Source organism: Calliopsis andreniformis, chromosome 10, assembly GCF_051401765.1.
Source record: "Calliopsis andreniformis isolate RMS-2024a chromosome 10, iyCalAndr_principal, whole genome shotgun sequence".
Lineage (NCBI taxonomy): Eukaryota > Metazoa > Arthropoda > Insecta > Hymenoptera > Andrenidae > Calliopsis > Calliopsis andreniformis.
Genome location: NC_135071.1, coordinates 7,660,823 through 8,814,255, shown reverse-complemented (window position 1 = coordinate 8,814,255; position 1,153,433 = coordinate 7,660,823). Strand labels below are relative to the sequence as shown.

Genomic DNA, 1,153,433 nt, shown 5'->3' with positions numbered 1-1,153,433 from the left:
GTGAAAAGTCCGTCGACGTGGGGTTTCCAAATCACACGAAGTCCCGTTTCCCCGTCATTCGAATCCCCAAACTCGACAAGCAAGCGTTTGCGTCCAAGACAACTGAAGAAACTCATTGTCAGAACAAAACCCCAGCCCACTTGCTTTTACACGATCCTTAGAGCGTTACTATGTCTTAGGTAGGAGGGCTGCTTTTAAATCGACTCAAAAAATCGATTTTGTATGGATCGAGTCGGATCGATTCTTTTTCAGAAAACAATTTTTTTCTTTTTACGTCAAAAAACTTTTTGACAATTCTTGTTTTTACACTGCATCACGTGTAAGAAAGTCTGATTTTAAGTATAAATGAAATTAAAATTAAATAATTTTTTAGACAATATTATCTTGTATATTATTTAATTTTGTTTAATATTCACTAATAGTTTTATGCATTTCTCGAAGAACATGTTTTTTTATAAGTTGTGACATTTTCTTCGCAGGTTTTTACCTACACATTTCTTCATCGAAATTGAAAATCGATTTTTTATAAATCATTTTTTGTGGTCGATTTTCACCGAATCCATTTTCTAATTTCCAATCCGTATCGACATTTTCAACAATAATCGGCATCTCTAGTTGTACCTACTAGCTGGCATAACAATCGAAAGTAAATTCCAACCGCCATTTGAACGTTCCTCACGATCAACGTCGGTTAGCCAGTCCGAGAACCGCGGAAGCGATTTACCCGCGAAACCTGTCTCGAAATTCAAATAATCGATAGACCGCGCTTCTTCCTCCCACTTGACGCGCCGAACGAAGAACAAAGAGCGCACGAATTGGCTGCGCATCGCGAGGGAGAAGAGGAAAGGGGATGGCGGCGGAAGGGCGAAGAGGGTAGAAGATGCAGAGAAAGGGAGGAGGGGTTGCAGCTTCCAACGTGGCCCCGTTGCGACGCGACGGGTTACGCGATTGCAGGAATTCGCGTAAGATCCACTCGAAGGATCGACGTATCCGATGACGTCACCGCTGGCAAATCTGGGTGGAGGCAGACGCCGGTTGACCTTGTGCGCGCACGCGGTCATCTGCCACTCGGTTATTCACACGAGATGGCGGAAAGAAGAGGTGCGAAGGAAGGAGAGTAGAACGACACCGGTGAAGCACAAGCGGCCAGGGAGGTGACCGTGGGTGGGGTGGTGGTGGGGGAGAGAGGGGACGCGATGCGCGGAGTCGCGCATGCGGCCACGAGCCTCCCACTTGACGCTCCCGCGTCCTCCTCCACCTCCACCTTTCACTATCTTTCGTCTACCGTGGCCGAGGATACTTATTGCTGTCAGTCAGTGCACTCGCAGCGAGCGCGGTTTAATGAATGAAAAAGGGATCGGAATCGTTGTACGAGAGTTGTTTGGCTTCGCCGCGCCGGGATTGATCCAATTGACCGATAGACAACACGAGAGCATGCGGTGACGTTGGAAACTGACGCCGCGGTCCGATGTGGGGCCAACTTTTTGGCTCATTCCGACTCGAGCTCATTGACCAAGGACCTGGCCATGATTGCGTCGTAGAATCGGAGACGCTAATCGACGCTTGCCTTTTAAAACTTAATAAACTGAGTCTAGGCTTGCAAAGTTACGCGACAGCTATTATTCGTGTCCCAGGAAAAGTCTTCTGAAATCCATTAGGAGCGATGCTTTCTGAGGGACTTCTTGTGGGACGCGAATAGAAGTTTCTGTTGGGCGACTGTTTAGCTGTCTGTGAATAGAGCAGGTTCGTTCTTTTGGCGAATCACAATGGCAGTACTGCCCTTAGCAACGGGCAAGAGGGGCACTTGCTGCGGGTCCCGTGCTCAAAGGTCCCCGCTCTTATTCCTAGTTACTTCCACATTTTGTAAGAGACAATGAATATAATTGTAATAATCAAGGCATCCAAGTTTTTAACATACTTTTAGAACCATATTGTCTTTGTAGTAATTTTAAATTCAGGGTTGAATAAACAAAACTGGGATATGCCGTAAAATGTAGCTTCACATTAAAAATCATACATTGATTTTTAAAAGGTACATTGTGTTTTCTTTTTGTTTAAACTGGACAAACTGGTTGCCCTGTGCCGCACAAATTTTAGAGGCGATAGTACGCAATGATGACATTTTAGGTGCAAGCCAGAAGAAATCATGTCATAATTATGAGACGCGAATTCGAACTTTTATAATTATTAGTAATTAAGAGATTGAGTCGCTCCCTCATGAATGTTACTTCTTGAGGTATGTCAATCCCCCTGTAAATAAACGATATGTTTGTATCTCGAGTAACTGAAAAGTTGCCTAAGTACAGACTTAGGGTTTTATATTAAAGACAACGATAGGAAAGACAACTAATTGTACATGAGGAATTTCCTAGTTGTGTTTAGTAGATTGCAGCAATTAACAAACTGGAGTTAGGATAGCCTGAACGAGTTCTGGATTATCACACATAATTCGCGATTTCAGTCAATCTAGCAGCTAGTTGATCATATGAAAAGTCCCATGGGATTGGATGGTATGTATCGATTGCAACCATGCTGCCATTGAAAAGACTGCGCGGTCGCTCAGTCTCGGTCGCGGTCATCACCTCTAACAGAATGTACCTGTCAATTAACGTAGTAGCGGCAATTCGTTTCACAAATTGGAATTAATGAAACGACCACACTTTCCCCGTGTTGGCCTACGTGCAACAACGAAGGGGGCAAGAAAGTCCTTCGATCTCGACCCGTGGAATGTCGTTACGGTACTGTCAAAGACGCGTTCGGAATAATCCATCAACCGATTCTATCTTGCCTACTTGTTCGCCCGGCCGATCATCGCCTCTCTCTTGCCCTGCTACTCTGCGCCATTACACACAAAAAGATGCACCGACAGATAGTCACCTCAGAAGAGGGAGGACGGTCCCGAGAGATTTGTCGGCGTGGTCCACCTCTTTCCATATCCTTTCGAGAAGTGATTGGCTGAGAGATCAATTTTCTACTAGCTGTCAGCTAGCGGACGGGAGGCTCAGATCGTTAATCGATCAATATTCACCTAACACACCGATCTCCGACAATGATCTTGCCATTCTTTATGATAGGTAGTTCTAGCGAAGAATCTTGAGGACTATGGAAATAATTAGACAATAAGATTTACATGTTTATATTAATATGGTACAGGGATAATATTTCCACATATCGTTTATATACTCTTTGACAGATTGAGTGCCATGTCATCTTCATGTGACATTCCACTTAGGCTACGTAGGTCATAGATGGGTCGTGTTATTGCACTTTTCTCGTATGAAATTATTAAAATCATCTAAGGGGAAAGTTTAATCTGAACAATAGATGGTCCACGTGGTATTCAACCGGTTAACTGTTGCAATACAGACATAAGATTCCCATATAGTGAAATTATTGGAACTATTGTACTTGTCAGTTAACAGCACTTGCAAACTGAGGTAGTTACCTACCTTAGGTTACCTTTACTTGAATATCGCTGTTAACCTATCACCAAAATTTACAACGCTTTTGATTACAGTATTTCCTCGTTACAGTCTTGTTGTCAGATTCTCTATAATTTAAAATAATTCAGAGAGGAGGACTTCTCTTGTTCTACTGTTGCCCACAGCATTTTATGAAATCAAAGTGGAATAACTTGAGCAGAAATTAAAGCACTGTTCCACGCTATAAATTCGCCAAGTGAACGGGGAGTGTGTATGAAAAAAACACTGTATATCGATTCTATGTTTAGGATTAGTTAGATTGTCTTCTCATTTACAGTAGATTTAATGATTTTACTTTGGAAAAGACAATACTTATTCTACTGTGAATAGCACGCATTTTTAAAGTTCGATTCTCAGCTTTTACACAAAAGGAGGGGAATCCGAGGAGGAAAGAAAACATTTTTTCCTTGCTGTTTATTCTACGGATGAATGAGAGTTTAAGCTTCACCATTGACACGCCTACCAGAATTCCCTAAACATTCGAAGGTATCGTGAAGCATACTGTGGATTGACGTTAAGTTGCTGTGTTAAAGTTTCTGTTGTTACGCTAGAATTGGTGGGAGTACAGTGCCTACTCATTCGTTATAAACTCGCAACTTGTACAATGTAAAACAATAGTACTTAATTTTTTTACAATACCTATGTAAAAAACAGTACTCATTTTTTTTAAACCAAGAAATTCTACTGAAAATATTGATTGGATTGAACTTGTAGTGAAATTATATACATATATTATAGTATAACCGATCTTCTTGATCGGCGTCTCTACCAATGTATATTTTTTGCTATTATTACACGGCTTTCCCTTTATCTTGGCAACAATATCGACACAATGGCAAACGATTGTTCCCACGCATTTCCGCTGAATTAAGATCGAAGTTGATCGGTACGTACAGAACGTTTGAACACAACTAAAATTTAATCGGTTCATCAAGTCGAGGCGACAGTCAGATTTCTGCGAGATTAGCTTTTCGTAGGTTTTTCGAGGTAGATGGTTTCGCAACCTCTGAAACTGGATCAATTTTCAAAGTTATCGAGTTTCAAACTGACTTTAGACGTACAATGCCGCGGTGTTTACGTACGAACGAACCAGCCAAGTGTGAACTGTCAAGGATGATCTGGCTCTTTACCTCTTTCTTACTGACGGCCCCAGTCTAAACAGGCGCTCTGTTTTAAATCTATTTTGACTTGGATACGAAATACCCGTAGATCTTGTCGTCCGGGCGTTTGTCAATATTTACAAATTCCCTTCGTCGTTATCGCGTTGTCCTGTTTGCAAGTACATCACGTGTCAACACGCTGCTTACTCCCATCGATAAATTTTTAATATTTTCGTATACAGAGGGACGTTTAAGCCACGAAACGTGAAAGATAGGTCCCAGTGTGCGGTGAAAAATTGGTAACGGATCGAGCCCCGGGAGATTAGAAAAACGCTTCAAACTTCAAACGGATCGACAAAGAAATCTCGAAGTTTCTTATCTGACCTCCAACTGCTTATTGACCTCTGCTTTGGACCCCCGTTTTTGTTGAAAGCCTCGTAATGGGATACCGCGGCTACTTTTTTTATGTAGGTCTAATATCTATGCATAAATAACCAAGTTCTCTCATGAAATACGAGTAAGTTATTCTCAGGGCCATTCACGAAAAAACAATCTAGCTTTCGTGATTCTGTTTAGTAACCACATATTCTGTAGGCGTTGAAACTTAGGATACATATGCTGTAATTATAAGTAAAAAATTTTAAAAAGTTTATAAATTATTTGCTATTGCATCGACTTGAATTATAAAATAAGTAATAAATTAAATTTTTTTTTAATTCTTCACTAATACCACTTTTAAAGCTACTGGTATACCTATGTGATACGTACAATCTATTTTCAATTATTCGCTGATTCCATTTAATGAGTACTTCTTCTAAAATATTATTTCATTTTTTCTTATTTTGTAACGATTATGTTTATACACACAAAATCATCTTTCTCGTGACTTGATATTAAATAAATATTTTAACCTTTTTAGAAAGACATTTTTAAACTTCAAATAGAATAATTGTATTTTATTTCTAAAATGTATTCATTTAAAATTTATTCAAACAAATTAAAGAAGTCAATGAGAAATTTCTTAGGGAATATTTATTTCCGACAGATTTTATCAAGTATTTCGTAATTATGCATGCATTTAAGGAAAACGAAACGTCCATGTATGCGTGGGTATCCTTTCAAGAGATTAATTTTTTTTAAGCAAAGGTATAACTATCCAAGTAAAAGTATCCTTAGATGCAGTTTAATGTGTGTCTCAAGTTATGATTTAAGCAATTTCTTAAAAAAGAAAAAGAAACAATTTGGAACAAAAATCACTTAAGAGGCATGACTTTTTCAACGACGGTAACTCGCACGCTACTCGAACCCATCGCTGAGGCGTCGATGTCGCGCCAGCCGCAGCACATATATTCCGCCGCGAGAACTAGTCCTCGACCAGGCTGTTCCATGCTGAAAATCTCTTGAAGTACGTTACGACAGACGCTGAAATTTGCTAAGACGCTTCAATCAACATTGCAGACAAACGTGATTGAAGTTTTTGCAAGCGAAACAGCGTAATTTTTGCAGAATATACAACATTATGGAAAGAGAATCGGGCGGGCGCGGCCCCCATACGGATTCCTCCAGGACCGTATCTCGCCAACTCTGCACCCAGCACCTAAATTTTCACCAATCACTAGAATTTCAACTAAAATAATCCATGCTGCTAAAAAATATCCCAAAACCTTCCAATATCCAATGGAACAGCGTAAATGATACAAAATATAAACTACTATTCCCCGTAAATATTTTCTCCCTTAAATAATTAGTTTTACGCAATCGAAGATTATTTAGTATGTCCCACAATCATCAGTTCGAAGTATCAGTGTCGATTACGATAGTACGCGTGCTTCAGAACTGAAGTTAGAACTTTAATCGCGCTATCAGCCTCAAGAGAAGCATGTTTTTCAGCAGGCTCGAGAGAATTTAAATAAAGATAACAGTGACATGGTGATTTTACGAGATCCGTAATCTTAGTTCATCAAAACCTCTCATAAATCTAGCCCTTGATGCCACTAGTGACGTAACAGAGACACTATCAGCAGCGCTTTCCGTGCTGCTTCGAATTGCACAACATTGTGTGTCAAGGGCTATGTTACGACCATCCTTCCTGGATACTGCGCTTCTAACAGCGAGCACCTCCGCTATGCTCACGTGAAGACAAACGGCAGCATTCTCCCCTTGTCGCGACCTGTCGATCGCAAGAAAACAGGGAACTTCTGAGGAAATCAATAACGTCTTCGGTTAGCCCCCTTTACAGTGTCAAAATCTCCGTATCCTGAGGACGTCCTCGACTCTGCCAGTCGTCAACTCGTTGACGATCGCATCAGGGCGATCGAGAATATAGGGATTGATAGTTGAGCTAAACGAAATCTATATTGGCGCGTTTTCCCTCGTGTTTCCAGCGCGCTCCGTGCGTGCTGTTACGTAACCCCCGTTTGAAACGGCGTCGTACGCGGAATAACATGAATATGATTGTTTCAGTCGCCTTGAAGCTAAATGCGCGCCGGAGGAAGTTACTATCGGATTACGTATTAAGGCCCAGAAATGTAATTTATAAATTTATTTATCGTTCGAGCCCTTTGGCACAGGGAACACTATAGACGAAACAAAAGTAAAATTTCGAGTGGAACTTCGCGGACAGGGTTACAGTAAATGGTTCTTTTTGTTCCTATCAGGTTTATTTGTACACAGAAGTGTTTCAGGGAATAATAACTATGGGAGCGCCTGTCGCGCGGAGTATCTTTAATATTAAGCGTCTGGTTGTAGTATTAAATCCTTACAGGTTCTGACAGGTTGCCAACCACAACCCTGTTCCACATGTGGCCTCCACATTTCTCCCATGACAGGCTCATATGAGACGGCATACATCAAACCATAACATATTCTCTCCATTACACGCAAGCAGCTGTCTACGTACACAAAAGAGACGCTACCTGTGCGATGTGGGGGAGAGCGTGCGGTAATCGGTACACAGTTGTCGAAAACAATGATAGAAAGTCGCAGCAGTAGCAAGCTGTTCGGCGGTTCAACCCCGTTCTCAATGAGCTCATTATCACTCGACCCCTGTTATTCAAATAGAAGCAAGCGATCGTATACGAGGATTGTAACGTCACGAGCGATGGATTACTTCTATGCGTCTAAGACGATGTACGTTCTACCGAATCTAAAATTGTAGCTTGGTAGGAAAATTCAGGAGCTGCGTGGTGCATTTGATTGACAATAATGTGCATGAACATACTGCTTTCTAGCAGGTAACTGTTAACACACCAGAAGGGGGAATGCCAATTTTAACGAAGTTTAAGTTTAACATTTTTTTGTACACTTCTGTGTGTAGTCTTTTTCAGCTGCTGTGTCACATTGCAAATTAAAATTTCTTATTTTCATACGTATGAAATGCTAAAACTTAACATTTCTTCTTTTTTCTGTGGAACCTTCATTTATTATTAGTTGTATGCCTTAGTCCTTAGGTCATTCCATAAGTAATGCTTTCGAAAATGTTTTCATTTGTGAAGTAATTAAGATCTACCACCATTTCCGATTTATCAGATAACTTTTGAAGCTCTTCTTCTAAGGATTTTTAATTTTCTGAATTAAAATGTAAAATAGGAAACAGCATTATTTATGAGATGACTTAATATTTGTTTGTTTTATCAAGTTCAAAATTTCAATTATGTGTTTTGTTTGTGTGTGTCTTGATAAAAATGTTTTCATCTTTCGGTACGCATTACAGTGGAATAAAAATTGAGTTAAAATATGAGAGTATTCGGCGAAGGTAATTAGTAAATAGTGGAATACGTCATATCTGTTCAATTGTATATGAAATTGAAACGAGTGGGTGAAATTTTGAAATGTAAATTATAGGTACACTTGACATTTTTACCACTTTTAGTTTGAGATTTTCAAACTTTTTAATTATTCAAAAATTCCAGTACATAAATATTGAAACGTTTAAATAACCAAACTTTCGAATCTTAAAATTGTATTTCACTACATTTCAAATATATAAATTATTAAATTATCAGAGACTATAAATTTTCAGTCTTTTGAGTTTTATTTTGTAATTTACCATTGCAAGAATTCCAGTAAAGTACCTACTTTAATATTCTGCTAACGTTACGATTAAATAATAATATGTAATAAGTTAATATATAATAATACGCATAATAATATTAGAATATTGTTATTAGAATATAATTGTTTATTATTCGATAATGTAATAAAACCATGCCATGTTAAAAAAAATAACATTATATTCGATGTTTGGAATTGTTTATCTCTTATTATCTATTATAAAATTTTTTGAAACTCACAAAATTGTTATATTTATAATATTATAAACATGATATACGTAATTCTCTCAATAACTACAACAAAGATATAGAATTAAAAAAAAGAGTTCCTTCCGAACAAAATGCGTTATGTACATGTAACTATCCCGCCAAAAAGCTCCCTCCTCGAATCAGCTGAATGATGACAATCGAAGTAAGTATTTGAAGCGTTGAAAATGTCAAAGAAAATTATTCTTACTAATATTCACTAATACCAACACTTAAAAATTGAAAATTGTTAAAATTGGAAATTAGAAGACTGAAAACCTTAAAGTTGACAGAAAAATACATAATTCCCAAAAGTTGAAACACAGCTCGTTCAATAACAACGCTAAAAAGAGTTATTGCCAGAAAAGCGCATTTTTTCCCAAGCGAAACGCGCTCTAATCCCCCTATCCAGAACCTCTCTTCCCCGATCCTCGAAATTATCGCATCGTGTGACACACTAATCACACGCGTCGCGTAAGGCGCGCGATAACGTAATTATTCGCATAGTGTCCGTGGCCCTCGGCGGCAAAAGACAGAATGGGAGCGGTGAGAAGTGTCGTTAAAGTAGCGACGTACGCGATTATCGAGCGATAGACTCGGCGCGGGGAAAAATATTCGAGCGGGCGCGGCGCTGTGGCGCGTGCAGCCAGGGCGGGGCGCCGCGGTGCTCGGCACGACCCTGGCGCCGGATCCCGTGGCGGTGGGCATGCCTACGGAAGATGGAAGGCACACGAGCAGAACAGTTCAGTCGCCTTTAACCGGCCTTAAAGTAAAGATCGGGTCGTCGTCGATCACTGTGCGCGTGCGCGACACAGAGTCAGAGCCCACCGGCTTATCGTACGGATCGCGCCGAGAATGAAATTCTTCCCTCGTCTGGCGGGACACGACAGCAGCAGCAGCAGCACTCTATCGCGTGGCGACAGCAACAATCTCGACGATAAAAGAAAACGGCTGGATCGTTTATGGCCTCGCGGCAGTAGCACCGGCGGCAGCATCGCCTGAGCGGATTACAATTTTACCCGGGGCATTTTCCGCCGTCTGGTTTCGTGCGACGCCACGGGGAGGATCGTTGCCACGACGAGCGTCCGAGTGCCGCGAATTCGCTCGCTCTCTCTCGCGGAGCGTCACACGAGACACGGAAGCAGGAGAAGAGTTTTCGTACGAAGCAGGCGGGACGCGCCTCTTCCTCGTACCGCATAGTTTTCCAGCGCGAGATTCGAACTCGCACCCAAAGTGTGTTCCACAGTGGATACTATTTCTCTCTTGAGTTACAACGCGAAGTGGCCGACAGGTTTGTACTCCAGTGCACTTATTTCGCCATTTACGTAAGCCCAAGGGATCTCCCTGTGCCGAGTTCCAAGTGATCGATCGCCGCCACCGACGATAGGCGTCGGAGAGAGGCCTCCTCTCCTGTCCGGTTCATTCGGGAAGTGAATTATGAATCGTGACTCGATCGAAGCGGAATGCCAGTGGAAAACGGTACCGCGGGCAGGCGAGTGTCCCGATCGCCTGGGAGCCAGATCGAAAAGCTGTTAGACTTGCAAATGCCCGCGGTTAGGATTCCGCCTTTTTTCGAGGCCGACGCGTAACACGCGACCGTGGATTCTGCCAAATCATTCGCCGGCCGCGCTCGCCTTTTTCCATCGCTTCCGCGCGTATAAATATCGATGAGACGCTTCGCTTCACGGAAAACGCAGCCTCCATCGACACTTTGTTGCGAATTGTGAATTTCTCTTCTGGCAAACGATCTCAGCGGGGCTGATTGTGCTCTATGTTTTATAAATAGACGGACACTCCGTGTCTCTGCGAGTACGGTCGCTAATGTGCACTGCTGCAGCTTTGCCGCCAAAACTCGCGGTACGCGGCCTTTTCGCGACGATACTTTGTTTTCGTGAATAATAAAGACAGTCTGAATACAAAATCAAATGTTTCACTTTTGGCGCGTAAAAGTATTTTCAGAGAGGGAATTTTCTATTTTTTGTCAATTATGAAATTCGCTTTTGGGTTGAAGTGACGTGTTAAGGATGCCGCGAAGTAAGTGGAGGAATTTCAGAATTCGCGTTCGAGTAGCGGAATCGGTGCACGTGAAACGTGTCGTGTCACGATAGACTTGTTGACCGATATACATTGCACTTTCTATCGCAATGTCGTGCAATACCACAGCTAGTCGCGGAGCGGTTCTAATTTTTAGGAATTCAGGACTACCTCTGGCCGAAGGCTGTGCAGGTTATTTTTCGTTTCTGTTATCCGTGTGTCGTGGTCTCTTATCCGGGGAAGAAATCCCTCTCTTAATTAAAGCGTGGTAGAAAAGTTGTCAACTCGTTACACGCTTCAAGAATAATGTTCGCGGCGGAAGTTAGCGAGAACCATACTAACACCTATCAAAAGCTGGACCGGTTTTCTGTTTCGACGACGAGTGTAGGATGAAAAGTTCGATCCATCGATCGCCAGCTTCTTGGGCTGGACGTGTCGTTTAGTTTATGTATATAGGGTGGGCCGAAAACGTGTGAGACACGGAAGCTTCTTGGAAGCTACTAAACGGTATTCAGTCATGGAAAGAGACTTTAGATACATTTTAATCTTTGGTTTTTTAAAGGCTGTAGTGATAAATATAATTTCTGGGTCGTTCGTTGCTAAATCATTTTTCGATAGTTTTCGCGTCTATTCAGTTATAGAGATATAAGTTATTAAAAATAGAAGGATTCTAAATTTCAAGTAACACATTTGCCATTTGAAGTGAACCTCTAAGTTTATTACTGTTATCTGAATGTTGATAAGTGTTTAGGTTTATTTCCTGTATCTTAAAAAAACATTGCAAGTTCACAATATCAATCACCAGTTTTATGGCAGTGAATACGGTCATCGACAGTTAATAAATATCGAAATTTATGTAATTGAAGTTTAGCTGTTTTATTAAATTTGACAGACATACTGTTACACTATCAATAGACCTAAGGGTACTAAGCTATAATTGACGAGAGTTTTATTTGTAATTCCTTGACAGTGATTTAATTCATCTCTATTGCATGTAACTGTGAATCTGAATACGTACAAAATTTTAAAAATATGCACTGATTTAGTGGAAAGAAATTAAACTGAATCATTTTCTAATTTCGTCTTTTCAGTGATATCATAATACGATGTGTCATATTTTCAATAAATTTGAAAGTACTTGTGCACATATGTCTCAATTAAAGTCTACAATATAGAATTCGTCTTTTTAACAAAAGAAAATTAAAAGAACTCCTTTCAAAAAACGAGGATATGAAACAGATGTTATTAATACAGAATCAAGGTTTAAAACATCGAATGTCAGTTTCTCAACACTAAAAATGTGTAACTTTGTATCATTTTATCTTTGTGACAGTATCTCTGCATAGCCTGAAAAACGTAAAGATGACACAAAATATGTGATCTAATAATTTAGCAGTCGTATTATTTACAAAGTCAACAAGCTCTTATTTTTTTTATTCGTTTCAAACCGCCCGCTTGAATTTACTTTAGCACGTAAAGTCTCGTTCCTCGACTCCACTCTGTATACAAATTTTCGAAAGTCTAAACGAAAGCGGCGTTATCGAGCTGGGTCAAATAATTATTTTCCCTTCTTTCTCTCTTATCTCTTTCTCCCGTGGCAGGCAAATAAACTACAGGGAATCGAGTGTGTCTCGCGCATCGAACCAGGTGAAATTCGCTTTTTGCCGCTTCGGTGAAAAGTGTCGCGATTCGATCGCTATCCCTGACGGAAGACGCGATCGAAAAAATCATTTCCCGATCTTCTACCTGACAGAATCGGAACGAGGAATTGTGCCGAAGAATCGCGACGGAATTCTTGGCAGGCAATTATTCTTCGATGTTCCTCTCCCAAAACATTCCTTGCTTTGTTTACTATCGGGGACGAGGAACAGTTTTTTCGCGCGGAACCGCTCGGAGACGACCATTCGAGAACCGTTTAAACGAAAGTTTATTTTTTTTTTCTTTCTCTCGCTCTCTCGCCCTCTCCCTTTCGCCGCGTGTCCCAAGATGCTTTCTTTCGCTCCCAAGGCTGTTCTAGGAAGGTGATTTCCCCTACCTACCGTCTTTTGTACGATTCAGCGGCGAAATAGGGGCAAAAGGAGGAACGAATATAATGTATCATTGTTTTTCAATGGTGCGCGTTTTTCACGGCCGACCGAGCCAGCCACAAAGGCCACGGCCCTTCCCCCTCTACCCTTTCACTTTTTCTTGTTGCGTGTCGTCGTTGTTACCAGGTTTTCTGGCTTCGCCCCGCGGCCGTTTTTGATAAGGATCTCACGGAAATATTGACGAAGATGCCGCCGCTTGGCTTTTCGTCGAGATCGAACTGCCTTTTTGTTCTGGTTCTGACTCTTGGAGAGTTTACGTATCCAGTGTTAGGTTTACATTTTTTGTATTCTTTAGTTGTGGTGTTTTTTTGGAGGTAAGCAATACACTGTCGGGAAAAGAATTTGGGAAACGAGGTCTTGAATAATGAGATATGTTCTAATTATCCGTTACGGTGTTAGTTTTTTTTTTACTATATGGATTAGTGAGACGTAGGATCAGTTTATAAGGCATTGAACAAATATTGGGAATTGATAATGTATAAAAACTTTTTCGGGAAGTGTCATACAAGTATTACAAGATTTAAAATCATTTAATTCGACAGATCAATGCATAATTATTTGGTTTTCAAGGAATTCATTATGTTTAGTAACGTGAATATTTAATGTTTAATTGTTTTACTATAGAAAATTAGAATTCACAATTTTACATTCAAATTAAAAATTGAATATTCAATTAAATAACATTTTTAATTTTTTGTGAAAAATCAGTTTGTCGATTATTTTGCGGTAATATTCGTATCGTAGTGTATTTAACATGAAGATTTATAATTTATACAAATTTAAAAGTGTGAATGAATAAAACATTGTGAAAGTAAAGTGATAAATGATCTCATGAAGTAACTATTATTTAAATAATTCATTGTGACATTTATTGTGTAATTTTACAATATGCCTTTGTAAAATAGTAGAAAAAACCAGCTGCGTATGAAAGTTATTTTACACAAAATGTGATGACGTGTAACAGAATAACGGTAGAATAGAGTCTCGAGTGAATATTCAAGTTGCCTAGTTCGTGATAGGCAATGACATTTCATGGAACACGTATATATTTATTAATTATTCTAAAGTAATATTTTTATTTCACGACTACCATTTGATATGAGAGACATTCGTAATTTTTATAAAACGCCGAGGGCACCTACTTATAAACATATCTCTATTTACCTGAAAATAGTTTTAAAAACGTGTTCAAATTTAAAAAAAATATTTCAAAGTACATTTGATTAAAAATTAACACGTTGACACTAGGTTCACTAAAAATGCTATCATTATTGCCAATAATTCCACCTTAGAGAACAACTATTTTGTATTAATGTTTATACTTATTTTACAAGTGCTTCCCTTCTTCTAGCAGCTATTGCTATAATTTTTATTAATGTTCATAATTGTGTTTGTTATTGTCACTTGTATCTAATTATATAAAAATTGCTCCCCGTAACTGTTGGTAATTATGAAAGTGATCTACGTCAAAAATGAGAAGAAAATCAAATTTAATAATTTGATATTGCATCGACTTACATTACAAAATAAGTAATAAATTCAATATTTAAAAATTGTTAACTTATATTATCTTCCTATTCACTGATAGCTACACATATGTAATAACCGATATAAGATCAACGTGTTAATTCAGAATGACATTAACGGTACTACACAGCAATATCATTAACATTTAAAAAAGGATAACTTCTAACATCAGTACGCAAAACATTAGCCACTAATTCGCACTTGAATTTTTCCCATTTCCAAGAGTCGAACCGCAGAACGTAAAAATTTCCTCAACAATTGGGTCGGCGTGGCGTTGAAACAATTAATTAAAAGTGCAGGGCGGTCTGTTGCGTGTGAGAAGCGAGCGATAACAGCGTTCGGTTGTCATCGAGGTGGGCTTAATCGAGCGGATGTAATGTTTGCGCTATAATATGCCGGGCAATAAAAAGCATCGTGTCCCGGCGCGGCGTTGCGTGTAGATGCACGAAACCGATATACCACCGCGAATTTCTTTGTAATCGTGAGTCACTTGAACGAGAGAGCCAGATCGTGTCATTCCATGCGACTTTTCGCAGCGTGACCGACTCCTCGCTCTCGTCACCGTTCTCTGCCGTCAATGGACGACTCTAAAGCGGGGCGAGATCAGCGGAGGTTAAGATCGTGCCAACATCAATCGGCGACTCCTACGTAAAACGATGCGTCATCTCTGTAAGAGAGAATTGATTTTTCCAAGCATCAATGTCTTTCAGTTCTTCCTAGTATGTACAATTACACTCTAACACGAACGCAGCGTACAACTAATCGTGAAACTTGGAAGAAACGTGTAGAACCAGTCATAGGATGCGTTACTAAGATGACTAAGCAATGCAATTCTGTAGGAGCGCGACATTTTTTGGCCGTTACGCCATTGTAAATTCCTTTGTGTTCCGAGATACTTCGACTTTCTGCGAGTCTGACCGTAAGGGATCTGGGTAGGGCTTAGGGTCAGCAGCTGGGTGTTAAAAACGCTCCGTGGCGCGATTGACTCGTTGAAAAAGACGTAACGGTTTCGCTAGGGATTTGGCGCTCCCGCTGGTGATTTATCGAGGGTCGAGAGTCTCCTAGGTGTCGCTAGTCGTACGAGTTTGATTTGTCGTTGCGCGCATCCCACCGGTTCCTTGCTTTCTGGTTCCGTTTCACCACGATTCACTCGTGGCTATCAAACTCGTTTACATTTCAAATGAAGACTACTTGCGTGACGTTCGGCGAGAACCGCGAAAAATTGATAGAGGTATATATTAATAATCCTTTTTTCCGTAATCAATACTCCATACTAGCACACGTTTCGTTCCATTAAGGTGATCTGCCACCTGTGAAAAAACTACGAAGCGAGCAGCAACGAAGGACGTCTATTTTTAATGCGAACACGCGAGGCAACTTACGACCTTAGTTCATATTTTCATAGCATTAACTGTATTCATTTCACTGATTCTCGTGATAATGCACCGACTTGTTACGACACTAGGCGCAATACTGCAGCGTTATTACCGCTACGGTGAAGCAACATGTTGTAATATCGACCAGGAAGAGGCAAATCTCGCGCAACTGATGGATGATCTCGACGATGATCGATATAATGTGTCGACGATCGACCCGTTTTTGAGCTGAAATGCAACAATGAGAACGTTTAGTTTCTGCTTCGGAAAGGATAGGTCTTAACCTGGGCAAATCTTTTCTAGGTAGATTCGGATTAACACGTTAGTTGATGAATATTAGCTGTTAGGGTTTCACGTTCCTAGAGATCTGTGGAATTTTGTTTACAATTCATCACTTTCACGTGGTGCAGTTATGATGGGTGAACCAATAGCTAGATACATCTGGGGGTAATGGTCTAATCCTGTTAAAGATATTTTACGTGAGTTTATTTTTTTGTTCAATTAGGAAGTACTTGAGCAGTATCGTTGTTAGTATTAAATAATTTTTTTTAATATGGTTTTAAAAAAAATGGAAAATAACGAGGAAGTTACTTAATTTTATATTTTGTAACTTCTAGTTTTTGTTACCTTTCTATAGAATGTGAAAGACAGTAGTCAATTTCCGACTTTTGAATCTCTGATTCTTTATTTGGAATTTATAAAATTAGTTTATCTGTTGTAAGTGTGCATAATAGAAAAGTGAAAGTTCTATTTCTCATATACTTATACCATAAAGAGAAACGAAGTACCAATAACACAAATTCTCTAAAACATCAGTGAAAGTGTTGAAATACAGTTATCTAACCACGTGTTTGAATAACTACTAAAAAATCCAGATATGCCTCAGATCTAGAAATTCCCAACAATACAAAGAATTACATTATCCCTCAAGATACTTTGTTGCGGAATTAGGTTTTTCCAAACTAGAACCCTTCGCACACGATTATTATTATGCCACTTGAAAATCCCCATAAATCGACTAAGCTTCGCAGCTAATAATCCAGCAATTCCCTAATACTAATCTGTTACCTCGCGTTAAGGGCGGCTCCATTGAAAACAGTTCGCCCAGGTCGCGACCCCTCGCAGGTAGTACCATTCTCTGCCGTCCCTTTGTCGTCGGCGCTCTTCACTCAGAACTCGGCACGATCCAATTGAAGCTATCCGCTAGAAATAATCCAAAGTCTGACCAAAACGAAATGTCCGAATTACTCTAGGCGAGATGCCGGTGCCAGTTTGGGATTGTTCTGACCTGGGCCTGCTAGACGAGCCTCTGGACACTGCGACGATGGTATCCGACGACATATGGAAGAAGTTCGACCTGGACTTCCCGTTGGACCGAGTGGTAGACACCCACCTGGACACTTATCACGAGAGGACCGTCGACGACGGCGTCTTGCACGACCTCTTCTACGACAAGAGGACCTGTTTGGAGTCGCGGGAGATACGTCATCACGACTGCATGTGGGCAGGGTTGTGTATCAGCAAGGAACACAATAGGACGTTGCCCGCGAAGAAGGACTCACAGATACAGAAGAAGGTACCGGCGGGGCGTAGTCTGTTGATTTCTCGAGCTAACTGCGCGCAGACGGCGACGACCACGTCACTGGGGGCCAGCCAGCAGCTACAGGCCCAGCAACACTACCGTGCTAGAAATCTGGAGAGCGACGGCGACTCCACGAGGCCGGAAACACCGCAGAGCTCGGCCTCCGATACAGAGACGGAGGACGAGGGACCCTACTTCAGGCACGATCAGATCAACATACACGAGAAACTGTCCGAGTGCATGTCAGAGGCGGCTACCAAGGCTGTGCCAGTGAGCGAAGTTACCGGTCAGCTGGTCAGATTTCACGACAGGAGGAAAGAGGACGACAAAGGTCAGTGTCAAGTGCACAAGGAGACCAATATCAGGAACACCCTCAGCGATCACTGTTATCATCTGAATCAGCCTATTGGCAAGAACCTGGAACACCTTGGCGTGCAGACACCCTCCGACTCCGGTGAGTCATGATTTTCTTACGTTTTACTATTACTTGCTCCCCCTTGTTCTGTTACTTGTGCTTTTTCTTTATGCTAAGATGTTCAACGTGATCGTTATCTTGGATATTGTTGAGATCAAAGAAAGAATCTGGTGAAATTTTAAGAAACCTTTTTTGCTAGTCAATTTTGTAGATTTTTGAAACGATATTTAGTGTTAAGATTTAGGAGTTCGGTTTGTAATTAAAGATTCGTTTTGATCTATCAACTGTCATGAGTCTCTATTTTGGGGTCACCTATACTTACCTTGCTATTTTATAATGTGTGGATCATAAGGCCTAAGTGCGAACTTTTTTTGGTAAACAAACAAAAATTTTGTTTTAATTAAATCCACTTGGCGAATAACTTAAATTTATACAGTCACGTGAAAGATTTGGGGAAAAAGTCAGCAGGTAATAAATTAATATGTTGCCTTATTATAGGTATTTTCAGTTTGAAGAAGATTGTTTTGTTCTAGTCACATATTTTCTGTACTAGATTTTATTAGAATTTTTTGTTAATTTTACACGTTAAGTATAATTGTCTATATGTATAAGAACACCCTGTTTAGATAAATTATATTAGTCGAAGTATTGATCTCTTAACCAGAGAAGACAAAACTCATTTTCTGGGTTTTAAAATATTTTCAAAAATTCATTCACTTATTATATTTTAAATATGCTTTTATCATTTTTACAACATGTGTTAAAATGATACGTCAATTTACTTTCTTCATAACATTTACATATTTTTTTTAAATCACTGGATAGTTCTATTTCCAGCAAGTCTTGTTTCTTTTAATAGTTCATGACACCTACTTCCGCTTTGTAGGTATAGTTTCACAGTCATTTTAGCTTTACGCCTATAAGACGTCCGACCATTCCACTTGTAAATTATTCATTAGGAATGTTAGACATTTTGGAATAGTTATACGGCGCCACTTTTTTTTGTAAATACAGCGTTCGCTGTGTGTCAAATGAAGTTAATTAGCTTTCAATCATTTTTAAATACACTGAAGATGTTTCTTGTCAGGAGTAATTGGTTACTTAATAGCTCAATTTTGAACTGGATTTGCATACTACAAGTGACACTTGCAAAGTGTCTATTATCCCATCATTTCATTTAAAGAATGCTGTATTATTTGAACAGTATTTTTGCAAAACATATTCTCTTAACGATTCTTTTTTAATTGTAATTAAATTATAATTTTAATCCTCACTTAGTTGAAAAAGTAGAAAAAGTTTAATCCTCACTTAAAATTGAAATATTAGTAAAAATAATTAAAATTATTCGAGCTATTAAATTTGAAATTTTTTAAATTAAATAAACATAGTAATGAATTATACTATAAGATTTGAATATTCGTTACGAAATGGAACGCGATTAGAACGATGGTTTTTGCTATATTTGTCTTAGAATCGACTTTTCTCTGTTTCATTACAAGTGAAAAAATGTAGATTCACATTTCCTTATCCAATACTCGATCACAAAAAAAAAAAATAATTAAAAAAATCTGCTGATGCATATGCATTGCATAAAAATGTGATTTGTGAATATACGTACACTGCAAATATTATCAGTTATCACATTTGCATAATGTGTGAAATGCTTGAATGACGAGATTAAAAGAATGTGATCCGGAGGATACTAGTTACATTAAGTGCAAGATTATTGGAAATGTCCCTGTTGTTACAAGCTAAGCTGTTTCGCTGAATTACTAACGCTTGGACTTTGGTTCGCGATCTCCAACTGGCGATCTCAACATTACCAGTAATTATTCAGTTGATAAAACAAATAACTACTAAGTGGTTATCTCATCTTTTTTGACCTCGTCACTAAACCATATTTTTTCTAACATAGAGTGAGAACGTACATGATAATTCGATATATAGCCTCAAATTGTATTTTCATTAAGTATACACGTTTCTAAGACTCTTTATAGTAAAACATTAGGCAAAAATGCAGCATAGTATATACATATGTACTGAATAATCATGAAGGTTTACGTACACCTCACAAATTGCAACAGAATAGAAAATGTACATGCTTTAGAATTTATGGATTAGGTTACAATACCAGCTAAAGTTCGAACACCAAAAGAACGAATGTAGAATACAGTTAATATCGAAACAACCCTGTAACAGCACGTGATTAGCAGCTTCCTCGTGCACCCAACTTGCAACTCCCTTCCAACCGTCTAACACAATCTATTCTCCAGCATTCACAAGCCTCGCACACCATCACCCGTTCGACAGTTACAAGCTCCATTCTTCGCGAAACGAACAAAAAAATCCGGTTCTGTATCGATTAAAAACACTTTTCGTCGGCTGAGCCGCTAAATTCGTCGACGTGAATTTATTCGGCCGGTTCTTTTGTGGTCTCTGACGAAGGCAAGGGCAAGGTCGAACTATAGATCTCCGTAATCGAGCGCAATTGATACCCAACGAGGAGCGCACTTCGCCGAGTTCGTCTGCCCGCCTGGATATGCAAATTGCGCGGGCTCGGTTATTCGTCATCGCTGGCCGACGGCTGAGCGACGCAAAAACGGGGGAACTCGTTCCAGGCGAGTTCGGAGGTCGATACACGGGATGTTCTTTCGAACCCACGATATTTTTCCGAGGACGAGCAGCCGTGAGAATTTTGCGACGCGCAGCACCGCGGTTGGAATTCGTTGCTCGCGGCTCGCGTGTGTCGAGTGCAATGACACGCGTGCTGTGTATTTACCTAGCCAATTTGATAAGCCGTGCAGGTAGCTCGCGAGAACAAAAATCTTCGCGCCTTTCTTAGGCATGCGCTGAGTCCGCGCCGCGTCTGGGGATTCTGCGCCGTTTCGCAGCGCATAATATGTTTGTCAGAGGTGATTATTCATTTGTTCGAACAGAATATCGCATTGGATTTCGGTTGGGAAAGTTTTACTGAAGTCTATTTAGTCTGGATAACAAGAGGACTCGATGAGCTACGCATCCATTTTGTCGCAGTTTTGTACGGTGAATGTATAATGAAAATGAGAGGGGATATTTTGAAGTTTCATATCAGAAGTTAAGGATATTTTATAATGTTATGTGAAGGATTAGTGAGTAACTACAAGTGCCATTTGCTTACAAAAATAATTGAACAAATAGAATTATAAGTAGGTTTTTGTCAAATTGATGGCTTTGTCAATTTTAGGAAATGTAGAGTCTTGAAATTTTTATAGACAGTACCAGTTGATTCGCGAAGTCTTTGTGATGATAAGTCCGACATAAATTGGAAGTCTAGTCTCTGATCATTAACCCATGGTAACAAATATAAATCCATTATTCTTGATTTGGTTTGGCTCATTTTGTGTTTGGTTTTATTTTTTATAAAAAACACTTACCAATTCACTGAAACTACTTTTCAAAAACCAGATTGGGGATTATAGAAATTATTCCACTTAGCGGGTCACAATTACAATTCGGTAATATAATATTCACTTTCTTGGAGAAGTCAATCTTTTCCAGAGCCAATATAACTGGAACAAAAATTTAACAGAATAGGATTTTGACGGACCCATTACTTCAATAAAATACGAATATAAAGGAATACAAATTTGATTAAAAATCTGTCGTTGATTCAGGTTGAATAAAATTAAATGGAGTATAGATACACTTCGAATATGTCGCCGCATATGAAATCCAGTTCAACCCATTTGCAACAACAGTTGCCAGGGGCCCCCCTCAGAAATAATCTCGTTACCCGTATTACTGTGAATATTTTATACCCGTATTTACCGAAACGTAAACATATTCGAGACAGGCTCTTCTGCTTCAGGCTTCTCTGTTGTCGAGAATAGTGCATCGCATGCAGTCTGGTGCAGGACGTACATGCAATTTAATTGCCACGGAGGTTACGTTCGTTTGCTTTCAATGACGAGGATGATTGCCAGTGGGGAAGGGGACGTCTTGATAGATTATTACTGCATCGATGGGAACCGTTAAGATGTCTCGCTCGAATACGTGTCAGGGTTGGACGTTCAAGCGTCGAAAAAGTGGGTCAGTGGACGAATAATAGGTCGTTATGTCTTCAAGGATGGTAATATAATTATGGGACGATTGTTTTGATGAATTTGTTTCTTGTTGAAGTTGAGTGCTGGTTTGGAGGTTCTAGGAACGAGAATGAGTAAAGATATTGTTACTACTTATTAACTTGATCACTAGACACATATATTAGATGCTTGTCATTCATAATTTCGTCTTGATTGTTAACATAAAATTCTGAAAACAAGGGGATGGTTCAGAGGATGAAGATGTCATTTACGTCTGTCTCATAGAACTGAAAAATAATTTTTTGAATAGAAATTTTTTCATTCTAATTTGACAGTTTAAAATTTCAGCAACTTATTTAATACGCTAAATACATGTATGTAAATAAGATAATAACAGTAATTAATTAGAACTTATTAACTCGAATTAATAATCTGAGGTCGCACTCATTCCGATTTATGATGTACTCAGGCTCAAAGATACTTCATATATCATCTTTCTCGGATTTACCCTATAGAGCAGCGCTGTCCAAGCAAGCGCTCGTGAGGTAAACCTTTTGGAGCTTCCCCAGAGGGAAAGTATACGATACTATGAAAGTTGCCATGATAGGTTGACAATGTCTACCGTCTCTCTTGTCAAGAAAACTCAAGCAACATATGAACATATACATACATTAGTGGATCACAGAAACAGTTAGAAAGGGAAGCAGACGACGGCAAAAGCATCTCATGCTACAAAGGCTTCGATGAAAGATAATATCCTTCCCGAGGAAATGACTGAAAGGTAACGAAATACCACTTAAATTAATCCCGTAGATTCTCCCTGTTTCCATAAAGCAACATAGTGCAACACTGCCGTTTAATTACCTCGCCACTCCACAGAAAGAGAGAGAAAGAGCTACGTTACACAAGGTAGAGCACAAAAAGCAATTAAGCATCCCATAAAAATTCGCGCGTAGCAGGAATTCCTCGAATCGTTGGTTAGCCTGGTCTGGCGATTAGATTTCCAGCGGTTACGATCGTTTTCAAGGCGCCACATCAGTTACCTCTCTCGTAATCAGCAATCTTCGTCACGTGCTTCTTTTCCCTGGATCTAACTATAATGATTCCGGGAAAAGCGTTCTGACACGCTAGACATCACGTTGGGGCTCCCACTGTCTCCTAGACCTCGTTGGCGAAAATTGCGCCAGCGTTCTCCACCTGATTGCGCGACATGGCGACATCATCCTTTGCACAGACGGTACCCCGACTCGTACACATGCGCGAGGGGCTCGTTTAAACGACGATCGCCGGCTCGTGTGCGTCGTTCGTATGGATAGGAGAGCATGACGAGGAAGGGAGTCGTCGCGGTGCCGCGCGACGATGCACACACGTGCGTCACTTGCACTCGCGTGCACGTGTGCGAAGACGTTACGCGCGCACACGTGACTAACACTCGTGTCGACCTCTCTGACGATTATATATCAAGTTGAACGATAATGCCGCGTATCGATTAATATTTTTGCACGATCTGGCGCTTGCATTGTGACATGTCGCGCGTGCTGAAAAAGTGAGTGATTCCCACACCGTCTTATCTATCAAGTGTAGTGGAGCTAACATTGTTGCCGGTGTCCTTGTTAGGCGAAGCTTTGTGACGTTTTTCTTGTGACTGAAAGATAATAATAGGATTCCTATTAGGTTTTCTAGAAAGCTTGTGCCGATTTTGAAGTAAAATAAGAAGTCATATTTTAATGTATTTGAGTTTTTATTCGGTCTGGTATACACCATTTTTTTCTATAATCTTTTGCCATTTTAAAATTTCATTTTCTCAAAAGGCATGAGATGTTTTGCAATGCTCACATTAAAATATAAAGTTTCTTATTTTACTGAAAGCACGAAGTTTCCGAATAACGCAGTATTAGTATTGATGAGTTGACAAATTTTTATGTGCTTGTTTGAAATTAGGAATTGGAATATTTCTCACAAGTGATAACTACTTTAGCTCAAAAAAGAATTTTATGTGTTCTGTGGCTTGACCCTCTTAAATGTCCCACTATTGACGAAAGTGTTCTAAGTAAAAAATCTGACAAAGTTGGATTTATCACATTATTGTATAATGTTAATCGATGCAACACCAAATAAGTAATAAATTCAACTTCAGAATTTTTAGTTGAACTACTTTCATAATTATAATACAGATGTTTATGGCTCACGTAGTTGACTAAATTTCAGCCGAAATGGTTAAGGGAGATTTTATATCTTGAAAAGATTAGTTGTTTTTTCTTTTTCACATTTTTTGTATTTGGTGATATGTGAAATATTCCTCTGAATTTTTATGAATTCGGACAGGCTACGTTGGCTGTGTACTCTCATTAATGTTTCGTGCACAATCCACGGTTAGTAGGATTGTTTAGAGAGGAAGGATGGTTAGTCTAAGCAGCCTGCGGAAGCGAACAATGAACTTGATACTTTCAAACAAGACCCTCCACTTAACGATGCGATGCAAAATGCCGTTTGGCTCATGTACGAAGATTTGCCTGTAGAAGATACACTATGCCATGTTCTAGAGGCACACGCGAAACAGCGAAAGTGTATATGTGTTTGCTCCGAAGCACTTGTATTATAGCAGAAAAAGAAGTAGACAGTTACAAGCGACATTGAAAAGGTTGATGCATGCGCAACAACACTTTGTTGATTCACCGTTTTGAACGTTGTCCAACTTTTATTCTTTGCTAGTCGCTCATTAAACTGTACGTTTGTGAAAACAGACGATAACTCATGACCTGACAGTGTCTTGACTTGAGAGGCTATAAGTCTGTTAAGTTTTAAAATATTCTCTTCTAATATGCTCAGCATACTCCCATCGCGCGGGCAATGAATCCTCCAAGCAGAAAATCCCGAAACGATTCAATTTTCCAGTTCAACGAGTTTACGAATCTTAAATTTCGGAAGGGTCGATAATTGGTCCTAACTTTCGATTGACGTTACCCAATCACACAAACGATTGAACCGAGAAAGCCGCAAGCCAGTGTGAGAATTCGTAAACGACGTCGATGGGGTCTTATAAAGTGTGCCGTTTCCTGATCGCCGGACTTAATGGATTAAGAAGACGGCACCGTGCGACCGGACACATCGCAAATTCGACCTTCATGTCATCGTTCGTAATTGGTAATTGTCAGGGTCCACTACTTACAAGTGGCTACTTTTGACCGTGGTCAGATGGGTCACCGAGACACTGTAGATTCAGTGAACCGGAGACCGTGACCTTGTTAAAGTCATTAACAGATTCAACTTCTCTTTTCGTAATGAACGGACAGGTTCACTTTGGAAGAATTATATTACACAATAAAATAGTATCGGACGCTGGGGAATAATCTCTCGCTTTTGCGTAACCTCTGATTAAAGGGATTGGCCCCGTTTTGGATGGCAGTCAAAAGCAAACGTTTTGAATATCAGCCCAGACCTTTGCACCAATGCCCTGTTTATCTCAAAGTTCAGGCGATTGTACCAAGAAGATATTGAGATATGAATGAGATACGCCAATGTTCATTCAAGAAAACTGTTTATATTTGTTTCAATAAGCTAGATTGCATGTCCCTATGTTAGGGACACGTTTCTTACGTCCACTTATACGCGAATGCTTCTTTCATGATAGACAATAAATGGCAGTACATCTGCAAGAAAATGTAGTTATGAAAAAGTTTTATGAAAGTTTAGTGAAAGAGCGCTAGCCCAATACCACATATTTTATGCTAATAGTTACTGACATATATCCCTATTTCAAGGAAGGCAATACGTACCATAAATCCTATTTATCAGATTCAACCACTTAAAGTGGAATACCATGTTCCACACGTGACAACTAATTCACATGTGACTCAAAAGTAAATTGTACCTATTTGTGGTCTGACCTCTTGTTTTTGACAGGGGTTCAGATTTTCCCGAGTTAATTATTAAAAAATTCAACAGACTTTTATAGCCCAGTACTGCTTCAAGAAAATAGTGCACCTCTATTACTTCACCTTTCAATCCACTCTGCAATAAACGGCCCCGTTCATGGGAACGAATTCTCCACGAGTATAGGTCCTCTAAACATAGAGTAAAGGGGATCTATAAACCCGCTCTCCTAACTTTCGTCTGGGCATGCGCGCTAGAAGCAGCAGGCTGCCGCAGTCAAGCTGGACACTCGTATTCCGTCGTTTCTAATTTAACCATCAAAAACAACGAGCTCATTCGTCATGCGACAAACGTGATCGCTCCGAAACGATCCGAACTTTAAATCGCACAGTCCTCGAGACAAGGTAGAAGTCGTCAGGGTTGCCACGCCGACGATGTACGACGAGGGGAATGCACGGACATCTTTTTCATGCAATGCGTCGTGAACTAGGGGGCTTTTGCGCCACGCTGCGTGACGTCTACGGTATCTGACCGGTCATTTACTGCCAGCCAAGTTGCGCCTCTGTCTTTGGCATGGGGCCTTCTACGCTTTGCTCCTTTTCGTTTTTCGCGGCCGCTGGGAAGGGCGTGGGTGAAAGAAGAAATCGACATCGATAATCGACAGACGCAGTTTTCGGCGGGTCGCGTTCTACCTGACGCGTCGAGTAGTTCTGTGCAGGTTCCCGGCGGCGGAACAGGATCGTCGGAGCATGCGCAGTTAATCGCGCGGGAACTCGAAGGTCACGCGGTACCAAGTGACGTCAATCGATAGCCGGTCGGTCGGTCGCTGCTTGCGGTCAAGCGTGGGACCCCGCCGCGGCGGTTTAAATGGTCGCCGGAATGCGGTTAAGCCTTTTTGCCATTCGCGCCGCAGCCGCGCTCACCGCGCTCAGGAGGGGTATCCAGTAGCGTATCGCGTGGGCACTGGACCCCCTCGGCATCTCGTTAAATTAAAAAGCGTTTTCGCTTATAATCAGTTGTCGATCCATTAATCGAGGAGGTCTTCTGATCATTTTCGATGCAGGATATTGGAAGTTGGAGCTTGTTTGAGGGGCAAGTGGGAAGGCACGAGCACAGTGTTACGAGTTTGTAGTTCCCGAAGTTTTAAAAATTTATTTCTTAAGAGTTTGTATTTTTGAAGAGGAAATAAATTTATTTATTTTAGTGTATATCCAGTATGTGTCAATTATAATATTAATCCATTGCATTACCTTTCTTTACAAATTTTTTTTCAATAACTCAATTTAGAAATGTCCAGTCGTACTCGTCATAAAAGTGTAAAAAATTTAAAATTAAGTCAATAGAAATATTGTGACTCTAAGGGTTTAATTAAAAAAACAAAAAAATTTCCTATTTTTTTTTTTATTATGAATTGGGTACATAGAAAACACTTATATTACCTTGGTAAACCTAAAGTAGGTCGTCACTAGACTCAACTACTTTCCTATTAATCATCGAGTCTTTACAATGTTGCCAAGAAATCGTCATTTCAGGCTTGAGTGCAAATACATTTCCGCAGTCCTTCGCGTTAACGCGTCCTACAGACCATAAAATGTCGCGATGAAGTATCAATATTTGCATAATGCATGCAGAAAATAGCTGTCTTGCATTCTTGTCAGAATTTCCTTGTCGAAGGCGTGTATATGACGATTTCCGTGCGTGTGAGAGCAATAATGAACGATGTCTATATCGCTCGGTGTCCCCCTTACCGCGCGTTACACTCTTCGATGGAATGATGTTATCTGCACTCGTGTGCGTTAAGTGTGGCGCCAACTGCACTTGCTTAGCACCTTTAATTACGTAAACGCCGATAACTGTACTGTTAACAGATCATAGGGGACTCCTGACACGGAAAGTCCGATTGCAGAATTTCTTGAATCCTAGTGAGGACGACGGTCCAACCGACACATATTCTGAGAAATAAATCTTTCGGTGAATCCCGCGGCTCAAGGAATATTATCTTGCAGAACTCCGTGAGTTTTCCTTGTCTCGATAACCAATTCCCAGAAACGATCTTCGCTAGGAATAACAATTTCCACTGCGGCAATATCGCGTTAGGAATCGCTAGAAGATCCAGTCGACAGCTATTCAAGAATCTCCAGCTGGACTCTGTAGCACTGTGAAGGTCGAGCGAAGTCCCACTCCGCGTGGAACTAATAGAAAGCAAATTATGCAGTTGCAATTATACCTCTTTTTTGTTCAGCTGTGAATGGTTGATTTTGTAATTGACCATGGCCGCTCGTGGAATGTCTACAGTTGTTAAATTTGCATATTATTCGAAACGACGGGATCTAACATCCGATCCAACCTCGATAGGAAGCCTCCGCCTGTCTTTGACATTTAGCTTTCTTTTCCTCATTTCCATTTTCTCCAAATAGTCGTCTTGGCCAATCATTCAAGACGAGGGCCTTCTTCGTGTATCCTGAATTTTAAGGAATTTTCAAGGTTTATATAAAACTCACCAAACTGAATAATATGCAGAATATTTTATTTTGGAGGTACGTAATACGTATCAGTAATTAAAATCGCTTCCTGTGTTTTAGGTTTTTTCTTTGGAAATTGAACAATTTGAATAATTAGTACTTTGGAAATTTGAGAATTGGAAAATTCAAAAATTTGAATATTTGAAGCCTTCAAACCTTTAAAGTTTTTAAAAACATAAAACTACTGGTCATATGCCTCCAAAATAGGCTACTGTTGTATTCCTTTTAAATTCTATAGCCTGACAGAGACTCACTAAAAAATGAACGTCATACTTGTGCAGCTGTTTTGAAGACAACCTTCGTTATAAGCTCATAATATTCACTGTATCTTGTTTCTTTGATGAAACAAAATCGTGTGACAAACAAGTGTTAACGAACATCTCGCTGTGATCTTCTGACCAGTGAACCGTTCGTCTATAACGAAGAAACAGCACACGCTGTTACCCATCGAATTTCAGCGATGAGACGCCCTGTGACGCCCAGGGTATTAATACGGTCCTGATCCCGAACACATTCTTAACGAAGACACCGGCTCGTCTTACGTCTGGACCTTTTTTTTTCGCGGTATTCATACGCAACCCCGCCCAGGTTCCTTTTTCATCGAGAATGAGTGGACTTCGCACCGTTCGTCATGCAAATTCCCTGGTTAAAGCTTCCAGGAAAATCGTGCACGCTGGAATGCGAGCGCCTCAAATACTCATAAAAATGTACGTCTCGTCGTCGTTCCGCCTCCTCCCTCGGGTGGGCTTGCACGATTCTGGAATTCAGTAGGTGCAGCGGATGCGGTCAGCCGACCGAATGTGAGTTTCGATTTCGTCGAATCGGCGAAAGCGTCGCGCGGAAAAGCGGGGGAGGGAAATTCGCGGTAGCATTTTCACTTTGAGAGTGCCTTTTGGCTCGGTTCTAGCTGGTAGCTGCGGTGAATTCAGTGATCGAAAAGGAACTTGTTACGCAAAGTAAAGTGAACTGTGATTGGTAGGCTACTGCTGTTTTATCAGGTGTTGGTTACCAGTCTGGATCTCTTTGGTAGGATAGTCACCGTGAAAGGTTCATATATAAGAGTTATTCGTAAAATACATTGAAAATAATGAGGGTATCGTTGACCCGCGATACTAGTCTTATCAGTGGTCTTGACCGGCAGACTCCTTTGGGGGTATGTCAAAGTTCAACTTGATCGTTACAGTGAACGCAAGATTTTTATATGAAGAAACATAATATTGAAATAAAATTTGTGCGAGTAGAATTTGTTGTCATGAAGGCCTTAAGCATGTATCAAATTAGCTTTGAGTCCAAACTTTTTGTATTATTTAATTATTTATTTAGATTTTTTAATTTATTTGAATTAATTATTTTAATTATGTAAAATTCTTAATGTTTTTTATAAAAATATAGGGACTTAATTGATTTATTTAAAATAGTTTGACAAATTATAGGTAACCCTAATAATATTTAAGTTGACATTTATATGAGCTGAAACTTGCGTGTTAAATATCCATGAAAATATTCAAAAATATCCATAGACACTTCATGAATTTTCTATATCCCTCTGTTACCCATTTTCCATAATGAAATCCTAATGACACCACCATTTTGCATAACAGTAACTTGCACCATATGTAAGGGTTAAAAGTAGAAATTATCTATGTAGAACACGTTTCACAGATAATAAGAATAACTGTTCACCCGAACTGCCTTATCAGTAAACTAAAAAAAATGTTATTTTAAGTTCACGATAGCATAGACCCGACAATTATCGTGCGAATAAATCATGCAATATAGGTTAAATAAAACAGCCAAAGTTAATTGATCTACAGTACTGGTTCAGATTTTTTCACCTCTATCTCAGAACACCGCGCCAGGAAAGAGAAAGGTGGTCGATTGTTTCCTATTATTAAAATATAGTACGAGTGAGTGACGTGGGTTGCATTCTGATGTTGCTGAAACGCTGTTTCACCGCGAACACGTAACGGTCCTTCTGGTTATTGCAAAACAATTCAGCGTATATCGACTTTGTACACGCAGGTGGGTTCGGCATCTCTGGAAAGGTATTAGTTAACATTCTGCATAAGTATAAGCTGTAACCGACCGTTTTCCCGCTCTCTTTCTCCTTTTCTCGTCACACGATTCTGGTGGTGGTCGGCTCTCACGCTGAGAGACGTCTATAATTACGTTCCTCCCTCGGGAGAGCAAGTGGGCGCCTATTTTTGCGCAGGGACTACGCCGAGCGCATAAGCGCATCTCCTGACGTAACTCATTCATTCATTAACTTAGCCCGCGCGGAAGAGACCGCTGATAAGCGTCATCAGCGAACGCAACGCGGATTGGTCCCGCTCGTTACTCCCACTTTCCCTGCCTTCTTTTTACCTTTTACACAATGCTTTCCTACGAATGGCACTCGCGCATTTCGCCGTGCCAGTTTCAAGCTACATACTTCTAAAAGCAACTCCTTTGTCTCGACGTTTTGACATGCCACGCGAGAAATACCCATGGTCGATGAACCATAGTGCCTTGACTCTCGTGCAGAGAATTAGGAGGTCGTACATCGAAATGTCAAACTGGCAAAACCTGATTTGGGAATGTTGATCAGCATCAGTGCCGATTAAAGTCGGCCTTTGTCTCTTTGCCACGCGCTCGCTTTCTGCCCTTGTCGTTTTCCTGGTTTAACAGCCTCTATCGCTAGAACACCAGTTACCATCAACATTTCTCTACGAGTAGGGGTTCCGAGGACAACGTCCAGGTTGCTCAGGCGGTAATTGAGTTGTGGGTTTGTTAAATTCAGAGACGCATGACGGCAGGTGTCCCCTTTCGAAATCAGGGACGCAAGGTGCATCCTTAAAAAAGGAAGATCGAGGTGGCTCCGAGATCGAAATGCTCACTAATTAGAAATTGGAAATTGATCGAGAGAGAGTCGTGCGCAGGCGACTCGCAAGTTCCTCCCGCGCACCGTAGCCTCGGACCAGAGGCACACCTTTCCTTTCCTCTCCTCGATCGGAGCGGCAGCTCGTCATCCTCTCCTTCTTATTGCATTTCTCGTTCTCCTGGGGCGGCATGCCAGCCGTTGCTCTCGCCTACTCTCCCGGAATGGATCGAACGAGAAAAAAGGAGAAGGAGCTAGTTGATGACAGAGAGAGACAGGGATCGGTGGCTAGAGTGGCGGCGAGAGGAAGAGGAGAAAGGAGAAGGGAAAGGAACGGAAGGTGGTAAGAGAGAAAGAGAGAGGGAGAGATGTAGGTAAGAACGGCGAGCAACTGGTATATTCCATGAGTCAATCGACCGGGGAAGGAAAAGACGGAGAGATGGCTTTTTCACGTCTTTTCCAACGCGCAGCGCCATCCACAGTGCATAGTCCAACTCGAGATGCGACGATTCTACGTTGATGACGTGGTGCATCCCGCCGTGGGCGGATCTCGACGAGTGGGCAGGGCTTAATGGTGTCTGGTCACCAGGTCGTTTCCTGGCTACTATCCCCCAGATACGTCTGCCGTATTTTGTATCTCGCGTAGGCTGTTATCCAAGGTAGTATCTCGCGGCGTGCTTTCTAAGTGCATCCGTATGCTCACGCGAATACAGGGCGGATACACAGCTCGGCCTCGTAATTGGACTTCGCCGTCGGATAGTAACGCGTTATAGTTGCTGATTTTTTCACCAACTTCCTTCGATAGTATAGACCGCTCCAGTCGCCGATAGCGAAGTAAACCAGCCGTGGGATGGCTCCTCGTTGTTAACGTTAGCCTTTAAATCAGAGCATGTCCCCTTGGTATTCAGAGTATCTCGTTTGCAGGTTTCTTCGTTTCTTCCCCGAGGAAGAATTGAAACTAGTAGCGTGATTAAACAAATCGTTTGATAGTCTAGCGAAGCGTTGGACAATTGAACTACGTGGAACCGTGTTGATTATTCGAAAACTCACATGGTTCAGATTCTCACACGCAATGTGCTCGATTTTCGCGCAACCTCCCCTCCCCTAGTAGTCTATGTTCAGCGTTCACTTTCGTAACTGGATTGGATGAGCCGGTAGTACCGAAGCGTCAGGAGCTTTGAGCACGACGAGACTTATGGCTTCGCCTTATATACGCACGTCGAGTGACCAGGAAGAGAAACGTGCCGTCACGTTCGCATATGTGCTTGGCTAAAGGGATTGTCTTATAGTTTGAACCGTGAGACTCCTTCGGTTAGAATTCCACGAAAGTAATTTCATGTCGCCCCGTCACCCAACACTTTTTGCCTCTGATACCGTCGGAATTCGGTCCGCCTGAGATAATGTCGGCAAAAGGAGAGGAGACAGACGTAGATGCCGATTAACTGTTACTTTGAACCGTTACTATCAACCCTAGAATTTTATATATTTAGAAGCCCGAACGGGTACATATACCGACGTAACATTATCTTCACACTCGGTATCTGGGAAAGCCTGGAGCTCTGGTCACAGACGTCTTCGGACAAGTCGATGATCCATGAATGACGAGCTGGCGTAACGGAGAAGGGGTCACGTGGGTCACGTCGATGCAGACCACGCGCGGATTTTCTAGCCAGGCCTGTACAGTCGTATCCGACTGTTATCTCGCAAGTAACGGATCATCGGACGTCTAGGGCCCTATATATCGTTTCTGGGTCCATGAAACTCGGTTATCTCGAGCGCACTTCGTAGGGGGGTATGGTCAATATTTTCCTCTCCAATCTTTTCCTACCAGCTTCAGCGCAGCCTTCGATGCCAGTTGATAGTCTCAGCTAGCCTCACAAATGCGACAACTTTCCCCTTTAACTATAGAACGCAATGGAATTTTCACGCCCTTCCCAGCGAATGGATCTCGCCGTCTCTAAAGAATGCGATCTGTATTGTCCCGATTCTTTATCGCATTGCTAGCGATTATTGTTCGCCGTAAGACAGTCGACAACGTTCAAGCCGCCTCGCTCTAAATTCCATAACTTATACTCGAATTCAGGTTCCCTTTATCTCCGAGCAGGATCCAGGCGATTTCTACGGTACGTGCTGATAATTACGCGGCACTAACATTATCTTATTATCTACCAGTTCTCAAGAACTCGGTTCTCAAGAGCACTCGCCACTCAAGGGAACAGAAGCCACACCCTGTCCGAAACAGAAATCAAAACACGTAATCAGCCAGAAGGGATTTGTCGGGGAGGGATGTGGCGGATGGCGGCTGGCGGATGGCGGGAGTCCCAGACGAGCAGTGCCCCCTCCGCTCGTTTTTCGAAGCGTGTCTGCGGGCGAGGCTCCCCGTTCGATATCACGAAAACTCTCTTTCTACCCCTCACCGTCCCCTTCTGTCGCTTGTCTCGGTCGCCTATCCCAATGAGAGAGGCGAAGTCGATCGATTCGCGTTGACGTGTATACTACTATGGCCTGCTTATACGGAGAGCACTGACCTCCAAGGTCGTTCTTACGTGGTTGCACGTGCTGCCGCGAATTGACGGGAACAACCCTCCCTCTCCTGCCCCTCCGCAGCGCTCCATCCTTCAGTTCTAGTGAAGCGATTGACTCGGCCTGTGTACCACTACGCCGACTCTTTTCCTACGGCAACCGCTTCGAACTTTCCTCTCGCTGCTATCCTCGGGATCATGTTCCGAGCCGCGGACCTCGTCCATAGGCTTCGCAACAAGACACGCGACACACGTACTCGCGGGAACGCTTTCTTTGCTGGGTTTATGTGCTTCTTTTTCTCCTGGTGGGTCGACTTGCGAGAACTGCGGGTACTGTTGAGATGTCACGCCTTCTTTAGAGTGGAATAGGTTGGAAAGATGGAGATGGTCTTGATTTGGCCTGGGTTAGGTATGTAGATGTATTTCGGGGATTTTGGAGAAGTGGGAGATGGTTTTTGTAAATTTTTTGTGGAGATAAGGAGGGTGGGAGGAGATAATGGGTACTTGGGGAGGTTGGAGGTTGTAATTTGGGATTTGAGGATTTGAGGATGACACATGAGTTTTTTTATTGAAATTTTTGTTGTGAGACTTTTTAAATGTTTATATTGTTTTTTCTTATATTGTGTTTTAGTTCGATATTACAATTATTATTAAGTTAGTTATAATGTTTAAATTAATGTTTCTGAAGTCTCTCAAATTCTTTAATAATTGTATTCTGTAAGAGGTATAATTAATAACACTATAGCAGAGATTTTTTCCAGTTAGGAGTATTTTGTATTTCGCGATGAGATTTCAAGACTTTTTCAAAATTTTATGAATTTTATGAATATTCAAAGTTTTATAATTTAATTTATTTCAATTTAAATTTTATGAAAACATACTGCATTGTTTTTCAGTTTTATAAATCTTGAGTTTTTAATTGAATTGTGTCCATAGTTTGTCTAATATAAATTCTTTGCATGAAAATACGCATTATATAGTGTCTCTGACAGGTTTCTGTAGAAAGTTTATTAACGGATTGTCTGCATACAAATAAACCAAAATGTCATTTAAAAAGTAGTATCTAACAGAAATGAGAACAGTGAAAGTTGTTCAATAAAAATGTAATCTGTTGCATCTATACATGGAAGAAGTATTTTATGAATGAAATGAAATCATAGAAGCTTCTGAACTTAATGACATGAAAAAGGATCCAGACAGAATATTTCCAACTGTATAAATGATTATATTGCCTTAAAGACTTTTAATTAATAAATACAATACATTAAACATACTCATTCTGAAATTGATCTATTCATTTTGCAAATTGATATTAATTTTATTTTTATATCTATATTATTATTAATTTTAATTATATGATCTATTTCATATGATTTTATGTTTGAATAATAATTGAAAGAATGAATGAATAACCTGATTAATATATCTTCCATCAATTAAAAGACTTAGTCGATTTGAAAATATTTATTATTAATAAAATTAACAGTAAATTAATGTTTAATATTATCTATAATCTATATGTTTCTGTTTCTATTTAACTGTCAGAGAATAATTAAAATTCCGTAACAGAAAACTATGGTGGAACATTCCACAAAGTCTAATATTTTTTATTTTAATTTCTAATTACCTGTTTATCGGCTTCAATTTCGTTATTCGTCACCTCCACTAAATACCCTCACTGAGAAATAATTTCCCATACTCTTTGACACTCGCAGAGAACCTTGAAATATTCTCAGCCACGTCCTACCATTAAACAGTTCAATAAAAAACTTAAAAACAAAACCCCCTTAAACTTTTCCCCGACCAGTAACAAGCGTATTTTCTCTCAAGCAAAATCCCATCGGCACTTGATTGTACTTTCTTCCCAACGCGTTCTAAATACACTCTACCACCGACCAGAGGAAAAAGCGCATTCCAATACAGCGCAAGAAGCGGCGTCTAGAAAACGTATAAAACGCGCATCCGTTCCAATTTCCGCTATCACTTGGCCCGCTGAAGCCCATGCTCCTTCCACCCGAACAATGTTCACATCTCCAGCCGTCAAAGCACCGACAGATCAGCCGAGGTCCTAGATTCTCGTTCCCTCCGTCCCATCCCGCGAACCAATTAGCCGTCTCCCTCGCAAGACATGTAAACGTAACCGTGCGTGACTCATCGGCCTGTTGAAAGTGCCGCGCGTTATCAGCCGCGGCGCGGCGTATTATTGCGCGCATTAGCATAGGGAGCCAGAACGGTCAATCCGCGGAGCCGCGATATCGGTTTCCGCGTTCTCGTTACGATCCGCGGGCTTCATTCTCGAAATCCATCGGTGAACCGTGTCCAATTAAGCACTCGATGGTATCGACTTACGGCTGAGTCGACGGAGGACAGAGAGGCATGGAATACGAGGTACTTCCTTCCTCAGTGAGTGGCCCCGCGAGGCGACTCGTCGAGCGGCGAGGGGAGAGAAAAAAGGGGAAATTTGAATCGGGGCGATGCGAAAATAGGCGGACTGAATGTGTCGCTGCGCTATTCCAGGGGAAAGAAAAGGAACCGCTGGGAAGATCGCTCCCGAGGTCCCCTCGGCTCCTCCTAGAGTCGATTAGGTGCCTCTCGGCTATTTTTAGCGGTTTCGCGCCATTTCGCGCTCGCCCACCGACGGCCTGGCGGCTGGCCAGTTTCAGAAAGATTCGCGCGTCTGGACGCCTCGGCGCGTCGCGATGAAACACGTGGAGGAGCGGGTGTTACGACCGGGGAGATTGCACTCGTTGCCTCACATGTACGCGCAACTGCCGCGCGGCGTGTCTCCTTCGGCCTCTTCCTCGTTCCTCCACTCTTTTCGCTTGGCCCCGTTTGCAACTTTAAATGGAAGCAGCGCGCCCGCTCGATTCATATTCCACGATCGACTGAGCGATTTGTCTGGTTCGCTAGGAGGCTGCGGAGAATACGTGTGGCTCATTGATTTTCAAATGTTTTTAATAGTTTTTTGTTTCTTGTGGAGGTTTGAAATGTGTTCCGAAGGCAGCGTTTTTGAATTTTCGCGGGGGAAGGTGGGGAATTTTGGGGCACTGAATTAAAGCGCTTTTTATGGAATTACTGGCAAGGGAATTTCAGGTCAAGTACCTATACTGGAAATGAAGAATTTTATTGTCCACTTTATTTTTATTGTCCAATTTGTATTGTTTAGGGACCTATTTTTCTGTATTGAACTAGGATAGATGGCATCGAAATTTAATAATTTGATTCCTCTGGTTGTCTTCTGATACATATTTGTAAATTCTTCTGAAAATCCGTGTATTCGTTTCCAAAGGGTTAGTAAAAATTTTTCGCTCGAATTATTGTTTCGTCTGAAAAAGTTTTGTTGTGGGCGTCAGTGAGTTTGCTACATGGCTGATCTTAAAACTGAGAAAGATTTATTGTAGCTGCTTTGTGTAGTTTTTGGACTCCTTGATTTATTGTAAAAATATATCAGTGGTGAGAAATTTGAAAGAGTAATATTTTTTTATCTTTGGGACTTTATTTTCATCTTGTATTGATTCAACATCTGAATGCTAATTGAGGTCCTGTGTTACTTGTTAAAATTGTGGATGTTTGTGGATATAGTTTTCAATCGGAATAATAATTAAACAGAAAAATTTGTACGAGTATTTTCGAATTTTGATGCCATCTCAATCAAATTAAAACTAAGAATTAGATTTAATGAGGGATATATGGGCTATAAAACACACGCATAATTTTTGAATTTCCGGTGTGAGAGTTCTAAATATTCCCTTGCGAGGTGAACAATACTTGTCCATAAATTATCAAATTTTATTACCCTTTTGTTTTTTTGGTATTACAGATTAATCTAAAGAATTTGTAAGCAAATATTAGTCAATGTATTCCTGCATAATCTGTGCAAATTTTGTGAATCTTATTTTAGGGACTTTCTTATTCTTGACTAATTGCAAGAAAAGATTTTCTGAGCTTAACCTCAAGCCTCATTCTTTTTATTCAACCATAATTTCTTTCTGTTTCGAAAATTAAGGTAACTAGCATTGATTGACTGTCCCTGGCATTAAAAAAAATATTACAAATGAAAGAAACTGTTGCATTGTGTTTTTTGAAGATCATTGTCTGTAAGAATATTTTTCATAGAACCTATCTTCTGTTGTATTGCATTTACCTACTATAAGTTTAATTTGAGAAAAAAGGACCCAGGATAATTAAGGTAAAAAAGCGTCGATCTTATGCTAAATAAACGAATATTATTGATAAGAGAACTGGAGATATTTTTCTCAGTTCTCCGGGTATTAATTAAAAGTTAACGCTGTGGTTGCAGCGGCGAAGTAAAGTGAAACCGGAAGGCGAACCAAGCTTTTTTTTCACACCGAGCGTAACGTGTTTCAAGGTGCCTAACTAGGAATTTTTGTAATTTAAATGGAAACTTTCCAGCTATTTTATATAACGAGACAATAATTGAAGTGAACGATAAGAATCGATAAAATTAATAAGCTTAGACCGACGATCACGTACATATGCCTCTCTAACGCAATAAAAATAGAAAGATTGAATCGAATTAAATGTAACTAGTTCCCATTTTTGTGATTGTGTCAGGTATATACAGTCGTTTTTTCGTAACATTTAATTAGAGTCGATTTTATTTTTATTTCTATCGAGAAAAAGGTAAATCGATTCGTAATTGTACATAGATTGAAAGAATAAGGTCTGTAATGCAAGTAAAAGTAAAACGAAGATCGATTTGAATTAGTTGTAGACCTCAATTGAGAGAAATTTTCAAATTAGTCGTTAAAGATTTCCTTTTCGAACATGCTATCTCAGATTTACTCATGCTTTGGTATGGGGATTATAATTGAAAACTGATAAAGTAAGTACTAGGTAAAGTTAGGTCAGTTAATAAAATTTTCCTTTTTCTCATGCTTGCGAATACACTTTTAATCCTTCGATAAAATTTTTTCAATAAAAATAGCCAAGACTCTCGTGATTTAGATACACATTCGTGGTGCGATAGCTAAAGCCGCGAGAGGGGGGCGGGCACGTTTCGTTCCAGACCTGCTAGTTAGATTCGCTAGTAAGGCTTATCTAGATTTATCAGCTTCATCAACTCTCGAGAATAAGTAAATGGAATCCCTCTGGCGCTGATTTGTGGAAGAATTAAGTAGTCATACATTAATTGTTTTTCCAGCAATATTGCTATCAAAGCTGTGTAACAAATTTTATATGAATTCCATTTTCTCCCACTGCTTCCTCCTCAATCTGTAAAATGAGCCTATATTGTCTTATAGATAAAAAAGGTCCAGAATCCAAAATATAAGCGCCTACCAAGCTTAAATAAAAGTTTATCACTGTTTCCAACCTAATATAGTATTTCCTGGTTGTTATATTCTCTATAGTATGAAATTATTTAGCGTTCTGAAATTAAAAATAGTTTTATTTGGGTGCAGAGTCTCTCACGATATTCAACAGCACCAAAATGAGACACCACAAGCCATAAGTTGACTTCAAAACCGACTCCCAGCCTATAAACTTACCAGGGAGCAGGGAGCCTATATCGAACTTTTGGCATACTTATTTCAGTGGCAACGATAATTGGTTACATGTACTAACCCTAGACATTTCCACTAAACTTTATTCACAATTACTCGAGCAGACTCGGTCTCGTCGATAAACATCCAGTATGGATATTTTTCGTGCTCCCTCCCAAAGAGGTCTCATTGCGTCGATTGCATGCAAAGTTTAATTAACTGAATTTACGAGCTCTAGCTAGGTTAATGGTTTGTTTTATGAATGACGAATCGTTGCTGGAACGAAGTTCACCCATAAATGGGGCGAGGGGGAGGGTTGAACGTAATCCTGCATATTTCTTTGTCCCAGGGCATGTTACATCGACATTGAGTGATTGTATTTCGACGCTGTCCTTGAGGAAAGAGTTATGACCCGTATCCGTATGAGAGAGGAATCTGGACCAACCGGATTTCCACTGATTGTGCCAGACGCCGTGGATGACACAGTTTGCAGAAACGCCCACGGTGTCGTATGTCCTTTCGAACGCCTCTACGGCCACATGCTCCCTAAAGGATTCCGCTATTATATTGTAGTGAACGACCTCTCTCCCTAGCTCTGCCACCTCCCGTCAGACCCCCTGTAATCGCGCCAGAAGCAACAACCTCTTGCCTGCGGGCGAAAGAACGTTCAGATAAACGATATCAAACATCCGGCATAACTCAGTCCAGTCTCAAACTGCTTATTCACGTCTCTGACTGTTCCCGAATCCGCCCGACCTCCTCTCCTACAACCGTGATACGATCCTTCCGCTGCCCGCTGTTGGCCTTCACCCTGAATATGGGATTGTCGAGGTTAGGACAAGAGCGGACTTATTTCGTCCATGGCAATTGCCGTTCTATGGTTGCCTATAGCTAATAGGGTCATTGAACCTTGGATTAATTTTGGATCGATGCTTAGGTAATACTATGTGAAGAAATTACTTGAATTGATTTCTTGCATGTGTCTTTCTTTAAAGACTTTCAATGGGGTATAATAGGGTAAATAGTGTCCTACCCTTTTGGTGCTTATTTATAATATCCATAATGGAATATTTTCCATTCCACTTTGAAGTATTAGCCTGAAGCAAAATTGTTTGCAATGCATTGCACCAATTTAATTCTTTTTTAACACATTTGAGATTGAGGATCCACACGTTAGGTGAGGGGATAACTATCTTTACTAGTCAAGGGCACAACATTTGAGTCTACTTAGAAGAAATTCTGTGGCCTTTGATCATCGTCTTCTATATAACTTAACCGCGCCAAGAAGGGAAAGAAAAAAAAACTACCTAATTTAAAATTTTTAAAGACAAAAAAAGAAGGAAAGGTACACACATGGTCGCAGTCACAGTTTTAATATTTTAAATCAGACATTGAAGTAGTCAAACAGTGTACATTGTAACGTGCAGCAGGAAAATATGAGCCAGCTTGATTTCAAAATGAACGACTCTCCTAAATATCGAACTTAGTCTACACTCTAATCATCCAATGACGCACAAAAAATGACCAATTGGCTCCAGTGGGTCACTATCAGTCGTTGTCTCTGCTCCGACAAACGTAAATCTAACGCCTTCTCTATTTCTGTCTGTTACAGAGGAGGAAGAGATCGACGTGGTGACCTTCGAAAAACCCTGCAGACCAGCGGTCCTGCCTACCTACCCGAGTCCCGCGGACCAGCAGCACTTTCAGTTGACAGTGAACACCGCGTTCAAAGACAAGACACCGGCGCCCAGACCCCGCGGCAGGCCACCCTCGAACCCAGCTCGCAAGAGGGCCGCGCAAGCGGAGCAAAAACCAGCGAAGCGGGCGCGCCACCACAGGACATACCAAAGGCGAAACAAGGTAGGGCGATGTATGACTGTGACGTCGCCAGCGATGAAAATGACTGTGCCGACCGCCTCGAGGAGCTCCTCCGACGACGAGCTGGACACCGAGAAGAGGAGTCTGCACAACAACATGGAGCGACAGAGGCGGATAGAGCTGCGGAACGCGTTCGAGGAGTTGCGCGTGCTGGTGCCAGCGGTCGAGTCGAAGGAAAAGGCGCCGAAAGTGGCGATTCTGAGGCAGGCGGCCGTCTACTGTGATATGCTGACCGAGATCGGTCAGATCACCGTGTCCAAAGTGACGGAGCTGAGGAGGCGGCAGGAGAAACTCCGGGCAAGGCTCAGCCAGCTACGGAGGAGTCTCGCCATGACGCGTTGAGGAGGGACTCGGTGAATCGTATCAGATTCAGCTGACCAACTTTCCTGCTCGGCATGTTTGAGTTTATTCGTAAAAGAGGATCGGCCAGCAATCCCGCTTCGGCGACGAAGATCGTCAGCAACGCGCGAAAGAGGAGAACCGTCTTCCCAAGGGAAGACTTCGACGCAACGAGAGGGACAACCCTAGCGTTCGAGCTCCGAGTTCGGTGGAAGAAAAATACAGTGCCGTGGCTCTGGGTTCCTCGGCACGGCGATTGACGGGTGAACACTGATTCTTTTTTTAATAATCCGTTAAATAGGAAAACGTGGTAGAGACCGAGTTTACGTTTGCTTGGGAGGAGGAGAGCTGACGCACACCAAACAGGGAGAATACGCGTGGAGGGAAACGGTGCCAAATGTTAGAAGAAATCGAGGAGACCGATGAAGAGCTTCGAGAAAAGATTGTAGATTTGTAAGAGATTCGTTGAACTGCGACTAGCGAATGAGGGAATCGGTTTGACCGAGATTTTACGGGGTGTTAGTGGGAATACGTGGGCAAAGTTCAGTCAGCGCCGACACTGATGATGGATTTTGAATTTCTTTCCTGTTTCTTTTCGTGTATCTATGGTGAAACGAGCCGCAAGAATGGGAGAAGCTACGAGCCTGAATATCAAGCTGGATAAACGTCGATTCTGTTTTTATTATTCGGATTCTCGATCAGTGTCGCCTTATCGTGTAGATCATCGAACGGGACCGGCTACATGGAACTTGAGACTGCTGCGTCATGTATATTTTAAGGGAAATATATTACAAGGCAATAGAACGATATTCAAAGTACTCGAGTTCAAGACCAGCTCGTTGAGAACGCGATTTAGTCTGTTTTTTTCATACTCGATTGTTCCTTTTTTTTTTTTAAATAGAAAACTTGCATTTAAGTAACTGGATTAAAATCCGAAAGTTGAAGGGAATGATAAACAATCGTTCGATCTCAATCCGTTTAGATTTTGTTGGCAAAGTGAAATCCATATGCAAATGTGAAACGAGACTTATCACATTATCCGGCGTTAACATCAGCAGCTGTGGACGCGTCTTAGGGCGTGCTTCGCAGGTGAACCAGTCTCTTGCTTTTTCGAAAACAGAAGAAACAGAAAAAAGGAAAACACATGCGGGGTTCGATCATTAACATTTTTTTTCCAAAACTCGAACACATTATCAAGAAAAGGATTATCCCTAGAATTCATAGATAACGCAAGTTTGATAGATTGTTAATCGATCAATTACCCCACAGAAATTTTATTTGCAAGGATGAACCTGTAGAATCGATACCACTGACAACCTGACTGATTTCGAAAACTGAGCTCTCATAATACACAAAATTTCACGTGGCCTGATATCAGCCTCAACCTAAAGGTCCAGGAGACCCTCGATATCGGTTCTTCCGAATCGAGTCTTTGTTTCGCGAGTTTCGCCATTTAGCACGAAGAATTCTAACTGATCTCTCTGATATCGAATTCCATTTCTTCTCCCACCTGTTTCGCATTTTCTGTCGGAGCCACTAGTGCATTAGTTGTTCGCCAATCGATCATGATCGCTGTGCGATCTGTTGCGCCTTGAGTAGCACGATGTATAACGAATCTAGCGGTGGCTGTAGTCTAGTAAATAGGTGAGCGCGTGCGAGTCACGAGTGTGTGGGTGAAAGAAACAATTTTACCCCTAGGAGTGGGGTACACACAAATTTATTCAATCACTTTTAGTCCTACTATCGCGTAGTCCTTTTTTCGGTTGTTCCTCATTAACCCACGGAAAAAAGGGGTGTAGGGGGGAACCTAGTTAAATTTCAAGTCGAAGTCCTTTATTTTGTCTTTCTCGTTCTTCGAAACTAACGGTGCCGCGTAACAGAGCTAAGTTCGTCCTTTTCTCATCCCCGCGTCCTTCCTTCGCCTCGTGGCTCCTCGTTCCTTGGAGGAGCGATATTGATCGAGGAAGCCCGCACGTTCGACTTTTATAATGCTTTTCTAATGGGTGCAATAAGCTAAATGGAATGAGAAGGCGGAGAGATAGCTCTAGTAGTGGATCGTTATTTTTTTTATTAATTATCAAGTCGCCAAGGAAGGGGCTGGGCTGGGTCGAAGGTAGGGACTAGATCGATGATTTTTTTGTGAGATCGATCTCCGTCCTGTGTGCTCTTTCTTGAAGCTTCCTCTGTTGGGGGAGGCAGGCGTGGATTTCTCCCTCATCGAAATAAAAATGATTGAAAGCAAAATTCACCCCGAACACGTACATGTATACATATGTATATCTGTGTGTGGTTTTTACTACGTTCACTACAGTGCTCACGAAGCAAATGTCAACGCAGTCTTTTTTTACGGTAGATGGTTTCTTCGTGGGGTTTTCAGAGGCCTGACTACGCTTTTAAAAATGTATATAAATAATGTATATGTACATATTATATAGGTTTATATACACACGCGCATACGTAATATACAAGCATATATATGCGTTATTTATGCATATATTATTGAAAATTATATACACGGCAGACGTATGTGAGCGGGATACGAAAGAAAGAATGAAAAAGAGAGGAAACGCGTAGAGAGAAGTAACGCTACTAATTATTGACTTTAAAACACTATTATTCTTAACTATTATTAATATTTCTTATTATCATCATTATTAATAACTAATAACTATTATTATTGTTACGAGTTTTAGTTACGAGTTTTTTTTTTTCTAGTAATTCGTTGCCAAAAGGTAACGAAAAGAATTCGTAGAGACAAAAGATTTTATCACGACGAACCCGATCGTTTTGAACATGGAACGATCGTAGGCGCGGTTCTATGTTCAACCTAAGGATTTAAATAGATTTGAAAGGGATAGAAAAAACGGAGATCACCGGGAGATGAAGAAATTCTATTACGTCTAGGAATTATATTCTATTATATATATAATTACAAATATATATATATATATACACACGTATACAGTGTAACGAAACAACCGCGTGTGTGAAACGTCGTCGCGGCCCATCGCGAAAGAAGGAAATTCGTTTTTTAGTGTCGACGAAGATGCGCGCGAGCGCGCCGCCCTTGCTGGTGGGGAGACGAAAAGGGAAAAATAAAAGGCAAAACAATGTGTTCATTACATTTGTAGGTAACAGTATTCGTTTATACATAAAACTTTGTAAGCAGCAAGCAAATACAAGTGGATAGGAGGGTGTACCTTTCGGGAGACAAGTTTTTTCACACACAAACTACACACACACGCTGATATATACGCGCTGCAGACTACACACACTCTCACATGCAACCTGGATTTGCAAAAGCACACGTTGCGTATCGACAATGCCGTACGAGAATCAAAAGAGGGATCGAAATGTTGCGTTAGGGGCGGCGAGGGGTGGGTTAGGGGAGAGAAGGGATTTTGACCAGTCGAAACACTCAGGCCATATTGAAAGGTCGAGAAAGCACGTGTGCACATGCATCCGGAAACATGTCTCAATGTATTCGTCATTCCTCATTGACTTGTCACAACACACGTATACACGCGCGCGGGGCATGTGCACGCACAGGAGAGAAACATGCATACACATGGTAACACACGGTTACAGGTTAATTAAAGACTAATCGACGAAGTGACGAAACCTGAATCGTAACCCAAGTGCTTGAAATTTATAATAGGTACATATAATCGCGCAGCACGTAACAATGCAGTTCGGGTCACGGGTGGACACGTTCAGTAGAGTTCGAGGGGGCTGGGTTCAACGTAGTCGCGATGAAAAGTTTCTTTCGGGGGGTGGTTCTCCAAGGGCCTTAAGACATTTGTTCTTTCCACTCTTGTTCAGCCTGGTCAAGTCAGTTCTAACGCGTTTGATCGTTGGTTGGGTTTCCTATGTCCTTTTTGAGACTCCGAGTTGGCTCTGGGGTTTCACGAAATTACTGCTCGAGATTGCTCCAGGCGAAATTCTCTCTTGGTTATTTTTATATAAGTGGTTATAGCAGTTCACCCATAGAGACATCGAGTACTGAACGATGCACAAAGGCCTTACAATTAACCACAGTAGAGTTTCGACGTTCCTACGTCCGCGATCCTAGGAAGTAGCTTCCGTTATATTTTTGACACGTTTTTTATACGTTAACCCTACGATTGCTGAAGGATATTGCAGTAAAAAATATAGCAAGAAAAAGGGACAAAAAATGTTGCTTTACGCGGTTTTAGGAACTACAGTGCTGTCTCAATAGAAGTCTAGGTTCCTGATTCGATACAAGCATGTTTCTGTTTTTACTATATTTTAGTTTAGCTTAGGTTGCTTAAGTATCTTTATAGCAGATCTCGGAATGGGATATTTTTTCTCATTGTAAAACACTTCTGTGTCTTGGCTCAGTTTTAAATGAGCGAGTATCTCTGGATTTACACATATAGCAATTTTAGGTTACTATATAAATATTAATTACTACAAATAGAAATTTGATAATTATTCTAATGTTTAGGAATAGTTATGCCATTTGGATTCGTTACAAAACTATGAAGTTATTAAAGAAATAATATAGGAAAAATTCATAGGATTCTTCAAGGAATGTTTTAATGAAATATACATTATTTATTTTTTTTTTATTATTAGTATTCATTGAAACTTGATATATATTTCTCTATAAATTAAAAAGTATACTTTCAGGTTTCTCTCAATTATTAGTTTGCATTCATAGTAATTACTAATTGTATAGGAACGCAATAATTATTACAATTGTTCTACATAATCAGAGGATGAGTGAAAATAGATGCATTCAGACTGTATTTTATCCATTTAAAACACGGATAAGATACTCAACTAGCATTAAAAAAATACATCTATTCTGTCTTCTTCTGCAAAACTAACGTCGAAAGATATATCTTAGTCTCAGTCTGCCGTTTCGATACAAGCACAATTTGCTCCCCGAATCGTGGACTTCTATCGAGACAAACCTGTAGTCTCAGAGGCAAACGTGCGTATATGTTTACTAAATAACACAGCGATGAAACGAAAAGACTAAAACGATAAAGAGATAGAAAGAGCGTTTTATAGACGAAGAATCGAATGTCCGACGCGTCAGACTAATTGTAACAGAATATTGTTCACATACTCAGGATAATAAGGGACGCCTTACTTTTTAATCGTAAAACAATTCGGTTTCTGAGAATTGCGGATAACTTCGTAGCATCCGTGTATATCTTTGTACATAGAAGACGAAATGAAAAGAATAGGATATAGTAATTAATAACGTTTCTCTTCCTCTCCGCGTTGAAAGGTTCCTTCGTGGGTTCGCGGGTTCAGCGCATGAACCCTCGGTACAGGAACCGAGCCAAGGGCAAAAGTTGTATCGGCCACGTTTTGAAGTTCTTCCGCGTTTAACGAAGACAGGAATTTGTTAATAGATGCGCGACGAAAAGTAAAACTCGACGATATATTATGTATAGTATTATATATAATATACATACCTCGCAATAGATTTCGCCTTTTTAGGATGGTAGCCTTCTCCTTACGTTAATTAAAACGAAAATAGTAATCCTCGTTTAGCTGCTTTTGTTTACTTTTTTTTTTTCTTTCTTAATTGCTCGTGTGTCCGACCTGTGAGTTCTCTATATCGTGCCAAATCAAGAGGGAGGGGAGGGTGAACTGAGAGAGGAACCATAGTTACGGATATAGCCGAGCGTTTAGTCGAATTTAGTCGTCAGACGATAACGTAGAATTGAAATAGAAAGTGTGACTTGTTTTTATTTATCTGAAAGTAATTAGCTCAAAGGGGGCACGCCTTCTTCGTCGAGGCTAGGACCTCGTCGAAGCACATGCATTTTTCCCCTCTTCCCTTTTCCCTTGTTCTTTTTAGTTTCTTTTCCATTTTCTTATATATATATATGTATATTTTCTTTTCACTTTTTTGTTTCCCTTTTGAATCGACTGGAATTTCCAGGCCTTCTCTCAACAAAGACATTTTTTTCGAAAATTGCTCAGAGAGTAACCCTCGCTGACGGATCGCGGGAACATCCTTCCTTCCAATCGTTCTCCTTATGGCTTTTCCCCATTCCTGACTCGTCTGCGACGCTTTTTATTCAACGAATGCCCGTTCGGAACGATCCCGTAGAGTACGCGTTACTTGAGGCTCCTGGAACAGAACGTTCCTCTTATATACGTAGAATACGAGAGCATGCGTCTCTGCACATTGAGAGAGAAAATATTATATACGATTTCGTAATTTTATACGAAGACACTTGCGCGCACAGTTCGACCAGTATCGTTCCGAATGTTGCTGAGAATTTTTATTCTGTCACTAGCGCGCGAAGACGGTCAGGCAGCTTTAATTGTCAGTCTCGAGAATGTCTCTGTCTCGATATAAGTTCATTATGTAAGATCGGTTAGGGAATTTATTTCTAGAATCACATTTTGCAATGACTCAAGTGTCCTCCAAAGTAAAGAGCATTTAAAGTAGAAAAAATAGTGTATGACAGAGAACTTGTATCGAGGCAACACTGTTCTCGTCAGATCCTCCAATCCACGTATCGAGGCGCGAACGAAGCTCGCGCAAGTTTCGACGAAAGTGTGTAGACGAATGTTTTTCTTCTTAAAGTGGCGAGGTATTCGAACTGTTAGCAAAGAGACTGTCGAAGGAAGCGTTATCCCGATCCGCCAGCGACTTTGAAGAGTGCAAACGTACCTGCTAGCCACATAGACATTAAAACTAATAATCATATAGTTACTGTAATGGACAGAGAGGACGGTGTAACGAAGAATTACGCGCCGTGAACGTAGCTTTAGTTTAGGAAAGGACAAGGCAATTATAATACTGTTATCAATATACATGAAGAAAAAAAGCTCGAAGTGGCGCGCAAGATTCGCCTCCCCTTAAAGTCGTCTCTTCGTGTGACACAGAAAATACGTTATTTTTGTTTTCCGTTTCTAGCCATTTCTTTAGTTATCGAGGGGACGCGCAGAGCTCCAAGAAACCGAATTCTGTCTCGTCGGGGATCTTGCGTGTTCACGGTTTCCTCTTTTTTTGTACATTTTATATGCGTGCACGCGTGCACAGTGGTCTAGCGTAGAGTACGTCCGTATCGTTGATATCGCGGTTGCGAACGTGTATTTTCTTGTTTCTTTTTCGAGATACGTATCTTTCTTTTTTGCTTTTTATTTTCCGCGCCGTTTGCCGATTCCGCAATGCACGCGTGAACAATGCCACGTGGACGACGCTGCTGTAGTTGTACGCGAGAATGGACAGAGTTTTGACAGTGAAAAAGAGACAAAAAAAGCGTGTGTGTATGGGAGAGAAAGGGTGATGCGAGACTGAATGATTAAGAGTACGCTAGAGGTTTATATATGTATATAAATAAATATAGTTTGCTATAAGAACCTGTGTACATTTGTAACAAAAAATAATACACACACTTTGGCGTTAAGAGTATAACATAAAGACGCGTAAGCAGAGAATTAAGGGGATAACGTAGTAGTGTGGATCCATTTTTCAGAGGGCGAGAGATATGGTGAGAAGGGGAGGATTCTCAACAAGAATACTTAAACGTAACATTAGGTTTTTTATTCAGAGCAAAATAATATTTTTTATTTATCCCTTTATTTTTATATGACGTTGCTATTGGAGACCGTTTGTACGATGACGAGCGAGTGACAGAGCGAAAGGGAGAGAGAGGGTGAGCGAGCGTGACAGAGAAATTTAATTAAGTCGATGACTGGGTGGTAACCGGAGCTACAACGAAACGACTCTTAGAGAGGGTGGCGGTGGGGTGTGAGACAAGATCACGTACAATCGCAATGAATTGGAGATGAAGGTAGACGCGAGGAAAAAATAAAACATGAAATTGGGAACCCCGATAAAACACAGATTTTTGAACTGCGATATTCATGTTATATTATATTATATATATTATATATATTATATACAGATAGACCGATAGAATCTCTTATTTTTGCAAGAAAACCAGATTCCCAAAAAACCAAAAAAAGAGAGAAGGAAGTTCGAGAAAAAACAAAGAGAATATTCAAACGCGTTCGCAGGGGTCGGTGACGACGGCAACGTTCGAGTTGTAGCTTTTCCTCTTTTCTTTCGACGTAATAAATATATCATCTGTACTAAAGTTCACAAATTGTGACCCCTTGAAGCCCTATAGAAGTCGTTTTCATCATCTCTCTTAACCTATCTTTTCTTACTCTTCAAGAAACGCGGCGCTTAAAGCTAGCGTCTGCGCATGCGCACTTAAAACGCGGTAATATATTACCCATCAACCTCCATTTACGAGGCGACCTGGGGTGACCAAAATTCGTGAACTTCGGTATGAATTCTAAAGTGTTTACTTTCTCGCTTTCACTTAAATTGGCCGCCTGTGAAGAAGAGGAAAAGTGCATGCGCGTGCGCATGTTTGTCGCGCCGATCGTCGCGGACGCGCACCACTGAGAGACTTAGGCCGCTTTAATCCGGGGGTGGTGTCACTGGAATTTCGTCTCGATTCTCGCGACATTTCACCGCGTAAACTTTTATACGTAAGCATGAGGGACCCTACGTTCCGACTGAAATGGAATCACGCTTCTCGAGAAAACGATTAGGTTAAAGAGAATGGAAGATAACGAGCACACCGCGATGGCGGAGTTAGTGATCGTTGAAGTGTTCTCTGCTATAGTTAGTATTCCTACTATCAACTATCGAGCAATACTATTAACAATTATTTAACGTTAAATAACACGATTGTACTACTCGCATAATTGTATGATAATTGTAATAATATTTAATATATAATATTATATGATATATTATATTATCTTAAATACGTATATAGCGACAGCGTACCGTGTAATCGACTATCTAATAATATAATATATTATCGATAATATTAATATTAATTATTAATAGTAACGATATTCGTAATAAGGTATCAGTGTAAGGACGCTTCTCGAATGTTTCGTTTCCCTGGGGAACGCACGTTCCTTCGAATCTGCAAATCGTGTTCGGCCGATCTCGCGGATAATTGACGAAGTCTACGGACCCACCTCCTTTAAAAAAAAAAAGAGTTCACTTGTACCTATACCTCGACGAATTGTTGGATAAGCAAAGCGAAGGGAAACGTTACGATTGAACGATTCCGCGATCGCTGTCCGCAGACGCGTTTTCTCTCCCCGAGAGTCTGTGGTTGGAAGTCGTCGGGGGGGAGGAATCGTAAGCTAAGAGTCAGCCCCGTACGATTACGCAACCCATTGACCTTGTACACGCATTCAGGCACATTTAACGGGCGAAAGAAGAAACTATATAGCGCATCGGTGAATCAAGACGCATTTCAAAGCTTTCTAAGGACGTATATAACTATGCGCGCGCGTGCACATGCGCACGTGACGAGGGCAGCGTTTTTACGTGCAGGCGAGCGCATACGGTACATATATATAAATATATGATACATTTATATAGATAGAAAATAATAAATGAAGAAGTAATATTTATACCAGAAGTTAATGGTACTATTAGAAATAATATTTATATCTCTATGTTTACTACTTGCATATTATATAACGACGTAACCCTTGACCACTTCACGTAGAAGTGGCTGGGGGTGGATTTTGTACAGAGATGGTAAAAAAGAAAAAAAAAACAGGAAAAAAAGAGGACAGAAGGGAAGACAAAAACGTGCTTGTTGGTGAGATGTAAAAGCGTAGAGGCGAAGAATAATGAGTGAGAGAGTGAACGAGCGAAAGAGGAAGGTTGAAGGGAAAAAATAGGTTTTGTACTTAAATTTAAAACAAAAAAAATCGAAGTCGTCCGCGCACCTACATGCCTCGCCTGAGAAGTTCTTTGCTGTTTTTGTTTTTTGATTTTGGGCGATATGTTGCAAACGAAATAAGAAATTGTTATTTTCTCGGTCCAGTTGTTCGAGCGTGTTAGTGATCGGCGATCTTTTTTCTTCTTTTTTTCTTTTTGTTAAAACGAAAAATCGTGCTCGATAGTTATGCGTTATTAATCAAGTTTTAAATGGCGATGTATGTTCTGAGTGATGCGCATACTACCATTTTTTTTCGTTATTGGTTAGCCGTGAAAGATTAGCAAAACGAAAATCTATGATGTTTCTTTTTTTCAGGAAAAAGGGTCAGACAGTTCCTTGACGTTTATATTTCGAATTATCTTATTATACGAATAAAGCTATTATCATTTACCTGAAACGCCGATTTATTTTTGCACTCCTACCACTCCTGAAGAATCCTAAGTTTTACTAGAAAAAATCTTTTTAATAATCCTCGTCTTCGAGATAGTGTTGCACGAGATTCCAAGAGTAATCTTGGTATTGTCTTATCTTGTCTCCAATTCCAAGATAATAAGAAGACAAGACTACTTTATACAATATACAAGACAATAAAAGACAAAATTCTCAATAATTTTAACCTAGACAATATTTTTTACAATAATTTAGACTTTTCTTTATTTTAAAAAATATATAAAATTACGTACAATAATACTTTTGTACCTAAATTAATTATAAATAGTAAAATTTTTTATTATTTATTTAAAAACAATTATTACGTATTTATGTACAAGTTAATTTTCAATTATTAGATCTATGTTATTTTCTTATATAAATTCATTAATTATTTTTACTCTTAACTACGGAAAATTATTGTGACATTAATTATTGTACATTACAAAAATTAGACATAAAATATATTATACTTACAAAAAGAGATTTCAAAAATCTACATGAAACATAAAACCTGTATTTTTTAAATGTTTAGTAAAATTTCGTTCAGCAGTTTGTCAGACTTCGTATCAATAGTTCAGGGTTACTACTAATTAAATGCAATAAAGAAAATAAATCTTGGCCCAATTGACTTTATGTAAATTAACACAGGTCATAAATATACATTAGATATAAAATATCTCTAATAATAACACCTTATTCTTATTCATGTCCAATTTAAGACTTGATATATTACTATTTTTCATTTTAATTTCTTTTGTGACGTTCTATTCTTTACATAGTGCAAGCATTTAAAACTTTTCTAATTTCTACTTGCTTTTATGATTAATTATGCGAGGAAAAATACAACTTTCTTTTAGTTGGTATACTTTGGAACCATTTATCGACGCGTGGAAAAAATTACATTCACTAATAACATTTGTAGTGAGTATACAATTTTTTCTTGTTGCATGAAGAATAGGTAAATATTGACTCGGCAATTTTCACAATAGAGAGACTGACACTGAACATATCAAATCGATCTTATTGTAATAAACATGTTAATTTCGTGTCCGAGTCAGCTCACTCAATGCTTCACTTTCCCTACACTCAATACAAAGATAAGTATACAATCGGCATATATTTACTTGGAACACTACCAAGAAAACGCGCAGATCTCGTCGAGCTTTCATCGAAAGAAACTTGCACACAAAACGACAACTATTACATCGCCGTTTGAAGAAAAACAAGAACCAAGAAACACTTTTGAGGATCATTATTCAAAACCTCTGCAACATAGTCGTAGCAGTGTTCAAACCTCGTCAGGTCGGCGCATCTGAAGGGCCCGAAGCTCCGCAGGGAGAAAAAGATCGATATAATCAAATTTTAGTTATCCCGCATGATTTCGCTCGTACTATACATCATGCCGCGGCGATTAACGGTACGATCGACGACCGGCACCGGTTTTACGAGCCTTTATTTTCCTCGTTGAATTAATTCGGCGCCATAAAGAGCAAGATAATGGCCGGCTGGATGCATCCGAAACTGCGGGCCGAGGAAGAAGGCAAGTCAAGGCAGAAATTTAACGAGAGAGCCACCGTGCTCGCTGTACGCCAGCGAGTCGACGAAAACTACCGATCAGATACCTTCTTCTTCCTTCTACCCTGTTTTGCCCTAGACGCTTATCCTTCTCTCGCCGCTCCTCTTCCTCATCTTTGCTCCATTTTTTCTCCTTCCTCGTCCATTCCTTTCCTCTCTTCGCCTCGCCCCCCCCTGCCCCTTCCGCTTCCCCTTTACGCGCCATGTCCTCGGCTATCTCTCCGTCGGCCGGTCTCGTTTCCATTCAGCTTTTCTACCTCGGAACGCTCGCGTTTCCTGTGGAAAGTTTCCGTGCAGTTGCGTCAATAGAGTATTTCGACCGGGCCAGACCGCGATTAGGCGGCTAAATGTGAGAATTATGGAAAGCAGAGGCAACATGCACGCATCCGCGGCGACCAATAAACCGTGTGATATATAACGGGGCACCGAAATACCACGCGTAACCGATGATTCTACGAAGACAAACGCGAAATCGTCGGGAAACTTTTATCGGGTGTAAAATTGGTGATCAATCACGCGGCCGCGTTACAGGGGCTCGCAGCGTATAGTGTTTCCAAACGACCGTCTGATGGCGGAAAAATCAAATTGGATTAGTTTCGATTGTTTCAGTTTTTGGGGTTATTAACTTCCTTAATTATTGGGGATCCTTTTTTGGAATTTTTGTCTATCAAAATTGATAAAATAGGGTAATTTTTATATGGACTCTACTTTGCATTGGTGTGTTAACCCAAAAATAACTAGTTTTGAGAAATCGAGTGTTTTATTTTTTTTTTAAATAACTTATGTAATAGCAATTTTCTTAGCAGACTTAGTAATACTATTCATTAAAATAGTCGTTTAAATATAAGGATAGTAGTTTAGAAATCAAATATAACATAACTTCAATGGAAATACTAGAAAATGTAAAAAATTATTACTGCAAAATGGCATATTATTCAATTGCATAATTTTGCATTGATGTGTCAATCTATAAATAATTAGTTTTGAAAAATCGAGCATCTTATATTTTTTATTAAAAGAATTTATTCTAGCAGTGTTTTAAGCATAATTACTAATATTATTCATTGAAATAATTTTTTACATGTAAGAATAGTAGCTCAAGAATAAAATGTAACCTAATTCGTTTAAAACACAAGAGTTAATTAATTACCTAGTTATCATTAGATAGAATCTGCAAAGAGTAGAGTACATGCGTACCTATATTATTCATATTTCTTCATTTGAATTTGCTAGTAATACGAAGAACAATATTAAAGAATTAAAAATCCTAATTACACTCAGAACTACACAGCACATAAATGAAAATAACAATTGTTCGATAAGATAATTTGTAAAAATAAGTTTGGGCATCAAAAATTACGAAAATTTTATACAAGTCAATATCAGTAACAATATCAGTAACAAATATCAGTAACAATATCATTACTTAAATTATTTTTAGTAATACTACATTCATAACTTGAAATTCGATTTTTTATCGATTAGCACACCAATGCAGAACAGAGTCCATAGAGAGGTTATTACCTCCATCGTCTTTAAAAGTGTCATTCAAAATGTCATTGGATTTTGTTCAGAAAAGTTTATATTTTCCAGAAAAAAATTGAAAAATATACAAGAATAGTTTTGTACTTGACAGTCAACGCGACCCAAGTCTTTTTTTGTCATTTTTCAGGACAGCCAAAGAAAAAATGCGATTACCCATTTCTTAACATTAATATAGTATCTGAAGAACTTTATACTATTAAATTTCCTTCAGTTATAATGTAAGTTAACGAAATTCCTATTATTATAATGAAATGAAGGGAAAAGAGTAAGATCTTGTAAAGAACTTAACTTTGAAAAAAATTAGTTTAGCTTTCAGATATAGAGTTAATAATCAGTTTTGGGTCATTTTGCAAAATAAATTAAAAAACATCATTAAAACGATACGAGTCGTTACTGAATATGTGGTAACTGGGACATGTATTCTACTGGTTAGGGAATAGTCGAGCTACTGTTTCAAGATTGATAGAATCTATGTTCTCACCGAAAAGGAAAAATATATAGTTTCGCGTTCTTCTTCGCCCTCGAGAACACTGATAAGATAACGCAGTCGTATGGAAGAAAAAGGCTCGCTTCACCTGGCCCTGAGAGACCATACATACGTCATTTCTGTCTATAGGATTTCACATGATGTATATGGTCGTTTTGGACGCGCGGGATTTTGAAAAAATGAGATTTCCTAAAATGAGCAGGAATCAGTGACTGATAACAGTCTTTGATACACATATTTTGTGGCGAAACGAATTATATTATCAGTTTCACCGCTAATTACTGGAGTTCTTTTAATAGCTACATCCTGCTTGATAATATCAAAAGCAGTGACCCAGACCTTTGGAAAGATATCCTGCAGATGGAAATTCAGTACTTGGCTGCAGAATAAATTATTTACTATTCTCAGAAAATCCTCGAGAGAGTATTTTTCAGTTTTCTTTGGACAGCTTTGGAGTCTAGTATAATTAAAAATATGAAACTAGTGAAGTTAAAGTTTCTGTTGTAAGTACAATGACTCTAATTCCATTGAAAGCATTCTAGAAAATTTGACAGAAACTGTAAAAAAGTAATTAATTGTTATATTAATCAACGCATGCAAACCAGTTTAAATTTTGAAATATTTGTACGAAAATTAATAACAGACAGGAAATGCAGAATATTGTGTATTGAACTAGCTACAACAGAAATTAAATAATAAGGATGAAAACTAATATGTACATATAGTTATTCTCCAATCTAAATCAACATTTTGTAGAGTAATTTGGAATCAGTTTTCCAAATCTCTTTCCTTGTTATACACTGACTAATTTTACTTCCTTATGTCAATTAATACCCTCTAACAAAAATGCTTTAAAAATCTCTATTTCAAGGCAAATCCTCGACGATATTTATGCTGACCAGCTGAGTTTCGATGTTTATTAGGACGTAGGTATAAATTGTGAGGAAACCACTATTTGAAGCATTTTTAAGTTATGATCTAGTTCTAAATTACTCTGCGCCTTTCAAGGAACTTAAACAAACCGATCTATTCATGGTGACCATAAAATGAAGATTCCCGATGTTAGGTTCCAACACACGTTGTACTTCACTTTAAAGTCACCCTCCATGTTTAACCGTGAGTTCAGAACTTTTTTTATTCACGATTCCATTTTAGTATATCCTGCATACTATCTTCTTTTATAATCTTTTCGTTATGCGTATCAAATGTGCATTTGCAATGAAGGTGTTTAACGATCGACAATCATTCTATTGAGGATTTGCTGTGCATTTCCTGGATTAATGAATTTGTGCAAAACAAAATAAATAGGGAAAGGATTAATAAATTAAAAGAAATTGTTTACATTAAAACACATTATTTTTCATGTTAGATCTTATTGTACATCTTGTGCAATAATTTTCTCTCTATTTTATGACATTTTTTCTGCTTTATATAACGAAGTTTTCTGGGAGCGAATACGATAAACTTTAGTAGGTACTTTTTATTACTTACTAATTGTAAGTGTAACTTTCACACACATACAAAATATGTAAGTAGCATATATGCATCTTAAAATATGTGCTTGTAATTAGTGAGAGTCTGTCATTACTGTATCGTTAACTTTCCTTTCATTATCCTGTAATAACAGATCGATTAATTGTAGATTTATGTATTCTACAATCAAATATCTGTTTATCATTGAATCATTAAACTTATATCAATCTTACAATTAGTAGTTTCATAGTAGGAACAGTGTTTTACTTCAGTTTTTGTTCTAATATATTTTTGCGATACATCAATTGATCCGTCATCTTATCAATTTTCTCTTGTGCTTGTATCTTAATTATTAACTAGAAATCATAGCTCTAGTCAGTCGTTACGGCGAATAAACTATCGATTGTGCAGAGTGAAATCTCATTACACACTTTTTTATATCGACAATCTGTTCTATCATCAAACAAGTGTTTGAACACTGTCTCTTTTAATTAAAGTATGTAAATTGGGTAGATATTAGTACGCGTTTAATTTCATCATTTGAATGTTAGATTAGAAACAATTGTACTGTAAAACGTCACCGGATGGGTATGTAAAAAAGCTGCTACTTTTACTAATTACATGAAACGTATGTCAGTAACTTTCTATTAGATTCATCACCACATTGGTAGTACTTCAACAATATCCGACTCATCGTGGCGGCATTAAATTTGTAATTATTTATTACTCGTAGAAAAAAATGTGATGAGACGCAAATAGACGTAACCTTTCAAGAAGCGTTCTAAATCTTTCATTTTATGTAATAATTAATATTAATAGAGCTACTATTGACCTGCATACAATCTTTGCTGTTACATAATAATTTTAAGGTGACACTAAATTTAATAAATGCTTCAAATTATATTGCCTTCCGTGCTTCATGCAATAAATAACCAATCATTTCGGTACACATTCGTGGTAATGCATTTTCTTTTGCCAATCAGTAATTAACTTATTCGTCGTGTCGTTAAAGCAGGTACGGTTACTGCGTAGCGAAGTGTCAGAGTATGAAGTCATTTTGACATTCAGCATGTTTTACGCGTTTGTGAGCTGTCAGCCGATACACATAACAGCCTGTTACATATTTCTTCGTAGTAATAGGCTTTGAAATCTACGTCTCACATTGAACTGTATGTTATGCGGAATCAGCTAAATTTGTAGTGTTGCAAAATACGATTTCTTGCGCGATCACTGCTGACTGTGCTCACGAAATTGCGTCTGAAATTCCAAAGAATAGTTCGAGATTGTAACATTATATTATTCCACATTATGCAATTGAAACAGATCTTTATGTTGCAGTTGGCGCCTGGCTGTACACTATATTCTACTTACTTCAACAAATACGATCAAATGGGTTACGTGACTTCGTATTTTCACTTTTTGTGTTATTGCTGAGTATAATAAAATAACGATGCAAAATTTAATACTCATCTTATTTCTCTGTAATACAATAAATAGTGCGAACAGCAATAACAAAAATTTAATAAACACATTTTCTGAAATATATAAATTCACATAAATGTATACATATTCAATTCCTATAAAAATTGTACACACTACTCATAAATGTGCTTCAAAAGATGGGGATCAAAATAAAAACAAAGTAATATTTAAGCAAATCTCTCTGTACGTTAATTGTATTTAAAGAATAATTATCAGAATAAGGCTATAAGTTCACAGAATCCTTCAGCGTTTAGAAAGGCAGAAAAAATTCTATGAATCATAAATAAATTCCTATGTTTATATCACAGTTTAGGTAGTTTCAAAGAGAATATCCATTTAAAATTGACCGCCACTATGTCACATGGTTGCATCAACTGAACAGGCACATGCTAGGCTCAGCTGCGCCTGCGCAGTTCCGTGTACCGACGAGTGTGGAGAGGTCGATATGTCGCGCGTGCCAATTTTAACAATTTTGGGTTCCACAGGAAGCGGAAAATCACGTCTAGGCATCGAACTAGCACGGAAATTTTCTGGGGAAATTATTTCGGCCGACAGCATGCAGGTGAGTGGAGAAATTCCTTTCACTGGTACCATGACCGCGCCGTCGCCCTTCTAGGTTAGGTGCGCGTTCAAAAGTTGTTTATTACCGGTGGCTCTTCAAACCTGTGCATTCGTGGTCACTCGATTCGAAAATTTCGAACGAGCTAATTGGTTTATCTTCGAAACGAGTCTATTAGTGTTGTGAAAAATGTTTTCACGAGCGGTGCGTTTTATAGGTTAAAACGTTTGCATTCGTTCAGTGTCGTTCAGGTTTTCGTGCTTGAAGTTTCTTGTGTTTTTAGTGTCACCTGTGATAATTTAAATATATTTACTCGTATTATGGGAAACATTGATATTCGCTAAGTGTTTTTCTTGTGGAAAAAACATGATCAGCATTTTACACGTTGCCATGCGGCACTGCACCTCGTGATTCCTTCGATGCAACTTGTGCATTTGGCAAGTACTATATGCAACACGGTCAGTGGATTTTTTTCTTTAACATTCGAATTTTGTACTGTGCTTGTGACAAGTGAATTTCGCTATTAAATTATAAGATGATCAGATTTTTCAATTTGAAATTCGAGGCGTAATGGGTATTCAGTGTGGATATTTTTTAGTATAGATATGATAATTAAAAATAGTATAGTTAACTTTTTACAAACAAGTGTGTTATGTGAACATAATAATGATAAATGGGAATAAGCATTCTTTATACATGCAGTTAAAATCACATTAGAAATTGGAACTTTATTTGCTTGTCAATTTTAAAACTCGCTTATGTCAGGATTGTTTTTTTCATAATTGAGGATAAATTGGTACAGAATAATTGAGTTCTGCACAGGTAGTGTTTAAATTATTTGTCCTAAAGTTCATCGTAATGAACGAAAATTTCGGAATGTTTTGAATGTTTCGATGACGTGCAGCCACCTTGCTAAATAATCGTGGACAGAGTTTTGGAGCTAATGATTCATAATCAACAAAATTACATGGTATAAAATAAGACTCGCGTCGCTGATTTTAATGACTTTGAAATAGGTATGTTATGGAGGTCAATATCCTGAGCATTCTGAGGTGTTCTGTACGTGTCCCATGAGAAGTTCCAGGGGATTTCTTATGGAACACGAATCGTATGCATAATCGTTGATCAGGTTTGGGTTCAAACTACATAATAAAAATGATCAAAAATATCTTTGAAACTTAACCCAGACCTAACCCAATATACTTTCTTATTTACGTATATTTGAAACTTAACTTAACATTTTTTTGAATATTTTATTGAAACCTAACCGAGACGAAATACTTCCGTCTAGATCTTTGAGGTCTAACTTAGACCTAAACTAAACTTCATGTATAACATACTTTCTTTAAAGCTATAATTGAGCGCTTATTATGTTTTACATACATAAAATTACTCAGGACACTGATTTGCATATATTTCAGGGTCATTAAAGTTGTTGAAGTTAGCAGTTGCATTTCTTTCAATGAAATTATAATCTCGACTTTATTGAGTGATGCGAATTATAATATTTCCGCTCTATAAGCTCGTTGCTATTATTATTTCTTGAAACTACTCTCTGAATACCTCTCACTTTTACATTCCACGAAACAGAAACGATCATTACTAGTATTTAATTAAACCAGGGAAAAGGAAACTCGATACAATAAATTTCACGTCGAAATTTCATTCATCAGCGATGTGAATTGTATTCCGATCGTGCACCGCGTTGTAATTAATTGCATTCCTCGTTACCTGAATAAATACAGATGAATTAATTAATATATAATGTATGTACATATTAGTGAATGAACTTCGATTATATGAGCGTACAAGTAATTAAATAGTCTGTACACCCTAAAACGAGCAGATAAATGTATTCCCACTATTTTCTTGTATCCCATCAAGCAAAGATTACGAAACTGCTGTGTATACATACAAACGCAGCGCCGTTTTTCTGCACGTGTCATGCGAGTAAATGCGCGATGGTGCATCGCGTGATTGCATTACCCATTATACGATGTATACATTATGTGTTAAGTGGACAAGGAAACTTGCGTAAAAAAGATGCGTTAACCTATAACTTTAACATTGGCACGATCGTAAATATCTTTGCATCAGCGACGTTTTCTCGGGATTCGCAATATTGACTAGGCTTGCGACACGAGCGTGACTTTGTCGTTAGATTTTCAGATTAAATTACTTAACTCTTAGGTTTCTCTGTTTGCTTCTAAACGGGAGACATTTATTACCCTGGTTAGGGTATCAAGACCTTGGTTATTTCTTTTCTCTGAATACTAACAAGTATTACAATCTATAGATTTATCATATGAGTTCTGTGAATTTTCATAATCATTCGAGTGATAATTTAAACGTTTTCAAAGACAAATGTGTTCCATAATACTTCGTGTTGTAAAAACTAAACAAAATTGATAAAATATTTATTTGAAATTGTTAGTGTCTTGTATTTTAAAGATGTTATTATCTAATCGAAATTATATTCGTTGTTACTGTAAATGTATAACTTACAATATTAGATAAATATTGAAATTAGAATTTTTCAAATTTGCATCATGTCAAAACACATGATTGTATGCACATGGTTACGTTCTGTTTTTCCGTTTTTTTTTTTTTTTCGCTAAAATTATTATCGACGGGAATTTTATTACTTGCTTTAGACGTGAAGAATTTTTTACAGAAAATAACGGACGTAATGAAAAACGTGTTCAGTAAAATCAGATTTGTTAGATTCATTTATATATTTCTCAAGCAAAAGGTTACAGTTCCCGCGTTTTCTTCGCGCCAGGGATCGGTTGAATCATTGCTAAAGGAATAATACTCTCATGAAGATTCAATAAAACTTAATACATTTCTCAAAAATGTGTTAAAATATCGGAAAAATCATCGTTTATATTATAAATAACTTTACAACGAATAATATTAAAAAACTATACTAATTAGATGAAGAGTTTTAAAGAACTGTATAGCAGATTAAAAAACATGGCTCCTAAAGAAACACGATCATAAATTATTTAAATTTTTTCCACATATAAGAAACATAAGAAATACAAATATATTAGTTTACTCTTTAAAACCAACGAAGTAGTACACTCTTTTAATGATTCTATACATGCAACCAAAAACTTCCAAATATTTCGGTTCCTTTGGAAATATCTAACACTAGCCGAAATTTTCTGGTAACTGCACTAATTTCTTCGCAGTTATAGATTTCAGCGAGGCTACAGTTGGAAAGGCCTAAGTTAATCGCTCCAATTGTCCTGCTCTCTCACATACACTGTACATATTAACTAGGAGGAGGGCGCTCAATTAGTTGTCCGTGATATAAAGGCGGCCGAAATTTCGTCGGAAATGACGTGTTCGTAATTATCTTCCTACCACTTTGTCGCTCATCTTGATACGTGTCGACTTTCTGTCACGCATTGTGGCGACAGAAATGTCTCGCTAGGAGAGTTTCTAATTTCTAACGTTATTTTAACACCTTTCAGACTAGATAATTTGTGTTCACTCTATTTCTGCAAATATCTTCTTTTTCTCGTTTTTGGAGGTTTATCGTCGCACCAGCTATTGGTTATTAACGAGTTTGAAATATTATTTAGAGTGAAAGTCTTCTATCTGCGAGCACTGGTGCTCACAATTTTTAATAATAAAGTGTAAAGTCATCAGTGAACTCATCAGTGAGCAATGAGTCTATAATATACCGAGGAAACCTCGTAATTTTTTTGTCTTTTGAGAAATGGATTAAGTTGTCTATGTGTATTTTTATGGAAAGTAAATATCGAGACATTTTTTATTTAGTATTTTACTTGGGTTACGTCAAATTTGTAATATTTAAAATTTTTTAATGAAATTTTTGTTAAGTTGAATTAATACTTTTTATTTAATATCTGTGTTTCTAACTTAATATCATATCAATTTTAACTTAACGTAAAATAATTTACAATATGCATTGCTAGATATCATTCGTTCTAGTATCTCATTACATGTAAAATTGACTTCAGAACACATTTGCATGTAATTGTTTCTGAGGCACCCGGTATATTTCATTCATTAAAGTCGATTAACAGGATTGGAATACTTGAGTCGATCGACAATTGGAAACGTCCTTCGAGTTATTACAGAGCATGTGTTTGTATAACATTAATTTATATTCTCAAATGTAATTTAATCAGTGGCACATATTGATGCATAAGTATCACGCATAATGAGTGATTTATGAATGAATCTTATCACTCATGCACAGCGTCTACATGCATACTAACTTGCAGCATGAACTCTATTCATCGATTTTTGCTTGAATGGAAAGAATCTTATCGCTTTGAGGAAACCTCTTTAGCAAATCATGTAAGTAACATAACAGAGGGCTAAGACTAAAGCTATCTGAAAACAAAACTGAATACAAAATTACAGCCTTTTCACATCCTCTCGTCACGCTTATATCATAACTTAATAAGTTTATATAAGTTATATAAGTTGTGTAACGAACAAAACCTTTACTAATCTAAATAACGTTTTATAAGATGTAGTAAATATAGTACTAAGCTTTTAACGAGACATACTGTAAACTGCCAGAAGTGAACACAGGCAAATCTGAAGTGAACCTGTTTTTAGGAGTTCCATCTGATAGTAAATTCTTAGCAGTTCTTTTGTCGCCTTTCTAATGTAAAGATTACAGAAACTGCTTCCAAATGGATAAAGAACATGGCAGTAGGTAGTTTAGAAGGCAACTATCATGAAAAAGCTCGACACTTAAAGTACTTGCCCATATCTCTGTGCCTGTATCTAGTTCTATTTGTTCGGATTAAAATCATTTATAAAAGAAGAACTTTTATGCATAAACTGACGAATTATTTTCTTATTCAGTTTACTCATTAACAGATAACATTAAAAAAAGTATTACACTTTTAATAAAAAAGATTTTTTTTTAAATGATTTTAACCCAAGCTACAGACTTAGGTATGGGCACAGAAATATAGACAAATACCTGTCCTACCTTTAGAATGTTTCAGGAGCATTAGAATGAATTTCTCAAAGTAGGCATATGCAGCTCAGAAAATGATTTAAGCGTTTCTCAGTATCCCCTTTGTGAAAGGAATTTATCTGAGAGATAAATTAAATTACGTAAAGCGTTTCGTCAATTGATGCGGTTACTTTACATGCATCTTCCGCATTAATGGACAGCGCGCTTATCGCGCGCTACATTAATATAGCCGAAACTGTATAAATACAAAGTAGTAAAGCTAACACAATGCTCGCTGGAACACAAGTGGGCTGAATTAAATTCCGTCCCCTTGGAGTATGCTTTGCATGGAGGATCGTGAGATTTCCGGTTCCTTTTTCGGCCTTTGAATTAATAATGCCAACGACATTGTTTCCTTCTTTCTTTTTTCTTCAAGACGATCGAATTTTTTGGAATACTTACTCTGTTTCAGAATTTTCCTTTATCATTTTTCCCTTTTCCTGGCTGGGTTCTCGTTTCGAATCGAGGGACGTTCTGTTTTCTTAATGATGCATATATTCATACCTACTGATTTCTGTCATTAATGTTAATATCTATTGTTTAGTCTTTCGTTTTGTATAAAGAGGCATAAAATTGTGTTAAAAAGTTCAGGCAGACATAAAATTTGGAATTGTAATTATATTTTTAACTTACATTTACTAAGTATACAATTTTTATGATAAATTTTACTTATTCGGCAACAAACTTTGGAAATAATACCTTATTGAATACTAGCAAAGGCAAGAAACTTCAATAAAAATTAGATAACTTTATTGTATTTTACGAAATTATTTCAACAATATAATTAGCGTTGATAGTTTAAAAAAATTAGGTGTTTGAAGAAACACTCCTTAAAATTCTTCCACGTGTAAAATATTTTTTTATAATACTTACTACATTGTTAAACTATTAAGTAACAAATGTCCGCTACTTCAAATGCATAAATGTCTCGTAATGTTTCGCGTTAGCTTAATGCATATCCTGAGATATCCTCGCATCAACTCCCTTTTTCGCTCGTAAGATACTGATTCTGTTTTTAAACTCGCTCTTGCACGTGATTTCGCTCTCACATATAAATCACGTGTTCCTTCCGCGTTGCTAGTAACGTTTTCCCTTTCAGATAATTTTGAAATGCGTCCTCAGACGATGTCTAACGTTTCCTTCATTATATATAACGTCGATTAATTATCTCGACTTCAGCGGTGGTCTCTTTTTCTTAGCACCCACGCACGATTCTACACGGATTTATAAATCACCAGCTCATTTTTTATTTTACATTATGATGCCTTGTAACTTTTCCAATATTATATTTCTATCCGTTTCTCTGCGAAGTTCTCCTGAGATCGTTTTCTTTTTATCGAGACACACGGAGTGAAAATACAGTTTCCGTTTTCAGCTTATCGAATGAGAATAATTTTTAACTTCTTTTCATCTGTTTAATGGGATACTACAGGTTTAGTATATTTTATCAATGTTTTAATAATCGCTTCTTAGAGGACTTTTGGTATTTTCGTTTTAGAAGTAGGAGGACACAGTGATTTTAATTTTGATTATTAATTTTTTCATTTATTTAGTTTTTCCTATAATACAATTCTTTTTCTAATGATAAGATAGGTTACTTGTTCATATCTACATATGAGGTAACATTAGCAGTAAAAGTGTTATAGTGCTAAAACTTTTTGTTAGTTTATTTGAATTTTTTCTACGATATTTATATTACATTTTATTACTTCATAATTAAACTCTTTCTTCATTTTGCACTTTGATCCAAAAAACTGAAAATTTTGTTAAAAAGGCAAAAATATCTGAAAATCGAAAAATATTTGAAAAATGTATGGTTGTCATAGAAAATGATAGTTGTATATCTGTGATTAGATATAAATAATTTTAAACATCAATTTTCATAGAAGTAAAATACTTTTTAGTGATATTATTTATGGCAAGATCTAATATAAAATATATGTGATTTTATATTATGACATTGAGCAAATCATGTGCTTATGTAAAATACGTTTTTCATCTTCCTCATATTTCTCCCTGTATAGGAGAACAAATTAAAATGAAATGTTTTATAAAAGAATACCTCATACCCTTTTCTGAAGTACACGTAACCGAGTTAGCCCAATAACTCAATTTTCCCAGACCTGTTCCCACTAATTTCATTCTCTAACCTCTACTGCTTTCAATTCTTCCTCCAGAACCAAATACTTCAAGCAAATAAATCCAGTATCTTGGAAAACATCTGCTTATTTAATTATACACCCAATTTTCTGCGCTAAAGCTCATAAAGCTAACAAAGTAATTTCTTCACTCCAACCGTTGGTAGTTCTGTTATTTTTACCTGAATCGTGGAACGATAAATATCCCAACCTAGAAAATCTTCCAACCCGCCTAGCCGTGTATCCCTATTAGCTGAAATAATGAAGTGCCCCCTTTATCAAGATTTTCTCTCGGCTTCCCCGAGACCTAAGTCCACGCGCGTGTTCGGTGCGTGCAGAAACTCGCCTCTGCCGTTGCCCGCGTGTCGGGAGAACTCGGCCAAAGTCAGACACGTGTCTGCCCACACACTCGCCGAAAAAAGATATCTGCGAATTTTCTCGAGCTCACGGGTGCCGCCCCCAATTCCTCCTACGTGGGATCGAACGGAAGGAGACGAGATCTTTCATCAGGGCATGGATCACGTGGGTCGCGACAGAGTTCGAGGATTGTTCTTTTCATCTGTGACGGAATCCTCCGGGGAGACGTGGACCGCTGTAAAACAGCAGCTGAGTAATTCTCAGCCGCCGAGGCGGCGGATAGAGACCTTCTGGCTGCTGTCGGTCCCAGGGACAGACTCGATGGAACGTTATTGGACAGGTCCGACCGAAAGTCGATGAACTGGATATACGAGTTGCCGAGCCGCGGTACGTCGCGAGCAATTGGCCCATTGAATCTTAATATCGTCGTTAGACCTCGGAGGAATTTGAACGATCCCTCGTGGCATGAGACTCGCGGAATCGTCATGGGAGATGGGTCGTTTGAGAATATCTATTCGATTTGAGTAGGGGACATTGGTAAAGTAAGGCCCTGTGTGTGGTTAGTAAGTTGGCTGTTGGGACGGTACTTAAACCCACCTTTGTCGCCGTTACAGGCACTAATTAATAAATGTGACCGTTTCGAACAAATAACTAAAGTTTATATGTTCCGACTCTATGTTTGTGGTCGAGTAGGCTGATTTATTTTGCTACATTAAATTAGATAAGCATTTCTTTCATTTGCCAACTTACTGGGCATTTACAGTAAATGCCTTAGTAGCTGATCATGTCCCGATACCTGAACACTGACGCTAATTTTTATTATTTTTGAGCTTAAATTCTAATGTATCTAGAAAAAAAAAAAAACAGAAAATAGTAGCATGAAGTAGTATATTTAGATAGTGGGGTTCTATTTAAGTCTTGGGAGATGTTTAAAAGTACCTAAAAAGATTGTCCACATACAGGAACATTTACCTAATATCTTAAATGCCCGTATTTACCTTAAGTGGTCTAATACTTGAACATTTAATACTAGAACTACTAGAAGTGTCAACACAATATAATTTATACAATACAACCTATATAATTATTTCTTATGAGTATTTTATTCTGTAGAAATATTATACTTCATATAATGTACTTCATATAATATTTCTAATAAAGGTAGAGATGTCTTAATCTTGGTAGTTTAAGTGTTAAGGTATGAGGGAAACATTAGAGAATTTTTAAGCTGTATTAGAAAATAGATGTGACTATATATATGTACACAGTGGCGAACAAAAGAAAGTTTCAAATTTAAACGAAACAGTAAAACATTATAATTTTACGAAAAGAAATATAGAAATATATTCCAGTATCTTATTACATGAGCATTTAATGAAGCATGAGTAATTTCGATATTTTTTAGGAAAATTTTCTTATTTTAAAAATCGTCTTTGCTTCTTCTGGTATACTATTTCTTGTATGTAAGTAATTTATGAAGCAAATCAGCAAACAAAATTAAGTAAAAAGAATCTATTATTGAATTAATAATTTTATGATTATTTTTTCATTTGTTTCACCTTCTATAGTTGTAACAGACATATTCAACTGTTTCTTTTTATACAAAATTAACCATTCTACTAATAATAACTTGCTATTCATAAGTATATTGTCTCATAGGGAACGAGCAAGTATACAATGTAACGAAAATATCACACCAATCATCGAGGATAATTATTATTAGGTATACTTCGCCTCGGGGAAACTAGAGGCAGGCAGTTAAAACAATTAAATAACGCGTGCCAGAACTTCAGTTCGCCATTGAACAAAAGATAATTTGGGTAAGCCCATGGGATAGATTGAATCAGTCTATTATTGGTCACGAGCAATGCGGGTTATGATCAATCTGCTCGATGTGCGATTCAAGAAATTGAATCGTTCTATGGAATCTCTCTTGAACACATGGCTTAGGGCTTCTGCTTTCGTTTAGACAGTCGGACATGAAAGAAACGATTGTTTTTGTTTCTCGGTATTAATCAACAGTGATCATCACTGGTCATTAAGCGAGGACAGTTTTAGGTAATCTACGACCCACCAGCGCGACATGAGGGAATTCTTAAATGGTTAGCTAGCCAACAAAGAGGGGTCTAGGCTACATGGTTTGAATCAGTAGTATAGGAAAGTCTGCTTAGAATTTTATTTTTCTTTGTATTGGTGTGACAACTTTAAATTGCAGTTGTGTTTCATTGAGATTTGCCACGTTACTTGAATTCAAGCAAATTTGGACTACTTTAATCGTGTGAACCTTTTATGACTTTTCTTTAAAACTCTTGTTAAGTTCCTGCACTACTCTTTATTAGCCAAGTTACTTGGCTTTAAGTCGCTTAACTTTTAGTAACTTGGAATCATTGTACCAATATGAACCTGCCGTTTTATTTTTCAGTTTTAAAAGAAAGTTTAGATTCCTTCAAGTGTTCTTGATTTGAACTTTAGATATAACAAGAACAACAGTTATATTGACCCGGCTTAGAATAGGTACACTTTCTAACATCCAGTGGCTGGTAAAAAAAACTTCACGAAGATAAGCAAATTCGGAAGGCCCAACAATTTTACAAGGAGTCACGAAATATCTATATTTTAATGATTAAGTACATATCCCAGAATGAATTAATGCTATAAATATGGGATCAAATATATTGTGTTGAAGTTACTAAGCTCATGTACACAAACTCCAATTTTAAACACCCTTTTGTTAAACACCGTTACTGTATTGTTTATTTTAGTAGATATGTAAATTACTAATAGATATATACAGTAACTTATGCATATAGAGCATTACTTAATCATAAAAATTGCTGTACTATATTTCTTTCTTCTGTTCCTTCCATTTCGAGGTTTCACGCTTAACTTTTATCGAATGTCCTCAATTTCAGTATTAAATGGTACATAGGGTGTTCCAGAATTTGAACCTGTGGGTTTAGTGACACCGTGTGAACAAATTCGCGAGTCACTGCACATAATAACAGTTCTTGTTCAAGAATATTCATTTATTGTTGAAACAGAGAAGGAACGTGATTAATTGTTGGTTGAGATAGAATCTTTGCTCCAAAAATGTCAGCTGTCTCGGGCACACGTCGATGATCAAGGAATTTTTGGTAGATTCCGTGGAGGCACGCGATGATACGGCTTTTGTTGATAATTTATCACGACGGTGACTCGCGGAAGGCAATGTGCCGCGGTCCTTGAATTCAAAATAGTTTTCGTCGTTTCGGCCAGAGAAACGAGTGGCGTGCCGCGCATGAAAAACTTCGTTCCTGGCCCATGAGAATGGCGCCTCGTAATACGAAAAGTGGAATTCTTCGTAAGTTTAAATGCGAATCGAATTTTCTAACTTTAGTCCAAGGAAATCGCCGCGAGTTTTCTGTTCGAGTTGAAGCTTTCCAAACAGCTGACTTTGTTGCATACCGTTGGGTATTTGAACGTGCTGAGAGATCGAAACAAACGCTTCTGCGCGTTTTATTAATATACAGAGAGGATTCAGCAAGAGCGGAATCAAAACTGTTGATTTGAAGTCGATTTCCTATTTCTTGTAGTCTCATTTTGTAATATAATTTTAGATACTGCGTGAAGTAGGACAAAATTGTGTACATAGTGACTTACGAATTTATGCAGGAAAAATGGTTATGGGACTCTTTTTGTTGAATGTCGTAACGAAGGCAAAGAAATGCCGCTCGTTATTAGAAGTAGTCTTTTTCTATTCTACTAATTATCCCGTGCGACAGCGTTTCTACATTCCACAATAATTAATAGTAGTATACAAAAAATCTATAACTTTTCTGTTTATTCGTACCTATAAATTGTTTGTAATAACTTGTAATACGAAATATGAGAAAGTATGTACAAATGCTGTAATTTTTTACACATTAGCTTAGGCGTTAAACTCGATTCTGCACACCCAGGTATTAATTTCTAAATTTATTATTATTTGGCATTAACCCATGAGTCTGCAGAATTTGTGCAACATAATATGAAATTTTATTGTACATGGAGTGTTACTACGTAGCCTCTGAGAAAGACAGTTGATTAAAATTGTTGAAAATTATTAAACCCTTTTGAATTGAAAGTGATCAACGGGTGATTCACACGCGATGATTCGTGGCTAGTACACTATTATCGCGGTTGTTTTGTTAAGAACGATATGAAAATTGCGGTAAAAATCGTGAGTTGCAGCTGGTCACGTACGTTCAAGCCACTTAACCAACCGGTTTTAAATCCACGAGGCGATGACGCAAAGCTTATGAGGTTCCTTTTGTCGACGTGGCCCTTGAGGAGGAAACTCGTGGCTGATGCTTTATTGGATTGTCACGATGTATTTCCTCTTGTATTTCAGAAAAGTATCCCTTTCTATTTTTTTATTATCGATTCGTCAATATTCGTCCTCTTATTTTTTGCAATCATTCTTTTATTTTTTCCCACTTTCGCTCGCGATAAAATAAAAATAAGTAATTAATACTTAAGACCTTAGAAAACTGTCTTGTCTTTATGGCATAGAAGTGTCACAAGAGTACGTTTGTATCCAATTAACGAGCTTGTAGTAAGTAAATACTGTAGTAAGATTTATTTTCTTCGAATCTTTATTATGAGTATGCTTTGCTCTTCTAAGATTACTATTTTTAATCTTGAGTACCTGAGAAACATATACTCATTTATTTACCTACTTTCAAATATTCTCTCTAGACTTGCTATTACGTATTGCAGTCTCTCAATTGATAATTTCATTTCCTGATTTAAGAGGCAGAACGAACTTTTTTCAACAACTGTGTGCTAGAGTATTCTTTTGAATTAACGATATCGAGTTGAACTTCTATTAAATCTGTACTAAAATAAACTACAACAAGTAAAAATTTTCAACACTTTGAGTGCTATCTCATCCATGTACCGCTGACAGTTTTGCATCTCTCAAAAACTAACAACAAATAACCAGTAGATACCCTTCTTTTGTCTGAACTAGATGTAATTAGATTTGACTTGATTTTAATGGAAGTTAAGCGACCTTACATAAAAGATGTCGGAAGCTCAAATTATCTATACACTAAAATATTACGAAATATATAGTTTAATTTAATTTGAATCGCACAATTCAAGAATTAAGAGTCCCAGAGCGATTTCATGTCATGAAATGCAGCCTATAAGTACTAAAAAGGCGAGACATTTTTTATCCCACTATACCTCAGAGTTAAAAGGTGAGCATTGCACATGGAGAACTGTTCTCATTGGAATACTGGTTAGTAAAACTTGCAATCGTTATTTTCTACCTACCAGCATAGCAACGACACTAAGATTCTATATAACCGAATAGTTTAAGTGGAAAGCAATACAGATGTGCCTTGGGGGTTTGTCACGCTTCTCTGTAGTAATGCCTATGTGTATGTTCTTGTTCAGACGTACACGTATGCATCTCCACCGCGAAAACAACGCCTGAAATAGAAACGGTAGAGGCCACGTTCCAGCCTAATGTTAAATTTAAGCTTAGAATAGACCAGCCAACTCGAAATGACCTGCAGCTTCGCAATTGAAGGGCCGAGAATTAGAATAGGGGGTAGCGTATCGAGTGACTTTGCGGTTCGTCGTTGGGAAGGGTCCCGTTCCCAGCCTCGCGTTTGTCTTCACGAGTCGTCAGCAGTTTTCCTCCCCTTCTCGACCGTTCCACCTTCATTTCGTCACTCGCTTTTGATGTTGATCTAGACTCTAGACGATTTCGATCAATTGTTCTCGACTTCTATTTAATACTGTACACATAGCGGTAGATCTGTGGGAAAATTCTAACGGACTCTTTTTGTTAGTTTTCCATTCCCACAGTGGTCAATTTGATTTAGGTAGAAAAATTTAGTGAGAAATACGGTAGTGAATATTTTTTCGTTATCTCATTTCTTCTATATTTTCGTAAAATTTATGAGCAGTGTAAGTACATAATAATCGATAAAAATGATAAAAAGAATGATAGAAAAAGGAATGAGTTAATTATGATACGAGCCTCTAACGCCTGAAATATTTAAGCTTTTAGTGTTTTGTAATTATAGAAAAATTTGTATCTTATTGTGAGATTGAAGTCAGAATATCATATAAATTTTTCTTGATTGTGAGAGAATATTGGATCTAATTAAATTGATGTACAGCGTAATTTTTGACTTGTCTCTTAATCTGATTAACTCATATAATATTTGTCTCTCTAGATTATAATACAGTAGTAATGATTTCCATGCTTCAACGTCTCTTACTCGAACGCTGCTATTTATGCTTGTTAGTGTCACATGGTTACCATAACGAGCGGTTGCCTTTTTTACCAATGTGCCTCCTGCAAAGCGTTTCACCAAAATATATAATCCCTGTCACGTTTGTTATCGGAGAAAGTACTTATAATCTCATAGAACGCTGACATAAACATTTCTATTTGTGTTGATTTGAGTCTCTCGACAAAACGATTTGTCAATTCCTTTTATTACATTTGGTCATAATTATATAGTTAGCCAAACTTGCTACTTTCACAAAATTGTAATATTAAACATAGACATAGTATTCCTAAATGAGTAACAAAAATTTTAATAATAGGATGTAATTTTAATAGTAGGATGTAATTTTCAGTCTTTATAATACAAACGAGTTTTTTTATTTATAATGTGGCGAGTGAAAATTTGCTGCTGTTTGTAATAGCTTAAAAATTTAACGCATTATAGAAGCAAGAAATATTAGAAAAAAAAAAAAACAGTTAAGACAAGACTTTAAATACACTGATTTTTTCTCTAGAAATAAACAAAGCGAATATATTTATCTAAACTTTAATTTTGGTAAATTAATTACCAATATTATTTATTAATTACCAATATTATTTACCAGATTACTTTCGTTCTTAATATTCCTCAATTCCAATAAAATTGAATACTAGTGATTTTTGTCATTATTAGAATAAATAACAATATCTGATATCTTGAGTGATGGTACAGTACACTGAACAGAAAATCCAAATAGGCTAAGAGTACCAATTGCTATGTGCTGACAGATTACTATGCCCCTCGTTTATTTAAATAATAAATTAAACTGAAAATATCTAGACTTTCTTGTTAAGAAAACATAAATATATTCAATTGAATTATGTTTTCTTACCAAGAAACCCCAGATATTTTCAGTTTACCAGTGCCTCATCTTGTCACGTATGAAAATAAAAAGGTGGTCACAGTAATTGGCACTATTATCCTACACTATCTCGCACGTGAAGCACGAAACTGCTCCCCTTGGGAGCTCTCCGCCATCATAGCTTCCGCATCCATCAGCATTAGCGTTACCATCGAGCAACGGTGTCCGAGAAAAAGTCAATTAACAAACTGTTTCGCGCGAGCCATGGAAAACGAGACGCGGCGGCTCGCAGACGATCGAGATCATCGTCGTGAACAGAGTATGTACGAGGGGAGCAACCTGTTTCCAGACAGCAGTGTGAACACAAAGTAAAATGAGAAACGCGGGGCGAACGTCTGGTGCACCGTGTACCTTCCTCGGCTCGCAACGACCAGGGAACGACCGGCCATTAGCATCGTGGATTTCTACTAATTATCGTAAATGTTCGGTGGATCTTAGACGCTAGTACAGGGGCGACTGCTCGAGTGGAATCTACGATACACATTGAAATACGTTAATGGGACCAGTTTCGCGATTTCTTTCACGATACGTCTGTCTCGCGAGAGCCTCCGCTCATCTCGTAATTCTGCTGGGATTAACACTAACCCTGTGAAATTTTGCGAAGGCAGCGCATGCGTCTCGGGACTTATTAGACCTGTACACTTGGAACGTCTAACAAGGGGTACATCTCGGTGCAAAAGTATTGGGAGATTTACTTGAGCACGACAAATGTCGCTCACTTGCTGCAACTGAGATACCTGTAATTCAGAAATTATAATTTTCTGTGAAATGAGAGAATATTTTCATTTATTTTCAGAGATGGTTATTTCTTGAGTTATGTTATTATTGCAGCAAGCGAGGGGTACGTTTTTGGGACAAGTTGTAGGGGTAATGAATTTGACTAAACGTTAAGTGTGCTGGTAATTATGAAAGTGGTGTTAGATAAAAAATAGGAAATATTAAGTTTCTTATTTAATTTGTGTTACATATTATGGAAGAAATTTTGCAAAATACTTGTGAAGTGGCGTGATAGTGGTGTTATATTTAAGTACAAGAGTAATAACAAGAGATATATTCAATACTTTAATACTGTATATTCCATCAATTTATGGAAAATATTTCAGAGGCTTTAAAAATATCAAGACGTGAGAATTTTACTTTTAATATTCGTCGAAGGTGGCAGATGTGCTAATACTTTTGGACAGGAGTGTACTCTTTTAGATTTCTGCTTCTTCCCGAGCATCTTTTTCGGTTGAACATTTTTATTTCGGCATACTTCACAGTGTCACAGTCGCAGACAATTTGAGTAAAATTTAGAGACTAATTTACTTAATTTAGTTTGTTGCAATTAATTCTATAGAAAATCTTTGCGAATGAGCAATATGAATTTACATAGTAACAATCGGTTTAGTTGAATTTAATTTAAGCTAAAATAAAATATTACAGGTATACGTATAATCAATAAGTAAAATTGTCCACGAAACAGCCTTACCATTCTGGATATAAATAGTTTCTTGAACGACATTATTTCAAGAGTATGAATTAATTAAAAAGAAGCAAAGGATTCTACTAGGAGTAATTTAAAAAACAAGAATGTCAGACCCAGCGATGGAGGACGCAATGAAACTTAATTGCTTTCTCGATTAATTAAACCAGTCCTTGTATCCTGATTTGCACCACTGAGGAAATACAAAGTCATTACGAAGCTTTTTGATGTATTTTACAACTTATAATTTGTATTTAGTACTCAATTTAAACTATCTTATTTAGTAATTACTTCATGCATATCTATAGAAGAATCTACATACCGTGTCTCATTTATATTCATTATCGGAAAATCTCTCCATACCTTTAAGTAGTATAAGAGGCGTGAAAATATTTCGTTTGTTTAATCATGTACCTATTTATTTCTGTATTTAGAATCTTCTATAAAAATCTGTAGTATAAATCAATGTAACACCAAACAAGCGATAACTGACTTAGATCACTTTCACAACTACCGGTACATTAGTGTCGTTCTTAGTCAATTAACATAATATTATTCACAGTCATACAAAGTTTTGCCACCCACGTATGGTTAATATGACAGTCGAAGTGTTAAGTACTCTTATTAGCTAAAGCATCACTACTGACCATCAAATTTGTCACTATTCGAACGCCTTGCTGCCAAAGATTAATTGCTTCCTTAGAACTTTTTTATTTATCGGACAAACCAGCGAAACAGCTCACTCGGTGAGGTCCTGGATGAACAACGATGGATGCGTCACGCGTCTCTTGATTACAGTTCTCGGGAGGAGTTTATTATACCTTTATGATTAATGCAGTCGGCTGTGCACTCACTTTAAGGATTGTATAAGTCGAGACTCACTGCGGCCAAGCAAGATTATTACATAATCCGCAGGGAATTATGCCCTTACATAATTTTACAATTATTCACACGCACCGAGAAAAGCGATAGTTTTCAGTATTTTTTATAACGAGGGTAATAACTGTTGAGTTACGACGCGTTCCCCAGCGCCGGCTTGTCAGATGTACCCGCGCATCGATCGTCTCGTTATGTTGCTGCAACTTTGGTAATCGAATGTCCGCCATATATGGCGGCGCTTAATAGGTAAATATTTAGCTTTTCTACTATTATAACTTCTCTGGAATCGGTGATTATTTTATGGCAATGCTGTGGAATAATATATCTTCACGAATTTTTGTTTCATGGAGAGAGTTCTGTGCTTTATGCTGAGTTTCATGATCACTTGGAATTCCATATTGTATCGGTTTAGATTATTTATTAGATGTAAAGAGTACTAGTAGTAGTTGAAGATTTGTATTCATTTGTTAATCTTTAGAGGGTAGGGGTGGTTTAAATTATAAGTCAGTTGGCCTAATTGTGACCCACTCTGGCTCTCTAAAGGTGTTTAGAGAGCTTACGTGTTTCTTTGAAGGAAATTGATACATTAGGAATTTTTTTTTGTAGTATACATAGTTATTGTAATACAGTATGAGGAATCATTTTTCCTTGGCAAATAATAACAAATGAGAAATACTTGCAAATGCAACAGTATGGCTAATTATTGATACTGGAGTTGCTAATTGTTTTTGTTCTGTTAAGATTTACTTCGCTTTATTATTTCACAATCATAAGTGAATTATAGTTTTATTACAAAGAAGGAAGAGAAGTCAATCATTAGACATGGTATTCGACATGAGGTGTTAGAAAGTTTAAGAGGTGATTCTACAAGTGAAAATAGGACAAGAATCAAGAATGATGAAATTGTGTTTGGGATTTCGTTTCGGAGTTATTAATTATTGTAAAAACAGTAGTAATATTAGTAATTGTGAAAACGAGTAGAATAAGTACCAAGTCAGACACAGAAAAATGATTAGAATATGTCTCAAGTCAGACACATTTCACGTGTATATTTTAGGCATCTACTCAACAATTAATAACTCGAAAACAAAGCTTAAAATACAATTTCGTCATTCTTCATTTTCTTCTTATTTTAGCTCGTAGAATCAACCCTTAAAATATTTGACACCTATTGTCGAATATCTTGTATAAGTAGTATTAAATACTTGGTATTTAATTGGTGCTTTGTGAATATCTCGAAGATTAAAGCTGAGCCACAGTTATATGTGTATATAACTGAAAATTACTCCTTCAGGGTATTAATCTTGACAATATACATCAAGATCATCGAAATCGTTCAGATACAACCTCTTATAATACAATTACAAAAAAAGTCTATTACAGAATATTTTTGTAATATCTCAGAGAACAAAATTTAAAAATATTCGAATAATGCCTAATGTTACTATTTCACTGTTAGTGACAAAGTTCAGTAAATAAACTGAAAAATCTTGCCTGGCCATGCAACTTAAATTCGGGCTAGTATAAATCCGTGCAGGAAATTTAAAGAAAGTCTTCCGTTCAGAAAAATTGTTTTGATTTCGTAGTCTCGTGGGGTCAATGAAACTTTTTCTAGACTGCCTACGTGGGCAAATGCGGCTTGACAGCGCAATAACAGAAATAAGCACCGGTTTCGCGAGTCGTCGACCTCAAAATACTGCAGGTTTTTCGCTTTAACATTCTTAGATTCGTGACTAACGTGCCACGATTGAAACTCGATAGCACTCGTAATAATACTGGCGGTTTAGTGCGCGTTACCTTGACCTTTCGAGTTCTGGATTTTTATTACATCGCGGGAATGCGGTTGCAAGAAAATTGCAAAACCTTTGATCTCTTTGACGCGTGCGTCGTCAAGTTCAAATCGAAAACGTGACTCCGTCATTCACTGTATGTTGATTGCCCTTTTGTTCGGTGATCTTTCTCATCAGTTTAAATTCAAATCCGCTGCAAAGTGAAACACTATGTTGTATGCTTCGATGGTTATTGTATGATTCAATGCTACACTTTTATTCGGAGTCGAAATTTACAAGCTCAAAGGTCGAAAGAGAAATAATTCAAAGATTGAGTGATTTAAAGAAGAATAATTTATTCGTTCATATGTACCATGTATATGTGTATGTATATTCCAATTTCAAACTCGAACATTTGAAAGCTATATTATGTTTGCAACGTTTCTACCATCGCGTATTGCTAGTGAATTATTGTTCTTGATTATTAAAATTTTTTGCTGAATATATTTTATTATACTAATTACGCCTTAATAATCATATTTTAAAAGGTAATATAAAATGAGAAGGTTAATTAATATGTAGCACTGAGCTTTCATCTCGATTCTATGTAAATTGTAATATACCAAAGTAATGAATGACATTTTTATGAAACTAGAACATTACTTTAAATTTGCCTGAAATGGCCAATTATGTATATTTTTATTCATATTAAAATCCATTAACTCAAAAATTCTTAATTATTTAAGCTATTTAAACGTTGAGTCGCATTTTAATATCGATCTAGTGTGTGCTAAGGGAAATTTTAAATAACTGTTTTCAATTCATTGATAGATATATTTTATTTACTGATGAATCATTCGATGTAACTTTCGCATTTATGGTTAATGAAAAATTAACTATACTCGTTGAGTGGGAGAGGAATTCCTTTAATCCGAGCGTCCGACGAATGAGGAAGTGCATATAAATTCAAAGGAGGATGTTAGAAATTCTGATGTTTATTCTCTCGTAAAGATTGAAAATTTAATATACCTAAAACTTTTGATCAAATCTGATTTTAAAACTGCAGATCTTTATGCATTTATCAGAAATGTTTACGTCCAAAAGGTATTAAAGTATTTCTTTAACAAATTTTCTGGTATCCCAAAGATACTAAAATTTTATTAACTTTAATGTCAGCAATATAATTTTTCAAAACCTCTGTTCAAACGAAATATTTTCAAATATTAATATTAATATCTAATATTAGAACCTACAATTTTCAGCAAACACATTACAAGAGTTTTTCCCAATTGTTACTTTCTAAAAATCCTTTGAACACGGTCCACTTAACCCAACCATTAGCGCATAAATTAAACAAGATAGCAACTTCTTTGGCAACATTAAAAACCGATCACAGACTATCTTTCATTAGATGATTATACCATACATATTTTGCAATACTTTAAAAGGTACCATTTCAAAGATACCTCTAACCTCTTAAGTAAACCGGTGGCTCATGTTTATTCAGATCGTAATCCCGGATGAATCATAAATTTCTAAAATTACTTCTTCCACTTTGCATGCTCGGAGCTACATTTAGCGAAGAAATGCTTCAGGGAGTAGAAATAGCAGCATCGATCAATTCTACAACTCTAAAGAACAGAGCACCTTTTCTAATGTACCACGCCTAAGCTCCTATTTCAACATTGTTTCAGCTATGCCATTTTATCTACAATTGCTGATATCACGACGCGAACAGAATTAGAAGTTCCGTAACAAGATTAGAAGACTTTAATTAAACCGATTATTGGGTTGATTTTAAAAATCTCACAAGACGCAGTTCCATCCAGCTCCTCTTCCCTCTGGGGAATATCGACTCATGGACAAAATTAGCCAACACTCTATCGATCAGTCTCGAGAGATGTCAACATTGTATCACTCTGTAGACAGTTAAGGTCATTTGGATCAGATTACTCGAATTTTTTCCAATAAATACCGAGATGTGGTGTTCCCGATAGTGTCCATTATTGCAGGAAGGTTGCGTTATCAGGCCGTATTATCACTTAACTCGCGTATCCTTATAGAAACCGCAAGATAGAGTTGCGTTCGTGGATCCTGGATTTAAAGAGCGTGTTATCGTTAATTGTATTAGACTTTCCTTGGCGGAAAAAAAATAGTTGCTCAGATAAATACAGAGACACGTTGGCGGAATGGGATATCGGTTCACGGTTATTTCTCCAGCACTTAATTGAATACAGTATCCAGCTGTTGAACCAGAAACCAGAACCATCTCTGACCAAGTCTGGACGTCGCCTCGAGAATTCTGCTGTTAAGTTGTAATCTAGGATCGAGGCTCTACAGTAGATCCAGCGCGTGAATGGGGCTTAGAATGCCCCTCGTGATCGACGATAGTACCCGATGACCTCCTCGGGGATTGGTTGCGCAATTGGCACATCAAGGTCGTACTGCTAGTTGCCCAAGGTTATTAGAACCTTTCAAATCACATACTTGATGATACTCCGTCTGACCGCGTTGAAATTTCCCGCGATGCAACCTGTATTCTTGTTCTTGTTCTTGCGTACGGAGGTCACCTCGAGTTGTGTTTCTTCGAGATACACTTTAGATAAGATAGCACACCCTGTGAAATCAAGGTTGTTGGAACTTCATGATTTTTAGAAGTTCGTTATCTAGGTTTATCTATTATTATGAAAAAGTAAAGGCTGATGCTGTATTTAACCCTTTGGGGCACAGGATTCTGAGGTAAAAAAGACTATGAAATCAGGGTAAAAGGTTGAGACACCAAAGTTTTGGTTTATATAGAGTATTAACCTTTTTAATAATTGTTGGAAATTTCCTCCCTCAAATTGCCTACCCATAATAACCGTTGCTGTTTAGTGTTCTATCATTTAATGGGCATTTTGTCTGTGGATAATTGTTATATCTTTCACACTTGTATGTCATTCAGAATTGTTTTTACTAACGCTTTAATATTTTACATAATTTATTCTACTTGTTCGATTTTGTCATAATTTAAGAAAAGAAAAAAAATCCAAAGCTTCTGTAAAGTTCACTACATGTACATATGTTTATGCAACACATTTCAGATGAAATTCCCTAAAGTTATTCGTTTGACTTTTTTATTTATAACTATTCTGAGACTCTTAGTCAGAACATAAAATAGATTTTGTCGCCTACTTCAGGAATTTTACATGTTTTAAAAAAACTGTCGTTTTGCCTGCTCTGATATGAAGAGATGTTACATAAGTTTAATAATTATAACATTAGTACGACTGACACTATTAGCGTTTAATTTGAATAGAATACTAAATTAATCTTCTAATATTTTGAAAGTGAGACAAGGTTCTGAAGTAAAGTATATCCCACTTTACAATCCACGTTGCTGCTTGGAATTGTGTTACTGCATACATTGTTCGACCGAACTGTTTGATCGATAATTTATTTCCATATCGGCGCGTCTCTTTCGTCACAAATAACGACTATTTTATTCCCTTCGCGCGATGTGCGTCGTAATCTTTTTTATTTCATCAGAGAATAGCCTCTCTTGTGAAAAATGCATGACAATGATTAATATTACAGCACGTTCCAGGGAAATTGCGGTATTCCCATAGTATCTTGTCCAGTGAGTCAATGGGTCAATTACTGTAAAACACTGCGATCCGCACGGGCTAATGTTACAAGGGGTCATTAACGCTCTGAATTCTTCTCGTTTTCGACGTCTCAATTCATTCCCGCATGTTTCTCTTGCTTTCTCAGGGAAAAATTCAATTTACATTTGAAAGATTCTTTTAAACGAGATATTTAATGATGTGAAACAAAAATTGAATATAAATCGTGCTCAATTTGATGAAAATTTGAATTGTTGAGAAATGTAAACATAAACAAGTACTATATCTAATTCTTGATATACATTTCAGATATTTTGAAAGTATGATGGTTTTATATTGTAATTAATGATGTGTGGATTATCATTATTTTCTCACTGAAACAAATAATTCGTTGTCAAACTTGAAGCACCCTTTTAATGACTAATTTTATTATTCTTAGTAGATTCATATTAAATCATAGTTCAAGTTTCAGTCGATTTTGTGCTATGTTCTTATTATTATTACATATAGTAGAGCTAATTCTTGATAAAGAAGACTACGAATAATTAAAGCCTCCAAATTTGCAGAAGAGAAGTGATAATATCGACAATTTATATTTTAAAATGGACGCTTATTAAAGATAGTAAATGTTCTAATACTTTCGAACTAGAGTTTATGATAAAAAAATATTTGATTTATTGGTTTTAATAGTGATCTTATTTTAGCTTTAATTATCTCTTATCTAATATGACAAAGTGAAATATCGTTCTTAATCCATTATTGATATATTTTTAAAATAATAAAAAAGTAGTAATTAGTGGATCGAAAACAATTTGTGTACTCAGGTTTACACTGAATGTCCTCAAAGCAGTCAACAGACTACAGTAAAAATAAGGACATTGAGAACGTTGGGGTGTGTGTCTCACGTTTCGATCCTTGTGTTTGCAGAAACAGAAACGTATTTTAGTCCTTGGAATCGTCGCACTGCACGCTCCACGACTTGCTGTTATCAGACTTTCATTGGAATTTCTCCCTCTCTCTGTTTTGAGTTGTTGCGCAGGTACCTTTAACCTTTGCAAATTGGTTAGCCTTTGGTTAGTCGCTCGTTGACATCGAATCACTTAATAGCATTAAGTTCGTTCTTCGGTCCTCTCGCGTCCGGGCAAGTGCAGTGCTCGATATTATTACGAAGATGCGCATCGAGTGGGAATATACGTGTTTCGAGCTATTAATGGATTCGAAGTAAAGGCATACCGATTTTTATCTAGCGGAAAAGGTTTTATTAATACAAAATGTTACTCAAGGCAGAATCACTTATTAAAGTTCAGGATTAACTGGAATTGTCGAAGACTTTGGCGTGCCCCTTTCTATAACAGATTTGACTTAAAATTAAGGTTATAGTTTGAAGATTATTATTTTCAAATTTATGAAAATCTATCATAGTGATGATATCATTATACAGGGATACGACTTTTTGGTAAGCAAATAATTTGTTAGGTTTTGTTCAAGGTGTCGATTACTAGATGCTTTACAGCTAAAATTCGTAGAATTATAAGCGAGAACTGTATGCGTGAATTAAGTTAAATTAGTTCTAGTAACTGTTTGAATCAAGATATTTTTCCGCTTTATGGTACCTAGTTTTCAAGAAATACCATCTGTGTTTCTGTATCTATGTATGTAATGTCAGTTAAATGATAAATTTTACACTAAAAATATCTACACGCAAACTAAATTTTATTGAAAAGAGTACCACACTAATTTAGGTGCATACTTACGTAGGAATTTAGTATTTTCTGCATAAGATTATGTTTATGCAGCCCATTTACGACTGTCGAGTAATCATAGATTAAGGATGACGTTTTACTTTACCGTATTAAGTAACGAACAATTAAAGCTAAAATATGATTACCAATAAAGCTTATCATTGCACTTGAATATTCATAAAACTCAGATTCTTGAAAATTGAAATTTCATTACAAGAGGACGATAAACTTTTAATCAAACATAAAAACTCAATCAATACTGTCATATCCTCCTTCTTGTGGTAGCACTTTTCGAGTTAGCCTTTTATCATGGAACTTCTCACTAAGAATATTTCAGAAATAGAATAAATTACACGGAATGAGGATAAGTCGGAGAATAATATCAAAGAAACCTCAATTTACAATTATTATGCTACTATATTAAGCTCTAAAGGTTAAGGCTTGATCCATTCGCAAATGAATATTTTCATACATTTGCCTGTGATTAAGATTCCGTTGAGAAGGAAAGGCTTGGTTTCGTCCTCGTTATACTCGAGTCTCTTATCTTCTTGACAACAAGAAGCTGTTGCCTGTTTTGCCTAATAGTGGATCGTAAGACGCGAGAATCGGAGAACCACCAGGCTTAAGAAACTTGGAAGCTCTAACACTTCAGGACTCCAATAATTTAGGGCCTTGAAACTTGGTGTCTTAGAATGTAGGGGCTTCGACGCTTTAGAAATTTAGAAGTTTGAACAGGCTCCTATGCCTGGCCAAACTCCTCCCTTTTACTATCATATTAGCTCTGTTGTGTACAAAATATCCTTTCTCATGGTAAACATGAAAAATGTTGCCAGGAAAAAAGAGGATTTAGGACTTCGAGGGCATATAGTGTCCCACGTAACTGCTGCCACGAAATTTTAAGACTTTCCTTAAATTTCACGTAAACATGAATGACATTTTATTTTTGTTTTTAATTTGTTTAAAATTCTGTAATATTTATGTAGAGGTGTTTTGTCGGATAAGTAAGGCATCGTATCCACATACTACTGTACAGAATATCCCACTTATGAACTGAAAAAATAGGTACCTTTTACTATTTTTAATAGCTTCTATTCCTACTCAAAGCTCGAAAGAAAAAGAAATAATTAAGAGTAGTTGACGAAACTAAAGAGTTACTGAAAAGTATTTATTTAAACGAGTTACATCCATTTAGAGTCCCGCTGAAAATTTACGAAAGATCGAGGATTTCTTTTAAAAAGAGCTATCAGTGGAAGTAGTGCCATATCACAGCCCTTCTAAATTTTATCTATTTTTAATATCCATTCGATTTCTTGCTTTTTTTGTGCTTTTAGTTCGCAACCCACTTTTAAAAAACATATTTCCTACTAACGACAATATCTCCTTTAGTTAATATTTCTTCATGAAAATTTAAGATAATACAACTAAAAGATGTATCTGTTAGTAGAAAAACATTTGACATCATTTCCAATGATAGTTTTATCTTTTTTTTTTTAAATCTTAAACTTGTAACTTTTCTGCGGCTCTTTAAATGGATGTAATCCCTCAGCAGTTTTCCTATAAAAGTGGGAGCATAACATCCAGCTTCACCCCACCTGCAAGTGACAAACTATTCCATATTAAAGCAACTCGTCCCCCATCACGATTACGTAACCAACCTGTCAGCCTAGGAAAAGAGTCAAATCCTCGTTTCGTTATCTTTAGCCTTCTCGTTATACCAAAATTTATCGGGACTTTCTACTACAAATCCGTCAGTAGTCGTCCCCAATTATGTAGTTAATCCTCCGGAAGAAACGAAGAAAAAATTTCTGTGGCTGATGATCTTAAAGCAACACGATTTGGGGTAGACTGAAACGAATCGTATCACAGGGTAAATCGGATCAAAATAAGAATTTGTGCCATATCACGATAGAAATGAGTATTTTGATCGTTCATATTACTTCATCCCTCTTCTAAATCGTTATTTAGTACCAGCACACTTTGCAAGTGAGATAAACGCGTGGGAAGGTTATAATTTTGGTGTGAAAATACGTAATCTGGGTTTCATATTTAAAACAAGAAGTAAGCTTAAAAATTCGAATTCTGCTTACAATTATTAGTTTAAATGATGTCCAAATTTTGTATGTGATATATTTTAGACTACTAAATTATAATATATTTAGATAATGTGCTCAATTTGAAATTCTTATTTATAGCAGAGGGGCTAATAGAATCATGTCATATGAGGTCGTTTGAATCACTTTTTCTCTTTATTTGAATATTTTCGTTATTGTAAGTATGATAATTATTTGTATACAACTGGCTCGTATGTACATAAAAAAGATTAATTAAAAATCATGGCGTCCCAAAAAATTAATAAAGATTGGATAAAGTGCAATGTCTGTGATCAGTGCTGCCACGAGAATCGTGCTGATAAAGATGACGAAAAAGGACAATATACTTCCGACTTATGTGAAAACTAGTGTTAGTTGATCACACTGTAATTGAATTATATTTTTTAAAATTGTTTTCTAAGATTTTCTTATGAAAATTGCAGTTTTATTCATGGATTTTTCGGTGATTCGATTCGCCTCACATTTTGGGGCGAATTGGATATTTCCCATTTTTTAGCTTTTGTTTGCAGAAGAAAGATTTTTAAGTTTATTTTTATTTTTTCTTATCAGTGTTCAAGCCAAATGAGTACAGATTACAAATTTATAAAAAAATGGACTCTTTATGCTGAACAATTAGTTCTTTTCTACTACCGAACAAAAAGTGATTCGATTCGCCTAAGTCTACCCTACATCACGTTTTTAAAAACTTCAAGTTAAAGCCTTAACTGAGATCTAGAATATAGAAGTTATATTTACGGAAAAAAGAAAGTGCATTAAAAGATCATTTCATTTAAAAATAAGAGTTCAAGAAGATACAAGGTCATAAGACAGTGTTGAAGTTGAAAACTTTAAACATCTATATTTCAAAAACAAAAACGTGCTTTAGGTCCTTAGATGAAACAGTGATATACAGAGAGCATTTCTTTGTTACGATCTATTTGTTTGAGAATAATTTACGCAATATCAATCTTACCAATTTATTAAAACTTTATTTTTACAGTACTGGTATGTGTATGCATAAACATACTGATTCGATTCAGTCTCGTCAATTGATTAAAATTAAACTTGTATATCGATAATAAACCATTCGTATCTTCACCTTTTCAAACATAAATAACTTGATGCAACAGGGCTGAAACTGTCAAGAAACCGCCACATTAATCTTGCACAAATTTTCCTCAATAAACATTACAAATGCTCTCTTTACATATATCTTTCTTCCCTTTAAGCTTAGATCACTGCCTTACAACCATAGATTTATGCCCGCTGTCAGCTGGTGAACGTCGGGTAGCTTATCGACGAAGGGAACTCGTGTGACCTACGCGTTTGAATATTTGCGGATGACTCGCGAACGGTGCGTGGATAGGGAAGGGACCGGTTTTTTCAAACTTGATAAGAGGATGACGTGAGAAGCTCTAATGCCCGATACGTGGTGGATATATTCTGTTCGAGTGGGTGAACGGAGACAGGTGGTCGGGTGAAAGGAGGACGGAGGATAATGGTGGGCTAGGAACAAGAGAGGAAGGTGATTGTACGAACCGTCTCGAGGAGAGAATGGAGACGAGATTGTATGCGCCATTCCTCCTCCCTGGACCAGTTTTCGTGCAGGTACCCTAAAGCCATGCGACCCTGGCGGAATACTTCAAGGGTCTCGATCTGCTTCCTTACAAGATCAAGCTTGTTCTTTGTTGTCATATCGTCGATTAATCTGCTGCGTCGGTTTCGACCCCTGTGATATAGGCATTAGAAGAGACTCAATGCTCGTAGATTATGCTGTGTAGCATAAGGAAGTATTTGGTTTGAGAAGCTGAACAAAATTGTTTTCAAGTTTAATGAAACTTTCAATTTCTGTAGCAATGGAGAACAAAGACTGGCTTATTTTTGTATGTTTAATTTTTCTAAAACTCATATATAATTACAAAACATACAATGAAAAATCTTAGATATTCCCTAGGAAATTCCTTTTGGCCCGTTGTCTTTGATTTGTTGAAGTATATCTTAATTAAATGAACACGTTTATAAAATAAAAAATTCAGGCGTTGAGGATAGTAAATGCGAATTCAATAATTTTAAAAATACTTTTTATTTTATTCGCTTTTATACAATATAAACATAAAGCTTTTTTCTTGAAATTCGGATTTGTTGAGTTTGTCTTTGCTACCCTCAATGCTTCAATTATTCTACTTGGTCTTAAAAGAAATTTCTCCCTCAAGAAATTAAGTCTGCGTTTGGAGGGTAAAATCTGCCCTTAAAGAAGGGTATATCGAATCAAACTGTAAAAGTTTCTTCATATTTAATAAATACTACGAAGTGTAATTAGGACTTGAAGTACTGCCAAATTTTCAAATTCGTCGGCAATATTTTAGGATTATATTCCCAGATGTAAAACTGTAGGGAAAAGTGGAGAAATCTTTAATGAAATTCCTTAAAATACAAATCTCTTTTTCATTTTACTCACAAAAACTCATCCTTGTGAATAGTATTCCATTCTAAGGGTACTATAGTATATTTTTATCATTTTGAGTAGCTCATGAAGTACTTCTCTAGCTAGAAGATTCAATTTGAACTCTGTAGGTCTAAGTAAGTCTCACGTAATACTTTGCACGTCTAATCTCATGTGCTTTCAAGTGTATTCTCCTTTAAGGGATGTCAGATGCACTCGTGATTGTTACGAACGTGGGTGTTAAGGGATTAAGGTCTTGGTTCCTGGTGCAAAAACAATTGTGAGATAATTCGACGGAATAAGTAATTAATTCGCGGAGGATTTGGTGAAAGTTAGAAGTGGCTTAGCGTTCGAGATTTTGCTGGGTGACAGAATGTTGGCTCGTGGTTTACTTTGGGCTTAATGTGATACTAATCTCATTCTTGACGTATCAGATCGGGTTTGTGTGAGTATGGTTGATAGAGCGTACTTTCTGTGAAAAGTCATTGATAAAAATGTGAGTGAATGTTCTGAAATCTTCGATTTCTAATGGCACTGTAGAAATTGACTTACACTGTGAAGATAATGGAGATTTGAGTCTTTAGATAATGAAAATTAATTTAGAAATTAATTTATGAAATTTAACCATAATATCTAATTTTCAAAGAGTAAGATTGTTGCATTTCACATTTTTCTAGTGCTTTTTTATCTTCAGAATTTTGAAGCTTTCATGATCTGACATCATACAATTCTCATAGCTTAGGCTTTCGGCTGTAAGTCAGGTTCTTTTGTAACAAAGAAAACTTCAACAGTGAAAATCTTTTTATCTTATTATTGATGACTTTAATGTCTTTTTACTGCATTGTCTACTAGTTTATTCCATGAGAGAAAAAACGGTCAGACATTTCCCATACCATTCGTTATTGACGGTGTTTGCTTGCTTCTAGCTGACGACTGGCTCCCAAATCAGTTTGTTGACAGCAACCGCCTTAAAAAATAAGCCGACAAAGAGATACCGCAACTTCGAAAGTTTTTACGGCACTTGGGAGGTACTTTGAGAGCCCCTGAAGTGCACTTGGATTGTTTGACCGTTCTGAACGTCGCTTAAAACTTTCTGTATGCAATCCAAAGAACGTTTGCCTTCAGTTTCGAGCAAAATGTTCGTAAAACGTTTCGTGCTTTCCATTTGTGGCCTCGTAAAAAATATGTATACTGAATTCGGGCAGTACTGCAAAGTGCATGTTAGTTTAATATTGCAAAATTGATAAATTCAACGCCATTTAATGTGAATTGAAAAATTGGTACGTTTCCTTAGATTCTTCGTAAATGAATTCTTTTTTATTTTATCTCGATACAGTTTCGTAAAATATAAGGTTTCCTTTATTTACTGTAAGTTTTGTGTCTGTAATCTGTATAGCATGGAATGTTTTCAAGGTTGTATATTTTTAGAAAGCTAAATATACTAGTTTCACATTCTATGTTTAAATTTAAGCTTAAAAAATAGTTTACTGATTAAAGAATTTTTGCAATATTGAAGTCTTTCCATATTGGAATATTCCAATATTAAATTCTTTGGATATTTAAATATTTCAAATGTTCAAAGATACAAAATTAAACATTTTTAAATATTTTAATATACAACTAACAAATTTTTAAAATATGCTAATAGGCTAATAGGCTAGTAGGCTCTCAGGACAATAGGTCGATAATCCGCTGGACTGATTTTTCGATAATCCAATAAACTGATAAACTGATACTCTAGTAGTCCAATAGTCTGATAGCACAGTAGTCTTGCGGGTCGATAGTCCAATAGTCTAATCGTCAAGTGAGTCAATAGTCCAATCGTCCAATGAGTCGCTATTATGATACTTTTGATATACATGTATATTCTAATATTTTGTTAGACTTGATAGTCTTATTGATATATTCTTCTGATATTTTCATATTTTGCTATTCGAATATTCAAAATTTCAAAGTGATTTTAATTTCAAATTCTGAAATTGAATTCTATTTACCTCTTTATGAATAGTTTCGAAGAACTATAAGTAACTGAATACTTCTATATTATTTAAAAGGAAAGAAGAGCAACAAATTTACTCATCATGTATAGTACATACAATTATCTACAAGTTAGAAAGTACTCATTGAATTTATCAGTTTTTCAATAATCGTTTTTTTACCTTGTTATCCGACGCCAACACATAAAAAAAAAAAAAAATTCTGCTTTCATCTTCGATTCACAACCTTCATCATATCGTTTCACTTAGTTTGAAATATGAAATCGAACATATAATCTTAGTTTCTCGCACCAAGAAGGACATCAAACAACTAAGAGAGATCAGGAACAAATGTAACAGGACGAATATAACACACGTTATAAAACAAATACTAGTCGACCAATATAATCTTGTGCTTCCATCTTTGCGTGTTATTTCCACCTCTCCCCCACATTACTTTTTGGCAACACGTGATAATAAGCGGTTCTTCGTATTTTAACGTTCTATTGAAGTAGTATATTAGAAGTAAACTTCTATTATCTGTTTCAATTACGTATCCTTTTGTTCTGGCTTCATACAATCCTTTGACTTTTTTTTGTATTGTATTTAATAGAGATGGACCTTACAGGTAGGTATAAAAATTGTTATAATTAGAACTTAGATTAGTATGTAGAACAGTTTATTATTCTTGTGTTTCACATGGCCTTGTCAAGCTATTTTCCTGTATACCAATTATCAAAGTAATTATACATTTCTTGGGACTTGGCATAATTTTCAGCTTTTTAACTTTGACATACAATAAAAACACTCTCTTTTGATCATTATACGACATAAAAAACAGAAAATCGACAAAAATGTACTTACTAAGAACTTAAACGTGATCTTCAAATATGAGAATAATGTTTATAGAATGTCCAACATTCGTAAAAAGAAAACAGATCGTGGGCTGGCTTCTTAAAAGTCTATGTTAAGCTTATGTTGATATTTATACTTATTTTTACTTTCAAAGTAAGTAGAAATACCTTTCAATAGTATTTTTTCTATTACTTAATTTAATTTTTAAACTTAAATAGAATGTTATCGTTGTCCCTACTTCATTTTATTGAATGTTACTTTCTTAGGAGTAGGGACAAACGTAATAAATGACATACTTTAAAGAAAGGTTTATTCAAGAAAATTGGTATAATATATTGCTAGTTTTTTATTTGATTACGTTGTTTAATAATGTAGGTTATCCTGTACGAACGTTTTTAAAATTCTATAAAACTTAAAAGTCACAGTCAAAAACCCAAATTGTTACGTTCGTCCCTGGTTTCCCCTACGTTATATCTTAGAAACATTAATTCTCTGATCCGTGTTCCCTAAGTACCACTTGCATTCATGCTGATGCATGCCACACATATGGAAGGTTTGCTCTAGGAATTAGTGAGTACTCTCTACTCGCCCAATTTCGTCTCCTATCTTCTGGAAGGGAGATCGACCCGTTAATAAGGTAATCCGTGACAGGTAACAAGTAGAGAGAGGCCTCTCATAAAAATTCTTTCCAATTGGAAACGAACTGTCGGAATTCGTTAGTGGTACCCAGAAAGGGCATCTAAGCAATCGGAACGCGTCTTTGAAGTTGGGCCAGTTGTGTTTGATGAATATTAAAATTTCAAGGGGTAACGGTGTCGCGTTTGACCCAGTCCTTCTAGGAAGTCGCAAATGATATCGTAACCTCCTACCTACGAGTAAGTACATCCCTCGGACGTCCTGAATAATTCGTGAGCGACATGATCAAACGGTCGCGATCTCCGGCCTGCTTAAATAATTCTAATGTCGCCGCAATTGAAGTCTATCGACGTCCCGTTACGTGGTCCTCTACGTTTTCTACTGTTTATGTATTCTGCGTGGCGGACCCTTTCCTTTGCTGATTTATTGACCCTTCGATGGCGAACTTCGGCATGTGTCACGTAACCCTTATAAAGGATTCCCTTTCCCTAACCCTTTCTTTCATAACAATCCGCCATGGACTTGTTCTCTTTGGTAGGGATGTGGTTAAATATTTAAAGGGTTGCACAGTGACTGATTTAGACGATTTAAGATAAGTCCAACTTTTCAGGCCTAGGACCAGTTAAAACTGGTAACAATATTATATACGGGGTGATCAGTTTAACTAGAAAGAAACCCTCTAATGAGTGTTGGCAGCACTTAAAATGCTGACAGCATTTAATAAATGCTGCCACTCGGAGGGATCCTGTTAAACTGATCTTCCTATAGAAGAATAATATAAAATTCAATTTAATTTTTAAAGTAAAGTAATGGATCTAATTACTAAATTTTAGTCCAGTTTATCCCCCAAAGCTGATTGAAATCGTGATTGCGATTGTCTCTGCATAATTCTTACTTTATTAGTACTTATTTCTTCGTTAGTAAAATTTTAAACGTACGTTTGAATACAGTTTTAGTAAGATTTCAAGTGTCTAAATAGTTGTGGACGGTAGTGTACAAAGTATTCTTCCGCCTTTGAAACTTAGGGTTTTGAGTTAGCGATTTTCCCAATCAGTTCAACAATTTATATTAAAATGATTCCGCTGATGCGGACGTCTTTGAAAGATAATGCAAATGACTGAATATAATGTCCACGATCCGGATGTGTCGTGCTCATGAATAATAATCTACCCTGTGCTACAGCCTTTTGAGAACGTGCGTTTTGCTCGTTTCCCTGAACAAAAATGCAACGGCTCTGCATACGTTTTTTTCCTGCATAAAAAACAGTTTTACTTACTAAAGCTGCTTTTACTCACTGAATATGTTAATCGAAATTGAATGGATTGTCACATAAAACTCGAGACACAGAGATTCTATCAATTTTCTCGATAACCTTCGAGTGATATCCTGAAAGCCTGCGAATATTTTAGTAATAAAGTGACTACTTTCATTTAAATATTGTACTTCATTTGAATTTTCAGCGTTCTTGCTTTACTTTGTAATGGAAGCTATCGAAGTCGAGGGTTAAATCTAGACAGTAGTTAGCACAGCTTTCAAACATGTTTGTCTTGACACGTTCGCTGCCAGTCTGAAATAATGCACCATTTAAAAGCTACCAGCATTCAGCTCGCCGTTAACTGAACATAGATATCTCACGCGATTACGCGTGAGCAGCAATTCGCAGACGTTACTTCATCACGCGCTAGTGCGTGATCGGCAGCAAACGTGTCTAATATAGTTTTTACTCTTCTAATGTATTTTAGTTCAATCTCCCTTAATGAAGCATATTTAAATATACATTACTATACTTCTTTTCTTTATAAAAGTTCTGGAATATATAACATTTCACAGTTTTCTCATAGAAAAAACTTCACACGACACAATTTCATTTCATATTTCTGAGAATCTTCAACATTTTTTGTATATACTTTCGTACTTTGTTTAAATCGAGCATGGTTTAGGTATGTGAATCATGAAGTGAAAGTATGAATCGTCCCGAATGTCGAACTCTGAACGTAGTGTCTTTACAGCGGATCCAACATTTATTCCATAGATCAGTGTCAATGGAAACCAAACTGCTCGCGGTTATAAAATTTGTCCTGTAGGTTAGTCCTGAATGCGATTACGAGTGAAAGTACGATTTGCGTGGGCTTTCTTTCATAATTTCGCCACGACTGCAATGGTAAAAGCAATGACAGACATTTTCGTGTCCTCTAGCAAAAAGGAACTTGGTATTTGAGGTATATGTAATAGAATCTTCTTTAAAGAAGGTATTATAACTACTTGAACATGTAGTAAAAACATACAGAAACACTGAAAATAATTTACTTATATGTAGATTAATTGATAACAATTTTTAAAAATTCACCATTTTACTAAGAAATAATACTCGTTCTTCTACTAACTTTCTCATTTCTAAGTTTGTCTAGCGACCTTGAGTCTGCAAACCTATCAGAACTTCTATTTCTCGTTCCCTGCTCTGCACAGTGTATTTGCAGCTCCTCAAATTGGGCCTGTCTAGTGACTAACCACTGGTCTAAAGAGTGGATGCGGTCGTCGCGGCTTCTTCCCAGATTCCCCGCGGAATTCCTTCTCTGACGAATTGCTCGTGAAATGATGAATGAGTGAAAGATGAATGACGTCTATCGGTGGTCGGCTCGAGACGCGGATTTCAACACCGAGCCGTCGTTTGGAGTTAATTAATCATGCATCTTTGCCGTTTTTTCATTGGTGCGTTATGTAAGGGTCGTCGTTGGGATATTTAGGTTATTCGACGTCTGTAGGTGGAAGGCGCGTGTCGAAGCTGTGTAGAATTGTCAGTTTCTTTCTGTATATTCGATGTGAATCTTCTGAATATTTGTTATGGTCACGAATATTAATAGATGATTGAGTTTTTTGATAAGCTGAATGGAGCAATATTTATTGCATGAATAGCAGGTAATGTTTTAAAGTAAGAATATTCACATTTTTACAATTTTTGTAAAATAAAATTCTGCGAGGACAATTATATTTATATACAGCTGTAGAATCAAACAGTGTACCTATGTAATTTTAATGTGAATCCCTTAGATTTAGTCATTCTGTTATGGAGTGACTAATGACTAATTCTGTTATACATAAAATAGGGGAGCATTTATTTTAGCGTTTGCTTAGTATTATTTCCTAAAATTAAAGATTTCCTAATAGAAATATTCTATAGCGTACACATTCTTATAAAAATTTTAGTAAAGGTATATTTCCTGCTTAAGGGAACGGACAGTTTTCCTCTGTGAAAGAATTCCTGCGTTTCTACCTTCTGAAAATTCGTATCTTTCTATTTTATGAAGTAATAATTTCTCTCTTAATCTAACTGAATGTAATGGGTATAACTCTTACTTAATCATTCGCCTGGGTCCTAATGACTTTCTACTCGATCCTTGAAATTTACTCTCAAATTTACTAAATAAATTTAACATCACATGCCTATCTTATGTATCATATATCATTGAACATTATTAAAATTTGTGAAGACAAAGTTAATTAGCTATAACGAAAATTCTTTTTCTTGGTTTTTAAATCGTTCGTTGATGATGGCGTGAGTCTTTCGTATGGTACATCCGTTCGCGTTCTCGCTTGGATCCTAAAGCGAATCGCCCAATAAGACGTTGATAAAAAGGGTTAATGAAGGTTGAAGACGTGGTCATTCAAGTTACCCCAGCGCGAACCGTAACGTCGAAAACCTGTTTGTACGGTCAGTAATAGCGTAACTTAACGGAACATCGAGAACACAAAGTATACAATTTTTGCAATGCAAAAAGGTCGAGATTGTCCATCAAAGAACAGTCTCTGCAATGCAGAAATTTCAACTTCTTATTCTAGCTTAATTTTTCATTTTAGTAACTTGGTATTGCAGTCGTGGATTAATGAAAGTTCAAAATTGGTATTTGTATTATGAGAATATTAACCTTCATGCTGCTAATTCTAAAAGTGGTTTATATGAAAAATCTAAACAGCTTGAAGTTATCACTTATTTCGTAATTTTAAAACGAAGTAACATCAAATAAGTGATAAATTTAATTTTTTTAGACTTTTGATTTGAACTATTTTCATAATATTTATTTATTTTAGATATTTCTTTAATATATACAATATAGATGCTTCCTAATTTCCCTTTGTTAATGAGATTTTAAGTTTGAAAGTTTTGAAAAGTGAAGCATACTAAAGCATATGCAAAAAAAGTTAATATATTCAATTCTATTGTATTCGATTTTATTCAGTGGATAGAAACAGCTAGTTATAAATAACTAATTTTCTTTAATTAAAACCTATTTACAGTAGCGTTCTAACTGCTTAATTAACATGTTCACCGCCAACCCTTTTTTTATATTTTCATACATATATTTATTTACAAGAAACTATAACACTATAGGTAATACTAAATAAAAAATTAAACATCTATAATAAAATAAGAAATCTAATAAAATTGAGCATGACACTAAAAAACACAATAATACTACTAACAAGTAAGTTTAATAATTTCCATAAATGATCAAAAACATTTGAAGTTGAAACCTCCTTTTCTAATTAAAATACTAGAATTAAATAAACTTATTCACTTAGCATTTTCTAAGTACATAAATATATAGCTGAATAAAATCCGCACATAATAAACTTCTTCAAACAAAATCCAGTACCATCAAATTTAAATATCCTTCAGCCGCCATTTATAGTAACTGGAATAAAGTAGCATATATAAAAGATGATCAGATAACGTCCTATTAATTATTAAATCCCCCTCTTCCATCTACTTTTTCATCCTATTTCATAATATATAATTTAATTTACGGTTTCACCGATGTCGCCATCTTGCGTAAATAACGACTAATGCAAAGCACAGAAATTTCCATCCCGAGGGCAGGTAGCTCCTCTCCGGCGGAGGAATGCAAGAAAACTTCGAAACCTATCAACGAAGTCAAGGTGATCCGGTTCGTCGAGATTCTACACGATTATTCGATCATTTTCGCGGCGTCATTATTTCACTGCGGTGAACCTTATCCCTGCTAGACGTAGACGCGTCGAGTGTCTTGAATGGAACGGTTCCGACGCGAATGCTTTTCGTGCCTTTTGAGCGAAAGAACCGGCTTCTCGTTCTCGCCATTTCCGCGCCTCGAGTGTGAAGGAAACACAAGAAGCGTAGCAGCTTGTATCGTGTTTCGAACGAGTCAGTCGATCATCATTGAAACATGATAAAGAGATTAGGTTTGTTTCGCCTCGTTCGAGGGGACGTGATTTTTGTACGCGGCTCTTGAGGAGCGGAACGTGTTCAGTGCTCAGTGTTCGTAGATACTGGAGGCTTGATAGGGTTGAGGAAATACGAATAGTTGAATGTAATTGTGAGGGGATGTAGTATAAAACTACCTGATAATACTTATGCCTCGTTCAGATCAGTCGAGTGATGTTTGAATTGAAGGATCTTGAGTTCTAATAGCTTGGATTTCATTTAACTTTAAGCAGTGGGTAGATGAGATGGCGTTGAAAGAGGTTAATAATTGTTTTTTACGTCACACGACTTCTCTTTGAAGCATGAAAGAATGTTTCGAGAAAAGTATGTAACAGGTTTATGAAATGGTCTGAAGCCCTTTGGGGATTTAATCGTTATTAATTTGAACATGGCATTTGGATTCTTTATTTTCCAATATAACCGATTCTAAAAATTTCTTGAACATTAACTTTTGTAAATTCAAATATACAGATATTCAAATGGTTAAATAGTAAAATACTGAAATGAAGCAATGGTATAATAGTCAAGAAATCAGATACTTAAATGTCTAAATTTGAAAACATAAATGTTTAAAAATTTAGACATTTATTGATACTCAAACTATCAAACTTCCAAACCTTTAGGGTTGTACATATTCCAATATTTATATTTTCAAATAGTTAAGTCTTCAAATATCTAATACTTTTCTAAATAAAAAGAATATTTCATCCCTTTTAAAGAATTTTTAAACATTCAAATCTTAACGGTCAAATATTCAAATAGACTAAGTCATTGTGAAATAGTAAAATACTCGAATAATGATATATTTAAACATGTTCAAAAAAGCAAATGGTCGAATAGCGAAACAGTTAAATAGTCAAACAGTCCAGTAGTTAAATAGTCAAGTATTCAAACAATCTAATTTTCGTGTTTTCAAGTATTATTCAATTTTCCAATTTATAAGTTTCTTGATTTTTAGTCTCTTTATTGGTTTCAATTTCTGGATTCTGTTTCTTGAAATAGAATTGCATATCTTCGTACGAATAGTTTCTCTTGTAGAAAAGTACCTATACTTGATTAATAAGAAAAATTATACCAATTTTTTTGAGTAAAAAATTCACCGTTCGAAGAATTAATTTGTACATTTATATAATGTTTAACTACGTACGAACAAAGTTCTATTTACGAACAAGCTTTTAAAGTCAACTGATGTGTTAATTAATCCAGTTGTAGTATTTCTAATGCAAAAATCTGAATGACAGTATAAAAAGGAAAAACGTGTTTACTATAAATAAGTTCAAGATATAGACAATATAGTAATCAATGTATAAGTAGGTATTACTGTGCATTGTCACGTTCTCTAATGCGTATCCCGCATGATTTTTCTTTCATAGTAAAAAAATAATTGATAATATTCGATAAAAAAATCTAACAGTAATCCAGAGTTGTAATCTGGAAATCAAAAATATTGAGAAGATGAGTACACTTTAACTTACGTGTTACAGTATATCGTCAACTGAAAGATTAAATGAAGTGCTTTTATCTTCAACAAAGTTGATATATGAAGAGATATTGAGTAAACATTTTTTATATCTTGTTATCGATATCTCTAAGGTCTTCAAACGTTTATTTAAATCCCTACATGTTAGTAATCCATAAAAAATGTACTTAAGGGATTACTGTGAAATCGAAAAATGTAAAGGAGTTAAAGTCAATTAGATTATTTACATTTATTAAAACCAGACCCTATTTTTATTTTTATGTCATATGCTGTCATATCTTATTCCTACTAAATATTCATTTTGGAATGTTAGAATGTTTAGAATATCTATTTGATATGAACATGAAATGTAAACAGGTAATTTTAATATAGATATTAGGACTTTGGGACATTCAAGAAGAAGAAAATGTCATTTTTTAAAGATAATAGGGATATTTTATTAGAAATTTTCGTCGTTCTACTTGTGCAGAAAAGGCACCCAGGGTTTGAAGAATGTCAGAGGTCTTTTGGCTTGGAGATAAGAAAAATCACTACGTTGACCACTTCCCTTGATTTCCTCTCGTTCACTTCCTCATCCAGCGATCTACTGGTACTTCACGAAGGACAGAACGAAATGGCTTGTCAGAAAGCTAGTTTAGAGACGTAATGCTGTGTGACAGACGTGATATGAAATGACAGATTTATCATGGTATGGACATTTGCGTCATGCTGATAGAATTACGAAACTAACGGGAAATCTAGGATTGATTAGCTCAACACTGAATTTAAAAAAATTGGATAAAAATTAATAAAGAATTATAACATGAATTAACTTATGAAATAATCGTTTGCTGTTATATAATTATAAAAATTTTAGGACTTTGAAAACTAAGAATATAAGAATCATCACTTTTTTATCATTTTTTTTCGATACACTAAAAAACGAGTTAGTGTTGTAATATTTAGTAAAAATAAAAGTATATCATATGATTTTTTGTGTATCAACTAACTATTCATTCAAAATTAATATCTTCATGCGTATTCAAAGTATAGTCATTTGAAACTTCATTTTACATAAAAATATGCAATAGATCCTCGATTAACTAGTTTCAAACGAGACACCAAGCTAAAGTACCCTCTTAATAAATAATTTTTTTATTTTTTTTCCAGACTATTATTGAAATATAGTTTAAGTCTCAACTAAAATTCTACTTTAATTTTATCGTTGTTACATCCAATAGTTGTTATCTTGAATAAGTTGCGAATATTTGAGCTCTGATAATTCGAGGTTCTACTCTAGTCTCGTTCAGTAAAGTATTTTAATAGCACAGCTCATGTTAGTGGACTCATTAGATAATCATAGGTTTTCATTCTCTTTTCATAAACTTGCAGGTGTACAAAGGCCTCGACATCATCACTGCGAAAGTAACGAAAGAAGAGCAAGCAATGGCGCCACATCACATGCTGGACATCGTAGATCCTTTGTACCTTGACTTCACCGTGATGCAGTTCAGGGACATGACCTTACCCATAGTAATTGTTCCTTTTCTATCCATGTACATTTGTATGCTAACCATCAGCCGTCCGAAATTGTGTCTAACAACTCCCTACCCAAAGAATTATAATTTTCAACTGCCCTTTTTGAATTAATCTTTAACAGTTGACTCTGCTGTATTCCTCTTGAAAACCTCTCGTGAAGCAATATTTATTATCAACTTGTCATTACGAGTACTGATAATGAGCTGTTAATACAACATCAAGGAATCAGAAATTTAAATATTAATATATAATAACTGTTTTGCATGTTTGAAAAACCTAATGACATAACAATTATAAACCATATTGGCAGTCCGTGATTTTGACCTGAAAGCTGAGTACAATTTCTAGAAGTCCATAACTAGTTACTGTGAACGTAGTTCTATGTTATCTTCAAATCTATAGCTGAATATTGGAAAACCGAGTACAGATTCTAAAATTCTCAGAAGACTCAGAAAAAGACTTGAGGAACATAGTAGAGTCAATGTATTTTCCATATACGATTAAACCGACCATTTGTGTTGAAACTTCTATTAAAACAGTAGCTAATCATCCACTAACACAATATAATACAGTATACCACCCCTGGCAGATGTCGCTGATTTGCACGTAAAATCTTTGATGTGACGTACAAATCAGACGCACAGTCTTGTACCTTCACGGTCGTCGGGGTCAGTCGCCCCTCGACGTGCGCACGTTTGACACGCTTCGGATGTGATGCAATTAGTGCGAGGCTGCGCGGATTCAACTCCCCCTTCGCTCGAAGGGCTTCGTAAAAATCATTTTTCGAACGAAGTAGCAGGATTTCGCGCGACTCGACGAAGACCATGAAACTGATGATTAGTCATGGTCTTTAATATCGTTGTTCGATCCTCGCCACCATCAGTCTCCCTCGAACGCTTCTTGTTCTTTGGCCGCTTTAGATAAACGACCTGCTGGCCAGGGGGAAGATCCCAGTCGTCGTTGGTGGCACCAATTATTATATTGAATCTCTTCTGTGGAATATCCTGATTTCTGATCCCCAAACGAGCGTTGCACGACCCGATAGCCCGAGCCCCGAAACGTCAGATGTCGAGAGGGAGGACGTGTCGCCTGCGAAGAAGATGAAGGTCGAGTTGGACCGAAGGACCACGCAGAGCAACGAGGAACTGTTCCAGAAATTGACGAACGTTGATCCTGATATGGCGAAGAGGCTTCATCCGAATAACAGGAGGAAGGTGATTCGGTGAGTGATTTCAATGCCTGTTGGAAATTATCATGGTGCTTAACACGTTCGAGAGTTCTACCTCACGTATGGGAATCTTTTTTCCCTTTGTTCTTCTTTGTTCTATGTTTTAAGATGACATACATACCATTCACCCCGCATGAGGTCTTATGTGGGAAAATTGTTAAGCTGAAATTATTAAAGTCTCTTGGAGAATTTACGAAAGGACTCTAACAGGCTTGAGTTTAATAGAATGAGTGAGAATCGACTTTGTAGATTTTGTTATTTTATTATTAACAAAATGTTCAGTATTCTTAACAGAAAATAATTTTATTAAGTGAAAGTCAATTTAATATAAATTAAGAAAATAGAATTGGTATTTTTCATTGTCTTATATATTCTTTGAATACACATATCAACAACACCTCTCTTGCTATCGCGCTCATACAGCATCGCGAATTTTCCTCTCTCTGTCTTATCACACGTGCCAGATTTGAATAATGAAATTACATTGTTCTATTCCTTTCTTAACAGATTTAACAAAATTATTCTTACTGTAGTTAAGCTACCTTTGCTAATTTTACAAAGGTCTATGACAGATTCTACAAAAGTCTATTCTGTTTAAATCTACTTAAAAGACATTTGCATTAATGTGTATGACCATTTTCTTTTTCGTGTATGATATCACTTGCATTGAATGTGGTAAGATAACCTGAGCAGAGGTAATGGAAGAACTCGTAATATCACTTGTCAAATTTTACAATTTTTCTAACAAGAACACATTCTAATGGTCAGTATATATATTTTGTTAAAAAGAATATTTAACCTGAATAAGAATTAAAGATACTACAGTGTTTCGTGTTTTTCTTTTTTACAAAAAAAACTGTTATTTTTATTTAACAATTAATTGTTATGAGTTCTTCAATTTTTGAAAAGTTTAGAATTTTTTGAGCTAGTCTAGTATTTCTGTTTTGAATATGAAGAAGAAAGAATGACAGTGGTATTCTTTAGCGAGATTTGGTAAATCATTCTGAAACAATTGTTTACTTTGGTTTCTTGTGCATGAAAAATTATTTTATGAATATGCCTATGATAAAAGTGCAATATTGCGAATAAATGATGCGAAATATAGTTAAAATTATGGAATAATATGTTAGAATATTTTAATTGTAGTGAAGCAAATTTATTAATCTCTTGCTAGTTACTGATTGAATATTACAAATTTAAGAAAACTTGAGATTTCTAGACAATTGGATTACTTAAATTAGAACTTATTTTAGGAGACACTTGTTCAAATAAAACCTAAGATAATAAATCATTTACATATACCAGCAATCGAACTAACTGGAATGAAATAATTAGATTAATTCGAACAGTAGAATTGTTTATTCTTATCTTCAAATTAGCTTTTCAAGAGCTAAAGAGATTACCTCCTGGGAATAAAATATATAATAATTTCACAGCACTGTAAATATCATTGTTTTAAAATTAGTGAATTAGTTTAACCTCTGAATAGTTGAAATAATATCGATAATTATTAAGTAACAGCTAGGAACTTGTAAAATGTATAAAATTGAGTTTAGTGTCTCTTTTTGAGTTTTTGAAATTCGCATAAAAATTGTCAGAAATATGGAACATATGTATGATTTGAAAAATACATTGTAGGAATTCCACATTTTATCTCAAGTGAGAGTAGCCTATTTCGAATGTAGTTATACATATATTCCTAAATACATTCACAGTAAAGTGTTAGAAACATTTGAATAGAGGTCGATGGGATTCTAAGCTAGTTTCGAGTTTAAACCCACTCGGTTTTCATTGCGCCAGACTGAACTGGATATGTATTAACCTTGATAAAACAAGCTAACTCTATGTGTTTAGCGTCCCCTCAATTGAATAAACAATTCAGTCTGCTGACATTGTAATAATTCCAGTAATGTGTAACAATTTCATAAGTAGCTTCCACGACTTTTCTTTTTGTTTCAGAAATAATATTTTTTAAGTTCGAATCACTACTAATATAATAGAATTTTTACTGAATTTAGCATGACAGTGAACGCATTAAAACTAATATTATTGAATCTGACCAGCCACACGTAATATCTTGTACAGTAAAACTTGGCTTTCAGTTAATTCAGAACTTCTCTAATTTATTCACGAATCCTCAACTCTGTTTCTCGATTAGAATCCTGAATCTTCATATTTCTGCACAAATTTTTTCTCGACAGTTATGAAATCGCAGGAATGAAATGACAAACCGTCAGTGTCACTGTCAGATAACTCGGTCGTGCACGTGGAACGTGCACGATAAGCTATCGTGAATTGTCTTGGAACCGTGATCAAATCACTGAGAGCTAGATTTTGTAAGCTTATCTTTTCCACGTGTAAATACTTGTGTAAATGATCGATAAATTGTCAGTTTCAATAAAGCTGAATCGAAATTAAAAATCTTTGCGTGACCGTTGTTACTTGATCCTAGGTCACAACACGCGTTTGCGATCGAAGTTGCGAAGAAATCATAAAAACCGAAGAAATTAAAGAAAATCGCGGAGTTTCGTTCTTATTTATTCGTTCATGTTTACTTTGTATTTAACTGATGTCATATTTCGCTCGTCCACTATGAGGAAGACTTTGTTACAAATCTGGTGACATATTACGGTTAATTACGTTTCCTTAGTCCCAGAGAGATGCAAATTGTTGCCGTGGCTCACGCGTCGTTGGGTAATTGCGCGAAACTTTTAGTCGTGAATTGCCTCTCAAGGCTTTGTGTTTTAAGTGTCTTCATTGAAAAACGACGCTTCAAATTGCCTTTTTTTTCAACGTCTACCGTGTTTACTTTGAACGAACTGTGGTTTAGTATCGACAAATAGCGACGTGTAAAGGGGAAAGTGACGACAGAGTAACAAAAAGCACATTAACTGTGTGTCAATTCGCATTCCTTTGTCAGAATTTTTCCTGTTCGCGACATAAATATTTACGCTAGTAGCAAATCTGTCGAACAATTATTACTTTGAAATACGATAAAACTGTAATTTTGTGATATTAAAAATTTGTGACGAAATTTTTATTAACAGCTTCTAGTTAGGAAGGATGGGTGTATAATATTTCAGGATATTATTTATTGAATTTTGTTATTTATTTTTTCGGTTACATATTTGGAAGAATTCAAATTCAAAAGTTTATATTATTTTTGTCCATGCTGTTGGGTAATTATAGACGATTGTAGATAATTATTGATACTAATGTTTTCTTCTTCCAACTACCATGAAAATCATTTCATAAGGTAGGTGATCCCAATTTCGCCATGCTAATGTTTAAAACGTTATACCTATAGTATTTTCTGAATATATGTGTAGTGAAATTATTGAATATTTTATAAAACTTAGGTTTTTATCTGTTACCTATAAGAAATTATTATCCATAAAAGGGATTTTTAATTATAGTTTGAAACAGAATAGTAAAATGTTACAACTGGCGATATCACCAAACCTGTGATACGAAATTTCGCCATGTCGTAGCGAAAGTGGTTGTCAACTTGGTTTAACAGTCTAAGATTTTGGTCTAAAGTTTAGCAATAATATTTCGGTAATATTTCAGCAACATTTCGATAACATTTCGGTAACATTTCGATAATATTAAAACTATTTGGCTTCTTATATAGAAGCCAAAATAATTAATGCAGTTAGAAAATGCAGTAACAAATTTTCATCGATTTTATTAACTATTCGGCTTCTATATAAGTTTCTACTGATTTATATTAACGAAATATTATTGCTAAACTTTGGACGTCGAAATCTTCACTATTAAAGACTATTCGATAAAACGCTCGGACACGTGTCGATTTATTTTTCACGTAGATACATTATGTTCAGTTTCATCAAAATCGGTTATTAGTTCATGGTGTATTCTCCTTGTTAGTATTCAGATACTACTGTAAATAATACTAATTATTAGATTTAGTATTCGTTTTATTCTTAAAAAACTGTTTTATCTAATTATTCAAATATTTAATAAAACATGTTCAGTGAGATCGGTACACTAGAACACGTTGATTAATTTGTTCAAATATCGAGACATTGTAAAAATGATAAATTTCCACATTTTACAAAATTGTGAAATTCAATATTTAATAAACGTTTCTTTTAAATATCGAAATTAACACAATGTATCATATAATTCCAGTATCACATTATATAATTTAATATAGGTACATCTATAATTGTAAAACTCTCTAATAATTTCCCCATACATTAAGTATCGAATTTTCTCAACTTAAAATACATTTTCGTGTATATTTTCTACCAAATTGGAAATAATACTAGCGTTTCATGTGAGTCCAGTGGCTTATCTTTACATTTATCGTTTGTACGTTACCTTTTTAGTTTAAATATTAAGTGTGTCGTTTAACTCTTCATATTAGGGGTTAATTAATTATCCTGTGCGTTTGGACAGCCACCTTGCTTCTTCGTCGACGAATTTTCCGGCGACTGGTTTCTGAATGCACCTTACGAAGCTTGTTTCCCCCGGAATTAACTTTCAAATTTGACCAACTCGCACTGCGGTTTTTGATACCGTTCGCACGTGAAACAACAATCGGGACGTGTCCAGGGCCAGGGGTGAGAGAGGGAGACACGTTGCACGCAGAGAGCCACCGCAACTTCACCTGCTCTCCTCTTCGACTGTCTTTCCTCGTGATATTGAGAAGCACACTTGCAGTGGCCAACTGTCGGACACCATAACTCCTCGTCCGAATTATAAATCGTGGACTCATGGTCGAAGACCATGTATGTATTTAAAATGTAGGATAAAGTTGGGTTGGGTCGAAATAGTTCAAGGAAGTTTTTTGTTTTTTATTAAGGTTTTTATTAAGACTTTTTATTAAAATTTTTTTATTATGAAAGCAGCACAACTCAAAAAATATATAGTTTTGAGGGGAAGCGAAAAACTATTTATGTGTTTAGAACATTATTTATTACATACATAAGGTTGACATAAAGAGTAGTTTTACTAATGAAAGTTATCTTATTTGAATAATTAGTATGAAAAATAGTTACGTTACTTGTACGTTACCTTACATTAAATGTTTTTCTTGTTATTATTTAAGTAATTTTGTAATTTATTTTTGAAGAGGTCTTTAAATAAATTCTCTAATTTTGATCTTTAATTAGTAAACTTTTTTATAATGAGTAGAGGTGCATTTACCAAATATATAACACTTTATAGCTTGTAATTAAAAAATTATGTTTTTTGAGTTGTGTCCCTTTTGAAATACATGTAGAATTTAAAAAAAGGGTCGATTTTTGTTTTTATATATTTTCGTGTGTCTTAGTTACTCACGTGGATTACTGAATCTTAATTACACCTCTCAGTAATCTTTTACACGATTTTTGAAATGTTCTTAAATTATTAGATATAGTATTTAACAATAAGATTTTTATTACTTCATCAAATTTATTTTATGTACTATTAATGATTGCTTAAATTTTTACTATCATGTAAATTTTAAAAAATAGAGTTAGTAAGCTGAATGTATGAAAATAGAGTATTAAAAGTATGAGAATAATTAATATTTCTAGAATATTGAATATTGAAGTTTAAAAATAAAGTTTGAAGCCGCATCCCTTAAAATTGTAGTTTACAAGCAGATTTGTGTTAGAGGTAAATACAGAAATATTTTACGCCTTGAATTTAATGCAACAAAACTCTGGCATGTTTAATTAATTAAACTGATTAATTTTAATGACGTGTTATAACAGACCGCCTGCACTGATGTTGTTATAAAGAAATTTGCATGTGATGACCTATATATAAGGTTAAGACTACTTCAATTAAGCATTGGTTAATTAATAGTATCACCTATCAGATGTTTATCCTCCTGACAACTGTCACGCAAATATTGCTGTTTTATGCTAATTTTAACGTATTATTCGTAATAGATGTTCGCTAACTTTATTTTGTATATTCTTAATCCACTCTGTCTTGCTTTAAATTATTTTTAATTGGTTATAAAATATAAAATGTCTTAAGGTGTTTTCAGTTGGAAAGAGATAGGAAAATTAAAACTCTGTATAATGATTATCGATCATTTACAAAAATTTTAAAGAGTATCCCTAAATATTTGAAATATTTAAAATATTTAGGGATAGAAAAAGAATAGAAAACGAAATCAAAAATATAAACACAAGGTTTTTTATATTACTCTCCAATATTTTTCAGTAGCCGTATTCTATATTATTCTTCAATAACTTTCTAATATTTGGTCTTGTACAAAAACTCCTATTGTCCTTAAATCGATAACATTAAAGGATATCTTTACAGACTTATTTCTCTCTCAAACTGTTTCATTCTTAATTTTTGCAACGACGCAGTAAAAAATGTAATATAAGTATAAATAAGTATGTAAGATAAGTATAATACAGAAATGAGCAAAACTGCTCCAAGTATTTTCCCCTTCTCTTTTAAGTTTCACAACCCCCGATTTCTTATCCCCATAGCAAAATGTATTCTTTTCAATCTCATATCGATGGCTATGGCACTAACGTTAAATGAAACATGTCAAACTTCTACTTGTCATTTCCACAATTCATAATGCAGGCGTCAAGAGATTCAAAAATAACATAAAATAGTCGAAAGTCAGAGAAAATACTTTCATCAACCGTAGGTATAATAAACTACAAATACAGAAATTTTCTATTTAGAAAGAGGACCACAAATCAGTAAATAAATTTCACAGCAATATTTTCTGAGGACAAGTTACACGTCCAAATGAGAAGAATAAATGGCATTCCCAACGCAATCACTCAGCAGCCGCTACCGATGTGTATCGCAACGCGAGAGCACTTCGCTCGCATGAAATACATAATCGACAGCGGCCAATTAGGGCAGACAGGGCCAGGTACGTTTTTGGACAACTGCTACGCTTTCACAACATGGCCCCTGCGTTGCAGCTGGCAGCGCTCTAAACCTTCTTTGCGAGATCTTTCGCAAATGTTATCCATGGTGAAAAGACGCGGATCTGAATAGAGTGTAGAGCATCCGGATCAAGTTGAGTTAGGTCAAGCGAGGACCAGGTGCTGCACTTTCCTTTCTTGCGTCGACGGTTCCATTCGACCGAGAAATATATTGCGCCCTCGTAGATCATCTTCAAGGCTGGCACTGTTATTCTAATTGTTGCTTTGGGAGATTCTCGGTGAATGCAGATTTTCGGGTCAGGCACGAAAGACCTTATACATATACTGGGTGTCCGTGAAGTACGAGCATTTGGGTTGGGATTCGAGAGCCTGTGAAACAGGTCAGGTTGTAGTTAGACTGCGAAAGTTTATGCAAATTCAGATTTGCATAAACTTGAGTAATAGAATGGGACTTAAATAGGAGTTTGTTTCTTGCTTAATAGTAATCAATTTATTTCGTATATTTTACGTATCCTTAATTGCATATCTTTTTAGCTTTGAAATCTAATGCATTAATGATATATTAAAATAGAATTGAAAAATTTACGGAACTTAGAGTTAGTCAGTTCGGTGTTTGAAAGGCTACAATAATAATTCTAAGAACACACTGTTTTAATTTATGAATCGTTAGTTCTGTGAATGAGATGCAACAGAACACGCAATAGGTTCTAATGGAAAGTGAATCACTCGTGTGAATATTCTTCTATTATCTATTCCTGTTCCTGTCTGAAGTTTAGTAATATGAGTCATTCTACAGAGAATTGCTATGATTTAGTAATAAAACAGTTAATCATTTTTAGAAATATAGACAATTTCCATATTACATACTTTGATTTGCTCTAACATGATTAAAGAATCGAAGAAACTTGAAGAAATTGAATAGTACGTACAATTAGCAACGGTAAAAATGAAAGGTAGTTTCATTGTACTTGATTCTACAGTGGTATTAAGGAAATAAAAAATTGTAATGCAGTTAAGAAGCATTAAATTCTCTGAAGAAGTTAAAATGTAAACATCACAGAAGGAAATGTTGCTGTTCTCTTGCGGATATAGTACTTCAAATGAATTCCACTTTAGTTGGAAGTTTATGGCTTTAAGACTTATTGCTTCAAATTAGTATTATTATTACACGAAACAGTATATCTCTCCATATCTTCCGCGTCGGATCATTATCGTGCTGCAAATGCTCGAGTAGATTATACATGGCTTGTATCGTTAGCTTCTTATTTAATCGTAGGCATCTTTTGCCACGTTACTTGTTACGAACCCCATGAAATGGTCCAAAGCATATAGTGGACCTTCTCTTTGACTGCTTTGGTGAAACCTGGTATGTTTCTGAATTTGCCAAATCCTCGAAGCAGTTGACCTTCGTATTGAGAAATGTTTTTTTGGCTATTAACATGAATGCTTCATAAGAAGAAGAGATAAATATAGAATAATTGTCTAGATTGACTATTTTTGTTCGAAGGCTAAACAAAATATGTCCACAGTGACGTGGATTTTAAGTTTCTAAATTTTAAGTCAAATTCACTTTCAAGGTGTTTTCCTAGTTTGATAGTCGAGAAAACTTGATTATATTGCATTTTTACAGCTGTTTGGAAAACATAATTCTAAAGTATCTTAAGCATATGATAGATAAATTACTTATTATTAATCCTCAAGTATCTTTGTTTATATCGTATCGCTCATTTGCTGCAAGAATAATATAACTGAGAAATAGTTGTTTTACAGTTATTAGTATTACAAAAAAAAGGAAGAAAAACGGTTCTTGTGCAAAATGAAGATATCCCCTTTACTAGAAAATTTTAATTTTCGATATGAGGTCATCATTTTAGTGTCTAGTTATTTACACTATATTTTTCTTTAAATGTACTTTACTTTAAATCTCGATTTAAAATGGGAAATAAACTTCATTATTTAACACTTTGATTGTTATGTTAAATTCAGTAAAAGTAATATTTGCAGCGATTCCAACTTTTTAAAATTATTTTTACTTCATAGAGATCTGTGATAGTTTCCAACTTATTAAAAGTTACCACCTGTCAGTATGTCTTCAAAGGAACAGGAAGCGCAAGAGGCACGTTTCACAACTGTTTGAGAGCTTTGTACTAGAGACAGAACTTAAACCGGGAACCCACCGGGATACTAAGCTAAGCTATGCTAAACTATGCTATGCTAAGTCTAAAAATATTTACTTCAATACAGTATATCTGTGGCTGTAAGACAAAACGACGTATGTCACATTTTCAAGGAATTCAAGTTAAGGTCTTAATTGAGATCTAGAATATAGAATTTATATTTTTAGAAAGAAGAAAGGACATTAAAAGAATTGTTTCACTTAAAAATAAGGATTCAAAAAGACACAAATCCATCAGACAGTGTTGAAATTAAATACTTTAAATACCAATATCTCAGAAATAAAAGTATGTGACTTACATGGAAAAGTTTTCAGATGTTCGCCTTGGATTGTTTTGGTTCCCAGATATGTTGTAGAAGACTGAAAAATTAGTACCTACTTGTCTTTCTATATTAGTTCGTTTTCGTATATTATTAGAGGGTAAACTACCCCTCAAAATTGATAAGATGAAAACGAATGATAGCTTAAAGTTAGCCCAAAGATTATTATGAAACCTGGCATAAATGTAATTTGTATATATCTTGGTGGGTCAATGATGTTCTTAACGTCAGCTACAGGGCAATATAAAAAAGTATGTAGCTCTTATTTTTCGGACCTCGATAACATCTGAGAACCAAAGTAATCGGAGGCGGACACCTAACACCTCTTCCTGTCAATTGGGTCATTTTGCCTTACAACCACAGATGCATGGAATATATTCCCTTTCTACCAAAGGCTAAGCTAATTGTGAGCTGTTCTGTTTTTCCAAGCTAAAACTGTGTCTTCCTAAAAAAAAATAAATAAAAAAAAAACGCAATCTTGTGCTATGGCTAGCTAATGAAATAGTTCTCGAAAAAGAATATAACATAGCCTTGTTTAGCTTTTAGTGGGAATGGTTACGTATGTATTCTATTGTAGCAAATATTTTGAAACTTAGCATAGCATAGCATAGCTTAGTTTAGCTTAGTTTCCGGTGGATTGCTGCTTTGCTCGATACGAAGAGAGCGGTGCGGCGCAATACATAGCTATTCGGCCTAACCTCAGGTGTCACGACTTTCAATCATGTTGACCGGAACAGTCGACAAAATATTTTTATGAACGGTGTGTGTACGCGACTAAATTGACAAACAAGGTATGGGAAAAGCGGTATTGATCGTTACTGCTAGCAATCGAAGGTATTGATGTTTTGATCAAACCTGGCTTTCTATTTTTTTGTAACGCTATCCTTGTACATAATCGGACGACAATTTTTAAAATATTTATAAATCAACTACTGTATCACCCGCACATGGCTCACAATTTTTACACTTGTTAATGTTACATTAAATTAAAAGAAGAGATAGAAATAAACCAAGGTTTTTAGCTATAGATGATATTAACATCTTTAACAATTATTAGAAATTAGGTATTAGGAATATTATAATATTATGCCATAACAGCGGTTGTTATGTTGTTTGTAGATGTTTTTTGTTGTAACAAGAAGTTTCTGCACGTACATATGGTTTTCGAAGTGTGATATGACTAAAAGTAAAATGACCGATTATAGTAATGTGAGACATTAATATGTTTTTAAAATCAGTAAGTTGTTTCATTTGACATTTGTGTTATTAAAACTTCTTCATTAACGCTTTAACACCACTATATAACTTATTTGTCTCAAAAAGAATGCTGTCTCATATTACCTACTACTCGAATTTTTATTTATACGATTTTGCTTTAATTTAGAAAAAATGAAAAATTCAAATGTTCTGTAAGATTCATGATACTTATACTTATATGGCACGTGTCACATGACATTCCCTAAAGTTATTCACCAACATTTTTTTGTTTGCAGCTATTCTGAAACTCTCTAGATCCTTAAATAAAAAAGATATCCATTAACAAAAACTTATAGCCATAACTATGAGAAATAAGAAATCTCTTTAGAATAAATATAAAAATGACATAGAAATAATATTCATCTAAGTTGCATTCAATTTAGCGTGCATATCGACATGTTAAAAGAATACTGCAAAAGTTGATTTCAAACTAAAACTACTTAGTTTCCTCGGAAACTTTTTGTTGACGCGTTAAAGAAGATGAATTCGAAATGAATATGATAACAATGAAAAATCATTTAAATAATTAAAACGACGTGGAGTGCGCAGTTCTCGAACGCATAATCGTAAGACACCCGCAGCACAAACTATTAGAAAATCGAATATTTTCTATAGTTTTCAAAAATTAGCATCGCCTTATCTCATACTTAGCTTATGTAATTAATACCTGCGCGGGCGGAAGGCACTATATAATTCGAGGCACTATCAATGCTAAAATTCCGGTTCTTCGTCCGATATTGTACAAAAGGAATCCTCAGACCTTCGAGGAAACAATTATTACGATGCAAAAGAACCGGTAGGTTCTGTTGATTATTTAAAAAACCGATCGTGTGCAACAGCGTGCTGTTGACGCGCACGTGTACATATGAATGATCGTACGCGATCCACGTGGAGCGGCAGGGCCGTGTCATGACTTCCTGGCGCCTGACAGGCTGCGCACTTCCGGAAGCACGAGGCGGTTTCATTAATTTCATGGGAAACGCGTATGCTCGCGAGAGAGCCGCTTTGGCTTCTTCAAGGTTGATCGTTCTTTTTAATAGCCATCCGCCTGTTTGCCGATCTTTGCTCATTTGCTGGACTGCCATATACCTATTTATTTGAACTACCCTACACTGTTTTACGATGACTTGGGGTTGATTATTTGAAAGAGGTATGAAATTTACGAGGACTCCAACCATTACCATACCGTGAAGAAAGCTTCTTCACGCGCTTTATTTTGAAGCTTTCGAGGTTTCTGAACGCGTTTGAGCGTTCGCAAGGCAGGCTGCTTGAATTATGAGTCGATCTTGTTTGCCTTGAAATGTGGCACTGAATATTGAGCCTCGTGGATTAATAAGGGATTGGCAAGACACCTTTAACTTGTGAACACTTTGTATATTGTAAATGGAACTTGGATTTTTAAGGGACTCCATCATCTTGTAGATTTGAAAAGTTAATGAAGCTTAAATTTTTATTCATTTTAATTGCTTGTGTTTTTGTTTCTGCAACGTTAGGATTAAAATTACTTATTATTATTTACATATGTTAATTTTAGGTCACCCCATCAGGAACGCTGATTCCTGTTTGACATTTTAATTAAAAGAATTAAGCATCCTTCGAATAAGAGTTTCAAAAATTGTCTGATAGCAGGTATTTTGTCTTTCACAAAACGCATAGTTTTTATTTGCACGCTATAAGCAACAAAAGGCGACAAAATGTTTTGGAGTCTAGAACACAAAAACAATAATGAATTCAAATACATAATATGTTCTCCTAAAACGCATAGTTTTTTTATTTACACGTAAGCATTAAGAGGAGACAAAATGTTGCTCATTAGTTGCTTCAGTCAAAGCATAACTTTAAATTACAAGGCATTGTCATATATGTATATGAGGTGGGAATACGAATAGTAATCTTGCCAGTGCATATCTAGTAGTCACGTGTAAATGTTTCATTATTTTCACACTGCTGCTCCTAAAATTTTGCAGTTGCTCCTGTCTTTTTCCTGTGCCAGAAAAGAGTTCCTTAGCTAGCATTTTACGATCTTGAGTTACCAGAAAGATCGGCTGAAAGGGAATGCAGTGAATTTCCTCAAAGGAAAGGCCATAAATCAAACTTTCGTTAGCAGGTGGTCAGTACGGTACCGTGTCGGCCGATGCTTCCAAAACCTGCCTCGAGACTTTCATAATTTCTGTGACACAATACAAGATTCTTATACAAGAGCCCATTGCCACGGTATCCTCTTCAGCATCGTTTTGAAATGCCCGAACAGCGGGCCCTTCGTTATTTATCAGAGTGATCTAGTTATCGATGTACGATATAAAGAAATTGTACTATTAATATGGTTACTCAATGATGTACAATAATATCATAAGTTACATATCTCCTAATTGGTTCCAGAGTAATCGACGTTAGTCGAGATAGAATTTAATCCTAATGTCATTAACCACTTAATGAAACTGTCGCCATTGGGGAAAACGGTACCTGGGTATCTGGTTATTAACATAAGGGTTAAAGTCACCCATGAATTTGTTCACGAAGAATGTTTAAATCCAGATATTTAAATGTTAAAAATATTTTATTTTTTGTATTGAAGTTGAGGGAACTAGGTTAGAATGAAACATAAAACTTGGAAATGAGACGATGAAGGCGAAGGAAAATATATAAGTACTACATATAAGAATTTAAAGGTCTAGAGTAACTATACATGTATAGTCATGAAACGCAGTATATTCCATCTTAAAGTTGGTAGAAAGTTACTTATCTTGTTTTCCAAATTTTGTCACTCGAATCGCAAATGAAGTAATTTCTATTTTACATCTTCTCTTTGTTTCAAGAGAAATTAGCTTTTCACTGACTGTCATGTTATAGCAGTCTATTTCTCTGCCAGCTAAATCATCTTCAAGTCGAAAAGACACTTTCCTCTTCGATTGCCTTGAGGAAGCAATCGCTACTTATAGCTATTCCCTATATTGGATAATTATCTTTCATTCGGCCTTGAGTTTCTCAACGGTTTAACTTAGACATTTGACAACTACTTCTAAAGCATACAAGTATAAAATATTCATCACTGTATTTACTTTCCATTTCAAATTTGTGTAAGTTCTAATTTACTGAACACCTCGTCCATACATCATGGGACACTATGTCTCAACACTTATTTAGAAAATATTACAGAAAATTGAGTTTCAAATTCAGGAAAGATTGTAACTTGATGATTCTTGGGCTCTTGAATCTTAAGAAGGTTCATCATTAAGTAGGATCATAGTTTCATGTGCTGTATAGTTTAGTTCTCCACGAAGTGAAGCATCGGTCAGAGCAGTTGAATTTGGACTCCATTTGTATAGAGTAGATTGCAACGTCTGAAAAGCACCACGTATTGACTGATGTATTTCGTACCAACCACACAATTAAATCTCTAATAACAATGTGTTGCGTAGCAACACCTGTCAGATTCGAGAAGGATTCCCTTCTCCTCGTGGTACCCTTCAGGTCTAAACTCATCTGTATTCCCAATTACACACCTACAACTTTAAGTTACATTAATTTAGCTGAACAATTTCCATTTTTAATATTGATTTATTATCAAAATATGAACCTTTCGAAATGCATTCCGTCATCACCATAAAATAAAGGAGATTTATAACTTTAAGCGCATTGTTTTCTAAAATATAGCCTAAAAGCGAAAGAACAACAGATGGAGTTCATTAAGTTAGCTTTTAGGAGTCTCATACAGGGGTGATGAATGAAACGTAAGATAGACAATATTTTACACCTCTAAAGTATTATAATATTTCTAGAATTTATTTATCGTTTTAGAATGAATAACTAATTAAGCAATGGTATTTCTGCTACTACTTACTTTTAAAATTTTTTTCTGAATAGTGTAAAACATAATCAATATCCATCTAGGAATGCATTTGCTGCAACATGACATAACTAAAAAATGATGATTTTTAGAAAAATAAGACAATATCACTATTTAATACAAAAGCCATGCTTCCAGTACTAATAACTCAGAAACAGAAAATTTGTGTGGTAGCAAATAAGCGATATCCAGGGGCAAGTTTCTAATTCCAGGAAAATTCTATGTCCGAAAGATCTTAGGACCTTTTATCAGGCTCTCACTCTGCTTTAGTGAGGAACAACGAGTTACCGAGACGAAGTAACGCTAATTTCACTGAATCAGCACTCAAGATAAGCTAACTCGCGTAATGATTTATAATGATGTTTAAACAAATTATGTGGATGGTGCTATTTGATTAGCAAACTGATAGCACGGACCAACTGGGTACACGATTCATGAGACCAGTACTAGGTACGCAGCGCGCGTTGATAAAGTCGCCTTTTCAACTCGTTATACCTCGACATTCGTTAAAACTTAATTTCAGCCCCGCACGCCTGAAATTTTAAATATCTCTCTTAGTCGTTCTTCTCCCGCGTTTTGACCCATCGTTCGACATTGTCTTGTCTCGTTATCGTGAATTATGAAGCAAACGACGGGCTAAAATTGGAGCTTGGAACCAGACTATTGGATTTCAAAATGCTTCTTTCTCTTCGTTCTTCTTCGATGGTTGTGGTTCTTTGGATATTAATTTTGTCCTTTGTTCTTGGTAAAAGTATTGCTAACATATATGTATAGAAGATAGTTGTGTACTTAAAGAGACAGGAAAATTACTTCTAGTGTTGTTGAGTATTTTAGGAAACTGAAAAGGGTATATAAATAGAGATACAGTATGGTCTAGAAGTAATAAAATATAGTAATCTTTTTAACCTTTTTAATTTTTTTAATCTGTTTTTTTCCTAATATATGAACAATATCGTACCTATTTCTTTTATTAGTTTACTCATACCTCTACATAAGTATAATAATCCATTTTTGAAACCTTTAAAAATAAAATTTAGAATGCATAAAATAATATATACTTTACACTTGTGACACTTGACGGTATTTAGCATCATCCATACCAGACAGCAGCATTCAGTTTGACGTCAAATGTCGTCATCCGCCGACAAACTGTCAATCTACATTAATAGTATTAATGTTCTTTATATAAGAGATAGAATTGAATTTATAATATAGAAATAGAGCATAAAAAAATAAAATAAGTCTGTCGTTTGTTGGATAAGACTTTTAACCCTGGAATGACACTAGCAAAATACTGATTTCTGAACCAGAATATAATTAGGAACAAAAATGTTCCTTAATTTTTTGTAACATTTGAATATTATAATTTTAAACTATACACTGGAAAATATTCCAATGAACTTTTACAGAATTGTTTATATATTCAAAAGATGTGAAATTCACAATAAACCTGAAAGACCCAATGTGCTGTATGGAAGTTCGAAAAACAATGTGCTATTCGATGGTTAGTGTTAAAAGTTCAATTTTTTCTGGACCATTTATCCAGAAACACCTATGAAACATCAGGCTACAACATCAAATAATAATTCCGATACAAATTATAGGATAGGAATAGGAACAGTTTCTTAAATAGTTAGGTACTAACTACGATGATACTTGGAAAGTATCATCAAAGAAAACACAAAGAATTATTACGAAACTAAGAATAGGACACATCAATACCTTATGACAAAAACTGAACATCCGCTCTGTAACAACTAACTATAACACTAAACTGTCTACTGAATATGTATTTCAAAGACTGTCTTGCTTCCAAAGCCTTAAAACAAAAAGAAAAAGTATCTTAAATAATAAAATTAAAATTTTCAACTCTCCCTAATATCAATAGATCCCCAATCAAAAAGTTCCTAACATGGCTTCTATTCCTCCTGTTACGTACTTATTATACCTATAGCAATTGTATCTCAGTACATTTTTCCAACTTGACTTCACGACGGCTGACGAGTATCGATTTTCCTGCAACGGTTCCAGGAAACTTTTACTCGGGTGTCCAAGTCTCGGCATGCATTGCCAGGTTATCTCGTTTTGAAAGTTGACGTCGAACTAATTCGCGGAATTACATTAAGCAAGGAATGGGCGCATCGGGGAAATGTCATGGGCCAGCCAGCACGTGAAAGTTTCGTTGGAGTTCGCGTGATACGGCTTTAAGTTTGAGTAGTAAAGGGAATGTACTGCCTTTATCGTAACTGGTGGAACACCATTGACCCTGCTGCCTTAATAAACCAGCGGGTTTTCGATTCGAACTGTCTGGACACGCCCAGTGATCCTTTCACGCTTCTTTCCCAGCTTACACAGCGCCGCTCTTTCCCTCTCTCTGATACTACTTTTTAACCACTTCATATATTCGTCTGGCTACGAAGAAATAAACTTCAGACCAGTTAGGGAAAAGGTAATTTATGATGGGAACTCAAAATTTGTTGGTCTTGTTGAAAATTTAATAACACTGCGTTTAGCAGTAGTACTTTTTCATAATATGCTAAAAACTTGGTACAATAAAATTTGTTGTAACCTGAATCTCTTCTGAAATATGGTTGGGATATCATGGGGTACCATGAGGGATGTGGGGTCCCTCTCAAGTGATTACTAAAATTGAAATTTTAATAGCATCAATGTCCCATATACAGAAGCCACCATATCAAATTTCATAAAATTCTGATAATCTAATCCAGAGGCTTAAAGTAAAATAGACGTCAATATACATACATACGTGTGCGTGTGCGTGTGTGTGTTTGACCGAAAATTTGACTGATAGCAATATATTTTCCTTTCTATTATATTATATTGAAATATAACGTATTGTAATATAAGTCGGAAAATAAAAAGAGCTTTCTTAAATTTACTGACTATCTCGTAATAATTCCATTTCAATCGAACTGTCGATGACAATTACATCCATTGAAGAAAATCTTCTCTTACAGAGAGTTTCAAAAGTGAAAACTCTTATAGTAAATATAAGAGACTCAAGTTTTATTTTTGTATCTAATTTCGTGTCCCAGTTCATTTGTAGTGCTAAATGTTGCAGGCTGATGGCGATCGTGTAAACTTCTGCTAAATATGCGTCTAAGTCAAATTGTTGAATTTGTCACTTACAAATATTATTTCATTTAATTTTATTACATATCGTAAAAAGAAGAGAAGTTAGAAAGTCCGTATCAGTTTTGAACATATGAAGTTAGCATTCACTAATTCATTTATTAATGAGCAAACCAGCTTAATGATACATTAATGGGGACTAACACCTTGCTTTAAAATTGTGTAAGACTATTGCTGCTCCATAACTAAATGACTGAATCAGTATATTTTCATCACGCCATCTTGCATCACATGCTTATTATAATTATGATAAGCGGTAATAATGCTATGACAGAGCAATGTATAATTGTACACGAAAGCTAAAGATAACACAGATAGACTACAAATAGAGTCTCTTCAGTGCTAGCAAATTAAACGTAATTCAGATGGTTGACGATGTGTTGGAAGACCAAACACGTTAAGATTAATAATTGATCGTTTGCTTTGAATTTTAGAGAAATTTTTGATAGTGGAATATTTTCGACTATTGTACTTATAGACAATTTTTTTTCATAGGTCCCATTAGCCACTCACGTTGGTATGACATACTACGCGTAATTTGTTCTTTCTGCGTCATGGTTGATAAAAACTGTGTTGCATGCGTTAATTTTATCTATGCTAGTTTGAAACAATTTCCCACACTTATGAGGCCTATCAGTGTCATTTTTGTCAGTAAAATACATAACGCATTTTTATAACAGATCGATACCAATTGAGTGACGATATACAAGTAGTTAAAGAAATCTTTAGGCATGTAAAACTGTTTTTAAAATGGTTCATTTTGTTTACTGGACATCCTGACTCTCGGTTATAACTAATTAATTCGTTATAGCTTAAAATTATTTAAAACAGAAAGCATTACTCACTCATAGTTTTGATAAGGCTAAAGTGAATTGTCATGAACATGAGCTAATTCCAGGAAAGTGACTATTATTTTAAAGTTGCCAGAAAGTCATAAGCCTATATCCAAAAACACTGTATGGATCCACTTTCTCTGGATAATTGTTAAATTGGTATATTATTACCATAAAATATTAATTCATTAAAACCCAAAATTGCATAAACGTGATGTTATTGAAAAATGCAAATGTAATACCTCGTAAATTATTTCTGTGGTTGTAAGGCAAAACGATTTAAGTCACAAGTTTTGATTTTCGAGATATTGGCATTTAAAGTTTTTAGCTTCAATACTGTCTTATGGATTTGTGTCTTCTTGAACCCTTATTTTTAGGTGAAAAATTCTTTTAATGCCTTTTCTTCTGTCTGAAAATATAGATTCTATACTCTAGATATCCATTGAGTTCTTAACTTGAATTTTTTGAAAATGTGACGTAAGTTGCTTTGCCTTACAACCACAGATTTTACCCAGATCTAGAGAACGTGTTATAGTAATAGACACTAAATGAAAAAGATTCACAAAACAAACATGCTGTACTCTAGTACTATAACTGCTTTAATGCTTTCAAATTTTAGAACGTTGTAAAATCTAGATAAGAAAGCAGAAATGGTAAAGAAAAAATATTAACACCTCAACGGCGAGCTCTGTACATTGTACAAGCTCCCATTTTTTCTTAAATTACTATCTGGTACAGGTAGTATGTATCTTATTAGGGTTGTATTTTAGCGAATTTTTGTAAATAATTTTTCTATAACTGCAAAAACAAGATAAAGCTTCCTAATGATAGATATAATTTTTATGTCCTTTACACAGTATCTCTGTATAGATCAAGATGTGCCATGGTTGAAGGGTTAACCTAATCTCAGAAATTCTGTTTCATAATAGTATTATGAAAAACAGAATTGAGTACTGTAAATTCACCTTTATGCAACTAATCACCAAATGTTACCTTTATGCAACTTTGGGCCTCAATGGAGTCTTTTACCATTTTTAATCGCCAGATGCTAAACAACTTCACCCGTTTCTGAATTCAGCCCCATCATGTACAATAGTCTAATATAAATTTTCTTCGTCCTCTAGATGGAAAATGTAAAGCGATTAAACAACCCGAGACGTAAACGTTCGCGGCTCGGTACGCAGCCAGTCGCTATCGCTTCACACGTCACGCGGTTGTATTTATTTCGAAGTTTCCCATCTGCCCGTGGTAGGCCTCTGACAAATGCAGATATCTTTAGTACGCATTATTTCGCACTTTATAGGACTGATAACAGCTACTTAGCGCTATAAATTCTATTCTCCTTGCAATTGCGACCCCAAGGGGGGAAGTCGGGGTGACGCCGTGGGAAACCTTGGCTCGGGGGATACACGCGCGTCGCTTAGGTGAATTTATCAGCCAAGTCTCCCATTCTCCAGTTTTCCTGATACAGAATGCAATTTGACAACAATACTTTACGCTTCTTAGATACTTCACGTATCTTCTGGGAAGCAGAGGGGTGCGCAGGGGGTCCGCTGTGACGAGTGAAATATGTTCTGAAAGGTGAGGGAGTTACTTTCAGAGTCTTTCGATCATGGGAAGACTCGTTTTGATTATTCTGGTGGGGTTATTCAGTGTTTGAGGAAGAGAGATTTCAGAGAGAGATTTAGTTCAAAGAAATCTTTAGTAAGCTTGAGAATTTTATCATACATCTGTATCTCTCTTGGCTTTGTAATCAGTGAGGTCTGTTTATCTTCTTCAATATTAGCCATATTGAATATTGAATAGCCATTGCCATATTACCCATATATGGGTGATAGTTTGTATGTACACAAATTTACAAATTTACAAATTTTCTAATAATATTTTTGAATAAAAATGATTTGTTTTTTGAAGCTAGAGTCACTTCCAAAGCAATAGAATTTTTAGTGAATTGAGAGTGGTAATTAATTTTTCAAGTCATTTGGGCCTGAATTGTTTTCTGCCAGCTGATAATAAATAAATATTTGACTGTTTTCTGATTCAGATATACCTGACAAATTGAAATGGCAATCAAGTAGGGTATTCTAGTTTCGTAATATTTGGGTGCAATATTTATAGATACCCATAGGAACAAATTTTCGAATTTTGAAAGTCTAATTTGATTGATACTAAAAGAAGATTCACATAATATTAATACCATATCAGATGACTTTTTAAAAAATCTTGAATTTTCTGATTTACATTTCCCTTTGGATTAAAGAGCGTTAGAAGTATGTGTTTTCTTGGGATTGCATTAGATATTTGATGTTTTGGAATTTTTAATTTATACTTGACGGCAGTTATTGATTTACTGTCTGAAAAAATTGATATTTGATTAAAGACTTTCTAAGCTTTAGTTTCTCTTGTCCAATAGTAATCTTCTCACAATGATTCACGGACGGACATACAATGAGGATGTTACTGATTCCATACCAAATAAACAAGTTACTTTTCCTTCGGTCAGGACTAAAATCAAGTCTTTTTGGCCATAAAGCAAAGACTCTATATACATATACTATACTACCTCCTTTTGACAGTATTAGGCTTATAGGATTATACTTAGTTTTACCTTTAAAGTAAGTAGAAATACATTTCAGAAGTGTTTTTTCAATTATTTAATCTACTTTTTAAACTTAAATATAAACTCAACTTTTAAACTTAAATACCAATTGTCCCCACCTCAAATTATCGCATATTACTTTCGTCCTTAGGGATAGGGTTAGAAGTAACAAACCACATACTTGTTACAGAGTCAAAAACCCAAATTGTTTCGTTTGTCCACAGTCTTCCCTACTTGAATATTCAAAATATCAAATATCTCAATATTCAAATTTTTCAATATTTGAATATTCAAAGTTTCGAATACCCCAGCATATTATAAATATTCAAAATTTCCAATATTTCAATATTTAAAATTCCAAAAGTGCCAATATCCAAATACTCAAATATTTTTATATTAAAATGTTTCAATATTTTGATATTCACAGCCTCGAATTTTCAAGATCCTTTACCTTATAATTTCTTCTTCCAAATTATTCTTGTTTAACAATACCAAAAATTTGTCAGAAGTCGATATTCCTCCATTTAAAAAAATTTCTCTCCATAAGCCATAATGATACCACCCTTCAAATATCCCCATGTACTTCTATTCGACTTTGCTATATACTTAGGGCACGGCAATACTACATGCATCGGGTTTCTTTAAACTCGTCTCGCTGCACAAAGAAGGCGTCTTTTTATGTATCGATCCTAATATACGGTGGATATCGCTGTGTTCGCGCTTTTTCGCGATATAAATCATCACCGAATATTTCACCGTCTTTCTGTCAATACGTTCGAGTCCTTCTCCAGCTTTGGGGATGGATCGTAAAAGAGGAGCACCGACTGGACACACACAGGGGTGGAGGCGCAGGGTTGCGTGAAAGAAAGAGGGGGCGACCGACGACGGGGGTGGGGGGCAGGGAGCAGGGGAGAAAGGGAAGTTGGCAAGATGAACAAAGGTCCAGACACAGAGAAAAGTAAGGAGAAATATTCCGGACGCGCACCGCTGAGACAGGCCCTTGCAATCACTGTTTGAATCTTTGCCAAGCCTCTCCCAATCTTCCACGTCAACCCCTACTTTCTATTCGACCCTCCCACCGGCCCTGTCTTACCCCCATTTGAGCCTTGTCCTGCAGGCAGTTTTCCTAAACGCATGCCGATTGGGGGGGAATAGGCGATTCCACTTGACGAATATACTCGCGGGCCATCCGGTCTAGACGGCATTAAACCCCTATGGAGCATAAGCAATCATAAGTCCGTGAAGTGGGTTTAGCGAAGTAGTAACTTTCTTATATTTCTCGTACGATCGATAAGGGTAAATAGAGAGTTCCTTGGGAAATATTCTCGGTGGCTTCGATAGCTCACAGGAAACTGTGATCCCTTTATTAGCGTCCTACTCACGGAGATTCTCGATAGATGCTCGTAGGATTCTAGGGGTGCCAAATCTTGCTGAAGAAACAATTTTTTCAAATCGATGTGGAAGTTTAAAAATCAACTACAAATGAACTGATTTGCAAAAAGGTCATGTTTAAATAAATGTAAGTAAATCACGCAGCTGCGAAGAAAGTGACAAACCTTAAGAAAGTACGTTTTTTAGGAAAAACGGAAACTAACTGTGAATATTAAACGAAATTAATTACTGGATAACATAATATTCTTTGAAAAATTATATTTTAGGGAGTAAATCGTGGTTAAATAAATTGCTATAGCTAGTTTCATTTATAAGTATAATCAAATTTTCAAACATGTGATTCGATGTAAACTCAAAACTGTTAAAGAAGTTTCTTGAAGTGAAAAGAGGAAATTGTGTTTTTTGAAAAAATCGATTCAATTCTGTGCTGAAAAATTGATTCATGATAAAGTCTGCTAAAAACTCGATTCACTGCTGGATCGAAAAGAAATAATCGAGTTTTTGAAAAATGGTATATGATCAGTATCCCTGGGTGCGTCGAATCCGAAATGGAGTGATAAGCTAGGTCTGTATCATTTCCATTTTATCACGCTGTTCCTTAGAACGTTGCGAAACTTCGTTGGATATTTATTTTACGAATTTTTCAAACGTTTCATGTGGTTTAGTGACTTATTGTGTACAACCTTTGAGACAAGAGACAATTAGCGTTCTAAGGAAGCTAGAGGTCCCTTCCCAGGGAATGCGTTAGGGATGCTACACTAAACTGTCCTTTAGCAGCCTCCACCACAAATCGTTCGGACAAAGACAAATTAGCCCTTATTCAAGAAGGAATCATTGGGGTGAGTTCAGAGAATTTCGTTTGAGTTGGAATTTAAGGGAATAGACGATACATAGTCCACCTTTCGGGATCCAGATCAATGTTGACCAAAACAGTGACTTTTAACTACAATGGAACAAAATTAGTGGAACATTACGTAATAATCAGTCATTTTGCAGATATTTAAGGAAAACAGACAAACATATTACAAAAGTGACGCAACTCAAAAAAATATGTTATGAGGGGGAGCAAAGAACTATGAGTTTAGGAGAAAATTATTTATTAAACACATAATATTGGCATAAAGAGTAGTTTTACTTAACGAAAGTTGTATTACTTCAATAACTTGATATTATTTAAATAATTCGTAATTTTCATTTGAAGAATTCTTTGAATAAATTCTATAATTTTGATCACTAACTAGTAAGCTTCTTGTAGTGAATAGAAGTGCATTTATCAAATTGATTTATAGTTGTAATTAAAATACATATCACGTTTTTTAAATTGTATCACTTTAGAAGTACATATGCGATGTAATGATCATTAAAATAAAATAAATTCTTTATAGGTCGTATTAATATAAGGTAGTATTAATATTATAACATAATTAAGCATCATTACTAAAACCATATAACAAAAAATGATTGACACTAACATACAAAAAATTTACTCCTCTTCAATTTATTAATTCCTGTAAATTATTTCCATATATTTTTCATACCAAACATTGAAAGCTGGGTCAGTGTGTACTTTAAGTTATACCTCTCCAATTAACTCTTTGAGGCACACGATTTTAAAGAAAATAAAAACTTAAGTTGCACCTTAATCACAACAGTGTCAACAACTTACTAATGCGTTTTGACTTGTATAAATTTTTATTTTCACTTATTTACGTATGTACCGTTGGATCATAGCATTGTCAACTGAATGAAAAACTTTAAATAAAATATTAAATATAAAACTGTATGATTATGAGTAACTTCAACTTTTCGAGATGGGTTAAAATATATCCTTCCATGCATAAAAAGCTAAGCAAAAGATGGGACAGTTTTTAACCCACCTAACCCTAAAGAGTTAAGGGTTAAAATCTTGTGTTGTACAATATACACAAATTTTAATTAATTCTTTACAGTAAATATATATCGCTTTCCAATATCGATTAGTTAGAAAACAGTTAACATCTATATATAATATATTTTAATTACTGAAGTTTTTATGGAGCCAGTATTTTTTTTCGTTCATTCTTACAGCGGATTATGCAAAACTATTCTGCTAATTTGCAATTTAGAACGTTTTTAGTATTGTACGTTTTCTTATTGCCACTAAAGTGTCTCTATTATTAGCAACATTGTAGACACTTCGCAACATTTTGATATCCATTTAATCGATCGGCGCTATAATTGTCTCGCAATTTTAACATGATTGTACTGGTATTGTGAAATCGCAGTAATACTCTGTTTGCTCTATTATCTTACTATCAGATAATACGCGACTGGCTAGGCCATCGTTCTTTTGAAATTCCTTTGAGTCTATATCGAGATTCGTTTTTAATTAGAATGCCAGCATTCTTATTACAAAGTGTTTGTAATTCATAAATTCTATAAGGAGGAAAAGATAATTTGAATATTACATAATGTTTAGCAAATTTTTTATTTAGATGTACAGAATTCTTTTAAGTAACTAATTGAAAGATAATATTACTGTTTATTACGATAAATATACATGTTATGCAATTCATTCAAACAGAAAACGAAAAATGGAACCAATTTTTTAAAAACTAATTTTAATACGCTAAGGGTGTTTCAAAGAATGGTTAAGATAGAAACTCTTAATTTTCCAAGAAACACAATGCTTTATGAGCGCATAAATGACTAAAAACATTAATATACATTATTCCACACAGATTAACCCTTAGGTATATTAATATTCAGATACCCCTTTGAATATTTTCTTCGAAGTTTATAATTATTAAAATTTCTTGGTAGAAGATTTTTAAATCCCATCAGACCGTCATTATTTAGCACATTTTTTATCAAATCTACATTCAAAATTCCAAATTTTGTGGTCAAAAATATTAATAATAATAATAATAATATTCTTATCACAATTTTGGGTGTTGATATAAGGCTCGTTAAACTACCTCAGGAAACAATTTTCCAGCTAAGATAAAATTTTTGAAATCAGCTTTTGTCCAACTTTTCAGTGCAAATGACAAATGCTAAACTGTTGGATTGTGTATGTACAGTAATTGCAGAATATTTTTTCATTATGCTTTATTCTCTTAATACTCACTGCATGTTAGTTCTCCAGCCGTCTCATGCAACATATGAAAGTCACAAGAGCGTAAAATTGAACAAGGATGATGTTCCATACGCGCAAAGGGTATGGTAATTTAAAGAAATGGTAATTAAAAAATTCGGTGCATTAATTGACGCCGAGCGTTCCGTACTCGTTCTAATTGGAAGTGATGGTTTTTCAACAAGGTTACCGGTTCGTTTGGATATAGTGTTACGTTGTCAGGGTCAGCGTGGAAAGTTTGGGACAAGAGAACCTTGAAGAACCTCGTGCTAACGACCACTGGCGATAATTAATTCACAATGTTAAACCGACCTGACACGTTATGCGTTGGTTTCTTGAAAATAAGAAGAAAAAAAATGAGAGTATGCATTAAACCTAACAAAAACTTACAGTCTTTGATTTGCCTCAAATCATTGGAGTCCTTTTTTAAAAATTCCTCGAATGCTTCGACATGAGGAAGTACAGTTTTGTTATGATTTTTGTTTACTGGTTTAGCTTCCATCGAATTGATATGTACGATATCTCTGGTACTGCTATCGTTTTTATCACAAGAGATAGTAATACAGTATTAATGTATCGTAAAATTGAGTGAATAGAAACAGTGGAGTAAATAGACATATAACTCCAAGTGACAGTAAATGCTACTTAAATAGTACCAATACTATAAACGCTGTTTCTCCTTATCCTATTTTACGGTACTTAATCCTGAGTGTGTAGTAATGTATGTAAATTCTACACACGTGCTGGCAATTATAAAAGTGGTCTAATAAGTATTTTAAAAAAAAAGTAAAAAAGAAACTTTTTGGGGGAGTTTTTATTTATTAAAAAAAGTAAAAGAAACTTTTTTTAGAGTTTTTATTTACAATTAAATAGAAATTATTAATTGGTTAAAAAGAGCAAAGTTAAAAGATATTCTGTTCAAATAATAGGTAAGAGGAGGATCGAATAGTAAGATATTCAAATATGCATTTGAATATTTCCGTAATAGGAGTCCAAATGTGGGCAGTTCTACAGTACTGTATTCATATCGTTATGGAAATAATATCCGGAATGTCCGAAATAATATCCGATATTACTCATACTGGAATTTTCATATCGTGCAGTCAGACCTGGCAAGCAAGGGGCCACAACGTTGAGATACATCCAAAAAATAGAACACAAAAAGTAATAGATTTCAGAAAGTCACAAAATCTTCTCGAATTAATAGAACGATAGATTTAAATCTTCAAATCCCAATACCGACTATAGTCAGCATCCAGGAGAGAATCTATGTATAGGGGTGTTGACTATAGGTCGATAAAAATAAACATATTTTAATTTTAAATTCATGTTCTAAATGATATTGAAATTGAAATTTAAACTTGAATTCAATTTTTTAATTGAATTTCTTACATCTTAATACCGACTAAAGTCGATATCCACGAGAAGATTTGTGTGTAGGAGTTTGCATGAGCACTCCTGGCAGAGCCCGCCATAAGTGGAAGCCAATTCGCGGACGCGTAGGTCGTATGGAAAGGGTTAATCCACCTATTACTAACAGCATCAGATACTATTATTATGCAATGTAGAAAACACTGGTAAAAGACAAAACAAATAATGAACATGGAAGTCGTTGAGTTTTTTTTACATAAGCTTCACTTATAACAGCAGCGGTTCGTAATTAGAAAAAACAAAATCTTTTCATAGTTCTGATAAGCAATAATTATTCGCAATACCTTATTGCAAATAAGAGTAATTGTTTAATAAACTTACACGTAAATACATAGTCCTGCATATGATCATTTTCTTAGTATTTTTTACCTCAGAAAATAATTTTTTTTTTTTTAATTTAAATACCTATAATCAAAGAAAATAGAACAAATTTGATAAAAGTGTTGTTATTGCTCATATTTAAGTAAACATAACATAACTCACATTTAAAGTGCATCAACTGGTAAATATAAGAAAATCCTTCATCTCGAATTTTGTTCATTTAGATTGGTAATTTGTTACATCGTGTGTTTTGCGAAATGAAAACTGCAGCGTTCTCAGTGGCAGTGAAGTTCTCGGTTCAAGGACTGGATCAACGTTCCAACTGCATTTGCGTCTCCTTTAATTCAATGTTCAGAAATAGCTGCGTTCCCTGTCGGTTTACCAACAATGCTGCTCATTTGGCATTCTAACACGTGGGACGCACACATATGTGGTTCGATTCGATCAACCGGATCGACTCATGAACGTTGGATGTCATACTACCTGTCTACGATCTCTTTGCTTTTTCGTTAATTCATTTCGTTAATACATTTCATACATAAATGTGTGTGTGTTAGTAATATTGCATCTATTAAAAAACGATGTACTGAAAGTACGATTACTGTTAATACGTTTGCTACCGATCTGAAGTGATGCACCATCTCAAAACTCTCAGCCAAATATCTCAAATGGCACTTGCGGAAGGAGCCTCTTCACGCGTCAGCGCGTAATCGACAACAGAACTGCAATACAATTCTGAACACTTTAAGGCTCTATACTGAAAAAGTTGAGATCTTCTGAGGTACCTGTGGAAACTTGTGACTAACATTATATAAGCTACAACACACTAAAAATTAAATCAATTTTACTGAAGTCGTTTTTTCAAAAGTGTCCTTTTACGGCGTCCTTTATAATTCACCTATTTTTTCAGACCTACAAAGTGTAGTATCCCCTCAAGATCACTGTCAGCAGTTGGTTGAGTAAAATATTGCCTACTGAACCTTTAAATTACAATAGTTGAACCATTTTTATGGAACTAAATTGTCAAGTAGCAATACCCAATGTATCAATGAGTCTCGTTCAATGATCCTTCTTCAATCGCTTTCGATGCAATTCTTTCGGTCCAGGAATTGATACTTACAAGTTACTTGGCGGGTAAATGCTAGTCCCTCTGTCGAGTCAAGTTGCATCTCTCGGAGCCGGTTTTACAGTTAAGGTACCGGCCTTGACTCCACGAACATTCAGGAAAAGGAACGTTAACAAATGGTTTATGGCTTCTTTTCTGATTTAGTCTTTTAACAACTGGCTCGATAACCACTATTAACATGAAACGTTTCAATTTCTTTTGGATCTTCTACTATCCTATGATAGAAGTCTAGATCAAATTTTCAATCGATCAGTATTCCTGTCACACATCATGTTTCTAGATTGTATTTTATGGGTTGCAGATTTGTTAGAATTTCTAAGTGATTTATATGACAGTAGCTAGTGTTTTTATCTATCTTAGGATCGTAAGATTAGTTTATTGGTGATAAATTGGATGGTGGATGCTGTCCAGGAGGACAGTAAATTGAGATACATTCTGCTATCTCAAGCGTGGTTTATGTGGTCGTCATTTTCTAAGAACAGATTTCGCTCCAAGGGACTATTATTTTAAAAAAATATGTGTAATATCTCGAAAAGTATTAAATTTTCAATAAAAATTCGTACAAAAATATCGTTGAGTTCCATTAAAAAAAAAGTGCAATTGCACCTGGGTATTGTACTAGTGTATCTGTGAAAAAAGTTTTTTCTTCTGGGATTTACTTCGCCTGAAATATAGTTACAATCTGTCTGAATCACCAGATACACTCTATACATATAGACCTTTTTATATTTTCTTCGTATATAAAGCTAAACTTCCAAAAAATTCATTGTTCCGCTCTAATTGAACAGATCCCACTTATACATTTATTAGTAAATCACTAAGAACACAGCAGTATCAGAGGGTCATTTGCCCCTTGATGAACCTAGCCGTAATTGTTGCAAAACATAACTGAAGGGCTCAGTGCAGAAACAAATTAATTTCAATTTTTAGCAAAGACGACCTATTATATAGATTTTGATACATCACAGTATTTAGTAATGTCTTGTTAACACTACAAAATTTGCCTAATTAGCTAAAGCCAATTTCATCATGAATGGTTCTTGCCATATAATTTGGCAATGTTATAAGTACGAAGACAGATGTCAGAAATTAGAGAAATTGCTGATTAATTATGGGGGCATCATCCTCCTTATAATACTAATTCATTTCTTGCTAAACTATACATAAAAATTCTAAAAATTGTATATAACTTCCTGAAAGAATGTAGCATTAAATAGTCTAATTATCTATCAATATAATAAATATCATTGTAATTTACTGTAAGTGGCTGTAGAAATCGTGTATTGATTTAAGGCCAATAAATAAAATAAAATACTCCAACAACTACAAAATTAAAAAAAAAAATGCAGGTGGCCAGCTTTCGCACCTAGCCCTTCAATTACTATACGTTGCTTTCAGTGTTGAATACTAGCACAACAGGTACACCACAACGTGACCAGTTGCAGGTATTTAAAAATGATTAGAGCAGAAGGGGTCAAAAGTGTGGGTCTGAAACGTTTCACAGGGGCGAGAAAGGGAAATCTATTTGGAGTGGGTGGCGTAGTAGCCGTCACACGCGTGTGCACGTGTGTTGCACGCGAAGCACGGAACCTCGCAGTGTTACGGCGTTTTACGTAACGCACCAGCGGCCAGGGCGTGTTCCTCTCGATAAATACCATAACGATACGAGCATGCGATAATTACGAATCGATATCGGGCGGAGATCAATCGCCCTACCGGGGAATGAGTTTTGATTGAACCAGGCCGACGGATGGTGAAACAAGTGAGATCGAGAGATACCGCGCTTTTCTCGCTGCAGCGCCTCAGGGAGGAAAGTCAGGCAGGCCGATGACGGGGCAAGTGAAAGAGATTACGTGAAAATGTAACGTTTTGTTAAAAAACAGTGATGGATAAATTGCTAGCTGAGTGGCGCTAGAGGATAGGGAACTTTAAGTGTTACAGTATCTTTTTATTTTGGTGGTGCATGTCGCTGACCACATGGCAAAATTGTAGCTCTTGTTCGATATTCAAATTATATAATTGAGGAATATATTTGGTCGCTGAAGCAGTTTGTGGTTAATAAAGACAGTTAAGTGGACTTTTAGTGAAAGTAAAAGCATCTTTTTATGACTGGATCGACTTTAGATTATTTGAGATATGGACTGTTCATAATGAAAGTGGTGCAAGTCCATTTTCCTTTATCTGAAGTATCTACTGATCCAAAAATACTGGTAGAGCTTATTAAGTTTGTCCACATTTTGATACATTTACGTGCATGGAAATTTAATAATGTAAATTATTTTTACGAGAGTCAATTAAACCAATGTTCCTTTTTTGAGCCATAAATGAATTTGCATCATTTTTATAATTGAGTTGTGAAAAGCATTCAGTTTTAATAATTGTATTCTTTCTTTGATTTTTAGTAACGCTTACTGATTATTAAATATTTATTTAAACTCGGTTCAGATGATTATGGCAGATAGAAATATAGAAACTTCATTTATCTAAATGATGCTTCACTCAATGCGTAACTGAATTTACTGTTGTACCCTTGTCCAAATTATGGCCAAGTGGTACTTGAATTTTATGAACACTCAAAGACAAACATATTCACAGTAATACAGAGTGTATGAATGAATCATAATTTTAGTATTAAACAAGAAGAATAACCGGTCTAAAATATTAGTTTTGACATATTCAAATTTCATTTCCAGATATTTTATTAATCAACGAAATACGAAATTGGCAATAAAACGAAATAAATTATTCTTATTGTCCTTATTTTTATTCTTTATAAATATTATGTAAATAATTCCATTGAAACAGAATTTATTTGTTTTGAATAAATTTTAATATCCTAAATACATAGTATCTATCTGAAAAAAGTATTTATACATGTATATTTTACAGTATTTGAAATAACAATATTTCTTTATATTACTACTATTTTAATAATCAAAATCAGAATTTAGTAGATATACTCCACTTGTGAGTAACATACATACATACTATTACAAATTAAATAAATGTTACAACATGTACATAGTAGATTCTCAAGTAACAATAAGTATTATACAAAAATGGCCAGAAAAGAATTCTTAATAAACAGAAAATGTTTTAAATAATAAATTTGTTTGAGACGCCCTTTATATATTTATAAATAAACAAAAATCATTGTTCACAAGTACTTTGTAACGATGCAAGGTACCTGTCAGAACCTAAAATCGAAAGGAAGTATACAACGTTAGTGCAAGAGCTCGGCTCACGAACAAAGGAACGCATTCCCATTCTCCGTGACAAATTAAAATTGAATGACCGTTAATTTCTGTTTCGCACGATGTAAAAGGAAGTAATGGAAAGAAAGTGTATCGAGGGGAAATTAAAACTTGACGCATGTAGGTGCATTAGTCAGACACACGAAGCCTCAGGTTTCTCAATCGAACGTGTCTTCTGCTAATTTCGGTTCTTTTTCGACCATAAGACTATAAACCAGTTTTAAATTGAGTACGTGGGAGAGAATTTCGCCGTTGGTGGTGTTTCACGATTCCTCCATGGAAAAATCAATTAATCTTTAAATGGAAAACGATTTCTTTTATGCAGTACTGTTTTTGGCTCTTTAGGTGAAAAGTTTATCATCAGGTATCGAATTTACGATTTATCGGTCGATTCATTTTATTCTTTCTATACGACGAAAGATAATTTTATATGTTGTTTTTTATTACATATTTTATCACTAGACAATTTATTATGACCCCTAAATTGTATTAGAGCTCAATTAATAATAATAATAACGATGAATAGCTGTGATAACAATCATAATAAATATATGATAATTATTATATGTATATATACAAATAATAGTGATAGTTAATAATACAGAAAAATAAATATGCTTATGAATATTACGTTATAGTAATAATAATCAATATTTGTAACGTAAATGTTATTGACAAAGAATTCACTTTAATGAGTGAGTATTTATCACAAAGTTCTACAACAGGAAAAAGGGAAACAGGAAAAATCTTGAAATATAATTATCAGTGAAATAAAATGAAATACTATACATATAATTTTTTTATCAACTGTTTAGAAAAAGTTGACAGATACAAATAATAAATAATATAAAGTATATAATACTAATAATAAAATAAATTAACATAGAGTTAAAAGAATGACTGAAAAGAAATCATAAAAAGATCAATGAAAATAATAATCTCTGAGTACGTAGCTCTAAAAATTCATTGACCATCTACAAATTTTCACAATTCATTACCATTATGAAAAGAAACTTCATCTAGTATCAAAAGCCATACTATTGCATATTCTTCAATTTTATTATTTCGCTTTTCTATTACTATTCTATTTTCACCATCGTAGCTTCCTACCTTAATTGCATGCTAAGGTGAACATAATAAAGACATCATTATTATCATAATTTTTCGCCTAGATCAACTTCAACGGCCATTCGATTCGATCGTATATCGGCACGTGACAGATTGCTTTTCATTTTATCTTTATTCCCCGGCTCTCCAACATAATATCCATCGTTCATCGGCGATTACGGTACACCGTATTCCGGTCGTCACGCGTAATTTATATGAAGCGTTCGCTTTACGGTAATTTTCTGGACGACTGACATGGAAATTGGCGCTCTCCTTATCTGACCCAGGTGCCGATCGTTTTTCGCGTGTCCTATCGCCGAGGCGCTCTATTTCATAAACCCGTTTATTGTCTCTACCTCACCGACTCGTTCCCTCTATGCTAAACACTTGTGCTCACAACGGTGGCCAACATAGTATCTATTCTAACTGTCTGCAGTCAGCTGACAGTTCACGGTACGATCGAGGGAGAGCTTACTTCGTGAGATACCGAACTGGGTATTTATTAGAAGCAAAGAGTATGTATGAACAGGTGTTGTCCTGTATGCTCGCTCTTGTTTATGTAAGGTAAGTGTCTCAATACCTGGACGCTTAGCATGACAGATATTCATTGCACAACCACGTGGACAACTTAAAGGTGGGATTTCCTGTACGTGTCTGTCATTGCGGTTTGCATCTACGACCAACAGACACATACATATACACACATCGTAAAGAAAATGAAGGAACAAATGAAGTAGATCGTATGTTTGGACGCAGACGCAGGTCGCAGTGTCAGACGCTAATAGGAAATCCCACTTTAAGAATTGATGTCCCGACATTTTAGTTGCGTCCCAGTAGCTGAATATATTATTTTTTGATACTGCCTTTTGTCTTTTTTTTATCAAGAGCATTAGAATTTAAGTTTAAAATTAAATAAAATCAGTGTCAGTGTTCAGGTATTGGAACATGGTTGACTAGTTGGACATTTATGTTATTTGTTGTGTTTGTGAAACTGTTAGATACCTACATCGTGTAGGGCATGCTACCCTAAGCGAATGAACATTTCACTGTGTTAGCAGGACCAAGAACGCATCGACCTTCTGTAGAAGTACTTAGTGTTATACTTTTTACTACTACGATCGCTTGCTAAGTGGTAGTGTGCAATGATATTCCGACTTTCATTCTCTTGACTTGTATTAATTCACATTTATATTCTGTTTATTTGCGACTTTATTGCAATTTTTGGAAATGCAGTAGTTTACACTTAAATTTCAACAGAGCTATTTCACTTATATTCCAATGACCCAGATAAACTATTTATTATTCCGAGGGTCTTGCTTGCTAATTGTTGACTGGGGGAGTTGTCGGTACTATCCCAAGCTACTGTCAGAGCTCTAGTTCTTCGACTTCCTGTCAAAGATATGGAGATAATAATCCGTCCTTAAAATCTGTCTCAGTTTCGAGCTGCGCCTCTGTTTTACTGGTCAGGGTTTATACAGAGGAAACTTTATTTCTGAAGGTATTTCGCTAATGAAGCCATGTTATACCTCTCTGTTTGAAGCTAAGTGGAGTTCAAAATGTTGGGCCACCTCTGGAGTTGGATCATTAGATGTCAAGTTTTTTCTTCTGATAAAAATCTTTCTCTAATATCCCCTAACCTTAACAAGTCTAAACCTAGGTCCAGCTAGTTTGGTTTCTTCCCGCCTTATCTATATTCTAATCCCTCCATACCTTACGTTGTTGAGGCAATTGAATTTCATCGAAGAGACTTCATTGATTAGCTGACCTAAGTTTTCACTCGAGTTATTGGCAATATCTATTTCGTCTATGTTTTTGACATGATTCTTATTTCATTTGTGTTCCTTCCAGTACCATGAGTTATAAAAGCTCCCGCTCCCTCTGACGATAGCAATCGCTACTAGCCATTGATATCTCCAAAACGCTGTTTCCCATATCAAAGGTAGTCTACGTCTGGAGATTGAGAGAGAGAGTAGATTTTGTTGCTGTTGTATGTAGTTGGTATTATTGTTGGGGTGTTGTCGCGGGGGAGCCTCAACCATACACCTTCCTTTTCATATGTATTGCAAGAGATAAGTATTCTCAAGATTTGTTGTCTGTCGATCGTGTTGTGATGGATTGGATTAATGAGTACCTACCTGTTTTTGATCATCCATTGGTATCTCAAGGTGATAGTGGTTAGACCAAATTTGAGATGGAAGTTTTTGTTTATGTTCAGGATTACTAAGTCACCTGTATCGGTTTTCGAATTTATCTATGATCGCTTCAATATCTGGAGAAATATTGATGATACAACAAAATAGTTAAGACAAAACTTGTAGGGTTCGAAGTGGCACATATGGTGCCTATATCAAATTGACCCTGTGATGACCTTGAAAAACTGTATGAAAGTCACGAAATGTACGAAGTCCGACCGAGCAACCTCCCCGCGGTGTACATCGGGTAACGCTAATGCTGGCGACGCATAAGATTTCTCATTTGTAGATAGTGTTTTGAAAATGTTTTAACGTCAGCTATATGAATATAAAACAAAAAATATAGCGTTCCATTAAAAAATGTACCCGTGACCTTCATACAGCTTTCCAACGTGATCACAGGGTCAATTTGATATAGGCACCATATGTGCTCTTTCGAAGCCTACAAGTTCTGTCTTAACTAGTTTTTTGTATCATCAATATTTCTCCAGATATTGAAGCGTTCACAGATAAACACACACTGTCTAAGAATCGTAAAGTGATAGAGATTAATCTAGAGGATATTTGGAAGATACTGTATAACAGATACCGTTTCTCAATTCGTTTTAGAACCTCAATGTGGTATAAGTTAATGCAGCGCAAAGATGGGAATTCGATAGCAAATACCTGTTTTCGATTCTTTTCTAGTAGAATCTCAAGATGATATAAGAAATAACTTTTATACATAAGTTGAGGAATTATTGTTTTTATTTAAGTTTACTTATTAACATGTAAGGTTAAAGAAAGTACTACACATTTAGTAAAAGTTCTTTTTCTTATAAGTAATATTGATCTCAAAGCATAAAACTAGAAAATCCCTACTCACACTTGCACTCATAGGTCCACGTACTCTCTAAATATTCCTCTCATGTTTCATCGTCAGTTCCAAATTCAGCCCAGCATTCATCAGATTAACTACTCACGACGAAAGGGTACCAAACTTAACTCAGAGCCCTCCAAGCCACCTCCTTCCTGTCGCGAAATACACCCTCGGGACTTGTCGTATGTACCATATCTCTTCCGCGATTCGTTGCACAGAACTCAAAAGGAAGTCGAGGCTGTGTTTGGTCCACAGGACAAGGCTTTTGCCATAAATAGGCTAGAGTGGAGGTGTAACAGTTCCGAGGGCATATCGCGACTTTCCTTGCTGGGGTTGAACGTCTCGTTATCTGGCCGGGAACAACGCTCTTGAGAAGTCGTTGCAGCACGTCCGAGTGGTCACGCATGTCCTCGTAAATCATTGCCGATGAAAATACTTAGGCCGAAAGACAAGAGCGCCAACGGCGGAAGCGTCGTTAAACGGCGGCGCTATTATTGGAGCGCAGGTGGAATTACGTTACCCTTGTCTTTTATTAGCCAGCCGCGACTCCCTTTTCTTCCTGCTCGAGCCTCCCGCGGGATGACTAACGTCTGCCCGTCTTCCTGGCAGCGGGCCAAAATTTCTTCGGCCGACGGATAGATTTTATTCGATGCTCCCCATCTTGTCTTGGCACAACCTTGGCCAAGCGAGGTACTCCTGTCATTGCCACGTGGAGACAGGGTCTCCGGGGCCAGCGGCTCTCTCGGCTTTCTTCTTTTCTACCAGTCTGGACTTTGATAAAAGATAACAAAGAACGGAAGGATAACGAAGGGCAAGTTCTTGCTGGATATAAATACTGCTGGAAGCTCAGAAGATGTCTGTCGGGTCTGATCGCCTTCGCGAGGAAACAGAATTCACAAGTATTGTGAAAATTAATGTGAATACAAAAGTATTTTACTGAAATACTTTGTTTTTCAGTGAAATAATTCTAGGTAGGAATACAGTCGTTATGTCGACCGTTTAATATACATATGTCTTTTTTGCCATTAACAAGTTTTTGCTCTTGTTTCGATATGGAATGAATTAATATTTATCACATCTAAAAACCCTAGAGAATCGTTATGTTCATATTAATTTTCACAATTTTTGTAAAGATGGCTCACACGCATTTTCTTAAGCCTCTAAAATTCATTATTCAATAATTCATCATCAGTCCAATATCGTCAATTAATTAAACATTACAAATAGTGAAAAAAATAAGGCAGAAGAAAATGTTTAACGCTTCAATGAAGCAAATGTCAAATGGAGAGTTTTTAGTAATTTCTACGTAGCTACTATGCAATTGATTGACAATGCTGTATGAAGAGGTTATCGTACCGTGATGTCTTCAGAAACAGTAGGAACTTTGGGAATGAATTTTGGAAAAATGACAAATGTAGGTAATTTTGTTTATTTTTGGATGTGTATTCATCTACGCGTTAGTAAGTATGAGTTTAGTATTTTATAAACAAATATGAATATTTATTGAAATTATGTGACTCACGTCCAATGTTGCTAATGACCTGCGGAATGACGGATTTGTCTCTGGCGCTTCGGTAACCCACGGCACGTTGGCGCATGGTAGCCTAAAAACACGGAAAAGTTGGCAAGATTCGGAAAACGCATTTCTTGGTCGAGAACCAATGAGTGACAACATATTTGTAGATTTGTAGTCTTTATGCGTATAATTTGAGACGAAGTACCTGTTTTGAGCCAATTTTCAACGATTTATGTTGAGTATCTTATTCAGGGTTACTTTTCGTATATCTTTTCTTTTTACTTCAACTCCTAACTAGTTCGGTGTTACTACTACAGCTTACAATTAGTGTGATTCTTTATATAAAATTATTAGTAACAGTACCTACACAAAGAAGCCCCAATTTTCTGGTTTATTAACACGTGGATATCTATAAGCAATTCATTGTCATTATAAATGACAAGTATTAAAGGTGACATAGTATAAGTACGATCCCAATTAAGAATTAACCCGAGAACGAAGGATTAACTCAGCTTGGACTTCACATACCTAATTTTGGTCTTAAAAATTTAGTCTTTAATCCTGCTATATTCCTCTTAAGCACCTTGCACATATTATGAATACTTTCATTATGAATACCACTAACGAAAATTTAGTATAATACCAAGGAATCAGAAATCTCGACATTAACAATAATTATTTCACATTTTATTCGAAACTAAGAAAGTTGTTAAAAGAAACAAGAACCACAATTGTCAAAGAAGAACCAAGGAACGTATTAGGCCTTTAAAGCTTCGAAGACTGAAGCTCTATGCATCTCTACTTCATACGACCCTCGTCAGGTTTCCCAGTTCGCCAAACAAGGCGAACAAGTCTTGCGAATTTTTGACCGGGGGAGTTGTCACAACATGAGCATAGATCAGGGTAGATCTAGCGTTTCAACACGCATATCTCATCGTACGTAAATGTTCCCGTGCCGTGGTACAAGCGATGAGCCCTCAGACTGAAGAAGTAAAAGAAGACGGAAACGAAGATAATGTCAATGTAAATTCATCGACAGACAGGCTCCGGATTCGTTGACTTTGCCTGGTGATTTATTACATCGGACTTTCCCCTATGCCAGATCTCTCGCGTTGCGGCACGAGAGAAGCATAATGCAGTTAGCGCGAAATATGCAAGGAGAACGTGTGCCACAGATAATGCGAGATTAGAATTTTATGACCCGACAGGCTCTGCACGGCAAAAGGCCACTTTCCACTCGCATTTTCGTTGCGGACCGAACACCCGTGCCGCTATAAATCCTTTTCGCCACACGCTCGCGATATCCAAGAGTAGACCGCCGCTGGGTTATTAATAATCCAATGGGAATAAGCCGTATAAATTATCGACGCAATTAGTAATCGAATCTGGTTACACGACAGAATCGGAGCCGCGGTTAATCCATTTAGGGGGTCGGCCATTACAAATATTTATTGTCCGTCACGAAGTGAAACTTCACCGAGGCTAGCGTTCGGGACCGTTCCTCTGAACCGGTTGTCGGGCCAGGGTTCTTATCTCGCGCCCGACGACGACCGATGCAGATTCCCCCGTGCAAAAATGCCAAATCGAAGGCGAATCCTCGGGCTGTTCGCGATTTCAATGCCCCGTTAATTTTCGTTTAATCGACCGATTGCGGCCGGTATCTCTCGCGTTGTTTAATCAGCGGGATTCTTTATGTGGATACGAACCGATTGGGCATCGAATGAAATTATTGAAAGCTTGTTGGGAGTTGGATGCAACTTAGAGATATTGGATAATGTAGAGTTAAACGCAAAAAGATATATGAGTCGCTCGGATCGCAAATTGATCGAGTCCTCTTTTTGTAAAAATTCTGTTTCTATCAACAAAGCACATGACTAATAGTCTACTTTTTGAAAATTAAACGATTTATCTGCATAGTTAAAATATATATTAAATATTATGTACTGACTGTACATAGTATTATAATTTTATGACAGTAGATAAAAGCCATTTTGATAAATTTGAATTTCTTGGTCAAAATTTCAATATGTCAAGTATGAAACCAATTATCTCTTAAACAATTCGCTATAGTACATTCCTTTGTACATTCCTTTTTATTTTACTTAAAATACATTCTTTACAGTACCTTCACGTTTTTCTACCTTTTGTTTTATGGACTTGATTAATATGATATCCAAGAGGCTCATATATAGACTGCGGCTGTTTATGCATTTATGAAAAATATAAGTTTGTGAAATAGTATAGAATTCACATAATTTACGAAAATATGTAAAATGTCTAAGGTACAGGTTAGGTATAACATTATTTTTTGAGCGTAAGCAAGTTCTATTATTAAGATCCATGTCTTTAGTTGTATTTATGTCAGCGTAGATTTTCATAAAAATCTGCATAGCTTAGGAATTTTTGTATTAAATTATTGAATACTTTGACAGTGAATCAGGGATGTGATAAGATCGAATGCCGTAAAGATACACATGTAGTGGATTAATAAAAGCTTATTAACAGTTCTTATAAGAGAGATTGGAGCTAGTTTTTAAATATTTCTGTCCTTTTGTTCTTTTTTTATTCTTTCTTGCTTGGAATATAATAAATAGCAAATTTCAGTAATTTATCTACTTTAGTAATTCATAAAATATTAGAAACGTTGCTTGTTATATCAGAAACAGTTATTTGCCATCCAAGATCACAAGATGTCAGTGCTTTATTTTTATCGAATACTTTATTTGTGGAATAGTTTATGCCAGAGATAACCAAGATTGTCACGAATTAAAAGATAATATTATTCAGGCGTTTGAAAAAGCGAAAGATATGCATACGGTATTCCTAGTTCATGCTTCTATAATTCTGAATATGCAAATTATTTTTTACTATTCAATTTTGTACACACTGGAGTCATTTCTAGTTAAAAACTGACCTGGTTAATCGGGTATTAGCATTTGAAATGGACAAGGTTTCAACATATCTGACTTCTTAAATTCATAAAAAGTTCTACACGTAACTAAAATAGTATAGTAAGTATCTGTAAAATAAAAATATCTGAAAGATTTCAGTTCCATCAAGGACTATTTTCTCCATTAGAGATATCTATACACTGATACTTACGACGAAACGGTTACGAAACTGGCCACCTCTCTTCAAACATCTAGAAATATTCCAAAGTCGGATGCGGAAATTAGTGAAAAATATGTCAAATATGTTTATTTAAGCAACGTTCAGGGATTTGCCTTCATCCCACATTTTCGGTTGAAGATTTATCCATAGTTCTACTGCGAAAACGTAAAATGCATGGCCGAAAGGTGGTATCTTGATCACCGAGTGTTGGTCGACGCTGGAGACATTTGTGTAAATCGCGGAGACCGAAAATAAAGCCGTCCGAACGCCTGGGACCATCGGCATTACACGATTTCCATAAACGTTACGCGCGAGTTACATTTGCTCCGTCCAGAACGGTCACTCACGTGCCCATTAAATTTACATTAAATTCACGTTTCATTTACATGAGGCACGTGGGAAACGTCAATTGATAACTGATACGGTGTATTAGATCAGCCAGGACGTTTCGATTCCTTTTAACACGTTCCATGTCACTTATACAGCGTGTAACTAATATAGCCTTCGATATTTTTGGCATTATTATTGCAAGATGAAGGCAGTTGTAGGGCTGACCAGAACACTGGGTTGTAGGACATTTAGTGCTTCAATCTGGATTTCCCATTACACCTCGAAATATCGAAGACTATATTTGTTACACCTTGTATGTGTATGAAAGTTTATGTCTGTTAATTTTGTCATATTTTTAAGGCAAGAATTTGGTATATATTATATTTTAAGGTAAATAGTTATATCTATATTTTTTTAAATGGAAGATTTGAAGTTAAAACTTTTTAACCCCTTTCAGTGTCAATCTCCTAACCACGGGTATAGTGAAAATTGTCAAGTCAGTAGTTACCTAGTTCTCCCTGCATGAAGAAAAAATTCGAACGAAATTTTTCTACACGCTGATAAATTCTTCCAGAGTATACCAAACAAAAGGAAGTTGTATTTTTCCCACAGATTTAACAGTACAAAAGAGTTAGAAGTTAGAAGAGTTTTAAAGTAGGTACCAATGGATCGGTCCGTGGCAATTTTAGCACATCGACTTACTATCGATAGATAGATACCTTGGCACTTAAAGGGTTAAGGAAACTGAATTATTTAAACTTTAGACATCTATCTCTGTATTCTATAAAACGATTGCATTCTCTTTAGCAAAATGCCTCCGCAGTTTGGAGTCTCCTGAGAAGAATTCATCGAACTTTATAGGGTCGAAAAAAGAAACTAAAGAATGTCTTAAATCACTAGTAATAATAGTGTCTAAGTACAATACATTGCGACATCTTGATTCAGACTGCAACATCTTCAATGCAAAGATTATCTCTTAGTCATTATTAAAAATAATAAATAGTAAAGAAAACACTGTCTCCATCCTTTTTTCAGGTTAAACAAACATACTTATCAAACATCTAAGTACTAAAACTACTGAACAAATATCTTTTCCTAACTCAGTATCGACAGGCCACTTACCAGCAGCTTCTACCCAAAGAAGCCGATAGCATTCAGAATTGCATGAATTGCCCAACAAACTCGCGATTCGTGGAAGTGATATAATCCTCGTTGGTCCCGCGGATTAACTTGTCAAGAGAAAGTCCGCTTTTCCCCTCGGTTTCCATCTCTCGTCTCTTCCGATTCCCGCCGATCAGGCCGTTCTACGGTTGTGTAATTTTCGTTGCCACGGCTTTTTGTTGCTCAGAGAAAAACGGCCGAAGACCTGGAGCAATCTGAGAACGTTAGACGAGGACGTTGAGACATTTGGTGCTCGCGAGGGACAGAGAAGGGGCCGATAAAAGATAAATGGATCGTGATGCGGGGGTCAGAACGAACGATAAGGACGCAGTGTCGCGAGATATCGCCAGTATCTGCTCCCAGTTTCACAACAGCCGGGTTTAACGAGTCAGATGAACGATTTTAAGGAGGAACGTTTGTATTTGATCGCTCAGTCAGCGCCGGGACGTCCTTAGTTGAACTCTCTGTTCAGTTGATTGGGTTACAGATCAGCTTGCTTTAATTTGAACGATGAATCAGTGGGATGGGACCGGCGCGCTTTGCTCGAGCACATCCGGAACATGCGTTCTCTGTGAGAAGGATTCGATGAGAAAGGAGCTACTCGCGACAATGCGCTGCTGACCCCCAGGATGACTTCTGTTTATGACGGGCACTTCAGGCACTTAAGACACTCTGAAGACTTTCGTTTTATCTGTTTCTAATTTAGCCAATTTGTGGTGGACATGAGGTGGATGGAGGAATATACTGATATGTTAGAAAAAATATTAGTAACTTCTAATTTTCGATGGTCATAGGTACATATACAGGGTATTCCGCCTATTTTGAGTGGATTAAGCATCTCATTTGTATTTAAATGGCTTCGAGGGGGACGTAATTTGATGTTGCTAATTTTTTTTTCTGCGAATGTTCTGTTAATCATTAGATAAAGTAAATGTCCCCTATGTATGGACACTTAGGATGTTAAACGTCCCAGTAAACGAATAACTTAAAAATGCATAAAATATTATTTCATGATGTTATTATTTTTATTAAGTACATTAAAATTTAAGATTAAAATTAAATACAATTAGTGTTAGTGCTTAGGTACTGGGATGTTACCTTATCCTTTTGGTAAGGACTTTATAATAGTTTCATTCACAATGATCGAACAGGGAAAAGTAGAAATGGTTCAAATTTTTTAATCGTTTTAAACTGTCTGATAAGTAATTTTGCTTGATAGTAAACATTTCTTGTTGAAACAGTTGTCGATTTGCGTCATTGGAAAATTATTGGGAACTTTTCAGGCAAAAAATTGGTGAAAGTTTGAGGCGGAAAGCGATTCGGACTAATGGATTGCCTTCAGTCTTAGAAATTCTTTCTGGTTGAAGAACTTTTGCAATGATCGAAAAAAGTTTGCTTTAAATGATCTGATGACTTTCAATAATACAAAATTAATAGTTTTTCCAATTAATGTTTTTGTTATTTGAAAATTGTTTGTTTTTGGAAATTAAATATGTTTGTTATAATTACGAACTCTTAGATCGTGCAGATCTTGAAGAAAATTTATTATGTTAAAGATATGGAAAAACAGTCCATGTAATATTTGATCCTAATTTATTTCTTTATAATAAATATTTATTGATAATAAATTTAAATAAAGTATTAATCGCAAATACCTATTTAATTTTTCAGAAAATTTGTTCTCGATAAGAGTCTGTAATAATCTAAATAAAACATATACTAGATTTAATTAAACAATGTGCAAAAATATGTATCCCTATTTCTTGAAACTGATCCAATTTAGCTGTAATTGTTTTTCTTCTAATATCGAAACGTCTTTCGCACAGTGATTTATCTCCATAAATTTATCCAACTTAGCCAAAAAAGGATTTGTCGATATTAATATAGATAAAGCCAAAAGTCTTACGGTCTAGATTTATGTTGGCTCGTGCGATAAGCTATCGTAGCCAGCGCCTGGCTTTGACCCAGTAATCGGTGCCGTTTGAAGATGCCATTTGATTAATTATTGGGTTATTGTACCGGATGTTTAGACATTAAAATTTTCGATTACGGACCTGCAGAGTCGCTGTGTTAATTCCCAAAATAATCGCCCGTGGTCGGTCTTCGTACTCGTTGCTTGGTAACATTGAATCCTCGTTTACAAAACCGGTAAATCAGTTCGAAAGCTAACGCTGAACTTCCTTAAATTATGATAAATTTGAGTTGGAATTAGGGCCAAGCTAAAAATAAGTATTAGTATTATTAAATTTTTACCTAAGTTATACTATAATGAGTTACTAGATACATGAATTATTTGTATTTATCAAATAACTACTTTTTATTATTATTCTTTTACATGAAAATGAATTTTTCATATGAAGATGAATCTCTTGAAATCATTTTTTAATGATATTGTTATGAGATTAAATTTATATAAAGTTATCAATATAAGGATAGTTAATAATAGTCCAACCAAATATATAGGTAAACAATATTGCAGTGTTCCGCCATGTGGAACTTCAAATATGCAATAAAAACTGTCTCAAAACAAAGCTAAAATATTGCTTAACATTTGCAGAGTTATCATTTTGTTATCCAACTCTTTTCTAATAAGTATCTTTAATGCAAAATTTTAAAAAAAATGGTGTATTTCAGAAAATTACAATGTATATCTCAGTTAATTATTTAGAAATGGAAAAGTAAATAAGCATTTTTAGGTAAATATTAGCATAGAAAAATCAGGCTACAAAAAGATTTTTTTTCCTGATGGTCCTGGGAGTATTAAAATGGTCTAAAAAATCCTAGTACATAACTCAATAATTACAAGCGAAAAAAGCTCCAGACTTCCCTATTTTTCAGAGTATCCTAGATGATGAGCCCCCTAAATTAATCTTCGATCACCTTAAGAATCAAATAGCAATAGTTGAAAGAACCGATCCCCTAATTTGTTCATTCAATAAAAGTCAGGATTGCTCTGTGGCCAAGTCACGTGGAAGGAACGTGCAAACGCGAAACAGAGATACGTCAAGTCAGAGCGTGGCCCACGCGTTCCCATGTCACGATATTATTTTCGACATCCTCGAGGGAACGTCTTGTTTCCATCCAGCGTTACAAATCACAACGCAGCGAAGACCCACGAGCACGGGGGAGAACGTTTTCATAAAAATTTCGACCCGATCTTCGTTCCTCATCCACGGGTTACTGATTCCTGCAACCGATCGGATTTCATCGGCCGTTCATCACGAAGGTGCGACAGAAACGTTGGATAACAGGCTGCGCATAGTCGTGACACTAGCCCGCCACAGGTTACGCTGGAAATGTACGACTTTTGAAATTGAGCTTGTCAAATTTTTATCGAAGTGATTAGTCCTGGTGACACGGACGTTTATTGAAGCCCTCAGCCTGGTTCCGTGTCTGGGATGAGACTCATGGCATTGCGACGAACGTAATGGAGCATAGACGAAGTATTTGCTGGATAAATGTGGAGTGCTACATTATTTATTTGTCATTTTCGGCTGAGAGGTTGATAGAGACAATTGGAAAAGTAAAAGGGGAGAAAATTGGTACCAGGAATGAATACTTAATTGTACAAACGTCAGTGAAGAAGTAAAATTAGTGATTTATAATAGAACCATAGGAAACTTGGATAGAATTTCTATATTTAAACGTGTGCAGCATGTAAATTGTACAAGATATTATACAATTGTATGAGATATAAGTGATTCCTTCTGCAGAATTTCTTAAGTAAAATAAACCTTCGTTTTGAAAAGAACTTCTGAAGATCTGTTTGGTACATGTACACTTAACTGGGATTCTGTTTTATCAAATTTCACTTCATGAGAATTTTTGTTACAGTATTATTAGAAGAACATATAAATATAAAAAGAATTATGTTTTATAGAAATTTTATTTTTATAAAATTTAACAGAGTAGATTTACTTTAATTGTTAAGGAATTGTTATGGTGCTTCAAGTAATTTTAATTTTTCAATGTAGTATACAAAATATCCCACTATGCATATTTAGATAGGTATTAGAAAGGTGGGATAGTTTTAACAGATCGATTGTTTCGTATACTTTCTTACACACCTAACAAATGATGATAGTTTTTGGGGGATTAATACCAGAATTACCAAATAGCTACACATTAATAGTTCTAGTGTTCATATAACAGTACAAAACAAAGTTTATGCCTGTCAACATAAAAAGTTTCAGTGATAGAGGAGTCTAGATAGAGTTGAATGGTTTCCAGGTTTTTTTGTAAGCTAGGCCTAGATATTTTAGTCTTTGTAGCGTCTGCACGATAGCATTTAAGCTAAAACATCTGTCCTTGCCAAAACTTCTCGTGAGTCACTTTATATTTATAATTGTAAGTTGTTAGCACGTGTAGAATCTGTTACCGAAGAATTGAGGAAAACCGACTCTTTCTGAGAAACATCACCATTGTCACGTGGGAATTATAATATAGAGACGCATAAAATGACAAATCGAGGTAGACATTATTCAAGTGAATTTTTATTAAAATGCTCACGATTGCTATCTCAATTTATCATAATTAGCTTTGTAAGATTCTTTTTATGATTAAACATGCAAGAAATTATGAATTCTGTTTATCAAAACATCATTTTCAGTCCTTTGATCGTACTACTTGCTACCAGGATCCACATTTCTCAATTTGTCAAGGAACAATCTGTTTATTAATATCGATGCTTATCATCTTATTATTTTTAAACTATATGTATTATTCAATTGCAATATACGGCTTGTTAAACACGAGATATCGCAATATGTTAAATCACTGTCAGTTAACTCGAGAGTTACAGCATTAAGGTGAATTTTTGTGCCAGTAGCAAGTACTGAATCTTGCCCACTGTTACACGCAGTGTGATAAATTATTAATACATTGAACTGTCAAAATAAATAAAAATTTACTGCATTTACTTGTTTTAATTGGAAGCTTTGAATTGATCTCCGGAACTACGGAGCCTGGAGTTCCTTACTTCCACCGCTGCCGATACCATGCAGTGTTATGCCTCCTATTAGGGCTAGTACTGTGTTTCATGTTACGTTACGCTGGGATAGGTATGCGTCTCCCTTTAAGTACGACTTCTTGTTGCATTATACTGTGATACGATTCTCGTGTATCGTTAATGTAAAATTAATGGCGTTACCACTAAATAAACAATTACAGTATATCGAGGTATGGGATAGAGGACGTGGCTCATATAAATTCGCCTCTGTGAAGGGTATATTGTTTTCTTATGTCAATACCTACCATATGCACATTCGGTATGCAAATACTTTTCTGACTCACAAATTATTGCTTGTTTTGTATTATTTCCTTGTTACACAGCATCGAGTATCTTAGATTGAAACTGTCATACAAAATATCCTTTTACTATGTAATTCTTTCTTAGCTAGCAATTTTGATACAAAAAGTGGGTGTCGCGTATAGTTCCTAAAAATTTATAGTTGTATAAACTTCAAACTTACGAATAATTATAGAATTATGCCAGCGACAAATAGCTACAAATTTTACAATGACGCCAAATTATGTCGACAAGAAGTAGCTATACGTTTTAAACTGATGTAAAATTACGTCTGCGGTAGCTAATGTATTAAATGAAACAATTCTTACTAATACATACATATATTTACTATTTTCTTACGTAACGTTATTATAAGAAACCTAAGAATGCCGACACTCTTTTGACTAACTATAACATAGGGTAGTTATCTATACTTATTTCAGAAGCATGGGACAACTGTTAAATTCTTTGCTCATTTACTGGTTTCACAAAGTTGTCACATGTGTGAATAATTAAAATGCCCCAGTAAGTGTTGCTACGAAATTTCTAGATTTTTCTGTAGATTTTACAAAGAATTGTATGAAGCAAAAATTGGACTACATTTAACTCAGCTTAACTTTCATAAATCAATTCTTTCTTAACGGTATCTTCTTCGAGGTAAAAATATTAGTTCCAACTTTTTTAAACGAGGCTATTATATTTTTCTAGTATTTTCTATTCAAACAAATCGTGACAGATCCAACAAAATAAATATAAAGTACAAGTAACAAATATGTTACCAAAAAATAAACATAAAATGTTAAGACACCAAAAAAGTTCATTTCCAAAAATCACGCTGACATAAATGTAAGTAATTCAACACAATTTTTTGTGAAGTCTAAAAATGTTTTAATAAATTATTGTACAAGCTTCATCACACCTTGTTAGTTCATCTTCAACACCAGATTAAAATCGTGTCCCCTCGGTCAGAACAAGAACACAAATGAAAGTTCTATAGCCTTTGCTTTCTGCTTGGTTGCAGGTCCCTGGAAGTGTTCGAACAGTATGGCGTGACGCACTCAGAACTCCTGAAAACTCAGCGGACAGCCGGTGCTTCCGGATTGGGCGGTCCACTGAGACATCCGAACTCCATTATTCTGTGGCTCCGCTGCGAAAGGGTAAGTGGACCAGATACGTGTGTCTTTATCCCGCGACCGATTGTCCGCCGATCCTCTTCCCTCGCTACCTTCCTAGACTCGAAAACAGAAAGCGGGGATCATGTCCGTTTTCAAAGTTTTGCAGACCCGTGAACCAAAACGATCACGCCACGTTTCATAACTGCTACTTGATAAATGATAAAGTTTATCGTTGCGCTACTAAGCCTGCTCCCGATATCAACACGTCACACAGTCCTGAAATACTTGAGAGAAATGAAAATTTTGACCATTTTTGGTTACTTCAACTTTGGTGTTATTGAATTCGTTTATCGTGCAGGATCCTTTTTTTTTTTTTTATTTATTTAATTTTTAATGTTGCATCTACCCTCAAGGGTCATTAGCAACCACGGTTGATATACATGGCTTTGGCTTAAATTTGGTTTAGTAAGTTAACATGTTTCAAAAAATTTATAACATCGGAGCATGATTTTTCATTTTTGATCGCTTCTTTGAGATTTCCGCAGATTTGGTATAGATTCCGTTCACGTTGGTATTTTTGGCAGGAAGTGATGATATGTTCCATCGAGATTTTGGTGTTGCAAATGGTGCACAGTGGTTGGTCTTCTTTTTTGAGCAAGAAGGAATGCGTGAAGTTTGTAGTGCAGGATCCTTGTTTAGAATGTAATTTGTCTATAAAAATTCTTTGAGCATTTAAGAGTTGACGTCAGATGGCAAAACCTGATAGGTCATGATTTTCTAATTTCTCAGTACAGGGATTAAGGTAGACAAACCAAAAGGTAAACCCACATGTCATGAATTGTCAGCTTACTATTTTCTTAAACTACGTGATGTACAGGTATTATCTTTTGTAAACCGATAGTTACATCTAAATACACATAGAAGAGTATATATGTATCTCGAGTTTGAAGAAAATAGTGACAAAAGGCATTTGGAAGTTTTATGGAGAGGATCTGCAGAGGGGAACTAGATGCATTGAAGAACTTCAGGGTTGCTTTGTGTTTATTACTATTTTAGGCGTTTTTGTATCTTTAGACGTGAGTATGTTTTCGTGTACTGGCTTTTTTTATGGGGTAAGTCATTGTACGTGCAAATGCGAAATGCTTTACGAGTTACACGAAAAATCTGAGGGGCAATTGGCTCTTTCACAGTGGATAGAATCTCCATTTACTGTTTTACGATTATATAGAAGATTGATAAATAATGGTAAAGAAAACATGTAGTTCGATCCAGCTATAAATTTAATTTTTCTGAACAGTGGATTCGAAATTGGTCAAATTGTTAATCTGTTTAAAATTGTTAAGATACCATATGCGAATTATACATTATTAGAACATTCATAGTAACACCTTAGTATTTGATTCAATATTAAGAAATTTAATATTACAAATTGGGTTGATACTGCAAGCAGTCAAAGGAATATTAACGCTGCAAGACTTATCGAGTTTGACATTCTATTATCATAAAAATACAACAGAGTACATTATCAAACTGATACTAGTTATATTCAGTGTAAAAGAAAAAAATATTTGGTCTAGCGTTTCACTGCAAGTTACTGTAATAGTTTTTGTGCCATCACGGTAATAAAAAGGAGACATGATATCTATTGCACTTATCTTTGCAGTTACTACGTTTGCACAGTGAAGTCTTCTTACAGTCGAAACGGAAGAAGTTTATATCTACTATGATGTTGAAGGTTGAAAGTGAATTAAAAATAACTATACTGTATTCCTGTAACATGGCTGATGTTCTCTGGCATATGATAACATTTATCGGCACTCAGTGCTTCGGTGTTTAGTTGATCATTCTTCGGTCGGACACACCAAAGTAATCGTCCGCGTTATCGTCAATACTTCATTCCGTATCCACAACAGAGATACGAAAATCTGAGAATTCAAACCCCTGTGTACAGTTAAATACTCCTCTGATCTCGAATAATCAGTTATCTTCAGAAATTTTATAAAGATTTGGATAGAGAAAGCAAAAACTGATTCGAAAACTTTTTGAATTATTCTAAATAGAGTTAAAGGGGACAAGTAAAGAAGTACATACTGCGTAAATAAAAGGGTAATAGGAATTAGGCTATTACTAGGAAAAAGTTCTTCAGTTTTTTGTATACAGATTAGAGTAGTTTTTCAATATGAACTTGTTCTTTTACTTAACTTGAAATACTTTTTCGAGTTTCAGGTGAGGTTGAGATTTTTTTAATTTTCATAAACTTAAAATAATAAGTGTGACTTTCATGCAAGCTGAAGCAAATGTGTGTTTCAAATATTTAACAGTACGTTCAAGATTTCTCCCATTATTAGAGACGTTTCGGCAAACATCATCTTCTTCGACGCCACTTTGGTATTCATTGCATTAGGTTAATTTCATTAAATTTAAGTCAATTATATTCAAGAAGCTTGAATTCAGGTAATTTTTGACTAATCTGAACGAGGCTTTCAAGTCACGTTCCTTGAACTCAACCCAATTTGAATTCTCTTATTATTAGAGATATTTCAGTAAATGCTATCTCTTTTGACGCCATTTTGGTATCCACTACTTCAAGTTAATTTCATTTAGTGCAAGCTACTTCAATTGAATCGATGATTTGAAGAACAGTACAAATCTGAAGGTACATTTTGAGATATTTGGTCCCAACGTGTAGTTCTGTGCATTTTATGTATGCAAATATCTGAATCCTAGAACCAAAGTAAATAAAGTCCACCTGTTTTCTGTTCGACTTAGGTTGCGAACACATTATTGTCACGTCACGTGAGATCATGTTACATAGTACAGCAAATTATATTCATGTTATACAGGGTGGCCACTGAAAGACTGAATGATATAAAACAAAAATAACTTTTACAGACACATGTTTTTAAAATTTTTTATTATTTTATTTGGAAATATAATTAATGGATTTTTTTCAATATCATGTATGAAAAACAACGTCTCTCAAATGACCACCATTTTCCTGCTCAGAAATATAGGCTCTTTCCATAGCATTTTCATGGCAGTACGCAAGGTTTCAGGTCCTAAACGTTGGATTTCGGCTCGAATGTTCAATTTAAGTTCTTGAATTATTTGAGGTTTATTTACGTAAACTCGTTTTTTCAAGTAGCCCCACAAAAAGAAGTTTGGTGTCGTCAAATCAGATGATCTTTTAACAGTTGACGACAATTGATCTTTCACTAGAATAGGAAAACTCAATGAGTTTTACTTGTTGCTAGACATCATACGTAGCTATCTTAATCTCTAAGGGATGCTCTATAACATAAAAAACAAAAAAAAAAAAAAAAATGAACAACTTATGACTTTTTCAAACCTTTCAGCCTTTCAATGGCCACCCTATAACAAAATAAAACTAAAAACAAGGGAAAACTCTCGGTTCACGTTATGGATTTGCTATAATATGTGGCGTGATTTCACGTGACATGACAGTAGTGTGTTTGCACCCTTATTGTTAGTACACTTGGACTCAAGGCTCCAGATATAGTTTTGAGATTATTTGAAAATGGCTAATTTTGAATTTATACTGCTCTGCAACTCACCGATTCAATTTAAGGACCTTCAGTTCAGGTAACACTTAATTAATCTGATCGAATCGTAACCCTACACCAAGCCTGTCCAAATATTTACCTGTAGGCGCAATAGAGTGTCTATTCTTGCTCTTCCAATCACAGCAACACGCGACGCCAATGAGGGGACCTGTGAACATAGACTATAATATTTTCTATCTATATTATTTAAAAATCTATTATAATAGGCTATAATTAGACTACAAATTTTTATGCAATTTTATATTTTCATAAACCCAGTTAAAGAAATGGAACCAAAAGAAAAATTTATTTCGTCGTTCAACGACTAGAATTTACATTTTAGTTTTCATATTTTATATATTTTGTATTATCATATGAATCCTATAATTTTTTACAGGTTTAGAAATTCCATAAATGCATAAAAATCCACAGTTTAGCTACAATAATCTTGCGTACTGCCTATTCATACTGCACCAAGATCACCATTTTGTCACATCTCCCACAATCGTGGTTACTCCAGCCATTACCCACAGCCACTAAAGACTGCCCTTCACAGCAAGAGTAACCTTTGAACATTTCTGCCTTGCACATTGACCAGTCTCCATATCAAACGCCCGTTACGTAAATTAATCATTCCATCCATTATTTGTCTTTCACTTAATCCTTCCTTGGCGTACGAAGTCTAAGAAGAATTGCGAGATGGATTAATCTCGTTTCCTCATTCCTTCCTGGCGTAGGTCGACGTCGTTCCACGACCTCATCTCCCCTCACTGTTTCCATCTAGCAATTACAGTAGACTCACGTATAACGTGGTTAATACGTTACACATTCTACGAATTCGCATAATAGGAAATCGTGTTATACACGGGTAAAAATGTTAAGCTGAAGTTATTGAGGCCTGTTGTAGAATTTATAAAAGTGCTCCAACAGGCCTGAGTTTCATAGAATCAGTAAAAGTCGACTTTGTAGATTTAACAAAGCTGCTCTAACTGTAGTCCTTATAGTCAAGGTACTTTTATTAGTTGTGCAAACTGTCTGCCCATAGTAGATCCTACAAATGCTTACCCTGCTTAAATTTACTTACAAGGGATCATCGCAAGGAAATCTCCGATTTTGATGAAACTTTGCAGGATTATAAAGTAATCAAAAGTATTCGACACGAATATTTTTATCTGCTGTAATTCATGTTAAGGGGGTGAAAACCACCCCCAAAGATGGGGATGGAAAGCATATTTCGCTTAATATCTCGAAAACTATTGCTTGTAGCAAAATGGTATACATGAGGCGATTATGTATTTTTGAACGACGAATCCACCTATGTAAACAGTTTTTGAAAACATCAATTTATTTAAAAAATATATTAAAAAATAGTATATTTTCGTTGTTTTCACTGACTACATGTTGTTCGATTGTTTCGCAAATTCGTATGCAAATATTATGAACCAAAACACAAAATACGGATAAAATAGAATTTTGAATTTTTACGTTATAAACAAAATAATAACACTTCTAGTTACACTACACTTCGACAATTTTTAATAATTGAACAATTATGTTGTAAGTTGAACCATGTGTGGTCTACATTTAAGGAAATATGGTAGCTCTGAAAAGAGCTGTTTTTGATGTGACATGTGTCATCGGTGATGTCTTCGTTGTAAAAGCTGGAAGCAGTTTTAAAGATATTCATTGTACCATGTTGTGTTCTTATTATAGCGAACTACTTTTTATTACATGCTCTGGTGTCGCGAACATTTATATTTTAATCATTTTTTCCAGAGATTTCATTCTTGTAGTAATTCTGTAGAATGATATTAATGTATTTGAGTCATCCCAGTTCTTACAACGAAGATACCACCGATGACACATCTCACATCAAAAACAGCTCTTTTCAGAACTATCATATTTCCTTAAACGTAGACCACATTCGTGTCTCAAGAATAACAATAGCACATCGTACGAGGAATCTTTTTTCACACATATAAAAGAAATAGTCGCAGTATCTTTGGCGCGTTACAAGTACTTGCGTTACACCTATGCGAGTATACTGTACAAGTGCTAGCCTACGTTGCAAGAATTTACGACGCATCGTGTATCGCGCGCACTGCCTCCTTCGCTCTGGTCTAATAAAGCTGATCGATTTAATGTCCCATTTTTACCGAATTTTATCGCCACGGTAAATCACGTTGGACCACATTGGAGGTCGCGATCAAATGTCTCGGAGGGGGAAACCGCTTCCGTGTTGCGCAACGATTATCCAGCGAGCGCGCGAGCGTCGCCGTGGGAGGGTGGAAATTTGCAGAATTCATTGACACGGATAGCGAGCGATGGAAACTGTCTTAGTCCAGATACCAGCGAGCCACTCGTGCCGCGGTTTCGAAATCGGAAGCCGTTCGATACGTCGGCCTTGCGTATTGCGGTTGTAACGACCGTTCCAGAATTTCTTTCACCTGGACTAGCGCTAATCCGAACTTTCCCTGAAGGGGTCGTTGAGTAACACCTGCTCACGCGCGAATAACGAAAATTGAGAAATAATCGGTGCATTCTCGCTCTGCTCGACCGCGCTTGCGCGGGGATTTTTATTTGAGGTACTTGTTGTCGAAATCGAGTTTCTTAGGAATGTCTTATAATTTTCATCGCATCTTAATATAAATTTCATCTACGTTTAGATAAAATTTTTTAAAATTTCACCATCCCGAATTCGAGTTATTTGCTTTCAGAGTTTCTATTTCTAACACGTAATCCCTGTCCCGATACTTCGCTGAGGTGTGACATTTTTGCTGTATCTCCGGCAATATTCTGAGGAACTTGGTAAAAGATTAATGTACAAGGTGTTCCAAAACTGGCGGTACAAGCGGGAAGGAGGTGATTATACATGAAAAAATAAGACGAAAATGTAGAATAAAAATGTTTGAATAAATGTAGAATAAAAAAGAATAAAAATTGATCACGCTTCGTTTTAAAAGAATTGATTTGAAATTTTGACCGAGTACAGCTATACCGATCTACAGGTTTGGACGCTTGAGAGATAAACGGAGAAAGGGAAATGCTTCTAGCGTATCGTAAAGATAGTCAGCGGCTAGACCGAGAGTGTTCCCCTTACCCTCTGTACTCTTCAAGCGTCCATAACTGTTCTTTCATACACTTGCACCTGACCATAATTCAAAATCAATTTTCTTGAAAACGAAGCGTAATATCAAGCATTTTTATTCTACATTTTCGTTTTATCCCTCCATGTAGAATTATCCTCTTTTTGCTTGTATCGCCAGTTCTGGAACGCCCTGTATAATACATAAGAATTTAATAAAAACAGAAACAGCACAGTTTACCATTTGATTAGTAAATTATAGCAATTTAAAGTTTATAATTCAGCGAAATTCCGAAGAATTTCCGAAGCATAGTACCATAGCAACAGTATAGGGTAATTATCGAAAATTTTTGTGATACCCTAATAAACGAAATACTCGTAAATAATGGTTATGTGTAATTAACTTTCTAATATGATTGAACTGAAACAACTACCTTAATCCCTTTTTTCAGCAACTGACGTTGTTGTCACCATTATGGGTATTGTGCAAGGTGATGATTTAGGGAAAGTGGACTGGTCAATTCATAACTGTTTGTTTTTTGAGGTGTACTTGTTCATGATAGGATAGTTTTTTTTTTAAGATGAATTGTTGCGTCGCATCAACTGCACTTTATGATTATTAGCGACGACTTGTATGGTTGGGAATAATGTGACTATTAGGATTTAATAATTTAAAAATAAAATCACTTTAGATATTTGTTTACTATTGCTGGAGTTGTTGTCTAGAGTTTGATTCATTTGAAATTTAGTATGCTTGTCTTTTTTGTGAAATTGAAATATATACAGTGGAATTTAAATTGTTCGAAATACTAAAGAAATATAAAACAGCTTATATTTCTTTATTATATCTCTTTTATACCTCTACTTACGGTAATTCAGCATACTTTCTATTTATGATGTTAATGAAATTTCAGCAAGTAGATACATTCCTTTTCATAATAGGATTTTTTTAGTTTTTTATTCTTTATTGTGTTTCATTCTAAGACCCAATTCACATGAGCGATATTTTGACTCACGATCTCGTTGCAATTATATGTCAGTCTTCGTTGTCTGTAATTAGGAAAACAAAAAAAAATGTATGATCGCAACGAAATCGTGCGTCAAAATGTCGCTCGTTTGCCATTGGCTCCAAAAGTGCAATGTAACTTGCATTTTAGTTGTGAGTAGATACATATTTAAATGTAAAATTAATCATTTTGTAAGTTTTAGTAAGTACACTCATATGCCATTTTCACATGCTAGTCAAACGAAAAGGAATATGAAATAACATTAACAGATATTTATGCGTATGTACGTCTTCCACTCAAAAGTACCTACTAGAACATCTGTTTGATCACAAAAAATATCTGGAAAAGTTATGAAATCGTTAATAAATTCCGCTTCGAAACAGTGAAAAGCTACATGACAGTCAACGTATTGAATTTCTAACAATAAGTAAAGTCATTTATATAATATTTTTCCCTTATTCCTAGTAATAGAATATACTGCTAGACTTAAACCAAAAAAGTGTTTTAATTTTTCAGTTAAATATTTTCTGATATGACTATTTGCCAGTTATTTATCTGTCATGATAGTGATTCAATATTTTCATTTTTCTTAATACGTTTGCATTGTTTCTTCGCATAATTTTATTATAAATACATATTCTATTTTTCAAAATCTATTATGACGATGTATTTTTCCTCCATTTCTGTCAATTCAAGACCTCAGACATGGCAAAAAGGGCAAACAAACCTTAATCATATAAGAGTAATTATTTGACAATTTATTGTTATCAGTACAGCATTGTCAATTAATTAAATATTCTAAATAGTGAAGAAAGTGACACAGAAAAAAATATTTGTCACTTTAGTGAAATAAATGTTAAATGCTGCGTTTTCTGTAATTTCTATATAATTAGATATTATGTAATTGATTGACAATGCTGTATCATGATAATGTTCATTCTGTCACTCCTGGGGATTCGAATTAGCAGGATTTAGGAAAAAATACGTTAATTCAAACCTAGGTCCCCAGTTGGCCACAGCAATGCCGATTGTTAGAAATGTAAAGAATCGATACTCTGCTGTTCTACTAGAATTGCTATATCCTTTCGTTGACTATATATTTCGTATTTGTATCGCAAACGAGTACCCAAATGAAATTAATAATTTCTCCATCCTATGCAACACTTTCTCTGTACGAATGCAATTGCTGTGTTGTGTTGTAGATTCAATTTTTATCTTCGTAATTTTAGATGGAAGATCCCAATATCATTATTTATCCTTCTCAATTGATGTTTATCATTTTTCGAATGTAGTCATGTATGCAACTTATCTTTTCTTTGGTACATTTCAAAAATACCGCAACATGCAATATTCTCACCTTATCTTCTGAGAAAATAATTATCATTTATGTTCAGTAAAATTCCAGAAGATATCCTCCGTCTATCTACATTTAGGGGCAATTACATATGTAATAATCAGTCATAATTTTGAAAAGTATAATTTTTCGATAATTCGAGAATTAATTATTCATTTCTTAACTTGTTTTTTAACTTATTGATAATTTGTTCCTAAATTAAGCACTTATTCCTATACACATATGCAATTATACAGGATATCAAATTATGGTAGGACTTACAGTATATGGTGCTTTTCTGGGGAAAAAAGATAAATAAACAATTTAGTGCAAAATTTTTTACTTTGCTCCAGATTTGCAACACATTTCATAAACAACCAATGAAAACAAAAATTGACAGTCCAATGGAGAACTTGAAATTCTATCCTAATATGAACCACGTTAACCCGCGATTGGCAAGACGCGATCTAAGGGACCCTGCATGAAAGTTTAAAATAAATGACATTTTAATCTTAACACACCTAGAAACTTGTGATCAGTATTTACTCATTGGACCTACCTTCTAATATTTCTCAAAGAATGCGAATATAGTCTAACGTAATTCTACAACCTGAAAAACAACTAGTTTCCAAACGTGTAAAATTCAACATACTATACTGCGTTCACTGAGAGAACGCAGTCGTTTCACGCAGATGGCTTCCATTGCCCCGACTGACTTTTCCACTGAGATTGGTGAAGGATTCAAGAGCCTAAAAGGACACGCCTTGCTTCTTTCTACTCTGTATACCTAGTGTCCAAATGAAACAAATGTTTCTATCTATTAAGAAACAATATTTATTGAGATATCAATGTATAAGAATCCACAGCTTATTTGATTATAAAGAAACAGCAACGGTAGAACTGTTTCCTGGATTTCCTACAAAATGTTCGATGCGACCAGGTAGTTTATGACACGGGAAATCTAGGGTCGTTTATGGTATTGCAACGCAGTAAGAATTCTGACTAGTACCAGTACGTTTTCGGTCGACAGAGACGATATTCAAGAAGATTTTTATTTGCTAACAGAGCCGCATTAATACTTTCGGAGAAAACTAAAATCTAAAAGAATATCGTTTGCTTGCTCAAAATTTCTTTCACACCGTTTATGCGCTAACACTTGAAGAAGTGACTTTCTTTAGAAATGGTAGGACCTCCAAGGGCCCAACAAGGGGTTCATGGGTAGGGATGTGCTCGGGAGTGACAGAGCCAATAACTAATGAGCGTAGGCGTGAACTGCGCAAAGGGTACGAAAACTCGTCAACCGACAACTGCGTTCTCCCAGTGAACGAAGTATAGTTACGGATTAATCCACGTCTTATACTCCAAGTCACTCAATGCAATTGAGACACCGCTCGAAGCAGCTCAGCGAACAATAAGAATCCAACAATAAATGGAGCAATCACGCAAGAAGGAACATTCCATTTGGACGAAGGTGGCTCGGAGGAGCCGAGTCCTACTTGGAGGCAGAATCCAGGCTAGAAATCCAAAGCGCTGAGGCGACGTGATCGTGCGGCTTTCTGGCAGTTGTCGAACCGATTCCTTCCGCCCCTTTCCACCGTTCCTCGCGGAGAGGAGGCGACTGAGAGAAGACTCTCTCGTTCGTTTCGAGGCGAAACGCCGACTTGAACTTTCCCTGAAGGAGACGGTCGTTAAGTAACGGCGCTCGGCTAACGCCGTTCGTCCACGGATCGGTGGCTGCGTTTCGCGAGCAGCCACGCGCTGGAATGCCGGATTTTTCTGTTCCAATGGAAAGACCCTCCCCTTCCAGCGGGCACCCGCGACCATTCACGCACACCTTTAGCGTCGGAGAGTGAGAGGTGATACCGATTTGATTTTCCCGTTATTGGCCTCAGACGCTGTGGCTTCCTTCGGCAGAGAATCCGAACCGCGGCAGGGATCCAAGTCGTGGATCTCGATGGGCCTGCTAGCCGTCGAAAATTGGATTCTAGGGAACTTGGTCGAAAGACACCTTGTCGAAAGGTATTTGGTCAAAGATATCTCGTCAGAAATACAGTTAAAGACGATCTAGACCTAAACTTAGACTTAACCCAGACCTAGACTTGGACCTAACTTTCTCGCTGACTCGATTAAGTAGATTCCTTCATATGCAGCTCATCCTATGGCAAATTGATTACACTTTTCGTAGTGTTTTATCAGTGTAAGGGATTTTGTTTATGATTCAATAGCGCGTTTTGTATTTGATGCAAATGAAGTTGAGTTGCCCGTCACTTTTTCTGTGTAATAGGAACCCTTCTAAATTGTCAATAGGATTTGACACTCTTGCCAACCACCATAAAAATGACGTTAGGAGACTTTGCTAAGGAGAGAAAACGATAAGTCCAAAAAGAAATGGAATAATTGTGAAGTCACAACTATGTGACCTGTTGAGTAGACAGTCAGTCCCTTGGGAAAAGTACTATTCATGATCCAAAGGATCGACATCTCATCAAGTTAGCGACCCTATCCATTAGAGATCTTCCTTCAAAGTTCGGACAGTAATTAATTCTTTCTCTAAATACCTCAATATAATTAGTCGTAATTATTTTCTATCTGAAAGAAGCTGACGAGAGATCCCTAGACTTCAACAATGATGGTAAAAGTGTTTTGATGAGAAATTCCCAGACTTAAATATGAAAGCGTTGATTTTTATTCGCCTGACTGCAATTTTTATATGGTACAATTTCCTTCTAATAGTTTATGAATTATATTGAATGAACTATTCACCATGGCGACTTTGAATGAAACAAGCTGTGGAGATAAAGTCATTCGAGGACGTTAATATTATAAGGATAGCATTTATAGCGGGGAGCATGGAGTACTTATAAAAAATATATCTTTGTTTGATCATAACGGTGGATTATTCACTCTATAGTACTGGTAATCAATTCTTTTGGTTCTAGAATTTTATTAGATCGTAGGGGATCGTGAAGCATTTCTACGCGCATTTTTTGCCTACGAGAGGGTCACACAGAAACATGAGGGGAATTTTATATATGAGGGACAAATTTATGACATTCTCGTTTTGTGTCGAAATTAAAGACCTGTCTATTCTGCCATTGTTGAGAGTTTTCAACATTTATGAAGTAGTGTCTCCCAGGTTCATCATTATTTAGCAATGGAAAGCCACGGGACCGTGCAAATTTAGAGAATTTTCATTTATTCTTTTAAAAACTATCACGTTTAGTAATACTGGACCCTATTTTTAGGATTGCAGTCAAAAAGGTAGCAAAAACGTACTTGTTTGAACCTTTGGGAAGCCAAAGTGATGAATTCCATTTTTATCAAATTTTCAATTTCATCGCTGAAATATGTGACAAATATGTATGATCCATTTGTTTCAAATCCATCACTTTACCTGCAGAATTATACCTATTGTTTATAAAATAATAAATTATGTATGATTACTCTATAGCTTTTAATATAATTTTTAAACCTATTTTTACGCATTCTGAGATCTTACAATTAGTCAAGAACTCAATATTTCAGAAGCTAGAGTGGTCATCTCTTAAACCATTAACCCCTTGCCATACTTTGACAAGTCTGACTCGTGCACGTTTTACAGTATCTTCGCTGCCGATTTCACGATAACGCGTGATACGGATGTTTCACTAGTAACCGATCACGCACCATCGCGTGAGGTGTCTATGTTTGCTCAATGAGAACTCTATGGTTGGCAGTTTGGAACAGGTACCTCTTCCAGAACGGCAGCGGTGATAAAATTACGAAAGAAAATTGTACGTGAAGGAGTTAACTATAAAAATGAATTAACTTAAATCATTATTAAAATTCAAATACATTCGTTTTGTATTATTTTTCTCTGCATTTTCGTCTTCTTTCCCATAATTTGTATTTATATTTCATCTCCATTTCACATAGACTACATACAGTAGCAGTCACAAGTTTACCACCATTTGGCGAAAACGTTGTCAATCTTTGGACTATGAGATGGGCGCGACAAAGTCTAAAATGGCTGAAAGCAGCCGAAAACGTCTAATTTGACGTTGATACATTCTCCTTAATTTGAATGAAACTGTGAAAAAGATTGTGCACCAAGTTTTAGAAGCGTATTGTAAGGGTAAAACTTTAATCTTCAGACTGATGGTAATTTTAGTTGCCTGAAAACTTCTTGAAACATTTGGAAGCCGATTGAATTTGAACGACTTTTTAAAGTAAAACTATCTTTACCTTTTTACTCGTTTTCTAGTGTAAAAGAATTTTCGAAAAAATTCAATTTAAGGATGTGAGAATAGAGGAGTCAACCCTTAAAATAATCCTAGAATAATAATTATTATACGACTTCTTTTCGCGAAGTTACAATAGTCCAAAGATTGACGTTTTCACCAAATGGCCGCAAACTTATGGCTAATTCTGTCAAAATCAAAATGAAACAGAAACTAGCCACTTTAGTGTGCAATGGCTCGCACGTATTCATGTTTCGAAAATGTGCGACGTTTTGAATGAAAGGAGAAAAACAAAGACTGATTGATAATCAAAGTAATGAAAGTATGTATCTAGACTATTAGTACAAGGGAAATCGGCAGTGTGCAAAAATAGACTTGTTAGACATAATGACCTCGATACTGTTCACTGTTATCTTCAACGCTTGGCATTTTTCACCACAGTAAAGAAAAGGTGTTTGAACTTTTGCATACATTTTTCATGCGTAGTATACAAACACTATAAGCGTGAAAACAGTAATAACAAATTTCTTTTATTAATTGACATCTCTTTTTTCCGACAACTTTTACAGTAAATATTGCAGACATTTCATTTCTGTTTGTTATGTTTTTTCATCTTTTTTAAAACATTCAGTTATGTTATTTCTTGAATTTCAATTTGTAACAGTATATTTATCGACTGAGAACTAATCTTAGACACCACTTAGACTGGAAAATTTGTTACCTTATCAAAAATGATTTTTATATGGATTGTGTGTGGTGTTCAGAAATTTAGAGGTTCATCGCAGAAGCAGTTTGCTAATACAGATGAGACCGTGTCGTGAAACAAAAGAAAAATGGGTCGGATTAAAATAAAAGCCTGTATGATTCCACTCACGTTGATGATCTAGCTTTCATATGAGATGTTCGAGAATATAGATTCCCCAATTAGATTTTCCTCTAGAAACTGTTAGTAAAAAAAAGCTATTTATTGGCGAGGACGTTATACAGATTTTCACAATTCAAAATTTATGTAGACCAATTACAAATATAGCAATGTCAGTCAAACTACTTTCTAGAAACATGCTTTTCTATAGAATATTTTTTAAACTTTATTTTAAAGGCTAATTTATTTTTGAATTCATTTTATGATGTATTCAAAGACACAAAATTTACTAATTAATATATGGGTATTTTTATGATTATAAAATTAGTTATTAGATAATAATTATCTAAGTTCTTGAAGTTCTGTTTAATTTTTTATATACACTAGTTTATTTAATATGCATATTATCATATACTTAAATAAAATTTCGTCGTTAACACATTGGATATAGAAGCAACTATTAAATTCTCAATAAAAAAAAGTACACTATTCTTCTCCTAGTGGAGACCAATTATAACTATAAAATAACAAAAGCGAATCATGTGCAGCTTCAGTGCAACTGATTGAAAGTTCTTGAAAGTTTTTCAATGAAGAAATTATTAGATACTATTTATCAGCTTTGAATTTAACTTATCAAATAATTATTTATTCTCCCATTTCAGATATATTTCTCAAGTTATTTCCCTATACACCCATTATGAAAATGGTTGTATCTTGGAACTGATCAAGATATTTATCTTGTCAACTCTGCCATATAAAAGCACATCCCACCATCTACCAGATCACATAACAAAAACACAGAAAGTCGCTAAAAATGGACTTATCAAGCTCCTCCCCTGCGGTCTTGATTTCACTTTCATCACACGATATATCGTGTAGCTCGAAACCTCGAACACCTCTCTCCTCTTCCGCGAGAAAACTCGAGTTTCCGTTCGTGGAGCGGAAAAGCGTCGAAGATCCAGGTCTCACGGGTCCCGCGAGAATTTCGTTGCTGCTCATTAAACAGTTTTGCGCGATGGTATAACCTGAGAAAGGAACCAACCCCGATGGCTAATTCGTGGAACGGATACTAATTATTGCGGGAAGCGCAAGTACGTTCAAGTGTGTGTAAATACGCGCATCCGCATTTCAATGCGCCCTCGAGTGGCCGCGTATTATTTCCCCGCGATTGTTCGAGAAACCTTTCGAGGAGGAAATTCGATGATGCAGCTCCAATGCATCGACATGCTAGGTGTTGAAAGAAAGGCGGCCCATCAAATTCTGGATTAACGGAACTCATTCATTGTATCCGTGACTGAAATATTGTTGACCGTGAGAAAAATGTGTATTCGGTAAAGATAGCTAGTCAGAAATATGAGACCACTTTTTATTACCTTTTGGGAGTCCTTATCCAGTTTTGCCAGAGTTGATAATTGGGAAAATTTTATATTTTTTTTTTAAATTTGTGTTTTATTAACGACTTCTATGTTTACTAGGTTCTTTTATGTTCTTTAGGTACTGAAATACTTTTTTAAAATCGTTTTCGTTGTTTAATAATTTTGGCATTGATGAGTAAACATCATGAATCTGTCTTCCTTTCGTCAAGTGGAGGCAGGAATTAAGAATGCTTCAGGTTAAAGTCTCATCACGTATATTACATATTGGTTGATCTTATTTTGGAATCAAGTAGAAATGGGGAAATTTAGTCTGACCTAAATCAAATTTTAATTCTATCAAATCTGTTGCTAAATAAGTGATATCAATGCCCCAAATGATTAAGATTGCTGACCAGTGTACTTTAATTTTACAACGATTTAGTCTTTGTCTACATGTATTTAATGTGGCAGTTTCTTTATTATTACTTTATTATTATAATTTGTTCATCTTCGATGAACTTAAGACAATTGATTCTATTCCAGTGATGTAATAACAAACTGATAACATTATGAAATATTTCTTGTCATTGTGTGATTATAATTAAATGTTTTTTTATCACTATTTAAATTTGCAGTATTATTTACAAACTAATACATAAATAAAATAATAATAATGTAACTAATGGCCATTATGAATACAACGACATATTTACATATTCTAACATGAAATATTTATAAATATTTTATACTTGTAATATCTATAAATAATTTATTGAAACACCTTATTCAGATAAATGAAATTGGAAAAAATAATACATATAAATGCATATGGATCTTTTATATTAACTTGTTTATATTATAACTGTTATTTTCTGGAATTAGTAGTGCTTCCTTTAAAACGATATAACTCTTAAGATATACACATGAAAGCTTCTTAGAAGCTGCTCGCAGCTAAATATTTCTCATGAAAATTATAGACAAGATAAAATATCGTATTTTAAAAGAGCTTCTATAAACAAAGGAAGCATATTTTCCGATGACTTCCATATAAGGGCACAACTTATCTTATCCGTTTTCTGGAATTACATTGAATCACTGCCGGTTTATTTACCATCTCGGTACTAGTAACTTCTTCACACTTTGATGTATCGACGATTTCTTATTTACAAGATTACTTGCGACTGATAAACTCTTTTTCCATTCGAATTTCCGGAATATTGTGTGACGATATGTTTACTTCGATCTCGAATGTTTCAATTAGATTACACATTCGTATCGCAATATAAAGAGTACACATCCAGTGTTTTAGAAATACTTATCGTTTATTAATTCAGTGGCAATTTATCTTACCTTTCTCTGGTACCAAAACTAGCTATTATATTTATTAATAAGTAGGTATATATGTAGGTATATAATTGGAAAGATACATTTTCGAGTGAAGGCAAATATTAATTAAAGTATTTACTGCATATTATAAATAAAACCTTAAAATACAAAAAGTGCGCAGATAGACATAACATTTAAAATTGCACTACTCCTTTTATTGCATTAGATAAGCACCACTGAATAAGCAAACTTTCTGAAGAATTAAATTGTATGCTGAAAATAATCTCTATCATTTACATATGTTAACATATTTACAGAGTGTTAAACAAATAACATTGAAAAGAAATTTTACTAACAGAAAGTATTTCGAACCATACTGTTGTATAATCTCCCAGTTTATAAAATAAAAATTGTTATCAACAATTAGTAAAGGCCAGGTTTCGGGGTAGTATGAAATTTCACTGCACAGATATACAGTATACACACAAATAAAGAAAATACTATAAATTTCAATTTTAATCTTTCTGTAAAAAAATAATAATTTAATATACCATTTTTTCAAAAATATATTAATTATACCAGCATACTAAATGAAATTGTAAATGCCTAATTTTGGATTTGCACTGCCCTTCAACTCGCCAATATAAGTATTTTAATTATACTATATTATCAATAATGTCCATTTTAAAAAAAACTTGAAACTTATCAAATTAAATAAAAATAGCAATAAAATAGTGCACAAGACGGATATCTAAAAGAAATGAATTTTTCTTATGAAATTGTCAAAAGAAAATATACACAAACATCCTTCATTAAATATTGAAATAACTGAATGAAATAGCTTCGTCAATAAAGCGTAATAACCAGTATTATTTGCACTAGTGTCGAATACCGAGACGTGTCCAAGCACTGACAATGAGTCCTTTACCTCGCGCGCAGCGTTCAATATTTTTCTTTCAGCCGATACGGCCATTGTCGAGGCACCGTCAACAATGGCCACGATTGACAGCGGTAATGCCCAGCAGGCTTGCTAGCCGAGTCTGATACGTGCCGTTCCGACTCCACTTTCTCGTCTTCCTTTCCCGACGGGTTACGCTCACCTAGCTGCACAATAACCACGCGAGTGTATCCGCATTTTTACGTGTGTGTACGTTCCACGTCAGCGTACGTGCACCGTACTACGTGCGCCGCGGTCACTGAATGCGGCCCCTCGTAGTATATAGTAGTACATATCTGGCTGTGTGCGCCGACCGCGTTACATATTTTTATGAATGACTGACTCGCCGGCAACGTAATCCAGTGTGCAAGCGTGACGATGCACAGCACTCCGAAACGAGAAACTAACCGATGACAAATTACGACTGGGGAGATTATTGGTAATTTCATTGAGAGTCCCAGTGGAAATAGAGACGTGATACAGATTTATAAATTTCGACTGGGAATTGAAGGAAATTAGTTTCACGGGGAATGTTGAGGGAGATCGTTATCGAATCGATGAGTTGGAGGTCAAGGCAAGTCTGAAAACCATATTTTGACATATTTTATTCTAATTTGTAATTTTATGTTTTTTATATAATTATGTAGTTTTGAAATTATTTTCAAATGGCTAGTTTTGGACTTGTATTGTTCTTTGAGTTATCGATTCAATTATGTTAAGTGTCATATTTAGTTTATTGTGATACTTTATTGTAGTTCTTTTTGGATGAATTACATCCCTGAACTGTAACTTGAAAATTGTGGAGTAAATTGGAATTCTATATTGTTAGATAAATAAGTAAAAAATAATAGTAATTATTAATGTAACGCATTTATATTTAATGTAATTTTTTGTTAATATGTTCAGGCTCCTGTTTTTCTTCACTTTAATCATGTGTCAGTGTATGATAAAATCAAACATGTATAAAATTATAGTAATTTGCAATTAAATTGACACTTTTATTTAATGCGTTTATTTTAATGATATGATTTATTCATTTTTTGAGCGATTAACTTAGTGATAAGTACAGAATAACTAATTATAACTTTAATTGTTATCTTTACAGACTGGTTATTTATATCTGTACAATTTCATTGTAAATTCACAATTATAAGCTCCACATACTCAATAAAGACACGGTGTACAAAGAAATCCAAATTTTCAAATATTTATAGCTTCAAATTTAGAGACCTTTAAATTTCCAAATATTTAAATATTAAAATCTTCAGATTCCTGAATATTCAAATCTTTAAATCTTCAAATCTCCAGACCTCCAAAATGTTCAGACCTTTAAAGCTACAAAAACATCGACATTCGAATCTTCAAATATTAAGATTCATAAATTTGCCAACATTTAAACCTTCAAAACTCACATACATACAACCTCATTAAAAATGCATGAACTCGTAACAGCCAATTTACCCCGAGCTGTCAACATTCCCCGAACCGAGTCCATCATTGATACCCAGCCAGTTGAAACTTCGCGCCACGATAAAATTACTCATTCCACTGGCACGCTGACGACCATCCCGTATTTCGAAATGCCGAACCATGGCAGTGGAATACGCCTCGGACCGCTCGATTAAGCGCAACCGTCGATTGGCATTCGACGCTCGCATTCACTAGCGTAAAGGCCTGTCGTGGCATTATCGCGAAGCCAGGCGGGCGAATCTTCTCCGCGGCAGAAGAGGGGAGGTCGCTTCCTGTTATCCGTTCCCCAGAAGATGGTCGCTGGGAAAAGGGTCATTGGATGGCCCTGAGCTCGGGGTCACCCGTCTCGGAGGATGTCTGGACGTTAATTAAAATGTGCCGCGCATCTGGCGATGCCACACCGACTCTTCGACCGCCACCTCTTTCTTCGTCTCCTTCTCCCCCCTCGTCCTCCACGGCTCCCCTTCCCACTGGTCGTTTCCTTTCATTTTACTCCCATCTCCTCCCTTTCTTTCCTGCTTCCTCCCCAGACAGGCCGCGTCTCGTTCCTTTCCTCCATCGTCGTCGTGGTTCTTGCTTGAGTGCGTGCGATCGCACGCAACGAGAATCGCAACTTTGAAGCGAACAGTGGCATTGCCACTTGGACGACAGCTGCCGCTTTGTACACACGTCCACTCGTTCCTGGGACACATGCCGAGGATATGTCGTCACTTCCTGCGAACACCACCGAGAACTCTCTATTCCTGCGGTCCCTGGGGACCAGGGGACTTTCTCTCATCTCGATGGACCTGACAACGGTCCTCGTGGACGGTTAACTCCTCGCGAGGTTATTAGTCGTGTGTTAGTTTGATCCAGCTCGATTGATAGCGATCTCATTCGCGGCTTAACCCAAGCCTGATGTCTTCATCGTACCCTCCTTCGCCGAGGGAGACTTAACAGGTTGGGGTTCACTGGTGTCAAATTCGCCGAGGGAACAGGTTGTTGGTTGGGGTCTGGGTAGAGCTGGGCGTGGAGCCAGTGACGTAAACACTTCTTCGGATTTTATTTTCCAGATTGAGGAAAAAGAAGAATCGAGTATTAAATGATGGTTGTTGGTTTTTATGAAAATAGGAGCCCTTATTTTTGGATTTGTTTTCATCACTTTTTGGGAATAAATTTTGACAGGATCTTCAAAATTATGTTATCTAGTAAGATTTATTACTGCAGTTTCAAAAATTGGACCCTATTCTGCACTGGTATATTAACCCATAAATAACTAGTTTGTACCAATCGAGCGTTTTACATTTTTTCTCCAATAACATATACAGTAGCAATTTTTTTACCATACGTTATAATATTATTCATTAAAATAGTCGTTTAAATATAAGGATTCTAGTTAACAAATAAAATATAACGTAATTTCGAAGAATAAGTCAAAGAATGTAAAATATTATTATTATAAATTGACGTTTTGCATTGGTGTACTAACTCACAAAGCTTTAATTTAATTGAAATAATCTATTCTGGCAATTTTTCTAGCATACTTACTAATATTATTCATTAGCGTTAGATGTGATCTAAAAGGAGTAGCATACATATGTATATTATTAATATTTGTTTATTTAAACTTGCTAGTAATACAAAAAATAATATTAAAGAATTAAAGATTATAATTACACTTAAAATTGCACATAGAATATAGATGCAGGATAATAATTGTTCGATAAGAAGGAGATAATTTTAGGCTTCAGAAATTTCAAAAATTCATATTCACGTATTTACTTTTTATGTGTTACTTTTAATAATACTGTTGTACATTCATAACTCCAAATTATATTTTTTAAGGGTTAACACACCAATGTAGAATAGGGTTTGGTAACTATAATATGCATGTTATACAGGGTGCCCCAGACCTGGTGGTACATGGGGGGTGGGAGGATTCTACGTGAAAAAATAAGACGAAAATGAAAACTAAACTTTCTTGATATCGTGCTTAGTTTCCGATAAAATCGAGGTTGAATTATGGTCGCGTACAAGCATACCAAAGTACAGTTTTGGGTGATTGAAGAGTACAGAGGTACGGTGAACATTCTTGGTCTGAGCAATGACTGTCTCTACAGTACGCTAAAAGCATTCCCCTTTCCCAGTTTTTCCCTCAAACACTTTAAACTGTAGTTCGGTACACTTGTATTTGGTTAAAATTTAAAGTCAATTTTCTCGAAAACGAAGCGTGATATCAATAATTTTTACTCTACATTTCCATCTTATTTATTCATATAGAATCACTCTCTTCTAACTTGTGCCATCAGTTCTAGGACCCCCTATACATATTAATATAATGTTCGAATTTTTTAATTTCATGCATTCGTTTTCGAATTCTGACCATTTAAAGTCAACGACTTCCAATTCTTTGCACTCTGCATTTTCCACTTTTTCTACCTTATACCTTTGTCTTAAATAATTCTACATATTTTATCTGCTGGAAGAGCCCAAAATTCTACTGTTATTTGCCATTCTTCTTTCATTGCATTACGTAGGACACCCTACTTATTTTTCGAACCGCTACAAAAGCACAAAATAACAAAACTTAAAGTCACAAGAGGCTATGTATATCGCTAGTTAGCGAGTCTTGAATAATTCATCGTGTAATGCATTAATCGCGGTTTAAGGTTCGCATGCAAGTATCGATACTCTAGCGTACAATGAAATCCTCGAGTAGTAGCATGTGAACACCACCTGTCGCTGAATGGATGCGTGTTCACTCGTTCCTGTAATACGCAACGTGGATATGTTGTCATTTCCTGTTACCGACGTCACGTCTTCGCAAACTACCGGTTTTATTTTAACGACACTCTATATTTGTCACACTGCGCTGGCACGCGCGAACACTTTATTACATAGTGCTGCTAATGTCTCTCTAAATTGGCGTCATTTAATTACTGAATGCATAATACCGAGCTATATAAAACTGATGTATTAAAGGGGATAAGAGAAATGAAACATTTTATAAGCTTAAGGCAATTTAAATCTACTGAAAATTGAAAGCTCAGTCACTGAAATTAAAAGTTAATTAAAGTTTATTTTTTACTGGAATCATATTTTCTCAAACAATTACACTGCTGTTTACTGATTACTAATTTCACCATAAGGGAGAAGGTGGGAATATAGACCAGGGTTGTAATACGGACCAGGTTCTTACTTCCTTAATAATTGAAATAAACACATCAATTAATGTCCTTTAGTACCAACAGGCAGAACTGGCGTAATTCTCATGTTTACTTTTGTTAAAAAGTGAAAGTGTTGGTTTTTGTGCGTCTAAAAAGTTTTTCATGGTAAGATTAATTCATATGTTTTTTATGTTAACTAACAAATATGAACAATGTTAGATATAGAGATATAAGTAGTCAGAAGATTAAGCTTCCCATGTCGACATTTTTAAAGCTCGAAGTGATGCTCTTACCTTATTACGTTTTGTTCTTTCTTTTATTTCAAGAATGGGTCCATTTCTTATGCACTAGATCTGAGAGAGATCCTTTGTAATGTTTATCAAAATTTTACAAACTTTCATTGAATGCCAAACTTATACAGAATCGTATTAATTAAGAACAAAAAACTTGCTTTAATATTAAAACATAAAGTTTGCGAAAAAATCAATTATATTACGCGTTTTTTACCTTTCTAGTTGTGGTCCATATTACTACCTCACTTTCTAAAATTATTTTAGAATCTAAAACGATGTTTTTGTCACAATTTTGTAGAAATTATATAAGTTCAAAATAGTTGAATTTTTACATTAAAAAACTACTGATACATTGTCTCAGATCTATGAGCTACCACTTGCATCTTTCATTATTGCAATTTTTATATTTTTAATATGCGTTTTCCTCACAACAAGAACAGTGGTCCATATTCCCACCTTCTCTATATTTAATACATATAAGTATGCACCTGTTGGAACTTAATGACTAATTAAGCTCTTGTTCTTGACAGAAATATTCTTAATCATAACTTCAGTTCATTGGTCCTTCTAACTTAAATAGTAGATATTATTCCACTCCAATATAAACAATATTTTTTAATACTTATGAAGTGTCTTATTTCCTGTTTCATACAAAATAATTGTATACTTAAACTCACAAGTCAGTACACGTGTTTCGAAAAAGAAATAATACTACAACGTTTTAACATTTAATTGCATATCATAAGTCACCGCTTGATTGTTAACACAATGTCAGCATTGTCAGATAAAACTGTACAAAAGAACGATTAAAAATAACCGAATATTTTCTGACAGTTACACGAGCTCCCTGATCTTCATTTCGTGGAAAGCAACAAGAACAGAAGGAAAAAACGTTCAAATACTTCCGCCGTGTCTGCGCGGGAAAATTTATTTCCCGCATTCGCGTGTCATTATGCACGCTTCGATCGTAATTTTTCGCTGGGTTTGTCGCGAGAACACTTTCCACGGGCAACAGAAAGCCGTTCGCTCGTCTTCGAGATCGTTTTGTCGTCCTACCGTCATTGGCGGAGTATTTCGTTCGACGCTGGGCCGTTTTTGGTGCCACTATCAGGCGAGCTATCTTTCCCCAACGACGTAAATATCCCCCGTAAATATAATACGTCTCCGCCCTCGAAAAAAATGTATACTAGTCCCCCTAATGTGAGGACTAGTATAGTGGGGTCTCTCAGTCGCGATTGCACAGAGGCTTGAGAAAGGATATTTCTTCGCCAAAATTAAACCTATCTTTATGTTGATCATTTTCCACACTTTATTTTCTGTTCCTTATGAAATTGTCTGTGTTCTTCTTGAAAATTTTATTGTGAACAATTTTTATTATCAATCTATTACTACGAAGCTAATGAAGTTTTAATGGGATGTCGAGGAATTAGAAATTTAGATAGTGACAATAGCTGGTTTATATTTGATCCGAGTTAACCCTTTTACTGGTAACTCTGTAATTACAGGTACCTGTATTAAAAATTTCCAAGCGAATGTTTACCTAATTTTCCTCGCATTAAAAGAAAATTCTGTATTCACTACAAATATTTTTATCGCTGAACGAAGTTTTTCTCACGTACTGATAAATTCTTGCAGAATACACTAATCAAAAGAAAATTGTACCTTTTTCACATATCTGACACTAAAAAAAAGTTAGATGTCTATAGTGTTTTGCTATAGACTTTAGCAGTTTGTCCTATTACCGATAGATTGGTACCTTGACACTAAGAGGGTTAAGGAAGCTGATAAAAGAGCTAACAATCAGGATCGGGTCAGAAAGGACTCAAGAAATGCAATAAGGGTAACGAGGGAATTCTGTTTTATTTGGGATAAACTACAATACTAGTAAATGCATTAACTTACAGCTGTAAATTACTAAAATTGAATTATTAAAATATATACAGTGATGTACAAAAGAACTAATAAGTTGGTATTCTACTCCATATTGACAAGATTAGTTAGCAAGGTTAATGGGATATCTTCTCAGGCCTCAGCCAAATATCTAAAACATGGATACCTATTTCATAGTTGTTGTTTTTTTTAATAATAATAATATTACTCTGTCTCTTTGTTTCACAAAACTTCTTCTTCATTTACCACAATGATTCACGAAAGTTTTAATTGTCCATAAACTTTTCTTCCCTTAACCATGTATACATTTTCATCCTTTCGTGACCAAATTATTTTTGTTGAGAATCTTTCAATCTTTTCTTTTTGTTAACTAGGCTTCCAACGTCATACTAGGTACGAAATAAAAAATAAAGTGAAACATATGTATGCATGTCACGAAAGAGTTAAACATATTTTTTTTTCTACTATATGAAATAAAATGTTAAGCTGAAATTACTAAAGTCTCTTCTTATAGAATTCACAAAAGTACTCTAACAAGCCTGAATTTAACAGATTCAATAAAAACCAACTTTATAGATTTAACAAAGCTGCTCTTACTATAGTCAAGCTACCTTTGTTAATTTTACAAATGTCTCTAACAGATCCTACAAAGGTCTCCTTACTTAAATCTACTTAGAAGACCTGCAAGATCTGTATCACCATTTTTTCCCGTTCAGACAGTCGTTCAGAACACTGTACGGTCCAAAGTTCCCCATAGCATTTAATCTTCTAGCATTCGATCATCCGGAACGGAGGCAAAGAACTGTTGACCAAGTCGACCATGGCCTGGTCCTTATCGCGGTTTCGTGAAAATCATCCCGGAAGCTAGAGCGATTCGGGGCTGTACCTCAAAATCCGGGAAGCGAACGATAGGGAGGCTCACGTGTCGTTGGAACGGAATGTCTCTCCCGCACGATCGGCTCTCGTGTAAACGTAACTGAAATTCAGCACGGAGGGCGTCTTTTAAAATTAGCCTAGCCTCCCACGGTGCCGCGGTCACGGCGCGAACGAGCTCTTAACGCGGACCACGCTGGCTATTAATAAAGCAATTACAAGGGCTATGACCGGAGCTGTTTCTTACTCGCTCATGAACCTGTTACTTTCGATCTGACGTCTCCATTAAAGCTTTTAGTTCCTAATGGAGATATCGGGTTCAGCGATTCTGCACGACGTTGAACACTTAGATTAGCGTCGCATTCCGGGCACCAATGGCTTCCCTGGCTGACTGAATATTAATTAAACGGATGAATTGTCTTGGTTGATAGCGATAACTTAGCGCGGAAGATGGTAGCTCTACTGAAAGTGCTTGAATAATGTGATATATAGCTAAGCCTTGATTATTTGAGCAAGAATATGAACTAATTCTATCATTATAAAGTAAAGTGACATAAAGCACATATTTCTTGCCTACTTACTTTCTAAAGAAGGCAAAGTACCAAACCTGCAAAGTACCTATATTGTAATTCCATTACGTGAAGAACAGGTTTCTTTGATTCAATTTGTTTCTATGAAAATCGTTTTATCTTGTAAACTTTCATTCAAATTATATAAAAATTGTTTATATCTTCTGTTCTTACAGTTTTTCAAATAAACATTTTTCATTTATGACCAAAAGTTTTGGTTATGTAAAATATTTTATGGTAGTGTTCTCATTTACTCAAGAAAATGGTAACAAGACAAAGCAAAGAGTATTTTTAATTGAACACAAAATTGTATTCAATGTATTTTAAAAGATGTAATAATACCGCTCAACAAAATAGTTTTTATAATAACGATCACACAAAGTTTAACTGCGTTGTTTCATATAATGAAATTCCTCCTTTGCATACTTGATATTCCTTTCCTTAATAACTTTCCCTATCGTGCCGACTCAGGTTTTAATGAATTCTATTAAAATGCATATTCTCATATTCATTTCTTCCCGAAAATAGATGTCATTCTTTCGTCCTCAGTTAACTCAGACCTGGGAAAAGTATATTCAAAATGAAGAAAAAATATTATCTAAAATCCCAAATCTAGAAATAATTCAGAGATAAATGAATTAAAAAATAATTTCTACTTAAATCAAATAAAATAAACTAACGTATAATTATTTCAAAGTCGCTTCCAACAAAAAAAGTGAAATATTTTCTAAATTCTAAATAATCATTTTTCAAACGTTTTATTAAAATATTGTCACACTTTGAGTGAATTTTCATAAACTAGAATCATTAAATTCTTCTTGGACAAAGTCCTACAAAATCCTCAAAATACTACTGCTCCATTTGGTTACGAAACAGGCGGTGTGTTACTTATGATGTGACATCGAGCGATTATCATATCGGTGGCGGGTGGTGGATTACACGTGACAGCAGAATATCTTTTTCGCGATTGAACAGCCACGATGGAATTGCTAACGCTGTTTAGACTCGAATTTCGAGATGCCTGACTCAGCAGTGCACCGTTTTCGAACTGTCAGGAACCTCGAAATACGATAAGTCAGTCAATTAATAGCGTAGCGCAGATTGAAAACACATTCTTTGATTACACCACCATTGATTATTTAACTGCAGTATGTCAGGATTGCCTAAAACGTAAACTCGATACTGCATTATTATTACACAGGGAAGATTATTATTCTAGATCAAAGGAAAGTATTCTGTTCAATGTAGAATGAAAGTTAAAATATAAATTAGAGCTTCTAAAATTTGACATTAATTGAAATGAACAGTTAAATATCATTCAAGCTGTCTAAATAAATTATAATTTAATAACTAATTATTTTGACACAACTAAATTAACTCGAATACTATTTAAAACAACGAATCTTATGACACAATATTTTTTTATGAAATTTGCAGTGTATTTCAAGTGTAAAAATTCAGTAAAACGTATGCTTTACATAAAACATTAAACAGTCATATTTCGATAAGATAATGTGACTATAGTCGTAGCTCACATACGATTATACACGATAATATTTAGTACACTCGGAGTGTACGTTTTCATAATCCTTCATTAAAAAATTCTTAATGCTCTTTATTCGTCTACTGCAGTCGTTTTATCTTTATCCTCCTTTCGGGAGAAATCTTGCTTCCTCATATTTCACAAACTTTAAAGGTATGGACCCATTACTTGTCATCGTATAAGTACTGTAGCTTCTATTCGTACTTAACATCATAACGAGAACCTTGCTCAAGATAGTATTAATAATCCTGCTTTCAGCGTTGTTAACTTTATTCGTATCGAAACATTCTAACATAAAGGCATGGTTTACAGAATTATTTATAAAGGACTGTCCTATTTTACAGATTATATTTGAGAATTTTGTTGTGGTATATGATTGCACGTCTGTTGCCTTTTTCAGAACGAGAACCATCAGTATGTATCTTGATGTAGTCGACAAATTCTTTCATTGTTTTGAGAATATCGCTTTGTAGTGCAGAGTCTTTGTAGTCGATTAATACAGTTTAACAATTCAGTTATTTTAGAGAGTTCTAGCAACCATGATGGTTCTTTTAGGAATTGGTGGATTTTTACAGTTGGGCGTTTGAGAGTTAAATCTTTAATACATCTATTCGCTCGAACATAGAGGGGTTTTAGAGTGCGTGGCTTTGTTTCGTAGATTTCCATATATGTATCTGGTTGATCAGATGTTATTGTAAACAGAGTTACTAGGCAGAACACTGATTTTTATTGCGTATTAAACACATAGTCTCATTCGTCAAAAGTTTAATAGTAATTTATTGACTTCACTTAGGATGCTTTAAACTGGGTTTCATTTAAATGCTCCAAGTGCAAGTCGTAAACCCGTGTTGTGGATTGAATTTAACATATTTAGATTTCTGGGTGTAGCTGAGGCATAAATGGTACATCCGTAATCTAATTTGGATCTTATACATGCATTATATGTATTTAATATTTATTTAATATTTATTTAATATAATGAGTTTATTTGCTCTCTCATTACATGAAGCGATGGATTTGATATTCATGCGTGTTATACAGGTACTTTTTAAGTATTTCAGATGGTGTGACCAGATTATTTTTTCATCGAAATATAGACCTAATATCCTTACAATATTCAACTTTTTCAATTCGTCATTGCCAGTGCACAATTTGATCGAATTGTTGCAGTTGCTTCTTAAAAAGAGTATAAATTCAGATTTGGCTTTAGAGATTTTGTATCCTGTTTTTTCTCTCGAATTAGTAATTTTGTTTGAGGAATCTTGGATGATAGCTTGTGTAGATGACAGATTCTTGCCCTTACAAATTATTCTTTCACGCCAAACCATATCCTACGCTTTTTCAAGATCTAGACACACTGCTATTACGTGTTCGTTATTGGCAAAAGCATCACATATAGTTATTTCAAAATTAGTAAGATGGTCTAAAGTTGATCTGAATTTTCTGAAGCCACTTTGGCTTAGTGAGATGATCTTATTGGTTTCAATATGCCACATTAGTCTTTTTGAAAGTGTATGTAATTAAAAAATAAAATCAATCAAGCGTCTGTGTTCAAAAGATTTAAGGCTTAAGCGTTTTAGTATCGACAAATAGCTGAGATCGTCGAAAGTCATGGGCTTACTTGAGAAACGAGCAATTAAACGTAAAAATTTACGTTGTACACGTTCTATGTTTACTAGCAGATATTGACGATACGATAACTAGGCATTAGAATAGTACTCAAGAAGTGGTCTAACCAAAGAGCAATTTGAAGGTGTTAATATTTCTAAAAGAGTTAGACGTTCTAAAAACAAAACTAAGTGTCTTGGATGTCTTGTTAATAATCTTGGGGATGGTAGTAATAAAGGTAAAGTCCAAAGAGAATATTACAATAAAATCTCTGATATTGGATTATGATTTCAAGCTGACCTGAAATGTAATAATTAAAAATGGAGGGGAAGTTCAAACGAGTGAAGCAACTAACCGAACATTTGTTAACATTCTATCTAAACGGTTGTCTAATATGCAGTGGAAGTTTTATTTATTAGCCATTTTAATTTTTGATATAACTCTCACCAAGAAATACGGAACATTTTAAGCTCCAAACAGAATTCAGATTTAGATAGATAGAATTTAGGATTTAGAATTCCTATAGTAATTACATATACTCTTAAACTTTCAGGTGTGATTTGATTACTTACTTTTAATAACTGTCTCGACTTTATTAAGTTTTAAAATTTCAGTAGAATATTCTACGAACTTGTAGATAAGAGTTCAGATTGTAAGAAGTTCTAGACCAGAATAGTGTCTCTAGATCTCACTATTCTGAGGCTCACGAAAAGCCCAAGAAATTCCCCATGACGCCAACGCTTTATTTCGCAGATCCTTCGCAATGAGTTCAGAGAAACTTGATGTGGCTTCCTTCTTCATCCATATGGGATGTATTTATCGACAAAATTGATGATCGAACCGTCAAGCCACAGTTTCACCACTCTCTCGTCCCTTTTCTTTATCCTTTTCTTTGGATGAGTTAATAACGTTAATAACGTTATACTTCAGTTACCATTTTGTGAGGTCTATTGGAACCTTGGAATTTTTAAAAATTAGGTAGATGTACGGTATTTTATCAGTGTTTTCGAATTCGTCACGTACAAGAAATTTATAAGGTAAGAATTAGAATCGTTAACAGTTTCATAAAGATTTAACCAAAAATCACAACGTACTAGGCTGAAGTCAAGATTTTTCTTAAAATTAATATGATCGATCTAATCTAATTTAAGTTTATAATACGTTTTATAATATAAACAACTGAGCTGTTTTTGTATTTATTTGATAAATTATTTTTAAAAAAGTTTACTTCATTTGATTCAATTCATAAACCACCAAATTTAATATGTACATCAATGAATTACTGACTTAAGTTTTTCTTGTATTTAATATTCTATACACTGTTCGTACTAATTTTATCAATTCTAATCTTCTACTATTTTCCTTCTAGGCTAAATAAAAGTCACTTGTTAAAAAGTAATTTACTCCAAACAAATTAAACAAATATCTGTATATGAGACATTTGAAATATTAATTTAATAGATATTCAGTAGATTTATCTAAAAATTGTACCTATGGGAATTTTTAACTAAAAAATTGAGGTTTTTTTTCATTTTTATTTATTTAAAGTATCGAATAAAGAAGTGCAACATTGAACGATTATTGACGTATTCTGAAAAACCAGAAGGAGAAAATTGGCTATTCAAAGATTGCGTAAGCCAAGATAGGTTCGGTGTATCGTATTGGACCATAATCTTGCTCCATAATAACGCGAGGCCACATGTGGCAGCATAGAATGGCAAAAAATTGCAACAAATGGCTGCGATATTCTTCCTCGTCCCCTTTACTTGTCTGACAGATTATCATCTATTTAGGCAGGCTGAATAACTTTCTCGATGGAAAGCATCGAGTTAATGAAGAAAGTGTGCAAAATGGATTCGAGAGCTCTACTGAACACAAAAATAGAGAATCCTTTTATGTGTAATTAAGCGCTAATTGCTCGCGGTTAATTTCTGAAGACGAGCCTTTTAGCTTGTTAATTTTATATCGAGTATGAAATGCATGAATTAAACAAATTAAACAGTAATTAGCAACGATACACGTTATAATAAGTAAAGGTGAATTAATCGTTAGAATTTTATTTTTCGTTACTAACTCTTCATGAAATTTAATGACGCATAGCGTCGATTACGTAAACTTCTGAAGAATTTCGTATTTTACTATTCTAAGCTTAACAACATTTTTTTAATATCCTATAAAGGTACCATTAGATTTCCTTCAACTGTTCATATACGTGATGGTCCTAAAATTAAGATACTTTTACAAAATTAATGAATTGTTATTTGAGTATCAGTGATTCCCAGCCTGTTTCTCTGCGAATGTATTCACTCTCTATCACATAATTCTTCATCATGTAACAGCGGCAACCTTCAAACAAACTTCGGCTCAAACACTGTCAAAATTGCCACGTTGAAGGACGGTATCATCTTCCCAATTTTGCAACAAAGAAACCCTTTCAAAATAGCCGTCGCAAGTGTACGATGGGAAGTTGCCCCAAGGGGTGAATCAATTTCGAAACGTCTCCTCTCTGCGCTTGATTTAAGATAAAAACGGAGCACTGTGAAGTATAATACCAAGGCTGGCGCAGTCTAGGTACGCCACAGCTAGGGTTTCACAAATACGCGTCCACGACTTTATAGCAGGGTCTGTTGACGCCCCTTTTCGATCAGAGAATCGTGGTTAGCGAACTGCCGCCGAAAATAGAGAACCGGGTTAGCATCGATGAGAAGCGCGGCTTAGCATTAGGGTGGAACGAAACATAAGGGCAGAATTCTTTCATTATTTATGACTATTAATGGCGGACAAAAGTTGCCTTTCATAATAGTGTTTAGGCTGTCGATAAATCTGAAGTAGATTGAATCTGAAGGAATTTTCGGGAAGGCAGCAAGTCACTTAGTAATTATCACTTCTATTGGCAATTTTTGTAGTGTTACTTTAGTAATCGAAACTCAAGCTTGACACTAGTCTTGGAGTTTCAAGCCATTCAGAAGTTATTGTTACTATTAGTAAGTTGACGAGTCAATTTTTTCTTAAAGAATTGCGAAATTCGACTGACTTTGTTCTGAGTTCGTTCTTAATAATTGTGATGGTGATGTATTGTGCAATAGTCTATTTACACAGTATGAGTAGGTGTGAACAGTTTTAAAATATATAGGTACTTAAATACTTCTTCTATTTATAGTCGGCTTGGATCCCAAAGGGTGAATTGTGTATGGTCTACTCCCTTGAAGTTCAACCGAGAATAAACTTCTTTGCAGCCAGGAAATTGAATGAAATCTTCGAGATCCTTCCCAGTGATTCCTTTTTAAACAAGAATTACTTTATTCTTTTTTTTTGCTTGGTAGTGATGGTTGCTGGGGGTAATGTACACAGCCGCAGTATTCTTAACACGTTGACTATTATGCTAAAATTCTAGTACATTGGTAATGATTCCAACGAGAAATTATAATATTTTTAAGTCATCTACTAGTTATATTCTCTAGTGCTCCCCTTCTTCTAGTAACTGCCATTATGATTTTTTATTAATGTCAATCATAATTGTGTAACTTGATGATATCCACAATTATATAACAATTGTCATCTATGTACGAGTGCTATGGTAGCCACAGTAGATAGTCTTAATAGATGACGTCTTGGAAAGGAGAGGGCCCTTCTGCCTGCCAGCCACACTCGCTATAATTTCCCTATACTAATTTTATTTCAGAACGAAACGAAGATCATCCTTGACCTAAGAATATAAAAAAATATTAAATACAGAACTTTTTAACTATATCTAACAAACATCAAATTAAAACTTCTAGAAAAAGGAGGAAGATACTTAAAGAGACAGAACACAGTTGCACAATTTCAATTTTTTCGTTCCACCCTACTTACAATTAGCAATTCGTAAGCCTCAGTTCAATTTCTTCTCACTGTCCTTAAAAAGTTTTCATTTCGCCTATGTTTCGACGAAAAATCTTCCGAGCTACTGCGGTAATACACTCATTATCACTTATCCAATTGCGTGGGAAACTGTTCAATCAAACGCCAAGTGAATCAGCGAAGCAGTCATTGAAATACATTGCAACACGGTTTAAAGTGTTTCGACGATTCAACCGAAGTTCCAAAGTAAATAACGCGACATGTGATCCAGGGAGGCTTTTAAACTCACGCGATTGACGGCCCAGCGTCGATTCCAGGACTGGTCGTTAGGAGTATCGGCTGGCATTATTGCGAAGATATTCTGGTAATACGTAAAGACTCTAAAGACGATCGAATTTGCTGCACGAAACGAGCCGAAAACGTACCATTAGCGTACAGATTTAGCTAGTGCGCGTTTCGAGCGTTTATCAGGAACTGCAGGCTCTCCCTCCGTTCACCGCTGATGAGTAGCGATCCCTTTGAATACATTTCTATCACTTTCGTTCGTCCCCCACAGCGATTCGTCCCTGCCGACCGGACGAAAGGATCGAATTGTGAGGATTCTCACGAAAACGACGTTAACGCCCGTGGGCGTGCCCTGATTTTCCACGAAAATCATTTCTGTAAATTACACAGCTCACGCCGCAACACGTTAATCCTTGGCAAACTTTGGGTCGCGAAACAATTCGTGCGAGAGGCTCGTTTCGAATTTTTGCGTTCGCCGACCATTTTGTTTTAGACGAGCTTGCCAGTCACGATAACTTGTGATGTATAGGGTGTCTATAAAATAGTTCCGTTCCAGTTTAGAAAGAAACTGAATAGAAATAACAACGAAGTCAAGTTGTGACCTGAAATCCTTCCTCAAGTATGGGGAGAGAGGCTATAGCTATGGGCCTCACTCTTTAAGAGGCCTCAACTTTACGTATGCTAAAATAATTTTGTTCCTTTTAATAATAGTTTTGAAAGAGCTTTGGAATTTACTTTAGTCCAAGAGTTGAAAATAATTATTCTTTATAAGACACTTTAAAAAGGTTAGGAATATTTTAGTATAGTATACATACATATACAGGGTGTTTCCAAACATGTAAGATATTTTTGAAGGATATATTCTAGACACGAAGACAATGAAAAAAGTTCATGTGCACATGTGTCCAAAAACGCTTAGTTTTTTAGTTATACGCTATTTTATATTGCGTACAGTATGATACTTTCTTTACGACCTATCACTGTGTACCACTCATTGAAGGAGCCAGTATATTCCTAGACCTAGTATGATCTTAAAGAGGTTAGTACACCATGCAGGCAAGAAATGGGTCAGCATTTTATGCAATGCAAAATAGCATGTAACTAAAGAATATATGAACATATTAACATTTTTGAAGATATGTGCACTTGAACTTTATTCATTGACTTTGTATCTAGAACATATCCTCCAAAAGTGTCTCAAGTTTTTCTTATTTTTCACGCGATTTGAGATAGCGTTTTATGCAACACAAAATAGCGTATGACTAAAAAAAACTAAGCATTTGCGGACATATGTTCATAAGATCTTTCTTCATTGTTTATGTATATAGAACCTATCCTCCAAAAATGTCCCACATGTTTGGAAACACCCTGTATACATCCATTGCCCTGCTACCCAGGTAAGTACCTACAGAAAATTGATATTTTAAAGAGTGTGAAGTTACAAAGAGTCCCTAAGAAGATTTGGAATGAAGATTATAGATTATAGTAAGAGTATGCGGATACCCTAGATTTCAAGTTCAGTCGGTTCGGAATTTTCTTTCAGGGTCAAGTCTGGAATAGCAAAAGTATGAAATGTTCGGGTACTCGTGATTTCGTGCTTCTGAAGTCTAGACTGAAGTCAGTTAGGAATTAGAAGTCTGGTAGCCGAAGTTACGAGTACCGAACATGGCAAACTTCCGTGATTTCGGCTGACACGAATGCAACTTCCGATATTCGCAGTCACGGATATCTAAAAACTGAATTCTTTTTTATTGATCAATGATTATTCATATTTATTTATATTTAACTCTCGAATGACCAACTGTTTGAACTATTACACCGCCAAGCCGACACTGAGTTAAAATGATGTAAGGCTAGGCGAGAGCTAAAACTCAGAAATCTGAGTGTACTTTGATTTTTTCGGTATTTGTAATTTACATTGTACTTGTACTCATATTGTTTAATAATATCTGTTTTTTTTCTTTTTTTGAATTTTAGAGGATCTGAAAAGATGCTTGCTGTATGTAGTTTGAAAAATTATTAATATTTTTATTGAAATTCTAAATGTAGTGTGTAGTATAAGAAAATATGAATAAATCAAATCTAAAAATAGTTTGCTCAACTAAAATAATCTCCCTTTAATATTTGTAATTTCTGAAAAGAATCTCGTCAGCCAACAAGATACAAAACCACCTTAAATTAAAAATATTCTCACAATCAGGCTAGACAGTATCAGTACGTTGCACCCGGCTCACCTTGTACATCAGTTGCGATCATCATTCATATTGATTCAGACATACAGATCAGCGTAATTTTTTACTGCTTTATTTAAATCATTTTTTTGTCCGTCTCACAGCTGTTCAGTCGCAGTCCATTCAACAATTAAACCCGTCTGTGCACCCGTGTAAAAATTATAATGTCAAGGTTGTGGACACGTGATTTCTGCGAAACGGAGCCGCTGTCTCGACTACAAAAGAATAATCGAACATTCACACCCACACATGAACAGTTCCGCGCGCGTTACGCGTGTGCATGTTTACCAAATCAGGATTAACCGAGCCATTGACTCTTTCACCTTCAGACGGGACTACTGATTCGTGGAATAGGGCGGTGCAGACGGTTCGAACATAAAAAAATGCGATCGTGTATGAGCGCCGACGTAATATATCTATATTTATCTAGAATGCATCTCGCGTCTGAGAAAAATACCACAGTGAATGACTCGTGAAGATTTTGCCAAAAGTGATTGAATTGAATTTTTTAGTATGCAGATTTTCCATTTCTTGTTGGTAGAGATAAAGTCTTTAGAAAATTTGAGTTAAATTTTTATTAGTTAAACCTTTTTATAAATCTTTATAAGTTAAATGTTGTACAGAGGTACCTAGTTGTAGTCACATTCATTGAATTTCATCCGTCGAACAATCCGGAATTATATGACTATTCTACAGAGGTTAAACAAATATAAAACCAAATAAAATGGCTTTCAAACTTAAGTATTTGATTATTTGACTACAAATACCTAATACATATTTTCATTAATTGTTTGTTTTACATGCATTATTAACATTTTGGTATTTGTAAACCTGATGGCCAAAAAGTTACAGCGAATTTACTAAAGATTTGTTAAATTACCATATTCCAATGAAAAGGTTTGGCCACTGGCACGAGAAACCTGATCTACATAGCATTCAGCTGCCACTGAAATTATCGTCTTGTTACCATGTAACTACAATGTAATTTCCTCTTATCTGACAACTGTTTATCATAAATGTTGCTTCTCGTTATTATTCACGCTATAATTGATATTCATTTGACGAACGAATTCATCATCGCTGAGAAATGCACTAGTGGGACAGATCGCTGATTTTGTCGGAAGCCTAAAGATGTCGCTACAGGCTAGAGTGAAGATGAACCTATCATTGGAGAATGTGCGATCTGAAAAATCCAGTATGAGAGAAAACTGAAGGCGTAGTAGTCATAGAAAGTTGACGAATCATTTAGACTGATTATCTAATGCAGTGAAACTCTAACGTTTAGACTGGTACAGACCTGGACGGAATCATTGGAAATTTTATATCTGTGGCTGTATGATAAGACGATTTATGTTACATTTACAAAAAATTCTAGTTAAATCCTTAATTGACATCTAGAATATAGAATTTATATTTTTAGAAAGAAGAAAGAATATTAAATAAATTTTTTCGTTGAAAAATGAGGGTTTATTATCCATTAGATAGAAACAGAAGAAATTTCAGCAGATCCCACAGGTCGTAATCCTAAATTGTCAACCTAGAGCTATGTCTCTCCTGAGGCAACAACGAAGAACATTTTGTCGCTTTTTGTTGCTGCATGTTCCAAGGAACATTAATTTATAAAAACTTTTTGCTCCATTGAAGCAACATAATCCAAGGAATGGAAGTTACCATTTCAAATGGAAGCAGGCAACAAACGGCGACATTTGTTGCTGGCGACAGAAACACGAAGAAACCTAGAGAAATAGCAAAAGACGTTCCTCGTTGTTGTTTCAGTGGAGGCATAGCTTAGGAATTCAACTAAAGCTCACGTGTTTCCGTCCATGCGACAGAAGTTCACACGAATCTCTACGCCACAGTTAGCAAGTGGTTTCGCGTTGCAGGCTAGCGATCACGTTCTGGCCCCGTCCTAGCGCAAACATTAGAATAGCCCGTTTCTCGAGCAAGCTCGTGAAAATTCGTACACGCTCACCTTCCCCTCGTCCTCCGCTTCCTTTGGAAGGACCTTGGCCCGATTAGTGAGCAGCCGGGGCTTTCTAGTTTCAGCTCTCGGCTTCTTCGCTGTCTGCTATCCACGGTGAAACCGGAGGAACCGTTTCTATTACGTAAACCGCGTTCCTTACTTGCCTCGAACTCTTGGCGACGAGGAATTCGTCGGCTCCTCGTTCCCTTGGGCGCTACCCCGAAACGGATCATTTTTCTACCTCGTTTGTCACGTGCCACTTTGTAGGGTAACAGCCTTCCGCTCGTGCCATTCCGTTCAGCAGCTATTCTCGGACGAGGTATCACTATTTTCTTGAACGAGCAGCCTATAATTGACTGACATACGACCACCATTGCGGCCCGCCATGTTAATGGTTTTTATTTGAACAACTACTGAAATATATATTATCGATCCAGCACGTTAATTACGCGGGGAACAGAGCAACGCCGTCGGGGGTTGCTGTGCGTGGATGTACGTCTTCGATTATTTTAAGGCTGAGTTCGAGGCGTGACGAAAGTGGTGGCCACGTCGAAGCGATAAACTAGTTTGGAGGATTCTGGTTTTTTTTAACCGTTTGAAATTATGTTCACCGCAGAGATGGCGGACGGAATAAGAAGCGAAATTTACTGGGACATGAGTCATTTCACGAAGAAAGGCTATGGGGAAAATTTATGTAGACCAATTTGACTACGCTTTTATCTATTTTTTTATAATATTGTGTGTTTAGAGTGATTAGGTTCACATGAGAAATGAATTCATATACATTTTAGGCTCTGTTTACTTGGTTGCGATAAATGAAATTGATACGATTTTGTGATGATGGATTAGTGAAAAAGTAAGCAGTGTTATAATTAATTATGTGCTTACTGTGGTAACTATAACATGAGTCATTTGGTTGCCATTAAAACCTCTACGGCAAAATCATTGCGTCAAATTCTCACGCGCATGTGCACACTATGTACATACATTCAAATATACATATTTATTATACTTTTTTTCAAAGTCCTTACAGTAGTGTAAATTCCAAAATCGTGTTTTGAATATTTAAGGTTCAAAATTTTTTAATCAACGTCATTATATCAAAATCAATTTAATACTACAACTACCAAAGCAGTCAAAGTTCCAGTCGTAATTATATCTTGTACATTTTGTTCATTATAAAAAATTGATAAGTAAAAGGAAATTGGTCAAACGAACCCAGGTTACATCATTACCCAGTAATTCACGTAATTTATATCCTTCCGAAATATCCAGTCGATTATTCTGTATCTGTATCGAAGCGAATCGCAACTGTACCACCTGTAAATTTCACTCCACTCATCGCAGTATCCAAAATTTCGAGCAAACCGATCCGTAATTAAGATAATCGTTGCTCAGTCCTTACAAGCATGAACAAAAAGCTGTCTTTCAATATTTTAATCTTCTCTCGAAGATTCCTCAGCGAAAATTTCACAGTCAGCTCCCGCGTCTCCGTTTGAGCGAAATTGAGCCATCGCCCGTGAACGGGGTAATTTACTCCGCGGCTGAAGGGTTAATCAGAAGCAGGATCAAACCCGTCACTACTTGCTGTCAAATCAACCGCCCCAGACTGGAATCAACCGCATCACTGTCAAATACCCGGGACCTACAAATTTCCTCCAAAACATAACAGTATCATCAACTCTGCCTTCTCTCCTTTTCAAGTGGTTTGCGTGTAAAATACTCGAAGCGATTATCCCTCTATTTTAATTGTTATTAAGCATATTCTCATTATTATTGAATCCCATAAAACCCACTGAAAGCGCACGCGTATTTCACTCGTAAAATTTCGGGACTAGCTTTTCATTTGTCTTTGTTCTCCTTTCTCCCTCCACCTTCTGGCTCAGTCCTCTCCATTTCTCCAACTCTCCTCCTCACTCCTGTTCCTGTCCTCTCCTCCCTTTCTCCGTTCATACGGGTCTTCCGCAGCATCTTCTTTCGCGATTACACAGGCATAGGGTCGTATATAAGATGTTTCCAAACATGTGAGACATTTTTATAGGGTAGATTCTAGACACGTATACAGTAAAAAAACATTGCGTGTGGTGTGACACTTTCTTCAAGATTCGTGATCGTGGATTACTCATTTCACAGATCGAAATATCTCTGGGCCTAGTCGAATTTTAGAGGATAGAGTACACCATGCACTCAAGAAATGGACCAGCATGTAGGCTAGGGCTAATATTGTCAGATGCCGTGACGAACTGGCTTCCAGTGACATCATAGAGTAGAAAAGTGGGGTACCGCAGACAATGCAATTAAACACCATGCGATACTCCAACGATTTTACTCTACGATGTAACAGGAAGACATTTTGTCCCGGCATCGGATAATACTGGCTAAGGCTGCTCGTCTTCTTTAGTCAGCTCGTCGTTCCACTATTAGTTATTTACGTGTTGCACAAACTTTGCTCTATTAGGTCACTCAACATTCGTATGAAAAGATTGTTAGAATTTTAAATGGTTAAAGAAATAATACATTTAAATCGAACATACCAGCGCGAGATACTGCGCTCTGCTTGCGAGCCGTCAGTTTACCACAGAGATACAACCAGAATAGCTAGATTGCAAAACAGAATTGACAAAAAATTCTTCATTAACGTAGAGAACTAGCCTACGTCATCTATTTGTAACGTAGTAGGGAATAGAGAGAGACTAATAATAAGTTAAAGTCGTTGTTGAGGAACTAGGACTGGGAATAAGCAAGCGACATGTACCTTAAAGTCCCAGTTTCCCATTATTGAGTTTAACTTGTTCCCTCTCTATTTCCCACTATGTCACAGATCGCTGATGCAACTAGTTTTCTATGCCGATGAAGAATTTCCTGACAACTCTGTTGCTGAATAAAATGTCTTTCAGTGATGCCATACAGTGAAAGAATGGGCATACCATAGGTATTCTAGCCACATTACGTGCAATACACCCACTTTTCTACTATGTGATGTCACTGGGAAACATTTTATCTTGGATTCTGCCTACGCTGGAGCTCAAGGAGGTCTAAGGGGGGTATTTCTCCTCTGACACTGCAGACCACGCAAGGAGCGAAAAGAGACGTGTGGCGCGCGAGCAACCAGCGCCAGCTAATCAGACCTATTTTAGGCGATATTAAATACTGGGTAATTAAAAAACTGTTTTTCCAGGCGTAAACATTTGAACTTTTCTCATTGTCCTTTGTGTCCACAACCTATTCTCCAAAAGTGTCCTATGTTTTCGTTATTTTTTACAGATTCTAGGCCAGCATTTTATCTAAGACAAAACAGCGTGTAAGCAAAGAACTAAGCGTTTGCACATGGACTTTCTTCATTGTCTTCGTGTCTAGAAGCTATCTTCCAAAAATGTCCCACATGTTTGAAAACGCCCAGTATACACGCAGGATAAGTAAAGCGTGGTTGAGGCATGTATCGTGTGGTCGCTAAATACCGACTACCATCGAATGATTGCGTCACCGAGGCCGCCCATGAATGAACCGTGTCGGCGCGGAGGCGCACGTGTGCGCGCGGTCCCGCGCGGGAGCCCTCGGCCTCTTCGCGGCATTTAAATGCGATTTAAAGCGAACGCGGGCAAAACGGGTTGCGGAGGTCGCGTTTTAACCGTGAACGAGCGTGAGAACGCTGCGGCGAGGTCTGAGAAGCCCGTTTCGCGCGCTGGGTCCCCGCCAGCCTTTCTTTTTTTCTCTCCCCATCTCCTCCCCGCCTAATCCTCGCGCAGACGAGTTAATTGGGAATTTAGCTGAAGCTTTAGATTGCTTGCGGACCTATCCTCTTCTACTTTGCTCTGCCGCTATTTACGAGCCGGGATTTTTGCTAACTGATATGCCAGGATTTGAATCTCGGTTTGGCGTTTCTATTCTCGATTTTTTTTGGGATTCCACTTTGCTCTTGGGTTGTTTAATAAATTTGTGTCTTTCTTTTAGGTTTAGGGCTGATTGAATGTAGTGTGGAGGAGGACATTTTTCCATGTATCACTGCAGAATGCATGTATCAGGCGTAGTGTCATGGACATATTTAGGAGAGTTTTTCTAAATAATTTTTCAGTTACTGTAAAATGCTTGTGTACCATGTAACTTAGAAAATACAAGGTTTCTGAAAATACAATTTTTATTTCCGTTTGTAGAATAGTTTTGCAGCCTAAAATACTGCTTAAGGGTTACTTGATATTTTCGTCTTGTTTTGATTTGAAAATATGATTTTTTGTTACCTATGGATCAAGTTTAAATTACGCTCATAGGAAATCGTTTTTGAGGTAATCGAAACAATATATAGGGGCAATTAAAACACTTCAGGTAGGCAAATTAAACACCTCGATTTCTTTGGGAGTCTACAAAATTGGTTGCATTCTTAAAATAGGCATTGTGAAGTACACGGAAGAAAGTGATCATATAAATCTTGCAAGTCTCCTAAGTAGATTTAAATAGAATAGACTTTTGTACTTTGACTCCAGTAACAGCAGCTTTGTTAAACCTACAAAATCGACTCTTATTGGTTCTATTAAACTTAAACTTGTTAGAGTACTTCTGTAAATCCTATAAGAGACTTTAATAATTTTAACTTAACATTTTTTTCCGTGTAATTTCGTTAACATTGCCTTGTGAAAAATAAAATCTACATGGGATGAAAACCACAGCTAGAACAATATTCGAATTTACAAATATTTCTGTGTGACTGGAATTTTTAATCTAAAAACAGGCTGGTGATATTGTTGATCCTATTACTGATCAATTTAGTCAATGTACACATATGGACTCTAAATAATATATTCTTCGGAGCTTTTTTATCTAGTCATGATTTTCTTCATTTAAAGAATAGCAGATATAAAAGAGTTACTGATAATATCTATATTTCTGATTCGTCGTTGTTAGTAGCTTTCTAACTGCATTCATAATCACATGCTCGAAATAAACATTGTTACACGCGAATTTTTTAAGAGTAATAATAGATTCACTGTGATCATTAGAATCTTACGTATAATGACAAGTTGTAAATAGCGTCTAAAGGAACTGAAATTAATCAACAACCGTCCATTGGTACGAATATTAATAGTTAGCTATATTTGACATTCACGTTTATCTGATCATTGAAAGTCTGGATATTTCAACGTTATACACTGGGACACTAATGACCAAGATACAACGTCGGTGGTCCTTCATTAAAAAAACAAAAGGGGAAGAAAGTAGACTACAGAGAAGCTGACCAGAAAATATCCAAATCCGTGTTTGCTATCGACACGACGATGCTAACGTTTGAGTACACACTTTCCACGTTTTGTGTAATCATCTCGTGGAGACCTTCGTTTTCGTTGCCTTCGGACGTTCGCACGTGCTCAATTTGCTCGTTTTATCGGGATTTCTAATCGGCTCTAATTTCTGAACAGGGTCTTTCAAAAGCATATTTAATAAAGGGAAATCGGCAATTATTTGGCTGATCAGGTATTTTATGTTTTTATGACGGACCGATACTAATGTGCAAACCTGGAAAAAGATAGTGGAGATAACTAATAGAACACGGATCGTCGATCGGGGATTAATTTACGACTTGCAAATAATCGTTAATTTATGCGAATAATTCACTTAATTACACAGCTGCTACGATAGCCAATTGGTGAATTCATTCTTTTGTGCCTGCTTATGCCGCTTTCTGTTTTATTTGAATATGATGGAAATAAAAATTGCGAAACATCAGTCTTGCGAGGGTTGATGTTGATGTTAAGAATTCGTGGAATTGATTTCGCAAAAATTGAATTGAGAAATGAACTTTCTCACGATACCAAATACATAACATTAATTACTATGCAAACGTATAGCACTAATAATTATAAATTGAAAATAGTTTCTATAGTTCCTGAATTTTCTAGTATGGTAATCATCTACCAAAAGACATAAGTAGTTCAAAGAGAAATATGTGGAAACAGTGCTTACACCTGTGTAAACTGTAACAACTAGCATAGAGACGTTAATGAAATAATAATATAACACAATTGTTTAAATAACAGAAGCAATATACCCTGTATGTGACAAAATATGGAATTTCTAAATTTTACAAGAAGCATTAGTTATTGAATTTAGAGAAAATTTATCTTCCTGTTTATTGAAAAATAAAATTCAGTGTTCATTTCAATATTAGCATTAGGTACACTTATATTAATTGATAATAATTATTAATAAGTATAGGAATTCGTTTCATGTAGGTATGTATTTCTATATTACTCACGCATATTTTTATAATTTTTCTCATTTAATGCTACAATTACCATTAACATTACCAAAAATAGTTAGTAATTTCAAATTTTATATAAAAACTACCTGCTAACATGTTACACGATTTTTATTGCAATGCAAGGAGTATTCACTTCATTACTTAATTGTGAAATTAACCAGTCTGTTTGCGAAAAATGTTTCGTTACCAATAGATAACATACAAATATTCTACTTTCGTCCTAAGTACAAAATATAATTTAAAACTGAATTTTATCTCATCTTATTTTATTTTATTTTATTTCGTACTAGAGCTATACATATAATCAGTTACTATAAATACTGTCTTTTTCATTATTAAAAGCGTATTAATAAAAATTCAAAACCCTATCGATCTTACATAAATTAAGATTCCATATCCCATTTCATAAAAAAAAGGAAACGATTGAAGAACACCAATACATTTATTCAAATTTTCCTATCTTTCCAACACAAAAATATCATTACTGAGCGATCAAGTGTTTGACAAAACCAGCTGTACGATATCTCACAAGATTACTAGAATCCAAAGCGTCAGGGAAAATAGATCCACCGTAAGAAACCTATGTATGATCCCGTATGAAGCGATTTGATTAATTCTGCAGGTGTCTCTGATATACGATGCTGTTAGCACCTGTGATCCTGAGAATGTCCCGATGAGTAACACGCTTTTTTTTTGTTTTGAACGTATGCTTGAGAACCAAGTCACGTCGAGATGGTTTATCGATATCGATACCGCATGCCTGACCAGTTAGATTTTGCACGTCGACGATTTCGAGGACACGGAACTCTCCTAACGCGTTTTGCCTATTAGCGAGTGTCCCAAACGGAGGGCGATGAAGAGAGACAAAGAGAGAGGAAGATTAATTTCAGAACCTGTTGGAGACGACGATGGTGTCGTTCTCTTCTCTTCTTTCCTTATTTTTCTTATTTCCTCTCTTTTTTCCATGGCACGGTCCAGCCTTCAAACTCTTGCGCAAATCCCACAGTTCATTGATACCCAGAGCCTTTGTAACGTAGCTGTGATTTCGTAGAGCTACTGTGTCCTTAGGCTATGAACGTGTAGAAGGGTGTAAGACGCAATCGCGATTCATTCAGATATTGTTAATTAGTAGACTGTAGATTTTTATGCATTTATGGCAATTTGAAATGTATAAAAAGCTAAGGAATGCATACAATATTCAGAGATATAGAAAATATGAGAAATAGAGTACAAGTTATAGTATTTGAAATATGAAGCAAGTTTTTATTTACGTTCGATGGTTTTTAACTGAAATTTAGGTTACATGACGGTTGTTAATAGTGAAAAAGCTCGCCTTTAGTCTTTCTGATTAAGCTAGCTAAAGCTTTCCTTAAACATAGTTAAAAAATACAGACGTAACTTTTATTCCGTTTTAAGGCGAAAGATTTTTTTAATTTTCTCACAATTTAGAATGAATAGGGCAACAATTTAAAACCATTTGAATAAATTCTTAAGGAGAAAATTGACTCAAAATCCGTAACAATAATTATTATTTTTGAGTGATTTGCAGTGGTAAAAGTAGTATCAAGTTCAGATTTTTCAACTAAAATACTGCTATGATAAATATGTTTTATTCAGTATAAGAAATCATAAATGATGATAAAAAATTTTGCTTCAATATCTTATTCTACCTTATTATAAATGCACGATTTTTCCAATGTGCAAGACAAAAAAAGAAATTAGAACAAATTCTTCAGTAGTTTCAAAACGATAAAGTGTGTACACCCTTAGGCTGCTGTTGCAGTGAATGCGTGTTCTGATGAATATGTCCAAATTGTTTATCATATGAGCCAGACAAGTTTAGATATAGTCATCAGAACATTGTTTGTCAGCAAACGCATCCAGTCTAACTGCAGTCTTAATCTGTTTCTTTCTAACGCAGGTTTCAATGATAGTCATAAAATGATAAAATAAATAGCAGAAAAATATATTAATGTATAATATAATACATTCTTTAAAGAACTGTGAGAACATATGTAGAACTCTTTTTCTGTTTGTGAGGAGACTTCTTGGGGTAAATATATTTACATATGGCGTCTCTATTCTTGCTCAGCGATCCTAATATCAATTTATAGAATAATTTTCCCGTACTCTGTTGGTACCAACAAGTCACATTAGAAATTCTTATTAATCGAATTCACAGTCAAGTAAACACCGCTACTAGCCATATATAGATGACATCGCCATCAACATATTAAATGAACGCTACATCCACCAGGCAAGGGTCAATCAAATTTCACAGGAAATTTATTCGGAGGTCAAAGGTTTGCTAATGATTACTCATCTTCTGAGCGGCAACCCAAGAAGAAAGTGAATCACTATGATAAATACAAACTCATCAACAGCTAACTCTGCATTAATGGCGTACAGAATTCACGTAACTGTTAAAGGTTAAAGAACCATAAATTTCCTTCAAACGACTACGCCGCGAAACGAAATCTGTCTAGAAACTTTTCAGGGCCACCAACCAGGAAAGACCATCTTAAAATTGAACGTCGTCGGAACCACTGTCGCTTTTATTTTATTTTACCCGTGCTTTCCTAAAATTAGGCGCGAGCGATATTGATGATACATGTCTTCGTCAGAAGTAGCTCATTTGTCAGGGCACTGTATTATACGCATAAAAGGTGGCGAAGCTTTCTCGTAAGAGAAAGGGAGCGAAACTAAACGGAGAGTACCTACATATTCTTCGAGATCGAACACCCGCGACGTGATTTTCACGCAATCATCGATAGAATTATAGAAAACGATCATTGACTATCCAAGTTAAAAGTTGGAAGTTAAAAGCCGAGGAGATTGACTCTCAGGAAAATTGAATTTAAAAAAGCAATAAAGTAAGAGAGTACCTGTCTTCACTTCCTATCTCTTAACAACTCTTCTTATTTTTATTCGACAATTTCCTCTTATAACGCAATGAAAATGAGACGATCACGTTGGATGATTCAGCGGGAGATTGATAGGTACATAAAGCAATAAACCAGATCTCATAACGAGTTATTTGGTCTGAATTAACCAGCCATTGCCAACGTGGGCTTTTCGTTAAAGCACAGGAAATGGGACGTTGAAGAGAATATTTTATTATATCGCACTATTATGAGGAACCGAGATGAGTTGAAAATATAAAAGTCTTAAGAAGAGTAAAAAGGAAATTTCTATCTGCATAATTATTTAATTTAACGTTAACAAAAATTTACTCAAGAAACTGTTGCTTAATAATAATGATAATTTATTATGACATTAATCACTCTTAGAATAAGCAATTATTAGTAATCCTTACATTTAATATCATTTTTCATAACTACCCATTTATTTCCAGAAAAATGATTATATTGCATTTCTTGTTTCTATAGGTGTGTAAACTCACGCTGCAAAAAAATTTATCTATCATTCTCTATCCGTTTGCATAACATTCGGCGTAATCCCCTATCAACTTGCATGATGTAAACTCGATCACAATGGATATTAAGTAAAAGATAGTCAAGCATTATCCAATAACTGTCAATGGAAAAGCAGAGTAATGCTTGTCGAGTAAGACAAGCGACAACCTTTCGGTTAATTAATTTAAGCCCCTTTTCTCTGAACTTCTTGCAGAAAGTCCTGGACCAACGACTGGATAGCAGGGTCGATGGGATGCTGGATGCCGGTCTGATGGAGGAATTGCTCGACTTTCATCAGCGATACAACCAGCAGCGAATTGAATCTAGCGAGTAAGTGCACGAGTTATGACAGTAAGTGCTTTACGTCACGCGAGCCAGGTTGCCCGTTCCAAGGATTTATCCTTTTATTCTTCTTCCGCTTTTGTTACGAGTAACCTATCGATGCTCGTCAAAACATCTTAAGTCATTTACTGGGAAACATTCTTTAACACCTTGGCTTGAATAGTTAATTTGAAGCAAATGTCCCAATTTTCTAGTGTTCTGTATTAAGGTTCCTACTCATTTCATATTTTTTTAACCAAACATTTTTAAGTGTTTAAGAATTTTTATGGCTCAGTATCATATAGTTGTCACTATTGAGGCTTTTGGTGTAAACTGCATCCTGAAAGAAATTTCCTACAAATTCTTAAGCATTGCAGTTGCTAACCTCATTAGTGGTTCCAGTGACTGATACTAAATACATTTGTATAAAAACTAAAATTTAAGAGCCATATCTCCCAAAAAAATGCAGATACAAAATTCTAATTTATAGAATATACATAGAGGTAAATACATATAGCCCAATTTTGATACAATTTTTGGTAAAGTTTGTAAAATGTCCTGAAATGTCGTGGCGACACCTTGTAAGGACAATTTGTCAAATGAATATATCTTAAAGAAAAGATTGATCAAGGTTTATGGTAATATAAATTGTAATGTGTAACAACAATAACTGCTTAGAGACATGTGCACGACTCTATCGCAATCTTTTGGGTAGCTCAGTTAAATTGTTACTTAATTTTCAAGAAAACAAGATAGCATCACATTAAGTACAAGTACCATTTTTCTTTATACTAATAACTCAAAATAGTATTTTTTTGAGTTGTGCTATTACTGCAGTAAATAAGTAATACACAATATCAATGAACAGTGGATTCTATTTGTCTGGGCTTCATTCATGTTGCTCGTTTGCGTTTGTTCGTTAAATATAAGTAGGCAATCGCGAGGAAATAAGAAATCGCGAGCGCGTCGACCGGATGCTCTCGAGAAAATAAAGTAGCCAGCCGCGAGGAAAAGTACTGGCCTTCGTAGTCGTGCACGATCCTTTATCGAAGAGTACCGTATGAAGGGAAAAAAACTCGACCGAATGATAATCGCGTTATCATGGTATCTAGTACCTAGGAAGCTTGAAGCTGATACCTGAATAGCGGTTCTCAAGCCTTAAGATAGGGGTAAATGTCTTGCTACTTGACTTTCATGGTTTCCATTTCGTTTCTTTCTTTCTATGTAGTTTACATAATCTATTATATCGAACATTCGCTTACTCGAAATCTAGAAATCTTCCATATACTTTCAAGGCAGACACACAGTCCAGCAGGTCATGTACACGTGCCATTATTTAATTTTGCTTAATGAAACCTTTTTTATCTTCTACAATTTGAAACTGTTTGTTGTGCCCAGTTGCATGAAACATCCTGTATACATTTTAACATTGTTTCTAATAAAATATGTGTGAGATTTTTCTTTATATACAGTAGAAATTAGTTTATTAATTCACTTTTGATCTGAATTATTTTTTATAATCTTTGTTAGATTTTTGTTGTTTGCAGACTACAAATAATTAATTGAATAACAGGAGGGAGTAGTCACGTTCGACTGTCTTCATCAATCAATAGCAGACAGTAATTATATCTGAGAAATAATTCATAAATTCATGGTAGATAATCTGCAAGTAACATCATTATTACATATATTAATTATTATATTGAACCTGTCATTTCTAAGTTTGAAATTTGATTAGTTATTGTCAATTAGAAGCGATAATTGAGCCTGACCACTCCCTAACAATTAGTTGACTACTGCTTCTAATTACCATGATCATTTTCAATAATCAGATAAACGGAAGCAATCAGTACTCAATTAATTACTGCCCAATTCAGCTAACTGCATTACAATATGCTAAATACTTGGAAAATATTGCGTCAAATATCGAGCATGCAGTGATCCCCTAGCGTACCGTTACTTCGTCGCGAATCCAGAATTCCATGTTGTTTGTAAACGACAATTCCACGGTTTCTTAGCATGCACGTTTGCAGCAGGGGTTCGACTTACACGTTCTCATCGAGTCATCGAATTCCACGAGAATCGAGTAACAGGCGTTAAATGTTTCGCTGCGTTTCTCGCACATGCAAGAACCGACCAGCCGAGTTCGCGTTGCGTTCGAATTCTTGTTTTTTCTTCTGTTTTCCCGCCTTGTGCATAAGCTCTCGCGTGCGATGATCCACATGAAATAGCGAGATACGCCTACGACGCGTCATGTCTCGAAATTAGTTGATCAAGTAATCAGTGTAAGTATCTATTATGATATTTAACTAAATTGCTTATGCACTGTGTTAGATGCAAAGTCGTAAAAGCAACATAACGCAGGAAAAAATGTTTTTAAGGAAAAGCCAAAAAGTATTTAAAATTTTAAAGAAAAGTTACTTAATGAATAAGTGTAGTATTAACAACAACATAAAATATCGAATGGTTATGCTTGAATAATTCGCGTAAATCTGAAGAGTTAAATAAAGTTATCCATTCTTTGCAATAAGTAGTTTCTCGACATTTATTCAAATAATTTGTAGCTTATGCTTTAAAAATTCTATAATCAAGCGGTATATTTATTGTTTAATATTTTGAAATGAATGTGACTGTGATAAGAAAATGTAGAAAATTCAATGTTTTATACGATGGAAATAGGAAATAATCTATTTACTGTAGTTTGGTAGAGAGCATTGCAATTTATTTATGCAAGACATTTTATAGCAACAACGAGTAGTTTACCTATACAACATATGCTTCAGTATAAAAATACAAGGTATTCCCAAACCCAAGAGTGCCTTATTTGAGAATTTTGTTTCCAACAAAAATCAAAATATTCCACTGTAACACCTCATATTCAATTTATACCTCGTATAAAGCTATATCTCTGAATATAAAAATGATAATACACCTCCTCTCTTTAGGTCACGCATATTTCAATTGATTTTACACGCACGATAACAATTTTCGCTTGGAAAAAATCCCGGGACACTTACTTTACATAATACATGTTATATTCTCTTAATTTTCGAAAACAACTACCGAAGCTCGAGATGAAAGTGCAGAGTCCGATAAATCTTCAATATTTCGAATTTGTCGGTGAACTTTTCACTCGATCAAGAGTATTTCACGCAAGAACTACGGCTGAGCACTGTTAAAGGAAACGCGTACACTGATAAGACCAAGCATTGATTCGATTAAACACAGTACGTTATGGCCACAGCACTTGTACTCAGGAAAAAGTGCGATGCTGATAAACCTCTCAAGAATTGGGTCTATTGCTTTTATTCGCCTCGATTTCCTGTTTCACGCCCCTCGCTGTTACACCTGTACCACAGCGGCGTGAATAGTAAAGGTTTATAAGGTTCGCTGTTTAATACTTTACAGTTGTAGTTCTTAGAAAATGAGATTTTATTATTTTTTCTTAATAGAAGTCGATTGGCGAGTTGACGGATAGTACAAGTTAAAAATTAGCTAGTTTCAAATCTGTACTGGATAATCCATCTTTGTTGTTTTTCATGAAAGCAGAAAAGCAAATGCAATTATCCATTTCTATTAAATCTCCTTTAATTATAATGCAATTTAACTAAAGAAAGCAGTAAAATACTGTACAAAATTTAATTTTTAAAAAAGAATGGACTTGGGTAGTCTGTCTCTCAGATACAGAAATAATCTCAAAACTATATTTTGACCTCAGAGACAAAGTGCATTAGTATTGAGTCACTCAGAGAATAAGTAGACTTAATTTAATCGTTTTAAAGTTTTAAAAACGTTTAAACTTTATGTTATCACATGTTCTTGTTCTTAAGGTTTTAAAAAAAAATATATTTAATTTAGTAACTGAACTTAAGAGCAGTCTGGCTCTGGACTCCATATATACAGGGTGTTTCTCAACAGCACCTGACGCAAGCGAGGGGACAGATCATAACTGTTGGACAGTATGTGATCTACACTGTGCGGACAACCACTGCTTGAGGTCTCGTCGCGGGCTCATTTCTGGTGATTTCCACCAGATTTTTAGACGCTTATAACTAACAAATGAAGTCTCAAACATGAAATTGTTATTCTTAATTTTCGTCTTATTTTAGTGTCTAGAATCACACCTTAAAGCTATCCCCCCTTAAAGCTATGAAAGCTATGTTCAGAAACACCCTGTACAGAATGCCCAAGACTGTTGTGATAAAATATCTCAAATTGTGGTGTTTAAACTTCTACTGTTTTCCAACTCACTGATTCAATTATGTATATAGAAAAAGAGGGCATCAGGAGAATATTAGAAACTCTAGTGAGCTTTATTTAACTAGCAAGGGTTGAAAATATTATATCTGATAGGGCAAGAAAATAAAAAGGTTCGATTCCTCCAATCAAACTAGTAAAGTTCTCTTAATCGAAACACATGTTCATTTCTACATTAGTTAGTTAAGGTCAGACGTCCACTTTCTCCTCGGCAAGGAAAAACACGCGTTTCTGCGAGAAAAGGCGACGTAATATATGTAAACTGCCCTTTTTGCGACACCCATATGCAATTAATTCCTTCTTGCGATAATTCTCCTGTTCCTCCACCCAGTCCACTTCCACTTTCCTCGCCCTATCGACCGATAATATTCCCGAATTTCCGGTAGCTCAATTGGCGTTTAATACCAGCGCTGACAATTATCGCTAATTATTGCCACTCGCATGTATGTGCACCCTACGCGTCGAACTGTATCACACCGCTGCACTAGTGGCTATACAAATTATACAGTCAGGCCAATTTACAGTCGGCTGTCCGCTACGACACGTGCAATGCGTTGTACACGCCATGAAATCAGGGAGGTTCATGTGAACGGGCGAAGAGGAGTAAAGGTTATTGTTTCTGAGTGGGTTCGTACGAGATGCGCGCGAAATTACTCTGGAAATCGTCGAAAGCCTTTCCCCAACAAAAATATTGAATCAGTGAGTTAAAGAACAGTACAACTGCAAAATTACCCATTTTTAAATCTGTGGTAGTAGGGTAAATGTCCCAGTAGTCGGCCATGTCCTGATACCTGGGTACTAACGCTAATTTTCTTTAACTCTAAACTTAAATTCTACTTAACTCCTTGTAGTACAAATTAACTCAAGAAAGTGTGCACCCAAATTCGTGGGAAAAGACGTTCCCAGTAACAATACCAAGAGTCTGATTCATGATATTCATGTGGGGCTCGAGAATGTGACTACGTGTAAGACTCGTCATTGTATGTGAAGGAGTTAATATGAAATCACTACTACTAATAAAAAACAAAGAGTATTAGCATAAAATAGTATGTTCTATTACTGAGACGCAATTCAAGTGTTGAGTTATATGCATTTTTCGGTTGTCCACTTAGTGGTACATTTGATATCTTAAACATCCAGGTACTGGCACATTTACCTTAAGCGCCCCGCGTCATTTAGAGAGTTAAAACAAGTTGATCTATTTTTTTTTTTTTTTTGGTATTTCGAATGTACAATTATTCAGAATTACTAGTCCAAAATTGATCGACATTTCAAATCTTAGGTGAGTTATAGAGCTTTATCCATTTCATCGCGTCTAGTATACAGTGAGGTTGGGGTGAGCGAAAACATTAAACGCGCTTTTCTCGAAACGACGTTTCTTGAATTTGCTGACAGTGTAGAGAAAAAACGATTTAATAGATTGATTTGCACTTTTAGCACATCAATAAATACATATTTCTGTATTTAGTAAACCTCAAAAATTACGAATGTTTATGGAAATAGTACACTTTTTTTGCGAAAAGCTTCAAAAAAGAAAAGGACGCACCTACATTTTTTTCAATAGGTAACATCTGCTTATTAGTTTTAACTTCTTTTTATGTTTTTCTTCAGATTCAATATATGACCATACTGATACCAACTAAAATTCCGTTTTGTTTTTTAATTTATATCAAGTAGCTTTTATAGTAGACTGTGAGCAATTTAAACAAATCATCAAAAGCATATTTCACACCAATTCAAATATTTCTGTAAGTATGTATTATTTCGAATTTAAAACATTTGTGTGCTGTCTACATTTTATATATAAAATATATGTAAAATTTTAACTGATTAGGTTTAGTAAATTTTTTTAGCAAAAATGTAAAACAAACCCTTCTCACGCGCTCGAAATGATCTAGAACTTTTGAAACAAAATGACCTAAATCATATAATTTTGTTTTTGAAATATTGGCGTCTGAGGCATAATATGTAACACATAGAATAAAAAAAATCACAATAACAAGAGAAAATTTTCATTCATCGATATGACAACGCCACAAATTTCATTCATCAAACATTGAGAGGGGCAGAAGGAATTCTGAACAACATTGAATCCTGAACAAACACGTCATAGATTGGTCTCGACGGTCATGCAGAAACTTTGCACCTGTAAAAGGAGCCCAAACACTTGAACGACCGAGTGCTCTCGCGATGATTATATCTCTCATAATTATTAACCCTTCTTTTTTTCACGTCATGCACGGTCGTCCGTTTCACTTCTACTTACGCGCCATCGTGTGCTCGCGCATTTCTGCAAGTAGCATGTCTTGTATTATGCAAATGCCCCGCTCTGCCTCCTCGACTCTTGCCGGATGTGACGTCACGCCGTGCAACATCAAAGTTGCAGAAGGCAGGTGTGATTAATATAACATGCCGATATGAGAGTGCCGCGCTGAGCAAATTATATGCAAGCTTTACGAGGTTATTAAACGGCGAATGAATATTTTCGGCAACGCAACGCTGTTATTGTTTCGATCGATAATATCGAGGAATCATTGGACGATCCACTGCTGTACGTTATCCTCTGTACGTTCCTCTGCACAGTATATGTACGTACTTCTTCTTTTCTTTTTTAACCCCTTAAACACTCTACTTCAGTTTTCAAGGTAATTACAAGAAGTATGTAATTAGCTGTGCATAGCAAGCTTCTTAAGAAGTTATTCTCCTGGTGTATACGTGGTGAACATTTAAGGATATTATTATAAGAAGTAAGTGTTTATTATAGTGTCGGAGTAGATACAGTAATACCTTAAACTTACGGTTTACAATTGATTCTAAAATCATTGACTTAAGTCGGTAAGGATGTAGGCCAAGATTGAAGTTATACAAGGTGTTTCTAAGTATGTAGGACATTTTTGGACAGTAGGTTCTAAACACGAAAACAGTGGCAAAATTCACATGCACAAATACTGAACGCTTAGTCCTTTAGGTGCATGATACATTAGAATTTTAATCCTAAGTACCACTCATTAGTAGTTTATTATATTAGTAGGTAGACTTTCATTTATTAAAGGTAACTGTCTAGGCAAAGGCTATCAAATGTAATTGCTTCTCTCCAATTTTGATAAATTCGTTCTTACATTAACCAGAAAATATTTTAATAGTAGGTATATGATAATTCTTTATTTTATTATGCATTAGCTGAATAATTAATTCAACAAATTTCTAGTCCTCAAGGTTACTCAATTTCCTTTGATTTATTAACAATATTGTTCAGTCTCGTTAGCGATCGAAACACATTAAATATTTAAATGAATCATCATTTATCATCCGTGTCGTGATTAACTCTCCGCAATTTATATCGCGATAGTTATATAAACTATTTTCCGAGAACGTTGAGCCGCCTCGTTAACAATATTATTCACCCGCATCCATAATTTTCCTCGAAGCTGCGAAAAGAAAGAAACTCATCGCTTAAAAATCCTGCAGGTACCGCCGAGCTTCTCGCGAATCGAATCATTCGGTTATCCCCGAATGCCACGTGACTTGCATTTATATGCAAATTAAATACCTTTCGCTCATTATAGATGCCTCTGTTAATTATGCTATTCCTGCTAATCGGCATGGTGGGTATTGATAACAGCTGCCACGTAAGGAAGAAAACGTCTGGGCATGCATTCGAAATTATGGCGATCAATCGTCTGCTGACTGACACTTTTTCCATCTCGGGAAAACCGGAAAATAAACCGGCTTGGCAATCGTGTTTCGATCCTCCTTTGCATACAGTCTGAGATATACATATACTGCTGCCACGGTGGACAAATCGGTTAATAAATTTTACGATTTCGTTCTCACATTTTTTTTCTCCACACAACGTCGCGTCGTTTACCATACGATCTTTTTGATGATATGCGAAATGAATGCAAATGGAGGGTCTGGTAAAATTTAGACGATTAAAGACAAAGTTTTTGTGAATCTCTGTGCATTTGTTGTGAAATCTTACCTTGTAGGTCTGAAAAAGTCGATAGATTTATAACTTTTTGTATTAAGGAACTATTAAATAAAATATCGGGACTTTTTATTGGCTAAAATTGCTACGTATCGGAGTTATAAAAACCTCATTAACTGTCATCCAGCGCTAAAAAAATTTGAACATACAAAATGAGAAAATTTTGTAGTAATTTTATTATACAGTATAGTAATGCTATACTGCGTATTAGCTATATTAACGCAATTCGCATTTTTTTTCCTGTAAAATGCATCACCTAAAAATGTTCTGCTCAACTATTCTATTTAACTCTTATCATATCAATTTAGAGTCACTCAGACCACAAATACAGATTCACAAAAGACTGAGGTAAATACAGTTGGTCAAAAAAGTATCCGGCCACCCTAATAGAATAGTAAATTTTCATTTATTAAATTACTCATTCACGTGACAATACATTTTAAAAAATAACTTTTCATAATATTATTCAAATATTCGTTAAAGATTTATTAAAAATACATTACAAATTATTTTTGTCAGTATTGATAATTATTTTATATAACACTTACTAAACTGTTAATGTGGCCGGATATTTTTATAACTACCTGTGTATAAAAGAACTTTGAAGAACTTAAATATTTAAAAATTTGAATGGTTCAAAATTTGAATATTTGAAACTTCTAAATCTTGAACTTAATCATGCTGAGAAAATTATATTTAGTTCTTTTGGTGATCTTAACTAACCACCTGTGCCAAAGACTAAGGGTATTTTTGTATGTAATTATATACAGTATCGAAATCCCAATGTGTAGAATTCTGAAAGTACTTAGACAGCAGAAAATGTTCGCAGTATTCATAAATGAACACACAATTTCAGAGTGACTTTCGAAAACAACTGTTACAAGAAATTCTCAAATGGATATATACTCTAATATTTCCCCTCAAATGTAATCCACAAAAAAACTTCAACAACCAGAGCCCGTGAAATTCAATAAATTCTTATTAAAGTCATTGAATGCAATTTTCTTTTACAAAATATTATCACGGATATTATAATCAATCCCTGAGACACACAAAATAAAAGAAAAGAAATAAACACCTGTTCGTATGCTACATTTACTCTCAAAGTTGCGCTCATTGTCAACCACTCTGCGGTACCTTGTAACGTTGCTAGGGGTAAAAAAATGTTAAATCGACCGAGAACCGCAAATGGTTACATTTACGTCAGAAGAGAGGTCGATTAGAGGGTTAGGTAAAAAAGCAACGTAGTGGCAGGATGACATGTAGCGACAGAATCGTGCGAAACGATGCGTGTAAAATTTCATTACACTGGCTACGTGAAAAGTTGATCGAGCAAATCTGTGGCTATCGATCGCTCAGTGGTCTATACTCGACCAGAAAAGATTCAAAGGAAAATTTCCTCTCGTATGCAGGATGCGTGTTAATGGCTACGATTTTATTCTATTTCGCTTACACTTAACATGAAGAACACGTTTATTAATATATATAATTATTTCATGGTATAATGCAGACGTAAAAAGTTCAATGGGAAGGGACTCAGCGCAGTGCTGGCTTAAAATTAAATAAAGTACACGATAGGCGTTTCGTAGACTCTACATTATCCTGTTTGAATTGTTCTGCTTGTTACTAACAAATATTAAAATTAGTGATGAATTCCTGAGGTACAGCACGAATGTCAAAATAAAAGAAAACCTTGACATAGCTGATTCAAGATAAGATGGGCCATGGGGAGGAAATTATACATTCCGTTTCATAAGTATACAATTGTTGTAGAATTTTTGGTTCTTGCATCTTACGATGGAAATTAAATTTGATATTTTTAACATGTTTTGTATAGAGATATATGATTTATACTACATACTAAGGTAAGACGAGATTATTCTAGTGACTTATTCTAATGACTTCACGGTGTCTAACCATTGAACATAAGTTATAAGTCAGACACATGTCACGTGAATTTTAGACGTTTCTGAAATAATTAATATTTCTAAAGCAAAACCCAAACCCAATTTCGCCATTCTTCATATTCATCCTATTTTGGCATATTAAATTATCCCTTAAAACTTCTGACACCTATCGTCGAATATCTTGTATATCCGTATTTAATGTTCATTCAAATCCAGTCAATCGAACATACGATTTAAGTGCTTCAAGGCTTGAAGCTCACGCCAATTTTATAGCTATAATATATTTTATATACTATGAGATAGCGTATTAGGATCAATTGGACCCGAAATTCTTTGGACGTTCTTTAGCTGGACTTCTCATTTCTGGCCAGCACTTCAAAAAAACCATTTCCCACGAAACAATTGAACGATTCTAAAAGCGACTCATAACAATGCAGAAAGCCACCGTCCCCGTTTGTCACTGACATAATACGTATATCATATTTCTGTTTTACGGGTAGCCATAAGTGCCAAACATAACCGATTATCATATGCGCACGATAACTGCCCGCATTTGACGATAAAGGAATCGTCATAATATTCGATATGCGCACCAAGGAGCTGCCTGGCAACAGGTTGTAAAAATATTTTAGAGCAGTAACGTATTTGCGATAATGATTACTGTCGCTGTTGTTATCTTAATTACCGGCAGCGCTACTACCACCTCTGCCGCCGTCGTCATCTCTACAGTAATTGTCGCTATACTCACCACTCGATGAATAGTGGTTTGAAGTAACTAAAATACAATTTTCACTATTTCCAGTTGAATCGGTAAGTTGAAGAACGATACAAGTCCAAAAGCTACATTTTGAGATATTTGATCCCAACGTGTAGTTCTGTGTATTTTACTTAACTGCACCCCAGACTCAGAGTGTATTAGGTCCATTTGTTTTCTGTGTGACTTAATACATTCTGGATTGGCTCTGAAGTCCAGATATAGCTTTGACATTATTTGAAAATGGCTAATTTTGGAATTGTACTGTTCGTCAACTGACTCATTCAATTGCAGCAGAACTTCTAATATCCCAATTAATAAGAAGACAAAAATGTCCGGATAAGGGAATTTGCTAATAATAAAACAATCAGATTTCTGATATCGATTAATTCTGACCATATTGCGGGAAGATTGACATCTCGATTATCGCCCGTTAATAACGGTTCCCTCGATAATTACCAGAGATGATTAGATGATAATTTGTTGGCTAGAAGGAGTTACTATCGCAACACGTGCAGTCTGAAAATTAGGGTAATTTCTGGAGTATAGATAAATCATGGTCGAGACGATGTATGATAATATTCGAGGGCTATTGTGCAAATTCCATTACGCGAACAAAGGAGGACAAAAGGAAACTAACCACTACACACGATAATTAATTCACGACATTAAGTTAACGTGATGAGTTATGTGGCTGACTTCTTCGAAAAAGGAGAAAAAATTGGAAACACTGTCTTCTGTTGTTGTAGATTCATGATCAAAATTCATATGAATTTATCATTTTCGTGTATACGCAATATTGTACTTTAACTCATCAAAATTGAACAATAAATATATTTGTTTCTAGTGGAATTGCATATATGCAGTATTGATCCTCGAATAATACTAGACCCAAAGATCTAGAGCCACTAAATTCTATATGAAGTTTATTTAGGCTTCTATCATCAACAAATAGTAAACAAAATTTGTTTACAGCCTGCAAAATATTCGATCTTGAAAGCGTCATATGTAGTACAGGACATGGTTCCATGATCAAATCATACACAGTATTTTCTTGATATAGACTCACTACTTATTGGCGAGTTCATACTGTGGGACCTCTTAGGCTCATGTTCACAGCATTCCATTTTGATCTTATCGAAAACTGCGACTGAGACACAAACGAAACTCTTCCACTCTGAATAATATCAACTTCTAACCAATGTAAGGAGATTGTAACGAGGAAATACCGTACTCAACTCACATACTTGGCATTGACACGTGTGCGAGCGAATCATGTCCGCGTCGAACGGCGCAGACTTCTCCCGCCACGTTAGCTGCCGCCGCCGAGCCGCCTCGACCTCGCCTCGGTTGCTATCACTATCCAGCCGTGATAAGATGGTGAGCCTGCAAAATGCAGTTCTCTTTTCGTGTAGGAGATACGATCGCCACTCGAGAACCAGAACCGAGGATGGAAACGTGCTCGCGTAACGTTTCGCCGCCGTTTAAAGACGAGGGAACGTCTGCCAGCTCGCACCCCTTGGCGGCACGCTGCTCGCGTAAGGAAGTCCCCGAGCTGCGACGCTGACTTTTTAATAAGCTTTCGCACAGCGATGGGGCTTGAGTCTTGAGAGTTGAGACGCTGAGGGTGACGATGATGGTGTCTTTGGCGTGGATGGTTAATAGTTTAGAAGATTCCGAGCGTTTCGTGTTGCGTTTAGCTCTTCTGCTTACAAGGTGTATCAGAAGGTGTACAACATTTTTGGAGGCTGGATTCTCTGTACGTAAACACTGAAAAATATTTTGTGCTTTTAGCTTTTATTGATCTTTAACGAAAAATCGAATTTACATAAAATTGGCGCGTGGTCATGGAGCTTCAAGAGAATATCACAAGACACAGGAAATAGCGTAGAACTAAAAGAGTAAGCGTTTCTGGACATACGTGCACATGAACTGTTTTCATTGTGTTTGATAGAATCTACCTTCCGAATGTGTTCCACATTTTCTGATACACCCTGTATTTGTATACAAAAGATGATTTGTCTAATTTGACAAAACGAAATATAATGCCATAATACGAATTTTTTTATTTTGAAACAAAATAATAGTTTTTCCTCTAAGATGCTTCAGAAAATAAGCAAAAAGTAATTGAAAAAGTTATTTTTCATTTTTTATATTTCTGTATTAAAAATATATCATAGTCCATACGTGTATCATTACGCACAAGTGTTACATTCTTTGCAAACGTACTAACTTTTATGAAATACATATATGAAACAGCTTGTAGTTTTGTCATTTAAGCTTACAGTAGAAAAATATTAAGAAAAGGTTTGGATGATGTACATCTGCGCATTATAGGGTTAATTGTGCCTGCCTTAGTTTTCGATTATAATAATGAAGGTTTACACTCGCTGAACTTTTGAACAAGTTGTTTCAACACTTGATGTAGTACAAAAAAGATGTTTGCGAGCTTTGCTTACAAAAAAGTCTTAAAAAACGTCTCTTTTTTCCCTCTTGAAAATACCCTCTGAACTATCACATCATATGAATGCAAGACGTGCAAGAATTTGCGTAAGGAATGCACAACAATTCCAAACATATAGAAACCGAAAGGAACAGCTGCAATTCATCGATTGCATAATTGAGGGGTGAATCAATCGAGGGGAGTACAGATACAGTCAGAGTATGCAATGGAATATGTACGAGGCGCTAATGGAACGTTACCGAGAATTTGAATACTGTAGTCTTTAAGAGACTATAATCTAACCGGGCCAGCTGTTTGAAAAAATTGTATACTTAGATAGTATCTCATTTAGAGAATTGGACCTGATAACGCAAATCATGAATATTGAAAAATTTGAAATCCTGAAAAAATACTGTAATAGGACATATCTGTACAGGGTATTCCAATTGTAATTCAAAATTAGACATCTGGTAACAGATTATTGCTGTCATAAAACATGGAAGAGTCTAACTAAAAACTGATTACAAACTGAACAATACTTCTTTTTCAATCTCATCGATACAAGATATTCAATATATGTGTAAAATTCTGTTAAGTCTGTAATCGGTCTCTAAACCGATAAAATTGTGTGAGCCTAGACTTAAATTTAAACAAAACTAATAAATTCGTTTATTTTTGCCAATTTTTTAAATAAGTGTGCTATCATTTCGGTTCTACCCATTCATATCTTTTTGTTTCTTTTTCTCAGCCTATTAATTATTGTGTCAAACTGAATTATTTTTTCATATTGGTATAAGATATAAGTTGTATGCCAGTTACAAATTTTATGCTATCATAATTATATAATATGAGAAATTAAATATAGTATACATATGCTATCTTTTTGCCCAGGACTGTACATATATATTATCATATTTACTGACCAGCTCGAATGCCGTAGAATCCCACCGCAGCTGCATGAGATTCCTGCATCCTTACATCAACAATTATGACAACTACTGTTTTCTTTAAATGTTTCTAATTAACAAACAAGAACACAAAAACGATTGTATTATCTCATTCTTGATTTTCTAAAATCACTCCTTAAATTTCCCTCTATTTAGGCATAATCAAACATCCCATGTAATTTCCTAAAATAAGTTGATCGAATCGAAGGCATAGGATGTAAAGAGCTAATGAAAAGGCAGCAAACGTTGTTCAACGACTGTTCATGTTGCAGGGCGCCCGATTATACGAGAGGTATCTTCCAGAGTATCGGCTTCAAGGAGTTCCACGATTACCTGGTGCTGCCCGAGGAGGAGAAGCGAGAGAAGAAGGTGAGCAGACGTGGCGAATTGCAACGTCATCAAGTTTGATGCAGCTACGCTTGGTGTAGCACTGGGACTGAGCTCGTCCACGAGGGAAATGTTCTCGACGCGCACGCGGAGGGAAGTCGAATCGGGGAGCTTTATGGGGTTGAAATCCCGCCATTGTTCTTGTTGCGCGATTCGAATAGTTCCGATCCAGGAATGTCTTATTCCCCCATAGCTCCCAACCCGTTTCTTTCTCTTCTGAATTTCGAGCACCGTTTCGGTTCGAATCCTTGTTTCATCCACGCATTTAGCTGGTAAAATAGTAGTCTAGCTAGTAGTTTGGCGTTGCTTGGCATAGTTTGAGAAAGCTGCCATCGGTCTGACAGGTGTGACAAAAGCTACAATTTTTATTTGTAGTGAATGTCCCTTTTATGGAATATACAAAGACGCAGTCGTTTGGGAACAGGGATTTCTTATTGAGTTACAGAACATCGCAAGATTCTGCTCTTTTGAAATTTCTACATAGTGTTAATTAATATAAATATGTTATTATTCACAGGGTGAGCAGTTACTGGAGAGGGGAATCGATGAGCTGAAACTTGCCACAAAAAGGTATGCAAAGAGACAAGAGAAATGGATCATGAATCGCTTGATTCGACGTACCGATAGACAAGTAAGGAACGAAGTTGTGATAGGGTACTAAAAATCTTGATTCAATTTTCCTTGTTATTTTTAAAAACTACGTTTTCTTAATGATTTTAGGTACCACCAGTTTATGCATTAGATTGCACTAATTTGAAAGAGTGGAATAGTTCTGTGTATGAACCAGCCGTGGCAATAGTAGAAGCTGTACTAAGAGGAGAAAAACCTGAACAGAAGCCTTTGAACGAATCTGTGGATAACGTTAAAGTTACTGACAGTAGTAATGAAGAAAGTCACTACTGTGACGTAAGTTCCTGTTTTAAGTCTTTTCAGTCGCATTTTTGTGTTCAAATTTAGATTGATTTATCTTTAACAGATCTGTGAACGAATTTTCGTCGGGGACCATCAGTGGAATATACATTTGCAGAGTTCGAAACACAAAAGAGTTTTGAGGCGGAAGAAGATGTTAGAGGAAAGGGAAGCAATAGAAAAAGACGCAATAATAAAGAAAATAGAATAAAGTTACTAAAAAAGACTGATTTAATGATAATATGTGAAGAGAAAGATATTCAGAAATTATTTTATGAATATGTTGTATGCTTTGAACCAAAAGAATTATAAATAGTCTTATTTTTTAAATATATTATCACAGACGAGTTTACAGTATAGACAGGACAGCTTATGAACTTTCGGTCTCACATTTTGAAATACCGATTTTTTAAACATCATTGGTTTTCAAGCAGTATTCTATCACTGATATTGATAAAGCTAGTAAACGAAAAAATACTTCTGTACACTATTTGTCTTAAAACCATGAAAGAGAAAAAGTTTGTATGTCCAGCCTATCCTGTATCAGGTCTGGTGTTTTTTCCTGTTCTTTCTGAAACCCCGACTACCAATAAATAACCAAACACGTTTTAAATTAGAAGGTAATATAGGAAACTATTTTATATCCGTTGGTAAGTTAGATTTTTTATTCATGTCCCAAACTAACATACAAGTGTCTGAAGGATGGATGTAGAACACACATTATGTTGTCATCACTGGCGCTGATAATGCCAATAAATGAGAAAGTATTCCTACCATATCACCCAATATACATCTAAGGTGTCCTACTAACCTGTCCTTTATTCATACCATAATTTCAAGTAATAAGTGAAAATACTATTTATAAAATAGTATGAGTTTGTTGGAAAAAATTTATATCAGAGGGGCAATATTCAGTGGAGTAACAAAGCTCAAACGAATCTGGTCGCACCGGCACTCTCTATCTCATTCTTACACGGGAACCATTGAATACGTAAGAGAGGAATACAGAGTATTGGAGCAACCATAATTCTTTGAGTTGGCCGTGCATGCACTTATTCTGAAATTCATCACTTCTGAAATATTTATTTGTATCTATGCTATATTAATCAAGATATGATTCGGATTAGTTAATACATCTGAGAAATACATAACAAATACCAACAAATACGTAAATAATAAATTCCAGCGATGAACACGAATCTCTTAGTAAAGATCGTCAAGACAAGTGATTAAAGAACTTTAAGGGTAAATAGTACATATCCCAAAGAGACGATAGATGGATCCTCACCGAGATAGATGGAATCAAAGTCCCATTGGTCTTCCTTCACAAAAATTATAAAGACTAAAACTTAAATTAGTAAACCAAAGACTTTTGACCGACGATCAAGTTGTTCACTGGCCAGAGTGGTCCAGGATAGTTTAGGGCCTAGGGTAGTCCAGGGAATCTCTCCAGAGGATCGCCAGGACGATCCGCTCCCTCAGGCGACTCCAAAGCGAATTATCAAAAGAGCGGGAACCAATCACTGAATTGCGAGATTAATCAAATGAAGAATAATTTGTGAAAAGTTAATAATTTCCACATTCGTTAACTAACAATTGTAAATGTTAATAATTTACACAAGTCACTGTGTACGATTGTTCTTAACAATATGTGTACAAGAAATTCCTGTTGCCACGATCGTTTTATGGAGAATATCGATTTTTTAGATTAATCTCGAAATTTCTATCACTCAAAAGAACTTCTGTCATTGGTTTCCAATCTTCCCCAGGAGAGTATACACACCTCTGTAGGAGCACAAGTATTCAACAGTCGCTGATCCTCCTCAAAATCCACTGAGGAGACTCTTGAGCCCCCTAACTACCTTGAACCTAAGACCATCCGGGACCTCTGGATGCCTGGAGTCCTCAGGTCAACGGGCAGCTTAACCACTGGTCACTCTAAACCACCGATAAGTATAGCTTAAATTTTAAATTTATTTATTCTGTTTCCCTTATTTTGTATGTACCCCGCCCCATTTCGATCGTCAGTGCTGCGCTTTCTCTCTTTATAACCGTTTAGGTTTACAGAAAATTAAAACGTCGCATACATTGATAAACTTCCATTCTTGGAAGTTGGAAGGAAATTGGAAGAGAGGAAGTTAGAAAATGGAACACTTCATTGGTCTTCCATTCATGGCTTTGGTTTACTAGTTTAAATGTTAGACTTTAAGATTGTATCTTTAAAACCCCCTCGTTTTTACACTGTTTCTCTTTCTATCCTTTATGCGAAGATTGTCCATCGAACGAAAACATCGCATCCGTCGAGGGTTTTTATTAACATTCCTAATTTTTACAATCGCAGCGTTTAGGTAGCCATTAAATAAAGATATTAAAAGAAAATGAATTCAATTCACATTTTTAATTTGTCAATTTATAGAGTTTAGGTAAACATTGAATGAAAGTATTAAAAGAAAAATTCAATCAAATGCCAACGTCGTTCAATTCTGTTCTGTTTATATATGTCATTTATTGATTCCTTCTATTTCTATTTACTAAAGAATTTTTCACTCTCTTGGAAGACTGAATCATTCAATCAATCATTTATCGTTCTGTAGACGATTCCGCAGCATTCATTGCAAATCCTAATATTTATCCCTTTCCCACTTCTTCAATTTTAATATTTTCTAAGATTTAGGTGAACATCATACCTATATCCAACGAGAATATCACATTCGCCGAGAGATTTCGTTGCATCTAGTTTATATCTTTGGAGTAATGTTTTATATTTTTTATCTTTTCTGTCTTTAAAGAGTAGATTCAAGATCCTAGTACTGAGTTCCTATTATAAAGTCAGCGTAAAATTACTAAAAGTAGTTATTCCTTAGCTCTCTTCACTCTCTTGGTAAAACAGGTGGCCAACTGTAGAATCGACGGTCGATAGAGCAGTATCTCCCATTGGAGGTCTGTACGAAGAGAGACGACCTCTGACATCGGAGGGATTGTGGAGACACACTCGAAGGTGGAAACCTCCCAATTCAGTCTGCTGTCTTTTCTTCGGTTAGTCAGGTAGATCTATCCATAAGTAGTTCTAGACTGCGATAACTCCTGTGAGGATTTCTCCAAGGAGAAACAGGGTACTGAGTTGGGCTGAATGAGGTGCTGTGCATCTCTTCAACCTACCGATCTTCAAGGCGCCAGGGCTCACATCATTGATTGTCAATTTCATGGTTGCTGTGCGCGTTAAGCTTTACGTATTCCCAAATTTTTGTTAATGATAACTTGGCAGTTTTAAGGTTTGAACTAAAGATATGTATGGTAGCCAAGTTCCACTCATGTCTTTGGCTTACTAGTTTAAGGTTTAGTCTTTAAGATTTTTGTAAAAGGAAAGCAATGGAATTTTGGTTCCATCTATTTCCTTTCCCTTGTGGACCGCCGCAGCAACATTAGTGAAGTGAGACCTGATGAAACGGTTCTGTCAAAGCTAATAGTTGCGAATTGTAAGTAGGTGTACGATTATAATCATAAAATAAGTTTAAGAATATATTTCCAACATTTTATTAGAATGTTTCTAGTTCTAACTTCTGCTTCATTATTTAGTTACGTGATTATTTAATATCTTATACCATTTTTTCAAATTTGCTTTTTGTCTTTTTTTCCAATAAATTATAATGAAGTTAAATATTTCATTTTCCTAAGCATTTTCATGTAAATTTTCAAATGCATTACATAAGTAAAGTTCCTCAAATATAGAAGTTTATGCTGGACTTCGTCTAAAATATCTACTGTTAATGGTTCATAAATTTCATTTATGCGATTTATAAAAAAATACGCTCCGAATAATATAATATTTATTTAATGACCAAATTTATGATATGTAGAGTCATCGTTGAATTGTATTAGTATAGTTTCTTCGAAAAAACTTTCATGCCTTTTCAAAATATCTAGGATCAAGGGTAATACCCCGAAAAGCTCTATTTCTGTCGCAACACTTGTCGTTTCCACCTTTTTTCTGACAAAGATCACAGCCACATATTGGCTCACGTGGCTCACAATGCCGGCGTTTAGGTGGGCAAGGTGGTAATTTTGGTTTAATATCTTCGCAACAGCATGGTGCGCAAGGATCCTATAAATAATTTAATATTTTAAAAAATTATTAATGTATTATAGTGAAATTGAAGATAGGCAAATTTAGTACATTTTTAATAGGGTGCAAAAGAAATAAATATAAACTTTTTATAATTTAAGAGCGGAAATTACGTGTAATATTAAAAGATTATAAATTTAATATTATACTATTATATATTACAATGTCTAATTGGTGGTTAACTGTCAATTACTGAAATTAATATGTATGTACTTGCAAATACATATAATTGCATATATTATCAATAAATATATTTTTTCTCTTTATATTGTTCTTAAAGGAAGAAATAGTTTTTTGTTTATTTTACCTGCATTTTAATTACGCAACAACGTTTAGTACTTGGGCAAATTTGACTAGGAGTTATATATGACTTTTTTCGTTTATAATCAGGATCTACTCCACCTATACTTTCATCGCACGATTTTTTATTTTCATCAGTTACAGTCTTCTTTTTTTTCGGTGGACAGGCTGATTTGATATGAGAAATTCTCCAAGAGATCCCAGAATTTACTAACCAAACAATAAATTATCTAAGAAATGATTAAAAGTAATTTCATCTTCAATCTGCTATAAGATTAAAAAATTGTTTACCACAGTCGAATACTTTATTGAGGACACTTTTGCATGAGTCTTTATCACACGACATTTATAGTATTAACAATTTTAGGATTAATTTGGACGATTTAATTTTGAATGGAAGTAACCAAAATTATAAATGAATTTAGAACCGACTGCTGAATATGTATACGTGTGATTCTCACGATGTTCAATCTTTTCAGTGTCATTGTATTACTGTTTTTGAATTGCACAAAAATAAACAACTATTTTCTAACATAAAGGTACTATGTTTCGTTACAAAAACAAGGATTGTAAATGATTTGCAAGATTAATTACAAGATTAAGAAATATACATTACTACAATTATAACACGTACATATTTGCAACCGATTTTCTCGGTCGCTATCATGCAAACTTTACTTTAGGTTACTTTAGGAATAGCTTTCAACAAATAATAATTATTTGCACAATTATTTAAATCCTTAATTTCTGAAACTATTTTATTGTTTTATATCCTGAAATATTATATCTGCCTAATTTATAATAATTAATTTATGTTATTTCTGTCATTATAATTTATGTTATTTCTGTATTTTATAATAATAGACCTGCCTAGATTAATTTTTTCCACGAGCTAGAGATATGTAATTACAAGGACTAATGATGATTCAGAACGATGGATGAATCTCAACGATAATATACACACTATGATAAATGAATAATGTATTATGTGAGTAAGCTATAATTTCATATATTTTTATATTTCCACACATTTACGTTAGCTTGCTCGAAATACTCACTATACACATTCACACCGTTCTAAATGCACTATTTAGTGAAAATATATTTTTATATTTTCACACATTTATGTTAGCTTGCTCGAAATACTCACTGTACAAATTCACACCGTTCTAAATGCACTATTTAGTGAAAATATATTTTGATATTTTCACACATTTATGTTAGCTTGCTCGAAATACTCACTATACAAATTCACACCGTTCTAAATGCACTATTTTAAGTCAAGGGAAATTGAAAAATCACTAAACTAGAAACCTGAAAAGATACTTGAAATCAAGAAAAATAACAGGTTCACATTGATAAACTGGTTTTGATTTAGGAGAACGGGCATAGAAACTTCAAGGAAAATTTTAAGAAAAATAAATAATAGGTTTATATTGATAAAATAGTCCCAGATTACTTAAATTTAACTAACTTAACGAATCTGAACGAGGCACAAAACACACAGAGGAGAAGAAAGCATAAGAATGCAGGAAGAGCAAGCAGAAAGAAAACGTCCATCAACTCATATTTTATGCAAGAATGCATTCATGACATGTTTTATTGTTAGATCGAACTACAGCCTAGATTGTGCCATTTCTTTCGCACTTAGGTAATATCTATTAACGAATGTGATGCAATGACTGAGTTCTTGCAGTCCGTTGTTATAAATTCCCCTTAAGCATGCGAATTTTACGACATAATATGACGTCATTGCGCAAACCAGTGAAATGATGTCATTTATGAGGGCGTGGAATTAACGTAAACGTTCTTCTTAATAAAATTCGTGAAAAACGGCTCACAAAATATCACTGAGATTAATATCGACTCAGTTAAGATAAGAACTTAAATTGCACAATGTTTCAACGTTCTGCCAGACGAATGGTATTATTAAATTTATTATTATTTATAGAAACTGAGAATGTATTGAATTTATTAAAATTGAGGAAAGAATATTACATTTCCCTATAAATTTTAGTTTTTGAATTTCGTTCTCACACTAAAAATATTTTCTAGTAAATATTAATTCTTTACTTTGGTGAGTAAATATTAATACTTTGAATTAATTATAATGATGGTGATACACGATTATTTAATTCTTCTATTATTTATAGTCTTTGGTATTATTTATAGTATATAATAATATAGTAGTATATAATAATATATATCTATTATTTATAGTATAGTATTGGTAGAATTTCTGAATTTCTTATTAAGGAATTTTATGATGAATATTTATACGTTATATGTATTTTTTTGTTAATGACATTTGAATTAAAAAGAAATTAGGTGTAGCGTCTATACTTCAGTTTCTTGAAGAAATTACCACTGCAGATTACAGAAGCTGTCAAAATGACAAATAACATTTTCACTCTTTTACTACACAATCATTCCCTCATCTATTGTACTTTATATATTCGTATTTTTAGAATCTACATAGCCGTAAGTCAGATTAAAGAGGTTCTATAATTGAAGACGATTATATATCCCCATATTTTTGCTTTTTAATAAAATAAAGTAAAACATCGAAGTATTAACTCTGAATAAACAAACTTTGCTATATAATATAACTTTGATAAGAAATAATAATAATCATAAATTGAATGTAATTACGTAAAACTCCATGTGAGAATACATTGATTTTGAGAATGAAAAGAAATAGTTAAATGTACAGTTAATGTTTAAGTACTGTATTCCATACTTCAATCCCGTCTTTACATTTAATCAGAAGGAATGTTTTTTATGATAAAATAAAACAAGAGTGACACCTGTTGCAGCAGTTTTTCATTTTTACCGCGGTTTTTTAAAAATTGCCACTTACAACATTCATCACTTTCACTGTGAAAGAATATCAACTACTTTTTCTAACTTTGCAATATCTTTCCGGATAGTGAATTAACAGAAACAGTGGAAACTTTCTTTAGAACTTTGACCTATTATCATATTCATTTAATGTACACATAAAATGACAAATCAATACATTATCGCCGGGTATGACAAAAAGAACAACATGCATGAGTCATACTAACGTGCATATAGATTGGTGAGTAATGAATCAAGGCTTCATAATGGAATTTAAATGGCACGCTGCTCTTGAAAAAACAAACTACGCTGTTCAATAAACCGATGAACACGGTAAATTTTCTTTTCAAATATAAATTTGTGATCACACGAAAGTGTTATGATTGCGTATTAAGAAACATCTAATGCCGTTAATTAAAATTCCATATTCCCCCCTATGTAAACTTAGTCTCGTCAATATCTTGAATGAACTTAAAGCGTCTTAATGGTTCTCAACTTAATTCTTTCAAAATTTACTTATTTAATGAGTATATGCATTCAGAACTTTTTCTATAAAATACATATAAATAAAGTATGAATAAATATAACGTGCTACCCTTGAGCGTTTCTGGGGTGATGTCACCCCACGGAACGTACCCACCACCCCCACGTGCTGTCAACAACGACTTCCCTCCCATGTCTGTGGTAGGAATTTGGGCATAATCTACCCCAAAGGAGGCTCCTATTTGTGAATATTTTCTCCGCCCTCTGAAAGCATTTCTGCATAAAGGAAGATTTATCAAAATAAAATTCAGATATAACTTAGACTTCATAGGTATCTCTGGTCCTTCGAACTAAACCTTAGTCGGCACACCACGTGCAAAACTCAACAAAGCCAGAACGATTTATTGACCAATCGCTGATCTAAACAGTTATTATGTTTGAAAATAGTTTAAGCCGTTTGGAATGTGAAACTAATACTTTTTATAATTTAATACCAATCAATTTTATAGTTACATAAAAGATTTACGTTTCAATAATAAACATTTTGGAAAGCCTCTTGCCTTGTAACGAGAAGTTACTTTTTTATGAAAAATAAACGATTTATTTTTAAACCACTGTGCATAATTATAGGTTGAATATTTTTTTATATTTTCTCGAAATGATTTTCTACAATTTCCTTCATTTTTCTTTCCCATTGTAAGTCTCTTTTTCCACAATACTCTTTGGAATTCGAATACTTAGGATTTCGTTTTGTAATGACGCGTAGGTAAGGCAGGCTTTGAGAGTCACTGTGCATGAGGATGTCAGAACTATAGTAAAATGGAGGCTACACACAATGCGTGTGTAGTGATCGCATAAACGTAGCCGTGTTTCATTCGGAGACGAAAATCGGAGCTTGGCGTCGCTCTTTCACGATCAATCTGCATTAGTCGCTGCTCAACCATCGTCTGGTGAACATTACGTTCGGAGCAACGAAACCATCGATCTGTCACGTAAGTTCGTTCTTGATAAACAAGCGACTCAGTTTTGATATTTTAACGTGTGCTTGAAAATTGAAATTCAATAATTTGAATTGAGATTAAATAATTTGAATTGAGATTGAATTCGCAATTGAATAAATTCAATTAATATTGAAAAGCGTGTCCATTGTAATAATTTAAAACAGTTGAACAGGAGATTCAACAACTTTAAGTCACGAAGTATTAATTTACTAAATTATAAATAAAAAGGTATTAGATGAAAAAATATGTAAATTATAAAACATTCGTGTTTTAAATTGACAGACTGACACAGACGTATATTATTTGTTGCACTCTTCTCATTCAATCGGTTTATGCAAAATTATATGGTTTATAGTTTTTTAACACGTTTACATATGTATATGTATTTATGAATTCTTTTTCTTCATACCTGAACACTGATGATGTCAAGAAATGATGTCAACACCATAAATGGAACACGTAATTGTGTAAACTTTTAATGCAATGAGGAAGATTACTTCGAATATCGTAGAAATAATCTTAATCTCCACGATATCTAACAAACACAACAATACATAGATAGAAATACATAGATATTAATCATAGAAACAATATGTAGTAGAAATACATAGATACTAATAAATTCATATATATAAGAATATGTAATTAATTAATACCATTGGGTACAATTTTACAGTAAATAAATGTGAGTAAATTAAAACGTACATTTTCAGTACATTTTCAACAATATTACGTCATTCTTGTAAATATAACGACACGTAAACATTCACGTTCGCCAGGGCTACAGCAGGCAGGAATCCCTCCCATTATATCATGGTGTTGACCTACTTTTCCTTCGATCCTCGCATTGTATTTGTTAAGCACGTTTTATTTAGGATTTTAAAGTTGAAGTTTAATGTAGACTAAAAAGATATTCTCATAATATCAGTTTAAAGATTAAATTTTATTATATGTAGCATGAGTCGAATTTATTTTAAGCAGGGCAATGACAGTTCCATTATCGTATGATAACAATCGAGTTTCTTGTACACGGAAAACAAACAATAGATGAGCAAGATTCTAATTAAGACCATTTCTATTCATACGTTAATTCTTTTTGCAATTATAGTTATAGCTATTTCGACTCCTGTAAGAAACGAATAGGCATTGAAATTAAACTATCTGATTCATTTTGCATTGCAAACAGATTCAATTTTAAAGCAATATCATAATTGTAACTTATATAAAATTGTATTACAAAATATAATTTATTGTTTGCTTTTGTATTTTATACTTGTTTCAAATTATAAGAACTTTGAATTTTGAAACATTCGAATGAACATAATGATAAGAATATTACAATAGTAAAAATAAATATTATTAATGAATTCGGTTTTTATTGACATTGAAAACGAAACTGTACTTATATATCTCCTATATTAAATATAAATAAACATAAATTAGAGTGGCAGTTTCTCAGAAAAATCATTCGATATTCAACTAACAGCTCAAAAAAATGTTTCCAGGAGAAATAAAAAGCTACTTATATGCTTAAAAAAAAATTATGTATTAAACATATAATATTAAGCAAATACTTATTCAAATAATTTAAAATCTGTACTTTGAGAGTTCTTTCAATGGACTCCATAATTTTAAAGTTCAATTAATTTTAGAATGAATAGAAGTGTCTTTACTATACTGCTTCATAACTGAAAAATCGCGTGTTTAGAGTTGTCACTTATGAAATACATGTGCGACATATTCAGTGAAATTGCAACAACCGAATAAAGGCTCTTCGTCACGTTCAATAACTGCACTAGTGAAAGCGTGACTTTCTTTTAAGCCCCAAATTTTGCAGGTCACGCAGCTGTTTTTTTTTCTTTATTTATCGTATACATTTTTTTTAATATAACCCACATAAACAAGGTTTATAGTCTACAGAGCACATTTTGAATAGACTGACTCTGCAATGTTGCATCTTCTATTCTCGTAAGTTACGATGAAGTTATTGAGAACAACGTCACCGTGCATTATAAACTGAGCCTTCCACGAAGTTTCGTGACGATGATCGTAAACAATCGGAATACATTCCTTATGAACATTTTTAATGTTTCAACGCAGATACACTTTGCTTTTACTATGTGTAAACATACTATTTAAATGATCTAAAAATATGATCGAAGGATTTGGAGCCATATGGTATTTCCAGAAATAGACAAAGAACCTCCAAGTGACGTAGATCAATTCTAATGGAGTGATTTGAGGATTATTTTGATTGTAGCAAGTATAATGGTGACCAGACAGACAGATAATATGTTTACAAGATACATACAAAAATAGTAAAGAAAATTATTCAATAATAATGAAATTATATACATATTTTGAAAAAAATTGAAATTTCGATTACTTTGAATGGAATAAAATTGAGCTTCACATAATTGATTTTGCAAAATTTGTTTGTTTCAGAAATATTGTAACTATATATAAATGAAATTTATTCAATTTCAATTTGTTTATCAATTTTACGATTACTTTACTTAGGCAAACTATTTAACACACAAACAGGATAATAAATTATAGGTGTTGCTATATTTATAGGAAATTTAAATAGGAAAAAAGTTCAGAATACGTACTAATATAAAAAATATCTAAAATACAAAGTATATCGTATTTATAATTAAAGAATGAAATAAATCTCTTTTATAGTCGTATTTATAAAAAATATGAATTTATATAAATATCCATAGTCTAGTAAGCACGTCCATAAAAAGGATGCTAAACACTAGAGTGAATGTTAACATCGTTTTCCTAATACTAACATTTTTTATTCAAAAACGCTTGAATGATATCATAGAAAATTTTGCAAAAAGTCCTTTCTTTTTTTGCGCAATCTCATTTGTCCAGTGATGGAATAAATATTCGTGTCAGGTTCTGGTGTGTCTCCACCGATCATTCTGTCCATCTTTGGAATCACATGGTCGTCGTAAATGATGGCCTGCGTTCCACTGACCTAACTGCAGCAATTACTCAAAATAGAGTATCTTAACAGAAGTGAATACTGCACATTGTCAACTCTGATTCACTTTTTACTTTCTTTGGAAATGATCTCAATGTATATTTTTTGCTATTTTAAACAAAACTTTTTATTTCACGAATTAAAATAAGAATCGTTTGATAAAATGTTAGCAATAGTGCCTACTGATTATTTAAAAGTAAAAATGAGCTAACAAAAATTTTAGTGACAATGACATTTGAAGTATCTATAGCTATGAAATTTCTATTACTAAATTTATAGATTTAGGATATTTTTAGGAATAATATTATTATGTAACTCATAAAAAGACAGTTTATCCTAAAAGTAGTGATCAAAGGATAATAAATCCTTGATTTCTCTTAAATACTCCTCTTAAAGTATTTAAAAGTACTCTGAAATCTTATTAGCACAAATCTGTTTAAAATTAAATTCGTTGACTAATGATTTATTTTCAAAGAATCAAAATTAATAGAAACGATAAAACAAAGAATATTAATTTCTTGTTACATATGTGCAATACATATGCAAAATATATGATAGGTAAATGTATTTTTAACAATTCCAAAATTAAATAGGATTTGTTCAAGCAATACAATAAAATAAGACAAGTAACACACCATGTCTTCGCGTTTTTTGTATGTTTTATGTTGTTGAATGTTTAGTTTTGTATATGACGTGATTTGCTCAGTAAAATGGAGGGAACGATATCCTTGAGAATTTTAAACGAGGATTTGTAAGTAATGGTCATTGCAGATACCATAATTTCTTGTGTCATCCTGCAAATTTCTAAATATAACACCAGAGTGTGGTTGGTTATTGTTGTAGTTGCCATGATTCGCATATGTCACGATTGGGTTTCGCCGTATTTCAGATAGAACGAATAAATATTTGCATGACAAAATCAATAAACAATAAATAGAATTATTCCGCCTGTTAGACAGAAAGAAATTATAAGAAATTATAAATAGAAATTTGATAAATAGCAAATGTTAAATGTTTTATATTGTATATCTTAATTCTATTTTTTCTTTTTTGTTTAGAAAAAAGTTTTTCCTAAATACATAAATATTTCATTTTATAATGCAACTAATTTTTATTAATGTAAATATGAATACTTAGTAATATTTGTTCAAAAATTTTTATTTTATTTAAATGTGAACCAACTGTTGAAGTTACTATTATTTAAATACAGCAATTATTTTATTGAAACCTAAAATGTTGAAAGTAATTAACCCAATTACTTTAAGTAATTAAGTAATTACTTAGATTAATTAATCTAAGTGCTTGTCATACAATTTTCAGTTCACTCCTTATATTATAATTATTTCAACTACACGCTTAAGGTGAATACCCATTTTTAAGTTCCAATTCATGAAAAGCAATAATGTTATCGAAATTAGAAATATTTCTCTATTATGTATAACTTCCATATCAATCATTCCAAGAAGATCACACCGATGATTGTACACGTCTATTAACAGAAATGTATGCAGATTACGTCAAGCCTGTAGGTAGGCGTTGCATTAAACATTATTTACAAATCAGTTTGCATTAATGGTAGAATGAGTCAAAGGAATATCATGACTAATTTGTCGTATATTACTCCTAAAATCTTATTAAATGTTGGCGACTCATGCATTGTACAGCTAGTTGCAAATGTTTGTAGATATACAAACTGTTATTACAGAATAACAGAAAAGACTAAAGTTTCAATAACTTCTGATGAAACCTGACTGAAGCTATCGCAGTTGTTTAGACTGAAGTTGTATCAAATCATTAGAAAGTTTTTAGCTTGCTGATAAATCGAGTTGACAGATAAAACCTTAAAGAATTACGTATTGATCTGTTTATATTGCACTCGTTATTAACAGTGATTTCGTAAGTAATTTATTGCTTTGATATATTGTATTCTATAAAGTATAAAGTGTAGTATGATTCAAATTCAATTTGAAATATACTTCTTGTCTCTATATTCCTTTTTTGATCATAGTTTTGAGTTACTGTTATTCAAGAATTAATTTTGTGATATATCAATGCATATGATAGCATTTATATGTAAAATTAGTTAAAATATGAATTTGCAGTTATTTTGACGAATTTTATTCCTTCAAAATAAAGCTTCGAATTTTAAAGATTAAATTGAATTAATTTCCTTTAGAGACGATAATCATGTGCAAATTTTCTGTTAAAAACTATAAGTATTATCAAAATCAAATTGTACTATCAAGAAAACTTTTTTATATCGCAATACAAACATCAATAAAAAATAAAAATTTTCGACAATTTTATAATATAGGAAAGTTCACTTTGCAAAATACAAAATGTTTGAATGATTATTAGCAATTACCATAACAGTTATTTATTAATTATTAGCTAGAATTAGAACCTACTGATAAACCTAGTTGATAATTTCAATTTTAATGTGTAATAATCAATAATATCGTCCTTAGCAGTGGGCAAACGGGGCACTTGCTCCGGGCCCAACACTTATTCTTAGTTATTTTCACATTTTATAAGAAAACATGCATATACAAATTGTCATAGTCGAGGCATCCAATTTTCAACATACTTTTAGAACTATGTTATCTCGATAGTAAATTTAAATTAAAGATCGAATAAATAGAATGGAGATATGTCGTAAAATGTAGTTTCTTGACAAATATACATGGAATTTTAAATTATATAATATTTATATCGATACTATATCATCTTTTTGTCCAAACTAGTTGCCCCAAACTCCGCAAACTTTAGAGGCGGCAGTGATCATTAGTAGTATAAAGCATAAAGCATAGAATTTGTATAACAGTTCACTTTCACGTAACTAGTTCTAAGCAACATGTTTTAAAAAATCAGTTTTAATATTTTATTTTACAGATAAATCAAAATGGCCGCGATCACAAGGCTCTCCATCATCAAGTTCCTAGAACTGGTAAGTAATCTGGTACACAGATTATTACCATAGTTATTGACTTACTTACTAGCTTCATTTAACTATTTAAGTCAAACATTGCTTGTGAGCATAAAGTTAAAAAGATATATTTTCTACTTCCCGAATATGATTCTTGTTACAAATAATTATTAAGCAAATAGGGAATACTAAACTTGCTATTGCAAGGACATTGAAAACAGAAATTTGATTTAACTAATACCAGTATAGTTAAAATATAAAAATTGCAGCAGCTAAAAAATGCTCCCAAAAAAAAAGATATAACCAACACAAAAATTGAAATCTCATTAAACTGAGAAGACCTCCGTAAAAGGCGCAGTAATATTGAAAATGAAAATCTATTAAATCAAAGAGAAACGTTAAAAGCAGTAAAAAGAGGAGTTGAAAAATGACGTCTTTAGCGCACTCAAACTTGAAAAAACTTAATCAGCTCCTCTAGATATCATAAAAACGTAGGTACTATTTTTAGCGTGTTATTCCGGTTCACTCCTCGACACGTGCGTAAGCCTGGTAACTTCTTTTTTGACGATTTTCCTCAGTTGATCGAAGAACAATTTTACATAATTTGTTTGCCTCGATACAACACTTTCTCAGAGCAATACGAATCATTGTCAATCATACAGCTATCATGTAAAAATGTCAGGAATTGCTTTTAACAGCAAGCGTACAAGAATGGAGAATGACATAATAGCTTCTGATTGCAAGGCACGAGATTCTCTTCTCGTTACGGTCACACCTCCCACCGGAAAACAGTTACTATCTAAAGTTCCGCTGTGATTCTTAAAACACATTTGCAATGCAGAGCTTTCCATTTCCTTTTTAATCTTCTCCATTCCCGAATAATTGCGTCAACACTGGAGTTAGCGACAATTAATGTTAAAATTACTGTAAATCTGGCCACTTTGTAATGTTTTCCTCTAAACCCGAGCTATAGACAAAACTGTTACTTTTATATTCAACGTAAAAATTTTTCGAAAAAAGCACCATTATTTGAGACCAATTATTCGAATGCATATTGAATGAATAAATTACGGAAGGAACAGTATACCAAAAAAGTAGATGAAATTGGAATTTTGGGCAAATCGAAATTTTAAGAAGAACCGAGCAATGATAACGTGAAAGGGAATGTTCGAGGAATGACGTAATGTCAGTAAGCAACTCATTAACAATGCTAGGGGTAACGAGGTGAACGTGTTACGAATATAATATCGGGAACAACTGAGGGATCGTCTCGACGACGAATTGGCATACGTCGACGCGTCGTTGACAAGGAATTCGTAGTCAAAACTAGCACTGACTCCCTTGAAACAGTGGTAACTGGAGCGCAATAGAATTCCAATGCGTTATTTATGAATACCTCGACAAAGTCGTGACCCAGTTTTGTTTGTACAATTATTATACCATATATTCGAGGAACTTAATATCTAACTAAACTACCGACGATGCTAAGCAGGTTAAGCAGGTTAAGACGATGTTAAGCAGGTAGCGGGTCATTTCGTGCATAGAATCGAGATATCATTGTTCTGTTTCAAATATTATTCCTTTCCTTGAAAAATTGTCGGGTACTTTTAAGCGTGTTAAAATTGAAGTATGCATTAATCAAATTGTAATGAATATTACAATTATTGTGAATGAAAAATGGACAAATTTTAATGTATTAAAATCTTTAAATATTATTACAGTTACGTAATAATGTATTGTTTAATGCATTATGAGAAAGCATTTTTGAAGTCTGTTCAAATATTATTCAGTTTATAAAAACTTTTCTGACTTTCTGTTAGTCTTGTCTTTGATAAGACAAATATGAATTAACTTCAGAACTTTGCTAACGAATCGCGAGACTATACTTACGACTATAAATTGCGTTGCTCCTATTCTTTTTTATTGATCTTAGTCTATACTGAAACATCTACACAAGAGTAGAAGAAAGTTCGAACCCTAAAACATCTACAAGAGTAAAAGAAAACTGAAACTCTCTATTATTCAAATATGCTTCTAATAAAATTGTTTACTCTTGATTTCAGTTAATAGTATGCATCCTCATAGGATTGCATTACCACTCCTTCAATGCTGGAGATCAACACACCGCTATGATTACCATGGGTACCTTTGGCGGGTATCTAATCATTCTCGTGGGATTATTTGCTGGTAGCTTAATGGGAACACCAGTCAACCGTCGCGTGGTACGTAAATATTATATTAAACGTGAAATTTGATATCCCTATATAAAAAAAATAATATTAAAAACTGGTCTAATTATTAAAAATTTTCACCTAAGTCGATGCTAATATTCTTACTATTTAAAAACTTTAGACTGTTTAGATATAATTGGAAAAATAGGACTTAATTGCATCTCACTAATTTATTTCCTATCTTTATTTATTTTGGACTTATTCTTAAGTATACCTTGTTGTCATGGTATTTTTTTTAAGGTATTAAAAATATGACTATAAAGTATGTGTATACACCAAAATTGAAATAAAAATATGCTAAAATCAGTAAATTAAATTGTTACTTCAAGATTAAAAATCTGCTTGATTAATGCTGCAATCTTTTGATAAAAATGGTACAAACAAAGGAAGATCATCTGTCAGAAAAGAAAAATAAAATATTTGTCAAACGTCTCGTAATGATATAAACAATTTTCGATATTGACAACTAAATTAAGTTGTTGCGCTTCATGAAGATAAACATTTTTTCATATCGTATCAATATAATTTTTATCTGTGATTATAGTTATTTTGGAAATACAAAAATTTTTTAAATATTATTAAAATCAAAAATTTATTGACAGAAAAATAGAAATAGTTGCTTTTCAATATTTGAATACGGAACTTAAAAAATTCTTACTCTTGTTTAAAAATAATTTTTACTTATATTACTCCTTAATTTTGAATTGTCTGAGAATTTAGTATTGCGCTTAGTAATCCCAATAAGTTTGACTTGTGCTATTTTTATAACAGAGAAGCCTTTAATACTTTTCAATTGAATTGTAAAGACAATAACTTACATAAGTTGATCTTCGCAGGACCTCTTCTTCGCCATCGTCGGCTGTGTTCTGTTCATCGTTGCCGGTGCTCTGAACATCGACTTCTTTAACAAACTATACTTCAAGAACTCCTTCCGCGACACGGGACTTGCCAAAGGTTCCATCAGTATAATTGAGGGAGCTCTCTTCCTTTTGGACGCGTTCCTCACATTCCGAGGAGAGGCCTAAAGCAGGAAACACTATTTAGTGACGCCAGGGACCGCACAATCATCCATCGATACAAACAGTACAATCACATTCCGTGATGAACAGGCGGAATTTTCATCGTGAATATACTGCCAAAGATCAAACCAATCTGTTTTTCATTGTATTGCAAAGGGAAAACCGTCCAAATAAATCGATTCGTGAGAAAAACCACGCATATTTTCGAAATTGCGGAACGAATAACAGAGTACAAATAAAAGTAATTATTTAATATTTTTCGAATTTATTGGCTGGTTTTGTTTGCCATTACGAATACAAATTTTAACTGCTTTTTGTACAAAAACAAACGAAGTACAATAGTATGCATAAAAATTTGTTTTTAGAAATATTCTTTTTAAATAAATTACAATTAGAAAGTAATTACCTAGTATTCGGATGAACTTTAACTACGGGTTAACAAAAATTCTATTGTATATTCTTCACATGTATTTTTAGACGAACAAATGTACAGAAATCCTGATATATTTTGAAAAAAATATTAAAGTAAATATATAAGTCATAATGAATACATAAACAGCTAAAGTATACGATTGCTTCGTGTAAATTATATTATTAAAAATATATTTTCGATATTGATTACAAAGAGCACAACTGTAGATACTTGTTATTTCAAATTTTAAATTGAGGTTATAAATATTTTTCTAGAATGAGTGGCAGTCCCTCTAATAACATAAGGCCAGTGAAAGTTATAGTTATTAATGTTGCATATAAATTTAAAGTGAATCGATACCTGTCTTATCATATTAAATCGATAACTCGCTTGTCACCCTCATGATACACAAATTTTATTATTTTACAACAGTTTTTATTGATATTCTTATATCTACTCTTTTTGTTAATTTATATATTTGTATGTTAGGATTAAAAAATGATACCTTTAATATCTATGATTATCTATTCTGTCTACCTTCAAAGTTAATTTAAATACTCGGTAATACCAAATTGTTAATGTCATTGTGTTATACATATATGTACCTACATACAATTACGTAAAATAAATAGTTTAATTTTTTAATCTTATGTTCTTATTTCAAGAACAATAATTACTTCATATAGAAAATATTACACGTTTATACTAAAAAAAGGCAATACTACTCGTCTAACTTATAAATAATAAAATTTTTGCGCAAAAATGATTAACAGTAGAACTACCAGAACTATCAAAATAACTGGTACAATTAGTATACATATTTTATTTTTTACAAACCTTATTTTTTTCTCAAAGAATGCTTAAAAAACTACAAATACATATAAATAAACGTTTATTCTGTGAATCACATCCCAAATAGCACAGACATCTTAAAAACGTCTTAAAAACATCCAGTAAAGTCCTAAAAATGTCCAAAAGACGCCTCTGAGACGTCCGATGTTACACATCAGTATGTCTTTAGGACGTCTTAAGAAACATTTATAAGACGTTTTAAGGACGTCCAAATTACGTATATGAGACATTCAGTCAAAAATTAGACGTTTTTATGACGTCCAAAAACGTAAGTCTTTAGGACGTCCATGTAGTGTATCTTTAAGACGTTTTATAAACGTAAACTTTGCAAGTCTTTCAGATGTACGCTCTTAGATGTTTTTAAGATGTCTAAATTATGTCGTAAGACGTTCAGGCATAAAATGAACATAAAATAGACGTCTTCAAGACGTCGTGTGCTATCTGGGATTATACTTCCGGTATTAGTCGTTACAAATAGGTACGTGTTAATTTCATTTGGTATTAATCTATTTGGTATTAAAACAATTTTTCAAATAAACAATGTCTTTTATAAATTGTTTTTTCTGACTTTAAAAGCGAACATACGTTTTATGTCTACACATCATACAGTATAATTTGGACGTCTTTAAAACATCCAACAGCGTACATCTTAAAGACTTCTGAAATTTACGTCCATAAGACGTCTTAAAGACATGAATGTCGTAAAGATTTACGTTCTGGACGTCTTAGAGACTTACATTTTGTACGTCTTAAAGATGTTTATTTTGTTAATCTGAACGTCTTATAGACGTTATTTGGACATCTTTAAAACGTCCTAATCACATACCGATTTGTAACTTCGGACATTTGAAAAAAAAATCTGTCGGACATTTTTAGGACTTTACTGGATGTTTTTAAAACGTTTTCAAAGCGTCCCTTTGCTATATCAATTATTTTCTGTATTAATCAACCAGTGAAAATGACACAACCTATTTAATTAAATCTACACTCATTTCACTTTTATCAAATCCATGCTTACCTCCAATAATAACACTACGAGCAACATTATAGACACCAATAAAATAAAACCGAAAAATTCGAACCAAATAGGAAATCCCTCCGTCAGCGCCCTCAGCTTCGATATATCTCAAAGGTGTTCGAAGAATCGAAAGGGGGAATGTCTTTAAGACGTTTTTAAGGCGTCCCTTTGCTATATCAATTATTCTCTGTATTAATCAACCAGTGAAAATGACACAACCTATTTAATTAAATCTACACTCATTTCACTTTTATCAAATCCATGTTTACCTCCAATAATAACACTGCGAGCAACATTTCAGACACCAATAAAATAAAACCGAAAAATTCGAACCAAATAGGAAATCCCTCCGTCAGCGCCCTCAGCTTCGATATATCTCGAAAGTGTTCGAAGAATCGAAAGGGGGGCTCGGGATCGATACGGTCGGTAAGGTCGATCAACTGCAACAGTCGATTGTGCATGGTTGCGTGTGTGCGGGTTGCACCGCCGCTTCGAGGCAGCAGTTTTATTTACTAATTAGAGTGCCGATGTGCGGTAGGAAGCATTAAATGTGCGTGGAAAATGTCGAATCCGGGCGGTAGCAGGAGGAATGGGGCCATGAAGATTCGTTTGACGAGTGAGTTTATCAGGGAATCGCGACGATTCTGTCGAAAGAGGAGCGTGAAAGTCGACCGATAGCCAACACGCGTTTGTGATCCTTCTCGCGCCTTGTATTTGTTGTGTATTCGTTAATATGGCCCCGTCGTAGACCTTATGGAGGCCCGTTTCCGAGATACGTCAACCAGCCCCTAAGAATACGGCTGTTTGTTCGTTCTCCGTAACGCAACCATGAGATACGCAAAAAGGTTTGACTAGGGTTTTCGTCCTTTGGTTATGGTAACTCCCTATCGGAGGTCAAGACCCCACCGTGAGCACTCCGGGAGGCCGTACGCTGAAAACGTTAATTTTGGTCAACTTGTCACGTCCCCGTCGAATCTCTCTTAATGCATAGAATACGGCACAGAACCACGATCATTCCAGGCGTTTTTTCGGTTTATTGTCAGCCCGTGTTGATTGATTCAATGAGGGATATGGCTGGGATCAAATCGAATGTGAATGGGCCTAATTAACAAATGTCAGACGCCTAGCATTGATGCGCGGAGTTTAGTGTTTCTTTCAAACACTTAACTTTGATGTTTTGGTATCTTTGAGACGAGAAAATCAATGCATTTGGGCGTAGCTACAATTTCGTTCTGTTTATTTGTCATTGTAATTAGGAATGACTGTTTTTCTTTTTGACTCTGGATTGCTGACATGATTGTTGTTTAGTGTCATCCTCCATGTAAAAATGAGTAGTAAAACTGCAATATGTGCAGTGAGTCACAATGAAATTTAATGTATGTTCTCTTATTGTCTGTTAATTATATGTTTGTATGATTTTTCTGTACTAATGCAATTTCTATGAGAACCAGTTTAAACCATTATTTATATTATATCAGTTGAAAAACAATTCACACAAATGTTCATTCAGTGTGAAACCAAACTGTAGGAGTCTGTTTACTTTTTTAAAAATAAAATGTTTCAGAATTTATTACAATCTCATGAGATATTCTTTCTATTGGTTTCTTAATCTGTAAAAATGACTTGTCACATTTTTAAATAAAAGTTATAGTATTTATAACATATTTAGTATAAACTTTTGCAGTACAATTTTACATTTTATCATTTAGGAATGCATTAGATACTATTAATTCTTCATAATAATATAATGAAAACAGCTTAAATCCCTAATTTTATTTACTTTCATACAATGTAGATTTTGTATCTATAACATTCTGAGATTAACAATTTAAAGAATTTTTTTGTTTATTATATTACTACATTGTATAAACTGTATTAAAATAAAACCATTAATAATACTTTTACTAGTTTTTTTTATCTGTATTAACTATGTAGATTATAAAAGAAATATGTTTATGGAATTATTTCTATTTATGTCATTTGTTTGTTCATTATGTTATTCTGTTTATAATTATTATACACATGTATTATAGGAATATGATTATACAAAATAAATTTTAAAATTTGATTATGTAAATTTTACAGTTTTATGTGCCCGTAATCTTGCCAGAAAAGATCTGTTTCGTAAGTATATCTTACATGACAAGGAGGCGAAATCTATTCAAAAGTTACATAAAAAATATTTATTTTAGGCCTACCAGATCCATTTGCTAAAATAACAGTTGATGGTTCAGGACAGTGTCACAGTACAGACACGTGTAAAGCAACCTTAGATCCCAAATGGAATCAGCATTATGATTTGTAATTACATTTTATTCATAGGACAAACATAATTCTATATTTCAAAAAATGTGTAACTTTCTATGAATACTTTTGTAGATATATTGGAAAAAATGATGGCATTACTATATCTGTTTGGAATCATAAAAAGATCCACAAGAAAAAAGGTGGAGGATTCCTGGGATGCGTACGAATATTATCCAACACAATACAAAGACTTAAAGATACAGGATGTAATTTTCATTATTGTACAATTGTGTAACAAGTACCATTAATATAACAGTGCTTAATTACATGTATCTTTTGTAGATCAACGATTAGATCTTTGTAAAGCACACTCAGATGATACTGATGTTGTCAAAGGACAAATTGTTGTATCTCTGTTATCACGAGATGGTCATAATGGTGCTGTGAGCAATACAGTAGGTCATAATGCTGTAGTGGATGTTCTTGGAGATTTAAGTTGCCCAACTGATTTACCAGATGGGTGGGAGGAAAGAAGAACTCAAAGTGGACGACTTTACTATGTCAATCATTATACCAGAACTACACAATGGATTCGTCCAAATGCTAGGTACATTCTTTAGTTAAATATTTATTAGCTTCTAATAATATAATAAATTGTCTTACGTGTTTTAATTTTTATAATAGGCCTAATAATGGTGTTATACCAACCACACCAGAGCCACCACCCCTCCCTTCTTCTGAACCTACTTCTCCCAGTGGTAGTGGAAGTCCTCCTAATTTAAGGACCGAAAGTCCTACAAGATGTACACCAGAATGGAATGGTGAAGGTACACCTAGTAGAACACCTAGCAGAGATAGTTCTGCTTCAAATACACCGAGAAACACATCAAACCAACAACAGAATAGAAATCAACAGAATCAACATAACACAAGAAATATGACCCCAGCGTCGTCGAGAGAACGACGACCAATAAGGGTAACTGATGAACAGAATGGGAACCAAAATGGAAATATTAGATCAGATCGTGGAGCTAATAATGGTCAACCTCGAAGGCCTAATCGAAGTAATAGGAATAGAAATAATGTAATGGTTAACAATGAGAGGAGATACGATCCTCCACAACCACCAGATTTACCCCGGGGATATGGTAAGTGTTACATTATTAAAGAATTTACCATAAAGTATGAAAAAAAATGCTTGAACGGAGTAAAACGAATAAATATTTTTACAGAAATGAGAAAAACTCAACAAGGTCAAGTGTATTTTTATCATGTACCAACTGGTTCATCTACTTGGCATGATCCTAGAATACCTCGCGATTTGCCAGCAAACGAATTAGCGAGTGAGCTTGGACCATTACCTAGTGGATGGGAAATGCGACAAACTCAAAGTGGTCGTGTTTACTTTGTTGATCATAATAACAGAACAACACAATTTACGGATCCTAGATTGTCCAGTCAAATTATAAGCAATTTATTAAAGTAAGTTAAGATTGAATACGAAAGTTCAAGTAATTGAATTTATATTGTAAAATTATGCTTTTATGACAGTAGGCGACAAAATAATAGCATAACAACTAATCAAGTAACAAGTAATTCGAGTAACTCAACTCCAGCTGCAAATGAAACTGCAGAAGCAGACACACCTGCATCACCAAGTGTTCAGACCAATGCGGTTCAACAAAGGCCGAGAACAGAAAACGGAAGTAATAATAATTCGCCAACATGTGAGTGTAATAAATAACGTTTCAGTTACTATTTAATATTTTCTATCATTCTGCAGTATTTCTACTTTTAAAGTGAAATTTTAAATCTAAACATGGAATACACAATTTAATACTATATAAAAGCATAACAGAAGCTTATACTATACTATTTTATCTATTTTTTCCTTACTATCATTTATTTAGCCTAAGAAAATACTTTTAATTAACTACTCTTTTAGTGGAAAATACATTAAGTCAGAATGCCCAAACGGTATCAGAATTACCAAAGGAACTAATGGATAATGAACTTCTGCCAAAGTATAAACGAGATTTAGTGGCAAAACTGAAATGTTTAAGGGCAGAATTGAATGCTCTTCAACCTCAAAGTGGACACTGTCGTCTGGAAGTCTCGAGAAATGAAATATTTGAAGTGGGTATTTAATTATACGTATGATTAAAATGGAATGAAGAAATATATTATATAGAGTAATTAATAAGTCATTTTTCAAATCATAAAATTAATTATACTTTCTAACATGTCACTTTTAGGAGTCATATAGATTAATCATGAAAATGCGACCAAAAGATATGCGCAAAAGACTTATGGTAAAATTCCGCGGTGAAGAAGGCCTTGATTATGGCGGAGTAGCACGAGAGTGGTTATATTTATTATCACATGAAATGTTAAATCCTCAATATGGACTATTTCAATATTCGAGAGATGACAACTACACACTTCAGATTAATCCAGATTCAGGAATTAATCCAGAGCACTTATCGTATTTCCATTTTGCTGGACGAATAATAGGAATTGCCGTGTTTCATGGCCATCACATAGACGGTGGTTTTACAACTCCATTTTACAAAATGTTGCTTAATAAAGCCATTACATTGACCGATATAGAAGGAGTTGATCCCGAATTACACAGAAGTCTTACATGGATACTGTAAGTATAGATATATAAGAGATATGTATAATTTGTGTGAAACATATTGCAAAAATAATTTTCTTTTATTGACAGAGAAAATAGTATAGATGGAGTATTAGATGCTACGTTTTCGGTAGAACATAGTAGCTTTGGAGTACTAAAAAATCACGAATTAAAACCAGGTGGCAAAGACATTCCTGTAACTGAAGAAAATAAGAAGGAATACGTTCGTTTATACGTGAACTATCGTTTTATGAGAGGAATTGAACAACAGTTTCTGGCGTTGCAAAAAGGATTCCATGAATTAATTCCACCTCAGTTGTTAAGACCATTTGATGAAAGAGAATTAGAGCTGGTCATAGGTGGCTTAGGAACTATTGATATTAATGATTGGAAAATGCATACACGATTGAAACACTGTACACCCGATACACCGGTGGTAAAATGGTTTTGGCAAATAGTAGAATCTTATGGAGAAGAAATGAGAGCTCGGTTACTTCAGTTTGTTACTGGAAGTTCTAGAGTTCCCCTGCAAGGTTTTAAAGCTTTACAAGGTAAAATTTCTGAAGTTCATGCAATCAATACGAAGTATTTGCTTAAATGTTTTTAGAATTCACTATTATTTGTATATATTTAAAGGATCGACAGGAGCTGCAGGTCCAAGATTGTTTACAATTCATGCAGTAGATGCACCAAGTGAAAATTTACCAAAAGCGCATACCTGTTTCAATAGGATAGATATTCCGGAAAGTTATCCGAGTTATCAAAAAATGCTCGATAAACTCACGCAAGCTGTTGAAGAAACTTGTGGCTTTGCTGTTGAATAATAGGTAAAAATACGTAATTTTACTAGTTTACGTTTATTCTGCTGAGAGTACGTATTCTGTTAATTAGAATAATGGAAACTGTAAATTTTTAATAACAGGGAATATTTGCCGACAGATTATACTGTCGTTAAACTAAAAATTAATTTCTGAAGTAACAAAAAATGTTATCTGAGAAGAATGAGGCAAGAGTTAGTATTATAGAATGAAAATATTAATACATAAAATGTCGGAAACTTTTCTGACAATGTTTTTGTACAAATATTCAAATGGCCTTGATGGTTGTAATGACCCCAAAAGCAATTGTCGATTGGTACCTCATATATGTGAACACTCTTGTGATTTCCTCACGTCGTCCATACACATTTATATGAATGGTTCCTCAAAAGTTCTGATTATATTGGTTTCTAACATTTTATCATTCAATGACTGGTAGAGATATGCAACAAAATACAATTGTATTGAGGTAAATATCCTAAATTGATCTAAATTCTGATTTTATTTATATTAATCAAGTATTCTGTCATAACTCTAGGATCAGTAATTTTTAAGGTGATCATCAAAGAATTAACTTCATTGTTCACAGTATGATTAAAAAATCATGCATGCACGAGGATGTATGGAAAATGAATTCTTTCATATAATGAAAAACATTGTTCAACTCAGAATACGCTCCTGTTAGTGTTTTATATTAAATAAAAGTATTTTAAAAAACAAATCGATAGTTTAATAATTTTGAAATTAATGTACGTTAATTGAAAATCATTTATGTTTATAATGGGACAATGTATTTCATTCTCGAAAGGTTTCAATTTCTCTCCAATCAAATGTAGTAACAATATGCACAGTCAATTAATAATTCCATATTAATTACCTTCGAATTAATAGAAGTAGCAACAGATTAAGCACATATACTCAAAATCACATTACTTATAATCAGATATCGGTTGGAAACAGTGTTGGCAATTTAGTATTTTACAAACGTATTACCAGAACGGCTCATGGTAGCTAAGGGGAAAATGCAAAATTTGTATATACTACATCATGCCCTTTAACGCAAGTGTGAAGCTTATTTTTACATAAATATTCTTTATATTCTTAACTATAATTATATACGAATATATTGATTTTTATTTAACAATAAGGAATTTTATTCTAAAAATTTGAGAATAAATTTGAAAACTTGACAAGATTTTGTTATATTTGAAATTATTAGGTATTATAATGAATTTTATTTAATAGATGTGTAACACTTGCGTTAAGGAAATTTATAACGCAATCAGCAAATTTTATTATTGCTGCGCAACTCGTACCATACGAAGATTATTGTTGCTTGTTTACGAGTCAATACTATCGAATGCGTTAACAAAGTGTAAATAGTAAAGTTTAATATAAAATTAATAACACGAGCGTATAATGTGCGAGCCGAATATTCGGTTTTTGTACGATATAAATGTATCGGTTTTAGTATAGGCTAAATCGTCAATCGTGTACATTAGCTTTAATTTAAAAAGAAACACGTATTTAAGGAAAGAGTTTATTCGACGAGTTTATGTAAAGTTAAAAGATTTTGATCGAATCGACTCTTTTGTTGTAGGAGTTCATAAAATATTTTATACTTTACTAACTTCTAGTAAAGCATAGAGGAAATTATTTATCGCACGAACCCATCATTTAGTCTCTAGCATTTACTTTTGCTGTAAAAATCTAGTGGCTAACTAGCACGAATCGTCATTTCATATTATTATTGCATTATTGTATTTTATTCTGCACATAACTGTGATCAAACATATCATAGAAAGAGAAGAAACAGTGGGAGACGCCTTTTAATGGTTTATTTTAATATTCTGCACGCTTGTGTTTATTCCTTTTTAATAACAAATTTTTATAGTGATATTTGTTTTAGTAATGTCTTTATTAATGAAATATTGTTATGTATAACACACTAAAGTGTCACCCGTTTTCGGTTTTGAAATACGGTCTGATTACTTTACCTTAATAGTTGCTGTTTTATTGTCAATGATTAATAGCGTTAATAATAAAACAATTATATGTTGCGGTTCTTTTTATTCAGCTTAATTTACTAACACAGCAATTATTCGACTTTCATGTAGTGGCAATTGTGATGGTTAATGTGTTAATAATAATTATACATTTGAAAAGTTTTCAGAACAATATAAAGGTTTGTCGAATGATATTGCTGATTTAAAAAATTATACCAAACATTCATGTTTTTCACTTTTAGGATATTAATTTTGTAAAAGTTCGTTTAAATTTATTTTTAACATATACTTTAATTTGTTTAAGTAAATTAGTGAAAACCGCAATAAGGGTCTCCCACGATTTTGTTGTATTTTAAACTTTTTTGAATTTCTATCGCATTTGAGGGTAATAAAGGCCTTATTAGTGCCTTGAGATTGATGCAGTGAGGGAAAAAACGAAAATTTTATGTCGATCATATTTTGGAATAAAAATATTGCATAACATTTAAAAAATCTCATTAATTCTAAATACATCTAAAACTACATTTTACAATTACATATATATATAGATTATCGTAGAATAAATGACTCTACACTTTGAAAACGATTAGAAATCAATAATGTCACCATTTGGGCATATATTGCCAAAGAGGTTTTAATTAATTCAAATCTTTAACTATCTATAACAAATTTTCATGAATTTTTTAATTCATTATCTCTTGCTGCTAAGTAAAAGAGCTAAATGCATATATGTATTGAAAAAGGTCATTCTTATAAGTATTTTATAAATTGTTCTGCAGACTAGTGATACAGTAAATAATAAATACCTTAAAAAGAAGCTTCAACATATTTAAACACATTACATGCGTGAGCAATCAAAGAAGAAGGTAATTAATGTATATTAGTTTGCAAATAATTATTACAAACAATATGATTATTAATTTCTATTACATACTACACACAATTCAGTGTAACTGCTCATGCATGAAGCGCATTTAAAACACACGAAAACCGTTTTGAAGAAAAACTGCCTATCTATGCAAATTCAGCAAGAGACAATATTAAACATTGAGTTAAGCGAACGGGTACAAAATTAAGAATCAGTAGAACACATATCATGTTAAATAATTTTCATTACAACTTAATATTCTAGATTGAGCTGAGTTAATTTATAGTACGGGTATAGATGCTCTCTTAAATTGCGTGAACGTTCACCAATTAAATAATAATCAGAGCTTTTAATAAAAATATGAGGTGACTGGATTTTAAATTCCACATTAAATACGTACATTGTATACTGTGCTCGGCAATAATAGAATTTTATCTTATCAAATGGCAGGATATTTTACAAGTATTTATTAGTATCAACGAAAAAAAGCAGACTTGAAAAATTGAAAGCGAATATTTTCTTCATCAATAAGAAATAACCAGAAAAAAAGATTAATAAAAGGGAGAGATTTTGTTTATTCAAAATTTGCGCAGGAATCTCTAGAAATTCTTTCTCGAGTTGTAAAAATGATGAAAAAATTGCGATTATATTGCTACATTGCAATTTTTTTACTATTATAATTATTGCTAATGTAACCGTTGTTATTATAATTATTGCGCAGAATCTTCAAAACACAATTGTATATACATCTTTTCCTTTTGTATTTTGGATGAAATGTATATTTTAATAAAATATCCAAAGTATGAACTTTTTTAATCTTGTCTTTACATTATATAAATAAACTTATCTTTAGATATTTAAATAAAAATTTTTAAATATCTTATCCTTCGTAAATTGAACATTCATATTACAATTATAAAGATAAACAGAAATTTAATGTTTCTAGTTGCAAAATTAATTTTTCAAAGATATAAGTTCAAAGAAATTTAAGATCTGATGTAAGCTGACATTTCAAATTCATAATAATTTCAGATTTTATTATTTTATTAAACAATATTTTCTAGACTATAACTTATTTATTATAAACTTAATAAAACTTAACAAACAGAATGAAACTTGTTTTCAATCACTTACCTATCTACCAGCTTTTATCTTTCCCGCCTTGTAAATTCTTTCAAGCTTGTTCAGTATTTTATAGCCGATGTAGTGGCAAGAATGAAACACTAGTAAGTCGCATACTGAACAAACTTCATTTGATATGAAAGATTAAACAAGGTTAAAGCTTCCAAGTTTTGTTGATACATATGTAGTTGCATCGTGAGTGATATGTAGTGAAACAAAACTACGTTTATCCATAAAAATTTAAATAAATCCATTATTCGTTATGGCTACGTTCGAGGTTCTACGGAAAGAATATAGTGTAAGAGTGACATACATAAATTACTCCGATCGACGATTATTTTTAGGTTATGCGGCTTATATCTTCAAAGTTACTCTTTTTCAGGATTATTTGCAACAGTGTTTCAAAGTGCCAGATGTACAAACGTTTCAAAAGAAATGTGTTGAACGATGTATAAATGATGGTGACAGAAAAGCAGCAATCGATCAAGCTCTAAGGGATACATTGCTTGTTATTTTATCTGAGAATGTACAGAGCAATGTACAGCTACTTGAAACTTACATTACATTCTGTATTGAATTATGTAGAAAAGACTTAGCAACAGCAAGTATGCCAGTGATGTTACTTGGCGACATATTTGATTCTATGACACTTGATAGATGCGAACAACTGTTTACCTTTGTCGAAAATAATGTCGTAGTGTGGAAAGAGGATTTGTTCTTTAGTGCTTGTAAAAATAATTTACTAAGGATGTGCAATGACTTACTTAGAAGATTATCTAGATCACAACAGACTGTATTTTGTGGAAGAATTCTATTATTCTTAGCCAAATTTTTCCCATTCTCTGAGAGATCTGGTCTAAATATTGTCAGTGAGTTTAATTTGGAAAATCATACAGAGTTTGGTTCTGAGAAATTAGAGGGAGATGACTTAGAACAAATAACCAAAGATGACGATAAGTCAGAGGCTAAAGTTCCAATTGACTATAATTTATATAGAAAATTTTGGGCGCTACAAGATTTTTTTAGAAATCCAAATCAGTTATACCAGAAAATGCACTGGAAAGTATTTTCAACTGTAAGTTGAACTTATTGAACAAAATTTAAAATACTTCATTACAAATATAAAGCATTTATTTATATTTCCAGCATGCTTCAAGCGTTCTCTCAGCATTTTCATCATTTAAATTAGAAGAACAACGCAGTTATCCCTCAAGTTCTATCAAAATTGATTCTTCAATGGAAGGGTCACATAAGGAAACTCCTTATTTTGCAAAATATCTAACAAACCAGAAACTATTGGAACTACAGTTATCTGACTCAAATTTTAGACGATATGTATTGTTGCAGTTTCTCATTCTTTTCCAGTATCTTAATAGCACTGTAAAATTTAAAGCGTAAGTATCAGCAGTGAATATACACTTTTTATATATTTGTATTTTATTACAACTATATTCACAATTCCTCTTCATAGAATTGCACATTTTTAATGAAACTCTAGTAAAATAATTTTTGAAAGCTATAAAACTATGTTTGTTTTCCAAAGCTTCCTTGCCAGTGGCTATGAGACAAGGTCTGCTTTTCTTAAATAGTTTTTGAGTTATATATGCCACAGAGACTCAATAACTTTTGTAATTTTTAAGTGAAACACATGAGCTGAAGCCTGACCAAATAGATTGGGTAAAAGCCACTACGGAACAAGTTTATATGTTACTAATGGAAACGCCTCCTGATGGTCCAACATTTGCCGAAACTGTAAAAAATATACTGAAACGGGAAGAACATTGGAATGCATGGAAGAATGAAGGCTGTCCACCATTTAAAAAGCCAGCTCTTGATTCTGCAACCGATATAGAGGATTTAAAGAAACCAAAAAGGCCAAGGCGTAGAATCGGAGATGTTATTAGGGATGCTCAAGCAGTAGGAAAATATCACATGGGAAAGTAAATAACATTTTATTTTGTACATATTATAATATATTGACGTAAGTATTAATTAAAAAGTTAATTGAATTGATTTATTTTATAGTCCAGAGCTCACAAAATTATGGAATTTATGTCCCAATAATCTGGAAGCATGTAAATCCAAAGACAGGGATTTCCTTCCATCTTTAGAAACGTACTTTGAAGAAGCCATAATGCAATTAGATCCTAATGCAATGGTCGAAGACGAGTACAAGTAACTATATTGTTTGTTCTTCTATGAGTTACGAAACTTTAAATGATTGATTTTTTGATATGTATTGCAGGAAAGTAAATGACGGAAACTTTGGTTGGAGAGCACTAAGATTATTAGCTAGACGTAGTCCCCACTTTTTTGTTCATGGAAATTATCCTATTAATAAACTTCCTGAATATCTTGAGACGATGATTAAAAAAATTGCTAAAGATCGTCCAGTAATTATAACATTTTTACTTTATTAAATTATGTCATTCTCTTGTTATATAATTTTTTAAATGAATTATCTAATAATTATTCCAGCAAACGCAGTCCGATATGAAGTTAGAAACTGAAGAAACACCGCCACCAGAAGCGAACGATCAAGAATTTAACGAAGATGTATTAAAACAAGAAAGTGAACAGGTTGAATCCGAAAACACAGATACAAAAGCACGAAAATTAACAAAAGTCACACCTGAAATGGTTGCAAAATTGTCAGAAATTTTGAAAAGTGATTGGAAGAAATTAGCAACTAAACTTGGTTATACGAGTGACGAAGTAAATAATGCGACAATGTCAACACCATTAGGTAATAGATAAATGCTAACAATAATTCTACAATTATGCTTTTCAGATCGCATTTTTCCAAGGAAAACCAACACCATACGAACAATGCAAGAATATGCTAGAAATTTGGGCGGAAGAAGATATGGATGCATCTATGGAGAATTTAGCTTATATTTTAGAAGGTTTAAAATTCACAGAAGCACTGGCTGTTTTAAAGTCTTAATTAACTATTGGAAAATTATTTATATGAAAATGAATTGTAAAAGATGTACAGTACCACGTGATTCAATATTAAACTTTTTCAACTTTCCTAATAACGTCTTTTGCAAAATTTAACCTTATTTATATGTTCATTTGTAATACACCTCATAGAGATTATAGTGAATCATGTTCTTTAAACTGAAAATAAGTATATAGATAAAGAAATTTTAATTTCATTACATATTTTGATTACATCAGTTTAGTTTATATACGTTATATTTTTAAACTTTTAGCTACGGCTGGATATTTCACAACACTATATCTCTATACTGCAAGCTTTGACGCAGAGAGTTTTTGTTACATAATAGAAAATAGATTTATTTGATATTATATTACATTCGATACATGATGGAAAGTAATATGCGTTATCTTAATTTAAATGCATACAACTTATTTCCTGTCTTAAGATGTATTTTGTTAACATGTACATACCTGTCTTCTGCATGTTCAGCTAGAAATTGATTTAACTTAATGGTCAGTAAAGACGTACAATCATTAAATTTTATACTTTCATTGCCAAGACACCATAAGAAACTGATATGATAAGAAGAGTCCTGCAACAGAACAAATAGAAATAATTGTACAATTTTAACATAACTAAAAAACTTACAAATTAACAATTTACCTCATAAAAGGGTGGCAACTCATATTCAGAAAGAATATTATTAAGATCCTTCACAAAGTGAGTAAGAGTTCTGTTAGAGTCAATACATTCAATTCCAAGAAATGTACGTGATTTTTCTTCATTACAGTATACTTTTATATTTAAAAGTTCTAAAGGAAATTGGTCTGTCTGATCACACAATTTTTTAATTTCATTTACGAATGGTTCAATCCAATGAAATTTCAATATTAGAGTTCTTGTTATACTAATATGAAACTGTTCAGAAAATATGTTACATTTGACTGGCATCTCTTCCATTATTGAAATCATCCATGACAGCATAGATTCACTAGGTGTGTCTGCAATTTAACATAATTACAAGTTTTAGGCAAGTAAACGAAACAATATTATTTTTTTCTAAAATACTAACAGTCAATGTAAACCAAAGTTGCCCAGTTACCGCGCTCATGCTTAAAGCTTCTTACCCGTCCTTCATGTTGGCACGGATCATCTTTAATTTCTTCATGGTGTGGAACACCTTTCCATGTTGCAATACTTCCAGGTAAAGGTAAACTATTATACAAAAAATTCAATATTTTGGATATCTGTATTGGCATTAGGCACGTTTGATATAATTCTTACGTTTTTCTTCTGAATATAAATCTTTTGAAAATACTTATACATACAGTATTTATTAAAAAATATATATATTAAAATATATATATTAAATATATATATTAAAACGGTTTAGAAAGCAGCTCAATAATTCTAAAATATAAGTTCTAATAATTTTAAATTGATATTATTTTTGTATACACATTTCATTAGAATTACACATAGAAAATTATATATACATTATAGAAAAAATTTTTTTCAAACGTATTTGAAGGTTGATAAAAATGTACTATAAGTATTAAATACTTAAAGAAATTTGTAAAATATAATTAAAAGTTAATATGACAGATACCGGTTAGGAACTTCATTGGGTTTGTCATGATTATCTCTATCGATTTCTTCATCTTCAGTATCAGAAGTGTAGGTACTTATTAATCCTAAACCTGACATTGTTACACAAGTATTCACATATTTGACATGACTATTGTAAATTACATTTTATCGCATCATGAGGTTATGTTTTAAAATCATTTGCTCTCACTAAGTGCAATTGATATTTTTTTCATTTTTTATCTATGCTTAACAACATTTAAACAATCTAAAACATTTCAAATATTTATACATCTAAACAATGTATTTGCAAAACTAAGTAAGCAAATTCTTTTAATAACCTTTAAATAGTTTCTTAAGAGTCAACTTTTCCTAGCAAAGATATGTATAGCGTATGTGACATTTTTTATTCTATCTAGTATTTATTACTTACTTTCAAAAACTTATTAATTTTTTATCGAAAATATATATTTGCTCTAAAATTTTTGTACATTGAAAAGTTATTACAATTTATATGCACGTATAAATTATATTTGTTAAAATCTATATACACAATAATATTTTACAGAATTAACGGAAAATGTTCGTTATTATTTTACAATTTTCCAGTAACAGTATCATTTTGTTCATATTATTTCATTGTATTTATGAGCCTTTCTGGAAAATCTATTATTCTCTGGAAAATCTATTATTCACTGAAATCTTCTTCATCACTAAAATATTCATTTTTCTTGTATCGCTTCACTGGTTTCTGTATTTGTCGTTTCTCTTCATCATATCCTTTAGTTCCTGATCTCTGACTATTTTCTAGTTCCTTTTGCTTTTGCTATAGCATAAAAATTGATGAAGTATTTGAACATACTTTTCATTATATCTAATAAAATATACATTACCTCCAATGCAATAGCAGCACTCAATGTTTCTACTTCTTCTTCCCAGTTATCATCTACTAATTCATCATCACTATTCCTATTAAAGTCACATGTACCATTGCTACTGCTAGCTTTAAGTTTCTTTCTGGTTCGAATCTTTTTTAATGGTGGATTTCTAGGGCCTAATGTATTATTTCTGCAATTATAAGATAAATGTCCCTCTTCTCCACATTCATAACACTGAGATTTATCTGGATAGTCTTTTCTGCGTATAAATTCAGTACTTCGACCATTATCTACTGCTATGGAACTTTTTATTGTACGACCACCTATCTATTAAAATATAATATATACAAAATGAATAATACAAAATATTATCTCATAAAAGAACAGAGAAATTTACCTCTGTGTTATTCAAATTTTGAGCACAGGCAAGAGCTTCTTCTGGAGTAAGGAATAATACAAATGCAACACCACGACTGCGTCGTGTAATTTTATCCTTCATTACAGTGACTCTGTAAATGCAGAAAATTGGGAAAATAACAATTTATCAAAAACTAAATGAGTTGCAGTTGAAATTAAAAAATGACAGTTGTCATTTAAACTTTTAATCATAGAAATATGTTAAACACTATATAATCATTAAAATGTTAAATAAAATAGAACGTAAGAAGTACTAAAATTAATTAAACCAAGTTTCTACTCCTCATATTCAATAGTTATTGTATAATATTAAAACTGGGTAGGATTTAAGGTTATATGGAATATACAAAGATAAAACTCAACAATATAGATTTTATCACGTACATTTAATTAAAATTCTCATAACTTACTTTACAATTTTTCCATAAGTCTGCAATAGTTGATGTATATCATTGTTCGTTAAAGAGAACGGTAAATTTGAAATGTAAACTGTTGATTTACTGGGGACTACTCCACCACTCATTTTTTCAACTAATTCTAAAATTGATTTACTTTGAACTAAGACGTAAATAAACACAAAATATTTCCATTTCTTATGCTTATGCGTTTTATCAACAACACAAGATATAATAAAATATAAAAAATTCTGAAGAATAACACCTTCCGTGTAACTTATACGTAATAAAGTTCTCCTTTGTGAATTCAGTGTTTATATACACTTAATGCTTTAACAAATTTTTTGTTAAAACTTATTAAACATTTGCAGTCATAATCACTCATATATCAAATCTCATTCTTCCGTGTACTATAAGAAAAAAAAACAAACACTATAAACCGCGAAAACACATTTCGTTATGTTATGGATACGAATGAGCTAGTTATTAATGATACCAATATACAACTCTAAAATTATAAACACTGCAAGTAGTATAGTGAATTTTTGTCATTGAGAAATTATAGGTTTAGGAATACATCATATTTGATCATGTTCATTGAAACAGCAATATTAACTAGCATATACTATATTATTGTATATACAATGATCAAATAATACATACAATATAAAAGATATCTTATTTTTATTGCATTCCATGAAATGTATGTATGTATGATTAATTCATAATTTAAATAATCAGTTGTACATAAAGTTAACGTTATTAACATATGTTAAAAGGATTACGTAGTAGTAAGTTACAATTATATAAAAGTAAGTTCATATCTGTCCAGAAGAATGTTATATTATCGCTTAGGTGAAATTCATTTATCCTTTTTTAACATTCAAAGTATATTTTCTGCTCTAAATAAAGAAAAGGTAATGAATAAAAACTATTGCCAAAACTATTTTGAATACAGAAATAACATGTTTTTAACATAATTAAACTTTTAATTACTTAAATACTAAATTTATATAGATGTTACAATTATGGAAATTACACTACTGTTCTTATTCTATTTATTTTAATTTTAATTACACATTCTATTAAGGCCTATATGGGTATGATTCTTCCTGAAGTATGGGTTTTAAATTATTAAAAAATAATATTACAATTCACATTGCCTTTGATTAAGATAAACATTTTTTTTTAATTTAACAATAAATAGCAATTATTGTTATTGAATCACACAGTATTACAATCTTTATTGTGTTACAGTAAAACACCCTTTTTTTGTTTGTTCTAACAATATTTTTTAACAATATCAATAATAATTTATAATAATCAAACTGGTAAATATATTTTGGTCCACTTTATTTTTTGATTATTTGAAATTATGTACAAAACGTATAATACAAAACAAGAAAAAAGGAATGATATAAACATTTGTAAAATAAAAACAAACAGGTAAATGCAAGTCAGTCAGTTATTGAAAATAAAAAAAATTAATTGTGCGCGGCTCTCTTACCATTCATATAACCTATCCACCGTTCTGCCGTAGTAGTAAAGATTGGATCATTATCAATTGAATTTAGAAGAAGAAGCTGATTAACATGAGTAGAATGATAGTCCCACCTAGCTAAATTTGGAGCCGTTTTCAATGTAAAGTGGCGTAAATCGTATGTAGTACCAGAGCCCGTATCATACAAAGTTAACATATTTTTTAGCGATGTCATACCCTGATTAAATAGGCGGGATGCTTCTTCTGCATCCTTATCTGTTGCTATGCTTTTTAAATCATATAAACCAATTAATGAATAAATAAATCCATTGAGTATGAAGGAGGAGGGTGTTGTAGGATATTCTTCATACCATACGTATTTACCTAAAAATACAGCAGCTACTCCTCCTTTGCTAGAGGACAATCTAAAAGGTTGCAAACCTCTAACCGCAGCTTGCAGATACTTTTCTTCATTGGAATGATAATACGCTCGTGCTAATACGGAAATAGCGTGTCCTTGGCCCATACTAGAATACCTATAAAGTCATTTAATATATTCACATATTTTTGTACTTAATTACTGTGAAATGTACAATTTATTGAAAGAGAAATAAAATACCATCCAGGTTCAAGAGTAGCCATTCCAGGAGCTACTTTTCTTCTAACAGGATTTGCCCAACCACCAGAACTAATATTCTGATTGGCTACAAACCATTTTGCTGCATCATAAAAGTGCTCCATGTGTTCACTTGTAGATAAAGTGACATTATCAATCATTCCAGATCCATACAAAGTTATCTTTACTACCTGTAATAAACAGAATATTATTAGAAAAGAACAAAGCGGTGTTATAAGTTTGTACTTCAAACTTTTATAATAACTATTTAATTCAAATACTGATTTAGTTTTTCATGTTATTTGAAATATTAATGTTTTTTTAAATTTTAATGTTTATACATTACCTTTAACTTAGAACGAGATAATTTCTTCTTATTTTTGTCATTTAAGTATAAACCTTTTTGTAAGTCAATAACTAAGTCTCTAGTAAATCTTCTCCACTGATGGCTGATTTGACCAATTCCATAGTAGATGTGGTTGTTGTATGTATGTAAAACTATACTACTAGGAATATAGTGAAGATAATATATTTCTTTCTTTTCTCTAGATTGTAGTGTAACCATGATGCTACCATTATCTTTAATGTTGAAGTCCCATTTTAATACAAAATCCAATACATGGTCTAACTTTAAAGTAATTCCAGACGTACTGGTTTCTGGTGTAGCAAATTTCATTACATGACTGTTAGCATGTTTATCAAATACTCTAGATATTATGGATCCCTGAGGTATAATCCATTCCCGTTTAATTTTGTCAGAATCCTCAATAATTTTTCTACGAGGTTCTGGTTCTGTTAAATTTTTACTATAATGGGATAGTCCAAATTGAGCAATTTGAGTAGGATAATAGTATCCTTGACTCTCCCACTGAGTAGATATTGGTACTCCATCATTTCCACTGACACATTTCACACGATCTCGAACTTCAACATTGTAATTCTCAAAAGTCATAAATACACCACGAGGATCATATTTTCCCTTTGGATTTACAATTCTTGAGTAACTATGCAGCCATTCAAACCTTTCCAAACCATCATAGGTTGCTAACTTTCCATAAATCTGTAATATTGTAAAATCATGAATTTATTACATACTCAAATAAAGTATTTACATCAATACTTACCTCAAAGTATTTATGAATGAATGAAAATGGTATGTAAACTTCATCTCCTTCTTTACGACATCCAATAGAATAATCACCATTTATGTGACAATCTATTTCTTGATAGCCAGTCTCTAAGTTTTGTCGATCCTTTATAAAATTTAAAAAATAATATGTAAATACTATCATTATAAAGGTGTTTTATTCTATGTATTAATATTACTAATAGCATAAAATATGAATGATATATGAATGATATATGATTGTATATAGTTAATATTTAATAAATATAATGTATACATACTTTGTGTTGAAATTTTGTTTTCCATTCAGTACTTTTAAAAAAAGGTGGACTGCCACAATAATTCCACGATGTCAATATTGAACTCAATGCTGCAACTACTATTACAAGTAAGATGGTCTTGAAATTCAACCGCATCATCATATGGAACCTGCTCGATAAAAATTTATTAACGTAAGAAGAGCATTCTTCCATGTTATGTACAAATTTTGAAATCAGTAAAATACTTACACATGAAGAAATATAACATTTGTACCACTTTTTATCAAAGGCAATTTCGATTACAGTTAAACATCGCATTCTCCATTTTTAAAAGTTGCAAGGATTTGAAGAAATGTAACCACACGTTAAAAAGTAATAATAGAAAAATGCTCGCATTTGTCGACAGTTTTTAAATTGCATACATGTGGCTACCCCTTTTACAGAAGTACTGTTGATGCACTCCATAGGAAGTATTTCGTATTTAATCATCGATGAATATCAGTAACACTGTGATTCATACATGTTATTTGTATATTAGCGATACATATAGCCGAATTCTGACATTCATTTTCTTCGCATCGATATTAATTTGTATGTTTGTTTTCTCAATTCGTTGCGAATTCGTTGCCTTTGCGAATGTTTCGCGTCGATCTGTGAGAGCTTTTAACCCTTTGCATTCTTTGCCAATTCGTAAAAACGAGTGCACACATTCTTATTATCCTGACATAGTTTCGAAGAGTTTCGAACAGTTTCGTACATGAAATATTCTGCAAGTGAAAATTCCCTAGGATGTATACTAAGCAAATTTTGAATAGCTTTATGAAAACCTTATACAAAAAATATTGCTTTAATGTTCATTTTTCAACTTTTATGAAGAATTGATTTAAGAATTTAATTATTTTTAGATGAATAAAATTAACTGATAAAATCGAAAAAATACAGTTAAGTATTTATGTTTGTATATTTACATATACAAGGTGTTCCAAAATCGATGATAAGCGAAACGGTGAAGATATTACATAAAAAATAAATCAAAAACAAAATAAAATTAAAGTAACATCACTTTCGTTTTTGAGAATATTGAATTTGGATTTTAATGGTCTATGAATCCATGGAAATACAGTACTAAGTATTTGAAATACACGAACAAATAAAACAAAACGCTTTTCGTTTGATCACAGACGAAGATATTTCTCTAAAAACGAATATTTCCTTTACAAAGTGCCCAAACTTATACTTTGGTGCACTTGCACTCGGTTAATCTAAATTTTCTATAAAACGAAGCGCGATATTAAAGAATTTTATTTTTGTACTTTCTGGAACCATCACATTTTCGTAAATATATCGCCAGTTCGGAGACACCTTGTACAATTTAAATGCGTACGTTTAAAGGCGTTTTTGCATGAACAGTATTGCTTCATTGTCGATACGTATAACTCCATCTGTGAGTTGTGATACACAATGGAATGTTCAATATTACTTGTGTACTAAAGAAATTTATAAGAGATGGAGCTGAGAGAACCATTGAAATATTGTTAAATAGGTATGTGCAATACATCCACAGGGTATTTTGAATTTGTACATATTTGAAATAACTATTAATACGGTCAGCGTTGATCGTGAAAGGGAAATATGCATCTTTATTAGATTTCCGTTCCTCAGCGTTTCATCAAGTATGCACTGATAGCTTTGTCAGAAGTCCTTTAACTCATTTTCGTTTGTAAAGCACTGTTCTCTGTGCAATGTTTAGGTCTAAACAAATTTCAAAACAATTTTAGCAATGTGTATGTAGCGTACGCTTTTATGAGAATTTAATGGTGTTGTACTCCATTAATTCTTACCAGTAAGTTTCAGAACCATATTCTTATGTCAATGGACCTTGCTTAATACATTGTCATTATTCTCTTAGATATAACACTTCTGATTTATAGAAAGTAGTCAGCTTAAATAATTAGTGATTGATATATTGAAATATAATTTCATTTTTGACATGGATTTCCTCCTCAAGTCACAAGTGCGAAGGCATTTTTTAGGAACGACAATTAATGTACTTTAATCTGTAGAATTATATTTAGTATGTAAATAATCTTTTTTCTGCATAATATAATATTACTTTGTAATTAATCATTGAATTTTATTTACTGAAAGTAATTTAATTCGAAAGAGAAATATTGAATCGTTAGTTTCATATGTAATTAGAAAGACTAAATTTGTCATACATGTATATTTTTCTTTTTTATTACAGAATTTGACCCACTTGGACTATGAATATAATTAAGTATAATTAATAGTTGAAATTGCTTTCATCTGGTAAGAAAATATGTTGCAACGTCAACAATAATACTATTAACAAACTTATGTACTTTTATTGGTTTTGCAAATGATACTTGCACAGTGATATTTTCTTTCGTTCACTAGTTACAAATAGTATAGTATATATGTTTTATTGTAACATTAAATTCATTGGTTTAATATTTTTGGGCTTTTTTATTTAATGACTATCATTTTATATGTGAAAAGAAACTATGTTACTTTCTAGCGATATAATAGTATTAAATAGTATAGATACAGCTCTTTTTTACATTTTTAATAATGCTTGTATTTTAATTAATAATTAAAAATAGATCTAGATATAATTAACTTATTAAATGTACAAAATTTTTAAAATATTAAAAAGTTTTCCTAAAAAAGAAAGAATAGCTAACAAGAAATGGATTATAACATTTGCATTCATACACTTCATTTTTCCTCTTTCATTAAAGTGCACATAAACAAATAATATAAATTAAATAATCATAGAAAGACTGAAAGATATGTTTTAGATTTATTTGTAATATGTACAGGTGAGCAATGGAAATAGCAAACCAAGAAAAACAAGTCCCATCTCGGGGATTAAAACAAGTGAAGGTAGATAACTGGGGAACTTTTTTCCTTCAGCGGCTTCAACAACTTTATTTTGAAGAAGAATTACTTGATCTTACTATTAAATTTCCCACTAGTGATATTACAGTTCAGGTAATAATCATATTTATTTATGACAGCAGCTGTACAGGGTGTTTAATTAAAGTTGGGGAAAATTTAAAGAATAATTCTAAGCATCAAAATAAAATAAAGATTTATGTTTGAACCTTATTTTGTTAATTATAAGTGTTTGACAAAAGCAGTGGTTGTTATAGCCACTGCTATATAATGCATCCCTAACTGTAGCTGAACATTTTATGTACAGATATATATTAATTATATATTTATCTTTTCTTCATTATGTAATATTGCAGTAAAAGAAGTATTTCATAAACGTTTCAGGCTCACCGTTTAGTCATAACAACATGCACCGATTATTTTATGCAATTAGAACGTGAGCAACGAGAGAAAGACGAAAATTTTGATGGAGTCATTATTATGCCTCCAGACATGCCATATGAATGCGTGAAATCTATTATAAGGTATTTTGAAATAAAGCTTTTGAATCGAAAATACACTTCTAATTTTTAAGTAAATAATACATACACATAATAATATTTTTAGTTTTATGTATACTGGGCAGTTGGAATACTGGACCTCTGAGCAACATGCTCTGTATCGTACTGCACAGAAAATGAATATGACTGTTTTAACTAAGTTGCTTGATGCACAGTTTAATACAGCATCTTTACAGAATGAGCAGCCAACAAAGTGCAATACAAAACCAGTAATAGCAGTTTCAAAGCCTTCTACATCTAGTACGAAACCAACAACTACTTCTACTTCATCACCAGCACTTTCAAATCAGCCCTTACCTGGTAGAAAGTAAGTGTACTGTTCGTATATTGATTCTATGAACATAAATTCCATCATATGTTTCCTTTACATCTTAGCTACTATGATTTCTATATAATAAATTAATATTGTTCTACGAGAAGTGCGCACTTTTCTCTTGTTTTAGACTTCCTATCTGGAAAAGGAAGTTAGATGCATCGCAATCTACATCGCCACTTAACTACGAAATGCGAACATTCCATGGAATGTCCTCGACAAATAGACCTACAGAGGTGACTCCAGGACCTTCTCGGTTCGATCTCCCTGAAGCCGAGGAATTTGCGCTTGGTGTGTTTTCATCATTTGACGATATTACTTATAATACAAAACCTATTGTGCAAGCTCCAGACACGTATAAAAGAGAAAGTTCGCCTACTGGTAAATGCTCACCGGATGGAGATAGTAAAAATGATACAACTGAAGATGAAGATGATGACGGTCATATGAATGAGAAAAGTCTCAAAGAAATGAATTCGGATGATGATTGGTCTGTAGCCAGATGTTTCCAGCGAGGTCAAGAATCGCAACCTTCGCCATCGAAAAGAGTACGATTTGATCTTGAAGAAAAAGAGAATATGGACAAAGGAAAATCATCTTACAAAGCAAATTCCGAAGATTCAATAACCAATCATGCGAAAATTATTCGAGAAGTATTGAAAAAATATCCTCACTTAGTGAAAAATAATAAGAACATACGGCTGAAGATAATGCAAAAGGAAGCTAAATCCTCAGATAGCAATTCAGCCGGCAAAACGAAGGTTTCCTATGTAGTTCTAAAGTCTGATCATTTGATGTCAAGCAATAATGGTGAAGAGAACGAATCAAAAAGCAATGGATGTGTCGATGGCGGTGAAACTGGTCCTTGGAAATGCAACAAATGCGATATAGAAGAGGAATATACAAATTATTATATGTATAGAAGACATATGCAAGATGTGCACGAAGAAAAATTTGATCCGAGAGTTTGTGAGCATTGTGGTTATAAAGCGACAAAACGAAATATTTTGATGTATCACCTTTACACGAAACATAATGTGCCTCCCCCAAAAAGCATGTGTTTCCCGAAATGCCAGGCCTGTTCGTATGTAGCACTTTCAGAGACCCTTCTAGTAAGACATCAAATAAATCACAATCATCGTCCAACTTCACGCCAACATTCGTCAGTAGCAGAAGAAATTCAATGTATGCAATGTTCACAAACGTTTAAAGACGTTACTGAATTGACAACGCACGAAATTAACACTGGCCATGGAAATCTATCAGATGGAAAGGAGAAAGGTCATCGATGCACTCATTGTGGTAAAGTCTTCGTGCGTGCTACAAATTTGCAAGTTCATCTTGATTGCGTACATAAAGATATACGAGATTCTGAAGCGGTATCTATAACGCCGATTTCGCTGGAGCCATCATCGGAAGCTGAAGCTCTTAGTCACGTTGCAAGTGGAATAGCAGCTTCTCTGGGCGTTGGAGACAGTGTTCCAACAGAATCTCAGGAAATGGCTACGAGTGAGACGGAATATATTGTGCCGGATATGCAGTTAAATAACATTTCTCACGAGATGACGTACAACGCGCATGAACTTGATGGCCAGCCTATGATTATGCTCATTGATAATGACAATTATCAGCAGCAGGAAAATGAACAACAACAGCAACCGCAACAGTTAAATATTTCTGATAATGAACAAATCGTTATGCAAGGTACAGAGGATGGTATGATTGTTTACATTCATGGAAACGAAGAAACAGATCGACAAACATATGAAACCTATCAATCGCAAGAACTTACTGAGGAAACTGAAGAAATAGTGGAAGAGGTTGTTGAAGAAGTTGAGGAAAAAGTAATGGATGAAGAAATGCAGGTTGAACAATCAGAGATATTAGAGGAGTGTAATGTTGATCAGGTAGAAGAGGTGATACAATATGTGGAAGAACAGACGGAAATAGTGGAATATGATGAACAATGCAGTGAACAAAGTAACAGCATTGATGAGTCTCAAGAGTCAGTTATGATCATTGAAGAAGAACATGTTGAAGGGGAACAAGATACAGAAAAAGATGACAAGGAAGACACAACGAGAAGCTTCACTGAATGGAATGAGGATAGTAAAGAATTAGTTGAATCATAAATAATGATATTATTGAGTATTACACTGGCTTTATTATTTTTTATTTTTCATCAGTGTCTATGAGTAACAAAATGGCATGTTTCCATTACAGTTTTGAGCTTCTTTGTTTGATTTCGGTATACTAATCGAAGGAAATCAGGTTATACATACACGAAAAGGATAATTGTAAATTAATTATCTTATAGAAAATTTATTTCAATTACAATTTGTACGAGATAATATTTTCATTTTTTTTCAAATTAACATTGATTCAATTTATAGTAGAACACAAATGTTTGTATATATAACTTGAATATATACATATAAAGTGAGTCACAGAAGACTGAAATCTCAAATATCTGTTGTTTCTGTTAATATAAAAAACAAATCAATAGGTGAAAATGTTTAATTTATGGAGATGCTTATATATTTAATTCTTTTATACTATCAATGACAATAGAGATACTTGTAATTTCGGTTTTCAAATACTCACTTAGTATATTGTAATCAATTGGTAGCGTTTTGATTTAATCAAGTACATCTACAGGAAATTGTTTATAAATTTTTACTTCATTTCTTAAACGTACAATTGCACAAGTGTTTGGCAAAATGAAGACACATAAAATATAAGGATTTATGAATTAGAAGCATCAGTTTTATGATTAACTGCTAACTGCACATGTTCAATGCAAATATTTAAAATAAAGTGATTGAAAAAGATGTGCTTTCATCGGGAATTTTTTCTTAAATAAAGTAGGTATTTATACATGATGAATGAAATAAAATTACACATAATTGTGTGCTACAATATAGATTGTCGTGTATACAAAATGCTCTACGCAATTTATATATATAAACTATTTATTTATTATTTTAAAAATTGGAGTAAAGTTCGCAATCAACTGAAAATTAATAATGATGACATTCTCTAAAATTTTCTTGTTCAATTCAAGATTATTAGCATTTTTTTGTGAGAATTCCCGTAATATTTAGCATAATATCACATTTACAGTAAAGGTATATTAAAAAAATATATTCATTTATATATTTTTTTTATTTGACAATTTAATTGCAATATTATAGATATTCGCTCTTTTACTTTTTTTAATTCTTTATATAGAAGATATACAGCCTTTTAGAAAAACAATTGATACTTTAAAACATTCTTCATAAAATATATTTCTAAATAAAAGTATTACAAAAAGATTATAACAATTATTTCAAATGTTATTTTATATTTCTTTGAAATACTTATAAAACTGTGGATCATTAAAAATTTATCATTTTTTCATAAGACAACATATATCAAAATAGCTGTATTCTATTTTGCATTGTAGTTAGTATGTTTGAATTTTAAAATGAACAAAGGTGATTACTATTTATTGAAAGTATTTTAATTTACAAGGGCTCTTATGATATAACATTGTACTGATAAATTAATTTCCATAATTTTTAATTTCAAAGATGTTAAAATGACAATAATTATTAAACCACCTTACATTTAGAATATTTTTTAATATACTTGAATAGGTGTCTATTTTTCTTTAAGCATGATACGTACAGGGTAGGGTGAATTGCGATTGTAGGTAGAGAAATGTGACGTTAAACGGAACATACTTTTAAAATTTGTGAAATAACTAATTTTATAATGAGGCATATATATTTTAAAATGTAAATAGTAGGTAATTATTTTACTTATTTTTAATCAATTAAAAGTAATTGAAAATAAACAAAATAAAATAATTTTTACGTACTTAATTCAATAGAAAATTGTAATTACGTTATTTGTTGACGTCGTTTTACACTTTCGTGTAAAAAAATAAATGTCGCTAGCAATTGCATTATTCATCCTGTCTCTGAATGGTGCCTGAATATTTTGTTACAAATTGTACCTATATTTTTATCATTCACATCTTATGAAGATATGAAGTCAAGTAACAAAGGTCTACAAAAATTAATAAATAAAAAATTTTATAACAGGTAGATTTATATCTCGTTTTTAATTTTATGATTTTCTATTATGTATCATAATTAAGAGAAAAATGTCTGATGGTCATGAAATGGCGATTATGATTAATTAGAGCTATTCATCATAACAATTAGCTAGTCCTTTATTTGGTGTTTTATGGGATAATAGTTCATTATAAAAAATAGTTGTTACATTTTTATATTGAATAAATAGCATAAAATATAATAACTATGTACATATTTTTGACATTACACCTTTTTTATATACAATATTTTAGTATTCTATCTATTGTCATACCATATTTCATACTATGAAAAGAAAAATATACAAATTTTTTAAATAAAAATACAAATTCACAATTTATAGTGGTATGTTTTGTCAATCATCAATTAAGGTGATAAGGAAGTAAACAATTATTTATCAATACTAAACAAAGTAAGACAATACAAGTATTTTAAATATTTAGATCAGTTCAGAATAGCAATTAAAAATGAAAATTTGAATTTGTAAGGTCGTTAAATTCGGAGCATTGCAAGTCAAATATTGAAGTGGAATAAGACATTCATATATGATCAAGAGGATGTAGTAGAAAAGCTCAGCGACTTTATCGGCACTTTCTCTCAAGGACGTTTTCCAATGAAAATCACATTCGCAGAAATTTAGTGTTTTATAAAACATGAATTTTAATCATAATTTTGATTAAATTATTATTAAATTTAGAATATGTTAAAAATGAGCAAATTTTTAAGGGAATAGTAATCATGAATTTCTGTAACAATTCTTTTTTCGATGAAGATAGTGTAAATTTTCGTGAGACATGAAATTTTCTAAAGAAGGGACTCCTTATGTTGTTAATATGGTAAGAATTTTTTCGAATATTTGTACAGAAATGTAATTTTGAATGGATATCGTTTGATGTTTCGTATTTGTAGTCTTTTATTATATTGTGTCTTCCTTAGCGTTATTAGTTCAACAATAATGATTTCAATACTCTAGGAACAGCTAATATGGGGTGTTGGAATTTTCAATCCCAGTTAACGTACAGCGTCTTGAAGACGTCTATTTTATGACCATTTTATGTCTGAACATCTTACGACATATTTGGACGTCTTAAAAATATCGACAGTGTACGTTTTAAAGACTTCCGAAATTCACGTTTATAAGACGTCTTAAAGACGAAATCTTATCTGAACGTCTTATGGGCATAATCTGGAAGTCTTTAAGATGTCTTATGGATGTCACTTAAAACGTCTTCAAGACATACTGATTTGTAACTTCGGATGTTTCAAAGACGTCCTTTTAGCCCTCTTTAGAACTTTACTGAAATGTCTTTAAGACATTCTTAAGACGTCTCTGTGCGATATGGGATGGATGTGAAGGAGTAAAGGCTTGTAAGAAACTAATTAATTTCATGGTTAAAACAAATTTATATTTTTATGAGCTTTCGAGAGTCTTCTTAAAAGAATAAGAACGGGCAAAGAAAGACCTCATACAAAAGCAACCGCAGCGCAGTGTGATCATAAAACCTCCTCAAAGCATAACAATCTTTTACTATCGCTTAGTCTAACACATTTTATATTTCAGTTCTTAAAAAAATCTTCGAAAATATTCCAAACTTCTCTTTGACGATATTCGAGGATAATACAATCAGAAACCTATCCAAATTTCACTGTTCCCCTCAACATCTGCCTCCTTTCTCAGCGTTCACCAAAAGCCTCAGTCGAAGGGAGCCTCGGGACTGTGGTACCCCCGAAGGCTAGCTTCGGATCCTCTCGAGAACGCCTCTCGAAAACGCTTCTCGAGGCGGGCCTTTGCGCAAATGATTCGGGCAAAACCGCATGTACAGGAAACGCAACCAGTAGCCCAGCGGTGGTGGCGAGGATGGCGATGATGGCGGTGGTAGAGGGACACGACTGCTCGATCGTGACCGTGGTAGCAGCACGGGGTGAAGGAGCGAGCGAGCGAGCTAGCGAAAAAGTGGAGAAAGGGAAATAAATGAGTGAGATAAATCGACATGGGAGTGGGAAGGACCGACTGTTGAAGAGAAACAGCGGGACGAGGAGGAGGCGATCGCGGTTTGCAAACGAAGGGAAAAGACGACAGACACCGGGAGAGGTGGAGGGCGCAAAGGGAGGCGAAGGCGGCGGTGGTGGAGGCACAGAAGAAAAAGGGGGGCTGCGAAGGTGAGAAGGTAGGAGAACCAGCCTCTGCCAGTATCCACGTGTTCAGTGTAGTAGCGCGTTATGACCCGGATGTTAGATCGTAGCTGCAGTTTTACGAGAACCTGCCGACCCGGATGTCTCGCTCGTCGTCTACAAGTGATCCGCTACTAATGTCCTCCTGGTTACCGAAATATGTTCAATCGGTAAGTAATGCTCGATCATGTCATTCATCATACGTTTCAAAGCCATTCGTCTTTGAAAGCATCGATTGTCGATCGGTAATTTCTACCCCTTTCGTGACCGCCTTCGACGGTGGCGTTTGGCGGTACGGGAACTTGATGGATTCAGAGGATATCAAGCTTGATACTGAGCTTCTTGGTACTTTGGTGACTGATGGATCATTTTTGTATTGTTGTAGTGTATGTTAGCGTCACGTTAAAGCTCGTTAATAGCTTAATTTGAAAAAGAGAATTTGAACTGGTGATGGTCGTAATAATGGAGATGAGGCAAGGTATGGAAGTATTCGATTAAATTTTGTTGCCATTTGGTTTCTTCGGGAATTTTATTCTGGATTAATTTTAGAGATTGTCGAGTGTTTGTGAAAGTTACGGTTACTGAAAAGAATTGTTCAACATTTTGTTATTTAAAATATTGTTTGAGAATCAAGTTCTTTTTACTTTATGGAGAATTTGCTGCATTTCAAAGTATTTGCGTATTAGGGAAGACTCAGAGGAGCGTCTTCCACGCTGGATTGGATGCTGCACGTTCCTTTTTGTATTTGATAACGAAAAAACATAAATTACAGAATGCGACGCGCTTCTGTGCTAAAAAACCTAGTTTGCATATCAACTACGTTTTTTCTGTTCAAATGCAAACTGTGTTTTTCCATCATCGTCTGGTGTTTGCTATGATAAATGCTCTAAAAATAACAAATATTCGCTATTAATTTTGCAGTGTACGTATTGCAGTATTCAAAGATTATAATTATAAAGCCAACCAATTGAAATATAGGTATTCATCAGAGTTGAAAATGAATAACCTGTAACCTGCAGGCAGTCGTCAAAGCTAAAAGTACAAAATATTTTATGACTTGTTGATGAAGTTTTTGTGATAATTGCAAGTTATGAATGATCGAGCCATTCAAATCAGGACAATTATTTGAAATCTTCATATTTAAGAATGACCTCTACACTGATCGTTGCAAAGACTTGGTAGAGATGGGGGTGTTTTTTCAGTTCTCTTATTTTCTCGAGTGCTTGGTAACAAATATGATAAAGAGTTCTTTCTCATTAATGTTTCCAAGGAGGATAAAAGATCATTCAAAGGTATCAAAAGCTCATGAATGGTCTAGGGCAAGTTAATTTCGAAAAATAGATTCAAATGTCTATCGATTAGGTATAACGTATCGGTAACATCCGCGTGTGCTTGAAGGATAGATGCGAGCAAATCAACGAAAGGCGCCAGCAAACTTCGAAGGGACCTGATAAATGCCGAAATCGCCAACTTACGTGATTTACTGCCATTACCGCCTTCCACCCGCCAGAGACTTTCCCAGCTACAGCTTATGGCCTTGGTTTGCGTATTTCTCCGAAAAGCCAATTACTTTCAACAAGGTAAGCACGAAATGCATCTAATTAAAAGAAAGACCCTACCGAATTTGGAAACTAACGTTCTTTTCGATCATGGCAATTTCGCCGTCAAGCTTACCCATAACATCTTGATAGCGAGCTAAAGTGATATCAACGACTCGATGTTAATGTTTGACCACTTTTTATTTCACTTTTCCGTACAGTTCTTTCGAGGGATGTCCGATAAAAATTGTTTTATTGCAATTTTAAATCACCTTTGTACGAACTCTTATGATAATTACGTTTCGTTATTCTTTGTGCTTTGCAATTAGTAATCGTATAGGCTTTCTTAAACATTCGTACTGTTTTTAAGTTTTATGTATAATATTACTTTTCACAGAAGCGTTTTTTGTACGATATTATAAATATTTCACTGAAGTTGACGTTGCTATTAGAAAAGTTAAGAAATGACCTACTGATTTTGAAAATTGTTAGTTACGAAATATTACGTAAAATATAAATGCAATATTCAATGTTTTTTTGTAAGTATATTACTGAGGAACTTGATTTTTTGCAAGATGCGCATGTTGGGTAATATTTTTTTTATTTAATATATTCTACACGATGTAAGTGTCCATCGTGTTAATTAACAACTTAAGAAATGTTGTAAAATAACTTTTTTCTTTGAATTAAAAATTTTTAAACTATTTATTAAAAGAAAAGTACAAATTATTCATTTACACATTTATCGAAATTAATGCAGATTATTTATTTTATAAAAAGAAAAGTACCCATTTTCATGGAAAGATACTTTTTTACAAAGAAGTTACATGTACAGGTATTAAAGAAAATATACTGCAATAAAATTGAAGACTATGAAGATTTTCGTTAATATTTAATGTTCCATAAGAAGAAATAATGTGATAAAAAATCATGTTTACAGCTTTGTATATTTTCCTCCTTACGTCGTTCAATAGCTTCTAAATTTCCAAAAGTAAATTTCAGATAAAACATACGTATCTAAAATAGGTTTTAGAATTTATTAGAAGAACCTTTTAGAACTTTTTAAAATCTTTTCGAAACTGTTCATTTCAAAATGAATATAAAATGTATTATATTTAATATTAAAATGTAATCGGTCATGAGAAATATTAAACAACATTAAGAACCAAGGTAAAAATTATATAGATGGTACATTGCGTGTACTTGAAGTATGGTGAACGTTGCGCCTTTGTTTCATAGCGAGACGCTCGTAGTTTTAATTTTTGCAGTTACCGTCTGCTATAAACCTAAACGCCATTGTAAAGACTATATCAAAATATTAATATAATAATAATAATAATTCTTCAAAGTTCAAAACAAAGGAATTAATATATGTATTTGACAATACTTGTTAATAATGTATTGAACATTAAACTAACAAATTAAATTTAGAATTATCGAAACAACTGTTTTATCATCAGGTGTCCCTAATTTTTGAATTGCATTATTTTTTATTGCGTTTACAGCAATTCCTTTATGAAAATCAATTTAGACATGCAAACATAGAGGACATATTAATTTCATGTAGCCAAAAGCATGTAAATATTAAAAAACAGTCAAGAAATTTTCACTTCCTCATATAAGACTTCATTTTCTGACATCGAATCGTACAATCTTTGTTGTTACCGCAAAAACGTATTTTCTTCCTTCGACGCTCTTTACTTTTCACATATTTATATCCCAATCTTTTAAGGAATTGTACTCTAATCGTAATGATCCCATTTTTCGGTCGACTTTTACTTCGCCATTTTTGTTTTCGAATTTTATCAAGTGGACTGAGCGCATCTGAAATGAAGTAATCATACAGAGCTCAAAATTATTATTTTAAATACGCTATCGAATTCGAAAGAGGCTGCCGAGTCAACGAGACAGCAACACGTTTGCAAATTTTTCGCGGGTAAACGATCTCCCGCAGAAATCTTCAATTCCCAGAATATCGATCAGGCAGCACGTTAACAAGCGTCCCCGTGATAGGAATTATTAAACGGTCGTTCCAGGATCAAAAACTTCGGGCATCTCCGTTGTGCAAGCGTAGAGAGTAATATATAGGTAAAAGGTAGGGAGGTAGGTAAGGCAAGAAGGTAAGATCGGTGTACATTCAAACTCAGCGGAGTCTAAGCGCGAGTTCCGGGTGATCCGCTGACCTGTCGGCCTTTGCAACAACACTCTCACGCTCCTGTAACCCATACTCCCTCTGTATCGTCTCTCCGCTCTCGCTCGTTCTTTCTTTCTCCCCTACATACTCATTGTTTCACAGTATTCGATACTATAGTCCCGTGTAGCGCCGTTTGTAAACGTTGCCCATGCTGCATTAGCATACGCTTCTTTCCCTCTTCTCCACCTCCTTCCCTTTCTACTGCCCCTTTTTTCTATCCCCGGGCCTTTCCTCGAGACAGGAGAGGAAAACGCGCACCCGAAATGAATTTTCTGCGGCTGCTTTTCTGATCTGGCCCTGGTCGATTATGATTACTCACGGGACGGTACCATGAACTGTTTGAGGCTGCAGCAACAAGTTTGCGCGGCGGTTGGTACTCTGAGTGAGATTGCTGGGCGACGGAACTGAATCGAACATTGCTGATTCGCCTGGTAAATGTTTGCAGGAATGCTGGCAAACGTTGAATGAAAACGTAATGCAGATAAATATTTAATTGGAGAGTATGTGTTTCATTAGGGTTCATAGCAGTCTATAATAAAGTATTCTGCTGGACTTTTCTGATCTTAGCAATATATCTACAATAATATTTGAAGAAATCGTTTTGAGATTATGTAACTTTGCTTACTTTTAACTATGTATTTATTTTCTATTTTTCTTCCTTAGTCTTCTCTGCGCTGTTTAAGAGAAATAAAGAGGATTTTATCGAGAGAACTTTTCAGTTTCAGTTTTTATGAATAATAAAAATTGCAATAATGATAAATTTTTTTATATAATACTATCAGTATTATTTTAGTAGACTATTTTCAGGCTTTGTTACATGTTTATTTATCGAGTCTGAAGTTCTAATCTTTTGAGCCCAATGATGCCTTATTTTAGTTACAATTTAAAAACAGTTCATCAAAATACCTAGCATTTTAAGATTATTTCCCGAAATACAAATTGAACTTCATTTAAAGTAACGAAATAATCATATTTTTTTGTTTTAGCCTTGAAAAACTGCCCATCCGATTCTTCGAATATCCCGACCCCTAACATAGGATTTTCAAAAGTAATATTGTTTATCATCATATTGCATTGTATTTCTGACCGTTAATTACTACGGTACAAATGTTGGCCATACAATGCATGCAATTTTTCAGGCCATGTCCGGATTTATAATGATGATGACCCAGCAAGGAAAGCTGTTGTATATATCAGAAAATGCAGCAGAATACCTTGGACACTCTATGGTAAAGTAATTGCAAAGAAAGAACACTTATGGTAATCAGCTATATTGAGAGTTCATTATACAACATTAAAGTATCCATTGAAATTCCTTCTCTATAAGTATTGCTTCAATAGAGTTAATCATTTCGAAAGTTTAGTATTTCAGTAATCGTAGTTTTAATTAAACTCAGTTCATGAGTTTTAATTACTTCACATGTAAAATGGAATTCTCTTTATCTTCATTACTCTTCGTCACGGAAATTTGTTTTAATTCAATATTATTCTAGGAAGATTTACTCATTCATGGAGATAGTGTCTATGATGTGATAGACAAACAAGATCATATGGTAGTACAAAACCAGTTGTCCAGGAATAGTCCAATTCCAAGTGACAGAAGATTATTCCTGTGTCGGATTAATGTTTCTAGAAACTCACGACGACAATTACGTTTTGGAGATCAAAAGGTAGTTTTTGAATTCAGTTTGTTTTCTTTTTCTTTTGTATTATTTTATAGGCTGCACGTCCACTAATTTAGTAGAAACATTAGTATCTCGGATATAAAGTTCGATTAGTTATTTTAAAGGATGTATTAATATTTTATAATATTTTTTATATTTACTTTCTTTGCATGCTTTGTTTTGTTATTTTTTTTATAGGTGGTTCTTGTTGAAGGTCATTTTTTACCTTTTGTTCCTGTTTGCAACCGAAATGAATTCGTTTTTCTCGCCTCTTGTACACCTGTTGTTTTACCAGAAACTAGAGAAAGTATTGTGCAGGGTGCAACAAATATTTTCACTACAATTCATTCTATGGATATGAAATATCTTCATATTGACAAAACGTAATAAGTTAATGTTTAACGCTAAACAAAATTTTAAAAAATAGTAATTATATTAAAGAATCTATGAGTCAAAATATTTTTCTTGAAATTGTTACAGGGCAGAGAGCCATTTAGAATATACTCGTAATGAACTAGTGAATGTATCATGGTATAATTTGTTACATTGGGACTCTATAAGAACAGCATATTGCAAACACCAAACTGGTACGTTTATTTTAAGTTTTACCTAAAAATCGAAATCAAAATTGACACTATATGTGAATATTTCAGTTATTCAGTCCGACCAAGAACGGTCTGCAACAGCATTGTTAAGATTGCAAAGCCGTTCCGGGCGGTGGTTTTGGGTACACTGTGTTTTACAAGTAAAAGATACTTCTGAAGAATGTCAGCATCCTATCATTGTGTGTACAAATCAAGTTCTAAGGTATCAATGAACATTGTCATTTTTATTATCTACAGCAATCATAACAAGAAGTTTAGCATTTTTAAAAAGTAACGAAAAATATTACAGTGACAGGGAAGCTGAAGTAATGCGTTCTAGTTCCTGGTTATATCAGTATTCATCCCAAACTAAATTCACCTACACCATTTGCTCCGGAAACCAGAATCGCAGCGTGCAATATACTGCTGGAGGCCAAAACAATCAACAAGACTACACCCGATCATTATCCCATACCCATAGCAATGATGCACAGCATTCTCCAAATATTCGAAATTCAGAACAAGATTTACATGGTTCTTCGAAGGCGCAACTAAAAGATTACACAAGAAACCCGCGCGAGGATGCAGAACCAGTGGACATGTCAATAAGCAGTAGCGAACATGAAAACAGAAACGTTCACGTGAATATACAACATGGTCATTATGCACTTGGTCAATTCACGGACAGGTACAAATCGCACCACAAAAATTCATTGAACTTAAGCGGTTATCGTGCAAAATTCATTCAATGCCATGGCCAATACAATGTTGATGTCTTATCACCCAAGTATTACATAACGGATTTAGATAAGGAGTATTGTTGTAATGAGAGGAGCACATCGCATAAACGATATCAAACTAAACCGCTGCCAGTAGCTACAATGGCAGGATCAACAGCTGATTCTTCCGATTTACCTATGGACCACTGGAATTCGAGTCCAGTTTGGTCGGATACTCTGCAAAGGGTACCTGATGTTGTTCATCAAGAACTTAGCCCATATGTTGCGACACCAACTACTCCAGTTGATACTCCAGATTCTGAACTACATACGGAGACACCAATTTTTAATTTCGATTGGGCAGCCGAGCAACATGTGCCCAATTTAAAAATCACTTTTCGTAGTTCGAATCAGGGGCCCAGAAAAGTTCAAGATGTTCAGCCGATTACATTGCAGTTACCACGGAAAAAGGGCCAGTCTATGAGCGACTCTAAAGACTTTCCTAAATGAGACTGTGCACTTATTAAATCGGTGCTTTACAAGTAGATAGCAAATATTTTGTTTAAGTAGATATTACTAGCTTGAAGGTTTGAGTCTCTGCACAGGATGAAATATGCTGGAGACTATATCTAGTTAAATACTGGATTAAAAGATATTTAAATTTTAAATTTCAAAGACTTGAATTGGTTGTTATTTCAGACTGATTGATTAAACTAGTGTCTAATGTGAAATTATAGAAAAATATAAAATTTAATTGATACTGTATAATATAGTAGTAATTTTTAACGAGAATAATTTAAATTGATATTGAAGATAAAAGTTGATATAAAATAATTGTTCCTATTTTAAGGATCAATTTTTTAAAATTATTTTTGTTGGAATGAAAAACTATCAGTATTAAACAAAATTTGTTTTCTGGTAACAGAAATGTGTTGACGAAACGCCATAAGGTATTAGTGTAATAAATAGTAATAGGTCGAAGTGAAAGATATGCAATATTCGTAGTAAATATTACTTAAAAGAGAACAGGAGTACCTAATTTTTAGTATTAAAGAAGAAGAATTTTAAAAAATTGCATTGTAAGAAAAGTTTTATAAAAGGAAAAATCGAGTCATAGCTTTGTAGAAATTATTTTCAGTGTAATGTAATGTTTATTAATGATGGTCGCGTTGGTGTAGCAGCAGCTAGTTATTCGGCAGTGTTTAATGATTAGTAATCATGTTTATTAAATTAGAAAAAGTGCAGTGACATTTGTTGAAAAAAGAATGCCTACTAATAAAGAATATTTTTGATGTTATTTGAAATCATTGAGTACCTTTCCCTCCCTTAAATAGTTATTTAGAAGATTTTTATCTAAATTGACTTTAGTTACATAAAGTATTTAGAAGTAGGTAGTCTAACTTTGGTAGTATATCTATACTTCCTAATTATAAGAATGAAAAGAAGCCCTACTTAGATAAATACAGAAACTTCTTCTCAAGATATAAACACTGTTTGTTTATGATGAATGCTTATTAAATATCACTTTTTTTAAACGTTCTTCTTCTTGCTACAAATACCTATATAATTGCAGTAGAAATGAAAGAAATTGGCGCGCTACCAACGCCATAATACTTAGCGAACACTTGAAACGAATGTTCTCAACGAAATGGTAGAATTTAAATTTGAACAACGATTTGTGTAGTTAAATAAGCATACTAGATGAAAACGAGTAGGTACAGAATTTGTATTTTCTTAAGGAGTCATGAAAATTAATTAAATACTGTGACATATTTTACAATACAAGTAAAACTTTGTTAAATACGAATATGTCTATAATCTCAATTACGAAAATCTTAGATGCAGAAAAAATTAGATTTTTAAATTTTACTGTTACTACTTAATATGTTTTCTTACCTTTTATTGTATAACAGGTACGTATAGAAGACTTTAAGCCAGCGAGATTCGATCCTATCGAAATTCGATCCTATTGAATTCGTTCGATTCTCGAAGATGCGCGCGCAGACTGCTTCGAACGAAGGTTCCCAAAGTATCGTGCTTATCATAAAGGTAAGATTTGTACTACTTTCTGCGATATTATTGTGGAATTGGTAAATTTTTTTATATATTTCGAGAATACACAAGTTACTTTTATCTATTATGTATCAAAATTATATGTATCTTTCAATATAGCTACAATTTTATGAAACATTCCGATCTAACTTCTAATCGATAAAAATGCATCTACTAGAATACTAAAAATGTTAGAAAATGAATCAGAAATGAAGTGGTTCGTGATTGCATTACTTTTATTGCCTCTATTTATATTTGACGTTTTTGAAAGCTCGCGAATTGCGAATATTGTGACCTATGAAAATTTCAAAACAATACACTTCACTTCACATGCTATCTAATACAAATGAAGGGCTGACATTTATTTCTTATTTCATTGTCTTTGGGAAGATACAATGTCTTAACAGTTTTACGAATATGTATTATATAGTATAAGCATATTTTCTTAACATTTCTTTCTGACTTTTTATTACAAATATAATTAATATTTTTAGAGAATTTTAATTGATTTTCGTAATTGCATTCGGTTCTATACTTGATATTGATTGATGTACATATTTCTAGGTTCTTTTTATTATTTTATTATATTTTATTATATTTTATTACATTTTATTATTCACACAACATATTTGTATTTATATAAATATACTTATTTTAAATTTATGTTACTTTTTTCGCTACAGACTTTGTCTAGAATTAAAATATACCAATTCTATGTAAAGTGAATATGTGTGTTGGCGAGTTTGGGAGCCGGAACGTGAAGAATAATGTAAGTATTACTATGTTTCGTTGAAATTTTAAATAAAGTTCAAAGATTACGGTCTGAAGTTTAGCTGTCAGAATTCGAAAGTTTAGCAATTTTGGAACTCATTTCTAACGTATTTTCTTACACTAGATCTTCTATTTTAGGCTCAGCAGACACCCCCTGTGTAATACATCGAGAGGCCTTCATCTCATGGATATTACGGTAACGCATGTTCTTGCTTCTACCACTCATTCAACCATATCATAGGATGCAAAGATCCAAAGCGGTACGAGTGATTGGTTATATTGTTTTTGTTGATTTTTTACGAGCATGATGACCGCGGGTATAGATTATACTCGCGAGTAGTAATATTTTTTCATTGTATTACTTAATCCAGGCTAAGATCTTCTTATACGCCACGTTTTGTGATAAAATAAATGTCCTCTTGTAATATTAAAAGTATGCACATTAACACGAATATAAGTATTTGTAATTGAAAGGCACTGAAAGAGTAACATGACGTAAAGTATGATGAATATCTATATCCTTTGATTTTATTACTATGAAAGCAGAATGTGATGTTGTAATATAAAAATACGGTATACTATTGTGTGATAATAATGAATACACGTATTTATTCATAAATACATTTATTCTGAATGAATGTACATGTATCATGCAAATATACAGTCTATAATTTAAGCTTTTCAAAGGAATATTATATTATAATTTTTTTTACTAAAGTTCGATCCTTTGAGAAGAAGATATGTTCTATTTTATATACAAGAAGGCGGTGGACCGCCCGAAGAATCTCTGCAAGAATAGGAAACTACTAATGGCTTGCCATCCTCGGATGGAGAGTCATTCTCGATACTATTTTGTTACTGTGCTTGATTGTAGTTTTGTAGTAGTAAGTAGTAATAATAATTTTATTTGAGTTTGATCGCTCCTGTGGCTTAATGACCAACCTAGTAATGTTAAGCTAATCGTGATTTGAATTAGCGTTGCAAAAACATGATCATGGTTTGAATTAGTGTTCAACTATGTTATGATCGCGATTAGTGAGATAGTTATATTTTCAGATAGTCCTTCCGTGTATACGTATTTATTGAACTAAAATGGTCCAATTAAAAGCCTTTTTGTTCAATGAATTACAAAAACCTATTGCAAGAAATAAAACACCCTCGGGATTATGTTTTTGAAGTATTTAGTAAACTAAAATGGCAAATAATATAGCGCCCCTTATGTTGCTGTTCTTAGAAACTGATTTTGCATTCAGTAAATTAGTGTTGCCTTTTTGGGAAATATTTTTCAGCCCCCTAGGTAATTGCTATAAAACATTTTTTTGTGATTATTGAATAATTGTAAAAATTAATATATCCCTTTTTTGGATAAATGTAAAAGTTTTTTTTATTCAATGAATTATGGAAAGATTATGATATGTAACATATTGCGAGTTTTCAGGATGATATTGAAAGAATTGTTGCAAGATTTCACAAGATTTAGACTTTTAAAAATTTATTTTTTAATTTCCACAGGATATTCAATGTTTACTGGTGTATTTCTTTTAAGTGTTTACTAATAAACTAAATAAATTTCTGTTGTAGAATGTTTAAACAACATTTAGTAAAATTACAGATCATTTAAAAACAATCGGAAATGAATATTATGAAATGATCAAAATTATTAAAATGAAATATAGTATGCTTTCAAAAAAAACAAGTTTGATTTTTTACACGATACAGATATACTTATAAAGACAATAATTATTATAATAATAATACAGCCAAGGTATTCAAACCTATATGAATATGATTCTCCACTAATGTTTCATATGAAATTAAACTGTTTTAAACCAGTAATGTTCTTCAAATTAAGTTCTTTAGTTTAAGTATATTAGTCTGTATACCACTAAGGTTTTAAGTTTTTTCTGATAAAGTAATTTGAATATAATTTCTATTAATCCCTAAATGAAGTACATATATGAAAGAAATATGTTATACCAAAAAAGGTAGATAAGACGTAGTCGAGTGGGTCATCATTTGCAATGACCATCTTGTGAATTATCTCGAACAGTTATTTAACACATAATTCATAGAAAATATTTTATGTGACTCGACACTTAAAGATTATAAACGAACATGCTACACATACTATGTATATTTTGTATATTTATAATACTATTATAAACAAAACAAATATCATCACATTTATATGCATATTTAAATACTATTTTAAAAAACATAATTGTTGACATTAACACATTATTGTATTGTAATATTATATCATATCATAGTATAAATAATAGTTCATTTTATTTTCATTTTCAAATAAAAAAAGCTAATGAAATTGTATTCTAAAATGGAATTAATATTTGGAAAAAATAAGAATATTTTATCCTAAAATACATTTTTACTCTGTAACATTATGTATCGTACAAAGAAAACTGTTTACTATGACAATTTTATTCATTCACATTAATTCACTATCTACAAGTCAATATCTATCTCAATTAAAAACATGAAGTTTCAAATCACGCACAAAAAATAAGTTTTCCATATTTCTAACACATTTTTATATAGTCAGTTAGTGTGCATGCATAAATTGTGTATAATAAAACGGTACGATAGTACGATTTCTTAACTGATCGATAGATGTCGTTATAATTTTGTCACGTTCGTAAACGCATTCAAATGATACACTCTCGAAATAATAGATTTTGTTTAAATATAATCCAAAAATAAATTGTATTTTATTCGAATATAATTAATTTTGCCGTAATTTTTATTTAGAATGTAATATAATGTACATTTTACATAAGAAAAATGTATCAATTTCCTACTGCATATTAATACTCTCATACATTTAAGGATTCTATTTAATTCACAATATTATGCATTCATAGAAGTATAAGGAACGAGTTGTATTATATTATGAAGTCAAATTTGACGCATAAAATTTATAAATAACGTAAGATTTGAAAAACTCGAAAGATACGGCGGTTAATATACCATTTGTTACTACAGAGGGTGTATACGTGAGCATCACAGAATCCCCCCTCTTAAGGTATGTTATGGACGAAAACGCCTATACGTAGAAACGTATGGCTTCTAAGTGTAGTTAGTATATTGTGTGTGAAGGTTAGGGGCAGTTGAGTGATCAAACGTGGGTTAGGTGAAAATAACAGCTCCTGTCACGATGTAGTGTCTCATAATGTTGTTGTGATACAACAAATAGTAGAACGTAGATCGGCATACATGTAGATTCAACATCCGTGTGATCCACTACGGGATACATGGATGTTGCGAACGGACAAAAGCCCCTCAGTGAGTGCAACTTTCAATTTAATGTAATCTTTTAGGTCTTTCTTTAAGTTAAACTTAATAAATGTTTGCAATTAAAAATTTTAACCATAATTTTATTTATGATTTCTAAAAGTTTCAATATCTCGCGTCTATTATTTCGGTCTGTGCTCATTCAAGTGTATGTATGTACATAAAAAATTCATTTGGAGTAATATAATTACAGTTATGAAAGACTTTATTTTGTTCAATAATTGCATATAGTATTGCAATGTATGTTATATATATTTTCATACATAGGTGGGCAATCTTCTGCCACTGGTGGTTCAGGAATGGATAAAGGGAAAGAATGGCAAATGGAACTGCTCATGGAAAAATTACGCTCCAAGGCTTCCACGTTCAAATCCTTGGTGGAGACTGCAAAAAATCTGCGCATGGCAATGCTGGTAATTTATTTGTAGCACATAGTTTAAACTATATTGAAACAGTGACTATTGTACAATTATTTTTAACTGGTTATATTTGTCATAATAACAGGATAAGAGGTTTGCCATTGATAGCGCAGAAAAAAGTCAATTACAGAAATGCTTGGATACCTTGCAACATTCCATAAAAGTAACCTCTTTACAATCCATGGTGGAACGTTTAGAGAGTTTAACCAGACAGCTGGGGTAAGTATTCATAGATTAGGAATTCTCTGAAAAAGAAAACCAGATTACTTAGTCAATGTTTGTGTTACAATTGGGTTACAGCTTAAAGTTTATGATGTCTGGTCCACCAGGTACAGAATTATTTATATCCTCAGATATGTTCTTTTTGGAAGTTCTTTTGGAGCCAACAGGTGTAGTAAAGGATGTTAAAATTCATCATGAAGGCAAAAATGAACAACAGGTACAAATTTTGAGAACATCTATACGTTTTTGACTCATATAAAAAGTGTTGAATAATAACTTTAATTATAATACTTACAGAGCTGTGATGTGTTGGTATCTTGTTTATCACGAGGAGACTTTGTTGATTTTACAGTACAGTTAGAAGGTTTAGCTTCAATATATCAATTAAATGCAGACAAAAAGGTGAAATGTAAAGCATTTAGTGCTTTACAATCACTGGAGGCTGATTTGGGTATTTTAGCTCAATTACAGACATTTATAAAAGAACCTTTTAATCTTGTTCATAAAAGCCCAGTTGGTTAGTTCTATAATTACAATTAATTATATCAATGTAAAACTGGTACAGATTTGTAATACTTAGGTAATGATTTTAGGAATCCTTGAGCGAAGGAGAGGTGGTCATCCAATGAAATTGACATATTTTGTTTCTCCATATGATTTAATAGATCAGGAGAATCGTACCTGTGACGCATTGAATTCAGATGTGGTTATCAAACGGAAGATCGGTCATTCCGTTACAGTATGTATGGAAGGTTCGACTGCTCACAAGTTGCCTACATCTAGTATCATAACTGTAAATAGAAGTCCTACAGGAAAAAGGTTTGTCCCCTTTTAAGAAAAAACTTACACTTAAATTCAGCCATGTTCTAATTGGTATTAAATTATTTGCAGTACTCCATCCTATGCTCCATTAACTAGTACAAACTCGTCAGTTCTACCTGCCTGTTTCGTATTGAAATTAGTTAAAAAGATGCCAATGTGCATGGAACTAGTACGTAGGATACAGAAGGTGACAGAATTAGAATGTGGAGACATATCTGCTCCCTATCCGTTACTTAGTTTGATTATTCAGCATGCCAGCGAGGGTCAACTAGATTGCCGAAACAACCGAGGGCTTTATGTTGTACGTAAAGCGGTCTACGTATTAATTACCCATTACAATCGTTTCATTTCCTATATTAATTTCACCTCCTGTTGTAGACTTTACCAGATCAGCAACACTGCTACTTCATGACAGAAAACAAAAATATGGAAGGTGTAATGGTGTGCAGTATTCCTTTTACGCACCCGGCACACGTTCCACAGATCTTGGTATGTTTACGACAACAAGCGTTGTTTAATACTTTAATCGCTAGTTGCGTTAGATCCATGGCGCGACAAGATCCAGAACACGCGACTATATTTGAAGTGAGCGCTTTATCGTGGCAACACATATCGGTAAGTTTGGAGCATCCTTTTGAAGAAACGATGGCAACAGCAGAATTGGACTTGACAGATATCTCTGCACTGAAGTGTAAATTATATGGCATCAGTATAACAAATACGGAGCAAACGTCAGATTTGACTGGTAGAGTCTTGCAGAAGTGTCTAAATATACCTCTAACAATGAGAATTCTCATGAAATCTTGGGAAAGTCGAGACTCTTTAAGCACGTTGACCAATATGAATAACGGAAATGGAAATTATAATGTTAATCTTGGTTCTGGCAAGGACCAAAACAGTCAGAATGGTTCTGGAATGCCTGATTTTACTAATGGAGAACCGAAAATTAAACAAGAACCTGGTTTGAATAACGGAAATGGGACTATGGGAAGACAACAGTCAACTCAACAACAACAACAGCAGCAGCAGCAGCAGCAGCAACAGCAACAGCAGCAGCAGCAACAGCAACAACAACAACAGCAGCAGCAGCCTTTTTTAGATGCCGGAACGGAGAATAGTATCGGTTTTCCGTCATATTCCGGCCAATCCGATACTACAACTACTGCGATGTTAAACCCTTTGCAATTAGGTGCGTTGCTTGGACAGGCAAAAAACTCCATGGCCAATCCTATGAATGAGCGTACAAAAAAGACGCGCAAGAGGAAAACGGCAGATGGTATTTGGCGGAGTCCTAAGAGAAAAGGGGATGAGACTGCAGAAATTTTATTGGAGAGCTCCAGTTCAGATTCAACTCCACTCGGTACACCGACTGGTGGCAGAGAAAATTTGAACGAGACGAGAACATCCACGCCCACCTCAGCTACTAGTTTAACTAGTGGTTTGGATTTTCCTAATTTAGATCCAATAGATATTTTGGGAACGGACAAGAGCTCTGATTATGATTTTGATGAGAGTGAGGTAACGGAAGTGCACGATTTGCAAGACGTCGAAGATTTAATCAAAAGAGATCGCAAGTCGAGGAAGAGAGAAGAGAAAAAAAGTCCGATTATATTCGAAGAGAACAAAAGCTTGGTACCGCCATCAGTAAGTATAACGCCAATTTCAAGCAGTAGTTTGGGTCAAACTACCAACTATAACTCTGTACTTACGGGGATGGGTTTGGAAAGGAGACCAGGTATTGAAATAATACCAATAGCATCTTCGCCGCAAACTACATTACCAAGTTCTATTACTATAACACCGATAGCTGGACCTACGCAGTCGAAAAATTTGACGGACGAACGCAGAGAACGAAAAAGTTCTAAGGGGAAGTCGACAGAGGATAAGGGTAAATTGGAAAAAAGACGGAAGCGAAAGAGAGAAGACAGTCCTATGGGACCACCGCCGGATAAGATACCATCTAAGCAGGACCCTTTGTCGAAACCGGTTTCAGTGAGCATAAAACCGACCGAGTCACCGCCAAATTTGAGCTCACGACCTTCGTCACCTGCGACAACATTAAGAAAATTTAGTCCGTCTCCGACACATACCAGCCCACTTGCTCTTGTAGGTAAGTCCAGTCCTACATTGAAACAGTCAACAAACAAGCCAGTGCAAAGTCCAAAGCACTCTCCGGTCTATAGCAGTAGTCCCAAGCATACGCCAGTGCCTGCGAGTGTGAGTCCAAAACATGGTACGTCGTCACCGAAGCATGGTAGTTCAGCAAGTACCGGTAAACCGAGTATGTCCGCGCTGAAATCCGCGGCGAATTCGCCTTCCAGTAAAACCACTGACTCCGGACAATCCAAAATAAAGTCTTCCTCATCATCATCGAGCAAAGATTCCAACCGGGACAAGGAAAGGAAGACGTCGTCGCTAGCTTTCGGCGGATCGAGCGGCCACCAGAGTCCTAAAACAAAGTCGTCTAGCGGTAAGTTAAAACAACTGGAATTAATTCCTAGCGGGGAAACGCAGGCTGCTCTACCCAGTAGCGGCGGTAGCACGCCTCCTTCCGGCAGCTCTGAACTCGGCAAGTCGGCTATTGCTCATCAGCAGGCTAGAAATAGAAAAGGATCCTTGAGTGCCGTTATTGACAAGCTAAAAAATAGTGCACAGCACTGTACGGATGACAGTGGCAACGGTGGAACGAAAACTGCCACTGGTGGAAGTGGCAACTCAAGTGGCCAGAAAGAGAAGAGTGTCGGAAATTCATCGAACAAGACTACTGATGGGAAGTGTATTAGCAAGAATTCATCCATAGAGTCGAAAAATCCTGCAGAATACATGGTGAAGCATAGTTCTGACGGAATGAAGATAACGATCAATAAAACCCGCACAAAAGATTCGAAATCCGGAACAAACCTTAAGTTATCTTCGTCATCGACGTCAGTTGCTACTGGAACGTCTTCGAGTTCATCCACTTCGTCGACGTGTATGTCCGGTAATGGTTCGCCGAAAACGCACACTGGTTTAAAACCAGGAGTCAGCTCTGGTCCTGCGTCGAAGAAACCTCCCTCTCAGACGTCACCAAAGTTGTCTGGTTCATCGTCTTCCGGTCCTGGCAGCAGTAGTGGAAGTAAAACGACATTATTGGGTCAAAAGATGCTGTCAGCTTTAAAGTCTATCTCAGGACCGAATTCTGGCAGCGGTAACGGTGCTGGAGGAATTAGCGTGGGTGGTAGTAGCAGTGGCGGATTACTTTCCAAGAGTGTTATGTCTTCGAAGTCTTCTTCAAGCTCACCGAAAACAACCAGTTCGGGGGTAACAGATCTCAGCCGAAATCGCGATAAATCTCGATTATCGAAATCTAGCGAAAAAAGTATATTTCCTGGGAAAGGAATCGGGGATACTAGAAAATCAAGCCCTTCTGGTTTACGAGAGGAAAGCGAAAGCGAACGAGCATTCAAGCTCCTGGCTGCCCATGCTTCCATGTCGAACTTATCGAGTTTACCTAATCTTCCGCCGCAATTGGTCGTTGAAGGTCTCATGAAGCAGTTGGACACTAAATTTCAAATACCTAAACTATCAGCTAGAGCTAATGCAGACTCCAGCGACAAGAAATCGGAGAAGCTCTCCATGCTTCCCGATACAGGGAAGACTCTGGACAATCTCGCGACAAAGCAATCGACGGAACAGGGGAAACTCCAAGCGATATCGAATACTTCGTCGGCGGTTCCCAAAGTAACGTCGGAAGATCAGTCGGGTCAAGGTAGAAGAGATCACATACAAACGAAACCAGACAATCTTTCCATGACAAGTGCAGCCTCGGTAATGTCTATGAACCTCGCTACTGACAGTAGCAGCAATCTTTTGCTTCCCGCCTTATCCAGCAGCAGTTCGCACGACATGGATATTCCCACGAATCTCTCGATGCAGTCGACTGAAAGCGAGTCCCGCGACACGTGCAAGGAGCCATCTATAAGCAGGAGTAACACGCAGTTTCTGGGTAGCACATTGAACTCTATTGCCAGTGGCAAGGAGGATGTCGCTGGCAGTGGTTCTGTAATGGCCGTTCTACCAAAAGCTACCGACACACAGTCTACCAGCAAACCCGTGTACCCTGCCATGATGACGACTGGCACTATAACAAGCGGGAACGGAACAAGTGCTCCGAGTTCTGGCAACGGAAACTCGGAGAGCTTGAACTTGAGTATCAAACCAGTCGATGCGACCATGACAAAGTACAAATCAGAGGAGAAGAAGCAACAGCAGCAGCAACAGCAACAACAGCCGCAGCAGCCTCAACAGCAGCAGCAGCAGCAGCAACAACAACCGCAGCCGCAGCCACTGCAGCAGTCGCAGCAGCAGCAACAACAACAGCCGCAGCAGCAGCAGCAGCAACAGCAACCGCAGGTGCCGCCTTCCGGAGCATCCTCGAGTTCTTCCTCATTAGGAAACGTAGTGTCCTCTGAGGGACCATCAAGCGCGTTGAAAACGGCTGTGACGGAGATACCGACGACGACATCGCAAGAGGCCGCGGAGATGTTACTGGATTTTTCCACCCCGAAAGACGTGGCTAAGAGTCTGAACTTCACGAGCATTCCCGAGAGGGCGATGACCCAGGCAGCCTCGGTACGCAGGAACACGCCACCACCCCCTCCTCCTGCCTTTCCAGCCAGTCCTTCTGTGAGCGTGCACATTGTAAAAAGCCCTGCACCCTCACCGAGGGTTATTCCACCGTCTCCACATTCCGCCTCACCATGTATCACCGACGACGAACTCATGGACGAGGCGCTGGTGGGAATGGGAAAATGAAGGTTACTGAAACTCTAGATTTAATTCGATCCGCGTGATAGTCCGCGTTGCGCACACATTATAGGGTGTCCTGAGAGGCTGCCTCGTAAGTCTGCTACAGCTTCTTTGCGTGGAATAGTGTTTCTTAAACATCTAATGTACACAAATATAACCGAGTGTTTATATGTAGCTGTGATGTTACCGAGATTCCCCCGCTAAAGGACTGTGAAAAGGATTTTAAGGCAATTCTCGGAAAGTGGTGTACGTTTTGTTGGGATTTCTTGCTGCTTCTACCGTCTTTGTTAACGAGTTAAACGTGTGAAATTGAAAGTTTTTTGTACATTATGAGCTCTTTAGAAACAGTCTATCTGACTACCTTTGAATACCGCAAAACATTGTGGGTTGAATAGAAGCGTGGTTAAATTTCTATTAAGTACAGGCGAAGAAAAGAAGGATAAAGGTCGTTTTAATTCGAAAAGTCAGAAGATAGAATTCTCGTTAGTTCGTATTTCCAAGTAAACTGTAATGAAAGACAAATTTATAGAAATGACAAAAGATTTAGTAATTTTTAAGAAAAATGAAATGTGAAATAAAAGATTTCTTAAATAGAATTATTTTAGAAAATTTTAGCATTATTAATACATCAATCAATAACGAGATTAGATTGATGTGTATATTACACTATATAAGAATTACAAATTATTTATATTATACAGAATTATATGTAACATTATTTTTAATTAAGGAAAAAGACTGCGTCTGAGAAGATTAGTAACATATACATATATATACTTTTATTACTTCATTCTCCGAGAATTGACTATTGGATTTGTCAAGGAGGGACACCCTATGAATTGTTAAGACAATTATTGTTCTTTTAAAGTCTCCTGCCGAATAGTAAACGTGATTTGCGTCCCCGTATGCGAATCTTGAGTAAGTTCAATTTTCTCATACATAGGAAAGAAAGGATAACTTCTTCGCGGAGACGAAGTTATTAAAATACCATTGTGTATCAAAGTGATTTATTATTATAGATCAATGCGTACGCCGCGATACAAGGACAAGAGGTTAGCAATAAAACGATTGTTTATAGATTTGTAAAGGGAAAGGACAAAAAGGAAGATAGTAAAGTGATCGCGACGTATAAAATATAAATATAGACGAGTACATACGAAGTTATTTTCGATAGAATCCACGTTGGACAATATTTATAAGGACACTGCGAGATAGGCGTATTAATATAGAGTATTTCTTAATTAGTTCATTTCATGTACTTAGTAATTGTTGTTTTGAAAAATTTGTTCGTTAAGACCAGTATTTTTACGTTAAAATTCATTGAAGTTTACGATTATGAAAGCACAATAATGCTACAACGAGATTAAAAAATGAATTTAAGGAGTTACATTTTATATTTTCTATTGCACAAAATTAAACATTGATATTGACACACTAAGGTGAAGACTACTATTAAAATTTTTTTTAAATACAATTTTTCAGTTATTCTAAAAATATTGTATCCTTACTTGACAATTTTCTAATTTACATGAAATCTACTACTTCAGAAGCACCGTAAATGTAAATCTCCAACAAAGAGTTGTAAAAAGAAATGAAAATTAAGTAGCCAATTATCAAGTCCTTTATCCTTACCTTCCTGTTTTTGTATTAGTTTCAATCGTCCTTCCTCTTACATTCTTCGATCATGTATGTACAACGACGAAAATTAGTGCTTCGACGTATAACCGATTTACGTTTATAAATAACGAATGAAGTTGGAATCGTTGTAACTGTAATCCATATTCCTACATATGCATAACAATGGAAATTTTGAGATATGTTCGACTTCACCATGTAATATGGAATCACATTTTCTAAGGGAAACAAGAATAACAAAAATTCAAAATAGAAAGAAAATGCAAAGAATTGGGAAGTTTAAAAATTAAAATATTGGAGTATTTGGAAATGCAGTATATTTGTAACTCTTAATTTTAACTTTTCTGTGAGAGCATATTGTAGAGCAATTTTAGTTAAATATTTAGTTTAAAATGAATTTAAACGAGTAAGCTTTTAAAGAATGATACTTGAAACTTCTCAAATATATTATTTATCGTACAAGTAGGGATGCAACTTAAATCAGTGAAAATGCATTATGTAAAGAAAAGTATAAGTCTCTAATCGATCGTTCGTAGAAATAAGTTACCCGAATAGTTAGTTAAGCTTCCATGACAAATTTCGTTTAACCAACCATTTCGTTGTGAATAGGTACTATCGGTTTTGTAGTACTGTATGATAGACAAAGAATAGTGGAACGATTAAAGCATGGGAGGAGAAACGCGTCGCAACAGAAAAACATTGAGCTTATTAAGATTTGTCGGGAAGAGAGATCAACTTTATTCAATGTGAACGATTCTTCTCTCGGTGAACAATCGGGCGACGAAAAGAGACATAGAGAAGGATAGAGGAAGGAAGGAATAGAGGGTACAAAGTGCCAAGTAGAGGTAACATGATTTTTCAGAGACAGAACTTTAATCCTTTGCGATTTAACGATATTTCTCACATTCTCTCTACACATTACAATACCACGAAATTAAACACAATAATTGGCGAACTTTTTCTTCTAGCACAACCTAAAATTGCGTTCCTTGTTGCTCCTCTCGAGTAGCTTCGCTTTACTTCCCTTCTAGATGATACAATTTGAATTAAAGATTTATCGATTTCCAAAGGATTGAAATTCTGATCTCGCGAAAATGGACGCGTCGTCTTTGTACAAATTAGGGGAAACGTGCTTCGGTCTAAGAATTGAACGAGTCTTAACGATGAGAGTCTGTTGATCGGCGATACCTTGTTCGATGCTTAAACTGAGCTAAGGGAAGATTTAGGGCGAACAGACACCTGCGAATATGTGAAGAAAATAGACGAGTTATATTGTCTGTTGTCTGTTAATACTATTAAAGACAAATTAATGATTACGTCGACATATACGACGTACGATTACTTTCCACGTGTAAAATTGTATTTTCGAACGGAGATACCGTATTCGTGGACAATACGTTGCTTCAGTGTGGTCGGCAGCGGTCATTCTGAAGAAGAATTGTCCGAAGCTATCGCGATAAAGGAAAAATATAACGGTTTATTTTTTCAATACTCACGGTATATCGTGTACATAGGAGCTAAGGCGCGTTTACGCTGGTGAACGGCATTGTGACTAAAACGTCTACGAGGATTACTAAAAACGATTCAATCCGACCGAGTAATGCGACGAGAGGTCGAAATAGAAAGACGAGAGAATTCTTGTTCCTCGATGATTCATTTCGTGTACAAAGACTTTGTCTTTCGAAGATTTTTTTAAACGTTCTCGCGTTCTTTTTGATTCGATTGTGTGCGTGTATTCGTAAGAAATGCTGTAAGTTTTTTCAAATCAATTTTATCTGTGAGATTTGCCAGACTGCGCGTCGTTTGTAAAAAGAAAATAATTAAAAATAATAATGTTGTCTTAGTCTTAAAAGTTTCAATCCTGTATCTTCGACTTCCTCTGTTTTCGATTGTGATGCGTGAGAAGGGGCGTACGGTATACATTTTGAAAATTATCTCATTATAGATTATTTTGAGCTACTTCAACAATGTTTGAGCTCTTTTTTTACTGCAGTCTCATTCTGAAGATATATGCGAGCGATAAACGAATAGTTGGAAAAGTTAATATTCTAAAATTTTAAATACAGAACGATATCGCTCGAAATTTGGTGAAATTTTATGCAGTGTATGAGATACTGTTACTTAAAATACAAAGAAATTACCTGTGTATAAATGTATAACCGTATTAGCGCGTGTGTGTACATTTAAGCATCGACCTGTATAGAGAAAAGATTATATATATATATACACATACGATTATAAAATATATAACTATCTTTATCAATGACGAGTGTCTTCGAAACACGCCGAATCCTCGAGACACGTATTGTAAGCCTTGATAATAAAGATTATGGTTCTTTTGGAAAAGTTGCTGCATTGCTTTGATCGATTATACAGAGTCGGATACATAATGTGTTATATAAATACATACATAATATAATGTATAATAACATAAATATAAGTAACGATTTTTTATATAAAACTATTTAAATAAGAATAGCTTCTTCTATGTGCTGTCTAAACTTGCGAGATTTATATCATAAAAAATAAGAAGCAGCAATTATGAAAGATTTTACTGGTTTTTAAAATAACAAAAGAAAATTTGCCACTCTCTATGATAACCTAGAAAAAGAAATAATTTTGAACACATTCTGTGGGTCATATTGCAAAAGCTAGGAACGCAAGTGTAAAAAGATAGATTATAATTAATTAATAATCATATTTATTTTCTTATTCCAAGTATTTGTACATTCATGAAATAATATCACATTGGTGTTTTGCACAAAATTAACTATTACATTTACATTTACATTTACATCTTCAATATCTATAAAGGCTTTGTAACACGTTTTTCCAATTTCTTAATACTGGTCACAGTGGACGCATTCCATTTCACAAAACACCGCTAATTTAATCACTCCTATCTTCATTTCAGTTCTATATTTTAGTGACCCTGGGACCTACATGCGTCACTTTCGCAACTTTAGCTTCCAGGAAAGAGAACTCTGTTTCAGAGCAAAATCTCGAGCCTGGAATCAGCATCACTTAATTCAAACCGTTTTCACGTACGGTTTTGTAATTTTCCTGTTGACTTTTAAGTTACTATTGACGAGGACATGCCCAGATCCTCGGTAGCAGCTGATCCAAGAACCCGTCGTGGACTGGGGGGCAATTGATCCTCGCGTAGTGTTCCATGTTGTACAATGCACATAGCACTCCGTTTCCCAGGCAAAGACTAAACCATACGAAGACGTTTCCCGATGCCTTTATCGTGAATAACGCCACACCGATCCCACCGAATAGAAGCAGCATCACGGGGAAGAAGAAACGGAAAGCGACGCAGAGGAGGTACTCATGGAAGATGGCGGAAAGACCAAACACCGTGCTGACCGCCACGGTCTTGTTTCGTGGAACCACAATCTCATACATGTCTTTGTAGATGTATGTGTGCAGCCAGTCGTGCACGACGATGTTCCAGGTGCGATAATAGGCGCTGAAGGTGTTCGAGTTCCACCAATCCTGTAATTGGACGAATGATATAATTCCATTGAAATCTCATTAATGGGAACACTGTGTCCCCGATACGAGACCAGTGCGGATATTGAGAAATTTCTACGGGGCATCGGAAAAAATGATGGTGAAATTTCGTGGAAGCCTATCTCATCTAACGTTCCCGATGACTCAGTCCATTGAAGGAACTTCTGTTACGTTATTCTTTTTGTAAATGTTACTTGTTTCGAAATCGAATTTTTGGAATACGCAAGATCTTTGCTGTTGCGCGGGATGGATATCGTTAGCGTCATGATGAGAATGATTTTGTGTTTCAGGAATGTTTCAAACAGGATAAACTCATGAGTCATTAATACGTGAATTGGCCTTTGAAGAATGTCTCTCATTCTCTGTGGGCTTGTTACTTGTGTCGATTCATGAGTTTATGAATGAGTCAATAAATAGATACTGTAATTGTTTTTTATGGAAATAGAAATGGCGAGCAAGTAGAAAAGTCCAGTCCGCGGTTGGACTGGTTGATGATTTCAGTTTAAGCCATGAATTCGACTAAATGTTATGATTTTTATGTAAGAATTTGTAGGTCATTTAAAATTTGAAAAATTCTTTCAGTGAGATTTTAACAGAAAAAAACTTACTCTGTAAAACATCCTATCGGCAAATCGCAGCAGTTCGGCAAAAGCATTCATCCAACAGTGCAAAAGAAGATAGAAACCACATACAAAGAGTAAGATTCCAGGTATTATCGATTCAAGCATACCGAGTAATACTATTGACAATTCTATTGGCTGTTTGCCGAAGTCTCGGAAGGTTGGTTCTAATATTCGTTCATAAAGTATTGCTACGAAGAAAATGATCGTAACTATCTCAGCCATATTACCTAGTACGACGTTCCATCGAATCTTGCTCGACCTATGGAAACATATGCTTAATTAGTATTAAATTAATGATAAATTGGAAAAATCATAGTTTTTCCCTAATGGACAATTATTCTTCCATGGTTGTTTATTAAGGTAGTTTTTACGTTATAAAATATTAATTTTATTTAGACTGATAATGTCACGTTCTCTTTTGGGAACACCTGCAAAGTGATGAAAGATAAATTCAGAAGCTACATCATGTGTTTTATCGTTGCGTGTTTAGTACTTTGCACTTTTGATTTTGCAAACGATAGATAACAAAAATGGTAAAAATACTACAGTTTTCATGATAGACCAATTATCGGTTAAAAATATATGTTCAAAATCTAGAGATCCTTCTGATAATGTGAATGTAGACAGATGTTGATAACATGATTAGTGATCAAAAATGAAACTATGAAAGCAAAGTATCGTTGACTTGAATATGATATTGGTCCTTAATATTTTTGCACAAAGAATTTTAATTAGCCATGTATAACTAATAACATAACTTTTAAATAGTAATAATTAGAGAATCGTTTGTAGGGCTATCTTTTAAAAACATAATATGAGGAAATCCACTTTAGAGTCAGATTAATAAAGAACTACTAATTTAAAGAATGTTACAAATTACATTGATACTAATTATTAGAAAACGTAAAAATTACAATAATGTCACAGTTAGGTATCGTTTTTAAAAAATTCAAAAATTTTGAAAAGATATTGTAATAATTTGTTTCTCAAGTATATAATTTCTTAATCATTTAACCACTTCGTTAGAGAAGTTGAATATTGAAGCTTACACACTCATGTATGGCACACATACATGTACCATAAAATGATTATAAGTACTAGATCCGTTTATGTTACGTTAAGTGGAACACTGTATGACAAATGATACGTGTATGATAATAAATAGACAAGATTTACCTGGGATAATCATCTCGATAGATTAAAGTAGGTGCAAAGAGGAAGTAAAGATATTTAGAGAAATCTGGCAGTCGAGGTAATGGTGTATCCGAATGAGACTTATAAGATATAAATCTGGGCGCCACAGTTCTCACGAATGCGTATGTTTTCATTACGAACCGTAGCTAAACATGTAAAAATGTACATTTTTGTATCAAAATTTGCACAGTATTGACATTACGTAAATATATGTATATTTCATGCAAATACGTATTGCAACAACATATTTCACCAATTTAGAAGATCGCTTCAATCTTTATACCCAAATATTTATTAACATACAAGTGTGACACATTGATTTCTAAAGCATAATATAACAATAATTGTTAGCAAAAGTTAGTAAATTTTATGAAAATTGAAATCGTATTTAAAAAGACGTCAAAGGGTAAAATTAAGTCTCGTATCTCATATCAAATTGATAAAAAGAGCGTATGTGGTAAAATTATGTTCGTTAACGATAGCTCGATGTATAGTCAATTTTCGTTAGCAGATCAATAATAGGATTTTCATCTAAAATCTAAGAATGTTCTAAAACTAATTTGTTGATTGAGATTAACTATGACCTTGTTTCAAGGTTTCGCCAAAGGATTATCAAAGCATCACTTTATACAGTAATATTTATAAAATCCACGATATTATAATACTGAATCTATGATAAATATCATGTAGATTATTTCCAGGATTTTATGCAAAGCTAGATAGAATCAAACAGAATATTAATATCATTTTAGATTTGCTGATATATTCATTTCTCCAAACTGCAACAAATTCATTCATTATCTTGCAATGAATCTTATATTATGCTTTAGAATCAAAAGTACTTTATCTGTGGAATGAAGTATGTTTTTACTGTTTTCATAAATAATAAAGTATTTTTATAGAAAACTTACTTGCTCCATAAGTATAATAAGGCTAGAAGCTACTGGCAAGTCTTCATGGATCACAGCTCTAGTCGAGAGTACAACAAACGTTACCTGATACAGAATCATGGTACACAGCCAAACATAATCCCACAATTGTTCAATAAATGCTGAAAAACAATTTCGTCAGAGGTATACACCAATTATCTTAAATCTAGATTTTTGGAATTGGAATTTACATTTCGGTGTGAAGTTTAAGCGATGACTGGCCCAGGTGCAAAAGGCAATATAGACTCCAAATGTTGAAAATTGCATGAGTGACCAAACAAAAAGCACTATTGGAAATTTACCGAAACCACTCATTACTGTGCCCATAGCAAAATTTGGACTGGAACAATGAAGTATTTTCATGTTAATGGATAATTAGGAAATTATTAAATGAAAGTATTATTAAACATAAGTTTATAGAAAAATATTTGAAGAAAAGATTATTAATCACAAGCTGAACGAAAAAATTACGAAATTGAGAATATCATTAATTTTGTGAAGAAACAAAATGTTAACATAAGCAGATGGTGTTCGCATGTTTTAATACTAGCACTACCAGAATAATCAAAATAATTGATAACGATTATTTCTTATACACAATTAATTTTTTATAAAGATGGAGTTATTTTTTCTTAGTTAATGTGAAAGAAATCGAAAAAAGTATTGTATAAGTAAACACTATTTCTGTGAATGATATACTGTTTTAAAAGCCGTTGATAGACATAAATTAATCTCGGTAGTTCTAATATTAAAATCGGAAATATTAAAACGTATTCTACTTTGTACATTTCTAAGTAATTGCATCTATGAATAATTTCTAAATTTATGCAGAGGTAGTTGAGATAGATTGTACAGTAGGGGGACAAGTAAAAACAAGTACAAGTTGAGTGCTCGTGTACTTACGATCCCGTGTGTCGAATATCATATACAACAGTGCGTATCAACAGTAGAATCAGAGCTGCTATTGTGAAATTATAAATGGTTCGTATGTGTTTAATCTCGTAGAGCTCGGTCAACAAAGAATTCCTCCCTGAGAATTGTTTAGGAGGTAAAAGGCCTAGCTTCGTGACTTTTCTATGTAAAAATCATGTACAACAGTATAAATAACCAGATATTTTAAACTTATATAATTTAAGTTTCAATTGACTACTGAAGCAATTGATTACTGCCAGTTTCGCGATCACTCAAGCGTATTCACGTAATTTCATAATCTATGAACTGGTTTTGAGAAACGAATTAAAATCATGTAATATAATGCTATATTAACTGTATTTCAATTTTATTTCGAAAAAGTACTAAGTTCAACTTACAAAATTCATTGAGAATATTAAATTAGTTGTTACAAATAACAGTTGTCAATCTAAAAGCATTTCATTTTAGCAGTTTAAAGATTAGGAAATATCGTGACTGAAGAAAAACATTCATATGTACGAATTTTTTCAATAATTCAATCTGCAAATTCTATTTTGTTTACGTGAGTGATTTGCTTTGCTTGAAGAACATATTATTGAATATGTATTGATCATGGCGAGCATACTTAGCTTGAATAAATAATACACTATCCTGTTTGCATACATTACATAACATTATCTGTAGGTTTCTATTTCTTTTTTTATACATATTGAAGATTAATCGTAATAATAATTTTAAACGATTTCTAATTAAATTTTTAGGTATTGCAATGTTTTTCTTGATCTAAGACGAACGATCAAGCTTAGTATCGTCTATTAAAGATATATAGACTCTTCATTTTTTAATTCATGGACTTTATGTACTTTTTTATTCTATATGTATAGATTGTAGGTAATCTGTGAACGATTTGTAGGTATTAATTGATATTTTTCATAAGCAAGTGCTAAACAGTTATGTAAAAATTAAAAACACTGTGCTACTAATGTGTATCCACGTTGTATACAAACATGATAGGGCTCCCTAGGTATTATAGAATCGGGTCAAAGCAGTTAAGTTGATGCGTATCCAAGCCATCTTAAAAGTCGTGTCGTTTGACAACCGTTCACATATCGTACCGTAATGATGTTTTACTTTGGTTTGTATCGTTCTATGAAAGATTATGCTTATTTGTATCAAACATGCGTCAAAATATGATGTAATTTTTCAAATTTTATTTATCCTGTCATTGCTCTTCCAAGGAGATATTTCTTTTCATAGAAAATGAATTCCATAAGAGCGCGTTACCCCAGATTACAAACTAGTACATACTTTTTGGATAACGAATTTTGAAAGTAATTAAACGGAGCTAGGTCATAAGTTCATAAAGGCAAATTAAATATAGTTACATTTTATCGTAATGTTTTTCCGTTTCACCAAAGTCCTTGGATTGTTTCGACGCCAGTTCGTCTAATTTTTGTGTTAATTCCGATACAATATCGTTCATTCCTCTGTTCATGTAATCAATTTTGCAAAGCAAATGCTTTGCTTCCTGCAAATAAAACTTACTGTCATTAATAATTTTCGATTAATTTGTTGAAAACATAAACCAGTACATAATGTTGAAAAGTTAAATATATGTAATGTGGCTTATTGTCCGAGGATATTATCGTTAGAGTAAGAATATCGTGTAAACAACTGTTTTACAAGTTATCGAATTTATCGCTTTTGTTCAATTAATTAAACAAATCCTCCACTAAAGCGAAGTAATTTTGTTGATATACTACGAAACCAGTGTGGTTTTCATAGATTAACATTAATATCATTTCGATAAATAAACGTTAATAGAATTTTAATAAACAAAATCAAATATGGTTTTAACGGATTAAATTTAATTAAGTCAAATTTATTGTTAGTGATTATTTAATATAGAATAGTGTGCATAGATAAACGTTACAAGAAACTTATTGTGCTACTATTTTTTATATGGAATCATGATTTTTATATGGAATCTCTGGTTTTGTTGTCAGCTAATTCTAAGGTGACAGAAAAATATGTAATGTGAAAAAACTGTCTCCTTTTATCTAACCATGGTTTCTATTTCTTTCAATAAATTTCATAATGTTGAGAAAAATAAAAACAACGACAAGCTAAAGTTGCATTCCATCTTTCAACCTAAATGCTACATTTTTATTTTTATGCCATGGTAATTTAAATGTCATGTTCTTAATTGATCACCGTGATAATAAGAAATAATTAAGTACATTCTAATGCAGAAGAAGATAATTTTAAGCGAATTGACTGGCAATAAGTAATTCAGTACGCATGCACCTAACCAAGTTTCCGTTAAAGTTCTTCAAATGAATGTAGTAATGATAATAAGCGTGTGATTATCTGGTAGTATTTACAAACACAAACATGGATAGAAACATTCAACTGAGATAGCTCTGCCTATCCGGAATTTGAGTGCATGCGAACTTTCCACATATAAAGAAATCAATTATGCATTATTGGTTTATTTTTGCATATCGAATCGCATTTGGTCATTACTGAAAAAAATTATTCAAATATCGCCACGCTTAACGCTTAACTTCTACCTTCAGCTACATCAGGAAAATCAACCAGAGGGATTGGATATTGGTGCTGGTGTAGGTAAAAAGAAAGGTGTGTTTCAGAGGGTTTGTTTTTCTCCAATACAGCAAAAATGCGGAACCAAGCTGATTTGATAAAATGGTGAGATGTACATATAACAATGATGTGCAAAGTGGAAAGACAATCTTCTTGTTACGAGATCGGAAGAGCTTTTTTATCGAATGCAAATATCAGATGAATCAAAAATAGTATAACTGACCGAGTCTGAAAACAACAAATATAATATAAATAATTCTACGAGTTGTCCTCATCGCTCAGTCGTAAGATCATGGTTTCAGACGATAACGAGACTGTCGTTATCGTAGAGTATTTATTGGCAATTTTTAAAAAATATAAATACAGATACGTCTACAAGATAATTCTGAATAACATTATGTTTTACGATTATGAATGGTGCGAATAAAGAATTATGACAGCTGGTATAAAATCGAGAGACTATATAATTACTTTATTACACAATAGAAAATTAGAATCACTTTCTATGTCCATGTGATAGAATTTTTAGTGAATTCAGGGTGACTTTGAAAGTGATTCTAGACGCCAAAGTATGATAAAACTCAGGAATAATGAAATTAAGTTTAAATCGTTATTCGTTATTCATAAACTGTAAGTATAGACATATACAATAGCGAATAAAAGAAAATTGAAAAAGTAAGAAAAATGAAAACACTAATTTTACGAAAGGAAGTTATCGAGTATTTACGTTACACGGAGTTATGAGATATCCCAGGACAGATTTTACCAGTTTGAAGAAAATATCCAATACAGAAGTTATGATTTTTTTAAAAATCAATAGGTAAGCAGTGCGGCAATATTTAAAATATACCATAACAAGCAATACTTTTCTATTCGGTAGTTTATTGTATCAATACTAAATGATACAATATACTATGTATTAATATATACTAATATTATACTAATGATAAAATGATACAATGTATAATATCAAATGATATTGTTAATATAATATTACGTTTAAAGTAGAAGACACTGTAGTTAGGCATAAAATTATGATTTCCATTTAGAAACTTTCATGAATTACATACTACAAATTATGTATGATTTCCTACCTGCAATTGTTCTTTCATTTCACGGTTATATTCTTTTTGCACTTTATTTTCCATGGTTAGCATATCTGTAGAAAACACAACATTGACTTCTCGGTACATTTGCTATTAAAGATTGAAGAAATTATGGATGAATCTTAAATTTATTTATACTAATTTTATCTTGCTTCAAAATTCTCTAATTAATGTTTGGGTAAAATGGAGAAACACAGATACTACATACAAAAATCTCTTTGTTAAATATGACAGTTCTCAATATTTACATTGTTAAGATACCGACTGGATACCTACCAGATTTCTTGAAACCATTAGAATACGTATCAAACTTTTTTTCCTGGACGCACTTGTCAGTGGCCATACCTTCCGTTTCCTTTTCTCCTTCACCCGTCGAATGATCTATCATCTTTTCTACCTTAAACTGTTCGTGAACAATAAAATACGATCCGAAAAGTTTTGCTAAATTTTTAAAAATATTTCCACAAATCGAGTGAATTTCAAATCACAGGCGAATAAAAATGAAGAGAAGAGTGGACTAGCAATTTTGAACAGACTCGAGCACAGCTAAATGAACGTTTGGTAATGTTTTAATTGAATCTATAATCGAATCCAACAAGCCGGTACAACAACCACATCGGACACAGCAGCAGAGAACCGTACACGCTCGTTGGAGCGCGAGCAGCTACTGATCCATTGGATAGATCAGGGAAGAGTAGAAACGGGCAGCGGTACAATGCTTATCGATTATTTTTTCGAGCGATCGCGCCGAGAAAAAGTTTGCCTCGGGTTTCTTTCGGTGCAACCTTGTCTTGTCTTCTGCCTGCTGCGAGTGCACGCGTACCGAAAGCTGTTTTCATGCCACCACCCGCTCTCTGTCTACGTCCCTCTGCCTCTTCGTCTCCTGATTAAGTAATTGCAATAGCGATTTGCCACTGGTTGAACTTTTGTTACAAACTTCTTGCCACCGCAGGCGTGATAACATGCACTCGAAGCGGTCGAGATAAGAGAAATGGACTCGAATTTGAAAATCGTTCGATGTTTGAGGAAATCGGAGGATATGGTGATTCATGTGTGTTCGTCAATATTCAGGAGTGTTCGCGATCTCGATGCTTTCCTGTCATGATGGTTTGCGAAAGGTTGAAATTGGTGCCTCTATTGTTGCGGGCAAGGTCGATGAGGATTTTGAGCTGATGATGTTTAAGCCACGTTCCCGCGTATGGCGAACTAAACGAAGGCTAATGTATTTGTTGCTATTAGGTAAAGTGGTTACACTTTCAAAAATTTGTGACAATATCGTGATTGAAGTTTGCAGATAGAAATTGTATTTTCGATAAAAGAAGATTGGATTAACGGGACTTTTCTTCTTCTTAAACGTTACTTTCTCGAAAATAAAAATGTGACTTATGTTGTTTTTTCAGTAAAAATTTCGCATATGTGTTACAAAAGTGACACAACTTAAAAAAGTATGTTTTTGAGAGGAAACAAAAAACTATGAGTTTAGGAAAAGATTATTTATTAAATACATAATATTGACATAAAGAGTAGTTTTATTTAATGAAAGTTATTTTACTTGAATAATTAGTCTAAAAAATAGTTACGTGTTACTTATATTAAATGATTTTCTTGTTGCTATTTAAATAATTTGTAATTTACACTTGAAAAGTCCTTTGAGTAGATTCTACAATTTTGATCTTCACTAATAAACTTTTTACAATGAATACAGGTGCATTTACCGAACTGATTTATAGCTGTAATTAAATTATTTGTTGTTTGAGTTGTGTCACTTTTGAAGTACATGTGCGATATGTTTTCTTTTTAATATTAATGATTTATGTTTTATTATATTTTTTTATTTTCTTTATATTTTATATTTTTTACATATAATAAATTTATTGTTGGCAAAACATAACATGACAAATCGGGACACTGAATTCATGACTAACAATAAGTAGGCTTAAAATTAGTCAAATTTTTAACACTGAAACGATCAACTAGTTGTAGACAGTTGAAATAGAAAATTATCGTTATGATTCTAAAGACAATGTTGAATTCGAGTGAAATAATGTTTATTTGTATTTTTTGTATTTCAGTAAGAATTTAAAATAAAGTTAGTATTTTTAAATGACAAACAAATGTGCCATTCATTTTGGCTACCTAGTTAATTTTAATGATAAATAGCAAGTGTCATCCATGATTAGACCTTCTCCATAGATTTAATTCACGTTTTCCTTTTCATGCGTATTACGTGTTAGCTAGTATATGAAAGATAACAAGTCAAGAATGGTTAATGGTCGTTATATTTGGCTTCCGACCAGCAATGGAACTGTAGAGGTCCGAGTGATCAGAGTTACTGGATCTTTGAAGAAACACGAGACAGTTGTGTACAACAATGTTTTGACACTATCATTTTTAATGTGATTCATTGCAAGAGGAATCGACCGATTCGAGGGTATCAATACTGTAACGTTTCGTGACAGAAGTTATCGCTTTGTTATTCGTTTTCCGCTCTTCTATCTTGCCTTTGAGTTCACTTGCACTCCCGCATTTATGACGTTTTGATAGTGATCTGTTCGTTAGTGTAGGAATCCGATCTTTCTGCTGAGAAATTAAAAAGAAATTGGTTTTCCATTATTGTTCTAACTTTCTAACTTTTTTTATTTGGTGGAATTTAATAGGGTTCAGACATACAGGGTGTTATGAAAGGTCGGAGCCAATCTTATATTATGCATTAACAAGGAAGAGTAAGTAAAAAAAGCTCATATAAATTTATGTCCGAAAATATTGTGTTGGAAAGTTATATGCGTTTAAAGATTTACAGGCAAAATCGTTTTTATAAATGCCAGTTATTATGAAAATGGCGTACGTTTAAAACTTTTTCTAAAATTTATGTCTTGGTTTTTTGTGATTTAATTCATTTCTATGCAATTTAATTAATAGCATCAAATTTAAAAATTTTCATCATAACGGCAAGAATCGGAGGTAAACATAAACGATTCAAAATGCATTTACTACTATGCGTAACACAGAAAGTATATTGGAAAGAATTCAACAATTATTAATTGGATGAATGACAGTCTGCATTCTTGCAAAAGGAAGATGTATCGAACATTTGATATAACTGTCATAATTATTGATAAAAATCTTTGGACGCATATAGCTTTTTAATAAAGGGTTTTCGGACATAAGTTTATATAAACTTTTTTTTACCTACTCGGCCTCATTAACACGTTTCATAAGTTTGGCTCTGATCGTTCCGGGGCTCTGTATACATATGTGTAAATTGTAATAGATCCTTGAAAGGATCTCGTTTTTGTGATTGAGTGGAATCAGTCAGAATTATTCGCGTTATAAAATACTAAAGAAAAAATATATACATATACAAATGTGCACATATTCAAGTATCATATTTTGAGTACCAAAGTTGAATATTCTTTGGTACCACTTTAACAAAACATTAATAGCATAATGTATAAATTTGTATGTGGTGAAAGAATTGATGTACTTTTGTCCAAGTAATAATTTTAAGGATGTTTCGGTTATAGCAATAAGAGAACATTTAATATGGAAAACACCTAATGAATGGAATTAATCATAAGCGTAGGCAGCTTATCGAAATATGAATTGACTCATCGGTTACTAAAGAATGGAAGGAAATGAAATTGATGACTAGCACGATAAGCAACTAATCATGTTTTTATTATGGTGATATTGATTATCTTATGCTACTTGTGCCATCTGTTGGTGAATTCTTGTATAACATACTCGTCGTTGCGCAGAGGATACAGCGATAACATCATGTTGGATAACTATCTTTCTAGTTTACGGAGAAATTCTATCTCAATAATTTAAATAAATAGCTCTTCTCGTGAAATTAATGAAATTATTAATTCTTTTTTTGGTTTGATTAAGATGAACTTAAATTAATCTCAAATATTAAATGTATATTTATGTTATCTGAATTTAAAAGTATGTTCCAAAATGTAGAGGTTATTTAGTTGTATATATTTTATGGCATAATTGTCTTCTTCTAAGTAAACTAAAATTGTTAGATAAATTTAATAAGATATAAGCTTTTATTTTATATTGATATATGTGAAGAAATGTCTCAAGAATGGCGGAGACATCAATGCCTCTTAGGCCATGTCCAGTACAAGGAAATATAATTATAAAGAATTAAATACAGACTGCAATGGAAGAATAAAACACAGAAATGGTCAGTAAAATAGATATAAATTTGGTGTTAACAATTATGCCATACCAATCCTTAGAGCGTTACATAAGTTTTCTAAATATCAATTTAACGAATGCTTCGAATGTCTCACATGGTTTAAGATCTTATTTGACTCTTAAAAAAATTACCTAACACTGATTTTTAACTTTAATTAGTTTGTAGCAAAAGTGGCGAACGGTTAGCAAAATTGTATATAAAGTTCGCTGCAGACATAAATTAGTTAGTTGAAACACTATGTATCAAAGTTCCTTATCTATAGACTCTACAGTAATACTATTTAGCGATGCTAATTGTTAATGTGTACTTTATAAATTTCCTAAAGACACGAATTTGGAAACACTGGCGTATTTGTGTGTTCGTCTACTTTACTACGATATTTTTAGTTAACAAAACTTGAAATTTGTAAGTCTAAAAGAATAAAAGATAATGACACTAATAATAAAAATTGGACATTTTTCATGTATGTTAATATTTCCCATTCTTGTATAGATAATAATTCTGTATAGAACCAAAATAGTTTGTACGAGACTATCTATTATCTATAGTAAGCAATTACAATTTGTAAAATTCTTATAGATACTTCTCTATTCGGAGATTAGATAATGAGAATTCAGACGCACGATTATATTCGTTTCTGACCCAAATGGATAATAATAGATAGTGAATTTGAATAGATTTGAGATAAAGACAATTATAACTTCGCAATTTAAATTTTATTGCACCCTTATATTGCATATTGCATATACGATAATTAAGAAATTAGTTCCACTGATACGAAGCTTTTACGATTAGTAGCACAAAAATCACACGTATTGTTTAGACGCAAGAACGATCATCGATAAACGTCTTCACTTAAGGTATTGTTCAGCCAAAATAGGAAAGATGTTCACAAATCTCTGTACAAGCACATCCCTCTGTACAAACGTAACGCTTGGAAACAGCGAAGGTGTTTAGTTCAGGTCGACTGCGATTCGAACACACACCTTTGTTATACGCACAATTAATTGCACCGTAACTGTTAGCGCAATATGGTAATTCGGTGTAGAAATATTCGGCACTATCGAAATACTTGAACAAAATTACCTAATTATTCACATAATATTACGAACCGTCAGAAGCATATCCACTGGAAATTATTTTTCCTTTAATTTATTGTTGAACCTTCCTAGTGGCAAGTGGGAAGATGACAGGGAACCCCACTCAATTCTAGCTAGTGTATCGTGTACTTGAACGATAGATTAAATATTGCGATAACGATCGAGTTAAGATAGTACCCAGCACAAACACAAAGTCGTTGAGGGAATGACCAGGTCAGCTACTCTGGTAAAATTGTTCATTTCGATTTCTACTATCGCCTTTCCTTAACGTCATATTCACGATTTCGAAACGGTCGGACAACTCATCGTCACAGAATCTTTTAGCAATTCCAGCCTCTCTAGACAGTGACAGACAGCAAATTCGAAAATCGCCTCACGTCGACTGGAGCCAACTCTAAGCCGCCAAAGGAACCAAGATTTCCTCCCTCGGGCCGAGAGCAGAGCTAGGAGACCAACAATTCTCCACGCTGCACGGTTTTGCAACGAGGCTGAATTGCGTGCGATAGATCGGCCATTGTTACAGATATCTCGAGCCGGACACCGCTTTGACATCAAAAATCGCTCGAAGAGACAACGTGTCCGAGGTGAAGCGAAAGGGCTCAAGAAAAACCGCGGGAGGAGGGAAAGAGAGAAAGAGAGACTCGCTCTCTAGCTATGTCGTGAAAGTTATACAGAAGTGGAAGGCGAGGGGGGATCCTGGATCGCTTCTGGTACCTCTGGCAGATCGTGGCTAAGCCAGTCGCTCGTTCGCCGCTCACCTAAACGGCTTTCACCTGGCCGATTACGAAAATCGTTGCTTGTTGACCGCTTCGAATCGCTCAGCCTCCTCGTTCTCGGCTCTTTTCGCGACCGTATGCAGACGCGAATCCCTTGTTCGCGTGGTCCATGATCGCTGGCCGATCCAAACTCGACATGCTCGGACGGTGACTTGTGTCCCCTCGGAAGGAAACAGTGCTTCCATGCGAGCAGAAGAGACAGGAAGATCCACGAACGGAACCAGTCCCCCGAAAACCTTGACGCCGCCGACTCAGGAAGTGTGCCTCTGATTGCCTCCAAGTTCGATCGGCTAGCTGGAGGAGGTTTCGCTTTCGCCCAGCAGGTACGTGATTTTGCAGTGTTCGTTTTTCCTCGGATGATTCGCGGAGAAAGTGTGGGATCAGCTTGTTTTTGACAGGAGGGAGATTCGTGACTCTGTAGCCTTTGACAGCTTCCTAGAGCCGTGTTTTGATCCAGTGATCGGTTGGACCTTAAGTTAAATTAGAATTGAAGGATTGCCTTAGGAGCGAATATTCTTTCGATGACTGTTGACTTTCTATCGCCGTGCCATGAGGTTTCGTAATTTCAGGAATGATCTGATCAGGTCCGATGGAATCTCTGTGACAGCTGTTTCACTTGGAGGAACGGAACTAGTGATTTGTTTCATATTATCCCCTGAAGTGTTGTATCTAGAAATAGGTGAATCTCGACGTGACACGAGGCTCATCGTTTCATTGTACTAGCGGTGTCTAATTAGACGAACTGCTAATTAAGAGAAAATAGGAACAGGAAAGTAAGGGAGCCTGGTGGTAAAGGAAACTTACGACACGGAGGAAAATTGAGTTGGAAAATGGAAAAGTTTGCTGATTATTTCTAATGCTAGTGAGAAAATACGTAACAGCTCCCCCCTCTGTAGTATTCTCGCCTTTCGCCGCCTAATAATGGGAATGCGTGATTTCTATGTCAAGACGCAGAGGTTCACGTCACGGCGGGATTTCATTGATCATTTTGCAAGACAACACGCAAAGATATAACGGTATTGCAAAACGGACGAAGGCGTGAGGTGGAAATTAGATGTTTATAGGACAGCGTGACGGTGTTTCTCGCGGTGTTCCTTTCTTCTAACTTTCGTTATCGTTCGTCCTTTTTCTTTTTGTCCCTGTCGATGGCGTTGATTGACGCGGAGGTTGATGTAATTTAGAAAGTACCAAGCTTTTTGTCAGCGTCGTTGCATTCGATGGTTAGAAAATGGTTCAGTGACCAATGTGTCATTGACTGTACATGATACATATCTTGATATATTTTTATTTCATTACTCTAGCTAAACTTTGGAGTTTATCTGTTGAGTGGGAGTTGTGTAATCTAGTTATTTAATTCCTCGAACACGCGTTTGATATGTCAAAAATCAAAATGACCTGATAATTTTACTATCTTTAATATTTTCTTGATAATATTCAGTCTGATTAGAATGTGTCTGGTCTAGTTGTAATTGTGATATTGGCGTGTACACCCGTATACACTGGTCTGGATGTAACTAGTGTAATTGGATTCGAGAGTAGCTGGATTCTTACTTCCTCTTTGGGTTCTTTTGTTGTGAAACTATTAATCTGTTTTGATATTGGTTTAGGTGATTAGATTATCATATACAGGGTGTAACAAGTATACGTATCAATATTTTAAAGGGTGGTAGGATACATCAATAGGATCACAAAATGTCCTACAACATACTGTTTGATCCGCTTTCGTTTTGCAGTAATAATGCCTTAAAGTTAGCACTATGTTCTGAAACGAAGAGTAGCACGTGCAAATAGGTGAGACAAACATATTAAGAGTCCGTTGGCTTAGAGAATTCGGTTCCTTGAGAAGATTGCGTCTGTTTCGGAAGGCCCTGAACGTGTTAAGACCCTTATTGACGCAAGTCTTTAAGTGGGATTTTTATTGTAAACGGTCCCTGTTCAATCGATTACTGGGTCAAGCTTAAACAGCTGACTGTCGGCAGTCTTTTCGTTTACGTTACATTTGTGTGTGTTATCTACATTCTTTTCTGCAAACATTTTCCATCTTTAAAGCTTTGTAAAAATTAAACCGTAAGAGATACAACAAAATGTATTAAGATTTTTTTCTTCTATTGCTCCACATTAATATATCTGTATAATTACAAAATCCTCCGACTCGTAGTTTACCATATAGACATATTAATATTGAAGCATTATTACTGCAAAATAGAATCGAATTAGACGCTATGTTATGGTACACTTTGTGACTTATTTGAGCTCCCCTATCATCACTTAAAATATTGAAACGTATACATGTTACACCCTGTATGTTGCTTACGTACATGTATTCATCGCAAGCACTTGCATGTAATGCATTAGCGATTTTTTGTTTGGTAACGCTTCGATAGTTTAAGGCCTACTTTCTTAATAATTTGTGACAGTGAAAAATGGTCTTCAATGGCGAATAGCTTTCTTTATTTAAGAAAGTTGTCAAAATTCTAAATCACGAATAACTGTCTGACTTATACATGTATTAATCTACTTTATAATACATAGACTACAGCTTAAAGGAACGCTATTGTAAATATTGTAATGAAAATATAATATTATAACGAGAATACAACGTATTATAAATTAAATATATATGGTATCTTCTCGTTGTTTCTGCTATTTCCCAGAATCATTTTTTCTGATAATATTGTCCTTAAAAAGACAGCGATGAGTTGTCAACATATGAGTTGACTTTAGACACGTGTGTTTTATACTGTATAAGTTCCCTGATGATGGGGACTATTAAAGGGAGTGAAGGTCGTAATTTAACAAATTGGAACATTTTTAAGAAAATTTCACAAAACAATGGAATACGTAAAAAGACGTTGTATACCCTATGACGTAGATACAGTAAAAAAACGAAAAAATAATAAATAGTTGTGAAGCATAGTAGATACTAACTTCTGTATTAATATGGTTGAATCATTGCGATTTTAATTTAAAAATGACTAATGAGCATATTGTAAATTCAAAACTTTATTTATTCGTAAATTTATTAATTTCTACAAGTTATCCAAAAGTACATTTCATGCCAAATATCAAAACTGAGTCAGTATAATAAATGCATCGTAAAAATATTAAATGAGATAAAATTTGAAAAGATGTTCTGAGTTATCACAATCATAAATGACTCAACAAAGAAATATTAGTTAAAAATTTTAAACAGAAAATAAAATCAACTACGTCGTTGTTTGACTATTCTCAATTTAGGGGAAATGTTTATCTTCTGATGAAAAGGCTTTTCTTGGTAATATCATTCTTACATCATTTGTCATCAGATATCTGACTCGCAACAGAATTCTAATACTTTGTACTACACCTAAATTAGGAATTAATATTAGGGGGAATTTCGTTATCACAGGTTGTATAAAAATTAACGAAATATTACAGATATATGTCTTATACGTATTTCGATTAAATTATCTGCAAAATCGTATGTCCTTTTTACGTTTTTAAGGTCAAGAATGCAGACATTGATCTGTATTGGAATGAATAGTGTTATCGATCTTTATTATTTTTATCTCATGCACTGAGTTTCTACGATAGTGAACTAAAATCAAACAAATAGGTGGATTAAAGATTAACTATTATTGAAAGCTTGATAATCGATGACGAGGTCACGTATAAGACTGATTAGATGTTTTAACTTTCGTCATGGAAATGTATTTACAAAAAATGTCATAGTTGCACCTCAAGATATAGATAAAGTAGCTTTGTTTGATTTCAATTTCAACATCTGGTGCGTCACATAATATTCACTGTAATCACATCACTGTTAGAGTATGTACAATAAAATGGAGCGAAATATAGGGACAGATTTAAAAAAATTTTTCTGGTTTTATAAAATTGTATAGATTTTCAAAATCAATCTAAACTGCAATATTTTACAGCGCATAAAAAAATGAAACAATTTAGTTAAATAATATACATAAGTAGACACTCGACAAATTTGAATTTCACGTCTTTCAACATAAACTTCATTTCGAAAAGATATATCTGGTACCATTTTTTGTATTTTTTGTTTCACTATTATAAAATAGTTACAATTGTTTTAAGTTTTTTTGTGTAAGAGTTTAACGTAGCATCGATATGTTCCACTCTAATGTATTGTGACAGGAATTTAAATAATATTATTCTGGATTAATTTTTCTATTTTTCGCATATACTTGTTCTGTTTCATTAAAAAGTTTCAAGTTTCAGACTCACAGTCTTGTAAATTAAAAATGTTTTATAGTGATGCAAATAAAATTATTATCAGTTTAAGAGTAATATGATAGTCAACGCGTTAGAAGTTGAAGGTTTTCATTTTGATACAGTGTAATAACTTTTTGTTGTTTAAGGCTGTTCAACGTAGATAGCCATGAGATGTAACTGTTTTACATGTTGGAATTCTATCCAATTACGTTGAATTACTTGAACGAAATATGATATATTCTTACGCACCACTTCCGACAGGGTTTAATATACCTATATAACATTGGCAAATGTAATATAATTCTCAATGTTGCTTCAATCTAGGATTGACTAGATACAGCTTCATATCGAATATCAGCAAAAGTTATTCTTTGTTTGTTATTTACTTTAAAAACGGTGACGTTTTAAAGAATAATTTATAGGAGTACTTTAAGGATAACTGATAGAAAAATTTTATATGGCATTACTAATTATACAATATTTATCACGTAACACTACCTGAACATAGTTGGATTGTTTTTTTTTATGAATAACCTACACTTTACAATAGAAAAAAAATATTTGTTTTTCGTGACGTTGCACTAAATCTATCTTTGTTTATATTGCATAAATTAAAACTGTTCGAAGTCTTGCTTTGTTCAAATTGTAATTCAAATTTGTATAACTGAAGAGTGTAATAAGATTAACGTACACAGGTTACTTCTAAGATTTGAAGGAAGTTTTATCATATAGAAAAAAGTGATGCAGTGATTTCTCATACTATGTTTTACATACTCAAGTTTCAAACTTCGTTTTGGATAAAAACGACTTAAAAATTTTATTGAGTATAAGTTTAAGTACTTATCTAGATTTAACTTGTTTGACTATTAATGAAGAGATTTTTGCGCATGCTGTATGGATTTCATAAGTAATTCAGACCAAACGAAGATTCAGATAGAAACGTTTTACAATTTCTGCAGGAAAAATTTCGCTATTTTTGCTGTGCAAACACAATCCGAAACATATGATGTTTTTAAAAACAAGAACTCTTCAATGATTTCAAAGTTATCTCTCGAATGGCGCACTCCTATTTTGCATTTCAATAGGTCAACTTTGAGCATGTAAAAAAGCCATATAAAAAACGTTTTTGGGTAACGGAGTGAAAACATCAGAGACGAGGTATGTAAAACAGTAGGCAAGTGCAAGTGGACAAAAGCGGTCTAGAGGAAGCTGAGATATGATGTGTCAAAAAATTGCAAATTTTAAGATACGTCTCCGTGGGATTCTTATAAGGTGTAACAAATATAGCCCTCCATGTTTTAAGGGGTGATAGAGCATCCAAATTTGAGACCTAGATGTCTTATGACATAGTATCCGATCTGCTTTCATTTTACAATAATAATGGCTTAAAGTTAACGTATATGCTACATTAATAACTAGAGGATTCTGTAATTTTACAGATGCATCGTAGGGTAAAAATAGAGGCAAAAATTTTAATACATTTTGTTGTATTTCTTATGGTTTAACTTTTATAAAACTTTAAGTATCTGAGATTATCATAGGAAACAAATCGTAGGTTTTTAAAGCTATATAAGAATTAAATTCTAAGAGATACAACAAAATGTATTAAGACTCTTTTGCTCTATTTCTACCCTTCAATATATCTGTAAAATGATAGAATCTTCTGATTGTTAATTTAGGATACATTTATTTAACACATTGTTATAGTATGTTAACTTTAAGGCATTATTATTGCGAAACGAAAGGCAGATCGGATGCTATGTCATAGGACATTTTATGCTCCAATTTAGGTCCTCAATCACTCCTTAAAATATTGATAGCTATATTTGTTACACCTTGTATGTATCCTACTTTTTACTTATTTTTATAAGTTCATATAGGCAATATTGACATTATTACTATTATACAAAAATACCACTTTTGATTATATGGCTCATGCAGCATCACGTTTTTATGTAAATTTAACTTGGTGAGTAACAGGTAGCTTCTCTAATTATGTGCACTTTAGGGATGGGAGAAGCCAACTATAACTCTATTATTTCACGGTTGTGTCATAAACATTGCATGAACCAAAGTGAATTCAGATCCCTCCGAGCTAGTTAACTTACTTACACGAAACATCAATAATTTGATAGCATTAAGAAGGTTGTGGCCTAAAAATCTTTGAGAAAGTTCCTAGCCGTTCGCTCCGACACAAAGAAAAATTCAAATTTTTCATTCGTGACTCAGATCACGTCCCCAATTACCGGTTTCTGTCGTTATATCGAGTGGAACGCGTTGTTAATTAAAAACGGCGATTGCATTCGCCCGTTACCTGACGTCACACTCGAACGTCCCATACGTCACTCCCGCGGCCCTTGTTTCTCACTATTTCGCGTCGGCGTTGCGTTATTCTTTTCTGGCCGCCTTTCCAATACCTTCAACGCTCCCCACACGTGGCATCAAGAAAGCGATCGAGGATGACAAAGTCAGGTGAATTACGTCGCGTGGGAATCACGCGGTACGCCTAGAGACACAGTGACCCATTAGCGTCTAGGATGAACGAGGAAGCGCAAGCTGGCGGATGCGAGGAAATTGTTGATTCATAAAGAAGTAACGATGCTCGGCAACTCGAAACCGGTTAATCGTCGCCATACGTCTTCGTACGAGAGCTCTCCGCAGTCCCGACGAATCGATTCGAAATATCCTCCCATACAAGGTCATTCCTTTCTCCCTGGTCTTGTGGGTTCTTCTGCGAAATTGTCTCCCTTTTCTTCGTCCCGTGATTCATCTACGCATGCCGCTGAAATTCTTCGACAAGATTCTACGCCCCGACCATTCCTGTTTATTTTCATTGCCGATCGAAGCCGTGACCACGGTCCCAGGGGTGCCACTGAGTTCCATGTTCGACTCGCGACTTGGCTGACAATTGCTGAACTCTCCTCGCGCTCGATGTGGGGGGACTTATCCTTGTACGGAGTGACGCGTGGAACGAAAGTTGCAGATTTCTGAATGATCGAGGTCGTTTCAGTTCTTTCCCGAAGCGGAAATTTATGAATAAGGGCGTCAAGAACTTGAGGGTTAAATGCGATGGGCCATTTGAGGCAAGATCGCTGCATTTGCGGTTGGGGAGGAACTATTGCTGGTAGGGATATTGTTTAAGTGATGATATGGTTGGTGGTTTTTCTTATCCTGTTGCCTGTTTGCCAAGGCTATTTTATATAAAGAGACCGAAAATAACAGTTATTTTAACAATGTTTATGGAAAAGGTCATTGAGGTAAAATTAATATTTATTTATATAGAAGGCAGTGATCATTTAATCTTAAAGAGATTTTTCAGGAAATGAAATGATTGAAAAATATAAATTTTTAAGTATTCTACTTACGAATAACTATTGTTGTTGGCAGGAATTTTGTAACACGAAATTTTTTAAAAAGTTGCAATTATAATGGTTATTCATAACCGAAATCATTTAAACAAAGATATTAATTCCTAAATCAAAACCATTACAATTTCTTCTTAAACGATTTCTATCAGACTAAATGTTGTCCCTTCTTCTAAACAATACCGATGATTTCATTGGTTTTAGTGAGGAAAGAATTTCTGGAGAAAATAATATTTGCATATTGGTTATCTCCAACACCAAGTCGAGCTTATTTTTTTCTTCAAATGTTGAAGAAAACATGTGTGTTTTGCTTTTAATAGATCACATTTTTTGAATTTCTTCCATACTTTGGGAATACTATAGACAGTCGTTAGTTCTTTTGTTTGTCTTTAACAAACATTTACATATTTTTCGTGACTCATGGACGCTCCTGAAATGTAGTCAAGTATTGGTCCATAGAGGAAATGGTTATAAATTCTATTTCAAAATTTGATATAATTACAATACACAATAATTGTCTATAGAATTGAGAGCAAACAAATATTTCAAGGCAATGCTGCGTGCAGCTGATATTGAACACGGATGCAGATTTCTCATAAAATTTCCTTTCACTCGATACCCATACAATGTAATTAAAATTCGCCATCGTTATATCTGATCGATATTATTATTACTTTAAAGTTGATTGAAAGGAGAATAAGAATGACCGTTGAATTCGTTTCATGAACATCATAAAATTAGCATAGGAATAATTAGTTCGCTGTTATATGATGTATAGAAAATAGCTTCGCCTACGTCTTCTATTATGTATGATTCTAAGAACGAGACCAAAATATAATAATGTCATTATCATCATCTAAGATCATCTCTTATTTTAGAATAATTATTATCATTTATTGCTTTTATCAACATTTATAACTCATAGACGTATTGGAGTCCTATTAAAAGTTGTAAAGTTTCATTATTTAAATTAATTTTGTAATAGCCAAATCTGCTTTTATTTATTGGCCTTTACAGTTCGAACTTAATTTCGTTTGACTAGCACTTATTCAGGTTGTGATTTTTTCTTCTGAGCTAATTACATTGTTAAAGTGTTTCTATGTGCTATAAGTAGTTTTTTTTATGGAACTTTTTATTTTGTTTATTATAAGAAGGAGCATAAAAACTTGGAAGAATATTTCAAGAAAAATAAGTAACGGGAATATATTGTTAAAGTAGTCTCATGTAGGTCTCATAGTTATTTTTATTCACGTAACTCGATTAACCTGAATAGTAAATTATGTCATTAACCAACATTATTTTCATATATATTGTTGTTCGTGATTTATTTAGATTTGTTTATTCATGTGACTAGTTATTCGTTTGACTGTAACGTTCATAGTCAGGCCACGTTTCCAGAATCGACCTGTACATCGGCAACCTTATAAAATGCTATTGCACGCGCACTGCCTGATAGGTGGGTGTAGCGCGACATTTAAATCACTGTCATCGATGTCACTGCTACAAGGAAACGGTACCGTTATATTCTTCTGCCGAATAATCGAGGGTCTTTCACAACCTCGTGTAGCGTTACATTGAATCTCCAATGCATCAGCGATGAAACGGACTTGGAATAGTTCTTAAGCCAATCGAATTCCCGAGGAATTTCTAAGGAATTTTTGAGGCGAAGAATAAGCAAAAGTAAGAATTTACGGTACGTTAAAAAATTGAATGTTTCTAGGAAAAAAGAAACGGTCGACGTTAGAAGCGGTAAATTGGGACAGTAGAATAAATATGTATGTATGCCGAAAAGTATGTGGTTGAAGGTACTCAAAGACGATACATTTAAGTCGCTACCGTTTCTCAAGCCGTCGTTGGAAAGGTCACCTGTTGCTACGAGTTTCTTTCTTTTTTTTTGTTAAAGTTGTAGAATGCAGTAGTAGTCTAGAGAATTTTCATGATTATTATTTAAAGTTCTGAGTTAGTTTTAAATCTGAAATATTAAAATACTTCTACCTCAAGGTAATGACAGAATTGATAAGTAAGAGTAAATTAGACAGCAAATGTTTGTAACATTATAACGATGCTAATTTATTCACTGATATTTATTCTGAGTTATAATTGAATTTTAACAAATTATAGCTAAAAAACAATCGTGATTGTGAATTATTTTCACAACTTTTTTTATAAAATTTTAGTTAAAAGTAAATCTTGGAAGTTTTATCAAACCATATATATAGAGGTTTGCCGTGAAATTAACAGTTAATGTGCAATTTCTACAATTATTGCAACATTGTTTATCAAAAGAGACTTTCAGAATGAATAAGACTTTTTTTGTTATTCTTCGCATAGAAAACATGATAAAAAAAGTAAAATAATCTTGAGAACTAATTAAACCAGAAAATGATAAGAATCAACGAGTTTTTTACACATACCAGTTATTTCTACACCAAAATGTATAATGTAAAATTATTAAATCTCTGTTCCCTGAACACACCCATTCTTAGAATGCAAAGAACAGAGTATCGAAATAAAAAATTAATGATATATGAATTAATTGAATATGTCACACTATTTTGGAATTATAATATTAGTTGAAAGTCAGAATATGCTTAGGGTGAGGTATTCTTAGTTGATATATTTTATTCATTAACTTTGAAGTGTTAAATACCATTTTCTCTTAGCAGTTGAATTAATCTGTGGGACATTTGTTGAACCGTCAGAAGTAATCTCAAGTCCGAGCAGTCGCAGAGAAGGTTTCAAATTAATTATGGCCTTAATGTCTGTATTTACGAATGTTAAACTTTTGAACCATTGGGAATTTGTTAAACTACGTAAGAGGGTCGATGCTTTCTAAAAGTTGGCACGCTTGTAATTTGACAAATTTGAATAAAACAAACTAATTATGTTTGCGCAAGGGTTTCTACATACATAATTAGTACTTCTGTTTGCATCGATATGACGTAAATTAAGGCACATATTCAATAGTATCTATGCAACTAAGAGGAAATACAAAACAAGGAATATTTATCTGTTCATATTTTCGCAAATGTTATGAAAGTAGCTAGGAATTTTTTTGTTCATTGTATAACAGTACTGATGTTCGGTTTTGTTCACGTGACCAAGTATTGTCGTGACAGAAATTTAAATATGCTTGAAATATATATATGAATTGCTATCATTCAGATATTAAATAAAAAAATTCAATCAGTATGTAGAAGTATGATCTTGTTTATCTTTCTTATGGTGCCTATATTATTTGAAGCATTATATTTTATTAAAATCATAACTTAAAAATTGCATTTATATTTTTGTCTATAGTGTCTCCTTTTCCCTTTACTAGAAGAAAATTCATAATTTCCACTTTTCTAGTTAATCAATTTCGAATTTTTAAGTACTGCTAAATCACAGCTTTAATTCCATGCAAAAATTTTTTCTATTTCGGTTCCCATGGTTTATTCGTTTTTTTTTTTTAAGTAAAATAGCTTAGACTAACAGTATGACAGTAATTCGGTAACCGTGCATCTTTCCATATATCTAGAATATATACTAACAATGCGTAGTACTATAGATACACAGAAGGAATAACCACTATAACAGCAGCTGCTAAGAACCATTCAATTACTTTTAAAATCTGTTTTCCGAGGGAGCTCCTCGTGAAATATATATAGACAAAACTAGTAGCGAAACTGGCAAGTCGGGTCTGGACCGCGAGAGGGTTGAGGCATAGAGAGGAGAGCAAACAATTCCGCGGTGGACAATGACTCGTAGGACAACGGCCTTAAGACGACGAAAAGTGGTAGCCTAGGGAGTAGAGAAACGCTAACGCTCGACAGTGCCAGCCCACGATATTCCACAGTCGTGCTGCTGACATTTATGCATACGAGCGTAACTTATGATCGAAATAAAACACGAGAAGAATAGACCATACCGAGCCTGATAAGCCGGGTGTAAACGTTCCCTTAGATTTTTACAAACCTCATCGGAGATCCTCGGCAACACCTCGCCATTCGAAGCACGTTCCCTCGATACCTCGATATTAAATCAACTGAACCTTTCGCTAACACGTGGACACTCTGTAATTTCGAATTAGATGCCTCGAAGCTACACCTTCACTACCTCATGCCTACAAGGTTACGTGTATCTTCTTTTTAACGAGGGTTGCAGAACTTTTATGACCAGCACATTCATCCTTCAGTGCATTGAACTTGACTGTTTTTAGGCACGACAATATTTGGTTTAATGTTAGAGGTGTTAAGTTAGCAAGCATGTTATTTCGACTCTTATTAATGGCTTCTTAGTTTTTGAGATTTTTAGGTAGTAGGAAGGAAATAGGACGAAAGGGACATTCTTGTCTAAAAGAGAATAATAAAAAGGAAGTATTTTAATTCTAATCCGCAACTATAGAGAAGTCAGTTATGTAAAGAAAACAATACATGATAACATACTTCTTTTTATAGGTACCTATCTCATTTGATGCTTTTCAAAAAAAGTAATTACTCCTTTTCATAAATAATTTTGCAGTTGATCTTACTGAAATTCTTTTCTGTAATTAATGGTCTAAATATATGATAGATATCTTAATAATTGGCGGACCAGTGTTAATGTCACGAACTAACATGAAAAAAAAAATAAACAGCTGTTGCATAAAATCCTACCAGTCATCTCCTCTAATCTATCATTCAGTCAGTTAGACAATTACATTTATTACAGGCAATGCAGTCTTCCATTCCTCCAATTGTTCTGTTTCGCTTTCTTCCTCGCCAATTCTCAGCCTCGGCTAACGATTAATTTCCCTAGCGATCGCATCGCGATTAATAATGAATTCGCGTGGTCGAATAATCGCGTTGTTATACAACGACTAAAATCGAGCGACGTATGCTCGGATTCACGTTCACCTCGCCTGTTTTCTCGGCTTAGAAAACAGAAACTGCTTCCGTGCAAAGTCGCGACGCACAGTGATTCGAAACGACTGCCTGCGTATGAAAAAATAAAAATTTTCACTATTTTCGCTTATTTAATTTTTGGTGTCATAAATTTCGTCAAATAGTTCAGAACCATAATAAATTTACTAAAATTGAAGGAATTATAATTAGATTGCGGATGCCAATTATTGAAAATTTCGATATGCAAAAACGAACAAAGTTCATATAATGTAAAAAATTCTACAAAATATCATAAATTAGGAAGAATTTATGTTACTTGGAGGGTGAAACAAGTTTCTAATTAAATTGCATTTCTCTAATTTTATTTATGAATATAGAAATTTGCATAAGCATCAGCAGTTTAGTTATGCTTACTTCAAATGTCCGCTGTTTTAGTCAAATAATTTACTTTGTGTTTCAAATATTTTAAATTCATAAAGAAAATTATTAAGAAAATATTTAATTGTTAATAGACTAACTTGTTTTTAATGATTTGTACTAAGGTGGAATATGTTTTGAAACCAAACAGTCGTTTTAAAACGTTGTGCGTCGCGTGTCGACTTGGAGAACGTTTATCCTTCACTTGGCGAGTTCATTGTCAATGGACTTATAGAGTAGGAACAGAGGATTTATATATAGAGGTAAAACCTCTGGCGGTACCTTTGATTTTCGTGTCCCCGAATTTTGAAATACTTCAAACAGACAGTCTTATCGATTCATCGAAATCGTATCTACATCATTTGTTATCGGTCAATTGGTACAGAAAAAAGGGGACATACTGGAAAAACAATTGAAGATACTATTTAAAGCATTGTGGAAAGAACTCCTTTCTATTTAGCACCTTTATGCCAAATGGTATTAATTGAAATTGTGTTTAACATGGTATTGATTTGCATTGCATGATATTCATTAAAATATTGTGAAACTAGGTATCTACTGACTGCAGAAATGCATTTATATGTCGACTAAAACAAGTTCTACACCAATATCTTTATCAATCATGTTACTCTAAAAGTTAGCTAAATCGCGTGAATTCTATAGGTGACGCAATAATTATTCTCTCGATGATCGAGTTTCTTAAGAATACTTAACGCTCACTTCTAATGAGTCACTTTTGGCGGTATGTAATTAATACTTCACGAGATACTTAGGTTTAAATTTGTTCTGTGCATCTTATATTTCTGAAAGATTCGAAAATTTTTAAATTAATTTTTCAATTTTTAAATTTTTAAGAAAAAATTAAAAAATTTAAATATTTGGATTGTGAAATTTCTGAATTTTCAATTTTTTAATATTTTGAAAAGAGAAGTCACCCGAAGCAACTTTAAAGTGGCATTTACATTAGGCAACTTTTGGCCAAATAAGTGAGCCGATCGACTTCAATCCTTCAAAGTTGCCCGTCTAAACAGCATTTTACTCAAGCAGAAACGAGGTCTGGACGTTCAACTAAAATTTACCTGTTTGTCTACTTCTGGTCGAATTTAGTGACTTGAACTGTAAACAAAAATTGGAGTGTTTTACGTTATTTGCACTTTTACGCGGGCTGATAGTTGCACCCAGCTTTGAAATTAATGATTTAACTTTTTCAAGCTCAATATTAAATTTTTGCTCTGAAATTCTGAAAATATTTTTATGTATCGCTCTATCTCCCAAAATCAGTGATAGTTTATGGTTAGTAATACTCGAAGATAAGGACATCTCAGTAACGTTACTTTTCATTCATCTTTCAAAAAATTGTTTATTTCAGCTGGGCTAGCAGAACAATGATAATTACTGATGTTATAGATATATACAAGGTGTTCTAGAACTGGTGGTACGATATGATATGAAATAAATAAATCAGAAGAAGATTTTTTTTATATCCTGCTGTGTTTTTAAGAAAATTGAGTTTGAATGAGAATCAGGTACAATCGTACTGAAGAACAATTGCGGATGCTTGAAGGGTACACGGACTAAAGAAAACACTCTTAATCTGACCATTGACTATCTCTTTGGTAAGCTAGACGCATTACCCTTTCCTCGTTTAGCCAACAAGTGTTTAAAACTGTGCTTCGGTAGCTCCTGGTTAAAATTCAAAGTCAATTTTTTTAGAAACGGGACATAATATCAAAACATTTTATTTTACATTTTCGTCTTATGTAGAATCACCTTCTTCCCTTTAGTATTACCAGTTCTGGAACTCCCTGTATATTATATGTATTAAAAAAACAGTAGATACGACTCAAAGATCATGATTTTTGTTCTACTTATAGTAAAAACTTTATTAATTGAATTTCGAATTTGTAGAGTTTCTTCAAAAGACTGTCAAAATATGAACAAATTATTTGAATAATATCAACAAAATCGTTTACCGCAAATAACGAGTAACTTTAAACGAAAGATTCGAACAAGATAAGTTTCTTTCAGTCATTATTAGTTTAACCGTCTTCACACAGTAATCGGTAAATACACGTCTTTACTTCTGTCCTGCTCACCTTCAGCGCGCCTAACCCATAGAAAACCCGTTCAACGAGGGTTAAATCCACGACGAAAGGTAACAGAACTAAGGCCAAAAGAAGCAGAAAGTAGGAGCGGTCAATCGTCGACATTGACCCGTTACCTCCGAATTCCTGGAATGAATAAAACAAAGGGAAGCCTCCCTCGCTGGGACTGGGCAGCTTGTTTCACTTCATTATCGTGGTTAACTCTGTAACCCTGAAGTCAGGCACTCAGAGCGCCGTGGACAAAGAAGGGTGACGTGGAAAGGTTGGTGGAAAGAGCGACGGGAGGTTAGCTGGCTCGTTGCTAGCGGCGTCGAGGGGGTGAAACCGAGGAACGAACGAATCCGTGACGTGCCTCGAGGGCAGCAACCGACACGGCGAGTTGCAGTGGACGTCCTTGCTATGTTATCTTTCACGGTTCGTTCCCTTTCACTTTCAGTGTCCAGGAACCAGAAAGCCCAGACCTCCACGAACAAAGATACGCCTCCGCCTTCGTCCAGGCGAGATCGTAACGCTGCGGTGGTACACCTTCTCGCCTCCGCCTCCTTCTTTTCTTTATTCTGCCCTATTTCGTCGCTTAATAGCGCCTGCCGCCTCTCTGCCGTGCCCAACGATCAGATCTCGCGGAAACGAGGGAACTAGGTGCGCTTGTTAGTTAATGAGCACTAGGTAATTTGGTCCTTGAACGTCGTCTAGCATATGGGCAACGATTTGTACAGCGATCCCTCGACCTACGTTCTTCTGATTTGCGTTAATTCGCACTTTAGGTCGTCTACTTTGTCAGGTTACTGGAATATTTGAAAGTAAAGGCGAGTTGTATCAATGATACCACTTAAGATATTTTAAGATAAGGAAATATCCCAGTAGTTGACCATGTTCTAATACTTGGTTACTAACGCTAATTTTATTTAATTTTATGCTTAAATTCTAATAAAAAACGGTATTACTAATAAAGGATGAAAATTTTATCGTAACAGTAATAAAAATTGTATCACAAATAGTATACTGAGTAACTGGGACGCAATTCAAGTGTTGTCCACTTATTGGGACATTTGACATCTTAAGCATTTTGATAATGAGGCATGTTTCTTTGATAATGGTGATGTTTCCTAGTTGTCACTAGTTTATCCAGGTGTTCATATTAGATATTGTAGTTTGGTCTTCAAGCTACTTTTTATTACATGGTCTACTTTTTGTAGAGGGCAAATTAGTTTGTCATAACATTTTTTATGATATCATACAGGAAGTACGATTTGGGCAATTAGTCTTTTAAATCGTATCTTCGCTAAAACTGCTCAATTTTTACATGATGAAAATGATAGTAACAATGTATCTAATTTAAATATTTCATTCTTTATACTTGTTTCGTCGAGTAATCATAGCGCAGAGGGTAGGGTATTCGAGGTAGTCTACAGCCGATGTTATTAACATTACTTTTTGATTCTCCTATCAACTCTTGTAAATTAATTTACAGCTATTTTATCGAATTCGGAATCTTCTCTAGAATTTCACGATTCATTTCACCACACGATTTATTCAATCAGATTCAAATCTGCTAATTTTAGTAGCTACTTCAAAATTTTAAATTCATTGCTAGTCGTACACTTACTAATAAGACTTTAAACGTGTATCTTATATTGACTCTAGATATCAACTTATCGATGACAGTTCACTTAAAAAGACTTTAAACGTTTTCAGTAACTTCCATTTTCTAATTCATCATATTTGGAGCAGAAAAACCCATCCTTTTTGAAGCAATTTAATAATATATTGATCACTTTCTTTATAAATAGCTTTATTACCTTTGAGTTTCTAGACATTATTATAATTCCTATGGTAGATAAATTCCTCAAGGAGAAAACTGCAAAAGGTCTATTTTCAATCTGTAAAGTAGTCCTGAGGCATGCAACTTGTGCAAGATCCTACGTCTATTCCGGTTTCAATGAATTAGTAATTAGTTTATCGGTTAGTTTCTTTCGCAATGATCACTCAAGCAAAAATGTCCAGCAAGGTACACATTTCGCGGGAAACACGATGTTGGCCACCCTATGGAAAGTAGTGGCAAGTATAGAAAGCCGACTGCCAACTGATCCGTAACGTAGCGTTCACTCCATCCTCGATATTTATTTTTGGAAATCCAGTTTTTTTATTTGCTCGACAATTATATTGTAGCATCGATCGTAAAGAAATGCATTTGCATAGCGATTCGTCCACATTGGCGTAAGTTGCATCTGGTTTCCATTATTACGCTGCCATATGCTAGCAAATTGGGCTTTCCTTCCTTGACTTTCTCCTTAACGTCGTTGATCCAGCGAGACGTATTCGACTTCGATGGATAGGGTCGTATAGTATTCATCTCAACTTTCAATTACAGTTTTTAGGCTCTTCATAAACTCTTTAAAAGAGAATTTCAATGGAACTTACTTTACATTTGTTTCGGCCGAAATTTGTTTTTATAGAAGTTTTAAATGATAAAAATGTTGTCAATATAAAGACATATGGTGTTAAATAAATGGGAAATATAAAAACTGAATTTTTGTGAAAACTGGTGTCGAATAGTAAAAAAGAAAATTGAATAAATCTTTTAGAAAAAATTTAGAGAACAAGTCATTAATTGTACAGTAATTAATTAATCTCCTACATTTATGCAAGAAAACTTTCTTTCTAATATTTCTGTGTGTACTTCTATTGAAAGAAATATTTTGTTTAACTAAATTACATAGAAAACTATTTTTCAGGCACAAAGAAAGTAACTGTTTTGTATTCTTTAAAATTAGGACACGTAATGAGGGCATTTGAATATATCAGTCTGAAAGTGGTTCTATGATAATAGCCCCGTGATGCATCATGCAACAGTGAAATTTCCATGGAGGATTAATGTTATGTTAATTACTTGACACATTCTACAACACATGCTTTCCTATCATTTCCCTTTCTTTATTTTTGTTACTTTTTAAAATCGTTCTACCTTAACGATTTCTACAAATGATAGAGAATTCTTATCATCTACTTTGGACAATTTTTTCAAATTTTGGTGAGGTATACATCTATTAAATGTTTATTTTGAACAAATTTGTCTTTCAAACTGTATTATTTTACAACAAATCTTGTTTTTTCTCATAGCTTAGATACCGCTTTTTTAACACAGTTTTTTCTGTTCGTAGAATGTCGAAAAATCAACAACAAAATGGAATGATCCCAGGCGTTGCAACAGTTGCTGGGGCGGATGACTTTTCGGACGGCGAGAGTACCCCATTGACACAAGACTATGGCGACAGGTATGTGGCAGACACATCTTTGCAGAGTAACCATGGTATTCGCAAACGTTTGCCGTTGTTTTGCTCCAGGAAACAAAAGGCACGAGGCTCGGTTCCTCTTTGTGTCGGCTCAACTACCTTGCATTCAAAAATAAATCGCAAATACTTATACTCATTCCTTTTCTTCCGTGACCTTCCCATGAAAGCTATAATTAAGTAACAAAACAGGATCTTTATCACGTTTTATTAACATTTTTTTATAAATATTCCTCTCAAGTTTGGAGAATTTAACGAGTGGTCGTGCATAATCACTAATTTCTTCATTCTATTTTAACATTCATGGGTTCTTTATGCGAAATGCTAGATAGTAACATTTTTGTAAGAAATATGGGCACATTCTGCCTTCGTTTGACCAAAATTAGAAAGAAATTTTGAAAATTCTGGAGTAGCCTATATAATATCTGTTTCAACACTCACTTGCTAATGTTACTATTTATTTATCATACTTGATAAAGAGAACACCAATTTTTGTTATATGAAAAAAATGGTACCTGCATACAATGACTAACAGGCAAACAAACCATTTCGTCTTATTTTCACATAATTCCGTACTTTATTCCAATAATAATTCTCTACTGACGTTAATAAATAAGGAAAACTTAAAAAATACAGTGGTACAGTAGTAAACATATCTAATAATAAAAAAGAGGCCCAGAAGTTTGCTTAATACAGAAAAATCGAAATAAATAAGCGAGAGGAATTATTCTTTCGTTTTTAAAATAAATGTTTTCCTTATGCACTTTTTGTTTCAGTCAAAGGACCGTCGTGGAAACGAAAGGATGGGACGTGTTCCGGAATCCGCCGCCAAAAATCGACTCTGGTTCGATGGCCAATCAGAAATGCCTCGAGGTGACGGTACAAATAACGAAGGTCATCGTGTATCTTGTAGTTTTTGTGATAGTGCTAGGGAGCGGTGTTGTTGCCAAAGGAACCATTCTATTCATGACATCGCAACTTAGAGCCGATCGAAAGATTGCTTACTGTAATAGACAGATAGGTAAGTGATCGATACGCCAGCAGCTGCACTAATACTCGCGGAACGGTTTACGTTAGCGGTTTCGTACCCGAAATTAGTTTCTCGTTTCGCCTCACTTGGATTCGGCTGAACCAGCGCCTGCAAACCGTTTGTCTGTGTTTCACATAAATTGGGGAAATTCGTTTAAATTCTCAGGTTGGAGTTAGACGAGAGATAATGCGTGACTAGTGGCTCGTTTGCAATTTGTACTGGCTTACGAAACCTCAGGTACAATAGTTACGTTGAACTGGAGTGATATAGAAGCTTTGTGGTAACTTTTGCAGTTTAAATATTCAATCGAATGTTGGGAAAAAAGGGCTGAAACGAGGAGAAATTTTTGTTTGAAAATGATATACGTGTGGGATGACATGTTAGACAAGTTTTACATTTTAAAGAAGATTGAACAGTATAGTGTACTCGACAACAGGTAACCAAAATTTTAAGGAGCGACAAAATTGCGTTTGAGACTCAACTCTCGAGTTTCCAATTGTTCCGAAAACGTTTAAAATATGCTTGAAATGTGCCTGACTTAGGGGATTTATTCTACTGATATCACTAAGCGCGGCTTGGCTAGTGCACCCTGGCAGTAGAATAAATTCTCACGTCAGACACATTGTATGCGTAGGTATTCTAAGTCTAACTTGAACAATTAATACCTCGAAAACGGATCCTTAAGTACAATTTCGCCACTCTTAATTTTCGTCTTATTTTGGCATGTAGAATCACTTCTTAGCATTTTTGATAGTTGTCGTTGATCACTCTGTATAACTGGATTATACTTAAGAAAACTCAAGTATGTCAGAAGAATCGGAAAATAAACTGAACAAAATAGTGCTTGAAGAAGATGCAATTAAGTAATTTCCTCTTCTTTTAAATTACCGTAGATAATTGTTGTGACTGTTAACGATTAATTAGATTTAAAGAAGTTGTAAAATCAATTAATCAATTGTACGGTGTTATTCTTTACTCGAATGTGACTAATTTTTTAGAGCATAGATTCGAACTGATTTTTCACCTACATTTTAGTCGTTCCACTGAGAATAACTTAATGTTAGATAAATTATTTGCAATGTTACGACAGATAAAACTATGTAACACATTGCTAAAATTTATTACAATATAGACACAAGAAAGCGAGAATTATTATCCGAATTAGAACGTAATAGTAGAATTTTTCAGTCGCGTATTTTTCATACAACCTGTGCAGTAGTTTGTTAAAACGATCTTAGAAACCGGCACAAAATAATGTAAAAAGTGGATCATACTCGTAACACAATTACAGCGGAACGTTTTTGCTGCCGACACGGACATCTTACAGGCAAAGGAGAGAAAGTACGTGAAAACAGGTTGAAACACCGCTGTGCATGCTCGCAGTGTGAAGTGTACAAAGTCACTCGATCTTAGATAACGAAAGCAATTATTACATTCTATAAATGGAGCCTTCTGGTGCATTTTGTCGCGGAACTTTTTGCTGCGGGTTTCCCTTTCGATGTGATTACTACTGTTCGACCTCTCTTCTCAGTACCTGTCTATTAATTCTGTTGTACAGAAGAGCTTTCACTATACTGAAAGAATAGGAAACAATAGGAGAGTCATATAGAAGTCACACAGAAAACAAGTATATTAAAGAAAACAAATGTGTTTTGTGGACTTAATACACATTGGTTCTGGGGTCCAGATATGTACACATAGAACTTTATTTTCATTGTTCAAAGTAGACTACTAACATATTTTTCAATTTTCTATAATATTGAAGTAATGTTAAGCGATATGATTTAAAGCCGATTTTTAAAGGAATTTGATCACTGAAGACTAAAGTCTGATCAATGTTTCTAATACGCTTTGAATATTACTGTTTAGTCACTTATGAGGAACACTAGGTAAGTGTTTTTTTTTACCCTTTTTTCGATTTTACATACTTTGTAGTATTAAAAAAACTAAGCGTCACGTGTTGCTTTATATCTGCAGATATTCAGTTTGAAAAGGTGAAACTCACAATAAATCTCAAAGATTTAACATGTAACAAGAATAATTGAAATTTTTGATAAAAATATTGAATTCTTTTGAATTTCAATGTCTGTAGAATATCTTTTGTCGTAGAAAATCTATTATGGAATTCCAATTTTTCGAAGGGGTTTGTTTTTTAAGGATAAACTACCTCCATGTTGATTTTTCCTTCCCCACATAAGGAACATAATCTCCTCTTATACTTTACCTTCTGATGTTTGCCTCAATAGTTTGCCCCAAAAGAAAAAAATCTATTTTCTGATTATATATAAAGTAAATGTTTAAACCGACATCCCTTTACAGAATAAATATTAACACTAATTCATTTCAAATAAATTTTGTATGACGAGAAGAAAAAAATGCCTTAAAAAATAAATCTCTTCGAAGAATTGAGATTTTATAGTAGGTTTGCTATAACAAAAAATGTTCTACACACAGATTAAAATGCAAAAGAATACAATATTTTTATCAAAAGTTCCAATTATCTTTTTTAAATCAAATATCTGCAGTTATAAAAAAATATGTTTCACTTAGTTTTTTGAGTACTACAACATATGTGAAGTCAAAGAAAATCGAAGAATAATACATAATGTTACTTGCTAATAGAATAATAGAAAACAGAAGGCTATCAAGACATGAGAAGATTTAGATAGACTTCATTAAATTCGTTAATTAAATTTCTTCAAAAATCGTTTCATGTTTACACCACTTATCATGGTCTTATTACTTACTCGATTACCTTGATATTTGCATACAATTTTCAGCCTGTCTTTTTGCATCGACTGAGGTCCTACTCTCCTTGATTCAAAGAAACAAATTTCACTTATTATTCACATTTAATAATAAGATAATGTCTTCATGGAATTTTCCTTTTTGCAGGCCGGGACAAGCAACTTGTAGCAACATTAACAGAGGAAGAGAGGATAGCATGGATTTGGTGCATCATAATTGCGTTCGCGGTGCCAGAATTCGGCACACTGATTCGCAGCATTCGGATATGCATTTTCAAATCATGGAAGAAGCCACCTGCTTCGCATTTCCTTCTCGTTTTTCTTATGGAGACCTTCCACGTAGTTGGCTTGGCTTTAATGTTCATGGCGGTGCTTCCTGACATGGATGTCGTCAAAGGCGCGATGCTGACCAACTGCGTCTGCTTTGTACCTGGGTTGTTAGGTAAGGGAAGACATTTCATGGAATTCCTCTTATCGCTTTAACTTCAACAGTTTTACAAAATTGTTTTCAACTTTCGATCAGTACGTTAAAGTCGGAGCCGTTAAAATTACAGCCGAAGGACAAAGAAGTAATAGTTACTTCAAAAATTTATACGAAAAGAATGTTTGAGAAACAATTAGTTTGCATTTAAAAAGGCAGTCATTTTTCTTTCAAAAAATATCAATTACCTGTTACTCATAGAAAAATCATAGGGATTTAAAATTAATGGATTGAAAATGAAAAATACACTAATTTCCAGCCAATCAAGTTTAGTTTGATTTCAGCCAAAGTTTTTGATAAAAAATCGGCGATTTTCCGTTCAACCTATAATCATTTATAGAATCTTCCCTTCCAAAATATATTTTTCCTCAAGTTTGATTGATGGATGATTCCCTATACTTCAATCAAGAGGGGAACACTTCCCATTAACGAAGACATTGCTTCCGTGCCATTATCAGCAGAAGTAATTCGAATCGAATAGTAAGATAAAGACGAACTGTTTCTTTTAAGGGCTTCTCTCCCGCAATAAAAACAAAGACGAATCGAAGAGATTTGTCTTGGTGCTGATCGATATGGCTGCGTTAGCCGCTCAAGGCACAAGTTTCTTCCTTTGGCCTTTACTGGATAACTCTCGACCATCCGTGTGGCTCATACCGCCAACCCTATTTTTGATTTCTTGCGGCTGGTGGGAAAATTACGTCTCCATGCAAAGTCCTGTTGGTAAGTACTGTGTCTTCTCGTGATAAGCTCCTCGCTATGCTCACTATATCTTAAAATCATCGAGGACATAAGAGCTTTCCTTACGCACACTGTCACTCATATCTTTCTCATAACTCAGAGTGACATATCATGAGCATGAGCTGACTTAGAATTATATCCCCTGTTATAAACTTGTTTTGTGTAAAATTTCTTAAAATTTTATACATATAAAAACTTATTCGAATAGTACTTAATTTTGTTTTTCAACCCATTGGCTAATCTTACATACAGAGAGTTTAATGTTAATTTGAAGTTTCGATTTAACAGTGAAAAGATACTATGTTCCTTTACTTTCTCTTCGACTTTTTTCTTAATTTTTTCTTCGATGATACAAGATTCAAATACCAGGGCATGTGTTAATCTTTGACAAATCGCCAATCGACTTCAGTGCTTATCTTCGTAACAAATTTCGATAGGCAACAAGTGGTTGCTTAGTCGTAGGCAGCTGTACCATTATCATAGATAAATATTAAAAAACTGAGTTGCGATCGAATAAACTTTTAATTTTTAATGTTATAGGTATAAAATTACGCGGTAAATTCGTTTTTACGAATCTCCTCCGGTTCTTAAATTACCCGTCACTTTCTAACCGTGTGTCCATGACTTTCCTATCCTAATGCTTCTATCTAAAGATCAGTACAGATAAAAAAGCGCATGAAAGAAAATGTCCTTTGTTACAAGAACTCGAGACAAAAAGGCGCGACTCAGAATCGATTATTCGTGTCTTCTATCCACAGGATTCGTTCGGTCCTTGGGAAGAGTGAAGAAAGAGATGAGATTGACGCGATATTTCACTTATATGTTCATATCTGTCTGGAAGATACTGGCATTCTTCATCAGTACCCTATTGATACTTCACATCAAGGGAGAAACTGTGGGACATTTATTCTCGATGTTAAGCAGCGCTTTTGGGAAACATCAGATTATAGTATCGAATATACGACCAGAGACGTCCAGTACGATCACAGATATCGCTGACGTGATAGATTTCGGTGATAGAATACCTGCCGATGTCAACACACCAATTTACGTATTGTTGCTGCAAGTCTTTGGTGCCTACTTCGCGTACATTTTCGGTGAGTATGTCTTTTTTAATAAAATATCGAAATATAGATAACCCTCAAATTTCACAGTAATTGTATAACATGGGGATTCGGGAATAATTAAAATCAAATACCTCTGTAGCTCGTGAATGTAAGATTGAAAGCTGGTGATACTAAAAAAATGTAGCAAAGGTATATTTGCTGCAGGTAATTTTAATCAAAGCAATATTTCATCCTTCTAGTCCGAGAAATTTCGTCACAGTTTTTACAAAGGTAATTTTACAGTCGGTCCATATAGGTAACATATTGTAATTTCTCATTAAAAAATCCCTTTGGCACTCTAAGTGCCATGAAAGACTCACTAGATCTTCTTCATAAGATGTGAGTTCATTCCAAGTTTTCTTAATATTTCATTCACGCTATAGTCTTCTTCTTCTTTTGATAACTTTTAATAGGAAAACATTTCACAGTTGTACAAATTAATAAGCAACAACCAATGATTGCAATACTCTTTAACGATACAGTTCGTTGGATGTGTAAATTGTAAAACATTAACTTGTTGACTGTATAATGCATATTAAAGCTATGCACTCGACAATGAGTGCCGTTAAACCATTAGGTAGGAAAGGTATACTAAACTTTTAGTGCCCAATAACACAAATGGTTATTGCTTCATGTGAGACTTGAAGGAAAAGTATTGATATTTTTAAGGCAGTACAATTTCCGTCGCTATTGCTATCCTAATCAATAATCATAGCCATTAACAATTTTAAACTACAGAAGTTGATTATACATTGCCAGCCAAAAGTTTGGAACCACTTGCTAATTCTCATTCAAGTTATACTATACATGTGTATAGCAAAGTAGATAGCTCGAAGTTGTAGTTTGAAATAATTACAATGTTCATTATATAAAAAAATGCAATAAATTAATAAAATTAATTATTGTTACAGCTATCCGTTTACTTTTCTCAATTTAAAAAACAATTCCAAACATTCGACCGCTAATGCACATATTTAGTTGCACAATGTGATAATTCACACAAAAAAATCATATTTTGCTCTTTTCAGGTAAATTTGCGTGCAAAATCCTAATTCAAGGATTCAGTTACGCCTTCCCCGTGAATTTGACAATACCAGTATCAATATCCCTGCTGATCGCCGCCTGCGGTTTGCGAAGCGGTGATCCTTGCATTTTCCACGGCACCATTCCGGACTATCTCTTCTATGAGTCTCCGCAGCAGAATTTCCTCAATGATTTCATATCGAAGCAGTACGCCTGGGTGTGGTTGCTTTGGCTGCTGTCACAAACATGGATTACACTCCATGTGTGGACCCCGAAATGCGAACGTCTCGCTGCCACCGAAAAGCTTTTTGTGATGCCTATGTACGATTCCCTGCTAATCGACCAGTCGATGGGTCTGAATAGAAAACGAGACGATCAGCCAGAAGTGAAGGTTGAGGTAGGTTAGCACAATTCTTTATGCTGAAAGTACTTTTAAATCTGTTTAGCACTTCTAGAAGAGAGAATCTAGTGGAAAGGATTAACTGCTCTGGTGAAACGTAAGAACTATAACCTTCTAGTGGAGTCCTATGATATTCCAATAACAAAATAAGAACTACCATTTACGAAGAATATTTTTTTAAACTTTATTATAACGTATTGATAACACAGTGACAAAGTGACATATGAAACAATTTAATTTAACTAAAGACTACTGGGACTCTAAGAGCTATCTGTCAGTACACAAGAAAACTATCAAGTAATATAATATAATACCTAGGGTTTTGCAGGATCCCACAAGAGCAGTTAAGGGTTAATATTATTAATGATTATTACCCATATTCGTTCAAATCAAAAGTAATAAAAATCAAGTTAGTTAAATATACTAACAATTTTATTCCACCACAAATGAGTAACTCAATATACCAGTAATAACGTATTTAGCGTATTACTTTAAAAAAATATCTATTTTTAGCAGATTCCTTTAAGAATGCAATTGTAAAAAAATATCCAAGTTTTTCGCTGAAAGAAATTTCCTCGTTTCACGACGGAAGGATCTGAGATCGTGCTAATGTAAAACTACATTTGTCGAATACATATAGCGGCTTGGCAATATACGAGTTTACGAGTCTTTGGGTTGGGTTAGCGTCGCGTTTGAGGATTCGAGCAACAGAGTGGGAGAGTATACGATCGTTTATATGAAAACGTAAATGGTGTTTTTGTCGGGCAGGATCTGGCGGAGATAGAGAAGGAAAAAGGAGATGGAGATTACGAGACTATATACGAGCAAACGGACGGCTCAACTACACCTCCGTCAGCTGTAAAAAGTAGCGATCATGTAACAAGGATCTATGCCTGTGCGACGATGTGGCATGAGAACAAGGAAGAAATGATGGAATTCTTGAAAAGTATCCTGCGACTTGATGAGGATCAATGTGCCCGACGTGTCGCACAAAAATATCTGAAGGTTGTTGATCCGGATTACTACGAGTTTGAAAGTAAGTTCAATCTCAATTTTGTTAAGTATTTCTGTTATTTCTGCTTTGCTAATATGTACAGAAAAAATTATATCCGAACTCTTTGTGTCCTGAATCACTTATACTAGAGTAGTATATCCATGCACAGTGTCTCTATGAAACTTTTCTCTTGAATAGCTAAGTACATATGCTGTCTGTAAATATTAATGCCAATATCTCATGGTACCTCTAAAAAGTAAGATATAGGAATTTAGTTTATTTCAGTGTAAATAATACTTTAAGGCATCCTCGGGATATACGAAATTGAGGTGTCTTTTTATTAAAATGCTAATCGTTTTTTTATTCAAACTTTTATCTACTGCTTTTTGGTTGCCTGGAGGGAACTCTGTACGTGATATGAATTTGTTTCTTCAGCTCATATCTTCTTCGATGACGCTTTCGAGTTATCGGATCACGATGAGAACGAGTCGCAGGTGAACAGGTTCGTTAAGTTGTTGGTGGGCACTTTGGATGAAGCTGCATCGGATGTTCATCAGACTAGGATGCACGTGAGAGCGCCGAAGAAATATCCAACGCCTTATGGTGGTCGATTGGTATGGACTCTTCCTGGCAAGACGAAGATGATCGCTCATTTGAAGGACAAGAGCAAGATCCGTCATAGGAAACGTTGGAGTCAGGTATAATATAGTTCAGAAATGACACAAAACTTCTTTGCTATCATTACTGGTACAGAGTGTCCCATTTTAATCGGTTATTGTAGATTAGTCGTAAATTGGTTAAGTTAGGGTTGTTGAATGGTATCATCCTTCAACTACGGATACAGAATTTTAAGTGGCACAAAGACATAATTAATAAATTAAAAGAACAAGGTATGACATATATTTCCTATTTTCAGTATAAAGCTTTTCATATTTAAACGAAATCAATAGTAAAAGTATTATCATGTAGAGTCTACCAGACTTCATGTTAATAGTTAGGGGTTAAGAGTATTACAAGCTAGTATTAATAGTTTGCAAATCAAGAATTACGAAATTGCGTGTCTGACTTGACTTATTCTATTAGGTTATTCTACTGACACTGTTTCGCGTGATTTGCTATTGCGTGTCGCAAGTAAATTAAGTCCCAGAGTCAGACACATTTTATATGAATTTTAGGTGTATCTTTAGCAATTAATTATGTTAAATAATATCTTATTTTGCTATATAGAATCACCTCTTTAAATTTCTGACACATGTCGTCGAATACTCTATACATGAACAGTTCAAAAAATCTGCTTTGTTCTCTGACTAACAAAGATTATCACCTTCACATTATCTTCAGGTGATGTACATGTACTATTTGCTGGGGCACCGATTAATGGAGTTACCAATTAGCGTGGATCGTAAAGAGGTAATCGCGGAGAACACTTACCTACTGACTCTTGATGGCGATATTGACTTCCAACCGGCTGCAGTAAAACTGCTCGTAGACTTGATGAAAAAGAACAAGAACCTTGGAGCAGCTTGTGGTCGTATTCATCCAGTTGGCTCAGGTCAGGATAGTAATAAAATAAACATCAAATGGTTAAGTACAAAATACAGTCTCCTAAAGTCATTTTCCATTTTGATCTCATCAGGTCCAATGGTCTGGTATCAAAAGTTCGAGTACGCGATTGGTCACTGGCTCCAGAAGGCGACCGAGCACATGATCGGCTGCGTGCTTTGTAGTCCTGGCTGCTTCTCGCTCTTCAGAGGGAAGGCTCTGATGGATGATAATGTGATGAAGAAGTACACTACCAGGTCTGACGAGGCGAGACATTACGTTCAGTATGACCAGGGAGAGGATCGATGGCTTTGTACGCTGCTATTACAACGAGGTTACAGGGTAGGTATTTAGAAACTTTAATGAGGGCTGAATAAGTGACCTTATCATAACTGAGTCTGCTTACAAGATAAATGAATATATTGCAAAATAGCTTTTAATACCTTTACTGCGTTTCAATCCATTTCATTTGTCATCAGGTATCCTTTTAGATAGTCTTTGTTGTCATTAATAATTTTCTATAGAATAAATATACTCTAGCAAATATATATAGGGTAAACTCGTTATGTAGTTTAGTAAGAGTATATGTATAAAAGGTAATTTTGAAAATATTAGTATAGTAGCATAGATGCTAAAGTACTTTGTAATGTTAAAGTCTCATTATGTGGAGGATACAATAAAATGTAAATTAATAACTTTAAATTGTTTATATCTGTTACAGGTCGAGTATTCTGCAGCTAGCGATGCATATACTCACGCACCCGAAGGTTTCAACGAATTCTACAATCAACGTCGTCGATGGGTGCCCTCGACTATAGCCAATATCATGGACCTTCTGATGGACGCAAAACGAACTATCAAAATTAACGATAACATTTCTCTTCCATACATCTTCTATCAAATTTTACTCATGGGTTAGTTATAGATTTATTAAAATTACAAACACTTTATTCTCTAAAAAGCCAGCAATCGATAATGACATACATTCTTTCCTAGGTGGTACCATTTTAGGACCGGGTACGATTTTCCTCATGTTGGTGGGTGCCTTCGTGGCTGCCTTCAAGATCGACAACTGGACTAGTTTTTACTACAACATTATTCCTATTTTACTATTTATGATCGTATGTTTTACGTGTAAGGCAAATATTCAGGTAAGTCTGTTCACTCCAGTGATTCGTTCATGGTCGTCTGCTTTACTTGTCAGTGTTCTGAACGTCCTCGTATTTCAGCTTCTGTGCGCGCAGATATTATCAACAGGATACGCGCTGATAATGATGGCCGTGATCGTAGGTACGGCTCTCCAGCTCGGGGAGGACGGTATCGGTTCACCATCCGCCATTTTCTTGATATCCCTGTCCAGTTCCTTTTTCATAGCTGCCTGTTTGCATCCCCAAGAGTTTTGGTGTATCGTGCACGGCATTATTTATCTCCTATCGATTCCGTCTATGTACCTTCTTCTGATCCTCTACTCGATTATAAATTTGAACGTGGTCTCCTGGGGAACACGTGAGGTCCAAGTGAAAAAGACAAAGAAGGTTCGTGTCGACTGCCCCCTTTCGTTTTACCTCCGATTTGCTTTGCTTTATCAATTATTAAATCCACGCAATACAACTACCCTGTATAATAATACACACCATGCAGCGATGTAATATTCAGAATATTATGGGGGTGGCACATTAAAACAAGTGTTTAACTTTAAGGTGGCAGGTGCCTCTGTTTTCAAATTTCTACGCAACGCAGTTATCAGCTTCTACGTTTGCCAATGTACGTCCTCGTTCGATAACAAAATAATTTAATCTGATGCATCGAGATCTTGTCGTTACCAACGTCTTCTCAATCCATTTCATGTACTGACTTATTTACTGCTTGTAGTATAGACGTTAACTCAACATGTAATTAAATTGAATGTTCTGGTCCTTTAACGAAGATTCGATAATTCTCGATGCATTCTAGATATTACCATCTGTAAGTACTTGGACAGTTGATGAAACCTGATTAAAACGTTTATATTTTTAGTTTAAGTGGAAACTTCTCTAAGATTGCGGTTACAGTGGATGCGTATTCTGGTGAATTGATGTTCTGACGAATATGCCCGAATTATTTATCGTATGATCAAGACAAGTTCAAACATAGTCGTCAGAACATCGTTAAAGAACGAACGTTTCGTTTGTTGAAGAAACAGACCCATGAATTCTAAAGTCCTCCGTAAAGTGGCTTTAAAGTGCTTTGATTAAAAACAGCATAAATTAGCTGTTATTAAATAAACGCGTAGCCTTAAACTAGTCATCTAGTTGAACAAATTTTTAGAATATAACTCGTATTATTATAGTTTCTCTAGATTTATCATAGATCTTTATTAATAACATTCATTGATAACAATCCATTTAGAAAAATTTTCTTGTACAATAAAGATACTAATGTTTTAACCAGGTTCCAAGTTTCCAAATACTTATAAATGGTAGTATATGCGCACCTAGATTGAACAAAAAATGCTAACTCAATTATTAACATATTAACCATGGTACGATAGGTTACTACAGCGGCAATAATCAGTGCCTTGTACGGCATGGTAATGGTCGCTGTCATCGTTGGGATCGCAATAAGCATTGTCCATGATGGAGTACTGTCACCGTCCGCAATGTTTATAATATTGCTGATAAGTCAACTGGGGATTACGGCATTCTTACATCCAAGGGAACTGTATTGCCTATTATTCAGTCTCATATACTTCATAACCGTACCATCGATGTACGTGTTGCTTATCATTTACGCCATCAGTAACTTGAATGACATTACATGGGGTACGAGGGAAATAAGGACTAAAAAGACCGCTGCGGTAATTGATTGCATTATTAACATATTTTCCATCTCTTTCTACCCTTATCATATTAACAAATTGTGGACGGATCATATAGAGGGTTCGACAATAGGTAGGAGAAAATTTGAGAAGTGATTCTATTGTACATGACAAATTAAGGTGAAAATCAAGGACAAAGGAATTAGAACTGAGTGGTAGTCTTTTAATAATTTTGAAATTTAGTTCACATTTGCCATTACGATGAAGAAACTACGATAACTTATCAAGGTTTAATACAAAATATATTAAATCATATTGACTAAAGTATATAGATTTCTTGCTTTGTTTACAAAATAAGTTTTATAATTTGAACATCTTTGTAGTAACAATTAATAATTTAGGTAAAATGCTTTTCAGATTCGACAACATAACGAGTAAAATGTTTGACAAGTTGCCAAGTGTCGAGTTCCTTTTACTAAAATTTTTAGAGATAAACAGTTTCGTCAAAAAGTTTTTGTCTTATTTTGTGATACAGAATTCAATTTTTTTGTTTTCAATTTTTCTCCTATCTTTTAGTAAACATTCCACATAGGACTTAAAAGTATTGTACCTTTTATGTAGGGCCACTGACTAAGGCTTATAACGAAGCTACTGATCTGCAATGTGTTAATAATTGTGCAGCCTTGAAATTATCACGGCCAATATGGTGTTAGAAAATATGAAAATTTGGGGAAATTTAAGACAAGAAGTAAAAATTTATTTTGGTACCCTAGAACTCATTGGATGTTAAAATGTGATGATAATATGGTGACATTTTCACTATATTGTACTATAATTAACGTATGTACATTTTTTTATACTATAATTTTAATGATTTTCAGATAAACAATTTTTCCAATTGGATGATGTTTCTAAGTTAGGTGATAATAATTTAATACCATTGGCTGTTTTTATTTCAAGATGCAGGTCTTATAATATTGTGATGCACTTGGTATTATCTTTCCTTAAATCAATAATTGTCAAAACTAACAAATAACATAGTAATTCTATAATACAATATAATACACATGGTTGATTAAATCACTACTTGAGCTTCGTCGAAGGGTTATTCCACTAGAAATCGGCCTTTTCTTGGAGTACCACCTCGGATTTTCCAAAATTTTAAATTCGTACGTAGTACTAAAAAGTCGCACATGTTTAAAAAAATTACAAAAAAAGTGTTTTAAAAAAACTTGTTCTAAATTGAAACAATTTTTTTAGTACTCTTATGTGTTCACTATAACTACCCAGAAGCTTATTCTCGTGCGTTTAGTGGTTCAAGAATTATAATTATTTGAAAAAAAGTTAGCACTATACTTTGAGCAGCTCTAAAATCGACAATTTTCAAAATTTGGAAAATTCTTTTGACATACGTTTAAATATCACTAAAGACTACAATATACTCAAATTTGAACAAAATCCTAGGTGGTAATCCAAAAAGTGTCCAATTTCCCGTGGAATGACCCCGAAGCAATTTAACAAAAGCTGCATTGTTCAACAAAAGAGAACTTTTTTTGTGGTGATCGATATTAGGTTCTCTTGATATAAGAGCGATTTTATCGTTTTAAATGGAAATGGAATTTTTTTTGAGCCATGTAGTACATCATATTAAGAGGAATACAACAACCTATGAATTTTAATATTCATTTGCTACATGCAAGGTTATACATACTGATGACGTGAAGTAACAGAAAAAAGATGAAGACTTGTCTTGTGGTACATGTAAATTTGAAAAAAATTTTAGGTACATTTACAAAGAATTTACTACATGTATATCATTTCATACGTATTTAAGAATTCTCGTAATACCGAGGAAAAATTATTTTTTAAGAATAACGTAGAAAAGAGAAATTTGGAATTAGAAAAAGTACTTTTACGTGAAAAATACATTTAAAAGACACTTTTGATTTATTGAAGGTACTCTTCTTTGACAATGCAGCTCATACTAAACATATTGTTACTAGCTCTTAAATGCTTGTAGGACTAATTAACTTGTTTGTAGAATTATTATTTATTATTAGTGAATACAATCAGCTATATGCAATTTTTAGCTTTCGATCAGCTTTGTATTTCATCTTAACAATTCCTTATATCAGATATAGTTTATGTAACAGAGGACATTAATTTATTCAATATTCTTCTCATCAAATTATCAGGAACTTGAACAAGAGAAAAAGGAGGCCGAGGAAGCAAAACGGAAAGCGAAACAAAAATCCTTGCTAGGTTTCTTACAAAATGGCGTTGGATCGAGCGACGACGAAGAAGGATCGATAGAAATTTCTCTAGCAGGACTGTTCAAATGCATGTTCTGCACTCATGGCCAGACTTCCAACGAAAAGCAACAGTTGGTTGCTATTGCTGAATCTTTAGAACAGCTCGGAAAACGATTAGACACGATAGAAAGGTACCTTTAAAAACAGTATCTTTTTTTATTACAAACTAATACTAATTATCGATTGTTGAGGCGTGTTTGTCATTACCTTTTCTTCTATTTCAAAGTATGGACAAGCCTTTAAAAAATGTGAGTTATAAAAATCAAACAAAATTTAAAACATAACATCAGGGCTTAATTTCATACTTTAAACTTAAACGACCGACATTTAATATGCATCAATCTCATATTTTTTCATCAAGGAGCAAAACAAATTACCCTACCTTTTTTAATTTTAATACGTTTTAGTTAATTATTGGTACTTACTTAGAAATTGAATAGTGAATGGAGAACTGGAAAAATCTGGTAGTTAGGAAAACGCTTTGCTTACTTTTTCTAGAGCCGTTGATCCACATGGGCTCTCCGGTCGACGACGAGCGTCCTCAGTAGGCTCACGGACTGCTGATCATCTTGGCGCTATTGGTGAGGATCCTGCCGAGGACCAGGACTGTCAGAGCGAACCGGAAACCGTGACCAGTCAGAACACTGAAGGCAATCGCGAAGGCAGCAACTTCCTCAGTCGACCGTACTGGCTGAGTGACGACGGACTGAAGAAAGGAGAAATCGACGTCTTGTCTATGCAGGAGGAACAGTTCTGGAAGGATCTTCTGGAGAAGTATCTGTATCCCATAGACGAGGATAAGGCAGAGAAGGTAAAGGTTTCTTATTGCAACGCTTTTCCGTATGATCATAGTAACTATAAAATATCAAAGAAAATATGTCGTTCCTTATCTGTGTACATTAATTGGATCTCATTTTTAAAAGTAATAAGAATTTCTGATGAATTTAAAAAAGTAAAAATTTATTTTTGCTTGTTTTTTTTTGTAGAGAGTGATTCTTTTTAATATATTCAATACATTCAATACATATAATTCATTGTTCTCGACAAATCGTATAATCATTTGAATTCATGTTATCATGCTTTAGTTATATCAATCAATTATGTATTTTTGTATTTTTATACTCAGTAGGGAATTTCAAGGAGATTAAACAAAGCTGTCTTCTTTTGCAAAACAAATCAGATTTTTCTAAATTTCATTTATAAATGAATAGTCTCACACTAGAATTCTTTAAATAATTATGTACTATCGGGTATTCTATTCTATGCAAATTGAAAAATTGGTTTTAGCACTTTCTTCAAATTATTTCCAAAATTTCAAGTTATTTACGGTACCTTTGTTCATTTATGAAATACATCCAGTTGTTGTACTCATTTAGAATAATACTTTCTCAGAAATCGCGATTTAGGATATTAAAATACTGTGAAAAAAAGGTTAGAAAGAATCCTAGAAAACTGAAAGTACAAGATTGATGACAAATGAAAAAGTGGAAATTCATTTCCAAGGTAGTAAACCAAAAGAATAATCGATTCACGCTGCTTACATCAGGCACGAATCGCCAAAGATCTAAAGGACCTACGTGACCAGAGCGTGTTCGCGTTTTTTATGATGAATGCCCTCTTCGTCCTGATCGTCTTTCTGCTGCAATTAAACAAAGACTTGTTGCACGTGAAGTGGCCATTCGGTATCAAGACGAACATCACCTATGACGAAAGCTCACAGGAGGTAAAGACCGCTCCGTCCACGTCGAGTTATCCTGCTCCTTGAATTTCATCCCTTCATCCCACTCGAACGAAATCTTAGGTTCTCGCATTTAAAGTATAGGAAAGGCATACTTGAAACGTTAGCAAATTTTCAGACAAAATGAACATAAATCGGCATTTCACAAGGATCTGAAAATTTGCAGGAAATTACAATTTCCATGCGATATCTGAAGTAATCATAATATCGTGATTCTTCGTAGAGTGGGATCTCGCTATCAAACCTCGCCTGCTGTATTAATACTAGAAATATCAATGCAGTTAAAATGACTGACATGGTCGTTCATTAAATATTGTATTTTGTTTTCAAGTATTATATATCTTAAAGAGATACGAAATGCAATACATTAATACTATTTGAGTCAAGTATTTTTTACAAATTGTTATTTTAACTGCTCCATTGGAAAGAGGTAGACGTTAATTAATGGTAGTTCTAGTATTAATAGAACCTTGATATTTGTACACAGTGCTGTCCAAACAGTGGTATTTTTCTGCTCTGTGGCTCACAGAAATAGAACACAAGCTGCAGAAGGGGATAAATTGATATAGGTAATCGCATTTATGGACAGTACTGCTTGCATGTTTTCTGAACCCCATCTTGCGCAGCTATCGAGGTTCCACTATACTCAGAAGCTTCGTACGTCAAAAAAAAGGATTTCGGAAAAGGTTCCCCAAGGAGTTATAGGATCAGCGACTGGACGGAGCGTATTTTTCTACATATTATCTAATCTATGCTTTTTTTCTTCCCTGATCCACGACAGGCTCGCATTGCCGGCGACTTGGTCGAGCTACGGAACAAGAGCGTGTTCGCGTTTTTTATGTTCAATGCGTTGTTCGTTCTGATCGTATTCTTGCTGCAGCTGAACAAAGATCAGCTGCACGTTGTCTGGCCGCTCGGCGCCAAGACGAATATCACCTTCATCGAAGAGACCTCGGAGGTACCTGGATATTTCCAAAAAAGAAACGGAAACTGTGGAACAGAGACGCGCGCTGTCTCGCTGATAATTCGGGAGACTAACACCTCCGATGTGCTCCGTTGCTCGCGCTGTCTGTCTATCCTCTTCGTTCTCGATTTTTCACGTCCGATAGCGGTTTAGTGCGGCAGCGAATCGAAATCGAAACACGTTACACGAAGCAGAGGGTATTAGTCTGCAAATCGAAAAAAGAATTCGTTGATTGGCCGCTACTAGATGGGAAATCGAACGTTGGCCTCGTCTAGTTGAAAGATCTCTGTTAATTGAGCTATCGACAGTGGCAACGAAGCCTTGTGCCCTGAGCTTGACGCATTTCTACATAATTGCAATAATTGGTTGTTAGATAGGGAACGGCTGAAGATTTTGATGGGGTTTAAATTTTGTGTGTTAGTTAATACAAGGGAGTCAATTTTTTGAAAAAGAATTTGGGATTAGTTTATTAGAATAGTTGGAGGGTAGAAAGGTTTTTATATTTAATGATAAATTATTATTGTTACATATTTTGGTATTAAATATAAGTAAAATAATTAGTAACATTTGTTGACCCCCGGAAATACTGATTTCCTCGTTTTTTAAATTTTGAACTCCTTTTTATGTAAATGTAAATGAACTAATATGAAGATAGAGGATCAAATCCAGAAGAATATACCTGAGAATGATAATAGAGTTAACGAAAAAAGCATTCAGCGCTATTGAGAGCGACTTCAGATATTTTTGCTTAAAGTTTATAAATTTTTATAACACGTCACGTATTCTTACAAAGAGACTTCCTGGAGTGTAATGCTTACTTTCTGTCGAGTTTTTGCCAGTTTGCAGTACTCATCTGGCCGAATGTTTCATTAACCCATTTTGGGTGGATGTCACTAATAATTTATGAAAAATTAATAATTAAAGTTATTTTGTCTATCTTACGGATTAGAAAATTAAAAATCAGAAAATTTAAATATTTGAATACTTAAATACTCGAATACTTGAATACTTGTATATTTGTGTACTCGAATACTCGAATATTTAAATATTTGAATACTTGAATATCATCATCGATAATCTCCAAAATGTAGTAATTTCAGAATTTGAAAATTAACAAATTTCAACAATTTGTAAATTTAAAAACTTAATATAACAGAAATTTGAAAGTTTGAACATTTCCTAATATAAACTTTTTAATTAGGAAATTAGAGAACTTGAAAATTTGAATATTTGATTGGACGTGTTCCACAAATTGTGAAACATTTATTAAAAAGTAAATGTTACATTTTAGGATCTCTCATTATATTAATTAAAAATCTATTCCATTATCTATTCGTTAGTAATCAAATGAAACAGTGAAACAAAGAAACTTTAGCATCTTTTAAATTATTGTTTAGCAGCATAGTTAATAATCCTGAAGATTAATTTAATTATTTCCTCAATCGATTTATTGTGTTACGTAAACAATAGATTATGCGACGAGCAACTGAGCACATTGGGAATCGGTACCCGGTGATAATGTTGCACTTGCTGGGACATGTCTATGTTTTGTCAATAACATGGATCATCAGCACGTGGCGAATGACTATTAACATGTTTGCACAGGTACAGCCAGATCGAATGGAAGTCGGGGCGGAACCAAGCATCTGACTAGAAGCTAGTTAGCTAAGTCACCAAATAACGTCGTCACCTTTTTAATCGAGATTATCCATCCTTTCTTCTACCCTGTATCTTTGTTGTCTAGAAGCAGACAATAGTCTTTAATACAATCACTCACATTCTAGGATCTTCACAATGACTAACATTAACTGGCAGAAGTCTGAAGAGCCAGTTTGACGGTTATTAAATTGAACCTGCATGAGTATACAGTACTTTCTCCTTATAAATTCGCAGCTCGATCTCAGTGATGAGTTTACAGCACATAGGGAGTCGTATATTGTTTTTAATAATGATAAAGGCAGCTTAAATGAAAAATACATCTTTTATCCACTTTATGTTATTTTGGTTGTATTTTCAGCATTATACCTATTACAGTACTATGAATTAATATTTAGCTACAGTACAGTTTAGCTACAATATTTTAATAAATTTTTCAGAATATTAAAAACGAAAAAGCTTATTAATAGGTGGTTAACAAAAAGGAAGAAAAAGTGGAATACTCATGACAAGTAGAGAAATATAAATAATCGCTATAAAATGTGAATACACATGGTTCTTGCTAATATTTATTTTAGTGAATTTCCAATTTCTTAAATACTTAAAACATTTAAGCTTTCAGAAGTCTTAAACTATTAATGAAATTGCTCTCACTTTACATTAAACAAATTTTTATTACGCAAGTAAAAATTATGCTCCAAAAACCAAAACTGCAAGACAGCAATGAGATTATAACGAGAAAATACTGCGGCAATAGATAAAAAATTGTCAAGTTGCTTCACAAAATTCTAAACTATTTGTCCAGTTGCTTTCATTCGAGTTCATTGAATAACAAAGAATGTAATCTTGTCCAAAGTGTTCTTTTGACTTCTGTACCCCTTGACTTTCTCGCGATCCAAAAATGTTGATAGTTCCTGTTCATTAGAGTTGTTAATTCCTAGTTAGTTGGAGGTGTAGCTTTTATCTCTCAATTCGTAGTGGCACTTGCACGGTTTGCGGAACGCGGGAGAGTCGAGGTCAGAAAACATACCGAAACCTTGTTCAGTTTTCCACTCACCTGCCTGAATACGAACGAGGGAGGATTGTCACGCAGGTTTTCGTTTCACGTTTCTTATTGTATGCGCGCGTGTGTCTAATTCTGACAATGCACTGCTAGGTATGACAGCAGAGGAGCACCACTAACGAGTTACTGTCAATGTAACTAAACGGTGGCTTACATGTCTTGTGTATATTTAAGTGTAATTTAATACAAATTTTTTGCGGCATTCTGTTCATAATATCGATAGTTACTGATATCCACAATAAAACTTTTTTGCAGATAATGTGAAACTTAAGTTACTAATTTCAATGACAATATATTGGATTCTGAAAACTATCGTTGCTTATGATCAGGAAGTATATTGTTATTTCATTAGAATATAACAATTTGCTCTTTTGTTTATATAAATGGTGGTCACTGGATACATTCAATAGTTCAGTAGTTTAATTCTTAATTGTTTATTTTGAATTGTTTCTGATAACATTAGTGTTGCGTGAATGTTAAGTAATGTTAAAGTTTATTAGAAGTATAATGTTTGAATGATTGGATACCTACTTGTACATTTGAGTTTTCGAAGTTTTGTATTTTTGAATCATCAAATCTTGAAATTCTTAAAGTCTTTATTTGTTGCAATTTTTAAATTCTAGTTTCAGAGATAAATTTTCGTAACTAATTAAGTGAAAAGCATAACTACTATAGTATTCCGTTTGAATGAAATGGTAGGAAGACAAGAAAACAGGTCCATGTAATAAAAATTCACTTAATTTTCTCCCCTCATTATGGTTCTTCGCTCACATAATAAGAGTGGATTGTGTCAAGCATTTATTCATAAATACGTAGTAACGTTTCAAATAATAATAATTTAGAAATAAATTTACGAGTATAATAACTACAGTTATGTAGTACAGCCAAATTAATTAAATGCTTGATTTATTTTGTAATAAAGATACTGTATCAGGTGGATAAATTGACACAATATATTAACGTTAAATTAATTGAACATTATCCCCTATAGGGGACAAATAACTTATATTATAATTGTCAACCAATTTTAATATAAAATATATATTTTGAAATAAATAATAACGAGAAATGAAAATACTAAATATCAAGAAAAATCATTTATCTAAATTTATCAGTTTCAAAGCAAAATGCATAAGGTGAGCCCCTGTCATTGAAATTGTTTTATTAAATGTTTATATAAGTGAAATAATGCTGTGATGCCTAAAATTCAGTAAATCAAGCACTAATTAGATTTCATTCATATAAATGTAGTTCATACAAACCGAGTTCTATTATACAACCAAGCACCTTTGTAGCCATATCAAACGTGAGCAACAAATTTGATAATAACTAAATAGGATCGTTATAAGCCCGCAACGCTATATGAGTCAAGAATCAACAGTGACCCCACAACGTTTAATATCTTAATCTTCATAAGCGTGTCCCTTGCAATTTTGTTCCTCTAATGAAGTAACAACGAGCAGCCGCAATGTTGACTATATTACGTGTTCCTTTCCCACCTCTTTATTTATATCTTAAGCACAGCTATCTCATTCGTCAATGTCTCCTAACAACGATTATGTCTCGTAGGTACACATCACAAAGGTGTACCTACAACTCGAACCAATCGGTTTGGTCTTCGTGTTCTTCTTCGCCCTGATATTGATCATTCAATTCACCGCGATGCTGTTCCATCGATTTGGCACGTTCGCCCACATTTTGGCCAGCACCAGCCTGGACTGGTACTGCTGCAAGAAGGTCAGTATTAAAACCATGGGTTCGTTGAGTGAGTCCCATTGGCACAGTTCTCTTCAATCGTTTTCTCGTTTGCTCTTGCCAGACGAAAGATCTATCAGAGGAGGCGTTGCTGTCAAAACACGCGGTGGAAATAGTCAGGGATTTACAAAGATTAGACGGAATGGAAGGTGATTACGAGGAAGGCAGTGGCAGCGGGCCTGGTAGAAGAAAGACTATAAGAAATCTCGAAAAGAGCCGAAGAAAAACGCAGGCGATCAATACACTCGACGTCGCCTTCAGGCAACGATTCTTCAGTATGTCCGACGGAAACGGTGAGAGAAAAAAATCGGAAGGCGTGTTTGCTTTACAAAAAAAACCGACAGCTGGGGGAATGGAACGTTTTAAAAAGAGATTTGAATTGGAGGAAGTGGTCTCTACACTGTTTCCCATCACACGGGGGTTGAAAAAGAATGTTTCTTGGCCAAAATTGAAAATATTGTCACGTTCTTTATTCTGAACAGACATTCATTTTCAATCCTAGATTGCTTTGGTAGAATATTGCTCCAAGCTTTATTATGAACACACTTCACAAATAACAATTGATAACAGTAATTGTAAAGAGACAGGAAATAATGTGGCTTAATTGAATGATTACTGGGACTCCAAAAGAACTATCTGTGAATAAATAAGAAAGCTACCAAAAAATATATAATGTTTAGAGTTTTGTATAATAACAATTAGTCGTATATACTAAATTAAGATAGAAAAACGCAACTATTTTACTAGAAACTATATATTCATTACTGCGCGCAGTGATCAGAAAGTCTACAAATCGTGTGAAAATTCTTTTTTCTATTTAAAAATTTGAACGTGTGCACAACTTTTCCTAATATTTCTATGTCCATATTTATTAAAAAAAATTCCTCTGGTCTGTAAAGTTTCATAAATCGAGCAGAACTAACTGAGGTCGAATATTCAAGTTTTAAGCTCTGCACGTGACTAGTTCCAATACCCTTTAAAAAGTCAAAGTGCAGACACATAAATCTTCTTTCGTTTAAATGCACTGTCTCATAAGAGAAAATAAGTGGAAAGTATAAAAGAAAACTTTTGATCATGTATACGGTTCACGTTTGAAAAGAAAACGGAAATTGACTAGAAAATCTTGTTAGAGACTATCCTAATATTTAAAATACAGTTTGATACTTCAGTTTTATTTATTCACAGCTTGAAATTAAGAATTTCAGTTGTAAAATAATAAAGAACTTATTAGATTGTATCGTTTCTTATAATACTACAAGTATTTATACAAAGAATGTTTATTATTATTTTACTCTTTTAGTTTATTATTTCTACATTGTCTTCTTGCTTAATTTTATGAACCTTTATGATTGTTTTTAAATAGGTCTGCCAAGAAACATGTCTACAAGACGTTCAGCGAAGGCGTTCAAAGCCTTCGAGGGCCGAAGGAACAGCATCATGGCGCAAAGACGAAAATCACAAATGCAAACGTTAGGAGCGAATAATATTTACGGAGTGGCTGGAAATCCTCTGGGAATTCAAGGTCGTCCCTCGAGAAGCAGTCAAATTTCGGTGAAAGATGTCTTCGAGGGACACGCTGGCCACGCGAATTCCGCGTACGAACCGGACGAGAATTCTGGAAGTAGTCTGAGACTTCACAATTTAGGTCAAAGCGCATGGAGGGAGGCCAACACCAATATTTGATCCAAACATCCCCAGCGTAAGTATTTTGTGATTAAAACGATCTAATTTTCAATTTAAAAATTCCAACATTGGAATATTTTCTTTGGATTTACGCATGTCTACGACCAATCACTTTTTTCTATTTTCCTATCTTTAAGAAGCGTTTTGTTGATTAAAATAATTTTGATGTGTTTTAAATTGTGTACAAACGACTGTAGTGATTAAGGGAGGAAAATTGTTTTTAATTGTTATTTGTTTTTGAATACTTAAAAAGTTTAATTTTTTAGGTAAATATGATTGAAGAATTCTTTAATATTTTTTGAAACCTACTAAACTTAAATTACATAAAAAAGGGAATGAAAGAAAATTTGAAAAGTAATCGATACAGAAAGGCGTAATTGAGCTGTTAACGGTAGTAAAGGCGAAGTCAACGAATACAAATTTCGAAAAAAACGCTTTTTATTTATATTCTATAAGAGTGAATAAAATAAAAAGTATTTTTGAAATTGTTGAGTTCGACCTTATTATCCATAACGCCTTAATTTTACAGACGAAATTACATGGGTAAAACTAGGAGTGAGAAGATATTTTATAATAAATTAGTCCTGCTAATGAGATAAACTATGTAATATGCAAGTTATATAAACCAATTTCAATTTCAAACTCCTTTGCTTGCCTGAGTATTTGCAAACACACGTTTAAATATTTTATTTAAACAAAAATATTAAGCAATCTTCTGAAAAACTTCAAACAGAGAATATTATACTACTATTTGAGAAATAAAATGATCAATTCTAAGTAATGGACAAGCAACAATTTAAGAACACGTGGAACTTGACATGATTGCATAAAATCATTCCTAGGCAGAGTTTTATAAAATTATATTAAACGATTGTAAAAACTTAATAAGAAACTGTTAAACTCATTGAATTAGTAAAGACTTGGAGAAATCAAGAGAAAGTTTGTACTTTTCAGAGAAGTAAGGACAATGGCCATTTCCCTGGTGCGATGGGAACAAGAAGTCGAGCAATTAATGGCTACAGTTCCTCTTGTTACTCAGAGAAGAATGGAATTGGAGGATTTCATCGAAATTTCGTCGTGTATTTCGGCACTTACTGTAGCGAATTGTTTTACTTTACCTAGCGATGTACGATGTAAAAGCGGATAGACGAGTACGAAAAAGACTGCCTTCGAGTAGAATAATTTATGACGGAATGAATGGAGCAGGGCTGTCTTTACCTTCTTTAATGTTAAAGCAAACTTACTCCTAAGCAATATAAACGAAATTTCTACGAAAGGAAGAAAATAAGCCGACAGAAATAATAAAAAAAATAATTTATGACTAATTATACTTAAATACGATTAAGTATGTCTCACTAATTTAAGATGCTTCCCAGACTAATATATGTCAGAGTTGACATGAATGACAAAGCAAAAGGTAAATCGCCTAATTATTAATGAAGCAATGATAGAAATGCATCTAGTTGCGTCAGCTTAGCGAAGTAATGACGTCTACTGAAGTGTATGGAACACACTTTGTGTTATGAGTCATTACCAGCCAGAGGGTTAAATATTCCTGAAATTTTAAAGACAGTCCTGGCTAGGTAGCTGTTTATATATTTACTTCTTTTTGTATTTTTGACTAGGTATTTAAGATAAATGAACTGACCGGTGAATAGCAATATTATGTTGTAAGAGAATTGCCGTGCGACAGAGTCGATGGTTTAATAGGATAATTTTCTAGGCGATAATGCAACGTAATACTGTCTGTAACTTGCGTCGTATGAGCGAACACACGCTATCACTCGTGTGTGATAGTCGTAACAACGACGATGCTTACGTATTTCTTTTTTCCTACTTTCTTTTCCTCTTTTTTGCTCTCCATGGACGTGATACTGCCGTTATCTATTTAATCGATAGACGTGTTTCTTTTGTATATATCGCGTGCGTATGTGTAAAGTGATCCGATCGAAAAGTTGTGTTCATTCCGAGCAAAGTAATAAAGCACGAAAAATTTACATTCAATCATGAATTCACTTCACCTACTTGAAGACTCTTATACGTTCCCTTACCCTTATCCTTTCCTTTGTTTACTTTTCAGGTTGTTACGAACTTATCTTTTTCTTGTTTATTTAAGAGTGTATTCCCTTAGTCTAGAGGGATCATATTAGTTTTAAAAGACTTTCAGAACTTAAGATTGATGGGTTAGACCCGCCATAGACGAGCGTTTTCTTGTCGTCGCGGCGATTCTCTGCTGCGCGTTGTAGCAATAAGGACAATTCTCCATTTTCAGTTGTGGAAAATAAGGAAAGACATACAAATGCGGTAACGTGGCGGCACGTTTGCGCATTTTCAAAGGACGCAGATCCTGTTTCGCCACTTTGAATGAATTTGCCACAAACGTACCGCCAAAATGCCGCGTTCGTATGTCTTGTTTTCCAAAATTGAAAATTGGGAATTGTCCTGGTTACTACAGCACGCTACGGTGGCACAAATATGCTCGTCTGATGTAGGCCTTAAAGAACTTGAAATTTTTCATACAGGTTTGTTCACATTTCGAGAAAGCAATCAGTAATAACAATATTGATAACTATACTTCGTTCACTGGGAGAACGCAGTCGTCGGTTGACGAGTTTTCGTACCCTTTGCGCAGTTCACGCCTACGCTCATTAGTTATTGGCTCTGTCACTCCCGAGCACATCCCTACCCATGAACCCCTTGTTGGGCCCTTGGAGGTCCTACCATTTCTAAAGAAAGTCACTTCTTCAAGTGTTAGCGCATAAACGGTGTGAAAGAAATTTTGAGCAAGCAAACGATATTCTTTTAGATTTTAGTTTTCTCCGAAAGTATTAATGCGGCTCTGTTAGCAAATAAAAATCTTCTTGAATATCGTCTCTGTCGACCGAAAACGTACTGCTACTAGTCAGAATTCTTACTGCGTTGCAATACCATAAACGACCCTAGATTTCCCGTGTCATAAACTACCTGGTCGCATCGAACATTTTGTAGGAAATCCAGGAAACAGTTCTACCGTTGCTGTTTCTTTATAATCAAATAAGCTGTGGATTCTTATACATTGATATCTCAATAAATATTGTTTCTTAATAGATAGAAACATTTGTTTCATTTGGACACTAGGTATACAGAGTAGAAAGAAGCAAGGCGTGTCCTTTTAGGCTCTTGAATCCTTCACCAATCTCAGTGGAAAAGTCAGTCGGGGCAATGGAAGCCATCTGCGTGAAACGACTGCGTTCTCTCAGTGAACGCAGTATAGACTGTGAATGTGTGTGTATTTATGAAAGTTTTAAACGTGTAAAAAATTACATAATTTGTACAATATTGAAAAATATACGAATATGAAAAGTGAAGTGCAAATTATAGTATTTGAAAGATAAAGCAAATTTTTATTTTGATTCCAGTTGGTTTAACTGTTTTTACGAAACTGTAAAATTTCATAAAAATCCGCAGTTTAATGATAACACATAAATGATGATTACAGAAAAATTTAGGATTAGTTTTTCGTATTATTCTACATAATAAAAATAAAAATCATTTTACACGTTTCTTTCGCAATATAAGTATTATACTTCCTTAAATTACATTTGATTTATATTCATACTTAAAAATTTTATATTTATTCCACTTTTTAAAAAGAGATTATCCCTAAAATAGTGTTTCAAAGAATTCAATGTAACGTTATGACAGCGTTAGAAATTCCTATGATAGTGGAGTTTGACGGAGTGCTTCAATCATACAGGCGATATAAGCCGCCATCATATAATCGTTAATAGTATACCTTATTGTCCACCCCTGATAAAATCCTTCTGGAGTGAACGCCCAATTTGTGAATAGGTAAGGATAATTTGCCAGGAGTGCGTAGTTATTGCCTACTAAATATCTGAGTGACACATAAATTATAAGATTAATAATTTTATCATCAGAGTTAAAAGTAGCATTAAACTTACACAAAATATCCATTAAAAAATACCCAAATGAAAATGGTATATCTGGGCTTATTTCCTTTCAGTCGAGGAGGAACATCTCGAAATCGAAATCTTTCTATTTCTTGGAGCTATAATAAATTACTTTTGAGTTTTTCCACGAATTACATAATAAATGTTGGTACTGAAAAATTACTAGAAATTTCATTTTTCAGAAATGCGATAAGAAACATTCATGCTACCTCTTTAACAATGAATATTTATTTTCACAAAAGAATATAAAATTATTTAAGATTGTAAAATTAGAGTTAAGTATATGTCAAGATCGTCATTGTTAACATAAATGAGAAATGTGCTTTTTCATTTATTTGCAGCTGAAAAATTTTATCTTATACTATACCAGAACAGTCTTTTTTAAGAAAAATTGTGATCTTAAAATATTCTTACTATATTGGCTTGAATATAAAAGAACAGAAGACACGTATACAAAAGCTCTTGGTATAAATATTTTTGTTATCGCGAAAGTGAAAATGAAAACATCCTTCAAGTAATTATTTGTTATAAGAGTTTTTTTGATCAATTCAGTTGAAAGGATATTTCATGCAATTATTGAAAGTTACTTTGATTTTTTATATATGAATAGTTTGATCCTTTTATATGTAGCTTAAAATTAACTTCATGTTATTTTCATTAATCTCTAAACGTATGAGACATTTTTAGAGGCTAAATTCTAGACACGAAGGAAATGTAAGAAAAGTCACCTATGCGCGGACTCATTTCTGGTGATTTCCACCAGATTTTTAGATGCTTTTAACCAAAAAACGAAGCTTCAAACGCGAAATTGTTATTCTAGATTTTCGTCTTATTTTGGTGTCTAGAATCATCCCTTAAAGTTATATCGTGCTCTTTAGAAACACCCTGTATGTTTGGAGGCGCTTAGTTTTTTATTTATGCGTTATTTTGTATTGCGTGCAGTGTAATATTTTGTTTAAAAGGCCACTCATTCCATTCATAAAGGCCAAAAATTGCGTAAACGCAATATTATTAAAAAATGTAAATGTGTATATCTTATATATTATGCACCTTATTCTCTAGAGAACACTATATCCAAAGGACGTCCGTTTCATGTTCAGTTTACATTGAATGTACTACGTCCATTTTGACCATCCTTAGAATGTTCTTAGGATTTAAATTATGAAGATTTTAGAAACATCCATTTCTTAAGTGATACAAATGTTCTGAGGACTTAAATTTCATATTTTCCAGGAACATCCGTTTCTCAAGTCTCACGAATGTTCTTAGAACTTAAATTCTGTATGTTGTAAGAATATCCATTTGAAAAGTCTTACAAATTTTCCCAAGGCTTGAATATCGTATGTTTTAGAAATATTAGTTTGGAAAGTCCTATAGGTGGTTTTAAGACTTACATTTTGCATGTTCTAAGAACGTTCTCCTTGAAAATCTTTTAAATCTTCTGGAGGATAAAATTTCAGATGTTACAGAAACATCCGTCTTATACATTTCGTGGACGTTTCGAAGAACAAAATTTTAGAACCTATTCTCCAAAAATATCCCAAGGTTTTTTTATCTTTTACAGGATTTAAACTAGCGTGTTACGCAATATAAAATAGCGTATAAATAAAAAACTAAGCGTTTTCAGATATCAGTTCACATGAACTTTTTTCATTCTCTACGTATGTAGAACCTATCCCTCAAAAATGTCTCACATGTTTAGAAACACTCTGTATATACTAATCTGTATAAAAAATCTGCTTTCGAAAATCAGCAAGATTTTGATTCATTCACTGTTACTAGTATTCAACCAAGGTCTTAGAGAGGATCTCGAAATTACATTCAGCCAATAGAATAGTTTTCTAATTACTAAATAGTCTTCGTTACGATAATACACAATAACACGTACTTCGAAATACATAATCGCCAACTTGCGTAATTCGAGCATGTCAAGAACAGACAAACCAGCTACAATACAGGCACCAAGAAAATAATATCCGTGATGACAGTATACAGAATAGATTAGACTAGCCATGCCCAAGGTTCTCAAGAGCTCATCCACAGTATTATACTTTCCCTTGGCTCTTTCTTCCTCCAGTTCTATCATCACGGGATCAAACGCTGAAAAATAAAGCACCACTCATTGCCTCAGTTAAAAGGCATGCCAAGAATCCTCGACTTACGATACTGCTTAAAGAACAGTTTGTAGAGGAGAACGAACAATGATCGAGTACTGATCATCGCGATACCGCCGCAGGCATACGTAAAATGAAGGAGAAGCTTGTGATATTGAGCATACGAATGTTTCACTAGTGTGTAAACACAGGATCCACACGTTAACAGTAAACATGAACATGAGAAAAGGGATTCTAATATCATAGCATCGTCAAAATATATTCTATATATAATATTTCAGAAGCTAAAGCAGTGATTATAATGAGGGCAGATCTGTAACAAGTAGAAACCACATGGAAGATAAGTAATACAAACAATAGTGACTACTGATATATAAAATTGTTTCAAGAACAGTAATCTTTAAATAATTTTCTGCCATAATTGGTTAACTGTGATATTGTTCACTACCATATCGAATTATCGATAGTTAATTATACTAATTTATCTGCGAATCGGGGGCTATCGATACCAATATCGAGTACGAACTAGAAGAGACAGCTTTCATGCGATAGCCTCTTTGAAACGATGATTCGAGATAAGATTGATAAGAATGAGTTAGAAAAGTGGGAAAATAATTACGAACGTCTGTGATATGACGCTATGCAAAATATATTCCTTATAGTGTTTTGTAAGTTGTTTGTGATGTACATGGTAATGGCAGAGAAAAGTGTTAATATAACCGTCCAAATTACCGAAACCATTGAGAACGATTGTAATTACTGTAATAGTGAAAGTAGTTCTACAGTGAAAGATAGTGCTGTAAGTAAGTTAACAACAAATATTGTCATTTATAATATATAAGGATTTAAAAAAAGATGATAATGCTCGTAAGAGAGCCAAAGTAGTGAGACCAATTAGTAGTGAAAGTACCAACTGAAAATTGATGGTGAAATTAATTGTCACGATCGTGGTTTAATCGTTAGTGTCACTAAGTAATGTTGTGTATTATAGAATGTTAATTTTTATACTACGGCAACAGCAACAAAATTGAGGGCAGATAGATATTCGATACGAGAAACGTTTCCATCAAGCTCGCACCAAGATTTCACGAATCTGTCTGCGATCCTTGAACAGTGGCGAGAGAAGGTGTCTGTAGAAAATAGTATCGAATCGAGAGTGGACAATTCGTGTTTTACATCGAAGAGGAACTTAGAGACAATTTATGTTCAAGAGGCACGACTTAAATCGAAGAATGGTATCTCTACGAAGGATCACAAAGTCAGTTATCCTTATCCTTTTACAGATTATATTCATCCTCGTTTTTGCTTCGATTTTCTCTCCATAAATGTTAACCATAAACACCACCGAAGACTTGTCAGGGATTTAAAAGCTATTACGACTAATTACGGTCATAGGAAGGTAAAGAGGACGAAAAGATCATCGACTCTGATTTTTCGTAAACAAAGGAGGAAATTAAATCGAACTGTTCTGACTAATGAAACGTTGGAAGACCAAAATCCTTGGAATAAAACGATTCTGTTACCGAGATTGTTGGAAGTGTTACATTTACATCGACATGCAAATACCTTGTTACAGTCCGAGGATCGAAATTCAAGTCTTCGCCGACCCTTCAGAAATATTGCTAAACGGAGAACTGGGTTTGTTAAGAAAAGGAGAAAAAGGAATGTTGGAGAAGGAATGGGTAGTGAAGAGATCACCACCTTAATAGGACCTGATACCAAAGAATTAACAGCCTATATGCATGCACTTGAGTTTCTCGTTACGACACAAGCGCCTGATTCACAGCTGACCTACAATACTGAACATTTACATGAAATCGATATGCTGCAGACAACACTAAGTTGGTCAGACCAACAAGGTGGGACAACAATGCTACCGAGTGTCTTAGAAACAACAGAGGAAGAACCTACTGAAGAAATTGTTACATTTCATGACAAGGACTATGAAGAAGAAGACACGGAGGACGACTACGAATACGAAGAAGAGACGACATTAGGTTCACACACGTGGTTTGATTATGGTGAAGGAACGACACATGAAACTGAAAGGGTTGAGTTTACGACTACGCAAATACGAGAATCTACAACGGTACCGGCGATTGTAACTGAAACAGCAATATTGACATCAATGACTATGTCTAAAAGTGCAGAAACAAGTACTGTGGGAGTTCTGGCAAATATGACACTACTACCATTTACCGCTACGACTACTATGCCAACAACACAGACCGCAAAAAAGGTTACTACTGAAATAACGGTGCTAACTTCTACAGAATCTACAGTATCAACCGCAGAATTCATAACTTCGCAAAACGCAATAACCTCAGAAGTAACTACAGTAGAGATGACCACTGAGGTAACAAAAACGAAAATTGAAATAACACCAACGAGCACTAAACTAACAACCTCAACCTTTGTACCAACAACGATAAGTGAGCCAACAAGAACAAGTGAATCAACAACAACTACATTTGAACAAACAACAACGACAAGTGAACCCAGAACACCAGAAACTGTGCCAGAAACAATAAGTAAAACGGTGCCAACTGCTGAGCTAAAAACTACAGAAACAGCCGCAACATTTACTACGGAATCAACTACTTTGACCGAAGCAACAACTACACCAACAACAACGGTATCTCCAACCACAACGGCATTAACGACAGCAACTACTACAGAAACAACAGCAATATTTATTACAGAATCAACTACTACTACAGAAACAACAATTACATCAACGACAACAAAGGTACATCCAATCACAACAACATTAACAACTGAAGCAACTACCACAGAAACAACAGCAGTATCCACTACGGAATCAACTGCACCTGCCGAAACAACAATTACATCAACGACAACAACGGTACCTCCAACCACGAAAACAGTATCAACTGAGGGAACTACTACAGAAGCAACATTAGTATCCACTACGAAATCAACTACTCCGACGGAAACAACAATTACGACAACGACAACAACAGTACCTCCAACCACCACAACAGTATCAACTGAAGCAACTACTACAGAAGCAACATTAGTAACAACTGCAGTATCAAGTACTCCTATCGAAACAACAGTTCCGACAACGACAATAACAACAGTAACAACAGAACGAACTACTACAGAAGCAACATTAGTAACAACTACCGAATCAACTACTCCTATCGAAACAACAATTACATCAACGAAAACAATGGTACCTCCAACCACGACAACAGTATCAACTGAAGGAACCATTACAGAAGCAACATTAGTATCCACTTCGGAATCAACTACTCCTACCGAAACAACAATTACGACAACGACAACAACAGTACCTCCAACCACGACAACAGCATCAACTGAAGCAACTACTACAGAAGCAACAGTAGTATCCACTATGGAATCAACTACTCCTACGGAAACAACATTTACGACAACGACAACAATAGTACCTCCAACTACGACAACAGTATCAACTGAAGCAACTACTACAGAAGCAACATTAGTATCCACTTCGGAATCAACTACTCCTACCGAAACAACAATTACGACAACGACAACAACAGTACCTCCAACCACCACAACAGTATCAACTGAAGCAACTACTACAGAAGCAACATTAGTAACAACTGCAGTATCAAGTACTCCTATCGAAACAACAGTTCCGACAACGACAATAACAACAGTAACAACAGAACGAACTACTACAGAAGCAACATTAGTAACAACTACCGAATCAACTACTCCTATCGAAACAACAATTACATCAACGAAAACAATGGTACCTCCAACCACGACAACAGTATCAACTGAAGGAACCATTACAGAAGCAACATTAGTATCCACTTCGGAATCAACTACTCCTACCGAAACAACAATTACGACAACGACAACAACAGTACCTCCAACCACGACAACAGCATCAACTGAAGCAACTACTACAGAAGCAACAGTAGTATCCACTATGGAATCAACTACTCCTACGGAAACAACATTTACGACAACGACAACAATAGTACCTCCAACTACGACAACAGTATCAACTGAAGCAACTACTACAGAAGCAACATTAGTATCCACTTCGGAATCAACTACTCCTACCGAAACAACAATTACGACAACGACAACAATAGTACCTCCAACCACGACAACAGTATCAACTGAAGCAACTACTGCAGAAGCAACATTAGTATCCACTTCGGAATCAACTACTCCTACCGAAACAACAATTACGACAACGACAACAACAGTACCTCCAACCACGACAACAGTATCAACTGAAGCAACTACTACAGAAGCAACATTAGTAACAACTGCAGTATCAACTACTCCTATCGAAACAACAGTTCCGACAACAACAATAACTGTATCTCCAACCACGACAATAGTATCAACTGAAGGAGCTACTACAGAGGCAATCGCAGTATCTTCTACGGAAGAAACTACTCCTATCGAAACAACAATTACGTCAACGACATCAACGGTATCTCCAACAATAACAACAGTAACAACAGAACGAACTACTACAGAAGTAACACTAGTAACAACTACCGAATCAACTACTCCTATCGAAACAACAATTACATCAACGACAACATTGGTACCTCCAACCACGACAACAGAATCAACTGAAGGAGCTACTACAGAAGCAACAGTAGTATCCACTACGGAATCAACTACTGCTATCGAAACAACAATTATAGTAACGACACCAACAGTACCTCCAACCACAACAACAGTATCATCTAAAGCAACTACTGCAGCAGCAACATTAGTATCCACTACGAAATCAACTACTCCTACGGAAACAACAATTACGACAACGACAACAACAGTACCTCCAACCACCACAACAGTATCAACTGAAGGAACTTCTACAGAAGCAACATTAGTATCCACTACAGAATCAACTACTCCTACGGAAACAACATTTACGACAACGACAACAATAGTACCTCCAACCACGACAACAGTATCAACTGAAGCAATTACTACAGAAGCAACATTAGTAACAACTGCAGTATCAAGTACTCCTATCGAAACAACAGTTCCGACAACGACAATAACAACAGTAACAACAGAACGAACTACTACAGAAGCAACATTAGTAACAAGTACCGAATCAACTACTCCTATCGAAACAACAATTACATCAACGAAAACAATGGTACCTCCAACCACGACAACAGTATCAACTGAAGGAACCATTACAGAAGCAACATTAGTATCCACTTCGGAATCAACTACTCCTACCGAAACAACAATTATGACAACGACAACAACAGTACCTCCAACCACGACAACAGTATCAACTGAAGCAACTACTACAGAAGCAACATTAGTAACAACTGCAGTATCAACTACTCCTATCGAAACAACAGTTCCGACAACAACAATAACTGTATCTCCAACCACGACAATAGTATCAACTGAAGGAGCTACTACAGAGGCAACCGCAGTATCTTCTACGGAAGAAACTACTCCTATCGAAACAACAATTACGTCAACGACAATAACGGCATCTACAACAATAACAACAGTAACAACAGAACGAACTACTACAGAAGCAACATTAGTAACAACTACCGAATCAACTACTCCTACCGAAACAATAATTACGACAACGACAACAACAGTACCTCCAACCACGACAACAGTATCAACTGAAGCAACTACTACAGAAGTAACAGTAGTATCCACTATGAAATCAACTGCTCCTACCGAAACAACGATTACATCAACGACAACAAAGGTACCTCCAGTCACGAAAAAGGCAATAACTGAAGCAACTACCACAAAAGCAACCTTAGTAACTACTACAGAATTGACTACTCCTATCGAAACAACAATTACGACAACGACAACAACAGTACCTCCAACCACGACAACAGTATCAACTGAAGCAACTACTACAGAAGCAACAGTAGTATCCACTACGGAATCAGCTACTCCTATCGAAACAACAGTTCCGACAACGACAATAGCTGTATCTCCAACAATAACAACAGTAACAACAGAAGGAGCTACTACAGAGGCAACAGTAGTATCTTCTACGGAAGCAACTACTCGTATCGAAACAGCAATTACGTCAACGACATCAACGGTATCTCCAACAACAACCACAGTAAGAACAGAAGGAACTACTACAGAAACAACATTAGTATCTACTACAGAACCAACTACTGCTGTCGAATCAACAATTACGTCAACGACAACAACGGTACCTCCAATCACAAGTACATTAACAACAGAAGCAACAACCAGGGAAGCAACATTAGTATCTCCTACAGAATCAACTACTACTACCGTAACAACAATTACGTCCACAACAACAACAGTATCTCCAACCATACCAGTAGTAACAACGGAAGTAACTACTACAGAGGCAACAGAAGTATCTTCTACGGAAGAAACAACTGCTATCGAAACAACAATTACGTCAACGACATCAACGGTATCTCCAACAACAACCACAGTAACAACAGAAGGAACTACTACAGAAACAACATTAGTATCTCCTACAGAATCAACTAGTACTACCGTAACAACAATTACGTCCACAACAACAACAGTATCTCCAGCCATACCAGTAGTAACAACGGAAGTAACTACTACAGAGGCAACAGAAGTATCTTCTACGGAAGAAACAACTGCTATCGAAACAACAATTACGTCAACGACATCTACGGTATCTCCGACAATAACAACAGTAACAACAGAAGGAACTACTACAGAAACAACATTAGTATCTACTACAGAACCAACTACTGCTGTCGAAACAACAATTACGTCAACGACAACAACGGTACCTCCATTCACAAGTACATTAACAACAGAAGCAACTACCAGGGAAGCAACATTAGTATCTCCTACAGAATCAACTACTACTACCGTAACAACAATTACGTCCACAACAACAACAGTATCTCCAGCCATACCTGTAGTAACAACGGAAGTAACTACTACAGAGGCAACAGAAGTATCTTCTACGGAAGAAACAACTGCTATCGAAACAACAATTACGTCAACGACATCTACGGTATCTCCGACAATAACAACAGTAACAACAGAAGGAACTACTACAGAAACAACATTAGTATCTACTACAGAACCAACTACTGCTGTCGAATCAACAATTACGTCAACGACAACAACGGTACCTCCAATCACAAGTACATTAACAACAAAAGCAACAACCAGGGAAGCAACATTAGTATCTCCTACAGAATCAACTACTACTACCGTAACAACAATTACGTCCACAACAACAACAGTATCTCCAACCATACCAGTAGTAACAACGGAAGTAACTACTACAGAGGCAACAGAAGTATCTTCTACGGAAAAAACTACTGCTATCGAAACAACAATTACGTCAACGACATCAACGGTATCTCCAACAACAACCACAGTAACAACAGAAGGAACTACTACAGAAACAACATTAGTATCTCCTACAGAATCAACTACTACTACCGTAACAACAATTACGTCCACAACAACAACAGTATCTCCAGCCATACCAGTAGTAACAACGGAAGTAACTATTACAGAGGCAACAGAAGTATCTTCTACGGAAGAAACAACTGCTATCGAAACAACAATTACGTCAACGACATCTACGGTATCTCCGACAATAACAACAGTAACAACAGAAGGAACTACTACAGAAACAACATTAGTGTCTACTACAGAACCAACTACTGCTGTCGAATCAACAATTACGTCAACGACAACAACGGTACCTCCAATCACAAGTACATTAACAACAGAAGCAACTACCAGGGAAGCAACATTAGTATCTCCTATAGAATCCACTACTACTACCGTAACAACAATTACGTCCACAACAACAACAGTATCTCCAACCATACCAGTAGTAACAACGGAAGTAACTACTACAGAAGCAACAGAAGTATCATCTACGGAAGAAACTACCGCTATGGAAACAACAATTACGTCAACGACATCTACGGTATCTCCCACAATAGCAACAGTAACAACAGAAGGAGCTACTACAGAGGCAACAGTGGTATCTTCCACGGAATCAACTACTCTTATCGAAACAGCAATTACGTCAACGACAGCAACATTATCTCCAACGAGAACAACAGCAACAACAGAAGGAACTACTACAGAAACAACATTAGTATCTACTACAGATTCAACTACTCCTGTCGAAACAACAATTATGTCAACGACAACAACGGTACCTCCAATCACAACAACATTAACAGCAGAAGCAACTACCAAAGAAGCAGCAATAGTAACTACTACGGAATTAACTACTCCTACCGAAACGACAATTACGTCAACGACAACAACGGTACCTCCAATCGCAGCAACATTTTCAACAGAAGCAGCTTCTACAGAAGCAACAATTGTAACTACTACGCAATCCACTGCTCCTACTGAAACACGTTTTACATCAACGATAGAAGCAGTATCTACACCCATAACAACAGTAACATTAGAAGCAACTACTACAGAAGCAAAAGTAACATCTACTACGGAATCAACTACTCCTATCGAAGCAACAATTATGTCAACGACATCTACGGTATCTCCAACAATAACAACAGTAACAGCAGTAGGAACTGCTACAGAAACAACAGTAGTATCTACTACAGGATCGACTACTCCTATGGAGACAACTACGGCAACGACAACGACAGTATCTCCAACCACGTCAACAGAATCAACTGAACTAAGTACTACAGAAGTAATAGTAGTATTTTCCACCGCATCTACTACACCTATTGAAACAACAATAACGTCAACGATATCAGCGGTATCTCCAACTATAACAACAGTAACAACAGCAGTAACAACTACAGAAGCAACAGTAGTATCCACTACGGAATCAACTACTCCTACGGAAACCACTACAGTATCCACTTTGAAGCTTACAACTGAGTTTATTAGTTCTGCATTGGAAATGACAACAACTAAGCCAACAATAGCTTCAGTAGTTCCAACATCAACGACTATATTAACGTTCTCTATAACTCCTATAGTAACATCAGCCATAGAACTGGTTTCCCCAGAAACAACAGTACTGATAACTGCGGAATCAACTACCCAAACTGAGCCAATGGCAACTAAAGCTGCAACTACATTCATAACTTCTGTTACCACGTCTATTGTAGAATCATTGACGACAATAGTTAAATCTTTTCCGACGACAAGAAGAGTATCAACTACAACAGTGGGAGTAACAGAATATCCAGAAATATATGAGACATTTCATGATCAGGAGTACGATAAAGAATACAAAGATGAATACGAAGAAGAGGAAGAATCGACTGAAGAACCATTGACGTGGTTCGATTATGAAGTAGAAGTGACTTCATCGACAGCTAAGCCAACCGAAGAAGCAACAATCTCAACAGTTTCAGTCGTATACGAAGGTCCTTTGGAAACTCCTACCAAAGCAATTATATCACTGATACCAACTACAACCGCTCCAGTATTAACAACACCGAGCGCATCTCCAATTACTGAAACATCAGAAGCTACAACTGAATTCACGACTGTAACCACAGAAACAACTGTTACTACTACAGAGACAAAAGAAATTGCGCCTTACTTTGTCACTAAGCTGAAAACGGAATCTACTTCAATTGAGTCATCTACAACCACAACACTAACTACGGAAACATTACTTGTCAAGGAAACCAATAAAACAGCGGAAGTTACAACTGCATTTATAACTACGGAGATCGCAAGCTCGACCCGTACTCCCGAAATTACAACCGTTAGTATCAAAGAACCATTGACTACTGAAACGTTGGAATCTACAACAGAGTCCATAACAATATCTACTACGGCAGTTAACGAAACAACAAAGACCACAGAGACATTAACTATGTCCATGTCACTAGAGACCTCTTCTTCAGTACTAACAACCGTTACTACAACTGAAACTACAAGTATTACAGGAACAACACAATCTACCTCAGAAACTACAACGTTAACCACCGAAACGTTGCCGGCTAATGAAACTACAGAAGCCGAAACAGAGACTACAACAATCGTAACAGAAACCACATTACCGAGCTATACCACTGAAGTTCTCATTATGATAACGACAGAAGGAGCAGTTATTACTTCGCCATTGCCAGAAGAAGTTCCAGAGGTCACAGAGAGGACAACTACGACCATGATGACTGAGACTACTTCTTCGGTTGAAATAATGGAAACCTCGACTGTAAGTGTACAGATACCAGTGAACGTCACTGAAACAACGGAATCTACAACAGAGTCTATAACTGTTACTGTAAAACCAGTACCGGTTAATCAATCTACAGAAATTGTGACTACGTCTATCGAGACGGAGAAAACAACACCGACCTATACTACTGAAACTGTGACAACGAAAGAATCATTGACTACTACTACTAGTACGACAGAATCTACAACAGAATCTACTACAATAACTACAAAATTGTTGGCAATTAATGAAACTACAGAGACCACGAAAACAATAACTACATACAGCACACCAGAGATTACTTCTTCGGTCCCAACTACAAAAATTGCTATAATTACTGAAGTTCCAGAAAATATTACTGAAACATCAGAGTCTACAACAGAATTTACAACAGTGACCACAGAAACACTGTCAGAGACTTCTTCCCCAGTTCCTGCTACGGAAATTACGACTTCTATCGTAGAGGTCCCAGTAAACGTTACTGAAACGTCTACAACAGTAACCACAATAGAGCACACAGCAGTGACTACAGAATCGTTGCCAGCTAACGAAACTACGGAGACCACGAAAACAACAACTACGTTCACGAAACCAGAAACTAGTTCTACGATTGTGATTACAGAAATTACAACTACAACTGTGGAGGTTCCAGTTAATGTTACTAAATCAACGGAATCGACAGCAGAATCTACAACTATAGCTATAGTAGAATCTACGGAAGTTACTTCTAAGTCCTGGAAGTCAGTAACTACGTCTTTGAGTCCAACTACAGAAATTACGATTGTAACTCCAAAAATTCCATCAAATATTACTGAAACATCAGAGCCGACAACAGAATCTACTACAATAACTACGGAAACATTATTAGCGAATGAAACTACAGAAGTTACAACTACATACACGAAATTAGAAACCACTGCTTCGATTTTAACTACAAAAGCTATTCCTATAACTTTAGAAACTCCGTCAAATATTACTGAAATACCAGAATCTACAACTGAATTCATGACAGAAACTACAGAACCATTGCTACTTAACCGAACTACAGAGATGACAGAGGCAACTACATTATTTTCTCCTGTTACTACATCGGAGTTACCTGCCACGACGGAATTTCTTGAAACTACTACACTGTCCACGACATCAATAACAGAGGCTGAATATACCGAAGAAGTTGAAGGTACAGAGGAGGAATATGAGGAAGAATATGAAGAAGAGACTGAAGGAGCTCCAGAGTTTGCTGATTACGAAGAAGAAAATGTTACCACTGCAATTACACCTAAGATAACTACTAAAACTACATTCACTACTTTATCTGTTGAAGAGGAGCATGTGATTACTACTGAAAGCATTACTGTCTTTAAAGAGATCCCATTAACTGTAACTAGCCCTACTACCACAATATCCTTTCTTGAGAATATTACTACTTCTGCAGAAACACCATTCACTACACTAACCCCTAAAGAAACAACTGAATGGAATGTAACAATATCAGTTCCTGAAGTGACTACTAGAACGCCAGAGACCATTACTTCACATAGTACAATGCCCATAATCGTAGTAGAAGTTACAATCCCTAACATAACGATTTCTTCTTTAGAAGCTACCACAGAGACAACGTCTATCGAAAGTATGAGTACTACTACACGAGTTACAGAGGCTACTGAAGAGGAGGCCTATGCTGAAACAGAGGAAATCTATGACGAGGAGTACGCTGAGGAGTACAAAAAGGCATATGAAGAGTACGAGGAAGAAGAGAGCACAGAGGTATTTGTTCCAACTTGGCAGGACTATGTCGAAGAAGAATTCACTACAAGCGCAGTCGCAACGACTACAGAGGCAGTTATCGAGATACAAGTAACTGTTACGATTCCCAATGAAACGGAAATAGTGCACACGACGGAATCAGCTTTCACAACAGCTAGTTTATCTCCCCCGTCTGAGGAAACCACTTGGTCGCTTGTCCCAAAGATGGAAAATGTTACGAGTGCAACAGAAACTTCGGAGACGACGAGTCTTGAAGTTTCATCGAATGTTACTCTAGAAACTGAGATGGAATTCACGAAAACTGAAACAACGGAGCACAAGATACTTAACTATACCACCGAGTTTTACACTTTAGCACACACTGAGGAACACACCACAGAACAATTACCAATGGACTATCTAGAAACCACTGAGTACCACGAGTTAAAGAAGATTGCCAACCTAAGCGAAGGAACCGAGCCCGAATATGAGTTAATACCTGAACACGAAATATCGAACCTCACTGAAGAAACGACGCCAAGATTGCTTTCGTCGCCTGAGGCAACAACGCATGGAACGACACGGGTAACAGACAAGGTGCAGCAGAGACTTCGTCACGAAGAAATGAAGAAAGAGTTATTGGAGAAACTTGACGAGCTGGAAAAGAAAGAGGAGGATATCCTCCAGAAACAGAAGGACCTGGAGAAAGAACTAGACCAGTGGGAGCATGAAAAGGAACATAGACTACAGACGGTGAAGCAGCTGGAGAAGGAGCTAGAAATGATGCACGCGAGTACTTTGCCAGGAGTTGAACTTGTATCACAGCCAACTCCGCTATTAAAGAACGAGTCAGTTCCACTTACAACAGCAGCTCCATTGGCAGCTGTGACTGGAGCCGACACGATCATGACAACGGAAGACAAACTGGAAAAGGAGATCAGAAATATGGAGAAGAAACTGATGGAAAAGGAGAATCGACTGAAGGAAAAGGAAGACAGACTGCTGGAAAGAGAAAGGAAGCTCCAGATGGAGAAAGAAGATATAGATAGAAAGATACAGCAGCTGGAAGAACAATTATTGAAAAAGAAGGGACTTGAGTCCAATCACACGAAAAAGCCAGAAGCAGTGGCCACAATACCATCTGTCACTCAATTGCCTCCCACGGAAAGGACCACGTTTGACATTCGGGAGCCTACTGGACAAAAGATTCAAGCAGACACCACTACTAGAAGAGTAACGTTGCATAAAGAAGAGGAGAAGGAAAGAGACTACGAAGATACTGAGTCTGAGCAGTTAGCTACAACGAGGCTCTGCTTGAACGTTCTGAGAAACAAGTCCTTGGGAAAAAAAGGCGAGAACTACGTGACAGAGAGAATCTGTTTACCGTTCATTCCGGGAAGAAAGGAATCGTTGACAGCGAAAGACTTGGAGAGGAAGAAGATCGAAAGCTTACAGCTTGAGGGCCATGAGTGGACAGAGGGAACATTTATAAAAAAAACTGGCATTACTTCAGAGGAACTTCCCGATGACGAAACTGATAGAAGAAGGTCAGTGCCCAGGCGTAAGAGGGATCAACTTGTGGAGAACAATCAGTGGTATACTTCTCTCGATGCTGCGAAAGAAACGGAAGCGAATACTGGCTTGAGGAAAAGTATAGAGAGAGTTAATCCAATGGAGAAAGCGATGGAAGTACCAGTTGGCAAAGTACTCGAACAGGGGTATTGTCGTTCTCGGACGTATCGAGGCACTGTTGCCTTAGGAAACGAGAAGAACCATTGGCTACGCGATGCTATTGAAAGTGATAATAAAAGGTACAAGAAACGATCGATTTTAGAGATTAATGAAGACGATGAAAGGGTTGCTGGGGAAAGGAATATCGAGCACAGTACATGGGAAGAGGGAAACGGTCTGCCTTGGCCAACGGAGAGTACTGTTACGATCGAACGAGACTCGACTATCAGTCAGATTGAACGGAATAGGTTACAGAGCAGACGGTTTTATTCAGCAGAGGTGTTGAGTCCTGAATACGACGAAGAGAAACTTCATGGAGAAACGGAGATGAAGTCAAGCAGGGATAATTCATTAATGGACGGCAGAGATGACGGTAATGTAATCGAATCAGTTCCAAAGTTCAACGAGGGCGAAATGTACGAAGTTCCTAAGACCTTTGATTACGAGGTGAAGAGTGATCGGAGTTATCAACCGCGAAGCGTGGATGAAGAAGATGAAAACGAAGATGAGGATAAGAATTATGGAAAGAAAGGTAAATGTTCAAAATGAAGTTATTCAGACAGTATTTTTATTGGAAGTTTTTATTGGTATTTAAAGTTTTAAGTTCATTCATTCTCTTTAGAGAAGTTTGAAAACTTACTTTTCTTGACTTGTTTAAAAGCAATGTTTAAAACATCATCATTTGTTTTAAAGTAATAATAGTCCTCTGTTTCAGTACTAATCCTTATCATACTAAAGTATAGTCACTCAAAATTTGAATACTGGTTTTCAGGAACTAAAATTCAGAAAATTGAAAAAAGTATACAATAAGACTGATAATTTGTAAATTAAATATTTAAAAATTTTAATGGTTTTAATATTTAAAAATTTTTTTAAACTAGGAGGATTTAAAATGAAAGTGATTCCATCTGCTATAGTGAAAGTTGACTGAGTTATTATCTGTATTAATTAACTTAAGTATTTCAAGTATAACTAACACACATAAATTAGTGCAAATAATTTTAAATTGTTGTGTTATAATTTTTAAAAAAATATTCAAGTTCAAGAATATATTTTAAGCATCGGATAAGTAAAATATTTGATGCTGTTATGAATCAGGAGCCTGTGACTTCTAATTAATAGTGTCCTGGGTTCAAACTCCGTGTTCTTGGATGAACTTTCTAATACTGTGTTAATGCTATATAGATACCTGTGACAAGAACTTAAGGACAATATTAAACAATGTGGGCTACTGTAAAACATTATGTATCATGTGCTAGAGCTTTCGATACTAAATCTACTGGATACCTACATTATTACGTATTCATACACGACAAATGTGAAACGTAATAAAACAATAAAATATTAAGTAAAGTAGACTTGGAGTCCATACACATTTCATAATCAAAATTCTACAAAGTTGAACATATTAAATTATAAAATATTCTTTTTTAATCCTCATTCCTTTAATAACGAAACAGTAAAAGCAAATGCTATTTGATGAACAATAAAACACCATAACTATTATTGTTATAGTTGCAATATTCTATTTTACTCTAAAAGTACAAAACTTCTCAAAACTGCACATATGATCTCCGTGCATTGTTATTCCTATACGTTTCTACTCCATTGAATCAAATGAATTTCTCTTGGAAATAAAATGAAATGGAATAACAAATTCGTTGCAGGGAAACACAAAACGAGACAGACTCCTGGACCAGAATGGCCAACGGAGCCGGTAACCCAATACCATGTGGGTGGCACTAGAACCTGGGTTTTGGAGTTCCCTAACGGCGAATTTGCAGAGAGATTAGAGAGCATAGACGAGGAAAACTCTGGGGAGGACAGTGGAAGTCAGGAGGAGGTGATCAGGCGAACCACTTGCTACTACGTTGTTTTCGACGACGATAGCGAAACTGATGTTTCCAAAGAAGACTATGGATAGGAAAAGGTGAAGTGGTTTCACTCATATCGGAGCAGATTTAATGATTGCAAGAAAAATATTAAAAAAACAAACGTAAACATGCCCGATGTGGAAGGGTTTCTCGTAAATATTGTATATCGGCGGGAAAAAGTTGTAATGCTACGGCGATTATCATTCCTTTTTTAAATATTCCTTTGTAACGAAAACGCGAGGCTTTATCGTCGCGGGAAAAGAGAAATATGATACGAATTAATGACACAGTAGTGAGATAGGACACGTAATGTAGAGAAAATTGTACATATGTATATATGCTAATAAACTCGACTTAGAACATTAATTTTAATTCACATCTACTGAATGTACGTTGAATGGCAAATGCCTAGTATTTTATCGTTGCTTTTCAATTTACTTCCATCACGGTAGTCGCTGTGACCACGGGTTTCTTTAACAGGAAATCCAGAGTGGTCTCTAAATACTGATAACTGAGTTTATCTTGCCTGAATGAGGTTTATTTTTAATTAAATCATAATTCGTTCATGCTCCCATAAGGAAGTGCCAGATGGAGAAACGAAGTGTATTCTGGGTTAAATGAAGGAGAAAATTTATTGATAATAGTAACACATGGAAACATAATATGTTAGAATCATAAAAATAATACAATAATATATAGTGGATTAATAAAATTCTATGTTGTTTTATATGTGCGAAAAGCAATATTAACGTTATATTTAATTTCTTACATTAGTAGCACTTTGTTATTTTAGATAATACGAGTAATGAAGGATATAATCAGCTGTTAACGTATTGTATTTCGTAATTTAATATTTAATTTCAGAAAATATTGTATAGTATAATACTATAACACAATAACATTTTATGAAGATCACCAGAGAGAAACGTTACGAGACCATTTTGGTAGTTTTTTGATTGGTATTTAATAAATAAACGAAAACACCTCAATCTGACACAGTTGAAAAGCGGTAAATATATTAGGGTTAAAGATGTTAGGTTTTCAATCCATGAAGAATTCAGAAATATTAAATATTGAATATGCAGCCAACATTTTTAATTCAACAACAATCTTTTAATAAGAATAAAAATTAAATACACAGTAGAATTACTAATTGAAAAAGCTATTAATTGGTAATTTATCATGTTAAGCGATAATTAAAAAGATTACTTTGAAACTATTTATTTGAAAAAATAACTAACAACATAGAAATAGTTGGTAAATCCATAAAGTTTTATAACAAGCAAGTAACGAATGTGATAACACTCAATTTTTAGAAAGAAAGGGACATTTAATCTGAGAATTGACTAAAAGCACACTTCTGTCATTTGAGACTAATTGAAGCTATTTTGAAATTAAAAATGGTCCACCAATAAAAAAATTTCCCACATTTTTCCTTTAGCGTCTTCAAGTAATAACAATGCAATAATATAAATTTTAAATTCTTCAAAAAGTCATCATTATACTAATCACAAAATACTGTTAAATTATCATGCGTAAAGTGGAACGAAATATGTATGTATAAGGACCGAATTCATTTATGACTTTTAAGAATACAATTATGTTTATTTTTTCGATTTTATCAATTTTCATGAATTCTCTCTTATGGTTACTCCACATTATGTTTTAAAAAATAAATGGCCATAAAATACTATTTTATGATACAATGGGGTGTTTTTTCAAAATACGAAAATAAACGAAAAATTATTAACATGTTTAGGAAGATATACCAGAAAAAGAATCCAAACTTTAGGAGTACTGCAGCGCGTCAAAAACTATTTTCATAGGAAGTAGAAAAGAGATATGCCAGTTCGATTTTTTCTTTTCTTTTTCTATTTTCACGTTTCATTATAACACTGCAGGCTTTCCCCAGATCAATGTTAGTCAAAGGCAAAAAATATTTTGTATGCAATTTATATAGTATCAAAAGAATACTATACTTCGAAAATTGTTTCTTTTTGCCAAAATAATATTTCCAGAGATTTGAAGGTCATCCATGTTCATTTGCACATAGGTGTATATTTTTCTTTCTTACATCATATAGCTGATATTAAAATACGTTCCAATATGCATGATGAGATGACCTTGAAATGATCTCATAGTTAATTTTAGTTTTGTGAGTGAGTGTATTGCCCTCGTTTTTGTTAAATACTAGACAATGTCCAATAATTTTAATCAAATTTGATGACAGTGATGGCTTTTTATTATCCTAGCAACGATAGAGAGTGAGAGAAAAAGGAAAGGCGAATGCAGGCATGGAGCAGTGAGCACAGACTTTTATACAGGATGTTTCCGAATAATATGTATTGTGATTCCTTATGAAAAAATAAGAAATATATAAAGAGTAGAACTTTTTCGTTTCCCGCTTAATTTTCGAGATAATCAAGTTTCAAAATTCGCTTCGTATTATACGCGCTTACGGCTAAGATACGATTAACCAAGCGACATATAATGTCAACCGTGTTTGTAAACAATGTTTTACAACTTTTGATATGCTACTCGAATCATCGATTCACCATGAATACTCAGATTTCGTTAATTTGTCGCGACGATGAATTACACGAATTGAGAATACATTAACATAACTCGAGCTTTGAGAATCTGTAATGAAAATTTGTCTGCAACCATTCGTTATTTCAGAGAGCAAAATAGTTAACAAAATTCATTTCTTTTAGTTTGTCCGAAATACAGTAACCTGCAGATATTGTGTAAACATGATTGAAAAACATTGTGGCCATTATACGTCCCTGAGTGAATCGTATATTAGCTGTAAGTACGTATAATACGGAGCGAATGTCCAATCTTGATTATCTTAGAAACTAAGCTGAAAATGAACAAATTTTAGTCCCTATATTTTTCTTATTTTTTTTATAAGGAATCACCTTCTGCACGCTTGTATATGTTATTTGGAAATACTCTGTATAATACATTAGACTATGAACTTCCCATGTAGAACTGCAAACAAATATACCCAAAAAGTATTGCACTAAACTGGCGCATGCACGATGAAAAGGTGCAAGTATACAAATATCTGTACGTACATAAGGCAAATATGTTCTTTTGCACCTTTTCGCCGCGAATGCGCTTTAATCTATACATATACCAAGTTCGTACATAAAAGTTGGGACGCCTCAGAGACAGAAGCTAACAGTCTAGTGCATTGATATAGAAATCTGTAGCAGCGAGTGACTTCTGAGCACAATCGTATGTACCTATATATCTTTTTTCTTTTCAGCTAGGAAAAAACTCATTCATCAAAAAGTCGTTCGTTTGTACCGGGGCTTATATTTATCCAAATGAATTTATAAAGGTTTAGTTAAGAAAATACAACTCATAAAAGAAAATCAAAAGGGTCCAGCATTCTTAAAACAAAAACATCACAGAGAAATTAATTTAGGATTTCTTTTTCTTATGAAATACATATATTATATCGGTGTTATGCATATATTGCACCGAAATACGATTATACTGGTATACATGTAGTTTAAGCTCTACACTGGCATGCTTTCCGTGAGGAGAGCATATCATCTTTCCCGATAATACTTTCCTTCAGTGAACTCAAAGAAATTATAATCGAATGATTATAAAGGGAAATGAACTGTTGCGATTTCTAAATGCCAAAAATTATACATTTCTTCTTCCCAATTTAATGAAATGAAATTACAGGACGAATAACCATCATAATACATGAAATGATAAAGATCCTTGTGTTCTGCACTAACTAGCGTTCTTTTCATACAGAATCCATTTTCTTGACGGACAGAATGCCAGTGTATGATTAGCTAATATGTCATATCGATATTCGTAACATTTTTTTTTAAATAACAGAGTATATTATTAGCGGTATTTTAGCGGTATTTAGAATGCCAATTCAATCTCTGGTTTCTTATTCCATCCTATGAGCATCATAAAAATTCTGTGATTCTGAACGGTGCTACTGAAAACGGATTACAATAGCGAGCATCAAGATAAGGGAGCGGATGTTGATAATGACACGCAAGAGAACGCTGGACTTGAAAGACGAAGGATCAGTCGTCGAAAAGTCGTCCATACTACCAGTTTTGTTCGTGTTCACTATCATTTCTGCCCATATTTAGTACAAAGAGAAAGCATTTCCTTAAACACTAAGCAAAGTTTAGTCAAAAAGTTTTCGAACATTTTTAATAATAGAGTAAAATTGAACGACGTTGTCTAATTACTATGAGAGAACAAAGCAGCGTGATTACTGTTTGCAAAATTATAATTTTTCTACTGGTAAGTGGTACAAAATTATTAAGTGGCAAACTTGGGAATTTATTACGATCTTCACAGTTATTATTTTTAGTTTAATAAATAGTGAAAATTTTAGTTGTTATTAATATAATTTCAACATTGTATTTTACGCTGAAGGTACGAACATTTTCGAAAGTGTCAAATGAAGAAGCTTGAAGTTTGTAGAACGAATATTGTAGAAAAACACTTTGTTATTTTATAATTTGAGATTTCGTTTTCGAGATATCAGCGTTTACAAAGTGCGATTTCAATTTTCAGCGGGCGATAATTAAATGTTAGAAGATCAAGTAGATCAATATGTTTTTCTAGTTCCATATTTTTTACCAATCTGCTAAACGATTGAAAAATTTCTCTTTATTGTCAAACATAGTAAAAAAAAGATATTTCTTTTATATCTAATTTATTATTTTGTTTAAGAAGCAATAATGTTAAATTTATTAGGGCCTTCATAGTTTTCTGTGACTAATTTCCTTAAATAGTATTTTTATGAAACTTCGTACGTATTTTGTACGGAATATCTTCCATCATGATCGATGCAATTTCGAATAAGCTTTTGGTAAATAAATCTCTAAGCTGCTACAATTCGCGTTCCCATCACGATGAAGAGTTTGCTTAAAATTCGTGGTATCTTGCGTTTCTTATTATGTCTTCCATAGACATAATTCGATGCTCTTGATCGTAAAACTCCAGCTAGGAACTGTCTTTGCAATCGACTGATCTCGGGTCACCGGCTTACCGGAAGTCTCAAAGCGAGAGGCAGCCTTTGATTACAGAGGAGTTTGACCTCCTCGTGTCGGGCACTGAGGAGATTAGATACTGTTTCAATTCAACGTGCTTATGTCATATTTTTCACCCCTTTTAGTTTTTCACCCTCGTTACTGTTTACGTTTACCACAGAAGGGATCAAAATTTAAAAGTAAAGTACTTAATTCTTTTCACTCAGAGACTTACGATTTAGTCTTCGTAATATTCTCTTGAAGACGTCAGTCAAGTACAAAGGGTTAACAACGACGAGTTGCATAATTTTGAATAAAAATGTGTGAATTCTTACTGCGAGCAGAATTCGAAAATTTACTTCGAGGTTTTATTCAAAATAAATCTTCTTTCATCATACATTATCGATACACCATTTAAGCTTCTTTATTGCAAAGAGTTTGCTCAACCCTCTACAACAAATCAGTCTTCAAAGATGCCTCCGAGCGCCTGAAAACAAGCACTCTGTTGCATATCAGCGGTTTGCATGTTTCGTTTTTCATTAATCTAGGGATTTTATTCCTGCAGCATAGAAAATTAATATTATAAAATCAATTAATACTTTAACGAAAAGGATTTACTTTGCAGGTCCTGAGTACGGTGCACAGTAACTCACGAGAATGGTACGATCAACTTCACCGAAGCTATTTCAATTATGGTAGCTTGGACGATCCATCTTCAATGCTCCGTGATAATCAGACGCAAACTGCTCTAAGACTAGCTTGGGGGTGGCCCTTCAAGCAGCAAAACGTGATAAAGGTTATGAAAAAGCCGCCCAACAGTTCGAAAGAAAATGGTTCGTCACTCTCTTCATGACACTTGTATAATACTAAATGCTTAATAACTTTCATTCATTTTTATAACATTCATAACATTTTTAGCACATGACTCATACTAGTTGCTCTTAATAATATTGATGACAATTCATTAAAAGAGACTTTTATTAAAATAAAAATATAGATATTTTAGTCAAATTCCATCGTTATCAAAATACTTATAGACGGTAGTGTACATCTCGAAACAGAAAGAGAAAATATTACATACTTAATGTTTCTTTTCAGAGAATGATATGGTGCCAAACGACAAATTTATTTTCCCTGATATGGACGTTATTAAAGATTATGGACACAAATCACAGAAACCTAAATTTGGAAAGGCGCCTTCTTGCGAGGGTAAAACGTTTTGCGAAGAAGTTTCGGATTATCCCACGAGTTTCTTGGACAATGTGATCAAAACCAGGAACCTTGGAACCTATGAGAGTGTCGATAGTGTCAGTTGTTTTTATTTATTAGTTTATCTTGTATACAGGCAAATCTAATTCGAAATTTTAGTGCTGGAAACATCAACCATTTATAATGCCTAAAATTGTTAAACACTTGCTTACCCTTAATTGCCAAAGTAATTTCAGGCTCTTGATCGGTAGTTACTATAAGTATTATCACTAATTCTTTTTATATTTCAAATCATTCAGTTTCTTTTAGTTTAAGCCTAGATGCACATGACCAACAATTTCGTTGGTCTAACTAAAGGCCAATTACAATCTTAACAAAATTTTATATATCGATTGACTTCTTATTCTTTAGATAGAAAAAGAAAGACTGTTCAGTCTGTAATTAGCCTTTAGTTAAACCTATAAGATTGTCGGTCGTGTGTTCCTATATTCATAGTTCTAGTGTTAATTAGTATGTAGGAACTTTCTTTTATAGTAGAAACGTTTTATTTTATTTCAGTTGGACATGAGTTACAGGATTGACGCTGCTGCTACAGAATCACTTTGTTTGTCTACTGTAAGTTTCATCTTCTTTATGTCACTAGTTTTTGGAGCCTTTCCTCTCCTTCAAGGCACTTGTTGCTGGCCAAAAGGAGATACACGAAGGCTGTGAGGACCCTTACTCTTTAGAGGTTCTTTAGTGTCAGAGCAAGTTTAAACTAAAACTCTTAGGCAGTCATCCAACTTGTTGTATGCACAGAAAATATTCTGGGTTGCATTCAAAATTTATCTTCCTAATCTAATTTCCGAAATTTCTTAAATTAAAAATTTTACTTAATATACTCATCTATTAATTTAATAAAAATTGAATTTTCGAGATTATAGTTTTGCAGAAAGTTTGGAATTAATTTTTGAATTACAAAAAGAACTTTCGCGTTAAATACAAAAATTTAAATGACTTTATACAACTGTATGTTTTAACTGAGGACTTTGTCATCACTGCTCATGAACAATAACTTTGAATCAAATAGAAAACATTATATTACAATTAAATAAGATTTAAATGCAAATTGGTAGAAATTTAAAATTTTGACCGCAAACTCTAACAGTAATAAAATAATTTCAGGAGCAAATTGTTTACCCTAAAACAGCCGAAACCGTGAACAAACAGTGGATGTACATAGTCAACCATCCTAACTACACACAAGGTGTGCGTGTAGAAACTTGCATGTGAGTAACGAATTGAGTAACAATCATAATTTAAAGAGACACACCGTTTTGTAGACCTAAAAAAAAAATAACTGAAAAATAAGTGAAACACTACAAATATTTCTCAGCTGTTTAAAAGTAAAGAAGCGGTGTTGCCTCTAATTTTCTACAAACATAAGTTAATTCGTGCTCGGGTTGACTACAGGAACGAAGGTGATAAATGCAGCATAATCTCCGGCTTTGCTGAAGGTTACGTCACCACTTGCGAACAGAAGTATATACATCGTCAGCTTGCAGCGATCGACGCAAGAGGCTCGATCAGTCACGAACTCTTCCGGTTTCCAGCTAGCTGCTGTTGTCAAGTTCGGTTCCTTGGTACCTCGTTGCGATTTAGAGCCATAAGATCCATTAATCCTCAAGAGACACAAAACAAAAAGGATACAAACTAACTTCAGTCGAAGGAGAAACTTCATTCTAACTTTTTTATATACGTTTATCATTTTTCCTTTCCTAAAAACTAGTTCCAGATGACAAGACCAACATTATCGAAAAAATTGGAATGTGGTAAATATCCATACGAGATTTTTAATATTTTATGTACGAATTGTAGTCCAAAATTGGATTGCAATGAAGGAACTTTAATAGTAAAAGTTGAAAGAGTATGATCATCTGGGTACTAAATAAACATTAAGCAACTTTGCACAAACAAAACTTCACGTTTTCAAAAAATGTTGGTTTATGTTAGTTGAAGTTTGCAAAGTAGAATTTGTATTTTTAATAACGAAAATTGGATTAAAGGAACTTTTCCTTAGAAAAAGAGAATATGTATAGTGAACGTAAATCCATAATACAAAATTATTGTGGTTCATAATTTCGAATGTAACGTCAAAACCAAAATATATAATGCGAGTATTTGATGATTATCTAGCATCAGCTTAAGTGACAATATTATTAATTAATTTTTTATTCCTTACCACATTATCGATGGTATAGTGTATAAAATTGAATAAAAACCAAAATGGAATATTTTTGAACAAAAATAAAGAAGTAGAATCAAATCTAGAAAGACTCATATATGCCTTAAAATTACTTATAAAAACAAAATAAAATGCAGAGGTTTTTAAATTAAGATAGGAATACAGGTAATTTCTTTGGAAAAAGACTAGAATCATTGAAAAGCTGAATGCGTGTTAGGTATCTGATGAATAGTTTTTTAAGTTGTCTTCCTCAACCTTTCCTCTTCATTGACTATTTGTCTTAGAGATTTTGTGTATGCTCAAGAAGTTTTCCGCCAACTGGCAACAAGATAGCTCTGAGAACTCTCTTAAAGAATATTTCTTTCGAATAGTTCATTACTTGTAGCATCGATGCAAAAGTCAAACTTTGAGTGATGTAATCTTGAAATAAACTCCGTTTTAATTAAAAGTTATTAATATTGAAGCAGAAGTTTGAAAATCTAAAAGTAAAGAAATGAAATTAATTGTTAATATCATTGTACCATAATAATTGATATGCTACTGAAAGTGTCATTTTGTAATCACATGTGATGATCAGTTTAATTCTGTTGTTTTATTGAAATCTGTTTGATTTAAAATATTTGGAATTTTATGTATATACAGTTAGGAAAAGTGTTGAGAACAGTATTTGAAAGCGAAAATTTAATAGTATACCTAACACTACATAGTGTTGGAATATTTGGAAAAACTACTTAATTAATTCCATATTTGCAAGTAAATATATACAAATTTATTGTTTGATATTCCGTCCCAATTTGTAAATAATATTAACCAAGTGAGTGCAATGAATATAAGAACGAATCTATAGTCTGCATACAAAATGGAAGCCTTAATTGCAAAACAGTGAGAAATTTTTTGTACTCATTTGATATTAGACGTTTACACGTATCGACCTCTGCTACCACTATTCTTTATCAACAAATAACCCTCAAAGAAATCGATTTAATGGCTTCAACATCCGCAACTTTCGTTAGCTTATATGTAATCGTAATCTTGAAATATCTGCTACTCATAAACCGGAATATTGTGTCGTTGCACGATAAAACAACTTTATAGCAGCGTCGAGATTTAGATTAGAGAAGGAGATGACCGAATATAAACACCAAGAAAGAGGTCGGAAAAAGAAATGTAGGTTCTCAGAGGGAGAGAAGAAAACGGGTTGTTTCAATGCAGGGAGAACAGTCTGACAATGGGCGAGAGATAAGAGACAAAATAAAGGAAATTTTATGTATCGGCGAAACAAGGTAGAAATGGTTGAAGACTCGACAAAAAAGGCAAGCAACAGTAATGGAGATACACTACTGGCCGAAAATATCACCTGAATTCTTATTGCCTACGTTTTATGTTGTCAACGTCTGTAGGCCAATCGTCCAATTCTGTCTTTACCTACATTTATTGTGGCGAATTTTTTTATCATTAGACTGAGGTGATACGTGACCGAATAACACAATAGAATGATAGAATTGAATAACGCAAAACTTTCCTGTTCGATTTTTTTTCTACATATATTCACTTAAAACAGACTAACAGCCTGGCCCAATTTCTAAAATCAACCTGTTGATGGTGCACTCATTCTACACTCCAAAGCTTAGTAGCTGAAATCAAGTATTTCACAAGTTCAATGAAGAGCACTCGAACCTCATGAAATAAAACTCGGATACCGAAATTCACTACAGTTCGCGAATGTGCATATATATGAGATCTGATTGCATCCCCACCATGGAACATTTGATATCTTCATAACTCTACGTATCAAGGGTTTGCAGGTGGTTTTGATAAGTAATGAATAGTTTCATTTATTGTATGAAGATTAGCATAATTTACTTTAGGTAATTGATATATCTCCGCAGATGATCGTTCAATTACCAGTATTCTTACTTATAGCAATTTAATTTATAAACATGCTTTGATTCTATATTGATAGTTGAGGTAAATCTTATCGAAAAAATATAAATGGAACTAGGTACTAAAATGTCAGTTGAGATGAAATTATAAAAGTGTCATTGTTCAGTAAATGACTGGTATAACATGGCAGGAAATTTTTAACAATTACAGGAATATTTCCCAATTTAAAAAAAAAATAAAATACCCCTTTTATGATTGTAAAGACTCTTAATTTTGTGAAACTTGAGTTATAACATTTCAATTACGAAATATCAGTTTCTTGCTACTCATAGAATCTTGCAGAATGAAAGAAATAGTATCGTCAAAATTATTTATAATAAAATATTGAACACCACAAATAACATTTGTATGTAATAAAATATTATAAACTTGCAAATATATGTAGGTTTTCATAACTCTTTATTTACATTCCAGATAAATGTTTCACAGAATATTATACTAAATATGAAAACATAACAGTTTATTGTTATCTCTAGTGGTTATCGAATAAGCTCCTCGTAATTTTTTTTATTGTTTACCTTGTACATAAGCTTATCAAACAACAGCTGTACCTCATGAAGGTCATGATTATAAACTTGAATGACAATAACGTGTACCTTATGTTACGACAAAGAAAGTGCGTGCGTAATAATCGCAGTTTAATTTGCCTAACAAAACAGATGAAAAGAAATGTTCAACCAGACATACTCATTTCTTATACTCCATTTATCATTTTTCGGCTAACGATGTATTTTCATCATGCACGCTGCGCGCACCTGCTGATAATTTAAATAAACATGTCATTTGATATTTTTGACAGCCAGAAATAAAAATAAAATTTGTTAAATATTAAATTCACATACATACATATATAAACATATTAAAATGCATGATGTTCATTTTAATTTTAGTAGCATAATTAGCAAAATTTATTCGTAACATATTTCGATAATATGCTATTTAGTACACTATAAGCAATTTAATACTTATGCAAGTGTTAAATATGTATAATTTATATTTAACTGAAATTTATTTTCATATAAATAAATCAAGTAATAATAGACTTTTTCTATATCTGTTAATAGATTAGATAATTAGTTATTACGTAACTACTATACATATGTGTACAGTGGCGTATTATAATACAGATAAGCAAAATGTGAAAGGAACTGAAGTAAAAATGAACTGTAGAAAGTATTATAAGTTAATGAGGTGTGGTATTTTTTATCTCAAGCTGTATTCTAAATAAATTTTGCAGCGTTATATCTATTGACAAAAATGATATTAAAATACATGATAAATATTTAAAATAAAAACACAGTTAATATTTTCTAATATTAATTTAAATTTAATTGTAGCACTCTTCTTGTCTTATTTCATTTCATGTTGAATATTTTCTATTTCTATTTACATAAACTTAATTCATTTCATTAATAAATCTCTAAATCTACGTGTGTCGTGAATTCAAAATTAAGTATTTATATTTTTAATTGACATATGTACTTAGTTTACTAGTTCATTTATCAAGTAATGAGAAACAGTATTTCATTTTTATACTGTCTTATATTGGGAAATCGGAGAACAAAGAGAAAAAAAGAAACAGTAAAAGTATAGGGTAATAAAGGAAACTAGAAAGACCTAAATAGAACCGCGATAGTGAAACGCATCCAACTTTATCACTGACGTAATAAAAAAAAATAATGAAAAATACCTAGGACTTTATGGGAAACGTTACCAACACGAATTTAAAAAGCAATTCTCTCATGAGTAAGATTTTTTTGAGAAAGAGAAATCTGAGAAAACAATTGCTGACGAAGACGACAACAATTATTGAACTAAAACATGATAATAGACTGCTTCTCAACAGAAAGGAGGATGTTAAACTACTTTTTCACTGTTTCACGACGATCGTACAGAAAAACAGAATTTGCAGCAGGAATGACTTGAAAGTCTTTCGAACAATAACAGCAGCCCCTAACTGGAACATTCCGGCTGAAGAAAGCGTAAGCTGCGATAAAACAATGACGCATACAGTGACGTATAACTTTGCAAATATTCAACTGTAAAACTTGTCAGGGATATAAAAATGGTGGTTTCGTGGCACCGAGGCATCAGTTCGAAAGGGACAAACATGAAGATCACCATAGTGATTCTGTCAGCTATATTCTGTTGGCAGCTAATAGCTACAAACGCAGCACACATACACAACGTTGCAAGTGCTAGAAACTCTAACCAAGGGAATGAGCAAGTACATAGAGGGCTTGGTCAACATAATGACAATGACCTCGATAGCATAGAAAGGTTCATCTATCGATATTATAGACAGTTTGGAAACAATCGAGGCAACGAAAACAATAGAGGCAACGGAAACAACGGAAACAACGGAAATAATGGAAACAATGGAAATAACGGAAGTAATTGGGATAACGGAAATAATGGATACAACGGGAACAACGGGGACAATGGCAATAGCAGAGGCAGCAATAGAAGAAATGACAGATACAACTGGAACAACAACAATAATTGGAATATGTGGAACAACGGATTCGGCATAAACAACAGAAACAGAAATAATGGTAACAATGGCAACAATGGAAATAATGGAAATAATGGAAATAATGGAAATAATGGAAATAATGGAAGTAATGGGAATAATGGAAATAATGGAAATAATGGGAATAATGGGAATAATGGAAATAATGGAGAGAATGGAAATAATGGAGGCAACGGGAATAATGGAAATAATGGAAATAATGGAAATAATGGAAGCAATGGTAATAACGGAACTCGTGATACCACTGAAGGTAACTGGAACAATGGCAACAACGGCAACAACGGAGGAAATGGTAACAATGGAAACAATGGAGATAATTGGAACAATGGCAATAACGGCAACAACGGCAACAACGGCAACAACGGAAACAGTGGGAACAATGAAGATGATGGCAGCAGCACCTGCTCCGATACTATCATAAGCGAAGAAACCACTAGAATATATGAACCCTCTACAAGCTATTTAGAAAGTAACGAAAATAAATCAGATTCTGATGAAAATGAATTAAACTTTGATAGATCGGGTTCCAATGAAAACGAATCAGCACTTGATAAATCGGTTTCCAAAGAAAACAAGATTGTACCTGAAAGTAAAGATGCAAAAGGAAGTGATGAAAGTAACGACGCTTCTAACGAGGAACACAAAGGAAAAATAGAAGAAAACCGTCACTGGTCATCGGAAGCAGAAAGCAACGAAAACTCCCGCAGTAATGAATTAAGACAGAGTGAGGAAAAGAGAACGGAGAAAGAACATGACAGCGATGAAAGTAATAGTGAAGAAGGTAAAAGAGAAAATCCGAATGACGTAGCGAATTCTAGTAATGACTATAACTCTAGTCACGATATTATATCTAGGGAGGAAGACAAAGCACGAAGTAGCAATGAAGTAGCAGACTCTAACACTGACGATAACTCGAACAGTGATGAATTAAAATCCAAGAGTAAAGAAGAACGAGAAGACCAACATCATCACGATGTCATATCTAGCGAAGAAGAAAACCGAAGCCATTACGAAGATGTATCAAACTCTAGAAGTGACGAGTTAATTATAACAGAAGGAGAAGGGAAAAAAAAGAGACACACTATTGACGATACATCTAGAGAAGCACACAATGAAGCTAACAGCCACAGTGCAGACTCTAGCAACGACAGTGACATCAACAGTAATGAATCGTGGTTGAAGGAGAAAGAGGAAGAAAGAGATCACAGGAGTGTTGATTCTGCCAGCGAAGAACGTGACAGGGGAAATCATCGCAGTGTAGAAGATTCTAGCAACGATAGTGACATCAACAGTAATGAATCGAGATTGAAGGAAGAAGAGGAAGAAAGAGATCACAGGAGTGTTGATTCTGTTAGCGAAGAACGCGACAGGGCGATTCATCAGAGTGTAGAAGACTCTAGCAACGACAGTGACATCAACAGTAATGAATCGAGGTTGAAGGAAGAAGAGGAAGAAAGAGATCACAGGAGTGTTGATTCTGTTAGCGAAGAACGTGACAGGGAGATTCATCGGAGTGTAGAAGACTCTAGCAACGACAGTGACATCAACAGTAATGAATCGAGGTTGAAGGAAGAAGAGGAAGAAAGAGATCACAGGAGTGTTGATTCTGTTAGCGAAGAACGTGACAGGGAGATTCATCGGAGTGTAGAAGACTCTAGCAACGACAGTGACATCAACAGTAATGAATCGAGGTTGAAGGAAGAAGAGGAAGAAAGAGATCACAGGAGTGTTGATTCTGTTAGCGAAGAACGTGACAGGGAGATTCATCGGAGTGTAGAAGACTCTAGCAACGACAGTGACATCAACAGTAATGAATCGAGGTTGAAGGAAGAAGAGGAAGAAAGAGATCACAGGAGTGTTGATTCTGTTAGCGAAGAACGTGACAGGGAGATTCATCGGAGTGTAGAAGACTCTAGCAACGACAGTGACATCAACAGTAATGAATCGAGGTTGAAGGAAGAAGAGGAAGAAAGAGATCACAGGAGTGTTGATTCTGTTAGCGAAGAACGTGACAGGGAGATTCATCGGAGTGTAGAAGACTCTAGCAACGACAGTGACATCAATAGTAATGAATCGAGGTTGAAGGAAGAAGAGGAAGAAATTAAAATACCTATTAAGGATGATTCTATTAGCGAGGAAGAAGAAATAAAAAACTATCGTAGTGTAGCAGACTCTAGCAACGACAGTGAGGCCAGCAGTAATGAATCCAGGTTAAAAGAAGGAGAGGAAGAAATTAGAAGAGATATTCATGACGATTCTGTTAGCGAAGAACATAAAAGGAGAAATCATCGCAGTGTAGAAGACGCTAGCAATGATAGCGGCGCTAGCAGTGATGAATCGAAGTTGCAGGAAAGTGACAGCGACGCCAGTACTAGTGAACTGACATGGAAGGAAAGACATGAAAGTAAAATGGGACACAGCAAGCATGGTTCTTCTAATGGAAAAGATAAAATAAGGAAACGCCGCCGTGTAGAACACATCATCAATGGTAAACATCCTTGGAATGACAGCAGCAGTGAATCTAGCAGCGACAGCGATTGTAACGACAGTGATTCTAGCAGTGACAGCATCTCCCTCAGTGATGAATTAAAAAAGTTAAGGGGACACAGAAACAAGAAATATTTGGGCAACAAGGCAGGTAAAAGAAAGAATCACCGTGGGTTAGCAGAATCTGACAGCGATGAGAGCTCTAGCAGTAACGGGTTGAGTTTGGAAAGAAGAAATGATAGAAGGACAGCACACTACCGTAATAATTTCCCTCACAATAAATGGAACTCGGGGAATCGTCGTAGCATACCAAGTTTTGACAGTGACGATATCTCTAGCAGTGAAGAATCAAGATGGAGGAGGGGAAAGGAAAAGAAGAGATGGATCCGCAGTCATGATTCTTCCGAGGAGAAAAAATTAAGACGCAGAAAGAATTACTATCTTCCTGTCGAACAGCCAAGTATCTTGCAGCAAGGAATTCACGATGTGTTAAGTCTAAAAAGGAGGCTTGTAGGTCTTAAGTAAAAATGAAGCATCAATATTAAAAAGAGAAAATTATAGTAACCCCCATAATTGAAGTTGTTTACTTTAAAAACGTATAAAATCGAAAATAATGGATGAAAAAGAAACTAAATTTCTAAGGGAATAGGGCTGGTTCCTTATGTACTTATATGTACATATAGATAATATATAGACATAACAATATATATATATTAAGTTTTAATTGTAATATATATAATTATACTCATATTTGTGAATTGCATGAATAAATACACAACAGAACATTAAAGAACAATTTGCATTGAATATGTATTCACACTCGCCACAATTTTCGCTCAGTGTTATTATTATTCATGTGAAATAATCTCAGAATTACCAATATGTTTCTGCATTAAATATTCATAAGTGCTTGAAGGAGTTTTAGTTACTTAACAAGGTAAAATTTCGATGTCAGTAAATGACACAAAACCAAGAATGTAAAATACCTTAATTTGTTCAACTGTGACACTTGTTTTGTCACTATATTGTATAAGTTCCTCCAAAATAAGTAATTATTTTTAAAAATTATTATTTTCGAAATAACTGTAGTATTATCTTTCCAATGTAATGCAACAAATAAATACAACTGTTCACAAGATACGCCTTAACTTTCTTAATATAAAGAATATGATTAGAAACTCTTAACAGGTAGTGTTGGTCAAACGGGTTTATCAAACAGTAAAACATTTCAAATATTAAATGACAAGAATGCGACTTACCAACTTGAAGTTGATAAATGAGAGGCTATTTGCTTGAGCCTGTTGTTAATTATAATTAAATTAGTGTAGCTTTTAATGATGAGTCATTTTTTTGTATTTGGTTCTGTTTTAGACAAACTTAATCTATTTTCTATCTCTCCTAGACTTTCAGACATGCCTCTACAGGTGGTATTCTTCCTTCAACATGACAAGTACTGATCGCTAAGTACCTGAACTAATTCACTAGCGCTACTCTGATTTGAATGTTGTTATATTCTCATAAGACATAGTTTTACCCAGGCTTAATGAGAAGGGAAAGATTAATTTTATCACTCTTAGATAAACATACTTGCACTTCATGTTTGTTTCATAAATTTCATGATTTATTTCTGGAATCTGCTAGAACTCTTCTGGGAGAAACAAAAATGCAATTCTGTAACTTTTAATACAAAAGCTACAATGTTCTTCGATTATGAATATGTTCATTTAATAAATTTATAAATCATTCTACATTATAATATTTATAATAGTCTTTTTTATAACCAAGTTCGTTTTGAACGACTGAATCAATATTGTTAGTTACATTTTATGACTTGTAAGTACTAGTCAATTTTCTTGTATAATAACAAGCAGACTTTTAACGATAAAAGTAAATTTAATCAATAGTAAATGTATTTATTTATCAATTAATTAATTAATAATAAAATATATTAGAAGTCTTGTTAAACTGCATTTATTAAATATTGAGGCTACGCAGTGACATTAATCATGTAAACATGCGCAAAATTTATTTCGCGAAAAATACTATTCCATATAATTTTAGTTACTACTTTAGCGAATATAACATTTAATTTGAGTTAAAAAACTGAAGAATCTTAGTTGAAGAAGAGATTGCAATACAAGTGGTTTTAATTACATTCGATACAAAACAATTCGATGGATCCAGGAAGCAATACTGAGGCTTTTCCTCGGTCTCAAAAAATCCTATATTCAGTTAAAACTCAATCAACCCTTCCAACAGTGAAAATAACGGTAAACGAAGTGACCGAATTCAATTTGCAAGCGATTTCACAGGTATTTCATAGACGATGAAAGATGCGGAGACCGTGGATGCAGCGAGCAATCGATGGAAATCCTGGGGAAAAATGTGGGTTCAATGAATGCGGAAAATATGAATGCGAATACGCGCGCGACACGTATAAACAAGTGATTCTCTTAAAATAGATTGAAAGCAGAGTACATAGTAGGTATGTATGAACACGTACAAAAGTGTATATTTTGCAGTGTAACACTAATAGTATTTTGCATTAAAGTGGAACAAAATATGAGTTAAAACCTATCTTCATTATCTAGTCGTAGTAGCAAACTACAGTTGCCTTTTATAATGATTGTTATAGCTATCATAAATGTGTCTGACTTAGGACTTATTCTACTGCTAATATGCATTAAATCTTGTTCAGATTAGTCAAGTTAACTTGAATTCAAATGGTTTGAATGCAAGTGACTTGGGGCAATTTGACCAATGTGAACGCGTTGTTTTAGGTAACTCGAAACATTCCTTTAAATATCTATTTTATCTAGGTACGTTCAGATTAGTTAAGCTACTTGAACTCAAGTGGCTTGAATGCAAGTAATTCAAGTCAACGTGACCAGTGTGAAGATGTCATATTATTTGACTTAAAATATCTTTTCGAACTTCAAGTGAAGTTGACGTCTTTTCAACTTTTCCTTGCCTTTAAATACACAATGATTGATGTATGCCATGGTGTATACTGTATCATACAGGGAAAATTTCAAGCAAAAAGGATTATTTGAAAAATACATAACCAAATATCTAGGACGCACTACTTTTTTCGACGCCATGTTTATTATTTTTATCTGACAGCTTGAATTCAAGTCACTTTTGAATTCGAACCACTTGAATCCAAGTAACTTGACTTGTGTGAACACAAACTTGATTAATCTGAATAAGGCTTTAGATCAGGTGCAGCGTAGAACCAGTAGAATAACTCGTCAAGTCAGACATACTTCAAGAGTATTTTAGACATTTTCTCTATAATTAATAACTCGAAAAGAAAATTTCCTTAATTCTTCTTTTATTTTAGCCTGAACCATTCCTTAGAATTTCTGACACCTATCATCGAACAACGTGTCTAACTACTGTAGGTGAATACCAACAAGTTCTCTGCGTAATTTGTTAAAGTGGATTAGGGATACCTGAAAATTGTATCTCTTTTGCATAAGCTAGACATGTAGACAGTGACCTAGCAATTTCGCTTCCACAAATTATAGAGGGTATACTAGTATAGGGTATACAATTATAGGGTGTACTCTATCTTTTTCCTCTTTTCGAGTCATAGTAAGATTCCTACTTTCTAGTAATTTATATTACCTTGAATAGTGCTGGTAACGACCTCGTTGCACTTTAATGGATCTTGTAATTGTCAGCTATCATCATCTGTTGCTTAAATATGCCACACACTACGTTTCCATATTTCTCCGAATGTTGACAATTTTCCTGAGAAAGATTCTCTCACGTAAAATATTCCTGGAAGATAATAATTATTAATACGTTATTGCGCTGGTGCTGGTACAATCGCTGACAGTAAACAAAACAAATTTTAACGTATTTTAATGTCGTTGTGCTTACTAAATCACATGCATGAGACAGTAATTTACGAACGTTTGTAGAATATAATTGAAAATAAATAAAGCGTTGTTTCATGGAAGCGAGGAGAAGATAGCCATCCCAACTAGGATAAACGATTTCTCCCTTGAAATTCACAGTTAGTTCGAGAATACTCTTATACATAGCCCCCACCTTATTACCAAATAAAATTAATAGGATTTGCTACACAAAATAATTAAAATATTTAAAATCGGAAGACGATAGTATAATATTAGATTGCTGCATAAGTCTTAATTGTGTTTTCTGTAATAATAAGAATTTTTTATTCTTTTAATTTCTCATAATACTAATAATCCAATAAACTCTGTTTAGTAATGTTTGATAATTTGTATTTTTAATATTAGTCAAAATATTTCAGACATGATATTATTTAATCCGAATTTGTTCAGTAAGGTTTATTGCCAGATTTCGAATTGCAATAATTATTCATATTTAGAATTAATGAAATCATGCTGTTTCTGAAACACTTTGCAAATTAAGACCAGAGGGACTTGATGCGTTATTTCTTTTCGTCTTGGAAAATTCGCTTGTCATCCTTGCTAATGACTTTCCATGGAAAAGTTTCATCATAAATCTCGCAAATAAATCTAATTGCTTTTGTAATAATTTTCTGAATAAACGAGAAAAAAGCTTTAAAACACTATCGTATTCGTTTTATTAGATTTATTTTCACTAAAATCTGATGTTTTTTGAAAGAACTAAAAGCAAAATCAAATTTTCCTGCATATACTGTTTTCATTAAAGTCATTCCTGATTTTGTTGGATTCAAAAATTCGAAAAATTATTTCTCACGTATTTTTAGTTTCGTATGCATGAAAATAAAATTAAAATATTACTCAACAACAATATTACACCTCAGAAAAATGTTCTACATTAGTCTCTACAGTTATCTAGGTAATCAAATTTTTGATTTATCTATTTTCTTAAATTTACAAAATGGTCTACCCTCTTAACAAAAATAGAAAATGAGATCTTTGAAATATAGCTTAATATTTGTTTAAATTTTTCAAGGGGATTCTAAATTTCATACTTTGCTTTGGTTTTAGTGAATCCTTTATATTCCTCAAATTTAATAGCTTCAATAATTCTCGTTTTCAAAAATTCCTTTTGCCACGTTACAATCCCTGTGAATTATTCAATTTCCTGCGCGTACGAGCTAGGCGGCCATTATGTTAATGTAATATCTGAGAAAATATATCCCAATTACGAGTCCTCCACGACTGCAGTCTTTTCAAGAAGCTACTGGTTATTCGACCAACGGTTTTATTACAATCAGTTCATAAAATAAATGCAGGCATTGAAACCTATGTAAGATACAGAGGAGCTTAAAAGTTAAATTACTTTTAAAACAAATAAGTAATTAACTTTCTATCAACAAATTCAGGAATATTTCTTTATGGACGTAATATGACTCCATGAAAAATGTGTCCTGGAATATTTATTGTTTCATTATATAATCTTCCACTTCGTGTTACTGGCAACTGATACACAAAACAATTAATTTGTCTATCATATGGAATATGCTGAATGCCTATGCTTTAAATTAAAATTATACATACTAATAACGCTGAACGATAATAATGCTGAAAACAATTTTACTTGTTCGAAAATTTACAAATTTTCGAAAATTTTGTAATGTTTACAGTTACATATTTAATCTATCAGTATATATTTAATCCAAGGATGTACCCAAAACACAAAGAGAGAGATGTAAGAATTGAAAACCAGAAATTGAAATAAATACATACATCAGAAGACTGCGAAGATGTTAAAATATGAAATTTAAAGGTTTGAAAATTTGAAGAATTTGAAAACATTTTGTACATGTATATTTATAAAAAATCAATTTCTATGAATTTATTACTATATAAATATCAATTTTCTACCTGAAACAGATTACCTATGTGTTTCATTTGAGGATTCACCGGATTTTAAGATTTCTCACAATGTGTCTAATATTAGATGTTACAATGGAAAGCATGAAAAATAACTTATTGTCAGATTTTTTAGTAAAAATCGCTGCAAGCATACATACTAAATTGAATAGCAAATCGGATTTCCTTCAGGATGATCGAAAAAAGAAACGGATCGAATGTTAGAAACAATTTTGCATTAATACTATGGGGATAAGTTTCTGACATACACGTAGGAGGATACCTTGGGGTGTTAAGCGACCGACAGAGGCCGACGCAGAATTTGAATTGGTAAACGTCGGAAATCTCTGGATTCTCTGAAGGATAATGCATTCTGGTAGGAAAAAAAGGACATCTTTCATCCTTCTCGACTGACAATTTCTCGAAGGATCGAGCCATCTCTTGCGTATCAACCATCGACTTTCTACAAACGACCTATTACGCTTTGTGTTCCTTTGTGTTATAACTCAGCACTTTTTTGCAAAATAAAATTACTTAAGATTTTTTAGAGAAATGTACGTGGGAGGAAATACGAAGAACTATGCATTTAACTATCTTAACACTAATGAACTCCATTTAACGCGAAGATTTATTAAATTAATTTTCGCATTTATTTTAGGATGCTCCTTCCCTGAGAAAATTAATATCACGTATTAAATAAATATTCAATTTATAATTTTCACTACTTACAAATATGATAATTATTAAAGCATGGTTTCAACTCAATTTTACTCAATTATCGTGTAAATATGTCATATCGTATCCTCTTGAAAAAATTGTCACAGGACAAAAATGTTCAACTTTGATTTAATTACGTACAGTATCTTCTAATAGATAGATGCATTATCAGTCTTAATTTGAAGTTTTAATCAAGAATATATTTTTTAGTAAATTTTAATTAAAATATATCTCGAAACCCTGTAATTCAGAAAAAAGGAAACATCTAAGAAACATAAAAACTTTGGTTTAAGTTATCCTATGAGCCAGATTAGTGATGAATTTGTGGTAATAAAGGCTAACTTTTTTGAACAGACTATACTTCTATAAGATGTTCCATTTTACTGTCTGCGACCAAAGATGAACAGGGGTCAAACACTTGGGAACGAGCTTAAGCAAGACAGTTTGTGAGAACTTTTTCTGATAACCCTTTTTATTAGTTCAACTCAACGAGTTTCGTAACGAAAAAAAAGCAATATTCTCCAAACTAATATACCCTCTGATAAATTGTGTTTTTTTTTTATGACTACTTTGATTCTACCCCTTTGAATAAAAGTGGTTCACGAAGCGAAAAATCTCATTTTCGTTTATTGTGTTACTGATGACTAGCATTCACTCTATTTGTTGTATTCAATATTGCAACGAAGTTTAAATTTGACCTCATATCTCTGACGAGAAATGGCTTCCTGACAGATCGATTACGGGAATACTGAGTGATGCGTGAATGGTAGATTGTATTCGAGACAAATTGTGTTTATTATTTAAGTGTCAAATTTTCATATAAACGCTTCGTACAAAATCAAAAAGTACAGAATAAGGCATTAAGAGTTAAAATTAATAATATCTAGATAGTGATCAAAACGTAAAAAAATTGAAAATTTGAAAATTAAATCACCATTATATTAAGAAAAACATGTAGGATAAAGATTTGTTTAATAAAAAAATGTATAAAAATTTGTGCTCATTTCAAACACATTAGATATACGTTGAAAATTAACGTCGTTCAAAATCCTAATAGACTTTTCTTATCTTAAAAGTTCAGTCGATGTGGGCGTTACGTCTTGAGAGTAAAAGTAATCGACGGATGAAAGAATTTCTAGATAAATTACAGATATTACCTAAAATTGTAGAAAATATTAAATGGCACCTGAACATGGAAAGCAATTCTTTTACCTTTCCGCTTAAAATTAAAAGCAGTTCTTAAATTCAATCTTTAAACTTTAATATGATCTTTCTCTTGTATAATTACACATTTTCTTTTGAACTAGAAAACTTTATAAAAGTCTGCGCACTGTGGATTTTCCTTTCAAATATAAAAAATTCGGCAAAAATTATTTAATAAATGTGACAGCACAAAGAAACCGTATTATGTTTCACAAAGTAGATATAGAACAAGAAAACTGTTCAATTAAAATGATCAATATTTTATTAACATATATGTATATTACAAGTTTTTAATATAAACGAATAAAGTATTCATACACTCAATTTTCATACAAGACCTGTATCAAAAAATGTGTTAAAAGAGGATCTGAAACAATCCTTTTGTAAATGCTCCAGCTTTACCTATTAATAGCAGACCATCATCGGAAAGATCGTTTCCCTTAAAACCATTAGAAATCTTTTGTACTCAGTTCAAGTGAAGTACAAAAGCTGTTAATTTAATATCTGGCGATATGCATGCGATATGGGAGTGTGTGACGTATAATGATATTACGAATATTGCATTTATCGATAAAACGACGAATGAGGAACAAACGTTCTCCTTCAAAACTGACTTCATAAAGTTGGATAAAATTGGACCAAGTATCAAAGGATCTTTTTAGATTCTAGTATAACATACAATTTTTTTATGCAAAATTAATATACGAAAACTGAATGAATAAATACTTTTTAAGTCACTGTATTCGATAAGAATATCTGAAAACATAATTATTACTCATATCAATATCGGTATACGTATCACCAAGTTTTTTATGACATCACAGCAAGAAGCCACCCACTGACACATTCTGACATTCAATCCCCTCGAAACAAAGTTCCCAAGCCATCACCTGACCTTGAATACTGAAGGCTTACGACCTTTGCTACAAGTGGTGTCATTCATATGCGAATAACTCAATTGGACTCAAATTTAAAGATTGCTGGGCCTATGCTATCAGGGTGATCTTTTTTCTTCTATCAGTAGACTTGAATGGCCGAGACAGGGCTTAGTCATACTTTAAGCTGTTGTTATCCCCAGAGCAAATTTAATCCACGCTATTTTTACGTCAGATTCACAGTTTACTTTATTGTATATCTTTTCATAATTAGCTGCCGTGTTTCAAAGCATTTAATTACTGTAAGTAAATCTTTCTATTAAAAGAAAGAGTAAATTAAGGTAATGATATAAAAAGTAGTAGAATAAAAAGTATAATTAGGAGATTGTCGTGTGATACATAAATAAAATTATTATTGGAAAAATAATAATTTACAACAATTAACAGAATTTCAATCCCTATTAACGTTTCTTAGTAGCTCATAAAATATTTAAAAACATTTTTTAATAACTCATACAAGCCAGAACAATTGAAAACAATTAACAGGTTTGTTTTAATTAAATTGTCTCAAATAAAATTCTTCTGAGCTTCCAGAATAAAATATCTTCTTAATCAAAGGATAATATCCATTTATAACGTACAAAGTAAACTGCAGTAGTATTACGAAAGTATGCTCGACAATTAACGTGCTGATACGATTAAAGAAATTGGTAAAGGGAAACGAGGAAAAAACTATTTCATCGGAGTATTCAATGAGAATTCTTTTATTACTTTCATCGTTACTCATAATTAGTGATAGACAGTTATAACTCAGTCATGCACTTCATTAACTGACATCTACAATTTTTATTAGTATTATTCGACAGCAAAGTTTCAATAACATTATCATAATGATATTACAAGGAAAATAATAAAATGGACATAGCAACCTCAAGCCACTATAGAATATACTTTCGGTTTCAGCAATAATTGAATTTCAAAGCGCATCACTTCACTGTCACTAATAGTAAATATTCACTAATTAATTCAATTAATTAATTTGCTGGTTACCGTGTTAGCTATATACGACTGATAAATTTATACGTCCATAAATATTTAGAACGTTGCTAAATCCACAGGAGGAAATTAACTAGGCTAAATTTGTTTAAAATTAGTTAACAATTTATTGTATTGAAACGGTGTACATAAAGTTGTCAATTGCAAACAGTAACACGTTTAATATTTTTTTAACACAAGACTGCAAAAGGAATGAAGATAACGTATTGTAGAAAATAGTTTGTTATAAAAGTCATTAAAGTGAAATACGGTATACAAAGAGAAATAAATTTGAACTTAGGATAAAAAGGCACAAGTTTACCTAAAATGTCTAGACTAATAATCACCGTTAATAAAGAAGCAGATTTATGATGGATGAAAAAAAAAGAATAATGTTGGCATTCAAGAAAAAAGAAGTTTACACTCGAGAGCTGACCTGTTTTCTCCTATACAGTATTTTTTATAGAGGAACATCACTGTATGTTCCTTCACACATGATACGTTAGATTACAATAAATCTGCTGGTTGGCTTAAAAAAGACCAGTTGTAGATGTAATATTAAATAATAAAAAAAAAGTATTTTTTATGAATTTGAAAAAATGTGAAATATTTAGAGAAGTATTGACAATACTGCAGACAAGAGTATGTTTTCATTAAAAGAAAAAAAAAAAAGTGTAATCGTTGCACCAAGCAATCTGTGAAGAAAACTGTCAATATAGTAGAATGACAATTTTTTTTCGAATAACGATTGTGGTCTATTTTCAATTGTAATAGAGTTCTACACCGTCCCAATGATTAAAACCACTTTCATGGTACCCTGTAATGCCCTTCACTGTCATTGGTTTAAAAAGGATGGATATTTTTACATGAACAAAATAAATCCTCGAAACGGTTTTATTTCTTGCGCACCTCATTTTACTTTTCCCAGCACTCATTATCTTCTCCTAGATACAACGTCCCACACAACATATTAGGTCTATTGTTTACTTCGTCCCTATCACAATCGTGACGACAGACTACTTACACACCCACATACCGTTCTTTTATTTAGTTTGCTCACTCTTCAGCGCAACAGCCTTGATATTGTCCCAACCGACGACAATAATATCGCACAAACAGCACCGGCTGTAACATGTTTCCATCGTGCTTGCGCTCCAGATCTCAAGGCCAATTTGGTTCCTTAGGTAACTTCGGGAGGTCTCGGTAAATCGTTTTTAACCAGAAGAACTTCGACCACCCAGACGTCCAATTCGTGGAATCAAGGGCAAGATAATCTCGATTTTCCTTCTTTCTACGTGTTTCAATCTCGACGTTTCATCTTCCCGATATAGCCAAGTTTGACCTCAAAACGTGGAGGAAATTCGGGGCTTTCACTTTAATCAGTTTCTTTAAGGTCGCATTGAGACTTTTTTTCGATTATTAGCCACCACTGTGATTTTCTACATCAGACTTAGAGGAAAGAGAGATTGTCCATAAACCGCCATGTTGATCTAGCTAAAATTTTCCTCGGAGGAAAGTGTAACTGCTCCCTTTATATCTTTTTTCCTCTAAGATATCAGGTAGCTCATTCGTCCGATTTCTTAAAGCGCGGCTCACTTCACCCGTCAACTGCTGACATCAAATGATTAGTTTTTATCATCGCTTGGATAGTGACGTCAATTCGACGTATGTACAATGACCACCATTACCTTATACAGGGTGTTTCATAGCAATTGGGACCCACTTCGACAGTTTATTTTATGCTTAAAAACAATGGAAGAAAGTCATATAAACACATGTCCTATCTGTCTTCGTTTATAAGGTATAATGAATTTTCTGTTTTAATTACCTTTACAGAAGATGCTCAAAATAATCACCTTGCATTTGAAGACAAGCCTGCACTCCTTTTCTCATTGATCTGATTACTCTCTCTATTATTCCTGGTGTTTTTCGAATTTGTTAAAAACGTTGCTTTATTTTACTTCACAATATTTCAGCATTTTTCAATCAATGTTGCGTATACAATAGATTTTAAATATCCCCACAAGTAAAAATCTAATGAACTCAAATCCAGAGAACGAGCAGGCCATGCAATAGGACTTCCACCACCAATTCATTTACTTGCAAAACGTTGATTTAAAAATTACGTAGCTACTCGGTTAAAATGCGGCAGATCTCTGTTATACATAAACTATGTACGAAGTCTAATATCGACTGAAACTCCTCTAATATTTCGTGTAAACACGTGCTCAAAAAATCAACATGCTTTGTGCCTGTTAGTTTCCCATCGAGAAAAAAATGTCCAATTAAAAATCTTGCTTACGAACTATTGCAGTTTATGGAAAAAAAGGCTCAACAGAGAGTTTGCTGCTTTTATAAAATTCATTATATCTCATAAACGAAGTCAAATAGGACATATATTTATATGATTTTTTTTCCATTCCTTTTAGGCATACATTCAACCCCTGAAGGGAGTCACACATGCTGTGAAACACCCTATATTTTGAGTTTAATAACTTTGAGTTACACAGTGTCTGAATATTTGTAGAACATTGAAATTTGTTCTTCTTTGGTTTTTGTTCTAAAATGTTACAATTCTGTGGAATAAATCTACAATTCTTTTATCCTTGGTACGTAGAAACGGTATTCGGTTATAAATGGGGAAATGAAGAGAATAATTCTAGATGTCAAAATAATAAGAAAATCAAGAATAAAATTGTGTTTAATTTGTTTTTCTGGATTTTCGACTTATGTTTGTTCTCAGAAAGCGTTATATCGGATAATTTATATCATATTTTTATAATACTTGTTTTTCCATGCAGATTTATCGCATTTTGTAATAAATGTAATCTTTGAAGGTGCTAAATAGTTAAATATGTATCACGTTAGCATAGTTTATTAACAAATAACAAGCTAAATATACAATGAATAAAAAATAACTCACAGTCAGTGTAAATGCTGATGGGGTGGTAACCTACAAAGAAAGCAAAAAGAAATATTACTTTCAAACAAAAATTAATAAAGGTTAATCAAATGTACTAGCAACCTCTGAGTCTTAAACCATGAAGTAGTTAAGATTTTCTTTGCACTAGATAGTTAAATTGAAGACCACTAAAACCATTAAGCAGCTTGCAGTCCCACGGGACACCAAAACGCTTAGTCGAGTATTACAAGTTGCAGCTAAGCACTTCCAGAACTTGTTACTAGGTTCCTTAAAGTGAATTGAACATCTAATCACTATAAAATTAATTACCTTCATTGAATAAATGACCTTCGTTGCTATCTACACAATATGAAACGTGAGTTGATCGAGACTCTCAAGTTACGTATCTATTTCAAACGGAGGGAGTGTATGAGAGATGAACAAGAACCCTCAAACTTATTTTCTTGTTATCGTGACTCTAGTAAACTGAAAATTGAATACGACTTTCTACACAAAATCATAGTATTGGAAACTGAAAAAAAAATTTTTGTCTGATGTTAAACTGCCAATAAAGAACGAATGCTTTATTTTTCTTGGACGTAATTTTTGCGATCTAACTCAATTTTCTCACGTTTAGTACAGTTTTACGGGTTTTCTGCTACACTGTGTTTACCCGAAGTTTCACCCAGCAGTACATAGCGAAACTAATTTTAAATGCAGCTATTTCCACCAATTATGTCATTCATGTTATCTGAGTTCCCATGCTGGTTCGTTCAGTATTATTCAGTTGAACAATTTCCGTATTCGTGTACCGATAACATGAGCAATGTTGTTATCAACTCTAACATGCGCTCAGATTGCACATGGACCGTTTTATGGTACACACTCAAGAAGCTTCACCAGTGACATTAACTCAGATTAAAATTAGTATTCAGAGATTGTTCTGGTCTCTACATTACATACATATGTACTCATTCTTAAGGGCGTTTGCACACTTGTACGTAGCGTTCATATACAATTTCTGTTCTATTTAATCTATTTAGCTCCTAAATATACGATATCCTAGGACATAAACCCCTAACAACCCTCACTAGACAGTACAGAAAAGCGACTCGCAATAAACAATCCCACAAAACGGTTAGCCCATTCCCAACGCTGCGAAGCGAAAAGACACTGAAGTTTCAATAACAACCACCGTGATCCCAGGTCTCTCGAAGATAGTAGATTTACTCCAGCGATCCGACTGCTCATTTCAAAGCTTTCTTCGTCCGGGGCCAAGTTAAAGAGATTGCATGCAACGAGTAGATAGATCAAGTCGTGTCCGCCGAAGTAAAGCTCCGTTGAAACCGCCTGTCCCTGACCCGACCCACGGCCAGGAAATAACAGGTCCCGCGCAGTTCCGCGCCGCGAAGACAAGCGTGAACCGCGGGCGTTGCTGCTTTGCATGAACCGATTCCGTTCAATTAACATTTCAATGATTTAACGCGGAACAGGGGGATCCGCGTATACTCCGCGACAGGACGAATATAAATGGAATGTCGTGTTTACGATAGAGCTGCGCGACGAGGGTGCGCGTTTCTGCCGGTCGTTTGGTCCTGTGGGCTAAGTTCGCAGTCTGCCGGCGACCGCGTTTCACGAACCTTTCCTACGTGCTACCTTCAGTCGCGAGGGCACGAGTGGGCGAGCTTTTTCGAGAGAATTTGCCTGGTGTCGGACTTCGTTCGGTCGTTTGATGGGAGGAAAGACTCTGCACTGGATTTTACACTCGGATTTTGGGGGGCGCGGAGGTTGTGATCGAGGATCGATTTTTCTGTGACTAGGAGGCGAAACGATGTGAGGCAGCTTTTCAACAAATTTGAAATTAGTTCTTAATGATTCTTCTGAAACACCCTAATATTACTAGAAATAATGTTAGTAATATAAATAAGTTTAGTAGTCAATTTAATAGTAAATAATATTATGTAATATATATTAAGTATTATAATATTAATATTATTATAATACTAATATTATGATACTAATAATATTAATCATTTGTTTTTAATAAGACTAGAATAATAATGTTATTAGAATTTTCATCTTAAAAAAAAGAAGATTATGTTAAGAGAATAAAATATAAATCTATAATATCAAATACTAGATGAACAGAACTAGGACCTACAAGAAAAATTGCGGTTTCTAATGTTTTGCCTTTTAGTCACAGAGTGAAAACCGCGATCGAGTATTTGGTAAATGGGTTAAAGTTTAGTGATAGTGGACGTGTAGACATTTTTTCCTGGAAAATAAGAATTATTGAGAGGAATGTCTAAAATTAGAGATTTGAAATCCCTGTTGAGTGTTTGGTGGTTTGACAAGAGTTTAGTGATAGTGGACACGTAGAGGTTTTCACCTAATAGGTAGACAACAACTGTTTACTTGAATGTTTGGAGATGACAGTTTTTGCGTCACGAGCTGTCGTGACACGTTTTAATGTGTCCACGATATAAATTCGGTTCTGTTTAACGAGTCTGAGTGGTGATCTGATAAAAGATTAAATAATAGAAGGGCATATGAGACTCATTAAAATGGGCAAATGATTTCCAGTAGATATATACAGAGTTGAGCATTATTGAAATAAATTATTTTGAAAATAAAATAGGTACAATAAAAATAACAAAATAGTTTCTATGATTTCTTATTCAAAATTATTATTTTTTATTTTCATTTTACGTTAAACATACATATAGTGGTGGTCCAAATATAGTTCAGCATAAATTTTAACACAAAATTTTGATACTAAAAGATGCAATCACGTGGCAGCTTTTTATCACATTCACATTGTGTGGTTACCACTGCAGATTTCGGAAAAAATCTCCAAAGTAATGACGAATATTTATTTTAAGTTTAATGTATTTTTGAAAAAAAAGTTTGTAAGATGAATCTATCGTCCACTTTGATAAATATATATATATATAGTTTATACATCATCCAGTTCTTGATAAAAATGATTTAAAATTAAAAGTGAAAAATAATACTTAATATAATGGATTATATATTTGAATTATATACAATGTTTCACGTAAAATAATAGCAGATTCCGACCTTGAAGAACTTGAACTGAATATTTTTAAAACAGTAGCATAATATTTTGAACAAAAAATACAATATTGAATTCTTAAAATAGCAGTTTTATTTTCAATGTAAAAGGCGTCTGTTCTTGAGACCATTCTGATTTTAAGCGGTTCACGTTACACATAAGTACAATTAATGTCTAATAAAAAATTAAAATTCTGCAAGTGTTTTCTAATAGAGAAGAATACTTGCATTTAGTGCTGCAGATTGAACATGCAAATTATAGTTATAGCTTTGGTACACTGCTAGAAATCATGAATAACAAAAAAAAATCTGTCCCTATATTTCTCACTATACATAGAACATAAAATACATTTTTTGAAACAGAATTCAAAAATTATGTTTTTCATTAAACATCATATATAGATTTAGCGCTAAAATTATTTTCTGTCTACATTAATAACTCAAAAACAGCTGTTTATTAACTTACGTCGCTATTATAATAAACCCGCGATGCATTCCTTCGGAAAAACTCGCCAACCAAGAACAAAACATTTATTGTTTATTTTATAATAAACAACGCTACACGCTCTCAAATTGTTCACCCTTTTCTCAGATCACCTCGGGTCTCTATCCGGATTAAAGCGCAAGTCGAGCATTAAATAGCTATAAAAGTGGAAGCGTGATAGACCGTTAAAGTTCGTTAACTGCATCAAGAAATAGAAATGGAAGGGCTGGTATCGACATTTAACTTTCCGTAAAAAATTGATGAAAAGTATTTCCTCCTTGTTGTTCACATTTCCGAGCGACAAGTGACATTGATACGCCATGGAACATATTGGAAACATTCTTAAAACGCTTTGCCAAGTGACGCGGTGAAATTTCAATCCAGAAGCTGAGCAGGCGAGAAAGTGAGGGAAACGTCCGTGGTGGAGGATCCAGCGGGTTTATCGTCGCGACAAGGTGCAGAAACTTATGAACTTTTTCTTGTCTCGGCGTCTTTTGCTTCTTGGAAACTTCTGTTTGCATGCTTGAAACTTTGCGCCATGTCACATTGCACAGCAGGACGTGCGATATTTTATGCGAATAATAAATGACAAACTGAAACGACAAGTAGCAATCTTTTTATTTAATCATTGAAATAAGTATCCAGCAATTTTCGAATAATATAGAATAATCGCAGTCTTTTTTAGCAGATTTTGTTTACTTTGGAAACATTGAGAGTTATATTATCTTTTTTACTTCTTTTATGTTAAGTATCTAATTTTGTTTAAAATGAGGTAATTTTTGTTTTGTAAACAGGTATGCAGTATTAGCGAAGGATTGTAAAAAACAAGAAATTGAAATTTTTTAAAACACTTTACAAATTGTTTTGATAGAAACTAGCTCCTACCGACTTAATCTGGAAGACTAATCGTCCCACTTTAATACAGAATTAACCAAAAACGTAAACATAAATATGATACAACCAACAAATTTTTGATATTTCACAGAAATTTTAAAGATCTATTTTCGACAAAGATAATGGAGAGAAAGAAGACTAAAGTTTTCAAAATCTACATAGAAAGTTGTTAAAGTAAATAGTGAAGTTGGTAGTGTTTGTCTTGCCGAAGATAAGAGGGAGATAAAGTAAAGCAATTTCATAAAACGATATATAACGAGTTTAAAGTAAGAAAATACTCTACTTTCTGTACTTGTCAAACATTTTCAATTATCTTATATCTAGAATTGTGTAACAATGCTCATTAACATGTAGCATAGTGCCTTGTAGTGTGTATGCCCAATATTTGCAAACACATTTATGACTCGACCTATCAACGTAATTTCTCCACTGATTACGTCATTTTCCTTTAATCCACTCGTTATTTTTGACATTCTACAGCACACCTTGTCAAGTTACGCCGCATTAGTATGATCAGATTCTACTTGCAAACTCCAAAGCAGGTATCTTATAGATTGGAATAGCAGATACGTAACTATACATTAGTACCTGAAGGGTGGATATTCCTGACCACAAAGGAGAATTGAACATTCCGCGTCGGAATCTCCATTATCCAAGTAGACAAGGAGACGTAAATCTTCATATAAAAGAGTAATGGAGCATTACGGTTTCTATTAAAACGATTAGACTGTGTGGAACCCGAACGTCGTGTTCTTTTGTTAAAAAAAACTGGATGTTATTGGACTTTATTTCTTAATTTCCAATGAACTATATGTAATTATAGCGACTGTCAAGACAGATTATTTGATTTTATTTTAGCTATTAGAGGTAACTGATAGTTTTTGACAAATTCTACTAGAATCGCAAAAAAAGTCGATGAATATGTTATTAATATTTATTATAAAGAAATCGGAACTCTTACGTACAAATAGTAACTATCCATTTTTCTGTGAGTTTCCTGTGACTAAATGTATATTATGGAGCCATGTGTTACTATAAAAAGCTTCGACTTAATTTGTTATGTAGATAAAGTGTGATACATTATTCCTGTCATGGTGCCCCTCATTATTTGTCTTCCGATTGTTATAGGATCAATTAGTCAAATACTAATAGACTAATGACTTAATAATATTTAAATCCTTATCATTTAACGTGAAACTGTAATTCATAAACTATGACTTACAAATTTTTCATTAACATTTTAGAACATAGAACACATTTGGTATCCAACAATTGTTAAATTTCCTGAGTTTAGTGTAAGGAAGAATTTAGAAAAACTTTCATTAAAATAAGTAACATATATGCTCTAATCAAGTTCCGTTAAGTGTCCAAATGCATACTTATAGTATTTGGATGGTACCTTAAAATGAGGTGAACAGAAACAATGTGGTAAATAGAAACACAACTCTAGGTGATAGTAAATATTATTTCAATAATATTAATACTATTAATAGACAGTATACTTAAAACGGTGAATACTATTTAAATGCTATTTGAATACCTAGTATTTAAAACTAATTAAATATTAAATAGTATTTAATACTATTTTTAGTTTGAATACTATTGAGTACTATTTAATCTAAATACTATTCAATTAGTATTTAGATACTGTCACCTAGAATTATGTTTCTATTTACCCCATTTTACGGTAGTATATCTGGTACTGAATCGACTGTCTAATAAATATTTTGCTACATCAGCTAAAATTGATTAATTATGAAAAAAACTCATCCTGGGATATTCTTCAAATCCGCAATAAAGTACTTCAGTAGGAATTACTCAAACTGATCGGATAACGAAAGAGTTGAAGGGACTAGGTCACTATTTTTCACTGCAGCTCTCGGCCGTGTCAATGCGGCATAGAAGAAAAAATTTTACTTAAGAGGTTGATTCAATTGAAGTATAAAAGAGATTGCTTTAAAGAGGGCCGTAAGAATGACGGGTGGTGGATAATAGAATTTTTTCAGAAGAATCTGATCGATTGTCCCTTTAACGCACACAATCACCGCAAGCGCACTGCTACAAACGCAATGGCTGTTATAATAAAAAGTCGGAGCCTTCGTCTTGGGTACCTACAGACACGCATTTAGAGAACAATTCGCCAGGCTGTCGGTACCGTTCGAAAGGTCAATTAAAAATGGATCGGCCTTCGGTTATAACCCAAACAGCACAGAGACATCTTAAAAACGTCTTAAAAACATCCAGTAAATTTTTAAAAATGGCTAAAAGACGTCTCTGAGACGTCCGATGTTACAAATCAGTATGTCTTTAGGACGTCTTAAGAAACATTTATAAGACGTTTTAAGGACGTCCAAATTACGTACATAAGACGTTCAGACAAAAATTAGACGTTTTTAAGACGTCCAAAAGGGTACGTCTTTAGGACGTCCATGTACTGTATCTTTAAGACATTTTATAGACGTAAACTTTGCAAGTCTTTAAGATGTACACTCTTCGATGTTTTTAAGACATCTGAATTATGTCGTAAGACGTACAGGCATAAAATGAACATAAAATAGACGTCTTCAAGGCGTCGTGTGCTATCTGGGAAGTGGGTCTTCTTGGTTCTTTGAGTTCAAATTCTCTTTTTTACGGAATATCATAAAAACGGAATGAATCATCCACCTACGAGTTTTATCTTGAGTTCCTACAATGGGGGATTCAGAGGAGGGGCGATCCCCCCATGAGTAAAAACGTCATATTTCGAATTTAGGAACTTAAATTTCAGACGTTGTTAAAATATCCATCTCATACATCTTTTAGATGTCTTAAGAATGTAAATTTAAGACGTCTCTAAAACGTTAATGTAGCATGTTTTTAAGATATCTTATGAACGTAAATTTGGGACGTTTTTAAGACATCCATGTGCTGTGTCTTTAAGATGTCTTATGAACGTAAATTTCAGACGTCTGTAAGACGTACGCTATCGGATGTTTTTCAGACATCTAAATTATATCGTAGGACGTTCAGATATAAAATAGACATAAAATGGACGTCTTCAAGACATCCTGTGCTATTTGGACAGTACCTAAGTAAATAATATGAATTAAATTATTTAGGCTATAGTATCATTTAAAAATATTAAAATATAAAATTACAACTACGTTTCAAATCATGTAAAAGAAAGTTCAAAACTGTAGGTACTTTAAACATTTCGCCACCTTTATGAAAGATTTCTGGATCCACCCCTGATTACAACAAGGTTTACATTTCGAAGTATGAAAATAGGTTTTCAAACGTATTTAAATTAAAGAGGCCTGAGTGGTGGTGAGGGAACCAAGATGGCAGAGGCCAGAGAAGAGGGGATTCGTTATGGTAAAAGGGGTTTATACTTTTTTAAGTAAGCTCGTCGAGAATATTCTATGTCCCTTATTGAGTGGGCAGAGATTGACTCTAAGTACATAAAAGTAGAATAAAGCTTCATTCATTTATAGAATAAAGCTTCATAAGTAGAATAAAGCTTTTTTTAGAAACTTCTTTCTTTCAGACAAATTGTGTTTGGAGCCTTACGCATATATCATTAATCTTTAACTTTGCGGACTTTTCAATAAATGTGCATTTCTACTCGTGTTTGTACTCATACATTGAAACGATATTCTTTGCTTTCCATTATCATTGCTGGTAGTTTTTACCTTCGTCGACCTTTAATCTCCTATCTTTACCGAAAAGATCAACGGAATTGAAGTACACGAATCCCTGAAGGGACTTCAAACTTTAACCATTCCACGTTTCATTTTTGTTGACTTCCACTACAGTTAGTTTTTCCATGAAACCTGTTAATAATATTAATAATAGTATCTACTTTAAATAAGCATAAAACTGAATCGTACAAAACACCGTACACAGAGGAATTTAAAGGAATATTTAATAGCAGGTGTTTGAAAGGTTGAGGAGTGATTCTACACCCCAAAATAAAGCAAAAATTAACAATGACAAAATTGCATTCGAGATTCGACTTCCGAGTTATTAATTGTTAATGATACAATTAAAACGCGCGTGAAATGTGTCTAACTTCAGGCCTATTTTACTGCCCATGTGAATGTACCACGTCGGGCACAGCAATATCAGTAGAATAATTTCTAAGTCAGGCACAATTTACAGGAATTCCGAACATTTTTACATCAATAATTCAAAAACGAAACCTGAGACACAATTTCGTCATCTTTGATTTTCAACTTATTTTAGTATGTAGAGTCATCATTAGAATTTTTGTCACCTGTTGTCTAACATCTTTTATGTAGTACTTACAGTACAGACAAAGTATACTTTACTCAAAGTTAATACTTTCAGCATTATTAAAATACTCTATATTTCAATATAACTCAATAAATTAATACAATTCTTCCGTATTAATAAAATTGTGTGATAACAAAATAAGATTTATTTTCCTTAGCTTAGAAAATGATTCATAGCTTTGGCCAATAGGATACCTGAAACTTATTATTTTGTCTGGTTAAAGGAGTCTCTCCAATTCTACAAAACATTCATATAAATAATTTGCTATTAGTTTTGCGACTTTAATGTATACTTTAAGCGCTAAGGAATTGCAATCGTGCTTTACATTCACAAAAAATGCATGTTGGTAATTAACTCAACATTTAAGCTACCAATTAAGATCAATTTTTTAAACTTTCGTTAATTTATAACGCGGCTGCACCCGTTGGAATTAGTCACCCACAAAATCATTGAAAACTGAAGTCATTATACATTATATGTATAGAGCTATTATTTACAAGCGATGGAATTGTACTAACCTACGTACATATTTAAAATATGCCAAAGTGATTTTGATTTCATTGATTTTTTTTGAGCTCATCGAATATATTTAATTTTCATTCTTCATTTTGTAATTGTATTTTGTAATCATTTTGAACACTTACTAAAGTACAAATAAAACGCAATTACGTTAAATTATTAATACATTTATTTCAATCACCTTTTCGGCATTTCCCTGCAAGTTTGACCTAGAATGATCTTCTGTAAATAGTTTTCAAATTCGTCTTAAAATAAGAAAGATACAATACTAGCAAAAAATAAAAGTATGGTTCCATTTGAGAAAATGATCGTGGTTTTCACCTTGTCTTTGCGCGTCCAGCGGGAATAATAAAAGTCCCACCACATGATATTCTCCTTGGTGCTGAACAACTTTCATCTGAAACATTTTTAGAGATATTCCTCTGTAACGTTTTATAATTTCCACTCTGTATATTTGAAAAGAAAAAAATTTATTCTAATTCAGCGAGTTCTGAATCAAATAACACAAAATGTAGCAATATTGTTTACAAAAGGTCAATATACACTTAATATTTCTATATCATATTGTATTGTCATCTAGAATACCCATCCGTACTACAATTGAGTCTGAAATGCTAAAGAAATACAGTTCAAGATTTGGTATTCACAGGTTAACTTAAATATGTATAAAAATATGCAAAGTGAGCAAATTTATTAATGAAATTGTATTAGGGGAGAGGAAAGACGAATTAAGTATATGTTCGGTCTGTATAAAATAAAACAGTAAAGAGATAGATACATGATGTTGGTCATAATATATTCCATACCGCGTTTGAAGTGCGTCTGCCTCACTGAGCGGTGCATAATGAAAATGAAAGACTCAGTGTAAAAACAGAACGCTAAGTACTAAACTACATCAAAATCCACACGGATAGTCGTTTTTGCTAAAAATTGATTCTGACTGATTTTCGCAACGAGCCCTTTTAATATACAGAATTCTAAGTATACGTTTTCAAAATATCTTCCAAGGAATACCATTTCAACCCCTCCAAATGAGAATAGCCTTTTAATCTCCCCATAACAACGTCCATTGCGGCTGCACTCCGTTTTACATAAAAGATTAGTAAAGGTAAAAACGAACAGTAAACTTTGCTGTTTCGGTACAGAAAGCGGAAATCCGTTAACCAAACACGCGAATCCCTTTTACGACTTTCCGCCGGGAGGAGACCTTGGGGATTGAATAAAATTCCTCGTTCAAAATAAATACGCTGGCATTTTTCAGCGTGGAAAAATAATTAGCCGCACGCGGCAGCGTTTAATCCACTAAACAGAAACGGTATCCAAAATGGCATTTATTTCGCGTGGCGTTGGTGGTAAGGTGGGTCATTTTGCCACAGCTACGAGAGGCTCCATGTTGAAATAATTTTTAGTCGGACGTCGTGCTCGGTGCCGTAAACGACACCCTCTCGGTGGCTTTAAGCCTCCAGTAAGATGAAATTGCACGCGCGCGTACACCGTATTTAGCCATATCCGCGGAATGAAGGACAAGCGTCTCCGTTCCGAGCGATCGTTTTGCAAAATTGCCCGGTTAATGCAACAACATTGTCGATCCTCGGGAGCAGTAAATCAATTTCCGTGCTCCTCGTTCGAACGTCCATGCAACTTCCTGTTGCTGCAAAAAACGGAACACGCTTGTTGATTGCTGGCACGTAGTTGTGTAGGATAAAAATCGAGAGATAGGAAGATCATTAACTGCATGATTGTTAGACTGTGAATCTATATGCATTTATAAGAAATTTCAATATGCAAAACAGTATAGAATCCGTACATGTGGTAGGGTAATTCCGGGTGAGGTTGTTTACTTTTTTTTAGTGTGTCATTACAATAGATACATACAATAGATACAATTATTGTTGAAAATATGAGTACATTTCTAAAGGACGATACAAAAAAAAAAGAAATTACAGCATATGCAAAAGATCATCTCACCAGGACTCTTCGGGTGACTTTTCGATATTTTATTAATTAAAAGAGTTTATTGCATAATGATCAACAATATCTCATCGTAACAATTGAAATAAAATCTCTAAGCATTGTATTTGTACACTTCATTCGAGTAAAATCATTGTGTTCTTACTAAAACGTTAGTAAATTAAAAATGATAAAACTTGCAGAAAATGTTCAAAACTAGTCAGTTACTGTATTACAAATAACTTACTTAATTTCTCAATTTTAAACAAACAAAAGAAACGATTGTTATGACTTGGAATAAATATTAACTAAGATCGCAATAGACGATGTGAAATTCGAATACGTCGATAAAATCTAAAATTGAGTCGTCTGACCCGCAGGACCACTTTTCCCAGGATTAGCCTATGCAAAAATGTTTAAAATATTAGAAGTTACGTACACTTTACATTATTTACGGAGTGAAAGAAACTTTTAATTGGATTCCACTCCTTGAACTGTATGCATGAAAATAGGAGTTTGCATAAAAATTCGTGATCTAGTTACTATATGTACGTTTCATGAATAATTAAACCTTCAATGATGGCGCATTTTTAGCCGTGGAAGCTCTGTACAGACGGAAAGAAAAATTATATCGGGAGAAAGCTCGTGTATTTCAAGCTGAATGGTAAAATTATTGGAAAATTATACAAACATTCTCGTATAAACAGAACTGCAACACGATACACAGAGTGTTTCCAAACATGTGGGACATTTTTGGAGAATCGATTGTAGATACAAAAACAATGGCAAAAGTTCATGTGCCCATGTGTCCGAAAATGTTTAGTTTTTTAGTTATACGCTATGTTATATTACGTACGATATGATACATTATTTAAAACCTCTTACTGTGTGTCACTAATTTAAACGGTCGGTGTACCTCTGGGCCTAGTAAGACTTTAAAGAGAATAGCACACCGAGCAGACAAGAAATGGGTCAGGGGCCAGCGAATTACGCCATATAAAATAATTAAAGTAATTAAAGTAAATGTAATAATTAAAATATATAAAGTAATTAAAGAACTATTTTGTTTTCGGGTTTTCTTAAATAACATGTTTTCGGATATATGTGCACTTGATCTTTTTTCAATGTTCTTGCGTCTAGAACCATTAATCCAAAAAAGTATCCGACATCTTTCTTATCTTTTACAGACATATATCCTCGTGAACTTTTTTTATTGTTTACGTGCGTAGAACCTACCCTCTAAAAATGTCCCAAATGTTTGAAAGCACCCTGTATGTATATGTGTATCATGGTAATATCTAAGAAAATGAGAATTCATTGCTGAGGTCATAGCTGAGGAATTGACGTTTCCTTAATATTTGTGGCTGTACGGCAAAGCGACCTACATATATCACATTTTTAAACGATTCAAGTTAAGGCCTTAATTGAGATATAGAATTTAGAATACAGAATTTACATTTTCAGAAAGAGAAGAAGGCAGTAAAAGAACTTCCTCCCTCAAAAATAAGAGTTTAAGGAAACATAAGTTCATAAGACAGTATTGAAGTCGAAAACTTTAAACGCCAATATCTGCAAAACAAAAACATGTGACTTACTATTAGATTTGCCTTGCAACCACATAAAATGCAATTCAATAATAAAAATACTATTTTGTGGGTCAATTTAATGTACGTGACATGCAAATTTGCGAAACAATCAATCAACATTTTGTTGGAAAAAACAGAAATATATTTCTTTTTAATATATTTTATAAACAAATACGTATTTTTAAAAACTGTTTATATTGATGGATACATTCAAAAATATGTAGTCGATCAATTTACACCAATTTTCTAATGAAATAGTTTTTAAAATATTGAAACAAACATATTTCAATCTCGATTTTCGGGGCGGTTTTCAACCTTTTAATATGAATGTCAGCCGATAAAAAATATATTGCAAATGTTTACTCTGTAAACCAGTAAATTTTAATCAAAGTCAGAAATTGACATTTCGAAATGGTTTCTTGTAAAATCTTTCAATTTGTTAGAAAAGAAACAAAATGTTATTTAGCAGTCACGTATAAGTTCATAATTTTTCCGTTATTATTATGGGAAATAAAATAATTTCCATTATTAATATTATACATATATAACATGATATGTCCACTTTTAAATTCATAGTTATTTATAGTTCACCACTAGTCATGTCTTTGAATGATGAAATCATATATTTTGCAGGAGGTTCTGAATGACTTATTTTGAAATCTATAACTAATTGTTTATTCTTTCTGAAAGCAAAATTATGTGTGTAATAGGTAAACGATGGTAAAAGATAACATTGCTGTAAGAGATATAATTGGTATTTGGAACGTGGAAATTTGCATACTGGAATACTTTAATGCTAGTCTGTTTATTTAATCAGGGTGTGCAGCTTCTTATATACATACTTGTTAGCAACCACTTCAGTCAATAGTCAATCGCAAACATTGAGCAATAACATTACTTAGCAAACTTCGGCCCCTCTAGCAGAAAATAAGGGCATGCTTATTGCAATATTTAGAGTATGAATATTAATTTATTCGGGTGGAACAAATTACACATAAAGATAAAACTTGCATTTATTGCCTATCGTATAAAAGTATAAAAAATATTACGAAACACAAGATTTTGTTAATATATTTAAGAACATAAAACGTTGAAATATTTTAAAACATTTCCAAAATTATTTCGATAATATTATCATTACATCTAGCAAAACAAAGAAGTAATAAGAAATGAACTATTTTAACAACTACAAAGACGAATATTTCTCTTATTAACCTGTTTGTGCAATAAATTCGGATGTGCAACCGAATTATTAACCTGTTTGTGCAAATAAATTTAATGAAATTTGTCTACAACGAGAGAAATGAAATAAATCCTAAAAATAGCGCAGTACTCGGAAACTATGCATAATTCGGCTCCTTCGAGTCACATAATTTCAGCCCAAATTGGATAGCAAAAAGAGGGACAGAAAACCCAGACAAAGTATCGTGTGTAAATATATTAAACAAATTCGAAGATTAAACGCAAATTTTTTGACTATTCGTGGAGAACGGAATCCTAAATCTCGTATTTAAAGCAAATATAACTATTATTCTTATTTCAATAAGCGCGAAACACGAGAAACCAGTTAAACAATACTTCGAGCATAGTACGAAAACTGTTTAACGTTCTAAATACCACGAAATGGTAAATTTTTCGAGTGACTTCATAAAGATGCAAATACACCATGCACAAAGTTCAAAATTCAAGCGAAGATGCAACTTCTACGAACCCGAACGTGATCAAAATACAAAGTCTTGCTTTAGGTTATTCCTGATGATGCTTTCATATGAATTTCTAAAGTATTAGAAATGAACCGAGTTTCCCTTTCAACTCTTGTAGTCCAATGTGTGTAAGAAAGTAATATGTACCAATTTTTCAGCTAAAGTTTTATTTATCGTAGACAGACCTAGAAACATTTGATACTAAATAAAACTGAAAGGGACTGTTTAAAATATTATTCCAAAACTTGAAAACTGACTACCACACGAATGGGATTATTTTGATGATTAATGTTGTAATATATTATGCAATATTGGATTATTTGATTATTTCACAGAGCAAATTGATTATTCTGAAAATTATTACTTCAAATTGAAATATAAAGAAACAATACATATATGTACATAGTATTTCAAAAACGAAATAGTTGCACGGTAATATAATATGTTACTAAACTAATATTTCAAATGCGCACAGGTTTGATGATCGAAGAGTTGTATTGGAAAATTAGAGTCTTATGTAGCGTCCAATTATACAAGTGCACAGATTGAAGGATCTAAAACAGGCTACTTAAATATTTTTGACGATAGAAAAGAATGCATAAAACAAATCTTACATAGCCTAGAGAAGGACATAATTTCATGTCAATAGTCTTTTTGTAGCTGGAACTACAAGGATAAAGTATACACATTTGTACCTTCTCGTAAATGATTCAGAAATTTCACAGCAAGTAGAAAGAAACAAAGAAAATCGCTGTGTTACGCGATACGTTCTTTTGAATCGTTCAACATACTGTAAAATATAAATGTGCAATACGAATGCAAAATCTATCACAATCCAATGCATTTCATTTTATTCACAACATTTTATCAGAACATTTCTCCATTATCGGTTTTCCTTAGAGTTTCCTGTTTTTGCCTACAAACTTGTAACACTTGCATTCTGCGTTTCGCAAAACTGTAGAATTATATTAAATATTACTTTACCCAGTACTTCTGCCGAGATTATTTAAGGAACTGCACAATGAAGACGCGTTAACCCATTAAAGCCTAAAGTTGTATAAATACAACATTTCACTCGTCATTTTTTGTAGGAAATTTATATTATTGACTTCTGCTCTTTTACGTTACTGTTATGTTGCGTTTATGCAACTTCGAACATTAATGGGTTAAAGTAATTTAAGTGTCTATAAATAGGATTAATCTGTTTTTGGGTAATTTATTCCTATGCATTTCATTATGAATATTAATTTATTGTGTGATCGAAATTCGTAAGTGCATTTATATTGCATAGAGTTAAGTATTCAGAATCAAGAATGACGTGCCATTTTGCACGCCAAGCAATTAGCCAAACGTTAGGTAATATATCACGACGCCAGTCATAATAAATTAGTACTGCGATTCCTCATTCCAGAAACGAAAGAAGCGTAATCGACTTAGGAAGACATTATCTTCGGTTGTTCTTTATCGTTGCAGATGAATAGTTTCTCATCCAGACAAATTGCATATGTAGGCATTTCAAAGGTGATAGAAATTAAAAATGCAATTTTTTAATTGGGACAATAAAATGTTTGATAAACACACCTTTATACACTGTAAAATTTTAACTAATTAAGTAGCGAAGTTCCACATTTATTCAAAGAAGTTTTCAAAAATAAATATTACATATTATTTTAACAATACTGACAAAGTAATTTTTTTAAGTAAATAAGTGATTATTCTAGACGAATTATTTAACTGAAATAAGATTCTTTGATAATAATTTTCTTCTAAGCTTGAAAGCAGTTTTTTACAGTATTCCATCCCTTTGAAGTTGATAAAAAGGTACTCTGCATTGGTTTATTAGCTTTTGTAATAATCCTGTATTTAATTCGATGTACATATAAGGAATTATATTTTATAATGTAATTGCATGCTGTCTATAATTTTTATGAAAAAGAGAGTTATACTGTTATTAAACTGGATTATTAGACTATTATTAGATAAAATATTATTATTAGGCCAAGGATTTTTGTGCAAAATTAAACTTTTATAGATACATTATAAAAAACAAAATCCGAGTAAAAACTTGTTTCTTTAAATAACGTGATGCCTATTTTGCTTTTGATATTTTATGTTTTTTTATATAGAGTGCATTTTGTACATTTTTATACAGTTAAACTTTTTGTACATGTATAGAAATCCGCAGTCTAATTATTATGAAACCGAAGACACTTTTACATCATTTGATATTTTTTTTAAGGGAGTTACATTTTTATAGAAATTCGTAAAACTTGTTAACCAAAATCGCCTTGTTAGCAAGTAGACGAGCGCCATAACACTTTCCGCTAATACTGTAATACCCAGAGTAGCGCTTACGGCAAAACTGAACCTATAACAGCAAAATTTATAAACCCTTCAAAAATCTATGTGGGTTAAAAATCCACTCGTATAATACACTACATCTTACAACTATAAAATCATTCTAACCCTTCATATCTATAGTGTTAAAACGTGTATAATACATGTATATGTAGACACACTAAACTTTATTCAATTCAGTACTGATACTCTACTTGATCGTAAAAGTTTTCTTCTAAGCCTAAATTATATTCATTGATAATAAACTACTTAATTAAAATAAAGAAATGGACTTTTTAATAAGGTTCCATTAAGTGTGTATGTGGACAATACTTTAGGTACACAAGATGTTTACATAGATGTCAGAAATTTCAGTGATTCTATATTTCAAAATAGGATAAACATCAAAAATCCCGAAATTGCATTTAATTGTAAAAACATTTAAAATTCGGGGAAAATGTGTCTGACTTAGGACATATTCTACTGGCTGAATCTGATTCGGCTAATGCACGTCTTTAGTAGAAGAGGTACTAAACCAAACATATTTCACGCATATTTTAAACATTTTCTCAACAATTAGTAACTCTGAAATGACACATTTTAAAATAATCCTTTTAAAATGGTCCTTAACTAAACGCAAAAGTTAGACTTCGTTTAAATTTTGAGCAAAATTACTTTGAATTACAAGAAATCCTTCTACGAAATATGGAATCAGTATGAAATATGGAATCACTTTAACTTTAATGAAAGTTAACCTGCTTTAACACTATAATTATATATATGCACATATACATGTGTAATATGTGCGATACGATCTTGTTTCCGAGTTACAGCCGTTTTTGTATTCTGCCTGTTTAATTATTTTCATAGAAATTTTTCGAAGTGGACAGCTTCGACTTGAATGCAGGCTTCCAAACGTCTTATCATAGATCTCCTCACACGTTCAAAAGTGCCAAATGTTGTTTAAATTCGAATTTAAATTCAGACAAGAGAGACGCACTTATATCATATAAGAAGCGTTACTTGTAAACAGTTGAAGGAAGCAGTCAGTAGAATCATGAGAACTACTTTAAGGTGAGAACAGCTATAACTCGAGTACAAATCATATGGGGCAAACGTACATATAAACTTTTATTCTTATTTTAACGTATCGAATCCAACCCTGAAGTTATGCTCATATATTTTGAAACACTCTCTACTTGTAATGCATTAGTAAACGATAATTTGTAGTTGGCATTGTTGTTATCGGCTTAATAAGCCTCTTAACGTGTATCCGTTCGAACTGGATGCAATGAAGACGTCGCAGATCCATCAAAGCTTCAGCACACCCTACGTCATCTTCGTGTTGTTTGCACGTTTCAAAGACACACGCCGAAGTTAGATTGCGGCAAGCCTGTTACCCTTTCAAGGCATTAGCAAAATATCGATCGTTTATCGTGCGCCCGTCCGCAGCGTAATTTACTAACACGCGATATCACGAGTGTTATGGTTACGCATTAATGCCCCTCACGTGGCCGAGGTTTACGCAGTGGCTGCTGGGATAATGCACCGTGTAAAATTCACCCACAACCTGTCTGTAACATACGCCCATTCGATCAGGCTTTCGTATGCGTCCGTATGCTAATAAGATGGACTCGACTGATTTACACGTGAATAAGAGACAGGAATTAGCAGGTGAAATGTAGGGGTGATTGGGGTAAAAGTAGGTCTTTAAGAATAAAATTGAATGGCACTGTCATTAATGAAATCAAACAGAAATTGTATGGTTTATTAGAAGGATCTTCTCACTAATTGTAAACAATTATTTATAGCGAGCTTTTTCGAAAAAAAGTAGATATTTTATATTAAAATCAAGAATTATAGCACACCCCTGCAAAGTGTGCAAAATACATGAACTAATGGGACAAAATTTCTAAAAGTAAAAAAGTTATAATTTAACTCTGTCACCTATGTTTTTTTTTTTTTTAATCTCATGTGGCACAATTTTTATTACTAACTCGATATTATTGTACCAGATTGATTTCATTATCTATCTATGTAAAAACATATAGTAGTTAAAATTTATTCCTTAAAATTGTAAATCAAGGATAAATCAATGTGTTAGGAAATACTACATGCAATTAAATGAAAATTGAAAATTTTAATACATGATACATATATGAAAATATCAAACGAACTCATTTAACTTTATTCTTTACCTATATCTGTTAGTTTTGTTAAAGAGGTTTTGAGAATTATGAATTTGAAATTTCATGTTGCTTTGAATCATTTATTATTGTTTGATCAATAACGATGCTTTTCGTCGTGCATCAAGCTTTAATTTTATTTCAGAATTTTACACGTATTGACACATTAATCCGCGTTTGGATAAATTAATTCAAATGATATCGAAATTGTTAATGAATACGATAGAAGTGGAGATACGAATATGAAAGAAAAATATTCTAAACTAAAAGGTTTAATTACAAATATAATGACTTGTAGTAATAATTAATGTTTAAAGATTAATTGGTTAATTTTATAGAACAATCAATATTTATCCATTTGGACACTATTTAACTTTCTAAAATGATCCTAAATGAATAATTCAAGCAAATATTCACGAATAAGAATATATTTTTAAGGTCTAAATTTCAGTTAAATTTGAATTTCAAATCTAAAACCTACATCACTTTGCTACATGTAGATGTATAAGATCAACGATGTGAACAGTAAACCAACTTCTGCAGAACCACTTCTATGGCAAAATAATACCAAGAACACTTTACCAAATAGTACCAGCAAAACATTTTCTGTTTTACTAACATAAAAAACACCAATTTATAGGTAATTTTATACTATAGATTTTCTACTTTGACTAATAAATGTTTCAAAATACTGTATTTTCTAATTTCAAATCATATTTTATTATATTTCACTATGTATTTTCTAACACATAGATTTATCATCATAAAAAATTTTAAATTATAGATTTCCGAGTAAATGTTTAACTATCGTATGTTCCATAATACTGTAAACATCAATTCATTTTTTAAATAGAAATCTGTCTTTCGCTCTTCTTAAGAACTTTATATTTTCTACTTGTGATAGTCTTCTCGCAAAGTTGCCATATGCTGAAAACAAAAAGTATCACTCTGCCACAAGAATGTTTCGAATACACCAAGTACGGAAACGTGTCGTGAGAGCACTTCAGATAGACTCAATCTTATGAGTTCAGAAACGAGTGGATTAAACCAAGAATCGTGGGAACGTTTCAATAGTTAGAGGATAAAAGTTTCGGGCTACACAGTCGAAGATATACAAATTCTTTTCACAAAGTTTTCTTCCTGGTAAAGAACTCAGACGGTCGTCGAAGAAAGTGTGTCAAAAAGAAGGCACAATGGCTATGTTGATGCTACACGTAACTCATTACTCATTCGAGGATAAAGAAGCTTATGCAGGATCCTTTTGGTTAATCTACTGGAAAAGATTCATTTTAATGTTTGTTCGTCAAATTTATTAAGGTATTCCTGTAAAATGCACAAACATTCACATAATCTTCAAATTTTTAATTTATATCTTCAGTACTTTTTGCAACTCGTTTCTCATGTTTTGTTTAACTATATAATTCAAAGATTACTCTAATACCTCCATGATCCATGTTTAATAATTTTACCAGAAATGTTAATATCTAACAAATCAGGACGGACATCATTTCGCATAATAATGTGTGCTATTCAGCAAATCGCATTACCACAGTATTTCGAACTTATATGCCCCCATATTACGCTCTATTATTTATACGTATTATAATAATGTATATATATATTACATATTACTGTGCGCTGTTGGCTCGCATAATACAGGCGCAAGTAGACTCACCCAGCATGTGGTCAGACGCGGGTAAAAACACATAAGCGCATGAAGCACTGCATTTCCAGTTACACTAATTATAAATTTACAACTATTGAATGACCCATTATAATCCTGACTTTGATAGCGGTTATTTAACATTTCCAACATTTGACATTTCCCAAATTACAAAGCTAGAATATTACTTGAAAAACTAGAATAACCCGCAACCCGAAAATTGTCAACTAATTTTTATTTACTTACTTTTATTGCTTGTGTGACAACTAATTTCCGATAATAGTTCTTATTTACTTGCAACCATCTCGTTGTACTTATTGCAACCATCCTAACACATAGACGATACAAAAGGTACACAGTGCATAAATTACACAGTGCTGCATCGTGTCAGTTGCAACGAGCTGACACGTGTATTTTTACCCTTAATTCCTTCAAAAACGTTAAGATACTTTTTCTAGTAGAGCAGCCTGTACAAAGGCACACGTGCCACGCGAAAGCGCGGGAACAGAGAGGAAATTTTTAAATTACGCGGCACAACACAGCATAGGGCGTAAAATGTTGTGCAAGGTACTACGACGGAGACACAGAGCGAAAAGGCTAGATTGCCACGTGTCTCGTTAAATATGCAAACGTTTCGCTCTTCAGAGGTGGCATCCAGCGGAAGGGATAAAACGACGCAAAAATTGCGGGAACTCGTCGGTGGGAAATTAGAAATGTCGAGGACCGTTTCAAAGACACGTTAGAAACGAATTTCCTGTGCAGCTGTAGCGCCAGCTTCTGAAGTAAGTGTCCCGCTGTCTCTCACAGCTCCTCGTACCGAAAGACACTTCATTTCGTGGTGAAACTCTCCAAGAACAATATTTCTGTTCACGCTGTAACTGCGTGTTATCTGCCACTCATACTTTCAGAACGCTTTCATTCGATTTCACACCTTATCTGACCTATTTTAATGTATATGTGCTTACGCTGTGGAAATTGTTTCAGATTTGGGAGAACACTCCTGGGTATATTCTAAGGGAAAAGTATTGGAATTATTGAAATAATAATGGAAGATTTATTTTACATGATATTGACAATTATAGCTATGTGAAATATTTATTTCAAATATGATAATTGATATCATTAAATGAAGCAACAATTTTTTAATGCTGTCAGAAATAATAAATTGACATAATATACTTCGTATATCTCAAGTTACATCGGTTGTTTCAAGTATTATTTTTGTGGTTATTATTTAAGGAAGAAAATAAATAGAAAAGTATAGAAAAATATTCTTTAAATTACATGATGTAAGTTAAATTACGCCGCGTTTAATTTTATTTTTTTTTTTTTTGGTTTTATAAACATATTTTATAATGTTGAGTTTCGCATTTGAGTAGCATTTTATTTGCGATACTCAACTCAAACTTGTACGAAGTATTAATTTGTCTTATTAGTTGATTATTGCTATTTGGATCGCCTTTAGAAGATAAAACCAAAGAGATAAATGTTTGTGCGAATACTATCTGTAAGTGTTGTACTTCATTATTAAAAATTGTTAATTGATTTACTGTTAATCTTGAACGGGTCATTAATGGTAGTAAATAATTACAATTTAATGATTTAATTAATAAGCTGTTCAAGTTTGAATTCAGTTCAAGTTTTATTCCCAAAATGACTCTAAAATGCAACTGCATAAAAAATGTTTACAAAGTCAATCAAAATAATAATTTGTACTTGCCTCACTTCCAACAATTTATTAATCGAGTTCATAGTTTCTCAGTTTACATAAGTACCTATTACAAAGTTTTAGCCCCCAATGAACATAACTTACAGTGTTCACATTCACTATACCAATAAAAAGGCAGGAAAAAGGAAACTATAGAGAAAAAGGTTTGTGAAACAGTGAACCAGGTTCTTTAACCTCGCATACTTTCCAGTGGACTACATTCAGCTTAAATCCCCACTATAAATCTCCCGAAAGCGAGATAACGTCTAGCTATTCGTCTTCCACTCTGCTTAAAAGCACATCACTGGTGACAGAAGCTTGTATCGTTGCTAAAATTTTACTCTTCCTGCAAGCTTTGTTTACATTCCCAATAGTAGCTGTCACAGTCAAGTCAGCTATGGGTCATTTGAATAAGTCAGAAGTATGTTAAAAACTGTTTGTCTTTTACCTTTTGTAGCCAACAGCTGAGTACGTTCAGCACCTATATTAATAAGGCGTCATTCCACAAGTTCCAAGGAATTGTAAATATTTTCTAAGCTATGTAAGCTAGTTTCCTTGAACATTACAAAAAAAGCAAATAAAGTGAAAGATCGTAACATCGAAATGAATACATGAAATGCAAAGACTCAAACGCTGTTTTGTAGATACAAGTCGATGTTTATATTTTCCATAAGAAAGTATTGGAAATATTAATGAATAACTATGAAAAGCGATGAATAAATTATATAGACTTTCCAAGCTGAAGAAGACCACCTAAATACCTCTTCTGTTTTTAATAACATTAAGATCGACCATAGTATAAATTAAATAGCTTTGAAGGAAGAATATCATGGAAAAATAATCTTTTGTATAGGATAATTTTTTTAGTTTTTAAGATTTTTGTGTTAAAAAACCATAATATTGTTACAATATGTGAACAAAAAAATATGAGTTATTAGTGATAATCTACTTTTACTTTGATCATTTAAAGTCAATTGTTTCTAATTTTTTGTTCTGGACAGTTTCCACTTCATCTGCTTTTTTTACAACTCTCCCATTCTATTAACAATAATTAATTATACAGTTATAATTCTTTATGCCCATGAAATAGTGCCTTATTAATATTTTAGATGTCGAAGCTGCTTAGATTGTGTCCATTTTCTACTAACTTTTTTAATTGAGATTTTATTCTTCGATCGTTTCGGGATATGTGGATAAGAATACCCCCAAAATGAGAATGCTAATCCATCGGCGGCTGTCAACGGCGAGTAAATTTCATTTAGCCGTTTAGTACATACGTTGCAAATATCCCTTTTCCAACGAGTTAAATGATGTGTGCTCGTTACGGATAGAAATCAAATTTCTCTCCAAAGTTTAACTGCGTCTGGCTATCTCTGGAATCGCTTTAAACGACAATTTCCAGCGTAATTTGAACCGACACAGGTCGATGTGCAGAAATAAAAGGGAAAGTATGATACGAAGAGACGCGAGAATTGAGTTACTTTTCCACTTTGCGTAAAACGCTTCGTAACTCTTCCACTTCGATTTATAAACTCCTTTTAAATTCGTAATTCCTGTTTGCATGATACCAATAACAGCTTTGCAAAGGGCTTTTACGTTGTAAATTGGATCGTGCGAATTACGTTTTAATGTGAAAATCTCATGAAAGTAAAGAATTAGTTGCTGTTATGTAAAATGGTAATAGTAACTTTTATGAAACAAAAACACAGGGTAAATTCGAATTGATATAATACAACCATGAACTTTAGGTGATTTTAGGAGATAAAGAAAGTCGAACGTGTAGAAAGTTTATCTATTTTCTTCTTGTACAAAGTTTTCTGATCTGACAAATCGATATGAGGAACTCAGCATGCATATACTTACACTTAGTTCCTTTTGGGCCTAACATGAAAGATAGAAGAGGAAGCCTCACTATATTTGAAAATAAATATAAAATATAAACTTACTGAAAGATTTCAACATTTAAAAATTTTTATATTCGAATATTTGAGTATTTAAATGCGTAGCAATTTTGAAGATTTAAATTCTCTAAGCTTTAAAAATGATTAATCCTACCGTTAATGAGGTTAGAGGAACACTGACAGTAATTGGGACATCTACCCTAGTTGGCAACAGTCGCTGAAAGTGTGATCCTAATCCTTCGGCAAGGGCTTTCGAATTTGTGGTATATCCGCGGGAGCCTATAATAAATTCTCCTTAGACGTTCTCCCAGTTACCTTGGGAGAAGATTAATGAACTTCACGTGTAAATTTTGGCCGTTGCCAAGTATCGACAGAAATTTGCATTTTTCAGCTAAAAAAATCAGATTTTCAATAGTAGCATGATGTACTAGTTTCTTATGAAACTTTGAATTTGAGAAAATTGCGAAAATAAGATGGAAAATAGTTTTAACCGACAATCATACCAAATATTCCTTGTACTTAACGTTAATTATGTAACCTTTAAAATCCTATTGAAATAATTAATTGAGCGAAACTTTTTATTATGAAATTTAAACGAAACATCGGTTCTAAAGAACAGTTAAATACGTAAATTGGATTTAGTAATAGTAACATTTTAAATTAAATATTTTAATAATACTTTTTATCAAACTATCATTTTTGGTCCCATTTTATTTAAAAAATACATGTGTATATATTGTGTATATGTATATATATAAGTGAAAGAAAATATAATATATGTAGGCATACAAATATAGCTAAAATTATTCAATTAGCCAAAAACATGCTTGAGTAGTTCTACTTTCTGCTTTGCAATGTATTCGTATTTTGTCATTATATTTTGACAGTTCAATTAAATTTAATAATTACTTCATTAAATTGTAGTTATCGATTAGATTTTTCATTTTCAAAAAATTAGGTTACTTTGTAAGCAGGTATCCTATTATAAAATTTAATCTCTTCAAACCTAATTTTTCAAAGTCAAAAAAAAAAAGGAAAGACGTGATTGCAGTCACAGTTTTAATACGTTAAGTCAGATATTGAAGTAGTGAAGCAGTGTACATTGTAATGTGGATCAGATCTGAAAGGGTTCAAATAAAACCTAATTGAATTTGAATAAATTTTAAATATATATAACCGTGATAGTATTAAATGTAATAGATAATAATAAATCAGAAATCGTTCTTTGCTATTAGAAACACTTGTTAAAGGACGTCAACTTTCATAAACTTGTCAGTAAACTAACAAAGCGAAACATAAAGGGATCGAGTTCTCAAAGGCTGCAGAACTCATTACCAGAACATAAATCAGAAAAGTGTAAAAAATTTCATTAAAAGCGTCGGTAGTTACTTCCAAGAATAGAATTCCATTAATTAAAAATTACTTTACAATATACAAATAAAATGAACATACATCATATCTTCAAAGAGTATTTTAATAAACAGATATTGTGACATACACAGAGCTTTTCCATTTATCTTTCTGAACTCAATTGAACATCCTCTCTATAAAATACGTCAGAACACCTCACTCGAATTAGTTTCAAATTTTGTTCAAATAAAAGAAACATTTAACAGAGTTTGCTCGTAGTATCCATATTCACCAGTTTTCGTGTAGCCAGTAACAGTTTCACGTGTTAACGTTTCTAAATTGAACCGGATACCTATTCTGTTTATTTAAAACGAGACCCCTCTACAGTTGGCACTCGCGCAAATGGTACTGGCGTGGCATTAGCCTGGTATCGATGGTACTTTTTCACGTTCCTCCGTTTCCCTTCGCCAGGCTGTGCTTTCTAGATTCAGAAAATATCAACCTGTATACATATACGGTCGATCATTCATGCGCCAAGAGCACTTTGGAAATCAACGTACACTGTACGTTTCCCTTGACATGCAATATTTTTGCCAAGCACGCGCTAAAAGGCTAGGTAAAAAATGAGATGCAAGTGTAATATTCTCAACTTCTTTCGTCCTTGAGAGGCACATGGGATACGAATGTATTTATCAATCAACTCCTACGCTGGCTATAAAGTGACGAGCTGTAGAATTAATTTTTCTAAGAAGGTTATACCATGTAGACGACCAAAAACATACTGTATCTTTGAAATTTTATAAAAGGAAAACTATTCGAGTAATTGATCTGAAGTTTCACATATTAGTTTACACATGTCGTATCATATTGTATAATTTTTTTTTTGTACAAAAATATTAAATAATAACGAAGTTATAACTCGTCGTCTAGGTGATAAACAAAAAAAAAGCCTTTACATTTAGCAAAATTGCGTTGTCTAGGTGATAAACAAAAAAATGCCTCTACATTTAGCAAAATTGCAGGGTGTAAAGGTATCCACACAGCTAAAGCTAGAATGTGAACTAGGATTTTTGAAAAATACTAAAAGCTACCAAAATGGAAGCATTCTGAATAGAGAGTACATATCGATTTTCTCCTGAAAATTTTCAGCTGTAACACATGAAAAAAGTACTGTTAATGACCTAGTTTTTGATCGCTTAAGAGTCAGAAGCATGATTTTTCTAACGTGTTCACGAAAAAATTAACCAAATCCAAACAGTTTTTGTTATTCATATAAATCTGTGTCATCCTCAATTGATTAATGAACAAAAGTGCGAAAATAATAATAATTAAATCATCATATAATTCTTAAAATAAAACATAAATCGAACGATGTATGTCTCACTACTAGCTATTAAATTTCACGCGTAAATTTCAAAATAGTTAACAATTATTTACTAATTTTTAGAACAAATTTTTATCAAAGTAAATTTCATGCATATATGTAAATACTAAACTAATCAGGAATTGAGTTCTGACGAGGAACTGAGTCCTTGATGATATACATAAAAAATCCTAGTTCATACTCTACTGATCGTGTAGATTAATTATACATATATGTATACGGGTTTTTTGTTTCAGATCACTGGATACACCACAATCTTGCTAAACACTGTTTTTTTAATACACGTGTGGCAAGCTATAACCCCATTATTAGTCAATATTTTTGTATGAAAAAAATTGTGCAATATAACACATGTATAAACTAATGCGCGAAACTTCAGATTAATCACTCGAATAGTTTTCTTTCTACAATATTTAAAAAATACGCTTTGTTTTCAATTGTCTATATAGTATAACTCCCTTAAGCTTCATTTGAAACAATTAACTAATCCACCAGTATGTTTTTCAGTTAGTGCTTTTTATTATTCACTATGAAAGCGGGGAACTAAATTTTCAGAACAAATAGCATTCCATATTATATTGACTGTTATTGAACCTTATAAATCGAAAAAATATAATATCAAATATTTTTCAGAAATTGAGTTGCTCCACGTCCGTAATAGCAAAAAACAGTAGCAAAATTTGATTTTCCTTGAATTCGAATATTTTCTCCAAAAACGGGGTGCATACATAATTTGTCGCTTCTCTGATATCACATACTTCGCTTGGGCTAAAAGAGTGTCGCGAATACGACTGCATATAACTTGAACTGTACATTTCCATGCATTGTATAAAATTTTACGCGTCTCCAATTTCTGTTGCATTAGAATTTTCCTCTCGTCCCAAGCTTCGTCTATCACAGATATATCATACACGAAATTCTCCAACCAGACTAATTTTAATGGAATTCTGCGTAATAAATGTCGTCTCCTTATTACGTTTTCAACCCCTGTATTAAAGCCCTTATTACTATACCATTAGTATGTGCGATGTTGCGCTCGTTTTTCATTGAGTGATACATATAGATGCCTTAATCCCGCGTAATTTCCATTTATTCATCAAGAAGGCACCCTAAGAGTAGTTCAATACTTTCAGAGATAAATTTCGAGACAATGAAATAGATGAGATATGCAACGATAAGAGCAATGATGAGCTCATTTTAAAAGAAAATTATTAAAAATGTTTTTTTTACGATATTACTGTAAATAATATACCTTCCATAGTTCACATTTTAATGAGGAATAATTAAAGAAAACCTCTTCAGAAGTTACGATCTTCAGCTCAGATTATGATTACAAATGACGTCTCTAAAATTTCATTTTTCTACCTCATAACGAACGATTTCATAATTCGAAATTTTCAGACTTTTAAATCCTTAAATTTTCAAATTTTCAGACTTTCAAAATTGAAGATTTTGAAGTTCTTAAAATTTCCAATTTTTTAAATTTACAGTTTTCAATTTTTCAAATTCTCAAACTTTCAGATAATTTAACTTCAAGAACTCGTTTACTTCTGTTGAAACGAATAGCTTCTCTTTGTCAGATTTTTTTGAACGTAATAAAAATTCGTTCGTTTAAAGCAAGTACTTCTGAGTATCTAAGATTATAAATCATTTTAAGTTAAATAAAATGATTTTATATTTTCAAGCCAGTGTTGAGAACAGTAAGAACACTGCAGAAATATAGAGGAAACATTTCGTGGTCGAACGTCTTGGGAACTGTTTCCAGGTGTATAAGGTAGATAAGTAGAAACTTTCGATATGTGGTCAAACACGCACAGCGATAGTTCGTGTTCTAATTACGTTCCTCCGTACACTTCGAATCACTTGATAACGCCTAAGATATCACCGATAATTATTTCAATTGATACCTAGTTACTACCATAGAAAGACGCTGAAAGTAAAGCGAGTAACTATCTGAAAATTCGTGTTCGTAGTAGGAACAAATCAGAAACTCTTGTTTTTAAGAATTCTAACAAAATCAGATATTTCAAACTATGCCTCCCAGTATTTAGAAATATGTAAAAATTTTAACCTGAGTGAACTTATACGAGAATAATTTTTAAACGAATAATATAATATGTGTATTCTAGAAATACAGTACAAATAAAATATTCTGTTGCCTCATGTACATTCATGAAGTAACAAGTAATTATTTCAATAGAAGAAATTTGAGCAAATATAGTTTTTAATAACCAAATAAATGTGAATATTCTATGTTACGTTAAAATACAAGTCGAACGAAATATCGATACATTCATTCTAGTAGTCTGGCTCAAGAAAAACGATTCCAAAAATGAAGTTTTCATTAAGTTATATAAGATTGTAAGGTTTCCAATGGAGACGTCAATGGTAAAAGACATCTCATTAAATCTATTGATACCTCGGTGATTTCAAAGGGCGTTTTCAACATGACGGTACGTCCCAAGTGAAATAGCCATATTGATTTCGTAATAGATATCTAAAAGTATATCTTTCTCTTCAGATTTTTATCTGAAATTGTGGGAAGCTTCTGTTTCGGCAATGTCAAGTACAAATAGGGTCTGCGATTTAAAATAGAAATTGAAATAAAATGTGTAGGGAGTAAATGATGTGTAAATATATGCCAATATCTCAAGAAAATGTGGTAAGCATAAAATTAGATAAAATTTTAAATATTCAATTAAAAAATATAGGTTGGTACTTTTCAATATTCCTCTCTAAGTTACTTTAAAATAGTACCGAAAATGGTAAGAGTAGTACTAATATTATCACTCATGTACCAATAGTATTGTATCTACTAATATTATTAACATTTTTGTATACTGTTTACTAACTGTATTATAAAGGATTAAAATGTGTCTGTGAAATAATTATCCAAAGCTGTAATTCTGTTTTAAAAAAAAATTTTAAACCTTTTCTATAACAATATACCCTACTAATCAAAGGTTCATGCTCACGATTTTCAGAATTACAGAAATCAATTTCTAACTTAAGGAAAATAAAGATTAACTTACTATATTATACAATTATATTAATTTTTTCCATTGTGCTAAAATATAAGATATTGTGATAAGTATTATTAAAAGTATTAACTTCAAGTAAAAAGTACTTCGCCACACAGCATAATTATAATAAGAATTAGTGTTTTCAGTTTTTAGCTTTTAGATCTTTTTAAAATTTCCATTAATAAGAATAATTTTCAGTCGAAACAATTTTTGCGATAAAATATGTATGAAAGAGGGAAAAAAAGGTATACATACACTGCCACATTATCGTTTGGGGGTGTGTCTGACTACATGTAATCTGTTTCCTCTGCTCCTTTGGGTATCCCACATTTTTATCACAAAAATCCACTACACTCTTCTTATTTTACTAGATCGCTTATAATACACACTAGATCTCAAAATTTCTGAAATTTGAAAATTTTTAAAAATAGAAACACACAGCTAATCTGGCTGACTATATTGAGTATAAAAGCGGGTGACAATAGCAAAGAAATATATTAAAACAGAAAAAAGAGATGACTTTAGAGAATTTTGCCAATGTATTAATTTTAACACTAACATTTCATACGTATTGAACAAATGTAGGTTATTAAAAAACAAATGCGCAGGAGTAATATAGGAGTAAAATTGAAAAAGCTATTAACGAAATTAGTCCCTACTGAGTTCCTTTGAATCGTTTAACATCTTTCATGACACAAATCAGAGTAATTATTTCTTAGATTCTCAGTTTGATCTTCGAGAACTTAATCTTGCTCTTGATAGTTGTAAACCCGAGTCCTCTCTCAGTCCAGATAAGATAGAATACCAGTTTATTGTAAAACTACCTCTCAAGCTAAAACTTATCCTTCTTGATCTGTTAAACGAGATCTATATCCACAGCAAGTTTCCTCCTAGATGGAAGGATAGTCTAACTTTCTTTATAGACAAGAAGGATGGGCAAAGTGTTCGTTCGATTTCACTTACATCCTGCCTATGTAAGATCCTTGAAAAAATGGTTAAGGCAAGACTTCAATGATGGTTGGAGACCTCGGGGTTTCCTTTCACCTTCTTAGTCAGCATTTCGCTTCGGTAGGTCCTGCTCGGATAATCTAGTTGCATTGATAGCCATACAGAAGGCTTTCTCCAGGAAGGAAGATGTTCTGTTCTGTTTGTTGGACATCTAAAGGACGTTCGACAATGTGAACAGCAACATTTTAAGAGAAAGGCTTCAAGATATTAGTTGCTCTAATAATATAGTAAACTTTGTAGAGGTCTTAACTCAGGAACGCAATGTATCCTTCATTCTCAACTCAGATAACACTGAAACTAGAGATATATAAGGGGTTGCCGCAAGGAGGGGCCTTTAGCCCCTTGCTGTACCTAATTTATGTGAAAAATATTCCTGACGGTTGACAGTAATGTCCAGTTAGTTCAGTTTGCGAATGATATTGCTATCTTTTGTCCTGTATCGAGCCCAAGTCTCAGTAAAAGAGCAATAGAAAAAGCTGTCACAGTGATTGGTAACAACCTTAATTTGCTAGGGTTATCACTGTCTCCCGAGAAGACGGTTCGAGTGCACTTTAATCGAAAAGTATTCTCCCGGGTGTTTGTTCTATCAAGGTGGAAAATTGTATTATTAAATCTAGTGCCGCGGCTAGATTCTTAGGTATTCAGTTCGACTAGCAACTCAAATTCACTGAACATACAGAATTCATTCGCCGTACTTGCTTAAATAGATTAAATATATTGAAATTCATAAGTGACATAACATGGGGAGCTGATTCTCTTACATTGATAACGCTTTATAAAAGCTTAATAAGGTCAACTATTGATTATATCTGTTTAGTTTATTTTCCCTAGTTGGAACAACCTATGTTAGGAATCGAAGGAATTCAGTTTGTACCTATTCCTTCGACACAGAGCTGAATTTTTGTGTGATAAATTTCTTATTAAAAGTAGAAGATCGATCAATATTAGAACCAACTCTTTTCTTTTAGACATTAAGGAATCTATTAACGCCTTCTTTACTGGCAGGAAGAAACTATTCTTCTATTGGATTCTCTCATATATTAATATTCTACCCTACGAAGAGTGGACGCCTTAGCAAAAGAGGCTACTCAAACTGTCCCCCCTTCTAATATACATATTGGTCCCATATTCTGACTTCGGTCAAAGCTTTAGGGTGCAAGCTAAGATGGAGACAAAGAGACATGTTCAAAGAAGCTAAACTCAAAAGAGCCAAGTTCTTCGAGCACTTCTATGACGCAGGTTCCAAACCATGGTTTGCTCATAAGGATCTCCCTAAGAAATTCATATGTTGGGTTAACCGATTTAAAACGAACCATTATCATCTGGCGGCTTCACTTTTTAAGGTCAACCTTATTCATAATCCCAAATGTCAGTGTGGCTATCTCGAACAGGACTTAAATCACATGCTGTGACAATGTCTGGTGTTTGAAAGAAAGAAAAATGAACTTATTCGAACACTCTGTAAAGAAGGATTTTTCCCCCTCACATCACAGATACCCTTTTGGTTAAACCACACATTACATCTCTAACTACCATACATAAATATCTAAAAAGGCGTAGTTTGTATCTTTAAGAGACCAGTTATAATTGTACGCGTAATTATACTTCTAGTTAGTATTAAGAAAATTTCTTATCTACTTACATCGTTAATATGCACAGTAATGTGCATATTGTTAATAACTCTGCAAAAGGTTTCTACCGTAAATAATAAGAAAAAATTTCCAATACTTGAGAATTTAAGTATTTGAACACTTAAATTTTTGTGAGTTTAACGATCTTAATACTTAAATACAACAAAATTTAAATATTTGAAAATTTGTTTGAAACGTGAAAGAAGAAGTGAGCTTTTTACGCGAAACTATGTACCAGCGTGAAAACTGTAATTAGTAACAGACACCACTCAATATTGTAAGCATCACGTTTATATCCTGCAAACAATGTTAACATCTGGGTCAGGAACTCTCGAGCATTTTTTTCAGTGAAATTGATAACGAACACCCATTTTCTGATCAGTTCATTGAAACATTTGTCGAAAAGTTTTCGCTCATGCAAATGAAAGGACTGTTCTATCGAGCTGAAAATCGTATTAGCTATTGTGCAGACTGGAGTGAAAATGGAAAAAAATGGTTGGACCTTCTCGCATGCTCGATGAGATTTTGATAAAGGAATTGCTTGTTTACATCACAGGGTTAGGACGAGAAAAATCCAATGTGATCTAGAATTTTGACAAGAAAGAAGTTAGAGAGCGATGGTCGTTTTCATCATCTCTTGTCCTTATTTGTCAACTGTTAAGTTATGGCACATGATGGATATAGTGGAGGTCACATCACAATTTATCTAGAAATCCGTTTCGACGTAGTACGACACTTTTTCTTGCAAGTGACAAAAGTGATCCTGTTTTTGAGATAGGTGACATTAGCTTTCCAATAAATGGGCCATTCATTGCAAACGATTGTTCCTAATGTGAGTATTCTCTTTTATTCATATAATTGCAGGTTGAATTTCAATGAACGTCACAAACTTCCATATTAGTTATTTGGAATTTTAATAGTTTAATGTCTCTCATAATAATTTTTTTAATTTATTACATTTTATAGATTGATGTAGTGATAACGATCAAATAAAATTCTTCAGAATTCGTTGGAATTTATATATTTGAAAAATAATAGAGTTTTAAACATACCGTCTGAGAATATGAAACATGTAATTAACTTTTGAGGTAATATTTAACCCCTTCTTCAAGTTATAAGTTCCTTTGATTAAGGATGGAGGAACAGAATATTATATGTAATCTCATAAAGTGTAATATTCAGACGTTATAATATACGTAACTGTAAATTTGAGAACCAACTTGAAGAATAACAACTGATACACTAATAACATCAAAATCTTAATATATTGCCATCTGTAATTCATTCATATTTACGTGAAAGTAATACTGAAACTGGAAACTCGATGTAATTGGAATTTCAGTAACATAGAACTTTAGACAAACTCAAATTTAACCTTCCCAAAATGAACATGTACAAACATAATTTGTGGAAGTTGAAATGTTTAATTTAATGCAATCGTTGAGCAAAGAACGTCCTCGTTCGTTAATAAGAATACGAATGTCCAGTAAGTAGTGTATTTTAGCGTATAAAAATAACTTTCTCAACTTCTTCCTCATTTCTTAAGATTCTTTTAATATCCATTACCGTTAAAAATAAACACAATTTTAACATACTGGTATCAATTACTAGTAAAACTCATGAAATCAATAAAAAAAATGATTGGCAAAAATAAACACAACTTTAAAATAATAGCACCTATTTATGTCCAATACAAAAAGCAATTATTTAAATTATTAAGCTATTCCTGTTGATTTTTTCTCCGAATTTTCACTCAAGTAGTTCTCTACTTCTCAATTTCAATGACAAAAGAACCAATTAACGGTTAAAGAAGGTAATTAAATCTAAGAGACTCACGTCTTCTGCAAAACGTGTCGAAACGAACGTAAAGAGCGATTAACTTTCGTGTCACTCCTAACAGCTATCTACACGTTGCACGGTCTGATGCATCCTCTTTGCAAGCAAATTTTTTCACCAGTGTCACGAGCAACCTCGATATCAGTGAATCGGAAGGATATATCCTGCTAATGAATCTTATGACTGCATAAAAAGTTTTAGAAGAGACGAAAAGTGAATTACCAATTCAATCTTGATTAAATGAAATCTCGTCCGTTTAAAACTCTGATTTCATTTAAGTGCGAACGAATGCTGTTATATAGGGTGCTCCACTTCTGTCAGTTTTTGTTACGTACTATTTTATGCATTTGCGAAAGGTTCTTTAAAATTCGAAATTGCTTTGAACGTTGACACATGCGTGTCAAAGTTCAGTCGTGTTGACTGTCGCATTGTTCAAAATTCGATCAATCATTTTTAATGAAACAATTTTAGAGGCCCATTTTTTTAAATGGAATTAACTGCATATTTTTTAATAAGCTTATGTACAATCTACTTTTAAACAAATTCAGTGACATTAGTAACTATTCAAAATTAACCAGAATTGTAGGCAGTACTTGAAACTCATTTATAATCTACAAATCAATAAAAACTAACAATTTCGTTTCTAATTGGCTGTGATATTGCAAGATTCAAGAGTCATCATTATTTCTACTATGTTCACATTCAAGATGAGTTTAGAGTTTTCATTTTAGCATTCCAAAATTGTGCAGACATGTGCACTGAAGAACAATCATCAAAGCCAAAAATAAAAACTTAGGTCATTGATTAGCCATTTAAATTGCTTAACAATTTATTGAACCTTAATTCATAGAGGTGCCGCGACCCAGCAAAGTACCTACAGAAAAAATTACGTGTCTTTGTACGTGCGACGAATTCTAATATGACACGAGAAATTTTGATAAAATTTTCAGACAAGTTCGGTAAATTTGATGAATAGCAGGAAGTCAATTTTCGGTAACAATGTGCATTCGAGCTGCATAATCCGATACACGATTTACAGCATCGACCAAAACATATTATTCATCCAGACACAGATAATAAATGGTTTAAACGTAACTTGTGTATCTCGAAACGAAATATCGAGATTAAAAATAATTGCTCAGCCATTTATCCGTGACGCCAATATCGTAATATTTATAACGCCTGTAATCAATTCGGTAATAATTACGTACTACATACATACTTCAGGACATACAACAATCAGTAAGTGCGAAATGTTCAACCAATATTACTGTGAGAAAAGCTTATTAAATTTGAAATAACTATTTTACTTTTCTTGTGCAACATTAAAGATAATTAAAAATTTAAAGAGCACTTAGGGTGGGTATTTCCAACATAAAATATTTTATTATATGTATATAATAAATAAGTGCAAATTATAAATAAACAGATAGGAATTAAGTACATAAAGAAATTGCTTAATTAAAAAATTTATTAATAGGTATTTGTTTTTCATGACGTATATATTTATTCTTCAGCTGAAAAAGGCTTTTGCATATTCGAGTTAATGACAAAACAGAATTAAGAAAGTAAAATTTATAATAAAAATAGGATTGCAAATTAATAACTTCATATTTAACCTGATAATATTAATCCATAACTAGATTAAATACTATATCTTAATGATGACTTACTAAAGGTAGAAATGAAATTAATAATAAACCTTTTATTTTTCAAAAGGAAAATAATTTTTCATTTTTCATTTTTATATTATAATATAAAAGAGAAAATTATATACGCATGATTCATGCATTTTTGACAAAATGATTATACAAAAGTCGCAAAGGACACCGTATGTAATGTTACTTTCACGAAGAAGAACCTAATGAGACGAAGGAAGGTATGAAAAAATGAAGGACTTTAATTCCTCATAAAGGCAGATCTATTTAATCTTTTCTGACGACAGTTAAACTTTGATTATTCTCTTTCCCCATCAAAAAGTTCCGTTGAAGGAAGAATAGGAATAAAATGTTCATCACTGAATATGAATTCAAAGTTGCCTTATAAAGTCCTACCTAGAAAAAATGTTTGACTAATCGCAATTTCTATTTCGAAAAACTTTTTTACTGTAAGTGACTTTAACCTTGAAGGTTTTCATTTTCAAAAGTCAGTTTTGTTACTACTTCTTTAAATATTTATTTCAATTAGCTTAAAGATTCTACCAACCATTTTCCTATTCAAATTGTAGTTTCATAAATAAAGACGAAATGCCATAATAAAAAAGAGGACAGTTTAAAAACTGGTATTAATGTCACTCTAGATATTCAAAAATTAAGCTAATTCATTTACTAAATGGTATTAATAACATTATTTTTAAAACTTACTTACAATATCCTTGTTTATACATTTCTTTCATATCATATCTATAATAATTCTGCATCAACACATATTTACATTTTATAAAATACATATCTCCCATTTTTATTTTATTCGAAATTAAATATACGAGGAACTTCGATTGCTCTGTCATCACGAATGCGATTTATTTATCATCTTTATTTACACCATTTCCTCTTTGAATCTATTCGAAATTTTTCCTGCGTATGATTTATGAACAAATGGCTTTTCATTTTTTTCATGTCGAAGGGAACGTGTTCTGAAGCACACGGGAACAAAGAAACTTGACAAATTACTACTCCATACAGAGATGAAAAAAAGGAGATTTCAAGAGCGAGAAATTTAACTGCAAAATCAATTGCATTTTTCACACAAAGGTTGTTCAGCGAAAAACAAGTACGACACGGCGGTTTTTATTTTAAGCTATGTCTGTGTCAGGCGTTAAATTACTTTAGAGAGATATGGACGCAGCACCATAGTACCGAAGAGCTTTTAAAACAAATGGAATGTTTAATTAGACAACTCGTTGTTTCTACGACTCTTAAATTCCAGGTGTTTAAGTACCACGAGCTAGTATACCGGAGTTGAACCCTTAAAATGATTCAGAATGAGGATTAGTGGAATTCCCATTTGGAGATATTTATTTTTAGACGATTTTTAAAACTAAAAATTGATTAACTAAAGAACTTAAAATTTTCAATACTTTAATATTTTCAATATTTTCGTTCTGAATGACTGCCACGATTTACGTTCTTATACACTATACTAGTGTGACTATCTACGGGACAAATCTATGCAAATTTCCATCTACTAGAGCTTACAGAGTAGAGAGGTGATACAATTTTGCATATCTCTGATCGTTCCCACCTTGATAACTTTCAATTTATAACTTTGATAACTAGAAATTTCCTTTCATATATTGGCAATACATTTATTACATGTATGTAGGATATGATTTCAGGCCTTGTGACATACAGGATATTGGATAACATATGTCAGAAATTTTAAGAAGTAATTCTACATGACAAAATAGGACGAAAATCAAGAATGACAGAATTGCATTTGAAACTTTGTTTCAGAATTATTAATTACTGAGAACACGCCTAATATTCACATGAAATGTGTCTGACTTGGGACTTATTTTACAGACCTTACTGTGCGTGAGTTGCAACTTATTTTACTGATTTCTCTGTGACTGACTTGGGACTTATTCAATTAATTTCTCTGTGCTCGACCGGGTTAGGTCTCATCTTATTAATATTTTAATAATCATATGTATATGTATACAGCAATATAATATATTACTTTAATATTTTTGAACGCTTATAACAGACAGACTTTTTTGAACAAATCATAATTGATATTTTGAGATTCTGTTAGAATCTCTGTTTCAATTTCTGTTAGAAATTATAAATCAGTCGTAAACGGTTGCTGGTAGTTAGTGGTCGTAACGTAACCACAGCCACTACATGTCAAACAATATAAACACATATCTCTTATATATTTTCAGTAAATATTTTTATTTATGTCAATAGAAAGAAAATATACAACGAATGCAAGACACAATATAAAGTAGTGTTGTTTGACAATTATTTATGTTTTATTTATTAGATATGTCATGTCTGTCATATGTACGTTTGAAATTTGGTTGATGGCTGACGATCGGTGGTGATGGTTGAGCCTGAGCGCTCTCTTACTCAAAGTCGACAGTAGAATAAGTCCTAACTCAGACAGATTTCACGCGTATTTTAGGCATTTTGTCAACAATTACCAATTCGGAAATGAAGCCTCCTACGCAGTTTCGTCTATCTTAGTTTCGGACTTATTTTCATGTGTAGAATCACCTCTTAAAATTTCTGACACCTGTTATCGAAGACTCGTATACTATCCTGCAAAAGTTTGACAACAGCTAAACAAATATTTCTTAATTAATGAACTGAAAGTAATTGTCTGTAAAGAAATTACTCTGTATTTTCACAGAAAATTTTTCGTAAAAAAAATTTTTCTTTGTATCCATATTTCTCAAAAATTCTGTATTTTATTATTAAAACTATTTAGACCAGCGGTTGATCAATAGATCTTTCTGGTTTTGTTGAATTTTGCACGTGGTGTGCCGACTAAGGTTTAGCTCGAAGGACCAGAGATACCGATGAATTCTAAGTTGTATCTAATTTTATTTTGATGAATCTTACTTTATACAGAACTGAGTTAGAGGGAGGAGAAAATATTTACAAATAGGAATCCTCGTAACTCCTTAGAGGGAGGCCTCTCTGGGATAGGTTATGCCCCAAACTCCTACCACAGACATGGGAGGGAAGCCTTTGTCGACAGCGCGTGGGGTAGTGGTTAGACTCCGTAGGGTGACATCACCCTGGAAAGGCCCAAAGGGTGACGGACCCCGAGGGTAGCGCGCTAACGGAAGACGCTCGGGTTTTATGTTTACGATACGTCAATTGCTATTGAGCAGAGACTCGGGACCCTAAAGTACACGTGTTTTTCAGACTCGTAAAACGATGAAGCGATTTCTAGGGTCTTTACTGCTCGATTCAAATTAACAAATGATTACCAATAAACTGACAGTGTATTTCCTCAAAAATAGCAAGCCCAATTCTTCCGTATCGTAAACCTAGTCTACCAGATGTCACACAATTATGATCGTCTTAACAAAAGCTATGTGTTTAGATTTGAACAATTTTTTAAGCGATTCAAGTTGTTGCTAATTCTAAATGTTCATAATTGCTGAACACGATATACGTATGTCTCGTTTTATTTCTCGGTTAAATATCACTGCATGCTTGCACACAATTATGAAACTCTCAATCTTTATCATTTTCTGACTAAATCGCGTGCCAGTTTGCCGCAAAAGCACTGATGTTCGAACGCGATGTTTCTTGCCCGAAATACAACTTTGAGCTGCAATTATGCCTAAAACAGACTGTTTTACGTAGTTGATACTTCATGTGCAGAATTACGTGTTTGGTTAACGAGGCAGGAAAATAGATTACAACTTTTTCTTTCAACGAAGGGAAAGGGGTAGATACAAAAAGCTGCGCGGTCGAAGCTGGAGTAATATTATTAACGTTGAAATTTAATCCCCATTGTATTATGAAGACGGTTGCACAAGGTATTAAATTCACACTCTAATTAGACATTATGTGTTCGCCGAATATACATGTCAGACTTTCTTTATACTTAAAATACGATGAGTTGTCATGAAAATAAACAAAATGTTATTCATTATCTCTTATTTAGTCTAGCAGCATACAAAGTGACGTAAAAACTCTTCAATCCAAAATATTTGTATTTTGCATTTTGAAAATTGATTAATATTTTGTAAGAAAATAGGTTATTAACTTTTAAATCAGATGACTTTCTAGGCAAACCTTACATTATATCGTTACTAACTATACACAACTATGTTAAAAGACATCGCTTGTTCTTGTAAGTCTAGCTCCTTAAAATTTATGGTTAGACATCTGACTTATTTATATATTATGTTATTATGTAACATTGTATTTGTAATGTTAATACACACAGCGATGTGCCCATTGCTAATAACCCCGCCTGAGGTTCAATAATAAATAAAAAAAACTTTTAATATACATGCTACTTAAATAAAATTGTTTTAAAATTTATATAGAAATTAAATTCGTTGCCTTAAAGATCCATCTAAAATGCGTGTGAAATGTGTCTGACTTGGAACTTATTCTACCGACGATGTGCATTATTCAGGTCAGACGCAGGGCCGACGTCAGTAGAATCAGTCAGTAGAATAGCTCCCCAAGTCAGACATATTTCACTCGTACGTCAGACATTTTCTCAACCATTAATAATTCAGAATGTTGCCTTATTTTAGCATATGCAATTATTCTTTAAAATTTCTAACACCTATTGTCAAACATCCTGTACATATTGGCACTATCTTGGCACCTACCTAACTAAATAACTGAGCGCTCTCTAACATCTATAAACAAACTTTTTTATTATTTTCGTATGTACAATGTATTCTCCGAAACTGTCGCACATTTTCTGTATCACCTCTTATAATCAATTGTATAAGCAATAATAAAAAGGTCTCCTTCCAGGTTAAAATGATCTACGAAGACACATGGACAATGAATATAAGTGAAACAACACAGCCGTGGAACTGGACGAATCTGGAGGATAGCGTCAATTGTGACCATTTCACACAGTCGTACGGTGCCTTCTCGACAACCTGGTTCCAAGCCATCATTTACTTTTTTTACATCACCATCTTCGTCGTCGCCTTGACTGGTAATGGCCTCGTTTGCTACGTTGTACTAAGTAGCCCTCGAATGAAGACAGTCACGAACTTCTTCATCATGAACCTCGCCCTCGGAGACATCTTGGTGACCCTGTTCTGTGTGCCACCAACCTTTATTAGCATTCTGATACTGCAATACTGGCCATTTGGGCAGGAACTTTGTCCCACTGTCTTATACCTACAGGTATGTTCAATGATCATTACTTTGATTACCTTTTTGTCATCATCTCATAACATAGCTGATGAACTTATAACATTGTAGAAACGTGAAACTAATTTTGTGTAAAGAAAATACGTGAGAACTACATTCTTGGAGAAATAATACAAAATAATGCTTGGATATTTCCCGCATGCAAATCGGTATTAATATTAATACAGTAGAGCTTCCAATTATCTGAGCATCGATTATTATCAAAAAAGTGATTACTTGAATGTCTGATTATACATTCACGGAACTATCGAATTATACAGAGTAAATCACGATATGTGATCAGCTGAGACTATTCTGTTGCTAGCGGTTCAATCGATAATTTTTGTGGCTAATATAACTTAGTTCAAGGAGAGCTTTAAAGTGATTAGACCAAATTTTGTTTACTAACCTTTTTTTCTAGACCTTTCAAAGTCTCCTTCCGTTTTTTTATAGGTAAAACTATAATTTTTTTACATCTATCTGTTAACGAATATTGAGACGAATTCGACAAGCATTCTAATCAATATTTTTCCTTTATCTAAGCCAAAGAAATTTTAAACATATCATTTATCTTAATTGAAACAATGTTTAGAATGGTGCTCACTAGCTGCGAATATCTACTAGTGTTGTTGAACGATTAATACTAATCCATTAACAGATCTGGGAAGTGTACAATATCATGACTTGCGACTTCTCTTTAGTAGAATCTTGCAAAATTCTTTCACTTAAGAATTTTCTTTAGTCTGTTTAGGTTAAAAAAAAATATTTTTTATGATGCTTGCTGAATTCGTCTCAGTATCCACTAAATGATGGATGTACAAAAATGATAAGTTTTCCTACACAAAACTGAAGGTGACCTTGAAAACTCTGAGGAAAATAGGGTTAACAAAAATTTGTTACAATTATCTTAAGGCTTTCATTAAACCATGTTATATTAGACAAAAAATTTCCGATTGACCACTAGCAGTAGAATAATGTAAGCTGATCACGTTTCATGGTCCACCCTGTATTTTGGAAAGCTTCTTCAGAGTGAGCACGTACAATTTTAAATTTGCATGATATATAATAAGAAAGTTAAAGAAAGGAAAGATGAAGAGAGCTAAAACAAACTTATTTGTTGAAAGAATTTCACGTTCTTCCCACGACGAGAAATAAATCTGTCTAATGAATTATGAAAATCTATCAAAAAACAGTTTTCACATGGGAGTTAAATTACCAAAGGACACTGGTTTGTCTGAATCGTGAGAAAGAATGGAGAACTTTGTTCAAAAGTTTCGTGTAGAAGAATGGGGCAAAAAACTGTTGAGTTATCGTTACAGTTGTCCGCCATATTTCTTCGCCGACGACGGGAAACTTTAATATTTCTGCGCCATATGCTTTATCTTTCAATGCGTTTCATCTTTAGCGAATTTATAAACGCTTCAATTTCGACATAGACTGCATGCGTAATTTCCAATCTCCGAATTAGGTTCATCGCTAACTCTATTATCGAAGTTAAGGCTTCGCAGAACAATTCTGTCGTTGTTCTAGAATTGCTATTCCACGCACTGTGAGTGAAATCAATTGTACTGCAAAGCTTCATTAAGGGAACTAAACAGAGATTGTATGTCATACCTGTACAAGATCGATGAAAACAGTGCATCAAAGACGGATCAATCCCTAACAACTACATGATGAGAGAATAATTTATGTCATTGATTTAGGTGAACCTAGTGGCGAAAAATGATGTAGCTGAAGATGATAATAACCTCATTATTGCTTTTAAAAATATATGAGCAGTTATTTAAGAGTCATTTTGTCATCGTTTTTTAAGAATTGTTGTTCAGAAAAGTTTTTCTAGGAAAATTTCATAATTAATTTCTAATTTCATTTATTAAATGTCAACAAATATAGCAATGTTCATACTGTGTTCAAATTCTGTTAAAGTTATCTGAAAACACCTGAAAAAATTTACTATGGATCAGCAATTTTAACATTAATTTAAATATGTTACTGAACTTACTGTTATCTTATCAGTTATGTATATGTTTGTAAGATTAATTATTTGCTGCCTAAAGCAAACTAGATGCTGTTAAATTGTACGCAGTTCCACCACTAATAAGATTTCATCGTTCACAATACTACAGAAACATGAAACTCTATTGGATAAAATTATTGTATAATATATACCGAAATATCTTGTTTAAGCATAGATCTTTTCTATAACTGACTTCTTACCATTGGTTTCATTCATTATTTCATTAATGAAAATTACTTCATTATAATCGATTTCTATTCCAGCTTAATTTCAATTTCCTTTTCTAGGAATTAATTTAATTTCAGGGATAGTACAGAAAACTCTAAACTACACAAAGTATTTGACAAATTCACTACATGGAAATTTAAGACAACTCCACAATGCTCGAAATTACGTACACCCATTTACATGAAATATGGATGAAATCTACATGAAAGATTTCAAGTCTACGCAGTAGCCTTTTTTCCAAAAAAGAAATTCTTGAAAATTTCCCTTACATTTGAGCATCTAAACGAAAGCACCCACTTGAGAGGAATTTCTTCATCACCGCGTGAACAATACATACACCTGTGGCCCCACATTATTCGACACCCTCATATCTTATTCGACCTTGAGAAAGGACACTTTCCATGCAGAAAACCGTAACCGAGAATTAAATTGTCTGTAGGAATTTGATCGAATCAGGTAAAAGCAATTACTAGTTCATGAACATGAAGCAGCTGAACGGAAATCCAGTTTCAGTTACGATAACATCGTTAACGTGCATAATTACTCGAAAAGGTTACTTGCATCGAAATGAAGACAATTCATTAACCTTCCGAAAAGATCGGTACCTTAAACGACCATCGGAAACAAGTTGTGCGAGCGGATTGGTATTGTATTCTTACACGAAGATTTAATATCGTAATTCTCATTTATCAAGCGCGAGATTACCGACGGAAAATCGTTCAGTCCTTGAAAGTTTTAATAAATTACCGAATTCAATGGCGGAAATGCGTTCCAGACGGCATGCGCTAGACCAAGTAAAAAATAATTTGTTTCAATGCACCAAAGACACTAACAAAGCGAATTTATGTTAAAAAGTCCTTTTCAAACCTCGTGAACCCGCATGCATGAAAACAAAAACGATTTACATAGTCACGTCCCTTTATTTACTCGATAAAAAAACAACTTTATGATTAAGGGAGACACAATACTAAAAAGAGTTATAATAAACTTTGGATATTAGTACTAAATACTTTGGTTGATGAGTCTGATTACTGTGACTTGCAAAAGTATCATGCCACAAAAAATGAAACTTGACAACAACGAATTTTAGTCCACATTTTCGACTTACTTTTTCGTGACGTATCAGCTTTTTACTGATACCGCCAGTTCTGGGATACCCTGTATAATAACTTCGTAATGAAGTGAAGTTAAACAAAATTGTAGATATAAGAATCGTTCAGTTTTTTGTGCTTTATAATGCTTGAAAGAGAATTGTGAGAATTGAGAATAAGATACATAATTTATAAATGAATTCACTGATTCGTTATTTTTTATACTGTACTAGTCAATAGTGCAATCACTTGAGTTTATTACTTTAAATAATAATTACAGTATTCCTTATTTCACTATAGTGAAAGAATTGCCTAATAAAGTTGTTTATTGCTAATCAACTTGTGTGTTCAAAAAAACAAGCTTGATTTTTTTAAATTCGGAAAATGATTCCAAACATTGGCCAAATATACATAAAATGTTCGACAACAGGTGTGAGAAATTTCAAGGGATGATTCTATAGTCTAAAATAAGACAAAAATTAAGAATGACGAAATTGCGTCTGTGGCTTCAGCCGATCTCACACACATCACGAATATTCCCAAATACGATTATACCTGAGTGTAATCGATGACGAATCGAATCTCCCACACTACTCGTTGATACTTGGACTCAGATAGCTTCAAATTCGTGCACCTTAACACTTTGACTGCCACGCCGAAATCACATGTTTCGCTCAGGACGCCATGGGAGTATCTATATTGGTGGTCACAGGTGACCATTGTGACGCCTTGGTTACGATTGATAACGACAAATTAAAACAAGTCTTTGTTACGATTAAGTGCTTCGGTCACCAATGACCACCGTGGTGTCACAGGAGAAACTGTGGTTGGTCATATATGACCAACGTGGCAGTCAAAGTGTTAACGCGTGTTTTAGGTTCCATCAAACTATTTCTCTTTCTAGTAAATCAAAAAATTCCGAAACTCACTCGTTAGATAGTTCCATGCCTAATTTTACTTCTTTAATTTACGTATGCATGTTAAAGTTAACAGCGTCACCATTTTGTTTCGCGTAGATAATTAACTGCTCGTGAATACATGCAAATAATAGCAAGGATTTCCAATAAATCCTAAAAAATTTCTGACACCTCTCTACGAACACCTCCCGCAATTCTTTATCCATAGTGAAAAATAATCAATTTACATAAAACATTCACAATTTTCAACGGTGTACTGAAATTTTAAATTCATAAGCTACCAGAGATAACAATAAAGAAACATTCTCTGAAGAATTCGAAGTAGAAGAATTCAAATTTATAGTAACGGGAATCTTTTCTTGAGGTTCGTCGTTGCCTCTTGACTTCACACTGAGCTGTGACACCAACGCTGCAATAACACCGTCAAAGGACGTCGTCCGTCGCAAAGGAACAGCCTGTTATCACCGATAGTGTCGAACATTCGGATTACATGCAGCTTCCAGGCGGTTGGGTTTAGATCAGAATACTCTGGAAAGTGACGTTCGAAAACTATTGAAACTATTGATCTCGTCTTCGAGTGGCAATTTCTATTAAATGAAACTTAGATCAAAAGCTAAGACATATGAGCCTTTGACGATTATTAGAAATAATATGAATCATAGAGGAACTTTCACCTTATATCAAATACATACACAAGAAGGAGTAAAAGTTACTCCTGTGCTGACTAACAGTCTTTCATATAAAAAAAGTGTCACATTTCCATTATGAATCTACTCAAAAATCGCTCATCTTTTGCCTGAGACATTTTTGAAAATTTCATTTTAAGAAACATATTTCGTATCAATATCAAATAATAATAAAATGTAAATGAACATAAATTTCCAGGCGGTGTCAGTCCTGGTGAGCGCGTACACTCTCGTAGCGATCAGCATAGATCGTTACATAGCTATCATGTGGCCTTTGAGGCCAAGATTTAGCAAACGACAAGCACAACTTCTAATACTCGCTGTTTGGATCCTTGCTATGGTAATATCGTTTCCGATTGCTGTGGTCTCAAACCTGGTTCAACCTTCGTTGAAGCACAAAAAGTGCAACAAATACATTTGCGATGAAGTATGGCCATCGGAGAACAGGTGATCCTTATTCTTCTATTTCAAAGAATACTCTATTTAGGAAGATCCGATTTTAATGGGAATTTTAGTACACAGATTTATTCATATTTGAAGTATATGCTACAATTCACTATTATACAATGCTATTCCGCTCAATTGTTATGTATTCTAAGGTGTTACAATGGTGCATAGGCATAAATAGTTTTTATGATTACTCATTCAAAATTAATTATGACTCTATTTCAAAAATTAAAATTAGAAAATTCAAGCACTAAAAATTTGAATATTTCAATATTTAAAAAATTTTTTAAATTTAATTATTAACTATCAGTTAATACATAATATTATGAACTAAAAAAGGTTGTATTTAGGAATACAGTTCAACTTTCAATATGAAAGATTTCAAAATGCTGTCTTACAGTTTTTCAAACAAAGAATTTCAGCTCGAGATCAGACTTTCTAATAACGATTGAACTTCAATTTATTATTCTTCTCATATATCACTGAAATGCACTCAAAGAGCATATTTTGACAGTACGAAACCAATCTATCTTCTGACCAAGTGTAATAATAATCGATCTTATCATGTGTTCAAATCTGTGTGAAAAATACAGGGTGAGTTACTTAGCTCGACCACATTGAAAAATATTCCCAGTATATGTATTGCATAAAAAGGTTTCAACAAAAAGAAGTATGATTCCTAAAAGAAACGCATGTTATTTTAATAATCTTTTTCTATGATAAGGCACTTTTCGAGGGATTTCAAATTAAGCGTCTGTTTTTGTGCCAAAAGTTTGAAGAATGGTAATTCTCTATAGAATACGTACCTTCCTCTAGTCTAATAAATCATTGACTTCACTTGCCTTAATGGAAATTTTTGGATAACATGAAACAGTCGTTCTACTTTTACTCGAAAGCTCTTAGATCTTTTTCAATACATTAGTTGCTTCTATAATATTTATTTTTTAATATTGTATTTGTTATTCACTATTTTCTGTGTCTTCTCTCAGTTAGTCTATTATTTCTCTTTTAAGTAATGAAAATAATTCATAATTCAGTAATATTTATTAATATTTTATTAAATATTAGATATTTCAATAACATACATGATCAAGGAATTAAAAACCCAAATTACGTAAATTAAATTGTACACTCCAACCAACTTCCATGTAAAATATTTTTTTATCACATATACCTAATTTCAAAGTCATTTGAGATTCTCTAAGTAACTCACTCACAAAGGACGCTAGATAAGTGTCCCTCTCCAATTTTTGTCGGTTTCACATATGTTGTAATACTTGAAAAACTAAACGACACATTTTATATCGGTGGTAATTCGGTTTAAAGGGGTCAAATAGTCCCAAAAATTTAGTATGTAACAAGAATAATTGAAATTTCTCGTGAAAATATTGCATTCTCTTGAATTGTAATGTGTGTCTAGAACATTTTTTGGTGTATACTGAATTAAAGAAAGTAAGTTTCGCCTAAGTATGGTATTTAGATGTTTCAAATTTAGAGGTTCTCCACTCTCCGTCGTTGTCTTCCACAGCGAAAGGTTCAAAATCTATACATATGTATCTTGCTGCATTTCAACGCTATTGTAATCATGCATACTACATAAGATACTTTCAAAACTCTGCTTTAATTTGATTTCTTCCTCGTTCACTTCACTTTCCGAAATATTTGAAGCTACAAAAGTAACGAGCAGAAATCTTATAACATTAATCGGATTGATTTTCACTGTTTATATACTTCACAGTTACATACAAGATAGTCTATCAAATGCTAACAACAATTATCAGACGCAAGGAGGAAATATTGCTTGCCACTCCTCACTAGTTTTCGAGACCTGCTTGTATAAATTGTTATTGGAGTGTGTGATAGAACTTTGCCAAACAATAATATTTATGCAAGGGGAGGAATACCCCTCCTTTCCAGTTTTCCAGACACATTTCTATAATAATTTCATTGCAAAATTCCATGTGATCATTCTAAACACACATTACAATTCAAGAAAATTCAGTATTTTCATGAGAAATTGCATTTATTCTTATTACATATGCTAAACTGTTGGCACTATGTTTCATCCATTCAAACCAAATTAACACCAATATAGAAAAGCATGTGTCGTTTAGTTTTTCGAGTACTATAACATGTGTGAAATCGAAAAAAATCGGAGGAAGACATACATCAGAAAAGTATTTACAATTAGTTGCATATGAATAAGCCACGTGCTGTGTTCCTAAATCAATTTTGTGCGTGTTACAGATATTCCTACTCCATCGCATTATTGGTGCTCCAGTACGTGATACCAATAATGGTTCTCGTGTTCACCTACACCAGTATCGCTATTATGGTGTGGGGTAAGAGGCCACCAGGAGAAGCCGAAAATGTAAGAGACCAGAGAATAGCTCGCTCAAAGAGGAAGGTAAGATGTTACTTGCCGTTGCATCACGAACTGTCCCACCGTGATAAAAAGCCACATTGAAGGCTGACTTTTAATCGTTTCGATATCAGTCTTTCTCAACTTTTCGAGAAGATTTTTTCTTCTACAAGTAATTTTAATATGCGGAAATTAACGTTTCCATTTTCCTAAAAAGGATATCATAGATCTAGATTAAGGGGATATTTTTTTTAAAGGGGCTATTCTTAGATGATTTTAAGAACTAAAAATTAATGGAACCAAAGAGCTTTTCAAATTTTTCTTAAATATTTATTTACGTTTAAAAGCACGATTCTCTTGTAAAGATATGTCTTCTAAGTTAAATGAATTGGATTGTAGAATTCTTAAAAAATAATAATTAAAATCTGTTATTAAAAAAAGGTGGTTACTCTATTTTAATCATTCAAATTCGTGAATTATTCAAATATTAATAGTTTCCTTAAATATTTTAACCGTCAGTACCAGAAAATCTCAACATTAATAGTAGTCACTAAATCCTACATATTACAGCGTCTTATTATTTTCCTTTTTTACAACTTCGACTTACATATCATTCAAACTGCCCAGAATTTGTACCCAAATGCCTTCTCTTGATTCTGAAATCCTGAAAACGGAACTTTCCAGACAACATTTGCGTTCAACGATGAGAGCACAACTGTCGCTTTACCCAGAGAATAAAACTCTGTCGAAGTTATAACTGTAATAAAATTGTAATTCTGGAAAGAAGCGAGTAACAGGCAGCGGAGAAAATCAGGCGTAACTATTAATTGCATCAGCGGCGTAATAAAACGCTGGATCTGAAACGTCAAGATTATTCCAACGACGGACGAATTGAGTTGTTTCGCATTAGCATAAGGAATATCACAGCAGTGACTTCTGAAAATGCGATTTACCACGATTTAACAACTTCTCTGGAAGCCTTCTATCGATCGATAAATAGTCGAGCAAATGGTTGCAAAATAACAAACCTTGATGCGAAAATACATTTATTAGATTTGTTTTAAGCCCTGACGAGGTGTACAAGTACTCTAATTTGCAATCAATGATAAAGGCATTTGTTTAAATACTGCTTTAAACTGTTCAGTGCGTTTTTGTGATGTGATTGATTGCGATTAACGTTAATTATACGGTAATTAAGGGGACATTGGTATTAAACTGTCGTGTTAAGTGGATTATGAATGCAGTTTGATCGACAAACGGATTTCCTTGCGATTTGTTTCGAGGGAGAGAACTTTAGAATAAATACCTGATTTTAGTCGACAGCCTTGGAAATTATTAAAAACTATGAAGGGATAAAAAATGTTCAGTTAATGTAAATTTTTATTTCATCCTTAATAGACAGGGTTGAATTGCCAATATGTGATAATTTACGAAATTTGATCAAATTTGCTGTTTAGTGAAGGAATTATTTTCTGTAAATCCATTGACATCATATATGCTAATTTTAATGAAATGAATATCTGTGTTATGTTATATTTACAAGATGTACTGCAATATTTTAATTTACTGTGCTTTAATAAATTCGTAACTCAAAAATCGTGTAATATAATAAATGAAACTTATTATGCGGTCTTTCGACTGTAAAAATTTGATTTTGATTAACCGAATAATTTTACTAGCATTAATTCGATAAAATGGAATAATAAAACGATTTAAAAAAAAAAGAAAGTGAATGTCTCTATTATTGCATTTTATCGTGCGATGAACAAAGAAAAATTTTGAACTTGTTTCACATTTAAAAACAAACAGTTCGCGTTTAGCTTCGTTATCTGAGTTTTCCACTTGGACAGTCGCTTTAACCATCGACTATTTTTTAAAAATCTGCCTCGTTATTCCATTTCGGAAGATATAAAACTACTAGTAAATGGTAATATCAACTGAACGAAATATTTTTTTAAAGTTTTCAACCTGGCGATTGGTAATCTTCTCGGAATTTAAATATCTGTAACAAGAGATAGATATTCACTACAAATTAAAAACATTCAATTTCTCCGAATTTTTGCTTGTTTCATGTTGAGAGAAAAAATATGAGAGTAAATGGAAACAATGTCCGAAAAAGAGTGCACTATCTGAAAGTTCTGTTTCCGAATTTTTCAATTCATAAATGCTACAGTTTGTTTTCAACTTTTCGCAAGCAAAATTTTTACCTATTGTTTAAATATCTTCAATATTTCGCACAAATGATACCCTTTTGCAATTTCTTTCACAATGTTAATGACATTCCTCTAATATCTCCACTGATAGACAATTGACTGAAATAACAGTCAAAGTAAGGCTCACTATTTTCATAACACTGCGATTTCACCCTTCTGTCAAAGGAATGAAAATACAAGCATCAAATACTACAGCAAAACTCTCTAGAGATGCTTCTGCAGAATAAATTTGATTAAAATCGAAGCTGCTTTGAAGAAACCCGTTCTAGCTAAACGACAACGATAATATGTACTTTATAATATTGAACAGAAAGATAGTATACAGCAAACACTAAACTCTACTTGATATCTCCATTTCATTGAAACGAGAATTTTATGAGACTTCAGAAAACACTTACCTCGAAGCTTCTTCCGGTTAGCTTTTTGGTTTCATACCTACTGTTACCAATAACTTAAACATTTTAGTATTTGAAATAACAAAATTACAAGAGGAGGGTGAAACTTATACTTTTTAATATTATTCACAATTCAATTTAATTTGATTGTCCCATTATGTAAATTTATTTCGATTTCAATTGTAAAAAAGGTAAATTTTAAATTAATATGCAATTAGCATTTTTTTCTTTTCGTAATAGGTACTGGATAAAGTCAAAAACTTTTTATCTTATTTAGTGTTAATTCAAAATTTAAACTACATACGCATATTATTTTTAAAAAGTAATCTTTACTTGTGGTATTTACTTATAACTAAATGCATGGAACAATGCCAGTCTACTTTACTTTAGTTTATAAAGAGACATTGAAGACGAAATGAAGACAACATCAAAAGGTCATCAAAATACCATCAAAAGGAGCAACAATTTCTGTGCAGTAGTAACTGAAATTATTAGCAGGAATCTGAATTATATTGCAAAGTTATTAGGGAAGCTTGACAAATAGAGGAATTTCAGAAATAGAAATTGCTGCAACTTTCCACTCAAAGGAGCACGTACTGTTTTCCAACGTTTCCTCTGCGACTGTATCGCGGAAAGTTTCGGATGTTACAAACAGTTTAATGATAGAGGGTCGACGTCGTGGTTCACGACGATTAATCGAAGTTCAGATAGTGCAACGTGATAGACAAAACTATTTATACTGGAATGCTAAACTATACCATGGCAACTCATGAGACAGTCAGCGAACATCAAAATGTTAGAATCCTGATCAGATTTCAAGAGTATTATTAACTGAAACCGTGAAATCAGATTTTATAAAATTGTCCAGGAAATTAAATCTGCTTATATCATCTTGAGAGGAGATATTATACATAATAAAGAACATGTATTGTATCTTCAGGCCTGTTATAAGAATTTTTTATAAAAGTACTATAGAATCATTTCCATTGAAATTTGGCGAACCTATTTAGTTATATCTCTATAATATTTGCAAATTTTATGAAGAAGGAAATAACCAAAATTGGTTACAGTGCCACTCAGAAGACGCAATTTTTAAAAATGAAAACCTCTCAGAGGTTCTGTGATTTCGAAAATTCTGTGTATTTGAAACCACAAAAAGACAAAAGCTTCTTTATTGTAAAAAGAAAAGATCAGTAATTCAAAAGATAGTGGCACTTCAAAGCTTGACTATATACATTTTCCGCGCTTGTAGGGGACTAAAAAAGTAAGAAATAAAAGAAATTTTACAAAATAATATTCCTGGATATCTAAATATAAGTAAAATTTACTTTTTAATAAACAGTTCACAGTTTATTCAATAAAATATTAGTTTGTTGTGTATCTAGAAATATCCAAGGTTTATTAAAGACGAAAGACGAAACAGCTTGCAGATGCGTTTAATGAACGTAGACGATCGATATTATACTATCTTAACTCGTAAACTATCTTCAAAGTTATCTTCTAATTTCAAGTAAGAGAATTTCCATTATAATATGTAGATACCCGCAGGATGGGTACTGAAGAAGTCAACATGAATTTGGAGAATGAAATCAATTAGTACAGTCATTCACGAAATTTCAAACAAAATTTTCAGAAAATATGGTAAAGGTATGCTGCTTTCCAATTTGCTTCCACTAAAAAAATTCGCAAAAAGATCGCTATAAACATCATCAAAGTAATGTCAGCAAGTTCTTATTTCGCAGTGTGTACAAACGTAATTTCGTTTCAGTGTTAAAAGACGAACATGTAATGAGCACCTATATACCTGCAAATAGAGAAGTAAATTTTGATCAAAACATGAAACACAAAAATAATATTCAAAAAATATAAAGTAAAGCTAAAAAATCATAAAATCTAATCTATAGTTGGATTCGTTGATTTATCTATTTATATCCGAGAAATTTTAACGACAAATTATTTGAAATCAATATCCGATATTGATACCTCTTATAACCAGAGTGATAGTAAACAATGCCAGTACTTTAATAACGAGGTACATATCGGTACCTGAGAAAACATGTCTGAAATAAGAATTGAACAAATCATAGGCATCGAGTATCCTGATTTCATAGTCTTTTCATATATTCGTAAATTTTCATATGAAGTTTTTAGCTATAGTGAAATTTGGCAATACGTACTAGGTGGCAAATATACTTCCTAGCATCTTCTAGTAAAATAAATTTTAATACAGAAGAAAATAGCATTTTTAACTAATCTTCATATAGCTTTGCTACTTATAAATGTTAGAGTAAATATCAGAAATTTTAAGGAGGGATTCTACATTCCAACATAAAACGAAATTTGAGAACGTGGAAGTTGCGTTTGAAGCTGGATTTCTGGGTTATTAATTGTTAAAGATACGCCTATAGGGTGCGAGAAATATGTCTGACTTGAGATTCATTCTACTGTCGACGTACATTAGCCAGTTCAGACGCAGTTAGTAGAATAAGTGTTCCAGTCAGACACGCTTCATGCATATTTCAGGCATTTCTTCAACACGTAATAACTTGGAAACGAAGCATCAAAGTCAATTTCATTATTCTTGATTTTTATCTTATTTTAACATGTAGAACCACCCTTTAAAGGTGAAAAATCCCTTGATGTTTCAACAATATTTAAATACTAACTTCTCAAACAATATCTTTTTTTCCTAATGTACATCATATCTATAGATGAACATAACATTATTTTTAATTTGTCAATCCATATTCATTCCATACGAAGTCAGACACTTGTTGGAGTAACATCTCAGTTCTTGTTCAAATTTGAACATGTAGTTTTTAGTAATGTTTAATCGCATTTAAAAGGTTTTATCAAAACTTTTTAGATTATGGATTTTACAGCTGCTTGAAGTGAAGTGCTAACTTTTCTTCAAAAGTTCATATCTCTTGAACTAATAAATGCATAAAAATCAGCTTATGCGTGTTTATAGCGAAGAAATTAAAAGTACCAAATAAAAATTATTTCATTAGGAAAAGTTGCTTTTAACCGTTTTTCTTTGCTAAGACTACAACATACCCAAATTTGAACAAAATCCAAGCTGTTCCTGCAAAAAATGTTCGATTTTGCATGGAATAACCCATACTGTTTAATATAGCGTTTTTATAGTTTTTATAGTAAATGCCACTGTATGGTCTATTACTATATAATAATTTAAATTTAGGTCTAAACATAGTCTTGAAGAAACAAAAAAATTGATTTAAGAACATATCCAGTCTATCTATTATGGCAACGACTTTACATTTACTTCCCAATTTTTGCGATATAAGGATCAAATCACCCAAGGTGTCACAAAACTTATGGCATGGAATGATACGAAGCTCCCAGCTGCGCAGAACGATACGGCCCTTATACTATTTTAACTTGCAAAATTTATAACGCAGTATCCCCTTCGAGGAACGATATGATAAACAAGCGAAAGGTTTCAGCATAAAGTTTTCAAGAGGCTCGTAAACTGGCCGTAAAAGAAAATCCTGGTTGAAATGCGATTACAGATCAGCTTTTAAGAGTGTCCGCTGTCTGTGCGGTCAATTTGTCAGCGAGAGGATGCATTTATCGTGCGCTTTTTCGTGTTACGGCTCGGGTATCTGGCCTCCACTAGAACCAGAAGTACTGCGCTGAAACTTTTCGCTATATCTTCCCTAAAACTTCCTCTTAAAGTTATATCCATTGTAAAACTTGCATGGAAGTTCAAAGAAACGTAGATTGAAACGATAGAACCACGAATCAACGGGTAGAATCGTTGATTGACCCTCTCTGACGTGATCGATTTTAACAGCAACTTGACAAGAGTTTCAAGCGTCGACCGATAGTCAGTTTTCATAACTGTAGGGGTTTATATTTAGGATTTTACTTAGAGCATTATATTTATATCTGTAGGGTTTATTCCATCCTTCATATTTATTTCACAAAGTTTCATTTTTATTCTAAGATATAACGATTTTACAACTAGAAATGACTATGAGAAAGTGAAATCAAGAATAATGAAGCACAGTATCACTTAACGGTTCTGGTCATCACCTTCTGAGCGACTTATTTTTTTCATTTTACTACGTTTCAAGGCTTTGGAGGATAAAGGCGTCATGTTGCAAATATTAAGTTCGCAGTAAACTAAATTTAAAGTCACTTTTTCTTTACTTTATTTCTGTTTTATATACTCCTCATGTTCCTTGTATTTTTTAATACTGTGATAAGATAAAATGAAATAAAGTACTATGTGAAAGAACACATATAGCACTTTCACTTACCGAGAGAACTAAATTTTTGCAAAAATGTTGCATAACCCTTCATCCTGTGAAGCTCTCGTTTCTTCGAAGAATTTTCTTAGATGTTATATTTTCTTACGAACAAGGTACCTGAGTCTGACAATTTTTATTTTGATAAAACTTTGCATTTGGAAAAGCACAAAAGGTAGCAATGTGTTCAAATATTTGTATCATAGTTACATTATCTTCACTAATTCTAATAAAATACATTAGGAACATATTCTTTAAATTTTAACCTACCACAAAATAGGAATACAGGAATCTCAGAAATGACGAAGATACTCAAAACCGACGAGTGACTAAACAATGTATAGCTTGAATCCTCCTGACTACTGAACCATGCAAGACATGATAAATAATTAATCTGAAATTACTCTCCTCCCCTTCACTCTGCGAGTCTCCCCTTTTCTCTCGCTCACCATCATGTCTGTTTTCCCTCTGTTTCTACGCTCACAAGTCAGCTTATTATTGCTTCATCTATCCTCTCTCCCAACAGTCTTCCCAGACAAGGCGAACTTTTTCAACTCCTCCGCGATCCTACCTCAGACACCCCACTGTTTTCTCTGCCTCCCCATGTGAAATAAATCCCAACACGTGTAAACAAATTCTGCCCAGCCTAATTTTTCGATAAACAGTTGCCTCAGCTGCACGTCCTGGCACAAAATTGCGAACCACATTCTGCACGTGTGGTGATATGAGGCTAGTATCAGGGTCATTACACGTAATAGTCGGGGACCAAGGAACGTAATGGAATGTGGACGTCGTTTCGGTGATGTAACGTAGTCATTGCATTGTCACCCAGCGTGGCTTATTAATGTTCCTTGACGTAAAGGTACATCCAGTACACATAATAAAATGAATACATAGCTGCGAAATGAAAAACATGCCCAGGATGAACAATTCTGTATCCAATAGCCTAACTGAACCATGTCCTTTTTTATTACTTTTTAGGAGAACAGAAAAGTAAGTGGATGCGAAGCTTTATGAATGTATGAAGAACATAAGTGCGCGAAAAAATAGGAAATGCATAGGGTGTTCGACTACAGATGTCAGAAATTTTAAGAGGTGATTCTACGTCTCAAAATAAGAGGAAAATTAAGAATAGCAAGACTGCGAATGAAACTTTGTTCCAGAGTTATTATTTAGTATGAAAATACCTAAAATTCGTGTGCAATGTGTCCGACTTGGGACTAATTCTGTTGATTTTACTGTGTCCGACTTGGGACTTATTCTACTGATTTCTCTGTGTCTGACTTGGGACTTATTTTATTGATTTTTTTGTCTCACTTGGGACTTAGTTTACTGATTCCTCTGTGTCTGACTCGATACTTATTCTACTAATTTTTCTGTGGCTACCTCAGGACTTATTCTACTGATTTCTTTGTGTCTGACCCTGCTAGTGCAAATCGGTAGTAGAGTAACTCCTAAGTCAGACATATTTCACGCGTATTTTAGGGATATTCTTAACAATGGATAACTCTGAAATGAAGCCACAAATTCATTTTCATTATTCTTCATTTTTGTCTTATTTTAGCGTGTAAAATGGCCCCAAAAATTTCTGACAACTGTTCTCGAACATCCTGTATAATATGAAAATGTGCAATTTTTAATTCTTTTCTATTATTCTACTACGCTATTTATTTATGAAAATTTAAATTTGCAAAACATCTAGTGTTTCAGATTATTTAGAGCAGTTTATACTGTTACATTTGATTATTTATAACGTAGTGTAGCAGTTAACGAAACTAACATTGCTTTCTTACTAACCCAATAATTAAACACTTAACTTAGAGTAAAAAATTATTAACGCGATACAAGATATAAAAATTTTTCAAATTATTTGCATTTCTTAAATGATAGACTATTTTACATTCAATTTGGTTTTGTCAAATAACGAATTATGCATATGTACTTACATACTCAAATACTTTATACTGTAATTTGGTATATTAAAAGTCAAGAATCAAATCGATGAAAATTCTCATTCCGTAAATAATGAAGAAAATCCACAATCAAGTGACAGTCTTTTTCAACGTCACATATGAACATACGATTCATATTGATTTCTACATGTATGGCTTTGAAAAGTCCTTTGAACTTTAATATAAAAGAATGTAATAAACTCGCTTGACTCAATAGTTAGACTGTGCATTAAAAGCATTGAAGTGGTCCTTTCGGTGACTTATGAACTCAGTTCAAAGCAATGTTGGTACTCTATAATTCAATAACACAAAAAAAAACACAGAGAACAAACAAAAAACATAAAAAGACTGAATTCAAACATTACCATTAAAGTATTTTTTATTACACAATTTATACAACTTAAACAAAATTCAATTTCTTACGATGTTTCTTTCAAAAAACCGAGATTAAACATGATGTTCAGGATTTTCTTTTAAACTGTCTTATCAGTAGAGGGGTAAGACTTAGCCTCCGTCCTTCTGTAATTCCAGAAGCGAGAGAAATTTTATTACGAAACGTCTTGGATCCCCGCATCATACGATACAGGTGCAATTAACAGGGCGAAATTGGGCAATAATTTTTGGCTCGACGGAACGTCATCCCTTAGTTCGCCCTTCCCATCGTAGACGGTAATTGTTCCAGGGAGCTTATCAATTACAGGATTTAATGCGAGACAATGATGATGGGCGGCACTACATGTAAAAGATTAGGTGTACTTTCGTGCACTATCGTCGTTAATCATCAGGCACGTACATAGAGGGCCACGCTACACGTTTTGTTGGTTCAACGAAAAACGGATCTCAGATCCGTCGGGACTCCTTGCGAGATCAACCTTCATTTGCTTCTTTTGTGGCAGAGGCAAGATAAATATTTGAGTACCATCACTTTCACGAGGGTCCAGCTCTTCCTGTTTGTTTACGGCTGCGAATAGCGATGCCTTTGCCAAGTTCTTACTAAAGTTTCGGGGTAATAAGCTTCTAAAGCCTTAGAGTTCGAGAGCATTAAAATTCTATGGTGTTAGGGCCCAAAGTATTAAGATATAGAACAGTTGGAATTTTAAAGTATTAGAGTCCTAAATCACCAAAGTTCTCACTGTGATTTCAAAGTGTTAAGATTTTACAATGTTGAAACTTCAGGATATTGGGATTTGAAATAATTAGAGTTCCAAGACATAAGAAGCCCAATATAATAAAGTTACAAATTACACAAATTCCAAATAGTTACAAGTCCAAAGCGTGAACATTTCAAATAAGTAGAATACCGGAGCATTAAAATTTTATAGTGCTGCACGAGATTCCAAGAGCAATCTTGGGATTATCTTGTCTTGTCTCGAATTTCAAGACAAGAACAAGACAAGACTACTTTATGCAATATACAAGACAATATAAGACCAAGTTGTTAATAATCTTGACTTAGACAATATTTTGTAATATTGTTAATAATCTTGGCTTAGATAATATTTTTTACAATCATTTAGACTGTCCTTCACCTTAAAAAATATATAAAATTACGTATAAATATATACATAAAATAACGTACAATAACATTTTTGTATCTAAATTAGTTATAAATACTAATTATTATTTATTTATATATAAGTTAATTTCCAATTATTAGATCTATGTTGTTTATGTATATAAACTGATTAATTATTTTAACTCTTAACTACGGAAAATTATTGTGACGTTAGTATTTTACATTATAAAAATTAGATATAAAATATATTACATTTACAAAAAGAGAATTCAAAAATCTACAAGAAAAATTAAAACCTGTATTTTTAAAATTTTTAGTAGAATTTTGTTCAGGAGTTTGTCAGACTTCGTGTCAATAGTTAAAGGTTAATACTAATTAAATCCAATACAGAAAATAAATCTTAGCCCGATTGATCTTATGTAAATTAACACAGGACATAAATGTACGTTAGATATCAAATATCTCTAATAATAACGCCTTATCCTTATTCATGTCAAATTTAAGACCTGATATATTACTGTTTTTCATTTTAATTTCTATTGTGACGTTCTATTCTTTACATAGTGTAAATACACTCCTACGGAGTTCGATTTTGCACTGGATGGACAAAGACACAATGCTGCATGCTCTTTCTATCAAGTGCAAAACTGGACTCTCACAGTGTAGCAAAAAATAAAAGTATGGTTCCATTTGAAAAAATGATTGTGACCTTTACCTCATCTCTGCGCGTCCACTGGAAAAAATAAAAGTCCCACCACATGATATTCCCTTCGGTGCTGAACAACTTTCATCTGAAGCATTTTTGCGTATAATCAATATTTTTGAAGATACTCTTTTGTAACGCTTTCTAATTTCCAACCTATATAAATTTTCAAGATTTTTCAAGAACAAGACACTATTCTTACAAATGTTGTCTTGTCTTGACGCTGGTGCAGCACAAATTTTATATAATTAGAATTTCGAGGCCTTAAAATTTGAAACAGTTAAAATTCCAAACCGCTAGAATTTTATATAATTAAAATTTCAAATAGACAGAATATCAAAACATTACAATTTTATATAATTCGAATTCCAAAATGTTAAAATTTCACACAATCAGAATTCTAATGCGTTAAAATCTCATCTAATTAAAATTCCAAAGCATTAAAATCTTGTACAATTAAAATTCTAAAATGTTCGAAGCATTGAAACTTCAAACAGAATTCCAAAGCGTTGAGTCTGCATTTTACATAGCTAGATTTCACGGCATTAAAAACCGAATAGCATTAAAGCCAGAAGAAAATCTATAAAATTGATGAAAATTATTGGAAAACGTTAAATAATGGAAAGCATCAGGAAGCGTTACTGTGAAACATGATTGGGTACGTCTGCAGTCTTAGCAAGCCCTAGCATGCGATGAGATGCATGAATAGTTCATCGTGAACGAGTTCGACCGCCATACTCTTCTTTGCCTGAATGTACTCAAACCTAACGAAGAGAGCAATAGCAAAACGAAAGGGAAAGTGCTAGCAAGAAACGAGATGAGAATAAATTGGCAAGAGTAGAATGAAAGGGGAATTGAAGTGGAAGAAGGGAGAAATAGCCGGAAAAAGGAGAGGCATAAAATGGAGGAACATCTGGTTAGAATAAAAGAAAACGAAGGTACGAAGGGGAATCTAAAGGGAGCGCTTGTAGAAAAAAAGAGGTGAAGTGAAATAAAAATATGTAGAAATATGAGCGTATTAAAATCCACTCTCGCCAGATTCTAGTATATTAGCGGTAAAAAGACGATGACTAAAATTGAACAAGGACACGAAGTAAAATAGCTGAATTTATATTGCACTGTTTGAAAAAGAAACGAGAACAGATGTTTGTCGAATTTTTTCGCGGTATATAAAATTGCATTAAGGAACGTAAGTTAAGGTTTCGATTATTCTATAGCTTGACGCTAATCGCCGAAAGCAAACTTTTTTGTAATTAAGTAAGAGCCTCGCGTTACATTAAGTCAACATTTACATACTTTTATATATACGATTTTGTAATCAATCAAATTCAAAGTTCAAACATTTCTATGACACTGTGCTTTCACTTGGCTTCCAGTTCTGGTATCACATCTTGCTCGTTTTGTCGAAAACGAACTCGTATGGAATCATTTGTACAGTTTCCTGCAATGATGATAGAACCCTTATAAGATGTTTCATGTACGAGGAGGAGCAATCTCTCAAGTGACAATTTTAGAGTAAGTATTTCTTGTAACTTGAAATTGCAAAAGAATTCAGTTAAAAATATCGTTTGTCATAAAATTTCTTGATTCAAGTACTACCATAAAAAATAATCATTTCAATAAGCAATCATGAGAAATCCAGATAATTTTTTTAAAACTGACTTATACTTAAAGTAGCAAAAGGAAGAGAATTCTGAAAATTAAATGAATTTGAGTAATTCAACCTCAGTCGAGGAACAAATCCAATTTAAAGTAAAAAGTCACTTGCGATATTCTTTTCTATTCGTTGTTATATTCAGTCTTATCGATCAATAGGAAAGAGTGTGTGTGAGAGAGAGAGAGAGAGAGAGAGAGAGAGAGAGAGAGAGAGAGAGAGAGAGAGCCTCCTGCCTTATTGTGCAAAATGATTGAGTTCTTTGAAAAACGTTGGCGAATTAAACCGTAATCCATCACGGTTAGAAATTTCCTGATGGAAACGATACTGTTATGTGTGCTGAAACATGCATTACTAGACGTAGCCGCTGACCATACCGTAAAATAAGTTCACACTAAACTGACCGCAGGATATTCACGTTAACATTATATGCGTGTTCATCCTAACAAAAAATAGGGCTTCGTCGTGACTTACGTCCAGACCATATTTCGGTCAGTTACACGTTTTTCTCATATTTCATCGTGCATTTTCAGCGTCCGTTTACCGATGCTACTGCTAAAAAATATTAACACTTTTAGCTGAACGTTTTTATTTAAAACAAGGAAAAGAATGTAATTTTGCAATTGAGAAGAAAAAATTTAATTAAATAAAAGCTAAATTTAAATATTTATATTATAATGTATACGTAATACGAACTTGATATTTTAATTGTTTCTTATTATTATTTTGATTAATCTTCTAAGCACTAAAACGTTGATTTTTATCAATTCCTTATCACCATTGCTGTAATTAATATTAACAAAAAGTGACTTAAGCAATATTAGTTATTGCAAACAATTTAAATCACGGAACATTGAGAATAAAATATTGAGATTAATATTTGTACGTTACCTCACATGTTTCAGATGGTGAAAATGATGATGACTGTTGTAATAGTGTTCACTATCTGTTGGCTCCCACTCAATATACTGAATGTAAGTGATTCAATTTCCGTATATTTTAAATAGAATCATTTGGTGTGAATATATTGCATTCATCGTATAAATAACTAGAAAACATTGATTACATGGAATACAGCTCTGTTATCGGCTATTCACTAAAATGAACAACACATTTTGAATTCAATTTATAGATAGGCAATTTGTGTGGGCTGTTTCGTTATCTTTGACACAAAAGGTTCGTGGAAACTGCCGACAGTGTAATTGACATTTCAAATTAATAACAAGAACAATTATATTACGTAGAACATAAAATTTTATTTGAAAGTAAGCAATTATTTTCGAATAAATGAATCCAATTTTTTTTAACTAACGAACGAATATAAGGGACTCCTGTGGAGTCGCGTCTGGCCAAATACTGCTCGTATCCACTTGTTTCATTGTGGCTTTCTTTTTTCATTGCATTTTAACTATCTCGATATTCACTGTATATTTTTATAATTTCTATATAGACCATTTTTTATAAGACAAAGTATTCTGCAATACAAACGATTTTTTTGTCGATCTTTTATAAGGGTATTCTCATTAACAAACGAAAAAAACAATATTCCTTTTTTTTAAGAATACTTTATAAAAAAGATTTAAAAATTAAACATGATTTCAAATTTAAATATAGGTTTAAAGTTTATATAATATGTTCACTACATTCTATTCTCCATTTCACCAGAAATTAAAATTTTAGGTATACATGTTTTGCTAATGGTCGTCCATTTGCAATTTTGTGTATATTCTTTTTAGACAACTACGCAACCAAAATTCAAGGAAAACGTAAACGATTCTCTTTAATTAAAAATTAACATATTTTCAGTTAATTTTAGTATCAGATTTGGAGAAATATGTATTCTCTAAATTATTAAAATCTTAAACCGAACTCTCAACAAGTTTTGAAGGTATCATATTCTATTGTATATGTATTTCCTTTTCCTCATAAAATTCATAAAAATCAAAAGTCGGAGAAGAATACCTTCTAAAACAATTTCACTCTACGTTAGAAAACTTATTAATAATAAAATAGAGTCTCTGATCAAGAAGATAGGAATATTCTATTTTATATAGAAAAATAGAAAATAGAATTTTCCTATCTCTTTCATCAAATTTATTCTATTTTGTACTAATAATAAGCAATAATTAAGTAAATCATTTCTGTTACAGCTAATAATACACAACAACGATGCACTGAGAATGTGGTCAGCCCTTCCCTTCGTTTGGGCAGCTCTCCATTGGTTAGCTATGTCGCATTCTTGCTACAACCCCGTAATCTATTGCTGGATGAACGCAAAATACCGAAGCAGCTTCCTAACTGCAATCAGCCGCTTACCTGGGATGCATCGAATTCTTCGTAACGATAGACGACATAATAATAATCACAACGCTAGTATGATTGGAGTTCCCTTGGCTGGTAACTAAGTCCCTAATTTAAAGCTTCCCATTTCTTTATTATAAAAGAGGAAGCTCCTTTGAGGGCGCATGGACATTTTTTATTGTTAGATTAACACGTTAATTGCTACGCTAAATTTATTAAAAATATTCTATCGCTTTGACAGTGATTCTAGATTGAAAAAAAATTACTTTTCATTCATTTGCGCATTTATTCTATAGTATTCTCCATTTTTTGTTAGCTGTCGCTATAATTTTTTGTTAATGCCAGTTATAATCGTATACGTTAATATTACTCATAATAATGTAAAACTTGTCACTGCTTGTATAGCAGTCAATGTGTTCAAGCTTCTTTCAAACGTTAATAAAACACATGAGAAATTTTTCATTGTATTTCAGGGCTCGATGGTTCAAATTATTCCGTTTTACATCGCATGAACACTTGTACAACGTACATTAGCGTCCATCGCAAGACGAACGGAAGCCACAATGCGCCGGCGAGGAGCGCCAGCTTCCGGAATGATTCGTTCCAACCGACGGCCCAGCCATTACAACGACAATTTACGTGTCTGCAATCCCACTCGGAGGAACAATTATAAAATTTTTCGTAATTGAAACAAACATGACTAAACGTATGTTATAGACGTGAGGGTAGAGAACAGGAAGATGTAAAAGAACTTAAAGACTACAAGAATATCTAAAAATACGAGGAAGTTACGAAATCACAGATTGAAGATTCAAGAACAGTATTTGTGAAGTATGCCTATTAAGAGGAATAGAGTTCGAAATCTCAGGACAAGAAGAATGTTAAATTAAGGATTCTATAAAAAATATAAAGAATAATTTATAAAGAAAGCTGAATCGGAGTATAGATCTGTATGAAGATTTTCAAATTGTATTTAGTATTTATCTTTTATTATATTTTCCAAGCACAGGGATGAAGCTGAGGAAAAGTTCAAAATTTAATGAACTATATTGAAACGAGAAAATCAAAAGTTTTACTTGCAATCCCCTCTCTCTGGGGATTATAATTTGTCGCGCTTTATGATAAAGTTGTTTAAGATGTCGTTTGTAAGCACTACGATTATTGTATATAAATATGCTAATCTTTTTATGTAAATGTATTCAAAATTTAATTTAGAATTTAGATATATTCTTTCATTCCTCAATATGATGACAACTTATATTAGTCTTTGCTAAAAGACGAAATTTTGGAGACTTAAATATTTGAAACTGGAAAAACATCGATTATATACAGGGTGTCCTAGCGAACACTGTACAGTACGTTAATTCCTAAAGTATTAGAGATAAAAAAAAAATTGTTTATATAGGATTGCATGGTTCGAAGGGGCCAATTTATTGGTGAAGGCGAATTTTTTATAACATTATTACATGAAATATGATAGTCAAGTTTGGTTTTTTAAATGGAACTATATATTTTTTTACAGATCAGTTGATAGTGTGTTTCAAGACGAATTCAACGACGTCTAATTTATGTACTTTTTTAAATTAATTTTCGAGATATTGCGCTTACAAATTTAGTAATTTTCGTCAGAAGAAAACCTTTCTGACCAGCAGGTACTGCAGGCGATCTATTGTTCCCTCCCGATGGCGCGTGTTAGACATTACTCTTTGAAACCGATACTGAGGTTCTCTTCCGACGAAAACGACTAAAGTAAGCGTAATATCTCGAAAATTAATTGAAAAAAGTATATAGATTAAACGTCGCTGGATTCATCTTGAAACACACTATCAATTGATCTGTAAAAAAATATATAGTTCCATTTAAAAAACCAAACTTGACCATCATATCTCATGTAATAATGTTACTAAAAATTCGTCTTCGCTAATAAATTGGCCCCGTCGAACCATGCAATCCTGTATAAACAATTTTTTTTTATCTCTAATACTTTAAGAAATAACGTACTGTACAGTGTTTGCTGGGACACCCTGTATAATAAGACACAAAAAACAATCAAATTCAAAACGAATAAGAAATATCTGGTTTTCAGGCGCTTATGTCAGCAACGACGATAAAATAGGATCAATTTTATAAAAAATTCACAACAGTTTATACTGAGAAATGTCTCAAATTTGTTATACAATCTGTTCTACTTATATTTAATATATTTCTTTATATTGACTTGATTTCTTGCAAAAATTTACATATCGCAAACGAAGTATTTTATCATTAATTTTACTTAGTATAAAACAAAAATCAATGTAACGCAATACACTGTAAAATAAGAAATTGGTCCGCAATATGTTGAACAATTCACAAAAAGAAATCATTTAAAAAGTTATAATTAAAGCGAGTAATAATTTGTTGAATTCTTAAAAGTTCATATATATCATAAATTTCATAATTCTTACATTTACATTAAACTAATTTGCATTACAATCTAACTTGAATTCGTCGAAACGATTTAAAAAATACGATATGACATTTGATATGACATCAAATTTGATGTCGTTTAAAATTCGCGCAATTTTTAAATTTATGAAATAACGGAAATATAGCGACATCTGGAGATCGAAACAAAAAGTACAAAAGAATAGTAAAAGCCAATCAAATATCCAGTTTCGAAGAACGTGTACCAAAAAACTTACGGGAACGATTTGTTTTAACTTTTTTTAATGTCAAAGAGCAAGTTTAACATAAATAAAAATTTTAATGGTGCATTTCAAATACAACAGTTAATGCGCAGAGTTCGTCGAAAAAACATATTCAGAAAATCGTAACAAATTTCTAAATCCAACTTGGAATTTGACGCGTAATCAAAGGTTCTATGATTTTAAATAATATCGCGAGCGACATGATGAAACTGATCTTCGCAACATTTGAATCAAAGCGGACATATGATGTATCTTTAACTTGAACGAATGTTCGTTAAAAATATTTTGATAACCGTGTGCGCGAGTGCATTTATATTTGTTAATTGTTCGTGTCTTGAGCATATTGTATGTTTATTCATAAATGTTAATTGTGACTTTGTAATAAATATCTAAATGTAATGAGAATTAATGACGGCGTGAAGCATGAATGAACCAAACATCAGGGTCAACGAGGGAAATAAAGGGCTGTAAGTGAAAATTAAAACATTTTCAAATTATTCTTCATTCTGTCCGAAATTCTTTATCGATACTTCGAAGTGATTATTTCGTATATTCTTTTATTGACTGTGTACATTTACAAATACGGTAACTTCCACGTTTTACGAATTCGTACATCGTATTCGCGCGATGAACAAAATAATTTATATAACTATTTTATCTTAAGTACGAGTCATAATTTACCATATAATATTCGGAATTTAATGTAGATTGCTAAAAGCTGAAATCATGTTTAAACGTGAAACTCAAGAAAGTTGAGTTTTTAAAATTCTTTACATGGAATTACATTTATTGTATTGCATAATAGTAGCAGAATTAAAAATAGAAGAACAGAAGTAGTGAATTCTACTATTCTTGGTCAAAGTTAACTTAGTATTATAGTTTATTGCACTTATTCTGATTATAGTATCAGCTTATTTTATGAATTTGTAAGACCTGTCTTACAAATGTCAGTATTGGATTACATACATACATTTGCATCAAATAGATATAAACTATATAATATATAAAATACGGAAAATCAATTGAATCACAAAAAGACAAACTTGACACAATTTCATATCACAGAGGAATGACTCTTTTTTAATATATCGTGTAGTTCTTTCATGTATACCATTGCAATGTGCAAAGCTACTTTTTTAAAAAAATAACATGTGATAGAATTAAAGTTTTATAGATTTAATAAAATGCATATTATGCACAATAAATATATTTGGTACCTAATAGTATTTAGTTAAAAAGAAGCAATCTATGCTAACAAATATAACTGCATTTTTACAAATGCAACAACAATCAATCTCTTCTAATATTATAAACATTTCAATGATAATATTGTATTATGCACATTTGCATAAGATAGATAATATTATTCAAAATGCATTATTCACATAAGATAGATTTTAAAGTTTCCAAAGTTTCAAAGTTTCTATATGCAATCAAACCATTACTATTTGAAAAATTACCAGTTATGGATATGTATTTTATATCCAAATAATTTGAATCAGAAGTACTTATAAAGCTTTGAAATTCAATAACACCCCCATCTAAAGAACGTAAAAGAGCTTGGGGGCCACAAGTATCCCACTTATACGTAGATCCTTTAGATAAAATATAAGCATCAGCTTGTCCAAGAGCAACACTTAAAATTTTATAACCAGCACCAGTTGCTTCTACTAATGTAAAACCAGCATCTAGTAACTTAGATTTTATGTTAATATCTTCCACTCTACTGAGAACAACTACTTTTTTATTGTCAGGCTCTTTAGATACGGAAGATTTTCTGATACCATTATTTATAAATCCCCAATAACAGTTTCCTTTCCACCTGTTAAATTAAAAAGTATGTTTAAATATTCGTAACTTAGTGAATGTAATCTGTACTTGCCTACATTTTACTTACTGTGAATCTACATTTGTATAAAATGGTTGATTAATTACTCCCAAAACTGGTATACCTGTGTTCTTTAAATACGCTCCAATTAAGACTGTAACACATCGTAAGCCACTCAAGTGTATACCAGTCCTATCATCCACCTTTTCACCACCATTTATGTAATCTGCAGTTGAATCTACAAAAGTTCTACTAATTTCTTCTCACACATGCTTTATTAAACTTTATTAAAAAATAAACATGAGATTTAACAAATATCCTGGCATATAATACTTATGAATGAAGATAAAGAAAAATTCTTTATACATGAAAAGAATATTTTTTGTAAAGAAGCTATTGTCAACGAAATATACTAATAATAAAAGAAAACAAGATAAAATTACTTTATATAATATGAAAAATAATAATCAAAAAGTATATAAGTATATTTACCATATAAATTCCTAAGTATTAATATAAACATTTACATTAACGCTATTCTTCAATTATATATATCTACTTTAGAACATTGTTACGTTAAATCATATATTTCTTACCAATTGGATCTATCCATATTCCAAGATCGTCAACATTAATATTGAAATCCAAAGGTAATTCTGCAGCTATTGGTACATCTAAGAATTGAACATCTTTATGAACCTCAGTAGCTAATAGTTCTGCAGTTGTAACATCACTGCCCATTACTTTGGCCAATAACTGAGTTGTTTCCTCAATAGTAGGACAAACTTCAACTACTATAGATTCACCTATAGCATTGCTAAATATATTATTTTCTTCTCCTTGTACTACCTTGGCCAATTCTGGAAACTAATCCTCTATAAATGTCATTCTATAAACTACAATCTTAATAATAATTATAGATCATCTTTTAGATGAAATTAAAGCTCTAGAATAATATTTGCAACTATTATCAAAATAATTGTTTACCTGTTAATTAAACTACAGTGTAGGAAATAAAGTAAAGGATATAACAATAAATTTTACTAACTTACCTCTACTTCTATGTCATGTCTAATTGTTTCTTGTATGAGAACATCAGCCAAAGTTTTGAAATCTTGAAAAAATCGTGGATTCTTTTCTTCTTCAGACTTCTCTTGCACGAGTAATTTAAAAAGGGCATCATTTTGTCTGCAGGCTCTCGCAATATTTGCCGCTTTTTCCGAAACTTTCAAAAGAATTGATAACAATCGACTGCCGTTTTCCATTTTAATAGATACACTATTTCAAGTCTTCAAATTTATAATATTCGTAATCGGTTAAAAACTTAAATTGTTGAATACAATCATAATAAAATATTTCAAAGGCAATGTTAAAGTATGGTTCGTCACGATAAATTAACTAAAACCGTTTTGGCGGGAATCCTTACAACATTTATTATATAACTATGAAACATTAATTTAGCATAGTCTTGTAACGTTCGCTGCAAATGTGTTTACTGTCAGAATATTAAAATACCAAAACTGTTCATGCATAATAATTAATGATTGACGCAAGTAGATGGGATATCCGTTTATAGCTCATTACGCTCATTGACAATGACAGTAGTTAATTATAATGCAGTATTCCAGATCGAAGTGATTATTACATGAGTTTATTATTTCATTGTTATTTTTCTAATAAAATGTAGGGTTTAAATTTTATATAAATAGTTCATCCGAAAATTTTGGTTAGATTATTCATAATATTATAGATTAAAATTTGTAACTTTCTATAGAAACTTTATTCAGCAAATATTAAGTACAAACAAAATTTGAATTCGTGGTTTCTATAGGATAAAAATCACCAATCCTTTATATACATTTATATCACATAATCATTTGCTCGACACTTATTCGATTTCAAAGTGGAGACATAACCCTTTTGTACCGCGAACACGGCTAATGCCATAGAGTATAGCATAGAGTGGAAGATAGGGGAGCCAAATTTGCAGCGCCAGCTAGTAAGCTAGGTGAAAAACTAAATTTGTCTGTTTGGTTTGCTCCATGCCGCGACATGGTCCGCGACCGTAAACAGCATGATGCCGAGCCAAAGCTTCAACTATTCCAGCATACTCACGTTGACCCACGCTGAGATGCAAAAACTTACTATAATCTACAATTAGTAACAACGCTTGTGTTATTTTTGTCAACAGAATATTTGAAAATGCCTGTATATTGTGCATTAAAAATATGCAAGAATAATACTAGGGCAAATAAAAACATTTTATTTTTTTGCATTTTGCATTTGATTGCCCACGAATCCGACAACGTAAGTATTATCATAATTTTTAAATGGAAATTATTTTTAACTTTACGGTGCCATTGGTATGCCCGTTATGTAAGATGTGACATTAAAACTGTAAACCCTGCGGATGAATCTAACAAAAGAATTAAAAGATATTTTAGATAATTGTCATTATTATTTGTAACCTATTATAAATGTCTTTGCATTTTACTTTATTTTATTAAATGATAACTTGTTTAATGTAAACCATAACTGAATATTTATTTTCGCCCGTTAAGTGTATGATATGTGTTACTTTCATTTTATCTTTTTTCAAAATAACATATATAACTTTATTTATTTAAAATTACAGTTGTTTACAGTGTTCAATTTGGTCAAAATAACCAAATGAATGCATGTATGCATGTTAATTTGAGAAAATATAAAGTAATATTAATTGAAAAATGCCCGCATAAGGAGGATGGTGATAGTCGCGATCGAAGGAGGAGAGTGCAGTAAGGGAGGAATTAATAATGTATCAACCAGCTCACCAGAGGTCGCGATAAATGGCCTTATTCTTTAATATGGACTTCTTACGAGACCTTCCACTCTGTTTTGTACTCTTTGGTTAACGCTTGGTAGTAAAAAATATACATAACACGAAAACTATACATTTAGTTATTTATTATTTATTATATTTAAGGAAAGTATTAAAAAAGTCTCAGATCACTGAATGTAACAAAAATGTATCTGATTAATTAATGAATAATTCTTACTAATAACAAATATAGAAGCAATCATATTTTACTTCAGATAATTGTAGTTAGTAGTTTGAAATACAGTTTAAAATGACAGCAATTTTGGGTGCTGGTATGTCAGGCTTATCAGCTGCATACTATGCACTTGAAAACTCAAAACTTGCTTCCATATCTATATTAGAAGCTTCGAATCGTGTAGGTGGCTGGGTACGTTCAAAAAAACTACGTGATGGAACAGTTTTTGAACAAGGTCCACGAACTATCAGAGTCCAAGGTTTAAATGGGAGGAACACATTAGAGTTAGTAGAACAATTAGGATTATCAGACAAAATTATTCCTATAACAAATTCTAATCTTGTTGTTAAAAGTCGGCTAATTTATGCAGACAATCAACTACATGTAGTACCTACTAACCTGATAGGTATTATTAGAAAGAATACATTACTGAAACGATCTGTATTGAGTATTATATGGAATGAGATAAATACACCAACGATTTCTAAAGACGATGAAAGCATACATAGCTTTGTTACAAGGAGATTGGGCCAAGATGTAGCTGACAAAGTAATTAGTCCAATAGTTTGTGGAATCTTTGCGGGTGATGCACATAAAATTAGTGTAAAATCTCTAGCCAAATCAATATTTGAAATTGAACAAAAACATGGCTCTATAATAAAGGGGCTTGCCTTAGGACAATTGTTCAAAAATGAACAAAATCAGGCTGAAAAAAATAACATATTAAATGTGAACAATAATCAGAAGAGTTTAGTAAATAAAGCTCAAAGAGAATCTTGGTCTATATGGGGTATGAAAGGAGGTCTAGAACAATTACCTGAAGCTTTAGCTAATAGTGTAACTAAACGTGGAGTAAAATTAAAAATGGGACATAAATGTGAACAACTTAAATTCCACGAAGACCATGTAGAATTAACCATAAATGGAAAAATTGAAAAATATTATAATGTTATTTCAAGTTTGCCTGCAAAAGATTTAGCCAACCTAGTACAAGAACAACATCCACAATTATCTAAAGAATTAAGAGAGATACCTACTGTAACAGTGGGCGTAGTTAATCTCCAGTTTCGTCAAAATGTTTTACCACTAAATGCATTTGGGATACTCATAGCTCCAAAAGAGGAAATCCCCATTCTTGGAATAATACTTGATTCATGTGTGTTACCTCAGAATTCTCAAAAAACAGTATGTATAAATGGAAAGTTTTATTAGTTGCTTTTTGTCTCTCACAATTGCCATATTTTTTACTTCAATTTATTTTTGCTTTTCATATCAAATTTAAAAATTTTTATTCTTTTAATAATATGACATACATAATTCTTTATACTTAAATAATTTACAAATAACTGATACGACTAGAGAAACTTCTTAATGTTGAAAATATACACTTATTAAAATCCAGGTACTAACAGTTATGATGGGAGGGGCATGGTTTGAAAAATACTTCGGTAAATGTTCGTCAGAAGAGCATCTGTTGACTGTGGCAGTCGATCAAGTGAGAGAAATCTTAGAAATAAACGAAGATCCTCAGGTATTTAATGTTTCCATTCTGAAGGATTGTATTCCGCAGCACATAGTAGGTCACATGCAACGCTTAACCCGCATCCGCGATTATATCTCCACGCACAAAATTCCTCTAGGGCTGTGTGGCTCTTCATACCAAGGTGTAGGACTCAATGATGTTATTCTGTCAGCAAAACAAGCTGTTTCTGATATCAGTTTGAATATATAACAATTTAGTGAAACTCAAATGCAGCTTGAGCAGGCAAACGTTGCAATGCTTTCCTCTATGACTCAAAGAGAAAATATCACACACACAGGCATATGTAAAATACTAATGTAATTATAGCTACCAAACCAAAATAATTTTTAAATATAAGCTGTGTTTAAAACATGCATTGTAGAATTTTAGTACTATATCATAAAAGCAATAATTCCTATAATAATATAAGGAAATAAGTAACAATTAGAAAAGGAAATGTATATAAATGGAAAATGTTTAATATCAGAACTAAGAGATAAATACTGATGCTTTAAATACATAACCATTTTATATAAATATTTGTAAAATATAATTATTTTCAATATATTTATAGCGTACTTATTTTGTCATATATTTTTCAAGTAACTAATAATAACATTGTTAGGATTAAGGAAGTATTGTAAAAGTGTTAACTTTATTAAAAATGTGTACAACATAATCCACGTAACATTACCACGTAAAATATTTTTTATCTACTTACAAGAATTTGTTTATATTTCTACTGAATAACTATATTAAATGGGACAGTTCATGCATAACAAAATATAATTAATATTTATTATATACAAAAACAGTTATTTCTAGAAATATAAACTTTATAGAACGTTATCAATTTAAATTATTTTATGATTCATATTAACTATAAGTAATTAAAAAAACAGTTGTAATGGAAAAATTAAAAACTGTTTTCCAACATTGAGGTGTTTCAAAAAGAGGTTGTATGTGGTAATGTTAGGTGCATTACTCTGTTTATAATATTTTATGTTATAAAAGCAAAACAAATTATTCTAAACATAAATAGTAAATAATTGAACATAAGTTTATACATAACTGATCAAATATTGGACTGAAAACATAAATTATTCTTCTGATTTTGTATACATAAATATGATATAAATATTTTAAAACAAATATAATAATAAGAATATTTATCATTTAGATAATATTAATTATTATTTGATGTTATATTAACATCTCTGACTCTGATACTTCCTTGAAAGGTATTCTTTAATTTAACTTAAATATTTATCACTCCTCTATACATTTCTAATTACTGTAAATAAGCAAGCAGAAACTATTATAAGGATGCAGCATAAGAGCATGTAGCATTCCATACTTATAAATAAATCATAAATTAATTGTGCATCTACTATAACACAATATTTATTTTCAATAGTAGTATTGCACAATTTGAACAAAACAATTCAAAATCTCAAATAGTTCACTTGTGTTTGAATAAATTTTACTTGAACTCTCTCTACAGTAATATAAATGATTCTGCTTCTCAAAAAAATAAGCTAAATAATGAATAATAAACACAATTAATATAAAGTCTAATCAAATAATGAGTTCAAGTAAAATAAAAATTGTTTATCATACATTTAGATTTTGATGAAATGTGAAAACAAGTTTACTGATTAACAGTACCTGCGTATTTAACTTCATCAAATGCTTTTCTTGCTTTCTTTAATTCTTCATTCATTGTTAAAAGATCCTTTACTCTTGCATATTTTCTTGGGTCTTTCCTTACTGTAACAGAATATTTTTATATAATTCATTTTTGAAGGTTTTAATTTTAGAAAATATTTTATTTTTTATGAATATTTATCTTAATTTAGAAATGATAAAAAATGAATTATTTTATATGTGAACTAGTCAAAATTTATATAAAAATACGATATAAATTTATCTAAGAAAACAATACCTAAAAATACAATATCCTCAACTTGAACACGTCCTGTGCGTCCTATCTCCATAGCTCTGTGTGTCATCTCAGTAATAAATTCAATAACGAGATCTTCTAATAAATCGACGCTTTCTGTATACGGATTTTGATCATCTCCAAAACCGTACATCATACAGCGCAATTCCTTTGAGAATAGTCGTTTTCTACCTCCTGGTAAAGTTCCACCAATTGGAATTTCAGTTTCTTCATCCTCAAACTGATAATTATATTTTTATTCGTAGTTTCAAGCAGTAAAATATATTAATCTCTCATATGAATAAATTTTAAATATTATAAAGAAACGATAATTAAGGTTAGAGTTAACTTCAAAACTATAGAAATGACAGTAAATACTATACAATTCTTAATTATTTAATAAATTTAAAGTCGATTTAAATACCTGTTCAAAACCTTCTTCTGTGGTCATAATTCTATAAGTTTAACCAAATACTGTTAGGTATTGTATGCTAAAGGAAAACAAGATACAAACAAACTATCATATGAAATCAGATAAAGTTAGTCTGCAGCTGGTTTCAGTTTCAGCTTTCAGCTGTTTGTTATGAGTTCGCTGAAGTTTGTGTTATTCTTCCGAAAAATAATCGTTCATAAATTATATACTCAGAAAATGATAAATATTTTCAAATTCAGTGGAGCATTTTTCAGAAGTTAATAAACTATGTCGCCAGTAATTCCTCAAACAAAAAGTTGGAAAGAGACCAATCGTTTACACAAGGAACAACGAAAAAAGTGGCGGGAAGAGAGGTTAGTAAAGAAACTTAAAAAAGAGGAAGCGAAAAAAGAATTAGAAAAGGAAGCAGCGAAGTCTGCTGAACAGCAGCATTTTGAGAAAAAAGATATCTCAACCGTGAGTATCGCAGTTCCAGGATCGATTTTGGATAATGCACAATCCCCAGAATTACGAACGTATCTCGCGGGACAAATCGCACGTGCAGTGTGTGTGTATAAAATAGATGAAGTTATCGTTTTTGATGACAAAGGAGAAGTAACTGAAACTGAGAAAAAGAAAGTGAGAAAGGATGAAGTATTTGGTGAAAGAAGAATTGGGTGTTTGCAATTGGCTAGAATATTGCAGTATCTTGAGTGTCCGCAATATTTAAGAAAACATTTCTTCCCAATTCATAAAGATTTACAATATGCTGGAGTGTTGAATCCTTTAGATGCTCCACATCACTTGCGTCAACAAGATATATCTCTGTATAGAGAAGGAGTAATTACGAATAAACCAGTTAAAGCTGGTAAAGGTTCTCATGTTAACGTGGGATTATTAAGCGATGTCCATGTGGATAAAGTATTAACTCCTGGATTGAGGGTTACAGTGAAAATATTTGAAGATCAATCGAATCCTAAGAAATTGAAGGGTATTATTGTGCCTCCTGATGTTCCTAGATCGGAAACTGGTATATATTGGGGATACACAGTGAGATTAGCTAATAATCTCACAGAAGTGTTAACGCAATGTCCTTATAAGAGTGGATATGACTTGACAATTGGGACTTCAGACAAAGGAGTGTCTATTGATAATGTAGAACCCAAAAGCATTACATATCATCATGCTTTAATAGTATTTGGTGGATTATGTGGATTAGAGGCTGCAGTGGATAATGATCCTAATTTGAATGTGGATGATCCATCTTTGATATTTGATAAATATTTGAATACTTGTCCTCAACAAGGATCAAGGACTATTAGAACAGAAGAAGCTATTTTGATTACCTTAGCAGAAATAAGATTGAAATTAAATCCTAAAGTTGCTCCATTAGAGAATCCTCAATTTTCTAGTTTTGTAAATGATTGAACTATCAGTGAATACAACATTAGCAACTGTAAGTAATGAAACAGATAATATAAAAAATATTGTTCATTTATTCTTAATTTTTTTTATAAACATTGTAATTGTATACAAAGATACAAAAAATTTTAAACATTTATAATATATATACATCATATTAATTTGATAGTTTATAAAAGTTATTAATCCTTTTTACTCTCAGCTATTCTGCAATACACAATTGACTGTATTTCTTAATGTTTTTATAACTTGTGCTTGATCAGAGGAACCTATAACTGCTGTTCCAGAGACAATCATATTTGCACCAGCCTAAAACAGAATTACATTTATCATAATCTATTATCGTCTCATTTTTAATATTTTTGTTATAACAATTAATTAATATACATACTTTTGCACATGTATCAATAGTAGCTGGCCCAACACCACCATCTACTTCTATATCCAATGTAGGATAATTTTTTCTAAGCCATGATACTTTTTCCATCATTGATTCCATGAACTTTTGTCCACCAAAACCTGGTTCTACAGTCATAATTAGTACCATATCTGTTAGATCTATATAATTTGCAACCACATCCACAGGTGTTGCAGGCTTAAGTGCAACTCCCACCTTTTATTTAAAAGAATTTAAATTAAGTATCTCTATTTGTAAAATTTTACGACATTAATGTCAATTACATACTTTCATTCCTGCTTCTCTTACTTTTCTACAAATTAGCGGAACATCTTTCACAGGCTCAACATGGAATGTATATTGATTGACTCCAGCATCAGCCATAGGTTCAATCCACTAAAATGAAGAAGAAAATATAAAATCTTAAATTAGATAAAAGTTGAGATCTAATAAAAATAGTGCAAAGTAATAATTAGGTTTTATAAATATAAACTTAAAAATTAGTATTAAGTGTACCTGATCTGGATTAGAAACCATCATATGAGTTTCAAAAAAAGCGTCTTTTATCTTACTTCGAAGACATTTTACTAGCGGATGACCAAAAGTTAGGTTAGGTACAAAGTGTCCATCCATAACATCTAAATGCAAATAATCTGCACCATTGTCAATTAATCGTTGCGATTCTTCTGAAAGTTGTGCCAAATCGGCATTTAGAATCGAGGGTCCAATTTTTGCCGTTAATTTCTTTGCCATTTTTAATATGTTATTACTATGAGCACGTGTCACGTGTTCCAGTAGGAATGATAAAGCGTTATCGAGTGGCCTGGCGATCTTTTTCACAAGACTAGTTTTGCATCAGGCTACTGTGTGTTGATAAAACTGACAGTAAATAAAACTAAAATAAAACCGAAAATTATAGCCCTTCAAATCTAATTTCATGCAGACATTGGGAGAAAAAGTACAGAGTAAAGGAATATAAAAGTATCAAATTTATAAAGATTGTACGAAAAGAAATACATTTATTTATACACAAAAATATAGCATTTTATAATAGACACTAGATTATGATAGCCTCAGACAGGTGACAGACGCTAAAATACTCGTCAGAGAAATATATAACTGGTAGAAATTAATACTAATGAATAATAAGCGAAATAATAATCGAAGCCATAAGAACACGTTTGTTTTCACTAGATCATTTATGCAAATATCCTTAATATTAAAATGAAATATTATCCGTCATGCTTATTTGCATGGTCGACTTCCGCAGTATACGTATAATAAATAAATAATTCGTTAAAACTATACGGATACCCCGTTCGAGAGGCATTACGTAATACATAATTAAATATCGAAATAGCTTTTAACATCGCTATTTTGGCTAAGATCGATATATTCAAATATAAAATTCTTTGGCACGTTAAAATCGTTTGTAGAGTTTTAAGTAAAACGATGTCTGTGTTTCATTAATAATAACTAAGTAAAGCGTTGCTAATTCTCGAGCGCATTGTCGAGCTATCATTACTAACATGTATTCCTATCATGTGGAATTATAAAAGAACATAATTCAATATGATAGAATTACATACAATATCTATGCTAGAAACAATACCATTTGTCAGAAACGAACACTAAAACGTAGGCGCAAAAAGATTATGGTTCGTCCATTTTGTCTAATACGTCGCACAATGGAAAGCTTCGATCGAGGCAATGTTAACAATTCGTTTTTTAATGGTTCTTCAATTAACCGTTCGGTCCACTTCCGTTTCAGGCTGAAAGCAAAATTTATTTAATAATTCTGAAATATTACTTCAAATTATAAAATTAAATCCAAGTGTTATCTCTCTAAAGAGAACAACTATCGATAACTCATTTTTGTCTCGTCAACGATTTAAGTAAAACTACGAGAAAGCATAAATCGTTTTAATAACGAACTGATAGTTAGAGAATACTATGAGGCATCTTCCATTCAGTTTATAGGACATTATAAAATAGAGACATACACGTAGCGGATAGAGGAACGTGCTGACGACTTGTTGACGTTGTCCTGATTTCGCTTGGCAAGTATAGCCACCCATGTCTTCCCATAGTAATTCCTCTATCAATAGGTCACCGTTGTCCAATACTCTATGCCGCAAATTCGTCGATAGCGATAGGGGTACGTTGAAGTTGTCCATCCAAGAAATTTCTGGGGTTGGTTTGCCACTTGCCCTGCATGGGAGGACAACAGTCGCTCCAATGTGGGCGACTCGAGTAGGAGAATACAGGGTAATCGTTGGATCACTCTCAGAGCTACAATTGTTGTTACTATTTTCACCTATAAACAATTTTTAAAAATAGTTAATAGAAGAGGTTTGGTTAAAGAATTCGTGGAATTTTTTATTGAATTCAATTTTCGAAGTTAAAAACTAATTACGAAGAAGTATAAGAAAAAATTGATGGTGTTATCAATAGTGTCCCTTCAGCTACAAATATATGGACAAACAAATACTGTATTTGAAAAAAGAAAAATATAAGTATTTAAAAAAATGTAGAATTGAGTAATTAATCAATTTAACAATTGAAGACACATTTGTTGCAATTTTCAGACTTTCAGTCATAGAAGAGATTAAAAAATTTGTTAAATTTCTTCCTTTTTTATAGTACTTTTATACATTCTATTTCTTATGGTATAAAACCTAAATCTGAACAATTACCTATAAAACGTTTGTTTATTTGTATATTTCAATTAAAAGACCCTGTTCCTAATATCATCAAGTTAATCACTTGTGCTCCTGGGAGGCTTATGTACTTATATCAATGCAAATAAGAACGATCCGTAATCTCTAGAAGTTACTCGCTAATTGTATTCTACTTACTGTTAACGAGGAGCACTGTAGGAGTGGAAACCTTCACTTCCCGCGCCGAAACCGACGCACAGTAGATCAATCCAGCATCATCCGGAGTCACGCATTCTATCACGAGCTTCGAATTAATTCTGGCCACTCCTTTCCACTCCTCGGATGGGTCGTACAGGGAATGCGTGTTGGCTTTGACGTATTCAATCAACTACGAAAGAAAGGGACATTAAAAATTAATATCTTATTCGTTCCAGCGTAATAATTATCGAATGACGTATGATCGTGATATCCACCTCTTCGTTGCTGCCGCTTCCTGTGAACCAAAGAATTTCCGGCGGTGGGCTTCCACTGGCTTTGCATTCTAATTCTACCCTGCTCCTGTAACGAAGTATGATGGTTTCGTTTGTAATTTCATTATAATTTATGCATCTTTCTTGATCTAATATCGAATACTTACCCCACACTCGCCTCGATACCATTCACAGGATTTTGAGTGATTTTGGTCCATGGCTCCACGGGCTAAAATTGAAACAAACTGTTTTATTATCGTCATATTATGTATCGTATTATCTATATTATTATCATCGATCCAGATTTTGGGATTTCTTGGTAGGAGATGTAAGACCGTATGTTCATTCTGATTACTTTAAAAGCACTTTACGAAGATGTGTAGGCGTTTGAAAAACGAAGATTGCTTTGAAAAATCAAATTGAAATAATAGTTGACGTTGAAACTTTCGTTTCCTCAGTAAATAGTTTTTAGTTTTGTACATCTATTTAGAAACGTTAAGTAATCATGACAAACCGTTTCAAATTGCCATGTAATCGATGAATAATCCAATGCAAAATACTGTAGGTAAAATAACTGATCAGCAAATTAAAATTCAAGATTACTTAGATTTCAGTGACACTAAAAAAATTGGTTCACAACGAGAGCATCAAAATTATTCTTAATACCATGAGTTTCCATTCCAATTTTTTAATTTCGAACCCAAAAACTAGAATATTTGACAAACGATAATTTAAGTCTGTGGTTGTAAGGCAAAGCAGTATAACATTAGACGTTTTGAATATCAATCTTGTATCATAGACTTGCACTTTATTATATTCTCGTTTTTAAGGGAAGAATTCCCGTAATTTCCTTCTGTTAAAAGTACAATCCCTATCTTGTAGACTTCGATTACAGCATAAACAGACATTTTTCAACGATTCGCCAAGTTGTTTTGCCTTACAGCCACAGAGATAATCCCCCACATTATCATCAGCTCCTCTGCTCTACGTTTCATTTCCGCCTCTATGAATCACAGTCACGAGACATCGCATTATCCTGTATTGTAGGTCAGTTTCCCGCCTTACCTTTCCTCTGCCTTTGTATTCCGTTAACGGTGTTAGGAAATTGGAGCTATGCTCTACCACTGGTCTGCCTATACTCCTACGTTCCGCGGCTCGTTCGATAGCATATCGTGGCAGGAACGAAAAGGGGTGTCCCGAAACCGTGCACGATATGATGACAATGCAAACAAGATTTAGCAGCGTCGAGTACGATTGCATCTGAAAGAAGGCAAGAAAAAAAATGGGGATAAGAGATTGCAAATAAAAGAAAGAAATGAAGTGAGACGGAGGACGAAAGGGGGGGAAAGGGTTCATATTATCAAACGTACCGCTATTATGTAACGGTATTATTAAATAAAAGAATAGGAGGGAGCCACTTTAATGAACGCAAAGGGACGTTGTGCAATGATTGAATCGGGTCGATGTTGAAGAACACCAGCGTGTCACGTTCTTTTCGCAGAAATTGGACCGATTGGATATAACAATGCGGATTTAATTGTCGGGTTAGGTGCGCGCGATTTATAATATCGATTTATTCGACCTTCCTCGAGGATACGAATAAACACACAATTGGCAACAATGAAATTAAACTCTTGAGAATGGGACGATAATTAAATATCTACAGAGTAATAACGAGTAACGTGTGCATTCCAATCTTTCTCTTTTTGAAGCGGCGCTCTCCTTATCTCGGTAAAGTATTACGAGTTGATTTCGTCTAACAATTCGCCGATAACCCGGTGTATAATAATATTACGATTATCCTTGCCGCATTCGTTGTTTTTGCCGCGGTTTTCTCCGTGATTTAGCACACTTTCTCGCCGTGATGCGCGTCCTCAAGAATTCGTTCAATGTCACGTTTCAAGACCTGAAGGTTTTCCAGGAAGAATTTCTCCCGACAATAAAAATTACGTTGTCGATCGATTTCGAAAGCGAGGAATGCCGCGATGTTGTGTCAACAGGACAGCTTAGGCTTTTGATTTTGAACAGGGACAAGTTCTCGAGGCTGTGCCGAGCTGCGTTGGGATCGATCGCATGGCCTGCTCGTTCGAGTGAGCATCGAAATCACCAAATTAGAGATTTCCTTATCTATCGTACGCTTATCGCCGTTGGTAAAACGCCTCTCGATACCTTCGCCACATCCTTGCGACGATGATTCATACGTTGATATCTGCCGCGTGAGGAATCTCCGGTTTACGAGTGGATCCGTATCGATTTTAATCTCTCCCGATCTAACCGTGGACTTAGACACGTACCGTGTAATGTTTGCTTTCTGTAAACTCGGGTATCGATACATGTAGCAACATTATGAGGTAGGAAACATAGTTCAGAGGTCAGGTTGCGAACTGTTGATTTTGTTATGGTTTATCGGAGACAAAAGAGAGGGAAAATGGGAAAACAATATTGATGATATTTTACTGATTTGAGAGCTGAATGAAATCAGCCTCTAGGAAGTCAAGTGGATTGATTTCATTCCCTGGTTTTTCTGTTTCATAATCGAACTGCACGATTAACATCTAATTTCGGAAACTAAATGACTTTCATACATGATTATTCTTAGTGCTATGAAACGAAGTTATACATGGCTTTTGAATGGTGGACGCAAACTTCGATTCATGAAATTATTCTGTTATTTATCAGTAAGCTTGCTGTTTGTACCAAGTTATAACTTTATAACAAATATCTACTATAAAGACAATACTTGGAAATAATTAATTATTTGAAATACTAGCTTTAAAATTGTAAACCACCATATATTAAAAGACATTATTCAAGTTTTACCCAATTTTGATTTAAACTTGCAGAATTAATGAATTTAGTAATTGAAAATATGGAAATTGCAAAAGAAGTATAAGGCAAAGTAGTATAAGTTACATATTTTGATTTTTGAGATGTTAACATTTCCATATTGAATTATAAACTTATATTTAATTATATTTTCATTTTATGAGAAAAGTCTCTTCACTTCAATCCCTTTACACCAAAAACATAAAATTAATCTAAAATGTGATTCATATCGTACTTTGTAGCCTCAGACATTTCCATCTCAATGATTTCACACCGACTGTATATCAACATCTACGACAAAGTCGACTTTACTGCCAGTCTATTGTAGAACACATTCGGAGCGCAAAAGGTTAATCTCACGATTCTCCTTTCCCGACACGTTTCGGCTTCTCGCGAGCCCTACGACCTTACCCCTTTCTCGTCCGACGAATCCCGCGTGCGAATTTAACGGTCCAACGGCGTTTTGTCGTTCGGTGGTCGTTCCGTTTCGCTTCTTCTTCTCCCCTTTTCTCCACGCTTCGCGAGAGGAAGGAAGGTCACGCGTGCGGGCTTGAACGGAGATTAAGTAACTCGGCCGTTAACGAGGCAAGATGTTTGGAAACGAATTTGCTCGAGCGTTAATGAGACACATGTGTTGCGAAAAAATAGGGGAGAATCGGACGACGATACTGAGGACGGTATGCGTGTATCATTTTTTTGCTGAAAATACGCATGCAGCGACAGGAGGCGAGAGTTAAAAGTGGCTTAAATTTCCGAGATATTGGAGGGCTTATCTTCTCCTGATGGAACGAACCGAGTTTCTCGATACTCCGACGGGCCCACCGTCAAACGATCGTATTTAACCAATTACGGAAAAGATAGTTTTGTCAACGTATCTGTAATACGTTGTGTAAGCAGGCGTGATCACAGTTATATGAATAAAAAAAAAAAAACGCGCCGTCAATGTTATCCGAATGTTGTAGGAAAAACAATGTTTAATCTCTAATAAGTGTGTCGCATTATGGCATTTAAATTTTATTTTTTCCCTTAGTTGTAGAAAGAAGAGAAATATTTATTTTTGTACAATGAGTTATTTTTTCTTTGATCGTATAAATTCTGGAATATTCTAAAATTTTCATTTTGGAATTGAAGCCATTGTAGTATATAACAGAAATAAGTTTTTTGGAAAGCAAATTAATCAGTTTGATCAATCGATCTACATACGTTATTTTTTAGTTTTCAAAGAAATATTTAATAACGAAAGAAAATCGATTAATATGGCTTTTAATGTTAAGTAAAAAAAGAAAGATGTTAAATTAATAAATTATGAAGTTCTATTAAAAATAACCTGAAGCGACATGTGTAATTTCTGATGTAATTTCTATACCAATTAAATACTGCAGTCTTATATATGGTTTAGAAGAAATAGCGAAATGTTCTTAAATCAAACTAACATTTTTAACATTATTCTATGAAGAAATAACGCTCATAATCAAAGAATTATGGAAAATAAATTGCAACTGTTTCGTTGAAATACATCTGTGCTAAAAATAGACCGCAGATCTTCATACACCTACATTCGAGGCTATCGAATATGATTAAAAATTTGAATAGTTTAGTATTTCAAGTTTCAATCTGACTAATTCGGCCTATATTTTTCTAATTTTTCCTATTCTTTCGCACACAATTTCATACATGCCGTCGTTATCTCTCTCTCCCATCCTTCATCAAAATAAAATGAATTCACACGTGGCAAAGCCGCGTAGCTGTCGCGCAGACGAAGTATCTATGCTCTTTTTAACTAACAACTTGATAATCTTACCTTTATACTTGGTAAATCACGACGGGTAATTGTCACAGGTAGATAAAGCTCGCAGAAATATTAAACCTGGTATCGCTATAAGATATAACTTTCGATAAAGATACTCGCGTCGGAGATGCTTTCTAGGAGCGCACATCACGGGAGGAGGTTTCGGACCGAATGATGCAACTTCTTATACAATCTTCGCATCTTCCCTATGATCTCGCGCCCTCTTTCCTCAGAGCCCTTTAACGTATCTTAATCTAGAGATGATATCAGGCAAACCATAAATCGCGATAAGAAAAATATGCAGTGTCATATGAAAATGATAAAAGGAATAGGAATGTTAACTATTTTCTGGCCCTCTTTTACTCTTTTTCCGTGGCTCTCTTCTGACAGAAAAATCGTGCCGATCGATCCGAACTATGAAAGAAGAAATTTCTCTCTTCCTGGGGGAGACGATATCAAAGGAGCGCGTGGAAAGGAGTCTATTATTAGCAAAGAAAACTGTAATTATCGGTTCCGATATTAGAGCTTATCCAAAGCCAGACCGATCAACTTCTTCCAATTTTTCTTAATTTTAGAAGGCAACATTTTTCGCGATATTGGATATCATTTATGGAGCTAATCGGTTCGGCTAGTGACAGTCCCGTTCACGGTCGCTCTGAAAAATCGGCTCGATTTTCGTTATTTTGCCGATCAGTTACAGAGAAAAGCGTGGGTCAGGATCTGAGCGTGAAGGTGTTACAGACTTACCATTTTCTCTCTCGACTTTCTCTCGTACGTGGAAACGAAAGCCGCGTGTATTCACTATTTAATCGTCAGTTTGGCAGCGACGAATAAAAATACTGACTGAGCGTCGAGGAACAGTTATTGACACATTTATATATTTCGAATGTAGCGACGGGCGCCCTCGCTTATCCCCGATTGGACGACATGGCGAGGAGTAGGGCAATAAAAACCACACCAAACAATTGAATTCATTATACGCGCGGCTCGATTGTGCACACGTAATAGTCGTACCCAATTTACTTCCACCCTCATCTATGCCCATCGATTTTTACTTCAAAAGGTTTGCCACGATAATTACTTTTATTGAAACTGATGGTACCGGGAAGGAGATGGGCGCAATTACCCCCAACGAGCATCTTCCCAGTCGGAAACGATGGTATTCGACTGTCCAAACTTCCGTTAAGGGCTCCCCCTGTTCGTTCAAGGTGTTTTCATGACACGCGTGTACGGGGAACTGGCGAGAAAGAATTGCGTGATAAACAATTAATTTAGGGGACACCCTAACAAATTAATTTCGATCAATTGCCACCACCGTGGCTGGTCCCGGACAGACCGGTGCGAAGTCCTTAACAAATTCTTTGCGAAGTTAAATTCCTTTTGCCTTGCGACATTGGACTTTTTTGGTCCCCTCTGATCTCTCTTTAAATGCCTGATCTGAATTTTGTTAAATATTTAGTATTAGAATAATTAATAGCGATAAATTGCTTTGTCTTATGTATGAATACGATATCTACTATTTTGCTTTAAAAATTTTGTTAACACGCTTCTTCGTCAATTAACTGCATATCGTGCATACGTTGATAAAAACTACAGAAGAACAGTATTTGCAATGTTAGTACGATAAGTGACTATAAAGCTTGGAAGTAGAAATGGTTTCTATTTGATCTATAATTGATTTGATAGTATAGAAAAATTTGAGAATGAATTGATAAAAAAAGGTATTTGTAACACGAAAATCGTTGAGAATATAAAAATAGGAATTGTTCTTATATTTGCATTATCACACCTGTTTTAGTTTTACGAAATATATTTACATAATCATCGGGCCCTTATAGTTTCTGATAAATGAGACAAGCTATCTTCGTCAAGTAGGTGCTTCAATCGTGTATATGTAATATAACGTAATACCATTGCGGAAATGATTTTTAGGTTTTACATTTTAACCTTGGATACTTGAAATTTAATATAATTGGTGATATACTGTTTTATGATAGTAGGATGAGGATATTTTCAAGATGAAAATGATTATTCCATAATTTTGTGTAACTGTATGTCGATTTTTAATTATTTATATAGGTAAAACAAATTTGCATAGTTTAAGAAAACTCAATTCATAACAAAAGATGCTATTTGAGAAGTAATGTTTATATTTGTTTTAAAAAAACTTTTTAAATGTTTTTCCATCGATCGATACTTTCGGAAAGTATTCTTTTTTAAATGCAAAAATGCATCGCATTTTATCATGTTAAATTGAATATCTGGTTTCCAATCTTCATTCATTAGTTTATACTTGGTTGATTTGATTTCCCGCTGTGATAAGTGTAAGTAAAATCACGAATTACAATCAGAAGGTACTTCATCATCAAGGATGATTGAAAAAACAAGGACCGGCCTCTGTCTGTTATCTTGCGTCATTCAAAATATCTATTCGTTGATATTGAAAATTTAAGTAAATTATACTTGAAAATTACAAATACAACTCAAAATTTACTTAAATAAAATATAAGCAATAACAAATCAAAACTAGGTTTTTATAAAAATTTTATTTGCACATAAAAAAATATTAAAGTTACTCTTATTTTAAAATTAACATTACACGTAAAATTTAAAAAAGGAACTATTTATCCCGAACTGCCTTTTCAATTGCAGAAAACAATATAGTTGCTCTTGAAATATCTTTTTTTAAGTTTTTATAATTCTTATCAGTGTTTTGTAAGCTTTTTGCGACTTTGTCCAAGTTCTGTAAATCAAAAATTTAAAACATGTTTTGTGAATTTACTTTTCTTTCATTTAAATGTTTCACTAAATGTATACATAAGATAGAACTTTTATACGTAAACATAACCTCTAACCGTACAAATCTGTTGATAAAGTATCGCAGTATTTTTTCCTTTGTATTCAACAGGGGGTGCATAAAAAGATGGCACGGCAGATGAAGGCGATTGATTCGATTGACTTTCCATGTCTAGTCAACTATTTTATTTTTAGTGGTATAATATGAATTTTGATTACCCGCGTTCTGTTTCGAATACAATGCTTAACTTTCATTTCATTCATAGAGACTTGCATTGAATCTGTCACAACTAGATAACACCGGTATAGGGAATTTCGGAGAAGCTTGTACACAAAGTTCCGTTGATTCTGTCAGAACTAGATCTAGGGGAAATGTATGATGTAGGAAATTTCGAATAAGCATGCCGACTTGCTACAAACATAATTCTGGAAACCTCACTCAGGCGCCGCCAGTGTCTAAATCTGTGGCTGGTAGAGTCGCTTATTTAGCGTATAAACTGACATACTCAAATTCTATTTTAGCTTAGGTTCTACTTTAATTCTGTAGCTCCTGCAGTAGTAAAATTAACAGATTTTTAATGTTTTTAAGTAATTTTTTATGAATAAATGTAATTTTCCTTGCATATTTTATACAAGTGTATATAAATATTTTCTCTTTAGTAAATTTAAGTTATAGAATATGTAACGCAGACATGCAATGGGAAGTAGTTTACGGATACAGAGTAAAAAATACATTTTAAGAGTGATATAATTTCGCTCCTACGGTTTATTGTTTCAGATAGAAACATAGAAAGTGTAAACATTAATTTTTTAATTTTACAATAATAAAAAAGTAATTGAATTATTTGAAATTTTTATTACTATAAAATTAAAAAACTAATGTTTACACTTTCTATATTTCTATCTGAAACAATAAACCATAGGAACGGAATTATATCACTCTTAAAGTGCAGTTTTTACTCTGTTTCAATAAACTATTTCCCATTGTATGTCTGCGTTACATATTCTGTAAGTTAAATTTATTAAAGAGAAAATATTTAAATGCACTTGTATGAAATAAGTAAGGAAAATTATGTTTATTCATAAAAAATTACGTAAAAATATTAAAAATCTGTTGATTTTACCACTGCTGAGCTACAGAATTAAAGTAGAACCTAAGCTGAAATAGAATTTGGGTATGTCAGTTTATATGTCGAATAAGCGACCCTTCTGCCAGTCACAGATTTAGATACTGGCGGCGACTGGGTGAGGTTTCCAGAAATATGTTTCTAGCAAGTCAGCATATGCTTATTCGAAATTTTCTACAACATGCATTTCCCCTAGATCTAGTTTTAACAGAATCAATGGAACTTTGTGTACCTCCTCTCTCGTTCCAACATCAGGACGGACAGCGATCCCTAAGAGCCCTGTGCATAACATTGGGCATTCGAGTAGGTGTCGCTAGTGTTGAAGGTACAGTAGAAGGCCACGAGTAGACAGCGGTGTTTATTTATACCGTGACATTTTATTGACATACTGACACTTTATTTCATATAACACGTTATATGCTGCATAATCTGCATAAGTTGCATAAGTTGCATAATCATGACCCTCTCATGTCCCTTCTACACTGGCGGCGCCCGTTCAAAGTTCCACTTTAAATACTTCAAATTCCCATTGATCTCTATATCTGGATAGGTATATATGGGGTTTTTGGAGCATAGACCGTTGATGAGAGTAATTGTATTATGATATTACACATGCGCGACACTTGTAGGGGACCAGAGATACTAAGATTTCGAATTCGCATGTATACTTGTAGCGCTATTTGCTACTACTCAACGCCACACGACGTCATTCGACGGTGATTCAGTTTCGATGTAGTCACTTTTATACAAAAATTTTCTACAATTCACAAGATAGTAGATTTTCGGGATTGTGTAAAGTGTAGAGAAAAAATGAGTATACATGTGAATTGGAAATCTGAGTATCTTGAGTTCCCCACAAGCGTCGCACTTATTGTATTCTAACAATATGGCTGCACCTCTATTGCTCTCGTCGAGCTAAATCCTACTCCGTATCCAGATATAGAGATCAGTGGTTCCACCTATACTACGTTTGTAGCAGACTGAATACAAATTTATTCGAAATTCCCTAAAGTACAGAATAGTCGATATTCTGTTATACTTTCTGTTCTCTGTTTAATTTTTTCTGTGCTTTAATATAACCTTAAATTTCTTAATGTTATATACGTACAATTATGTGCGTTGTAATTTGTAATGCATCTTGATAATTTTATCTATTGTTTTCGGTATATAAAAGTATATTAATCGGGTTAAACGTCGTGTTAACAATAGTAACAGTAAAAGGGTAATATGTACAAATATACGCTGTTTATTATTACATTGAAATGTATGATTTCATTTTATAAATAAAAAGTATTGTCGTTTTTGCGAAAAATGACCTTTTATAAAACCTAAGTATATGTCATTTTTTAAATAATATCTAACGGTACCTACATACCAATAGCTGATATACAAAAATCAACTACTGTTATCATTTACATTATAAGATGTAATTATTTGGTCGACTAATCGTATCCTTTAGTAGATTCATTTTTTCTCTTAAATGCAGAAAGGATTTTATTGTTAAAATAAATTTTTTAAAATGGAGGTTGATGATGTTAATTTACTTGTGCAAGATATAAAAGAAACAAATAAAATTCCTAAAGAGGAATTACAGGTATTGTTTTCTATACTAGTTATTTCGTATTACACGTAAATTATAAAATTCTATATTTATTACAGTTCCTACGAAATTTAAAAGTACAATTAAAAAATCCTGTTCTACCACAGCATGAAATTGAAACGCGTGCTGGGTCTCGTCCTCCAACACACCAAGAAATAAAAAAATTCGAAAAATTCTCAGCTATTAAAAAAGGATGTTTCCACCCATCTGAAGATCAAATAATTAGCAATAACTGGAAGTCATTCTGCAAGGTATAACAATTAAAAAATATCTCATATTTTTAGAAGAAAAATATAATCAGACTGTATTATTAATTTAAGATTTTACTAAAATTTCTTTATTTTTATATAGTTACATAATTGGGATTCCAGAAAAGTTCAACCATTTTTGCTTTTACGAGAAGAAAATGTAGCTTATATTCGCAGCAAGATACAAAGAAGAAGATTTGTACAGTTTCTAGCTGATGGTCTACCAAATAGAACATTGTACAGTGTATATCACAGATTTAGAAATTTATATCAGGAACGTTTACAAAGAAGGTAACATATTGTTAAAAGTAGAGAAATAATGAAATGATGAAGAATGGAATATTGAATTTATATTTGACATTATACTTGCGTTTATATTTGTTTGAATTTAGGTTTCTTCCCGAAGAAGACAAGATGATTTTAAATCACCTAGAGCGCAATATAAACCTTGATGAAAAACGAAAATATGCGGATTTAGCAAAAGTTTTAAAGCGATCTCGAGCATCTATTTGGCGTCGTTACATGTTACTAAAGAAAAAACGTCAATGATCCAATGAGAACATATTCAATTTTGTAAATATATTTAAATTTATGGTTTAATTTACAGTATTCACTTGCTATAAGCTCTTATGAATTATGAAATGAAAATAATTCAAATACATACACATGCCTGTATAAACATTTCATTTATTAGATTATTATTATTATTAAACAATTTCTTATTATAACATCTTTTATGCTCTTGTTATTATTCTTTCCATAAAAATATATTGTATTTGTAAGTGAAAATTGCATATTTACTAAAATTATAATTGTTATTTTAGTGTTAAATAAGTTTTGACATTAATTAAGATGTAATTTAATTGCTGGAATTTATTTTTAAAATAAATGTATATTTAAAATGAATGTCTAGTATTTTATAATTTCGTGCAAAGTACATTCCGTGTTAAATGTAAATACAGAAGATGTAATTAAGTTTTGGAGTTAATGTTTTCGTTACTTAGATATCACAAAAATTATTATAAATATCTATATATGTTTTAAAAATTAAAGTGTGAAATGATTTAATAAGTTTAAAATGCACATATTTAAAAAACTAATAATGAAATTGTACTTACAATCAATGAATGTAATAGTAGTTTTAATACTTGGTAAAATATTTTAGATATATACATAAAACAAATATCTACAGTGATATAAAAAGTTATTTCTAATGATGAATGTTTGATATTTTCTTTTAATTACTTTTAATAAATGGTTTATACAATGTTTTCATTACTAATATCTTTATATGGATACGAATCAGTCTCTTTTTTGCAAAATATCAATAGTAATTAAAAGTAGTAATTATAAATGATTCGTTATTCATACACAAATTGAATGATAAACTTAAATAATATATAAAAATGTAATTGTTATTTATCAATGTACATCATTTTTAAAGGTTTCTATGATATTAAATGGACTTTGTTAATGAAGTATAATATTCTAAATAGTTCTTAATATATAATTGCTTTAATATTGCTACACTGAATCGAATATTACGAATGCACTAATAGTGTATAAGATGAGAGATGATGGATTGGAAATTAACTACATATGAAACACACATATATCAATTAATATAAATATATAGATTTAGCATTTTGTACAAAATATAAGTTATAATACTGGTAATATATTTTACCATTGCAATATAATCAAAATTTCAATAGAAAGACAGAGAAAAAATTTGAACTAATTAATAATTTCCTACTTTTAAGTAATGGTGTATCAAAATATACATAGTCATGTATTCAAATTATACAATTATCATCGATATCAATGGAAAATAATTTTAAAAAATATTTGTATAATAACTATTCAGTTACTGGATAAAGAAATAAATTTTGTTGCAAAAAGCACTAGCTCGGATAGGGTGATTAATTATGTATGAGTACTTAAATAATTATTTCTGTGTAAAAAAGGAGCTGCTCATATATTTACATAAGTGCACGATTTCTACAATAATGTAAGTTGTATCTTATGAATCGTAGCACACTTTATGGTCATTTAACAGTCTATGTATAATTCATTATGTTGCACAAATGAAATCATTAATTTGATACAATGAGTCATACTTTTTTAAAATATTTGTCCTATCACAGCAAGTGACCGCACTGCAGACTGTACATTATTCACATGAATATGATGAGCGACCTGATGATGGTGTTCGTCTACGACCATTTCACCATATTGAGCTCGACAACGTTTTTGATGTGCAAATAAACTACCACTGTGACTATACGCAGCTCCACATGTTTTACACACGTACGGTTTTTCACCAGAATGAGTATAAGTATGCTCTTTTAAAGTACTAAGTCGCTTGAATGCTTTACCGCATGTTTTACAAAGATAGTTTGCCTCGCCTGTATGTCGAGTTAAATGTCGTCTAAAAGCTGAGCTCACAGCAAACGCTGCGCTACATACGTGACAAACAAATGGTTTATCACCTGTGTGAATCCTAGTATGATTTGCCAAACTGGTTGTTGTAGTAAATCCACTATTACATGTTTTACACACATGTGGTTTAACACCAGTATGAGTTCTCATGTGATATGTGAGGGAAGAATTACTTGGATACACTTTGCTACAAATATGACACAAATACTCTCGTGGAACTTTTTCTTTTGGTTTATGTGTCCTTTGATGGAGAACAAGACGAGCTTGACTAGCGCAGACCTTTCTGCAAATTTCACAAGTAACTGGTTCAGCTTTAGGTTTATGCATTGAAACATGACGTCTGAGACCTTTTTTCGTAGCCATAATTTTATCACAATGCTGGCATTTATATTCACCAGAACCATCTTCGTCGCTTTCTTCCTTTTTAACGTTTTCATTTTCCTGTGAACTATTAGTTGTTGTGTTTGGGAACGGGTCATCATCAGAGTCAAAAAATTTGTTATCATCTATTAAATTATCTAATAAACCATGGCCATGTTTTTCCGCGTGCTTTTTCAATGTATCAGGTCTAAAGAACCATTTCTTACATACAGTACATGAATACTTTTTATCCCCGTGTACAAGAGCATGTCTTTTTAGATTTTTTAAAGAAGAACAGTATTGACTACAAATATCACATTTGTACAATTCAGGTGCATTTTCAAATTCATCAACTTCATTCATGGTACCATTTTCATCATCTGTATCTTCATCAGGTTTTGTTTCCTTTTTTGGCTCTTTGTTATCTTTCTGTTCGTCTGTGTTAATTTCTTTAATCATATTGTTTAGCTTCTCTGTATGGGACTTTAAATGACGTGCAAAACTTTGAGGTTTAGAAAAACATGCATGACATATCTTACATGCAAGAGGTTTTGACACATGTATTTTTTTATGATTCTCCATATTTTCTTCTTTATAAAACATTTTCAAACAGACATCACATTTATATTTTTTTTCATGAACAAGAGAATGTTTTTTTAGTCCTTTTTGCGTACTATAGTGTTTTGAACATACTTTGCATTTAAATTTTGATTCCCCAGAGTCTTGACTATCACTGCTTGGATCATAGTAATTGTCATCAATTTCATCTTCACTGTAATTTTTATTAGGCACAGATTTTATTTTCCTGGCAGATGTACGTTTTTGTGGAACTTGTTCTTCTTCAACAACAGTATCATTTAACATATTCTCATTGAGGAACTCTTCTTCTTGTTTCTTTCCATTGTTCTCCATATTTTGATTGAGGTCTTGATTTTCTTCTGGTTTATTTTGATCATCCATAGACTCAGAAATATCATTGCTACTTCCTTGAGTAAGTCGAGTTTGATGTATATTACTTTCCATGATGCAAGGATCTTTTTCAATTTCTTTAGATCCTTCAAACCCAATAGAACATATGAAAAGCTTTTCATCTTGTATATCAATTTGATCAGCACTCAAGTTAGATTCATTTCTAGAATATGAATTACTTTGCACAAACTCTTGAGAGTTTGCTACCATTTGCATTTCTTCTTTTACAAAATAATTGTCCTGACTGGCTTGTTTTTTTGCTAATGTTGTTCTATATTCAGAATCTGTTTGTGTGTAAGTGTCCTAAAATATTTGAGAATATGAATATTTGTTACACTATATGTAATGAAGAAATATGATATGTTATATTTACCACAATAGTAGTCTTTGTTGGCTTATTATAATACATTCGTAATTTAGTATCAGAAAGTTGACACTGTTGTCTAAATTCATGAGCAACACTTGCTTTGTAAATGCAAATATCACAAATTAAGGAAGGCAGTCCATCTTGTTCATGAATTTCTATTGATCCGCATACTTGTATCTTTTGTGGAAGGGCAGAGAAATCATTGACTTCTTGATTAGTAGAAAAAATAGGAGATAAATTAGCACCTTCTGTGAGACAAATCCTGCATATTCTATCCATATTAAGTGGCAAATCAAAGTATCCTGTCATTGTTTATTAAGTAAAAAACAACCTATCCTTTGTATGCTTCCTGTAAATAACACAGAACATGTTACATAGCAATTCTATCAAAAAACACATTTTGTTTTCATTTCAAGTGATCTTTTCAAGAGAAAATAATATCCGTTTTATGAAATAAACATTAAATTTTTTTATAATGTTTAAACTTAAACATGTGTGGCATGTGTTTAAAAAGTTGATTTAACCCATATTGTTAATGATAATGGATCTAATATGTTGACTGTTAATAGAAAATAAAAATCTATTACAAAGGAATTCATAAGTTCCAAAACTATGGCAAAAGTACGTGTTCAGATGCGTCAATGCGAACAGTAGCTACATATAAGTAGCCAAAAATTCAGATGCACCATATGAATCACGAATATTTTATTCTAAAAGCGCATATTTTTAAAATGGACAAATAAAAAAAAAGATTAATGTACAAAAATGGGAGGTTCTCAACCTTCGGATCTTTTGTGCACCGCGAAAACATGCCACGATGTTGAGACACAATGTCTTAGCAGTGATGCCCAGACGAATTAGCGAGAAGCTTCGGAGAATCTGCGTTTCCCCAATTTTTATAACGCACAGTTCTTGCGAGGTCTTTATCGTACGCTAAAAAATAATATCACAGGTTCCATTGTCGATTACGATCCATTTGCTTTTGTGACACTGTTCTATGGGAACAAATTGATCACTTCTCTACCCCTTTTGTTCAATGGCTTCTCTACATATCCATTAAGATCTACTACAAAAGTTGAGAGCAATCTGAACGAATTCACAGAGTGAGACGTGGTGAGACGTGCATGGGGAACTTGCGAAACTTGTGGACGGGTCAATACAAGGAAAGTCAATGTATATATGGACGTATGTATGTACACTTTGATGCACGCGTCCGCATGCAATATTGCATGGACCCAATAGGTGTACTGTTTCAAAGTGTGTTAGTATTTCTTTACCACATGGCGACTGACTTGCTATTCAAATCTGATAGCGAACGCGATAATTGATTTACATACCTTGTAATAATTTTATTTCGTGCAACATAATACAATGTAAAATATTTAACACGATATATTAATAAGAAACATACAGTTTATTTTTATTTTTAAGCAAAATCTTAAAGATTCGAATCTACAAGTGCATACATGTGTATAGTAGTGTAACAAGTACTGCTTCCAAAATTTGTTATACTACATTGTAGATTGAAGATACTAATGGCAAGAGAATTAGAAATAAATGGGTATTTAGTGCACGTTATCTACGAAGCATCTGCAAAAAAGTTAAAAAGTTACCGCATCCTAGTTGAATTCTCATTAAAGTGTAGTTTCTTATTCCAAATTTGAATTATTGTAAACTTGACAAAAGATGTATATTCTGTTTCGGTTTAATGCATTCGCTGCCGAATCCGCGATATCGCGTGAATCCAATATATTGTTCCAAAATGTTTGTATTTCTTCAGTATATGACGGTCTAAGTACTCTTCAAATCTAGCAACGAGTTTAATGTACTGCTTGGAATGTCTTCTATTAGGTAGCCAATCAAAATAGATAAATTTGTAACTAGCTGATCAAGAATCTACGAAAGGTGGGAATTTACATTTGCAGAATTTCGAGAGCAACGGTATGAGATACCGAGTGGTTCATCTATTTGTGACAATTCTTAGGTTTGATCGTCGAAAGACTTTCTTGTCCGCCGATCTGTCAAAAAATGTAAATGTAAGACTGTGATTGAAGTTTAAGGTTTCTAGCATACGGTAATGCAATCAAAGCGAGTTATCCGATTAAGTCGGAATATTGGGCGGATGTAGAAAAGAAACCTTTTAAGCGATCTAGAAAATATACCATTTTATTTTTTAAATGCCATTATGGCTCTCCGTAAGGTAAAGGGAAATTTTGAACGCATGTTCGATAAAAATTTGACGGATTTAGTGCGTGGAATTAGGAACAACAAAGAGAATGAGGTAAATTTATGAATATCTATCTCAGATTATTTTCAAATATTAATCACGATGACATAACCTCATTCATTTATCTTAACAATTTAAATTATTTTTTCGTTAGTAAGTGTTTTTCAATTATTGTAGGCGAAGTATATTGCACAGTGCATAGAAGAAATTAAGCAAGAGTTGAGACAAGACAATGTTGCAGTCAAAGCAAATGCTGTAGCAAAGCTAACATATGTAAGTTTCAGATATGTATAATTTGAGTAAGCTACTATACTTTTGATCTTATTAATATCATTTGTTCAAATGTATTCAGCTCCAAATGCTGGGATACGACATTAGCTGGGCTGGTTTCAATATAATCGAAGTGATGTCTTCTGCAAAATTTACATATAAAAGAATTGGTTATCTGGCTGCAAGTCAAAGTTTTCATGCAGATACTGAAGTATGATATTATTTGAAATTGGGATAAAACTATAGTCCAAAGAAATCTGATAAACATTATATATATTTTACTGTGACAGTTCAGAAACATTAATGTGATATTTCATTCATTCATGAGTTTCTTTATCAGTAAAATTTGTTTATTAAATAGTGCATGTGAAAACTTTTTGTTGTTGTACTTTCATAAAGTTGATATAACATTCATTTATCATCAATGTTTATATTGTAATAAATATTTTGTGATCTTAATTTGTGAAACTAATATTGCACAAGCATTTTTATCGTATTCTAGCACATAATTTAGCAAATAATCTAGCAAATTTGTTATATGTAAAGAAAATTTGTCAGGTTTCTAAAGACTGAGTTCTTTTAAAGTAATTGTATTATTTTTAACAAATACAGCATTATTCATTGGCACCTTTTCTTACAGCTTTTGATGTTAACTACCAATATGATTCGCAAAGATTTAAACAGCCAAAACCAGTATGATGCTGGTTTAGCTCTAAGCGGTCTATCTTGCTTTATAAGCTCAGATCTTGCACGTGATTTAGTTAATGATATAATGACATTACTAACATCTACAAAGCCATATCTACGCAAAAAAGCTGTGCTAATGATGTACAAAGTCTTCTTGCGATTTCCAGAGGCTTTACGGCCTGCTTTTCCTAGATTGAAAGAGAAATTAGAAGATCCAGATAGCGGTGTACAAAGTGCTGCTGTTAATGTAGTTTGTGAACTAGCAAGGAAAAATCCGAAAAATTATTTAAGTTTAGCGCCTGTATTTTTCAAACTCATGACAACTTCTACCAATAATTGGATGTTGATAAAAATTATTAAGTTGGTAAGTGAGTATTAATATTTCATTACATAGAAATAAAGTGAAACAGATTAATGGAAACGTAGGCTCACTGTTATAATTAATAAATATTTCATATACGTTATATATATATATATATACTTTCCTAACATGAGCCAAGTAATATTGGTCTTGTTTCACGTGCTCAGTTCTCCACTATAACACTGATTGAGCCGAAAATGGGTCGGCGACTTACTCAACCACTAATTGACCTGATTTCAAGGTTTTCATATTAGTTGATTATTTTTTCTTGTTACAATATAGCAAAACAATAGATATTAGTTGTAGTATGTGTTAGCAGCCTGTATTTACTTTTTATAAGTATTTATGAGCAATTGTTTTGTATGTTGTGCAAATTCTGTTTAGAAATATTAAATCTCATCATATTTCTTAGACTGCAATTATATTTCCAGTTTGGCGCATTGACACCTCTAGAACCTAGGCTTGGCAAAAAATTAATAGAACCCCTTACAAATTTGATACACAGGTATTTAATGTATTTTTATTAAATATACAAAAATATTGCACTCGTAGGTTTGACTGCTGCTTGTAAAATAGCATCCTCTAAAATATTAAATATATTGTTTACATTCTGTATATGAGTGCATAGAGTTAAATTATGTAACTGTTTTATTATATTTTGCCTTCATTTTATTATCTAAAATGAGTAATTATTATAGTTTATTCATTATATGATTAGGTGTTAATTATGTAATCTTACTGGGTTTTAGTACATCCGCAATGTCCCTACTGTATGAATGTATAAATACAGTAATAGCTGTATTAATTTCAATTTCATCTGGCATGCCAAATCACTCTGATTCAATACAGTTATGTGTTCAGAAGTTGAGGATATTAATAGAAGATTCTGATCAAAATCTGAAGTATTTGGGGTTATTAGCAATGTCGAAAATTTTAAAAACTCATCCTAAGAGTGTGCAAGCTCATAAAGATCTTATAATGCAATGCTTGGATGATAAAGATGAAAGTATAAGACTGCGTGCCTTGGATTTACTATATGGAATGGTGTCAAAGAAAAATTTAATGGAAATAGTTAAAAAATTAATGGTGCATATGGATAAAGCTGAAGGCACTGCTTATCGAGATGAATTACTCTCAAAAATTATTCAGATCTGTTCACAAAATAATTATCAATTTGTTACTTGCTTTGAATGGTAAAATAACTAAAAATTTAAAATACATATTTTACTTGTATTAACTTGTATCATTTTTATATTGTTTATCCATATTTTTAGGTACATATCTGTATTGGTTGAACTTACACGAATGGAAGGTACCAAACATGGACCACTAGTAGCAACTCAATTACTTGATGTAGCAATTCGTGTACAAGCTATACGAAAATACGCAGTTCAACAATGTGCCTTACTGCTAAAGAAATCATACCTTTTACTAACAGGTAAACCACGATCAACAATGTCTGAAGTTTTATATGCTGCTGCATGGATTTGTGGAGAATTTACCAGGTATTACATTATATATTTATGCTACTTTACATTAAGTTTTTAAATCCAATATAATTGGCAATGTATTAAATGAATAGTGAACTAGAAGATCCTCTAGCAACATTACAATCAATGTTACGACCACAAGCTTCTAGTTTACCTGGACATATTCAAGCTGTTTATGTTCATAATATCCTAAAACTCGCTACAGCAACATTATGTAAGGCTGAAAGTGATGGAGATATTGAAACCATGAAACAGGTATATCATGAAGTTTTTAACCTTGCTTTTTTATTTTTATATTGATATTGATTGTAACGTATACATTTTGTAGATTTATGAACTGAAATATAGTATAGCAGCTCTCGCACGCAGTGGAGACTTGGAAGTCCAAGAAAGATCTAGTTCTGCATTAGTTTTACTTGAATGTTTGAAAGAAAATCCTGGCTTGGCACAAGAATTGATGGAAACATTTGAAGGTGAACTTAATCCTGTGGCTCCTAAAGCTCAAAGAAAGGTAATAATTAGTTGTAGTAAGTTTTTACATTCTAGTATATGTAATTACATAAGTTACCTTCTTTGTTTTTCAGGTACCAATTCCTGAAGATCTGGACCTGGATTCATGGATTAATGATCCACCTTCAGAAAGTTCTGATTCAGAAGATCTAGACATGAACGACATTTTTGTTAAGACAGAAAAAGCAAGTGATTCATATTCGAAACGACATTTAAGCGAACCGTCCCCTGAAGAACTAGAAAAACGTCGCGAAGCCAGAAAACAAGAACAAGAAAATAATCCACATTATTTAAAAGGCACATTCAAGAATTCTACGTCATATCATAACTCATCTAATATTTATGAAGAATTTGAAAACATTCCTGTTGCGGAGTTAGATATTCCAGTTTCTTTAAAAATTACAAACAACCATAAGAGGTATAAAGGACATGGCAAGAAGAAAAAGAAATCTAAAAAAAGTAAGTTTAAATATTATATTACACGTTATGTTATATTGTATTAGACAATTAATTAATTAATTAAATTCATCTAACTTTTATTAGACAAAAAATCAGCTTCAGAAGACGAACTAGATGATGATTATCCTATGCAAATGGTAAATACAGGGATAGGTGAACTTCCACCAGGTGCAGAATTAAGTGATAGTGATAACTATGATCATGTAGATGAGAATGATCCACACAGAGCTTTAAATATTGATTTAGATATGCCTTTAAGGGATGATGAACGCTTACCTGTTTTAGAACATAGAGTCGCTGAAAATAATTTGCTTCAAGAAAATATTGAAAGTAAAGGAAAGAAAAAGGAAAAGGTAACTTTTTTTTTATTGATATTTAAATTATATTATATATTTATTTTCAACAATTGTATTTATTAGGGACATAAAAAATCTAAGAAAAAAGTTAAAGAACATAGAGAGAAACAATATGACAATCCATTGGAACTTACTGATATGTGGTTGGAAAATGATATTTCAGCAGAAAAAGTTCAGTCTCCTATTAATGCTGAATATACTGAGGTGTTCGGTGAAAAAGATTCACAAAGAAGAGATGCTAAACGTAAAAAGTCTAAAAATCAAGAAAAGCATAAGAAAACCACTACTACAGACGGTATGTTACAAGAAAGAAAAGAAAGAAAAAAGACTAAAAGTAAAAAAGAGAAAAAGATCTCAGACTATGAAGAAACGGCTGGAATCTCAACGCCGTCGAAAGAGATATTACCAGATTTGAGATACAATTTTACAAATTCTGTAGATAATGCAAACTTGATACAACCATTGCCTATGTATGAGAAGGTTGCTAAAAATGAAGTACTGTCTATAATGTATAAATTAAAAGAAGTTTCTCACGAATCGGAATCGGAAAAACTAGTCGTGTCAATATTTGTTACAAATAACTCCCAAAAATTAGTAAAAAAATTATTCTTTGATGTAACCGATTCGTATACGTTTACAGTAATGACACGACACGTAAGTTAACAGTATTCTATGTTTAAGTTAGATCTTTTTATGTTATCTGAAATAATTAAATTTCGTTTTCCCTTTTAGCTTGGAGATGAATTGCCACCTCATGCTAGTGCAGAAACAGAAATTAGTCTCTTATTCACATATGTACAATTTGGTCAGAGTCTAAAAGGCACGCTTACATATGTGTTAGAAAATGAAGAAAGTACATTGCAGGAAAAGTTTGATTTTAGTATGCCTTTAACATGTCGTATGTTGATGTCTAGCAACCTTTCACGTAAGGATGTATTGACGGATTTACTTACAAGTGGTCGAATTGTATACAAAGCTAGAAAAGAAATTTTTCTGTCTCAAGATTTTGATGTAATTTTATATACAATATGCAGTAAGTGTAATCTTACTCTTGTGGAACGAATTGACGACACTGCATCTTTATATGGAATCTCTTTGAAAGGAGATCATATGTGCTTTTTATTAAAATATAATGTAAGTGATTTTTATGTAAATATTTGTAAATTTGATATGTAACAGGATAAGTGATATGAAATTTTAATTTTGCAGAAATCATCAAACAATTTGGTAATTGAAGGCAAAGGTAACAGTAGTCTATTGTCAGCGGTAGTATGCGAAATTTTAGAAATCATGAAATGCTGTTGATATGAAGTGAAGTGTCTTTATTTTGTGATTCCTATCATTCATTACGGTCATGTCCATTACATTACTTGGCAGTAAGATGAACAGTTAACAACATTTATTGCATATAAAAAATAATGGCTATAGAAACTTTATCTGCAAACCTATTAAATATTTTCAGAAAAAACTGTCTTATCTAAACTTTACCATCTAATTTAGATAATACAATTTGTTACATATAAACATATGCATCTATATGTATAAATGGACACGTATATGCATTCATATATGTGTATGAGATAACGTTTAAAAAAAAAAAGGAAGAGAGATTTACTATTTAGAATTGAAGACATCAGAAAGAAAGTAGTTCATTTTATTTATACGCAACTTCAGTTCGTAAATTAAAGTGCAATAATAAGATAGTAGACAAGAAAATGAAATATTTATTTTAATTAACTTTGTGGTCATTTAATTAATAAGAACTTTTTACGTAACTGTAAATATTAATCCTCAATTTTTGTAACAGTTTTAAGAGTGTAATATTCTTAAATATTGATTGAATCGAGTTTCATATGGATATGAACAAAAACTATTTGTATAGTTCATAATATTAAAATATTAAACTATTTTGTCAAAGTGGAGAAAAAGATTACAAGAATATAAAATATTATTTGTAAGACTATTCAATTGTAAAATATCGTCATAAAAAGACTACAAATATCATATATTAGAAATTAACTACTTTATAAACTGATATCTTCAATTTTATGTTATTAGAAGATTAATATCATAACTATATTGTTGAACTTCTTATTAAATTGTAAAATACATCAAGGATACTCGCGACTCGTGTGAATGTACATCAATGTTTTTCAGCGGAGTGTATACTTCCTGCATGTAATGACTTTGTAATATCAATAATTTAATACTTATAAAAATCTATAATAAGCATATATAGATACGCAAAACAGTAATACATGGAACACCAAATGTAAATAGCTAATACTTGTATCCTATACTGATAAACAATATTTTCATTTTAAATATCTTCCAAAAATGGATTTCATTTATATAAAAAAAGTATCTTGTACCATGTAATTAATTTACTCGCGCATAATATTTTTCTATGTTTATTTAATAACTTTTTGAAATTCGAATAGTTATTCCAGTTTACTAATATTAGACATATATTGATAAGTACTTGTTACAGTACTCAGTCATACAAATAATACAAAAAATAAAATCATGCTTCAACTTTTTTTTTTATATATTTCTTCTTTATATCTAGCAAAAGAATTTTCTTTTCTTTTAGTGCTCTATCTGGGAACATATATTTTGTAACAGAAATTTTTGTATACTAATACAATGACAGTTGTGCCAAAAAAGAATTAGTATCAATTTCGTCCTTAAATATAATAAAAATATAAAAGTAATCTATTTAAAAGAAATAATATTTTCTTTCATGTTTGCATTTATATATAATATTAAATGACGTTATCAGTTTGTCAAAACTTAAAATATATTTTACATTATTTATAGTTCATATATGATAAACTTATTGGTAATAATCTGTTATGTTTATTTATAGCAAAATTTTCTTACTCTTTATATTTGGTATATGAGGAATAACATGGAATTTATTGGTTAAAAATATATTTTATGCAAGAAATCCTTTTTTTATTTTGTTAAGGAATATATATATATATATGTATATCTTGTATTTCGTAATATTATAGTTTATATTTGAAATGTAAACTTTCGTTTTTCATTCCTTAAGAAAACATACATACATATATCAAAATAAAAATTATTTGAGATATTTCATCCTGATTTATATTAAGTAATAATTAAACCATTCGCCAATAATAAAGTGAACAGTTTATGTGAACAAATTTTCAGTTTTCAAAAAAGCTATAAGCAACTATTAGTTAGTTGCTACAAGTCAAAGTTATAAATTGATATACAGAATTAATCATGTAAATCCTGTAAAAGATTATTTAAATAACTTAATCAAAAGCATAAAAAGAATTATTAAAGGCTTGTAATGTTTGTTTCTATGGATGTAATGAATTATTTAATTTATTATGAATGGTATAAATTTGTATACAGATAAAATCCCTAAACATTCAATATATCACAATATTAAATACAAGAAAGCAGAAGTGAAAAAAGTTATTGAAAATAAGGATAAGTTATAAGTTAAATAATCATTAAAAATTGCAAAGTATGCAATACAACATTGTGTGAAAATTTAGGAATTTTAGGTATTAAATGTTGGTATAGCATGTTTTGACATTAGTCTAAGATGGCGGTATTTTTCAGTGTAGGTACGTGGTAGGGGCATCGTGTTCTTCATTTTCTTCGGGTTGTTAATAGGAAATTCGTAATTAATTAATTATGGAGGCTGGTGCGAGTACCGGTACTCGTACAACGCGATTTATGATGGAAGGTGTTGGAGCCCGTGTCATCCGAGGACCTGAATGGAAATGGGGTAAACAGGTTAGTAAACAGGTTACCTGATGTAAACATACCTTATTATCAAAATACAGTATTTTGTCTAGTGATAAAACATATCTAATAAGTATAGTTAGCTATTTTTATGAATACTTTGCGATACGCTATTCAATTTCATAGTTATATAATATTTAAAAAAGAATTACACATTTCTTAGAGGTTATTGTACAGTGCATATTTACATAATTTAATACCTATTAAAATTCTTTATTTATGTTTGAAATGTTTTACGAATACTATCTTCTTATTCAAATTTAATATACAACTAAAATCTAATATAAAATTGACGTTTTACATTATATATTAGTTCTGCTGTTTTGATATTTTGTTTCATATACGAACATATTTTTTTTCTGAGCATTGATTTTCATGCCAAGAAAATACTTTTGTTTATCTACTTTCTTATTTAATAAAACATAATTAGTATTTATAATTATTTATGTCACAGGATGGAGGAGAAGGTCATGTAGGAACTGTTAGGAATTTTGAATCCCCAGAAGAAGTTGTTGTTGTTTGGGATAATGGTACAGCAGCGAATTATCGTTGCTCTGGTGCTTTTGATCTTCGAATTTTGGATTCAGCTCCAACTGGTGTAAAACATGATGGGACAATGTGTGATACATGTAGGCAGCAACCAATTTTTGGGATTCGTTGGAAATGTGCAGAATGTGGCAATTACGATCTCTGTTCAATTTGTTACCATGGAGATAAGCATCACCTGAGACACAGATTTTATCGTACAGCTACTCCTGGAAGTGAGAGAGTGCTATTGGAACCAAGACGTAAAAGTAAAAAGGTATCAATTAATTTCTTTAATAATTATCAAGTTATTATTTTACTACAATATGTATATAATATACATTTCACACACAATTTCAGATTGCAATTCGAGGTATATTTCCTGGTGCAAGAGTTGTAAGAGGTGTTGATTGGCAATGGGAAGATCAAGATGGTGGAAATGGAAGACGGGGTAAAGTCAATGAAATCCAAGATTGGTCAGCTGCTAGTCCTCGATCAGCAGCTTATGTTATATGGGATAATGGCGCAAAGAATTTGTATCGTGTTGGCTTTGAAGGAATGGTTAGTTTAGAAATATTAATGTACTGCATTATACGTAATGTATTGCAAGTAACTAATGAACCCCTATGCTTCAGGCGGATTTAAAAGTCGTTAACGATGCTAAAGGTCAGACAGTATATAGAGACCATTTGCCATTATTAGGTGAACAGGGTCCAGGCAGAACTGGTCCACATGGATTACAAATTGGAGATCAGGTAATGCAAAATTAGAATCAATATAGGAGTTTTAGTTTAACTTCTACATCGATATATGAAATTTCTATAATAACAATCATTGTTTCCTAATTCACAGGTTAACGTTGATTTGGAATTAGAAATAGTGCAGTCATTGCAACATGGACATGGTGGTTGGACAGACGGAATGTTTGAATGCCTCAGTACTACAGGAACTGTTGTTGGTATTGACGAAGATCATGATATTGTTGTTTCATATCCAAGTGGTAATCGATGGACTTTTAATCCTGCTGTACTAACCAAAGTTCAAATACCAGTCCCAGTTACTAGTTCAAGTTCTGATAGTCAAACATTTGCGGTTGGAGATTTGGTACAGATATGTAATGATTTAGAAAAAATTAAACTGCTTCAACGTGGCCATGGAGAATGGGCTGAAGCAATGGCACCAGTATGTATTATTTTTATCTGGTTACAAAGAAATTTATATTATTTTTATTAATATTTGTATATTTTAATAGACTATGGGAAAAATCGGTAGAGTTATACAAATATATCATGACGGGGATTTGAAAGTAGAAGTCTGTAGCACATCCTGGACGTATAATCCTCAGGCGGTCACCAAAGTAGCAAGCAGTGATGGTAGTGTTCCAGGAAATAGCAGTGGAGGTATGTTGGTATTTATAAACAGATATATTCGTATATTTTCTACAGTTTTTAATGTAATATGAATATTACTATAATTTTAGAACGTTTATCTGCCTTATTGAAAAAAATATTTGAAACTCATGTCTCGGGTGATGTTAACGAAGAATTAGTAAATACAGCTGCAAATGGTGACGCTGCTAAATGTGAAGAATGTTTAAAAAGGCCTGAGGCTGACGTAAATTGTGTATTTGCTGGGCATACTGCTCTGCAGGCAGCAAGTCAAAACGGTCATTCAGAAGTTATAAAAATTCTCCTCCGTTATAAGGCAGATGTAGAAATAGAAGTGAGTACCTCTTTATGTGGTATAATGCAATAGTCAAATGAAAATTTGCATTCATAAACGTGGCATATTTAGGATAAAGATGGGGATAGAGCGGTACATCATGCTGCCTTTGGGGATGAACCGGGCGTAATGGCGTTATTGGCTGGAGCTGGAGCGGATTTGAATGCTAGAAATAAAAGACGTCAAACAGCTCTCCATATTGCGGTTAATAAAGGACATGCTGGTGTAGTGCGTACATTGCTGGAATTAGGATGCCATCCCAGCTTACAGGTAAGTTTTCATTTCAAATATATTTTCTTCTTATCTTATGAAAATTCGATATAATATTTGAAATTTAATTATTGACATAAAAATGTTTTTGAATATTTTTAATTTATATTGAATTAAAATATACTTACTGCTCAATGTTAAATTAAGTCACTTTAGTACTGTAATTGATTTTGAGTAATCTTAATTTTGAGAGTTCGATCTTTAATAGTGATTTATTGAATGTTACTATTAATTGAACTTACATATTATAGATGTTACACATTTATTAATATAAGTCTTTATTAGCTTTCAAGAAAATATTACTTGCATTATAATATGGTAATAAATTTATTGTTTTCTGTACAATAATTTCGAAAAAATAAAGAAAATTAAAAGTACAACGTATTGACATTTTAATTCAATATGTGCTTGTTGATTTATTATTACTATGTTGTATGTAAGTGGTTTATAGTGATAAGTTTTTAATAATTAACTTCATAGCAATTTCACATCACATATAATTATGAATTATTTTTTGCTTATTTCTAATGTATTATAATTTTGAGAACTTGCACATATATTTTGTATTTTCATGATAGTATTATACATGATACTAATTTTCATTAACGCTTTACTCGCGTCTATAAAAAATTAAGATTACTAATTTCACAGATTACAATAATTTTGATTGAGAATGATTTTCAAATCGTTTGATTATTTTTCTATGTCTTTTCATGATTATAATTACATCGCTAATTATTTTTAGAAATTCATAATACCTAATTTAAAAAATGTTCAGAATTTATTTCAAAAGAGAATTAATAGATATCATTCATACAAGACATAATCATGAAGTTCCCTTTTCTTGAATAAGAATGGTGGAGTCCTCAATCTTTGTATGTTATAAAGTTTTTTTAGTTTTGTTATTCATGAATTCCTCTGTTAATTCACTATGAATTTTCTCCTCTGGGTTAATTAACCAGTTTGGAACTTTGTTTTAAAACAGTTGCCTGATCCCAAAAAGTCACGATTTTGACCATATCTGATTAGTAAATTTTTACATCCTTATGGATCCTTATTTGGAATGTTATTTATTTATAAAAATTGTTTAAATAGGGTAATTTTTACATAAAAGTATGCAATGGAATGTAAGCCATCCTTGAAAGAGCTATTATTAATTTATTATAAAGTACAGTACAGTTTTTATTACGTGTAAACTGGTGTTGAGTATTTTGTCCTTGTAATAGAATATCCAAGTGATTAAGCATTACCCTTCATTGGCCAGTTAATACTTTAAACGCTTCAAAAGTACTTAGTAATACATATATATTCAATGTAACAACATAATAACTTTACATAAGTTATATGATGTAAAATTGGGATAGATACATACTTCTAACACCTTTTCAAAATCACCACTAATTTTTTTTAGTTATACAATTCACTTTCGGCTTGAAATATTTCAAATTAAAAACAATAATTAAGGAAAGCTTTAATCGTTAATAAACAAGCTTCTTCTTAACGATTTATATATTCTCAAGGTGAAATATAATTTTTCGCGGCTCAGACAGCTGTTTCGGAACACGATGCGCCACACCGTCGCGTACAGAGGACAGTCGTATTCACGAATGTGAATTAGTGTTAATTCACCTTTGTTACATGGGTGTCTCCTCATTTGCAGGAGACTTAATTAATTCAGTTATCTGGCTGGAGGAAGCCTCGAATTCCACCTGCGTTACGAGTGTCGCGGGATTGTGTTTGAGAATACGTGTTGCGCATAATCAAACCGCGCTCCCTCTAGATCCGGTGTCCGGGCAATGGGATATAACACCGGGGGATCCCTATTTTCCTTCGAAACAATTCGAACCTGAGGACAACCGGGAGCATTTCCCGCGATAAACAACACTTACGTGCCACGCATACCTCGAATGACCTCGGCTCTTACGTTCTTCACATTTTTTTCGGGATAGTACTGTGCTTCCTTCCCCCTCGATCTTAAGCCATTACCATAGCAAAATATTTCGCGGATTCAGAAGAAAAGGCGAAAATTTATAGTTACATGTGCCTCAGAGATTAAAAAGGTAATACAAATCAGGGAACGTTTTTGTTAAAGGTATAAGCGAAAATTATACCAAATATTGCGATTCAATCTTTTCAGACTCTCTAAACTTCCGAGACTCAAGTCGTTCAGGTTTGAAGCCCAGCGTAGGAATTAATTAAATAGGGGTATTAGAAATTCTTTAAAGCGCAAGCGACGATTACAATAAATTATCGCAAAGCCTTCTTTTCGCGTAACGCTCTTTCACAGGTAGGGAAAGTAATTAAGAAAGTTAGGCAATGCCTCCTCTCATTTTCATAATCACCTCACGGAATGGTATAAATTAACAGTAAACGTAAATCAACGATGCTTTTAAGTGGTATTTGCTGGTCAGGTAGCCGACGCATCGTCGTAATATAACAACATTATATTCTCGCGTTTTTATGAACTTGTTTTAAACATTGTCTATTTTCTTGTACACGTTATCAACAAACAGTTTGAATACAAGATCAATTTTTAGGACTTCTATCCAAGTAATCATTACTGTACTTTCTATCAGTTTCCTGAAAAGTGAGCAGTCTCAAGTACAAGAGAGAAATTATAAAAATTCGTTCCACTAGTTTTCTGGTTTACTACTAATTACTCATAAAAATGCGATCACTAGTGGTGTAAAAGGTAATTATGCAGAATAGGATGCACGTGATTTCGATAATCTTGAAATATATTGTCAAGGTCAATGTTTTGAACAATTTGTTCTGATACATATAAGCACCGCTTGGCCATTAGCTTTCTAGATATTTGGAAAACACTTAAGTTAATTTTAGTTAAAGAGTACATTATATATATTCATTTATGGTACAAAAAAGTATTTATTTAAATAAATGTGACATTTAAAATATTTAGCGATTCTTGATCAACTAAGCACTGAATTAATCAATTAAGTGGGCTAGGGTTCAGGCTATAACGCTAATCCGGTCACTGCAGGGCAGCTTAAAAGCATTTAGGTAGTTCTTAGGTTTGAGTTCACTGTGTCATTCCACATCTTAATTCAAAATTAATTAATGAATTATTTGAAAACTTAATCCAAATGTAATTTTAACCTGTCTGAAATATTATCTACAAATACGATACATACGTAGCATCAAAGATGCTTTTGCAGACTTACATCTCTGGAACTGAGACTGAGCAGCGGTTATATAGGATGTTAGACTACTTAGCACAAAAAACTTTGGAAGCTGATTGTATGTGTTACAGTAAGATGAAAATCAAGAATAATGTAATTGCGTTTAGACCTTTGTTTCAAAATTGCAGAGACGTCTAAAATTTGTGTGAGGTGTGTCTGACTTGGAAATTATTTTACTGCTAGTATGCATTACTCAGGTCAGAGTTAAGCATAGTAAATTCAGTAGAATTAGTTGCCAATCAGATACACTCCAAATTTATTTTTGGCGTTTTCTTAACAATGAATAACTCGGAAACGCAACTAGAAACATAATTTCGTCTTATGTTAGCATGTAGAATCACCTCTTAAAACTTTTGACACCTCTCGTCGAATACCTAGTACGTATAGAAAAATATTGTCCAAGATATTTACTTTGACAATATATTTAAAAACTACTGAAATCTAGTCTGTATATTTAGCATATAAAATTGAAATAGACCCACAATTCGTCTTTGTGCTCAGTCAACCACGTCAGGCTTAGGATAGGTGCTGGTAAGAAAAAAATAGGAATATCCGTTTGCCTTCTCTTGCGAATAATGCATTCAGTCGAGCCAGGAGACTTTGCGTCGCTACGACGTCTTCTATCCGAGAAAATGGTTCGCAATTTCGACACGGGGCGAGGTAAAGCTGACGGCGGATTGGAAGAGTGCGCCTATAGCCCGTATGGCCCCTATTACAAATCCAATACCCACCTAGCTCGATGGTATACGGCATCTTTTTTCTCTCGTCCCTCTCTCTTCGACTCTTCACTCAATCTATCTCGCAGCCGCCTGCTAGAGCCGCGTCCTGGCGCGATGCTGCTATAAAACATATTCGCTGACAGCGACAATATTCCCCTCGGTGCAAAGTCGACAGAAGTTACGCTCTCGGCTTGCACACATTGGCGAAGAAAATGTCCAAGAAGAATAGCGCTCCTGTGTCTGATTGCTTGAAAGGGTTATGCTGAAGATAGATAATTCAACTGGTGTGCCAGGGGATTCGAGTTACGAGTCAAGCGTTACGCCTTTCTTCTGTGTGGGGGTGAATGGCTCCCTCGTAAATCTGGGTTATTGGCACTTTCACTGATGAGTGATTTATATTAGCCCTTGGCTCGGGGAGGTGCCTTACGGTGCTGTCTGAGAGTTTTCTGTAACCATGTGGATTTTGTTTAAAAGGACTTATTTGTCTAGTTTTAAGTTATAGACTATATATCGAGTGTGTCCAGCAGAGTACCATTTGGATCCAAGTATGTTAGAGATTCCTTTTAGCGAGTGGAGGTGTAAGTGGATACCAATTTATTCCTGGGTTGCTTTTTCGGTGTGCATCTGTGTTGTTCCTTCTGGGATAGAAGATAGGTTCCTTGATATAGGAGGCACCTCTGCTTTCTAGTCAATTCCTCATGGGCTTGCACAGAACGTTTTATATAAATACTTGAATAGATTCTTCATATAAACGGATTTAACACTTTACTTTTGCAGAAACGTCCGCACTGCAACCCAAAGGCGTATTCTTCTTCATTCTTTATGCAGTTTCGTGAGCGGAATCCTTTAGTAACATTTAGACCCTTTATAAAGTACCTTCTTTGAGGATTACCATTAAGCAAAACTCTGAATAACGCAGAGGGTGGTTACGTGTTCTTTTTCTTTCTTTCTTTTTTTCGGAGGAAAATGATTTAAATATTAACTCTTTGACAGTTTGTCCTGAGTAAGACTCAAGCACAGCGTTAGTATCGACCTGTTTATTGCTTGCGAGATTCAGGCATGTCAAGACGACGATAAAAATACAATAAAAAATAAAACATGTCTTTTTTTATATGTGTAGAAGTAGGTATTTTAAACTATAACAAAGCACATACTTCTTTTTTACCAAAATTTGCAATTTTATTTAACCCCTAAAGGGTTAAAAATAAATTCTTGTAACTAGTATAGTCATATCTTACATTTATGTATCTATTTATATTCTCTCACGTCCTTTCCTATTTTCTTCGGCCCTATATTTATTCGCGGATAATTTCCGCGCTAGGTGCATCCGAGGAAGAGAGGCTCATAAAACAAAATTCAAACGCGATGCGGGGGTAATCTCGTTATCGGGGAGAATTTAAAATTGGCTCCGGGCCGGAAACGTTTATTCTACATAAACGACTTTAATACACATACACGATGTTAGTTATTCTATGTTAGCTAGAATTTTTGTTAGCTTGGAATTTAAGTCAGACCAGCATGTGTAGTGGTTGGTCGATATAAAAAGACCGTGGACATGGGGCAGGGGTAGCAGAGCATTCGGTATGTGTGTGCATCCGGTGCGCGTTGGCGGGCTCGAAATGTCGGGCAAAAGAGGATCGTAAAACGACGAAAGGTATTACGCTGTTAGTAGCGAAGTAGACGAGGTACACCGTTGATTATTTTTACAGTTACGGTCTGTGCTCTACGGTCTAGACCACTGGTTAGTACGGGTAGTCATCTTTTGTTGCATGCAGCAGGAACACGTGAAAGCGTTTTCCAAGTGTTCGCCATTTGAATATAATAGAACATAACCATTATCGTGCTTTTATTCCAGTTCGTCGGATGTGGACTCGATAATTTTAACGCCGTGAGCTATGCGCCTCTGTTTTTTCATGCCGATTGAGAAACCTTTCAAACGTCTCAATAATATTGAGTCAATATCTCTCTACATATACGTATTATACATTGTATATACATATGTACTCTGCATACATGCATATACAATGAAACTTTCAAGTCACTTCGAGGAAAGTATTGGACCTTTACATACTGATATATTTCGTACATTTTAAAAAAGAATTGTACATTTTATACTACCCTATATATTATATATTATTTAAAAAATGAGTACAAAATTTTGAGTTTGTAGAATATACGACAAAAAAGTTATAGAAAAAAATGTAAACATGCGTTGACTTTGGTTGGCCAAAATTATTAGACAGTAACCAAACAGTAGTATTTTTTTTATAAAAATATTTCATCAAATTTCACAATAATATTAGGTGAGGTCTCCTCTTAACTGTATAATACATAACAAAAATTATAATTTTTTTCTTTTAAGTATACGAAACATATAAATATACAATAAAATGTCTTATATGTTTTATAATATTTGGTACTGTATAATCGAAAATAGTGATTTTTAAAGCTTTGAAAGTTGTGGAAGTTTCAAGAATCTTAAAAAGCTTAATTAGGATATCCAAGATCTCTAAGCAATAAAATTCTGAAATTTATTTAGAATTTGTGACGTCCTGGCACAGAATATTTGTCTTATCTGTTCTTGTGATGTCGTGATAAAAAAACTAATCTTTTACCATCCTTCTACCTGGATGGTTCTTTGTCATAAAAAATTGTTTAATCGAAAACCGCTTGTTCTTTCGTGATCCCTCTGATCGTGAGTGGGATTGAATTTTTCGAAATGGTGTTTTAGAGTCACGCGCTTGTCACTTGGTTCTGGCAGTAAAACGAGGTCGAAAGTGCTTATCAAAAGCTGTAATAACGACATGAGGCGTTTCGTGCAAGTCGACAGGCAGCGTTAAACTTACATCGGCCATTAGGAGCCCTTCAGTAGTAGTGAAAGCACGGGAACAAGAAACAGCAACAAACTCTTCGTCGATGGTGCCTGCTGTACTCAAGTACTTAGAGGAGAGGGTTCCTTTGTGGAATGGTCGTGGTGCAAGTGACGGAGCTGGTGCCCCCCCCCCCCAACTCGACTGTGTTTATGCTTGCCCGACTTCTCACCCCGCGGAACCTCTCGAAACGACGATTTCGCAGCTGCCTTTTCAGAATGAATTTCTTTCGTGTGTTAAGGACAACTTCGTATTTACGACTCAATGAATGAGACAATTCCGAGCAGTGGACCTGAGGTTTTGTCGCGAATAAGCTTTTACTAAACGGTAGAGTTGAAGTCAACGTACAGGGTGTTTCAGAACTGGTGGTGTACGTGGAAAAAGGGTGATACTACGCGAAAGAAATAAGTAGAAAATTTCGAATAAAGTTTTTTGATATCGTGCTTTGCTTTTGAGAAAATTGTGTTTGAGTTATAATCAGTTACAAGTGTACGGAGGTACAGTTTTGGGTGTTCGAAGGCATGGAGTAAGGGGGATACTCATGGTTTGACCATTGGCTTTCTCTGCTTTGAACTAGATATATTTTCCACTCTTCGTATGTCCTTCAAATGGCTAAAACTGTATTTAGGTACTTTCGTTCACGGCTAACATTCAAAATCGATTTTATTTAAACAAAGCATTATATGAGCCTTTCACAGACCAAAGTGATCAACTTTTCTTTTTGAGTTTTTTAAAATGTTAATGCCGATGCATTTTAGGAGTTGATTGATTTGGTAAATGAGAGGCTCATATCACAAAATTTTATTCTGTATCTTCGACTCATCTTTTCATATAGAACACTATCTTTACGTTTGTACAAAATCTAGATTGCTTAGCAGTGACGGGTTAGTTTTGAATAGATATTTCGGATTTTGTCTGGGCATGTTCGTATTGTCTTCCGTTCGGATTTTGTGTGTGACATGTCGACAGAATGTCAAGAAATAACTCAAGTTGTATCGTTATCAATACTGTTCAAAATGTTGGAGGATTAGGCAAGTTTGTTAGAATAGTGTGCAGTTTCATGTACAGGTTTCTAGCTACGAAGAAATAACAATGCTTTTGTTCTTTATTGTCGTTATTTCACAAAGGGCAGGGTTTTTATCATCTGAATTTAACTCGTACCAACGGTTGATTCTATTATTCTAATAAACTTGTGGAAGTATGAGTGGACACACTTGCTCGGACCGTAAAGCATGAAACATCGATACACGGCTATCAAACCTGCTGTTCTCTACGTATTACGAATAAATTCTGGTAACATACTCATAGTAAAGCATTCGCCGACGTTTGTTTTCACTATACATGCAAGAATGTCTGAAGTATCGTCAAGTAACGTGCGACTACTCCAAGGAGTTATGCATATCAAGGAAAATAAAGTTACTGCCGAATGGTACTCGTTCAAAGTTCTTTTCTCGTTTTATGGCACGTATGCACTTTTACGTGTAGGCAAATTAAATCTACCAAAGGAAATACTCTTGAAATGCAAACTTGCAGTTCTTATACGACTTTTTATTAGCATCAATGATACCTGTACTGTATTTTGCCGAGTAAAATAGTATAAATTTATCATTCTTTTCAGTTTATCGAGCTTAACGATTTTCTAGATTTTTTAAGTCATTTGCTGGGACTTTGATGGTCTTTGGAACTACTTTACACACGGAAGTTCGAATAAAACTAAGTTCACTCACAAAGTACCCCTGCATCAAAGTCTAATAAAGTTTTATTCTCTGACAAAATTATCAAACTATTCCACAACTCTCGAATGTTCCCCTTGAATAACGGCGATATTACGATGCCAGTAAATAGAATGCTTTACTTTTAAGACAATAATGTAAAAGAGCTGCGTCCTAACAGACCTTTTCGTAATATTACCCCATCGATGTTTACGATTAGAATCGTTCAAGATACTCAGAAAATTTTATATTAGTTATCAAGTAGATTGCGGATTTTTATGTAATTTCATATTTTCATAAACACAATTAACGAAATGGAACCTAAGCAAAAATTTTCTTTACCTTTCAAGTACTATAATGTGCACCCTATTTTTCATATTTTCTATATTTTTTAATATTATATTATATCCTGTAACTTTTTACACATTTCAAATTTCTATAAAGATCCAGAGTCTTATACCATTGCTTTTATTGTGTCTGATAGACAATTCTAAGGTTTATCTAATTGCAACTATCGTTTAAACTATAATTAAGTGGAAATTTCAAAACTTTTTTGAGGATGTGAGAAAATTTTATTTTACCTTGTAATGTATATCCTTTTTTCTCAATGAGTTTAGACAATAATTACACTTGAATTTAATATACATGTGTATTTTTTCTCAGATTTAGGTAATGCTAGTGTTTTATAATACAATGTAAATAATCACATTGGTAGTTGTCTTCTCAAGGATTACATTCAAATCTGTCATAAAAAAGTTGCAAGATAAACAGATACGCGAGACATGGGTGTTTTGAAAGGCAAATGTTTGTTTTATGGTGTGCGTATAAGAACGTGGAAGGAACGTCAGGAAGAAAAAGTTTTAAACGTTCACTTTCGTGATAAGCAACTTCTGAAGTAATAAAACGGCTTTGTTCTGTGTAGAATCGTTCCGATGTATTACGAAATTTTCCACGTAACGGTTTACTAAGCTCGTTCTATTTATAGGATCTCTTACAGGCCATGTAACTAAGATGTAATCTTCAATATAACCCGCAGTATTTTCATATTCTTTTTGTTTGACAGCAGATCCCCCGTTATAGGATCTTGCAGGATTTGATCGTTGCTCTTTTCTTGGCGTTTTTAGCGTGCAACACTTTATTTGAATAATGCTATTCAATTTTTTAAATTGATTACAGTAGTGAATTCTCAAATTTGTAAATATCCAAATATTCAACTCCTACGCTTTATTATACCATACTGAAGCGGATAAATTATAAATTTGTTTAAAACGATTTTTCTAAACTTGTTTATAGATCAATATCAAATATTTTAAAATTTGTTTGTACTCATCAGTTACTATATTTCACCTATGATTTGTCTAGAAGACGCTTGTTCAAGTTATGACTTCTTCATAATACTTTCTCAAATAATTTATCAAAGTTTCTTTCACATATTGTTAGTTTTCACTCTGTAACTGTCGCTTTGACTGTTTTTCTCGTGCTTTTTTTATAGTAGCGTCCCATCAGTCGCGTGGCGTTAGTGTTAACGATTCGATCAAAGTTTCGTGTAATGGAAAAATCCGGTAAACTTGCTCTGCGTGAAAGGCGAGAAGTTGACTCGTTGTTAGAGCGTCGTACAAAGCACGTTGAGGTTCTTCGTCTTTTAGAAAATTTAAAATTCCTAACGATCTACCGGGAAATTTTTCGTCGTCCCCGAGGGAGCACAGAGCCACTTTCATCGAGGTTCGTCCTATCAGCATAACGAGACCTGGGAAACGTATTAAAATGCACTGGCTTTCATGTGAAGGGATACATTTATTATTGTACATTATATATTATCCTGCTATTGCATTGAGCTCTGTAATTTCGAAATTGAGCTTACCCTTAATTATTTAACCTCTTTTGATGTATCTTTTACTATTAGATAAGTGGAGCACTATATCTCTTTTTTGTCAGCTAATGATTGTCGGTAAAATTGAGTCATATATAGTAGGAGAGAAAAACGATTCAATAAAAAAGTTGTTTTATCGTTGAATTCCAGTCAAATTCCACAAAAATGAGAAAACAATGGTATACATATAATATGATATAGAGAAATAATAGAGAAGAGAAGAGAAGGAACGTGGAAAAAGAGATTTCCTTGACAGTAAAAAAAAACAGGTGTTTTCTGTGTTCTGATCTCAGTACGATAAACATAGTAAAATAATGAAAAGTACCGACAATGTAATACAAGCAGTGTTACCGGTAAAATAACACGACGTGCACACCTGAATATACCTGTGTACGCGGTACGCTTTCCATTCTTTCTTTGTCTCCTTTTCCCTTTTGATACGTTCACAGTCGTTCGTGCGCGTGTTGCAGTACAAACAGGAGGAAATTACATCCAGCAAATACTTAAATTACATTTTAGTAACTCTGTTGTCTTCTCCACGAGCTGCACGAGTTTCGTCTCTGCTTTTTCGCCGCATTCAATGCGTTTCTTTTTGCTCCTCGTCCCAACTTCACGGATGTCTAGCTTCACTTTTTTCGCTGGCTGGTCTTCTAATAGAAGACCACTAGGAGAAAGAACTTTTGATATAGACGTCCTATGGATAAATAGAAGCACAGTTTTCGTCTTGGCCAGAAAACGCCATTGAATTGCAATGTTAATTGCAACGGTTTGAAACAGACATAGCTATTTGGTAAAACGAATCTCGTTCACAATAGGATTAGAAGATTACTGACGATGCAGTATAAAAGAAGCTTAAAATAAGCTTAGCTTTAAATTTGGTATTGTAGATTCAATTCAGAGCAAGAATTTCTAATGTAAGAACTTCTAAATATAAAGCAAGAAAGAACAATGCGTGCTGATTAAATATTTAATAACTTCATTTGAAATAGGAGCCCTCTATATATTAAAGCGATTCAATTCATCTTCGTCTTTTTTTTCGTCGTGTAGAAAGGTTCAACAACACTCGGCAAACAAACGTCGGGGTATAAATCAAATCTCAATTACACTAATTCTCCGAGATTAATAATCCTCTGTAATCGGTGTAATAAAGGTTGGACTATCGAAACGAGCCACTCCGTCGGTAGTTTTTATTTTTTCTGGCGGAGAGGGAACCGTAGCTGTGGGGCTGCGATATTCGGTTTGCGCGTGGAAAAAGCTCAGAAAATATCCTGGTTGGTGGGAAGGCGAGCCCTTCCCTTTCGTGTTCAAACCGGGACATTTCACCTCCTACGATCACTTTTCGCTCCACCATGCTTTTATCTCTCATTCCCCATGGAAAGCGTCAGGGGTGGCGTCACCATACGATACGAGGGAACTTTTAAAAGTACCCTGCCTTTCCAGTCGGGAGATAATATGCTCTATTAAGGATAGACGACGTCAGATCATCGATGAGAGCAAACGGGTGCCGCAAATTTCGAGGATGAAGAGTGCCAGGAGCAGGGGTTAATTTAATTCTTGAATTTTCCCATGACAAACAGAAATGGGCGAATAAAAAATTTCTTGTTAACTCGGTGCAGTACGTCTCATCCATACGCAGGGTGTTTTTGAAATCGTGACACAGTAAAAAAGAGATGATTTCTTACGTTAAAATAAGTTGTAAATGTGGACTGAAATTTGTTCACATAGGGCTTCGTTTTGGAGAAAGTGGAGTTAAAAAATTTGTTAAGTATGCATGCATTTAGACGCAACCTGCTTCGTTCAAAGGTTTTGTATAATTTTAAGATATAATAAGCACTAAGTTTCAATAATGTATTTGTTTTAGCTTACAAACTAAATTGTGAACCTTAATGTCACCCATGATAATGCAGCCAAAGTTTAACTTGGCGAATTACAGAACCATGAACTGACATTTTGTCACTTCTTGAAACACTTCAATGATATTATTGTTTAATTCATATGGAGTTCTGTTATTTTTAGAACAAAATATTTGTTTCATGTGACTCTACCAATACAGATCTAAAAAAATGAGATGTCGTGATCTCGGGAGCCAAATAACTGTTCCTAATAGTGAATCGATACTAAGCTTGCCAATTTCAGCATCTTGTAAGCTACTAAAGTAAATAAAGTACACAGGTATTAAAATTTACTGCTAATTTTTTTTAATTATCCAAATTCGAATTGATCTACTTTATAAACGCAAACTGGAATAGTGAAGTAGATAAGTAAATTGTGTCTAAGTATAGATACTTATCTAATTTTTAAACTCGATTTTCTCAAATACGGAGTTCCGTGTTATTTATTCATGGGGAATTAGCTTCTTTCGATGGAACCACTGTTTTGAAAATATCTTGTCTAGAAAGAAACGTCATGCGTCAGAAGGGTGGCAAATCAATGTCTGTAGTTTTGTTAGGAATGAAGGTGACGAGTAAAGTGATGATTATAGAGATACCTTTGATTTAAGATTTAATGTAACTGTATTTAGAATATTCGTACTTTCTAATAGAATTATGCTCTAGAGAATTTGGGAAGACCTTCTTAGCTATGCTCGGAATAATCCAACCAAAGATATTTGCTTGCAATGAATATAAAAATGTAAAATAAGGATAATACTAAAAGAGAATTATTATAATTATTTTTCATAAGTTTACATATACTTCATACGATTCTGAGATATTTATTTGCCATAAATATTCAAGGTATTAGTCTATAGTTATCAGGTACGATTAGATCGTTAAATTTACGACCATATGTGTGCAGGATGTAACAGATCATTGATTTCTGGACGTCCAACACATTTTCGTATACAATGGCAGATGGCAGAGAACGTGATACAATGGGCCATTTAACTAGGGTTTGTCTGGAGCCAGGGAGGACCCATTAATATTTCATTCGCTAATGCGAGACGCTGGTCGAGTACTCTGTTTACACCCTCTGTTCTAAGACTAATCGCGATCCAAACTGTCGAGTACAGAGTGTTTAAGGCAACGTTTGTGACATCAATACATAGAGCATAGGCGGTTTTCTATTTGTACAAACAGGTGCATTCAATTTTGAAAAGGATTAATAAGTATGATTTCCTTCTTATGAAAACCCCAGATATAAAATAGGTAATGTAGTAATTTTTCGAAGATTAATAAAATCGGCTTTAGAATTTTAGAAATTTTACAAAATCTAAAGCTTCACTTAATTTACTTTTCTCAGATATGAAACCCCATGACTATTTCAGTTATCAGACATAAGAGTTGCACATGAGCTACCAGAACTGCTACTTTCCCATAATTAAATAGTACAACTTTTGCATATCATAGATCGAAGGTTACCTAATGAATTTGCCCTTCATGTATAAGTGCTTGCCTAATGTATTCTCTACGCAGATTCGCCACGGTAACACGTTAGATGCTTCGCTGAGCTTATCGGGTTAATACCTTCAAACATTAACAGGGATTTGAGCGTGGGCCAGCCAAATGTTCACCTAAATTTTCTTTAGCCGACCATTAATCTTATATTCCATGTCAGGCAACACTTACTTGGCCCAGGCTGAACGTAGATTAATGTCTCCCTTATGGAGGTGAACCTGTGTCCCTCAAGTCCCGCATGGCCTTTTAGACGACTCTTTCGCGAAAAGTCGTGCACGCGACGACGTATCTTTCCGGAAGTTTGCTTCAGTTAAGATTTACCGGTTCCTCCGGGAGCTGTGTTCTTTCCCACCATTTTCGTCCATTTACTATTGTTGGGAAATCGTTGCTACTTCCCTCCACTTCCATTATTCCGGAAATTTAGTCACTTATAGTATCTTTGTATGAGCGATCTGTTTTTAATCTACATACTTTCTTCTTTTAATTTTTCACCACAATTTGTGCGTATAACGTCTTCGTTCTTTGCTTAATTGTTTAGAATTTTCACTTGCTGTAAGTTTACAACATATTGTTACAGACAACTGTCTAGTAGTCACATCTCATTTCATGTCTCTATTACATAGAGACAGCTGAGACAATAAGTTTCCACAAGTATCGTCATATGTCACCGTAAAAGTTGCTCTGGGATTTTTCGTCTGTTTCGTCCAGACGAAACTGATGCGAGTTTCATTCGCAGGTCCACAGACTACATTCGAGATTCTTCTAGCACTCTTGGCTCGAATATCTCCTTTCGGGGTACATTTGAGACTGAAGCGTTGAGTGGAAGGCGAGAAAAGTGGTAGAGAAGTGGTCGTTGAGTTGCCGGAAAATAGAACGTTTCGCGTTCAGCGAGCTACACAGTACTGTCTAGATTCTAGAATCTTGGTAGCCATTTTGATCTTCCATAGTGATTTTTCACCTGGTTGCAGAATCACTTTAGAACATTCTCTTTGAACTGTTACAGCTTTTTTACACTTATGGAAAAAAGTATTCTAAAGTGGTGTTAGTACCTATCGGTAGGGTTTGCAAGATTTAAGTTTATTAAAAATTCCATCTCACTTTCCGCTTTTATTTTAAAACCATGACTTAAATTAAATTTATTAATGATCTCCTTTAAGTTGAGCCAAATATCCACGAATCTGTAGTGTCCTCATCAAAGTTGATTAAAGACTTAGATCTTTTTTGAAATATTAGACTTAGTCGATATTGTATCTTCCCGATTCCCATGGTATTATCTTACCTTCCAAGAGGTAGTCTTAGAGTGTTTGCGAATATATACACGGAAGGAACAGTCTCTTTATCCCTGTCCATACAGTGACGCATACTATCGACAGACCAATCTCCATTTTCTCCGATCCTCTTCAGTTGACTGTAGAACTCTAACGTGCTGCATACTACGATTAGAATTTGGGTTAGTTCCTTCGTGGAAGTTTACCAGACCGAATTGACAGAAGGGGATTGAGTTGGTGGTTCTCTCCTCCCCTTCTGCTCTTTTCGGATCCTGGCGTTCAGCAGAGGTCCCCGAGTAGGAACATCTCAGAATGAGTTGCATTCCTGGATCAAGAATCAAATGAGTAGGAAAATCAGGCGATTTCGCAAAATCTTTCCCCCTTTACTGAATTGTCCCACCTATCTAGGTCACTTTATCAGGTTTGCGAAACTGAATCACGAGGGATTCTCGTATTGCTAATGAAACTTGACGTATAGAAAATATCAGTCTATCGGGAGAAGCGAAAACTTTCAGAATTCTCTTCATTACTTGGGTAATTGAAGACTTTTTGATTAGATTATTATAATAGTGATTAGTATTGTTTGTTTGGAAAGAATGGCTATCAGGAATTAAAAATGTTTGAAAATAAGTCTTATTGATTGATGAGTTTAAAAAGTAGGAGCATGTAACAGGAACCATTTCGATAATTGAGGAAATAATGATATCAGCGAAAAATCTAATAATTATCTGCCTATAGTATAAAAAAAGAAGTAATAGTACATTATTCAGTTCGCTTTTATTCACAGCTATTGGGTTTATAAATGAAAATTAAACTTTTCTGTGATTTTTTTATGTGACAGTTAAGTAAGTTTGAATATTAACAGTTAATGTCATTCTGTATTTCAAATTCTTGAAAGATTTGAGTATTTAAACATTGGAAATTTCAAGACTTGGAAAATTGGAATATTTCGCACTTTGTGTAAGAGATGCTAATGCAAGGTAGGTGCATATAAAATTATTATGCTTAAGCGATTGTCTTGGACGTTGCTATAGTAAAAGAATTTATATTCTGTTACTGAAAAGAGTTTCAGGCTATTCAGTTTTTATTACGCTATTGTGTATTACATTTTCAACTCTTTATAACAGTTTGTAAATTGCAGAATAATACTATGGTCACAATAATGCATTTATAAAATTGAGGTTTATAGTTGTTTAACACTATCCTATAAAATAATAATATTCTATATTCATTAAGATTGTTCGAGTCATCTTTGTTAATAAAATGTACAAATTATTTTTAGACAATTGCTACTATTCATTTAATTGAGAATATATAGTTGAACTTCGTATCTTTTTATATTAACAATTGATACAATCATTAAGCAGTTCAAATTTAAAATACATACAGTATTAGGTTTCTCAAACGAGTTGCTTAAATAAATAAAAAATATATAAATAGTATGTGAATCTATCCTACGTAAAAATGTATACAAAGTATATTTATATATTGTATTGTACTATACGCAATTAGTTTAGATATAAAAATAAAAAGGAAGTTATAAGCCTTCCTTTATCTCTGAAGCAAGAGTAAGACGAACTTTTGGCTGTCGATAATCGATAAAGTAACGTATCATCGATCCGCATTTTCGATCCGCAAGAGGTCAGGATTTAGCGCGCATCTGGTTTGCACACGTCATCAGTTGCATACAGTAGAGAAATAGATGAGGGAGTTCATGATTTCTGCTGCAATTTTTTCAAGTAATCGAAGTGAGAAATGAAAAAGTGGTGTCAGAAAGGAGTTTTGAGCTTTGCATGCGAAGATTGATATATCCTAGCTTATCTGACCATGTGTCTCTTAAAAATCGTGGATAAAAGGTACATTATAAGTTTATTGGTGGTCGTTGGGAGTCGGCCATATTGTATAGAAAAATTGCACGCTTTGATCGTTTAGATTTTTTTATTTATACACGTTTTACTATTGATTTTAGACTTTTTTTTAATAGTCTATCAGTATTTTAACTTTTAGCCGAATAGTTTTGCTTAAAGTTCTAACACTATTTTTCAATGTTTCGGTTTTAACGAGATTAGCTATACCTATTTTTTAGAGTATTTAGGGTAAACGTACGAATTATTGTGCCCATTAAGGCTAACTTTCCCAGTTTTGATTAAATTAAACATATTTTTTTGTACTTCTCAACGTATTAAAATTGTATTTCAATATTTTTTCTAACAGTAGGATTTTTTTCGTAACTAAAATATCAGAAAAATGAAATATTAATTAAAATACAAACAGAAGTCTGTAAACCAGTTAATGCTTGTTGTATAAGTCCATGGAACGAATTACTGTGTGCCAATTATTATACAACTATTGTATTTTCAGTATTTTAAAAATGTAAATATGTTACATATTTAATTCGAACACATAACTTAAAGGTTTGAGTTTTTGCATAAAAATATTTGCAGTTTAATAGTGTTACATTTTATTACGTGTGAAATTAGAAGGGAGTTCTATTTTCAAGACTAATCAAGACTATTTTTTATGTATATTCCACTTAAGACTTAGATACTTTTATCGATCTCATAATTCTTCAATGGTCTAATAACAGAATAACAAAATTTGTAATACTGTAAATCAGTGTGGGTCTCGTTCAACCAAGTGTAGTGTTGTCCAGTAATATACCTCATATTTCACATCAATTTTCGTCCTAATAATCCCGCGAAAGTCCCTTTTTGTTACGAAATCTCATTAGTCAATTCCGCAAACAGCGATTCATAATTAATTTAAATTCTTTTTAGTATTAAAATAAAATTCTACCGTAAAACGTTTCCCGTTTCCTCTGCTTCCGTTTTTGCCCGCGTAATGCGATGAAACGTTGCAATTTTTTCGCGTGCCAGCGAATTATTCTCGGAGCAAGAAGGTTTCCTTCTTTCCGTCCTATATCCTCGCAATACACGAGGAACTTACTCAAACGGAAATAAACCGACTTTGGCAGACAGAAGGGGGGGCTGGATCCTAGACGGAAGTTCGCTCGCGATCTCTTACTCGCGTCCAAAGGGTGAAATACGCGCGAGGGCTTGCGAGCAAAATAATTTTCCTGTGCAGATTATTTCCTGGCGCTGGTTGACTGTGCGCCGTGGATTTTAATACGAACCGTTTCCCTTTGGGAATAACCTATCGCACCGTAAACAGAATGTTTTTGTTGCGGGAATCGTGCGTCGCGTTTCGAACCTTTCGTGGCTGAATTTAAATGCTTGTGGGGCTTTGAGGAGTCCTGTGATTCAAGTAGAGTAGTTTACTGATAATGTCTATGGATAGGTGAAGTGTTAAACATGAACCTTTTTTTAATTCTTCTTAATTTTAGCGTTTTTAAATTGTTGACCGTTTCAAAATTTTATTTAATTAAAGCGCTGCAGCCTCTATGTTTCGTAAAATTTGTAATTTTAATACCTATCTACATAAATATCTAATTTTTGAGAGGTGAAAATATTTACATGCAAAGTTGTATCCATTTTTGTCAATATTGAAATTGGATGTGACTGTTTAATAACGTTTAATATATGCACGTATTTCCGAAGCCATTCTGATGAATCAGTAGAACTTAAAAATGATGCAATATCTTAGGAACAAAGTGGATCATTTCTTTCATAATTCACTGCATTATATCACCATGTTCGTTTACTTCAAGCTGAATTTTCAAATACATTATTTATTGTATCGTTACTTTCCCTTACTTTTTATTTTACGAAATTTATTTTTTTAGCATCTGGACATTTCATACACATACAATCATATGTACAGGATAGGACATGTTAAGAGTGATGCGCGAATATTTTGAATAATATTGGTCGTGGGAATCTATTTTCTAATGTAAAATTATGAATTGTCGATTGTTTGAACAATTCAGTAATCTATAGAGTGTACTACCAGTTTTGGCACAAATTTTACATCACGAGCAGATCTAACACTAAGAAGTAAATTTGGAAAGACCTTCAATTGTTCCTAGACCTAATGTATACATACATCACATTTTCTTTAAATCGCATTGAAACCGTAATTTCCCCAGACAGTATAAAATTGGTAGACATTGTTCTACTTCTCGGAGATTCTTGTAACGTGACGAATGCGTCTTTGTACTATTTTCATGTAAAATGAAGTTCTCGGGAGACGTAAGATAACACAGTCAAGTAGCAGCGCGGGGGAAACCATAGTTTGTGAGAGCGAAGTCGCGAGGGCTTAAAGACTTTCCGACGTCTCTCGTTTCTCTCTCGAGGACGAAATAGTGTTCTCGTGTTCCAGAGAGTTTGTTTCGCCAACCCCTCTACCCTTTTTTGAATTTTCACGATATAAGTCTGCCCGTGGACGGGACGAAAAAGCTACTTTTTTCCCTTCTACTTCCGTCTTCGTGCGTTCCTCTATCACCCTCCTCATCTTCCTCGACAAGCAAAGAAAAAGTGGATGCGTTTATCTTGGATGAATTTATGCTCCTTTTTTGCGATGACGCAACCGAGACTCTTCCATCTTCCCACTTTTTTCTCTTCCTTCTTTTTTTTTTAATCCTCTTCCTCTTCCAGTAATCGAAAAGACTGCCTCGTATCTTTATGTCGGACTATTCTTGTTTATTTGCGCTTCGTGAGGTGGATCGAGATTCTGAGATAAAGGGATCTATGGAAAGCTGGACCACACGATATCCTGTTTATCCAGGGTGTCTAAAAACAGGGAAATTTATTGTCAGCGATGGGACCAGTTTCACTTAATACTTTGTGGAAATTCGATCTTTAACCTGCGGAATTAATCATGAAGGGATTTGATTCACTTCGCGAATAAAAACGCGAAATCGTGTTAGGTTAGGCTTTACTTTTATGGTGAAAGCTTCATAAATAGAAGCAGAATCCTAGTACAATTGATGAGGAGAACTCCTCAAGTCTCATTCTTTAATGGTCCGTGATCAGTTTGTAGTTGTAATGTTAACAACTTTACTCGTTAATATTTCATAAATTATTAAGCTTTGGCGCCTAAAAAGGGTATTGGTGTTTTCAGCTTGACGAACTCTACAAACTAGTTAAGGACCATTAAAAAGTGAGACTTACGCTTTGGGAGTTCTCCTCATGAGTCAAATAGTTGAAACTGAGAATCTGGAAAAGAGTAAAATTAGTTCTTGTTGTGTTTTCTGTATGCAGATTATTGAAACTAGAATATTAACACCTACTATAACATTAACAATTAAAATTAACCTTTACCTCGTATTAAAATTGAGGAACTTTTAAATTTTTACAGTGTCAAATATTTAAATATTCAAATTTCCAAATTCAGAGATTTTGGTTGTTTATATAAGAAAATATTGTTTTAACTGAATGGGTTAATAACTCTACAGTAATATTTCATACTATAATAAACCATTAGTCGTAAACATTTTCCATTTGACGTTATTAAAAACCATTATAATGTGCTATCTCTCTGCAATCTGTATTCATTTCCTTTAATATGTCAATCTTCCTGTGTTTCCCAGTGAATTGTTTCTTTTCCAATGAGGCTTTTTTTTGAAAAAAATAAGAATCTTATAAAATATTTTACGATTTGGATTTCTGATGGAGGAAAATTTGGCGATGTATGTTAGGTGTCTAGATCCAGTGCATCGTCAGCATCGTTCTCTTGTCCGTTCGATGCATCGAGGACGTTGATGACCAAAATCTAGTTGGCATTCCGTTCGGCAGGTCACGTTCCCCGTCCAGCACAAGCCATTTTCGTTGATTCGAGATCATAGAAAGAGTTTGATTGCACCCTAAGTATCGTCGTTATGTCCCTCTGTAGTCACAGAACATTTCTGTTTCCTAACATGTTCCTACGAATAATGGTAATGACTTGGAACATTTGAGGGGAATACTAATTTTCTCTCGTTTTTGTTCTTCGTGTCTTCTAGGTCGTAATGAAGTTCCACTGGAACAAGCGAAATCAATTTCTTGTCGACTAAATGAAAACTAGAAGGCCTTTGCGAGTGTATTAAGCTACTGTCGTGTAGCATCAATATGATTTGGTTGATATTATATTGTTAAATAATTCTAACGAGGAAATGGAAATTTAGGGTACTTTGGATAGAATTTTATTATGATTTATTGGGAATATTAAATAGTATTTTTTCGAATAGAACAATTTTTAACTAACATTTTTATTTATGTTATGGTGCAGCTCTACTAAACTTCACAAGAAGTTCTTGTTACTTATTATTTGAAATGGAAAAAATTATTATCATCCATGATCATTATTAATTAGTATTAGTAAAACGAGACTTTCTTAGCCTTGTAGATAACAGCGAGGTGGCAATCAAATTGCTAATCACGTTTAAATGAAATACTGCATGCAATACAATTAATTAATTCAGTTTTTCATTGTTTAAAATATAGGGATGTGTTTGAAAATTGATGTTCTATTTCTTCAAGAGGTAAGTAATTAATAGACTGTAGATATTTATTAAAATTCATATTTTTATAAATGCGACTATTGAAATCGAGCATTAAACTGAAATTTTGTTTAGCTTCAAAAAATAAGATAACACATACCTACTTTAAATATTTTATATATTTATACAAGCTATTATGTATTCTGTATTTTTTGTAAATTGAAGTATCCCATAAATGCATAAACATCTGCACTCTAGTAATTAATATTTATCCATAGTAGATTAGATGTCTTAAAAACAATTTCCGAGTAAATAGATCGCTCTCCCCGAAATTGTTATAAAATTCTGAAATATTAATGATTATTCTTATCTTTTATTCTTCTAAATGGCTAGCAGGTTTCAGAAGAGATCAATCTCCATCTCTCGAGGCTTTCTAACTACTTAGCCAGTCTCTTACGGTTTATTTCCTGATGCTAATGCAACTTCCATGAGCATCAATTGTGATGTTTCTTTCTATTGCATCTTTCCGCATGTAAAAGCATATAGCGTTGTTTACCAAGTAGAATCTAACCACTGGCATACCTCGATGGCCATAAACAAAAGGAAAATGGATGTTTCCGTCCATTCTTTGATTTACAATGCCATATTTACGAGTTTCGTACAGATTCACTGCGAATGCAAAGTTTGGTACAAATAAAAAGACGAAGGGAAATCAATCTTATAAATATCGATGCAAATATATAATTTTACTATTTTTAGAAGTACGGAGATAGGTATGTAACATAACAATTTTTAATTTTCTTCTATTAATGTCTATGGGAAAATTTATTTACATTGACATTGAAATGATTGATTACAATTATGAATTTGTGGAAGTGGGTTAAATATGTATTACGTGTATTTTCTGTTCTATTCGTTCTCTGAACGTGTTAATAACCTGAATGTAATTATCGGATATTACAGAACATTTGGATAACATTTTGTAAAGGTAAACACATGCGTTAATAGAGATTTAATGATCTGACAATTGACTAATCAACGAAATTATAGTACCTCCATTCAGGGTGCAGATTTTTCTTTGGCAATTTAGATGTGGTATTACAATAGTTTCAGGTTTTGGAAGAAATTTAATAATATTGAAATAGTACAATTTTTCTTAATTCTTCATTAATTGAAGAATTATCTATCTAATTGAAAATACTATTGATATTTATCTACGATTAAGGGGTTGCTTTGGCATTTTTAACACATTGTTGACCGACAATTTTACTGAAAATTTATCTCATGTCACTGACTATTATTTCGTAATTGGATGTGGAAGTACATAAATAAAGTATACGATTAAGGGGTTGCTTTGGCATTTTTAACACATTGTTGACCGGCAATTTTACTGAAAATTTATCTCATGTCACCGGCTATTATTTCGTAATTGGATGTGGAAGTACATAAATAAAGTAGATAAATATCAATAGTATTTTCAATTAGAAAGTATGCTTTCCCATTCGATGAAGCATCTCTCGACATGCGTTGCGAGTCGCCAGAGGCTCACTTAGGCCCAGAGATGGCCTGGGCCTTTAAAAGCTCGAAGCCTCGTCGAAGCCCGAACACTGACCTTAAAGGGGATGGGCCACTGTTACATCGGTATTTTATGATATATAAAACCGCGTATAACTAACAAACTAAGCGTTTCCGAAAATATTGCATACGAAGTTTTCGGTTTATTTTCTTGTCTTCTATCTACATCTCTGAGTTTTCCCACGAATTTAGAAACACCCTGTAGAACATATAATTCTGGTCTTTTTGTAGATGCACCATTTAAAATTGTTGTAATTTTTTATAGTGAATTGCAACTATTGTTTTTTGCTGTATAATACGATTCAATTTTTCTTTATTTTTAACATTTTCAACAATTTCATCAGTCATTTTCATCGATATTAGTTTTAAAGGTACTTTTTTCATTAGCTTTTTTTTAATACATCTGCTGAATTAACATGATTATTATTTCGGTATGACTACAATACAAAATGAGCATTTTTCAATGTTTTCTCTCGTTTTTTATTTTTTACAACTTGGTTAATGAATTTAAAAATCTGACAAAATTCCATAATTTGTGTCGCGATAGCTGACGTATCCCTGATTTTTTTCATATGTTTCCATTCAATAGTTTAAGAGAAATTGGGCAATAACGTAGAGTTTTTGAGTTTCTTGTACAAGGCTCAAGCATGGCGAGAGCAAACGCTACGCGTAGCTTATGTACCGTCATTGGTCGGCCGAGCGTTCGCTATTCGCGCTCTCTGATTGGTCGATGCTTTTTGTTAATAACTCGATAACAAAGCTTCAGAGGACATTTTTGCAAAGAAAAAAGTTGTTTAAAATTACCCTAGGACTTCCCCCTTAACGGTTCTTGCACTTTGTTTGGGACACTATATTGTTATAGTAAGAGGATCTTCATCTCTTCTCTAGCAGCTTCCATTGTCCTTAAACAAATTTATTTCACACAAAATGACAAATCTCTGCCCCTATTCAATTTAAACAAAAAAATTCTGCATTTTGAGAAATAATAAAAACTTACTATATTTCATTTGGGTCACCCTGTGCACATTTCGTACATTTATCGACGTGCACAGGCTTTCTCCCGATTGAATATTATACAACGAAAAATATCTTTGCCACAAAGCATCTTTTGCGTCGAATAGATTTTGCCGCGATACGGCATCCAATTAGAACACAGGGTTACATTTTGTTTCAGAATACAGAGTAATACAGACCCATTCCTCCAATCTAAAAGCATTGAATCAACATTGCATCGTGCCAAATGCGTGGGCGTCGCATTCTCCAATACCATTTCGTTTGTCCGTTCGACGTTGATTTAATGGTGTGCGTGGCGACTTTCAAGTGTTGCCGGGGTGGTTCCCTTTATCTTAATGCGACTCGCGGACGTCGTTGTGGGTCGGCCCTTTAGGATCCGCGGCGTAGGACCGTCCATTGTTGCGATCGAACAAATAGCTTCCTGATGGCACGCGATCCATTCAGCACTGTAGCCCAGTTCGCTCGAATGGACCTAAGGTTCTCTCCCCTCTGCGCCGTGATACGAATGGAAATTGCTTACCGCACTCGGTAGGAGTGTAGCGAGGTGAAATGTAGCCACGGTTAAAATCGAATAGTAATTGCCAGGGAAGCGGTCCCGTGAAATTGGGACCGACGTATTTGTTCATCCCCCTTGGTCGCCAGCGTCGCTTGCAATTTCCCTCGTCTCTGTCGCCACGTCTCCCTCTCCGTTCGATTCTCACTTTTGAATCGAGCCGGACGCGACTGATGATCCAAGAAATTAGAGGCAACCGATGGTAACTCTTTGACACGGGCTCAGGACCTCCGGAACTTTGCCAGCGCGTGATATTTCTGAAATTGCTGCCACGCTGGAACCGCTCTGATGGCTTAACGATTCGACCCCAGTGTCCTGCTCCCCTCTGCACTCTCTTTGCCTCGATATTTTTGATCAAAGAGTGCCGTTTGAGGGCCACAATTTTTCGACGATTTCTTTTTTGTGTGTGAGAAGTTTTATAAATTTTGGGGATTGAGTTCCTTTTGTGAGGCATGGCGTCGGTGTTTTTTAAAATAAAATTACGCTTGCAACTCTCTGTAGACAAATATATTCTTTCAGGTATAAGTAGACAAACTGGGTTGTTTATGTTTGAGATTAATTTGTCTGCTATTTTAGCCTTTCAAATGTTTTGAAGAAATTCTGGGGTACTTATAAGAATTTTTATTGAATTATACAATTTTTCTATACGTCAAATGTTTAAAAGTTGTTTCAATAAAAATAAAAATTTGAAGGAAGGAAAGTCTGATAGATGCGCAACTTTTTAATGTACGGAGGGTTAATGAGATAAATGAGGAGATTTTTCTTTATAATAAAGTATGTTGATTGGATTTGTAGTTATAATGTCCAATTTAGTAGAAGTTATAAGAGTTTTCTGGAAAAATAAACATCTAAAAGTAATGATGGTCCAAGTAACCGTTTTCATCTTGTTTAACTACCCCATTTTTAAAGATTTGGTGAACCAGTTTAACTGCCTCATACAGCTGTGATGGGATCCTAAGAGACTGATAATCACTACCACTAGCTTCACGCTGGAGTAATGGAGTGATTTGATTTATGAAGTTTTACGCGGATTTAATTTATTTTTATTCTTGATTTCTGCTTTATTTTTATGTTTAAAATTTTCCCTTAAATTCTCCAGCTATAACTGAACACCTATATATTCAACATTCTCCACAACAATTTCAACAACTTTACAAATAGATGTAATGTTGAATATAGGAAGAAAAACGTGTATAATATTTCCTGTCAATGATGACCAGAGATAAAGCGAAGAATTTTATTAAATGTTCTAAGGATAGCACGTTGTTGAAAAGTTATGTAATCGTTTTAAGTCAGATGTGTGCTTCGAGAAGTCAATGTTTCAGAATGAATGATACGGGGGAAAGAATATCCTGGGAAACGTAGGGTAGAAAGGATCAAATGAGACTAGTCTCCAAGGCCCCAGTCACGTGAAGGTTTAATCCCGTGCAATAAACTGGCACGTCGCCTTGCAGACCACCGTATACTTGCGTCACTTGCTGTTACATCCCTCGTTCCATCAACCAAAGCCATTGCTATCCTCTTTTATCTAGTTATTGGTCTCCTTTTTTACAGTTTGAATTGCCCTGACGAGAGGAATCGATTAAAAGGATGCTTTAACATTAAAAAGAATGGGCAGGTCAAAATGATCCATTTACAGTTTTCTAAAAATTAAGTTTTTAGACTTTTAGAATGTATGTAGATAAAAAAGATTATGAGCATACATTAATAATGACCATAGGAAAAGGAGGAATAGGTAACAGAAATGTACGGCTGGGTTAAAGTAGTATGGGTTTTCGGTAGAAAGAATAAGCAACCCTTCTAGTGTTAAATGACAGTTTCATTAGGTTGGATGGAGGATATTCTTGGATTTTTGTAAAGCCTTCGAAAATTAATGATATTTTATACTTGAACAGTAAAAGCTAGAATCCTTGAAAATAATTACAAATTATACAATTTCTAATAACAGTAGATTGATTTTTTTATTAAAATATCAAATGAGCTTTTGCAATCAACTTGGTTTAATTTTTACTGAATTGAATTTCTGAAATTGGTTTTCGAACTTTTTAAATTTTAATGAGCTTAATTGAAGACAAAAAGAAGAGTATCCTGCCAAAGAGGATTACTACGTAATATTGAAAAATATTAATTTGGAATATCTAGCAGTATATTTTTAGACTGACCTTCAGTCATTTATAACTGGTTTAATCACTTCACTTTTAATTCTTGCTTCAATAAGAAAATTAAAACTTTGTAATATGACGAATCGTCTTGAATCCCATTCGTTCAGTTCAAACTCAAGGGGCATTGCAATCCCAAAAGTAATAACGCTATGTGTATCGTTTATTGAAACCATAACACGTTAATAAACCACAGCTTTCTTTTCTAGCGTGTTCTGCTTTTTATTTTTACTATCGTTAAGATAACTTATTTGAAGGCGACCTGAGGAGAGGTTGAAGGGGACGCGGTTAATTTTCGTGGAATGCCCCCGTCGTTTGTCACGTCACCTGACGTTTCCTAAGACGCCAGAAATATATCCGGCGAAAATAATGAAACCTTTATTTCATTTCTTTTCGCTTCATTTCATTTCGCTGGCTCTCGGTGTAGGTGTCCCATCTCATTTTGCCACTAAGAATCGTGGTACCAGCACGATGTAACGGGTGATCTTTTAGTTTTCGCAATCAAGCGATCAAATGTCTTTGAAATACTGTTGGACTTTGATTAATCGATTGTAAACCAAATTCGAAGATAAGGTACCCATTTAATACTGAATTTTCTAAATTTTATTAGACTGTCATTAATTATGGTTCGAGTTCTATTCTTGGTCCGGTTATACTTTTATTATTAATACACAAAATAATTGAAATTTTAAATAAAAGACTGTAAATAATCAAAGCTCGGTTAATCGAAATTTTATCGATTAATTGATAGCAATCGACTTTGAAAAGCTTTGAATTTGTACGGAAATAGATTCTCCCTATTTTTCTCTGACACTGCATTTGCAGTTATTTTTATTGTGTTGTTTCTTTTATTTTATATCTTTTGAGAATATACTGCAGCTTTTTATAGATGCATAAGAATTTTATCGTCACTTATAATACATTTATAAATATGAAAGTAGTTTTTTTTACAATTTCTTTAGAATGTTCTTCTTTTTCTGTTTTAGGTGAGTCTGTTGCAATAGTTATAATAACGATCCATAAAATTCAGGAGGATAAAAGGTGGGTAAGTACTTATTTGTGTTACGATTACGTAAACTGTCATCCAGGTTCTTTAATTTTTTTTTTGGAAAAATGGTGGTGATCAGTTTGTAGCTATTTTTAGGGTGACCTTTGTTAGAAACTGGAACATTGGAGCTTATTCTGAAGTTTACTAGGGGAAAGTAAGAATAACGCACAAGTGGCATATGCAGTATTCGGTAACAGATGTCAGAAATTTTGAAGAGAAATTCTACACGCTAAAATAAAACGAATATGATAGTTAAATTAATTTTGTGAGACTTCGTTTCTGAGATACTAATTGTTGAAGGAATGCCTAAAGAGCGCGTGAAATGTATCTGAGGATGAGTAGATCTATTTTACTATCTTATTCTACTAGCATCGTTGCGCTTGACCTGGCTAATGCCAGATCTAGCTAATGCCAGGTCTAGAAGTAGAAGAAGACCTCACGTCAGACATACTTCGAGTGTACTTTAGACATGCCTTTAATTTGAAGATGGAGCCTTAAACCCAGTTTCGTTATTCTTGATCTTCGTCCTTTTTGACTTGTAGAATGACTTGAAAATATCGGATACCTATTACTGGACATTCAGTATTCTGTATCAACTGAAATTACTAAAATATTCCTAACAATATTCCCATTTATAATATTCCTTGAAAATATTACTGAAGAAAGTAGAACTTGGAGGTACTATTTGAATCGAAACAACTTGTGGACGGTGTCTTTTGTTTCGAAATTAACTTAGAAAAATGGCCACAGTGTATAGTTTCACTGCTAATTTTGCAAGTAAAATGCATATGTATATATTGTAATGGCATAGCGAAAAAATTTTCAAGGTTAAACTTAAAAAATAATAGTACAATCTGTCATGGACCAACATTTTTGATAGTCTAGTGAAGTTTAGACCAAGTTAATAACAAACTCTTCCTTGAAAGTCATTAGAATTGTCTTCTATCTGAATATCAAGTCCCAGAAAAGTCTTCAGTTCGTAATTTTCTAGTGCGATCAATGCCATTGATCAATGCCATTGAAAATCACGAATCCTGAAAAAAGGAATATAAACTTCCATGAAACGAAGGTGGGAGCAAAGGGATATCGATGAATCGTTCTCCTCAATTCACGTTCGAAAATACCGTGGCCACGTACGACACTTTGTACAGGACGGCCATAAACTTCCTTGGCATCGAATACGTCGGAGTAAATCTGCTGTCTCGGTTTATTTTCTCCAAGGTTTACAGATATCCCGAAAGCGATCGAGCTCGAAATTCGCATTTGATCGAGCTCCGCATTTTTCCGGTTCCTCTCGGGTCCACCGATAGAATGGTCGATTTACGCAGTACACAGTATTTCGAGAAAAAAAGAAACAAAATTTAACCATTTCCGATTATTTAATTCTTAGTGTCATGAAGCTTTTAAAATCCTCCAGAATTCTTATTCGATAATATCTGTCTATAGGAATATGTAAAGAAGTTAAATTTGACATAAAAGTCTAATTTATACATTTTTAAAAAATGCCATTTAGTGGTTCACGTTTCTTCTTCTTATTTTACTTTGTGGGATAATTAATATCTTAAATACCTTAAATGTTTTGAATAATAGAGTTTCAAATTAAATACCGTAAACAATTTCTAGAGCTGTGTTATAACCTTAGAGGAAAGAAAGATATAGAGGGAACATTTCCTTGTTCCGACCTAGTTTTTTAAAAGTTAATTTGGCAAGATCATTGAAATTAAGCTTGTACATACAGCACTGGTATGTTTGCATAAACATACTGATTCGATCAGTGCTGCCAATTTAATCTGTTAGTTTTTTGACAGATTCACTAGTAATTTATTGAAGCAAGATTGAAATTGTCAACAAACTGCCATATTAATCTTTCAGAAGTTGTTCTTAGAAAAAATTGCAAACGTTTCCTCTACATCTTTCTTTTCTCTAAGATTATAATTCTATACTTATAATCTTACTATAAACGAAGATTCTAAAAACGAAGTATAGAGTTCGTCTCAATAAAATTAAATAATTTTATTCCTGCTTAAAATATTTCGAATTAAAGAAAGAAAGGAATTAAGGAAAGTTTGGACTGTTAATAAACTAATTTGTTTTCAACGATTTATACACTTATACTAATTTTTCACGGCCAGGCAGCCGTCTCGAATACTGTGCGCCGCAAGTTGACCAAACGCTAGTTGACCAAAGGTCACCTCCGTGCAATAAACACAATGAAACTGTCGCGTCATTAAGGCGTTACGTTTGAATAACGATCGAACAGGCCGAAACGGCGGCCTCTAATTTGGTAACTCAATCTTTGTCAAGTAAATCAATTTAGCAGACGATGGGAGCTGCATCAGTTTGCCGATCCATTGCATCGCCAACTCCCTTTTACCCCTTTTGCTCATCCACCCTGCTCTTTGCCCTCCCAGTGACCACCGTTCGGTCAGCTTCGTTGAGTTTCACCGAGCATTAACGTCGGCAATCCTCGTCTAATCAGAGCTCGACTATCATGGTCACTCTTGAATCGCGTAACTTCCTCTTTATACTCTTGTAATCCCGACCCCACGGTATCATTATGTATATCTTTGATCCCCGCTGATTCCCCGCGGAATTTAATCATTTTCGCCGACACTAGACTAGAACGTAATTTGGGTGCACGTGAAATTGATTTGCCTTTCGATCCTTTACAAAATTCGTGTTCATCGAGGAGGAGCATGTGAAACTTAGTAGATAGGTATATGAATTTCCAGGAGCAAGATATTGTTACAGTATATTTATGGGTATAGTAGGTACCTACCATGTACCTATACGGTTATTCAGGGATTTGGGAATTTAGGAACTTGCTAATTTTCAAATACTCTAAATTTCGATTATTTAGTGGTTGAAATGCTCAAATTTTCAAGTATTTAAATTATATGAGTCACACAAAGTAAGTTAATTCGTATCTGTATATGAATTTCTGGGGGCAACACATTGTTGTAATCCACATGGATACACTTATCTAAAAATTTATAGATATAGATATAAAACTGTACTAGAGCACTGCTTTATTTCTTAAACTACAAAATAAAGACATTGCAACGAGGAAAAGTCGTTGGGCGAAAAGAACCTGGGGTTGATCAATGAACAAGATCACCATGAACCATGTGATGTTAAACGAAAGGGGGAAGGGAGTAACCTCTGAGCAATTACACCAGTTAACTCGGGCAAAAGCGTTGGACCAATAAACCCGTTGATTGTCTCGAGTTATCCAGGACTGCTCCCGCAGGACGTTGGGGACCGGCTTATCAATTTTTACGACCTGCCTGGTGTGCAGTGGTAATACCTGGCGACCTGATACGGTTGTGTAACAGGTCCGCCAATGGCGAGGACTCCCCTCTGAATGGTATTCAGAGCTGAATAGGAGGAACCGGAATAGTCCTGGCAAAATGTTTCCTTGGTCACAATGGAACTGACCAGCGTTTGCACTATTATGCTTTTTCGTAAATTCTCGCTGAGCTTGCTTGTACGGTTCTCATTTATTGTTAGTCACTAGGATAAGAAGTAGACTGTTGCTTTAACCCCTCCTGACATTAACTATGGGGTGGAAGTAGTTCAAAAGATGTATGATGAAGTGGAATTACATTCGCATGAGGCTTACACCCGAAATATCTTCTCGATAACTAATTTTTACTATTTTAGCTGTAGACTATTATTAAATCCTAGTTCAAATTTAAATCAATTTGCTATATATAACAATTTTTATGTAACTTAGATTAGAGCTGTTCAGTACTTTATAATTTTATCTGAAAGTTTCTTAATCGCTTGCAGTATAAACTAGTTCAGTAAAATGTGGGCTGAAAATGGTGGGAAAAGACGTTTCCAGTACTGATATCGCGAGTCAATTCGTTATTCTACGCGAAGGGTTGTGGCTTGGGGTTGAATTTCTATTTACAGCTAGGGAGGATTCGACTCATAAGACATTAAGCATCATAAACCCATCCTGGCCATGCCTACGATTAGGTCATGCTCTAAGTGACCACTTTTGGGCCTATAGAGCTTTTCATTAATCCTTTACTTCCGCATTGAAGCTTAAGCGGAGCAACAGGAAGGTATTTTTTTACTCCAAAGGCAAAATGTATTTCTATTCGTTACTTTTCTTTAAAACCTACTGGTTTGAAATCATACACCTACCCAAATGCAAATACGTTCTGAAAACCCAGAAAAGAAATGAGCAAATAGAATTCAAATTATTCACTCTAGCGCTCCATTTTAACTTATTTTCATAGCTCTAATTCAAACAGATCGCACATTAAAAGTCTACATATGACGAAATTGTGCATGAGCACAAAAGAATGGACTCCATGTGGTTTATTTTTCTTTTTCCGAAGGCATTTGGGGAAACAGTGATCGCACAGAAAGACTTATACATAAATATCAGAAAACTCGGTAGTCTGTTCTTTTAAAAACTCGAACATGTATCACCGCAAAGAACGCCAACGAATGGCACAATGTTTCGCTCATATCGCGAGAATATTTCAGTCCGCGGTGCAGGAAAGACGAATACGTCGTAGGTATACACACAGTCGTGCTCAACGAGCGTACGAAATAATAAAACGCAAATGTAAGATAGTCGTGTCCTAGTCGGGACGGGAAGCTGGGCTAGTATATACAGGGTGATATCGAAATATGTAGGTCCCACTTTGGTAGCATATTCTACTCTTTCTAAAAATGAAAGCGGATTATAAATACATATGTAGCTTAAGGAGTCCTTCCTATTTAATATATAAACACTTTTTATTTATGAAGTAACATTTTAAAAATGCTTAAAATTTCAAGAAATTGCTGAAAGTGTTTTCCTTCTGCAAAAAGACACACTTTACATCATCGTTTCTTGGAATCACAGAAACGATAAAAATTCATGTTGTATTGAGAATTTTGTTAGAATAATCCTAAACTTTTTATACATTTTATACAAGCCATATAATTGATTTTCCTTTGCTAATTCATTGGCTGATGCAACTGTTATGAAGATAACCTAAAACAATTAGACTAAAATGGGTTGGAGAATAAAATTATTTTCTGTTACGTTTTTATTTGGAAAAAGAAGAGCTTCTTGACCTAAGTTTATGTGACCCTTCAGCAGAATACGCTACCAAAGTGGGACTACCTATTTCGGTGTCACCCTGTGTAGAGGATGGTTGCATGCATTGGTGATCTGGATGTTGTCTCGCGCGCCATAAATTACGGCGTCGGAGCACGTAGAGAGGCGTTTCAGAAATTATTCAACTGTCTCTGCGGGATTGCCGGCAAAAATACAAAGGCATGATTTATATTCGATCGTGCTTCTTATGCATTGAATGTTTACCATGCCGGGCACGTGCCGTGGAAGAAATGAAAAGACCGTCCAGGACATGTCCGCTTCTTCGTTTCCATTTCTCGCGCCTTGCGAATAGTGATTTCCAATATTTGATCCGCTTGGAGAAGAATAGCCAACAGTGGCTAATAGAGTAGACAAGGTTCTTGGATTATCTTTCGTTTTTGCCTTTGATTTGCAGAAATATTCAAAGTTATACTACTCCAGTTCATGTGTACTGTAACTATACAAAATCAGAGGAATCTTATATCCATTCTTCAGCGACACTAAAATATTGTCAGAGGAATGTGCACGGAAGGCTGTAGGTTGTCAAGGAATGTGTATTAAAGGGGTATAAAAGTGAAACAGAATATCCATCGAGTCCTGGAGGATTTGTTAGAGAGTAACGTTATGGAAGTAGAAGTGGCTGCGTGATTTACGTTCTCATTTGTTGCGCTTGTACGATAGTCCACTGTTATCGTAATGTCTTGTCAGTAAATTAATATTGATGAAATTTAATTAAATTGATGTGTATAGAAATCGAGTTGAAACATCAATTTTAATAATAGTAATATGTTTGGCGATAAGTACGTATGTAGTGTATAGTTTGAAAGCTGTGATAAATTTGGCATTGCACGACAGTTTTCGGTTCTTCTTCGTTGGCTGTTTTGTCGTTACTGGTGAATGATGGATATAAGGAAAACTGGGTGTGGTGAATATAGAGTCGAAAAACGAAGAAGTGGGAATATGGAACGAAGAGTGAAATAGGTGAAAATGAAATGTTTTGAGAAAAATCTATGGAGGTCGAGGGTAGTCTGTTAAGTTTTCGGCTGCGATTGGAAGAATGATCTTAATCCTCGGTGGTTACTGACAAGTCACGTCTTTTAAAGATGCTAGTCTATCTGCTTAGCGTTCTTCATAAAACTGCACCGATACTTGGTCCGTCAATTGGTGTGACCGTACAACGCTTTATGCATCGTAATGCTCGACGTCCCATGAAATTGTTCACCACCAGGAATGACAACAGTTGGACGTGTTCTACTGCCTCGTTTCTATGCGGAGAGGTTCATTATTTGCTTAAGGCGTACGAGTTTCCTCCTGCTTTTTTCTGCTCCATCGAAATTCGCGTAACTTGCTGATCGTTCTATGCCACACACACACTGTGACATATCTTAAGTATCCAGAAACAAAGGCTAATGCCTCTAATATCTACGAAGGTAAATACTTCTAATACCTCTTTTCAAATACTCTATACAGGGTGTTTCTGAACAGCACGGCATAACTTTAAGAGATGATCTAGACATCAAAATAAGATGAATATCAAGAGCAACGATTTCGCGATTGAGGCTTCGTTTCTGAGTTATAAGCGTCTGGTGGAAATCACTAGAATTGAGCCCGCACGGAGTCCTGCGCCAGTGGCTCTCCACACGGCAGTGTAGCCCTGACACTCACCGTCGAACAGTTAATTTCTCCCCTCCCTTGCGTCAGGGCCCAACGCTATACTGTTGTGCGAACAACCGCTGCCCAAGGTTTCATCGTAGATTCATTCTGGTGAATTCCACCAGATTTTTAGACGCTTATACCTATAAAACGAAACCTCAAGCGCAAAATCGTTATCCTTGATTTTCATCCTATTTCGGTGTCTAGAATCACTCCTTAATGTTATCCCGTGCTGTTTAGAAACGCCCTGTATATTAGGATCATTTGGCGAATACGTATCTGGTTTTCAAATCTTTTTCATTCTCACCTTCGTCATAAGTTATCAGAATGTGAATTGACATCAAAAGTATGTGTACTTCTGTTATCATAGTCCTTTGAGCCTCTAGCGAGAAAGAGCAGTATATCTTCTGTATACTCCCAGGGATAATTCTGTTTGTAATTATGTTCATAACTTTTTAGCAATATTTCTTGCCTTATTTACGTCAATCTGTCATAATACTATATTCTGTGGAAACAAAATTTCACTAATTTCGTTTGTGTTTCGAGTGTCCAGGAGGCTTGAAGTTTTTTCCAGCAATATATTTTTTTTATAGACTTCACCACTTCGTTTGGTTAATAAGTGAAATTGACGCTCAGAAGTTGAGATTTCTTTATAATGAACGAAGACGTGCCTGGCAGACGGAGGTCGTTATTTCGCGTTCATTTATTCGTTCGTGGGTCGGTGTAAGAAAAAAATCTAGTTACGTAACCCATTTGAAGATCTCTTGGTCAATGCAGTCCTCCTATCAATTTTTATTTTATTTCACTTTCCAAATCGCGAAGCTGCAAATTTTTCACCGATCAAACAACGTTCTGTGTACTTATCCAATCTTATAACAACAGTCTGTGTTGGCCTTATCAGAAGCACCAAACTTCGATTGCAAACCATTCGAACTTCGATTGAGTTTTCATTCCAGATTATCCAATTTGGAAAATCTAGCCGATATTTGAGAAGAAATAACATTCGTCGTGGCTCTCAGGTGTTATCGTGTGCGAGATGTACGGTGATTTCGAGAATGGGTCAAAAACGAAAATGAATCATTCGAAATGTGCCGTTTATACCACGTAAACCGCGATACCCTGATTTATTCTGTGACGCTTCAGGCAACACAGTTCATCGAGTCAACCTCCACAATTTTCGATCGTGAAAACATTATAGGCGGTGCTTATCGAAGCGTTCATCGGCGGGAAAGAGGTTGACCTGTTCTCCTTTGAGGTCGACGCGCAGGAGCTCGAGAGTCACGTTGAAAGTGATGAACGATCTTTCTAACGTTTCACTATTTGGGCAAAGGGGAAAATGAAGTGGCAAAGGAATTTGTGAAGGATATACACCATAAAAAAAGTGTTCAGGATACATAATATTCGAATACCCAAATTTAAGGATCACTAAGGAGTGATTTTACGTAACAAAATAGGACGAAAATAAAGAATGGAGACATTATGTCGTCATTTGCGTTATGAATTGTTGGTGAAGTGCTTATAATATGTGTGAAATGTATCTGATTCAGGACATATTTTACTGATTTCGCTACGTCTGATTTAATTAATGTTATAATCATTAATAATTAAACACATTTTACGCGAATTTTGAATATATTTGCAACAATTATTAACTTTGAAATAAAGCTCCAAACACAATTTCATCATTACATATTTTCATCCTATTTTGATATTCAAACATAGAATCAGTCTTTGCTGACACCTATTGTCGAATACCTTGGATACTCTTTGTCAGAATACATTAGGTCTGTCAGAAGGTTCTATCCATATTTTAATTCGCAAATTCACTTCATAGCTTTACAAAGTACCAAGAAAATACTATCCATTCAATCAACCCTTGATTGTTTAGGCTGAATCGCTCCGGTTCAAAGATTTGCGATAGCTGACAGACAATCAACAGATGAAATCACAGTACTTTGTCCATCCTCGATCGTTGCTGTTCTCTCGCAGTTTCTGTTGGGGCAACGAGGTTAGCATGGTTCACATTCTTGGTCAGCGCGGTCGATTGGTGGCTGCAGCCAACTTTCTATGTACTATTTTCTCCGCGAGAGATTAATATAGGTCGAGCGTGCCTGCACTATGAAATGATAATTGTAGGTGGGAATCTAGGGGTAGTATCGATGCTCGTTGGTAACAGTGGCGCGTCTTGCTCGTTATAACCGCAGACATGCTGTAGGTGGCTTGTCATAGATAGGAGGAAGGTTGTTGAAAACTGGGGTTCGCAAGTGGTCTAAAACATCGTTTTAGAGATTTATTTTAATTTCTATAACCGTATTTCTATTATATTTTATATTGTGTTCTTAATTCAGAATTTGATTAAGGTTTTGCGAGCACCGGGAATGAACAACGTTCCATGATAGTATTAATATAAAAAGTGAGGAGGAGAGAGGTGTATGGTGGTAGGTACTGTACTAGAATATTTTCTACTTTATAAAAGATAACCGTTTTTAATTCTTGGTCCAAAGCAAAGTGAATTTTATAAAAAATATTTTCAATCAAATGTGACTCTTATATGTGACTCATAATTTTGTTTTTAAGTATTGGTCGAAATTTATTTTCATATATGAAAAAAACAATAAGGCTACTTAAAGGGTGAGGATCAGGGCTGCAGTCCCTTTCTCTCCCAAATCGTGGATCGCTTAATTAGTACTAAATCACTTGGAGTAGATGTTTCAGTAGCTGCGGCCCGTTTTGATAAGAGTGGAGGTGAGACCATTACGAAGAGACACATAGAGTGTGAGGGGCGAAGGGTAGCACGTGTAACAGACAGTGCAAAGTCTTTAAGTTTACGATATGACTGAACTATAAAGTTCATCGGTTTATAATTACAAATATACTAAAAGTGTATTTTCTATCAAAATGGCGAATTTTGCATCATCCATCTGGCCTTCCAGATGTTTTTACAATTAATTTAAAAAGAGACGGTTTTCAACATCTAAACAGTGTTGATTTACCTATATTTAAAGGAAAACAATCAATTTTCGGAGGTTGTACGACGACGCGACGCGACGTGTCCACGTACCACCAGTGGAGTACACGAAGTGCTGGCAGGGAGTGACTTTCTCTGTCGAGAAGCCGATCATGCTGGACTATCGAGCAATAGGCTCTAGCATCAGCAATAGACGAGATTAAATTCATAACGTGCCCGTAATGAGGACGTTAATGGCGCACGGCATCATAATGCTGACATCAGACGCACGCTTGTTAATTTTCAAGCTTTCAGGGCTTGTTGTTCATGAACGTCGAATGTGAATTATGTTGCAATTAGCCGTGATACGATGCTGCAATATATTGCAGTAGAAAGAAGGATCCAGAGTAATAGATTACATGAGAGTTATGTTTACCAAGCAGCGTTGTCGGTCGTCCCTGTATGTCCCAAAAAGTATCTGACAAATAGGTATCAAACTATGGAAACATTTTGTTCATACTAAAGCAGCACAACTAAATGAACACTTGGGTTTGGTTCGGTTTTAAGGCTACATCTATTTCTAGCAACAAATTGTTCACACGCAAGTGGGCAATCAATTTATTCCAAGTTGTGAATGATGACTGAGGAAAACTTGTTCCTTGTAACTGCAGCATGTATCGTTATCAGTGATAAAAAAAATAAAACAAGCAAAAGGTGTGAGTTTGCTGAAGTTTTAAAAATTGTCAAAAGTTCAGAAGCGAGCAACTTATGACAACCTGTCGATCAGCTATATTAAACCTTTGCTAATTTTATGCGTCTCCACGTAGTTTCTTTACCATGAAAAAAATATATTTCCTAGTAACACGTTCACGCGACGATACGATTAACTAAATTTCGATAAATTACAACTTCTGTTATTTAAATTTTTGTACATTGGGTATACTTATCATGAGAATACAACAGAACGTTGGTTGAGAAGTAAACAGAGAATAAAACTAGCTATCAAAAGAGCTTCAGAGTTGAATCTTGTGATACAATTCCAGTCCCATTGAAAGTTCCAGTAGCTACTTTAATTTGGTTTAAAGTACATTGTACAATACTTCGTATTCTCTCTGTTTTCTTAAAATATCAAGTACCCAATATTTATTTCATCCTTCCTAGGCTTTCTGGGCTTCACTCATGCGAATTTGCACATTTCGCTTAAAACTCTCCCTTCTTCCACTTACAGGAACCAAGATCCAGCTTATCGGCGTATGATCCAGATGAACGCGTGTATCGGTAAAAATCTTCCAGTGCTATAAGCCTGCTGATACACGTATGAAGCTCGTTACAGACTAACACCTCGGTAGCAGGAGCATGTGGTGCGGGGTAACGTGAATGGCGGGTGGATTTAAGCGTTCACACTAGATTACGCAAATGGCACGATAATGTGGCGAATCATTTTACCAGGGAACCCCTGAGTAACTCGATCCACCTTCCAGGATAGATTTTCGCGTCGCAGTTCGGTTCCCTCCTCTTTCCCTTCGTTCTATGACGAGCCTCTCGGCCAAGGGATTTCCTCGACGGCGGTCTACGTTACTTACCGACTTGCATAGGAATGCCAGGTCGCTTCGGAATTCCATGCAAATGGTAACGGCGCTCAGAGACCGTCGGAGGCCATTTGGCCAGCGTAAGACACGGTTGGAACCATCCACGGTGTCTGCCTTTGGAAAATCCTGCTGTCCTTGGAACAGTGTAGTGCTTTTGGCATCGGGGAGTGTCGATAAAAAATTCGCAATCTCGCGATAAATTATGCTGGGCCTTCCTCTCACCCTGTGACCGTAGCCACTCACTTGTTTATGGGAAGCTCTTTGATTTGGGTTGAAAATTTTTCTTTCGGTTCTGAAAAATAACCTTGTTGGTAGGAAATGTCAGTTGTTTATAGAAACTGTACTTATATAAGTACTATTTATATAAGATGTCACACCTATTATAAGCATATTAAATATTTTATTTGTTTTTTATCAGTTATTTGAAATAGTTTCCTCTTTCATTAAATACAAATGATATATTTAAGATGCTTAAGTTAAGTAGTGTAACCTTTACAGTGTCCTATTTATTGTGAATATGTAGCTAAATTATTTGTTTTGATATTGAAGGTACGAACCTGTGTTGATAGAAAGAGTATTTCTTTAAGGTTACTTCGAAGGTCATCGATGTTTGTTTATTTTTCGGCTGTACGAAACTAATTGCAAGTGTAATGCTCACTTCTTCAATAAGTCTTTATCAATTTGTAGAATTGGTCAAGACAAATAGCCTGGTACCCCTTCATCTACTAAAATTAGTTCAGGTCTTCAAATATTCAAATCTTCGATTCTTCAAATATTGAATTCTTCAAAATTAAAAAATTCACTTTCTAATAAAAGAGCAGCATGATGGGTGTTCAAACAGTTACACAGTGTCCTATTTGCTTAAGAGGATAAATGTGTAGGAATTGAAGGTTCGATAGAATTGAATGGAAGTCGATAACAAAGACGAAATTTTAAACTAGAATAGAAGGGATATTCCCCGAATGAGGTCTGTATGATATAGAAGAGAATTCCAAAGTTCTGGCGCACGTACAGCCATTGTCCTCCATGCCGAAAGCAGTTACGATAGCGTCGGAGAGTTGAACCGAAATTACGTATGCAACTTGGCGTTCGTTGAAACGACTTACCTGCAATTTAACGTGCAGGGCTTATCTTTTCGAGAACCGAAGCTCGTACCGATTCCCGTTATGGACTTCTTAATGACCCTGGACTAGATAGATAACAGCAATTATTAATACCGTCGAATGTTCAATGTTTCGAGACATGACAAAGATCGCTGAATCCATCATACATCGATCTGCTTTATAAATTTCTGTTTTATTTTCTCTTATTATTAAGCTGTCTGTACTAATCGAGGTTTTACAGATGTACAGTAAATATATCAATCCTGTATCAGAACTAAAATATAAAGAAGAGTTGAAGTTTCCTGCTACGATATAAGCTATTAAATTTTATCAAATATATCTTTTGTATTCTTTTATATACGTATATAATTGAACCTGTGAAAATGTGTTACTGTTTTCTAATTATCATACCAAATCTAAACATGAGATGGATTTCTCAGTAGCCGACCATGTCTTGGTACCCCAGCAAATGTTAATTTTATTTCATTCGAAGCTTAACTTCTAATGTAATTAAAAACAGAAAATTGTATCATGAAATAATATAATCAGCTATTGGGACGTCATAATTCAAATATCGGGACATGCATTGCAGGTTGTTAGGATCAAATAACTTGCAGGGTAGTAATAAGGATACAAGTGTATCTGTCATGTGATTTAATAATATTTTATACTTAAATTCATTTCATTCTTCGGAGAATATTCGATTTCTAATCGCTCGAATATATTTATTACCGATCGATACGCTTGCGTGGGAAGCGTTGCCATCTTGGCGAGAAGAGAGCCAACAAGGCATTTTCCATGGGGGTGTCCTATTCCATGCAGATGGAAGACTGCGAAGGATGATTTATTCGTTGCACGTAGGGAACACCGAGGGGATAGTACATCTCAAGGACGTTGTTCGGCATATTTCGTTACGATGGATTCGCTAAGGGACCCGCTTGCCTGTTCTATTTTTGATGATCTCGCGCCGTGCGGTTCCTTGTTAAAGAAAAATAGAGACGAGACTTCGTTTCCATTTTCCTGTCGTTCGACGGGCGATAGTCTTTTAAGCATCATTTATTTTGAAACGTTTCACGGAATGGAACGAGATTTCCTCGACGGAATCAAACGCAAGTACGTGATACGATTCAATGCTTTGCGTATGCTTCAATTGTTTTTCTTTTCATATTTCATAGAATGGATTCTCACATATTTCGAGAGCGTTCCAGGGATTTTACTGCGTAAATGGGTATTCTGTAAGCTTTTGGAAAATAGGACGTGATTCTGAGTGTCTGGCAGTTATCCATTAATAAATTTTGTATTTTTAATTTGAGAAATTTGAGAAATAGAGTGTAAGTATACTTACAAGGATTTCTTCAACAAATAGTTTTAAACTTTAATAAGTATTTTAAAAATGCGAATGAAAAAATTATAATCATTTTATTCAGAGTTTTGTATTTTTATATATTTTACAAAGAATATGATATTCTCTTTAGAAAATAGAATTAATGGATAACTGTTCTACAAAGATTCCCTGGATCCATTTCCATATAAAAAGCTACGATCTGAAACTATACTTTGCTCAAACCTGAATTTAATTTAAAAGCAGTAAGAATCCAAATTCACAGGATTTAAAAATAATTTTGCAAAATCGGATTAAGTTCAGAGAAAAATCTAATTTGCAGTCATTTCAGAGGTTATCTAAAAGTAGTTCACGTTCAAAATTCAGTGACGATTACACATAAGATACTCTTCCATAGAAGCTAATCTAAAAATCATACAATGCCGTCACGTAAAGTGGCTTCATCCTACGCAAAGAATTTGAATGGCTCTCTTCTGGTCGTAATTCTTGCTCCTTCCACGTATTTCCTACGTAATAGAGTCCTCGGCTGCCAGTCATGCTGAAGACTATACTGGTAAGCAAGTAATATTCTCACGACGCACATAAGTCAGAAGTTGCAAGGATGATAAATCCCACACGTGCTGTTAGTTTGGCCCTACTATCGTTCCTGAGTTCCAGGACGAAATGAGTCTGGGGAGAAGGCTGATCTCGCACCTCTTGTAATACCACTTATTCATGATCATCCTCTAATCTAATCTTGTTTCTCTATTTTGCTTCCTCTTTAAATATTATTCGAGTAGACTGATCATCAGTTGAGATTTTTTCATAATATCTAATTAAATGTGAGATTTACAAGTCAGTTTCAAATAATCTAAAAAATATATGTAAAATGCATAGAACTGCATGTCGAGAGAACTAAATGTGGGTTTTGGACTTGTACTATTCTCCAATTCAGTAATTTAATTTTTCTAAATATTTTGTGGTTATTTTTATACCTTGTTTGCATTCCCTTTAGATTTTGGGCATTACTAAAACAATGTATCCTTTTATTGGATTAGATGTTATTTGAAAATAATTACATATGCGTTAGTTCATTCGAATGAGCATGAACTGATTTTTTTTTAAATTATTTCACTATTTACTTATTGTTATCGAAGAAAGCAATCTTTTATTTGATTTGATATTTTCTGTTTGAGTAAACGCTTCCTAAAATAATTTCTGTTTCCTTTTAATACAGTTAATCTAACTGTAACCTTTTATACTGAGATTGCATGTTATTTTATTCGATTGAGTTAACTGAAATAAAAGAATCATTTATTTGATTTTAATACAAAATTAATTTACTTTTCTTACTTTATTTCTAAATTGAAAATAATGAAATGATTGAAACACTTCGTTATTTCAAAATCTTTTTTCATTTTTATTCCAAATCAAATTTATCAAAACTTTCCCTTGCGTTCTCTCCTTTTTATTCTCATTTTGTCTTTGAAAGTGGCATCCTGCATCCTGCATGGCACCTCTCGTTTGACTTCGCCCGTTCTCGTGTTGCCATACCGGGGTCTCAAGTATCTCGCAACATATACAACTCACGTTCCAAGTTAATATAGCCACGCTGGTGACTCTACTGCACTGTTTCGTCTCGCGAGATAGTGTATGTGTGCCACGTGTTTGACAAGTGGCAAGACGGTTTACTCTCGAGGCGTGGTCAAAGGACCGTCAGGAGATTCACATTACTCGCATGACCTTACGTTTGCACTTGAACAACAAATATCTTATGGATGCGTCGATACGAAGTTAAAGGATATGGCAATCTTAAAGAGATAGACTGTTTACAATGAACACTAGATAATATGATGGGATCTCAATTATTGGGACTACGAGATTAGACGCTGAATCACTCTCTTAATGGTTACTTTTATTATTTTTGCAGATTACTTTTAAATAGGTATTTAAGTTTGAATATGTGTTGTATTTTTGTTGTTGACATATAGAATAATCGAAACTCAAGTTACTCTGACTAATAGAAACTTTGAAGAATTGAGGGTCGATTAATCGAGCTTCTACTTTAAGGAAAATTTTGTTACTGTAGAACCTCGATTAATCGAATTTCGAATATTCAAACTTTCTGTTATTTAGGATTGTACATATTGAGTGTAATAATAATAATAATAAGAGTACAGTAAGACATCAATTAAGACTTAAACAGTAAAGTAATAGTAGTTTGCTGAAGAATATAAAGCTAGCTATGAAAAGAATTCCTCAGGTTTGAACTTATGGTACTTCGGATAATCGAGGCCCTACTGTGTTTCTAAAGGAACAAAGTTCCTTTCTTGTTTTCTAGTGTGAACAATTCCTGATCTTAAAATTTTCAGGTATTAAAATATTCAAATATTATTCAAAGTCTCAACTACCTAACAATTAATCAATTTTTAAGTATCCAAATTCTCAAACATTAAAATCTTCAAATGTGAAAATTGTGATTGTAATCAAGCAGCTGTAAGTCACAAAGCAACTTGTATAAACGGTACATAGTGTCTATTGATTATTGCACCATACATGTCTTTGTACAACGTTTATTGGCGTTCCACTTGTCAAAATCATTGCACCGTTCAGCTAGGATCACTTGTTCCGTCGTTACACGTGAAACTGTGTAGGAACATTGAGCGCTTTGCTATGCAATCCATTCGATAATCTGCCCTGATGGAAATTTCGCAGATCGAAGTCAGACGTTCATTTTACGAAGCATGAGTCGTTATAAATCAGCCAAGGTGGACGCGTTCCTCGGTTTATGATTCGCGGGTTAGAGCATCAGATTGACAGCCATAAACATGTCAGCGCGAAACATCTCTGGTTTAGGCTTTGATATATTGCGTATTATTTTGTTATTGACATCCGTAGAGGGATACTTAGTCTGGGAACGATTCTCCAAATGGACTGGACGAGAACCGATACTTTTGTGTCCTGTATCGATTCGACGCTGTCTCAGTTCTTGAAGTTTCTTTTTTGAATCGTCCTGGGCTTCGAAAAACACTCCTCAACAAGTTTCTTTCTGAAAGGTAATACGTAATCGATAATTTCTTTGAACATTGTGAATGGCATATTAAATTTGCTAACAGTTATATCACATGAACATTAATTATAATTTTAAAAAGTTGTTTCTACTTTACTTTTATATTCATTCTCTATTTTCCTTCTTTTAACAGCTATTATTATAATTTTTTATTAGTGTTGTTATTACTTATTACTATCATATTCATGATCGTAGTTTATTTCATGCGAGATACCCTGCACGGTACTTTTCATAGAAGGCAGATTTGTTATTTCTCGAGAACCAGATTTTACAAATCATAAAAGCCATATCTCATTGTCAGCTTTATGAAATCCCTCAGTTATGGATTATAAATTTTTATCTGATAATGCAAACGGGCGACAATATTATTAAAAAATATCGGACGAATAACGTTCGAGATAAATTGGAAGTAGGACCCACGCGGAGTGTGCTTAATATTGTACAGACTTCTGAACTGAAGATTTTATCGTGTACTAAACCGAGCGGCAATTACACGGCGAGATATTGCCTTTGTTAATTTGCGCCGCCGTTCTTTGTTTGCACGGATGCAGCAGATTACTTTTGAGATACGACCCGATGCGTATCTGCATCCTGCGGCGATTATAACGCCCGAGGAATTAAGCGATATGAAATATTCATGGTTACCCTTTATGAGCAAAATGTGCGGGCGTACATTATTTTATTAGTGGACATACGCCGTATATGCATGGTAACGGAAGAGAGAGAAGCTGATTATTAGGGTTCACTATTATCTCACGCTATAATTTGTCATCGTTGGATTTTTTATATTTCCTTTGACATGGGGTATCATGTAGGAGAACAAGTGACTGCTTGAAGAAGAGAGCTAGGTAGGGCAGAAGAGATCTAGGTAGAAGTCACTTGGAAGGAATGCGGTTCCGATTGGTTCTGATGTAATCTTTTCCATATGGTTCATTTTGTCTTAAATTAGAAGTCTGCGCATTTTCTTTATAGCTAAGCACGCATACGAGATTAGGAATTTGCCGCTAATTAATACAGTTTTATGTAGGTGCAATTATATGTTTACAATTCACAACAGTTGTACACATATACACAATTTTATGAGATTAAGGATCAGTTCTTTTTTTGGAGTGTTTATTTTCTTCTTTTTATCATTAGCACACAGAGGACACAACCAAGCTTCAGGGTGTTCATCAACAAGGGTCAAAAATTTTAAGAGACGATTGTATATGTCAAAATAGGACGAAAATCAAGAATGGCGACATTGGTTTTGGGCCTTTATTTCAGGCCTAATATGATTTTGGAACAGAGGTTACAAGACATATTTGGCAACCTAATTTACATTAAAATATCTTTCACACTGCCAAATTTTCTTTAAGCGTCTAGCTTTGGACCCTTAGGCTAGATGGGATTTTACTACTGATTTCCTTTGCTGAAAACTGCAAGATCGCGAACTTTGAGGACATCTTTTGTAGCGTTTCCATTCAATTTTAAACTTAAAAATAGTATAAATTGATTTCTCTTGACGAGACCTTTTCAATGATGTATAGATCTTACTGCACGGTGTTTGGGTCTGTTCACACTTTAGAGACTTAACATTATCCTTTCTGACACCTGGTGTCGAACACTGTACGAAGGCTCTGCCTAGACTGTCTAAAATGAAAGGTAAAGCTACAAGATTTTTTCAAGTTTATGCTGCAACCATATGTTTCGCCTGCCTGCTAAATAGCCTAGTCTGCATGGTAATATCACTAGATTGGGATTTTACTGATTGCTGGATAGGTCGAGGTGGCCCAGTTCCCTTGCCAGCGAGATCACCTGATCTGACATCGTCAGATTACTTTTAATGAGGTTACCTCAAAGAAAAGGTTATCATGATTCATCTAGCACTTCAGAAAATATAAAACAGTGAATCATAAATGTGTGTCATAGTATCAGGAGAGAAATTTTATTATTTGTGCATCAATCTTTTATTAAACGCATTAATAAGTGTTTAGAAGTTGAAAGTCACACTTTGGCGCATTTATTGTGATGCTCTTGTAACAAAGAATTATTATTGCATTATTATTAATGAAATAAAATATCCCTCAGAAGAAAATAACTTTATTATTTTAAGAGAAAAATAAAATTAACCTTCAAATAAACATGAGAAGATCAATTCAATAATACTGTTAACGTTTCTCTGAATATCTTAAAACACAGAGGACCTACAAAAAAATTTTTCGCTATTTGAATTCCCTCTAAAAATCATGGAAGAAGTGTTTTATCTTTTTTTCTCAAAAAATTATTTGTCTACGAGATATTTCGTTGTGTCACCGTAAATGGAACACTCTGTATAATCATACAAACGTAGATTGTTTTCATGAGACTTCACGATGCGATAAATACCTACTCAATACTGTATTATTCACGGGGAATAATTAAGTCGCGGGGCAGATTCTTTTACTCGCTTTGGGAGATATTAATTGGCCGCGTATCAATCGAATCGGCGGGAAATTGAAATGGTTGCCCGTGACTAACGCAGTGCTGGGGCATCGTAATTGAAACAGTTTTTGGGTCATTTGCGAGGGATGTGACGTGGTTTCGATGCATGTAATTAGCTCTTTCGGAGCCGCATGCCGAAATAATTGGCTGCTATTCCCCTGTATTGCTTTTATTTTGACCATGCGACGAGTCTTCATTGTCCCGCGGGCTTTTTATTGGTCCTTAATTAATTAGCTCCTGTAATTTTGTTAACATCGGACGGTACCCTGTGGGAATCGTCGATATGGTTGTTTCCGAATCAATCGATTCACGCTGTAGGAATATTGACCACCGTAGTAGCAACCACTTTGCATATGTATGTTTTACACGCTGGAAGGTTTGACGTCACCTAGTATTCTTTAATAACAATTTTTTTCATTTCTATCCATTTTCGCATAAATGTCTTATCTTTTGAATAATTTCGAAAATATACTTTTCTGTGAATATAAATCTGAATAGTTTCTTTTTTGGTTAAATAATTGTTTCCCGTGTTTCATGAGTACGCCACTTTTTCACTGAAAGAAATGTGTACAAAAAACAACAGAACAATTTTACATTTTTAACACGTTTCAAATAGTCGAATAAAATACATAAAAACGTAAAAATTTGAATGAAAATAAAGCAATTGTAAAGAGCAGAAGAGGCATAGCTATATTGTAATAATTGAAATGTTTTATTTACGTGTTATTGGTATTTTATTTTTTAGTCGAAATGAAATTCTTTCTGGTTAGAGAGATAGATTTATATAAAATGCAGCATAAATTTGATTCGGAATTTCGGCACAATTTTTTATTGAATGTAGACTGTTATAGATAAAAAGAATGCAGGTGATTGGGACTTTTATTATGAAGAGAAATATAATAAAATATATTATGGCAGTTATATCAAACTTCAATTAAACTTTCAGGAATTCAGGCAAATCGCATTAAAATAGATTGTAGAATTTAAGAAGCATTTATCTGTTAATATACTCTACTTGCTGGGGATAATTTAGTTTGATACAGATCGAAGGATTATGTAAATCTACGTAAATAGAAAATAGAACAATCCTCAAATTAAAAAATTAATCTCTTTATTTAGCGTATACAAGAGTCGTCTTAGTTTTCTGTCGGTCCATATAAAATTTCGACTTTACTATCCTAGATGCATACACTACCTTCAAAGGTGTCCACGTGTATGTAGAAACAACTCTGTATTTTCTTTTGAATACATCACGACTATTTCATATGTAGAAGTTTCTACAGGTCGAAGCTTTTCTTGAAACCGTTTTAGGAGTGTGTGACCCATCGTGCTTCCCAGTTATCTGGCGACTATCTACTGCATAAATCAGGACTCAAGGATTACGAAGCTAAGACTATGGAAGTAACGGGATTAACGTGCACCGTCGAATAAGAGGGCAGAATCGTGAGCTTCATTGCATCTCCTGAAGTCTATAATTGGAAAAGGAATAAAGAATCTCTTTTCTTTTTTTTGCGTAACCTCTCGATTTCATGATTCGCAATTATACAGCAATTGTAATTTGCATTCCAAGTTTTGCTTTCTATTAATAAATTCGATACTTTATGGGCCAGAGAATCTCACTCCTTTCAATTTTATTTATAAATTGGTTTTCATGGTTTTTCCCACCACTTACTAATATTTTCAGGTGGTATAAACATTTTTGGTCCAAGGTATTTGTAGAACTAAAATGAAGTATGGTAGTTAACAGTCTTACCACATCGTTCTAGCAGTTGCAAATACTTTAATCTCGTTCTCATCCTACCACTTGCTGGTTCGCTCACTTGCCTGAGATCATTTTCATCCCTTGCTCTCGCTTCTGCCGCAAAGTAAGAATATTTTGGTTCTGACAGTAAACCTGACAGACTTGTCTCACAATCTGTATCTTGGTTTGTCTGATAGTTTTGTTCACTATTTCCTCGTGTGAGCATTGACAGAGGGAGAGAGATGGAGAGAGGGGGGAGGGAGAGAGAGGGGGAGGGAGAGAGGGGTGGGAGAGAGGGGAGGGAGAGAGGGGTTAGAGGGAGAGATGGAGCGGGAGGGGGTGGAGATAGAGAGAGAGGGAGTGGGGGCGGGAGAGGGAGAGAAAGAGTGGGCGAAGGGGGTGGAGGGGAGAGAAGGAGAGCGTGGGGTGAGAGGGAGAGGGGGAGGGTGATGGGGGGGAGGGCCCTGAGCTGTTCCATTTTTATAACCACGTAAAATTTAGAATAATTGAATATGAACTAAAGATAAATACATACATATATCTTGGTATTCTCAATAAGGAAATGAATCTATGATCTAATGAAGGATATTTGATGAAGGATCTTGTTTATTTTTGGAGAATTTTCTGCTTAGCGTGCTGAGATGTTTTTGAAATTTGGTACGTCATAGGAGTAAGCCCTTTATGTAGGCATTCCCTTCTTTGGTTTTTCTAATACAGAATTTATATTTTCATGAGTGGTCTCACATTGTGTACTTAATAGGTATTATAGTTGTATAACAATCATTTCAAATCAAAAGAACCAAGAAACAGTAAGACCGTACAGTCATCAAAACTCAAAACAGTCAGTAAGATATTAGATGCAATGTTAGTAACGTAAATGTTCTAGTATTTGAACGCCTAAGATGTCAAATGTCTCAATAACTGAGCAACCTAAATATGTGTACTCTGGTTTTTTAATTATGATGTCCTACTGCCTGAGTATTTTATGATACTATTCTTTGTTTTTAATTACATCAGAACCTAAGTTTAAAATTAAATAAAGTTAGCGCTAGTGTTTGGGTACTGGAACATGGTTGATTGTTGAGACATTTACTCTACTCCATCACACGTTTTAACTAGCTTCTACATACCTGTATTGAAACCATGTGAATTCAGATACTTAGTATGTTAAGCTTTCATAGAAACTGGGGGCAATGAATAATTAATTCTTCTTAGTATTCTCAATAAAAGATCCAATCAAAGACAATTTTTCCTCTTTAAAGTCTTCTTCATTTAGTACGCAAAATAGCGTAACAGTGCTTCTAAATCAAAAGGTTCAAGAAGGCTTATGTCCATTAGAAGTAAGGCAACCACTTCACAGATGCAGAGCAGATTAAACGAACTGTGACAAAGCCTGAGCTGCAATTCATCTGCGACTGCAGTTGCAGGAAAACGCATTGAAGCAGGGTTCCCAATCATTATCAAAAGTCTAGCAGAAGCCGTTTTTGCTGGTGGCAGCGAGTCCAAATTAATTCGAGTAGGATGAATTCGTCTTATCGTAGCCGCGGTAAACAACCGGAAGCAATGAAGCTCCCCTGTATCCGACGTTCATTCTTCTCCCTTCTCCGTTTTCGTGTCCCCTTGCGAATCTTGCAGGGCTCCTCGCTCCTCCAGGTCGAGCTCCATTTTCCAAGACCCCTCCACTCGTGACGCTCGAGAGAATAATTTAGAGAGCACTTTGGCGGCGGTGGTGGCAGCGGTACTCCTCCCAGCGAGAACTACCCACCCATCTAAACCACCCATCCAGTCGGGCCAACGCTGGCCTAAGATATCTTTCCACTCGCTTTTCCACTTTCTTCCTCTTTATGAATTGTCTGGGCCGGAGTTATGGTCGGTCCAGGAACCCGTAAACTGCCGGGAGCATCGTCGCGAATCAGCCTCGGTTCGACTGTCGGTGACGTCCACGGTTCGTCTCGGAAGTACCTGCAGACTTCCGGTTGCTCTGTGCCGACACCTCTCTTCGCTTTTTACCTCTACTCATAATGGCCCAATATTAATATTTAGCAGTTCAAACTCAATAACATTAACTGCTATAGAAGTTTGAAATGAGTGCTATTACGAATATGTAAAATATTTGTTGAAGCTGGTAGTTATAATTCAATTTGAAGTTAGATATATAGGAGGAATATAGATTCAAAAATCTTCATGCAAATTTTGGTTTTCTAATTGTTGTTAAAGTATTGAAATACTTTCATATTAGAATATTTCTAAATGTTAGTATTTGTTAAAATATTTATTGGAATATTTGAATATTAAAAAATTTTAGTATTTAAATTTTTAGATATTGATATGTTTGAAAAATGGAGCCTTAGAACATCTGAAAATTAAAGTGTTAGAATATTTCAATATTAAAAGTCTGAATATTAGAATGTTTTAATAACTGTCAACCAGTTACTGGTTGTATTTTTTATTATATGGAATTACTTTTATATCATGTGTGATAAGTTTTTAAATGGAATTTTATTTCTTTCATTTCGTAATTTATACGCTAGAAAGAGACCTATTGTATACATTGTTAAAGGGGGAAAGAATGTAGGATCACAGATTGGGGTATTTATTTTTGACATTTGTTGTAGTATTTAGAATCGAATGTTTTTGTTGGTGTGCATTCTAGATGGCTGGAAAGTACTAGTATAAATTTAAAGTACTAGTCTCGTGGATAGTCTGGGAATCATTTTACACGACGAACAAGGAAACTGTGTTTTGGCAAAGTGCCTCTGTGGGTTGGGTGAAGAAGCATCCTTTTAGAAGACGAGCACCTTACCATGTTAGGTGCTTCCTTTGGGTGGGGATTTTAGTTACAAATTAGGAGGTATAACTTAGCAAAACTTTGTTGTTAAATATTCCTTAAACTGTTAATTGTTTGTATTTCAAGCTGTAAATCTATAATTCCAGTGTTCAATGGAACCTAAATCGACAAATTTTAACGTAGAGTCAAGGTTACATATGAGAAGGTCATTTTCAGCTTGTTAATTGCTTGCTAACTATTCTTATGAATTAGCTAAATGAATTACAAACAAAGTAGTTAGAGCACAAATTAATTACGTCTTCTAGAATTTGTGAGAGAAACACAGTACTGGAAAATATGCAGTGTTGATTTGTACATTCAAACAAAAAGACAATCCGAGATTCAATTCTTCAAATTTTATCCCTTTGCCCTCGACTGGCGTTTCTAAGTAGACATTATGAAGGAAAAATCGTAAATCTCCTACTGTAAACAGTTAAAATATTTAAATATTCAAATCTTGAATATGATCGGAAATGGCAACAACTCTTCTTTCATAACAACTTTGTACATCAATCGAAGTCCAAGAATCTTTCATAAGGTCAACTAGCCACAGTTATACACGAAATAATGCAGCATCGATCCTTTGTGAATCAATTGACATTATACATTCAATGGATCTCCGTCACGGTCCGTTTCTGTTCTACCGTTTATCCGCAGACCGTCGAAATTTCCAATTCGAAGCCATCTTTCTTTAAACCGTATTCATAAGCGATACGTGATTAATGTCTCGAATTAGTAGGCATGTTCGACGACATATGCAGTTGAATAGAAGGCCGAGGCCCAGTTGTTATCGATCGGCGTATGCATCACGTAGACCGAAGAGAAATGGCGTTTACATGCGACAAAGTTTCCCTGATGGATGATAGTGCTCGTTGCTTTGGGCGTTCCGCCCGCTGCTCGATGATATTTTGATGGTTTGATCGACGTTGACACGATGACGAGTTTGCCTCCTACTCTCACGATCCACCGTTAGACACTAGAAAGGACTGACAAGAGCATGCTAAACCACTGCCTTGATGGATGATATCGATGTTCACTGTTGGCGTTGCAAACACTTGGAAGAAGACACTGTTCGTCGAGACGCGAGGGAATTACACTGACACACGATTGCGCTGATGTCAAAGCACTTTCGTTAACCTCTATACATAGTTTAATCAGCTACTATAATGGGACATCAATAATTAACTGGCTTAAGACTTGATTAAAACACGAAATTAAAGTGTTTTCTCGCTACCTAATTTGCTCAAATCTGATATGCTGTTATTTAACCTTTTCTTTTCCCACGTATTCATATGGTGTGTACATATCAATCAAAATGTTAGTTAGGTTTTTTATTTGCTACTACTAAGAAATAGCGAATGGAATGAAAATTTGAATGGTTAGCAAATGTTAGAATATTTTCGTGAAGCACATGTTTGACATTTAAAATCTTTAAGATATAAATATTCTTTTGTCGTTAAATAATTTTGGAAAGAAAGTGTTAATTATGGTGCTTGAGTTTTTCTTTCGGTTTCTCTGTATACTTGCGGGTGATATACAGCATGATCGAAACCCTGAATAACGGAATATGTGAATACCCGAGAGCCAATTAATTGAGATCCTACTGTATTTTGGTCGCTGTGGTTTGACCATAGAAACCTGTCCCACGATAGATATAAATTCGTCAATGAGTCTATATCGAGGAAATACAGTATCCCCGACAGACTTGATTACCGCAATTTTGCGCTGGGAATTCTTTCATCTCTTCGTTAAATCGCTCCATAATCCTGTAAGATAGAAACCACTTACAAAGTGGGAGAGGATAAGACGGAAAACGTTGGAATAGGACAAGAGGAAGAAAATGCAGCTAAGCAGGGCTTATCATGAGGTCGAAATAAAGTTGGGTTCTTTTGTCGCGGCAAAGACCGATGTCGTGGAATGGGGTTGCGTAGGGTGAGTTAATACCGAAAGCAATAAGCAACGAGTGGTTGTGGAGGCAGGAGTTTCCAAAGTTATTGTTGCGACTGCCACTATTCTCCTGTCCTCTTTTGACTAGCCTGGCTAGATTAAATTTTGCGCCGAGTGCTGCAGGGCGAAGTCCATATCGCCGAAATTATACAGTTTTCTCCAAACCCCCTGTTGGCACCTCTTGGCTCATTTTGTGACGTTCCCTTTCCAGAATCGACAGTGGCCTCACGTATCCTCAAACTTGGGAGAACAGTCAGAGAAGCTCTGACGCGAATTTTAAAAACGATGCTTGAAGTTTGAATCTTGGTAAAAGGGAATATCAAGATTTCTCGCGAGAAATGCTCCTTTCGTGCAAATTAATGTCATCATCTTTCTTGTCATTTTTCTTTCAGCTGATATCTTAAGAAATCCCTCTGAAAGATATTTCACTTTGTTACAAAGGGATCGACCTCTTTCCTCCTGCACAGTCTTCAAGGTTCGTGGTAGCAAAGACACTCTTATTTTGAATTAAAGTTCAAAAAATTGATGAAGAGGAAACTTCTTTTTTATGCTTATGTAAGAATAATCAAAGAAATTTTAGGCTTGTCTTTTTCCTTGATACAAATTGTACAAGTAGCGGTTGGAAAATAGTTTGAAAAAAGAAGTAAGAAGTTTTGACGATCCTCGAAAGCATTTCTTGAAATAAATCACTTAATTGCATTTAATAATTAATTTACTCAATGAAAAATTTAAAATTTCGTATATAGCTACGTTTATTGCTTTGATTTGTAGATATTATGTTCTATTTTAACACTTCTACTTAATCTAAGTCTTCATTAACATATTTAAATTTCTGTTAAGTTTCATTATACTTCAATAAATGTGAATACTTCAAGCTAATCAGATTCTACCGTATTTATCATTCAATATTTAATTCAATCATTACTAAAAATATTCACAATTTAATGTATAATTTCCTAAAAAACTATTTTTCCTTAGAACTTGGCTCTCTGTGAATGTATCCTTTTATCTTATGAAATTACTCCCATCAATTCTACTTATATTAAAACCATACAAATAACTAGGTGAGTATTCATAAATGAACGATTAAATGCTTTTCGTGAAAACTGTTTTATTGAACCAAGAATCGTGCAGTTTTTGAAAGATTGCCAACCGATAACTTTCCAACTGGTGTAGAAGCGACTGTTTTCGCTGTTCCTGTAGACGTAACAGTTTCCTTTGAAATTAGGACGACTTTAGCAGTAACGGGAGCAAGCTAAGACGCTGAAACGATATCAGCCAATTTTCTCCGTGAAAAGGGGGACAACTTGGATGATAGAACGGACGTATTTACAGAGACATTCGAAAAAAAGACGTCTCCTCGGATCCTTGTAATATTATCGGTGAAACGGTAAAGAGTTTCAAGCTCGTTCGTGTTCGAAAAGACGTTTTTTCGTTGAAAGCGTTTCTTCATTTCGCTTTATTCCTCCTACACTTCTTTCATTTTACTCCGGCTACGGTTTAACAGTCCGCTATATTGGATTCTCTTGTGTCCAATTTTCCTTTGCTTCGTCTCTCTCTCTCTCTCTCTCTCTCTCTCTCTCTCTCTCTCTCTCTCTCCCCTCTCTCCCTCCCCCTTTTTTTCTTACACCGGCTTCAGTACATCGTACCTGGACGGAAGCCGACTGTCATAAAGTGCGGACTACGGTACGACGTGCTCAGGAAAAACGATCTCTTCAAGATGTTTCGATTCAGCGAATTGCATTTGGCGGCGCTTCCTCGGAACGTCCCACAAAAAAAACAAAAATTGACCGCGATGGAAACAAAATTTTGACTATTTGCGATCGTTTATATTTTCTTATTGAGTCCCTAAATTGTTAAGAATTTTTGTTCCTTGTGTTATTTGTCTATAAGAGTAATTTGAATAGGATAGTTTTTATACAGAAATCTATGAGTAACGTAACCATTTTTAAAAAAGTTACAGAAATATTTTATGCTTCATGAATTGTACATATAAAGATACGTACTTTATTCTTTTCATAAAGAAAGTTGAAAAAGTTGGCGATAGTTATAAGTAGGCGTGCTCACGGAAAAATAAAAGATAATTTTCTAATGCCGTTAGCTTCAGTTTTGGAATAGACTTTGTTTAGAATTCGAACGTCTTGTCAAAATTTCACCATACCAATTGTAGTTTGAAATCAGTTCTCTAGTTTCTTTAGTAAGTCTGAAGTTAGTGGACAACCCACAGATTTATATTCTGTAATGTTTTACTATTAGAAATTATTTTGAGATTGTACAGAATGCCAGTATGTTTTCTTCAAAAGAGTTATAGACAATTTTAGTATTGATACGATTTTTATTGTAAATAGGTTGGTGTTAAGTATTCTGTCCTTGTAACGGAATATTCGGGTGATTAAGTATTACCTTCCATCGAAAATTTAATATCTTAAACGTCATCAAAATTATCAATAAGACATTCTAAGTTTATACAACGTAGTAAATTACTAGACATAATAGAAACATATGATACATTTTTAGAACCTTCGTTTTTTCGATTTTTCTAATTCCATTTTTACCGAAATTATTTCTAATTTATAAGAACAGTAATTGAGCAAAGTCTCAGTTTTGAATAAATTAATGTATTCTCAACGATTTCTACACTTTTAAGATAAACTGTAATTTTTCGTGGCTAGGCAGCCGTTTCAGAGCACTGTGCATCCCGACGACCCTCGCCAAGAACTGGGTTATCGATTCCCACCGTAATTTTAAACTGCTGCATGTGGTCAGTTCCTGTGGTCCGCCTCACGCTTTGCATTCCTTCTTCTTTGCTCTTCCTGATTGGTTTCCCCCTGTTTCCATAGGGATGCGCGCCGTTCCGCAAAATCGTTCCATAAAACTTTATGTTGCTGAATTAATGAGAGAATATCGATACTGGAGGTTCGTAAAAACAGAGATACTGGGTGGAACATTAATTGGCTGACATTCAGCGATGAAACGATGCGCTGGTTCGAGGTAAATAATCACAGTATTGTCAATGAATTTTCGCTGGATGTTTTTCAGAGAGATGACGTGAGTGCGTGGGTTTCATTCGATGATATTTTGAAATTGTCGGGTTTAATCAAATCGAATTGAGTATTTTTATAGAGTTGCAAAGTGATTGATGCAATTTTTTAGCTGAATTCTTCCGTAGCTCGCCTACGTGTTTTCCTATGTGGATATTAAAGTTGTTTTTAAAGTAGAATGCCACATTTTAATGGGTATAATACCATAAAAAATGTGAGTGACTTTTACAAGATGGATTCTAGATCTTTGCTTACCGAGAGTACGATAATATCTCGTTTTAGGATCATTGTTATATTCTCACTACCTCGAAGTCATTAAAACAAATTGATTCGTCATTATGCACTGTCTCCAGCAGTCTGATTTAGACTGCGGTTACAGTGTCGACACGCATTATGACAAACTGAAGTTCTGACGAATATGTCTGAACTAGTTATCATATGTACGAACGAGACAAGTTCTAAACGTATTCGACAGAACATCAGTTCGTCAGAAAACGCACCCACTGTAGCCGTAACCTAACTGTGCAGAAAACACGTAAAGACATGGCAGATACATTTCCCTCATTGGCCGAATTGGTCGCAACTATTACTACTTTTAGAAGCAAGTCGAGCATTTTTCTTGCTTCTGTGCCGTTCTATTGACATCTTTTAAGTACTCAGTAGTACTTGAGTTGATCTGAGATCCAAGTTCCTCACTATAGACTCATCAGTGTTCTGCAAGTCTATAACAAAGGAGTACCAGAACTGTGTCTGGCAAAGTAGCAGTCTGGACACTTGTCCAAACTTAGGTACTCTTCGCTCAACAAATTCCAGGAGTCGTTCCATTTTATTGGTCTTTCAGAAGCACGATATTTGCTTGTCCATCAGTGTGCAAGTTGGCAGGCTTAATCGGCTTTCGACCGATTCGCAAAGTACACAATGAATTGCGCGGTCCCGTAATCCTCGCGGTGGCAATTTATATTAATTAGCCCGCTCAGCCGAACCATTTCTGTTCAACATAAATTACCGGGTCTAATGATGAATGCCAGGTATAAACGTAACATTATGCAACCGCGCGCGACTGTGTACGTCGCGTTGCCTAAACCAGACAGTTCGCCAGGTAGGCCGTGGTTGCTCGCCGATACACACGAGCTAACCATACATAACGCTCATCCATGCTCTGCTTACATGCGTTTCGCCGTGAAATCTACGTGACGCTTGCCTAGTGTGATTACAACCAGACGACACCTGCAATGTTAGGCTACCGCTCGGTGTTATCTACTCTACTGGTTTAACCCTTCGAGGACGGAGCGTTTCGATCTGTAGAAGGGAATAAACATTGTATTGAAAAGGGAAATAAACATTGTATTGTCATAAAATCCGTATTTTTTTAAACACTTGTCACAGTAAAATAGGTGCACTCAATCAGAGTTAAAATAAAGATTTCCAAAAATTGAAATTTATAGAATTGAAATAAATATAGTAAACAATGTAATAACATTAAGTTTCACTGCCTTATCTAGTTTGTACGGCGATAAAAAACGGAAATTTGCATCATATCGCTAGGAAATTCGGTTTTTTTTAAAATGCTTATTATACTAAAATCGGCGCATTCAAAATTCAAACACAGATTTCCAAAAATGGATATTCAGAAAATTGAAACGAATATAGTAAGGTACGCTATAATAAACGAATACTACAACAAATAGTCTTTATTGTTACAATCACAATGCTACAATGAACTAATATGCTACAACGAACGCGGGGAATATAATCGGTCATTCTGTCGATTCTCACGCTCCGACTTCGTTATCGTACGTATGGTAAAAAGTCAAATGGAAGATGCAAATCCATTAGTAGCAGTTGCGAATAGTATTATTCATGCATCGTCTTTTATTGTTGTTCGTGAAATTAGTTCTTAGTTTTGTTCAGTTATTTGATTATTTATCTTTAAGTACGTACATAAGTACATATATTTCAATATGAGGCATTGAGTGCACAAATGAACTATTGTAAGCTACATTTTTTTCGAAATTGAGGCAGTAGTATTAATTTATTATAAACAAATTCTATATTTTAGATTGCCTATTTTTCTGATTTTTCCGAGTAATAAGGTTAGTTCGTTGTTGCTCTCAGTGCCTCATACAGGGTGGTCTACTAAACTTGTGCACCTTTATAACTTCCACAGTATGCATTGCACAAAAAGATTTTGTAAGCAAAATAGTTGTAAAAAATAATAAATGTAAAAAATAGTTACATGGTATTTGTTGAAAATTTTCTTCACGTAATATCAAGTTGAAGACTCAACCTTATCACAGATTTCTACAAGACAGCGATGTTTACGTATCAATGTGTATTAACATGAGTGAGTTAGTAGCTTGTTTAATATCTATGATGAGGTTGAGTCTCCAACTTGATATTACGTGAAGAAAATTTTTAAGAAATACAGTGAAATTACTCCTTAGGTATTAGGTTTAGGACTAATAAATGTTCGTACTTTTTTACTCAGAATTCGATATTCTTCTATATTTTTGCATAAAAAATATAGTATACCATTTAAAAAAAGCCTAAATGGCCTTCAAATCTCCGAAACGCCTCCATCTATAAAAAAAAGAATGCATTACATAGTCTACCTCTTCAAACCATGTAACTTTTGTATACATAATTTTGTTGTGCAATTCATGCTTTGGAAGTTATAAAGGTGCATAAATTTCGTGGACTACCCTGTATATGTATAGATGGGATTACTATAACGAATGAAGTTCTGGAAGTAATTAGTTCGTTATAGTATATTTCACGTGTATAAAGACATTTTGAAGCTTCGTAAACTAAAGATTGGAATATTCTAAAATTTGAGAACTTGCATCCAACCTTGTTGGAGAAATAGTATAGTAGTGGGGTCCCTTAGTGACTTCACTGTAGTATGCTACGGGATAAGGTAGATGATGATCCATTCATAATTTATTCTAATTAAGGGAAAATTATTTAGACGAATTCTACTAAATATATTATATAAAACTGTCCTGCAGAGTGTTGTATTTGATATTGGTATGGGAGAAATGAAGATCTGTCACTGAGGGGTTAATTTCGTGTATCTACCAGAGCGTTTGTACCTCTCAAGTTATACAGGGTGTCCCACATAAGGTGGCGGAGCCGAAAAGGGGAGATTCCTGGGGTGATTCTAAACACCCTTTTCCTTTGCAAAAATGTTCTCTGAAGCTTTGTTAACGAGTTATTAACGAAAAACATCGACCAATCAGAGAGCACGAATAGCGAGCGCTCGGCCGACCAGCGACAGGTCACAAGCTACGCGGAGCGTCTGCTACTCACCGTGCTCGAGGCTTGTACAAGAAACTGAAGACTTTTACACGTTATTGCCAAATTCCTCCTAAAGTATTGGATGGAAAATTATGAAAAAAATTAGGGACACGCTAACTATCGCGACACATATTGTGGAATTTTTTCAGATTTTTAAATTATTAGCCAAGTTGTAGAAAAATAAAAGACAATGTTAGTGTAGATTTCTCATAAACTATTGGACAAAAAATTATGAAAAAAATTAGGAACACCTTAGCTATCGCAACAAATGTTGTGGAATTTTCTCAGATTTTTAAATTAATTAACAAAATTGTAAAACATAAAAAACGAGAGACAAGAAGGATACTGACCAATTTTGTTAAAACTATTTGTGGAAAAATTATAACAAAAAATGCTGCAACATGTTAGCTATCGCGACAAATATTTTAGAATTTTTCCAGATTTTTAAAATAATTAACAAAGTTGTAAAACATAAAAAACGAGGAAAAAGAGTTTCAAAATGCCGATTTAATAAAGTAATGCTATAGTAAAAAAATAAAAAGCAATGTTTTTGTAGTTCCTACGGATTGTACGTTATTTTACTGTGTATCAAAACATTGAAAACTGTACAATAATACTTATTTCATAATGAATGAACGAAAATTGGAAGTATTAGTTGCTGTAATCGGTAAAAAGTACGGAAACATTGATTTTTATTTTTTTAGTTATGACGGACCAAGGAAAAACATGTTTAAATAAATTGAGATTAATAATATGACTCTAGTAATACGAGTAATTACTATCGGTAAAACTCACCCATTCGGAGAGGAATTCACCTGCTGCTTGAACACTTGCTCCATTAGGTCGTTGTGCCGATCCCGATCATTGGGGGATGATGGCCAGGTAGCGCTGATCGCAGGTATCCAAGACCACAAAAAGACACCTTGCATTTACAACATTATGCGGTCACTAACAATAATCACTTCACTAACCGAGCACTTGACCTTTTAATGACCTTTTAAACGACAATCGACTATTTTGAAACCTTCTGCGGGATTCCATAAATAAAAACAAGATGTTACACACTTCAGCGACGAAATTACGATCGATACTAACGATTTTTTCCGAAGTCTCTTTCCTCGTGCCCTCGTATCCCTCCAGCGCGACTTCTCGGGGTGTAGCTTCGTCGAAATAGTCGAATTTGATTTGTTAGTTGACACCAACGAGGTTGGATCTTCTTCGGTTACTTTTTTTAGTGGAGGTGGTAGTCTCTTCTTCGGGTCGAAAAAGTCACAAGGAAATTCATGGGGAAAAACGAAGGCCGTAACGAGTGTCTCGCAGATGTGGCCGTTTATGATCACAGGTATTGCCCAGCAAGTTCGTAGGAGCCATCGATACCCGAGACTGGAGACTGCAAGGGTCGCGTCGCGTTTACCATGGAAGTCCTTTTAATGCATTCGGACGGATGAAATATGGAATTGCCCGTTGTTAAAACGCCAGTTGGGGAAAGCTTCTGAACGTTAAACATTTGGTCAACGGATGTCTCGGATAGACAGACAAACTCGTCGATGAGGAGAAAATACGGCAATTGTATTCTCATTCTTGCATGCATTTTATTACGGCACACACACAGTGATCATCCGATGTTTGTTTCTCTCTTCCCCAATTTTCGTAAACCTTTTCGACCTATAGGGGAGGCTTACCCATGTATTAAAGATTTGACGGATCTTTTACATACACGTAAATGCATTTAGGTACATGTAAACTCAGGACCTTCTTTATAAACCACTTGGAAATTAAATTCAATACAATGGCAATACTTTTTTTCCTTCGGAATATTTCAACGAATATCTGTTTATTTTTTCGATTTTGTTTCATAAAAATATTTTGAAAGATAGCAGGGCAAACAATAAGAATAAATGTACGGTCACTACATGTGCAGCGTAATAAAAAGCAAGGCTCGGTCGCAAGACGCAGACATCGAAATAGTTAAAGGGATTCGAATACAATTGATGTATTTAACCCCCGATGTAGTGACGAATTAGTCTCTGCCAGACATTCGTTGACCAAATGTTTAAGGGCAAAAGAGTTTCCCCAACTCGCTTTTTAACAACGGGCAATTCCATATTTCATCCGTCCGAATGCATCGAAAGGTCTTCCATGGTAAGCGCGACGCAACCCTCGCGGCCTTCGGTCTCGGGTACGGATGGCTCCTTCGAACTAGGCAAGGCAATACCTGTGATCATAAACGGCCACATCTGCGAGACACTCGTTACGGTCTCCTATGCTAATCCGATATGCCTTTGCTTTTCCCCATGAATTTGCTTGTGACTTTTTCGACTCGAAGGAGAGACTACCACCTCCACTAAAAAAAGTAACCGAGGAAGATCCAACCTTGTTGGTGTCAGCTAGCAAATCAAATTCGAGTATTTTGACGAAGCTACACCCTGAGAAGTCGTGCTGGAGGGATGCGAGGGCACAAGGAAAGAAACTTCGGAAAAAATCGTTAGTATCGATCGTAATTTCGCCGCTGAAGTGTGTAACATCTTGTTTTTATTTACGGAATGCCGCAGAATGTTTCAAAGTAATCGGTTGTCGGTCATTAAAAGGTTAAGTGCTCGTTTAGTGAAGTGATCAGTGTTAGTGACCGCGAAGTATTGTAAATGCAAAGTGGTTTCTCGTGCTGTTGTACCTGCGATCAACGCTACCTGGGCATCATCCCTCAGTGATCGGGATTGGCACAGTGACCCAATGGAGCAAGTGTTCAGGCAGCAGGTGAATTCTTCTCCGAATGGGTGAGTTTTACCGATAGTAATTGCTCATATTACTATAGTCATATTATTAATCTCAATTCATTTAAACGTTTTTTGCTTTGGTCCGTCGTAATTAAAAAAATAAAAATCAATGTTTCCATACTTTTTACCGATTACAGCAACTAATACGTCCAATTTTTGTTCATTCATTGTGAAATAAATATTCTTGTAGAGTTTTCAATGTTTTAATACACAGTAAAATAACGTACAATCCGTAGGATCTACGAAAACATTGCTTTTTATTTTTTTTACTATGGTATTACTTTACTAAATCAGCATTTTAAAATTCTTTCTTCTCGTTTTTTATTTTTTACAACTTAGATAATTAATTTAAAAATTTGAAAAAATTCTATAATATATGTCTCAATAGTTAACGTGGTCTTAATTTTTTTCATAATTTTTCATCCAATACTTTAGGAGAAATTGAGCATTGACGTAAACATTTTGAGTTTCTTGTACAAGCCTCGAGCACGGTGAATAGCAGACGCTCCGCGTAGCTTGTGCCCTGTCGCTGGTCGGCCGAGCGCTCGCTATCCGCGCTTTCTGATTGGTCGATGTTTTTCGTTAATAACTCGTTAACAAAACTTCAGAGAACATTTTTGTAAAGGAAAAGGTTGTTTAGAATCACCTCAGGAATCTCCCCTTTTCGGCTCCGCCACCTTATGTGGGACACCCTGTATATACAGTAGCTCCAGGTTAGTTGGCCATAGTTCGGGACTAGATCTGGCCAACTCTCTGGAGGATCTACTTTTGGGAATTCTCGAGTGTGTTCTTTCTCCGACTCGTTCCTCTGAAAATGGGTAAATAGATAGAGTAATAAAGAATGAGTGCGAGTGAGATATCGATATACGATACAAACTAATGGATAAATGGTCTTGCTCAGGCAGGTCATGATTATTTACATTATATTCGTTACGTTGAGGGAGGACACTTGGCGAAGTCACTTTCAAGAAGTGATGGTGATAGCAACAGCTAACTATTGTGGAGAAATTCCGACCAATTAAGTCACTGCATCTACATGCCACTTGAATAATGGAAATTGATTACCTACCCGTTTGTAAGATATAGGCCTACTTTTTATTTATGTAATAGTTTTTAAAGTGACTCAAACAGGGCGTTTTAAGTACTTGGACGAAGCGTTATCTTCAAAATGGTTAGAGATAAAAGAACTTTTATTAGCTAAATTTAACCCTTTCGCAGTATACAGTACGAGTGAGACTCGAGCAGTCCCTCAAAGAATCCAATAGTATTGCCTGAGTTTCGTTGGAACAAGACATTGTGTACAGAGTTGTACAAAACGGGCGTATAATATATTACGAAAACAAATAATTTAGATGAAAAGAAAGCACATTTTTAGTGCATATTGGGTTAATTTATTATAGTGGAAAAGGGTTAAACGATGTAATATGTATTACGTTTCTCTGTAAGATTTGTGTATTTTAACGTGGACATATTTGCAAAGTGGGTTGACCCTTTGGTTATATTACTAAGGTTAGAATAATTGGAAAGCAAATAATTCACGAGTTATTTGAAATACTTTAATAAAACATACATGTAAGAAGTTTTTTATCTGTACGGTTCTGTTTACGCTCTATAACAATTTTCAAATTATAAGCTGTGTTCAAAATGTTTTTTATTATATTATAAAAATTACATGTATTCTTCTATAATTCTGACAACTTGTTAATTTTGGAAAATTGAAATATTGGAAGAACTTTTTTTTACTTTTCGATTATTTAACCTTCATATTTTCATGCACAGAATAATCCAAGGAATTCATTTATACAACAAATTGACATAATTCTCCTTCACTACATTAGTACCCTACTTAGTTCTTACGAACACTGTAGTCTCTCTAACGAAGAAGAGAACTCTTGTTTCTATCCACCCTGACTCGAGTTCTTCGTGTTATTCTATCCATCTTATCACTAATTCAATATAAACTATTAGAACGTTTAAAGGTATTCGAATTTCCAGCCTGAACACTGTAATATCGAATAACCTAACTACGCAGCAGCTACACATATCTCGTATAACGAGTAAGACGGGACTTGTTCTGAGCGTTCTCCATGGAAGGGATGGATTTTGCACCCTTTGCAGTTCTCCAAGGAACTCGGTGTCTCTATGGGTGTTGGTTTTGGTACACAGCCCGCATACCCAACGTCTTTGTGAGCCACCTATAGCTCATCTCGTTCCACGTTGGCACACCGGGCCAAAGGGATCGCCTGTTCAAAAGTACGAACTGGAAACGGGCGGGAAGGCTCGGTTGCAATCAAGCGCGGACTTTGGGGGGTGCTCCGTTTTCTCACGGTTCGCATTATCTTCTCAACGTTGCGTCTCGAACTCTTCTCAGTCTGGCGAAACGAGCGGATAGAGGTAACGAAGGAGGCGGAAGACGGTCGTCCCCGACCTTCCCTCCTTCTTTACCTTTCCTTTCCTATTTTCCTTCCACCCCCGCCCTCTGTCTTCGCCCGAATTGCTATTGATCGCCTCTGTAAAATAGCGGTCGAGCTTAGGCCATGTACGCTGTCAGGATTATTCTAGGATTTCGCTCGGAGAGCGTGTGCTCTTGGGATTGATAACAGTAATGAGGGAGGGGAGCGGCGAGTGTCTGTTCTGGAGGGTGGGTAGCCTGAAATACATTTGGACGCTTGAGATTTTGAACAAATCACTTTGTTGTCATTAGGTACTAAATCTGGGGAGAGTAGATATATTGTAAGGAAGATATATAGTACAAGTGTGTGGGATCACAAGTAGGCTTAGTTTTCGAACGTTTCCCTAATTTTTGTCAACAGATTATACGATTCTGTAAGTGTTTAGAGTGATAATATCAGTCTTGCAAGCTGCATGCACATTATAATTCAAGATTTTCATATTCAGTTGCAAATGAAGTATCTGAATATTTTCCAATGAATGGATATATGGTTACAAAATCTCAAATAGCGAAAACGTTCCTAGTAGTGTTCTTGTCTTTTAAAAATTGTTCCCATCTATAATAATAAAAATGATTGTACCCAACGCTCCTAACATTACGAAAATTATATCAGAGTTACAATTATTAACAATTCAAAACATTTTTCAATCGTATTCGACAATCGTATTGACTGTAGAAGCTACATCTAAATAGATACTATAATTCCTATCAACATACATTATTTTCAAAAGTTGGTCGTCCTGATATTATATTACTTAATTCTTCAACATCAATTGGATGGCACATCGAGACCGTTGCGACATTTAGATGGTCGATGGCGAAAACGAGAGTTTGCCCATCGTCTTGGTGAGATCTTAAAGCCCTCATTAGTGTAGTTGCTCACCTTCGATAGGTAAACGGGGGAGAGGGAGAATTAGCTGTGTCAATATTTGCGGTGCAATCAACTCGCTTCGACTTGTCCCTGTCGTTGCGCTGCTCGGTGGTCCTCGATACTGGCTCTGATTGTAATCCACACTTCCCTGCTCAGATTATCGTGTTGTTGCTGTTGTCTTTTCTCATTTTATCCATACGTACGCGAGGTCCTTCCCGGTTCGCCACGCTTGTCCTAGAGGCTAATCAGAAATTTCTGCGACTACAGTTTCTTCCCGAACACGTTCAAAAAGGCTAGTTAAGCGAAATGTTTGCACGGCTGTAGCTCCCTGCGCTTTTGTGTGCCTAGACGTTGGAGTAAGCATGGATTTGCAGAAAATAGCGAGGCAGAAATTTCACGAGTTTCTGGGTAAATGACATCGTGCAATGAGGAGTATCTGTACCTACCCATTTTTTGTGTTTCAAGTTGCAAATGTAGGTACATTTCGAGGCTAACAGATTTCGCAAAATTGAGGTCGTAGAATGTTATCTGTATGGTGAATACTTTATATGTTGATAGAGTTGACAAGAATAACGGATACAACACAATAAAGTATTATTTTGTTATAAGCTCGTTGCTGTTTTTTTGTATTTTGAAGGTATTACAATAATTTAGGGTTTGTTGTATTACACTGTTTCTTGTACTTTAGTTGTTGTTTGTAACTTTTTATAAAAAGTTATTTTATAGTTTATAATGAGAAAGTTACTGCAAGGTACATGGTCTCCTGACTGTCTTACAAGCTTCAGCCTGGGCCAGTGCTATCCGTTTCTACGTTATTTTCTGCCATTTTGTCCGTTCGCTTTCAATTCCCCCACTCTGTCTCCCTTTCCCTCGTGTCCCCTTTTCAAAATCCTTCTCTCTCTACGTTGTTCCCCTTTCTTTCAACGGTCCACCGTTCACATCCATCTCTCTCCTCTCTCTTCCACCCTCACCTAGCCGCGTGACACATGGCCAGCATTTATAGCGCGAGATAGCGCCGCCGGTTCTCGACAGCGTCGGTAGATTTATCCTCCACGGTTATTGGAGTTATACAAAGGATTCTATCAACTGATCCCATAAAGTATCTGTGCCTGATGCCGTATTATTTACGCAACCGACTGATGCCACGAGGAGCCAGGACTGAATTTTTCTTGTACACTTGATGGCTCGTTAAATGTCCACGATCAGCTTTTGTTAGGTTACCGGGTAGTAAGAATTGTTCGATGGAATTTTGGGGGAAGCTCTAATCTGTTAAGAATTAAGTATGTTATGAGAAAATGATGAGAGTTTGGAATGTAGATAATATCTAGGTTGATGAGTCTAATTTAACTATTCTAAGTTTAATTCAATTATTTCCATACTATGTATTCGATTATAAGTAAGAGAAATTTTAAGGAGTGCTTTTAGACGTTAAAATAAGACGAAAATGAAGAATAATAACATTACATTTATTAATTATAAACGTGTAAAGAAAGTGACGAGTATTATAATTATACTGCGTTCACTGAGAGAACGCAGTCGTTTCACGCAGATGGCTTCCATTGCCCCGACTGACTTTTCCACTGAGATTGGTGAAGGATTCAAGAGCCCAAAAGGACACGCCTTGCTTCTTTCTACTCTGTATACCTAGTGTCCAAATGAAACAAATGTTTCTATCTATTAAGAAACAATATTTATTGAGATATCAATGTATAAGAATCCACAGCTTATTTGATTATAAAGAAACAGCAACGGTAGAACTGTTTCCTGGATTTCCTACAAAATGTTCGATGCGACCAGGTAGTTTATGACACGGGAAATCTAGGGTCGTTTATGGTATTGCAACGCAGTAAGAATTCTGACTAGTATCAGTACGTTTTCGGTCGACAGAGACAATATTCAAGAAGATTTTTATTTGCTAACAGAGCCGCATTAATACTGTGATGTAATATAGTGATGCAAGGGGGCACATGTCTCACAATGCTGCAGTGAGATTCAACAATCCTCGATCCAGACAGTCCCTATGAAATCACTCTTGTCCATGGCCTGAGTTTTGGGCCGACAATGATACCATTTGATTTGCCGAATGTCAGGCAGAAATCTGAACACCAATTTCTAATACCTATAAGTATAATAAAGAGAAACTCAAGTGCAGCTTTGTAGTCCCTCATTTTCGTCTAATTTTGATATCTACAATTACCCCTTAAATTTGTTCTGACCTGTAATCGAATACCCTGTATAACAGTTACTATTATAATAATTTTATAAGTATTTAATACTTATTTATTAAAGTTCAAAAATTCTGTGTCAGTAATTAAGTGTTAACAAGGTAATGCTGTTGATTCCAGGACTCGGAGGGTGACACTCCCCTCCACGACGCGATCTCCAAGAAGCGGGACGACATATTGGCTCTGTTGTTGGACCATGCCGCAGACATCACCCTGACGAACAACAATGGCTTCAACGCTCTGCACCATGCCGCTCTCCGTGGCAACCCAAGGTGAGTACCTTGCGTTTTCAATGTGACGCTTTTGTGCTCGGTAGCGTCGCCCTCTGAATGCTTCTGTCGGTAGAATTTAACCGTCCGAGATGAACGCCGCCGAGATAAGAACGATAAAGGGCCTCACCCTAAACCGGCTGACAATTAAGAATGGCTCGTGTCTGTCGTATAGACGCTGGATCAAGACTCTCATTCTTTTGACAACGTCTTGACAATTAACAGAACGTTATTGTTGAAAAATCTCGGAGAATGAGATTATCTTTCAAAGTTATTAAAGTATTTTGGTAAGGTGAAGTTGAGGCTGTTCATTGACGAGTTTATATTAGATGTGTAAATTAATTCAGTGTCTTTAGATGTACTATTTTTTATGTTTTAATTGAAATATTTGAACGTCTTATGAGAATTTTCAACAAATGCCACTTGTATTTCTAGAATTTTACATGACTTACAGTTAGTTCAATGTGCTAATATGAAGGTTGTCTGACTTCGTAAATAAAAGTTGAATATTCTTTAAGAATGCACTGAATTTATATACTTAGTATCATAGGACATGTTCTTTGAGATTAATTCAGAATCATGACTGTTCATTTTGGTATTAGTCAAGTTTTGAGTCAAATGTAGTAGGGGAAGATGGGGTCAAACTGTACACTTAACTTTCTAGAACTGTAACTTCTTAATTTATAAATTAAAGGTATTCCTAGTTAACATAAAACAACAATAATATAATTGAAAAATTTTAGTTCTTGAGTATTATTTACGTGCTAGATTCAGAACTATCATAATTTCAATTAAACATTAGTTTATGAATTGTTGTTCAGGCTAAATACTATTTGTCAAGCTACACTGATTGTAGTAATGATCTTACAATGAGGGAGTAGTACTATACATATGTATCTATCTCAGTAGTCACTTAATTTTGCTCATTGTTCCAGTGCCTTTTATCGTTTGAGAAATTAAATTTTGAAGTATAATGGAGGATAAGAATGTACTAATTTTGTGATATGTACAACCTATTTAGGTGATAGATATTGGACATTAAATAATAATTTATATTGGAAAAAGTATGGTTGATCGTAAAGGAGGAAACAGTTTCAGAAGCAAGTTCTGCGATTCAGTTGTAGGAAATTTGAAGTGGTTTCACGGAATAAAATTTCTTCGGTAGTAATACTTTATAATAGACTAGTTTAATAAGCTTAACTTACAACAAATTAAAAAGTTGGATATCTTGAAATTTCTTAATTTATACCTTCTTTCATCAATGAAATTATTCAGCCACTATATAGTACGTGATATGGTAAAGTAAAAAAGAGTTTCTAAAATGACGTACCCAATCGACCATCGTGTTCCAGCAATGGCTTTGTTCCCTCGTTCGAATCATGAAAGAACGTCGAACCACAGGTGTTCCCGAAGTCGTCGTCCTTCGACAAAGTCTAATCGAATCGGTCATTCTCGAGAGGTACTGAGTTAATTTCACCTCGATTCTCACTCCACCATTCTCCTGTTCAATTTCGTCTCCTACAATCTCGAGAATCTTCGAGATTTGCTCGCTTCTGGTTATTACTTTGAGATACAGACGGAATACTTGGAACGACGGACAGCACTGAGAACAGAATGGTGTTTTATATAAATTACATTGTTTGGATACTAGTAGTGATCAGTGATTTTTGCTTTTATTTATCTTCACTTTAGCATTCTCTTTTCTGACACAAGTACTAATTCTTTTTAAGTTGTCGCCTATATAGTAGAATTTCGATGAATTGACTTAAGCTCAAATTCGAAATTAAATGTGTCTTTCATGCCTAATTTTCGAAATTTCGTTAAACTGCTTTTCAATCGTTTAACTCTTTGAGGCACACGATTTTAAAGAAAATAAAAATCCCAGTTGTCAACAACTTACTAATGCGTTTTGACTTGTAGATATTTTTGTTTTTACTTATTTATATATTTACAAATGGTTCATAGTATTACCAACTAAATGAAACTCTTTAAATAAAATATTAAATATTAAACTGTATGACTACGAGTAACTTCAACTTTTCGAGATAGGTTAAAATATATCCTGCCACGCATAAAAAGCTAAGCAAAAGGTGGGACAGTTTTTAACACACTTAACTCCAAACAGTTAAGCACCGTCCGAAGCTGGAGTCATTTCTGACTCACACTGGCGAGTTACCAGTGACTCCGGCATTGTATTGGAATGGTTAAATATTACTCTCTATTCTAGTGTACTCTTACACTCGGAACCTTTCTAATAATTGAAACATTGAATAACAGCAAATGTACAATAAATCATCAGTATCTAATAGCTAGAATTCTTTTGCACGTTTTGTTTTCTGAAAATATTCAAATTTTTAAATTTCCCATTCAACTGCCTGTCCTTTGCACTAGGTCAGAGTTCGTGCTCGATCTTTTGGTAGCAGGTAGAAAGTAGCGCGACCTAAACATGTGAACCCACTGAATCGGTGGTTCGAGGCTTGAAGGGGGTAACTGTAACCGTGGAAGGTTGAGGAAAGGGTAGGGGGGGTTGGTTTTCGCATCCCTGTCTATGGCCTCAGGATATTACCTACCTTCGTTGCTTTTAAACCGAAGGGTGCTGATTACTGCGAGAAGATGTATGTGCCGCATCACCGGAGAATGTATTTCAAAAGGAACCTATTACCCTGCTTTTTACTCCCCCCTCCTTCTCTTGTTAGTGGCTTCCATAGAGCAGCAGCGAAAATCGAGCGTGATGTTACGCAGGCTTATGTCACCTGATGCGAAACGAGACTCAAATTAGGTTAAAGGCGATGCAGGATGTCCCTGATAGATCATCATAATCACCTTCCAAGCAGAGTGCGAGTTCATGCGAGCCAGATCAAGATTTCGCCGAGAATGGTGGGCCGACTGTACGTGGGAGTGAATTTTGCGTAGCAAGTGGGTGGAGTGTGTCTTGAAACTAATTCACAGCAGGGTAGTTTCAGGGGACGTGGGTGGGGGTAAGTGCTCAAAGCTAATGAAGTTTTCTTTGACTCCGTCTGTGAGTTGAGATGCATGTAAACATTCCGTTTGCGTCCCTACTTGTCAGCAGCGAACTTGACTATCGTTCGTCTCGAGACTCTGTTTGGAATTCTATCTAGCAAATTCAAGTTGATGCGAATATGTCAATAATTTTTGAGTTTGAATCTTTGAATTTTTACTTTTTCGACTGTTGTATTATAATAATAGAGGGAAAGTATTGTAATGGGTCAAATTCCCCCTCAGTTTTTTGTATTTCTCCACATTTTGAGGTCCCCTGAGTCCAAAAAAGTAAAACAACCGGTGACTAAATTCCGCGCGTGTGTGAGTGTTCCTGTGTGTATTTAGCTGTATATCTCTGATCTGGATTATAGGAATTCCATGAAATTTGATATGGTAGTTTCTGTACATGCGGCATTGGTGCCATTAGAGCTGCAGAAATGCAAACTAACCACTGATTGTCGGGGAAAGTAACGCATCTGGGTTACCAATTTTTTGGTGATTATGTTAATATGTTAAGTTTGCTCTTCATTTGCTTTAGTAGCTCTACAAAGATTTACGGCCTCAGTATCAAGACTATCAAGGAGAACTAATTTAGTTTCACTCAGCTTCTACCAGATTTTTAGTGTCAGCTAGTTGATTCAAATATAAGACCTTGCTTCTGGTCTTGGTCCCATCAGTTAAAATGAGTTTTCTCTATAGCCATCTATAGAGAAACATAAATCTTTGAATGTTAAATTAAGTTGAGTTGATGGTTATATTTTTTTCCTCTTTGGTAGTTCTTACCAAGAGCTTTCTGCCCCAGTATTAGTATCTATTCCATATTTCAGTTTTAGCTACTCAACTGAAATATAGGACCCTTTATCATGTCTCTATCAGCTTTACTAGCAGTTTTCACTATCATGGACTAACCTCTTTTAATGAGAATTTGTAACGTCAAATTCAAATGCGTATCGAACAATAAATGATTGGGAATTTATTATGTAAAGGAAGTAGGTCAATTGTAATGTTTTTCATGTTGTAGGCTTGGAACCTTCCACCCATATCTGAATAATCTTTTATCCATTGTTAATCAATCCTTCTCTAGATACGTATAAAATGTGAATTGCAGTTACATCATAAATAATTGATAATGCTAGAAACAATATTATTGCTTTGCTAAACATGTCGTTTATCTCTAAACAGCAATAATTTCTAGTTACTAGCATCGTTATATGTTTACAAAATACAAGGGACAAGATTGTAACTATAGAAATTCTATTGGATAAGAATTTTCGATTCTATCAATGTACCTCCAACCTCTTATCTTTGTCAATACTAGTTTTCTTTAAAAATAATTCAATTTCGAAACGAAGGACCTTCCATTGATCATAGTTGGTGTTGGCGCGAAGTGAAGGCAGATTTGAATGACATTTTGAATCTTGATTTCTGGTACACCGACGCTATTCTTCTAGAACCGTCCCGTCCCCTTCTCGGTCAGGGACTAGCCGAGGCTCTTCTGTGCGATTTCTCTTTCTCTATATTCGTACTTCCTACCCTTCCGTGGCGCTTTTCCTCCATCTGTGAAGGAGCTGGCAGCTTCTCTCAAGTCCTGTGTTGCGCGAGCTCTGAAGCCGAACGAACGGATGTCCGGAGACGTAATTTCCTGCCCTCCAGGTGCAGCTCTCTTCCGCTTGCTTCTCTTTCTCCACCCCCTTCCCGTCCCTCACTCTGCCGCTTTGTAGGCTACATTCTCCCGGGGTTGCTGACGAAACTTCCCTCGTTTTCCATGCTTCTGCCTTCAGTCGATCCTCTGTGTGCTCTCGAATTAGGGTCGGCCGATGGACGCTATATGTCGAAATGCAACCTGCGCCTCGTTTTCGCAGGATTAAGATTTACTTGGGGTTGTGGACACTTCTACAGACTTTGTTTATTTAGTCATTAGTCTTAGTTATTAGCTTGTCTATAACGAGTGTTATTTAGGGTTCCTTGGTGTAGATGGGAAAACAAACATACGTGTACTTTTCGTTCAAAGTTTGGCGTTACTTGGTAGTTCGACAGTTTTCCCTAAAATGAGGGTTTGTGTGTGATGAAGTTTGTTTTGATTGGTTGTTAACACGTTCATAGATTTATGGCCCATATTGGGTTAGAACAGTTTGAATGATGAATTTTTACAATATTTGCATTCAATTCTTGCTGAATTCACGAGAATTCAGCAATGAATTGAATTGGATTAAATAAGTCTGTGAAACTTATACTTTTTTGGTAGGTTGTGAAGGGGTTAATGTTTTTATGAATGATTTCAGTACTCTTGTATTTCAATGTGAATGGGCGTAATTGACGTTTTTGTTTAATTCATTAAGGAATATCAATTTTGATAGAAAGTGTTTATTTATACGTACTTCAAGAACACTTATTTGTCATCAGATTATTATGTTAATATGGTGACATAAGTTCTACAGAACTGAAATGAAAAACGAAATGTATGGTATAATAATACTTTTCAAATAATTATGAATTTCGAAATTCAATGAAAAGAGGTGGAAAGATGGAAAAGATGGGAAATTTGAAAATCTTACAAATCTTAAGCTGGATTTATACTACATATTCTATGACAGAGTTGCACCTTTGTAATATAACATTTTAGAAAACAGCAAAGAGAGATGTTATACATATGTCTCTTACATACATATGTCGGAAAAGTTACATAACTTTGTTATATAACATAGTATAGAGTTTTTTAGAGTTCTTAATAATCTTGAGAACCTTGAAGTCTTTGAAAATTTTTAAAAGTGTATAAAAGTTTTATACACTTTAAAAGTGTATAAAATCTAAGAAAACGTAGTAATCTTGAGAATTTTTAAGATCTTGTAATTTTTGAATGTGTTGAAAATTTTGTAATTTTGAAATGCTTAAAAATCTAGAAAATCTTCGAAATCTTATTAACGTCAGAAGTCTTAAAAATTATAGATGGGATATCTTAGTTGTCTTATAAATATCGAGAATATTGAAACCCTTATATTTTTTGAAAATCTTCCAATTTCTAAAAATATGAACATTGCAAATCTCCCACCTTATGGAACTAAGAACAAGTAAGATAAGTATTCCACTACTCACGTGCTTAAGAAGTTAAATGTCCTAGCAAATGAACAACCAAAAAATGTATGTCCTGACACTTGAATTGCGTCCCAGTATCTCTATATGCTGTTTTAAGATACTATTTTTGTTTTTTATTAGGTACATTAGAATTTGAGCTAAAAATTAAATAAAATTAACCTTTAGTATTTACGTACCAGGATATGGTCGGCTACTGGGATATTTACCTCATAAGGATATCTCTTTCACCTGTACTTCGATCTAAAAGTCACAACCATAACCAGCATTCCCGCGATCCTGTATTAATGTATAAAACTCTTTCAAGCTTGGTTTAACACAATAAACATTTGCTTGACTTAAGCCAGAAATTGTTTGAGCAAATGTTGCAGTACTTCGGCCCTCAAGAGATCCTTCGGTTGCTTCTTTTAATCTGTTTACATCCGTAGCTTTGTCCGCGGGAAGTGTGACGCTTTCGAGCGAAAAGTTGGTCGAAGGAAGACGGCACGAACGTTTTAATCTTGCGAAATGAACTTTTACTCTAAGAACAATGGATGCGTCGGGGCTGGTATACTTATGCGAGGCTGTATAGCTTAATTTGTATATGACGCTGCGACGGAAATGGCGCGCGTTACGTGTGATAAGGTTATTATCATAAATAACGCTGCACCGTGTCCTGGGAACTTAGTTAAGACGATAACAAGCCGAGAGTGTATTCAATTGTTCCTAGTAACTGAGTTGGACCATAATAACTGGTGTTACGTTTAAAAAGACAGTTAATTTAACCTTTAATTAGGACAATATTATCGTACTATTGCGTGGTACAATAACTCAAATTCTATTATACCTAAAAAGTAATTAATGTAATATACAGGAAGTTCATATAATTTTTCAATTTGTCAATTTATTCCTGTGGTTGTAAAGGAAATTGACCTAGGTCACAATATTTTTGTTTTTGAGATATTGGCGTTTAAAGTTTTCAGTCTCAATACTGTCTTATGGACTTGTGTTTCCTTGCATCCTTATTTTTAAGTGTAAAACTTCTTTTAGTGTCCTTTCTTTTTCCTCAAAATACAAATTTTATATTCTGTCTATATTCTATACTTCAATCAAACTCTAACTTCGAATTTTTTGAAAATGTGATGTGGGTCGTTTTGCCTCACAGCCGCAGACTTTTCATGTAGAATATTAAAAATTTAATTAGTATCTTCAGTTAGTATTCTACCATATTATTAATAATATTTACAGAAACAATAATATCGTACGCTTCAAATAATTACTCACCTTGAAAGCAAAAGCGTTTACATTTCAAGGGAAAGGCAAAGAAGTTTTACAGGGGAAAGCAGCAGAATATAAAAATATAAAAATGTAAAATTTCAATTTGCAATCCTTGTTGCATAATGAGAATACTAAACGGCTTAGTGCAGACTAATTCACATATAGTCCATTATTAGATAACGCTCAATGTGTCGATTGTAATGTTTTAGTGTTATCAGAAACATGTATCGGGTAGTTCGTGGTTAATAACATTTTATGAACGCAGAAATACGAAATAATCAGATGGCAGATCCCAGTGCATGAGTATTACGCGGAAAGGCTACTAAAATTATCCAGTTATGCTCTTCTCTTTGTTCCTCCGCGATCCCGATTGCTCGTTATTCAAGCATGATGGTGCAATTATTACGTCTACTCACGGAGATATAAACACGAATTGCATTGTAAATTCCAGCTCCTCTGTTGAGCTACCACTGAGTATTATATCAGCAGCTGCGTACCGATAGTTAAGGGACGTAGCTGAGGAAATTGATCGCCCTTTGTAGGATCGATAAAGATAGCGTAACAGCAATTTTGGTCTTGGTCTGCCTCTTAATAGGAATAATAAATATCGTAAAATTGACTAGGATTGAAACATACTAAAGCAATAATATTGAAACTAATAACTTATAAAACTATAGTTTGTCTTCTAATGGCAAGAATTTGCATGATGGATATAGTATTGGTATTTGAAAGAAATCTTTAAGCATTAACCCTCTAGTCGTGGGTGATTTTTTCAATTTTCTGTACAAAAACGCGGGGTATCTTCATTTGTTATAAGATTTATATTAATGTAAATACATGTAAACAGAAAAACAAAAATTTCGAGATTTTAAATATTTTAAAGACTAAATACCATCCAATAATCACGGAATCGTGAAAACACAACAGAAAAAGATGGATACGACTTCTGCTGGACTATCAACTGGAGGGTTAATTTTAGGAGGGAAGAAATTTCTTATAAATATGATTTATTTAAGAAGATTCATGAAAATTTACAATTATAATTATCAGTTCGTTACTGTACATGCTCGGTAATTTATTTGTTTTATACCATTGCGTTATAGAATTTATTTTCCATTCTTTAACGCTATTATCATACACATGTATAACGTCTGTAGTAAAAATTGTAAATATCGTGATTATTCTGTAGCATTAAAATCACTTTTGTTACATTTAATTTTAGAAGATGATTATTGCAGCTTTGAAAATTCAATTTCATGCCACGGCTGCTACGTGTAGCGCCTCCATGGTAGATTATTATTTTCGTGCATTAATTTTGTATTTCTCTAATACAACGATAACAACGTTGTAATAACAGCAGTGTTAGACAAACTAGAAACCAATTTATTCCAAGACTGGTATCATGGTATAATGTAATAACAACATTGCGATAATAACGTCATAATAGAATTCCACTTTCGAATAATAGTCGATGGAAGGAATGAATTTTCGAAACGTTTGTTCAGTATGTGATAAGATAAAATGGTAAATAATTAATTTGCTTGAAAAAAGGAATGATTTTTTTTAGGGGTATTAGAAAGGATAGAATTGCTTTTTATTTTGTGCACGTTTTCCATGCTTCTTCTCATAATAATAGTAATTCAGAAAGTTTATGAGAATATCTATAATGAAAATTTGTAAAAGCATATTGGCTTTCATGCATTGCGCCTTCTTAGCGTTTCAGTAGTATAGATCAACCATGTCTTCGCGGTTCTAGTGATCATCTTACTTAATATCTCAGAGCTTTTTCTTTAGTTACAGGTTTTGAAAATTGAGACAAAATAAATTATTATGGGTATTCGCAGCTAGGAAAAAATTTGGATATACAAGAAATATTTATGTTAAATAAATTCTTTAGGCAAATATTATTTTGTTTCAATTGATCGTGTTTCATTCATTATGTAAACAGACTTTTTTTAACAAGGTAACAATATCGTTGTATATTTTTATCGATTTTTTGTGTATTTTGAGATTTTGCATAACCATAATAAGTTTTTCTGCTAGAAATAAATTTCCGGTTAATATCTTACAATTACAGTCTCGCATTCAAATTTTCCTCCCCTCGTGTGGCAAAAAAGTCTCGTTTTATCGCTTAATTACAACGTTGTTACAAGACCCTGGCCACATTTCATAACGGGGAAAACTATACTTTACGAGATTAAAGCAAATAGCGAAATGGAACGAACACACAGGAAATGTGGAATACAGAAACAAGGAACAGATAGAAAAGTATAATAGGATTTGTTTCTTTATGACCCCGAGGGGGCAATTAATTTTTCATCGATTGCGACTCGTATCAAAAGAGCAGCCGTTTCACATCGTTTCTTCTTATGAAGGGCTTCCTGTGCTTCATGCTTCAGCCCTGTGGTTACCATTCCACAAAGATCCGGCGTCCGAATGAAATTGCTCTATCGCGAAGAGACATCGATTTATGTGCAGCTGAATTCGATTAAACCGCCAGTTTCGAGGACTGGGAAGCGCTTTAAGGGCCACGGAGCCCTGGCAGGGCGCAAGACGTCTGTGGACGTGTGCGGTTTCGCACAGAATATACAAGTCGAGAGAAGTCCCGTTACGAAAACTAATTCGAAGTTACGCTGAACGTGAAATCACGCGCTCGACCGTGTACGTTGCCTAACTATCTTGTTACCTCTAACGCGGCCAAGTACGCTGCGCTCTCGATTATTCGAAATTGCGTATTATCGGGAGCGCCGCGGCAAGGAACGAGGATTTCCTCGCGAGACGAAGTTTACCCTTTGATGGGCTTCCATTGTGCGAGCTCGACTGAACGAACAGCCAATCGCCGCGTCTCTGACGTTCCATGTGCGTCAGATACGTATGAGATATGGTACATATAAGTAACTAACGTTGGTACGGCGTTCCCTTGTTACAGGATCAGTAGTTTTGGTTATTGTGTCTGGAGAGTATTTAGAGTAAACTAGTCCTGCTGTTTCTTGAGGACATTGTAGATGGCTCGATTTTTTGAAACTCAAGCCTTTGGGAAGTAAAACATTAATAATTAGAATAGAATTAGTTATTTGAATTGTTAGTATCAGTTATTCGCAGATAATGATCTATTTAGCTACGAAGATAGATGAAATTGCGTTTCTATTCAACGCCTAAAATACGTGTGAAATGTGTTTGATTCGACACTTAATCCACTGACATTGCTGTGCCTGATTTGACACTTGATTAATGCACGCTGGCAGTAGAATAAATTCTATGTCAGACACATTACACTCGAATTTAAAATATTTTTGCAATAATTAGAAACTCAGATAGGAAGTCTCAAACGTAATTTTGTTATTTTTAATTTTCGTTCTATTTTGATGTGTAAAATATCCACCTAAAATTTGTGACACCTGTAGTCGAATAGTCTGAATGTTTTAATAATATTTATTAATTTATTTAACGAATTTTTTAAAGTATTTTATGTTTCATCACTAGTAGTCTTTAGAAAATGATAAAATTATCTATTAGAAGAATACTTCGAGTTTAAGTCGCGTTTCAATTAATCGAGACTCTATTAATGGGTAAAGAATTCTTGTAATGAGTTTTTTCAGAGTTATTTTAAACTTGTGGCCTTTACTAGTTCAAAGTTATTTTAAATGGACTTCTGCCTTTTCTTACAGCAAAAATCGGAAATAAAAGAGTGCTTATAGTGATAGTTAAGTTACGTTCTTAAGATTTGCGTACCGAAAGGAATCGAAGGAATTTGCGAATTTGAAAGTTTACAAATTTAGGAATTTAAAAATCTTGAATGTTTCGAAATTTCTATAAACAGTAAAAATTCCGAAAATCCTGAAACTTTACTATAAGAGGTTTTATATTGTAACGACTCTGGGAACTAGTCGGGGACTCCCTGCGCACTGCGACATAACAAATACTATACGCAATATTCAGAGTCTTTACTTACACTTGTAGTCTCTATTTACAGTTATATTACGGTTGTCTTATTCAACAGGTTACAATGCAAGGTGCGATCTATTGCGATGGTAGCTGTTAAACAACTCTCAGTTGATCAATTTTGAAGACGTCTGCTTCTACCGTCTTCTTATTCTTCGTTGCGAATATAGCAGGCAATGGCCACGTACCTGGTGTTCGCAACAATGCATGTATAATATAGCTTAGATACAGTGTGGCTGTGAAAGTTTCACCTAACATAAACAAATAGTAGCAATAAGTCGTGGCCATGCAGAAAGCTGTAGCCCTCATTTTTCAATATTCCTGTTGCTTCACTTGTTTAATACCCTAAACATGTTAGTTTTATTGTTTGATTAATTTTACGATCATACTACTGTTTTTTAAACTTTAATTCTAATTTTCTGATTAAAACTCATCTGTTTCGAATAATACACAAATTCCTATCGTTAAACACTGTCTACTTGAAGTAGTAAACAGGTGGTGGCAGAAATCTAAAAAGCACAGTTATTTAAACCTTCATTCTACATAGTCTTTGAAAATTGCGCTACCAAAGAAAACAAATAGAGATCAAACGACCAGAGAAAGTCAGCAGCAGACCATTGTAATTTCAAATCCTTTCTTCTCTGTCTAATCAATAGATTTACCGTTAGAATTATAATTAATGCTCCAGGTTTCGCGTTTGCTGGTAGAGCCATCGGGCAAATAGTAGGTACGCGTTATCGTTTCAGCCGTGACACCGGTCCCCCTTTCACCAACTCCGATTCGCCGTGGATAATTTCGTTTTTCGTTGAAGCGTGGCACGAGACAAGGGCAAATTCGAAGCCACTTTGGCGTCTCGTGTGGCTTAATTATGTTAGCCGCAACGCGGAACGCGCGCGCGTCGCCCGAGCAGACATGGCATTACGAATCACTTTGATCTCCGCGCCGCGCTCTGATTGTGACACGCCGAGCATAACCGGACAGAAGATTCGCCCTTACCAGCAGACCTCCGTTTGTTTTGTTTTGTTAGGACCACGGTCGCGTGTGTGCACGGAAACCAGGCAATCCTGAGAGTTTCCAGCGACACGTGATTAAAATTTCGTAAGGATGTGGTTGCGTGTCGACTGATTTGTCTCGCATGCCTCCCTGCGACAACCCTCGACTTTCACTCTTGGCTACTGTGCTTTCCTGGAAAAGCTTAACAGGATAGTATGATAGCGTTAGACTTCGGGAAGTGCTGTTCTTCTTTAAATTTGTCTCTAGTGTCTCGGGTAAAATTTGTTGTTGAATAAGGTTTTTAGTTAGTTGACAGTTTTCTAGTGTTTGAAGTATAATAATTAATTTTAATATTCTGATAATATGTCATTTATTTTGAACTACAGTATAATGTTGTCCATGACGAGAAGAAATTGATATTGTAGTATATGGTATTGTATATTACTGAGTTAACAGAGGTACAAAGATTATTGGTGTAATTTATAATGGGTACTTATATTATTTGTTTAAAATAAAATAATGTCTAATGATAATGTTACATTAATATTCAAACACTTTACAAAATTAATAATTTTTGTATTAATTTTCAAACGCAATGACTTATTTAGCTCTTTTAGTACTAAACTTGTAATCACAGGTATAATGAAAATTGCCAAGGCAATATTTACCCACTTTTCATGCATCAAAAATAAATTCTGTACTCATCACAATTGTGGTTATTGGTAACTGAAATGTTTTCCCCACGACAAATCCTTCCAAAGTACGCCAACCAAAAGAAAATTGTTGTTTTCTCCACATTTAACAGTTAAAAGGTTAGAAGACTTTTCAAGTAGATACCGATGGATCAAATCGTGGCAATTTTAGCAATGCTTCCTATTACCGATAGATCCTTGGTATTACAGACCTTGGCTTTGGTTAATATCTTGTAGAATGCCCTTTTTGTTAAATAACTTCTTTCAAATACAGACACTTTAAGAATTTCTTCTTCTTCTTCTTTTTCTTTTTTTTTTTAAATTCCGTGCTTATTTCGTTCCATCCTTCTTTCAGTAATTGTTTCCAAATTTCATTTAGTCTCATTGCAGTTTTCCTTATTCATTCCAAGAATTCTCAATGGAATTTATATCCGAGGCTTAGAGAAATCGTACAATATCTTAGGTCAATGATAAAAAAAATATTCTTGTACAATTCATGCTTCGTGTTATGGATTATCCTGACAACACTTTTAATGTCGTCTTATCGAGAATTCGACACAGTGGTATGAGATGAGCTCTAAATGTGTTCAACTCGTCAGTCGACGTTCCTCAAGTCTTACCCCCTAATTCAACTCATTCCAGCGAAATTCCTTGCACGACGCAGACTTGCGAGTTTTACCAATTGGTATTCCTGAGCCATGCTTTTCTCCTCTCTCATCGCGAGGAAGAACGGTCTGAGGAAAAAGAAGGATCTAAATCGGCCGCGAGGGGTGGCACGAGGATAAGAGGAAGGAGACTCTGGTGCAGGAATTCGCAGATAAGCGCGAACATTTCGTTCAGGACGCGTTCCGATCGACGGTCGTAAACTTCGGAATAGTTGTCGGTATAATTAGCCCGACTCTTTCGCTAGTTCTTGCTAGGGTGGAGAGCTGTCAGAGCAGAGGTGCCGGAACACAAGGCGACGATGAGGTTACGGGGCTTGAAGGATGGGATCAGCATTGAAATAGCTTTTCGAGCCATTTAATTTCACCTCGAAGATCTAATTACTTCCAATAGTTTGTTAATTTCGTTTGACTACTTTCCTGCCATTAAATAATTATTGCGAAGTAATGGCAAAGTGATGAGAGTCTTAGGGTTGCAGGGAAGTTTGGGGAGGGAGAACATAGCCACGATATGGGAAGTGAATGGCACGGACACATAGGTGGCGCGTTTAGCCAGTCATTTTTGAATAATTAAGGTAGTTTTTAGCTGAACGTCAAAATTCAAGACATTGTTCAAATTTTGATTAAAACTAATTTGGGACTATAAGAAAACTCTGTAGAAAATATGGAATCGATTTACTGTATAATCATCGAGAAGTTATTAATAAAAGTTGAAGCATTTTAACACCGTGACATATGGCGAAATCGAAAGAAGGCTGTTTCCTTACTACTTTTTATGTCTGAAACAGGAAAAATATATTTAAGAACCTTATTGTCCCAGAATTGGGACAAGGTTATATTGAAATGTTATGAAACGAATGTATTTATTTCAATAAAACTCTTGGTATGTTTCTTTTTCAAACTTGCTAATATAAAAGGATTTGTGTAAAAATTTTTCTATTAGTTATGATGAAGCTAGTCAGCTGTAGCTAAACAGTAGTCGCCTGAATATCCTATTTTCATGATGCAATTAATTATATCAACATTTAACTTTTTCAGTAGATCTAATTAGTGTTAAAAATTATTACTATAATTTACATGATATCATACCACTTTTATATTCATAATTTAGTAACGAACTTCCATTTAACTAGCATAGTGGGTTAAGAACAACCTGAAAGGGATGAGGAAAAAGGAACCAGTAATTTCTATATTTTTGCAATTAAAGGTAAACAATTTTATAACTGGATGTTACGCTGGATGATTTGTCTGAAAGTCGTACTATGGTAGCAAGATTCAATGAGATTTTTCTTTTTTTCATTTAGCTCATCTTAACTTTAATTGGAAGTACTACTTATACTGAATTATTAAGGTACCAGGTCCCAGCAAAGAAAATTTCACGAATTCTTTATTTTAAGTTTCGCAAAAATTCCTCATTTTGAGACAGACAGTAGTTTGGACGCTTCATGCGCTCGCACAGCCATTGCAAAAGACAGAGACACTGAATAAAGCCGCGCCATTATATCTATATCAAGTTATAATAGCCCTCGTGTTAAATCGCATGAGAGGCAAATCGCTTGGAACTAACGTCGAGTATCCCTGCTCCTCTCCCTCCACCCTCTCGTTATCCTGCCCCATCCCCCTTCCCCTTCGCCGCTAGCTCCACCGAAAACTACATCGCTACCCTTAGGACATAACGGCGCACTTTCGTTAGGAATTATGCATTCAACCGCCGTCACCAACTTTTTTCGACCTGTTCTTCTTCGTTTTGTCCTCTTTGTGCTATTAATTGGGAACGCTTGGGAGTCGACTGTCTGATCTTCCTGATTCGATGTAGGAGACCCACCCGAGGCGGTACTCTTTTTTCCCTCTCCTTTTGTTTTGGAAAATGGGACATTATTTTTATCGAGTCTTCATTTTAACAGAAACTACCCTTTTTTTTTTAGGATGATTTAGTCTGTTTACCATATCTTGTACCCTGTTCTCCTAAATTGAGAGTTTGAACAGAAATTCTGTGCAAGTGCTTTAGATTTTTTAGTAAGGAATATAACGTTGCTAACTATTTGAAAGGAATAATAATTGTAATACATACGAAAAACATACGAACGCGGCAACTTGGCAGCACGTTTGCGGCAATTTGTAGAGACAAATTCGCCAAGTTGCCGCGTTAGTATAACTTTACGTGTTTTCCACAATTGAAAATTAGGAATTGTCCTTGTTGCTACAAATACGACAAAGAAACGCTCATCTGCAGCAGGATTTACAAGGTGAAAATATTACCAACTGTTATGCTGAACATAAAATTTTAGCTGATATTGCTTAAAATGCAGTTTGCACCGAATCCGTGCCGATTAGAAGCTTTCAACGAGGTATACTTATCGCTAAAGAGATATACAGAGGTTTGACTTTTATGTGGGTTTGTTAATACCATTGAAATAACAGTAATGGGATTATTATAATTCGTGAAAGATATCAACGGTATTATATTTTATGACTTCACGTGATTTCCATAATTTAAAATTCAAATTTGACTCTCAAGTATAACAGTAAAGTGACCTTATCTCTGTTTTATTTGGAAAAGGGAAAATGTTTTAGTCGATTTATGGCATAGTAATAATCGATCGAAAATTATACTCGATTTTCTCGCAAATTTACTTTCTTCCGCGATCTAAGGAAGTTTTCTTTCGCTGAGATAAACACAGTTTTAGATTCAGGTTATGAAGATAAGAATAAGTTCAGTTTATGAAGGAAGCACGGTATCAAGCGGCACTATCGTAGATTGTAACGCTCGTATGAACTTCCGTCTTTATACTCCACCCCCCTAGTTAGTGCAATTTGCAACGTTACGCTGGTAAATTGATGATTCTCTTTTATTTCATGCCTTATCGTTTCCTCACATAAAGCGTTTTCCTATTAGACCTGAAACAAATGATTACGGACTGATGAAGGGATAAAACAATATCGTTTGCGAGGGACTTTCATCAAATGTATTTCCTTTTCTCAGCAGGAAATTTTGTTTGTAAAACTGAGTAAATAGGGAGAGAGACTTCTGCACAATCTTCAGTTGTAATACAGATTAAACATTCTTCTTTGGATTTCTCAGATTCCACTTCAAATTGCACTTGAGAACTTCGTATCAATTGGTAGAAATCGTTGCACGTTTTCAGAGAACCTGTTGTCACCAAAGTCTTCTCGTTTTAGAAAACAAGAATACTTATTTTTATCAGGACCATTAATCAATACAAATTCTCAGATTTTAATGAAATTTGACAGAAGAGATTGGTGTATGATAGCGCATACTAAACGAAAACAAGTGTATCCATAATGGATATTGTTTCTGTAATTGTTACATGTTTTAGTAACAAAAATATACATAGATAAATAAACAATTTTCCTCTTGCCTATGGTATAAAATGAAAAACTAATTTGTGAAGAAATTCGCCATTTAAACCGAGCATTAGGTAGGATGGTAGACATACTGGGATAAGAGTATTATATTAATGTACTGAATATAATTTGGACATGTGAGCAAGCTAGCTGTTTTCCTTTTATATCATGTATTGCGTATTGCAGCTAACGAGGACTTCTATGACCAAAACCAAACTCGTCTGCTTGATTTCGTAACGTAACTTTGTGCAATTTTAGGGGTTAACAGTACAATACGTACATTATAAAGCAAATGAATCGTTATACATATGCTACAGTGACAAATTCACCATCTCATCTCCAGCATAATTCATATTATAATATTAAAATAATATTGAGATATCAAAAGTATTTTAAAGTACAATATGATATTCAATTCTCCACTTTCACAAACGCTAAAATTTACTGCCCATGCGAAACTTACCTTTATTTAAGTTCTCATTCAGAAATTTATGATATGAAATTCTTATAAGCCACACGCGTAAAATCGTAATTTCGTTTCAATTTTCTACAGCACCATCTAATATCTGCTATACTATATCTACTATATTATCGGTTCAAGCAAAAACTGTCATTCTGCCATTTTACCCTATCTACTATCTCACCCCCATCTTCTCTAGATACAACATCGAAAAATGTTAGACACATATTTTTTTATAGTCGCCTATGTCCATGATGAGGTGCTGGTAACAGTTTACAATAAATTCAAGTTCAAAATAGTTCAAAAACAGTTTCATTAAAATTTTGGAATTCAAATTAGGTATTGTTAATTAGTTTCTACTTCTAAATCATAGGAATGTATATCTTCATTATTTACACATTTTCAGCAGTTCAGTTTTTGCCTAGGAAAAACGAGTTGGATCGCAGCAATAAAGAAAACATATATTAACACCTTATCTACGGGGTCAGAACGTTGGTTTCCTACCGCTAAGACGGGAAGAACATATATATGCTTATTTCTTATAAATGTCTGTATTTAATAAAAAAAATAAATATTTCTTACATGAAGCTATCAAAAATAAAAAATTTCATGAAAAATAAAACATAGATATATGTACATATATTTCACAATATAACCGCAGAAACAAAAATTTATTCCATATAAAGTTACAACTTAACGGCGTCATCTGTAACAGATGACAGTATTCAATTTGACGCCAAACGGCGTCATCCGTAGATAAGGTGTTAAAATTTGAGAAAAATTACGATTACCGTGTATTATGTTATTACATCTTCAAACACTCAGAACATGTCTACCTACAGTTTGATTTCGATTTACATGCTCGAAGAATGCGAGTCCCGAGTCACGGGGTCAAAGCAACTGCTAAGTATTCCGCTCGAATCGGTTCAGCATTCCGCCGGGAGATAATACGCGCAAGATTCCCTGGGGGTGGCGCAGGCACGCGGGGTAATCCTTGAAAGGATTCACGGGGTTAGAAAACACTTGGCGAAACGTACCAGCCACGGCGTGCTGCGGCATGGCTTTCGTGTAAGGATTTGACTTTCAGGATTAAACGACCTCCTCTCCGCGGCGCTCCCTCGTAAATTGCGCCAAAGAATTCGATATGAACGGAGTTAGAAGCGGGAGTGGGCTGTCGGCGCGGGGGTGATTGTTCCTCGAAGGCATAGCCTGGGAGAGGGGGATTGGTATTAATGCTGTGTTCACCTCAGACCGAGCTGACAAAGCTTGCTCTGCAGTCTGGCGAGCTCAAGGTATTTCAGCAGGGAGGATCGGCATGGTTTTGGTACAGGAGTACGCTACCTATAGCAAAACCACGCTAACTCGCGTCTGTGCTCGCCAGCAACAAGCATTTGAGCTGCTGGCTGTGCCCTGACGCCGTTGGGATTAAGACGAAGTCGCGAGGGAATTCGCGAACACGTCAGACATTCGGTTATCCGTCATTCTGACGTCAGGAGTAGCTCTATTGGCTTCGTTCCGAGCGCCGATGCTGCCCCTTGCGAGCTGTGCCGATCTTGGATAGTTTCGAGTTCGATCTTCTGCGTTAGAAATGTTGGCGACTATTCATGTGGAGATTTTTAGACATTATTATCGCTCTTTTAGGTTTTTGGGAATTTTGAGATTTTCATGATTTTCAAGGTCTACAGAATTCAATTTATTTAGTAATTGATGATAGAATTTGATTAGTAAGTTAAATAAAAATTGAAGAAAGGAACTAAACAGATGTTACTGAAGTTGGATTTATACCTGGGATACAGAAGTGGGAGGCTGCTGTGTATGTTGGTACATGATAATAATTCTGATTAAGTAGCCATTTCTACACAGGTATTTGAATATCTAAAGATTAATAATTCAACTTTGAATTTCATTTCTTCAAAAATGGGTTGTCATCTGCGGTTAAAATACCTAAACATAAAAAGTACCTATTTAACAGGAAGGGTCTCTTGCCTTAGACGAGGAATAGTCTTCTTCTTGGCAGTAAAAGTTTGATTGAAATCCCTTCAGTAATTTGGAAGAATATGGGTCATGAAATTCGGCAATTTTCTATATGAATAGAGCTCGATTATTTATTGTCTTAAGATTTTCAAGATCTTTAAAATTTACAAGAAGTTTAAATATTGTAAAATTTTCTAAATTTTGTAATGTTTCTAGAATTTTCAAAAGTTTAAAAGTTAAGCTTAACTAACGTCATTCCATTGTTCTAATTTAAGATCATTTAGCAAGGATTTCAGGAAAAAAGGTTTTCAAGATGTACAACATATTTGAAAATTTGAATACTTTTTTTATAGATTTTTAGGATTCTCTGTATTTTAAAGATTTTTAATTTCTTAAGTGAGTAGAAAATTTCCGTGAATTTGAGAAGGTTGTTTCCAATTCTTAAAAATGTTTAGTGCAATTTCTATTTGGAACTAAATATAGGTAAGTAGAATACTTGTCCACTATCTATAAAGTACAAGAGGAATTGAAGATTATTATATTCAACAAACAACGCATCATACAACTAACTTGTAGTTGTGCAAAATCCATACTCGCCACTTGAGGGATTAAACTTAGACGCACACAACCCACAATTGTTTTGGTCTAACTAAAGGTCGATCACAGACTGAACAATCCTGCTTTTTCTATCTAATGGCTAAGAGAACAATCGATACATAAAATTCTGTTCAGTCTGTAACTGGCCTTTAATTAAACCGACAAAATTATCGGTCGTATGTGCCTAGGCTAAAATTGAACATAACCATAGATCTGTACTGACCTAATTCAGCAAAAATAAGATTCGTTACCCCTTCTGTACCTATCTCTTCCATGTATAGCACAATCATTAATCGATTGTTTCATCATGGAAGACGTAGATAATCACCAAATCGATGAAAAGATCCCTGGATTTGGATTATTGAAATTTTCATTATCGTTCGATCATCTTTCCGCGCTGGCCCTTGCCTCGATATTTCATATTGAGGATAGGTTGCTCCGACAGCACCCTGGCTGGAAGTAGTTCGCGAATATTCGACGTGGAACCGACATTCGCGTCGCGTCACGCCGCCTACAATTTCGTGGGATGATCGTAAGAAGTGACGTCAGCGTTTATCAAATCTTTCAAAGGTTTCGGCCCCGACTCGGAGTTTTCGGGTCGCTGGATCGCTAAGTTGAATTTCACCTCGTGCCTCATCCTTGTCCGCCATCGCCTTACCTCGCTCTTCAGCCAAGCCCCTATCTCCTTTATCCTCTTTGGTCTCTCCTCTCTGGTTTGCGTCTTCTTTTTCTCTCCTCCCCTTCGACTCCCTGTTTCCTCAGAAATTGGATAGTTGCTTCCAATTCTGCGCGAGACCGCGAAGAGGAAGCAGACCGCCAACATTCCTTTGTTTCTTCCATTTTGTCTTCAGCTATGTCGAAACTTTCGGAGTTTTCTCAACTTCCTTTCCTTCTTACGCTTCGACGAAACCACCATTCGATGACTGCTCGCACGTGGACCCCTTCTACTGGGTTCGTTATTCTCGTTGAGATACTTGGTTAACTGTGATAAGTAGACTGGTGTATCTCAATGTAAACACATTTCTCATTTTTATTTTATTTTTCATTTACATTTTTACATAGCTGGATACAAATTTGCTTTACCTTTGATGCAGTGTAATTTGTACTTTGTTTATTATCCTTTGTAAATATTGGCATATTGTACACATTCTGTAACTGTTTACATGTTCCCATAAATGATTAAAGATCCGTAGTTTACTAGGAGGCAGGGATGGTATGAAATCTACACTCTGGTTACGTCATGAGGTAGAAAGAGAACTTTTCAAATGGGGTGGATATCGCCTCTCTAACCAGTGATTACTAAGAATCCCCACCTCATTTGACAAGTTCCCTTTCTACCTCGTAACGTCACCAAACAGCAAGTTTCATACTATCCCTGCTGGAAGGTGATACGTGGCGAGGAACCCTAGATTTTTGATCCTCGAGATTTTGTCGTTATACTTGTTTTATAATGACTAGACTGCTGATGTTCATACAAACTCAAAGGTTTTAGAAATAACAATTATGGTGCGTTTAAGATATTTTTGACCACGCGGCCAAATGTTCGTTTTTCTCCCACCTTCAGCTAAATGTAATTATTGTGAATGGATAAAATCGAGAATTGTATAAAAGAATGCTCGTGTCATTTGCATTTTACTGGGTGCATGTGCGTGTGCGTGTGCGCGCGCGTCTGTGAAACTTTAAACATACATTAGAATAATGGAAGTCAGTGAAAACGGAATTACTCGAAGCTATAATTTTCCATTGTATTGAAACTTAACAGATTTGTAGAGTGGTTGAAAATATTCGACACGTATTCTTTTGATCTGCTTTTCTATGTTAGTGGGATGAATTATTTGATTTAGTCTTGTGAGAATTACTGGATCTAGAAAAAGAATTTAAATTGTACAATTACGTATATTCAACCATGCATATTCATCTGACTATAAAAACAGTCTTTTTAAAACAGGTATCTTTTTCAGTATAGTACACAATTCAGATTCAAAATTTCGAACTTGAAACTTTGAATATTTCAAAAATACAAATAATTTATGTTGTTTTATCATGCAGCTATGGATACCAGAATATATAGAACAATATTCATATAAATATCCTTTCCAAACATCACCAGATCAAATAGAATTATTTATTATATTTTTTACAACATTTTATGAATGTGCAATATAATTTCAGTCCACATTAAAATCCCTTTGATTTCATTAATTTCATTAATCCGATAATATTCTGCTATGAGCATACATCAAAAGGGCGATCAATTTTTCTGCCAATAAAACTTCAAGTTGTTTTGTTCCTCCAGCTGTTGTAAGTTACAACGCAAAGGAACAATTCATCTCCACTTGGCGATCCGTGCACAAGTTCACGTGTGGCTCGCGGATGCCTTGCAGTATTTCACATGTTCTCGGCTGTAAGTGATTTCGTTTAAGATTCTGCAGTCGCGGACGTAATTAGTTCAGCCTGCTTTCGAAAATTTATTAAAGAGGAAGGCGAAGTGAAACGTATCCTCTACTCTCGGGGCCAACTACGTGCCCAGAGATTTATTTTGAGGTTCTATTGGCGACATTAAATCAGGCCACAATTGGCGTAAGATTCTTAATGCTCCAAAGTTCCAACTCCCACGCGAATTACTGCCCTTGTATGAGTGGAAGTTCTTTCTTGGGAGCTTCTGCCTTTGTTCTTTTGACACTGTTTCAAATCTGGGTCGATGGAAATAAAAATAATGCCTTACGAAAATGTCTGCAAAATTTATTAAATTTGTCTGAGTTTTATAAGATTATAGGTTCGTTGATATTTTTAAGTTACACAAATTAATACGGTGCCTTTTTCACAAGAGTTAGCATTTATTTACAGAGAGTCAAGGATAATTTTAATAATCTCCATGGATTCCTAGGTTTTTATTCCATTAACCATCGTAAGAGTTGACATTTGAAAACTGCAAGTTCCGTGAAAGAATTTAAACATAAAATTATAATGTAGGCAGTTTAGTTTAGGAGCACCGAATTAATTTTTATGTTTAATATTTTAGTACGTAGTTTTTTTTCTTTTAATCTTGCAGTACTATTAATCAAATGAATCGAATTGAGATTTTTATTTATTTTAATTTATTCATGAGATGTTTGCTTTTATGGAATGGGGTGTGTCTCCCCATACGGCGGGCGAAACGTTAATAAGCATGCATGCAGTGTTTATTTCGTGTTTTACGACTTTAAAGGAGAGCTGCGATAATAAGCGAGTTACTTCACACCCAGAATGAGCTTTTTATTTAAATGCTAATAAAATGAATAATAAAGAATAACATTATTGGTGACGTTAAACGAGTATACGTTGAATATGAATTTATTTGAACGATTTGAAATTTACTACATATAATTCGCGAGCATATTTCACATTTTAAAATTAAAAGAATGGAGGTTACTTGAAATATCAAGTAACGTCGAAAAATCTAATGAACAATTTGGCTCTGTTACAGAAGATCCTTGTTCACGGTGTATATTTGGATATTATACATTTTCCGTGATCGTTTTTTCGCTCTCCCTCCTGTATGTACAATTGTACAATAACTGATACATCTATAATTAACATACGCATATTTTCTGTGACCATGCTTCCAGTTCTGCCATAATGCGTGGGTTTATCCTAGATTCAAATTAGGTCCTAGAGAACAGCGAAATCGTGAATTTCTATTTTAATATCGATATGAAGGCAGAATACCTCCCACGAGGACAGTGATCATTTACCATGGTAATATTTCCAGCAATATTGCCGCGGGAATATTAGTTCACCGACGATTTATTACCGGGCACATGGAAAAAGCAATATCGAGGAAGGAGTTCTTTGTAAAGTTGAGCCTGCCCTCTTTGAAATAACCAGAAAGAATCGTCTTCAATCGTTTCCGATCCACGCCACATTTGAATTATTAAACGACCTCTCTCGCGTTCCCTGGAATGTTTCAGCTCCGACCAATTTCAGTTTTTACGTGCCACGTAATATTAATGATGCGGTTGTTAATATATTTCGCCTTTTCTCGGTTGCTTTTGTTCAGAAACGGAAGGAATGTGAAAAATGTACGAGGCACTGTAAGATTGATCATGAATTTATAATAGCTGTAGAAAGAATTAGTGAATCTTTCGCTAGTAACATGGAAATTACTGCTACTGTGAATAAAACGGAAGATCTGTTTGGAGACTTACTTTTATGCAGTGTTTAGCGTTTAAATAAAAGATTGTGAACTTTTATTGAATAAATACAACTACACTTTTTTTGAACTACTATTAATCTAAATTACTAAAATTACTCTGATCTATTACCCATGTTAAACAATTCCAAAAATCTCAAATTATTCAATTACAAGATTAGAATTAAAAATTGAATCTTTAAAAAATCCAAGATTCATTCAAATTAATCTCTTGTAGGCGAGAGATACAAAACCTTCGACTGCTCATCATAAGTCAAAGTGTGCAGACGATTTGTGTCATAAGATTCTTCAAATTCTATACCTAAAAATCGCTTAAAGTAAATATGTACATGCAGAGCTCGCGTTATGCGACCCAACAAATACTCTAGTTTTTGAAATGTAAATTGCTATCGTATCGAACCCATTTAATATTCCCATACGTTTCATATTTACACGATAGCATTTTGCATTTCAAAAACTATATTTTTAAATACCTTCGTTTCGTTGCGTTTGGTTGCAACCTTTTTATCAAAGGTAGTAGTTAAATCCTCGTGATCTTGAATTTAAGTACCGTGCTGGGAGTTGTTAGGCCACCCTTTATAGGATCCCATGGTTTCACGGAGACACCATCTACCGTTAGAACGAAGAGTCCGACACGGGACAGCTAGAAGGTTAGAGTAGGGGTCACGAAAGAAAGAAACAAAGAGCGTAATCGCATGAAAATATCGCTTCTTCGCTGTGGTCTCCCAATCAGCCGCTTAATGCTCAAAGAATGGTTCGTCGTGTGATCCTTTATCCGCTCCAACGGCCATCTTGTTCTCGAACGATCGTTCATGGTCAACTCTACGCGGTGTTATGGACTCTCTCTGTTCGGAAAATTCGAAATCGATGGATGAAGACGACTGAGCAGATCGAGGTCAGATTTATTCGCCGAGGGAGATTCTTACCAGTAATCTTTCGAGCGGTGCGTGCTTTGTCGATAGAAAATTCTGCGCTTTGAGAAATGGAGAATTGATAGCCGATTGAAACCGACCGATTGCTTGGGGGAATGCATGCATCCTACGGAAATGAAACGTTCGAAAGTTCGACGGATTAGTTTCTGGTTTGTAAGATCGCGCGGTGTTTATACTTTCACGATGCTTACAAAATTATCGCTAATCTGTAAATGTGCTTAATCGTGTATCGTGAGTATCGTGCCCTGCTGCTGGCAGACAATAGATTTCTGTGATTTCGAAATATATTCGAGTTCTTTGTCGAAGAACATACAAATCTTAGATACTAATCGTTTTATATTTTTACATTTTTTGGATTTCTTATGTACTTAGTTTTCATATTAGCGGAGGAGAGAGGATAGATACAAAAATTTCCATTATATGTACTTCAAATGAACCAAAACTCATTGTCGTGATGCAATACTTAGTTTCAGAAAATAGTATTACAAAATTTTGCGATATTAAGATGTAGAACTTCTTTTGTACCTTGCTAAGGTATTTTGCCTTTTCTGGGCGTAATATTTTGATATTTATGAAATGAAACCGTTATTTACGCGTATCGTGAAAAGCTTCTCGCGTGAGAAAGCTCTGTACCGCTGATTACTGTAGATCACTTCATTCTTAAAACTCATAATGTTCGATGCTCTCGAAAGATTGCGTTAAAGTAGTTAGATTAAATGGATGACTTTCATTGAGGTAATTCAACTATCGCGTGCTATATTTCCACAACAGTTCTTTCTCGGGATCGAGCTGGTTAGGATATTTAGTTTTAGTGTATCCCGTAATAATGTTATTCTTTGTACAGAATGAACTACGTAATTCGAGTAAAGTGCATTATTTAAAGACAGAAAAGAATTTGGAGCAGTTAAGAGTAATAATATTTGAAGGTTCTTATCAATCTCGAGTTAACAAATAGGAGAATAAATATTTTGATTTGTTCATTAGAATTTGTAATTTAATATACATTAATATAATGTATATTTCCTTTATTATCTTATTGGAGAAGGAAATTATTTTAGGAAGAGATATGATAGTTCTAGAGGAACCTTGTTCAAATTCTTCCTATTTTTGGAAAATATTTGCATCATTTTTCTACATGAGTAGGTAACCCTTTAACCTCCAATTATTGCTATACAGGGTGTGTTTGATAACAGGTGGCAGAAATTCCAAAGAATGCTTCTACATCCAAAATAAGACAAAAATTAACAATGACAAAATTATGTTTATGCCTTCGTTTCTGAGTTATTAATTGTGAAAAATACTGAACCTAAAACGTACGAGAATTGTGTCTGACTTGTTAGGGCTTACTCTACTGCTGGCGTGCATTAGCCAAGTCAGTCGCAGCAATATTAGCAGAACAGGTCCTTAAATACATTTCAGGTGTCTTTTGAACGTTTGTTCAACAATTAGTAACTTGAAAACCGAGCTTGAAACGTAATTTGGACATTTTTGACCTTACTCTTATTTTAGCACATAGAATCACTCCTTAAAATTACTGATGCCTGTTGTCGACCACAGTTTGAAAGATTATTTCTCAGATATGGCAAAATGTCGATAAAGAAATAAAAGATTTTTTTTACATTTGTTACAATGTACAGAAACATTTTAAAGATTAAAAAAAAACATGTTTTTTTATTCATATTTGCAACTTCATTACACCGTTAAAGGGTCACATATTTAAAAGTTTGCACGTTCAATTAAGTCTCCAATAATATTGTCGAATCTCCTTACTACAGAAACCCCCGCCTAATACACGAACGAAGTATCCTTTCCCTGTCTGCGTAGCAGGGTAGCTACCCCTAAACGTGGTACACGTTTACTCTAGCCCGTGGTACGTCAGTTACCCCTCATTATCACAGTGAGTCGCTCCTGAAAATCGTCGGGGGCGCGAAATGCATTTTATCAAAAGTGAAATTCGTCCGGAGACTGAAATTTGTCTAACGTAGCGGAAGCCCCGGATTACGACGAACTTCCTTCCTCCCCCCCTCGCCATTTCCGCAGCCGCCTCCCCTTAGTTTCCTTACCTCCGTCTCGTCCCTGAAAAAGGGTAACAAAGTGTTAAAGTTTTAATCCGGAAAAGAGCTAGCCGCGTGCACGAGGAGCGAGAAACTGCGCCTGCCGAGAGTCTTGTCGGCCTGGTAGGGGGGGGGATGGAGGAACAAAAGGAGGTGGCCGAAGGAAAGGAGGACGAAAGGAGCGAAGGCGGCCGGAAGAGGGAAGAAGGATGCTCGCAGGACTCTAAAGCGGCGGAGGGGGTGGGTGCGCAGAAAAGTCTTTGTAATCGCAGTTTTCTACTTTTTCCGACGGCTTGGGGCTGACCGGGGGGAGGGGTAGGGGTGAGTCTAGATTCCAAGTGGATGGGGTAGATGGAGCGACGAGGACCGACGAGGGTGGTGCAGGTCGAGGCTAGGCCAGGGAAGGGAAACCCCGGTAATGGTAAGGGTAGATGGGTTGGTGCAAGGGTGTGCTTGAACAGGGATTTACGGAATTTATCACTTGAATTCCCTGTAAAGGATTAGCAGACATTCCCTTGCTACCCCCGAAGAGGGTGCACTGGGTTACCCAGGAACTACTTGGGACGATGGCGCCGCCTGCTACCTTCACATATGTGTGCACACCCCTTTGATAACCCTGTATAAATGCTCGCTTGGAATTGTTTTTTCAAGGCGTGATTTAGCCCCGGGCTGCGTTTGAACGCTTCACGCGCACTACTTCCTTTTTCCCTTCTTTCCGCTGCTTCGTGGAAATATTTGATCGGCCTTTATGAGAATGCCGCGCGAAACGGATGAAGAAATATTACGTGTTTCTCTCGTGTATATATTCTCACGCCATTTTTGGTAACTCTGAAAATACATCTCTATGGGATATTCCTTTTTGTTTAACAGGGAAAATAACTGGAGAATGAGACCCTAGAACTGGTTAAGAAGGCTTCTGTAATAAACAGTCGTGATACACACAATGTATTAATGAATAAGTACTATTACAGTTCGCCCCTACTTTCATACACATAGTTTTTCTTTTAGAACAGCTGCAAACCTTTAAGGTACAATATAATTTTTATACACGGTAGTATGCAAAGTTTTGGCATACTTTTATTTTTCCAAAATGTTGAACGAAATTTTAGCTATTCTTGAAACTATACTAGAAAAACAAATAATTCTCACAAATTTTTCATTTTTATAGACCAGTATTATGTCAAGATCAATTTCTTTATTTACTAAGATTATTAAGAATATATTTCGAAAGTTTCGAATTTGAAGTCTAGAGTAACGCAAAAGAAACAAAAAGTGGTATTTAGTTTTAGTGCTTATTCTCAGGCCTTTAAAATCCCAAGATTTTTGTAAATTTCTCACACACAAAACATTAAATCACAGCGCAAAATATTGTGAAAAATTCTTTCAGCGTATAATTTTCGAACCTTAGGACGGAACACGAAATTCCTGCGATTTCTTGAAATCTACAATCGCACAAAGTCGCGCACGTGTGCAGAGTGTCGCAACGTATGGAAATATTTCGTGATGTCGTCGAACGGTTAGATCCTTCAGCAGGGTCCTCGAAAGCGAGCATTTGCCACCGATTGAATTTTCCCGGACAACCCTCCTCGTCGTTTCGTTGGAACTTTACGAGCCCCGAATTGTCCGATAGAATTCTAGTTACAGTGTCGGGACGACCGCCTTTGAACGAAGGTAACCTAGATTTTCACTTGAGATTTAGAATTTCAAAATGGATCGCTATTTCATACATTCTGAATTTGTAGGTTTCCCTTCTATTTTTTTTTTGTCAAGTTGGAAGCTTTAAATATTTTTCTTAATGTTCGATTTAGGAACCTTACTCAGTGCTACGATATAGAAATTCGAAGTAAGGAAATTAGGCCTAAAAATTAGAAGTTAATTTTGGTAGGTTCCTTCGAAGATAAATTTTGTTTTTTCCCTACGTTGAATCAAATTGATATTTTTTCAAATTTCATAATAATTTCACTCAGATATTAATTATCAATAGAAATATATTTAAACCATTGGAATTGTTCAGAATTTGTTTAACCTTTATTTGGACCACCAAGTAGCCAAAGGTTAAACATTAGTTATTATTAAGTTTTTTAAGGCACGCAGAGTTAGTAATTCATAACTCTAAGAAACATTGTAACATCTTATACTTTTTAATAGCATGCAGTTTATTTTCAGAAAATTAGTTTCAAGCATGAGATCCAGGTCTAAAGGATTTATGACTTTATGAGTTACGTATAACTTAAGCTTCCGTGTTAGGGCCAGCTTATGAAATCTGTCTTTTCTGCAGGCGAACACGTCACGGGGCAGTCACTTATTCAACCGACTATTAAATTTATTGATCTAATAATTTTAACAAATCAAGATACATTAATTTGTGCTTAATGTACAAAAATATCTTCTAGAATCTAGAATACGTAACATAAAGTAAGATATAACAAGAATTTACGGATTTTTTTATATTAGAGGAAAATAAAATACCGTCTTCGTTTTTTTTAAAAGTTGAATTATCAGTTTCTTCATTGCGTTAGTGATGAGAGACCCCTCATATCGTCCACGTGTCACACATGTTGTTTCTATTCGAAAATTGAATTTCATCTTCTTTCTATCAACAGCCTGTAATACCTCCATCTCGTAAATCGAGTATCAAACATTTGACTTTAATTTATCCCTGGCTCGCGTCCGCGCCTTTCTGCTCCTCCTTTTGCCCCAACAGAAGCTAGAGCTCACAGGCCACTTATTTATACGGACATTCTGATCGGTGTTCACTTTTCCAACAATTTGCTTTCATAACATCTCAAAGCAAGAATACCTGCGGGGGTAAATATCAGGGTGGTCTTTCCCTTCGGCGTTCCTTTATTTTTCTCTCTGACTCCATCCCATATCAATCGACGACACTCACACCAAAGCGGGGGCAAAGCAAACCGTGAGTCCGATCTTCGTGTATTCTGTCCATCCCGTTTGACGTAAGCGTAAACACGGATATATTTGGCTATCGAGGCAAGGCGAGGGTGGCGTGCAACGTGCCTGGGGTAATATATCAATGGCTAGTAAAATATGAAGAACCACCCGCCTTTTTCTCGCACCCTGCGAATCACCTTTCTTCTGTTTGCCACGTAGGAAAATCGAGGCTGGGAAATATGACGGGCGACAGATGCGAGGTTTCTCGATATTCCGCGATCGAAATACTCGTGAGAATAAGGAAACTCGGATACCTTCACACTCGAAGCCAATCTACGTTGCTTCTGTTGCTCACTGTTTTATTCTAACAGCACAATCTTGAAAGTAACGAATGAGAGTGCTTTGAGACCAAATTGAAAACTTTGTCGTGGGAAATCGATAGGTCAAGATTACTGTAAGTGTTTCGATATTATGTACGCGTTTAATCTACGCTGATTTCAAAGTTCAGCTTTAAAGGACGTTGCAAATTCCGGCACATTTTTTACGCTATATCTACACGTGTGGGAAAAAGCAACTAGAATAGGCCATCTTATGAAAATGATGTGTATACTATTGAAACTTAAATTATAATAAATCAATACAATATTCTAAGGGTATGTATATTACTTCCTTAGAAATTATTTTCTCTAGAAATGGTACATAAACATGGTATTTCGAACTAGAAAAGTAATTATGCACCCTTTGCTTTAAATAAATATGCTTCTTCGTTTCCTTTGTAAAGAAAAATTGAGAAAACTATGGAAAATAAGTATTTATTTAGTTCAACTGTTTTAGAATAATTGATAAAAACTGCAAAGGTACGTACAAAAGTAGTTTTATTAGACTGATACGATGTTACCATGTTGCATATTCTAGCTTTTACAAGAGACGACTGTGGCTTTTCACAATTCAAACACAATGTTTGAGAAATTCTGTTCAGAAATCTTAAACAACTAAGTCAAACTTTGGTTGGAATCTTCACTTGCTAAAAGCTTTAATGCAGCTGTTAGTCTTTCTCATACTGGCATTGTAAATTCCTCAAAATGATTTATCTCTTCAGAGTATTTTGTTTCTGATTTTGGTTATCAAGTACTCAAAATCGGAACTTTTGATTCTTAGTAAATTTCTAACATTTTTATCACATTAATATTTTTTTTTGGATCTCCTTTTAAGATCCACTATTTTTGAGCTAATAATGATGGTATGCCATCTTCAAACTTTTGCGGTTTACTTTGTTTTTTTTTCAACAAAATCAAAGAAGCTGTTGCTGCTAAAATGACATATTTCATAGTTGACACTATTATTAAAATGGAGATGCAATAATTTACGTGTAGTTATATTATATTAATAATATAAAAATAAAATTGAATAATGTTATTTAAAATACTTCTTCCTCTCTTTTTTTAACAAAAACGCAGCTTGAAGCTCCTGCTAGGTTTTACCCTGGAGTGCAAAACTCACTCTGTTAATATTTAACAATGTCAAATACAAGTGAATATTTAACAAAGTAATTTCACAAGTTGTCTTGTCCTACTTTATCTTTTATAAAAAATTAGCCATGCCATTTCTCTTTTAAATATTTGATAGGAGATACTATTTCGTAGGAAATTGTAGACATAGAGAAAACGTAACGGAGTAGAATGGACGGAAGTTAGCTCTTTTAGATGCAAAATAAAATTCATCGCTTCATATTGATCTTATTTTCGTGTATAACAACTACGAAACTGTCACATGTAAAAGCGTTCCATTTTCAAGGGGGTTAGAAACGAAACCATCTTCTCAGTATGTTCCAATTTTATTTCCCTTTTCGCAGAAGCGTTTGAGTCTTCAATGTCGATAGTACGCGGACAGAATTGCAACACGTTTTTAAAAATTTCACTCCCTTCTAGAGCTAGAGTGCTCAATCGACATTCCCATATTTTACAGGCGAATTCATGGAAACTGTACCTTCGTTGAAATATCGAAATGGTTGGGAATGATTGTTTCGAGATCAGTGACTGTGAGGCTGATTTCAGGAGTTTTGGTAACAGTAGCTTTAATAATGGCATATGTAACGGAGAGGATACTATTGTAATTTGGAACGAAATGAAAGCAGAGAGTAGAGATCAAATACAAAAAGAGGTAGAAGGTTCTTTTCTGACTTGTTAAAAGTTTTTTGTTGCAAAGACTTATGCAGAAAAATTGTAGTCGGTATGTGTATAGTAGAGATTTTCATATTTTTATTATTATAAAGGCGTTCAATTATTTATAGATACATGTGTTTCTCGAAAGCATTTGTAAAATGATTTGTAAAACTTTGTCAATTTATAAATCATTAAAATTCTTGTAATATTTGAACAACTTCTCAATTCTTGCAAATTTGACAATTATTTTACAATATTGTAATACTTGGAAATTTATTATTTTTAAATTTTACAATGCTTAAAAATCTTATAATAGATAATTAAAATTTTTGAATACTTTACAATCTTGAGATTTGTTCAAACTTTGAAAATATTGAAATTGTTGATGATTTCTGAAGATTTTTCAAAGTCCTAAAGACTTAAAAGGTCTGCAGAACCTACAATATCCTAAAAATTAAATTGTGCTAATTCTGAAGATACAAAAACAGTACTTGTTGGTAATAAGGGTATAACCAAACACCATTCTATTACACCTATGAGCAAGGTGTTACAAAGCTTATTTAACTCTTACGCTGCTTATTTAAATTTTCGGACAATTCTTGAAGTGCCAATTTTAGAAGGAAAAGAAAGGCTTTAATTTTTAACTTGTCTTTGCATTTTTCACGTTAATTTGCATCTTAGTATACCTATCGTTGTACAAATAAGGACAAGCAGTGAATGGAAATATCGTGTTGTTCGACTATAACTACATGCGACAGTGTAAGGGTTAACGCTATATTATTTAGACTTCAACCTAACAAGTATTGCACCTGCAATTTAAGGTTTGTGAATTAACCCTTACCCCATATCCCAGATAGCACACGACGTCTCGAAAACGTTTATTTTATGTTCATTTTATGCCTGAACGTCTTAAGACATAATTTAGACATCTTAAAAACATCCAAGAGCGTACTTTTAAAGACTTTCAAAGTTTACGTCTATAAAACGTCTTAAAGACACACTACATGGACGTCCTAAAGACCTTACCTTTTGGACGTCTTAAAAACGTCTAATTTTTGTCTGAACGTCTTATATACCTAATTTGGACGTCCTTAAAACGTCTTATGAATGTTTCTTAAGACGTCCTAAAGACATACTGATTTGTAACATCGAACATTTCAGAGACATCTTTTTGACATTTTTAAGACTTTACTGGATGTTTTTAAGACGTTTTTAAGATGTCTCTGTTCTATTTGGGAAACGTCTTAAAGACATTCAGTAAAATTCCAAGAATGTCCAACTTTGAGACGTCCAACTTATGTCTATAAGACGTTCAGACAAACAATTGACGTTTTTAAGACGTCTTATGGACATAAATTTCGGTAGTCTGTAAGTGGTTTTATGGACGTAAATTTCGAAAGTCTTTAACACGTACGTTATCTGATGTTTTTAAAGCGTCAAAATTGTGTTATGAAACGTTCAGGCATAAAATGGACATAAAATAGACGTCTTTAAGACGTCGTGTATTATCTGGAACCTTACTCGACTAAAAGGAAAGGAACTGTTCCTTCCTTTTTATAAACAAGAAAAGTACCATCGAAAATAATAATTAACCAGTTAGCTGTGGTGTCCCCTTTTCAGAGTGCGCACCTATATGTGTCACGAGAATCAAGCGATGACGAGTATATGCGTCAAACACAGAGTAAGTGTCGCTGTTAAAATATTGGATCAAAAAGACGGTTTTATTTTATAAAATTAACAATTTTATTACTAATATTTACTTATTCACTTAACATTAACATATACTACATACATAATAAACGAAAAACGCAGGAAAAATCAAGTGCTTATAAAAGTTAAAAATTCAAACTGCTGCTGTAGAGTGGTATTTAGTACAGTGAGGAACCACACATAATGGCACTTTGCACGTCAAACGCTAATATCGTGATTCTTTTCTAATTTTCTTTTTATTAAAAAACGTTATCATCGCACATAAATAAATTCGTTATGCGAACTGATAAGCTGTTTCAGCCAGTGCATACGGGAACGCATGAGTTTATCTCAAAATATTCATATTTTTTATTTATTTGTTTTATTCTGACCTGGCCTCAAAATAATCCAAACATCTTGAGATTTGAGAGTATGTTTTTATTTTCACTAAAATTACAATTTAAATAACCAATGGTCACTATTTTTTACGCATGACGAATATACTCGTCACGAAATATTTCAACTTCCTCATGACGAGTATACTCGTCATGCGTAAAAAATAGTGACCATTGGTTATTTAAATTGTAATTTAACGAGTATACTCGTCACGAAATATTTCAACTTCCTCATGACGAGTATACTCGTCATGCGTAAAAAATAGTGACCATTGGTTATTTAAATTGTAATTTAACGAGTATACTCGTCACGAAATATTTCAACTTCCTCATGACGAGTATACTCGTCATGCGTAAAAAATAGTGACCATTGGTTATTTAAATTGTAATTTAACGAGTATACTCGTCACGAAATATTGCAACTTCTTCATGACGAGTATATTCGTCAAACACAGTTAACTGGTTAACCGAAACTCAAGCAAACCTAAAAACCGTAACGTTGCAAGTGCGTGCATCATGTTAGCGTCAAGCTTGTTGCAAAATCCTGGAATGATTCGCTCGGGGCGAGCGTGTGCGAATTCGCCGAGTAATCAGGAGGTGAGCTGCGAAACGCGTCGACTACAAATTCCGGCTTTCTTCCGGCAGGCTCTTTACACACGCGCGAAACTACCACCACAATGCACGAATATTTCTGTATTGCGCGTGCGTTTGTACGCTGAAGGCTTCGCTGGGTGCAGTTCCCCTGTACAACCCCCTGTACACGGGGTGGTAAAGAGGGGCCGCGGGGGAGGTCGGACGTGGAAGTAGCGGCGCATCGTGCGCGGCACAGCAATTCAGACTCGAAAGCTTCCAAACATCTTCAATATAAGTTAGGCAACTGTACTTAGGTTACCTTCGTAACCAGGGCCGCATACGAAACAGTCTACGAATAGTTGGAAGGCATTCCCTTATTGCGAATATCAGGTAACTCCCGGCCTCGCCGCCTTCCTCTATCGTCACGCCTTAAATTAACTCTCAAATTAGGTAGATGATAACGAGGCTGCACGATACCAGACGCGCGCGAGCTTCAGAAACCAGGTCGAAGACGTCTGGCGAATCCCTCACCAGGTTTTCTACCGTGGAAAATTTCATTTCCACTTTACGTGAATTCTCTCGAGTTGCCTTTCAACATTTCTTTTTGGACGACTTAAAGTCGTTTTTAAAGGTGCCTCGAAATTTCGATACTACAGATCCTCGAATTAATAGAAAAAATGGTTCAAGTACCTGCTCCTCGGAGAATTCCCTAAATTGCCCTAAGTGGGTGAAATATGCTCCCTCGATTGATATTTATGGTTTCAAAGTATTTGTAAAATACTAAAGCAAGAGAGGAGACTGTACTCTTTGATCATTGAGAAACAATGCTGCATCAAATTCTTTAAAAATTTCAAATCCTCTCTTTCAACTTGAACGCGTTTAATACTGTAATTACTAAGGTTAATATATGTCTATTTAGCTTAATATTTTTCTCTATATTCTACAATGTCTTTCAAATTTTTTAAATTAAATCATTCATAACACTAGAGAACTTCAGTTTTTTGTTGGTCAGATCTTTCTTTGATCTCTCTTTGAGACGTTTAATGTACAAGATGTATGTGTATATTTACGTTTCTCGATATCGTTACGTTTGCGCAACACTGTGTCTTAAAGGATTAACTAAGAGCTTCAGATGAGTAAATAAATTTAAACATCCGCACAGTGCGTGCTCCAGCGTGTGAAATCTGCTTTCGACAGGGCTCTGTTCGATCAGTGTTAATAAGTAACGAGCATATGTACGTGGGATCAGAGTTTCGACGATGATCCATGGGCACGAGTTCATTAAGTTTGATGCCGAAACTATCTCATTCCTAACGAATCGATTTAATCAGCAGCATCACACACTGTGCGCCAGTCGTATCGCTCTGAAGTTCAATCTCATATGCATCGCGAATTGTTCCGCTGTGTGGAGATCACTCCGACTCTCATGAAGAACCTGCCGAAACACGATGTCGTCACAGTGATGGTGATGCATTGAATTAATTCGACAAGTTTGGTCGGTCGAATGCTCGTTTCAATTAACGTAACGAAGCCTGTCCTCTTGTTAATTGTGTAATGCGAGCGTCGGCATTCGGGCAGGTAGGACGTAGGTAATTAAGTAAAATGTTAGCATTGTGAGATCAATTTTCTTTTAAGGTTTCTGTTCAGTTTCCTTTCAATGATTTCGTGGCTAATCTATATTTATATGAGGCGGAAATTGTTGGTTCTTCCACGATAATCAAAATTACAACTAATTACGCATGGATACACTGCAGATGTTACATATAAATATATGTAAAAAGCAATTTATGCAATTTATATGCAATTTAAATCTTTAGTTTAATGTTCAAAAACTTTAAATATTTCAGATAAGAATCGTTCATAATTTTTCCAAGATGCCTTTTTGCTTTAGATGTTTCTAATAAATTAAATTTTTTTGATTATACTGCATAAGTTTTTACTATTTAGAGTTATTATGCTGAAACGAATACTTTTGATTGAAATACCTACAATCGTGATAGAAATGTAATTGTGAAGTAGTGTTCCAAAGTAAATCGTTACAATTAATATTTTGTTATTTAAATTGTTTTATATATTCAGCGCAAAATATTAGTAAATAAATATATTAGGAACTACTACATTATGATAAATTACGGGCTTATGCGCGTTATGGTTCGGTACTATGCATACATTCTACGAAATTCTCGGTTATTAATTATCATTTGGATTCAATCCAGCAAATACATATTTCATGGGCGGGGCATGCTTCTAATATCTGTTACACAGTACTGCAAACCTGCAGCGTGTAACATAATGACTTTTGGTCAAGGGCGGAAATTGGGTTAGCAAGCCGTTACCATGAGATCGCAGGTAAATAGCCAAATCAACTTTATAGGTTCGGGGGTGAATAGGGTTTCATCGGACTGCTGATATAACTCTAAAAAATACGTTTTAACGTAAAATAACGTTTTAGTTTGTGTCACCAGTTCAACAGCGCAATATATACATAATAACGTGACAGCTATAAAATTGTATTTTTGAAAGATATTAAAATGCTTTCAAAGTGATATTATAAAACGAGATTGTTTATCAGTAATCTGCCGCTTTTTTGTGTTACTCGAATTTTTAACTAGTCTGAACACAATTTCTTTTATATTCATAATTTCATTTTTACTAATTAGTTTCAAGGAAATAATCTGTTTTTTTTTTTTTTTGTATGCAAACACAGAAATTATAATAAAAAATAAAATTGATTAGTTGCGCTAATCACTGAAGAATAACTTTAAAGAATAAACAATGGTTAAATGTAAGGTGAGATTAAAAGAAAATAAACAAGAAGAAAGAGAAAAAGCGTGCACAGTAATGTCTCGATTGCGGATGTTTACGCAAATTTCTATTCTTATCGATACAGATTAGGGACATAGATATAAATAAAAGGGTGTAATCTAATTAAAGATTTGTGTCGCTCTCTAAATACTATATTACATAAAGCGTATTTAACTTTCGGTATTTTGTATATGTTTGCATACTGAAATGTCTCATAAATGTATAAGTATCCGCCGTCTAGGGATGGTCTTGAAATAGATACTTTACTAAAAAGTTGAATTTAATTACCCCAAAAGCGATTCCAAATGTAATTGGGCCACCCATTATCCATGATTAAGCGACAGAACGAAATTCTCATCAGTGGTAGAGTATTTTTCAATAATTGGTGCCGACCGAACAATGCATCAGCAGCCGGCATCTGGAACTCATGTTCCCGCACACGACGCGCAGGGGCAAACTTTGCTGGTCCCATAATGTTGCAAGCTGTTCGCAATGACAGTGGTTTCGTGGATAATTATAATAGTTTACACTTTGCCAAGCCACCCCGGTGCAGCGTTACAGTGGCTGCACTCCCACCCTTTTCTGTCCTTCGCCTTCGTGGCTCGCACCCCATATACACACACCAGACGTCTGCAGCACGCTATACGCTCACGTTTACAGAGGCCTGTAAACACACATTAAAATGACAGCAACCAGGTACGATATTGTCCCTTTGTGGTCGAGGTTCCTAAACGATTCCAAAAGGCGATTTTATCGCCTCGACGAGTCAGAAAGCACTAACACAGTTCCCGAAGCTGGCTTTTAAAACGTCCAATACTAATTGTAAGCAATTTTTTTTAGATTTTTTACCTACCTTCAGTAATGCTAATACGAAATTGCCAGAAACAAGCATACTTTGGAATTCAGCAATACACTTGTCATTTTGTGTAATATTTTAATTACAGTGGTTGGTTTGAGGGATTGAACGTTGTTTTCAGTTTGAGAGAGCAACACGCTTTTAATTTACACTAACTTTCATAACCAAGCGCAAAAAGTTCTCAAAGCACAAAGTATAACAAAAAGTTCTTAAAGTACAATACAGTACTGGCAGTTCTGAATATTCACTCATCTCGTAGAGGCAAAAATATTCAGGAATGGGCCTGGAATGGGTCCAATAGGAAAATGGCGCGGTTTCTGGATTACACAACGCCTACAGGCCTAATTGATTTGATTCCGCAATTAGGACCTGGAGGATGCTCCACAAGATCCCCCGTTCAGGAAATCGATACATAAATTCAAAGTCCTCAATGCATGTGCGTCAATTGTCGTTGAGGACGATCTGGTTGAGAAACAGACTGAGTGAAAGCAGAGTCCTTCTTCAATTAAACCGTCTTTTAAAGAAAATGTACAGTCCCTGACAAATAGACTTCCTCAAAAACAGCACTGTTCTATGACGATGCAGCATAAACCCAACACGCTATCTAGACAATTCTAGTCTGTGGTGTATGCTTAAATTCTAGTGAAATAGTTGTTTCAATTAAGTTCCAATAACCAGCGCCATTAGTCATTATCTGTAGGGTCAGTGTAATCTAAACACATTGAAAGCTCTTCGTGCTTTTTCTTGGAACCAAATATTGACCCGTTATGCGAGAATTACAATGGAAGACCTATAACTTTATTGTAATTTAAGCGTGTACTACTGTATATTAAAGTGGTATATTGATAAATGTTAAAGTTCCTTATGTATGTTATACTATATGTAGGGTGTCTCAGAAGTGGTGGTATAAGCAAGAAGCCACATCGTGCTTGGTTTTAGAAATAATTAACTTTGAATTTTAACCGAGTATAAGAGTACAGAACTACAGTATTAGACGTTTGAAGGGTAAACGAGGATAGAGGAATGCTTCTAGTGTACCGTAAAAACAGTCAGTGGTCAGATCGACCATAATTCAAAGTCAGTTTTCTCGAAAACGAAGCACGATATCAAAAAAGTTTATTCGATCTTTTCGACTCTTACTTTTTCATACACAATCAGTAACTTTTCACTTGTACCATCAGTTCTGGTACACCCTGTATAAGTGTCGGCCAGTGACTATTATCGTGACGGTAAACCTGTTAACGAAGCTGAAAAGGTGTTTAGTACTGTCCACCGACAATACAGGGGCAAACATGTTGCTCGTTTGACGCAATAATTTTCCATCCACGTTCCGCCTGAAGCTATGATAGCTAACTGTAAAATATTAACACGCCGGAGAACTGGGTTCCCTCGTATCAATCTCGCCGCTGAAAGCTTCCTGGGGACCGTTTCTGCCCATTTCCGGGTGATTAATTGGCGCTTATCTAGTGTCTTCTTTTTGGGATTGGGATTACAATCAACTTCAGGAATATTTGTTCCACTAGTGGAGGTTCCAGGTGGGACTTCAAGAGATAATGTGGTGGGGTTTGGAGCTGGTGAGATGATACACTTGATCACGAAATATTTATTTGCGTGTTTAAAACTGTAATGCATTAGTCTGCTAGAAGAATGGATTATACGCGAAACAGGAACGTGGAAGATTAAGTGCGTTTCAGTAATAAGTACATTTGATGTGTGACCTTCACTTCTTAATGACTCTTGGTCAGTCGACCAAGAAAGAATTGGTTAATAGAATTGGTTAAGTTAGATACATCATTACCTCTTTTAGTAGGTAACAATTAATGCCAGTAACGATTTAAACATGTACTATGTTGGAACGTTTAGTTGCGGAATCCATGTTCGCGTTTTTCAGCGTGGGTTCGATCCTTGGCGTGTTAACTTTTTTTTCGGTTAAATTTATCTAATTTTTGTATGAATTGTACTAATTTTCTTACATTATTTTTGTTTATTTTTCATGTTAGTTTTAATATAAATAATTCTATTTCAATTTTTTTTTCAATTTTTTTCTATGTCAAATTTTTTACATTATACTAAAGCCCACTAAAATGTGAGCGTTATACTTTGAAAATATAGTTTTTAAGCGTAGTCTCCTTATTTTAACTTCAAACTTAAGTTTCATTTCTTGTAAAATGAATATTTTATTCTGAGTTATGTTAGTCTCAATAATTAAAGAGTCATTAATATCTAAACTGAACTATCCATCTTTGCACAGAGGTATCTAAACATTGTTTTCAATAAAATTAGAGTAGGTTTAGAAAAATTCGGGCTATTATAGAAATGTATCAGCTGTTTCCGAAAGAGAGGTCTTTTTCGTGGCTTTTAAAAGTATCATCATAAAAATCTCTCGAAGCGTACCGAAAGCGTAGCAAACAAGATTTTATCGCGGAGACGTTCGCGAAAAGTCGGCGGCGAATTTTTTACCGAGCTACGAAGAATTAAGATGTCTTCGATAACATAGTTACAAAAGTTCTATCGTCGGCCCCGACGACATAATACCGTTCCTCATTCCATTCTGCCGAGAGTAATCGGATTAGCATAAATAAGCCGTTAGCGATTCGTGGTTTACAGTTATTGCGAGCGTGTAGCAACATTACGCCGCCCCCCAATAAAATCGGCTGTTGTCGATTTCGGTTATCCGCGAGCCTCGACGGAGGAAAACTATAATATTCTGAGCTTATCTCACAGATACACGGAGCTGCACACGCTGGCCCGAGTCAAGAATATTAAATGGAGCGTGCAGCAGCGCCGAGAGTCTCAAATAATAAATTTTGCGGCAACTTTATCGTCTGTGAAAATATACCTTCGATTTCACACGATTCCTGGACTTCTGGGAGAACTTTTGCCATTTCTTTTGTGTATTTATTTCGTAAATTTATTTCTTGGAAGCTCGAGGAGATTTCATGATATTAATTAAAGTGTCTTATGAGAAGACACAAATTATAGCGATACTTTGAAACTGAAATTGAAAAGATGGAAAGAGAATTTTTATAGATTTTGATTTGACTTGATCTTTTGATTTTAGCCCTTTATATATCCAAAATTTGGCTATTAAAAGTAGTGGGGACACAGGTGTTACCGAACGTCTTCGTTAGGATTCTCTGAGAAACTATCATATACAGCAGATGCACGTGAGGGGTCTTTATCTATGTGTCTAGTGTATTTTAGTATTCAAAAAGGGTTAAAAGGTCACGCAGGCGACGCATACGTAACAGGCACATGAGAAATGCACAAAACGCCATGTTTTGTACATTTGAGAAAAAAATAGAATAATTTACCTAATTGGGTAAAAATCTGGCAGTTTTTAAAAAATTTGATTTATATATTGTTTTTGTATAAATACGATTATTTTATTTTTCATTATTTATTATTACAATTTAGTTTAATAAATATTCTGATTTTTTAAAAATAAACTTATGTTACTATCGACCTGAGTCAGTTATAATATTTATATTGATAACTTTAATGGTACTTGTTATAAGGCAAAGTCTCTTTGATTCAATAATGTCAGATAGCTATTTGAGATTATCACGTAAACATTTTTATTGTAAGTGTAATAGATTTTGCATAATCGTAGTCCAAAGTCAAATTGTTACGTCTGATTCCGGTTTCCCCTACTGTATCCAAATCTATTAGAATTCAAATGCTCAGTGAATGTTACTGACTCTCATAAATACGAAAAATGTGGAAGCCAAATACTATGTAAACGTATGAAACCTTGCCTGAGATCCTATCAATTATCCTATGAAAAGAACTGATAAAAACATACCAATGTTTGGAATCCTATAAATTTAGTTACTTTCGATGTGACATTTTCATAATTGGATCGAGGAAGTATGACTTGCAATAGTTGCGAAAAGCACCTGTATACAAGTCGTATAATACTCCATACGAGTAGTGTAGCATTACTGTACACAAAAATCGTTCAAAGTTCCGAATCGTTCCTTCTACAAAAACGTGCTCAGATAAATCAAGTTAGTCTGAACTAACGCAGCCAGTTTGTTCGCCGAAGCTAGAATCGAAGAAGGAGAATTACAGAAAGTAAAATGGGAGGTACCGGAAGCGGGTGTCCAAGAATTTGTCGATTCTTCGGAAGCGTGTCTTCCATTTATCTCCATCAAGTTTTTTGGTTGGCCCCGGATCCTAGGCGGATCCACACGCATGGCGAATGCGCCAGCGGAGCGTTTCCTGCGCTTCCTTTCGCAAAAGTTGTGTCGGTTTGCGTCAGCTTTCGGTCGACGCCCGCGTGGTAGCCTTGCGGGAGCGTCTTCCGAGTGGGTGGCGCGTGCGAGTTTTCTGTTTTGCTGGAACTACTTCTACGGAAGAGCTTCTTGTCTCATTTTCCCTCGTGCCCCCCTGACCTCGGCGTCCTCGGTGTCCCTTCTCATCGGAACCAGCGGCGACTTCAGAAAAGTTGTTCAATTCCGAGTATGACACGAGTGTATCCACCGAACGTCCCACGGAAAAGCACGGGAATGCTTTTTGCCTTCCTCTGTCGCTCGTCTTCCTCCCACGCCCTTTTCTTCTTTTTCTGGCTGCGGCTGCTTCGACCGTTTCTTCTCGGTATTTTAAATGCGAGTCGCGTTGTCGTTGACGCGAGAAACTCGACGAAACCATGCGGCGCTTCCAGCCGGAAGCATGTGACGTTTCGTGCAAAGTTGCGTCTCGCGGTTCCTTGTATTTTACACGCGCGGCGTGCACTTGTAATTCTCCTGCTCGCCCGGAGTTTCTGCAGCGTGCTTTGGAAATTGTTCGACTTCGCTTGATGGGTTTATTGCTCGGCCCAAAGGGAAACTTTGACTTCTTGGTTCTGGGATATTGAAAGTTCGATTGAAAGCTTGCATATTTTGGATGAAAGATCGGGCAAATCGGCTTTTTATCATTTTAGAGATAAATGTAAGTAAATTTTTAATGATCTGACAAGATTACAAATATTTAAAGAAATATATAATTCACAGAAATGTTTTATTCATTTTTTTTTTCAATTATTATTAGGGAGAAATAACGCGTGTAATAATCGTATTAGTAAATGTTCTATAACAGAGTTTTATAAATCTAACTTTTTCTTAATCCTACAATGACCTTCCGGGTTCACCGGCACAGCGACCCCACAAAATCTTAAATTTGAAGATCTATTTAGCATGCATTTCGAAGTAACTTAAAATTTTTTTCCTGTCAACAGAAATTAAATAGAAGAATTTTTTCGAAATAATAAATATTATTTTAAATATTAAGATTTTTTCGGGATCACTCGCAATCCTACAGTGCTACTTATGCCAAAAAATATAAGAATGTTGTTCTAGGATTAATGTCTAGGATCATGTTTCTTTTTACTCTAATTATACTTTAATTTATTGTAAAATGGAATATACAAAGAGAATTATAAATTATATGAGAGGTTGTAGGTCTCGAAATTTAAGTTTTTGTTTTTATTTATTCATTGAGTAAGGTTGTTAGCCATCAATGACCATTGTAAGTTATATTACGTGTGCGCTTATATTTCGTTATTTCGTACAGCACTTACTAACTTTATAAGTAAATTGAACAAACATAAGTAAATCTTTAATTCTGTGTACTTTACTACTTATACGTAGTTACATATAACGTACTATAAGAGAGAGGTTATCTTCGAGAATTTTTACAGAAAAACAAATTTTTAAGCTCATTATCGTCAATAAACTTTAACTGGAACTCTAGTTTTAACACCTCTGCTGCAGTTGCCTCGATATCTGATTAAACTGAGGAGAAGTTCCTTATTTCTTGGTCTTAGAACCTCGTCACTGTGAAATAATGCATAGGAATTTTAAAATACGATAAGCTAGACTAAAATGTATAATAAATGTGCTTTCGTCTCGACAGGATCCTTCAAGCCTGATAAAAATTTATTTTATTTAATTATTTATTAATAATAAATAAGTATATATACCTTTTGATATTAATAAATTGGTACAATCTGCAATATTGTGAGCATGTGTTATTAAAGTCGAGAGCCGCAGACTACGGCACATATTAAGTTAGTAATTTGTTTTATTTTTTTCTCTTCACAAGAGGGTACACATCACACATATAGTAGCTAAAACGAAGTTTAAAATTTGTGTTCGTATATAGCTTCTATACTAGACATTGCAAACATGTACAAAATGTCTACACCAAGGTATACGCTGTAAATATAATAATACTCACAGCCTAAAACGAATTCCTGTTCCTAAAAATTTGAACGCGCACAAACATCTTCACTCTAGGCACGAAGATATCGTACAACTGCATTTGCCACGTGTCCAGAATGCATAGTACCATAAGACGCACTGACATCAAAATCCATCATCAGCCTCTAATCGATAAGGGTTGTTTGCTCCGGACGTAGTAACCGGGCCGCAAATTCTTGCGAAATTGCCGATGTTTGTCCACGTGCTCGAAACGTCACAACCTCTCACGAGCTGTCGTAGATACCGTCGCTGGCTTACCAAACTTCCATCTCGCGAAAGTTCCTGGGACTTCCGGCGCAGTAGGAGCAGAAGGGTCCAAGGGGTAAAAGACAACAGGGAACTTAGGAGACAGTGCAGCCGGCAGTTCCTCTGCCTCCTGGAAACTTACTTTTCCTATTCCCTCCCCCCTGCCCCTCCCTTCGGCCGGTTTACGTATGCTCCCATTCGCAAAGAGTGAACAATACGCGCGGCCTGTTGACTTCGCAGCGGCAAATCCTCGTTTTTTCCCGTGGCACTCACAAAAAATTCTAAAGTGGTCGCTGAAATGCGTCGTCTCTCTTCGTTAGACGCATCCCTGAAGAAATCCTTCCTTTGACTAAGGCGCCTTTGATGTGCACGCACGCTTGGTATTCGTGGGCTTCGACATTACGAATAATGAATAATTAAGTACGCGAACAACAGACGGCTTTTTAGTCGAATGCTTCTCGAGTCATACATATTCGGTGGCGGTGTTATTTGTTTAGAATTCATTCAAAATTCTGGCTTTTCTTGACTGAGGTTATTAAATTTCCTCAACGACGAGAATGGATCTTGATTGGTGGGGATCAAAATTCGTTCAATCGAATTGAATAAGAAATAAAGAAATGTTTATCATTTTTATGATTACTGTTAGTTGAAACTGAGCTACACTCTGATGGCAAATTATACGAATATCTAATATTTGTTAATTTGCACTTATCTGAGTTTGCAAAGAAAGAGAGAAAAATCTCAAAATTTGAGAAAGGTAGATGTTACCCTTTAATAATCTGAACTCTTAAGTTTTGCCATTTAATTCTCGTCACGATACAAATGTCATGTAGTGTGAATCACTGGAAAATCCAATCATCTCCATACTTTTGAACCTCGCGAAATTAGCATCGGATTATTATCAAAATCTGTAATTAGACATGGGGAAATTACGCAGTGACATTGCACCTGGGCGGCCAATAAATTCTTTGAAAAAAGTTTCATCGGTCGGTGAGTTGACGTCGCGCGTGTGCAGCCACATTTTAACGAATATGTTCCATACATTGGCATGTGTACACAGTTAACGAGTCTGGATTTGTGCAATTACGAGTTCTGTACGTCCGGCAATTTGATCGCGCGGCGATCGTCCAAATTACCTCGAAATGGCGCACGGAACTAACCAGCTAATTTACATGTAAATCGCTGAACATCCAGAATGCTCGACATCTTTTACAATTTGCGGACGGGTTTATTTAAATGTATGCCGTTTCTGTCTTCGTTTGATCCTTTTCGAGGCATATTTATTACTTTCGCTGACAGTTTGGAAAGATTGAGCCTGTGGCGAAGTGTTAATGACCGAGATATTGAATGGTAAAAAATGATACTTGTTGTATTGTTACACTTTTTTAAATTTGTATTCCTACGGGCATATAGATATTCGTGATTTTAAAGAGGCGTTGCAGTGTGTTCTGAAAAGTTTTTGTGTTATTTTATGATACAAAATATATCAAGATATAGTATTTCTAATGTAGTTCAGTTTGTAAATTCAATGAAAGTCATTGAAATTAGTATTTAAAGTTATAGGATCAAAATATCAAAACATATTAGGTGTCTTACAAAAAGTGAAACATGTATGTGAAGAATTTATTTCTTTTCTCATTTCTTATCTGCTTAATTAACCAATATGGTAATGACGTCGTTATTCGAATAAAGACAAAATACACAAAATTGTGGAAGGTGCAGGGCGGCGGGGGTCCTAAACAAATTGAAATAATACCAGCTGGTGTCCTCTAAAAATCAAGTAAAAATAATTTTACAAACTTTTTGTATCATCAACAGTAGGAAAGTTAGTGATGTAGTCTACTTTAAGTGTCTCATTTTCATTTTTGTAATGAATTTCTATACGTCTAAATTTGCTGTCATTAAAGTAAGAAAGAGTATAATTTGTTATGCTGATAACTAATTAACAGAGCATAATATTTTTTTCAGAACTCATAAATGCCGTGTTTTCACAGTTACTTCTTGCGAAACAATAAATATCTTTGTAATTTACTAGATAATATTTACACATTTATGATTTAAAATTCTTACTTGTAGAAAAATGTTGCAAACATGAACTGTTAAAGAGAAAAAGAATAATTACTACGAACTACTGTGCTATATTCACTAAAAAAAAATGCACTAAAATCTATCACACATATAGTGATCTTAATTCTAAATAATACTGATTTCACTGTATTTTTATACCAAATAATTTCATGGTGCTCCCCTTTCATACTATAAATCTGTCATCATAAATGTTTATAAGCATCCTTTGTAGTTAACTATATTAATGTTATTCATAATTATGTAAAGACTATCATTCATGTGTGGGTGGTGCAACTATCCAGGTGTTAACTCGATCGCTCTGTCGTGCATACTTACCATTGCATTTTCACCATCGTTTTTCTAACTCGATCTTCGCTTTGGTCATCCAGAGCTATCTATAGAACCGTATATGTCCCAGCAAGTTTTACTCCACAGGCAGTTCTCAAGTCGCAATTCTTGGTGCATTTGAATGTATCACTAAAATTCGCGCGGTATATCATCGTGAGGAGGGAGGGACGGGAGGAGGCCGACGACGCCGCGAAAATTTAACAGCGCCGAGGGATCTAGGACACCGTCTGAGAAAGTGGCTCTAGAAATAAGTGTTTAACCTCGATCCTTGGCCGTATCCGACTATTCTAAATCCAGTATGCAAGTGGAGTAGATAGTCGATAGGAGATAGCAGATAGCGAAGCGCAGCCTTGCATGCTGCATTCACCTGCGAGGGGAATTCGAGGCGAGGAACGGCAGACGCTCGATGTAGCTTGAATGGACGCGAAATAGGTCGAGTCGATGTGTTGCCTGCGCGAATCGTTCCGAGAAGACGGATCTTCCCTTTCCTCTCACGAGCAACTCGATACTCTTATCGTCTGTCTATCTAACATGCCATATGGAAAAAAAATTCTTGTGTTTGGTCGGTCCATTTTTGAAGACTGCGTAAAACGATAAACTTGAAGAATAAATTGCTATTTCACTCACTCACAATTACTATCGATGTGTTGTCTTGTATATTCTCGGTAGTTTCATCTCATATTGATTCTTGGAATGAAATTACAGAACCTTTACTATATTTGAAGTTGCACAGTAGTTGTATTGAAGCACTACATGTGTACACAAATGTTTGTTTATCTTTGTTTGATAAACTAATAGAATATATCGTTGACAATGTATTCAGTATACAATCTTCTACATGTCAATAAAAAGTGGATACATTTTTTTGTTGTAGAGATAGCAATGTTTTTGTATAAGGAGGGAGAGGGGCAAAATTGAACAATTAACTTTGGTTTGTGACAATAAGTATAATATGTAATATTTATGATAATACGAGTTGATTACACACTCATTAAAAACCACGTAAAAGTACAAAATCTTTATTTCTATGAATTAAAAACATTCAAATAAAGTCAAATACATATAAGCTCAAGCTTCAGAAAATCTATTAAATGATTGAAGAGATCTAAATATAAATATAGAACTACAAAAAGAAGTATAAATTAATACATTTAATTTGTTTTTTATGAATTAAAGTTACAGCCAAATGTATTATCTTCTTCAATTCAATTTTGTAGAAGATTGGGATGCCAATCCAAATTTTATACTACATATAACATAATAATTTCAAAACAGAATAATTGTCTACTAACAATAAAAGATATTTCCCCTATATAAACATTATCTGTAGAAATGTTCCATTTCACTGCATGCTAAAGTGATGAATTTTTTAAACGACATACAACACAATATTAATACTTTAACATTGAAAATCTTTCCTCATTCTGTGAAATAAAAAATAACGAAGATCCGGGTTTGTGATAGATCACGAATAGTTCTGAGGTATGATCCTATATCACATGATAATAACTCATTCGCAGCTGTTATCCTAGAAAAACATCGACGTTCCGTTTCGCTCCATTCTCTCCTATTGTCCTATTTTCTTGGAGACCAAATTGCTCTTCTTCGTTTTCTTCTTTTCTTGGAACGAACTTAGTGATCACATTACATTTGAAATTGCACATTGGTTCTATTGGGACATCATCTACGCGTACAAATTTATAGTAGAATATCTAGATAAAAGCACCACCAGCGTTCAATTTTTTCTCATACGAATAAAAAGTGGATGTTTCCCCTCTGGTGCTCATGATCACTGTATACATATTACAATATTTTTATGAAACGCTAAAAATCGAAGTATACACTTTAACTTTGTATAATTTCCCAAGAACTAGATAAAGTAGAATCAAGGAGAAGCGAATTAACCTGAGTGAAGGAGCGAAGTCGCAGGGTCGTGATTCGAAAAACATCAATTCGATTCTCGTGTCGCTTAAGCTCGGAAGTTTGGCAATCGCCCCGAGCTCAAATTGAACTTTACATTATTTTGAAGCGGAATGAGGTCGCATCGAGGACTGCGAGCTTGTTTCGGCCGGATTGGCCGGGTTTAGGACGATGGAAATACCAAGAGGATCCTGATGTCGATTGCTGTTTCCGCGATAGGACGGACGAAAGCGTTCAGGCTGCATCTGAAATACGATTGTAGATTGGATTAAAGACAAGACTTTCCCGAATCGCTGGTGCATGGAGGGATTCCGTCCAGAAATAGACTAAAGGATTTAGCCTTATCGATGCGAGGAAAGCATGCCATGATTCTAATGTAAATTTTCTTTTCTTTTCTGTTGCAGGTACGTGAACCTTCTGTTCTTTTGTGTTTCCCAAGCGAAGGTATGCTCTTCAATTTGTATTACGTGCATCGCAGTCTAGTAAAGGTTTTCATGATTACAGAGCAAAGTTATTAAGAATTCCTCTTATTTATCGAAGGCAGGAACTTAATTTTGCAATTGCTTGTTTAAATATATGTATGTAATTCTTTTTAATTATTGAATAGTAGATTTAAGTTGAAAATTTAAAAACATCTTCTAAATCTTGCAACATTATTTTTTAATTACTTGGTCATGTACATCCAAGTAATTTTTAAAAATTATTTGGTAATAGATTTTATTTGAATATCATGGAATGCCTGAACTTTTAAAGTCTGAAAATTGTGTAAACCTTGAATTGCTCGGTGCTATATAATATATAAGTAATTCCTTCAAATAATTAAATACTATATTTCATATATAGGGAGTTACTATTATTGATACATATTATGTATATCTTTATACTCGCCCTTGTTTCTTAACCTACATTCAACTTTATTTCATATAGGGTAAACAAGTATAGCTTATTAATTTTTCAAATTTTTGCAAACACAGAATCAAGTAGAATCTAACTTACACTCTTTAAAATAAAAATTCTCAAATATATTAATATTCTGTAATAATAATAATTCGTTTAGTGTGCCGCAAAATATTTTTTTATATGAGCCCTTGTTTTCCTGTTATCGTTACATACCTAATCACTTGTCTGTGTAATTTAACAATGAGACATTCACGGTAAATAGACTACAAGGGTCAGCCACTAAACTTAACCTTGGAAGCACTGAGTCCTGACCAGTCACACGGAAGAAGGATCTTTCAAACTCATTCTTTACATATTTATCTTGAAAAAATGTCCCAATGAAGACTTTTGAATATCAAACTTAAACTGTATAGGACAATAGATAACTGTTGTGCAGAAAGGAAATAGGTTAAATGTAACGTGTTTTGAATTGTGGATTCGAGGACCCCCCTAGGATTCCTAGGTTTAAAATTTCGAGGACGATAAATGGTTAGCGGGGTTTCTTTGGTTAATATGGCGTCATAGATAGTGGACGATTGTTGGTGCTACAGGCGGAACGACAGAGCCGGGGAGCGGTGGCTGCGGTCGCCAGCATTAGGGGTTTTAGAGAGGCTTTATGGGACGATGGGGGAAAGGGTGCAGGGCCAGCATGGGATTTTGGTCGGGGGTTGGACCGAGCTTGCACTGTTCACGGCGATTAATTCATTGCCGCTTACCACATCCCACCGCAAACCGCCTTTTACCTCACCCAACTCCCCCGTCTCCTCTTCTTCGGTCTTCGTCTGTCCTCCTTCCACTTCCTCCGTTATCGGAGACCATCTCGCACTTTCTCAGGTTCGTATCACGAGTGGGATCCGATGCTCCACGATTCTATGGATTTGGATATCGGCCGACGTTTGTTTAGTTCTTCGTAAAATATTTAGCTGAAATTGAAATAGGTCTTTAGGGACATTTGTCTGAAATATCTTCTGCAATTGGTTTTGAGGGTTGTATAGTGGCGTTGTTTGTGAAAAGACAGAATGAATAATGATTTAGGAATTTACTATGTGATACTAACGGGTGAGGAGGAACTTGGAAACTATTAACTAAAGTATTGTGCATAACTTCTCGTGAAACCTATCTGAGAGCCCAATTGACGTCGAACCTAATTGATTAGGAGCTTAATTGCACTTGAGGCCTAATTGACTTAGCAGTTAATTGTATTCGAAACATGACTGACTTGGCTTAACTGTGCTTGAAAGCTAATTGATTGATAAAGGAAACATTTAATTTATAGTTACTTTGATTTTTATCAGTGAGAATTTTACTTGCTAGAAGTATTTAAATATCCAAATATTCGAATTTCTAAATATTCAAATTTTCAAATAAAATAGACAGCCATCAAATTTAAATGTCTATTTAAGCAACTGACGAGTCGAAAACGTGCCGAGTCAGCACAGTGTTATAAATTTTAGTGAAAAAATCATAAATACACAATTACAAATGATAAAACACTATCAATACGTGTTTCGTCGATGTAATCAATTGGTTTCGCTCGTACTCGGCTTGTTGGTAGTATAAATTGGGCTTAAATCGTTTAACAATTTTTCTAAATACCTATTTAGTGAAATTATCAAACGTTTCATCAAGTTTAGGGTCTTATCTATTACTTAGAATACTAATGTTATTTTGTGATTTTAATTATTAGTTCATAAATTTCTCGATGAGTGATAAATTTGAAAGCATTGCCGAAGTTGTGGTCACCTACCTTATTCAAAGTTTTCAATATTCAAACTTCTAAGTATTCATACTTTCACATAATCACACTCTAATATACAAGTATTCTAACATTCAAGTATTGTTTAAATTGTCTTGTATTGGAATATTCAGGTGTCCAAATTTTCAAACATTTAAAATAGGCAAAGTACATGAAACAACCATAATGGTTAATATCTCGTGAATTATTGGTTATATGCTTTCAGAAAAGACTATTAGCATATTCAACTCGACGATTGCAAGAAACTGGCAAATGCTTACTAAAAACTGCATTAAAGTCTATTACCTCGTAATCTTTGACACTCATTCCACTAACACCACATGTATTGGCATTACAAATTGAAGTCCTTGCTCATCATTAAATGCAATCCCACCCAAGCAAAACATACTATACGTATTATAAACCAAACTTAAGCCAAATCTGTCGCAAAAATACTTAAAACAACAAAAGAGACTGTAAAAAGACAAAATTCATAAAGATTCTAGTATTGAAAACCACGATCCGCAATGCAGCAAGTAAAAAAGGCTTTAGGACCCCAAAGATCGTCGAAATAAAAATTTTGTTCTCGAAACCAAAATTTCTACCATGCCTTCGAGCATCGTATTTCCGAGTTCGGCTCTCAATCTTCCGAGGAACGGCAAGGCGAACGTGGAACGTATACCTTCGGCTCGTATCGAATGGAAACTGTCCGAGATCGATGCTTGCTATCGTCTCGGGGCTGCACGCTTACAATTGCGTAAGCGTAGTCCGGCGGGAATTTGAAATGCAAAGCGGAAACGCGAGGCAGACGCGGGCGTGCGGCACCGCGCGGGATTTCCTGCGGTCGTGGGAACGATATGGCCGCTCATGGACCCTCTATGGATCGTTAGGTATTTTTCAGCCGCCGCTTTGGGAATTGTTCGCTGTTCTCGTGGAATCCTATCGCTCGAGGACTTTGACAAAGGTTCGTCCTTTCGACTACGATTTTTCGACGCTGTTCTTTCAGTTTTGCGATCAAGATGTTCGTATTCGGTCGTAAGATCCCTAGAATGCTTCCTTGGTTCAGATAAAGTTTTACGAATATTGTTTCGTGCTTCGAAAGGAAGTTAGAATTCGTGCAATCGATATATTCGACTCAGGGTATCTGTTTTCGACGTACAGTGGATGATCAAATTATTATGATCAGATGAAAATGCAATAGGAGTTCGATTAATCGAGTTACAATTCAGTTTGTCACATATTTTTGTTTGCGAAATAATGGCGTGTAATGTTTCCAATTTCAATATTGTCTTATGGAGGTGTGTATTTTTGAATTAGTATTTTTAAGTGAAACAATTTTTGAATATTCTTTCTTTTTTCTAAAAATATAAATTTTATATGCAAGATCTTAATAAATGCCTTAATTTGTATTTTTTAAGAATATGATATAAGCTTTGCCTGAAAACCACAGAAATAAAATCTTCAAAATAAAAAAAATCTGGATAATATAGATTAGGTTTATTGGGCATTTAGGTGGAATTATGTCACTACATCAGTATAGTCAGTAAAATATATTCTTTTTTTCATTCTTTAGATATAAATCGACAATTTTATATTGTTATATTATTAAAAATATAAATATTTCAAGTGTATGTTCAATTCTATTTTCGTTTGAACTTCGCATAAGTGATAACACAAAGTGATAATAATAATTTGATCAGCCACTATAGCTTGAGTTTGAGCATGGTCAATATTCTACTATTTTAAGAGGTGCTAAAAATGTCTTGGTGATATAGAAATAGTGCTTTTAGACAGGTCTCACTCTGCCATTGTCTTTGTCCAAACCGCTTATTTAAAGAAGCTTTCTAAGAGATTTTTAATTTTAATGAGATTCTTAAATACACTTTTTATCTAGAAAAGTTAGAGTCTTTTATCTTGGAGAACTCTTAGAGATTACTTTGGGCTGTGGACTCTGTAACGGAAGCAAATTTGAAGAGAGATTAAAGGGGAACGAAGTTCCAGTCCTACTATTAAATTGTGTTTTATCTGACAAAAGTAAAGGAAGTAAAAAAAGAAAGTGTGTCTCTCTGATGCATATATTTTACTCATTTTGAAAATTTTTGATAACTGATAGTATTTTTTGGATTATTTCAGTTTGCTTTAGAAATAACGGTTTTAACAAAAAAATAGATTTTACGTGACTCCGTTTTTTTAAATGTCATTTGCCTCTATTTACTTTGCAATTTTTGGCATTTTTCGAACGACTCGCAGTTTCCCAGAGATTTTATTTCCTCCGAAGTATTAGGTAAACAAAGAGTTTGTGTTGCTGTTTCGGCAGAGAAGGACTCAAACAAAAACGAAACGAATTTATGCGACACAGATTTAAGCACGTTCGATTTGGGAACACAATATGGCATAGCTTTTCGCTAACAATAGTTGCACTGATTTCTATCATTTGACAGGTCTCTTGTCACATCTGAAAAAGGATAGAAATCAGAAGAGAGAAGGAAAACAAATCAGAAAGAGGATAGAAAATTCAACACTAAATTTATATGTACTAAAAAATCCCAAAATTCTGTGTTAAATTATTGTAGATATATTAGACTTTAAATATTAATGAAAGTTTGTTAATTATATTTTTAAATATTTGGGTGTCATGTATCCAAAGTTACTTAGCAAGGACAATGAAAGTGTTTCAAGCATCACGCCCATCAGTCCTAACGCGTTATCCTTAAAACTTGGCAGAGTAATGACGGCTTTATTCAGCGTTCCGCGGTCAAATCAAAGGAGAGAGATTTCCGGTAATTCTGACGCCCTAAAACGCTTCCGCCAATGGCAGGTCTCATGGAAAAGCGACGACGGGCCGACGGGCGAGTTTCCTAAGCCGCTGATTTCTATGAATCGTGATTTATCGCATTTCAAGAACCCCTTCCGACAGACTAACGATGCCGTGATTCGAGCGCAGGAAACTGGTTTCAGCTCGAAATATCGATCTCGATCCGAGACACCTCAAAATGTAACAGGCTTTTTCATGGCTGAGGTCTCTTAATCCCCTTCCCGGTTTGCTCTTTAATTTTTTGCGACTTCGTTTCGTGTGATATATGAAAACTGTTCATGGCGATTCTGGCTTCCTTTTATCGATGACGGGAATTCCACGCTTTTTGTGTTTCTTTGCTAAATGGATCGTAGCATCTTGGAAATGAGGTATGAAGTTCGTGGTGCAATATGTATTCTGTACCTAGTTCAGTCACAAATAAATAACAGCTTGCCTCAAATACAGAAAAGTAAATAATTTGATACTATTTTTACCATTTCATGATTAAGGAATGTTGGTTCGGTAATACTTTCAGTAAAACAGCTACACTACAGTAGTCAACATATTGATACTGTGCACCTATTTCAGGATTTTGATGAGTTTCATAACAGAATAGCTATTCTTGAAATGTGAGCTGATTTCCTTTTTAATAAAAAGACAACTGACATTTTCGTTTAATAAGGCCCGCTGCAGACGAGCGTTATTTTGTCGCCGCGGCGATTTACCGCAGCGCGTTGTAGCAACAAGGACAATTCCCAATTTTCAATTGTGGAAAATAAGGAAAGACATACGAACGCGACAGCTTGGCGGCACGTTTGCGACAAGTTGTAACGGCAAATTCACCCAAAGCGGCGAAACAGGATCTGTGTTCTTTTGAAAACACGCAAACGTGCCGCCAAGTTGACGCGTTTGTATGTCTCTCCTTCTTTTTTACAATTGAAAATTGGGAATTGTCCTTGTTGCTACAACGCGCTGCGGCAAATCGCTGCGGTGACAAATACTGGCATAAATCTCCAAACCCATACACGGGATTTATATAGAATATTACTACTACTATGCTACTATTTATATAGAATACTACTATCTTCTATGAACTTCCATTTTACAATATAAGTCGTCAATAATCAGAAATTTTGAGGGGTGATTCTACACGCTATAATAGGAGATTTCACTGTGTCTGATTTGGGACTTATTCTTCTAATTTCTCTGTGTCTGGTCAGACTAGTTTAGTTTAGTACAGTACAATAACTTCGAAGTCAGACATATTTAAGTGTAATTTGTTACCGACTTTAGAATTTTTTCCAAATACATATAATGTGATCAAGCAAGTGTTCTAATACTTTTGCATGGGGGTGTACATACAGTCTAAATTTTATCCCATACTCATGTTTTAATATTCAAATCTTACAAAAAATAATGAAGAAACTTTTCCCGTATTCTTCTCCTTACTCGTTACCGATAATATTAATCGACTCGTACTCTATAAAGAAATATTTGAAATTTTATAAAGTTTCACGAAGTTTCATTCTACTATATGTTGAAATGACAGTTGTTGAAAAAACTGCGTTTCTTACAATTACTTTGCGGAAAAGCAATTCCTTTAGCTTTCTCGTTGACAATGTGCTTGATTACCAGAAATTTAGCTTCAGCATTCAAATTGGGATTTACTCGACGCAATATCGAGTCACATGTCGCTGTGTGTTAATAATGTGATGAGGCTTTAGTGAATTGCCTTACTGAATGGTCATCAGGGCCACTAAATAGCACCTCTAGCGTCAGCACCATTTGCAACCATCCTCGATCGTTAATCATCTCTCCTCTGCGTAAACTCGAATTCGGAGAAGTTTGTATACCTTCAATTTCTAAAGACATTATGGTCGTACAGGGGCTGATCTATGGAGATTAGAGTGATTTGAAGTCTCTACAGTAGATATTTTGTTGGAAATAGAAAAATGACGAAGAAATTGTTAAATCAGCAGAAATGAATTAGGCTTTAATAAATTCGTGTAAAATGTTTTTTATTTTAGAAGTCATTTCTTAAAGTAAATGAGTGAATGATTGTTTCTATAAAAGAAAACCTACAAAGAAACTTTAGATATACTTAGGCATGTTCAATATTTTATACATTATTTTAATAAAATGTCGCGATCTGAAATCTGTTGAGAGCTTAGTGGATATAGGACACTCGTTATAAAAACTAGTTTTCACACTAATGACTTGGTCAAAGTCGAGAATTACTTAAAGTAAAAAAATAATTCCAAGCAAAGATAAATATAAAACACATAAATTATTAAAACACTTATTAATCTAGTATAATTTATTATCAAAAATACTCCAAAAAATGTCCAATCTCAGATTTCGACGAAGTCATGTTATCGTATTTCTCCACGATTTAGCCAATTTGTTTTTCATTCAAAGAAACTGCTGCCAATTCACGTGAAATATCAACGAATAGGTGACTCATGCGAACAGTTCTATTCCCTAAAAAACTCTCCGCAAAATCGGAAGTCGACGATTGAAACGCATCGAAGCGATAATCGGGTCGTGCAGTAATTGGCAAATTGTCGATGTTTACGGTGCGGTGAATCGTTGGTCAGTTTCATAAAGGCGATCCCAGTAATCGGCTGTAAAAAGCCACGGCAACAAACATCAATTTCTCATTCTCGTGTTGGTGCTTTTTACTGTCCGTGTCCCAACCCTTCCGCCCTCTCGAGAGAGTCGAAATCCCTCCATTGTTTCCTCGACTGGTTTCATTCTTTCCATTCCATTCGTTCTGTTCTCGTGTCTTTCTTTTTAGGCTTCCTGTGCTCCTTTGCTCACATTAAAATTCTAACGTTGATGGAAAATATTTTTCTCGAATTTGTCTTCTTTTCAACCTTTTTGCGTCGATGTTCACCATACTCGAAACAATCTCGGAGCAGCTAAAGGACGAGGCATAATTTCCCACTTAAATTCCTGTCAGAACAGCTGTAATTTTTCATATTTTTTTGATCATTGCCAATAAAAACTGTAGGTGAAACGCAAACGTGACAAGTTGACGAGGGCTTTTGTGAGCATGACTCTTTAAGAGGGCGCATTGTTGACTCGATCTTTTGGCTTGACATAGTGGCTCGACCCTGCGCGTAATCAGTCCGCTGATAATGAATCAATTAATCACTGGCAGCGTAACCGAGAGATCGGACGCTGATACGGAAAGTCGGCCAGGTCGATTTCGAGGTCTCTGATAGCATGATCAGCTTGGGCTCTTGTGAGTTTATCTTTAACGTTAGGCTCTCTGGATAATCAGTTCGATTTTTCTAATCCATTTTCATCGAATTTTATCACAGAACGTTTCTACGTGCAACTGGAATTCGTGACCATGATTAATGATGAAATTCAGTCAAAGAGGGATAGTTTCAAGTAGTACTTATTAGATAAAAAAATTGCACGAGAATAAATACTCTGTTTATTGAAATTCATTTATAAGATTGTAACTTCATGAAAGTCTGAAATATCTTTGTATTTTCTGGGATTCTGTAATTCTAGGGATATTTTTAGTCACTATTGTACCAAACCTGGCACAACGTAACAAACACTTATTTCAAAACTTTGGGACATTTATAATAAACTAAAATATAGATTCCTATTTCCATTTCCATGACAAATCTCAATACATATTTCAATCATCTACAGCATTATCGTTTTAGCTACCAATTCACCTTTCCTAGACTTGCCACCCGAACCAATGCAATATATTTAAATAGAACACTAACAAATGGTAGGCAATATTTCAACAGTATGATCTGGTGTAACTAGTCCAGTTCAGTGCATACTTACCCAGAAATCAGTCGTGAAATATGGAAGCCTAGTAATGTCATTCACATATGGTCTACCCGAAAGTGTAAATTTATCATAAGACAAGAGTTGAGCATTAGAGCGATTAGTTCAGTGTTTGTACAGTAGTAGTAGTTCCAAGGACAGTTTTCATGTTGAAGTAGTCAGGTGTATGTCTTGTCCTTTCAGCAACAATATCTTAATGTTTGGCAAGTATTGCTGTTAGCTTTATCACAAGTCAGATGATACATTGATGCTGATGTGTCTTTCGTGTTGCCTCTATTAAAATTTACCTGCTTATGTTCCAGATCGTAGCTCACTAATCAGAGGTATTTCTAATTGAATCGGTGCCCATGACTAAAAATTAACCATTGTCAACTAATCTTAAAATTATATTTGGGCCCAGAGCCAGAGCGTATTAAATCGCATAGAAAACAAGTGGAGTTAATACACATTGGCTTTAAGATTTAAATAGGTAAAATGCACATGACTATATGTTGGGATCGTGGTATCTGAACTTGTACTGCTTTTCAACTCACCAATTGAATTGGTTAGCTAAACAATCAAGAAACTAGAACGAAGGAGCTTCAGATTGGGTTAAGATGGTATAGCTTGTATTCCCGTTATTAGTATCAAAGTGTTCGAACATTCAAAGACAAAATCACTGGCGCGATGATTCAAGAGCGATTACAGCTTTCGAAGCGAGTGTCTCGATGGCAGCTCCTCTGCAGGGGACAGCGGTTCCCTGCTCCAGGACTCTGAGGTCCTGAGGTAGCCGATGCGGTGGATGCACATTGAACAGCGTTCAGTTAGCTACGTCGCTCCTCGAAACGCGAGGGATGGATTTCTCGAGATAGATCCTGTGGGGAGGTCGAGCAGCGCTGCCACAACACCGCAAGGCTCAACTTGGATAGTCGCATAGGGATTTGGGGTTTAACGTTGGTTAGGTTGCACCAACAAGCCTCGAAATCTTATCTCCAAATCGCTGCGACTCTGTACCTCGGACATCTTGTAGATCGGCCAAACAGTTGCCCAGGTTCATCGCGATTAACGACGGATTAGAAAACTTATCGACATTCCCGAAACTCGAACAACCCGTTTCTACTTTTTCCTAGAATTTGAATTACTCGCTGCTTCGAAGTTGTCAGACCATTTTGAACGTTTCTTGAGAAGCATAGTTTGTGTGTGATGACGATAACAAAACGGTGGGAAACTATCCAGTTTCTTAGAATGTATTCAAGTCATTAGTCTTATTGGGTTTGATAACTGAAGAAACTCCAATGATGAAGTTAAGACATCTGTGGCTCTTTTTGGAACTATTATATGATCTCTTCCAAATATTTCACTTTCTCATTATTAGGACCTTAATAGATGTTAGAATACCTAACTTTTTTTTGCCACTTGAGTTAATGTTAGATATTTGGAGTCGCTGTTGATAGTGATCTGGAAATTTAGCATCGTGGATTGAGGAATAGGCTTATAAAACAATTTTTGAACTATAATCCACAATACATGTTTTTAATGTTGGATTCTCAATTCCACTGTGATAATGAATAACGATTGCCATATTATAAATCACGATGCACGATCACCTCTACTTATTTTGCTCATCTTGCATGCCAATCCCAAATTTATACCCCACCGTGGAATTCTTCGGCGCATACTAAGTGGGTTGGTGGGTCTTCCATATCTTATTACCCACCAATGAAAATATTTGAACCTTCTAACTTGTGGTATCACTATACAATTTTCCTGTAATAGAATATATTTGTGTAAAATACATTACACACGATGTCATACAATATAAATAGACATCAACTAGAATTCTTATTCTTAGTACTGTTGGGAGCTTAAAAGTGGTCCGTGAGGGGGCACAGAGATTAAGAGAGTGTTGGGTTTGTTGCAACTAGTAGTAAATAGGTGTGATCAATTCAGTCAATAAGGGAATCACGTGTGTGCCAACTTTATCTGTTTTTCTGTGGAGCCAATCAGATTCACTGACAACTTCTGAGCTCCCAACATGACATAGGCATATTTTTGTTCCTTCGAATCAACACAGTCGGGACTAATTCTTTACAAAGCCAGAAAAATCATATGATCAACCGCTTGAATCAACACTCATTGAGTAACAGTACTTTTCAATGCTATTAATAATTTGCAGCGAATTTTCTTGAAGTGTCCATCGATTCCAAATTTGTTATTATCCTCGATATAAGTAATTAACTCTCCATTGCTTTTATGCCTATATATTTTGAAAATGTCTTAAATTATTCTTCATATGTACAGGTACCCATATTTGTTATATTATTTACTCTTTAATAATATAATCCACTAAATACCTTTCCTTCATTCTAAATTCTTGAAATAATTAAATTTCTCACTTTGACAACTCCGTTAAAAAAGTTTCCAGCAAAGTATTAAGCAAAACACGTTTCAAAATGCCACGAAGTCAGAATCATGCTCGTCTAGAGTAGTTTCAAATGGATCAGCGGTCTCCACTGAAATGCCATTAATCTTCGCGAGCAGATTCGCGGTTAACGCTGCCTGGGTAAATATTGTCCTTTGGCCCAGCACTTTTCTAGTCGTTGACGAGCTGCTGGTACACCGAAGCGAACGGCTGATTAAACACCGCGGCGTGTTCCTTTTGGAGTAATTAAAGAGCTTGGGGAAGGCTCGAGGCCCTGGCGAGCAAACTTCGTATATCCTGGTGGCGAGAACCGAACGAGTACAGGTATCTGCTCGAAAGACGCCTCCTGCTGCTTTTATCTCTCTTTCGGCCCGTTTTTCCTCTCCCTCAGCTCCACACTCGTGTCTCCGCTCCGTGCTGCTTTCTTCCCAGCGTTGGGGAAGTTGGATTAGATAAGTTTGCCGTTTAGCCAGCTTTCGATGGGTTTGGCTTAGTTGATTCCAGCCGAGTCCCTCTCGGTTTTGTTTGCTTTGCCCCGCCGTCGAAATGGAGTCTTTGGTCGTCTGTAAAGCGGCGCTCAAGTGGTTTCTGACTACCATTGGCCTGGCAGTTCGCACTGCTTGTACCATTCCCCTGGATCAACCCTCTCGCTCTTTTGGAGCTACTCGCCTCCCTTTCTCGCTGAAAACTTTCGACTTGACGGATCCCCGGTTCCCACGATACGCCAGATTCAATTTCCATCGATACCCGCCGCGGCGCATTGTGCGGCTTACCGGGCGTCCAGAGTTTCTTGATGCGAGCCGAGAATTGACCCCGCTGAAGGGCGTGAAACGACCTTCCGGGTAACGGTCACCCTACTCGACTCTGCTCGATTTAACTTTGCATTCGGAATTTTGGGAAAAATGCTGGAACCTTTCGTTATGGTGACTGTGGCTGAAGTTCGAGCTGGTCTCATTGGCATTGATTCTAAGATTCGTCAGTGAATAGTTGTGGTCATTTATGTGCACTGTGTTTGCAGGGGAGGATTTTTTGGAAGAGATCTAGGTTTGAGGATAGGTTTGGGACTTTGTTTTAAAAACCTTATAAAAAGGATAGGTTTAGGCTTTGGCAAGCTGTGGAGCCCGAAGAGTAGAATACTTTAATACACTTTTGTAGGATGCTTGTGATTAGTATTTCGTGAAATATACTTAGAAGGGTTAAATACTTGAAAATTTAAATACTCGTAGAGATGAAGGTTTAAAAATTCGAAAATCTGAAGATTTGGAAATTTTAGTAACTGAGAAACCCGGCATTAGAAAGGATCGTTGACAGGCGGCCGACGCGCAACACCTGCGGAGAGATAACTTTGCAGCTGATGCTGAGCGACCGTTGCTCATCGGCATCTCGAAGCCCAAGCATCAAAACGAGGATGCTGATCTCGCGTGGCTTGAGTGTATGAATATGTATGTGTGGATGAACGAATATATAAAATTGCGGACGAAGAACGAATGAGAGTCAGTTAACGTCAGTTCGAGCCGAAACACCGTCACAACAATTTTAATAAACTTTCATACTGAGTTATCGTCTACTTATTCCCTACAATTGGAAAATTTTATCGTAATTTTCAATAATTATTTCTATTTACCATTATAAATTTTTTTGCGATCCAAGTTTGTTACACAATGGTATATTGGCAAATTCAAGCTTCTTCTGGACGAATCTCTCAGCATAATAATAATAGCACAAAAAGAGTTACAATTTTCAACAGAAAACCCCAGACATATTTTTCGATTAGTCCACTGTAAAATAACTGATATTTTTCTATGCTAAATTAGTTTCCCTAAGAAATTATCTATTTCCATTTTTAACATTTTCAAAAGTAACTGCTATAAACATCCACAAAATATTCGAAGTCCATCATCTTTAACGCGATAGCGAATGAAGGCGATATTTCACAGGAACAAAGGCGGAACAAGTAGTATAAGAAAGGAAAAAAAGTGCTCGAACGTGAGAAACCACTTTTGGATATTGCTGATATCGAGATCGATGCATTCGAGAGATCCTCCCCCGACCAAAGTCTGGCTCAATCTGTGTCTAGTAACGGGAAGAAGAACAATGCAAATAGCGATCGGAAGCTCGCTCTTCCCACCGCCCTGTTGGAAACGATCTCGGATGCCATTAGCTCCGAACTTCGCTACTCATGGCTGTAGTAAATATCTTCACCGGGAATGCAGCTTCTCGAAGATAATCTACATATATTAAGCGTCCTGCTTGTTTTCTTGGCCCGTTTTTGGCCTTGGTATATTTATCGTTCGCCTTTCTCGAGCAATTACGCTAACGTCGACGTGGGAGGAGTCACGTGGATACTTTTATCCTGTGAATCTTTTAAGCGAATGTAGGAGGAATATCACAAACCTGAAAATTCAGAACAGCGCCAAGCTCTTTGGAATATGAGAAGATCTTCAGGATTCTGAATACTGGATACTAGAGACGGTTCACAATAGAAGTCTAAATATTATAAAATTGAAATCAGCTTTAAAAGCTGTCTATATTTTAGCATCATGGTAGAATGTTAAATTAGTTGATTGTCTCAAACTACTGTTAGAAATTTTTCACATAGAAATTCATGGTAAAACATGTACATACTACCAATCTAAGAAATGATTCACGTTCATTGAAAATATTCAAATCTACTGATCATAAATTCAGTCGATGAGTTGAACAACAGTACATGTTTAGAACTGGCCATTTTCAAATAATTTTAAATCTATATCTGGACTCTAGAGCTAAAGTGTATTAAATCACATGGAAAAACAGTGAACGTAGTTTTGGACTTGTACTGTTCTCTTCAGATTAATCGTTTGAATATTTTTTACAACGATTTTCCAAGCACCTAGTCAATACTTAGATTCATCCGTGCGGTATTTATAGAATTAATCCAAAATTAATTTGGCGAGGTATTGTCTTTCTTGAACTGTGTGTTTACCACAAAGATCGAACCTGAGCCTAACAAGCCGAGGTGATTTTAGGAACGAAACCGTGTGTATGACTTAAAAATGTTTTTCGTTGTGTCTCCAAAATTTGTTCAGATACGAGATTTGAGACTTTCACGGCCCGGCATCATACAGTTATCACTGTTAAGTTTTCGGGTGTACGATACTGATCAGTATCAGTGTGTGTCTCTTGACCCCCCCTGATGAAGCTAGTTGCAATACTAGTGAAACGTTGGGAAAATAATTCCAAATGGGCACGGCGTACACCCGAAAACTTAACAGTGATAACTGTTTGTTCAGATGCGATTTAAATGAACACAGACATCAACTTTAAACACTTCTCACTTCCAACTCTGTGATAACAGAGGTACCTTCACATGGTACTATATTATCATTTTCATGGAAAATGGCTTCCTTAAGCCACGCCAAACCCCATTTCGGGCTGTTAAAGGTCGTTTGAAGAAGAATGAACCTTCAATGACCAAACGGAGCCTGGGTCCTTGAGTCACTGGTGCATGTCCCATATCTCGAGGGAGAATAACCACTTAAGCTTTCCTACGAATAAGGAAGCAAGCAATGACGGAGGTGGCGGATGCATGGAGGCGTAAGGGGAAGAAGGATAGGGACGAGAAGGGGTCATGGCAAGGTGGGTTGCTCGTCCTCCGTAAAATTACTCCTAGCCATCGTTTGTCCCCCACCTAGAGGATAGAGGTCCAAGTGTGCGTATATAAGGGTCAGAGAAGGGAATCCTTGGTGGCAGAGAGATGGGTAGAATCATCATGGGGGCCTAGATAGTTCTATGTACATCTACTTAATGCCTGCCGCTATCCGGAACAAATTACTTGAGGGACCGGGAAATTAAGTCGACATCTTCACGGGCCACGCAGGGATTAGTTAGCATAGAGAGACATTCTTCCGTCCGATGAACAACCGTTTCCCTTTTGTTCCTTTGCAAATTGCACGGTGTCCGGATGTCGTTATTGCGCAGCTGCCGCGGACCCTTGTTACGAACTCGTGACACGGTCCACTCGGTCTTCTTGCTTTCATTATGTAACGGGGTGCACGCAAATACACGCTGGTTTCTTAGTCATTTGACTTTAGCAAGCGAAGACAAGCTGATTTTGAACATGCTTAAATTTAGAATAGTAGGGTGTCGTCTACAATTAAATTAAAATTTAAAAGAGGATGAGTTTATGAGCTAACCGAGGTGTGCAAAACAAAATTTATATTTTCAGCTGAAGGGAATTGAGTCAAAGGAATATTTATCTTAAAAAATAGAATATTAGAAGACGTAAGTTTTTAATATGGAATTAAGCGTTATTTCTTTCAAAGACGATATTTCGAAATTAAAGATACTTATATGAGTTATTAGTTACTAATCTATCTCTAACTCTACATAGTATCTATGAAGCATTGATATCAACATTACCGCAAAAGATAATCAAAAAGAAATTATTACGTAATTTGTAAAGCATCGTAGATATCATATAAGACAAAAGTAAACAAGTAAACAAGTAAACAAGTAAACAAGTAAACAAGTAAACAAGTAAACAAGTAAACAAGTGAACAAGTAAACAAATGGTTTATAAGTAATTTCCCAAAATGCATGTCTGTATTTCAACATTTTTGAGTGTTCCATAAATTTGAGTCGTTCTACTCCAAAAATATTTAGTCAGTTGTGTTTTCGCATTTGGCAACATAAAAGAATAAACATTTATGGCGATAGTATCATGCAGACGCAATTCGTTATACAGTAACAGCGACATATTAATTTAACTAAAAAACTATTATTTCTTTCCGGTTTCGATGCATGTTGTATATCTCTGTACTTGTTTTTGATATTCCCGGGAAGCTGGCTAAACGACCGATTCAATCCAGCTGATTCCCGCGGCTTTGATATATCAATTACAGTTTTATTCGTTTATTTATCCGACCTCTCACTTCTCTATTGATTTATTCTTGGTGCTGATACGATGAGCGTAAACAGGAAGATACATGGCAGGCTAAATTTGAGGAGGCGTTGATTCACTATATTTGCAGTACATTAGATATGGGTTTTAAGTTAACGAAACAGATTAATCTATTCGAGACACCAGGTGTGTAATGCATCACGTAGCCAAAAAACCAAATTACACACCGTGTGTATAATGTATGAACCAAAAATAAACATTTCGGTTTCTAAGGATTGTCTTATAAGAAATTTTTCATCTCGAATGGGTAAAGTAGATACAATTTAGCTACAATTTTATTTCTTAATTCCACGTTGCGTCTATTCAGTATTCATACTATAGAGTGATAGACTGTTACCAAAGAGAAGACTTTCAATTTTTGTGGAAATTAAATCATCAAAGAAATTTATTCGTTCCTCCCTTAATTCCTTGGTGCATTAACTGAGCAGTCATAATTTGAACTAATAAATCAGTTGCCGAGAAAGAAATGTTTCCACATTTTATGAACATTCACCCGTTTAGAAATGACTTGAGAAGCTGTGAATGTAGCCGATACACCATTGTCTGGCACCAAAGGGGTTAAATCAGGGACATTTATTCGTTTCTCTACTCAAAGTATTTTCTGAAAATCTTGTAATACAAAAATATCACTACTGACACCACATAATATCCAGTATCAACAGAAAGTTCAGGGAAGCCACATTAGCTACCAGAAACCAGTAAATTTTCTTTATACTTAACACGATTATTCGTAGACAGGTCAGTGTTTTTGTACACGCATGCATTTCCGCAGGTAGCGATGAGAAAACGATGTCTCATGAAAGATAGATGAGAATAAAGGGTGGCGAAGATGGTAGCGAGACAGAGACCCTTATCAGGCCTGTAGTCGTTAATTAGAGGGTTTACAGCGGAAGGCGATCCTACGGAAGAAGTAGTTGAGACGAGAGGAATGTGGAGGCATTCCACTGGAACACAATCATTGGCAGACTCGTAGTTAGGCCTCCTTCCTTGGCCCCATTGCAAATAGTAAAGTTAATAATAAAGACGTCTGGCTGGGGAGGGGATCAGTAATAACTGGTCGTTGCGTCCGTAAAACTAATTCCTCCATCGACATAATAGCGGGACTGCACGCCAAACAGTTCAAGGGGGTGGAAAACCCTCTAGTATACTTCCCCCAATGGGCTCGAGTTCTGCTGGCACAAAAAGCTAGAATCACAGGCTGTTAGAGAATTCTTTTTATCGCCTCTACACCCTTTGTAGTAGTATGTACGTGATTTCTCGTTCCTCGGTATTTACACTCTGTAATAAGAGAACTAATTAGTAACCCTTAATTGTTCCCTACTTACTCTGTATTCTATATGCACATATTCAAATTACGAAAGAACAATTAATAATTCCAGTACAGTTTTTAAAAAATGTTATAACAGTTTATGTGTAGGTACTTGGGTATACAGAGTTAATTAAATGAAAATCGAAATTAGGAAAACAAGTTATTCATAAAAAAAATATTTACGAAGATTTTGAATATTAGGTCGTGCAGGTAGAACGAAAGTCGGAGTCGAAAATCTCACACACGTAGTGATAATTTACGAATTAAAGCGTAAAGGGGTGCGCTAGTTTTCTCGAGTATATGCATATGGCTTAAGCAGTAGTAATCCCGATGAATGTTACGACGCGTGCTCGAGAGCCCAGCGCTGAAAAGCAGCGCAGCACCGAAACGATGGAACGTATAACTATATACTGTGGGGCGTTCTCGAAACTGCACAGCCATAAATCTCGAACGAAACTAAGCCCCCGACCTGCGCGATGCAACTTTAAAGCCCGTTAAGTGATTATTAACGTTCCTTCCACGCCAGGCCGCTGTTAATATGCAAGAACCCAGACCATTTTGAAATACGCATCCGTAATTACTTCATCGCCTTACACCGATGCTCTTGTCGGCGCCTGCTACACTAATCAAACTAGTAATTCCTCCTACTGAGTATTAGGCTACTTCTTATCAAGCTCTCGTACCCAGGGGAAAAGAAAATTCCGTTTGAAACGAGTTTGAGACGAAGAAAGCGATCAGTGTGCTCGTATGGGTCGTTTTGTAACTTGTCGGGTGATTATGTGGTTATAAAATGATTGCAGAGTTTAAAATAAATTGGAAAAATTTAGATTTGTTATTTGTTTGTTGAGGAGGAGTGCTTCGAGTGTTCCACAAATTCATCTGTTGAAAATAACTGAATGGAAATTAGTTCATTATATCTATAGTTGGTAAATATAAAATATAGGAACATTTCTGTCATAAATTCATGATTTATTAAAATACAAAGCAATGTACAGTTTCGTAATGATTTTGTAAAAGTTTTAAATGCACCTTAGATATCTAGCTTAAAAATAAATTATTAGAAATTAATTCATTGAGTTAATGGATATTTAAAGTACGAGAGCATTTCCATCCGAAATAGGATCCGCTCATTAGAACAGATTACAAAAGTAGTAATCTTGTAAAATCTTTATTACACAGTCTCTATTTACATTAGTTTGACTAGTGAGATCAACTGTTACGACAAAGAAATTAGAAAGTTTTCTAATAATATCCAGCTTCTGATAATTAGATAATTAGCATCCTTTGAATTCAAAATCCACGTGCACTAAGAGAGAAAGGATGCAATTGAGGTTTTAATTGACAGTTAGATGTTCATTTAACATCTAGACGTAAACGTTGCGAAAGGGCACTGTCATTGCAAGAAAGTAGCGATTTTCTGGGCACAGCAGTTTGCACAGATGCGAGATAAATGACGTATCGTGTTCTGAGTTAGGTAAACGTTGCATTTGCATCTAAAAGAGTCTGTCAGTAGTTTATATGAAAATGTGAAATGAAACAGTATTTCACCTTGGATCCCTACCGCAATGTAACTCTGCTTTCCTTTTCTGCTATCGCGGTTTCCTTTCTTCCGTTCTCCCCTTTCGCCCTTCGCGCCCTTCACCGCCTACACGAACTGTAACACAAACGCATCAACTAGAATCAATTTTCCTCCGACGGAGAAACTGGAAGGTTACTACAAATATTTGCCCAGACGCATTAAACGCACGCAACGTACCGTGGAAAAACCGTGGGGCTATTTATGATCGATTATCTCTGATCAATATTTTGTAACGAAATTGAACGCTATAGTGTTTCTTCGATGTAAGCTCACTGCTTACTCATGATTTTATAGCGTGACATACGTTTTCGAGATTGTAGCAACTAGCTGAACTCACAAAACAATTTCTGGTGTGGAAACGGCTAATATAATTTATGACTTGCGTGTCTGTGAAGCTATTTATGACACTTTCTTAAATTTCCTTTAGCTGTAGCAAGCTGTAGAGTTTTCCGCCAAGAGTCCTCAATAGAAATTGGCATCTGTCATAAATTATGGGTTTCTAAAGGACACTCAACGTGGGCTCATCGTGCAAACGCGTGGATCCTCATGGAGTGAAATCGAGAGGAAATTCCGAGTCGTAATTAAAATGCGTAAAGGTTCTCACCGACCGCCTCGCCGCGCGAAAGACAGACTCGCTAAGGGCGTAAGGAGTAGGCGGGGAATTAAGGAAAATAGGGACTCTATAGAAAAAGGCCCTATCGCGTGGGGTGAGCGTCGTAGGACGACCAAAGTATCGAGAAGCTTAGAGCTGGAGACATTAAGTGTTCGACAAGACAAGCAGGTCTGTGTATTGAATAGTACATAGAAATAAGGAGTCTAAACGTAGTTATACTTATGAGTGAATTCACGTCATATTACTTTATCCTTCAAGATCAACTGATGTTTATGGTGTCACACTTTGGTCTTATCAAACATTCTGAGTGGTAAATAAAACTCTGTCACGCGTAAACTAATGGAATAATACCTTTCTAAGTTTCCTTGATGCTTCTGGCTTATGTTATTTGGTTAATCCTTCAACAACGAAGCAGTGTCCGAATTTGCACTGCAAAAGCACTGTGCATATCGAAATGAAACTTATGTCATTAGAAAGATTATATTCTGTAAGTCTAAGTTAAATGGTTTGCACATATTTTATAATCGTTGAAAAATTATTTAGAAAAATTCTTTTTCTAGACTGTACGAGACATGAAGCTTGTCCCTGAGGGGTTAAGAGAGCAGTTCTTTAGATTTGAATATAGAATATTCTTCAAGTGAAACTGTCTGAAATATTTCCTTCAGTCAATATTTAATGATATCAGTCAATACACGAGAATAAACATGTATCAATTTAGAATCTCTTCTTTAATAATAGTAGAGTATAGCGAGAATGTAGACTATACGTATACATAAGTTGTAATTCTAAAATGCGTGAACGCACAAAATCAAAATATGGAAAGAAATTGGTTGTCGAAGTGGGAGGGCCTAAGTTAATATAGGTGTGGAGATTTAGTAGGAGAGATTACAGGGGACAAGATAAAAGATATACTAAAAAGAATAGAAATAAGTTTAATACAAGAAGATAAAGGAAGAATAGAACTGTCCCTATATAGTACAAGTTATAAAAATGTAAAGAAGCTGGATATAATAGAAACAAAGGCATATTTAAAGATGAATATAGTAATTAATATTAAAAGAACCATAGCACAGCTAAGACTTGCAAGAAGACTCAGATAAAGATATAGGAACAAAGAAGGAGTAATACAAATAGTAAAAGAAGATGAAGATTGTAAAATATGTAATAGAAAATAGCTTGAAACTATGGAACATTTAATAAAGAACTATTCAGTGTATAAAGAATGTAGACCAGTAGAGCATAAGGACAAGAGTAGTGCACAGATTTGATATATGCATAAGTTTTAGTTATGATTTTTAGTTTTAATTTTTTTTGTCTATTTTTCAGCCTTAAATTTAAGGTTTTTCGAAGATTCGTGATAAATATGCGATATATTGTAGACTTTTGAATTAAAATTTTAGTATATTTAGTAAGGGATGAAATAAGAATATTTCAAGCTTAGTTCAGAGATTTACATTTTTATAAACGATGAGTACATGCAATTCATTGTCAAATCATTCTTTGTGTTTATAAAGAAGAAATATTTGTTATGATTCACATTATCTGAAACAGACATTTCGTTATGAATGAATAACGAAATTTGTATAGAAAATTACTAAACAGATTGTGAATAAATAAATAGCAATTGCAAGGAAATAGTTATAGTACTACAAACTGAGATTCATGCTGTTTTGTGATTGTGAATACTTAATCTGTATGTTTCTATTGAGACGTATTATTAGTATCACTTGTATAGAAACAGCGTATTCACTTTATCCATGAATTATCAATGTCTAAAGAAAATCTGACCACGAACTACAAATCCCACTTGAACAATGTTGTTTTCAATTCTCGACAGTCTTCTTCAAAGCTTACAACATCGATGAGAAATCCACAATTGCACGAAACATTTTCTGAAAAATGTTCACAATTTTTCAGAAATCACATTCAGTATATCAGAAATAAATCTTAAATTATCCTCCAACAAAGTGGACACTTGGGCCAAAAAACTAAGCCACTCAGCAAATTAGTAGGACCATTTTAATTCATTATCGTTTCATTTGCTCTGTGCCTGCAAGCACGGATCCATTTTCTTCGCATTAGCTGAGATCGCCGCCATATTTGATCACTCGTGGTGGTCAGCAGATTAAAATCCTGCGGGAGAGCAGGCGAGAAGCAAAGAAATTCGAAGTCCGAAGATTTAATCAGCTTAATGCTGTAACTTGACTGAGTAAGATTCCTGAAGGAACACTCGGGGATGAAGGAGAAGTAAAAATAGCCCTTGCGCTTATCTTTGCTCGCTCACTCTCGAAGTTGGACGTAAAATCGCAAACGGTTAACTCTCAACTGGCATATCACTATTATAATATAATATAGTAAGATTAAATGACGTAACTGCCTAATTAACGGTAATGTATGAAACATTTAAAAATTTAAAGGCTCCCAGAAGTTAATGCGAATTTTTCGCAACGTCAGCGAATTTGCGGCAAATTGAAGAATGAGACATACGAATTGATGTTGGTGCGAAGAGGTTGCCACGAAAAATTCGCGTTAGTCTATGGAGGCTGTAATAATGATACACAGGATATTTCTGAACAGCACAACATAATTTTAAGGGGCTATTCTAGGCATCAAAATAAGACGAAAATCAGGAATAACGATTTCGCGTTTGAAGCTTTGTTTGTTAGTTATAAGCGTCTAAAGATCTGATGGAAGTTATCAGAAATGAGTCCGCGCAAAGGCCTTGAGCAGTAGTTATTCGCCCAGTAGTGTAGCCCCGACGCAAGGGAAGGGAGAGATCAGCTGTTCGGTAGTGAGTAATCTTTGCTACTTGCCGCGCGGATAACCATTGCTCAAGGCCTCAACAGAGGCTCATTTTTGGTGATTTCCACCAGATATTTACACACTTATAACTAACAAACGAAGCCATAAACAAGAAATTGTTATTTTTGATTTTTGTCTTATTGTAGTGTCTAAAATCATCCCTTAAAATGATGCCGTGCTGTTCAGAGACATCTTGTATGAAACATAACTCTCTGATCAATTGTCTATAAGTTATTCCTGAGATATTCTTCATATGAAATATTAAAAGCTAAGTTCGTGAGAATGCTGTGACCTCAGTAGTAAGGGTTAATTAAAAGAGGGGGAAAATTGCCGGAAGGGTGGGACAAATCTCGTAGAGCATATTATTCCCTATCGTCGTAGGTAAGGCGAGGACGAAAGTAGATAGGTAGTAATCCGTGATTAATGATTCCGTAGTCGCTTTCATCGCGCCACATACTTCATTACGATCGTTTCTTACCTCAGGCAGGAGTGGCCGCCCATTAATATACCTTCCACCTATATCAATGATGGATTAACCTACTTGCACGTTATTACCGGTTAGATCGCGTTCTCCTCGTTTATTTGCGGACTAACCGGCCAACTCTCCTAGCTGCGCCATTTCTCTTGAACCCCTCGCTCGCTCTTCGCCACTCAACGAGCTTTTATTAATGAACCACCGTCCCAACCGGCTGCGACCTCAGCTGTGCCGTGTCTTCGAGAATCGCTTAACGATCTTTACCCCAGGTCTTGACGACTTATTTCCTCGTCACGTACTCGTTAGACCCGTGCATCAAAGAGTTGATGGTGGCCGCCTCAGATGACGAATCTTCCGGGTATCTGTAATTTAAAGGATTGAGAAACCTTATTAGATAATCTATTAACTCTATCAATACTAAGGGATGTGTTCCTTGAACCACAACTGGGAAAATCTTAACTTTTTTAGCGTCAGTTTCCTAACCATAGGTATGGCTAGAATTGCGAAATCAATACTTACCTAGTTTTCATTCATTAAGAGAAAATTCTGTACTCATCATAAATGTTGCTATTGGTGAACGAACTTTTTTCTACGCGTCAGAAAATTCTTCTAAAGTATGTCAATAAAAAAACATTGTATTTTTGTTTACACATTTAACAGTAAAAGAATTTTAAAGTAGATACTGTTAGTACGGTACCTATGGATCTGTCCTTGGCAGTTTTAACATTGCATTCAAATTTTAATAGACCCGTACCTTGGCAGTATGAGATTTAAATTTGAGTCATTTACTTTGTGTGAAAACTTCTTAAAATATTATTTATTATTGTATACATCTTTAAGTTTAGTGTTCAAAAGTCCTCTTCGAAAGATTTTTTTTTTATTATTTCTAATGTTAAAATTTCATTCTTGCTAGATTCAGTATCATTGATTTCTCATTATAGATTTACAGCTCATTTATAAGGTTCTAGCTAAGACGCTGAGAGTAACTAGTAATATTGGTAGCCCATTATAGTCGTCCCATGTAAAGGTGTGAGTGACAACGTATAACAAGCAAAGCTCGTTTTCTCTAATCAATTTCAAGATGCAGTAAATATAGTACAGAACTTATAACGAGACAATACTGTAGGCATCACACAGAATCAATCTGGAGTAGGAAACAATGAGCAAACTATAGACGCATTGTTCATCAGAAATGAAAACAAGACTGTCATCGTATCACTGGGACTGTTCGATAACTCCAGAACGACAACCTAGCCATGCAACATTGCTGCCCAAGTCGTTAGACGTCAAACTGGCATAAATCAGGCGCAGGTCAGCGGCAGATAGCGGGTGTAATTACTGAAGGGATGATTATTGGAGGAGAGACAGAGCGGCGCCGACAAGGGACGGGGCACGAGTTGCGTAAAGCGTGGAGGAAAGAGACGAGTGAAAGACGGTTGAATTTCGGGGAGAGAGACAGCGAGGGTGGGAAGGGAGAGAGGAATGGTGCCGCTCGACTGCACACAGTGCTACAAAAAGAGCGACCAATCTACATACATTTACAATGCACGGTTTTATTACCCTGCCCCAACTCGTCTCTCCTCGCCGACCATTCGAATAAGTCGTTGAGTTGGGTTAGGTGTTGGTCGTTTTAGGTCAACGATGTACGATCGCTGGGGATTTTGTGCGATCATCTAGAAACGTTTTTTTATAGGAACGAGACAGATAGTCAAGATCCGCTGCTGGAGTTTGATGATATAGTAGAACCTTGATTAATGGTGTTCCAATTATTTAGGAGTTTCTTTTCAGGCTTGCTGATGTTCAGTGTAATGATAATAGGGGTACAGTAGAATATTGAGGGAAACTTGAACTATAATTTAATAGTAGTTTTCTAGCAGTAATAAAATTAAGTATTGTAAGGATGCTTCAGGTGTAAGTCTCATGGTTGCTCGAACTGAACTGACCTCACTTTTAGCTGAAGAAATTTTGTCAGTGGCATCAATGATTTAGGTTCTGAAATCCTCTGTCATTGTAAACTTGGCTTAAATTTTGGGCAATTGCGGTCCCAAATACGTCCATCTGCAGTCCATGTGTGTGTAACTTCCATAATACAGTAAGACATTCATTAAGACTTAAAGAGTGAAGTCGTAGTAATTGATTGAAGAAAATGAAGTTAACTATCAAAAGAATGTTTCAGTGTTTGAATTCCGTGATACTTCGAAGAAACGAGGTCCTACTGTATTACACATTAAATATCATTAAATATATGTTGAAATTTAATTAATACGTATGAAACATGCTATATTTTTCACTGTAGAAAGTCAGCAAATCTGAGAATTTGCCAAAACTGAGAATCTCGGTAGTCCCATTTTCAGTCCTAAAATATTTACTATGTCATTGCAAACTTAGTTCAAATTTCGAATACTTGGAATCCCAAGTAGATCCGCCTATAGTCCAACATCTTTCATTGGTCCCTCCTGAAGCTAGTTATTTGGCACCTACCTAAGGCACAGGATCTACCTTATATAAGACAGAAAGTGCTCTCGAAACGGCGGGTAGTCGCAGACACGTCGTTGGACAACTGTATTCAGCATTCCGGAGTAGCTATTGCGCAGGGGCGCCATTAACGACCTAATTCGTCCCACGAGCGTCCTTTAAGTGGCATCCGCCTTGAAGCGGGGACGAAGACGGTGGCAGGGGGCAGGGTACGCGTCGAGAGCGCGAGATTTTTGTCAGCAGGCAATCTGCATAGATTTACATCTGCTTAGTCGCTTAGTTAAACGCTTTATCAAAGTCGCCTTCTGCGTACAGGGCCCGGAAAGCGCCTCTGGGTAATAGACGGTCATTTCTTGTATGGCCGAGTTGGGAGAGCCCACGAATCCTCTCTCGTTTTGTCACTCGTTCATCCCTACACGGTACTTCAATTATGCTTAAAGCGACGACCGTGATGGAAGCTTGTCTGCTTCCTGCAATTATCGGCTGCTTTACTGCTTTTGTGATAATCGTTCGGACTGAGCTTGATTTCGTGGAGCATGGAGCACTCGCTTCAAGTGGTATAAATGTATGATTCAGCAGACATACAGTGTTTCAGAACGTCCTTGTAGGAGTTGGAAAGTTTCATGGAATTAGAATTTTATTTCATGGATTTTGTCAAATTTGTATTTTTCATTGTGCGTGTAATTACAGGTTGAATCATGCTACTTTGTTTAAACTATTGAAGAAACTAATATCGGGGATTTTGAATTAATCTTACTAAATCTTAGTGTTGAATCATTGTAAGACGTGGAAGACAAAGTTGAATTAATTCAGACTTCAGACGCAAATTTCCAAGAATTTGAATTCAGAAAATTTGAGATAAATATATAAAATGACGTTTCAAATTTATAAATATTCATCTCCTTACATTACAAATTCTTAGAGTCGATGATATGAAGATTTGAAAATTTGGAAACTTGAATTCGGTTTTTGGGGGAAATGATGGTATCCCTGAGTGATACTATGCACTAATTCTTTAAGTAAAGAACAGGATTTCTTATTATAGAAATTTACTGGTTAAAAAATACTCTGATATTTGGTAATGTGTCTACATTTATGGAAAGTTGTATAGTCTGCCATGTTTTATAAATGCTAAAGTAGATATACTCTAGTTCAAGTGGTAGTTAAAGTGTAAGTTTGATTCGCAAATACAATAGCTAATGTACCTACCTATATCCGAAGTACTAGAGAGCCACATTTAACAGCTAGTGCAGAGTACAACTAAAGTGAAAGAGATCTTGAAGATGATTCACGAACAAGAAAGCTACCAATGGCCAGTGGAAATTTCTTGTTAGAATAGATTAGATCACATCCACGTAAAACCTATGCCCTGCTAAAGAACAAGGAAGTGTTGGAAGCAATAGGATTAGAGCCTCTTGGATGAGCTCGAAAGAACGTATTTCGTAAATTTTTGCTTATCGATTCAGCTGAACAAGAATGAGCTATTGATAAACAAGTTGATCCTGGATTTATTTCAAACTTAAGTGCATCAATTCGAACTAAAAGAAATGGTTCTTTATTCTTCTAGTGACAATGACAATTTTGAACGTTTAAATTGTATAGGTGACTTTTTTCTATTTTTGAATTTTTATTTGTTTAAAATAATTCGAAACGCAGTATCAGTATTAGTCTCGAATAATACTCGATTCAACTCGAGCAGATTTAATGTGTTTATTTTATTTCTGTTCAACTCTCAAACACGATTATGTTGTTCAGTAAGTTCTTTCGACGCCAAGCATTTTGCTGCTTTTAGACTGGTGTCCGTGTACCGAAACAAAAGCAATTTGCATTGAAATTACGTTGCATTGGCGCGATAACGAGACGTATATTATGGCAGCGATAAAGCCCATGGGTGAAGCGACATTTACGAAATTTATATCCGACCTGGCGTGTTATATTAAAGTGATGAAGTAATTTACAGTCTGTTACGTTGCTATCGGCTGAAATTACGAACAAACGCTCATTTCATCATGCCTGTTTGCCGTGTCTTTCACCGGTGATTTTAACGAAATGTTTTCAAGCCAGCTGCTAGTTGTTTTCAGGTCCGATTTATTTCATGTTTCCTGTTTGGTATTAGAAGCTATTGCTGAATGAGTGCCGCCAATTGTGTTTCATTAATTTACTACTGCCATGAGAATTTGCAGTGTTTTTCTTTGTAAAGTAATATGAAGGATGAAATTAGGAAATTACTTTATGAAGTTTTAGTTGTGTTTATAATCCAGGTAGCGATAAAATTTCCATTTTTTAAATCGTTTTTATGGAATGAAATTAATTTATTTCATAACTCAATCCACTTGGACATATTTTTTTACAGAATTTAATAGTTCCTACAAGACTTCAATTTCAGTTCTTTGTGAAGTAGTTGTAAACGCACCGAGCGTATCTTCCTAATTTCTTGGGATTGAGCCTTTCGTTCAATCAATTTATCCATATTTTTCCAAAATTCAGTAGTTCCCAAAATTCGACTGCGATTTTAATTCATTTTGGAGAGAGTTGAAAACGTACCAATTTATCAAGTATCTATTTAACATCTGAGTCGTTAAAAATTCATATCTCTGCTGTCATAAAATTTTCAAGTTATATGATACATTTACCTGCAAAAATATTGCTTCTCCATCAAACGAAGGTATTAAAAATTGTATATTCAAGACGCTGTGAGGTTTCCCCGAATTTTAGTTCCAAGTTGTGAACACATGACTAGCACTTCAGGAATGATCACACTCTGGTCAGCGTTTCCTTTGAAAACAGGAAGCCACATTCCCTCGGCAAAAGTAGAGAAACACATGAAGGGTCCTCGGTTCAGAGGGTAACGTCTTTCTGTGTGATGGAGTAGGCCTGGGATTACATTCCGCAGCGTTACTTGTTTTTTCTACGTGACCCTTCAGAAACTGCTAAATTTGTTGAATAATTAAGCGTTACTTTTTTATGTTCCCTATTTTCTCAACTGGCTGCCGAAAATGTCAACTCCTCCGTATATAACGTTCGATTTTGGATATTAAAGAAACATGTTTGTCTTAGCATAAATATACACACAACTCGAAATACACTACAGCGAAGTATCCTGTAATCGATACCTTGAGTAGAACCTAGCAAATTATTTAGGTACGTGTTAAAAGTTCATAGTAAATTATAATTCGGTCTTGAAATAATTCATAATTATAGTAATAATAAATAATAATCCATTAACCCGTTATATAGACTAATGTTTTATTTTTTATGAGTTTATTAATAATAAGTAGTTTATTTAAAGTATGTACAATATGTTATCGTCGTTATAGTGGATTTTGTAAGTTCTAAGCTAGCCAGTTTCAAAGTAGAACCTTAATTTTAAGTTAAAAATCTGCAAAGTGCTGATAACTGTTAATGTTGATTACTGGGTACTTTACTTTAATTAACACGATAAGAAAATTGGTCACACTGTGGTGATGTCGAGATTTGCGAAAACGTGAATATAAAGTAGGAAAGAGGAAAGGATGTAGCGAAAGATTGAGTACACTGCATCATATTTTCCATTAAGAAAAGCCAATTGCAGTGGTTCTGTGTTAAATTGCAATCCCGATAACATAACCGCAACTTATCGCTCTCGCTGACGCCAACTGAAGATCCGCCATTTCGATCAAATAGCGCGAAACAAATTGTCTGGATTTACTGGGCTCGCGCATTCATAACAGCTTGGATCTTAAGTTTATATGTATGGAACGGAATACTATTTGGATCTGTTTCTGAGTATCATATTGGAAAGATTCAAAGCTATATTGGTGGCTCAGAATTCTCAATTTGAATGAAGATTGAAGGGTTAATGGCTGAAGCTTTAATGGTTGTCTAATAATTAATGATTTTTTCGTAATATAACAAGAAAGAGATTTTCTACCTTCAAAGTGTTTACATTTTCCTAATTTATACTTTTTTGGTGTGAAATTTCGGGAATCAGACTACATATTATAAACTTAATAAAATTGAAGCAAGTGTGTATCCTGGGATACCCTGTACAATACAGAAAACTGTATGTCAGTATTTCATTTCATTTGCTCGAAGAAGATTCACAAAGACCCCTTTTCAAGTATTTAAGCCAGAATCTTCTCTTAATAAGGCAGCTACCAATAAAGTTAGGTCCACGAATCGAAAGCTATCGATATCACGTTTCCTTATCAGCAGTTTCGCTAGGGTCGTCGTATCGGGCAGTTAATACGGTTCTTACTGACAACTCGCGAGAAACGTGGACGTTTGCGTAATGGCGTTGCCGCAGCAGTCCTCGAGGCAGGCTGAAGCACGTCCTTACACATCGCGGCCCCGTGGAATCCTGGAGTGTGCCTGGGATGCAATTCAGCCCTAGGAAACTCCATCAATCAGTCCTGGCGGAGACGGTTTAAAAGCAGTCGCTTTCCCGCCCGACGTTACCAGCTCGTACTTCAACCCGCGTCTACTCTCGCCTTCCTAGCGATGCCCATAAGACACTTTGAGTCACTTTCAAAGCTTCCAGTTATTTAGATTGGATATACATAGCGGAGTTCAATTATTTGAGTTAATCGAGCAACTCTTTGTTAGCAGACACATAAAATATGACCTTTTGTTATGAACTAACAAGGTAGATCACTTTAGTGGCATCGTTCGATTTTGATGAAACTTGGTATACGAGTACAGCATCCAGAAATATTAGACATGGATTTTTTTAGCTGCTGATATTCATGTTTAGGGACCGAAAACCACTCCCAGAGTTGGGGTAGAAAATACATTTTCAGCAATATTTCGAAAACTAATGCAAGTAAAAAAAAAAAAATGGTAAATATACGGAATACGTTGTTTTTTATAAGCAATGAGATGACGTAAATGAAATTCGAAATATTTGTGGAAATGTATTTACCTTAACTTCGAGAGTGGTTTACATTTCAAGCATGAATATCAGCAGCTAAAAAAATCGTGTCTAATATTTTTCGACGCCAAGACTCGTATACCAAGTTTCAGAAAAATCAGAAAATGACACTAAAGTCCCTTGTAAGTACTGTTAAGAGTTTAGAAGTTGTCACTGAGACGGCACAGGGGCAAGAGGAGTGTTCAGTTTGCTGCAAGTAGTAGTAATAGGTATGACCAATTTAGCCAATAAGGGAAATGCGTGTATTCTATCTCTATGTATTTTTTTTGCGGAACTAATCAAATCCACTGACAACTTTTGAGCTTCCAACAGTATACATATAGATTTACATGAGGGTCATTCAATGAGTAAAGAAGTAAAAGATCTAGTTTTCAGAATATATTAAGTGTATTCAGAAAAAAATTATGTTTTTCAATATTATTGATGGAAAGTTAATTCTTCCAGAGTACACAGAGTACAGAGTATTTTATTCCACACATTTATCAATAAGAAAAGTTAGAGGTTAGAAGAGTTTTAAAGTACGTATCCTTAGATCGGAACCTTGGCATTAATAAGGTTAAATAAGAAGTCTGATGTTTTCGGAATCTCCCAAGCCTCCCAACAGTCTCAATTTTTTTAATTTCGTTAACACCAATAGACCTTCGAAGCTTTTCCAAGCAGTTTTCAGAGCCGAGTGGTTGGTACTCGGTTGGTAAAATTGCTTGAAAAGTTAGCCATCGCTGCTCCCCCGAATAGACGCCCTCTGGTTCACCTCGCTTTCCTATTTCTCTCGCAGAAACTCCCGCGAGAAAAGGCGCGGGGATTGGCGAGAATATGGTGGCTGAATAGGAACGGGGGAAGACGAACCAATATCGGTTCCCTGATGCTGACGTGTACAGCTGCATCTGCAAAATTTAGATGCTCCGCGCGCCTCTCTCAATTAGACGTTCGAATAGCTTCCGCGTATCGCGGCTTTCACCCTTCTGACATTGCTCGAAACTTTGTTTAATCTGAGGCCCCTCGGGGATTCGCTTCTTTCGCGACTCTAGCTTTTTGTTTGTACTCGGTAATTGGAGTTATTCGGCACGCGACCCGATTGCTTTTTGCTACTGTCAGAACATGAAGTTTCTTCGATCAGGAAGTTTCTGGCATGTGAGTCGTCGATGATAAAATTCAGTTTTTCTGGAGATTTGGAGTGGTATAGAAGTTTTTATGTTCAACACTGTTTCTACTGTAGCATAGAGTGTAGAAACGATGACAGGGTTCACTAATATTCGTCTAAGAGAATCGTAAAAGCAGGATATTTGTGGCAAAGTGCTATTAGTTGACTTTTACCACTTAATCGTACTATTTGAACTATGTGTCATAATTTCTTTTAAACCCTATGCTGTTTTTGTTTCTTTCAATTTTTGGATGGGTATTGGTTAACTAATTGGTTGTAGGATTTTCTACATAGTACCTAAAAATCATATATTTAAATTTTTTATGTTGCTTCAAGTGTTAATGTAGTGTTATCAAGATGACATGTAATAAAACTCGAAAGATGATTTTGTATTGAAATTGCTATACGTGTTTATTTTAATGTTAGTGCACGCTGTAGACTGAAATATTTCCAAGCTTGGTTAACAATATCTAGAAATGACAGTTTGTTAACTGATAGTTAATCAAATGTACCAAAAACGCATATCTATATAGTTATGAGAAAATCATGTTCCAGTTTGAGTAAAACATAAGAGAAAATTTAAGTACTAATATCCACATTCCTCGTTCTACTTACATATTTTCAAAAAATAAAATCTCTTACATTCAACGATCTCAAAGGAGTCAAACTTATGACAGTCTTTTCTCACGTAGCGTCTGACTTTCATAATTGCACATTCCTCTTGTACTGTGAATTTTATAAAAATTGTATTACAGTGAACAAGAGAATATTTCCACTATTTATGTTAAATGAAGAAAAGAATTCCAGCCATGTGTTCTGTTAAACTCTTTTCAAAGAAACTTTCCCTATTTTAAAATATATTTTAAATCAATTTTCAATAATAGCTAGGCTGCGGATTTTTTATTTTCTGCAACTCAGTTATCGAAGTGGAACCTGAATAAAAATTTCTTTCATCTTTAAATACTCAATATAATATTCCTACTTCACTTCTTCTATTTTGTACATTCTTGCATTACTACATATATTTCGTAATTTGTAAGATTCTTTAAATTTTTTAAATTCTCATAAATACATAAAGATCTCTTATTTAGTAATAAAGAAATAACCACACTTAAAATTCACAACAATCTTTTTCAATTTTTGAATAATTTCAAAAGTTTCACTAAAATTTACATTTTTCTTCTCAAATTCTTTTCGCTCACATCAAAATCCACGTTTCCCTAATTGTCTTCGCTTTTCCTTAATTGTGAAACGAAATCACAATATTGAATTTTCGTCATAAAAATTCAATAGCACAATATTCAGCGAATATTGTGAACTATTACTTCTAGTTCCCAAGAAGAAAAAAGTGAATCCCAAAGTTCGAAACGTTATAAGAGAAATTAGAATCGTCAGCTATGCGTTGATTCGCTAGAGGCGAGAGGAGCATTTTACCTCCACGCCTCCCCTAATCATTTTCGCGCCATCTTCCTGAAACTTTCCACGGGAAAACGGGGGTTGGGGGCGCGAAGGATTCGACGACGAGCAGAGACGAGCCAATATCGGTTGCCTGCTTGTGACGTGCGCTACTACATCTGCAAAACTTGCCGCGGAGAAGGTGAGAAAGTATTGGGAACTAAAAAGTTGCTCGAGTGTTCGCGTAATTTCCACGCTGCTGTCTGAATTCTCCGAATTTTCGCTCGCTTAAAAGCGGATTTGCTGCTGAAGATGGAAAAAATAAAGCTTCAAATGTCTAACGAACTTCTTACAAGCGAAATTATGTTCTACTTCATTTATAGTACATAGAGACTTGTTTTTTTGTTTTCATTGTTTCAAGGAGATTTCGTAATTGTTCGAAATTTATAATTATATTTACGCCCCATTACTGTCTTTCTTTGTCGAGGTAAATAAAATCGTATTTTGCTTCAGCATTTTCAGAAAGCTATTATGAAATTTAAATAAATTTGTACTTGAAATTTAAGAAACTGTAGACGAAGTACATCGTTCAAATTTTTATTTTTATTTTTATTGCTCCTTGTTATCGAGCTAAAAATCTGTTTCCAGAAAAATGCTGTTCCAAATATATCTATGTCTAAAATTTGAGGAAGTTGAGTAAAACAAATTATTAGAGCTCAGATCGAAGTTTGTCAGAGATGTAGAAAATGATGTAGATGTAGAAAAATGCTGTTCCAAATATATCTATGTCTAAAATTTGTGAAAGTTGAGTAAAACAAATTATCAGAGCTCAAGTCGAAGTTTGTCAGAGACGTAGAAACAAATTGAATGAAAATGCATGAGAGATGAGGTTCACGGTTACGTAAGGAGAATTCTAATTGCAAGGAGGTCTGAGAAGCAGTTAACGAGAAAGGGAGTAATAAAGGGAAAAAATTTAGCTTAGCTGGAGAATAGAGACCGCGGGGCACACACAGAAGGACCTAGAAGAAGAGGCCACTCGCAAAGTTGTATAGTCACCTGTTGGTGGCATGTCGCGGGAGTTCACAGAGGAACTGTCAAGCGTTGCGCGCGATAATTAAATTTCGCGGAATGGCAAAGACGTTCTCCTTTCTTTTTGTGTTTCGAGACAGCTGACCAGTGAAGTGGCACAACGGTGGCGGTGTAATTATTGTTGGAGTCAATCTGCAACGCTGTTGTTTTTGATTGAATTATTGTTGTTAAATTCCCGCACCTTAAAACATACGTTTCCTAAAATTAATTATTCTCTGACGCGTTTTAATTTCGAAATTCAATTTTACATAACGTCTTAGTTCTTCAGTAGTTACGAAAAATTCAATAAAATATTTTCAAGAGAATATAGTTGGCGCAAAGAATATTTTATAAAATAATCAAACTTCCGAATTTATATCTAGAGAAATTAACTAAATATTCCAAATTGTCTAGTTAGCAAAATGATTTCTATATATATAGCATGCTTAGCAACTGGTATCAGAAAGAATGACAAAACTGCGTTTAAGAGCTTGTCCCAGAGTTATTAATTTGTGCAGAAACATCTAAAATTCGCGTGGAATGTGTCGGACTTGGGGCTTATTCTACTATCCGCGTGAACATAGTTCAGAATAGCGAGTTGAGTAGAATAAGTCCAGAGTCAGATACATTTCATGCGCTTTTTGGCGTTTTTTTTAACAATTAATAAATTCTTGACTGAAATACTTCAAATATTTACTAATCCTTTTATGCATAAAAGTAATGGTATTAGTGTTTCTGAAAACCAGTTAAAATCGATTCTAAACCTGGCAAATTTCCTTTTTCTTCATATAAACTATTCTCCTAAAATGCAACGTACTAGTAAAAGTGTGCTATATAATTAGTTTGAAAAGAAAATACAGCGTAAAACACTTTAGAGTTCCTAGTAAATTTTCTATTATAAAAGAATTGATTATAATTAAAATACATAAATGGAATTTATTGTAATTGAAGCAGGATGCTTCGTATTATTTTACATTTTCTCGAAAGCAATTTGCTTCGTTCGTTATTAAAAAGAATGCCAGTGAGGCAAAATAGGAAGTGTTATTAGAAAGATGAAGGTTGCATGGACGTAGAGGCTCTAAAACGTTCATTTTATTGCACGCAACGATTAAATGAACCGCTATTGCTCGTACATGCAATCTTAGAGTAGAATGCCCCATAAATTGCTAAGTGTTATGAATGAGATTTCGCTTCCCACTTTACACTTGCTGTACTGGTATTAGCCTATTGTTAGACTAATTATTCACAGGACGCAGAGCGACAAATAAGCAATGAATGTGCAGGTACTTAATCATCTGGTAATGGTTTCTAATGTTAATACTGGAATAAAAGAAAGTTTTATGTTAACTTTCTATGAGGTTGAACAGTACCTTCTCCCTCTTTGAAAAATTATTTTGTTATCGCACTTCTAAGTCAATGGGAATTTAATCTTTTGTTGAATATTTTAACGAAATGCAAGGGGAATTTTAATCCTCTTTTCTGTTTTGAATAGAAATAAATGATAAATTAGAAAGATATTAAAAAGGAAATCATACATAAGTACAATAGGATTCAGTTTTTGAAAGCTGTTAAGTAAAGTCAGTCCATATCTTAAACTTTGAAAAGAAATTTCGTTAATTTTTTTAGTTTATTATATTTACTATGATTATCTACTGTTTTTCTTTCACCATAAGACAGTTTCTCTATGTTTTATTTTGTGTCGTTATTTGTAGCAAACTGTATATTATACTTTGTTTCCATACACACTCATTTATTCTTTCAAAAGGACTGAAGCAGTTTTATCTTATAATATCTTTTATAGGAATAACGCTCCATAATCTAAAATTTTGAGCTTAGCAAGAAAACACTGTATTCCTCTTCTTCCTAAAAAATTTCTGAGTGAAAAACACCTGAAACAAAGAGCAGAAAGTAAAAAGGTACGGAAAAGAAAAGCCCGAAGTCAGGAAAAGCTTGAAAATGTGTCTGCAATCGTTCAAAATCGACTCGAAATAGGAAAGACTGTCGTTATTCCGGAGATAAATACATTTCTAGCATAACCGTATTCACGAACCGCAACAAAAGCAATTACATATAGTTGCGTGTACGAATGGACAATAGCTGCGTATAATGAACATATTGCTTCGACATCATGAGATTCGCTGAGCCACATCGACACACGGGACTCAGTGCATGCATAAATGCGGATTCGTGGACAATTTGACTGGAAACCAATTCCAACCTGCCTGGTACACTTTCATAATTACGTGATCCCAGCTACAAATGTTATATCGTCGCTGTCAAACGACAGCTACGCTGTCTGTCGCTCTCTTTAACAGCTGGATCAGAGAAATAACGAGCGCGACAACTCTTCTCGAGCGGAATCATGATTTCATTGATACTGGGGAGTTATGTGGTGGAGGAGTAGAGAAACCGCTAACATAGGAGTGATCCTACCGATAATTTGACCGCAAATGGTGACAGTGAGATTCTTTGGTCAAGAGGAGCAGATAAAATGAAAGGAAACAAAAATGTTCTGTATAGAGCAAGTACCAGCAGTTCGCTGTACATTATAAAAAGAAGTCAAGAGCGACGAAATTGGTTTCATGATTGTCCCATTTTGTTTATTGATTTTTGGGATTCCAAAACTCGGGCGAGAGTCTGAATACGTTTGGTAGCTTATTGTTACTAGTGTCCCAGAACTAGTGGTACAAACGGGAAGGGGATGAGTTTACATGAAAACATGAGACAAAAATATACAGTAAAATTTTTTAATATCATGTTTCGTTTTCGAGAAATTATAGCTAAGGACGAGTGTACCGAAATTTAGTTTTAGGCATTTGAGTGATAGGTAAATGAGAAAAGGGGAATGCTTTTAGCTTATCGTAGAGACAGTCAATGGTGAGACTGTAAGTGTTTCTCTTAAATGGTGTACTCTTCAAGCACCTACAGCCATATGAAAGTACATCGTAATTGAAACTCAATTTTCTCGAAAACGAGGCAACGATATGAAAAAATTTTATTGTGTATTTTTGACTCACTTTTTCACGTAGACTCACTACCTTTTCGTTTGTACGATCAGTTCTGGAATACCTTGTATAATTGCATAAATGAGCAAGTGTAAGAGGGAACATTATACTTTTGATTGAATAAATACAAGCTATCACACGATTCTGAACCACATTTTCGAGTGGTCAGTAGGCACAGGCCAAAGACACTTCGTTTTGGTTTCAGTGTGTTTGACTATGTACTTGCTATTTCTACTTGAAGACTCAGCAGTTTTTTCCCTACTTATTTATTCGAGTTAATCTTACTTACCAATTAAAGGTAGAATACATAAATTGGCTGATTATTAGGCAAATTGACTATTGAAATTGATTTAAAGCTGTCGACAATGTCCTTAAGATTTGTGATTATGAAGGAAAAGAACGTATGTTTTATTTTTCAAGAATTTTAGTTCATACCTTAATTAAAAACTGCAAGATAGAAACTGTATTTTTGATAAAAGAAGATTGAATTGAAGGAACACTTCCCTGAAAAACGAATGTATAATAAAATGTAATTCTATGATAAAGTATAGAGGTTACAAATTTCGAATGTTAATATGTGCAGAATAAAAATGCGTGACTTGAAAATGCATAGTGTTTTGTTTTGTATTCAGAAATTCAGAATACAACATGGAGCATGCACGTATCAAATTCATATGCACCTGTATATATCTTCATGTATACATGTATAAGTCAACACGCTTAAATAAAATAGTACGAGTAATTTAAACATAAAAAAAAGAATCTAAAAATTCTCTTCAACAAAACACCTACACTCATCTACTAAGTTATTTACTTAGTCATTATTTTAATATCTTCCATCCCCAAAACCTTCTCACCTTTATCAAAATATAGAAAATCCTAATTACAAAATAGGAAATCCTAATTAGTCATTATTTTAATATCTTCCATTCCCAAAACCTTCTCACCTTTATCAAAATATAGAAAATCCTAATTACAAAATAGGAAATCCTAATTAGTCATTATTTTAATATCTTCCATTCCCAAAACCTTCTCACCTTTATCAAAATATACGAAATCCTAATTACACAATTCACACGCTTGCCACGCTTTTCTCGCTGTTTATAATACTTGCCAATCACTCGAAGATCGACCGCATTAAACGTAACGAGTGCTTTGGGCATACAGAGGTGTGAGCGTGACTTCCCATTCTTCGATCCAGCTGTTTGATCGCCTGGCTCCAGGCAAGATAAACACAGTTTGTCAGCGAGTAAATTCGGCATGTCATAAACCGAATCAGCCTCTGATACGAATCGTCGAGCGGAGGATTTATTAATCGTAGTCGCGGGGGAGGAGGGTTGCAGGCAGAGAGGGTGAGAAGGAGAGGGAGTGCCGCGTAAATTTCTGGCATAGCGATCGGCAGCTGATTGAGTCGGAGGCCGTAACAATTTGCGTGGACGCGTTCAATCCTAATTGAGAATATTGCTGGAAATTGGCAGTAAATTCATGCGTATCGTAGAAGCCAGCAATTCCAAGCAGTTAATTAACCGGATAAAGCTCCGACCCGCTCTCTCATTTACACTGACCCTTGTTACTTGCCTCCCACGCTCAGCTCACCCCTTATTTGCCTCGTCTCGTTGTTCAGTCGACTCCTTAGCCGCTTGCTTCGGTCATCATCCGAACATGAGCGAAACGTCTGCTGAACTGGAAGCACTTGCTGTTTCGCGTAACAAGCTCACACCGTTTACAGTGTGGATGCACGGATTTGTTACACAACTTTAATTATGCAGAGCTGCAGATAAAATGCGAGTATGCTCCAATATGACGGGGAACGAAATAGAGATGGATAGTTTTTATGAATTATTCTTGAGAAAACTGTGGATAATAAACGAATGAATTATCTTGGGATATAAGAAGCATTTTGAAATTAGACGAGAGCATTTATTATTTTCAGTTTCACATAAAAGAAATAATGAAAGCGTGTATAGTTGCTGAATAATATTTTTACAATTTTTTAATTCTTTAAATTCTGGAATTTAAAATGCAGAATAAATTATTAACATAGTTGTAAAATAAAAGATAAATTGTTTTTTGCATCGTTAATTTTCTCTACTGTAATTAGTTTGATGTCTGAGCGATTCATGTCAATAGAGAAGTAATCTCTGGTAAAAATCTTATCTCCTCTCAAATGCAAGGACTAAAAAGTAAAAGCTAGTAGTCTAAAGTAGCCTAGAATTTCTAAGTTATTATGATAATTTATAGCTCTTTTAGCTCTAAATGCGCGAAACTGAATAATTTAAGAAATCACACTTATATCGTGAACAGAATCTTTATTATGAATCTTAAGGTTAATGGTTTTATCCATTATAATTCCAGTAGACTCCATAAAACAGAAAAAGTTGTTAATATTATCTACGAATCTTATGAATAGAGATTTATTTTATGCTCTCGATGGAGACTTCAACATTAGAGGCAATGTCTTTCCAGAGACTTCTCCTGGGAGACGAATAATACTTTACTGTGTATATTTCATATAGGTTTGCCAATTATATATGTGTAGGTATTCTGCACTTTTCTTCGTTTTATTGAAATTTTCTATGAATGCATAAGCATCTGCAATCTTTTATTGGTCACTGTATTATTCTTTCGAAACTTCTCTGGTTCATTTATCAGAACACCTGCCTACGACAAACTGTAATTTTTCTGAAAGATTAATGTCACCTAGATAATTAAAAATTTACGTCGTAAATCTGGCTGGAGCTAACAAAGGTGCAATTGAATTCGAAAACCGCTGATCGCGAGTTCTCGTTTCTAATAATCGAAATACAAGTTCTCGTCCCATGGATTCCTACATTCAATTTCGCAGCGATAATTCGAAAATTACCAATCAGCGCGTTGTGGCTTTTATTACCGGAGCACCGGTTTCTCATTACTGGGATTTATGTGTTTAATATCGTTGCATTTGTATTAAACAATGAGATACCAGCCGCCCACACCGTTCTTTGACCTGTGAACGCGCTGTTGTTGGCGAGGAAATTGCAAATGTAAAGGGAATGGGAAGACAGTGGAAATCAGGACAGAGAAACTATGGAAAATGAGTAAAGAAAAATGTTGACTCTCATACTCAGTCAAATTAAATACAAATTTGAGGGGCTAATAATGAAGTTGTTGTAATTGAGAAATTGCTTCTCTTGACTATTTGGAAATAATAAATAAAATTGAGTTACTGAGAATTTTAATTTTCGTACAAATCTGAAGAACAGAAATCTTGCAATATTTTCCTAATATTGAGAGGACTGCATGCGACTTCGCTAAGTAAGTAGCTAAGAGAGCCAAATAAATGATTGATGAATGGGTACAGTAATGAATAGTAATTAGGTACTAAGGAAGAGAATAGCCGTTGTTATTTTATTGTACTTTTAATTTTAAAAGTTTAATATTCTAATTTTAAAACTCTTTCTTATAGTACAGGTGCAACTATTTATTATACGTGGTAATTTAATTAAAGTTTAAATATTCAGACAAGCTCAAATACTGAGACAGAAAAGTCCAAAGAAGAAAATGTATGCCCATTACGCACTAATTAAACTTTCCTTACAGAAAACGAGTTCTCGGCTTTAAACAAGTGAAATGTAAATTTCTCATTTAAAAAACAGCGAGAAAGTCACGTTCCATCGCAAACCTAGTTTCCGTCATTACATTTGGCCGGAAAGAGGTAAAAAGTACGGAAGAATAAAAACAATATTAAGCGAAACTAAAAAGGTACATTCGAAACATTAAGCAAAATACTACCAGACCGACCAGGAATATGAAATTGAAGGAAACTCAAAGAAACAAGAAAAAGTAATTGCGTAATACAAAGGATGAAAATGAGAGTTAAATAAAGGACAGAAGCAAATGAAGTAGCCAAAGGCAACAAAGGAGCAATGCAAGTTAGGGAAAAACGATTGCTAAGAACAAGTCGGAGACACAACAAGTATAAACAGAGAGCTTGGAGCAGAGTAAACGAGGCCAGGGCAAAATTAGAGCGCAGTAAGGGGTGCGCGCAACGAAGAGGAACGAAATGAGTGAAAAAAATCAGCAAGTGCAACTAAACGAGCAAGAAAAACAACGAGGAATAAGAAAAGAACAGCAAGGCAATGAAAGTAGCGAGAAAAACGCAAAGGGAAGCTAGAGGCGTGAAAAACTGACTCTGCGTGTATTCTCAGCCACATACTGTGCATGGGTGTAATTAGTCATGCCTGTGATTAGCTACCCAACTCACCAGACAGAACTTTTGAGGCAGCACTATGGATTTCTATCCCTATCAGCAACCTTGCACAGCAATTCTACATTTTTCGAATACAGGTGTCTCTTTAAAAATTTCTATTTATTACGTTTTAGAAGCGTATAAACAATTGAATACAACTTAATATTCATATTGAGGATTAAGCTTTCGTTAATTCTTCTCTTTATGACTTCAGAATATTTCAAATTATTCTATTTCAACAATTTTTACGTACAAATAACATTTACAATAAGGATCTTTAAGAATTCAGGAACTTAAATATTCTAATCAGGAATGGTTAGAATTTTTTTTGCGGACAGACAATTTCGGAACACTGTGCATTCACGCAAAGATATGTACGTACGAAGCTCGCGAAATTACTCGGGGCAAAACAATGCCCGAGAAGAAAACTCATTATACGTAGCTCCATTATAATCCGTGCTCCTTGCTGCGTCCTTCGACTATACTTATATTTCTCAGTACCGCCGCAACTAGGGGCTCTACAATTTCGCACCGATGTTTTACGCGGATGCTAGGAGAGCGTTGCATTTGCGGTACAAACGAATTAATACCAGCTACTGCGGAATTTGTCCCCGACTGGAGAATGAATTCCGTATTCGAGAGACGGAACCAGCAGCTATGTCTCTCCTGGTCCTGTCGACGATGAATCACGCTCTGCCAGCTCATCGCAGGAGCGTTGCACCTTGCTGCGAGACTCGCGAGAAACGTTCCGATCGGTTGCTTGATTACAGCACGTCTCCTAAGTGGAAAGCGAGGCTCTATGACCTGTGACTACAGGAACAGAGTGGAATTGAGTTTATCGTTGTTTGAGTTGAATCTGAAGTTGAAGAATTGGTTTTTGGAACTTTTTGTAAGTTCCTAGTAGGTTCGTGTAAGTAGGTCCTTTGGGATAGGTTAAGTGTTTAGTTTAGGTCTAGTGTTCTACTGGTTCCTAGTACAGTTTCTGTATTTGATCTTTTTCGAGCTGTGGTCTTCCTTTTCTGATCGCCAAGTAGTTTGAAATGTCCATATTTGTATGAAAAGATATTTTTAAGGGAGATTTTAGCACTTTTTAATTATTTACTGTAGAAAAGCTTGAGTTATATCTTCTCATTCATCATAAATCAATATTGGAATCATAAAGCAGGTACCTGCATTTCTCAATATAGTCGAATTGAAATGAAGTGATGGAAATTTTTGTGATGAAATTTTTTACAAAAATAATTGGAATTAAAAATAACTGAGGGAGTTTCAGAAAAAACCTTTCTGTATCCCTTTGGGTCCTTAGGGTTAGGGTTGGGGTTTCCAGGGTTGGATGTTGTTTGATAAACTAGGGACTGGTTCAAATTTCTGTTTTTGAACTATATTTGTAGAATTTTATAAAATTTATTTTAATAATTGTTATGCTATGGTCTATTCTCACTGGACCACTCAACTAGTACTTGGCTACAAGCCCCCAAAGTTTACAGTTTTTACCGATTTTAACAACTGCCTTAACGTTTGAATTTATATCTCCGAAACTATTAAAGATACAAAATTCAGCATTTTTTCTGTAAATCTTGAAGGATGTACATATCTGAATAAATTTTTTTCATATTCCGAAAATAGTTCTTCAATCCAATAAAAGAACTAAATATATTCTTGTTTTGCATATTTGAAACTCACCTCAAATGTCAAAAGATTCGAAAAAGATACGTCCTTTTTAATTTGCGGACACTCAAAAACTGTAGTTAAGGCACGCTGATAAATGTCACGGTGAGCCCAGATTCAAGTACGTGCTGTCAATTAAGTTACACTGTTGGGTTTGACGGCACGCTCTAATTACAGTTTTTGAGCGTTCGTGAATTAAAAAAATTGAATCGAAAGGGACTTTTGTATTCAGTATAAAAGCGATTGAGTTGGCGTCGAATGGACCATATACATCGGCGTTTCCCAAATTATGTTCGCGACCCAATATCAAGTCTGATTAAATCTTTAATGTGTCGCAAAATGATAGTTACATCGCGCCAAAGCACAGAACGGGTAAAATGATTTTAAGCGTATGTATTCAAAAATAATTTCATCATTGATCTCATGAATGAATCAAAGAAACTTTAAGAGAGATTCACCAGCAAGCAGCAACTGTTTCACGATGTATGAAACAGCAACAAAAAGTTTCTCGTCTATGCTTAAATAGAGATACCGTTTTATATTATAAATATTTTTGTTATCCAATACATTTCTGCATGAAAAATGCAACTATATTTTCATACACATTCAGATTTCCCATAAATTATACACATTCATAGTCTACAAATAACATTCCTTTTTCTTTCATCCCCATCTGTTTTTCGAAATTGCTTTCGAACCAATTGAAAGTTTGCCACATTTAAGATGCCTGATGGTTCCGCTCGCGGGGCAAAAGACGTGAAACAAAGCGTTGCACCCTGTTTTCCAATTCTCTTTCGCGTGCAGGAACTCGATCGCGACTCTTGTTTGCTTCGAAAAAAATTCCCCGAGCTCAATTTCCGGGGCAGGAGGCGATCGCGAATTCACGCATGTCGCGTGCACGTGCATCGGCAGTCGTGCGAAGCGGCTTAATGGCAATCCGGGTGTTCGTTAGCAAGTGGAGCTTGACGAGAGGAGAGCACTTGCCAGCAACCCCTTCAACCCTCGAAAAAGCACGCAGCCACTGCTCGTGACACAAAAACACCGATTGCTGGCTTTGTCGACGCTCCGCGAAAGACGCGTGCGTCACTTTCCGCTCGAAATATTGTTATTCATTCGGCTACGATTAAGGCGCATAAATCGTTTAGAAATAGCCACAAGTTCGCTAACAATAAGGTCGAGGAAATTACTTGAAACATTTCGAGATGAGTCTTCGTGCGATTTCTGTGGAATCTTCTCCTTGTATTTGTTCGAAAAATCAGTTACAGTAGTAATTAATAAAGTTGTAGCTGTATTTAGTCCTCTATAACGCCGCATGATTTTAAAGTTATACCGATATATCGATCTTGTTATACTTTTAGGTCATTTGATGACATTTTTTTTTTTTGTAAAATTTAATCATACATGTGTAATTATATAAATAGCTTACGTTATAGCTCTAAAATTATAAATCTTTTTTTATAACAAAAGGCTTGGAATTTGCAAATTGATTTTCAGTTCATATCTGTAGATCAATACTTGCTAATTTCAGATATAATCATTTCTTTTGCTCATTAAAAAATCGGGTCACAGAGAATTAAAAATGTAGTTTGTTGAGTATGTACTTACTTAAATTTTTGAAAATTTGACAAATGTAGTACCTGAAAATTTGAAAGCCTGTGTATGTACCTAAATATTTGAATTTTTAAAGATACATAGAGTAATTACTATAGATCAATCGCTTGTACGATGTCGGAGACATAGAATACTTTGAACTATTTATATATAATTTTATAATTAAATAAAAAACAAAAATAATACAAAATTTTATACAACATACTATAATACTCGACACTCTTGATATCCTATAAAATAAATAGATTATTTAATTGAATGGGAAGAGTTAATTACGTTTTCCAGTGATGACCTGATTTGTATTCCAATTATTATTGACGAAACAGACTGAAATTATTCACATTATAGAATATTATGAAACTGTTTACAAATAACTACGGGAAATTGATCATACCAGCTGAATTTATAACGTAAATTATTGAAACGAATCCTGTAGCTCGTTTAATATGGTAAAAATGGAACAAATGTTTACAAATACTTTTTTTCATTACATTAGTGTTTCCAATTCAGCTCTGTAGTTACGCCCGCATGTTTTGAAACATAAAACACGCCCGCATGTGAAACGTAACAATGCCCATATTGAGAACATTTCGTAAATGAAATTACTGTTTTTCGTACAAACAGAGGCTTTTGAAACGCGGTAATCTTCTTAAAAATAGAATGAGCTTCGTACGTCAAAGTCACAGCAACATTCATCATATTTTACTCTAAAGAGTAAAGCAGATCCTCTAAAAAATTACTACTGCAGTACTCTGCAATTATTTTAAACCACTTAACGTATATTATGATATTTATTTTATTGTTTTCTGAATGACTTTATGTAGATGATATTTTGACTCATTTTGTAAATTGTTTTTAGACGGCATAAAGTTCCATTTTAAGAAGCTCATAAATGTATTAAGGATATAAATAAACACATAAATCAGACAGCGTGGAAAATGTACCCCAAAAATAAGCTTCGATGTTATTATTAAAATGAATAATATAATCAGCCCAAAATGATGCAATTCTATATTTTACCCAAAATCGTTTAATTCTTGCGCGCCCAGCGAGTTTGCGAATTTGCATTCAGGCAAATATTTATCGACGACATTTACCAAAGATTTACACAAATAATATTCGTCGATGAATTTTGATGAGGTGAACTAGGCAGAGGCCACGCATATCGTTATTTCCAATGGCTATTAACACGGTGCATCGAGCATGCTTTCGCCTGTTCCAATAAATTCCCCGGACATCACCACCGCCATCACCACCCCCTTCCCGAATCCTCGGGTTCTGACATAAATTCCTTGCCTTTTTCCAGTTGTTTTCAAATTCGCCGTGAGAGCACAAATATTCTCACGTGAATGAACAGAAACGATATCACTGAGTCACATGAATATTTTTCTGCGTGTTTTATTGCTCCTGGAAAATATTAATAATTATTTTAGTAAAACAAAATGTGGCAACGGAATCACTTATGTTAATGGATCTTTTGGGAGTCAATCTGATCAACTTCAATTTCTGTACAAAATTTCTTTTTCATCGTCAAAACACATGACTAATAATTTTTCACAAATTCAAAGATTCACCTGCCTAATTAGATCTACTGTCATAAAATAATAAAGCTATGTATTGTTAATAAATAACGTTTAATGGATTTTTGTCAATTTGTCAAATTTTGAGTTCTGAATCAAGAGTTCAATATTTTAGGAACGAAACCCATCATCTTTTAAACATCTCAGTATTAGATTAATTTCGTTGCTTATTGCAAGCTGAATTTTAAGATACATTATTCATTATTACCTTTCTTTACTTTCTGTTTTATGCAGATGATCGGTTTAGCATCTGAGGGGTTCAGGTATCACCTGTTCATACTTTTATATCATTTTTAAGCGATTTTACTCCATGCAGTATTTTTGTGTGTTTGTTTTGAAAAATTCAAAAAAATTATAGAATATAGAATCCCACTACTACAATCTCTTTTTTAGAAAATTTAAAAACATGAATGATCTACGTTGTAAACGACTCAGTTTTTAGAAAAAGATTGGACCTCATGCAAAGTCATTCGAACTAAAAATCAACACTCGGATTTCAGCTAAAGAATCTTTCGGACATTCAGTCACATTCAAACATTTTCCTACGTTACTCATCATTAAAGTGCGGATTTTGATGCATTTATGAGAATTTTCAGTGTATAGAAAGTTACAGAACGCATAATGCAAAAATATGCAACATATAGAAAATACAAACTACATACAGTATGTGAAGGATGCAACAAACTTTTATTTAGGCTCTGTTTTTTAGTCTGTTTATGAAACTATACACTTACATAAAAGTCCGCAGTTTATTGATCACTGCTCATATATTTATTTATTAAATGCGTCACCTGATATCAATTTGATCACGGTTACGCAAATGTGCGAACATGTGTAAGCTTAGTTTAACATCCAAGTGTGTTAAAAATCGTGTAAGGAAAGGAGTGCCAGTACCTTCTTTCTGACTCGCATTTTTCGAAATTTAGAAATGTTACCTCGTATTCGCACAAAAACATGCTAAAATAAATCTCCCAGGAAGAGTAATTCCACACGTAAATTTCCCTCGTAAATTTCATTCATTTTATCACATTCGTCGAGTATTTACTTATTTAAGTATATTACGAGTTCAATTTTCGCCTACACTTTTTCCAATTACGTTCTAATACGAAGTTCGAATGATTCTGTAAATACGCTTAAAATTGAACAGCCGAACCGAATGGGTTCAATAGACGATTTAAACACGCCCTCGGTCCGATTCGATACATTTTAGCAATCGGTGTTTCGCTGGAGCGTTTTCAATAGTAGTGTTCAAATATATTTTGCAGGGAGCATTTCGGCTATCTATGAAGTTCGGAAACTCGTTTAGCTCGAAAGCTAGCCGTCTATCCCGTTCAGAGCACGATACGAGCTCAGTCGTGCAGAAATTTTTATGGTACCGAGTCAAAGATGTGAGCGTGAAAAGTCTCGGCTGGAGATAATAGTTTGTGTATCTATTTAATTCATTTTATTGTTCAGATTGCATCCACCCAAGCAGGTTATTAACAAACACGTTATTGTACGTAGAGTAACGATAATCTTAAGCTCTTAAACTAATTTGAGTAGATTTATATGTTTAAAGAATGGTTGTTTAAAGTTTAATTCTACTAAATTCTAATAAATAAATTCTTTAAAATCTTTGTTTATATTTTTGTATAGTCTTCTTTCTCAAGGATACTTCAAGGAAGGAAGAAATAATCCTGATTCTTATCTTATTGTTAATAATTTGGTCATTTTTGCTAAATAGTAAATCTACTAGCTTTCCCCAAGGACATAATTTCTTACACTATGAATTTTAGTTTGGGACTAATTATTACAATAAAAAATAATCGTCCTTTGTTGGCCGAGTAAATGTTAATCTGAAATTGAAATATCCATGGAAACTGCGTATGAAAAGCACCTTTTAAAGTGGTCGAATGATCGTTTTAATTATAAATTCGCGCATTATTATCCGGTAACTTTTTTCATACTCCGATGCAGAACTTTCCGCCGAGAGAACTTCTCGTTTCTCCGTTGAGGTACATAAGCATAATTGTGCGGAAATTTTGAGCAGGGAAGTTCCCTATTGGTGCCCGTTCTGGCTATTTTCAGCGTATTTTTGAGAAAAATGGAGAACCAGGAATCGCGAGTGGAACAATCAACCCTCGGTTTAAGGGTGGTAGAATGGTTTTACCCCTTGACGAATGGGGTGAGTGATTGGATTAGATCGGGGAAGGATGAAAAGCATCGAACTGGCAAAATTCTGCTTCTCACGAGCGATTATATTGGAGTTGGGAAAAATTAACTAGCTCTCTAGTTTCTATGTTTCTCTTTTTTTTATCGTTCCCTTCCTTACCAACAAACTTCTAACATCTTATCCTCTCTCCGTAATATCGCTGCACAATGTACTTTATGTAACCAATCGTCTTCTCTTTCATCTGGGTCCCAGTTTCTTGCTCCAGTAGCCAAAGAACCGCGTCGGGCCTTTTTATCGCGCTGGCCGGCAAGCAGATCCGTTTAGCTCACGCCTCTTATCTGAATCAACGTCTGTTAACGCGTTCTTTCTCGCGGGATCGCTTCCGTAGCATCTCTTCTTCGACGGATCAAGCGCTATAAAACATTCGAGATAAATCTCGAGCAAAGACAGTGCGAGAAGAAGTGGAAGCTGGGTGGCAAAAATCGCCAGAAGAAAGAAAGATAATCCACGCGGGGTGGGGATCTTCTAGGTGAACGCAGCCAAGGAGAATAGTGTCGGGGAAAGGGGTAAGAGGAGAGCTGGGAAGGGAGGACAGTCGAAACTTGTCAATTCTGCAGATCTCTTTTCTGGGACGTAGCTTTCGAAGTTGGTCTTGTTTAGGTCGAGGGGGATGCACCCGGCTGCAATAGCGATAGTATCGATGGAAAGGAAAGAAACGTCGTCTAGGAGGGGAGAGGGCGATATAGATTGCAGATAGCCGAGGACGAAAGGAAAAGAGGAACTCCCCGGCAAGGAAACCACAATAAATCTATCGATGGGACACTCCTATGGCTCCAGGAATAGAAAGGATTCTGGCTATCTTACATCTATTGTGAGGATCAGGATGGTGCCGCTGGCCGCGGCCATCTCCATTGTGAACACGATCCTTAATTCCATCGAAAACTTATCACGACTGAGGAGAAAGAGTCGCGGGGAGAACGTGTAGGCAGGAACTGGATAAAGTACGTGACAACCCTAAAGGCTATTTCTACTTTCGTCGAGGGTCGCCATGTTTAATCAGATTGCGAGATTTCGACTCGTTTCGAGCCTTACAGAACTTCGTTTCTTTTGGTCATCTTTTTGATGTTAATCTGACAATTTGTTTCCTGCAGCGCGTGGAGAACTTTGAAAGTAAGCAGAGATGTTAACTTTGCCCTCGATAATGTGTTAAGTGTTTTGTAGGATGACTCTTTCAATCTTCCATGCAGAAAGATGAAAGTTTCTTGAGTCTAACATAATCTTTTGAGCTCTTTATCAAGATATAAGAATAACATGTTGTTCAAGTGAAATTGGTGTTACAATCTCCCTTACTTTTAAGTCAATGAAATACATTCTAACAGTTGATCGACAGTTTCATCGAATATTCAGCTTATTATTCAGCTCAGTGTTTTGTACTAAAATTCCCTTGCTCGTTGATTCCAGATTTTCAGCCAGCAAGCTCCTAACAATTTGTCGTATAGATACCTTGGAGCTAGTTCCCCGTGATGCTGTGCATGATATATGATAGAAGTTACCAAAAGTCTAGATATTGGAATTTTAATATACGTTACAACCGACCAACCGACCATACGTTCCGCCGCGCCGTCCTTACCAAGCTTCGCTTCCATTACTATTACCGTCTAGGTTCACGATCTTTTGAGAATAATCGCATGCAGCATCTCGTACTGAGAGTTAAGCGATGAGGTAGAACGAACGTCAGGCACGGTTGATGAAGGTTGTCTGTAAAAGGATGACAAAGGGAAATGAGTCGACAAATACATTATTCACGTATCAGCGAGTAATCTTAATCAGTATTAAGGTGGGACTTGATTAGTATTGTTTCAAAAGTTGAAGGTGGTAGCTGTGGTTTTGTAGGTTAGAGGTTTTAAACTTATGCTTAGTGCTTAATTATGGTATAATATGTTACGAGTGGAACCTTGAAGAACATTCAAAACGTGTATAGGACATAGATGTTCAAATATGCTACTAAGTATAATCCTTAATTCCAATAAGTTGTAGCTGCTGTAACTACTACTTTGCGTTTATTGGCAATATTGTTGACCCATACTACTTTATTCATAATCCATGTTGTTCTTTACCTATAGACCACCAATCACGTCCGAATTCCTACTTTGTATGGTTCAGAAACAATTCTAATTATTTTAATCCCTTCCAAAAAGGAATTTAAGACAAATGTTTCGGTCTTTTTTACAGCAACAACAACAAAAAATCAAAACAGATTTGCATTAAATTTCATACTTTCCGACGTTTTGGTCCAGGTCAAGGTATTAAGACTATTTTCAAAGAAAAATTTGTATAAAATTTATGCGTCTAGAAAAGAGAAAACTGAATAAAATAAAACAGATAGAGGAAAAACAACTCTAGAAACAAAAATTAACTTACCTGTTTTGGGAACTAAATGTAAGGGTATCAAACCTTCAGGCACAATAGATTCTTGCATCTATTCTTTATTCAGTTTTTCCTGTGACCGTCAAGTATAGAAGACGTGTTTAGCCGACACTCCTTTGTTTTGCTTTTTTAAGGCGACAACGTGTCAGTTACCAAAAACGGTCATTTTTAATTAATAATTTGTGGACAGTCTCTTCTCTTCTCTTAAGTAATTATGGAAGATATAATTTGTAAGGCTTGTAATAATACCGTGGTGAAGCCTGTTTTTTGTCCAACTCGTGGGATGCCTTCTCATCCCAAATGCATTCATTTTACCGGCCATGAGGCGCTGAACGATCGTTTCAAGGAGTGCATACCTAGGACCTCACCGTGTCCCCCTTCACCATCTCTCACGCTTACAACGGATATCCAGGACAAGAATGTACAGCCGTTTAACGAACTCCGACAAATTGTTAGGGAAGAACTAACAGATATCCTATCGGATAGTTTCAAGGCTCACGAAGCAAACATGTTAAAAGTCATTGGCAAGGTGAAGGATGAAACTTTTACTGAAATCAATGCCATCAAAGCTAGACTATCTGCCTTAGAGGAATCAAGTCCAGTATCATCCACTAGACTACTATCCGAGGAAGACTTCCTTGTTGAGATTGCTGAAAGGGATAAAAGATCTCTATATGTTTTAGTCTTCAATTTGAAAGAACCAGAAATCCCTCAGATCTCAATGTCTCGTGAGGGGGACCCTTCGGCTAGTGGCAATCACTCTGATTCAAAATTAATCTTGGATATTATTAATCAATTTCATCCTGCGGGCATCTCTTCCTTTTCTAAGGCTACGCGTATTGGCATTAGGCATCCAGGTCGACCTAGACCTCTGAAAATCACTCTAAAGTCAAGGGAGGCAATGCAGATTTTTGTGGAAGTCCGCTGTTCTTACAAGACTGTTATAATCAGCTCGGTTTATTTGCCTCTGGCCAGTAACCCTAGTCTTCATATCACTGTTTATGTATTGAGGAATTATGGACCTCCTACCCTCAGGCTGCTGATTTTCTTATTGTTGTATAATTTGTCAAATTTCATATGGTCGACTGGTTCCTTTGGCAACCTTTCATATTCTTCTGCTGCCTTGTCCTCTTACCCTATGCGTGCATAGTGTAATACAATTGATAGATTCTTTAATCTTTTTCATTTCTTTCAATCTAATACCGTTTTAGACTCTCATGGTAGAACTCTTAGTTTCGTTTCTTCCACTTTTAATTGTCTTCAGGTTTCTTCTTGTTTCGATTGTCCTATTCTCGCTGACCTCTATTACCCTCCGTTGTAGTTTTATGTTCCTCTCTCATCTAATACCGCTTCTGTATGTTGCTTCATTATTAACGATTTTAAATCGGCTGACTACTCCTCTGTAAATTATTTCCTTGACTTAATAGATTGGAATCACATTCTAGCTAACCACTTTGTTGATGAGTCTGTAAAAATTCTTCACTCGTATTTAAGCCACTCTATTGAACAGCTTGTTCATAGCATAGCTTCGTTTAGGTTTTCATGGGAACGCTTCCGTATACATGTACTGCATTAAAGCAAATTTGTTAAATATAGCATGACATAGCATAGCTCATCTTAACTTGTCAGTTTTGGAAAGTTAGCGTATCTCGACTAAGTGTTAGCTTTTCGTTACTTTCGTACTTTCTCGATCATAGGCCTAAAGGGTCATAAATTATCCGAAGAGTTCGAGTAGGGTTTCCACCACCACTTACCCTCTTGAGGGTGCCTTGCACATTTTTTTGAGGAGCACGCAGGCTTGAATTTCCTATGCCAGTGTAAGAAAGTTTTAAAAAAAGATATTATATTTAACGTTAGTTAATAAATATCTCTGTGAATCCAACACTGGTAGATTCCCGGCTTTATTCTCAACGCTTTCAATCTTCTTACTCATGCAACCTCTCATTTCAACATTCTAACAGCTTGTAAATAGCAGAACATATATGGGGTCTCTCCATCTCATTCACTTTCTCTGCTTCACTCCCTAGGACTGAGGCTTTCCTCTGTCATGCTGTGGCAATCTTTTACACAAGCGGGCTTGCTTTAGTGACATATTGTTGATATTTAGCCACGAGCTACTTAGCACGCGCAACGAGGCGAAACGTAAGACACTTGCCAGCGGTCGCGTTTGGCAGTGCGAAACGCACTGGTCCCATATTGCTGCTTTCAACGTGGCTGTTACCAAGCGACCGTCGCGATTCGCAACAATAGGTCGCCATTAATCCAACGAGTCTTTCGTTCGAAAGCGACTCAGCTTGGGCGTGGATAAGTCCTTTGCTAGGCAGTTTTCAACTGTTCCGCAACGTTCGCCAGGGTCCCCGAGATTTATGGCTGATTTTACGAAACAGCCACGAGCAGGCGAACGATAAAGAGTCAGGGCAAGTTCTCGCCGCTCTATGGCACGCCATAAATATCGTTGACTTGCTTTGTTGCCGTTTATACTCTGAATATCCGTCGACTTTCGGGGGTCCTCGTACCTGGTCGTGTGCTCTTTCGTTGAATAATTAACACGGGACGAATTGGTGCAGATGAAGATGGTAACTTTGTGGATATTTGTAATGAAGGTAGCAAAAATAGCAGCGACCAGTGACGGATTATACATAAGATGTATGAAGCGTGCGTCTCGAAAAGGAAGTCTCTCGAAGGAGAGTTAAAATTGACAGAAGATGTATTTCTTGCTGACATAGTTGATCATTTATACCACGAAAAGATTATTAAGTATAGCAGTTTTTTCGTATTAAACTTCTTCGTTTTAAAATAAAACCTTTTTAATAATAACTTTCTTTGTCATAGAGTTAGGGATTCTAATTGTTTATTGCGACTTGGGCCCCAGTCTACCTTAATCCATCACTGAGTGCAACAAATTTTGGTTTTTTGAAACTGCATGTTAATAATGTATGTTAGTTGTAAATAACTGAATGTTGATAACTGGATTAGACGTAAATAGTTGATAACTCTGAAGACACAGTGGACAGTGGTGATGTAAGCTTACAATCAGTTAGAAATATCCTATACTGCAGCTTGAAATAAAAAATTGGGAACACTTTAAAATTGACCATGATTTTAGTTACATTTCACATAAATACTTGAAATACTCCTCTAAGCAAAAAGGAGGCCACTATTATGCGCGAGAATTTTTTAACGAGTTGTGGAACAGAGATAACAGTCAAGACTCTCAGGAGTTTCGAAATATTTAAAACTTTTAGAATATTCAAGACTTCCAAGTTTATTTTAATTTCAAGACAATCTCAAAGTGACCGAAAGTTCCATATCCTGAACTTATTTCAAAATTTGCAAGCGAGTGATGAAATTTCATTATTGTATGTAAAACGCAGGAGCTTTTAGTTAAGTGGTTTAATAGGCAGACTGAGTAGTATTTATTCCTTCCTCTGATGCCAGGCAAGGAAGTATTAATCTAAACAATACAGTTTTTTAAAAAGAGGTAACTCTTTTCCATTTTTGAATTTTAAAACATTTGAATGTGCAAGGAGATTGACATATTTGTGAATTAGGATATAATATTTTTATATTATTTTTCACATTATTGCAGTTTTTTTTAGAGATTTCTAAAATATTAAATTAAAAACGTATAATTGTAATACGTGCTTCTTGAAAACCTTATATGAAAACGGAAAAGTATGTATCGATGTGTGTTATAAAAAGTAGCACTTCCCGTTTGTCTTATAAAAAGTAGCATATTTCAGCCATACAAGAAAAAGAATAGATTCATTTCATCTCTTTTTATGAGCCTGTTTCGACTTTGCCACGAGAAGTAATATATTTCATTGAAAATTTGATAGCATATGTGCTTTTTTCGTAACAAACTCTACAAATGTATTTTTCTTTGCAGAGAAAAATGAAACGTGATATTTTGAATCGCATTAAAGATAAATGTATTTTTCTGCATAAGACAAATGGGACGTGCTAATTTTCATAACGCATGTCGATATGTTTACCAGCACGTTATGTATTGCGTATGCAGTTAACGAGTTTATAATATAATGTTATGAAATAAGAAATATAAATATTAAAATATTAACCTTAACGGTTTCACATTTTTCTTAAAATTAAGGAAGGTATTAAAAGAGAGAAAGATCGCATTAGGATAAGAAAAGATTTACAGGGATTAAAATCGCTCAGTCACAAAAAATGTGTTTAATTTATATTTTAATAGTTAATTTGAAATGAGAATAATTATAGGTTGCATATACTTTAAGCATGGTGCATTTTTTATTTTTTCCAAGGATTTCATCAACAAGTTATGCGGCAAGGATTATTTCCGACAAACTTCTTTCATTTCTCAACTAATTTTCAAATCTAGAGAATCCCATTTAGTATCTGTCTAGGTACATGAAATTTCACTGATAAAGTCAATAAAGAAATTTTAATTTTTCGAAAGTCTCGCTCGAAGAACAGTTGTTGAGAGGCATTCAAAAATTGAACCTATGATCAAGTAGTACCACATTTGGTCGATTACGAATTTAATAAAGCAAATTCTACTGTGTTCTATCATGAGAGGGGTATCAGAAACAGCCGAAACCTCTCCCCTGGTTGTGTTTTCGAACACCACGGGGAGCTTTTCTATTTATCGAAAAGGAGGGCAGTTTATTTCGGCTATAAATCAATTGTCTATGCATGCGATGCATCAGAATGGCTCGATATGCATTCAGTATGCATAAAACGGTCCGGGCCAGCTCTCGCGCGTCCCAAACCCTATTTCCACTGGCACAGCACACCTCTTCCACTCTCTTCCGCTCTACCCTTCATCCACCCCCCGCCTTGTTATATATCGCGACTGCTGTACGACAACGGGAGTGTGTGTACCCGTGCGAACCACTACACAATTTATCCGTGCTATTTCGTCTTCCGGTGCAAGGATTTTTACTTCTATGAACGTCACGTCAGTTCAGGGACGCCACAAACTGACGATTCATCTCGTTTTCCGTACTTTCACAGGAAATAGGTGACGTTAACCATGATTAACAATCAAGTTTGGTGAAGGTCTGGAATCGTGTCGTGATTTGGTTTCGTGGCAATGTATTTTATATTTTGTATTCTGATTCTGTAATTTGTGCTTTGGAAGTACCTGTTCTCTATTGTCAGTGATTAATATTATAATAAAATATTAAAATTTTGCACTAATATGAGTATCAGTTTTCAAATTTTTTAAAACTAGGCACGCATGGCAGCTTTAACTGTTAATACATAACTGAAATTATTATACACATACCCTCAGAATAGGCTACATACTTGCTAAAGAGTGAATGTTACACTAGTCAGGAGAAATGTCTAAGAAATAATTAAGCACAAAATTTAATTAATAAACTAGTTACCACTTCCTTCAATAACCCACCTCGCAACTGATCAAATCCACCAATATTCCAGAAAAGTGTTTTCTGAAATGGCTACTCATGCCTCAAAATTCCGCGAACCCGGGCAATCCATCAGAAACAAGCAATAAATTTATCTCTTCTTTTCTATGAGTCGTACATTCCCTTCAGTTTCACTGTAGTTAAAGCAATGTTTATACGCAAAAAGTACATCCCTCGAAAGGCAGAAACACAATAGAAAGTTAATCCCCCGTTCGGGAAGCACAAAAGCCGACCAAGCACCCTTCCACATCTTCCTCTCTCGACCCACGCGTCCCTTCACAAAGGAAACCTCGTCGGAGGCTGCACATCCGGAGGGTCCTGAGCGACGCAAGAAGCGGAGAGAAAAAAGTCACCGCTTCTCGGAGGATAAGATTCCTTGGATCTCCTTCGGCGAGGATGCACGCGTGCAGGCGCGATATGAGAGGAATGACCAATGTGTTCTCGATGACCATTTATCACGAGGGCTCGCTGACGCCTATCGGTTCAAAGATTCCCGATCAACGAAGACGAAGAGGAATCAGATTCTAGCTACCAGCGGAGGATCGATATTTTTATAAGATGCGCGCCGAGGCGTGAATTATGAGGATAATAACGAAAGATAGGAGTAACGTCTCGTCTGCACCATTGGGGACACATGTCAGCCGAACGAATCGGCCACTGGGCCACGGCTGTACATCATCTCGAGCAAACTGGATCTCGATGGCATATCTGGAATTGCGACTGGCGTCCTCCCTCGCGCCCTGCCCCTTTTTGTCGTAGGTCCATGCATCTTCTATGTCCGCTTCGAAACGTGGTATCACGTCCTCTGGGACAATGCCTCGGCGCGTTGTAATTGCCTAGCGATCATTGTTGTTTTTGCATACGTATAGCTTCGGATGATTCTCTGTCCTTGGTTTATGATACAATTAATGTCGCTGAGGAATATGGAGAATGAATCCCACCGATCGAGTCTTTGTACCTCGTCACGTTTCTTTTATTATTTCCACTACCTCTAGTTTTATGACATTGATCTGCTCTACCTACACCTCGCGACGAAAGTGATGGAACTTAAAGAAGGACATTTTTCAGGGAAAGTAAAAGACAGTAAGCAAAGTTAATTGCTTGAAAAATTAGATTTTAGGAAGCAATGGTTAAATTTATGACCGTATTTATTACTTATGCTTCTTGATAATTTGTCCCTTGTTAGTATTGGATGCTTTTGAAGATTTTCTACATCACATAAAACTAAATGATTTCGAATTTTTTCTGTTATTATATTTACTGTATTTATATTGTATATAGATTTATTATACATATTTATATTTTGAAGTGCAGTTACTAAAATTTTTGGCAATTAATAGAAGGGTGTTTATAGAACTTTTTCAGGGTTTTAACTCAAGAATTAGGTTTCAATAACTTTAAATATGAGATTAAATGTTTAGTATGTTTCCAACTACTACTACTCATACATACAAATTTTCTCTTTGTAACTGTATTTTAAATGATGAACATGTCTTCTGGATCAGTTCGTATAGGGGTTCACTGTACTATGCATTATCAGATCCGCTGGATATGTCATCACACAGCGAGTTCATAACGAAGAACCCCGTTTCTAAAACCAGTTCATGTAGCAGCATGTAGTCCCACTATTGTCATCTCAAAAATAGAAACTTGAGTACGCGATCAAGATTCCTCAGCTCGTCCTTTAGATAATGTAGTTTCTCATTTCACATTCTAAATGGATTCTTGAATTAAACGAGTTTATGGAAGTTTTTTCCAAGTAATAATAATAAGAATAAAACTAAGCAGGAAAGATAGACATACAGATCTCGTAAAAGTCTCCTAAGTAGGTTTAGACTGGGTAGACTTTTGTAGAATCTGTTATAGATCTTTGCAAAACTATCAAAGGTACCTTGACCGCAGTAAGACAATCTTTATTAAATCTACAAAGTCGACTCTTACTGATTCTATTGAAGTCAGGTTTGTTATAGAGTACTTTTGTACACTCTGCAAGAGACTTCAATAACTGCAGTTGAACATCTTTCTCTGTCAAAACTACTAACTATCATGTATTACAGAAACCTGACAAGATAAATACAGAGTTTTATTTCAGGCACTGCAAAGCAAGCACAACGATAAAAGTAATACAAAGTTTACATTCTGTCTCAAATGAGTAATGATTTTTAAACAAATTTTCTGAGAAATTATTTGGAGATGGAAAATAAGCGTAGAAAGTAGTATCCTGTATATTCGTAATTAATTGTACGTCTATTTACATTCTTGCAAGTACAGTGCACTTCGATGACATTATTTATGAAATGACCTGATATAAACTACTTATAAAATATTAATTTATGTCGACACAGTGCATTCAGCAGAACCATTCTTCCCTCCAACATCGTAGTAATACATGTCTATTATTCTTCTCGTCTAGATAAACCCTAATAATAATCGATTGTCACGTATACACTGTCAGCGAAGTCTAACCCGCTCGACTAAAAACCTTCACACAGTAAAGGTACAAATACTGAAAATTGCACGCCTAGAAACCAACTCAAAGAGCTCTGAGTATGACTTCCAAGTGACGATTATCTTTAAGTGGCCTCTGTTCCAGTAATGTCGATTTCACGAAGAAACCACATCTATTTTCGCTAGGAACCCGCGCAGACCGCGATAAATATGAAGAACTCAAGTTTCGAGACCGTCTGCGCCGTGATGTAATTTAATGTACACCTGTGAAGTTTCGCGCTTAGCCACCGTCGCCAGAGATTTGTATTTGGGTTAGTATCCGTGGAAACTTCACGGACGACTTCTAGGAACTCCATCCGCCTTGCTACTGTTTTATTCTCATTGTTCAGAGCAGTGGCGGCGTTGATACTAGGTTCTTTCTTTGCTTCTGGCTAGGTCTGGTTGCTTTAGTTAAAGATGCACAGAAACGAACAGATAAGCTTTGAATCTATAGACGTTGTTCTGAAAAGGGGTGGTTAAATTTTGGAAACGTGGTTTACTTGTTTTCATATTTTGACCACGTATTTCGTGTAACTTTGCTTGTTCTCGAGAAATTATCTCAGAAATCTTGTGTTGTAAGAACTGTTCACATGTACTATACATATTATGTTATACGTAATGTTATAATTTCTCGTTTTTATCAAATCTATTTGTTTAGACGTTATTTAATGCGGTTGCTCCGCGATTTTCAATTTTTATTTACTGATCGGGGTTCTAGACATTTCATGGCCTTTAAACGCAGTGGTTTTCATTAAAAAATTACCTAACACATTATAACAATTACATTTATCTTGCTGGGTTCAAATGACTCATGTTAATAATTAAAAAGAAAAAAGTGTAATATTTTTTCTGTCGATAAATTCTGTTGTGTATATAATTACACCACTTTTCTCATTCAAAAATTTCCCTTTTTTGATACATCAAATAAGCATTTTCTTTGAAATATGCACTGAAAGACTATTTTTTTAAAATCTAAACCACATTCTAATAGCATTACCCTCAATTTTTAACTACATCGGTTAAAACATGAAAAAGTTACAATTTTTTCCACAAAACTGTCTTTTTGGAGTTTTTTTGTACACATCACTTCGTTTGTTAATTTTTTTTTTATCATCGAAACATATTCCACAATATTGAAACTATATTCCAAAAATTTTGTAATCGAATATCACTGTTATTTTTTTAACAGCGGCTGTTTGAGAATTGTCACAACCGAAGGTAACGAGCATCTTTGGTGTTTTAAAACTTTGGCGTAAATGAATCCTCTTTTTGGACTATTTAAGAGCAACTGTGGTTCTTCAGGATGTTTTTTGTTGTAACAGAAACAGAAAGTATTTAATAAGCACTAAGGTTGAAAACTTGAAAATTTGTGTCTTTCAATATTTGAAAATTCGGAAACTGCTACATCCGAAAACCTGGCTTGAAACTTTGAGAATTTGTATAATTCAATATTTAAAAAGTGGAGAATTTATATGTTCTACTATTTCAAAACTCGAAAATTCGAGTATCGAGAAAGTTCAATGCTGGAAACCTTGAAAACTGAAATGTTTAAATATTTGAAAGCTCGAAAATTTGAAAATCTGTACAGTGTGTTCGACGACAGGTGTCAGAAACTTTACAGAACGATACTACACGTTAAAATAACATGACAATGCGCTTGAAACTTCGTTTTTTCGTTGATAACCCAAATTATTGATTATAAAAATTATTAATTGTTAAGAAAAGGCGTAAAATATGCATGAAATGTGTATGTCTGACTTAGGAGTTTTTCTACCGCTGACATGCTCTAGCCAAGTCAGATACTGTGAAGTCAGTGGAAGAAATTCTACGTCAGACATATTTGAATTTTCCCCCTTTTTTCAGCGAACTAATTCTGAAACGAAGTCTTAAACATAACTTTGTTATTCTTTTATTAATTTGAATATTTGAACTATGAAAACTTTAATATTTGATTACAAGAAAATTTGAATATTTGACCGTGGTTATTCTGACTCTATTGCAGAAACTGATTCGAAAACGAGCACAAAGCTCAGAGTAAAACTCGAATTTTCATTCAGAAGGTATAGGTGAACTTTTATTGCCAAAAGTATTATATCGTTCAAGCTGTTGCGAAGTTTGGAAGTCAACTTTCGTGAACTATCGAGCCAGCGTGTAATCTTCGTCATCCCGTTTCTCCTGCTTTTCGATCGTGGCGGGGTAGGATATGCGGATTAAAGGTGAAAACTTCGTGATCCTTTGAACAGCGCGCGAGGATTCTTAGCGTGAAACCTGGACGAGAAGGCAATGCATGTTTCCGCCCATAAAAGTCGATACATGAATCAAAAGAGGTTTTTATAAACAAGAAAACACAAAAAAAAACCGATTTAATTATTTCTATATGTATCAGCCAAAATAAAACTGTGTACTCCATTTTGAACTCAGCAAATGAAAAATCACTCAGACGATACTAAAATACTGCCTCAAATATACAGTGGCAGACAAAAGAAAGTTTAGAAACTCATTTTTAAGATAAATTTGTGTCTTGATCATTTAAATTTATTTTCTCAAAGTCGAAGATAAGGTAAATCGGAAGAATAATTCCAGGGGAACCTGAGCGTCCATCGAACTTGTCCAAACAATACTGTATTTCCATTGAAGGTATAAAAATTATTAAATATACCCAATAATATAAAATATCTAAATTAGTTACTGTGTAATTTATTATAAATACACTTAGAGACTATTACACTGGAAACGAAAAGCATTTAATGGGGTGAACAGTGGTTCTCACAGTTACCTCTGTGGTGCGTTTTCAGAGGATGAAGTTTTTCACAGTTGAAATTGCACACTACGGGGCTTAAGTGGTAACTAGAAACGACACAAAGCATGCTTACCTAGTGCAGAGGCTACCGTAATCAAGAGGGCGGTTCCTCCAGGGTGTGGGGCTCATTCATTGCACGATGGTCCAGGAACTGACCCCTGCAAATATCTCTAATGTGGATATCTCGGGAGTACAATTTTTGTTAATCGAAACTTGCGTTCGCGCTATCCTGGATAATTTATTATCAAAATTCATTTAGAATTGGATTTGTCCATTATTTTTTTCTTATTTTATATATCTGATAAATGGAAGGAAAGTGTAAATTTGGGTACCTCTTACGTGTTTACAATAAGTACAATGAAAGACAAAAAAAAGTTTGAAATGCAAATTAAATGAAGCAACATGCTGCTTTTATAAAATAAAATTATATATGGGCTATTTATGGTGTACAGAATATGGGGCACCCCAGAGTGGATAGATTTTATCAATGTGAATTAGAATATCTATTAGAAAAGTGATGAATAATCATGTATACAGAGATCGATTTTATACTTTCTTTTGTTTGTATAATCGCAAAATTAATTAACAATCAACCACCAAAATAATTCAAGGTTAAATCATTTGCTCTAAATATTAATTTTACGCAAATAATACACAGGTCAGGTTTAATAGCTTTCGCTTGCTAGTTAGCAAATACATATTTCAATCCACGTATTTCTATAAACTCTGCAGAAATAATAATCGAATAATCAAAATAATCGAGTCGACTCAAATCACATTTCTTTAACCTTTAAATAGCAGGTTCAGAACCGTGCGTGAAACGGTCCACTTTGCATTATCGCGCGCAAACGTACCGTGCATAAACACTGTGCATTGCTGCATTTGCTTCGATGAACGTAAGGTAAACAGCGCGAGAAAAATAGCCAGCGATTAGCGTGGCCTCATCTCGCATTTCCAAGCAGAGTACACTCCTGAACCAGGGCGAGACAAATTGTCCTGGAATAAATTTAATCGCGATAAGATCGGGTCGGGGGAGGGTTTTTTTTTTTCTCGCGAAAAGATATACAGGAATTTTAACGAGCCACCAAAAATTTGTCGCCTCGCCAGTGCTCTCCTCTGCTTCTCTTTCCTCCCCTTTGTTTCGCGTCCTTTTTTCGACCAGCTGGCAAATGGTACCTGCAAATCTTCAGGCGTTCGTAACACGTGCGGCCGACAGTGAATTGTACGTGCATCGTTCATGCATATGTATTTGCATAATAGACGATCGTACTGCCAGGCTATATGTAACTGCGACACGTGTACGGCGAATAAAAAAAGCGTTGTTTAAGCAACGTATCATTAGCTTTTAGGTCTAATGATTCTGACCTAAGCGATTCGTGAATATTTTAAGGCTGGTAAGGTTGCGAGATAGCTGTTTTACCTACTTTCAGTTACTTGTTTCGTTTTATTAACTGTAATGCGCTTTTAACAAGAAGGATGCTATTACTCTGCGAGATTCAAAGACCGGTAATTTAATTTTTTTGTTTAGTTTCAATTTGTAGCAAATTGATCATTTTTGTGGGTACTAAAATATTCGTTTTAATTGATGATTTTGTAAAGAGATTTGAACATTTTTTGATTCTTTAGTTCTTTGAAGTATGGTAAAGTTGAAGGTGTTCTTTTTAATATATAAATATGTATTTTTATACCACTTTAAAAATTAAAGTTACTTGAACCACAATTCCCTAGTAATTAAAATAAATTTACTGTGTTAAATAGTGTAAGAATAAAATTTCTGTACAACGTGTGATCCCTTATTTTCTAAAAGTGCATGTTTCAAAGAGTTAATGTAAAATCTAAAGTGGATATAAAAGTATGCAGTCCAGTACCATAAATTTATTTAAGAATTTATTTAATTTAATCCTTTAGGTTGCCGTAATCTGGGTAAGGTTATTACCAGTCACGTTATTTTTTATTGTGTAACATTTTGAAATTTGTTTTACTTATATACTAGTAACACAGTTACAGAGTTTTTCTTTGAGGACCTTTTATATTTCGTCATTTCAGATAAGAGCCTAGCCCTCATTTACACATTATAGCGATCCTCTGTCGTTTGCACAATATTTAAATGATATTTACTTTTCAATCCTTACCGCGATATTGCTTCCCATGGAAGAGAGAGCTTCTGGGAATACACATTTTCTTTCGAACAGAATCCTCAATAAAACTCTGACTGTGTCCACTTAGTGTTTGATAAAAAAGATACCTTGGCCTTTATTATTGGGAATCATTAGCATTAGTATGCATTGGTATTTGTCTTTCCTAATTAGAAACTAAATGCAAATTAGTTTGTCAGCAAACTAGCTCGTTATTAGAGTCAATATGTAGATTTATAGAACTTATAGAACTTAGTTGAAACAAGTTTATACATACACGTTGAAACTTTGCATAATGTTTGAAATTTACATTAATCACAAACAATTTACATCTGCTGTTAGGTAGATAAAATTGTTCACATTCATAGATATACATATAATATCCGTATTAGTATTTCAGTTTAATATTCGTAATATTTGGAGTACTTTTGTTGTACTATAATAAATTAAATTCTTCAAGATTGGTTTTCCTATTATTTTCTTTTATTTGGCCAGTAATAAAATACGTACTCATTTACATATTGTTTAACGGTAATATCAACGCAGAAGCCTCATCGATGCGCCGTATCATTTTTCCAGTATCTGTATCGGATATCTGAACCATGCAGAAACGCAGTGATTTTTTTTTCAACAACAAATGACGCTGCATTTTACGCTTTTAATTTGCAGCGGCCAGATCGAAACCAAAGATACCGTCCGAACCAAGATTCGAGCACGATTTAAAACCGCATTTCAATACCGCGCATTTATTCCCGCACACTCCGAGCGGAATCTGCTCTTTGGATCGTAACAAATTTAATACGCGAGAACTGTCAGGAAAGCTTCACGCGTGATTGCGATAAAATTCAATACAAGCGCGTAAAAAACCGTCCCCTGTGATAAGAGATTAATAGCTGGCGTAACGATTTTTTTTTTTTATAATTGAACGATTCAATGCGAGGGAGGGTTGTCCAAATAATATTTATGAGAGTGCATGTTTGTATCAGTAACGAAGAATGGACTACCTTGTCACTTTTCCTCGAGGAAAAATATGTCAAAATAATATCTTCTTCGGAGTGTAATAGAAATATGTTTCTCATCTTCGTGAAGCAATTTTTGCTTCTTCAAATGGTTGATTTCGAATTAAATTCGCGTTAGTTTTTACATGAACTGACTACATTCGTATATATAATCGCACTTTTACTAGAAACCAGTCATAATTAGGAAACACGAAACACTTCTTGGAAACAGTGAAAAGAAAAGCACTAAATTTGTAAAATTACGTAGTTTCGACATTATAAAACATATATGTTAGTTAAAATTTGCTAAAAAATGTATTATTTTTAATATTAAAAATGTATTATTAAGTTTGATAAAATCAGAACCTTTATTGTCGAATTAAAAAAGTGAAACAATCACTTATATTCAGACTGTTATCGTATATTTATAATTCATAGCTCTAACATCTACTATCTTCTTCCCTTTTTCTTGGTTACATAGTCTGTCTAAAATACTCAATCAATGAAAGTGAATTTATCTGAAAAACAAACACAGTAGCTTTGATATTGTGATTGCGACATGAGAATTTAATTATATCGTTTTATAAAGTCTGTTATCGTACTTACTTGCTTTCAAACACCAAATTCAAAATTCACATCCAATTTTATTGCACAAAATTGTTTTTTTTTTTTCTTGAAATTTCGGATATTTCACCAAAGCTTCTAATTTAATTATTAATTGACACTTGCTTCACAAAAGTATTTATTTTGATTATCTATAAACGAGAAAAACTAATAAGCACATAAATACTGCTTAAATAAATCAAGCTATAAAATAAACTTAACAAATTAGACTGAAAACACATGAAATATATTACTATTTTAATCCAAAATACACAGTCAGAAATGAAAGACACAAATACGTAATCTCTACCTCTATAACCTGTCAAACGTCACACACGGCAAATGAAAGTCACACCACGTTCCGAATGATCACAGTAATTTCAGAAGAAATCGATAATCTATACGCGAATACTAAAAATAACATTAGTAATTTATAAACATTTTTATTTACACAAGTCCAATAAAAATGCATTTATTAAGAAGTTTCGTGCTATAATTCATACTTGGCGCGAATGTCTGTGGAAACTTCCGATGTGTTGCCAATAGCTTCGATAAAGCAAGGTTACTCCTACTTTTTCGATAATCCATACATTAATTTCAGTAATAGTTACATCAATATGTAGATGCAGGTTCATAGAGTTATAGTTAATCAATTTCTGTGAAAAAAACATCTTCTAAAATACTTTTAAAAAAGCTCAAAATTTTAACATCTCTTCTTTCTTCACTCGTGTATAGATAGTCTCGGCGAAAGCCTCTCGCCAGTTCATTCCCACTACTCGCGGTGCGAATGTACTTGGCGCGAGTCTGGACCGAGACTCCTGATTCTCGACAAAGAATTTAAAATTTCTCAAAATGGTTTCAGAAATATATTAAATGTTATTCACCAATCATACATAGTTTTATTATTTTATGACAGTATATATAACTGTGGAGATAAATTTTTCAACTGTTTAAAAGTTGACTACTAATCATGAGCTTTGGTAATAAAAATAAAATTTTGACAAAAAGTGGACTTGATCAGTTTGACATCTGAGCAGCTCATATGAGAACTAAAATTAAGTTACAGTTGCTAACAATCTACACAGTTGAAGCGACTTTAAATATTCTAACCAAAAGAAAAAGTTCTGACTTGCGATCGTTCGATCATTTCCCTCTAGATGAAATCTAGAAAACGGAGGATCCATAGAAGCCCAAGGAAGAATGCAGACGAAGCGGGGCTATTCGAGGGACTAAGAATCTCCAAATTAATGATCCTACGTGCTTAAACGACGGCAAAGAAAAATGACGGTTCCTCTGATGGCCTCTTCTCGCTCGTTACACTCTTCAGCCGATCGCTGGGACAGTCTGAGCTTCTAAGCGAGACGAGATCCACGAGGGAAGCGAACGACGTGAAGGAAGATCGCGAACGCTCCGTCTGCTTTTTTCTTCGGCTGCTTCGTCCCGGGCAAACGAAAAAAGTTTATTTGAACGAGTTATCTCATCGAGATAAGGGGCGAGAGACAAAGGCGCGAGAAGTGCCTGACGCATACAATTACAGGGGTCAGGAGGTGCGACGTGAAAATGGTCAGGCAGAGTTGTTCTTATCTCGCGACCGTGTATTAGGGAGGACAAAAAGAAGTTTAGTCACTCGAGGAAGCAGAAAATCGCTGGGGAGAACGGTCCTCTGCTCGCGCGAATGCCAACTTTAAATTGTGGCAGTTCCTTTTATCGCCCCTCGTAACCGTTAAAGAAGTGTCCCGACTTCAAGCGACACCGATCCCTCTTTTCCGCCCTTTTTATTTACCTTGCACCACGACTTAGGGGTGGGTGTCCCGGCATAGAATCTGTAAATCGTTGAAGATGGCGTTTGTTAAGTCTGACTTTAAAAATACGTAGTACAGCGTTGCCTTGATAAGGGCTCGTTGGTATACTTACGTTCTGTTGGACATATTTTTACGCTTCGTCCTAGTTTGTGAGATGACACAAGTGAGTTCAGAACCTACAATGATGCACAGAGTCTGTAAAAATGTAACAGAGACGCCTCCAATGACCTTTATGAGCAGAGAGAATCAAATAGATAAAATATAAGATTGAGAATCAGACACAGGAACTATACTCATTCGTACTTCTTTACGAAAACAAACCCACCTTTTTGGTGATTTATGAAAACACAAAAGTTGGCCGAATATTTCCTAGTTAATTAATTATCTCAGATACGATATTGAAAGAAAATGATATAATAGGTATTTCTAATTTATTAGGTGTCTTACAGCAAGAGCAATCCTGTAAGACTTTGCATCTTTTTAAAGCATGTCGAACTTTAAATTTTAGTCGCATAAGTCGGACTCAAGATTTAAAGTATCGAAAAATCATAAATGTGACTACTTTCTGTGACTTTATTTTAAATTAGTATGAATAATATATTCTTTAAAAATTTATGAGTAGCATCAGCGTGTAATTATAGAACTTGGAAAATTTGTTAAACGCATTTGTCGATTCGTAATCAAAGGTTCATGGTAGCCAGGGATATTTGGTGTCTGCGGAGGTTGCGTTTCTGCAACTGCTGCCAGTGGTCAAACTCGACGAATTATTCACGCAGCCGCAGTAGTACACACACGTGATATTTCAGATCTGGTCAAACATTCTGCTATAGTATATACTGGCGAAACTTTCAATGCATCTATTAAACCTAATGAATTCTTAGTTTAATATTCGACAAATAAATAAATTGTACTCCATAATGTTGGAGCTAATTTTTTAATTTTACCACAATTGTAAGTCTTGCTCGTATATTAAACTTAATATTACTATTGCTATTGGTCAAATTTCGACACTCTTTTTGGAGTCTGCCAAGTCCAGAAATACCAAATACCGATGTTTAAATTCTGTACGGATGAAGATGTGCGTGTACGTGCGCATGCATGAGTCACCTAATGTTTATACCTCAAATATCTTTGTTGTTTTTAAAGATACGTCAAAAACCTTAATGACGAAGTTGAATGGTTTAATGGAGCTCACACACTCAAAAAAATTTCTGTTTTCCTGTAATTTTTTTTAGACATATCAAGATCACCCTCATTTTTTAAAATGGCACTATCTCTTTTTAAACACCTACAATGATAGTCCTTTTCATTAGGAATTTAATGATTATTATTATTGAAGGTCATTGTTTCATAAATGTTCGAAATAATGGCCGTTTACGTCGATACATTGCTGTAAATGGGCTCTGAAGAATTCTGTGATGATACGCTGATGCATATCTTTAACTGTTGCTGGAGCATTCATGTACACGGTCTCTTTTAGCAAACCCCACAAAAAGAAATCCAGCGAATTCAAATCAGGCGAACGTGCTGGCCATGAAACAGCAATTTTAAAGAACAACAAAGATATTTGAAGTGCAAGCGTCAGGTGACTCATCGTGTATATGTAACATACGTATGTATTACGGATTATGGCATCTATTTTGTTTTATGTCTCTGGATTGGGTTATCATAATTTCATGAAATTTGGTATGGCAGCTTCAGTATATGGGAAATTGATGCTATTCAATTTTAAAAAACTTTTGGTCAGGACAGAGGGGGATATAAGGGCATGAGATACCATATCTCAAATGAGTTTGAAGGTGTAGAGAATTTTTACTATTGATAAATAAATTTTTCTCAAATACCTCTCTTTTCACTTTTAAAAATAAGAGTACTGTGTTCTGATAATAAACTACTTTAGATTCGAGAAAGTATCGCAACCCCGTTTCAAGTTTTCGTTGAAATGAATAGAATGCAGACTATATTTTCGGGAAAATTTGAAATGAAAGTTGCAGGCTGAAATTTCAACTGCTTAAATTCTCAAGTCTTCAAACCTTCAAATTTCTCTAAATTCAGTTCTTCATCAGTATTCTGGATAACTTGATCTTGTTCTCCACATGGCCATGCTGCAACTTAAAATTTTCACATCTCTCAAATGGTTGAATCGCTTGATTTACAGTCTGCCGAAAATCCTCAGACTGATCGCATCGAAGACTATCATTTACACACTCGCGATAAGTTACAATTGGCCGACAGCGTTCACGGGACCAAACGATCAATCACCATAGCGCTAAGAGCCGTTTTTTTTCGCGCTGCTTTCTCGGGGGCACTGGAGGACTTCGCCGGAAGTTTCCTGGCAGGTTTAGTGGCACACGGAATAACGCGGAGGTTTACGACGCCGAGAGAAAAGTTTGGGTGTATTAGCACGGCGAAACGAGTTGTGCGAGTGTTTCGACTCCGAGTCTTGTCAAGATCAGTCGTAAAAGAAAGGACTGTTTGAGGATCTTGTTCGTTGCGTTTGCGCGTACAAGCTAAGACGGTGTTTTCTAACATACAGAGGCGATAAAACGCCCCTGCTCGCGAAATAAGCATCGAAAATGGAAGAATTTCATTATTTTGCGCCTGGGTTCTCGTTCTGCGAAGGCGCTCTGGAAACAAATGGTTCGAGGAGAGACTGAATCCCCTGGGGCATGAAATTGAGCGTTTTTAAATTTCTTGAAATCATAGAAACATCTTCCATTTGTTAAATTGAATCTGTTGAATCATATTCATGCAATGTTTCTTATAGTTTTTTCTTCTTCTTTTTTTATTGAAATCATTAGGAGGTGAAAATATTTGGTTATGGCATAAGTACTCTCATTGAATATTAGTTTATTTCTAGGAAAATCTATGTTTACTGTTATATCTAATCACTGATACTGAGACTGCTATTTTCTATGTTAGTATTTGATCTTTCAGATAATGTTTTAGCTCCTTCTTTCGAATAGATGGGTATATCTATTCTTTTGAATCAAAATGTGAAATAAGAAACAATATTACTCATGGAATAATTTAACAGATGTATTTGAAAGCAATTGTGAGGAATATTAAGCTTATAGGTTTAGTAGAAATAAAAATATATTTTAATAACAACACTGTGATATCTACATAAAAATTTTCGAATACCGTTCAAGTTACAGACAATAAATCACAGAAATATTTAACTTATTTCAGATATGTGTAAAAGGTAGAGAATGATAATTAGCCATGAAACTTTTTGTCAGTTTCAAAATTTCGTACTTTGTATTTCTCATTTCTAAATCTTTCTAATTTATTTCTACATAGAAGATGTTGGATAGCGTTCCCTGTATGTTAATTTTTCAAACCAATTTCACAGAGCCAGAGATGAATGTTTCGAGTCGTGAATATACTAGGTACACGAATTTCAATTATTATAAAGTTTACTGATGTTTCACAATAATAACATGATTTAAATTCGCAGCTACAACTTACCAAAAGTTGATATTAATTATATAAATTACACATATTAAAGGTATCACATGTTAAATTAAAGTTAATTAATTTAATAAGGAGTATTATGGAACTGAATTTAATGCATTATCATTAACATAACTGGATATTTTTCTGTTTCAGGTAAGACATTACATATAAATTTAAAGGAAGGTTTCGTGAAACATGATTGCAGTGAATAAAATGGTGAGTGTTTCATTTCAATTGAATTTCGAAGAGTTTATAATTAGAGTCGAACAAATATGGTAATCGGAAACGATTTTATGGGGCAATTTATTGTGTTTGTTTTCACAATTAATTATAGAAGCAATAGAAGATTTCAAATATCTTGGTGTGAAATATGGTTACATGGATTGAAACAAATACAAAAGGCAGTAGTAATAGCTAAAATTTCTGATGGTACTCTCGATTTCGAAATGATTAATTACATTAAATGTTCTTCATTTAATCGTTATTACTAATAGATACTCAAATTCAAATTAATACAGAATTTCAATTCTGTACTATGGACTAACCTATCATTATATTCTTTTTTTTTTCAAGGGAAAAGCTTCGTTAATCATATCTCCTTTTCTTAAAAGTAGGTTTAAATTTTATCTTGTAGACTTCAACTAAGCTATAAATTAAAATTTGATGAAAATCGTGAAATTTCATCTCATAGCAACAGATATGTCTTTACAGCCGGCAGTTCCTCGTAATATCGATTCTAACTTGAATTCCTCCGATCTACAATTCTCACGGAGGTCGAAATAACCAGCTGAGAAAGGTTTAAAACAAAATCCACAAATGCAGTATAAAAAGAATGTAATACTTTCTTTCCTGTCTCAATCATCAATTTTTACATTTCAAAACTCTGTTCAACCCTGCACTCTTTCAAATGAAATTTTCCCCCTCTTCCTTGTCTTCTTCTGCTCGAGCATCCGTTTTCTCCCGAAAATGTTCGCTTTACGAGAATTTCGCCGTTTATACCTCCCTTCTTTCATTCTGCGCGTCAATTTCCCATTATCCTCTTTCTCTCTCAATTAGGGGCGCACACGTGCGCACGCACGGGGATCGTTATCCTCTGACGGGCTTTTCGGGGGTACTCATGCCTCATAGAATTTATACGGTCTTCCGCATCAGCACTTTGGGACATTTTGCAGATTAGGACGTTTCGCGAGCCGCCAAGGCGAAACGAAACAGCAGCTACTTTGGATTCATTAAAGAGACCCTTCCTATCCCATCGGTCGCGCGCACGCACGCGTGTCTACCCCCATCTCAACACCAATCCCCTCGTCCCAATTTCCTTCTCAGACCAGCAGAGTTGAAACCCCGTCGTCTGTCTCTCAATCCTGAAATTTCATAAATATCATATTTTTAATAAGAAATTTTAGCTTCGTTTCCTGAGAAATATTCATCATAAAAAGGGAATTGAAAAGTTAGTGAATGATGGTTTCTTTATACAACATTAGGCATTAGTAAATAAGTGTCCTTTAAAGCGGGAGATAGTTCAGAATTAGAATGAAACTGAACTTTGAATTATTGTTATGCACAGACGAAAGGAGTTGTTGGCGTTGTTGCGAATATTAATTATTTTTATAGCTACCAGTTTAAGCGAGGGTGTATGAATTTAACGGATTAAGGGCCTGCAGGTAGTTCGTTGAAATTTTAATCAAGACTTTTATGTTGGCACGGGTGCAGTACAATGCAGAGGCACGCAAGGCCGAGTCTGTTCGTAACAGGCAGCATCTACTAGCCGCGACTTTTCCTCGTAAAATGCATATTGGATATTTTTATAGTGGCGGTAAAGACCCTTCGAGGGCGATTAGCTGTTTTTAGGGAGCATCAGCTTCAAGGGGAGGTATCTCACTTTCGGCAAATCCAGCCACTTTACTCTTGCGAAGGAAGGGGAGTGTTTGTGTTGCCTGAAGTAGCATCGCTTGTGTACACGGAAGTGGATGGTTAACCCCTTGCTGCTGAGCTTTTTTTAGACTGTATAGTGGGCTGGAGAGGAATTTTTGTGCGATGAGTCTGTTATGCAGATTATAATAATGTTTAGAAAACAACAAAAAGGAAACATGCACAAAATGTGGCAGTAATACAATACTTCGGTTTCAATGAGATGTAGAACTCGTGTGTCGACAAAATTTGAAGAACTCAACACAATAAAATAAAATTTGAGCATGTTCTCTTAACATGTTCTCAACCGCCGTTTGGGAAGAAATGTCACATGTGTGACGTTGGTCTCTGAGAAAGAACTAGGATGTCACTTATACGTAGTAGGTAGTACGTGGTACTGAATGTGTTACTATACAATGGCTTAAATGCTATTATTTATTATGTATAATTGAGAAGGAGTCTTATTGAACTACACAGGGGTTGGAGTCTCTTGATTTAGTTATTAATTTATTAGCTTTTTGGAATATAGGAATTTGAAAGAAAAACAAAGACTCTAGTTACACAGAAATTTTATTTAAAAACAGAAAAAGAAAGTAGAACACATTGTAAACGTACTTCGAATAATATTAATATTTCAAGGTGAGAAGAAACACATCTCAGTGTGCACATAAGATACTAAACAGGGGGAACAGTTTTTATCCCACTATGCTCTAAAGAGTTAATACGTGCAATTGCTTGAGCTAATAAGTATACAAGGATTTAAAATGCATGTAAGGCCTGTTCCACTCAGATCAGTTACATTCGCGTTTCTTCCGTGAGACTTTTTTCTAGCTCTGTATAGTAGCTTTCAAATGTCATGTAAGTGGTCGAGTCGGTCGCTTCAGCAACTATACCATCGTTGCTTATCACTTCATAGCAACATTCATACGTTTGGTTATGGTTTATGTAAGCTGAATGATGGTAGAAAGTAATTTGATTTTAGTTGCTTACAATAATAATCAAAGTTTAGATTGTATTTTGTCTGTTTAGTAATGGCATATATTTTTTGTGGTTTAGTTCTTTTCATAAATTACACATTCTTGAATTTATTTAATTGTCACTTGAATGATGCTACAATATAGAACCATAGAACTTTATTAGTGACATTTCTTGAAGTGGACAAAGATTTGATTAATAATGGTATATTCTATTTGTTTTCTTTCATTTGATATTTCTAATTGTTCAAGTTTTATATAGACAGAATATTATTTCACTAAATTCACGAATGTGATACAATAGTTTCACTCACAAACACAGGAGGACGTTAACAAAATGTAACTGAAATGTAGCTCTCAAGACGCAAGTGCTCTCGCTTCAGACGTCTTATCGATTTTCGCATCGATCCGCTCACTCACACACTCCTCTGCCGCACATACACATATATACCACTGTCACTCTCACTCACACCAGCCTCGCTGCGACGAGCTGTTTCCAATTATCTCGAACACTAATAATTTTATGAAACTTGTATCGACTTCTTAAATGCAGAGGCGAATTAGTATCCTTTTAGTAAACCATGACTGTGTTAAGATTGCAAAAATTAGTTACTCTTTAATCACGTCTTCTCATAAACTTCATTTAAATAAAATCTCAAGCAGATCGAAGCTCAGCTACGCTAAATGATCGTAAAGTGAATAATTATCCTAAGTGGCTTCTCATTTACGTTAAGATTTAACTAAATTTCCCATCTCTTTCCCTCATATAAAAACGAACTACACAGTCTAAAGGACATGTTTTATTCTCGCAAGATTGCCAAACAGTTCCATCTTGCTACCGTTTCATTCGTAACGCCGCCGCGCTTTATCCGCAAAATATTTCGCGCATTTATGTTCGCCGCACGTCCGACGTCTTAATCAGTCGCGAATACGTGGGTGAGATTGGATGATTTATTTTGTGGTTGTGGTCGCGGCAGCTGAGAAAAGGCAAGAAGATGAATTCATTTACTGTTTCAATATTCCGCGTTGTTTGTACCATGGTTAAGCAGAGGAATCTGTTACTCAATCTGACAAGGGAACATTGTGAAGTGTAAATGTCTGATTTTGATGAAGCTTGGCATGTTTGTAGATTAGTTAAAAATATTAGACACGTGTTTCTTTTATCTGCTGGTATCCATATTAAAGGAGGTGGAAAACACATTTGGTTTAATATCTCGAAAACTGTTGCGTCTAACAAAATGATATAAACGAAGCGATTGCATATTTTTCAACGATGAATCCATCGATGTAAACAGTCTTTGAAAATATCAATTTGTTAAAATAATATATTAAGAAAATAGCATATTTTAGTTTTCCTTGTTGATTGATCTTATTACAAATTTATACGTGAATACTGTGAAGTAAAACACAAAATACGAGTAAAATGGCATTTTGAATTTTTATGCTATAAACATAATCATAGCAATCCTAGTTAAACTACATTTTGTGCGAAATTGAGCCCTGAAACGAGTGACTTTATGAAAAACATATATCTTTATAATGCTTTCATCATTGTATTATGATACATGTTGTTTATTGTTCGCTAAACGTATAAATAGTAACACCGCTAGCGAATACTTGCAGCGTCTCGCTTTTGTTACAAACAATTCGACGGGTTCAGGGTCAGTTCAGATGAAAATGTAACAAGTAAAGATGGTATATAAATCATTTCTCATCAATAATTATTTATCATATTGAAACAATAAGTGTTTCACTACTAAACATCATCTAATTGAACAAATTTACAAGAAAGTCCAATAGCCGAGTTTTCACCCCTTTAACATGGATATAGGCAGATAAAAAAATATTTGTGTAATATTTTTGGCTAATCTAGAAACATGCCAAGTTTCATAAAAACTGGATATTTACACTTCGGGATGTTCCCTTGTGAACTTGACACGCAATACATATTTTTATTTGCATACTAAACTAGTAGTTTAGTTCTACAACTGCAAGATTTTGCATACACATGCTTGTTCAGTTGCGCGGGTAATGTTATTTTCAATTAATATTTATTCTCAATTCGATTTATGAATCCTTTGGTCGAGCAGAAAAATTGTAGCATGAACAAAGACTAATTTGTTCTTGGGTCTAACCATGGAACCAGTAGCCATTATTGCAGCCGAGGTGTGGCTTTATTGGCCACTATTACTGTCGCAACGAGAGCTATTCTTTCCCGATCGCCTTTGTATGGCGCACTGTAAAGCGAAGTTTATTTCCCGTACAGAGTCGACAGTACGTGACCACCTTTGGCTCACTAATATCAGAGTCCTTTATATGCTGTGATGAACAAAGGTGAGATGGAAGCAAAGGGTAGAGGAGTACGTGACGAAAAGTATCAAGTCCTGAAGGATAGCAGAGTATTGAAAAGTTATCTTTTCAATAGAACGGTTCGATTGAATGTCTTCGTTCCCTACGCTGACGTTTTTGGTAATGTGTGGCGCTGTGGGGAATTCTAAATTTGAAAGAAACTGAAAATAAGACGCTTGAAAGGTGTTGTGTACATGATCAGTCAAATATCGAGGTCTGAAAGATGGGAGCATCTATTACAACTTGAAGTAATACTTTCAGTTCTGATTTCAGAAGGGAAGTTGATTTTAGTATAAAGAAGTTTTAGGTGTTGTTTTAACAACGAGGGATGCATATTTTTGAGAGCAGCTTATGTGTTGGTAGGTCAGCTATAAGTATAATAGTCCAAAGATTTGAATGTAGCAACGAGATAATAATGAAAGAACACTGTGTTTTATTAAAACTATAATAGAAGCTTTGCAGTCTTTTTTATGATACCCACATTTGCTAAACTTAACGTTAGAAACGCGGCTTTAAGTAAAACAGAGGATCGTTATCACGTGTAAGAGATGCGGTTATTTAATAATTTGAATAAAAAAGTTAGATCAGCTGTTCTTCTTGTAGGTAGTAGATCAATCTTAATTCTCAGTTAGTATCATATTTATTAGCATTATAGTTCATTCTGGAACATAATACATTGGGTCCCGTGTGGACCATCGGTTGCCCATGATAATTGTCATCAGCAAAATTATCTTCAACTGTATAAGCATATTTTGCAATCTAAAATTGAAATATGACGAAACAGTTGAAAGTGAAAACTAAATAATTGAGTAAAATTGTTATTCTTCTATTATTAAACATGACTATTTAATTTTTGAAATAGTTTTCAGAGTTGTATCAAGAAGCTGAAATTCTGGCACGATACGCAAAATGTTAAAGTAAGTCACAATATTTCAAAGTTAGCAGAAAATACTAACTTGTGGAAGTATAGTAGTCCTGGTCTACGGAAATATAAGATACTCAGTATTCTGACTTACCAAAATACAGGATACAGTTTTGAAAACTGATCCTATTTGAAAATATTCAACCCTTGCCAAGTCTCCTTCTCAGTTAACCTAATATTTTTTCACAAAACCATCAGCAAAACCTACTGAAACTGTTATTCAAAATTAGCAAACCAGAGGGTCGAATACTAAGTTCCCAAGGAATCTGTTGACAGGTTTACAAAAGCTTCTAACTTGTCCGTTCCAGCAGTAGAATCAGTCATTGTTTGTCAGGCAGGCGTTAGCAGCACGCTTCTTAATTACTGACGCGAGCAGAACCGCGAAATTATGGCGGGCAAAATGCGAGGTCGTCGGATGGCTGTGTGGGATAGGTGCGCGCGGGTGTTCAGGACGAAACGAGGCCTCGGCGGAAACGCTGTCTTAGCTCGGCTGTTTCCGTGTTATGCACCAACAGTTCAGGTTGCGTTTAATCAACTGAGCATCGCAGCTGAATTGTGCGGCTGCCGGTTTCTGGTTTCGTCCGCACGGGTGTGACGTCTCCTAAACCTAGGCGGAGCCATGCATCCAAGATGGATTAAACTTTTGAGATATATGCCACTTGTTCTGGGTACGGTGTACGTACCAGCTCGCAGCAGGGAGGAGAGAATTAATTATGTTGGGTTCCTCGTACGATTTAGCTTGCCAGCTGGAAATGCTTCGTATTAGCACGGTGACGCGTTTGATTGCTGATGGAGACTGTACCTTGCTTTGAGATCATTATGAACAGTCGGGAGCAATAGTCTCTGCGAATAGGCTGTGTTGTTCTACGTTTTGAAGGTAAACGTACACTGTACAAATTTTCCAGTTTTCATTTTTGTCCGTAATTATTTTGTAATATTTTCTGTAATATTTGTGACGTTTGAAGTTTTGAACCTCAGCTGTATGTTATAAACTTTCATTTTATTATGTTCTTGTTTCTTGAGAGACAAGTTCGTTTGTCTTAATTTCTTTCTGCTAAAAATATAAATTTGATCTGCTAGATTTTAATATAAATTCAAATTTTTTTGAGAGTATGACTTATGCCGATTCTGTTTTGCTTCGTAGCCATAGATACGAGGTTTGGCAATTAAATAACGAGACTGGCGTGAGAAATGTGATTTATTGCAAATAAAGTTACATTTAATTTTTATCCTCTTCAACATACTCTCCTCCCCTATCTATACATCGCTGCATACGTGTCTTCCATTGTCTAAAACAATTCTGTAGCTCATCAGTTGTCAGCCTTTTCAACAACTCTGCCGTTTTTGATTTTATATGTTCAACAGACTGAAAATGTGTTCCCTTCAATGCACTTTTGCCTTTTGGGAACAGATAAAAGTCACACGGTGCCAGATCTGGCGAATACGGAGGATGATCAAACATAGGAATGTGCTTGTCCGCTAAAAACTGCTTCACAGATAGGGTATTGTGGGCTGGTGCGTTGTCCTGGTGCATTCCTGTTCTTCATCCTTTACATTTGTCAGATCTCGCACTGTGTGACTTCTACCTGTTCCCAAAAGTCGAAAATGCATTGAAGGGAATACATTTTCAGTTTGTTGAACATGTAAAAATAAAAACGGCAGAGTTGTTGAAGAGGATGACAATTGATGAGCTACAGCATTGTTTTAAACAATGGAAGACACGTATGCAGCGGTGTATAGATAGGGGAGGAGAATATGTTTAAGGGGATAAAAGTTAAATGTAACTTTATTTGCAATAAATTACACTTCTCACACCAATCTCGCTATTTAATTGCCAAACCTCGTATATGGAAAGGTACCTATCGTTAAAAGCTAATGGAAAATTTATTTTGTTTCTATAGAAAAAGAAAACCCATGAATATTAGAATCAATACACTTCTTGTGCGATGTGTTCTACTTTTGATGTTTCAAATATTTATCATATTTTAAATATGAGTATTTAAAGCCGCATTTCATTGTAGTTTTTAAAATGCTATTAGAGTCAGAGAAGTTTGTCAGAGAAGTTGTACTATCAGAAGGGAAATTAAACTATTTTTATCATAAAATCTATCAAAATGAAACAACATTGCTGAAAAATTTCGTTTAGTATACTGTCCTAACTCGTTAACATACCTGAGTCTGGCCGCATACTGAGTAATTCTACTTACATCACTTATTTAACACATAAGTGATCTTCGAGGAAAATCCAAAGAAAGCTTGTCCCACAAAATATCTTCATTATTTCTACATATTGTAATTTTGCCTACGCAGAAATCATAGTTTTATTTTACTTATCAAATATGCTCACTTTTGCCAAAGTAGACTCACTTATATAGAAGCACACCATCTGATTAAAGCCTAAAAAATGTATGATGTGGTCTTTTGACATCAAATCATTTTGATATTATGAAAGTCGCATTATTTTTGTTTTGTTTTAAGGTATTAACTTCTAATATACCTAATTTTGTCCTAAATGTAATCCCGATAATAAAAATAGTTGTGTTGAAGTACGTCGTTTAATTATGGAAGTTGGCAAATGAAAAGGAAATAAATGAATTTACGGGCAGTCGCGAAACTTAACGCAATTAGAGCAGATTGAGGAAATGAATTTCAATTTGGTCCTCTTTGAAACGCCGGCTGATTCAAGAGACTTTAAATGGATGGGAAGGCTGACTCTTCAACGAAAATCTTGGAATCTATTGTTTTCCGTGAGAATAAACTTTCTTTTCCGTCCTCATTTGCGCCCTTATTGTTGCTAGCATGGGTCTTATCTTCTTGCACGTTTCATTTGAGACTATCGACTTCGCCCCGCGATAATACTATCTCTTTCCCACCCAAGTGTTCAAGGTGCAACCAATTTAAACTTAGCGAATAGCTACGGCATTTTCACTGTCTACGCCGTTGCAACGAAAAGTTTTTCAATTTCGACGGGAACTTTTAATAAGGTAAATATGTAACTTCCACAGTATGCATGCGCCATACACATTTTCCACGCGTGCACCACGATTAACGCTTCGACTTTCTGCCGTCTGAACATCCTGCAATATTACTTAGCAAATGCCTAGACAATAGCCCTTACGAATATCTTCAAAATTAGTCGCCTTTTGCTTCGTTTCTAGCACCGTCATAAGATAACTATCAGGGCAGAGATATTTGAAGAGGGACTCGTTACCTCGTTGTAATCTCATTAAACGTTCCTTAACATAGGATAAATAGTTCTTGAATGTTTTTCAAAAGAAGTAAATCTAATAATATGCTCAATCTGTTCCTATATCATGAAATTACTATTGTTAAAAAACATTAATCTTGTCGTAATGAACACCTTCACAGTTTGAAACTCAAAGAAATTAGGGTCTTTTACAATTTATTTCATTTTGAAGAAATTAATAAGTTTCTCTTCTTTTTACTGTATCTATTATTCTTACACTAGAATATTAGGAATACATACGTACATTATATATTAGGACGTGTCAAAAGTTTTAACGTAAAATTGTCACATTTTAAAACAAGCATCTCAGTGTTTTGAAATTTTAATATTTTTCAAAGTCTCAAAAATTAATTTTGAATCTTTTTAAATTTCAATATCTCTCAGAGTCTCAGAAAAGTATTACCTAATCTCGGACGTTAACATAATCTAATTTAAGTCAGCAAAAGCCCAGTTGCTATAGTAACGAAAGTTTCGTTGAGAAACACTCCCCCGTTCCGTAGGAAACATAACAATAATTATGTCGTTTAGAGGGCTGGCGACTCAACGGAGGTGGTAAACTGGGAACAAACATCGGATGTCTCTAAAGAATGCCCGGTGCTTGTGTAACGGTCCAGCTCGTAAAAGAGTCCAGGATGGAAGTCGCGAACGCCTAACGTTCACGTTGCAGCTTGAAAAGGGGCCATATAGCAGCTAAATGGCACAGCGGGATCTCGGTGTACACGCCGGGCGGCAAGTTGTTATCGCTATCACGGCCAGATAGCTCTTCGAAGTGCATTCGAGTGATCGTTGACGGGGATCAGAGTCTTTGCTGAGACCAGCTAGCTTTTGCTCGGGCTGCGAGTGATTCATCACGAGACACTCGTGTTTAGATAAAGTCTCCGTCCTCCTTCCACCTTTTCTTCTCACTCTATATTATCACGGCACACCCACGCGAGATTCTTCAAGAGGGACAAGCGGAATCCTCACGAGTATTCGATGAGCTGACGTCGCCTCGAGGAAACGCCGCTTAACGAGGAGACTTCTTGCTTGCCAAAGGAGATTGTAGGAATTTCAGAAACTATCTCTGTCTATACCGAGATTGATATCTCGAGTCACTGTGGAAGTGACGTAAAATTGCTTCTGTCTGTTCTGCTTCAGGCTGCATGTCTACTTTTTTACATATTCGTATTTATCTGCGATTGAGTTCCAGTTTAGTTACCTTATTGTTATGTGAGGCTAAAGTTTCACATCTGAAAGAATTACCGCTAGTTACTCTCGATTGTTAGGCTTACTAATGTTGAGTAGAGGGTATGAATATGACATGATCATTTCACTTTTTGAGTTGGCGAATTTCAAAATAGCTGCAAATAAAAAAATCAGGCGAATAACTTTGTTTAGTTCTCAAATTACACCTCGGGACATATATACTTCTTGCTGCTTACTTAATTTTGAGGAATATATCGCAGTATGAAGTCCTTCCAAATGTTTCGTGTATCTCACATAAAGCAGTTGAGTCAGAGAACCTTGAAAGAAATCCATTGCCAGTTTCAAACCATGCACTAGTTTCGAAACTACTATGCACTACTGTGCACTGTTACAACCTTCGAACTTCTCAATTCTAGCAGTGATCCCATAAATACACATCAATATAAATATACTTTAGACGGCATCTCCCAGAGAATGAGTTCGCAACTGGCCACCCTCCAAACATAGCTCCCCCGAAAGTTCGAGAAATCCTCAAGTAAAGCAATTCTCCAGGTACCGAGATCCAACTCTCGACATTTTTTAACGGCTCCTCGATGGCGGAGGTCGAAGTTTTCGCATTACTGCAGCCCCGACGAGGCAAAATAAATTTCGCCGGGGGCCGTGTGCCGTTCGTTCTCGCAGAGCGACATAAATCGTTCGCGAGTGAGTGAAAGTAGTTCGGAACGGGGCAATTTATGGAAACGCCTAACAGCCGAAACCTCGTATCCCCGGGTTCGCCGCGCCGCGGAGCTGATAAATTAGGGAGATTATTAGGAACAAGCTGTTGCAAGGACTGTTTCTTGATAAACGTGCCCCTCGGTTCTGCCTTAGCTTAGCCACGTCTTAAGCTGTGATCGTAATGGTAAGCCGTAAGCACGTACCTAACGTAAGTCGTAACATAAGGCCCTGTAGTGGCTTTGTGTGTGCGTATGTGGCATCGTCTTGTTACGTGCTTATGGTTTCTCATTATAACCGCAGCCGTATTCGCCGTCCCATGGGAATGTTTCATTGGAACTAAGAAAGTAAGGGTATTACGGAACAAGAAATACTGCTAACGAACCTGGCCCGCGAGCAATGGCAAACCCCGCATGCTGGACACAAATATGTACAGAAGAATTCGACTATTGAATTGTTGTTCTTGCGGAGTTACGGTTCAGTGGATAGTTACGAAACTTGAAGAATTCTTAGTGCGAAAGTTCGGGTATGGGAAATCTTGACACAGCTGTGAAATTTAACCATAAAACTAGTTCATAAAATGAAATTGGTGATGAGTTTTGTTTCAAAGTTCAAAATAGGATGAATTTCAGCAGACATTAGGAAGTTGATAGTTCTATTTCCATTAAAGCGGTGGCTATTTTAAGAACATATTTGGAAAGTGATAGTCACTTGTGAGAATCCATTAAAGTACTGAATTTACAGAGATGTATCTTAACGAAGTCGAAGTATCTATACCGCATAGATGAAGTACAGTATTGTCTTGTTATATACTGGTTGCTATATTCACTATATCTTGATATTATTTAGGAAAAATGAGTTTTTCAAATTTTGCACTGTGCTACCAGTATCATAAATTTATCTCAGCAACATGTCTCTTATTTTTAACTTCTAATCCTTGAATTTATTAAGCGCACCATGGCGACAATAACTAAGTAAACTAAGTGGACCAAGTAGGCCATGGCAATAACTAGTAAGTAATCCAAATGGGCTAAGTAGTCCAGGTACACCAAAGCAACAAATACATAAAAATCGAGATCCAAGTTAATACTCCCCGTGTTCTAAGACAAATAACACAATATCCACCTCAACCTTTAATAAAAAATAATCTTCAACCTGACATAGAGCAAAGGAAAGCGAAAGTAACCACGTTAAAGACTAACGTTTTCAAAACAGCACTCCCCTAGTCACATCCCTGCTAACGAAATTATTAACCTTCGAGATTAAACTGATGATTGAGTGTCCAGGAAGCAAAACAAGCGAGGCTAGCAAAAGCTCATTCATCGCTCCAGGAAAGAAAACTCAGGAAGCAATCGATGAAGATTTTCCTGATGCAGGAGCGATCGAGGGCCAGCTTCGTATCCCACATCGCCAAACTTTTATCCTAGGAGCTTTGGGGTAGCGACGGAGAGCGATCGAAGCCGCGTAATCACGTAGAAGGGGTCTGCAGGCTGAAGGAGTTGTTGGCGGCAATATTAACTTTGATATTGGATGGCGTTAAGAAGAAACACAGCCAATAACTTCTGTCCTGGGATTCGACTTTATTCCTTCCTGCTGGGGACGCCATTTCGAGAGCCAGCAGCTACTCTTCAATAATCGCCAGGACACATTACAATAAGAGAAACTGTGTCTAGCTTCTGTGCACGTATGCAGTCGAACGCGCCCGCAAGCGTGTACGCGTGCACCAGTCGATATTGAGCACCAATTCCGCCATATTGCAGGAACCAACGTTTCGACCGTCGTTGCCTCTGCAATCCTTCGTCGATGGTCCAATATTAACATTTAGCAGTAATTTCTAGCATGAAGTTTAGTTCCATACGAAAAGAATTTCAAGATTTATCGAAATATTCCAAATGGAGGGAAATAGAACTCTCACTGGGCGACATAAAAAATTACTGGGTAAACACTGACAACTCAGACAGAAAATTAATTTTGCCTTTTCCAATATAAATTTTTGAAGTCTGAAAGCGATGTTCTGCCTAAAATGACAAGTATTCGTTATCGATAAGTTATTAATACCTTATCAATACTTATACACTTATGTATTGATAATATCGTTTAGAATATTTTAGATATTGTTAGAGTGACTAGACGCAACTGAAATGTAACGTATTAATTGTAACAAAATTATTGAAAATTTATTTATTATTATTTGAACTTATGGTAAGTTTAGATTAGCGTACTATGGTTGTAGTTCTATTTTCTTGTTTTAAAAGAATTTGTGTATATTAATGCATGCATGTTGTAAATTATATATTATAACACACAAACGTATTTTTCTCGAAATTATATCGTTATCAGGCTCGTATTCAGAGGTTTTGTGTTCTTTTAATTTCTATGCGGCGATCTTACTTATCGATCAGACGGATTTTATTGGCTCACTGAGGACGATCTCGCAAACCCATTTGCATGCTTTATTTCGCGCGTGATCGCGTTCACCTCATCTCCCTAGGAACGCCGTTTTCGTTCCAATGAACTCTTGAATGCTGCTCTTAGATAACCACTTTCGCGAGCTTTCGTCATCTGCTCTTCATTCCCAAAGCCAAATGACTTGAATTTTGCTATTAAACGAGTAGGAAATGTGCAATTTTCTGGAGAACAAGTGCAAAGTGTTTCGGATAGGATTTGCATAATTTGTTGTACTTTTATAGAACTTCGTAACTCTTTTCTACTTATGTGATGGGAAATTGAGAAAGCGCAGGTTAAGTGGTTTAGTGAGCTAAATCTGAGTAAATGAATTCAGTTCTTTCCTGATATTACGTAGTATTCTTTTAATGAGAAATTAAATAGTCTGAGTTGAAGACGTTGGGTATTAGTTGGGGTTAAGTTTCATGGAATTCAATTATTACCTATATGTTTCATGTACAGATTATTGAAATTAATTGCGGAACGTGTTATTTGAATAATCAAATGTTCGTTTAAATCCGTGTTCGAATAACTCAAGCGCTATTTCAGTAATGGCCGTTAAAATGAGGTCGATGGCCTGGCAGTTAAAATATATTATATTAAATGATCTACTGACATTGTATTTTTATTTCTTGAATCAGATATTTATAAGAATTATGTTCGTATCCACGTTATACTTGCAAGATAATATTCTCATTGAAAATATATAATGAATTATAATAATTTTTTCTCCGTACGTCGAAAATAGTTCAATGTTAACTTCGCTTCACAACCTAGTATCGAGACGTTGTTGTCTTCTAACTAGGACACCATTTAAATGGTTTCGTTTGGATAGCAATTAAGATGAACATACCCTCAGTGATCCGAATTCAAAAAATCCTCACGTGAGAAAAATTCCCATCTGCAGAACATATCGATTGAAGCTAAAACCCAGAAACAGCTACAGGTTTTAAATTTCTAATTCTCAAATATTACAATACTGCAAATTAACCTCATCTCTCGAAAGTCTCAACCTTGAGCTTAATTTCAGACCTCTCTGAATCCTCTCTCAAAATGGTTTCTATATAATAATCAAACCTGGACTCACCACCAATCAGTGCACCACCTGAACCATCCATTGTCGATGGCGGAAAGGAAAGTTCACTACGACGGTTTCAGCGACGCAATAGCAATCTTTTTGCTCGTTCGTAATTATGTGAAACAATACGGGAGGTGGCTCGGCTGGCATAGGTATATTGAAAAATTCCAACGGCACCAGGCAGAGCTGATCGGCGAGCGACCACGACAGAGATTGATGCGGGGAATGCAATTTCCTCGTGCTCAGCCACGTTTATCCTCCGATGCACCTTTTCGGTACGTCCCGATCTCGGCCGCGCCAACTTGCGCATTTGTATTAATACGATCAGGCTGGATTCGAGAGGAAATTCTTCGGGGTCGAAGGATGCTAAGCTGACGGAAGTGTGCCGGCAATCCTATTATCTTCGGGCTCCTCCTGCGAGCGGAATCGCAACCTGGATCTTCGATATTGATTCGCCCGACTGAGAGACTTCGAAACGAGAACAATCGAGGGAGGGGTAATAAATAATCCGATGGCCGGTTAGGTTCTCTATATTTAATGCAAATACGACTTAAATTTTCTTGCTCCTACTTTTCTTAATATAACGTCACGTTTTTAGGTAATATTTTGGACCACGAATTGAGGAGGGCTTAGAGGGGCAATTCTAATTTCAATGTTTATTATAATATGATGTGAAATATTTTTGTACAGCAAAATGATATAACATTTTCAGAACAGTTCAGTTGAGTCTGTTTTAATCGAAGGCTTTTGAGAATGAATTCTCATGTTTGGACATAGGCAGAGTTAATTAAAGGAATATCTATCCTTAAATGAATGAATATGTGATACGAATCCATAATATGGAATTAAGTTTTTGAACATTAAATGTTCATGTTTCCAAAATAAAATTGTGTCATTTTTGCCTTAAAGTAAAAGTTGTAAGTATTTGTAGAATGTGTAAGTAGATTTCGTAACTTGTGAGGTTGAGATTCATTCAGAGAAAAAAAGTAGTTTCGACGGATTCAAGAAATTCAGTATTCCTACACACAGTCAAGTTTTTACTCTGCGTCTGTAATAAAAAGTATTGAAAATGTCAATATTAATACTTCTTTTTAAACCTATTTACAATTTTTCAATTGTAAAGAGTTATTCCTGTAGTAAACTCCATTCTGACGCAAATTTTTGAACTTCCCTTTGCATACAGACTTTTCAACTCACCCCTAGTTTTGTACCCCACTCAATAAACATCCAATTTCAACTTTTCAAAAGCATTCAGCCACACAGTTAAAAAAGTATTTCTGTATCGTAATCCCAGTCGATATAGAAGCTTCCATTGTTACGTACGTATTTGAATAACGAGAGGAAAGCAAATGGGCAAACAAGTCGGTCCTCACGCGTTGCTTGATTTTTCTACTTGCCAGCACTTTATTGCGGCCGCTCGTAAACTCGAGGAGGATTCGCTCTGTTTATACACGCGCGGAGGAACATTTTGTGCGCGATTAAGTTCCCCTATCTGCAAACAAATCACTGCGACACGAACAATTAAATGAGACCGTCGGAAGTGGAACGTCCCGTTTTTCCATCGTGCCCTACATCGTCCTAGGTATCAATCGAAATGAACGAAATTTGAACTCACAGCTCCTGGTCGAGCTTTCACAATAACTATTTTCTGATTCGAGTGGAAGGACATGAGAACTAAAAATATTGCTTTGTCGTTTCGAAGAATAGTTTTTTTTTCTTCTTTTTTTAGATAAATTCTATTTTGAATGGAACTAAGAGTTAAAAGGAAATGTTAAGTTCAGTGTTTTTTAAAATTCATGGTTCGTAATATACAGCGGGGTTATAAAAAGATTATGCAGGATATTCAGCAATAGGTGTCAGTAATTTTAAGGGCTGATTCTACATATCAAAATAGGACAAAAATCAAGAATAACAAAATGGTTTCCTTTTAGAGTTATTAACTGTTCTAAAAGTTCCTAAAATTTGTGTAGAATTTGACTTTGGGATTTATTCTACTGACTTCGCTATCTAACTTGGCTAGTGGATTTTGGTAGTAGAATAAGTCTTAAATCACATTTCACGTGTACTTTACGCGTTTTCTTAGTAATTAATAACACTGAAAGAAAGCATCAAACGCATTTTTGTCATTTTTTATCTTCGTCTTATTTTAGCGTGTAGAATTGCTCTTTAAAATTTCTAATACCTGTTATACTTTTCTCTAGTTATATACTTAACTCTATTACCTGTACTAACTTCGAAAACATGTCTTATAAAGTATTCTTCACATTGAGTTGCAATATTAACATAACAGTAGTTTAAGGTTACAGTTATGAGGTGGCGAGGGATTTGATGAGTAGAAAAGTATGTTTCTTATTTAAGTATAATTTATTATTGTTATTCTTTGATAGGTAACAGAAAACATGAAAAGTCACTCTGTAAAGCTAAATTTATAGAAATTACTCTAGCTAGAATAGTGTTGACATAAATTGTAATTCACGTTGTGCATCAAATAAATTTGTAGGTAGAAGTAATAGTTTCTGTGTCGTTAGATTATGATAGAGCTACGTAGAACTAATATAAGAGCAGTCAACGCCAAATTTGAGAAGAATTCGTGTCTAAAAATCTTGAGAATTCTGCCTGAAGACTACTATCACTAAATGAAGTATTCTATCAATTTCAGTTACCCAAATGAATATGCACCGACCACGTAGTTACATTTTCTCGTGTGCACACACGTATTCCCACGTGTACATGTGTAAATACATGATCACACGTATAAATAACGAATTCAGTGCCAACAGTAAACGTGCAAAGCGTCAAACGCCTGTCGTCTCATAGCATAATTTGTCATTCTGCACGGTGGCAACAGTCTGACTGGTAGAAATCGTTAATTAGAAATGTTTGGAGATTACGTGGATGAGGTATGGAAACTACACGTAGGCCAAACGCTGAATCATTTCGTGGTACGTTTGAATATGCATTGTATTAAAATGTAAAGCTGATTTCGGGACTCGTGCCGGCCTACAACACGTTACACAGCGCGTTATGTAATTGATTCCTCTTCCTTTCGGTACATTATGTTTTTCCTCGTATAAACTGTCCGTACAAATAATATATTCGGGTAATCAAACTGAAGAATCATCAGGACTTTGAGATATTGTCTTAAATATGTTCACATATCGCACATTTGCTTCGAAAGTGACACAACCAAAAAAAATATGATTAGCAAAATACTACTTTACATCGAACTACCTTATGGTTATAATTCGTAAAACTCAATTTTCGGGTAGTGTAATTTTTGAAATAAGTTTTGATATAAATAGACATTTTATTACAAATTTCTATATGGATTGAAAGTACTTGTTTCTAGTTACAGACTCTGCGTGATAATGCAATACAGATTGTTTTTTCTGAATAAAGCCAGGAAGTGGCAAATTATTACAATCCAAATCGCTCCACGTTTTTCATTACTGATAGAAACCTAATGGATTGATTGCTTGAACTTAAATATGAATTAGATCGTGTAGATTGAATTAATCGCGCCAAGGGACAAAGCAAAGAATTCAGCGACGTAAAGTCGAGGGAGAAACAGTTAGGAAAGAAAAACGCGGTCGATTACTCGATAATACGAGGGCAACGCGTTGTCGTAAAGAAACGCAGAGGGGGTTGTAGCCAAGGGATATCCGGTAAGCGACAAACAAACAAAAAAGGACGCGCGCAAATTCGATTCTTTGGATCGTGGAGCTCGAAACACGCTAACTTAGCAGCAAACTCCGGCTCAATCAGACCCTTGTTAACTCCGGCTGCTGCTACTGCGGATATTGAAGTATTGATTTCGTTCCTCTCCCTGGAAAGTTTATACCGGCATTACGGATTTCATGCCTCCCCCTTTCTCTTTCTCTGTTTGCCTTCCTCTTTCTCATTCACCTTCTACTCATCGAACCCTCCCCTCCCCTCCCTTTCTTGCGAGAGAGCACTGCAGACCGACCCTCTGCAGTAGATATTTGCATTTCAATCGGTTGATTAAAAATCTATAATTATGCCGCCCCCGTTGGTAAGAATGGGGAAAAAACTTTTCGTCCTCTCTCCCGAACCGCCTCCTTTTCGGAGATTCTTCGTCGGGTCTTGCTGCCCTCCACGTCGGGGCGTTCGAGATCGAAACCCTATTGGTCTTTTCACTGGCAGAATATAGACACTAGAGCCTTTAGGTAGCGAAGAAAGTTGAGTGTTCGTCAGCAAGGATTTTGTTTGTAATTCTGAACATTATAAAATGTGGGTCGTCGAATTGATCTACTTTTGCAGTCGGCGATCGGACTTTCTATTCACTGAAGCTAACAGTTTTAAAAGTTTTGTAAAACTGGAGCAGCCGTTCAACTGCCAGCGGAACTGTTAGATATGGTAAATGTAGTCAAACGTTGAACTCGAAACTAGCGTGGAACATTCGATAATTTTGAGCTAAAGGAAGTAAAACGTACAGAAGTTTGTTAGTGTTGTTCAGTGTGCCAGCAATGAATACAGTTTTCTAGACGGAGTAAATGAGGTGTTCGAGGTGTTTTTAAATGTTGAAAGACTAATTTGTTAAGTAGAAACATTTTAACATATCAAGAATACTCCACATGAGGACATATATTCATATTTTTATTCATTAACAGAGTTTGAGGTTTGGTCCCCTATGTAGGGGTAAAACGGTATCAGTTATATATTTTAATTCTCGAGATGGATTGAAAATTTTGAACCTGCATTCTGTAGATATTATGGACTTATGTTTCCATTTCATTTAATTTATTCATTAAACAAATGATAAAAGTTTCATTGGTTATAACAACAGCAATAAAAGAACTGACGCAGAGATATACGTATGCAGTGAGCAAGGTATATGCAATACGACATGCCTAGCAATACATCCTAAGCGATCTGAGTATCAAGCGACCTGAATATCCAATACTTGAATCTGGCAAGTGATCTTACGAAAAAATCAGTATTAGTATTATACCATAAATTGGTCAACTTACATGTTCTGTTGAAAGGATCGGCTGAATTATGTTTGAAGGTGTAATGAACAAAACCGAACAATGGACTATTTCTGGGAGTTCTAAGCCAGGAGTAGGCAAATTATAATCCGCCATCTACTTTCGTGCAGACTTAAAGTTGAATATTTGTATTTTTAAAATATTATTAAAAGAAAAAGAATTCTATTCATCTCATTAATAAACAGACATTACAAATGGTTACACTTATAAATATAACTATATTTCCTGAATAAAGGATTTAGGGAGAAATTTTTTATGTTCTATAACAAGTAGGTATCTACTTATACAATAATCTGAATCTTACTTTTGGCCCATAGAATCTGAAAATATCTACTATCTGTCTCTTTACACAAAGAATTTATCGACCCCTGTACTGGGAGGTACGTTGAAATTGAGCAGAATACTGACCTACGAATTATTTACCAGACATCTTACAGGTTTATATATATATATATATATATATATATATATATATATATATATAAAATAGATTTTAAATCAGTCCCTAATCTTTAGCATATGAACATTAGAATTATGATTATATTCAGTCATAGTCGTAATCAGTTCTATCCACTGAGCGACTAATTTTACAAATGTTTTATTAATACTAAGAATTACATTTTATTATCTTTCATTTTTAAGAAAAAAAGTTTCTTTAGCTGAATTCTCTTTTGCTGAAAGTACAAATTATATCTTACAGATTTTATGTAAGGTATAAACTCAATTTTATGAAAATATGATTTATGTCGTTTTATTGGATAAGTAAACTACAGTTTCAGAGTAAGAAATAAAAAATGATTTCCACACCGGTCAACCTTAATAAAAGACTGTAGAAGAGCTCTGTAGAAGGAGTACATCGATACCCATTGAGAGTGGCCAAGGAATTCGTGTCGAATACCTTCGAACCCACCGTTCCCGCGAAAATCGACCATTGATCACTGTCGGAAAGAATAATCGCGTAATCTTTTCCTCGAAAGAACACGGTTCGTCTATTGAGCGTCGGGAGAAACGAAGCATTTCCCTCATTAGACGAGACGACCCTTCTTCCCTCTGCTACAATAATTATTTTCAAGGACGAGCCTCAGATAATTCCACAGTAATTTAGGGGAGCCGCTCGAAAGCTTCGAGTCTTTCCGCGAATTTCGGTCGGCTTGTCCGAGTTCTACGAGATGCAAAGCTTCAAGATCGAAGGAAACAAGAATGCAACGAGGCGAACAGAGAAAAAACGAGATTCCAAAGGAAAGGGGTCCCGCGTAGCAACTAAGGGCGATAAAAGGATTTTATTCAAATGCATGCTATTGTACATTATTACTATATATTTCCTTATTTTATTTTCAGCGTGAAAATTGAGAATTTGTAGTGTAACACATACAAAGGAAATATTCTTCCTCAGTTGCAATAACTTTTTACTGACGTGTAGCCTAATTAAGAACGCAATAACATGCTATGTCATTCCAGTGACTAATATTTTAAACACCACGGATCGGAGCACAATGGAGTTTCTGTTTCTACGACTTATTATCAGTCGACTCGATCAACCCGAAACGAACGAGATGCCTCTGCCCTTTGAGCCAGTGAAAATTGAAACTGCACCACTTAATGACTTATTCATTCGGCCTACCCCGCTGACCCTGTATCTCTTTCCACGGAGCGGCAAGTACACAAAGGGAAGAGAGTACATAGAAATAATGAGAGTCTACTGGAAGAAGAAAGTCGATTAGTTACAGAACGAGAGTTTCTATTTTAACTCAATATCTCTCCCTTGTCTCGACCCAATCTCCTCGAACTCGTAATAATTCATAGGGGCTATTTCGATCGAAGCAGAAAATGACGCGTATCCTCATCCGTTTTGCTTAAACAGTGTCTGTGATCGATGCTGGGAAAGCATAAATACCGAGCGACAGGCGAAAAATACTGCAGGTTCGGAGGAAAAGTTTGCGTGACAGGTAATGGAAGTGTAAGTTCGGGAAACGGACGGATAATTCATCAACTGTTGTATGCATGGCTTGTTGCAGCGTGGGTCTAAATATTATGATCTATTAGCCTCCTGTCGGACTCTACGTGCTCAGCTTACAATTTGACTAATTAAAACCATTTTTTGCGAAGTATGTTATGATGCTAATTTTAATATTCAATTTCAGAGAAAAATTTCATTTACTAAAATGATGTACGGAATTAGTAATTCATTGTCAGTGTTCTGTTGTCAACAACATCTACTTTTTTAATACATTCGTAATTCCATAATATTCAACTGAAATTCATCCTCACATTTTTGTTCTCAGGACTGGAACTCCAAAGAGCACAAAGCTCGAATTTTCAAAGCAAACATAATTAGAATGGCGTGTACATAGACTGAAAATCTGCCAGGAGAGGTTTCAAGCTAAATGAAGAGATCTGTGAGTGATACTCGAAAATGCTCGACGAATAACAAGGAACCCTGAAATCCTTACGAATTAATCTTAGGAATGCTTTGAATTATTATCTTTCTGTAAAAAATTCTCATGAAGTCATTCATTGTAGCATATACTTTAAGTTTGTTATTCAAACGATTTCACTATTCTTAAGATTAAGAAATTGATTTCTAGTCGTTCGCTTAGTAGAGTCCACTGAAATCGATAGTCTCTTTCTCACGAGAGCCGATTCTGGACGCGTGGAACGTCTGCCATATAAAACCAGCCCCGAGGATGGTTCGCGAGCGAAGGGGATGTTGGACCATTTCGGACTGACGTACGAGTATTACCCCACAGCATAATTGCCCCGTAACTCAGCCGACACCCCTTAGCGACTGTTCTAATAACGATGATACCATTGCTCTCCGACCCGAGGCATTTTTAACTGCCATGAATTTGCTTGAGGAACAGCACGTGCCTCGGGAAATTCACCTGCCACCCCCTCCCAGGGGTAAGAAGACGTCTCTCTTTCCTTCACTTCTCAAAAACTCGCGTTTCGCTTTCTGACGCAACTAGGATGAACTTTCGGGGAAGTAACCGCTTAATGGAAAGCAGAATAGCCCAAGTTCCGACCGTTTTGCGGAAATTATTGCGGCACGAAGTTCTTTTTCTACGGAGTAGAATGGAGTAGAGAACTAGGAGTTGCGTCCCTTTCGTGATCTAGTATCGAATCGGAAGAACTTTTTTCAGGGCTTTTGTGCTTCAACTGTACTATATTAATAGAGATGACTATCAAAGTCGACATAGAGATTGAGAAACTGTCTTAAACAACTATTGTAAAAGACTCTAAGATAGACACGTAAAATACTTCGAGTTTTATAAGTTTCATTAACTCTCACTATACCAAGGCGAGGATACTCAAAGTTTAACTACAGATTTCTAAGAATTGGGACGTAGAAAATGAAAATAAATGTATGAAGAAGTTTTGAAAATTTTTAAATTGATGATTCGAGTATTGAAAAATTTGAGGAATTGGCCAGTGAGAGGACTGGTCAGGTAAGGGCGTGACCAGTGGGAGTGAGGAGTGGGGTCTGGGTTAGGTTGTTGTCAAAGGAGGGCAAGATTGGATAAATTGATATTTACGATGAAATAATAATTATAGCTACAATTTATGCTTTAGGTATTGATAATAACAATATCGTGTATTATCTTGCGTAAATTGTTAACAATTATTGTTGGTAACTTACGAGTTGTAACGAAATTTGTAACTTCTTTTATCATTGACATAATTTTTCAGTTTAGCATCATTGTACGCCTTTCTAGTTATTTGATCTTTTGCTAAATTTTAATGTTAATACTTATTTAATGACAAATATTGTAACATTTAAATAGTTTATAATTACAGTGAGCGAGCAAATTCTTATAGACATAAAAAGAATTTATGTTTTCGGTGGTGTTGTGACTGCAATAAAAGTAAAATATTTGGGACATATTCAAACAATTATAAAATAAAATAGTCATATGTGTGTTTGTAACAAAATTGTATAAGCCTTAAAACACTACAAACCTTCTACCACTTCTACAAAAATCTCTATGATTTTATTATAAACACTAAATTAATTTCAAACTCAAATTTAAGATAAAACAATGATTCTTAGATTCAGAGCTTTCAATATCTCTCATTATATCGACACTCCTACGCTTCTATAAATCCAAATGCAACTCGTCGCAAGACCTAAGCGATGAAACAGTATTAAATCAGTCACCTTTATCGCGACAACCCTTTCAAAGGTAGTGGAGCTGCATTATGCATGCGTAGGAAGTTGATCGATGCATCAAAGGAGCAGACAACTGGCAAGGGAGGAACGAAAGTGTGGAAACGAAGAGTTTCATCTAGCAGCGTTAACCGAGAAAAAGGAATGTCACGTACGTGGCACCTGACTACCAGGACATATCAAGAGCGCTATCATTGTCCCTCCTCCAGGAGTCGTTTCCACTCCATCGAGATCACGATGAGAGTCGGCTAATTCCACTCCGCCCTTTGCCTTGCTGTCTGCAAAGTATCTTGCTACGTGACATGGACCGCTCGCTGAAGAAACGACCGTGGACGACTTGGGAGGATCTGCAAGGAGTCTGGCTCCAAGTCCTTCGAGAATCCTCACACAGCCCAAGGCGTAACGAGGCCAGGGGAGGTCGCTTTTCAGATACGTGAAACAGTCTTTGGTTGCTATAAGTCTTCTGCGCAAAGACTGCTTTTATACTCAGCTTTAGGTAGTGAAAAGATTCGTTTGGTAATGTGAGTCTAGAGGTTGAACTTTGATGGAATTTACCTTATCTTCAAACGGTGACCCGAAGACGTGCAAGTAGTAGTCGTTAGCGTAGATCTGATTGCGATTTATTTATATTTGTAATGATTTATAATGATCCAGAAAATTTGAATTTTCTGGATTATTTCAGTTTGGGAAGCGGTTAGAGGATGGTGGTTAGATATTGAAGTAATTGTGTTCTAATCATCTATAAAGTCAGTTTTTGAACAGTTGTAACAACTTTCGATCAATTCGTCTCAATATTAACAAAGATATCTTTAATATAAATTTCTTTCTTGGTCTAGGTCTAAGCCTAGGTTTGCTATGTTTTGTAAATGTGATTACAGGTCAAGCTCTATGTTGTTTCTCCTAAATCACTTTCGCCAAGTTACAGCAATTTTAAGTATTACTTGCATTTCAGTGTATCATTCTTTTTTATTCCTTAATACAAATGTCAATGAAAATATAGAAGTCTTTGTTATAACTTTCATTAGCTATTGAGTGTTGGATTTCATTATGTCGTCTACAAATCTTGACTTATCTAGCACTGAATACTATATTTGAGTCTGATTGCTCGTGAAGTCCTAAGAGACCATTCTAAAGTTGTCTGACTGAGTTCAGAAGTTATTCTGTCTGTCGTTCCGGAATCTGAGTCCGCCAAAACTCTGTCTATTAACAGTGCCCAGTGATTGCTCAGTTTCATTTATAATTACTGACCAATCAGTGGATCAGAGGCCATTGACATCTTCCTTTCGCCATTGACGTGCCTTTTTTGTTAAGTGAGGAGACTGATACCCTCGTTCTGGGAAAGATGAACGAGATTACGGCATCAGCGAGAATTTCTTCCAGATGGACACGTTTGCGTACCGCATTTCTGTCGGTACTTGAGTCCGACACTCTACCTTACCCTTCGGGAATCCCGCAGTTTATGACAGGTCATTGCTATTAAGGACAAGAGAAACAAAAAACTCCAAATTCTTTCTAATAGACTCCAATGTCTCTCGCCGGGAAGGGCTTGCCGCCTAAACCTATACTAATCATAAACTAAAGTTCTGTAATTAAAAAATAGCAGACGTCTTGTCGGTATCTATAAATTTGTGTTAGCGACAAAGCTAACAATCCTCAATTCGACTCATTTGAGCTCAGAGATAGGTTTTATTCCTCTTTGCTCCAAATATATGGCAGCGGGTGGGACCAGTCTGTGTTTTATAAGTCTGATGAATGTGGATTAGACTACTTGAGCGTCTACCGTTTGGTCTTCGTGTTTTTGCTCTTCTATCTCACCTTCATCGCTATACAGTTCTTTCTTTCCGTTTTTTCTTAGACCCTCCGCTATTTTCTCTTTTCGTCCTTTATCTTCCTTCTCTCTTTCGCTCATTCGAAACTTCTTCGAAATTATGCAGATCCAACATCCTTGGTAGCGTTTTCTTGTGCCACCCGACGAGAAGCTAATTTTTACGCTAACCATTCGACTTGGAAGGTAAATGTTAGTTGACGGCACTCCATTTCAAGGAGGAAAAAGCTGATCGACGTTCCTTTGTCTGTATTTGAATATCGAAGATCGTCTGAAACACTCTACGACTGACTCTATGAACGATTCGTTTGCGTTTCAAGTTGATTCGATCCCATCACGCGCACCGTTTCGATCGATAATGTTTTCTCTCTAAACTTCGTCTTCGTGATTCCGATATGTTTAACATCAGATGGGTTTCGATTGTTTAAAATGAATCTTCGACTATGATTCTCTTCGTATGAGTTGAACACTGGACAATGCAGAAGCTTTCAATTATATAATAAAACTCCATCCTTAAAGCTAAAGTTATCTGTTTGGTGTTAGCAAGTTTTGCTGTGAAATAAAAGTATTCCACAGGAAAACAATTATATTATGGGTCTGTATTCGAAGTGAAGAACTTCAGTGAAGAATTCATTTTCAGGAATTGAAATCTTAAAAATCTTGAAAGACTTAAAAGTCGTAGGAATGTTACATCTTGAAATTTTTAAGATTCTTGTAATGTAAACCGTGAAAATTCGAGAAGTTTTAAGAACTTTGTAAATCTTTGAAGTCTGAAAAAATTCTGTAAATTTTAGAAAATTCTGAAATTTGTGCAGATCTTGAAAGTCCTACAAATTTCTCAGATTTTAGGATTCTTGCAAAACATACAAACCTAGGAAATTCAAAGAATTTTATAAACCTTGGAAGTCTGGAAAATCTTGAAAGTATTGAGTTTTGCGAATTTTGTAAATCTTACAAATTTTAAAAATAGCAACTACAATTGAGTACTTAATGTATTTCACCAGCACAATATTATCCTCATTTGCATGTAATTTAGAATTTTACGACCGACTTCCTAAAATCAACCAGTGGAAACGAGAACAAAAGTCTATTTCTAGCGACATAAGCAAAAATCGTCTTCAAATCGTCTTGCGTAAAATGAAATGATCGATTCAACCGTCGCTGAAAAGCGGACGACTGATAATGGGCGGGTCTGAAAAAGACATGTCGCGCGAAAGGCGTGTCAGCATTTCCAGAACGAATATTTGGTAATTTCGACTGGACCCGTTGGGGGTGGTTCGGGAACGGCTGAGGAGAGTAGTCCAGCGAGCAGGAATGATGTAATTACGTAGTTAGCGGGACCTCACGTAACAGCTTGACATCTGTCTTCCACCTCGAGAGTCGTTCTAACCGGCATCTGCTGGTGTCGCCCACTTCGTGTTTCAAGGAGCATTTTTCATCCGACCGGATACTCAGTTCCTCGTTATTTCTTGGAAAGATTAGAAGGGAAGAAGAAAATGAAGAAGGAGGTTTGCCTTGGAGCTCGCTAATTACGTCGCGATCGTCGAGCACTTTGGGAACCATATTGAAGGAGCTGCACCTCGCGTTTTTTGTTGGACGTTGAGGTGGACATTCAAGAAGTCACGACGAACTTTCAGAATCCATGGGATACTAGGAAGAATTTGTGGAACTTTTTGACTCGAGAATATGGCTCGAACAGAATAGTACCGCAATTGGAGGACATTTTTTTCTGCAATCAATTCTAAGTACTATTACAATTACAGTTTCAATAGATTCTGTTAAGTGGAAGAAGACCTGTTAGTAATACTAACTCTTTACTTACTTTGCTTATCAGCTGCATATCAAAATGTGATCTCTGTGCTCCATTTCAGTTACTGGAAGACAAAAATATTTGCTGCACTTTCGTTATACACAACAAATTTAATTTCTTTCTAAATTAATAATTCCTCGATACAGTTAAGGTAGTTGTATTAGCTGCTTCAACTGAGAAGACTTTGTGAAGCTTGGAGATCTAGAAAATTTAATGGATCTGCAGATCTTGAAAATCTTAGAAAGCCTGAGAAGCTGCTTCAACTGAGAAAACGTTTACCTTTAAAGTGCAGCTAGGTAAAAAGGGTCCTAAAGATGCCTTGTAATTAATATCGGCCCATCACGCTGCATTACCTTCAACACTTAAAAGGCTAGTTAACGTTAAGTTATAATATTAGCCAAGAAGAGAAATTCGCAGCTGATGCTGTATAGCAGCGGTCACTTTGTCCAACAATGTTAAGTTTTTGTACAACGTTGTTCTGGCGATTACACGATCGAACAATTAAGTATGATTACTTGTCAGTGACTCATGCATACATGCATGAAGTGGCTAAGAGCTGGTCGTATAATCATTAGCATAATGATTAGCATAATTAATGCCACCGGGGGTTAGTTCACCGTGTTATCGTCAATAATTAATGCTGACTTATCTTCAGGCTGGTGATAATATAGCGCGCATTAGGTACAGCCCTGGGAGCATTAGGAACTTGGCTCTGTTGCGGAACCAGCTTCAAAACGGGTCCATTTGATCCTGTATTTGTCTGAATTAATTACTGTCTTCGTAAGCTTGTTTCTCCGTGCTTGGGCATTTTGCTTGTTGTAGTGTCACCAAGATGGAGAAATAGCTAACAAGACCTTTCTAGCTCTAATTTTGTAGTTAAGTCAGTCAGCTTTTGGGTCCTTTTCACGGCTTGAAAGAAGTGAGAATTTTGTATAATTGATATTGAGCTTTAATAGAAAAACGCAGTACCTACCGTATAAGGCTGATGGTAAGTTCACAGACGGAAGAAATGCTTGTCTAATTGATCCTAGTAAAATAAGTTAACCTACTTAATAGCAATCAGAGTCAATCCAAGTGGACTGTCATTATTTAGCCAAAACGGTTATATCAGGGCTTGTAGTGGCGACAAAAGTGAAATTAAGTACCATCCTAACTGCCAACGTATCAGTCGTATACAGTTCTATAGTAGTTCCTCAGAACTAAGAAGCAGGGTTAATGAAGTAACAAAAATAAAGAAGCTGAGAAAGTTAGAAGTACTTAGAGATTAATTTTTATTGCTGTATTTGTGATTCTTTATTTTTGTTTTATACACCTTAAAGAGTGAGTTTACATGTGAAGCACTGAAAATTTGTTATTGGTAATTTGCGTGGGTCATTTCAGTGTAGCTGCATTTATTAATCCACAAATTTATTATTTTATACAAAAATAAAGAAGCGTTGTTTACAAGTTACTAATATAAAAATGATGCTATTCAATTACCAAGATAGGAATAGTCTGAACAAGAACTTACAATTGAGATTTCATTTAGTTTACTAATCAGCACTTTGTATTTCGCTTACTACATGAACTGATTTCAAATGTATAATTTCTACACTAACATTTCCGTAAAAACTTCAATTGTAACATTAAAATCTAAATAGAATGTTCATTATACAAGTAAAATCGTACCGTATCTTTAATAGTTTAAAATATAATTCCAGAAATTGTTCTCGTTCAACTCCTTAAGATTATTCAATGATTCGTTTTAACATTGAAGGGTATTTTTGCCGACGTAAAGTCATTGCTCTTGACAAACTGGATCCTGGCGGTACGTCGTGTTTTTCTCCCGTATTTAGTAAACGAAAATACGTAATATATCTTCCCAACAAAAATGGGGAACTAATCACTCATGGAACGTGGCGCAGCAACCGTGCAGCTTTTGATCTTTTTGTACGACAAGGAAAATCTATTAGCTTTTAAGATTGATCGCCTGTCGAACGTGATCCGACAATGAGTAAGAAGTGAACACTGACGAACAACTTTCACTGGCTCTTCTTTGTTAATTAATTTTCATGCTGTTTCGACTTGCATTGCTGGCGCAACGTGAGCGATGACCCTTATCAGATATTGTTCAAGCGTTGATGTGAATCGCGTTTTGGACATTAATCGTTTTCGCGCTGTGAATAATTAATAGCTAATAAATTGGAGCTAATTAGAATTTCAGGAGGTACGAGTAACTTTCTTTTTTACTCCTAATTGAATAAATAATCTAGACTTTCTTATTTAACCCTGCTAGGGTCAACCCCATAACCTTAACCCCACATAGGTATAGTGAAAATTGTTTTTATACATCCAGAAAAAATTCTGTATTCATAACAAATGTGGTGAACGAAATTGTTTCCATTCTTCGATACATTTCTGTAGAATACACGAGCCAAAGAAAGTTGCATTTTTTCACGCATTTAGCAGTAACAAAACTTAGGAATTAAAGAAGTTTTAAAGTAGGTACTGATGGATCGATTCGTGGCAATTTTAGCTCCGTGTTCTACTACCGATAGATCGTTAGCTGGGCACTAAAAACGTTAAACATTGTTCTACTTCACTGGTTTTCTTTTCTGCAGTTTCACTTTTTCTTGAGTGCTGTATCTACCTTCCATCATTTTCTTTCACTCTCTACTCCTCTTTTTATTTAATTTAACTCACACGAAGTTGCAAATACTGTTGTTTCATGGGATATTTAGGAATAATTGAAAGTTCACCTACCTTATTTTCATTTATTCTAATTCTCATTTTCTATACAATTATAGTGTCTTACTGTTCTATAAATTGCCATTTCACTTTACCAGAAAAGTTAGTTTATTCCCCGTTATAAGCTTGTGTAATTGAAACCGATTCTAGACGTTTATGGTGCTGCACGAAAACATTAAAAATGAATACAGTAGCAAAAGCGGGGACATAAATTAAAGTTTCATCAGGAGGTGGAAGTATTGTGATATAACACCCTGAATGATCATTTTCCCTTGGAAAAAGAAGATTCGTTCTCGACGGAACAAAGAATTGGAGTAATCACAGAATAACTTGCTCGCCGTTGCCTTGGGATAATGCGGAAGTTTTTAAAGCTTGAATATCATTTGCGCATTAAGATGCGGCTGGATGTAATTTCCGAGATGGCGAGGATGCGTCTTGCTTGTTTCGCATTCTAAGAAGTTGGAAATAGTACGAATCCTCTGCGGATTTCAGGACTCTGGGCGATGAAAATGTTTCAGGATTTGAATACTTCATCATCCTATTATCATATCCAAATATTAACAAAGCAGACCAGGAAGCGTTCATATTTAAGAAAATCGATCAGGACGGATTAATGCAAATCACAGGAAGCTACCATTTTTCCATATTATGATTTATTAAATAAGTATTTTATATAGGGAAGTCTGACACTCAATTCATAATGCAAATTGCAGGAAATCGGACTTTTCTTAAGTTGTGCATTTTTGAATGAGTATTTATTAGATAAGTCAATTGTGTGAGACGTATATGATATGAAAGATGGACATAGTGTGGCGATCTTACTGAAATATGTTTAACCACTGTGTGGGCGCTCAAGATGATAATTGAAGAAATAGTTATTGATTGATATTAGGTTTCATTTGTGGGTGCTTTAACTTTCAAAAAATGAACCTACTGGGAATTGAACCTTGAACGTCCGATCTAGAAGGTGACAACACATTACAAAAGTCACAACAGGTGATTACTACATTCAAAGTAAAACAATATATGTTTTTTATTTTAACTGAATTATACTTGAAGGTGGTATTAAAACATTAATCATGGATATCTTGAAAAATATTAAATATCTGTCTCAATACTGGCATATTATCCTAAACAGAGTAACACCATCTAGCAGTGTTCAAAGGTTAGATTTAATCGGTGTTCCGAAGGTCAAGAGATAATAGCACCCTAGAAATAAAGATTGGTTACTAAAATTAATTCTAATTTCACGGTATTGAACTGAATCGCATGTTTGTAGTCTCTCAACACTTTTATCTTATTTTTCGCCACTCCGTGTCCGATAGATATCTATCTCGATTCGTTGTATATCATATCGAAGCTACAAGTTGACCAGGAAGAATAGAGCGACAGGTGTTCCCAGCATTGAAGATTCGTGTGGGTGTGAGCCCTATTCGATAGTAAAGGCGAGTGTAGGCAAGCTACGACGTCTCGTAGTAATTAGGCAGGCTAATCACCCTCGGGCATGTTATCTTAATGGCTGCCGTTATACTGTGACATCACAACTACCCCTGTCTCTCGGTAGTTTAATTGCTCCGATAGGTTCCTGCAACGCCGTAGAATATCAGACCGATATCGATGGACCTCTTACAATGGCAGTCTGCTGGAACTTGAGGAGACTTTGCATTCTACCTGGATAATCTCTCTGATTATAACGCAACCGACTTAACTCACATTCTCAAAATATCTGAGTTTATATCTTAAATCGAAAAATTAGAATTTGTATTTTCGGTAGAAAAAAATTGAATTACAGAAACTTTTCTCCTGAAAAACATCAACGTTAGCTCATGAGGAAGGATTGAGGTTCATGCCTTTAAACGGCAGTCTCTTGAAAATAAATGTACCCATGGTAAATGTTTCCGTATCTGCACGCTTAAGATGTAAAATATTCTAGTAAGTGGATTATCTAAAAATGCATATCCCAACATTTGCATTTCGTCCCAATAACTAAATATATTATTTTATGTTATTTTTATGTTTTAGTAGGTATATTAGAGTCAGTTTAAAATGAAACAAAATTAGTATTAATGTTCAGATACCAGTACATGGTTGTCTATTGGGACATTTACATTACTGATATTATAAATCACTGATATTATCAACCTGTAACTTCCTAGTCCTCCTATGTCCTTCAAAATCCAAGCGAAAGGAAACATCGCATCTCCGCATGGGTGATGTAATTCCTCGCGTGTGATCGAGCAATAAACGCGAAACGATTCGCAAAACGTTTCACCAAGAATGTAAATAACAAGTAAGCTAGTGTCATTAAGGGCAGTTCATGGCTTTAAAGGAGATAAATCGTCTTGGTTAAACGAGTACACGTGGGAAAGCAATTTCGTGTCTGTATCCGAAAGATGCTGGTTCCTCCCGTTTCCTAGTTTCTGTCCTTGCGATTAATCCAGAGTCATTGAATCCCAGTGGGTCCGACGTGGGGATTAAGACGACGTATCCGTCGACACGTAAAAACGTCTCGGCGACCTGGTTACACGTAAATGCAATTAACTCGAGACTAGAGGGAGAACCAGGTCAGATGTCCCGAAACGGTGGCCCGCCCCCGCGAGGGAGCCGTTAGACGGAATTGTTTGCGCAGTCAACGTTGGTGTTGCTGTTACGTTGAGATCTGGACGCTGCTTTCGGACCGGGCGCTGAGCTAACACCATTTGCAGCTAGTCTTTGTGACGCAAATGTAAATTGAGGCAAGAAATCTGGAAGCTAGTGTCAATAGTCTCTCCTTTGAAGGCTTCTTTTGGGAGTCTTAGCTTGTTAGCGTTTCTGTGGTGTATGTAGAAGAGTTTCTGTGGAAGAATTTTCACCGATTAACCTTTTCTGGCCTGATGTTACGTGATCCTATATAAACGATTCTCTGCTAATACTATCAGACAACTAGTAAAGCAATGCATAATTGAATCGGTGAGTTGATGAAGAGTGCAAGTTCAAAATTAGCCATTTTTAAATTATTTCAGAACTGTATATGAACTTCAGAGCCACATTGTACTAGGCCACACAGTAAACAAGTGGACACAATACACTCTGGCTCTGAGGTCCAGACATGTAAAATGCACGCAGCTACATGTTGGAATCAAATGACTTAAAATGTGGGTTTTGGACTTGTACCTACTATGTTTCTATTCACCGATTTAACTATTAATAGGGAATTACGTTTAAAAATAAATAAATTTTAAAATTCATCCATAAACACATACTATATTAAAGCCATTTGTGTTTTTGCTCATCGAATGATTCTCGTATCTCTGATGCGTTCATTCTTTTTGGCTTATTTCTTGATTTTCGATGCCATTGGCTGTCGTGGAACCCGTTTTAATGGATATTAACGCGAAAGGTGGCGCAGCGTTCGCCAAAGGAGCCATCAGGATCAATTTTGCAGAATGTTTACGGGGCTAAGGTCGGGTACGGATCACAATGAATATTAATGCGAGCAAGTTTCGGCGGGATAGAAATATCGACGTCAGTCTCGCGCGACTGCGAGCTGATTTGAATGGAACTAACGACGCTGGGAACTTGAGGAATATAAATTGAGCTTGCCCGAAGAGGTGAATATGGAAAATGTTTCTCAATACTCGGCACCGTTGATATTCGCTGGGACCACAGTCGGTGTATCGATATCGGCGTTGCAGATCCTTGGCCGAGTTTTGTAATCTTTGGGGCTGCGTTTAAATAACGGCTGTACATGAAATTTAAATTCTGTTAATTAAAACGCTTGAGCGGTAATCAATCAAACGCCTAGGGAAACAGAAAACGATATCGTAGAAAATCTAGAAACGGGTGCGGAATATTCTTTGGAATGTATTGATTTTTGCAGAAGAATATAACAGATGACGTACATTTGCAATACTAATGGAAAAGTAAAACTTCATACTGTAAATGTAATTTTCCTTCTAGTAAATTAACAAAATAACACTATTTAAGATTAAGATATTTTATTTGGACCCGAAAGCCAACCTAATCTATGTCCTCTCTTTGTTACTTTCCTGGAGAGCAGAAAAACAAATGCGATCACCCATTTCTTAACATAGTATTTGAAGTAATTTATGCTATTAAATCTCGTTTACTCATAATGTAACTTAAATAGATTCCTATTCTAATAAAATGAATAGAAAGCAATAAGCTGTTATAAAAAATTCAGTTTTAAAGTACATAAATGAACTTGAGTTAATCTAGCTCTAAAATACAGTTGTGTTACCTACACATTCCATTTATTACAAGTGTCTATATAAATACTCGGTACTCGAAATTGTGGATTAACGTATAAGGTGATGATTATAATATCTGTAACGTTTAATTTCTTGCCAAGAGTAAATGATTGTGTCTCAAACTTGTCTTAAGTAACGAGAATATACATACAAAATAGAGAAAAAATATTAACATATATAGTATATGAGAGAGTTCTATTTTCTATTTATGTTGAAAGGCTTCAGACATTTGAATTACAATATTCAAAGTAGAGGTATTCTGCTTGCTTCGTAAGCATTTATTTAGAAGAAAATGCAGGAACTGTAAAGTTTGAAGAAAACGGTGAATGTATATTGATTGCATACTATATTTGCAGAATGTTCCATTAAAAATGAGTAGATGTTTTTAAGCATTGTGAAAAATGGAAAAAAAAGTTATTTTATGTGGAATTAGCAAATATTGACCTCCAGATACAAATCAACGATCAAGTTACAAAGTTCGAACTTCTTGTTATACAAAATATAGTTCGTAACTTTTGAGCTACAATGGAGTAGAATATGTATTTACATGTATAGTTATACATGTAGGTTTTTTTTTTTTTATATATATAGTATTTAGAGTCGCATCAACTACAAGGTTATTAGCGACTATATCAATTGTCAGTAAATAATCTGTTTATAATCTATTGGATATCTTGATGTCATTGCAGAAGTTGAGTATGCTTCGTTGAAAGGGTAGTGATGTATGAATATTGTTTATGTTGTCACTTAGACCGTGTTTTCTTCGTTCTTCGTTGTAGTGGGGACATTCTGTGATTATATGGTTTATTGTTAACCTTGTGTTGCAAATATCGCATATAGGAGGAGATTTGTTTTCAAGTAGGTGTACATGTGTTAACTTTGTATGTCCAGATCTAATTCTGGTAATTATAATTTGCTCGGTGCGTTTGAAGTCTGGGTTGGTTTTCAAGTCGTAAAAATTTGGTATTGTCTTGTGAAGAGTACTGATATTAAAGGTTTTCCATGCTGTGTTCCAGCTTTCCTTGAGTAATTGTTGGATGTATTTGTTTACATCAGCTGGTGTGTTACATATAGGTTGATTTTCCGGTTTATCTGTAGTTGCGTTTTATTTTGTTGTAAGCGTTTTGAGAACAAGATCGTTCTTCATTTTCATTCTCACGCTAACTGAGTATTTCTTTCTTTGTTTCAGGTAAGTTATTATACGAAAATGAGACTAGTCCTTCCTTAAAAATTTCGTAAGTAAAACCAACTTCAATTATAAGAAACTTCCATCACGACTGAAACAAATATTTGTATTTGTTTTTCAGTGAACTATAGAATAGATTGAAACGTAGTTACAATCCGTACATAAACACAAACACTAATACCAGGAATGTAATTCATTTTTGTATTCATTCTATTTTGTTTCCAATTCAAGTTCATTCTGTTGGAATAAATTTGAAAAATAATTGAGGCCTGTACAGGAAAAAAGTGATTTTAACGATCGCTATTATACGTTTTGCGACCTGTGATGCTTTATAATTCACCACGCATTATATAGAAAAGCTCTAATGGAAATCCAACGAACTATTCAAGCCCGTTTTAATCAGAATGAATAATTAATAAACTTCCGATAGTCCGACGACGACCCATTATATCGCATTCCCGTGTCATCATTATTAAAACGCGTGCCACGAGACCCGCTTACAAAGTTGAATACTCAACCGACACTATGCGCAAATTTTCCCTGAGGGAATTATTAAATTCCCGCGTCGAAAACGACGATTGGAAATTGACAGTCATCGATGAATTTCAAACTGACAGTATTTACCGAAGATTCATTATTTGCAACTAGCGGGATCAATGTTTGGGCTATCTGCTCAAAAGAAATCGACTCGAGTACGATTGAGGTGTATATGATATAATTACTCGTAACAATGTCTCTTCTGATTTTCGACATAAATGAACTAGTACGTGTCACTTCCAGCGACGTTTCATGTCACATAATAATTTCACAAAACTGTATTTTTGATATAACTGAGAGTTTGATTAATAATTACAGATAGGTGACATATGAATATTCATATTAGCGTTATTATGGTTGGAATGACAATTGTGAGTTTATTCAGAATAATGATCAAATATTTGTGAAGAAACGGGATGGGGATCCTAAAATTTGAATATTGAACCACCGCAATATTTGCAGGTTTGAATATGTGATTACTTAAAAATTTCAAAATTTGGATATTTAAATATTAGATTTCTGAAGGTTGATTAGAGTGTGATATGAGACGATGCCAGCTAACAAAAGTGGAAAGAGAATACAAGAAAATATTATTGGTGCTGTAGTGTTCTTGAACGTGGCATTGTTACAGAGCATTTGAAAATTTGGATATTAGAACACTGAAATATTTACAAATTTTAAGATGCAGATATTGAAATATTTGAGTACTTAGAAATTGGAGCAATTGAAAATTTGAAAATAGTTCCCCATTTTACTGTACGTTTATTTTCAATTATTTCAATTTTGATTACTAATACCATTTATAAAATTATTTGTTTCTATTTACCCTATTTTACGGTAAATTAAAAGTTTGAATAGAAATGTAAAGCGTCACTTGTCGCATAATCAGCACTAATTAACAGGGAATATACCTCAATTAAGTATCTTTTCGTAGCAGCCGTGACGTAGCGAAATTTAAAGTTCTGAAAGGCTATGTTTCATGTGCGCCAAGCTAATAAAGGCTCTCCACTTTCAATTAAGCAGCCAATACGCTGCCGGGCAGTTTCAATCGTCGTTTCAACCAATTACTACCGCCGACCATAAATCCCTTGTATTTTCTCCCGTCCAGCCGTCGAAGTAGGAAAAACAAGAGGTAAATTCAATCGAACCATCTTCAAATGGAGTATTACCGTGTATAATGAAATTCGCTTAAAATTTATCGGGCATTACAAGCTTGGCTCCCGTGAACGTCGAACACACGTTCGACACTCTTCTAGTTGCTTTCCCTTTGTGATCTTTGTACCTTCATACCTTCAGTTTTATTGGATTTGGTTATGTTTTTGTTGCGTGCGCACAATAATTCTTAGCCAGTTTTTAGCGTTTCACCTTTTAAACAAAAGGGAAAGACAGGAAAAATTTACAAATTGTAACAACGCAGATAATCATGTAGACTCCGAGCACTTAACAAAGAGCTGCATTTATAAACATAAAAAAATCGGTCATTTTAAAACACTTTTCTGTAGCTTAATGTTAATGAAAATACTTTTTTAAATACGTTTCTTTTCTTTAACTTCACATTTTGTATCTTCTCAAATTTCACATTAACAATGAATAACAATAGAAACCATTGCAGATGACATTGTGTAAGAGACATGACCACTGGGTTGACAGTCTGGCCTCTGTTTTTTGTCAAGAATAAAAAATTAATTTGTGTTCTTGAAGTGTAGACTCTAACTTAGGGACAAATTGATCGGATTTTCAAAAAAATTGATTCTTTTTTATTTTCTTGGCCATTTTGAGAAAGAATATTAAAAATCGCACTAAAAATATCTTCCTGTTTTGGTTATAAAAAAAGAAATAATATAGTACTCAAAGAATCGGTGAGTTCATACTTAAGTTGTACTATTGACTATATTCTGACAAAAGTTTAAAGAAATCGAATGATTTTTGATAGCTTGTTGTGATTTTTAGGGTTGGCAACACCATCAAAAAACGTAGTTTCAATAAAATGCATTCAAAATAAAAATTTGGGATTAAGTTAAATTTTTGTTGGGAATGTTACAGTCTTTTAGTAATCAACTTTAAGTTCAAGCGGTACAAAAAATAGGTTTAGATACTTATGCGTAGATTGTGCATCAAAAAGCGCTGCAGATCGTTTGAACACGAAAAGGAAAATTTGAGCGTCATAAATACTGAGAATTGCAACTGTAGATATTGAGAATATGATTCCACACTCTTTGAACAGTGCTTAAAAAACTCGATTTTCTGAAATGTTAATAGTGGACCCCCTCCTTGCATTCGAAGAAACACCTTCCCCTAGAGTAAGAAAGTAGTTCCTACAGAAATAAAGTAATCTTAGATTATTAATTTGAGTACTTCACTCTAACCACTGTAACTTGTATTTTCGAAACGTAGCTTTATTCGCCACATAATATTTTTCTTTGTAACTTTACAATACATTATCAATGTTCAGGTTCCAAATCTCGATACTATCCCTCAGATATCTCTTTTTATTAAAATTTGACCAATAGGAGTAAATTTGCGTGACTTGTTTATTTGCTAGGAAACGAAACCGTGTAATTGCAGAATGGGTGTGCATTGATCGGGAATCCGACCTTTTATTGGAGCGTCGCTTTCAATTAAATAACTAGGGCTCTCATAGCCGAGCTAATTCTCATTTCGGCCAATTACCGCGACTACCGTGTATAAATTCGCGAAATTTTCGTTGGACCAGGTTGAGGGAAGGCAAACAGTAGTGGCGTCGGAGGTCCTTGCGATCGGCCTGATGAAGCTTCCTAAACCCCGACCCTTCATTACCCTTTCTTTTCCTCTTCCCTCCTCCTTTCGTTTCTTTCGTTCGTATTTGTCTTTTATCATTAGCTCGTTTCTTCCTCCTCGCTGAAGCCTGTATAAAGTGAGGTAATTTTGAAAAAAACGTAATCAATCTTCTGCCCGTGTTTTTCTTGCGTTTCTGTTTCGGATATTGTCCTGTTTCGTCGTTCGACTTCATCAGACGTGTTAATTGACTTTTTTCTGGTTCGAAGGATTTGACTTATTATGAACAATTTGAAATCTGGGAAAATAATTGTAAAAAAGGTTTGAAAAGTAGGAATGTTTTCTCATTATGTGGAGATACAGATGAAACAACAGGTGCACGGTTTAATGCCTTGTTACAGCTTTGAAGTGGTAACTTCTGAAATAAATGTTAGATTATTTCTTGTAATTTGGTACAGCCCATAATCTCAATAAAATCCGGTGTAAGTGGTTTTGGTCAGCGCATGGTCAGACTGTGGTAATATTAAATTCTCGTAATACTTGAGTCTTGTTATAGTTATATGTACTATTTTGTGAGTTTGAAATTCAAATAGAGGGTATAGCTTTTGTGAAGAATATAGTTTCAATCATTTATGTTATGATATGCTAATTATGTTTTTTAAAATCAGCGTGTACTTAATTTAGGTAAGTGGTATTATTAATACAATACTCATTGCCAGCCAGAATTTTATGGAAATCGTTTCAGTAATTTTTAAGAAAGCGGTTCTTAAAGTTCGTCAAATTTTTATACAGCGGTATAGTTCAATTGTGTTCCCTTAATCCCTTTGCACTCTTCAAAGAATTGTTACGTAGAAAAAAGTATAATAGAGTTAATTCACATAGCATAAAATAATATAAATTGTATTCTCCTATAAGAATGTAGGCCTTAAATACGATTATTGAATGTAAATGAATTTTATTAAATTCTTCTTAAAGAAGCATTCAAGATTAACATTAAGTTTCGAATTAAATTGTTCTAAACAGAACACGAAGGTTTATACTTTTTTAACCAACGCTACAGACTTTGTATTTCTTATACTCTGCGCTTTTCACACTGCAACAGAAAAAACATTCACATATCAGAAGAGACCCAAATTTACCTCAGAATTTAAGTCTACCTACATTTACCCCTTGAACCCTAATTAGGCATCCAAACTAGTTCCTCGATAAATCTTAGCTTCTAAACCTGGTCTCATTCTTTCCGCTTCTACTGGTAAGCAAAACGAGTTCACTAACAAGTAAAAAGTAGACTTTTCACTGATTTTCGTGCCATTCATTTGGCGAAGTTCGCAGGGCGAGAGAAATCAGGAAAGCTGGGCCATTTCGACTACTCGAACAGAACCACGTTCTCCGCGGTGGGAGTTGAATCCCCTTTTTTACCCCCGCGGTTCTTTCGGAGCAACCCTCCTCCCCCTCTGCCGCGGGCAGACTCCGTCGGAGTTATTTTAATGGCAGAAATAATGATTGAACATTACGGTAACGGTATTTAACTTCTGCAGCGGCCGCCAGCGGGAACGAGCCGTTAGAGATGAGAAAAGTTGAAATGGGAAATGGAATTGGATGCATAACCCTCCCTGGCCAGGGGAAAGGATGCGAGGCTGAACCCTCCACTTTCCCACCCTCTCTTCGTTCTTGTCTGTCACCTCGCATCGCTACTGGATCTTTCTCCCAGTTTCATCCCTTTGCTTTCCTCGTAACTTACTCTGCCTCGCGTTCGTCATGGTTCCTCCTGTCCTCGCTGATCGAAGAGGCTGATCGAACTACTCAACAGCGTTTTATAAGATGAGACAGCTGTCTGGGTACTTGCTGGGCCACCTGGGCGGTTCTGGTGAACCATTCTTAATTGGGGGTTACGTAAATGCTATTCCATTGGCAGAGTGATGGGGTTGAGGCTTTTAAGTGTGATGGTAGACACGAATTTTGAGGAGCAAAATTTTGGAAATAGTTAAATATTAAATATAAAGATCGTGGTTTTAAAGGGATATTGAATGACGAGTCTTAAGGTAGTTGTTTTCGTACAATCGTATTGGAAAGGTAATTGCACATGGCTTCATTATTCAGGATAATTTTATTTCTAAGGGTATGACAGAACTTTTTGATACGCTTGTCCGCCTTTCACCTATAGAGATATAATTACCCTTTATACATACAAAGAAACATTAACTCCGATAGGAGAAAATATCGACGTGGTAACGTTGGTGTTGCACCATCCTTTAGAAATTCTTCAAAATTTCGCTAAATTATAAATTTTACATTATTGTAATCTAGTAACTAGATGTAAACTATTCTGTTTCCTTTTTTATTACATTTTTGTGGAAGTTCTGCACCGTTTATTAGTTTTTTAGCAAATTCCTAAGAAAGTTGTCGGAGATAGAGCTAAAAATGTCACTTCAGCGAAGTTCATGCATAGGGACTTCTGTTAAAAGTTGAAACTTTGAAGTCAAATAACTCAGATTTTTAATGGTGAAGTTCTTTAAAATTTTTACCAAACGTGGATGAGACGTATATTAACATGTGATTAAAATTGCAAGACATTCCTAATAAACTCGATTTCGTGAACAATTATCTTAACGTACTGCCAGTTTTGTAATCGAAACAAGTTGAATAGTATCTGCCTGGGAATTTAGAACTTTAGAAATGAGTTTTACACGTCCTTTAATTTTCTCATTGATGTTTAGCTATTTGTATCTAGATAATATTCAGCAGTCGAATACGTAGGTTTCTTATTTTATGACAATAGATGAAATTATATAGGTACATTCTTCGATTCCTGTAAAGTGTTCGCTCTTGCAAGTATCCAAATCATTGTGTATTTGTAAAGATCGCAATTGTCAGCAATCTAATTAAAGTTAGGCAGTTGTTTCAAAGTATTTAGATGAACTGTGATGAGTGAGGCGATTGAATTTTACATGCTGATATATTGAGTTTCGAACGCTGACTTCGATAGTTCGAATGAGTCTAGTGTGAAAGCATCAATGAATCTGCCTTCTTAAATTAAATGCTGGAATCTTCTTCGATGAATATTCAAGTTTTGAATGCAAAAATTAAACAATGAATTTTTTATTTAGAACTATGTAACTATTTAGTCATCTTCGGAGAGAGTTGGTAGGTAGTACCAAAATGTTATTCTGAAACAGAAGGACCAACTTCATGACAACGATAGACGTGGGTGTTTACATCACTGTTTACAACAATTATTTTAGATTTTGTTCCAAAAAAAAAAGCAAACAGATGTTTTTAAGAAACTTTTATCTTATGTTTTTTTGGTCACATTGCTAAATTTTGTATTTTTTGGTAAATTAAGCACTATTATTTCTAAAAAAGTTTAGTAAAAAAGAGTGAAATGAAAATAAGAAATTTTTGTACATATTAATTTCTACGGTTTTTAAATTTCTAAAAGCAACAGCTTTTTATACTGAAAAATATTTCAAAATAAATAAAAAACGTTATGCAATTGAGTTTAGATGTTTGTTCATAATTGCCAAAGATTCAAAAGATTCTAACGAAAGTCCGATTCTATTTAATAATTCGATCTATCTTTTTCTTTTCTCGCGATGTAGAGGGGTATTTCTTTCTAGTTTAGGCTGTTTTATTGGTTTATACCTTGAAAGAGAGGAAACGTCTTAAGGTTCCTCTTAATTAAAAATTTTACAAAATAAGGGAGTTGATCACTTGTTCGGCTTTCGAAAGGCTTATATTTTATAGTCCCTCTTAAAAAAAAAGTTAGAGAGAATGATCCAGTTTCAAGCGAACAGCCTCTAAAACCGAGGTTTTACTACCTTTCTTAGGGTTCCCTTATATTATGCATGTTTCCATCTTTATTAAATCTAGCTATCATTGATTGACAATCTTCAACATCTACAAGTCGAACATTGAAAATGAATGCATTTAATAATTATTAAACATAAATTTCCAGATAAATGAAGCAGGTTTAATAAGAGAACGGAATAACTGACATTTAAGATAACATGGAACTGAAGCTCCTTGTCAGGACTTTTAATTAATAACAAGCTCGTGGAAAATATCTGCGGAATAGCCTGTGTGTCAAGGGCTAATTTTCTCGTATCTCTTGCACTCTGACGTAATTATATTTCTCCCAGGTTGGATTTAAGCCATTCGTTGGAATCTGGGAACGAAGGAACGTGCGGGTTCAATGCGGTTGCAATTATCGTGTAATTATAGAACGTATTCAGTCGGAATTAACTTACTGTTTTTCCTCCCCGCTACTTCCTTTCTCTTTTTCCGTTCCTTCTTGCTGGTTAAACTTTTATCGATAATCCTGGCTGCTGTCTGCACCCTCTGGGTGGCGCTACTACTTTTAAGTTTAACGAAGGTTAATTGAAAGAACTGGCAACCGAAGAGGAGGAAGTTATTTACGCGATTCTTCTTTCAGATTTTTCCGCAGGGAATTTGGACCCCACGGCAGATATCGAATTTAAGAGAAACAATACATAAATTAGCAATTTTTAATCCTGTATTTGTCCCTCATCTTGAAAGCAAAACTTCGGAGCGGAACTCTGATTGCGATGTAATTGTATCCTGAAATTCCTCGAGTTTCGTGAAAGGTCAGTAAACTCTGCTTGCGTGAGTATTGCCATGTCAGCGTAAGGTAAAACAAAGGTTTATTAAAACCAATCAACGTTGAGAGGTTTTAAAAAAGTTCAACAAAGTTTTCGTAATATCAAGGGAAGCTCTTTGGCGATGATTTTTCGCAAGCTAGACGTCGTTTTAGATTTTGTTGAGAAACTTCATACCTGAAGTGTCACTTTTCATAGATTTTAAACTTCATGCAGTCATGGGATTTTAATTTTGTTAAAATAATTAACATGTCTTGGTATGGTATCGCATACACAGATTAGCTGTTTATTAAATTCATTTGCAGATAAAGAAAATATTATTGTCCAATTTAAAAGAACACCTATAGATCTATTTTCTACATATTCTACAGATCTTATAGAATTTGTAATATAACTTCAAAATAATTTTAAATTGTTCCTGTTTCATAAGAAAAGATTTAAGCTTAATAAAATATTAGAAATTTGTAACTTCAAAAATTTTGAAAATTGAAACTCTTTTATTCAATGAGGAATAAAAATATGAATTTCTTTTAAAGTGAATGCTTCGTATCTTCTTGATAGAAGACCACCAACTGTAGCACGTACTCAAACTTTGTCATTAAATAACCGTACGTGCGTAATTAATCGTCAGGGTAACCGATTGTTATATTAGTCCACGAACTCCGTCGGAACTTCGGTGCAAGAAACTCCCTCATGGGAAATGCTTAATATATTGTGGCAAAAAGCATAGTTGCGAACACCGTTAGCAAGAACGCAAGGATAAATTGGATACGGTATTTCATTCTGCAAATTTCGATGGCAAAACATTCGCGAACAGCAATTTAGTACGTTGAACGACACGTTTCACATATTGCTTGAGAGCTTTTTACAACTTTGCTATACTTATTCTAAGGAGTCTGTATTTCAGGTATAGTGGTTTGGAAAAGTGAACATTATTATTAGTATTATTACCTTAATTTATTTGAGATTGAGAATAACTTTGATATTAATTTAAATGGCACTTTAATTTTTTACTAATGTTACCCAGTCTTTTTTCAACGTACAAGGTAGTTCATTGTAAAAGATAGTCGCAATGGTACAGTAGAATTTTTTTAGTCAGTCTGAAAACTATTAAATTCTCATAATAGTTCAGTATTATTTCAAGCAACTGTTTGTGTTTTTGAACTTCGAAGAAAGGGATACAAGTTCTACAGAAAATATATTTTAGATTATTTATATCTATTATCGAATGATCATACGTACGTTACAGAGTTTGACAATTTTTAGATTTAGAGTGTAGTTTAATTATTTCAAAGGTACAATAGAATATCCAGGTACACTGCGTGCAAGATGTTACAAAATTCGTGGTGCAAAAGGAAAAAGAAACTGAACTATGAGTGTTTGACAAAGAGAGTTCAAATTTGGAAGAAAAGAAGGATTTCAAGCTGTAAAAATAATTATTTAATTAATAACGGGTAGACATAAGGTATAGTGAAGTAAAGTAGTTTTCGATTATCTAAATATTTTCAATTTTCTACTTACGATTAGAAGGAGATTCTTCGATGTGATCCACAGAGAGTTATGTGAAATTCCGAGGGATAACTCTAGAAATACCTTGTGTTAATACGTATTTCTTAGTAATAATTAAAACAAATCTATACACCGACCGTAACAGGATGTGAGATATTTTAATTAGTATTCTACAGGATACATAGTGTAATAAAGTATGCTCGATTCACCTGTTTCTAGACTTAATGGGTTTACAAACTCATGCAACAAGCATATGTTAAACTTAAAAAAAATCTGTAACAAGTTGAACTACGAGTGGAACTAATTTGAAGGTCTATTTTATATCTAATTTTGAATTTCGCAACGGAGGCCTCCACATAGCAGAGCTAACCGTCTTCCGGTAGGGAAGGTAAGATCGGCCTTCGAGACTGCGAAGGCCCTCTCCCTTGAAAAATGACAGTTCAAGACTTTATCTTTGCTGAACTCTCCAGGAAGTTCCCATTGCCAGGGGACTTCACGCCTGCCACGACGAAGCGAATGCAGTCGCGGGGGTTTTTGCGATTACCGCGTGGAAAGAACAAGTTTGGTGGAAGTAATTAATCCTCCAAGTCCTCGGCTAGATTTCCACTCATGAACTCCGGCGAAACTTCTATTCAGCGAGTTCCTTAGCAGGGCTTATACACAGGGGCAGCCGGCCCTTACAAATCCGCTTCACACGGTCTCGCATTAATTACATGCACGCGCCACGGAGGATCATTAGCTGCTGATATCTTCAGACAGGGAGAGGCCCTCGAACCGTACAATCGACCCTGAAACTTCCTGGGGATTAGTTTAAATCGCTCCTCGTGATTCTCTATGGCTGACCTAAAACTCAACTGAAAAATTTTGATTTCTGTTATTCTCATGGCGATATTTTGAAACTAGTTTAGAGTTGTCCTCTGATTATAATTCGTCTTGTCCTAAGATAAGACGAAGATAAACCTCGGTTTCCTAGCGACAACGAGGATATTTTCGTACAGATCCTGACGCGTAGGAAATGCATTTGGTTTTACGTCAAATTAATCCTGCATAACTGATTAAATTTTTAACAAAACATTGTTACAAGTATAAGAGACAAGAAGACGCTTGGGTGATGTTTTCCCAATAGAGATCGAAAAAGATCTAGCTCTTGTTGCGCAAAACTTGGACAAAGCTGAACTGTGGCTAAATACTATTGGCTCAAGACGTTTGTAAGCGGATAAGTAAGAAAAACATTCTGTTAGTGGGGTTTCAACAAGAGTAAGTGGTGACATAATATGTACACGCAGTTTGAAAATCTTTATGAAGAAGGAGAAAGCGAAGAAACAGATTTCTAGACATCATCATATAAATTGCGCTTTCTAAAACATGCTCCCTCGACATCTGGGATGCAGTTGTTCAACAGTCCTGCACTTTTGACTAAATTCATGATCACTTATAAAATCCCCCAACTCTGAAAATAAGCTAAACTAACAATAGCTAGGATGTGACAATCCTCGTAAACGACAGATACAGTAATGTCGAGGCACAAAGAAACAGGCATAGAAACAAAGTTTAGCGATAGTCAGAACGTTTGGTAGAAAAGAAGTTAGAGGAACGAGCAACAAAAAGTCGAAGAAACATTAAATCGACGAGCAGTTCGGTCGAAGTCGTGCTTCAAGGAAACGAATGCAACGGTTCCTCCCCTCGCGGCGTCCCTTTTAGTGAGTAAACGTAAGTAAAGGAGAGTTTATGCGTGGCGCCAAATCTTTGCCCGGGAATGGGCATTCTTTGGCCGAACGAAAGGAAAAAAGGAGGTTTGGCTGGGAGCCATCGGCCGCTTGCAACTCTTACATAGAAAACTCCTGTAACCGCAAAAATCGTTACATTCTGTTGGCTCCGGAACTTTTCCTACATCCAGTCGACCGCGACTCTAGTTGCTAACTTCGACTTATTAATTTCTTGCTCTCGATGTCCGCTTGCTCTAACAAGAGCACGTCGATAAAGACAGAGATTGTATTTCTCAAAAAATAAAACTATTAATTGAGAAACACTGTGTTATGAAATGGATTTGATTATTTCAGCGATTTGTTAGAACGAGTTTTAATGTAAAAGTAGAGGGTATGGAGGAGGTGTCAAGCTTTGGTTGCTCTTGGAGTCTTTTCTTTGTAAGTGTAATAAGAAAAACTTGTGAGCCATACATCAGCTGATAAAAATAGGTTTTAAATTCTTTTTGAATGGTTTTCTTCTAAGTAGAGCAAGAAAAACTGATCAGCCGTGCATCAGCTATTTGAAACAGGTCTTAAATTCTTCTGGAATGGGTTCCTTGTGAGTACAACAAGTGTAATTGTTCAGTCATGTATTGTACACAGTTGAAAACAGGTTTAACCTGTGGAATATTTTCCTTCTTATCAGAATCAGCGATGGTCAGCCATACATCAGTATCTCACAAAGTAGTAAAATTTTTGATAGTAAACCTAAATAGGTCACCTAGATAGGTCACCTAAAATATTTAGACCGTTTCATACCATTATAATTCTTACAATTAGTAAGTAGAGAAAATAATTATTAAGAGAAAAAAAATAAGATTGTTTTGCGATTTCTTTAGAATTTAATTTAAATACAGTGAATACACATGTGGTGTCGACTTCACGCATGTGTATGTATTAGATTAGATTGTATGGCTTAGTCGAGTGAGCTGATTGCTTATTTAAGTTTAGGTATTTAGATTAAAAATAAAATATAGTAAATAAAAAATATTAGGTAAAATATAAAAACGTAGTTTTATATTATTATTATGTAAACGTTATGTGTTTTTAGTACTGGTAGTACCCCGTCCAATTTTCCTACACATAGTAAAAGTATACATCCCCCTGTCTAACTCTTTTTCATTTTCTATCACATAATCAGTACTTTTCATAGAACCACCTGTGTGTTCATACAGTATATCAAAGTAAAAACGACTCATTCGATCGTTAGTTCATTATTCAGCTAATTATACGTGCTTTGCATTTTTACTCCGTAGTTGTCCTTTTTCCCAGCGTAGAATGAAATCGCTGTAAAATTTAATTATAAGGTAACTGTCTTTCTTTTCTTTTTCTAACAGCTTGGCTATGCTCGGTATTAGCTTGCTCTCATTCACGTGTATTAGTACTTTTAATTCTTACGAAGGACTCTTGATTAAATTGCAGACTTCAATATTAGATCTTCGCCCAAGCTCGATTATAACGATCTCACGAGAAGAAATTAAATTTGGAATTTAATAACATCGATTTCTACATTCTCCTCTTTCTCTTAACAGGGATTAAGAAACTATGAAGTTTAATTAATTTTGTAATATGTTTACTCTTTACAAACACTTGTTTTTATCTTGTTTACTTAATAAGTGTAAAAGATGCAAGGTTTAATTTTGCTTTATGATACAAGCAATTAAATTTTTAACACCCGATAAGTAAAGACCTGAGAAACTTTTATTACGTTAGCTTAAAAATTACTTAATCGTGATAACTACTACAGTACTACAATTTCTTTATACATATACATACAGGGTGTCCCAAACTAAGTGCGGGAGCCAAAAATGGAAGATTCCTGGGGTGATTCTAAACAACATTTTCCTTTGCAAAAATGTCCTCCGAAGCTTTGTTAACGAGTTATTAACGAAAAACCCCGACCAATCAGAGAGCTGGTCAGCCGAGCGCTCGCTATTCACGCTCTCTGATTGTTCGGGGCTTTTTGTTAATAACTCGTTAACAAAGCTTCGGAGGACATTTTTGCAAAGGAAAATGTTGTTTAGAATTATCCCAGGAATCTTCCATTTTTGGCTCCCGCACTTAGTTTGGGACACCCTGTATATCTTATTTTCCTATATATCAGTATAGAAAGTACAGCATTTGTCGAACTTGAACACATGGATTTAATTATTCTTCGAGATTAATTTCCTGAGTCAGTGTTTACGATAGAAATTGTATATGATAAAATGATCTTTGCAACTCTCTTCCATTAAATTAATTTCAACAGATTCTTTTCACTTGTAAAATAATAGTGTTCAGCCTATTACGAATTCTGTCCAATTACTGTTTTACGGTTCTTCAGGTCTCCAACGCGCGAAACATTTCGAAACGATCCACGTGCAACGCGTCCATTTCATACTCCATTTATGCAAACGCAGCGGCGACGGTGACCCAGAACGATCACGCGGAATTACGTGATACTGCATAATTCACTATGATTTAATACGTCGATGTAAATTTCAAAAGATTCTCTGGGATTCTATGGGATACAGCGGGCTTACGTGTCTACACATACAACGCGTTTTCACCCATCGAATCCAATTTCAGCGTCACGCGTTCTCTAGGCCTACTCGCCTGTGCTCCCTATATCACCTTTTCCTTTTTTTTCTATCGCGTGCAATAACCAGGTTTTCAGTTCTCCTGTCCTCGTTTTTGTTTTCGCGAAAGGGATATTGAAGTACTGATGCTTTGAATAGAGTTTTTAAACGGTGTATTTAACCTTTTAAACGGTAAGAAAATACAAGCTTTGAACAGTATTACGAGATCAGACTTCCAGGTTTCCGAATTAGAAATTGTAGTCTGCAATTATAAATAAATAGGCTTAAACCTTCCTGATGAAGTGTTATTAAAGAGGTGATTGAAAATGAGGAATTACATATGATAGCATGCTGATTTGGAGTGATAATAACATTTACAGTGTATTAAAAGGTGAACCCTTACCTACACATATTACTATACTATCTGACAGACTTTGTGCAATATATGTTTATTATTGCTTCTATTTGAGTATGAGCCATTTTATAATAAAACTTGGTAATGTATGTGACAGTCACTTTCTATATAACAATGAACGTCATAGTAATTTGATAAATATCAAATACCAATAAGATTTTATTGAAATTTTCGTATCCTTAAACTGTGACCCTGATTAAGATTTTGGAATACAGATACTATTTTTAAGACTGGATTTACAAATACGTAATACGTGATTTCTTTGCTATTTTTGAGATTATGATTTTTATATTTCTTTAAATATTCGTATTTTTGGAAAAGCTCCGACTTTTTTAACTACGCGACGAAGAATATCGAAGATTTAGAATAGTATTTGGTAAATTATTTGGACTCCATATGTACTCTTTAAATTATTATTTTATTTTCAATAGTTACAAAATTGAGCGCTTTAGGTGGAACGAAGCTAAGTTTTTGCTATTGTCTAGAGTCTAGGTGCATGGGTTCTTGTAATATTGATTTTTCTGCATTCTCATGGCTGCTTGTGAAAATGTTGGTAGCATTTGTGCGTTATATGACTTGGATGGAAATATGTCGTAACGCTTGAAAGCTTTGATATAGTGCCACTTTATTTTCAGACAAAAATCCTCCCAGAGTTGTTAAACATTCTTGTAGTTTTTACAATTCTGAGTTTTTATCTCGCTTTTCTGTAACCTCTGTCTGCGATGTCGCGCATGGTAAACTACACAATTTTATGCTCTTCGTCCTCAGAGTGATAAAATACAAGGAAAAATTTCTACTTTCCTCGAAGATTTCTTCTATGCAGGTTAAACACAAGAAATTTTCTTCTGCTGCGTTATTCTTTTGAATTATTATACATTGGTTTGCAGAATTATTCTATTCTTAATTATGTATAGCCAAAATCAGATGTATGTGAACTTGAGCTGCCCAAATATCCATAATTAGAATTTGAATATAGGACTTATCTATTCCATGATTGAGATCACAAATATAAGAAAGTGTTGCTGCATATATAATTGATACATTGTTAACTAGCTGCTATGTCACTTCTCTAATGTACAGACATATACCCTTGTCGTACAAACACATTGCATCGCTTTTCTTAATATACTCAACGATTTATCTCATTATTTAGATGATTAAATTTTTGTTAACCCTCCAGTGCGCAGGTGAAAAATACTCCCGCTATTGCACGAATAGAGTTTCAGGGAACCACAGATTCGTCTATTTTTAATTAAAGAGTACAGGTTTGTTACGACCATCTGATATATACTTACATATAGAATATATATTTATTAGTAGGTATTTAAATAAACAAAAACAATTTAAACGATATCGTTAAGGGTTCCTCAAACCCGAGCCATGCACTGGAGAGTTTAATCAGAACCTTCATAGATACAACAAAAGATATCTGAGTTAAAATATATAATATATGTATACAGGGTATCCCAGAATGAATGATACAAGCAGAAAGTCAGTAATTCTCTACGAAAAAGTTGGTCGGAAATATAGAATAAACTTTTCGGTTAATGTGCTTCATTTCTGGGAAAATTAAGTTTGAATTATGGTCGGGTGCATATGTACGAAAGTACAGATTTGGTGCTTGTAGGGCACACGGGATAAGGGAAACACGCTTGGTCTAACCACTATCTACCTTTACGGTACTCTAAAAGCATTCCCCTTTCCGCAGTTCGGTACACTTACACTTCATCAAAATTCAAAGTAAATTTTTTCGAAAATAACGCGTCGTATCAGGAATGTTTATCTTATATTATCGTTTTACTTTTTTCATGTAGAATCACTCCTTTCCTGCTTGTATCACCAGTTTTATTACATCCTGTACAACCATGAAGGACCCTGTATCATCAGCGATACAGAGTTCCTCAGTAGAAATACAGAAATACTGCATGCCTCAAACTGTTGCCTCGTTAAAACTCTTAAATACAATTTTTGTTCATCCTGAAGTTCCGCGGAAAATTTGTCACCTTTTTATTTCTTCCTCAGCTTTTCATGTTTCCAAACGTTCCAGAGCGTGTGAAACAGCTGAAAATAGAACCACTAATTACATAGTGGTGGGTAGGTGTAATGACATCTCAAGAGAATTTGGCGCCCAAAGGAATTCGAGAAAGATTCTCGCGGCAATTTACAGGTATCGAATGGTCGTAAATTACGAGAGGAGTGGGGGAGATAATCGCAACGCCGTAAATCCCGCGAACCTCATTTCCCAGGTACTTATATCTGTCACCTAATACATTTCTCGTAGGCCATTAACTGTGTCTCTCCACGATTCTCGGCATATATTATCCCACGACAATGTATCTGAACGTGTTTCTACGGCGGAGCAGTCTATAATACATAAAAACGATCTGCAATCTCGATGCAGTGGAGTTCCTCCATGGCGCATTCACTTGCTTGCTGCAGTTCGATTCGAGTGATATTAGTGTCACTGTTACCATTAGTCTCCTTCCACGAAAGTCTTCAAGTCAGTTTTTAATTTAATACAGAAGTAATTTTAAGAAAACAGTGATTTCTGTGTAAGAATAATAAATTATGGAACATATCATCACATCCTGCTAAAAATACCAACGTGAACGAAACTTGTACCAAATCAGTGGAAACCTCAAAGAAGCGATCAAAAATGAGAAATCATGTTCTGATGTTATAAATTTCTTCAAACATGTTAACTTACTAAACCAAATTTAAGCCCCAAGCCATGTACATCAACAGTGGTTGCTAATGACCCTTGAGGGTAGATGCAACATTAAAAATTAAATAAAATAAAGAAAAATAATAATAAATTAGTTAAAATTTTATATATTGTATGATGTGTTGAACGAGGTTTATAATGATATGATTATTTTGTACTAAAGCGGTAAGTCGAAGTTTTTGGGGATGATATTGAAAAAACTGTGCAAAATTGTTATTCTTAGAAAAATTGGTGATACCAACGTAGCAATCAAATACCGGATGGCTGACCTTATACGAAGCTATACCACTTGCTGTGCACTGATGATATTCTAGACCAGGCTTGGGAATTAACTGCTCTTTTCGGCCGATTTTCGAAGGCGACGACACTTGTATCAATAGATTTCCGTATCACCCATGAGATACTATTGTTAATGTGTTTTTTTGTCAGTGGCATCCCCTGTAGGCCTACTTCACTGTCTCGCGTTAATAGTTCGGAAAGTCGCGAAAAAAATAAACAAAAAAACGCATCAACAATAGTACCTCATGGGTGATATGGAAATTTATTGATACAAGTGTCGTCGCCCCAATGCGCGGCGCGCGATTCTTGTGGCATGCGCCTGGGCCTTTCGAGCACTAGGATCGCTGCGAAGAGAGGTGATGTGTGGTGGGAGGAAGGAGGCGTCGCCTTCGAAAATCGGCCGAAAAGAGCAGTTAATTCTCAAGCCTATTCTAGAGTATACTACTTACTAAATGCTGACCACATTCGAGGCAATGCTACTGTGTACATACTCGGTGAATGTCTGACTATATTTTTGGCTATACTACTTATTCGATGTTGGCTAATATTTAAAGCTATACTACTTACTGAGCACTGACCTTAATTTTATGTTATATTATTTCCTGGTTGACTGATCATATTTTATGTCATGCTATTTACTTTTTATTTAACAATATAAAGCTCCTCTGCTCTATTTAAAACGCGAACGAAATAGCCTATATCGCGCACATTCAGCAAATAATTACAAATTCTTTTCTCTGAAGTTTTTCGCTAAAGTTCGTGGAGCGCCTAGAGAAATTGAAATATCCCCGAAGGAAACGTGGATCGTTATATCCGACGATATGCAGGCTACGTATTGCCCTGAGAAATTTATCGAAACTTTTGATAGTTGCTTCAGCTCACGCTCGACAGGAACAGAAAAAAGAGGAGCAAGGAAGAAGTATGTACGTGGCGAAAGTTAGCCGATGCTGGCACATATCGGGGATCGAAGTTTCGACTCCAAGTGGAGGAAGCTAGACTTAAGGTTGTCTTTTAATTTTATTGCTGCCAGCGGTTAAACATATGTTATATTTTTGACTTGGTAGGGAATTTGCACAGGTGCTGACTATGTTGGTTTAAAAGATCAGAGGTACTTTTAAGGTACTAAGAATTCTACTGGTGCCTATATCATGTTGTATGTAATTTTAAATGCTATCTGTTTTATTTTGAAAAAGTATAGGAAAGTTGCCGAATTTGGATCGATGCCTAGGTTGGAAATTTCTTTTAAATTATAATCACCGTGCATATGACGGAATTCTTGGTGAATTAAAGGGTTTTTGAGAACAAAATTGTCAGTGTTTAGTTGTAGTAAATTAGTGTTAGTGCTTCAAAACACAACTTGTTAAACTGTGAATTTTGTTAGACATTATGTTTGTAATAGTCAATTTTATAGTATCGATAAAATTCGATAAATTCTCCTCTTTAAAAATTCTATTCTTAAAAAATTCACAAACATATATTTTTTACAATCAATTTTTCAAAATGCCAAGAATGTAGGAAAATGCAAAACTAAGCTTTTTCGAACCTACTATGTATAAGTATTTCAAGCAATACAGTGAATTAATTCGGTAATTAGATTTTATTTTAAGAGGTTGAAAATCAGCTGAGATCGTTTCTCAGCATTCATTTTCCGTCACGTTTCTAACATAGATTTCTTTACGACTGGTTCGTGTGCGGCGAGACACGATTGTAAATTCGTGAGAATTCTGGCGCCCTGTGAGAACCGTTCGTACCAACGTTTTATCGCCTCGGGGATGAGATAAGGGATAGCAGCAGATTATGTATTTCACAGCTCGCGGGCCTTCTCAGGGAAAATGTTATCGTTTTCTGGAAATATTTTGCTGGTGAAGTACAACATCTATTTGTACGTGGTGTCTCTTCTCATTTACTTGCTTGAAATAGTTCAATCTTGATTATCGAAATAGTACACTTTTTCATGCTAATGCTAACGTAAAATATATTTGTGCTAGAAGCTAAATGTAAAATAGTCTGTTTAGTTTGTTTCGATTTAGTGTAATCCCTTAAGAATTATTGGAGTTCCGAGATTTTTTAAAATCTTTCTAAATTAAATTTGAACTTGTGTGAAAAATATGACAATTTCCAATGGATTTTAAAGAGTCTTCTTATTTCCCTATTTTATTATTCACTATAACTCAAAATGAGACAAATAAAAGAAAATAATACAGTAGAGTAGGACATATTTAAATTTTTAATTAAGTATTACACATGTATAAAATTTTAAATATTAGAGAGCTTCAAAATTGGAATATTTACATGTTTGAAAACTTAAAAATTGAGGTACTTCAATATTGAAACGTTTTACAATTTACGAATTTAAAATTTTGAAAGTTTAAATATTTGAGTATTTAGAAATCTGAATATTTGAAAATTTTTAAATTAAATTATTTCAGTATTTGAAAACTGTAATGTTCAAGTATTCAAATACTTGACATTTTGAAAGTTCGAATGTTTGCAAACTTGAAAATTTGAATATTAAACGATAATATGATAATAACTAAAGACTATTATGTGTATTTAATGCTTACCATAACTATAATAAAAGAATTATAATAAAGTAATCTTTGATAAATGTGTGAGAATCAGTTTAATTCATTTGTTCCACTAAAGTACATTTCTATCGTTATCACCAGCAATAACGTAACACCGATGAATTCCTTTCATTGTTGACGATCGATATAACAATTGAAACGCAGCTTGTGAAAACAAAACAATAAAAGCCCCAAGTTAAAAAAATCTCCTCAAATACATATACATTAAATTATTTTTGTTTGTGTTCGCTGAGAGTGTTTAATTACTGAAATGGATAGTTTTTAAATCAATGGCTGTCAAGCGGTAGTAATAATATCGAGAATCACCACTTATGAAAGAATTACGAGATCTATAGTTACGACCAATAATAAATACAGCTATTATTAAACACTTTAAAATGTGTCGTATACAGTTGAACATTCTCTGCACATTAAGTAGGAAGTCTTATCTTTCGATACTCATATTTTTCTAATAAGTACTTCGTAATCTAGTTTCTAGTTTTTAACTGTTTCTATTATAGTTTTTTGAAATAGTAAAGGAATCATAGATTATATGGATAACTCCCAATTTTTAGCTCCTTTTAGATATCTATTTTGAGTTGTACTGTACTTTACAATTAAAGTTCCTATTGATTTAACAAGTGTTTAACAAATATTGTTTAATAAGTGTTATTTAAAATACCATTTAAAAAATATGGGTTGTCTGAAAACAAGGGAATATAATTATCTATTATCTATAAGCAGAATAGGAGTTTTTCAAGATTAATTTGTCTGTATGTAAATTAATAAAATTTCCTATTTAAGTGTATTCTTGAATGCAGCGACATTAGCGTTCTAACATTGAAACGTCAAACGTTTCATGCCATGGTCGCCCGTATTTCTGCGTCTTCCTCTTTCAAGTTGTTCGCTCGTAACGCGGGCGCAGTACGTAATCCACTTACTTCGGTGTACGATCAAAATTTAAACACGAACGCTCGTAAAGCTCGAATTTATATCGCTCCCGGAAATACAGCATTACCGGAAGTTGGCTGATTTAACGTTCGAGGCTTTGGTTCACCACTGTGTTTGTTCTCCTACGATCATTTTTGTTTTTGAACGTCTGTGCTGTCAGATTTTCCTTCGATCTCGTTCGAACAGCGCTAGTCAGCATTAAAAGTGAAATTGAACACTCTAGTGTTTACGCAATTTTAGAAATGAAATTTTTTGCTAAAGTGCGGGCATAACTGTTGGAAGCTACCATTTCAGTATTGAAACGAATCTGTGCGTTTGAAATGAATTTTTTTCCATTTTTCTGAAACAGTTTTCATCTGATTTCGTTATTAGATTATTATATATAAACAGCAAGTTATCCAGAAACAAAGAATATTGTGCAAAATTCATCTATTTATTTGTTTCTTCTTTTAGTCTTGAACAATTTTGTAATAAGTAAAATAAGTAGTAACAGTTTGGAACTAGTCAGGCGTAAATCAGTATTTCATATAGTGGAAACTGAATTCTAATCCTTAATTTGATTTTGAATTTAATAAACTCTAATTCTTAATTTCTCTGTATTTCTTAATTGGATTGAGTTGTGGGAGAACCACCACTAAATACCTCAATATTCAAGGAAGATTGAAATTTCAACCACGTTAAAACAATTTGACAGGAATGTTGTAATTATGAGTGAATTAATGAAAACTGGTAAATGCTAGTATCTTTCATATATTGCTAGTGATATGGCATTTGTCGCTTTGTAATTAAACTTTAATATTCACGATGCAATGCAATATTTGTTACAATGAAGTCGAAAATATTTAATGAATACTTCGTTATAATACATTTTGAACGTAATGAATCTTTGTCTATTTTCGCAACTAATTAGCTAGATGATTGCTTTTTTTTACATATCTATGTAAACAAGTTCTGCTACAAAATAAGATAATTTGTATTCAGCTCTATTCCACTTGTTTCATTATAACAGTTCTATTGTGACTAATAATAAGCTAATTACTCTATTATTTAACTAATTGCCCCATCTTGTGCGTGGTTATCAGTGCAGCAGTCAATTTGTTTCCATTACTGTACATCATTATAATAACAGTTATGTGTATCGCATGTATCATTGCATGTTTTATAATTGTACAACAAAGTTTACTACCAACATATCACAGTGTAAAATTCATCTGTATGTCCTTATGTATTTCAATAAATTATATCCGAAATTGTTTTCCATAAAACTCTAAAAGCTAGGTCTAAAATAAACAATCAAGTTTCATACAAACATTTAAAAACACGGAAATCGAATTTACTTTATAACACAGTAAAATAGTAAATACATACAGGCAACACCTGAAAAAGCTGAGCGAAGAGAGAACCAAAAGAGAACTGAAAAAGCAGGTGAAAGCAAAATATGGTGGCAGGAGCAAGACAAAACAGGTAAAACGACCTCTGGGTCAAACTTAAAAACAGAAAAAGGAGTTGACACAAGCAAAAAGATGCACGAAAATGTGGAAGAAAATCCAGAAAAACCAGGATCGAATAAAACCAAAACTCAACGACACAGAAATCAAAATCCCTGAGGGAAATACCATTCACAAAACTGTTTACGAGAATATCACAGGAACGCCCAGAGTCACAAGCAAAAGTTCAATTAAAACGTCAAATATACGAAGGAATAAATATCTAAGAAAAGAGAACTACAGGCGGGAGAGAAAATTGGAGCCTCTATCGGAGGGCTGGCGGCGAAAAAGGAAAATTGAAGGAAAATGAAGGAGGGAAGGAAACGACGAGAGCACAAAGGGGAAGCGGAACGTGAGGAAGCAGAAGTGGAGGAAAAAACGAAGAGGGGTAAAATTAATAATGGGGAGGGAAGATCAGGGCAGAGGAAATTTTCGAGGGAAAGGACGATTGCGCGGATAAACGAGACAGGAACGCGGAGAGAGTCGTGAGAGGGTAGCTTTGTCTTCGATGAACGGTAATTGGGGAAATGGTAACGTCGGACAACAATGGCTCATTGTATGCAGGTAGGTGCGTGCTCTAGCGTCTATGCTGATATACAACCGTGCCAACTACACGCCGATGTCCGAGTAGATCGCTTGCCCGAGACTAAACCGGACTTCGCGACGCGAGACTCCTAATTAGCATGTTACACCGTTAATCTTGGAAGGCCAAAGCCAAACCCTAAGACGCCCGCACAATGCTCCCCTTCGACCTTGTGATAACAACGGGCTTCCTGTTGCATCGCCTCTAACGTCTTTCAACAGAGGATATCGTGAAGCTATTGTTCTTAGCTGGATTTTAACTGGGTCTTACCTAATCCGACCACACTACTGTTTGAGGAATCGCTGTTCCGATGTCTTAGCTGGGCCTTAGTTGGGTCTTGTTTATCTTAATTCGATTTAGGAAGAGATTATTCTGATAGTGATATCATTAGTACTCGTGTCTGTTGGTATTGAGCGTCCTTTGAATGCTGTTCATATTATTGTATGGATTTTACTTGTGTTTTCTTTGATTCAAGAGTCCTATATTGCTTCTGAGATTTGAAATTTAAATTCAATATTTGTTAAGCCTTTAGTCTCCAATTAAAGGTGCACATGTCGTTACGACAATATTTTTTTCATAACTTGTACTATTTAGTTTTTATGAAACATTTTTAATTCAATCGAAAATAAATAATAATGATCAATACAGCAATAAAATATATGAGTGCTCAAATATTTTAATCTGTAGCAGTGGCTATTGAAATTGCACCACGTTGCAAATATTAATGTTTTCGGTTTAACTGTCACATGAGAAGTAATCGTCTGTAGTATTTTTCATTAATTTGAATCGTTCTTTTATTTGAAATTTTGGTTTGTATACAAATTGAGATATATTTATGTATCGCCATTATAATTACTTTCAACGAGTATTGTTATTTTATTGGCTATTACTATACATGTACTATTCAACCATTCCAATTGTCAAATTTTCGAATTCCAAAAAATTCAAATTTTCTATTTCTCCCTCATTTTTTAATATTAAAAATAACGATACATTTATACCGGAAATTATGGAAGTGGTTTGATTGTAAATCAAAAATTTTAAGAAGCTGAATTTTGTAATTTAAATTAAAATAACTGTTAAGTTCAACTTTTTTAGACTTTTTTACTTCGGCCACTTTTATAATTACCGACATATTTAAGTCTTCTATTCCTTGTGACAGTAATTTTTTGCAGTGCTCTTTAATTTATCCACAAACTGCCCATTTTTCGAAAATGAAATTAACATGTATTACACTACGCTCCCCATGCACAAGCACATATTTTCCCTGTAGAAAATATCGTAGTCGTTGCAATTTAATTCGCAAATTGCTTCAGAAACCAAAGTGCACAGTGGAATGGCGAGTCTGGTCGTGATATATCCTCCACGCTAAACATGGATTCGTGTTGTGACTATTGCATGTTGATACATCGTGCCTTTGTCACTATATTCCATAAATTTGTATTACCTCGGTGAATTTGAAATTCGGCTGTAGACATTTCGTAATACCGTGGTATAGACCACGGTACGAAGGACACATACGAAATAATTCAGAGAATTCCGGCTCAGCGCACGCGAAACAAGACAGGGAATGCAGCGTAATAACAGCTGGTAATAACGCCCCTGTTAACTGCGAAGGCATTGCGTGCACGCTGATTCGAAGTAACGCTCGCTTTCGATAGATAGGGTACACTTGGGAGTCGGCTGGACCATTTTAGACAGTACAATTAAAAGTAGGAACGTAGACTGTCGACAGGTCATATTATTCCACACGTTTTGAATTAAAAAGGCAAATTTTTTCGGGACAGGTAACACGTACATAGGTTCAAAGAATTCGGTCAGAATTCATTTTTAGGGTGTAATATGAATCAAAATGAGTCATAGTTTTTAACACTTTGACTTTGGCTCGAAGAGTAGTTTCGAAAATTCACGGTTATAATAAATATGAAAAATAGAAAGTTTGTGATTCTTGGTTTTCCAAGAGATTACTGTTTGAAGAAAGGATATAAAATTAATGAAACAAATAGTGCCAAATCCGAAATAGTAACTTTGTCTTTTTATTTTCTTCTTCATTTTTAATTTGCTTCAAAGGATTATACACGCAGAAATTCTAGCAAACATATTTATAAGGCTTTTTGAATTAATATTAAAGGAACTTGATGAGAGTATGTGTAGGACCTCGAAATGAGAGAAGAAAGAAAAAATATAATATAAAAGCTTTACACTACACAATGAATGAATCGGTGAATATCACTTATACATATTAAAAACTTTTAATATTTGAGAGCTTAAAAGCTTTGATATTTGAGTATTTGAATGTTTGAAAATTGGAATGCTTGAATAATTAAAGAATTTACATATCTATTTGGGAATTTTGGACTGAATATTTGCAAGCTTGAAAATCTAATAACTAGATTGTCTGAATATTTGAACGCCGAAATCTTCACAGTTTCCAGTAAATGTTTAAAAATTTGAAAAATTGGAAAATTTCAATATTTTGAGATTGGAACATTTGAATATCGATATATTTTGTCATCTCTCCATGTGTTAGAAAACCATAAAAACTGAAAAATTGTAGTTTTGAAAGAACTGTCTTTGATATCGATTACATGGTCAGAAAATCAATTTACACAAGATACAACGCCGATAGCTCGTGTCAAGTGGAATGTAACCATTATCCCCGTAAGTACGATGTAACGATTATATAAAAGAGAGCCGAATACAAAAGCGCGATGATGCACCGAAATTCCCTGGTTGCAGCGATCTATCATTGTGCCGATACTGAATGCCGTTAGCGATACAGAGAGGGATGTCGGTATAAAAACAACATCAATCTTCGATACGTTGCATCGATGTCGAATTGTAACTCCTTTGGAGAAATGCATCCTCTGTTATGTAACGATTCTGAATCTATGTATACGTGTCCTTGAAAGAACTGTGTAAACAGAGCATAAAGAGACCCAGAGAGAAATGGAACGAGCATTGTATGAATAAAATCGGGGATCTTTATACAAGGAACCATGCACACTGATTTTTCTGTCTTCAGCGTGAACCGAAAATAATACTTCTGACTAGTCCAAAATGTTTAGAAGAATTCCCTTTCCTCGAGCTGTAAGGCTTTAGTACATTTTGAGTCGGCAGGCCAATGATAAGTTACGAAATTTTTTGATTTTTGTTTAAAGTAAAAAGCCAAATCTGACGTATCATGTAAAGGCTGCAGCTTCCGTTTTTCCCTTTTCTTTTTCTTTTTTCTTGTCGCTAATAATCAATATAGGCAGTTGACGCGACATTAAACTACAATTAAGGGGATACGGTAGTCACGTGACTTTTCGAGATTGACAGATCGGTGTCTGCTGTTACAGTTTTTATTACAGGAATAGTATTACCTACAGACACACGACTGGTTAATGATGGCAACATAGAGTCATTCTATGATTCCAAATTAGAAACGTGATGTAGAAAATTTCTCTCCTTCATTACACATGCTAGTATACAAGCCATGTGTATGTGACCTCGGCGCTTCGTGATAGCTGTGCAAAGCCGTGAGAGAAGGCAGATGTAACTCTTACTCTCTTGCTCTTGAAACGCTGAGATCCAACTGTTCAAGTTACCGACAAGCGACACGAGCCACCCGCAATCTTATCAATTGCTCAAATATTTTCTTTTTTCGATTTGATAAAACGGGGTAGTGACGAATCTTGTCTTCAAGAAGATCGAGACGGCACGAATTTTTGGAGCCCCATTAAAATAAATTATGCAGAATGTACATTGTTTTACTTTAATCAAAATTAAATAGACATACAATTAAGAATATTTAGATCAAGTATTTGAAAAGACATCTGGCTCACATTTAACCCAGTAATAATGTAGCTTTATGATCCACATTCTAGGTGTTAAAAGTTAACAATAACTTCGTAAGATTTGATCCGATTTGCTTGAAATTTTTAATAGTGGATGTTAATACTATTCTGTTTATTTGCATGTACAGAATTTCCGGTTAAGTGACGCATATTTTTATTGATGTATGAATGCCTCTGTCTTACGTATCCAGAGATTTTTACGAATTTCTGACGGATCAGTTTAGAGATCCAACGATGACATTGTGAGAAATATCTCTATATGTATTTTTTATGGACAATTAAACCAAATCTGTACACATACACTTAGAAATTAACACGTTGAGCGCGGCGCCGATCCCTGGGGACCATCAATGGACTTAGCAAAATCGGCGCCGCGTTCAACATGTCAATAATATTTCTCCAGGAAGGCGGTTGGATAACTGTGAATGATGATTCCTCTTTAAGTGACAGATCCTTCGTTCGATATCCAGTATAGAAGGAACTTTCCTGTTTTCTTTTTTCTAAATATTTAAATTATATATAACAGTCTTTCACAAATACTGCAATGTTTGTATACAGATTTTCGTTCGTAAATACATATCTAATAAATATGTTTAAACTTTTTTTTACAGTAAGTGCATATTGCATATACATATACATGTACGTATACATATGCATGTATTTATAGAAAATTAAAATGACGTGTCTGACATTGCGGCTAACTGCTGCGTCCAACCATGGATCTAAAGGATAGAGCATTAGATGGACTTTTAGACGAGGGGGTGAAGCCGACCTGTTACAGGGGGAAGTAGCGTCCTCCATATGCATGTGGTCAACGCGCAGCGCATACTACAGCTGAACTTAAGTATTAATACTAGTCGCGTGATTTGAAATTTGAAATCGCTTGGAAATGCATACCGCTATTATTGTATATTGGTCTCATAAAACAATATCGTGATATACGCTGCTTTAGTCTGCGTTTCTTTTTTAAATATCATTCAATTATTGTTTTGAGACACGTAATTGTAGGATTAGAAATAAAGTATTACGCAATGTGAAAAGCAAGTGCTATTTCTATAAAAAACACAGTGCAGTAGAGTCCCTTTTAATTTAATACCTGTTAATTTAATACATTCAGTATCAGTTTTTTCTCTTGTATTTTCTGAAAAGTGGAATCTCTAAAGCTTGAATACTGAGAAATCAAATTTATCTATGAATGTAATTCTATTGCTTCTTCTATTATACTTGGATTAGAAGGGGTCAGCGTTTGACTTTTTAACCTCGTTTCATTTGGCCTGTCAAATTATTTTCAAATATAAATTTGTTTCATGATATCTCATAAGCAATATCACTTATTATCTACAAATAAATGGCGGCAGTAATCACTCCGCCCTTCCGTCTATGATTTCTCCCTCTCACCAAAAAGGCTTCATTCTTTGGATCCATGCTTTCAACGCATACAGAATATGAGAATACATGCAACAGATCACATACACACGGAAATATTGTGTGTGTTTCGACGCTGCGTTTATGCTCTAGGCAGTGAATGTCCCTCGATAAAACACAAAGAAAAAAGCAGAAAACAGTTCAAATGTATGCACCTTTGTGTTAGATATGTATTTATAAACGAAAATTTGTATTAAAAAAATATAATATTTGTAAAATACTGTTTTATACACTTTAACTATTAAAAAAGAAAGTTCTTTCCATACTGGGTATCGAATTGGGCACGTATTACTTACCATGAAACTATCATTTGCAGCTATCCAATCGCTTGTTTTAAGGATATTATTAACTGCTAAAACATAATATAAGCTGTAGCAGCGGGTCTGATTATCGAGGAAAAGGATGATTCTATATATATAGAATATGTAGAATATATTATATAGATATATATAGAACTATATATATATATATATATATATATATATATATATATATAGAATTATTATATATATATTATATATATTATAAAACTATATAGTATAAAAATAAACCGAAAATAAAGAATGTAATTCTTTTTATAAGGTACTTAGTTTTCAGGAAAATTGAATTTAAAGCTTCGTCTACTCTATGTATACCTGTCTCTAGATTTCGTACATGCAATATGTATAACGATCCCAACGTCATTATTTTCGGTTTATTTTTACATGCAAACTCACGCCTTCGCGATTGTATCACGCGTACTACTACAGCCTGTACATAGACTGGTTTTAATTGTTACCAAGAAATACGCATTGGCACGAGATATTCCACAAAATGTCATCGTTTAATTTCTGGATTCATTTTACAAAATTTCATATAACTCTCTGAGAATCATACTGCAGAGTCTCCTTCGAATTGTAAGTTGGAAAGTGAAAATATTTGGACCTTCGAAAATATCGCGCATGGCTCGACTCGCTTGACGTGGACAACATTTCAGTTTCAAGAGCGAGAGAGTAAGGTTCACTTTACATTCGCCTTCTCTTTTCACTTTCCGAAGCTATCCCTAGTAGCCCCAAGTGCCAAGCTCACGTACACGCGAGTCATGCTGTGGTATATGTAGTGAAGGGGGAAATTTTCAATAACTCACGTTGCCAATTTGTGTATCACAGATTCCGATTCCATATCAGCAGCTCTCCTAATTAGCCGCTACCTCGTTCACACAAGCCCAACCAAATTTGTCACGTGTTTTACTCTGTTTTATAAATAACTCAGCAAAAAACATTACTGAGGCATGGGTCCACATCCTGGCATGCTTTGTCCTTGTATGAGAAGATTTTGAGCTGGGAAAGGGTTCATTCGTTAGAGAAAAGTTTAATGCAGCGTAGTCTGATCATGATTTCGTTCAAAGCACGCTCTAAATTAAATAAAAATGCTTAAATTATGCGACTCTGAATGATGATTTTTGCTCTACTTTGTAACGCTCATATTATTAAATTAGCAAAATCTCATTAAATCACGTTAATTCCTGATTACACGCACACATATATACGTTGTATTAAGGTTATTTATTTTTTATTCTAATTATATAATTTGATATCGATATTCATCTAAGTTTCAGTCCAGTGAGGTAAATATGTTACAATAGTCTATTTTTGAAAACTCATTCATTGAGATAAAGAATAAAATTCTACTGAAGCAAGGCATACTGCTATGTCGCCTACATGAAAACAAAATTAATGAAACGGTAATTTTATATCAGTATCGTCGTTTCATTGCAAAGGGAAGCGAAATTAATGAAGCAGTAACTTTATATCGATGTTAGCGGAACCGTAACGAAAAATGCACATTGAAACGTGTATTCGATATTGTAAGAATAAACGGTTACATGGGAGCACGGGAAAATGTAATTGCGTTGTTGTTTAACTCGCCGATCAATTTTAAATACAGCTTCATGGACTAATCATTCGTTTTATTTTACTAGCAATTAGCGCTTTCGTGTCGTTTCGAATCGTTTTGTCTTTTAGACTTGTCTTCGTGATAGAATATTCTTTTTATGACAAAGCGACTTTGTAATGATGGAAAATAGCTTTTACCTGATGCATCATATTCCCGAAGAATAAATATACGGAGTAACAATTTTTAGATTGCTTTTTTACAATTTGTTTCTTAAATTTATCATAGATTGAAAATTTACGTTAACTATTCATGTTAGTGTTAATGGTAATACGAACAGTTTATAATTTTTAATTTAAAAATTTTAATATGACAGCATTGAAATATTGAAAAATATAAATATTAAAGTGATTGAATATTTTAAAATTTAAGCGCTTGAAAATTTGAAAATAAAAAAATTGAAATATCTGATAATTTGAAATTGAGATATTTCAAATATATGAAAATTTGAATAGTACTGTAAAACGTCAATTGTTACATAATTACCATTAATCAACGAGGAATATGTATATCTAAATTAAATAGAGGAAAAAAAGCCCAATTTGTATCTAACTTTCTTCTATGTCTCTCTTGTAATCAAATTGTTGGACCGAAAGAATTGGCACCAGCCAATATAGGTACAACAGTGCACATTTAAATTCCAACAGAATAGTTACACCTAAATTCCAATAATTCATCAACCCTATTACTTATTGTCTTAAGCTAGTGATAAGTGTAGCTCTAGTGTAGTGTAACTCAAACCCATTGGAACCCATTCGAACTCTGGCTTTTCCCTGGAATAACACTTTGACTTCTAGCGTGAGAATTTCGTTGCGGACCTTTGACTTTATTGGAATTTAAGTGCGCACTCCTCTCGGGATCTCGAGAGAAGTCGAGATCCCGAGCGCTCGTATTGCTTTGGTATCCCGCCCGATATCGCTCAGAATTCTCCGTCCCATCCCGAACGTCGGGATCTCGAGACATCGGTCTGCTCGTACACCCCTAGTAAAAACCAACGAATCGAAGGGCGATGCATTTTTCATTAAACAGTTAGCATAGGATATCTTATTTCTATCTAAAACTGATTTTAAGTACAACAAAGTATTTCAGTAAAGTAACCTATGGTGACATTAATTTGCACAATGTTAGGTCCACCTAGAGCTCACTATTATGTCAGTTATTCTAAGAGCTCAATTTCAACGCTGAAGATCAATCCATTCGCAGTGGTCCGCGTAGTACCCAGTACAAAAATGCCGCGAGGGGTGGTCAGCTCGTTCCTCTTTAAAGTGTAGCCGTGATAATCGCGAGCTAGTCGCATGCACGCCAGCCCCTCCTTCTATTTATCTTATTTTTTGCGGACCACCGTCCAGTTCCAAACGACTCCAGCACCGAGTGAGTAATTATTCAAACAAGTAGAGTTGCGAACCACCGGCGTCGCTATCGTCCCTCCTCTCCCCCCCGGTTAAACGAAGGGTGAATTCGTTGGAATGGAACGGTCCAAGGGGACAGGCGGGGGATGCTGGGACGTCTGAGTTGTATATAGGCAAACAGTGGCGCACACGTGATAAAGTTGGAGGAAGTAAGTTACAGTTATACCGGCTAACCTCGCGAATGAAGAGTTATGCCGAGCTTCCTGCGCCCCTCCGACTTACCGACTGGCTCAGCAGGGATTAAAACACCACTAACACGGGGGGTGGGTTCCTCCTTCGAAGCCCGCAATGCCAACCGTATTACGAGCGACCAGGCCATGCCGCTGGCTGCCATGATAATAACGCACTGGCTAATTTCGCCAAGTCCCGAGCGTTGCGCTATAATATGGCCGCGAGGGTGCTCCCTTAGGGAGGCGCCGCGAATTTACAGCTTTCTGATGGCTCCAGCAAGCTTTCCTTTTCCGGGGACAATTTCGCGCGGATTCGTTTTATTGAGTGAGCTAATTGCTATGGAAAATCAGGGGGTGGTAATAGTTTTTTGGGATCAACAATTGTAGGAGGAGTTTCAAGTGTTTAATCTCGTTTGTCACATTGGGTCGTCCAGGTCCGGTTGAATTCTCAAACAGCTGCTGTTAAAATAATAGCAGTAATATTCGACCAAGACAGTTTGGAAATATAGTTGAAATTTTGTAGAATATGCTCTGGTGATAAACCATTAACAAATGAAGTGACATGTTTAAGGTTCCGTCAAAAAACAGTTTTGTGGATAAAATTGTAACTTTTTCATATTTTTACCGATGTAACTAAAAATTTAAGGTAGTGCTAGGTAAATGTGATGTAGTTTAAGAAAGAAAAGAATTTTTTAGTGTATATTTCAAAGAATATATTTATTTGACATATTGAAGAAGAGAAATTTTTGAATAAGGAAAGTGATGTAATTATATTCACAACAAAATTTATTGGTTAATACAGTAGCACACTTTTTTTATAATTTTTAATATGGATAATTTCAACTCAGACTGACAACCGCGGGTTAAGAAGGTGGTAGGAACACAAGTTTATTGTAAAATTTACAAACACATTTTAACAGACCTGAGTTTAACAGAATCAGTAAGGGTTAGCTTTGTAGATTTAACAATGCTGCTCTTACTGTAGTCAAACAACCTTTTTTAATTTTACTAAGGTCTGTAACAGATCCTACAGTAGTTTACCCTGTTTAAATCTACTTAAGAAACTTTTACAAGACTTACTTGATTATTTTTTCTTGTGTAAGGCACCCCCAGAAAGGGTTGAGAAGGATTTTATGGTTAATAATTCGAGTTGAAACTAGATTGTGTCTGTAGTGCGTACTATTGAATATGTACATACACGATATTAATAAGTGAAAGAAATTCTTGTAAACTGACAGCATTTTTAAGTTCTTACAAATTTCGAAAATTTGGGATGTATTGAAAACCTCGATAACCTTGAAAATTTGATCAGTCTTGAAGATGTTGAAAATAGAATCTCACCCAAGAACTGGAGCCGGAAAGACTATTTTGGATACATTTCAAGTCTTAAGATTCTTTGGTTGGTAATATCAAGCAAGGAGCCCTTCGACATGGTCGGGCGAGTAATTATTTCGCGCTCCGCTGTACAAGCAGCGTAATTAACTCGTTTGCTCACATAAATCTGACTCATCCTCAAGTAGCCCAATACCACGGAGCTCTCTTTTTCGACCACGTGCCATTTAACAGAACATTTTTAAGTTGGAGGCAGTTTAACGAGCGCCCGGCTCGTCTCGCGCAATTAGCCGCTTGTGGTTAATTTTCATTAAAGATGCTGAAGGAGCATTCCCTGGGGAGAGTTTCGCTGTTTCGTAACCGGGACACCCGTTGAACCGCATTTTGCTGGCGAAATCGAGGGGAGCGATTGAATTTTTCAGTAGAAGAATAACATTGACCTGCTTGAAAGTCACAAGCCTATGATGAAAAAGATAGAAAAATTGTTCCTATGCGTTTAAACACAGACACAGTTATTACTACATTCTAAAGTACATGTAAGGTTCACTTGGAATTAGTACACATCAAACAAAAGAAGAAAACTGGAAAAATGAATTATAACATTCAGAGTAAAGCTATTTCTTTTGTAGGCGAAAAGCGTTATCAGTAGACTGAGGATGTTTATGGAGATTGTTATTTTCATACACAAAATTAAAGAGAAGGAATCTAATTAAAAACTTGTTTCACGCCTTAATTATTATGAAGCGTATTTAACTTTCTTAACACATTTTTAACTTTTTTAACGTACCTATTTTTTTTTGCATATTATCGAAATTCTCTATAAATGCATAATGGATGAGCAGTCTAGTTATCAGGAATAACTAGTAATAATGAATCTTCTTTGTTTTACTCAATGACTGTCGTCGTAAAGCACGTAAAGATTAGAAGACATCTCTATTAGCGAAATTGATATCAATTGGAGACTTAATGGTGCGAGTGGTCGTAAATTGTAATTGAGAATGAACTGTCGACAGGATGGACAGGATCTTGGACCCTATTGAAAGGTATCGATCAATCGTAAAACCGACGACGTATTTTCCTTAAAGGTTCCACAGCCCCACAGTCAACGAGTTTATACGCCATTTCGCGGCTTCCTTCGCTCCATATCCCGGACAGCCCTTTTCCGTTTCGATGACATTCGCAAGCGTCCGAAGTCCAGTGTCCAGCGAGTTTCGGACGGTTATCATATTTATCCAGCCAGTTGACACGATATTAAATGTATTGGAACGATTTATGCACCTGTCTTGGCACAAGCGTATTGGTAATCTTTCGGAAAAGTCGCGAGCAACGACGTCGTTGAACTAAAATCGCTCTCGTTGTGGATCCCTTCGCGATGAATTCGGATTTTTTTTTCTATGAGAGGAATGAGAACTTGGACGATTCTGATACCTTGACAACTAGATCGTTTTAAGAAAACGTTCCTAGGAGAAATAAATGGCTTGAAATCTTAGTGGTATTGAGTCAGCCAAAAAGTTCATGGCACTTCGTGATATTTCTGTGGATGTAAGATTAAACGATATACGTATTTATCTGTTTTTGAAATAGTGTCTTTCAATTTTTGAATTTTAATTCTGTATTATAGACTCGAATTGAATTGAATTTGTTTCTGTCAAAAACATAAATTCTATTTTGTAGACTCTGCTCAAGTCATGAACTTAATTGTTTGAAAATGTAGATAAGTTTAAACTAGAAGTCTTAGACTTCAAGCTATTTATGAGAAGTTAAAAGGGCTATTGAATTTGACCATACATGTAATACAAATTTTAACATTATTTTGATACTTTGTAAAACTATAGAGCAGTAGATTCCAGTGAATATAAACAATAAATAAAATATACTCATGAATACTAAAAAATACTCATGATAGAAATTTTTACACTAGCGTAATACATACTTTGTAATGTGGAAATGACAGTGGACTCCAACAGTAGGTACCTAGTAGTTACAACAATTCTACCTAATTTTCACTTAGTAGACTATTGAAACTATTTTCTTGATAACATTGCAGAGTTATAAACAACTCAATAAATATATATTAGTATTGCCTATATAACTTAAATAATATATTGTCTGTATAATGCTGAATCTAGAAATACTAAATTTCACTATACAACCACATAAATTGCATCTCAGCCTCCACAGTAGGGACTATTTGAATTAATTCTAATCCTCGAAGCAGCAATCAACAGATCGGCCATGATTCAAGCTAATCGTCGAATGGCACCTTTAATCCGAGGCAAGGGTCAATAGGTGGTATTCATTCGTATCTAACGAAGCTATAGTACAGACAGGCGCAAGATGGATGCTCGCATTCATGCATTCTTCGGATAGTTGATTTGGCACAACAGACCCATAAAACGGGCGATTAAGTGAAGATTAACTCCTCGGAGCTCTAGAGCAGCTGGAGGGAGAAACAAAAACTTCCCCCTCCTTTATGCTTCCAGCCCTCCAGGCTTCCAGTTGCTATCGTTCTAAACATCACGTGGATTCCAGGAGCAAAGGCACAGACTGCCCTCATGGGCAACGGGGATTTAAAGGATTCTGTTAATGGGGTTACTCTGCCTCGACGTTATAGGGTCGTAACGGGGTTCTAGCTGGGTCCATCTCGACGACCCTAATCAATGCTAAATTTCTCATTTCTGGGATCTCCTTGATACGATGCATTTCATTAGCACGTTTCAGATTAGGCGAATTTTGCTCTCGGGTGACTATTTATAATGTACTTATGCTTCATTATAGGGTTTTAAGTTTCCGTGTTAAAAGTGTGGAGAGTCTATATCTAAAAAATGGCGGAGTAAATTGTGTTAAGGAATTAGGGTAACAGTGTTTATTTGATTACTCCACTTTTCTGAACCTTACTTTTTTATCTTTAGTAACTTCTGCCTTCAATTCTAATATAGTTTTAGGCTCTTCTAGTGTTCGACACTTCTAGTGTTTGCATTTTTTATCAACTTCCCAAATTTGGCAGAAAAGAAATAAGTTATCGTTAATACTATTTCTAGGATACTATTGTTTAAAATTTGAGTCTTAATACTGTATTACGAATCTACGTTTTAGTATATGTTTGTTATCAAGGGAAAACTTTCTTTAACATAATCTCCCTTTATCAGAAATATAAATTTTATTTTGTAGATTTCAGTTAAAGAATAAATTTGAATTTTTTTGGAAATATGATTTAATGTATTTTTTCCTAAAAGAATTTATACTGATTGAAATCTCTTCAAGCAAATGAATTCATCTCCTTGATTTGAACATGTTTCGTCAATAGCTTTCTGCAATCTGTTAAATACACTCACTACTGTACTAAAATCAGCGATCACACATCCTCATACTAATCAAGTGAAAAAGAACTTGTAGACAGTAGACACATAAAATTCTTTATCTCCAAAACTTGATTGAAATTCCTTTAGTGGTTTGGGAGAAAATAGAGTCATGAAGCTCACCAATTATCCATGTGCAGGGTATCTCACCTGAAGAAAGGTACCTAAATAACATCTTTGTTTTTAGTGATGCGAAAAACGTTTCTAGCACAATTTGTATAATTTCAAAAAAACCACCATGTAAGAAAAATTAATCTGACTTCGTTTTTTTATTTTCTCAAAGTCATCGGTACTTTTTATCAATGAAATGTTCACGTACCATTCTATCACCGTCTTACAATTTTGTCACATTTTTTATGTCTGAAGTTCGTCATTCAGGTATAGTAAAATGTATTTCTTCATTGGTTACAAGACGCGATAGAAAAAAGTTCATACTTCATTTTTAAAAATTCCTCGAAAAATTTCAAAAAAGAAGCAAAATATGACAACAAATTCTTTCTCTTCATGGAATTTCTCTTCTAAAACCATTCAATTTGTGTCATAAACATTTTCAGGCGATTAGGTGGCCTTTTTGTCCTGAGACATCAAGAGCTCGGTTGTGGATGTCTTTAAACCTTAAACCGCGTACCTTGAGAAAAAGAAAAAGTCACAATTTCAGATTTTAAAGAACTGTCCAAATTCAACTCTCATTAAGTGGTTTCCGAATATCTCCAAATGAGAGTACGCAGGCTTTAATTAAAGAAAGAATCACTAACGACCTGACGCAATTCTTTTTGAGCTTCTTCTCTGTTGTAAGAGCGACGCCGTCGTGGACGGTAGACGCATAAATTTCTCTATCTCCGCGCTCATTACAATTTTATCTCTGCCCCGTTTGATTTATTCGGAAAGTTCAGTAACTCCGCCATTGTGCCCGCGGACCAAGGAAGATTGCATTGTGCGCTGCACCTGTAGGAGCGAAGAGACCAAGTTTTGCGCGCGATACGTCGACCTGAGTCTGAGGAATATTCTGCTTTCCCCTGTAGCGTCTCGACGCCTGGAACAGGGAATTTTCTTTCTGGCAGATTATTTGAGCTGCAGGTATAATTAACACGTTCAGAGTCGATTTAGAACAGAAGAGTTTGTTACGAGCTTGTAACGTGTTTCTTAAAAAAATTAGTTACTTTTCTACCTAGAACGTACTAAACCCTACAGTGTTTTTTTTATAATATTATAATAGTTCTAAAGCTCTGTCTACTTTGAGGCAATAACGAGGACATTTTGACACCTCTTGGTACTACATGTTCCAAAACGTTTCCAAGGAACATCAACTTATAGAAACATTTTATCTACACTGAAGCAATATAATCTGAGGAATAGATGCTGCTGCTTCAGATGGAACTGGGCAATGAGCGACGACATTTGTTGCTGGTAATGGAAACACGGGGAAACCACAAAAATATTTGATAACAAACGGTGACTTTAGTTGTTACGTTAGCGTAGACATACAAATCACGTTTATGGACAGTAGACTTTAAGAAGGTAGAGTAGTCTACTACTAGAGTAGATTTTACGGATCGCGAACACGATACAATCGTGAATATTAGAAAATCAAATCGCGATGTGATAGTATGGAAAAAACTTCTTTGTCTTTTTAAAATATTTAGATTGCATATAGCATTATTCCACAAATACTGTAGTTGTTTTGTACAAATTCTCTTTCATAAATACATATTTATGTTTAACGTATATACAAATTTTCTGTTATAAAAGAAATATTAAGCAATATTATGCTACAAATGGCAACTTTGATTTATAGATTAAACAACTCCTAAAATAATTAAATAGAGGTACGTGGTAAGCTTAACGTAGGTATAATTGGAACACCTACCTTATGTATGTATTAAATATGTATTTATCCATGAAAATTTATAGAAAAGAATTACAATGCTTATATAATACCGTTATATGTAATTTAAATATTTAAAAAAAAGTGTTCTTTCCGCTGGGTATCGAACTTGGTACATGTCACTTATAATGAAACGATCATCTGCAACTATTTAATCCCATGCTTTTAGGATACTGTTAACTTCTCCACATATAGGATATGGTAGTGTGTGTGATGCGACTAGGTAGAGGATGATTCTACATATAAAAATAACCTGAACATAAAAAACATAACTTTTTTATAAGATACTGAGATTCCGGGAAAATTGAATTTAGAAATTCATCTGATATGTGTTCTCGACTATCACCGGGCTTCATACATACATATATGGAAGAATAAGCGGTGCTGATGTCACTAAGTTGGAAAGTGGAAATATTTAGACCATCAAAAAGATCGTGCGACTTGGATAACGTTTGAGCTCCAAGAGCGACAGAGTAAGCTTCACTTTACATTCGCTTTCCCTTTTGACTTTCCGAAGCTGTCCGAAGTGATTCGAAACGCCGAGCTCACGTACACCCAGCTGGTTCAGTAGTGTGTGTAATGGGGGAGGACATTTTCACTAACGTACGTCACTAATTTGAGTATCACAGATTCCGATTCCACATCGGTAACTTTTCTAATTAGCCGTCGCCTGGTACGCACAAGCCCAACTAAATTTCTCGTATATTTTACTCTGTTTTATATATAACCCAGCATAAAGCAATACTGAGGCATGGGTTGACGTCCCATTTTTCGTCCTTGTATGAGAAGACTTTGAGCTGGAAAATGGTTTACTCGGAAGAAAAAGTTTAAAGCAGCGCGGTCTGGTCATGATTTCGTTCAAAATTCTCTCTAAATTACATAAAAATACTTAAATTTCACGACTGTGAATAGACGATATTTGCTCTGTTTTGTAACACTTGTATTATTAAATATCAGCACAGTCTCGTTAAATCAGACCGCACTGCTTTGAACTTTTTCTTCTGAGTAAATCCTTTTCCCGCTCAAAATCTTCTCGTATAACGACGAAAAGTGTCAGGGCGTAAACCCTCGTTTTAGTCTAATTTTGTCAGTAATGTCGCTGCCCTGATATATCCGAATCTACCCCTTTGACGCAAGAACTTTATTTTTAATACAGAACTGAACTGTTTTGCCTTTCATTTGCAAGTTATACTTTCTGCTCCCTATTGTGATGACGTACTGTCTGACAATGAGACATAATATAATTCTTATGGATTGTGTACTAACTTGAGATTTCTATGTATCAAATTCACTTCGATATTAAAAAAGGCAATACAACAATAATATAAACAAAATTCTTGAAAGTATCAAATGAAGGAAAACATTTCTTTAACCAAAAATTCATAATCTGTGTAGAAGTATTATTAGGAAAGATCATTTAAATTGCTCTGACTCGTGGCTGAGCCAAATGGCTATAAATCGATTAATACTTCAGGTGAATCATGTTCACCGTAAGTCAGTGATGTTCGTTAAGCGACTACTATCGTGTCATTAATTATTGTTACAACTGCTTGACCTTATGCAAAGTTAATTTCGAGGAAGCTGAATCCTACTGGATTAGTGTAAATAGTTGAAGACTATTTGGGTCTCACTTGGGTAGCTTTAAGATGGCCCCACTTTAGCAACCTCCACACATTAATTAAAGCAGTAATGTGAGTTTCATTCCACGCGAGCATTTTTTAACGCACACTACGCAAGATTCGTCCAGTAATTAGAATCGTTGCTGCCCGCCAGTCGCGAAATTAGTTTTTAAATGGCTGTGGTGCATTCTACGAGAGAAGCAGTGACTCGCTGTATTTAAATTGTAATTTAGTGTGATTTTCTGACTTCGAGAATTGCGATTTTCATTTGAAGTCTGAGCTGTCCAGTTTTAGTTGCGTTTTTCGTTTAGAACAGAAAGAGGAAGTATTCAAAAAGTAGGCGATTCTGGTCTAAAATTTTTTAAATCTAGAATATTTTGGAAACAAAGGTATTTATTTTGAGAAACTTGAAAATGTAAAATATTATAACGATGTTAAGAACATTATTCTTGCAAATCTGGAATGTTTTCAAATTCTTAGAATTTTCAATTTAAAAGTTCTGAAAATTTTGTGAACTTGAAAAGTCTTTCAGGGTTTGAGTATAGAAACACAGTGGCAACTCTACTAAACCTGTAAATTTTGAAATTTTTACAAACTCCCAAATTTTCGAAAATTTTGATAATCTTAGGAGTCTAGGACATCTCTGTGTTTGTAGAACTTGAAAATATGGTATATGTTATAAATCTTGAGAATTTTGAAAATTTTGGAAACCTTTGGTTAGCTTTAATAAAGGTGTACAATTTTTCAATTTCTGAAAATATTGCAAGTCTTAAGGAAGATCTCGAGGATGTTAAACACAGGAGTACCTCTGAGATTGTTAACAGAGGCACGTAACTTACATTTTAAACAACACACTCTGAGCGACTACAGTACATTGCTCTAGGTGCGATATAATGGGATTTGGATATTTATTGTTGGTTTATGAATAAACAAATCGATAACTTAATAACTATATCGTTACATAAGCAATAGGATTTTTATAATTGGTAGCTGTGTGAAATTGTCGCGGTGATAAGCTACTCTCAGTTTTGTCGCTCCGAGAAATGCGGAGGTCTCAGAGTAAACTAATGCCTAACAGCAATTGATACGTACTGTATGGTCAATCGTTGTGTTTCGAAAGTCACTGAAACCCGATCTTCAATTTAATAAATTGAACAGAGTAACGTTCTACTAATACTCAAGAACTGAGCCTGCGGTGCTTGATCCCTAACCATTTATATACCCAAAATTTGGCTATTAAAAGTGGTGGGGATACAGGCGTTACCTAACGTCTTCGTTAGGATTCTCCGAAAAACTATTATATAAAGCAGATGCACACGAGGGATCTATATCTATGCATCCAGTGTATTTTAGCACTAATGAAAGGATAGAAAAGTTACTTAGGTGACGCATACGTAACATTGCTATCATCGATATTAGAAGTTTCCTAGCGATTCCAATTTTAACATAATTTATTGAATCCAGAGTACCTTTTACAAACTATTAAGAATATTCTCAGTAGGAGCACCGTATATTACGTAAACATAGTTTAACTTGTGAATTAGTTGGCTCATTGTCTTACCCAAAGCACAAATGTAAAACAGAGCTTCTTTACCAGAAACGAGTGTACAACCAGTCAGAGCAATCAAGAAGGAAAAATACGGTCTGTCTGTATCCCCTTTTTTTGTTCGACCGACCCAACAAGAAAACCCTCCCCCCGTGATACATTTTTTTAATTGTTATGTTTGTGCAATGAACGAACTTCCACTGACCTAGAACAAAGGCAGGACTATGACAATGCGGTATTATTCCGCTTCTCAGGGAAATGTATAAAATAGGTCTGGGTTGTTTGTAGGCAAAACACAATTCCTGTGAAATAACGGCGTCAGCGCAGAAGATAAATAGAATACTCGACGTAAAAGAGAATGCATCTCGCCAGGTATGATGTTTTGTTTATACCTTCGCGAACGGCTGAAATTTCGCTATCATCGTTAAAATAACCATCTCTTATTCCTTTATCGAGGATAGCCTCCCAATAATAGACACTGCCAGCGCAGCGTCTGGAAAAAACGAATTTTCTGGTGCCTGTGTTCTTAAAAAATTCTAATCTTCTATTTCGATAAAAGCTTTCACACGAGCAGAGCATAACTCAAAGTGGTTAGCTCCACTTTTTGATTCTTTTCTTATTTTAGCGCTGAAGTACTTGATTCATCTGAATATTTGAAATAAGTGTAATTTTTTGATTTTGTGAAATTAACCGATTTGACAAACGAACGGTTTATGTTACACCCCCGTGAAAAAATTGTCATACATCAGAAAAACAGAATTCTTGAATAGAGCAATAACAAAATTTCTATTTCTAAAATTAGTTAACTACAGTACTACACAAAGCATGTTATAGCAATTATGGAATATAAATCTGTGTAGAAAAAAATTTGCACAGTTATGGACAATAAATTCCAAATACATTTCAGCATTAAGAGGTTGTTAAACTCCACAGTTAAACTAAAAACAAGTTATTGCTTCAATTTATCTATCCTAGGACCCCCCTTCTGCATCATCCTTAGGTAATTCCTTCAATCACTAATTTCAGTATAGCAACTCGTCCTAATCGTTCACCGCCAAAACTAGAAACCGTTTCCATAGCCCCATGCAGTCGCTATCGCCAAGACCCGATCCAGCTTCCAAATTAAGAAGCAATGAAAAAACCAAAGGCTCGTGGACGATAAGAGGATCATGTCGATGACAGTTCATAAAGAGTGGCAGTTCACGCCCTGAAACTGGACCAACACATCATCTTTAACGATCCGGCAGTCGTAAAAGCGTGTCACTGTTACTTTCCACCCGAGCTTCAGGACTGGTGAAACAATTCCTGAGCCCTCCTCCATCCTCCACCTCTAACAACCTTACCCTTCTATCCGCAGAGCCCTCCGAAAGAGGCACAATACATCGTGAAATATGAGTGCGCGCTGAAGAGGGACGCACTCGAATGGGGTTGAAGGTCGACAGTCACGGGGTTGTCTGACGGATCGCTGTACCTATTAATTATTAGAACTAGTCGAGATGTTAATCCCTCGGGTTCCCTCATTAGTTATACCATTAGGCTCGACGTCTTGGTTGCTAATTACTGCTACGGTGGAACTCTGCTGAGCAGTGGCTCATTTTGTTTTTTTTTTTTTCTGTTTCAGGTAAGAAAGTTTATGGTAACCTTGTTTTGCGGCATCGTGTGGGTGAGGACGATTGCGTGAGTATTTTAATAGCTTGGTATTTTTAAGTTCCTGTGAAAAGATTTTTTGAGAGAGGATTGATGAATAAGGTTACTGTGGAGGGTTTCTTAAAGATACATTTCCGCTCAGAAGTTTGAAGCATGTTAACGTGTCAAAAGAAATAATATTTTCGTCAAGTAAATAAATATTTTATTTATACGATTATTCTTTTATATTATAGAAACTGCAATTTATTGTAATTAAAAGCAAAGTTAACACCTACATATCTATGAAAAATTTTGTTTTGTCTAAAAAGCAAAGGGTGCACCGAACTTCTGAGTAAGTTATGTATACAAGGCAAGAAAATGATAGCACAGGGCAAAGTTGAGTAAAACGTAATCTGAAGATTATGACTAGTTCAAAGTTAATTAGTAATCATTGTTTACTGATCACTAAGTAATTCATTAATAAAAGAAGTAATCCTAGAAGTAATTATAAAAGATGTTCATTATAATAAAAAAATATTATCAAGTACTTAATTATCAGTCAAATATTAATTGAATTTTTCAGTATGATTGAATCAGTAATTTAATAATAATGGTGTTATGAATCTTTTTTGAAATGTATTTATTCATTAAATAACTAAATGAACAAATAATTTGTACACAAATTATTTATGATTACCAATATATCTTATCAACGTTTAATTAATTAATGATCATGAGTATCATAATTGCTTTTAATAATCAGTTATAGAAATAATCAGAAAGTAATGAATGACATACTATCTATCCCTAATACAGGTCTAAAATTTGGAATTACTTTAATAGCAAAGTATTTTTGTTTTGAAGTTAGTAGTTTTAATATCTTCTTTATTTCAATACAACGAAAAAGATTTATAAAATGAAATCATTTATTGGTATTTAAATCGTATGTTCTTCGTTTATATCTGTATATTTAACTTAATTTAATTTCAAAGTTTTAAATTAAATTTGAAAATTTCAAATTTATAGTTATTGAGTAGGGTATTTGAAACTGGTTGCATGGTTCCTTGCACACCGAATTAGCCTTGAGCGAGGTGGTAGGTGCATAATAATTGTTAAATCAATTTTAACACTAATGTTTAACAGTAAAGTGTTTTTAAATATTTCTAATATACAAGTAATACATATGTGGCTGACTGTTTCTCTTGACAATTTGAAAGATGGATCTGTATTCACTTTGGAAACTTGAAAGGGAGTGTTTTACCCTATTGCAAAATTTGGGTCCACAAGGAATTGGGAACAAATATTCCCTTGATTTCCTCGAGCGCCTTTTAGGGCTGAACTCCTGGTCATTGTTACTGACCTGAAAGCCCATGACAATAGATGGTCTTCGACTTTCTAATCCATACTTTTGTGACACGACAAAAGAAAACTATTCATTACTTTTAGTACACTTTACACTCAGATGTTTAAATGAATTCAAAGTCTCAGCAACCATAATAGAAATTTGCGTAATATTGCCCTGTAAGTAAAGGTTACAAAGTGTCGCATTCGCAAGCCCTCGAACAAGTAAAGGGATCGATCAGATTCAAATTGTAATCGACATGGGACGATTTACCTTTTCCCCAGGCGAGCAATCGATTTGCGTCAGAGAAGCGTGTAGCTATACATGTAATTACAGTTTCCAATCATCTAGTCAAACGTTGAAGCGCTCGTTTATGAGAAGAGGGTATGGGGTACGGGGTGGTTAAACAGTCTATAGAATCGGACGGAGCTGATTGGAATCGTGGAACACATTCGAATCTCCTATGATTTTCAGGAAATTTTAGTTCAATCTCCACCGTGATCTGATTCTAATTCACGAAGCTTTGTAACATGTGAAAATTCCCTTTCGCGGCTTCCTAAATTTAAGTGAAAACCTACGCGACACCAGGATTTTACAGAATTCAAATTGAATTCTTGTTTTCTCAGTTTTGTTCTAGTGGGCAGTAAGTTAATTTCAGTGGAAATATTTTGCAAGATTCTAGTACTGATGTGGACAATTTTATTGTTTTGTTAGTAATTTGAATTCAAATTCAAAAATTTCACTTCAATCAAAGACTATTATACCATACTGAAAGCATCTACTTTTAATTTCAAATAATTAGATTATTTTTTAAATTGCAAATATAGCACACAGTATGAAAATGGACTATGCATTTGTAATAGTTAGTATTTCTTACATAAATTCCATTTGAAATCATAAACTCGTTTATCGTATAGAATACTCGTACATGTCTGACCATGTATCCAGCTTTTCTACTTGCGTGTTCTCTCCGTAGAGAGGGGCCGTTAACGAAGAGGGTCGAAAATTAATATAATCTCATTATAACTTTAATAGCGCGAACTCATGTCAGTTATGAAGAAAAAGACAAGAAATTTAATTATTTTAAAACACGTAACGAGATTTTTTAAACGTACTATACTTTGTGGAATTGATTCTAAGGAATAATTACATGTGAAACTTATTTTTGTTTAAAGCAGTATGAATTTAAAAGGTAGTTAGAAAAAATATTAAATGGCTATGTTTTTATTTTTTTTTAATAAAGTGCTTAAGTAAATGAAGGACCATAAAATTCATCTATCGATATAATATTTTTCAATATTGAATTTTCAATATATTAATTAATTTTATAGGTATTTTAAAATATTAATGTAGAATTTAATTGGTAAAAAGAAAGACTTTTCCTTTCCTCGGCAACGAAACTGCGTCAAAGCTCATTACTGTTGGAAATTGCAGTATCGCAGACTATTAGAATAATTAACGAGCATTTAATAATAATATTTCGATATTTCATAAATAGTGGTTCAATCGATTACAAGTGAGCGTAATTTCTCAGTTTTCTTCGGTTCGCAGTTTACTGTGAAATTGGAAAACCCTTTTGACCGTAATATCCAGCGCGATATCCAATATAATCTCCCGATATATCGAATTGGTTATGAGATTTTTAATTTTGGGATTCGGAATATGAGAACGACGTAATTAAACGTTTCTATTAACGAACTGGACCTCGGGTACAGAATACAATCGATGTTCGATCGTCCTACTTTGGTAGTCAAATTTTTCTTATATTTCCTTTATTAAACTTAAAATCGTAAGAAAATACAACAAATTTTTTCTCTTCTGTTTTAAATGTAAGTAATCTGTTTAGAGTCTAGTTATCTCTAAAATTATCTCGAAAATTATAGCGAGGAAGTATACAAATTGTCATTCTTTGAAGTTTTTATATTAGAGGGTATGAATTCTTCTTGTTATAAATATACAGGAATTCTTTCCGTTATAAATTCATATGTTCAACATTTTTTGTGTATTAATGTTAATGAAGCTGGATAAGAGTTGAACGTGAAAACTGAAACTGAAATTCAAAGAAGAAATAAAATAGAAGACCAAAGAAGAAAAATACCTACATCATAGTTGTTCTGACATTATTTACTACACGCTATTTTCACATGTTACTTTTCACTGTAACTAATATCTTGTATCCACGTAAACGAATCTATGAGCCATCCTACACAAACAGACAGAACTACTAAATAACAAGCTTGAACTCCAAAAATTGTACAGAAATATTTGCAGTGATTCCACTTTGCAGCTGCATTGCCATAGTACTCAAATTTTGACTTTAGTATCATTCTGAACACAGTTCTAACTAAATCACACTTTTCGATTAATAAACCTTACTACGCGCTTAACATCCCTAAATGTTCACGTAACTCCGCCTCCCCGAATTCAGTGCACCTCACGTGGAGCTGTGGTCTCTAGTCATCATTTTTCAATTTTCGTCTCTCAAAGGAGCCTAGGGAATAGTCCCAGGGAAACAAAGGAGCGTCAGGGACAGAGGAACAGGGAGATAGACAAGATAACGAGGCCCAAACTCTCGGCTGTTAATCGGGACGTGAAAGGAATAGAGAAAGAGAATTACAGGCGTAAATGTACAGGCGGATGGATGAGGATACCTTGGAATATTCTCCTCGCCCTAGCGCCCAGCTATTGTGCTCCATTGTTAGAGCACGCAATATCTGACGCGAGTATTTCAAGAACGAGCGACAATTACTGTCCTAACCGGGACAAGGATGTGCCGGGATCAGATCAGCCATTCTGACAATGCGAGGTTTCATCGGGTCTCAGTAGAGCAGTCGCTAGATACATTCGGACGAGATTATTGTTGCCTCCAATCGCGCTGCTCGCTCAAAATTGGGTATCAGACAGGAAAATTAGAATTCGTGTCCAATTTAGTTTTCGTAGACATTAGCCAAGCTTTTAAATGTTACTAATAGTGAAACTATTTCGCAGGATTAATTGAATTGCTTTTGAGATATATGTATTTTTCAAGATATCTAACTCTATAAAACGTTGTGTTTAGAGACTCGAGCCTTAAGAGATATAAATATTTCTTTCATACCTATTAAAATAGTATAGCACCCTGGGTTGTGTACTTAACAGGTTTATTGTCAGGCAGTTATTTTTAATTGTTCACATTCTGCAAATATGTATTGGTAAAACCAAGAATATTTTATAGATTAATACACTTGTCATTTTACATAAAATTCTAATTGTAGGGTGAGGTGCCCAGTTTCAACACTTTCTGTGAATGTAACTTATAATCAAAGTTCCACTTTAAAATTCACTAGTTTAAAGTTCGTAAAAATCTACCAAAATAACAATATTACTTGACATATGTATCCTATAAATTTTTTACATGGAATATTTGACTTTTGCTCAAAATGTCGATTACTGGGTACTTTATTCTATTAACACATGAATGACTATGGTACTTTCACAGAAACTAACACCCGTGGCTTGTAGTATCTTATTTTTCATACGACTTTCTAAAATACTTGAATACATCTTCGGTAAATAATATGTTAAAGTTGCTTAAAAATTGACCAATGTACAGAATAATTTATTGTGTCTCTAGCAAACATAATTAATTCAAGGTATTGACCAGTGACCATGGTGGTGAATCTATTAAAGAACGATTCGAAACTGCCAAGGGATAATTGCTCACAATTGAACGCAATTCAACAGATTACAGGTCGATTTCTGTAACGCGTCTTAGGCGGCGGAACAAGGGACATAGTTCTACATTTGCGTTGGTAATCCGTCAGCTCTGTGTTCTATGTGCCGGTACCAGCATATTTAGACCTTTGATTAGAACTCAGCTTGCTTGTCAATTTGCTGTTCCGAACTCCAATACAATTGTGCCGGTTATATCGACTGTTAATATTGGAGATAAGTGGGCTCGAAATCCGGCATGGAAACTCGCATCCCCTCCCTATTGAACACTAGCACGTTTTAATTAGTTTCATTGCTTCTTGCACCAGGCAAGGAGGGTATTTGCGGTCATTAGTGATATCGACCTCGATCGTATTACATCGACGTGTTTGTTCTGCTTCGTGCTTGCCAAATATTCGCCGACTGCCATTAGTATACAGTCGATGGAATGTGTGTTCAGCGATGAAATAGTATTCGTAATACGACAGGAGATTCGTAAACCACCTGTGTGCGGCGAGTAAAGAAGTATTAACATTTAAGCTTTTTGGAGTTTCAATTTTTGATGAAACATATTTATTTTTGAGATGAAAATGTATAGCGTAAACTCAAAGCACGCTTCTTTTTTCTTTTGTTTAAAATTCATGATACAAAAGTGTTTGTTGTGGCATATCATAAATTTGTTGTTTCAAATTTGAGGACTTACAATATACAATATATTTAGGAGTGAATAAGAAATGTTTATTTAACATAGGTTTGCAACAATTTTTGCGGTGTACTATGAAAATTGTGGATCGTAAATGATAACTAATTGCATTCATGCTGCACAAATTTATTTAGTTCTGGAGTAAGAAATGTGTTTCTAAGTTTCCAAATTTTCTGCATTTAAATTATTAAATAAAAAATACTGTGAGATTATTACAAAAGGAAAAATCCCATATTTTTCTCCCTAAATTCGAAAAAAAAGTTGAAAATGCATTTTACCTTGTTCGAATATCTAAATTTGTTATCTATTTGTGACTAATATTTACACATTTGCATAAATTTACACAAATGAAAAGCCAGAATAAAAGCATTCTTTATTCTCCACACTATACATACGAGTGTTAAAACTGAAAATAGTCGGCAGTGAAAAGTACAGTTGAAACTAAATAAGCCAAGTAGTATAACTCAATATATGTCAGACATAAGTTACTATTTCACATTAAGGATGCATATACCTTTGAAATTCGAGATGTCAATTTTTCTAACACTAGAGATTGATATCTGAGGCTTTCTGATTTCCCAAACTCCAGTTTTCCCGTGTGTAATTTATTTTAGCGAGTGTACAGCATGTGTAATCCCCTCAGAAAAACATGTTAGGTGTTACGTACCCTGTCGTCGGTGTTTTAGTCAACGGCTTTAATCAGGCCCTGGGGAATTTGATGCTGGAGAAGGGAAAGGCAGTTTGCTCAAGGCATCGGGATACCTAATTACAAGACAAAGGAGCAAATGTTATAGATTAGCTCATTAGTAGAACGCTTGTCTCGTAATACTATTAATTCGTCCTGTGGCAACGCCTCTCGCGCGTACCTCGCCGAGGCGGAGGGATTCTCGTCTTCCAAAGACTGGCAACAGACACAGTCGAGGCTGTTGCTTTATAGTAATTCGATCGATAATCGATTTCTAGATCCCCGATGAATAGATTTTGAATATGAAGCATTTTACTCTCCTCATAAATTCAATGCCAGTTTTTACCTATCATTTCAATAACTTTTGCTTCGAGTTCATTCAAATCTTTAATATATGATATTTCTCAGTGGTTAGTCTACATATTACAGTACTCTCCTGCAAAGGGGCTGCACAGTGGGACTGTCCACAGCCGTTTTACAGGTTTACCAGTTTTTTTGCCTTTCATCTCCAGCATGGCACGAGGAGGGCCAGGGACGAGCCATAAATTTCGTTCCGCACTGCCAGGGTACACGTGCGACAGGAAAAAGTGGAATTAGGGTACTCTAGCAGGTTGGATCGCATTTGATCTACACTTGTTTCCTAATTGTTGAATCGCTAAATGTGCTTCCCAAGACATATGGTGGTCCAACTACTAGAGTATAGCTTACATCCTCAGATTTTTCTCGGACATTAAGTCTGCAGCCCCTGCACCAGATGGAATTTTATTACAGGTTTCTTTTTTTCGAATCCACAAGATCGCATACTTTGAGGTTATCTTCCGTGATTTTGTAATCTTGCGATTTGATTTTCTAGTTAGGACGATAGAAATGGTTTCGTCTTGGCAAGACCTTTCCAATGATAGCTCTTCCTTCACCTCATTGAGCCAATTCATATCTTAGAGACGGTACATTGTCCTTTTTACTAGGAAATCAAAATAAAAAATTTCAACGTGTGTGTCCCTGTTTTTTAAAATTCGCGATCTATTTTCGACAAGCATCTCAGATTTTGAAAGCTTTATAAAAGTAAACAAAGTGTATATAAAAATATTTTACTCTGCCTCTGCCATTCTGATTATTAGATTAGCATATTGGTATGTTATTTAAAGGCATTACTACTACGAAATGAAGGCAAAGTGGGTATTATGTTATTATTTAACGCTTCAATTTAGATCTCCTATCATCCCTTAAAATATCGAAGGTTATATTATCTGTTACACCTTGTATAAGTTACGTATAGGTGATTATATAAATATCCTACATATGTATCTGTATATTATCCTTAATGTTAAAATAATTATTAGTTGTAACTACAATTATTGTTCTAGAATGAATAAAAGATACATGGTAGCGATTTAAATCAGAATATGATTTGTAAATGTACTTCTTCACGTAGGCTGTGTACATGCATAGATAGTTCGAATTTTGTCTTTTCCTGACATACACCCAGCTATATGATACTTCGATAGCACCCAGAAAAATTTGCGGCTCGTCGCTGTAAGGACCCTTTTGGTTGCTTGACGCGAGGACCGCCGCTGAATGGTGGGGATAGTCGCGAGCTTTTTGGGGATAGTACTCTATAATAAATAAAATTGAAAGAGAAGACAGGTTTATAGAAAATATCCATTTGGAAAAAAATGGTCATGAAATTAAATATTTATTTTTTTAGAAAGTTTTTATTGTCCGTTTTGAAATTGCGTTTAAGGTATCATTAATTCAAGGTTTAGGTATCTATAAATATCTTATTTTTCAAGTGTGTTTAAGAAAGTAATTTTTCAATTCATCTGAATATTTTCCATAATCTGGAAGTACCTTGGACAGTCTTATGGAATCTTAAACAGACTAAGACGTTTCTTAAACAATAGGAAACTAATTGAAATTGGAAAAACAGGCGAACTTAATGTCACACAACAATGATATTCTTTGACTTTATAGTGAGGAAGCGGCACCATTTCTATATTAAGCTAATAATATACGTAACTAGGGGTTCTTGGACATAATCACAGAAAAAGTTAAAACCCTCAGCGTATAGTAGCTGCTTCGACGAAGTGTCTATTCTTTGGTGTGTTGTTCACAAGCTGCATGATCCTCGAATTATGGATATTTCCTTGACTGTCAAGAAGTGCTTCAGTTACTTATGCGAACTCTCTCAAGTAGTTAGAGTTCGCGTAACACAAAACGGTTATCAAGTTCGTTACACTTAATATTAACGACACTTCTTTCCGCGCCGGTACGCCTCCCACGATATTGCCTCTCGTCGGGCCAACTTCCGCGGCTATCAAAATGCTTCTCCTCCAGCAACTTCTATTGGTTTATGAACGATTAAATTTCATCAGATATCCATTACAGGATGTAATTATGCCGTGAAAAGCACTCCAGTTATCTAATATCCCCTCTGAAACGTCATTTCATTCAATTATCGACGAAATTTCGAACTTTAAACTGTAGCGCCCTGAGACACCTTACTTTAACCAGACACTTTCTTCCTTCGACGTTTTCTACCGTAAAGAAAGGAGTAATGGGAGTAATCATTGCTCTCTGGATTGAGTGATAAGGATTAAGAGTTTCACAATTGGATATATTAAAAATGAGAAGAAAGAATCACTGTGAATTTCTTGATAGATCTAATACGGTACTCTCTAGCTGCTATCACAATATATTTGAAATTATACCAAAGTGTCTTGAGACCTCAACACCCCTGAGAAATTCATCGCATTTTCTTAAACTAGGTATTGTGGTATATGGATTTCATTTTTTGTCACCTAAATCTAGATCTGAATTGAATCGTTAAGCTGAAGAACAGTACAAGCCAAGAAACCACATCGTGAGATAGTATTTGATCCTAACGTGTAGTTCTGTGAATTTCAACCTCAAACTTTAGACCTCAAAACCAGAGTCTATATCTTGCTTTCTATGTGACTTAATACACTATAACTCTGTCCCCAGCTATGAAGAAAAGCAGTATTTGCTAACAACATTTTACTATTGCTTTACATTAGAACAAGACGCAAAATGTTCAAAATCATACAAAGATACAAAATACTCAGTTCCAAATTTTTCTGTAGTTATTTCTTTACTCCATAATTAAGCGGCTCTGGGACTTAGATATAGTTTTAATATTATTTGAAAATGGCTAACTTTGGACTTGTAGGTACTGTTCTTCAATTCACCGATTCAATTCAACAATTGAACTGAAACAGTCGTTCAGGATTCAAATTACTGTTCCCCAGCATCCTTGCTTTAGCTGCTGAGACGTAAAGTAAAATTCCCTAATGGCGCCTTTGAGGCTCTAGCCCCTATTTATTCGTCTGGGCAGTTGTTTTCCCACGGATCTTCTTTAAACAGAGCGTTCTCGGGATCGTCGCGTTAATGTTCACGGTGGCCCAGGTATTCCACTGCTTTTTTAAGTCCAGGCATTAAAAACATCGTTAGACCGTTCCTGGAGGGGGAGACTCGGCTGAGAATGTAATTAAGTGCAGTCCAAGATTTAGTGCCTCTGCCTCGAGGAGGCGAGACTCTTCTCGAGGAGGCTCTCGAGTGTCCCGGGTTATGAATTTAGCGAGGCACGCGCGATGATAGGAATTATTCGGCGAACTTCGTCCCTCTAACTTTCATTTTCCAGCGGGCGAAAATTTATTGACGGATCCACCTATGAGGAGGGCCCCGCTAGTTGCCTCGTTAGCGATGTCTGTCAGAACTTGCCGACGGTTTTAGCTGACGCCCAGTCTGATGCTCCAATTTGCAGAAACAAACGATCTGTTCCGGCTGTTCAACGTCACGGACGAAAATTTCACTCTTGTTTCCGTTTTGTCTCGAGCTTCGGTGCTCGCCGAATCTGTTGGCGTTCGGCAGTGAAATCGTCGGGAATTGGAGGCTCGTGTCACGCAAATGCTGCGAAGCGTTCGAATATCTGCTGAGTTGTTTGCAATCGGGGGAAATGTCGGTGTTTATGATTGTTTGGTACAGTAAGTATTTTTTAGGTAGGGTTATGGTTGTGCGATATGGTGCTGATTCCTTGAAAGCTCGTGGATTGGAATGAAATACGTAGATACACAATTTTAGGTAGAGCACTGTTATTTTCATCTTTGGTAATTGATTATTAGGTCGGTGAGTCCTGACTTTGCAGCATAAACACTGTGTATTTTGTTTTGAGTTTACCATATATGTATACTGTTGTCAAATATAATGCAAAAATAATATGACTAGACAATATTATCAAACTTTTGATAAATATTTTTGTATGAAAAGGAAATATTTCGATGGAACATGAATATTGATTTTTTAACACAGGCAATATTTTTGTTGAACTTCAAGTAAAGTAGTTTTAATACAGTCGCTTCAAAATATATTATTATTGATACTTTTAATTCTATGACCCATATATGAATCAAGGCAATTTTATCGACGTTTTCTGACAATATTTCCTTGGAACTCTTATTGAAATTCTGATTAAAGGCTGTCTAAATTTTGGTGACAATAGCGTTTACTTTTCATTATTTTTTTGGTTTCCTAAACTTCTGGAGTGAACATGTTAAATATCAACAACAGTACTTATATCTGTGTCATAGTTTTAATAACTGAAAATTATTATTGTATACAAAGCCGTATCAATCAAATTTCCATTTCCGTGTTATTCGTATTAATCAGTTTTGCTTCATACTTTTGCGATTCGCACAGTGCGACAATCATCAAATCGTCATAAATAGTACGATTTAATTTAGGTACCACTAAAGGATCGATAGGAAGATTATTGCGTTCGCTATTAAACTGAAAATATCAGATACTCCTGAAACAATACTTTCAACGTTATTTTATAAACTCATCGTTGCAATATTCGAGCAATATTTCCTGACTGTCAGGCTCTTCAGCCATAAATTGCCAGAATAAAATCTTCAGGAGGAGACCCTGTTATCGTTCAACGAACGCGTAATAAATATCCGATCATAACTTAAGAAATATGACCGAAATCTGACGGTCGAAGCATCCACCAGAGTTGCAAATTTATTGCAACTGTGATGAAATTTCTCGCTGTTAAAGCTGTAACATGTGTTTGTCCGTCAAATGTATGACGCCTCGTATTTCTTTGGTGGATCATGTTTCAGTATTAGAAGCGATGGCAAAGTGAATCTTGTACATTTTCTAAAAAAGAAGTTACAAAAATTATATAAAAGGCAAACTTGGTATTGTACAAACTCTTGCTAAAAATACTATTTGTATCTAAAAGTAATTATAAATGTAATACCTATATAAATACAACCTATATCTACATTGTTATAAAAATCCAAATTTCAAATAACGAAGGGGAATTAAATCTTTAATGCCAAATAACACAACCGATTATTTTTTGTGTCGCAGTTAAATCAAAAGCATTGATATTTGTAAAGTGGTACAACTTTAATGGTTCCTACTGTTTGTGTAAAAAGTGATGTTTAATTTGGATTTAGATATTTAAGTCGAAATTTCGACCAGGCCTCATTACTGCTCGAGGCCTCCGCCTGTGCCCATTTCTGGTGATTTTCCACCAGATTTTTAAACAGTGCCTCAAATACGAAATCGTTTTTCTTGATTTTCGTATTATTTTGGTGTCTAAAATCACCCCTTAATGTTATGCCACGCTGTTCAGAAACGCCCTGCATGTAGATCTGTTTACTCACTTGTATTAACATTCACAATGCAGTGAGAAATATCACAATAATATTATCTGTATACAAGTTTAAAGTAGCTTCAAAGAAACATGAGTACCCCAGTGAACTTTTTTCTAAAAAACACTGTAAGTGGATCATAGAACTGAGTTCCTTATATTCTTTACACTTAACTGCTTTCAAGTTGCGATCTTGTATCTAGACCACACTTTGAAAAAGTAAATCGCAGTAAACTGCTTTCAAAGTTCTTGGTTGCTGTAACACTAATATTAACAAAAATATTATTTCACCTTCATGTTTATTGCTACAGCACTCAATATCTTATTTCAAATGCTTTCTCTGTAATATTTTCTTAACACTCTTAACAAATATAATCATCCAAGTTGCAATTTCCAAGCACTGCGTAGTTAGAACTTTCTTGATATAATAAAAGGCATTAATAGTATGAATAGAATATCGAAGTTGAATTCTAAAATTGCCGAGTTTCCCTCCTTTGCGAACATTGATTGTCTTTCCTCCTTTATAGTTTGCTAATTACACAGCAATTGAAAATTCACTGACCGAGAGGAGCTTCCTGAAAGCATATCAAACATCAGCGCTTAGGTTCCTGAACGATGAATCACCTTGGAAGCTGGAGAAAGCAGAGGCCCGCTTTATCGCTCAGAGGTATAACAAATACCCAATCTTGGGCAAAAGAAATACGAGTGGAATCTGACGTGAGACGAATCTACGAGTCGCGAGTTTATCGCGACTAAGGGGGCCACCTTCGAAAGTTGTAACACATGCCAGTTTTCCGGAGGCATCGGAAAGTCAGCGACGCGTTGAGCTGGCCATAAATCGCAAAAGAAATTCCGAAAGTGTCACCCTCACTGGCAGTTGCCATCGAGCTACATATCTGTGGGACTGGCGATTTGCTTTTCACGGTATAACTAACGTTGATATCGAGATATGTACCGCAGTAGTAATAGCCTTTTTTGTAGGAGGATCTATAATTCTTCGTTGATTAGTGCAATTATTCGAATTCAGTTGGTAATGAGAGATGGTATTATACTGATAAGTATTTACATATTATAGTCAATTCAAGGTAGATTTCGTTCTACAGAGTTTGAAAATATCAGAGTTTTTTCAATTCTTAGAAATCTTTGAAATATCAAAAATTTTAGAATGCTTGGACACCCTAGCGGTCCTGAAGTTCTTGAAAAGTTTACAAAATTTAACACATTTCAGAAATCTTAGAATTTCTGGAAAACTTGTGGCCCATAGAAATCTTGAACCCTTTGTAAATCGTGGTACCCTTGAAAATCTTGGTACCTTTGAAATTCTTAAAAATCTTAGAAATAAGTACGTGTTAGAGATCTTGGAAACATGGAAAATCTTGAAGTTCTAGGTATCTTGCAAATCCTAAGAATTTTGGAGATCTCGAAAATATTAAAAATACTAGTAATCTTGAATATCTTGAAAATCTTGAAACTCTTGAATTTCGTAAAAATTGTTTACATTTTGCAAATATTAATTATAATTATAATAAATTTCCAGTACCATAATACTCTAATCTTGACTGCAATGTTCAACATGACATTATGAAAGTATCACAAAGGTAAATTCCTGTCGTAAGCATGTTAAGAGCAGAGGGTTAATTCCTCTTTAATGACTCCAGTAGTCGTCTATGTCGTTGTAAAAATTCTTCCCTTATTTTTCATTTCTCGGTTTCGAAGCAGATTGTGCCGTTCCATAGCTCAATGCTTTACGGAGAACCGTGGGAGCCGAGCAGCTCGCACAAAATAATTAGCTCGCGAATAATTTGCGAGGATCTCTCTGTGGAGCGGAAAGTGTTGTCGACGTGGAAGATAAGATTGTTCATTTAAATACGCTCCGTTGCCATAAATGTACAGGGTTGTTCAGGATCTGTTCGGCGACTCTGAAAATTCCCACGGGCTTTGCGTGAACATGCTTGCACTTTACGCTCGCGTAATGCGCGCTATGGTTAAATTAGAAGCCGGCTTCTGGTGGGATTGTAGCAGATATTAAATTCTAATTGAAGTCAGTGAATTGGGTTTTGTTGTTAAATAAGTTAGAGAGCGAATATTGGGTAACTTCCCATAAAGCTTTCTTACTGTGTAGTTAAATTTATAATGTTACATTTTCATGAATATAGACGATGCTTTATGTTCAAAGTAAACTGTGATGATAAATTAGACGATAGTTGAATTAGAATTCTCTTTAATATATAGCGCACATATACTTCAAAAGTGACACAACTCAAGAAATGTGATTTTTTTAATTACAGCTACAAATCAATTTCGTAAATGCACCTCTATTCATTATAAAAAGTTTACTAGCTAAAGATCAAAATTATAGAATTTATTCAAAAAACTCTTCAAATGTAAATTACAAGTTATTTAAATAATAACAAGAAAATTATTTAATGCAAGTTATACATAACTATTTTTTAGATTAATTATTCAAGTAAGATAATTTTCATTAAGTCAAACAACTTTTTATGTCAATATTACGTCTTTAATAAATAATTTTCTCCTGAATTCATAAATAGCTTTTTACTTCGCCTAAAAACAGACTTTTTTAAGCTGTGTCACTTTTTTAATACATGTGCACTATGAAGACAATTTTTCGATACATTTTGCATGAAATATTTCGTACTCTGTTACAGACTAATTAATCAGAAGAAAACTTAAGAATAATTATTTATAAATGAATGGATATGTAATAAATTTTTTCGTAGTGTGTGTTCGAAAATTTGTAAACTTGTACAAAATTTGTACAGTGATATATTATTACTCAAATAAATGGTGCCACGAACTTCCCGTAATCGATGCAGCAACTTTGTTTAATTAAGTTAATCGCATTTAACTTTGATAATTAATGTTATTCATCACGCTACTACATAGAATGTTCGTACATAGTAACGTAGTTCCAAATTAATTCCTGTTTGTAGAGATATCGTAATATGTACTTTGTATATATTCCGTTCCTTATCAATATACGCGACACTATGCTGACTGACCACTTGTTTTTGGAGTTTACGTAATTAGTGTGCATTCGACCGTTATGATCAGGGATCAATAAAACCACGTATTGAGAGTAAAAGTAAAATTACAGTATGTCATTTTCTTATAATTTTCGTCATTTGCAGCACTGATGACTGCGATACTTATGAAAATGATAAAAATTGGTTCAGGCAAATAACATATTTAGGAAAACATTAACAAATTTATTATAGCTTCTATAATAACTTCTTCAAGTAGTAAAATTAGTACTAATGACTATAGTACTAATGAAATACTAATGAAAGTGCTCGAATTTCTGAAAAAACTTTATGCAGCATGGTACAGCATATGACTTTTATTCTAAAACATCAGACAATACATAGTACTCTATGCTTTGCATATATGGCTCGCATATTTTCTATATTGTCATTATTTGCTATGCTGGAGATGTTTATACAAATTGACATTTTTACACATAAGACTAGAGAAATAGAATCTAAATCGAGCTATTTTTTATTCTTCGAAAACAATACAACACGTAGTTAAAATATTTTCGATATTTTTGCAAGTGATGTATATTCCTCAATTATCTTATAAATATACAAGTAATGACAACTCTTGGGATATTCCTAGAAAAGTTCCTGTTGCTCTCTGTTATCTTCAATTTATTTCAGTATGTTTAAACAATTCGTCTTTCAAGAAGTTAAAGACTTGTTTCATTCTTGAAATATTATAATGTGTATATATCGTTCAATAATTTCTACATTTTTCCATATTATAGAAACTTTGTGTTTTTTTACATACTAAAAGTTCCCGTAAATAGTGTCTCTCTGTCTACACGATCATTTCACTTCTGCATCATCCATTTTTCGCGGATACACAAATCAGCTGAGCATCCGCAATTGTCGTGGCAAACACGACTTCTCTGTTTCAAAAACAGGGGAAACTAGTGACGCAACTGCGAGCAGTCTCGTCGCGACTTCGAAGGTGAACGCTAGCAAGGACGCCGAGGAGCATCGGCGTCACGTTTCGAGCGGAACAGCGAAGTAACGAGGCTGTTTTCGCGACCCAGTTGCGGCGATTTATGCGGACACTTTGCGAATTTCCGTCGAGACTCGCATCCGTGGTCGAGACTCCGCGCTTGGCAGAAAAAGAGCTTTGGGGAGCAAAGGGAGAGGTGTCCTTTGATGATATAAGGAGCTCACATTTCTCGCCTCGCCCCCTAATCCGTCGTTATGAGGAATTATTCGTCTGTGAATTTATTTTTGTTTGCTCCAGGCTTGCATCCGCGATTGTAGACGCGCGTTTTGGGAATTTCTTCCTCTTTCTAGACCCTTTCTATTCTGAGTCTGATGAACGATGTAAATCTCGCGAATGATTAATCGGGGTCTGAGAAAGATAAATGCCACAGGTATAGAGTGACAAATCTTGAAAGGCAAATTGTGGATATTACTGTCTTAGCCCTTTCAAAATCTAGTAAAATCTTAGAACGTTGACACTTGTCCTCATTTAATTTTTAGACGAAAAACAATAGTTGAAGAAATGAGAGAAACAAAAACAAAATTGCAACATATTTTGTCCTCAAAGTGACCAAGTGATTTTAAGAACAGATTGTAGACTAAATTTGAATTGTTAGATTTTTTTTTAACAACACAAGCAAAGTGTTAATCTGTGGTTTTCGGCTTTTATTATTCTATGTATATCTTTTGAGTATATAAAAAATATACATTTTTTTATTTTATTCAAATATTATGAGTGTCTGTGGCGTGTACATACCATTGTCGTCCTCGAAAAATTCTTATTAGATGGCGGAGCGTCTAGCACCTCAGATGTAAATCTGAACCTAGAAAATCCAATATATTCTTCGACTGTGTGAAGTTTCCAAGCCCGGAAACTATGCAACTTAAAAAATATTTTGTTTTACCATTTTCTGACAAACATCAGTCTTTTACCAATCTTTTCACAATTCTATTTTCGCTTAAAAATCTGTATATTTGGGAAAACACAAAATATCACAAGTTTACTGCCTGCAAGACAGTAGGTAAATTTTTTAATTTAAGAAAAGATTTGTTGAAAATTTAAATGTTGAGCAATTAGTTGTTGAGATATTTGTTCTACCAGTTCGATAAATGATGTTTGGAGAAAGCTGTGTTTAAAGTTGAGCCGCTGATATTAAATTCATGTAGCAGCTGCCACTGAAGAGCCTATAATTTCGATAATTTTCAGGATTTTGAAATTTCATTTTAATTACATATCCTTCAAACATCAAGCTCTGGTACAGAACCTCACCTTAACCTCTAAGAAATGCTGCATATCAAATTAAATCGCTGCATTCTTTCCTTCAATTCGTTTTTATGCGAAATGAGCATCCACTTGCTTTCCTTGTTTTTTTAACTTCCATACATTAGTAACAATGTATTTTAAACTGAATATGAGTCGAAGCTCACTGCTTCTGTTAATTATGCATCAAGATAGAAGAAAGAATAGCACAGAAATGTGCAGAATCTGTTCAAAATGCATTCGATTGCTCGGACGCTTTTTTTTAACGGAAATTGCTGCTGCGCTAAATATTGCGTCGTATAAACTGTTGGTCCTCTGGAGTCCCGTATGCATTTACAATCGCTGTTTTCGAAACGAAAAATATGTCCCGGAAGCAATTGACTATCGCGAATCGTATTTCATAAATATTGAACACCGTTCAAACAGCGATGGGGGATATCGATTATTGTGCATCACGTTTCAAACTTTGTTTGAGTCTGAATTTTTAGAGTGATTGCATGAAATTATAAAAAAATGAAGAGACATAAAGGACAGGAAATTGTCGAAAAATGGAAACGTTGTATAGTTAAGCATCGAAACTGAACAGTTCTAGACAAACTAAGACAGTAATTTAGAGCGTAAAATACTCTAGCTAGAAATTTGGTAACAAACTCAGACCTACTGATTGCATTGTATTGCATTTTGACTTACTCAGCGCATATTAACGAAATAAATGCAAAATAGGAATACAAAAGGAAGAGTTTGGTGATGGAAGTTCCATTCTGTCCTCGCGAGTACTTGATCCCCCCGAAAATCACGCTTTTTGTCGCCGCTGGCATAATGACACCGTGAAAATTTGACATGTGTGCAGTTTCGCGCTAATGTGAAACGGGCAGAAAATCGGAAAACGATTAAAACGCAACGGTGGCCCGCAGGCAAAAGAAAAACGCATTTGACAGGCTTCCCTAACAAATGTTGTCGTACTTTCACAATATGAGTTGGCCATGATGACAAAGAAACGTGTTTTAACGTGGTTATTTTATAATGCGTTGTTGCGCCCGCGCTATTCCATTGTCGACAATAAAGAATGATTTATCGCTCGATTGTGTGGAGGAAAATGCAGGCGATGAAGTTTATAAAAGGGAAATGAGTTTCATTATATCAGCGGAATAATGTCGCCTTCACTTTTTTCTGCCTTTTTCTTCCATTTTTTGTAGGTGCAAACAGCTCTCAAACTGCTTAATTGTCAGAAATTTCTCAATTTTCAAATGTGTTTAAATTTGTCACAAGAACGGTTACGAACTGTGGTCATCAATATGTGTATGCGCACCTAGCTTTGCTAAAACTAGTTTCCATTACAAATAATGTATCTTTTCGATTCCCATTGATTAATTAACACTTGAATGAGATGTATTAAACAATAATTATTTTATTGTTGTTTTAGCTCAGTTATACCGAGAATTCACTAATTAAACGCTGGAAAATATAAGAATGAAATATTTTTGAAAACACTCCACTGGAGTGTAAATATTATTTATTTCTAGGTGTCTGTAATTTAATTTACAATAAATTCATTTTTTAACCTAACAAAAGGTCGATGGCGTCGCGAAATGTATTTGTTTTCAAATACTTCACGTCTTTCAAGATGTTCACTGTGACTCTGTAAATATTCGTGACAATAAAATAGAACTAATTTAAGTAGAATACAAAGTACCCATAAAAAAAAACAAATTTAAGTTCACGTTGTTAGCTGAAAATTTCATTAAACTTTACTTAATTTCCTACATTTCTTGTATTAAATTAGTCCTATTAACATATATTCCAACATATTATTTGAAAAAATACGACACAGTATCTATTTTACCACACAGAGATCGCTTATAATTAGTTATTTAAAAATTTCGTAAGATTCCTGATAACGTTGTCGGAAGTCCCGAAATTTGATTCCTAATTAATAACACAACAACCGTGCACTGTTACATAAAAAATTTCTTCGCTGCTAATGAGTAAAGTGTATTGTAATACATTTTCGTACATTGTAAGAGCACAAGATGGAGTCAGAGCACGAAGGCAGTTCAAATTTTCTAATTGGAAATGCTGTCAAGCACCCATTCCTATACATAAAAACGTTTCGCCACTTATCGACTAACTTAAAAGCACTCCAATAAACGTGCGCAACTATCGTGCAGGACAAACTTTAAACACGCACGCTTTTGTGTCCCAGGGCTCCACGTAATGAAACGAGTTTCAAGTTTCAAGTATTTCTCGTGGAATCAATAACTCGTAGCAATAATCCGATTAATTGGCTGCTGCCTCGCGGCTACACCGATTCGAAAACTTCGAACGATAATCCCCGTCGAGATTCTGAACTCGCTGACCAACTCAGCGATCTATTGCTCCATTTTTCGAGACTGTATAGCCCGAAAAATAAAATGAACGAGAAATTGGGTAATATTGCGACTCAGACTGATTTTAAAAAGGTAGGTACTTTATGATCAGTACTTTATAGAACTGCCGAAGCTAATGTGTGTCTAGTTTTAGTACAAATTTTTGGTATGCTGGAGCTATAACGTTTGAAAAAGTGTATCATTCACAGAAATAACGTATAGTTATGTATTTTTTAAATTTTGTTTAACATTTAGTGAGAAAAAGTAATATTTGAACATATCAAAATATGCGTAAGGAATTATCATATGTCATTTTGATTACTTTGGTCTCCCTAGTATTAATATTACGTTCTTGGCGCATTAATTTTCAGTTGGTGACAGACTAAGCTTCAGTTATTATCATGAACTTTGAGTGACATATTAATTAGATGTACAGTAATATTAACATTAAAAAGTAGGAAGTTTCATATTACCTTAGACATTTCTGTAATAGATTGCAGAAAAATTGGAATCTCTTTAAGATGTTTCTATTCATTTTTGTTTGACCAACCTTTTCTTCTCTAAATTCTATTTTTTTTTCGTGTCTGCAAAGTAAAACGACGTTAGTCACATACTAAAAGAATTTGAGTTTGTGTCTCTGTTGGAAGCTACCAAATGGAATCGATATTATTTAACATAAGCAAATTGGATTAAGAGAACTTTCTCTTCTTTTTATTTATCTCATTTATTTTACTTAAATAGATTTCAAGTGATAGAGTCTTCCCCGTAATTCTTTTTACCCTTCAAACGTAACCTCGAATTAGGTATCTGGGTTAGAAGTAGGCAGCTATATTAGGATAGAAGTTTCATTAGCATAAGACCCAATTGTTTCGAAAAGGGGAGCTTCTATTTAATGCTCCGCTGAATCGAGAGATCCATAAACTAAGTTATGAACACAGTTGCGGAGAAGCAAGACCCCTCGAAGACTCAGCTGAAAACTGCGAAGTAAAAAAGGCAACTTCGAATACTTCGAAGTCAATTCGCTGCGAGTAAACCTGTTTACCCGTTGTCGGTCAAACAAAGGTAACCAGGTTATCGGAACTCTTCGATCTCCACTTTGTCTGGCTAACTTTTTTATTAGCGAATGCCCAGCTTCCAGGACCACGTCAATAATTCCCTCGTGTTTCCGTGGACGTGCCTGCTCTCGTAATTTATTTTCAATTATTCGAAACATACCATTGTTCCACAAGATTACAATGCTCCCACGGTTGTTCCCAGTCCTCGATAATTCCTGATTACGGACGACAGTGCCCGTGGCTCCACGATTTAAAAGTAATTATGGCCGCCTTATTTATGTCGTCTCGGTATCGGCTTCGGGTTGCACTATTTCATGGGGATTTAGGACGTGCAATTAACAGATAAAATCTCCCGCTTTTTTCTGCCCCCCCCCCCCCCCCCCCCCCCCCCCCCACCACTTCCTGGGGATGTCCAGCGGTGTACAATTTATATAACGTTAAACAGCCTCGCTTAAGCCTCCCTTTTCCCCTCTTTTGTCGTCCTTATTCTCGCTTCTTATTCGACCGTGCGCGTCTCCTTGGAAATCCTCCTTGATTTATCTGCGATTTTAATTCTCGTTAGTATGCCTTTAAATCCTGGCTGTTGCTTCGTTTGGGACATTTTTCGAGATAAGTCCTCAGACGAAATTGCATTCATTTCTAGTATAATAGAAGGACTAGAGTAGAGATCACGAATTTGTGAACAAATTTTCTTTGGTTTTTGCTCATGCTTGTTCTCCCTGTATTTTCCTAACGTTAAATTCCCCGAAAATTCGAGTTTCGCGCGTTGTTCAATTAGTGGATCTATGCATACTATCCACAGAAGTCACGTTCATCAATTTCACTCTATTTGAAAGGCAAGAATATCAATAGAATCCCAATTATTTCCCGAGTGAAGCAGCCATTTCCACCAGGCGCTATACAACTGTTTCTTCGAACTACTCGTTCCGCAGCCGCGATACAACAATTTATGCAACACAAGGCAACCCGTTTTAAGCTTCCCTTTCCTCGCTGCCTTTATTGTCCCGAATTTCCTTTACGATTTAACGTTTGCCTTAATTGTATGTACTCCTTGAACATGTTTCTAGAACGAAGACTTTGCCATCCTCCGAAACATGGCAGAGTTCCGGGCAAGTTCCTCGAGTGGAAACACACAGGAGACGGGTGCAGTTCGTTGTGGCTGGAGTGTCTCATTTTTGAGTCACTCGAGTGGCCCGAGTGGCAGAAGCAGCATGAATATTTCTCGAGGTTCTTGATCCAGAAATAGCAAACAAATTACTCTTGGAAGGATTAATCTTCGTACACTCTTCATTAGTTGTTTAAACAATTAATCGACTGTACTTGGATTCAACTTAAAATAATATTTCTAGCAAACCGTAACAGCGAATTTAATTCTCTTGACAACCCATGAAGCTTCAACACAATAAATTCAGAATTTCGTTATTTCTTCTCGCGAGAAAGATGTTCTCTAAAGAAGACCAAGTGACTACCTAAGCCAATAATGTAACCAGTCATTTTCTAGTCATACAGAAATTAATCCTATCGTGGCCGAATAATTTCTCAAGGATTTTTTTGTTAAGTGGACTCCAGTGTCATTCGAGGTGCGATAGCAGCATTCACTGGGATCCGAAATATACGAACAAATTAGCTGTTAGTTCGCTGTTTCAGGAACGCCAATATTTGCGAGCTTATCGTTTCTTCGGAACATCCGTTTTTCCTTTCTCCCCTCTCGACTCGTCTACCAGAGCTATCAGCGATATGTATCGGATGCAGACTTGCCAAGGACATTTTCATTTAAATTTGTATCGAGAACGACTGACAGCGTGTACATAGAGGAACGCGGTATCGGCTCCTCTTTCTCTCGTTGTCGAAACAGAATGAGTAATCAAGGCAACCTATTACTTCGAGGGAGCTGTTTATCGACCGAATTCAAGTCAAATTTGTTTATAGGAGAATAGGTCTAAAGCAGACAACTTGACTCCGTGACAAGTGTTTGCACGAATAACGTTGTTCAATATTTTCGGTTGCTCCTTTAATTAGGGCATCTTTTGTCTATGCTTGAATTTTTCTAATGTCAGCGATAATTACTAGCGATAATACTGTAGATTTTTATGCAAATTCACAGTTTCATGAATAAGGTTAAACAAATGGATCTTGTCCACCCTCAAGAAATTATATTATAACTTGTACTTAAGATATTTTGTATATTTTCACAGATTATGTGTATTCCATACTATTTCGCAAACTGAGATTTTTCATAACTGCATTTAGGTTCACAGTTTATTGATAATGATAAATGTTTTCTGTACGATGATAGTCATTTGGGACTGAAATATTGTTGTAAAATAGATAGATTGTTGGTGATCTTAATTTTAGATTCTTTTAAAAATAGTTTCTATTGGGGATTCCATTATTCATCATTTAACGATAGGAAGAGTTACAATTTCGTTGTTAATTCAGATGGAAGACGAAATAAAAGGATAGTCAACACCATATAGAGGAAGCTTTTAAAATATTTCAAATTCTAAAGGTATTTGTAACATCTTTAGTTGATTGTGTCTTTACAAGATCATACAACACGAAATTTCTTTATACCGTACGTGGAAAACCGTTTGACAAGAGATGGGGAAAGACCAATTTTGAATACTGAACTGGGAACAAATGCAAGTTCCCTTTTTTGAGGAATTGTAACAGCTGGTACAGTTGCTGAACTTTTGATATGATGAATTAATTACTCATTATTTTAAGCCAGTCTTGTGTGTCCATAAAAGCTATTTTATGAAAACACGAAACATAGACAGTGTTTAACACTCAATAATTCTCTGGCTCCTGAAACTATTTTAATTTAATTTCAATTTACTTTAATTCGGTTAGGTTGCATCTATCCGCATAAGTTATTCATACCCACGTTATTTCCGCTTTTGTCTGCAATAGCTTAGAGTATTGTAATCACTTTAATGCAAATTCTAAACAGTAAAACTACACTAGGGATACGTTACAGCTATTACACATGTTTCATAAAATATCTCCTCAGAGGCTGCGTTCCAATAAAACTAAATAAGAACATGAAAGCATAAAATTATAATCGTTGAGACACTAGCCCCAAGCACACCAGCAAGAACATTTAACAACCCTCGCGTTCGCGATCTCAGAAGGTCTTGAATCTTACAGAAATCTGTGTGTGTAATGCGTAATAGTATAATTCATATATTCTTTATTTTGAAAAAATTTATGTTCGAAAATGTGAACATTTATGCTATGCAAAGACTTGTGTTTTAAAATATTTTTGTTCTTTAACACGTTCAGCCTGCCTGTGGACTTCCATCATCCGCGTTAAGAGACAAGTTCTTTTAATCCAATCTTCTTTTGCCAAAAATATAAATTCTATGTTGTAAACTTTAGGTAACGTATAATCTCAAAATATTCTATAATTTCACTTATGTTTTTGCTTTATAGTTGCAGAATCATCGGCTTAAAACTTTTCTGACTTCTTGTTATTGTTAAATATGTGAAGACAATGCAACTGTTTTTCATTGATGTACTCTGGTAAGATTTGTCATCGTATGGAAAAAATTTCGTTTACCAACAACATTTGTAGCGAGTATAGTATTTTTCCTTGATGCATGGAAACTAGGTAAACATTAGCCTGGAAATTCTTACTGTACTTGTGGTTAGGTGGTTGTCACTAAACGGGTTAAAAACGAAGATTTTCTGATCAATATAAATCATAACAGCCCTGATTTTGTCAGAGACTGTAGGTTGTAGGATCGTGTGTCGTTGACACGTGTCCACGCTTCCTTCGTCGTGGTAAAAACGAGGGGCAAAAATCGAGACAACGTCGGTGATTCGACGTCTTCGACGTTTTTCTTAACTGCTCCCCCTTTCCCCGTTTCCCTCGTGGATGTCAATGCCAGAGTCTGCTCCTTTTTCCTTTGTCCCCGAAAATCATGGTAATTGCAGCCGAAATGACCGGGCTACTCGCAGTCTCGTCGGCGAAATCGACGCCCATCACGGTGGTTAGGCATTCGGCCAACCAGAGTTCAACGAACTCTCTCGACGTGCCCGTTCCACCGACGGTCCTCGTTCTCGTTCCGATTCCGCGGGATCATCCTGCCAGCATCGTTTCGCTCTCACGGATTGCGTGATTCCCTTTCCCGTCGGCGAACGATCGATCTCGGACGAACAACATATTTCTATAAGGATCAAGTTTGCAGCCACGTCAGCGGGCTTCTTTTTGCTGCACCGAGCCAACTATGTATCAAGGAACTCTTGAACCCTCGGTTTTTAATTTCACGATCTACCTTCAACTTCTTTCACCTTCTCCTGGGTTGCTGATTTCATCTCCTAATGGGTGAACAGCTTTGATTTTTCCCTCGGTTTGATGTTAACGTTATTGAGTTATGGCCATAAGCCCTTAACGTCGAGCATAGAAAAGTATGTGTTCTATAGAGTGTAAGCACAGAATTACAGTGACTTGATATTCAAGATTAATTATGAAAAGAGATTAAGTTAAACGTTGTGAAGTGGGTAGGTTACCATTCTATGAAAAACACAACCATAAATGAATATAACTTGTTAATAGAATGTTTCCTAACGGCATGAAATTTAAATAATTCTGAAAATACTGAGCAATCAACACATTGCTACAGATTCTATACACCAAGTATTGTATTAAAACTATTGTCATATTGTGAGACATTACTGGCATTGATCTACTAATCTTGAAAAAGAATATCGTACAAATTAATACTGTTAAATAGGATTCCAAATTTGTAATCTATATTCGGGTTATGCCGAAACCAATATCTAATACAATATATGAACATGGATGGATATTGGTTAGTAAACTGAATTCTAGATTACTGGGTTGATGATTGTTTACTAGTGATTTAAAACGTTACCAACATTTCTGTTGGTAGAGATATAAATAAATTTAGACCAATTGTCAGAACTGCCTACACTTTTGAAAAAGAAGATTCTAGTACCAAAAATCTTCTCAGAATGAACGGATAGAGCAAAGAGAACACAATAGATTACTGCAATTGAATCGGTGAGTTGAAGAAGAGTACAATATCAAAATCATCTGTTTTCAAATAATCTCAAAACTATATCTGGTTCTCAGAGCTCAAATGTATTAAGTCACACAGAAAGTAAATGGATTTAATGCACTCTGGCTCTGGAATCCAGATTCGATGGGATCAAATATGTTCAAATGTTGTTTTTGGACTCGTACTGTTTTTCAACTCACCGATTCAATTATAATCTGCATTGCACACTTCGAATTGAGTCCTTTAGAGATAGACTGTGTATAATCCATCCCATTTAAATTTAGCCTGAAGAAAATTTCTTGGCAGCCAGGAAGTCAAGTGATGTCCTCCAGGCCCACTCTGATGATTCCTTTCGGCTAAGGGCTATCCTTGCTTGGACACTTGGGAATAGTGGCTGATGGGAGTAAATACTTTTGCAGTAGTCTCTAATAAGCATTTAGTTGGTTATTGGAGCCGTGTACCTATCTGATACACTCATTGCCTTGCATACTTGTGGCCCAAAGACTGATGTTTCGTCAAGGACAGATCAATGAAACATATTTAAAGCTACAAATTTCGGAACACAACCTCAGCCAGAAAAATGTATCCTAATTGATTTCACAGAGGACTCGCTCTCTTTCGCAATTAGTTGAGCATTTTTGTTGTATTAAACAAACAGAGCAACCTGGAAACGGAATACACGCAAGGTAGAGGAATCCACAGAAAACTTCGAAGAGAGTAATTAATTAAACACGCATTTAACGACCGGTCTAGTTCGCCAATGTTGCTGCACAGGGGGAACGTAATACTAGCACAGACGATAAAGTATGACACTGAGCTCGGCAAAACATTTAATTAAAATCTAGGTTGCAGATAAAATGTAATTAAGCTTTTCAGTATACGTATGTCCGCTGGTAATTCCGCGTTTCTTTGAAAAGAGCTAAACGAACCGTGATGCGTTTTATCTTTAGGCTGATATGTTCCTCTTTCACGTCTCGTCAACTGTATCGGCTAATTGATCACTGATCTAGTCAACGCATCTATCTCTGATATTCTGTTGACGTAATAGCTAATATTTATGTGTTTCTGTGCCTCTGCATCTCTGAAAGACAAGTGTTTGCAAAGATCGCGAGATAACACTAGCTACTCAATTAGTAGGAGCTGATAAACAGAATACTTACTGCATATGAAAAATAGTCGAACATTTTGATTCCTATGGATTTCCTTTACTCTAAATAGAATTGTAGATTTCAACCTTTGCAAAATTTTGATTTTCATAAGTTCTAAACCAAATGGTTTTCTTTGTAGATTGTGTATGATTGTAAAACCTACTTAGATTCCCAAGTCGACCAGCTCCAAATATGATGATTGACAGATTTTTGAGTGTTTCAGATAATGTGAAATAAGTTTTTATCAATGCTTATACGTGTACACGATTTTTCTTATACATAAATACCCTATGAAAACGTTCTATACCTTTAGTAATACTCTACATACTGCTACTGAGGTTGAACAAGGTAACTCAAACTCATGTATGAATCGATGAGTTGAAGAATAGTACAAGTACAAAAATAAGATTTTAAAATATTTAATCTCAACATGGACTTCTGTGCATTTTATATATTTGGAGTCTAGTGTGTCGTAGGGTATATTTAGTCCACTTGTTCTCTGTGTGAAATGCAGTTTGGCTCAGTAGTTCAAATATAATTTTCAGATTATTTAAAAATGGCTAATTTTGGATTTATACTGTTCTTTAACTTACCAAATTTTATACCTATTGTTAGATTCCTCTTGAATTCCTTTTGATCCCATGATCAACTCTATAGTTACCTCAGAATAACAAAAATTTAAACATATTTAAACAATTCACCTGTACCTTTATTTCAATTCGAATGAAATTCATGTTCACCAAAATTGCGCAGCAGGCTACAGTCAGCTACCCTCCAAGGCCAAGTCACGTCCCTTGGGACAATATTAACACCCTCGAACGCGTTCCGGCAATTTAAAGTTCGTCGATGGTAAGCAGGCTACGAAATGAGATGATCGCGAGCACCGTAAATGGAGAAATAGAGAAACGACGGCAGCAGAGACGAGGAGTGGTTTCTTTGACAACGGATGGCTCCTCCAGCCAAACCACACTGAGGTTTAAGTACCCACTCTGGCGTGCTGTAACGAATGTTGGTTAAGTAGTCTTCCTACCCCGAAATAATTACCCAATAACAAATTCTCGCGACTGGATAATAAAAGCTTAATTAAAACGCTATTATCGACGTTTAAATATCCTGTCGACGTCCTATCAGATGTACATATACTTTTTCTGGGATCTTTTCCTAGGCTTATCTTAACAATCAGCTGCGATTGAGTTGCAGCGTTAATTCTAATTTAATGTTGAATATTAGGTGCTCAGAATATATTTTGGTAGCTTAGAGAAATTGATACATTGAAAAATTGTGCACGTTTATGGTAGAATCATTATGATCTTACTGTAGATTCTTTTTGACAATACCAACATCAAAGCTGTTGTGGGTTAAAGATGGCTTAAAAAGTAGCTCAGTGTGCAGGACTAAATATTGTTTAAGTAAATTTTTATTACGTTGAACACCTAGGTTAATGTTAGAACTAGATCTACAAATTTTAACTCTAGAAATATAGAGTACAAGACTTATATCCTCTTAACAAATATACTTGAAATTTTTATTTCTGATACGTACAATCTCATATCCATTTGTGACTAATGAATATTTAAAAATTAATTGTTAAATTCTAAAGTTTCTTCCTCGATATTCACAATTGTGATAAACGTTTGAATTTACTCCTAGCTTCTTTAGCATAATGACAACTAAAGAAACGACACCGAGAATAGTGAAGTCTAAATATCAGTTAGAAGCACGATATCGCTTTAAAGTATTCATAAAGGAGCACAACCAGAGCGAAACTTATGGCATTGAGGCTCTGTCCAATCTTCAGCTAACGCGGTCCGCGTGAAATTCCATGAATTTCGAATGCTCCTGCTATGATGGCGTCCCGAAGTACGTGCCCGCGGATACGTTGTCGTTGAAGCTACGGATATGGCCCGTGTATCATACGTTGTCAGCTCGCATATAAATAATATGAAATTTCCGTTCCATCTTTGGACATTAAAATCGAATCCCGGCGAAAGAGGCGTGCCCGCCGGCGAGGAAATTGTTCGCCATAGCCTTTGACGAAAATGCCAAAGGAGATTGCGCGTTATTCTTTCCCCGATTAGCTCGAAATTTCTGATAGGCCATCGTGACGTTGAATTCTGACTGACGAAAAAATCGTCCAAACTTGTACTCTCAAATTTTAATTAAGTGAACGTGTACGTTTTATCCTACCGAGGCAGAACACACAGACTATTCGTGACAGGCGCAAGAAATTTTAAATATGGTTCTATATGTTACAGTAAAGCGAAAATGAAGATAGACGAAATTGCGTTTCAGGTTCCGTTTCCGAGTTATTAATTATTAAAAAATAACTTAGAAGACGAGTAGAATGTGTCTAATTCGAGACTTATTCTATTTGCTTCACTCTGTCTACCTTGACTAGTGGAACCCACAGTAGAATGTCTTGAGTCAGAGACACTACGCGAATTTTAGACGTTTGTGTGACAATTAATAACTCTGGAACGGAGTCCCAAACGCAATTTCATGATTGGCATGTAGAATTGCTTCCTAAAATTCTTGGTGTTTGTTATTGAACACCCTGTATATAGTTACAGGTCTAGACTGTTAATAGTATTTAATATATTTAACTTTCAGCATTAGTAGATACCTTACCCTTCGGTAGGAAGAATATCATCTCACCTATTACTTTTTGTTGATTGCATAAGACACTCACAGAAAGCTAAAATGTCTGCAAATATTTAAAGTGATTAATTATTCTGTCCTTCGAGTAGAGCGAATTTTCTAAATTGCTCACAATCATTACAGTAATTGTCTTCTGAAATCAATAATTTCAGAATAACCACCACCTTTGAAAATACTGACTGCGGCAATCTACTTTAATAATTGGATATCCTTATAATCGTTTAAGCTTAAGCGACGAGTAGATCCTTCCTCTTACCTACTGTATCACTTCGTGACCGATTCCCTTCTTCCCCAACATCTTCAGTTCATATTTCATATTTTCACTAGCACCAGTTGGAGAGTTGTCATGTCTTCGTCTCCGGCAGTCACACTCGAGCAATACAATTCTATGGAGTATAAATATATCCATCACACCCAAAAATTCGAATTCGTTAAAGCACAGGAAATAAATTATATACTTTCATACGTCTAAATATTGCCTAATACAGGAATTAATTTAATTACTGTGTTTTACTAGTATGATACACACAGTATATCATCCGATTACACGTAATCGTAAACTTTCAATTTCATTTTAACGAACATACACAAACTCACGATGTCAGAGTACACTTGTAATCATATACATTCTGCATCAGTAAGATAAAATCTACACGTATACTAGCAAGTTACATTATTCTACATTCGGTTACATCAAAATCTGAGAGTACTACTTCTATCGATTCCCTTATCAGATCCTCGAATAGCGAAATTCATTTCTACAAATCAATATCTCGTTATTTTGTATACTAACTGTGTATTATCCTGAGAGACATTTTCTTGTATCCAATATTGCGAAAAGAGTGACAGATACAAGTTTTAAGAGGCTCAACTCAAGACGATTTTCCTGTGTTTCAATATTATGAATAGAGTAATGAATCCAACTTTCAAGGAACTCTGAAGTCACAGAACCAAGTATATTTTAATTGCCTCCAAGAATACCGAAACACGACCTATTTCGACGTTATTTCTGAAAGGATCTACGTCATAAAAAATGCAGTATTCGAGCCTAATCGATTTTGCGAAAGGAGAGCGTGGAGAGGAGGTAGACGTCGCTCCGGCGTTCTTGAGTCAAGTAATATGTCTGCTCAAACAAAGTTTCGCGTCTCGCCTTTCAACATCGAGGCTCATACATTCATCTTCCCATGGGGCAACGACGCTGTTTCGCGAGCCTCTGATGTCCCGGCTATTTTTCCTCACCTATCTACAAGTAGGACATATTTTTACCGAGCTTCTCGAGCTTTCTTCTATCCCTTCTCTCTTCTGTCTTCGTCCCCTCTTTGCCGGGAATCGGAACACAGAACGATGAAACATCTCCCGGGAAATCACTTATGTTTTCCAGTGTACGTGTTTCTTTAGACAGTATTAGCATCATAGTATCGTTCTTTGTTTTCTTGTTGAGAAGATGGAATGAGGTGACCGATACCGAGGGAAACTGGAACGCTGCCTTGTTACTTGAAGAACTAAATCTGGGTCCTCGAAACAACCAAGACGGGTTCGGAGAGTTTTAACAGGTTCGGAGTCCTATGACCCACATGTGGAACAGGACAATTTGAATGATGATGCTTTGAATGTTTTTACTAGATTCCTGCTGAACTTTTCATACGAAAATGTACAAATTTTATTCATACATAGTGGTATATTTTCTTCACTTCTTTTCGTTTGATGTTTTCTGTTAACAATTCTGTGGCATTTTATCCAGTCATGTGCTTTTATCTCTTTTAACAATTGCTGTGTTTCTGAGAAAATGTAAAACAGTACCTACTAGGTAGGTGCTTATATTTCTGATTCCTTGATATCATATTAAAAATTCATAGTAGGGTTAATAGAAATCTTAAGAAACATTAGGCATTAAGTGAGTTTCAGTATTGAATCTGTTATTAAATTACTTAATCAAGAATTTACTATAATGCGATGGGATCATAGCGATTCCATTACAAGAAATGATGGATGTAGTATACAAAAAATTCACAGCCATCCATCTGATAAATTTCTGTAAGCCATTCGTGGATATTTTTCATAATAAATAAAAACAGTTGAATCAGTAGAAACACCAAGTACTGATTGAACCGGCCTCGATTTCAAGGATTCAATTTACAGAATGAGATATTCATCGTCTAGTTACTAGACTTTTGTTTTCACCCCAAGTTCACTAATTTCACCATATTTCGCATAATTATGCCAATTATAGGGACGTACGATGATTACCAGCATGACTGAGATCCTGTTAATGACACGATAATTTCTTAACGAATTCAAATATATCGATAGTGAGGACTCTTGCTTAGATTAGCACTTTGACTGCTACGTTATATTACTGGCTGTATAACGATCTATGTTACATCTGCAATAAATTCGAGTTAAGGTTAATTCTTAAACTAAGAATTTAGTTCGATCTTGATCTAGAATATAGAATTTATATTTGCAAAAAGAAGAAAAGGCATTAGGAGAACTTTTTCACTTAAAAATAAGGGTTCAAGGAAACACAAGTCCATAACACAGTATTGAAGTTGAAAACCTTAAACACCAATGTCTCGAAAACAAGATCATGTGGTTTAGGTCGTTTTGCCTAGCAATCACAGACATTGCCACTATAAATATTTCTAAATATCGTACATAGCCAGGTAAATTAATATTATCTATAGTTACACGCATGATTATATTAAGTTACATTAAGACTGTCACCCTGCTGTGGGTAATCTGACAGTAAAAGTGCTAATAAGGCGCGAGTTTGGGACCCAATATCTCTACTAGTAATAGAATATTGTACAAAGTCACGGCAGCATTAATGAGGTGAGTATAATTTAAAAGTTTGAAATGAAACGTTGACAATAAACGTTCTCTGGGCAGTGAGTGATGAATATCCGTCATAAATGAAAACTTTCGGTATTGAAACGGTGAATGGCAGTAATTTGCCCGCGGAAAAGACTCTTCAACGGGCCCCGAAAAGCGGTGAAAACTTCTGTCGTGTGCTTCGCGAATTTCCACTGTTTTGTTATCATCACTCTACGCACGTGTAGTTTCCCTCCCACGCCTTCCGTGCACTCTCGCGAGAGTCGTTACCAGCGAATTTTCAAGGTAATTTGCCCAAAACATTTTGGGTTCAGGAATATTCCGTTGTGAAAGAGCACACGAGAATGCAGTTAAAACGCAGAGGGAAAAAGTGGAAGGAAAGAATGCAGGGAGAGGAAAATCATTTCCCGGGCTACTACGTGCAAATTTACGGCGCGGCGGTTAGCTTTCCCCTAGATGGTCACGTGAATTTTTTTAAAATAAATAGGCAATAAATTTTTTCACAATTTATTGCCATTGTTTCAGTCTTCTCAGTTCATCTGTTCTTTTAGTACTTCTGACCCGATGGGGGCTTTATGCACATGCATCGACAGTGTTCTTATATCATTACAGAATAATAAGCGATAATTCTGCTGTATAGTGACTCTTTCTTATTTTGGCTATTTAACATGGGCTGTTTTTCTGAAAGCTTTATTTTATCACTGAAAGAAAAAATCAATCGACGGAACTCCAAAAAATGCTATGTTTGATGACCTTGGAATAAAAGGAGGTTATTAATATTGCGTGGGGAGATGTAGGGTGTGTAGAATACGGAAATTAAATATGTAGAAAGCATCCCTTGAACGACTAAAATGCAATGTTAAAAATTGACTGTCTCAACCTTCCTAATTCATTTGGACCACCAAAATTGTAAAAGGTAGATATAAACATTGCCTGCCGTTAGTCACATATTACACATTCTCACACACACCACCTAGTGGTAACTACATACGCAACATCCCACACATATCACTCACTGATATTTTAATTTATTTCAACGTCATCAAATGTAGTCTGTTTTTGAGCTTTCACAATTGATTTCTCCTTTTAGTAGTAAAGTAAAGTTTTTAAAATAATTATTAGTTACAAGTTTATAATCCACGTGTATAATATCGTTTATGAAACTCAACTGCAATGAAGTTTAGGATCGAAACTCATTGCAGTTTTAGGTCCCACATCCATCTCTTTATTATATCAGTAGACTCTAATGAAACCAGCTCTAACCGCCAAGTGTACAAAATTATGTGTACCTAAAAACGCTGCAATGAAACTTGAAATCCAACTTTATTATAGTTTAAGAGCCTAAATCCATCTGTGTACCATATTAGTAGATTCTATTTGAACCAGCATTAATGTGCAAGTGTTATGTGTGCACCCTCAAGAAACGAAAATGAAGTTTAGAATTCAACCTCATCACAGTTTAAAATTTTACAGCCATTTGTTTATTATAGCAATAACTTTAATTCTTCACGTGTATAATATCCTGTATATGTCAAGAAAATTACCCGAAAGCTCGTTCCTTGCACAAGGTTCTGGGGTAAGTGCCGTGGGGTTTATCACAGTCCTCTTACCAAAAGGCATAGCCTTCCCCACTTCGTGGCCAGATCCTTTAGGAACAATATTCCCATTCTTTTGCAATACGGTATCGGACCGTTTGCCTTCTTTAAACACTCGCTCTTCTTTCAAACAGTCACACAACACCCGATAGCTGGGAAGTCCAACGTAGCCATCAGCCATCGGTCGCCAACGAGACTGTTTAGTCTCATGCACCCTCAATCAGCCACATGTAAACTAAGACCCTATCATAAATCCATCAAAGACCATTTGGTCATCCTTCTCAAATTCTCTCTTAAAAATACGTTGACGCTAACATATACACCTTAAAAAACTGGAACGAACAATGGTGGCTTCCACACAGAAATCGCAGGAGGCTTCCGCAGGGGGTTGCAGATACAAGAATCAATCGTGTAAGAGCATCTAGGTGTTGCTCCGGGGTATATCGCCTTCATGGCAAAACTCTTGACGTTTGGAAAGTGCACCATCGAAGGGAGGTGCAATTGTATCGGTTCGTGGGAGTTGAAACACGACAAACGCTTCCGTGCTGGTTTGTCGGAATAGGTGTTTCGAGGAATATAAATAAAACTATTCTTCTTGAAAAATTGAAGTATTTCGTCTAGAGTCTAGAGGAAAGACTTCGTAAAGGTACACGACTGAGTTTTGTGAACAATTTATTAGTTTATTATCTCAAAATTGTTTCAATATTTCGAAACCATTAATTTAAAATTATTGTGAAATCTAAAGGATGCTCGGACGATACTTTTTGGGGAAAGAAGAAAAAGTTATTTTCCATTGTGAAAAAAACATGAAGTGTTCCTTCTAGAACTTCTGTCTGACTTTGTTTTTAAAAAGTGTTAGGAAAGTGATGGGTTATGTTTCTGTTCTGAAGGGATATAATAATTCATGATTCATTTTGCTTTATTTAATTTATGGAGAGAGTTACTGTCTGATCCTATTAATTGTTTCACAATTTGTGGTTATTCTTTAGATGTTTAAAGATAGGTCATGATAGAAGAATAATATATATTTTAAAATTGTTAGTTACTATTCTTGATACTTACAGAAAATTAGTGTCAGAAACCAATAATTAAATATAGGTATCCGAAAACGTATTAGTTCTTTCACAATTAGGTACTAACTTAGGAATCAACATTACAGAATTATCCAATGTATTGCCAAAATAAAAGCCTCAAATAAGTTACTGTGTAAACCATTTTCCCAATCCAGGTATCATTAAAAGCTATGATTATTACGCTACAGTGACTTCCCATATCAAATATCAGCTGTTACTCCTTTAACACAGTAACATCAATGCTAAGCCCAGTAATTTAATCCACTCACTCTTTGCCCACAAATAAAAGTACTTCGAAAGCCCCCTCTATAACTGCTAGTGGTCGATTCAGAAGTGACTTTGGCATTTCATTACAGTTCAAATTGTAAATTTAGAGACTTCCAAAAATACACACCGGTGGTTGGAGTCACATAAGTGCACAGGTTCGTAGGTTCGTGCGTTTTATTCATGTAATTGAGGTTTATGGTTAGTTTAACAGCCGGGTCAGCAGCCGTGGGATTTCTCAAGCGCGCGACACCGTGTTCCTACTAATTTCGAATTGTGAATGCGTTGTCGTGGCGAATATAATTTGCACGATATCGATACCTGTTCCGTCCCGCGGCCAACTTGCCGTTGAAATATGCATCACGTACCCTGGGTGAATTAATAAATTGAGTTTCCAGCTAGCCTTCGCTAAGTTCGATGGAAAGTCTGTCTAATTTCGGCCTTTTGAGCCACCGGATCCTTGTAAATGTTTTACGAGCTCCCCAGCTTTGTATCCCCCCCTCGCAGCTCAATTTAATGCGCCAATGATATCCTCTGAAATCTGCATAGGCTACTGAAATATAAATGCAATTTACGTATCGTGTCTTTCTGTGGCAATTGTAACTTCAGTGAAATCGCAACTACGGAAGCTCGGGAATAAGTGAAATATGAAAATGGTGGCTTGAATACGTGATGAAGGCTGAGGAATAAGGCTGCGTTCGGGTTGAGTCTGATTTAAACAAAAGAAAGAGAAAAAGTCTGTTTGGGCAATCAAGTGACGTTGGTACTTCTAGGTGATTATAGAGAAATTATTCTAGAATTTATCAGTGAAACGATTTATTGATGTTACGAGATATAGTGCAATTCTAGACCAGATGTAGTACATAGTTGAACTTCCTAAGATCCTATATCATCGGATTTCTTTCTCGTGGAATCTCAAGATTCAACTAGCTATGTCAACTATCCAGTTTCTCTTTACTAAGGAAACTTAATATTCTTTCTATAAGGCCATCTTGAGAAAGTGCTGATCTGAATTGGAGCATTAAGTCAACGTAATCAGATGAAATTTATAGAGTTTAGGTGGCCTGTTTAGGAGGTTTTAACTAGTAAGATTACAACACTTGCACTGACTTTGAATATCTGACGATTTAAAAAGTTGTAAATTTTCTGAACATTATAGCAGTGATATTACTATTATTGTGTTATAATATTGACATCATATCAGCTAAACATTAAATTTTTAAATACTTCTGTTGAGTACATCCACAAGACATCAATCAGGAGGTTTTAGGTTCTTAAAATAGCAATTAGAATCTTCAAAGAATTCTAATTTATTACTGAAAAATTTGAATATTTGAAATTCAAAGATTTGAAAGTTAAAAACTTAAATTTGATCGTATTGGAAAAGTAGTATTAGAGTCCATGAGTTATTCCGTTTGGTGTGATAAAGGTTAAATTAACCCCAAAACTGCAACATTTACAAATTTTCATCTCCCTTATAGATCATTTCTTCGATAAATTTCTTGTTTCGCGCAAACAATTTTTAAATCCCTATAGGGTCATTGAAGAAAAAGTGTCGGCGAGGGCGGACGTTTAACAGGAATTTCAAGAAGGAACGATCCAAGCTCGAGTATCCAGCGGCCTTACACGAATTACTTTCTTCGGTGGGATTCCGCTTAAGCCTTCTAAATTTATTTGAACTCTTCACGCAGCGAGCTACACGGCTCGTATGCCGTAGGATGCGGCCATAATTTTGAGAAACGCCTCCCACCGGTTACGCCAACAATTCCTGCCGTAATGTCCTCGACAATTCATTCTCAAATGGCCTGAGCGGCAATTCTTAGTCGGCGTTGCACAAATCTTACACGCACACGGCACTGTTAGAATCACATTTATGCTGTGGGTACATTTCCACCTGCTAATACGCGATTTTACGGCGTTGCCTGTGTGCTCAACTTTAAGAGACCTCGATACGAGGATTTTCTTTGGACTTTCCTTTCACGAATAGAAGATAAATTTGATTTGGTAACAATGCAGGCGATACTATTCAAGCTTTAGTGTCTTAGATTGAAACGAAAACGTTTGGGGTAGAGAAAGTTGAAGAGATTAACAAAAAATTGGAATATACTTATACTCTGTAGTTTATGTGTTGATTAACATGCGTGAGAAAGTTTTAAAATATTGGAAATTAAACTTTTGCCAATAGTGTTCACGAAATCAGTTTACGCTCTTCGAGTTTCGGGAACTAAAAATATTAAACTAGGTCAAATAATAGTGATTTATTTGATGTCCTCTTTAATATTGAGAAAGTATGAAATTGTAACTGCTAGGTACTTGAAACATTTGAATTTTCAATTGAGGATTAATCAAAATTACAGAAAATATATTAAAAATTAGGCAACAGAAATTATTACAATAGTGAAAACAGAATGCTATATAACACTTGAAACAATTTAAGTCGCAGTTTCTAAATTGTTCGTTTTACTCACGTTTACAAGAAACTAGATTTCCTAACTGGAAATTCAAACTTCAACATACGCTAGAGAACAGTATACTTAAGTACATTAGATGAACACGTCCGAATACACTTGAGAATCTTTTGCAATGATCCATTACTATAAATGTTTCAGTTATGTTAGGTTAGAGGTCATTTTTAGTTTCCATCGAGTAAAAGTTAGAAGACAACTACCTCTGTATGAGAATCACTCAAACGACGTGAATCGCGATTTTCTTATACGTCTTCAAGGATTTACACTCGCACGTATAAGTTAAATTGACTTATGTTTATTGCTACTCGTTCCTTGCTTGTATGTTTTGAGCGTTAGAGTCTTTTTTAGCTTTTATGGGCGAAGACGACACGTCTCTTCCCTCCCATTCCTCCTTATGTAGTTAGAATAGAATGAAGAGGTGGGGTTACCGAACGATTAGACCAAAATGTGACAAATTCATAACCTTGAACAAGTTTTCTGTGGGTTACAATATGTCATTCACTATTGAGAACATAAAAAAAAGCACTGAGGAACACTTGCAAAGGATTTAAATCCTGTTTTAGTCTATAGGATCTTGCCTCCTCATTAGCTGCAATTGACATGACAATAATTATTCTATTAATACCTTTCAAATGTAACGGTATGACATCGTATTATAGTATACCAATGTATTAAGTAAACTTAAAACTAAAAAGTGGTGGTACATGTAAAGTTATTATAATATTCTTAGGTGTCTGTTTTGTTACCATGAACAACACATTTGTGGACATTTGCCATTTAGACATGCACAACTAACGCGATCGAATTTAATAAAATTCCGAAGACAATGGCTGTTGTGGTAGAAAAGATCAGCATGGTAAGGGTGAAAGGGAAGAATAAATAGCGGCCACGAGTGGACAATGAAAAACACTTGAGAAAGACCTGTGTTATGAGCGGCTCAACAATGAAGTCCTCCGGTTAAAAGGTATGACTTGAATGCAGTCATAGCTTACTTTCTGGCTAGGCTGACTGATATTATGTTGCATTGTGGCTGACAACTTGAAAGCACTTATACATAAAAAATAGCATATTTGTGTAGTCGTCATCGAGTAACAGAATTAACATGTAAGTATTTCTTACTTTCACTTTACAATTCAGTTTTAATAAAAAAAATCTACTTTAATATAGATCTTATTTAAAGCAATCTACCTTGAGCAGCAAGCAACACAATGTATTAGCTGAATTATTTTATTACAATTCTTAACATTAATTTGCAAAGCTACAAAATCCTTCTTGAATTGAAATTTTGAAGTTCAGATATTTTATTTTATTTTTTATAATATTATTTTTCTCTGATTTTGCGAGTTAAAAATCGATTTCCACACAGTTCTTCGCAAGTCTGTCCGGCCTAAAATGCAAGGCAGGAATAGACTTGATTTTCCTATTGTTCGTCTATCGGTATCGCCTCTGGCAGTCTACTTGCTCCGTTATCATCGATCTCCTCGCTATCAAGGCTCCTTTTCTCTCGTTCCGAGACCGTCGATATTATACGCATATCCAGGACGAGGCGAGCGACAGAGGAACGTGGACTACGGCTGCTTCAGTCTCATGTTTATGAAGTGTGCATAGTCCTCCACTTATGAATAATGGCATAGCCGAAACTGTTCTACATCAGAACGCAACGTGACGTAACATAACGTCGTCGATGGAGCTATAGACCTCTGTGGCCTCTTTCGTATCGATAGCTCGACTGTGGTTACAGAAACACTCGAGTTGTATTTGTTTATGATCTATTCGTGTCGGAAGCGGAAGCTGCTTTGACACGTCTTCCTGTTTGTTCCTTCCTTTGTGGAAAATGTAGGTTCTGAATTTTATTAAGTTGATTGTTTTGTTTTAATGATTGTTCAATGGAAGTTACTGACCTATAATGGTGTATTTAGTTGTATAGGACGCCCAGTTTTGAATTTCTGAGAGATCAATGAAATAATTTTGAAATAAAGACATAAATATTTCGTATGAGCTCATGATTCAATCTGAGAGAGGAAAATGAGTGTTAGCTCAAACTCTCTAATAATAAGAGAACGTTCACACAAATCGCATAGTTTCATTCTTGCAGATTCTTATAAAGTTTTATCATTTTATGCGTCCAATTTTGATCCCATATAATGAGTTTTTTTTCATTTAAGTCATTTATAATTCCGTATCCACTTTCTCTCTTATACAGGGTGTTCAACGACAGGTGGCAGAAATTTTAAGGGGTTATTCTACATACTAAAATGAGGTGAAGATGAAGATAGGCAAAATTGCATTCTAGTTTCGTTTTGGAGTTATTAATTGCTGAGAAAACACTTAAAATACGCGTGAAATGTGTCTAACTCGGGACTTATTCTACTAATTCCGTTGTGCCTGACTTGATTAATGCACGTCATCACATCTTTCATTTTTATCCTATTTGGGCACGTAGAATCACCTCTTACAATTTCTAACAGTCATTGTCGAATACTCTGTATAGATATGATAAAAGAAAGCAAATTGACAAAATAATCCCATTACAATATACATTCATGCATATGTATAGTACATGTTATAAGTCACTGATTCGGTTTTGTAATTCAATCATTGCACACGTACGATACGGATGTTATTCTGGATTTTGATGATTGACAAAACCAAATGTCAAAAGTGATCGAATCGGTGATTTTACCGTGTACGTATACGCATACACATAAAATATATGTACTTGTCATTGCACAAGGCGATAAAACAATTGATTTGGCATATGATTGATTCATCGTAATGCAAATGAGCTGTGACAGTAAGGGCTCATTCACTGTACATTAAATTGGTTCATTAATATGTTTGGAAGCTGAATAGGCGGAGAAAATACAAAAATGTATAAATGCTACTTTCGGTTATTATCAACTCAATAAAATAACCAAATCGTTCAAAATAAAAAGAAACTAGTCTAAACTAGTTATTAGACTCAACCTAAACAGAACTCACACACTGTCACCCTGACGCCTACGTCCCATGAGCATATAAACTCAACGTTGTTTCCAGAAAATGTCAGTCTGGTAATTAACATTCAAACACTGTTAAATGGCGAACTTTTTCATAGTTTCTATGCTAGCGTGCCGTGTGACTAAAATGTGTATAAAGTTTCTTTGCTATAAACACATGGCTCTGACGACAAGTTTTCAGCGAGGGATGTGTTCCTGAAATCAGCTCATGTTTTATTTGTGGCTTGCATCTGTCTTATTACAGCTATAAATAAAATTCTGGTAAACATAAAAATGAGTTCATGACAAAGCACATTTTCCTTATCCTGGGCAATGCATTAATATTAGTGGATGAGGCATTTGCTTGCTTCAACTTTGGGCTTCTTTTAGTATGAATGGCAAAATTGATTGAATAAACCTGTAGCTCTGAGACAAAAATCTAAGTTTTTAACTGAATTGATGTCTAAGCAGTAGTATTTGTATTTTTTAGTTAAAGGATTGTCACTGCTATAAAAATGAAAAAATAAATCGCAGTTTTTAGTATATAGAATGAAGAACAATATTCAAATTAATATCGTCTTGTTCATTATAAATTACGTCGTTAGGCATCAGTCTTCGAAAACTTCCAAGGTGGACCAAGCACACGTCCTGAAGTCACAAGAACCAAGAAAGCACATAACGAAGGACAACAAAGCAAACTGGGTGTGCACCGAGGCAGGTAGCACGACGCTTACAGCACTTAGAAAAACGTTTTGGGAATCGGGACAGGTGGAATCAGAGAGTTATGATTTGCCAGGAAACTGCGGAAACGAGAGCTCGATTCGTTGAATGGACATCCTGATTGATCAATCGAGGAACGATCAGCGCAATCACGGTCCATCCTGTGGCGAAACCGACGGAAATGCCCGTCGGCGGGAAATATCTCGTAAAGAGTCGAACTCGAGCAAAAACGTCACGTACAGTCGTAGAAAGTGGATCCACAATGGCCGTAAAAAGTTTTTAACCAGACGGGCCGCGCCGTTTTCGTTTCTTTAACGAAGAACATTGGAAAGTTTAGCGCCGGTTTTATCTGCTCGAACTTTAACGGTGCCCCCATTACAAGAACGCTGCTTCTAGCTTCGAATGGGAATCATGCTTTATCGAGCGCGCATTTGGCTGGTCGTCGGTTGAATTTTAAGTAATCATCATACCCGATTGGATTTATCTTCGACTAATTTAATTAACGGTACAACTTGCTTTGCTACTTTCACTCGCCCAAGTTGCCAGTTGTTCCTCACCCCTCCTAATATTAACAGAGTTCGGTTATTATTTGATAATGTGGCAATTGCACTTCCTTCCTTTGAGATTCTATGTGAGTCTCTAATTCTTATTGCCTAGACAAACTGGGATTCAATCGCTGGAAACAGATGACGGCAACAACAGTCTTTTTCTATACTATTGGATAAAATAAAGAAAGAATATTATTGTCATCGTCTATTTTTATCGATTTTATCCCTGTTTTATACCTTATTAAACTGATTGTTAGTATAACTTGAATTATGTATATCTTTAGATTATAAGAACTTTTGGTTCCCAGAATGTTCAACAAATGAGGTTAATTTAGAGAAAATGTAGAAAAGTAACTAACTTGAGTTTTGTGCTGGAATGGTGTTTCCCAGATCTGGTTACTAATAGTCAACAAACAAGTAGATTCCAGGATTCTAAAACCGCAGGAAGTTTATTACCTAAAAGTCAGCAATAACACAAGTCCTATATCCTATGTCTTACATGTAAAAGTTACCGAATCTCTACTACCTTGGAAATTCGTATATCGACCACAAGATTCTTTGGTCAATTTTCACAGAAAATATGAAATCTTCTCTTAAAATCATTCTTATATTCAGTCTAATACTATTCAATATAGAACGATCAAGATCATCACTCAGAATAGGAATCATCGATTTATTAACTGTCACAGGATAAAATAATTAATTCCGGCCGGTATCGCTGAACCTACTATTAATTACCGTAGACCAATTAACTGTAACGAATGGCTTCTTTGTTAACGACACAGCTGGCGTAGTAATGGACTGGTGTATACGCGTTATCTCCGGTTACACGGGAATGGGTCTACAACAATAACGGGGACGCGATGTCACGCGAGAAGTTACACCGACCGTTTGCGTTCGCGTATGTTTGTCAAACGAAAATGGAAAAAATTAGCTTTGACGTAGATCACGGGACGCGTCCATTTGAGCCCACTCGGTGTGATACCGCATCGCCGTTTCCTGTTGTCCAACCTCGACTAAATCATTTCACGACTGGTCGAAAACAATTCGTAACTGATTCGTCTGAGTTTCCAATGAGAGTAGATAGTGCAGCGATATTCTGGCGACTGTTATAACAATTTCCACGTACATAGTGGTAAAAAAAGCAAAGTTATGTTTGCGATCCTTTACTTATACACAGTCTTAGACTTTAAATGAATATTCAAGAACAGTACAAGTCGAAAAGTCACATTTTGAGATTGTAATCCCAACGTGTAGTTCTATGCACTTCACATATCTGGGCCCCAGAGCCAGGGTGTATTAGGTCTATTTGTTTCTTGTGTACTTTAATGCACTTCGGCTCGGGGGTCCAGATATAGTTTTGAGATTATTTAAAAATGGCTAATTTTAGACATGTACCGTTTTTCAAGTCGCCTAAGTTTCTATTTTAATTTAGTCAAAATTTAAAAAATATCCGGTTTTGTTAAAGACGCTGTATGAGTCGTTCCTTTGCGTGCAGGATATAAAACGGTGTTCCGAAAGGGAGAGAAAGGAAGGAGAGAGAAAAATTCTGGCCAGTTGAAGTGGGAGGGGGAGACAGGGGATAAAGGGACGATGAGAAAACCATCGGAAAATGGAGCAGTTGAGCAGAACGAGAAGGAACGACGTGGTTCGTTAACGCTTTCATTGGAGAGCGATTCTTCACAAAGCCAATATAGTCGGGGCCCCTGTTCTCATTTACTCGCTTGTACATAGCCGCTGCAACGGTTACGTTTATCCGCCGGAGACTTCTGCAGCCCGTGTGATTCGTTTAAGTCATCAACGACCGATCGGGATACCTTAATGGCGTTTTCACGAGGCCTCTAGGTTCCAGTATTTCTAACCAGTGCAACGTGGTTTCTTATTGAAAATTGTTGTTCGATATTTGTTTAGAAACTTAGATATATTCTTCTTTGGAGAGAAAAAGTCCTGAGGAGAAGGGGAATCGTGCAAAATGTTTCATTTTGAGTAGACTAAAAGTGGTTTAAATGCTTACGTGTCATATATTTAGATGGCTTAATGTGCACACGTGGTGTGTTCACTTTTGGTTAAGTTTGAAATTTTATATTATAAATAGTCTTTATATTATAAATAAATTTTATATTGTAAAGTCCCAAACTTAATCAAAAGTAAACGTACAATGTTTGTGCATTAAGCCATCGATATATGGTACATTTAGACGTGTGGATCTGGAGGTTTCAAACAATGAGATAATGAAAATTTACAAAGCAACAATAATTTGAATTTTTTTTACGTTGTGGTACATTCGAGTAATGAGATTCTCATTTCGAAATGTGTATTCAACTTTTAGGATTGACTCTGATACTATTGCGTAATTTTTATTTATGCAGCAGAAACACATGTTTTTTTCATTTATTTATCGTTATTTAATATGTTGACTTGAAGAAAAAGGCTTGCACGACTTTCGAAACTATTACTATTAGTCATGAATCCATTAATATAGTGAAAATGTTTTGGGAACTTTGGGAAAAATCACTACGAAATAGTAATAATTATTAAACTTCTAATTATTGTAAGGTGTCGTTTACGTAATCAAATATTGCTGTAATAGTAATTTAAAAGTGTCTTAAATGTTTATTCCAACCACGGATTATTATTGAAATATTAAATTTTTAAAAAGTGAATTATTCAGTTATATTTTCTATGATACTTATATATGGAGAATTGTATTTTATTACGTTAACTGAAATATTTCAATTATAGCTTTTTCTTTACTGCCTTGTTTTCTTTTCCGTTTATACCAAATAAATTAACCTTCTGCTTAATCAATGTCAAATATTGTATATTTCTAAACAGATTAATCAGATAGAGAAATTAAGTATTCCCTTTTCTATTCTATAAATCACAGCGTTAATTGTGTGTTAAATTTGTTGCATTTCATTTCCCATTGTTTATTTGTTAATTTATGTAAATGAGCTTACAATTAAAGTAATTTGGTGGGTGTCAATAATTGGGTCTTTTACCCTATATCACTATCATGTTCTGGTTACAAGGATGTCATCACAAGTAGTGCTTGCTAATAGTACACAAAAATCTCGTAACATTTTAGTTTATTAATCTCTATACATATACACATTACCCATGGATATTTCTCAAACGAAACAAAAAGTTGATTTGATACAAATGCTGTTTGTCCGCTATATCAACAGAAGGTTCCATAATCATGGCAGTCGTATACAGTTTCTCTGCTCCAAGCAAGTATTTGCTGTAGAATAGAATTAACGTTTCAGAAACAAAGCGTCGGCAGATCTGAAAAATTCGGAGTCGTCTTTCACATACATCTCTGTAGCCGAGTTTTGGGCGTGCACAACGACCATTCCGCTAGAAGAGCACTGGCGGACTCGAAATGGTGGTTAACGGGTAGGAAAGAGGAAGCAGCGAGCGCGGTTAGCCGTGTGTAAAGAATTCCCGTTGTCGATGCCACAAACTTTCGCTATAAACCACCAATTCTACCTCCCTCAACCCCCTGTCCCGCGCAAACTCGTATATTTACAACGCTCGCAACGAGTGCGAACAAACTTTATGAGCGTGTAGTTGCGCGGGCACAATGCACTCTCTTTGATACACGATCTACGAGCGCGCAAGTATGTGCATTTGTCACAACGTTTCTTTCCGAACGATATATTACGTATTTGCGCTCTGGGAGTATGGTTTAGGTGGACAGGGCAGGTAAACAGTTGATTTCTAGATTTCTGTAGTTTTTAAAACCTCGCTCTGATTATTGTGATAGTTCAGGTGTTATGATTTCTTGGTGTTGATATAATATGTCAATTGATTTTCCCGTCAATTACATTTTCTTACTTTGAGATACCATTATTTTTTAAACTAGCAGGCCTAAAAGTTTGAAACTTGGGTAAATGCGTAAGGTGTTAGGAAGAAATCACGAATGAGTTGAAGACAATTGATACAAGAGCAACTGTTGTATAAATAATAATGTAACGGAATGGAAAATTTGTTTACATATCAAAGTTTCTAACAAAGAGATTAAAATCATAATTTTGAAAATGAAAGATAGTTGTAAAAAGTAATAGCTTGCTTACTTGTGATTAAATTTAGTTATTTCATATGCATAGGTTTTAATATTCAGAAACTTCTTTGAAAATAACAAGTATATTTAACTTTGTAAGTACATAAGAAGTGTGGTTATGTGAAGGTTCGATTTATACTGTTCTATCGCTTGAAAATAATGGTAAACATTACCTCAATAAGTATTTCTATTGACAGATTTATTAATATACAAAGGTGAACAATTTTTTTTTTAAACATTAAATTTCTCGAAAATAAAATACATTTCAATAACGCCATATATAGGATGAATTAATCTAATATTTAAATTAATTCTGATTCATGTAGCTAAAAAATCCCGAGGCAAAGTGTTAACAAAGTGTCTTTAATTAAACAGCATATCCAATTAATAATTTCAGTCCAAAACCAGAGAGACTAAGCAGCAGATCTGATCGTTCAAAACACTTTACGATCCTCCAATAAAGTCAATTTACCTGCAGGATATTCTCAGTTTCCGAGAGAACCGAGAATGTCTGAAAGCAGACATAGCAAGTATTTCTCAAACGTGTCATAAACCCGAGCAGCAGGTGCTAGCAGTATCGCCGCAGCAACGTTATCACATTCTTTCAGTTCACAGTCTAACGCAGTTGAGCCTTATCGCGAGATAAATTGATACGCTAGACCATCGCGTTCAGCGTAATTTCCATTTCTCTCAACTGCTACCGGCGGTTTCCTATTTTCCAAGCGTCTATGCTCCCCCCTATCACACTTAATTCTATTTCGCACGTCCTAGAGTCACCCCCGCGCGCACGGAACTCTATGCAGCCTCGTTATCGCTCCGCGATTTTGCTCCGCGGAATTGCATTCGTGCTCGTTGCGTCAGAAGGCGCGAATCTTCTTTCACGATCGCGTTTCCCTGTGTTGGAATCGTTTCCGACGTTGTCTCCGCTGAAGGGCTGTGAAACCCCAAGTAACTACACTCTGTGGATTAGCTGACAAGTGTGAATGCGGCGAGTTTGACAGGACTGGCTTCGTAGACCAGTCTTTTTTCGAATTACCTTTTTGATTTATGCTCGTGAGCCCGTTTCCCATTTACATGCAGATGCATCGTTTCGTGTAATTGCACGTGCCCACCTTCTTCCAAATCCCTCCATTTCCCGCTCGATTCCTATTTTTTGAAACTGCAGGATTCAGGGCGAACAGCGTGAACTTTTATTGGAGAAGAAACGATTATTGCCTGACACGTAGGAAATGATTTGGTTTAATGAAGCTTCAATACAATTGCTTCTCGTTCTGATTTTTGATAAAATAGTGGAGAGCAAAGTATATATTATGTACCTAAATCTGTTGAGTTTAGAAGGCTTACGTGCATTTTAAGATGGAGAGCGCAGAGGAAGATTTGTTGAGACATTGATCTTAATGTTTGGATCTAGGAGGATCTTTTACTAATAAAACATCCCCAATTTATCCCTTTGAGAAGCATGTAGGTACTTTCACTTACAGAAATACTGTGCAATTATAAATGAAAATTATGTATCATTAGGATGCTTATATTTTTTAAGGTAAATGATGCTAATACATTTTACACTTACCTATTGAAACAGTATTCAGAAAACTTGAATTAGGTGGAACTGTGGCATGGTGCATTGTATGCAATTGATGATGATATATGAGAATTGAGAATCTATATAATGTACAAACGTCATCCCAGAAATGTTAATACACCGTTATTTATTTCGACTCAGTTGGTACTAGAAATCACTAACGGCAAAGTTAAAGTTAGTACCAATTAAATTATTTTTATGTTACATGTATTTGGATATCTCTAAAGCCGGGAAAGGCATTCTGTTGACATATACTCTACTATGTCAAGGAATTTTTAACCTGGTAATATGTTAAGAGGCAAATACATTTGTATATTCCTACAAACCTTCTTAAGTAACTCTAAAAATCCATCCAATTTTTAAATAGAACCAACCAATCGGGTAAAGTCACCTTTAATTTCTACGTATCGTTTAATTTCGTAACGTTCAAAGGTAGAGCTTAAAAGAATTATTCGCGTTCTATGAGCAATTCCTTGGAAAGCATTGCCCCTAGTGCTTTCTAAGGAACTTCTCATCAGGTACGTATAGCACCTATCATTACGGATCAGAATTGTCACCAATGAATGCGCCTCTAAATGCACTTCTAAATATGTTTCTAAATGCGTTTCTCGAAATCTAGTTAAAACCTAGCAGTATCTAGCTCGTTTTTTAACAGCACTACTCGCACGAGATTAATTTGTCAAGCGTACCTCGAAGTATGCAGCACACGATTCCACTGCAGTTCGCGCTTGCATGTGAACCGGTCAACCGTGCTGATTTATTATTCGAACGAAATTTATTATTTGCACCTAGCCACGACTGGGACGCGTGCATGTACCTACATGCGTTCTGTGCATAAAGCTCCATTCGCCCTCGGAAGAGAGTGGGGATTGAACAAAGAGAAAATCTGCTGCGCGATAAATTCCGGAAATCAATTCGATTCGTGGTGCCCGATGGAAGACTAACATAATAGGCTGGAGATTCAGGAGGCAGGTGATGTCGATAAATAATAAGTATTAATAATTATGGCTATCTGAATAGTGATACAGAGTTAACTACTAATCTGAAAATGCGGCCAGCATTTAAGTATTGGCTGGTAACTGCATTTCTGTGACAATTTTTATACAATTAGGTTGATAGTTGAGAATATCGGCGTAAAAGTACTTGAAAAATTGAGGGTTTTATAATGAAAACAACTCCTGTTAAATTTTCCAATACTCAAGTCTTTAAAGATTGTGAAATTTTATAATATTCAGATTTTTTACCTTTTAAAAATTGGAATATTTCAACTGTGTAATGTACCTATAATAACTCAAATTTTTAAAGCCTCGAGTATTCCAATATTCAAATTTTGATTTATTCTAATATAAAAATTTCTCAATTTTTACACATTTCAATGTTTAAAGTGTGTACCATTCAATCTCCAAAATCCTCAAATACTCCAATGTTCAGATTTTGTAATGGCCGAATTAACCTTTTATCCTAATAAAACTATCAGGCAAAGTTCTAAAGACAGTACTTGATCGTCTAGCTGTGAGAGATATTATTCTAAGCTTGATTTCAAAGACCATAGATAATCCACTCCTTAGGAGTCCTTCCAAGACGCGAGTGACAGTGCTCAGAAGAAAAACCCTTACTCTCACTAATATCTCACTAACTATGTATAATCAAACATCTGTGGTGGTAGGGCAAAGTGATATTGACGTTTAAAATTTTCAACTTCAATACTGCTTTCTAGACTCGTGTCTTTTTGAACCATTATTTTTAATCGAAACCATTCTTTTAATGCCCTTTTTTTATATAAAAATATAAATGCTATATTCTAGATCCCAATTAACGAACCTTCATAACGTACCTTCTACGTTATTATGTACGTAAAAATATAAATTCTATATTCTTCATCTCAATTAAGGTGTTACGTACAGAGAACATTCTCCGTTACTCACCCAAATATTCGAGTCTCTGCCTGTTAAAATAAAACGCTCTAGCACTTTCGTTTTTTCGTTTATCTTAATGGGAGCACGAGTCCGACCAGCTAGGTAGCAACCACGATGCTATACCAACCGTGAGAAATTTCCTTATACGAAAATTTCTAACGAATTCCCACTCATTTTTCGGCCCATATAAACCCCGAGATTTTAGTCCTAACAGGTACAGAACAGTACCGTCACGTTGACAGTCAAGTTCGTCAGAGTTGGTTGCTATTCAGTTAGGTCGGGTTGAAGTTCCCTTTTGAGTCTATATTTTAACCTCATAGAATCCGCAAGTCGACATAAATTCTATCTGGCAAATTCTATGACCACTCTGCAAATCCCCACACCGCCAGTGCATTAACACCGACCATTAAAATCGTACATTTAACGCAACAACATTACACTATACCCTTGTATGTAAAGACTGATTTTAGAATATGCTAAAGTATTCATTGCAATTTGACTAGATTGCTTCCAAATCTATAATTACCATCAGCGATTCCGTTCGAAGTTGACAGATCCCCCACGATACAGCTTAGCCGCTCAAGTTGTATCAGTTAATAATTAATCAATTGCGAGACTTACTCACATTTCCTGCGGCTTTCTGATTCCACATCAGATTCGTCCGCATGCCCTGACTTCCAAAGAAAACTGTATCCAACCTAGTGGCTTCTAGATTCATTCGAGTTCGTTCACAAAAGTTAACCTCCCTAGCAGCTATCTGATTTTAGATCAGATTCGTCTGCATCCTACAGCTACTTAATAGATTGTTGATCGGTAATTTTACTGAAAATTTATCTCATGCCACCGGCTATTATTTCGTAATTGGATGTGGAAGTTAAACAATATAAATAAACTTTAATAAATGTAATAAATTAATAAAAGAAGCACATCACGAGTTTACTCGTGGCAGGTCAACAACGTTCGGCCATGAAAACACGAGTTAACTCGTGACCGGTCAACAATGGGTTAATAACACCAAGACCAGGTCTGTCTGTAGGTTATTCAACCTCCTTATATCACCCTGATTTTTCAACAGGTTCGTTTATTTCAACTTGCCAACCTCTTTAACAGCACCTCAATTTATTTTGAGTTCCTCTGTGAAATTTATCCTAGTGACTCCCTGATCTCGCTTCACGCGCGTTCACGAAACTCACATTCCTGTGGCTCGCTGATTACAGATCAGTTTCATTCGCAAGCACATCTATCCTTAGAGGTTCCCTGATTTTACATCAGGTTCGTCCTCGTCTACAATAATCCACAGCGGCTCACTGATCTCGTATCAGTTTGTCCATTTTACCAACTAACACTTCAACCACTGTATTCTTTGGAACTATATCTATCCTCTTACGCTGCTAGCGTCCCGTCTCGGAACAAAGGTCTCAACTCCACTTTTCTAAAAATTCCACATAAGTAACTTTGCCTTATGACCACAGATATATCAAGCCGATGACAAGGAGCCACTATAAAACCCCCAAATTGTAGTAAGCCAAATTATCCTCCAAATCTCGTCGCTAATTCAATTCCAATTGCTGGAGCAACCGTGACCGAAGAAAAACGCCCGTGGAATCCCAGAACGCAAGTAAAACACAATTAACAGCGGCGCATCGGCCACGGTAATTAGCCCGAAGACGGGCAAGGCTCGCGGCAGCACGCGCTGGATTTAACGAACCGTGCGTCAGGCAATAAAGCTTCCGTTGGCCGGGGACGGAATAACAAGTTCATCTTGGGGAAGATATTACCCGCGAGGCGAACCGTGAGCGGGCAAAGAGTATCGTTCCATTTCGCTAAGGCATAGGACGTCCGTAAATCCCGCGTCGCGGTAACGGCGAGCGGAATAGCGCGGAAAAAGCGGACCGCGGCGAAACGTGCTCGAAATATGATTAAAATGTCTTGGCTGGAGTTGTGACTCGAACTCGACTCGCTGGACGACACTGTTTTCATCCTTAAAATTCACTGTCATCGCTTAACGAGCTGTGAATTCATGAATTGGTGGTGATCTTCAAAGCGGAACAGAGTTGAAACCATGAGTATGTTCGCTAGGGTGGATCAAAGGAGACTGCTTAGCAATTGGAATAGGGAATCCTGTCGAACAGGGTCATGGGAAGTGCGTCACATGAGGAGTTAAAGGTTAGATGTACGTGAGGAGCTAGAATGCTAGAAGTCTATTTCTTATTTCTATTCGTCAGTGTACTTTAAAGATGCAAGATGACTAATCGATGTTCGGGCTTAGAGATTTCTAAGGAAGGCGTGGTTTGTAATTTTAGATCAAAGAATAGAAATTTTTTAAAGTATTTATTGAGAAAGATTTGGGAAATGTATGAGAAATCTTGTGTAGGAAAAGTTGACGGGTTTTTAGCTTGGGATGTCTAATTAAAATGTGAATTGTTTACTGCAATATACTGAGTCTGTTAGGTAAAACTAATAACAGTAGTTTCAGTTCCTCAAATTTCAAAATTTGGGTAGTTGAAGAGTGGAATACCTGAAGATCTTAATATCTGAATGTTTCAAGAATTCGAACATTAAAAATTTCGAATATTTAAAGATACTAATACCTACTGGAATATATGAAAATTTAAATATGTGGTTTATCTTCAAAATTGAATATTTAAATAGTATTAGACTTAAGGATTTGAAAGTTTATACAAATATGTAAATGATTTCACATTTAAATGTCTGAATGTTTCTGCGTAAGTACACATATTTTACGATTACCTATATCAAGAAGATACTATCATAGTTAAGTGATTCACCTTCTGCCGCAATTATGTAATATCTGTGTAACATGTTGAAGCAAAGTTTACATAAACCATCAACTACAATTAAAGTCCAAACTTCAACGGAGCAATGAAATTAAAGTTTGAATCATAAACTTCATAGACGATATAACGCCCTTCGCCAAATATATATGTAGTATCTAACATAGTACCCAACTTATTGTTCTTTAAACCTTATCCTTTCCATCTGTAATTGCAAATTTCCAAAAAAACAATTCAACAATTCTCCGTGCACCTAAAAACACTTTCAAATAAACATATATCATTAAAATTAACCAAAAAGTTGTCACATATTTACATAAAAGTCTCTTCTTTAAAAAGCACCACATCTCAACTCACAGCACGTAATTTGCAAAAATATATGAAACGCGGATTCCGAAGTGGAATATGCAGTAAAATAATATTGAAATTAACAGGACGATCAAAACGAACCAACCATTTGCACACAAATAGCTTTCCCAGCCGTCATGAGTCGAAATGAATATTCAGAGCAGAAATAAATTACATGAAAACGGGACAAGCTTGCAAAGCGAAAGAGCCACAGAGAAACGTTCATAATAAGAATCTTATGAAAGAAATGGAAGCCACAAAAAAGGTGTCGAATAAAAATTCTAAACGCGATGGAAATAACTTCGAAACGCAGAATGATGCGTTGATCACAATATCACGTAGACCACTCGAGAAAAAGACACGAGGGTTTCGTGCCAACCGAGGAACGGTGTCATAATAGCGAAGCGAATTACGGAATTCTGAAATTCAGCTCGCGAACTGCTGCGATTCTGGCAATGGGACGAGTTAACGAACTGTAAATTCGCGAAGTTCGCGTATCCTTTTGAAGCCGAGAGCGTTGAAAGTCGGCGAAGTACCTAGCGGGGAACCAGAACGATCGAGAGCATGGAACAGTTGAATAGAAAATTGGTAATGAGCTCGAATCGCCGTTTAAATATTTCAAATGTTTTCAAGCATTTTTTCTACCTACTGTACAGGGTGTCTCAAAGTTTTTCGTTATAATTTCTTTTTTTAATTCCATAGGTAAAAATAAGACAAAGCTTGTGTAACAGAGTCCATAAATGCTTCGTTAGAAGTATAAAATGTAATGCAAGTTTGATATTAATGTACTGTTACAATTATTGTAAATTATTTTAAATTGAATTTCGTTGTGATATTGTTTAGTTTCCTTACATGCTAGTTCCTATAATTAATTCGTTTCAGATGGATATTTTTATGTTATAAACCTTTCTTAGGATTCCCCATCAGCGAAAATTTAAGAATGTGATTAGGTGTTTTGAGAGGTAAACAAACTCATCCTAGACAATTCATCCTTGGAAATAGTGTTCATTAAGCAATCAAATTTTTAACTTATTATTAGCATGTTTTTATAATTACTTAATGGAGCTTTCATGAATGTTTTTTAACATGACACTTTAATTTTATTATTAGCTATAGAAAATATTTTCTTTTAAACTCTACTTTATTATTTACAATTTGTTTGACGACAATAAATCAATACTTGTAATTTAGCGGTATAATATGCTGGTAAAGTTTGTACGAAAAGTTATGGAACACTGTACATTGCCCAGTCCTTAAAATATTTCTAAATAATTTTATTCATTTTTATTTTATTTATTTTTTACACAATTTTATTTATTTTTAAAAAATAATTAAAGTTATTTTTCTGTAAAGTGATTAATTAATATTGAAATTCCTAATCCTCTTTGCTGGAAGTGCCGAGAACCGTGAATGGTATCAAAGTACTTTTTACTCGAAACTCATTTTGGGACACTTTATAAAACTGGTGCAATAGAACGGTTATGTTTGAATTTCACCTGCAAAATTTGTATTGTAAAATGGACTATCGCGTTCGCTGACGAGAAGTTTAAAATATTTCTTTTATGTTTGAATTTGGAATGATATATCATATATTTTTTTATCGCTCTTTTTGAGGAGTACAATTGAACAACGGGGAAATTACGAAAATACCACAATGCCAAAAATTCCGATCTCGGATCATGTTGAACGGAATTCATGTCAAAGCGAATTTCAGGTCATCATTTCGAACATTCCAGTATCGTGGCTTGACTCGACTCCATTATTTCTCGATTCATGCTTTGTTGAGAGCACATTATTGTAGCTCTGTGATGAACATTTTTATGGATTAAACGAATCTTTAAGAATGAATTGATATTTCTCTAATAGAACGTAAATTACACGAAGATACAGTTTTGAGTTTGAGAAACTGTGTGTTTAATTAAGACGAAAATGAGATTAAATGAGAACACTCGAGTTTAAAAGAATAGATTTAATATCACAAGTATGTAGGTAAATAGTTCAAGGGATATTATCATTTAAACGAAATAAGTCTCAATGTTTACCTCCCTGGAGACGTTTCTGGGATTATTTTCTAAGTCGCTTCTTATTCTTCGTATTCCTGAAAAGATCCTTGACAGTGACGAATGCACTTTGGGTATCGGGCATCTGTGTTCTCTCTCGACGAATCTGGCATAAAAAATATGCATATCGTTCCTTGTCGGGAACGTAATGAATGAAGAGAGAGACTCATTTGTTATGCTGCTGCAGTTTATCGCGAATCCATTCTCGATTTGTGTCACTTTTCTGTTCCAGTTTCTAGAGACTTTATTTTATTCATATCCTTTGAAAGCTTCTTGTGTCTCAGTTAAACTAATATTTATTGTCCAATGCTCTTGCAAAGAGCTACTTACTTTGATATAAAAATGTTACAGATTTCATTTTTATGCGTACGTAGATGTTTATTTGACTTATTAAATATTTAACTATTTTTAATTTTATTTAACGCCACAAAAATACTGTTGTTAGATGCTTAATTTTTTATAAATAAATTTATCAAATGTTTTTATATTTTCTGAAATACAATTTCATGGAAATATTTTTTTAAAGTCGTGTTCTGTTTGGTTTGTATTCTTTGTAAAGGATTTATACATGCTATTCGATTACAATTATCAGAAATTTCAAGGAAGAAATTCTACATGCTAAAATAAGACAAAAATGATAATAAACACAATTACATTGAAATGTAATTTCACATAAAACGAAACCTTCAGGTTTCGAATTTTTAATTATCGAGAAAATGCTTCAAATACGCGTATAATGTGTCTAGCTTAGGATTTACTCTACTGACTTCGCTGTGTCTGACCTGACTAGCGCACATCGACGCGACAGGAGAATCACTCCCAAGTCAGACACATTTTACACGAATTTTAGACGCTTCTGTAACAATTACTAACTTTGAAATGCAACTCCAAATGCAGTTTTGTTATTCCTGATTTTTGTCCTGTTTTGACACGTAGAATTGTCCTTTAGAATTTCTGACATGTTGTCGAATACTCTTTATAGTGTTATAATAATGAATAATTTACGAATATCTTTTATTATAAATTTACTTTATTAAAAATGACGAAAATTATCTCATCATAAGTAGCCACAAATCCTTCCTAAAACAAAAGATAAGAATTTGAATAGAAATTCATTTAAAATTCTATGAAATATAAATATAAGAATCCAATAAAGCCGTTAGTTCACAATAGGTATTTATAACATCAATTTTCTAGTAGGAGATACATACAGGAATTTTATAATAACTTGAAAATAAACTGAATATGATACGTATGTAACAATATAATGAAAGCTTAATTCACAGTCACCTATACTAATACTTTTAAGTCGAAACAGTAGTGCTAATAGCTATCTATACAAAACAACTTAAACATCAATTTTGCATGATCAGTGTTGCGTATTAAAAATCCCCTTAAGTATTCATCCAATTAATTCAGTCCTACTCTAACGTCCGAAAATACAAACAGAAAAGAAGCTTGTATTTATCTTGTAAATATTAATTTTTGAGCCCCCCAAATGGGAAAAGCCTCACATAGCAAATATCCCAAATATTTTCACGTTACAAACCTAGCCACTTTCCAAATTGGTTTCCCTGCATGCATTACACTTTTCAAGCCCGCATCGGATAGGTAACATTTATGGCGTTCTCCGAAGGAAATTGTCGAGCCACGCGGAATTTCTACAACAGACCGGGTTAACGAGCTGTGAACTCGTGAACGCACCTTAGAAGTGTTACGAGGTGACGCGGTGAGCGCAGTAGGAAGTGAACGCCCCGCTGGTAAATTGCGCGTGTATAATGATAATGACGGGAGACAAGGAATCCATCTGCGGTGGCGCGTCTCTTCTGCGAGTGTCAGCCCGTTAATAGACGACTCATGATTGTGAATTGGGAATAGGGGCTTCGGAAATCCACAGCTTTCGAAGTCGTTGGAAACAAGTTCTAGTTGTTATTCGCTTCGTTAATCGAATGTGTTGAAATTTTTAGTGTAAGTTACATCTTTATACTGTTAGAAATTACTTAAGTTAACAATTAGGTTTAACTGTTGTAAGTTAGACTTCTTTTGAGGGGGTTCAAGGGTGCCAAATGTGGATTAACAATTAGCGAATGGATTTAGCCTATATCTTGCGATTTTCTTTTTTCTGTGTCAGTGATTGTAGCACCCCTGAATTAAAAATTTCGATGCTTGGATATTTGAAGCTTGGGGTATTTGAGTACTTGAATATTTTAGAATTGGGAAATTTTGATTGTTGAGGATTTGAAGACTTACGTATTTAAACATTTGAATGTGGCAATTTGAAAGTGTGAATAACTAGTTGAAGAATCGACTAATTGAATATTTGAAAATTTTGGAAACGTGAATATCTATTTGAAAATTTGAGTTTGATTATTTGTATGTTCAACAATTTGAAAATTTTAGAACAATTTCAATTCACCAGCAATTGAAAGATTTATTGAAAAATCAATATTCACATTAGTACTGTTTACTTAATGAGAGTCATTAATTTTATCCTTTTGTAACATTAATTCGCTACAAATATTTACGTTCTAACGTGAATAATTGTCATTCCTAATAATTGCTATCGTTGTTTTCAAATAATGTATTTGCATTAATTTTGGTAGATAACAAGGCAGAGAAAGTGACATCGTGGCTGAGTGTTTGTGTGTTAAATCTAACTTTTGAACTCGAATTTTAACGCATTATCCACAATTTGTTAATTTTGTACAATTTCCAATGAGGTCGTTACTGTAGTAACGATGCCAGTAATAACATCTCGTTGTCCAATCTCATTAATTTGAATTTTCATCTAGATGAATTAAGTAGTTTACTATGCTTCACAAAATGCTTTTCATATTCTGCATACTTTGTTATAATACCGTGTTAAGCACTTTTGACAAATTATCATTTTCTGCAGACATGGAAACATAAGTTTACTATTACGATAATATCCAAAGTATTTAGATGCTCAAAGTTTCTACTATTCAGTTTCTTAAATTTCTAAATATTTCAATATAAAAATTTTCAAAGTCATATATCAAAGTTTTCAAATTTTCAATTTTGCAAACTTTGAACATTTATCCTAGTTTAAGATTGATTAGATTTTTTAAAATCACATTAAACGCGATCACCTTTCATATGTTCCCAATATTTGCTAAAATTTTACACGCGCTTCAAACATTTTTGCCTAAAAAATCTTGCCTGAATAAACAGCAATGTGAAACTTTAAATTAATATTTTACATACTTTACAGATTTTACAAAACTCCCAAGCTGCCACATCTCTATCCTGACTACACTATGTAACTGCCTAATTACTTGCTTCACAAAACCATGCAAAAGGTAGTTAGATAGAAATTATCTCACACTGAATTAAACACTAACACGTGAATATGTAGGTAATTAATAGATCACGAAACGATTCCCTTTGAATAAAAAATTTCCACGATACGTCGTTCACAGGAAACAGGACAAGAAGGTAATTCTTATTAAAAGACATACGTATTCTGGTATCGGGGATTGGGAATAACGAGGATGCTTTATTGGCTCTAATAGGCGATATTTTAAAATCGACAGGTTAATGATGTGAAAGTTTTAATTGTAGCTTCACCAATTGCGTTAAAATGTGTGAATTTGCGTAAAATATGTGATTAAAACTGCGTGGCCAGCATAGGTAATTTTCGCTGATGAGGTGAATTTTCGGAAATACCCGCTTGCAAAAATCACTTGATTAATTCTTTCTGTTACGAACTGATCCCACAATATTATTTCGCGTTGTACATACACCATTTATATAATTAGCAGGAATATTATTTTGCTGCATTATTCCTAAATATGAAGTTAATACCGTCTTTATTAGGAATTATCCCTTAAACCCGTGATTATTTCAGAATTTGGAGAATATTTTGAAATTACCAATTTCTGAACTAAGAAACTATAGAAAAGTAATTAAAAAATATGGTGATTGAAGTCAAAGAGTCTTAGGTCACATTTTTCTGTATTCGAGATGTTGACGCTCGAAGTTTCGAATCTTATAGACATGCATCTTATTATATCCTTTATTTGTTAAGAAAAAGGTTCTTTCAGACCAATCTACTTACATCCTAAACATAAATTTCACCTCGTAACATGTGACTGTTACATCATTTTACTTTGCAACTGCAGCAAATATTACCTAGCAAACACTATACACTTAAGGATTAACATTTAATCCCACTTGATCCTTGAAGCGCATCAATTTTCTCTCAGTCTCACAGGGCATGATCTCCAGATCATGATGGTACAAATCAGAATCCACACAAAAAGTCTCAACAGAAATCTTAATCCTTAATCCTCAGATCAGAAGTCTTTCGTAACTCCAGCCATTGTTGTACCCAGCAGACGTCCGCGTTAGAACGTTACAGTGTCCCAGTTCAGTTTCGTCTGTGTAGCAGCTAGGATAGATAAACGAGCGGTGGTACACGCGAATTTACTCATCCCGTCTCTTTTTCAAACGTGTGCCTTTCGAGGCTGGCCCAGGGCGGAGCGATCCGCTCGATCGGCAGGTGCATCCCGGCTGATTTGTTGCTCGCCTTATCGCCGCCAGTTACGGGCCTTCGATACCAGTGATCGTTTCCTATATTTTACAGTGGCCGTGATTTATTGTCCGTTTCGCGGGTTCCCTGCTGCAATTATCAGTAACTCGGTCCCGCTGGGCCAGAGATTAGAAGCCGATCTCGTTGACCGGCTTTCACGGCGCTTTATCGGTATTGACTGACGATTTTCCCTGCTTTTGTTTATTGCGTGTCCCAACGGACTGGAAGTAGATGAAACAAGGAACTGGGGTTTATTTCAGCTCTGTGCGGTGTTCGAAAGACAATCTCAATTGAGCTCAAAATTTAGCTTTAACTCTCAGTTGATTATTTCCTTATATGTTTTAATTATAGGGTGTACTCAACTGAATAACTTGAATAGCTTTGAATGTTGGTTTACTTAATTCAGTTGATATTCTTTGTAGTATTAAGTATCATTTCTTTAATGTGACCGCAGTGGTTTCATATTATAATAGAACACCGGAGTATTATAGTTGTAAGTCAATCTATTGGTTTGAGAATTGAAAATAATTAAGCTACTTATTAAAAGATAAGCAATATGTTTAATATTGTAGTTAGGATCATTTAATTTATAATACAAATTAAGATCTAGCGAGGGTTAGATGGCAGGTTTGTATAAGTTTGAGGAAAAGGGGAGTTAAGCGTTAGGCTTTCGGAAGCTGCAAAGTAAAACACTAAGTAGAAGACTTTAACTGCCAATACTTGGACATGTTATTATCGCCGAGTTTCACCACACTTTGCATCGTGAACCTCGATTTAAACTGGAATCTTCTTAATCAGTTCACTCCTTTCAGTATTTCAATCTTGATTTCATGAAAATCAAGGCAAGTACATTGATAATAAGTGAACAATTTTTGAAGGTCCAAAATATTTTGTTTTCATATTCATTACAGTCCTGTTGGAATCTATGGTTCCAGATTGCGTTTAAAAATCAGAGTTACTTTTGAAACTAGAAACTTTTCCCACACTTTGTATAATCTTGCTTTCTTACTGTCATGTTTGTCTTATTTCTTAACTGTGTTTTGTTCGAGGAAATTTTGCCAATGTGTGTCTTCGTTGGAAAATTATCCCCAAAAATTTGATGGAATTCTCACTCTAAGCAAAAAAACTGTGCTCTTTACGAAGTATAGAATATTGAATTCAATTTTCGATGAGTCAAATAAAAATTGAAATAGATTATTCTACAGGCATGGGAATTATTTGACATTGATTTTATACATACATTTCTTCATATAGATTATGAATTGTAATTGGCTTAAGACATGGCAAAGTACATGCCAGTAATGTTATAAAAATTTTTTACGAATATTGTTTTTGACGCGACTGAGAATTTCATTTATAAGAGGTAATTTTTGGATGTAAATAAATTAAATTGAAAGTTTTTTATTATTTGTTTATGTAGTTATAGTTACTGTCTTTCTCTGTACTGAAAGTCTAATAGAGCAATTTAATATTTTTAAAAGTGTTCAAAAGTGAGAACTGTAAAGAATTTTTATTTGTGTAGGTTTATTCAAATGCTTACACTTTTTCACTTTTTTAACCAGAAACAGATGAATAAACTTCTCACTCAAATTCGGTCGCCAAACAACGAAAAATTGCGTTCCTCGAAAAATATGGAATATTGAATTCAGCTTTCGACGCAAAATTCGTAATATTCTCTTTCAAAAACATTTACCATGGAACCTTCGTTTATGTTCGACATATCTCTCCCTACGAACACTCTAAGTAGGTATTTTATTTCTATCAAATATATATTATTAATAAACATTAATTTCCATTCCAAAGGTTTTACAAAATTAAATCCTGTACTGTAATCGCGCCAAGTAAAATATAATGGCTTTCAGAAACACGTGGTTCCATTCGCCTCTTTTTCCCCAAAAGCTTTGCCTCGATTTTATTGTTAAATGTCCCGTTGCGCCGCGATGTCAGGCGCTTCTGAACCCTCTTGGTTAATTAACGCGATCGCGGAGACGCTGCACGCACAGAACCAGATTCCTTTCATTTCTAAATTATCCTTTGCTCTCTCATCTTCCCGTGGAATTAGCGAACCCAACTGTTGCAACTGCGCCATCGTTACATCATGCGCACCCGTTTGCTTAAGTGTCGGCGTTCACTCGGTACACAAATATACTTAACCGCCGCGGCATTATCCAAAGTTAATGCGCCGCGCAACCAAGCGACGAAATTGTCTTGGTATTTGCCACTTTGGAGAATCGAATCATACCGTATGCAATAGGGTGCATCGCAGCAAGCGTGCTTGCGGCGCGGCGTTCCTATTAACGGTCCTTTGGCAGGATATTTGCTCTGAAATGAGAAATGGTGAAATTTTGTTATCTCATTCTCGACACGTTAATATGTGTTAATATGGGAAAAATTACATCACTGAATTCAAATCGACTTTAGGAAAAATTAATTCATATTTTCAAAAATTGCATAATTATTTTGGCGTGTTTGTTTCATTTTCTTGAACAGTACTTACGTTTTTAATGTATTCAATTTTTCTGTATCTCGACTTTAGTAATATTTTTATGTATCTGTGGAAGTAAGTTTGATTCTATACCTTACATGTTAAAGTTCTAGATTACAATTCCTTGTTAGTAGCCTGCGGATCTCTATACACTTATGGAAAGTTTGAATTGTAAGAGCAGAATGCAAATATCTAAATATCTTAAATTGACTTATACTAAATAGATTGCGGATTTTTATGCATTTATGGAAAGTTTTAGTATAGACAGAAGTGTAGAATCCACAGTTTCTAATATTTGAAGGGTGAAATAAGTATTTAATGAGATTCCATTTCTCAAACTTTGTATATGAAAATGATAATTTGCATAAATATTCGCAATCTACTTATTAGTTTCGAACATTTCCCATTAATTATTGCCATTAAAATTTTCTTCGACACACAACATCATTTTAGTATAATGCTTCAACCGATACATTGATGCTTCGTGATCTGCATTTTCATAGTCAACACTTGCTGAGAGAAAGATATCCTACCTTGAATCGTTCTTGGAGTCGCTAATGCAAATGGAAGCAATTATATTAGCGAAACTCAATACGGAGAGCTACGGAGTTATTCAGAATTCGCTTATTAACTGTAACAGTGAAAAGTAAGCTCGATTCAAGCTTGCCACGGAAAGGTTTTCTCCTTTTCATAAGTAATACTTCGCCTTTCCCTGCATTCCTTTCGTTCCTTACATACTCGAGTCTTCGAAAACATTTCTGCGCCTTTCATCTTGCGCTCATTGCTTCTGTCAATTGTGCTTCCCCGAGGAACGATGACTTCGAGAAGAGTCGAACGTAAATCATACCGTTTCTTCAGTAGAACGCGGAAGATGCTTTAGGATCAATTTCAATGAGAACTCGTTGCAGGGTTGGATGTCGAAGTAGAGACAATAATTCATACGATCGTGTTCATCACATGATCTTAGGGTTTACATCATTCATAATTCACCTCGTGTAATTTGTCAAAACGGCATGAAACAGTATTCAACGCAAAGAGACCCCTAAATGTAGCTTTGAATTTTTTATGAGACTTACACAGTAATAGAGCTGGAAATAGTTCAGCTAATGATAGTCAGTTGAGGGCAGACTGCCTAATGGTTTGGGAGATATCTAGCTTATCTCTCGAACTTTAAATGCTATAGGATGGGCAAAGTGTTGACTTGGCTACGTGTGTTTTTCTTTTTAAACACTTTAAACAGTAAAGGAAGTAGCAGTGCTAAGTAAATACTTAGCTAAATGGCAGTGTCTACCTAGTGTCTTAAACATAGTTGCCTTAACCTTTAATTGATGTGATGTCAGTATTTTAACATTCGACAATTAATAAATTTAAAAATTTGAATTAATTATAAGAATCTGTGATTCCACGATACTAGTTACGGGTTAAAAATAGTCTTAGGTATCAGGACTCTGCCAAAGCTTCATCTAAGCCACACATCTCACTGTCACTGCACAATGTCCTCTCGATATACATAGACTCATGGCTTACAAGGAACACTGTTCCATCATTGATAAAATTGCCCAGAATTTCCTACATTGAAAGTTTATGCCACTATCGAAAGGTCAAACAAATGTCAGTGAGAAAGTACATAGAAAAGTGGGTGATGTGCAGAAAAGATGGAAAGGAGTGGATAAAAGAAAGAAGAAAAATAGGAAAAAAGAGTGAAAAGCCCATTTCCCCAAAACCTGTGTTCTCAAACAGAATTCTCTTCACTCTAACAGATTACAGGAAATATGTATAGTAATCAGCTTATATCGATGGAGCAGTGGACTTCAAAGCTAGATGCTTTGATGATAATTTCAGGTAACCTCAGCCTCTGCCAAAGCTTCATTAGAGTTACACGTATCAGTGGTTCCCAAAGACACAAACACCAAAAATTGTAAGGGCCATCTTGGCTAGCAGCTCATGCTTCCTAGCAATCCTTAGCCTGGGAGGCTTCTTGGTCCTCAATTTCAAGTTTTTCCGCGCGAGTCTACTATTTTCCTACTCATCACTGTACGAGCGCCACGTGCTGCAAAACGCGAGCGGGAAAAAGCGACGAATGCCAGTGGGACGGTTCATATGGAAATTCTTCTCGGGGGTGGCGAGCCACGGAGAAGGGTGCCGCGAAACGGGGGAGACATTATCTATGTAAAGGGGTGGAGAGGTCGTTATGGAATTGTGGCGCGCGGCTGGTTCCTCCCTACCGTTCTCCCATACCAAAGAGAATGTTAGTGCCTCCCAGCCACCCCTCTTCCACCCCGATCCCCTGGCAACCCCTATCAACCACTTTTTCGCCGGCAGGGGTTGCTTTAAAGTATCTGCCTGGCACGGTGGCGTGATGCCGTGATCAGCAGGGCGGACTTATCTACGGGGACACAGGGGTTCTCATGCATGGGACTCGCTAGGGATTGCAAGGTCACCTAGATTGTGAATGTTTCTAGAGAACAGGAAACTCACTGTACTGTAAAAGGTCAGGTACGTGGGTATTAATGATCTACTTACTGTGGTATTCAAAATATAGATTATTTGATATATCAAAGGTAAGAGAAGGCTGGCTGTGAGAGTAAAACTCGAACCTTGATTAAATGGTCGACTAATGAAATTTTGAGAAGTAGACTTTGAAAGGGCTCCTTGGTTTTGAATTCTGCCTTGAGCCAATTAATTACCACTAGAAATAGTATCTGTGATACGGAGCTTCAGTTTCTGAAGATGTTTTAATTTTTGGGGTCGCGTTGAAGGAGCTTAAAGACTGTGGTTGGTATTATACAGTATCTCTTTTTATTTGCAGTAGCAATTAAAGCTAACTTGTAGGTACACTAAACTTGTAATTTAAATGTTTTATTGCCTTGAAAACTTTCTGATGAATTGTTTAATTTTTTGAAATTCTGAGGTTTCAAAATGGAGACCGGATATACTGTACAAAGCTGGAAGATTGCACCCAAGACACATTTTGACATAATAATAATTTTCTGTATATACGGGATACGTTGATTGAATTAGTAGTTATGATTAGGTTAGCCAATAATATGCTACATCTGAAAGTGCGTGTGAAATCAGGCAATTCTATCTACCTTTTTTTTTTTTATTTAATTTTTAATCTTGCATCTACCCTCAAGGGTCATTAGCAACCACGGTTGATATACATGGCTTTGGCTTAAATTTGGTTTAGTAAGTGTACGGTTCGCGATTTCGTCTCGCGAATCTCGGGTTGTCACTCGCCAAATTAATATTGAGTAACTGTTTCGAATTACTTCGGATACTCCTCGACGATAAAGTGTAAAATGACTAAAAGATGGAAGAGTCCGATTCGATGACTCGTTAAGTTAAAAATCGACAAGTCCGAACGATGACTTGCGATCCCCTGTCGTTACGTTAGAAATCAACTCGTCCGAATGCCGACGTGTTATCTTCTGTTTTGAAATCAACTAGTCCGAATGACGACGTTTGATCTTCTGGTTTCGATTTTTTCGGAGTTCGCTCTTCATCCCCTTACAACCCCCAAAACGCCCGACTCTAAGGGCGTCACCGATTTTGCACGATGAACAAAAATCGATATTAATTGGCCTTCGACCGAAAGAAGGACGATCCTCCTTGTCACCCTGACGGGGCAAAGGAACCGCCCCCGATCTCCTCGCGATGAAGGTGGAGGAGACCTCGCCTTCATGTCGAAGGCCGCGAAGATTGGGGAGGAAGAACGAACCCCGGAATAGCGTGGCTCGAGCGGGCCCACGCGCGTATTTTCCGAATCTTTTTATGGCCGTATTGTCCCGCTAGTCAGCTCCGATCCTACAAGTCCGAAAAGGATGAGCTGGCGAAGGCACCGATTGCGGGGCAATACGGCCTTCGATGGTTATTAGGGAGGAACACTCCGCTCGAAGAAAGCACGAAATTACTTTATTCGGCCAGATGTGGATTTTTAGAAATATGAATGAATAAGCAAGTCCTTAAAGAATTCGGATTTCCACATCTGGCAGCAATAAATGCGTTTGCCTCTTCGAACGGAACATGCTCCCCCCGTTGATCAATTAAGTTGATCAATACCTTACTCGATATTCTACAATAATTCGGAACTCGAACGGTCGTTCCGTTATGCAATGTTAAACGGCGTATAATACAAAAATATTATTAATATTACTTATCGCTAAAATATCAACTAATAATTGTCTTTATCCCGATGTCACATTGTGGATTGGAAGGGGTGCCAGAAGTTTAACGTTTCGACGGTAAATTCCGGTTGACGTCTGAACGGTAACCGTACGAATGATGCCATCTTCGCCCGGATGGACCTCGATGATTCGCCCGAGATTCCATTGCAGCGGTGGCAGATGATCGTCCTTGAGAACGACAATGGTTCCCATTTTGATTTCGTGCGAACCCTTTGTCCACTTATGTCGAACGTTTAAGTGGTTAATGTATTCCTTGTACCACCTTGACCAAAAATCTTGTTTCACCTTTTGGATGTGCTGCCAATTTGACAGCCGATTCGTCGGTGTAGATGTGAAATCAGCTTCTGGCAAGCTCGTTAATGAAGCGCCGATCAAAAAATGTCCAGGAGTCAGAGCGACTGGATCGTTTGGGTCAGATGATAAAGGAGTTAAAGGACGGGAGTTCAGGATAGCCTCGATTTCTGTCACAAAAGTAGTAAATTGTTCGTACGTGAATAATTCTTCACCGACGACCCGCTTCAGGTGATGCTTAAACGATTTCACGGCTGCTTCCCATAACCCGCCGAAATGAGGTGACAAGGCTGGCATGAAATGCCAAGAGATTTCTTTTTCATCAAGAAATCGACGCATCCCTTTGTCGTCGCGTAGGGTTTCGTGAAGCGCGGTCAATTCATTCTGAGCGCCAATAAAATTTGAGCCGTTGTCAGAATAGACATTACGACAAATTCCTCGTCGTGCGATGAATCGTTTTAACGCGGCGAGAAAAGCTTCGGTCGTTAGATCGCTCACGACTTCTAAATGAATAGCCTTTGTAGCGAAACAAATAAATACCGCGACGTAAATCTTAATTCGCGTACGGTTTCGATAACGCTTTTCTTTTATGTAAAAAGGTCCACAATAATCGACACCGCAATTGTGGAACGGTCGAGTTTCGGTGATTCGATTAGCTGGCAGATTACCCATTACGTAATTTACCGTAGGTGGGTTGACGCGAAAACACTTGACGCAATGCCGGACGATTTTACGTGTAATGTTTTTACCATCGATAGGCCAATACTGCAGTCGTACGGTGTACAGTGTTGATGTTATGCCTGCGTGATAATTTTGTACATGTGCTCGACGAATAATTAATTCCGTGACATGATTATTTTTCGGCAATAGAATTGGATGTTTCTGAGAAAACGGTAAATTTGAATTTCGAAGTCGGCCTCCGACACGCAAAATTCCCTTATCATCTAGAAATGGATGCAACGATAAAAGCTTGCTCTTCGGATGTAATTCTGTATTGGCCTTTAAATTTTGAATGTCCGATGAAAATGTCGATGCTTGAACTGTGCGAATGATACAGTCGTTTGCATTTCGGATTTCATCGATTGTAAGAGGTCCGGTTTTCCGGTTACGAAATCTAAAACAATATGCGATTATCCGACGGAGTTTGACAATACAAGAAAACCGGTTAAAAATCTGGTCGCTAGTTTCGGTGGATGTTGCTAAGCACGTGATTTTTCGCGATTCCGGAACGTCTGACGATGACTCGAACACAGATTCTGGCCAATCCGATTCAACGCTAGTGAGCCAATTAGGTCCGCAGTACCAAAGTTTGTTGGTCAAGAATCTTGATGCCGTGATCCCTCGCGATGATAAGTCGGCCGGGTTGTCATTAGATCGAATATGTCGCCAAATTGAAACCTCCGTTTTCGTTTGGATTTCTGCAACTCGATTTGCGACAAACGTTTTCAATGTACCCGGTGGCCTTTGTAACCAATTCAACACAATAGTTGAATCTGTCCACAGACATACGCGATCGATGTTGCAATTTAACGCTTCGCGGACCGATACATACAGTGACGTTAAGAGGGTAGCGCCGCATAATTCCAATCTTGCGAGACTGACAGTCTTCAAAGGTGCGACTCGCGATTTCGCACACAGCAGACTTGATTTTATATGACCTCGCTTATCGATGGATCGAACGAAAAGGCACGCGCTATATGCGCGTTCGCTAGCGTCGCAAAATCCGTGTAACTCGACTCGGTGACCCATGCGTTGCGCAACATGACGTTCGAATGTTACGTTATTTAATCGCTGAAGTTCCTCTTCGTAAGTTGTCCATTCCGTATGGAGGTTGGTCGGTAAAGACTCGTCCCAGTCGAGTTTCAGTTGCCAAAGTCGTTGCATGAAAATTTTTGCCGTGATGGTAATCGGTCCGAGCAAACCTAGAGGGTCAAAAATCTTCGCAATTGACGACAGTACGGTACGTTTCGTGTGTTTCTTCGACGATGGGAGATTAACCGAATAATTAATCGAATCTTGGCGTGCGTTCCACGTGATTCCAAGCGTTTTGATTCCATCGATTTCCCCGAAGAACTTGGGATGTATCTGATCTTCAGACAATCCTGATAGTAGGCGTGGGTCGTTCGATACCCATTGACGAATATTAAGGCCTCCACGTTGAAGGAGATCGATTATCTCGTTTCGTAATCCTAATGCTTCATCGTAGGATGATGCGCCGGTCAGAAGATCGTCCACGTATAGATCCTGCTTCAGGATACTGGCAGCCTTCGGACAGCTGTTTCTCTCATCGTCCGCAAGCTGATGTAAACATCGGATAGCGAGGAATGGAGCCGATGAAAGTCCGAAAGTGACAGTATTTAATTGATAGGTTGATATCTCGTTGCGGTCGTTCCTCCACAAAATCCGTTGATAACGCCGATCCTCTGGTCGTACGATGAATTGTCGGTACATCTTCTCTATATCACCGGTTATCACGTATGCGTGTATACGAAACCGTAATAATAAAGAAAAAATATCGTCCTGGATGGTAGGACCCACGAGTTGCGTATCGTTTAATGATATTCCGGAGGTGGTTTTCGCTGAGCCGTCAAAAACTACCCGAATCTTCGTCGTTGAACTCGTGGGTTTCATGACCGCGTGGTGAGGCAGGTAGAACTCGGGTGCGTCAGGTGCGTCTACCTGGCTCATATGGCCAAGTGCAATATACTCTTGAATAACGTCTGAGTATTCTTGCATCAAATCAGGGTTGCGTAGAAACTTGCGTTCTAATGCTAAGAATCGATTCAACGCGTGCGATCGTGAATCTCCCAGATTCTCTTTATTTCCGTTGAACGGCAGTGCAACAACATAACGTCCTGTTAAGTCGCGTCGAACGTGGGTCGAAAAATGTTTTTCGCAAAGCTGTTCTTCCGTGGAGAAATGCCGCTGTCGTGGACCTTCTTCAATTTCCCAAAACTGTTTCAGGTCGAAGTTCACCGCGGTGACGAATGTCTTCCGAGTTGTCCGTGGTTGGATGGCTGGAACACTCCCCCCGATGATCCATCCCAGTTGCGTCTTTTGTAAGACGAGAACCTCGTCGCAATGTTGGTTGAGATGGATTTGCCCGATGCTTAGACAGGTCAAAGTCGGACCTGTGCCGATAAGCATGTCGATGGCTGCGGGTTTATGAAAATTCGGATCTGCCAACTTTATGTTAGCCGGGATCTGAATCGTCGTTCGATTAATTTGTACGTTTGGCAACTGACTCGAAATCCGCGGGATTACAAAAAAAGTCAGGCTGCGTTGATAATTCGATGTCCGTGACTTGATTGTTGCTTGAACGAGTTTGCTCGTGACGGTATTCAACTCGTTCAATGTTTCGATGGCCACGTTGAGCTTCTTTGTGGGAAGCCGTAATTTTGCCGCAAATTTTTCGGTGATAAAATTTGCGTTTGAGCACGTGTCCAACAGGGTCCTACCTTCGATTAACCGTTGGTCGCGATCGAAGACGGTAACGATGGCGGTAGGCATTACTCCGTGGGTCGATCCCTCGGCGCTAGACGTACTCTTGGACGCGAAAATTCGGGGACTGTTGATTGTTTGGTCTAGTCACGAGTGTTGCTGAGACGGGGATGCTGATCGCGACGCTGCATCATAATGCAATCGCGTGTTATGCATTTGGTTACAGACGCGACATTTGCCTGCCTTGCATTCCTCGGTCGTATGATCGTCCAGCAAGCAATTAAGACATAATCGAGCCTTTCGCGCTGCCTCAATACGTTTTTCGATTGGGAGGCTTACAAACATTTTACAATTAAATGTCGCATGCGGTCCATTGTTGCAGATTTTACAATTGTCTGTTGCTTGTGTTCCGAGTTTCTGCGATTGTGCAGCTCGCGTTTCTACACGTCGCAAATTTGACGGTTGTGAGTTCGCGGTGGTAACAAACGTCTGTTGGCGTTGATTTAATCGCGATGATGACGGTGGAGGATTACGCATGCGATTTGTTTTTACCGACGTTATCGGTGTTCGCTCGTGGTTCTTAAACGCGTCCGATTTAAAATTCGATGTGTGCTTCGCATACGACACAGATTCGTAATCCTTGCACTGATGCGACGTTATGTGCAAGAACTTAAAAATGTCCTCAATTTTGGGTACCTTAGTATCGGATAGCGTTCGCTCCCAGGTCTTGCGCGTTTCCTTCGACATCCGCGAAATTACGATACTCACGAGGATATCATTACCGATATCTGCCCACGAACGTCCCAAGGCTTGCAACGAACGCACGTGAAGTTGCATATAACTTGCGAGATCTCGAACCGATTCCGATGAATCGTCTGTCATCATGGGAGTATCGCGTAAGAGCGCGGCGTGACGCAGAACGAGAGCACGCTTGTTGTCGTATATCTCGACCAGATGTTTCCACGCGGCTTCGTAATTATCCTCGCTAATAGTAAATACGCCGATAGCTATTTCGGCTCTTCCGGAAAGAGACAGTCGTAAATAATTTAGTTTTTGTATATTACTCAATCCGGGTTGCGAATGGATCATCGTATTGAACGCATCCTTAAACGTTACCCACTTTTCGATGCGGCCGTCGAACTTGGGTAAGTCGATTTTCGGTAGACGAACCGGTAAGGAAAACGATGAGCCGGACGGCGCTGGGGAATCACGTACGGATGAATATCGTTCCGGAATATTCGACGCATCTTGCAATGACCTTTGTAAAACGATCGCGGCTGCTAATGCATCATCGTATGCATTCATCACATCTTCGCGCTCGCTCTCTATTTCTTCGAAATTGTCTTCAAGCAGAACTAACTCGTCTATATTCGCATTGAACGCCGTAAACAAATTCCGTAATCGTTCGATCCGCTCTTGTAATTTTACACGTTCTTTCTCCGAATCCATGTATTTCTCGACAAAATTACTTAAGGACGTAACTTGTGCCTTGAAATACTTTCGTTTCTGTTTCAAGTCACGTATGCGTTTGGTGACTTGGTTAGCATTTGCCTCAAGGTTAGCGGTCGCCATGATTTAAGCAAAAATCGAGGTAAGGACAGAGGAAGGAATCAAAAACGAAAAGGTGTCGATCGGTACTTCGTGATTACGAGCCTACCTTGACGTAGTCTTGCCTGGTTGCACTGATGCCGAACGTTGGTGCAGACGATGACTCCAAGCGAATGGATGATTTAGCTTCCTCAATCCCAATGTCCAATAAGTCCGGTGGGTTGAACTCGATTGTCCGAAGTTGACTTCTCGAAAGCGTCCAAGTCGACTTGACTTTCAACCCAGTGATGTCCAGACAAATGTTCAATCACCTTTACACTTTAACTCGTTCACTGTGCACATCCAGCAGGTCGTATCCGGCTCGAAGGACCATAAAATGTACGGTTCGCGATTTCGTCTCGCGAATCTCGGGTTGTCACTCGCCAAATTAATATTGAGTAACTGTTTCGAATTACTTCGGATACTCTTCGACGATAAAGTGTAAAATGACTAAAAGATGGAAGAGTCCGATTCGATGACTCGTTAAGTTAAAAATCGACAAGTCCGAACGATGACTTGCGATCCCCTGTCGTTACGTTAGAAATCAACTCGTCCGAATGCCGACGTGTTATCTTCTGTTTTGAAATCAACTAGTCCGAATGACGACGTTTGATCTTCTGGTTTCGATTTTTTCGGAGTTCGCTCTTCATCCCCTTACAACCCCCAAAACGCCCGACTCTAAGGGCGTCACCGATTTTGCACGATGAACAAAAATCGATATTAATTGGCCTTCGACCGAAAGAAGGACGATCCTCCTTGTCACCCTGACGGGGCAAAGGAACCGCCCCCGATCTCCTCGCGATGAAGGTGGAGGAGACCTCGCCTTCATGTCGAAGGCCGCGAAGATTGGGGAGGAAGAACGAACCCCGGAATAGCGTGGCTCGAGCGGGCCCACGCGCGTATTTTCCGAATCTTTTTATGGCCGTATTGTCCCGCTAGTCAGCTCCGATCCTACAAGTCCGAAAAGGATGAGCTGGCGAAGGCACCGATTGCGGGGCAATACGGCCTTCGATGGTTATTAGGGAGGAACACTCCGCTCGAAGAAAGCACGAAATTACTTTATTCGGCCAGATGTGGATTTTTAGAAATATGAATGAATAAGCAAGTCCTTAAAGAATTCGGATTTCCACATCTGGCAGCAATAAATGCGTTTGCCTCTTCGAACGGAACAGTAAGTTAACATGTTTCAAAAAATTTATAACATCGGAGTATGATTTTTCATTTTTGATCGCTTCTTTGAGATTTCCGCAGATTTGGTACAGATTCCGTTCACGTTGGTATTTTTGGCAGGAAGTGATGATATGTTCCATCGAGATTTTGGTGTTGCAAATGGTGCACAGTGGTTGGTCTTCTTTTTTGAGCAATTCTATCTACTGTAACCATATGAATCCACATTTTTTCAAAATCCATCCCTACCAGCTCAGTATAGTACCTATAGTCCATAACACTTACTGTTTGGTTAACAATCTTAAATACATACAACATCATCAGCCTTTAGCTGACGAGGTAAGGTTTCAGGGACCTTACTCAACTGTTAAACAAATAACAATCTAATTTCTAGAAATATAGATTTTTCTTCACTTACTATCCATTAGAGTTACAGTATGCTTTGATTTGACCTTCCTGATATGTGAAGCTTGCTTAGCAAGGTGAATAGAATTTGAACTCTCCTTAAAACAACTCATAATACTAATGACTAATGGGTATATTAAATTTTCATCGCTGATTGTCGATAGTAAAAATTTCATTATTCTCTCAGTGATTGTAAAAATACATTCATTCCTTTTATAATGATTTCTCTTATAGAGAAATAGTATTCGTACTGTGTAGCCATAAATTATTAATAAACTGTTTTAAAATTAATTCTAAAATCTTATTGTCAATACCAAGTTATTTCTACTACAAAAAGAGAAGTATTAAATCATTTTCAGAGATTATTCCATCTATGAAACATTTTCTACTCGATTCGAGTCTACCATCTTCCCAAATGTGTGTATTTATATCAATAGCACCCTGCATTTTCTGAATGCACAACTCCTTTAAAGAAACTTCGCAATACTGGCAGCATTTTAATGTTACAGAATGAATCACTTTGAACTTCGCCTTTCTTGTTTCCATTCGGTCCGAGCTTCTTTGATCGAGGTTGATGGAGAAGGGGCAAAGTTTTCTTCTATTTTATGCCGACGCATCGGTTTTATATCGCCATGTTCTCTCGATGGCAAATATTGAAATATACGAGTTACCGGTAGTTGCCAAGTTATCACCTATTTCACAGGGAATTTCGAATTCGGTTGGCTCCCGCCTTTTGGCAGCAGGTCTCGCAATCGAGGACACCGAAATTGATAGGCGATTCGGAGTTTCGTGTCAGTGCATCGTACCGACGTATTTAATTGCGTGGATATTTGGCACCATTATAGAAGACTATCGAAACGCGAGTAAAGAACGCTCAATGGCGTGGAATACTTATGAATTATTATATTTAACCCGTATGTGTATAACCGACTTCTCTGTTTCTTTTCAAGCTTAATTACTTAAAATTTTGGTCATTAGTTGTTTTCGATAAAATGAGTCAACCTAATAATCTGCAAAGAATAGCTATCTTGAATGGTTTTGCATGAAGATTAAAATGTTTGCATTTATACCGTACAGTATTGTTAAAACTTCGATTATACTTCTGCACTACTAATTAACACTATTCGTGATTAGAATTAAGAAAATATTGAAGTATAAAAATTACATGGCGATGTGGAAAATTGAATTACAAATGAATCCGCCTGATGCAAAATTTCTTCTTTAATCAAGAACTTTGTATTTTAATTTTAGTAAATCGTGCGTAACGACTATTTACTCTTTACTAATAATTTTAATAATGTTATTTTAGAATGTCGATTCGATCACAAACGGAATGCTCAAAATATTTATGGTTACAAGGTCCATTTACATTGTGGGGTTTCTCGAGCAGTCTCGAACCTAGTAAAATTCCTGACATCACGTGCTGCTTGAAATTCCGCTTGAACTGACGCTGAATCCTATCGCAGAAATATTTTCTGCGCTGCTTGACGAGCATATCGGCAGTAATGTCTTTATATGCTCGAAAAGATTGCGAATTATTTCGATTGGGCAATCCCTCTCCACAGACGTCTTTTTACTGGAAATTTATGTTATCCGACAAGTTTTATTATCGGCATCGCGTATTGTTTCATAGTTTTCACCGTGATAATCGAGAGAGTCGAGAAATTTCGATGACAGGATATTCTTGTTTATTTCGGTCGACCAGTGAATCGCTGACGGTTCAGTTTTTATTTTGGATCGATGTATTTTTTCTAGTGTTTCAACCAGTTCGACAAACATTCAACTCGAAAAATATTTTAAAGGTGGCCAACTTTATATGTAGAGAATGTGAGGATTACTTATTTTCAGTAAATTTTCAAAACTTCGATACTTGAAAATTTCATATAATCAAATTAGATGTGATTATTTATGTCTTATCCAGTATCCAGTTAGTCTAATTTTTAGCTCTTAAAGCATTCAAACTTTCAACTTTTCAAGTATTCAAGTATTAGAATTTTCATTTGAGACTTCCTTCGGTTGAAATAGCGATAAATTCAATTTTTCAAACATTCAAGTTTAATTTCAATTATTAAGATTCTCTGCTCCTTAATTGCTTAATTGTTTAGTTATTCAAGTATTTCAACACTCATTTTTGCACAGTTCCAATTATTCAGTCATTTAAATTTACAAATTCTCAAATGGTTACATATTTAATTTCGCAAATTTCCAATATTGAATTACTCAAATTTTCAACTACTACAAAATATCTACTTCTGAAGTTTCCAATTATTTCATTACTCAATCATTCTATCATTCAGATATTTAAGCACCACTACGCCATACGAAATATTAACTTCTATTCCCTCCCCTCCCCTTTATTGCACACACCTCTATTCTACGTCCATTTAGCGCGCTCACGAAATATTCGCGAGCCGTGCAAAACTTTCAAAATCGTCGAAATAATTCCTCGATTTCCGCGCTAAACGTAGAGCCCATATCGGCGTTTTCAATGGACTACACTTCGGTCTGAAATTGCAGTCAAATCGACTTACGGTCTCGAGATATTGTAGAAACGTACCCATCAAGATTCAAACCTCTCCGTTTTGGCGGGGAGGGATCGTAAGGTTGAAGAAATAGCAGCCTAACGGGTCTAAGAGTATTGCAAAATCCCACGATAATCCATCACCGACAGGAACAAACCCGTCAGCCGTGGTAACAGCTCCGCAATTCTCACGACGACGCCGAGACACCTCTCTCTTCGCCTTCTCAAGCCCTTCTCGTGCCCCTTTATCTGCATACTATGCACCGCTATGAGCAGTTATAAAATAATGCACGCTTTGTTATGAAACGTTAATTAAAACGTGCTGATATTAATTAAACCGTGCATTTTGCAGGCACACGTTTGCTCGCGGCATTTCGCTCGGCAATTCCGGATTTGTTGTCAGAGGGATGTTAATTGAAATGTAAACAAGGTTTCTGGGTGGATCCTAGTAAAACGTGACTCTAGATTTTGCTGAGACAATGTTTTTCGAGTGAACTGAGTTTTGAATGAGACTCATTTTACGTTTATGCAAATTTCAACCTATTTATTACTGACTAGCTTTTGCTCGCAGCTTCGCTTACGTGAATGTCGTGGATTTACTGAAACTCTGCTTAGTGTTTTAAAAATAGCGCAGATATAATAAAAGCGTGTTTTATACCGTCACCAATGTGAAGTTTCGTTCTAACACTTGAGTTATGGACTAATGTAATAGCACATTTAGGTCAATCTGTAGCCTCGTTCAAATTAGTCAAGTTATTTGAATTCAAGTCACTTCTGTTCATGTAGCTTAATGTCAAGTTTATGTTCACACAAGTCAAATTACTTTAATTGAAGTGGTTTGAATTCAGAAGTAACTTGAATTCAAGTTACTATACAAAAATAACAAAAATAGCATCGAAAGAAGTGATACGTGCTGGTTATTTGATTCTGAATTTTTCAAACAAAATATGCATTTTTCGGCTACTTTGACGTTCACATCGATTTGCTTGAAATTTGCTTTGCATAGTACAGTACACATCAATCAGTGTGTGTTTCAAGGCAAGGAAAAGTTGAAAGGACGTCAACTTCTTTTGAAGCTTGAAAGGATATGTCAATTCAAGTAAAATAACACTTTCACATTGATCAAATTGCTTCAGTATCACTTACGTTCAAGCCGCTTGAGTTCAAGTAACTTGATTAATCTGAACAAGGCTTATAGTATCTCGGAATATACGACATTTTTTGTTTTGTTGCTTTGTGATATCAAAATATATTAATTTTCAAGTTTTTCAGCTCAGGATAAACCAATGTATAGTTGGCTGTAAAAAAAACGATGGGGGATTGGCTGCCATGCGACGTGTGACGCGTGGATCGGTGCTAGATCCGAGATATTTGCTTTTTCTGCACGTCTCAATATTCCTCTTTTAACAGAGTGTAATACAATATAAGATATAACCTATGTCACTTGGGAAGAAGTAACGTTTTAAACAGTGAAAGAATTTTCTAAATCGGTCCAGTAGTTTCAGAGTTTACCCTGAAAATTTAAAGCATCTTTACCTCTTTATCTAATAGTATAGATATAGATTAGACGATGATATGGGAATTTTAAGGAAGAAGCAAATTGCTTAGTATACTTATACTAAATTTTGAAAAAGTTGAAGATATTGATGTTTCGTACACAACATGAGGCTACACATTTAATGGCAGTCTCTAAAACCGTGACATCACGATATATGTTTCGGGATATAATAGACCCACGACTAATTTTAATATGAAATCAGAATCCAGTGTTATTTTGATGTACAACTACTTACATCAGAATAATTTTAAATTTTTTAATGTGGTAATTTAAATGATTGAATACTGGAGCATTTAAATATTTGACAATTTTGATCTCTGAAACCTGGAATAATTGTAAATATCAATAATTGAATATTAAACATTTTTCTATTTTGGTAATAAAAGAATTTGAAAGCCTTTAAGTTTGAAAACTTCAGAATGCGAAAATTCAATAATTTGAGAATTTGTTCCTACACCTGACTATCTAAAACCTAAAAATTTGAATGTTTTCAAATCTCCAATTCTAAAAATATCTATTATAGAAATACTATCCTCGCGTATTTCAAACATTTTTAAATCTCAAATAAAAATTTCGAAGTTTTATACATTGCGCAATAAAATAAACATTCCGCGCAACGTGCTAGATCCAATTAATTCAATCTTCCACTTTTTCCGTTAAAAGGGTCGTTCAATCAAGGAACTTATGATAACCATAATTTACTGTCCGTTCTAACCTAACGTGGAGGGTAGTATATCTTAACTCTGACTCGGCGTAACCGGTCACAATTGATGGCAGCGCAGATCTTGTTAGTGACAAGTGAAATCTCTGTGACCTATCGATATTCTACTTAGCTCCCGTTCTCGTCCATAATTGAATCTTCTATCCCCTAGACTCATACACCTGAATACTAATTATCAGGCTGAATGTCATTTACTTACGATAAGCAAGCCGATTATCTTCCCATTACTCGCGATATTACCGAAACGTGTAATGCAAGTCCTTCATAGATTAGAAAATACGGTGAACGTACGGAGAACAGTAATTGAATAGTTAGATAATGGTAAATGTTTAACCTAGGATGACAATGCGCTTCTAACCCTACGAATTGGGCTTTTTTGAAGGTGTGAAAGAGTAAAAATCGATTCGAAGATAGATGCTAGGCTAAAGCAAAATAATATTTTTCTAGAAATATTGACATTTAAAATATTCCTGATCTGGTAATGGACACTTTTGTCTTACGATGCTTACTTAAAACAGGTTCTTGAAAATGTCAACTATTAAAATTTTCAAAGTTCCAAATGTTCAAATATTTAGATACTTCAATATTTTAAATGTTTAGTGTTTACTTTTAAATGGTCAAATATTCAAATGTATCACTGTTTAAATGTTCATAGAGTAATCAGATGTTCGAATTTTGTACATTGAGCTATTCAAATTTTTATTTATTTAAAATTTTAATTCAAATTTCCTATTATAGAGAAGGATATATTCAACATTTCCCTTTTATAAAGGATATATTAATGATACAGTATTAAACATTTTGGACTTACAGAACTTTTTTAAAACAAATGCGATAAATAGACCTTACTGTAAGATTATATTAAATACTATACTAAATACAATACTAAATGTAAATCATAGGATTCTTAAATGATTTTGTTTCTGGCAAATATACATTTCAGTGAATAACTAAGGTTTTAAAGATTGAAACCAAAATGTTTGATATCTTTAATAGATTAAAAAACATCCTTCGGATTCCATGATACAATTTCTTCAGCAAGTAACATAAACAATAAATATGTTTATTCAGAAAACTACAGTACGCCATGTCATGTAATAAACAAAAAATATAATTGTCAAAAATTGTCGACAAATTCAAGTGAAATGCAGCTTTTCAAAATTGCATCTATGCAACAGTCAAAGAATACTTCAAACACCACTAAAATAAGAACGTGTCGTAACAGTATTTTATTAAATAGAGAATCTCATAAAAGGAACACTGAAACGACTCTGAAATTCCTCTATGTGGGAAAAAAATCATTCTTCTCTTCATACGCTAATAAAAATTCTCGTAGCATTCGCGTAGCACATTTTATCGTGCAAGTTGCTATCTCTGACTTTACGGTCCGCTACTGCTGGCATATTTATCACTAGCCTCTGTTTTTTTTTTTTACTTAACCACTTCAACTGTATACTCGCTGTGCCTCTTCTTACTTTTTTAGTACCTTTGAGTCTTTATTTGAAGCAAGTGAAAAGGGTATATAATTGAAAATAATTTGAATATTAGTATAATAGATAGTATTTTTAGTATTGACATTATAAGTTTCGTGTTCTGAAACTCTGTGTGAAGTCTCTCTTATGAAGTTTAACAAATTGTCAAGTCTTCTAAGACTCATATTGATTTGTAGGATTTATTAAGATCTACAAAATTTTGTACCTTTAATTTTTAGCTTAAAGTTCACTTTCAGATTCCATTAGATACAGTAAATTTTTGTTATATGTTTATCGCTTGAAACCGATCACGAACATATATCGTATACAGAATTGATGACTCATCTTCTTTGAACTCCTGCCGACTGTTTATGTCGGATAGAATCACTTTTCAAAAATATCACCTCTCGCAGTAGTGAGGATAATAATAAACATGTAACAAATCAAATTTTGCGAACATATAACGACAATTTACTGCATCTCGTAAGAACTGCAAGAAAATAATTTCAATATCAGCAGATACTGTTTTTGGTATTCTCCTTTCAATTTTCAAGGTTAACAACCCCATATGAAGTCTCATTCAAAAAAAGTATTTAACCCTTGATATACTGTGCCGGAGTTATTTTTGACTCGTCGCCGTGTGAGTTAGAAATGACAGTACTCCTGATTGCAGTACTCAGATGGTTAACAGCTAGAAACACACAGAAGCAACAGTTTTTGTTTCCCGAAACAAGCTAATTCTTCATCGTCAGTAATGAATTTCTCGCGTCAAGCACAGTATGGAAGCACCTGACTATTGTAGTTCGGCCAGGTAATTAACAATGTCATTGACTGGCAAATGAAAGCCATGCATCCAGGTATCCCATAATCTTCTGGCGCAATTATGAAGCCTGGGGAACAATGGTTGTCCGTTCGGATCGCCAGGAAGCCTCAGGTGAAACGGGATATTTACGGCACGGAAAACTGGGCACGCGGTCGAGTGTGCAGCAACGTTCAGTCTTACGGCATACGTGCTATTGTTTAGCGCGGGAGGACGTGAGAAGGGGCGTAGAGGGGGTGGAGTGTGCGTTGCGCGGGGCTAGTAACGAGGACAGCCTTTGGGGAGCCGTAGCCGCCCCTCGAGGCTGCCAGTGCGACTTTATTGCAGCAATAAGAGTTATCACCTGGTGATAACTGCCCTCATAACTCCCCCGCGCGATGAATACATTCCCACTTCCCCTCCATCCCCTTTTGTTTTCCAGAGCCATCCCTCGCTGGGGTATCTGTCACCTTATCTGTACCATCATTGGAGTTTCACTCTCTGTGTTTCCTTTTCTTTCTGGATTCTGTTCTTGGAAAGTCCCTTTCTTCATTTTCTTCCGTGTCTCTGCTATGTCAGTAGCGACTTTGTAAACGCGGTTAGCGTAATTTAATATTCCTCGTATTTTCATTAATATTTAGAGTCGGGGTGTGTCTCTTCTGTGATTATGAATTAAAAGTTTCGTTATATGAATGATCAAGCGTATGAAGAGTTCAATTTCAAAGAGGAATCTTTATGCACAGTGGCTGCTTTAGCGAGGAATATTAATCGCAAGAGATATGTTCAATATCTTGTGAAAAGGCAATGCGAGAACTGAGAGGAGAGTGAATGTACTTTTGTAAGGCAGTTGCTGTCTACTTAGAATAGTTTCTCTGGTTTTCTGCTAGTGCTCCTACGTGTGAAGCAAAGGTTTGCATTCTTTAAGAGTTTGAAAGTCTTAACGCGAGCTATGCTTTATTATGTATGGATGACGAGCAGAATTTATTATTTGAATTTTTTCATAAAGAAGATTTAATTATACTGATCTAGAGTAAAGTTAGTTGGTCAGACAGATTTTGAGGGTATGAACAAATTAAACGAAATTTCGTTCAACAAGAAGTGAGATATTGAGGAGAATATTTTTAATTAGCAAAAGATCTTTAGGAAGTACTAGAAAATTGAAAACTATCCAAATAATAATCATGCGTTTATTAATTATTAATAGACTGCTTCGGAGCCTTCTGTCTAGAATTGCTCATTGAAAACAAGTAAGGTAATTCTGAGTGGGTTGGCTCTTTGTGAGTTGACTCAATCTTCGATTTTATCGATATTCTCGAATTGTACGTCATCTACTGTGACCTTAGTTAGTATTAATTATAAGTCATAACAATTGTTCCTTTTTTTTGTTTAAAGTTGAGGAATTAAGTTAGTTATGTGCAATACAATAATTAACTATACTCGAGAATTTTTTGCGTGTTTTGCAATTTTTAATTTACTCACGTTTTACCAAAATACAATGGCTTCATCCAAATGCAGTGAGTAAGTACAATGTTTAGAGACATGTTTCAATTGATATTGTTGATATCATTATCCAATAAACTCTGTTAATTAATTGAATATCAAAATAATCAGTTCGGGTGAGATGACCTTTTGTATATATTGCAACTTCTTTCTTTTTTTAAACCAAAGATTATTTTAACTCTACATCTATTAGAAACATATTTTTGTATTTGCAATAATAATTGTATTTATTATTATATAACGGTACATTAAAAAATGTGAGCCATCTCACCTGAAATTATCCTACAAACACTGCGTCTTATTTTGTGCTTTGAACTTGTTGTAATTCTTAATATTTGATCATTCCCACTTTGAAAATTCTTATATTTAAGGAATAACTTAATAATGAGCAATAATGAAAAACCTAGACACAAAACAAAAGTATTTTAACCTTGAAGTCTAATTTTAGGTCAAAATTCTATGATAGCTACATTTGACAATTAGCAACCAATATTTAATTCAAAATGACATTTATTTAAGATAGCTTTTGTTTCAAACTGAAGAATAATAAATGTTTCTTTGCATAATCACTGCCTGTCTTGCGAGGAGAAAGGGTTCGGCCTTGTTTCAGCCTTATCTTTCCTTTGACTCCAGTTGTTGTCGCAACATGTATCTCGACTTATTCCCGCTCGGTTTACAGCTGACTATTCTCACATTCTCGAACGACGGATAAGCAAGCAGAGAATTGGCTCCGAGAACTATTCTAGCCGCTTCGTGTTGGTTTTGCTTTCGCTTCGATAGTCGGAGAGCCTTCAACTCGAGGAACGCCGTCGTCGCTTTAATTAACTTTTTGGGGGAATGTCGCTTTAATTAATTGTCTGCTTTATTTTCCTATTTCTTTTTAGGCGGGTGAGATAGAATCGTGTAGAGAATTGATTTACGAATCACAAAAAGGTACTACAATATTTTGGAAAAATAGGAACATGTTTTTCCTCAATATCTAGATAAAATATAAATATATTTTTTTTAATACAGAGCGATATATTAACTTTTGACATTTTGAGCTTGAAAAACCTGAACAATTTCTAGATTTTGATAATCTCACAAATCTTGAATATTTATCAAATATTGAGAATCCGGAGAATCTTAAAAATCCTGAAAACAGTTTAAATTTTGAAAATCTTAAAGATAGTAAGAATGTTAAAAATATCAAACTTTGAAGTTATTGAAAAAGTAGCAGCATATTTTAAAGAAATAACAGCAATTGTCTGTTGTTTAATATTTAAAATCAGTATTTTATTCGATCATATCTAGCTGTAAAAGAGTAATAAGTACCTAAGTGTAATATTTCATCCCTTTGTTGGATGCTCCTTAAATCTGCAAACACACTTGCTCTATTTTCTATATATTACAGGTCACTATAAAACCCTTCAAAATCCGTAAGAAAACGTACACGAAGGATCTAATTAAAAATAATCAAAAGGGATTAACATTTGTAGTGAAATCCTTTTGAAATATAAGCTAGTGCTTACCTTTAGTAACTGAAAGGATAGTATATAGCTAGAAAAGCATACAATGTATGAGAGATTTGCAATTAGAACGTGAAGTCTTCTGAAAGAAGTTTTAACTTGTTAGCGATTTTTTCCCAAAATGGGATTCCTGCTAGAATAGAAAAATAAACACGAATGTGAAGGTATAATTGTGAAATAGCGAAGAATGCAACGCGATACGGTTAACTGAAACTATAATTTAATTAGCGGAATTTCGTTAAAGTCGCGACTCAATGGGATAAGTAGCTACATTGATTGCAAGCTTCTCTATTGGTTTCCAATTTCGTTAGCCAGTACGTTTTGCATTGAAATCGAAACGGTAGCGTGACATATCAAAATGATACATTTCTAGGCGAGTATTTGAAATGGCAGCGCACCTACATACATACGCCTTTCGCGCTGCACTTAACTAAAATAATATCAAATGTACTACAAACATAGTATTATAACTTTAGGCATTTAGAACAAATTTTATACACCTTTAGACATTTTGTGTTTAAAATTTTTGGGGTTTCTTGACTTAAACTTATAATTTATAATGGTTATTAATAGATTTGAAGTATTACACGTTTTGTAAAGGTTGTTTCTCAGATTGCTAAATTTTCCTCAAATACTCTCGAAAAGATATCTATTTTATTTAAATTACTACTATTAGTCAAAGTAATACTATCTACTTAATTAAAAAACACTACTTCACTACTTTCTTCTCTTCCGTAGTCTCTTTTTTCAGTAATACTCACCACTATAAAGGGAATGACAGAATACACAATGTTGGGGATTTTCAGCGCGTAAAAAGTTAGAAAATGCAAACAACACACAAAAACACACGAGCCTCCCCCCAAGTGTATGTCCTAATATTTGAAGGCTGAATACTTAGCTTCCATTCCTCCACGTTTATCAATATATGCAGCTGCATAAAAATCCGTATTCTCCTAATAACAATCAAATTACCTCAATTTCTCTGCGAAAGTGCATTCGATTTATGGATTGATCGAATCGATCGTCCTGTCACGACGTTCTACTTGGAAAATTGTGACAAGATATCAGCTTCGAGTTGGATTGGCTGTCTGGGGAAGGCGCAGGTATCTTGGCGCTCATAAGTTCAGAACGAGCGTAGTCTCCGGGATTGCGCGTACTGTCACGTGCCGACGAGTTGTATCGATATTAACGACGACAAGTTGAGACCCACGCACCGTGGACACGCGAGCTCGACAGTCACGGAGATTACTCCTTTTTCGCTGTGGTGACTCGGTTACAAACAGCATAATTGTCCTCGCGACACGTTTTCACTCGATAAAAAGTAATCTGATGGTGTTTTTTAAAATACCGAGCTGGAAATCGTTTCTGCGTCACTCGCAGTGCTATGCAATCATTTCCATTTTCTAACATCCTGCACGCTCAGGTTCTGATGTCGGAACTGTTAACGAAGTCGTTGAGAACTTTTAATAAAGAGTTGAAGAAATTTGTTAACTTCGGAGTTACGTTAAATTAAGTTTAATGTTTTTGGAGATCTTATAGACTTTATTGCACTATTTTAAAATATTAAATTTTATTGTTACTATTATTACAACTGTTAATAGGTAGTATATTTTGTTTTATTGCTGTAGATTTTGATTTATTATTATTAGTAGTTTCATTACTAGGTCTAAGTGTAATCGTATCATTTTATCACACTTCTTATCGCGTATATATGTGACTGTATTAACATTGATCTAGACTAGCCTTAATAATATTTAAATTTTGATGTTGTTTTTACTCTTCTTGTTTCAGTTATTTCGTTTTATGTGCAATATTTGAAATATGAAACTGAGTAATAAATTGTACAGTGGATACACATTGTACAATTAATATCGTCAAAATTAGGAAGCATGTACAATTTCTGAAGCGTGTACCTAAAATATTTCTATTAGTATTACTTACACAGAAAGACTTATGAAGAAGAAAGTAGTCATTTTACAGGATTAACTCTCGCAAAAAAGACATTTTTGTCTTACAGCTGCATTTTCTGCGGTTTTTGGGTGCCCTATATTTTTTTATTATAAGAAGAGACATAATAGGATACTAAAAAACAAGTAAAGATTTGAATATTTTTTAGAGTATTCACCTTTTTACACTATTTAAAAGTCGTGTAGATGAATCAAATATATCACGTTATTCGATTTATAACCCTCCTTTTACCACAACAATACATCTTTCCAATCATGCATAATTGTGTCATCATGCTGTATAGTATTTAAATGCTATTTCGTGTTTGTTAATTCTGTTTTCTCTTTATTTCCATTGCATCCATATGTATTGAAACGATGTAACCAAATTTCTGTTGACAAAGCAAAATTATTGCTACTTTGTTTGTTTTCGTACGCCAATGACAAATTCAATCAAAATAGGCGATATGTTTAACGTTTCGTAAAGTATCAATTACGGTTTACTGCTTACTGTATCCACTGCAATTTGTTTCGTATTTACGCCATTATACGTAAAATAACAAACCTTTCGAGTATTTTGTTTGCATGATATGTCCAGCTGGTTCTGAAAAATACTTCAAAAACCGATTAAATGTTCGAATATTAATTCTACTTACAGAAATACTTAATAAGATATAATTTATCAAGATATTCAATGTGAAATACAATTTTATTTTGTTGCATATTTTATATTAAAATTGCATAGAAAGAATACATATAATGTATCGGCGTAAACTTGTAATATCGGCGTAAGCTTCTAAATTGTTTAATACGTACTTAACACTTAAGAATACACTCAGGAGATTTCTCAAGCTTAAAACCTCGCAATGAAACGCAAAAGCTTTCATAAGAAAACCACCTATTTACTGTCGGAATAAAGCTACGAGAAATAATATACAGCCATCTAACAATAAGTATTGAGAACTCAAAAGTAGGTCTTTCATCACCTAGAGTGCTGTTTCCTTTTCTACTTTTTAAGGGGAAATCTAATTTCTGTCTCACTTTAATGTTAAATTTGCCAACTTCACGTACAATCTTTTTGTAATTGTAAGAACTAAAATTTCAATCTTATGTTTCTCGAGAATAGACTTAAAAATATATCTATATGTACGTCGTAGTTTTTCTATTTTTTGTTCAATACTAACAATATTTTTTATCGAAGAGTAAAGGAAAAATGTGAAGTGAAAATTCAAGGACATTTTAATTCTCTCGTATGCATCAGTTGTACATGAAAAGATCTAAACAAGTAGTTCAAACATCTATTCGAAGGAAAGGTCTACTTACAAGGGAACTACCCGAAGTGATAATCTCCGATTTTTATGCAACTTTATAGGTTTGTAGAGAAGCCAAAAATATTCGACACATATTTTTTTATTTCGGCTATATTCGATGTTAAAGGGGTGAAAACAGCCCCCAAAGTCGGGGGTGGAAAACATATTTGATGTTCTATCTCGAAAACTATTGGGTATAAAAAAAAGTGTAAATTGGGCGATTACGTATTTTTCAGCAACGAATCCATCTGCATAAATAGTTTTTAAAAATACCTATTTGTTTAAACAATATATTGAAAAATGCCATATTTTTGTCAATTTTTCAGGTAAAATGTTAATCGATTTTCTCGCAAATTTATGTGTAGATATTATATATCAAAGTACAAGATACGGATATTTTGGAATTATGAATTTTTGCCTCATAAATAAAATAACTACATTCACAGTTTATCCGTGTTTTCTGTGGAAACAAGCCCTGAAACAAATTATTCTAGGAAAATTATATATTTGTATGATGTTTTCACCATTATGTAGTAATATATGTTGTAAACAGTTCATTAAAAGAAGTCCAACAAGGAAATGTGAAAAAGGGATTCATAGTGTATACTTTTATACGTCAAAAATGGTTGAAGTAGGGAGGGCGTAGTGAGTAATTTGGGCCTTCCACCTTCATAAATGAGAAATAAACAAGCTAGGAAATAACATCGCTCAGAATGAAAAATCCCAAAATGAAATCAGTCCTCCTCAGAGATTTTTACAAACGTAAACGATATTAGGTTCAAACAAATTTAGCCTTTGATTATGGTCCAATTGCCCTCATACTTGTATGCTTAAGGTCTTGAGCGTGTTACAGACAACTGACACTTTAAGCCTTCTATTCTTTTTATGACAGTTACTTGCTCCGACCCCATGATTAGTTCAGCGACGATAGAAATCTGAACAATTCAAGAAATAATAGGAACCTTTCAAGCTAACGTAAACAGCAGTGCAAATAAGTTTATAATTTTTGCTTCAGCCAACAGTTTTTCGCCGCGCTCGTGCTGATCATCATCAGCTGTGCATTGGTTTCTAACGTTTTAATGAAATATTTACAACATATATTACAACATAATGGTGAAAACATCATACAAATATATAATTTTCCCGGAATAATTCGTTTCAGAGCTCGTTTCCACAAAAAACACAGATAAACTGTGAATGTAATTATTTTATTTATAAGGCAAAAATTCATAATTCCAAAATATCCGTATCTTGTATTTTGATATATAGTATCTACACATAAATTTGCGAGAAAATCGATTAACATTTTACCTGAAAAATTAACAAAAATATGACATTTTTCAATATATTGTTTAAACAAATAGGTATTTTTAAAAACTATTTATGCAAATGGATTCATTGCTAAAAAATACGTAATCGCCCAATTTACACTTTTTTTCTATAGCTAATAGTTTTCGAGATAGGAGACCAAATATGTTTTCCACCCCCAACTTTGGGGGCTGTTTTCACCCCTTTAACATCGAATATAGCCGAAATAAAAAAATAGGTGCCGAATATTTTTGGCTTCTCTACCGACCTAAAAAGTTGCATCAAAATCGGAGATTATCACTTCGGGTAGTTCCCTTGTTAGTCTTGAAAATTACTTCTTTAGAAGAATTGCTAATTCTTAATCTGCAAACTTTGACTCTGATTTTGATATGAGTATCAGTATCATCAGTATACAGTATCCTCTCTCCATGACATCGAAACTAGGAATCACTTAAAAACTTTAAAACATACAAAACTAATTTTCAATATTAAAGTTCAACCACCTCAAATTTGCTTCTTCGGAGACAAGAGGCAGACTCAATAATGAAAATGATGCAAGAAAGTACGAGTTCCTATCGAGTATACCATCAAGCTTGCACATACGAGTCGAATCCCATAATGTGAATCGGTTATCATAGTTCAAGACAATTCTGGAAATTCGGCAAATGGGACTTTCCAGTACGAAACTTGTTCGGCTGGATTGCAACAATTGCCAGCGAAATATTTCGGCTTCCGATGCGACGCGATTAATCCGAAAAGTGAGTCGCAATAACCGAAATTACGGCGCGCATTTCTCTCGTCCCTGCCGCAATAACGACGAGGAAACGACGGAACCGCGGGATAGTGTATCCTACGATTAACGAGACGCTGCTTCCGCACTTTGTTTCTCCTACAACAATCCCCCTTCCCGCCGCCCCTCGATGTCGCAAATTTTCCGTGTTGCGCGTACACGTTACGTGAATTAATGCAAACTCCTGGGCTTTACTGTTGCATCTGGATCGCATCGCTTTTCACTCGATAGCGAAGACTGTAAATTATTAGTGGCTACTCTGAAACTGGCCTCTTTTATTTTTCACTTGCGGTGTATTAAAGGGGATTCTCATCTAACACAGCTCTAATAGCAATTGATTTTTTAGAATTTCTCTTGAGAAAATTATTAGAATATAAGGAGGTATCCTTAAATTACAAAAAAATAATTAAAGCAAATTAAAATACAATATTTTTTTAAAATAATAAAAGTACTTAGATCATAAGAAACAAAGGAATTTATTCTGTAAATTTGCTTCATACTTTTAGGGATATTTTAATCTTTGCGTGGGTGATTTGATTCTGTAAGGTGAACTGGCCTTCTTTAACCTGAAAGATTTAGTAACTATTATTTATTTAAATTTTGTATTAAAGATGCAGACATGCAGAATCGATTTTAAGTATTTCAAGGTTAGGGTCAAGATTGTGTGTTATGATTTCGATTTGATCTTCATTTCAAATATATGTATCTATGTATTTATTGAGTTAACTTATACATTGGGCTAACAATATTCTTTTTTTTGCGTTGCAGGTAAGATGTCTTCATTTCAAATGCAGTGTTCATGGATGTTGGTAAGGTATTAAAGTGTAATTATGTGTGATTAAGTTAGGGGGGCTTTATTACTGTGGAACGTTCTCCACATAGCCGAATACCTGCTGATTAAGGAAATGGCTCCAGTTTAATCGATATTAGAGTAACCTCATATTGACAAAACTTTCATGCACATCAGTCACTACGCCCGTGCAACTTGCTGCGTCGCTAAATGTACCGTAATACTGCGATTCTAGACGAACCATTTGGGATATAAAGCCGGATATACGTCCGCGAGCATGTTGAGCGATGCAGCTAGATGTCAAATTAGTGAAACGTGGTAGTAAGTGAAGTAGAATCTATTCACTTGTTCATTAGCACACAAAATGTAGGTTTGGCCAACTATTCAGGCCTTGAACTGTTAGACTTGCGAATCTTTTAATTTTAAAAATGTGACTCAAATGACAGAGTTTTGGGACTGTGCATGAACCTATTTGCGAGAGAGCAAGAAATTTTGTTTCAGAAATTAGAATAAGTGAGAAAACTTTGAAGATTTCAAGATTTGGAAATCTGAAAATTTGAGACATGGAAAATTTCAAAGTTTTGGAAATTTTAAGGATCTTGTCAGTTTTGAGGAGTTTAAAGGTTTTACATAGTTTGAGCATGTTGATTATGTTGAAAATTCCTAAAATGTTGAAAATATTCAAGACTATACAAATCTTCCAAAGCTGCAGAATCATCAAAATCTTGAAAACTTAAAATATCGTACAAGTTTTGAGAAACTGGGGCATTTTCAAATATTTTTAAATTTCAAAAATCATTGGTTCCTTTCAAATTTGTACAATTCTGAAAACCTGGGAAATCTAGAAGACATTGCAAATTGAAAATATTGGACACTTTCCAGGTATTACAAATTTTGGAATTTCTAACAATTTTGAAAATTCTAAGAACCGTAGGTAAAAATCTAGAAAATGTTGAAATTTTTTAATAATCTTAAAGATTTTGAAAGTCTTTAAAATTTCGAAAATTGATATTTTTTCACTTGTAAAAATCTTAAAACTCTGGAAGCCTGTCAAGTCCAGAAAATCCTAGAACTGTCTAAAATTTAGAAGATCTTAAAAATCGTGAAATTACGTAACTTAAAATAAAATTATTTGCTTATTCATTTCTAGTAATCTTTGGTTAATAGCGGTACCAACTGAATCATATGTATTTCCTTTTTGCTTCCGTCTTCTGTAAACAGCTTGCTGCTCCATTTCCTTGCATTATTACATTCGTTCACAAATCCAAAACGATTTCTTGAAATTCATTTCTGATGTTAATGATAACTTCACAGCCCCCTACTTCGTTACAGCTATTGTCCAATTATCGAGGATATTACAATTATCAAACACGCTCACGCTGAAAAGGGAAATGAACAAAGCAAATTTAATTCGTACCTGTGATTAGCAGCATTGAAATTAAATTGTCATAAGCCGTAATTAGTGATTCTTTCCTTTTTTTATTATTTTGCAGTAAGAAGGAAGTCAGTAGAAAAGTATTACAGTACAAAGATCATGCTTTAATTAGATTACTATAGACGACACTGGAAATGAAATACATTTAATTTTAAGCTGCACTTTAAATGGACGTGCAAAGATCTTAATTAAATGCTTAATTAAATGCTTAATTAAATAAGATTGACTTTTTGCGTAGAATTCTTTCGTGAATCTCATTTTGACTGCAAGCTTTTCTAGTTCCCTTAGAATTCTTCCACTTGTTGCAAATTAAAGCCATTGCAAACTAATTGATTTTATAATTGAGTTAAATTTATTGAAAGATTTAATTGGCGATTACGATTTAAAAGAAAAATGTTTAAAACTGTTCTACAAGAACAGCGTTTGACGAGAAAGCTGAGCTTGTAACTCAGCTCACTTTGCCTAACAGTCAGCTATTTTGACAGTACAAATAATGAAACAGGATTTCAGTTTTTCAAATAATGGTTTAATTTGCCATTTACTTCAAATGACTCTTATGCAACTCTACTAACACAGTTTTGTTAAAAAAAAACACTAAAATGTCCTACATCGTAAATTCTTAAAATTGTTAAAGATTTGTAGAATGAAGTATTCTCGGTACACATCACTTTAATAAATATTTCTCTTTCATAAAACATCGACCTAGCGGGAAGAGAAATTAAGAACCGTAAACTAATTCTTCCGGCAGACGTGTTCTTTGTAATTTCCTGTTGAAAATTTTAACAGCACGGATAATGAAGTTCCCTTGAAGAGCGCGTTTACATAATTGCAAGACAAGGTTTGCTCGTAAGAAGGGACAGGAGCCTCAGTCACTCGGTAATTTTTATAACCTCGAGGTCAGAGTGGGAGGGAGGCCATCGTCGAGCACTGTGTACACTGGCTTACGTTGAAAATTATACTTAAATATTTGCATATTCACATTTTTCTGACGGGTTACCCCTCGTTGAGAGAAGTCGAAGTTGCCTAGTACGGATCGAGCGAGACGATTTCTTGCACCGCGATCAAAACACTGTCCTAATAGTAATGTTTTTATTCTTTTCCTAGATTTGTTCTAGATTTAAACTCTCTGTAGGATTAGCTAAGTTAGACATTGTCCCTATATTTGGTAAGAAGGTCAAACAGTCATTATTTGAATTATTTAATACTGTTACGTTCCTCGGATCTTTTTGGACTCAAGTGTCGTTTTTATTTCCTTTGAAAATTTTCCTTAATTTTTAGAAAAGTGTCAAAAATGTATTGTTAATACCTACATTTTTGATTTCTAATGACAGGTTGGTGGTTATTATTGTTGCACACACGCTTTTCATAAAGAACATCACAGGGGTTAAAAGAGGTTGAAAGTAGATTAAGGTAATGAAAATTACCTGAAAAATTTGTTTTATTCACTTAGGATTTTCATCTCAAAAGAGGATTAGTTTCAAACTTTAATATATAAATATGTAAGTTAATTTTAGTACATAGTATAGTAGAACCTCGTTTAATTCGTTTACCACGAGACTCGAATTTGAAATATTTTCTTAGCGACTTATTTTATAATTTTATAATTGAAGTGTAGACTATGCTTAAATCATATTTTAAGTTTCAATCGATGTTCTACTGTATTCTTATTATAATTACACCAAAAAATTAGATATTAACTGTGACTAAAATCGACTCAGATAATTGAGGTTCTACTATAATTGAAAATTATTTACAAAACCTCAAATTCCAATAAGTGTTAAAGAGGATGCACCATAAGCTTCCAAATACATTAATCAATTAATGCTCGGTGACTCAATCAAAGAAATCAGCATCAACTTCCTCAGAGTCACGGACAGTAAGCTAAATTCTTTAAAAAAAAAGTAGCAACTCAGGATCTGTACTCTCCTGAAAATACTTTTTGAGGACCACCCTATACCTAGATGTGTAACTCTAATAATTTCGGTAGTGAGAGAAGACAAATTGCAACCTTCCACATTCCTCCACGTTTTAAAGAAGAGCTACCACAAGCACTCACAGCCAGACATACTACTGAATGAATGATTCTATAAAAAAAAGCTTTATCGTCACAACTCCCATAGTATCGACCCCCTTAAGATTCCAAACACTCGCCCATAGACTCATCTTGAAATTGTCTTCGCTTTGAGGTACTTAGAAAGGCGAGCAAACAGTTTTAAAGAGTACCTGCCTCCTTTTCGGGGCGAGAAAACCGAATGAACGTTTAAGGGGGTGGGAACGACGGCGAGCGTGACGAGGGCGCAGAAAAACGGGCAAACAGTAGCAGCGTCAGGTATGCGGGCTAGGGTAGCGATGCTGCAACAAAGGAAAATGGAAGAAAGTATTGCAGCGTCGAGACAGCGGGGGTAGGGACTCCAGCCGGAAAGACGTCTAAGGGACGGAGAGCGTAGACAACGTTTAAATGCTTTTCGATACGAGAACGAGACGGAGATTTCATCAAAGCGCAAATTCCTGCGAGTTCGGGGGAAAGTCCGTGGAAGGAGGCGCCGTTCCTCGGTCAGGTGGCACTGGAGTCTGCTAGGAACCCCGCCAGTGGAGGTTGCGAATCGAGTGGGGTAGAGAAAGACAAGAGCAGAGAGCGAGAAGCTCCACGGGGTGCGTGAACGAGAGATGCAAAGGGGATGAAACGGCGGTCTCGAGGCGAAGGAGGACGCTCGAGCGCGTGAAACAGAGAAGACGCGTTAAAGAGGGATGCAGGGGGTGGCTCGCGTGGTAGAGAAGAAGATGGCTTGGGAAGAACGCGGCCTGAGGATCCTCGCGAGAGATAGCGAGAGGGAGCGCGTTGGCAAGGAGAGGGTGCGAGAGAAGGGGTGCTGGGACGGTGGAAGAGACTGCAAAAGGGGTGAGGAGGAACCAGGAAGAACGGCAAGAGTCATTGGTGGGAAAGGGAGAAAAGAGATCTCTGCTGTACCGACTGGCGAACGAACTGAAAAGAGGGAGATGGGTGAAGAGAGGGGAATAGTGAGAGAGATAGAGGACCGAGGGAGGAAAAGAGTGGGTAGGAAGGCAAGGGCTAAGAGGAAAGGAGAAAGAGAGAGTACGAGGACAGTGGTAGGAGGGGTGCGAGCGGGCGTGTTGGGGGTGGGTGCTGGTACGGTTTTCAAGAGGAAAGAGAAGGAGAGGGGTGAGCAGCGAGTGGTTGGTGCATTATTGATCCCAGTGTGTGCGGACTGGGCAAAAAGAGGAGCCTCCGGCTCGACTTGAGAAAGAGAGACCGATCCATGGATAAGAGTGAGACAGAACTGCCGATCGCAGACAAATATTAGAAATGCGTTCACCTCTTGCATGGCCTTGCTCGTGGGCGCTGAGAAAATACACTGGCTGGATCTGGCTACAAAGTTTCTTTAAATTGAGGATTCTGCTGGCCTCAATATGGTGCTTCGCAGGGCTACGCGATTATGAGGAATTTCAAATTTCTGTTGAAGGTCTTCGAGCTTTGGGTTACCTAGTTACCATGGGTGGCGCGCTTTTCCCGTGAAAAGAAATGTTGAGATAGCGAAACCTCCTTCGTTTATAACTATTTAGTTTAAAACATCTTTAGGTGTGAAGCATTCACGTTTTCTCTACAGTGTGTAACAAGAATACGTTGAAATATTTTAAAGAGGGATAGGGGAGCTCATATGAAACACAAAATGCCTACGAACCGAGGTCCATTCCCTACAAATATCTTGGATCTTTAAAACTTTATAAAAATTAAACCGTAAGAGATACAACAAACTGTATTAAGACCTTTTTGCTCTATTTGTGATCTTCAATGCATCTACAAAATTGTAAAATCCTCTGATTGTTAGTTTAGCACATTGATAAGTTAACTCTACAGATTTTGATTACAAAATGGAGACAGATCGGACATTGTATTATAGGACATTTTGTGTTCCATTGAGGATCCCTTACTACCCTTTAAAATATTTCAATGCGTACTTGTTACACACTATAAAAATACAGAATATATATTTATATTGTATAAATATACATAGAATATAAAATGTTATATGACATAATACATTTTAAACAGAAGAGAAAGGTACGAAGTGTACTTTTAAATTATCAGTGCTTGTTTAGTTGCTGAGATATATTCAAGGTAACCTGTGATTGCGCAGAATAAAATTTTTCTTATTCTTGAAATGGGTACCACATTTAGTGATTAGGTATGTTTTTTAAATGAAATGAAATATGTGTTGAAGAGCATTCAATTCTGACACTAATAAAATCAAGATCTTTGTGCTCTTACTACTAAATATTATTATTCATAATAATAATAAAATTAACACAACAGTTTCCACTAATGTCAACATTAAAAATTATGACAATAATGTAGAATGGATGATCAAATTATATTATTATGAACACATAGAAAGTGGTATTATGACGTCAATAATAGTGAACGTGTTGTTTTACGTGACTTGAAATATCCTTTCAAGTTTTTATTTTCTCAAAGCACGTTCAGATTAGTCAAGTTACTTGAATTCAAGTGGTTTGAATGCAAGTGATTTAGGACAATATAACTAATATAAACGTGTTATATTACTTGATTTGAAATATCCTTTCAAGCTTCAGATGGAATTGACGTTCTTTCAACTTTTCTTTGCCTTGAAATACACATTGATTGATGTATGCCATGGCGTATGCTGTACCATACAGGGCAAATCTCAAACAAATTGACGAACATATGAACGTCAAGGAAGCTGTCAAAAATGCATGTTTTGTTTGAAAAATATATAACCAAATAACCACCATTTCTTTCGACGCCATTTTTATTATTTTTATCTGACAACTTGAATTCAAATTACTTTTGAATTCGAACCACTTGAATTCAAGTAACTTGACTTGTGTGAACACAAACTTGACATTGGGTTACTTGAATACAAGTGGTTTGAATTCAAGTAACTTGACTAATCTGAACAAGGTTTCGGTGTACAATAATATCCTACATGTACTAAATTATTTTATAATCAATATTTTTGAAAAAATTGTAGGAGCTTTATAATCGTTGTCATATGTTATTATCCAGTTGAGAACATCTCGTAGAACTCGCTGGCCGAAAATAAGAATTATATAAGTCCTTGTAAAAATACGACACTCGACCAGGAGAAGCAGTTCTATGATGGCGTACATGTACATCATTCGTCTTGGAAGGATTAATACGTAACACTACTTTCAGTAATTATGAAAAAGTCATTTTAGGTCCTATTTTTGCTTAAACTTCAAATAAATGGTAATTTCGAAGTATTTATAATAATTTGTTCATCCACTATGTTTGTAATATGCTAAAATTGCTTGTCAGTTTTTAATTTCAATAGAAGTAAGAGATATTTTCATACTACCTGAATATTAGCATAATAGATTGCAAAGTTCAAATATTATAAGGTTTTATAAAAGGCGATTTTGAAATTGAGTTCACTAAAAATTTGTGATGAGTAAGATTAAATGTGCACTATAATTTTTTTAAATTGCATGCTACTTTAAAATGATTCCTCGATTGAAATGATTTACATGTAAATATAACAAGTATTTATTGCATAAAGTTGATAATGCAAGTTTGGTATGAAATGTTAAGTAAATTTTTTACGTAAGAAGCGACAGTTCTTTTGATATAATTATATTTAGATGAAATCAATCGAAACTGTTACTTGGAAGGTATTTAATATGTCTAAATAAATGTGGACATAGGGTACCTGAAAATATAGTAATTACTATTTTTATAAGGATATCATTTTCTTAACTTATACTGTAAAAACACATTGTTAGAAAAATTCCAATTACAAATACGTATACTAAACTAATATACTGCTTGTTTAACAAATAATCACTTGCCATTGCTGTTACAATCAGAACTAACATAACATTGTCAACTTACATTTGCAAATCGCAAAGTGTTTTCACTATCGCCAACATTAGGAATCGTTTTTTACATTGTAATTTAATACTTGGATCTCCTTTTACGAAGTATTTCTATTCTCTGCATACCGTGGCATTGTACCAGCATTTGTTCCTGCACGTTGTTTCATTGTTCCCCCCCTCGCCTCGCACTCCCCTTTCTTCTCAAACATCAGACTTTAATTTCATTCGCTTGATTGCATCCACGTCAGGTATCCAGCCTTTTCTTCGCCACCGGTTTGCCTCACGATCGATCAGAGATATGAATCGTGACCATGACTATTCTTTCTCTTGTTTATTAAATGTCAAATTCCATTGTTCCTGTCCCGAGTAATGGCTCTCGATACGAGGCACGAAAGGGGTAAGATGATCGTTACCTTTTGCTGAGCTGACGGCTCATTTCTTTCGGATATCGTCATATTACGGTTCGTAACGGACTCTCAGCGAAGTGGCGAACAATGAACTCTTTAGTTGCAATAAAAAAACCCTAATTGCACGCGAAATCAATTTTACTTCACATTTTACGAAAAAAATCTGGATAAGGTAAACCAGGGGTCACTGAATAAATATGTAATCACTTTATGCAGTGTTTTCATCATGCAAGCTGCTGGCTGATGAATCTATAACATGGAGAAAAACAATTTCTCGATTCGATTTACGTATTACTGACATAATTATGCACCATCGGAGGAAGCGAGAGAGGTTCTTCAGCAAATATCGGGAGCTTGTTTCTACAGAGATTCTCATAGTTAACGAGAACAATTCACTAGGAATTCTAATTTTACCCTCGAAATGCTGACTAACATAAACGAAAGTTACCTGGAACGGTCGGAAATTACGTGTGCCGATGAGAGCAATTCAGATCGTTAATTGTCGGCGTATTTAAAACGTTTGTTAAAGAAATGGCTGGAATTCTAAGGATTCGAGAAATGTGTGAGTCGTCCGGTCAAATATCAGCTCCCGGAGCATTTCTCGAATATCCTGGGGCATCGCATGAAATTCACCGTGTGTGTTTTCCAGCATTCTTCGTGGCTGTCCGACAAGGAATTACGAGATCACAATTTACGCTTGTGTTTGTGCGAGCTTTGCTGCAGGCGTAGAAAGGGACGTTGCCAAAATACTACTTAAGATAGTTTAAACTATGTTTTTTTCTGGGCTCTTGTTTCTGGTTTGAATAGAATTTAGTTTTGCTATGTTAGCTTAGGCTTTTATACAAAAATTTGTGGATGAAAACATTTTACTGGAATCATTATTTAAAATAGTATGTGATTAGATTAACCATTTGAAAATCTGAAAATATGAATATTTAGGTAAATACCGAGAAAGTTAAGAGATTTTAATATTTAAACATTGGAGAGTTGAAGATTTCTAAACCTAGAAACTCGAAATTTTGGCAAGTTTAAACAGTGAAATATTTGTAACCTTAAAATTTGATCTATTAAAAAATTTTAAACTTTAAAGTATATTCGATTATTTGAATATTTAAGTACTTGGGAGCTGAAAATTTGAAGTTTTGAAGATTTATAAATATAAAAATATCTAAATTTGAAAATTTGAGTATTGAAATCATGAAAATTTAACTATTTGAGAACGTAACAGTTGGAATATTATAGTACTTACTCAAAAAGTTAAAAAATAAAATATCTAAAAATTTGAAACTTGCTACCTAGAATTGCAAATAGATATTATACATACAAAACTTTTTCATACTATAAAAAATACGATTTTCAATTAATCGGTTTCTTAAGGGCTCCCATGCGCAAAGTAGCTCATATCCGTCAACTGAATAGCTCAACACATCGGTTTGATAATATACGTAGCGATTACAATTCTGAATAGTTGACTCTGCAATCAAGGTCCACGTTTACGTACACTCAAGAAAATCCCACAGCTTTATCAAAAATTAGTAAAACCAACACTGTCCTAAAATTCGCAGTCCCGCTAGTTGCAGACAGCGATAACTCGTACCGTATTTGCGTGAAGTCTCGTTAGAAGTGAAATACCTTCCAACTCGTAAGGTATAAATTTGAATCCTGGAGTACACTTACGGTGCCGAAACTAGTTCTTCCAACCGAAAGGTTGATCTCAAACGCAGCGCTGGAGGATCAATTCATTCGCGTTTGAAGTGTTCATTGTGCCTCTTCGCAGCGTTCGGGAATCGATAGACGGAAAGAACACAGAGCGCGCTCAGCCCGTCCAACAATATCCATAAATTTCGAGCCGGAAAACAAACACGGCACCGGCGATTCGGAATCGAGAAGTTCCTGCACGTAGGAGGAGCGAGAGTATCGAACGGTTTCGGGTCCGCCTTGGACCGTGAAAAATCGACCTCTCGATTTGCCCCTTTCATTTCCCTGTCCGATAATCGCGCTTACGCCTTTCGCTCCTGTCCACCAGCCAGACCCTCGATTTTTCTCTTTCTTCCGGTAATCCATTTCTGCCCCGCGGCCCTTCAATCAAGTCGCGATAAGTGGCGAACCGGGTTTCCGAATCTATGGACGTTTGTACCCAACCAGGGAAACTCGCGACGTGTCCTCGATCCTCTAATTAACTTTAGCGACCGCTGACGACTCCGAAGTCCAAGATCGCTTGTGAAGACTTTGAATGGAAAATTTCTTGTTATGTAATGTTTTGTTGTGAGGTTCTTCTTCTTTGGTGTTTTGCCTGTGGCGGGTCTCTTAGCGATTCAAAGTGGGTCCTACGTCCATTCATTCTTAACTGATTGAGTTTACGCAAATTACTGATTTTTAGTGATTTTGTTGCTATTTGATGAATTATCTACAGTATATTCGCTGCAATTGTTACTGAACTTTTCATAGATATTCTCAATTTAAATGTAATTATTCCACGAATCTTATAAATCATTTTTGCGTCAAATATTCTTGTTCATCTAAGTCACGTTTGAATAGCTAGATATTATACAGTCTTTACTAGATGAATCTAGCATCCATGTATATAAGATATCTATGAATAAGATCGAAATAAATAAAAAACATAAAAAGTAAATAATGAAACAGGTTTATGAAATAAAATTCATTGATGTTATAAACTGGAAGTAATAAAGTTAGTCGTTGTGAAGAGTGCATAAAATCATAAAGAATTTATTTTGAGTATTTCGTTATATTGATTATGTTGTAATATTTTTAGAATTTTTAGCGAAATTTGAGGCTTGTGTGTTTCTAAATCTATTTTTGTTGCTGTATCGAATGATTCGAATACCATATACAAGGTGTTTGACATCAAATGTCAGAAATTTTAAGACTGATTCTACATACTAAAATAAAATGGAAATAAAAATAAACGAACCAGCGTTTCAGGTTTCATTTTCGAGTTTTTAGTTGCTGAAAAAATGCCTAGAATACGCGCAAAATCTACCTGACTTGGGACTCAGTCTACTGATTTTGCTGTGTCTGACTAGTGCACGTCGGCAGTAGAATACGCTCTAAGTCAGACACGTTTCACGTGAATTTTAGACGTCTCTGTAATAATTCATAACTTTGAAAGAAAGACTCAAACGTGATTTCATCATTCTTAACTTTTATCCTCCGTTAACATATAGAATCACTGTTTAAAAATTCTCGCACCTGTATTTATAATGAACTAGAACCATGTATTGGTCTTAATTATTTATAGTTTCTAATAATACGTGCCAGATGAAAAACGTTGAAGATAATTATATGAGTTTTAAAGTTAGCCTGAAATAATCAATTTTTCTGCTCCCCTGTGGAATATCATTGTTGTTTCTACGCTGAATTAGAATGAAGGTATGGGTACAGTATTTTCAAAAAATCACACCTATGTATTTGTAATTCTCTATAAGAATATAACAATTTTTTTGCGCCAGTCTAACAGAAAGGGGCGAGTGACCTTTAGCGCCCGTAGACCAGCGGCCATTCCGCTAATTAGTCCGATTTAGGGTAACGTTGTTTTCGCCCCCTGCTCGGTCGCCGCTTTAATGCAGCCGCCGTTGGCGCATCTGCCGCTGCTTTTAATTTTCGGCGTCATACCGTGGATATTGGCCGAGCAGCGTTCCGCTTCGTTTCGTTTCGGCTCTCATTGTCTCGAGAAAGTGTCGGCTACGCGTGCTCCTCGTTCCGCCCGGGATATTGCGGGAATAATGGCGATATTAATATTCCGTGGCGTGGCAGTTTCCCTCGCGCGAAACAGTGCTCTCAGAATATCCTGCAGGGGATGCATCATGCACCCCTAGAATCCTACAGTTTTAAACTGATCATCGATCTTAAGTCTATCTTAGTTAATGCTGTTCGCTGTCTTTGTGATCCACTGTGCCAAAATAAGACAGTGTTAAGACGATCATAATTGTGTGACATCTGGTAGACTAGGTTTACGATACGGAAGAATTGGGCTTGCTATTTTTGAGGAAATACACTGTCAGTTTATTGGTAATCATTTGTTAATTTGAATAGAGGAGTAAAGACCCTAGAAATCGCTTCATCGTTTTACGAGTCTGGAGAACACGTGTACTTTAGGGTCCCGAGTCTCTGCTCAATAGCAATTGACGTATCGTAAACATAAAACCCGAGCGTCTTCCGTTAGCGCGCTACCCTCGGGGTCCGTCACCCCTTGGGCCTTTCCGGGGTGATGTCACCCTACGGAGTCTAGCCACTACCCCCACGCGCTGTCGATGAAGGCTTCCCTCCCATGTTTGTGGTGGGAGTTTTGGGGCATAACCTATCCCAGAGAGGCCTCCCTCTAAGGAGTTAAGAGGATTCCTATTTGTAAATATTTTCTCCTCCCTCTAACTCAGTTCTGTATAAAGTAAGATTCATCAAAATAAAGATTAGATACAACTTAGAATTCATCGGTATCTCTGGTCCTTCGAGCTAAACCTTAGTCGGCACACCACGTGCAAAATTCAACAAAACCAGAAAGATCTATTGATCAACCGCTGGTCTAAACAACAAACATTCAGAATTTGCGTTTGAGTCTTCTGAAGTTTCTGAATTACTAATTATTAAACATAGATTAGGACCGCAGTTAACCGAGTCATAATTACTCAGGATTTGGTATCTAAATCCTTGGTAGGTGGCTGGACCTTTGATCATGCTTTAATAGTAGACTGCATACGATAGACAAAATTAGCTAAGAGGGCATTTCTGTTAAAACTACGTGTTTGAGTTTACGCTACATCGACAGACAACAGTGCTGTGTTTGAGGCAGTTGATTTGCTACGGATTGTGTATTTTCTTAAAGAACTTGGTCTGGCTAGAATGGGACCCTAATAGGTCATACTTACATGATTAGATTCATTTAACATGTAGGTATTGTGAGCACCAGCAAACCGATTCCATTGGGCCCTTCAAGGCCCACCCCACGGGCATTGCTTCTCCACAAAATGCATGGAGGGAAGATTGGACTTCTTCGAGTCTTCTCTCAGATCAGGACAGAATTTTCCGAACCATGGTCAGAACTAATTCGAACTTTATTGAACAACAGAATTTTCCGAACTTTTGAACTAGTTCCACGATCTCGTGAACTCTATGGACTTTTTTTCGAACTTTCTGTTTGCAAAATATAATAAATAGCAAATACGTATTATATTTGCAAATTATATTTAATTTGTTAAGTAACCAACTTCACGAACTCGGGTGGAATTAACAGTTTTAATATTAAATTTGATGTGAAATCAGTTGATTTCAATTAAAACATAGATACTGAAATTTTGAAATTCTGTCGTTTAGATACAGATATATTTTGTGTCTTTTGACTTCTAATATCAACATGATAGAATTATATTTCCTTTTTCATAACCGCCTCACAGTTTAAACTCTGCACTCAGAAATAACAAATTTCGCTCTCTCTTAAGTTCCTTGAATAATAATGAACATGTTTTGCTAAAAGCTGAATCGTTCAAGCAATTTTGGAAAAATTTGTCCGGCGATCAGGACATTGAAGGGACGTCTGAAGAAGGTGGAGGCAGAAACTGTCCTCTCATTTATTTTCTGGGTAACCTGTTGTACAGACACCATTGGGCCTGAGATAAAGGGAGATGAGTGGTCCAGAGTCGCGGGGAGTTATCGAGGGGTGATCAATTTTATGATCTGATCATCTTTTATGAGTTTCCATAGCCGACTTCCTTGGCCTCGTTCGTCCCCTCACTCACCGATTGTCATTCATGACAGACCTTTCTCGTAAAGTATCCGCTTCCTGTGGCTCCTCTTGCTTCTGCGACTTCTTTATATTTATTGGCATACAACGTCAGCGGTTTTTCCTCGCGAAGGATGTCATTCGACGGACAGGTCACTTCTAGGCGAGATCTTACTTGTTTCGGTGCTCTCAATAGTTACCACTCGTGTCCTCTAAACGCTTCAGCAGTTTAGACTTCCGGCAAGAAACGATGGGAGAAGTAACTGAGTCGCTGTCATTCTAGAAATCAATTTTCTAAAAGTTTGGGCTTGTAACACTGATACAGTTCGAAGTAACGTTTTCATGTCCGTCTTTTAGGAACTCTTTGATAATGAATCTTTTAAGTGGTGAAGCTGTTTTCTCTCGTTCCATTACTTGGTAACTGAACGATGGGAAAGTAGAACCTTTCTGTTGTAGTTGATTTTACTTTGTTCGTGAGATATTAATTCTTGCATATTTAGTACTGAGATGAAATTCAAGATTTCGATGATTAGTATCCTGAAAATAGAAATATTTATCTGACTTAAATTGTTTTGTTGTAAAATGCAGTGATGGATAAATAAAAAGACTAAAATTGGCATTTATATTAGGGGAGTATTAGTAATTTGCATGTTGTTTATTTAAACTCATATTGGTAACATTTATTTATTCCAGATATTTTTTCGCTACATACATTATAGGTATTCCCCTGATTGCTTTCTGTAAAATTGTGGCAACTTGTTTTGTTTAACTTTTAGAGTTTCTTTTGCTTTCCACTGATTATAGGTACATACTTTAGAAAGTCACGAACTTCATATAGAAGAACAGATGTGTCCAATAATATCGCGTATTAATATTAACTTAAATGTGACATTACATTAGCCTGAAAATTAGTTAATCCTTTATTATTTAATGGCTACAAAGAAATCTTTATATTTTGGGCACTTTGCATGTCAGATATGTGTTTATATTCTAACATTTTCAAAATATTCAAATCCTCATTCAATTTGTTATTATTTTTTAGTAGTAGAAAATAAATAACTTAAATCCGACTTTGATTGTCATTAATATGTAGCCATATAGAGCTATGTGGGGACAGAAAGAATTAATTGTGAAAATTAATGTAGCATATTTTTCTCATCTGCCCCTGAAAATAAAGTGTCACATTTGAAAGTCTACCTAACATACCGGGTCCTATACATATACCATCAAGGACCTAGTTGTTGATCAGTTTAGTATTCAAATATGTACATGAAATTTATTTTGATAGAAATTTGTTCCAATAAATTAGTAAATAAATATTACCTATTTTGATATTTATACGTGATATTTAATAGCTAGTAGTGAGACATCATTTAAATGATCATCTATTTCTCTCTTTATATGTTTTACTTTAAGAACTAAATTATGATTTAATTATTATTATCTTCATACTTCTTTCAATAACAAATTGAAGGTGAAACAGAGATTTATATGAGTAACAAATACATTTTTGATTTGGTTAATTTTTTCGTGAATACATTAGGAAAAGTATGCTTGTTACTTTTAAATGATCAGGAACTGGGTCCTTAGTGGTATCATTTTTTAATGTGTGGATTTAATCATTTTTTATGAACAAACTTCATCACTTTGCATCTGTATTCCTCACACCATGGAATGTGTTTCATTATTTAATTTCCACTATTCTTAATTCGAAAGCTTATGTATAATGCAAGGAATCGATGGTCACCCTATTTTTTCCTTATAATTTAAATAATTTTTAAGCAAGAAACATTTTCAGCTGAAAATCTCCAGAAAATACATCTCAATAAAACCGTGTAACGATCACACCTCGATGGTCGTCCAATCGCAGTCGTTTCAATTTCTTCGAACAATATTCTTTCACTCCCAAGAAAAGCTGACGCGGAACTGCACAAACCTATTTCCACTCAAAAGGATTAAATGTTTTCAGATTAAACACGCGCACTGATTTTTGGTTTCTCGTGGCTAGCGACAGCCTTTGTCGCACAATGGTCCAAAATATCGTTTTAGGAGTTCAATGATTTAATTTATATACAGAACTGTGAATTTAAAAGGAAATGATTTTTAATAAATGAACGATTAAGAAATATTTACCTATATTAAAAGAAAGACAAAATCGAATTTCATCGTTTGAGTTGCCTGTAATTATCTGAAATTTTTTTAAGTTATCTACTGAGAGCTCGATTTTTCTTGATTTCTAATTTCTTGCTAAAATTTAAAATTCTTTCTAGGATACTGAAATAATCGAACGTAATAAAACGTAAAAGCGTTAAATTGAATAATGACACCTAGAAGGAGAATTATTCAAATTTTCTAATATTTATACATACATTCAAATTTTGAAATATTCTAATATTAAAGGGCTTTAAATATTTTAACATTAAAATTTTTTGGTATTCTGGTACTCAGATTTTCGAATATATCTATCAAGATTTGATAGCTCAATTAGTTCAACAAACAAAATTTGCTAATATTCAAATATGTTAATCTTTTTGTATTCAAATTTTCTTATAATATAAATATTTCTATATTATAATGTTTTAATATTTAATTGTTCGTATATTTAAGTATTCTAGTATTTTAACAACTCTTAAAAATAATAATCAGACAACAAAGGTTTCTATGGAATTTTTTCAATATTTATACTTTTTTGTATATCGAATTTTAAATTAAATCATTGCTCTATTTTCAAACTTCCAAGAAAGTTAATTTCATTGATTTTGCGTTTGCTAAATCTTAATATGAAACACTGTGGAGCCCCTTGGGTACCTTGCGTATTGTTCGATCGTTTCCAGCCGAAAATCGTTGGCTGGCCATGAATTACAGCGAAAGATTATACAGGGGATCGGCAGCGCGAAAAAGGTGGCTGGAATCGTCGATTAAATTCGACGGGAAGGGTTTTGAGGGGAGCCGATGTCCATTTACATAATATCTGGTCGTTAAACGAAAATACGATCCGCTTTCCAGAATCGCCGACCATATCGAGTCGGTTTATTGCTGTAACGTGTACACGGATCGCCTACTGGACGATTGGTATGCACGATTCAGATTTTTTTACGAGCCTGCAGTTAACAGTCGCCTGTTTATGAGCCACGACACCGAGTGTCGGTCTCGTTTCGTTGTAATCGACGTAATAAATGCACGAAGCCCCTTGATGCACTTGCCGAGGTCTTCCCGAGTAGTCAGGCGAACTGTATTCTGGAGTGTATATTTTAAATGCATGTTCCTGTGTCGAATCTAGGAATACAGTATTACTTCATTATCAGATTTGTTATTACCGTGAAATTATTCAGAGCCGAAGAGTTTTACTTTCCCGCGTTACTACTCTCACCTGACCATGAAAGTGGTCGACCGTATTAGTTGAACTCAGAAACGTATACAGGGTGTAACAAATGTAACTTTCTATATTTTAAGGAGTGGTGGGAAATTCAAATTGAAACACAAAATATGCTATACCATAATGTCCGATTTGCCTTTGTTTTGTAATAATAATACCTTAAAGTTAACATACATGTATGCTAAATTAAGAATTAGAGTATTCTATTTTGCAGATGCACTGAACAGTAGAAGTATAGCAGATAAGTCTAAATACATTTTGTTGTATCTCCCATGGTTTAACTTTTATACAATTTTAAAAATCCAAGATGTTTGTAGGGAATAAATCGCGGATTTTTAAAGCTTTATACAATTTAAACTATAAGAGATACAGCAAAATTATACGAAAACTTTTTTGCTCTATTTTTGTCCTATAATGCATCTTTAAAATTACAGAATGCTCTGATCGTTAATTTTAAGGCATTATTATTGCAAACCGAAAACAAATTGGATATTATGTCGTAAGACATTTTATGTTGCAATTTGAATTTTCTACCACCCTTTATAATATCAGAGGCTATATTTGTTACATTCTACATGTAAAGTATTCAACGACAGATGTCCGAAGATTTAAAAAATGGTTCTATGTATCAAAATAGGACGAAAAACAAGAATGACAAAATTGCGTTCGGGTCTTACTTTTAGAGTTATTAATTGGTACAAAAATGTCTAAAATTCACGTGAAATATGTCTTACTTGGAATTTCTTCTACTGTCACATGTATAGAGATGTTTTAAGTGTTTTCTTGACAATTAATGACTCGAAAACGAAACCTAAAACGCAGTTTCGTCTATCTTCATTTCCGTCTTATTTTTGCATGTAGAATGACCCTTAAAATTTCTAATACTTATCGTCAAACAGTATATATAAGCTCGTTATAAATTTGCCATTGTTCTATGAGCCTACACTGAGGTGATACTGTAGTGTGAATTTTCGAGCTTGTTATCACATTTTAATAAAAATTTTTACGTACAAGTTGTTACGAAACGGGACGCGAGCAGCACAAGAGGTCAACGAGAATAAATATAATTCCAAAGACTATAGTAATGGATGTGTTAGTTGGTACACAGGCGAAACTCATGCGAGATGAGTGAGCCGTTGGGATTATTGTAGACGAGGGCAAACTCGATGTGAAATCAGGGAGCCTCTGAGGATGGATGTGCTTGCAGACGAAACTGATCTGTGATCACTGAGCCGCAGGAGTGTGAGTTTCGTGAATGCACCTGAAACCAGAAAGTCACTAAGATAAGTTTCACAGGCGAACTCAAAATAAATTGAGGTGCTGTTAAGCAGGTTGGCGAGATCAAACAGGCAAATCTGACGTAAAATCAGGCTGCTATAAGGAGACTAAATAATGTACAGACAAACCTAGTGTTACCAGGTAGCTGCAGAATGCAGATCAGTCTGATGTAGCTGCTGGATAGGTTAATTTTTGAGGCCGAACTCGAATGAATCCAGGAGCCACTAGGTTGGATATAGTTTTCTTTGGAAATAAGGGCATTCGAATAAATCTGATGTGACGTCATAGAGCTGCAGGAAATGTTAGTAAGCCTTGTAACTTATCAATTATTAATTGATACAACTCCATATAAGAAAATTTCTCACGATTGGTACAGCATCGAGTTGCTGTCCAGCTGCTCGGAGTTGCGCCCCCATTAAGATAAATGAAAAAGAAAGCGAGAATGCTAGGGCGCTTTCCTTTATCAGACTGAGATTCGAATATGTGGGAGAATAGCGGAAAATATTCTCCATACGTAATAAAGTGTAAAGGAGACTGTAAACTTTTAATAGATACATAGTGGCCGTAGTGATGCGATGTGAGAGTTTTTTAGAAGGTTATAGTGTAATAATATTCGTACTTGTAAATGATTAAAAACAGGATGTTTATTTTATACTTGAAAGCTTCAAAAAGCAGGGTTATCCATGTGAATGATCTGCTTTATTGCGAACAAATCAACGTCTTCCACTTTGCTTCCACTAGAATGCACATGAACGCTGGGTCGTGCAGTATTATTCGCGTGGAACTTGCAGGAGTAAATAATGGTGTGAGGGGTCCCATTCGTGGACAGTATTGGTTTAAGAAATTGGTTTTATAGAGATTCTTGGTTATGGATATTATTTCAGAGTCTCCACTTGAAAATATTAAGAAGGAAAAGGCGAAACGAAAAAGCCATGGTATATTGAATGTAAACTACCTTGAAACTTTATTACGTTCGTAAATAAAGGTCGTTCATACGGTTATAATTTGAATGGTTTTTAAACTAGAATCAATTTCATTTCGAATAGTGTTTATTTCTGCGGAGCAGAGTTTCAAGATCTGAGTCATGTAATCTGGCAGTGTTCAGAGTATGAAGACGAGCGTAAAACTCTGATAACTCAACTTCTTAATCATAAGTATTTCCCACCATTTTGTGTTAACTGCTTCTTAACTAAACCTGACATTAAAGACCTTAAAATTATTTACTATTTTATAAAAAAATATAACATAAGGATTTAATTATTATTAAATATTGTATTCGCCGTAGTAAGCTGTAGTCTGCTATATAAACCACATATAGTTTAGAACAATAAAATCAATAAATTTAAATTAAAGCAATACAAAAATCTCAATATTATAAGTTATAGAGATGTTTCGAATATTAAAATCTTAGAGATATTTCAAACCATGGAGAAATTTCGAAACTTGAAAATCTTATGAATTTCGAAAATATTTCCGATATCAAAAATCTTAAAAACCTGTAAATATTGAAGATTTTGAAAATCCTGTTTTTGCGACCACTTAAAAGTTCTGGAAAAGCATCCCCTGGCAGAATGCAACTGGATTCTTCTCTACAGGGTGAGTTTCCACATGAGGAATTAAATAATGCTGCGGGGTAGTTAGATCGCCGAGAAATGTGTGGCACGTTTGCGATTTTATCGCTTGATTTGTTTACTTGCATCCCTGCAGCCTCCCTTGAGCGTACGTGAATTTATTCAGAAAGAAGACAGCCTCGAATGGCTGGCTAGAGACCAAGTTGGATTCGACGCTTTGCTCCATTTTTAAAATTCTTTACGACCTTTTCTTCGACTGGGCGGGTGAAAGGTCACGTAAACAAGAGGCCAATTTTCCTCCAAGATGTACGTCATCCTTCTTTACGAAGCTCGACTTTCGTTGGACCGTTTTCAGTATCTCTCTGAGTTATCAACCAGTTATCAGCAGTTACTGCGACTGGCACTCGACTTCTGCCTTCTTGCATAAATTGAGCAATCTTTCCGCTTAGTAAACTTACTTCCTATTTGCTATTGTTTATATTTATCTTGCAGAATTTTTGTAACAAATGTGTTTTACTGTTAGTGCAAGGGGAATCACTAATTCCAAAGTGTTTTTAAGGGTAATTGTTCACCTTTTGGTTTCCTTCCTACAGACAGATATCATTCGCTGCAATTCCCATTTGCTTTCAAATTCGTAACCCCAATATTGCGGATAAATTATCCATTGCGATGATCAGTCATGCTCGAAATGCGCCGAGATATGCACCATGGGCCACGGAGCGTGTGCATGCCTCAGGCATATCATTGAGCTTCAGGAATGGCGGTGTGTTCCTTTTGGATATGACACTCGAGAATGTCCGCGTATATCCTCATATCCTGCCACTTCATCCGTGTGATTTGAATGGGATACATTTCATTCTAGTTAACGACACGCGGGGACGTATCGCGAGGTTGTTAAAATGCTACAGGGAAACTATACATATGTTTATTTGCATGTAGGAGTCTCTGATCCTAAGGTAGATTACTTTGAATAGCAGAAATTAGAAGTGGTAACTAAACTAAATGCAACGTGAATCTCGATATCCCATCGGCCACAAACATGAGCTGAAACAATAGAATTTTTCGATTAAATTGAAAAGCAATTCATAAAAAATGAATATTGGAACGTTTGGAAGAAACATTGTCTAAACCAAGTATAGAGCTTTTATAATACTTTAACGCAGAAGTACTATGATCTAATCCAAATCTAGCTTTCACACAGACCTGGATTAAAAGACCAGATCTTAAGTTTATTGAAAAGGAAGTCTGAGAGAAAGATGGTATAATATAGTTGATAATGATAATGTGTTTGAATCTTTTGGCAGGTCTTACATTCATCATAATACAGTAGTTACTAAGGATTGTAATGACTTTATATTTTCAATAATTTCAACTGTTGGATCAATCAAGGATTAAAAGATTTCTTAGCAATCTTTTTCCTAAGACGTGCTATTTAAATTCACTGTCGGTACTTTTTCTGTTACATTTATTTGCTGAAGTTCAGTATCCAAGAAGCAACTAACGTAGTATTTATTTGCTTAAATATTCATATCCTTCATATATTCATATACTTGAACAAAACCCAAAACCTAAAGCTATGTCTACACTGAGACAACAGCAAGGAACATTTTATCGCTTCTTGTTGCTTAGAGCGTATAACTAAAACCCTATTCGTTTTTAAGCATCTGTGCATTTGAATTTTTTATTATTTTTGTGTTTAGAACCTATCACATGACGCGATAAAATGTTGATCGTTGTTGCCTCGATGTAGATATAGCTTAAGGCAATCGAATCAGGTATATCTATCTATTCTAAAAAAGTATCGAAGTTTTTTATCCCTGATACTGAAAACATTTTATTCAAAGGGTCAACTTGCAGCACGCTTGATAACAGAGGCAGAATAGTAGTATGCCTAAAATAAGTTACCACAGAGACAGAGATCGGAGCAGGACTAGGTCCAATTACAGTGAACCCGGAAGTGTGAGAATAAAAAGGCGCAGCTGGTCTTTCGGCGAATGAGAGTAAAAATGATTTTCATAGCAGTGTATGTTACAGGCTTGCTACCGCGGGCGAATTTGTTTCGATTCTCCCGTACCTCGGCGGATTCACAAATGAGTTTCCTGCTTTAATTTGCAAAGGTAAATTTCTAGAAGCAAATAAGAATCCAAGGAACCTCAATACTCTCCCGCTTCCCCTACATTCACGTTATTCGGCAGATTCAAATCTGTTTCCAGGGAAACCAGAGAGTTACATATTTTCTTGGATACGTAAAGAGTTACGTATTTTCTCGTCGTCGTTTTCACAATTTGCTTGCGTGGATTTTAGATGCAAGTTCTATGGGTTTTGGATTTACCATTTCTGGGATGAGTTATTATTTAATATTTGAAAGTTTGAGGCTTTGAAAGTTCGAGTATTTGAGAATTTGTGGATTTGAAAAATTAGAGCTTTTGTGTAGGCTAGATAGTGTATACAGTATATTTGTTAAATGCTCGAATTCTTCTCGCAGATATATGCTCGACAGTATCCCCACCACTGGGTGCGGCCCACTTGGGTTCTTGCTCCCTTTCCGTCTTTCATTCGCTGTTCTTTTCTACGTCTTGACAGCTATCTGCTCACGGACGGTCCCTAGTTGCGAGCATTAAACGCATAAATACTGTATCTTTACTTGATTCCTTGCTTTTACTATAAATATTTTCGGATGTATCACTCTTTGGATATATATCCTACTATTCAATATTACAAGCTTGAAATTCTGAAACATTAAATATTTAATCACTTAATAATTTGGAAATATACTTCTTTCTGGCATGCTAAATAGTGAACTCTTGCATGTACGTGAATATCAATACGTGGGCTTAACAGTCATAATTCAGACCTATACTTCGTTCATTGGGAGAACGTAGTTGTCGGTTGACGAGTTTTCGTACCCTTTGCGCAGTTCACGCCTACGCTCATTAGTTATTGGCTCTGTCACTCCCGAGCACATCCCTACCCATGAACCCCTTGTTGGGCCCTTGGAGGTCCTACCATTTCTAAAGAAAGTCACTTCTTCAAGTGTTAGCGCATAAACGGTGTGAAAGAAATTTTGAGCAAGCAAACGATATTCTTTTAGATTTTAGTTTTCTCCGAAAGTATTAATGCGGCTCTGTTAGCAAATAAAAATCTTCTTGAATATCGTCTCTGTCGACCGAAAACGTACTGGTACTAGTCAGAATTCTTACTGCGTTGCAATACCATAAACGACCCTAGATTTCCCGTGTCATAAACTACCTGGTCGCATCGAACATTTTGTAAGAAATCCAGGAAACAGTTCTACCGTTGCTGTTTCTTTATAATCAAATAAGCTGTGGATTCTTATACATTGATATCTCAATAAATATTGTTTCTTAATAGATAGAAACATTTGTTTCATTTGGACACTAGGTATACAGAGTAGAAAGAAGCAAGGCGTGTCCTTTTAGGCTCTTGAATCCTTCACCAATCTCAGTGGAAAAGTCAGTCGGGGCAATGGAAGCCATCTGCGTGAAACGACTGCGTTCTCTCAGTGAACGCAGTATAGTCACGTCACTTCTCACATAAGCAATTAATTTAGTGTAAGTGGTTTATTTGTATAACTCACAGCATGCTAAATATTAAGACGTCTATGCAAGGAAGATTTCTTCGCTCAAAGAACTAATTCTTCAAGCACCGATACAATTTTCAAGCATCTTCTACGCAATACTGCTCATCCCTCGTGATGCATTCGAGCAATTAATATTCCTCTCATTAAATATTCGTGGCACACCGAGATATGCGTTACTAGGATTCGCCTGGATCATTGAATGCGATCAGTTCAGAAAAGCTTGGCAGAAAGAAGCACCAGACCTCGCAAGGGTTGAACGAACAAGGGGACAGGCAGTGAGGTTGCGTCGCTAAAAACAATTAATAATCCCGTTATTGAAGATTCCTCGCACGTTATGCATGCATACTGGGCTGATTAATAGCTTAGAAGCGTCGCGAGGCCGTCAAATTGTGCGTTGTATTTGAGAGCGCGGCTTAATGGCGAACCGTTCTCCTCGTTGCGAGTAATGAGCCAGGCCAAGCCGAATCAAGCGGTCAGAAGTGCGGAGAGAACACGTAATTGGGAATTAGCATGGCAATGGATCACATCACTCGAGATAAGCGACAATTTATGAGGAAACACGGGACCACCTTATTACACATTTACCCGTGCAGTAGGGGTTAAGTGTGACCGTAGTTTTTGACTTAAGAAACTCTGCACATCGTGAGCTATGAAACGCCGTCTGTCATCTGACACTTTTCTCACGTTTTTGAGTGTATTCTCGATTCAAGGAATCAGTGTTCATGATTGAACTCGATTTGTGTTATACTAGATAGCATACAACCACTTGATGAACTGCTAATCAGTGCAAATCCTGTCAGGATTTTCAAAGGATTCTTGAAGCGCAATACCTCTGCGTTGGTCTTGATCATCCGTTTGTAGGTTTCCCTTGATCATATTAAACGTTCCTATAACGGTCGCCGCATTTGCTTTTGATGGAACCGTATCAGGGATAGAAATCCCTGAGCAGTTTGTGAAGACCAGCTGATGACAGAAGCGCAACAACACTGATCTGTCAAACAGGAGGTTTAATCAGCGAAGATCAGTTTCCCCGATGGACATTATTAAACTTTCTCCCGAAACGTGATTTAAGGTCTGGTATACTGTGAATTAAACACTCTTTCACTCTAAAATATTCGCAAGTGTAGAAGCATTTTCACAATTTGGCAGAATTATGCGAACTAATAACAAAAAGCGACTGGCGAGGGATAAAAATTGGAAATCCAAGGCATCGATCGCGAATCTCGCTCGCTGGCAGTTCTTTCATTAGCGACTGCTAACTATCGTACACGATGACTCTCAATCATTGATCCATTGAAAGAGAGAGAGAGCTCTGTGATTCCGATGGGAAACGACGTAGATAATAATAGGGCTATAAAACGCTTCTCGCAATAATTGGCACATTGTAATCTCTCCATGCTGGCCATTCAGTACACCTCGCTAATCGCTCATAATCAATCCTCTGATTGCTGTCGTTTATATCACCGCTGTTACCACGTCTTTCTAGATGCATAGGCGGCAGATGCATTTCGTATAACAATATGGACTCGACTCACCTTGTTAGTTTCGCCGAAATCGATTATTAATAAATCACATTTATTGGCAGGTGCCACACTTCAATGCATAAGGGTCTTTATAGTTAAACCACTTAAGAATTAGACGCATTCTCCTTTCGAAACATTGATGAAGACAATGAAATAATAAGTTTAGAAATTGCAATTTGTAATAAGAAATCTTGTAGCTACATATGAATGAATATTTTTCTATTTTAAATTCTAAAATAGAACAATAAATGGAAGAATGAAACAAATTTAGAATTCGTATTTTGCAACAGACTGTATAAGTAGACAAAACTGTTTCTGTTTTAGGAATAGGGAACGCTGTATAAGAGATGGTCTCCGATAATTTGATAATATTATAGAAGCACTCTAGCTCCAAAAGCGCACTGCTTTGTATTCTTGTTTTACTTATAATCAATCAACGGCTTGTCTACAGTTTACAACGAATTTAATACCAGGGAAGAGACCTAATTTTAATAAACTGTTTGAGAAAGACAGCATGCGACTGTTTACTAGTCATCCTATTGCGAACCCCATTTGAATACTGATTTATTGCAATCTCAGTGAATACACCGCGCGACGAAGGCTGCATTCTTATCAGACAATACTGGGGCACGCGTGAAAGATAACCGTGTAATTTGATGCGCAGCCTCCCGTACTGCAGCTTTAACGCGGTATTGCAAATCACACGACGAACTGAAATCATGACATGCCTCGAGGAGTATCTATGGCATCGATTGAGTTTACGTGAGATGCAGCAGTGATGCATCTGTGACTCATTGTGTGCGTATGTACGTATTAGTTCCATAGAATATCACTGTATACAGTGATTCATAACTCCTCATAAGCTCCTCATAAGCTCATTGCACATTTACTGTGTTTAAAAATTATTTGGAACAAAATTGAAGTCTAATTTAAACTCTGCTGTGAGCTATAACGGTGTGAGTTAATCTTACACTCAGATGGTCCTTGCTGTGTGTCCACCGTTAGTAAAGATATATTGTGAGGCCATACTGAGGGCCACTGTATCATACCTACAACTATAAATCTCATTCTTACTTAATTTTAGGTAGAAATACAATACACTATACTTTTTGACATTAATGAGTTTTAGCTTTCGTTTCGGCATGAAATCAATTAATGTTTGTCACATGTAAAAATCTCATAAAATGGGTATGTCCACATTAATTTGCACAATGCAGTATGTCCAAACTTTATCTTGTTTCTATGTAAGGATAGGAACTCTCAGCCCTAACTATAGAACGTTAATATTACATTGCACTTTGAACCCTATGGGAGGCTCTTGAGGTTCATCGAAGATACGAGTCTAAAATCTATCCCTTACCTGTCTAGGTATCTAGCTCCAATGCCGCTAATTCGAAAACTGAGGCTGTAGCAAAACACACTGCATTGCTTCTCGAGCTCTAAAGCTCATCGAAGATCCAAATCTCCTATTTATCTCAAGACTCTGTCGACCACTAAGCTGCTGATATTGGATTGCACTTAGAACTAAACTTTATCTGGATCCAAATCTAAGTTCTGTCTCTTATTTATCTACGTACCCAGCTCTATGTCTCTAACTTACAAGGTCGAGACTGTATTGCAGCTAAGACTCAACCTCACCTAGGTCCAAGTCTAAGCCTACCAAAGGATGTATGTAGGTATTGTCCTTTAAATAAAATAATTAAAAAATTAAATACATAAACTCTATCTCCTATCTACCTAAGTATATAGCTCTAATATCTCTAACTCTAGAACTTTAGAAATGGATTATGTAGAATAGGACTATGCAGCAAGGTAGTTGGGGATGATCCTGTAACCGAAGAAAAGAGAGCTCCAGAGAAGAGAACGTGGTTGGAGATTGCGTGGGGGTGAATAGAGATAGAAGGTCGGACCAGGGGTTGCAAAAAGTGCAGCCAGCAGGACGACAAATCAAATTTTCGCTCGGACTGCGCGGGGCCGCGACCCATTGTTGCTTTTTACATGTAAAGCAAGGCTAAATTATGGCTGGGGAAAGGAGGCGGACGAATCCTGCAGACGGGTCCTAGCCATTGTGGTACTTGCTGACCGGAAGCATCATTGTACTACCACTGCCGCCAATGCTGGCTTCTATTTAAATGTATTTCGTACGCTGTTCCACGCTCTCGCCCCTTTTAGGTGCTTCTACGTGTTCCCGCTTTTTCAGGAGGTCTCGCAACGTTTTTAGAACTGCCTAACGATTCAAACAGGTTTTCTTCGCACGAGGTTCGATCGTGACGAAACTTGTGATTCTACGGCCCTAGTTAGGGTTCTTTTAAATTTAGCATCCGATTGTTTGCAGGAGTTTCAAGATTTCTGAGATTTTCAAGACTCGTTCAAGTTTGCAAGATTTTTAACAAATTTGGGGTTTTTTAAGTTTGCATATATTTCAAAATTCTTCAGGATTTTCGCATATTTTAAAATTGGTAGAAGTATCTAGATATTTGAGACTCGCTAGTTTCTCACGATTTTAAGTTTTGGAGTATTCATAAGTAGGAGCATTTCTAAGATTATTTAAGACTTCAAAAGATCTCAAGATTTAAAAAATTCTTTAGGTATGACAGATTTCTAAGATTTGTAGCATTTCAGGAATTTCGAGGCTTCGAAAATTTTCAGTTCAAAAGTTTGAAAATTTTCAAAGTTCGCAAAAACTTCGCTGAATTTTTAAAAGATTACTCAAATTTTTAAAAATCACAACATTTTTGACATTGTTAGGATTTTCAGGCATCTGTAGTATCTTCAACATTTTAAATCTGGTCACATTTTGTATTTTCCTGAAATCCGCTAAAAATTCTAAGGATTATTATGATTTTTAAAACACTCAAGATTTTCACGCTTCTCAGAAAGCTTAACATATCCTAGATTTTTTATTCGAAATCTGTGCTATTTATATTTCATAAACACTCAATTTCAATGAATGTATGTTTAATTTTAGTGACAAGGATCGTACAGTATTCGGACAAGTAACTTTGCAATGTATGTTGAGTTGCGTCACTATAATCTCCAGCTTATCACAACGCGATTGCATGCGATAACGCGTCACAGTCACGGTCCTCATTGTCACCATGATTATCCCCGTTCTCATTACTATCACCATGGTCATCGTTTTGATCGTCGCTGTTCATACGATCATGGCCACTGTTATCAGCGTTAATATCGGTACGATCAAGCTCCTCGTTGTGATATTTATCGACAATCGCAACTGCAGCTATCGATTGAATTTAATACGAGAATAATCTATGTACGAGCAACACAGCTAAGTATCACTTGCTCTATTAATCGTTCTAGATGTCAGTTACAGTCTGTAGAGTTTTTCCCAGAAACTAATTCAAATTCTACGACACTATTCTACGACATGTTGCTGTTACACTCAATCATCTAGACCCGATTCAGTTTTTAAACAGCTAGTGTTATAAAAGTAACAGTAATATTCAATTGAAAAGTTTTTTGAATACAGTTTGAATATTGTAAAACATATTTCGGTGAAAGAAAATAAACAAATGAAATGACATGCTAAAAAAATATTCTTAGGACTGTATGTTCCGATAAAAACCAGTCTTGTGGAACTAAAAATTTAGGTTGATATTATTAAAATGTGGTATAATTTAAGAAAAAATAATAATTGTTTAGTGCATATTTCAAGAATATTTATGTGACATATTGAAAAAGGGAAATTTTTGAATAAGAAAAGTGATGTAATTATATTCATAGAAACAGTATCACACTATTTCCATTTTTAATTATTAATGTGTGTCTTTTCGACAACCGAAGGTTAAACTGGCTTGGTGGCAATCTGGTGCTTTAAGTTTACGTACTGTGATAATCAGTAATTAATTACAAAGTAATGAAATAATTAAGTACAACATTATTGTGAATGTCTCAGAAAAGATCGCCTTGACCTAAATTAGAAACAGCAAAAGGTTTTAAAGCTTAGAAAACTCAAGTAAACTCATATTTAAAATATGGTAGCGAGAATAATTTGATGCGATTTCACCCCACACGTTTTACGAATTAAAATTTCTTAGCTCCATTCTTCTCCTTGGCCTCTAGAGAGATGCAACCCTTGTAAGGATTAATTATAATTAATATTCTACATAAAACGATCAGTAATACTGTCTAATATTTCGCACATAAAGCTGAACCAGTGTATCAATTAAGGATCGATCGAAGCGAAGTGGGTAATAAAGAAGCCCTGTTCGCGATCTTGGACCGTTCTGCAGTGGTGCAATTTAAGCTTTAATAACGATGCACGCGCGACCATAAATTATAATTAGTCAGCCATAAACTTGGCCGTCCGATGCTCTGGTCAAGACATTCACTCGTAATTAAGTGTCAAAACGACGAAGTTTCTCAAAAAGTTTTTCATTTCCTAATCCTATACCATTGCTTAATTACGAAAGTTGAACGACTTCGCTCCCACATTAACAGTACTGACTTTAGACTCTAACATTGACATAATCGTCATTTTTATATCGCCATTCATAAAACGAAACTTATTGTCAGCATGCAAGTAAGTGTCGCAGAACCGTAATTTTTCTTGTTCGATACATCGTTGTAATAAACTGATCAACAAGGAATTGATCCGTCTGGCGAGAGGATTTCTATTGGCTAGAAGAAAAATAGAACCAATTAAACGCTTAGCAAACTAAAACCGAGCTGATCTGATCGTCTAATGGAAATAATTGGTCAATTACGAAGGTGGTTAACCGCTTTATTATGCAAGACTAAATCTAGTGTTGAAGCGAGTTTCGTGTGGGGTTAGTAAGGGTAAATGTACTGATCAAGTGAATTGTGCGCGTGAAGCAATAAAATTTTTGTTAAACAAATTAGAATTATTCGATTAAGATTAGTAATTGTTAATTAATATTTTGATTAAAAGACTGTAAGGGGATATGAAAGAGTTTTTTTTAGATGGTATACCTACAAAATTTCTAAATTTTCCAAATTTCACTTTTTTAGAATTTTCAAATGTTGACATCTTCGAGTCTTTAAATACTGTATACTAAAAATTTGAAACTTTCAAATTAGGCTGTCAACTTCTGACTAAAATAAACTCTCTTCTTCAGACGACAACTACAATCATGTCACACTATTTTATGTCTATATTCTAGACATCTTTCTAGATACTTTCATTTTCATAATTTCTTTCCCTATAAGTTACTCAATATAAATTCCCTAGAGCAACAAATATCCCCACGATTAGTTCGGCTGCTACGCGTAATTTTCCACAATCTTAATATTTCATTAAAATGCATCGTTCATTGCGACGCGGCAACAGGTAAACAGTGATTTTGGCATCAAAACTGGTTCCGTGCTTCGAAAATCCTCCTTTATCTCACGTTTTTTGCAACTAATGTCGCATCCAGAACCGTTGCTGCATCTATAAGGTCCATGAGTTTTTAGTATGAAGGGAGTAACGAGACCAAGACATGGTAAAGGAAGCAGCAGAGGTCAGAACAAAATTTTCAAATTAAATAAAAAAGACGATATACTATTAGAGCACTCCGAAAAAACAGTGTCACTTCTGTAAGTGAATACTTTTAAAAAAATTTAAAGATATTCAGGTTTTTGAATTCTCAGATACGTTTTCGGTATATTTTAAATATTCAAGGACTCAAATACACAAATAATAAAAATGTCAAATATTCAAAGTTTCGTTTATATCCATGTATGAAATGGTAAAACATTCAAATTTTCATAATCTGACAGTTTTAAGCTTTTAAAATAAAAACGATTTAAATAATAATATTGTCAAGCCGTCAATAAATCATACTATCACAGGGAGTGGAGATCGAAGTTGTGATTGGAATTCTTGACCGCTTATAACCTCTTAGCGGCCAGTAGCCGTAATGAGAGATGACCGAAATTCTGACCGTAAAAGCGTGAGTGGTTAGAAGGTTGACCGGAAAAGCTAACCGATTGAGTTTTGGTCAGGAGTCTGTTACCGCTTGGTGAGAGACCGATTCTGAGAGGATTGAGAGGTTACGAGAGAAACAGTCACGGTCAGAGCTTGGACCTGGAGTCTGCCCTTACAATCGACACAGCTGGGCTGGGCCGCTCACAGTCGAACTCGATACCCGAAAGCAACGGGGGGCTATAAAAGACAAGGGAAAGATGGAATCGAAAAAATCAAGTTCCTTAGTTGCTATCAAATTTTTCTGCAAGTGACACCAATCAATCTCTTGTGTTCTTCCGATGAAAATGGTACCGAACATGAAATAATTCTGCTTCTTTATAGTAGAGATATATAAAACTTGGTTTGTAGAAAGGTTTGGGTATCATACTGTATATATTATATAATATGATATGATAGTATTATTATGAAGTTTTATAATTGTCCACTATTCAAATATTTAAATCTTTACATTTTTCAATATTCAAGTATTTACTCAAATTCTCTAAACATTTAAATATTGAAACTTTAAATATTCAAATCTTCCCGAAAACCTAGCAGAACAGTTTGTAAGATTTCTGAATTCTAATTCAAATTTGTATTTTCAAGCAAAACGTACATCATTCTAATTGAAATTTGAAATACTCGAGTAGTAATCTCGTAGTTAGACAATTAAGTAGTTAAAGTAATCAAGTGTTTTAATGCTCAAGCGGTCATCAAAGTGTCAAGTTTCCAATCAGCCAAATAGTCACATGCTGCAATATTCAGGTTGTGAAATAGTCAAAGGTTCCAATACACAAATAATCGTATAGTCAAATGCTATAATGCTCAATTAGTAAAATAATGAAAACGTTAAATTTTCAAATCCTTCTACGTTCAAATCCAAGTTGAATGATTCTGTGCGCCTATCATATAATACCTGTTCTGTTGTTCCTTAACAATTTGTTGAATTACACAACAGTTCGCCGATCGTCTGGGCCCATAACCTGTTGAATTACACTTAATTGCGCGTGTGCAAATAAAGAACGAGGACAATTAACATAATTAAGACTCTTAGGCGTAAGACCACGTGGCTTCTTCTTTTCTAATTCTCGTACTTCAGGTGCGGTAACATCACCAAAAAAAAAAAAAAAACTCCATACGAAAATCATAATACTGGAAAGGTGTGTCAGCCTGACAAAAACAAAGAAACCCGCGAAAGATTGAACTCAGGAAACGACAGTTCTAACACAATTATTCTCTAATATTCATTCGACTCTTCCTGGATATACAGGATGTTCCAGTAAAAATTATCACCTTGATTATCTTTTAAGACAGGCTTGGGAATTAACTGCTCTTTTCGGCCGATTTTCGAAGGCGACGCCTCCTTCTTCCCACTGCACGTCACCTCTCTTCGCAGCGATCCTAATGCTCGGATCTTAATGCTCCCAGGCGCGTGCCACAAGAATTGCGCGTGGCGCATTGGGGCGACGACACATGTATCAATAGATTTCCATATCACCCATGAGATACTATTGCTAATGTGTTTTTTTTTTGTCAGTCGTATCTTCTGTAGGCCTATTTCACTGTCTCGTGTTAATAATTCTGAAAATCGCGAAAAAAAATAAACAAAAAACGCATCAACAATAGTACCTCATGGGTGATATGGAAACCTATTGATACAAGTGTCGTCGCCCCTTACAGTTCAAAAGATAATCAAGGTAGTAATTTTGACTGGGACACCCTGTATAATCGCCTAGTTTTGAGCTGCGGTGCACTCACCTGCACAGGAATATTCAATCGAAATCGACACTGTTGAGGCGAGTGCAAGCTCGCACGAGGCCAAACTTCTTGGAACGCAATTTACGTTCCACCCGAGCGCTACAAACGGCTGGTTAATTGTGCCGTGAATCGTATTACAGCTAACAAGTTGCTGCATATCTAACGAGGTTTGAAACGTACAATTCCATCGTTCGACGAAATACCTCTACCGAAACCCATTTTGCCAATTGTCAACGTGTCATCGCGTGAAATGAAATCGTTGTCCCGGCGGGTTACGAGGCGCGGAAATACAACCAAACGTTGCGCGAGAGGCCTTCGCTATTTATGCAATTCGATCATCCTGCCACGCACTCGTGTTCGAAAGACAATTTCTGCTTAACTCGAAGTGCAAATCTCTTTTAGTATTGTATTCTATTATGGAATCATTTCAGTTTCCAATAACTGGTTTCAAGAATCGGTGCCGTTATTATAACCATTTTTAACCCCTAGTTCTGCAACCTTTTAGTCCTGATGGCGCGTTTCGGATGTTCTCTACTACAGTGATTTCTATAGGCAAAGGTTTATTTTGTGACGTGTGTTTTTGCAACATTACAGTTTGTATTACAAACTATAAGACATTTCCTGAGTGAAATGAATTTTCTACAATTTTAAAATGAGTTCCAGTTCTAGCTTCTCTAAAATGTATATCAGTACCACAAAATTTTGGTTTAAAAATGTAACTATATGAGTATTTTTTGGATAGCCTAAGTAATTTAATTCTTTAAGATTAATTATTATTGTTATTCTAAAAATAGTCATGCTAACAATAAAAATGCTTCTTCATAGTATAGTTTCTTTTATCCAAAGTAGGTTGAACTTAAAATTTTTAATTTTGTTCATGGATTTAGATCTGAAGAAATTTCCCAGAGCAAACTCTCCCTTGTTATCGTTCGTCTATCGATTGCACTTTATAGTATCCTAAACTTGAGGACAAGTAATAACTGTCGTTCAGAAATCCTTCGAAATTGTCGAAGTAATGTTCGCCTCAGCGCGTATTTATTAAAGGAGCTGCATTATACTAATCATAATTTGTTCCTGTAACGATCCTGGCGCTGAGAGACACTCAACATAAGATTTCATTGCTAGACATTCAAGTATCACTTAACCCGGCGCTTATCGTGCCTCATTATCAGTTAACAGTCGATGTAAGTAGATTTTCGAGAAGCTTAAACTAATAATAGAGCATCGAGTATAATGGAATCTGCAATTTGGAACATTTCAATCGATAATAGCGGAATCGTTGATATCTTTATTCAATTTAAAAGAAAGTTCAAACTATTTGGCTGGAGCTAGCATCTCAGAAGCTAAAGTTTAAACTACGAGGAGTATAGAGAAATGTGTAGAAAGGCTTAAAAGGTTTGAGAATTAAAAATTGAAAGTTATTTAACGATTAAAAGTATTAAGATTTTGATGATCAGAAAACTTATGTTTACATATTTAGAAAATTAAATAGTTTTGTATTAAATTAACCGAATATTTAAATAGTTAGGTATTAAGATAATTGAACATTTGCATTTTAATTTCGAGATACTAAGAATTTGAATATTTGAATACTACAATATTTTTAATAAAAACGATTGAAGTTTCAAAAACTCGAAAATGTGAAAATTTTCAGGCTTTAAATATTTAAGAGTTAAAATTTGGAAGCTTTAAACGATTGAAGGTTTTATAATAAATTGAGAAATTGAAAATTTCAGTTTTATACATTTAGAAGTTTCATGGTTTTGTATTTAACATATTTGGAAATTTAAAAATTGAATACTTAGTCAGTAAAAGACTAAAAGAATTCAATATTTAATGATTTCGATACCCAAATATCAAAAAATATAGAACTTTGAAATTGTGAATATTTGTATATTTAAGTATCCGAAAATCTAAAAAAAAAATTAAATTTAAAACTTTCAAACTGCTTATCTTGGAAAAATAGCACTGGGAATCCACAAATGATATGTCGAAGCCATTCGATATATCAAAGCATATAAAAAAGCGAATAACAATATATTTCACAACTACAACAACCATAACCCGTATTTCTGTATGGATAATACGATTCTGATGAAGTAATGCTAGCACACTGAGCAGATATCTGTGATATTCACGAACACACAGGTGAGCTAGATCCCATCGGTGGTAATGCAGTAGCTACGTCCGACCAATATCGATTGTGATCACTTGCGCGCCGTCCGAGTGACTGACAGATTAGCTACGGACAACTTTAGTGCTGGTAAAGACGAAGACGGGCGTACAGTTAAATGGACAGGTAAACGGATGACTAAATAGAGACGGAAGTAGACGGATAGATAGCTGAAGAGATTAGAAACAGAAATGGATGGCGACGTAAACAGACAGACGCAGCAGGTAGATAAATATATGGTTAGATAAGGAAACAAACGTCTGAAACTAGGAACGCTTGTGTATTATAAATAGAGGGTGAATTAGATGCGCTCTGAATACCACCCTACTCTATCTCAAATTTTGCTTGACTGATTCAATTAATGTTTAATTTGTTTCATAGTGTAATTTGAAATTCGCAATAAAGCTCTAATTAATTGAAGTCTTATAACTATCTGGTATATTAGTGTTAAACTATTTGGTACATTTCATATTTTAGTAGCAAGAAGGATCTATTGTTTAATAAAATAATCGCGATACTTTAAATATCACTTTATGTCATTACTACTGAAAATAATTTCTAAGAACGTAGATGAACTTGAAATTTAATTTGCAAGAAAAAATGCGTGTCCAAATGTGTACCACTCAGATTTCTAATTCTATAAAAACGCTTCGTTCACTAAAAGTTCTCGTGATGTAAATGAGGTCACTGCTCACGGGTTCCATTTTTTAAGGTTTAGTTTCGGTAAATAAGGACGATGAGAACCGGTAGCACTATCCCTTACATATTTCCTTATATCGCGAATTTGGTAATCCCTAGAACTATACTCGTATATGATGATATAACAGAGAATCTGACGATAACCAATTTGATCGTGAACCGAAAAAAATTGTTAGCACGGTTAGGTGCGAGTCAAACTTCTTGTTGAACTCGTAGAAATAAAATAAAATTATAAAATATCAAAATGTAGAACCAGAAGGCAAACAACCAACAACAAAAACTAAATCAAAAACTAAAAGATCTTTAATATCCTCGCAATAGAACCATGAGGGAAATGCGATTAAAAGACAAAATATAAAATATATTGTTTATTGTGTACTCTAAAAGGTTATACAACCATGTATATAACCAAAGGTAAACTTAATAAACAGTCTTAAATAGAAGAAGAATATTTTGCCATCGAGAATACTTTGAACAGCTTCTTCGAACAACTACCAACGAACATTTCTGATAAAAAAATATTGCTCGCTGTAATATTGCTGTTCATGAAAATATCTATTTGTCTCCACATCATAGATCATTAATCAGTAACCACCCGTTATTAACAGTGTAACGAAAAAGGATTATGTGTATGTTTCAATTAACAATAGAATGAGAGGTTCAGACAATGTTTTATTGAGTAACCTGCTGACTTTTGTTGCCGTAGTTAAAAAATTGTTCCACGGTATTATATCCAGGTCGCATGCATCGTATTTCACTAGATAGTTTCTACATAGATAAAAACGATGGCGCAACGTGGTCGTAATAAAAAAAGGATGAAAGGCTCCAGTGGGGGATACGAGTCGTGCATCGCCGGACTATCCCGTTATCGTTCCCACTGTCCAATTATTACATTGTAAATGGCGCGATGAAACCTCGACAGTCGCGTTTTGCTAAAACTGTCGCCAGGGGAGCGGCCGTGCATGCTTTCATTCGGTCAGTCTCGGCTGGAATATCGTTCCCTGTCCGATAAGCTCGTGTCACGCACTCATACACGCCCGCCTGTGTTCGAGATATTCGGAAAGCAGAGAAATTTCGATTAGAGGCGTTGCGAACCCAGTTAATCCTTAAAAAGAAGATTTGTTCCGCGAAATTACTCATATTTTTTAATTTTTGAATTTCTGAATACTCAAGTATTGAAGTTTTTAACATTGTGAATCTATAAGTAATCAAATTTATTGTTAGATACCAATTGTTAAATTTTCAAATATTCAAGGATCTAATGTTTCTAAGTTTCTGCTTTGAAAATATTCAAGTTTCCAAAATTTGAAATATTCGAGTAACTTGAATATAAGAGATTTCGAATTTTGAATAAGCCCTAAACTTTCAAATTTCCATATCTTCATATTTTCTAATATTAAGGTATGATACTTGTTAAGTATTAATATTTTTTATTCGTTAGATATTTAAATTTTCAAATACTTGAATTTTTAAAATGTCAAAAATTATGAATCTTCAAACTTACGAATATTGTAAAATTTAGACGCTGAAATTATTACATACTCCTCGCGTATTTCAATTTTCTAATTTTTAGATATATAAAAATTGCAAATTTAAAACTGTTCAATGTTAAACTTCTAATGTATTTAAATCTTGAAATTTAAATTCAATTTTAATGTAATCAGAATTTCATCTGAAATTCCTCTTGAAGATTCACTGGAATCTTAAAATATTAGAAATACCGGTTAGATTTTTTGTAAATTGTAATTTTTGGCTTATTAACATAAATTTACTCTAAACATTTCTAATATTCAAATACTTAAATTATAAATATTCGAATTTTTTAATTCTCAGATATCTAAATAATGAATTTTTCAAATATTCAATTATTTAGACTATCTAGACTATTGTTCAAACTTTCAAATACCTGCTCAAATCTAAACATACAAACTTAGCCAGAAACCCATTGGAAAGGGTTGAAGAACTTCAAAATTTTTATTTATATTTATCCTCTTTAGGAACGAATCAATCAAACTTAGAACTGATATTCAATAAAAAGAAATTATGCGTGAAAAATATTTAGTTAGAAATTCTCTAATTTCTATGATGATAGAATATTTAATAATAAATGTCGTTAATTTTATCGGTATTAGATTTTTCTGCCACATATTTGTCTTACATCATTCCAATTAGAATAATAAAAAACTTTCCACCTTTTCATTATTAAATCTTGGGGAAGCTCCGGTTCTTTTCTTAAACTTTTCATACTTTTTCTCTTTCTATTGTTCTTTAATCTTTCTTGTAATTTCAGTACACCTTGTATGCAGATTTCCCTACCCATAAATGTGGTCCCAATAAATGTGGACCAGTTCGTACGCGATCAGACCGAAACACCCATCACATCTCCCTGGAAGGTACAGGGGTTTCGCCAAAAATGTTGTGTCGCGGCTTGCGACCAGTCGGCGGTTATAAAGTGTCCGATAGTGGGGGCTGGTGTGCGTGTTTACGATAGTTGTCGTGTACAAGGATTTGGTAGTTTGTTGGTCGCTATTACTGTCGCGCGACGCGCTAGAATTATTACGCTTATTGTGTCGTGCGTGCTCGTGTGGGCTCGCAGTACTGGTGTGACCACGCAGACTGGACACATGAATAACGTGTGTGGTAAAAGATAACTTTTGCGAGCGTATTTGGATATAAAATCGTTCGCTTACGTGCCACGCGGGCACGAGGCTTATGAATGTATGTCTTTGAGGTATAGGAAGACCGTAAAATCAAGTGGAAGGAAGAGATATGTAAATGGGAAAACTCGAGCTTTATTCCAGGCTTTATAGAGCAGTTGAACTTTGCGTCCTCATTAGTCGCAATGCAGATGTGCTAATAATGTTTTATGCCTCTATACGTACTGCAGAGTCTCAATTTTTTCAACAAAACAGGATTTTGAGTTCTTATTAATTGCATCGTAACAAATATAGAACTTTGTCTTTATGGTCCGATACTCTCAACTTTTGTAAGAAAATAAAATTTGAAATTCGTGCAAGTATCCAGACAGGTCTTATTCTATTTTTTATGTCAAAGTTCTGACCATTGTTTTATGGATAACACATGTTACTGTTGTTTTTATGTCAGAATATAGAATATTGCTTTATAAAGTTATACATTTTAGTACATATTTTGTGTGTGGATAGCGGATGCTGAAATTTTAAAGGTAATTAACACTCTGCTGTCCAGGAAACACCACATTGGTGTCGCTTACAAGGGCTTATTACGTCAAAGTGTTAATAAAAGTAGGATTGTGTAGAGGATGGTTTGAAACTTGTATATGACAGCAAAGACTGAGAATTTTACCGCATTAACAGTTTGTTAATCGCGACTCTATTAAAGACCCTTTTATCCACAGCGCTTATCGACTAACGCTTATTAATTATCACTGCTAGCTAATGACCGTGGGTTTATCAATCGACTTTTTACTGTTGGCGGTTATTAATTATTTTTTACTTTATGGTGAAGGTTGTTTCCTCTTTTTAAGTGAAATTTGATAGTAATAGTAAGTATTTTTGTTTCCAAAGTTTATGTAGACATTTTGTTGATCTTGTAGAGCTCTGTAAATAATTTAAAGCCAAGGGAATACTAGAAGGTTTAAGATTGTCTCAATACAATATCGTGAATTACATATAGGATGTCCCAGAATTGGTGGTACGAGCGGAAAGCTAGTGATCCTACATGAAAAAAATCAGTCGAAAATATAGAATAAACTTTTTTGATATCCTGCTTAATTTTCAATAAAATCGAGTTTAAATCATGGCCGGGTGCAAACGTATAGAAGTATCTTTTGAGTGCTTGATGGGTACACAGGCAAGAGGAATAGTTTCGATTTGACAGCTGACTGTCTTTGCGGTACTCTAGAAGCATTTCCTTCTCTCCATTTACCCCTCAAATGCCTAAAACTGTAGTTTGGGAAAGTTGTACTCGGACAAAATTTAAAGTCACTTATCTCGCAAATAAAGCATGATATCGAAAAGTTTTATTCTACATTTTCGTTGTATTTTGCACTTCCTTTCCGCTTACACCACCAGTTCTGGAATACCCTGTATTGTACATATTTATATATGTATACAATTACCTATAAGTGCACACCACTCAATATTTGTACAAATTATTATAAAATTTAGAACTTTATAAAAAAATAAAAAAAGTGAAATGTCATATATTTGTCAAAGTGAAAGTATACGAAAAATATAAAAAAATTGCCAGTAAACATGTTATCATGCTTCTTCACTTGCAATTAAAAATAAAAAAATGCTACTACAAAATTGTAAAAATATATATTTTTCATCACTTATATTTTCACGAAGATTCAGGATGATACTTTCCAGTCGATCTGGTTTTGATTTACATTCGAGATACTCTGTACGCATGTGTCCAGCGCTTGCTGCGATCTTTCGTGATGTAACTCCCCAAAACTGTTACTATTTATATCATAATCGTAGGTTTATACCGTTTTATATATTCTCTATCTTCCATGTCCCGCTCGAATCGGATTTACACCGTTAATACAGGTATTTCATGGTCGAAAGAGTTTCCTTCGAGCAATGCTGATTTAAACGCGCGGCGCCGATAAATCGAGGCTTTAAATTCACACGGATGGAATCATATTGGCAATTTAAGGAACCGATTCCGTGCACGTTCAGCAAGCGGTTGTATAACGATCGAAAATTTCATTCAAGAAACAAATTTCTCGCTGGATGGATCGATTTAGCCTCGCCACTTGACGACAGGGCTTTTTCTTTTTCACCTGTGCCCTACTTTCAGACCTTGCTGGCTTCCTGAAATTCTGTCACATAACACAGTTGGACAATCTGGGTCTTCTTTGAATGATTAGTTAACGTCTGCTTTGTTTTATTTGCAAAATTGGTTAAGGCAATTATATTGATTTACAAATTTTTGTCTTTAGTGTAAGCCTTGTGTTCCCCAATCCTTCAGTTCAACATCTTTTTTTATTATAGGTAGGTTGTAATCTTGTCACATTTTAAGACCAACATACACTAGTGATATTTTGACACACGATCTTGCTGCCATCATATGTTTTTCTTTATTTTGGTAGCAGATTCAAGTGCTTATCGTAATTTTCGAATTTTATGTTTTGGTGTGAAACTTATGTTTTCCGATTCTTCTTCAAATTAGCTATATTTAATTTTACTTACGTCTCGAGCAAGATTGCACCTTGTCAGACTAAGAGAAACTTAGATTTTAAAATTATTGTGGCCTATAATAACCAGTACACAGTATTCGCCAGACTGGTTTAGATCAGGTCAACCTATATTTGTCGACAAAATCCACGCGTGGTTACAAAATCCATGGGATCGAGATTTAGTCAGCACACAGCAACCATGGCGTCCAGTTACCACAGTCTAGCCCTGACTTTGTCGGATTAACTTTAGCGTTATTTATGAACACGTTCACTCGTTTTGAATAATATTTTGTGATTCAGCTTGACCCTACGGGGATTTTTGTTGGTTTTAGGATCGATAGTTACCACCAGCACTGGGGACCAAGGATATCGTGTGATGTTCTATAGGTACATTTACTTCATGAGGACGTACCTCTGATGAGAAAATCAATGAAGATTTAGGGACCTCCATTAAATGTTTTTAGTACTGTTTTTGAGTACTTCTTTTTCAATTAATTAACTTGGAATTAAATGTTCTTGCGAAATAGATATTTTATGGATCTTGGTGTTGTGATAATAACAAGTAGTTAGAGACTTAGACTTCAGTCATTAGTTCAGAGTATCATGGTCTTGCTAGAGAAACTTGGAGGATCTCGATACTATAGTAACGGCTAGGTTACGGTGAAATCTTAGATCGAATCAAGTTTTCGGTGTTCAAGTTACGGCACTTCAAGTTGACCATTTTTGGAAGATATTAACAGTAGTCCAATAGCTCACGACTTAGTTGTTTTAGTGAGTTATACGTTTTAACCTTCAGCTCTGAAGAGACTCTTCGTTTATTTCAAATTAATCAGTTGAGTGATTTCGGGGATATCAACAACACTCACTTAAACCCTAAAATAACAAAAGTTTCCAAATCCTCTTACCAGTATCACTTTAACTGACTAGGTATTAAATAGTGGAATAATGCAATTTTAGAAAACTGAAATTATCTATTCTTCACTAATTTACACAAGAAAAGACAAACGATTTACCTGAAAATTTAGTTTATTTTTTAAGTAATTTATGTTATTTTTTTTTTTAAATTTGCTATCAATCAAGTGACCTTGAAGTTGAATCGACTGCTTAATTCACAAAGTTTAAATTCTTTTGTTTTCATTATACAGTGGTAATTCATTCATAGCTTAGTGCTGCGAAGAAAACAAGTTGAATTCAATATTACAAATTATCTATAAAAATATATAAATTAAATGTATTCACTTTTAGTAGTGTTATCTATATGTAATCTAAGAACCTGGAATCCATAAATCTTATCTAAAGCTTATTTAAACTTCTATTATTAACAAAGGACAAACAAAAATTTCTCACCTAGCCCGAAAAAATTCAGTCCTAAAAAGCCTAAATGTCGTACTTAATTACGACTTCAACTCAAAAGAGACTCTTTTTCCGCGAACCAAAAACTTGTCGAAGTAAGCTTTTTACACGCCAGAACTTGGCCCAGGTTGTTCGAGCCAGGTTCACTTCAGGGTTAAGGATTCACGCTTCAGGGCTCAGGGCCCAGGACAAGCACCAAGGTACCATAGTCAAACCTCCGCCTAGTGTATCGAACCTAACACCTGCCTCAGACATACGTACACAAACCTACGATATATGTATACGTATCATTACACATTTCGTAGTAAGCTATTGATACAAGCGGGCAAAATACATAATCTGCCTGCACGAACTTAGCTCGGGCGTCGGTGGAGCCGCGAGTCAATATTTGCGAACATAGTGGAATTTCTCGTAACGCTGCACCGTATATAGCCGAATAGCTGCGTGAGTGCGCACTTACTTTGTCGGCGCACACATCGCCGCGAACGATGGCCCCCTAAACTGTGTAAGACGATCAGAACCAGGATTCAGTCGACTACATTCCGAGGGGATAGATTGATCGGATCGATGACAGTGCCCATGTCATGACCAGCCTCAATAGCCATTCCCTTGAACTGGCGATCGTAGTACGCTTGAACTTTGCTCGATATGGTTTTAGTTGATCCCCTGAGAAGATGAATGATAACATGGGGGGGGGGGGGGGGGGGGGGGCAGATACACATTATTTAGATTGCACAGCTTTCATTCGTGTACGGTTTATAAATATTTTATTTTAGGAGATGGATTGCAGAAGTGAATGGACCTGTTATTTTTAAATATTGTAATTTTTAAAGGAGACTAAAATGATTTTGGTGCCATGAGTCCTGTAAAGTATACAGATACTTTCTATGCGATCGATGAATACGTGGCTGGGTCACTTGAAGACCTCCTGATCAGTAAAATCGGGAATGAATTAAGGGGACGCTGAGGTTTGGTTGCTTCAAAAAAATTCGGTTTGCTTTGAGAAATATGATTCTTCTTTTGGCATTCAATTTTTATCAATTGTCATGGTCCAAAGTACAATAATTAACTTAATCTGATGAGAGCAATCTCTTTGTGGTTGAGTATTTGTCTGTCTATGTCAGGCACATCTCATTGCAGTGTTTGTAATTTTTATGCAGGAGTTGAAAAACACAATTAATACTCAGCTTAGTATTAATAACATAAGAAACATATTGTAGTAGAATTACCATATTCTGTCACAGAAACCGGATGTACAGAAAGTAGTATTTTAGGTTACTAGCATCTGAAAAGTATTTTTCGTTTGCAATATTCGACTCTAGGATTTTTACTTGTGACAAATATTAACTAAGTCCATGTAAAAACGAGTACAAAAACTCATTAATATCAAAAGAGAACACATTTTTAACTAAACACTCAATATAGCATAATATATTTCTACCTAAATTTAATTTTATGAACGAAGTATTTCAGTAGTTATGTTCACATTAATTCACCCAATACTATACATGGAGTCTGAATAATAAATATAGGGGCAAATGAATGGGGCTATAATGACACTGTGATACCAACTAAACATTAATCACTCTCATGTTTTTAACCTTAGCTATATCATAGAATCAATACACAAAAAAGCGAAATATTTCTTCTACAGCTTTACTGTTATTAGTCATAAATCTGTGCTTAGAAGGTAAAATATCGAATATACAATAAATTTAAATTTACACTTTAATTAAAATCTACAAGATAGAAATTGTATTTTTAATAGAAAGAGATTGAATTAAAAGAATTTTTTTCTTTGGTTCAAAATTACAAACGTCAAAATGTTGAAAATAAAATTATGATTTATACACAGAACAACAACAATGGAGATAATAATTAAATCCACAAATCTAGAAATCACTTCAGTTCCCGATTCTCTTACGTAAAATAAGGTAATTTCTGTACAAAATAATTTTTGCATCAAACTCCTCTGTATGAACAAGTCATGAAACGTCTCTTTAAAAAATCATTACACCGTCATCGCCTTATGTCACATCATAAAATCAGACGACGACGAAAATACCAACAGAAGTTACGTCTAGTCATCAAGGTCTCCGTTTCTTTCGCTGTGCATTAACATTAGATGCACTCGTGGGCCAAAAAAGGGTCCTAACCCTTAAGTAAAGAGAAACATTAATCTAAGCGAAGGATTGGACGCCACGGGCAAGCCATGAAGGGTGTCAGCTGTGAGTGACGCACCTTTCGCGACCATTTCTGTTAATCCCCTTCAATACTTTGCACCGCGGGAACTGTAGACTCCCATCCTACATCGCGACTTTGTCCCTTTCGAAAATTCGATGTCCTTCGAAAAATTCTGAAGAGATCCAAAAGGTTCAAAAGAGTAGGTTTTTTCAATCCGAAATGCAAGTAGACGATGGTTCTTTAATCAATTTTACATTCGAATTACTCTTACTGAATTTTTCTTAGGAGTAGCGTAGCAGGTACTTTACTGTACAAAATTTTATAATTTCCTGATAGAAAGCTATGCTAAAATTATGAAATATATAATACATTTGTTATTCTTTTTGAATGAGATTTTCATCATTTTAGAATCTTTTCACTTTTGATTTATTACAGAAACTCGATTAGCACGAGTGTCGAACTTGGAGCACCCCTTGATGTCAAGTCTATTATTTCCAGTAGACTGCTACTCAATCATAGTTCAAGTCTCCATCGATGTTCTATTGTACTTGTTATTATTTCTAACAATATTCATCCTGAATGAAAGAGACTGTGAATAATTGAAATCCAGTTAATCGAGTTTTTATTATAATAATTGAGGCATTCAAGTTTTCTTAAGATTTTTAAATTATGAATCTAGACTATATCCATACACTCATTACTATTATATAGGGTGGGTGGAAAATCGTAGTACAGCTGACCAGAGAGTAATTCTACGTAAATAAAATAAGAAAAAAATGTGGTATACAATTTCTTTGTTTCTTTGAAGTTTGCTCAACTACGCTATACGATTTACTTATTGTTTATTCTAATACTAGTTGTCTCTGTCCGTACTAGTGTTTATAAACATTGGTAATGACAAGATACTGTAGGAAGTACCCTGATAGTTTGATGTCTGACAGATGTTATAGTTTATCAGATTACGTAACAGTTCATTTCGTTTTGTTTATTGCAAATTATTAAATTATAGCAAGGTATTCTAATCGGGAGCATGTTGACATATTACTCGCTTTAGGAGCTTATGGAAGTAACGCTTCTGCTGCTAGTAGATATTACGCAAAAAAACTTCCTAATCGCCGACACCTGCATAGAAGTGTCATACAGAGAGTGGAGCAAATGGCAGCTGAGACTGACTCATTTGCATCGTGTCATAAAAATCGTGGTCGTAGTCAATGATTGTACAGCAGCATCGAAGAAAGTGTTCTTTAGTGTGTAAGTGACACATTTAGCATTAGTACAAGAAATCTTAGTTCTACACATAATGTTCAGTATAGAAACAGTCCGTCATTGAATAAACTAAAATGGAAGTAGTAAACTTCAAATTCGATTTTCTCGAAAATGAAGCCTCGAATGAAAAAATTGAATACCAAATTTTTTCCTTATTTTTTTAAGTTGAATTACCCCCTGATCGGTTGTACTACGATTTTTGACCCACTCTGTATATTGCTATCATAAAAAGTGTATAAGGCAAACAGAAAACTCATGAGAATTTCGAGATCACAATTTTAAATATCATCCCAATGGCTCAAAAACATATAACGTTACAAAAATATGATTTAATATTCGAGAATAATCAAATTTTTGATTAAATTAAAAACTCGGCTGTTTTAACACGTCTGAGTCCGCCATTCATACATTTAACTTGTCACCACAAGTTACGTGCAGACGCAGGAAGAAATGAATATTTCCCAGGCGTTCATCATCCGTGTTGTCGCAATATTGAAAAGCATGCGTGGAAAGGAAAACACAGGAACGTACAACAGAAAAAATATTTTAATATCGCGTGTATGCCGGAAAACGACATTAAATCTCTTTCAAACTGCTTCCATTCTTTTAATCTGTTAAACAGATTCCATTGTTCCTTCTTTGCGATTCTAATCGTTCCTCGCCATTTGACCGCTCATTTTTCTTTTCTTCTTTCTTCCAGGTGAGTAAAACTAGTGGTCCTGAGTTCGCGCTGACGTCATCGAAGGTGGTGAGTAACTAAGTGTGTATGAGAAATGTGATACGAAAGATGAGATTTATTCACGCAGCGTACGTTAACAAGTGATATAGCCTCGCTGGACCATATGATCCATAGTGCATCACTAATTAACAAAACATGCAGTACTACATGATCTATAGTTCACATTTGGCAAACGGAGAGCCTGACACTATGCGATCCACGAATAATTAGTGATCCACGGCGACGCGAGCCACAGATATCTGTTGTTTCATTAACGATTCGCAAAACATATTGACTATTTATGAACGATTGGCGTGAAGTAAGGAATCTTATGCTATAATAAATTGAGATATTTATTTGTACTGCAGTGATTTTATAATTTTATTATAGCTATTCATTTTTGATTTCTTGATAAATCAAGTTATAGGAGATACTGATTTTTTGATAAGGATCGATAGCGAGAGAGATATACATTTTTTCTGCAGTAATGCAGAGTTGTGTTACTACATTTTGGTAACACGAATTAATTTTCATAGTATTATACTTTTTGGTGATCTTTCTTAATTTTTTATTAGAAATTTTGTGGTGTTTGTAAGCTGTGCACATATTTGACTCCCTTTTAGGCAGAAGGAAATGCTCAGACGGTATACATATGTACATATAGGAAAAAGTTTCTATGAGAGCAACTATATGAGAGGTGTAAGTAAAATCGTAAGTAGTATTTACATTTCTTACTCTCACCCTCATAATTTGCATCAAATTATTATAATTGCATAAAGTAAATATTCCAATAGCCGATCATGTCATGATACCTGGTCACTGATTCAAATTTTATTTAATTATAAGCTTAAATTCTCATGCACCTAATAAATAAAAATAAACAAAAATGGTGTTATAAAATGGTACATTTAGCAACTGGAGCACAATTCAAATATCGGGGCATGCATTATAAGGTTACCTACTTATTGAAACATTTAACATTTTAAGCGTCCAGGTATTGGGACATTACTTTATGAGAAATTATTCTTAACGTACCATGTTAATGCAGAGGAAAAGCTATAATAAGTGCTATCAAAATCGTCTATAGGAAGCTTAGAACATACAAACTGAATACTGTAATACAAACATCTTGAAGAATCATCCTTGAAACTGTATTGATCAACGTGTTAAAGAGCGATGAGAGTATTCAAATAAAACGTGTACAGAGCATTCTAGCCGACAGTGAGTGCATTTGTAATGCACACTGTACATTGTGTCTCTACGATTTAGCCTTTCACGTGAGACAAACGGTTTCCTGCACGTGTGGGATAGCAGCGAAAGAGATGGAGCGAGTGTAACACGCGGAAGAGCAGGAAAAGCGGACAAGCGGAGATGAGAAAAGTTTTGTTGACTCGTCAAAAATTTCATTTCGACTGAAATTTACTCGAATCGCCGAAATCTTTCGCTAATTCGTCAGAGATTTAATTACACGGCCGCTGAAATTGAATTGGATCGTCGGTTGATTTAATTGAGCTGACCGTAACTTTTTGCTAAAACGGCCCCGAAACTTTTCTCGAAATTCCCAAGGAATGATCTCATCGAGCACGCGTATCCTGCTCCGCTTTCATCCCTAACTCGCTGCAACCCCTTCTCCTTTCTGACCTACCGCTGATTAAATTATTAATTGGATTTTAATTACCTTAATCCCGGAACTGCACGTATGTTTTTGCACCTCATTAAAAATTCGCTTAGAAACGAACTTTGGTTGTGACTGATTGCTGAATTTTGAGAGAAATGAGCGACTGTTCTGACTGTTTCAATATTTATCCGGTAGTTTGGCAAATATAGAAGAAAATATTCAATAGAATTCGTCTATGTTAGTGGTTCAATTTTTCGTGGAACTCGAATTTTTGTTCCAATTTTGACCAAATTTTTTTGTTATACGAATACTGAGTTTTAGATTTACAAGATTCGACAGTTCTAAATTTGATATCATTCCTATAATTTTAGTAGAAGATGTACCTTTTGTTTCTTTGAGGCTCGTAGAGTTTGTTTGAAGATTGTTTTTAGTAATTCAAAAGTCTTTGGATATACACTGTCTTCAACAAGATGGATTTTAATTATATTCAAATGTTAGGAATATATATAAAACCGTTTAGCGAGGAATCTTATCTCTGCGTTTATAAGGATGATGTAGTAATTGAGTTCCTCTAAAGTCAACATAGATTTAATAAATTTAATATTATACTAGACAGATTTATAATAAATGAGAATATACAATAGCAATATATTATCTGAGATATCAAATAAGAAAATCAAATTAGGCAACAATGCGTACAGAAAAAGATGTTTTATGTTGCTTTTTTTATTTTTCCACGTATATTTGTGCAAAATCACATTACAAAAATTATCTTTTACAACGAAATATATACTAGAAATTTTCCAGATGGTTTCGTTTTAGAAGCTCTGGTAGATAAAAGAAAATTCAAGACCCAGATTACAGTAAAACTGGGTCTACACTATATGTTGTAATACAAAGTTATTTTACTTTTTACATAGTGTAGACCCAAGTATTATTAATAGAACTTCAATTATTTTACACATACGAACAACAATTTTATTCTTTGCACCCTTAAAAATTTGCATCTTTTGTTTCCCCTCAACATGGAATTTCGTTTGCATAAAGAATCGTGGAAAGAATTTTTGCGGTATTTCATGAGACTCACAATGCATGTAGGTTTCAGAAAAGGTCGACCGATTCCAAGATTAAATGGCTCGAAATTATTCCGCGACTCGTTCCAGCCCTCATTCTTTTTGATCGTGATTCGAATACCTGCTCGCGAGAAGGTGACGTCAGATAAGAATCACTGATGCCGAGAAAGGGAATAGCGCATTGATTGAGTTAACGCGATATCGTGCCGGACCACCTGGGCTTCTTGACGTTCTAAGGGTGATCACCCCTCGACCACTGCATAGAAGCCTTGACTACCTCGCCACAGTCAATCTAACCTTCTAATTCCTATTCACAGCACTTGATTCAGACATGGGCTAATTTCGTTTCTGCTGACAAATAAATTACTACATGAGATTTCTTTATTATCTCTGAACAAAATTTTATTTTTGTTTGTAGCAAAATTTACTTAGCTAGAATTTGAAGGCTTTTCACTTGATTGTGGTATGGTGGTATCGTAGTAGCTTCTTTTGTTTGATGTACTTATGAACAAAGGAAATAACTTAGATGTTAAATTAGTTTTAAAAAAAGAACGAGTCGAAGTTATAGCAGTCTACCCCTACTACGTAAAACAAGTGCCATTCACTAGGGCGATTTGACATTAACCAGGGAAATAGTGAACACAGTCTGTTCATTTCGTAAAATTTTTTAATTTTTAAATTTTCCTAGGTTTATGTAAATAAAATAACAGTTATAAAAAAAGCAGTAATGGTATATCTAATTAGTTATGACTACTAACCACAATTAGTAGTACCTAATTCTTGTTATGTGTAACTCATATTTTTTTTGAAACTTGTTACTCTTGTAAATGTATACCGCTGATCATTTCCATAAGCCACAACTAAATTCAACATTTGGATTTCATAGTTCTACTTCTAGTATATACTTCAAATATAGTGGAACCTCCATTAACCAACTTACCATCACGTTCAATATCGGAACATATTCTTAATACGTACATATAGTTTTGTTTATTCTTTACAGACTATTATTAAATCATGATTTGAATTTCAGCCATAGTCTTACCCTGCACCCTTATTGTCAATATAACAAAATTGATAATAATTGAGAACCTGTGTACAAAAGATCATGGATAGTACTGCAAATCACTTAAGTATGCAAAAAAAATGCAAAATGCACTTAATATACGAACTATTGAGAGTGAAGTATATGTATATTATAATATCTGGAGGCTGAAATAAGTTTTAACTTAGCTTCCATTATTCTAGTAGTATTTATGAAAATTTAAGGTTGCATGAACATCCACATTATGGATAACTATGATAAGGATAATAGAGCTCCTGCTCTATCGATACTCTGCGCTTGCTCGTGGTCGATTTTGCCGTTGTTCGCTTACGTCCTGCGAACAATTTCGAAAGAAGTCGCGTAATTGTGCCGTCGATAAATCCACGTCGGATTATTTCGATCGTGATTTCCCTGCGAGCCAACAGCATTACCGTTCGATGTGATAGCGCACAATGCTCGCCACGTATCAACGGCCTCCAGCTGCTCCGCTCGACTAATCGATTACGCCCGCAAATTATGTCATTCCGCTCCTTTTTATCGCCAGTGAAAAGTGATTACTGTGTGCCAAAGCGTTCGCAGGATTTTCGACCGTAAGTACAGCTATTGAATCAGTAATCCTAACGTAGCTTCATTGCGCTCGTTAGCTGCTTGTTCTTTATCTTTTCGCTCCAGTAACTCCGTGGTTATTGAAATAGAGTACTTTGTGGACTCTGAAATTTTCCACATTTATTCTATAGCTGGTTGAAGCTTTTAAGTTGACCGAGTTCCTTCGAGCGATGAAGTGAAGCGATTTAAGGGAGTTCTCATTTAATAACATTCGAAAGAATGATTTCTCTGAATTTTTCTTGAGAAAGCTACTGATGATATCGAAATAAACTAGATAATTTTTCTAGAAAATTTCTTTATCATTGCTATCTCTGTTTATCTAATGGAGTGTATAATATTTTGCTTGTCAATTTCTTTAAAAAAACGTATGAAAATCAGTTGCTTCAGAATTGTTTTATATGAGAATTTGGCTTTAAGGTCTTGTCAACTGTAGTTAGTTGCAATTGTTAACAAATATTAGCACAATTAAATAAGTTAGATTTGATGATAGCTAGTTATGTTAGATGTTGTTCATTGTGTTACTATCCTAGATCGTCCTAATTCATTGTGTCTTCTAATGTGATATTTTAATTTAACTCTGCAGTCGTTAATGAGGACCTGATAAATACTCTTGCTAATGCTTTTTTTGTCAGTTCCTCCATTCCAAGTACTTAGTACCTTTATTTTTCCTGAAACTATATTGAATGATTCTTTAGCAAATCAATGACAAAATACAGGTGCTTCAAAGGAGTGTGAGTGTTTAATATCTGCTCTAGCTAATGATTTGTGAGTTTTAAATCTCCCTTTACAAATAACATCTGTATTTTCCCACAGATGCCATCGAATCATTCTTTAGCTAGTAGATAGAATAAAAATTGCTATCGGTTCTTGGAAGTAAAAAAAATCGTTTCCCTCTGCGCAAGTGACAACGAATTCCCCAAAACAGGTTTTACTTTGAACCGTGGATCTGACCCCCATTCTATTCTACTCTATCCTATCGGTTTGGATTGCCATCCGAACTATTTGGAAAGCATCAGTCGCAGCAAAGTCCATAAAAGAGTTCCCTGGAGACCAGGTTGTATGTTTCCATCTGCAGGGAGGGGAAACACAGAGTGGTCTGGCTCAGCAAATAGAAGACACACGCGATTGATATGTGCTTCCATTTCCATGTATAAAAGGAGATGTAATCTGTTCGGAGTCGAAGCTTTAACAAGCAAAAGGAATTGAGTACGTATTCGATAATGCGATTTTTCTGCTCGTTTTTATACTTTTCCTCGCATGTTGCGCAACAATAGTGCTTAAAGCTAATATTTGTTTTTGTTACTTCTTACATTTCACCAAAACATGAGAATTGTATTTTCTTTTAAAGGCTACTTCATGTTGATGCAATGTTGTTACGCTTTTTGGGCATTTTATTTTACAAACGGACTTACATTCTGTTTATCTTATTAAAACTTAACAGTTTCATAACTCTCAGTGACGTTTGCTGGCGTTTCTGGCTAGACCAAAAATAAGAGTAAATTAATTTCACAATTTTGAAGAGAGAAATACATTACTTTCTACTCTTCAATAGTCAACACTAATAGGCTATGAAGTTCTATACGGTGCTGGCAACAATAGGTAATTAATTTGGAAAATTGATAGAAATTAATTCTCTTCTGAACTATTATTTCTTTTTTAGGCTGAAAAGGTTTAATGTTTTACTGAATTAAAGCTTTTTCTGTTAAGACTCACTAGTTCTGATCAAATCTAACTAATATATTATTCAACAGTTCTATATCAATTATGCATGCAAAATAGAAAGTACAGTAGCAACATAAATTACACAATTATTTACTTTATTCATAAACCCCTAATTTTAGTTATCCGATTTGTAAATTCTCCCAAATTTTCACAAGAAAATGAGTTTTCATGTTGCACCTCGAAAGAATCTATCACTTCAACCAACGGTTTTGCTTGAAAACAAATTTCTCTCAGATAAATGCTAAACACTGGCACTATCTAATCCATCAGTGCAATCCACTTTTCAAATTTTCTGGACTAAACTCTTTCTAACAAATGTTTGAAGTCTGAAACTCAACTCGATCCTAAAACACAATTTATCAAGCAGAATACTAATTCCCTCCTCCCCCAAATCGATACCTTTCAGTCGACCTTTTAACGAGTACTCTAATCACTCATCTCGAGTAACTGATTCTAGTCACTCTACTCACTGTCTAGTCACCAAGTGAAGATATCAGTTCGCATATTGGTCTCGTCTGGGGTACTCAATTCGCGGGCAGAGACTATAGAATACTCCTAGGATTGTAAATGCCGACGTATTTAGGGAACCGATTCTCTGAAGTCTGGTGTTCGGCCTGCAGCAAGCTCGCGTGTCTAGACCGGAAGTGGTTCTCGTGTTAGGCGTGGCTCCTTGATATACAACCCCTTGTATCTCACGCAGCTAGCTTGACTTGGTATGCGCACGTTCGGGGTGTCCAACAACCTTTGTAGGCCGTTCTCCACAGGAACGAAGTCGATCGAAGCTGTCCCTGTCTAAAGTTACCTCGAGACTGGTGATTTCTGGTTACTGGCTTTCCTTACTTCCACTGGAACATGCACTGTGGCGCGCAGGTTCCTCCTGCATGTGCCTGGGGATTTAACGTGTTCGTTACCTTGGTAAATTGGGAAAAGAATCTACAATATATCACAGATGCATTTCACAAGTAAGATGACGCATGAAATGGAATTTTCAAGTTGAGTATGAAGCACTTTGGTAAATAAACCCTCATTCAACGTAAAAATCTGACGAATTGAACTTCAAAGTAGAATTTATTCAAAGAATCCTTTAAATGTAGACCACAAATTATTCGAATAATGTTGACAGAAAAACCTATTGCAAATAATGAGTAATAAATTCTTCAGACGAATTATTCTAGACAGTAAATGCTTCTGTTTTCACAGCAGTTATCACAGAAACGTGATCGTTTACAATAGTTATGTCTTATAAGGGAAATAATTCTAGGTGCTTTGGATGCAGCCTGTAAGGATCTAAGAGGGGATTACAGTAACTGAGAAGACATGAAAACAAAGTGAGGCAATAGTAGCTTATATTTTTAAGCAATCATTTAGTCGTTTCCATCCCTCATGAAGAGAGCAATTTTAGATGCCTTCAAAGGGGGTCGTAAAGTATGAGAGTAGACCATAGACCACCTTATAGTAGTTTAGGAGATATCAGCGAGGATTGAAGAATAGAAGTTTCCATCTTCAGAGTAGTTATTGGGACTTTGAGTTCTTCCCAGTTTTCCAAGAAAACCGATTTTAAGACCTTAGATAGAGGTTGCAAGATCTTAAGATGGACCATAGAGGCAGTAGTTGTCTATGTTTTCACGGTAGCCAAGTTTAGGTATCTTGAATACAGGGTTGGAAGCTTGATAATAGATTATAGATGACTATAGAGTAGTCTGAAATAATGGAAATCCCCAATTGCTGAAAAATTGAAATACTATTTTAGGGTAGAGCAGTACTACACAGAGTTAGTAGTTTGTACAATACGATTACCAACGAGATATATACCTAGATGCGAACAGAAAATTGCTGAAGAACATGGTGTCTGTGGTTGAGGGGCCTCGAAGCTATATCAGCGTTCTCTGGGGCTTCTCGAGGGTCCATCGAGGAACGAGTAAGCTTCCTTATGAGATCATACTCTTCTTCGTGGGCAGGCAATCGTGCACGGTGCAGTTGCCCTTAAGTTTCAATATCCTTAGACACCGTTTGGGTGGTCTTGGTTGGCCCTTGCCTCGTACGATCGTTCATTATTGCCAGATTCAGGAGGTCTTCCCTCGGCGCGTTTTGAAATAAACGAGAGACATGGCAGAGAGTATTCGTGCGACCGCAATACCTACTCGAGGCTCGCAAATTGGCTGTCCACTTGCAACTTCGACCATCTGCCTATCTGTATCTCCAGGACCTAGCGAAGGGCTGTGTAATTTACTGGAAGCGAGCCCTTCTGCTCTTTCTGACCGGTCGATTTGAGGTCTGGATCGTCTAAAGTTCTGATCAAACGATACTCGTGCGATATCACGAAGTGCTGTTGACTGATATTCAAGTGTTCAAGAATTTCATTTTAATTTAATTCAAATTTTCGAACTTCTAGATATTCGAATGTCAAAGTTATTAAATATTCAAGTAGTCCACTTCTTGGAACTTCAAATATTTAATTTTGTAATTATTTTCAGTGTTCCAGCTTTTAAACTATTTAGTATTCGAGTTTTTTATAATTATATTCAAATTTTTAATTTTCTTAGATTTTAAATTTTAAGTATTTAAATTCACAAAAGTGTTCATTTATTCAATTATTGAAAAAAGTAAATCTTCAATATATTTAACATTCTAGTGTTCTGATATTCAAATTATCAATTTTTTAAGGATTCAAATATGCACATATTTAGAGTATAAGAATTTAATTTATTTAATATACCATATATTCAATAATTCAATTACTGAATCATGTAGCCATGTACTTATGCAATTAATCAATCGTGCCAGCGTTCAATTATTCAATTATTTAAATTCTTTGTATTTCTTCCACCTTTCAAATAAGACTTGTCATACTTCCTCTCTACTATTAATCTTTCCACTGCTATTAACATTTACAGCCACCTGGGCTGTCAAAACACACCAACACACAGCATCTATACACACATCACTTGCAAAGTACTTAATCTATCACTCTCACTACATCGAAAAGCTTACAAAGACTCTCAACACGTCCTCTACCGAGACCCAAAAGCAAAACTAGCATAAAAACGTTCCTCTTTTCTCTTCACCAATAGACTGACCTAGCCACTCCCAATTAAACGTGGCAAAGCCAGAAATACATTCTGTAGCAGAAAAACGTTCAAGCTGCATCTAAAAAGGTCGAAACAGTCGCTAACGAAAAACGTCTCTTTGTCTCTCGCTATTTTCCTGGCTGAGCATCCTTGGCAGACGAGCTGGGAGACAAATTCTAGCAGGTTTTACTATCCTAGAAATAATACCCTTCATTAAGAGACAGTGCCTTCGAATTTTCTCCTAATTAGGATCGATCTAGACTTTCAAATTAAGTGTAAAAATTTATGTTTTCTGAAAACATTTGTTTGATTTTCCGTTCCTTAATTCTTATTTGCCCGTTCAAATTTAATGTCTAGCCAATGCAAGTATCATAGAGAAATAATAATTCATTCTTTATCAAAATTGGTACATATTCATATAAGAATTGTGTGGAATATAAAAATTGAAACTTGTCATGGCCAGCATGCTGATTAGATAAGAGAGATATAATTAAATTTAAAATTTGCTTTATTCTAACGTAAGATTTCTATCGATTGCTGGAATGCCACCCGCCTCATTAAGTCGCGAGAAAATTAAAATGGAGTAATTGCGGGACACGGTTAAATCAGGTTAAGTCCCGAGTCGTATACAAGAGGAGAATGTTTCCTGCTGGTGCAGAGGACAGTTTACGTTTCTGAGCATTGAACATGACTTTGGAACTTCAATTAAACAGTCGACACTGTGGCGATGGGACACAAATTGCGATGTACTATTCGGGGAAAGTCGGAGGGTGTCAGTCGAAACTATCCTTAATTCCTACCAAGGGGAAACTAGCGCAATGGCGACCATTATTAAGTCGCGGTAAGCTGAGCCATTACGAAAATCTGTACCCTGTAATATCGTGCACGATATATCGACATCACAGAACAGTGTGGGTGTCTATTCTTCATCGTTGTTCGTGATATATTAAGGAGAGGTATTAATTATTTTTTGCGAGTTTTATGACGCTTTTATTAAGGGGCTATCCTGCTGTGACGCCTTGAAAAAGTAGATGATACTTAAGAATTTTTTCGCAAAAACTTTACAACGTATCATTTTGAAACTTAGTGAGATTATTTATCAACAGCTTAAGATTATTTGAAAAATTTTTCAAACAAAAACGGCAGACGTATAAAAAGCTCTAGCTCGTTCGCTAGAAAAATTCTCTTTTCCATGGCTGCCACATAATTCCTTAAAGGTTTGATTAATTCACTTCAGGCTTTACAGGTATATTCAGTAGATGTATCATTCTCGACCCTACCAAAATTGTTTCGATTCGAAATGACTTCGAATTCAAGGAGGTAAGAAACTAACAATTTTTTTTGCTAAATAAGCACTTTTTTCTGTCAACATAGTGATATTTCTTTGCTTGCTATGATTTTCAAACTATTCTGATAATTGAGATAGTCACGTTCATACAGATTAAGAATCTTCTCGATTTTTTATATTCGAGCCACTATAATAACTGGAATCATGGTAGCCATGAAGAAGAAATTGTATGTGGCGCCATAGAGGGGCGAACTAGAATTTTTCACATATTCACCTTTTTTGCGTGAAAATTTTTTAAAATAATCCTAAAATACTAATATATAATCCTATTAAATTTTAAAACGATATGCTGTAGTATCTGAGAAAAGATTCCTGAAGATCTTATCTTCAGGCTGTCACAGTAAGATAGCCCCTTAATTTTGAAGCGCCTTGAAAATCATACTTTTCGAAAACCTTGACAGTAATAAAATCACAATACTACTCTTAAAACCACTATTTTGAAAAGCACAGTTCTCAGAAGTCTTTTGTAAAGATTCTATTTTTAGGAGTTCTATTTTCAAAATATCTATTTTTAATATTATCATTTGCACAGTTATTATGATCAAAACTGCTATTTCAGAAGTAATGCTTTCTAAAATATAGTTCACAAGACACTGTTTTTAAAAATACCGTTATTTAAAATATTGTTCTAAAAGTAGGACTCTTTTTCAAAAACTATTCTTTGAGAAGAATACCGTACTCAAGAATACGATTTTTTGAGATATTCTGAAAAATATTATATTCCTAGTTACTAGCCCTCAGACGCTATTTCAAACAACTTGTTTTCAAAAATATTATTCTCAGTAATGCAATTTCAGAAGAACTCGCATACAGCTAAAACCATTATTTATTTATTTTTTTCATTAACTTATCAAAAATTTGATAACGAAAGAGAACGTAGGACATGAAAGATAAGCCTATAATTGTAACGTTTAAGCTTAAACTATTAATTTAATAAAATATAATTTGTTAAATATCATCATAGAGTTCCAATATTTTATCGTATTTCAGGGATGGATTAAATTTTTTTATTTAATATTTAAGTGATAATAATTGAGTAACAATAATAGTTTAATTAATTTTTTAGTAAAGTAGTGGTTTTGAGAGACATCTACTTTTTCACTTCAAATAAATAAGTAACTATAATTGGATCTTTTGCCCTAGTTTTTATATTATTATGTCAAAAATCACTATTTTTTACTGTATCCTTTTCAGAAAATATTATTTTCAATACTTCAGTCCTCCATCTTCCATCTCACTTCGTCCCAAACGGCATTTTACAATACACACACATTATCAAATCTATTTGTCCTTACGTAACTATATAGAACTGACAACTAACCCCAAAAGTCTCAGAACCATTCCTCTAATTCCACCCTCCCGAAACGCTGTTACCTCAGGAAAATATAATCAGAGACTGTCTGTTTTCTCGTCTCCGTACAAATCGCTCTCAAAACCGCCCGCCTAATCTCCATAATCATGAAACGGAACATTACGATTATTCACGTGAGCGGGCAAACGAGTCAACTGGTCGTCAAACTTGCGCGTGCTCGCGGCCGTCGCGGCCTTATTACGCCTCGAAGTGGCATAAATTTCCATGCAAATTCGGTTTGAATGTCGGTCTAAACTCTCCTATGCCGAAACGCGTCTCGCTTCTCTCTCGGTGAAAGAGACCCTAGGGACACCAGCTACCTGAGACTACCTGCGAAACAACGACCCGGTTATCATTATCACTTCATAAACAAAGTTCCGTTAGCGAGGGCTATTTCTAACTCGCAGCAGTTACTTCATACTGACGAAGTCTGTTCCATCGATACGTTTCGAAAGACGCGTGCTCATTAACTATAATGTTCCCTCGATATAAGCTCACTTTTCGCTGTCGAGTATACGGCGTGGAGCTTGTTTTCCAAGGTTTATCCCTTTGGTGTCGTTAATAATTGTGAGCGACAGTGCATGGAAATACAGCTTTTTTACTCGAGATAATTTAAAACTATAGGGAACATCAGGACGAGGCTGTAACGAGGAAGTACTGTAGATCCTCGCCTCTGTGTCTACCTACACCTCTCAGGTTGAAGGAAAACTGGGACAACGACGAGCAACACCCAGCAACTTTAGCCTTACCGCTGGCAACAGCGACATCACCGCGAACGAGATTACATTACTTAGGGGCCTGCTACTTTGCGGTCCCGTGAAATGCACTCAAACTAATTTGTTCCGCCTCCGCGTCAACCCCGCGCCACTCCTTTCGTCGGGGATTACAGCCAGTGGCGGCAGGACACTGATACGAGGCCCTGTGAAGGGGAAGGGGACTCGTGTTTTATTATTGTCTTTTGAAGTGCTACTATTTTTAAGTCATTAGTCTTTTGAGGTACTATGGCGAGTATCAATTACTGTGCCCCCTTTTTATTTTTACATATAGCAAAATGTACCACTGTTAAATTAAAACAATATTTTTATTGATTGTAAACATATTTTATTTGAAAATTAGTAGTCCTGTATGTTCTTGTATGTGAAAGTACAAGTGGGGGTTTAATGATCGGTTTGTACACAATAATTAACACAGACACCATATTGGTTTTGAATTATTAGTCTATTGAGGTATTACTAATCTGTGACCGCAAAGTATTTTTTTATTTTTTAAGGGTAGGATGAATTGAACAAAAAATTCTTCCTAGGCAGAGTAAGCTGTGGTAAGATAGTAGTATGAGGCAGGATTACTGAGTTACTATTCTCAGAATCAGTAGTTAAGAAATACTGTTTACTAGAATACTACTCATGGGATACAGTTTTTCAATTTTTTAGAAGAAGGTGAATTGAGGAGGAGGTTCTTGCAGCAGGAGCAAAATTGTGTGAAATTCTGGAGCGAGGTGAGTAACTAAAATCTATTCACTAAACTACTATTTGAGAAATACTGTTTTTCAAAATATTATTCAAAATACTGTGTTTCTAAAAATACTGTTTATACATAGAAACTCTAATCTTGATACTACTGTTTCAAAAATATTATTCCTGAAAACATGTTTCACATGTTTATTGCAACTCGTGTCGCATTTTCAGGAAACTGTGAATAAGCAAAATCTAATGATTTTAATTTTCATTGTGATTCTATCGAGTATTTTCTGATGTTTTGATTTGTTTTAAGTACATTCTAATTAAGGAATTTGATGAATGAAAATCTCATGATGCCTCTTTGTCAAAAATACAAATTGTATTTTATAGATTTCAATGAAGTAAGGTTCGAATTACATTTTTTTGAAAATGTGATATACGTATATTTTTTTGTCATGTAACCCTGTTCAAACGGAACTATTATAATACAGAGTTTGAAAAGTAAGTTAATTACACAGCACATAGTTAATTCACGTAATTCTATAGTCGTAGCTGATAAATGATTTCTGGTCGCGTGTTTTCTGTTCACGGTATCGTATACCTGTGCCATCTCTCAGTTTTATCTGATATCATAGATAATCTCCAATAACGACCTCGTTTAGCCAATGAACAAACGATGCGTTCAACAATACAACCTGTGTTTATGAAACATTACCGTCGTAACTATCGAACGCAATCTGCACACTCGGTTTAATTGGAGTTTACTTCGCGTGCTGAATGATTTACGCCATATTACTTTCAAACTTTCTGCTTTTCCTTTTTTGAGCAGAACTACAGTGTATCGATTGCTTTAAAGTTGCACTTATTCGATGTCGATATGCTTTCTGTATCGTATAACATTATAAAAAGATTTTTCGTCGTCATGAAAAATTGAGAAGATACTGAAAACTCGTTTGTGAATATAGTATTATAGTATAGTCCATCTATATACTATATAGTATACTATATAGTATAGTCTATCTATATTCTATATACTATATAGAAGTTATAGTTATAAGATATACTATATAGATTCTATATACTATATAGAAGTTATAGTTATATGATATACTATATAGATTCTATATACTATATAGAATATAGTATAGTATATTGCTAAAGAGTTGTTAGCAATGAACTTACATCACCTAGTAGAAAATTATTCAAAAATCCCTTGAGCAAGTAAAAGGCAGTAGAGTGAAAAGTTTAAGTTATTGCAGATAAAAACAATTTTAAATTATTGTGCAATGTAAAGTACAAGAAGTCATTTCCTTAACAAATTGATAATAAACGTACTTATTAGGATGCATTTAATTGTGATAATATCAACGTTTTTACTCATTTTTCTTGAATTATTGCTGCGCATAAATAATTAAAAATACAATGTTACTATTTCCACTATTCATTTCGTAGAGAATACAGAAAAAGAAAGAATGGTATGTAAGTATGAGGTATTAACGTATACTGAGAAATTATTACGAGTGTTGCATTTTTGTACGATAATTGAAATTTAAATGTAATGAATCTAAACGAAAGAATTTATTACTAAATGTACAAAATAAAATCACTACTGTGACATCAGTACATTTTTCTCATTTTATAAACAGCAGAATGAAAATAAAATTGTTCATAAAAGTTGTAAAACGAAGATAGGGCAAATCGTGAAATAATAGTTTACATAAAAAATTCACGCATGATTATTACATATTGAATCCTTTTTTACTTTAATAATGAAAGGCTATTGAGTTTTACTTCTTTATAAACATAAAAAGGACACTCCTTAGCAAACGTAACATTTTTAAGATATCAAACTGATTTTCATGTATACCTACTTCAAAACAAATTAAAGGAAACAGTAAAGTCAATAATTTAGCCATTCTTATCGAGATTTCAAATTTTTAAAGTATAAAATATTTCAATATTCAGTTATCCATCGTATGAAATATTCATGTTCTCAAATTTTTACCAATTTTAAAATTTCAAATAAATGAAATGCTTCCATTACTAAAAGTCGAAAGCTAACTCTACTTCTAGCATGATTAATTTTATTAATTAAGAACATACTCCACTTCAAAATCCCATTTTTCAATTACCATTCTCAATAGTCGCATAATACTATTTCGTCGATTATCGAGACACATCCACTTCCTCATCTTTCCACAAGCCATAGTCATATGGGCCCATTTCAATAATTAACCGTTATTTGTTCGTGGCGTTGATGAAATATATCGAGATGATATTTAATTAAAGGGATATTTAGGTCGAGAAGGCAGCCCAGCTGCTATCTCCGTCGACGGATTACAATATCGAGCCTTAGTTGCCACCCTCTCGTTGCAGCGCATCTTTGAGCAGCGCATTCGTGTTCTGTAATTACTATGCTGTGAGCGCGACAGCAGAAGGGAGGATGGGGCGAGGTCGGCCATTATCGAACAAATATTTCATCTCGAACACTTCGACGAAAAAATCTGGAGCGTTCGATTCCACAGGGCGTTGTAATAACGAAAGCTAAATATTTCTTTAAAGAAAAAAGAGGAAAAAACTCAGAATTCAATTTCAAATATTTATTGAAAAAGAGTAAGTCAGCTAGAGTAATTTAAATTAGTTCAGGATTTGAACAAGTTTGTATAATATTCGTAACATTCGAAAATCGTACATTTAAGAGAGTACAGGGTTGGTAATTACAGAGTTTTTATAAAATCGCTTGAAATTTAGAAATTGGTGCCACACATTGTTTCTGCATTATTCTCTATCCAAACGAACGATGAATTTTGCTCCACTTATTTCCCTTCTATGAACGTATCGCAGCTAAAATTAAAAACAATACTAATTGAAAATTGCGGTTTCATTCATTCTGCTTAAAAAAAATCACAAAAATAAGATATTTTCTTATTCATCCAAGCACAGTCTCTGACAACAAGAAGCCATCAAAGATAGAATTGATGATCAATCTGCACTGTTCGTGGTTGCAAATTTATACAATTAAGTGTAACAGCCGTCGGAGTAATTAGAATCGGTTAATTGTTGGCTTGAAGGGAATAATTTTAAAATAATTACGACGTGTTTCAATCTTATTCCAATGGCCACCTCGGAGTGGCAGGTTTGAGAGAAATAAAATTCATTGAAATCATAGATGCACAGTATTTATCGAAAGAGAGCATAGAAGGTCAGTCCATGTCAGACAATCAATAACCAAGTGGATACAAGGAGAAACTGCATTTCAGAATGATGAATTTAAAAAAGGCTTCAAGTAAAATTTTAATGAAGAAGTACATGGAATCTGGAATTAAATGGACATGACCAATATCGATGTTAAAATTTATTTTTGTGCCACTGTAAGTCGTTGTACTTTGCAGATCCTGATGAATAGCTACAAAATCAGCCACAAAAGAGGATTTAATGATGGAATCCGGATTTAGTAGCTCAATTCTGTCAGCGTGAGTGTCTTAGGAGTCGTAAAATCATCCATTATATGCAACTTCTCGGGGGCAAAAGTTTTACAGGGCCAAGTCAGTAGTTAAACGCGAGAAAATATGCCCAAAGGAAACATTTCCCAGCCTCGAATTGAATTGGACGAAGGTGACAGGTTTTGTGCAAGAAAAGCGATTGTGAAATAAATTTGTGCCAAGCAAAACGAATGTAATGAGTATAGGGAATAGTAGTGCACATAAAAATTGCGCCTAAATGAGAAACACGGTTTTCTAATTTTATTTTGGAATTATTTACTGTGCTCTTGAATTACATTTGATATAATAGGTGAACAATGTTTTTGGTTTAAAGAGAAGGATTTTAGTTTAATTTTAACCCTTAAATGCATAGTATTGCCATTTGGCAACGAACTTACGTTAGCTCATAAATGATGCAAGTATCTGCTATTAGGTCAACCCTGTCGTTCAAATTAATTTTATTTCCGATAAGATGAATGTTTAAATTTAAATTTAATGATTGGTATGGAATTACTTTCTATGAGTATCTTTGATGTGTCACATAAGTTTGTGGTTCTTTTTTTTAAAAATGTCTACCCCTCTGTATCAAAGCATGAGTCAAGTAACGACACTACTTTAAAATGATTTATAACTCACAACTATTCATCACTTATATATGTCCTGATAGCGTTTGTAATAGTTTCTCATTTGTCTGTTCTGATCTCTCATTCGAACTTTGTGATCCTTTTTTTATAAGAATATACATATAGTTACAATACTCTGTAATTTCCTGATTGTTTTTCTATGAGTTTCAGTATTTAGAGTGACAATTTCAGATTTTTTTATTATTTCTAACAAACTCATACTTTTGGGGATTTAAATTATATTTTGTGATTAGCATCGACTGTAGATAGGCATACATTACTGTATGTAATGTAAGTAGTTAGTATCAATAATATCGTTGACCTGAATTTTAATGTGAAAACAGTTCTATGAGGTATTAAGAAATTAATTATTTCAGAATTTAAAAGGTTCGTGTTTGCTGGAAGAATGTTTTTATACAGTAAATATTCTAAATACCTCATGATTAAAAATATTTTAAGTCCAGAGCAATCAGTCCAGTCGAAGTAATCAATAAATCATTAAACTTGTTTCTTAGAAATAACATATTACGTTTATTTCGAATTGACGAATAAAACTGTAGAGATAAATATTTTTATAAATAAAAATTACTTTCTTAAATAGTTTTGAGATTAAATGATACAAACAGTTCATATATCTATACTATATTATCATTCCTAATAGTTTCGAACAATTTTAGTTTTGAATTCTTGTAAAATTCTAAAAAACGGTACATTCATACTTCTTTCATTTCCCTTATGAATTAATTAAAAATCTAAAATCCAGACCCAGAAGAGTCTTGTATTCGAACACTAATTCAAATGAAACTTGTGTTAATCTGCAAGCAACATTGCAGGAAGAAATATTTCTATACAAAGAAATATTTTCGTTAATTCTAAATTGCAAGTGCCGCTTATCGTTAGTATAAAGGTCCTTGACTGTTTTTCCCTGCAGTTTTTCAAGGGGTACGAGAAAGTTTGATGTAACGCAGGAGAATGTGACACGTGTCAAGTATCTGCGGTAACGAAGTTAGAAGCTGCACAACAACTCAAGCGTCAAGTACTGAAACGTGTTAAAGGTAGAACTAGTTTGATTCACTTCAGCGTTAGAACATTTTTTCCAAACTCGTTAGCTTCCATTTTTGTAAAAGTTTATTGTAGCTAAAATAGTTAAATTTCCTACAGGAACTGATTACTAGATACGTACATGTCAATGAACGAGTAATTTAATTTGAAGTAGTTCTACAAGAGAGAAAGAGGAAAATGAGCAAAAAATGAAGAAGTTAAATATTTTTTATCTAGAGGTGTACTTTTGTAGAAAATAGTTAGTATAAAAATGTCAGGTACTTTATCAATACGTGAATAATTAAATCTTGGCGAAATATGGAGTTAATTGCAAGTGAAACGAAATATTGTTTTGACTAAAAGGGTTTGTTTTTAAATTAGCAGACGTTTAAAAATTTCAAACTTTCAACTTATCAATTATTCCAATATATAAATACTATTATTATACAATATTCAAATTTTCAAATTATTCTTGATTTTCGAATTTTTTAACTTTCAAAATTTCAAATTATTGTGCAAAGAGTTAAATGTACTTAAGTTATTCATTACACCTCTGACACTTTGTATATAGTTTTAAAAAATAACTCCAATAACTCAAATAACTCCATTGATACCGTTAGTCAAGGACAAACTTCTTCCAACAAAATTAATTCAGATGTAATAGTAACTCAACAGTATTCATATTAGGTACAATACATTCAGAAATATTCATTCCTTGCAAAAACAGGTGAACGTGTTCACTATTCTATTACTTTATATGAGTTGTATTAATTGATAGTAGTCGATCGTTGCAATAATTACATATTAACTATTTGTGCACTTGTTCAAGAAATTCTCCATAAGGTACATATGCAACTGCCTCAAAAATATTTGTTAACCTTCAAAGACCATCACGGAAGAAATTTCACTTCAAGCTTTTTTTCTTTTATTTAAAGGAACAGAATGGCTGGCGACATTAACTGCGTAGATACTGGTTCGGTGTTTCAGTAGTGATAACGTCATCTTAAACTAAATCTGTTCTTCAACATATCTTGTTATACACAAAAAAGGTAACTATATACTGATAGTAACTTTTAATGGCTAATCAAGAAGAAATATTCCACGTAGACCACTTGTCGTGTACTTGGGCACAATGGTTAAACAGTGAACAGGGTTAGGGAATGGGATACAGTGGACCACTCGTATTATAGAATCGCACTGAAATTCCCAGCAAACGTCTACAGTTACGCAACCTACTCAAGGTTGCACACCAACTCTAAACACAGAGAGGATCTGGTTAACAATCTCCCATTACTTGTCAAAAGAGGTATTCTAATAACAAGGGCACTACCATGCACGAGACATCATCAAATCTTCTGATACCAATCAAACAGGGTCATTAACCTTGATCTCGAACAAATAGACACACCCATCGTCAGCTTGTTACGTACCCATCGACCTCTTAAAACCCAAACGAAGTTGCAATTCCCTGTCACTGTATAAAATTCTCTGATACGGTTCCCTGATAACCAATTTCGCGAATCAGTTCCTCATTTAAGGTGTCATCTCCAATCACTGTATAAAATGTGCTGGCGTGAACCCTTAAAACTGCCCAAATTTATGAACCAGTTCAAGTGTCTACGAGTCAATGAACACTGTGTCTAGAGTCACAAACACTTCACGTTTTCACAGTCAAGGTCCATCGGTGGCTGAGGGTGAAGTCTAATGTCAACTACAGCTGGTTGAAGGGGACCAAATGCGTCAATCGTGCGGTATATTTGACCCGTGTTCAACCAGCTAAGCTTAACATTACAGTGAACTCCTGGCGTCTTCAGTTCTTGACATTTGAACGAAATAACGCCGAAAGTCGAGGGTAAAACGAGGTTGCCACTGTCTCCGCGATCCTGCGCACGAAATGTCGATTCCAGGAGTCTCTGTCGGTGACATTTCATGCTTCCCGATCCGTAATAGCCGATACCCTTGTGTTACGGCTAATTCTGTCCCTTGCGTTGGGACAGTCGCTCCTATCCTTAAGTTAGCCCCTCTGTCTGGCGACTCGGCTTCATGCTGAAATACACTGCAAAATTATCAGAGCATCCGTGCCTCGACCGTTTGATTACTACTTGGCGCAGGAGAAATCAGCGAGGGTTTGTCCGAGAGCTTTCTTCAATACCATGCGACAATGAGGGACCCTTATCTCCTAACAAATTAAAAAGAAAAAAGAGTTGCCATTGAGGTCCAATTCTTGAGCACTAATAGGGACACAGAGTCTGTCAAATTTTGATTGAAATATACTCTTATCGAATACTTTATGAGATTAGTAGTCGTTAATTGTGGTACAGAAGTGAGATTCCAGTATAACAAATATTTGTTCGAAAATATTTCAGAATTACGTTAATGACACAATTTTTTTATGAGGGAACAAGAATAAGAATTGTGTCACAGGAAGACTGTCAGGGTAAGAACACGTCAGTAGTTAGAGGTTAAGGGAGGGCGAGTCTCAAGGGTCGATAAAATTTAGAGCTCGAGGGGTCTTGGAAATTTGGAAACTTGGGAAGAAAAAAGAAGCTGTATTAAGATTCAGGTAACCTCAACATGCGATTTGGGGCTTGAAAGCAAGCTAGTTCGAGATGGCAGCGAGATATGCGTCTAACGAAGGCAGCCATTAGTGTATCGTGCATCCTAGGGGTTATTGGCAGGAAGAGGGGCATTAAGGGGTAACAATGGACCCTGGCTCAGAATCCCCCACCACCCTCTGTTCTGCTACCCTCAAGGTTCCTCCCGAGACAAGCTCCAAAGGCTGTTCCAAGCGGAAATTTAAATAGAACTTGAAATACATTCTAAGCGTCAAATATCGGTCAGAATTATGATGGTTTTGTGAAAGAAACAGCGTCCGAATCTCCCCTATTCTTTTACGAACTTCAATTTTCGAATGAACAACTCTGTGAAAAGAGTCTCCGAGTGGCGTGCCTGCGTAACTATTCTCGGCTCGCTACGATGCGCGAGTAACACGAGACGAGTGTTTAAATATATCTCGCGGGCGAGTCTGTGCTTGATTTGCATGCACGCTGTTGTCGAGAGCCGATAGGATTACGATCTTACAGAGCTGTGCGATTTTTGATGGAAGATAAAGGTCCTGGATGACGAGCAAATATGGTGAGGAAACATCGTACCTTGTTCATCGAAGATTCACTTTAGTCGAACACTCACTAAATCCTCATGGTTCACTGGCGATTCTCTGTTCGATCACTACCGAGCACTCACTGTCTCTCTTCAGGATTTACTGTGAATACGACTCGACACCGTCAGCTGTTTCCGCGTATTTATAAGAAAATTATGCAACTCCACTGGTTCCTGCTTCTTCACCTTCGAGACTTCCGACCGGAAGTCCCTCTTCTTCCGAAGGACACTGGGAATATTTGCCTGCCTTCGAACGGTTTTACAAGATGGACGAACTTGGATACACGAAGTCTTGGACGATCAGGGTTCCCAGTTTCCTTGGACGCTTCTGCAGTACTCTGCCTACGTTCCTCCGTTTGATGATATTTTCGTGCACGACGACCGCGCGTGTCTGCGTGAGCGAAGAGAAGCCACGCGGGAGAGGGAATGAGTTAGAGAGAATATCCATCGGCCTATATCCGGAGCGACTCTCGCGTGGTTACCTCGTGGATCACGCGGTTTTAGGTGTCGATAACCATCGCTGTCTTCCAGCTGACACTCGTACTTCTTTAGTTGAGAATTCTTTGAATGACGGTCTCCCCTTGAACGAGTATCGCGATTGTCGAGGACACGTTGAGCCCTTAGAAGATTTACTTCATTGTGGAAGTTTCATTAGAAAAGTGAGAGAAGAGTCTTGCATCCATGGTAAATGGGAAGAGAATAATTGACACTGTAGCAAAAGAAGCTCCTCTTAGATCTGTCCATTTCGGATCTTTTCGAAGGAAATATTGACAGAGGAACGAGAAATAAATAAATGATTCTGTAGCAAGAAGAGACATTTAGGCCTATGTACCATTTTGGACGTTTTCGACAGAAATATCGACACAGAAAAGAAAAATAATTAACGAAAAGAATTATTTAAATCCTGCTAACTTGGACATTTTCAAGAGAAATGTCTGTAAAAGATGAATAAATCAATAAACTAACAAATTTCATGCATCTCGATCTCGAATTTTCAATTCTCCGTATCCATTCAGATCATTTCACTCTCGCCTACTTGTTTTTCTCTGCAACTGAAGAATGTCACTCAAATCGACTATAAAATGTCTAATCAATCTCTCAACGAATCCTCTAAGTACAAATCCTACTGGGTTCCCCGATATCGGCTACTTTTAGTTGACTCTCCGAAAATCGTGCTCAATATAGCCCACGAGCGACCAAAAGTGTCGCGGTTAGGAACCACGCGAAAATAAGCGACTTAATATTAGACGTACTCTCAGGACGCTGTGCTAATTCTAACGATCGTCCGTCACCTTCAACTTTGAGCCTGTGAAATCCCATCTGACGGTCTCCCTCAGCACACAGCATTTCGGGAACGAGGAATCCTTGTCCACTATTCGACAGGAATGACGATCAATAATTTCGCGGTTCTGTTTCGGTGCGGAGAAAATTTCTCGACGTGAACTTTGGTAAAACGAGTGGAGAAATTAATATCACAGAGAGAGTTTTATTGGTTTTTAAATCGACATGAAGAATTCAAGCCTCCAAGTTTTATTTAAAAAATGAAGAATAAGTAATAAATGAATTTCACGATAATTCCTAGGTGAAAGAAAAAGACTTCAAAGCAACTACCGATAAAGGATTTTGCTTCGAAGGAACTGGAAAATAGTAGAAACACTAAATCCCGAAGGATTCGCTCCACGAACACCTCTCATGCTACGTAATCTCTAGTTTCCCTCAAATCGCCTTGAACAGCAAAATTGGAAGGAGAAGACGACCTAAGACTATCTACTTTAATCTTAAATAACGAAAATTCGCAGAGGCAGCATTCCTACGCTTCCAAGAGCGAAATTCTTCCAACAATATCATGAGAAAATTTTCCCATAGAAATTATTCAGTAGACTTCAAAGAAGAAATATTTAACGAACTCTCTAGGCGTTTGAGATTCTGTACAGCTTCTGGCGGAACTATGAAACTCTAACGAGGCTCCCTGGAAGTAACATGGATTTTCAAACGTAAAAATAATAACTCCTATTCTGGACCAGCGCGAGATCATCTACGAATCGACGAAAGCTCGCGGGAGCTCGTACCTGCCCAAAGAGAGTTCCACTTCCAGCTTCTTCCAGCACGATTTACGTCCCGTGAAACTCTGAGAACTTGTTAGCGATCGAGCCCAAGGTGACCGTCGCGACACGCTTGTGCACACGAGCGTACTCCGCGTCTTTTGACGCCTGAGGGTGGGCTAACGCTTCTTGAACACGCCGCTATTGTCGCAACGACAATGGTCGACGTCGATACTCTTAGAGCAGCCTTCACACTTGATCCACGCTGTCAGCTCCGCTCTAAGACGCCTCCATTCCGTGAGCAAAGCTTCTAGGGGCCAGTAGCTCGCAAGGGTTGCGCCCCTTTAAAGCGCCTCAGCACCCACCCCATGGAAGCGTCCAAAATTACGGGGAAGCTGATTCCTTCCCTTCTTTGGACCCCATTGCCAGAAGGGTAGAGTTCACGTTGCTTGTTTCCTCAAGGATCTTCGACTGACGAGTTTTCGATTTTCGACGAGAAATTTTCGACTGACTTCAGCTTCCCGAGACTTCCGGTTCAGCACTGTGCTTTCGCTTCCTATTTCAGCTTTCAGCTCCTGTCTGGCCACGCGCTACGCCATGACTACTGTGCCACGGTTTAGGCGTCCCTCTGCAGCTGCACTCTGCAGCAGCGTCGCGAAGGTACAGACGTATGTATGGGTATGGGGGAGAGCGGAGTGGGAGAGAGGGGTGGCAGGAGAGAGAGTACCGCTGCGGTCGAGCGGTCCGACCAGAACGTGAACGTACTACTTGGTGGGCGTCCGGGCCCGCACTGTGCAGGCGACGTCGGGCGTCGCGACGCTTCCCCGTCTGAGCACGAGCTGTGCTTGGGGAGGTCGAGGGTGGGGGAAGCGCCGGCGCCCCGACTTTTGCGCCAGCGTACCACGACCCTCCGAGTGGAACGCACCAACCCTGTCCTATCCCCCAAATACCCACCCATTCCACGCACGCACACAGCGCTGCACACGCGTGCACGCACACACACACACACCTCTAATCCCTCTCCCTCGGCTGTGGAATACGGCAGCCACCCCCGCGCAGGGCGAACCACCCCCGAGCGGCCTGCTTGCTAGCCAGCCAGCCTGCTCGCCTAACTGTCTGCCTGCCTCCTACCTGACTGCCTCCCCTCTACGTCCCACGCCTGTCACTATGGAAAATATGAATTTGGGTCAGATACCAGCCACCGTGCCCTAATGAACCTTTAATGTGACCTATTTCTTTTTTCCGCCACTCGACCTTTCCTTCTTTCCTCTGCGCCGCTCGCTCGACACCCGCTACACGCTCGCACGGCCATTCATCCTATGCGTCTTGCTCTTTCGATGCGTGGAGAGACAGTGTGGGCATTTCATGCACGCATGACTCTACTAATGCACACAGTGTAACGATAAAAGGTCGTGGTGGTAGCAGTTTTTGATTGACAAGCTTCTTGGAGGTAGTACTATGTTAGTAATGAGTTTGTTGATTAGAGAGAACTGCTAAGTACTTTTTAAGCGTTATAAAGATGGAAATTGGGATCTTAAAGAGTTTAGTCAGTGTCAGTTATTCAGAATTTTGTCCTGAGACTAGATACTTCATTCTGGTGAAGGTAGTTTCTTTGATTCTGCTCAGATTTCTGTATAGCTTTATTGTGAATGTCTAAAATAGAGTTGAAAGAGTATACAATTTCTATATTTTGACGTTAATTAGTGGTTTGATAAGGTATTGTAAAATTAAAATTGCTAAATGGGACAGTTTTAGTCAGTTAAAACACATTACTGAAGAGGTAAACAATGTATCGACTGAAGTTATAATTAAAATAGTAATAAGTGCTGTGAAAGGAGCTTAAAGTTTGTGAATAGTTGAAGGCGATTATTCAATGGACCTAATGTTCCACACATAGTCAGAAAAGAAAGCTATTTCTACTAATACGTAATTTCGTCTACGAACTTCGTAGTTGAAGTTTGCGTTTTTATATATTTTTACAAAATTTACAGAAATAAGTAAAGAAGAAATGACTTTGGTCTATCTTGTATTTTGAAAATCGAAAAAAGCTTCTGTTTTTTAAGAATTCTGTCAGTCACTCACCCTCTTTACTCTGCAGCTTCGTCTCGTTACGAGCTCGTTGACATAGTTGCTAGTTCAATATTACTTAAAGTCAACTAATTTCATTAGTAAATACTGCCATCCACATATGTAGTAAGATTCATGCAAACCAGCTTCTAAGTTAATTTCGGAAACGTATCCCTCACTATTAACTCATTAATCGTGTTTAAACATGAAATATTTCAAGCAACCGCTTAAATATGAACCAACTTACAACGTACCATAGGATTTTAGTTAGAATTTCCAATTTTATTCTTTCAACAATCATAGGGTCTTGAGATGGCAATCACTCTACACTACGTTTCCTTCTGCTGTATCTGTGATTAACTACTGTTTAAAAAAAGAATTTCTATTCTTAATAAAAAGGAATTCTGTTAAAAAAACGTTATCCTTAATAAACTAGAATATAACAGACTGCAAAATTACGACCCAGAAATGAGGCTCAAGATTCAAAACTTCGAACATTAGTACCTTGAAAATATAAATATATGACTTACGTTGCATTGCCTTGCAAGTGCAGGGCTTATAATGAAGCTCTATTGGAAACTATTTTCCAAAATTAATTTGACTTGTAATAACACATATTCATGAGTTCCCCTAAATTAGCTTCCATGGCGGAAAAAAATGTTATTTGCAAACGATCAGAGGATTCCTTTCCGTTAAAATGGCCGTTGACCGCCATCGTTGCAGCATGGTGACTTTTGTCACCCCGTCGCTGAGAAAATCGATGCTCCGATGACCATGGATATGAGTCGCGCCCTCGATGTCTTGTTAGATAATCCCTGGGTCGTTACGCTCCTCACCACCCTTTGATACAGCTTCTTTAACTACGGGCAGTCGAACCACGTTTTATGGCATCTCTCGCTTTAATGCTTCCCCTGTGATATTCGGTGCTAATGGCTTCTACTTTCACATCTGTACTTGCTCCTTTTTTTCGATGCACTGTTTGTGGGAAAATTCAAATTCATGACGAAAATTAAAATTAAAATGTAGTAGGTATTGTAGTAAATATAACCGAAGTGATCAAATTTACAGCATTAAAGGTTTCTTGTTAACTCAGTCAAGGGATTATAAATCGGTAATATGAACCCCTGTCTTCTATTATCAGTTATTGCTTGGGATATTCTATAATTAGAATATTCTCCTCTTAAGGTTTCATAAAAAGAAAAAATTCATGAAAGTGACGAAGTGTTTTTATTCGAAATTCAATGCTCTTTTTTCACTTTCACAAAACATAGAACTCTAAAAATATCATAGTAAAATTCTGTGTCAAAATTTTGAAAATTGATCGATTTATAATTCTTTTAGATTAAAATTCTTCCGCGAATAGTTACGAAGATTTTGATCGAGGAATCAAATCGAATTTCTGCATCACCTCTTCATATCTGACTAAACAAAAGCAAATACTCAACAATTTGCACCAAAATATTCATATTCAGGTGTATTTTTCTTCGTTTAAGAAACCTCGCCTGTGCAATATTCCCAGAATACGATATTCTAGCACGAAACGTGCGTTACATGAAAACATGTTCGTCGATTTTCCGATTTTCAAGGGTTTTCTCGGCGCGATAATTGTGTTACGAAATACCAAGTCGACATTATCGATGCTGATGCCGTGGCCCGATTACAATCGCACTTTCAACGCGTTCTCGGCCCCTGGCTTGTATCAAATTAAAATCTGATGTAAATTGTATGTAATTACATCGCCGCGCATGTATTACACGGCATAAGCATTCCATGGCACGCCACCTTTTGCTTGGAGTACCTGTTCTGTCAGCTGACAAAATATGCGTCTCTCTCTCTCTCGATTACGGAGATAGGGATCTAATAATTATAATAAGCGAAACAATTTGTTCTTGGATTGTTACTGAAGCGTCCCACGCTTAAGTGCAATCTTGTAGCACAGTTACGTGAAATATGAATTAGTTTCGTGCTGTAGTAAATTTTGATATAGTTCATTATCTTGAGAAGGCAATTTTTATCATATTTTTGGTAACATGATGTGCAAATTAATTAATTAATGAAATTCAATTTCTTCACGGATATTACATTTTCTGACATTTAACTATTCCAATAATCAGAAATATTTGATACATTGAAGGGCAGATTTAATCCAATGATTTTAAATAAAGGTAGAGGGTGATCAAAAAAGTATCACGATCGCCACGTTACCTCTGGTTGTACGTGATTTCTTCAAGGAAACCAGCAGTGAAAACTTCGATCGTTGCCCCGTGGCGCTCATAACTCAAATTATACGTATTTCGAATTCTCCTTGTACGTGGAGCTTCAAGTACGTATCTGAAGTACATAGCCTGCAGATATTGAAACACAGAACTCCCATAACTTTTCATTATACCGTCGCGTTATCTTCTCATTATCTTTTATTTCTCACAAAACTCGCCCCGAGGTTTATTCTTCTCAAAATCGTGGACTTTTCAAGGTATTTCCCAGATACTATTTCATTCGTGATTATTTCCATACGGTATATTCTATTTCTCAAATAAATGGCTACTCAGTGAATTCAAAATATTTAAATAAGTACATAATTTAAGTTAAATCTTACTAATCACATCGACGTGTATTTTCCTTCAAAATCGTGAACTTTACAAGATATTGTTCTGATAATATTTCATTCGCAATTTCTTCAACATATATTCTGTTTCTTTTCAAATAAACAAGTACTCTCAATTTTGGTACTGAAGAAGTAAAGTATTTAGGTACCAGACATTTACTATATTAGTTTCGTAAGTTAATTGAATTGCACTTTAATGTATCAATTTGTAAATAGCTTGGAAGTTCATGATATACGAGACATTCTGTCCAATGTTACATTTCATGTTGAAATTACATATTTCCCTTACTTGAAGCACGACTTAGCAATGCTCTGTTGCACTTTCTGGCTAACATGTGCAAACATGTAGACACTTTTTTCCATGCTAAATAATGGTAATGTCACCACGATATTATTTCGGTAAAAATGATTTGTTAACAATAAGTGCACATAACTTAGCCCTGACCACAAACCAACTATTTTTTAACATTGAAGTCTGACTAATTTAGACGCTACTTCATATGGAATTAAATTTGGGTTTAGCATTTTGTGATTATTTTCTACTTTTGTGAAATTTAGTTTTAGTGTCACTACGTGGTAATTTTATTTATTTTGCATAAGAAATTTTTATGGTAATACTAAGTCTAAATCAAATTGTTACATAATTTTCTTGCTGTATGTTCATAACTCCGCAAAGGGAGTACGCTTATAATGAATAAAAAATATCCTCTTAAAGTCTGCTTGTAACACGATTTCTGTTTTCGAAAGCGAAGGTGAAGAAAAAGAAATTATTTAAGAAGTAGAAAACAGAAGTTTATAGTAACAAAGTATTCTACTTACGAATTGTATTTTTTATTAAATAGAATATTGATTTGTCAGAAACTTTTGACAACTCTAACACTGATTTTTTAAGTGGAATTCAATAATATCAAATTTGAGAAACATATAGGCCTTCCCCTATTAAAAGATTTATGAATTTTCAAATTTAAAAATTTTAATATTTGAAAACATTAAACTTTGGAAATATAGAGTGTGAAGTTTTATACATTATTGTGCTCGAAAACTTGTCAGATTTGATATTTGAATATTATAGATCTTGAAACATTGAAGATTTATAAACAACGATTTGAAAATTGAATATTTGATGTTGGAAAATTTCGAGCACTGAATATTGGTGAAATTGAGGGTCTTGAAAACTTAAACTTTTAAAAATTCATACCTTAGGTATTTGAGAATTGAAAAATTTGGTGATTTGAAAGCTTCTAAATTTCCAACTTCTTCAAAAGAGTAACACACACGAATCCTGTTTAGAGTTTCCATAGATAATAAAGTTAATATTGCACGGAGATGCATTAGATGCATTAATAAAAATTAAGAGATTATGAACATTGAGTATTTGAAAGCTGGAAAACTTGAAGATCTGAAAGTTTCTAATACTGCAGTTCCGCTAAAAAGATAACCTCGCACTTGCTGATAGAAACAGAACCCCTGTTTCATCTTCAAACTCAGACAACAATCTCACCTTACACCTCTTCTTTCCCTCTGGCTGTATAAACCGTCCTCATTCGATTTCCTGAATTTTCATTACCTCGTTTTTATCCAGTCTCTCTTCTCTGGCGCTGAGACACTTGTGAACCGCATTAACGAGCCTCGCACGCTTCTCCAGCCTCTATTCGATCTGCTCGACTATGCAAAGGAGGGAAAATAGGAGAAACAGAGAGGATCAAAGCGGAAGGGAAAGGAAGTGGATCACTCGTCCAGGTGGGAAACGATGCCCGTTAACGAGTTCATAAATAATTGATTCGGAAAGTTGCAAACAAAACCTAGCTTGTCGGCTAATGCGCCACTGTCAGCCCCCTCTCGAGCACCCTTCACCCCCTCTCTTCAAAGCGATTTATAAAATCCATTATCCCCGCGATAAATATTAAACCTCTTCTCTTTTCGCTTTCTTCGCGCCAAATTACTGCGTTCGAGAGGTAATGGCCCTGTTATCGATTTGCGACTGTCAAAGAAAATATCGCGAAAAGGGTTGACCTTCGAGTACTCTCACGCGAACTCTTAGATTAATTTTTCACCCCTTTCAATTAGATTAGTTTCTGACTTTCATGGTTCTTGCATTTTAAACGAAAGACTAGGTGTGGATCCTCGTTACTTGAGCCGCAGGGTATCCCTAGTTTCTGTGGTCTATGAAATTCTCAGAATTTATGGGTGATATTTCCTCTCCCATAGTCAATACTTGAGAGCGATCTTGTGTTCTGCTAGGGAGATTTTAATGCAAGATAGTTCTGAAGTTAAGGGTAAAGGAAATCGTAGCGGATTGGATTTTGTGGAGATTTGTGAGCTAAAGTATTTGGCCATCTCATGACTGTATCTGAACCGCGACCATGATTTCACTGACGCTCACATCTATCCGAACCATATTATTCAGTGTTTTCGAGTTAGTAAAATCAGAAAAACTAACCAGAATTATATCATGTTTGGTACCATTCTCATAAGAAAAGGTGACATTTCTTTGAATATCTAATGAAAAACACAGAAATTAGAATTTTCATTACTAGAAGACTTATTGCTGTCTCTGTCCTTAGAAGTGAAGCGTTTCGGATGTGAGGCCCCTCGCTATGCGACATATGACCCACAAACTCGGAGGTTTATGAAGAGAAGAATGCCCTTTGGCCGATTTCAAGAAACGTCCAGTGAGAAAGCAAATATCGCTTGCCAAGAAAACTTAACTTTCACGATATGGATACGTTTCGGGTACAGTTGATAAAATACGGGCTAGTATGAACCATTCCATTCGAAAATAAGGGAACGATATTTTTACCATTTACACTGAACCCGATTTCACAAGACAAGCACGGATCGGGCACTTTCGAAAGAAGTACGACTAAGTGTGAATCGCTCCATTTCAAAGCTAGGAAACCATACCTTTTAACACTGTCACGAACGACACTGTGTCATCACGGTACGGCTATGTGTGAATCATCCTTAATAGAATAAATAAAATCGAAGATTCTTTCCAAAATTGATCTGGTTTTCTTACCCGCAGGGTAGTGTTTAAATACATTTCACTCGAAAGTGGAATTTTATAGATTTCTATTGAGGATACATGTTTAGTGTAAAATAATTTGAGAATTTGGATGCTTTGATATTTGGGAATTCAAAATTAAAAAATTTCAGAAATGATGACTTGTGTCAAAAAATATTGCAAGAATTCAATTTCGGGAGAAGAAAAATTGAAAAATTAAAGTCCTGGTTTTGGGATTCAGTTTACTTCTAGCTACTCTTCGTAAGGATTAATTATTGGGTTCGAACTTGACAATGTGTATTCTGGACAAAACTGGATGTGCTAACAGTACTACTATGCAGGAAAAAATCGAAAGGTACATACATTATATAATATCGATTTTTCAAAAATTTCAGAATCCCTTGACATCCCTAATACGAATACTAAACTTTAAGTAAAATTAGACTTATATTAAGAGTACTACTATGCCAGAAAGAATCTTATTACAGTATATCTTTGTTGGAAACATACTACAGTGGTACTGATCACTCTATAGTCATACATAGTTAGAATTACTAATTTAAACGTGAGCTTTGAGCACACGTTTTGGTTCTACATATATGTATATATTGATATTTTAATTTTAATTTATTAGACGTAGATTGAACCGTGACGAAGTGATATTTTTTTCTTTCATTAATTATAATTGTGAATAATGTCTGTTGAGAAAAAGAGGTATCTAAATTCTGCTTTAATCAAGTTATTGAAGTAGTAACTGGTACCGTCATTTTTTTATTACTTTGTATCTAACACATTTTTTTGTCGCCGCATGGCTAATCAGCAGCAAAGTAAATTTTTGTCATGAAGTAATGGAACTTTTAAAATATCTATCACACATTGTGTTATGTTTTATAATAAGTACAAAACTGGTTTCTTTTACAGATTATGATTCACTCACTTTTTTAGTTTCTTGAAATTACGAAAGACAAGCAATTTCGTGTTGCTTCAGAGCTAACTAGAAAACTTCGGCCTTTAATTTAGACCTTAAGCGAGCGAGTTTCAAGTTAAACTTTTTAAAAAATTCAAGTTTCAATTATTCTTAGAACAGCCAGCCCACAAGGGACCACCATTATATCACAAAAATTTTCAATGTCCAATTTGTAAAATTAATCCAAATTCCGTGAACCTATTTTTAGTTTTCAAATTTATCAAATATTTGAAATCCAAATTTTTTAATTCTGACCACTTAAACATTCACAGTTTCAAAATTCTCAACATGTTCAACCCTTCCAACTTTCAAATGTTCAGGATAGAATTCTTCAATTGCTCAAACCTTTCACCTCTAAACTTTTAAATCTTTAAACATTTAAACCTTTGCAATTTTCAAATTTTAGTTTCCAAATAAAGATTAAGCCTTATGAAAAAATGTAGTCGCTCCACTGTAAGTCTAAAATGTACAAACATTGTTCCACGTCGATTTTCAAAAATTCTAAATCCCTCTTACATCCCCAAATAAAAACACTAGGGAAAAGCCAGTCCTGTTTGCCGAAACAATTTGCCTATAATAAACCCACTTTTTCCAGCAAGTATTAAGGAAAAATTGTCCTCCATTCCTCGTAACGATTTTCCCCAATTTATTTCTGAAATTTGTTTCCAAAATAGAAGCACCGTTAAATCAGAATGACTGTACAGCGTGAAACTAGAATGGTACCTCCTCGTTAAGAACTCCTTCTATCGCAGGAACGAGCGGAAACGCGGGAAAATCCGTTCACCGGAGTTAATCGTCATTCCGTCCTTAATCACGAACAAATCGGCGGACGTGGCCAGTGGCGCGGATATTGTTTGAGGATTTGTCATCGGCGTTCGACGTTTATTGGACTCCCGCGTACATTTATTATATTTTGTAGCGCGCGTGCACGGTCTTGCAGTGGCGAGTAATTATGAGCCCACTATCACTGTCTGCAGCATGTCCATTCATCTCGCTCGCGATGTAAAAGCTCACGGTTCCACGGCATGAAATATACATCGGTCGCACTGACAATTATGCAGCCTGATAAAGCCTTTCTCTTTAACTCAGAGTAAAAAGGTAAGGCAAGTGTGCGCAGGTTTGCCGTCCACAAGAAATGCCTGGAGTAGGAATTCGAATCAGTGAATAGCATTAGTGTAAAGTCTGTATAGAGGAACCGAAACTTGCAATGTGTTACTAGCAATAAACATTTTTGTGACATTTAACCTAAGTCTACTTTCTTTAAAATTAAGTTTTATACAGCATCTTACTGCTTTCTTTTCATTTTATTAACATAATTTTATTAACATATAAATTTTATAATTTTTTCAAGTTATAGGTAGTTTTATATATTTATGTTAAAATGAAAAGGATTTAAAGATATAAATTACGTTAGATAGTATATTAAGAAATGGGTAATCGTATTTGTTTCTCTGCTTTCCTGAAAAATAAGAGAAAAGGACCTCAGATATGTTGGCTCTTAGGCACAAAATTTCTGAATTAGTAATAAGTATACACATAAATTTCTGTCGACCATTATTAACATTCTGATACTCTTCATATCAATAGGATGACTCTTACACGTCCAGATATGTTGGCTCTTAGGCAGAAAATTTCTGAATTAGTAATAAGTATACACATAAATTTCTGTCGACCATTATTAATATTCTGATACTCTTCATATCAATAGGATGACTCTTACACGTCCAGATATGTTGGCTCTTAGGCAGAAAATTTCTGAATTAGTAATAAGTATACACATAAATTTCTGTCGACCATTATTAACATTCTGATACTCTTCATATCAATAGGATGACTCTTACACGTCCGCCAACGATCGAGCGAACCAATCGCAGATCAGTAGAACGTTAAAACGGTAGCTTTCAATTTGCCCAGTCGCGGAAACAATAGTTGCAAAAGAGTACACGGGAAAGTAATTACAGGGGAATTCTGATGCGCTGAAACGGATGTTGAAAGCAATCCATCGAAAATGGATTTCCAATCGGCGAGAAAATTCTTCTCGCGCAAGATTGCGTTTTATTAAATGCCAGAAGCGAAAGACGATAACATCCATTACGCCACAATCGATACCGTTATGAGTCCGATAATTGAAGCCCGCCGTTTCTAAAGTCTGCTAATTGGAGGCCTTTCACTTAAGGGCGTAGAAACGCGCGAACGATTCACGCGGAAGTTTCGTTTCATCCCCTTCTCCGTCCCCGCAGCGAACGAACTTTCGATTTCCCGTGACGCTCTCGAGCGCCGCTTAAAACGACGTCCCGTGCGATTCAATTTGTCGAATGTAGCCGTCGAGCGAGTTTATTCGCGACATTATCAGCCAACAGAAGAGTGTCCGGGAACTATTGGGTTACAGAGTGACCGGGTCGTAACGCGATCCTCTAAAGGGGATATACAGACAGGAACGAATCGTTCGGAAGAACACGAGCCATCTGATTTTTCCGCTGTCCACTTTAGTCGCCTATACGGTTTCCCGGTGTTTATCGTGCTTGAAAGTGGCTATATCAAGTCTGATTTAGCACAGCCTAATAGGAGGACGATATTTTATTTGTCAGCATACCAGTTTTGGTGTCAATTTCCTGATCGTCGAGGTTTTGTTCTGTTTAAAATTAAACAGCCGAAAAAAATAAGCTTGCTTTTTATTCAGTGCAAATTAGTCGTTTGAAAACAGTCTTTTTCTACTTCATTTGTCAATAAGGTAATGTTTCTTTTTGATTTTTTGATGGTAGTAATTATTGAATTATTCAATTGAAATTGTTTAAGATGCGAGTTCTAGGTGATACATTATATTTGAATTTTGAAGATTAGGTATGGTTGAGAAATTTTTAATCGAACTTGTAGATCAATTGTTAATCTTAGAAAAAGCTTAATTTTTCCATTTTTTAATGGTTGTACGTACATAATGCATGTATTGAGGCAGAAATTACTGACTAAAGTAAAGTGAAATGTTTATATAATATTTTGGTGTTGAACGTAAAACTATTCGAGCAATAAAACATTTACTTACAATGGGACTCAAAATTGCGTTCTTCAGATACGTAATTGTAAAAATGTTATCATTGATACACCGAGGAATAGAAATCTTGAGTAACAGAAAATGTAGACGATCAAGAACCGGATATTTACAGTTTTATTGTACTATTCGAATAACTGGATATTTGTTCATTTACAAAAGTCAATACTTGTTTAACTGTACATTAAAATTATATTTGATAAATATACTAATAGTACTTATATCAGATATAAAATAGTAATTGAATATAGAAGCAAATCCAGTTATGTACAACGCAACATCGACGAGCTCTCATGTACATATTAGAAGATACAAAGTGGCAGAAGATTTTACTGAGGAATTAAGTTTAAACAGCACTAAAGCCACCTCTACAATACACACGCCCAATAACCTTCCAACTTGATTTTCTCGATCATGGTAAAAGTTATCAAAGAGATTCCTTTTGAATCCCTTTTCATAGACAAATTTTGTTTTTAAATTAAAACAGTGCAATACAAAAAATATTGTTCATTTTAAACGTATTGAAGGAAAGTTCCAACTGTACACATTTGCTTCTTTCAAACTATTGCTTCGCTTCATTCTCACTCTAGATTTCTCTGAGTTCTTAACTAATTTTAAGTCCTGAACTTATATTAAAAAAGTATAGTGTTGATTCATTTCACCAATCTTCATCCTCAATACAATCAGATGCTTTGGAAACGCTAAACTCTTATTGAACAGATGAATACATTTGTATGCATAGCAGTGCATATAGGACATCCAGCCTTAAGCTGACCTTAAAAACGAATATTCTCATATTCCTAACCTTCAAGCTGACTTTAAGTCACAAGCTTCTATCAAGACAATCCACTAACCAGATTATTTCAGTTAGGGGCGCGATTCCTCGGTTGGCGAAGGAAAGAAGAGGCTGAATCGCACGGCTGGTCGATTCAGAAGCGTGATGGGTTATGGGTACGGGCAGGCTGAACCGACAGGGTGGGGTTTCCAATCACTTAGCTAATCACGCTAGTCAGCCACTCATCCAGCCAGACGAGCTGTTGTTCTTCCGTTTATTGGATGTGCCGGAACAAGGTCCCCGTCTGATTCCTCAGGGCGTGTACCGGCGTCGCTAACTCGACTTAATGGACCACCGCCACCCCTTCTATGTGCATGATTTCAGGAAAACAAAAGATACGTTTTATGACGTAAACGTCATGGAATGTTCATTTGCTGGGTGACAATTGACTTTTTGATCTGGAAACGTGCTAAACACCTTGTGAGCAGACAATCGCTTGTCGTTTGACTAGTGCAAGACAGCGCAAAAGATAAGGAAAGAGTCTTGCTGTGACCTGGTGTAGGAAAAAAATTGGTATTAGACTTTCCATAATACGAAACAGTAACATAGTATTTAAAATAAGGTAATTGTGGGTAAGATTTGTTTAAACCTACATTGATTTTTTTCACTTTCTTTTATTTTATCGTCAATCTAAACCAAATTTCAATCATGCTTTTTTTGGTGTGAAAGTATCCTTTAAATTGCCAATACTGTGTGCACTTTGGAAACACATAGGACACCTACTGTCCCATTGTTTTTGTTAAATGATAGAGCAGGCTTGTTCGAAGTGACAATTTTACGTACACTATAGTTAATTATGAGTGAAGAAAGCGCAGATCAAAGACGACGAGGTAGATCGCTGTGAAGTGTATAAACACGACTGTAGATGTATAAACGCCGCAAGTAGTAGGTGTCAAATTAAATGAGTTAGAGGAATTTTGTTGGCAAACGTATACTCTATATTCTGAATTGAATCTGTGGATTCTAATGAATTCCATATTACACACTCCTCCAACATGGTTGCGAAATTGCAAGAAATTTCCCATTACCGATTGCATATTACTCAGAGAACGCAAATGAATCTAGCCATACGTTATGTTGTAAAAATATGATATTACAGCAAATATGATATTACATATGATGTTATAGCAAACGCAATAGAATTCTAGATCTATTTAATCGCGCGATATATTTTAGCGATCCAAATATTTCATTGATATTAATTCGATATTATTAATCGAATATAACAAAATTCGTCGGTGAGAGGCAGGTAAATTAAAAGGAGTGAATGCTTAAATTATTTTTTACACATATAAAAAAGTATCATTGAAAACTATTAACATTTTACACTCAACTTACAATTCTTCTTCATAAGCACAGACATGCATATCAAGCAAAATAAATAAATGTTTATGTTAGAAATCGAATAAAACATATTAAAAAGTAAAGAAAATTTCTTGTTCTCTGAAACATGTTCTACTTATGTATATTTGCCAATACCTGACATACAATAGAGAATTACTCTATAATTTCTTATTATACTTTATATAACACAACGTATTCAACTAAACTGTAATAATATCAAATCATTTTAGCAAGAAAATCGCGATTTTCCATGCTTGGAAATTGTATGTAACGCTTTCTCCATATTTTTCCTATATTCTCCAACTTTTCAAAATCCTTCAAGAATGACCGTGCTATCTGATTTCTATCAGAGTTCATCGGTTTAGTCCACGTGCCCTACCTCAATCTATATCAAACGAAGCAAAGGAAAAGGATCGGAAGGAAAACCACTGCACTCGATATTTTCCAAAAACGAAAAAAGGATCAGTATATACGTGTCACCGCTTGCACATGCTACTCGTAACAAGGAGCGAAGGGGTTGAGAAAGGACGTAGACAAAAAAGTGGAGCAAAGGGCGAGTCGCGAAGCCGTGTCCATATTTTTCGCCGCGCGAATGTAGTTTCGCAAAAACAGCGTAATTCGTCTTCCTATTTCCAGGGAGTAAATCGCATCCGCGGGGAGTGGCGCGAGCCCGTAAGGAAAAACGAGGGTGAAGGGCAAAGCGGGGCAAGCAAAGCCGTTAAGCTAACGAACGTGTCGGGGACAAAGCCGAGATAAAGGCCAGAACGGTGGCGCTCTTTTCGTGCCAGCTGCACTGCATGCATGCACACGCTGGAATGCATTGCGTATATCATTCCGTGGCCGCGTGCACGCCGATTGAATTGAAGTTACGACGGCGTTCCGCTGCTCGCCGATAAAACGATTCACGGGCCGCGTCACGTGTGCAGTAAAAGCTGAGGGACCGAAAGAGATGTCGACCTGCCTCTGGCCGATAGCAAGTGGTTAACGGGGTGGATAAGGGATGTAGTGTTGGGATTGGTCGATTACTTGCGAATTTTCTAACGGGATAACTGATAATCGCTTGAGGAATCAGTTGAAAGTGTTGAAATGTTAGGAACAGCTGACAGGAATTTATGTGTATAAATAATTTGTTAATAAAGTATGTAAATAATGCTTCTGAAAATAATTTCAGTTACGAAGTTAATTAGTACTATTATTTTTAGTCACAGCTTTATCGAATATTACAGTGAGGGTAAAAAATGAGTGTACATAATGAAAGCATAGTATTCATACAAAAAATCTTACACACGTGTATACGTATGTTTCTGTCTATGCTTGTGAAATGCAGTAAGTATCGTGAATTATTCATAATGCTACCTAGATCTGTGGTAGGATTCTGTACACAAATATTATACGAACTTCATTTTTATAAGGCGTATACTCACTTTTGACTTTCACTATATATTCTAGCAGCATTTCTTGTCACATAATTTTTGAGACTCTCTTCGAAAGTTTCTTAATTTTTTTAATTAAAATATAAAACAGGAAGTAGCGTTATTTATGACGACTTAATACTATAACAGTAGAACAACGAAACAATAACAGGAAGACTTGAGAATTAAACATCTAGCTCCCGAACTCCTTAAAGTCGAGTCGTACAAAATCCACAATTTCAGGAACACGCCGGAAATATTTCACTCCCCAATAAATCATTAAATAATTTGTGTCATTAGTATCAACGTCGCTTCATACATGTCTCCTGAAGTCGAAGCTTGCCTGCACCGAGGGGAATCTCCCATTTTTTGCTCTTTTTGCAAACGACCCTAAAAAATTTCGCGTCGTTAGCTTTCAATGTCGCAGGACCACTTCTATCCTCAGGCCAGCTGTATTCGCACTCTGCCACCATATCTGCTCCACTTGGACTGAATAAGTTTACGGTCACGGGGTGGGGGTAACGTTGAAGATAGGAAGGGGTCGATAGTTAGGGGTTGCGGTCTCTGAACCGACACCGTCGCCGGTGGTTTTGAAAGATACGCTTAATAAAGCTGGCTACCACTCTCGGCCACGGTTGTGGTCTAATATCAACGCAAATGCGACTGTTTTGTATGCTAATTGACTCATATACATACCTACGCCACTCGTCCTATATTGCCACTCGCTAAATAGATAGACTCGATACAAGGGGGTGACTCGCTGGGATGGAGTTGAGAATACGACATGCAGGGATGAAGCCAAGTTGTGTCCACGCGACTCTGAGCTCGTCCCGGCATCTTTACACGCTCGTTCACAACTTCTGGACGCTCGTAGAGAGCTCGTAGAAAACTGGAATTTACTTTCGGTAGGATTTGCTCTGAAGTACAGTCTTTCTTTCTAGTAATCATAGATATGACAGTGATAATTATTATAAATATATTGTACCAAATTTTTCTTACAGTTCATTGTGTATAATAATAATATATTATATGATACAGAACGAATACATGGACATAGAGAAATACGTGTACAACAGTAATAATTATTTATTATTATCCTTAAATACTATTATTAGTATAATTCTAGTATATGGATTCCCTTGAAAGACTTATCTTACAGAAACCAATCTCCCACAAAGCATCAATTATTTGAAGAAACCAATTTAAGATATTAGGGCAAACAAATCCATTGAAATCATTGGAAAACGCCACGAGCAATAATTTAATATCCTACCAAAACATTACTGATATTGTAGTCTCAACAAATATCACTTTTAATCTCATTTCTTCCCCTACAGTGTATTTCTCATTAAAAATATTTTTGACGCTACATGCACATTTTACACGAAAATCATGTTTCACCCTATGGAGTACGCCTTCATTTTTATGATAAGAAATCAATTTACAAACATCATTGCTTACACTACAGTTGTAGTCTATATTAACCGGTTATAAATGCTCTAAGTGTGCGTCAAGGGTGCAAACATCAGTGCGATAGTTCACTTCGATAAGGGTGACGAAATGGCGGCCTGTAGGCCCGTTCGATATCCGCAGACCATAGGAGAGCGACCCACTGTAGAGAACAAATTCATCGCCCCTGACTATCATTGCTGTTTCAAGAGTCTTGTTACAACTATCTTGTCATTATTATTACTGACTAAACTTTAATTAAAAAGGGTCCACCAAATATTTCTTAGTCAAGGAAGGCTTTCTGGGAAAAGGGAAACACACAGTACCGAAAGCAATTAGATTAAAAACGATATTTGTTGAAGTTACAATATTAGTAATGTTTTGGTAGAGGATTGAATTATTGCACGTGGAGTTTTCCAATGATTTCAATGGATTTGTTTTTCCTAATATCTTAAATTGGTATCTTCAAATAATTGATGCTTTGTGGAAGATTAGTTTCTGTAGAGTAGGTCTGTCATACTTGGCGTGCTTTTGTTTACGTTTTTGAGGTTTTTGTGGGGGATTTCACGTCTTCCTGTGACAGTGGATAAAGGTTTGATTATTGTTATAAAGCTGATTTTAGCCTAAACGAGAAATGCTATGCACCTTTTTGGATTAGACTTATTTAATAATGTTACGAATCGTTTAATTTGTTTCATGAAGTTCCGTAATGTATTCTTGAATGAGAAAAGGATCCAATGTTACTAGTCGTCAAAGGAGTGGTTATCAATAACTTATTAATTTCGTAAAAGACTGCAAAATATGTACATTTGGATTAATCGTTGATTTATTTTAAAATATTACATACGTGGAAACATTTAGAGTATACGACTGGTTTACAATAGAAGAGCAATTATAATTGTCATAAAAGTAATACATGATTTGTTTAATATTATTATTCTCTTTAAGCGTGTACACAGCCAAAGGTAGGAGAACGACTCTTATTCTGTATTGGGACCCGAGCAGGATAATTAATGTCATCAGGATCGAAAATTATTGACAACATTATTGCTCGCTTACTGTCGATATTAAAGAAATGTGGATTAAATATTGATGAAATTTTGTTTTTTGAGACCCAAGCATCGTGTACTGGTAGTCTACCGCGCCAGGTACCCCTCCTATAATGTATGGTTGCACCTGCGTCTTTACGCGATGGACATCCAGACATGCGGACGTGTGGACATCCAGGCCTAGAAGACAAAAATCTTAAAAATAAAATATAAAAAGTGATACTTTTCTGGCACTGTTCTGATCACAACAGATGCACCGGTTTTGATGAGACTAGATTTAAATGAAAGATCAGATGAATATTATATTACGATAATCCATTGGATTTTAGATCTGAGCTATGTATCCAGTGATATACATGATTAAAGGTTTTATCTAATTCTTTCTCTTTTAATTTCTCTTCTAATATCTAATTCTTGTATTTTCCTTAATGTTGTTAAATTAATTTAATATGTCCCATTGAAATGTGAAGTTTTTACGTATATACATTTATTTAAACGACACAAAGCTCCATTGGTGTATAAAAAAAACCAGAAAAGAAAATAATTTACAGGGTATGTTATCTCTTGCTATATTATTTAACAAATTTTAAAAGTACACATGAATTGAAGCTTCTACAACATAAACCAGACATTTTAACACATCACTTCATCCCTAATTTCGAATCGTCTATGCATAAATTGACGAAGCCAGCCGAAATCCATAATTTATTAAACAAACAGCAGCTTCAACCATCAATATTATCAAACTATAATTAAAGTGTGAACAAAAACATAATGTAAATACTTACAGAATAATTACCATTGTATTGAAATTATTCGTTTATTTTCCCACCAAATAACCGAAATTTTAGATGCCTCGCGAGTTTTCCGAGCGTGCACATTCGAAGCTCGTAACAAGCTCGCTTATTTTCGTTAATGATGGATAAATTGTGAACGCGCTGTTAATTATTGTTTGTGGCAGTGTTACGAGTAACAATATGCAGGCGTATTAACGCGTTGATTCAGTTTCGGAACGAAACGGGGCCGTTGTTGTCATAACGCGAGAATGTTAAGCGAAAGCGGACCAGCTGCACAAACGCGAGCGATAATGTATCAGCATAATTCTGATCGGTGACTCTCGATAATTGGGAAAGATGAGCGACGAAATTATAGCTCTTAAGTTCAGGAGGGGATGTAATCCTTTGAATAAATTGCTGCTGTTTCATGGAAATTAAGCAAGTTTTACACATTTGTTTGAAAATTTATTCAAACTACTGTCCAGATTGTTTACATCGTCTGTTTTACTTAATTATTTACAAAATACTATTGTCAAGGGTACTGTTCTAAATATAGCTTCTGATGAAGTGAAAATTAATATTTCAATGTTGTATTCCTGTAGAAGCTATATTTAAAACAGGACGTTTAAAATATTAAGTGTCTGATGAAGGATAACACACCCAGTTATTACAATCAACATTCTACAGAGTTTACACATAGTATTAAACAATATTTGCAAACATGTATTTATGTATTTATGTAACACAAAATTGAACTAACAAGGTACAGTCTAAATTATAGAAGTTTTTATCTCAAGTAGATTACATTCGAAAATCCATTATATTTTAAAATTAGAGATGTTCTCAAGTCCAGTGTATAATCTGATTTTCTTTTACAAAAACAAAATGCTTTCCTACACAAAATCGTTATTTGCTTCGATCTAGTTCTCGTTCAGTATCATAATTTACTATAAAAAGAAACACGACCTGTCGCCAATAAATAATCCAAATTCCAAAGATTCTCAAATATTTAGAAACTTAATGTCCCCAAGTATTAAATGATTGAAAATGATTAGAATTTTTATTTGGTTGGTTTGGTTTTATTTGGTTTATGTGGCTCACGAAAAGTTCGACCGCCATTTGACGAAGCGCAAGCAATTTCGTGAAGATAGTAGTTCTATGCGTTGCACGATTTCGTTATTACAAAATTATTCCAATTTCTTTCAAAGTATATCGCAAATTGTGAGTAAGCAAGAATTCCGCGCACAATTTGATCTGTAAGCCTAATCGAACGAAATTGACTCGCGACGAAGTTATTCATAACGGACGCTGAAGCGTGTTCCATTATGCGCCGACGCCAGTTGAACTTGAGCAGGAAGAAAGCAAGCATGTCAGCACGGACTCGCCTCATTTTACATACCAATAAACCGGTATTAGCCGCCCTAATAAATACTCGCGCATTGTTTGCCCCAATAGGAGCCTTATCCGTCTGTCGATTGAAGCTGACGTTGCTGAAGCGTTCGAGTCACTTGCTATCAGTGCACAGTTACAAATTTACTTTCTCGTAATACTTAATTTTGAAGTAACATTAATAATAAAACAAAACGGGCTTCGTTAGTTACACTTGCTTGCTGAGTGAAGTGATTCCAAGGTATTGGAAAATAGAAACATATGCAAGCATGTAAATATTACCAAAATGAATAGATAAACGAATATGATTCATATATTATTAATATATTCTGTATTTACAGAATGTTCTAGAATGGATGGTACAAGCGAAAAGTTAGTAATTGTAAGGTAGACGACCCTAATATCTCCATGCTAACATTTAAAACCTTGTAGAATGTTTCTGAATAAGTTTAAGGTCTTATCTGACGCCTAGAATAAATTATTATTTACACGAGGAATTTTTAACTAGCTTAGAGTAAAAATAGCAGAAAGTTACAATTGGCAAAATTGTCATACTCGAAGTACATACGCATGCGAGGAATACCTTAGTGAACAGGGTTGCCAATTTGGTCTAGATAATTTTAGGAGTTTATTTATCAAATTGAAAGGTTCTCATTGTCTGACCATTGACTGTCTCTGCAATAAACTATAGAAGTATTCCTATTTTTGCGTGTACCCCTCAAGTGCTTAAAACTGTATTTCAATACACTTATCTTTGGTCAAAATTATAAGTCAAATTTCTTGAGAACAAAACATAATTTCACCAAGTTTTATTCTATATTTTCGACTTGTATCACAAGCTCTGGGATACCTTGCATAGTGCTGCAGGATTTCTTCTCTGAACTTTCTAAATAATACTAATTTAAAAATCGAAGTGATCAGTGGATTTCATACGTACATTTATTCTCTCGAGATTTTAATGAATTATGATGGAAGAAGTACAATGTGATTCAATTAAACCGTTTGCAGGCCAAAATGATTAACTCCGCTTTTAAAATTTGTTTAAATTTTAGCGTCAAAGTACTTGAATAATGCTTAACAACATTTAAAATAAATATAAATGTTTTTATTTCGCGGAGTTAATTGATTTGTCAAATAAGCGGCTCAATTGTCATTTTACTCTTTGGATTCAACTTGATCAAGGTTTAATTCTTTAGCATGAGAATCTTTTCAGCTGCTATTGGAAGGTGTTATAGCATTTTGATTCCTTTTATCGAACTGTTTGCTGAATTATGTAGGCTTGCCTTCAATATTTATTTACCTTGAAAGCATCTCGCAAAATTAAACACGAGCAACTCGGTGCACAGAATTAAGATGCAAAAGGAAACTCAATTTGGGTCACGGAGATGTCTGATCAGCAGCAGAATCTTTAATGACAGAGCGAAATGAAAGATTAATATTCGTGATTTGTATTTACGCGAAAGGAATAAGAATTTTGCTTTATGCTTGGCGCGTGTATATTTATGAAAGACGAACCTTTACTATTCGAAAGGGAAAATTGAATTATGCTACAATATTTAAATCCTTGCATTAAAAATACGTGATAATACAAAAATTTTTCCCTACAATGTTCCCTATAATTAGTTATAAAACGATAAAATTTTGCATTTGAGAAAGTAAAAGTAATTGACAGCGAACAAAATGTAGTTAAAATTATTTCTAAATTTGATTATACTTGTCCATACTGACTAAACTTACTTACATATTCAAATTGAACAATGCGAGATCTCAGTAAATACATTGCAAAATAAATTAATAAAAATGCCAGTAAATTAATAAAAATTTCCCGTTTTTTCTTTTTCAATGATACAATAATTCGTGCAACTTAGGCCACAGCCAACAATTTTCAACCTCTGAAGTTGGAAAAAGATAACAAACAAAATACACTATTACTATTCACCCACCAAATTGTTAAACATTTCTATTTCTCCTTCGAAATGATTTGTCGACTAACTCGACGTACTTATTCAACCGATTAAAAGATCGACCAGTAACAGCGTTAGTTTTAATGAGTCAGAGTAAAAGACGATCTAAATTTATAGAATGAAGGATAATGGCCGCCCACTATCTAGCTGCAATCTGGCCACGGATCAGGATTCACTCGATTCATCTGAATTTCCAGGAGCTCCTCTGAATAGGATCCACGGCTTTGAATGGAATATTAATACCCTCAAACCGGAACACGCGGATATATAATGACTCGCATTCATGTGTTTTTTTCACCCCTATAATAGTGACGAATCCGGGTATTAATTTTTCCTACGTCGATATTGATTGATGGCATTCTCTGAATGTTGTCTATCAAAATATGAAACTCTTGAAATTCAGCCGAACGATGTTTTCTGACTAATATTCTGTAATCATACTGAACCCACGTGATGCTACTTCTCTGAAATTCAGCGAATTTAATATCATATGTAGGTGTTTCAAAATTTTGAAATACGTGTGCGTGGGTATTAGTAATTTTCGATATTTTGAAGGGATCTCTTGATATATTCGAGAGGAATATTAATTTTTCGTAGGTTTATGTTCACTGGGAATATATTGGCTATTTTGCACTCCCTTTAGAAATTATTTTGTGTGAAAAATAGAATCTACAGAAAATATAGATAAAATAAGAGGTTTTAAACGTTGTAATGTTTGTCGAATTTGCATCCATGAAATTGTATAAAATGTATATGATTTAAGGAATATGCCAAACTTCCAAAGTAAAGTAGATTTCATAATATTGCAAAACTGTAATTACGTATATGCTCATCAAAATATGAATTTGCATAAATACTTGCAAACTTAGTATAACCAGAAATATCAGATTGATATTGCAAAACGGAAAAATCTATAAATATAAACACTGAACGACAAAAACAATTTTAACGTCACAGTCTATTGTATTATCCTACATTACCAGGTAAAGAACACTGAAATATTTGTTTATTGTTACCTTAAAACCTACCATTAATAAAGAGGAATTAAGAAAAAAAGAAAATAAAATTTTTAAGATACTACTAGAAATATATATCAGAATTTATATATCATAAAAAATGCTTTTACTTGCTATTTAAGTAATTCCAGTTTAAAATTAATACAGGATGTTCCAACTGAAAAAGAAGATAAATATTTTCTTCGCGTTAAATGATGCCAGAAATGTGTCCAACTTAAATGGTTTTAAAGCAAAAATATATATCTAAAATTTTCATTGTAAGTATATCTGCTAACTACTGCACAAAACTGTGACTTCCAAAGAGAACACGTGTCGTGTAAATAAGTAAAGGAGTGAATCGCTTTTATTGGAAGCTCTATCGAAATAACTTTCCGAACCAGTCGAGCTCCAATACCGTCGCAGTGATCGTCCCTGGGATGGATCGGGCCGTCTGACCACGCGCGGCTGTTACTACTGGCGCGACCCCTCGCAGCTCGTCGATAAAAATCCGCCATAAAACGGTTCCTGTAACGGTCGTAACCGCGTCGATTTGACAGACTCCCGGCGTGCCTCGATATTGTCCGTGATGCATCCGTGTTCAGAGCCATTGCTACGATACAAACCGCTCGTTACGTATTCTTTCCCATGCATGCGATATTGGGTCTCGCCGATAAACGGAGTTTATTTGTTATCGTATGGACGAGCAGTTAAAAGGTCAATGAAGGAGTGTGTGCTTGATTTCAGAAGGACGATTAACGATTTAATGTCGAGTATACGAGTAAACAGAAGAGTATAATGTGCAAATTCACTTTTGTGATAAAATTGAATGTTGGAGGAGCTTGAAAATGACTATATAAGATTTTGTTATTTCTGATTTTACTTTTATGTAGGTACATATATCGTAGTATAATAGAGAAGTGAAATTTTACGAGAGATACTTGCCTTAAAAGCAATTTTGGCTAATAACAAGAGGTTTTAAGTATTATCTGTTGACAGTAAGATGAATAATTAGTCACAATTATTTGTGAAATAACAGATTGTGTTATTGTACAATCAGATATAAATCTGTACTATTGTGCGATCTAGGTAATTGATGAACTCAGAAATGAGGTCCAAAAGCAGAGGTCTTAAAAGCAATTTTGGCTAATAATAAGAGGTTTTAAATATTATCTGTTGACAGTAAGATGAATAATTAGTCACAATTATTTGTGAAATAACAGATTGTGCTATTGTAGAATCAGATATTAATCTGTACTGTTGTGCGATCTAGATAATTGATGAACTCAAAAATGAGGTCCAGATTTAAGATCTAAGATAGAATGTAGAAAAATCTAAGGTGAAAATTGAGTTCTGAGAAACTGATAACAAACTTTTCATTATTCTTTTCTCAAGTAAAAACACAACGTACTGTCAGCAACTAGCTATACAACAAATGAACAAAAACCATTATAAAGCTGACCATGCGAAATTTAAGAATATTTCATGAAATGCCTTCTATTCGAATAAATATTGAACAAAAATACTTTGAAAGTTTCTCAATAATCTACAGTTTAGTGGTTATTTGTTAGAGTGTTTGTTTAAATTTACAGTCAACGAAACTTGGGCCTGCTGAAATTGGCTGGACGTTCAGTTCCACGTAAATGGGATTTTACCGTCTAGAAATTGTTTCATTTATTTAAGGACAGTTACAGTTACGAAGCAGTGTCCCTCTGTAGCTTTCCGTCATGTTACGATTATAATCACGAAATGTGGCAGAAACTTCGCGCAGAAATCCCCGTCCCCGGAGTCGTAACCGCAGAACTTAATAATTATTCGAATTATTAAAAATCCGCTCCCAACGGTGCGAAACTTTTTCCTCGTTCCGCGCGTAATTCTTCCTACAGTGGCGCAAGTATGACCCAGCGCTGACTAAATCGTTAGATATGAAATTCCGCCTTCGTTACCGTCCGTTTCAGTAATCCAATGTCATATCATTGAATTCTTTTCGAGTGTGCTTTATGCAAATTCTGGTTCGTGGATGAAATTCAGAGAACTAAAGAGAAACATGTGCAAAGCCTGCAAGAGTGATTCTGATTATTTCTGTGCATAATACGAAAAAGTTGAGAAATTATCATGCGAAATTACATCTGGTCATTTTAATTATTAATTTGATTTAATTATCAGTTTTGGTATTATTATACTGTGTGTTTTATGCATTTACAGGAATTTGTTAATTAAACTAACGTAAAGGGAAAATGTACCTTGAGTTTTGTAATGAAGTTTTGAACAGTAATAAAAGTTTCGAATATTCAAATTAGGACATTTTGTTAATGTGTAATTTAATTTATCGCATAGTTTTTTGTATTATATTTTCCTTAAAATACAAGTCTCTTTTATTTTATTGCCAGTACTGAAGCTTTGGTGAAAATTATAACAGAAACAGTAGCTTATATTCTGTTGTTTCCTTTCAATTGTGCATTAATATTTATATTTCCTTGAATTTTAACTAGTGTTTGTGCAAATTCAAAAAACTGGAATACTAGACGTTATTTCTTCATCTTAAGAACAATAAAAAATACAAAATTCTTAGCTAGAGTCGTTTTTTCTTTCACAATACCGCCTTTCGGTACTTTTTATTCTTGCATATGCAGGTTCTCAAATTACCGCTACTGCTAACACAGATTGAATCAAGTACTAAACCGTTAATAATTTCATTGTTTTCACTGTCATAAATTGCATAAGATCTTCATTCTCAATGGAGTACTTTTACAAATACATCACCAAATACAATACGTGTCTTATCTATTCACTTAATACGTCATTGTTTCCTCGATCTATATCACCTGTACCTTTAACCTCTTGTCAGAACGAGTCACGCTCGTGCTGCGAATTACGTTCTAAATATTGAAGCAGCTGTTATATTCTTAAATTTAGCGAAACTGAAGAAATTCAGAATGTTGAAGTAGTTAATGGTAGTCAATTTAAAATTAGTTTGAAGAGAAAATGTTGAATATCGAATTTATGTATTGTCTACGATTTCATTTCATTTAAATTGAGTATGCGCAAGATAAATAAATATGTAAGACAAAGGATTAAATATAAAGATACATTGAATGATATGATGGTATCATAAAATTCAGTATCTTTAGCTGAATTAGTGCCAGAAAGCAATCAAAATTTGACTGTAAGGATTAAACTTTAAACTTTGCAAATCAGATATAGTCGGTTTGGTTAATTATTGTCGATAATAGATGAATTTAAAGAGGAATACCGTGAGCTAAGACCATCATTCCTTAGTATTTTCGTAGAAAATGTTTTCGCACAATTTCTTCATTTACATAATACTACTGTGGCAGGCTAAATTGAAAAGACAGGAAGATACAAATCCACTGGGACTTGGACTGGAATTCGAATTTACTACCACAACTCTTGAGTAAGATTAACTTGAGAGTATTTCATAGCGTGATCTAGGTTGAAAAGACGGATGATATAAATCTGTGCTGAGATCTGGACCTCTTAGCCCAACTCTCATAGTAATATTCGTAGTTACTAGTATTATAACTTAGACTTTAGCTTTGATATTCAGATTGTATCATAAAGTTTCCTAGGCGAGCTGCTTTTGAAAAAGAAAAAGACAGAAATCTGTCTTTCTTTCTTTTTAGATTAGTATCTGAATCTACTATCCTGATTCTTTAGGATTATACCATGCTTTACAATTAGACTTTAGATTTGATATTAAAGTCATCTTATAAACTGTTAAATAAGCTAGATTAAAAGTAGACGAAACTAGAAATCTGCGTCAGGACTTGGACCTACTACGATATCTCGTCCATAGACCTCAGTCTAGGTATGTCATGTGGTAGTATACTTCAGCACTGGCAATCAATGAAAAGTTAAGAACTTTCAAGAACAAGTAACCTTGAAGTCTATCACTGCTCAGTGTATATCTCGCCACACTAAACCTCAACGAACGTTACTCCCTCAAATACCCCAAATTCCCTAGATACAGTCCTCAAAAATCGCCAGAGTTAGACAGAGACTCAGCTCCCAAGAATGCCCACTCGCTGAGTGGACGCGTTGCCAGCGACGTTTGACGTCGCACTGGACTCTAGGAGAGGCTCTGTCGATTAGCACCCCCAGCCGACGCCTAAACACAGACGCGCAGGCCCGAGCAGCGTCCCAGGGCGACTGAGACACGAAGGGTTCGTGCCGGGATGTCGGCGAAATTCCCTTTTCCTCATTTGGGAGGAGTGGGAAAAGGTAGCGCGGTGGGTCGACGGGTCTTCTTCCGCTCCTTTCACCCCACCGACCCGCCGTGCTACCTTCCCCCACTCTACCCAAAAGGGAAAAAGGGAATACCTCTGGCAACCCTGGGTTCGTGTCTTCGAACGCTTTGCCGCAAGCGTAGACCCGTCCTCCATCCCACCACTGTCTGGCGTCGAGGCTGGCAGCACCCTCCGCGCTGCGCTTGCACGCAGCGACGGTAACCACCCTCGTCCTTTTCGACAGACTACGCTACGTGCCACGCACACCCCTGAACCACGTCCCGTTTGCTGTCGCGCAGCACCACCGAACCTACTAGTTTCCCCAAGGCGTCTAGGCTGTTTAGGATGTTCAGTGGAGTGATCTCGCCGATTTTTGCTTCGTGCCGGAGGATTATCGATCCAATCCCCGTCGAGACAGTAAGCATAACAAACCACAAGCATTTATTATCGTTCGGTTCTTGGACCCCTGTGGCGCAGGTACCGCGAGGGACGAGTCGATGTCTGGGATGAATGGTCGATCTCCGATTCTCGATTCTCGATGATGGATTTTGGGACATTTGCTTAGCTACTTGCTGTTCGCGGATCTTTGCTGGTTCTGGTTTAAATGGTGATAGGGGATGGACGCTCTGCAGCACGTGAACGATTTGGAGGTTATGATTCGTGTAGATTTTCAGAAGTTGAAGAGGTTTTGGATAGTTGTGGGGAAGGTTCATTGTGGTGATGTGATTTAAGATTGATTCTAGAGGTTTTTCGTTCAGACGATATGATTTAGGTAATAGAAATACAACAAAAATTGAGAGCATCTGTATGTGTTGAAAGGATCAGTGTTAGTTAAAATACGTATTCATATTGTATAGTGATTCAATGTCTCATGTAGGAAAGGCTTAGGAATTTGTGTTTTGTTAAAAATGGTTTTAAATCCTTCTTGAAATTCGTGTTTGAGAATTTATCTATTTCCTTATAACAACACTTTGCAAAAAGAAAATATTATTCTGACCCTTGCACCCAATATATTCAGTAATTTTAGTTTTTACAATCCTCAGGCGTTTTCTGAATGTACAAATATACAGGATATTTTGTAACATGGGATTCACTTCAGGAATTGATTGTATGACTAAAAACAATGAAAGAAGTCATATAAACACATGTCCTATCTATCTTCGTTTATAAAATATAATGAATTTTATAAACAGACCAAACTCTCTGTTCGATCTCTCTTTTCATAGACCGCAATAGTGTTCATAAGCTAGATTTTTAATTGGACCCTTTTTTCTTGGTAGGAAACTAACAGGCACAATGTATGTTGATTTTTTGAGCACGAGTTTACATGAAATATTAGAGGAAATTTCTATCGATATTAGACTTCATATGTGGTTTATACATGATGGAGCTCCGTCGCATTTTAGCCGAATAGCTAAGCAATTTTTAAATCAACATTTTGCAAATAAATGGATTGGTCGTGAAGGTTCTATTGTATGGCCTGCTCGTTCCCTGGATCTAAATCCATTAGATTATCATTTGTGCGGACATTTAAAATCTACTGTATACGCAACATCAATTGAAAATGCTGAAATACTACGAAATAAAATTCGTAAAAATGGAGAGCAAAGCTTCCAACAAATTCGAGAAACACCAGGAATAGTAGTGAGAGTAACCAGATCGATGACAAGACGAGGGCAGGCTTGTTTTCAAATGCAAAGTAGTCATTTTGAGCATCTTCTGTGAAGGTAATTAAAACAGGAAATTCTTATATCTCATAAACGAAGACAAATAGGACATGTGTTGACATGAATTTTTTCATTGGTTTTAAGCATACAATTAACTCCTGCAGTGGATTCCACATGTTATGAAACAAACCCTACATAAAACTGAATACAATCTAAATTCTGAAAAAATATTCTTAAGTTGCAGCTACTGTATGTTAGTCATAACATAATGTAATGGTTTTATTCCAATTTCATAAGGAAAAATCATTTATTTACTATAAACAGAAAATTTATAATTTCTCATTTTTCAATTCACTACTTCTGAAAGTTATGTGTATAACACTCATACCAATTCGAAAAAATCAAGTTTCTATAAGTACCTACCATACGATCCATAAAAATTAAAGACTATAAAAAGTATAAAAATTAAAAAAAACTACAAAAATTAACAAAAAGTCTCTTTCGTAGGTATATAAATACATATTAAATAAATATTAATATAAAAAAAAAGTAACTGAATTTCTCTAACTACCTTACTCTATTAATTGAGCATTAAAACTAAACCAATAGAATTATCCAATAAATTAAGAAATCGACTTTTCTCTCATTAAATCTTGAAAATAAATAAACTGATTGCAGAAAAATTTCTATAAGATTATTTATTGATTCAATTGAAACGTACTGATAAAATACCCACCAGTATCACATCTTCCGTGTTGCTAAAACGAGTAGAGAATTATCTGAAACTTTGAAAATATTTAGACATTTACGCGACAAAGAACCACATGAAACTGTTTTACAAATTCATGCCCCGCTGAAGAACCTGAATCTTTTGAACGGTTACATCTGCATTTCAAAAATATGACCTCGTTAATAATACATGCATTATAAAGTCAGGAATTTGAGTTACCTGCTACGCTCATTGCAACGAGCATTTGAAGAAATCCTTCATTTTTCATTCATCGAGATTGAATCCACCCTTTGTACGTAATCCTACTACTTTCATCTGACTCTAGAATTATGTGCTCACAACATATTTTGTTAGCATTGCTATTTTATCTTATGATGTTTCTCGAGCTGCACGAATCGGAAGCGATTCAGATAAAAGAGTAACATAAAATTTAATTAGTAGATAAATTACTGTTATTTGTAGTAGAGGAGTATTACAAGATAAATTAATGAATCAGATTTTCAAAAGTACTTCGAGTTTTTCTTCTTTGTATCCTATCTATCCCTTCTATTTTAGTCTTACTTCATTATTTTTTATTTTGGGATCATTTTATTTGGAACAGAATTTGCGTCACGAATATGATTCATTCTTATTTATAACAAGAGGTTTAGAATCTCCCGAATCTTCCATTTTTTATCTACCAAAATTCAACAGCTTCTTGCTTTCGGGGCCAAAGGTTGCTCTTTGGTGGTAGTTTAATTAAGATTCTCTGATTACTTAGGATGCCCAGCGCAATAACCAATCCAACGGTCCCATCTGATGCTCCATTCAGAGAAATATTGATCCGATTCTGTCCAATTTGAGTAAAGCATAACACTATTAATTTATTGCCTCTTCACCAGCCATCGAGCGTTCAGTCTTCCAGTTATGAACTGCCTTTGCTACTTCTGCGTGATGAATTTATTGATTCAATCCCATTCGTTTCAAGCAAACAGACCTCTTCCCTTTCATTCTACTTCGTTTCTACTCCATTTGCTTTCATACAAAACGAGTTAGTTTTCATAGTCTTCTATATTACAATATTTTCGCAAACTATTTCGAAAAATCTTAATTCACAAAAACTTCACCCCTTTCGTCGTCCATATTCCCTCCCTGACTTCATAAAACAATCCTAACATTCAGCTTACTGCTGAAAAGAAGACATTCGCTAAAATAGATACACAGATATAAGCGCACGTTGGTATGGAAGTGGAAGTAATACGAAGGAAGAATAAAACGCATTCTATTTACGGAAATTGCTGAGAAAATCCTTTCTCCGAATGGCATGCTCATAAACGAATCGGGGAAACAGGCACAGCAATTTCTAATCATACACTCCTCCCTTATCGCTCTTCGATCACCGCTCGAATTTGTCTTCGAGTTACTCTCTCGCTTTCTATCTGATGGAAAGAGGATTCGACCAGTCTGAGATGAAGTCGCGTGTTCGTCGTTTTATTTTAGAAAACATCCAAGAAAGTAGCCGGACGCGGTAGTCGCTTGCGTTTTAGCTGAGTCAGTTCAAATAGAATCGGTCCAAAAAACGAAATCGTAAATATTTACTGACCTCCTTTTCGAAAGTGGAAGTCATCGCGTCAGTTCGTGAGGCAGGATACGTGTTACCTAGCCACGAAAACGGTCGTGCGAGACTTGTGTGCGATAAACTGTAGACTGCTCTGTTTTATATTTACTTTAGGTATTGGGAAATAAAAGATATACGAGATTGGCAACTCCGAGGATATACTTCTTCATATTGCTTGAGTGGATCTTAGATTCGTCCTCTGCTCTAAAAGTGACTCCACTCAGATTAACAAGCTTAATGTAGACCTGTATGTGTTAAATTACAATCAACTATTACGTAGTTTTTCAGAAGAAAATTAGAAGTAATCTCTTACAGTCTGCAGGAATTTGAAAGATTCACAAGTGAAAATATCATTTACTCATAAATCAGTACAAAACTTTGTATCTGTGGCTGTAATGCAAAACGACCCATACTACATTTTCAAAAAATTCGAGTTAAAGCCTAAGTGAGGTCTGGAATATAGAATTTATGTTTCCAGAAAGAAGAGAGGGCATTCAAAAAACTTCCACACTTAAAAGTAAGGTCCCAGAGGACACAAATCCATAAGACAGTATTGAACTTGAAAACAGAACATCTGAGTTAGATAATTTTGCCTTATAACCATAGACATAAAAATATATAAAATATTGATCAAAATTTACGTGAATAATTATCAGGAGCTTGAGAGATTCTCAAGTGAATATCCATTTCGACAGATCAGTTCGAAAATCGTACTTGCACTTTCAGGTTTTCAGTAATGTTACTACTACTATCATTACTAAAATACTCAAAAGATTCACAACAATTACTACTGAAATAATAAAATTTCTGAATATCATAAACTACGTACCTTAATCTCAGCAGCATAGTTACATTTTACTGTAATACTTAAAAAAATGCAGAGGTTTCCTGAACCAAAAATCGGTAAATAAAAGCTCGATCCTTTTATTCGTTACAAAATCGTAGCACTCCTCGACTCAGTCCACAATTTTGCGTCACAACCCAATCCCAGAGTGCATCGTGTCAGAATGCAATTTTGTGTCGTATTTTTCTCGAATAGACGATAAATGTAATACCCATATATCTGCTTGTCCTCGCTCGTTTCCGTTGAACAATTTTATTCCTACATTTCCGTTCCCGCCAGAGCATATATGCGATGAGACTTCACAGTTATAACACTTTGCGTCACCAAGGTGTGACGTATACATCAGCGCGTGTATACTTTGCACATGTGTGTACGTGCGACCTATATCGTGTAGCATGCATTACACGTATCCGCGGTGACGTTTGCTGGAACATCACGGCGCGATCTATTGACTGGTTGCTTAACATAATTCTGAAAGGGATGTGAGTCGAAAAAATCTGGAGTCTGAAATATTGTGTAATTCTTAGATATTTTTTGAGAGCTCAAGGGTTGGAGAATACTACCATTTATGAGAATTTTGGACGTATAATAAGTTACCAAATATGTGTAATGTACAAAAATATACAAAATAGAGGGTGTTCGACGGCTGGTGTCAAAAATAAGAGATGATTCTACATGTCAAAACAGAATTAAAATAAGGTCAGATATAGCGAAATCTGTAGAATAAACTTTCAATCAGACACAGAGCAGTCAAAAAAATAAGCCACGAGCCAGATACAGTAAATTCAGCAGAATAAGTCCCAAGTCAAACGCAGCAAAATTAGTAGAATAAGACTCAAGTAAAACAGATCAAACCTAATAAAATAGGACCCAAGTTAAACATATTTCACGTACATTTTAGGCGTTTTCACAATAATTAATAATCGGGAATGAAGCCTAAAATGTAATTTCGTCTATTTTCATTTTCGTCTTACTTTAGCGTGTATAGTTCCTAAGAACCAAATTTTTATATACATTCCATTTATTTCTTCTAATCATCAGAGATTCGAATTATCCATCCCAATTTCCTTCGAAAGATTGCAATTACGATACCTTAAAATTATTCACAATCGTTGTACAGACGATTGCAAGATCCAAATGAATCGGCGCGAAGGGAGAAAAATAGGGAAGGAATGACAAAACGGGGAAGACGCAGAAGGGAGGGTGGCTCGTGGAAATAACATAAAAATGTTGGCGTGAGTCCAAGAAGCTTGCCAACTCTCAAACGACTACTAAATCAAAATACCCGCGGGCCGGCGCAGCAGTCGAGTTAAATTTTATTCCAAATCCTTTTATCGCAAAACCTATTTCCCCGGAAAAATGTAAATCTTGGTTACTCAGCCCCTCGTTTGAATCGGCCATTCCTTCTTCCGTAACGGTACCTACGACGAAACTGTCGTGCTGCACCACTGTAGGGATGGGATCGAGTGCCTTGCAAGTTGCTTCGAACTTTAACTCACTGGATTCGAGCACTGTATGGATATAAGGTTTTAGGAAAATAAATGCTATACTTCCAAGTATAGTCAAGCCTAAACGTGACAGATTCAAGTATGCAACGAATACTTCGAGAAATCGAGAAATAATACTCATTAACAGGTCAGTGATACGTTATTGATTAGTAAATGTTCATTTAATGGGTTCGACATTTTGATGCGTACCTTACCAGAAATTTTGTGTTCCAAATCATTGTCTGTGTGCTCCCTTTTAAATTAATCATACCATACCATAACATTTTACATATTTCAAGATTCAACTATTATAAGTAGTCAGTAGACTGTTATGCAAATATGTATTTTCATAAACATAGCAAACGAAATAGAACCTAAATAAAAAATTATAACATTTTATGTAGTTAAAATTTCCATATGTGCATAAAAATTCGCAATTTAATTATAAGATACAACTGTTACTTATGAAACATTCGACGACTTTTAACGTTAAAGTATATATAATACATACTTATAAATACATTTTTTAAGCTTGTAGGTACTCATTCTAGAGTTCGATACCAGCTTGCATAAATTGAATGTATTGCAAGTAGGATACTATTGTCTCTGAGTAGCAATCAAATTCCGTGAAACGAAACTTAGATACAGAAATTAATTCAAATTCGTAAATACATGTTAAAATTGATCCCATCTCTACATCGCCGTTTCTCATTCCTAGTATTTCTTTTAGGACTGCCTACACGCGTCTCCATAGGGAGCATGAGAAACGTTAGATCGAGATCCAAAGGGTCCATGAAAACGAGAAACAGAAGACAGTGAATAAAATACAAGCCAGAAGCAGCTGTTTCGCCCGTTTCAAAGCAGTGAAGTTGCTCGTTTTATTGTCTCGAATGATACCACTGAAAAATATAGGTCGTTCAACTGAAATTCGTTTTAAAAATGGCCGCTTTTCGAAAGTTCTCTCGTTCTTTCAACTGCAGCTTTCGCTTTAGCGATTTTTAGAGAAGGAGGAATAGATTTGTTTTGTTACTTTTACTTCACGTACGCGTAGTTTAAACCAGAATCGTGTTTGTGGTTTGTATGAATTTTTTTTGGAAAAAACATGATGGGGCTCGCATTTCAATTCGAGTCGAAATATCAGCCTGACTTTTTATGAGACAAGTAAACTTCAACAGAGTCCTGCGTGAACGTGCTCAGTGCTGTAACGTTACAATTTTTTTTGCTGTGAATTTTTGTTAGTTGTAACAATATTTTGTTCATTGTGTTGCATTATTTTGACGTGTATTTTGAAGTGTTTATCTTTAATTAGTGTACACTTCTCTTAACATGATCATAAGAATGGAAATTTAGATAAACATTTCTAGTATTAAAGCTTTATCATTAATCAAGAGATTTTCCAAAATGCCGATTCAATATTCGGATAAACACGTTATTTTCTTAAGTATTTTGTAAAGTCTAGCCTGTTTATGTCAGAAGTACATTTATTTGATAAGCGTAGTTTCAAAGACGATACCTAAAGCTTTGATACTACCTTTTATATTTGAAAGAGAATCTTCCAACTTTTATAATTTGATCAGTTCTACGAAGTTCAGTAGAGCATTAGCGAGGTTATAAACTGCAGAAAGTAAGGAGAAAAACCTTGGGTATTTTTTATCACTTTAAAGTGGCACAGTGAGATAGAGGAAAATATGGTTGACTCGTACTACTGAAACGCGAGACTGCAACAGCTGAGCAAACGCATCGTAAACAGAACAAAACCGTCTATGCCCAGACGTATTTCGTGGTTGACACGAAATTATTAATGTACCGCATACATTCTATGAATAATTGTAATTGTTGAAAATCATGGAAAAATGTATTATTTTTGACATTTGTAATCTATTTTTAATCACCACGGTTAAAATCAATTTAACTTTCACACTTCTTTGCCAAATTAATAATGTCGTAAGAATATTTGAAATTGTTATGTGAAAATACAAATAAAAAGATAAATTTTAATATATTTATTAGAATACATTAAAATTCTTCTTTAAACGTTTATAATAATGTCACAGACGATTATTTTATTTTATAAGTAAATTAAAATTTGCAGTCATTGATATGCAGCCTAGTAATTTCTGAAACAATTTTCAGAATTACGTAATATTTCAGAATACGTAATATTCTGATACCTTTTTAAAGAAAAATGTTTTTGCACCTTTAAATCAAAACGGCAAATGAGAAAAGGCGTTACTTATGAAATGGCTTAATAAAGTGGTCGTATACTCCTATCTTCTTTTATACCCAACTTCTGTCTTAATATATCTCATAACCATGAAACAATTTCACGTTCCCATGACTCAAAATTTTATTACATCTTGTATATCTTCATACACCTCTAGAATTTCTTCCAAATTCGAACACATGAAAAAGCAAAGTAGGTACTGTGAAGCTTCAAAGACACAGATACATCACGAACAAAAAATATAGGGAATAAACTAGCGCCATGAATAACTAAGCTTCTGAATTATTTCGTTATCTATAAATAAGTCCTCGTCGCTACTTGAAAGTGCCCCCGTTCATTCTTTGGCCATAGATCAACCTTCCTCTCGTTTATGCTCGCCCTGTATATGCGTGGATGCCCGATATAAAGCGTAACGTTGAATCGCGTATTGAAAACAGTATCGAGCAGAAACGGCTCTACTTTCATTCAGTGCCATTCACGACGCTGTTTCCATTCATAGGGAAATTTTCTTTCTTCCTGGGGAAGCTGAACGACGGGAAATTTCTCAAGTTTAATATAAACGCTTCACGAACTACCCTAGTGAGGGAAAGAAATGCAAAACCAACTTTGTTCCTCTTTTGTTAAGCTTTTCATTCTATAAGAGAATATAGCGCAACTTTTGCTACCTAACATGAATCATTTTCTAATTTAAAAGAATTTCAAATTTCATTTTTTCGATATTTCTAAATTAAATCGTCGAGCTCTGTGAAGGGCTGATTTTAGAAAAATTAATTATTCTTCAAAGGGTGTGTTCAATCCAACTTTCTGTTTTTGAAACAGCATACGTTGTTTTGAAATGGACAGCGAAGTCATTTCAGAAAAATTCTGCACTTTAGAAGCTAAATCACGTGTGCTTATTATTGAACATAAAGAGAGAGACCTTTCCTATTGTCCGTTCGCTTCCATTATGAAATGCTTTAATGAGAATTACGCTCGAGAGCCAAGAGATTCGTTCGTACTGCATTTTGACGACCTATTTTCCTCGTCGTCGACTTCCACTGACCAAACGTGATAATTGAAGTACTTATACATTCATGGTGAGCTTCCTGCGCGAGAATGAACTTGTATTTTAGGTTTCTATGCGCTCCCTCTTGCAACTTGTCCACATTTAGTTAAGACGAAAAAGTTTCTTTTTCATGTCGTTATAAATATTATGACGTTGATGTTAAACCTTTAGGATTATTTTATTAAATCAGTGAACATGGATATTTCTTATAAAGGTTTACATATTCACTAGCTTATGGCCTATGTATGCGTTAGGACAATTTTAACAATGTTTCTTGACAAATCTCATATCGTCAGCTGTTTCTACCCTATAATCCAAGTCTTAAAATTAAAAATGTATTGTATAATATTTGGGCAGGCTTAATTTAAATCTAATGTAAACTTAAAACTTATTTCATATCTAACAAAATTAGTTAAACCTAGTGTGTTTTTTCTCAAATCTTTCATATCTTAGACCTCAGAATAGAAGCTTCAGAACTAAAAATTCATTTGCACTTTTCTCTTCTTCGTTTAACTTAAACCCAACTTAGACGTGACACCTAACTCACACCTAAAATTAATTAAATCTAGCCTATATGGAATATCTCTCTCGAAGCCTTCCCAACTCTTACCAAATCTCAAACCATTAATTACTCCTACCTAATAATCGCAGGTTTGAAACTAAAAACATACTTGCTCCATTATTACAACCTAATCTCAATATCAAAGCGAACGAATAGCTACTCAGGAAAACTAGAAACAATTCGCCAAGTGCATCTCGGTCGAGTGCAGTTCGAAACGATTGTCCAGTCTTTACTCGCTTGAGATCTTGTTTCTGAACCAACGCTTTCCCAAGAAAATTCCTATTCACATGAAAAAGAGATAGAGACATAAACAAGTGCTTTCGTCATTCACGTGAAACGCAGACGAATTTTGAATAAATTATTCATAAGATTGTTAGACCAATCGGCCATTAATCGGATACGAAAATGTGAAGAACGCAACTTCTTATCAGCCCAAAAGAGGAAAGGCGAAGAATGAATCATGGAAGCTCTCGAAGGGGGATGCGTTGAAGAATACATCCCTTCCTGCGCCATCACAATGACGTTGACTAAAAATGATTAATTAATCGCGGTTGAATGAGAAATCGAGGCCATTACGTCGACAACTTAATTCGCGAATTTGTTTCCCGAAGATGGCTCTTCGACCGTGTTTCCCATCAGCTTGCTCGAAATTACGCGCGATCGGACATCCTTGAGAGGATTATCGGAGAACTGAATGGCCCTTTACTTTAATTCCTTCCAAGGAGGACGCTGATATCTCGGATACTGTCCGCGATCATCCTTTTTGGAGATGCTTCCTGGATATCGAGGCAATATAAGTGGAGATATAAACTGAGTTAATAAGCAATCAGTCAGGATGATACTTCATTGATCTTGTTTATTGATATTGCTACTGGTACATTATTAACTGATTTTATTCGGCTTTGTGGCTTGGGTTTATGAACACTGTTAGTGTCTTTTTGATTTTATTGTGTGTGGGAAAAGTATTTGATGTTTTAACTCTGTGGTTAGGGAACAAATCAATATAAAACTTTTCAGAAAATTTGATTCGCTTCTATTTTTTAAAGTTTATGAAACAGAAATTATACTTTTGAGAATAAAAGATTAATTTATGAGCACTTCTCGCTTAAGAAAGGAAAATAATCAATATTAAGTCCCTTTAACATACAATATCAATATCTTAAACATAAAAATATGTGATTTGTGATATTTTTCCATACAATCTCAGAAGTACGTGAAGGATTAACTGTTAACTGTGCATAAAGTTCATGGAGTTAAGTGTAGAGCTAATTTACTCTAGTTTGTAAGCGGAAAAATTGATTTCAAAAACAATTCATCCCCCACATTGAATTTTTGGTCAAATCTTTCTTTTTGTTAATACGGTATGTAGTCATCTTATTTATATTACTATAATCAATACATTAAGTCGTGCTTTGATTAATAACTTTACTAATTTCATTAGAACTTTTATTTCTTGTATAATGATAAAAAATTAAGCCACGCTCCGCTATTGTATCTAGTTAATCGCGTTTTAACTGATTTTTACTGACACTTAACTACGTACGTAATGAAAAATTTTATTTAATTTTCTGAACAAAACAAGGAATTTTGTTATAATTTTTTTATATATCGATTAAAAAATATTAGACTGTATATGAATCTCAAATTCAGATTTTCAATCGTTTAGTGCTCATAAGTTTTATATTTTATGCATCAGTTGGCTGAATCAAGAAATTAGGATTCAGTCTTATTGAAGGATTGTCAAAAATTAGAAATCAGCTCCTTTCAGTCGGTATTATTTTATATTATTCATGAACACTCATGATTAGAAAATTTTAAGAAAAGAAAACAAATGATTTTTAAATACCAGAACGTATACACACAATTAAAAACGTGTATAAATATAAATATATTCATTTATAATACAGTCGTTCACAAGCCAAAACGATTAATTCCACTTTTCGAATTTTTTAAAATTTTACTGCTAAAACGCTTGGTTGATGCTTAATTTGTTATATTTATGGCTTAATGCGTAAACGTTGTAAATCCACCTTTAGTCAAATTTCCGATTTTATAATGTAAAATCTATTTATAATGAACATAAATATTTAACATAAATATAAATATTTTTGTTTTACGAAGTTATTCAATGAGCGGCTTAATTATAACATGTACAGAAATTATACAAATTATAAATCCTCGGGTTCCAAATGCCAGGCCATTTTGATCCGACTGTTGAAATGAATGCGTCAGTCTTCAGACATAAACGATGGCGGTCGTTCCGACTTCATCGTAGCGAGGATACAACAGTATACGACATTTCTCAGAAGTGTAAGCAATAGTATATGCATGAAAAATTTCTATCTCTGCTGAACTTATTGAAAATATAGATGAAAACAATAATGTATCATCGAGTGGGGAATCCAGATCCGTAGTTGTTGCAATGATGCGGAACCGAAACGGCAAACTTAAGAAGCAGACGTATTTTCTGCATTAATGAGAATTCTGACAATACAGAAAACAGTTATATTGTTTGTGGATGGAAGTGAACATACATTGCCCTGAAACAAAAACGGAATTTACAATGTATTCCGCGAAATAATATTTTGATAGAAAAATGTCACAATATAGAAAGTATAATTGAATCTTTTCGTCTTTTATAGATGAAGAAGTTATTGAAAAAATCATAAGGTGTATAAACCAAAAGGCTCAAGCACACTATAATGATATACCTAACAAGGAATGAAAATCCATCGATCACTGTGAACTAAGTGCATTTTTCGGCATGCTTATAATGTTAAGATTTTGAGAATCACGTGAAAGAAAAAGTGATACATGGAGACAACAACCAGCATTCTTAAGGCAAAATACAGCTATCATGTTACGTGACAGGTTCAGGAATATTCTGAGATTTCTAAGATTTGATGACTTCCTATGGAGTGAAGAAAGAAAACTTAGTGATAAATTAGCAGCAATTCGTGTGATAAGTGACATATTTGCAAGAAATTGTAGAAATAGTTATGCAGCATCTAGTCAAGGAATAATAGATGAGCAGTTAGTTAATTTTCGGGGCCGCTGCCCATTCTAAGTGTATATATCTGGGAAACCAGAAAAATATGGGCCTTATGTGATACTAAATGTTATTACTGTTGTAACTTTGGCGTTTATCTTGGAAAAATTGGTAATGTTGTTGAGAGAAATCAGGGTCAACGAATAGTGAAACAACTGAATAATTTTTGGAATCAATCGGGTCGCACAATAACGACTGATAATTTTTTCAGTGACATTTTATTAGCTGAAGATTTATTGAAGAGAAATCTTTTCCTCGTATAAGTACAGTACGTAAAAATAAAATATTTTCACCTAAATGTCTTGTACAAGCACATGGAAGTGCTCAATATTCGCCACAATTTTTATTTACATGAATATGTGTTATTTTATTGTCCAGTTTGCATCACAAACATGAAATAAGTGATGCAGATAATAAGTATAAGTTAGAAATTATCAAGTATTATAATTCAACGAAAAGCGGTGTTCGACAAATTGCTTCGAGAGTATACTTGCCGACACATTAACAGACGTTTGCCACTATCATTGTTTCTAAATTATATTGATATTCAGACATACAATGCTTTCGTGGTTTGGCTGACGAGATATCTAGATTGAAGAAAGCAGATTACTATTCAGTGTAAACGTAAAAAATTTCTTGAGATATTAGCACATCAATTAGTATCCGAAAATATAAATCAACGCGCACTTTAAATTGAAAGTAGAACAATGACAATATGTAAACATATTGTAACTGCAGTTGAAGCAACTGGCCATAAAATAAACCGAAAAGTAAATGCATCGGTAGTAACGCCATTGTTGTGAAAACGATCGTGAAGCTACATTTGCATAGCTAATAACACTAAATATAATTCCACATATAAAATCTGTAACAGATATATCTATAAGATCCATTCAACTACAAGTGTCATGTGTAAAAACTTTAGTAAAACATAATAAATATTGTATGTACACATGTTCATTATGTTGTTTACCTTACTTTATTATAAATTTATCAAATATTATATATAAATAAATTTATGAAAAAATTATTATAGTATAATAATAATATATGACATCGATCACAGTGTTCCAAAGAAAAACAGCAATATCAAATTTGACATTAAAATTTTCAAAATGTACGTGAATAAGAAACTTTTATGATGGGTCAAAATGACCCGACATTCGGACTGCGTATTGCTACTCGAGTATCCATAACCCGAGGGTTAAGTACCATTAAATATAATTTTTGTATCTGGGAATATTACAATTAACTGTGTAAATATAGAATAAAAAATTATGTACGTTCTCCTGGGCCTTCAATATTCATCATGAGTGTGTTTGTAGTTTCGGTTGTAGCAAAAGGAACGTCTTTATATTCAGAATAGACCTCATTCTAAGACCTTTTCTCGAATGTGGACCTGATACACACGAGCGAGTTCGCCAGGCGCCCGCGAACGCGTTTACCTGCATTAGAATCTACTTTGCTAAGGATCCTCCATGGGACACCTGTCCGTTGCAACGTAGGGTTAGACTGACTTCCGATTACAGCGTGGTTCTCTTCTTGCAAAATAAATTAGGCTTCCAGGGAGAATTATTTGCGGGCTTTGTCGCGCTGTCGTCACTCCTAACGTTCAATTTACTCGCCAGCATCAATCTTATCCTTCTTTATTCGACTCGCAGGTCTCGATCCATCCCCCCGAATCTCCACAGCTATGACCATTTCTTTCTCACTCCCTTCGAGCCCCCATCTATCAGACAGCACCGCCTAATCGCGTCAACGTTTTTCTCGTGATCGTTGTCGCTCGGCAATTACTCTTTTTCCCAGCTTCCAGACACCGATACAGTCGATTACTAATCGTACACGAATTCCCTTGCGTCCCCCTTCCCCCTTTCTGCTTCTTCATTAATTATCTCCGAGGGATCGTGTTTTGTCGCGAATTTGCTGACAGCTCTTTCACGAGCTGTTTTTATCGCACTTACTGTGGTGTTGGACTGCGACTTTTCCTGGGTTAAGGAAAAAGTTAAAGATTGATGTTGAAGAATCTTCACCACATTTTTAGTATGTGGTACACCCGTATACTTATTGGTGCGTGGTCAAGCTGGGAGCTGAGAGATTTCTACACAGAAGATATGCTGTGTTTGAATTGTTGCACTTGGAGAGTGAAGAAGAAAAGTACTTTTTCACTTTGGTAGATATAATCAATATCAATTGTTTTATGTTTTTTATAAGGTTCTGCAGTGATTTCTCACCATTTACGAATTTTATGGAATTTCTGCATAAAGTGTTTCAGAGGTGTGATATTAAAAGGATTAATAGAGCAAATATTTCTCTTTTTCAGTGTTGATTGTCTTTGCGTTTCTTTTACACAATTTTGCAGTAAGTTCCCATATCCATTGGATCGAACAGGTTTGTGAACACCTGTCTAGAATTTCCTAATGAATTTATTTCAATGTTACCCAGTTGTCCCAGTATTGGGAGTCCGAAATATTACTTGAATGATCTAAATTTACTATTTTATTAGTATTCTATTTCCTAATAAATATTACAGGGATATTACTTGTCATACATTTTAAATGTGATACAAGAAATTCCTCCTTTGCCGTGAAACATAGTTCAGCCAACAAAAATTGTATTTTTTGTATTAAGAAACCTAGGTACTGCTGTTTCATGCTTGCACAGACTACCGCCTAAGATTTCACGTAAAAGAATGAATTTTAGGAAAAGATACTATTTGAAAATTATTATTTGTTTTGCTTTTTGATAGATCTAATTAAAAGAAGTAATTTTTGTCGGAAAACTTTATTTCTATCTCTTATAGTTTGAAAGTTATAAAAAGATCAAAATAGTTCCATAGGTTAACAGATTTGGTTTTACAGAGGTGTGATAACGTTAGATATATTACACTAAATTCATAAAGGTAATACTTAATTACTACACAAAGCAAAGAACTTTCTTCATCAAGTACATCATTCATATTATAAAATGATCTATATATTATAATTTTTACCAAAAAGTGGACTCTATCATGGTCTTTAGTCATATACACTTTTCACATCTAAAATAAACATGTGACCAAAAAAGAACGACTCTCAGAGGCCAACGAAGAGCTCATGTTCGACCAAAAGCTTCCAAGTTTCAAAATAATCACACTAGAAAATTGTGATTTCACCAATGTCACCATGGCATCGTCCCTTCTTTGCGACTTTTCTTTCGCAGACTCGCGAAAAGAAGTTGGCGGATTGCGAGTAAGAAGAGAGAGAGCGGAGATGAAAGGTGGAAGACTCTTTTAAGACGAAAAATAAGAGCGACTTGGCCTCTTATCTAGATAGGCCGCCATTCCGTCTCGAAGGAACGTTGGCGACAAAAAGTCATGAGCACGACAGCCTCGCGAGGGGTTGGTGCGACAGCAGAAAAGGAGCAGGGGATGGGGGATAACTGGTGTATTAAGATTTCTAATCTAAATGAACGCTCATTCCGGTCCGACGGCGGCGGCGGTTTATCCAAGCGTGCGCCCGCCTTTAAACGACTTAACGACGATTTTCGGAACGATCGCGTGCAGTTACCGGAATTGAATCGAAGATGGGACACGATCTAAACAAGTACTTCTCGGTCTGTTTCCTTGGACGATTTGCGTAAGATCAAACTCGTGTGATACTGCTCGCGATTTCCTGGGAACCGTGTTCCACATTCTAAAAGCATGCCTCGGATGCTGTTACAGCTAACTTCGAAGACTTAATGTCGCTTCGGTATATTGGAGTGTTTGCTTTCTGTAATGAATTCGTAATGAGATGGTTTAAAATAAATAATTCAACGACGTGCTAGATCTGTTCTACTTCGATGGAAGTTCTGGTAGAATTTCGTGGAAACTCCAGTTTCAAATGTGATCTTCAAATTAGGTATTTTAGCGAATTCATTCTACTTATACTGTTATGTATGACGGCATAAACTCGCTATTGGGAACTGCGTCAAATAGACAAGTTAGAAAATGTGAAGAAATACCATTTTACCATCGAACATTTATCGAGACAACACTGTACTGTAATCATGAATTCTTTATTCACTTTGAAATAATTCTATATTCCTTATTTTGGACCATACTACAACTTTCCCTTATTAACTTTGAAATATTTTCTAATACATGAAAATTCGTCATACATGTTACGTCTCATTTCTGTGTGACAATAATGTTAGCCGAATGCTATGAATATTACATAACAATATCTTTCAATTTTCCAGGAGACTCTATATTGATGTTAACTAAAAAAGTAATGTTTCTTTTAAAATCAAAATAAGATCACTTAAATTTTTCAATTAACTCTTAATAAAATTATTACAATTCCTTTATCTAAAATAATTAAAAGGAGTACACAAAAAATGTATAACTTTTCATTTCATTATGACGTATAAGTAATTTTAGTATAAATCCTATGACCTGACTATAACAATGAAGAGATAAATAGTTTGATGAATCTTCGCATCGAACTACTCTTATGCTTTGGTTATATCTAGTACCAGTGATCTAACTTTAGTGCCAAAAGTAATAGAAGTTTTTGGAAGAATTCTTTTTTAGAATTTATCTGATAACAAAAATTCAACATTTATTAGTTAACATAATTTCGTAGTGTAATTAAAAGTGTTATCACTTTATAAACATTGTAATGTCGAGTTTATGACAACAGTTACGATAACAGATTCTTGTAGTCAACTGCAGTAGCTCTGATTTTGGGGATAGAAAATGCATACACGAAACGTGGTTCCTCAGTAAGGAGAAGGAAAATTTTTCAGGTTTATTCTACATTTGCATTTGATCACGTAGGTACTTTCTTTAAGAGACACTCGAGAGTTTTCTTTGGCTGTTTGGGAAAGAACCTCGAGGAAACAGTAAATGCGTACAACTGGGAGCACAAGGTTGAACTGAAAATAATGCAGAAATCGTAGAAAAGCGATGGAATAAATATAGTTCTTTTAAAGCTCATAAGTAATAAGTTAACATTCATAACAAACATTGTGTTAATTGAAAATGCTGTAGGAATTGATCGAAAGGGAGGTATAAATGCGATGGGAAGAACGAAATGACACATGGGATTGTTTGCATACATTTTCACGCAGAAAATTTTAATTGTCAATTTATTCTTCCTTACTTTTATTGCTGACAAACTCTTCGTATGTTTTATTCATAAAAATTAACGTGTATGACAAACTGTAATTATCTGTCTTTCTGTTTAAAAGTTTTAAAAATTGAGAATTTTTATTTGATGTACTTTACATATTTACTTGTGAACCTTAATTTTCGTTTTCTAAAATCAGAAATTCGTGTATTAAGTGTTTCTATTAATCGAGTTTAAAGTTTTACTCTTAATTTTATTTCCTGCAAGCAATAATTGCTAATTCATGAAATATCCGATCAAATTACAGTAGATTTAATTTACCAATTAATACCCGACTATGGATGGATTACTAATTTTGTTTGTCACCAAGGTTGTTAATCTGTCAATTTACATTTTGAGTTTAATTGAGTGATAACTATTACTATTTTAACATTCAGATAATTTTACTAATGTACATATGTCGTAGTTCGTAAGAAATAATTAACTGACATAGTATTATATAGGTTCACTGTTTCCAATTATACATATTGTTCCAGAATGTAAAAAATATTGACTTCTTTAAAATAACATCAGTTTTAAATATTGAGTTAGCTGTTTAATTATTTCATTTAAAAATCAGAAAAGGAAATTAATTATTAAACTGACTGCAATTCGCGTTGCAAATTTAGTCACAATATCAAATATTTGATTATTTGAAATCCCTGAAAATTTCAAAAGTCTTAAAGCTTTGAAACAAGTTATATATGTACGTGTTGCACATAATTATACCCCTACATAAAATTCATAACTATAATCGAATATTTCTCTATTAACTTATGATAGATGTAAATTTTTTAACTTCATTTTATCTGCAAGAAAAGTTTAACAAGCAATTATCGTTCTGAGACTACAAGAAATGATGAATTTTCACAAGAATTTTTATAATTACCATAACTTCTCGAAATATAGTTATCTTAGCTTAATGATAGAACGTAGACACAGTGATTATACTTTAGTACATAAGAAATTCAGTCTACCAAGAATATTAATTATAGGAAGTAAATTAGTCTTCTTAAGTTAAATTTAGTTTTGTCCATATTACAGGGTGAAAGGAGATTCAAAATTATGTTTAGATTAACTTTGTAAAATACGAAACGTCTTATGTTTCTTAAAATTTAATATTTTATCTATAGAGTATAGAGTATTGTGTTTATTTAACATAATAGAAACATATTATAACTATGAGTTTAATAAAAATGAGGAAAGTGCTGTTTTATCCTAATGGAAAAACGGATTATTAGAATAAATATTGTACGTTTTTTACAGTTGTAACTGATAAAGATACGAAATACTACTGTATTCACGAAATTGCAAAAATTGTGTGTGATACACATTTTCTTCGCAATATTATCGTTATTGCACAAGTTTCTAAGAAAAAAAAGATATGAAGATCACCTGAATTAAAGAAGGAATACATTCAGGGTATGAAACCATTCTTAAAGAATTATACACAACACAATAAAAAAGTAAAATGAGTAACAAGAGATCGAATCTATTGTTTACGCTTATAAAAAGAACTAATAGAATTATTGTGTGTAGATCGATTACTGTATTCCCCCCTCCCCTTTTTATTGCATTTTTACTACATTACATTACTGGATTTCACATGTCACAAGGTGTAACACTATTAAACTAAAAGTTAGAATATATTTTCAGTTGATAAGAATATTTTTAATTTAACTGTGCTACATCTTGTAATATTTGAAGATTAAAAGAGGAGCACAGTAATGGATTTGCCCATAGTAATTGGTTCACGTACTCTACTTATCACAACAATTTTTTAAACAAATCTTGAATTAACTTTATGATTTTTGCTATTTAAACGTCTTTAGATTTTCCACTATTGTATTTATAAATTTTTTGTGTATTTTATAAAAAAAATTAAAATAGTGAAAATTGGCAAAAAGATAAGTCCATGGAGATAGAGTGAGAAATTTAAACAGCAGTACTTTCAATAATTTCAAATGTCGACTTGTTATATACGGGCCTCGAGCCGTACAATTAGCGCAATTCGTTTCCAATATTTCAGCAGCGTCGCAACTTTTACAGGGTAATCAGGAAAATCCGGAACACCGCAATAATTAACACAAAGCCTGTCGAGCGACACGTTTTAAAGCCACGTAATAACTTCTCTCGATCCTCTCTGCTGGGAACTGCGACAGAGATCTATCATTTGTTGTTAAAAATAATTCGGCATTATACTTGCAAATGAAACCGTCAATACGTTATACCACTCGCTTGTTACTTTATATTTTATAACACGATTATTTATGGGTAATTCATGAATTGCGAATGAAGTTTCAGCGTAAACGAATCTATTGTATGTGTGCTACTCAATCAGTTATATGTATCTGTTTATGTTACGCAAACGTTATAAGCTTTTTTAATGACGTTACGTGTGCGTGATTCGGAAACATAATATTCTGAATGCGTGGTACCAACTGTTTAGGATTTAATTTGCAAAATATATTTGTATGTCTGTAAAATATTAAAAGTGTAGTAATTAGTATTATGTATTCAAAGAAAAATTATAATTAAGAATATTTGAGGTGGAAGTAGTTTTCAGTATGAAAATAAGAACATACTGTAGAAGTACGTAATGTAGGACAACGATCATGAACTCGTGAAATTCAAGTTTTCGAATTTTAGGGTTAAACATATTTTATAAGGGGTCTTTTGAAACCTTTTGTGGAACACTTTCTTACAGATCACTGAACTTCTTTTCTTTTTTAATTTTATCATAGAACTGTAGGGTAGGATTATGACGTGGATTGCGGAAATTTTATATTTCCTAAGGTGCTGACTATAATAACATATTAATAAATGCAAAAATAAAAATATAAAAAATATTGGATGTAAAGTTTATCATAATTTGAATTTACGATTGAACCTGAATAATTAGGTAGTAGTTTATACAGCCCCAAGCGGTTGGCTATAGAAATTATCAGTCAGGGCATAACGTTGTTTTCAGTGAATCCCACCTTTACTAGTGGTAAAATGAAATTCAGGTCCGTTAATACTCTATTCCTATATAGGCTCTTTTATTGAGATCCTTAAATCATTGGAATTAGGAATACAGTAAACTAAAGAAACTTAAATATCTTTTACTACGTATATTCAATAAAAAGGAAAAATAATCTTAACAATTTTAAAGGTTAATCAATTATTGTTTGAGGTAAGAAAAAGATAAAACATGGTTGCAATATAAGTAAGAGCAAATAAATGAATTGATAAAATTAATGAACAAGTTATAAATAAATGCAACGAAGCGAACAATTTATGAATGAACCTCCAGCAAGGGAATTCCCACTGCCTAATTGACTACTGGAGATTATTATTACCAAACTAAAATCATATAGAAATTCAAAATAATCAATTAAGAAGATACAATGAAGGATTCACCCAACAAAATTAATTCTCACACTATTCACTCGTTCTTACTGATAATACTTCGCTCCTTGGTCGTTCAGGTCTCTAAGATTGAATAGTCCTGCTCCAGAGAACAACACACAATAATTATGCATAGATTTTGAATACATACACTTACATACATACATTCTTTCTTAAACTTCAACGTGTCCGATAAAGGAAATTCCCATAATGCTATGCATTATCGAGACACGTCGACCAATAAAAAAAGTTGAGAAAATTCTTCGGAACGTAACACTGTCAAAAATGCATGTTTTGTTTCAAAAATTCATGACTAAGTAACCAGCACACATCAGTTCTTCCAACTCAGTTTTTATTATTTTTATATGATAGCTTGAGTTCAAGTTACTTCTGATTTTCAACCACTTGAATTCAAGTAACTTGACTAATCTGAACGAGGCTTTATACACACGTCGCTCACGATACACTCAAGTAGACACTCGCGTCAGTTGTTTCACTGTCCAATTGTAACATATATAGAAAGCCAAAATGGTGGCACTAAATTAACAGTAATTCGATTAAACTAGCCTAAATTAAATTAAATACTAAAAACAACTAAAAATTAGATGTTTGGAAAAAATTGCTAATAGAAGCCTTTTAATTGGACTGCTGTGACAATTCTGAACAGGTTTTGAGACAGAGCGTACAATAATTCACGAATTTATTCATGGAGAACCATTGTATTCACATGTTCAAATTCTGAAACTATTTCTCCTTTTGCATTTAAATTAAAAAGTTAAATAGAAAAACTCGAAGTGAGAGAAAAACAAAACAATGGTATCCTCTCGTTAAAAGCTTGTGTACCTGTAGTCACTACAGCTCGATATTGTTTAAAATAAAGGAAGTTTACTTGGGAATGCTATCGCTTATAGTCGCTTACAGATCTCATCTTCGATAAGATCAAAGTAGGCTATGTACCTTCCTTGCAATGGACGTGGGTTGGCCACAAAAACCTGTTCCTCACTATAAACTCGTCAGTGAGTTATGAGTCTGTATCACGCAAATGCTATATATAATGATGAATGCCAACGCATATCTGAAAAGTTTAGAACAACCACCGCTTAAAGATAGGAAATAGAATCATATCGCAATAGTGAGTACCGTAGTTTTCTTATAAAAATGAAAAACCTCTATTTCTTCATAAAGTCCTCAGTTTGCCACTGCACCGCATAGTATAACACTTTTCATAAATAAGCAATAATTTTAATACATAAAAATGACAGAATTTGTGGTTACTTTATGTAGGCTTAGAGAAAGACTCTTTCTTGATCAAAATGTCGAGTCAAAGAGTTATCAGTGAATGAACTACGCAGGCCAATCTGTTCACTATAAAATCCACTGGGCCACCTTCAATTTTACCACAAGCTTTCCCCATGCGAGGGTGGATTTTTTCACCTCTGCCATTCGAATAATTTTGTGGACGCACGATGACGAATGTGCGGGGTTGGAAGCGACGTTGAGCAAATAGAATTGGCGTGACGAAATTAATTACTTTTCTGTTCCCTCTTCTCTCTCTCTCCCCTCCCTCTTCTCTCTCTCTCCCCTCTCTATCTCTCTCTCGTACTCTTTTCACCCCTGTTTCATCCCTGTTTCTTTATGCCACGCTTGGCCGATATTTACACTCGATCACAGTCTCATCTTCGAAAGGTCTCTTTTTTTCTGTCTTGAAAATCCCCTGGGTTGATCCAAACGATGATCGATTCATTTGCGCGTATGCCGAATAACCGATCAAGTAGAAGTCAAATCAACTGGCAAGATTGATTATCGATTCTCGATACTTGTTGCCATATAATCGACATTCTTCGTTTTAGTTTTCGTAGACAAATGGAATTTGAAATTGTTTTGTGATGTGCACTGCTAGTTTTGATATTGTTGTGAGAAATAGTATTCGCGAAATAGAATAGAATTCGAATTTTGGGGGATTCGAAATTATTATGTATATTGGAGCGTATTATTTCTCATCGTCATAGGTAGTTAAATTTTATGCAGATTTTCCACGTTCTTTAAACTACAGTGAATGAACAATGTGTTATGATCACAGAGAAAATTACGTATTTTGTGTTTTATGATTTGTTCAAGAAGGATCGTTATATCCAGAAGCTCAAAGTGTAGAAATATTATACTTTAGGTGTTAAAATGAATCTGTAGAAATTTATTACATAAGATAGAACATTAAAAATAGTACTCTAACATAACTAATTAGTAATAATCTGATCACTCCACGCTACTTCTCAGTGAAATAAGTCAGTAATACATTACAGAGTATGTAATCCTCCATGTCTCCAAATAAAAGCACATTAATTTGAGGCAGAAAATGTTAATGTTACAGTGAGCGCATATTTTGCCGAAATTTTGGGCCAAAAAATCCTGCGTGTCGTAAAAAAGGAAGTAGGTAGCGAAACGAGCCTCGACCACTCGTTCAAGCGAGTAATTCGAACCATTCGGGCGCGTTTAATTTCCACGCGATAATTGCTCTCGACTCGCGCGATTACTGGACTCTAAACGCCCTGCTCCATTATAAGCTCGCATTTTACGGCTGTCCAGTATCGCAGAATTTACAACCAGGTTATTTTTCATGCCCGTTGTAGTACTTCTTCCACCCTCACAATGAAGTCGGCAGAGAATAACAGTTGACGGGGAAACGTAAAAGCGAGTCAAAAAGAGAATCGAAAAGAATGAACGAGGGGGTAAGAAGCAGAGGGCTTCAGAGGGCACAAGAAAGGACGAAGGAGGGAAAGGCTATGAAATACAACTCAGCCGTGGTGAAGCATTCTTCGAGTTACAGGCGTCGGGACGCGCCCTAATGCGGATACAATGGTCGACAGTTGTTGCAGCGACGCTTCTTGTGCCTCGGTTTTTATACGGCGGCCAGCTGCGTTTCGAGAAAAATCGGAACAGCTTGCTCGTGAGCTCGCCTCCGGGCTTTCTGATGGCGAAATAGGAGAGGGGCTCTAATTAGAGGCAGAAAGAAACTAAGATAGCTGATGTGTGTCCTCGAGAGAAGATCTTTAACACGTCTAACAGCCTAGAAACAGCTGAGACTCTGCGAGTCTTTGACTCGAGCAAACTGAATCAAGAGTAGCCTCTTATCTATGGAGGGTATTTTCGAATTCGTAGTACATACAACTTTAGGGGGTTAATTCCTTACCGCAAAATTGGCAACCAGTTTGCGATAATCTGTCGACACTGGACAAGTACTGTATATGTACCATGAGATGTCCCCTGGAAAGTGTTGTCCCTAACTTATTATGAGAACACAAAGTTTTTTATTTTTGTGGGTGCGGGCGGGGCATTTGAGAAAAATCTTTTTTGCCAATAGTATCTTTCCATAATGTGCTGAAAACTTGATACGATACAATTTTCTGTAACTTTAACCCTCTCTAGTGTATTGTAATCTATACTCCCACATCTCTCCTCCACTTTGACCAAATCTTTTGAAACTTTAGTAACATCAATGTCCCATACACAAAAGCCACCGTACCAAATTTCATGAGATTTCGATAACCCAGTCCAGCAATATGAATCAAAATAGACGCCAATATGCACATATAGGTACACCTATGCATGCAGAATTTAGGCATCGATTTTTTGGTATTCTTGGACTCTGAGAGCGTCAGAATATAATGAAATATAAAAACTGGGGGAGAAGTCAAAATTTAATCCGTGACAATACTTTTCCTCTATTATTGTATTCTAACAGTCGAGAAAATAAAAATGAGTGAAAAATGTAGAACACCATTATTTGATTACTGCACTTGTTTTCAAGAGGAATTACATTAAATATAAACATATCATCAATTGAGTAAAAACAGTGCATAACACGCATTTCAAAATGTCCTATGAAATAATGCTTGATCTGCTTCCATTTTGCGGTAATAATGCCTTAAAGTTAACATCTATATGCTAAAGTAACAATTAGAAGATTTTATGATATTGTAAATTTATTGAAGAGTAGTAGTACAGCAGAAGGGTCTGAATATATTTTTTAGTATGTAGTAAGTAATATCTCTTACAGTTGAATCTTTATACAGCTTTAAAAATACGAAATATTCATAAATAAATTAATCTTGGATTTTTAAAAAGATCTAAAAAATAGCTGAAACAAAATTATCATCAATTTTCATGTAGACTTTTATGATGCTCGCATGGGGACCCTAAAAGATACATAATAGTTGTGCGGGATAATTATGTTGCTAGGGAAACATCACAAGTAGCTTGTTAATGCTGTCCCTCGAGATTCCCGGCACGTTTATTTATTACTCTGTGGTAAGAAACTCAGGATCACGTTAAATCGCAATATATTATTGCTAAATACAGGAACAGTTGTTGGTTGGTTTAGTTGTTTCGTAGATATTTGTGTGTACGTAATATACATATATTATGAGAAAAATTAGTGAAAAGATAGAGGACCATTTTGTAATTCAAACTATTGAAACAGCTAAAACGACATATATATATGAGAAAGTACAGAGTTTGAGAAATATAATGTTCATTTAAATGCTTTCTGTTTTAACCCAGTGTTAAAATAGTTATTATATCGACGTAGAGCCACTCAGAACTCAAATACGGAGTTCTAGGAATTTGAATTCACAAAATTGAAACAAAAAATCTAAAACAGCATTTTTTGTATAAGAAATATAAACGTTACACTTATTTTTGCTTAGTATAGCTATCTTACCCTGGCCTCTACGTATACAGATAATATTCATGTAAGTTCTTTTCATTTTTAGTACAGAACTACCCCTTAAATTTGATTCTATTTGGGTCTTCTAATAAACTACTAACAAAGAAACTTTTCGAAGTCTATACCGAATTTTTTATTTAATCTTTTTTGAGATATAGGGGAGAACAAACAAAACACTTTCACAAGGTAGAAAGCAGAACCTTCACTTCGTTTTCGGGAAATTAATTATTGAAAATGTGAAAATTTTTATATGTGTGTATAGCGTAACGGTATCCACGATTTTTAGCACCGTGTCCAATGACTTAATAAAAACAGTTAACATATAAAGTTAATTGGTATTTTGTCACCAATAAATTGAAATAATTTAAATTTTTGAATTTTTTTTCTTTTTAATTAAAAAACATGGGTCACGTTAATTTTTTAAGATGGAACCGTATGTTTTTAATGCATTATTTATTGCATTTTGTTGTTCGTTCTAAGAAAGTAATAAATTATTTTCCCAAAAAGCTATTAATTTGAGAGATATATCGGAAATATATAGACATTTTTACGCTTTCAGTAATTATTTTCTTAAAAAAGAGGCAAAGCTGCTCCTTTCTACCTTGTGAAAGTGTTTTATTTGTTCCCCCACACATCTGAGGAAAAACTGAGCAAAAAAACTGCGCAGTTCGTAAAGTTCCCGTGTAAGATCTTTTGTTAGAAAAACTGTGCTTTCACAATATAAGAGCTTAAATATTTCCTGAATTCTTGCTTTCTAGCTTAATTACTTCTGTATAGCCACTGAAAGTGTCATTTACAATTTTCGAAACAGTCCTCTCTGTACGAAATAACGATAACTATTGTTAATTCATGCACAGCTAACACGATCATGTTTTCAACTATTTCATATGGAGTGATAATAACTCCGACAAATAGAAATTAAGGTATGTCGAAGCCAGCGGCTTGGAAAATGCTTTCCCACTCTCCAATATTAATTTGTAATGCCAAAAATTTATAGAATCGCTCTGGAATTTTTAATCCACATATTGATTGAAATTAAATTAGACGAAATATTTCATACTATTTTGATAATTCCAGGTTTCGACATTTTGTATGTGCTATCATTTGGCTTCCATTAACATATGATTTAAATACTTCAAGCTGATTTTATAGTTATGAGATACACTAAGCGAATAGTAAGTACAGTTGTGAATAATAAAATTGTAACATTCTCTAGAAATACTATTTATTGATATGAAAGTAATTATAAAAGTGGTATCTAAATAGATATATCTAAATTGTTATACAAATCAAAATTTCAAATAAAAAAAAGAAATAAGATCTTTAATGACAAATAACACAGATAATTGCCCCTCATATGACAATGTAACCAAAAGGATTTATGACCACTACTGCATCTATTATTAGGTATCCCTGACCCTACATAATTGGTTCACGATTTACATTTATTGACGTATTACCAACTAGTCAGTGGCTAAACATGACGTATATTTAGTGTCTGACTCGCAATATTCAGTGTGTAATTAGTAAATTGCAAATTTTTATCCAGATGCATATTTTTATAAACGCAGTTAAAGGAATGGAAACTATATAAAAATTCAATTTCAGCCTTCAAATTCTATAATTCCTATTTTACTTTTCATATTTTGTATCTTTTTGCATATTCTATGCAATTTGCAACTTTTTATAAAATATGAAATAAAGATTTTCAGTCTAACAATTAGTAATTAATACAATACGGATGTACATATAATATATGCAAGTTCCTATTTTCATAAACACAATTAGAGACATGGAACAAAATTAAAAGATATGTTTACCACTACAAATATCATAAAGTGTATTTAATTATCGACATTTTTTATATTTCTCATAAATGTGTAAAAATCCGCAATTTAGTAATGAGTTATCATTCTAATCTCGAATTTACTTCGCCAGAGTTTCCGAAAGCCTGAGTAAATTGTGCTTTTGATCGTTAACAATAGTTTTGAATAAAACTTAATTAATTGCCATCCTTGAGTGGTCTTACGATTAGTCTGAAAGTCCATCAAAAAATCGCCGAAAAAACTTGTTAAAATAATATCCAACTTTTCTCAAATATGTAACTACAAAAATTGAAGCTAAGCTTCCTTCATGAGTTTATCGTATAATGTTTTACATAATGGTTTCCACGATCGCTCGTCACTACATTAATTCTTATTTTCAATGAAAACCCGGACCCATTGTTTTGCGAGCATATTACCAGCATGGAATCGTGCAAATGGTCGCGCAGGTTTGCCGATGCTATTACTGTAATCCTCTTCCTTTTTGCCAGGAACACACGTGTGCCTGCACGGACCATCGGCCATGAATTTCGAGCACGAGAACATTCAGGGTCCGCTTTTTCAGCCGCTGAACAATGCGCAATTTCGTTCTTCCGTAATTCGGCCCTTCTTTGGGGAGCAGCACACGTCCTTGCTGTCCCCACAAATTGCATGCTGACGAATTACTTCGTTTATATTCGTGCACCTCTTTAATCACGATACTTAAAAATTAGAGATACAGTAGGATCCTCGATAATTCCGTAGGAATTTAATAGTTCGAAAAGAAGCATTTTTAAGCAGAAAATATTAATAGAATACAATATTAATAGTTTACTATTTAGCAAATAATTGCGTGAAATATTGTATCATTAGTAGTATTCATAGAAGTGTATAATGTTTCAGTGTGTAATCTGTTAGGGTTGGAAAATTGACCCTTTAATATATGCACGCTGTGCCGTCTATGAATCTCGTCGAAGGACCACCCAAGATGAAACGGCTTGGGACCGTGATAATAAACACGTGGTTGATGTAACTAACAAACTATTTATTATAGATTAGGATTGAGTATACCGTGTGTATGTGTGTGTTTGTGCGAACAATTATATGTTTGAACTTGTGCTTTTAATTTCTAATTGACTAAGTATCTGAGACTCTATCTCTATCTCAGACTTTCTATCTATGCTATTAGGTTTCTTCTGGCCTTTTTTCTGCCAAATTCTTGCGTTTTTAAGACATCGTGTCATCCCTTCCATTACGCCCTTGGCATGGTACCTTTGGAAGGGGAACAGAGTCTTTCGACAGGGTGCAGTAGGGTGCATGACGCATTGGCAACACTGGGTATTTCCAGGTTTTTCCAAGTGATGACTCGCTGCCGCGGATACCGTTAAGTTCGAGGCCGTGTCGTCCTTCGGTTCGGCAATGTTTATGACAGGGTCTTGCTTAAAAACTTTCCATAGGGTAGTTGTACATCTGGCAAAAAACTAAATCTGAGAAAAACTAAATTTGTCACGTACCGCGCGACTGCTGTAAATTACCCTGCCATAAACCTTACTTGCCCGAAACTCTAACATAATCATTCCAGGGTGACCCTTCAGGCCCTCTAAGCTCTCGTTTCCTGAATTCCTGAATAGTTTTAAACTTTTACATTTTTAACTGCATCAAGCGGCACGGCAGTGCCGCAACAACAAGTACATATACATATACAAGGCGTAGCCGGCACTACCGTACACATTATTTGAAGTTTTGCATATGAAAAACTTTAATCGTGTATATCACTAGATCCGTAGCTCAGATCTAAAATTCAATGTTTATTATTATGACTGAACTTCCACACAGAAACGCCCATCAACTATTTCTTAGTCAAGTAAGGTACTAACTGCAACATAAGCAATGATTTTTGTAAGCTGATTTCTTGTCAGAAAAATGAATGCATACTCCTCAGGGTGAAACACGATTTTCGTGTAGCATGTGCAAGTAGCGTCAAAAATATTTTTAATGGGAAATACACTGTAGCGGAAGAAATGAGATTAAAAGTGATATCTGTTGGAACTACAATATTGACACCGTGTTGGTAGAAGATTAAATTATTGCGCACACCGTTTTCCAATGATTTCAATGGATTTGTTTGCCCTAATATTTTAAATTGGTTTTTTCAAATGATTGATGCTTTGCGAGAGATTGGTTTCTGTAAAGTACATTTTTTAAGGAAACGTATATGCTTGGTGTGCTTTTGTTTACCTTTTTAAGGTTTCTTGGGATTAAATCATTTTCATATATTTTCACACAAAATTCGTTCTAAGAATCAAATGTAGAAGAATATTTTTCCTTCATTTTTGTTCCATATCAGTTGCCATGTATTATAACCGATAATTATTCGAAAGCTCAGAACACAGGAGAGTTGTGACCCAGGATTAGAAGGGAAGGCATGTAAGCCACGTAAATGATAATGGCGAACACTGTGCGCAGCAGGCGATAAAGGTCAATTTGCACATATCCGTTGCCGTCCAGACCGTCCCGTTCCGTCTCGTGCGAAAAAATATCGTTCCCTTGTTTTTAAATGGAACAGTTCACACTCGACGTTCAGTATTCATCCGGCAAAACGGACGGGTGGTTCCATTCGCACATCAGTTTTCTTTCGTCCATCCGTGACCATCCAGAAAGCTAAATATCCTTGGCAACGATACTTTGGCTTTCTGTTATAGACTGGCGGAAGGTCTCTCGAAATCGGGCGAAGCAGACCTTGTTTTACGATTCTGATGGGTTCTCAAGTCGAACGTCTTGAAAGACGCACCATGAGGAACCGTCATAAAAAGAAATAGTGGTCTAATAAACAAACTTCTAATAAACATTCACATACCTATGTATATTTCTCATTACACCTTTATAAAAGTGTTATTACTAAATTCTTTGTGTTTTCCTGGTGAAAATGATATTAAAGATGACATAATTCGGAGTATTTTTAATAATTGTAATGAAAATCGTAGGTATATAAGTATTTCAATTTCATATGATGCCAATGGGACCCATTGTGAACGTTTTTACATAATATAATTATGGGCCTTTTCATGCCAACTCGATTACTTTTATTCTTCAATATTAGTGATTTTAACAATATTAACCTAACCCTTAAAATTTATCAGTTTTCATCAATATTTATGCACAATACATTCACAAATGACTTATCTTCAACATCATTACACTACACTAAAACGTTGTCCATTTTTTAATTACAGTCGCTTCATGAAAAGAAATCGTACAGTAGCCTTCCTAGAGTCATTTTGAAGGACGAATCCTCTATTTTCACATTCTTAGGTTGAATTTACACGAAGATGTTTCTACACTAAAAAACAGATGGGAGAGTAAAGATAGTGTTTGTCCAATAAAATTTAAACGCTTCTTGCGTTTTTAAAAAGTACAACTTTTTACAGAAATTTTCCCATATGCTTCTCACAATCAGTGTCGAAACGTCTTCGTGCAAACTTAAGCTAGAAATGTGAAAATAAAAGATTTATTATTTAAAATGACTCCAGGAAAGGTAATATACGACTTCTTTTTACAAAGTAACAGTAATTTAAAAATGGACAATGGTTCGATCTAGTATTTAATTAACTTGAAAGAAAAAATTATTGACCTTATTTAATTAATGGACATTCAAAAACTGTAGTCTGGACAGACTATGGATTGCGATGCGCATCCGACTCAGATCTGATGCAGGCATGGGACTTCTTTCCTTATTTTTGTAGTAGAAAATAACAAAGACAGACGTATAATTGTGCAGCGAAGGACGCTTGTCTGCATCACGCCTAGGAGGAAAAAGGGACGGAGATGGACGGATGGATACGGACGGATATGTGCGAATCGACCTTAAGATTTAATTGTCCTCTGATTGTCCTCTTTCTCAGAGTTTCCCATCTCGTGGGATACCTTGCTTTTCAAATTGTTCCGATTTCCTACTCGCACTTTCATTCGAACTTCATTTCCTTGCATTGTTTTCTGAGATGAACTTTTTGTACTCTTTTTATTATCGTTTTCTGAAACATTTCAGGGACTCTCCAGTACCTGTGTCCTTTGAGACACTAATTTTGTTGGGATTATTTTAAGGGGATAGACTCCGACATGGCATTGACATTACTGACAAACTTTGGGAATGATGTGGATTTATGGGAGCTAACGTTTCGTCTTTATATGAAACGATTTTGAGCTGGGAAAAAGTTCATTCGAAAGAAGAAAGTTCAATGCTCATTCTGGTCATAACTTCGTTCAGAACATGTGAATGGTCGATTTTGCTGTTACTGTATAACACTCGTATTACTAAATATCAGCAGATATTTAAATTATGATCAGAGTGTGCTCCATTGAACTTACTTCTTTCGAATGAACCCTTTCCCAGCTCAAAATCTTCTCAAATAAGGACGAAAAGTTAGCTCCCGTAAACCCATGTCTCAGCATTACTTTTTTCCGGGTTATCAATAAAACAGAATAAAATAAGTGACAAATTTAGTTGGGTTTGTGTGAACCAGGCGACGCCTAATTAGATAGGCTGCCGATGTGGAATCAGAAACTGTGATACCCAAATTGACAATGTATGTTACTGAAAATTTCCCCCTCCATTATACACATTACCAAACGTAAGCTGGGTATTTCGGACCACTTCGGACAGCTTTGGAAAGTCAAAAGTGAAAACGAAAGAAAGATAAAGCTACTTCTTTTGCTCTTGAAACTCAAACGTTGTCCAACTCTACAACACAGAAGTGGCACGAGCTGGACTGACTTTTGGTTACTTGGATTGGGGCGTATACACTCCGGAACGTGTTAATAAATCGACGAATGAAAATATTTTAGCAATTGAAACGATCGTACATGGCTCGTTTCGCTTATCGGCAACTTGAGCAGTTGAATCTCAGCGTTTCAAGAACGAGAGAGTAAGGATCACATCTGCCTTCGCTCTCGACTTTTCGCAGCTGTCAAAGCGTCGAGCTCACGTACATGTGGCTGTGTAGTGGAAAGGAAATTTTCTAAATCGCGTTGCTAATTCAGAATCATAAAATGTCCATCTCACCTTCATTAGACAGCTATGTGTCTGTAGATAATACTGTTCCTGTAACGAAAACTGTAACAGTGGATACCGACACGTCAGTCTCGAAAAGTCACGTAATTACCCTATCCCCTTAGGTTATTCTGGGAACTGCTTTTTTCTATAAGTATACATGTCACAGGCGTTGAACTTTTAATACATGATTCATTTCAATTTAATGAGAATATGTGTTTTATATGAAATAATATATTATAATTTGGCTTGTGCTCCGAAAGTTGAGACAGAAAGTTTTTGGGTCAAAGTTTCAAATAGATTAATTACGAAAATTTTCGTCTGGAATATTAAATTTTAATACAGAGTTGCATTAAAACACAGAAATTACATTACTGTTAATACATTGACCGCCACGCCGAAATCACATGTTTTGCTCAGGTCTTCACGAAAATATTTTATTATTCCAAGCATATAATGGCAAAATAATAATAAATACAGTTATATAAGACACCATTCTTACTCATGGGGTGTTTATCTTGCTGGTGGTTACGGGTGACCACCGTGGCGCCTTGATGCATTCGATGACACTTGATAATTATTTTGGAATATTTATTTATGTTACGGTTATTTGCGTCGCTTCCAAAGAAGCAATATCTGAGCAAGAATAGGACATCTGAGCAATGCACATGACCGAGGATAACTATGTTAATAAATAAAATCTCTAACAGTTTTCGTCTTTCTTGTAAGCTTGATAAATTAACTTGAGATAAAGTAATATTATAGTTATGACAAAGCATAGACAAATTTGTTACCTACCTGAATTTGAAAATAATTTTGTATTGTGAGGGATGGTAAATTCAACATTATGAACACAATCCAAACAGTGTTCTTTACTCGACTTTAATTGTTGATAACAGAATGTACAATAACAATTGGCGATATTTTTCCAAATTGTGATCAAGATGCTTCTACTTTTAGGATACTATTTTCACTACTTCTGTCAGCTTTATGTACATTAAAATCATCTAGCCCGAGCTCTATATCAGAAATACTGCTACAAGGCTAGTTTTTAACAAAGATGAAGATGTCATAGTAAATACTAGAGGTGACAACTGCACATTTTAAATCACTAATTGTAAGTTTATATTTGAGCCTATGGGCGACGTTTTGAAAGAATGCTAAGAGGATTCTATTTAAGTAATTTTTTCTATTTAGATAAACTAACCTTCGGTTAGCAAACATATTTTTGCACATTTGAAAGGCAAAGTAGATTGATTTTATGCAACCTTAATTTTCTTACAGTTCTAAGCTTTCAAAAAATCTAAACAAATGCATGTCAAATATTCTTTTCGATTATACAGTCGCCCGTTAAGTTGAATGTTTCAAACTTCTTTCGCAGTCAATGAGGATCTTTAGTTCAGATTTTAAATCACTTCGATATATTTTGGTATGATCTTGCATAATTGAAACTGAACCACTGTAGTTCTTGTTCCAGAAGAGAACTTTTCTCGGTCCAAGAGATTTTTAAGCAGTTAACCTCTGAAGAACCGATTTAATGAAAGATATCCTGTATGAGGTCAAAGTCACAGGTAGACTTAGTCGAGGAGGGGGATGCTGTGTCCATTTCTTCAGAGTTGAATAACGCTGCTTCTTAAGGACTTCTGAAATGATTTCTTCCTCTATATTAATATTACTTGATGGTGTAGACAGCGTGGAAAGTTTTATTTCTAAGACAGTTACTCTATCAGAAAGGTCCAGAATTTCAAACCTCACTTTTTCCATGTCAGCTGTCTACACCTTCCTGAAGTTATTAAAGAATTTATCAAGCTCAAGTCGAAAAGTCCACTGAAGTCTATCCAACAAGTCAGCGGAAAAGCCATTTAAATGAACCGCTGGAGATAAGGATTGGAAAAGACTAAGAATTGTCGGTTAGTGTATCGATATCGAATTAAAGATAAACGTGTAGGGTGAGCTATAATGCATTGAGAAAAACACGAAATAGGTTTTACTACGATCTCACAGGGATTTTAAGAAGAAAATAGTTTTATAGCCACATACTAATTTTGAAAGGGCCCATTCGAATTAAGATAGTTGCCCCCGTACAATCGTATTCGAAAGTTAAATTGTACATGGTTTCATTATTCAAGACTATTTTGTTTCTTAGGGAATGTTTCTCTCTTATAGCAACATGAAACAATCGCCCATACAGATGAGTACATCTGAGAAAATACAAATAGTTGAGATATTAAGCTCTATATATTATTTTCGTATTAAGTAGATGGTCGTACATAAAATTATGCTTTTATAATATTGTATTTTACGGCTTAATTTGTAGAGCTTTTAGCTAGTGAGTAGTTATCGTCTTTATATGTATGTATGTGCATAATGGAGAACTGGAATTTCAATAAAATATTTTCATGGAATTTCTCTGTAGCATTCTGTTTTTAACACAATTTCCACTTTGGATGCTTTGCAATACCACTTTCTTCTTGGAACCGTTATTTTACATACGTCCATTTGTATAACGCGTATTACGAGAAAATATTTTTAAAAACATCTTCTAATGTTCAGTTTAATAATTCGAACGAAAAACAGAGACAAGATGGATTTAATAAGTAAAAAGAGAATTTGTGAAAAAGATCGTTTTGAAGGTACTGTTTTTAGATGATTATTAATTCAATAATGACAAAATTTTAATTAAGATATTTTAATAAAGAGTTTTAATGAAAAATTCTAAGTTTTTGAAATTCCAGAATTTTAAAATTCAAAAATTATAAGCATCAAACTTCGAAATTACAAAATTTCAAAGTTGTAACATGTAAAAATATTAAATATTCAAGGTTCCAAAGTTTCATATTTAAATATTCCAACACTTCAACGTTCCTAAGTTACAAAATTTCAAGGTATTAAAGTTCTAACACATCAAAGTTCAGGATTTCACAATCCTAAAATTCCAAAATGTAATAGATTCTGATATCTTAAAACACCAAAATATAAAAGTTGTAACTCAAATTCTAAATCAAAAAATTTCAAACATATTTTCGAGAGACATTTATGACTTACTTTATGCTAACGCCAAATATCGGGTGGCGACCAATCGTCGCGACGACGAGAATTCCTCGTGGGAAAGGAAAAGAGAAAAAAAAAATTTAATCGTTACGGAACGTAACACCATAACGTAGCCATCACCAAAAATTCACATATAAACACTACCCTTTCTCGTAGCGTTCATTCGACCATTGACTCCTCGCCAAAAAAGTCCACCAAGCATCCCCTGCGAATTCAGAATTCAGGCTGCGTACTGGGGAAGTAAAGAGGCTAATACATGGATAATTTTTACAGGAACGCTAGCACGTGCCAAGCGATGTAATTAAATCTAAAAAAGAAGCGTAGTTTCAGAGACTGGCTTGGCAGCAGAACAATTTATACATTTAATAAACCCAATTACACTTTATGTTCCTCGGTCGAATGGGAACATGGAACGTTGACTTTCCAGACTTGGCAGGGAATTTTTCTCTCTCCCCCGCCTCCAAAGAGTGATTCTGATTCATAACACGTATTCTGTCACAAACCTAACTTGGGGGTGAAACAAGCAATAGAAAGTGTCCACTTAGAAATAGTTAGCTCATCGATCGTAGTCTCCGCGAACTCGTCATTACACGCTCGACTTCTCCACTTTGTTTACACGGCTGATTCGCATTAGTGAGGAGTGAGCCAACGATTCGTGCGTACGTGTTAATTAACGCTAGGATGCTGAATGATGGCGTATCTTGGGCGATGGAGTGTGACTGGTAACAAAAGTTAGAAACTTCGTCGTAAACATGGCTGAGAACAAGATAATTGGGAGCTATGATAGTAATAAGCTATGAGCTTATTACTATCAGAGATGCGATATGTAAGAACAATGGCGGCTCACAAGTCGTCACGTGACTCACGTCAACAAGTAACATTGAAGTATGCAAGTCACGTGACCACTTGTGAACTGCCATTGCTCTTACATATCGCATCCCTGGTTACGATGGCTATGCATTCTTTGGTGCACGCAAACATTCGGAATGTTCCTCAGTAATTGCGTCTTGCAAAGTATTTACCATTTCTGTTATAAAGGATTTTAATTTCGATTGTTTTAGTGTACTGAATGTTTTAATTCTAACAGTGTCTTCATGGTAATGTATTTTGTGAAATCAGTCTACAGTTCATTTAAACATTTTTCAATTGTGAGCTTTAAGCTCGATTTTTTGTTAAACTGAATTTGTTTAATTCTAGCGAAGTCTTAATTTTTTCTTTGCATTAATTAATCGCAGAGTCTGCAGGCTATACCTTTGAGGTATTAAGTGTATAACACGGTGGTACGTTCATGTCGTACATTCTACGTTCCAGTTCACCACGATCCTGTATAGGAGCTAATTAATAGGGAAACCTACTGATGTATTAATTCGGACATGTTAAGCGCGAACCGCATAGAATCTAATACCAGACTGCTGCACAAGATTGCAATTCCGATGTAATTCTGTTTTATTGCACCAAGTAGACTGGGGTACTATATCCAAATAATAATTACTGTATATAGTAATAATTTAGTTATTAATAATTTAGTTCGAGGATTACGTACTTTCAGATTTTTCCGCGTAATTTGTGAGCGACTGGGGTTTCGAGACTTACAATTAGGCGACAAAAATACTTCTTCAGGTATTGAGCAGATATTAGACAACTGCAACATAGATATAACAGTATAAGTGCAGCGGAAATTGGCCTTTGTGTCCAGTTTTACATATATCTTTTAAACGCCTATACATTTTTCAAACATCTAATCAAAATTGACTCGCAATTAGACCAACCCTCACGGAAAATTTCTTCCAAACGAAACATAGCATAGTCTTTTTTTCGCGGAGTTACGTAATCCCTAACACTTAAAATCAGCCAATTGCAACGAATTTTTTGGTTACAACAAAACATTGTTACACTACAAGTGTTGTCTCATACATTAAAAAAAATAAAAAAGTTATACAACGTTAATCTGCAGTATAACGGCATATTATACATACGTAATAGTAAAAGCAACTGAAGAAACTGGTTAAAAGTACATAGTATATATATACATGCCAGAAAATTCAATACATTTGTTGTATACTTTACATATATGCATAATATGCATATACAAGGTGTTCGATGACTAATGTAAGAAATTTTAAGGGATGATTCTACTTGCTAAAATAAGACACAAATGAAAATAGATGAAACTGCGTTTCAGGCTTCGTTTCCGGGTTATTAAATGTTGAGGAAATGTTTAAAATATGCATGAAATTATGTTTGACTCGGAACTTATTCTAGTGTCTTCGCTGTGTCTTACACTCTGACTAATGCACGCCGGCAGTAGAATATGGATAATTTTATATGTAGAATCGCCCGTTAAAATATTTGACACTTGTTGTTGAACACTATGTGCTTATATTATAGAGAGATACTTCAAATATACATATTTATACATGTATACAATTATCTATGGATATTATTTTTATAAAATTTAAAACCTAATGAAACAGTAAGAGAAACTGGACGCAATATTGCAAGGATTTCATCAACAGATGTTAGAAATGTTTAAAATGATTCTGTATGCCAAAATAAGATAAAAATGTAAAATGTTCTTATTGTAACACCATAATTTGTGTGTGGACCTGAGTATTGCTGTACTCGTCCATGATTACTATTTGTATTGTACGATTGAAGATTCAGAACTGACTAGTGTTCAAGAAAAAGTGCCAAAAATTTTAAGGTGACCAAAATGAGAAAAAAATGACGAAATTGTGTGTAGAGTTATACTATCATTGTGTACGATACGATATAGACACCACTACTGTTCGATTTTCAGAAGAAATTCCCTGGTGGCCGGAACCGCTAACTTGCGGTGTTTCCGCTTCTCTGACTCCTGAATCCCTGAATGGTACTGGCCCATGGGATGTGCGCTCTACTAAATCGTCTTAATCAATTATTATCTGCGACATGTTGCACGTGGGTCTTCATTTATTCCCTATCTGTGTTTAATGCCTGTCGCTTTTTCTTCTCCGCAAGATCACTTACTTTTAATGTCGTTCCCATATTGGTTAATGGGATTGTTATTCACGATTTAGAGAGACTCGTGTCGTACACAGAAAGCGCTGGACAACCCAATTTTCTCCAATTCAAGTTCAAAACAGGCTAAATAGTGTTAAATTATTTTACACGTAATCAAACGAATCGTAATCAAAATTTTATGTATTGATTACGAAAGAAGTTAAATATAAATGAACGTATCTGCTCCTTTACTACATAGAAAAAATGTTAAGCTGAAGTTATTGAAGTTTCATGTATGTTCAATTGTCAGCTAACAAAATAATTTTAAGTTGACTAGTTCGATTTAATAGTAAGTTCGTTTGAATTTACGAAATGTATAAATTATGTGAATGATTTATTCTAATTTTAAGTTTGTTCTGAAATTGGTTTAACTGTTAGAACCTTGAGTCGATTTTTTTGTAATTTAAATGATTGCAAATCGATTCGAAGCTTGATTTGACTGTTGGGACCTTGATACGACTGTTAGAATCTAGTTGCTTATGAATCGATTCGAAGCTTGGTTCGACTGTTGGAACCTTGGTTCTACTACTGGAACCTTGATTTGATTGTTGAAGTTTAAATATTTAACTCAACTCGAATGTATAAATCTTGATTAATCAATTTTATTTAAATGTAACAATCTTTAAATTGATTGATTATTTGAATGATCGAGTATATTATGAACCTTGTTTTTACTCTATAACTAGTTAACGGAACACGTGAATGGCACCAATAATGAGGCGAAACGAGATGTTATGGAGTAGAAACGATTCGTTGACTGACTTCTTCGAACTCTCCCATACCTTTCGTAACCCCTGTAGAAGACATGTATCGCTGAACAAAAGAGGGAGTTTTGAGCGTTGCTAAATTCTATTGGCTTCTCCAGGAAGTAAGAAACCTCGTCTCAATTAATGATCTGGCAGAGGAGAAAACCTTATACTTAGAAAAATGTTAGTAACTCACGTGAAGCGGAAGTCGACCATGTCGAAAATTAAAAAGAAGTTCTCACTCTAAACATCCGTTTATGTTACGCTGTATAACGAATCGGCAGGGAGTCAAGCGTGCGCCCCGAGACCCTTCTTCATCTCGATCGGTTGCAGCCCAAATGTCTAGACGCACCAATAGTTTATGGCGAGGAACATATTTTCCTCAACGAACATCCTTTTTCTTTATTCTCTGAACAAGAAAGTCCTCGAAAACCTTTAAGAATTGGTATCTGTTTAGAACAGGCAAGTAAAAGAAATTGAATTGAAATGTTTAAAAGCACTGAAAGAAAATCTGTTTCTCTTTAGCAAAAGTTGTAGTATCGTTGAACGAACTAATGTAGAATTTACAAAAGTATTCTAACAAGTCTGAGTTTAATAGAATCAGTAAGAAACGACTTTGTGCAGAGCTGCTTTTACTGTAACCAAGCTATCTTTGTTAATTTTACAAAGGTCTATAACAGGTCCTACAACAGTCTATATACCCTGCTTAAACCTACTTAGGATACCTTTGCAAGATTTGTATGACCATTCTTCTCTGTGTAAGTCAGTGAAAGAGATGATCTTGCTCTTAAAGATAAAAGAAGAGAGTCGATCTGTTATACAATCTGACAAGGTCAATCGAAATACATATCTAGTATTGGATTGAGCCACGCGTCAGCTAACTGGATCGTTATTCAAACATCGAATAATACTTACACTATTGACATTGGAACTTATACATATCGTACTACTGACATTTCACCTGAGTTTGAACAATTAACAACTCGGAAATGGAGCTTCAAACACAATTTCATCATTCTTGAATTTCCTTTCATTTTACCACGTAGAATCTCTTAAAATTTTTTACGATATTCCTCGAAAACGCTACATAAAATTTAATCTCTCATTACTCTTAAATAAAGAAAATGTATCTGTGGTTAAATGTATTTCCTCTTCATATTTCGTAGCGCATAATTTCCTTGTTGAATTTTAATTTCGACCGAATATACTCCCAGAGGATTATTCATCGTTATCAGCGTCCTAATTTTGTAAATACTCGCCCTATTTCGTGGCTGGTATAAGTAATTAATTTCCACCGAGCAGATTGCTGAATCTTCCTTTCGGTAGCGGCGTTCAATTCTGCTGAGATCGTCGGAGTTGTTTAAGTCGACCATTTAGATAGAGATTTCCTAAAGTTACGCCGCGACTTTGACGCGAACAACACGATACAGCTTGTCACTTTGAAATTTCATGGCCGATAGTGCGGAATACCTGTGGCTCGCGCATTAACAGGGATTAGATTAGATCTTCAAGCTTTCAGAGAGAGATTAATTTCCTACGGTAATACCTAGCTAGACTGATATTAAAGTACTTCCTATTAACAACGAGATACTGTAGGGATGGTTTCTCTGTTTATTCATGAATTATTTCGTGATACATTTTTTATGTATTATTACGACATATTTTATCAACGCTTTATTTTTTTCTTACTATTAAAACAGTTGGAATTTTTATGTAAAGAGCATTTTGCAATATACTCTGCTGCAACAGATTACTTCTATTAAAACTACAAGATATACAGGGTCGTACACGCAATTGTTTCGAGTTATAACTGCGTTTTTAGTACAATTAGAAAACAGTATCAAAAAAAGAAAATGAATAATTCAAATTGTACTACATTTGTAAGGCAATGTTCTTTTTGTAAATATGGTGATACATGAGCGATGAACAACTGCATTATTTTTTTTAATATAGAAATGCATATTCTTTTTTGTCGTAATTTGAATGTTCTCATTATTCTATGAAAGAAAGTGGTTAAAAAATTATTAGTTTACGAGATATTTTGAATAAATGTCTTTATTGAAGATGTTCAAACGCTTTTTCATGACATTCTATACATACATTTCAAACCATACCTTCTAATTGTTTCTATCTCTAAATCAACTTAATCTTTGGCTATTGTTGCAAATTGTAATTTTATTTGTTCCGTTAATAAATAGAAACAAATCAAATGGACTCAAATTGGATTAACGAGCACTTACTGCACGTATCTACTTTCTCATTGTTCGTGAAATACGACATTTCATACAATTATAGTTTTTATAATTCTTGCAGGATTCTTATTTAGAATATGTTTTTACGGTATAATAAAATGTTTTGGAATATACTACATTTATTTCTAGTAATAAAAAGAATATCAGTGAAGAAATGATGCACGCAATTAAATATTTAAGCATTTTCTCTAATAAAAACATTTATTTAAAATATCTTGTAAACTAATCATTTTTTTATCACTGTACTCCAATATTCTCTTACGTAGAATGATAAAAGCATTCGATCTGCGCAACAAAAAATATACATCTTCATTAATGAAGGTAATGCATCCGTTAAATACACATTCATCGTTGCATGTACATATAAAAGAAATATGGTCCTACAAATATACTACTCTTTACATCATACATCTGTTTCCTCTGACATCTTTTTGCAATTGCACTGAAAGCAGAGTTATGACTTGAAACCATTGCTTGGAGTACCCGGTATAACGCAAGACAAATTAAAGGTGTATTATCATATATCATTAAATTCTAGGTTTTAAAAATGTATAAATGAAATTACATATTGAGAGAATAAATGAATTTAAAGTAATAAACTTTTCTCTTCAGAGAATCTACTCTTCTTCAAGAATAGTGATTTTAATCAATTTTTACACGACAAAGCAAAAGAAGCTGCAGCTTGAAAGACTAAAACTTAGGAACTACAGTACAGTGAATATTGCAAAATTTATAGAAAGAAATGATTTAAGAATATTATGGAATTATTTGAATCCACTCAATTTAGAATACAAGTTTTCTCCAGCTAAAATTGTACAAAATTAAACAACTGTTTTTTGGAAGGTTCTAGTCGCTACACAAGATGAAATGTTGGTTTCTAGCCATAGTAGACAAGCTTGTATTTCATTGACAGATTTCCTGCTTTTCAAACATTTTACACAAAAAGAAGAAGAAAATTATGAACAAAATCCATGAAAGTAGTACACGTTTTCTGTACCGAAGATTCATTTCTGTGTTGATTAAAAATCACGAGCATTGAGCCCATTTGTTTCTCGGCTGGTAGCGCATCGAATCGTAAAAAGGCTAGACGGCAAACATTGAGGAGCGAGGAGAAAATGTAAACAGAGGTAAAGGCGTTCTGATACATCCATAAACGCGTTTATCGGTGGCGTGGCATGAGCCACGTGTACACGAAGTGGTGCACGGGGATCATTAATATTCAAGAGGCACTGGATCAGATTTTATTCACACCAGCCGTCATAAACCAGGCGAATTGATGTTCCCGCAAATACAGATGTCTCGTGGCAGTACGTGTCGGGGACATCAGTCGCGACCAATCCATTGTACTTACGACGCCTAATAGTGCGCTTAAAAATTTTACTGCCTACGGAACGCGTCTAGCAAACGGCGCCGTCTGCGTGAGGAATTTCCTTGCGAATCTAATGGAGAAACCTGCTGATAGAGGTATCGATGTTTTTCGCTAAAAATATTGTCTTCCTTGATGCAAGATTTTCGTTGAATGTAGATAGGTTTAATTTTGACTTCGTTGAAGAAGGCTTCATGAGAAGATAGATCTTGGTTTAGGGTCTTTGCGTGTGCATCGTATTTTAATCCTAGTACGACACCCTGGGGTCATCAACGACTCCACCAAATTTTAAACTTAGAATAAGACCATGGCAAAGAAGATTAGAAAAATAATTTTTCGAAAATGAGAAACATTATTTTAACTGTTAAGATATTTTCTCCACAGTGCCAAAAAATAGAAGGATGTTGTTCTAGGGTTATATCGTTTGCGAAGAGAGGTTCTTGGGTGTTGAATTCTTGTTTTAGATAACTTTGCTAATTTATTGAATTCAAAATGTTAGTTTTTATTTTTGTTCGAAATGAAATTTTGCCCAAACGTGTTCCCATATTTCTTAGTGCAATTAATTAAAGAAGAATGTACCAAGATATCCTGATAAAATTTTACCGATTTCTGTATAAGTCTCTTTCCGGCTGCAATTGCGGGTTCGGTTGAATAAACGAGATTAACTCTCAGGTACGTAGATAAGGGGCAATAGAGGTCTCCATAGACAAGAGATGTGATCTTAAGGACTCATTCGAAGGGAGGCAAGGAGGAATTGGCTCGGAATCACGCGGAGTTAAAACTTTAATCAATGCGGGGATGAAGCACGGTTGTCTCTCGTTCAATCCGACTCGTGAGATTACGCTGCAGAGAGTTAAAATGGAATCACCTAACAGCATGTGGCTGTGTTAAGTCTTGCAAGGTCACATTAACAGGCAAGTATTTAATGATTCGCCTTAAAAGGGGATTTTCGTGGAACAGGACTAAAAACAAGCAGCAAGTGATGAATTTTTCTTGGCAAAACTGTTGATAATATTGGAATAAATTATTTTGGACAAAAAGACATTTTTCAGTTACATGAAAGAGAAACAATTTTCCTTATAGTTGATGTCTTTTTTTAGCCTAAAGTAGTTTATCTAAACTTGATAGATAGTTTTCTGAAAAGAAAAATTCATAAAAATTAGAACTGTGTACATGAGAATCTTCTCTGAAGAGGATAACCGGTAGAGAAAATGATAACAGCAAACGCCAAATAAGGAGAGGTCCCCAAGAGCCGCGACGTAGGCTGCATTGGCGTCGCCAGCAGATTCAATTTAAGATAGCTGTGAATTCTGGATTCCCAGAATACGACGTACTATATTAGAGTTTATGGAAGTTTACAGTACCAACACCTGGCAACTCTACAACGTAGACCAACTAAATTGTTTGCCAGTTATATATCCAATAGACTCATGATTTCTGACCAGCACGCAAACATTGTTGCATGTCATAATGATAACTACACTCCTTTTTCCCCGAGATCTATCTTGTAGATAAAGCAATATATTAGTACAAACAAGGTAATGGGAAAATTTATGGCACCAAAACCGATGTTATCTTCATCAGTTAACAAGAAAGTAATCAGAACGTGTACTTAATTTGGGTGTAGTATTATATGCGACTTAATCTATGTACATGAATCAGTGAAGATTGATCAAGAAATTTTGTTACTGCTGTGAAAGGTTCATAGGAAGTTGTATTACCTTGTTAAACTTCTCACGCGATGCTGCATTTCTTCGTTTCTTGGCATTGGCTTGGAATTTCAAATCGCATGTAATAGAAATTTGAAGAAGTGATACTATACATGTACTGAAATAAGACGAAAATGAAAATAGACGATTGCGTTTGGGATTCTAAACTAATTCTACTGACTTCGCTGTGTCTGACCTGATTAATATACATTAACAGTAGAATAAATCCCTAGCCATACACATTTCACGTATATTTTAGGCGTTTTCGAAACAATTAACTCGGAAACAAAACCCCAGATGCAATTTCGCCTATCTTTATTTACGTCTTATTTCAACATGCAGAATTGTCCTTTTAATATTTGCGTTACCTAGCATCTGTTACCCTGTCTAGATAATACAGTGTAGTCTACAATACTTTAATCAGAATAATGATATGCTCGACAAAGACTCAATTTTACATTTTTCTGTAGTTGGGCAGTGTAGAAGTAAAAGAATGTAAAAAGTCTATAGCAATTACTTGCTATTAATAAAATAAAATCTAGGAGGGTAAAATGTACAAGTAAGACCTCACTTAATGACCACGCAACTGATTCGACATACCAAATCAGAGTATCTTGATTTGGCATACGGAGTCCATTAAACACAAGGTCGAAATGGATCTGACTTATCGATCCTTAAATTCCACTGGCTCGAGCCAGGTACAGAATAGAATAGGACGGGTTTGCATAGGATTCTCGCTGATCTAAAATTCGAAAAGGACCGCAGACGATGACAGATCAATACGCAGGGTGTCTCTCTCACTGGCTTTCTCCTTCGGATCTTCCGTTCTTACTGGGGCTTCCTTTCGCGCACTCCACTCCCCAATAATGGAATGCTATATAAGCGGCCGTCTTCTTCCTCAGACTGATCCTTTTATATGATAATTGCAACGTATTTGCCAGAGATCGTGTATAAACTGGCGGGCTTTATTGGGACGAAGCACTGCATTGTGCCCTGGCGCAAAGTCGACAGATTCGAGCCAGTCTTCATCCCGCTGTTGCTCTATCCTCGAGCCGATCCTTTCCCGAGACGTCTTCCTGGCTATGCTGTCACTGTCCCTCTCGCGTTCTTCCTGATCTCCTCGCCCGTTTTATACTTATGTCTTCTCGTATTCGTATTCGCGATTCTTTGGGGTGGAATGATAAACGCTCGATGAGAATTGTTCCTTTTTATATACTATGCATTGGGCGGTCCTAGTGCGATTTTTATGCGAAGTGTTGATTTTATTCTTTGCTCGAGAAAAGGAAGAGTGGGTAATGAACTCTTATAACACAAATTTAATACTTACCTTTCCAGTTTCATGCGCTTTATGTATATGATACGAGAGATCTTTTACTCGTGAATAAATAAATAAATGATGTATCGGGGCACAGGTGAGACTTCTGTTTGTGGGTACGAATTTTGAAATAGTATTTATAACAATTGAATATGTGATGATTTTACTTCCATTTCGTTATCGATTTCTAGATAGAAATTTTTAAATATTCCAATTTCTGCATAGTTAGATATTCGAATTTCCTAATATTTGATTATAGAACTTTGTAGAAATATTCAAATTTCTGAAATCTTTATTTTTTATATATTCGAAGTTTGGTTTTAAGTTTTCTAGTGTTCCAAGTTTTAAACGTTCAAGTTTTTTGACGCTTTAACGATGTAGTTTACAAGCATTCGCATTTTGTAACTATAAATGTAAATGTAAATTTTCAGATATTCACATTTTTGTATATTTCGGTATTTAAGTTTCAAATTTTCAGATATTTATTATTATTTTAACACTATTAAATGTACAAATATTAAAGCTTGTTAATATTCAGATGTTAAAACTTAAATATTTTAGAATATTACAATTTTTACATAATGTAGTATTTAAATATTCAGTCTTCAAACATAAATTATTGAATATTCAAATTTAAAATATGCAGTTCACTTCAGCAACTAAGTAATATATTAATATTACGTAATATTAATAAGTATGCAAAATTACAATCCAACAAAAAGGATTAGGCACATTCCTTACAAACAGTAAAAAGATTACCCACAGTAGACACATAGATCTGTAAGCATATCAACATATTTAATATCAACATTTCATCAAACTTGCTTCTAAACACTACTTTAAATTACACTTAAAATGTCAGAAATCTTGTACACTCTCAACATTTCGGCAACGCCCGTGTCTGTAAAAAACCTTCTTTGGAACCCAACACAGAGTCATTAGAATTATCCCAGACTCCTTCCAAAGTACATACTCCAGGAAGAACACTAAGATTTCTAATTTATCCGCGCACCTATTTAAAGCCTCCCGCACTCGCCCACTAAATATTCATGCAGAATCATCTTAGAAGTCGTATTAACCCGGAGGGTTCTAAGCAATTTTGTAGGAAAGATTATGTTTCCGTGGACAGAGAGCCGTCGAACGGAATTGGCTAAGCGGCGCAGGAAGCGAGAGCAGGGAAAGGATGGGAAAAAGTGAAACTAATTTTTGTTCAAGCATCGGTGGTCTCTTCTTTCCCGTCTCAGTGCGAAAAGTTTCCTCTGCTTACCTAGCAGGAAGTTGGTATCCGTGCTACGTTAATCCCGCAAATAGATGACTCCACGAAATGGTACGTCTGGGGTGGACCTGGAAAGGATAAGCCCTCGTTACCTTGGCTCCCTTTCCGAACACACCAGAGACTTGCACAACGTTTGTAGGCTTCTGAGATACCTCTCACAGGTTATCATTTCGATCTGACGAACAGTCCTTCGTAGCTTTACCTTGCTTATAATTTCCTAGTTGCAAGATTTCTGATCAGCCAAGTATTATGTGGGATAAGGGAATGAAAATAGAAAATCGCAGATAGGATAGCTGAGATGACTGGCTCAAGAATTAATCAGATATTAAAATTGGTAAATAGGTATTTGGATTGTGGAATTTAAATATTTGAAGTTTTGAAACTTTTAATATGGGAAATATATTTAGGTTAATATTTTTGTTTTCTTTACTGTGTCTGCTTTGAGAGACAAATTAAATATACAAAGTACAGACGAGATCCCTCCGAAAACCGTTTTCCTAATAGCGCGGTCCCTTTATATCGTACAAATCGTAAAATCTCCATAGTGACGCTCATTTTCAGGTGTTTCGACGAGACCCATTTTATCCGCGTCACGTTACAGCCGTTGAAACGGCGAGAAGCTCGACCGCTTTCACAGTCACTTAGTTTCTCAAGTATAGGGGGATGGATAAGAAGAACAGTGAGAGGAAGAGAGAGAGCGTTGGTGAAAGGAAAAGGGCGAGCTGGAGAGCACTTAAACACTTTGACAGTTAGATTTAAACTGCCCTGTGATGCATGAACTGTCATCTCTTGTTGCTGATCTGGTAAACTTGAAATGTGACCAGTTCCATGCTTCATTTGTTAGAATTGTCCTTTATTATTTATATTGTTTAATTTGCTTGTACTTTATTAGCGACAAATTTGGAAAATATTCATTATTAAGATTAATATGTTACAGTTATTTTTTTTTTTGTTTTTAGATACACATGTATGCACCTAAATTCAATGTACTGTACGTTTGTAGTTAGTTTTTGATGAATGTTATTTTGAAATATTTAATTTTCCTAATTTTCGAGTATTTACATTTTCTAATATTTAAATATTCAAACATTCGACAATTTTGAAATGGTGAGTTTTGCATGTTATGAATTATTCAAATATACAATTTTTAAATTTATTAGCATTAAAATATTCTTATTCTTAAAAATTCAGAAACTGAAATTCTGACATGTTGATATCTTTTAGTATTTCATATTTAAATTTTTGAATATATAAATACTTAAATATTGTATTTCTGAAATTTTGGAATTTCAAAATTTCCAAAATTTACATATTTAAATATTTTTATACTAATATACATATTAATATAACAATTTTTAAACATTCAAATTTTAGCATTTGAATACTATGTGAAATTTGTGTACGTATTTTAAAATCTAGGAATGGATATTAAAATGTATAAATATTCGAACATTTGTTATTCAGATTTGCTTCTCGCGTGAGTATTCTTTGTATTGGCTGTTATTAGTGAACGATTATTCTATTACAATTTATATTCTCATAATACTATTCATTTACGAATTCATTCCTTTACTGAAACATTGGAAGCTAATATCAGTATGTACAGCTGGTACTTAAGTTGGCAGTTAGGGTAGTACTTAGCTTCACTTTTGTCGCCGCTACAGGCACCGATTAGTAGATATGATCGATTCGGTCAAATAATGAAATTTCATGTGGCTTGACTCTTGTAAGCGAGTAGACTGACTTATGTATTTTGCTAAAATCAATTAGATAAGCATTTCTTTCGTCTGCCGACTTACCAGCCGTATAGAATAGGTACATAAACTAACACACGTAACGTAGATTACTTGAATTTGAATAAATAACTAAAAAGTCAACTTTTTACATTTCCTACATTTTTGCAACAAAATTTGATACACTAATACTGCTTTCAATCTCAGAAGCCTGAATAAAAAAATCTTCGTAATATCTCCATTTCAAAAAATAATTTTCTGTATTTATAACAAAAAATTCAATTGTTTCAGATGCAACTGCGCTACCTCCTATAACTCTACTTTCCTTTTTCTATTTTTCTCTCTTTTCAAAGTAATTTTTTATTTCTCCTTGTTCCCCTCCTATACTTTCTCTCTGGCTCTCTGTATCCTCAGTCACCTCTGTTGAGTTTTCTCCCTTGTGGCAAATTTACATGAAGTTCCACCTTTATTCATTAACCCATACATATTCAGATACGTTCCAACAATACACGATAGCGTAAACGTTCGGCTGTTGTACTCAGCGCGCCACTTGCGCGAAAATTCGATGGCCACTAGCAACATAAGGGTCCCGAAGAGTCTTTTACTTGGAATCTTTCTACGGTAACGCAATTCCATGATAACGTCTCGAATAACCGATTAAAGGTTCTCAAGTGACCAGTGTTTACAGCACACAACGACCTTTATGTACCATAAGAAGCGCAATAAAGGGCAGTTGGAGCAAGCAGTTTTCTCTTTCATTAAATCCCAATGAGACCTCACTTTCCCTATGTTAGAACCTACCCCTCTATCCATAAAAGAATATTTACACCAATAAATAAATAAATAGAATTTTGAATTTACTGGTCGTCAATTATTTTACCCTACCTACTTGTTACGTTATTGAACGTACTGTGACAAACTACATATTTTTCAAATTTTTAGATTGTGTACATATTCGTATACAGGGTGGACCACGATATGTGATCATTCTGCTGCTAGCGGTTCAACCGAGAATTTTTTTAGCTAATATAACTTGGTTCAAGAAGGGCTTTAAGATGATTAAACCAAATTTTTTATGCCAATCCTTTTTTTCTAGAGTTTTCAAAATCACCTTCCGCTTTTTATAGGTAAACCTATAATTCTTTTACACCTATCTCTTAGCGAATATTGAAACGAATTCAACAAGCATCATAACAAATTTTTCCTTCATCTAAACCAAAGAATCTTAATTGAAACAATATTTAAAATGGTGTCCACTAGCTACAAATATTTACTGACATTGTTGGATAATTAATACTAATTATTAACAGCTCTGGGAAGTGCACAACAGCGTGATTTGTGACTTCTCTTTAGTGGAATCTTACAAAATTCTTCCAGCTAAGAGTTTTCTTTAGTCTTTTTTGGTCCAGAAAAAAAAATTTGTTGTGGATGTTTGCTGAATTCGTTTCAGTATTCACTAAATGATGAGTGTAGAAAAATTGTAGGTTGACCTACAAACAACTGATGGTAACTTTGGAAACTCTGCGGAAAAAGGGTTGCCAAAAAATTTGTTACAATCATTTTACCGTTTTCATTGAACCACATTTAGTTAAAAAATTTGTGATCGAACCGCTAGTAGTAGAATAATCTAATTGTAAGCTTATCACCTTTTGTGGTTCATTGTGTATACAAACACCCAATTTAATATATATATTCAATTGGACAATATTCAATAAATAATTATTAACTTGGAAATTTATGTCTCCAAAGAGAAATTTCGGGGAATATCATTCCCCAAATATTAAAGCAGTTGTATGTGTATTTTTATTAAATTTTATTGTATGAATACATATATATACAAACGTACGCTGCGTGATGTGTGACTAATTATAATATGATTTTATACCATAAGAAACTAGTTTTTAAATTCTATAATTCTAAAGTTCTGTTTCTAATATTCGCCTTTCTATCTGTTTCAGGTAAGTCAGACAATGTTTTCCAGAAAAAAACTCGCAAATTGAGGGTAAGGTAGCGTTTCTAACTTTTAACTCATGTTATTTTCGATGATTTGAGGGTCTCCGTGAAATTCAATTACAGAAACTTGTCGATGCACTTTGACAATTAATGTCTACCGTGCTTGTCCCTTCGCGTTGCCATTTCAATTACAATTACAAAACCACTTTTTCGTTCGAACAGATAATGAGAAACCTCATTATCTTGTGAATGACTCTAATGATAGAAAAGAAGAGCTTTGCGCCTTGTTGAATAAACTATCTCTGAGTCATAGCACGTTGAGGAGTTGATGTAAGGTAACTAGGTAATGAAAAACTAATCGGCTCTTTCAATTAGTGAGATATTATTTAATTTCACGCGTAGCTTCACTCTGAAGCTTCAATTGTTAACAATTGTGGACGTTCGAAATGATTCCAAGTACTATACGTATCCCATAAGAAGTCTCATCTAAAGCATTGATTTTATTGCTTTCTATGGGAGTTCTTATGAAACAAGTATAGTACATATTCTTGGCTCTCGAACTCATCGTTGTCGCGATACAAGCATCATAACATGTTTCATCGCATATGGCCTGCTTTAATGTTCATGACTCGGGTAAATGTTACCAAAGGTGATGGGTTAGAAGATATAATCTCAGTCAAATAGTTAAATGCAAAGGATGCTTCGAAATTATGTACATAATCGGTGGATCAGAGCTATAATCAGCGCGAACTTTGTTCGAGATGCCATTTGTGTTTTAAAAATTATACCACTAGCCCTGCCAAAAAGTTTTCGACTAAACGCAATAAAATGAAGGTATTTACAAATATTGCAGTTTTTGAAATGTAAAATGCTGTCGTATGAATGTAAACCGTATGGGAATATTAGATGGGTTTGATGCAATAACAATTTACTTTTTACAAACTACAATATTTTTGAACTGTTGCGTTTGATCGAAAACTTTTTGCTAGAGGTTGTACACAAGGTAACCTACAACGGGGTAGAGTTTTTACAGTGTGCATCAGAAGATGGACACTTTTGCAAGGTAAGTTCCATGTAGGTAGAAAATGAAAAAAGTTCATGTGCACATGTGTCCGGAAACGTCTAGTTTTCTAGCTACACGCTATTTTATATAGTGTACGATGTGATACGTTCTTTAAGATCCATGAGTTTGCACCACTCATTTAAAGGGTCGGAATAACTCTTCGCCTAATACATAGTACGTACCTCCAAAGAGATAGTACACACTGTAGGCAAGAAATGGACGAGCACTTTACGCAATATAAATTGGCATATCATATAACTAAAGAACTATTCGTTTTCAGGCACACTTCATCTTTTTTCGTTATCTTTGTGTCTAGAATCTATTTTCCAAAAATGTTCCGCGCTTTCCTTACTTTTTTCGGATTTCGAGCCAATGTTTTACACAACACAAAGTACCATATAACTGAAGAATTAACCATTTTCGTACATGTGTTCGCATGAATTTTTTTATTGTTTCCGTGTGTAGAACGTGTCTTCTAAAATGTTCCACATGTTTGGAAACACCTGGTATATACCAATATTAAGTTGCCAACTGAATTCGCAACCTTTACCCCTTTTAAACCTGACTGTTACTAAAGGTGAAGCAAAAATTTACATCGGATGCCTCAGAACTAGTGGTTCCTCCGTGGAAATGTAGTTATTGTGGGTACATGAAAAAATAAGCGGAAAATATAGAATAAAGTTTTTCGATGTGGAACTTCGTTTCCGAAGAAATTGAATTTCAATTACGATCGGTGCACAAGCGTATGGAAGTTCAGGTTTGAGTGTTTGAAGGGTACACGCGATAAGGGAAACACTTACACTTTGAACACTGGCTTCCTCTACTATAATATAGAAACATTCGTTCCTCCCCATTTACTTCTCCAATGGCTGAAGCTGTACATTGGTACTCTTGTTCTCGATTAAAATTCAACGTCAGTGTTCTTAAAAACGAAGCATTATATAAAAAAAAACGTGTTCCATATTTTCGACTTATTTTTTCGTGTCGGTTCACCACTTTTCTGCTTGTACCGCCAGTTCTGGGACACCCCGTAGATACCAAACAGTCTGGAACCACGAACAGAGAACGAGGAATTACTGTACACGTATTTCAAGGTTTAGGTATTTGTTGAATCATCATGAGATAGTTTTAGTCATAAATCATAAATAATTAAAATCTATCTGCTGTTATTAAATATTCATTCTAGATTTTTCTGATTTGAAGTTGATTAACGTTAATAATTAAAGATTACAACAAATGTTTCCAGGATTCTAATGAATAGTTTTATTCATTCTAATTAATAGTGTTCTAATTAATGGATACAGGATGTAAAAATATTAATGGTCACGGCTGAAGGGGGTGAATCTACACCTCTGAAACGGTGGACACTTGTAAAAAAAACCTGTCTGCAAAATTGTTTATAAGATTGAAAATTAACTTTAATTTTTTTATTGCCTAATCATATTCAGATCGTTTAGCAGAGAAAGTGTTTGAAAGTAACCATATGCCGCTAATGAAGCGTTTAGTTAGGAAAAATTGTTAAAGATTTGACATCGGTTTGACTGTGTAGAGTCACACATTGGGGCATGGGCCTACCACACTCTGCTATGCGACAGCGGCTACCCTGAACGTGAGGCCCAGCATAGTGGTGTGCGAACATCAGTACAGGAGGCTTAGCAAGGTGCATTGACCTAATAAGTCTAATTCGAGTAGTTCTTCTTTCTTTCCAATACTTCCAATATGATTTAGCAAAATTAACACTAGATTGCCTAAGCAAGTCATTTTGACTGCTTTTGAATTTCAATTAAGAAAATAATGATTTAAATAATGACACAGCTTCTTATAATTTTGTGACTTTTTCTACAACATATAAATGGGTTAATTAATCATTGTTGTTGCCCCCCCCCCCCCCCCCCCCCCCCCCCCCCCCCCGTCCTTCACTTCCGGAATATATATGTGTTATACCTATATTGCCGAAAAGCAGTCATTTTGACTGCTTGGAAAAGACCAGTTCGATAACATACAAGTTCATGATAAATTGTCGATTTCGACATATTCTTGATAAGTTGCAGTTGTTCAGTAACTAAAGTTATTGTTATTGTTATTGTTATTGTTATTCGTACTTGTTATTCGAATCTTTATGCCAGGCCTGGCCACGCGCTTTGTTCCCTTTGAACGCGCTGTAACGTCATTCAGATGGGAAGGAGGATCTCTGAGTGTGAAATACATTTTTTTTATTGTTAATACTTATTAATAACTTGTTATATGACTGTAAGTGATATAAAATATATTACAAATTACTGTTAAACAAATTTCTTTGCGCATTAGTTATTTTTTCACAATGCAGTCATTTTGACTGCTTTCAGGCAATATAGGTATATACTAAGCTCCCGTCTTTCTAGTGTTAAAGATCATAAACTACAATACTAGATGTAATAATAACATATTTACTTACCTATTCGATATTTAAACCTTCTATCTCCTGATGCTTTATCCTATTTTTTAAAACACTTGCCATTCAGCATAAATTTAGTCTTAATTGTTACAAATTCGTTAATAATGAAAACCCTCTAAATAACACATAGTCAAATATTAACGATCAAGTACTGGAACACTAATAGTAGATATCATTGCACCATTCTTAACAATAGTTTAAATAATAATAATTTTTATATTGTGCTACATATATACTGTATACACTGTATACACATATAATACTAATAAAGTAGATTTAAACTAATTTAATAGACAGAAAACTGAAAATTTTAAATAAAACGGCAAGGAAATCAAGTTTTGCGTGTCCTTATAGAGACATTTTTAAGAAAAAGGGTGGCCAATATAGAAACAACCCTAATTTTAACTGGACACCTGCGTTTACAAAGATTCAGTTGTTACGGAGGGCCTTATAGAACTCAGGTCATGTCAGAATCGTTATAACACCGACATTGAAAACACGTTTATATAAACGTTGATTTCCTTCATACTTTATTTGAAGTTTTTATTTTTCAGTCTACTACAGTGGAGCAGTAATATTTATTATTACTTGCTTTAGTGCTTGATCGTTAGTGTTTGTGTTATTATGATCACTAAATTTGTGCTAAACGGAACGTGTTCCAAACAATAGAATAAAACAATAGAAGATAGAAGGTTTAAACATCGAGTAGGTGGATAAATATGTTATAATTACATGTAATATTGTAGTTTACGATTGTTGATTTTGCCATATTATATATTGGAAGTATTGAAAACAAAGAAAAGTTACACGAATTAAACTTATTAGCTCAGTGCACCTTTGTAAGCCTTCAGTATCGCGGTAGGGACACTGTACTATCCTAGGCCACACGTTCAGAGTAGCCGCTGTCGCATAGCAGAGTAGTGATAAGCACATGCTCCTATGCGTGACTCTACGCAGTCAAACCGATGCCAAATCTTTAACAGTTTTTCTTGACTAAATGGTTTGTTTGCAGTACATGGGTCCTTTCAAACATTTTCTCTGCTAAACGATCTGAATAGGATTACGTAAGAAAAGAAATTAACATTAACTTTCAATGTTATAAACAATTTTGTGAACGACTTCTTTGCCAGTGTCTACCGATTCAGAGGTGTAGATTCACCCTCGAAAGTCACGACCATTAATTTTGTTACACCCTGTATAAGAGGAAAGTAAATCATAGGGACCAGAAATTCCAGACATGTACATACTTGAGAGCCTGAGATGTTGAAAAATTCACAACACTGTTTCATATAATAAAATTATGACTCTCTTCGTATCTATATTTCATTAAATTTAATTATAAGATTCTTGACAGGATATGAAGGTGATGCATCATCCTCTTGACTTCCATTTCATTGTGATTTCACTGGAAAATTAACGTTAACGATATTAAATGAAAAATAAATGAACTTGTAACGCGATGAAAGGTGCAGGAATTTTAATCGTCGACGAATTATGAATGTAGAATCTGACTTCGAGTGTTGAAAGCCGTATTATTCTATTTAAAAAATCAGATTTAATGCAATCTTTTTAACTTGATCATGTGGAACTATAAATCTTTAATTGGATGTCGCAAATGTGTATAATTAGAATCTACAGTTTTAATAATACTACGTCATATTTTTACACCATATTTTGATGTCAGAGGAATATTTTCCTTTAGCAGTATTTGAGAAATTCGAAAGTTCAATATATTTCTTAAAATTTATGAATTATCTGTCAGTGGCAGCTTAAGGTAACATGCATCGATTTCAGCATGAAACGTTTCCGACCCTGCTTTCGATATCCCTCCGATACTCCATATATCAATACCTCTCATACCACTGATTCCACTTACTTCCTCTGTCGAACTATCATCGTGCTCTGCTTATGTTGTATCTCTTTAGTTCACTTATATGATAAGTCAAAATCAGAATTATGCTGTTTAGAATTTTCGAGTGACAAGATTCGGTCGTGTGAATCACATATGAAGTCAAATAATGATAGAGGTGTTGAGTAAAATGAAATTCGGAATAGAAGTCAGAAAATGTTCAAAAATCGATGAAACGATAGGCGTTATCGTTCGTCGAAGGATTGGTTCATCGGTTCGTAACGAGAGCAGTATCGGGAAATTGCATCAAACTTCTTTCACGTCGATGAAAAATTTCTTTGAAAGAGAGTTCTTTTGTTTTATCAGTTGCCCGTTCCCGGTCACGCAGCTACAGAAAAAGGTTTCCCTGGGGAATAGATGCTCATCGTATCGGTATTTAATCTAGAGCCTTCGCTTCGCATTCTCGGCAGCTTTTCCCGCCCCCTTCACTGTCTAGTCACGTGTACGTGGCTCTGTTTGCAAGCGTTCACAATATCGCTGTTTCTCGACGCTCAATCCTTCGTTCTTTATCTGTTCCTCTTTTCCTGTTAGGAGAATGAAATAATAGACGGTCGATCGAATTGTACATAACTGGATATTCCTATTGTATGCATATATGGATGGATAAGCTCTTTCGTAGTTGTATAATGAGTGCAATTGATAATCAAATTTTCAAATTTTTCAAGTTTTCAGAATTTTCGTCTGTGAAATTTTCATATTTCTAAATATTTGAATTTTTATACTTTTGAAGTTCTAAATCTTCCACTTATCAAATTTCAAATTTCTTCATATCTTCGAATTTTTAAACTTTTGAGCTGTTACATTTATAAACTTTCAAGTATTCGATTTTTCAAACCTTCAAGTTTTAAGGTCTTTACACTTTCAACTTCAAACTAATCAAGCTTCCGAACTTCCTCCAAATTTTCCAATTTCAGAATCTTGAATTTTGAGTCTTAAACTCAGGTGTTAACATTTTTAAATTTCTGTTATTTCGAAGCGTAACAAATTTTAAATATATAAATTCTCCAATTTTCTGATACTGAAATCACCAAATTCTCAAACATTTACAAATTCAAAAGTTTATAAATCCTTTGATTTTTAGACAGAATCATTGAAAAATTTTTGACGATCATAGTAAAGTGGAATACGTTTGAAACTCTTAGAAATTTCAATTTCTACGTATTACATACAAACTCGAACAAACCATTCTACATATTATCAGGCGGCAGAGTAGCACCGTGACGCCAAGTAAAATTCGGAACCAAACAGGCACTATCGTGTACATTGTTTGGAATTATGAAAAACTTTAACCCTTAAAAAATCTACCCTACAGAAAGCAATTTCCCACAAAGCATTAATCATTTGAAAGAAACAATTTAAGATATTAGAGCAAACAAATTCATTGAAATCATTAGAAAACGCCACCGACAATAATTTAATTTTAGTCCAAACAAATATCACTTTTACTCTAATTTCTTCCGCTACAGTGTATTTTCCATTAAAAACATTTTTGACACTACTTGCACTGCTACACGAAAATCATGTTTCATGATTCATGAATCATTTTTATGACAAGAAATCAACTTATAAAAATCATTGCTTATGCTACAGCCAGTAGGTAACTTGGCTAAGAAATGCTTGGTAGGCCCTTTTGTAAAAAAGTTCAGTAATAATAATGACAGCACAAACTTAACAGTATTTATAGTCAGGGGCGACGAATTTCTTTTCCATCGCGGGTCGTTCTCCTATAATCTACGGATATCGAACGGGCCTGCGGGCCGCCATTTCGTCACCCCTATTGGTTAATAATTGGTTAATATAGATTTAAAGACATTGACTACAAGACTACGTGAAATATATGTTTCTTTATGCTTATAATAGTTCGGTTGATATAAAATATTAAACGTCTTTACATCTTTTGTAATAACCGTGTCTTTGTAATAATTGAATTTTTAGCAAAGGGTCCACGAAGTATTTCTTAGTGAAGTAAGCTACTAACTGTAGCATAAGTAATGATTTTTGTAAATTGATTTCTTGTCATAAAAATGAAGGCGTACTCCATAAGGTGAAACATGATTTTCGTGTAAAATGTGCAAGTAGCGTCAAAAATACTTTTAATGAAAAATACACTGTAGGGGAAGAAATGAGATTAAAAGTGATATTTGTTGAGACTACAATATTAGTAATGTTTTGGTAGGATATTAAATTATTACGTGTGGCATTTTCCAATGATTTCAATGGATTTGTTTGCCCGAATATCTTAACTTGGTTTCTTCAAAAGATTGACGCTTCGTGAGAGATTGGTTTCTGTAGAATAGGTTTTTCAAGGAAACGCATATACTTGAGGTGCGTTTATTTCACTTTTTAAGGTTTTTGGGGTGGTTAAAACTTGTACAAGATTAAATACTGAAGTGGAAATGAAACACTACAGAATTTTAGAAAGAATCCACCATTCTTTTCCATGTATCCGCAGCCCAAAATATCCATTTAAATAACATAGATACTGACTACAATAGAACTTCGTTTAATCAAGTCAACGCCATCCTCAAACTCAAAGCATCCTTTAAATGGCTAATATCTTTATCTTTAACAAATTAGTATTAGATAGATCATGGCATAAGTTTCAGCCAAGTATCGTGGTAAATAATGTGTTGTGTTAACTTATCACAACCTGAGTGATTTAGCGACTATTATATTCGCTTAAATATGTTTATTATACTTTTGAAATACACACCATCTAGCTAGAAATTGCTCACTGCAATTCTTCTTCTCTCAGAGGAAGTCTTAATGGTTTCTAATTCTGTCAAACGTAATGCCTTCTCAATTTTTTTCTTTTCCTTATCTAATGAATCGACTCTTATTGCAACTTCGAGTTTTCTGATTTGTCAAGAGTAATAATATTTGAGCCAATGACTGCTTGTATATATTTCTAATAATAAAAGATAAATAACTCAGTAGATAATTCCGCTCCAGGTGAATTAATGCAGATGCAACGCACGCGATTTCAGGTTGAGGAAGACCCGATTTGATGAGTTGGCATGGGAGTTTATGATCTGTCATGAAATAGTTATTGAAAACCTAGAAGTGACTCCGCATTCTGCGTCGTTTAAGAGGATTTTGAGCTCTTCTGGTAATAAACTGGTATTGCGAAAATAAACTACTAAACGCGAACAAAAATCATAATCTCAAAAAGAACAAAGCAATCACGCTCATGCTGTAAGTCTATTTCTATAATAACTTAGACATTTATCCTTAGTAATTCGGTTAACCGAGGTCTTTCTAAACAAAACAAAATCCAACCCTTCGTCAATAATTTACTCAAAATCTTCCACACAAAACCTACATACTCTTCATTGATCTGCATTAGTCAAAAACCCGATGCTCTACTCAACAATTCCACAAATCACAGGTCCTATTTCCACAATCATAATCTGTTACATAAAATCCATTAAAAGCAACTGTTCCTCAGTCTATCGGAACACATAATATCGCGCGGAAAGTTGTGGCCCAGTTTATGAAACAGCATGAAAACGGTACATCGACGCACGAGTGAGTTTGCGCTTGACAGACAGATGACCGTGCTAGCAGATATTTATAAAAGTCCGTGCGCGGGGGTGGCCGCTGGATGATGTTATAGGTGAGCGCGTGTCGAGTGCCTCGCGAATGGAAAAGGCGAGTGGGAGGTAATAGGAGGGTCAAAGGATGCATTGTCGTAAAAACTCGTAAAAAAGGAAGCCTTGAAAGGTTAAAACGCGACTTGACCACCAACTTGTTGAAAAGAGAGTAAGCCAAAGGAGTTCTTCAAAGAGTTGAGGAACAGTCGCCATTTTTGTCTTTGAGATCATCGGAGATTGTGTAGATAGGTACTTGAAGACTACTTTTAAGATCGGATTTAACGTTTGTGTCAGATTTTTTTACGAGGTATTAGGTCATTTCGTGAGATGTTAATATTTTTTCTTTTTTTTCTTTATAAATTATTACTCTTCTTGAGTTAAATTTTAGGTGAGAGGGGTCAGTGCTTGTAAAGTGTATACATAGGTATACTTTCAGAAGACCAAAATTTGTTTTAAATTCATTCTTGTATGTGGACACTTGTTCTTTCAAATACAGATCCAGTATCCAGTTTTAGAATATGGAGACTTCGATTTAAACCTATTAACATTACATTTACAAAATTAATATAACGTTAATTATTATATAGAAATGAGATATGACATATCTTACTAACTTGCACTACAAAATTCGTCGTAACTGAATGAGGACAACAATAAAAATATATCACGCAGAATCTATTAGACTTTATATCAATAATTAAGTGTTAAATTATTATTAATTAAAATGTTGTACACAGACAGTAACATTTTTAATATTCTATTCGCAAATTAGAACAAAATTATTCAGTCAAAAATTATTACGTAAGAAACTACATAAAAAATTGTTTGTTTCAACGAAAACATCTATACTTATACAATTTTTGTGAATGTAATTTTCCTAACGAATTCGTGTCCGTATAAAATTTTCAACTACTCTAATATGCTATTCTATTTTTCGCGTAAATTTATACTAATGCAACGCCTTTCGAGGGTACCTTTATGGAGTCATAAAGCTAAATTTGCGGAGTCTGAAAATGTGCGTTTAGAGGCATAACGGTGCCGTCTTTACCGTCACAAAAACGTCATCGCATAATATGCTGCGCTATTCTTGTCTTGAAACGACTGGTTCGCGTGATCCTCCCTGATATTCTTGCAAGGATACGCTATTTCGAATACAGGACATGTATAGGCGGATAAGTAAATCGACTGATTGTAAATTGAAAGAGCTATTAGAAGTTAGTGCAAAAAGAGTTGTAATATAACTAATTTTCTATTTATTTAATTATTCATTTTTGATCATTTTTGTTACAATATACGAAAGACATGTGACACTAAAACTGACGCATTGCGTTGCCTACTATAAATTGATATAAATTATTATTAAAGGATATATAATCTTGTATGTATTTCTGTTTATAGAATATCTATCTCGCATTTATTATATAATAAAGACAAAGAGTGTCTATCATATTTGTTTTAAAACAAGATCATGTTTTGTATCATGATTTGTACAGGGTATAGTAACAATAATAGTACAATTTGAATGAACCTGTTGCCATTACTTTGCGTTATTATGCTAGTGAACACTATTTCAATCAATATTGGCCTGATTAATATTATTCCATCTAATATTGTACTGATCAAAGTTATTCTAACTAATATTATTCTGACCAATGTTATTTTGGCTCGCGTTATGTCTATCAGGGTTGTTTCATTCATAACCATCCCCTTGTTTATGCTGCCTACGATTAATCTGAATTATTGAAGATTGGCTTTAAGCCCGAGATCTATCTAAAACAGTACATAATATAGCTATTCCCATTTATACTCAGATTTCAATTTTTAGGATTCTTCCAAGAAAAATAAAGTGCAAAAAATGTTTGCTATATAGTCTTAAAACTACAGTCCACAAGATTCTGAAAATGTTTTTGATAGATCTTCAAACATTGTCCAACTTTCAATCTTTCAACTATTCAGATTTTTTAACTTTTAAATCTTCATACTTTTTAATTTTAAAGGAAATCATCACTTTTAAATTCCACATATTTAAAGTTTCAAATTTGTAGTGTTTCAAGTTTTCAAACCGTAAAGCTTTCTCATTTCTTAATTTTCTAAATATTCAAATATTTTAGCTTCCAAATTTTCAAATTTTTAAATTTTCTGAAACTTTAAGGTTTTTAAATTTTCTAGTTTACTAATTCCCCTATTTTCTGGTTTCCAAACTTTTTCAAGCATTCAAATTACATAATGTTTAAATTTCCAGTCTTTCAAAGTTTCCAACTATCCACATCTTCAAATTCTCATACAGTTCTTATTATTGAAATTTTCAAATGTAAACCATGTTCTTCTAAAACAAATTTCTCAACAATTCACACACATTTCAGCTAACTTTAACACAGGTTTGAATGACACGGATACTTTCAAAAAGACACGACTTATATCCGAAGGCTTGAAAAATCAGAACAATAAGAACTATGCGATACCAGACCGTGAAAGCTATGAATTTCAAATTCTCTGATTTTCTACTATTAAAATATTTAAATTTTCAAACATAGATTTCGGGTAAACCAATAGATTTATACATATCTGAACTCCAGTTGTCATAAACTCAAAATCTGATTCTAATCAAAGCCAGAATTGAGAAAAAATAAAATAGTAATTTGAAGAAATAAGAACAGTTATAATCAGAATTGAGAAAAAATAAAATAATAATTTAAAGAATTAAGTACAATGATAACCTTATGGTGAGAAGGTGTAAAAATACTACAATAACATGTTTGTAAAATCTCCATTTACTTTATATGAATTAATTATGAAAAAGCAGATGTCAGACTTTAGTTCCAAAAATTTTAATATTTTGTAAAAATTGTTGAGTATTGTTTCTGTTATCGCTACACTACAGTATTTTACCACTAGTGCATTATTATAGTTCACAGATATAAGTTATCAATCTTCAAGCGCGTTTCTTCGCTTCGACGTGCGTATAACAGCACACACCTGGAATTCGTGACCTCCTTTTGAACATATGAACGTTATCGCGTGCCACGTAATTTGCAGGCTGCGACAAAGTGCAGCGTGCATAAGTAAAGTACACCTACGTGAAGTTTTTCCTAAACGAACTCCGTAATTTAATGCGACGTGTGAACGTTTCCTGTCGTTTCTCATGACTCGGACAATATCGTTACGTTGCTACGCTTCTAAGCTAGACGTACGTGCTGCGATCCAATAAAATTTTGTGCTCGAAATAATTCCACGTAATCGAGTGAAATTCTGACCATAGTTCAGTCTACTTCAATATTGACGCATCAGCTGAGTTTGCAAAATGGGTGAATATTTCATTTTAAAGATGTTGAGTTTAGAAATATGTGATTATATTTGTTGGGATAATAATGCTTTTGTAAAGGTTTGCAAATCGTTTTTACACTATTTTATTAGAAATATTTTATTCAAATAATGTCCAAGTCAATAATCCAGCTTCGAAAACTCTGCCTTTAATTTTCCCCTTCATTTTAGCCCAGGCGAAAGCAAATTTATCATCGAACGAACCGCGAGACCCGTTTCTCTTCGTCCCATAATTCTTCGGTATCCTTTCCAATTCTGGCGACGTATCATCGATTTGTGAACCAGCCCCTACTGAACGAAAGCAAACAGCTACGCGTAGCTCTCTCCAGCCCCGAAACTTTCGAATTTCTGATTGTCTACGCGCCAGTTACCAATGGATCCGAGTAATTCTTTTCGCTAGCAGGAACGGCGGTATAGGAAGAATATATGGACCGTGAGAAGACATTCAGGGGGTAACCAATCCCTCACTCTTGCCTGGAATTTATTGAAGCATTTCGATGCTGGACGAAAAAGTCGAATTTTCACTGGTAAAATGAAGATTATCCTGAAGTAAACAGGTAGTTAAGTGGGCTTACACTTATGCTTTGATAAGGAAAAGAATACGTGTGTTCATATGAGTTAATTTCATGTCAGTTGAGGTGGATTCTTGTTTGTGAAGGTGGAATGATTGAGATGTGAGTGTATAGTAAGAAACATGTATGTTTTTATTTAAAGTGATTGGAAAATTGAAGTTTAGTTTGGGAGTTAGACTGTGTTTTCAAAATTTCATGCTGGTGTTAAATGATACGAGGGACTTGAAAATAATTTCATCAATAATCAGAAATGGCTATTCAAACACCAAAGTCGCTTCTATTCTGAGACAGCTTTGACAATTTATAAATCTCAGAATTTAAAAGCTTTAAAGCTTTATAATTTTGCTGACCTTGGGAATTTTGAACATGTTGGAAATATTGAATATAAAAATTGTTAAAATTGCGAAAATTTTGAAAATCTTGAAAATTTTTAAAATTTTAATAGTCTTAGAAATGTTGTAAGTTTCAAAAATCATAAATATTTTGAATATCTTGAAAACATATAGAATCATGATAATCTTCAGAATTATGAACATCTTATAAACCTTAAAAACCTTGAAAGTTTTGACAATTCCAAGATTCAAAATGAATATCATAAAATCGTTGTTTTCAATGGTTTTGTAACTGATTAAAGAATAAGGAAAATTCAAAAAATTGTAACAACTAATTTCGAAAAAGCACGATGATTGATCGAGGAACTTAGCGAACATGTCAGCGTTCGTCAATACTTTAATCGGTTAGGGTTCAGCGCGAAGTAATCTAATTCATGATGATCGGTTTAGTATTTATAATTGAAGGGAAGTGACGAACTACCTAACGATATCCCGCCGCTTACGTAGTTCGAGCTAAACGAGTCAATCAATCAAGAAGATTACATTCTTGCTAGCGAAAGTTTCGATTCGGTCGTAAATTTTGAACCGGGAGGGCAACATCTTGCTGTGCAATCAATACCTTGCTTCATACTTTTAAGGCACAACCATTTGTAAATATTTCGAATAATCTTTAACAAAATTTCAATACTTTGAATGATTTTGTCCCTATGAAGAAAGTTTCAACGAGACTTTGATCATTATGAAATCTTTCGTAAATATAACGTAGAAATTAATAATAGGACGAGGAAGAGTATCTAAGCTACTTCATTTTTAGCTATCTATTATTTCTATTATTTCGTTTTCAATCCTTGTACCAGTGTTTTAACTTGCAAGACGACTTATGTGGAGTTACCACACCACCAAATATCATGTCTTCTCATTGAATTACTGACTAGCTCTAGCAAAACGATGTCCCGTGAAAGAATCCCTAATATTTCTGCAATTGCCTCCTACAATAAGTTCACGATCCAGAACAAACAATTAACCGTCCGAAAATAATACAGAGTGAAAAACTCTCAGGATCAAAGGAAATCCGCTTACTTTGAAATGCGACTATAACCTGGGCGCAGGGAAATTGGAGCAGAACCGAAACGAGCAGGAACAAAGTTTCCAGGTCAAACACGTTGAACAAACGTGAATTAGAGAGGGCCTGTCGTTACGGATCTGAAAAGCGGACCGAGCAAATGGAGATCTGATTGTTGGGTTACAGTTTAAAATAGCTGCAACCGGTCCACTTTGTCTTTGGTCAGGAAGTACAATCCTGAAGTTCAATCATGAAGTTCGAATTCACCTAGACTAGAAGCTCATGAGTGTTGACCTCATCGTTCGCAGAGAAACGACACTTTCAACTACCTTCAGCGTTGCTAATTACAACAAACTATTCCAACTCCCCTCGTTTCTGCATTCGCTGCTCTACGGGCTGATTTCCTCTCATACCTCCCTGTGAATCGGTCACGGTTTCGCGCACACAAAGTCCTGTTTCTGGCTCAACAATTAGTAGCCTTTCTATTCGCCTCGGAAAACTGTCGGCTCGGTTTCCAGCGGTACGGTTAGCTAGGTCCAGGAAGGAGACTCTTGAAAGCGCTTCTTTTTTCGAGAAACTTCACTGTGATCGCCAGTGGACCATCTGCGAATCCTCGCTGGCGTTAATTGGGGATGTCCTGGACAAGTCTAGCGAGTACAAATTACTGGTAAATATCACGCAACTTGTCAGAGACGAAAAGTTCCTCGTAAGAAACTACCAGTCGTAAATGGGAGTAATTACTTACTTGTGGAAAAATCGTTTTTGAGAAGCTCAACAAATACAGTTGGTATGTCGACGTAGAAAATATTGCCTTATCTATCCTTTCGAATTATCTCTACTTCTTTTTTAAAAAAGTAGGTTTTATTTTCTACGTGTTCCCTTAAACTAAATTAAAAATACATATAGAAGGTTGAAACAATAACGGTAATTGTTCATTTTTTTGCAAAAAAGTAGCAAGAAGTTTTCAGCTGAATGTGAGAATACGAAGTTATTTAAAAATACTGTAATTTTTGAAAATGTAAAATATTACCGTATTATCGCGTTTGACAAAGAACCTTTCGCAAAAATTAGTATCTACATTAATCATTTTTCTGATCTTAAATTTCGTTTACTCAAATAAAAATTAAGAAGTTTGACGTTTTTCAACATAAATATTAATTGCGTGTACATTTATCTGTGCTTCAACCTATTGCAGCCCTTTTTAAAATGTTTTAAGTGTTTCGGCATAAAAAAGCACATCTTTATCACCACTTTGTTTTCCTGCTTTAGCTTACATTATCTGGAGCTTCTATTGCATTTCTATATAAAGAAACTGTAATTACAGTATCTAACCTAATTAACTAAACTGACTAAACTAACAAAAAAAAATCAAATAAAATAATGTTAATATTTTCCTTAAGAAAAGTTAAGAAGAATACACGTACCCTTTTAAAACAATAGTTAATGCGATGAAACTCGGTTATACATAACCTACTCGAAGCAGTCCAAAGAAAAAGCGGATCCCACGGAAAATGGTTCAAAAAAGAAGAAACACTAAATCGTGCAAGGTACCAAAGTTGGAACTAGAGAGTGAAGTAGTGGGACCAGCCAGAAGTTATCGTCGACCTGCAGTTCTAGGAGATTCATTCACCAGCGAAGAATTCCCTCGGTCTCCATCTTAACCACTTGAGGACGGGTTACTGGAGCAGCTTATCACGATTACCAGGCCGCGTAACAATATTAATTTAAAACTTGCCCGCTGAAACTTCCCTCGACGTCATTTAATTTTCTTCGAGCGGTGCCTTCCTCGAAAAAGAAGGTGCCGAGCTCCCCGTGGCTCCTCGTCACACGGTTCTTCTTCTCCTTACCCTTATTTATAGTCCTCCTACCAGCGAGCAGGTTCTTCGTGAACTCCTGGAGTGGAAGCCAGCTCGACTCGATCATTTAAAAGTACAATTTGTCAATTTCTTCCTCCCTGATAGACCACTGGATCGCTAATGCGCCCCAGAGACGAGACCTGCCTGCAAATTGCCATGTTTTCGAGACGGCCTGCCAATAAGCGAACAGGAACCGAATTTTGCTAATTAATATTTATCCACGACGCCTGGTTAGCGTTAAAATCCTTCTCGGCCCTCTTTTTACTTCTTTCTAGGTAACTTTCTGCGGATAGTTCTTCTTCTGGTTGTTCTTCGCCCTTTTGCATCCTGCTGGCGTTTTCACGCGATTATCCTAAGGTTCGACTGAAAAACCGTCAAGTTCTTGGTGATTAATGTCCACACGATGACGACAGAATTGCTGGAAAATGGTGCAAGATTTTTGGACGCAGATTCTGAACGAGTGAATTCGAGGGTTGATTTACGAGCATCGTCTCTCATTAAACGAGGCGTTATTGATGGTGATGGTTTATGAAACTCAAGTTTAGGTTGAGAATTCAGGTGACCTGGTAGCATTAGATCGAGGGTTGATTGAGTAAAAAAGTTCTATCTGTGATAAAAAGAACTGAATCTCCTCTTCTTTTACAATTATCTACAAATGAATGAAAAAGCTGATATTTTAGTTTTGCTGTAAGTAATCTTTTTCCATAAAATGTTCTGAATTAAATCTTCCTGTTATGCATAATAGCGAACAGCGTGTTAAAAATCCTTCTTAACTCAAAATTGTTTTGAGCGGAAGAGTCTTACTTGCTTACACTACTTATATTTTTGATGAAATCAAAATATGTTATCATAAACATAATTTGAACTCAGAAACGCGTCACTCACTACAAACTAGAGTTGTGCGGGTATTCAAAGTTACAGGTACCTGAGCCTCGGATTAGGTAGGGCATTGATGAGATCGGATTGGGTCTCGTAAATTTCGGATACCGGAACAGTTAAAATCGAGCCAGGTTTGGGTTCTGAAAGTTCGTAAATTTCGATTTGGAAGAATCATTATATTCTGTGATATAATCACATATACAGCGTGTTTATTTGAGAACTTTAAAAAATGTTAAATACAAAAGTTACTCGGTTTCAAGGAGGAAATACAACTACTCTAATTATTTTTTTTAAGTTAAACGCTTTGTAAGTTACTCTTCGAGTAACTTTGTTTTTTTTTTAATGGAAACCTATATTTTTATTTACAGATTTTTATTCTATGCGAAAAAAGAAGAAACTTTTGTATAAAACAGTTTTTAATGAGATTTTATCTTAAAAAGATATTTAATAAAATAACGATTTTTTTAGTTTCGGTACTTCGAAAGTAAGCAATGGAAAATTAAACCATAAATACAAACAAAACCTCTTTATAATTTGTTATAACTAAATTATGACAAATACCCCACAAGGGTAACATTTTGTTCTCGTGACGGTAACAATATTGCTAGCATCAGAAAATAACTATTTTCTTCAGTACCTGAAATATAGGCATTTTTGAGATTCCGATACAGCTTCAACTTCGGGTACCCGAACATTACAACCTCCAGAGTCCCGACTTAATCCCGAAAAAATTCCTGACCCGACTGGAACCCAAAATCTTCGGAACCTGCACACCCCTACTATAAACTCATTGCTCTGTGAGCCTGTGTTAAAACATTGTATAGATTTCATATCCCTTCATATGTCTCCCAGAGTCGTATCTTTTTTGCTCAGAGATACCCTGGTAGTGGGTGACACTTTGATGCAGGGTAGTAAGTTTTTGACAGGCCAGGGTTAGGAAGTTCCGCTAAAATGGCGAAATTAATTACAGCGTAGTTGCCAGGGGAATACGCCAACGGCGAATTATCGGTTTAATATAGTGCCACGGTACCAACGGAGCTTTTATCACGGATCGATCGCCGATATTAAATGAATTCTGTAACGAAGTGTTGTATCGCGCACCAAAGTTCGAAAGTTTCACTGAGGCTATATGAGCAATAACCCCACCAATTGTCTTGTGTTCCTTTTGTTAAACAATTCCTTTTCTATGAACTACCCCCTTGTTCTTTCAAAAGTCAGAGAGGCTTTGTTATTATTGTACTCATTGTTTCAGTAGAGGCTTATGTACACGTATGTAAAATACACATAATGCTGCGTCAGGTGATCTTTGGTTACAATATGCATATACATACCTGTAGATATGTTCGGTTTTTGTCAGAATTGTTTGTCAGAATTGAAAAGAATTTTTCTTGTGTTCAATTGAAGAAATGCAATGGAAACAGTAAGTAATTGCAGTATTCTTGTTGTTGATATTGTCAATGTTCAACAATTTTAAAGAGTACAGAAACAATTCTTTAGATGCTATTTTAATCGATACGTATGTATTATTTAAATTTAATTTAATTTTAATTATCTATTATTTAGTTTATTATGTACTCAAATTTTATAATACTTATATATCGTTAAAATAATACTATACTTCCATTTTTCTGAATGTTCATCTTTCCAAATGGAAAAAAGTCAATTTTCGTTTTTTGTTAGAATTTTTATAGATGTTAAAATAAATATTTTTTGTCACCTGGTTTATAATTTGGAATCTTATTTTTTCAATGAATATAATTTCAAATTTGTAAAAATACAACTACACATTTTCTGTATAAAATCAATCCTTATTCAAAATAAAACAGATACGATATGATATCTGTAGATACGATATCTGTAGATATCATTAGAATTTTTAAAACCTACATTGAACGTATTTCAGATTCTTCGAACCGACATAGTTGACATATTTTTGTGGAAATTCTTTATCAAGGCAGCTAGATCACATAATTAGCTACTGGCTTTAATAATATTATTATCAATTACTCTATTAACAGGAGTAGTTTTATCTTTCTTTAAATGAAGATAAAGTACTATTTGCATATTGGAAAATAAATTTATTATGTAGAAAAATGTAACTACTTTACTTTTAAGACTTTACAACTAAAGTGAAATAAATCACTCCTCATTTCTGATTTGAAATGTATATTTTACCCGCTTCTGTGCATAATGGCCGCTGTACCTAGTTGTGCGCATGTGCGATGTGAGACTGAGATCATAGTAAAGAACGCATAGGACGAAGAAGTGAGTAGATTATTTTGTTCATTGAAAAAAGTAGACAAAGGATAGAATTATGTTTTAATTTTATACTGAATAAGCAAATCATTTCAGTTTCCAACATTTTACTAAAGAATGTTTACTGGAGCAATATATTTTCGATACATATTGAACACAGGGATCATTGGCGCCTAAAATTTGTAAGGAAGGGTAAGCAGATAAATTATGAATTTTTCATTGTTTTAATAAGGATTCCAACGTTGCTTACAAACACTAATTGTATTCAAATGTTGACGTTTCAAGAAAAGCTATTCTTATTAAAATTCACTGCTTAGTGAATGTAGTTCTGCTTTATTTCACAATTGCTCTGTTTAGGTATAGAAGTAACTTAGGTTAGCTTTTAGTATTTGTTGCAAAACGCATATGTACGAGCACAGAGCCTGTGAAACTTTAATTAATTAAGGAATAGGAAATTTTAAGTAAAACGTATTTAATGTACTTGATTACATTTTTATACGTATTCTGTATAATTAGGGAGTTGTAACCAAAAATAGTTTTTAGTAAAGAGTAAAGAGATTTGAAAATCACGTCTTTTGTTCGTAATATAATGGGTATTCAAAATGTAAAAAATGTATGACATTTTCGTGTTTCTGTATCATTGTATCTATGTATTTTTTTATTTTTTTTCAATGAAACTAAACGTTCGAGAGATATATTTGTGGCACATTCAAACAGACATTCCAAACACTTTTAATTATGCAACAAGTATAAAGTTGTTTTAAGCCAATATTGCTAAATGAAATACGATTAATTTAAAAACACAAAAATTTATATAGTATTTCATTACCAAGGAAGGCTCCCTATTTGTAACAATTCTTTTTTCTTGCCTATAATGTTAATGAAAGATTTAAAAGTATAGGATCTTCGAAATGTTTAAATATACAAGTTCTTAATTTTTTAAAGTTTCAATTTTTGAATTTGTCATGTTTTCACAATCTGTGTATATTTAAATTGGTAGTTTCCAATTTTGTTAAATTAGATATTTTTCAATTTTACACTTTTCAAATAATGAAATATTAGAGGTGGTACTCATTTCCAAGTACCAACACTACTTAGTCATAGTTATTCCCACTCATTATTCTTTTATTTCTATAATACTAGTCAACGTGAAATGATTAAATAGCACGTACAATTTAAATTTCGTTCCTACCGCAGCATAGGAAAGGAACAAATACAAACATAAAGCTGCAATAATTCAAAATACATACACCTACCTATAAATATTCTGTATCAATTACACCATTTAACTCGCGTCCGAAATAAACCTGTAGATTAATTGAAACGAACACTCCACGAACAACAAACCACATTCTCAAACCTCCCTGACATTTCCCTATATCTCGGCATTTAAGTCCGCAAGAAATTCTGGTTCGTCACGGAAGCGTTATACTCCATATCCGCTGTTCGCCTAGCGGGCGAAAGTTTCATCAGCGCGCAACCATTATCAGAATTAATTATTGCCCGGCGTTATTGTCGCTGGGGCAACATTAACTTCGGAGAATTTCGGTAGATTACTGTAGGGAACTCGTGTAAGAGCAATGGGCCATTCAGTTGTAACAAGGGCAGATGCGCAATCGCTGTGCATGCAGAGCTAGAGGATGCTGCACCCTCCAAGTGCAGCGTCGAGTTAAGTTTCCTCCTAGTGCACCGCAACGAGAAGGGCCCGTTGTCCGTGCCAAAGATGCTGCGTCCCGCGGTAACTGGCATCGCGTGCATGTCGAAGGCTACTGCCGTAATTCCTGGAATTAGCAGAATCCAGAACGGCTCCTGCCGACGATAATAGCGCTTTGACGCTATTCCCGGTACGATCAGACTGTCCTCTCGCCTCTGCTTAATTCCACGTCCACCGGGGCCAGGTGTCTAATCTCCGACCTGGTGAGGAGATTAGATGCGAGCGAGGGAGAACGTTGCTGGTTGAATCTCAGATAATGGCTTTCTGCAAAACTTAAACGTTAATTAATTTTCTTTATCTAGCGTAATTGTAATTAAATCCAGTCGTTACAGGGTCAATTTATTAGAGGCAAATTCTACGATTTGTTTACACAGTTTGAGGTTAACTTTATTTTGGTTTTAGTCTTCGATTTGTGCCTTTTAAATGCGAACTAGAATTTTCTGATAGAGAAGTATCATCAATGTAATGTATCGAAGTTTTTGTATTATGTTTGCCTTTTTTCGTATTTGGAAATCGTATCGACTACTTGATTATTAGGAACTGTAAATTGTTTCAGTGTTAAACTGTTGGTCCATTTTATATCTCTTTGTGAAAGAGTATCTCTTTCTAGTAGATTTATGTTAAAGGAGTTGCAGTAATTATTGTACTTTGGACAGTGGAGTAACCGATTTTGATTCTGAAAATTGTTATTTGTTGTTTTCTTAATGGCATGTAACAATTTTCGGTAATTTGGAAAATAAAATCTGAAAAGGCTCTGATATAAGGACAGCAAAATTGTTCGTTCCATTTAGAGATATGCCCATCTATGTATCGATAACAGATAGCATTCACTACAGTCTATATTGCTTCTAATTTATAGTTATTATTAAAGATGTTGTGAAGTGTTTAAATGATGGGATTAGTTGTTGCTGACAATTGAGTAGGTATAGTGGAGGGAAAGGTTTAAGAGACTCCAGTCACTCCTATACCCGTCATCGATATCCTAAGGATGTCGTCAGTCTATCTATCTAACTATCAGCAATAGCACATCCAATTATGTAAAATAAATTATAAACATCTCCAGTTGTTTGAATTCAATATAATATCTCAGTAACTTCGTATAAGAAGAAATAGAGACTCAAGTCACTCGTATTCGTTATCGATATCTTAACGATATCGTCAATATATCTGTCCAATTATCAACAATATCACATCCAATTATATAAAGTAAATTATCAACATCTGTAATTGTGTGCATTCAATATAATAATTCCCCAGTAACTTCGTATAAGAAAAAATAGAAACTCCAGTCACTTCTATTCGTTATCAATATCTTAAGAATATTACGAATATATCTATCGAATTATCAACAAAAACGTCTCCAATTGTTTACAGATAACAATATCTCAGAATAGAGACTGTAGTCATTGCTATTTGTTATTGATTTCTTAACGATATTATCGATATATCTAAATTTTAATAATAAAGGGGTATGAAGTTAAAAAATGGATAAATTATAATATAGTTTAACTGCAGAGCAGATTTCAAGAACAGCAAAAACGGTAATTTTCTAACCTGTAATTCGAAGTAAGCAAAAGAGGAGTAGAATATAAGCAGTTTGAACCGAAATGAAACTAGAAATATGTGGTACACTTGAGCCGAGATCGCCGAGCCACAGAACGTACGATGTACGAGCGAAACAGTATCTTTCAGTGCTTCAAAGCGGAATTACAAAAGAATTCTACGTGATAGGAAAAAACGGGTTCTAGATTCAGAGTCAGCGTAAAAAATACTATAAAGATCAGGTATTGAATATTATGTAACCGAAACATGAGTCAAATTTCGTAGACCAGTGTTATTCTATCATCAACGAGAAATTTATTATAAATAATAAAATAATATACATAATAATACAAAATAATAACAGAAACCCCCATACATTAAAATTAGAGCTAAAGTTTCATTAAAGTAGTTTCACAGTATTGATTTCAGCAATCTCTATAACTATCTATTCAGTTTAAGTTATTACCATTAACACCTACAGTTAATCTAAATTTAGCGATCATAAAAAATGACATGAACTTTCTCATCAATAGAAGTACCTACTGAATGCACGCCACCAGATGCTTACTACTGTGCCAATATTGAATATTTATTTAGATTTGCATAATCTGTCGCTGCTTTCGGCCAGAAATAAATTAAACTAATTAAACCTCTTTATTGATCCAGTGATTTCGTTAGTATATCGTCCCACATTATTCATCATTAATTCCATGCAATCCTTTTTTGTTTCGAATCTGTTACACGAGGCGTACAGTTCGATGAATATTCATTTACTTGCATCTCCCATTCTATTCGTCAGAAACGTGTAATGTTTGCGAGTTTCGTTCACATTATCCTAGTACATACGTTGCATTTTATAAAAACATGACATTTAGCCATCATACACATCCATCTCTTTCAACACGTATAGTAATGAACTAGTGGAGCATGATGTAAGCTATCCGTGTCAGAAAATTTTCAATCAATCGGTCAGTTTCATGACTATATTCAATGACTCTATTGTTGGCTTCAAAAATTGTGGTTGAAGTTAGATATTGATAATTTTGTAGGAATGTTAAAGTAAAAGAGTAATTAGGGATTTTATTTTATTGTCATTTAACTTAGGAACTTGTCATTGTGACTTGTATAAGAATATTTCAATTTTTTAATAATTATAAAGTTTGTAGCAGTATTCATATTTGAAGCCTTTTTTGTAATTCTAAGACAAGTCGTATCCAGGAAGTTAAGACTGGAGTTGTGACCGGAATTCTATACTGCGTTCACTGAGAGAACGCAGTCGTTTCACGCAGATGGCTTCCATTGCCCCGACTGACTTTTCCACTGAGATTGGTGAAGAATTCAAGAGCCTAAAAGGACACGCCTTGCTTCTTTCTACTCTGTATACCTAGTGTCCAAATGAAACAAACGTTTCTATCTATTAAGAAACAATATTTATTGAGATATCAATGTATAAGAATTCACAGCTTATTTGATTATAAAGAAACAGCAACGGTAGAACTGTTTCCTGGATTTCCTACAAAATGTTCGATAGGACCAGGTAGTTTATGACACGGGAAATCTAGGGTCGTTTATGGTATTGCAACGCAGTAAGAATTCTGACTAGTACCAGTACGTTTTCGGTCGACAGAGACGATATTCAAGAAGATTTTTATTTGCTAACAGAGCCGCATTAATACTTTCGGAGAAAACTAAAATCTAAAAGAATATCGTTTGCTTGCTCAAAATTTCTTTCACACCGTTTATGCGCTAACACTTGAGGAAGTGACTTTCTTTAGAAATGGTAGGACCTCCAAGGGCCCAACAAGGGGTTCATGGGTAGGGATGTGCTCGGGAGTGACAGAGCCAATAACTAATGAGCGTAGGCGTGAACTGCGCAAAGGGTACGAAAACTCGTCAACCGACAACTGCGTTCTCCCAGTGAACGAAGTATAGACTGGTTAGAACCTCTAAGCAACTAGTAACCGTAATGAAAGATGACCGAAATTCTGACCTTAAAATCGCGAGCGGTTAAAAGGTTAGCCGCAAAAGCTAACCGACTAAGTTTTGGTCAGAAGTCTGTGACCGTTTAGTAGGAGACCGATTCTGAGAGGTTTTGAAAAATTACGAGAAAAACAGTCGCGGTCAAGACTTGGACCTGGAGTCGATCCTTACAATCGACATAGTTGGGTTAGGCTGCTTACATTCAAACTCGATGCCCGAAAACAACAGGAGGCCATAAAAGACAAGGAAAAAGTGAAGTCGAAAAAATCATGTTCTTTATTTGCTATCGAATTCTTCCGCAAGTAACACCAATCAATTTCTTGTGTTCTTCCGATGAAAATGATACCAAACACGATACGATTCCAATTATTTATAACAAAGATATCTAGAACTTGGTTTGTAGAAAGGTTTGAGGTAGAATGAGTAAGACATTCCTTTTTAAAGATCAAATTTTACGTATCTTTCACGTATCTTTTACGTATCTCGAACGACGAGAAGTCTTTTTGGGGGCCTGAAATTCGGCCATTTTACAGTACAGTACTGTATTCTGTTACTTATGATTTCTTAAGCTTATTTTCTTTAGTGATATGTAAAATTCAAAAATGCACAAAACGAAACAAGGGAATTAAATAGAAAGACAAATTGCATATGCGTAAAAAGTAAACTATTTTAAATATTTCTCTACTCTGAATCAGGTTAATTTTACGTAAGATTTATGGTTTCCTTTACAAAGCAGTTGTTTGATGAGCCTGAAACGCAATCCAAGCATTAGTCTCGAAGTATATGACAATAGAAAATACTTTTCTCACACAAGGTCGATTATCATTCAAATATATATATCTCTATAAAAGATTAAGTCCACAATTAAAATGAATTCTCACTTTTTATTTATTATTTTTTAGAGCATGTATAGTAATCATAAATATTCGCTGTTGAACTCTGAAAAATATGGAACACAATTTAATTCAAAGAATTAGATTGCTAAAGTATTTCATAACAAAATGTATCATAACCAGCGTGCTTCAGCTGTATGTCATTCAAAATCTGACAATTTTTTCTCCCTCATTTGTCAGTAAAACGTATCCAATTTCGATCCTCCTACATTTTTAAGGGAAATTTGCAAAAATAAAACGTGTTCTTTGCAAATTTTATAGAGTTTCATTTTCTCTCGGCTTCTCCTTTTTTCCCTTCCCCAGTACACTAATTGCAAGTATAACTATAGTCTAAAATTAAAAATTTCATTCCCTTTATTTGACAAGAATTCATCCAATTCTGTATCTCCTATTGTAGATTTAGACAGAAATTTGCAAAGATCAAATTTACTCATCACAAATTTTACAGGCAATTTTTTCGTCGTTTTATCCCCTTTCTCCTCTTCCATTGCACTATATCTCGAACTTCAGTGCTTATTCTCTTTCCATTCAGAGGTTTAAACCATTGATCGCCTTTTTCTCTTCGGTTCCGTGCAGGGAATGTGTGCGTATCGAGGCCGATCGCTCGACGGTAGTATATCATCGTTTATGAGATTTATGAGTCCTGTACTATCGCACTGAATTACGAAAGGCGATTTACGTACGTTCGTTCTGCGCGCCGAAATATTTTCACAGGAGTCCTTCCACTGCGACAGTCGAATATCGAGTGGAAAGACAGCAGGGGGGAATGAAAAAAAGCATAGGAAACTATGTCACCGTGTTATTTCCGGCGAACGTACAAATAGGTTGATCCTGCATTGTTGATTAAAACGAAAGAATTATATGAAAAATAAATACACTTCGTTTGACGTGTGCCGTTTAATGAATCTCTTCGCTGATTGGTTGACGATGAAGCATAACAGGCGATCGAAATGGAAACGTGAGAGACACGTTTCAGTTGTTATCAAATCTGAATACACAGTAGAGACCTGTGATTTTCTTTGGTACTCGAGTAATTACAGATGTTATTGAGTGTACACAGAACAGTGATAAAAATCTTTGATGAAAATGGCTATTGGTGATGGATGAATACAAATACAAAAAATAATATAATATTAATACAATCAACTAGGTATATAAATCTGTAACTGTTAAAGGCATATTTTCAAAAAGTTTCAATATATTCCATAATTGAAGACTACAAAATAAAATTTGTATTTTGATATAAGTATAATCTGAAAATTAAGAGGATTTTTTCTTAAACAAGAGTACCATGGGCTGAATGCTCGCAGTACAGAATTAGGATTCAAAACTTTAAACTTCAATAAACGAAATGGAAGAACGCTATAAACTTACAGAAATAAATTTTAGAATATACTACGTTTCATGGAGTGTGGTACAACCCAAAATAGACGAGTGTTATTAATATGAAATACAATATTTCTTAAAGTAATTAATATTAATATATACGTACAAATCCCAAGTTTAAACTTCTTTTATCCATTACCACGTACATACAACCAGAGAATAGACACCGAAAGAATTATGGTTATGGTTACGGTCAGCTCAGTGAGCCGACTAGAATGACACATGGGTCGTTTTCAGAGTTATTGAGAGGTTTGAGCAGTAAAAGAAACGGTCAGAATTTTTGATAAACCGGAATTCATGAGCGGTTATAACCAGTCAGGAGCTTCGCTTGACCGAAATTCGTGAGCGGTTATAACCGGTCAAGAACTTCGTCTTAATGGGAATTCGTGAGCGGTTATAACCGGTCAAAACTCTGGTCTAGAGTCTAGACCTAGACTGTCTATTGTGAGAGGAAGGAACGGTCAGGTCAGGAGTTTCCTCTCAACCAGCATCGAGTTGATTTGGTCAGCTGACATTCTTCAAAGATAGAAATTCGCTTAACCAAAATTCACGATCAGAGTTCAGCTGTATGTAATTATGTTATGATTACCTCTGTAATCAATTATTGAAGTAATCGTGGTAATTGTAATCATTCGCCGGTTAATCATTATTTAAATAAATCAGTAACTATAAATAGTTTTTTTAATCTACAATCATACATGAATAATTTATATTTTATTAAATGCAGTAGGTCTATAACAGATTGATTAAAATGAAAATTAGGTAAATTAAGGTTAGATGTAGATATGTAAATTATAATGCTACAACTTCTGGCAAAGAGTTTCTGATCATGTAAACTAATATCAAATTCACAAAAATATTCATATTTTAAAGTTATAAAACATTCACACATACAGACAAAACGAATGGGGAACGTAGATGGGATTTAAATAAAGTTAATAAGTTCAAAATAACGCAATGTTTCATTTATTATTAAAAAGAAATAACAGGGAAAACAAAATGTTATGTGGAAAAAAGTTTCCGATCGTAGTGTTAGTAATATTTTGTTACAATACCACGTGTTCGTATGACACTTAAGATGTTGGAGCATTAACCTTATTAAATTTTCACAATCCCTAGGTGAAATTTCTTTCCACGACAATCTTGTCGCTTGTCGAAGTTCCTCTTTAGCTTTTAGTTTTTTCTCGTGAACCAATTTCTTTAATCTTGCTCACAAGCTTTCGATTGGGTTTAGATTGAGTCTCTACGCAAGCCACTTCAACATTTTAATATGGTTATGGTCTAAACAGTCTTTTAATAATTTGCTGCGGTGACAGCTAGCTTGTCATCTTAGAAAGTGAAATCTGAAGAATCTCCAAACCACTTCTTCATGCTTGAAATTAAAAAATCCTTTGAAATATTAATATATTTCTCTGAGTTCACGTTCTGGTATACAATCTATAGCTTTCCCACTCCTTTTTCTGCCATACAACTCCATATCATGTAAGATTGCGGATATTTTTGTACATAATTCAAGCAATCTTCATTAAATTTTTCGTTAGCTCTCCGCCAAACAAATTTTTTTTCCTCATCCCCTGCTCCAAGAAAAACACGAGACTCGTCACTAAGTATTAGTTTCCATCTGTCCTCCACAGTCTAATTTGTATGTTCCTTACACTACTTCAAACGTTTCTTTTTGTGTTCCTTTGTAAGTACTTTGTTTTACCGATTATTGATTTATTCTGATTCACACTAGTTTAATTTGTTCAAAATAACGTAAAAACAAAGACGAATCGAGTCATGATATAGAAAGTGGGTGAAAAATAGTAGTACAACCGACTACGGGGTAATTCTATGTAAAAAAATAAGGAAAAAATTTGATAAACAATTTTTTCATCTGAGGCTTCCTTTCGAGAAAATCGAATTTGAGGTTTGCTGAACTACGCAATGCGATTTACTTATCGTGTATTCTATTACCGATTGTGTCTATCCGTGCCAGTGTTCATAAACATTGACAATGAGAGGATACTGCAGGAGATACCCATATAGTTCGATGTCTACTACCCTGTATATAACACTATTGGTTCAAAATGACTTTCAAAATATGTTGGTAAAGTTTGTCGGTTTCGATTTGAAATATCCTGTATATGCCTATCAGGTTGTTTCTGACTGCCTGAAAATTTGTATGCCTAACAGGGGAAGGATTTCAGAGTGTCACGATCTGAAGGGTTCCTTTATGTCTGATAAGAGACAAATATGTCGTGAAGAGCAATAGCCATTTTTGACCCTATAAAGATACCATTTAACAAAATCTGTAGTTACTATCAAGGAACGTATGAGGAACGGGAAATGTTCCCGTTGATAATAATTTCGGCCATAAAATTGCAAAATTTTCTTGTGTAGTCGAAATTCGTCGAAGCAAAATGTACGTTATTGCATGCATCCCGGGGAAATTTAGTACGAAAATTTGATTTTCTTTCAATATTTTTCAGTAAATCTTCTTGTATCAAGGAAACTCGTTCACGTTGAAAATTAGATTTCCAAAAAAACACTACTCTTTCTGAAAGTTTAAACAGTATGAATGGCTCAAAAATTGCTAAAAATGTCTACAGTTGCTTGTATCTAACAACGAAAGATATTGGAAAGTTCAAAAATCTAGGACATCATGTTTGTAACTTATTATTTGCTGTATTGTAATTAATACATACATACTTTAGATAAAGAAATATTTATAGCAAGACAGTCATACGTAACTGTAATGTCTAGTGAAGTTCAGCATTTTGAAATAAAAATTCAATTGTCTGAATACGAACTTAGTGCTATACATTTGTTTGCTTGTGGCTTGTGCATAAATGAATTCAGAGACGAGTTTCTCATAGTCTTAGTTCCTGTCTAATTCTAATTTGGAATTAATGAGCTTCTATCAGACAGTACAATGTACTTCCACGTAAACGTGTATCATTGAGCTTGTATATTGTGGGTACTGTTGCAGGTAGTAAAAGCGAACTCAACAAATCCGAAAAAAAACACTTTTTATTTATTTTCTGTTGGAGCAAATAAAATAAAAAGTATTTTTGAAGTTGCTGAGTTTGCCTTTAGTTCTTCCAACACCTCAAATAGTGAACATATTTTTTCATCCCTATGATCTTGGAAACTATTACAATAAAAATAGTTGTAACAAATGTTACGAATCGAAAGCGAGTGGAGTTCGGTTGCGTTGCCGAGAATTGATTTTTTCTGGTAGTCACTCGCAGATAGGCCCCTATATTACTATACGGGGAGGCTCTGACGAGTTTGGAAGCACAGAGGTACCACTAAGGAAGATCTCGAGAATAGACCTGCGTATTAAACACGGAGGTACCTCTGATATTTTTAATATATGCACATAACTTACGTTTCATACAACACACTCTGAGCGGTTAGAATATATTGCTCTGGGTTAGATATGGGATTCAATTATTGACTCTTGGTTTTTAAATAAACTAATCGTGATGAAAATTTACGACTCAATAACCATATTGTTATACAAACGTCAGGTTTTTTACAATTTGTAGTTGTATGAAGTTATCATGGAGCTAAGTCACTTTCAGTTTCGACGCACCGAGAAATGCTGGGGTATCAGAGTAAAATAATGGCTAACAGCAACTGATACGTGCTGTATGATTAATCATTGTGTTTCAAAATGGACTGAAACCCGATCTTACAATTAGTAAATCGAACAGAATAACGTTCTACTGATACTCAAGAGCTGAGCCCATGGAGTCTGATTTCTAGCCCTTTATATACCCACAATTTGGCTATTAAAATTGTTAGGGACTTAGGATTCTCCGAAAAACTATTATATAAAGCAAATGCACGCGTAGGGTCCTTATCTATTCGTCCAGTGCATTCCAGTTCTCAAGAAGGGTTAAAAAGGTCACGTAGGCGACGCATACGTAACACAAAGATAATGCACAGTGTCGTCTCGATACAGGTTCGAACCCCACGTTTCCTTGAAACTACTCTTCTAGTTTACTTGATCTGGTATTCAGTTTTGTAAAAAGATAAATCCAAGCTACAAGTACGTGAACTCGCTTAAAGCCGATTTCCTTACATTCTATAATCTCTTAACTGGTTTTATGTCTCAAGCTTATATCGAGACTCCGCAAGAAGAAGGAAAGCCAATCTCGCATCGGGACCAAACAGAACACATTTGCTCGACTGTCTTGGTCGTTAAAGGCAACCTGTCCACCCATGTATCTTCCAAGGGAGTATCCTAAGCAAATAAACCGACAGATGCATCCAGCTATCCGCGAGCCACTCGTGTATGTGTACACTAAGGCCCCGTCGCGCGTCAGGACGACACGCGGCCGCGCATCAGCATGAAAGGGATGTTATGTACCAACAAAATATTGATTCGCTAAACTCATGATGTAATACGTCCATTTGAAATGAGCTTGGCCAACGGCCAGAATCCTCATCACAAAACACTGTGGAAGCAGCTAGCAAACAGGCAAAGGAAATAGGTCTGCGAGTCGCGGCTTTGCTCGCCGATCGATACGACTAGCTTTGGAGAAGTATCATAAGCCTCCACCTGTCTCTCTCGCTTCTACTCGCCTCTCGCTCGCTGCCATTCTTTCGCCTTCTTTTCTCTCAATGCCACCCCCTTTCGTTACCTCATTTCGATGCCTCGATTCGCCCCCTCGAGATGTTTTCTGCCTGCGAACAGCCTGCGTGCGTTTTTACCTCTCCTTAGCTTCATTCCCCCTTCAGTAGACTTCTCTTTGCTGGACGCTTGGACCAGTTCCGGATTAAGGTCTCTTCGTTGCGTTCTGGTAAACACGTCAAATTCACCCAGCTTTTTGTGATTTCACAGAAATAAGCTGGATCTCTCCTTTTTCTTTAATCTCTCATCCACCTACACATATCTACTTGCTAACTGTAGACGGGTTCAGGGCCGTTTCAGGGCCGATTCTTTTATTTAAAGATCTTTCTGTGTGAAAAATTGCAACAACAAACCTAATTTAATATTACAAGGTTTACAGGGCCTTTAAATTTATTATGATATTGAGATTTTCACATATTCAAGTATTTACATATTCTAACATTTAAATATTGAAATATTCATGATTTTGAAATTTCAAATATATAAATTATCATAATCACGAATTTTCAGATTTTCAAAAGATTTTTCACATATTTAAATATCGAAATTTTTTAATTTTCTGTTTTGCAAAAATTTAAGTATTCACGTAATTTCAAGCAAGAGGCATTCGATGTTTCCTCGTTCTACTTGTTAGGGAAGTTAAACATGATTAATAGTTTGCTACGTGTATTTCTTTCCTGTTCTGTGTTTCAGGTATAAACACGGCATTCGTTCATTTCACTTCCTTCCCCTCTTTCCTTTCAATTACTCTCTCGTGTTTTCTATCCATTCATTCCTTTTCCGGTGAACTAGTTCCAGAGCAACGGTATGGTTAGTTCTTACTGCTTGACGTTGAAACCGATCCTATCCTTTCTGTTCGATGCCAACGAAATATTTACTTAACCCTAAAATGCATAGTAAGTATTGGTATATAGCAACGTATTTGTATGGAGTTATCCAAATTAAGTGTCACGTCTTTGAACTGAAATAAAACATAAGCTGTTTGAGACTTTTCAGGTTTTTTTATTTTAATATAAACTACACTTAATGACATTTATGAAACATAATATTATTCAAATGATCTCTCCAATTGTTTCCACGACACGTACTCATTTTACACAATTTTTTATTACATTTTCCCATAATGAAGGTTCTATTTCATTAATGGCAACTGTAATATTGTTTTTCAGTTAGTCAATCATTTCTGTACTATTGACGTAAATTTCATTTTCCAGAAGACCCCGTACAGAAAGTCTGACGCAGTTAAATCGCATGATCTTAATGATCAATTGATGTCTTCTCGATTTATTGTACGCCTCATTTCACGAAAAGGAAAAATCAATTGGCCCCCAAAAACATGCGATTTAACATTGTTAGCCGTATTCTGTGGAGTTTTGCGGAAAGCGAAATGATGATAAGTTAAAAATTAATATTACAACCGCCATTGATGGAATAATGTCCGAATCGTGCGAAAATGTAATGCAAAATTTGGTAAAACGTCTCAAGCTTAAAAAAAATCAAAGTGTCATTTGAATGCTATTTTTTTCCATAGTTAATAACATAATGTTGATTTTACATTCAGGTACCGAAACTTGAAATATTTCAAATGGTTTGTTTTATTTCAATTTAAAAATAAGGCACACAATTCAGATAACCCTATATATACATATCTACTATAGATAATGCAAACAATTAAACATTCAAATTTTCTAATTTCCAAGTACCTATTCAAGTATTCCAATTTTCAAAACTTAACAATTTTTAAATTTCAAAGTTTAAAGTGTACTAATTTGCAAAATTTTCAAATTAACGAGTGGTCAAGTATTGAAATACAAAAACGGTACAAAGAAGGTACCACCAAAATTTCTTGTACGAACGCCATACTTTCACAACTGAAAAAAATGAGTCAGAATAAAAATTTTATCGAAGCATTCCATTACGTGACTCACTTCTAATTGCATATGTATTGCAAGCACGCTATATCCTAAGCGAAAGCAGCAAATGGTACTCAAAGGTAGTACCCCAAAGATAAATTTTCGATATTTCTACCAGTTTTCACTAAAATTTTCGTGCACACTTAAAAAAATTCCAGTATGTGGGTCGTTCGATATTGAAGCGTTCTCGACGTAGCGCGTTAATGGGTTAAGAATGAGCCTCAAGCTGCTCCGTTTCCATCAACGTTTCATATTCGACTTCTAATGGGCTTTCGAAGCGGCGCTGATATCGGAGGATTCATCGATCGTCCTAATACACGCACTACCGCGATTCGAATTCAATCCCATTCGATGCGTGTCCTCACAGTCTCCCGTGCACGACTGCACCTGCATGTGCACTCGTGTGCACTGTATTATATTGGCTCGTAACCTATGGATTCCGATCGAGATCGCCCGTGGATACACACGCTCCCGTTCGGCTGCCTCGATCGTAACATCTTTGCATGCTAATAATCTGTAACTGTTATTATAAACGTAATTAGTAATCATGGAATATCGCCGTTGGCTGCGTGGAAATGTGGAGCAGGAAAACTTAGAATAGAAGGTAAAAAGTATCGCACGAAATATTAGACCTAATGCACATTAGCATATTTAGTTTGTGAACACTGAAAAGGGAAATGAAATTTTACAATTTTGAAGCCTTATAGCATCTTTGGAATTAGGACATTAAATATTCACTATATTAGGCAAAATTGTTTAAAATAAAAGGTAAAAGTTATCACACGAGACACTAAATGCAATATTAACAATTTTAATTAAATCGGTAAATTGAAGAACAATAGAAATCCAAAATTAGCCATTTTAAAATAATTTCAAAACTATATCTGGACTCCAGAATCAAAGTATATTAAGTCGCATAGAAAACAAATAAACTTAATATGCTCTGGCTCTGGGGTTTAGATATCTAAAATACACAGAATTACACGTTGGAAACAAATTTCAGAGTATAGTTCTTGATCGTGCACTGTTCTTCAACTCACCAATTCAATTACTGAACACTAGAAAAAGAAATGAAATTTCACGATTAAATTTGCGCCCAATTTTGTTTTCCCATTATTTTCTTCAACACCAAAGCTATAAAGTCTAACATGTGGATAGTAATTAAATTTATGTCGAACAGGAGTCGAATATTTTGACCCAAATGAGTAAAAGACAAGAAACAGTTTCCTCTTTTGTAATTCATTGAAAAAAGTGCAGTTGTGTATCAAACTTGCGACCTCGAAGGAGTCCTACGTCGCAGTAATCAGCGATACTAGGCGTCTCAGATCCCTTTGCTGAAACTTTTTCCTCGAATGAAAGACACATCACGGACCATTAAGTCAGATGGCATCCTTTATTCGGGCAGCTATAGAAAGTGTCGAGTGACATTTCTTGGAGATGAACTATTGCATTCACATGCATTGTCACGCACTGCCTTGAACAGAAATAAATGATTATGTGTTTTTGCGCCGTGTTGCAACCCCTTCTGCCAGGACGCGCATTTTTTAATAATGTAAAATGAGAATTGCGAAAGAGAAGCTCGAGTAAGGCGACATGAAGAGCATGACTAATTTTCCAAGTTTTTTTTGTCTTTATCATTATACAAAGAATCAGTAAGATTTGAACATTTGAGGTGTGACGATTGTATTACGAAGTACAATTTCTACTTTTGGATGATATAATACCGTTGAATTAAAAATTAAAATTTATATAAATTTTTGTGTACTTTAATGCTTAATATTTTTGCTTAACGTTAATGCTTATCTTCGCTACTTAAGAAATACTTACTGCCAAAGTTTTTAATATGACCCTTTTTCATCATTTGATGACACAGTGATTTAAGTTCGTATTAGATCAAACGTAAGATGAATTTAAATACCTTGATACTTTATCATAACTTGTTTAATGAATGGCATTGTTTCAATTTGCTAGGAGTTCTATTTACATGTAAATGGAACTGCAATACTAGCCCAAGAAATGACTTCGTCGAACAAGCAAATGACTGCATCGCGTGTACAATGATACTTCGTAAGCAATACATAACATGATCACACGCATGTGTAGGAAAGTGTTTAGTTTTCTACTGGAGAAAGATTTCGTTCCTCCGAGTGTAAAATACCTGAGTACTTAAATTTCAAAATATTTACTTTATTGAATATATACAGGGAAAATTTAATTTAAAGGAGAGTGCTTTTGCATCGAGGAAGGGCCTCTTCACACTAACCGTCTAGCTAGCGGCAGACTAGTCCCCGTCAAATTTTTTTCTCATAAGTTTTAGATAGAGACTGCCATCCCAGATAGCACACGACGTCTTGAAGACGTCTATTTTATGTTCATTTTATGCCTAAAGACTATCCTAAAGACTTACGCTTTTGGACGTCTTAAAAACGTCTAATTTTTGTCTGAACGTCTTATATACGTAATTTGGACGTCCTTAAATCGCCTTATAAATGTTTCTTAAGACGTACTAAAGACATATAAACATCGGACGTCTTAGAGACGTCTTTTGGACATTTTTAGGATTTTATTGGATGTCTTTAAGACGTTTTTAAAATGCTTCTGTGCTATTTGGAATGTGACTGCCTGCTGCTAGTCGTACTGCGCTGACTTCCCAGATAGCACAGGACGTCTTGAAGACGTCTATTTTATGTTCATTTTATGCCTGAACGTCTTACGACATAATTTAGACGTCTTAAAAACATCCAAGAGCGTGCATCTTAAAGACTTGCAAAGTTTACGTCTATAAAACGTCTTAAAGACATACTACATGGACGTTCTAAAGACTTACGTTTTTGGATGTCTTAAAAACGTCTTATTTTTGTCTGAATATCTTATATACGTAATTTGGACGTCCTTAAAACGGCTTATAAATGTTTCTTAAGACATCCTACAAACATTCTGATTTGTAACATGGGATGTCTCAGAGACGTCTTTTCGACATTTTTAGGGCTTTACTGGATGTTTTTAAGACGTTTTTAAGATGTCTTTGTGCTATTTGGGAACCTACCGCGCCGTTTAGACGGATAGTGTGAATTTGGTCTAAACCGATATGCGCTGAAAATTTAGTTCCCCAAAAAGACCCTTTTTTAAGACATTGAGTGCGGTGCCGATTTTGCTAAGTTCACTTTTGTTTGCTAAGTTGAGGCGCCATGCTCAACGTGTTAATGAAAGCTTGGTGATTATATCTCAAAAATTAATTGAAAGTTCAATAATTGCTCATGTAATTGTGTCGGTAATTCCTAAAGTGGCATAAATAAAAATTTTTAAGTTGAATTATCTTATTTGGTTTAGCATTTCTTTACATTACGAAATAAGTGATAAATTCGACTTATTTCAATTTTGGACTTATACAATTTCATAATTATGAATGGTATGATAATGAAAAATATTTACATAATATCAGTGCTATTGGATTATAAGGTCAGAAATAATTTGACTTGACCTTTTTCATAAAAAACAAGTTTTCAATACATTTTCTATTCGTCTTATATGTCGATAGGAAATTCGCGAAAGTAACCGATACTTTATTCCTATCATTATTTAATCAGTTGCTTTCAACGCTTCTCACTTTTACCTACGCATTACTCCCTTGACATTTTATTCAATTTTATTGTAAAGAGTTATACACCTGGCGTTTCCTAGTGCTTTCAACGGCTCTGTCGAAGAATAATGTTGGTCCTATGAAAATTTAATTGAAGAAGGAACCATGTATGATCATTACAGGAATATTTGTGAGTTGAATAGGGGACAGTTTGATGGGAAATGTAACTTTTTCTCTGTAATTTATGTAAAAGAAGAAGATAGAAGAAAAGTGGATCCGTCCTTCGCAGAAACCTGCTTAATTAAACGAACAGAGTATTAATAATTTCTTTCTCTAACAGAATCTTCATTTCGCTCCATGTTGGTACGATGATTGGACATATTTCTGTGATTATAAGGCAAAACGACACAAGTTATATTTTCAAAAAATGCGGAATTGTACTTTAATTAAAATCTACTTTTAATTAAAATCTGCAAGGTATAATTTTTATTTTTTACAAAAGAAGATTTAATTACTGAAGCTTTATCCTTAAAAAACACTTTTAAAACTTTTTGACGTTAGTTTTTCGGAAATAAGTATATGTGATATATTATTCTGTCTTAAAACTGTATTCAAATTTGTATATTATATATTTGAGAATATATTTTTACCCTGTAATTATTTAGTGATATCTAATCTGAATTTTGTGTGTTGTGTAATGCAATTAGCAATATTATTTTAGAGCTGAGTTTTAAGTATAAACAAAAATGGAACAGAAAGAAAGGGAGCCGAGTAGTACATCCCGAATATAGTCAGCCATTATATAACTCATTATGTAGCTCATCAGCTACATTTTACGAACAACAATTCTAATATACGAGCTGAATTTAGTATTACAAATTATAAGTTTACAAAATTTCCAGTTTTCTGAGTTGCTGATTTGTACCCTAATTTCAATTCACTGTAATAGTGGAAGTATTGTATCGTTAGATTATCTTGAAATAATACATTTGAGACGTTAATAATCCATCAATATTTAAATTCAAACATTTGTTGTCTCCACTTTTCTCGTTTTTACTTGAAACTCTATAAGAACGAGTGTTTTCGTTTTTGAAGGCCTCTCGAGTACCAGTGATTTTTTTCACTCATCAATTTTGCAGTTTCCCTAGAGTCCTATCCATCTCGCGATTCTCGTTTCCCGACCTCGTCGACAGACGGAACGGCAAAAGGTGAAGTGAATTTGTCGAAGCAAGGCACTTACCTCCCCGTTACGTCAGAGGAAACTTTCCTTTTTTTGTCTTCTATATGCTGACAAATGCGATTCGCGTTTTACCTCCGTGCAAGGCACGCGAAAGATTGCCTTGTGACAAGTTCGACGTTCGGAAAACACTGTACTCGCAACATTTTCGTTGAACTGGTCAAAGGAGGAAACTCTGACATTTCTGATCAAAGGAAAAATAAATGTCTCCACTGTTAGTATTGAATATCAAAAACTATAAAGCAGAATAATTTATTTTCTTTCTCGTTTATGGTTTCGATAACACAAGATTGACCAAGCTGATGACACTTTATGAGGTTCGATTTTTTAAATTGAATTAGTTTATTATTGTTTTGGGTTGACTTGAATGAAATTATCATTCTTTTCGAAGAAGATCTAACGTTAATATAGCTAGCCACATTAAGAATCCATAAAGTATATGAAAATTATTTCTTAAAATGCAGGTACTTAATTCTTGCTTTATATAGTAGTATTTTCACATAAATAACTTGGAATCGCTCATGTATTTCAAAAATGACAGCTGGAAAAAGTGCTTTCTGCAGGAAATACAAGAAACTCCTTATAAGCTTAGATGAAAGTTACTTTTTAAACAAATAATATTGACAAATCGCATAGAATGAAACTGGATTTGTAAGAAATTAAACTCACAAAAAAACAACTTTATTCCTCCTTAGTTTTCTACATATTTTCCTCATAAACCTATGCGCGGTGTGGTATGGCCATAAAGCTTCTAAACTCCCTTCTACAAATCAAATGCTGGAATATTATTGAGCTCACACGTTACATTGGTCTGAATGTCTTCGACGATGTCAAAATAACTTTCTCCTCAAGTTACTTTTTAGTTACAAATAAATTGAGTTATCATTGAAAGCAATAGCAATGCAATTAATTATGTAATTACAGTTTCATCGCTTATTAATGCCAGACTTTAGTTAAAAATGCAAATAAAACGTAATGAATTCATAGTAATTGATGATACTGAGGCCTTGAAGTTTAATTAGTGAGATTGTATTTTGTAAGTTGTATCATTTTTTGAACACATGTGCGATATGTAGAATAACTTAGTGATTCAAAGATAGCTACGGCAGTCCCACCAATTCTGCATTAATAACTTCGTTTACATCATTGGAAAATTTAGGATTGCCCGTTCACAGCAAATTGACGTTTGATTGATCATCGAAGCGTACATAATATCAAAATTAAGTGTCGTCAATGAGTGGAATCCCTTGACTCCTGAATCGTGCAGAATTAGATTACACACAATCATTGGGAAAAAGGTCGATACAGGAATCCAATTTACCCTTATCGAAGGCTAGAATGTACTTCAATATTATTTTCCAAATCACAGTTTGGGAGATTCGATTCCAAATTACGAGTCCCAATTATGACCCTAATTATGAATTGAATCGTGCTTCCACGAGTTCAGAATATTTGCACCTTTTTAGTTTCGTTTCTGCACTAATAGTTATTACTTGTCAGAACTTTGTACTTCCTCTTATTATAATAAAATTCTACATGATTTATATGAGAAAAACTGTTTTCTCAAAGTGAACGTAGGGCTCCTAAAAGTGAAAAAAAGTTGAAAATACTTGGAATCTCTTTCAGAAATTGCTCCAGGTACAAACTGCTTTTCTCAAGCCGAGAAGAAACTATTAGTTGGATAAATTGGTCTCAATGATATTTATTCGCGCAAAAAGAGAGAAAAGAAAAAAAAGTAGGGATTTGGGATCCCAAAATTTCAGCGTGCCGTGAGTTCTTTCACGGTAGGTTTCAGGGATCCAGCGGTGCGCGACGGAATTAAATTATACATTCGCCATCAGAATCGAGTTTGGCCCGGCGTTGGATGCGATGCACGCCGGCGTTTCTGTTTGTTTCGTTGATTTATGAAGCATGGCGGGGACACAAAACACAACAACTCCCGCGCTCGCCCATCCCAGCCGCGACTATGCTCGGTAAAATAGAACAACGAGCCGGTGACGTCACGTGTAACCACGCCTACCAGTGGCCCACCTTGCCTGTCCACCCCCGTTCTCGCAGCACCCCTCTCGGCCCTACCCTAGAACGCCACCACCAATTCACTTTGTGTAGTTTTATGCATATTCATTTGGCGTCGTAATAGCCCCTGCCATTAATTCGAGCTGGTCCTACCGCTGCTGTACATGTAAATCCAATATGTCGCTTTTGATGTAACCGGCTAGCTGGCTTCTGCGTATCTTAGTTCTTCGATATTTTTCCCACGAAGCTGGGTGGAGTTGTTTAATAGTGAGTTCTGAAGACATTTCATCTAGTGGCTGAAGAATGCCCAGATTGTTAGTGTATATAATTAACAATTATTCAATTTCTTGCCAGTGGAACTGGAATGATTGTGGAGCTATTGGGACAAGATAAGTCTTGACTGGAGGATGCCTCGATTACTATAATAGTATATGTAACTATCAACTATCATGTATCCAATCTAATGAGAATAGAATTAATGTGAAATTCTTTGAGCAGGTTAAGCTCATGCAATGAATATGCAAAACGTCCATCGATTTGCCTCCAGAAGAATGCATTGTTGATTGTGAGCTGACTGTTGAGTCAGAGTTAGGGCTCCAAGGAACGAGTTGCACAATAGTTAGCCTCGCGGCAAAGGAATTGGGTCTCGCGTGTGTACCTATTACCCATTCTGTCTTAAACGGTTCAGCCTTCTGCTCACCGTATTCCACGATATCAAATTGCTTCCATTATCGTCTGAGCAGAGTTTAGTGGCAATCGCAAGTAATTCTCTCAGAAACGATCGCAATATTCTCTAATCTATGCGTGGGCATAAAAGTCAGTTAAAGCGTTCCAAAAATGGGAAAGCTGCACAGGTGTAAAATCTGAAGGCTCGAAGGAAAACAAAGGCCACGGAAGAGATTGCCAAGCTGTCTCTAGTCGTCCCTTTCGCAGTGCTCGTTACTTGGAACTAGCCCCCGAAGACGATTCGACGCCTAAGACGGGACGGTCTGGAAAATTCAACAAAACAGCGAATCGATTTGGTCACGGAGCAGCTGGCCGGGGACAGAAGCAATCAGAAGTCAGGAGGAAGCAGCCATGGAATGAGGCTGCTCCGGCAAAAAGCGAGAAGCTAACAGTCTAGAGAAGGAAAGAAGACACTGAATTCAGAACCTAACCAATTCAGGGGCATCGAAGCTCGGGAAAGAGGAACGACCAGAGGAAGAGATACGAGACAAGAGAACGAGAAGGATGAGAGTCAGGAGATGGCACTACTAACAGAGGGAGAGAACTAGAGAATGGATTGCTTTAACTCGCGCTATTTGAGATAATTGATAGCCAGAATGGGCTCACGTTCCCGGCTGGCCTATATAGTAGCTATGTCCCCGACCCAATGCAATTTCCTTCCAACTGGACAGAGGACTGCATTAGCGATACTATCGTGGTACTAGTGTAGGATCATTCCAGGGAAATCGGTGCAACGATTTTCTTGCGAATTTGTACCGTTGACTAAAGACTTGGAGACATTCTTCATGTACTAGATGAAGAAACTGGCAGTTGAAATTTTTGAACAAGCTGTGACTTTGCTTTAGCTGCATTACTGTGGACTTAAGAGCATACATTCAGATAGAGCAGCCACGTCTAGAATCTGATTCTAAAACAAAATTAGAATTAAATAGCAGTATACTGAGTAGATAAGAAAAAATTAATTAACCCTTTTAGTAGCTTACAAGTTTTCCGGATACTGCCCAAAAATTATTGATAAATATGCGTTTCTGGAGATATTTATTAAAATTAACATGTTTTTCTAAACCTGGCGAAACATACACATTCCTGTTCGATAGACATATTTTTCCCTTGCAAACTTATTTTTTTATAAAAATGACCCGTCATTACAAGTGTTTAACTTGTATTAAAAATGGAAAGCAGAAATAACGGCTCAAGTTATTTCTCGGGAAATCCACGCAGTCGATATATCGGATCTGAGATACTAAAAGGATTACGAAAATTGGGGAGTGTACAACTAGAGAGACTGAAAGAATCACGTTCTTTTTCGATTTTTTTTAACCTTTGCCTACTCGATACCCAGTTATTTACGACCCAATGCTTGAGCGAAGCGAACAAACGACAACCTCTATTCCTTCCCCATTCATTACAATTAGTATTGTCACTTTAACATGAACAACGATTACGCAAAGCAATATTGAATCCAAGAGCAGAAAACTTATTAATAGAGAAGAAGGCTGGAAATTATTACAGTGAATGACGCGTATGAACCTAATTCTCATAATTGCATTGTATAATAAATATTTCTAGATAAATATAATAATACAAATTACAATACAAGCACAATAATATTTGTATCGTCTTTAAAAAGGAACTGCAACTCCAAAAACCACATTTTAAAATATTTGAGCCTAACGTGTAGTTCTGTCTTAATACCTTTTATTCCAAGGTAACAACTTTTAACTGAAGCATTTCTTCTTGTTCTGCATAATTAAAAACTTGTAGGAAAGTATACGTTTTTCAAAAGTAGTTTAAGGGAGGGTAGAAACATTTAAAAATAAACGTTGTTTACGATTGCAATTCTAAACATTTATTTATTCTGTTTACGATGCTTTTACATACTTCTGATGACATTCCTGATCGTATTAAGTTACAAGCGTTTTTTATTCTCCTCTTTATGAGACATGAGACATGAATTTCACCCCCTAAAGAATCATCTCTCAAATGTTTTATATCCTAAGAATTTTACTTCTAAAACACTTCTAGAAAAACTATACGACCTCATAATTGTCAAATTTTATTTCCTTTCTTAGTATTAATTATAGCTGGTAATATTGGATTTAAAAAATTATTATTGTTTCGGCCTTTTCACCTGTCTCCTTCTTAAAGGGTATAGTTAGGAGTCCCAAAAATTCATGAATCTCACCTTCACTATTAAAATTCCTCTACATGTTTGAGGCACTGTATCCTCAGCAAATGATTCAGACGAGGTCCTCTTTGACGCCAGTGAAATAACGAGTCCAAAAGCCGATAAAGAACGCACGTAACCGCCGATGACGAAACGATGTTATTGAAGATCGGCTATCGAGCTGGCATAAAGAGGCCTCGGCACTCCGTGAAGCTGTAACGAGACAAACTACTGCTAATTCCGTGCGACATCGCGAAAGTGCTTCTGCTGGCACGGTGTTGGCTGCAGGCTCGCTGCTGGATGCCGCTGGTGAGCTGCAAATTGGATTACTGCATCGACACCCGCGCTGTAGCTCGCAGGTAACGAGCCGCATGAGAGCCGACGACCGTTTTTATATTTACTGGCGGATCGTTTTCGGTAGCGTAATTGCGTTTCGCCGCCCGTCGATGGATTCGAACTGGAAAAGCTGAACGCTTGACTGCTAGCGTTCTCTTTCATGTAAGATATATTTGATCCACTAATTTATATTCTAAGATACCTGGTTTCTTGAATGTATCCAGATAATAAGTTCTACTTCACTCCTTTGGACATGGTTTTTTGCATGATACTGCGAGAAATGCCTGCGACTATCACGGTGGTGAAAGTTAAGGAATTAATTGACACTGAACGCATTAGAGCGTTCAAAATCACTCGCTCTTTCTATGAACCCTGGTGCCCAATAGGCTCGAAGAAAATTTTAGTCCCTAAATGGTAAACTTTACCAGCAAGTGGAAGTCAATTTGAAATTGATATGATCCAAAAAAAATTGCTAGAAATTCTGTACCAACTCAATATCGAATTCAGTATAAACTTTGTACCTATATTGTTCTACTTCTGGAAAATCAAAATGAAGCAGTGTATTGCTTAAATTAAGTAAACTCCGCTACGTTTAACGATTCCTTTCCAATGCTAATTTAAATTCCAAATGAGAAGTTTTCCTTAATCCCAAGGCGAATATGTAAAGTTATCCGTGTGTACTAGAAATATGTGAGATGCAAGTAAACGCGTTAAGAATAGACGGGCGCTGTTTTCCAATGCAATACCTGGAACACATTGTACAGTACTGTTCCAGGCTAATTTAGATAGTTAAGCCATATTCATACTGCATTGTTTCCTTGATGCGTTTAAAGTGAGCGTTAATTGAAATATAAGTGCGCATTTATTAGGATTCTGTTCTGTAACAAGGGTTCGCGAACGTTGCGAAGATGTGCAAATTATTACTAATGCGTGCCGTAATGACCTCCATGCTGACAATATTAAGCGTGTGTAATTGTAAATTAGTAGCAGAGTATGCGTTACAGGTACTCCAATTTCGTTTGGAACTAATTTCACCGTAACAAAAGAGCTATGAGTTCTCTCTTCCTTTACGTTTTGATTTAACATTATAAAGTCTCAATTCCAGTTCAGTAATCTTAGAAAGGCCACTTTCTGGAAATTTCCAGCTAATTTTTTCAGTAAAAAAGAAATGCAAATTTTACAAACCTTAAAACTCAAATTTTACAAATTTGACGACTATTATCAAATTTTACAAACTCTATTATTATTATGTAAAAAGTTTGGTTACTATAAATAAATACATATTACTAGGAGGTAGAAGACACAGGGAAGTGTTACTTTTCACAATAAGAAAGGATGTTCTTTGTGAGCCAATAAACTGGATTTTCGTGAAATTTGGATACACGACGAGATGAAAAAGATATTACCCTGGCTTGTGTACATCTCTCGAGACAGTTGGACGGACGAGGCGGAATCTGGAGATATTGCTAGTGAAGGAGGCTGCACGGGCGACGTTGAACTCATAAAGACACATAGCTTGCGCACATCTTGCAAAAAGATATACTCGAGGCAACCCCAAAACGTCAGCATAATCTTTCGCAGAGGTCTCTTTTACGAGACCGCCGTCAACTTAGTATCTGGAACACGGTCCTTCAAGTAGCTCGTTTTCAGCGCCTGGCCACTCTCAGTGTCTTCTGCATTTCTGCCGAGCCCATCCCCTTTCCCCTTGTAACAACGCTGGGAAAGCTGTTTGCATACATGTTTGCAAGGTGATTATTGGATCGAGATTTTTGTAACGCTTCTAAAGAGTTTCAAATTATTAAGAATAATAAATATAGGACCATTGAATTATTATTTTGTGGTGTTTGAATATTCTAAAATTTTGAGCTATCGACTGTAAATTTAACCAAGAGTGCTGAATTGTTGGACAAACTGTACTCCAGATGTTGAGGAAACACATTTTAGAAAGTGCAATTTCTGTGGTAATGTCCAGAAATCTGTTAGTTCATTTTCTCCTTCTCTGTAAAGATTTCCAAACTACATACGTATATTATAAAGTCAATGCCAACCATTGTTGAAACTCCACCAATAGAAAGTCTTTTTAGCTTATCCACCTGCAAACATCTTGAGCCAATAGTATTTGACTATAGTTCAGCCTTGCGCAAGTTTTACATAACCAGAGTTAGATCTTTATCGAACTCTGTCGGGAAAACATCATCCAAGCGTCTTCTTATCTCTTATCCTTGTAATAAAGTTTTGTTAAAAAACTAACTAATTGTGCAAGATTAATTTGACATACAACTGCCAAATGATGCGTCCATTTCGTACGCATCATTTGTTTCCAAAATGTTCAATTTTAAAGCTTCAAAGCTTTCTGAGATATTTAATGGAACGATTTTAAAGAATCTATGAAAACTGAGTGAATGCCTATGAAACTATGAAAAACACTTCTAACGTTCTGTCATAATAAACTAAACGCTTCACTAACATTAATTTCTAAAATTAAAATTTAACACAACAATCAAAGTATCGCCCATTGTTTCCAAAAAAGAAAAAAGAAAGAGTGTAGCGAAATATTGTGAAAATTTTTGTTATGTTGGATATTGCATTAAGGTATTTTTATAGTATTGTCTATCGTATCATAATTCAACCGTCGATAGTTTGTCGTAAAAATTTCCCCACCCTACACTCTGTACTGTAGAACCATCCTGCTATGCACACAGTGAATATTTTAGAGTCTTTTTATCTCCGCCTAATGTAATAAAATGCGCACACTCCGTATAATAAAGTATGCGCTGCACGCGTGCGGAGAATGGTAGGAAAGTGAAAATAAGAGAAAAGAACCCTTTTTCTCGATAGCATCGTGCCCATCTCGATGTACATACATAGGTCGTTCTATTACCACTTACCATATTTAGTGAAATTTTATATCCGTACATTTGTGTGTGGAAAATTGTAGGTAGTTGAATAGTTTCAGTTACCTATGTCTTCTTTTCTTGATCTGAAGTTTCCCAAAAGAAGTGCTAATACTACTAATATACAAAACTACTAGTATACTACCATTATACAAAAAGATGTTCTATTATTTTTGAATGACCTGTATTGGACATAAATAAGTTTTTGGCCAAATACGTAAAAAGAAATTTGAAATAAAATTTGTATAGTAATCACAGTGTCCTAAAAGTTAAGCCATACAAAAGACTCAGAAAAGTCAGATCGTACCAAAAATAGACACTAACTCATTATGAATAGGTTCTTATCTGACAATGAGATCATCATTCGAATAAATTTCTTTTCAATTTAGTATTTTATTTTCACTATTTTCACTCACTTGAACTTAAAAGTTTATCTGAAAAAAACTTCGTTTATCTGTGACATGGAGGCACTTGTGAAAGTTTTAAATATGATTAATGGGACCTCGCAACTAAGTAAATTTAGCTGTAATTCTATCGTCACCTCAGAATTTTCGGGCCCTTCCATAAATAACGCTTTGCCCATTTTCACGATGAAAAATTATGAAATGAAAAGTTAATTGTCCAGTTGAGAATTCTACTTCCCGTAAAGGCAATCTCGCACGGGATCATTAAAGCGACGAGTGGTCAGAGGCTCAAAGCAGACCACCAGCCCGAAGTAACTTCGCCTTAATTTGCTGCTGGTCCCCAGAAAGGATCCCTTTAATCCTGCGCGACTGAAGGCGTCGCTGAAGGATCCCTAGGCCCGAGTGTATGCGTGACCACGGCAGTCAACATTGACGCAAGCCCCGCGGCATACGTTATGGTGATTATGGCTATAACAACGCCCCTGTCCTATCCCACATTACCTAGCATCTCGGTACACGCACTTAGAGCCACCCCCTCGCCCCTCATGGACCTTCCATTCTCGGCCAAGGATCCCCTGCAGAGCTACCTATAATGAGATAACCTGTATCAGGAACGTGTAAGATGTTCATAATTTATATTGGGCCCAAGTTTGCTGACTTGTGGGAGGAAGTTACGACACCTATGGTACAATAGATAACACGGAGGTGTCTCTTTCAGATAGTAAATAGATAGTGATATATAGAAATATTATACGCGGAGATATATGATACACGTATGTGAACGCGGTTCTCTGTAAATAATCTTACTATTCTTAGGCAAGAAAAGCTTTCTTGTCTTGTACAATAAAAGGCAAGCTCTTTGTCTTTTCTTTAGCTCTACTACGTATTTTTGACTCTGCTAGGTATAGTATTGCAGAAAAGCATCTATGACGTGATTCCAATACTCGAAATGGAAAGCTAATAATATGATATTTTTAGACATATAGTGTCTTGTGATTGTTTTTTAATGAATTAACTATTTAGCAAATGGTCTTGATCAGAGTTGTTCTTTTGTGGTCAAATTTAAGGACCTTTGATTCTTAAGTAAAATTTTCGTTTTAAATATTTCTTGAAGAATTGTCCAATGTTTTATTGACGCTGTGGAATTTTTCTTGTCACGATAAAAAATTATCATTTTCACGATGATTAACTTTTTCGAAGATTTATATTCAAATTTTCACATTTCATTTAAAAATATTTTAACAGTCAGTTATTCAGTTATTTAATCGTTTAATTATTCTGTTATTCTATTATCCCATTATTGAAATGATCAATTATCTAATCATAGAAATTTTTTTAATGGAAATTTAAAGACGCCATAAAAATTATTCCTAAAACATTGTTAACACATATTAATTGTATCTAGTCGCAGTACATAAAAAGCAAAAGAGGCCAGCTTGTAGTCAGTTCGAATATCTGGTAATTATCCAGCTATAAAATGACCATGTATCCGTTCTATCCGACCTCAACTGCCAAAGTCGCGCAAAGGACCAGGGTCATAATCCGGAAATGACGTGACAAGAAAGCCAGCTAGCCAACGGCGGCGTATTTTGACACTAATTACTGACCGACGTCGTTGGTGTGTAATTTTCTCACATGGCATCCTTTATCACGTCTAATGAACTTGGCACCGCTTTCAAACGGACAAATGACCGATAAAATCGAACACGCGTCTAGACGTTACCATCGAATCCTAATTGCGATCGCTAACAATTTATCTAGGTTTTCTAGTCACACTTTATTCGCCTTCCTGTGACTATTTTAAGCTCCTCTATTAGGTAGAGATTCTAGAATGGAATACACTGCTTTTTTATTTAGATAAATGGATGTATAAGAAATTTTTAAGCTTTTTGGCAGACATTCCTCCCTAAATAAGAGCTTGAAGAATGATGACACTTTAAGATGATCGAGAAAGATATTTGACAGTCATAAATATAATGTATGCAATTCTTGAAATAATTAAACTATTATGCTCTAGTCCTTTTTTCAAGTATGAGCAACTTTTTTCTTCTTCTAATTATTTATCTCAAAATTCAAGTATCAATAGTTCATATCTGCACCATAATCCTCAAATGCATTCAAATCACTGGTCCAAGTGCATTAGGTTAGTACAGTTTCCATGGATTCGCTAATTACAGGCTTCGTCCAGTTTCCTTTGCAGAGCCTAATGAAGCTGCGATTGAAGATCTAACAATCGTCGGAGTAAAATGGGTGGTAATGGTCCTTGGAACGCACTGGCCTACACAGTGCTGCGACGTTGGTAATACGAGCAGTGCTGCCAACTGGTGCACGCTGAACGCGCGTCGAGAGGACTCTCGATTCTGTGTAGCGACACGATCGAGTGCGCTCTTCCGATACACTTGGAAAGCGAATCACTTCGCTACTGGTCGACTCGAGCGTGCTCTTCAACGAATATATACTTCACTCGAATTGGAGCGCAGTCGGTTCTCTTTCGACTTCGTTCCGTATTAGACACTCGATACTCTTCGCGACACGCGCAGAAACGTACCATGCCTGCTTTTAATGGATTACTGCGGTAATCGATACTTCTTCGAGTAATTCAATCAGTTGTTTAATTGGTCTCTGTAATGGGAACAAGATATATCGCAATTTTTGTATTGCATCGCAACATCACAGTGAAAGTCTTCTTCTGGTGTGGCGAAAGATGGACATTTGGGTTCTGTTGACAGATAATCTGTGTGTCTTTTGAATAATTTAAATAACACTTGGATGAACCAAGTAACTGAGTATTTTCAATAGTACCTAATCGAAATTTTGATGAAGTTGTTTATTGATTTTCTACATTTTTTTTCTAATAAAGTTGAACTATCCACCAACAAAGTTGTGTAATTAATGCGTGTCATATATTCGTGAGAGATGAAATTCTACCATGACAAAGTTACCATTTCACATTTGTTAAATTTATGGTAATGGGCCCCGCAAAAAGCTAAGAGTGAGTCGAATATACGGCCATCTTGTTGGTATAAATAATTCGTGAAGCTTGAGACTCGCTTCAAGCATTCCCGAAGAGATGACAAACTGTTTTGCTCCCGTAACTTGACCGAAACAGCATTAATAATCCTTGGTGTTATATTTGTACCTTGGCGTAACTGCGACGTGATTAATCGCATAATTGCGGATTTAAGATTTAGAACAATTTGTCTCAATTGCTGTTAGTTTGAAGACTGGAGTATAATTAAAGGAAATTGAAAATTATATACATTTATTGCTATTTCCGAATAATATTACAATAGTTAAGAAATTTCATGTAGAATTGTGACAAGACACTATTTCGGTTTATGATAGATTATATTTTCCAAAACATAAAAAATGTATAAGATTTATAAGGCTATTGAGAACTTCATGGTTTCAGGATTTTCCAGACTTGTAGGATCATTAAATGTTCAAAATTTTCAAAAACTGAGAGTTTCAAGATTTTTAATATTTTTACACTTCTTAAAGTTTTCACAATTCGTAAAATTGTTAAGATTTGCAATAAGTTTGTGATTTGCCTACATGATTCATAAGATCTTCAATCTCCTTCTTGTAAGATTCACCTAATTTACAAAGTTTTTTAAATTTTGAAGATGTTTAAAATTCTCAAGATTTGTAACGTCCTCAAATTTTTAAAACTTTCAGTATCTTGTTGGTTCTCAAAATTTACGAGTTCTTCGGCAATATTGATCCTAATATTTGCAGAGTAGAAATTTCTACAACAAAATTTGAAAGCCTCGTCAACTCATATTTTCATTCAAGTTAAAATTTACCTTCCCTTATTTTATACACATTTAAGCATCCAAGTTCTGATAATAGAAATCTTCTTCTAAATCCACCACACTAATAAAACCATCACAACCCTCCACAACATAATTAAAAACCTCAACACAATGTTCCTCAAAACCCCTTTAAAACATTTCTCAACACATCTAGACTCCCCTCCATACTTCCACTCATTCCCACACACTCAAAAAGGAACCCCTAATCGTTATCAGTCTACTCGCAGCTTCCATCACGCACCATTAAAATTCACCAGCGGCTCCTAAACCAGAAGCAGGGCAAGCTCTTGCCTGCCAGTCGAAAACTACGAAACTTACAAGCGGCGGGGCCACTTTTGCTCGCATCGCCGAGTGAATTAAGTAAAACACACCGTCTCGTAGCCCATTAATGATCGGGCGGAAGTCGGGCACGATCTCGTTACGGTGGCTCGTAGGACACCAACGGGGGAGGATTATACCCCGGAACGATGTAGTTTCACGATATTCCCGCTTCGACGGGCTGGTCAGGGAAAGGGTCGGAGGGCTGGGAGGTAAAGTGAAATAGCGGGCTGCGTGAGTGCTTCCCCGTTCGGGATAAGCCTGGAAAATGCCGATTTTGTAGCCCGAGCCACGTACACGAGCTTCCCAGCGACTGGCGGGACACTAACCTCCACTCGCCAGGGCACCCGATCCGAGCGTATGGCTCGGGCTGAGTATCTACTTTCGCATACGGTCTCCGTAGTGCCGTCAAGGGTCCTGCACTACTTTATCACAGCCTGCGTGGCTGCTGAGTGGAAAATTTAGTAAAGATAACCGTGCGCATTAGGTCGCCGCGCTGAAACTTTGGCGCTGGATGTTTGCTGTTGATTTCACTGAACACTTTATGAGCCATCGAACGCCCGTTTGGGAACTTTGCTCGTTGATGACTCGAGCACACCTCGCCGGCCCCTCTGAATTTTCTTCGTCATCAAGTTTTTCGGTAGTTTGGGTTAATTCACGAACGCAACAGCGCGAAATGGCGCGGCTGTGGTAAAGGTGAATTTTGATGGTTCATGGATTAAAGGCATGTACATACGGAGTTGTCTCCATATAAGCTTGATGGCACTTTCGTGTTCTGTTGGAACTGCTCTTTCACTTAAAAGGAACAACTACTGTGACGGATTAAAAAAATCCTAAATTTTGTTTCACTTTTTAATATTTTGGGTTCCAACAATGGTCCCTTAAACAAAATTAAACTTCGTAAAATTGTAAAATCGTTTTATTTCAAAACCATGTTTTTCAAATTGAGCGGATCAATAACTCAATTAGTTTTTATCCGATTTATTTCAAATTTTGGATGATGATTCCCAATACTACTTTTTTTAGTTGCATGTCCAAAATTTTCAATCAAATAATTAATTTCTACCTAATGTTAAAGAAATGTTGATTTCTTCATACTTTCTCGATACGTTTTTTTCAAGATACTACCACTCTATGACAATTCGTTTTTTAATCTATATGTTTAACTGAAACTACTGTCTAATAATTTAAAAAAATGGCATGGTTCTTTACTAGTTAATAGCGCCAAAAAAATGTAATGAATAGTTTTTTTTTCTAAATCGTTTTAAAAAAAATTACATAGAGCTTGTAAAATTATTCAGAAAATAGTGAATTATGATTCTTTTCCTACAAATATTGGCATTATCAGGAATGTCAATAAAAGAGTGACATTTTTATATTCTTTTGATTTTGCACTTGCTTACCTGGTCCTCGTTTTTAAAAAGATAAATAAGTTCCTGAAATTATCTCTGAAATTGACTTAATTGACATTAGGAATAAGTTTTTTATGATTTCTGAACTCATGTTTAGTACTGTATTGCTAGCTATTTAAATTTTTGCTAGAACTCGAGTCTAACTACATATTAATGGTTTGAAACTGAACGGAAAGAAAAATAGTAGTAAAGAGGTACGCAACCAGTGGAGCGAAGACGATTGTAAAATCGTCTATGCATCTCTATGCATTATTGAAACACGTCAATCAATAAAAAGAAAAATTCTAGTTCCGAACGTAACATAAGTTAGAACAAATTACGTTCGACTCCTTTGACCACGCATTTAATATACAAAATAATAATACGTCAAACATACAGGGTGTTAAAAAAGTGTTTCAAGGCTTTGAGGACTTAAAGTACTCCGTGAGAGGAGTAAAAAATATTTAAAATCAATCCTGTTGACGAAAAATTGACTTTTTCGTCCTAATTGTAAATAGAGGAATTGATGTAGAAACACCTTCCAGGTGGTCAAAACAAGATTATCAAACTAGTATCAACAAAGATTGCTCCATAGCTTCAAACGTAGCACAATTTTTCAGTTTTCATTGAGTGTAGTTGTGAGCATGGTACAGTACTCCCAGGATATAAACTTGCTGCTCGGGATCGGTCGCGAGTGTTTTTCGCGTGTGGGATGCTAAGTTCGTACCTCATTTGACTTCGAGTGGATGGTTTGTTTAGAATTTAGACGATAACGTCAACCTTCGATGATCGAAGACAAGCGTAGGTTAGCGTTGGGAAAGACTGAGAGTGAATGAGAAGGAATGAACTGATACTAAATGCACGCAATTCGAGGCTTGAACGGCGAGTCTGTGCCTTGAGAAAGAGCGAGAGGGATTGGGACTGCGTTGTTTAGCATCGCTCCAATCGTACCTGTTCACTCTCTCCGACTTTTTTTCACTTTTTCCTATGGTATAAGCTCCAGCTCGGGCATTGGACCATGTGTGTTTAGTATTGGTTATTCTTTTTTTCTCATTTGCTCTCACTCTCTCACAGTATAAGCTCGTTACTCAGGTCTCGGACCGCGTGCATTTAGCATTGACTTATTCTTTCTTTTTTATTCCCTCTCACTCTTTCTCATGACGTAAACTCGGGGTTTGGACACGGACCAGGTGCGTTCAGCATAAATTTATTGATATATTAGTTACTTGCATGATCAGAAAACTATTTTTTTGTTTCATTAGAATCGATAATGAAATAAAAGGAAAGTTGTTAAAATGCTTACTTGAAAATTACTCGAAACATGTCGTGTTTGGTCTTATTTTCATCGGAAAAATCACAGCAATATAATACAAATTTTTTCATAAAAATAAAATCAAAAATTAAAGACTTTAATAATTTGGAATCCAATGATTTGGATTCTATTTCTGTAAAATTAATGTTTCATAAATAAAATTGATTAAAAATATTTTAATTTTTATTACATTAATTAAAGATCTTAATTCTCTCGAAAACTATACAACTGTAACTTGATATTCAAAGATACATAACTTTTCTAGTTATATTCTTCTTATACTTGTTCTTTCAACTTTTGGGATGAGTTTAGGTTTCATAGAATTTTTACTTTAAGTGTAAGCAATTCCTCATGAAATACAAACATCAAATGCTTAAGAAAACTATTTCAAAAAATTTATAGAAACTTAGTAATATTAGTATAAACGCAGATGAATAATACTTTAATATAGAATTTAATTTTCTATCTATAAATTAAAAAAAAGTTGAGTCCTCTAATCTATTATTTAAATAGCCCATCTATATGTAGAACAGCTTTAAACATGCTTGCTAAACATGTGGCGAATATTTCTTCAAAATCACAACTAATTCATTGTTAATAAAATTAATTACGTCAAGTATAGAAAATTTGTGAACTAAATATATAAACTATAATAACTACTTATAAATACTAGTGTGTAAAAAACAAAAGATGTGCTTACAAAATTTTGGCGTTTTATTCTGCTGAAAAATGCCAAAATTTTTCCTGCGGATGATGTGATGGTTTTTTTCTAGCGGAAGAATAAAGTAACTTAAAAGTACATATTTTCATTAGAAACTTACAAAAATTTATGTCCACTTTGAAATATTTCTTTGTTAGAACAACTTTTCATGTGGGTAACATATTAAAAACATATTTCACTGCTGTAAGAGTAATCTGTCTACGCTATGATTCAGTGACAATATGCATATTTTAATATGCCAGTACTTAAATTTTAAGGTGTGAATTTAGTCTTAAATTTGAAAGTGTCTGATCTATAAAAAATTAATTTTATACTATATTATAACATATTGTACTTGCATGTTTCACTACTTCGTTCTCCATTAGAAACCAAATAATGTTCAATACAACTTTTATTTTGTGAATTCGTCCCAGTATATTTGAGACATTAGCTTATTTATGAATTCAGTTACTGAATATATAATTTTTTTGCAAAAATAAAATGTACGCTCTTACTTATTAGAATATGAATGGCTGTGTGGTTTCAAAGGTTTGGAATAACATGAAACGAATATTGAAATCTTTGCAGCTCTTCCACTCTGAACAAAATCATAAAACTCACTAACTCTGTGACTTAAAATCATTCAAAGTATTTTTCTCCTTTTTTCAGTCTCCTTACTCTATTCTTACATCAAACTTCAACTATCACATTCATCATCAAATAAAATTTCAAACTTCATCCTTCATACCAGATTCCAATAAGAGGTTCGCTAAACTCAAGTAAGTTGTTTTCGAAAGCTTCCAAATTCGACGTTCACCGATATCGAACCAGCTGAGCAGAAACAGCAGCCACGAAAAGAAGGAAGAAGTCCTTATCGTAAACCCCTATCGCTGTCCGTACATATTGCGCCATCGAAGTCTTCCAACTGCTAAAAATTATAGGGAACGTCTGACGTGCTTCCAGAAAACGTTTCCGGATGTTATATACACATTTCGTTCTTCGCGGGCACAGTTCCTCGGACGGTGCAATAGCCGTCGTGAAAATCGCGTTACGAAGCTGGGATTTTCTTGCAAGTCGCAACGACGATTGAAACAACGACGGCAGAAAGTTGGAGTTGCGCCAGCGACTCAAGCTTTCCATTTTTGGGTCAAACATGTTATTCCGGCGGCGGGCGAAGTGACAAAAAGTTCTGAATGCGAAACGAGAATGCCGCCGGAAATATGAATTATTGGCAGCGTTGGAAAGTCGAATTTTTTCGTCGTTCCTGGTGCCGCTTCGCTTGACGAAATCTCGGCACATAGCGTAACCGAAGCATGGACTCTTGAAGATCTTCAAAATCTTGAGCGTCTTAAAAATTTGAGGAATTTGGTAATTTTAGAATTTAAGGATTAAAAATTGTGAGTATCTCGAATATCCTAAGGATTTTGAAAATCTTGTTAACCTTGGAAATTTAAATACTTTTGCAAATTGTGAATAGCTTGAAGATCTTAAAAATTTTAAGGAGCTTAGAAATTTGAATTATAAATTTTTGAATAAATTTTAAGAATTAAAAATTGTAGGTTTCTCAAATCATTTGAGTACCTTAAGAATCTTGAAAACTTTAACAACCTTGAAAAATTCGAAGACTTAAAAAATACGAAAGTTTTGAAAATCTTGACGACCTTGAAAATATGATGACTTTTACAAATTACGAAGATCTTCAGAATCTTATAAATCTTGAGAATCTTAAGAATATAAAGTTAAGATCCTAAACAGTATTTCAAAAGTAAAATTATGCCATTTATATTATTTTGTATTATGACTTCGAATGTCAGTTGTACTGGCATAGTATAGAAGTATAGACTTACTTAAAAGCACATCGAAGTGCAAAGTGTTAATTGCGTAAGCAGATAGCTAACTTTAATTAATCTCTGGTACTCGCAGGATCTTAAGAATCGATTTTCATTTAACAATGCCAAGGACTATCTGATAAAAAAAGACGGTTATTAAAAGTCAGTTGCTCAGAATAATGCATGACTTGATAGATTTTCGAAGAGCCTTTCTTCCAGAGAAGAGTCAAAGCGTAGGAAAAACCTCTTTGCCCAGGTAATGCTGATTTTAGAATCGATCTACACGGAAACAAAAATGTTAGTAGAGATGTACGCAACCAGTAGAGTCAAAATAATCGTCACACAGTGTAGCCACGCAGTTCCACTGTGGAGCCGTATCGGTCCCACAGCAGTGACAGTAGGGATGCACTGTAACGAACCGTTCGACTACAGTTAACGTTCCTCTATCTTTGGCCATATATACTACAAGACACGGCATGTATACATATAGTGTGTGTATAGAAAATCCATGAGCTCGACTAATTGTAAGCAAAGATAACTGTCCAAGTGTGACATTACACTGGGCATAAGATAATCATTCAAAATGGCTGACATCAGACGCTTACTGGACGCTACTGATCCTCGCAATCCATATGAAGCTACGAACATCTTGTGTGAATCTAATTTTGAAATAATTATTAATAATAGTAGGAACCTGTTATTTTGAAGACTGCAAAGTGAAGCAAAAGTGTAGTGCAAACATATGCATAATTCATATTTAATCAATTCAATATGTTTTTTGAAAGTTAAACATTTTCACATTCTCATTAATGTCGAACAGTAAAACAGTTTAATACATTCGGAACAACAATGTGTCTTTCGAAATTGCAGATATGTCATACTAGCATAATTTATACATCATGCCCGTGTGTGACGTCACCTAAATGATTTTATCTTTGCCTAAAGGATGTTATCTGAAGCCATGTTTGTAAGTATACATGGTCTAAGACTGGTACTGACGGCACTGACATATGTAAACGCGATTTCACGGTACGAGCATTGACCAGCCACTGAAGGAAAAGCACGGCCAAGTGTGAACCACTCCATTACAAACCTAGGAAGATACTTTTCAGCAATGACAGTGACAGCACTGTGACGTTATGATATAGCTCTGTGCAATTAGATCTTAAGCCTCGCTTTTCATTCTCTTATTTTTTGTTTATAGTTTACGCATCCGAACAGTCGTGTCTACTTGACGTGAATGAAACGCCAAGCTGAATAGGTTTGGCGTTTAACGTGTTAAAACAATTGTAAACACTTGTAATATTTTTCATCGCAAATTCCATACATCTGTTTAACAATTAGTTGCTCATAAAGCTCCTCAAATTGTTTTCTCCTTTTTTTCTTCGAATAGTCACTCGTAATTGAGTTTTCTTCAAGTTGTTTTCCCAAAGCACAAAGGAAGTTATGTTCTTACGTTTGCTTATCCAATTAGCAGGAGTTCGTGTGATGGCGCGGCGCGTACATTTATGATTAACCATCGATTAGCTTTCAACATAACCGCGGTACGAATAAAAGGAAACTTGGCCGACGCAACGGTGGTATAAACAGCGAATTCAGACCGCAACACCTGCTACTTAACACTTTCGCCTGCTATGCTGTTGGGGAATATAAATTATTCATTCGGCGCAAAGCGAAACACCTTACCACTTGCTGAGAGTCTTCCATCATTCAACATATCCCTTCAGGACCAGAACTGCCGTGGTTCGAGCTAACACGAAAAATTAAATACTGTATTTTACTCGCGTCGAATCTCACTAAATATTTGTCCATTTGAGTTCTATTCTATTAAAAAATGCTTCTCAGTTTTGCTCTTCTTAAAGATTTCGTAATTACTATTTTTTATGGTTAGATACAGTATTTAAGTAAAGATTTTTGGAATGCTTTCAAAAATATTTGTGTTGATTCTTTGCTTATTATATAATTCACGATTTTAAATTATTTATCAATTGCTGTATTGATTTTTAGACGAACAAAGAAATTGTTGAGTAGAAGTTGTTTGAACGATTTTAAATGAAAGTGATATACTATGTTGGAAGTGTATAAAAATTATTTTTGACAGGTTAAAGACAATAAATAAATGAATGAATTAGTTTCGAGTTATTTGCGTATTTTTGTTAGTTATTGAGGAATATTTAAGAATCACTTAAACTCTCTGCAGATATATTTTTCTGGTCACCTGATTACCAAGATAAGGAAATGGTGTATAAAATGAAATTATAGGTATTATTTAAGTTCAATTTTAAGTCAAGTTGCCAAACTTCGTATGATCTTATTATATAATATATTGTTTGAACATACAGATCACTTATAAATCACGATGAACTAAGATATTCTAATGGCGCTCTACCTTAACTCTCCTAACTTAACAAAATTGCATTGCCCACTAGTATTACCAAATTACCAAAATTTATTTTACACCGTAAATTATCAACAAAAAACCTCCACGAGTCTCCTCAAATACTTTGCAAGTTTCCCCAGTGAAAATACTCGACGACAGGTTTCATCCAACGTTAAAAATTCTTAAGGAAGTGTCGGCGCATCCTCTGGCGGAAGTCCTCGTGGTTGCGTGGCGAAAGCTTTCGCGGCGCGCAAAAATAAGTTTTGACGAACGTTAATGCAGCCTCGTGGACTGTCGTATGAATAATTTATACTCGTCGCGAGAACGAAAGTGCTCAGCACCAGCTGTTGTTGTCAGAGCTGGCTGTTCGTTCGTCTGTGCACCGTTTTATTCTTCCTCGGTGCATCTGTTGACGTTGCATAATACGTTAATAAACGGCCGTGGCAACAGTTACAACGAGGCTTCATCGGCCCGAACTTGCTCCAACTTCGTGCAATTCGTTACAAATGTTGCGCCCCTAATGAAGGGCCCGCGAGCTGCGAAACGGAACCGCAGAAATATAAGCGAACTTCCTCCAGGGATTCTAATGCGCTCGCGAATCTTTAATGATTTCTTAACCGCGAAATCTACGATTTATTTCGAACTACTGCGACAAGTTTGGCTGCAGATCTTACTTCGCGACTTTTACTACTGACTAATTCAGTGAAACAAACCCGTATTCAACGTTGAAAATCACTGCCGAAGTTTATATTAGTACGTTCATTATCACATAACACGTATGCGAATCAGGACAAATTTTGAATGATGATTTCTACACATTTTTCCATTAGTTTTGTTGAATTATTGTCAGAGAAGTGATGCTCTATTGGTGATTCCATATATTCTCAATATTTTTTTATTTAATGTGTTTAACCATTGTATCAAGTTTCTATTGTTTTCTTGAATATAAAAGTAAATCGGTATATTCTTAACACATTTCATGTCAATTATTCATTCAAGTTATTTATTTATTTATAGATTTAAACCTAAGGTATATATAGCATGTACAATAAGTTCACAATAGTGAATTATATTAATTACTCATAATTAGACTCTTATTAAACATTATTTAAAAAAATTGTAAATATGCTTTAAACTCTCGATATCAGGTTCATATGTATAATAAGGAGCTAATAAAGAACGAAAGACAGTCCGTGCGTCTGAAGAGCATTCGCGAGAGTGTATTATTTATAATAACAAATATAATGCGACCAGTTAACAAATTATATTTCTCCACACAATTGAGACTATCACATTCCTGCGTTAAAAGCAAAGGAAAACTCTGTGACATCTCTTGATAATTACTCCAATTCGTTTTCTTTGAAGATAATTTATTTCTTACTTTTCTATAGATATGTTTAGCGTTCCCGATATTAACTTTTATGTCAATGAGGCTATGATCGGAGCCACAAGTATCGTCCAGAGCTTCACCACGCGTTTTTTCTTTTTTTTTACCAAATCAGGAGACGTGAAGACTAAGTCAATATTGGATTTGCAGTCATTATAAAAATCAAAGTATGTAAAAGTATCAGGATTGTGTAAAAAAATATTGTACTCCAGTAAGTTATTAAAACGCCTCTCACCATTAGTGTCCTTATTTGTACAATTCATTGCTCTATTATGAGCGTTAAAGTCTCCGACGAGAAGGCACGGCTGAAGGTCTGAAACCTCGAACATGATTTTGTCTCAATTTTTTTTATTTGAGGGGGAACTTGGCAGCCTATATAATACAGTTAGTTTAATTAAGGGGGTAACTTTGCGTAGCTTAATAGTACAAGTCTCTATGCGGTTGTTGAAAGATTCAATGCATAACAAGATACACTAAATAATAGATTCTTTAATGAATATGGTATGGCTCTTCTTCTTTTATTTATTTTACTCTGCCCTTACAAATGACATTGGAGCCCTTGAAAGAAATTCTCATTTCTGGTTTTGGCCAGGTTTCAATGTAAATGAAGATACGATATCTCTGTCATAGGTTGACCGATTTTATTGAATTTGGTCTTATTGGAAAGCTCAGATGCGATTTACATAAGAAAAATGCTTTTAAGTTTAGAAAATATTGCCCGTGTGATGAGATATTAATGAAATAAGTTTCAGGTAAGGTTGGAATAGCCGATTCTTAAGTAAAGATACACGACAGCGACAGTTGACATATACAGGGTGATACTTCATGTACTTGGCATCGAAACGCTACCGCGTCTCTAGATATTTACGCCTTGAAGTATATTCTCCAATTCCTTCTTTTATTGTGTAATACTTTTAGCGTTCCAGTGCATAATATGAAGCAATGATAGGTTAATGTTTCTAGAGTTCCGTTGATCCATGTTTGAAAAGAATATGCAGATAGTTAGAGTGGATCGAAGTTGATATCCTGGACCGTGTCACAGTTTACTAATTTTTTAATAATTGTTGTCAGTCGACTCTTGATTCTGCGATCTTAGGCTTGGGTAAATATTGCGCAACATGCTCTCCATGTTGCAACATGCACTCCATGCTTTGATATCATCTGTGTACTTTTTGGCTATTTTAAGATGATCAGACCTGCCGACAGTTTCTTGAAGAAACCTATTTAACTTTGTGTAATTCAGAACAAAAATCTTTGAGTTTTGAGTAAGAGTATCTTTGACTGAAGCAATTAATGTCTCTAAATATATCAGTTTCTTGGTCACTATTAACTGAATCCATTCATAGCTTCTTTGTCATTTTTTTATTCTTCCCTTTGCAAGTTCGTTCATGATTTATTTTAGTGCCAGGATCATCAGATAATTGACACTGCGTGAGACCTTTGTAACGGTAGTACAAGTGTCAGTAGCTGATAAAGGTCTTTTGAAATTTTTATTTTGCTCGTTGCTATTAGATTCAGCAATTTCGTAACTCTTATTGCTGTCAATATTCTGTTCGTGTAACATGCCTTATGTTAAATAATTCGATAACTCCTTTAACAGTACAGTTTGTATGTTAGTACCAGCGTTTAGGCATTGTTTAGCTAGATGATACGCCATTATGTTCTATTTGTATATTATCGGACAGTTTGACTATGACGTTCGGTTCTATGAAGATATGACGACGAAAACTTAATATGTATGTAAATCCTGATTCAGTTATACGAACTCTTATAAATTTTAAACGAGAGATGCACTGTATATCCATATCTACCTATTTCTTTTTAATTATATCATGAGAAATTATCGGGCATGCGTTAGATACTATTACGTGCTTTGCCTTACGTTATTGTCCATGAGTTTTTCTACAATTGTTGGTTAATCATTTGCATCCACAATGATCCCTTGATCTTCAGTCGAAAATACAATGTTTTGCATTAGAGGCCTTGCATTAGAGGTTTATTTGATACTATTACTTCCGTTGTGAGAAGCACTCATGTTTCTAAACTTGTTAGTGTGAAACTAAGATGAAGCCTAATTTCCAGGGGGCATCTTTATTATACTTAATGCAGTCGACTAATGTAACTCGAATAATCACTTCATAATTCTCAAAACACAATATTATATGTATACACAGTACCTTGTAGAATAATATTTAGATTACACCACTTGACTTACTGCTGTGCTTACAAACACGTTCATCTCGCTCGACACATCTGACTCGCTCGACGGGTAGAACCGAACTTGTTCATTCTATTTGTTAAGTAAATTGTATTTCATTATAATATAAAGAAATATTTCATGACTTTAATTCTTCTTACACATGAAACATTAAATGGCTTGAAAATCAGTTCCAGCGTGGGTCATCGATGACCCGCTAGAATTGGTTGAACATAGGTATGGTAGGAAAGTAATATTCTTTCTTGATGTCATAGAAACAGGTTTCATTAGCTACTTTTGGAAAATAAGTATTAGAAATATTCGTCGTTTTGAACCTTAATGAAATTAAAGGAACAAAATAAGTGTAAGAAACAGATTTGGTCTTAATAAAACACTCTTCTGTAATCATATCAATTCACACGTAAAGTTTCTATTGCATATTATAACATCCCTATTCAAAAGCATTAATACCAAAAGAAGTTATGAAATCATAAATGAATTTCTCTAAATGTTAAATACTTTATCTTTTATACATTCAACAAATAATTTATTTAATACTTTACTATACTATTATGAACGTGTGCTTTAATGCATTTGTCCATACTTTTTAAAAAAAGAGAGTTCCTTTAATCTAATCTTTTTTTGTTAAAAGTACAAATTCTATCTTGCAGATTTCAGTTAGCGCACAAACTTAAATCTGTTACAAATATAGCAATCATCATTTTGCTTTATAGACATAGAAATAAAGATGATGAAATAAATTTTACAATTTTTTACATGCTTCTGTCAAATGTCCAGCGATCGATAATGTATTATACAATTTCCCTTTTGAAAACGATGCCCATCACTTTTTGTGTACCCTGTAGAGATTGAAGTATCGTTGCATCGAAATGTATCAGGTGGTAAAGTCCATTGTCCCACTTCCGTCATTTTGATTTCTCGTGCAACGTTTGATGTTCCATTGGCTCGCATTCACGTCACCGGACAAAATAAATCATTCGGTCGTCTCCAATTCGCGCTGAATCCGGCTGGGATCAATTCGATTATACCGAATATAATATATTACCCGTTTGTCGGTCGCAGAGCAGTCGTTTCGCGATTCTCGACACGGCGCTGTCGAAAGAATGGCCATCGCCCGCCTAATCGTGCAACGTCAAGTCGAAATGTTTATGGATGCTGCATAGTTTGCAATAATCTGTGCTGTCACGTACCAACTTAATCTTGTGTGAGTAGTGGGTGGAGATTAATAGCACACATGCGATAAACTGCCAGATGAAATTGCAGAAATGCTGTAGTTGCTATAATAAGCTGCGCCAGCTTTGTTGGTTTCTCTGTGCTGTTAATTTGGGCTATTTTTAGAATGTATAATTAATAGCACTATTATAAATGTTCGAAGCGTGGAGAAGTTCGAAAATATTATGAAAAAGTAAAATAATAAAGCTATGGATATTTTTGAAGATTGTAATAATATTTAAATAACAAATTAATGATCAGTATTATTTGTTGTTTATTTAGAACGTATATAAACAACATAAAAAGGAAGTATACAGTTTATAGAATTTTTTGTGACACTAATCAATCGATCAAATTTAAATTCATCTCCAAATTATAGCTCTTTGCTCATAAAAAGATACAAATTTCGGCATTTCAGTATTTATATTGTCTATATTGTATTTAAAATGTTTAATAATTTAGTGGACTCGTGTTATAAATTTCCAAAAAATATGTTTCAGTACCAGTAGCAGAAAATTTCTTGGTATTATACATCCTTGCAATTTTCATATTAAACTTTTTTAGTGTGTACAAAAGAATGTTGTATTAAGATATCAAATTCTTCGGAAAGATTAACCATTGAAACTTGAGAATTATCTATAAAAAAATGTTTTATTAAGATAAAATATTTTTATACCATTTAAAAAGTTTGAATGTAAGTTTGAGTGAAAGAACATGTTTTTACGATATGGCTGACATGTGACTGATCTCTACTACTGAGAAGAGCAAAGGGTACTAATTATAAATATGTATAATGGAACAGGTTCTCCGAATTCGTATAATGGAACCTACTTTTTATCAATTTTACGACGTTACTCTTTTAACAATTATTGTATTTTAGTCCACAATTGTGCAAATCAACAAACAATTTAATAACATGGAGCTACTAAACATCAATTATAATTTCTGTCTCTTACTTTCAAATGCTGTCTGCCATTATTATTTTTACCCGATTCTGTTTAGTATTATTCCATTATCATTTTTCATCTCTTCTAGCTATTATTGTTCCAGTAAATATTTTGTATATTATTATTGATTCATAACTATTCACGAATATTCACCGGGGAATTTACATAATATAATTTATGTGATTCAAGAAATCATATTTGTGTTAAACTGTTCAGCCCTTTCTGACCATTAAAACTTTTAGTTCGATAAGCCATAGTACTCTAATCTACGGTTAATCGAATAATACATAGTAATCGAATTAAGTATGTCTCATAGTTCCCGAAATTCCAGGAGCTCCAGATAAAACTCGAGAAAATATTTGATGGAAAAGAGAACTTCTCCAGATAATTCGTTTAAGTGGTGTACGAACCATTTTACGAAACGACGCGAGCCTTACGCATCGTGCTTTCACAAGCAATCCACGAGAGGGTTGCTATCAGTTAAGAGTTTCAAGGTATGCAAATTACGTTTCTCTGTACATACTTACCGTCAGGAAGAGCTGGCTGTTTACCTTCGCAATGCCGCCAGAAGAAACTTCGCGTCCCGAGCTCGTTCCTATTTCGCCGTTTCGTTCGTGCTTCGAAATCGCTCCTGAAACTGATCGAGTTACGTCCCATCAATATTTCAGGCTACAACTAAAGCGCGATACATAAATCCACACCGTTTTACAATTTTTTCTCGTCGTGACGCATGATTCAATTTCAGTAAAACACAATAGATATGTATATGTACTTGCACATATACACAGAATGATATTACGTATTGTTATCCTACGTTTCTCGAAAATAGTAGCTATTTATTCCGTTAATTCCATTTTAATCACTTTAATTGGAATTTGCTTAACGAATACGTGAGTCATGAATGCTATTTAATTTTTCAGTAATTAACTGAGGCGAATATTCAATAAAGTAAGAAAATCAAATCCGTATTATTTTTATAATTATAGTAGTACAGAAACACAAAGTTTATTATTTAAAATTACATAATTGTTTACATTGTATAAACCTGTGCCCACACAGATATAAAAGAATATTGTATAAAAATGAGTACCTACTGTATAAATAACAAAACTATTTATTTCAGACAAATTATTATAATAAAATAAAATACATAGTAAAATATTTCGCGCATATGCAGCCCATTCGTCAAAAATATATATCACTGAAAGGGTTAAAATGCTCTACTAATAAATAAAAGAATCTTAAATTTTAATAAAAACTGATTATAACGACAAGAAGTACGAGCAACCCTTATCAAAGTGAGAAGAAGATCATGCCACTTTCGGACCGTAGTAGCCATCACGCCATCACGTGTGAGAAACGTTATTCCAACCTAAGTGGTTAACAGATACTGAGGAGAATAGTAATTATTATGTGCATTGTGTAGCGTTTACTGAGAATTAGTATTTAATAGAAAAATATTTTGAAAACGATCTAGTATTTTACGTTTTAACATAGATGAGTTACTAATAACATAACTTGTGATTGGTTCCACATGTTTTTTGAAGGCTGCTATTGGATAGATCGCTAGGAACTTGACTTACGATTGGCTCTACGCTTCCCTGCCTGCTAGTGACCAAATTTCCAAATCTTTTTTGCTATCCCTTTTTGCCATCTAAAATCAACTTCCATAGAAATGTTCTACATTCTTGTTAACGTTTTGTACATAGATTCATGAGATTTACTAACAGTCAGAATTGTAGTAAAAAAGCAACACCGTGGACAGAAACTGTCAAATATTTGTGATACGATGTTCCACGTGACGCTTCACTTTTTACTGTGATTTATGAGCTCCGTCACTCACCATCCCTCGACTACCATTGTTCCACCTTCATCCCTACGTTTTTTCCATTTCTAAGTGCCTAGAAGGCATTAATATATTCTTAAGGACAGGAAAGAAGAATTGGAAAACAATATCACGTTATTTAATGAACAATTTTTCTCAAATTTGCCATCCTATTTTCTTGAACTTTAGTATTTAATAACATCTAAAAGATAATGTAACGAGAAAATAGCGTAGGAATAAAATTTTGTATTTGTTATAATGTTCTTCACTAGGTAATACAGTATAATATTTTAAAGTATCTAAAAGTATATAAAGTACCCATATATTGTATAATGAATTTATATCTTTGAAGTGATATTTAGAATTTTCTGCAAGATATTAGGATTTCACGTTAATTCTTAATGCACTGAAAAGAAAAAAAGTTAATTTCTCTATAGAGTAAGGTAAATATCTCTAGAGATTTAAATGTATCCTCCGCGAATGGATTGTAAAATACGGGGAAGTTAATTTTCCTGGAGCCACTAGGGAAATCGGTCATTCCATTTCCGGTGTAAATGTAATATTTTTAATAGACGGCGAAGTGCATTTAACCGTGTAGGCATTTTTGAAAAGAGAGAAAAAATCGTAACAAAAATTACAAAGTTAATTAGAGTTGGGATTCCACAGTAATTTCTTGTCTGCATTTTAAAGCTTAATATGGTTAGATTTATTCTATAATTAAATTATTGAATATTAATAGAAGAATATTGCTTTCAGATTATTGAAAAAATGAAATAAATAAAAAAAAAAAATAAAAATCGTAAGCCCTGAAATGTTATTCATTTAGGTGCATGTATAAAAATATTAAAAGTTTATAGATACATTCTCTTTTATCTATATTCGGGAATAATTTGAAAGTTATTTATCATTCTCGCTCATAAACGAACGACAGCAGCTGCTGTTAAATTCACAATTATTTATTCAACAATTTTTGAATTTTTCACTTATCTAATTCCGTAAAGCACATTATGTGAAGCAAATAAGAAATACATCTTTTCTAATTTTTAAAATGATTAATTTCAATACAATAAATATGTTGCTACATTGCTCTAGCTATCAAAATATTTAATATGCAACAGATATTTATTAATTCCAAATCTGTGAGAATAGGGCTGTAGGTATATTCTAATTCCAATGATGAACTTCTTTGTAGTAATTTTAAACTTTTAATTAGTAACAAATACCATTTCAGCTATGGTAACTATACCTGACGCATGTATAAGTAATACTTAGCAGCAGACTTATGAAGTGCTAACAACTGTTTTAGAGCATCAAATACTTCAGAGTAACTAAATACATATTTTTTGATACCTTCAATTATGAGTAATTCTTTTTACTTAAAATTAACCAGTATTTTAAACATTTCAAGAACATACCCAGATAGCACACGACGTCTTGAAGACGTCCTAAAGACTTACGCTTTTGGACATTTTAAAAACGTTTAATTTTTCTCTGAACGTTTTATAAATGTTTCTTAAGACGTCCTAAAGACATACTGATTTGTAACATCGGACGTCTCAGAGACGTCTTTTGGACATTTTTAGGACTTTACTGGATGTTTTTATGACGTTTTTAAGATGTCTCTGTGCTATATGGGTAGTAAAATTACTTTCTGTTATCTATATTATTGAAACTCATTTAACCAAAAATCTGTCTCACACGACCAATTTTAATGCCAATTTTATATTTTCACATAACTTACATAAGCGAAATTCATCGGTCATCATGTCGCTTAATTTTTGTGGCAATGTCATAACACATAAAGGACAATTGTATTGGAAATAACATAATATCGTTATTCGATGCAATAGTTATTCTTCCTAAACAAATGTCTCCATAATATTAGGTGTAGAAATGGATTCGGGGCTGGTCCTAAATAAATTTGCCATGCATTTATAAAAAAAACGATAGAAAGTTCATTGTTCAAAATATTCTTTATTACTTTCGATAACTTTAGAAAGAAAAGATAACTAAACTTATACACTCCCGTCTAAAAGTATCTAGGATTTCTACTAGCTTCAATGAACTTCTATTTCACAATATAAATCGTCAACGATCAAAAATGTTGAGGGATAATTCTACATAATAACATACACTAAAATAACATGAGATTTCGCGATGTTCGAGTTGAAATTTATTCTATTGATTTCTCTGTATTGGACTTGGGGTCCTATTCTATTGATTTCTCTGTGTCTAGTAGTAGATAGTTCGATGCTCTTGGTGTAAAAAGGCATTTTGTTTTAAACATTTTTATCACGAATACCACTTTTGTAACAAATATGAACCACAAGATTTCCAGGATACATTTAAAACGAATCATTTTGTGAACTGTATATGCACATCCTGCAAACAATTCAGAATAAATCATAATAAAATACTTATTGGTGTTTCTTGTTTACAGTTATGTAACTGTGCTCTTGAGTGTTATTTTCTCAATAAACAAGACTTCATCGAACAGTCGTTATCATTTGGAATTCAATTCTTAAGGAAAAATCTTTCCTTGAATTTGATCGGCTCCTAGTAAGATAAATGTAGTTCACCAATCAGGGATGGTGCATCTCTCAGTAAGGGTCGAAAGTAAAAAAATCATGTTTTATTGTTATCATGCAATAATTTATTACTATAAAATCCAAGGTTTCTTAAAGATTTTAAGAATCTTCTTGCAGGTTTCAAACTTAAATGTGCATTTAAACGATTAGGGGTAGTTTAGCCCGTAATAAGGATGACTGACAACAAGTGACATCATTCACCCACGCAGATATGTCATAAATTAAATTTATATCAAGTCTGATAATACTTTTTTAGCTAACTTAAGCTATTTCTCGTATTTTATCTTATCAACTTCGAGTGGTAGTTTCACTCCATAAGTATGAAAACGGACCCATATAAAAAAACACGTATTTCTTACTTTTTGATTCTCTATAACATATCTAAAAACCAAAACAATAAAACAATCAGAGGCAGACACTTAAAAACCCTTTCTTATAAGTCAGCCATATTTCACAGAAATTTTAGGCGTTTTAAGTGCAATTCGTTACTGATTTTAGAACTGTTTCCAAATACACATGATGTGATGAAGCAAGTATCCTAATATTTTTGGACAGGGTTGTATGCAATTGATTTAATGTAAAGACGCCGAATTAATTTCTACACCTACTAATCCTAACAATTAGTAAAATCAGAGTTATATCATTATCGCAGCAAACGAGTGACCTAATAAAAATAGCAACATAGTGCTTGAAAAATAAGGAAGGATCAACATTTCCGTAGCATCCAAATATACTTCTTTGGTAAAAAGAAGTTTACCAAATACACATGAACTTTTTCCAAATACACATGATGTGATGAAGCAAGTATCCTAATATTTTTGGACAGGGTTGTATGCAATTGATTTAATGTAAAGACGCCGAATTAATTTCTACACCTACTAATCCTAACAATTAGTAAAATCAGAGTTATATCATTATCGCAGCAAACGAGTGACCTAATAAAAATAGCAACATAGTGCTTGAAAAATAAGGAAGGATCAACATTTCCGTAGCATCCAAATATACTTCTTTGGTAAAAAGAAGTTTACCAAATACACATAAACTTTTTCCAAATACACATGATGTGATGAAGCAAGTATCCTAATATTTTTGAACAGGGTTGTATGCAATTGATTTAATGCAAAGACGCCGAATTAATTTCTACACCTACTAATCCTAACAATTAGTAAAATCAGAGTTATATCATTATCGCAGCAAACGAGTGACCTAATAAAAATAGCAACATAGTGCTTGAAAAATAACGAAGGATCAACATTTCCGTAGCATCCAAATCAACTTCTTTGGTAAAAAGAAGTTTACCAAATACACATGAACTTTTTCCAAATACACATGATGTGATGAAGCAAGTATCCTAATATTTTGGACAGGGTTGTATGTAATTGATTTAATGCAAAGACGCCGAATTAATTTCTACACCTACTAATCCTAACAATTAGTAAAATCAGAGTTATATCATTATCGCAGAAAACGAGTGACCTAATAAAAATAGCAACATAGTGCTTGAAAAATAAGGAATGATCAACATTTCCGTAGCATCCAAATATACTTCTTTGGTAAAAAGAAGTTTACCAAATACACATGAACTTTTTCCAAATACACATGATGTGATGAAGCAAGTATCCTAATATTTTTGAACAGGGTTGTATGCAATTGATTTAATGTAAAGACGCCGAATTAATTTCTACACCTACTAATCCTAACAATTAGTAAAATCAGAGTTATATCATTATCGCAGCAAACGAGTGACCTAATAAAAATAGCAACATAGTGCTTGAAAAATAACGAAGGATCAACATTTCCGTAGCATCCAAATCAACTTCTTTGGTAAAAAGAAGTTTACCAAATACACATGAACTTTTTCCAAATACACATGATGTGATGAAGCAAGTATCCTAATATTTTGGACAGGGTTGTATGTAATTGATTTAATGCAAAGACGCCGAATTAATTTCTACACCTACTAATCCTAACAATTAGTAAAATCAGAGTTATATCATTATCGCAGCAAACGAGTGACCTAATAAAAATAGCAACATAGTGCTTGAAAAATAAGGAATGATCAACATTTCCGTAGCATCCAAATGTACTTCTTTGGTAAAAAGAAGTTTACCCGAATTCGTCGCGTAAAAAGAGCACGTATGCGGGACGACTGTCGTTGGCATCGTTTCGGCTAATTACTTAATCCGTTTATCCGTGCGCCGGCGTGGACGAGTGTAGAATACGAATTCGCTTTTTCGACTGGCGCATCCGTACGGTGAAATAATTGTACGCGTGGTAAATACAGTGGCTGGTAATTTTATTCCCCTCGCTGCCGTGGCCGCGGTCAGTTATTAGATCATCGTGATGAACGAGCGGCAATAGCGCGCAACAGAGCGCGAGAATGCGAAAGAACGAGCCCGCGAGCACATTTTGTCTTCGGATTTGCTCGATAAAATTACCGCTGCTCGTAATAAATACGACGGTAATTCTATATCGCGCCGACGTGGCCAGTGTTTTTTAGATTAACGCGATTATAAACGTAGAAGAGAAACGACGCTGCCTGCATAGCTCGGAATTGTATCAACTGATGATAGTGGGAAAAGAAACAAAAAGAATCATTTGTATCAACTGGAGGAATTTTCTTTTATTGCAGAGTGATATCTATGCACATTCGTGCATAAATTATTGTAATTTACTTGAATGTATTGAGGTGTAGTTTTGCATTGATTGCGAAAATTCAAAGGACATTTTTTATGCATTCATTAATGATGATAGCTCCGTACAAATAGGTACACTGGTATAATAAGGCTATTGCCCAAATAGCAGAGAGACATCTTAAAAATGTCTTAAAAACATTCAGTAAAGTCCTAAAAATGTCCAAAAGACGTCTCTAAGACGTTCGATGTTTATATGTTTTTAGGACGTCTTAAGAAACATTTATAAGACGTTCTAAGGACGTCCAAATTATGTATATAAGACGTTCAGACAAAAATTAGACGTTTTTAAGACGTTCAGACAAAAATTAGACGTTTTTAAGACGTCCAAAAGCATATGTCTTTAGGACGTCCATGTAGTGTGTCCTTAAGACGTTTTATAGACGTAAACTTTGCAAGTCTTTAAGATGTACGCTCTTGGACGTTTTTAAGACGTCTAAATTATGTCGTAAGACGTACAGGCATAAAATGAACATAAAATAGGCGTCTTCAAGACGTCGTGTGCTATCTGGATGGAAACCCGCAAGTATTAAAACACACAATTTTTTATTGAAACTAAGTAATGTATTCCAACAGGTACAACAGTTAAAATAATGACAAGTAAGAAGATGTGTACTTAGTCAAGAAAAGCTCTGAGTACAAAATCCTTTTCTTACAATTTTTTGGGTGCATATGTACTGTCCGTTTAGTAGGGAGATGAGGACCTCTTAACTTAGACAGTATTCAAAACTGTAATTCGGACTCCAGTTTGGAAATTATACATAAATAGTAACCTAAATTGTTTTGAACGGAATATCTTATCATATTTGTTCTTCATGAATCAGAACTAAAGCTAGTCATTTAACAAGACGCAAGAGTGACAATAACAAGTAGAATAAAAGTGTATCTTACAAATAGCATCCGTATCATATTTTGTCATACGTGTTAATGTATTTAAGGAAAAGTACGAGTTTTTTGCGGAATGGACGGGTGTTTAAAATTACATAAAATTCACATGGAAGTTGTTAGAAACTTGTATTGTGAAGCACGTTCCAGCAGTTTAGTAAATGATCTAAATAAAGAATATAATTACAATGGTTGCACATTTTGGAGGCCTTCTTTATTAGTGTGTGTGAATGCGTAATGTTGGTGTGGAAAAAGACAGTGTTATTATTATGTGCCACTTCTTTTATTCTATTAATTGGATCGCATGAAAATGAGCCAAATCGCAAAGAACCAAAACATAAATTTTAAAAAACATTTTGAACTTAAATCATTTTTATAATAATTGACACTAAATATGAAATAATTAAAGCCCTCAAAAGTGGTGAAAATGCGACAGAATTGGCAAAAACATACGATGTTTGTAAATCTCCAATCGCAGGCATTAAAAAACAAAAAGTGATATTGAAAATTATATCGAGGATTCTAGACACTTACTTATTATGTTAAAACACTTGTGTGACCTAGCAATCTAAAAAATATGGGATCCATAAAGTTGTAAATAAATTGTAATATTAAAAAAAGTCCTTATTCTATTATCTGACAATTTCATTATCCGACCACTTTTGTCTAGTTATTAGTTTAGGTATGAGGGGCTCTATTGTATTCTCATTCGTCAAAGACATGGTATGCCTCGGATAAGTAAGTCTAGACAGGTTCCATCGATTATGTTTCATCTGGTGTTTTGTTTATATTTTTAACGACAATGGTAACACATGTGGGCAGATGACACTAATATGCGTATCAGTTCTACGCTTCCTATAGTAAATTAATAGCATTGGAGATGACTATTATTTAGAAGGAAATATTGCAAGGAAGTAGCATTTTTATCTTCGGAAGTACTATGTAAACAAAAATGAAATACCATTAGAAAACTTTTTCCAAGCTGTGTTTTTCAAGTTGAATGGTACTTATGCAATTTACAATTATTAAAAAGTTATTTTAAACAATTCTTTTAGACAAACCCACTATAAAATGTATGCTATGAGAATTTGATGATGATATTTATGTCTCTGAGATAAAATGACATAAATCATATGCATAAAAAATTTGAGTTTATATCTTAATTAAAATATATAAAGTCGAATTTGTATTTTCAGTTGAGTGCAAGTTCATAATGAAAAACTGAGGTTGCAAGCTTCAGATAACAATATCTCGAAAATAGGAGCATATGATGTACATTGTTTTGTTCTAGAATCACATATTGTATATGAAATAAAAGTTTCTAACGGACCAACATAACAGATGCAAAATACAATTAATAAAGTGTAACTTAATCTCTGCCAGTGAAGCGTACCTCGTTATAAACTAATTGTGAATAAAACACAAGTTGTTTCATAAAAATAATACTTCCTGTTCTTTTATCCAGCCTAAACGAATCGAACGCTGTCAAACAGAAGTCAAGTCAAAACAGAATTCAAGTTGATTCAAAGATAAGCTCCCCAATTACGATTCGTGCGAAAATCGAGCGACACGCGTTCGTGGTTTCTGCTTCCCCATCGTGGGCTTCGTGAAAGAGTCATGGACATCCGGTACGTGAATGACGTCCAATTTCATGGGACAATGGTTACGTAGTGGCCAGCGCGATGAAGAAAGAGGGACAGAGTCACGGGATCGCCGCGTGCGCGAGGAGGGTAGCGGAAAGGGATAAAGCAAGGAGCACCTAGGAATGAAAAAGAGACAGAGTCGTTGCGGTGGCGGAATTTAGATGACAGATTCGAGTCCCTGTAAAATCGTTCGGTGATACGTGTACCCCGTTTCGGAGGCAGGAAAAGGATCATTGTACTTCTTCGAGAACGCGAGCCTCCTCGATCTAGGATTCCATTTCATAACGGACATGAATGCACAGTTGTGACTTGTACCAGCCGAGTACGGACGTAATATAAATGTAAAAACGCGAGGGGTTGGTGAACCAAGAGCGTGCATTTCAAACGAACTCGAGAAACTCGAGAATCGATTTGAATTTTTGCTTGGACTGGCGTAATTTAATGCGTGGTAAATTACGCGATTCGCTGAACTTTTGGGAAGGAATGAATAATTAGAGGAGGTAATATTTATCGGAGTGTTCTAGCTTTATAATAAAGAGTGAATTTTTTCATCTTTAATTATTGTTAGTTTTTGCTGAAAATACTATTCTAGTGTTACTGAAATCGCTTGTATTTTGTATTAGGCATACGAAAATGTAATTTAAAAATGTTATTTATAACAAGCAAACTCTATTCTTCCACGCTTCTTTATCCCTCTACTAAGGGTGCACGGTTTTAGGATATGAAGACTTCAATTAAAATTTAATGGTATTTAAACATTTACAAACAGGAAATTACTTGTGTTATATAGGGAACGGTAGAAACTGTAGGAAATAGAAGCTATAAAGAACAGAGAATATACTTGCAAATATAAAATGATCTGACTGAAGCTACAGATTTAAAATAGTTTGTGAATCGTAGTAACACGAATGACAAACAGACTGAGTTATCATTTGCTTTTCGCCTTACGATTACCAATTTTTATTCTAAAGTGCCCCATAATTAAATGAGGACAATCCAATAAAGGTACATGGAATCTGTCAGATTCCACGTCAACAGTTAAGGGTTAAATCTGCCAGTATTCCGCAGTTAAAATCTGGTAGCTAAAAAAAACTTAATCTTCCCCTACTGTCCACCCCCCAATTGCATTCAAAACAAAAGAACAGCATCGAGCAATGGTCGCCAGGGAACGTAAAAGCTACAAAGGATGGTGGTCAGAGCTAACGGCATATTTCGGCTGAGCAAATATCGGGCTCGCTGGAAAAGTGGAACTTGCCCAGGTTCGTTCCGATCGCGGGACAAAGGGCAGGTACAAAAGGTCGCGGGAACGCGGCCACCGGTGACAGAGATCGCAACAACGCGGACAACAGCGCAACGAAGGGCCGCTGGAAGGGATGAGGAAGAGGAATGGCGAGGGAGGACTCGGTGGCTGGAATCCCGTAATTTCTGCAACAAAGCGAGCCGTCTATCTCGCCACTGTAGGCGGCACGCCGCTACACCGCCCTTCGTGTAGAGGGTTATTAGATCGTCGTGATGAACGAGCCGCGTTGCTACGTCGACTCGAACCTCGCGAGCAGACGCCTGGATGTGGTTAAGGCCGCGTATACACTTGCGAAATGCTCTCGAAGTGTTCCTCACACGCACTTGTTAGCGTCAGGAAATTCGGAGACGTTATTTATATTGACATTTGTTAAGGATGGTTCCGATTAGTCAAGTTACTTGAATTCAGATGACTTACATTCATTTGTACATAGAATTACAGCATTTACATAGAATTCAAATGACTTGAATGTAAGTCATTTGAGGCAACTTGATCAATGTGAATGTGTTATTTTACTTGATTTGAAATACCCTTTCAAGCTTCGAATGGAGTTGATGTCCTTTGAATTTGTTCTTGCCTTGAAATACACATTGATGAGTGTGTATTGTACCATATACTGCTACATCAAACAAATCGACAAATATGTGAACTTCGAGAAAGCTGGCACAAGTACATGTTTTGTTTGAAAAATACATAACGAAATTACCAGCGCCATCACTCATTTTGACATCACTTTTATTACTTTTGTATAGTAGCTTGAATTCAGCTTACTTTTGAATTCAAACTACATGAATGCAAGTAACTCGTCTTGCGTGAACACAAACTTGATATCAAGCTATTTGAATTAAAATAACAACTAACTGAAACGACTTTTTAAAGATGAATTGACACTATTCAAAATGAAGTACACTCTACTAAAAAAAAAAAAGAGAGATGGAAGAGGAACGACAAGGTCATTATAAAAAAGGAGCTTGGAATAAACAGATATGTAGGCATAGTTACTTCAAAATATGATCAAATGTTCTAAAGTTATTGTATGTAGAGTTTTAAAAAAAAATTATAAATATAGTGTGACGTCAAAGTTCTTTTCTATTTAAATTCCAATTTTAGCGAGAGAGAACAATGTTATTTTCGAGCATACATTACTTACTATTCACAAAAAACATTATTTCATTGATAATAAAAACATAGAGATTCTTTCGTATGAATTGAGAAAGTTGACTTTCAAAAATATTATTGAACGCTACACTGCGCAATTTTTTATTTTGAAATAAAATAATTTTTTTCTCTAAAACGTGCCAGAAAATATGAGAAAAGTATCTAATGGAAAAATTATTTTCCATTTTTCCAGATTTTTGTATTAAAAATACCTACATTATGGTTCTTATATGCAGCTTTGCGCATGAGTATTGCATTTTTTGCAAGTATTAACTTTTATGAAATGCATGTATGAAACAACTTGCAGTTTCATCATTTAAGCTTACACATCGCAAAATTGTAAAGCTGAAGTTATTCGAGTTTCCTGTAAAATTTACAAAAGGACTCTGACAAGTCTAATGGCGAGTTTGATAAAATCAACTTTGAACGAATTAACTTTGTAGATTTAACAAAGCTATTCTTACTGTAGTCAAGCTATCTTTGTACATTTTACAAAGGTTTATGACAGATCCTACAGAAGTTTACCTTACTTAAATCTACTTAGGAAATTCTTGCAAGATCTGTATGACCACTTTTTTCCATGCAACAGGAAAATATTAAGAGAAAATTTAGATAATGCATATTTCGCATTTCGGTAAAGTGAACAATGCTATTAATTGATTTAGTTCTATTTTTGAGAAAAACAGTGAAAATTTTCGTAATTTGGACTGTGCAATTGTTTTCGTGTGAATACCAGAAGCTTCTTGTTTGCCACTTGACGAGAGGTACAGTACATATGTAGGTATGTGGTCACCATTTCATATTTTCTTGCAGGAAAATAAGCGTTTACCTACTCGACTGACTCTCAACTTGTTGGCAAGAAAGATGCAGTAAACCCTCGTTATTGTATGATCGTGTTTGTTGTGAGTTGTGCTTATTTGAACTGACAATATTGATCGTATAAGCTGTTATAGAAACGTTTGATAAGACTGCAAGGGTTAATATAAAGCTGAGATGACTTTCGATGAATATTATTTGTTGTGAGTTCAAGAATGGAATTTAGATTTGTATTAAAGACTGTGCTAGGGCCATGGGTGATGAGAAAAGGAAGTTTTGAGAATGAGTACAGTGTGTTTTGACTATAAGCTTCTGCTTCACTAAGGATGAGTTTGTAATCATGATTATGTTTCTGAGGCCAATATTTAAGTAATAAGGTATTTTAATATTTGGACATTTGTATATTAAATAATCGATTATCGATCGTTTATTAAATCGATTATTAAATAATCGATTTTAATATTTAAAAATTAGACTATTCGAATATTTAAATAGTGGAGTATCTGAAAATTTAAATGTTTAGTTAGATGGTAAAATATTTGAAAATTTGGAACACTAAAAATTAATCTTGCAAGTCGATACAAAATAAAAAATGTTTCTAAATTATATCCATTCATTTCACATTTTGTACTATAAGACTACATAATCATTTGAACGTGGAAAGAGTAGTTGACAGTATTTCATCGTCGCTAATCGCAATTGAGTCAATTACGAAAACAATTGTAAAAATATTTGACTAAATATTTCAGCTCTCCTGAAATTAACCTTTCATTTCATTGTTCACGTTTATAGTAACTACTCTTGTGTCTCTCTATATATAGCACTAATAATCATATAAAATTACACTAATGATTCGTAATAAAAGAATTCTCAGTTCACTGTTTCTTCAGCTTCGATCGCGCCTTCGGTATGTAAAGCTAATGCTCGTAGTCGTTAAGGTTCATCCTTTTAACGTCTCCATAAATATTCGCTAATGCGTTCGCAAATGGCACGTTCCTCTTAAAGATTCATCAAACGGACCATTTTTTGCACGATGTAATTGCTCGCTAAAGCAACGAGAAATAAATCGTTTTAGGTGAAATCTGTTCCTATTTTATCTCTCGATTTAAGTATTTTTAAGATATCAAGCATAAGTGAATGTGTCTTGATTTATTAGGACAATTATTAATAAACTCAATTGTATTTAAACAATGAATTTTTACAAAGGACTAGCGATGATGCTTCTCTTATGACAGTTTTCTTACACCTGATTTTTAGTTTAGTTTTAACAATCATAAATAATTTCTTTTTTCAAGAATGGAGGATGGTATACACTCTCTCGAACAATAACTTATTCGCTTAAAAAAGAAAACAAACACCATAACAAAAACGTGAGTGAGAAACTTTGAGTTACATGCAGATCATAAAGTCATAAAGCCTTTAGACCACGAAGCTTATTTAGTGAAAAAGTTGCAACGTTTTTCGAAGTTGTGAGTTATCGACTCAGTATACCTTAAAAAAGTTATTTAATAGTTGATGTTTAGATAAGTATTGAACAAAATCGATGCTCCAATAAAGTAATTAACGATAGAGTAAAATAAGATAAGAATATTCGTGGTTCAAAATAACTAGAACAATGCATGCGATTCCTTTAGAGGTGAACAATCCAATTACAGTGAAACAATCGGTTACTGAAAAAAATAAGAATTCTAACGACATTATTCAAATTTATGGATACTACAATACCTATAAATACTTTTCTGATTCACTTTAATCACTAAGTACATACTTAAATGATTTGAGATTGCATTGTTTAAAACTTGAGTAATTTTCAATTCTTTTCAAAAAATGATTTGTTCTTTACCCCAAATCAAATAGAGCTTTTTGTTTGTGTCAACGTAAATTATTACTTCCAAAGAATTGTACTTTGATATTTAACACCTTATATACAGATCGTCCCATAATAAGTGAGCAATACTTCAGGGTCGAATTCAGTCCCTAAAAACAATGAAAGAAGTTCGTACAAACGTATATTCCCTTTTATCTCATTTCTAAGATATGGCGAGTGCTGTGTCCCATCATTTCGTATCCAATTACACTGTTCGACAAATTTTGACTTTTTTTCGATTTGGAAGCGTGAATAAACATTTCTTATAGATTTCGACGTGCTGATTACGAATCTGCAAACCGTTTTTTCCCCAGAACGTACAGTTTTTGAAAAAATCAATTTTGAAAAAAATGACAAATTTTTAACTTTGGGATTTTTTTCTGCTTTTACCATAGTAGTTATTTAGTTGCTCTTTACACGAAATGATTCTGTGGACTCTCCCGAATAAAATAATATAAATAGTTATTAGATTATAAACATCGAAGTAGGTTTAAATAACAATTAAAGTGAAAAGGACACCCAAAACGCACCCATTTTTGCTGATATTTTTCACTTTATTTTAAAAAGTAAGGGTCTACGAGAAAATTTGACTATACCACGCGATAGAGCAAACCTTTCTACTAAGGAAAGCATCGGGCGAATGTCCAAAATTATTTTTGTTTTCAATATAGAGATAAAATAGTTTGGCGAAACGCGCGGCGGCGACAGTGGTACTCAATGACAGCGGAGCGCGCGGAGGATGTCTCGCCTCCCGCCTGCCGTTCAGCGGTCCCTATACGCATTGACGTCATTGAGTACCACTGTCGCCGCCGCGCGTTTCGCCAAACTATTTTATTTCTATATTGAAAACAAAAATAATTTTGGACATTCGCCTGATGCTTTCCTCAGTAGAAAGGTTTGCTCTATCGCGTGGTATAGTCAAATTTTCTCCTAGACCCTTACTTTTTAAAATAAAGTGAAAAATATCAGCAAAAATGGGTGCGTTTTGGGTGTCCGTTTCACTTTAATTGTTATTTAAACCTACTTCGATGTTTATAATCTAATAACTATTTATATTATTTTATTCGGGAGAGTCCACAGAATCATTTCGTGTAAAGAGCAACTAAATAACTACTATGGTAAAAGCAGAAAAAAATCCCAAAGTTAAAAATTTGTCATTTTTTTCAAAATTGATTTTTTCAAAAACTGTACATTCTGGGAAAAAACGGTTTGCAGATTCGTAATCAGCACGTCGAAATCTATAAGAAATGTTTATTCACGCTTACAAAATCAGACCCGTGTTGAACAGTGTTACCTTTACAGGTGATGTTCAAACTGAGTGTACTTTACATTTCAACGCATACCTAGAGACGTGTTATCTTCGATATAACTGCTTTTCCAATACCCCTTGATACTTTTTACCCCAACCTTTTCACTAGGCCTTGCATACATTAGGGATTTTAAGTATCCTCACATACCCTTGTTCAGTTTTGTATGAGAGCATTTCAGCACTTTCAATAGGCCTTGCGTACCCCAGGAACTTTACGTATTCAATGTATCTGTAAGACTACATGGGATTATACTGCTAATGACAGGGCAGTGAAGCTAACATTAGAGTGCAGAAATACATATACCTCTGCCTCTTTTCGTCATCTTTTTACGCAAGCACATTACGTTCGAGGAAACGTAAGAGTGATGAACTTCTTCCATTGTTCTTGGGTTCTAGAATCAGCCCAGTACATATTGGCCACTTATTACAGGAGACTATGTATAAACATGTATCTCTGAACGCCCCAGGTGCGTTTCACGTGCAAACCCCAGTTTCGAATGATACTACCTGCTGAAAGCCACTTCGATAAAAGTATCGAGCTCTGGCAAACTTGCCCTATCGCGCAAGTGATGTAAACTGCATTATTCCCAGCTCGAAAAGAAGTCCGTAAGTATCGGTAGAAAGTCAGCGGAGTCTTTGACTGTTTTCGAGGACGCTGACTGAGCTCGCAATCGGATCAGAAACCATGCCGCATTGCGGGGCGCGGCTCTCTCTCTCTCCTTCTGGCTCAATCGCTCCTTGCCACCCTCCTCGAACGTGCATTGACAGCATGCCGAACGAGCATTCCACGTCCTTTCAGGATTCCTTCGTTAGCTCGTCCTTTGCCCCGTAATTACCACAAGAATTACAGAAGCCGAGACGGCCAGCGAGGGATCGTCATTGGTATTTCATCAGACGGGCAAAACCGACATGAAAGAAGGAAATTGAACGAACCCGTAGAATGTTATGCTTCCCGCGGAAAATAAGGTCAGGCGGAGTTTGAACTCGCCGATTGATGATCGTGTCATCTCGACGAATGTGTTGACTTTCGGATGTTTGGATTACTTTAAAGGGCGGAGTGCAATGAAAATGTCATTTGTGGATTGAAAGTACAGAACTTCAGGATCGGGGTGTTGATTTAAAAATAAAATTTGTTGGGAATACAAAGCTGATTTAAGACTTAGGCCTCTTTCACATGGCGATTTATGAAGCGCGATTCACGTATGATGGATACCGACCGTACATGAAATTGAATGGAAGCATTCACGTGGCGATTCTCGTAAGATACAGAATCGCGATATCAAATTTCGTGTATCCTCGATCAGTTGGCCTTCAGTGGACTTTTTTCCCAAAAATCGATGCGAATGGCGAAACATTAAAAAATATGACTGCGTGGATTTGAAAAGACTGGAAAAATTCATTTTTTCAGTACATGTGTGGAAAACCCCAATATTTTCTATTCACTTTCTTTTTATTATTATTTCTTTTATGTGTAAGTCAGATGAATAGGATTTCAATGCCATCCATTTTCTGAGAAAAGTCTTTGGTTAAAAATGCATGCATCCTGAACAAGAAACAGCAAGTACATTACAACCGAAAACCAAATTCACGATTCCTTTATTATGAATTCCTTTACTACGAAATTATACATACGGCGTATGTAATTTGAATACAAAGTCACTTCAAGGATATGATATAGCAAGTCGTTGAATTCGCCTTGATATCAGTTGAAACAGTATGAAATCAAAAGTCATTCATTTTTAAAAGACTCAAGGTTCACTTGATTTTCTTCTTGAAATAAAGTTTTTGGAAATTTTTAATATCGCAATTCATAGCGCATTTGAAACTGACTACTAACTTTTGCTGCAAACATTTTCTTTTTTAAATTATCGGAAAAGCCTGAAAAGTTAAGTGATATTTTAACGCACGATGTTGTTGCAATTATATGTATGTCTTCGTTGTTTGCAATGTTACGAGGCGGGACGCGAGAGGTGTGTGAGGATAGATACATTTCCAAAAATATAGTGGTTGAGGTATTAGTTGGTACAACAGACGAAACTGATGCGAGATTAGTGAGCCGTTAGGATTATTGTAGACGAAGACGAACCTGATGTAAAATCAGGGAGCCTCTGAAGATGGATGTGCTTGCGACCGAAACCGATCTGTGATCACAGTGATCAGTGAGCCGCAGAAGTATGAGTTTCATGAACGCACCTGATGCGAAATCAGGGAGTCACTAGGATCAGTTTCACAGACGAACTCAAAATAAACTGAGGTGCTGTTAAGGAGGTTAGCAAGTTCAAACAGACGAACCTGATACAAAATCAGAGTGCTGTAAGGAGGTCGGATAACGTATAGACGAACCTGGTGTTACAGGTAGATGTAGCATGCAGCCGAATCTGATGTAAAATCAGATAGCTGCTGGATAGGTTAACTTTCGTGGATGGACTCGAATAAATCTATACTACGTTCACTGGGAGAACGCAGTTGTCGGTTGACGAGTTTTCGTACCCTTTGCGCAGTTCACGCCTACGCTCATTAGTTATTGGCTCTGTCACTCCCGAACACATCCCTACCCATGAACCCCTTGTTGGGCCCTTGGAGGTCCTACCATTTCTAAAGAAAGTCACTTCTTCAAGTGTTAGCGCATAAACGGTGTGAAAGAAATTTTGAGCAAGCAAACGATATTCTTTTAGATTTTAGTTTTCTCCAAAAGTATTAATGCGGCTCTGTTAGCAAATAAAAATCTTCTTGAATATCGTCTCTGTCGACCGAAAACGTACTGGTACTAGTCAGAATTCTTACTACGTTGCAATACCATAAACGACCCTACATTTCCCGTGTCATAAACTACCTGGTCGCATCGAACATTTTGTAGGAAACCCAGGAAACAGTTCTACCGTTGCCGTTTCTTTATAATCAAATATGCTGTGGATTCTTATACATTGATATCTCAATAAATATTGTTTCTTAATAGATAGAAACATTTGTTTCATTTGGACACTAGGTATACAGAGTAGAAAGAAGCAAGGCGTGTCCTTTCAGGCTCTTGAATCCTTCACCAATCTCAGTGGAAAAGTCAGTCAGGACAATGGAAGCCATCTGCGTGAAACGACTGCGTTCTCTCAGTGAACGCAGTATAGAAGCCACTAGGTTAGATACAGTTTCCTTTGGAAGTAAGGGCATGTGGACAAATCTGATGTGGAATCAGAGAGCCGCAGGAAATGTTAGTAAGTCTCGTAATTTGTTAATTATTAACTAATACAACTTGAGCGGCTAAGCTGTATCGTGGGGGATCTGTCAACTTCAAATGGGATCGCTTATGGTAATTATAAGTTTGAAAGCAATCTAGTCAAATTGCAGTGAATGCTTTAATAAATTCTAAACTCAGTCTTTACGTATAGGTGTATAGTGTAGTGTTGTCGCGTGAAGTGTATGATTTTAATGCACGGTGTTAACGTACTGGCGATGCGGGGACTTACAAAGTGGGCGTAGGAATTGCTAGGTAAAATTTATGTCGACTCGCGGAGTCTATGAGGTTAAATTGTAGACTCGAAAGGGAACTTTCGCTCGATCTAACTGAATAGCAACCAACTCTGACAAACTTGACTGCTACGTGACCATACTGTTCTGAACCCCATAGGGCTAAAATCTCAGGGTTTATATAGGCCGAAAAATGAGTGGAGATTCATTAGAAATGTCCATATAAGAAAATTTCTCTCAATTGGTACAGCGTCGCGGTTGCTATCCAGCTGCTCGGAGTCGCGCTCCTATTAAGATAACATGCTAGGACGTTTTCTGTTAACAGGCAGAAACTCGAATATTTGGAAGAGTGTTCCGTACGTAACAGTAATTAGGAAAACAAGAAAAAACATAGATGTGAATCACGATTCAGGAATTAGTATACGAAAAAGTCATCGGACGCGAATCACATACGTGAAATGCAATTCTCGAATCACCATGTGAAAGAGGTCTTATGTAGATTCGTTAGTAGTAGTTATTAAAGTATGTTGTAATATTCATTTGTTGATTCGGGATAATAGTGTATAAAATAGAATATGTTTCAGTTTTTTTATTTACGAACTATAATGCAAGTATTAATATGAGTCATATTAGACGTGGGTTGCTATTAATTTTTCTATTCCGTTTGTTTTAGGTAAGCCGAATACCATGCACTATAATCTTCGTAAACTTCTGTAAGTAATAACTTCAGTATTCTACCTGTTATTTAATGACAGATTTGAAATTTATCAAACTGGAAGATTGAATGTTTAATAAGTTGAAGATTTAAGATTTGAGTATTAAAAAATATATACATTTGAGTAGATAGAAACTTCAATAATTATATAAAAATTTAGAGATGTGTAGATTTGAATATTTGAAAATACACAGATTTCAGTAGATAAATAAGAAGCTAAAGGCTTCGAAATTAGAATATTGTATAATTTAAAGATTTGAACACTAAAGATTCATAAAATTAAAGGCTTAAAAATTTTAGTATTCTGGAATTTCAAAACTTCAATACTTAAAAAGTAAAAATGAAAAACTTTGCAAAATCGAAATCTTAGCAATTTTTTAATAGGTATGTCAGAATTTAAAAATTTGAAAACTCGATTTTGGAAAATTAACTCCTTCAAAGATTAAATGTTTGAGCACTTGAATCGTCGAGAACTTTATAACTCGTGAAAATTTGCCAGCTTAAAACCTTTACATTTTGAGTATTTAAGAATTTCTTGGCGCGAAAATTAGAAAATATGTATCTTAGAAATTTAAATATTTTTGAATTCGATATCTCAGAAACTTGAAAATTTAAAAATATGAGAGTTTGAAGCTTACAAAACTGCAAATATAACATCCCTGAATTGCATAATTGCAGATTACAAAAAACAAAAAACAGTAACTATAGCAAAATAGAAATATTAGCAAATAAAATCTCTCAAGAAAGTCTTTACCCTACCAATTGTACAAAAAAACACAACACCCCCTAAATCTTCAACTCTTTTCAAATTGTGCAACAACACTAATAAATTATTTCAAAACCACCGAAACGACATACTGTTTAACCATATTTTCTCTAAAATTTCGCGTGTTATCAGCCCCCGTATAGGTCGTTGTTGAAATTAACCGCGCTGTCTGACGTGATTCGTTTCTCTGGCACGTTTTTAGCGAATTCCTGATTCGTATTCATCGGCACGGTGGAGTCATTCTTTCTTCCTCGAGATCCCGGCATCGCAGGGGATAAATCGGTGGCGAGAATCCACGGTATAAAATTTAACTCGGTCCTCGATTTATGCTCCACCGTCGCCTAACTGTTCAACGCCCCGTGCTTGTAAACATTACACGGAAGGACGGTAAATGGTGACTTACAGTCGAACTTTATCCGAGGCGAAAGAAGCATTTACGTGTTTAGCAGCACGGAGGAAGTGTGTCGGCGAAAGTTTATGAAACACGGCCCTGTTTATTGTGCGGGACCAGCCCTGCAACACAAATCCCAAATTTCCTTGTCCCGTTGACCAGACATTTTGCGCCCGGAAACATTACCTTCTTCCGAGACACGGAATTGTAGCGCGTTCCAGTAATAATGGAGAAGTAAACAACGCGTTTAGTAAAGGTACTTCTCGCTTCCTACGACCACGGTTGGGTTAGCTGGAGAATGTTCCAACGATATGGATTGAAGCTGTTCAACACTTTCAAATACGTATGATGGAAAATTTTGAATTAATAATTAATGTCCGTGTTTAGAAAATTGAAATGTGGAGGTTGAAAGAAAGGAAAAAGCTTGACAAATTTGAAAATTTGAAAGTTTGACTAGCATTTTTCAATATTTTATCATATTTGAATTTTCATTCTTATTCACAAACTAAAACCAAGAAATAATCAAGATCCCTACAATATTGATTAAATTATTACTTGATAAATCAAATCCCAACAAATTTTCAGAAAAAACACATTTTAATTAAAAGCAAAATGTTAAATTCAGATCAAAACAAAAATAAGCTTGGAACATAGTCACTACACTATGTACCTATTTACTGTGTCGCTGGAATGTTATTTAACGAATGGAAATGTTTCACAGAAAAAGTTTACATTTGATAAAAGTTACACAAATATTGTGGTTTTCGGTTGACTAGTTGACTCTATATGTTCTACATTGTTTGCAAAAATCACTAAATTGATTAGTTGCTTGATTTTAGATGGATTTTCAGATTGCATTTAGAATGTTGTTAATATTCCATTTATAACTGTTATTAACTTGTACGTTTTTATTTTTTGTTTTTTTTTTGTTTTTTTTTTTTTCTTAACAGTTTTAACCTCTAAAGGGTCATTCCATGCGAAATCGGACATTTTTCGGAGTAATATCTCTGATCTGGTTCAAATTTGGATATGTTAGAGTCTTTAACGATGTTGAAATGCATGTCAAAGGGTTTTTCAAAATTTCTCAAATTTTAAATTTTACAGCTGCTTAAAGTAGAGTGCTAACTTTTGTTCAAAAATTCATATCTTCTAAACAAATAGCACGAAAATCAGCTTCTGCACGCTTATAGTAGAGACATTAAAGTACGGAATAAAAATTATTTCGTTTAAAAAGAAGTTGTTTTTAATTATTCTTTTTGAAATTATTTTAAACAAATGTAATTTTTTTGTAGTGGAGAAATATTTTAAAATCCGGAAAAGAATGAGTATATAGCCTCAATGTCTACTATAAGTGTACACAAGCCGATTATCGTGGTCTTATTAATTTAGAAGCTATGAGTTCTTGAAGAAAAGTTAGCACTCTACTTTAAGCAGCTGTAAAATTCATAATTTTCGATTTCGTATAGAATGACCCTATCCGGAGGTTATTCTGCAAACCCAGACACATAAATGTGCAAGATGTGTTGCTTTTACAATCTTAATATCTAAATCTGTTATTCAGTTAAACCATATTTAAGAAATATTACTTATTTATGTTAAATCACAATAATAGTGGGTATATATACTTTTATTTATATTGTTAATCTATATCTATCTATACGTTTAATCTTCTTCTGAGAATGAATGTAGACGTATTAACTTGTACTTACCACTGCTAAGTACAGTACGAGTAATACTCATTATACCTATTATTACATAAATGAGTCTTTAATTAAGGTGTTTTACCTTGCATTTGGCGTTGTTACTCTCACAAAAATTATAATTGACAGCTTTTTTTAAACTGATATTTTATTCTTAAAATTATTTGAATGATATTTCATCGCAATCGACATGTTAAAAATAAAATGATATACTGGACGTATTCGTCCTTTTTACATTTCTGTACTATTATTGAAAACACGACTCCTAATTAACAAACATATTTTTCAGCCATATTTATGATTATAATGGGTGTATTAAATTTTTCTGTGACAGACGTAATAAAGTGAATTTCATACTCAATTAAACGCAAATGGAAAACACTTTGCGTCGAATATCCGTTTTTATTATCGTCATGAATCTTTAATTTAATTAGAACACTCCATCACAGTTCAACAATAATCTCGCGATTGCATACACTCAAACGCGTGAAAAAGACGTTAATTTTTTATTAGTGAGGCATAATCACAGTACTCCACTTATGACTGATATAAAACACTACCCTCTTTGCGAGAATTTTGATCCCAGCAAAGTTCAACTGAACCAAATTCAAACGACTAGAGGCACAGGTGCATTGCAGTACGCATATCGAGAAAAAGCGCAACGCGTCGAAATGATTTGTCATCGCTCTGACTTTCGACGTATACCGGTATAAATTTCGGCGGGCGGAAGTAGAAATCGTGTCGCCGCGCGCGAAATTTCCAGACTACACAATTTATGAAATTGCGATATGTTCGTCACTTGAACATTTTGCGCGAGAGTCTATGGAAATTTGAGTTTTCTTTTATCATTCGAATATTCGCAATATATGTACATTATGAAACGGATTAAACGTCCAAGCTCATTATCGAATATTATATTTCGCATTAAAAGTAGGGAAAATAGAGTGCAAAACAACTTGAAGCCATGCCTGATCAATGAAAGTTGATCAATCAGCATTTAAATATAGTAATTCTTAATTTTCTTATTTACATATTTTATAGACAATTCGCTGTGTAGAACAGGAATCTTGTTTGCAAATGTGTATTTTTATCCAGGAAATTGTCTTCTGTTTTCATGCCTTACTTCTTTTAAATTATTCAACTATTTATCATTGTCATTATTAATGAGATAAGTCCAATGTAATACAAAAAGGTCAGAGTTCTACATTCCAAAAACAAGAAACGTGATTATCCTGTGTTCGTGGCACCTACCAAAATTTTTGGATCACGAACCACACTTATTGTCACTTAGATTTTAAATTGTTGTCAGTTGTGTTAAAGTTAAACGGATTAAGTAGACAGAACTCAAATCGATGCAGGAACATCCCGAAGTGATAATTTCCGATTTTAGTGAAAATTGGCAGGTTTGAAAATAGCTGAAAATATTCGACACGTATTTTTTTATATCGAGTCAAATCCACGTTAAGGGGATGAAAACTGCTCCCAATGTTGGGAGCAGGGGCGAGTAATATCTCTCCTATCTCTAAAGTCATTGGATACAGAAACAAACTTTATATTAATAGCTTATGTATTTCTGAATGTTAAATCCGTCAGTGTACACGAATTTTAGAATATCTACTTGTTTAAAAAATATTTTTGGAATAATTCGTTGCAGAACAGTTTTACATGCAACGCGAATAAATTATGAACGCAGTTATTCCCTTCATAATCTGAAGATGTAAAATTCAAAGGTAACCATATTTTGTGTCTTGGTTTGTAGTTATAAATGTGTGCGACGTTTATAAATGTATGAAAAATTTGATTAACATTTTATTCAAAAAATGGTAAAAACTGACGATTTTCAAAATATTTTATAAGCAATAAATATTTTCAAAAACCGTTTACAGCGATGGATGAGACGTTCAAAATTACATTATCGACTAATGTAAAGTTTCTTTCTACATCGAATGGTTTACGAGGTATTAGGTGAAATATGGTTTCCACACCAATTTTGAGGACAGTTTTCACCCTCCTAACGAAAACTTGAGCCGATATAAAAAAAATATATGTCGAATATTTTTGGCTACTCTACAAATCTGCCAAATTTCATCAAAATCGGAAATGATCAGCTCGGGTTGTTCTTTTGTGAGATAGTTATATTTTTTCTCTTCCTGGGATAAGCCCGTTAGCAGATCGATGTTCAGCTCGGGAAATTTCTGGTTGATAAATTTCACGTTTGTTATTGCCTCGATTCAACAAAGAATTTCGTCTAGATTCTCGGTGCACTTTGACAAAGAAGAAGAAATTCTCCGTTCGCGTAGACAAATCGATTTCCAATCGTTTCGTTTCACGAAATACTCGTTACTCACTTTCTGTGAGAAGAAAACGGGAGGAGGCCGATCCTTGTGATAATAGAGAAAAAAACTGTTTGAATGATTTGTCATCGGGTTAATTTTTTCGAGGCGAGAACATCAATTTTCAGAGAAGCATATTATTTCAGTGAATGAAATTTCGACTAATAACATTTTTCGTAACGTAAAAATCATTTGAAGGCACGACTTATGTTTCATTTTCTCGGTAATTTTTCCTTTTCCATTTCGAATGAAGTTTATACAAATCTGTTGCATAAATTTAAATTACGTGAATGTTAAATTGGATTTAATTAAACTGAAGTAAAATTTGTGAGCACAAACACTAGAAGTGAGAGAATATAAATGAGACTTTGAAAGAGTGGTAACTAAAAAATTCGAGAAAAAAGGATTTGAATTAATAAAGGAGAAACCAGGACGTAAATGAATTGAAGAAGAAACACGGTGAATTGAATTTATTTTTAATTTTCTAAAAGCGGAAAATCTCTTGTTTGCAACACAATATTCGTCCGTTTTAGCGATTAATGGAAACTCGCCTGCGTGAGCGTTGTGACTGTGTGAAAAAACGTATTCCTAGAACTAGTTGTTGTACCATGGCCTCGTGAATAGTTTAGAAGTGGGTAATTTACTACGCGGTTACATCAGGACGAGTAATTTATCGGCAAATAAAATATGAAACTGGGAGCTGAACAAGAAAGCGAAATATTGTGGCATAAATTTTAAGGGAAAGTTCTGTGCACAAGTGTCTCGTTGAATGCATTTATCATAAATATCTTCATGTAACAGTTGTAATATTTGTGCAATACAATAATGTAGAGCGTTCTTGCGGTATAAAATAAGTACATACTCGATTAAAATACTTTTTTTCAAATATCCTACTAATATTGAAAAGTCTCACATTTTCTGACATTCAAATATCTCTGGATCATTCTGAGCAATTTGACTTACTGTCATTGCTTGACCATTTTTAAAATATTGAATTTTTTGTACTTATATGTTCACTTTTAAGTACATGTCGATAGTTCAAAATGAACATTACTTTACTGTTTTCATTCAAGAATCCTAACATTTAAATATTCAAATATTTCAATGCTTTTAGGTGGAAGTTTTAATAGACATAACATCAATAATCTAAAACTCCATGCAAAAGCTTCTAAGTACTCGTACTTACACTTATTCGAACACTTCCATCGCTGATATCGCGTTCAAAATATGTGGTCTCGTCGAACCATTGTAAATCGAGATCATTTAATCTCCCTATTTCTGCATGCAGATCGCAGCATTTGACGAAGACGATAGGTCGTTCCCAAGCGGTCTTTCACCTCGCGGTTCTTCGACATGTATGTATGTATAACTAGAAGTGGCCCATCTCCCTGCAGGCGTAGTTTGCGGTGAGACGCTGTTGGCCCCTCGAGTACCACAACTCAATTCCGAAGCATTTCGGTTGATTTACAGACTCTGCCAAGATAACCACGCCTCGCCCCCCTGACAATCCACTGCTCCACCTTTTCGTTTTAGTTTTCTTCTTCGCCCCCTTATCGGTCGGTTTGCTCCTCTTGTCTTCTCGCGTTCGCCAAGCAGTCATCTTCTTGCGCCCTTTGTGCTAGCTTCATCTAGCCACTGCTTTGTGATCAAAAACAGGCTGCTAGCAAAATTGAGGCTCCTCTGATCGATGGTGAACGAAGAAAAGAGAGACTTTTTTCACAGTTTGCGCACATTTTGTGGTCATACTGGCACTTTGATGACGGACAAATGAGGGAATCGAAAGCACCAAGTGTTTACGGGGAAATTTTCGAGAGACCCTCTTTGAGAGTTCCCCAAATGAATAGCTGAGTGAGTTGCGGAAGAAGAAAGGTTGGTGGCTACGAAGGAGTGGACACTTGATAAAGAGTTTTCTTCAGTAAAAATATTGCTTCTATGCCTTTGATCTCATACATATGTAGTTTTCGATGAAGTTAAAGGAACCATAGCGTAATCGAGTTTGAGGCTATAAAATAGACCTGTTAAGTTTGAAAACTTACCTTTTAATATTCAAATATTCTAATGTTCAAGTCTTTAAAGTTCTCAAATTTTTCAATATATTAATATTCAAATTTTACATATTCCAATAATCAAATTTTTAAATATATCGATATTTGATATACATGTGTTCATATATTAGAATTTTCCAATACTCCAATATTTCAGTATTTTAACATTAAAATTTTGAAGTATCTATTTCAATACTCAAATATTGCAATATAATTAAAGTTTTCTGATCAGTATGCGTGCATAATCATACCTACACATTTTATACAACGCGACATTTACTATTTTTCTTTTGTTTCCCACGCAGTATGGGCCTATGTTTTTCGATGTGTTGTAAATAGGGACAATTCGAACGATTTTGGCCACACGGACACTCTATCTATCCCTCTCTTACGGTCCATTTGCACATATCCGTCCGTGCTCGTCCATCCGTGGCCGTCCGTACCCGACCGTTCGTCTCTGTCCGTTTTCCTCTTAGGCCAGATTCACACAATCCGTCTAGACGGCGGTAGGCTAGCTTCTGCGCCAGCGGAGTACGACTACCAGCGGGTGGTCATCATGTAAAACATATGGAAAAGAATTTGACGGACGTTAGCCTGCCGCCAGTTAGATGATTAGTGTGAAGACATCAATCAATTGTACATTTGTCTTTGTTATTTTCTACAGGAAGAACAAGGAAAGTAGTCGTCTGTATTATACCTGAATCGGATGTGCATCGCAACCTGTAGTTGTTCTGACTACAATTTTTGAATGTCCATCAATTAAATAAGTTTAATCATTTTTTCTTTCAAATTGATCAAATAGTAGACCTAACCATTCTCCATTTTTAAATTACTGTTATTCTGTAAAAAGAAGTTGTACATTAACCTTCCTGGAGTCGTTTTAAATGGTAAGTCTTCTGTTTTCACATCTTTAAGTTAAGTTTCCATGAAGATGTTTCGACACTGATTATGAGAAGCATATGGGAATATTTCTGTAAAAATTGTACTTTTTAAAAATGCAGCTACCGTTTAAATTTTTACAATTTATTACGCAAAAACTATCATTACTCTCCCATCTGTTTCTTACTGTAAAAACACCTTCGTGAAAATTCAACTTAAGAATGTAAAAGTAAAGGATACAACTTTTAAAATGACTCCAGAAAGGTTGCTATATGACTCCTTTTCAGGAAGTGACAGTAATTCAAAAATAGACAACGTTTTGGTGTAGTATTTGATCAATTTGTGAGTCACTGTATTTTTATTATATTTATGTTATGAAGATCTCATTTGTAATACACGAGAAATTTATTCTCAAAAGTCTAAACTTAATCTGGGAGACCTGCGTAATTAAAGAAAAAGGTTGAAGTCCGTTTTCTAATAGTTTGGAGATAATTCATTTCTGAACGCAATATGCATAAATATTAATAAAAGCTGCCAAATTTTAAGGGTTATTTTAATATTGTTAAAGTCACTAATATTGAAGAGCAAAGATTATATTATGTAAAAACACTCACAATGATTACAATTATCAAAAATATTCCGAATTATGTGATATTTAGTATCACTTTAATCAGGAAAACACAAAGAATCTAGTAATAACACTACCACAAAAATCTAATTAGAAATATACATAGGTATTTGCATGTTTGTTAAAAGATACTTCGATCATATACATATACTTATAGACATGGCCTGTATACATGTAGTGTGTTTATAGGAATTTCAGGAATCAGGGGTAAAGATAACGTAGAAAGTGTGACGTCACATGTGAGCAAGAGATGATTCAAAATGGTTGACACGACATTAACCTCCATTGTAAATTATTAAAAATGGTGCAAACATGCTGTGTTCAAGATAGCAAGGAAATACACAACAATATATAGGCAACAAATTAGTTAATGTTCAAAATAAAATACTCAGCAAGCTGACTAAAACTATTTTATTTTCTAATATACAATTAGAAGTAAATAATTTTTCTCCAAACATTAACGTATTATTCGTATTTTTATTACTTGTTCAAGCTAGAATAAATTTTAAGAAAATAATTAATCAAACACCTTTTACAGAATATTATCACTATCTCAATATCGAATTCAAATAAATTTTACAAAATTATAATCTCCAAAATATATTATAATGAGCACTATTTAAAATTATAAAAGTAAAATAAAAATTAATGATTACTTATAAAAAATATTCTCTTGTATACTTTAAAAAGAATGTATGTATACATTTATTTATTTATTTCTTACAAAAATTAACATCATAGTCAAGTTGAACATTAAAATCGTTTTACATGTTTGAAACATTGGTATATTGCTGTTTTAAAACTGCATAGGTAGTATATATCGTACTAGCATAGCTTATACATCTTGCTTATATGTAATGTCACGTCGATGCTTTATCTTTACTTCAAAGAAATTATCTGACGCCGCCTGTATAAGTGTGTACGGTCTAACAAGGACAGTTCGGTAAGTGTTAATCGCCGATTTTACTAAAACTTTGTACAATTATTCTATGGTCCTACCTAAGAATTTTGCCGTACAAAGTAGCTGCCCATACGCACTTTTAAGGGAGAAACTACCCCTTTAATCCAAGTCGTCCTTTTCATTTCGGTGCTTATAGCTCACAAAGTATAAGCGCTGTAAAAAAATGTTGCATACAAAAGTTTTACTGTTTTTCAAGACCTATAAGATAGCTTTGGTGCTATAAGCACCGAAATGAAAAGATCGACTTGGATTAAAGGGGTAGTATAGTCAGCTACTTTGTACGACAAAATTCCTAGGTAGGGCCATAGAATAATTGTACAAAGTTTCATTAAAATCAGCGATTAACACTTACCGAACTTTCCTTGTAAGAGAAGATAGCCCACTGTTTCTTTTATGACGTTCCCTGTGGTGCATCTTTCAAGACGTTCGATTCGAGAACCCATCAGGGCCATAAAAAAGAATCTGCTTCGCTCGATTTCAAAAGACCTACCGTTGAATTACGACAGAAAGCGAAAATATCGTTGTCAACAATATTTAGTGTTCCTAGATAAAACGCTAAATATTGGACAAAATATAACACTAAATATTGTACGGGGCAAAACAGACCAAGTGTGAACTGCTCCATTTAATAACAAGGCAACGATATTTCTGCTTAATGGACGGCTACGGACCGAGCGGGAGGAAACTGATGTGCCAATGGAACCACCCGTCCGTTTTGCCGGACGGGCTCTGAACGTCGAGTTCGAACCAGTTCATTTAAAAACAAAGGAATGATATTTCTTCCAACGGGACGGGACGGACTGAACGACACCGAATATGTGCGAAACGAGTTTGTAAGAAATGTACTGTTGAATGGCTCCCGTGTAAGAAAGAAAGAGTGTCAGTGCAGCAAAAATCATCTGAGCTGGGTGTGCATGGAAAAAATGGTCATACAAACCTTGCAAAAGTCTCCTAAGTAGATTTACGCAGGGTAGACTTTTGTAGAATCTGTCATAAAATCTGTCATAGACCTTTGTAAAATTAACAAAGGTAGCATGACTACAGTAAAATTAGCTTTGTTAGATCTACAAAGTCGACTTTTACTGATTCTATTAAACTTATGTTGGATCTGCTAGAGTACTTTTGTAAATTATGTAAGAGACTTCAATAACTTCAACTTAATATTTTTTTCCGTGTATATACGTGCACATTGATCGGCGTTATCGATTACTTTCTTTGTCTCTTTCTTTGTCACCTATGAATTTATAAATATTAACGCCTGTTTTCTCTCGCCTACGCTGCGTCCGCCTTCACAGTTTTAACATTTTCAGATATTCTAAGATACAAGTTTTAAAATTACCAATATCTAAAAGTTCCAACACTAAAATTGTTTACTATTTATGGTTTAGTATTTTAATATCTTGTGTACAAAATAACGGTAACCATCTACCAGATTTAATTTTCAAAAATTAGTATAAGAAAACTACAAGAATAAATCCTTCATTCTGAAGTAATCAGGCGATTTTTTAATAATAATTAATGAAATTATGAGACACATAAATCAAAAAGTAAGTATTATATCGCCCAGTATATAATTTCAACAGAGAAAATATCAACGGCACTAAATAAAAAGTTTAACGATAATAGATAAGAAATTTAGTGCAAAGATTTAATGAGGTTCCCCCAAACTTGGATATAAGCAAATTAGAAAAACTCTATCTTAACCACTTTGCGAACTGGCAACACGCAACTTGCGATTGTACATCAAAAAGTGACGCATCTTCGCACCCTCAGGTCCAATGCATCCACTCGAAGAGGCTGAAGGTACAATGTTTAATCGCATTAGTTAATGAAAGCCAGATTTCGGTGCTGAGTCATATGCGATTGGCCAAAACTTAGGTGCTGAGAAGGGACATGTGTGTGTGCATACCGTATGTATGTTCTCTCCTTTGAATCGAAGATTCCCACATTATAAACGCAAGTGCATTCAATACCAATTGTACATGATAATAAATTTTTGATACCAAAATTTCAGAATGCATATGTTACAGATAAATTATGAATGCAAGTAGGACATGGTCATACTTTTAAAGTACATAGGTACAATGCGCTTTTTACATTATTACGTTAACTTAACCATTGTATGGTATTGTATTAATTAATACAGGTTTAATTTAAGACATGAGTTTTAGTACATTAACAATTTGGAATTTTATAATACGTGGTGATTCTATGACTTAACGCATCAGATGCATAGTTTACGGTTGTCGATAAAGTAGAAGATGATATGCACTTTTGTCGGCGGAGATTCTACGAAAAAGTTTTGACATGAGAGCCACTCACAGTATACTGTGTGATAAAACGCTTGATTTAATTTCCCGTATGGCAAAATTTCTTTCCTTCATCCTCCATACTACTAACTCTTTATGTTTCTTCAGTTCGCCCACTATTCGAATATGGTTCTGTAGTTTTGAGTTCATATTATAAATGGCATATTTCCTTAATCGAAAGCGTGCAACACTTATCTCGTACCACATGAATTCACCCATGTCAATGTTTTGTCATAATTACGATCCTATTTTGATGCGACTACGGTTAATGAGCCTAGTACAACACCGTATCGCAGCCTAGCTGATATTTATTTATAAAGCTGTTACGAGACAGGACACAAGCAGCGCAAGAGGTCGGAGAGGATAAATATATTTCCAAAGATATAGTAATTCTGGTATTAGTTAGTGCAACGGACGAAACTGAGAGATTAGTGAGTCGTCGCGATTATTGTAGACGAAGACGAACCTGATGTAAAATCAGGGAGCCTTTGAGGATGAATGTGTTTGCGACCGAAACCGATCTGTGATCAATGAGCCCCAGGAGTATGAGTTTGATGAACACACCTGATGCGAAATCAAGGAGTCACTAGGATCAGTTTCACAGGCGAACTCAAAATAAACTGAGGTGCTGTTAAGGAGGTTAGCAAGTTCGAACAGACAAACCTGATACAAAATCAGAGTGCTGTAAGGAGGTCGGACAACGTATAGATGATCCTGGTGTTACAGGTAGATGTAGCATGCAGATGAATCTGATGTAAAATCAGATAGCTGCTGGATAGGTTAACTTTCGTGGACGGACTCGAATAAATCGAGAAGCCACTAGGTTGGATACAGTTTCCTTTGGAAGCAAGGGCATGTGGACGAATCTGATGTGGAATCAGAGAGCCGCAGGAAATGTTAGTAAGTCTTGTAATTTGTTAATTATTAACTGATACAACTTGAGCGGCTAAGCTGTATCGTGGGGGATCTGTCCACTTCAAATGGGATCGCTTATGGTAATTATAAGTTTGAAAGCAATCTAGTCAAATTGCAGTGAATGCTTTAATAAATTCTAAACTCAGTCTTTACGTATAGGTGTATAGTGTAGTGTTGTCGCGTAAAGTGTATGATTTTAATGCACGGTGTTAACGCACTGGCGATGTGGGGACTTACAGAATGGTCGTAGAAATTGTCAGATAGAATTTATGCCGACTCTCGGATTTTGTGAGGTTAAACTGTAGACTCGAACTGGAACTTTAGGCCGATCTAACTGAATAGCAACTAACTCTGACGAACTTGACGGTCAACATGACGGTACTGTTCTGAACCCATTGTGACTAAAATTTCGAGGATTTATAAGGGCTGAAAAAGGAGTGGGGATTCATTAGAAATTTCCAAATGAGGAAATTTCTCACGGATGGTACAGCGTCGTGGTTGCTATTGAAAAAAACGAGAGTATTAGGGCATTTTCTTTTAACAGGCAGAGACTCGAAGATTTGGGAGAGTAATGGAAAATATTCTCTGTACGTAACAAAGCTTTAATAGTATTGCCATAGTATCTGATTTTCTCTCGAAATTCAATATTTATGTTCCATCGCGATCAGTTAGAGAATTCTCTCGTTTCGCTGTTGAATCGCACCGTATTCTCTACGACTCTACGGCTATAACAGCTGTTTAAACCAAGTATATATTACTACCAACCGTTAGTACGATTCTGTTGATTTATTCGGTTGTTCATGACTACTTCATTTGCTACTTTCAAAATAACTTAAACTATTTCTAATTTCTAACATTATGTTAGTTAATTTCTTGTTTTATTATGCTTCTTTTATATTCTCAGAAATATGCGAGAACTCGAAAATGTCAAGTCGGGTTCCTGAAAGTTTCAGAATTCTCGATAGAGTGGGAATTCTTAAAAAAATCAAGATTCTCGAATGAATTGAGATTCTCAATGTATTTAATATTCTCAAATGTGTTACTGATCCTGAAAATACAATTACCGTTTCGCAACTTGCTTTAATGAGTCCTGGGTTTCGAATTAATTATAATAATTAATAATCGGATTAATTTATTTTTACTCGAGCTTATTAATATTTCTTATATTATTAATGAAATGATAAAATGGTGTAAAGTAAATACAATGTCATCGCAGTGAAACATTTGTTTACATCACGGAACGATGTGGTCACGAACGAACATATTCGTTTCCTTGGTTTTGTAATTGTAACCATCGAATGCGAATGTAGACTCTTTCATTAAGTCTTCATTATTCGTTCAAACGACTCTCTAAGTTGCACTCGAGTTGTCAAAATTTTCGGGAATATAAACACTTTCTCGAGAATCGCGTAATTTTCGGGATCTGACCCTACTCGGTTCGATGTCTTTCCGACCCATCCCAATCATCGGGTTCTCGGAACCCTATTCTCGGGTTATAGATCGTCTCAGTGATGACAGTTTAAAGGAAGTGAGTTTATTTTGTTTAACATTAGACATTAGTAGGTAAGAGTGCTGAAACTACCACTGCTTCTACAGGGTGTAACAAAAATGTCGCAGTTCCTTAAAAGGGGTGATTTAGGGGGTGATTTGAAACAACTTTTTCCTTAGCGAAAATGTAAGATGAGGCTTCGTTAACGAGTTATTAACGAAAAACACCGGCCAATGAGAGCGCGAGTTTGCCGCCCGAGCGACCGCGGTAGCGTTGGGTACGCGCGCTAGATGCTACAGTTGTACTCCGAACAAGAAAGTCGTCATACATCGAAGAAAATAGCATTAGTATGAAAACTGAAAGCGACATAATAAATAACACCGAGTCCTTTTTTTGTTTATCACTTGAAGTGAATAATTACTTAAAATCGAGGAAAACTACGTGCAACGTAAAGATACGAATATGTAAATCTCTCATTCGCATAACGTATAAACGAAAAAGTAATACAACGAAAAATAAAGGAAGAAGAGAACAAACTTCACCTGTAGTTTGTAAACCTGTATCACTGGGTCACTGTACCGATCCTGGTCAAACTACAGATGAATTGCATTTAATTCATTAATGATTATTATTTTTTAAATCTAACGCAGACTACTTTCAACGTTTCTATCTTCAACGTTAATTCTCCAATTCTCCGTTCATTTCTTTTGTTGCATTGCTTTTTCGTTTATACGTTATGCAAATATTTTCACACTAATGCTATTTCCTTCGACGCATGTCGACTTTCTTATTCGGAGTACAACCGTAGCGCCCAGCGCGTACCCAACGCTACCGCAGTCGCTCGAACGGCAAACTCGCGCTCTCATTGGCCGGTGTTTTTCATTAATAACTCGTTAACGAAGCCTCATCTTATATTTTCGCTAAGGAAAAAGTTGTTTCAAATCACCCCCTGAATCACTCCTTTTAAGGAACTGCGACATTTTTGTTACACCCTGTATATTGGTGTTGAGTATGATTACTTCGGAGTTGAGTTTGTTATTAATGTAGGGGAGTTGAGTTTGTTAGTAATGTCCGCCACTAGCGTAGTTTGTATTTGCTCTATTAGTATAGTAATTTGAGTAACTTTTTGATAGGTGCATGGGAGGTGTTTTTAAAATTTGTTTCTTGAAGGCATATAATGTAGGGATTGTATCAATTGATAAGTAAACTAAGGTTTTCTTTCTGCAGCGTGTAACCATTAATATTCCATTGAAGTATTATGTTGTTAATTTAGATATTTTGTGTTTTGATTATAAAAGCTGTGATGTACCTAATTCTTCTTCGCTAGAGCATGTCTGGTCTATGTCAATGTCTTTGACTTTTGTACTACTCTGGTGATTCTATTTCTGATTATGTGATCTTTTAGTAGTTTGTGTATTGTTTTTAGCATCTCCATAAGTTTAGATGTGTTATTTGTAAATTCTAATGAAAGGTCTTTAATATTGGGATTGCCTTTAGCTCGTTCCAGAAGACTTTTGATTTGCGGATAGTCAAGAGTATATGCGTCTTTGTTGTTGGTCATATCGTTTATAAGTGGGGAGAGTTACTCTTTAAATTTGTTTGGAGTCAGTGTTGGGTCTTGCTTATGCTTTTTCTTTATTTTGGTAGTTATGTATGTGACTGGCTTTTTGGTTAGTGTGCACTCCTTTGAGTTGATTGTATAGTAAAGAAAGCTTTTTTATTGTTCTTCTGTGGTAGGGCTGTGTTGACTGGATCATAGTCTTCTTGAGTACTGAGAGAACTAGGTAGTTGTGGAAAATTGTCTGAGTTAATTTGATTTGTGTTGATATTTTGGATTTCAGACTGTATCTGTAATTCGGAGTGATCTGTTTTTGCTGTTTTATTTGTGTTTGGCTGACAATTTTTTGCCAGGTGGCCGTGTGATTTGCAAATGGAGCAGGTGATAGTGTCAGTTGACAGATACATCCAGTAGATGGTATCGTCATGGTTAATTTTTATATGCGGTGGTAATTTACTTGTATCGTCAGGATGGACGTAGATCTGCCTACGAAAACTCATAACGTGGGAGTAACTAGGTTCAGAAAATTGTCAGTATGAGGATTTTATTCCACTATATGTATACTACAAAGTATACCCAGTCTTATTCTAAAAGCGATTTCCACGCCAGTGGGCTTTTGTTGTGCTTTCCTTGCACATTATTAACATTTCCTGATCATGTATAAAATTAACCATGTACTAAATATAAACTTTTCCATCGCTAACCCAGTTCAATGCTGCAGATCAATTGTTCTTGCTCCCTTTCGGTCCTGTTACATCATTAATAATGTTAATGGAAAGGACTCAGTGGCATGTATAAATTCTCAATAGTAATATTTCATTGGTACCTTTGTGGACAGTAGAATAGCTTGCATTTATCACGACGGCTGCACTCGGGGGACTTTATTGCATTTTGCGCCAAGAAATTTTCTCTGTCATACTTCAATCTTTCCTTTCCCGTGTATTGAAAAATGAATATAATCACTATATATCGTAAGTACCATAGATTGCAAAAATATAGCAGAGAAATATTCGATTCTCTCATCTGCCTCTTAAGATTGCTAATTGAATAGATTCGGAAGTTGTTACAGTATCCTCAGCCTGGAATTATACCGCAAAACCTGGGCCAATTAAATGAATATTTTACGGTCGATTTTTCAGTATAAAATATAATTATTTTGCCAGCCTTTATCGTTACGTAGTAACTTAATTAAAATGTTACTAAAGTACCAATTTCAATGATGAAAGCCAGCCAATAAGTTTCATGAGAGCTTTTTGTTGTATCAAGGTAGAAATGTTTCATTTGAACCGAAGTTCAATAAAATCTCGATTAGTTGAATTAACTGTGAGATACATTGCTCAAATGATCGGATAATCGGATTTTTTCAGGTTAAATAGAGTACAATGAAGTCTATTGTTTGATAAACGCAGTTAAAAAGATAGAAATTAATTTCAGGTTTTGTCAAATACTGCCCCAGACGAAAAGAATTTTTTCAAGTTATTATTTCATTCTTTGATACATGGCTTACAAAGAAGTAGAATTTTGAAAATAGAATGCTCTGTTAAGTCTATTAATTCTACCATGTTCATTTCAAAATACTTACATTAATTTTTATTGAGTTCGATTAATTCTTTTTAATACTTTTTGTAAATTTCCCCTCGTGACAATTTCCAAAGGATCACAAATAATTTTAGTTTGTATTCGATTGAAACTATTCCTGAATTATCGAAGTTTCGAGAATGTGGAATTGTCAGGCTAGCCTTTGGTTGAAACTATGGTACACAAGTACGTAGTACGAGGGAAACTTTCGCTATTCTGTAGACTGACCCAGATTCCACCGATCCCGTTTCGCAATCTTTCACATTTTTCCTCTACTTTGCCACCCTCGGCCGAGAAATCATTGTCGTTGCTTCTTCGTTTTTCCATTGTCTTATGGCATCGAGTCGGAGCATCTACTCCAGCGACATTAGACAGAACTGTGATTACTCGAGCTGTTTCGATGCTTTCGTCGAAGCTATCCCTACAACACACTGTTTCAAAGAGCTATTCTTGGAAAAGGTTCCTTGATACAATATTGCATGAAGGAGTTACAGTATTGTCTCTACATACGCTCAGTGATACAATGTTTTCTTCGAGCTATTCTTTCATTGCATCTGCTCTTCTCCTTTTTAGACATCAAATCTCTAATCTTTTCGAAACTTTCTTTAAACGGATTACTAACATTGAAACGTGTTGCAATGCATGCATAGATACAAGCAATAAGTTTACGTTCATGGACTGAAAAGACAAAGAAAGACATATGTGTGGGTTACTCATCGCTTGTATCGATGCATACATCATAATGATCCATCTACATCACCGATGCTCAAGTACCTTGAGGCGAGCACGAGCAACCGAATGTGCCCGAAATTGCTCGCGATTGGTTTCAAGGCCGACTTCAGCAGTAGAGAGGAGAGACATCGAAACTACTTGAAGGCCATTCCTCAAGAAATGGGAGAGCCGTTTGGCCTATGCCGCTCATAAGCGATTTCAAGCATTGCCAGGCGCCCGCGGGCACTTTCCTGATCATCACTGGTCTAAATTGTCTGCTCACAAGCAGAACCGCTTGCAAGCCTGCCTGAGCCCGTTCTTGAGCATTTGCCTTCTCGTAAGCGAGTATAAACTCGAAAATCACGAACAGCACGAATAGGCACTTAAGGCCTGTTCATGTCAGTTCATGGTATTTGCAAGTATGAAGGTCCATTGGAGATCTCCTAACTCCAGGGGCCCCACCTTTGTTACTCAACACTTGGTGAGTCTTTCACAGATATTTTCTGTACTTTTATGGTATTGATAATTGGTAGTTCAGGAAGACCATATTTATTTATTTGGCGATACGACAAACGATGCTATATTTCGAGAATTCTGTTTCGATCTAACCTGCAGTACCTATTCCTTTTAGGAGGTGGCACAGCAATCCAATTTTAACCAATTACCATACACATACACAGTGTTTGAATACTTTTAATCGTGAATATTATTTAATCCGTAACTCAGTTCTAAAGTTTAGTGGTATTATCTTAATATAATATTCGTACTATCTTTCGATTAAACCTAGTCTCATCAAAATCGGTGCATCTGTTGCTGAGATCTCGTGATGCGATCCAGAAAAGTGCCACTATCAACATTTTATTTTTAAGATTTTCTTCTCCTAGGTCTGAGTGTCCGCATGTCTGCATGTCCGGATGTCTGTCGTATAAAGACGCAGGCGCAACCATGCATTATGCGCAGGGTATCTGGCGCGGCAAATTACCAGTACTCGATCTTTAAAATCAAAATTTTATAAATATTTGATGTACATTTCTTTAATATTGACTGTAAACGATTAACGTCAATAATTTTCGATATTGATCATACGATACAGTCGTTCTCTTTCCTACAAATTCCTACTTGTGTACAGGCTTAAAGAAAATAATATTAAACAAATTATTTGTTACTTTCATGGTAATAATAATTACTTTTCCATTGTAAACCAGTCGTGTACTCTCAATGTCATTGTGGTAATAATGTAATTAAGTAATTAAATGTAATTAAATAATAATCCATTATTCTAAATGTTAAAAGCTAACAATAACTCCATAAACTTTCATCCGATTTGCTTAAAATTTTTGATAATGAATGCTAATACTATTCTGTTCATTTGCACGTACAGAATTTCCGGTTAATTGATGTACTATATTTTTATTCTTGTATGAAGGCCTCTGTCTTACGAATCCCGAAGCGGCCATTTATGCGTAAATCCTCTACTGATGCGATCCCCAGGGATTTTTATGAACTTTTGAGGGATGAATCTAGAGATTAAATGATGGCATTCTGAGGTGTATCTGTACACTACGACGTGATCGCTCACGTCGAGCCGTGTACGATCACGAACGACCGTGTAAATTAGCCACGCATGCTTCTGGCGCCCTTGGTTCATTTGAAACGCCAGGTATCGAAGATACCAGCGCAAGAAGCGGGCGTCCCAGAAATATTCGCTGCCCAGGCTAGTTCGTACTGCGGACAGAGGACTGGGTCGTGTAGAACTGAGAGTAAGGAAGCGGTTGCGAATGTTATGTTCTTGACGACGAGAACGTCAGTCAGCACACAGTTTCGTTTGGTATAAAATAAAATGTATTTGGGCGAGTAGCGTTTACAATATTACAGCGATACACACGATACTTCCGCGACACGTAATCCGCGGGGAGGTAACCCCAACACGATACTTGCGACCTTTTCGCGTTACAATAAATTTAGTGAAAGTACGAATATCGAGATGTGTAGCCAATTGGGAGGCCCCGTGAGGGCTTGGCTCCTCCGAGTTACACACATGTGTGGTCGCGGAGCTTCGACCTTTGTCAAAGCCTACAGGCTCAAAGGAAACCCTTGTTTTTCGTGCCTCGGCTTTAGGCGACTACCAGGACCCATTAGTGGAGAGAAATATCTACGAGATTTTAAACGAAGTCGGAATCGTCGGGAAAGTCGAAAGGAAGCGCTTACCTCAATGTTGTCGTCCCGGAATCCCATGCACGAAGAAAGACAGGGTTTACGCGCTTGTCAGCATTATTCCTACGCTTCGCTTCCTTAAAACTTCCACGATTGGTTCGCACACCCCACGTCATATCGCAGTTAATCTCCAGCGGTGACTTATGGATCTGGATCCATGATTGAGGGGGGAAATTGATTTGGCCTATAGCCGTGTCACAGCGACGATCCCGGAATGGTACCTGTTTGCTCCAGGCCCTGGGCTTCCTTCGTTGTCCTTTACCGTCGATGCAACGTGGTGAAGCAGCGCCACGAGATGGTTATCCTCGTCTTGCAGACGTCAGAAGGTTCGAAATGATTACCTTGTACTTCGGTGCACTTAAGAATGCTTTATTCAATTTATTTCCGAAAAATAATTTGCTTTCGCTTTACAAGTTTATTGTGTATTCATTTCATTCACACGTTTCGTGCCTTCGAACTTTCACACTAAAACATTAACATGTGTTCAGTATCAGCAATACTAAGGACAGCATCAACGTTATTATTTTCGGTTTATTTTTATATGTAAACTCATGCCTTTCGTAATTATACCGGGCGTACTACTATAGTTTGTATATGGATTGGTTTTAATTCTTAATAAGGAATACATATTGACACGAGTATTCCACAAAATGTCATTGTATAATTTTTAGATTCATCCTACAAAATTTCATGCAACCCCCTGAGGATCACACCGAAGAGTCTCCTTCAAATTGCAAGTTGGAAAGTGAAAATATTTGGACAATCGAAAAGATCGTGTGTGGCTTCAGCCGCTTGTCCGCGGCGTGAACAATGTTTCAGATTCAAGAGCGAGAGAGTTTAGCTTTACTTTACATTTACCTTCTCTTTTGATTTTCCGAAGCTGTCCGTAGCGGCCCGAAACGCCAGGCTTATATACAGGGTGTAACAAAAATGTCGCAGTTCCTTAAAAGGGGTGATTTAGGGGGTGATTTGAAACAACTTTTTCCTTAGCGAAAATGTAAGATGAGGCTTCGTTAACGAGTTATTAACGAAAAACACCGGCCAATGAGAGCGCGAGTTTGCCGCCCGAGCGACCGCGGTAGCGTTGGGTACGCGCGCTAGATGCTACAGTTGTACTCCGAACAAGAAAGTCGTCATACATCGAAGAAAATAGCATTAGTATGAAAACTGAAAGCGACATAATAAATAACACCGAGTCCTTTTTTTGTTTATCACTTGAAGTGAATAATTACTTAAAATCGAGGAAAACTACGTGCAACGTAAAAATACGAATATGTAAATCTCTTATTCGCATAACGTATAAACGAAAAAGCAATACAACGAAAAATAAAGGAAGAAGAGAACAAACTTCACCTGTAGTTTGTAAACCTGTGTCACTGGGTCACTGTACCGATCCTGGTCATCGACTGTCGAAATGGTTTATGCTAGGGCACGCGTTTAGGTAATTTATGACTTTATTGCTTTGGTTTCGAAGGAGACATGATCTCGGAGTGTCCGAACAAAGAAGGTCTGAGGTGCTTAAACTACGTGGGGGGTACAAGGAGCTTCTTTGGAAAAATTCTACCCTGCCATAAACCACTCCAGAGGTCGATGACCAGTATCGGTACAGTGACCCAGTGACACAGATTTACAAACTACAGATGAATTGCATTTAATTCATTAATGATTATTATTTTTTAAATCTAACGCAGACTACTTTCAACGTTTCTATCTTCAACGTTAATTCTCCAATTCTCCGTTCATTTCTTTTGTTGCATTGCTTTTTCGTTTATACGTTATGCAAATATTTTCACACTAATGCTATTTCCTTCGACGCATGTCGACTTTCTTATTCGGAGTACAACCGTAGCGCCCAGCGCGTACCCAACGCTACCGCAGTCGCTCGAACGGCAAACTCGCGCTCTCATTGGCCGGTGTTTTTCATTAATAACTCGTTAACGAAGCCTCATCTTACATTTTCGCTAAGGAAAAAGTTGTTTCAAATCACCCCCTGAATCACTCCTTTTAAGGAACTGCGACATTTTTGTTACACCCTGTATACGCGACTCATGCGGTGGTGTGCGTAATGGAGGGAGAAATTTTCAATAACTCATGTCATCAATTTCGGTATCACAGATTTCGATTACACATCTGCAGCCCTCCTAATTAGGCGCCCCCTCGATCATACAAGCCCAACTAATTTTGTCACGTATTTTACTCTGTTTTATCGATACCAGCAAAAAGCGTTACTGAAGCATGGGTTTACGAGAATCGACTTTTCCTCTTTATATGGGAACATTTTGAGCTCCAAAAGGGTACATTCGAAAGAAAAAAGTTGAACCTAGCGTGGTCTGATCATGATTTCGTTCAAAACACTCTCTAAATTACATAAAAATTCTTAAATTCTAGGGCTGTGAATGGTCGACTTTTTGCTCTACTTTATAACGCTTGTATTATTAAATATCAGCAGAATCTTGTTAAATCACGACCAGACTGCACTGCATTGAACTTCTTTCTGTTGAATTAACCCTTCCCAGCTCAAAATCTTCTCATGTAAAGACGAAAAGTCGATTCCTGTAAACTCATGGTTTTGCATAATTTTGTCGGTAATGTCGCTGCTTTGACATATCTGATCGTGCCCCCTTAAGTAGTTAAAGCATTAACTAAGTATACGAATAGGCCTAACATCCAATATATTTTTTTGTCCCAGGCAAACGTGTCTCTAGAGCCCCGTTACCATTTTCGTGTTACTCTAGGTGTTATCGATTCAGTCAACAAAGTTTGTTTTATCGCCAATATTTCAAACGTAAGTTACTTTAAATCTCAAGATTACTTTCAGAAAATAGATTATACAATTTATTTTATTAATAAATTTCAATAAATGAGTGTTTACTTCTAGAAATTTTTAACCTAAGAATTATGCAAACATAACTGAGATAATTATACTTTTTTATAAAAATATTAGTATAAATGAAAAAACAGTAGAAATAATATTTGCATTTTTTGTACAAAAAAAAACTGTATCGTAATTCCAAATATTGCAATTTTTTGAACAATTTCCTTGTACATATATGTATTTAATAGTTATCTTTTTATTCCATATGATAGAGTTGAAAATTTTTCATAGGAAGGAAAACATCATCCAACTACTCATAAAAGAAACTTTATTCGTGGGAGCAGTTGAATTACATACACCTTTCTCACCTTCACCCCGGGCCTATTTCTCTAGAATCTCTAGTACTCGCGCCCTGTGCTCACATTGCCCGCGGAATTAGTTTCGTGTGTGGAGAAGGATCGCCACCCCACATCTGATTTCCTTCGCGTACATCTAACACATGATTAATTTTAACTTCTGCCGCATTAAATTAATAAAATTGATTGTAAAAAAAAAAACAAATAAAAAATTCCCTATTATCTTTTCAAATTTTAAATGAAGCATGAAGAATTTAGATGTTCTTATTACGAGACGGAACGCGAGCAGCGCGAGAGAACGTCGAGAATAAGAATATTTCCAAAGAATATAGTGGTTGATGTGTTAGTTGGTACAACGGACGAAACTGATGCGAAATCATTTAGCGGTTGGGATTATTGTAGACAAGGACAAACCTAATGTAAAATCAGGAAGCCTCTGAGGATATATGTGCTTGTGGACGAAACTGATCTGTGATCAATGAGCCGCAGGAGTATGAGTTTCATGAACGCACCTGATGCGAAATCAGGGAATCACTAGGATCAGTTTCACAGACGAACTCAAAATAAACTCAGGTGTTGTTAAGGAGGTTAACAAGTTCAAACAGGCGAACCTGATACAAAATCAGAGTGCTGTAAGGAGGTCGGACAACGTATAGATGATCCTGGTGTTACAGGTAGATGTAGCATGCAGATGAATCTGATGTAAAATCAGATAGCTGCTGGATAGGTTAACTTTTGTGGACGGTCTCGAATAAATCGAGAAGCCACTAGGTTGGATACAGTTTCCTTTGGAAGCAAGGGCATGTGGACAAATCTGATGTGGAATCAGAGAGCCGCAGGAAATGTTAGTAAGTCTCGTAATTTGTTAATTATTAACTGATACAACTTGAGCGGCTGAGCTGTATCGTGGGGGATCTGTCAACTTCGAATGGGATCGCTTAAGATAATTTTAGGTTCGAAAGCAATCTAAGCAAATTACTATAAATACTTGAATATATTCTAAACTCAGTCTTTACGTACAGGTGTATAGTGTAGTGTTGTCGCGTAAAGTGTATGATTTTAATGCACGGTGTTAACGCACTGGCGATGCGGAGACTTACAGAGTGGTCGTAGAATTTTCTAGATAGAATTTATGCCGACTCGCGGATTCTATGAGGTTAAGACATAGACTCGAAAGGGAACTTCAGTCCGATCTAACTGAATAGCAACCAACTCTGACGAACTTGACTGTCAACGTGACGGTACTGTTCTGAGCCCATTAGAGCTAAAATCTCTGGGTTTATATAGGCCGAAAAATGAGTGGGGATTTGTTAGAAATTCCATATAAGGAAATGTCTTACAGTCGGTACAACGTTGTGATTGCTACCCAGCTGCTCAGAGTTACGCTCCCATTAAGATAACGAAAAAAACGAAAGTGCTAAGGCATTTTCTCTTAACAGACAGAGACTCGAATATTTGGGAGAGTAATCGGAAAATATTCTGCATACGTAACATTTTGCTGAAACAAAATCTGCTTGTAATTTGACTCTTAAACAAATGGAATTAGCCTTTAAGACCCTGAAGCGCTATTGCTATCTTTGTCTTTAGAATGAATGTATTTAGAACCCTGTGTGCAAGTCGTTTAAGAGGTTCAACCTGAATTCCCAATGACCTGAGTTCAGGGTCATAAAAAAGATCCCCTTCGCCTAATTTCAGGGGAGCTTTAGTAAAGAAGCAAAATATCGTGACCAAGAAAATCTGACGTTCACTATACAGATACAAATCGGACATTGAAGAAAGAAGATAAACAAGCATGAACTACTCTGTTCCAAAATGAGTGATATGTAATATGTGTCAGCTTAAGTTAACCCTTCTGATGCTGCACTGATGTCGGGACGGAAAGATTAATTCTGCTACTATGCTGTTCTCATATGTGGTCACATTATGTACACCGCCATGGCGAATCCATGAGTGCAAGATATTATTTTATACACTTACAAATTTTTCTTTAATCGTTGCAATATATAAAAATAAAAAACACGTGACCTGCTCGAAGTAGCTAAATGAGCATGGATACCAATTTCGTATGCAGTTCATTGTCCTGCTCAAGGGTTTCTATGTTCGAGAAAACGAATACCCATAAGACGAAGATATCAGTAGGCCTTAATAAGCGAAAGAAGATTCCTTATGTTTTTCCGATGAAAATGATACGAAATACGGTATAATTTGAATGATTTATGAAGAAATTATATGAAAGAAAGATTTGCAAAATTTTAATCTAATTTTGCTAAAAATTATTCGATTCACATAGTGTTCGGTATCACTTTAAGCGAGAGAACAAAAGTTCATTTTACTCCCGTAAAGCTACGTGTACACGAGGATGGTAGAAAAATGGTAGAGTTCTACAGGAAAGAGAGATTTGCTCTACCACACGCGTTCACACGAGACTGTATCTCTACCATAAATTCGCTCTACGTGAGAGTCTGTAGAGAATTTTTTGGTAGAGCTCTACATTAGCACTCTATATTACCAGTTGTTTACACAGCCTACTCTATTTTCTTGTCTGGTAGATACATGATAGGGCGTTGAATGACATTCATTTATTGATTTATATAATAAATTAGTTTGATGTCAGTCTTTCTTGAGTATTTAAAAGAAAAAAATAATAAATAGAATTTCTCCATGTAGAGTACCTCGTTCATAAATTTGGGTTTATAGTTTTATTGCTTTATAACTGGGGAAAAGTCTGGTGAGTTTGTGAACCTAGTAAACAGTTGATGTACACTTAGGTATAGAATAACTTCTGGTTACTTTGTCCCCTAGCAGAGAGGGGGTTCTGAAATACTCTCTGATTTCTGTAAATGGTTAGTCCATAGACAACCATCAAGGTGTGAACATATTAAATAAGTTGTTTCTTGCTCAACATAGTGATTTCTTTTTCTTTAATAATAAACTACCTGGCTTCCTATTTATAAATAAATATTAATAGAGTTAAGAGTCGTTTAAAATGAGTTCCCAACAAATGGAAGTTGCAGCTGCTACTATTGTGTATTTGTTAAGTGAAAACGAGGAGGAGAACGAAAATGTTCGGTTCGTGAATGGATTCAGAGACGAGAACATTGTGGGTTTTATAAACAATTATTGAACGAATTGGAGGCTGAGAATTCGAAGACTTATAAAAACTTTGTGTATGTCGCATTTGGATTTAACACAGGGGATTTAACACATCCCCTAACTCTGGTTGTGATTCAAATAACTCAATCAATTTTGATGTCTGATCCTTCGATCAAACATATTCACTGCATCACCGACCTCTTTTTAAAGACATTCTTTTCGATTAATTAACAGAACAACTGAATGTTAGCAGCGTTGTCAAGAAACGAAACACGTAAAACGAATTAAAGTTGTACCGAATTGTACATCTTGATGCATTCGTAGAGCCAATATAGAGACAAAAATTTCTCTACTGAAAGGTGTTTACACGGTAGAGAAATTTCTTAAAGAAAACTGTCGTGTAGAGATAATGTAGAACTCGACGGTTGAAGATGTCAACAAATTAGACAGGAAATTCATAATCGCATGCGAAACTATATAAATTGCAACATTCGCACAAGTTGGCACAAATTTTTTAGAAAGACTTAAAGCGTTTATTATTAATGATAGCGATTACGTTGAAGTATAAGGTATGTAAAAAATTATTAAATTCACGTTATTGAGTGCTAAAAGGTGGATAATGAAAATTAAAGTTGAACATTAACCCTTTGCACTCGGTTGTTCCTTCTAAGGGGACAAAATGAATGGAAAATAAGAACCTCGGAGTACAAAGAGTTAATACTACCTAGAATGTACTTATCCATGCAAAGAACCATGTTGTTATGAGACCCAATTTTAATTTCATGAATAGAAGTTAAAATTGGATTTCATGACAATGATCTAACATAAGAAGAGAGCAGAGTTATGTAAAATCTAGCCAATCGTGACCAAGTTATAATACTGTTCGTCTCTGACCGTCGCACATTCTGCCGCTCTTAACTTACGATCTACTGGAAAGAATGATATAAAATGCAATATCGTTACATTCGTCTTAAAACTAGCTATCATAATATGAATCAAAAAAAATATATTTCCATTCAGAAAGATCAACCTCATCTTAAAAACTCTCCCACCATTGCATCCATAGAAAAATTATTAATACCCCTTAATGTGTCCTTTCATACCAAACAACTTTTGTAAGAACACTCTTTTCGTAGTTTCAACCCTCTAGATGTTTCACTGTCTCGAGTTCGCGGAAACACCCTGTACATTGCTACCCCATTACGGTTTTCCTAGATATGAGTCGTTTATTTTCTAAGTCAAGTAACTCCATGAAACAAAAATATGTATGTTTATCCTAAATATAAAAAGTGTAGCATCAATCAAGTACTTCGACACTAAAATTTTAATAAACTCAGAGAGTGGAGTTAATCTCTTGGGCTTGTAAATGATTCATATGTAAATGGCATTGGACTGCAATAAAAATCCATTTGCTCTAAATAATTACAGGATACAGTGAATAATAGTAAGGAGCTTATAACAAAACAATGCTGTATCCTCCAGAAATTATCCAGCCTGCTAGTACCCACTGTTGCACCCCATAGAACCCAACAATGCCATAAAATCACCGCACAGTGTTTCATATCTGTTCTACAAGTGCACAGGATTGCAGGGTTATACTTATACATCATAATTTCGCTGTAGCACTGTAATTACATTTTGGTAATACAACGCGCACCAACAAGCACCACTGACCAGCGTTGTAATCGGTTAACCATTAATAACACAGAACTTATTGCTCATATATTGGAACTTAGGGGTAGTATTTTAGCAATACATACCCTCATCAACGACCAGGAAAACTATTGTTCTAATTTGCGCGACGTTTCGCGCCAAACTCGGCTGATCGTTTATGGCTACCCCACATGGCCATTATGATACGTTAAAATTGTCATCAATTTACCTTGGTGAGCCTGTGCGTTCACTTATCTGCCACTGCAATTTAGATTATAGTCGACCGTGGTAGAATTCATGTTATAGTTATCCTTTTGTAGGACGAATTTTTTAAGACTAGAGCAATTGTATTTTGTTACATGAATTTATTCATTTAAAATATGTTTAATCAAATCAAAGACAACAGAGAAAAATAGAGAATTTTCTAGGGAGTGTCTAATCCTTAAAGTGTTCATTGTTTCCTTGTAATTATGTATGAATTTAAGAAACACTGAACGTACCTACACATTTGTGCCAGTCTTCTTCATGAGGTTATTGGTATTGAGATCCACATTTTTGTGAGACATTTTACATAGTGCTGGGATTTCTGCTAAACAGGTTTATGATATGGTGGCCAAGATACTCCGCTATTTTTGAGCTGCGTCTGTTTTCGATTGTTATATTAGTTATTGCACGCAAGCGAGGAAGCTGGCTCTAAAAGTCTCATTAGTCTTTTAAGGAACTTCCTCGCGCTCAAGAGCGATGACTGTATCATAAACCTGCATAGCAGTACGCACAGCCAAGTAGACCAACCAAGTGGTACCGTTAGGTAAGCGTATTTCTGCGGTTCCATCATGGGGTCAAGAATTCATTCAGTTGACAAGAAACGAAGTTTGGCTCGCAAAATTAGTATTTAACGGTACGAAAAATACCCAAACGAGTTAGAAACAGAAACGAGATATACTCCATAAAAGCTGTACAAACGACACTTTGTATATTGTTTATTTGAGTAAACGGAATACATAGTGAAACACATTCGATTCGAGTTAGGACTATCGTGCAAAATTTTATACACCAACTCGAGTTAGCAAAAACAAAACCATGGGAGTGCATTAACAAATAGTACGCTGTTTTTGATTGATTTAGTTTATTTATTTGTACTTGAGTGATTGAGTAATTATGAGTGGACAGTTTTGAAAGGATACCTACTAATTATAACTTACAGGTGTATACCTGATGGAAGGTACACTTAAATAAAAAAGTGGAATATGCCCTCGTACAGCTCGATTTTCTAGAGTTGAGCCCTGGTGACTGAGACTCTTAACTTGCGATGTTGTCGTTTTTCTAACTCGTGAATGATGCTTTTTCAACGCAACGTAAGCCCTACTCATGGACCTTAACCAATTATCTACGAATACTTAGTTGTAGGTCCTTATAGCTCCTTGCTTATTCCCTACCTTTGTCAATGGCGGTTGGCAAGGGTGTCAAATCCTATTGGCAATTGAGGGAGACTCGTGTAGCAGAGAAAAAATGGCGGATAACTCGGTTTCATTTAGCTTAAACTCATAATACATTAAACAGTGTCTTAAGTTACCTCGTTACTTCTTGCAGACCCCTATAATATTAAATCGGTACCAGAGTCCTTTAGATTGATAAACGAATGTGAAAAAAGTAATCGGTTTAGCATGAGAAAGGGTTAATTAGGTTAGGCCACTATATGTACTGATATTTTCAGTATGTGAATGCAATATAAATGGAGAAAGATCTCAGTAAGGGCCAAGTGACCTGAAGAAAAGCAATTATGTAAAAGCTGCAATAGATACTATCGAAATTGGAAAAATAGTTATCAACAAAGCTGCAAACAATTTTTGATATTCCCAAAGCTATATTAATTCGGAAAAAACTATAAACAACAGTTACACGAGTGCTGAATGAAATTCGAAAATAATTGCAGCTATTACGGTAAAGAAAATAGAATTATAAAAAAAATAAAATACCTACTACGATAATGAGTATAAAAATATATTTTTACTAAAAAAGAATGCGTAAATATTGCTTTCTTATAGAGGTTTATCTACCTCGTATACTGTAGTTCAACTAACCCATTTGATATGAGTTAGTTATCCTTATATTCAGTGTTTCAATTTTTTAATTTTTATTTATAAAAAGACAAATATATTTTTTGTTGAATTGATCGCTATTATTATAAGTTCATTAAATGTACTGTATCGAACACAAAAGCCTTTATTCCATTATTTGGACACGTAATTCAGCTTTAAAAAAAAATGGTCCATCTTTTTCAATGCTACTCTAGTTAGCTGTGTTGAACCTGTTGTTAAATCGTTTCTGAAAATGGAAGAAATCAAAAATCGATTTTTGAAAACGTCTGAGTAACTCGTAACCCGTCGAATCGTATGCGGTTACTTGCTATGCAAAATGAGAGTGTGTACTACCACGCGTTTACGACCCATATCAATACCTCTGTACGTGTACCTGGCTGTCGGTCAAAGTGTACACGAAAAGCACCAGGAAGTCGATTCGCAGTAGAGTGGATTCTGAGAGGGACGAGCAAATATTAGAGCTTCAGTATCGGCCGTGCCCTATGATCATACCATGCCGCTCTCTTTCTCTCTTTTCCTACATTTTCTACTCTAACCCTCTCGTGCTCCCCCCATTGTGCATCCTTCCCGTATTTATCGTCCCTTTCTCACTTTGCAATTGTTACCTGCCGCGTCCTCTGTCACTTTTTGCAGCTGTATTTGTCGAGAAAAGTTAATTGATTTTGTTACGTGCTCAAACTTCCAAACTTTCAAATATTTATACTTTTAGAGTTTTAAATATTCATCTTTTTAGATTTTTGAATTTTTTAATATTCACATCTACTAATTTTTTAATATTAAATTTTTCAAATATTCAGTTTTTTAAATGTGCAGATGCTCACAGCTTCAAATTTATTGATTTTAAACTTTCAAACTTTTAAATTTTAGAAATGTTATATAATTTTTCAAATATTCAAAACTTTAGTTGTTCGTGCTGTTGAATATTCAAATATAACAATAAAACTGATAGAAGTGAATAAATTGAAATATTAGTTCATTTTTTCGAAGAAGTATAAAGTTACGTAAGTCGCATCTTTCTGCATTACATTCTTCATTACAATGCTGTTCGTTCTTTACAGCATCTTATTTAGTCAAAAACTATTTTAAAACCATTCTTTCGCCTTCTCTCCTCTCCTCATTTTACCTGTTACAGTTCCTTCGTCGTTTAAATACTCGTGTACCCAACAAAACGCATCTGGCTTTGCAAATCCCGTTGGCGATGAAGGAGCGCTTTGAATTTTGATGGGATTTTACAGAGACGCGCCATTATGCGACACGGGGCCACACGAAAAATTTTCGCTCGTCTCGCTGATAAACATACTTAAGTTAGATTTACCTTGTTTTTCCTTCAGCCATGAATTTTCGAACATGCAAAATGTTCCTGTCACGAAACGCCTGTAACGGCTTGACGAAACAGAAAAATAGTCCAAGTTTAGACAAATCTGTTCTTCGTAGGAAACAGTGTCCTTTCGTTTCGTTCGTTTCGTTAAGGAATAGAAAAGTGGGATTTGTATGCAAATGAGTCATTTTTCAACTGTTCCACGAAAATGGGAACCTCGGCAAGGTTAAGCGCGATTTATACATTGCTTGAGCGAAGTAAAAAGGTGGGACATAAATCCAGCGGCTAAGATCGTGCAAAACATAGAGAAAACAAGAAGTTTAAATTCACTTAATATCGAACAAATTAGTGGCGTAGTAAGTGAATAAGTCGTGTACATTTGATTAAGCAAGATGTTTCTCTTTTGAGAAAGTTTGAAGGTTTGGAGGTTTGAAGCTTTGAGTGCCTGAAGGTTTAAAGATACTAAACCTTAAAACTTTGGAAGTTTGAAAGTCTGAAGGTTTAAAGATTTGGTGACTTGAGAGTCTAAAAATTTCAAGGTGCGAAAGTTTGAGGATTTCAAATTTTAAAAACAGAAAAATGTTACAAAATTTGAAGTTTTGGATATCTCCAAGTTTAAAAATTTTATAATTTGTGAGTTTGAAAGTCCGAAGATTTGGTAACTTGATGATTTGAATATTTAAAAGTCTCAAGGTTTGAAAATTTGTGTATCTGTAGCTTTGACTACCTGAAAAATTGAAAATCTGAAACCTTTAAGCGAAGTTTAAAAATTTGAAGGCTTGCAAATTGAATGACTAAGTATTGAACTTTGAATATTTGAGTATTGAAGCTTCGAACGTCTAAATATTCAATGATTCCAAAGCTTTAACTCCTACAAGTTCAAATATTCAGTAACTCTGAAAAACAAACACACAAATATCCTAAACCTAATCGTTAAAGGCGTTGACAGCGCTGCTAATAGTTCCACGATCTTCCCTTTAATATTCGCGCATGCTGGAACATGAAGTTAGGAAAGAGAGTCACGCTGTTCACCGGATACCTTCGAACGCGACCAACATTTGCAGGAAGGGCTGCACGTAGTGACCCCGCGTACGCTTGCTGCGGATATATCGAACCCTTATGCATAATGCATTAAGGGATGACGGGAAGTATGGATATATTACTCGCCAGAGGCCAATGTTATTCTCCCTGGCGTCTCACTGGTTAATGTTGATAAGGAACCAACAGGCTGAATGAAGACGGGGAACGTTCATTAAGGCAAGCCCTGCGCTCTGTTATTCTTCCTCTTCGCTGCCATGAAAAAAGGCATTCCTGAAATCCCATGAAATCGCGTTACGATTTCTCGAGGAAGCTCACCTATTCGCGGCTGGAGAATACGCTCGGAATATGAAGTCTTGGTAATACCTTGGGGGGAGGATTTTCAATCTCACCCTATATAGACGCCTGTCGCGTTAATAAGAGCCCGAGTTTTTTTGTCATTTTCTTATTCACGTTGATTTTGTCTGTACTGGTGTTTACTAAATACATGTGACACTAATTATTATTAAAGTAGTCTAATCAAAATATTTAAAAGAATTAAGTTTATCATTTATTTTGTAATGTAAATTGAAGCACCACTAAATGAGAGGTAAATTGAATTTCTTAGATTTTTGACTTAAACTACTTTCATAACTATCGACACGCATGTAATTAGAATAAGTAAGTTTTCAATCATTTAGATACTGTATTAACTTATTTGTGAGTGTGATTATTGATGATATTGATTTCTCCTTGGCTGTTATTAATTGATGTTCTGTAATATGAAGAATTCAGAACGGATGTCAACATTTTTTTAAGTGATTTAATGCAGCACAATGAGAAGAAACTCAAGAATAACGAAATCGCATCTGAAGCTTCGTTTCTAAGATACTAGTTGTCAAAAATGTCGGTGGAGAGTAGTTGATTTATACCACTAATGCTAAGATTTATAGATACCTTATTATTGTCGCTGTAGCGCTTAACTATCAACTTTTTCCACGTAAATCCTTGAAAATCTTTTCAAATTTCCTCGAACATCCTTCATTTATACTCTTGTACCTTGTAAGTAAAAAAGGTATCTATATTTAAGAGCCTAAGCAAAAATAGAACATGATTTATTTATGCTTCCTTATCCTTCGACTACAGACACGCAATTTTAAGATGCAAAGATTTTTATTAAAATGTTTTAATATTAAATAATTATAAAATTAATATGGTGTTAATTGTAACATGGAAACGTGTATAACATTATGTTCTCAACTTTCATTATAAAATCTTTCATATTTAAATAAAAGCAGTAATAAAAGTATATCACTTGAAGTATACTATATAGACCCTATATCAATATTTGAAGATTATTAACTTCTCTACCTACGCTACAAAATTTTCTTTTACGAGGAACTGCTTTTTAGTCTCGGACAATTAGTGTAGCATCAGAAAGTACCTATTATCTTCTACTACCTCCTTTTAAAAGGAGAATTTGTTATTTTATATTTACAGTTAATTCTATACAAAGAATACATATTCATAGCAACATCAATTATTAAGTGAAGCTCGTGCGCCACGAGTTCACGCAATATATCAGTCTTATGATAAAAGAACTGACGTTTCAACATTTTTCATATAACGTGCTTCCTTTTACATTAATTATATTCTCGTTCGTGAAACTGCTTTTCCATGGATGTTACCGTAACTGGCGTGTTTAAAAAATGATTAGCTGCCTTCACTTCAGAGGAAACCTTATCTTCATTTCATTTTTACTTTAAAGCACTGTGCCCAATGAGAAACGTTTGAATCGTATATTTTCTGTTACGAAAAAAACTGAATAAAACGCAGTGACAAAATTTTATAGGGAAATTGTATGATTATAATCACAAGGAAATCTTTTTCAATTTTTTTATTACCGTTTTATATTTTTAATTGTGAATTTCGATACTCAAATACAATATTTTGAAAATTGCTATGGAACTTATTAGGTAGATTTTTTGTTTGATAAATATAAATTGGAAGTTAAATCATTTTTAATAGAATTTAATTCAAATATAAATTAATGTTTTATAGCTGTAAACAGTGCGTTAAATACTTTATTAAATTTCTGTTTGTAGCACAACTACTTATTTTCATGCTGTAAATATGAATTTAATTTATATTAAGGTAGAATATAAAGTTATTTCAACTTTTACTCTTGAGTATCTAGACTTTTACTCATTTTTTAATTTTTTTTGTTTCAGGTAAGTGGAATATTCTACGAAATTCTCTTCATAAATGAAGATAGTAATGTAAGTATTATATTTAGTGGAATAACAGATTTTTATAATAACCAATATCATAAAACAGATATTTTCGACGAAGTATCACCGAGTTTCTCTTTAAAATTTGCAAATCTCTAATCGCAATCAAAACTATTTCAAACATAGCTTCGTAGTATATACAAAGATACATAATTTGTCCGCAGGATGAGAGTAGGCAAAATATGAAAGGGATAGCAAATAAACTCAGCCATTGATAACGAACCAACGAAAAAAATGCTCCACTGCGTTACAACGATAGTGTGCACGTTGTCGGGGCTTCTCCTGTCGGTCAAAAATTGCCCAGTCAGAATTCATGCCTCGAAAAACTCGATGAAGGTTGTGCCTTTGAAACTCACGTTTCAACATGAAGTTTTCGATTGGCAAAAGTTCAGCATGGTTCAGTTATCACTCTCGGTTCTAATACTTCGTAATAATACATCACTATACCCTGTATATCAATTTTGATAAAATTTGAAGTATTCCTGGTGACTACTATATTAAAAATTAATTACATTTTATTTTAAAAAACGAACGATGAGGCATCTCAAAAATTTTCATTTCTGTTCCTTTCTAAATGCTTTTGTCTGAGTTAATAAAAAAATTTTTTTTAAATTAATTTAACTCTCATCAAATAATTTTTTAGAATACAGAATTCGTTTCGACATGAAATTATTTATGAAGAATATTGAATGCATTTCGCGTCAGGATCGACTGCCATATTGCACGAGAAATCTCGTTCGTCCGAACAAGCATCGCGGGAGTTGAAAGTCTGTGGACAAACCGAAAATATTTAAGCTAGTTTCATTCCAGTTCTGAACTCGATTGGACGACAGCAGTGCAATTCCGCGACCGTGCTTCTCGGTTCTGTATAATTCAAACGGAACGGTGCAGGAAAGCAAAACGAACGAAGCGATCCTTAAAAATAAATAAGTCCCGGTGAATTTGAACTACCAAGGTGCATGTCGGGTTTCCATAGTGACCATCGGACAACTGTCGCTTCCTCGTTTTCTATTCGACACAAATACTTTGCTGTGATAGTAAAGTCAACAATTCGTCGAGTTTGAGTGGACAAAAACTCTATTTGTTTCTTTTAAGATGGGGCTGTTTGAATATTCAGAGGTTTGAACGTCCGTATACTTGATGATTTGAGAGCTTGAAAGTTTCACAATTTGGGAATTTGAAGATTTTAAGTTCCAAAGATTTGAGAGTTTAAAGTCTTTAATGTTTGACGATTTGCAGATGTAGCGTTAAATGGTCTGAAAGTTTCAAGATTCGAGAATCTGACGTTTTAATGCTGTTAAAGCTTTAAGATTCTATGATTTGACGATCTGACTTTTTGAAGATTTGAGTGTCTGATAATTTAAAAGTTTGAATGTTTTAAGGTTTGAATTTTTGAAAATTTAAATGCTTGAAGTGTTGAACGTTTGAAATTCTTACGAGAAGTGAAGTTGTTCCGGTTTCCTAAAATCTCATACATATCCTATCGTATTCTAAGTATTAGTAATGAAATTTGCCATTCCTTGACACTAAAATCGAACCAACATTTGGAACGTGTATAAACTGACCAGACACTCGTTATCGTCTCCTCCCCCATAACTTAGATTACTCTCTGTGCGAATGATATGGCAGCCATCTCGATTGGCGATCGCTAAACCTTCGTGAATCTCCCCTGGCGCCGTTCTTTATTGATCGTCATCTTTGTCTCTTCGTGTTTGTCTGTCCGTTTGTTCGTCCCTGTCGTTTTGGTAATTTATCATGCGTTACTCGTAACAGTCGCTCGTGAATTTAGATAGCGAGGAGGGATTTAGATCTATCGAGTTCGTTGCTGCATGATACTATGTTAGCCGTATCTCTTTTCTATGATTTGGTAACTGGGGAATAGATACTGGAGAGTATAAAAAGAATAGCTTGTGTTAAATAACTTTAATTGATAATTAAGGGGCTCATAATAAGGACAACCATTGTCAAATATCATTTTCACTATAAATGTCGCAATACCTGCACTCTTCAGATGTTAAATGTCCCAGCAAGTGAAGAACCTAAAAATACATGCCCCGATATTTGAATTATGACATCTGAGTATACCAGTAACTGGGTATACTATTTTATAACACTATCATCTGTTTTAAATACATTAGAATTTAAGCTTAAAATTAAATAAAATTAACGCTTATGTTCATGTACAGAAACATTGTCCGCTTTTGGATCATTTATTTTAGTGCTAATTCGTGGAGACACTAAGTACCTCTCAATGAAAGATTTTAAACTATAATAAGTACGATAATTCCAATCCGCTGAGACATCACCTATTCGATGAAAGATTCTCAGGTATAAGTACGGTAATTCTAATCGTCTGAGGCAGTGAATACTTCTCAACAAAAGATTCACAAGTATAATGAATACGGTACCTCTAGTCCACTAAAACACTAGCTACGTTTCAACAAAGAATTTTCACGTCTATTTTAATCCACTAGGACAGTAGCTCTTGTTCCATGAAAGATCCACAACTATAATGAATACGGTAATTCTAATTCATTAAAACAATAGCTACTTTTCAATGGAAAATTTTCAAGCCTGTAATACATAGATACGATAATGCTAATCCGCTGAGATAGTATGTACTTTTCGAGGTAACGTTTGTCACACTGTACACCCGTCAGCGCGTCATGAGTCGATAGTGAGATAACGTTGTATGCATGGATCGCACTGATCGAGTTCAGGACGCCAAATTCCATCGTATAGCTGTCACATTATCTAACAATGTAAATCTACGACAGATTGTAAAGTAGTGGTTGCTACAAATGGTACAAACGATGGTCGGCAATAAAGACGGGGGCGGTTATTAAAGGGGATTCGCATTGTCAGTTGCGGTCGACGTAAATCTGCCATGGGACACGAAATTGCGAGAGTAAGCCGCAGATCGGAATGGCTGGGTAACTATTAATCAAAGGAATCCTTAGTGAAATATGCCCTAGCCGATGATAATCATCGAACTTAAGCTCGATCTGGGATACCTTATTGTTAGTGAACGGGAGAATGTCGCAGTGTTCTGAAATGGTTGTCTAGTTACAAAGAAAACAAAATTTTGACCATTTCTGATTATTTAGATTTTAATTTTGTGTTAAGTCCCTAAATCCTTAAAAGATCTTCATTTGCAATGTTACCTAGTTATACAAATTGTTTAAATGTAACAATTTTCCAACACAAGTCTGTAATCTGTATTGTCTTCAAAAATGTTATTTAGGAATTCATGTTCGTAATATTAATGTTACAGCATTTTACGCTGTTTGAGTTTTGTGTAGGTTTCACGCTTTATTTTTGCAATAAAAGAAATTTAAAAAATGTCTGATAATTATGAATAGACGTACTCAATGTAGCGAATTTTTTAATGTAAAGAGTTTTGTAAAAATTGACTTACAAGTCTGCATCTTGCAACACCTAAAAGAAGACCCAGGTGTAGTTATCTTAGTTTTTAGAATAGAACTCGTCGTATTGGAACCTCTTGGTTAAACTTCCATCATCAATTTGTAATTTGGAGCCAGTTCTTTGGTTTCTGTACAAATGAGCTGATACCTGCTGCTACTGTTTTAGTAATGCAACCTTGAAGTTAGTAGACTATCTATAGACTCACATCGCTTAATACTTGACTATTTGAAATTATCTGTAGACGTCCACTATACACAGCGTTCAGCCATCCTTAAAAGAAGTATGGTTCATTTCACTACTGATACGATTTTTATTGTAAATAAATCCATAAAGTAAACAACATTATAAAGTATTGAAGACGTAATGTAAACTTATAATACATTTTCAAAATTTTCTTTTTTTTTAATTAAGTTGTATAGTTTCTGTTTTAAATATTTTGAATTCAGAAGAAAAAGGATTAAGGAAAAGTTTACTTGTTAATACACTAGCATGTTCTCAATAGATTACATACTTTTTTGGCAAAATATGATTGGCTGCAGCCAAACAGTTATTTAGGAACACCGTGCAGCCCCGTCCTCAACCGGAACTCGACTCCAAATCGGTCGCACCTGTCGATCGGGACCCGATACGCGTCTCCTCTCTGATGTATACATGCATGCATGTTATGCATAACCCACTAGGCGCATCGCGACTCCGGTCCAGCGACGGCTGCACAATAGATCGCGTTATGGCGTACCCTAGGCCGGAACGATTCTGTACGCCTTGTAGCCACTTCACGGAAAGTAGCATTTACTGATCGATTTCAATGAGATACAGTCAACTTTGAAACGAAAGCTACGAACTTGAACAAGCAAATTACAAATTTGTCTTCGTAAACCTACGTTCTTGCTTTGAAACTTCGAGATCATCGAAAGACTCATAACAAAAACGACGTTCTGTTCTATTTCTAACTACTAGAATGTGTCCTTATTTTTAAAAAGACGTAAAATTTGACAAAAGTCATTTTGTTGAGTCACTCGATTGGTAACTTAGGAAAAAAGCTAAGAGGCAGTTGCAAAGTTTGAGGTCTGGGATGGAGATATTTCTTGTTGTCTTGTTGATTGGCTCTAAAAATTTTATGTATTTATACATATATTTTAGGTTAAAGTGTAATGTAACAGTCTTAAATCGTTGTATGACTAACAATACATAAGTACTTACGATTAAAAATAAATTACCTAACTACACTTAAAGGATGAACCTTCATAGTACTAAAAATCAACCTTCCATTAGATACTTCATCTGAAATTGAAGATACACTGATCTAGTCTAGGGATTTTTGTAGCTCCAGCTATACTAGCATTAATCACTGTTTATGTTTCGATATTTCTCCTGCTCCACAACTCTTAAATAGTCCTCTACCCAACATTTTACTAATATAATTAAAACTAAATTCCCTAGTTAATTTCAAAGGTACAAATCTTCATAGTCCTAAGACTCAATCTTACTTGCTACTAACATTCAAGCTTTCTTAAGCAAAAAACCATAGTCTCAAATTTGAATCTTTCCTTCTACTAACTCCACATGCCGACGCATGTTTAGCGCTCGTAGTCAAGGGTGAATCCCCCATCCATTAGAATCGGCAGACCTACAGCGTTCAGATCAGCAGGAAAAAGGAAAGACAGACCTGGTGCACGATCACGAGGGGCAGGAGTGGAACGAGTTTCAGGGAATCGTAGCTCCTCTATCTAAACTGCTCCAGAGGACAGCACGGCAGTTAAGCGGGGAAATTGCAAATCGAAACGCTTTACGCGGGCAATGAAAGGAGTCGAGGTCCGCCAGTTCGATTACGGGTCTGCCCGTAAAATGTAGCGCGAGGATATACGTGAACAGGAATAAACGGGAATGAACAGGAAGGAAGAAAGGAGCCGGAAGAGTGCTCGTACGTGAAATTAAGGACACCAGCCGGTGGAACTTGAAATTTCTTAGAGCAACCGTATCCTAACGACGTTATTCCCTGGATTCCATACGGGTTCTCCGCCTTTATGTTTGCCCGTCTTTATCAGTCCTTTCCGTCGCGGGGATGTGCTAGACACTGCTTAATTTGCTGCCGGCATTAAACTGTAGAATTGAGTATCATTCTTGAATCCTGAGGAGTTGATAGCATGACTGTTTTCTATGCATTTGATTAATACTTACCTGTTTGTATCAACATCTTTTGTTCCCGAAACTTGGACTTGGAAACAACAAGGAATATTCTGTCGCTGCTTGTTGCGTATAACATGTAACTAAAAAACTATGCATTTTCGGGCATATATGCATTTGAACTTTTCATTGTCTTCTTTGTGTCTGAAACCTATACTCCAAAAATGTCCTACGTTCTTTTTTTATTTTTTACCAAAGAGCTGACCAAATGTTGTTCATTGTTGTCTTAATGTAGACGTAGCTCTAGAATTTTTCAAAATTCCAAATTTTTTAGAGTTTTTGAACTTTCGAATTTGAGCAAGATTTAAGGAGACCTGAACTTTACTTAGTCACTGTTAAGAAGTAATGAAATATTAATTAAGACGAATGCAGTGAATATTTAAGCTTTTATGGAGATACTTCCGTATGAAGTAGAGGATAAAATTAAAGATACAGATTTAGGAATGTTTTTCAAAGGAATAAAGATGAGAAAAGAATAAAGATCGTATCTAAAATATCTAGTTCCAGTTCCAGAAACTATATGTATATTGACGATTCAATATTTCTAATCTGTTAATCTATAATCTATAATCTGTTAGTGACCAAAAATGTAGCACACCATTCCCAAAAAAAACTAATAACTGATTAATAACTATCCCATCAAAGAAAATGCCTACCCCAATAAAAGAAACCATTGTTTTGTAGTAGCCTTTATATGAACACCAGTAATCATTGAAATATTCAACGTTTGCAAGCAATTTTAGACAATATTAGTCACTCTGAGAGTTCCCAAGAAAAATTCTCTCTCTTTCTCTCTCACGAAAAATTCGTTGTCTAATTCCCTCATCAGGAATTACACCTGGATCCCAGAGCACTCACGCGACGTTATAACTTCCTCCGTCCTTCGTAATCACCGTTTTAAAGCCAAAAGTTCGACGAGTTCCGTGCTCGAGGATCGCTGCTATTATAGACATCCCTCCTCTCAGGGAAAAGCGAAGAATTCAAATGCCTTTCGCTTCAGAAAACTATAAACCGACGAGATACGGCGCGTAGCTGTGGGAACCCGTCTCGACGGGGATCGTAACGGAGATTCAACTTTTCTTTCGCGCTGTTCGCCAGGTTACGGCCCTTGTGCCCGGATTTATTACCTGTTTCGAGACATTGACGACGTGTCGATGGCATACCAACCAGCAGTCGCCTGCTGAATCGACTGATCGGCTCGGAGGCCCATTGGCCTTCGCTCTGTTATCCTGCGACAGCTGTGGACGATTGTCCGCGAAAATAAAAGGAACGGTGATCGAACGCGAGTGGATGAAGGCGCTGTAGCACCCCATAAACTGTTCAACAATCTTGACAGCGAATTTGTCCGGTGCTACGACTCTTCTCGACAAGTACTTCCTAATTCATGCAACTTGACCCTGGTGGCTACATCACACCTCTTCTTCTTCGGAAAGTGCTGCTTCCCTTCAGGAAGCTTATTTCGTGATTCGATAGTACCATGCAAAGCTGATAAGGTTGCACTCGAGACACGTGTTAACATAATAGTGCTTTTCCGTATCTAGGGGATATATCGATTCAATTAGTAATTTTAATCACTTCAGCCAATAATACGCTACGTCCGAAACTGCGTATATAATTAGGCGGTCCTATCTACTGCAATCATAAAAATCTGCATTTTTTTCAGATGTAACCTTACCAGCTTTGTGCAGTAGATAATCCTGAAACGCTATCGATACTGTTGTATTCCGTAGAACTAATTGTAGTTTATTCAGAATACAGTTTTGTACAAAGGCACGTTACACGATAAATATTAACAATAAGTCTAGAACTGGTCGTAAAAGTCTGTCTAACTGAAGGCAAATGGTGCGGAAGTTATAGAATCGGAAAATGAAAAAATGGGGGACTATCTTATGTTCAGAGTTTGGTAAAGGACGAGTCAGTGAGGTCGAGGTTCAAATGAGTAATAGGATGAGTATAGGATGAGGTCATTGACTATTGAAGGAGAATTTCGGCTATCTTGAAGAGAAGGTTGGAGGTTCATCTGATGTGTTCAGAGGATAAATGTTGGCATACAACAATACAATAAATTGTCGTTATATTTCACCACTTAGGGGGTAAGGTGTTTCCCTTGAAATGTAATTCTACACGACACAAACAGTCGACTCCAGTTCATGACCAATGTTTGCCCTATATATGACATATCTGGCATGAGTTCAAAAACTAAAATAAGAATAACCTATAGACAATATATAGTCCCTGTTTGTGTTCAGTCCTGATGAACATATAACCAGAATTTACTATACTCTGAATTTTTGTTATTTTGTATTCTCAGGAAAGAGTATTAGAAAAAAGTGTATCATACGTCACATTTAGATCAATCACAATCGATATTATTAGGCACTCTTACAATGAATGCTGAGGATTGAATACTATTATACGTTGTCACAATTTAAAATAAGTGTAAAATAAAAGTATACTTATCTATTCATAATTTTCCAGCTCCAAATAGCAGAAATAAAAATCACCGACCTATTTCATTAATCTATCATGTTATGATATAGAAAAAGTTTTTCTTAACAGGTATTGCTAATATATCACATGTTTCAATGAATCGAATTCCTCGTTAAGCTCTCATCGAAGCAGAAATTCGTTCATTGTTCTCTAGGCCATATTTCTTCGGTGGTTGCTAACGACAGTGTCTATGCAAGGCTCGTTCATGGTTTCACCTATGAAATTCTAGCCCCCGTTCATTCAACCAGACTTGAAACTTCAATCTGGTTCTTGGCTCTTGAGTTTCTCGCTCGACATTTCGTCCGTCAACCAACTACGACTTTAACTTCAAATTCAGCGTTCCTCTGGCTTATCTTTGTTAATATACACCAAGGATCCGTACTTGGACGGAAGTTCCACTAGACTGAGGAATGAATATCGTCTCTCCCTTCCTATTGTGTGAGGTGGACTCTTAGATTATGGAGTATGTACCTACTCTTCTTTCGGTTTATCTTCGTGTATGATAAGAACAGGTGTAACACGGAAAGTTTACATTTCGGTGAATTGCAGATTATGGAATTTTGATTAATGTAATGTTGTGCTTTTGATTAGATGTGAATAAAAGTTTCAAATATTAAAATATTCACATATCTAAATTTAAAGGGGTTTTAAAATATTTTACTTTTGGATTTGAAAATTTCGTATTAAATTTTTTCGTTTTATGTTTTTAGACATATTTGGGTCCAGGATATGTCTATAGACCTCTTTCGAAAACATGTATCAGATTTCATTAGAATCAATTATTACTTTTAAATCAAGAACAAGATTATTAGATAACCTGAACAGGTTCCCAATTTGCCTGAGCAACCGAGACTCCACTATGCGATACAAAGAAAACGTTTACGTCTGATAAGTTGCCCACGGCAGGTTAACGCATTTTAAACAGCTATGGGAGCACCAAAAGTAAACAAGGAAAGTGTAAAGCAACCAATGCTGCCCACGAATGCTCCCATCATCGTATTACTCGCTCCTCGCTGCTCTACTCTCGTCGAATAGAAATTTCGAGGCTTCCTCTTTCGTTCTACATATTAGTAGTATAGTAGTGGTGTATATTACCTCGAGCATGATTTCCTCTGCGAGTCTCTTTGGGAAGGAATCGTCGAAAGGATGGAGACGTCTCCTTTCGGGCGAATTTGAAAGCTACTGGCTTTCCTTTTCGCAAGATCACCTGATCAAATTACGTTGCTAGCGGGTTGCTGGGGCTCTCTGTGTAAAATTGTTTCCTAGTTGAGGTCTTTTAACGAGAATAGTGTATGGTTCGTATGTGAAAAATTGATACGTTTCGTGTTCATTGATGAAATTTCATTACATTAGTACTTTAAAAGTATTTGGAGATTTGATTGATTATAAGTAATGAAAGCTTTTTGGATCTAATTTGATATAACATTTACTATATAATAAAATTTAATACCTATAAGAAAAAATGAAAATTTTTTTATGAGATACATGTGATATTAGATATTCTAATTTCCGAACATTTAAATTTTCAAGTTCTTCAACTTTATGATTCTCTATTTTTCATATCCTTCAATTTTCAAATTCTTGAACCTTGGGGTTTCCAAATTTTAAAAATTGCATATACTCAAAGATTTAAATTTTCAAACAGTATTCAAACACTCAATTTTAAAAAAAGGTTTTTAAATTCTAATAACAAACTATCAATTTCTTATATTATCAGCGATAAATTAATAATGAAGTAATAGTTGTCGAAATCTGCATGATTTTATCTTCAATCCACTATTACTTTTACAAAGAATTATACACGTTTATAATACATACAACTATACACGTTTTTTATTGCTTAAAAACAGAAATTACAAAATAAACCTTTAACATCCCTTCATAATTCATAATTTGTAGCAATCTTATACATCAGTAATTTAAACAAAAAGTAACAATAATTACAGCAAATTTTCATATCGAAAATATCTAAAGTGCACAGTAAATTAAAAAATACTCAGAAACTACTGAATTAATTTGCTATTTTCGTATGATATTTTAGTATAACAAAATCCACCGATCAGTTAGCTGTCTCTGCACCCGAGACATTGTATGCAAATTTCCTATTCATTCATCCGGGTTTCCTCGTTTCTTCTACCTTCTTGTACCACCTACTTTTTTTCCATCTCTGCCAGCAGCGTAATCTCGTTTCGCGGGATGGTCTTGCAGGGCGAAATATGATTACGATGATAGCGGTAACGATGTTACCGTAGCTGACGCAGCTAGACTATCCCAGATGGGTCTTGATTCGGATAGGGATGAGTAGACTAGTACAACTTTACCGTCTTTCGAACATTCCTCTGTATCCGGTTCTTTTCAGGTTATATCAGTTTCTTACTGAATTCCTATCGTTTAATTGTGCCTTTAACCAATCTTTTGACGATATTTAATATGAACAAAAAAATATTACGATATCGATTCCTCGTTTTAGTATTTTCTCACACTATGATATTTCTTACCATCTTTTATTTTCTTTAATTTGATTTAAAAATAAGACCTAACAGTGCGATGCAGTCGTTTAATAATCACAAGATTCTATAGAAATTTCAATACCATATTAAAATAACGACTTTTATGGCAAAGAGATAATATCGTTATTTAATAGAAGAAGGCATTATTTATTAATGCCAACTCAAAAACATCAAATTATTTAGTTAGATCATCATTGAAGATCGTAAAAATATAGTTCAATTGAGAGTATCAAATTTGATTCATTTTTCTGTACCCGGAGATGCTTGGCAGTTTTCAACGTTTCTGGCTTGCTTCCTCGAATGGAACGAGATCGATAACGTCGAAGCTTGATTTTTCGAGGAAAATTTCCAGACCTAACCCAGATACTCCCGGGCACATGTTCCGGACACGGGAAGCACCTGGCTCCTTGTGGCGCCTGCATTTGCTCAAGGACATCATCCAAGTGCTCGGTAAGCACACCAGGGACTCGTGCGAGGTTTTAATCGTACATACTCATCGAAAATTCTCGGGACACGTTTGCCAGGTTACCAGAAATTAGCTTCTGTCGAGGTAAACTGAACGTGTCTTGAGAAAACAAGCTTAGATTCGAAGTATTTAATTGTTTAACTGATTCTCTTTATATAGACGACATTGAAGCACAGTGTTCTTGAACTGAGCGACATTTGCAGGAATTGAAAATCTATTTACTTAATTAGACTATCTCGGTCAAAGTTTAGTGAGATAAAATGAAATAAACTTTAACTGGTCTATCTCCATCATCATTATCATAAATCGTTCATAACTGAAAATTCTAGCTTCTATAATTTTCATTATGTCCTTTTTAAAGTATTATCAGTAAATTACTAAAGTTTTCTTGAAGAAAATGAGTCCAAAGACGATATCAGTCAGATTAGCAATCAATCCAAATTCGCTACCTCGGATTAATGACCGAAAATTAGATCTAGTTCAATTTATATCATGTTTGGACTCATTTTCTACTATAAGACTTGAACGACTCATAAACATTGTAGTTTATACTTTTAAACACTTACCTTATGTTCAAAATGGAATTCATTTTGTATTAACGTTTTCAAAGTAAAAAACAGAAATAAAAGTTAAAAACGGAGAGGACATTTCACTGCTGCTTTACATTTCTTCCACGTAGAGATTATCGACAGGACACGAATAGGTGGTTGGATTTTGAGTCACCGAGCAGCATTTGCCCCGCTAATTGATTTAATTGATTTCGCACACGGTACGTCATTATTGATGCGTGGTAACGCGGGCCTGGGCCACATTAAAATCACCGATCCAATCGACTTGGCAGGCAATGACGCGGGATGCTAGCGTTGCGCTTGTCGCGCGGCAATTACCAGGTAGCCAGGCTTTGCGAATCAACGATGCACGAACAAACATTCAAACATATCGAAATGCTCGACCGCGACGCACGACCACCCAATTGTACTGCGCTAGCTGTAGCACTTCTTTTTTTCGACTTGGAGTCATGGCCCAGTCGCTCTTTTCTACATGTAAAGCAATATTTCTTTTGATCACTATACAATACAGCAACTGGCCATCGAATTAGAACTACCCGAGTACTGCTAAAAAGTTATCTAATTGCAAAGTTCTATAATTTTGTTATTATCCCTCGGGAACTTTTGCAATAAGAAGCAAATTAATGCTTGGATCCTGTACTTTTCAATCCTTTTGGCTGATTTTGTTTTGGTTGGTGTTCAAGAGGTAAAATCTCCCCTTAAAGAGCGGGCTGACAGAATTAAAAACATTTCTTCATGTTTGACACGGACTCGAGTCTAGATGCGACAGTTGTCGCAATTTTGTTTTATAGCATTTATAGCGGAAAGTGTAGTCATTTTTCATTAAGAGAAGCCAAACCTCGTGAAAACTAAACTCACTGATCAAAATGAAATCAACCTGAGTGATGAAAAAGTAAAGGATGCACCAGTTTTAATTTGCTTTTTATTGCAGAAGTTTGTGAGGGATTTTATCAAAGTTAAGGAATTTTACAATTTGACAATTTTTTAAGAGTACTCGAGTGACTCTACTTCGATAATCAAAAACTGTAGGTATTATGTCATAGAACAATGAGTACTTATAAAGGAATGAAACAGTAATTTCTGTTTAGTTCTTTACCCTGCAATGAAAACAAACATTCGACTACTATCATCATGTATCCTAATAAGTTCAGTATCAACAACACTCCGTTTACCTCGTTTGTCTTAATACCTGTCTCCTACCATCTTCTGTGTTCTCATTCACTATTATGATCTGCGCATTAATCTTGAAAATTCTTGGTTCTTCGCAAACATCCATGCTGCATTAATTTATAATTATTAATCGAAAGCATTAGGATAGTAGATCATCTAGGTAGTAGCCACGGATCATCTTATTTACAGCTTGATCCATTCTGTTCAATATCATCCTCAATATCATCCCCTGCATCGGCATTACTACCAGAGGAAAATGAATGTTCGGTAGATATTAAAAATACGCCATAACGAAACAGAAATTCCTTCGGCAAATATATTCGATCCGGTATGAATTATGAATGTTTGTACGGGTAGAAGCTTCGTTACCCATCATTGATCATCCTTAATGACATCGGTTCCTGGCTTACACGCATGGTTTTTTAATATCATAAATCATCACATAGTTCGTACCATCTCGAAATTAGGTCATGCTGAACTTCCTTGCTAAGAACATTCTCATTCCTCGAGATACGTAATCCTTAATATCAACATGTGAATATAGACTACGTGTTACGATAATGGAAAAGCCTCTGTCTTCTTGTTGGTTAGGTACAGAAATCAGAGAGTAAATAATTTGCTACAAATTCATCTGCAAAGTGTAAGCTTTCAACTTTCAAGCTCGGGAACTTAGAACTTGGGAAACAAATCCGTTTGAATAAGCAACTTTTCGGATAATCGGTTTGAAAGAACCAAATTTATCAATATGTCATAAATCGACTATAAACTGAAGAATTTTCAAACATAAATGTTTATTACGTAAAAAAATACATATATATTTATAATAAAATAAATGTTGCATGAAAGAATAAGTTAAACATTTTTAGATATCAAGTTGCAAATTTTCTTTACAGTAAACATTTGCACAACAGCTATTTCTTTTTTATGGTTTGCTCACTGCAATACAGTAGCCAATACATTTTCAGCTTCGCTAGGTGATGGGAATGTACATACATGAGCTAATGCTACATCTTGCCATATGTAGATGATCATCATCATTCATAGCTTTATATCTGGAATTGTTTTTATCAATGAATGTTTAATCATCCTTGAACATTGTTGTTCCTACAATCTTTGAAGTACCAAATAGGTATATTTTTCGGATAATCGACATTTTACAGTATTGTAATTGTATGCTTGCACTCTGTATACGTATCGCACACTTGCTTCAAAAGTAACACAACCCAAAAAGTATATTTGATATAGTTTATAGTCGTAATTTAGAAAATACGATTCGTGAATTTGAAGCTAATGTATGATACTTATTTTTTTGTTCTCCAAAAGTCGTGTGTCAGTAAATAGACGACAGTATATTATTACAGGATAGAAAGGTCGAAAACTCCGAATTTCAGGAGCTCTTTTCTACTTATGAACAAGAAGAACCTCTAAAACTGAAGTTGGAAACATCTAAACTTGAAAGGCTTGAAAATTCGAAACCTCAAACGCTTTCAACGAAATATGAAACACTCAAGGTATAGAATCTCTAATAAAAATTCAATCACAAGTTTCACCATTATACTTAAAAATCTGAAAACTCAAAAGCTTGAAAATGCAAAAGCTCAAAAGCGTGAAATCTTAAAAATTTAACCCTGTAAGGGGTTCTATAGCTTAATAAATAAAAAAAAAAATCTTAAAAGCTCAAGAGATTAGAAATGTGAAAGCTTGAAATTGTGAGTTCTGAAGCTCAAAAGCTCAAAAGTTCAAAAACAGGAAAACTTGGAACTTGAAAGCTTACGGGATCAATAACTTCAGTAATTTAAAAAGTTCAAAAGCTCACAAGCTCAACAGCTTAAAATCTAAAAATCCTGAGGGCTCAAACGCATGAGAATTTAGAAGCTTGTAAACTTAGGTCAGTAGCTTCACAACCTTGAAAGCTCACAAGCTTGAAAGCATCAAAGTTCGAAAGTTCCGAAGCTCAAAAGCTAAAGAAATCAGAACCCTAAGACCCTAAAACCTTTATATACACAATCCTCCTTCAAATCACAAGCTAAAGTGATTAATTCCACTTTTTGAATTTTTTAACCCTAGAACGACACCTTTTTATTTTTTGGCGTAAGTAACATTGTGGAATTGCACGTGACCACAGAAAAATAATATTTATTATTTTCGAAAAATTCTTTTTTCATTCTTTTTTGGGCATCTTAAGAAAAAATAGTTGCACGGCGTAATTCCTATTTAAATAAAACTTTTTAAATTAGGTACTTCGAAGTGTATGTTAAGTAGGTCTCAATCCTTATGTCAATAACAAAAATTGTCGCCATTTAAAGAAGATGGGGAACAGGGTACCCGAATACTCGGTTATTGACATAAGAGTTAAAGTTTAAAATTTCGTGGGGTCGCCAGTGACTCCAAGGTGTTGTTCTAGGGTTAAAATTTTAGTGCTAAAGCACTTGATTGATACTTAACTTTTAATATTTACAATAAGTATAAATAAGTAAGATAGCGATAGCATACACGTGAATACGCTAAAATCCGGTATAATTAACAAGCTATACGTTTCCAGGCGTACATGAAATTTTTCTATTGTCCTTGTGCCTAGAACCTATGTCCCAAAAATATCACACATATTTGGAAGCACCTTGTATACAATCCTCCAAATATTTAATCTCCTCCAAATGTTTAATCCCAAATTCTCTAACAATACTTTGCAATTCTCTATACTTCGCCTTCGCTAAATCTGCCTGGAAACGCCCCGAATCCCATCACTGTTTCCAAACGTCCAGCGCATCCCCGTATCCTGGTTCGTTATCTCTCCTCACTGGCCCGGGAGCCATTCGATGAATAGCGATCCCGTCCAAAGATAAATCGAACGCTAAGATGATTCGCGGGCTGTCGATGTCCGTTGGAACGGAATCCCATCGAGTGACAAGTCGCAGGCCGATTATCTTCTCGCTTGGCTTAAGATTGATATTCGTCCCGGCAAAACTGCACGCTCGCCGAAACCGCATTAACCGGAACAGCGACGGATAGATCGGCGATTGTGCTCGCGAAATTCGGTGCTGGGCTGCAGTCCTCGCGGGTCGGGTGCCTGGGACTTCCGCATGTGTTGCGAATTAACGTGGCCACTCTTGCAAACCGGATCGTGCACTATGGACGACCAATAATTTCATTCGGACGGCAGGACGAGGGTTTGTGCTCGTTCGTAAAAAGGGAACCGAGCTGTTGCAAGCCGTTTTCCGTTTTTTTTCCCTCTGCCTTCGGCTGCTGACGGTGCACGCGGGATCGACGGCATTTTTGCGAACAAAGTGCACACCGTTTGCGTAATTTTGTTTATTAGCAACAATGGACACTTCGATCGGTGGCATTTGATGGACGCTCTTCTGAAATTGAGTTTCTTCGATTGGAAAAGGCGAGGGAAAAATAACAACGGCGAGGAGCAAGTTAATTGAGGTTGGGTTTTTGAAGTTTGTGATTATTCTCTGATGTGGATCTTTTTGTATTTTGGAGATATGTAATATTTTATGCAGGGAAGGGGTTGAAAAATCGATGAATAGGGATGTTCTAATTCTTTGCAGCTGTTGTATAAATATTGTTTATACAGTTACAGAAATCTTGATTTTATTACTCCGCTATTATATTTCTATTTCAATAAATCCTATACCTGAAAAAGATTAGAGAATATATTTAAAATCAAATTTTTACAATTTTCTTTATTCTCTCTTTATTACTAATATGTATCGCTTTCAGACCTCCATTTGTGACAACTATGTCATAAAAACCATAATTTAATTGAACAAATATATAAAATTTGTGAAAGTATTTAGGAATTTATATTTGATTTCAGCAAAATGTCAGTTCATTATTAAATTATTCACTCTCACAAATTAGACTCTCGAACAAATTCGATTTTCCAGAATGCTTGAACTTTTCGACTTTGAATTATATGAGTAATCGTACAATATTTCGGAATTAAAAGCACCTAGTTCATCGAGATCTAGAGGTGTTCGAACTTTCGGGTTACGTGAACACAAACACTGTGAATTATTCGTGCTTGCGAAGCTTTAACTCAATATTGTACTCTTGCATTTGTTGACGCTTGGACTTAAACTTTCTATAATATTGTTGTTGAGAATCAATATTGGTACCACAACGACCAATATTATCATTTCTGAAAGTAACTTTTAGTTTGAATATTACAATAGTTTACGGAATGTTCGCATAATTTGTGACTTCAATTTTCAATATCGATTGTGATTTTAACATCAATATTGAGTAAATATTATTTAATACGTATAACTATAAATGTACAAATACAAACATAAAGAATTCTATTGTTATAACATAATTATTCATAATTAATTATTTATGTTGGTTGTTTCGTGATTTGTTCACTTTTCCATGTGTGCTTGTGTGACTTTATTTCTTAATGAATTTCAAAAGCTTAAATGTTACAAAATTTTTAGTCTCGAACATTTGAACGTCTGAATATTTAGGTATTTTAAAATCCGTAGACATAATTGATGTACACTATTTTAAAATTTAAATATAGGAAGCAATTGAAAATTTGTAAATTTAAGTAATCGCAGTAAGTAAATACATATGTGAATGTATGCAAATTTTAATATTTGAATGTTAGAAAATTTGAATAGAAACATCAGAAAATTTTAAAGTTTAAATATATCTATAAATATTGAAATAGCTGAAAATTTAAATAACTAGAAAATTTGGATATTCGAATACTTTAATGTTTCAATATTAGGAAATTTGAATAAGTATGTGCATATTAATAAATCAAAATACTTAAATATTTTTAAACATTTGAAGATTTGAATACATACATTTTTTGAGTATTGAAATATTCGAAATTGCGAAAACTTCAATGCTCGTTTAGAAATTAAAAAATAACAATATAAAAGGTTCTCGAAAAAATATGTTACAATACTCAATACCGCTTCATATATTGTAATCACATTATATATAAATCTCGGAATCCGTTTCAATAGTAAAAAATCAAACAAATGAAAAGTGCTTGGAATCAACGATAATAGCAACTTCGTTATCAAATGCAGTGAAACGTATTTTATCAACGACCGAACAACAGAACCCTTCCGAATACTTCGATTCGCCTATTAATTATAATACAAATCGAGATTCGACCGGATGGCCGGCGATCGTTATTTAATAGAACAAATGATCCATGTTCCGTTTCTGGCGCGCATAGTCGATTGCCCGTTTTGTTTCGCAGCAGGATCTATGCGGCTTTACGATGCACGACTTCCGGGGCGTTGTTTCGGAAAAAATCGGATTCGCTGGTTAATCCACTGTGCGCGAAAACGAATTATCGTGTTACCGCCGATGCTGGACCAACGGAGGATCGTTCCCTACAAAAGTTTTGATAAACGGTATTACATTCGCGTCGTTGTCGAACGTGGTGATGGAAAATCATAAAAATCGCGCGAGCATTTTCGTATTTCAAACGTGAATTGATAAATCGTTCTACAGAATACCTTTTTTAGAATATTCAAAGGATAATGGTATATTAAATGATTGTTTTGAATAATTTGAGTTACGAATAAATAAAACGGTATTCCAAGAAAATAGTTCATAGCCTTCCGGTGTAGACCACGTGTAGATCGTTAAAAATGCATATTCTGATACTTGAATTATGACGTCTCAGTAACTGAATATAACTACTATTTTATGATACTATTTTGTATTTTTAATTGCATTAGAATTTAAGTTTAAGGTGAACTGAAATAGCGCTAATGTTCAGGTGTCGAGTATGGAGACATGGTCAGTTGTTGAAGCAAGGGTATTTACCTTAGCAGTTTCATTTCTTTTTAAATATCGTGCAGTCGCTGCTATACCATTTTTGGAACTAATTGATCAAGATTAATTTGACAGGCAAACGTCTGTCTTGAACGTTGTACCATAAATGTTGACACTGGACCTTACAAGCTCAAAGGCAAGGTCATGAAAGACAAGTAAAGCAATAGGTTTGCTAATACCTGAAACAAATACTGTAGTAAATAAAAAGTTGTAATAGTTATTATAATTTCTGAAAAAATTTGTCGAAAATCGATCAATTTGCTATACAGGGTGCGGCATAAATTAGTCCCCACGATTTTTTAGCCCCTTTGGATAGTCTGACAGAAAAATTTTCCTATATAAGTTAATTAGTATTTAACGGACAAGAAATTGCAATTTTTTAAATTAAAAAAAAAATTGGAATTGAGTATTTTTAAAATACTCAATTAAATGGAATTGAGTATTATTAAGTTCATAATATTGTAGGCGACGTCGAAACGAAATCAACGACCTGCTATACGATGACTTTCAAATAACTTTGAAAGAAAATATCGCCATAAATCGGTTGCCAGAATATTTGAAATAATTAGACAATACGTAATAGCAACTTACTTCAGAACCTGACTCACAAAAAAAACAAATTTATTTAGAGCCAAATTGAAAACACAAATGTTAAAAATGTACATGTAATTAATTAGTAATTACATTAAATTTTCGAACTACATCCAATCTTTTACAACGTAAAGTTCTGCTCTTTCTAACAAAGTCTTATGTGTAGCTTCCATTAGGGAACTTCTTTTTACATTTCTACACACGTGAATTATGCGTTCTTTAAGATTTTCAATACTATCCACAGGTCTTTCATACACAATCGATTGTAAATATCCCCAAAGATGAAAATTTAAAGGGGTTATATCTGGCGAGCGAGCTGGCCATCAACTTGGACCATATGTACTGTTCCATCGATCCCCAAAAACTGTAGTTAAATACGTTTTTACTAATTGCAGCATTATGAGCTGAACAGCAGCACTGTTGGAAATACGTATCTTCGTTGATGTTTTCCGGAATTTCTTGTAACAATGTAGGAAGTTCATGTCTCAAAAAATTTAAGATCTTGCGACACAAACGGACAACAGCTGAACAAATGAGCATTCACAATGTTTACATTCATTTACCTCAAAATGCGAGACGTTGCTATTATGTATTGTCGAATTATTTCAAACATTCTGACAACCGATTTATGGCGATATTTTCTTTCAAGGTTATCTGAAAGTCATCGCATAGCAGGTCATTGAATTCGTTTCGACGTCGTCTACAATATTATGAAGTTAAAAATACTCAATTCCATTGAAAAATACGATGGCAACCTTGATTTGTTGTTAAAAATCAATTTTTTTTAATTTAGAAAACTGCAATTTTTTGTTGGTTAAATACTAATTAACTTTGGTAGGAACTTTCCTGTCAGACAATTCGAAGGGGCTGAAAAATCGTGGGGACTAATTTATGCCGCACGCTGTATTTACATCCGAAGCAAAATTAGATTTTCCCCAATTACAAATTCAGCAACGTTTGTGGAGTATTTAAAGTTCACGTATTGATACTTTTATTGACCTATTCTAAAAATAAAATAGAAATTTAAAAGTTAAAGAGTGATAAAATGTATTGACAACTGTGAGATTCTTCCCTTGTTCGTTTTTTGTTCTGTATGCTAAGGAAAAAGTATAAATATTGCTTTGTCGCTAACCTAATGTTGACTAATAGAAAACATATTTTCTCCTCGTCTACTAACACAAGATCTCACTTAGAGATTCGTTTGCTCACGCTACACCTACCTTTCTACCTCAGAAAATTATGTTTTCGATATTTATCATTCTTATCTACACTCTTCCTCGCATTCACCTTGTCATTATCCACAAATTCAATTACTCAACAGGCGATTGATGATCTGCGAACACGAGATCTCTATTTCTGTACATACTACGACCACTCGTATCTTACAACCCAGCATTTAAATTTAACACAGTATAATCATGTTCATAGTTCATCAAAATGGGCTACTTTGTTCGTTGATCACAGAATTTCTTCATTATAAACTTATGATTACACTCTCTTAGAATTTTTTAAGCGTCTTCTACTTTGTTTTTGATAAGCTAGCTGAACTATCAACGCAGATTGAATATATTCACTTTAAGCTCGTACCTACAACAGTATACAACATTTTAACTTTAACAATATTCATAATACTCAACTAAATATACAATTTTTCATTTCCAAACTTAAGAACGTGCTCCCAAATATCTAATAATTAAACTTCGGATTTGTATGCATTTTTGGAATTTTGAAATGCAGATAATATTCAAAAATATATCTAGAAAATATGAAAAATACAATGCAAATTATAATACGTACTCGCATTTGAAAGATGAAGCAAATTTTTATCTCGGTTTTATTTTTAATTGTATTTATGATAATATAAAATTCCATAAAAATCTGCTGTTTACTGATAACAAAAAGGTGTCACATATTTCTCTAAACCGCATTTTTAAAATTTAAACTTCGAAATCAGAATTCTCGTCGCCTTGCGAGATCGCAAACCCATAAACCGAGCAGTTTCACAACCTTCAGACGACTTTTTGCCGAGCAAGCACATTGAAAACAGGCACCTGTCTATGACGAGCTAAAAACAAGCAAGCCGACACGACATAAGCCCCTAAGCAGAATATTTTCGAGACCTCGATAACGGGTCACTTTCCTCGCCGAAGCTCGTGCATGGTTCGCGTCTCGTATCACGCTCGCTATCTGTCGCTCAAACAAATGGAAAATTTCCCCGTGGCAAATAGGACCATCGAGGTGGCGTTCGCGCTGAAAAACCGCGCGGAAGCCATTTTATGCATTCCATCGTCGTTCCAAGCATACCATGTGCCGTGGCGCCAGGAAAAACAAATTCGCGAATAAATAATGTTATTTACGAGCCAGTCGGGCCGAGGTACAGCTCCAAGGCGGAAGAGACGGAATCGGTCGGGATCGAGTTATTCGAGAGGGCCAGAGAGAGCTGAAAAGGAATCAGAGAAAGCTAGAAAGTAGAAGCACGGGCTTCTGGGATTTGAATAACTTGTTGAACCAGTGCTAGAGCCGTCAGGATACTCGAAATGCTCGAGTATGTATTTGGAATTCGGGCCAAGTGAAACTCCTCTTTTTTTAATGGTGTCATGTACTTGATTGTTCAAAAAATAGTTTAAGCAGCTTGAATATTCCGAGAGATCGAATTTCCTAAAGTTCGCTTGTCTAATCAAGGTACTTTGATATTCGAGTACTTGCTTTGCTTTAAAAGAGTTAAGCAGAGGTTAGATTAATTTGTGACTCTAAACTATAATAAGTTTAGCTTAATTTGTAGCTTTAAACTATAACAAATCTAGTCATCTTCTGTTTGTCTATGTTATATAGTAGATCGGAAACCTGATAGCTTGAAAGTTCGGGAGTTCGCAAACTCTAAACAAGCTTAAACATATAAAAACTTGCAAGTTCGACAGGTGTAAATCTGAAGTAAATATCTATTTGAAATTTTGAAAGTTCCAAAGCAGGACAGCTTGAAATCTTGGACATTTGGAAGTTACAAGGAAGTTACAGATTCAAATTTTTAAGTTACTTATAAATTTAGAAGTCCCGTCAATTAATATTTTGAGATCTTCAAAATTCAGAAATTGCGCAGTTCGCAAACTCAAAAACTTGAGATTTCAAAAATGTAAAAATTTTAATGTTCAACGCCCCTAGGTCTTTAAATATTTGAAAATTCCAAAGCTCAATAATTTAAAATCTTAAGAATTTTAAAAGCTCGAAAACTCCCAAGTTCGAACACTCAACGCTCAAAAGTTCAGAAGTTCACAAGCTCACAAGTGCAAACTCATCTTAAGAGGCTAAAAGCTCGGAAACTCGATTGTTATAGATCGTAAAACAAGTTTTCTCTATTATTATCGATTATCCTACATTTTCTGGATCTTCAACATGCGGACTGCAGAACACAGTTACCAACCACCTTTTGAGCTCATCCTGCTCCAGTTGCCGCTACGTCAAAGAGCTTTTAAATCACGTCCCTTAAACGTGACTAAACGTTTAAGTTTCCAGTCGTAGGGTAGCAATTCGTGGGATCGACGTGGAATTTTCAAGTAGCACCCTGTAGACGTTAATCTTTGACACCGACACAACCTCGGGAAGTTATACCAGTGAAAAGTGGATGTAGCCTCAAATGCGTTTCAGGTATGCACGTCGTGGTCAGGTCTTGACTGCGTTTGAATTAGATCTGAGTTATAATACTTTTTTTAACACACCAATATCTGGTTACAAAGTCACGTAGGACACGAAGTATTTGCACTCCAGGCTCAGAAGTTTAGAGCACCCTTCGCTTTTTAGATAAAACAAAGTTTTTCATAGTTATGCAGGTGTTACTCTTGCTTTTAATTATAATGCATTACAGTTTCTATAATATAAAAGAATGATATTATAAATAAGATATTTATTTACTTAAGAAAGATATTATTTCTTTTGAAATCTTAACATGCTCCAAACTTTTGAGCGGGAATGTATCTAAGAAATAATTCACAACAGACAGTAAGTCTCTTTTTAACATAATTACTGTTAAATTAAATTACTTTTATTCTTGCATATTTGAGCCATCCACACTATAGACTCAACAAACCAAAGCGATTAACACAATTTTTTGAATTTTGTAAAATTGTATTGCCAAAGCACTTGATTGATATTTAACTGTGGTAATATTTAGAATACGTATAAATATTTTTGTTTTGTAGAGTTACCCGACTTGTCAAGTAAATCACGCATTTGTGGAACAGGCTTGCAGACATCCTAACTTTAATCTTAGGATCATTTTTAGTATCACGATTTGTAATGTAGTAATTCCTTTGAACTAATCAATATTTATGGGAAGACTGCGAGTTGCAGTTAAAAGATTGTTATCACCTTGCACAGTGTTCTCGAATCGACAATAGTGTCTCGTAAAATCATGGAGGATCCTGGGCTCCCTTTGCGGCTAGAACTTAATTGGAACGTAATTAACGACCATCGTAACGGCGCTTTTCTATAAAGATCCCGTGAAAACCACGGTCGTTTTCGAAAAGGCGAGAAAACTCGACGACAAACGTTCCATTACGACTTAAATTGGCTTTTCTTCTACATTGGATCTTGATTCTCCTTATCTGCGGCGAAACTCATTTTAGTTTCTAGGGGATGGTTCGTGTCTTTACAGGAACACGTCCGAAGAAATTTTCTGGTCTCCTTTGAGGAAACTTGTTTTCTTCTAGGTGGGAAAAAATGCAAGCTAAGATCCAAATACTTACAGGGAGGAAATTCTCTTTCGGGTATTTCGAGTACAATGGTTAGACGTGAAATTTCGAAGTATGTATATGTATAATATGTAGGCAGGTAGATGTCAACCATTTACTTTCTGTAGAAAATGAAAAATACTTCAATTTTCTATTGATTAAATGTTTAAATGTTAAAACATTCAAATTTTCGGACTTTCAAGTTTTCAAATCTCCAAAAATTGTACATATTTAAATTTATCGTTCTTTTGGAATTTGCAAACTTCCAGGGTCTCAAATTTTCAAATTTTTATATATTCAGCTTTATGAATTTTCAAACTCAATTTTTCGACTTTTTATTTGTTAATATAAACAAATTTTTAGGTCTTCCAATCTTTATATGTATTTAAAATTTTAGATTCAAATTTGTTGAAACATAATAGTCACTTCTGTGTTTCGAAGTCTCCTTACATATTAAACACAACTCGAAAGCTGCGTTTACAATAAGTAACTTTTGGTCGGCTGATCAAGTTGTTCGACCAAAACTAGACGAGTGAGCTAAATTTCCAGTTGAACAATCAAAAATCGTTTCAACTTTGTCGAAATTGTGTTTACACGGTCCACTTAGATCGATCTCAGGTTGACCAACTCAATTGCTCGACTAAATGTTGCCTAATGTAAACGTAGCTTAAATAAGAATCAAAATGGACTCCGAAATTTACGAAATGAAAACTTGGTTATTCACAGACTTTCGATTGTTGCCAACTCGAAGAATATTCTTTTACACTTTACATTATTTTTTTACAAAATATTATGTGCATGCAGCCTATATAATAAATAAAAATGCTCCGTGCCCATTACACTGAAACAAGACCATCGACTGAAAACTTAAAACAAGAATTCACCAAGAAAATAAGAGGCGAGTAAACCACGAGGACATTAAGGAGATAAACTAGGATATGGTGGAAACGTGACATTACTAAAAAAATTTGGGAAAAATATGGGTTTACGGAGCTAACTTTTCGTCCTCGTATGAAAAGCTTTTGAGCTGGGCAAGGGTTCATTCGAAAGAAGAAAGTTCAATGGAACGCACTCTAGTCATGACTTCGTTCAGAACACTCTTTAAATTACATAAATTTGCTTGGATTCCACGACTTTGAACAGTCAACTTTTGAACTACTTTATAATACTTGTATTACTAAATATCAGCAGAATCTCGTTAAATCATGATCAGAGTGCGTTCGATTGAACTTTCTTCTTTCGAATGAACCCTTTCCCAGCTCAAAAGTTTTTCATATGAGGACGAAAAGTCAGCTCTCGTAAACCCATGTCTTAGCATTACTTTTTGTTTGGTTATCGATAAAACAGAGTAAAATATGTCACAAGTTTAGTTAGGCTTGTGCAAACGAGGCGGCGCCTAATTAGGAAGTCTGCCGATATGGAATCGGAATCTGTGATACCCAAATTGGCGACGTGCATTACTGAAAATTTTCCCCTCCATTGCACACACTACGCAACCAGCTGCGCATACATGAACTCGGTATTTCGGGCCACATCAGGCAGCTTCGGAACGTCAAAAGAGAAGGCGAATTTAAAGTGTAGCTTATTCTTTCGCTCTTGAAACTCAAACGCTATCCAAGTCGCAGGCAATCGGCACGAGTCACGCGCAATCTTCTGGATTGTCCAAATATTTTCACTTTCTAATTTACAATTAGAAAGAGACCCTTCAGTGTGATCCTCAGAAAGTTGTATGAATCTAGAAATTAAACGGTGACATTTTGTGAAATATCTCGTGCTAATTCATATTTCTTGGTAATAATTAAACCAAATCTATACACAGACTGTAGTAGGATGTATTGTACAACCAGAAAGACATATACGTATAAAATAATGACATTAGCACTGCTTATTCTTTCATATATGTATGAACCCCGGGGATAGTCAAATACACATGTGTCAGACGAATCATTAAATTCAGTTTTCCCGAAAACTAAGTATCTTATATAAAGATTATATTCTTTATTTTCAGTGTCTGTACTCTTTTCAATTGATAAGTTAACAGTATCCTCAAAATAAGCGGTAAGGTAATTACGAATGATAATTTGATCATAAGTGACACATCTCAGGTTCTATACCTAGTCTGGAAATAACTTTTTCTTTCTTTTTCTAAATATTTAAATTGCATATAACAGTATTTTACAAATATTGTAATTTTTTACACAAATTTACATGCATAAATACATATTTAACACATATATTTGAACTTTTTTCTTTGCGCTTTATTAAGGAATTTCCACTGCCTAGACGCAGCGTCGAATCACACAGAACGCAACCCCTCCGTGTGTATGTGACCTATTGCATTTGTTTTCTCATTTGTTGCGTGTAGTTGTATGCGTTGAACACAGCAGCTGATCGCAACGTCAGACGCGTTATTTTAATTCTCCGTAAAATCTACATACGCATCTATATGTATGTATACATGTAATATGTACATTCTTATTTTAGAGAAAAGTTCAAATATATTTTTTATATTAAACAATACATATTGCCCATAATTCATTTATTACAATGGGGCACTAAAAATTTGTGAGATCTCGAGTCTGTTGAAGAGTAGATACACCACTGCCCCCTTTTAACAAATCGAAAAATGAAGTTATTTAGGCAGTTGAAAAAATCGTGTGTGGCTCATGTCACGTGGCGGCAACTTGAACAGTTGAATCTCAGTGTTTCAAGAGCGAGAGAGTAAGAGTCACATCTGTCTTCTCTCTCGACTTTTCTCAGCTATTGATGCGTCGAATTTACATGCACGTAGCTCGTGTAATAGTATGTATAGTGTAGTGGGAAATTTTCTAAGTCGCGTTCCCAACTCGGAATCATAGAGTGTCTCCATCTTGCCTTTATTAGACAGCTACGTTTCTGTAGGTAATAGAATAATACTATTCCTGTAGTTTCCAACAAAAACTATAACAGCAGATATCGATCTATCAATCTCGAAAAGTCACGTGACTACTCTACCCCCTTAAGATATCGAAGAAATTCTCTTCTCTAATTTCTCTTTCTTCGTGAAAAACTCTTTTCGACGAAAACACGTTAACGCTTACCTTAGTGCCTTGGCTTCAGAAATTTGCCATTGAAATCGAAGGAAAACCGAGAGGAACCACTACAAATAACACCATCCGCGGGTGTTTGTACACTCAGGATGAATCCGTGTATTTTTCCTGCGTCAAACAGCATCTCAGAAAAAATCTCAGAGAAAGAAACCAGCGAAAGGATGACGTGATCCGTTTTATTGCGACTTAATTTATGCCCTGTCGTCCCTGCACCTTTGCTTCGTGTCTTGGCTCCTTTTTTCGGCGGGGAGGGGAAGCAACTTTAAATCAGCTCTGGCGATATTTCACCCTTAAAAGCCCGAAACAGTGGTAACGGTGCTGCTTTAATAAATCATGAACGCGACGAGAACGCTGCCTTCTGTATCTGGAAAGAATTCACAGATGTTTTTTAACAATTGCGATGGTCCATTCGTTTATGGCTAACATAGTGTTGAACTTCGACGGTCGTTTAATGTTTGAATGCGGATGCCCCTCGATAGAATTCATTGCTAAAATCAGGATAATCTGAATTTAATTAGATAATGTGAATTTTACTTGCTTGTTACTCACGTTCTTGGTGAAAATGTTCAGTCACCGAAGTATTGGTATAGAGGGTGTTCGATGACAGGTATCAAAAATTTTAAGGGCTGGTTTTACAAGCTAAAATAAGATGAAAATAAAGTTAAACGAAATTGAGAAAACGCTAGAATATGCCTGAAATATTCCTGACTCGGGACTTACATATTTTACTGATTTTACTGTTTTTGGCGGAAATAGTGTACGTCAGGAGTGGAATAAGTCCTAAGTCAGATATATTTCACGCGAAATTTAGACGTTTTTGCAACAATTAATAACTCTGAAACGGAGCATCAAACGCAATTTCATCATTCTTGATTTTTGTCCTATTTTGACGTGTAGAATCACCTGTTAACATTTTTGATGTTGTCAAACACCCTGTATAAGTAGGGCTCAAGAATGTACCTCTTCGTCACTCATCAATGAACCACGAGCCTACAACAAGACAACACTATAATAGTGAAGTATAATGTTATACACACTTATTATTAGTATAAGTTTTCATAGCATTGGTTTTTGTAATTTTCATTTATTACGATTTCAATTATCATATAATAATTACTGTCTAAATTCTTTGAAGTAATATTTGAAATTTGAGAAGCTTAAATGAAATTTATAGTAAATGATACCCTGAATGTTCGCGAATTTAACTCTGAGCCTAATTCTTCCAGCATCACTGAATCTAATTAGCTCTCATTGTGAAACCGATACAGAGTTTGTTCGTGGCTCCTGCTACACATTGTAGGGAATATATGGGTACTTCTAGGAGAATCAGTTAATTAACTGGATATTTTATCAACGCTCCTTCGTTAATTACTGATTCAGAAGACCACTTTGTGTTTCATGATAATATTTTGATAATAATTATCAGATTATAAGCGTGCATAGTGTTTGTATTGTTTTTTCAGTCACAAATAATTTTTGACTGATATTTCTCAGCTCTTGTAAATTATATCATATCATTCGTACTGAACAGAAGAAATAGAATAAATTTAATTCAGTTGATTTAGATATAAAATATTCTATTATTATTCATCCAACCAGCACAGCGTTCATATAATCATGGCCTAATTGTATTAATTCTAGATGGATTTTAAATTCTTATCATTATTGGACATTATCTCCTTTCAACCAGGATTGAGAAATGACTATGCACTCTCGTTTTAAGCAACGAAGAAACGCAGAAAATACTTATGATTTACAGTACGTACTTAAACACTTAGGGTTGATTTACACTGGCAATCTACTCGAGCTCTAGACTACCCGGAGATAAATCTCTACCGCGTTCATAAAAATTGCTATAATTTATTGTAGAATAGTATTATAAAAACTTATACCTTACCGAGGAAGAAACAAATATGCATTCTGACCTTTGTACGGGTAATAATTTACACTAAAAATATCATAATTGAATAATTATTGATTAGGTTACCCAAAAATAGTTTAAAACAACAAATAAATTGTTTAAACAATGATTTATTTGAATAAAATAAGGATATGCACATACTGTATACGTAACTAATTATTTGTGAATTTTATAGGCACTCTACAAAATTGAAGTAAAAAGAGTGTAATAAAATGTGCAATTTTCCTTCTCATTGAATTAATTATATTCTGTTAAGAGTTATTTTGACTGACTATTTAAAATATAGGTCGGCGGGCAAAAGAAAAAAGTTAGACTGAAGAACAATTCTTTGAAATCTTTATTAGATACAGGAATAAAAGGAACGTTAATGTTTTTAGCTCTCGATTATTAAGGCGTCTATATATAAATATATAATCAAACAGAAACTAACAATATTAATATATCTACTGAACGAAGAAAATATTAATAATCTGAATTATTGAATATTATGAACCAGAAATATTGGGCAGTGAATCAAAGATTCGGAGCTCAATGCTCGCGTGAGCTCTGGCCACGCTGACTGTTTTGATGATATGATTCTGTGCAAGTCGATCGCTGAAGTGGAAAGATGCCTTAAGGTGGGTCTACACTACGTGTTATATAACAAAGTTATATAACTTTTCAGAGAACAGGAAAGAGAAATGTTATACGTATGTCTCTTTTCTGTTCTCTGAAAAGTTATATAACCTTGTTATATAACACGTAGTGTAGACCCACCTTTACACGTCTATTGTAAATTCACAAATACCGTGTGTCGCACGTCAACAGAAAAAGAAAGGATACTATGCTTTGCACGTCTGAATAGAAGATGAAGAAATCACATGATTGCCTTCACTTGACGTACATCTACGTCACTAATTTTTCACTAATAGATCACCTCAACTGGTGGTATTAGGTCCTAACCATGATGATTCGCACAGAATTTTGATAAAATATCACTCACAGCTCAAAGAATAGGTGTCAAAATGCAAAGTATAGCCTTCATCCCGTTCGAACAACGAAAGATCACTCCGTGACATAGCCTCTTCGATTAAATCAGGATGGGTGAGCACATTTTTAATCGATACCCGCGAATCGATCTCCCTAAACGAGATCGCAGTGTACGGAAATAAAGAT

General features: G+C 35.0%; 25 protein-coding genes, 2 long non-coding RNA genes and 1 other non-coding gene across 43 annotated transcripts; 17 read left to right on the top strand and 11 right to left on the bottom strand.

Annotated features, from left to right (window-relative positions):
- The first annotated feature begins 9,674 nt into the window (after positions 1-9,674).
- Myc (bHLH transcription factor Myc) lies at positions 9,675-42,266 on the top strand. The gene is made up of 3 exons (XM_076387220.1): positions 9,675-10,171; positions 17,158-17,940; positions 40,853-42,266. Exons 2-3 carry the CDS (start codon positions 17,163-17,165, stop codon positions 41,458-41,460), a joined length of 1,386 nt encoding a protein of 461 aa, XP_076243335.1. The 5' UTR covers positions 9,675-10,171; positions 17,158-17,162; the 3' UTR covers positions 41,461-42,266.
- A 16,381-nt stretch (positions 42,267-58,647) lies between these two features.
- LOC143184444 (tRNA dimethylallyltransferase) lies at positions 58,648-212,069 on the top strand. Its single transcript, XM_076386674.1, has 9 exons — positions 58,648-58,780; positions 99,007-99,147; positions 100,074-100,375; positions 148,674-148,809; positions 196,047-196,162; positions 210,722-210,818; positions 211,354-211,467; positions 211,557-211,742; positions 211,813-212,069. Exons 1-9 carry the CDS (start codon positions 58,664-58,666, stop codon positions 211,954-211,956), a joined length of 1,353 nt encoding a protein of 450 aa, XP_076242789.1. The 5' UTR covers positions 58,648-58,663; the 3' UTR covers positions 211,957-212,069.
- Positions 212,070-215,646: 3,577 nt separating this feature from the next.
- Positions 215,647-216,514, bottom strand: LOC143185077 (uncharacterized). The gene is made up of 3 exons (XM_076387801.1): positions 216,460-216,514; positions 216,176-216,378; positions 215,647-215,847 (listed from the first exon to the last, which is right to left on the bottom strand). The coding sequence occupies exons 1-3, from the start codon at positions 216,512-216,514 to the stop codon at positions 215,647-215,649; spliced, it is 459 nt and encodes a 152-aa protein (XP_076243916.1).
- Positions 216,515-220,361: 3,847 nt separating this feature from the next.
- Positions 220,362-230,721, top strand: LOC143184939 (protein snakeskin). Its single transcript, XM_076387553.1, has 4 exons — positions 220,362-220,484; positions 226,381-226,435; positions 228,478-228,636; positions 229,482-230,721. The coding sequence occupies exons 2-4, from the start codon at positions 226,391-226,393 to the stop codon at positions 229,668-229,670; spliced, it is 393 nt and encodes a 130-aa protein (XP_076243668.1). The 5' UTR covers positions 220,362-220,484; positions 226,381-226,390; the 3' UTR covers positions 229,671-230,721.
- A 1,702-nt stretch (positions 230,722-232,423) lies between these two features.
- Positions 232,424-241,333, top strand: Smurf (SMAD specific E3 ubiquitin protein ligase). 2 transcript variants are annotated; one of them, XR_013002799.1, is made up of 14 exons: positions 232,424-232,562; positions 234,032-234,070; positions 234,139-234,247; positions 234,326-234,459; positions 234,536-234,800; positions 234,878-235,341; positions 235,426-235,675; positions 235,745-235,920; positions 236,139-236,329; positions 236,449-236,846; positions 236,922-237,382; positions 237,468-237,658; positions 237,754-238,118; positions 238,188-241,333. XR_013002799.1 is itself a non-coding variant. In XM_076387086.1 (13 exons), exons 1-12 carry the CDS (start codon positions 232,508-232,510, stop codon positions 237,653-237,655), a joined length of 2,730 nt encoding a protein of 909 aa, XP_076243201.1. In that variant the 5' UTR covers positions 232,424-232,507; the 3' UTR covers positions 237,656-237,658; positions 237,754-241,333. The 2 variants fall into 2 exon arrangements, 1 of the variants encoding a protein (XP_076243201.1); XM_076387086.1 differs by having other exon boundaries at positions 237,754-241,333.
- A 467-nt stretch (positions 241,334-241,800) lies between these two features.
- On the top strand, positions 241,801-244,592 carry Hpr1 (THO complex 1-like protein Hpr1). Of its 2 annotated transcripts, XM_076387196.1 has the most exons (9): positions 241,801-241,943; positions 242,028-242,720; positions 242,792-243,039; positions 243,189-243,215; positions 243,286-243,585; positions 243,671-243,820; positions 243,891-244,038; positions 244,124-244,360; positions 244,437-244,592. In XM_076387196.1, exons 1-9 carry the CDS (start codon positions 241,908-241,910, stop codon positions 244,590-244,592), a joined length of 1,995 nt encoding a protein of 664 aa, XP_076243311.1. In that variant the 5' UTR covers positions 241,801-241,907. The 2 variants fall into 2 exon arrangements, with proteins under 2 accessions (XP_076243311.1, XP_076243312.1); XM_076387197.1 differs by lacking the exon at positions 243,189-243,215.
- A 49-nt stretch (positions 244,593-244,641) lies between these two features.
- Positions 244,642-248,319, bottom strand: LOC143184742 (zinc finger CCHC-type and RNA-binding motif-containing protein 1). Of its 5 annotated transcripts, none has more exons than XM_076387199.1 (5): positions 246,202-246,486; positions 245,665-245,807; positions 245,256-245,593; positions 245,063-245,184; positions 244,642-244,768 (listed from the first exon to the last, which is right to left on the bottom strand). In XM_076387199.1, exons 1-5 carry the CDS (start codon positions 246,297-246,299, stop codon positions 244,720-244,722), a joined length of 750 nt encoding a protein of 249 aa, XP_076243314.1. In that variant the 5' UTR covers positions 246,300-246,486; the 3' UTR covers positions 244,642-244,719. The 5 variants fall into 5 exon arrangements, with proteins under 5 accessions (XP_076243314.1, XP_076243313.1, XP_076243316.1 ...); XM_076387201.1 differs by lacking the exons at positions 244,642-244,768; positions 245,063-245,184; positions 246,202-246,486 and adding exons at positions 247,073-247,384; positions 247,455-247,566; positions 247,885-248,319 and having other exon boundaries at positions 245,453-245,593; XM_076387203.1 differs by lacking the exons at positions 244,642-244,768; positions 245,063-245,184; positions 246,202-246,486 and adding exons at positions 247,073-247,384; positions 247,455-247,566; positions 247,885-248,319 and having other exon boundaries at positions 245,459-245,593; positions 245,720-245,807.
- A 646-nt stretch (positions 248,320-248,965) lies between these two features.
- Positions 248,966-252,084, bottom strand: Hsepi (D-glucuronyl C5-epimerase). Its single transcript, XM_076386679.1, has 6 exons — positions 251,601-252,084; positions 251,373-251,520; positions 251,090-251,218; positions 250,312-251,025; positions 249,969-250,156; positions 248,966-249,885 (listed from the first exon to the last, which is right to left on the bottom strand). The coding sequence occupies exons 2-6, from the start codon at positions 251,511-251,513 to the stop codon at positions 249,354-249,356; spliced, it is 1,704 nt and encodes a 567-aa protein (XP_076242794.1). The 5' UTR covers positions 251,514-251,520; positions 251,601-252,084; the 3' UTR covers positions 248,966-249,353.
- A 698-nt stretch (positions 252,085-252,782) lies between these two features.
- On the top strand, positions 252,783-257,984 carry Cp190 (centrosome-associated zinc finger protein CP190). 2 transcript variants are annotated; one of them, XM_076387542.1, is made up of 6 exons: positions 252,783-252,894; positions 253,597-253,661; positions 254,195-254,366; positions 254,655-254,794; positions 254,877-255,137; positions 255,274-257,984. In XM_076387542.1, exons 3-6 carry the CDS (start codon positions 254,202-254,204, stop codon positions 257,273-257,275), a joined length of 2,568 nt encoding a protein of 855 aa, XP_076243657.1. In that variant the 5' UTR covers positions 252,783-252,894; positions 253,597-253,661; positions 254,195-254,201; the 3' UTR covers positions 257,276-257,984. The 2 variants fall into 2 exon arrangements, with proteins under 2 accessions (XP_076243657.1, XP_076243659.1); XM_076387544.1 differs by lacking the exon at positions 252,783-252,894 and adding an exon at positions 252,954-253,194.
- Positions 257,985-261,477: 3,493 nt separating this feature from the next.
- Dysf (neuronal PAS domain protein dysfusion) lies at positions 261,478-269,414 on the top strand. Its single transcript, XM_076386866.1, has 9 exons — positions 261,478-261,588; positions 262,817-262,998; positions 266,137-266,198; positions 266,290-266,379; positions 266,644-266,820; positions 267,013-267,197; positions 267,295-267,401; positions 267,468-267,621; positions 267,709-269,414. Exons 1-9 carry the CDS (start codon positions 261,578-261,580, stop codon positions 268,625-268,627), a joined length of 1,887 nt encoding a protein of 628 aa, XP_076242981.1. The 5' UTR covers positions 261,478-261,577; the 3' UTR covers positions 268,628-269,414.
- Positions 269,415-274,085: 4,671 nt separating this feature from the next.
- Positions 274,086-284,664, top strand: Med1 (Mediator complex subunit 1). The gene is made up of 8 exons (XM_076386971.1): positions 274,086-274,240; positions 274,517-274,662; positions 274,754-274,887; positions 274,969-275,107; positions 275,188-275,407; positions 275,484-275,709; positions 275,782-276,013; positions 276,091-284,664. The coding sequence occupies exons 1-8, from the start codon at positions 274,210-274,212 to the stop codon at positions 280,504-280,506; spliced, it is 5,544 nt and encodes a 1,847-aa protein (XP_076243086.1). The 5' UTR covers positions 274,086-274,209; the 3' UTR covers positions 280,507-284,664.
- A 161-nt stretch (positions 284,665-284,825) lies between these two features.
- Positions 284,826-293,653, bottom strand: LOC143184423 (sterol O-acyltransferase 1). 3 transcript variants are annotated; one of them, XM_076386636.1, is made up of 10 exons: positions 293,296-293,653; positions 293,008-293,072; positions 290,695-290,837; positions 289,301-289,471; positions 288,589-288,737; positions 288,380-288,519; positions 287,451-287,614; positions 286,260-286,533; positions 285,218-285,633; positions 284,826-285,143 (listed from the first exon to the last, which is right to left on the bottom strand). In XM_076386636.1, coding segments are annotated over exons 1-10 (1,635 nt in total). In that variant the 5' UTR covers positions 293,408-293,653; the 3' UTR covers positions 284,826-285,142. The 3 variants fall into 3 exon arrangements, with proteins under 3 accessions (XP_076242751.1, XP_076242752.1, XP_076242753.1); XM_076386637.1 differs by having other exon boundaries at positions 284,826-285,633; positions 293,008-293,109; XM_076386638.1 differs by lacking the exon at positions 293,008-293,072 and having other exon boundaries at positions 284,826-285,633.
- A 23,587-nt stretch (positions 293,654-317,240) lies between these two features.
- Kkv (hyaluronan synthase-like protein kkv) lies at positions 317,241-341,397 on the top strand. The gene is made up of 19 exons (XM_076387495.1): positions 317,241-317,353; positions 318,145-318,389; positions 321,294-321,587; positions 322,137-322,346; positions 323,123-323,461; positions 324,499-324,890; positions 325,662-325,929; positions 326,323-326,585; positions 327,229-327,439; positions 327,524-327,771; positions 328,151-328,343; positions 328,426-328,580; positions 328,659-328,964; positions 332,422-332,669; positions 333,037-333,349; positions 335,058-335,234; positions 339,529-339,696; positions 339,779-340,007; positions 341,078-341,397. The coding sequence occupies exons 1-19, from the start codon at positions 317,241-317,243 to the stop codon at positions 341,395-341,397; spliced, it is 4,692 nt and encodes a 1,563-aa protein (XP_076243610.1).
- A 3,696-nt stretch (positions 341,398-345,093) lies between these two features.
- Positions 345,094-347,708, bottom strand: LOC143185076 (uncharacterized). The gene is made up of 3 exons (XM_076387800.1): positions 347,513-347,708; positions 347,261-347,450; positions 345,094-345,274 (listed from the first exon to the last, which is right to left on the bottom strand). The coding sequence occupies exons 1-3, from the start codon at positions 347,706-347,708 to the stop codon at positions 345,094-345,096; spliced, it is 567 nt and encodes a 188-aa protein (XP_076243915.1).
- A 46,993-nt stretch (positions 347,709-394,701) lies between these two features.
- LOC143184576 (RYamide receptor) lies at positions 394,702-456,346 on the top strand. The gene is made up of 8 exons (XM_076386911.1): positions 394,702-394,984; positions 431,945-432,328; positions 437,473-437,720; positions 439,170-439,172; positions 439,968-440,127; positions 453,695-453,763; positions 454,940-455,186; positions 455,564-456,346. Exons 2-8 carry the CDS (start codon positions 431,951-431,953, stop codon positions 455,761-455,763), a joined length of 1,305 nt encoding a protein of 434 aa, XP_076243026.1. The 5' UTR covers positions 394,702-394,984; positions 431,945-431,950; the 3' UTR covers positions 455,764-456,346.
- A 1,986-nt stretch (positions 456,347-458,332) lies between these two features.
- Positions 458,333-461,515, bottom strand: Ipp (inositol polyphosphate 1-phosphatase). The gene is made up of 4 exons (XM_076388191.1): positions 460,661-461,515; positions 460,205-460,475; positions 459,678-459,846; positions 458,333-459,602 (listed from the first exon to the last, which is right to left on the bottom strand). The coding sequence occupies exons 1-4, from the start codon at positions 460,871-460,873 to the stop codon at positions 459,158-459,160; spliced, it is 1,098 nt and encodes a 365-aa protein (XP_076244306.1). The 5' UTR covers positions 460,874-461,515; the 3' UTR covers positions 458,333-459,157.
- A 1,023-nt stretch (positions 461,516-462,538) lies between these two features.
- Ppox (protoporphyrinogen oxidase) lies at positions 462,539-464,818 on the top strand. Its single transcript, XM_076388188.1, has 2 exons — positions 462,539-463,828; positions 464,046-464,818. The coding sequence occupies exons 1-2, from the start codon at positions 462,719-462,721 to the stop codon at positions 464,373-464,375; spliced, it is 1,440 nt and encodes a 479-aa protein (XP_076244303.1). The 5' UTR covers positions 462,539-462,718; the 3' UTR covers positions 464,376-464,818.
- Taf13 (TATA-box binding protein associated factor 13) lies at positions 463,916-466,705 on the bottom strand. Of its 2 annotated transcripts, XM_076388195.1 has the most exons (4): positions 466,532-466,705; positions 466,111-466,348; positions 465,834-465,935; positions 463,916-464,330 (listed from the first exon to the last, which is right to left on the bottom strand). In XM_076388195.1, exons 1-4 carry the CDS (start codon positions 466,556-466,558, stop codon positions 464,326-464,328), a joined length of 372 nt encoding a protein of 123 aa, XP_076244310.1. In that variant the 5' UTR covers positions 466,559-466,705; the 3' UTR covers positions 463,916-464,325. The 2 variants fall into 2 exon arrangements, with proteins under 2 accessions (XP_076244310.1, XP_076244309.1); XM_076388194.1 differs by lacking the exon at positions 463,916-464,330 and having other exon boundaries at positions 465,659-465,935.
- Positions 466,706-466,807: 102 nt separating this feature from the next.
- LOC143185285 (28S rRNA (uridine-N(3))-methyltransferase) lies at positions 466,808-468,810 on the top strand. Its single transcript, XM_076388189.1, has 2 exons — positions 466,808-467,975; positions 468,680-468,810. The coding sequence occupies exon 1, from the start codon at positions 466,808-466,810 to the stop codon at positions 467,945-467,947; it is 1,140 nt and encodes a 379-aa protein (XP_076244304.1). The 3' UTR covers positions 467,948-467,975; positions 468,680-468,810.
- On the bottom strand, positions 468,005-469,127 carry Rpe (ribulose-phosphate 3-epimerase). The gene is made up of 4 exons (XM_076388193.1): positions 468,855-469,127; positions 468,627-468,734; positions 468,333-468,554; positions 468,005-468,250 (listed from the first exon to the last, which is right to left on the bottom strand). Exons 1-4 carry the CDS (start codon positions 469,089-469,091, stop codon positions 468,140-468,142), a joined length of 678 nt encoding a protein of 225 aa, XP_076244308.1. The 5' UTR covers positions 469,092-469,127; the 3' UTR covers positions 468,005-468,139.
- A 210-nt stretch (positions 469,128-469,337) lies between these two features.
- Positions 469,338-476,919, bottom strand: Impl2 (Ecdysone-inducible gene L2). The gene is made up of 7 exons (XM_076388192.1): positions 476,831-476,919; positions 472,534-472,728; positions 471,636-471,697; positions 471,472-471,556; positions 471,197-471,386; positions 470,342-470,655; positions 469,338-470,110 (listed from the first exon to the last, which is right to left on the bottom strand). Exons 1-7 carry the CDS (start codon positions 476,831-476,833, stop codon positions 470,078-470,080), a joined length of 882 nt encoding a protein of 293 aa, XP_076244307.1. The 5' UTR covers positions 476,834-476,919; the 3' UTR covers positions 469,338-470,077.
- A 1,784-nt stretch (positions 476,920-478,703) lies between these two features.
- On the bottom strand, positions 478,704-479,079 carry LOC143185075 (uncharacterized). Its single transcript, XR_013002867.1, has 2 exons — positions 478,939-479,079; positions 478,704-478,826 (listed from the first exon to the last, which is right to left on the bottom strand). It is a non-coding gene; the product is annotated as an uncharacterized LOC143185075 (long non-coding RNA).
- Positions 479,080-480,580: 1,501 nt separating this feature from the next.
- On the top strand, positions 480,581-482,754 carry LOC143184527 (uncharacterized). Of its 3 annotated transcripts, none has more exons than XM_076386832.1 (5): positions 480,581-481,228; positions 481,493-481,600; positions 481,714-481,857; positions 481,958-482,145; positions 482,247-482,754. In XM_076386832.1, the coding sequence occupies exons 2-5, from the start codon at positions 481,526-481,528 to the stop codon at positions 482,401-482,403; spliced, it is 564 nt and encodes a 187-aa protein (XP_076242947.1). In that variant the 5' UTR covers positions 480,581-481,228; positions 481,493-481,525; the 3' UTR covers positions 482,404-482,754. The 3 variants fall into 3 exon arrangements, with proteins under 3 accessions (XP_076242947.1, XP_076242948.1, XP_076242946.1); XM_076386833.1 differs by lacking the exon at positions 480,581-481,228 and adding an exon at positions 481,259-481,270; XM_076386831.1 differs by lacking the exon at positions 480,581-481,228 and having other exon boundaries at positions 481,373-481,600; positions 481,666-481,857; positions 482,247-482,752.
- Positions 482,755-483,586: 832 nt separating this feature from the next.
- On the bottom strand, positions 483,587-487,113 carry LOC143184397 (uncharacterized). The gene is made up of 3 exons (XM_076386594.1): positions 486,774-487,113; positions 485,999-486,341; positions 483,587-485,928 (listed from the first exon to the last, which is right to left on the bottom strand). The coding sequence occupies exons 2-3, from the start codon at positions 486,299-486,301 to the stop codon at positions 483,979-483,981; spliced, it is 2,253 nt and encodes a 750-aa protein (XP_076242709.1). The 5' UTR covers positions 486,302-486,341; positions 486,774-487,113; the 3' UTR covers positions 483,587-483,978.
- Positions 487,114-487,986: 873 nt separating this feature from the next.
- Garnet (adaptor-related protein complex 3, delta 1 subunit-like garnet) lies at positions 487,987-494,213 on the top strand. Its single transcript, XM_076386593.1, has 14 exons — positions 487,987-488,273; positions 488,397-488,492; positions 488,572-488,700; positions 489,130-489,540; positions 489,969-490,042; positions 490,287-490,730; positions 490,812-491,042; positions 491,120-491,282; positions 491,356-491,538; positions 491,612-491,996; positions 492,081-492,349; positions 492,416-493,006; positions 493,085-493,486; positions 493,562-494,213. Exons 1-14 carry the CDS (start codon positions 488,178-488,180, stop codon positions 493,655-493,657), a joined length of 3,570 nt encoding a protein of 1,189 aa, XP_076242708.1. The 5' UTR covers positions 487,987-488,177; the 3' UTR covers positions 493,658-494,213.
- Positions 494,214-495,983: 1,770 nt separating this feature from the next.
- On the top strand, positions 495,984-1,002,520 carry Mib1 (E3 ubiquitin-protein ligase mind bomb 1). Of its 4 annotated transcripts, XM_076386737.1 has the most exons (11): positions 495,984-496,132; positions 496,596-496,943; positions 497,027-497,227; positions 497,302-497,421; positions 497,519-497,848; positions 497,919-498,066; positions 498,147-498,388; positions 498,461-498,658; positions 566,963-567,114; positions 1,000,627-1,000,868; positions 1,002,090-1,002,520. In XM_076386737.1, exons 1-10 carry the CDS (start codon positions 496,031-496,033, stop codon positions 1,000,841-1,000,843), a joined length of 2,058 nt encoding a protein of 685 aa, XP_076242852.1. In that variant the 5' UTR covers positions 495,984-496,030; the 3' UTR covers positions 1,000,844-1,000,868; positions 1,002,090-1,002,520. The 4 variants fall into 4 exon arrangements, with proteins under 4 accessions (XP_076242852.1, XP_076242854.1, XP_076242853.1 ...); XM_076386739.1 differs by lacking the exons at positions 1,000,627-1,000,868; positions 1,002,090-1,002,520 and adding an exon at positions 855,137-855,240; XM_076386738.1 differs by lacking the exons at positions 1,000,627-1,000,868; positions 1,002,090-1,002,520 and adding an exon at positions 809,552-809,598.
- Positions 678,345-678,512, top strand: LOC143185342 (U1 spliceosomal RNA). Its single transcript, XR_013002897.1, has one exon. It is a non-coding gene; the product is annotated as a U1 spliceosomal RNA (small nuclear RNA).
- Positions 922,735-923,806, top strand: LOC143184704 (uncharacterized). The gene is made up of 2 exons (XR_013002804.1): positions 922,735-922,800; positions 922,922-923,806. It is a non-coding gene; the product is annotated as an uncharacterized LOC143184704 (long non-coding RNA).
- Positions 1,002,521-1,153,433: the final 150,913 nt, after the last annotated feature.

Excerpts from the sequence above, each read along its gene's own strand:
- Myc (XM_076387220.1), top strand. The coding sequence starts at position 17,163 with ATGCCGGTGCCAGTTTGGGATTGTTCTGACCTGGGCCTGCTAGACGAG. Across the intron at positions 17,941-40,852 it reads GCAGACACCCTCCGACTCCG|AGGAGGAAGAGATCGACGTG; the intron begins GTGAGTCATGAT and ends TGTCTGTTACAG.
- LOC143184444 (XM_076386674.1), top strand. The coding sequence starts at position 58,664 with ATGTCGCGCGTGCCAATTTTAACAATTTTGGGTTCCACAGGAAGCGGA. Across the intron at positions 58,781-99,006 it reads TTTCGGCCGACAGCATGCAG|GTGTACAAAGGCCTCGACAT; the intron begins GTGAGTGGAGAA and ends ATAAACTTGCAG. Across the intron at positions 99,148-100,073 it reads GGGACATGACCTTACCCATA|ATAAACGACCTGCTGGCCAG; the intron begins GTAATTGTTCCT and ends TGGCCGCTTTAG.
- LOC143185077 (XM_076387801.1), bottom strand. The coding sequence starts at position 216,514 with ATGTCGTGTGATAAAGACTCATGCAAAAGTGTCCTCAATAAAGTATTC. Across the intron at positions 216,379-216,459 it reads CAATAAAGTATTCGACTGTG|TAAATTCTGGGATCTCTTGG; the intron begins GTAAACAATTTT and ends TTGTTTGGTTAG. Across the intron at positions 215,848-216,175 it reads GTTGCGTAATTAAAATGCAG|GATCCTTGCGCACCATGCTG; the intron begins GTAAAATAAACA and ends AATTATTTATAG.
- LOC143184939 (XM_076387553.1), top strand. The coding sequence starts at position 226,391 with ATGGCCGCGATCACAAGGCTCTCCATCATCAAGTTCCTAGAACTG. Across the intron at positions 226,436-228,477 it reads TCATCAAGTTCCTAGAACTG|TTAATAGTATGCATCCTCAT; the intron begins GTAAGTAATCTG and ends TCTTGATTTCAG. Across the intron at positions 228,637-229,481 it reads CACCAGTCAACCGTCGCGTG|GACCTCTTCTTCGCCATCGT; the intron begins GTACGTAAATAT and ends TGATCTTCGCAG.
- Smurf (XM_076387086.1), top strand. The coding sequence starts at position 232,508 with ATGTCGAATCCGGGCGGTAGCAGGAGGAATGGGGCCATGAAGATTCGT. Across the intron at positions 234,071-234,138 it reads TGCCAGAAAAGATCTGTTTC|GCCTACCAGATCCATTTGCT; the intron begins GTAAGTATATCT and ends TATTTATTTTAG. Across the intron at positions 234,248-234,325 it reads TGGAATCAGCATTATGATTT|ATATATTGGAAAAAATGATG; the intron begins GTAATTACATTT and ends ATACTTTTGTAG.
- Hpr1 (XM_076387196.1), top strand. The coding sequence starts at position 241,908 with ATGGCTACGTTCGAGGTTCTACGGAAAGAATATAGT. Across the intron at positions 243,040-243,188 it reads AGCACTGTAAAATTTAAAGC|CTTCCTTGCCAGTGGCTATG; the intron begins GTAAGTATCAGC and ends TGTTTTCCAAAG. Across the intron at positions 243,586-243,670 it reads GGAAAATATCACATGGGAAA|TCCAGAGCTCACAAAATTAT; the intron begins GTAAATAACATT and ends TTTATTTTATAG.
- LOC143184742 (XM_076387198.1), bottom strand. The coding sequence starts at position 246,299 with ATGTCAGGTTTAGGATTAATAAGTACCTACACTTCTGATACTGAAGAT. Across the intron at positions 245,808-246,201 it reads CCCAATGAAGTTCCTAACCG|TTTACCTTTACCTGGAAGTA; the intron begins GTATCTGTCATA and ends TTTGTATAATAG. Across the intron at positions 245,185-245,255 it reads AGTTGCCACCCTTTTATGAG|GACTCTTCTTATCATATCAG; the intron begins GTAAATTGTTAA and ends GTTCTGTTGCAG.
- Hsepi (XM_076386679.1), bottom strand. The coding sequence starts at position 251,513 with ATGATGATGCGGTTGAATTTCAAGACCATCTTACTTGTAATAGTAGTT. Across the intron at positions 251,026-251,089 it reads TCATTCATAAATACTTTGAG|ATTTATGGAAAGTTAGCAAC; the intron begins GTAAGTATTGAT and ends ACAATATTACAG. Across the intron at positions 249,886-249,968 it reads GCTACTCTTGAACCTGGATG|GTATTCTAGTATGGGCCAAG; the intron begins GTATTTTATTTC and ends ATGACTTTATAG.
- Cp190 (XM_076387542.1), top strand. The coding sequence starts at position 254,202 with ATGGAAATAGCAAACCAAGAAAAACAAGTCCCATCTCGGGGATTAAAA. Across the intron at positions 254,367-254,654 it reads CTAGTGATATTACAGTTCAG|GCTCACCGTTTAGTCATAAC; the intron begins GTAATAATCATA and ends TAAACGTTTCAG. Across the intron at positions 254,795-254,876 it reads TGCGTGAAATCTATTATAAG|TTTTATGTATACTGGGCAGT; the intron begins GTATTTTGAAAT and ends TAATATTTTTAG.
- Dysf (XM_076386866.1), top strand. Across the intron at positions 267,402-267,467 it reads ATATTGCAAACACCAAACTG|TTATTCAGTCCGACCAAGAA; the intron begins GTACGTTTATTT and ends TGAATATTTCAG. Across the intron at positions 267,622-267,708 it reads TGTACAAATCAAGTTCTAAG|TGACAGGGAAGCTGAAGTAA; the intron begins GTATCAATGAAC and ends AAAATATTACAG.
- Med1 (XM_076386971.1), top strand. The coding sequence starts at position 274,210 with ATGGATGTTGCGAACGGACAAAAGCCCCTCA. Across the intron at positions 274,241-274,516 it reads GAACGGACAAAAGCCCCTCA|GTGGGCAATCTTCTGCCACT; the intron begins GTGAGTGCAACT and ends TTTCATACATAG. Across the intron at positions 274,663-274,753 it reads ATCTGCGCATGGCAATGCTG|GATAAGAGGTTTGCCATTGA; the intron begins GTAATTTATTTG and ends TCATAATAACAG.
- LOC143184423 (XM_076386636.1), bottom strand. The coding sequence starts at position 293,407 with ATGATAGATCATTCGACGGGTGAAGGAGAAAAGGAAACGGAAGGTATG. Across the intron at positions 293,073-293,295 it reads TAATGGTTTCAAGAAATCTG|ATATGCTAACCATGGAAAAT; the intron begins GTAGGTATCCAG and ends TGTTTTCTACAG. Across the intron at positions 290,838-293,007 it reads AAATGAAAGAACAATTGCAG|GAAGCAAAGCATTTGCTTTG; the intron begins GTAGGAAATCAT and ends TTTTATTTGCAG.
- Kkv (XM_076387495.1), top strand. The coding sequence starts at position 317,241 with ATGTCGAAAAATCAACAACAAAATGGAATGATCCCAGGCGTTGCAACA. Across the intron at positions 317,354-318,144 it reads ACACAAGACTATGGCGACAG|TCAAAGGACCGTCGTGGAAA; the intron begins GTATGTGGCAGA and ends TTTTTGTTTCAG. Across the intron at positions 328,344-328,425 it reads CTATCAAATTTTACTCATGG|GTGGTACCATTTTAGGACCG; the intron begins GTTAGTTATAGA and ends ATTCTTTCCTAG.
- LOC143185076 (XM_076387800.1), bottom strand. The coding sequence starts at position 347,708 with ATGATATTAGAATCCCTTTTCTCATGTTCATGTTTACTGTTAACGTGT. Across the intron at positions 347,451-347,512 it reads ACTGTTCTTTAAGCAGTATC|CGTTTGATCCCGTGATGATA; the intron begins GTAAGTCGAGGA and ends TTTATTTTTCAG. Across the intron at positions 345,275-347,260 it reads GACATGCTCGAATTACGCAA|ATATTTAGTAGGCAATAACT; the intron begins GTTGGCGATTAT and ends TGTGTCACTCAG.
- LOC143184576 (XM_076386911.1), top strand. The coding sequence starts at position 431,951 with ATGATCTACGAAGACACATGGACAATGAATATAAGTGAAACAACACAG. Across the intron at positions 432,329-437,472 it reads CCACTGTCTTATACCTACAG|GCGGTGTCAGTCCTGGTGAG; the intron begins GTATGTTCAATG and ends ATAAATTTCCAG. Across the intron at positions 453,764-454,939 it reads TCCCACTCAATATACTGAAT|CTAATAATACACAACAACGA; the intron begins GTAAGTGATTCA and ends TTTCTGTTACAG.
- Ipp (XM_076388191.1), bottom strand. The coding sequence starts at position 460,873 with ATGGAAAACGGCAGTCGATTGTTATCAATTCTTTTGAAAGTTTCGGAA. Across the intron at positions 459,847-460,204 it reads AATATGGATAGATCCAATTG|ATTCAACTGCAGATTACATA; the intron begins GTAAGAAATATA and ends GAACTTTTGTAG. Across the intron at positions 459,603-459,677 it reads TATACAAATGTAGATTCACA|GTGGAAAGGAAACTGTTATT; the intron begins GTAAGTAAAATG and ends TTAATTTAACAG.
- Ppox (XM_076388188.1), top strand. The coding sequence starts at position 462,719 with ATGACAGCAATTTTGGGTGCTGGTATGTCAGGCTTATCAGCTGCATAC. Across the intron at positions 463,829-464,045 it reads CTCAGAATTCTCAAAAAACA|GTACTAACAGTTATGATGGG; the intron begins GTATGTATAAAT and ends ATTAAAATCCAG.
- Taf13 (XM_076388194.1), bottom strand. The coding sequence starts at position 466,558 with ATGACCACAGAAGAAGGTTTTGAACAG. Across the intron at positions 466,349-466,531 it reads CAGAAGAAGGTTTTGAACAG|TTTGAGGATGAAGAAACTGA; the intron begins GTATTTAAATCG and ends TATAATTATCAG. Across the intron at positions 465,936-466,110 it reads TGAGGATATTGTATTTTTAG|TAAGGAAAGACCCAAGAAAA; the intron begins GTATTGTTTTCT and ends ATTCTGTTACAG.
- LOC143185285 (XM_076388189.1), top strand. The coding sequence starts at position 466,808 with ATGTCGCCAGTAATTCCTCAAACAAAAAGTTGGAAAGAGACCAATCGT.
- Rpe (XM_076388193.1), bottom strand. The coding sequence starts at position 469,091 with ATGGCAAAGAAATTAACGGCAAAAATTGGACCCTCGATTCTAAATGCC. Across the intron at positions 468,555-468,626 it reads TAAGAGAAGCAGGAATGAAA|GTGGGAGTTGCACTTAAGCC; the intron begins GTATGTAATTGA and ends TTTAAATAAAAG. Across the intron at positions 468,251-468,332 it reads CTATTGATACATGTGCAAAA|GCTGGTGCAAATATGATTGT; the intron begins GTATGTATATTA and ends ATTCTGTTTTAG.
- Impl2 (XM_076388192.1), bottom strand. Across the intron at positions 471,698-472,533 it reads AATACAAAGGCAGAGGAAAG|CCCGTGGAGCCATGGACCAA; the intron begins GTAAGGCGGGAA and ends TTTCAATTTTAG. Across the intron at positions 470,656-471,196 it reads TACAGTGCTCCTCGTTAACA|GTGAAAATAGTAACAACAAT; the intron begins GTAAGTAGAATA and ends AATTGTTTATAG.
- LOC143184527 (XM_076386831.1), top strand. The coding sequence starts at position 481,526 with ATGGAGGTTGATGATGTTAATTTACTTGTGCAAGATATAAAAGAAACA. Across the intron at positions 481,858-481,957 it reads ACTGGAAGTCATTCTGCAAG|TTACATAATTGGGATTCCAG; the intron begins GTATAACAATTA and ends ATTTTTATATAG. Across the intron at positions 482,146-482,246 it reads CAGGAACGTTTACAAAGAAG|GTTTCTTCCCGAAGAAGACA; the intron begins GTAACATATTGT and ends GTTTGAATTTAG.
- LOC143184397 (XM_076386594.1), bottom strand. The coding sequence starts at position 486,301 with ATGACAGGATACTTTGATTTGCCACTTAATATGGATAGAATATGCAGG. Across the intron at positions 485,929-485,998 it reads CAACAAAGACTACTATTGTG|GACACTTACACACAAACAGA; the intron begins GTAAATATAACA and ends CAAATATTTTAG.
- Garnet (XM_076386593.1), top strand. The coding sequence starts at position 488,178 with ATGGCTCTCCGTAAGGTAAAGGGAAATTTTGAACGCATGTTCGATAAA. Across the intron at positions 491,283-491,355 it reads ATATTGAAACCATGAAACAG|ATTTATGAACTGAAATATAG; the intron begins GTATATCATGAA and ends TACATTTTGTAG. Across the intron at positions 491,539-491,611 it reads CTCCTAAAGCTCAAAGAAAG|GTACCAATTCCTGAAGATCT; the intron begins GTAATAATTAGT and ends TTTGTTTTTCAG.
- Mib1 (XM_076386737.1), top strand. The coding sequence starts at position 496,031 with ATGGAGGCTGGTGCGAGTACCGGTACTCGTACAACGCGATTTATGATG. Across the intron at positions 496,133-496,595 it reads AATGGAAATGGGGTAAACAG|GATGGAGGAGAAGGTCATGT; the intron begins GTTAGTAAACAG and ends TTTATGTCACAG. Across the intron at positions 498,389-498,460 it reads AGGCAGATGTAGAAATAGAA|GATAAAGATGGGGATAGAGC; the intron begins GTGAGTACCTCT and ends TGGCATATTTAG.